Source organism: Scyliorhinus canicula, chromosome 12, assembly GCF_902713615.1.
Source record: "Scyliorhinus canicula chromosome 12, sScyCan1.1, whole genome shotgun sequence".
In the NCBI taxonomy this organism is placed as follows: Eukaryota; Metazoa; Chordata; class Chondrichthyes; order Carcharhiniformes; family Scyliorhinidae; genus Scyliorhinus; species Scyliorhinus canicula.
Genome location: NC_052157.1, coordinates 44,365,518 through 45,211,399, shown reverse-complemented (window position 1 = coordinate 45,211,399; position 845,882 = coordinate 44,365,518). Strand labels below are relative to the sequence as shown.

Below are 845,882 nucleotides of genomic sequence, written 5' to 3'. Positions count from 1 at the left end.
CCCCCCCCCCCCCCCCCCCCCCCCCCCCCCCCCCCCCCCCCCCCCCCCCCCCCCCCCCCCCCCCCCCCCCCCCCCCCCCCCCCCCCCCCCCCCCCCCCCCCCCCCCCCCCCCCCCCCCCCCACCCCCCCCCCCCCCCCCCCCCCCCCCCCCCCCCCCCCCCCCCCCCCCCCCCCCCCCCACCTCTTACGTTTTGGCGAATTGTCCTCCTTGTTTCCATTATCTGCCGAAGTTTGAATGCAAAGATCAATAACATTCCACTCAGATGTTCTGAGCTCCTCCAAATTGAGGGGTTATTGTCCGCCTCATGGTCACAGAGTCATCGAGTTTTACACAGCACAGCCTCACGTGAAAACAAGACAGGACCGACAATCCGCCACACTTCGTCAGCTTAGCTTGGACTCAAAGTCAACAGTTGCCAAGGACATTTCTCATCGATGATATTCCGTTCCTGGAAATCAAGGGACGTTTACAAAAATAAAAGGAAATAAGTCCCCTTTTTTGCATCTCAACATCCCTACAGTGCAGAAGGAAGGCATTCGGCCCATCGGTTCTGCACCTATCCTCAGAGAGAACACCCTACAGAGGCCCACTCCTCCGCCCTACCCCCAGCTTTGGACTGTGGGAGGAAACCAGAGCACCCGGAGGAAACCCACACAGACATGGGGAGAACATGCAAAGTCCACACAGTCACCCAAGGCCAGAATTGAACAGGTCTCTGGCACTGCGATGCAGCAGTGCTAACCACCGTGCAGTCATTCTTTAAGCTGGATAGGGGAGGCTTCAGTGTTAACATAGTCTGGTTTGATTTTAAAACACCGTGGGCCTTGTGTATTTTTTTTCCAAAAATATAACTTTTCTAAAAGTATATGACAAAACATTTCAAATTGAAAATCACCCAAGTGCAATAAAATCCAACTTTTCTCTATGCAGCACATTCCACTCTGAGATGACTCAGTAGAATCATAATGCACTTATGGACTTAATATTTCCAATACACAATACATGTCAAGATGCAAGAGTTACACAAGGTGCAAGAGCAAACATTTCAAATTGAATATTACACGAAGTGCAATAGAAAAATGAAAAATATGAACAGGAGTAGACCATTCAACCCTTCGAGCCATCTCCACCATTCAATATGATAATAGCTGATCCTCAATCTCAACACCACATTTCCATGCTCTCCCCATATCCCTTGAAACCTTTAGAGTCTACAAATCTATTTATTTCCATCTTAAATACATTCACTGTTGGCCTTCACAGCCTTTTATGGTAGAGATTTCCACAGGCTCCCCACCCTCTGAATGAAGGAAGTTCTCCTCAATTCAGATCTAAATGACCTACCCCGTATCCTGAAATTGTTCTAGTTTCAAGAAAGGATATTGTTGCCATCGAGGGACTGCAGCGAAGGTTCACCAGACCGATCCCTGGGGTGGCAGGATGGTCATATGAGGCTAGATTGGGTAAACTGGGCCTGTCTTCATTTAAACTTAGAAGAACAAGAGGGGATCTCATTGAAACATAAAATTATTTCAGGGCTGGGCAGACTGGATGCAGGAATGTTGTTTCCTCTGGCTGCGGTTGGTGGGGGGGGGGGTCTAGATCAGTGGTGGCGACATGGTTAGCACTGTTGCCTCACGGCTCCAGGGTCCCGGGTTCGATTCCGACCTCAGGTGACTTATTCTGGACCAGTGATTGGCAACCTGGGCTAGTAAGTGGGGCGACTGAGTGGGCCTCCTTCATCGAAGTGGGCTGCAAGATTGAAATTGGGCTTGTTCACAAACTACTGAATAAGATTAGTTTTAATACTGGCTGAATATTTCCTAACGAGTTATAGATAATGCTTAATCATTTATATATTAATAGAACTCTCATCAACTTCAAATGGTGAAAACAAAATAAATATTTACACTTTGGATACAGGAACGGCTCTCACAGTCAATGTTGTGAGCAATCAGCATGTAACTCACTTCACTTGCCATGCTTTACGTGTGAATCACTTCAGTATCGCCAGTGGGAAAAAAACATGCAGTTGAGAATCGGTAGAATGTGGCAGTTGGCAACAGCAACAAAATGTCTCGTGGGCAGCATTCAGAACCCAGATGTGGTCCCCGGGCCGCAGGTTGCCCATAGAATCATAGAATATACAGTGCAGAAGGAGTCCATTCGGCCCATTGAGTCTGCACTGGCCCTTGGAAAGAGTGCCCTACTTAAACCCATGCCTCCACCCCATCCCCTTAACCCAGTAACCCCACCTAACCTTTCAGGCACTAAGGGGCAATTTAGCATGGTCACTCCATCTAACCTGCACATTTTTGGACTGTGGGACGAAACCAGAGCACCAGGAGGAAACCCACGCACACAGGGGAAGGGAGTTCAAACTCCACACAGTCACCTGAGGTCGGAATCGAACCCGGGACCCTGGAGCCGTGAGGCAACAGTGCTAACCATGTCGCCACCACTGATCTAGACCCCCCCCCCACCAACCGCAGCCAGAGGAAACAACATTCCTGCATCCAGTCTGCCCAGCCCTGAAATAATTTTATGTTTCAATGAGATCCCCTCTTGTTCTTCTAAGTTCAAGTGAAGACAGGCCCAGTTTACCCAATCTAGCCTCATATGACCATCCTGCCACCCCAGGGATCGGTCTGGTGAACCTTCGCTGCAGTCCCTCAATGGCAACAATATCCTTTCTTGAAACACAATACTCCAGGTGTGCTCTCACCAAGGCCCTGTACAGCTGCAGTAAGACATCCTAACTCCTGTACACATGTCTTCCTGCACTGAAGGACGACATACCACTTGCCTTCCTAACTGTGTGCTGTATCTGCATTCTTGTTTTCAGTGACTAGTGTACGAGGACGCCCAGGTCCCTTTGTATGTCAACATTTCACAATCTGTCACCATTTAAATAATACTCTGTCATTCTGTCAAATTCTACTTTTCTCCATACAGCTTTTTGTTTTAGCTATCATGACCATCCACATGCCTTTAACTTATTTAAGTGGTAAATCAGCATTCAAAAGCATTGTCAATAAAAGTAAGAAAGACATACCACATCAATCGGATGAATAATGATACCAGTATTTGCACCATGCTTATGACGATGGTAAACTGCCTCATTCATGATTGCTGAATGTTTATTTTGAGTGGCCAATAAAATCTGATAAACACATATAATCATGCAAGTTATAGGGGAAATTTGGCCATTAGTCAGAGCCACATCTTGTTTAAAAAAAACTTATTGTCCTTAAACCTCTCTCATGGTGTGCACCATTTTTCAAATGTATTTAGTTCACCAGTTTTAATCTTTTTGAAAATAGACAGATTTAAGCGCCAGTTTTAACAGCTTCCTGTTGGTAACTGTGCTACCATTGAAAATCATGAATCATTTACAGCACCAAAATATTTATGCATTTATTTCAAGAATGCACACTGTAAGTACAATGTCTATACAAGCACCGTGGCTGATTCTAAATGCATGTTTTGAATGGTGGATTACTCACTTTGGATTGATTTTTGTGGTGCCCAATGTAGCCCAAGAGATGCATTTTTAGAAAAACAGTCTGTGGTAGCATGTATTGGGGAATTTCAACGAGCGCCTGTGCTGAAATTGTTGTAGGTGAATTTTAATACACACAGCTAGAGATCCTGGCTTGCATCATCCCCCACCCCATAAAATACTGATTGTACCAGGAGTTCTTTCCTCTGTGGCCCTATAAACCAAGCTGTGATCTAATATTTCTCTGTCTGCTTGTTCCAATCAAATCTGCCAGTGCAGACATTTTAAATAATTTTTTTTTGTTGAATTATGAATTGAGAACCTAAAGTAAAGACATACAGCAGGCTTGCAGCTGCACACAGAAGGTGTAAGCAGCTGGGATAATTGGTGTTCAGTGTGAGTACTGTTAGTTAGTAATCCACATGGGTGCAGAAAAAAACATTTAGTTGCAAGTTCATGAAAATAGAGGATGGAAACCATTTAAGCTTAATTAAGATTAAGAATTGTATATATCTAAGGAAGATAGAATGATTGCATATTATATATATATTTATAATAACATATATATACATTTAGATTGTCTGTTTTTATATCATGCAGGGACATATAATCTATAATTCTGCATTGGCCAAAAAACATGTGCCATATCACATGCCATTACTATGGTGCAGAAATCCCAGGAAAATATGCGATGAGTCATTCATACCATTAAATATGTTACTTAGTATTTTCCAGGGCATTTTGTGCTACTCCTGTAAGGGTCCTTCCTGTTTGTTCCCTTATTTCCCCTTCCTTTTGTTTTGCCATTATCATTTTTGATCCATGGATGGTTAATGGATATGTATCTTTAAGTCAAATAGCAGAGAGAATGAAGAAGTCAGGAAGTTACAGGAGAGAACATTCTGCTAGTTTGAACAGGAGCTTCAGACTTTTTGGCACCAGAGAGAGAGAGAGATGAGGTGGGACTCGGTTTGATTGATTGGCTGGTGGCCAATGAATTAGCCAAAAAGGTCGTACTCTGCCCTGTAACGGCTGGTGATTGGATCCTATCCCAGAGTCCCATGGAGCTCAGTTTGACTCCTGAAATCACATAGACAAGGATACTCTCTTCTGCGTTTTCTCCAGAAACTGCACTATTTCTGGAACTGCAGAGATGCTGGATGAATGAACCTACAGGAAAACCATTACAGGCTGCAAGCAAAGACCAAAACCTCTCTCTCTCTCACCTTAGGAATATGATTATGGTTAACGAGTTCAATTTGGTGCATATTTCATTATGCCTGTGGTTATAAATAAACAGTAATTGTGCTTACATTTACAAACCCAGTGACTGTAATTATTGGACAGCCAAGGGCCAAAGACGTAGAGTATTTTTCTTAGAACTGTTGGTTAATTCACTTACGTTGTGAGGCTGGGTCAAATGGGGCTGGAATTGATCGTGCACTAGCCCAGGGTGTTGTTACGCTCTACAGAGATACTCGCTAATTACTATAACTTTGCCACCCCATTACACATTAATGCTGGAGGGCTCAGAGACAGTAAAATATTCAATCACCGATCAAGTTGCCCTGATGGTAATATCTTCTCTGACGTACTCCAGAAACTTCAAAACATGAACCAGCTAATAGAGTAAATAAGTGGTTTGGCACGCAGGCATTTTCTCCAACTGACGTTGGTTTGGATCTTGCTACATATTTTTTTTAAATGCGTACGATGGTGCATGCCATGATTAATGTGAAAATTGACTCACAACTTCAGGGGAGAGTTACAAATTTCCAGAATTTACTGGTCGATTTATGCCACTCCGCCATCAGCTTTGCTCATCCTTAATCATCCCATTAGTTCGAAGAGCCAGCTGGATTTCCACATTAATCACCCATTAAACTCTCCAGAGAATGTAAAGTCTGATAATTAAGAGGGTAAGGACCATTCGGATGATAGTCGTCAACCCCTGGCCCAGGAATTTAACAATTTAGATGGTGGGGTCTTATTCTTTAAGTGATAAATTATTTCAAATTTTAAATTTAATTTTACCTTTTCTGTACCCTTTCTCACTGTCCCTTAATCCAATCCTTCTTTTCTCATTATTTCTCTCTGAGTACTTAATTTAACTCCAATACACCCTCCTGTTCCACTGTAACGTTCTTAGTCATTAAGTCTCATTGATTAAGAAGATATGGCATTGGTTCACCACCTAATGCTGATGCCCCACTGCCCTTGCCACATCTTTCTCAACTTGCGCTTCCAGCAAGATATAGTGCAAGGGGCCTGCCAGAGGGGATAGAGGGTAGAAATCCCACAACATTCGTGGCTGCGATGCTGGGCTCCTTAGTGGGGCGGGAAACTTTTCCCACCCCACCGGAAATGGACAGAGCTCATCGGTCACTGCGCCCGAAGCCCAAGGAAGGGGAAAAACCGAGAGCAGTTATAGCCAGACTGCACCGGTACCGGGATAGGGAGACAATCCTGCGCTGGGCCAAGGAGAATAGAGCCTGCAATTGGGACGGGCACGCCATCCGAATCTACGAGGATTTTGGAGCGGACATAGCTAAGAGACGGGCGGAGTTCAACAGAGCGAAAGCAGCTCTCTATAAGAACAAAGTACGTTTTGGTATGCTGTACCCAGCAAAACTCTGGGTCACATACCAACACAAGGAATATTTCTTTACAGCCCCTGCCGAGGCGAATAGATTCGTCGAGGCGCACGGGCTGGAAAAACGCCATGGGAAGTAGGGACGAGGGGCCCATGGCAAGGAGATACGTCATGCCGACGGGGGGGTGGGGAGGGGCGAGGCAAAGCCAGCCCCCTCCCCCCTGGCAGGAACACCCAGAACGGAAAACAACCCAATGCCCAAGGGCCCGCTCCAGGTGGGAGGCCAGGCCCCGGCACGAGGGAACGGGAGTACTGGAGAGGGGAGAGGGGAAGCGGGACAGCAACCTCCGAGAGGGGAGCCACCGTGCTAGCAGGAAAGCTAGCGAAGGGGGCGCGCAACAGAGCAGGGCCGCAGCGCACCCCCAACAGGGGGGAAGGCGCCAGGCAGGGGAGGGGGGGGATCACCCATCAAAGGTGGGAGAGCAAATGGGGACAGGAATGGGGGAGAGAGGGGCAATGGAGGGGTACACAGGGGTATCCCCGAAAGGGATAGAGCGGGGGGGGGGGGCACTCGGGGGGCGAGAGACCAGGGAGGGGAAACGCAGGGACGAAGGGACAAAAGAGGCCAGTAAGGGAATAGGGCCACAAAGTGCCACAGACAAGGGCTCAAAACAGGGAACTGCTGCAAGCACCCACCCAGTACGGTCTGTGGGTAAAGGGGCCCCCCGGAGTGCAGGGGACTACCCGCGTGGCGGACACAAAGTGGACGGCCATGGCGGGTGTCCCCGGGACAAGGGGGAACCCCGGAGCGCAGGGACCCGACCGCATGGGGAGAGCAGTGATAGTGGACATCCTGGACGGCCCCCTAACAAAGGGAAACCCCAGAGGGCAGGGGCGCGTCCACCGGACAAATATGGTTAACCCCACAGGAGCAAGGGGGCAGAAGCCCCCCACCAGAATAGTCACCTGGAACGTAAGGGGACTTAACGGCCCAGTGAAGAGATCTAGAGTCCTCACCCACCTTAGAAACATGAGGGCCGACATAGTCTTCCTCCAAGAGACGCACTTGAGGGAGCAGGACCAACTGCGGGTAAGAAAGGGCTGGGTGGGACAAACCTATCATTCCTGTTATGGGGCAAGGGCCAGGGGGGTGGCGATCCTGATTGGCAAGAGGACATTGTTTAGGGCGACAAAGACGGTTACGGACCCAGGGGGACGGTATGTCATGGTCAGCGGGGCCCTGGATGGGGCGCCGGTAGTTCTAGTTAACGTGTACGCGCCCAACTGGGACGACACGAGCTTCATCCAAAAGACCATGGCAGAAATCCCGGACATAGCGACGCACCGACTAATCATGGGGGGGGACTTCAACTGTGTACAGGACCCAACGACGGACAGATCAAACCCCAGAACGGGGAAAACCTCAAACATGGCAAGGGAACTCAGCCACTATATGGAGCAGATGGGAGCAGTAGACCCCTGGAGATTCGCCCACCCGGGGGAGAAAGAATTCTCTTTCTTCTCCCCAGTACACAACGTGTACACCAGAATTGACTTCTTTGTGGTGGGGAAAACGGTGCTTCCAGAGATAGACAAGGTGGAATACTCCGCAATTGTGATATCAGACCACGCTCCACACTACATGGATGTGCGGCTAGAGACGGGAAGGGCCCAGCGCCCCAAATGGAGGTTGGACGGTGCCTTACTAGCTGACAAGGCCTTCAGCGAAAGGATAGCGCAGGCCATAGCGGAGTACACTGAGATCAACCAAAACGGGGAGGTCTCACCCTCCACGTTCTGGGAAGCGCTTAAGGCCGTACTAAGAGGGGAAATCATAGCCTACAAAGCGCAAAGAGATAGGGAGGAAAGGGTGGCTAGGCAGAAGCTGGTCGACTCCATACTGGAGGTAGACCATAAATACTCCGAGGCCCCGACTGTAGAACTCCTGGCGGAGAGAAAAGAATTACAAAGGAACTTTGACCTGCTCTCCACCAGGAAAGCAGTACACCAACTCCGCCAGGCACGCGGGGCCCTATACGAACACGGAGACAAAGCCAGCCGCCTGTTGGCCCACCAGCTGAGAAAGCAGGCAGCCAGCAGAGAAATTGCGCAAATCAGAGATACCAGAGGCACGTTAGAAACAGAACCAGAGAGGATTAACAAAACCTTCAAGGCCTTCTACCAAGAGCCGTACACCTCAGAGCCCCCAACGGGGAAGGCTGGGATGAACCGGTTTCTTGACGGACTGAACATACCAGTTGTGGGAGAGGGCAGAAAACGGGATCTGGAAGCACCACTAGCACTGGGAGAGATCATGGAGAGCATTAGCTCCATGCAGGCGGGGAAGGCGCCGGGACCGGACGGATTCCCGGCGGACTTCTACAAAAAATTTGCGACAGCGCTGGCCCCGCACCTGCGGGAGATGTTCACAGACTCGCTAGCTAGGGGCACGTTGCCACCCACGTTAGCACAGGCCTCAATCTCGCTGATACCTAAGAAAGACAAAGACCCAACGGAATGTGGGTCATACAGACCCATATCTCTGCTGAATGCAGACGCCAAAATACTGGCCAAAATCCTAGCCAAAAGGCTAGAAGACTGTGTACCTGAGGTGGTCACAGAGGACCAGACGGGCTTTGTCAAAGGTAGACAGCTGACCGCGAACATCAGGCGCCTGCTGAACGTGATAATGACCCCCTCCGGGGAGAGAACACAAGAGGTGATCGTCTCCCTGGACGCAGAAAAGGCCTTCGACAGAGTCGAGTGGAAATACCTCATAGAGGTACTGGAGCGGTTCGGGCTTGGAACAGGGTTCACCGCTTGGGTAAAGCTCCTGTACAACGCTCCCATGGCGAGTGTACAGACCAACAATACCAACTCCCAATACTTCCAGCTGCACAGGGGCACCAGACAAGGATGCCCACTGTCCCCGCTGCTGTTCGCACTAGCAATTGAACCGCTAGCAATCGCGCTCAGGGCAGCAAAAAATTGGAGGGGGATCCGAAGGGGAGGTAGAGAGCACAGAGTCTCACTCTATGCGGATGATCTGCTCCTCTATATCTCGGACCCACAAAGCAGCATGGACGGAATCATCGCGCTCCTGAAAGAGTTTGGAGCCTTCTCGGGCTACAAACTCAACATGAGCAAAAGTGAGATCTTCCCATTACACCCGCAAGGGGGGGGGGGGGGGGGGGGGGGGGGGCAGCACTAAAGGGGCTGCCGTTCAAACAAGCCCGACATAAATTCCGCTACCTGGGGATCCAAATAGCCCATGACTGGAAAGGGATCCACAAATGGAACCTCACCAGCCTGACGGAGGAAGTTAAAAAGGACCTGCAAAGATGGAACACACTCCCGCTCTCCCTCGCGGGGAGAGTTCAGACGATCAAAATGAACGTACTGCCCAGGTTCCTCTTCCTGTTTAGATCCATTCCGATCTACATCCCCAAGGCCTTTTTCAAAGCGCTGGACAAACTCATCATGGCGTTCGTATGGGGGGGTAAAAATGCTAGGATCCCAAAGAAGGTCTTACAAAAAACAAAAACCAGGGGAGGGTTAGCCCTCCCGAATCTACAATTCTACCACTGGGCAGCAACAGCCGAGCGAGTAAGGGGATGGATCCAGGAGCCAGAAGCTGAGTGGGTGCGTGCGGAGGAGGCCTCCTGCATGGGAACCTCCCTCCGGGCCCTCGCCACGGCAGCACTCCCATCCCCACCCAAAAAACACTCCAGCAGCCCAGTGGTGACAGCCACCCTCCAATCCTGGAACCAACTGCGGCAGCAACTTGGCCTGACCAAAATGTCGAACAGGGCTCCCATCTGCAACAACCATAGGTTCAAACCAGCACTGACCGACGCCACCTTCAAAAGGTGGAGGCAGGACGGGGGAACATTGACAGTCAGGGACCTATACACGGACGACAGGATCGCAACACTGGACGAACTGACAGAGAAATTTCAGCTAGCTGGGGGGAACGAGCTACGGTACCTGCAGCTCAAAAACTTCCTACGAAAGGAGACAAGGACGTACCCACAACCGCCACGACAGACACTACTGGAAGACCTACTGGACGCAAGTATCCTAGAGAAAGGGAACTGTAGTGACATGTATGACCGACTGGTAGATAGGGACGACACCGTACTGGACGCAACAAGGAGGAAATGGGAGGACGACCTGGGGATGGAGATAGGGTGGGGACTCTGGAGCGAAGCACTGCATAGGGTCAACTCCACCTCCACGTGCGCAAGGCTCAGCCTGACGCAACTAAAAGTGGTACATAGAGCCCACCTAACAAGAACCCGTATGAGTAGGTTCTTCCCGGAGGTGGAAGACAGATGTGAGCGGTGCCAAAGAGGCCCGGCCAACCATGCCCACATGTTCTGGTCTTGCCCCAGACTTGTGGAGTACTGGACAGCCTTCTTCGAGGCTATGTCCAAAGTGGTGGGGGTGAGGGTGGAGCCATGCCCGATAGTGGCGGTCTTCGGGGTTTCAGACCAGCCAGATCTATTCCTGGGGAGGAGGGCGGACGCCCTTGCCTTTGCCTCCCTGATCGCCCGCCGCCGAATCCTGTTTGGCTGGCGGTCAGCAGCACCGCCCAGAGCTGCGGACTGGCTGTCCGACCTCTCGGAATCTCTCCAAATGGAGAAAATCAAATTTGCCATCCGAGGGTCGGACGACGGCTTCCACAGAACGTGGGAGCCATTCATGCAACTGTTCCGGGACCTATTTGTGGCCAATGTACAAGAGGAAGAATAGTCGGGGGAAGGTAGCGGGAGGGGGGGGGGGGCTACAGGTTCGTTACGGGGGTTCGATGGCTAGCTAAGGCCCAAAACCAAGCTAAATAAACATGTTGAGGGGGGGGGGGGGGAGAGGGGGGGGGCGCAGTTACTACTACGAAGATGCTTACCTGTAAATATGTATGTTAATTTTTGCGTGTTTGTTTTTGTTTGTTTTTTTTTTGTTTCTCTCTCCTAACAATTTGTAATTTGTTCAATATAAAATACGAAAACTGAATAAAAACATTTATAAAAAAAAAGATATAGTGCAAGGGAAAAAGGAATAAAAAACGGGAAAACAGGACAAACCATGAAAGTCTCCGGCCCAGCAATCATTACTTTTAAATTACCCAAGTGTGTAACTTAACTTGTAATGAAACATAGCTCGGGATTGTATACAGTTTGGGAGTTAACCCCTTGCATATAGGTCCTTTCTTGATGACAATTTATTTGTTTACAAGTTCATCAATCAAGTTCAACCTGGGCAGAATGTTCTTTTCCTTTGGTTTACAACCCACCCCCCCCCATTGGGAGATCAGAGCCATTCCCCTCAATTTGCCCCTTTTAAATAGGCCGTTGTTCTGTTACAGGGATGTATATGAGACATCCACTGTCCCTGCTTATCCCTTGCTGCATTAATTGTTAGCAAATCGTGATGTAAATTTGCCACTGTAGATCAGGGAGCACCATATTCTAACTTTTATTGCCATTGCAGTGAATTCCAGGCCCACTATTCTACATTTGGTATGCGATGCAAATGTTCTATCGTAAACAATGATATAAACCAGCTTTTATGGGGAATCTCATTACCAAAGTATACCGTTTTTGATCATCTCAAAGGTCTAATAGAGACTTCAGTGCCATATCTTGCCTATCACAAAAGACCAACTCTTTTATTGCACAAATAATAATAATAATAATCTTTATTAGTGTCACAAGTAGGCTTACCTTAACAACACAATGAAGTAACTGTGAAAATCCCCTAGTCTCCACACTCTGGTGCCTGTTCGCGTACACTGAGGGAGAATTCAGAATGTCCATTTCACCTAACAAGCACATCTTTCGGGAGTTGTGGGAGGAAACCGGAGCACCAAGAAACCCATGCAGACACAGGGAGAACATACAGACTTTGCACAGACAGTGACCCAACCGGGAATCGAACCCGAACCCCTGGCTGTGACGCAACAGTGCTAACTACTGTGCCTATGTCATAAATACATTTTGCAATAACAGGATTTAACTTGTCCACCAGTTTGCTCACGTGTCTTTTAATGTCTTTGTCAAAGAAAGAGTTTGGATTTATGCAGTGCCTTCCATATCCTCGGGGCTTCCCAAAATGCTCCCTGGATCATTTGTCTTTGAAGTATAGTGACAGCAGTTATGTAACCGAACACAGCAGCCAATTTGTATACATCAAGTTCTCAAGAATAGCAATAACACTAATGACTGAATGATGGTGCTGTAGTTTGAGGAAGAAACATTAGTCAGGTCATTAAAGAACTCCAACAATGCTATGAATGAGGCCATGAAATCTTTTGTATCCACCATCTTGGTTCAAAGTTTCACGCTGAAGAAAGTGCCTCGAAATGCACAGCACTTCATTAATATTGTAGTGAAATATTGGACTAGATTATATGCCTCAGGACGGCATCAGGGTTGTTCATATGACTGTAATTCTCCAGAAATTGGAGTTCTTTCTTTCCCACTGGCAGCAGACCCCCGCCCATGGGTTTCCTGCGGCGTGGAATGGCTTCAACTGAAATCCCATTGGCAAGCAGCGGGAGGGGAGGGTCCCACCACCAGCAAAAGGTGCGCTGCCGAGAAACACGATGCTGCGGGACTGTAAAAGCCATATATCTTCTTCTTCTTTGGTGATCACTTGCTAACGAGTATGATTGTCCACCCAAGAAACTCCATGTCACTGGTCATGGGCGCTGTGGGCTCTTGCATGGCTGATGAACCCGATCCTAGAGCCACATCTATTGGGGAGCGGGTGGGTGGGGTTCCTCTAGGTAAACTCCTGGTGCGGGCCATCTTTTGCGTGGATATGCTGTTGCATATCAACAGAGGATAGGTCCAGTTACAGTAGCAAGGGAACCATGATGACTGGGGATCCCTCTTCTGCTGCAGCCTTCATCTGCCATCACAGCTGGTGATACCATATAGTTGATACCATATGCGTATCTTCCGTCTGATCTGCCGTTGAGGGCTTGTTTTGGATTCAGTTTTGTCTGGTTCCTCCCCTTCGACTTTACCATCATGAGTGACCTTGCCAGGAGCTTAAGACTCCAACGGCATTGCTCTCGGGATCAATGGAACATTCAAGTCTCTCCACCATGGCAAGGTGGCAATCCAAGGACAGATGTGAACATATACCTTCTAGCAATGAGACTGATATTACTGAGTCAAGTTGAAACTTTTACTTAAAGGCACAGTCTCCCTGTGAACTTGGTATTTTTCCCCCAGAGCTGATATAGTCTGAGATTGTACGATGCACAACCTTTTGAAAGATACATCCAAATCATCCGGTAGTTGGCAATGCTGGAGCATCTTTCTTTATCTTCCAGCCGTTAACTCAGTTGTTTTCCAAAATTATTTACAGCAAAGTTGGAGGACTCATTTCAAATGCTTTACTCAGATCTAAGTTTTGTATTGGACTGGATTCAGACTCCTCTTGGTACACCCGCACTTTGCCTTTTGATGGGCTTTTGCCATGAATGTTCCTGTGGGCCAAATATCAAAACAGCCCCCTCTCCAGGACATCTGGGAGCTTTGTGAATGAACAGGGCAAGCAATTCTGTGTCTCAAAAACAAAGAGATGAAAAAATGGATTGGACTAGGAGAGAGAGAGAGAGAGATAAATAAGACAACAGAAAAGTAAAAAAAAGTTTACTTAAAAAAAAACTTCAACAATAATTGAAATTAGAAGGAATGAGATGCCACATGTGTGAAAGTTAATTTTCAATGCCAGAGAGGTCATTTGTAAGTGTACGGTGAGGGGAGATTGAGTAGAATGAGGCTGTAATCTCTGGTGTGTAGGAAATGAGAGGCGAGATGAGATTAAAACGTACAAGATTCTGAGAGAAAGGGCAGCACGGTGGCACAGTGGTTAGCATTGCTGCCTACGGCGCTGATGACCCGGGTTCAAATCCCGGCCCTGGGTCACTGTCCGTGAGGAGTTTGCACATTCTCCCCTTGTCTGCGTGGGTTTAACCCCCTCAACCCAAAGATGTGTAGGATAGGTGGATTGGCCATGCTAAATTGCCCCTTAATTGGAAAAAATAATTGGGTACTCTAAATTTATAATTAAAAAAATGTAAAAAAATATTCTGAGAGAATAAAAATCAGAAAATGCTGGAAAAACACAGCATGTCTGGTAGCACCTGTGGAGAGGAAAACAGAGTTAACATTTCAAGTTTCTATGACTCTTCTTCAGAGTTAAAGAGAGAGAAATGTGATAATTTTATACTACTTAACAGGGCATGGAGCAAGTGGAGTAAAGTAGAAGGTGACGTTCCTCCAGCTTGTGTTGGTTTCACTAGATCATTGCAGCAGACCAAGGATGTTCATGTGGGCACGAGAGCAGAGCTGAAATGGCAAGTGACCGGAAGGTCAAGGATATGTTTGCGGACTGAGCGAAGTTGTTCTGCAAATAGGTTACCCAGGCTTCCTCGAGGTGGTCACTACCTTCTCTGAGGCCGTCTGTTGCTTATGGACCCCCTTTTGATGGTTGCCCTCTGTCTGGGGTCTTCTTTGAATTTCCTGTCCCTTGTACTTTGTTGCTGCATTAATGTTGTGCAATTTTAATTGCATTCCCGGTTTAAGACTGTCAACACATTTTTTTCACTCACAGCTGCTCTTTCCCTCTCTCTCTTGTGCTTTCCCGCGCTTCTGGACTTTAGGCAGGAACCTGCAGCTCCTCCTTATGGACACCCTTCTAAACTGTTTCACCTCTCTTCTTTTATTTTAGGTGGGAAAACATTCTCAACGATTTCCACAACTCTCCTCTCAGCCTCACAGCTACCAAAAAAAATGTCAGTTTTACCCCAATGTGCCGTTGTTATTGTCCGATTCACCAACGGATCCAGCGTTCTCAAAATCCACAAGGCTGTATTTAAAACATTTTGGGCGGGATTCTCCATCCATCGTGAAATGCGATTGGGCAGAGAATTGCACATGAGGCGAAAATCGTGGCGGCACCTGGGTGCCCGGCAGAATGCCATGCTCTGGTGCCTCGACAGTGGCGTGAATGCTTTCTACTCTGCACGTACAGTAAACGCTGTTGCTATATCATTAAAGGACTGACCCAGGATTCTCAGGGGCTCCCACGATGCTCCTCCTCCACCAGGAGGAGTTACCGACGGCGAGTTTCACTTGTGGTTTTAAAAATCAAGAAACAGGTGCCGTGACTGCTGAGGGAGAGGGGGCACGCAATGTGTCTGACATTGCTGTAGTGTGCTGACATTTGTGCCGCTGGCTGGGGGATTTTGCCAGTGCCACGGGGAGTAGCGGGGGGCAGCCAGGAGGTGGGCTGTGGGGTAGGGGTGTATGGATACAGAACACCATTGGCACAGCCTGCACGGCAGCCAAGCAGCTGCACACACCGCTGACTGCCCACTGTGAACCTAGTGCCATAGTCATATGGATGTCCCCCAGGCCACCCCTCTAGGTACCCTTTGGACCCAGCCGACCCATCAGCGGGATGGGTGCACTCCAGCGTAACCAGTGCCATCCTGTTGGTCGGGATGAGTGTGTGGGGAATAGATTGCTAATATGCGGCTGCAGCTTGTCAGCCTCTCAAGTGCAAATCCCGACCCCGGAGAATCCGGCATCGTTTTTCAGTGGAATCGATCGTGTTGCACATGGCGTCAGTGTTCACCCATTAACAGATCCTGAATTGCTCCAGGACCGGCACCAGTTTAGTTGTCATAGAAGTCCACCGATTCAGTCCCGGCATCAACACTTAGTTTCTGAAACGGAGAATCCCACCCTTTGTCTTTTTTTCATGAACAGATTGAGATCTTCTCCCCCAAGAATACTTAGACCCTTGTTGACTGCGGTCGACCAGTGCAGGGATCCCTCCTCAGCTCCCATCTGCAGGCTCTGCTCAAATCAGGTGTCTAGATCCTCAGCCTCTTCATTTTCCCGCTCTTCTGGGACAGCTTCTGCAGTTCCCTGGGGGCATTTTCCCCATTTTTCTTTTGAAACTTCTTCCTGTGCCCTCCTTTCTTTGTGTTTTTTATCGTCAGTTCCCTTTTTCTTAACTCAGGACCACAACTCTTGCTTCCGAGGATTATTTTCTACATTTTTCCCAAACGTCTGACTGCATTAGCCAATTTAAGTTTGTTCTGCATCTGTCCCTCAGGGTCTGACACTATATATTCACCAAGCAGGCATTCGGGTGACTCTTTTCTTCCTTAAGAGTTCAATTTAACTGAATGCTTGCAGGGTGGATATGTCCTCATAATCGATCCCATCCTCATCGCCAAAGTGGTAGCCTAGCAACGACAAGGTGGGAGCTCTTCATGTGAACAAACAGAGTTTATTGGTAACAAAAAGCAATGGTACAGAGGCCAGTGGCCTTGATGCCCTGGAGCAGCATGGAGCTCCCATGGAGACATGTGGTAAAGATGTAAAGACTGGTGCAGTAGCTCCTTGCTGCTCCAGGACAGTGAGGCCAGTGGCCTCTGTACCATTGTTTTTATTTTAGTACAAGGTTCTGAGGGGCCTTGACAGAGCAGATGATAAAAGGTTATTTCCCCTGGCTAGAAGTCTAAAGCTGGGGAGGGGTGGGGGGGGGGGGGGGGGGGGGGGCAAAAGAGCTAGCCATTTCGGTCGGAAATGAGGAGAAATGTCTTCATTTAGAGGATTAGAAATTTTAAAAATGTTCTACCCCAAAGGGATGTGGATGGTCAATTGTTGAGAATATTCAGAACTGGGATCGATTAAAGTTTTGGATTCTAAAGGAATCAAGGGATGTGGTGATTGGGCGGGAAAGTGGAGTTGAGGTCGAAAGTCAGTCAGGATCCAATAGAATGGAGGAGCAGGCTCAATGGGCCCTGTGGCTTACTCGTGATCTGATTCCTCGTGTTCTTATATAATTGAGGCTTATCAGACTGTTAAAAGGGCACTTCCACTGGAATGGAAAAACTTTCCGTTTTAGCAGACTTAGTGTGCAAATCAGCTAAGAATGTAACTTTTCATCGTTGCACAGATTTTTAATGGTGAATCTCTTGTTCAGATTATCATGCAGAGGAGCAAGACACTTGTAACTGTGCATGTCGATAACAGTCAGCACTGTTAGCCTCAACATTTCTTCTGCGGCAGACTTTGGCGCATTGACTTTAAATAAAAGAGCAGGGAGGTCAATTTTCAACTTGAAAACAATCATGAAAAATTATCATTGGAAATAAATATTCGGCCTTTTCTATTATAGTAAGAAGTCTTACAACACCAGGTTAAATTCCAACAGGTTTGTTTCAAATCACTAGCTTTCGGAGCTTCTCACTGTGCTCACCCCAGTCCAACGCCGGCATCTCCACATCATTTTCTATTATAGGCAGTTTTACACCCAGATTGAAAAGAAGAGGCCTTGTCTCTTATTCAGAGGGCAGCACGGTAACATTGTGGATAGCACAATTGCTTCACAGCTCCAGGTTCGATTCCCGGCTTGGGTCACTATGATGAATATTTAGTAGCTGCTGTAACGGTACTTTACCTTTAATGCATTGGCCCTTTAAGACCGGGCTTGGAACCCTGGGGGACTCCGCCTCTGGCTCCGCCCCAGGAAACGGTATATAAGATGAGGCTCACTCGGCAGCATGTGATGAGCACACTTCTCGGCTGCTGTCCAGTTCTCAGATGATTAAAGCCTTTGAATCACCTATCTTCTCTCCTGTGTCGTAATTGAGGGTATCTCAGTCACTGTCTGTGCGGAGTTTGCACATCCTCCCCGTGTGTGCGTGGGTTTCCTCCGGGTGCTCCGGTTTCCTCCCACAGTCCAAAGATGTGCAGGTTAGGGTGGATTGGCCATGCTAAATTGCCCTTAGTGTCCAAAATTGCCCTTAGTGTTTGGTGGGGTTACTGGGTTATGGGGATAGGGTGGAGGTGTGGGCTTGGGTAGGGTGCTCTTTCCAAGAGCCGGTACAGACTCGATGGGCCGAATAGCCTCCTTCTGCACTGTAAATTCTATGATCTATTCTTTGATCAGAGAATTGCTTTGTCTGTGCTTAAAAATGCAGTTATGTGCTTGCTGCAGCTTTTGCATTTTATAAAATGCAAAAGTCAATAAAGTAATTTAATTTCTGTAAACTGAATACTAAGACTCAGTGTCATGCCTATATTTTTTTTAAAAATAACTTTATTGAAAAATTTTGAATTTATACAACAACATCAAACCATACTAAAATACCAACCACCCCGCATTTCAAAAAAGTGGCAAAACATAAGATTGCCATTATTTAAGGAATACTCACTTCTAGAATCCCTATAGTGCAGAAGGAAGCCATTCGGTCCATCAAGTCTGTGCCGACCCTCTGAAAGAGCACTCTGGCCAGCTCCACTCCACTGCCCTATCCCTGTCATCTAACCTGCACATCCCTGGACACGAGTGCCAATCCACCTTGCCTGCATATATTTGGACATTCGGAGGAAACTGGAGCACCCAGAGGAAACCCACGCAGACACGGGGTGTGCAAACTCCACACAGACAGTCACCCGAGGCCGGAATTGAACCCGGGTCCCTGGTAATGTGAGGTAGCAGTGCTAACCACTGTGTCATTGTGCCAGCCTTCTAAACTAACTGTCCCTAAGTTAACTTGCTCATCTCCGTACAGTACCTGAGTCTGGAGTATGTTTCCCTCTCGCAAACTGATTCACGTTACCTCGTGAATATGACTGAAAAAAAACAAAGACATATTGTCAAACCTCTCGCCTAGTCCTTAACGTTTTGTGTTAAGGTGGCCGTCTGAGCCAGCTATCAAATTTGCCACTTTAAATGATGTGGGAAATTACAACACGCTTATACTTGCATTCAGCTAAACCCATTGCCAGAGACATTGTGTAAAAGACATGGGCTGGGATTCTGCAATACGGCGGCGGCTAAGTGTTGACGCCAGAGTAAACACCAGTGTTTCCCGCCGGCATCAATGGGCCTCCTAGCCCAGTGATTCCGTGGAACACTGGGTCCAGCACTGCCGGCTGCAGGTCCGTGCATGCACCCGGCCGCGGGTCCGCGCATGCACGTGGCAGCCATGTCCGCGCAGGGCCCGTGCAACATGGTGGAACCGCACAGCGGGTTGGCGCGGTAGAAGGCAGGTCCCCTCGGATCGCACACACCTGCCAATCGGTGGCCCCCAACCACGGGCCTGGCCGTTTTGGTGCCCCCCCCCCCCCCCCGGAGTCTGATCCCTCCACTGCCCGACCAGGACAGCCACCGCAGCCGCGGGTCGGGGCTCCTGCCGGATGGAACATGTTATAACCACGCCGGTTGGAACTTGGCCGGTCGACCGTGGAGAATCGCTGCGGGCGCTCTTTCAACGGCTCTTTCAACAGCCCCCGACCGACTCCCCGTCGATCGCGTGCGCGTAGCTGGCAGCAATTCTCTGGTCGCGGGCTCGGAGAATCCCGGCCATGGGGTGGGAATTTTAGCTCAACCTGCCGCATGTTTTGGTGGCAGGAGGCGACCTGCCATTGGCCGATGGTTTGGTCTTCTGGTCCCGCTTCCCGTTGAATGCACCTCGTGTCGCCAGAAAACATGCGGGTGGTGTGCCGTCGACAGGATCAGAAGATATCACCGGCAGGAACAGATGGAGAATTACAGCCATTTTACGACGGCAGAGTCAGCTTGCCATTGGCTGCTTACAGGATCTTCCGGTCCGGCCGACATGTATGGATTCTTTTGTGGCTCTTCTGCCCTGCTGTTGGGGAACCTGCCGCGGAGGGGTGGGGTGGGAGGATTGGGGGGGGGCGCGTGTTGAAGTGCGTGAGGGTGGCCTTTCGTGACTCTGGAAGATCCCACCGGTGGAAAGGGCCTGAAAATAACAAACATCATTATGCCAAAAGAAGAAGTAAGACTTGCATTTATACAGCATCTTATATGACTACTGGATGTCCCATAGCTTTTTACAACCAATGAAGAACATTTAAAGTGCAGTCACTGTTGTCATGTAGGCAGCCAATTTGCACACAGCAAACTCCACAAACAGCAATGTGATAATGACAAGATAATCTTTTGTTTTTGTGACATTGATTGAGGGATACATTTTAACCTGGGCACCAGGGATAGCTCACCTGTTCTTATTCCAAATAGTGCCATGTGATCTTTTATGCCTATTTGAGAAGGAGGATGTGTCCTTGCTTCGACATCTCATGACATAATGAACAGTTTGACAGAGATCTCTGTGAGAAAACTCATTGACGCTACCATCACTCAGGCCTCCACCTAGAATTTCCGAAGTAATATTTCAAGTAGCTTTTGATGTCCAGTTAAAAAAAATGTTACCACTTTTGTCCTGACAATATCATAACATTAAGTAAAACCAAACCCATTCCAAACCAGAGTTAAAAGTCCAGAGTCAGCCTGTGTGGGAGTGAGAGAGCAGCTTAGGCCAGGTCAATGCTATAACTGTATCCCATGGAACAATGGTGGGCAATCTACAGCCCAGGAGCCACATGTGGGTTCTGATTGTTGACCATGGTCGACGCGCAGCTTTGTCACACTCCACTGATTTCCATCCATGTAGTATTTTTTCCGACCGGTATGACAGAAAGGTAGAACGATGGCACAATGATTAACACCAATGTCTCACAGCACCAGGAACCTGGGTTCGATTCCGACCTCGGGTGACTATCTGTTTGGAATTTGCACTTTCTCCCCATGTCTGCGTGGGTTCCCTCCTGGTGCTCCGGTTTCCTCCGTGCAAAGATGTGCAGGTTAGGTGGATTAGTCATGATATATTGCTCCTTCCTGTTCAAAGGGTAGGTTCGGTGGGGTTACGGGGTCGGAGGGTCGGTGCAGACTTAATGGGCTGAATGAAAATGAAATGAAATGAAAATCGCTTATTGTCATGAGTAGGCTTCAATGAAGTTACTGTGAAAAGCCCCTAGTCGCTACATTCTGGCGTTTGTCCAGGGAGGCTGGTACGGGAATACGAACCGTGCTGCTGGCCTGCTTGGTCTGCTTTCAAAGCCAGCGATTTAGCCGAGTGAGCTAAACCAGCCCCTTGGTTGGAATGGCCTCCTTCTGTAGGTATTTTAAGTGATACACATGTAAAACAATTGCAAGGTGTGTGCTGATTGCTCACAACATTGACTGTGAGAGCTGTGCACTCCCTTTGTATCCAAAGTGTAAATATTTATTTTGTTTTTACCGTTTCAGGATGATGAAAGTTGTATTAATATATAAATGATGAAGCATTTTCTATAACTCATTATGAAATGTTCAGCATGTATTGAATTTATTTAATCTAATTCATGGGGTCATGGTTAGTGAACAAGCCCAATTTCAATCTTGCGGCCCACTGAGATGAAGGAGGGCCACTCATGCGACCCATTCACCAGGTTACAGAATATGACAGGAAGTCAGGGTTTAAGACGGTCATGTAAACAGAAGCTCGCCTTCAGCATCTCACCATATAATAATACAGAAATTGACCACAAGAAGTTAATGCCTTCACAACAGCACAAGAAGCCATCACAGAACAGTTCAGCCTGTGTAATGTGAAGAAGTTAAAACCAGAAATAATTGCTTGTGATCCAAAGCTGCTAAGCTAATATGAAAGTGTGGCCTGAGATGAGCATTGGAAAACATTGCCCACTATCATGCCTGCGTTATCGATAGATGATTATCTACATTGGTGGCTTCTAATCTGGACTACGCCATATAAACTCCTCTGTATTATTATTAATATCTCCTGTATTATATTATATGTCCGCTCTTATCGTTCAGAACAAGGTGGGTAATCTGAGGTAGATATAATAACCAAAGGGCCATGTTTTCAAGCTGAGAGAGGAGATAGAAAACAGAATCAGCCATGAGGGCACATTTCTGTACCCCTAGAGCTAAAGATAGCTGTGCACACAGACAGAGCACCAGCAACTACAAGGAAATGTTAACTACCATTGACGGAAGTAGGATGGTGCAGAGGCGGGAGATTGAAAGCTCCAACTGCAGCCCGTCCAGATGTCAGATAATGCAGACCATATTTATTCTGGTCCTTTTTTGAAGTCAGTGGATCCTGCATTGCAATATTTCAAGACGGCGTACACTCTAACCAACCAGTAATGATGGTTGCTGAATTCTTCACAACCTGAAAGTTTGCAGTAATATAAGCCGCTAATGGTATGGTTATCAAAAAACGGAGCAAAGAGCACAGCAAAAATTATGCAGAGCTACAGGAGAAAAATGTTCAATTTTCAAAGAGGACGAAAATCTAATCACTGGCTTGTCTCCATTACGCCACATCAGCAAGACATAATAAATGTTTTTAAATCACACCTTTTTGCTTTTCTTCTCTTCATTACATGTATCTTTGACTAGACATGGTATAATAGAAAGATATAACAATGGGAATGCTTATTGTTGAACAATAGGATGGACTAAGTCCAAGACAAGCCATACAACAACAGATATCAGCTTATTGCATCTGGTAATCTGTATGTACAAGTCTCGATAATGTTTCTTAGAGCTGTCAGATTGTTACATACCTGCACCATGGATCAGCCAGATTGGGGGATGAAGCTTCTTGCTTTGTCAGTGAGGAATCCTTTGAGTGTTATGGATGTTAATCAGATTGGACTGAAACCCGTTTCAGCTGATATGGAATTTGGGATGGTCTGTGGGTGCTGCAATCTCTTTGAGTGCACAATCAACAATGTTCAAGGTTATGTGCAAGCTACCAGTGACATAGAATTGTTGCTGTCTTCGCAACTAACCCTTGCGGATGGATGAGCCGGTTGTATCTATACACGTCTCATTGTCCTTCCTGACCCTCATGCTAGCTGACATTGTAAATAGTTCCCTCCTCTCAGGTATTATTTCACTCCCATTCAAATCTGCCATAATTGACCCCATTAATGATCCATACTCTTTTTCTTCCTTTTGTTTTAAAAATTTAAAGTACCCAATTCTTTTTTTCCAATTAAGGGGCAATTTAGCGTGGCCAATTCACCTACCCTTCACTTTTTTTGGGTTGTGGGGTGAAACCCACGTGACACAGGGAGAATGTGCAAACTTCACACGGACAGTGACCCGGGGCCGGTATCGCACCTGGGTCTTCGACACCGTGCTGCCCCATTAAAGATCCGTACTAAACCCCTCTTTTCTTTCAAAGTACTGTTCACCCCCAACAATCTTTTCCTCTCTAAGTTGGTAAATTTGTTGCCACCCCTCAAATGTGTGCTCATCACTCCTGCAATCCATTGCTCAACTCTTTCCGATCTTCTGCCACAGCAGCTAAGAGGCCTTAAACAAAACCACAGATAATAGGAGCACATAACCCTATTCATAAGACCACAGATATAGGAGCAGGTGTAGGCCATTGGGCCCATCATGTCTGCTCCACCATTCAATCATGGCTGATATGTTTCTCATCCCTATTCTCCTGCCTTCTCCCCATAACCTCTGATCCCTTTATTAATCAAGGAACCAATCTATCTCTGTCTTAAAGATACTCAGTGACTTGGACCCCTCAGCCTTCTGCAGCAATGAGTTCCACAGATTCTCCACCGTCTGACTGAAGGAATTCCTCCTCATCTCTGATTTAAAGGATCGTCCCTTCAGGCTGAGGCTGTGCCCTCAGGATCTAGTCTTTCGTACTGGTGAAAAATCCTCTCCACATCCACTCTATCCAGGCTTCTGAGTATTCTGTAAGTTTCAATAAGATCCCCCCCTTATCCTTCTAAACTCCATCAAGTACAGAGACGGAGTCCTCAACCACTCATCCTTGCAGCTTTAGACATGGTCAGTCACACATGCGTCACAAGTGTCTCTACTTCATTGACCAACAAGGCAAGGATATCCTTGCTTGGTTCCATTCTTGCTGATCCAAAGCATCTCCAGCAATGGATTCATTTCCCAGCTCACATCATTACCTCTGACGATCACTTAGGATATGTCCTTGGCTCTCTTCTCTTACAAATATGCATTATGCAGACATCACTTGCAGATAAGGGAGCAACTTCTATATGTATGGTGATGACACACAGCCCTGTCTCGCCACCTTCACTACATCTGTGTTGTGAGTTTTCTTGCTTGACATCCAGTCTTGGATAGGCCCTAATTTCTAGCTAATGACTTGAAGTTTTCCCCTTCAGTCTTCAGAATCCACTCCAGTGAGAGTCTCTACACCGAACCTCAGTCCACCATTAAACCACAAGTTGAGCATTTGCACAAATATACATTTTCTATCACTCTGATCTCCATTCCTACTCTCAGTTCAAACCCTTGCCCATATCTTGTTCACGCCCCAGATTCAATTAAACCAATGGCTGGCTTCCTATCCTCACCCTTTCATAAATTCCATCTCATCAAAATTCTGCTGCCTGTATCCACAAACTCAACCAATCCTTCCTCTTTCCTTGTTAACTTACTTGGCTGTCAGACACTTATGCTTCAAATTAAAAGTTCTAAATACACACATTTAAATCTCCTTATGGCTTCCCCCTAGGGGTGGAATGGTCCTATTTTGAAACTAATTGCAGTGGTGGGCAGCTCCGCCAGCGTATTTCCCGCTGGCCAGAATGCCGGGATCCTGTGCCAGATTCTAGATTTAGAACCTCATTAATAATTTTTTTTTAAAACGCATTTTATTCAAACTTGTATCAAAGTAGGTTACAGCAAATAAACACCCTGGAAAACATTCTTCCCAACAATCAACTATATAGTTTGTTCAGACTTTCCTCCTTTTTCAACCCCCTCCCCATCACCCACCCCCCACCACCCTGTGATGAACAGCTCCTCAAACACGGTCACAAACATCCCCCACCTTTTCTCAAACTCCCCTGCTGAGGCCATTAACTCATACTTTATCTTCTCTAACCGCAGGAAGTCATACAGCTCACCCAACCATGCTGCTACCCCCGGTGGCGATGCCAACCACCACTCCAGCAAAATTTGTCGCCGGGCAATCAGAGAGGCAAAGGCCAAGACATCGGCCTTCCTCCTCTCCATGAGCTCCAGCTTCTCCGAAACCCCAAATATCGCCACCAAAGGGTCCAGGTCCACTCCCTCCTCCACTATCCTGGCTAATACTGCGAACACTGCTGCCCAGAATCTTACCAATTTTTCACAACCCCAAAACCTGTGTGCATGATTCGCTGACTCCCTCCCACACCTCTCACACTTATCTGCTACCTCCTGAAAGAACCCATTAATTCTCACCCGAGTCATATGCACCCTGTGCATCATCTTAAACTGTATCAGGCACATCATTGCACAAGAGGAGGTCCCGTTTACCCTTCGCAGTGCCTCACTCCATACTCCCCAATTGATCTGCATTCCCAACTCCGCTTCCCATTTCTCCTTGATCTTCACCACTCATGCGCCTCCCTGCACCACAGCCACTTATATATATCCCCAATTCTTCCCTCCCCTTCCACATCCGCTGTCGCTCCAGCAGGGTGTATCCCAGCAATCTAGCGAACCCCTTCCAGATCTTTCATGCAAAGTCCCTAACCTATAGATACCTGAACTCACTACCCCTCAGCAGCTCTACCCTCTCCCTCAACTCCTCCAGACTGGCAAACCCTTCCTCCAAATACAAATCTCTCACCTTGACCAGCCCCACATCCCTCCACCTCCTGTATACACTAACCAACCCCCCCCCCCCCCCCCCCCCCCGGCTCAAACCCATGATTCTCGCACAGCGGCGTCAGCACCGACATCCCTTCTACCCTAAAATGCCTCGTCAGCTGATTCTATATCTTCACAGTGGACTGCACCACTGGGCTCCCTGAATACCTACTCGGAGCCATTGGCAATGCTGCTGTCACCATAGCCCTCAAACTAGACCGCTTACAAGATTCCTCCCCCATCCTTACCCACTCTACCCCTTCTCCTTCCCACCACCGCCGCACCTTGTCCACATTTGGCGCCCAATAATAATGAAGCAAGTTTGGCAACGCCAACCCCCCCGTGTTGTCTCTGCCTCTGTAGCAGGATCCTCCCCACCCTCGGCACCTTCCCCGCCCATACAAAGTCAGAGATGATTGTGTCCACTTTCCGAAAAATGACCTTTGGTATAAAGATCGGGAGAGCCTGAAAGATAAACAAGAACCTCTGCAGAATATTCATTTTCACCACTTGGACCCTCCCCGCCAACGTTAAGTGCAGTGTATCCCACCTCGTAATATCCTCCCTGGCCTCCTCCACCAGCTTTGTTACGTTCCACTTATGGAGCCCCGTCCATTCCCTCGCTACCTGAATCCCCAAGTACCTAAACCTATCCCTCGCTACCATAAACGGCATCCCCCCTAAATTAGCCGGCTGTGCCAGCTCATTCACTGGGTATACCTCGCTTTTCCCTACATTCAGCTTGTATCCCGAGAACCCTCCAAACCTCCCCAACAGGCCCATAATCCTTCCCATACTCTCCAACGGATCCGAAACATACAGCAAGAGGTCATCGGCATAGAGTGACACCTGATGCTCCCCCTGTCCCCGCATTATCCCCTGCCACTCTGCCGACTCCCAGAGAGCCATCGCCAATGGCTCTATGGCCAGCGCAAACAGCAGCGGCCACAGCGGGCACCCCTGCCTCGTACCCCTGTTAAGTCAAAGCTTTGTGAGTTCATATCATTCGTCCTCACCCTCGCTCTTGGCGCCACATACAGTAACCACACCCATGCCACAAATCTCGGCCCAAACCCAAACCTTCCCAAAACTTCGAACAAGTACCGCCACTCCACCCGATCAAATGCTTTCTCCGCGTCCATGGACACCACCACCTCCGGTATCAGAGCTCTTGATGGATTTATCACGACATTCAACAGCCGTCTTATATTACTCGCGAGCTGCCTGCCCTTCACGAAGCCTGTTCGATCCTCTGCAACCACCCAACAGGACACAATCCTCCATCCTCTCCACCAACAACTTAGCCAATACTTTCACATCCGTGTTCAATAGTGATCCGACATTCCACCGGGTCCTTCCTATTTTTTGTGATTAGTGTGATTACTGCCTGCTTCATTGTCTCCGGTAACTCGCCCTTCTCCAGTGCTTCATTAAGCGCCCCCAACAGATGTGGTGCCAGGTCCGCCGCAAATTCCTTATAAAATTCTGTCGGGTACCCATCCGGCCCAGGGGCCTTCCTGACTTCATACCCCTGATACTATCCAGCACCTCCCTCAGTCCCAGGGGCTCCTCCAACGCCTGCCTCTTTGTTTCCTCCAACTGGGGAAATTCCAGCTCGTCCAGAAACCACCCCATGTCCCCCTCCTCTCCTCCTGGGTCTGCCTCATAAAGACCCTGGTAATACTCTCTAAATGTCTCATTTATCTTCCCTGGCTCTGACACCACATCCCCAGACCCAGTCCGGATCTTCAATATTTCCCTGGACGCAGCCTGCCTCCGCAGTTGGTGCGCCAGCATGCGACTCGCCTTCTCCCCATACTCGTATTGCACCCCTCTTGCCCTACGCAGTTGCCCTACCGCCCTCCCCATTGTCAGCCTGTCAAATTGCCCCTGCAACTTTCTCCTCCTCGCCAATCCCTCCACGGTGGGCACCCTCGAATATTCTCTGTCCACCTCTACTATTTCGCTCACTAGACGGTCATGTTCCACCCTCCCTTCCTTATTTGCACGAACCATAAATGAGATAATTTCTCCCCGGATTACTGCCTTCAGTGCTTCCCAAAAAATTCCCGCCGAAACCTCCCCATTCTGATTGAACTCCACATAATCGCCAACCGCACCTCATCACAAAAATCTCCATCCGCCAACAACCACGAGTCAAACCTCCACCCCAGACTCTGCTCTCGTCCCGTACTGAACCGAATATCCAGCCAGTGGGGTGCATGGTCCAAGATAACTATCCCCGCATACTCTGCCCCCTCCACCCCAACCAAAATCTCCCGACACTACAATGTAATCAATCCTCGAATATACCTTAGAGACATGTGAAAAGAAGGAATACTCCCTTTTCCCTGGGTTCTGAAAGCGCAATGGATCCACCATACCCATCCTCTCCATAAACCCCCTCCCCAGCCCCCTTGCCATTCGTACCCTACCCATTGACCTGGGGCTCGATCTACCACCCTCGGCTCCAGGACACAGTTACAATCTCCTTCCATGATCAACTGGTACATGGCCAAATCCGGGATTGCTGTCAGCAACCCACTCATAAAACACACATCATCCCAATTTGGGGCAAACACATTTACCAACACTACCGGTGCCCCTTCTAATACCCCGCTCACAATCACATATCTCCCACCTGGATCCCTCGCCACCTTCGCACTCACGAATCCCATTGTTTTTCTCATTAAAATCGCCACACTCCTCGATTACAAATCAAATCCCGAGTGAAAAACCTGCCCGACCCACCCCTTCTTTAACCTAACCTGGTCCTTCACACGGAGGTGTGTCTGTTGCAAAAAGACAAACCCCGCTTTCAAGCTCCTTAGGTGCCCGAACACCTGCAACCTTTTAACCGGTCCATTCAGTCCCCGGACACTCCACGTTACCAACCTTACTGGAGGCTTGCGCCTCTAATCCCCTCTACCATCCGTCATCTTCCCCACTTAACTCCTGCCCCTTTATTTCCACTCTGTACCTAGCCCATCCCGTATGGCTCCTTTCTTCGCCCTTGTCCATCCCCTGCCGTGTCGCAGAAACCCCCCCCCCCCCGCTTTTCCCCTACTTGAACCTCATTAATCATGCCCACTAATTATGCTTTCAATCACCTGGCAGCTGATTCATCTGCCTGCCATCAACGTGTTCAAAGATCCCAGCGCCATATTTAAATACTGGTCCAGCACACTAATATCACTCTCTCCAGCTAACCTCTCTTCACCAGGCAGGGCAGGATGTCAGCAACACAGAGGAAATCTCTTCCCCGATTCAGTCACCCTACCTCCCGAGCCCATCAGCTGTGAGGCGCCCATTTGGATGTCAACCCACCGCATCTGGAATCCTCTTCCATGCCCTCCCAGTAAACGATGTGTAATCCCTTTGATTGCCTTGCTTGTGAGCAGCCTTTTCAGATTCCCCTCGGTCTTCCCTCTGGCTTCCATTGTTCAACTTCTTCATCCACCTCTTTGTCCCTCTACGTGCCAATGTGAGCCCTCTCCCTCATTCCCCTGCCTCTTGCACAACCCTTCTTCCACATTGCTCCCCCCCCCCCCACCCCAGCCTCACCTCGCAGTCCACCCCTTGGTTCAACTTTGAACCTTTGCTGCAATGGCTGCTTGTGAGCAGTGCAGCACTATGGCGGGTAGGCTTTGTTGCACTCACCCTGAAGTCTCTTGTGAACTGAGAACTGCCTTGTGCATGCCATTCTTTAGCAATCGTGTTTTAGACCAACGTAATTTCTGGTGATGCCTGACAGGATGTTGGTGGGCAGCTGTTTTAATTAGTATTCATGAGATTCGAATAGTGTTCACACCACAAGCTAGAGGGGAGATCGACCTACTAATGTCCCGCCATTGGGAGAATTGCTGATTTTACGCCAGCGGGTCTCTGATTTTTTTTTGGCTCCCGCTAGATTCTCCACTCCTACGCGCTACCTTACCTGCTGCGGGCAGCAGGGGAGTACTCCGCCCTAGCTATCTCCGGAAACTCCTGCAGCATTATAACCCCCAACCCTAACTCACCATTCCTTCGGCACTGGCCTTTTCCATGTCCCCACCTTTCCACTTTATTACCATGAGATCACAAAGGGATTTAAAACCCGTGTGGTTGAGAGAGCTTTAAATTAGGAATGATGAGGGCCTAGCAACAAATGCAAATCAACACGGACTGAGGAGATAGTGGAATAGGTCAGAGACGGCAGAGATTTGGATGAGCTGAAGTTTGTTTCAAGGCATTCACCCCTTGAGCAGTTCTGGCTTGAAGCAGTGCTTTGTGCTTGGATACGAGGTGGAGTGTGGGTAAGACGTAGATACTGGAGCAGGAGATGTATGCCTGGCCATCACTCTCAGAAAGCAGCAGTGAAAAGGCCCAAAGACATTTTGTCATCATAGAATCATCACAGATAGGTCAGGTCGGAGATTGAACAGTTTAGGCCTATACTCTGAGTGATTGAACAGTTTAGGCCTGGATGCTCTGAAAAATTGAACAGTTTAGGCCTATATGCTCTAGAGTTTAGAAGAATGAGGGGAGAAACAATTAAGTTAAACAAGATGCTAAAAGATATGGATAAAGTAGACGTGGATCTGATGCTTCCTCTTGTGGAGCATTCTAAAACGAGAGGTCATAATCTTAGAATACGAGGTTGCAAATTTAAAATGCAGTTGAGGAGAAACTACTTCTCCCAAAGAGTTGTGAATCTATGGAATTCACTACCCCAGAGTGCGGTGGATGCAGGGACAGTGAGTAAATTTAAGGAGGATTTAGACAGATTTTAAATTGGTAATGGGTTGAAGGGTTATGGAGAATGGGCAGAACAGTGGAGTTGAGGCCAGGATGGGATCAGCCATGATCATATTGAGGGTGTTAGGCTTGGGAGGCTAAATTGCCGATCCCACTCCTAGGTTATGTGTTCTCGGGAGGAGATGCTCTGGCTGATTTCGCAGTGCAGCTCTTGGTCTGTAACATTGAAGGTAGCAGATGAAGAACATATCAGCCATGATAGAATGGCGGAGCAGGTCTGATGGGCCAAATGGCCTAATTCTGCTCCTAGAGGTTTAGTTGCCTTTTCATACTTTTAAATTTGCAGGGGTCTGAGATCCACTACCAGATCCTTGAGCCATGATCACAAGAAGAACAGTTGTGATGGAATGCCTCTTATTTTTACATTTCTATGGTTAGACTTGGTCTATGCCCACTATGGAGTCAGGCACAGGAAATCCTCACACAATATCAAAGGTGTTAAAACCCGACATGAGTGTTCACCTCTCACCATACTGCTTCGCAAATGAATACTCCCCAGAGTTTATGGAAGGGAATAGTGTAATCCCAGTCCCGTTAAGAGCCTCACCGTCTCCACTTCCTATTTGTTCTGTTCCCTGTCTGGCTCGATGCCAGCAGCCATGAAATATTCATGTTGCTGCCCTCTTTTGGAGTCTCACAGAGCGTCCATCCTGTCAGCACCAGCAGCGTGTTGGATGTCTGAATGACAAGTCCACAGGGCTCTGATGTTTGTGAGAGCTGCAGCATAGCCTGCATTCATAAACGTTAATTTGCATTTCACAATACCTTTGCCACCCCTTTCCCAATACCACTCATTGATGCTGAAACTCAGTAGTCTTCACACTGCCTCTCCATCCCACCGACATGGAAATAGATTTACATGAGATGTACAGCACAGATACAGGCCATGCAGCCCAACTGGTGTGGGCCAACATTTATGCTCCACCCTCATCTTCTCTCACTCCTCAACATTTAACCCTATCAACATGACCTGTTCTTTTTTACCTCTTGCTTTTTTCTCTAGTTCTCTATTTAAATGCATCATTGCTCCATGGACTGCTGCTTTTCAGACTGTTATGACCAGCCCCAGATTCTCCAATAGTTGTTGACCCTGGACGAGACCCCAATTTGTTACGACCGGCTTCAGGTGAGGTTCCTAGCAGTTGTTGATCCGAGCGAGACCCCTTGATTTGTCAACATCCTGCTGGGATACCACGCCCCCCCCCCCCCCCCCCCCCAAATTGTGGCAAACCCAGATGAGGGATGACTGACTCTGCGTCTTTATTCAATCCACCCTCTGCTGGTAGCAACAAAGTTTTAATCTAACAAGGTTCCTATTCCCTTGTATATCTATTCCAGACCCAATAATTATGCTTAAAAAAGTGCCAATTTAACCAGACATTCTTGAGTTAAGAGGCAGGAGGTTTAGTAACTACTAAAAAGGTAAAGAAAAATGGTGAAGGGCATGTATCCACAGTTATACAGATTGGGAATAAGAATCCAATAGTAAATAAATAGAAATAAAAGGTTATACTAAACAGGCTTTCAGTTGCAAGAAGGAAAGGATGAGGCATTGTGGCCGATACAGATTGATTCTTTGGTTCATGTGTTCTGTCGTTTGGCAGAGAGATTACATTTTTTTTTTCCAGCTGCAATCTTTTTGATGGTTGATCAATTTTCACAGTCAGAGAGAGAGTTTTAGATGTTCCTGCAAAATATGGCAGTGTGGCAAACTTCCAGCTGCTAGTATCAGAGCACACAGATGTAGACTGACACACAGACAGACACTGGGCAGCTCTCAGATAATTTCTAACACCCAACTCTACACTCAAACTGGAATCCACTAGTCGGTCTAGGCAATTATACCCAGGATCTTCGAATGAGATCGCCATTATGTCCCTTTGTCTTTACAAGAGATGGTAATCAGTCTTTGGATTTTGTTTTAAATTACCCTGTCTGAAATCACAGGGAGGGGCTGGTTTAGCTCACTGGGCTAAATCACTGGCTTTTAAAGCAGACCAAGCAGGTCAGCAGCACGGTTCGATTCCCGTACCAGCCTCCCCGGACAGGTGCCGGAATGTGGCGACTAGGGGCTTTTCACAGTAACTTCATTGAAGCCTACTCGTGACAATAAGCGATTTTCATTTCATTTCATTTTCATTTCATTTCATTTCATTGTTCCTTAGAGAAAACCCCTGCAGCCTTTCCTGCCAGTGACCAGCGGCACATTCTCACCACCTTCTGGGTGTGTGCCCTTTTAAAAAATATGGGGCTGGATTCTCCGACCCGCCGCACCACATTTCTGTCCTGATCCGCCGACGGTATTCTCCGTTACGCCAGCCCCACGCCGTCGGGAAACCCCCGGGCACCGGCAAAATGGAGAATCCCGCCGGCGGAGAATCCCACCCATGAAACTTGGGTCTTTTTAAAATCCAATATTTTAGTCTTTAATTCCAGGGGGTTTTCTCCATCATCATAACAGATCCAACCCCAAACTTCAAAAGATATGATGATTGGCTGAATTCTAATCTGAACTCCTCAAGAGAAATAGTCACTGCCGCGCTAACTAACAAAAATCTGTGCTCCAATCGGAGGAAAACGCATCACTGAAAGAATGTTGTGTTTTGGAAACATTTCTGGAGAATCAATGAGGTTATTGATGATTAGAATGCAGGTCAGGAAGAGAAAGGGACCATGATTGGAATCTCGAGGTGATGAAATAGGATGAGGGGGTGGTGGTGGTGGGGGAGAGGTGGTGACAATGATGGGAGCTGGGGGGGGGGGGAGAGAAATTATTGCTGGAGACGCTTTTGTTCCAATTGGATAGTTGAAAGTAGAAATAAGAGAGGGCACCCTCATAGAGATTGTCAATAAGACCAGAGACATTAAACAAGGATGATGTGGTCAATTGTGTTGAGAACTGCAGAGAGATCAAGGATGTTCGGGAGAGATGGTACACCATATTCAGAGACATAGAGGAGGTCACGGGCAACTTTGTTTTAGGGTTGCTTGAATGAGGTGGAAGATACAGGAAACTGACCAGAGAAGTTCAAATAGAGAGTAGCAGGAGAGCTGGCTATGGACCTGGCGGGGAGCGAGACAAAGTACTGAAATAGAGGAAAGGCAGGTTGGAGGAGGTGGTAGTTTGCAAGAACAAAGGATTACAATGTCAGCTGTCATGGAAGCAGGAGAAGGGCATTTGATTGTCGTAGCAGACAGTTTCTAAAACTACACTGGAAATTTCTGTTGTGTTCAACATTCATCAAACTGTTCACCTCTACTCCCTGGGTGTTGTTTAAAATCAACACTGTTAACTTCACACCATTCCGATTACATACAAAAACAGACTCAGTATTGCATCTTTACCAGTTGCGATATAAATTGTATGACCTCCAGCACCAGGCCAATATATCCTCGTGCTCTGACAGCACATCTTTAAACTAGAACTTACAGCACAGGTTAGAAGATCAATTATGTTGAGAATGTAAGTCATGGTTATTCATAGCAGGGTGGTGCACAACATTCCCTTTTTGTTGGACTATTAAAAGGTGTGAAATTTCTTAGTGTGCATGCATAATGTTAAATGGGATATAAAAATCTTGTGCTTTTTCTGAAACACTCGTACAGCTTAGCTCTGTATTTCCTGGAGTCTCTGGTGCATTAAGATGCATTAAAAGATACTTATAACTGAGGGTCTTCTGAATGAGCTGTTTAGCAACTGAATCAGTGAGATGGGTATACCATGGGTCAATCCAGTTTCAGAGTCTACGGTTTCTCCAAGAAATGAAAAGAGAGAATGGTAGAGGGCCCATGGCCAAGTGTTGTCTGCCAACAAAGGGGAAAGCAGGCAAAGAGGATGCTGGCCTTTGTGCAGCTGACTGGATCTTCCTCTATTCTGCCCATGTTTAAGCAGGAAATGGTGGAACTGGGAAAATTTGTGCATTTTGGCCAATCGCATCATCTCAGCATCCCGGAATAAGTTTTGCTCTCCCCTTGCCCTGCATTACTAAGGAAGCGAGGCCCCTGATGGAATCTCCTGGAGTGCGGCTGTGTTAACGCTGCTTTTCATAGCCGTAAGCGGAAGGTTGAAGTAGGTCGTACGTGTGATAATAGTAGCTCAGAGGCTTTCAGTGGAGGGAAACAGCTTTATAGCAGCCTTCTCTCCTTCGAGTCTGCACCTCCACACCAGTAACATGCTCATCCAAGGCCGGGAAGGCTCCTGAGTCCCTGACCCATATGTGGCTGGCCTCCTCTTCTAGAGTTGCAGTGGCACCATTTTACAGCAAGCCCTGGTGTTTTCTGTCTTGGTAGAAGGGAATTAACCAGGAGCCACACTGCCCCCCCCCCCCCCCCCCCCCCCCCCCCCTAAACATGAGACTAAGTTGACAGCAGCACAGTGATAAACATTCAGGAGAAAATGGCCCTGGGCCCCTCAATATTGAATCTGGATACCATTAAATCTCATGGCAACATGTCAAACATTGACAAGGAAACCTCCAGCTGATTATCACCTGCTGCGTTCTCTCAATGCTGTATCAATGCTTCTCCGTGTTGAACACCACATGGAGGAAACACTGAGGGAAGGAAGGGTAGAGTGTACTCTTGATGGGAGACTCCAATATCCATCATCTAAAACAGGTCGGTAGTACCACTAGTGATGGAGCTAGTTGAGTCCTGAAGGACATAGTTACCATACTGATCCTGCGCTGGGTGGTAAAAGAACCAACATGAGGGAAACACCTACTTGGAAGAACTTACTTGATATTTTCACCAGTCATAAATACATATATCTATGACAGTGTTAGTAGCCGTGACCACTGCATTGTCCTTAATGAGGTCAAATCCTGTGTTCATACTAAGTTCAACCTCTATCGTATGGTATGGCATTACCAAGGTGGGATAGATTCGGAACAGATCTAGCAGCTTAAATCTATGGGCACTGTGGGCCATCAGCAGCAGCAGAATTATATTCCACTACAATTTTTAACCTCAAGGCCCAGCATATTCCACACGCCTTCATTATTATCAAACCAGGTGATCAACCTGGTTCAATGAAGATTGAAGAAAGCATGCCGGGGCAATAGCGGGTATTAAGTAACATACTCTAGACAGAGTTAAGTGATCCCATAATCAATGGGTCAGATGAAAGCTCTGCAGTCCTGCCTCAGAACGGTGAATGGTGGTGAACAAGTAAATAACTAACAGGGGGAAGAGGTTTCACAAACACCCCCAATCCTCAATAAAGGTGAAGCCCAGCACTTGAAATCAAAGGTCAAGATTTAAGTTTCTAGGGCAGCACAGTGGCGCAGTGGGTGAGCCCTGATGCCTCATGGCACCGAGGTCCCAGGTTCGATCCCGGCTCTGGGTCACTGTCCATGTGGAGTTTGCACATTCTCCCCGTGTTTGCATGGGTTTCACCCCCACAACCCAAAGATGTGCAATGTAGGTGAATTGGCCATGCTAAATTGCCCCGTAATTGGAAATAATGAATTGGGTACACTAAAATTTAAAAAAAAGATTTAAGTTTCTGGAACCAGCTGAAGTCATATGTGCCAAGTGGATGACCCATCTCAGTCTCTTCCTAAGTCCGCAGTGTTACCGATGCCAGTCCTCAGCAAATTCAATTCACACCACATGATGTTCAGAAACACCACATTGGGCACAGCAAGGGCTTTGGACTCTGGCATGGTTGTAATGTTGAGGACTTACTGTACTCAAGAGCTAGCTGCAGTACAATCCATGCTGTTCCACCACAGCTGCAACATCGGCATCCACCCAGCAGAATGAAAAACTACCCAGGTCGCCTCTGTCCATGAATCAGGATGTATTGTCAGCAAACTGATGGAAGGGGTCATCAACAGTGCTAACCAGTGGCACATACTCAGCAATAACCTGCTCGCTGACTCTTAGTTTGGGTTCTACCAGGGTCAGTCAGCTCCTGATCTCATTGCAGTCTAAGTCCAAACATGGATTAAATAGCTAAATTCTAGAACTGAGTTGAGAATTACTTCCCCTGATATCACGGCAGCATTTGACCCAGTGTGGCATCAAAGAAATTGAAGTCAATGGAAATCAGGGGGAAACTCCACCAGTGGGAACTATACTTAGCACAAAGGAAGATGATCGTCATCAATGGAGGCCAATTATCTCAGTTCCAAAACATTGCTGCAGGAATTCCTCGGGATAGTGTCCTCGGCTCAACCATCTTCAGCTGCTTCAGTGACCTTCCATCCATCATCAGGTCAGATGTGGGAAGTTTGCTGATGATTGCATAAGGTTCAGCACCATTTGTGACTTCTCAGGTAATGAAACTGTCCATGTCCAAATGCAGCAAGGACTTTTTAAAAACATGTTTAATTCACTTACAGGATGTGGGCATTGCTGGTTAGGCCAGCATTTATTGCCCATCCCCAGTTGCCGTTCAGAGGATGGTGGTGAGTTGCCTTCTTGAACCACTGCAGTCCTTGAGGTGCAGGTACAACATTTCAGACTTGGGCTGCTAAGTGGCAAATAACATTCTCTCCACATAAGTGCAAGGCAAAGACAATCTCCAGCAAGAAGAAAATCCAACCACCTTCCCTTGTCATGCAGTGACATTACCATCATCAAATCTACCACAGTCAACATCTTTGAGATCACTATTGACTAGAAACATAACTGGACCAGCTGCAAAAATATTCTGGCTACCAGTGCAGGTCACAGAGGTTAAGAATTCTGTCATAAGTGGATCACCTCCTACCTCGCTAAAGTCTTTCACTTATCACCAAGACACAAGTCAGGAGTGTGATGGAACACACTCCATTTAATAATAATCTTTATTAGTGTCACATGTACGCTTACATTAACACTGCAATGAAGTTACTGTGAAAAGCCCCTAGTCGCCACACTCTGGCGCCTGTTCGGGTACACAGAGGGAGAATTCAGAATGTCCAATTCACCTAACAGCATGTCTTTCGGGACTTGTGGGAGGAAACTGGAGCGCCTGGAGGAAACCCATGCAGACACGGGGAGAACGTGCAGACTCCGCACAGACAGTGACCCAAGCCGGGAAACGAACCTGGGTCCCTGGTGCTGTGAAGCAACAGTGCTAACCACTGTGCTACCATGTCGCCTTAAATTTCATTCCTCACCATCTTCTTGTTAGAAATGCATCAAGAGTCACGGTGTTAAACTCAGCTCAGGGGAGAGTGGAGCTGGGCAGAGGCTGAGGCTGTGAAAGTGCTGACTACTGTAGAACATGAGCTCTGTGATCCCAATCACAAGTAGCCAGTTATGAAATGGGGAATACTTTAGGAGGTTTGCACCTTCTTGCAGGCTCAGTTTGGGTTTACTACAACTGAGGCCGCTGCTACCCAGTTGGATTGTGGCACAAAGTATCTGCTCTGTGAGCTGGCATTGACCATAGTGGGGTGTCATCAATGGAGGGCCTCAGGGACATGTGTAATGAGCACAGCTGGATGTCCCAACTGATGATATAGAACTTTCCAGCACAGGTTGAGTGTTGCAAAAAGTGGCCCATTTCAATGTATTTGGAGGCAGAAGGCAGAGAACCATGAACGAGGGACTCAACCATCTGGTGCTAAATGCAGGTGCAATGCTCAGTTCACAATGCAAAGATTGAATCTCAAACAGGTAGAGTGCACCCTGAAGATTCCTGGGATAAAGGGATTGGCTTATGAGGAGAAATTGAGCAGGTAGGGCCGATGTCCATTGGAGTTCAGTAGAATTTGAGGTAAAGTTACTGAAACCGCTGTCGAAGATTCTAAGGAGGCTTGACGGGGTAGATACTGAGAGGTATTTTCCCTCATGGAGAAAATCTAGAACTAGGGGGGTACAATTTCAAATCAGGAGCCTCCCATTTAAGATGGAGATTTGGAAGAATTTCTTCCCTCACAGTCTCATTGCCGTTTGCAATTCTCTCCCACAGAGAGCATTGGAGGCTGATCATAGACTATATTAGAGGCCAAGTTAAACAGGGCCAGAATTCTCGGGCTGTTGGGATTCTCTGCTCCCGCCGGCAGTGCACCGCCACGTGCGGCTTTCCCGGTGCCATAGGGTGTCTTCAATGGGAAATCCCATTGACAAGCGGCGGGAGTAGAGAATCCCAGCGAACGATGCGCTGCCAAGAAACATGGGGCTCGCCAGATTTTTGATTGACAAGGGAGCCAACTGTAATACGGAACAGGCGGAAAAGTAGAGTTAAGGCCACAGTAAATGAGCCATGATCTTATTGCTGGACAGAGCAGGCTTGAGGACCGGTATGGCCTACGCCTGTGCCTATTTCTTATGTTCTTATGTAAGTGGAGGATCAAGCAGATGAAGCCTGCCTGCAGCTGTTTCTGGACATGTGACAGGCTCAGACTCCAAATAAAAGCCAAGCTCCACAGCTGGAATGGGACAGACTATTCCTGGGACAGAGGAAAGACTGTCTAGATCTACCACCTGTCAAGGCAAGTGGCTGGATAAATCAGAAGCAAGTCTACAGCATACCCCCCAGGAAGCTTGCACAACTATTCCTTCCAGTCGCACATCATAGGCAAGTAATAGAATGGATGGTTCACTACTGAACACAGTTCTTATTTTCATTGCAAAGATGCAATGTATACCTTAATTGCTACAATTATGTTCAAGTAGATGCTTCCTGCAAAAGCAGCATTCCTAAGCAATACATTTGTTTAAAAGAAAGATGGTTCATGTAAATATGAAAGTTTAGCCAGAACTATGGCCACACTAATACTTTCTGGAAAGGCTGCTGGTCTTGTACTAACCCTTCATCTTCATTAACTACGTCCCCCACTTTTGGAGTTTCAATCTTTCAAATAAAACATTAAATTATCAGGGTGGCACAGTGGTTAGTACTGCTGCCTCACAGTGAGTGACTGCCTGTTTGCACTTTCTCTTCGTGTCTGCGTGGGTTTCCTCCGGGTGCTCCGGTTTCCTCCCACAGTCCAAAGATTAGCATATTAGGCGGATGGTCATGCTAAATTGCCCCTTAATGTGCAGGTTGTGAGGGTTTTGGGAGTAGGGCAGGGAATGGGTCTAGTTAGGGTGTTCTTTCAGAGAGTCAGTGCAGACTCAATGGGCCGTATGGCCTCCTTCTGCACTGTAGGAATTCTGTGATTCTATTCTCTGTCTCAAGTGAGTATAATAATTCCATACCACTATTCATGGAAGAGCATGGGAGTTCTCCCCATTGACCAAGTCAACATTTGTTGATCAACTATCTTCATAAAAACAGCTTATCTGATAATTTGTTTCATTACTGTTTGTGGCACTTTGCTATGCACAGATTGCCTGTTGTTTTCCTACAGCTCACCGATAACCAACCTTCATACGTTCTTCATTAGTTGTGAGCCAATAATTCACATGGGTAAATCTTTGGGTTGTAGTCACACTCAGTCAGCATGTGCACTGACTGGGTATCCCCTTCAATTGACAAATTCCAAGGAATGCCGCCCAAGGATTCAAATAGATATACTGTACTCAACAGGAATGGCACATCTTTTAAAAATATGCGGTCAAAATCTCCAGGCACTTTTCCTGCAGGAGGGTATGCACCTGAACAGATTTACCAGTATGTCTGTGCAGAGAGTACAATCAATTACAAAAAACGGAAGGGAGTAGGGGAGGGAAATGAGGGCCAATTCAACATTGTTGCCTCACACCTCTTCCATTATCCACACCTGAGATCAGGGTGATGGACCTTCACACTGGTTTAACCGCCAAGTCTGCTGTTTTGATAATATCGGTGCACCAGATTATTTGTACATTAATGCACAAATTGAGGAAGATTGGCAGGAGAGCCAAGTGGAGCATAAATGCTGGCAATGGTTGGTTGGGCTGAATGGGCAATTCCAGTGCTTTATGTTATATATAATTCTGTACAAATCACCTGTTCACTTTCCCTCCTGCACAGCAAATGTCAGCACCGAACATATTAAACATCCTGGAGTTGATGTTAGCTGAATTTAATGGGGAGACGGTGGTGCAGTGGATAATGTCACAGGGCATGTGATCTCAGTGCCCAGGTTAACGCTCTGAGGCTGTGAGTTCAAATTCCACTAGGGCAGCTTGTGGGATTTCAATTCAATGAATAAATAGGGACTGGTTTAGCACAGTAAGCTAAACAGCTGGCTTGTAATGCAGAACATGGCCGCAGGTTCAATTCCCGTACCAGCCTCCCCGAGCAGGTGCCGGAATGTGGCAACTAGGGGCTTTTCACAGTAACTTCATTGAAGCCTATCTGTGACAATAAGCTATTATTATTAAATCTGAACCATGAAACTGCTGGTGACCATGACAACTAACATTGATTGTCATAAAAACCCATCTGGTTCACTTTAAGGAAGGAAATCTGCCGTTCTTACCTGGTCTGGCCGACAGGTGACTCCAGACCCACAGCAATGTGGTTGGCTCTTAAATGCCCTCTGAAATCACCGAGCAAGTCAGGGAGAATTAGGGATGGGCAACAAATTCTGGTGTTGCCATTGACGCCCACATCACCTTCAGGAATAAAGGAAGCCAGTTTCTCTCTGCTGGGTCACATACTCAGGGTCACAGAGTTCACACTCTCACTCATTTCTTCAAGGGAAGGGTCAAGCTGAGGTTGTTCTCTGCACAGCAGGAGTCAAAATGGGATTTTTCTTTTCCCTTGGTGACCTTTAAACCCCTTACCATAAATTCCAGGCAAGGAGTACGGAAGTGTTAAACTCAGCTCATGTTGGGACACAATGCATTCAGTGCCTGCCTGTTTCTGGAGGTAGAACTCAACGTTCTTTAAAACATTCAAAAATTCTTGGACCTAGTCTGGGGAGGCTTTTGATTGAACAACTATGTGGCCAAATGATTTCCAGATGCGCCAAATAGACCCCAATGCAAACAGTAACAGCTTCGAAAAGCAAAGAGTTTAACCTTTAAGTCAAAAGCAAAAACTGTGGCTGCTGGAGACCATGGGCAGGACTTTTAGGATGACGCTGTTTCCTGCCCCGCCTTTCAAAGGGGGGGGGGGGGGGGGGGGAGGTGGGATAACACATCCCGCTGGCACTGCCTGCCCAGCAGTTATTTTGTGCTCCAATGAAGGTCAGTTGGCTTCAGGCCAACTGACCCTACCTCCGGAGGAAGTCCGCCTTACACAGCTGGTGGCCAATCAGATTGGCTGGCAGCTCTCTAGTGCCAGCCACGGACAGGACTAGGACTGCATGCAGTCTCCTGTGTTCCAGGAAGAAGCGAGCTGAGTCTCAGCTCACCAAAACAGGTTGTGTCTAAGATCACACAACTGCAAAACATCTGGAACAAGAGCTGACCAAACCACCCGCTCCCTGCCCTCCTCAAACCTACCCATTTCTGATTTGAATGGAGGGTAGATCTGCGGATGGCCATCCAGTTTGTTGTTAATTTAAGTAATTTATTGCGGTTCCCTGTCTCCACTTTATGATTCCTGAGGTAACTGAGTTTTCCAGGCTTCAGGAAATCAGGCCGATGAAAACGGATGAGAAAGGCTGAATCGATAAGGTGGGCCAGGAAGAGCCTAACAAGGTACCCTATAAAGCCCACCTCGGTGGTCTGTCTCCTCCCCTTCCCATCGTCTACTCTTGTTCCCTGATATTGGACACCCCTGATTGTGATCCGAATCCCCCACAACAATAAGAGCCTACTCATGATGTCTCTCTTACTCCCCCAATGCTGCGACCTACTCTTCTCGGCCTTAGCCGAGTGAAGAGGTCACTCATCTGAAAGGCCTCCTCTCTGTCCATCAGGCTACTCATGGGTGGATGGAGGAGCCAGGCAGTTCAATTCTGCAAGGGCATTTGGGAAACTGTTCTTCCAGGTTTCTCGACAGGGCCCCAACTCACCCTCACCGCCACACCCCCACCTTCACCTGCAGGACAAAACTCAGCTTCAGGCTAAAATTCAGACCACTGACTCAATTAATGTTTCATAATGAGGGCCGTCTCCAGGATGCCGCCCTTGAACTCACCAATGCAGGGAAGCAAAGTCGCATGCCGGTGTGGGAAGAGAATTGGGAAGGTGCATGCTGTTTGGATCGATGAGGAGCAATCTTGGGCTGGATTCTCCAGTCCACCAGCCATGTGTTTCCCGACGGTGTGCCGTTCCCTGGTGACGGGATTCTCTACTCCCTCCGCTTGTCAATGGGATTTCCCATTGAAGCCTCCCCACGCCACTGAGAAACCCATGGGCAAGTTTTCCAGGCTTCAGGAAATCAGGCCGATGAAAACGGATGAGAAAGGCTGAATCGATAAGGTGGGCCAGGAAGAGCCTAACAAGGTACCCTATAAAGCCCACCTCGGTGGTCTGTCTCCTCCCCTTCCCATCGTCTACTCTTGTTCCCTGATATTGGACACCCCTGATTGTGATCCGAATCCCCCACAACAATAAGAGCCTACTCATGATGTCTCTCTTACTCCCCCAATGACTTGTCTGCGAGAACAAAGAATCCCAATGGCTGGAGATTTCTTCGATCATAAGGTCCTGGCTGCAGGTCTCACCACAAACTGGAGCCTTTAATTTGACTGATAGTTTAATGCATTCTTGAAGGAGAAGTGCTACATTGTCAAACATGTTGTCTTACAGTTAAGACATTAATCAAGGACCTAAAAGATTTCATGGCACCATTCAAAGAATATAAATGAAATTCTCACAGCTCCCTGGCCAACATTCTTCCCTCAATTATCACTGATAAAAATAGATTCACTGACTTCAGAACTTAATTCTTTGGTTGTGAATTCCTCGATGGCACCTTAGGGACTTGACAAGATACTTTATGAAAGTGTTTTTCCACTTCCTTTAAAGGATTATGGAATCTTAAAGCGGAAAACAATGCCAAAAATGGAAACTTGCTGCAGCTCTGAAAACTCATGAGCAAACAATGGTGGATAGGTTGGCAGTACGGCAGGAACCAGTGACTCCTGGACTCTGAAGATTCACTCTGTAAGCTTGTCGTTCTCAGACATACTGTTGTCAGTCCAGGACTGGAATAAACTAGCTTGTTTTAGAAAACAATGTACCCGTAACTTGTTCTGTGCATCTTTAAAGCCGGTTGATCAATGTAATTGAGGTCCCCTGTGACAGTCTCGAATGACACCACAATAGAAATGTTGCTTCGTCCTTTGGAGCAATTAGTGTTGCAGTAAATGTGGTAGTGCTGATGTGGGTTGCAATGGAGACAGAAGTCATTAATGGCTTCCGTCTTAAAGCACTGAGTTGGATTCTCCGTTTGGGAGATAGGGGTCGGGATTCACATTTCCCCGACTCTGATTTCGTAATCGCCAATCGGGCAGAGAATCCCTTCTGACGCCGAAATCAGGGCCGGTGCCTGTTTCACGCAGGTTTTGTATCCTCAGCCCCTCCGAAATGGCATCACGGCGTCGCGCATCGTTGGAACGCATTAGCCCGTCACCTGAAGGTCCTCCCCCGATGCTCCTCCCCCGATGGGCCGAGTTCCTGACCACGCGGTTGACATGTGGTCTGAGCGGTCGGGAACCCGGCGTGGTGGCTGCGGACTGTGTCCAGCGCCACCACTATCAGACCGGAGCCGTGCTGCTGACCAGGGGGACTTCCGCGAGGGCAGTGGGGACTGGTGGGGGGTGGCCAGGGGGGCACTATCTGCCAGGCCGGGTCCGCGCACTGCTGCAGGTCGCTGCCATGCGCGTGTGCGGCCACAGCCTGGCTATTCTCCAGGCGTTTATATCGTGGGAGCCAGGAGTTTTAATTGGTGGGACTGCTTGCCCCTCACTGGTCGCAGGATTGGTGAGGGATCGGCGCTGATCTTTTTGTTGTAAAACACCACAGTTCCTCCGCTGGCGTCAACACTTTTGTCTCAAAAACGGTGAATCCAGCTCACTGTTCCCGCCGGGACTGAATCACATACAATACGTGTTCCCGTTGGGGGCACTATTAGAACAGTATTCAGAACATGCAAATGGACCAGCAGTCTGCCCACATGAATTGCCAACAATTCCTGTCCCCGCTGGCACCTAAATCGTGTTGAGCCTGTCAAGCTGGAGCTGTTTAAAAGCACTCCACTTACCACAAATGCTCATTCCAGCCCCCCCCCCCCCCCCAATCCTGACTTCAGGAATCCAAAGTTGACCGACTGCTGGATGCCATCAAGGAGAGACACCCTTTTCTTCAGGGTGGAGCGGAGACTGAAGCCCAGCCTTCTCAACAGCTCCTGGGAGGAGGTGGCAGAGGTAGTTGGTGCTGTAATCACCACAAGGAGGACCGACATGCAATGCAGGACTTCCTTCGGGCAGCTCGGATGAGTCATCACCTCTGTGCCCCTGGCATCACTCCCATTCCTCACATCACCCCCCCCCCATCCTCCAAGAACACTCCACCTGCCAGCATCTCCCTTACAACCCACCCTCCATCAAACCTCAGCGCATGTATTGTCCTCTTTAGCTAAGAGCTTTGCACTGACAAGCTACCAGCTGCAGACCCCCCACAGAACTCACCTCCCAGCGTTTCACTACGTCCTTTCTGTGTCCTTTAAGATAAGGCGGCCCATAGCAGGCGAGAGCGGCAGAAGACAGGAGGGGACATCCCCGACTTGTGGTCCACACCCCAGCGGAGGAGAGGGCCATGCAACCTGCGGACGAGGCCAAGGAGAGGGCAGTGGCTCACATGGAGGTTGGCATACGGCAAACAACCGAGAGCCCAATGCAACGCTTATGTCCCTGCAGCAAGTGACTCACCCTTCCCCCACTGCCCAGTCCTTCCCAAGATGTCACCCAATGGCTTTGTCTTGCAGGATCACCATCAGATCCGGCTGTCCGGGGTCGCTGGCCCGCAGCCACATCCCCAGCACACCCCGGGGCGCCACTCCAGGGAAGACACTAGTGCATTGACACTGCTATCACATGCACTCTACACCATTGCAGAGACTGTCATCTCAGAAGGATATTTTAGTGGTGTGGCTCCTGGGTCACCTTCTGGTGAGCACTGCACACATATTGCAGCAAATCAGGTCGAGGCAGGAACTCCCGATGGTGCGGGTGGATAGAGTGCTGCCCGATCTTAGGAGAGAACTGTTATCCGGACACGTGTCACGTTTCGGGCAAGATGATCCCATCACTGATAGAGATGTAGACACAGAGCCAGGACTTACAGAGGGGGGTGAAAGAAACTTTCCTGCGCCTACCGGTGCAGCTGGAGGAGCCCAACCACCTTCAGATGCTGGAGATGGTGCCAACAATGCGGAGTACCCAGACCAACACTGAAAGGGAGGTATCCACAGTGGAAGGTCTGGGACAATAATTCAGAGCCGTGGGCCAGGATGTCTAAGGCTTGGAGAACACTGTATGGTCGATGATTGAGGGGCAAGACAGGGGAGCCCAGTCACAGACAGACATGTCCCGGGCGCACATGGATATTGGTGCCGTTTTCCAGAGCTTGGCCCATTCACAAAGGATCATGGTTGAGGACATCGAGAGCATTGGCTAGGCACTGGCTGACCTTGGCCAATCACAGAGAGATGTGTCACAGACACAGAGGGTCATGACCGAGGCAGTGAGGGACTTGTCACATTCACTGAGGGGCGTGTCCCAGTCTCAGTGCTCCATGGTTGAGGGCATCATGATCATGGCTCAGACCAGGGAAGACCTCCAGGATTGGCTGCACTAGGTGACTGTTGAGCCTCCAGAGCTCTCTTCGGCTTCACCTTCATCCCATGGAGTAGTCCAGGGGCAAGCAAGCACCCATGGGAGGAGGAAGTGATGGAGGCCATGCTGGTGCCTCCTATAGGGGAGGTACTGGAACACCTTAGTCTTTCTGAGTACCCCCTATCAGACATTGGCACATCTCATGGGCAACAGGCAGAACAGGCTGACACATCGTCACCTGTGACACCCCAAACTCAGCCCATCCAGGCCCAGGCCCCCTAGAAGCCAAGGGCATCACAGGTCAGAGGGAAAGACACACAGCAGGCCGCCTCCACTTCTGATGTGCTGTCTGGGGTTACATAGAAGACACATACAGTGCAGGAGGAGGCCATTCGGCCCATCGAGTCTGCAGCACCTCCTTCGCACCTCCTCCTCGGCCTTTTGAACGGCCGGCACTTGAACCTCACTGGCTGGTCCCTGCTCTTCTGGGGCAGGCTCCCCTTGTGCAAGATCCTCCTAGAGTTGGCCATAGTTCTCCAACCTCTGTGCAGCCGCAACGGCAGCAGCGGCCATGTAGATAGCGAGCACAGCTGGTTGTGGTCCGAAGTGGGGGGGGAGGGAACGAGAATATTAGCAAGATGTGGATTCCCCTGACCATCCAAAGGCATCAGGTTACATGGTCAGCCTGAATTGTACTGCTATGCCACCCTCAATATACCCCCCACCACCACCCCTCATACAGCCTCTTTGATCTGTTGTCGTCTGCACTGTACCCATGCCCCCATCAGTGAGTGGCCCTGTCCTGTTTTCTCCAGTGGGGTCTACTGTGGGTCCCCTCACTGGGTGGGCCATGTGTTATCCCACCAGCAGTGTGGTAACCGGTTGTGTGGTGGAGAAGGTCAACTTGTACTGCCAGTCACCTCCAAGCTTCAAGGCTTGTGTGTGGGCATGTCCTACAGATGGAGGAGTGCGAGGGATGTGTGCGTTTGCTGGGACCTTAGCTACAATGTGATGTGGGTTCTGGATGTGGTACACAAGTTGTGACAGAGAGCTGGTCAGGTTTCTTGGCCGGTGCAGGATGGATGGGAGCAGGGGCGCAGTGCACAGGCAGCGCTTGGAGACAGCTCATGATCCTCATGGGTGGGCTGGCTGATAGTGCCACTGGTGAGGCTTCTACTCTGAGAAGGGCTGCATGTCAACGAGGGTGCCAAAGGCCACAGAATATATGTTCATTGTAGCTCTGCTATTCCCCTGCCTCCTGTAGTGTGGAGTTTCACTTCAGATGAGCGCACTGAGCAGTGCCAGCACCTGGTGGGCCAGTGATTGAGCTTGGCCACGTCTGCCCCCTTGATGATACTGCTGGGGTATGAGGGTTTCCAGAGGGGTGGGTTGGGTGGGTTCCCACAGGATTAGAGGCTTTCTGAACATTTACAGCACACAGTAAACCATCAGCATTGTGAACAGCCAGGGGCTGTAAGTTGCACCAAAGGGGTTCATTGCACTAACATACTGCAGCAACGGCAGTCTGAGCCAGGCCACCCCGATCTCAAACCCCCGAGTGCTCGGAATTGGCACCAGGTCATTTCCCACTTCTACCTGTGGTCCAGGCACCAACCCCCCAGCAAGCCCAGAGAGTTTTCTGACATTCTCGTTTCCCCTCAGCAGCCATGGCACCCAGGCCCCGCTTGTAAACACTTACACCAATTCATGCCCACGTGACCCCTGCCTGAGAGGGGTGGCCATGATGTGGAGATGCCGGCGTTGGACTGGGGTGAGCACAGTAAGAAGTCTTACAACACCAGGTTAAAGTCCAACAGGTTTGTTTCAAACACGAGCTTTCGGAGCACGGCTCCTTCTTCAGGTGAATTCAGGTGCATTCACCTGAAGAAGGAGCCGTGCTCCGAAAGCTCGTGTTTGAAACAAACCTGTTGGACTTTAACCTGGTGTTGTAAGACTTCTTACTGAGAGGGGTGGAGCATCGCACAGGGATGGGCCATGCAATGCCCAACGTGATGTGTTGGGTATTCTGGATCTGTGGAGACTGCGTTTACCTTAGCAGTAACATAGACAGGCTACCAACACTTGTAATAGTACAACTCTATTTTATTAAGCTAGGAACTGTTGAACATACTTGCACTGTGGGTCGACACTATGTTAGATTAACTGAAGACCTATTGCTATCCTGACCAGTCTAAACTGTTAGCACATGGTGAAGATCTGTGCTACAAGCTGCGAGCTCTGTCCTTCTCAGAGGCTGCATCCCAAATGAGAGGGAAAACTAGTGCCCTCTGGCTTTATAGTGAGCGTGCCCTAACTGGTGATTGGCTGCTGTGTTGTGTGTGTTGATTGGCCTTGCTGTGTGTCAGTCAGTGTGTGTCTGCATCATTATATACTAATGTGTATATTATGACACAGCCCACTCATGCCATTCAAATCCATGCACATGACGGATTTGCATGGGCCCACCGGATCCTGAAGGTCAGCGGGGGACCGGAGCACCGCGCTGCAATCGGCATCGGGCCAAATTCCAATAGCTTCACCCAGTACTCTCTTCCCAATCGGGAATCTCACTGCTGGTGGTGGAAGGCGGAGAATCCAGCCTGTCTCTCCAAGCACTGCTCCTGTAGACCATGACAAGGTACTTCACTGTATCCAGTACAGCTGAGTCAGAGGACATGGTCTGCATTGTAGGGCGATAAATATCAAAAATAATTTTGCCAGCACCCAGGCGATATGCTGGAAGGATGGGGGAAGCAGGGAGGTATATCGGGACTGCTCCCCAATGCAGTCCGACGCCCTCCCCGCCACGCTTCCCCAAGCACAGGGGAATGTTCCAGTAGCAGGCTGCAATACGAATAGGCTGCCGGCTCCAAGGATGTGGGCAGCCGATTTACATTTACAGACCTTACAAGGACCATTCTATGGGGCTGTCGGTATTCTGCAGTCAGTGCGTCACTTCCTGTCATGTGCGGAGGTTGCCAGCTTAATGGAGGCTCAATGGCCCAAAGAAGGGGCTGCATGCATGGAAAACAGCCTCCTTGGCCCCAACAATCTCCCCAAAGAGATTTCTCCTCTGACCCTAGCCCCCCCGAATTAGATTTCTTTGGCCTTACCTGTTGGTTCGAGATTTCTTTTTTAAATTTAGAGTACTCAATTCATTTTTCCAATTAAGGGGAAATTTAGCATGGCTAATCCACCTACCCTGCCCATCTTTGAATTGTGGGGGTGAAACCCATGCAGACATGAGGAGAATGTGCAAACTCCACACGGAAAGTGACCCGGGGTCGGATTCGAACCTGGGACCTCAGTGACGTAGGCAACAGTGCTAACCACTGTGTCACTAAGCTGCCCTGATTCGAGATTTCCTTCTTGTCTCCACCTCTACCCATGTGGCGCCTGCTGAAGCTTCAGAGCTGCTGACCACCTGACTGGGCCGACAACATCAGAAGCCTGCCCACCTACCCTAATTAGATAGCTGGCCCTCAGGTGGCCAACTAGAAAGCTCCCTGTGGTAAAATTACTGAAGTGGTCCCACTAGTGGCAAGTGCAGGCTGGGGATCTGCTTTTTGCCTTGGCATTGGGGTGCCAACCCCAGCAGTAAAATCCAGGCCAATGTTTCAGTGAGACAGTGGCCAATCTATGCACCAGGCCTCCGCTGGAAACAGTTAGTATTGATTCAAATGCAAATTAAGTAGACTTCTTTCAGAATTAACATTGTGGATTACTGTATGCGATACGATTTTGGCTACCTGTTTGTTCAGGTGGGGTTTACATTGATCGGAGACACAAAGCGCCCACATCATTACCGTCTCACTTGAATACGCCCGTCCACCGCACGGTGGGTACTTGCAATGCTGGGCATCGAAGAATCAGCCAAATGGTAAATTCTGCCTCTTGTGTTTGCACATATTAGTGAGACATAACATATAGACTCGACAGGTAAAAAGTGGGGAACCAATTTTCACCTTAGTTGCAACCAAGTTTTTTTGAATGCAGAATGTGGCACCAAGAGTTTAGAAATGCCCATTTATAAAGCACCTCATCACATCCTTCAGAAACAAATGTTTAATCACCAGTGAATTATTTTGGAAACGGAATGGTGGGGGAAGAGTTGGCAGCTGCTTCTGGGCAAAGGACAGTTGTTCAGTTTGGGGTACAGATGTTGTCCGAGAGGCTATCACCGGGACAGCTCAATCCCTTTCCTTGTACCAGAACAGTCAGCTCACCAAAACAGCAAAGCCTGAGGAGACCGCAGAAAGAGAGAGAGAGAGGGAGGAAAATGAAAGTTTATTTTTCTTTGTCAACATGACTGAAAAAATATCAACTGCCAATAATGATCCTTTAACAACCTCTCGAGCAGCTAACGAGCCACTTCGACATTGTAAATGTCAGGAAGCTCGCTAATCCAGCTGTAGGAAGATCATTTTGATGTGGGATTATAAGTATAAGCAACTCCCTATTTATCCAGGAGGCTCTGAATTTCCAGTCACACATCTGCTGTCTCGTAAAGGGAGTCAGCAGTGAGCGCTCGAAGCTTCCTTTTTGAAAACAATGCACATTTGCTATTTCCCCAGCAACTCCCTCCTGTCCCCCCCCCCCCCCACTCCCCAACCCCCTCCACTTTCACAGATTTTCTGTAACTGTGAATTGCAGAGCCTCCAGTTTACTTGTGGAGTCACTTCATTTCAACTAGCGAATCGTTCAAACTTCTCTTTCCGTCTCGGAGTTGGAAGCAGCTCAAAATGCATAAGCATCACTGCAATATATTTTGTACCAGTGGAAATTAAATGTAAAGCTGCCACAGTCCTATAGGCTGCTCTCCACCCTGGGCAGCCATCTCCCGTTCCTCTAGGGCATGCTCTGCTGCTGCATGCTCCGCTGCTGCATGCTCCGTTGCTGCAGCCTCCTCCTCTTCGAGCAGCGTCAGCTTGTGCAGCCGCAGGGCGTCCCCCAGGGCTGCAGCGACAAGCAGGAAGGCCACCGTTGCTGGTTGAATTCCAATATCCATTGTCTACAGGGGGTGAAAGGCTGACATGTTAGCATGGTGCGCATCACTGTGCCCAACCAGGTCCACCAGGCTGCATGGATGGTGACCCCGGTTGGCACTGCGGGCTCTGCCACCGCATGTCCACCCCCCCCCCCCCCCCCCCCACAATCTCCACACCCCTGGTCTCATCAGTGCCTGGCGCCGTGGGGGCCTCTGGCCCTGGCGCCCATCTCTGATGACAGGGGTACCATCAACTGATGCGGCCCTTGCCAATGGTATGCTCCACCCAGCTGTCCCGTATGGACTACAGTGGCCGTTTTCCTTGAGTGGGCTTCGTGATGCCCTGCCGGCAGTTGCGGGCCGGCTGGGTGGGGGATGGGGGGGGGATTGTTTGGTGGAGGTCAGGTGCGGAGATGGGGGACGGGATTCTCTCATGCCGTGCCGTATGGGAGAATCGCCGTTCGTGGCATTTTCTGCTGGGGCTCCGGTCCAACGCCGGCAGGCGATTCTCCGAGAAGCGGAGAATCACCGCCATTTGCACCGGCGCGTCTGGTGCGGCGGCAGTTGCAGGCTGCTGTCCGCGATTCTCCGGCCTTGATGGGCCGAGCGACCGCGCGGAAACAACAGCGTCCAGCCCGCACACCTGCTCGCAGCTGGTGGGAACTTTGCGCGTAGGATCGGCGGGGGGGGGGGGGGGGGGGGGGGGGGGGTGCGGCCTGGGGGTGGGCAAAAGCGCTCCTTGACCGGGGGGGGCCTCCTATGGGGTCTGGCCCGCGATCGGGGTCCAACACCGCTTCAGCGGCGTGCTGGCCCCCAACGGGGCCAGAATCAGTAGTGCCCACGTCAGTTTCGTGCCGTTGTGAAACGCGACAGCGTTCACGACGCATCGAACACTCTGCCTACATTTCTGAGAACCCCGCCCGGGAGCTGCGGTGCGGGGGTGGACACACCCATCAGACCGGTGTCACTGCATAACCAGGGTCCAAGATGGGTGGTCAGTGCGGTGCGCAGCAATATGGCTGCCTTTGCAGGCTACGGCAATGGCGGTGCATGCCTGGACACCGCCCCGCTCCTGTGGAGGGGGGAGTCACCCCGGCCACTCGGGCCATACCCCATTACCCTGGCCCTGGCAGGCCCCTCCCACCCCAGCAATCTCGGCCAGTGTCCACAGTCACGCCTCTCTGTGCCCAACCTCCACAATCTCCCTCATCATGATTAATAAGGGGATCAGGGGTTATGGGGAGAAGGCAGGAGAATGGGGATGAGAAAATATCAGCCATAATTGAATGGCGGACCAGATTCGATGGGCCGAGTGGTCTAATTCTGCTCCTATGTCTTATGCTCTTCTCAGCCACGACGCCGGCTTCATGATTTTTAAAAGCACAAGTGAACTACGCCGTCGGAAACTCAGCTCATCAGAGGCAGAGAATTGCGGATGCCCCAGGGAATACTGGGTCAGGTCCGCTACTAATGTGCAGACTGTGCTTATTGTACGTGCCTTCTGGAACGCATTGGCACCGTTGTTGAGGCGACGGGGACTTGCAATTTGCGGTCAAATCGGCACCAGCCGTGATTTCAGCATTGGAACCAATTCTTTGCCCAATCGCGTTTCCTGATTCCGGCGTAGACCGACGGAGAATCCACACCAGGTCTGGATTTCGGAATGCAAACCGCTAAGGGAAAGCAAAATTATGGGAGAAGATTTTAAAGCATATTTTTGGAAATGGAGTCTGGAAACTCTCACGTGACAATCATCTGGGGGATCCTGAGGAGATACCCACAAACATTCAGAGTGGAGAGTCAATCGGCTGGATTCAACATTTTTGAGGCTAAGTGCCGACGCAGGCGTGGTAAATGTGTTTTACAATGGCAAAATCGTCATCAACCCTCACCGATCCTAGGACCAGTGAGGGGCTAGCAACCGCACCGGGTAAAACTCACGGCTCCCACGACAAAAATGGCTTGAGAATGACCGGGTCCCTGCTCACGCAAGAGCACGGAAATGACCTGCAGTGGTCGTGCCGTAAAACATGGTGTCGTCCGTGCGCAGATCCGACCTGCCAAATACTGCCCCCAAAGCCACCCTCTGGCCACCCTCTGGCAGCTCCTTGGCCACCCCCCACTAATCCCCCACCCCTCACGGAAGCCTCCCCAGCCAGCAGCACGGCTCCCGACAGATTGGCGGCGCTGAACACAGTCTGCACCCAGCACAACGTGTTCCCGACCGCTGAGACCACACATCCTCTGCACTGTCGGGAACCCGGTCCATCAGGGGAGGGCCTTCAGGTGACACGCCAACGTCGTTCCAACAGCGTGTGGCGCACGACATGCTGGTGCCATTTCGGAGGCGGCGGAAAACAGAAAACCGGCATCAAACTGGCTCCGCCACCGATTTGGGCGTCGGAAGGCATTCTCTGCCCAATCACCGATTATGATATCGGTGTCGGGCGATGGTGCATCCCGCTTTAACTGTTGACGCCAATGGAGAATCCGTGGACTTTCACGACAGAAAAATCGGCGCCGCACCTGCACCGATTCTGCTACTATTAAGAGGCTAGCACTGGTGCTAGGACATAGAATAGAACAGTACAGCACAGAACAGGCCCTTTGGCCCTCGATGTTGTGCCGAGCAATGATCACCCTACTCAAACCCACGTATCCACCCTATACCCGTAACCCAACAACCCCCCCATTAACCTTACTTTTTAGGACACTACGGGCAATTTAGCATGGCCAATCCACCTAACCCGCACATCTTTGGACTGTGGGAGGAAACCGGAGCACCCGGAGGAAACCCACGCACACACGGGGAGGACGTGCAGACTCCACACAGACAGTGACCCAGCCGGTAATCGAACCTGGGACCCTGGAGCTGTGAAGCATTTATGCTAACCACCATGCTACCGTGCTGGCTGCATGGAACATAATCGATTCTAATGAAAAACGGTGCGGGATTTGCCGGGTCCTTGATTGACACTCAGGAGGCTGACAAGCTGCAGCCAGACATACACATTACAATCCCCACACACGCTCATGCCAGCCATGAAGATGGCACTGGTTGTGCTGGAGTGTGCCCCTACAGCTGATGGGGTGCCTGGGGCCAGAGGGCACCCTGGGGGGGGGGGGTGCCCTGGGGGGACACATATACCACCCGTGGCACCAGGTTCAAAAAGGGTTGTTAGCGGTGTGCGAAGCTGCATGATTTGATTTGATCTGATTTATTGTCCATGTACCGAAGTACAGTGAAAAGTATTTTTCTGCAGCCGAGGGAACGTACACAGCACGTACATAGTAGTCAAAAGAATAAACAACAGAGAACATTGACAAATCGATAAACATCAATTGGTTACAGTGCAGAACAAGGGGCCAAACAAAGCAAATACATGAGCAAGAGCAGCATAGGGCATCAAAGAACAAAGAACAAAGAAAAGTACAGCACAGGAACAGGCCCTTCGGCCCTCCAAGCCTGCACCGACCATGCTGCCCGTATAAACTAAAATCTTCTACACTCCCTGGGTACGTATCCCTCTATTCCCATCCTATTCACGTATTTGTCAAGATGCCCCTTAAATGTCACTATCGTCCCTGCTTCCACCACCTCCTCCGGCAGCGAGTTCCAGGCACCCACTACCCTCTGTGTAAAAAACTTGCCTCGTACATCTCCTCTAAACCTTGCCCCTCGTACCTTAAACCTATGCCCTCTAGTAATTGACCCCTCTGCCCTGGGGAAAAGCCTCTGACTATCCACTCTGTCTGTGCCCCTCATAATTTTTTAGACCTCTATCAGGTCGCCCATCAACCTCCGTTGTTCCAGTGAGAACAAACCGAGTTTATTCAACCTCTCCTCATAGTTAATGCCCTCCATACCAGGCAACATCCTGGTAAATCTCTTCTGCAACCTCTCTAAAGCCTCCATATCCTTCTGGTAGTGTGGCGACCAGAATTGAACACTATACTCCCAGTGTGGCCTAACTAAGGTTCTATACAGCTGCAACATGACTTGCCAATTCTTATACTCAATGCCCCGGCCAATGAAGGCAAGCATGCCGTATGCCTTCTTGACTACCTTCTCCACATGTATTGCCCCTTTCAGTGACCTGTGGACCTGTACACCTAGATCTCTCTGACTTTCAATACTCTTGAGGGTTCTACCATTCACTGTATGTTCCCTACCTGTATCAGACCTTCCAAAATGCATTACCTCACATTTGTCCGGATTAAACTCCATCGGCCATCTCTCCGCCCAAGTCTCCAAACAATCTAAATCCTGCTGTATCCTCTGACAGTCCTCATCGCTATCCGCAATTGGGGACTGTCAGAGGAATTGTGAATAGTGTTCTTACAGGGAACAGATCAGTCCGAGGGGGAGTCATTGAGGAGTCTTATAGCTGTGCGGAAGAAGCTGTTCCTATGTCTGGATGTGCGGGTCTTCAGACTTCTGTACCTTCTGCCTGATGGAAGGGTCTGGAAGAAGGCAATACCTGGGTGGGAGGGGTTTCTGATAATGCTGTCTGCCTTCCTGAGGCAACGGGAGGTGTCGACAGAATCAATGTGAGGGTGGCAAGCTTGTGTGATGCGTTGGGCTGAGTTCACCACACTCTGCAGCTTCTTGTGATCTTGGATCGAGCAGTTGCCATACCAGGCTGTGATGCAGCCGGTTAGGATGCTCTCTATCGCACATCTGTAGAAGTTTGTGAGAGTCGATGCAGACATGTCGAATTTCTTTAACGAAAGAGAAAATGCTGGAAAATCTCAACAGGTCTGGCAGCATCTGTAGGAAGAGAAAAGAGTTTTGAGTCCGGTGACTCTTTGTCAAAGCTAACAGACAGAGAAAGTGGGAAATATTAATACTGTGGAGTGAGAACGAAAGATGAGAGTATACTCCACAGTATAAATATTTCCCACTTTCTCTGTCTGTTAGCTTTGACAAAGAGTCAATGGACTCGAAACGTTAGCTCTTTTCTCTCCCGACAGATGCTGCCAGACTTGCTGAGATTTTCCAGCATTTTCTCTTTTGTTTCAGATTCCAGCATCCGCAGTAATTTGCTTTTATTTTGTCAAATTTCTTCAGCTGCCTTTCAAGCTACAGCAATGGTGTTGCACCCCGACCCCACAGCCCACCTCCTGGCCACCACCCACTACTTCACCCAGCCCTGACAGAAGCCCCCAAGCCAGCGGCAGAACTGTCAGCAAACTCTGGCGATGTTGGACACCCTCTGTACCCCCTCTCTCTCCCTCAACAGCTGCCATGCCGGTTTCACAATTTTTAAAAGCACAAGCGAACCACGCCGTCGGGAACGCGACCCATCGGAGGCAGAGAATCACTGAGGCCTCGGAGAATACCGGGTTGGGTCACTAATGATATGCAAATGGCGTCTACTGTACTTGTGGAGTGAAATGCATTGACGCCGTTTTCGAGGTGACGAAGAATCGCGATTTGGTGTCAAATTGGCACCTGTGCGATTTTGCCGTCGGAAGCTATTCTCCACCCAGTCGCATTTCGCGATTTCCCACCCTATATGCTAATTAGTGATCCTGTGACTCTGCTCATCCACGTTTTGTAAAAAAATAGAAGTTGCTGAGCCAGGGTACCATTCTGGGATCTTCCCGTCCAGTTATAAAATCAATTGGGATCATAACAATAGGGCCTGCCAGCTGGAGGTGCAACCACCAATGGTGAAGTGAAAGAAATCGAGGATGCCCAAGTGGTCAGAATTGGAGATCTGGAAGGGTTATCATGCTACGGAGGTGACAGTGATAGAGAGGGGCAAGGCTGTTTGGGGCAGCACAAAGGCACTGTGGTTAGCACTGCTGCTTCACAGCGTCAGGTACCCGGGTTCAATTCCAGGCTTGAGTGACTGTGTGGAGTTTGCATGGGTTTCGTCTGGGTGCTTCGGTTTCCTCCGACAGTCCAAAGATGTGCAGGTTAGGTGGATGCACCATGCTAATTTACCCCTTAGTGCCCAAAGGTTAAGTTGTGTTACGGGGATAGGGCAGGGGAGTGGGCCTGGGAGAGAGCTCTTTTGGAGGGTCAGTGCAGACTCTTTGGCCAAATGGCCTCCTTCTGAACTGTAGAGATTCTATGAGACTCTATGAAATGCCACTGTGCACTGTTGCCTGTTGTGTGCTATGTCTTACCATAGTCATGTGATCGCTAATGTCATTCCTTTGTGAGTAAAGGATGAAGGCAGAATTTTTCCCACCTCATGAAACTATGGCCACAGAAGAAACTGAACACAGAGATGAGAATTCCTAATTTTGTGGCATTACCGGAGCCAGTGTAGGTCAGAGAGCACAGAGGTGATGGGCAAGCTGGACTTTCGATAAGCTCCTGGAAATAATTTGTTGAACATGCAAGTCTGTATTTTCCTGCCCCCACATGGGGTCCTGCAGTAGGGAGATGGCTAAAGTCCCATTGTATTTGGCAGAACTAGAAGGTTCCGCTGGTGGAAGAAACTGGAAAATCCCACCCTCAGTCTCACTCCAAACCCAGAGTGGAACTTTTACCTCGAGCTGAATTTTTTGCAGCCTGCCGTTTTGGTCAACACAGGTTTGGGGTCTAGGAAGTCTGCCCAAACCTATGAGGGCCGGACTTTCCAGTCAGCCGACAGTTATCTTAGTGAACCTCAATATTAAAAATATTCTCCACACTTTTGGTGACGATTTTAACTTGGTGCCCTTTGTTTTCAGAGCAATTTATTTCCCCAAAGTCTCTCATAATTTTGAATATCTTCAACATATCTTCTCTTAGCCTCAAATGAAAGGGGCTTTAGGTTTTTCCATGGCTTCTCATAACCGGAACCTCTCAAATAGTTATATACATGTATTTGGCTGCTTTTAACAATGGAGGGGATAGGTTTATAGCAGCTAAAGGCACAGCTATAGGCAAACCTCACTCTTTTTTGAACATTCTACTAACTATGTACAGTACAAAACTGATGAGGCTTTACATAGAACTATCTCTCATCATATGCTATCATGGTGGCATGGTGGTACAGCGGTTAGCACTGCTGCCTCACAGCACCAGGTACCCGGGTTCGATTCTGGTCTGGGGTCACTGTCTGTGTGGAGTTTGCACATTCTCCCCGTGTCTCCGTGGATTTCCTCCTAGTTCTCCAGTTTGCCCCCACAGTCCAAACATGTGCAAGTTAGCTGGATTTGAAACGTTAAATAGCCCCTCAATGCCGAAAAGGCTAGATGGGGTGACAGGGTTAGAGGGATAGGGTGGAGGCATGGGCCGAGGTAAGGTGCTCTTTTGGAGGGTTGGTGCAGACTCAATGGGCCAAAGGGCCACCTTCTGCACTATAGGGATTCTTTGTGGTCTTACATCACTGATAATGTATGTAGACTGTCCATTTACAGATTTAACTCCAGCACTTTACACTAAAACTAATATTTGTACTTTTAAGTTAGTCTTTTACAAAGTAGCTGAAAGGGCTCCTTCATGGTGAATTGCTTCCCCCAGTTGTTGACATACTTTTTACTGCAGCCAGGTCCTCCCTGAAGATGGGAGGTCTCTGATTGGCCCTCCTGCTTCGAGAGCCCACCCTCTGCTCTTACCTGGATAGGGAACCTGTATCCATGCCAACTAAAGGGGTGGCCTGGCCTTTCATCCATAACACACCGAGGGGAGGGGAATTGTATCAAACCCCCTCGGCCTGTATGACGCACAGTGAATGTAGACAGTGAATATTACATGTATCAAAAGAGGGAGCACCTCAGAGTGCAACTTGACCAATGTGGACAACTTCATGTCCAAAGGTTAGGTCGGGTTGCAAGGATAAGGTGGGGATGAGGACCTAGGTAGGGTGCTCTTTCAGAGGGTGGGTGCAGACTCTATGAGTCGAATGGCCTCTTTCTGCACTGTAGGGATTCTATGGGATTATCCCTTAAAATGTAAGGTGAATGTGAGTGTTTGAAGGACAGAAGGTGAAATGAGGAAGCACAACACAGCGCTGGACCCATAAACAAGAAAAATCTTAATACGTTTCACATCCTTGAGCCATCCTGTGGGACTTTCCAGCCAATTAAGTTCTTTAGAGGTTCAGGAAAATGCAGCCACCAATTTGGGAACAGCAAGATCCCACAAACAACAGCGATATAAGTGACCAAATAATCTTGTTTTAGATGTTGGTTGAAAGGGTAAATGTTAGCCAGGATACTGGGGAGAAGGCCCTGCTCTCCTTTGAATCATGTCATGGGATCTTTTACATCCACCTGAGAGAGATGGGGCATTTGCTTACCTTTTTCTCCAAATGGCAACATCTCTGACAGCAAAGCACTCCCTCAGTACAGCACTGAAATGTCCAAGATTCTGCGCTCAGGTATCTGTGGAATGGGAATTGGATTAATAACCAACAAAATAATTGAAACAAAGTGACTCAGCCAGTAGAGAAGGGGAATGACACGTTATGATATATACATGAAAGTAAGGGATAACCACTAATCAATTTAAATGCCGTCCTGTAGGATATATGGCACAGAAATACACTTTTAAGCTCCACCTATAATGCCGGTGTTAATGATCCACCCAATCCTCGTCCCATCTTTCTTCATCTGACTCTATCAGCATAACCCGCGATTCTCCTCTCTCTCTCATCTCCTGATCTAGTTTTCCCTCAGATACATCTATGTTATTCGCTTGTACCAGCAACAGTCTCCAACAGTCACTTTGGTGAAACCAGCATTTCATATTGAACAAGTACACAATGTCCAAGAACAACCTTGCACTGAAGTGGTTGCATTTTGCACTGTGGCTACACTTTTAACCGGCAGTGCCTGATGTGAATGGGGAAGTAATGGTCCCAAAAAAGCCTCACCACCACATAAACACCAGCAATTTGGCCAGCACCATTTTAGAAGGGCACTAACAACCATTGGATGGCCAAAGTGCTTTCCTGCCTCATGTGATGGTCACTCCCTGTTATAACCCCCATGAGGCCCACAGGGCCGACCCAATTGATTTCCCCATGGGGCTCATGGAGTACGAGCTCTCCCAGAGGGACGGAGACGCAACAGCAGGCTCTTTAATTCCCCGAGATAAAAGCCGGCCCAGAAAGAGATCATCTCAGGAGGGTTCCGGCTGGGACTTGGACTGTTGCTTAGTTTCTGTATTTCCGAATCATCAGTCGGAATTTTTTGACTCTCCTTTTTGGGACTGCTCATTGACTATAATACTCTCCAATATACAAATTGGACTTCTGGAACCACATCGTCAGTTTAGATTGGAAATGTTCAGAGAGTGCACCATCTAGTCTCTACTAAGTTACATGATGGAATGATTAGCCTCTTTCTGTGCTGCAATGTTCCTATGGTCCTACAGAGGCTCTGCCCAGATAAATTTAATCTTACATTGCTGGGCTCGGAGGAATGGGAACACTTTGTTTGATGCTATCCACAGCTGTCCAATCTTGGCCTGCCTATGTTTAGCATGCTGCAATCGATGCATTCAATGTAAATGAATGGTTAAGCCTGATCCTCCCTACCCCCTTTATCCATCGAAAATTCAAAACTGACACCATGGGGCCTGCCTCTGGCGTCAATGATCCAGTGACACTGGAACAAAGTGGAGTGAGACCCCACAGAGCAACGATGCTCATCCCTCTTTACTTCACAATCAGCTCTGTGAGTTAGAGCTTGGATTTGTGCAATAGTGTCAATCAGTTGCCAATGGGAACTTCAATGAAAATGCGATGTCAGGTGCAAGATGTCAGACAGGTTGCTGATTAGCTTTCATCTGTTTTTCAACAAGGTCAAAATTAACCTCCTTAAGTTTCAGGTGGGTGCAAACTCAAAACCACTTTTTGTCCATGCTAACCCCAGAGATGCAATTACCCTCTGAGGGGTATCATCCGGAAAGGCAGTACGACCGAAAAGCAAACAGGGCGTAATATGAAGAATATGATAACATATTTAAATATAGTCCCTAAGCTACTCACTCAAGGCCAAATTCAATTAGGGCATGGCATCACCTTGACAACACCAAAACAGACCATTTAGCCAACTGGTGGAGATTGATGTTTATGCTCCACTGAAGCCTTCCCCCACCTTACTTCAACTCACTATATCAGTTTACCCTTTTTCTTTCTCTCTCATGAAATTATCTAACCCTGAATGCATCTATGTTATTTCTCTATTCTTCTCTGACACTATTAAACTCCTTCATAGTTTCAAAGATGGTTCCCCTTCAATACAGTAGTGCAATGGCATATTCCCTGACACCATCAAATGTGTTGGGAAGCAGTCAGGCCATCACTGGAAATGTCCTGTCTGATGTCCTGGCAAGATTTAAGATTTATTAATGATCCAAGGTTCGGAGCACTGGAGTATCAGTTTGTCCTGCCAGCCAACTGGGGGAGTTCAGTCCCATCAGATTCCTGGCTGCGTCACTGAAGGTCATCGTTTGAAAGTAATTATAAAAACTCAGAAGGAAGAAACACAAATTTCCGACAGATAGATGAATCGACAGTCAAATTCGGGGCTTCTGCAAATCCTCATCACCAATGTAAAAACTCATAAGGAAGGTGTCAATAACAAAGATGAATTTATTTACATATTTACAATTACATGCTCAGCACAGCATCTCGCTCCCAGTACAACCTTGCTGGGAGGATCGGTCCGATCAGGCCTTGATTGGGCCTGCTTTTCTCCCCTGCCTTAACGAGCCCCAGATGGCTGGTCTCCGCCCCTTACCTAGGCAGGCTGTACTCCACGGTTCCCAAGGGGAGACCAATGGTTGTTTCCCTGTGGGGGTTATAACTGTAATGAACGGCAGTTTAGGAGAAATGCCTCGGGAATGACTGCAGTACAGACCCAAGAAATGCAAAGGCACACAATGTGACACATCAATTGGAGTGGAGGGAGGTGTAATTACTCTGAGATGATGGAATATTATTGCAGGGGTCTGTGGGACAGCCATCCCCGGAAACTGTCTGAAGCGGCAACATCTATGGAGGGAGAAACAGAGAGTGGAATTTTCCTGAATATCAACAAAGGCTGATCGCAGGCGAGAAAAGAAGAGTTGAAGTTCCGAGCACCGGCAGCAGATTTCTCCATCGTATCATCCTGGGCTTAATGAAAATAAAGGCAGACGGTGGGTCTCATGTCGTTAGGCCAGCGGTGTGGCTCTGATTGAGCCTGCAGTGCTTTTCAGAGATTGGCGCATTTTCAAAGGTCGCCCCCAGTGCACAAAAGTTAACCAGGACTCCCTCTGAAGGGGTCAATGCCCTGGCAGTGCCACCATGGCAGTGATGCATTGTCGGGGTGCCAAGCTGGCAATCTCAAGGTGCCCGGTTGGCAGGTTGCCCACTACAGGCACCGAGAACCACCCTGCTATACGTGCCCAGAACAGCACCCTGGTCCTCTTCAAAATGGCGGCAGGGGGTATTTTATACCCATCTGAGAGGGTAGACCTCCGATAGCGAAGTGTTCAGTCAGCATTCCACCGGAGTGTCAGCTTAGATGATATGATCTGGTGCAGGACTTGAACCCACACCCTTTTGATTCAGAGACTTCCAATAAAGAGAATTGAGGGTGAATTTCTCTGGGGCCTCTTCCATTCAGCATTATTTTAATTGTGCTTCCACTGGATTTACACTGACGTGTTGGTGATCGTCCTTGGCAAAAGAACATTAAAAAATTATGAGTTTTTTTTCTTTTAATAATAAGGCTCATCTATTGGAATCATATCGCTAAGCCACAGCAAGGTTCATACCACAAAGAAGCTGCCCAACAGGAAAAACACTGGCTAGCTAGTGCCTGGGCATGACCCTCTCCCTGCTGAGCAATGCACTCACCTGAGCTCCTCTGGGAAGCCTGGCCGCCAAGCGCATGCCTTGGGAAACTAATAACAAGAATAATCTTTATTGGTGTCACAAGTAGGCTTAAATTAACACTGAAATGACGTTGCTGTGAAAAGCCCCTAGTCACCACATTCCGGCGCCTGTTGGGTACACGGAGAGAGAATTCAGGATGTCCAATTCACCTAACAAGCACGTCTTTCGGGACTTGTGGGAGGAGACCGGAGCACATGGAGGAAACCCTGCAGACACGGGAAGAACGTGCAGACTCTGCACAGACAGCGACCCAAGCCGGGAATTGAACGCAGGTCCGTGGTGCTGTGAGGCAACAGTGCTAACCACTGTGCTACTGTGCCGCCCTCTCATGATTCATGCCATTCTCTCCTCACGCCGATGTGATTGGACTTTTTTACGGAGGGCGGTGGTGGTGGGAGGGTGATTCGGCGGAGAGTGCTGATAATGGGATATTAATGTATGGAAATGATGATTCCAATCAACAGGAGTCACGTGACATCACTGGTGGGGGTGTGGGGGGGGGGGACAATCGTGTCATATTTTTACAGCAGCGTGAAACGCGATTTGGTTCCCCGTGAGATTTTCCAGTAGTTGTATGCGCCCGACCGAAACAGGAGCAGAGACTTCCCCCCAGAGTTAACGTTTTGAGTCCAATATGACTCTTCAGAAGAAGAACAGCTGAGATTTTCCTGCTGGAACAAAGTGGAGTAAATCCCCCCTGAAGCAACAATTCTCATTCCCCTTTGCCTCAGGTTCAAGCTTTCACACCCAGTTCACACTCTGTGAGTTAAAGTTTGACGGGATACTATAGGCCTGCTGAGCTTTTCCAGAACTTTCTGTTTTTATTTCAGATTTGTGGCATCTGCAGTATGTCATTTTTAGATGTCAAGCGTGTTTGGGAACTGAACAGCCAGCTTTGTGGATCATATTTCACCTGGAGCAAAGAAGCTTGTTGTTTAGCCTGTATGACAAAGCCCCGACTCATTGTTTGACTGACAATAGAATGCCTGACACAATCTTGGGATCCAATTCTCGTCGCAGAATCTGGGAATTAATGGCCTCATTAGGAAAATGTACAGATTGTGCATAATCTTGTGCAGGCACCCAGGAAATGCACTGATTGACGTTCAGGATTTTCTTTTGTTACATAATATTTGGTTTGATTCAGGTAAAAATGTTCATTGAAGGCAACATTTTATTTCTGATGACTTTTAGGATTTTAAAGTTTATTTCCTGAATTTTTAGTTATTCTTTCTCAACTCAGAGCATCCTGGCTACATGCACAACATTATATATAATCTGTACATTGTCCTAAAGTGACCACTGAATTCACAAATTCTGCAGCACGAAGTGGATCCCAAGGTTGTGTCAGGCGTTCTGGTGTCAGTGTAACAAGGCACTTTCAGACAGTGAGCAATACAAGGTATTTGTCAACAAGTCATATAGAGCAGCGGCATGTTTGCAGCTATTTTGAAAATACTTCTGCCGAGGAGAATTCCTCCCACTAGGGTGATTGCCCACTCTGAGCCCTGATTGGTCACCAGTCAAAATTATTTGCAAACGTGGACCAGGCATAACGGCAGCTTTTTGTTATTGGTTCACGGGTCGTGGGCGTCACAGGCTGTGCCAGCAATTATTGCCCACCCCTAATTGCCCTTTAGTGGCAGTTAAGAGTCGTAGACGTAGACATAGAGAGCTGGATTCTCCGCACCCTGATGCCTAAATCGCGGCCGGTGACGGATGGAGAATCCGCCGATTACGCCGAAATCGGGGGCGGCGCCGCTATCACTGTGCTCCGCCCCCTGAAAGGTGGATTACTCACAGAGTACACCGCGCCACATATCACTTACCTGCAGCCATTGCTGGAGGCCCGCCCCGCCGTTATTAGCCCCCGAACGGCAGAAGTCCCAACAGCGTGGATCTACTTGGTCTGCAGGTCGGGATACCAGCGTGGCGGTTGCGGACTCGGTCCGCGGCCGCCATGGTCGGGGGAGGTCTGATCGACGGACGGACGGGGCCTTATACGGGCACCGGGCTTATTTTGGACGGGCGGTCCAATTCGGGCGTGCTGCTGATCGGGGACACTATTTGGAGGGTTGAGCTCTGTGGTCTGAGACCACCATGGAGCATGGCACCGCTCCTGGAGGCCTCTGACCCGGACCCCATGGGGTCTTTTATACCCATCTGAGAGCGTAGATTTCCGATAGCGAAGTGCTCGGTCAGCATTCCACCGGAGTGTCAGCTTAGATGATATGATCTGGTGTGGGACTTGAACCCACAACCTTTTGATTCAGAGACCGCAAATAAAGGTATTGGAGGGTGAATTTCACTGGGGCCTCTTCCATTCAGCATTATTTAAATTGTGCTTCCACTGGATTTACGCTAACGTGTTGGTGATCGTCCTTGGCAAAGGAATATTGAAAAGTGGTGATTTTTTTTCTTTTAATAATAAGGCTCATCTACTATTGGAATCATATGGCTAAGCCACAGCAAGGTTCATACCACAAAGAAGCCGCCCAGCAGGAAAAACACGCAGCTGACTGCACAAAGAAATATTTTCAGAAAATGGTGTCAGGGGACCCAAATGAGGAAGGAACAATTGCAAAAGAAAAAACAATTTTAAATCTGCATTGGTGGAAATTTGATTGAACAGTACTTGCAAATTCTCAGGCAATCAATCATTCATTACTCTCCAAAAGAGGAAAGCCCCAAACTAACACAGGAATTTTACCAGGTCCTATTCCGAGCCACAGCCGACTCAATAAACCCTTTCTCTTCCCTTCTCTATTGAGGTAACCCCTGCAGTTAGCCAATGCTCTGTAACTACTTGCAAAAAAGCCTTTGATTTCCATTTACTGCTTGTCTTGCCTATGTTTTGAATTGACACCCAAATTCCCATTTGCTCATAGTACTTGCTGGCTGTTGCAGGAACCCACTGACAACTAACTGCTTTTATGACCCAAAACCTAACTGCAAATGATCAAAAGGTTTATTTTTCATCCGTGTGAATCATCTGTTCCAATCTGGAGTTCATGGAGAGCCCATAACAAGGCTTTCAATCCTTCATTGGCCAATCACAGCATTGGCCTCCACCTCGCTGTGAGCTGATGAATATTTCAACTGCGTTGGTAAGCTCAAATTAATGGACAATAACTGAAGCTTTCTCTCCAATTTCCATTAATATTTTACACTTCTATTCTTGGCCTTATTTACTCTGAGATTCATACTAAGGGATTTGTCATATTTCTATGCATTGCTGCCTGTAACATGTCTTTTAATAAAAAATGACGGATGTGTGATTATCACTATCTATTTAGTATATATAAATATATATCATGCACTTTAAATTTCAGACTCTACTAATAGATTGCTTTTATCTTGTACTTGTCTCAAATCGTACTTGCAACGATTATTTCATGGGGCTTTAACATGAAGTGGTTATAGGTTGAACTAGCAAGCTGGATGTCAGGGGGCTGTAATGTCACTTTTACCAGTTTCAAACTAAAACTCAGATACAGCAAGATGATTCTTCTGTTCCCCCCTTGCACCCCCCCCCCCCAACTACCCAACCCCCCCCCCCCCCCCCCCAGTACAGTGATTTAGGCAACCAAACCTCACTCAGGGAACACATTCTCCCATTCTGAATTCTCCCTCTGTGCACCTGAGCAGGCGCTGGAATGTGGTGATTAGAGGCTTTTCACAGTAACTTCATTGCAGTGTTAATGTAAGCCTACTTGTGACAATAAAGATTATTATTATTACATGGAGGGGATGAATCGATGTGTCCAAATTGAGGTCAAGTGGCCCACTCCCAAAGATATTTTACCCTTTTTCCAAAGTTGTTGCTACCAATTCCTCATTCTGTCCCCTATCCATTGCTAATACCAGTCAGGAGAAGTAATTTCCCCTGGGAAAGTGTGAATGCAGTTGATATTGATTCAATTTCTTCCTGTACGCAACATTTTAAATACAGTGTACGAGTAACTTCGGACAAGTGGCATTATATCTGATTTTCCCAAAGTTTTCCGTCACTGGGATTTTTCTCATGTAATTTCTGGATCTGTGACAGTCTGATTAATAGATATCGGTTGCTGATCTTACTGGATAACTGCACTATTACTGTATCCTGCAGCTACCAAGTTGGTTCAGGGCGATTTAGAGAATTTATATATTTTATTGTCAGCTCCCTTCCTTCTTTCAGAAAGCAAATGGAATTTTGGCCTATATAGCTAAAGGAATAGAGTATAAGAGTAGGGAAGTGTTGCTGCAGCTGTACAAGGCACTGGTGAGAGCACACCTGGAGTATTGTGTACAGTTTTGATTGCCTTATTTGAGGAGGGATGTTGTTGCATTAGAAGCATTTCAGAGGAGGTTCACTAAATTTGATTCCAGAGAGAGGGGTTTGTCTTATGAAGCGAGATTGAGCAGTTTAGGCCTTTGCTCTTTCAAGTTTTAGAAGCGTGAGAAGAGATCTAATTGAGGTTTATAAGGTGATAAAAGGTATTGACAAAATAGACGTGGAGCAGATGCTTCCTCTTGTGGGGCAATCTGTGATGAGAGGTCATTGTTTTAGGATATGGGGCAGCAGATTTAAAACAGAGATGAGGAGAAATTACTTCTCTCAAAGGGTTGTGAATCTGTGGAATTCATGACCCCAGAGTGCACTGGATGCTGGGATATTGAGTAAATTTAAGGAGGATATAGACAGACTTTTAATCAGTGATGGGCTGTCGGGTTATGGAGAACAGACTGGAAAGTGGAGTTGAGGCCGAGAGGAGATCAGCCACGATCGTATTGAATGGCGGACTGGGCTCAAGGTGCTGAATTTCCTACACCTATTCCAAGTTCTTATGTTCTTAGCTTGCGGGCAGCATGGTGGCGCAGTGGTTAGCACTACTGCCTCAAGGCGCCGAGGACCCAGGTTCAATCCTGACCCCAGGTCACTGTGGAGTTTGCACATTCTCCCCGTGTCTGCATGGGCCTCACCCACCAACTCAAGAAGATGTGCAGGGTAGGTGAATTGGCCACGCTAAATTGCCCCTCGATTGGAAAAAAATAATTGGGTACTCTAAATTATACAAAAAAAATGTTCTTAGCTTGCATTTATCCATGTAGTATGGATCCCCTAATTAAAATAATTTGGGTTCATTTTTCCATTTTAGAAATATATGATGGGGACATGATGATGCAGAGCAGGTATCAGAAATATTAGACTGAATTTCTCTGACATGTCAGGACCATTTCTCAATCCCGACCTCACAATGGTCTGAGATCATTGTCAAATGGAATGTTCTGGAAAGTGGCCAATTAAGAGATCACCTCAGTTACTGGCCACCCAATTAAGAACAATGGATGGGTTCACTAGGCAGGAGGCCCAGAATGAGACCAGCAGGAATGGATAAAAGGTAGCGCCACTAGTCGAGTTGCGTACCCCTCATGTAGGCAGGAAAGCATGAGGCGACCTCAAAGTGGAGGGCATTGTCGGAAACCTTATTAAAATTTTAAAATGTGGAGGGTCACAACTCACAGCGCCATCAATGGAGAAGGAAAACTCTCCACAGGAAGGATTATAGCTAAGGTTGTGGACCACACTTTTGTCACCTCGTCCTGGGTGCAATGAAATATGGCCCAATCCCTCGACTGGAAGATGAACAGTAAGGAATTAAGGGTTATGGTGAGCAGGCGGGTAAGTGGAGCTGAGTCCACAAAATGATCAGTTATGATATTATTGAATGACGAAGCAGGCTCAAGGGGCCAGATGGCCTTCTCCTGTTCCTAGTTCTTACGTTTTTATGTTCTCCCGATTCACCAGGGTTGGCCTGACGCTGGGAAAGTCCTAACAGTATCCTCAACCTTTCCCTAAAGTGTGCTATTAATTGAGCTAATTGCCCAGTCACCCCCTACCGCACTGGTGACTGCCCATCCACAGAAGCCAACTCCGCACTGAACCACAGGGACGCAGTTCGTACAATTCTAGGACTGCAGTGGTTCAAGAAGGTGGCTCACAACCACCTTCTCAAGGGCAATTAAGGATGGGCAATAAATTTCAGCTGAACCGGCGAAACCCACATTGTGTAATTGAATAAAGAAAACACATGGGATAAGAATCGTGCCGCACTGCAGTCATTGCCTTCTAACCCACCTTTGTCTCTGTGACAAAATCTCGCTCATTGTAAACCAGTCTCTGATCTAAGCCCCTTTTGGTAGGAGCTTCCTTGTGTGAGCATTGGATCCTTGAACAACCCATTTCATGTCCATCATATTATATACCTTCCTCCACACACACATTTCAAGCCCCACTGGCTAATTTGTGGTGTCTGTCCGTAATTAGCCATCACCAATCAACGGTAGTCAGTCACACTGTCACACGCCAACCACTAGATGGGGCTTCAGAATTTCAAGATGCATTGATCCCCCTAACCACACACTCTTTGCTTCACCTTTACGTTGGAGTCATAGGCCGCGATTTAGCGGCTGTGTTAGCCATGGGCGCAAATCCCGTAATGGCTGTTAAGTCTCACGAGAGGCCAAAATAGGGATTTGCGCTGGAGAGATTTATGAATGCAATTCTCCCGGGCCCTCCCCAATGATGCAATCAGGTTCATGCCCAGGAAAGGCACAAGTATGTAATCATATATTATAATATATTTTTATATCATTGAAATCACCCTTTTTATCATCATATGCACAATTCCACTGTCTGATACCTTGACAGCGGTATATAACAATAATTTATTATTCTCCATTGCAAGTCCGTCCCGCTACCATTGCCAGCGAGGACAGAGAATTTGGTGCTCAGTCGAATCTCCTATTCACTGCAGTGGGATCGCAGAATCCTGCTGGCGTGAACGGACCGAGAATCCCACCCAACTTTGTTAATGGTAAAATTCAACATCATTCATAAAAGATATAAGTGCCTCAGTGACACCTACCTCCTATGGCTATTGGGTGTCCAGGAGCCCCCTTGCTCATGAAACGTCTCCGTCACTGCTATAGTGCTCGGAACAGACTAGATAAAAACTACAGCTGCCTCTCCTCACTGCTGGAGCCATCAATCTGTCACAATTGGGTGCTTTGCAATATCCCTGTCCATTGAACATCAACATTAGCTTGAGTTGCCGACAACCAATTTGTTTTTGTATTTAAACGTGTTTCATTTTTGAATGCGATTACAAAGACAGACAGTCAAAGCAGCAGCACTCACCCTCTCCCAACTGAAATGGACAATGTCTGGGGCAAACGGAGTGAACAGCCACATTTGTCATGGAGCAAGAGGAAATGGTCATTAAGACATTCTTCATGCTGAAACATTGGAAATATATGAGCCATTAACATACACCAACAGCAGCAAGTTATATTTACAAGGTACTCTCACTGTACTAAAATATCTCCAGATGCTCGACTATCAAATAATATTTAACACTGAGCTACAAAAGGAGATATTTGGATGGATAACCAAAAACCTGGACAAGGAGATAAGTCCGAAGGAGGATCTGGAAGGAGGAACGATAAAAGGTTCAGAGAGGTTCAGGGAGGGAATTCCTGAGCTTACAGTCTGGGAGTTGAAGGAACGCTGTAAAAGATGGGCTGACTGAAATGGATGATGCACACAAAGCCAAAACTGCAGGAGCACAGGCACGACAAAGGCTTGTAGGGTGAGAGGAGTTTACAGACAGAGGGCGGAAATCTCCCATCCCACCACAGCGGGTTTGGGGGTGAACAGGAGTGGAAAATCTCACGGGAGCCGAAAAGTCAGACACCTGCCAACACAAAAGTAGTTTGAAATTCTCCCAGTGGCACCTGGTGTCCTGAATGGCATTTGTGCTCATCTGCATCGTATGAATGCTCATTAAAACAGCTCATTGCCGAAATCGCGTCAGGCCTTCCAATCTCGCTTCCCGCCAATGGGAAATCACGTCAGCGTCGAACCTGTTTGGAGAAGAGTGATGGGCACAAGGCAGACCTCAGCTCACTCGAAACGCCGAGGTGAGTGCAACACAGCCTACCTGCCACAGCGCTGCGCCACACTCCTGTAGCGCTGAACGCCACTCTGCTGGGGCAGACTGGTTCTCTGCCTTTTAGCTCCATGCTGAACTGGTCTTTATGGACATCACTGTGCTACTGGATTCACAGGCCCTCCACTCCAACCATCTAAAGCTCGACCGGGGGTTGGGGTTTGAGGCGAGGTGGGTGGAAGGCAGTGGGGTGGGGTGGGGTTGATGAAGACAAGGGGGGGGGAGCTATGTGGAAGGTGGGCTGCGCAAGGTTGGGGCTGGAAGGGTGTGAGGATAAAATAGCAGGCAGAAGGCAAGGAGATGGACGAAGAAGGTGAACAATGGAAGGCGGAGGGAAGATGAGGTGGGGGAAGCTGGATCCTGACGAGACTGCATCAAAAGCTCTCAAACAAGGGGTCAAAGTGATACTAAATGGTTTACTGGAAAGATTACAAAGACTCCAGATGCAGTGGATAGAGGTCCAAGTATGGTGTGGATACCTCGCAGATGATGTGCTCAGGGAGAGTGTGGTTGAATCGAGGAACAGGCTTCGTCTTGAGGCTGCTAGATGTTTCCCCCCAGATTGATGACATGCAGCACGCCCTGGAGAAGACAGGGGTCTGGAGAGAGTGATATGTGTGTGCTGGCCTGGCATTTATGGATGGCGCTGGAACATTCAAAACCACTAGCTGATGGTGGGCAGACGAATCGGCCGCCGACTCACCAGGTGACTCAGAGGGGAACTCACCTGTGCATCATTAATGAGGTTGCAAGTGCAGAATCTGGCAGGGGATTCTGACCAGCGGGAACGGTGCCGCCAGAACCGCCCATCATCGTACTTAGTCTCAAAAATTAAGAATTCCTCCATGAGAACATGGAGGGATTTGAAAACAAGGATGAGAATTTTAAGTTCAAGGTGTTTGTAGACTACCAAGGTAATTCAGTGAGCACAGGCAGGGCTGATGGGTGATTGAAACTTGGTATGAGTTCAAATACAGGCAGCAACTTTGTAATGATATTCAGCTTTTCTACCGATCCTTTCCATCATCAACTGCATCCTCTGCATAATTATCTGCCCCTTCAAACTGTGATGATTCTGAGGAAATGGAGCAAGAGGTAACTCCATATTCTTCGACCCCAACATCTTGAGTCATCTGCCTCCTGAATTGGCTCAGAAACGTGCACGCAGAGGAGGCAGAAGGTATCAGTGAGGATTTGGCGCTGGATATAATACAGGCCACAAGGTGGCTGGGGTGGGGGTGGGGTGGGGGGAGAGGTTGTGTGTGGAAAGAATGTGTCACCTAAGCAACAAAAGCTGCAGAGAAAACTGCCCCAGCTTCAGAGTCAGGGGACCTCACCTCATGGGGACCCGCCTGAAGAGAACGAAATTTGAAGAACATATGTGGAGGCATTGAGGTTAGTCTCTCTTGATATGCAATGGGTAACCCGGCTCCCACACCAAAAACGGCTGGAAAATGGCCGAGTCCGTGGCTGCGCAGGTGCACGGCAGCGGCCGCGCCGTGCAACATGACACCGGCTGCGCGTGGACCCGGCCTGCCAAATAGTGAGCCCCAGTAACCCCCCCTCGCCACCCCCGGACCACCCCCCCAGCCTCCCAACCCTTGCCGAAGCCCTTCCCCCCCCCCACCCCACCGTCCAGCGGCACGGCTCTCCCCTCCCCTCCGACTGTGGCGGTACTGGACACATACCACAGCCGCCATGCGGGCTCTACGAAAAAAATACCCTAAGTGTTCCGTGCCGTCGGCAGCTCGGGACATCGCTGGTGGTGTATCAGGGGAGGGCCTCAGGTGACGTCCTGAGGACACCCCGACGGCGTGCGGTGTTTTCGAGGGGGTGGAACATCGCAATAGCAGTGCCGCCCCCGATCTCGGCGCAAACGGGGATTCTCTGGCCGATCGCCGAACGGGATTTCGGCGTCGCCGTTCAGAGAATCCCGCCCAAAGTCACTCCTTGTTCTCCCACCATATAACCTGGCCCAGCTGCTTTTTCACAACAATTTCTTTTGTCTTGGGTGGTTTTAGCAAATCAAACGCTGTGTGTAGCTGACGTTTAACCATTAGCAATGATGGAGGAACTTGGGTTGTGCGTGCGCAGTATTCCTGTACCTGAGCAGTAATTGACTCAATCGTTTAGACAATGAACCTTGTTCTCTGGTTACCTTTAACAACTGTTTCATCGCCTGTACAAAATGTTCTGCCTGCCCATTTGCGGCAGGGTGATAAGGAGCAGACGGAATGTGTTGAATTCCATTCTCCTTCAAGCAGTTTATGAACTCTTGTGATATGAACTACGGTTCAGTATCACCCACCAGTTGTTCAGGGTAACCGAATTTGCTGAAGATTTCACCCAATCTCTCAACTGTTTTCTTCGACAACATTGACTTCATGATGGAAACTTCAGGCTATTTCGAGTGACAATCGACTAGAAAGAGAAACATGCGCCCTTCAAACAGTCCGGCAGAATCAACTTTGTTGCCAGGCCTCTTCTGGCCATTCCCATGGGTGCAGCAGAGCCAATGGCGACAGGTTCTGACACTTGTGCACAAAACAAGCACATTCTCCTCGATTTTGGCATCTAACCCCAGCCACCAATAATACCTCCTTCACCCTTACAATACCACAATTGCCTCTGTGTAATTGGTTTAACACATGTTTTCTTAATAATGGTGGAATGGTGACTCTCATTCTACAGAGGAGACAACTTGCCTGCACAGATAACTCAAGTCTTTGGGTGGATTATGGCTTTAACTCAGGGTTTGCTCCTGAAGTCTTGCCTCGAAGCACAATGCCCGCACACTGCCAAATTATTCCATGCGGCAGGTGATACAAAAGTCTGAGAACACGCAAAAGCAGATTCAAAAACAGCTTCTTCCCCGCTGTTACCAGACTATTAAGCGACCCTCTTTTGGACAGACCTCATTTACACTACACCCCTGTATGGTTCACCTGATGCCGGTGTTTATGTAGTTACATTGTGTACCTTGTGTTGCCCTATTATGTATTTCTTTTCTTTTCTTTTATTTTCATGTACTTATGAACTGTTGAGCTGCTCGCAGAAAAATACTTTTCACTGTACCTCGGTACACGCGACAATAAACAAAATCCAAAATCCAAATCCAGTACTTACAAACTATTTTGTAAGGCTAGACGGGAAAGTCTACCTGCATTCCCATGAAGGTTTGACTGACGATATTTGATCATGTGTGTAATGTATGTGCTGACGAGAGCAATGCCCACCTCTGCATCCTGCTCGCTGCCATTGACAGAATCCCAGAATAAGATCCAAGTATCATTGTTAGTGGGCGATGGCCCTGCAATAAAGGGAATTTCCCCACACACAGGAATTGGCAGAAGTGTTTTATTCCAAAAATGGTTCTGAGGGATTTTCTCTCTATCTGTGCATAATGGTGCTAGTGATTCGAAACAAACCTGTTGGATTTTAACCTGGTGTTGTAAGACTTCTTCCTGTGCATAATTGGTTTCTGCTTTATTCAAGGTTCTCAACGCAAAAGCTATTGTCCTCTCTTCACCTCTGGGCATTATGTGGGAAACCGCCATCCCAACCACGTAAGGTGAAGCGTCACATGACAGTTGTTAATTTGAATCAAAATATGTTAGGGCTTCTAACTTGAGTAACGCCTCTTTGGCTTGCATGAATGCTCTCTCACATTGATCCACCCATTTACACTTTTGAATTTGATGCAGTAGGTTGTGCAACGAGAATAGTTGCCATATTAGGGACAAACCTTCCATATAAATTAGTAAACCTAAGGCATTTTTTGTGTCAGAATAACCTTGTGTACCACAATTGCCAGTAAGTGTTGTGAATCCTGATCCATATTCATTTGAAGATATGCTTGACTGAGGTTGATTTTACTGAAGTGTTGGCCTCCAGTGAACCCAGCAAATAGGTCATCAACCTCGGGTAGTAAGTACTGCTCTGCACACAGTACAAGATTAATAGAGACTTTAAAACACCACAAATGTGTGCAGATCCATCTTTTTTATCATGAGTATGATTGGTGTAGCCCAATCATTCACGTTAACAGGTTCAAGATCTCCTATTCTAACCAGCCATTCTATTCTGCCTCAACCTTAGATCTGATTACGTATGGCATCTCGCCTGACTTTCTTCCTTAATATCAGCTTTACTGAGATATCCTTCATGTTTCCCAGCTCACCATCAAAGACAATATGGGCAATATGCAGACCTGCTGGGCCCCCTGTTGGTTAGGATCTTCAACGAGGCATGGGAGGGGGGTGTTCTGCCCCCGACGATGTCTCGGGCGCTAATCTCCCTGATCCTGAAGCATGATAAGGACCCCTTGCAGTGCGGATCATACAGGCCGATTTCACTGCTGAATGTAGATGCCAAGTTGATGGCAAAGTTCTTGGCCACTTGAATAGAGGACTGGGTGCCGGGGGTGGTACATGAAGATCAGACGGGTTTTGTGAAGGGGAGGCAGCTGAACACTAACGTGCGAAGGCTGCTAAATGTGATAATGATGCCGGCAGCAGAAGGAGAGGCGGAGATTGTGGTGGCATTGGATGCGGAGAAGGCCTTTGACAGGGTTGAGTGGGGGTACTTGTGGGAGGTGTTGGAGAGGTTCGGGTTTGGGGTGGGGTTTATTAATTGGGTGAGGTTGCTGTACGAGGCCCCGATGACGAGTGTAGCGACAAATGGGAGGAGGTCCGAGTACTTCAGGCTCCACCATGGGACGAGGCAGGGGTGCCCCCTGTCCCCCTTGCTTTTTGCGCTGGCAATTGAGCCTCTTGCCATGGCTCTCAGGGAGTCGAGGAGGTGGAGGGGTTTGGTGCGAGGTGGGGAGGAGCACCGAGTGTCGCTGTATGCGGACGACTTGCTGTTGTATGTAGCAGACCCGGTGGGGGGAATGCCGGAGGTGATGGAGATTCTTGCTGAGTTCGGGAGTTCTCGGGATATAAATTGAACCAGGGCAAGAGTGAGCTGTTTGTCATGCACCCGGGAGATCAGGAGGAGGGGATTGGTAGGCTCCCGCTAAAGAGGGCAGTAAGGAGTTTTAGGTACCTGAGGGTTCACGTGGCTAGGAGCTGGGGAACTCTGCACAAGCTTAATTTTACTAGGTTGGTGGAGCAGATGGAGGAGGAATTTAAAAGGTGGGACATGCTGCCGTTGTCATTGGCAGGTAGAGTACAGTCCGTTAAAATGATGGTGCTCCCGAGGTTTTTGTTTTTGTTTCAGTGCCTCCCCATTTTTATTCCGAGGGCCTTTTTTAGGAGGGGGAACAGCAGCATTCTGGAATTAGTTTGGGCGCACGGGACTCCGAGGGTAAGGAGGGTCTTTTTGGAGCAGGGCAGGGATAGAGGGGGGCTGGCGCTGCCCAACCTCTCTGGATACTATTGGGCGGCTAACGTCTCGATGGTACGTATGTGGGTAATGGATGGGGAGGGGGCAGCATGGAAACGGATGGAGATGGCGTCCTGTGGAGGCACGAGCCTGAAGGCACTGGTAACGGCGCTGCTGCCGCTCCCTCCAACGAGGTACACTACGAGCCCGGTGGTGGCGGCTACCCTCAAAATTTGGGGGCAGTGGAGGTGACACAGGGGGGAAGTGGGGGGCTCGGTGGAGGCCCCCGCTGCGGGGGAACCATCGGTTTGTCCCAGGGAACATGGATGGCGGGTTCCTGGGGTGGCACAGGGCGGGCATTAGGAAGTTGGGAGACCTGTTTATCGACGGGAGGTTCGCGAGCCTTGGTGAACTGGAAGAGAAGTTTGAGCTCCCCCCCGGGGAATATGTTCAGGTACCTTCAGGTCAAGGCGTTTGCTAGGCGACAGGTGGAGGGGTTCCCTTTGCTGCCCCTGCGGGGGGTAAGGGATAGGGTGCTATCGGGGGTGTGGGTCGGGGATGGGAAGGTGTCTGACATCTACCAGGTAATGCAGGAGGTGGGGGAGGCATCGGTAGAGGAGCTGAAGGCTAAGTGGGAGGTAGAGCTGGGGGAGCAGATTGAGGAGGGGACATGGGCGGATGCCCTGGAGTAGCCCGGCGGAGGATCTTGCTGCAGTGGAAAGATGCGAGACCTCCAAGTGTGGAGACCTGGATTAATGACATGGCGGGATTCATTCAGCTGGAGAGGGTCAGATTCGCCCTGAGGGGGTCGGTACAAGGGTTCTTTAGGAGGTGGCAGCCTTTTCTCGACTTTCTGGCTCAACGATATGGTACTACGTCAGCAGCAGCAGCAACCCGGGGGGGGGGGGGAAGGGGGGGAAGGGGGGGGGGGGTTTAGGGGGATAGTGTTTAAGTTAATTTGCTTATTGTTAATTTATTTTGTTGTCCATTGGGGTTGGGGGGGGGGGGGGTTTATATGCGTTGTTACGGGTGCCGGGGAGTGTTTATTACTATTATTGTTATTGTTATTATTGTTTTGTTGATATATATTTTTCAAAAAATTCCAATAAAAATTATTTTTAAAAAAAAGACAATATGGGCAACACAGTGGCCCACTAGTCAGCACTGCTGCCTCCCAGCGCCAGGGAAACGGGGTCAATTCCAATCTTGGGTAACTGTCAGTGTGGAGTTTGTATGTTCTCCCCGTACCTGTGTGAGTTCCCTCCGGGTGCTCTGGTTTTCTGCCACAGTCCAAAGGGCAGATTAAGTTGCCCTTCAGTGTCCAAAGGTTAGATGGGGTTGCAGGGATAGGGCGGGGGAGTAGTCCCATGAGGGTTATCTTTCGGAGGGTCGGTGCAGACTTGATGGGCCAACTAGTCTCCTCCCACACTGTCAGAATTCTATGACCATTCTATAAATAGCATGTTTCTTCAAGATTCTGGGTAATCCTGATGCAGAACCTGTCATGAGATTTACCTCGGTTCAATTTAATCTAATCTTTTCCTGCCAAGTTCTTCCCATTAGTGCCGGATAATTTCCTTTGAATTTGTGCAAGGACAAATCTGTTGCCTGCCCATTTAATTGCACTGTTACATCAATACGGCATCTCAACGGAACCACTTCTCCAGTGTAGGTTTTTAACATGATCTTCAAGTGTTGCAGAGCAATATGTCAGAACTTTACTTGATAAACATTCTCTGGCACCAGCGAGATAGCTGCCCCAGTGTCCACCTCCATAATAATAATAGTTATTATTGTCACAAGTAGGCTTACATTAACACTGCAATAAAGTTACTATGAAAATTCCCTAGTCGCCAAAATCCGGCACCTGTTCGGGTACACAGAGGGAGAATTCAGAATGTCAAATTCACCGAACAAGCATGCCTTTGAGGACTTGTGGGAGGGAACCGGAGCACCTGGAGAAAACCTACGCAGACATGGGGAGAACATGCAGACTCCGCACAGACAGTGATCCAAGTCAGAAATCAAACCCGCATCCCTGGCACTGTGAAGCAACAGTGCCACCCACTGTGCTACCGTGCTGCCCCCTTCTTCACCGGCTGACCGTCCAGTCATGGAGTGATTTAATATCAGTTTGTTGCTTCAGCAGTAGCTAGCGTATTTAATTACAGTTTGTCTTTGAATAGACTGTGAATAGAGTTCCTTCTCACGTCCTTTCTGAACCACGCAAACACCTTTTCTTTAATTCAGCTTGCCATTTGATTTACTTTGCTCTTGTTTCTTTTTCCAGCAAGTGTGTGCAATGTGGCACTTTCTGCCAAAATTTCTGCACATGACATCTTTGCTCCAACAATGTGCTGCTAAGAGCCTGGTTTTGCACACCTATAGCAAGTGCAAGTCTGTGTTTGTGTTCGAGTTTCAGCTGACATCATGTGAATTCTTTTGTTGAGCTTCTTTGGCTGCAAATTCATTGGATGATGCAACTTCCAAAGCTTTATTCAAGGTCAGGTTGCTTTTGGTTAACAACCGCTTTTGAACAGCATCACCCCTTAAAACGCAGACCAATCTATCTCTGATGGTATCATTTAACTCATCCCCGAATTTGCAGTGTTCTGCCAGTTTTTTCAGGGGAACTACAAACTGCGATGACTAAAGCTTTTGGTGAAGAGTGGCCTTCAAAATTTCCACAATTGCATTGTACGGTTTTGTGCCTGTTTTCGCTGGCTGCACCAGACCCCTAAGGAGTTTGAATGTCCCTCCTCCCATCTCCCCCCCGTGCTTAGGAATATTGTGAGTTTTATATCTGCTGCTGTAATGTTATTTTGAACAAAATAGTTGAATCATTCTACATATGAGCTCCATCACTCTGCATTCTTGTCATGCAGTTCCACGGCCCCAAAAACGACTGCCATTTTTTAAATGGAAGGACCTGTGTGTGTCCACAATGTGCCACGAACTTTTAGCACTACCTTGCTTCATTTCTCCCCAAATTAAGGCACAACCTGAGTTCAATCTGTTTCCCTTCGTGTTTTGCATCATCCCCAGCTCCAAAATAGTTGTTGCAGGCTACTTGCTACTCACGACTACCAAATTTGTACTCACGACTACCAATGCTGCCCTCAAACTAGACCCCTTACAAGATTCCTCCTTCATCCTAACCCACTCTACACCTTCTCCTTCCCATCACCACCGCATATTGTCCACATTTGCTGCCCAATAACAATGAAGCAAGTTTGGCAATGCCAACCCCCCCCCCCCCCCCCCCCCCCTGCTGTCTCTGCCTCTGTAGCAGGGTCCTCCCCACCCTTGGCACCTTCCCCGCCCATACAAAGTCAGAGATGATTGTGTACAATTTCCGAAAAAAGGACTTTGGTATAAAGATCGGGAGAGCCTGAAAGATAAACAAGAACTTCGGCAGAATATTCATTTTCACCACTTGGACCCTGCCCGCCAACATTAAGTGCAGTGTATCCCACCTCTTAAGATCCTCCCTGGCCTCCTCCACCACCTTCGCTAAGTTCCACTTATGGAGCCCCGTCCATTCCCTCGCTACCTGAATCCCCAAGTACCTAAACATTTCCCTCGCTACCGTAAATGGCATCCCCCCTAAATTAGCCCGCTGTGCCAGCTCATACACCGAGAATACCTCGCTTTTCCCTACATTCAGCTTGTATCCCGAGAACGCTCCAAACCTCTCCAACAGGCCTATAATCCTTCCCATACTCTCCAATGGAACCAAAACATACAGCAAGAGGTCATTGGCATAGAGTGACACCTGATGCTCCCTCTGTCCCCTCATTATCCCCTGCCGCTCTGCCGACCCCCTGGGAGCCATCGTCAATGGCTCTATGGCCAGCGCAAATAGCAGCGGCGACAGCGGGCACCCCTTCCTCGTACCCCTGTGAAAGACAAAGCTTTGTGTGCTTATATCATTCGTCCTCATCCTCGCTCTTGGTGCCACATGCAGCAACCGCACCCATGCCACATATCTCGGCCCAAACCCAAACTATCTCAAAACTTCGAACAATTACCGCCACTCCACCCGATCAAATGCTTTCTCCGCGTCCATGGACACCACCACCTCCGGTACCAGAGCTCTCAACGGATTCAACAGCCGTCTTAAATTACTCGCGAGCTGCCTGCTCTTCACAAAGCCTTTTTGATCTTTTGCAACCACCCCCGGGACACAATCCTCCATTCTCCCTGCCAACAACTTAGCCAATACTTTCACATCCGTGTTCAATAATGATATGGGCCTATACGACCCACATTCCACCGGATCCTTCACTTTTTTGGGATTAGTGTCATTATTGCCTGCTTCATCGTCTCCGGCAACTCTCACTTCTCCAGTGCTTCATTAAACGGCCCCAACAGATGTGGTTCCTGGTCCGCCGCAAATTCCTGATAAAATTCTGCCGGGTACCCATCCGTCCCAGGGGCCTTCCCCGACTTCATACCCCTGATACTATCCAGCACCTCCCTGAGCCCCAGGGGCTCCTCCAATGCCTGCCTCTTTGCTTCCTCCAACTGGGGAAATTCCAGCTCATCCAGAAACCACCGCATGTCCCCCTCCTCTCCTCCTGGGTCTGCTTCATAAAGTCCCTGGTAATACTCTCTAAATGCCTCATTTATCTTCCCTGGCTCTGACACCACATCCCCAGCCCCAGTCCGGTCTTCAATATTTTACTGGACGCAACCTGCCTCCGCAGCTGGTGAGCCAGCATGTGGCTCGCCTTCTCCCCATACTCGTATTGCACCCCTCTTGCACTACGCAGTTGCCCTACCGCCCTCCCCGTTGTCAGCCTGTCAAATTGCCCCTTTTTCCTCCTCGCCAATCCCTCCACGGTGGGCACCCTCGAACATTCCATCCCCTCCACTCCAACCAAAATCTCCCGACTCACGATAAAGTAATCAATCCTCGAATACAGCTTATAAACATGTGAAAAGAAGGAATACTCCCTTCCCCCTGGGTTCTGAAAGCGCCATGGATCCACCATACCCATCCTCTCCATAAACACCCCCCAGCTCCCTTGCCATTCGTACTCTACCCATTGACCTGGGGCTCGATCTATCCACCCTCGGCTCCAGGACACAGTTAAAATCTCCTCCCATGATCAACTGGTACGTGGCCAAACCCGGGATTGCTGCCAGCAACCCCCTCATAAAACCCACATCATCACAATTTGGGGCATGCATATTTACCAACACTACCGGTGCCCCTTCCAATACCCCACTCACAATCTCATATCTCCCACCTGGATCCCTCACCTCCTTCACACTCACGAATCCCATTTTTTTGCTCATTAAAATCGGCACACCCCTCGATTTTAAATCAAACCCCGAGTGAAAATCCTGCCTTCCTTAACCTAACCTGGTCCTTCACAAGGAGGTGCGTCTCCTGAAAAAAGGCAACCCCCGCTTTCAAGCTCCTGAGATGCGCGAACGCCCGCGACCTTTTAATGAGCTCATTTAGTCCACGGACACTCCACGTTACCAACCTTACCGGAGGCTTGCGCCTTTAAACCCCTCTACCGTCTGTCATCCTCCCCTCTTAACTCCTGCCCCTTTAAATCTGCTCTGTACCTAGCCCATCCCAGATGGTCCCTTTCTTCGCCCTTGACCATGTCATCTCTCACCCCCGCCGCGTTGCAGAAACGCCCCCCGCCACCACTTTTCCCCTTCCCCTTCTTCCCCCCCCCCCACTTCCCCTTTCCCCCCTCCCCCCGGTCACCCCTCTTGGCCTTCTCCCCCACCACCTCACTTCCTTTCACCAGCATAACCTGCTAGCGCGCTGCCCCTGCCCAAAGGCACATCCTAATGACCTCCCCCTCCCTCTCTCCACCCCCACTCCTCAGCTCAAAGAAGAAGGCCTCCTGCTGCCCTTACCCTCCCCACCCAAACAAGGACTTCGCCTGAACTCAAGGTAGCCTTCTCCAAAAGCTAACAAACAGATGTTAAACACAAACAGTCCCATAAAACAGGAGGGGGATGGGAACATCCATCGCCACATAAACTTTACACCCCTACAACTCCTTACAATCTCAACATTGAACAGAAACCGCCCCCCACCACCACAAAAAAAGGCGGAAATCCCCCAGTTTATGCTCCTTAATGCAGTCTTCGGCCGCTTCTGGGTTCTCTAAATAAGAGGTTCCCGGCCTCCATAATTTTGGCGGGTAGAGCACCCCAAACCTGATCTGCCGTTGGTACAGAACCGCCTTGACCTTGTTGAAACCTGCCCGCTGTTTTGCCAACTCGGCTCCGATGTCCTGATAAATCAAGACGTTATTTCCCTCCCTGTCGCAGCTATACTTCTTCCTGGCCCACTGTAGAATTTCCTCTTTCCCCACAAATTTATGGAGTCACATGATCACCGCCCACGGCGGCTCCCCAGCTCTAGGCTTTTGCCTCAGAGACCTATGCGCTCGATCCACTTATCTAGCCTTATCTAGCACCCCTTCTGCCACCAGTCCCACCAGCATCCTCGAGACGTACGTCGTGGCATTCACACCTTCCACTCCTTCAGGCAGGCCCACTATTCGCAGGTTCTGGCTTCTCGAGGTATTCTCCTGCTCCTCAACCATTCCCCTCAGCGTTTTACAAAGGTCTCCTAGGAGCCCCACCTCCGCCTACAGAGCCACCACACGATCGCTGTGGTCCGAGATCACTCCTTCAATCTCCCGAATCTGTGACCCATGCGCCTCCAAACACCTCTCCATCTGCTCCAAAGTACTCTTCAGGGGTGCCACAGCTTCTGCAATGGCCTTTGCACAATCGTCATGCATTTCTTTCCTCTGTTTATGGAATTCATCCTTGATAAAAGTCATCAGTTCCTGTATCTGGGGCCTTACAGCTTGCCCCTCCACCGCCTGCATGCTGGAAGAGACTGTCTGTGAAGCACAAGACTGTTTCAACTTTCCAGCCAAACCTCTCACTGTTTTCTGCCGGATCCAGTGATCAGAAGACATACCATTCCCGGGGTAAACTACTCCTCTAACGTTCACCTACGCCTTTTCATCAAAATTCCACCTGGATCTGGGTAAAGAGAGCCCTTTTCTGTGTCTTTGAACGGGAGCAGCCCTTTATGTGACCAATCACTCCATGGTCACAAGCAGAAGTCTTTGAAGATCTTTTCCAAGGTGCTGTCAAGCATATTACAATCTTGGCCAAGACCCCAACAGTGGCTTTGATACTAAACACCAATCCCAATATTTTATTTTAGTTTTGTAAGACTGTGAGGAAAGGATACCTCATTCCAGGAGTGATTTCACGCAAGATCGAGATATGGGGCGGGGGGTCCCGGCGGGGGACTGAGTGGCACAATCCACTCCGGCGTCGGGCCGCCCCAAAGGTGCGGAATCCTCTGCACCTTCAGGGGCTATGCCCGACCCGCCCTGAGTGGTTCGCTCCCCGCCGGCCGGCGGGATAGGGGCCTGGCACCACGCCAAACGGCGCTGAAGGGCCTCCACCAGCCGGTGCAATTCGGCGCATGGGCGGGAGCGCCAGCGCATGCTGGCATTAATCCTGCGCATTCGCACATGAAGTCACTTCCGCACCGGGAATGGCGGATGACCACGGTCTCCGGTGCGAAAGGAAGGAATAGTGCCCCCACGGCACAGGCCCGTCCGCGGATTGGTGGGCCCCGACTGTGGGCCAGGCCACCGTGGAGACACCTTCCGGGGCCAGATCCTCCCGTGACCACCCAAGAATCCCGGATCCCGCCTGCGCGCCAGGTCCCACCAGTAAGGGACCAACTCCAATTTACGCCGGTGGGACTGGCATAGAATGGGCGGGACTTTGGCGTGGGGAATCAGGATCGCCCTGGGGCCCATTGAGTCGCGCCGGGCCCCTCCATTCTCCGTGGCGGGCGGCGCAACGCACGCCACGCCAGTTTTTGGGGGTGGGAGAATTGGGAGAACGGTTGTGGCGGGATTCACGCTGACCCCCGGCGATTTTCCCACCTGGCGGGGGGTCGGAAAATCCCACCCATGGTATATTAAAACAAACTTTATTGCTAACACTGCATTAAAATGTCTTTAACATCACAGAAGAAAATAGCTTACGATTAAATGCTAATCAATTTATCAACACAATAACCCTTAACTGCCACTTTTACTTCCACTCAAACAACAGAACCATATCAGATCGCAATCCACTTTTAAAAACAGTTAGCTTTCAGGAATACTTGCTGTGAAAATATGTCTTAGACAATCCACTTTGAGAAAGAAATCTTTTGAGACTACTTTGAAAGAAAGAGACATGGCCCCCTGTCAGAATAATGCAGAATCTCTGGCTATATATCTTCAGAAACCTTCTCCCCTTCCATCAAAAACTGATTGAACTATTTGGAAAGAAACTGCTAGCCTGTCTACAGATAGATCATTAACTGAACTGTATTGAGAGCACCTCAGCATCTGATTGCTTCAGCCCTTGGCTCCGCTTATTAACCACATCATCTTAATAAACTGAACACAATTTCTCTAATTACTCCGCAGGGAACTTTCTCAATATAAAATAAACGTTAACTCACTCAAACTTTTACGATGCTTTAATTGCACCTCTGGCTGTCTTGTAAACCAGTACTTTTATAAACACTGTTGCAGCAGTCATACACACACTAACCCAGGTTTTTAATGCTTACTGCGCCAAATACTTATAATACTATCTGAGATTCCTACATTCATCACAAGGGTGGCCAGGGGGCACTGTCGGTTGATGACGTCGGCTGATGTTCCTGCAAGGCATGTGGCATGGTTTTAGTACATGGCCTGGTCAAGGGTTTGGACAACAAAAATCTCACTTGAAACTGGTCACCTGAATGAAGGTGCAGTGGCTCCTCACTTTTCTGTTGCAGGCCAACCTCAATATCTGTGCAGACCTGCTCCTGACCCTCTCCTACAAGCTCCATGGGCCTCTTCTCAAAAGGACTCAAGTTCCTTAGTTTGGGCACACCACCACCCATCTTCTCTCTCTCTGCAGCTGTGTAAAATGCCCAGGAAGTACCAGGGGTCAGTGCCTGGGCAGTGTCAGGGAGAGGTATCAGGGCAGTGCCAGAAGGGTGCTAATAGGCAGAGGCAGTGTTGGGGGACAGTGAGGGTTTTTCAGGGTAGTTCCAGTATTAACTCCTAAGTACACGGGCGGCCTTTAAAACTGTCGTCCAGATCCTCGAGGGACTAATTTGCTGGCGGTCGGGTGAATCAGATGCCACCATGTCAGGGAGACCTTTTGGGACCTGCCCCTTGCTTTGTTTTTTCAAAGTGCGGAACTATCATAAGTGATTATCACTGTGGCTTCACAGCGTCAGGGTCCCAGGTTCAATTACCTGCTTGGTCACTGTCTGTGCGGAGTCTGCACGTTCTCCCCGTTTCTGCATGGATTTCCTCCATGTGCTCCGGTTTCCTCCCACAGTCCAAAGACATGCAAGTCAGGTGGATTGGCCAGAATAAATTGCCCTTAGTGACCAAAAAGGTTAGGAGGGGTTATTGGGTTACGGGGATAGGGTGGAAGTGAGGGCTTAAGTGGGCCGGTGCAGACTCGATGGGCCGAATGGCCTCCTCCTGCTCTGTATGTGCTATGTTCTATATTTGGAGAAAGCTGTCGTTCCTGGCAGCGGTAGCATTGCTGCTTAACCCGCTGGCTAGCCGCCTTTGTCAATTTACGGAAAAATTCTGCCCCAAGAGTTTTATGTTCTCTGCGTTCTTTCACAGGATGTGGGTGCCATTGGTAAGGCCAGCATTTGTTGCCCATCCCCAATTGCCCTTGAAATGAATGACATGCCGGGCCATTTCAGAGGGTAGTTAAGGGTCAACCACATTGCTGCGTGTCTGGAGTCACGTGTAGACCAGACCGAGTAAGGACAGCAGATTTCCTTCCCCAAAGGACATGAGTGAACCCGATGAGTTTTGACAGCAAATTGATGATTGTTTCATGGTCACTGTTACTGAGACTAATTTTACCATTCAGATTTCTTAACTGAATTTGAATTCCACTGGCTGCTATGGTGGGATTTGAACCCATGCCCCCAGAACATTAGCCTGGGCCTCTGAATTACGGGTCCAGTGACATTTCGTCTCACACTGCAGGGAGAGTTTTTCTGTTTTCACTCGTTCTCAGTTCTGTGGCACAGTGTGGGTGGACTCCATTTGAACAGCTTGTCATACTGTCGGGGTCATTCCTCAAGCCAATAAGCAGGTACATTCTGCAAAGCTCGATCTGTGAGTCCAGCACTTCCCAAAATCCACTGCTCCTCGGACCGGGAGTGTCAGACCACTCCTTACAAAGCCAGTTGATCTGGTATTTTAAAGAGTGAGGTGCCATCAATTGTACGCGAGGCGAGTGCTTTACCAAAGTCAGGCTTTAATAGTCTAGAATACAGCTCTGTGATCGTCTACAATGGAAAGGACGATCGTCAGGCGTCTGACCATTTATACCACGTTAATGGAGATGTGGTTAACTCAGCCTCTCGGCCAATCGGTCGAGAGGCACATGACCGACCAGGGCCAATGGTAAGTCGACGTTCTGGCCCAATGGCAGACAGGTATGCAGATCATATCACCCCTTGCGGAGAAGGAAGGCGGGGGGTTGTGTGTGTGAACGAGACCCGGGGTGGGGGGGGGGAGAGAACTGGTGATATGAGTAGCCATCGGGAGAATACATTTTCTCTCCTTACCCTTATCGAATTTGGGGGCTTCCCACTGGCCCAGACATAACGATATTTACAAAAGTCCATGGGGCTGTAGAACTCTAGAAGGATTCGATCAGTCTTTTGGTGGTCCTTGACGTCCTGGCAGAGCGCCGCAGTGGAGGAGTTGACGTCGGATCGGCCGATGGTCCTGCTGATGTCCTGGAGTCCGGGAGCGATGGACCGCAAATAGTCTCCGTCACCTGAGCTGGCCGCGGAGACGCCATGAATGTGGGATGGGGAAGCTGAGTGGGGTGCTGGGCTGAAAAAGGGGAGGGGGGTCTGTGAGGGGGGGGGGGGGGCGCACGCTGGTGGGTGCCAGGTCCCGGAGGGAGACCGTGTCCTGCCGACCGTCGGGGTACTCCACGTACGCACACTGTGGGTTAGCGTGGAGTAACTGGACATACTCTACCAACGGGTCGGACTTGTGCACCTGCACATGCTTCCAGAGCAAGATGGGCCCGGGGGTGACCAGCCACGTCGGGAGAGGGGATCCGGAGGATGACTTCCTGGGGAAAACCAGAAGACGTTCATGAGGCGTCTGATTAGTTGCGGTACAGAGGAGTGAGCGGATAGAATGTAGGGCATCAGGGATCACCTCTTGCCATCGGGAAATAGGGAGATCTCTGGACCGGAGTCCCAGTAGTATGGTCTTCCAGATGGTACAATTCTCCCGCTCGACCTGTCCGTTACCCCGAGGGTTATAGCTGGTCGTCCTGCAAGAGGCGATGCCCCTGTCGAGCAGGAATTGACGCAGCTCGTCGCTCATAAATGAGGACCCCCGATCGCTGTGTATGTACGCGGGGTAGCCAAACAGTGAGAAGGTGGAGAGTAGGGCCTTAATGACGGTCGATGTGGTCATGTCGGGACAGGGAATGGTGAAGGGGAAGCGGGGGTATTCATCGATAACCGCCAGGAAGTAAATGTTGCGGTTGTTAGAGGGAAGGGGCCCCTTAAAGTCAATGCTAAGACATTTGAAGGGGCGGGATGCTTTGATCAGGTGTGCGCGCTCGGGGCGGTAGAAGTGCGGTTTGCACTCGGCACAGATGTGGCAGTCACGAGTTACTGACCTGACTTCCTCGATGGAGTAGGGCAGGTTGTGGGCCTTAATGAAATGGTGTAGGTGGGTCACCCCTGGATGGCAGAGGTCTGCGTGGAGGGAGCGGATGCAGTCTGTCTGCGCGCTGGCGCAGGTACCGCGGGACAGGGCATCAGGAGGCTCGTTGAGCTTCCCACGACGATACAAGATATCATAGTTGTACGTGGACAACTCGATCCGCCACCGTAAAATCTTGTCATTTTTGATCTTGCCCCTTTGTGCATTATCAAACATGAAGGCTACTGACCGTTGGGCTGTGAGGAGGGTAAACCGCCTGCCGGCCAAATAGTGCCTCCAATGTCGAACGGCTTCGACTGTGGCCTGGGCTCCCTTTTCCACAGAGGGGTGGCGGAGTTCGGAAGCCTGGAGAGTTCTGGAGCAGAAGGCCACGGGTCTGCCCGCTTGGTTCAGGGTGGCCGCCAGAGCAACTTCTGATGCGTCGCTCTCGACCTGGAAGGGGAGGGACTCGTCGATGACGCGCATCGTGGCCTTTGCGATGTCCGCTTTGATGCGGCTAAAGGCCTGGCAGGCCTCCGTCGACGGCGGGAAGGTCGTGGTTTGAATGAGGGGGCGGGCCCTGTCAGCGTAATTGGGAACCCATTGGGCGTAGTATGCGAAGAACCCCAGGCAGCGTTTCAGGGATTTGGGGGTATTGGGGAGAGGGAGTTCCATCAGGGGGCGCATGCGTTCGGGGTCGGGGCCTATCACTCCGTTGCACACTACATAGCCGAGGATGGCTAGGCGGTTGGTGCTAAACACGCATTTATCCTTATTGTACGTGAGGTTAAGGAGTTTTGCGGTTTGGAGGAATTTCTGGAGGTTGGCGTCATGGTCCTGCTGGTCGTGGCCGCAGATGGTGACATTATCAAGATACGGGAAGGTAGCCCGTAATCCGTACTTGTCGACCATTCGGTCCATCTCCCGTTGGAAGACCGAGATCCCATTTGTGACACCAAACGGAACCCTAAGGAAGTGGTAGAGGCGCCCATCAGCCTCGAACGCGGTGTACAGGCAATCACTCGTGCGGGTGGGGAGCTGGTGGTAAGCGGACTTAAGGTCCACAGACCTTGGAGAAGACCTTGTATGTCGCGATCTCGTTTACCATGGTAGAAATACTGGGGAGAGGATACGCATCCAGTTGCGTAAACCGATTGATGGTTTGGCTATAATCGATGACCATCTGGTTTTTCTCCCCCGTCCAGCCCACCAGCACTTGGGCTCGCCAGGGACTGTTGCTGGCCTCGATGACCCCTTCCGTCAGCAACCTGTGGACCTCGGACCTGATGAAGGACCGGTCCTGGGCGCTGTACCGTCTGCTCCGTGTCACGATGGGTTTGCAATCGGGGGTGAGATTAGCAAACAAGGAGGGGGAGTCCACTTTGAGGGACGCGAGGCTGCAGACAGTGAGGGGGGTATAGGGCCGCCGAATTGAAAGGTCAAGCTCTGCAGGTTGCACTGGAAGTCCAGTCCTAGGAGTGCCGGTGCACAAAGGTCAGGGAGGACAAGGAATTTATAATTTTTAAAAACCTTCCCCTGGACCATGAGTTCCGCGATGCAGCACCCGGTGATGTGGACGGAGTGCGAACCTGAGGCTAACACGATTTTGTGTGTTACGGGATGGACAGGGAGCGCGCAGCTTCTTACCATTTTAGGGTGAACAAAGCTTTCCGTGCTCCCGGAGTCCAGCAGGCAGCCCGTCTCGTGGCCGTTGAGGTGGATCAGCGTTGTCGTTTTGGCGAGCGTATGTGAACATGACTGGTCGAGTTGAACGGCCGCGAGCCGTGGAGAAAATCCGTCATCACCGTCCGAGTCGATGCTGGAGGGACCTTGCGTGGCAGTCCCGGAAGTCAGTGGCCAGGATCCATACGTGAAGTCTGCGCCCCACGATGGCGGCGCCCAGGACCCGCACGTGGGGTCGGCGCCCCAAGATGGCGGCGCCCAGGACCCGCACGTGGGGTCGGCGCCCCAAGATGGCGGTGCCCAGGAAGCCCTCGTGGCCGCTGGGGGCGGAGCTAGCGTTGCCGGCGAGTCGGGTGGAGCAGCTGCGAGCCGGGGAGGTGAGGCGCGCAGGCCGGGTGCAAGAGGCCGGGGGCGGGGAGAGAAGATTCGCGCGTCAGGTAGGTAGGGACCGGGGGGGCCCGGAGAGGCGAGCCGGTCGGGCGCTGGGACCCGGGGGCGGGGGGAGAGGTACACGCGGCGGGCAGGCAGGGATCGGGAGGGCCTGGGGAGGTGCACTTGTCGGCCGGCGGGGCGCGAGTCGGGAGGAGCTGGGTGAGGTGGAGCGGCTCTGGGGCGCGAGTCGGGAACGGCTGGGGCGGCCCTGGTGGAGAGAGAGAGGCACACAGGCCGGTCGCAGAGGCCTGGGGGCGGGGTGGGGGGGGGGGGGGGGCTGCTGTGTGGCGTCCAGAAGCGCTGCAGACAGCGATTTGGCCTGGCAGACCGTGGAGTAGTGGCCCTTCTTCCTGCAGCTCTTACAGAGGGAGGAGCGGGATGGGCAGCACGAGCGAGGGTGTTTTACGTACCCGCAAAAGTAGCAGCGGGGCCCCGCGGATTTATCGGGGCGTCCCGCGGCACTGGCCTGAGGGAGGTCGGGAGCGGCGGGTGGGAAGGGTGCCAGGAGGCCTGGCCCGGGTCATAAGAGCAAGCGTTTTGATCTGCGACCTCCATAGAGGAGGAGAGAGTCAGCGTCTCAGTTAAGCTGAGGTCGTCTCTTTCCAGCATCCGCTGGCGGATCACGGGGGACAACATCCCAGCCACGTAAGCGTCTCTGATCAGTAGCTCCATATGCTCCGTAGCCGAGACCGCTACGCAGGAGCAACTCCTCCCCAGGGCATGGAGGGCCCGGTAATATTGGTATAGAGACTCACCGTGGACATGCTTTCTGGTGGCCAGCAGATGTCGAGCGAATACCCTGTTGACCGGTTTGATGAATTGTCCTTTTAGCTTTTGTATAGCGTCATCATAATTCGTTTCCTCTTTGATTATTGCGTAGGCGTCGATACCCACGCTGGAGTGGAGGACGTGCAGCTTCTGTGCCCCGGTTGGGGGGGGGGGGGGGTGGTTGTAGATGCTAGGAACCCTTCGAGGCAAGTCAGCCAGAGTTGGACAAGTTCTGCAGAGTTCGGAGTTTGCGGGCTGATGCGGAGGCATTCGGGCTTGATCCGGAGCTCCATCTTCAAAGTCGTAGTCTATTAAATTGATGTGCAATCAATTGTACGCGAGGCGAGTGCTTTACCAAAGTCAGGCTTTAATAGACTAGAACACAGCACTGCGATCGTCTACAATGGAAAGGACAATCGTCAGGCGTCTGACCATTTATACCTCGTTAATGCAGGCGTGGTTAACTCAGCCTCTCGGCCAATCGGTCGAGAGGCACATGACCGACCAGGCCCAATGGTAAGCCGACGTTCTGGCCCAATGGCAGACAGGTATGCAGATCATATCACCACAAAGAGTCCAGGTTTTCCTGTCAAATACAGAGTGTATGCAAATACACATTAAGCACCGCCACCCCAATCTAATCTTAATGAAGGAAAAGCTCCATTAATGCGCATGAACTCAAGAATAATGCTGCAAGGCCTGTATCTATTTCAAATGAGCCTTGCAAGAAAATTAATTTGGTGATATTTATTCCAAGCTTCATAAAATGGGATTTTTAAAGTCAAAGCCATTTTATTCATTTTATTTTTCATCTTCTTATGTTGGTTTTTTGTTGCAGAACAGAACAGTTGTGTTTATTGCAGCACTTAAAATAAAAGGGGTAGCTAAAATCCATCTTGGACAGTAGCAAAATGAACAATAGTTTTTTCTTTGAAATTGTACCATGTGAACCCTGGGTTTACAATTTACTGCCGCCCATTTCACGCTGCCATCCAGATAGGTTTTACGACCAAGATTCTTGAATCTTGACAGCCATCCTTTTGAAGTTATATTGCATTGGTTTGGCTAAATGGCCTGTTTCTGTGCGACATATCCTTCTAAACCACTTGCGAAACTTGACCACCAAATTTCAGCTGACACTCAGTACAGTGCTGAAGGAGTGCTGCACAGTCAGGGCTGGTATCTTTAGCTTGAAACGTTAAACCAAGACCCTGGCTGACATCTCAGGTTGGCATAAAATGTACACATGATGTTGGGAAAAGACGTCAAGCTATTACCACATGACATCATGAAAAAGGAAGTGTGCCATGCGATCCAGTTTTGGTTTAATTTTTGCTGATGTCTCTCTTGCTGATGTCTTCAAGAGGATACCCACTCTCCTATGTGTACCTGTTCCCAGGTGCCTAGTCTGATTGAATAAGCACGTCACCTGCTTACCCAATCCCTCATGAGTCATTAGTTTGTTTATATTGGTTTCCTCCCACAAGTCCCAAAAGACGTGCTTGTTAGGCAATCTGGACATTCTGAATTCTCCCTTAGTGTATCCAAACAGGCGCCATAGTGTGGTGACTAGGGGAATTTCACAGTCACTTAATTGCAGAGTTAACGTAAACCTACTTGTGACACGAGTAAAGATTTTATTATATTATAAAAACAATGACACTTGCGACTAAAATAGAGCAGAAAGTTCTCCCTGCATTTGGACGAGATTTATCACTAGAATAGATTAGCTGGTCATTGGTTGCACTGCTGCCTTACAGCGCCAGGGACCTGGGTTCAATTTCGGCCTTGGGTCATTGTCTGTGTGGAGTTTGCACGTTCTCCCCGTGTCTACGTGGGTTTCCTCCGGGTGTTCAGGTTTCCTCCCTGTGGTGAGATAACCACTGTTGTTATGCGTACTGCAGTAGGGGGATGTATGCCTGTACCTGAAATACAGGTTCCTCCGGTAAGCCCCTGCCGGCTAGCTCCGCCCACAGGGAGCTTGTGTATAAATATGCATGAGAGCCACTCAGACCTTTAGTCTACAGTTGAGGATGGAGGGACAACATCGTACAACAATAAAGCCTCTATTGAACCAGTCTCTCGGCTTTGAGTATAATTGTTAGCGCTACAATTTATTGTTGTACGATGTGTCCGGGTGTTCCGGTTTCCTCCCATAGTCCAAAGATGTGTGGGTTAGGTGGATTGGTCATGCTAACAAAATTTCCTCTCACAATCCAAAAATGTGCAGATTAGGTGGGGTTACGGGGACAGGGTGGGGGAAGTGCACCTGGGTAGAGTGCTCCTTCAGAGGGTTGGTGCAGACTCGATGGGCCAACTGGCCTCTTTCTGCACTGTCGGGATTCTGTGGATGATCACACTGCCATTTGTGTGAACACTGATAAATGATAAATGCTTTCTACATTAAACTGTGCCTAAACTTTAAAAGCCCCCCATTAGCTGTAAAGGTCAAGAAATTTTGAAATCTACAAAGGTGCTATTTAAGTGCATTTTTAACTTTTTATTGCCCACAGCTTTACACCTGGGGCAGGATTTTCCACACAACCCGACGCAGGGTTTCCCATTGAATGTACCCCTCACCACTGGGAAACCTGTGGCAGGGGTGTGCTGTCGTCAGGACCGGAAGATCCCGCTGGCATAAATGGCCAGAAAATTCCAGCCCAAGAGTATGCCACAGATTATTTGTCCCAATCGAGCACTAGGGGGTAGGATTGGGGACATATATGGGTGTTTGGGGGAGCAGGGGGCTGCGTAAGTGGTGAGGATTCAGAGCAGGTGGGAGGAGGAGGTGGGGGCTGAAATAGACTGGAGTCTGTGGTGTGAGACAATGTGGAGGGTGAATTCAACCTCTTCTTGCACGAAGATGAGCTTGATTCAGTTCAAGGTGTTACATAGGGTACATATGACTCTGGCGAGGGTGAGTGGGTCCTTTCAAGGGATGGCCGATGAGTGCAAGAAGTGTGGGCGAGGGCCGGCGAATCATTCACACAATGTTCTGGGATTGCGTGAAGCTGGAGAGGTACTAGGAAGCGGTGTTTGGGACTACAATTGTGGGGGTGGAGGTTGGGCCGGACACAATGGTGGCGATCTTTGGAGTATCGGAACTGCCGGAGCTGATGGAAAGGAAAGGGGCCAATGTTGTGGTCTTCACCTCTCTAATTGCCCGCCAAAGTGTCTTGCTGATTTGGAGGTCGGATACGCCACAGGGGGTGGCGGCCGAGCTGGGGACTTGTATGACTTTCTCCCGTTGGAAAAGGTCACATTTGAGGGTCGAAGGAGGACTTTAAAACATGGTGGAGTGTTTCTCCGGGGGGGGGGGGGGGGGGGGGGGGGAATGGAGGAGGGAAAGGGGTTAACAAGGGGAAAAAAATGTTCAAACTGTAGATTGTGAGGCTGTGGAGTGTGTTGTTGTGTATGTCACTATTTTTACATGTTTGCAATAAAATACCTTTTTAAAACATTGCACGGTGTGGATCTGTTCAGTTTCACCCTCTCACTCTCCCTTTGTGAGAGTGTTTCTCCGGTGAGGTTTGGCAGAGCACTGGGTAATGGCCCTTTGTCAGCACATTCATGTTCAGAGTCAATGGCTTAGAACCAATAAAGCTACAGGGTGGCAAACAGAAAATAATAGGAACAGCAGGAGGCCATTCAGCCCTTCAGACCTGCTCCACCATTAATTATGATCTTTAGCTGATCATCCAACTCAGTAACCTTTTCCCGTTTTCCCCCTATAACCTTTGATCCCTTGAGCCCCAAGAGCGAAATCTAACTCCTTCTTGAAACCATACAATGTTTTGGCCTCAACTGCTTTCTGTAGTAGCGCATTCCACAGGCTGACCACTCTCTGGATGAAGAAATTTCTCCTCATCTCAGTCCTAAATGGTAAACCCGTAGCCTCAGACTGTGACCTCTGGTTCTGGACAACCCCCATCGGGAACATCCTTCCTCTATCTGCCTGTCTAATCCTGTCACATCTATTTGCATGAATAATTCATTCACTTTATTGCAAATGCTCCGTGCATTAAGGCACAAAGCCTTAAGGCATGTCTTTTTAACTTATCCTCTTCCATTATTATTCACTATGGCCCTGTTTGATCCTGGCCCTTGATTTCCCTGTCTTTCACTTTTCTTATTTCTCTTTCTGACTTTTTGTTCTTGTCCATGTTTCCCCCTTCTTCGATTCCTTGCATAGATTCCACACCCCTGCCATTTTAGTTTAAACCCTCCCCAACGACTCGAGCAAATGCTCCTCCTTAAGACATCAGTCCCAGTCCTAGCCAGGTGGTCCCACCAAACTCACAACTGATTCCAAAGTCCCAGGAATCTGAAGCCATCCCCCTCAGACCTCTTTAGCCAGGTATCCATCTGATATATCCGACTATTTTTACTCGGACTAGCCTATGGCACAGGTATTAATCCTGAGATCACTACCTTTGACGTCCTACTTTTCAATTTATGTCTTAACTCCCTATATTCTTCACTTAGGACTTCATCCCTTTTTTTAACCTGTGTCGTTTGTACCAATGTGTACCACAACCACTGGCTGTTCCCCCTTCCCCTCCAGAATGTCCTGTCGGTGCTCTGACACATCTTTGAGCCTAGTGCAAGGGAGGCAACATACCATCCTGGCATCTCCTTTGCAGCCACAGAAATGCCTATCTATTCCCCTGACAATTGACTCCCCTATAACTGTTGCATTCCCACGCTTCTTGCTCCACTATTTGCAGCAGAGACAACCGTGGTGCAACAAATTTGGCTGCTGCTGCCTTCCCCTGAGAGGACATACCATTACCAGTATCCAAAACGGTGTATCTGTTTTGCAGGAGTTTGAGCCACAAGAGATTCCTGCACTGCATGCCTAGTCCCTTTCCTCTGTTAGGGATCACCTATTTTCTTCCTGCCTGTGGAATCTGAGCCTGCTGTGTGACTACCTCTCTATACATGGTATCCACGGTTCTCTTCACCTCATGGATGCTCCACAGGGCTCCCAGCTGCCGCTCCATCTCTGAAACATGAGCTTCCAGGAGTTCCTGGATCTTCCTGCACACATGCTGACCTTGGGCACTGGAAATATTCATGGCTTCCCACATAGAGCAGGAGGAGCACAGCATGGCATTGAGCTTCCCTGCCATGATTTACCCCTTTAAAATAAACCTTTTGGACGATACTTAAAATCAAATAATATCAATTACTCCAGGGCTGTTCTTCTCTGTTCCTCATTGCTACGGAATACACCCCTTGCAAACTATAGACCACAAAATATATACCTTACATAATATAAGTGATAAATAGTAAATACTAACCCAACCATACTCACCCAAACAACTGCTTCCATTTGCTGCATGTGACTTTTGAATCCTGATGTCACCTCAGGAGCTCCAAGCTACAAACTAGCACTCCGCTCTCAGTCTTGCCCTTTCCCATAACTTTAATCCTCCCGGTTCTACTCTCAATCTCACTCTTTCTCACGGTTCTTTATCCTCCCGGCTCCGCTTCAGTCTCGCTCTTTATCATACTCCTTTATCCACCCAGCACCACTCTCATAGAATCATAGAATCTCTGATGTGTAGAAGGAAGTTATTCGGCCCATCAAGTCTGCACCAACACTCTGAAAGAGCACCCTACTTAGTCCCAATCCCTTGCTCCATCCCCACAACCCCTCCTAACCTACACATCTTTGGACACTAAGGTGCAATTTAGCATAGCCAATCCACCTAACCTGCGCATATTTGGACTATGGGAGGAAATTGGAGCACCCAGAGGAAAGCCATGCAGACACAGGGAGAACGGGCAGACTCCGCACAGACAGTCACCCAAGGCCGGAATTGAACCGGTTCTTTGGTGCTTTGAGGCAGCAGTGCTAACCACTGTGCTACTGTGCCACCTCAGTCTCACTCTTTCTCGCACTTTTATGCTCCCGGATCCACTCTCAGTTGTGCACTTTCTCGCGCTCTTTTTTATCCAGACCTCTGTTCTCTAACATTATCTCACTTTGTTTACTAAACTACTTTATTTTATTTTGACTTGATTTAACTTTACTTCCCTATTGCTAGTGTTTCTTACTGAAATTCAAAGAGCTACTTCTTTATAAATTATCCATTTTTCTAGTTAAAGTTATTTAAACAAATTTAGTAATAGCAGCTTCTCACCAACCAATGAATTTACCGTTTTCCTGAGATGTCACTCCTGGATTGTTTGTCAAACTCAGCCCACTGCCCCAGTAGAGATGTCGCTCACAAGTCCGACTTTCTCCGTCCCCAGATTGTGAGTGAAGGCCCCGAGCCTTGCTCTGTATTTATCAGCTGTCCTAGTAGAGGTGTCCCTCGCTGATCTGGCTGTCTCTGCTCCCAGACTGTAGGTAAAGCTATAAATGATTTATTAACATTAACTGTGGGTTAACTATATACGAAACAACAGATGAATAACAGTAAGATCATGCACAAGCAACCTCTCTCCAACTTCCTCCAGCCAGTCTGGGGGTCACCTGACTCGAACATTCACTTATATACTAATGAGACCCCTAATGGTCAGTCGGTGAATTACAACACAACCATGATATCACAACATCCCCCTTCCTTTGAAGGAATACACTAATACATTATCATCAGTGTATTTACAGGTGATATCATGAGTCTAACAGTATTATTTTTTCAATTTTAAAAACTGGTTTGACAAATATATATATTTTACATATATACAAGAAAAGCAAGTATAGTATGTACAAATAGTCCAAATCTAAAATTGAGTCCATTAGGTTTTCTTCTGACTCTGGTTGGTCTTCTCAAAGTTTGACCTTGCTGTTCAGAACTTGTAGATTCAAAGTTCTCCATGACTTTCTCATGCTCAGGTAGTACTGAACTATCTGACACTGCAGCTAATGTTGATTCTGTCGTAGATTTGTCATTCATCACGTAGTTGTGAAACCTTCTCTGGTTTTCAAGTCTTAAAACCACCCCATCCTCTGTCTGTACATTGTCGGAACGAGGTGCTACTTCTTCAAGTACAATGGCTCTTCTCGACCAATTGCCTGAATCTTCTATTCTCACAATGTCATCACTACTCAGGTGGTAAAGTTCTGGACACTCTATCATAGAAATGCTTTTCTTTTGCTTTAAGGTTTTACATTTCCTGCTGTACCACTGCATTCTCCTCCTTCTTTTCCAAGTATGGAAGTGTGGTACGCAACCTTCTATTCATGAGTAACTCTGCTGGCGATCTATCATGTGACAATGGTGACTCTCTACAACTCAATAATGTGACATATGGATCAGATTGGCTGTCCATTGCGTTCTTCAACAATTTCTTAACAATATGTACACCTTTTTCGGCTTTTCCATTGGCTTGAGGGTACAACGGCGTGACATGATTGAAATCATGCGTGACTGTGAAATATTGCCACTCTTTCCAGCTAAAACAAGGACCATTGTTACTTACGACGACTTGCGGAATTCCGGGTCTAGTAAAAATTGACTTGGTGTGCAGTATTACACTGCTTGCCATTATGCTTGACAGTAGAGCCATTTTGGCATAGCTTCAAAAAATAATGTATGATCATTAAATAATCTTTCCCTCGTAGGTGAAAGAGATCAATGGCTACTTTCTGCCATGGTAGAACATAGAACAGTACAGCACAGAACAGGCCCATCGGCCCCAAAATGATGTGCCGAGCAATGATCACCCTACTCAAACCCACGTATCCACCCTATACCGGTGCCATAGGTAAATCAGATATTTGCATAGGTTCTCTTGTTTGCTTGCAACAATGCGTCTGGCATGTGTCACAACAACTGATCATCTTGTCAATATCCTATGCCCAGCCAGTAAATGAGTCACAAGCTCCCCATTTACATTTTTGAATCCCTAGATGTCCTTTGTGTCTTTAGTACATCCTTGCAAAGAGATTGAGGTATGACTATAGTGTTCAAACAAAGTACCACTCCATTAATGATACTGAGTTCAGATCTTATATTGTAGAGCTCCATACATTGACTTCTGGGACAGTGTGAGTTGATGTTCCTCATCACTTTTTGAAGAGTTTGATCCTTCCTGCTCTCTTCTTGGACCTCACGTACTTTTGGAGCTGATATTGGTAGTAGTGTGGAAATAAGATTGACATGCAGATCGACATCTTCAGCAATTTCAGTACTGAAACTTTGGGCTGGATTCTCCGTTTGGGAGACTAAGTCCCCACGCCGTCATGAAAACGGTGTTTTTTTACGGCAGGAAATGGCCACCGATTCCCTGCTCGGGGGGGGGGGGGGGGGGGCTAGCAGCCAGGCAACGTAGAGCTCCCAGATCTAGATGGCCCAGAGCATTGCAGGTCCGTGGGTGCGCATGCGCACGGCAGCAACCTGCAGCGGCCACGCCATGCTTCATGGCAGACGCATCCCACGGACCCGGATCGCAAAAATTGTCCTCGCTTGCACACCCCAAACCATACCACCCCCCCCCCCCCCCACAGTGCCCCAGCCCCAAATGAAGCCCCCCTGCCCGTGGATCGGCCCTCTCCCGACTGTTGCGGCGCTGAACTGAGTCCGCAACCGCTGAACTGCTGAGTTCACGACGGGTGAGACCACACGTGTCCCACGCTGTTGGGAACACGGCTGGTCGGGTACGGAGCATTGCAGGATGGGTCTCAGGCAATGGCCTGAGGCCGTGGATACAACATGCAAAGTACTCTGAGAGTACACCGCTTTTCATATGGTGGAGCATCGCAAAAAACGGCACTCCCACGATTTTGGCACCATCGGGGATTTTCAGCCCCCTCACCGCTGTGATTTCGCCGTCGGTATCAGAGAATCCAGCCCTTTATGTTACCACTCTCAATAATGCATCTGCAAAGAACAAATATTTGTGTAGATGAGAGTGAAGTCATAGTGCTGTAACTTTATCATCAACCTCTGAATGCGCGGAGACATCTGGTTGAGATTTTTATTTATGGTGTTAACCAAAGGACGGTGATCTGTCTCTGAAAGTTGTAAGCCCCTAGACAGTGTCGTGGAACTTCTCCAAGCCTACAACTAAACCTAGGCATTCTTTTTCGATTTGAGTGTACCTCTACTCTGTTGTCATCATGGATCGTGATGCATATTTGACTGGGTTCCAATCGTCATGCTTGAGTTGCAGAAGAACTGCTCATAGACCATCTTTGGACACATCTGTTGACACTTTAATCTGTTTGGACGGGTCAAAGAGTGTGAGAACTGGCGTGGTGTTTAGTTAAAGCTTGGGCTTCTTCTACTCTCACTCATGTTGTTCAGTCCAAGTGAAATCCGTTGTCTTGTCCAGGTGATCATGTAGATGTGTCGTTTTTGCTGACAGGTTTTGAATGAATTTTCCTATAAAATTGATCATACCCATCACTCTTAAGGTGACTTTCTTGTCGTGTGGTTTTGGCATGTTGAGAATTGCTTGGATTTTGTCCTTGTCAGGTTCAATGCCATGCAATGAGAGCTTGTCACCTAGGAATGTGACCTCAGTTACTCCAGATTGGCACTTATGCTTGTTGAGCTTAGAACATAGAACATAGAACGATACAGCGCAGTACAGGCCCTTCGGCCCTCGATGTTGCACCGACATGGAAAAAAAAAACTAAAGGCCATCTAACCTACACTATGCCCTTATCATCCATATGCTTATCCAATAAATTTTTAAATGCCCTCAATGTTGGCGAGTTCACTACTGTTGCAGGTAGGGCATTCCACGGCCTCACCACTCTTTGTGTAAAAAACCCACCTCTGACCTCTGTCCTATATCTATTACCCCTCAATTTAAGGCTATGTCCCCTCGTGCTAGCCACCTCCATCCGCGGGAGAAGGCTCTCGCTGTCCACCCTATCTAACCCTCTGATCATTTTGTATGCCTCTATTAAGTCACCTCTTAACCTTCTTCTCTCTAACGAAAACAACCTCAAGTCCATCAGCCTTTCCTCATAAGATTTTCCCTCCATACCAGGCAACATCCTGGTAAATCTCCTCTGCACCCGTTCCAAAGCTTCCACGTCCTTCCTATAATGAGGCGACCAGAACTGTACGCAATACTCCAAATGCGGCCGTACCAGAGTTTGGTACAGCTGCATCATGACCTCATGGCTCCGGAACTCAATCCCTCTACCAATAAAGGCCAACACACCATAGGCCTTCTTCACAACCCTATCAACCTGGGTGGCAACTTTCAGGGATCTATGTACATGGACACCGAGATCCCTCTGCTCATCCACACTACCAAGAATTTTACCATTAGCCAAATATTCCGCATTCCTGTTATTCTTTCCAAAGTGAATCACCTCACACTTCTCCACATTAAACTCCATTTGCCACCTCTCAGCCCAGCTCTGCAGCTTATCTATGTCCCTCTGTAACCTGCAACATCCTTCCGCACTGTCTACAACTCCACCGACTTTAGTGTCGTCTGCAAATTTACTCACCCATCCTTCTGCGCCCTCCTCTAGGTCATTTATAAAAATGACAAACAGCAACGGCCCCAGAACAGATCCTTGTGGTACGCCACTCGTAACTGAACTCCATTCTGAACATTTCCCATCAACTACCACTCTCTGTCTTCTTTCAACTAGCCAATTTCTGATCCACATCTCTAAATCACCCTCAATCCCCAGCCTCCGTATTTTCTGCAATAGCCGACCGTGGGGAACCTTATCAAACGCTTTACTGAAATTGGGGAACCTTATCAAACGCTTTACTGAAATTGGGGAACCTTATCAAACGCTTTACTGAAATACATTTCAGCTTCACAACATTTCTCCAGACACCCATTACAACTTTAAGCAGCCTCATATTGTGCTATTCTATGGTTCAGCCCCAAACAATGATATCATCCACGTACACACGGACAGCTTTGATGCCTTCGATTACCTGCTCCATGGCACGGTGAAAAATTTCTGATGCAGAAATTATGCCAAACGGCATTCTCAGAAAACAGTACCGTCCAAATGCCAAATTAAAAGTGCAGTGTTTTGTACTTTGTTCCTCAAGCTTTAGTTGTCAGAAACCTTGAGACTTGTAAAGAATTATGCACTAGCCATCTCAGATGTGATTTCCTCACACTTTGGTATTTGGTAATGTTCTCTTTTGATATTCTCATTAAGCTCTTTAGGATCGATGCATATGCGAATATCACCATTCTTTTTCTTTACACAAGTCATGGAGTTTACCCAGTTGGTAGGTTCTTCTATCTTTCTGATTACTTTTAAATTTGTCATTCTGTCTAGCTCCTTTTTGAGGTGATCCCAAAGAGGTGCAGGTACTCTTCTTGGTGCCTGTATCACAGGTTTTCCATCCTCTTTGAGATGCACCTTGTAGGTGAATCGCTGAATTTGCTGATAATGTTCTCAGAATCGTTGAAGTGTTGATCCAATCCATTGTGGATGCCACATAGCACCTGCACTAGATGTAATCCTAATCCTGCACTAAATCTATACCTAAAAGTGAATTGCCCTTGGATAAAATAGCATGGTATAGAATAAACTGTGTTCTTCCCCACCACACTCCGGTTACAAGCACCATAAAATGTAATGCTTGAACCATTATAATCTCTCAGGAATATTTTGTGATCTCATCGAATCGGTTGAATTTTTAGATTTTTCAAATCACTCACGCTAATTAAATTGGCTTTGGCGCCAGTGTCTATCTCCAATTGGACCACTCTACTGTTCACTTCAAGTGGTAGTAGCCAATTGTCCTCATCAACCACATTTATTTTAAATGGAGTATCAGTTTGCATTTTTTTAAGTGCTGGAGAATTTTTTGATGTCTCCAAAAAATTCTTCTTCTCTGTTATTACTCCAACAAACAATGATGTTTCATCACTGGAGACTGTGTCTTCCACTGTGCTGACTGATCTGGGGTTGAGTTTAGAGCAACAATTCTGAGCAAAGTGATATTTTCCTTTGCATCTGGAACAAATGCTGGACACTGCCTGAATTTGTGCCTTTGACCACATTTTCTACACAGAAATACTTTGTCCTGATCTTTAACCTGTTTGTTGGGGTGCGAGGAGCTGCAGGAATTTCCCGCCTTTTTTTTTAGGTTTCCTGCCTTTTTGGAAAAAGGGCAGCAACAGGGGTGTTTTCCTCCAAGAAGTCACCTCCATTACCGAGAAACAATTTAGAATGCTGTGCTGCTAGCTTGTGAGCCTGACAAATCTTAACTGTTTGTTCCAAGGACAGCTCTGATTCCCTCAGCAACCGTTCCCTCAACTTATTTTCATTCACACCGAACACAATCTGGTCCCGAATCATGGAAGATTCCACCACAGAAAAATTACAGGTTTTAGGTTTTAACTTTAAATCAGTGATGAAATGATCTATGGACTCTCCAGTCTTCTGTAAATGTAATCTAAACACATAGCGTTCATAAATTTAATTCTTTTTGGGGCTGCAATGTGCATCAAATCTTCAAATTACTTTATTAAACTTTTTGCTATCTTCATCGTTTGCAAATTTAAATGTATTAAACAGAACAGTTGCTTTGGGCCCTAGGAATATCGCTATTTTACACGAATCTGGTTGATCTTCTAAATTTACTGCACTAAGAAACTAAATTGTTGTTTAATCACATGGCAGTTGCTGACATATTACCATGAAATCTGAAACTCATTGGTGGCTTCAAGGACTCCATGTAGTTAATTCCTGCAGTCTGCAAAATCTTCAAATCTCTGTGGACCTCGTGACATGCTCAGTGTTTAGAACCATCCAATCCTGGTACCATATAATGTTCTTGTTGGATGGCCTGATTTATATTACAAGGACACTTCTAGCTAAAGCTATAAATGATTTATTAACATTAATTGTGGGTAAACTATATACAAAACAACAGATGAAAAGCAGTAAGATCGAACACAAGAAACCTCTCTCCAGCTTCCTCCAGCCAGCCTGAGGGGTTACCTGAATCTAACATTCACTTATGTACTAATGAATCTCCTAGTGGTCAGTTGGTGAATTACAACACAGCCATGATATCACTACAATATCATTGATGATAATATTTGAAACTTGAGATCTAGTGTGCAATGGCATGGGTCCAATTAATTTGCCTGGTATTACTTTCTATTTTAGCCAGGGATGTAAAAGACATAAGCTTAATTCAGAAATCAGCAATCACTACCTTAGAATTGCTGTATATTTGTAACTACAGATAATTGAAATTCAAGAATCATGCTTCACTAACAAAAGCTTAAAACGATTACATGTTGCCTTCACTATTATTCAGCCCAAATGCATCCTTCAAACTTCAAAATGTAGCCAATAACCCACTCAGAACCGACAGATAAAAACGATGCAGTGCCAGGAGTCAGAGGATACACATCAGAGATGCCAAGTTTAGTTCGCAACAATGACTCCGACTGACTTACAGATGACTCAGTCTCATTATTTATTCAGCATGTAGGACCTATTTATTGTTACCAGAGCTCAGCAATACCGGCATGTTTTGTTCATGCAATGTTCACCCTGTAATTCTGCAGCTCCCTCCCTAACAGCACTGTGAGTGTACCGACGTGACATAACTTCACCAGTTAATGGAGGCAGCACATCACCCTCTTTTCTCAAGAGAAATTAAAGATGGGTAATAAATGTTGTCCGAGGCCACATCCTCCGAATAAAAAAAAAACACTTTGTTAAGCAGGTCCATCTGCATTTTATGTGAGTTTATTGTAGTGAGTCTGATTGGGACAACAAATTGTACAAAGGAATCTATCCGGTCTTGAGGTTTATCTCGTTGTTTGAAGATTTGGAAACTTTGCATTGAGTAAATTCAAACCACCAAAGTGGTGTAAAATAATTAAAATGTGCTGACCAATTCTTTATTAAAAATTGTAATGGAGGTGAAAAGATCTGCTTGATTCTCAGGCAAGGACATAAATCTTAGCAATGATTTTGCTTTATAACTTCATATTCTTCCCTTTTAGCACAGTGTGAAGTATGGCATGATTCAGGGCGGGGTTTACCGAGTAACCTGCCGCATGTCTTGTGGGGGCAGGAGGCAGTCCGCCATTGGCCAGCGGCTGGATTTTCAGGTCCCACCGTTGCCAATCAAGTTTCCTGTTGAATGCACCACACGCCGCAGTGAAATGGGGGTGTGCAGCCGGCATGAATGGTCAGAAAATCTCACCCTCAGAACCTGAAGAACAGTCCGACAGGCTGCAATGGGAGTGGTTCTTCTAGGCGATAACAACCTTTATGCCAGTTGATAGGATCGGTCATGTTATTCCTGTAACATGGGTATGTTTTCTGTGCTCTCACAGCCCATTGAATGATGGGAAGCTATCCAGACCCAATGGACATGTTGGGGGCTGGAACCCTGTCTGATCTGACTCAATGGTGTGGCAATTTTGAGCCAAGGGCACACTCCATTGCAAAAATATAACCAAATCATACAGAGCAAGGATTTACGCTCCACCCCAATGAAAACCCAGGAAAATACAATTGAACCAGAATGACTATATTGCTGTCACAATTTACTCATCTAGATTGACTGGTGCGTATTTAAACCTCTTATTTGAATATAAGTAGAGATTTCCAATTCTCTTGTACTAAGCAAGCTTTTTTTCCATTTCTGTAGCCAGTTATGCCTGTAACAGGCCACTAGTCTGTCGCCAGGGACTTATAGCTTGAGCAGAATCACTCCACATCACATGTGGCTGATCAGGAGTCTCTTCTGCTCTTACCACCAGCCATTGGTGTGTTTGGAAGGATTTTGCAGGTTGACACTCAACCTGTTTGGCTGCATTACAAACACACCTTCCTTGGCTTAGGGTGGGACAGAAGCCAGAGCTTCTGGCTCAGAGGTAGGGATGTTACCCACTGCACCACCATAAGCAACGATGGCTTATATGATATTGTGATGTACATGCATCTTTCAGGAGCATATCTTAAACTGCTGTCAATCACTGTCCACTGCAAGCTATGCTGTCTAATCCCAGAACTCTGCAGACAGAACACGGTGGACCGGACGGGTCAGATGGGTATGTAGCCTACCATTATCTGTATATCTTCAAAATAATGAAGCCACATTATGTTTTACCAATCATTGGTGTATGATCGGTGTGCTTGTGATCAACAGAAGAATGTAACATAAGAGAGCCGCAGCAGGAATAGGCTAGATGGGCCAAATGCTACCCTTGCTCCTATTGATTTGAAGCAATGCTGTTAGCAATGCTGTTATGTGCAAACACAGCTTACCACTGAAACATTGAGTGGTGATGTCAGATACAGTTTCTAACCATAGATTTGTCCACAATAAAGATTTGGTTTAAAATTAGTATGACTGCAGTGCATCCACATTGTATCACGTATCTTCGCCGTATCCAGCCAGGCCAATTAATCGATCATTAAAATATAGGAGCAAGATGAAGAGCCCAATCTGTTGTGTGTGAGAGGATTCTTAGGAAAGTTTCTGAGGGGAAAATAGGTTTCACAGAATCAGACCCTGGAGGGACCCAACGTAGGGGACTTTCGGCAGGACTGGAAGATCCTGGGCAATTTTACTAATCAGAAGCAAAATGGAGAATTGGCAATGGCTTACATGTAGTGGTCATATGGGAGGTCCCATTACCTACTGGTCTAGAGGCTGCAGAGTCAATCAAACCAGGATAGGTGTGCCCTGTGTTAACAGATTGGTACCTGAGGGTCAGTTTCCTGGGATGCTGGGGCTTGTTAGAAACAAGCATAAAAGTGGGCCTAAGCGGGGACTGGCATGCTGGTTGTCCCAATGGGGGCTGTGATTGTAGATATTTACTACCCTGGGCAGAATATCGTTGAAAGTAAATAAATATTTTCTTTCCTACCACTGGCTTCCTTGATCATTAAATTTAGCTTCACAGTGGTTAATCCAACAAAAATAGATCCAGGGACAAATAAGTGTTCTGTCAGGAAAGTTAGCGAAGATCCTAAAGAGTCTAAATGAATTAGGTTGTGGAGTGATGTTACAAATTTGGTTGTAATCCTCTGACAAGCATTTTTTTGGATGAGATATTAAAACAAGGCCTCATCAATCAGATGCAAAAGATTCCTTAAGTACTATTCAAAGAAGCAAAGAGGATTTTCCCCCAGAACCCTGGCCAATAGTTAACCCTCAGCCAGATTATCTGACCATTATCTCAGTAATGTTAGTGGGACGTCACCATGTGCAAATTAAATGCTGAATTTCCAATAGCAGTGCTTCTCAAATTGGGTTCCGCGGAACCCTAAAGTTCTGTGGGACTCATCCATGGTGGGTCCTTCCAGCTTGTTCAATTTTAAAAAAAAATTTAGAGAACCTAATTCATCTTTTCCAATTAATGGGCATATGTAGTGTGTTCAATCCACCTACCATGCACATCTTTGTGTTCTGGGGCGAAACTCACGCAAACACGGGGAGAATGTGCAAACTCTATACAGACAGTGACCCAGAGCCAGGATCGAACCTGGGATCTCGGCACCGTAAGACTGCAGTGCTAACCAGTGAGCCACCGTGTTGCCCCTTAGATTGTCCAATTGAAAGTGTTTTTTTCCCCATTCTATTGGCCCCTGATAGTCAGCCAATCAGCAGCCAATGCGCTGAGAAGCAAGACATAGAGTTCCTTTAATAGGTAATAGGCACGAACAGGTTGATATTAAGGAGGATGTGCTGGAAATTTTGAAAAGCGCAGGATGGATAAGTCTCCTGGGCCAGATGGGATATAACCAAGGTTTCTACGGGAGGCAAGGGAGGAGATTGCTGCGCCATTGGCGATGATTTTTGCGTCCTCACTCTCCACTGGAGTAGTATCGAATGATTGGAGGGAGGCGAATGTTGTTCCCCTGTTCAAGAAAGGAATAGGGAAATCCCTGGGAATTACAGACCAGTCAGTCTTACGTCTGTGGTGAACAAAATACTGGAAAGGATTCTGAGAGATAGGATTTATGATTATTTAGAGAAACATCGTTTGATTAAAGGTAATCAGCATGGCTTTGTGAGGGGCAGGTCGATGCCTCACAAGCCTCGTTGAATTCTTTGCGGATGTGACGAGACACATTGAAGGAAAGTATAGGGTAGATATCAGAGGTCGGTTTGTTACACAGAGAGTGGTGGGTGCGTGGAGTGCACTGCCAGCGGAGGTGGTGGAGTCAGAGTCATTAGGGACATTTAAGCGACTCTTGGACAGGCACATGGACAGCAGTAAATTGAAGGGGTGCAGGTTAGGTTGATCTTAGATTAGGATAAGTACGGGGTGGCATCTGCGCAGTGGTTAGCACTAGGACTACGCAGCTGAGGACCCGGGTTCGAATCCCGGCCCTGGGTCACTGTCCGTGTGGAGTTTGCACATTCTCCCCATGTCTGGGTGGGTTTCACCCCCACAACCCAAAGATATGCAGGTTAGGTGGATTGGCCATGCTAAATTGCCCCTTAATTGGAAAACAAAATTGGGGCCTCTAAATTTATTTTTAAAAAGATCAGGATAAATGGTCAGCGCAACATCGTGGGCTGAAGGGCCTGTACTGTGCTGTACTGTTCTATGTTCTACGTTTAATGGCTGCCCCAAATTTCACTCCACTTAACTGTAGTTCTGCACCTCATCTCCTTCCCCCCTCCAGAAAAGTCACTATTGACTGTTAATTTACAAATGTTAAGTTGCACCCAAAGGAGTGGTCCTGGTTCTCTGTATCCCTGGCCATGCAACTGCGCATGCCCCTAACAGCCCACTCTGAATTTAGGGCCACTGGTTATATAGGTGTCCCCCCCCCCCAGGCCACCCCCTAATTGCCCTCTGGCCCCAGCCAACCCATGAGCTGTATGGGCGCGCCTCAGCACACCAAGTGCCATCTTGTTGGCTGGGATGAATATGTGTGGGGATTGTACTTTGCAACTTGTCAACCTCCTCATTGTCAATCACGGACCCGGCGAATCCCACACCGTTTTTCATTGGAATCGATTGTGTTCCACGTGGCGTTGCTGAATCAATCCAGGTTCGGCACCAGTTTTGCTGTCATGGAAGTTTAAGATTTCAGTTTAGACGGGCAGCATGGTCGGCGCAGGTTTGGAGGGCCGAAGGGCCTGTTCCTTTGCTGTTCTTTTCTTTGTTCTTTGTATCCAGCCCCAGCGTCAACACTTAGTCTCAGGAATGGAGAATTGAGCCCTGTATGTTTTCAAGAAAGAGTTAGATATAGCACTTGGGGCTAAAGGGATCAAAGCATATGGGGGAAAAGCAGGAACAGGTTACTGAGTTGGCTGATCAGCCATGATCATAATGAATGGCAGAGCAGGCTCAAAGGATTAAATGGCCACCTCCTGCTCTTCTTTCCTATGTTTCTATGTCACAATAGCATTAGTTGGTGAACATTTTAATCCACTACCTTATATTGGAAAAGATAAGAAGACCTTCATTGCAAGACCACGAATACAACCTTTAAATATTTAAGAAATTATCCTTTGAGGTAATTAATGGTGAATCTGTGTCTTTTTTTGGAGTATTTTTAAACAAGAGAAGCAAAATACATTTGTCACTGAATGTCTGTAAATATGCACTTTCACAGACTTCATTAATGAATACCAAAGGTATTTGTTGATAAGATTTGTACAGCAGCCTCATGGCTGTAGCTAGCTCCCAAAATGTCTCTGTCCAAAGAGTCTTTCTCACCATGGGGTGATTCCACACTCTGAGTCCTGATTGGTCAGACAGGCCACGTGACTCTTACTCTGCTGTGTTGCCCTTAAAGGAACAATCACCATATTCCTCCCCCTTTAACTCCTTTATACAATCTTCAATACCCAATTTACTCAGTCCTAAATACTCACTAAACATTATGTACACGAGGTAGACAATTATAAATCGGGTCTTTGAGGGGGTTTTCTGTTTCTCGTAGAGTGGTGTAATTCTGTTGTCTGAGACTCTTCTGCTGGATCAACATTAACAGGAACTGCAATGATATCTTCTGGCACAGTCAGTTCATCACTATTTAGTTCCACAGAAACATCAGTTATGTTGCTCACAGGCTGATCAGGTACTTCAATAATTACGGGTTTGAAAAGCTTTCTTGATGGCAACACTGACTGCTGGAGCGTCCCACTACTCCTCAAGTGGTCCACATGTTTATGAATGATCCATCCTGCCATGTCCATTTGATATGAAAGGGGTTGGGTCTTAGAGTCATAATTCCAGGATCCAATTTGACCGAAGTGTCTCACGTATACAGCTTAATTTACTATAAATGATCGTATTGTACTGTGTGAATCATGGTTTGCTTTCTGATTACTTTGGCTGGCTTCTACCCTCCTTGGCAAATTTGGAAAAACAAGGCTCAGACTCATTCTGAGACGGCGTTTTATTCACAGTTCTGCTGGTGGAAGTCCCTGTTGTTGCATGGGGAGTGGTGCGAAAGCGAAGGAGGATTCGTGAGATTTTGGTCTCCAAGGTTCTTCCTGACCATTTCTTTAGGCCAGACTTGACAGTTTGGATGGCTCTCTCGGCTAGTCCACCATTGTGTCAAGGAATGGGCCAACATAATCGGAATGGATTTATACCCGTGTCCTGCCAGGCCATCCCGAAGGGTGCAGTGGGGCTGTAGCAGGCAACCTTTGTTGCATTTGGCAGTGTTGACAGTGCTTGACTAGCTTCTCAATATTAACATCGACATCAGGCCACCACACATAACTCAGGCAAGTATCTTTATCTTAGAGAAACCAGAATGAGTGCTGTGTAATTCAGTTAGGAGCAGCTCTCTAGTTCAGGAATGATCCCCAGAGTAAGATGGCATCCTAACAACTCAATTCATTCTTACGGGTAAAGAATGGTTTCATTTCCTCGGAAACTGACTCATTTACTCATTCTATAAGTATTTTGTCTCTTACTTGGCACAGAAGTGGACCTCGATTGGTCCATTTGCGGATCTGCTTCGCCGAGACTGGCAATGTGTCTCAAAGAATTTAAAGCTATGATGATTTCTTGTGGTACTGGAGTACATGTGATACTTTCCTGCCGAAGGTAGGTGACTAAGAGCATCCATTATGTGTGTTCCAGGTCGTTATCTGAAAGTATATATATAGATGGACAGAATTAATGCTGATCGTTGAATGCTTGCCGAGGTGATCGGTAGTATAGTCTTGTCCTCTTTAAAGGGACCCAAGAGTAGTTTGTGTAACAATATGTATATTATAAGGAATACAAAGGGTTAACAATTTGATGTTCTTACTTCTCACCACCAGATGGAGATAATGAGCAGTTATACAAATATCATGTGACTCCTGGGATTCTGGGAGAAGATATTTATACGTGAGAGAGATTAGTTGCATAGTTGAGAGATCTGTTGTTAGAACATAGAACATACAGTGCAGAAGGAGGCCATTCAGCCCATCGAGTCTGCACCGACCCACCTAAGCCCTCACTTCCACCCTATCTCCATAAGCCAATAACCACTCCCAACCTTTTTAGACACTAAGAGCAATTTAACATGGCCAATCCACTAGCCTGCGTCTTTGGACTGTGGGAGGAAACTGGAGCACCCGGAGGAAAACCCATGCAGACATGGGGAGAACGTGCAGACTCTGCTCAGAGAGTGACCAGCAGGGAATCGAACCTGCGACCCTGGTGCTGTGAAGCCACAGTGCTAGCCACGTGTGCTACCGTGCTACTCGTGTTAGAGATATTGTATAGTTTAATTTAATAACTTTTACCTTGGTAACTTATTCAAATCTTATTTAAGTAGTGTAAATAAGTCAGATTTGTTAATTTATTTACCTTGTTCTACATTACGCTCTCCAGACATCCTAATTTACTGGACAGAGAACATCACAGTTTGTGGTCAGAAAAATGGTAAAGTGTCTTCCAAGTAAGTGCTGGTGAAATTTCTTGGCATCAAGGATAGTTCTTCCTTCTTGATTTGGGAGTAGCCCTTTTCGGTCTTGAGAAGGTTCTTGACACATACCCTGTCGGCCTTTCAGAGCCATTGCCCATCTCATGGGGCAATACCGGCACCAAAACCATATGGAGAGGTATCACAGGTCAATATCAGTTTTTCAGATGGATCAAAGTGCACTAACAGGTTTGAGAAATGCAACAATTGCTTATTCTGTTGGAGGCCTTTGTCCTGGGGAACCTACCAAGACCAACAATGGGCTTCTTTAGCAGAATATGCAAAAGGGAGAATACCATCAATAAGTTGAGTAAAAAAGTCATCCAGTTAATCATCCCCAACATGATTTGAGTACAGTTGAGTTTGTGGGGATAGGTATCTCCTTTTTTGCCTTGACCTTGTCTCCCATGGGGTGTAATCCTTGTGCAATTACTTTGTGCCCCAGATAACCACCTGAAAGGTACAGTCTTTGCTCTTTGGTGTCAAGAAAGGTGCAATTCTCTTTCTTGAGGTGAACCCCAACCTTTTGAAATCTATTTAGTACCTCCTCTATGTTTTCTAGATGCTAGGCCTTTATTGATCCAGTTATAAGGACATCATCAAGTGATACTTCAACCTGCGGTAGCCCCTGTGGCGGATTCTCAATTTTCCTTTGAAATACTGCACACACTGAAGCCACGCCAAAAGGTGGGTGCGTGTGCTGAAATAGTCCTTTCTGTGTGTTTATCGTGACATGCCCCAGGAAGCATAATCTAATTCAAGTGGCTGGTGCATGTGACTCAGATCCAGCTTCGTGTAAGATTATCCTCTTGCCAGCTTTGCACACAGATCTTCAATTCTCGGGATTGAATATTTATCCAGCTTGGCAGCCTGATGAACTGTTAATTTATAATCGCCACAAATACAGATGGTCTTGTCAGGTTTCAACTCAGGGACTATAGGTGCTGCCCATTCCGAGAACTGAACTGACTGGATAATGCCTAGTTCTTCCAATCTGTTTAACTCAGTATCCACTTTCTTTCATAAGGCATATGGCAGGAGTCTTGCCCTAAAGAATTGGGTTGTCACATCTAGATCCACATAAAACATAGCTTGTTGCCCTTTAATCTTGTCTAATTCATCACAGAAGATGCTCTAATTTTTTTTATCAGTTCAGGCAGTCACCCTTCCCGCACTTGAAACATATCGGCTCAATTCAACTTGATTTCATTAAACCAATCACGGCAGATTGGCAGATTACTCCTTCACCCTTCATTATTATCACCAGGAGCTGGGTAGACTGTTGTCCATAGCTTATAGGCACCATTGTGGTGTCTTTTAGTTTTATTACTTCTCCCATTTAAGTCTTCAACTTGGCAGAAGTGCTCTTCAAGTTCAATGGTTAGAATCCCTCTCTTAGGTACTGAAATGTATGCTCACTCATCACAGTGGCTGATGGTCCTGTATCCACTTCCATCTTAAGAGGCTTCCCATTTACCCGGATCATTACAGTATTAGGGTCTATCTTGCCTGTTTTTAGATTAAACAGAGAGTGAATATCAGAATCACTGGTGCTAAGCTCTTCCACATTGTATACTTGTAACATCTTGATTTATTGATTAGCCAGTGATCGTTACTTAGCTCTGCACTGGTTTATCAAATGGCTTCTATTGTGATAATAAAAACACTCAGCCTCCTTAAACAGACATGGTTCATCAACATTAGTAACATTCCACTTTAAGCATTACTGATTGATTGCCTATTCTGTATCTTTTTGTTTGTTGGGGCTGAATTGTTTCCTGCTTCACGGAATGCTTTGACAATTTTGGTGCCACGGCTGGCTGCAGGTTCCTGCCCTAAATGATGAACAGCACCATTTTGTGAGCTCTACAGCTCTTGTGCAACTTTTCTTTCAGCACTTTCCATGGCCAGCGCTATCTTCATTGCTTGTTTAAAATTTGTGTTGAACTCCGCAAGCAATCTGCGTTCAATAACATTGTGCTTCATGCCACAGACTAACCTATTCCATAACGTGCCATTTAGGGTGGCTCCATAATCACAATATCTGATAATTGCTTCAGTTTATCAATGTAAGTTGTGATTGATTCACCTGGTGCTCTCACACTTGAGTTAAATTTGAATCACAGGAATATGACTGATGGTTGAGTTTGCATTGAGCCTTCACTAAATCCACAAACTCACTAAATGATTTGGAGTCGGTTACCCTTGAGGCTGTAAAGCTGTAAATAAAGCCAAAGGTCTGAGTTTCACAAACATTTAGGAGAACTGCTTTGCATTGCGTCTCCTCCCCTATTTTGTTTGCTTGGAAATAATACTCAAGGCACTCTATGTATTGTGTCCCAGTCCTCTGTGGAGGAGTCAAATGTGTCTATTTGTTCAAAGAGAAACATTCTGTGTGGACTTCCTTTTCAGACTCCCATTAAAACAGGATACTCACAGGTGTCGGGGCAGAGACAGTGTCAGGATAACTTATCCTCATCGCCAGATGTAAAGATGCACTTCCACAGCCTTCATTCATGAACACAAAAGGTATTCATGGATAAGAATTGTACAGCAGCCTCATGGTTGTAGCTTGCTCCCAAAATGTCTTGGCCTAGGAGTCTTTTTCACCATGGAATGATTCCACACTCGGAGTCCTGATTGGTCACACGGACCATGTGACCCTTACTCTGCTGTGTTGCCCTTAAAAGGACAATCACCACAGGGTCACAGGAGGAATAAGGTTTTTCATTAGCTTCCATTTACAGATGTTGTGAGGCAATTTGGTTTTACACCAATACCAAACTTCAAAATCAAAAATGCTTGATGAGGCCCAATTGGGGATTGGTGTCGATGGGGTTAGACTCTCTCTTCCATGGAATATCATCCTGTTTTGTGTCAGGTCTCCACCAATCCAGATTCAGGCTGCATTTTCATTGTTTACACCAGCGGTGGGCAACCTGTGGCCTGAGGGTCACATACAACTCCTCTGAGTTCTAAGTGTGGCCTGCGACACCTTTTGTTGACCATTGCCCACCTGCTGATTTCCATTGTGTAGTTTTGTTTTTCCTAGCAGTATGACTAAAGCAGGTAAAGCAAGGGCAAGTGAAGTGAGGTGTGTGCTGACTGCTCACAACACCGACTATGAGAGCCATGCGCTCCCTCAAAGTCCAAAGTGTAAATATCTATTTTGTTTTTCGCATTTGACGTTGATGAGAGTTCCATACTCAGTTGGCTGGACATGATGCAGAGCAAAGGCCGACAGCATGGGTTCAATCCCGTACCAGCTGAGGTTATTCATGAAGGCCCTCCGCCTTCTCAACCTTGCATTTCGCCTGAGGTGTGGTGATCCTCGGGTTAAATCACCACCAGTCAGCTCTCCTCCTCAAAGGGAAAAGCAGCCCTTGGTCATCTGGGACATTGGCCACTTTATTAATATATAAATGATTGCACATTTTCTACGACTCGTTATGAAATATTCGCCGTGTATTAAATGTATTTAATTTTATTCATGGGGTCACAGTTAGTGAACAAGCCCAATTTCATTCTCGCGGCCTACTGAGATGAAGGGGTCCACTCATGCGGCCCACTCACGAGCCTAGGTTGTCCGTCACTGGTTATGCTGTGTCAGTCAAATGTGAATCCTATTCATTCTGACGTTACAGTTGTGGTGCTAATGAGTTCTTGATTATGTTTGAAATTAGAAATAAAAATCTGAAATCATAGTAATTTAAATTTTCCTGTGTTGTTAACATTTTACGAACTTGAATCTGACTGAAAGCTGCTCCAGATGGATCGGAATTTAAAACATTCAGCGCAGATGCCACAATTTGTTTTGATTATACCTGAGGCAGCCATTAAATTCTGTCATGTGGAAAGTCTCTGTTGACTTATACTAGTCATAATTATGGATTTATGAGTGATCACCTCTAAACCATTAAACATCATTGCTGCTAATTTACACACTTTCAATGAAACTCTTTCCAACATAATTACGTTTTATTTGTTTACCTTAGAATGAAATCTTACAGGACTGACTATTGGGGATAGATTACGAGGACGAAATGCTGGTGCACGAGAGGGCCTCTGGATCAGAGTCTCGCATGGAGCTCTGTGCACGATTAATTGACAGAAAACTGTAAATTTGTCGACCATCACGTTATTTTAAAAGTGATCGGCTGGACAACCTGAGAGGGAGCTTCCCCCAATCATTTTCCTCCACCGGCTTCTTTCTCCAAGTAGAGACGTTACAGAAGGATACCGGCAGCTCACTGAGATTCGGCCTATTTAGCTTGTCATTGGCTTTGAGTGGTGCTGCGGTAAATTGGGAAACTGTCACCTCCAGACTGAACTATTTCCAGTGTTTTCCTGGCCGGCCCACCTTTTCCATTAATGTCAGATCATGCAACACCAGAATCCTAACATTGTTCAAATTGTGCTTGTCCATTTCCCTTGTCCTCGCTGATTTACATTGGCTTCCAGTCCCCCAGTACCTCCAACTTAAAATTCCCATCCGTGGGTTGGAATCCTTTCATGGCCTCATCACCCCCATCACCACCTCCAATGGATTTTTCTGCTCCTGCTCATGCACGATGCACAGAATCCATGCTCTGATCCAGGGCCCTCTCCTGCACCTGGAGCCGCTATGTAATTTTATAGAAGCAAATTACTGCAGATGCTGGAATCTGAAACAGAAAATGCTGCCCAATCTCAGCAGGACTGACAGCATCTGTGGCGATGAACAGAGCTAACATTTCCAGTCTGGATGACTCTTTGTCATAAAGAGTCATCCAGACTCGAAACGTTATCTCCGTTCTCTCTCCACCAATGTCATTTTGTTGCCTTGTGCACTATTCTCCTGACTCTGCCGTGTTTTAACAGACATCCAGATTCCATTAATTACCTCTCTCAATACTCCCAGTTCATCACCTCTCACAGCTCCTTCCTTTGATAAAAACCCACCTCTTTGATCAAGAAAGCCAAGGGTATTCCCTCTTGCAAACTACCGTCCTGTCGCCTTTTGAGTGCATTGGTGGACTGAAATCTGGCTAGCTTGGCAAATGTCACTAGTGGGGCCTCAATTGGATTCGGCAGGATTAAGGCTGAATGCTGCTGTGATTTTCAGTGGATGTGGTCGGCAGCATGGAGGAGAGGGAGGTTGCTGACGCAGAGGTTGGAGGCACGCGACAAAGTGAGACCCCCTGCCTGGTTGCAGGTGCTCACGGCAAATGTGTGCCCACCAAATGTGTACCAAGCCCCCACACCCCAACCCCCCCTCACCCCAACCCTCCTCATCCCACACCCTAATCCCCTCACACCAACCCCCCTCACCCCACACCTCAAACCCTTCACCCAACACCCCAACCTCCTCACCCCACACCCCAACCCCCCCCCCCCCCCCTCACCCAACACCCCAACCCCACCACATCACGACTCACCCCCTTCGCACTGTCTAACCATACATGCCGTCTTGTGGCTTATAGTGCCAGCCGGGGATGGGCCAGGTCCAACCGAGGCCCCCTACCCCCAGCCAGTTCCAGAGCCGATGTCCCCCAGACAGCTGAGCACCGACAGGGAGAACAGCCAGAATCCCAGCCATCTGCCCGAGACCCAGGATACCCTGGAATTCGGGTCAGAGGAGGACACGGACTTTCCGTCACTGCTGTCTCCAAAGCTGTCCATCATCCCAGAGACTATCACCTCGGTTGGGCAAATTAGTGAAGAGGAACCTGTTCACTCTATGGTGTGCAACACACAGTCGGTCCGGTATAGCAGGTGGAGGTAGGAGCATCCGATGGGCCGGCCGATCGGAGGGCAGTCCAGCCCCAGAAACCAGCTGCCGCCCAGACGTGTCCAGGGCTATTGGAACATCCAGTCCCACCGATAGTGAAGGTGCAGTCAGAGACCCAGGGACTAGAGGAGTGGATGATGTCCGGCTTCCAGTACCTGCAGGGGCGAGTGGAGGAGTCCACCCGCATGCATCGGAGCCAATTCTCCGGCCGATCGCGTTTCGCGATTTCGCCGTTGTCTAGCCCAGACTATTTCCTGTACTAAAGTCAGGTTAGGCTCCAATAGACAAAATTATACAGTCATGCCATACTTTGATAAGTGGAGAGTGCAAAGATTGATTTTCTCAGAAGTGTCCAAGCAGGTGTACCATGGTCTGGAAAACTGCTGCGGGATGCTCCTTTGCGCCGCGCCACGCCACATTCCTGCCTCACCACGATGGCGGGATGCTCCGTTATGCCGGCCGGTCAATGGGGTTTCCCATTGTGGGGCAGCCCCACGCAGATGGGAAACCCCCAGGCTGCCGGCAAAACGGAGCATCCCGCTGGCGGAGAATCCCGCCCTTGGTATTTTAAACATGAGACACCAAAGTAGCCCAGACAGTTGAGGTTTTTTCCTTGTGACTAAACTCCACTCCCTCCTCCAGACCAAATCCAGATCAACCATCGGCACCTAGGAATGACCATGCTGAGATGTTTAGGAGCTGTGGTCAACAACTGGGGGCAGCGACAGTTCAAAGGAGTCCAGCTTTGTAGGGAATCAGCAGCAAGTGGCAGCAAAAGAACAATGGCCCAGCATTTGTTGCCATATCCAGCCACCTCTTGAATGTATTTAATGTCTTAGCCTCAACTACTTCCTGTGGTAATGAATTCCACAGACTCACCACTCTTTGGGTGAAGAAATGTCTCCTCATCTCTGTCCTAAATGGTCTACCCCGAATCCTCAGACTGCGACCCCTGGTACTGGACACACCCACCACTGGGAACATGCTTCCGACATCCATCTTATCTAGTCCTCAGAATTAAGCGGAATTAGTCCGCTCGGCCCATTGAGTCTGCTCCGCCATTTAATCATGGCCGATATTTTCTCATCCACATTCTCCTGCCTTCTCCCATAACCCCTGATCCCCTTATTAATCAAGAACCTATCTATCTCTGTCTTAAAGACACTCAGTGATTTGGCCTCCACAGCCTTCTGTGGCAAAGAATTCCACAGATTCACCATCCTCTGGCTGAAGAAATTACTCCTCATCTCTGTTTTAAAGGATCGTCCCTTTAGTCTGAGATGGTGTCCTCTGGTTCTAGTTTTTCCTACAAGTGGAAACATCCTCTCCACGTCCACTCTATCCAGGCCTCGCAGTATCCTGTAAGTTTCAATAAGATCTTCCCTCATCCTTCTAAACTCCAACGAGTACAAAGCCAGAGTCCTCAACCGTTCTTCATACGACAAGCTGTTCATTCCAGGGGTGATTCTTGTGAACCTCCTCTGGACTCTTTCGAAGGCCAGCATATCCTTCCTTAGATACGGGACCCAAAACGCTCAAATACTCCAAATGGGGACTGACCAGAGCCTAATACAACCTCAGAAGTACATCCCTGCTCTTGTATTCTAGCCCTCTTGACATGAATGCTAATATTGCATTTGCCTTCTTAACTGCCAACTCAACCTGCACGTTAACCTTAAGAGAATCGTGAACAAGGACACCCAAGTCCCTTTGTGTTTCTGATTACCTGAGCATTTCCGCATTTAGAAAATAGCCTATGCCTAAATTCCCCTTTCCAAAGTGCATAACCACACACTTTTCTACATTGTATTTCATTTGCCACCTCATTGCCCACTCTCCTACCTTGTCCAAATCCTTCTGCAGCCCCGTTGCTTCCTCAATAGTACCTGTCCCTCTACAGATCTTTGTATCATCTGCAAACGTAGCAACAGAGCCTTCAGTTCCTTCTTACAGATCATTAATGTATATTGTGAAAAGTTGCGGTCCCAGCACAGACCCAAGAGGCACACTACTAGTCACCGTCTGCCATCCTGAAAAAGACCCCTTTATCCCCACTCTCTGCCTTCTGTCAGTCAGCCAATCCTCTATCCATGCCAGGATCTTACACTTGGGCTCTTAACTTATTTAACAGTCTCTTATGCGGCACCTTGTCAAAGGCCTCCTGGAAATCTAAATAAATCACATCCACTGGCTCTCTTTTGTCTAACTTCTATGTTACCTCCTCAAAGCACTCTACTAGATTTATCAGACATGACCTCCCTTTGACAAAGTCGTGCTGACTCAGTCCTATTTTACCATGCACTTCAAGTACTTTGAGATCTCATCTTTAATAACTGACTCTGAAATCTTACCAATGACCGATGTCAGGCTAACCGGCCTATAATTTCCCGTCTTCTGCTTCCCTCCCTTCTTAAACAGTGGTGTTACATTAGCCACTTTCCAGTCCTCTGGAACCCTTCCTGCTTCCAGTGATTCCTGAAAGATCACCACCAATGCCTCCACAATTTCCTCAGCTATCTCTTTTAGGACACTGGGGTGTAGCCCATCTGGTCCAGGTGACTTATCCACCTTCAGACCTTTCAGTTACCCCAGAACCTTCTCCTTAGTAATGGTCACTGCACTCACCTCTGCCCCTGGTTCTCCTGTAGCTCTGGCATCCCACTGGTGTCTTCCACCATGAACCTGATGCAAAGTAACTATTCAGTTTGTCTGCCATTTCATAGAATTTTATAAGCTCTGTGAGGTCCTTCCTCATTTGTCTGAACTCCGGCGAAAACAGTCCTAACCTAGTCAATCTCTCCTCATCCGTCAGTCCCACCATCCCCGGAATCAGCCTGGTAAACCTTCGTGCACACCCTCAAGAGCAAGAATATCTTTCCTCAGAAAAGGAGACCAAAATAGCACACAATATTCTAGGTATGGCCTCACCAAGGCCCTGTATAATTGCAACAACACATCCCTGCTCCTGTACCACTAGTTACTACCTGCCAATTTGAAAAGGACACATTAGTTCCTACTCTTTGTTTCCTTTCTGCCAACCAGTTTTCTATCCATCTCCATACACTTCCCTCAATCCCATGCGACTTAATTCTGCACAATAATCTCTTATGCAAGACTTTGTCAAATGCTTTCTGAAAGTCAAAATATATCACATTGACTGGCTCTCCCGTATCTACTCAACTGGTTATATCTTAAAAGAATTACAATAGATTTGTCAAGCATGATTTCATCTTCATAAATCCATGCTGTTTCTGTTTGTTCCTGCCACTGTTTTCTTAATGCTTCTCTATAAAGTCCTTGATAATGGATTTGAGAATTTTCCCCAATACGGACGTTAGGTTAACTGGTCTATAATTCCATGTTTTCTCGTTACTTCCCTTTTTGAATATTGGAGTGACATCAACTACCTTTCAATCTGCGGAGATTGTTCGAGACTCTATAGAATCCTGGAAGGTGACCAGCAATGCATCCACTATTTCTAGAGACACTTCCTTAAGTACTCTGGGATGTAGATTATCTGGCTTTTGGGATTTATTAGCCTTTAGTCCCATTAATTTCCCCAGCACCATTTCTCTTCTAATATTTATCTCCCTCAATTTTACCCTCTCACTAAATCTGGCACTCTCCAACATTTTTGATTTGTATCCTCTTTTGTGAAGACTGAACCAAAGAATGTATTCAGTTGTTCAGCCATTCCTTTGTCCACTGTTATACATTCCCCCGTTTCTGTCTGTAGGGGACCTACATTCATCTTCACCAATCTCTTTCTCTTCATGCACTTAGAAACCCTTAGTATCAGTCTTTATGCTCCCTGCAAGCTTACTTTCGTACTGGTAATCAATCGGTTGGTCCTTTTTTTGCTGAATTCTAAACTACTACAGATCCTCAGACCTATTCTTTTTCTTGGCCAATCTGTATGCTTCTTCCTTGGATCAGACACTGTTTCTAATTTCCATTGTAAGCCATGGATTGGCCCTCTTACCCATTTTGCTTTTGTGCCAGACAGGAATAGAAATTTGCTGCAGGTCCCCATGCATTCCTTGAATGTTTGCCGTTGCCTATCCGCTGTCATCCCTTTAAGTAATTCGCCCCAATCTATCAAGGTCAACTCACACCTCATATCTTCATAGTTTCCTGCATTAAAATTCAGCACCCTAGTCTCTGAATCAACTACTTCACTCTCCAGCTTGATAAAAAATTCTATCATGTTATAGTCACTCAACCCCAAAACTCGCACAGCTAGATTGATAATAATTCCGTTCTCATTAAACAGTACCCAGTCTAAGATGGCCTGCTCTTGAGTTGGTTGCTCCACATATTGGTCAAGAAAATCATCCTGTACATATTCCAGGAATTCCTCCTCTGCGTTACTGTGGCTAATTTGATTTGCCCAATTTATGTTCAGATTAAAATCACCCATGATCACCCTTATCACATGCATCTCTAATTTCTTGTTTAAGGCCATTCCTAACATCACAACTGCAGTTTGGGAGTCTATATATGACGCCCACTAGTGATTTTTGCCCTTTGGTATTTCTCAACTCTCCCATTCAGACTCCACATTGTCAGAGCTAAAATCCTTTCTCACTATTGTGTTAATTTCCTCTTTATCCAGCAATACCACTCCACAATATTTTCCTTTTTGCCTGTCCTTCCTAAATACTGAAAACCCTGGGACATTCAATTACCATCCCTGGCCACCCTGCAGCCATGTCTCCATAAACCGAATTATATCGTACCTGTTTACATCTATCTGTGCGATTAGTTCATCCATTTTATTGCAAATGTTCCATGCATTAAGGCACAGAGCCTTTAAGCTTATCTTTTTAACATTGTTTGCCTTTCTCACAATATATTTTGCTGCAGCCCTGTTTGAATTTTGTCCTTGGTTTCTCTGCCGATCACTTTTCTTATTCCCCTTTCTACCTTTCATTTATGTCCTTGCTCCTGCCTTTTCTGACTCCTTACATAGGTTCCCATTCCCCTGGCACATTAGTGTAAACCCTCTCCAACCACTCCAGCAAACACTCCTCCTGGGACATCTGTCCTTGTCCTGCCCAGATGTAACGCATCCAATTTGTCCATCCACCCCCTCAAAACTGGTCCCAATGCCCCAGGAATCTGAAACCCTCCCCCTGACACCATCTCTTCAGCCGCGTATTCATCTGATAGATCCTGTAATTTCTACTCTGACTAGCACATGGCACCGGTTGTAATCCTGTAGTAATTTGCCTTTTGCGCTCATCTTTATTAATGTGTAAATCATCCAGGTGTTTGTCGTGAATTCAAATTCACAGATATCTCTTCCTCACCACAATTTGCAGAATGACTTACTCTGTTCCAACACTTGTCTCACGGACACAGCAGCACGCCCTGAACCTCCCTGGGATTTTGTGAACTTGTCGCTTTTGCACATTAACAGCTAATTAAACCCACCACGGAAAGTTAGGGCTGCCATTTCCAAACCTGACTATTCCAAAGCTCACTTAGTCGACATACCACATTCCACCCTTCAGACACTTAAGATCATCCAAAACTCTTGTTATGGGCCAGGGTTTAGAGAACCCCAAAGTGTATCATGGAGTTCACCTGCCCTACAACATTTACTAGATTGCGGTATGGGGAACACGCGGCCCACTCTACAGGTGTGGTACAGCAGAAATCGAAAAGTATTTTTTAAAGTAAAACAATGTTTATTCTATGAACTCAAGTTAACCTTTTTAAAACATACACTGAACATCTTAGCAATCATCAATTCAAATACAACCCCCAAAGACTACAACACTATGTAATTCTTAAACTTTCCTTTTAACATCCATAAGACATTAAAAAATCTTTTAACAGAAGCACATCAGAATTCACTACTGAGAACAGTTATCACTCCGAATTCACCAAATGATCAAGAGTTAGTTTTTACATGGCAGAGAGATCAACATTACACCTTCTCTGGCTGGCTGCAACTCCAACACTAACACGAAACCCAAAAAACACAGACACACCCAAGCTCTTCTCTAAGCGAAACTAAGAAACAGAGCCAGAGTTCAGCTCCACCCACACTCTGGCATCACTGCAGCAACTTGAGCAGACAAAGATTTCTTAAAGTGACATTCTCATAGCATTCTGTTACCCATAACTCACACTAAGACTGGAAATTTCCTCTCCCCTCCCACTAGTGGGGTCTTCTGGTTCAGCTGAAGTGAAGGGCATTTGGATGGCTTGCTGCGGGCCAGAAGATTCACTCTGTTGTCACCTGGTTAAGCAATCTATTTATTTTAAAATCCTCATCCTTGTTTTCAAATCCCAAGGACTCTCTGGTCCACCATCGCATGTTTTTCAGCAGTGCGCCATTCGCTGACTGCGAGATTCTGTCTTCCTGCCAATTGTCAATGGGATTTCCCATTATAACTACTCCATTAAACCCGCTGCCGGTGAGAAAATTGAATTGTAAAGATAGGAGAATTCCATCCAATATATAAATATTGCCTCCTGGTTGGTATATCAGTGATTAGGGGCTACAATTTCAAGATGGTCAGCAAGAGAGCTCTGAGCGAGATGATGAGAAACGTCTTTTCTCAGAGAATTGTTGGGGGTTGGAATGCCCTGCCTGAGAGACTGGTGGAGGTGGATCCAGAGGAGGTTTCAAAAGAGTGCTGAATGTATATTTGAAAACGCTTAATTTAAAGGGCTACGGAGATAGGGCTGGGGAATGGGACCAGCTAGGTTGTTCTTTTGGAGCCAGTGCAGATTGATAAGTAATGGGCGAAGTCACTAAGTATTTATCACTGTAACCTGGAAGGTCTCGAGTGGTTTATCATTTGATAGGGCTATTCTCTATAGTAGCAAGGGCCACGGAAGAAGGGCCCTAGAGAACTAGGTATAAATTGATATTAAGCACCTTTCAGAAGTTTAATTTAAAAGTGTAAGTCATGGCAGCAGGGCTCCAAGTCATGGTGTGCTCCTCCTGCTCCATGTGGGAAGCCAGGAACATTTCCAGTGCCCAGGGCTAGTATATGCGCAGGAAGTGTCCCCAGCTGCAGCTTCTGGAAGGCCGGGCTTTTGGAGCTAGAGTGGCGGATGTGGACACTATGGAGCAGAAATTAGAAGAATGTTCTCTCCTGGAGGTGGCACGGTAGCTCAGTGGTTAGCACTGTTGCTTCACAGCGCCTACGACCCAGATTCTATTCTCAGCTTGGGTCATTGGCTATGCAGAGTCTGCACATACCCCCCTATGTGGGTTTCCTCCAGGTGCCCCGGTTTCCTCCCAATATACCTACTTGTTAGGTGAATTAGACATTCTGAATTCTTCCCCAGTGTACCCGAACAGGTGTGGAGTGTGGCGAATCGGGGATTTTCAAAGTAACTTTATTGCAGTGTTAATTTAAGCCTACTTGTATATAACTTCAGACTTCTTCATTCTCTCTGCTGCTTGACATAAAGATGCATGTCCATTAATCACCTTGGATCAAAAATAATAACGGCAAAATAAAAGAAGGAGGAAATAAAGGAATAAACGGGAAGGATCTGACAGTAGGAAAGGGTATAAATCAACAAATAATAGGAGCATTTATAAAGAATAGAGCAATAATTATAAAAAGAATCTTTATTAGTGTCACAAGTAGGCTTACATTAACACTGCAATGAAATTATTGTGAAAATCCTCTAGTTGCCACACTCTGGCGCCTGTTCAGGTACACTGGGTGACTTTAATTTTAATTTTGATTGAGTTAATCAAGTTGGAAAGGATAGCTACAACAACAAATTCATGGAGTGAATTACGGATAGTTTCCTAGAGAAATATGTCATGGAGCCAACCAGGGAACAGTTTATCTTGGATTTGGTAATGGGTAATGAGGCAGATTTAGTAAATGACCTCAGAGTTAAAAATCCCCTAGGAAGTAATGATCATAACATGATAGAATTTAATATTCAATTTGAGAGTGAGAAACTATGGTCATAAACAACTGGCTTAACTTCAAGGGAATTACAATGAAATGAGGATGGAGTAGATGCGAAAGTGGATTGGGCAAACAGATTAGCAGGAAAGACAGTAAACAAACAGTGGTAGACATTGAATGAGGTAATTCATGACTCTCAGCAAAAATATATCCCAGTAAGGAGGAAAGATTTGAAGGGAGGAATAAACCAACCATGGCTAACCAAGGAAGCTAAGGAGAGTATTAAGTTGAATGAAAAAACATATAAAGAGGGAAAAGTCAATGATAGCACGGAATATTTGGGCAAATTCAGAATCCAATGAAGAAGGACTAAAGGAAGAGAGAAATTCGTACTTTACTTCTGCCTTCACAAATGAAGATATGAGTAGTGTACTGGAAGTTCTGAGAAACAAAAGTTTTAGTGAGGAGCTGAAGGAAATTAGTATTACTAAATAAATGGTTTTGGGGAAATTAATGGGATTGAAGGTGGACAAACCTCCAGGGCCTGATAATCTTCATCCCAGAGTACTTAAGGAAGTGGCCCTAGAAATAGTAGATACATTGGTGGTCGTTTTTCGAAATTCTTTGGGCTCTGGAATGATTCCTACAGATTGGAGGGTAGCAAATGTAACCTGCTATTCAAAAAGGGAGGTAGAGAGAAAACAGAGAACTATAGACCAGTGAGCCGAATATCGGTAGTAGAGAATTTGTTGGATTCCATTATCAAGGATTTCATAGCAAAGTATTTGGAAAGCAGTAGTGTAATCAGACAAAGTCGGCATGGATTTAAGAAAGGAAAATCATGCTTGACAAATCTATTGGAATTCTTTGAAGATGTAACTGGTAGAGTTGACTCGGCAGAACCGGTGAAAGTGGTTATTTAGACTTTCAGAAGGCTTTCGGCAATGTTTCATATAGTAGCTTACTTTGTAAAGTTAAACTGCATGGGATTACGGGTAGTGACTTGAGATGGATAGAAAGCTGGTCAACAGACAGGAAGCAAAAAGTTGGAATAAATGAGTCGTTTCCGATTGGCAGGCCTTATGGGGCAGCACCCTACATTGAGACGGGGTGCTGTTAGAGGCATGCCCCCCTCCCTACCCCACTTGCTGCCCAAACCCCGAACCAGCTTATTTTTGGGCTCTCCCAATACTCCGGGATTTCTCTTGTCAGTCTGAATATTAAGGCTGGGTGGGGAAGCAGTCCTTAATTGGTCAATAACTGCCCACTTAATGGCCTTAATTGAGACATGGCGGGTGTGGTGGTATGACTAGGAGGTTTACGGTACCTATCTGCCATTGGTGCAGAGCACTCGCTGCCCATTGCCTCAGGTCGGTCATGTGCCTCTCTGCTGATTGGTTGAGGCTAGTCATATGACTGCTCACCCATTGGCCGAGAGGCAAGTAGTCCGGCCTACGAGGCGGGGTATAAGAACCGTAGGACCCGGCAGTTGGCCTTTCTCTGTAAGTCAACTGCCGGGCACACAACTAGTTGATTAAAGCCTGATATATGGAACTTCTTCACGACTCGAGTCCAATTGATGGTACATCAATTTAATCAACTAGAATTTTGAAATGGAGCTTCGGATCAAACCAGATTGCCTCCGCATCAGCCCACATGCTACAAATACGTCAGCAACTTTTAAACATTGGCTGGCGTGCTTCAACAGCTACCTCTCCACCACAGGCAGCCAACCCACCAAGGAGTCATCGAGGCCAGCAACAGTCCCTGGCGAGCCCAAGTGCTGGTAGTTCGGACTGTGGAGAAAAACCGAATGGTCATTGACTACAGTCAGACCATCAACAGGTTTACGCAGCTGGACGTGTACCCTCTCCCTCGTATTTCCGACCTGGTTAACAGGATCACGAAGTACAAAGTCTTCTCCACGGTGGACCTTAAGTCCACCTATCACCAGCTTCCCATCCCCGTGGGTGACTGCAAGTACACCGCGTTCGAGGCACGTGGGCACCTCTATCACTTTCTATGGGTTCCATTCGGTGTCACAAATGGGGTCTCAGTCTTCCAGCGGGAGATGGATCGAATGGTTGACCAATACGACCTTCCCGTATCTTGATAACGTCACCATCTGCGGCCACGGCCATCAGGACCATGACATCAACCTCCAAAACTTCCTCCGTACCGCAAAACTCCTTAACCTCATATATAATAAGGATAAGTGCGTGTTTAGCACCGACCGTCGAGCCATCCTCGGCTACGTAGTGCATAACGGAGTGATAGGCCCCAATCCCGAACGCATGCGCCCCCTGATGGAACTCCCTCTCCCCAACTCCCTCAAATCCCTTAAACGCTGTCTGGGCTTCTTCTCTTATTACGCCCAGTGGGTCCCGAACTACGCTGACAAAGCCCGTCCCCTCATCCAATCCAACACTTTTCCACTGTCGATGGAGGCCCGCCAGGCTTTAGCCGCATCAAAGCGGATATCGCAAAGGCCACGATGCGTGCTCTTTTGAATGTCTTAGTATGGACTTCAAGGGTCCCCTCTTCTCCAACAACCGCAACACCTACTTCTTAAGTGTGATTGACAAGTACTCCCGCTTCCCTTTCGCCATCCCCTGCCCCGACATGACCACGACAACCGTCATCAAGGCGGATATCGCAAAGGCCACGATGCGTGCTCTTTTGAACGTCTTAGTATGGACTTCAAGGGTCCCCTCCCCTCCAACAACCGCAACACCTACTTCTTAAGTGTGATTGACAAGTACTCCCGCTCCCTTTCGCCATCCCCTGCCCCGACATGACCACGACAACCGTCATCAAGGTGGATATCGCAAATGCCACGATGCGTGCTATCGACGAGTCCCTCCCATTCCAGGTCGAGAGCGACGCGTCTGACGTAGCTCTGGCGGCCACCCTCAACCAAGCGGGCAGACCCGTGGCCTTCTGCTCCTGGACACTCCACGCTTCCAAACTCCGTCATTCCTCGGTGGAAAAGGAGGCACAGGCCATAGTTGAAGCTGTGCGATACTTGAGGCACTATCTGGCCGGCAGGAGGTTCACCCTCCTCACAGACCAGCGGTCAGTGGCCTTCATGTTTGACAATGCACAGAGGGGCAAGGTCAAGAACGACAAGATCTTGCGATGGCGGATTGAGTTGTCCACGTACAACTACGATATCTTGTATCGTCCTGGGTAGCTCAACGAGCCTCCTGATGCCCTGTCCCGCGGTACCTGCACCAGCGCGCAGATTGACAGCCTCCGCACCCTTCACGTGGACCTCTGCCATCCAGGGGTAGCCCGCTTCTATCACTTTATCAAGACCCGCAACCTGCCCTACTCCATTGAGGAGGTCAGGGCCGTGACCAGGGATTGCCACATTTGCACAGAGTGCAAACCGCACTTCTACCACCCCGAGCAAGCGCATCTGGTAAAGGCATCCCGCCCTTTTGAACCTCTTAATATGGACTTCAAGGGTCCCCTCCCCTTCAACAACCGCAACACCTACTTCTTAAGTGTGATTGACGAGTACTCCTGTTTCCCTTTCGCCATCCCCTACCCCGACATGACCACGACAACCGTCATCAAGGCCCTCCTCTCCATTTTCTCCCTGTTCGGTTACCCCGCGTACATCCACAGCGACCGGGGTCCTCCTTTATGAGCGATGAACTGCGTCAATTCCTGCTCAGCAGGGGCATCGCCTCTAGCAGGACGACCAGTTATAACCCTCGGGGTAACGGTCAGGTCGAGCGGGAGAATGGCACCATTTGGAAGACCATCCTGCTGGCCCTACGGTCCAGAGATCTCCCTATCTCCCACTGGCAAGAGGTCATCCCCGACGCCCTCCATTCAATTTGGTCTCTCCTCTGCACTGCCACAAACCAAACGCCTCATGAACGTCTTCTTGTTTTCCCCAGGAAGTCTTCCTCCGGATCCCCACTCCCGACTTGGCTGACCACACCTGGGCCCATCTTGCTCCGGAAGCACATGCTTGTGCACAGGTCCGACCCGTTGGTGGAACAAGTCCAGTTACTCCACGCTAACCCACGTACGCGTACGTGGAGTATCCCGATGGTCGGCAGGACACGGTCTCCCTTCGAGACCTGGCACCCGCCGGCGTGCGGCCCCAACCCCCACATCAACACCCTCTGCCCAGTCGCAACCCCCTGGCGCCCCCGCAACCCAACGCACAGGAACCCCCTCCCCCGGCCAGAGCTTCGCTAGCACAGACCAGGGGTATGGACATAGGATCACGACCGCCGCTCCCGGAGTCAAGGACGGCCACCGGCCCAACGTCACCGGCACTGCTGCGACGGTCCAGCAGAACATCGAGGGCGCCCGACAGACTGATCGCGTCGATCTGATGTTCACTGGACTTTTATCGGACTCCTTGTGTCATTCAGAGTTCCAATGTACAAGTTGCACATTTAGAACATAGAACATAGAACAGTACAGCACAGAACAGGCCCTTCGGCCCTCGATGTTGTGCCGAGCAATGATTACCCTACTCAAACCCACGTATCCACCGTATACCCGTAACCCAATATCCCCCTCAACCTTACTTTTTTTAGGACACTACGGGCAATTTAGCATGGCCAATCCACCTAACCCGCACATCTTTGGACTGTGGGAGGAAACCGGAGCACCCGGAGGAAACCCACGCACACACGGGGAGGACGTGCAGACTCCGCACAGTTTTTTTTTTGTTTTTTTTCTATTTTGTTTTTTGTTCATTGCCGTTCATTGTATCTGCACAGTCGTCACGAGCCAGTGGGCAGCCACCATTTACCTCAGTACACCTCGTTCTCTCTAGTCATACCACCAGTCCAACAGCCCCCCCCCCTTACTCCTGCCCTCCCCGCCCCGTCTTCTTTCTCCACAAGGGGTGAATGTGGTGGTATGACTAGAAGGTTTACGGTACCTATCTGCCATTGGTGCAGAGCACTCGCTACCCATTGGCTCAGGTCGGTCATGTGCCTCTCTGCTGATTGGTTAAGGCTAGTCATGTGACTGCTCACCCATTGGCCGAGAGGCAAGTTGTCCTGGCTACGAGGCGGGGTATAAGAACCCATAGGACCCGGCAGTCGGCCTTTCTCTGTAAGTCAACTGCCGGGCACACAACTAGTTGATTAAAGCCTGATATATGGAACTTCTTCACGACTCGAGTCCAATTGATGGTACATCCGCAGGCCAGAAGGCCTAACCCTCAACTGCCCCAGTGTGAAATTGTGAAGGGGGCAGCGATGGCGGGACCCAGCGGAAAGCCCATCCAAGATATTTGGAAAATCCCACCACATGTATCATTGGTTGTATTTTGGGACAATGTGAAAAATGCTCCGTAAATTCTTTATTCAAAATTCTGTAAGTGCTGGTGAGTGTCCCCTCCAACTTCTTCCTTTAATTTCCCCTATGAGTTTCCAATTAAAATATCTGGTTCTTGCGAATCAAGCACAAGTCTGTGTGTGAAAGGGACCTAGGAAAATTTACAATTTGCTGTGTATTTGGGCGATGTGGGCGGGACATGCAATAAAACTTAGCAGAGCTTCCCATCATCACGTTTTGCAATTTATTATTGACAGTAATGGAGCTGGAGGACAACATAAAACAACAAGAATTGAAAAGGACCAGGTTATTTATGACATCAGTATTCAAGGAGCATTTTGGCGTGACAAATACAAAATGACAAGATAATTTAACACTACATAAACGTGCAGTAAAGTTTAATGCAGCTAAATGTAGGTGACAATATTTTTGAAGTATGCATCTGAGTGCTCATCAGTAATTCGATTTCATAAGTGAAAACTATCATGGCCCCTGGCAATCTGCACGATGTAGATTGGCTACAAGGCGATGAAGCAGAATTATATCCCTCTGTCAGCTCTCCTCGAAATATAACAAAATATGGACCAAGAATGGAACAACTATTACAGCAACAAATAAAAGGGAATTAAAATACTGAGTGATCATGCAGAGCGTCTATTTATTGACAACATGCTTGATGCATTTAAGGGGGAGCTTTTGATAAACACACAAGGGAGAAAGAAAGTGAAAATGATGTCGCTGGGCTTAATTGGAAAGAGTTATTTAATATACCTGTCACCGCCTTTTAGTTCATCCCAAAGCACCTCACAGCCAATAGAAAACCTTTTAGCGTGTAGTCACTGTTGTGATCATAGAGTCCCGACGGTGCAGAAGGAAACACAGCAGCCAATTTGCGCACAGCAAGATCCCACACACAGCTATGTAACAATGCCCAGATAATCTATATTTTCTGCAGGATTCTTCATCAGGGGGATTCTCCGATCCGCCGGCAGTGCACCCACGCCCACGGGTTTCCCGACGTCATGTTGCTTGAGGGATATACATATCCCAGGACACCAAGAATAACACCTCTGATCTTTTTTGAACTAGTGCCATGGGATCTTTGGCACTCACCTGAGAGGGCAGAAGTTTACATGAAGAGGGGTAGGAGGAGACTCAAGCCGAGATTAAACAGACACACAGATCACCTTGCTTGCTACATAGAGCCATAGAGTCATACAGTACAGAGGAGGCCCTTCAGCCCATCAACCCTGCAGCGACAGAACTACACTAAATCTACATTATCCCACTTTCCAGCACTTGACCATAGCCTTGAATGTTATGTCATTTCAAGGGCTCATCCATGTACTTTTTGAAGGTTGTGAGGTTTCCCGCCTCTACTACCTTCCCAGGTAGTGCATTGCAGACTCCCACCATCCTCTGGGTGAAAAAAGAATTCCTCAAAACCTTTATAAACCTCCTGCTCTTCACCTTAAAATTATGAACGGCACTCTGACAGGTTGACAGCATGCTGTGTTTAAGATAATTCTTCAACAAAGCTATTGATGCTGTATTGCAGAAGGTTTTCTTGCGATCACTCAAAATTACTTTTCACTGGAGCATTAGAAATGATAGCTCAAAGGATGGAACACCTTCAGATTCTGAATGCCACTCAGCACAGTGCTGAGATCAGCGCACTTTGGGAAGTGAGGAAATTGTTTCAATATGACCTCAGAGCTCAGGTGACATTCACAAATCCCTTGGGCGTTTATCCTGCCATTACTTCCGAACTCCTTGATTAGCTTCTAGTCCCGTAGCTCCAATCCGCTAGCTCACTCCCAGGCCCACAGCTCACTCCCGGGTATTTATTCTCCTGTTTTAACATGTGCTTAAAATTAAATTACTGTGCTTGATTGCCCTTTCAAAATGACCTCATATCATTGTAAACATTAAGCCCAAGCTAGGCTGTTTTAAAATCCCCCCGCCACTTCTTTCCTATCTCATCTACTACATGAAGTTAAAAGTCAAAGAATTAAGTGTCGTGGCATGAAATTTTCCAGCCCATCTTGCCACCAGAATCTTCCAGGGTGGGATCAACAGCGGGTCCGGAAGATCCCGCCACAGATTTCTGCTTAATGCCAGGTCTATTATTGCAACAACTTCTTTAACGTATTAATATTGTCATATCCTGTACGGGACTTACGGGGTGGGAATGATTACCTTACCCGTGATTCTCACAGAATACGAGCTCCCCATGCCGAGGGGTAGGGCATCTCCATTAAGCTATGCATAAAAGATCAGCCAGTAAGGCACCAACTGAGGAAAGACCCGATAGGGATCTATCAGAGTTGTATCTAACTTAACTGTAAATAATCCAAAGTTCTTTAATCTTAATTGGTGTGGACTCCCTGTCTGTGTCCTTATTAAAAATACATCCAAAGGAGTTGATGAACCATCAATTGAACGCGAGACGAGTTGCTGTACAAAAGTTAGGCTTTAATAAGCTAGATGTTAGCCCTGCGGTCGACTACAGTAAATGGACGACCGCTGGCGTACTGGGCATTTATACCTCGCCCCGGAGGCGGGGTTAACTCAGCCTCTTGACCAATCGGGGAGCCGTCACATGACTGGTCTCAACCAATTTGTCGAGAGTTACATGACCGACCAGGGCCAGTGGTAAGCCGGTGTTCTACACCAATGGCAGGCAGCTATGTTAATCATACCACCACATTACGGGGTGGGAATGATTACCTTACCCGTGATTCTCATGGAATACGAGCTCCCCATGCTGAGGGGTAGGGCATCTCCATTAAGCTATGCATAAAAGATCAGCCAGTTAGGCACCAACTGAGGAAAGACCCGATAGGGATCTATCAGAGTTGTATCTAACTTAACTGTAAATAAACCAAAGTTCTTTAATCTTACTTGGTGTGGACTCCCCGTCTGAGTCCTTATTAAAAATACATCTAAAGGAGTTTCAAGCAAAATTTGACATTGGGCCAGGGAAGGATACGTTGGCAAATGATACCTGCACTACAGGGGTTAAGTTACGAGGAGAGATTACACAATTTAGGCCTGATTTCGCTGGAATTTGGAAAGTTAAGGGGTGATCTGATCGAAGTATTCACGATAATAACAGGGAAAGCTAGGGTAGATAAAGCTGAACTGTTTCCACTGGTTGGAGATTCTAAAACTATGGGGTACGGTCTAAACGTTAGGGCGAGACCATTCAGGAGAAATGTTAGGAATGTTCACTCGAAGTGTGGTCGAGGTTTGGAGCTCTCTCCCACAAACAGCAGTTGAAGCTAGAACAGTTGATCATTTGAAATCTGAGACAGATAGACTTTTGTTGTGCAAAAATATGAAGCAATACGGGCCCAAGGCAGGAATGTGGAGTTAGGCCAGGGCAGTAGCCTTGCAGTGCCCAGGCCAAAGAGTCACCCAGACTGGAAATATTCACTCCCTTCCCTCTCCACAGATGCTGTCAGGCCTACTGAGATTGTCTAGTATTTTCTGTTTTTCTTTCGGTTTGTGCATCCGCAGTAATTTGCTTTTATTTAACCGCATCCTGGGGGCTCCCCCCAGTGAGAGAGTGTCACCCCTCCAGAACACCAGCCAGATTGATGCTCGTGCCCTGCAAGGAATGAATCCCTGTCTGGGTACCCTTTAGAGGTGGTGCCTGGATCTTTTGACTCCTTGAGAAAATGGTGGGGTTGCCGACTTCCTTCCCACCCCCACCTTATGATTCACTGCACTCTTTGCTAATGTATGGCTAATTGGCTGGCCCCTGGGTAATCTGACGTGACCAGCCACCCAGACACAAAGCAAAAGTGTTTCTCACTCCCAACCCCACTACTAAGCCTCTACTCCAGAACGGAAGGTACTGCCCATAGTCTCTGACCCAATGGTAGGCAGCCTGCAGTCCGTGAACAAGGTGCGACCTATCTGGGTTTTGAGTGCAACTCACAAGACATTTTGTTTACCATTGCCCATGCACAGGGTTGCCACATTCCATAAGACCATAAGACATAGGAGCAGAATTAGGCCATTCGGCCCATCGGGTCTGCTCCACTGATTTCCATTCACAAGGCTTTTTTTCCTACTGGTATCACTGAAGTGATTCGCACGTAAAGCAAGGGCAAGTGAAGTGAGGTGTGTGCTGATTGCTCACAACATTGACTGCGGGAGCCGTGCACTCCCTCTGTATCCAGCATGTAAATATTTATTTTGTTTTTACGATTTGAAGTTGATGAGAGCTCTATTATTATACCGTGGGCGGCACGGTGGCACAGCTCCAGGGTCCCGGGTTCAATCCCGGCCTCGGATGACTGTCTGTGTGGCGTTTACACTTCGTCCCCGTGTCTGCGTGGGTTTCCTCCGGATGCTGTGGTTTCCTCCCATAGTCCAAAGATGTTCAGGTTAGGTGGATTGGCCATGCTAAAAGATTGCCCCTTAGTGTTTAAAAAGGTTAGGTGAGGTTACTGGGCTATGAGGATAGGGCTTAAGTGGGTTGCTCTTTCCAAGGGCCGACGCAGGCTTGGTAGGCTGAATGGCCTCCTTTTGCACTGTAAATTCTATGATTCTATGAAACGATTAAGCATTTTCTGTAACTCGTTATGAAATATGCAATGTGCATCAAAAGTATTTAATCCTTTTCAGGGGGTCATGGACAGTAAACAAGCCTGACTTCAATCTTGCAGCCCACTGAGGTGAAAGAGGGCCACTCATGCAGCTCACTCGCTTGCCTCGGTTCTCCATCACTGACAACTGATGCTATCTCGACATGTGTGCCATTCAATAGGAAGAGAATCGTACATTGTTTTTGGACTCCATTCACTAGTTAGAGACTGAAGAAGTATTCTCTTGGAGAAGAGGAACATTGGTTCTCCTGTTAAGAGGTCATTGAGTGTTTGGTTAACAAAATTCAAGTACCAAGAAGAGCAAGGGGTGTACTGGCCGAACTGTATTCCCCTGCTAACATCACTAAAACCAATTATCCGCTCATTTAATTCACTGCTGTTTGTGGTACCTTGCTATGCATGAATTTATTGCAGTGTTTTCTGCATTACAGCATGACTACACTGCAGGAGTACATCATTGGCTGTAATATGCTTTGGAATGTCCTGAGATTAAGATGGGGGGAATGATACAAATTATGCAAGTTCTTTCCTTGGTTTACCATTGCTCTGTTTGGCATTGCTCGTCGAACATGCCTATTTAAATAAAAACATATACTCCTTAAAGCACAGAATATACTGCACATAGAGACACGTAAGAGGGGACAATATAATGAGCTCCTCATACACGCATTTACATATAGTTCCAAAACGCACCATAATTTTGAATTATTTCAACATATTTATCCACTGAACAGGGACAATCATTTGCACGCACTGTAGTCGTTTCCAACCACAAACAACAGAAGTAGGTTTGAAAATAAAACTGCTTTGGGCTCCTCCTGAATTGTTTATCTGGTGTGTAACAAACAGAAATTTTTTGCTACCAAATGCAATTGTCTAACTGAGGAGTCGCTTCAGGGTTTTTAGGAAGGATCAATAGCATTACGATGCCGAGCAGAGAGTATTAACGGAGACGTCACTACGGAATCAATTACCATGGTTACGGCCTGCCTGAAACGCTGAGTGGCAATTAATCAATATTAAATCCCCTCATCAGCTGCTGGAGGTAAATATTTCCAATATTCCGTCTGGAATTTTTAATGCCGAGTCAGTAAATATTCTAGACCTGACTGTATTTAATTTGGCTGAAGCACATACGAAATACGATCAAGAGGAACCCTTGCGGCCCATCGAGCCTGCTTCACCATTTGATCACGGCTGACCTTCTACTTCAACTCTACTTTCATGTCTGCTCTCCACATGGGATGGCATGGTAGCACAGTGGTACGCACTGTCACTTCACAGCGCCAGTGTCCTATGTTTGATTCCCGGCTTGGGTCACTGCGGGTGAGGAGTCTGCACATTCTCCCCATGTCTGCGTGGGTTTCCTCCGTGCGCTCCGGATTCCTCCCACAGTCCCGAAAGACGTGCTGTTAGGTGAATTGGGCATTCTGAATTCTCCCTCAGTGTACCCGAACAAGCGCCGGAATGTGGCGACTAGGGGATTTTCACAGTAACTTCATTGCATTGTTAATGTAAGCCTACTTATGATACTAATGAAGATTATTATTATTATTATCCCTTGATTCCCTGAGCGATTACAAAAAAAACCATAGAATAAACCAGAGAAGTCCTACAGTGCAGAAGGATGCCATTCAGCCCATTGAGTCTGTACTGATCCTCTGAAAGAATACCCTATGGAGGCCAACTCCCCTGCCCTATCCCCGTAACCCCACCTAACCTGTATATACATCCCTGGACATGAAGGGGAAATTTAGGATGGCCAACCCACGTACACTGCACATCTTTGGACCATGGGAAAAAACCAGAGCACCCAGAAGAAACCCACGCAGACACTGAGAAAGTGCAAACTCCACACAGACAGTTACTCAAGGCTGGAATTGAACCGGGTCCGAGGCGTTGTGAGGCAGCAGTGCTATCCGTGCTATCCGTGCCATCCCACTGCCACCGTGCTGCTCCACGGTGTCTGTCCAAACCTTAAATATATTAATCGATGGAGTATCTACAACCCTCTGGGGTAGAGAATTCCAAAGATTCACAACCCTTTGAGTGAAGTAATTTCTCTTTATCTCAGTCTTAAATGATCAGACTCTTAACCTGAAATTGTGCCCCTTTTTCTTGATTTCCCAGCTGGAGAAAACAATTTCTCAATGTCTACTCTGTAAAGCTCCTTCTCAGAATATAGATCCAGTTTATCAGCATAGGGCAAGGGTCTCGTCCCATGGACCAATTTCGTAAACCTTTGCTTCACCGTCCTCAATTTAAGCGCATCCATCCTTAAATATGGTGACCAAAATTGCACACATTATTCCAGATGTGTTCTCACCAATGTCTCATAGCATTGGAACAAGAATGATTTTTTTTTGTACTCCAAGCCCCTTGCTACATGCCATTTGCTTTCTTAGCTGTAAGCTGCACCTACATGCTAACTTATTGTCTTCCTGGTTTGAGTACACCCAAGTCTCTCTGAACGTTAACATTCATAAAGTTTAATGACTTTAAAAATATTTTGTTGTACTATTCTTACATCTAAATTGACTAACATCACACTTTTCTCCCATTAAACTCTACCTGCCACCCTGTTGCCTCCTTAATTAACCTGACTATATCCCCTTGCAGCTTATCTGTGTCCTCCTCACATCTTGCATTCCCACCTAGCTTTGTATTATCAGCTGTCTCTTGTCTCTTCATTTAAGTTGTCAATATAGATTGTAAATAGCTGAGGCGCTAACACTGACCCATGCCTGCCAGCTTGAAAATGCCTCATTTATTTCCTATTCTTTGCTTATCCGTTAACCAACCTCTATCCATGTTAGTCCCAGCTCCATGTGCCCTTATCTAGTGTATTAACCTTTTGTGAGGCACCTCATCAAACGACTTTTGGAAATCCAAGTGCACAACATCTACTGGGTCCCCTGTATCAACGCTGATAGTTATATCCTGAAAAAACTTTAAGGTTTTAAACAGAATTTTCCTTTCTTAAAATCCCATTAACTTGTTCTTATCATACTATGCTCTTTTAAGTGCATTGTCAAGACTTCCTTAATAATAGATTCCAGCACTTTCCTAACTAAGTGAAGTCACCCAAGTATTCAAAATATCCAAGTCCAGTAAATAAAACAACAATTAATAAGCAAAAAAAATATATATATATTGCATTTATATAGCACCTTTCACGACTATCGGGTAACCTAATGTGCTTTACCATCAATTATGTATATTTGAAGTACAGTCACTGTTGTAATGTAGGAAACAAAGCTGCTGATTTGCAGATAGTAAGATCCCATGGACAAAGATGTAAAAATGAGCAGATAATCTGCATTTATGGTGTTAGAATCATAGAATCATAGAATTTACAGTGCGGAAAAAGGCCATTCAGCCCATCAAGTCTGCACCGGCCCTTGCAAAGACCACCCCACTTAAGTCCCACACCTCCACCCTATCCCCTTTACCCCTTTAACCCATTAACCCCACCTAACCTTTTTGGGCACTAAGGGCAATTTAGCATGACCAATCCACCTAACCTGCACATCTTTGGACAGTGGGAGGAAACCGGAGCACCCGGAGGAAACCCATGCACACACGGGGAGCGCAGACTCCGCACAGACAGTGACCCAAGCTGGGAATCGAACCTGGGACCCTGGAGCTGTGAAGCAACTGTGCTAATCACTCTGTTACCATGCTGCCCACACTATGCTACCGTGCTTCCCGTTCCATTCCAGTTCTCTTTCCGTACCTAGTGGTGCACGAAGACAGGATTTTGGTTGTTCCCATAGTTAATAATTCCCAGAACAGGTCACTACTCTGCCGCCAGGGGCTTATAGCTTGAGTCTCTCCTGCTCTTACCGCCAGCCATAGATGTGTTTGGAAGGATTTTGCAGGTTGACACTCAACCTGTTTGACCACGTTATGAACGCACCTGCCTTGGCCATCAAATCCCAGGGTGGGAATCGAACGCAGAGCTTCTTGCTCAGAGGCAGAGACACTACCCACTGCACCACAAAACCACCTATGATATTAGTTGGGTGATAAATATTGGCCAGACTACCAGAGAGAACACCTGAACACTTCTTTGAAATAGTGCCGTGGGATCTTTCGCATCTTTCTGAGAGGTTAGAAAGGACGTCTGTTTAATGTCTGATCCGAAACATGGGACATCTGATAGTACCACCCTGCCATTTTCCTTGGACACCAGAGACCCCTTACCTGAAATTGTGAAACTAATAAAACTATGGCCTGAATTTTAGTGGGTAAGCCTGAACATGATCGGTCTGAGGTCTTGGGGGGGGGAAATAATGCCCCCATCGTAAACTCCCTTCTAACTTTGAGCCCCTGCTTAAAGTCCAGTGGCCACTGGGCTTCCCTCCTGCCACCCCTCCCCAACTCCCTGGCCTCCCCCCCCCCCCCCTCCCCCCGACACCCCAATCCACCGGTTTTGTATTCCCCATTCTCGGAGCCTGAAAACCCACCTTTCCATCCAGTTTAGGGACTAAAGGCTCTGTCATCTTCATGTATTTCCTCTTTGATCCGCTGCTGTGCCCGCTGCTGAGGGGACTATAGAGCTGCCAACTAGTCAGATTGGCTGGCAACTCTCTTAGGTGGGTCTTCCACAGGAGCAGGAGTCTGCCCCACAGCCATTTGACTCTCATTCTGGATGATGGGAAGGAAACCCCTGCCATCCGAGATCTCCTGACTGCCAATACGAAATATCCTGACCTATATATTTTTTAGTTCATTCCATTGATGTGGGCTCCTCTGGCTAGGCCAGCATTTATTGCCCATCGCTAATTACCCTTGCGGAGTTGGTGGTGAGCCCCCTTCTTGAACTGCTGCAGTCCATGTCGTGTAGCCTATACCCACAGTGTTCTTGGAAAGGGAATTCCAGGATTTTGATCTCATGTTGATGAAAGAATATATTTCCAACTCAGGATAGTGGGAGACTTGGTGGGGAGCTTTCATTTGGTGGTATTCACATGCTTTTGCTGCCTTTGTCCTTGTGGATTTGGGAGCTGCAGTCAAAGAATCTTTGGTGAGTTGCTGCGACGCATCTTGTAGATGGTAAAAACTGTCATCATGGTGGAGGAAGTGAAAATTAAACGTGCTGAATGGGGTGTCAATCAAGTGAATTGCTTTGTCCTGTATGGCGTTGAGCTTCTTCAGTATTATTGCAGCTGATGTTATCCAGGTAAGTAGAGAATATTTCATTATATTCCTGAATTGTCTGCAGATGCTGCACAGACTTTGGAGAATCATGAAGTGAGTTTTTCTCTGCAGAACATCCAGCATATGACCTGGTCTTGTAACCAGAATATTTACCTGGCCATCAGTTAAGCTCCTGGTTAATGGTGATCCCCAGGGTATTAATGGTGCGGTTTTCAATGATGGCAATGCCATTGAATGCCAATCAGAAGTTGGTAGAATGCCCCTTCACTGGAGATGGTTATTGCATTCGTGTGCTGTGAATTTTACTTGCCAGTTACCAGTCCAATCCCGGATGCTATCTTAATCTTAGTGCCTGCAGACATGTGCTGCTTCATTATGTGAGGAACTACAAATGGAAGTAAACACTGCAATCATCCATGAACATCTCCATTTCTGATCTGATAATGAAGAGAAGGTCATTGATGAAGCAACAACAAGAACTTATATTTACATGGTGCCTTTAATAGAATAAAAAGCAAAGTTAGGGAAAATGACCAAATGCTTAGTCAAAGAGGTAGGTTTAAGGAGTGCCATAAAGGAGATGAGAGAGACAGAGAGGCAAAGAGGCTTAGGGAGGTGCGATGAACAGTATTAATAACTGCTGTAAACGGTACCTGACCTTTAATATCTTGCCCCTTTAAGATACTTGGAACCCTGGGGGACTCTGCCTCTGGCTACGCCCCCAGGAAACGATATAGGATAAGGCTCCATGTGGTGAGCACACTTCTCTCGGATGCTGTTCAGTTCTCTATAGATTAAAGCCTTTTGATTACCGACCTCGCTCTTGCGTCGTAATTGAGGGTGCCTCAGGAGGGCATTCCAGAGTTTTGGGCCTTGCCAGCTGAAGGCACACCCATGAATGGTACAACAAGTAAAAATGGGGATGCTCAAGAGGACAGAATTCGATGAGCAAAGATATCATGGAAGGCGACAGGGCTGAAGGAGATTACAGAGATGGGGAGATGCATAGTCATGGCAGGATTTGAAAACAGCGCTGAAGATGGCTGGGCCTAGGATAATGCCCAAAGGAACTCCTAGTGCTGAGACGATTGGCTTCCAAGAACCACAACCATTTTCCCCCCCCCGACTACCTTTGACTTCAGTTTTCCTCGGGCACCTCAATGCCACACTCTGTCACACGCTGCCTTGATGTCAAGAACACTCATTCTTGTCTCATCTCTGGAATTCTGCTCTTCTGGTCATGTTTAAGCCAAGGCAGGCACAATCCAAACTGAGCATTAGTGAGCAGATTATTAATGAATAAGTTCCACTTGATAGCACCAACAAGGGCACCTTACGTCAATTCTTGATGATTGAGAGTGGACTGATAAGGGGCGGTAATTGTTAGGATTGGATTTGTCCTGCTCTTTGTGGGCAGATCATATCTGGGCAGTATATCAACACATTCAGTATTAAAATCTAATTTTAATATATAATATACTCCATCCGTTTTTATCTATTTAACACATAATAAATCCTACACTTAAGTGCACCTGTCGCCCATTTTCCCAATTTTGAATTCTTGTGCGCACATTTATAATGGAAATTCCCCATGTAAACATGTCGCACAGCAATCACAAAAATCCTGCCTGAATATAATAAAGTTACTCAAAGAATTTGATGGTTTACGAGTACCACTTTCTTCACTGATGGTGATCTGACAGAGGAAGTCATTTGAGGAGTTACACGGGGAATAATATTTGGGAGCAATTGGGTACCACGGGTGGGCAGCAGTTGGGGTGTTGAGTGAATAGAAAACAGATTGTGAGTGAGCTGTAAAAGTTGAGCGCCATGAAGAGCTGCCACGTTTGAGAAGGAACGTTAGGGGTTCGAGAGAGACTGAAATTGTGGCAAGTGAGAGAAGAGGCAGATGGGATAATTTACGAACGCACATGATGATTTTGATGAAGAGCGTAGGGAGGAAAGCTTAAATGACTAATATGAGAATGAAGGGAATCTTAGGAGGATTTGTGTTGGATAATAAAAGAATCAACGCAAGCCTTAATTTCAACCGCAGGTGAGGTTTGCGTGGAGGGCAAGGGAAGTGACTGGGTATCTTGTAGAAATTAAGTCCAGGCTGTTTTATCAGCCTGTGACCTCAGCTGAATTTTGATAGCGGACTTCCCGCCCAGGCCGGGTACTGTTAGAAAATTGACCATCAAAGCCAAGGTAGGTGGCAGTAACAGGTCATAGGGACAGGTCAAATTTGATGAATGAGGGGGCCTGGGGTTGGGGGGTTGGGGGGGGAGGGGGGGGGGGGGCTTCAGTTCTTGGCAGGTGAGGCAATTGCTCCTGGTTGGACCTGGAGGAGAAATCCTGCCCCCCCCCCCCCCCCCCCCCCCACCCTCACCCCAAGGAAATAAAAAACAACCCTTTTCTGGGTTCTTCTGCTTTCCTGACAAATGCTGAGCAGCCTTCACATAGTCCCATAGCCTAGTGGGCTAAACAGCTGGCTTGTAATGCAAAACAAGACCAGCAGCGCGGGTTCAATTCCTGTACTGGCCTCCCCGAACAGGCGCTGGAATGTGGCGACTACGGGCTTTTCACAGTAACTTCATTGAAGCCTACTTGTGACAATAAGCGATTATTATTATTACCAGGTCGGGGAGCTGCTGTGCCTTTTCCAATTAGGTCTCCTTTAAAAATGCACTCGGGCTCCAATGACATCATTGAGACCTGACATATATATCTAAAGAATGCCCTCTGGTCAGATTACTGTTGCGATATTTTGCAGTAACTGGTTACTCTGAAAATATCTAAGAGGGTATAGAGTGGCAACTGGCCTCAAAGGCTGACAGTTCTGAAAGTATAAGGAAACTAGACAATTGAGAAGAAAACAGTTGGATCCATTTGTAAAGGAAGTCACGTTTACCTTGATCTGGCTTCTGACCTGTTGAATGGAAAAAGCATAGAGAACCTGACCATGGGAAAAACAAAATAATTGTTCAAACCCCAGTGGAGAAATAGAGTGGACTCAAAATTATTACTTGAATCTCATGTTTAAAGAGAATGACAAAGGACTGCCTGGCGTGCGTTCTGACGCTGTATGTTACAATAATAAACCTCAAAATCACTGTAGTCATAACAAGACAATCTCCCATCCATGGAGAATTCCATTAAATATTAAAAGTCCACTTTTAAGAGTCAAGCACGCATTTACTGTGAACAGTTCCCTGCGCCTGTTTGGAAGCATTGATTTGCAATGACCACTTAAATCTGCTGCAGTTTGGACAAAAATGTGACGGCGATTCTCCAAGGCTTGAAGACTGTGACTAGGATTTGCTCCGAAAGGGGGAAAACTCCTGTGGTCATGGCCATATCTGGGTCCCAAGCCCGCGTGTTTGAGCAGTGGGACTGTGCTGACAACCTTCCCGATGCTGGGCTGCCTCTTAATTGGATGCCAATGGACCCCTCATCCAATTAACAATGGTAGACTCTCATCATGCTGCCAGCCCAACCAGAGGGCCAGCAGCTCTGCAGTCTCAGTAAGCCCCACCCTGAGAGGTGGCCACTTCAGACAATCCAGGGAGAACAATTTTGAGGCATTTTCGCAGAGTACTGATAAAAGATTTTTCATCTGTCAGGGCCAGGGTGGCAGACTTCAAAGGTCAGAGGGATAACCCCTGCAGTGCTGAAATATACCTTTAAGGGATGGCATCATGACATCACTGGAAGGGAAATGTGTCATGTGATTCAGTCTTAGTTTCACTTTTCCTTTGAGCAGATTGCACACATACAGCTCTGATGTCTTCAAGCTTGCTATTCATGTATAACTGCACTCGTGTGCCTGGTCTTAATAAATGAACCGACAACATGTTTACCCCCATCTCTTTGAGAGATCAGTTTATGTCTTGTACTGCGAATGAGCCCAAAGTATTATATCAATATAATAACACAACATGCAGCAGCAGTATGGGATCAGAGAGTGGCCATTGTCGGCAGTGACCCTCTCTTGGTACCAAAGAGCCTCTATCTCTTTTCAACTGGCAACCTTGCCACTTAGTGGGCAGGAAGGGAAATGTTCTTCTGACAGAAAAAATACCAAGATGGCACTCAATTAGATCTCTGATTGGTTTTCATTTCATTTTCATTTTTTCAAATTTCTCAGCTGCCTGGATGGGGGGAAAGAGTCACTGCCGTTCCCTTCAATGGTAAAATGGCCCACCAGGGGTACTGTGTTGAGGACCCTCCCCATCACAGCTCACCGGTTATTTAACCAGCCCCTCCAAGCCTGCTACCCAGGTGCTGGTAAAATTTCATCCTTTGTCTTTCTATTCTATCACAATCATTGTGTCTTTTATCAACATTGCAACTTCCCCCCCCCCCCCCCCCCCTTCCCACTTTCCCTGCTTTTTGCAATGTTTCTGGAGCTTTACTTTGTCGTGACACACAGGGCGGAATTCTCCGACGTGGGGATTCTCTGTTCCCGCCAGCAACTCACCCCCCGCCCGAGGGTTTCCCAGCTGCGTGAGGCGGCTTCAATGGGAAATCCCATCGACAAGGAGCGGGAAGAGAGAATTCCAGCGGATGGTTCCCCGCCGTGAAACACGCAGCAGAGGTATCGGAGAATCCCGCCCACAACATGATTCCCTAAACTGTTAGGTCAGTGTCTTTCTAACAGACTTAAAAGCGTCCAATTTGCTTTTCAAACCTGAACTCAACAACTTAACTAAAGGAAAAGGTTACGTCCCTCTGTGCTTCTGCTGTTTCCGCTGGCCTGACTTTGAGATGAAAACACTTGGCAAAAGTTCTCCTTGTCAGAGCACCTACTGGCCTCAGTATTTTGGTCGCTAGCCAATAATAACAGTTTAAAAATAGCGAGAAGCCATTTTTGATGATGACATAATGTAAAGCAGCCTTACTTATATCCTTCTTGAGTGTAAGGGGATAGTCCATTACATTGTTTGAGTAATGCATCCCCAGAAATTTCAAATGATGTTATCAACATTATTTATCATATATTAACCTTTTTCATTTCTAATACTGCAAAGGGGTCAAAGACTGAGTACACAATAAACCTGTTGCATGCAGTCTTTTCATAGCCTCATATCTACATTAAATGGCATAAACAGGAACAAACGTAGGTATCAATTTAAGTTGGTGCTTTAACCCACTTTGTCCTAAGGTGCAAGGGTTCAGTTTATTATTTAAGCTTTCCTACCCTGTTGCTTCCTGGCCTCAGCCATTGCAGGGGATGACGAGGGCCAATGAAGGTGGAGAGGCAATCCTAAACTGAACTCTGAACCACTTTCGTGGAGTCTGGTTACAGAGTACACCTGGCATGAGTGAGCAGGCTGCTAAATCTTGCCTGGGGGTAGCCGAGAATGGGTAATCGGAGAAGAGAAAATAATACGAATAGCGCGCCAGAAAAAAAAACAAGATTTAACTCTGGCTTCACCATTTCTTAAAACATCACGTCGGAGGAACAGCAGCAAAAGTATTTATTCAGACAAGCTGGGGTTAGGGGTCTAGTGTGTTACAGTAATGTGAGAGGCTGGACAGCTGAAGACCAAGGAATGAAGAGTGCCAGACTCCGTCTCAAAGACTGTTTACTCTAAGAAACTGTAAATCCCTAGGAAAACATTGCCTACTGTGCACAAGTCTACATAGCTGCAATATTTTTAGATATGCTAAGTTTGTGAGACAAGTTTGCAGATGGCAAATTGAAACTGAGACGAAGAGAGGAGCTATCTCATAGAAGGAGTCAAGATCCTAGAGAGGCTAAATAAATCTCAATCTATTTAATTTAAATATAATACACGTGGTCCATTCCGATTCTCTTCCCACTCCCAGTGGTGCAGTACAGCAGACTTTTGTCTGTTGCCACAGAATCCATACAGTGGAAGGAGGCCTTGGCCCATCGAGTCTGCACCGACCCTCCAAAAGAGTCCCCTGCCTAATCCCACACCCCACCCCATCCCTGTAACCCCACCTAACCAGCACATCTTTGGGCTGTGGGAGGAAACCGGAGCACCCGGAGGAAACCCACGCAGACACTGGAAGAATGTGCAAACTCCACATAGATAGTCACACAAGGCCGGAGTTGAACTCTGTCCCTGGCGCTGTGAGGCAGCAGTGCTAACCACTGTCCACCATGCCTCCCATAGCTAGTAATTGCTGGAACAGGTCACTAGTCTGTCGCTCGGGGCTTATAGCTTGAGGGGCGCCACTCCACATCAGACATGGTTGGCCAGGTGTCTTTCCGGCTCTTACCGCCAGCCATTGGCATATTTGGAAGAATTTATTTGCTGACACTCAACGCACCTTCCATTGAGGTCCAGACAAGATATCTTCTAATTGAATGGTCCTTAACCCTCGAAATGAAAATGTTTTTTAAAATTCTGTTAAATCTATTTTTCATAACATTCTTTCACAATTACTGGAGCCTGTGGTTGTAGTCATGCCTCAAGCCATCTGACTTTCACTCCCAATTAGCTTGCGTTACAGATGATGGCTCTATTGTGTCTATCATCTGGGGATCAAGTGAAGGGAATACTGACCATCTTATATACCCGAAAGGGACGATTTTGAGAAATCAGTGTGATAAAGTTCAAGCACAAGCTCAAAATCTAAAGACTGATTTCATGAATTGCATTACTGATTGGGTTCACATATTATGTCATCGCGGATGGGCGGTTTTGCAATTTGTGTCTATAAATGGTGACCATGATGTGGAGATGCAGGCGTTGGATTGGGGTGGGCACCGTAAGAAGTCTTACAATGCCAGGTTAAACTCCAACAGGTTTGTTTGGAATCACTAGCTTTCGGAGCACAGCTCCTTCATCATTCACCTGAGGAAGGAGCTGCGCTCCGAAAGCTAGTGATTCCAAACAAACCTGTTGGACTTTAACCTGGCGTTGTAAGACTTCTTACTGTATAAATGGTAAAGTGGAGAGGAGAGCCAAGTGCTTCAGTTTAAAGCAGCAAGAGGAGAGAGAAGGGAGCATGTACGAGAAGGGGTGAATTAATAATCTTGTTCTGCAGGGTCCTTTAGAGAACAGTGACCATAACATAATAAAATTCTTCATTAGGATGAAAAATGAAGTAGTCAAATCCGAAACTTGGGTCCCATGTCTGAAGAAAGGAAAGCACAAAAGTATGAAGAGTGAGTTTGTTGAAATAGATTGGACAACTTCATTCAAAAACATTACCATAGATAAGCAATGGCTAATATGTAAGGAACAAATTGATGCATTGCAACAATTATACATTCCTTAGATTATGTATTTTCTTTTCATGTACTTAATGATCTGTTGAGCTCCACGCAGAAATTTTGTTTTTAAAATTTAGAGTACCCAATTCAATTTTTCCAATTAAGGGGTAATTTAACGTGACCAATCCACCTACCCTGCACATCTTTTGGGTTGTGGGGGCGAAACCCACACAGACAGGGGGAGAATGTGCAAACTCCACATGGACAGTGACCCAGAGCCGGGATCAAACCTGGGACCATGGCGCCATGAGGCAGCAGGGCTAACCCACTGCGCCACCGTGCTGCCCGCTCCTCGCAGAAAAATAATTTTCTATACGTTGTGGTACGTGGAATGTGGTACATTGGTTTTGACTGCAAGGGAACTTGAGTCTCGCAACTGTGGTAACCTGACAGGGCCTAGTTTTGAGCCCAATTGGGGCTGGTTTAGCACGGTAGGCTAAATAGCTGGCTTGTAATGCAGAACAATGCCAGCAGCGCAGATTCATTTGCCACACCGGCCTCCCCGAACAGGCGCCGGAATGGGGCTTTTCACAGTAACTTCACTGAAGCCTACTTGTGACAATAAGCAATTATTATTATTATTATTAAATTGGATATATTAAATTAAAGAATTGGGCACTTTAAATCAAACTGCAGTCAAACCTCAGGCAGGCTGTTGGGAATTCAGACTTGACCAAAGTCAAATTCAAAAGCGATAGACAACTGCCCGGAACATGTCTGGCACACCTGTCAGTCACCCACTAAGAGATCATCGCACTCTATTTTGCATTTGGATTTTGTTTATTGTCACATGTACTGAGGTACAGTGAAAAGTATTTTTCTGCGAGCAGCTCAACAGTTCATTAAGTACATGAAAAGAAAGGAAAATACATAATATGGCAACACAGGGTACACCTAAATAAACTCCGGCATTGGGTGAAGCATACAGGGTGTAGTGTTAATGAGGTTAGTCCATAAGAGGGTCGTTTAGGAGTCTGGTAACAGCTGGGAAGAAGCTGTTTTTGAGTCTGCTGGTGCGTGTTCTCAGACTTCTGTATCTCCTGCCCGATGGAAGAAGTTGGAAAAATGAGTAAGCCGGGTGGGAGGGGTCTTTGATTATGCTGCCCGCTTTCCCCAGGCAGTGGGAGTTGTAGATGGAGTCAATGGATGGGAGGCGGGTTTGTGTGATGGGCTGTGTTCATGACTCTCTGAAGTTTCTTGCGGTCTTGGGCCGAGCAGTTGCCATACCATTGACATGCACCGGTCTTTGTCAGTAGCCCAGATCGAGTAAGACTCTCAGGCACCCAGAGTTTCTGCTGTTACTCTATATCGTAACAGGTTATGTACAGACCACATCACCAGAGACACGTGGGATGGGCTCAGGTGTCCTATCAAATTGGCATCGACCGTACCATTGGGTGCTGAGACCCTTTCTCGAGGTCTCATTGGCAGAAAGCCAGAGGAAAAGGCAAAAGGGCGTAAAGGGAGGGGGGATGAAAATAGGCACCGAGGCACATCAGGAGCAAAGACCCCAGGCAGAGGCAATCGAGACGTCTAACCAGAGGCAGAAGGAAGCAGTGTGTGAGATGCACTTTGGCGTCGACGGACCTAAGAAACTCAGAGAATCGGACCCACAACTCAACCAAAGTCATCTTGACGGGTAATATAACGAATCTTGGGAATCTTTAGCTGGAGAACCACCTCAAATACTTTAATTAAGTTAAAGGGTTAATTTAAGGGTAAATATTGTTTTTAAATCAAGTTGGTTTAATTTTATATTTGTGTTGTCCTTTGTTCTCCTCGTTATTAAATACAGCTGGGCAAAAATTTTGATTAAAATACTGGTCCAAGCATCTGAGATTTTACAGATACAACAGAACACGGATGTCTTACTACTGCAATACAGGGCCTTGGTGAGACCACACCAGGAGTATTGTGTGCAATTGTGGTCTCCTTAACTAAGAAATTATATACTTGACATTGAGGGAATGCAGTAAAAGTTCACCAGGATGATTCCTGGGATGGCGGGATTGTCGTATGAGGAGAGATTGGGTCGACGAAGTCTGCATTCACTAGAGTTTAGAAGAATAAGAGGAGCTCTCATTGACACGTATAAAATTCTAACAGGGCTGGACAGGATAGATGCAGGGGTGATGTTTTCTTTGGCTTAGGGAGTCTAGAAAAAAGTGTCACAGTCTCAGGATATGGGCATGATGTGGAGATGTCAGCGTTGGACTGGGGTGGGCACAGTAAGAAGTCTTACAGCACCAGGTTAAAGTCCAATAGGTTTGTTTGGAATCACTAGCTTTCGGAGCGCAGCTCCTTCATCACTCACCTGAGGGAGGAGCTGCACTCCGAAAGCTAGTGATTCCAAATAAACCTGTTGGACTTTAACCCGGTGTTGTAAGACTTCTTACTCAGGATGTGGGATAACCCATCTGGGATTGAGATGAGGAGACATTTCTTCACTCAATGGCTGGTGAACCTGTGGAATTCTCTCTGTGGAGGCCAAGTTACTGAATATGTTTAAGGACAAACTTGGGGTTGGTTTAGCACAGGGCTAAATTGCTGGCTTTGAAAGCAGACCAAGGCAGGCCAGCCGCAAGGTTCAATTCCCGTACCAGCCTCCCCGAACAGGCACCGGAATGTGGCGACTAGGGGCTTTTCACAGTAACTTCATTCGAAGCCCTCTTGTGACAATAAGCGATTTTCATTTCATTTCATTTCTAAAGGCTTTAAGGGATACCAGGAGAGCATGGGGCATATAGCATTGAGATTGAGGTTCAGGTCTAATCACATTGCATAGAGGAGCAGGCTCGAAGGGCTGAATGACCCCTCCTGGAAGAGGAGAGGGAGCCTTACCAAACAGACTTAGCTGGAAGTAGCAGACGAGGTGAACAGCTGGAGTGAGATGCAGAGGATATGAATTCAGGTGCAGAAAACATTTCAATGAGTTCATGAGATCCAGGAAGGCGAGTGGAATACAAACATTAGATGTTAGACATCACACTCTCACCTCCTTTTCCACCTCCAGTACACATATCATTTGAAACTCTCTCTTTACAGCCACACCGGAGAATGTCAGACAAGGTTACAGAATGACTGCCGCATATCTCCTGAGACAGCAATGACACTCTCTTTCAGTTGGTTGACCTTGCTTTCCCACATATGTTGTGCTGATGTCCTAAGCAAAGACTGATTTAATAATTGCCCTCACTCTCTGTCTTTTCTCATTGCAGGAGAAGAAAGCATACAATTCCTTGCAATCATGCTGTGTGGCACTACCACTATTATAACTGGAACAGATTTTGAACAGATGTAGCAACTCAAAACTGGGCACCCATGAGGCGCTGTAGGCCATCAGCAGCAGCAGAATTGTACTCAACCGCAATCTGTAACCTCATGGCCCGGCATATTGCCCATTCCATCATTCCCATCAAGTTGGGAGATCAATCCTGGTTCCTGAAGAATGCAGGAGGAGATGCCAGGGGCAGGCAGCACCAGGCATAAGTAAATGCGTTTCAATCTGGTGAGGTTACAGCACAGGACCACTTGAATGTCAAACAGCAGAGGCACCTTGCAATAGACAAAGCTAAGCAATCCAACGGCCAACGGATCTGACTGAAGCTCTGCAGTCCTGTGAATTGTGGTGGACAATTAAACAACTAACAGGCAGAGGAGCCACCACAAATTTCCCCTTCCTCAATGATGGGGGCACCCATCATATCAGTGCAAAAAATAAGGTTGAAGCATTCACAACAATCTTCAGCCAGAAGTGCTGAATGGATGATTCATCTCGACCTCCTCCGGACCGAATATTCATAAATACCAGTTTTCAGCCAATTTGATTTATTCCACATGATATCAAGAAATGGCTGAAGGTGGCAAAGACAGCGTTGCCAAACTTGCTTCATTATTATTGGGCGGCAAATGTGTACAAGGTGGGGCGGTAGTGGGAAGGAGAAGGGGTAGAGTGGGTTAGGATGGAGGAGGAAACTTGTAAGGAGTCTAGTTTGAGGGCTATGGTGATGGCAGCATTGACAATGGCTCCAAGTAGGTATTCAGGGAGCCCAGTGGTGCAGTCCACGGTGAAGATATGGAATCAGCTGAGGAGACATTTTAGGGTGGAAGGGATGTCGGTGCTAACGCCATTGTGCAAGAATCATGGGTTTGAGCCATGGGGGATGGATAGTGTATACAGGAGGTGGAAGGAAGTGGGGCTGGTATTTGGAGGAAGGGTTCACCAGTCTGGAGGGGCAAAGGGAGAGGGTAGAGCTGCCAAGGGGTCATGAGTTCAGGTATCTACAGGTTAGGGACTTTGCACGAAAAGTCTGGAAGGGGTTCCCCAGATTGCCGAGATAAACCCTGCTGGAGCGACTGCTGCGTCCGGATGTGGAAGGGGAGGGAAGAATTGGGATATATATAAGTGGCTGGGGGAGCAGAGAGGTGAGCGGGTGGTGAAGATCAAGGAGAAATAGGAAGCGGAGTTGGGAATGGAGATCAATTGGGGAGTATGGAGCGAGGCACTACGAAGGGTAAACAGGACCTCCTCTTGTGCAAGGATCAGCCTGATACAGTTTAAGGTGGTGCACAGGGTGCATATGACTCGGGCGAGAATGAGTGTGTTCTTTCAGTGGGTAGAAGATGGTTGTGAGAGGTGTGGGCGGGGGCCAGTGAATCATGCGCACATGTTTTGGGGTTGTGAAAAATTGGGAAGATTCTGGGTGGGAGTGTTCGCAGTCTTAGCCGGGATAATGGAGGAGGAAGTTGACCCGGACCCTTTGGTGGCAATATTTGGGTTTCAGAGAAGCCTGAGCTCATGGAGAGGAGGAAGGCCGATGTCTTGGCCTTCGCCTCGCTGATTGCACGACGACGAATTTTGCTGGAGTGGCGGTCGGCATCGCCACCGGGGGTAGCAGCATGGTTGGGTGACCTGTATGACTTCCTGCGGTTAGAGAAGATAAAGTATGTGTTAAGGGGCTCAGCAGGGGAGTTTGAGAAAAGGTGGGAGATGTTTGTGAGCGTGTTTGAGGAGCTGTTCGTCACAGGGGCGTGGGGGGTGGGTGATGGGAAGGGGGGATGTGAAAAAGAAGAAAAATCTGTACAAACTGTATAGTTGATTGTTGGGAAGAATGTTTCCCGGGGTGTTTATTTGCTGTAACCTACTTTGATAGAAGTTTGAATAAAATGCGTTTTAAAAAAAAGAAATGGCTGAAGGCACTGGATGCTGCAAGGGATATGGGACCTGATAACTGGGGGAGAATCTGGGGAATTGCGATCATAATATCGAAAACCGATGTTGATATCAGCGGCGGGCAATGGAGAATCCCGTCCCCCCTTTTCAACAGGCTGATGCTGGAGACCCTTTCCATTTATGCTCGATTGCATTTTTTTCATAACTATTCCAAACCTAATGATATTATGATCGCCATTCCCCAGATTCTCCCCCAGTGAAACATATTTCATTTGTTCCATTTCATTTCCCTGAACTAGATCCAGTGTTACTTCCTTCCTCGTTAAGATTAAAGTCCTTTCCATTCTCAGAGTGGATTCTGAAAATGTTCAATGTTGACCTGGGAGATGTCTTTCCAATAATAGGTTTGTACGAAGAAAAGTTCCAACTCTTTAAATTCCCAACCCACTTTACAAATTGGGGAAGCATTACTTCTATAATCATTAAGACCTAATTATACCAATAATTAAAAACTAGAACAGTGGAGAAACTGCCCAGCCATATTTCTCAGACAATTGTGCCAAGGTTAAAGATTGATAAACCTCCAGATCAAGATAAAAATGCACTCTGACACACCCGTTGGCCTGGTTACAATACAGCACTGGCTCTTGACGTAGCATTGGATTGGGATAAGCACTTGGAATATTAATTAATCTGAATCAACAGCTGCTTCACGCGGCACAGGAGCAGAATGGCAAGAAATGTCACAGAATTTACAGATGAACAACTAATTGCCTGCATCATTTTTGAAAGGCTGTGCCTGAGGAGAATGAGGTTCAGTAGACAATTGCCAAGTGATTGTGTAAACCGGTCTGTAATTTCTGACATTATCAATCTGCAGTGACACCTGCATTAGTTGGAGTTGTAAAAGGGCCAATGAGCTCTTGTAGGTGTCCAATGTTGACACTGTTCTCCCAATAAGAAAATATAAAAAAGCAAATATTCCAAGTCTCCAAATAGCAGGCCTTCTTGGAAGGTTATGACGTTGATGGCAACCGGTACAGAGAAAGATGGCGAAAGAAAATTACTTGCATTTATATATCACCTTTCACCACCTTAGCACATCCCAAAGCACCTTTCGATCAGTAAAGCACTCTTCAAATGTGGTCATTGTTCCTTTGCAGGATACATGCTAGCCACTTTGTGCACAGAAGTCTGTTCCTTTAGAGATGTTAGTTGAGGGGGAGGTAATGTCCAGGACAGAAGGATGAACTCCTCTATTTTTTAACCTCCACCATGGGATCTTTTGCACCTCCTGAAAAGGAAACTAGAGCCTGAGCATCTGACCTAAGAGCATTAGCTTGGATTGTGTACTGACCTGGAGGGGAGATTGAACCTGCAATCTTCAGCATCAGAGGTAAGAATGTCACTACTGAGCCAGTGGTGTTGAGTGATGATTGGGTGTGCGAGAAAGCTGTACATTTATTATTGAGACCATGGAGATTGCATGTGCCGATCTCATTATTTATGATAATGACTTTTAAAAAGTTCCCAAAATAAATTCCCTGCGGTCTCCAGAATAACAGGTATGCTGCATGGATGTTTAAAATGGGCCTTTAAAGGTTTCTACACTGTCCGTGTGAGAATGTCTGTTTTTAACGTTGGAACTGACGATCATTTGGAACGAGATTGTTTTGCTGCTTATGTTTGACTTCTCAAGCTAGCAGCCGTAATTCTGTTGGTAGCACTCTTGGTGTTTGGAAGGTTTATGGGTTCAGGTCTTATGTACTCCGTTAACAAGCGTACAAAAAGAATCGAAGCGAAGAGTGCTGTAGAGCAGCGATGGTTTGATGAGACATTTAATTGAGGACCCGTCTGCCCTCCCAATTGAAGGTAAATGAACCGAGACATAATTGGAATGAGATAAGGGGTATTCTCCCCGGTGTCTTGTGTAATGTGTGATTTAAGCACAGGGACTACACAAAGGTTATAAAACAAGGTTTATTTATTCCACTGGCATCAAAACAATGTCAAGCCTTAAGGGGGGACAAATAGCGAAATACCGCGGATGCTGGAAATCCGAAATAAAAACAGAAAATGCTGGATAAGCTCAGCATGTCTGGCAACACATGTGGAAAGGGAAAGAACGTTGACAGTTTGAGTCCCTTGACCCTTTTAGAGAACTGAAAATCGATAGAAATGTGATGCATTATATACTTGGGGAGGGGGATGGGATGGAGTGAAAAGTCGTTGATACATCGGAGCGAAGAAGAGATTGCCAAAGATGTTATGGACATGAGACACAGTGGCTATTAATGAGCAGTTAGGTACTGAAGGGTGTTTTGTTCGTTTTTTAAAATAAATTTAGACTACCCAATTTATTTTTCCCAATTAAGGGGCAATTTAGTATGGCCAATTCACCTACCCTGCACATCTTTTGGATTGTGGGGGCGAAACCCACGCAAACACGGGGAGAATGTGCAAACTGCACACGGACAGTGACCCAGAGCCGGCATCGAACCTAGGACCTCGGCGCCGTGAGGCAGCAGTGCTAACCACTATGTCTCCTTGCTGCCCTCTGAAGTGTTAACAGTGACAAAGGTGACAGCAGAGTACGTTAATAGGAGAACAGAGGTCAGTGTTCAGTGGGAAAAAAACTAAACAACAAAGGACAGTAACCATGTAGGGGAGAGGGGACAAAGTGGGGGAGCCAAGATGGAGGGAAATTTCAAAGTCCCAAGTTGTTGAACTCAATGTTGAGTCCTGAGGGCTGTAACATGCCTAATGGGAAGATGAGGTGCTGCTTCTACATTTTGCGTTGGGCTTTACTAGAGCTTTGCAGCAGGTTGAGGACAGACATGTGGGCATGAGAGCAAGATGCTGAGTTGAAATGTCAACCAACCAGAAGGTTTGGGCCATCAGATGGAACGACGATGTTTTGTCAAGCGGTGACCCAGTCTGCCTTTAGTCCCCTTTAGGGGGTAGCACAGTGGCACAGGAGGTGGCACAGTGGTTAATTCTGCTGTCTCACAGTGCCAGGGTCCCGGGTTCAATTCCAATCGTGGTTATCTGTGCGGAGTTTGCACTTCCTCCCTGTGTCTGTGTGGGTTCCCTCCGGATGCTCCGGTTTCCTCCCACAGTCCAAAGACGTGCAGGTTAGGTGGATTGGTCATGATAAAATTGACCCGTAGGTTAGGTGGGAGTACAGGGATATGGTGGGGGAGTGGGCTTAGTTAGGGTGCTCTTTCGAAGGGTTAGTGCTGACTGGATGGGCCGAGTGGCATCCTTTTGCACTGTAGGGATTCTATTCTATTCATTCTATTCTATTCTTCCCAAGTAGAGGAGGCCACATTGGGAGCAGCAAATTCAGTAGACCAGATTGAAGGAGGTGCAAGTGAAACATTGCTTCACCTGAAAAGGGATGTTTGGGGCCTTGGACAAAGAACAAAGGACAAAGAAAAGTACAGCACAGGAACAGGCCTTTCGGCCCTCCAAGCCTGTGCCGACCTAGCCGCCCATCTAAACTAAAATCTACTACACCTCCTGAGTCCGTTTCCCTCTATTCCCATCCTATTCATGTATTTGTCAAGATGCCACTTAAATGTCACTATCGTCCCTGCTTCCACCACCTCCACCAGCAGCGAGTTCCAGGCACTCACTACACTCTGTGTAAAAAACATGCCTCGTACATCTCCTCTAATCCTTGCCCCTCGCACCTTAAACTTATGCCCCCCAGTAATTGCCCTCTCTATCCTGGAAAAAAGCCTCTGACTATCCACTCGGTCTATGCCCCTCATAATTTTGTAGACCTCCATCAGGTCGCCCTTCAACCTCCGTTGTCCCAGTGAGAACAAACGGAGTTTATTCAATTGCACCTCATAGCTAATGCCCTCCATACCAGGCAACATCCTGGTAAATCTCTTCTCCAACCTCTCTAAAGCCTCCACATCCTTCTAGTAGTGTGGCGACCAGAATTGAACACTATACTCCAAGTGTGGCCGAACTAAGATTCTCTACAGCTGCAACATGACTTGCCAATTCTTATACTCAATGCCCCAGCCAATGAAGACAAGCAAGCCATATGCCTTCCTGACTACCTTCTCCACCTGTGTTGCTCCTTTCAGTGACCTGTGGACCTGTACACCTAGATCTCTCTGACTGTCAATACTCTTGAGGGTTCTACCATTCACTGTATATTCCCTACCTGCATTAGACCTTTCAAAATGCATTATCTCACATTTGTCTGGATTAAACTCCATCTGCCATCTCTCCGCCCAAGTCTCCAAAACAATAGAAATCCTGCTGTACCCTCTGACAGTCCTCATCGCTGTACTCAATTCCACCAACCTTTGTGTCGTCTGCAAACTTACTGATCAGACCAGTTACATTTTCCTTCAAATCATTGATATATACTATGAACAGCACTGATCCCTACAGAACACCATTAGTCACAGCCCTCCAATCAGAAAAGCACACTTCCATTGGTAGTCTCTGCCTTCTATGACCTAGCCAGTTCTGTATCCACCTTGCCAGCTCACCCCTGATCCCGTGTGACTTCACCTTTTGTACCAGTCTGCCATGACGGACCTTATCAAAGGCCTTACTGAAGTTCATGTAGACAACATATACTGCCCTACCTGCATCAATCATCTTTGTGACCTCTTTGAAAAACTATATCAAGTTAGTGAGACATGACCTCCCCTTCACAAAACCATGCTGCCCCTCGCTAATACGTCCATTTGCTTCCAAATGGGAGTAGATCCTGTCTCGAAGAATTCTCTCCAGTAATTTCCCTACCAGTGATGTAAGGCTCACCAGCCTGTAGTTCCCTGCATTATCCTTGCTACCCTTCTTAAACAAAGGAACAACATTGGCTATTCTCCAGTCTTCCGGGACATCACCTGAAGACAGTGAGGATCCAAAGATTTCTATCAAGGCCTCAGCAATTTCTTCTCTAGCCTCCTTCAGTATCCTGGGATAGATCCCAGGCCCTGGGGACTTATCTACCTTAATATTTTTCAAGACGCCCAACTCCTCGTCTTTTTGGATCTCAATGTGACACAGGCTATCGACACACCCTTCTCCAGACTGAACAGCCACCAATTCCTTCTTGCACTGAAGGAATACTGATGCAAAGTATTAATTTAGTACCTCACCCATTTCCTCTGGCTCCACACATAGATTCCCTTGCCTATCCTTCAATGGGCCAACCCTTTCCCTGGCTACGCTCTTGCTTTTTATGTACGTGTAAAAAGCCTGGGGATTTTCCTTAACTCTATTTGCCAATGACTTTTCGTGACCCCTTTTAGCCCTCCTGACTCCTTGCTTAAGTTCCTTCCTACTTTCCTTATATTCCACACAGGCTTCGTCTGTTCCCAGCCTTCTAGCCCTGACAAATGCCTCCTTTTCCTTTTTGACGAGGCCTACAATATCTCTTGTTATCCAAGGTTCGCGAAATTTGCCGTATTTATCCTTTTTCTGCACAGGAACATGCCGGTCCTGGATTCCTTTCAACTAACAGTTGAAAGCCTCCCACATGTCAGATGTTGATTTACCCTCAAACATCCGCCCCCAACCTAGGTTCTTCAGGTCCCGCCTAATATTGTTCTAATTAGCCTTCCCCACATTCACATTAGGACCACTCTTATCCTAGTCCACCAACACTTTAAAACTTACTGAATTGTGGTCACTGTTCCCGAAATGCTCCCCTACTAAAACTTCTGCCACTTGGCTGGGCTCATTCCCCAATACTAGGTCCAGTACAGCCCCTTCCCTAGTTGGACTATCTACATATTGTTTTGAGAAGCCCTCCTGGATGCTCCTTACAAACTCTGCCCCATCCAAGCCCCTAGCACTAAGTGAGTCCCAGTCAATATTGGGGAAGCTGAAGTCTCCCATCACAACAACCCTGTTGTCTTTACTTCTTTCCAAAATCTGTGTACCTATCTGCTCCTCTATCTCCCGCTGGCTGTTGGGAAGCCGGTAGTAAACCCCCAACATTGTGACTGCACCCTTCTGACAGTGAGAAAGTAAAGGGGTAGGAGTTGCACCTACTGTGATTGCGAGTGAAGATACCGTGGGAAGGGGATAAAGGATTGGGACGATGAAGACGAAAACCAAGGTGTCGCGGAGGGATCGCCCCCTGCAGAATGCTGACAGTGGGGGTGAGGGGAAGATGTGTTTAGTGCGGGCATCATGCTGGAGTTGGTGGAAATAGGGAGGATGATTCTTTGAATGTGGAGGCTGGTGAAGTGAAAAGTGAGAACAAGTGGGATCCTGTCCTGGCTCTGGGAGGGAGAGGAAAGGGTGAGGGCAGAGGTGCCGGTGATAGGTTGGACATGGTTGAGTGCCCAATCAACCACAGCAGGGGGATTGAGGAAAAAGGCAGGCATATCTGAAGCGCAGCTTTCAAAGCCTTAAAGGAAAGCGTAACTCCAAGAAATACACCATTTTGAGAGAATATTCACTGCCAATGCTAGAGATCCGTGTTCTGTACAGGCTTTTACACTACTGCTCAGCTTCTGGCTGCAGTCCTGTTCTCTCACTGTCTCTCTCTCATGGGACTCTCAAATTCAGGGGTGCTGCAGGTACTTTGACTTCCTGGTTCTCTAGCCACCCTCCAGGGTATCAAACGGCCCTGGGCTCCTGCCAAATTGCCACTCACAAGTCCTGGATTTGTCCTTGCTGTTTTCTGCTGGCATCGAGGCCCATGCCTCAGCTTGTTAAAGATGCTGATCCCCTCAGGGGTTGCTCACTCCTCTCTCCCAACATCGCCACCTGCTGCTGGAGGACCCGTTCGCTACACCTGCATGTTTATCCTGCAACCAGAATTGTTCAAGCAACCTGGATATTATCGCATTGCTGTTCCTGGGTGCTTGCTGTGCACAAATTGGTTGTGGTGTTCCCCACATTACCACTGTGATGTGCTTTGCGACACCATGAGGCTGTGAAAGTCATGGCATGTGTCAGTCTTTATTTCTAATTTTTGGCTCTTGTTGCATTAATTTCTGTCTGCAGTTTGCTGCTGATTTTTGCAGTTCAGGATGCTTTTCAACTGTTGCTGCCTTCAGCTCCTGAACTCAGCTCCAATGTGCTGATGGATGGCCTGAATTTGGAAGAGGAACAGCAGTTTCTGCAGGAGCATTGGTGTTGCTCACGCATATGTGGCCTGTTCAGAATCAGCCCCGAAGTCTTGATTTCAGACCCTAGGCCAGCACACAAAACTTGACCACGTTTGAGGAAACCTGCCTTTGTCACCTCTGTCGGCCGTTGGAGGATGTGACAGAGTTCTGCCATCTGCTGGATCTGGGAGTACACAAGAGATTGAACTCAGGGACAGCTTTGCCCATTGTTGTGAAAGTCATTACGGGGCACTACAACCTTTACACACAGCCATATCCTTCCAAGGAATCCCCTGGTGACATTTACCACATTAGTCAGGCTTCATTCCCCTGATGCATCCAGAAGGTTACAGGAAGTTTGTCTGTCACTTTTCCATTTTCCCCATGGAGAGGAGGCAACAGCATGAAAGTGTGAACACGTTTACCAGCTGCTGGCAGGCTTTTCCAAAGTGCAGGCCTCATTAGCAACAAATGTGCCGCCAGTAATATCTTGGCTCACAAAAACAAGGATGTTACGCTAAATGTTGGGCTTCAGCTGGAGGAGCGTGATCAAGTCTGAGCATCCACACTCTAAGATGGATGACAAATTCTTGGAGAGGGTGCAGGGCAGATTTACCTGAATGATACAAAGGATGAAGGACCTCAGTTACATAATGGGAGAAGCTGGGATTGTACTCCATAGGGCCGAGAAGATCAAGCAGAGTTTAATTAAAGTTCAGAAAGATTTTGATGTAGTCCTTGATCATCTTGATTGTCAACAAAAAACAACCCGCTGAGCACTTGGATATCAGATGATATTGCCTCAGCTTTATTCCATAGCAGTTAGTCGCCAATTATGTCAGTTGAATGGTTCTAACCACTTTTAAGGAAAATAAATATTTGCGATTGATATAGTTTGAGCACTGTGTGATCTATTTTCAGGCCAATGATTTCACTTGTTCGCTTTTAGTTGTCAAGTGATGACTGAATGATTGCTTTAGGACATAGACCATCGCAAATTGCTGCAAATGAACACTGTTGAGTGCAGAATGATATAATAATCTTTATTATTGTCACAACTAGGCTTACATTAATACTGCAATGAAATTACTGTGAAAATCCCCTGGTCACTACATTCCAGAGCCTGTTCGGGTACACAGGGGGAGAATTCCGAATGTCCAATTCATCTAACAAGCACGTCTTTCGAGACTTGTGGGAGGAAACTGGTGCACCCGGAGGAAACCCACGCAGACACGGGGAGAACGTGCAGACTCCGCACAAACAGTGACCCAAGCCGGGAATCGAACCTGGGACCCTGGTGCTGTGAAGCAAAAGTGCTAACCACTGTGCTACTGTATCAACATTTCCTGGTAGATAGGTAAAGATAAATTGGGCAGAATCTTGTGGTAATGACAGGATCTCAGTAACCAGCTGGTGAGCCACTGACCCCACTCGTGGAATTGACGCTTGAAGGTGTGTAAGCAAATTCTTACAATTCAAATATACAGAATTTGATCGATGTTTTGGAAATACACAAGGGGTAAGTGGTTCAGGGTCATTCCATCGAACTGCATTCCTTTTGGGATCAGATGGCAATAATAGCAAGAGCTGGGCCGAGAGGGAATCCTGCAACAATGCTATCTATTTGGGCATACATGGTTTCAATAAAAAAAGATTGAAGCATTTGCTTCAACAATATCCAGCCAGAAGTGGCAAGTAGATGATCCAAATTTGCCAATGGAAAATGGTTGTGTTGGTTGGAGGTCAATCATCTCAGTCTCAGGACTTCACTGCAGGATTTCTTCAGGATCGTGTCCTCGGCTCTACCATCTTCAACTTCGTCAATGGCCTTCCTTCCAACATAAGGTCAGAAGTGGGGATGATTGCACATGTTTAGCACAATTTGTGACTCCTCAGACATTGAAGCAGTCTATGTCCAAATGCAGAAAGACCTGGACAATATCCAGGCTTGGGATGACAAGTTCCAAGTAACATTCGGGCCACATCAGTTGCAGGCAATAATCATTTCCAACATGAGAGATCTAACTATCACTCTGTGCCATTCAATGGCATTACCATTGTTGAATTCCCCACTTTTAACATATTGGGTGTTACCATTGACCAGAGACTGAACTGGACTAGCCATATAAATATTGTGGTTGCAAGAGTAGGTCAGAGGCCAGAATCCTGCAGCGAATAACTCACCTCCCGACTCCTCAAAAACCTGCCCATCATTATAAGACACAAGTCAGGAGTACCTTGGAATACTCTCCACTGGTTTGGATGAGTGTAGCTCCAACAACACTCAAAGAAACCCAACACTATCCAGGATAAGTTTGCAGATGATACGACTATGGTGGGTCTTAGCTCAAACAGCAACGAATCAGACTACAGGATATAAATCACTGAGCTGCATGGTATACCGAAAACATCCTCTCTCTACCCATCATCTATATCAATGACTCCGAAATGGAAATGGTCGATAGCTTTAGTTTCCTGGGGGCCACCATAACCAACAGTCCACTCACATTGATGCAACAGTCAATGTCTCTACTTCCTACGGAAGCCAGGGCCGGCTCAAGGTACCGGCAACTCGGGCAGTCGCCCGGGGCGCCATCTGCTAGGGGGCGCCATCAAGGAGTGCGTGACAAATTATTTCATAATTTTTATGAAGTATTTATCTGACTGTTTTTAATTTATTTTACAATGCAGTGTCTATTTTTACGTGACCGTAAATCATTTTCTGTTGGCTATTTTTACTTGAATTCCGGTCAAGTCAAGTGCGGGACCCATGTAAAAATACAGCCCCTGGGCTAGGAAGCTATTTTTTACGTACCACAGACGATTTTACAAACAGATGTGATCTCGATGTGAATATAGCAATTAGGTACACTTCTACCATTAAGTCGATGTTAGTAAGAAATAATATTTCAGAAAAACCAAATGCTGGTGTAAACCATGTGATATAGATGAAACTGGGAATATTTAATTATTAGATTAAAAGAACATAAACGTGACATGCCTAACTGCAACACAAATAATGCTAACTTTGTTCATGCTTATGATAATGATTAATGACCATCAAACTTACCGGAACTCTAGTGAAATGATTGTCAAATGTAATGATTACAAAATACGAAGAATTTTAGAGTATTTATAAGGGCGCCGAAGTTCAGCTTGCCCGGGGCGCCAGCAACCCTAGGGCCGTTTCTGACGGAAGCTAAAAAAATTCGGCATGTCTGCATCGACACTCACAAACTTCTACAGATGTGTGATAGAGAGCATCATAACCAGCTGTATCACAGCCTGATATGGCAACTGCTCGGCCCAAGATTGTAAGAAACTGCAGAGTGTGGTCAACTCAGCCCAACGCATCACACAAGCTTGCCTCACATTGATTCTGTATACACCTCCCGCTGCCTCAGGAAGGCAGACAGCATTATCAGAGACCCCTCCCACCCAGGCATTGCCTTCCTCCAGACCCATCCATCAGGCAGAAGGTACAGAAGTCTGAAGACCCGCACATCCAGACATAGGAACAGCTTCTTCCCCACAGCTACTAGACTCCTCAATAACTCTCCCTCGGACAGATCTGTTCCCTGTAAGAACACTATTCACGGCGCCCTATGCTACTCCTGCACACGTATTTTCTTTATTTAGCCCATGTTCCACACTGTAACCAATCACTATTTGTCGATGTACTATTTGTCAATGTACTCACTCGATTATTCTTTTTGTCTACTATGTACATACAGTGTACGTTCGCTTGGCCGCAGAAAAATACTTTTCACTGTACATGTTACAACAAATCAATCAATCAATCGAGACAAAGCAGCCCGCTTGATTGGTACCCATCCATAAACATTCACTCCCTCCATCACTAATGGACAGTGGCAGCCCGTGTGCCATCTTCAAGATGCACTGTGGGAAATCAGCAAGCCTCTTCGTCAGCACCGTCCAAATCCATGGGGCTGGATTCCCCGCAGTCCCGCACCAAAATTGTGTTCGGCGCGGGAACGGAGAATCCACTTTCACGCCGAAATCGGGTCAGGCGATTCTCCGGGAACCGAAAATAATCGGTGTGATCACAGAGTACGCCATGTGGCTGGTGGCCCATTGACAGAGGCCCACCCAGTGATCTTCTGCTCCCGACCGGCCGAATTCCCGACGGTGTGGAACTAACCACATGTTGCCAGTCGGGATGCTGACGTGCATCTGACGTGACCTGCAATGAAAATTCAACAGCATGTCTCTTTTTCCAGAGATAATCAGATTTTAGAATTTTCAATTGAGTTAGCATCAATTATTATGTGTAGATGAAAGTTCCAAAGAGATAGAGAACTCCAGGGCAAAGGGACAGGACAGCTGAAGGCACGGTCAGCAAAGGGAGTGGAAGATGTGTAAAAGACCAGGATTGGAGGGGCACAGAGCTCTTGGAGGATTGAGGCTTGGAAGAGGTTACATTAAAAGGTAACAGTGAGGTGGTTGAACAAAGGAATGATCACTCTTCACTGGAGGCATTTGGACTTGGAGCCAACGCATCAGTTTATGTGGATGATGATAAATGTAGTATAAGAATCTGGCACACATTAGGCTAATGTGGGACTGAGTACAGTATTGCCCACGCAATGTTATAAGAGAGCACATGACCCACAATCAGGATCATTTGGACAGGGCAGTGTGTACCAGCACGCATGGAGTGAGCTGCAAGCTTTTACCATTTACTGTAATGTATTTAATGTATTTTTAAATAGCCCTAACAGTCCATAGTTAACCTACGTACATTTACGAAGACTTCTTCAGACCTACCAAACTGTAACCAACATTCTACAACATGGTGGTAGCTTATGGAAATATCCCAAGCCTCGCAGGAAATGGAGAGAAAAACAAAAATGCTAGAAGACTCAATAAATTCCAGCAAAGCAGCCTGACTTGAAAAGAAGCTCCAGAAGCAGAGATGAATAAGAAACATTGCCAGGAGAAAGCTCAAAAAAAGTCTTGGAAGCTGGAGGCAGAAATGAAAACTCCTAATGCAACAGACAAATACCTTGAATCTGCTTTGAAAGTCTAGCTTCTAATCCCAGACTGCAGAGACAGAAAACCTAGCAAGGGTGAGGTACATATTTTAAATTCAAGGCTACAGCAGACCCAGAGAAATCTTTAAGTAATTCAGTGTCAGAAATGCAGTTTGAAAAAGCCCGTTGCTGGAAGCCAATCCCTGAGTCGGTGGAAAGGAAAAGATAATTAATCAAATAATCTGGGCGAATCGTGGCTTCTAAACTCAACTGAGGGAAAGCAAAAGCCAGTATTCAACAAATTTGCTTACTAAAGTAAAATGCTGAGCAAGAAAACTCCGCAGGCAGTCTATCCAAGCAGCCATTGGTGAAAATGATTTTGCCAGCTGAGCACGATCACCATTGTAGGGGAGCCCACCAAAACCAGCAAGCGCAGGAAATCTCTCGATCACCAAGTGAACAGCAATGTCGTCTTGAAATACAAAAGGTCTGAAAACAGAATCTACACTTTTAAACATTTAAACATGGATCAGAATTCTACCTTTCCAGATCAATTTGGACTAATCCCAGATCAACCGCAAAAGTGGAGACTTTGGAGGAAAAGATGCTTTAGGTACAACATCACTTCAGGTTTAGACAAAAAAAATCCAAAATAGTTAACCCACTGCTTTTCTCAGTCGGCCCAATTGAGGACCAAATTATTGTAAGACGGGGAATCAGTGAATCATCTGCGAAATTAGAACAAGTACCAAAATCTTTCAACATTTATTTTAATTTAAGAAGCAATAAAATACTCAAAACAGCTAAATTTAAGAAGCGGTCCAGCAGCCAGCATTCATCAATGATTGGTACAGAATGGGAAAATGCAGAGAATATGGAGACTTCAAATCTGAACTCATTAAAGACAGAACAGTGGGGGGAGAAGTGGATGATGCATTCTATGACCCCCATGTCAGCAAAGGAGATCTAACCCTTTAAAGGGCAACCAGTTAGTTAGGCAGTCAGAACTCAGTGAGCTTTTTACAGGGGAGAAAACGTGGTGCACAGGCCAATCCACAGTTCAGGTAGTTAAACGACAAAGACACTGGGGCACTCCAGGCCAGGGAAAACAATGCCCAAAGTAGCCAATCAAGCAACTATACCAATGCTGTGGGGTGATGTGTGCCCAATTGTGAGATCAGTGTCCTGCAATTTCAGCCCAGCGATTCCAGTGCATCGGAATTGGACAGTACAGCAAGCTGTACAGGGCAAAAACACTAAAATGCACAGAAGGCCCAAAGATCATCCACTAGGTTGAGACTGCAAGCCGGGAAGTCACACAGCCAGGCTTAGAAAGGCAAAATACACCGGATGCTGGAAATCTGAAAGAAAAACAGAAAATGCTGGGAAAACCCCAGCAGGTCCAACAGCATCCGTTGAGAGAGAAGTAGAGTTACGTTTCGAGTGCGTGTGATCCTTCTACAGAGCTCCAACAAAGAATTACACAGGTTCAAAACGCCAACTATTTCTCTTTCCACAGATTCCGCCAGACCTGCTGGGTTCATCCAGCATCTTCTGTTATTATTACGCAGCCTTGCTTCTTGGGTGAGGTCAGAATCCTGGATTCTCGTTCCGGAATCAGAATGTACAGTGCGGAAGGAGGTCATTCGGCCCATAGAGTCTGCACCGGCCCTTGGGAAGAGCATCCTACTCAAGCCCACACCTCCTCCTTATCCACGTAATCTAGTAACCCTACCTAACCTTTTTGGATACTAAGGGGCAATTTGTCATGGCCAATCCACCTAACCTGCATATCTTTGGATTGCAGCTAGCTCCGTGAACGGCTATCTCACAGGGAAGCCACTGTTATGGTCCAATTGGACAAAGAATGGTGGCTGAAGGACTTTTGGCCTCCCACAACAGACACTGCTCTATGGACCCAGAAGAATCCAACTTCCTGTCACAGGCTTGATTCTGGAGCCACTAAGGCACGGCAGGAAACATACCTTGGAGCTGAAGTTTGTCATTCATAATCAGTTTTCTTTCTCTTTTCAGCAGGAATGCCTGTGTAGCCCTGTGTTGCGGAGGAAAGTACAGCGATTCGATTTTAGTGTGCTTCACTCTCCCACTCAGGAGAACCCAGATGAACACGCTTGGAGTTATAAACTAGGCATTTATTCCAATGCTGTAGCACGGGCTAATGGTATTCCACGTTGGGGTGCCAGAGAGCTCAGATTTAAGATTTTTACAGGCAGTTATAATTGAGATTCGGTTGCAAGAAATTAGCATATACTGATCATTTGTTACTAGTTATATATGCCCAAGCATGACTATTGATTAAAGTTACAGAACGCTTAGTATATGAGGACAACTGACCAATTATCACCGGTGCTTGCCTGTTTAATTATAATATCTAATCAGTCCAAAGACACGTACCCGCTGTCTCCTAATATTTATAACCAGCTCCCATTATCAAGAATGTGGATATCAGTCACCTATCCTAACTGAGCATAATGTTATTTCCCAGGTAAATGGCCTGCTGCAATAACAATTCTGGATACTTATGTCATCTCCTCAGACAACATGACATCACTGAAAAGATCCTATATTGTTCCTTGTTATTCTTCATAAAGACCATCTGAGACTTTTCTTCTTCCTGGACCCATCACTAGTGAGAAGTGTCCTTGGGCATGTTTCCTGCAGCTAACAACTTCAGCTAAACAGCTTGTGTGTTTAATACAGATCAATACAGAAGAGATTTAACCCTTTCAGCACTTACTGGTTAACTAAAGTTTTTTTTAAAGTAATTTCAATAAAAGGTCTAAAAACTTTACCCTTTCACCTGAATCTCCTCAAACTGATAGAAGATGTCAAGAAAACCACAGTCATTCAGTTGAGTTCCCAAGTGGCTTCCCAAGTACCCACCACGTGTCTTAGAGCAGACTGGTTAGTTAGACTGAGTTACTATAGCAAGATTAGCAGGAGAGTCAAATTCATAGAGAACTGTGCTAATGGTTCAATAAATCATATTGAACTTACTTTAAAGTCTGGAGTATCTTTTGGTCAAAGCTGCATCGCGTTGCAGCTTGTGTTATCCCAGAGTACATAACACACCACACCTGTAATAGTTTTTACATAGAATTTACAGTGCAGAAGGAGGCCATTTGGCCCATCGAGTCTGCACCGGCTCTTGGAAAGAGCACCCTACCCCCTACCCAAGGTCAACACCTCCACCCTATCCCCATAACTCAGTAACCCCACCCAACACTAAGGGCAATTTTGGACACTAAGGGCAATTTATCATGGCCAATCCACCTAACCCGCACATCTTTGGACTGTGGGAGGAAACCGGAGCACCCGGAGGAAACCCACGCACACACGGGGAGGATGTGCAGACTCCGCACAGACAGTGACCCAAGCCGGAATCGAACCTGGGACCCTGGAGCTGTGAAGCGATTGTGCTATCCACAATGCTTGGTAAGAGTTAGCATGGATATGCCGAATTTCCTTAGTTTCCTGAGGAAGTATAGGCACTGTTGTGCTTTCTTGGTCGTAGCATCGACGTAGGTGGACCAGGGCAGATTGTTGGTGATGTGCACATCTGATGTGCCTCGTTGATACTGACAGGGGCATGTACAATGCTTTGCTTCCTGAAATCAATGACCAGCTCTTTAGTTTTGCTGACATTGAAGGATAGATTGTTGTTGTCACACCACTCCACTAGCTTCTCCTATCTTCCTCCTGTATTCTGACTCTTCGTTGTTCGAGATCCAACCCACAACAGTCGTGTCATAAGCAAACTTGTGGATGGAGTTGGAACCAAATTTTGCCATGCAGTCGTGTGTGTACAGGGAGTGCAGTAGGGGGCTAAGTATGCAGCCTTGCGGGGCCCCGGTATTGAGGACTATTGTGGAAGAAATGTTGTTTATCCTTACTGATTGTCGTCTGTGGGTCAGAAAGCCAAGGATCCGGTTGCAGAGGGAGGAGCCAAGTCCTAGGTTTTGGAGCTTTGATATGAGCTTGGCTGGGGTTATGGTGTTGAAGGCGGAGCTGTAGTCAATGTAGTTTGTCCATTTTCTTTACAGATGCTGGCAAGCCTTCAATGTCAGACCAGCCTGCAACCCAGGAGTTAACCATGTTGCCTAGAGAGGGACTAGGAGTCTGATGAGCCTCAACCTCCAGCTCCGATGACAGTACAGCAGGTCAACACTGCCTGCCCACTGCAGCTCGCAGCCACCAGGTCAAAGCCACAAAACCTGACAGCAGCCATCCATCACCGACAGTGAAAGACCATGGTTAACATACCATTAAATCTCACTCTAGTCATGGGACTTGCCCACATAGCACATTTCCCACACGATGTTGGAGGAAGCACAGGGAATTAGGTTGGGGGGGGAGGGGGTGGCCACAAGGTGGGCTGTGGGGTCGGGGTGGATAGGCATGGAACACCATTGCCTATTGTGGCTATGCAGCTGCGCACACCGCCAACAGCCCACTTTGAACTTGGTGCCACGGGTCGTATAGGTGTCCCCCCCCCAAGGCACTCCCCTCGGTGGCCTCTGGCCCCAGCCGACCCATCAGCTATATGGGTGCGCTCCAGCACAATCAGTGCCATCTTGTTGCTGGGGTGAATGTGTGTGAGGATTGTAATGTGTATGTGCGGCTGCAGTATGTCAGCCTCCCGAGTCAATCACGGACCTGACGAATCCGCCACCATTTCCATCAGAATTGACTGTTAATTTACTACAATAACCCTTATGAGACCCATGGGGACACATTGATCAATCTCCCCATGGGTCATGTACAATACAAGCTCCCCCCGCGTGTGGGCAGAGTCCCTCCCAGTTGGGGCTCATAAATGTGCCCTTTAAAAGCCGACCTGGACTGGGACTGGCACTTCTGGTGATCCTGCCTGGGACTGGCACTTCTGGTGGTCCCGACTGGGACTGGCACTTCTGGTGGTCCCGACTGGGACTGGCACTTCTGGTGGTCCCGACTGGGACTGGCACTTCTGGTGGTCCCAATTGGGACTGGCATTTCTGGTGGTCCCGACTGGGACTGGCATTTCTGGTGGTCCCGACTGGGACTGGCACTTCTGGTGGTCCCGATTGGGACTGGCATTTCTGGTGATCCTGCCTGGGACTGGCACTTCTGGTGGTCCCGACTGGGACTGGCACTTCTGGTGGTCCCGATTGGGACTGGCATTTCTGGTGGTCCCGACTGGGACTGGCACTTCTATTGGCTCCGACTGGGACTGGCATTTCTGGTGATCCCAACTGGGACCAGGGCCGGCTCAAGGCACCGGCAACTCGGGCAGTCGCCCGGGGCGCCATGTGCTAGGGGGCGCCAGAGACTCGGGTCCCGCGCGTGCGCAGTTGGGCCGGTGCCAACCAGCGCATGCACGGTGGCCGCCCTCCCCCTCGGTTCCCCCTCCCCCTCGGCCCCCTCCCTGTTCGCCCCCTCGGTCCGCCTCCCCGTCCGCCCCCTCGGTCCGCCCCCCCTCGGTCCGCCCCCCCCCTCGGTCCGCCCCCCTCCCCCCCCGTCCGCCCCCTCGGTCCGCCCCCCACCCCCCCCGTCCGCCCCCCCGCTCTGTCCGCCCCCCCCGCTCGGTCCGCCCCCCCGCCTCGGTCCGCCCCCCGCCTCAGGTCCGCCCCCCCGCCCCCCCTCTTGGCCCCCCCCCTTGGCCCCCCCCCACGGCCCCGCCCCCCCTGGCCCACCCCCCCCCAGCCTCCCCCCCCGGCCCCGCCCCCCCCTCACCCCCCCCCCCCCCCCCCCCCCCAAGGGCGCCGAAGTTCAGCTAGCCCGGGGCACCAGCAACCCTAGGGCCGGCGCTGACTGGGACTGGCATTTCTGGTGATCCCGACTGGGACTGGCACTTCTATTGGCTCCGACTGGGACTGGCACTTCTATTGGCTCCGACCGGGACTGGCACTTCTGGTGGTCAGAATTGGGACTGGCACTTCTATTGGCTCCGACCGGGACTGGCACTTCTGGTGGTCAGAATTGGGACTGGCACTTCTACTGGTCCTGATTGGGGCCTGTGATTAGTAAGCTGCGTTGCGGCCTTTACTTTATGTTAACAAATTAAATGTTGTTTAATTTACTTTCTCGGTACTCCTGAGCTTTTATACAAGCACCGAGAAAAAACCCACAGCTGTGATTCTGGACATCCTGACCACACTCCGGAATACCCCAGCACGGGAGCGAGGTCTGTAGGATTTTGAAAATGACACTTTGTGGGAGAGAGGCCATTGGTGCAGACATAGAAGATTGGGTTCTTTCCTCCAAACAAATGTGGTCAAATGGTATTGTTGGAGATGACCAACAGAAGGCAATACTCCTGACCGCCTGTGGGGCCCTGACATTCAGTGTAATCAAGAGTCTGACCTACCTGGCGGCCCCAGACCCAAAATTGTTCAGTGAGCTTGCGGAACTTGTCGCAAATGATTACCACCTCAAGCTGACTGTAATAACGCACAGGTACCAGTTCCAAACAGCTGGATGAACCCCTGGGGAATCGGCGATGGATTTTCTTACGTGCCTTCGGAACATTGTAGCTTTGGTCCAACCCTCCGCAAGACGTTAAGAGATCGATTATTATGCAGAGTCAACAACCCGCTGAGCAGGACTTGGACCAGAAAAGGGCCATAGAAACTGTCCCTCTCCCGCAAGAATGCAGGAAAGGGGGTCCAGGAGCTCCAGTGTTCTGTTGATTATGGTGTACGCAGCATTGGGAGGCCCCCATTCCAAAATGCAGTGCCCCCAAGGACAGGCTCATGTGACCCAGTCACCACCAACACAGCATCGCAGTCAGACCCAATGGACAAGGGTGATACACCATCAATAACACACGACGAGTGATGAAAGTAACTGAGTCCGGAGGCGGAGACTTGCCACCTTTACACAGAAGTCTGAGGGGAGGAGCCACAGGCGGAGCCAGCCTGGACAAGCCCAGTCATGCATAATACAATACAATATATATAATGCAATAACGTGGTTTACCACATTCACCCCCTGTTTAAAAAAGAGTCCGGCGGGGGTGAAGTGGTCTTAAAGCTCAAGTCTGTCGGGGACCTTAACCTTCCACCATGATCGCCTCAGTCCCGGCTGTGGTGTGGGTGCCGGCATCAAGACCTGCGCATCCAGGAGCATGTTGTCTTCTTCTTCTTCACCCAGATGTTGAGTCGGCGAAGGGGTGTTCAGTGTCTGGGCGGGGGTGGTGGTGCTTGTCGCCGATGGGCCTGCGGGTGTCAGTTCATTAGGGAGGTGGACGGAGGTGGGGTAAGACGGTGTAGGGTGGGGGGTGGTGGTGATGGTCGCCGGGGAACCTGCAGGTGCCAAATCCCGAAGGGAGACCGTGTCCTGCCGCCTGTCCTGGTGTGCCATGTAGGCATATTGGGGGTTTGCATGGAGGGGCAGGACCTTCTCGACGAGGGGGTCAGTTTTATGGCTCCTCGCATGCTTCCGGAGAAGGACGGACCCCGGGACTGTCAACCAGGACGGGAGCGAGACCCCGGAGGTGGACTTCTTGGGGAAGGCAAACATACGTTCATGAGGAGTCTCGTTGGTGGCTGTACATAGGAGCGACTGGATGGAGTGGAGCGCGTTGGAGAGAACCTCCTGCCAGCGGGAGACTAGGAGACTTTTCGACCGTAGGGCCAGAAGGACAGCCTTCCAGACCCGTCGTGTTCTCCCTCTCCACCTGTCCATTTCCCCGGGGGTTATAGCTGGTCGTCCTGCTGGAGGCGATGCCCCTGCTGAGTAGGAACTGACACAACTTGTCACTCATAAAGGAGGAGCCCCAGTCACCGTGGATGTAGGCGGGGACCCTGAACAGGGTGAAAAGACTGTGCAGGGCCTTGATAACGGAGGCAGAGGTCATGTCAGAGCAGGGGATGGCGAAGGGGAATCTTGAGCACTCGTCAACGATATTGAGGAAGTACATGTTACGGTCAGTGGAGGGGAGGGGCCCTTTGAAGTCGATGCTGAGGCGCTTAAAGGGGCGGGAGGCCTTTACCAAATGTGCTCTGTCTGGCCGATAGAAGTGCGGTTTGCACTCAGCACAGACCTGGCAGTCCCTGGTCACGGACCTGAACTCCTCGATGGAGTGAGGCAAGTTGCAAGCCATGATGAAGTGGAAAAAACGGGTGATCCCCGGGTGACAGAGGTCGTTGTGGAGGGCCCGGAGTCGGTCTACCTGTGCACTGGCACATGTACCATGGGAGAGGGAATCTGGGGGCTCATCGAGCTTCCCGAGTCGATACAAGATATCGTAATTGTAGGCGGAGAGCTCGATCCTCCACCTCAGAATCTTGTCATTCTTGATCTTGCCCCACTGTGTGTTATTGAACATGAAGGCAACCGACCATTGGTCAGTGAGGAGAGTGAATCACCTGCCGGCCAGGTAGTGCCTCCAATGTCTCACAGCTTCTACGATGGCTTGGGCTTCCTTTTTGACGGAGGAGTGACGAATTTCGGAGGCATGGAGGGTACGGGAGAAGAAAGCCGCGGGTTTGTCCGCCTGGTTGAGTGTAGCGGCTAGAGCAAAGTCCGACGCATCGCTCTACACTTGGAATGGAATGGACTCGTCCATAGCGTGCATCGCGGCTTTGGCAATATCTGCCTTGATGCGATTGAAGGCCACTCGTGCCTCAGCCGTCAGGGAAAAAATGGTGGATTTGATCAGTGGACGTGCCTTGTCCGCATAGTTGGGGATCCACTGGGAATAGTAAGAGAAGAACCCCAGGCATCTCTTCAGGGCCTTGGGGCAGTGGGAGAGGGGGAGTTCCAGGAGGGAGTGAAAGCGGTCGGGGTCGATGTGCGGAAGACACATTTCTCTATTATAGGTTAGGTTCAGGAGTTTGGCGATGTGGAAGAAGTGCCGGATGTTCTCGTCATGGTACTGCTGGTCATGGCCGCAGATGGTGACATTGTCTAGCTATGGGAACGTGGCCCGCAGCCCGTACTGGTCAACCATTCGGTGCATTTCTCTTTGGAAGACCGAGACCCCATTGGTAACGCTGAAGGGGACCCTGAGGAAGTGGTAGAGGCGGCCATTTGCTTCGAAGGCAGTGTATTGGCGGTCCTCCGGGCGGATAGGGAGCTGGTGGTACGCGACTGTGGAGAAGTCTTGATACTGGGCAATCTGATTGACCATGTCAGATATGCGTAGGAGGGGGTACACATCGAGCTGCGTGTACCGGTTAATGGTCTGGCTATAATCGATGACCACCCGGTGCTTCTCCCCAGTCTTGACGACCACCACTTGGGCACTTCAGGGACTGTTACTAACCTCAATGATCCCCTCTCACAGGAGTTGCTGGACCTCCGACCTGATAAAGGCCCTGTCCCGGGCACTGTAGCGTCTGCTTCTGGTAGCGACGGGCTTCCAGTCCGGGGTGAGGTTTGCAAAGAGGGAGGGTGGGGCTGCCTTGAGGGTCGCGAGGCTACAGATGGTGAGGGGGCAGGGGTCAGCCGAACTTTAAGGTAAGACTCTGGAGATGGCACTGGAAGTCGAGCCCCAGTAACAGGGCAGCGCAGATATGGGGGAGGATGTAGAGCTTAAAGTTGGTGTACGCTACGCCTTGTACAGTAAAGGTCGTGACACAGTACCCCCGGATGTCTACTGCGTGGGATCCGGAAGCCAGGCAGAATTTCTGGGTCGTGGGTAGGATGGGGAGGGAGCAGCGCCTTACCGTGTCTGGGTATATGAAGCTGTCTGTGTTCCTGGAGTCGAAAAGGCAGGTCGTCTCGTGCCCGTTGATCCGGACGGTCATCGTGGACTTTGCGAGGTGGTGCGGTTGGGACTGGACGAGTGTGACAGAGGCTGGTGTCAGAAGGCGGTCGGAAGGTCGGTCAGAGGTAGCGGCGGCTAGCGTACGGTCGGGTAAGCTGGGCTCCCGGGAGGCTGCGGAGTAATCCCAAGGTGGTGGCCCCCATGAGTCGCGAGAGGCGGGTAGCATCCGTGATGGCGTCCAAGATGGCGGCCCCCATGGTTCGCGCGTGGCAGGTGGCAGCGGGGATGGCAACCAAGATGGCGACCCCCGTGGCGGCCGAAATGAAAGATGGCGCCGCCCACGGCGGGTGATGCGGCGGCTAGGGGCGGCCCCGACAGGCAGCAGGCAGCATTGCTGGGTCTAGAAGATTTGGGGGGGGGATCGGGCCTGGCAGGCTTTTGCGAAGTGGCCCTTCTTCCCACAGCCATTACAAGTTGCGTTCTGTGCCAGGCAGCATTGTCTGGGCTGAGTACCCTGGCCGCAGAAGTAGCACCTTGGGCCTCCGGCATTGGCAGGCTGCTGCGCGGCGCAGGCTTGTGTCGCACCCGGGTCAGTTGATGGATGCACCCACGAGGCCCACGAGGGTGCCACGCGGTCGGAGGTGTTGGCCCCCATGTTCTGGGAGGCCACCTCCAGCAAGTTGGAGAGTTGTACTGTCTCTGGGAGGCCAAGTGTCTCCCCTTCCAGTAACCGCTGGTGGATATAGTTAGAGTTCGTGCCGCAACATAAGCATCCCTGATCAGCAGCTCCGCGTGCTGGGTAGCCGCTATCGCCCGGCAGTCACAGTTTCGGCAGAGGATGCGGAAGACACACAGGAATTCTGCGAGTGATTCCCCAGGGTGTTGCCGTCTCGTGGCGAGGAGGTGCCTAGCATATACCTGGTTAACTGATTTCACGTATTGTCCTTCTAGCAGCATTATTGCCTCTGCGTACGAGGGGGCGTCCCTGATGAGGAGAAAGACTCTTGGCCTCACCCGTGCGTGGAGGACCTGCTTCTTCTGGAGGTCTGTGAAGTCTTCACTGAAGGATGCGAGGTACGCTTCGAAGCAGCTTAGCCAGTGTTCAAACGTTTCTGTAGCGTCGGCTGCTTGTGGGTCCAATTCCAAGCGATCAGGCTTGAGTGATGAGTTCACCTTTAGGAGTTTAGTGTATTTAATTGATACACCATCAATAACACACGACGAGTGATGAACGTAATTGAGGCTTTAATACACTAAACAGCAAACATCCTGCCTCTGGACCCGAACTGGGTCCGGGGGCGGAGACTTGCCACCTTTAACAGAAGCCTGAGGGGAGGAGCCACGGGCAGAGCCAGCCTGGACTAGCCCTGGCATGCACAATAGAATACAATACATATAATGCAATAAAGTGGTTTACCACAAAGGGGCACCACTGTCCAATGGGGCGTCTCCACAGAGGATAATAAGGAGTATAGATAACAGTGCTGTACTCGCCAGGATACCTGGAGGTCAAGACAACCAGAATTGACAGTGAACGTGTCACCCTGGTGAGGTGACACAAATACCCCGAAATAGGGCCTTGCATATTGCCCCCCACCCTCCTCCAGGAGGAAGATAGCAGCTGATTTACATCACAGCCCCCAAAATAGCCCCAATTAAGGTAAAGCTTCAAGTCAATGCTGATCTCCTGGACATGGAAATTGACACAGGGGCTGTTGTCTATTATGGATAACAGAATTCCCATCAGCTCCATATGGGCCCAGTCTTCTAGGCTGCAACTGGTTACAAAGGCTCCGCATGGACTGGCAACAAATCATCCGGATGGGTAATGGTGTCCTCAAAAACATGCGGACGTTTTCCAGGAGGGCAAATAAAGGGAAAAATAAATGGAGAAAAAATGTATGTTGTCCTAGAGGACCAGCCTAAATAATTCTGGGCCCGACCAGCCCAATACGCCCTGTTTACAAAAATAGACAACGAATTGAGACAGCTAGAGAGCTTGGGCATCATTCGCCCAGTCCAGTTTGCAGAGTGGGTAGGCCAGTGGTCCCGGAGCTGAAACCAGATAAGTCCGTCCGCCTGTGTTGCGATTATAAAATGACAGTAAACAGAGGCTCCCACATGGTCAGGTACCTATGCAACTCATGCGTACCTCCGGTTGGAGTTAGATGCGGCATCTCGTCAGTATGTCATAATCAACACACACAGATGTGCGAATACATCCGGCTTCCCTTCGAGGTATCATCGGTGCGTGCGGTTTTCCAGCGGGTGATGGAAAGCATCCTCCACAGGCTTCCCTGGGTGGCTGTCTCCCTGGACAATGTGCTCATTACAGGAGCCACCGAGAAGTATCACCTTGGGCAACTTGGAAGATATCCTCCAACGGTTCTCCGATACGGGTGTTTGCCTGAATCCAACGCTGGGCTCTGCTGTTGGCGACTTATGAGTATATCTTTGATCGTCGTCAAGCGGCACAGGTCACGCATACAGATGCCCTAATGCCTGTACTCCCCCGTTCCCACCAGTGGCAAATAAAGTCGTATTGCCATTCATAGAATCATAGAATTTACAGTAGTCATATGGGCAGCAAGGTAGCATAGTGGTTAGCACAGTCGCTTCACAGTTCCTGGGTCCCAGGTTCGATTCCCGGCTGGGTCACTGCCTCTGCAGAATCTGCACGTTCTCCCCATGTCTGCTTGGGTTTTCTCCGGGTGCTCTGGTTTCCTCCCACATTTAAGATGTGTGGGTTAGGTGGATTGGTCATGTTAAATTGCCCTGAGTGTCCAAAAAGGTTAAGTGGGGGTTACTGGGTTACGGGCAGAGGGTAAATACGTGAGCTTGAGTAGGGTGTTCTTTGTAATGGCTGGTGCACACTCGATGGGCCGAATGGCCTCCTTCTGCACTGTAAATTCTATGATCTACAGTGCAGAAGGAGGCCACCTGTCCCAGCGGGTCTGCTCTGGCCCCTGGAAAGAGTACCCCACTTAAACCCACGCTTCCAACCTATCCCCGTTACCCAGCAACCCCACCTAACTTTTTTGGACACTAAGGGAAATTTAACATGGCCAATCCACCAAATATGCACATCTTTGGACTGGGGGAGGAAACCGGAGCACCGGGAGAAAACCCACGCAAGCACGAGGAAAACGTACAGACAGTGACCCAAGCCGGGAATTGAACCTGGGACCCTGGAGCTGTGAAGTGACTGTGCTAACCACTGTGCTACCGTGCTGCCCACATTTATTTATTTATTTTTGGTTTTAAAAAATAAATTTAGATTACCCAATTCATTTTTTCCAATTAAAGGGCAATTTAGCGTTTCCAATCCACCTACCCTGCGCATCTTTGGGTCGTGGGGGCGAAACCCACGCAAACACAGGGAGAATGTGCAAACTCCACACGGACAGTGACCCAGAGCCGGGATCGAACCTGGGACCTCAGCGCCGTGAGTCAGCAGGGCTAACCCACTGCGCCACCATGCTGCCCCCGTACTGCGCACATTGAATTTCATGGATACCCCGAGTCTTGTCAGGAAGGTACAAATGAAGCAGGATCTCCAGAAGAGGTACCCTAATCATGACAGAGGTTTTAAACCAGGGGAGGCTGTTCATGTTCGGAATTTTGAAGACGGCGCCCAATGGGTCGCAGGGACTGTAGTGGAAAAACTGGGGCCAGTTTCATACAATGGTCAGGATTAGAAAGCTGACCATGCAGAAACAGGTAGAGTATCTGTAGACCCTGGTGGAAGCCACGCTGGATGAATCTATGCCTCGACCACCCTGTTTCCCGTCCTTTAGTCAGGAAGCACTTCTTACCAGGGACCTTTGCCCGAACCATCAGCACGTGGAGGACTTAGCCTGGTATACGGGCATGAAACCCTCAGTACTCTGGGAGGCCGTTGCAATCGGAGATAGGGCTGAAACATTGTCCAATCATCGTTCTGCATGAGAAAGGTGCTCCCCAACATGATATACGCCCCCTGACCCGGCCCACAGCTGATGGAAACACAGCTCTGGATGAAACGGCGACGGAGACCCCATAAACAACCTATTGCAGGGAAATCTTCAGACTTGGTGGCGGAAAGATATAGGGCATGATATCCACCGGCCTCTTTGCATTCTTGCTCAAACATGATGGGACCTGTGGATCGCGTGAAAGCTGCCGGGTGAGGCCTACCACTAGTTTCCCGGCAGCCTCCATGCCTCGCGGGATCTACCCAAGTCCCACGAGGCATCGGAGTTAGGAGCACACCCAAAAGGGGAGTGACCAAATGGCTCAAGCCAAAGTCGATTTAAAACTAACTTCGGCGAACTTACCTGGGATCCAGCAGGCTCCCGGGATCTACAGGCCTTTCCAGTGAGGCTGCAGCCAGGCGCCATTCAACACTGGACCACACAAATGTGGACCAGGTGGAACGGCACCCAGGGGAGGGTCTTGCAGGCTATCGGAGACCCGTGGGTGGTCAAGGCTCCCTGGTCCACCCCTACAACGCTGGCACCTTGGTACTGCCCAGATGACACCTTGGAACAGCCATGCTGGCACTGCCCAGGTGACAGTGACACTACCAAGGCTCAGAGGCCGAGGGGGCTAAGCCCATGACAGGAGGGTGGAGTGGGGGTAAGAAGGGTGGGGGTTCTGCATGGGAAGTAAGTAGGGGCCTCTGGGAGGTTGTGGGGGTGTGAGAAGTAGGGTTCCTGGAAGTGGGCCCTATAAGGGTGGGGACCCACAAGTTTACTTAGAGATCGGGCACCTTTTCAAAATGAAATGAAATGAAAATCGCTTATTGTCACAAGTGGGCTTCAAATGAAGTTACTGTGAAAAGCCCCTAGTTGCCACATTCCGGCGCCTGTTCGGGGAGGCTGCTACGAGAATTGAATCGTGCCGCTGGCCTGCCTTGGTGTGCTTTCAAAGCCAGCGATTTAGCCCTGTGCTAAACAGCCCCTTAATAATAATCGCTTATTGTCACAAGTAGGCTTCAATGAAGTTAGTGTGAAAAGCCCCTAGTCGCCACATTCCGGCGCCTGTTCGGGGGGGCCGGTACGGGAATTGAACCCGCTCTGCTGGCCTTGGTCTGCATTACAAGCCAGCTATTTAGTCCACTGTGCGGTCCGATCTCTGAGTTCAGCTCCCCACTGCTGAACAAAATTCTAAGGGCACGGTCCTCCGGCCATGCTGCGCTGGAAAAGCATCTCGCCGCCACGCAGCATGGCCATTGAAAGCCGGGAGACCCCACTCTCGGGCTCAACCAGGCTCGCAACACCTCGCGAGATTCAACACAATCTTGTGATGTTGCAAGGTGAATCCCATCCACAATGGGCGGGATCACTTTTAAGAAAATCTGTATATTAGAACGAGTCAGTAAGCCTTATTCTAATATTCAGGTTCCCGAGGTACCTGAGGCTTTGGGATTCCATCCCTTCGCCTCGGGGTCCTCAGACGAGTGCCTTTTAGCACTGGTTTAAATGGGGATCAGACAGAATGACACTCATGGGGGTCTCCAAGGGGATCGGAGGTCCCCAACTGCATGCACTTTGGGCCGGGTGATGCCCTGGCACTGCTGGTGAACACCTGGGCACCCTGGCAGTGCCAGCATGGCAATCTGGCAATCTCACAGTGCCACCTATGCTGGCACTGCCAAGGTACCCAGGTTGCACTGCCAAGCTGGCACTGCAAAGCTGGCATTTTTTGCACAATCGCAATCGGGCTGAGGTTGCAGCCATATTGCGTTCGGGCCATGTAGTGATATGCATCACTGTATATACACAAGGGGTTAATGTAAATACACTACAAGTAGGTAACCACTAGAGGGAGCACCAGAGATGTCATGACATGCAGAAACGCAACCAATGGGTTATTAGAACAGGACGCAACCAATGGGCAATCAGGACACCCAATGGTGGCATTACCACAAGGGGGCACTACACGACCCATATAAAAAGGACAAGGCACACAGGCTCTAGCTCTTCCATCAGCAGGAACCAAGAGAGTAGGACAGGGTTGATTATCAGCAACATCACACCCTAGCATATGGTCGAGAGCAAGCTTGTATAGTTAGTAGAATAGACTGTTACTAGAGGCAGATTAGTAGAGTGTCGAACTCATTTAAGAGCATTGTTAATCGTTCAATAAATACGTTAAACTTATCTCTGAGTCTGGAGCATCTTTCAGCAGAGCCTACATCAAGTGGCAACTTATATTACGAGCAATAACATAACACAACAGGCCAGGGGGACATTGTTTTTTTTTCAGGCCTCGGAGATTGGGATGCTATTGTAAAAAAAACAGGGCTCGGTGGCGTAGTGGATAGCGTCAAGGTCCCAGGTTCAATCCTGGCTCTGGGTCACTGTCCTGCTGCAGTTTGCACATTCTCCCCGTGTTTGCGTGGGTTTCGCCCCCACAACCCAAAAGATGTGCAAGCTAGGTGGATTGGCCAAGATAAATTGCCACTTGTGGTGGTCACCACTGATGTATTATATTGTATATATATGAGTTTTACGGTAAGGCCCCTGTACTACAGGTACGGGGGTAGATCCCTGCCTGCTGGCCCCGCCCAGTAGGTGGAGTATAAATGTGTGAGCTCTCCAAACAGCAGCCATTTCATCAGCTGCTGTAGGAGGCCACACATCTCTGTGTAATAAAGCCTCGATTATATTCTACTCTCGTCTCGTTGTAATTGATAGTGCATCAATTTATTTCACAGAGGTTTTTCAGAGATGGACCTCCGCATCAAGCCGGATCGCCTGCAGCTGCATCCTCAAGCAGACAACGCCAAAAAGGACTTCAAACATTGGCTAGCCTGTTTTGAAGCATACATCGGGTCTGCGACAGACCCAATCCCAGAAGCACAGAAGCTCCAGATTCTGTACACGCGGCTGAGCTCCAACGTTTTTCCCCTCGTCCAGGACGCGCTGACCTACGCAGAGGCCATGGCGCTACTGAAGGAGAATTACGCTCAGCGGACCAACAAAATCTACGCCAGGCATCTCCTCTCCATGCTGCGCCAACTTCCTGGTGAGTCTGTGGAAGGTTTCTGGCGTGCCCTGCTCGCCCTAGTGAGAGACTGTGACTGCCAGGCCATTTCGGCCATTGAACACTCGAACCTGCTGATGAAAGATGCGTTCATTATGGGCACAGGGTCTGACTACATTCGCCAGCGCCTCTTAGAAGGGGACACGCTTGACCTCACGGCGACCACAAAACTAGCGCTCTCACTTATGGTCGCCTCACGCAACGCTCAGGCCTATGCCCCCGACCGCGCGGCCCATCCCCACTGTGCATCGTGGACCCCACCTACGGCCACCCCATCATGGACCCCATCAGCGACTGCCCCCAGCCAACCCCACGCCTGCGCCATGCGGCAGCCAACCAACCCCAGGGACCCAATGCTACTTCTGCGGACAGTCAAAACACCCCCAGCAGCGCTGCCCGGCGCGGAGCGCGCTCTGCAAGGCCTGTGGCAAGAAGGGACATTTCGCTGCAGTGTGCCAGGTGCGCTCAATCGCCACTATTGTCCCGGCACCCTACACCTGCGGCCAGTGGGCGCCATCATCTTCTCCTCCTCGGACTATGTGTGGCCCATGGGCACCGCCATCTTGCTATACTCACAACACGTGCAGCCCGTGGGCGCCACCATCTCGCCTGCATCAGGACACGTGCGGCCCGTGGGTGCCGCTATCTTACCCGTCTAAGGACCTCTGCCCGTCGGGCACCTCATCAGGCCGCTCGTCGCCTGCAACCGCCGACGACCAGCCGCGTCTTGCCTCGGTCACGATTGACCAGTGTCGACTGCACAACCTCGCGATGGCTTCTACAAAGGTGAAGGTCGACGGGCACGAGATCCCCTGCCTTCTGAACTCCGGGAGCACTGAGAGCTTCATCCACCCCGATACGGTAAGGCGCTGCTCCCTCGCGGTACACCCCGCTAACCAGAGAATCTCCCTGGCCTCCGGATCCCACTCCGTGGCGATCCGGGGGTGCTGCATCGCCACCCTCACCGTCCAAGGCACAGAGTTTAGCGGCTTCCACCTCTACGTCCTCCTCAGCCTCTGCACTGCCTTGCTACTCGGCCTGGACTTCCAGTGCGACCTCCAGAGCCTCACCTTGACATTTGGCGGATCCTTACCACCCCTTACTGTTTGCCTCGCGACCCTTAAGGTCGACCCGCCTTCCCTTTTTGCAAACCTAACCCCGGATTGCAAACCCGTCGCCACCAGGAGCAGACGGTACAGCGCCAAGGACAGGACCTTCATCAGGTCTGAGGTCCAGCAGCTGCTGCAGGAAGGTATCATCGAGGCCAGCAACAGCCCCTGGAGAGCCCAAGTGGTAGTGGTGAAAACCGGGGAGAAAAACAGGATGGCCATTGACCAGTCAGACCATCAATCGGTACACGCAGCTCGACGCGAACCCCCTCCCACGCATATCTGATATGGTCAATCAGATTGCACAATACCGGGTCTTCTCGACAGTAGACCTGAAATCTGCCTACCACCAGCTCCCCATCCTTAAGGCGGACCGCCCATACACTGCGTTCGAAGCAGACAGCCGCCTTTATCATTTCCTGAACGGGGTCTCGGTCTTCCAACGTGAGATGGACTGAATGGTTGACCGGTACGGACTGCGGGCCATTTTTCTGTATCTGGATAACGTCACCATCTGCGGCCATGACCAGCAGGACCACGACGCTAACCTTTCCAAATTTCTCCACCAAGCCACTCTCCTCAACCTCACTTACAACAAGGAGAAGTGTGTGTTTAGCACCAACTGATTAGCCATCCTTGGCTATGTGGGCCAGAACGGAGTTCTGGGGCCCGACCCCGATCGCATGCACTCCCTCATGGAACTCCCCCTCCCCCACTGGCCCCAGGCCCTCAAACGATGCCTGGGGTTCTTTTCGTATTACGCCCAGTGGGTCCCAAACTATGCGGACAAGACCCGCCCACTCATTCAATCCACTGCTTTCCCACTGACGGCCGAGGCTCACCAGGCCTTCAACCGTATCAAGGCCGACATCGCCACGGCCGCGATGCACGCGGTCGACGAGACGCTCCCCTTCCAAGTCGAGAGCGATGCATCAGACGTCGCTCTGGCTGCCATCCTCAACCAGGCAGGCAGGCCCGTGGCATTCTTTTCCAGCACCCTCCATGCCTCCAAAATTCGGCACTCCTCCATTGAAAAGGAGGCCCAAGCCATCGTTGAAGCTGTGCGACATTGGAGGCATTACCCGGCCGGCAGGAGATTCACTCTTCTCACTGACCAATGGTCGGTTGCCTTCATGTTCAATAACACACAGCGGGGCAAAGATCAAAAATGAGAAAATCTTGAGGTGGAGGATCGAGCTCTGCACCTGTCATAATATACACACAAGTATATGATGGTGCACAGACAGACATTGATTGACACACAGGATGACCAATGAACACACAGAACACAGTAGCCAATCACCAGGCAGGACACGGCCACTATAAAGCCAGAGGGCACTAGTTTTCCCGCTCTCATGGGATGGAGCCTCTGAGACAGCCAGAGGCTGTGAGCAACCACACGAACATCCACCATGTGGCAGTAAGATAGTCGGGTCAGGTTAGCCTCAGGTCTCCAGTCAACTCAGCATAGTGTCAACCCATAGTCGAAGTATGTTTAACAGTTGGTAGTTCAATAAAATAGAGTTGCATTTCTACAAGTGTTGGTAGCCTGTCTCTCTCAGTGCTATGGTAACCGCAGTCCTCGCAGACCCAGCATGCCCAACACATCAGCACCTACAACTACAAGATTTTGTATTGCCCCGGTAAGTTCAATGAGCCCCCGATGCCCTATCCCGAGGTACATGTGCCAGCGCACAAGTGGACCGACTCCAGATCCTGCACGACAATCTCTGTCACCCAGGAGTCACCCGTCTTTACCACTTCATTAAGGCCCGCAATCTGCCCTACTCCATCGAGGAAGTCAGGGCTATCACCAGAGACTGCAAGGTCTGCGTGGAATGTAAACCGCACATCTACCGGCCAGATCGTACGTGCCTGGTGAAGGCCTCCCGCCCCTTTGAACGCCTCAGCGTGGACTTCAAAGGGCCCCTCCCCTCCACCGACCGAAACGTGGACTTCCTCAGTGTGGTCGACGAATATTCCCGATTCCCCTTCGCCATCCCATGCCCTGATATGATGTCTGCCACCGTCATCAAAGCCCTCAACACCACCTTCGCTCTGTTCGGTTTCCCCGCCTACGTCCACAGCGACCGGGGATCCTCATTTATGAGCGATGAGCTGCGCCAGTTCCTGCTCAACAGGGGCATTGCCTCGAGCAGGACGACCAGCTACAACCCCAGGGGCAGATGGAGCGGGAGAATGGGACGGTCTGGAGGGCCGTCCAGCTGGCCCTACGGTCCAGAAATCTCCCGGCCTCCCGCTGGCTGGCGGTCCTCCCCGTGCACTTCATCTATTCGGTCGCTCCTGTGCACCGCGACTAATGAAACCCCCCATGAACGTCTCTTTGCCTTCCCCAGGAGGTCCACCTCCGGGGTTTCGCTCCCAACATGGCAGGCAGCTCCAGGACCCGTTTTCCTCCGTAGATACGTGCGACTCCACAAGGCAGACCTGTTGGTTGAGAGGGTACAGCTACACGCAAACCCGCAGTACGCCTACGTAGCGTACCCCGACGGCCGCCAAGACACAGTCTCCCTCAGGGACCTGGCAGCAGCTGGTTCCCCACACCCCCCCCCCCCTCTACCCCGGCGCAACCCTCCCTTCCCCCGGTGCACCCCACTGCAGCCCCCGCTCCAGGACAATCCATCCTCCCCTTGCCCACACCCGGGATGAAGAGGATTTTGATATGGCTCCCGGAGTCACCGAAGACCAAGCCGACGTCTAAGTCGCCACCAGCACTGCGGCGCTCTCGACGACAGATCAAGGTACCAGACCGCCTAAAGTTGTATATTCTCTGTGATTTTTAAAAGCAACGTGTCTGTATATAGTTCTCCACCACCCCTGCTGGACTCATTTTTAACAGGGGGTGAATGTGGTAGACACCACTGATGTATTATACTGTATATATATATGGGTTTTACGGTAAGGCCCTATACTACAGGTTCGGGGGTAGATCCCTGCCTGCTGGCTCCGCCCAGTAGGTGGAGTATAAATATGTGTGCTCTCGGTGCAGCAGCCATTTCATCAGCTGCTGTGGGAGGCCACACATCTCTGTGTAATAAAGCCTCGATTACATCGTACTCTCGTCTTGACGTAATTGATAGTGCATCACTTTATTGCACTGAGATTTTTCAGAAATGGACCTCCGCATCAAGCCGGATCGCCTGCAGCTGCATCCTCAAGTAGACAACGGCAAAAAAGACTTCAAACATTGGCTAGCCTGTTTTAAAGCATGCATCGGGTCTGCGACAGACCCAATCTCAGAAGAACAGAAGCTCCAGATTCTGTACACGCGGCTGAGCTCCAACGTTTTTCCCCTCATCCAGGACGTGCCATTTCATCAGCTGCTGTGGGAGGCCACACATCTCTGTGCAATAAAGCCTCGATTACATTCTACTCGCGTCTCGTCGTAATTGATAGTGCATCATCACTTAATGAATTGGGTACTCTAAATTTATATTTTAAAAACTGCGGCTATGTGCTGCGTTCCCAGTTCGGGCCCCTTCCAGTGGCGGTAAATCGCCATGTGTTTCTCGGCACTGCAAGTGTCGGGTGACATGTGGCTAAATGGGCTCACTCGGGGACTTTGACCCCTTTTGGGTAGATCGTGTCGTTGTGTCGGCTAAACCAGTGAGAAACTCTCCAGGGCCCAAAAAAGTGACCAAGTGCGTGATTCATTGGCTGGGTTGCACTATCTCTTGTGCGGGCCTCACGGTTGTTCTCGCGCCTTGCAAGATTCGCCCAGGTCCCGCGAGGCATTGGAATCAGAATTCTGCCCACAAGGGGCGGGTTAAATAGTGCAAGCCAAAACCGGTTTCAAAACAGCTTCCGCGAATTTACCTGGTATCCCCCGGTATTACGGGATCCATCGGCCTCCCCAGGAAGGCTGCAGCCGAGCACCGTTCAGCACCCCAGGAAGGCCGGCTGGCCCTTGGGGGATAAGGGACTCTGCTGAGGACCTAGCTAATGACGCCATTACGGGCACCGGTGACCAATGCGGAGACCCGGAACAACAAGGCCCATGTGGCCACCTGGGCTGTGACTGAGCCGTGCATCGGACTCCTCAAGATGCGGTTCCGATACCGCGACCACTCGGGTGAAAGTGAAAACCGCTTATTGTCACGAGTAGGCTTCAATTAAGTTACTGTGAAAAGCCCCTAGTCGCCACATTCCGGCGCCTGTTCGGGGAGGCTGATACGGGAATTGAACCGTGCTGCTGGCCTACTTGGTCTGCTTTAAAAGCCAGCGATTTAGCCCAGTGTGCTAAACCAGCCCCTTAAACCAGCCCTGCCGTTCACCGCCGGAGGGTCGCCCGCTTTGTGGTAGTCTGCTGTGTCCTCCACAACCTCGCACAGCAGCGGGGCGAGGTGCTGGAGGTTGATGATGAAGAACATGTTGCCACCTCGAGGAGGAGAAGAACGAGGATGATGAGGTTCCGCCGGACCAGGCCAGGGAGGAACCTGAGGACCAGCTGGAGGCTGCAGGGCAGGCAGTAGCGACGAGATTCCGGCAGGGCTATCGAGGCCGTCATACTCGCTCTATTCACTTAGGACGTGGCCTGGCCCGTCACCGCCCCACTCCCATTTCCCACCCTCCCAAGATATGTGTCACATCACTCCAGAGTGCTGGGACTGTGCCGGCACTGTCAGCGGGTCACTGTCATGGGCAGAAGGGTGATAATAACCCACAGAGTGCTGAGCACTGGTGCTCCTCAGTCTATACCGTAGCCTGTCTGCTGAGAGCTGATTATACCCATCACCTACACACAGTTTGCCTAGGGAGAGGGGGATTGGAGAGGGGGAATGCCTGGAGAAGTGGGCCAAGGGTTCGGATGTCAGCCAGCATTGCGGCAAAAGTGACAGAGCCATCATACTGGTTGTGCAAGTGTGTTTAATTCCCCACTCTCAGGCTGGGACCCGGCTGGGTCCTGGGATCCAGCAGACCTCTGGCTGCTGTCTCGCCTGGGGATTCCAGCCTCCACCTGATGTGACCTCCAAGGTGGTCTCCTGGGATGTGCCGATGCCATTGGCTGCAGGAATGTGGGAGAATGGACATGTGGTCAGTGGGAGGGATGGGTCAGTCAGTCAGTAAGGCAATAAGAACTCATGTTTGCCTGGTCCCCCAGATGGAGCCTGGTGGTTCCTCACCTCTGTGGCTCTGCCAGCCTCCGCATGGGTGACCGCCCTGTCCTTGGCCACACTGGCCAGCTCCAGGGCATGCTCCTCGAAAGTGGTGAGGATTCTGATATCCTGCACCCCTCCGCCAATCAGGGCCCTCTCTCGGCGATTATGGGGGAGCTTTTCCTGAGGAGACACAGAGAGGGCATCGTTAGTCACACACTTGGTTCACAGTGGTGGGAGGGGAGGTATGAAGTGAGGGTTGGAGGCGAATTGAAGGGGGAGGGGATGGAGGGAGGCTTGGGGGTCGCATGGAGAGTTGGGGAGGTGGATGCTCCCGTGGAGGCAGACAGGTCTCGGGAGGTGGGGGCATGATGTTGGTGTCTACTCATTCATGCTGCCTGGTGTAGGGCATTGGCCTTCCTCCTGCACTGGAGGCCAGTCCTCATGTCCTCCCACCGTTCATAGTCACCACTACCTCATCCCAGGCAGCACTGGATGTCCTATGGCTGGCCCTCCTGGACCCTCGGGTGAACAGGACATCCCTCCTGACCTGCACAGCATCCAGTAGCCTCCCCAGGTCAGCGTCCCCGAATCATGGGGCTGGTCTCCTTGGCACCACTGTAGTGAGTTGGCTGGGGTTGGCGGAGCAGGTGCAGCATAAGTGCCGCTCAACCTTGTTAGCAGGGGCCTGGCGAGTGCAGTGCCGGCAAATCAGCTGGTGAGCCTTCATTTGCAGCGGGAAGCCTCAATAAGTGGACCAATTGCTGTTGAATAGCATTGCTGGCCTCGCTGGGCCAAGTACCAGGAAGCTCACGGCAATTCCCGCTCGCTACAACACTTTGAAATTTTTCCCAAGATTTGCGCCCCAAGTGTGGGCGAAACCAGTGAGAAACACCCCAGGGCCCCAAAAAATGACAAAGTGTCATTGAATAGCGGTGGGGAACTCGCCGGCTCAGCTGGCGGAAAACTCCCCGAAATACCCACCACAAATGAACTTAGAAATTTGTCCAGAGAATCGCGCCCTAAGTGGCCGCCACAAATGACCTTAGAAATGTTTCTGCTGAATAGCGCCCATAATAACCCTCACGGTGCCCACAGGCCACATCGATCAATCTCCCCATGTGGCTCATGGAATACAAACTCCCCTGCTAGAGGGCAGTGTCCCGCCCAGCTGGGGCTCATCAATTTTCCCTTTAACAGCTGGCCCGGGGGCAGCAGGGTGACACAGTGGTTAGCACTGCTGCCTCACGGCGTCGAAGACTCCAGTTCGATCCCTGCCCGGTTCACAGTCCGTGTAGAGTTTGCACATTCTCCCTGTGTCTGCGTGGGTCTCACCCCCCACAACCCAAAGATGTGCAGGGTAGGTGGATTGGCCAAGCTAAATTGCTCCTTAATTGGAAGAAATTAATTGGGCACTCTAAATTGTTTTTAAAAGTCAGCCTGGACGCGACTGGCACGTCCAGTGGTCCCGGTTGCAGCCTGTGAGCTGTGAGCCACATTGAGGACTTTACTGTATGTTTACAAATTAAATAGCTAATTTACCTTCTTGGGCCTCCTGACCTTTAAAACCTAGGTATAAAATGCAGGCTTCTACAGACCGACCAAACAGTAACCAAAACCCTCCAACAGTAATTGGTGTAGGATTGAGCACATAGATTGACAGAGTGAAAATGAAGAAGTGGGCAATTCAGAGAGCTTTATGTTTTGGGACTGGCCAGATGTGCTAAAGAGAATTTGATGGTCTTGTCTGCTCCTATGTGATGTCAAATTCTACGGTTGGTTGGATACAATAGTGCAGCCTTGACATAACTCTCCAGTTTGCTGGATTCCGCAGCAATCGGAATCCTTGTTCTGCTGACCTTCAACATGACTTGGAAAGCTGTCACATTTCTGGTGCCTGCTGCTGCGAGATCTCTATCCTGATCACTGCAGGGACTATGTTGTCCTGTGGAAGCTCCTGGGCCTGCTCACTCACCTGCTGTGTGAGCGTAACATCTGGTGGGAAGGATGTTGCATCTGGCAACGATTTCCCTGCATGATGGTGCTTTCTGTATTAATTACCATCGTCTGTCTGACTACAAATAGTCTGGCAACATTGTATAGAAGAGAGAGGAAAGATATTTCCTGCATCATGTACGGTGGTCTACTAGCTGTTGAACAGGACTAACATCACATGAGGTGATCAGTTCAAATCTCTTCCATGGCAAGTTATGAAATTCAGTCCAATAAATACGCTAATTTCTAGGTTGCCTGCTAATCAGTCTGGGCCTCTGGGCAGTAGGTTGGCAATTTAAATATTTTACTGAGACCCCATCCTCTATTTTACAGAGATCCCCGCCGTCAGCAAACAACCGGAAAATTCCGGTCACTGCTTCTTGGTGGTGTATTTTTGTTTGGAATAATGTGAGGAACCAGATGAGTCGCTCTGTGAACAATTAATAAAGAATATTTTTTCAAGTAAAAAAATCTCATGGCAAAAGACTAATATACACTGAAGTATATGAATAACTAAACACTGTTTTATCCGAAGTTACTTCTTGTTCCAAAAATATACCCATGTTCCCTAAACTCACTGAGACACACCTTTTCCCAAGCAACACCCAATTTTAGTAACTCTATAGGTCAAATCCAGTTAATAGTTACCACACAATAAAGCTTAGATGACCAAGCCTGGGACAACATCTCTTTCTGGTTCAGCGAAGGCACAAAACTGTTTTTTAGAGGAGAATATCTGCAGTCTGCTCTAAATATTAAATGGAACAGGCCTCCACGGTTCAGATAATAGATGGAACTGGCCTGTCTGACTGTTGGGTGGAGAACTAGCCTCCTTCCCCAGTGACGGTGCTGACAGTTATACTGTTCAGCCTCTTTGATATCCTGCCCTGTGGATCCGACTGTCCACATCTCTCAAATTCCTTGCCATTAGAAGTTATAATTTGTGTAGCCCCACTGATCTCTGGTAAATAATGTTTCTGATGTGGCCATTCACATCCCTATGTCTCCAGACACCTGCTAATCTTCTCACTTCGCAAATCACATCTCATTATTCCTCTAGATGCCTGCTAATCTTGTTATTTGTCTGTTATTTACTTTTCATCGCAAGTTCAGTTATCCTTGTTAATTTCCCAAATTCCTAACTGTAGAATAAATACACTGGGTTTCAAATGATGTACCTGAGGCTTTTCCTTGCAAGAACCCTGACATTGGACATTCTACTTGAGCCAGGAGGAGCAGGAGCAATTCCACCCCAGATTTCACAAGATCCCCCTGCCCTCCCCCCAACCAACCAGGATTGGGGCCACCCCCAAGATAGAGGAATGGCCCACCCCCAGTGGTTGTGGGTCAGACCTATCTACTTCTGCGGCCTGTGCTGGAAGCTGAGCCTGTCAATCAGGCAGCTTTCCAGGGGAATGGAACCTGTCAAGGAGAAACTCCAGACCACTTTCCCCAGTTAACTCACCCCTATCAATACCAGGGCATAAGTCTATGGGATTTGAATCCTATCCAATTTACTTTTTAAAAACAGGATGTGAAACCCCAGAACAACCTTTTATTCTGAAGGAATTATGGGGTTTGGACTGGTCCCAAATATCATTTCAGGATCTCATCTGTTTATGGGTTCAAATCCATCTCTTGGAATCTGGGCTCCTGTGTTGTTTAGCAGGCTGCCTGCTCCAGTTACCGGTCATCACTCAATCCATCCACACTGGGAAAGAGTTTTACTTCCTGCTCATTAATCTAACTCATTGTTGGTGTGATTTAATGGAAAGGTTTCTAAATGTGGTAGCGAACGGGAACTGCGGGAGATTCCCGACGCTTGACCTGGCAAAGCCGCCATCGGTATCAAATGTTAATTGGGCCGCTTAACAAGGCCCGATGGGCTTCACGCTGAAAATGATGGTCCCACCAGCTGATTCGCCGGGACCACACCCACTAGCTCCCCAACAACAAATTGGAGCGGCACTTAAACCGATCCTGCAGAGCAAACGCCACACAGCTCGCAGACATGCCACCGAGGAGACCAGCCCCACGATTAGGGGATGCCTGGCCAGATTGTTGGGCATGGTCAAGTGCAGACGGGCTGCCTTGTTCCCCCAAGGGGCTCAGAGGCTCAGCCGCAAGGCAGCCAGTGTCGCCTGGGAGGAAGTGGCAGAGGGTGTCAGCTTGGGGAACGTCACCAGGAGGACCGACATCCAGTGCCGTAAGAAGATCAGCGACCTCCAATGGCTCATGGTTGAGTTGGCACCTTTTCCCCATTGCGTCCCTTCTCCCCCCCCCCCCCCCCCCCCCCCCCCCCCCCCCCCCACCACCACCACACACCCTGCCATTCAGCACGCCCTGCCTAGGCACCCTTGGCCGTAACGGGGGTCCCTCATCACCAGACCCTCTACCCTGGACACCCACACGTTATGATATCTGCACCAGGGGCTGATCCTGTTCCGGTGCACACACCCACCATCTGGTTATGGAAATGTGCCCGGTGCTGAAGCCCTGACCCTGGGTATTCGGATGTTGGCTGCTGCGACCATGGTGTTACTTCCTGCAGTGTTCAGGCACAGTGTCCAGACATGACGGTCTGATTGGGATGCGAGGCAATAGCTCCCACATATTAGATGGCCCACCCACACACTAGAATCCACTTGGGAACATTGAAGTGCTCACTTAACTACGATTGCCAATTCCCGATGAGCAATAGCCTTCAACTGCGTGGCCAGAGGCCTCTACCATCAGTGGGAGTTATGGGTGGTCGTGGGGCACACAGGCAGGGGCTGGGGGTGCCCACGACCAAGGGGTGGCATGACGGACCTGCAGGCACTGAAACACCCGCCCCTCCCCCCAGCTGAGGAGAGACCCCCCCACCCATGGCCCCACCCTGACCGAGGTGTTCCCCACAGGGGCTCCCCCACCATCCCCTGAGTACTGGGGCAGTAATCAGGGAATTTAAAACACGAGGACACAATCTCAGTGTGAATTAATGGAAAGGTTTCTAAGTGTGGTAGCGAACGGGAACTGCGTGAGCTTCCCGACACTCGACCCGGCGAAGCCGTCACCGATCATTTTGGATGGTGAGGAGAAATTTCTTCACTCAAAGGGTTTGAATCTTTGGAATTCTCTACCCCAGCCGCTCCAGCATTGTGTACACTTAAGGCTGGGATGGACAGATTGTTTGTCTCTCAGGGAATTATGGGATATGGAGAACAGACACGAGAGCAGAGCTGAAGTCCAAGATCAGCCATGATCGTATTTAATGGCAAAGCACGCTCGACAGGCCATCTGGTCTAACCCTGCTCCTACAGTGTGTGAGTATGATTCCATCATTCCCACTCGCGAATCCTGCGCCTTCTGAGATCAGTTGACAAAGCACAAATCAACATTGAAACCTTGGACCTCTGGTCTGCACTGATGCCCACAGATTCTGCAGCAGGCCACGTTTTCCCCATTCCCTTGACCTTGTGATGGTAATTCAGCACACTGACTGCCAAACTGCTTCCGATGCCCGCTCAGAACAGTTACAAAACCAATGGTAGAATTGCCAATCTCCGTTAAGCCATGAAGATAGCAGCAATATTTTTGTGTGATGCCAATTTTAAAGTGAATCCCGTTTTAAGGAGCTGGCTGTCCGGAGAGGCCTTTGCATATTTCTTTTCCTGAGTAACCGTTTCCCCTAAAGCTATTTTAGAGACGCCTTGTGCTGTGTTCCCTATCACACATGCTGAAAGTGGCTCATTTACGCTGTGAACAATTTGACTGCAACTGGGAGTCTACAATTTTTTGATTTCCCAGTCTAGCAAGAGGGTTTATGGGGGTCAGAAGGTTAGACATAACGTCAACTTTCCATAAAATAAATCCCATTCAAAAACACATTTGGAAAATTACTTACGCCCAGGACTGTAACTTTATTCATGCTGAAATTCTCACTTGATTTAATCCTTTTAAAAAACAGAGCAGCATGATATTGGAATGGGTTTTTAAGGAAAGGATGTGCGACTGTCTTTAAACACGCCATTACTGCGCCGTGTGGGTGCTGCTCTTTAAATGCCAAAGTAGATTTCCAGTCAGAGCTGAAAAACAAAATAATTCTGGAGTTAAGCAGTGGCAACAAAACATGCGTGTGTTTGAAAGATTATCTGATTGCACAGCTGCCAAAGCCCAGGATTTGTTTTAAGAAATGTCAAAAATGTTTTGCCAGTAATTTGCGAGAATGCGGTGCCTGTATTGATCATCACGCTCATCTTTTATTGCTCATGGATTTATGTTTATGGAAGCAGCACTCAGTCACTTTCCAGTGTCAGCATAAAGGAGGATTATTGAATGGGGGGGGGGGGGGGGGGGGGGGCGGGGGTAGTGATGCTAATGGACAGGCTAATTGTTTATACAGTCCCCAATCTTGGGCATTAAGTTAAAGCTCTGTTCTGATCACAAGGAACAATCCTTTTTCTGGTCTTTTTGATTCATTAGAGCTTGCTTTCAGAAGGGAATTGGATAGATACTGGAAAGGACTGTCGGGAAAATGCAAGTAAGTGAGACTAATTGCTAGGCTTACAAAGGGCCAAATAGCCTCCTTCTGCGGTGAAAGATTTCAAGAGCAATGCTACCATCAACATTGCTTCTGAGGCACAGTGGTGCCTCACAGCGCCAGGGGACCCGGGTTCAGTTCCTGCCTTGGGTGATTGTCTGTGTGAAGTTTTCACGTTCTCCCCATGTCTGCGTGGGTGCTCCGGTTCCCTCCCAGTCCAAAGATGTGCAGGTTAGGTGGATTAGCCATGATAAATTGCCCCTTAATGTCCAAAAGGTTAGGTGGATTAGCCATGCTAAATTGCCCCTTAGTATCCAAAGCTGTGCAGGTTAGGTGGGGTTATGCTGTTACAGGGATAGGGCGGAGGGGTGGGCCTAGGTAGGGTGCTCTTTCAATGGGCCGGTGCAAACTCGATGGGCCAAATGGCCTCCGTCTGCACTGTAGGAATTCTATGAAAGTCAGAATCATGTTCAATCCTTGGACATTTGTACGGCACGGAGTCTTGAATAAGACATTAATGTTCTTGCGATCTCAGTCATTAACCAGTCACCATGTTCGAGTGACTGTGTTTGCAGCTTATGAACACGGTGTTAAGAGGGAAATCAGATTGAAACACTCGATGAAGCAATTAGCACATGGCTTCATTGCATTGAAAGCAGCAGCGAGATTGGCTCAGTAAAGTTACTCAACCAGATGACTCAAAATATTCACCCCAAGTTTCCCTCTTAACCACACAGCTGGTGGAGAGCTGTCACAGTAACCAGATGAAAGGAAATGAGGATCAGATTGTTCCTACAATATTTTATTGCTCTAAAAATATTGAATTGTTCAATAATTTGAGTTCAGCATTGTTAACACCGGAATTTAGGGATAAAGTAAAGTTGCATGATTGCATATTTTGAATAAGGCAGCTTTTCATTACAAATAGAAAGCAGGAAATGAAGCACCCAGGGATATATACCCAAAAATAAATTTTATTCAAGGATGTGTGATTTCTGCAAAATTCAGGGTCCAATTTTCCATTCCTGGACTAAGTCCCATGGTGCGGGTGGAAACTAGGGGGTGTTTCTGCCGCAGAGGCCAATGGGAATTTTCACCGAATCTCACAATGCCGGCCTAATTAAACATTTCGCGCAGCAGCGCAGGCTGGATGGCGCAAACGCCACCTTCATATCTGGACGCCATATTTAAAAGGCACCCAGACATATATTTACTCACCGTTTAAGGAAGAGATGGCCCGCCGATCGCAGTGACCTTCAGCCCCCAGATTGGGGGTTGTGGAAGCAGATACATTAACGGCGTTCAAAAGGCATCTTGACAAGCACATGGATAGGATGGGTATATGGGGATACGGCACAAGGAAGTGCTGAGGGTTTTGCCAAAGGTTGGTGTCATGACCGGTACAGGCTTGGAGGGCCGAAGGGCCTGTTCCTGTGCTGTATTGTTATTTGTTCTTTGTTCTTCCTGGTAGTACTCCTCAAAGCAGTGGGGGACGGGCAGGCTGTCCTCGATCCAGAGGATGGAAGGAGGAGGCCGGGCGGTCAGACCAACCCAGCTTGGGAGGAAGTCTCCGGGTTGGTCAGCGCCCAGGGCCTCCACCAGAGGACTGTCCTACAATGCCAGAAACGGACGAATGACCTCATCCACTCCACCAGGATAAGTAAACCCTCAACTGCTCACACACACCTCACTGAATGATACACGTGGAATGGGCATCAGTGGAAAGGGCGCCATCCATGGGGCCTAATCATAAAAGAGCTACTACCTCATGGACGCATCCAGTCTGCAGGTGGAGGGACCACTGTGGATCCCTGACTTTTCCACACACAGAGCTCAGATATATCTGGAAGGAAGGGTAGGTGGGCGGGTCAAAGGATGTAGGCATTGAGAACACCAGCAAGCACCAATAAAGACATGCCTCTGTGAGCCTTTTCCCTCTACCTGCCTGGGCTCACCGCTCTGGAGGGCGCTGCCCCAGAGCCCTTGAGGACAACCTGCAATGCACCAATCACATGGGCCGCAATGCAGTGGGTTATTTGTAAGACTGGAATAGTGAGAAAGATACAGAAAACCCGAGTACTCTAAACCCTATCTTCTCTCTTTGGGCAAGAAAAGATGAGGAACAATAGGGCGGACTGAGAGGAGATTGGGGTGGGCACGGAATGACCTCAAGAATCTCACTGGCTTTGAGCAGCAGCAGCCCAGTTAGCAGGGGAGCAGTCAGACTGAGCCTCTGGTGATGGAGACGTCGGCGAGCGGCCTTCATCCAGTAAAGATCCTGCATAATGTAGTCACATCGAAACCCATGGGTCATGAGTTCCTCGATGTTGGAGGCAGCTCATGCAGTCACTCACTCTCTCCTCTCTCAGTTACAGGTGCCAGAAGTAAGAGGGTAAGGCAACAAGAGGAGACGCTGGCCAGGAGTTCACCAGCCCACAGAGGACCGAGAACATTGGAGCAGGGAAATAAAGTGAATCTGTAGAGGCATCACAACAGTCATCAGCATCCTCCAGCAGTGCAGACACAGACACCTTGGTGGTATTGGATATAGCTCCGGTCAGGTCTCACAGTCTGATGGTCACCGCACGGACACATGTCCGCAGCAGGAGGGACCAGGGTGAGCCAGGCTCACTGGCATTCAAAGGACTGCTGGGGAAGAGGCATTTTGGACATTGAGCCACTGGGATGGGCCCTGCACAGGATGCTGGGGAAGATACAAGAGGCGGGGGAATATCAGGCAAGGAGGTGTTGGAGGCCCTCAACAGAGTAGCATCTGAGGCCACTGAGTCCATCCGCCTGCTCTCTGATGAATTGGTGCTGACATATGCGCATATCGAGGTCTCCACGGAGACGATGGTGGACCCCATGGAGATCCTGGTCCAGAGGAACACCCAGCTTGTGCGGGAGATAAGCGTGGGCCTGGGCTCAATTTTTGTAGGGGCCTACAAGAGGGCCTCGGGGTGCCTTAACCTCCTTCCACATGCCCCTTCCTCTCAAAGAGTCTAATCTCCACCCTAGAATAGACCATCACCGTCCAACAGTATATCCTGCAGCTGTCCACTTGCAGCCAGAAGATCCGCTTCCTGAAAATAGCTCCAGCTTGTAGAGGATTCACATGGTTGATGATCCACCCATTAATTCACACAGTGTTCCATGGCCCACCATTGCTGCCTCGATCTTCCAACCTCCACAGTCTATCCCAGGCCTCCTTCAGGTAAGTGCTGACATTTACACACCACGTTAGTCCAGATGCATTCTGGACCAACGTGAAAACCTGCTGGCGACGTCCTATTTTTCAGCTCTCACTGCTTTGTTTCCCCAAGCCCTGAGCCCACTATTAAACCTGGTGTGGGGAGTGGAGGGGTGTTGGGGGGGCGGGGTGGGGGGAGGTGGGGGGTATCCGTAAAATTCCACCTTCCGCGACTCTGCCACCTTCAGCAAGATTGGACTGGTTTTGAGAAATAATAAATCATCCACCTCAGGCTAAGTGGTTACCTGTTGGTTACTAGAGATGCAGGCTAATGGGCCGTGAGGACAAATTTTATGTTTGAACACCCTAGTCACCTTTTGTGCCACATTAAGGTCATTCAATCATCAACGCTGGGAATTTGGACAATGATAATGGAGCTCATGCTGGCACTCATTGTTGAGTGCCATCCATAATCTCCCAACTGGGGAATAAAGACATTTTCTCAGGACAAATAATTGCCTAAATTGGTAGCTGTAAATGGCAAATAGAAAAAAATCTAAGTGCAGGTAACACCAGCCTTTTCCTCAAAAAGCAATCGACATGTTCATAAAGTGCATTCAAGCTGGTTTAGCTCATTGGGCTAAATTGCTGGCTTTTAAAGCAGACCAAGGCAGGCCAGCAGCACGGTTCGATTCCCGTACCAGCCTCCCCAGACAGGCGCCGGAATGTGGCGACTACGGGCTTTTCACAGTAACTTCATTGAAGCCTACTCGTGACAATAAGCGATTTTCATTTCATTTCATTTCAATATCAAAGGTCAAAAATCTGCTCAAGCACCAAAGTGTAGCTGAAGCTGATAGGAAAAATCTGCAAGACAGTTGTGGTACCGGCCTTGTTACTGAGTACCGAGAACTCGGGCAGGATCAAGAAGTGAGGAATGATGGCTGGGTACTGATGAGATGCAGATGCTGAGGTGGGTGTGCAGAGTAACGAGGAAGGTTCAGATCAGGAACCAGCACGGTAGCCTTGTGGATAGCACAATCGCTTCACAGCTCCAGGGTCCCAGGTTCGATTCTGGCTTGGGTCACTGTCTGTGCGGAGTCTGCACATCCTCCCCGTGTGTGCGTGGGTTTCCTCCGGGTGCTCGGTTTCCTCCCACAGTCCAAAGATGTGCAGGTTAGGTGGATTGGCCATGATAAATTGCCCTTAGTGTCCAAAATTGCCCTTAGTGTTGGTTGAGTGGGGTTACTGGGTTATGGGGATAGGGTGGAGGTGTTAACCTTGGGTAGGGTGCTCTTTCCAGGAGCTGGTGCAGACTCGATGGGCCGAATGGCCTCCTTCTGCACTGTAAATTCTATGAAAAACTATGAAAACGTCAGAGGATCAGTGAAGATTGAGAGAGTGTTGAGAAAAAATAGCTGGCAATTATTGAAATGACGTGGTCATACGGGCGGCAAGGTGGCACAGTGGTTAGCAGTGCTGCCTCACAACACCAGGCACTCGCGTTCGATCCTAGACTTGAGTGCCTGTCTTTTTGGAGTTTGCACCTTCTCCCCGTGTCTGTGCGGGTTTCCTCCGGGTGTTCCGGTTTCCTCCCGCAGTCTAAAGATTTGCAGGTTAGGCGGATTGGCCATGATAAATTGACCCTTAGTGTCCAAAGGTTAGATGGAGTTACAGGAATGGGGCAGGGAATTGGGTGGGGTGCTCTTTTGGAGGGTCAGTGCAGACTCGATGGGCCTAATGGCCTCTTTCTGCACTATAGGGATTCTATATGTTGCAGAGAGAGAGAGAGAGAGAGAGAGACAGAAAACATGGTGTAAGTGATGGAGGTGGGAATTCCAGACAGATGGAAAAGTGGATGCCCTCAGAGCAGATGGAAAGTTGGTGGTGGTGAGAGACTTAAAGACAGCGGGATTGGAATAGGAATGGTTGGCTGACAGGAGGAGATGGAGAAGGGAGATTAATCAGCAAAGAAGTGACCTCATGTCAAATGGAAGAAGCTGAAAGGGGAAGATGTTTAAAAAGACCCTAACACATTGCCCCGCCCAGGCATCCTCGCTTTCAGTTTCAAAATGGGAAAATGCTTTCAACTTGCCTTTTTTATTATTAAGGACTGTTTCAGGACTGGGATTGGGACAGTCCTGCAAGGTTTTGGTGTCCTGAAATGCTTTTGTTGACAGTATACAGTGGTGAGCACTGCTGCCTCACAGTTCCAGGGACCCGGGTTCGATTCCGGCTTTGGGTGACTGTCGGCGTGGAGTTTGTACATTCTTCCCGTGTCTACGTGGGTTTCCTCCGGGTGCTCCGGTTTCCTCCCACAGTCCAGATACATACAGGTTAGGTGGATTGGCCATGTTAAATTGCCCCTTAGTGTCCAGAGATGTGCAGGTCAGGTGAGTTTACGGGGATAGGGCATGGGCCTGGGTAGGAAGCTCTTTCGGAGGGTTGGTGCAGACTCGATGGGCCGAATGGCCTCCAACCGCACTGTCGGGATTCTATGTATTCTATGTGTTCAACTTAGTGATCCCAACCTAAGGGCGAAAATCAAGTTCAAAAGATCATCTGAAACAGAGGTTGAAGATCAGGACTTCTGGGTTTTCTTTTGAATCTGTCCGGCGTTGATCACTGCTGGCACTTTAACTGGGACTACGGTAACCTTGACACCTAAACTCCTTGTAATAAATAGGCTTGAAATAGCACTTATTTTTTTTAAAAAGGTTTCGCATTGCCAATGTAACACAGAACCTTGCCTACTTTGTGATTTCAGGCCACCAATTTGGGGGAAACTATAACATCTTGTACTAAATCTTCAGTGCCTTCAATGTTCAGCGGTAGCTGATTGGCCTGAGAGGGATCTTGCAGTTCATGTTTGTGCATCATGGAATCAGGTCAATTGCTAAAATTAACCACTCACAATTTCTCTCAGATGGTGTTTTAGTTTAGTCAGTGCTTGCTAACGAGGATAGAAGCACCAGAATGGAATCATTTATGGGCAGCCTCATTTGTGATTATTTTTGTGTGTGTGTGTGTGTGTGTGTCTTAAAGCACGACGCTGCACAGGTCGTATCATTTGGAAGGAGAGGCGATCATCTGCCTTCGACAGTGGGGCCTGGCACTCTAACCCAGACAGAAATAAAAGGATCAGATTTTCAGTTCTTTTGACTCTGGTCTGCATTGATTGGCTGCTTGGCAGACAGCCAAAAGCCTACTCTGACTCCAGCCTCTGCCAGTAATAAGCTGCTTCAGCCCAACCTGCAAACCCTGAATGCAAGTCCTGTCCTCTTTGTACTGAGGTCAGCTCGCCTGCACATTAATATGTGATAATCTGGGCACGATGCTATTCTGGTGCCACACAACAAATCAACAGGAGAGAGGAAGAAGGTTTCTCCTCTCCTGCATTTTCAATCGAGGTGTCAAAGTAATTCTGCAAAAGGGAACAGTATAACCATTTCATTTCAGAGCAATTCAGGGCGTTACTATCAGCAATGAAAACTTAAGGCGTGTCAGGTGAAGAGTGATGCAGGGGCCTGCTCCGACTATACAACAGGATGGGTCCCTCCAACTGCAGCTGCAGGCTAACCACCTGATTCTTCACCAGCTGCTGCATATAAGGACACCGGGTACCTCTGTTGCTCAAGCTGCTGTCTCCCTTAATGCAGCTCAGCATCTCTACAAATCATCAACTTTTCGAACTGAGAATCTTCCCAGCAAACTTTAAATGAATGCGAGGACGTGCATTTACACTTCATCCTTCATCAGCGAAGCACATTAAAACTAATGAACTACTTTTCGAAGAACACCTACTGCCGTAATGATGGAGTTCCAGCAGCCAATCTGTTACACAGTAAGTTCCCAGGAACAGCAACATGAAAATGACCAGGAGAGTTTCCCTGCTTTTTCTCCAGTAAGGTTCTGGGATCTTTACCACCATCTGACAGCTAGGATCCTGTGTTTTCAATTCATTTGCTGGATGTGGACATCATTGGCAAGGTCAACATTCATTGTCCATCTCCAATTGCCCTTGAGGAGGTGGCAGTCCTTTGGGGTAACAGGTCCACCCACAATGTCCGTGGAGGGGGAGCTCCAGGATTTTGATCTATTTCTTTTTTTTTAATAAACAATTTTATTGAGGTAGTTTTTGGCTTTATAAACAGTTACAGACATCATCAGAAAGGAAGCAAAAAAGGCAAAAATGTGCAAACATCCACGTTCTTTCAATACTTCCACCGTAACATATTGCACAAGCCCGCTCCCCTCCCACCGGTACTACCCGCCATATTTTCCCTCCTACTCTACTCTAACCCCCCCCCCCCCCCCCCCTGCTGACGCTCACTCTCCCGCAAAGAAGTCAATAAATGGTTGCCACATCCGGGTGAACCCCTGCACAGAACCCCTCAAGGCGAACTTGATTTTTTCCATCCCCAGGAAACTCGACATGTCCGCAAGCCACCACTCCGTCTTCGGGGGCTTTGAGTCCCTCCACGCCAATAGTATTCGTCGCCGGGCTATCAGGGAAGCAAAGGCCAGCACATCGGCCTCTTTCTCCCCCTGGACGCCCGGGTCTTCCGAAACCCCAAAAATTGCCACCCCTGGGCTCATCACCACCCTTGTTTTTAGCACCTGGGACATGACCCCCGCAAATCCCTCCCAGTACCCCCTCAGCTCAGGGCATGCCCAAAACATGTGAACATGGTTCGCTGGTCCTCCCGCGCACCTAGCGCATTTGTCCTCTATCCCGAAAAATTTGCTCATCCGAGCCACCGTCATATGGGCCCGGTGAACGACCTTAAATTGGATCAGCCCGAGCCTAGCACATGTCGCGGTCGAGTTTACCCTACTCAGGGCCTCTGCCCACAGCCCATCCTCCATTTCCCCGCCTAGCTCCTCCTCCCATTTAAGTTTCAGTTCCTCTGTCTGGGACCCTTCCTCCCTCATGAGCACCTTATAAATACCCGAGACTCTACCCTCCCCTTCATCCCTCCCAGAGACTATTCTGTCTAGGATCTCCATTGGCGGGAGGCGCGGGAAAGATGGGACCTGTCTACGAACAAAGTCCCGCAACTGTAGGTATCTAAAATCATTTCCCCTTACCACCCCAAATTTCTCCTCCAAGCTCCTCAAACTCGCGAAGCTCCCTTCCAGGAACATATCACCCACCCTTCCCGCCCCTGCTCGCCGCCATACTCGGAACCCCCCATCCATACTGCCGGGGGCAAACCGATGGTTGTCGCAGATTGGCGCCCAGACAGACGCCCCCATCTCCCCCACATGCCTCCTCCACTGGCCCCATATCCGCAGGGTCGCCACCACTACCGGGCTGGTGGTGTACTTGGCCGGCGGCAGCGGTAGAGGAGCCGTGACCAGGGCTGCCAAGCTGGAGCCCCTGCACGAAGCCGCCTCCACCCGCTCCCAAATAGACCCCGTACCCACCATCCACTTCCTTATCATAGCGATGTTGGCCGCCCAGTAATAATTGACCAGACTCGGCAAAGCCAGCCCTCCCTCGCTGCGGTTCCTCTCCAACATCGCCTTCTTTACCCGCGGAGACTTTCCCGCCCAGACAAAGCTCATGATCAGCCCGTTAACTCTTTTGAAGAAGGACTGTGGGATAAAGATCGGGAGGCACTGAAAAATAAACAAAAATCGAGGGAGGATTGTCATCTTTACAGTCTGCACCCTCCCTGCCAGCGACAGCGGGAGTGCATCCCATCTCCGAAACTCTCCCTTCATTTGCTCCACCACCCTGGCCAAATTTAACTTATGCAGCCTGCCCCAGTCTCGTGCCACCTGGATTCCCAAATACCGGAAATTTTCCTCAACCAGCCTAAACGGTAGCCCTCTCAATCTGTTCTCCTGGCCCCTTGCCTGGACCACAAACATTTCACTCTTGACCGTATTTAATTTGTATCCTGAGAACTGGCCGAACTCCCTCAGCATTCCCAGTATAGTTCCCATCCCGGCCACTGGGTCCGACACGTACAGGAGCAGGTCGTCTGCATAAAGAGAAACCCTGTGTTCAACCCCGCCCCTCACCATCCCCTTCCAACCCTCTGCGGCTCTCAGCACCATCGCCAGCGGCTCTATGGCCAGCGCAAACAGCAGCGGGGAGAGCGGGCAGCCCTGCCTGGTCCCTCGGTACAACCTAAAGTACTCCGACACTTCTCTGTTAGTCCTGACGCTGGCCCTCGGGGCCTGATATAATAATTTGATCCAATCCACCAATCCCTCCCCGAACCCAAACCGTCCGAGCACCTCCCATAGATAGTCCCACTCTACCCGGTCAAAGGCCTTCTCGGCGTCCATTGCCACCACTACCTCCACATCTCTACCCGCCGGGGGCATCATTATCACGTTGAGCAATCTCCTCAGATTGGCCGCCAGCTGCCGACCTTTAACGAACCCAGTTTGATCCTCCCCAATCACCTCCGGTACACAGTCCTCCATTCTCCCCGCCAGTACCTTTGCCAGGAGCTTGGCGTCTACATTAATCAGGAAGATTGGCCTGTAGGACCCGCACACCTCCGGGTCTTTACCCCGCTTCAATATCAGAGATATGGTGGCTTGTGACATTGTCGGCGGCAGGGTCCCTCTGTCCCTTGCCTCATTGAAAACCCTCGCCAAGACCGGGCCCACCAGCTCAGAGAACTTCCTATAAAACTCTACTGGGTATCCATCCGGCCCCGGGGACTTCCCCGACTGCATGGCCTTTAGACCCCCCAATACCTCCTCTACTCTAATCGGGGCGCCCAGCTCTTCCACTTGCCCCCCCCCCAACTGTTGGGAATGTTAACCCGTCCAGAAACCTTTTCATCCTCTCCGGTTCTTCCGGCGGCTCCGAAGTATACAGCTTACGATAGAAGTCCCGGAATACCCTATTCAATTCTGCCGGATCCTCCACTTTGCGCCCCCCCTCGTCCCTCACTCTACCTATTTCCCTGGCCGCCTCCCTCCTCCTGAGTTGCTGCACTAACAGTCTGCTAGCCTTTTCCCCATACTCGTACACCACTCCCCTCGCCTTCCTAAGCTGTTCCACGGCCCTGCTCGTGGATAGTGCCCCCAGTTCCGCCTGTAGCCTCCGCCTTTCCCTGAGTAAAACCTCCCCCGGGGACTCCGCGTGCTCTTCATCTATCCGGCCCATTTCCCTGACCAATCTATCCATCTCTGCCCGGTCTGCCTTGGCTTTGTGGGCCCCAATTGAAATCAGCTCCCCCCGAACTACTGCCTTTAGCGCCTCCCACACGGTCGCCGCTGAGACCTCCCCAGTGTCATTCACCTGCAGGTAATTTTTTATACATTTCCGAAGCCTCTCGCAGATCCCCTCCTCCGACAGCAGTCCCACATCTAGCCTCCATTGCGGGCGTTGATAACTCGCTCCCCCGAACTGCAGGTCCACCCAATGCGGGGCATGGTCTGAAATGGTAATTGCTGAGTATTCCGTGTTCTTTACCTCCCCCATACAGTCCCTGCTTATTACAAAGAAATCTATCCTGGAATATACTTTATGGACGTGCGAGTAAAACGAGTAGCCCCTTCCTGTTGGCTGTCCCTCTCTCCAGGGGTCCACTGAACAACCCCCCCCTCCCCTAACCCCATCCCCCGATACCCCCACCCCCGCCATCTACTGGCTGTTACTTCCCCCCCCATCTGACTTCCTTGACTAGCCAATCTGCTAGCCCGGTGACTCAACACTCCGGCGCCTTCCTGTCCCATTCCCCTTGTTTCCCCGCCCTCCTCCCCACCCACTGGGGCAAGCCGGTTCCAGTGTCTTCCACGAGCTGCACAAAAAGCCCAAACATGAAAAAAAAAAAACCCATAAAAAGGGAAAAAACCACAGAAAAAAGAGAAAAAGCACATAAATGTCCATGAACAAAGGAAAGAGTCTCAAATGTTCCGCTTGGCCCCTTTGGCCCAGCAAACCGTTGAGCAGCGGTCCAGGCACATTCGGCGTTCCTTCCCACAAAAATCCTCGGGCCCTAACTCGCGTCCTTGGGGCCTCCTTTCGGGACCAGCCCCAGGTCCCTCACAAAATCCATCGCTTCTTCGGGCTCGGAGAAGTAGTGGTGTTGACCCTGGTGCGTGACCCATAGCCGGGCTGGGAACAGCAGACCAAACTTCACGTGCTTCTTGAACAGCACCTCCTTGACATTCTTAAAGGCTGCTCGCCGCCGAGCCACCTCCTGGCTTAGATCCTGATAAATGCGGAGAACACTGTTGTTCCACGTGCTGCTCCTGGCGCTCTTTGCCCACTGCAGCACCCGCTCCTTGTCCACGAACCTGTGGAACCTAATCACCATCGGGCGGGGGGGTCCGCCCGGCCGCCCCTGCCTTGCCTGCACTCTGTGTGCCCCCTCCAGCTCCAACGGTCGTGGAAAGGCTTCGGCTCCCATCAGCTGCTTCAGCAGGTCTGCTACAAACGCTGCAGCATCAGCTCCCTCCGCCCCCTCCGGGAGGCCGACCATCCTCAGATTGTTCCTGCGGATTCTATTCTCCAGCTCCTCCACTCTGTCCAGCAGTCTTCTCTGCCGCTCTTTCAGGCCGTCCACTTCTATCGCTGCAACCGTTTGCGCATCCGCCTGCTCCTCCACCGCCTCTCCCAGCTCCTTAACTTTCACATCCTGGGCGTCCATCCTCTGGTTCAGCTGATCCACCGCTTTCTGGATTGGGTCCAAGCTGTCCCGCTTCAGCGCTTCAAAACTGGACTTCATTACCTGGAGCATGTTATCCAGCGCCAACTGGATTGCTGAGTCCGGGGTCCGTGTGTCCGCCATCTTAGGTCCCAGGTAATTTTCTTCAGGTCCTTGTCTCTGTCCCTTTTTCTCCTTCTTCTTCTGCCTTCTGGAATCCCGCTGTTCCATATGCCGCAGCCCGCTCCCCAGCGCCTTCGCTGCCGCTTTCCTTTGCCCAGCACCTTAAATTTTTACCCCCTCCTGGGCATCTGAAGTGGGTCCAAGCTGTCCCTCCTCAGCAACTCCAAACTTTTTTTTCCCTTTGTCCTGGAGGAAGGAAGGTCCGTGGGTCCGCCATCTTACCCTTCAGGTCAGCTTCCTCCTTGCCTCCATCTCTCTCTCTTTCTTCCTCACCTGCTGGCCTCCCACACTTTCATTTTCTGCAGCCCGCTCTCCTCTTCTGTTCCCGGCAGCCTTTCTGCCACCTCCGTGGTCCCGCTATCGCGGGGAAACAGCTGTTCAGTCCCGCCGGAGTGAGAGCCCACCGAATGTGCGGCTCACTCGGACATCGCCGCCACCGGAAGTCCATTTTGATCTATTTCTAAGTTAAGCTGGTGTCTGACTTGAAGCATTACTTGTTAGTGATGATGCTCCGATGCACAGTCCAAGGGTAAGAAAAGACACACCCCAGGGGGGGTAGAGGTCACAGGTTTCAAAGTTGCTATTGAAGAAGACTTGACAACCTGTTGCAGTGTGCCTGCAGACAGTACACACTGAATTCACATTGTATATGTGGTGGAGGGAGTGTGTGGTTTAAAATGGTAGCTGGAGTAAAAATCAAACAGGATGCTTTGTTCTGGATAGTGTCGAGCTTCTTGAATGTTGTTGGAGTCAAGCCTCTTGAGTGTTGGAGCTACACCTTTTCCAGCCAAGTGGAGAGTATTCAATCATTCTGTCAAGGACAGAATATATTTGTTCTCTTGCTCCCCATAATCAGTATGTTTTGCATAGAAAGGGTGTGTCTTTTCTTACCCTTGGACTGTGCAATCCAATTGGATAATTCAGCAGCAAGCATTTCTGCCTTTTAAAATAAAGAATGCTTTTTTTCCCACACACTTACCTTGAATAAACACAATGTTATACATGCAGTCACATGCACACACACATCACGCATGCAAAAATTAGACACAGATAAAGATATTGCACTTTTACAGATTACAGTTAATTCAATCTCTGATTTATGATTTATGGTCTCCCATGAGGCAGACCTGAGGTTTCCTGAATGGATTTGACGGTCTCAAGTTGAAGTGAAGATTTTGTAAAACAAAGGTTGCGAGGTTCCTTCTGGTTAAATATCATGGAGGTTGGTTCTCAGGTGAACTTGGAAACTGGAACAGGTTAAGTACTTTGGCTGATTGATGACTTGCAGCTAGCTTCAGAGTCTGGTTCTCAGACTGGCTGACAATCGACAGTCCTTAAGAGACAAAGTTCGCCCAGCCTTCCTCTGCAGCTGTTGTCTTTTCCATGTTCTCCTCCAGTCTGCCGAGAACTCTTCTGCGTCTTGGAATAATAAATGATCTCAGTATCACAAGCCAGTTTTCAGTCACATGGTCAGGGGCCAAGTCCACACAAAATGGCTTCAAGCTGAATAACATTGATATACAAAAGGGGTTGGATTGTGGTATTTCACACTGGTGGATAACTGGTATCACCAGCATTTCTTTGTTAAACTGAAAATCTGGAGACATAGGCCCACATCCTCTGGTCTTCGAATGGTCAGAGACCAGGCGTGTACCCTGGAAGATGCGCTATGCCCCTCGGAAATCCCAACACAATGACTCTGGGAATTGCCTGAGACCTTTGAACTTCAAATGAATATTTTCGCTGCTTCCCGGGACCCTCCAAAACAGTCTCAAACTCTGAGTCGGAGACTGCAGACGGATCTAACTTACTCACCTGGATAGTTACCCAGGAAATGTTAGACAGAAAAAACCCAGTCCAACTCGTGGGTAACTATACAATTGATCCTCACCCTCCCTAAACTCCTCCCTCGACCCAACCTAACTATCCTGACCACCCAACCTACTCAAAAACATCACCCTTTATCATGAGGAGTTGCCTTTTCCAAATATAATTGTGTTTAATTATTTCGGTTGTGAGCAATAAGGAGCCAAACAAACAAGGTTTTATTGACTTAAACAAAGAGCAAATTTATTTACCACTAAAAAAGAAAAAAACTGCAATGTCACAAAAACACATAGGCATCAGGAATAAGGGAAGTTAGAGTCCAATAAAAAGAAGTTAATATATGTTTAAGTGTCCTTTGATTAAAATTGAGGCCCAGATTTAGAACATTGTGGTTGTTTAGCTTAGTTGGTTCTGTGGGTGCCGTCAGATGTAAAAGATGTTGCAATTATTATGAGCTCTGGGTATATTGCTAGTAATGTTGACTTCTGAAATGGGAAATACATTTGTTCCAAAAGAGAGAGAGAGGGAGCAAGGGAGCTTTCTGCCTGCCTCTTCTGCTGAAGTGTTTCTTGCCATCTCTCTCTCGTACCCGGCTGGTATACTTCACCCATTGTGTATTTTCAAGGGGTTTGGAGTGGGTCTGCCTGCGGCAAAAATTGTTTCAATATACAGATAGTGACGTGTTTCAATGGGTCTTTGAATGACAGGAAACATCTTTCTCCTCACACTCCCTTGAGGGTGATCTGTTTGTTTCTCACCTTCACCTCGGAAGGTGGCGTTGAGTACTTTGTTCTGTCTCATTTAAAATTGAAAAAATTCCAGTTGAAAGCCTTGTGACAGGAGTCAGGGGGTGAGTTATTTTCTGCAGAATTCCCAACCCCAGTGCTGCTATTGTAACCACAATATTTATCAAGGAAGAGATAGGCATATTTTTAATTAGTAATGGGTAGAAGGGTTATGAAGGCAGGAAAGTGGAGTTGAGGCCAAGGTGAGATTAGCCATGATCGTATTGAATGGCAGAGCGGGTTCTGGGGGTTGAATTGCCGACTCCTGCTCTTAGGCTGTATTCTCTGACGCCGGCGTGGGAACAGTGGAGTTTTATGACAGGAAAAACGGCGCACCAGCTGCACCGATTGAGCAACTCCGAATGGGATAGCACCATCGCCACGTGGAATGTAATCGGTTCCATGCAAAGCGGCGCCGGATTCACCGGGTCCGTGATTGGCACACATGAGGCTCACACGCCGCAGTCGCACTTAAACGATCCATCCCCCACACACACCGTCCCAGCCAACAAGATGGCTGGAAGGAGAGCAGTGACACGGTTCATGGACGCTGAGCTGGACACCCTCCTGGATGCCGTGGAGGAGAGGCAGATGACCCTGTACCCAGCCCAGGAGGAAGGCCACAAGGCACTGCCACTCGTCGATCCTGGGTGCAAGTGGAAGAGGCAGTCAGCGCCATAGGCAACGTAGCTCGGACTGGCCAGCAGCGCCGGATGAAACTGCACAACCTTCTCAGGGCGGCCAGGGTGAGTTGGCACACACCCGTCCCACACACCCAAAACCCTCCCCCCCCCCCCCCCTCCCCCCGGAGGATGGCTGAACCTCCACCCTTGCCTCACATGCCAGCAGCCATGGCTGGGTGCCCTGGCCACTGATGCCAACTGTACCCAACCCCTGGGCTGCATGAGTTGGAGCGTCTAACTGTGTCAATGTTTGTGTTTGCCCCCCCCCCCCCCCCCCTCCCCAGGGGAAGGCCACATACAACAGCTGGGAGTGGGAGAAGACCAGAGCTGGAACACCAGACCTGCGGCCCCTCACCATTCCTGAGCAGACGACATTCGACGTGGTCGGTGGCCCGGAGGAAAGGGAGGTCACCGAGGTGGAGGTCGGCGGTGGGCAAGAAGTGAGATCCTGCTTAGTTGTGGATCCCCATGATATATGTGTTGGCACCGCCCTCGACCCACCCTCCCCTCACCACCCCCCTCAGCCTTCAAGTCCATTCGCCCACACCACCCACACCCCTGCTTTACCTTCTAAACCAGTGTGTCTTTAACCCAGATACTGTGGACAAATGACCACACAAGTTGTTTAATACGATAATAGCTTATTACACACACAAAGTTAACCCACACATACAAGTTGCTCTCTGAAATGATACACAAGTACGACCCTAACTTCACGTCCAGGTGACTGGCAATTGTGGGGCACATATGGCCTCATCTGGAATCTGTCATCTAGCAGTGCTGGATGTTTATTGCTGGTCGTCTGTGTCCCCGGCTCTGGTCCCTCCGTGGATGGCGTGGATGGTCCCCGTCCTTGGCTGGTGAAGGTATAACCATTGCTGTCGTCGGTGATTGAGAGAGTGAATGGCAGAGCAGACCCGAAGGGCCAAAGAGCCGAATGGCCTCCTCGTGCATCTGAATGGTGGTAGGCTGCACATCACCTTTTATGCCTGACAGGTTTTGCGCACTTTTGGGCGGTCCCAGGTAGATGTCCAATAGCTCGATCAGGGCTCAATCACCCAGGTCGATCTGAACCAATTGGTGGCTTTCACCTTGATGGCGGGGCGGGTTCCAGTCACCATGGCAGTTAGTGTCCGAGGCACGTAGGCCTTCCTAAATAAGGAAACCGACACCACCAAGTCTGCCACAGATTGTTACTTTCTACCTGGAGCCCATTGTCCCGGGATGGCCTTTCAACAGCCTTTTCCCTGTGTCAGTTTCTGCAGGGTCTGGGCTGCAGCCCTGGTATATTTGCAAGCTGCAGCCTGTCTGCGTCTGTGTTGACCAATTTCCCATCGATGTTTGCAGGTTCATTTTGGATGCTCACCCCACTCACCCTCCTCACTCTTACCCCCCTCACCCCTGGTCTATTAGCCGCCAGTGCCCATAGGGCAACATGCATCCAGTCTATTGGCCCCTGGACCTGGGGCATCCAGGCGATGGCAGTGAACCCCGTTGCCCGGGTATCCTGGTGGGCCTGGTCCACGTGGCACTGATTGTACTGGTCCGCATGGGCAAATAGGGCATCCATGATGGCGCAGATGCACCTGTGCACCGAGGTCTGTAAGATCGCGGAAAGGTCCCAATTCGCCGACTGGAAGGTCCCCGTCGCATAAACATTCAGGGCGACCATCACCTTGACGGTCTCCAGGAGCGAGTGTCCTCCCTTATACCCCTGCGGTGCCAGGTGTGCCATCATCTGGCAGATGTGTCACACTGTCTCTCTGCTCATCCGTAGTCTCCGACAGCATGCCCGTTCCGCAGGTCCTCGACTGACATGCGCTGCCAGTACACGCAAGATCTCATGTGGCACCTCCATGGCACCTCCTCCTCCTCCTCGACCTGTTGGGCAGCCGGCCCTCCAGCCTGCGCGGCCGCTACCTGCCCCTCTTCAGCCCGTTCCTCTGTTGTAGCTTCCCCCTCCTCTCCGAGCGGACCCCGCTCATGCTGCTGCAGGGTATCACGCAGGGCTGCGGCCATCACCACAGGGGCCAGCATTGCAGGTTGATGTCCAAATGATATTGTCTGCAGGGGGTGGAATGCCAACATGTTAGCATGGCGCATACTCCCGTGCCCTGCCACCTTCCATGGGCTACATGGTGGCCCCGGTTGGCATTGCGGGCCCCACGCACCCATGTCCCCCCTGCCCCACCCTCACACCCCTGCCCCATTGGTATCCGGCCCCGGCGGTGCCCCAGGTTAATAAGAACTAGAAGCAGGAAAAGGCCATCTGGCCCTTCAAGCCTGCTCCGCCATTCAATGAGATCATGGCTGATACTTGTGGACACAGCTCCACTTTCCCGCCCGAACTTCTCCGACCCCTCGCTGGGTCGGAGAATCCCTGGGGTGGCGGCACGAATTCCGCCCTGCTGTCCCGACGCTGGCTGCCGTATTCTCCGGCGCTGGTTTTTGGGCGGATGCAGGGTTCACGCCACGCCGGTCGGGGATCTTTGGCAGCAGCCCCTCCGGCAATTCTTCGGGCCCCGATGGGCCGAGCGTCCGTCCGCTTTTGGCCAGACCCGCCGTTGGGGTTAGACATGGTCCCACAGGGCGGACCTGGCAGGTAAGTCGGCTGGGGCGGTCCTCGGGGGGGGGGGGGCGCTGAGGGATCCAACCCCGGGTGGGGCCCCCCACGGTGGCTTGGCCCGCGATCAGGGCACACCGATCTGCGGGTGGGCCTGTGCCATGGGGGCACTCCTTCCTTCCACATGGCCGGGGAGGAGAAGACAACACCCTGTGCATGCGCCAGAATATGTCGACAGTTCTGCGCAGGCGCAAGATCACGCCAGCCCTTCGGCACGTGCGCAATCTCGCGCAGTCCCATCGGCGATGGCTGGCGCGGTGCCAACCCCTCCGACGTCCTCCTCGCACACGGAAGTGCGGAGAGGTACACGCCGATTTTCCTGCTGGCGTGGGGACTTAGTCCCGCAAAAGGAGAATCCCGCCCCATAACCCTTTATTCCTTTATTCTTCAAAAAACATCTTTATCTTGAAAACATTTAATGAAGGAGCTTCAACTGCTTCACTGGGCAGGGAATTCCATAGATTCACAACCCTTTGGGTGAAGATGTTCCCCCTAAGCTCAGTCCTAAATCTACTTCGCCTTATTTTGAGGCTGTGCCCCCTGGTTCTGCTTTCACCTGCCAGTGCTGCCAGGGGTACCGTTGGCTGACACTGCTCTCACTGGGGCCTGCCTTGAGTGTGGGTGGCTGCTGGTTGGGCGGGGTGTTCGGGGACGGTTGTAGACCACTGTGTAGAACCAGGGGCCAGGGTGGGTGGTTAGTGGGTGTCCAGCAAGGTGGCGGTTGGTGCCTGGCCACTTCCCCAGACATTATCGGGGGATCCCCGGCTGCTTGGCCTACCCTCCATCTCCCCCCCAATCCCCTCCCATCCCCTGGCCCTGGCTGGGGCCCCCCTGCCGCAGCCTGCACAGCCGATGTTCAGGCCAGTAGCCCACAGTCACTCCAAGCATTTCCTATCTCCTCTCTCTCACTCAGCAGCCAGGACACCAGATTCACGATTTTTAAAACCAGAAGAGAGCGACGCCGTCAGGAAATCGGCCCATCGGAGGCGGTGAAACGTGGAGGCCCCGGAACATAGGGTGTCAGACCCACTAATGATATGCCTCCTGTACTTCCACAGGAGGCAAGCGATTCATTTACGCCACTTTTGGGGTGCCGGTGCATCCCGATTTTGCGTCAATCCGGCGCCTACCCTGATTTCGGCATCAGAAGCTATTCTTCGCCCAATTGCATTTCGCGATTTTGTCGACGGCAAGCGGAGAATCCCACCCCTCATGTTTTTCATAGAATCCCTGCAATACAGAAAGAGTCCATTCAGCCCTTCAAGCCTGCACTGACTGTCTGAAAGAGTACCCTAACTTGGCTCACTCCCCATCCTATCCCTGTAACCCCATGTAACATTTGGACCCAAAGGGGCTATTTAACATGGTCAATCCATCTCACGTACACACATTATGTTATTATGTTCTTATATCGCTCATCCAGTTAAGTTTCTGCTTAATGGTTACCCGCAGGATGCTGATAGTGAGGGATTCAGTGATGGAAATGCCTTTGATTATCAGGAGAGATCGTTAGCTGCTCTCTTTCTGGAGACGGTCATTGCCTGGCATTTATGTTACTTGCCACTTATTAGCCCAATCCTGAATGTTATTCAGGTGCTAATTGCATGCTGAAATGGATTGTTTCATTGTCTGAGGAATTGTGAATGAAACTGAATACTGTGAAATCATGAGTGAAAATCTAACTTTTTGACTTTATGTTGGTGAGAATGTTATTCATGAAGCAACTGAAGATGCTGGGCAAAGAGCACATAGGAACACCTGCAGCAATAGCCTGGTGCTAAAATGATTGTCCTCCGATAACCACAATCATGTTCCCTTGTGCAAGGTTTAAGTCCACCGAAGAGATTCCCTCCCCAAATCCCATTGATTTTAATTTTAATCGGACTCCTCGATGCCACTCTCAGTCAAGTGGGCAGCACTGTATCATAGTGGTTAACACAGTTGCCTCACAGCTCCAGGGTCCCAGGTTTGATTTCCGGCTTGGGTCACTGTCTGTGAGGAGTCTGCACGTTCTCCCCGTGTCTGCGTGGATTTCCTTTGGGTGCTCCGGTTTCCTCCCACGGTCCAAAGATGTGCAGATTAGGTTGATTGGCCATGCTAAATTGCCCTTAGTGTCCAAAAAGGTTAAGTGGGGTTACAGGGATGGGGTGGAGGTGTGGACTTGGTAGGGTGAGCTTTCCAAGGGCCGGTGCTGACTCGATTGGCCGAATGGCCTCCTTCAGCACTGTAAATTCTATGAAGTGCTGCCTTGATGTTAAGAGCAGTCACTTTCGCCTCATGTCTTGAATCCAGCTCTTTTATCCAAACTTGGACCAAAGTCGATTGATGTCTGGAGGTGCTTGGTCCTGGCAGAACCCAACTGGGTGTCGGGTAGCGGGTTGTTGGTGAGTAAGTGAACCTTGACAGCACCGTTGACAATATCTTCCATCATTTTGTTGATGACTGAGAGCAGATTGACAGGTCATGAGTTGGCTGGAGTGAACTTATCCAGCTTTTAGATCTCAGTGATTTTCCACATTGTTGGGTTGATATTGGTGTTGGAGCTGCAATACAACCGCTTTGCCAGACGCACCATTAGTTCTGGAACACAAATCTTCAGCACTACAGCCAGGATGTTGTCAAGGCCCGTAACCTTTGATGTATCCAATGTGCTCAGCCAATTCTTAACATCACAAATATAATTGGCCGAAGGATATCAGAGCATAGGAACAGGGGCATGAAATCTAGCCCCTAAAACCTGTGCTGCCACTCAATTAGATCATGGAAGGTCTGTAGCCTAACTTCATATATCACCTTTATCCAAGATTCCTTAATAAGTCTTTAGCAAACAAAAAAACTATCAATTTCAGATTTAAAATTGATCATTTATCCAGCAGGTTTGTGGAAGCGAGTTCCAAATTCTGCCACCCTTTGTGTGAATGAGAGTTTCCTAATGTCACTAATGTCACTCCAGAAAGGTCTGACAATTAGACAATGCTCCCCCTCGTCCCAGATTTTCCAACCAGTGAAACAGCTTTATCTCTATCTACTCTATCTGTTGCCTTTAGTATCCCAATGACTTTGATCGAATCACACCGTGGCGTCCTAACGTTCACACAACTCGACCCTAGTTTATGTAATCTCACCATGAAAGTTAACCCTTGAGTTCGAGGTATTAATAATAATAATCTTTATTGTCACAAGTAGGCTAACACTAACACTGCAATAAAGCTACTGTGAAAAGCCCCTAGTCGCCACACTCTGGCGCGTGTTCGGGTACACAGAGGGAGAATCCAAAATGTCCAATTCACCTAACAGCACATCTTTCGGGACTTGCAGAAGGAAACCGAAGCACCCGGAGGAAACCCGCGCAGAGACAGGGAGACTCCGCTGACAGTGACCTAAGCCAGGAATCAAACCTGGGACTCTGGCGCTGTGAAGCGACAGTGATAAACCACCGTGCTACCGTGCTACCCATTATTCTGGTTAATCTGCATTGCCTCCAGAGCCAAATATATTCCTTGACATGCGATTCCAGAAGAGCTCATTGTATTCCAGGTGTGGTCCAAACAGGGTTCCGTCTTGATGTAGCAGAATTTCTACCTCTTGCATTCCAACGCTCTTGAAATCAAAGGCAGTATTCCATTTTCCTTTCTGATGATTTTCTGTACTTGTTCATGACATTTTAGTTCTCAATGTACCTGGACCCCCAAGCTTCTTTATGTCTCCACTGTTTCTAGTTTTTCACCAGATCTGTCCTTTTCCAAAGTGGCCTCACACTTACTTGCACTGAAATCTCTTTGCCAGTTTTGCTCATTAATTGATTAATATCCATTTGTAATTTTATGCTTCCATCTACTCTGCCCACAATACCTTTGTGTCATCAGCAAACTTGGGGATGTTGATTTTGATCCCATTATCCAAGTTGTTAGGAAATATGGTGAATAGTTAAAGAACAACCAAGAGTCATCTGGACTCGAAACGTTAGCTCTTTTCTCTCCTTACGGATGCTGCCAGACCTGCTAAGATTTACAGCATTTTCTCTTTTGGTTAAAGAACACAATTCTTTGGAGGGTTCCACTAGTCCCATCTGGCTAATTCGAATACCATTATCCCTGTTCTCTGTCTCCTGCTGAGGCAACAGCTGTTCACAATCTATATAAATGATTTGGAATGTGGGGTCCAAATATAATGGGTGGGATTCTTTTTTTCCCAATAAAGGGACAATTTAGTGTGGTCAATCCACCTACCCTGCACATGTTTGAGTTGTGTGGGTGAGGCCCACACAGACACGGGGGAATGTGCAAACTTCACACAGACAGCGACCCGGGGCCGAACCATTGCTCCATATAGTGACCTATGGGATCGAACCGTTGCTCCACATAGCCACTCTGTGAATGGGATTCTCTGCTCTTGCTGCTGTCAATGGGGTTTCTCTTTGAAGTCACCCCACGCTGCTGGGAAACTAATGGGCAGGGATGCACTGCTGGCAGTACCCCAGAATCCCATCGCCAGCAAGCGGGCAGAGAATGCTGGCCAATGTTGCCACGTTTGCTGATGACACAAGATTAGGTGAGGATGGGTGTTGTGAGGATGCAAGGAGGTTTCAAAGGAATTTTTACAGGCCAAGTGAGTGGGAAGGAACATGGTGGATAGAATACAATGCAAATAAGCGTGAACTTATCCACTTTGATAAAGAAAATAGAAAAGGATGTTATGACATTTCAAATACTCATCCAAGTACTTTTGACCAATGGGCATTCACGACACACACAGAGGTGACACTACCACAGGAGGGCATTACACCAACCCATATATAAAGGACACAGCACACATGATCTTCCTCGTTCCAGTGGAGACACTCAGTGAGTACACAGGGTTAATTTGAAACACATCATACCCACCACCTGGATTGTAGCAGACTGGTTTGTCAGTCTGAGTAGCTATAGCAGGATTAATAGGAGAGTCGAATCCAAGTAGGAGAATCGTTAACAGCTTAATAAATGTGTTTAAGCTATCTCAAAGTCTGAACCTTCCTTTGTCAGAGTGCACATCAAGGAAGCAGCTTATGCTACGTCAAGAGCATAACAAAACATGGTACCCAGGAGTGACCTGTTTAAATCCATATAGCAGACAGTGACAACCAGCAACAGCAGTCAGGCAAGATGATGTTCGAGATTCCAGTTCCACAGCAGCTCAGGTACCAAGGCAATCTCAGTGAAAACTGGCGTGCGTTCAGGCAGAGATTAGAGATCTACCTGGTAGTGTCCGACCTAGATGGTGTGGTGGGTTCAGCTGATATCTTCCAGACCATCAAATACTCAAAGGAGCTAAACAAGAGCGACTTCCAGGCAGTCCTGGACAAATTCCAAGAATTCTGCGAGGAACATACAAGACAAAACGGAAAAGAGGTGCCAAAACTCACCATGAGGCAGGCTTGCAGCAACGAACGGCAGTTTTGATTTCCAGCCATCTTGGAATTGCGCGAAGAACACACAGAACGGGAAGGTCTGTTTGCGCATGCGCGAGAAGCCGCGCATGCGCAATTGCAAAAAAGGACCCAAGTAAAGGAACAGCGAGATGCGCAATCGCTTCCTACGACCTACGTCACACGTGTCATGATGTCAGAGGCCCCGGACCACTCCCACTTAAAGGGGAAATGTCCCAAATCACGGGGAAAAAAAAGCTTTAAAGCCGTAAAACCAGATTCTTTCACCTGGAACGACAGCACAATGCCTGAAATTCAAACCGTAGCTGAAAGTAACCTCCGCAGAGCCCTGCAACAAGCAGTTAGCACCGCCCAAAGAGATGCTATAGTCCTTGAAGACTATGACTCAGACCTTGAATTCTTCTTTGGACTTCGCGAGCCCAATGCCAGCTCCGACACAAAACGTGATGATATGGTCTTGGAAGACAACGACTCAGATAAAGATTTCACCTTGGGAGGTGGCTACACCAGTACCAAATCTGAACCGCAACTAGAGGTGTTGTACATTGAAGACCCCGACGACGAGTTCTTCGGATTGGGGAATCCTCAGCCCAGTATATATGACATCCCAACTCGTGAGTGCAGGATTATGCTGCGGCCTGACGCCAAGAGACAGCGGTACAAGCCCATAGAGATGGCCTGCTGCCACACAGAGAGTGGTCCATGCACCACGACGGGTCCATACGCCACGACGGGTCCCAGCCTCCACACAGAAAGCGATGAAAGACTCCACAGCGAGCTCGTGGACAGCCTCCACGATAGAAGCAACGCAAGACTCCAGAGCGCAGTCCTTGCATGAACAAGAAGTGAGGACAGTCTCTACAGCGAGACCAATGCACAATTCCACACAGGGAACGCTGCAAGACTCCACAGAGGGAGTGACACAAGCATCCACAGCGAGCTTGTGGGCAGACTCCACGATTGAAGGAATGCAAGACTCCAGAGCGCAGTCCTTGCATGAACAAGACAATGAGGTTCTAGCAACCTCCTCTGAGCAACCAGCAGCAGACAATGCAAGTCTGCCACGCTCAAGTAAACAACAGAAAGACTATGACAGTCTGCCATGCTCAAGTACACAGCAAGAAGACTATGACAGTCCACCACGCTCCAGTGGACAAGAAGAAGACTCTGACAGTCTACCCAGCTCAAGTGACGGACAAGAAGACACTGAGGCTCTACCCACTGTGTGTGCGACAAGTGATGATGGCATCCCACTTTCCATACAAGATGTGCAATGTGACAGACCTCAGCTAATGTGTACAGAGGCACTCGACAATCACAGTGAGACTAGTGGTGACTCCGGTGACACCACGTTACTTCAAACCTCATTCGCTCGAGCCTCTCCACAAGCAAATGCATTCCTGAACGTTTTGACTCCGGATGTGGAGCATCAAGGAACCTCAGAAGCTGCAAATGAACCTGAAATGACTCCGGACGGGGAACGGCAAGAAACAAAAGCTGATTCAGGTGAACCAGAAAGGGCTCCAGATGGGGAGCATCGACAAGCCTAAACTGACTCAGGTGAAACAGACCAGACTCCAGATGGGGAGAATCGACAAGCCAAAGCTGATTCAAGTAAGCCGGACATGACTCCAGACGGGGAGCGCCGCAAACTCAGTGACAGCATGCTCAAGAAAACGGCAGATGCCACAAAGCACACTGACACGAGTAACGGTGTGAAGGACTCGTGTTATCCACAGAGTGTAGTCCTTGAGCGCAGCAAACACGACAACAAAACCAACCAACACAACAACATCAAAGACAATAACGAGAAGCATACCAAAGATAACAACGTCGACAACAAGCACGACAAAAACAACACCAATGGAATTACGACTGGTACGACATGGTACAACTCTGCAAATGAAGGACACTGTTACTGCTCAGCTCAGTACAATGACACACCATGGCAGGATGACACAGATTGCATACATTGCTACCACAAGCATCGAAAGAAAGAAAGAGTCCACATCAGACAACAAAGTGATTTGACCACTTCTTGGTTCCTTACGCACAGCGACACTGACGGCGTTTACAAAGCAATGCCACCATCAACATCACCACCTCACCAACCAAACAAGAAAGACCCTCGACCATAATAATTAATGAATTTTGGACTCATGCATATGATTTGGACTCATTGTTTAATGATCACTGTTATCATAACTTGTACATAGCATCACTTATCTACCTGTTTTTGTTCAATTTTCTTTAACACTGTACAGAAAATATGTAACATGGAAAAAGGGGGGATGTGGTGATATGCATCACTGTAAATACACAAGGGGTTAATGTAAATACACATAGACTAGATAGACACTAGAGGGAGCACCAGAGACATGACACACAGGCATTCAACCAATAGGTCAGTAAGATAGGCCACGACCAATGGGCATTCACGACACACACAGAGGTGACACTAACACAGGGGGGCATTACACCAACCCATATATAAAGGACACAGCACACATGATCTTCCTCTTTCCAGTGGAGACACTCAGTGAGTACACAGGGTTGATTTGAAACACATCACACCCACCACGTGGATTGTAGCAGACTGGTTCGTCAGTCTGAGTGGCTACAGCAGGATTAACAGGAGAGTCGAATCCAAGTAGGAGAATCATTAACAGTTTAATAAATGTGTTAAAGCTATCTCCAAGTCTGAACCTTCCTTTGTCAGAGTGCACATCAAGGAAGCAGCTTATGCTACGTCAAGAGCATAACAAAACAGTTAGTTGAAAACTTTCAAGCTATTCAGCCGCTCTATCATTACTTATAAACCTTAGTAGTTCCCCAACACCAGCTGGAAGGCTAATTGTTCTATACTTCAGTGGTTTTCCTCTCCCACTTTTCTTAAATATGGTCCAATCTTTCAGAACTGAGATGAGGAGAAATTCAACTCCCTCAAACTTCCCCAAACCTTACCATGACTGTCCTGCCTTCCCTCAGAGCACCATCTAGAGAGCCAGTTGTGCTGACAAACCTTGCTCTGCACACTCACCCCCGACCACATCAGGAGCCCCTAGACCCCAGACCTCTACCGGAAATATTAGGGAGACAGTGCTGAACTGCCCTCCCCTAATCTACAAACTTATCCTTTCAGCACAAAGGAATCCTCGGTGCTAAAGCCTTGCCCTGCATTTGATTGTTGGCAGCTGCCTCTTTGATGCTGGTGTTCCTAATGTTCAGGCACACTATTCTGGCATCAAGGTTTGCTGGACATGCAGTGCACTAATCTTCCTCTGAGGCAGGGTTTTGCAAAGTGTGGGTCGCGCCCCGCAGGTGGTCGCAGGCAGGTGTCGGGAAGGTTGCGGAGCAATCGGTCACGGTGTTCCCGCAGTGGTCCCAATCATGGGAGAAGCGCCCAACAGCCGTTCCAGGTTTTTACATTGAGAATGGCAGCCAATACCACCTTTAAATTGAAATAAATGTGGCAGTGTGCAGCGTTCTGGGTGGAAGTGGCAGCAGAGAGCCATGCCCATACACATGCGTCCTCCATGTAGGTGCCTTCGACGCCAAATCACGGAGTTTTAAGATTCTAGCTGCTGGCAAGAAGACTGTGAAGATGGATCATTTTATTAAATGTATGTGATGGGCAAAGACTCAAATAGGCAGAGTACCTACTGGATTGGATGACAACAGAATCTGCCGGAGAGAGCTGCTAAGGAGAGTCCATGGCAGCTCAGAGCAGTGCTAGTGTTAGCTCTGCACAGAGCTCCAAAGGCCTCCAATTAACAGCTTACAAAGAAGAAACTTAATTGTCAATAGTGCCATTGCAAGTAAAGATGCAAAGCCCATGTGTGTTACATGCAGGGAAGTACTGGCAAATGAGAGAAGAAGTTTCAGATTTTGAAAGAGAAGTGGTGGGTGTAAAATTCCTTTTGAAGTTGAGACCCCAGAATCACTTATTAATTTACTGCTGACTCCAAATGAAAAGACTATGCTGGTGTAAGTGACCTGTGATCCCACTTTAAAAAACACGACAGTAGTCCATGAGGCTGTCGGCATTCTTGAGTAGCATTACCGAGGAGTATCCAGTGCTGAGTAAAACATGCATTTTGTTGCTATTGCCCTTCATGACAACCTTCGTGTGTGCGGTTGGATTTTCCGTTTTATACAGGTGAAGATGGCACAAAGGAACTGGCTGAGTCTGTACCTGATATGCGCATTGCCTTCTCCTCCTATGAACCTGATTCAAGTGAGGACTGAGCAGGATCCCCTTTCGCATTAAAGGTAAGCATGCGATGCGAAGGTCGGCCATTGTGGGTCGCGAAGGTCGGCCAATGTGGGTTGCAAAGCTCGGCCCGTTCACAAAAGTGGGTCCCAGGGAAAAAAAGTTTGAAAAACACTGCTCTGAGTAATGGCATGTGGGCTCTCGAGGAGGCACTGCAGAGTTGAGCAGCATGAGTTACTCTCACAACTAACAAGGCTTATTTCTCAATTGAAATAGCCTTCATCTGAGAAGCTAGAGGCTGCTCACAGTCAAATAGAGTGAAATCAAATTTCAGGATCAAAGTCATAGCAGGGCCCTGCTCTGGAAATGTTTAGTCGGACAGACAGGCTGCAGCTATAGTTGCCACCTGTTATGGGTCTCCACAATATTCAAAGATGGCTGGGCGCAAGGCCCCTGACCCAGGGGTCCCCCCTCCCCCCCTCCCCCTCCCCCCTCCCCCTCCCCCTTCCCCCCCTCTCCCCCGAGCATTGGGGCAGCAGCTCCATTGCCCTTCAGCTGCATGCCAGAAAGTTGAAATGGGTACTCACCCTCCTCACATCCCCTCAGTAAGCATTGCCACAACTTCACGTTTTTGAAAAGGAGTACTAAACAACTCCCATGTGACTTCTCGCAGAGGATTCAGGTAATTAGCAGGAGGCTGCTTCAATCTTTAATGAGATTGAAATGAATGCAAATGAGGGTTACTGATATTTGTGCCATTTTTGGGCATGATTAGAACTCGCTATCGGGAGCGGGCCGGGTGAATCGCAAAATGGTTTGTGCCTGCCGCGAATCTCGATTAATAATAATCAATATTGTCACAGTAGGCTTACATTAACACTGCAATGAAGTTACTGTGAAACGCCCCTAGTCGCCATGCTCCGGCGCCTGTTCGGGTACACTGAGGGAGAATTCAGAACGTCCAAATTACCTAACAGCACATCTTTCGGGACGTGTGGGATGAAACCGGAGCACCCGGAAATCAGACATGGGGGAGAACGTGCAGACTCCACACAGACAGTGACCCAAGTTGGGAATCGAACTTGGGACCCTGGCACTGTGAAGCAACTGTGCTAACCACTGAGCTACCATGCTGCCCCGCTGTCCTCTCCCGCTATTCACCCAGCGTATCCGTATCCAGGACAGGCGCATCACGGTCGCTGAATCGCACCGATAATGTTTTTTAAAATTGATTTGTGTTCACACAAACTCACCAAATAGGAATCCAATATCCTTCCTGTTGGGAACAGAACCATTCTGCAAGCAGATTCTCAACTAGATTAAGCCATAATAAAGTTAATGAAATACTGTTTTTTATAAAAAATAACATATGAAAACGAACGTGTATAAAACCACAATTCAACCACAGTTGGAACACTATGCAGAGTTTTGAGCTCTGGAATATAGGAAGAATGTTGAGGCTAGCATGCTGCAAATCCACAGAAAGACTAGAAAGATTTGAGCCGTTGATGTTGGAACAAAGGAGATTGTTTAATGAGTCTGTTTAAAATTATGACGGGATTGGACAGAGTAAAGAGAAACAGACAGTGTCCACTGATTGAAGGCTCTAAGCAAGGTTACACAGAGATAAAATTGAATGTAAGATGCTTTAACCCTCACTAGACCTACGGGGAGGGACTCATAAGGCTTGTGGAATATGAGCTCCCACGCCGAGGGGTGGGGGCCCATCAGCGGGGCAATTGATTCCGGACATAAAAGCCAGCCCATTTAGGAGCTTGGGCAGAGAAGTCCCAGCTGGGACCTGGATTTTGACCTGTAAATAGTTTTCTTTAACAATAAATCGTTTTCGTTATACTCTTGGACCTGACTCCTCTGTGACCAATAAATAAGACATCCAGCGCAGAGAGTCGGGGAAACATTTTAGTGCAGTGAGTTGTCAGGCTGTGAAATGCCCCACCAGAGTTAGTGATAGACACAGAGAGTATGTCAATGTTTGAGATTAGGTTAGGTATGTAGATGAAGAAAAGGGGGATATAGGGAGATAGCAACAGGGGTGGGCATGTACAAGGCTTGTTGTGGAGGAGAAACACCAACATGGAGCCAATGGGCCAGAAACATGTTGCTGGAATGTAATTTCACCATAACATACTAACCACATATGAACATGACCTGTGTCGTCATGGAGCCATAGAGGTCCGCAGCACAGAAAAGGCCCTTCAACCCATCGCATCCGGGTCAGTTGTGTGTGTCACATTAGTTTAGTGAAGATTTGATGTACTGATCTGATTTACCCAGAAAGCACTGCAGGAAGTACAGGCCCACAATGTCACTCATTTGTTTCGTCATAAAACAGAGTAATTTGAACCAATGTTGGGGGTGATGGGCAAACATGACCCATGCAGAAAAGCGAAAAGACTACCAGAGCTTTGGATGAACTCTAGTTTATATAGGTTTGAGGACGGACGTCCTGCCAAGGTAGCCAGTGGGGTAATTAAATATGGAGATGCCGTTGGCAAGCCACGAGGTCTGAATCAACAATGGACTGATGACAAAAGCAGGTGATGGCAAAGGGGTGCAATTAAGCATTATGTAGAATTATGTAATGGGTGTGAATGGGCGGGGCCGGGGGGGGGGGGGGCTGGGGGGGCGGAGGGGGGGGCCGGAGGTGGCCCGAGGGGGGGGGTGGCCGGAGTGAGCCCGAGGGGGGGGGCCAGAGTGACCACCGGCAAGCCTGGATCCATCCGCCATGTTTGTGCGGGGCGGCCTGAGGGAGGGCGGACACCGCGCATGCGCTGGTTGGCACCGGCCCAACTGCGCATGCGCGGGATCCGAGTCTTTTACGCGGCGCCCCTAGCACATGGCGCCCCGGGCGACTGCCCGAGTTGCCGGTACCTTGAGCCGGCCCTGGAACCAGGCAACGTGCTTCAATGACTACCGTCCGGTGGCCCTGACTGCAGTCGTAATGAAATGCTTTGAGAGGTTGATCATGAAGCGCCTCATCTCCTCCATACTCCCAAGACACCTTGATCCACTGCAATTCGCATACCGTCGCAAGCAGTCCACAGCAGACGCCATTTCCCTGGCCCTACACTCATCCCTAGAGCATCTCGACAACAAGCACTCCTACATCAGACTCCTTCAACACCATAATCCCAGCCAAGCTCATATCAAAGCTCCAACACCTAGAACTTGGCTCCCCATTCTGCAACTGGATCCTCGATTTTCTGACCAACAGACCACAATCAGTAAGAATGAACAACAACACCTCCTCCACAATAGTCCTCAATACTGGGGCCCCGCAAGGCTGCATACTTAGTCCCCTACTTTACTCCCTGTACACACACGACTGCATGGAAAAATTTGGTTCCAACTCCATCTACAAGTTTGCTGACGATACGACCATAGTGGGCCGGATCTCAAATAACGACAAGTCAGAATACAGGAGGGAGATAGAGAACTTAGTGGAGTGGTATAGCGACAAAAATCTCTCCCTTAATGCCAGCAAAACTAAAGAGCTGGTCATCGACTTCAGGAAGCAAAGTACTATACACACCCCTGTCAGCATCAACGGGGCCGAAGTGGAGGTGGTTAGCAGTTGCAAATTCCTAGAAGCGCACATCTCCAAAAATCTGTCCAGGTCCACCCACGTCGATGCTACCACCAAGAAAGCACAATAGAACCGATACTTCCTCAGGAAACTAAGGAAATTCAGCATGTCCATATTAACCCTTACCAACTTTTACAGATGCACCATAGAAAGCATCCTATCTGGCTGCATCACAGCCTGGTATGGCAACTGCTCGGTCCAGGACCGCAAGAAAGTTCAGAGAGTCGTTAACACCACCCAGTCCATCACACTAACCTACCTCCCATCCATTGACTCCATTTACACCTTCCGCTGCCGGGGGAAAGTGGGCAGAATAATCAAAGACCAATCCCACCCGGCTTACTCACTCTTCCAACTTCTTCCATTGGGCAGAAGATACAGAAGTCTGAGAACATGCACAAACAGACTCAAAAACAGCTTCTTCCCCGCTGTTACCAGACTCCTAAATGACCCTCTTATGGACTGACCTCATTAACACTACACCCTGTATGCTTCATCCGATGCCAGTGCTTATGTAGTTGCATTGTATACCTTGTGTTGCCCTATTATGTATTTTCTTTTATTCCCTTTTCTTCCCATGTACTTAATGATATGTTGAGCTGCTCGCAGAAAAATACTTTTCACTGTACCTCGGTACACGTGACAATAAACAAATCCAATCCAATCCTCTCTCTCCAACTGCTCATTGACCTCAATATGGTTGCAGTCAGTGTATTCCAGTTACATTGATCAGATTATGGCTGGGAATTCCTCTCTCAACCAGGATCCCATTATCTATGTGATTATGTCCAATGACTTGTCTCCACCCAGTTGTGCACCGAGGCACATATCTGGACACTTTGCTAATGGGTGAGGAGATGACCCTCATGTAGCTTCGCAGGCAGGGTGTCTCCATTTCAATAGTTTTGGAATAGAGAAAGTATTGTGATACAAATAAGAACAGAGGACTTTGGAGCAGGAGTTGGCCATTCAGCCCATTGAGCCTGCTCTGCCATTCAATAAAATCATGCCTGCTCTGGTTGTGGTCTCGACTCCATTTTGTCGTCTGCCCCCTCATAGTCCTCAACTCCATTGTTCATCGAAAATCTGTCCAACCCAGCCTTGAATAAATTCAATGACCCAGCCTGCACTGCTCTCCGGGGAAGTGAATTCCACAGACTAACGACCCTCTGAGGAAAACGATTTCTCTTCATCTCTGTCTTAAATAGTAGACCTCTTATTCTTAAACTATGCCTCGTGGTCCTAGTCTCTCCCACAAGTGCAGCCATCTTTGACTATGACCCCAAATGACTGGAATGTGACTTTAGTCTTTTTTTAAATCAATGAAGGTTTTCCAGTCAATAAATTCAAGAATCAGTTCCTGATATAAACATAGTTTCACAACAGGATGATGATGTGAAGAGACATAAAACAGGATGAGAAGTCCAACGATGGATATGTATTGACAGAACAGTGCACAGTTTTACTTGGAGCTGATGGACTTGGTCATCGCCCTTGTCCCCTCTGATATGGTGTGCTTGGCCAGTTCCGTGATCAGCAGTAGGTGCACGCGGTCTGGATCTCCTAGGAGCTGATGGCGTATCGCAAGTTGTAATGGGCCAGGTGGGAAGTCTCACCCGCGATGAGCTCGAAGAAGTCGTTGACGGACGTGCTCATGATGTCCATGGCCTTGGAGGAGATGTATTTTATTTAAAATAAATTTAGAGTACCCAATTCATTTTTCCCGATTAAGGGGCAATTTAGCTTGGTCAATCCATCTACCCTGCACATCTTTTTGGGTTGTGGGGGTGCAAACATGCAAACACGGGGAGAATGTGCAAACTCCACACAGACAATGACCCAGAGCCGGGATTGAAACTGGGACCTCAGCGCTGTGAGGAGAAGCAGTGCTAAACACTGTGTGACCGTGCTGCCCTTCATCACTTTGTAGATGTAGATGGAGTAACTCTCCTTCCTGGATCACTTCCTAGTCTTGCTGCCCCCAGCTGCTGCTCTCTTCAGAGCTTTCTTCCTGCCTTTCTTGGGAACTGTCGGCTTCTTTTTATCACCCGTCCTCAGAGATGCTCTGACTATAATTGAATAGGCAAGAGTAGAGAAGGCAGTCCCAAGGTGGAGGAGGATCATGTGATCAAGTATGTCAAGGGCTGCAGAGAGGTCAGGGAGGTCAGCAGAGATAATCCAGCAGAGTCACAGAGGAATACTTGTGACCCTGGTTAGTTCTGCTCCAGTTATGTGGAGGCTGTGGAAAACATTTTGGAGGAATTTGCTCAGGAACTGCAGGGAGAGGTGGGCACGGCTCCAAGAGACAACGTGACCTACAAGAGCTGGAAAGGAGCTGGAGGTTTAATTTGGGACAGGATGATGGGGAAGGATACCATGAGTATGTGTTTTGAGGAGGAGATAACAATAGCAGTGTTGAAATCTTATCAGCAGCTAAAAGAATGACAGCCACAAATCTTGCAACAGTCAGTAAGTTTTCAGAACAATGAGGATAAGAGCAAGTAACAAACCAGTTGGGTGTCAGAAGAGTAAAACTTTGCTGGATCTTTCATGGATATCAATGAGGTGCCGTGTATCACCTTGAGGACATTTTGTGGATGTGGGTGCATAATTGTGACATTTGTGAATTTATTATTTCACATTTTAAGTGGCAATGATGAATGCTGCAGATATCACAAACTATCCTGGATCAGGAAGAGGAATCAAATTCACATCACAAACAATGAATAAATCCATGTTCATGGATTGAATATCAATAGGGAGAGTCATTTGTTACGAGTTGTGTAAGTAAATGTGCTTAACCTGTGATTACAGTCATTCACAGCACATCTTGAATCTGTTTACAAAATTGTGCAGTTCTACTCTTCAATACTGTTTTCTCATATTCAGGAATAAAGAAACCTAACTTGACATTGTCGTTGGTGCTTTCCCATGGGCACCTCTGGGACTTACACTTGGGCCACAGCCAGGAGGTCAAGTGGCCCAATATACATCAATGGAAATGGGGTGAGTTTCCTGTAGAGACCCCGATGATATCAACTTAAACAAATGAGGCTAATTATCGGCAGCCTTAGGCCACCTGGCTGGGTGTCGACCATCATTAGTTATGGACTCAAAATCCTCAATAATCCATTTCTGCCTTTATGACTCCCCATTGGAACTAAGATACAAATGACACACAATAGGAGTGAAATTCCTCTTCAGTAGAAAGGTAAAATGGTTAAAACACTGTTGAAAAGTAAATCAGATGGACTATAAAATGGCTGCCTCTCATCATCATCGGCTTTGTGTCATGTCTCTCAAAGATATATATTTTTAAATTCAGTCATGGGGGTGGTCATCATTAGCCGGGCCAGCATTAATTGCCCATTCCCAATTGCCCGTGAACCAAGTGGCTTGCTGGGCCATTTTAGATGGTATTTCAGAGTTAACATTCCTATGGACCTGGAATCACATGTACGCCAGATTGGGTAAGGATGGCAGATTTCCTTCCTAAAGGATACTAGTGAACCAGATTTTTTTTTATGACAAAGGGGTGGTCATCATTAGCTTTTTAATTCCAGAGTTTCTACGGAATTCAAATTCCAGATTTTTTAAAGGATGTCAAATTCCACCATCTGCCATGATGCAATTCAAACCCAGGTCCCCAGAACATTATTCTGTCTCTGGATTACCAGTCCAGTGACAATATCACTACGCTACCGCCTTTATGTGCATAAAGTGTCTGCAGCCAAAATACAGAATCATTTTACCCCCCCTCCCCTCTTAATTTAAATTTGAAAAGTGTTTGTTGGATACAGTGACAGGAGGACGATGTGGTTTGAGTTAGAGGCGTGTCCATGGCTGGACAGAGTCGATAAGGAGATACTATTCCCATTGACAGAAGGATTGAGAATCAAATGACACTCATTTAAGATGATTGTCAAAAGAAAGAAAAGCAAAATGAGAATTTTTTTTATGCAGCAAAAGTATTTAGGGTCTGGAATGTGCTGCCTGAGAATATGGCAGAGGCAGGGTCAACCAAGGCATTCAAAAGAGAATGGGATAACTATCTGAAAAATGTGCAGAACTGCAGGGAAAAGGCAGGGTTGTGGGACCAGGTGAGTTGTTGGATACTATGGGCTGAATGGCCTCCTTCCGTGCTGTAACCAATCTATGACTTTCCATCTGCTGCTAGTGTTACTCCAGGATCGCTTCGCACAACTTGATTGATATTTTAGCCAATGCAAATATTTCTCCACACTCTCGGTGAACATATTCCAAATTATTTTGATGGAATTCCACTCAGTGGATTGGTGAGGAAAGCATAATGTTCACCTAACCAGCCACAAAAGCCCCTGCCGAAGGCAATCATGGAACTTAAAATCTGGTATTCAGATTGGCTGCCAGACGCTCATTCCTTGAGATTGGTTTATCTTTTAGAGCAGGAAGGAGGGGCAGCAATTTCTGATAGCTGGTAATATATTAGGGGTGGCACAGGGGTTTGCATTTCTGCCTCACGGCGCTAGGGACCCATGTTCGATTCCGACCTCGGATGACTGTGTGTAGTTTGCACATTTTGACCATATCTGCGTGGGTTTCCTCCAGGTGCTCTGGTTTCCTCCCACAGTCCAAAAACGTGCAGGTTAGGTGGATTGGCCATGCTAAATTGCCCCTCTGTGTACAAAGATTAATTGGGGCTACATGGTTGCAGAGGAGCGGGCCTGGGTAAGATGCTCTGTCAGAGGGTCAGTGCAGAATCAATGGGCTGAATGGCCTCTTTCCGCACTGTCGGGATTCTCTGATTCTATGTTTCCGACATGATGAAGGAAGATTGTTTTGGATGACATAACGTTTGTAATCATTGAGCAGAAAAATGAAAAGAAAAATAACATAAGAGAAAAGGTACGTGGAGTTTGTCTCACAGGAAAGGCAAAGGCTCCTTAGTAACTGAAACATTTGCAGTGTTGACAATTTATCTCTTCATGGATCAGTTGATGGAGGAAAGGTTAACGCTGTTAGGTTAGCTTTTGCACTAACAATAGCTGCATTGAGATTCTCAGAGAGGATGAATGTGGCTACTTGGTGCAGGTGCACTTGCGGTGTGACCACAGAAAAAAGTCAGCAACTGACATCCTCTGCTTCCCAATTGAAGTCGTAAAAGGCTTGTTGGTGATTGAGTAGCTGATTGGCTGTGTCTCAGCCCACATGGTGGTTCTATGTGCCAGCCTGGGAAAGCAATCATCGTCTTTTAAATGTCAATAAGCAAAGCCCATTGTGAGCATGAACTCTTACAGCGCTGACAAGTTAAAGATGCTAACCTCACAGAACCCCTATTATTAATGTCCCCTTTTTAAAAATTGAACATTAATGTGCAGCTGACATTCCTTCCTAATGCTGCTTTAATTAGCTTGTGCATTGCGGTGCAATTAGTTGTAAAGATTAAAAGGAGAGCTGAACCAGGATCAAATACATATCTTGAAGCAGATTGACTTTATCTGATGGTATGCATGGAATCAGTTACCAATATCGTTACATGTGTGTGTGTGTGTGTGTGTGGGCAAATGCCCACCAAAAGGACTTGTGGTCATAAATAGGTAACATAAGTTCTTCCTTTCCTTAACTGCTTGAAGATGCAATTATTTTAATATTAGTGCAGCACTTAAAATTCAGTAAATGCTGCCCTTTATGGTGAAATAAATATCTTCAGCTTTTTGGACAGTCTTTAGAAGTGGATATTGCTTCCTGTGAGTTGGTCTCAATTTTCCAGCTTTACCTTCAGTCCCACATTTGAGCAAAAGAGACTCTTAAACCTGAAAGTTAACATTAGGGGCGAAATTCTCCGACCCCACACAGGGTCGGAGAATCGGCCGGTGGCGGCGTTATTCCCGCTCCCGCCAGGTTTTTAAATCTCCGAGCGGCCAAAAACCGGCGTTGTGCAAATCCCGCCGGCAGCCTCTGAAAACAGCTGCCGCCGGCGGGATGTCATTGATTTTTTACTTTCAACAAATCTCCGGGCCGGATGGGCCGAAGTCCCGACGACGTGGCCACGGGTCACGTCGGCGAAAAATGCAGCAGCTTTAAAACGGCGTCAACCATCGATGATGGTTGACACCGTTCAGTGACCTAGGGCGAGTGCGGGGGGGAGGAGGAGGAGAAAGTCCCAGCGTTTGTGTGGGGGGCGTTTGGGGGGGTGGGGGGGAGAGAGAGAGTGTCCCGGCGTTTGGGGGGGGTTGCGGCGTTGAGGGGGGGTTGCGGCGTTGAGGGGGGTTGCGGCGTTGAGGGGGGGTTGCGGCATTGAGGGGGGGGTTGCGGCGTTGAGGGGGCGGGTTGCGGCGTTGAGGGGGGTTGCGGCGTTGAGGGGGGGTTGCGGCGTTGAGGGGGGGTTGCGGCGTTGAGGAGGGGGTTGCGGCATTGAGGGGGGGTTGCGGCGTTGAGGGGGGGTTGCGGCGTTGAGGGGGGGTTGCGGCGTTGAGGGGGGTTTGCGGCGTTGAGGGGGGGTTGCGGCGTTGAGGGGGGGTTGCGGTGTTGAGGGGGGGTTGCGGCGTTGAGGGGGGGGTTGCGGCGTTGAGGGGGGGTTGCGGCGTTGAGGGGGGGTTGCGGCATTGAGGGGGGATTGCGGTGTTGAGGGGGGGTTGCGGCGATGAGAGGGGGGGTTGCGGCGATGAGAGGGGGGTTGCGGCGTTGGAGGGGGTAGGGGTGGTGGGGCTGGGGTAGGGGTGGTGGGGAGGGGGGTAGGGTGGTGGGGAGGGGGTAGGGGTGGTGGGGAGGGGGTTTGGGGTGGTGGGGAGAGGGGTAGGGTTGTGGGGAGGGGGTAGGGGTGGTGCGGGGGGTAGGGGTGGTGAGGGGGGTAGGGGTGGTGAGGGGGGTTAGGGGCGTTGGAGGGGGTAGGGGTGGTGGGGGGGTTTGGGGTAGGGGGCAGCGGCGTGCAGAGAGGGGGGGCGACGGATGCCCGGGGCCAACGCACCATCGCCCCCCCCCCCTCTGCACGCCGCTGCCCCCTACCCCAACCCCCCCACCACCCCTACCCCCTCAAACGCTCCTACCCCCTCACCACCCCACCTCCCTCCAACGCCCCTACCCCCCTCACCACCCCTACCCCCCTCCAAACGCCCCACCCCCCCTCCAATGCCCCTACCCCCTCACCACCCCTACCCCCCCTCACCACCCCTACCCCCCTCCAACGCCGCCCCCCCATCTCTCTCAACGCCGGTACCCCCCCTCTCAACGCCGCAACCCCCCCTCAACGCCGCAACCCCCCCTCAATGCCGCAACCCCCCCTCAACGCCGCAACCCCCCCATCGCCGCAACCCCCCCTCATCGCCGCAACCCCCCCTCAATGCCGCAAACCCCCCTCAACGCCGCAACCCCCCCCTCGCAATGCCGCAACCCCCCCTTGCAACAGCGCAACCCCCCCTCAACCCCCCCCCTCAACCCCCCCATCGCCGCAACCCCCCACCCTCTCAACGCCGCAACCCCCCCTCAACACCGCAACCCCCCTCATCGCCGCAACCCCCCCTCAACGCCGCAACCTCCCTTCAACGCCGCAACCCCCCCTCGCAATGCCGCAACCCCCCCTTGCAACAGCGCAACCCCCCCCTCAACCCCCCCCATCGCCGCAACCCCCCACCCTTTCAACGCCGCAACCCCCCCTCAACACCTCAACCCCCCCTCATCGCCGCAACCCCCCTCAACGCCGCAACCCCCCCTCAACGCCGCAACCCCCCTCAACGCCGCAACCCCCCCTCAACGCCACAACCCCCCCTCGCAACGCCGCAACCCCCCCTCGCAACGCCGCAACCCCCCCCCCTGAACCCCCCCCCCATCGCCGCAACCCCCCACCCTCTCAACGCCGAGTCCCCCCCCCTCTCCTCTCAACGTCGGGTCCCCCCTCCTCTCAACGCCGGTCCCCCCCCCCCTCTCTCTCAACGCCGGGTCCCCCCACCCTCTCCTCTCAACGCCGGGTCCCCCCCACTCTTCTCACAACGCCGGGTGCCCTCCCCTCTCCTCTCAACGCCGGGTCCCCCCCCTCTCCTCTCAACGCCGGGACCCCCCCTCTCCTCTCAACGCCGGGTCCCCCCCCCCTCTCCTCTCAACGCCGGGTCCCCCCCCTCTCCTCTCAACGCCGGGTCCCCCCCCCCTCTCCTCTCAATGCCGGGTCCCCCCCCCTCTCCTCTCAATCCCGGGACCCCCCCCCCCCTCTCCTCTCAACGCCGGGTCCCCCCCCTCTTCTCTCAATGCCGGGTCCCCCCCCTCTCCTCTCAACGCCGGGTCCCCCCCTCTCCTCTCAACGCCGGGTCCCCCTTCTCCTCTCCTCTCCTCTCAATGCCGGGTCCCCCCCTCTCCTCTCAACGCCGGGTCCCCCCTCTCCTCTCCTCTCCTCTGAACGCTGGGTCCCCCCCCCCTCTCCTCTCAACGCGCCACTTCCACAGCGGGTGAAACTAACGGTATCGCGTCAGTCCGCTGCTGGCCCTTTCGGGAACGGAGATTACCGGCTTAAAAGACGGCCCCGACGCCGGAGCCAGCCGCACCGCTTTTGGCCGCCGGAAATGGGCGTCATGCAGGTCTTCGGAGAATTTCGCCCTAGGTACCAATTGACATCTGGAACACTCTTTCCCCCAAAGAACTATTGAGGCTGGGGGTCAATTAAAACTTTTGAAACATTCAAATTTTTTTTGTGGTAGATATTAAGAGGTGTGATTCTCCGTTCCCTCAGCCACGTATTTCTCGGGCGCATTCACTGGCGCCATGATTCTCTTTTCCAGCCAATGATATTTCCCATTGAAGCCACCCCATGCTGCTGGGAAATCGGGGGCGGGTATGCACTGCCAGCGGGAAAAGCAAATCCCAAAAGCCGGAGAAGGCTGGTAAATGGATATTGGATACAGGTCAGCCATGATCTAATTAAGGGAAAACTGGAGGAACAGATGGAAAGGAAAGGAATAGGCGATTACGCCGATGCGGTTAGATCGATCAAAGCACAGGTAAGGAACAATAATCCTCCAATGCTCCACGCAGCTAAAAGTGAGATTGTTATTCAACAAATGTCCCAACAATCAACCATCATGACACAAGAGCAAATGGACAGGATATCCGAGAACATCCACCTCGGGGAATGAAAAGCGAAACCTCTCCGATGTTGCACTTGCAACAGAGGATTGGGGAGGTATGAGAAGTTATATTTCTCAAATGATGTCCCTTCTGAGCCCTCAGACATTCTGAAGCAGCAAAGGAAATTAAAGCTTAGAGAGCACTAGCCAAGGAAGAGGCTAAGGCTACTATTCAGACCAGCTTGAGCCCCTGCTAAGTATGCACCAGTCTGAAGAATACAACTGGAGACATGTGTCTGAGGAATCTAGTCCATAGATTAAATCGCTAATGAAATTTCCTATCTCTTGCCCATTATGCTTCACATGACTCAGAGTTTCAAACAGTTAAGTGAGCCTCAGGGCACTAGATGGTAAGCTACACGGATGATGGTGTAACACTGAGATTACGTCTCTGTGAGGTTGTGCCTGTGATTTGCTACATGAGCCCGTTAAGTCTACAGTTATCATGCACTCGGAGGGGGTGAGCCTGTCAGCTGAGTCTCTAGAGCCTGCAGGCAAAGGGGAAATAGGTATAGAGGAATCTGCAGCTATATTCCAAGAACTCCAAAAAATTTATTTTCTGAGCTAATTTGGGTCATTGCCTGGGTTGCAGTGTGTGACCTAAGTTGCTCTCAAGTATTGTTTCTGAGTCAACTGAAGGTTGAAAGACTTGAGTCAGTGTATTCTGTTTTGGGGGCAATGTGGTAGGATGTACAATATCTCCATTACAACCTGACTAACCTGGCCAATGGCTCTCTTGGTTTTATCTCTTCCTCCGGAGAATGAAGGTATCGGGGAACACCCATGAGAAAATAAATTGTGCACTTCTACAAATTAGGAGGGGGCATGTCTGTGTTTGTGTGTGAGTGTGTAGACTGGGGGGAGGCATAGAACTTTGCAGCACAGAAAGAGGCCCTTTAGCCTGTCGTATCTGTACCGGCCATCAAACACCTGGGCGGCACGGTGGCACAGTGGTTAGCACTGCTGCCTCACAGCTCCAGGGACCCGGGTTCAATTCCGGCCTCGGGTGACTGTCTGTGGGGAGTCTGCACTTTCTCCCGTATCTGCGTGGGATTCCTCCGGGTGCTCCAGTTTCCTCCCACAGTCCAAAGATGTGCAGGTTTGGTGGATTGGCCGTGCTAAATTGCCCCTCAGTGTCCAAAAGGTTAGGTCACTTTATGAGGATAGGATGGAGATGTGGGGTTCTCTTTCCAAGGGCTAGTGCAGACACGATGGGCCAAATGGCCTCCTTCCGCACTGTAAATTCTACGATTCTATTCTAATCCCATTTTCCAGCGCCTGGTCCGTAGCCTTGTAAGCTACGGTATTTCAAGTGCTCACCTAAATGTTTCTTAAGTGTTGTGAGGATTTCCACCTCTATCACCCTTTCAAACAATGAGTTCCAGATTGCGACTACCCTCAGGGTGAAAAGGCTTTTCCTCAAAACCCCTCTAAACCTCATGCCCCTGACCTTAAATCTATGCCCCCTGGTTATTGACCTCTCTACTAAGGGGAAAAGCTTCTTCCTATTTACTTGTCTGTATCCCTCATAATTTTGTACACCTCATCGTGACAGAAGATAAAGCAGCTGTTGCCAGCATTATTCCTGCAAAGAAAATGAGCTATTTCCGAGTTCATGGAGTGTTTGTAAATTCATCCCCACCTTTTTCTGTCGTGCTGAATGTCAACGAGGCAGGAATGATGTAACACATGACATCGCCACGTCATTACCATCTCATTTGCATGCACCTGCACCTTTTAGGTCGGCTTCAACTCTCCACTGGAAAACAGAAAGACATTGGGAGGAGGCCTGAAGCAGCAAGAGACCGACATAGAGATCCCAACGCACAGTGAGAAAGAGCCACATTCAGGGGAAAGATCGGTTGCAAGACAGCAGCCAAGAGAGCAACAAAATAAAAACAAAATTGATAGATCAGAGAAACTTTGAAGAATAATTCCAAAAATAAACACGTGTGTTTATAATTATTGCACACAATTCAATGTTAACTTTCACTTTTAACAAAATGTTCTTTTTGAAATATGTTCATACCTATAAATGAATGAAGGGAACACAGGAAGAGGAAAGATCTCTCCCACACAGATGATTGTGATAATTCCTCCCTTCCATCAACTGTTAAAGCTAGAATTTGAACAAGCTGAAATACTGAAATTTCTATCTGATCCAGAATTGAATAAAGCCTCTGGGATGGGCAACTAATGTTATATCTGAAACTCTTTGGGCCTGAACCAATCACAGATCCTTACCCACTCCCTAATAATAAAAGAATTTTACATTAATAGCTTAATGATAATTCCTTTGTTTCCACAGGTTATTCACACAAGCTGCTCATGGAAACAAGAATGAAAATCGCTTATTGTCACAAGTAGGCTTCAAGTGAAAAGCCCCTAGGTCCACATTCCGGCGCCTGTTCGGGGAGGCTGGTACGGGACTGCCACCATATTGCAAACAACAACCCCACAAGGTGTTATTCTAAAGAAATATCAATAAAAGTCTGTCCTTTCTTAATTAACATTTTGTCCTGATTCAGGCTGGAACTGAGATGTCCTTCAGCCAGAGTAGGCTGAGGGGCTGGAACATTTTTAGAACTCATCGAGCACACATGACTGACGCATGGAATGCCCATTATAAATATCAAGAGTACAGATTGACTATCCTTTATTTGTAAATCCGAAAAGCAAACACACCCAAAAACCACACTCTGTTGAACCTCATCAGTTTAGCACAGTTGGCTGGATGGCTGGTTTGTGATGTGGAGTGACGCCAACATGGCAGGTTCAATTCCTGTACTGTCTGAGGGTATTCATGAAGGCCTTGTTATATTACCTTTTGTGGTAACGTCGTTATTCTTTGCCGTTTGATCCAGAATGATCCGTTGAGTTGATGATGAAGAAACCACCAATCTTTATATTAAAGCAAAACGAATTTATTGAATTACGATTAATTAGCGTTCAAACACTCTACTGAGCTATATCTATTAAGAACGTAAGGTTGTATCTGATTAACAAGAAAACATGTATAATAATGTAATATTTACTAATGATGTCCTTGTGCTAACTCTCTCTCCAATCTAAACTACACCTCGTGCTGGTTGCTACTAATCTTCCTCTACCCAGCAGTCCCTGAGTCCTGATATTTATACTGGGAATTAATGGTGCCCTCTAGTGTTTAAATTATACCGAGATGTAATAATTAACCCTTCACTGGCATACTTATACACATATCATTACAGGCCCTACCTTCTCAATCTTGCCCCTCACCTGAAATGTGGTGATCCTCAGGTTAAATCACCACCAGTCATCTCTCTCGCAAAGTGGTGAGCGGACTGTGATGACATTTTTTAAATTGACTTTAGATACCAGCTTCGGCTATTGTAATGTAAGTAGCCTGGTCCCAATGCAGTATCCCTAACCCAAAATGATCGGAAATCCAGAACACGATTGGCCCCAGGGATTTTGGATAATGGATACTCAACCTCTATTACAACTGTATAGAGGTACCTGAGGGTTGAACAGACTGTATGGAGACAAGAATTTTATTGCGTTTTCTGTAATGTTTAGTTATGTATTTTTACAAATTTTATGAGTAAAATATTCTTTTGGAAAAAAGACAATCCATATTAACCAGATCAGACAAGAGAGAGAAACCCCTTTGTCCACTGTACCTACTTGCATGGACTCTGATTTTATGTACAGGTGAATAAACTTACATTAACATAGAACACCTCGTGGCCTCAGGTCATCCCAAAGGCTTTGCAACCAATTAATTATTCAACCATTTTTAGCTGCTTCATCAATGACCTTCCTGGTGATATCTGCTGATGATTGCATAATTTTCAGCACCATTCGCGACTCCTCAGATACTGAAACAGCCCTTGTTCAAATGCAGGAAGACTGGGACAACAATCAGGCTTGGGCTGAGAAGTAATATTACGCCACACAAATGGCAGGCAATGAACATCTCCAATAAGAGATAATCTAACCGTCGCCCCTTGACATTCAATGACATTATCATCGCTGAATCCCCCTCTATCAAGGGGAGGAAGTGGCCAGAGTGGTATTGTCGCTGGACTAGTATTCCAGAGACCTAGAATAATGATCTGGGGACCTGGGTTCGAATCTCACCAATTAAAAGTCTAATGATGACCATGAAATGATTGTCATGAAAACCATCTGGTTTAGTTAAGAAAATCTCCCATCCTTACCTGGTCTGGCCTACATGTGACCCCAGACCTGCAGCAATGTGGTTGACTCGTTATTGCCCTCTGAAATGGCCTAGCAAGCCACTCAGTTGTATTCAACCCCAACGAAATCACAAATAAGGAACAAAACTGGATGAACCACTCAGCATCAAACCAGGCACCGGAAACGACAAACCTCCAAAATCCTCCTTACTGACATCTGGGGCTTGTGCCAAAGGAGGGAGAGCTGTCTCACAGACTAGTTAAGCAAAAGCCTGACATAGTCATACACACGGAATCATACTCCCCGTGTGTGCGTGGGTTTCCTCCGGGTGCTCCGGTTTCCTCCCACGGTCCAAAGATGTACAGATTAGGTTGATTGGCCATGCTAAATTGCCCTTAGTGTCCAAAAAGGTTAAGTGGGGTTACAGGGATGGGGTGGAGGTGTGGACTTGGTAGGGTGAGCTTTCCAAGGGCCGGTGCTGACTCGATTGGCCGAATGGCGTCCTTCAGCACTGTAAATTCTATGAAGTGCTGCCTTGATGTTAAGAGCAGTCACTTTCGCCTCATGTCTTGAATCCAGCTCTTTTATCCAATCCAGGGGATCAACAGTGATTCAATGAAGAGCATACCCTCTGCAACATCTGGCATACTGAAAAATGAGGTGTCAACCTCATGAAGCTGCAACACAGGACTATGTGCCAAACAGCATAAGCAGCAAGTAATAGAGCTAAGCGATTCCACAATGAATGCATCAGATCTAAGCTCTGCAGTCCTGCCATATTCAGCTGTGAATGGTGGTGGACAATTAAACAACTCACTGGAGGAGGAGGCTCCACAAATATCCCCATCCTCAATGATGGAGGAGCACTGCACATATGTGCATAAGACAAGGCTGAGGCATTCACAACAAACTTCAGCCAGATGTGCCAAGTGGATGATCCATCTCTGTTTCCTCTGGAGGTCCCCAACATCACAGATATCTGTCTTCAGCCAGTACTCCACGTGATGTCAAGAAATGGCTGAAGGTACTGGATACTGCAAAGGCTATTGATCCTGACAATATCCCGGCGATAGTACTGAAGACTTGTGCCCCAGAACTTGCAGCACCCCTAGCCAAGCTTTTCCAGTACAGCTACAACACTAGCACCTACCCGGCAATGTGGAAAATTGCCCAAGTGTGTCCTGTACACAAGAAACTGGACAAATGCAATCCCATCAATTGCCGCCCTATCAGTCTACTCTCCATCATCAGCAAAGTGATGGAAGGAGTCATCAATAGTGTTATCAAGTACTTACTCAGCAATAACAAGCTCCTGGACACTCCATTGGGTTCCGTCCAATGGTCAATGACAAAGCTCCTTCACAGGGACAGTTATATTGCTACATGTTTTCTCCTTAGGGAAATTTCCTTCTGGGAAATGGCCCTCTGATGAAATCCCAGCTTCAGATGAGCATGTGCCATCTGGAGCACTGAATAGTCAACCAAAAATCACAAGGATACCATCCTTTCATCTAATCAGTAGCCAAACCTGTCATGAGAATAGTGTTAGGTTGGTAAACAGGCTTCCTGCCCCACAGGCCACTCATCATCACTCACCATGGGCAGGATAAGATGAACCAACTGGTTCTGTCAAACAGGCCAGCTGCATCTTCTTTGGAGGAAACTGCGCACTGTGAGGTTGGACAATATTGTTGATACCTCCACCAGGAGTTGGTTTCACAGTTGGAACTACTCCCCCTATCCACAACAGGTCTGGCTGAAAGGAACGGGAACTATTTTAATGATGGCCGATTATGCAGACATGCGCAGGTTTATTTGTCTGCCCAAGAGGCAGCACAAAGATGGATTGTAAACGATCCTCTAATGTACCAAAGTATGTGACTGGAATTCCTCCTGTGATTCTCCACAACCTGCAAGGGATGCCCCAAGGAATATCAATAGCTGCTTTATAGAAAGCAGACAATGCAATGTGCCTGGGGCATTGTGAACAGAGAGCGTCTGAATTTAAAAAGCTCTTGTAATTTTAATATTTGCAAAATAGGTGAGGAACTAAACACTGGAGAAACACAGAAACAAGAAGGTATCGCCAAACAGAGTAGCTGTTGGAAGGAAGCAAATGCTTTTTGTAATAAAGAACCCAACATATGGGAAATGGCCCTCTGATGAAATCCCAGCTTCAGATGAGCATGTGCCATCTGGGGCACTGATTAGTCAACCATAAAATCACAAGGATACCATCCTTTCATCTAATCAGTAGCCAAACCTGTCATGAGAATAGTGTTAGGTTGGTAAACAGGCTTCCTGCCCCACAGGCCACTCATCATCACTCACCATGGGCAGACCTCAGGAGCCATGCTGAGCTGAATTAAAATTAAGTTCTAAGTATCTTTACAGTTTTTACCATAATAAAACAAACTCTCATTAATGAAAGCCTATTCAACACACTTAAATCCCCTCACGTATTTAATCCATTATAAAAGCAAACATTTGTGTTCAAACCCCCACATCGAAGACAGCCAGTCATTTAATAACATCTTGGAGCTGGCAATCAAAGTGTGAACTCACCCGTGCCTGCCCTCCCCCTCCCGCACCTCCCACTATGATAATGAAAGGCTGTGGAAGCAGTCAGGCAGCATGTTGCTCTCATGGTAGTCCTTAGGAAAACATCAATTAGGAAAACAACATGATGTGTTAACAAACATAAATTGAAACTTTTCAAAACAATAACTTCTTAATTTCAGTGGCACGGACAGGCAGTTTTTTCCTCCAAAAGTTAAAGGACAGGGGATTTAAATACCTTGACATCTTGACAGTTCTATATATCTTACCTGCTCCATGAACATTTTTTGTCTCCACCATTAGATCATGGGACACACCCTTACCAGGAGCAAAAATCAGTCCTGCTTTAAATGGCCCAGCCAATTCATAATTTGTGCCTGTGTGTTTTATATCCTGCTCCACCCTTTCTCCCCCCACTGAGAGTGGGATTTTCTGGAAATCGGACAGGACCTTTGGATCCAGGTGCTGTCCACCATTATCAAAGATCTGTGGAATCTCCCTGACTATGTGGAAATCCAGACCCAAGTCTGTGCATATATCAATGGGAAACTATGGAAGGCTACAGTTTGCTGCACAGGCACACTGCAGTACATCTCTGTTTTTCATTAGTCTGATTTTGACATGAACTTTTGTCATAAATACCCATTAAAAATACAGCTCACTGGAATCATGCTCTGCCTCCCAATTGCATGCCTCACCAGCGGGACATTAGACCAACCAGAATCACGATGTGATTTCGAGGTGAGTGTTACATTCACTGAGGTAGGGTTGCAATCTAAAGAAGAGACCAGGGCAACTCGGGGGTGTGGATGGTGCGTGTGTGTGTGTGTGGGGGGGGGGGGGGGGGGGGGGGGTGGAGGGAGCGGCGATTGACAAACGAGACATGAGAGTGAAGCAGGCTTGGTAAGGTTGGTGGTGGTGGGGGCGGGGGGGGCGGGGGGGGGGAGTGGGGGGAGGTGACAATAGGTGGCCCATGGGGGTGAAGGAGATTTGGGAGGATTGAAGAGAGGGATAATAGCAGGCAGAGGGATTTTTGGGTGTGGGGAAGCTAAAGCCCGACAGAGCAGTAGAATGCAGACACAAAAGGGGGTGGGTGGAATTTGATTTGTATGAAGGGGAGGTTTTCGTCACAGACTCTAGAGTCTGAAAAGGGAGGGGGTTACTGAGACACAAGCAGGACAGGTTGCACAGAGACTCATGGAGCATGAGGGGTAAAGGAAACAGTTTTGCGGTCTTCATTAAGGAACTGAGTGAAAGTCACAGCCTCGGTACTGATGCCATGAGGTCAGGATGAGGGATTAAAGGCAGTCCTGGTGAAGCTCGTGGTGATGGGGGTCACAGGGAGAGGGGGTCAGGATTGGCTTAAGAGCCATGGAGTCACCTGAATGGATGGTTCCAAGGTGTTCAGCTGTGGGTCTTCTTCCTCGATGTGGGTGCCTGAGCGCCCCTTCCTGACGTGGGGAAGAGAAGGGACACCTGTAGGGGTCGTGGTGTCAGGCAGGCCCTCTGCCTCGCCTAACCAATGACGGATCCCACCAATTCCTGCAATGCGGGTCCGAGTATGTCCAGCAGAACCAAGGCAGCCGTCACCCTTCCCATGGAGACCTCGAGGCACTCACACGTTGAAGCCACGGAATCAGACAGAACGTGGATGGACCCATCCATCTTTCAATCTAGTCTGTTGACTGCCTCTCTCAACCCTGCCTGGTGTCCCACCACCTGTCTTTGCATCTCCGGCATGTTTATGATGGCCACTTCCAAAGGCTCATTATCAGACTAGGAGTCAGCAGGTGTCTGTTCTCCAGCAGTTCTCCGAGTGACAGAGACCTGGGCTCCGACTTCTGAGGAGACATGTCAGTGAGGTGTCCACAGAAAGTGATTGATGTGACCATCAATTCACGCGGAACAAGGTGTAGAAGTAAACTGTGGCTTCAATCGACTAGAACAGTGCCTGCCTGCGACTGCTCTGCTATTGAGAGCTGCCTACAGGGCGACTGCTCTTTATACCTCCCCTCAAGGGGGGAGCCAGGGGCAGAGCCCACAAAGGCACCAAAATGATACATCACAGCTAATACCTTACAATGGTCCATAGGTGGAGACCTCATGGGCAAAAGCATGGTACAGTTACATACATGGTGAATGGTTAATGCAATACATTCAGAACATTCACCCCCTGTTAAAAAAATGAAGTCCGGCGGGGGTGAAGGGTTCACAAGTTCAGCCTGTCCGACGCCCGGATCGTGCACTGTGATCGCCAAAGCTCTGGTATCGCAGCTGGCCCCGGTGTCGAACTCATCCGTGCGGGCATGGGTAGTGAAGTTGCCGGTGCGGGTACAGACGCGGACTCCAGGAGCGTGTCTTCTGGAGCTTCGTTCCTGTGGGTCGGTGAAGGGGGAATGGGGGGGGTGGCGGGGGGGGGGTGCGGGTGCCATGTAGGGACGGGGGCACTGGTCAGCGTAGGTTGGGCGGGGTAAATTAGGGTGGCGGTGGTAGTGGAACGTGTGGGCGCTAGTTCCCGGAGGGAAACCGTATCCTGTCGGCCGTCGGGGTGTTCTATGTATGCGTACTGGGGGTTGGTGTGTAGGAGCTGGACCCTCTCGACCAGGGGGTCGGACTTATGGCTCCTAGCATGTTTGCGGAGTAGGACGGGTCCCGGTCTCTTCAGCCAGGACGAAGCGAGGCCCCGGAGGTGGATTTCCTGGGGAAAACAAACAGACGGTTGTGGTGATATGCATCACTGTAAATACACAAGGGGTTAATGTAAATACACATAGACTAGATAGACACTAGAGGGAGCACCAGAGACATGACACACAGACATTCAACCAATAGGCCAGTAAGATAGGACACGACCAATGGGCATTCAAGATACACACAGAGGTGACACTACCACAGGGGAGCATTACACCAACCCATAAATAAGGACACAGCACACATGATCTTCCTCTTTCCAGTGGAGTCACTTAGTGAGTACACAGGGTTGATTTGAAACACATCACACCCACCACGTGGATTGTATCAGACTGGTTCGCCAGGATTAACAGGAGAGTCGGTAACAGTTTAATAAATGTGTTAAAACTATCTCCAAGTCTGAACCTTCCTTTGTCAGAGTGCACATCAAGGAAGCAGGTCATGCTACGTCAAGAGCATAACAAAACAGCGGTCATGAGGGGTCTCATTTGTGGCCGTGCAAAGGAGGGACCTAATAGAGTGGAGTGCGTCGGGGAGAACCGCCTGCCAGTGGGACATTGGGAGATTCCTAGACCGCAGGGCCAGGAGGATGGCCTTCCAGACCGTCACATTCTCCCTCTCCACCTGCCCGTTTCCCCGCGGGTTATAACTGGTAGGCCTGCTCGAGGCGATGCCCTTACTGAGCAGGTACTGACGCAATTCGTCGCTCATGAACGACGAGCCCCGGTCACTGTGAACATACGTGGGGAAACCAAACAGGGTGAAGACACTATGTAGGGCTTTATTGACTATTGCGGCGGTCATGTCATGTCATTTACAGGGGATTGCAAAGGGGAAGTGGGAGAATTCGGCAATGACATTGAGGAAATATGTGTTACGGTTGGTGGAGGGGAGGGGCCCTTTGAAATCAATACTGAGGCGCTCAAAGGGCCGGGATGCCTTTACTAAGTGGGCCTTATCTGGTCGATAGAAGTGCGGCTTGCACTTCGCGCAGATCGGGCAGTCCCTGGTCGTGGCTCTGAGCTCCTCAGTGGAGTGGGGCAGGTTGCGAGCCTTGATGTAGTGGAGATGCCGGGTGACCCCCGGGTGGCAGAGGTCATCGTGGATAGCCCGGAGTCGGTCATCTTGTGCGCTGGTGCATGTGCCGCGGGACAGGGCATCTGGAGGCTCGCTGAGCTTCCCAGGCCGATATACTATATCGTAATTATAGGTGGAGAGTTCGATCCTCCATCTCAAGATCTTATCATTCTTGATTTTATCCCGCTGCGTATTATCGAACATGAAGGCTACCGATCGTTGGTCGGTGATGAGGGTAAACCTCCTACCAGCGAGGTAGTGCCTCCAGTGCCGCACGGCTTCCACAATGGCTTGGGCTTCTTTTTCAACCGAGGAGTGTCGAATTTCAGAGGCGGCGAGGGTGCGAGAAAAAAATGCTACTGGCCTGCCTGCCTGATTGAGGGTAGCGGCGAGGGCGACCTCTGACGCATCGCTCTCCACCTGGAAGGGGACGGACTTGTCCACCGCGCGCATCGTGGCTTTGGCGGTGCCCACCTTGATGCAGCTGAAGGCCTGGCGGGTCTTGGCCGCCAGTGGGAAGATGGTGGCCTTGATTAGTGGGCGGGCTTTGTCTGTGTAGTTGGGAACCCACTGGGCGTAATGTGAAAATAACCCGAGGCACCTTTTCAAGGGCCTTAGAGCAGTGGGGAAGGGGGAGTTGCAGGACGGGGCGCATACGGTCGGGGTCGGGTCCTAGGACCGCATTTTCCAAGACGTAGCCGAGGATGGCTAGTCTGATTGTGCGGAAAACGCATTTCTCCTTGTTATAAGTGAGGTTAAGGGTTTGGGCAGTTTGGAGAAATCTCTGGAGGTTGGCATCGTGGTCCTGCTGATCATGGCCGCAGATGGTGATGTTGTCCAAGTGCGGAAATGTGGCCCGCAGCCCGTACTGGTCCACCATTCGGTCCATGGTTCTTTGGAAGACCGAGACCCCGTTTGTGATGCCGAAGGAGACGCGGAAGTGGAAGAGGTGGCCGTCTGCCTCAAAGGCCGTGTAGTGGCTGTCCTCCGGGCGGATTGGGAGCTGGTGGCGTGCAGGCTTCAGATCTACCGTGGAGAACACCCGGTAGTGTGCGATCTGATTAACCATGTCTGCGATCCGGGGAAGGGGGTACGCATCGAGTTGTGTGTACCGGTTTATGGTTAGCTGTAATCTGATAAAAGTCCTGTCCTGGATGCTATACCGCCTGTTTCTGGTGGCGACTGGCTTACAGTCGGCGGTGAGATTTGCGAACGGCGGGGGAGGGTCGACCTTTAGTGTCGCAAGGCTACATACAGTGAGTGGGGGTAGGGGCCCGCCGAATTTCAGAATTAGGCTCTTAAGGTTACACTGGAAACCCAGTCCCAACAGGAGAGGAGTGCAGAGATTGGGGAGTACGTATAACTTAAAATCGGTGTACTCGGCTCCCTGTATTACTAGGGATGCGGTAGTGCACCCCCGGATCTGCACCGAGTGTGACCCTGAAGCGAGGGAGATGGTTTGGTGCGCCGGGAAGATTGGGAGCGAGCAGTGTCTTACCATGTCTGGATGAATAAAGCTCTCCGAGTTCCTGAAGTCGAACAGGCAAGATGTTTCATGTCCATTTACCCGGACGGTCATCATGGAGCTCTGGAGGTATTTGGGTCACGACTGGTCCAGGGTGACCGCGCTGAGTTGCGGGTAGCCGTGGTCGGAGGAGCTGAGGTGGTCCCAAGATGGTTGCCCCCGTCAGTCGCACGTGTCGGGCGGCGTTGCAGATGGCGGTCAAGATGGCGGCCCCCATCGGTTGCACGTGTCGGGTGGCGAATAAGGTGGTATCCAAGATGGCGGCCCCCACAAGTCATACGTGGCGGGCCGCGTGGGCGAGATGGCCAAGATGGCGGCCCCCGTGAGTCGCACACATTGTGCGGGCTTGGAGATGACTGCCCCCACGGACAGCACAAAGCCGATGACGCGTCCGGGAGTGGAGCCGGCAGGCAAGCTGCTACACTGCGAGTTCTGCGGGCCTGTGAGTCTGAGGGTTGGGCCTGCGATTTTGAGGGTTTGGACCTGGGCAGGCAAACCTTAGCAAAATGTCCTTTTTTTCCGCAGTCGCTGCAGTTCGCGTTCCAGGCTGGTTAGCGCTGCCTGGGATGCTGATGCTGGCCGCAGAAATAGCAGGGTAGCCCCCCCCGTGTTGGGCGGGCAGCCGCGCGGCACAGGCCTGGGGTACTCTTTGATCGGGGATCCACGAGGGGGCCGCGTGATCAGACGGGAATGTGTTGAGGCTTTGGAACGCCACTTCTAGGGAGGAGGCTAGCTTTACCGTCTCTTCCAGGTCTAGGGCACCCTTCTCAAGAAGGCGCTGTCTCACGTAGTTGGACCTGACTCCAGCCACGTAGGCGTCCCGGAGTGCGAGGTCCATATGTTGAGTGGCCGTAATGGCCTGGTAGTTGCAACTTCGCGCAAGGAATTTGAGGTCGCGTATGTACTCCTTCAGTGATTCCCCGGGGCGTTGGCGGCGATTAGTGAGGAGATGCCGCACGTACACCTCGTTCACTGGCTTTACATATAGACGCTTCAGCATCGCGAGGGCGTCTACGTAGATGGAAGCTTCCTCGAGTTGTAGAGAGAATCGATGGCTCACCCAGGCATGGAGGAGGCTCAGCTTCTGATCGTCGGAGACGGAAGGCGAGGAGGAGGTGGCCAGGTAGGCCTTGAAACAGCGGAGCCAGTGCGAAAAAATCCCTTTCGGCTTGCGGGTCGAGTTCCAGTCGGTCAGGTTTGAGGGCTGATTCCAATGTGGTGTTGTCGTCGATTAAATTGATGCTACCATCAATTCACGCGAAACAAGGAGTTGAAGTAAACTGTGGTTTAAATCAACTAGATCAGTGCCTGCCTGAGACTGCTCTGCTACTGAGAGCCGCCTACAGGTCTACTGCTCACAAAGGCACCGACATGATACATCACAGGTAATACCATCCCTCATGGGCAACAGCATGGTACAGTTACAAACACGGTGAATGGTTAATGCAATACGTTCACCACAGTGATGCCGAACCTAATCTAGATCTGTGATCCACCGGAGTGTGTGTCTTCATGCTGGTGGAGGGTGCAAGAGAACATTGTGGTGAAATGAGTGGGAGCACTGCCATTGGTGCAGATCATTGGTTTCCTATTGGCTCTGGCTGGTCATGTGCCTCTCGTCTGATTGGCTGGGACTAGTCATGTGACTGCTCACCAATTGGTCGAGAGGCAAGTAGATCCCGCCTCTGAGGCGGGGTATAAGTACCCAGGTTTCCCGGCGGTCGGCCTTTCTCTGTAGTCGACCACCGGGCTAACAACTAACTGATTAAAGCCACAGTTTGGATCTTAATCGTGTCTCGAGTCCAATTGATGGTACATCAATTTAATCAGCTAGAATTTTGGAATGGAGCTACGCATCAAGCCTGACTGCCTCCGCACCAGCCCGCATGCCTCAAATGCGCCTGGAATCTTTAAACACTGGCAGGCGTGTTTCAACAGTTACCTGACAACTGCAGCCAGCAAGCCCACCAAGGAGCAGAAACTCCACATCCTCCACCCGTGCGTGGGCATGACGGTATATTCAATGATTGAGGAAGAAAGTGATTATGACGGGGTGAGTCACTCGATGAATTCTACCAGGCCCTCACAACTCTAGGGAGAATGTGCGCCTGTCCCCATGTTTCTGCGACTGAGCACATGGAACTTTTAATCAGAGACGCTTATGTTGCCGGCATGAAATCCTCCTCTATCCGCCAACGATTGCTGGAGAAGAACGCCCTCAGCCTAGCTGAGGCACGGACCCTTGCAACCACCCTGGAGGTCGCCGACCTGAACGCCCACGTATACGCCCCCGGCCGCGCAGCAACCCCCTGGACCTCGTGGCACGCGCCACCCCCGTCCTCCGCTGACCCCGACTCCCCCCAGGCCTGCACTGGCGGACGCTCCGACAAGTTATCGGGGCCCCGCTGCTATTTTTGTGGCCTCTCTAAACACCCCCGCCCACGCTGCCCGGCCCGCTCCGCTCTGTGTAAGAGCTGCGGGAAGAAGGGCCACTACGCTGTGGTCTGCCAGACCAAGTCGGTCGCTGCTGTTCCACGCAGCAACCGCGGATCGCCCGCCCCCACGGGCCCCCCCAGGGCCCCGCGCTGCGCACCGACCTCTCCGGCCCGCCTCCCAGCCCCCGCAACAGGCCCCACGGTCCTCCCGACCCCCGCTCCCGGCTGCCCCGACCAGCCCGCAGACGCCACTGACACTGCCCCTAGCTGTGGCGAGGTTCCCACGGGCGCCGCCATCTTGGGTCCCGGATGCCACGTGCGAGTCATGGGCGCCGCCATCTTGGGGCCCCGGCTCCACGCGTGGGTTCTGGGTGCCGCCATCTTTGGACCCCAATTCCACGTGCGGGTCCTGGACGCCGCCATCTTGGGCCAACACGGAAGGCACTGCCAGCGATTACTCTCCCACCGAGGATAACCTGGAACTCTCGCCACGACTTGTTTCCATCACACTCGACCAGTCACGACCACACTCTCTCGCCAAGACTACGACAACGATCCAGCTCAACGGACACAAGACGAAATGCCTACTGGACTCTGGGAGCACGGAAAGTTTCGTCCACCGCGACACGGTAAGACGCTGTGCGCTCCCCATCCATCCAGTTAAGCATAAAATCGAATTGGCCTCGGGTTCGCACTCCGTCCAAATCACCGGGTGCTGCATAGCGGACCTGACGGTCCAGGGGAGGGTTTTCAAAAACTACAAACTCCTCATTCTCCCCCGTCTATGCGCTCCGGCACTCTTGGGCCTGGATTTCCAGTGCAACCTGCAGAGCTTAACTTTCCAATTCAGCGGTCCTATTCCCCCCCCCTTACTGTCTGCAGTCTTGCGTCCCTCAAAGTGGACCCCCCTTCCGTGTTTGCTAATCTCACCCCAGATTGTAAACCTGTCGCCACTCGGAGAAGACGATACAGTGCCCAGGACCGGACCTTCATCGGGTCCGAGGTCCAGAGGCTCCTTAAGGAAGGAGTTATTGAGGCCAGCAACAGTCCCTGGCGAGCCCAAGTGCTGGTAGTTCGGACTGGGGAGAAAAACCGGATGGTCATCGATTACAGCCAGACCATCAACAGGTTTACGCAGCTGGACCCTCTCCCCCGTATTTCCGACCTGGTTAACAGAATCGCGAAATACAAAGTCTTTTCCACGGTGGATCTTAAGTCCGCCTACCACCAGCTCCCCATCCGCGTGAGTGACCGCAAGTACACCGCGTTTGAGGCAGATGGGCGCCTCTTCCTCAGGGTTCCATTCGGTGTCACAAATGGGGTCTCGGTCTTCCAATGGGAGATGGACCGAATGGTCGACAAGCATGGGTTACGGGCGACCTTCCCGTATCTTGATAACGTCACCATCTGCGGCCACGACCAGCAGGACCATGACATCAACCTCCAAAACTTCCTCCGTACCGCAAAACTCCTTAACCTCACATACAATAAGGATAAGTGCGTGTTTCGCACCGACCGTCTCGCCATCCTCGGCTACGTAGTGCGTAACGGAGTGATAGGCCCCGATCCCGAACGCATGCGCCCCCTGATGGAACTCCCTCTCCCCAACTCCCTCAAATCCCTCAAACGCTGCCTGGGTTTCTTCTCTTATTACGCCCAGTGGGTCCCGAACTACGCTGACAAAGCCCGTCCCCTCATCCAATCCAACACTTTTCCACTGTCGATGGAGGCCCGCCAGGCCTTTAGCAGCATCAAAGCGGATATCGCAAAGGCCACGATGCGAGCTCTTTTGAACGTCTTAGTATGGACTTCAAGGGTCCCCTCCCCTCCAACAACCGCAACACCTACTTCATAAGTGTGATTGACAAGTACTCCCACTTCCCTTTCGCCATCCCCTGCCCCGACATGACCACGACAACCGTCATCAAGGCGGATATCGTAAATGCCACGATGCGTGCTATCGCCGAGTCCCTCCCATTCCAGGTCGAGAGCGACGTGTCTGACGGCCACGCTGAACCAAGCGGGCAGACCCGTGGCCTTCCTCTCACGAACCCTCCACACTTCCGAAATCCGCCACTCCTCGGTGGAAAAGGAGGCAGAGGCCATAGTCGAAGCTGTGCGATATTGGAGGCACTATCTGGCTGGCAGGAGGTTTACCCTCCTCACAGACCAACGGTCAGCATGGTAGCATGGTGGTTAGCATAAATGCTTCACAGCTCCAGGGTCCCAGGTTCGATTCCCGGCTGGGTCACTGTCTGTGCGGAGTCTGCACGTCCTCCCCGTGTGTGCGTGGGTTTCCTCCGGGTGCTCCGGTTTCCTCCCACAGTCCAAAGATGTGCGGGTTAGGTGGATTGGCCATGATAAATTGCCCGTAGTGCCCTAAAAAGTAAGGTTAAGGAGGGGGTTGTTGGGTTACGGGTATAGGGTGGATACGTGGGTTTGAGTAGGGTGATCATTGCTCGGCACAACATCGAGGGCCGAAGGGCCTGTTCTGTGCTGTACTGTTCTATCTATCTATCAGTGGCTTTCATATTCAATAATGCACAGAGGGGCAAGATCAAGAACGACAAGATCTTGCGGTAGCGGATCGAGTTGTCTACGTACAACTACGATATCTTGTATCGTCCTGGTAAGCTCAACGAGCCTCCCGATGTCCTATCCTGCGGTACCTGCGCCAGCGCGTAGGTTGACCACCTCCGCTCCCTCCACACGGAACTCTGCCATCCAGTGGTCACACATTTTTACCACTTTATTAAAACCCGCAACCTGCCCTACTCCGTTGATGAAGTCAGGACCGTCACTAGGGACTTCCACGTCTGCGCCGAGTGTAAACCGCACTTCTACCACCCCGAACGAGCGCATCTGATCGAGGCATCCCGCCCCTTTGAACGTCTCAGTATAGACTTCAAGGGTCCCCTCCCCTCCAACAACTGTAACACATATTTCTTGAGTGTTATTGACGAATACTCCCACTTCCCTTTCGCCATTCCCTGTCCCGACATGACCACAACAACCGTCATAAAGGCCCTCCTGTCCACCTTCTCCCTGTTTGGTTACCCCGCGTACATCCACAGCGACCGGGGGCCCTCCATTATGAGTGACGAACTACATCAATTCCTGCTCAGCAGGGGCATAGCCTCTAGCAGGACGACCAGTTATAACCCCCGGGGTAACGGTCAGGTCGAGCGGGAGAATGGCACCATTTGGACGACCATCCTGCTGGCCCCACGGTCCAGAGATCTCCCTATCCCCCAATGGCAAGAGATCATCCCTGACGCCCTTCACTCAATCCGGTCTCTCCTCTGTACTACCACTAATCAAACATCTCATGAACGTCTTCTTGTTTTCCCTAGGAAGTCGTCCTCAGGATCCCCGCTCCCGAGCTGGCTGGCCACCCCCGGGCCCATCTTGCTCCGGAAGCATGTGCGGGTGCACAAGTCCAACCCGTTAGTTGAGCGGGTCCAGTTACTCCACGCCAACCCGCAGTATGCGTATGTGGAGTATCCCGACGGTCGGCAGGATACGGTCTCGCTTCGGGACCTGGCACCCGCCGGCGTGCGGCCTTCTCCCCCTACATCAACACCTCCCCCCCAACCCTAATTCCCCCCCAGCGCCCCCCGCGCCCCCATGACCCAGCGCATATACCCCCTCTTCCCCGATTACAGCGTCTCCACCACTGGCCCGGGGTACGGAGCCACATCTACGACAGTCGCTCCCGGAGGCAAGGACGACCATTGGCCCGACATCACCGGCTCCACTGCGGCGGTCCACCAGAACACCACGGGCACCCGAAAGGCTGATCATGTCCATCTGATGCAACCATGGGACTTTATTGGACTCTATTGTAATTTTTTTTTGCATCCTAATGTAGTATTGTTTATTTTGCCACGAGCCAGTGGGCAGCCCATATCTTCTCAATTATCTCTACTCATACCGCCAGTCCTCGGATCCCCCCCCCTCTCTCTTCCTCTCTTCCCCTCACACCCCCCCGCCTTCTTTCTCCACAAGGGGGGAATGTGGTGATATGAGTGGGAGCACTGCCATTGGTGCAGAGCATTGGTTTTCCATTGGCTCTGGCTGGTCATGTGCCTCTCGTCTGATTGGCTGGGACTAGTCATGTGACTGCTCACCAATTGGTCAAGAGGCAAGTAGACCCCGCCTCCGAGGCGGGGTATAAGTACCCAGGTTTCCCGGCGGTCGGCCTTTCTCTGTGGTCGACCACCGGACTAACAACTAGCTGATTAATGCCACAGTTTGGATCTTCATCGTGTCTCGCGTCCAATTGATGGTTCATCAAATATTGTGATGGTTCTTCAGTGAATGGATCCTGAGTCTCCCCTGCTGAGATAAGCTGGGGCTCTGGTGCTCAGTCTGGACTGGCTGCTGCCTGTAAGAGCAGGCTGAATACAACATTGCATGTCCCCTACTGTGAATATCAAGATGCGATCAACTCATGGAGGGTTCATCTGTACTGGCTTGCTGAGAGAGGCGACTCTCACCTTCCCTACAGGAATGATCTCTGTGCTCTCTTGCCAACTCAGCCACATCCTCCTTGGATTCCATTAGCTCCAGGATGTCAGTGTGCCTCCTCCGGTCTGGAGTCTTTCCCTCTAGTTGTGGGCAAGTTCGGACTTCACAAAGACAAATGGCTGGAGCGTGATGAGAAGGGATGGAGCAGAGGTGAGGGTTGAAGATGGTATTTGTGCAGTATGATACATGAGATGCTGGTGAATAAGTTTTTGACGCTGATAGCTCCCCAGCTAATATTTTGTGAGGTCCCTGAGATGCGTAATGTCATTATTGAGTGTGTGCTTTTTGAGCGAGCTGAATGGGGACTCACTCTGCTGGTGTGCATGATATCATTTATCCTCCTCTTGCACTGGATGGGATTCCTCGGGTGGGTACCCCATGGACCAGACCTCCCTCGCCACCGGCTCCCAGGCTGGTGGGGTGAGGCTGATAGTCCTCCGGAACCATCCCTGGCACAAACAATGGATAAGAGCCTCAGGGGAATCATTGCCAAACCTTGGTGCTGTCTTCTCTTTGCTTGGGGCAATCTCTGGGCTGCAGAGAGCATTGTGTGTGTATGTTCGCTGGCATTTATAAATGGTGCCAGGACTTTTGACCCCCATTAGGTTATGGTGGAGCAGATGAATCATTGGCTGGCCCATCATGTGTTAGGTGAGCTACTCACATAATTAATGAGCCTCCAAGCATAAGATTGGGTGGGATTTACCAACCAGCTAATCGGCAGGGGACTCATCGCTAATCCCACATGCCACCGCACTGCCTATTTCCGATGTTTTCTATTTTTATTGGTTTCTTTGGTTTTGATTTACGTCGAATTGAGTTTTTGTGAAGTGTCTTGAACTACTTTTCTCTGTGAATGGTGCTGAACAAATGTAATTTGTTATTTGCTTTCGATAATTCTCCTTCAATGTAAATTCCAAAGAGCCTGAAAAGCCAGCCTACCATTGGTTGCTAGGGTACTGTTAAGCTAATTGGTACAACACCTATCTCATTTCTCACACCGGTAATCTTGTGATCCATGGGTCTACTACTGACTGAAATGGGACCTGTTAAAACTGTGTAACCACTCGTGGGCCGAGGCAACGCTGTACGAATGTGGATATGGAATTGGTTGAGCAACAGGAAATGGAGAGTAAAGGTTAATGGATGTTTTTTGGGCTGGAGGAAGATTTGTAGTGGGGTGCTCCAGGGGTCTGCGTTGGGACCCTTGTTTTTCTTAATATATAAATATTAGTGGCCTGTCCCTGAATGCACTGGTTTTCAGACGATATAAAACTTGGAAGTTTTGTAAACTGTGAGGAGGATAGTGGAGGACCTCAAAGGGACATAGACAAGCTGGTGGAGTGGGCAGACAGATGGCAGATGAAGTTCAATGTGGAGATATTTGAAATGATTCATTCTGGTAGAAAAAACATGGAGATACAATACAAAATAAAGGGTACAACTCCAAAGGGGGGAGGGAATGAGCAAAGGGACCTGGGGGTAAATGTGCATAAGGCATTGAAGGTGGCAGGACAGGTTAAAAAATGAAAATCGCTTATTGTTACGAGTAGGCTTCAAATGAAGTTACTGTGAAAAGCCCCTAGTCGCCACATTCCGGCGCCTGTTCGGGGAGGCTGTTACGGGAATCGAACCGTGCTGCTGGCCTGCTTGGTCTGCTTTCAAAGCCAGCGATTTAGCCCTGTGCTAAACAGTCCCTGTCGTGCTGTTCGAGAGAACACTTAATAAAGCAAAGAGTATCCTGGTTTTATTAATAGGGGCATAGAGTACAAGAGCAAGGAGGTTATGTTGACTTGTATAAGACACTAGTTTGATCTCAGCTGGGGCTGTATTATAGGAAAGGCGTGGAGGCAATTAGAGAGGGTGCAGGAAAGATTCATGAGAATGGTTCCAGGGATGAAGAACGTCTATTATGGAGAAGTTGGGACTGTTTCCCTTGGAGAAGATTGAGTAGAGACTTGATAGAGATGTTCAAATTCATGAGGGGCCTGGAGAGAGTAGATAGGGGGTACCTCGAGAAAGGATCCAGGGCACAGATCTAATGTCATTTGCAAATGAAGCAAAAGCAACACAAGGAAAAGAACGTTTTCACACAGCGAGCAGTTAATGTCTGGCGTCCACTGCCTGAGAATGTGGTGGAGCCAGGTTCAATCAAAAGAAAATTAGATTTCTAACTGAAAAGGAGGAATGTGTGGGGTTACAGGGAGACGGCGGGCGAATGGCACTCGGCGAGTTGCTCGTTTGGAGAGCTGGTGCAGACATAATGGGCCAAATGGCCTCCATCTGCACGGCACAAATCCATGTGACAAGACCATTTTTCAAGTGGAGGAAAGTCAGTTATTTGAAGCCATTGTTATACATCCCGCTGATTCACTATAGACTTTTATGCAGAGTATGAACAAGCCAGCAGCTCCCTCTCAGCTAACAACTGAGACAATAAAGAACAGCAGAGAAATATAATAAGAAATCCAAACCACATACATGTCCTTATCTGGGATTTGAACCCACAATCTTCAGACTCAGATATAAGGTCACGACCATAGAATTTACAGTGCAGAAGGAGGCCATTTGGCCCATCGAGTCTGCACCGGCTCTTGGAAAGGGCACCCTACCCAAGTTCCACACCTCCACCCTATCCCCATAACCCAGTAACCCCACCCAACACTAAGGGCAATTTTGGACACTAAGGGCAATTTATCATGGCCAATCCACCTAACCTGCACATCTTTGGACTGTGGGAGGAAACCAGAGCACCCGGAAGAAACCCACACGCACACGGGGAGAATGTGCAGACTCCTCACAGACAGTGACCCAAGCTGGGAATCGAACCTGGGACCCTGGAGCTGTGAAGCAATTGTGCCATCCACAATGCTACCGTCCTGCCCACAAAGGACAACTGAGGCATTCTCCCACTTTGTAACTTTCACTTACTTAATTAGGTAGTGTGGGAGGTGGAAGCCAGGCTTGTGGTGAAGGGTGGTATCAAATCCAATTGCATCGTGGGAAATGACTGAAGTCTCGTGATTTTAATCAACAGAATAATCAAAAGCAATTTTGAACTGGTCAAATATTCTCCTACTAAGGCTGTGTGTTAGCATCATCGGCTGTTTCTTTTGTACATCAATGATGAATCAGCACAAGTTGTAGCAAGATGTCCAGCAAAGGCTTTTCAATGCATTTATCAGGCCACACATACTTTCTCTCGGCACATTAGAAAAGAACATGAATTATATTAAGAGTACAAGAAGGAACCACAAGATCGCTGTCAGAGGATGTAATGGGGATAAGCCATGAGGGAGGATTGGAGATGTTTAATCGGTGCAGGGTAAAAAAGCGATGATTAAGGTGAGATCACATCAAAGCATGCAAATAATAATTGATACTGGTAAATTTCCTGTGGTCAGTAAATGACTTTACCGGATGCGTGAGAGCCTACATAGTTTGGAGAGAGAAACTTTGAAATTAAAAACAGAAAGTGCTGGCAAATACTCAGCAGGTCTGGCAGCACCTGTGGAGAGAGAAAGACAAGTTAACGTTTCGGGTTGAAGGCCTTTCAGAGACTCACTTAGCAGGTCCACCTGCTGGTTAGAGTCTGCAACTGCATTATGTCAGACAACTGTTCACATGCCGGATTCTCACTCACTTAGACGGTGTCAATATAAATATGGACATAAAAGCCTAAAAAACAAGGCACGAGGAAGTGTCGGACAATGTGTTTTAAAAAAATATATAAAGATAAAGTTTAACTGTAATGTAAACCAGAAAAATGAAAACATTAAATGAAAATTAGTGAACAAGTATTTTTAGGCCAGAAACCACTCAGGCTAATGAACAGCTAGAATAATCTATTGAGTAATCAAGGTTTAAATACCACAGGCACGCAAATTATAATACGAGTTAGAACTAACATTGGGTAAAATTATACCTAGCATTGGATAAAGAGAAAAAGGAAGGCTTAAGGCAGATAATGATGCTCAAAACAGCAGAATCCCTGGAGAATTCTAGAATGTGTAAGAGGGAACCTAAAAAGGAAACTAGGAGAGCAAAAAGGGGACATGCAAGGATACTGGCAGGTAAAACACAAGAAAATCCTAAGTTGTTTCACAAGGACATTAAGGATAAATGGATAACTAGGGAAATAGTAGGGCCCTTTAAGGATCACAGTGGCAATTTGTGTGTGGAAGCAATTTGTGTGTGGAACTGGAGTACATAGGTAGGATTCTAAATGAATACTTTGGGCGCGATTCTCCCGAGTTACGAAAATTCGGGAAGCTGGCGTCAAAAACGGGCGCGTTTGGCGCCAGCCTCCGCCCCCCCGACCGGGAACCGATTCAGCTCCCCGGTCGGGGCTAGTATCGCGCGGCCGTGAACTCCGGCATCGCGGGCTTAACGAATTTCGTTAAGCCCGCTAGCCAGAGTTAGCGACGGCTGACGCGTCAGATGACGTCAGCCGCGCATGCGCGGATTGGACGACTCCAACCCGCGTATGCGCGGATGACGTCATCACGCATATGCGTGAAACCCGTGCATGCGCGGGCCGGTATGCCCCTCAGCCGCCCCGCGAATGGATACAGCGGGGCGGGAGAGGGAGAAAGAGTGCGCGGGGTAAGTACCCGCTGCCCGCAATCGGTGCCCACCGATCGCGGGCCCATGGCACCCTTGGCACGGCCGTGGTACTTCCGTGCCAATCGTGCCATGGTTCCCCAGATCGGGACTTTACGGCCGTTTTTACGAACGGTCAGACCAGGTGTGTTTTACGTTCATAAAAACGGCCGTAAAGGCCTTGGAAATCGGCCCATCGGCCAGGGGTGAATAGCTGCTCGCCGTAAAAAAACGGCGAGCAGCGATTCGTGTCGGGGGGCGGCCGTGGGGGGGAGAATAGCAGGAGGGCGTCGGACCAGCGTGTCCATAAAAATTTACGCCGCCCGCTATTCTCCGAATTTTTGTGAGAGCGGAGAATTGTGCCCTTTGTGTCGGTGTTGATTCTTGAGAGGGATGGTGTGAGTATAGAAATGGTGGGAGATGGACTGTGATGAAAATTAAAGAGATTAACATCAACAGAGTGGAGGTTCTGAGTGGTGTGTCAGGCTTTAAAGTTGATAAATCTCTCGGGCCAGATGAAATGTATACCAGGCGGTTGAGTGAGGTAAGGGAGGAAATAGCAGGGGCACTGGCAATAATTTTCAATTCCTCTCTGGCCACAGGAGAAGTGCCGGAGGACTGGAGGATAGACCATGTTAAGAAGCCATTAGTCAAGAAAGGAGGAAAGGAAAAATCAGAAAACTACAGGCCAGTCAGTCTAACCTCAGTGGTGGGGAAACTGTTGGAAGCAATTCTGAGAGACAGAATTAATCTGCATTTAGAGAGGTAGGGATTCACCAAGAACAGTCAGAATGGAATTGTTAAGGGGCGATCATGTCTGACCAACTTGATTGAATTTTCTGAAGAGGTGACCAGGTGTGAAGATGAGGGAAATACATTTACGTTGTCTACTTGGACTTCAGCAAGGCTTTTGTTAAGGTCCCACATGGGAGTCTGATAGCAAAGGTAAGAGCCCATGGGATCCAACGAAATTTGGCAAATTGGTCCAGAATTGGCTGAGTGGCAGGAAGTGGGGCGGCATGTTAGCATAGTGGTTAGTACTGTTGCTTCACCGCGCCAGGGTCCCGGGTTCCATTCCCGCTTGGGTTACTTTCTGTACGGAGTCTGCACCATCTCCCCGTGTCTGTGTGGGTTTCTTCCGGGCGCTCCAGTTTCATCCGACAAGTCCCAAAAGACATGTTTGTTAGTTGATTTGGACATTCTGAATTCTCCCTCAGTGTACTCGAACAAGCGTCAGAGTGCGGCGACTGGGGGACTTTCACAGTAACTTCATTGCAGTGTTAATATAAGCCTATTTGTGATAATAATATATTTATATATTATAGGTGATAGGGGAAGACCAGACGGGATTTGTAAAGGGCAGGCAACTCGAGGCCAATGTTCAAAGGCTTTTGAAATAAATATCACTTATTGTCACAAGTAGGCTTCAGTGAAGTTACTGTGAAAATCCCCTAGTCGCCACATTCCGCCACCTTTTCAGGGAGGCTGGTAGCCTGCTTGGTCTGCTTAAAAGCCAGCGATTTAGCCCAGTGTGCTAAACCAGCCCCTGCTATTATGATGCCCTCAGAAGGGGAGGAGGTGGAGGTAGTGATAGCGATGGATGCGGAGAAGGCTTTTGATCTGGTGGAGTGGAATTACCTGGGAAGGTTTGGATTTGGCGAGGGCTTTATTGACTGGGTGCAGTTGCTCAGGCACCAGTAGCGAGTGTGTGTACGAACCGGCTGAGGTCGGGGTATTTTAAACTACACTGAGGGACGAGGCAAGGGTGCACCCTCACCCCGTTACTGTTTGCTCTAGCCATTGAGCCATTGGCCATGGCGTTAAGAGCCTCTAGGAACTGGAAAGGGCTGGTTCAGTGGGGGTGGGGGGGTTAAAACTCGGCGAGTGAAGAATGTGTTGCTGGAGCGAAGTCGGTGGGAGGGGGGGGGAGGGTGGGTCGGCGCTGCCGAACTTCTACAATTACTACTGGACAGCTAATATAGCCATGATTAGGAAGTGGATACTGGGGGAGGGGTCGGTGTGGGAGTGGATGGAGGCGGCATCATACAAAGACACAAGTTTTGGAGCACTGATAACGGCACCTTTTCCGTTCTCGCTGGCCCGATACTCCACAAGTCCGGTGGTGGTGGCGGCTCTGAGAATCTGGGGTAGTGGAGGAGATATAAGAGAGTGGAGGAAGCATCGGTTTGGACCCTGATTTATAATAACCATCGGTTTGTACCAGTAGGCTGGATGGTAGGTTCCGTAGTTGGTAGAGGGCAGGACTTAGGGGAAAGGGGATCTATTTATAGATGGGAGCTTTCCCAGCTTGAAAGCCTTAGAGGATAAATTTGAATCGCCAGCAGGGAACGGGTGTAGGTATTTGCAGATGCAAAACTTCCTGAGAAAGCAGGTTCTGGCCTTTCCGCTGCTTTCACCATGGGGGATACAGGATAGAGTAGTCTCCAGTACCTGGGTGGGAGAGGGGAAGGTTTCAGATATTTACCAGGAGCTTTTGGAGGCGGAGGAAACTCCGGTGGAGGAGCTTAAGGGCAAGTTGGAGGATGAGCAAGGAGTAGAGATAGAGGCGGCTCTATGGGCGGATGCCCTAAGCTGGGTTAATATCTCCTCATCATGTGCCAGGCTTAGCCTGATACAATTTAAGGCAGTACACCAGGCACACATGACAGTGGCTAGGATGAGCAAGTTTTTCGGGGTGAAAGATAGGTGTATGAGGTGCGCGGGAAGCCCAGAAAATCATGTCCACATGTTTTGGGCATGCCCGAAGCTTGGACGGCTTTGGCAGGGTTTTGCAAAGGCAATGTCCACGGTACTAACAACACGGGTGGGGCCGAGTCCGGAGGTAGCGATCTTTGGAGTGTCGGAAGAGCCGGGAGTTCAGGGGGCGAAAGAGGCTGACGTCTTGGCCTTTGCCTCCCTGGTAGCCCGGAGTCAGATCTTGTTAATGTGGAGGGACTCGAAGCTCCTGAGTGTAGAGACCTGGGTTAGTGACATGGCTGGGTTTCTCAGTCTCGAGAAGATAAGGTTCGCCTTAAGAGGGCAATGGTGGGGTTTACCCGGAGGTGGCAGCCGTTCGTCGACTTTTTCGGGGAAAATTAAAATGTCAGCAGATGCAGTATTCCAAGGGGGGGTGGGAAGAGGGCCGGATTGTTGTTTTATAGTTGGGGTGTGTAAAGATTGGGATAGGGGTGGCAATGTTTATTATACCATGTTAATGTCATTGTTATTGTTATTATTATAAAAATTTTCAAATACCTTAATGAAAATATTTTTTTAAAAAATAAATAAATGATTTTGACTTGAATACAGGAGAGTTGATATGTAAGTTCATGGATGATATGAAAATTGATGGGTTGGTAAACAGTGAGGAGGATAGCCTTAGAATGCAGGAGCATATAGATGAGCTGGTCAGATGGGCTGATCAGTGGTAAATCAATCTGGAGATGATGTACTTGGACAGGACAAATAAGGCAAAGGAATATGTGATGCATGACAGAACCCTGAATGGCATGGTGGCACAGTGGTTAGCCCTGCTGCCTCACAGCGCCAGGGATCCAGGTACAAATTCCGGCCTTGGGTGACTGTGCGGAGTTTGCACATTCTCCCTTGTCTGCGTGTGTTTCCTCCGGGTGCTTTGGTTTCCTCCCACAGTCCAAAGATGTTCAACTTAGGCGGATTGGCTGTGCTAAATTGCCCTTAAGTGTCCAGAGGTTAGTTGAGGTTATGTTGTTACAGGATTAGGACAAGGGAATGGGCTTAGGTGGGGTCCTCTTTCAGAGGTTTGGTACAGACTCCATGGGCCGAATGGCCTCCTCCTGCAATGTAGGAATTCCATGATTCTATGAAGCACCGAGGATCAAAGGGAAACTGGTGTACACATACACCAGTCCCTTAAAGTAGCAGGGCAAGTAGATAAAGAGGTTAAGAATGCATATGGTACATATGTCTTTATTAGCCGAGGCATAGAATTTAAGAGTAGGCAGGCTATGCTGCAACTTTATAAAACATTGATTAGGCAACAGCAGGAAGAAATCTTTCTCTTAGTGGAGGACCAATAACCAGGGGGCATAGATTTACGGTAAGGGGCAAGATGTTTCATAAGAACATAAGAACTAGAAGCAGGAGTAGGCCATCTGGCCCCTCGAGCCTGCTCCACCATTCAATGAGATCATGGCTGATCTTTTGCGGACTTAGCTCCACTTTCCAGCCTGAACATCATAACTCTTAATTCCTTTATTCTTCAAAAAACGATCTATCTTTATCTTAAAAACATTTAATGAAGGAGCCTCAACTGCTTCACTGGGCAAGGCATTCCATAGATTCATTACCCTTTGGGTGAAGAAGTTCCTCTAAACTCAGTCCTAAATCTACTTCCCCTTATTTTGAGGCTATGCCCCCTAGTTCTGCTTTCACCCATCAGTGGAAACAACCTGCCCGCATCTATCCAACTATTCCCTTCATAATTTTATGTTTCTATAAGATCCCCCTCATCCTTCTAAATTCCAAGGGGATGTGAGGGAAAACCTTTTCATTCAGAGGGTGGTGGAGGCAGAGACCCTCATAACATTTAAGAAGTATTTAGATGTACACTGGCGATATCCAAGGTATATAATGGTCTGGGCCAAGTTTAGGAAAATAGGATTACAATAGTTAGGGGGTTGTTTTTGACCAGTGCAGACACAATGGGCCGAAATGCCTTTTCTGGGCTGTAGACTTCTACGACTCTGCGGCTCTAACATTGTGAAGTTGGTTCAAGAGCCTATATCGTTCTCTGACTCTTCAGGTGTTCTTATATGTTTAATATTAACTTCCAAAAGATAATTATATGTATATACTTGAAAAGGGGAAACAAAAACTTGCAGGGCTTTGGGGACGGAGCAGAGGAGTGAGACCAATTGCAAAGTTCTTTCAAAGAGCCAGCACAGTAACTAGAGAGCTGAATTGCCCCCTGTTGCAGGAGTCCCGTGCTCTTGCCAATTTAATGGAATACTATAATAATGTTGCTCTTTAGATTTGCCAATATGATACTGAGGCTCTTTTTATGATATGATGTTATGTCCCAACAGCGTCGCCAATACTGTGGGTATTTCTATTTCTCTTACTGAACCACAAGGCTTTCCCGTATATTGGTCAAATGACCACACAACCAGTTAGTCAGTTCAAGTTCAAAGATGGTTTATTTACACACAAGGGTTACTTCGACATGCAAGCACAATATACTACAAGTTAAACTACACCTATCAACGACAATAACCTATACTTAACTTCAGGCGACCAACACTGTGCAAGTGGACAAGGCCTTTATCTTGATCACGTGGCTGGTTTGAAGAAGTGGCTCTGTGTCTGCTGGGCTCATCCATCAGGCAGCGATCGTTGATCTTGAACTTGGCTATCTGGTTGTTATGCTGCAGTTGGGCTGGCACAGGCCGGATTCAAAGGAGGCTGGTACAGGCCGGGTCGAAAAGAGACTGAACACATGGCTGTGTCTCTTTTTATCCTTCTGAGTTTCGTGCTCTTTGGGGCGGTCCTTAATCTTGGACCCAATAGTTCGACAGGGCTTCGATCACAGCCTTCAATTTCGGCCAATAAAGGGGCGGGTGCCTTGGTGGCTGGGCGGATGTTAGCGGTCATTGACCTTGGCAGTTGGGCTCTCTGAGTAAAGGGAGTGGCGCCGATCAGTCTGTGGCTGTATCGGTTTCTTGGGTGCAGTCCTATTGTTCTGGGGCAATGGGCCATTAGAATGCAAATGATCGGGGTTTCAAATACACAGAAGTTCTGTATCTGTCTGAGTCATGGTTGGCCACAATTCCCATGATCCTTTGCAGGTGGCCATCTCAGGTGGCTACAGTGCATTATTCAAAGCTATTTAATATTTAAAAAATCACTTTGCTTCTTAATCCTTTTATCAAGGTTTAATTCTCACATGATTTCAGGTGAGCAGAATGCGGGATGCTTTTCCTACAGGGGCGATCCAGAGGTTCTAACGCCAAGAGCATAGCAGTACACCAGCCACTGAACATGTTAAATTTGTTTGACACCAGCTGTTTGATTCGTTGACTCTGACACTCTCCCTAGGAAGGGTCCAATGTATTACCAAGACTGTTATCAAGAATATTCGAGGGTACCCACCATGGAAGGATTGGCGAGGAGGAAAAAGTTGCAGGGGCAATTTGACATGCTGACAATGGGGAGGGCAGTAGGGCAACTGCGTAGGGCAAGAGGGGTGCAATACGAGTATGGGGAGAAGTCGAGCCGCATGCTGGCGCAACAGCTGCGGAGGCAGGCTGCGTCCAGGGAAATATTGAAGATCCGGGCTGGGGCTGGGGAGGTGGTGTCAGAGCCAGGGAAGATAAATGAGGCATTTAGAGAGTATTACCAGGGACTTTATGAGGCAGACCCAGGAGGAGAGGAGAGGGACATGGATGTTAAGTAATGGGTTAAGAGACATTGCAATTAGTTGTCTCATTTATGTTAAGTGTTCAATGATTGTCTTATTTATGTTAAGTGTTCAATGATTGACACTGATATGTAAAGAGGCTTCAGGTGGCCTCTGGATCAGGTGATGTGCAGAGTTCTGTGCAGAGTCAGTTGGAACAAATAAAAGTGGTTTGATGAAAAAGGAGCAGAACTTTTGCCTCTTCATACCACAGCATCGAATACGTATAACAATTGGTAGCAGAGGATGGTTGTTGTGTAAATGTGAAGGGTTGAAAGATACAATTTTTCCAGAAGAAACCAAGGAGTGAAAAAAAAGGGATAAATGGCTGAACCCAGGACAAAGATGGCTGGATATGACTATCCTCCCTTATTTTCTGAAAGGGAATCATACGACCAATGGAGAAGTGCGGTAGTTATGTGGACTAATGTGACTGCTTTAGGAAAGAGAAAGCAAGGTATGGCATTGGCTCTTTCTTTACCATATGGCAGTAAAATCCGAAACAAAGTGCGTATGAAGCATGGTCGGATTTTGATAAGTTCCGGAAAATGGAGGATTTATCTATGGAAGACTATATAATGGAATTTGGCAGACTATATAAAAGGCTGCAGAAACACAGGCTGGAAGTTCCACAGTCTGTGTTGGCCTTTAAATTACTTGACTGTGTTAGAGTGAGCAGTATGGATAGGCTCCTGGTTTTGACAGGAGTTCAGTTTACGGATAACAATACCTTATTTGAACAGATGACAACAGCTTTAAAAACAATTCTGGGGAAACATTGGATTCCAATGGCTCTGATGACCCAAATATGTCAGCCTGCCATAAGGCAGAATATGGAAGATACACTAATAACAGGATGGCAAAATCGTATGGCTACGGACAGGTCTCAAGACTATAAAAGGAGACCGAGACAAGGAAATTATGAAGACAGAAACCCAGTTAGAACCTACAATAGGAGGATGAACCCCAGAAATGCACGGGGCATGATAAATCGATGTTTTCGATGTGACTTTCAATACCATTATGCTTTCAACTGTCCAACTCGTTATGATAGAGTATTTGAAGCGACATATAACACAGAAGAGTCAGAAGAGGAAAAAGATAGTGACCAGAAAGAAGGCATTGTCCTGTTAACAAGCTGTTTTACGCCGGTAATGAGGGTGTTGGTTGCAGAATCCTTCAACTGTGCTGTATTGGACAGTGGCTGCACATCTACTGTGTGTGGGATTGACTGGTTAAAATGTTATCTGGACTCCTTGGATGCTGAAAATCGTAACAAGGTTAAGGAATTTAAAAGTTCCACAAGTTTCAGGTTTGGGGATGATAATACTCTGAAATCGCTGAAAAGAGTGGTGATCCCTTGCAATATTGCTGGAGTGAATCATTTCATTAGCACGAATGTTGTATCAAGTGAGATACCTTTGCTTCTCAGCAGACCGTCGATGAAGAAAGCACACATGAAGCTGGATATGGAACAGGATAAGGCAACAGTGTTTGGAAAGACGGTGGACTTACAATTTACACAGTCGGGACACTATTGTATTCCATTATTGACAAATAATATTTCAAGTAGAGTGGTTAAGGATGTGTTAATGGCAGTTGATAATGCGACTTTAGCTGATAAAAAGCTTGTTGTAGTAAAACTGCATAGGCAATTTGCACATCCGTCTCCTCGGAGGCTGAAACATTTATTAAGGGATGACGACTATACTAAACTGATAGAACAGGTTAGTGATCGCTGTGAAGTTTGCAGGAAGTACAGAAGGGCACCAGCACAGCCGATAGTAACCCTACCTTTGGCCAGGGATTTAAATGACATTGTGGCCTTAAGATCTGGGATAAAGCAAATAATATATTTATTTTGCATTTTGTAGATTTAGCAACCAGATTTAGTCAATCAACGATTGTACGAAGTAAAGAAAAGAGAGTAATTTTGGATCAAATTGTGGAAAAATGGATCGGGACAGGAATGGGTCCACCAGCAAAATTCTTTACGGACAATGGGGGAGAATTTGCTAATGATGAGTTTAGGGATATGTGTGAAAACATGAATATCAGAGTTATGAACACGGCTGCAGAAAGCCCATTTAGTAATGGTGTCTGCGAAAGAAATCTTGCTGTTATCGATGACATGCTTCGGAAAATTTTGGGAGATCGACCAAACTGCACGCTAAATTCAGCTTTAGCATGGGCGGTACATGCAAAGAATTCATTGCAGATGGTTGGGGGCTATAGTCCTTATCAATTAGTGTTTGGTAGAAATCCTAAGATTCCCTCCATTTTGGATGGCCAGCCTCCAGCTTGGGAAGGGACTACAATTAGCTCAGGTTTTGCTGAACATTTAAACGAGTTACATAGCAGAAGAAAAGCTTTTTTGGAAGCAGAAGTCTCTGAAAGAATTCACAGAGCTTTAAGACATAATGTACGGCCATCAAATGCCGTTTTTCAGCAAGGAGACATGGTATACTATAAGAGAGACAGTTCTAATGAATGGAAAGGCCCAGGGAAGATCATAGGCATAGATGGCAAAACATGTATTTTGCAACATGGTAATAAAACTGTTAGGGTACATTCATCAAGGATAATGGGTACCGATTACAAATTTTCGAATTTAGACAGAGCAGACAGACATGATGAGGAACCAGAGTCATTTGGTACGCATGTGTTACAGAACTATGAGGACCAGTTAACTGATATAGACAGGGTTTCTGTAGAGGAACACGACACTTCTGGTAAATTAGATCAGGCCATTTTTCCGAAAGGGCAACTGCCAAAGGTTGGTACAAAAGTGACATACTTACCTGAAGGGTCTAGTCAATGGAAGGATGCAACTGTTATTAGTAGAGCAGGGAAGGCCACTGGAAAGTATAAACATTGGTTGAATGTACAGCATTCAGGGGAGGAAGTTAAGACAATGGAATGGGAAAACGAAGTTCAAAAATGGAGGGCAGACAAACGCAGTGCCAGTTCAGATAGTACATCGGATAGTGAACAGGTTCACAGGAAATGGTCGAGAACTATTGAAAGGACATCCCGCTACAGAAGAGAAAGATCAAGCAGTAGCAGTACAGAACGAGATACCAGGCAGGAGAGGGGACGTAGTTTATCAAGATCTCGGAACAGGAGTAAGACTACGAATACTAATAGAAGTCGAAGCCCACATGTACGTGAGATTTTGGTGGCTTCAAATAAATTAGATGAAAAAGTTATCAGAGATGCTAAACAGGAAGAATTGCATAGTTGGAGTGAATTTGGGGTATACACAGAAGTACCGGATAGGGGACAAAGAATTCTATCCCACAGATGGATTTGTACAGAAAAGGTTCTTCCAGATGGAACTTATAAGGCAAAGGCCAAGCTTGTGGCAAGGGGATTTGAAGAAAACGTAGAAGATCAGGACTTAAGGGTAGATTCACCTACAGCAGGAAAGGTTATTTTAAAGATCTTCTTGGCTCTATTAGCCACAAAGGCATGGGAATGCAAATCTATAGATATAAAAGCTGCCTTTTTGCAGGGACATCAGCTCCAGAGAGACAATTTTTCTCCGTCCTCCTAAAGAAGCAGCCAACACAGAAGGGGTACTCTGGAAGTTGAACAAATGTGTATATGGATTAAATGATGCATCTAGAGTGTGGTACTTTTCGGTGAGGTCAGTCTTGTTAAAGTTAGGCTGTTGCCAGTTGAAAGCAGATCCTGCAATGTTTTACTGGCACTATAAAGGAAATCTTGCTGGCATCTTTATGATGCATGTCGTTGATTTTTTGTGGGGTGGGACTAGTGATTTTGAAGCTATTGTAATCTCTGGTTTGAGAAAAGAATTCAGGGTTGGAAGTCAGGCTCCCGGTGCATTTAAATATATTGGACAGGAAATCGGACAGACTAAGTTAGGGGTAACTTTACGTCAGCAATCTTATTTGGAAAGCATCAGCCCAATAGCAATTAGTCATGGCCAGGTTTCACAAAAAGACGCAATGGTTTCGAAGATAGAAAAAGAGCAACTGCGAAAGTTTGATTGGGCAACTGAATTGGTTAGGTAGACAGACTAGACTGGATGTGAGTTTTGATGTCTTAGAGTTGAGTACAAAAATGAATGATCCCAAAGTGGAAGACATAATAAGAGCAAATAAAGTGTTGGCCAAACTAAAAATGCAGGAGTGTGTTTTGAAGTTCCCGGTTTTAAGTGATCTTAGGCATTTGAAACTCATAGTTTATAGTGATGCATCCTATGCAAATTTATGTGATGGAGTTTCAAACGCAGTAGGTTTTATAATTTTCCTTTTGGGGAACAATGGTAAATGTTGCCCTCTTGTGTGGGAAACAAAGAAAATAAGGAGAGTGGTCAAAAGCACTTTGGCTGCTGAGGCATTAAGCTTAGTGGAAGCGGTGGATATGGCCTTTTATATAAGTCAGATATTGACAGAAATTTTGGGATTAGGGGATTTGGGTAATATACCTATTGACTGTCACATTGACAATAAATCCCTGTGAGAAAATGTGCACTCTACAAAAAGTGTCAAAGAAAAGAGGTTACGGATAGACATTGCAAGTTTGAAGCAGATGTTGGACAGAGGGGAAATAACAAAAATTTAATGGGTTGACAGTAGCTATCAACTATCAGACTGTTTTACAAAAAGAGGGGCTAGTTCATAGAAACATTTTGATATTGTGAATGAAGGGCGCCTGTTTCTGTGAATGTTGTTTTTCTTCTACTCAAAGAAAAGGGGGGAATCACGTGTGTGTATTAGTTTCTTGAAATTTTAGTTTCTTGAAATTTTGTTTTCACCTAATTGGTTTTTTTTTTCTCCAAAGAAGGGGAGACTGTTAAGTAATGGGTTAAGAGACATTGCAATCAGTTGTCTCATTTATGTTAAGTGTTCAATGATTGTCTCATTTATGTTAAGTGTTCAATGATTGACACTGGTATGTAAAGGGGCTTCAGATGGCCTCTGGATCAGGTGATGTGCAGAGTTCTGTGCAGAATCAGTTGGAACAAATAAAAGTGGTTTGATGAAAAAGGAGCAGAACTTTTGCCTCTTCATACCACAGCATCGAATACGTATAACAATGGGGCAGTTTCTGGACGAGCTGGAATTTCCCCAGGTAGAGGAGGCAGACGTTGGAGGAACCCCTGGGGCTGAGGGAGGTGCTGGATAGTATCAGGGGTATGAAGTCGGGGAAGGCCCCTAGGCCGGATGGGTACCCGGCAGAATTTTAGAAGGAATTTGTGGCGGACCTGGCACCACATCTGTTGGGGGCATTTAATGAAGCACTGTAAAGGTGGAGTTGCCGGAGACGATGAAGCAGGCAGTAATCACACTAATCACAAAAAAGGGAAGGATCCGGTGGAATGTGGGTCATATAGACCCATATCACTATTGAACACATATGTGAAAGTATTAGCTAAGTTGTTGGTGGGGAGGATCGAGGATTGTGTCCCGGGGGTGGTTGCAGAAGATCAAACAGACTTCTTGAAGGGCAGGCAGTTCGCGAGTAATATAAGACAGCTGTTGAATGTGGTGATGAATCCGTCGAGAGCTCTGGTACTGGAGGTGGTGGTGTCCATGGACGCGAAGAAAGCATTTGATCGGGTGGAGTGACGGTACTTGTTTGAAGTTTTGGGAAGGTTTGGGTTTGGGCCGAGATTTGTGGCATGGGTGCGGTTGCTGCATGTGGCACCAAGAGCGAGGGTGAGGACGAACGATATGAGCTCACAAAGCTTTGACTTACACAGGGGTACGAGGCAGAGGTGCCCACTGTCACCGCTGCTGTTTGCGCTGGCCATAGAGCCATTGGAAATGGCTCTCAGGGGGTCGGCAGAGTGGCAGGGGATAATGAGGGGACAGAGGGACCATCGGGTGTTTCTCTATGCCGATTACCTCTTGCTGTATGTTTCGGATCCGTTGCAGAGCATGGGAAGGATTATGGGCGTATTGGGGAGGTTTGGAGGGTTCTCGGGATACAAGCTGAATGTAGGAAAAAGCGAGGTAGTCCCAGTGAATGAGCTGCCACAGCAGGCTAATTTAGGGGCGATGCCATTTACGGTAGCGATGGATAGGTTTAGGTACTTGGGGAATCAGGTAGCGAGGGAATGGACTGGGCTCCATAAGTGAAACTTAACGAAGCTGGTGGAGGAGGCCAGGGAGGATCTTAAGAGGTGGGACACACTGCACTTCACTTAACGTTGGCTGGGAGGGTCCAAGTTGTGAAAATGAATATTCTGCAGAGGTTCTTGTTTATCTTTCAGGCTCTCCCGATCTTTATGCCAAAGGCCTTTTTTCAGAAAGTGGACACAATCATTTCTGACTTTGTATGGGCGGGGAAGGTGCTGAGGGTGGGGAGGATCCTGCTACAGAGGCAGAGGTAGCAGGGGGGGTGGCGTTGCCAAACTTGCTTCATTATTATTGGGCGCCAAATCTGGACAAGGTGCGACTGTGGTGGGAAGGAGAAGGGGTAGAGTGGGTAAGGATGGGGGAGGAATCTTGTAAGGGGTCTAGTTCGAGGGCTATGGTGACGGCAGCATTGCCAATGGCTCCGAGTAGGTATTCAGGGAGCCCAGTGGTACAGTCCACTGTGAAGATATGGAATCAGCTGAGGAGGCATTTTAGGGTGGAAGGGAAGTCGGTGCTAACGCCTCTGTGCGAGAATCATGGGATTGAGCCGGGGGGGCGATGAATAGTATATGCAGGAGGTGGAGGGAAGTGGGGCTGGTCAAGGTGAGGGATTTGTATTTGGAGGAAGGGTTTGCCAGTCTGAAGGAGCTAAGGGAGAGGGTAGAGCTGCCGAGGGGTAGTGAGTTCAGGTATCTACAGGTTAGGGACTTTGCACGAAAGGTCTGGAAGGGGTTCCCTAGATTGCGGGGATACATCCTGCTGGAGCGACTGTTGCTTCCGGGTTTGGAAGGGGAGGGAAGAATTGGGGATATATATATAAGTGGCTGGGGGAGCAGGGAGGTGAGTGGGTGGTGAAGATCAAGGAGAAATGTGAAGCGGAGTTGGGAATGGAAATCAATTGGGGAGTATGTAGGGAGGCACTGCGAAGGGTAAGCGGGACCTCTTGTGCAAGGATGAGCCTGATACAGTTTAAGGTGGTGCACATGTTGCATATGACTCAGCGAGAATGAGTGGGGTCTTTCAGGGGATGGCAGATGAGTGTGAGAGGTGTGGGCGGGGGCCAGCAAATCATGCGCACATGTTTTGGGGTTGTGAAAAATTGGGAAGATTCTGGGTGGGAGTGTTCGCGGCCTTAGCCAGGATAGTGGAAGAGGGAGTGGGCTATATATCTGTGGTGAACCACTGTACACCTGTATTAGGGGATTTAAGGTAGGACCTGTACTACAGGTTCGCCGGTAGCCCCTTCTGGTTGGCTCCGCCCAGTAGGAGCTGTATAAATATGCGTGTCCTCCATTGATCTGCCATTTTGCCAGCTGCAGCAGGGGACCACGCATCTGACTGGAATAAAGCCACAGTTGTATCCAACCTTAGTCTTTGTGCAATTGATTGTGCATCAATTTATTGCAGTCAGATTTTTAACAAGACGGATGTCAGAATCAAACCAGATCGCCTCCAACTGGATCCGCACTCGCCCGACGCCAGAAATGACTTTAATCACTGGTTAGCTTGCTTCGAGGCTTACATCAACGCAGTGAACCCCACACCAATGGAGGCTCAGAAGATACAGGTCCTGTATTCCAGGTTGAGCTCAAGCGTGTTCCCGTTGATCCTGGATACCCTGACTTACGCGGAAGCCATGGCACTCCTAAAAGGGAACTACGCGCAGAAAGCGAACACGCTCTTCGCCAGGCACGTACTCGCCACTCGCTTTCAGCGCCCTGGTGAGTCCATCGAAGACTTCTGGCGGGTCCTAATCCCACTCGTCCGGGACTGCGACTGTCAGGCCATTACGGCCACCGAACATTCTAATCTCCTCATGCACGATGCGTTCGTAACAGGGGATTGGGTTGGACCTAATCCGACATCGACTGCTGGAAGGGACCACGCTCGACCTAGGGGAGACAAAAACATTACCGCTCCCCATGACGGTCGCCTCCTGTAATGTTCAGGCTTACCCCTCTCTATCCCTCCTGGATCCCGCAAATGGCCCCCCAGTTGGGGCCCTGCCTAGCCAATATGCCTGCACCACATGCCAGTCCGCGCACCCCGGGGGTCCCCATTGCTACTTCTGTGGCCAAGAGAAGCACCCCCACCAATGCTGCCCGGACCGCGCCACCACTTGCAAGTCTTGTAACAAAAAGGGCCACTTCGCTGCAGTGTGCCAGGCCCGCGCAGTCGTCGCTTTTGCCCCCTCCCCCCTGCCAAACGCACAATGGGCCCCGCCATCTTCTCCTCCCAGGGCCACGTGCGGCCAGCGGGCGCGGCCATCTTCTTCCCCTCAGTCCACGTGTGACCCATGGGTACCATCATCTTATCCAGCTCCGCTAACGTTCGTCCCATGGGTGCCGTCATCTTGTTCCGCCGCCGCAATGTGCGCCCCATGGGTGCCACCGTTTTCTTCCCCGCAGGACCTCCGGATGCCGCTATCTTGTCTTCTCCATGGGGCAGGAATGCCAACGACATCCCATGACCTGGGCCGCCAACGCTCTCCGTCTGAAACCTCTGACGAACACCCGCAGCTCGCCTTGATGACGCTGGACCAGGCTCGTCTACACAACCTGGCCACCGCTTCGACAACGGTGAAAATCAACGGCCACGCGACCTCCTGCCTGCTGGACTCCGGGAGCACCGAACACTTCATACACCCTGGATACGGTAAGGCGCTGCTCCCTCGCGGTCCACCCCGTGAATCAACGGATCTCCCTGGCCTCTGGATCCTATTCTGTCCCGATCCAAGGGTTCTGCACGGTCACTTTCAGAATCCAGGGTGTAGAATTCAGCGATTTGCATCTCTACATCCTTCCTAATCTCTGCACTGCACTATTGCTGGGCCTGGATTTTCAGTGCAATCTCCAGAGCCTCACTCCACTCACCTACCTCCACTCACCGTTTGCAGCCTCGCGACCCTCAAGGTTGACCCCCCTCCCTCTTTGCCAATTTAACTTCCGATTGCAAACCCGTTGCCACCAGGAGCAGACGGTTCAGCGCCCAGGACTAGGCCTTCATCAGGTCCGAGGTCCAGAGGCTGCTTCGGGAGGGTATAATCAAGGCCAGCAATAACCCCTGGAGAGCTCAAGTGGTAGTAGTTAAAACTGGGGAGAAACAGAGAATGGTCGTGGACTACAACCAGACCATCAATCGGTACACGCAGCTCGACGCGTACCCCATCCCACGCATATCTGATATGGTCAATCAAATTGAGCAGTACCGGGTCTCCTCAACAATTGACCTGAAATCCGCCTACCACCAGCTCCCCATCCATAAATCGGACCGTCCATACACTGCCTTCGAGGCGGACGGTCGGCTCTATCACTTTCTTAGGGTTCCCTTTGGCATCACTAACGGGATCTCGGTCTTCCAAAGGGAGATGGACCGAATGGTCGACCGGTACAATTTGCGGGCCACGTTTACGTACTTAGATAATGTTACCATCTGCGGCCATGATCAGCAGGACCACAACGCCAACCTCGCTACATTCCTCCGCACGACCACTATTCTCAACCTTACGTATAATAAAGAGAAGCGTGTGTTCAGCACGACCTGCTTAGCCATCCTCGGCTATGTAGTCCAGAACGGACTTCTGGGGCCCGATCCCGACCGCATGCGCCCCCTTATGGAGCTTCCCCTCCCCCACTGCCCCAAGGCCCTCAAACGCTGCCTGGGGTACTTTTCCTACTACGCTCAGTGGGTCCCAAACTATGCAGCCAAGGCCTGCCCACTCATACAGTATACCCAATTTCCCCCCACGGCCGAGGCACAACAGGCCTTCGCCCGTATCAGAGCAGACATAGCCAAGGCTGGGATGCACGCAGTAGATGAGACCCTTACAAGTAGAAAGCGACACTTCAGGTGTCGCCCTTGCCACCACTTTAAATCAGGCAGGCAGACCCGTGGCATTCATCTCCTGCACCCTTCATGCCTTAGAAATTCGGCACTCATCCATCGAAAAAGAGGTCCAGGCCATCATTGAAGCTGTGCGGCATTGGAGGCATTACCTAGCCGGTAGGAGATTCACTTTCCTCACTGACCAACGGTCAGTAGCCTTCATGTTCAATAACACACAGCGGGGAAAGATCAAAAATGATAAAATCTTGCGGTGGAGAATCGAGCTCTCCACCGATAATTACGAGATTTTGTATCGCCCCGGCAAACTCAACGAGCCCCCAGATGCCCTCTCCCGAAGTACATGTGCCAGCGCACAAGTAGGGTCACATGACTGTACCACCTCGTCAAGGCTCGCAACCTGTCTTACTCCGTCGAGGAAGTACGGACAGTTACCAGGGACTGCCAGGTCTGTGCGGAGTGCAAGGGGAGTACCGGCCGGACCGTGCGTGCCTGGTGAAGGCCTCCCGCCCCTTTGAACGCCTCAGCGTGGATTTCAAAGGGCCCCTCCCCTCCACCGACCGCAACACGTATATTCTCAGTGTGGTCGATGAGTACTCCAGATTCCCCTTCGCCATGCCATACCCCGATATGACGTCTGCCACCGTCATCAAGGCCCTCAACACAATCTTCGCTCTGTTTGGTTTCCCAGCCTACATCCACAGTGACAGGGGATCCTCATTCATGAGCGATGAGCTGTGTCAGTTCCTGCTCAGCAGGAGTATCACCTCCAGCAGGACGACCAGCTATAACCCCCGGGGAAACGGGCAGGTAGAGAGGGAGAACGGGACAGTTTGGAGGGCCGTCCAGCTGGCCCTATGGTCCAGAAACCTCCCAGCCTCCCGCTGGCAAGAGGTCCTCCCTGATGCACTACACTCCATCCGGTCACTACTGTGCACCACTACGAATATCACACCCCATGAACGTCTTTTTACCTTCCCCAGGAAGTCCACATCCGGGGTGTCGCTCCCGACCGGTCCTGCTCCGCAGGCACATCCGACCCCACAAAGCGGACCCGTTGGTGGGCAGGGTACACTTGCTCCACGCCAACCCCCAGTATGCCTATGTGGAGTTCCCCGACGGCCGCCAAGATACTGTCTCCCTCAGGGACCTGACACCGTCAGGTTCCAACCAAACACAGTTCCCCACCCAGTCGCCAACCTCCCCTCCCCCGGCGCTCCCAACATTAACCCCACCAGGCCCATCCCTCCTTCCCCTGCCCACGCAAAAGGATGAAGAAGATTTTGGCACGCTCCTGGAGTCATCTGACAGCAGGCCAGCACCAGCACCGCCAGCACCGACATCGGTGACGCCAGCACCAACATCGTCGCCACCGTTACGTCGCTCCCAGCGAACCGTCAAAGCACAGGATCGACTGAACCTCTGATGGGCACCGGACTGTCAAAATGGACATGTTTTTTTTCTCCCCCACCTCTTTCCTAAGACACTGTGCATAATTCTCAATGCTGTATATACTTTCACACCACTCCTGCCAGACTCATTTTTAACAGGGGGTGAATGTGGTGAACCACTGTACACCTGTATTAGGGGATGTAAGGTTCGCCAGTAGCCCCTGCCGGCTGGCTCCGTCCAGCAGGAGCTGTATAAATATGCGTGTCCTCCATTGATCTGCCATTTCACCAGCTGCAGCAGGAGGCCACGCATCTGACTGAAATAAAGCCACTATTGTACCCAACATTAGTCTTTGTGCAATTGACCGTGCATCAATATCTAACTGCTTCTTGAAAACATACAATATGTTGGCTTCAACTGCTTTTTGTGGTAGCAAGTTCCACAGACTCACCACTCTCCGGGTGAAGAGATTTCTCCTCATCTCTGTCCTAAGTGGTCTACCCCGTATAAACCGCAGATCTTAATTTTTATAGTTCCTTTTACAACTTCAGGATGTTCCATGGTGCTGCACAACCAATGGATTACCTAATTGAATTGCAGTCAATGTTGAAGCCAAGTGTTGCCCCTGCGGGAAGAAAGCAACCATTTTGTGCACAGAAAGGTCCCATGAACATCAGTATACATTACCAGATTATGGGCCCAATATTCCAAGGAGCGGCAATCACCATCGGAGTGTCACTCCCCTTCTATTATTATGCACTAAAATAGAGTTCAGCTCTCCTGGCCTGGACTTCTGAACCAGGCCTCTTCAGAAATGGGGAGCACAACTGTTCTCCGGAAAAGGCATGCCTCCATTTTTACAGCAATCACCGCCACATTCTTGTAAATGGAGAGTTTAAAGGTCCCAAGGCCACTTTGAAAAGCTACGGAGAGGAGGTAAGTATGTGAGGTATGTGGGTGAGAGGGAAAGGTGGCCGGTGGGTGTGTGAGGGAGTAGGATGGGTTGGGAATTTGGATTTGAAGATGGGGGGGGGGGAGGTAATCAAGGTGCCAGGAGTGTAGTCGGGGGTCAGGGGTTGAGGCGAGGGACGGGGGGACGGGGGGGGTTGGTGGTGGTGAGACAATCAGGAGGTGGTTGGGGTGGTCTAGTGGGGAGTGGGGTAGTGGGGGAGTGGTGGAGGGGGGGGTGGGGGGGGGGTACAGTTACCCAGCAATTCTCACTTTTCCTGGGCCACCATTCTGGTGACTGAATCAGACACATCCAACCTTTCTGACTAACTCTGTTTCAAAGTGCTCCAGATACTGGGGAATTACCCATTCAGAACTTCCCAATAAATTCTCACATTGTCACTGTTTTGGGATGTTCGATGATTCTCCCGGCCCATCTTGGTGGGTACCTCTGGGGTACAACCATCCGGAGATCGGAGTTTCTGGGTCACACTCTTTTAAGTGGGGGATGCAGGAAAAGTGCTGGCTCGGACTCTGGGGAGAACAGCCCTACTCTTCAGGGCCCTAATGTGTTTTATATTAACCTGATAAGGCAGATAGACCTTCACATTAACATTTCATCTGAAACATGGTACCTTCAACAGTGCAGCACTGCCTCAATTCACAATAAAACAGATGAATCATCAGCTCAAATATAAATTCGAGAGGGCATCAAATTGGATTGGATTGGATATTGTTTATTGTCACGTGTACCAAATTACAGTGAAAAGTATTTTTCTGCGAGCAGCTCAATAGATCATTAAGTACATGAAAAGAAAAGAAAAAGAAAATACATAATAGGGCAACACAAGGTACATAATGTAACTAGATGACACCGGCATCGGGTGAAGCATACAGGGATGCAGTTGTTAATCAGGTCAGTCCATACGAGGGTCGTTTAGGAGTCTGGTAAGAGTGGGGAGGAAGCTGTTTGTGAGTCTGGTCGTGCGTATTCTCAGACTTTGGACTGGGCTGTGTTCACGACTCTCTTAAGATTTTTGCGGTCTTGGCCTGAGCAGTTGCCATACCAGGCTGTGATGCAACCAGATAGCATGCTTTCAATTGTGCATCTGTAAAAGTTGATAAGAGTTAATGTGGACATGCCGAGTTTCCTTAGTTTCCTGAGGAAGTATAGGCGCTGTTGCGCTTTCTTGGTGGTAGCGTCGACGTGGGTTTAAAGGTCCCAAAGCCACTTTGATAAGCTACGGAGAGAAAGTAAATGTATGAGGCAAGTGGGTGAGAGGGAAGGGTGGTAGGTGGGTTAGGGTTGGGTGGGTTGGGAAATTGGATTTGTAGAGTGGGTGATAATCAAGGTGTAAATCACAGTACAAATTAGGAAATCAGAGGTTTATGCAACAAGGGTAACACAATAATCATAGGGGATTTAAATCTACATAAAGGCTGGGTAAACCTAATTGATGCTAATGTTGTGGAGGACAAATTCTTGGAATGTATATGAGATAGTGTTCCAGAGCAGTACATTGAGGAGCCAATTAGGGAATGGGCTTTTTTAGATTTAATATCATGCACTGAAAAAGGGAGAATTAATAAACTTGTTGTAAAGGAGCCTTTGGGAAAGAGTAACCATAAATTGAAGCAGTTCACTCAAAAACTGGGGTCTTAGGGCGGCACGGTTGCACAGTGGTTTCATTTACTAATATCTTGTGTGGGACATCATCAAAACCTTTCTGAAAGGCTCTACCTTATCTATTCTGCTGGTTATACCTTCAAAATCTCCAATATGTCTGTTAAACATGATTTCCCTTTCATATATCCATGTTTCGTTCTTGCTGCATCACAGCACCAGAGATCCGGCCTTGGGTGACTGTCAGTGTGGAGATTGCACTTTTTCCCCGTGTCTGCCTGGGTTTCCTCCGGATGCTCGGTTTTCCTCCCACAGTCCAAAGATGTGCAAGTTAGGTGGATTAATCATGCAAAATTGTCCCTTAGTGTCCAAAAATGTGCATGTTAGGGTGAGGTTATGGGATTATGGGGATAGGGTGGGTTAAATTGGCCAGGGTGGGGACTTGATGGGCTGAATGACCTCCTTCTGCACTGTTGCAATTCTATGAGGGTATGAGGGGGAAATTGGTTATGGTGGATTGGGAAACTACATTAAGAGGTATGATGGCTTAAATGGTGAGTGGTGTTGAACTTCAAAGGGAATTGGGTGGCTTTGTCCATGAGTCCTGAAAGCTAACATGAAGGTACAGCAAGAAATGAGGAAAGCAAATTGTATGTTCACCTTGATTACAAGAGGATTTGAGCAGAGGAATAAAAATAGCTTATTGCAGTTATACAGAGCCGTGGTGAGAGGGCACCCAGAGTATTGTGTACAGCTTTGGTTTCCTTATCTAAGGAAGCATATACTCATCACAGAGGGAATGCAACGAAGGTTCACTAAGTGAATTCCTGGGATGAAGGGGGAGGGGGGATTAAATACACTGGGCCTTTCTTCTCTGGAGTTTAAAGGAATAAGAGGTGATCTCATACAAACATACAAATTCCTTTCAGGGCTGAACAGGATAGCTGCAGGAAACATGTATCCCCTGGCTGGGAGCAACTGGGGAACACAGTCTCCGAATTCGAGTCAGGCCATTTAAGACTGAGATGAGGAGGAATTTCTTCACTCAGAGGGTAAACCTTTGCAATTCTCTACCCCAGAGGGCTGTGGAAGCTTAGTCTCTGAGTATGTTCAAGACTGAGATCGATAGATTTCTACATATGAAAGATAAAGGGATACAGGGATAGTGGAGGAAAAGGGTGTTGAAGTTGATCAGTCATGAACTCATTGAATGGTAGAGCGGGCTCGATGGGCTGAATGGCCTATTCTTGCGCATATTTCTTGAGTTCAATATTGCGATGCCAATCTCGATTATGTGCACAAGAGTCTGGACAGGCCTTCAACCGACAGCTACTTTTATAATAATAATCTTTATTGTCACAAGTAGGCTTACATTAACACTGAAATGAAGTTACTGAGAACAGCCCCTAGTCATCACATTCCGGCACCTGTTCGGGTACACTGTTGGAGAATTCAAAATGTCCAAATTGCCTAACAGCACATCTTTCGGGACCTGTTGGAGGAAACCGGAGCACCCGGAGGAAACCCACGCAGACACGGGGAGAACATGCAGACTCCGCACAGACACTGACCCAAGCGGGAATCGCACCTGGAGCTGTGAAGCAGCAGCACTAACCACTGTGCTACCATGCTGCCCTTGGTTCCAGAGAAAGATGGTCTACTACTAAGCCAAGCCTAACATCAATATTTGGCACGTGGGTGAGGCTAGGACTGATCCTAGTTTGTTCTTAAAAATCAAACAATTGTCGAACAAACTCAAGTCCACCTGAAACAATAAATGAAAATATCCAAAGTTCAGCTCCTTTCACCTGATCTCCAATATAAAAAGCTAACAAAGTTGAGATTTTGAAAGTAATCTTATGATGGCGAGTTAAGTAAGTAAGTCAAGTGGCCATTGTCCTAGATGACTATTGGTTGCTTTCCCCTTGAGGGAGAGAGCTGACTAGTGGTGATTTAACCTGAGGATCACCACGCCTCAGGCGAGGGACAAGGTTGAGAAGGCGGGGCCTTCATGAATAACACTCAGCTAAGGGCAGAGTGCATCCAACTACTCGCCCTTGTGCTTGGCTAGCTCAGTCAGTGGAATATGAGACTCTTAATCTCAGGACCATGGATTTGCACCCCGCATTGGGAGTCCTGTTTTTAGGATTGGACTGGACAGCTGGTTTGTGATGCAGTGCAAGGCCAGCAGCATGAGTTCAAACTCCAAACTGGCTGAGTGTTATTCGTGAAGGCCCCGCCTTCTCAACCTTGTCCCTCGCCTGAGGTGTGGTGATCCTCAGGTTAAATCACCATCAGTCAGCTCTCTCCCTCAAGGGGAAAGCAGCCAATGGTCATCTAGGACAATGGCCACTTTACTTACTTACTTAACTCGCCATCATAAGATTGCGTTCAAAATATCAAATGAAAACCCAACAAAACTCAAATGCAATCAAAAATAATGATAGAGATTGGAATGACATTCCCAGTGGGTTTGTGGCCACTCCACCTGAGGAGCAATCAAGTAACCAATTTAAAAGATAATGATGCACTTCACCGAAATGATGGATAATCTTAACAATTTAGTCCCTGGTATGCTAAATCTTCCGGGACAACGGCATTATGTATATCAGCCCAATTCTACATAGATTGATTGATTGGTTGAGTGTCACATGTACCGAAGTACAGTGAAAAGCATTTTTCTGCGGCCGAGGGAATGTACACAATACGTACATAGTAGACAAAAAGAATAGACAACAAAGTACATTGACAAATAGCACATCAACAAATAGTGATTGGTTACAGTGCAGAACAGGGGCCAAACAAAGCAAGAGCAGCATAGGGCATTGTGAATAGTGTTCTTACAGGGAACAGATCAGTCCTTGGGAGAGTCGTTAAGGAGTCTTGTAGCTGTGGGGAAGAAGCTGTTCCTATGTCTGGATGTTTGGGTCTTCAGACGTCTGTATCTTCAGCCTGATAGAAGGGTCTGGAAGAAGGCAAAACCTGGGTGGGAGGGGTCTCTGATAATGCTGTCTGCCTTCCTGAGGCAGCAGGAGATGTATACAGAATCAATGGGAGGGTGGCAAGCTTGTGTGATGCGTTGGGCTGAGTTCACCACACTCTGCAGTTTCTTGTGATCTTGGGCCAAGCAGTTGCCATACCAAACTGTGATGCAGCCGGATAGGATGCTCTCTATGGCATATCTGTAGAAGTTTGTGAGACATGCTGAATTTCTTTAGCTTCCATAGGAAGTAGTAGAGACGGGTTTTCGTGACTGTTGCATCAACGTGAGTGGACCAGGACAGACTGTTGGTGATGGTGGACCCCCAGGAACTTAAAGCTATCGACCATCTCCATTTCGGAGCCATTGATGCAGACGGGAGTGTGTGTCGTGCTGTGCTTCCTGAAGTTGGTGATCGGTTCCTTGGTCTTTCCGACATTTAGAGGGAGGTTGTTTTCGGTATGGTTCCTCAGTGTCAGAGTTGCGGACATACCCCAATAATGCACGAGGGTATCCGACTTGGAGGTTCCAGATAAGCATTTGCACTGCAATTGTCCAGAAGCACAAACTGCCCCTGAACAATTGATCTGCGCTGCGAAGCATTCGACAAAGCCATTTAAATCACTAACTTTAGATGGTTCACCAAGGTTATGCTAATAGTTACTCAGAAAAGGTTAAAAGAAATAAAACCTCTCCTGACTTCAGCATAACTATATTATGCACACAGACCAATCCCCACACTATTATAAGACCCCAAAACGTACCCCAAAGTTATTCAGAAAAGGTCTGGTCACTGCATGTCTTCACTCCATCCTGGCCTCTCGACCGACAAGCCAATCCCACTCTGTCCTGCCTCGGTTACCCTCCATGTTTTATGGCCCCACAACTTCCCTGGTCATGAATAGGAACCTAACTATTTTCAATTTGTAAAACAGTGAGTAACTGTCACTGCACCATAGGAGTGATAACACTAACAAATAGGTACTTTTATTTGAAAATAAAATTTAATTTAATCACAGAATTAACCTCATTAGCAACAAAAGGGCGTTATAGTTAATAGTTACAACAGTTTTTAAGTAAAAGAAAAAACCTTAATTTATTTCCTAAACTTGCCACTATATCCCAATTAAGCAACCAATATATATATTAAATACCACTCATGAATAAAGTTAACAACTGTGGTTTTACTTACTTTTCTCTGTACAGAATATTTGAGAGTACCTTTAGGACCAAACTGAAACACTTCTGTTCAGATTAGACTTCTAGGACTGACTGAATATTCAGGCAGACCTCGCTCCTCCCATTAACTACATCATCTGTACCCAAAGCATATGGCATCCTTTTGTCTCCATTTAGCCAGTACCAAACACAATACCTCTCAGAAATTATCTACACTCCAAGAACCTAAACAATATTCCATTAGCTACCTATCTGTAAACAAGTACATGGTTCTCAAGGTCTATTAACAGAACACTTCACCTGTAAATTAATGATGACCTCACTTTAACAGCACTTTAATCACTGCTCTAGCAGTCGTACTGTATTTATGCATCTTAACCCAGGTTTTAATAACATTACTGCAAAAAATATAAAATGTGATAATTTCTTACCTTCGTCACACTTGAGTTGTGAGGAGTTGATGATGCATTGTGGCTGGTAAAGGTTGATTCTGGTTGTTGACTTCAGCTGTTGTATTCACATCAGTCTTTGGATGGTTCTGGAAGTACCTTGTCTGGGAAGGCAGGGAGGGATTCCATTATTCCTCAGAGAAGCTCCCTGCAACCATTCCTGCCTGTGGGCTGGGGCCTGCATCCTTTTAAATAATATATAAAAACTCAGGTCTTTTTTAAAGCTCAACATTTCCGTGTATAATTCCGTTTTTTTCCTCCATCATCCTGACATTTCATTTTCATATTTGGCCAGTAGACTACTTCTCTTGCCATCTTCGGACTGGACACAGTTCCTTGATGGCTTGCATGGGTACACTTTAGAACCTCTTTTTTTTCATCTCCTTAGGGAGATGTCAATATCCCTGCTGGCTCAGTGACCTCCAGAGCATATTGTGCTGTTGCTTCACGTTGACTCTGGCCATTTTCACACTTTTTACTTGCATCAGCAACCTCCTCCAAAGGGACTGTGGCATCCCTTGCTTGTATTTAACCTCCAAGTGATATCTCTGCAGATGAAGTATCATCCTTTACAGATGCTTTGGAGCAAATAGAAGTGGTTTGAGAAAGATGCTTTGAAGTGGCTTGTGGTCAAACTCCACCATCACTTTCCCTCTCCCAAACAGGAACCGATTGAAAGGCTCACAGGACAATAGCCAGGGACTTTTTTCTCAGCCTGGGCATTAGTGTGCAGCTTGTGCAAACATTGTGGATGCAAGCACAACCTGGTTGTCCTTGCTCATTGAGGGCTGCTCCAAGTCCTGTCTCACTGGCATCAAACTGAAGGTCAGCTAAATCATTAAGCTCAGCACTAGTGTTGCTGTCACCAGTTGTTTGATGAGAGTGGAAGCAGCTTCTTGTTCTGTGCCCCAGTGTCACTGAGCATCCTTTGCAACGAGCTTGCCTAGAGGTTCACATACTGATGAAACATCGGGCAAGAACCTTGCGAGGTAATTCAGAAATCGTTGCACTACCTTCACACCTGTTGATTGCCTCATCTCTGTTAGAGCTCTCGCCTTATCAGGATCATGGCTTTCTCTGTCAAAACACGACCCACGTACTTGACTTCAGTCATCTTCAGTTGCAGTTTTTTCTTTGTTTAGCTTCAGGTTAATCTGGCGAGCTCTCTCTAGCACTCACACTAAATTCTGATCATGATCTGCAATGGCTTCTTCCATCGTATCTCCACATTCATAGACTAGCAGGTCCCCTACGATCACTTCCACTCCTGGCGGATCATTGGCCATCCCATACTGTCAATGTTGATACTCTTCTGGAGCAGTGGGGAGGCAGCGATGTAGTGGTATTGTCACAGGGCTAGTAATCCCAGGGGCTGGTTTAGTTCAGTGGGCTAGACAGCTGGTTTGTGATGCAGAACAAGGCCAGCAGCGCGGGTTCAATTCCCATACCAGCTGAGAATTCTGAATTCTCTCTCTGTGTACCCGGACAGGCGCTGGAATGTGGCGACTAGGGGCTTTTCACAGTAACTTCATGGCAGTATTAATGTAAGCCTACTTGTGACAAAAAAGATAATTTACATTTACATCCAGAGACCCAGACTCATGCTCTGGGGCCCTAGGTTCAAATCCCGCCACGACAGATGGTGAAATTTGAATTCAATAAAAAAATCTGGAATGAAAACATTGTCCATTGTCTTAGAAACCCATCTGGTTCATTAATGTCCTTCAAGGAAGGAAATCTGTCGTCCTTACATGGTCTGGCCGACATTTGACTCTCGGTCCACAGCAATGAGGTTGGCTCTTAAATGTCCTCGGGGATGGACAATAAATGCTGGTCCAGCCAGCGACGGTCACATCCCATAAACAAATTTAAAAAAAGTAGAAATGCCAAATGACATGAGCAACCAAATACACGCCCCCCCCCCCCCCCCCCCAACCATGGCATCCGGAAAGCTGCTTGCCAGTCTCCGTTCATCCCTTTAAGGATCAGGATTCACATCAGGTCAAATTCACATATTGACTCACCCAATGGTCAATGGCCAAAGTGGCAGACTGAAGTTTTAATTATTCGCTCTGTTTCTTACAGAGCCTGCCTCTCTTACAGCGATCCAGGTCCACTCAAATTCAGCTGCACACTCCTGACACTGTGTTCCATGTACTGGGTAAAATGGCTTCTGCCTCTATGTATTTTCATGTTTGGCCAGTAGACCACTTCTACTGGTCAAGTTGTATTTGTATTATTGGGTGTTAGGAATAAGCTACAGCAGGGCGGCACGGTAGCGCAGTGGTTAGCACTGGTGCCTCACGGCACCGAGGACCTGGGTTCGCTCTCAGCCCTGGGTCACTGCCCATGTGGAGTTTGCACATTCCCCCAGTGTCTGCATAGATCTCACCCCCACAGCCCAAAGGTGTGCAGGGTAAGTAAATTGGCCACAATAAATTGCTCCTTATTTGGAAACATAATTTTTTAAAAAAAGGAATTAAGTTTAAGTTGCGTTTAAAGTTCTGTGTGTGTGTGTTGAGAAAGAGGGAAATCTGAGTTCTAGTTTCACTTTAGGGTGATGTCTCCACTCGTGTGGATTTGTTGTTTATCTGAATATTTAAAGAGGTTTTACAACTCTTGAAGTAAAAAAAAAATTAAATGCTGTTGTCAAGTAACTGCAGGCCCACAGACACAGGGAGAAAAGAAAGCAGAAGAAGCTGGTCATAGGCGGAGGAATTGCAGAAAACAGGGGTGAAATTCTCCGCGGACCGTCGTGACGCCGATTTGAGGCGAGCAAAAGCGGTGCAGATGACTCCGGCGTCGGGGCCTTCTTTTAGGCCGCTAATCTCCGTTCCCGGAGGGGCCAGCATCGGACCGACGCGATACGCGTCATTTTAATGCGCTGCAGAAGTGGCGCGTTGAGAGAGGGAGGACGGGTACCGGCGTGGGGAGAGGAGAGAGAGGGGGGGGGGAGGGGGGAGGGGGGGAGGGGGAGGGGAGGGGGGGGGGGGGAGGGGGAGGGGGGAGGGGGGAGGGGGGGAGGGGGAGGGAGGGAGGGAGGGAGGGAGGGAGAGAGAGAGGGGAGGGGGGAAAGAGAGGGGAGGGGGAGAGAGAGGGGAGGGGGAGAGAGAGGGGAGAGGGGGGAGAGAGGGGAGGGGGGGAGAGAGGTGAGGGGGGAGAGAGGGGAGGGGGAGAGAGAGGTGAGGGGGGAGAGAGAGGGGGAGAGAGAGGGGGGAGAGAGGGGAGGGGGAGAGAGAGGGAGGGGGGAGAGAGAGGGGAGGGGGAGAGAGAGGGGAGGGGGGAGAGAGAGGGGAGGGGGAGAGAGAGAGAGGGAGGGGGAGAGAGAGGGGAGGGAGAGAGAGGGGAGGGGGAGAGAAGGGGAGGGGGGAGAGAAAGGGGAGGGGGAGAGAGAGGGGAGGGGGAGAGAGAGGGGAGGGGGAGAGAGAGGGGAGGGGGGAGAGAGGGGGGAGAAAGAGGGGAGGGGGAGAGAGAGGGGGGAGAGAGAGGGGAGGGGGAGAGAGAGGGGGGAGAGCGGAGGGGGGAGAGAGAGGGGAGGGGGGAGAGAGAGGGGGAGAGGAGGGGAGAGAGGAGAGGAGGGGGAGAGGGGGGAGAGAGAGGGAGAGGGGGAGAGAGAGGGAGGGGGGAGAGAGAGGGAGGGGGGAGAGAGAGAGGGAGGGGGAGAGAGAGAGGGAGGGGGCGAGAGGGGGAGGGGGGAGAGAGGGAGGGGGGAGAGAGAGGGAGGGGGTGGAGAGAGGGAGGGGGGGAGAGGGAGGGGGAGAGAGAAGGAGGGGGGAGAGAGGGGGGGAGAGAGAGAGGAGGGGGGGGAGAGAGAGGAAGGGGGGGAGAGGAGGAGGAGGGGGAGAGGAGGAGAGAGGGAGGAGAGGAGGAGAGAGGGGGGAGAGGAGGAGAGAGGGGGGGTGTGTACCGGCATTCAGAGGGAGGGGGAGGGGGGTGTGGGTACCGGCCTTCAGAGGGAGGGGGGTGTGGGTACCGGCCTTCAGAGGGAGGGGGAGGGGGGTGTGGGTACCGGCCTTCAGAGGGAGGGGGGGGTGGGTACCGGCCTTCAGAGGGAGGGGGGGGGGGGTGTGGGTATGGCCTTCAGAGGGAGGGCGGGGTGTGGGTACCGGCCTTCAGAGGGAGGGGGAGGGGGTGTGGGTACCGGCCTTCAGAGGGAGGGGGAGCGGGTGTGGGTACCGGCCTTCAGAGGGAGGGGGGGGTATGGGTACCGGCCTTCAGGAGGGAGGGGGAGGGGGTGTGTGTACGGCGTTGAGAGAGAGGGGGGGGGCGTTGGAGGGGGGGTAGGGGTGGTGGTGGGGGGTAGGGGTGGGGGTGAGGGGGGTAGAGGGGCGTTGGAGGGAGGTAGGGGTGGTGGGGAGGTGGGTAGGGGTGGTGGGGGGGGGGCAGAGGGGGGCGCCCGCTGCCCCAAACCACCACCCCTATATCCCTCCACACCCCCTACCCACCCCACCACCCCTACCCACCCCACCAACCCTACCCCACTCCCCACCACCCTACCCCCCCCCACCACCCCTACCCCCTCACCACCACCCCTACCCCCTCACCACAACCCCCACCCCCCTCACCACCAACCCTAACCCCCTCAACACCACCCCCCTACCCCCCCCTCCCCACCACCCCTACCACCCTCCAACGCCGCCCCCCATCTCTCTCAACGCCGCCCCCCATCTCTCTCAACGCCGGTGCCCCCTCTCAAGCCGCAACCCCCCTCAAACGCCGCAAACCCCCCCCCCCGCCCCCACCACCCCCCCACACGCCACAACCCCCCCTCAACACCGCAACCCCCCCTCAATGCCGCAAACCCCCCTCAACGCCGCAACCCCCCCTCAACGTCGCAACCCCCCCTCAACGTCGCAACCCCCCCTCAACGTCGCAACCCCCCCCCAACGCCTCAACCCCCCCCTCAATGCCGCAAACCCCCCTCAACGGCCGCAACCCCCCCCCTCAATGCCGCCACCCCCCCCCTCAACGCCGCAACCCCCCCCCCCCCTCAACGCCGGGACACTCTCTCTCCCCCTCCCCCCCCCAAACGCCGGGACACTCTATCTCCCCCCCCCAAACGCCGGGACACTCTCTCTCTCCCCCCACCCCCCCAAACGCCCCCCACACAAACGCCGGGACTCTCTCCTCCTCCTCCCCCCCGCACTCGCCCTAGGTCACTGAACGGCGTCAACCATCGCCAATGGTTGACGCCGTTTTAAAGCTACTCTGTTTTTCGCCGACGTGACCCGTGGCCACGTCGGCGGGACTTCGGCCCATCCGGGCCGGAGATTTGGTGAAAGTAAAAATATAATGAAATCCCGCCGGCGCCAGCTGTTCTCAGAGGCTGCCGGTGGGATTTGCACAATGCCGGTTTTTGGCCGGTCGGAGATTTAAAAACCCGGCGGGAGCGGGAATAACGCCGCCGCCGGCCGATTCTCCGACCCTGCGTGGGGTCGGAGAATTTCGCCCCAGATTTCCCAAAAGAATAGCAGAAGGTCCCAGAAATCAGGGAGTGGGACAAAGGGGAAGGCCTAGTAAGGCATTTAAGTTAAGAAAAAGGGACCTGAACAAGGCCCTGGTCAGTAAAGTTAAAGTAAGTAACAAAGGAAAAGGCTCTGAACTAAAGAGAGAAAGCAGCAGGAGGCAGAATCAGGCCAAAGTGGGTTTGTGAGAAGCCTGAAGATCCAGAGACAGAGGTTGGTGACGCCTTACTATGGACCTGTGATGCAGGTATAAGCTGTTGGTATGGCTGAATATCTGAGAGTGTGCATGGATGGCAAAGCTTGAAGGCACGTGGTGATCCAAGGGAGAGGAACATTGAAAGGAGAGATTAAAACAATGGAGGTGGATCCTTGTTGAAGACATCTGAGAGAAAGTGTTGTTCAGGAGAAGATTCCAAAGCGAGTTCTAAGAGATTGCAGATTAGGAACATAAGTTAATGGGCAGACATTCTGCGAGACTAGTTGACTCACAGTGTGACAAACATCTGGGGGGATTTGATGAGAAATCCGTAGAAGTTGTTTTAGGTGGTTTCTGCCACTTGGTTTCCAAGTGCGGTGTTCCCAACCACAGGTTGCTTTTGGGTTCATATGGACTATACTTCATCTAACATTTGAGTATAAGCTGGAGTTTTCAACTTGTGGTACCCTTATGAATCTGAATATATCTGCAAATATATAGTTATGGGTAACGGAGTAGTGTAATATATTTATTTTTTCTTCTTTAATAAATGTTCATTCTCTTGTTAAAAGTTCATCAACAAACTCTGTGCCACACTCCACATATCTAACAGAAAAGGTTAAGGTTAGGATCTATCAAGTCCCGTTTCATCCTGGAATCTGGCTTGTCCAGTAGTAACATTAGCTGGGATCATAAAAACTGATAAAGAATTGACATCAGAATTCACATAATGCTGAGGACATGTAACAGTAGCAAGCCACAGCAGACAACATGCACCATGCACATCAACAAAGGCATTTGTGGGTGAAGCTGGCTAGACCATCAATTATTGCCCATCTCTAATTGCCCTGAGAAGGTGGTGGTTAGCTGCCTTCTTGAACCACCTTAGACCATGTGGTGTAGGCACACCCACAGTGCTGTTAGGGAGGGAGTCACAGGACCTTTGCCCAGTGACGGTGAAGGAACGTGGATATTTTTCCAAGTCAGGATGGTGAGAACTTTGAAGGGGACCTTCCAGATGATGGTGCTCCCATGTGTCCGCTGCCCATTTCCTTCCAGATGGTAGAGGTTGGGGCTTTGTTAGGTGCTGTCAAAGGACTCTTGGTGAGTTGTGGCCGCTTCCTTCGCAAAAATTGTGTTTCTTACAACAGCTGCTGCACATTAAGAAAATAAATTTTCATTGGCTGCACAACACTTCAGGCAGGACTGTCCAATGCAACCCACCGCAGGAATCATCTCAGGGGGACGCAAAATGTAACAGACCCGCAAGCGGGAATTTCCATTCCTCCGGCGGGTGAACAGGAAAGCTGCAGGTTAAGCACAAGTGTTTTTTTAATAAAATAAGCCAAGACAGATTTTAAGTTTGATTTATGAAATTACACACCAAAGATGGAATATGTCAGTACAACTTGTTTTCTTTTAGCTGCTGGGTCCCTCTTTCTTTAACACACGGATTCATTGGAAGAGGAAATTCTCCACGGTTCTGCATGTGAGCGGGGAAATGCAAGACTGAGGTGCCACAGCGCTGCCACTGGCAGGGGAGTGTAAGTACAGAAGAACAGCTTTATTTGGACGATTTCCATCATAAATATGGACGCAGGAGTTTATGATGAAAAAGAATTGTCAGAGATCTATGACAAAAATGTCGCAGATGCAGTCAAGGGAAATCTCGTTTAGCCCATGAGGAAGAAAGGAATAAGCGAATATGCTGATAGGGTGAGACGAAGCAGGGTGGGAGGTGGTTTGGATACAGTATACACCCAGCATGGATCTGTTGGGCTGAATGGTCTGTTTGTGCACCACATGTTCAATGCAATTATCTATGTAACATATTAAATCAGAAAGTAAGCCTCAACAGTGCGACAATTGCATAATCACACCACATCAGGGCCTGGATTCTCCCTTCTCGGGACTAAATCCCCACGCCGGCGGGGACTTTTATCTAGCAAAAAAACACACAAACAGGCTATATAAATTCTATGGGAAACGTTTGGCTAAATGTGGATCTATTACTGGCAGAATCAGGAGAATTTATAAATGGGGAATAAAGAAATGGCAGAGAAACTAAATGATTATTTTGTGTCTGATCTCACCAAGGAAGGTACAGGAAATCTCCCAGATGTAGAGATCCAGGGGACTCAGGAAAATGCGATGTTGAAGTTAGTACAAGTAAGAAGGTTGTATTGGAGAAATTAATGGGACTGAAAATTAATAAGTCCCCAGGACCTGGCATTATGTATGCATCCCATAGTGTTGAACGTGGTTATAGTGATAGTGGATGCATTGGTGATCATCTTCCACAATTCTATAGATTCTGGAATAGTTGCTGATGATTGGAAGATGGCAAATGTCATCCCACTGTTTAAGATGGGTGGAAGGGAGAAAAGATAGAACTGCAGACCTGTTAGCCTTACATCATTGGGAAGGAAAATGCTAGAATCTATTATAAAGGATGTGTTAAATAGACACTCAACTGGATAATCATGATCTTACTGGACATAGTTAGCATGGATTTACAAATGGTAAATTATGTTTAACAAACTTGTTAGGATTTTTTGAGGATATTACTGACAAAGTTGGGGCAGCACGGTAGCACAGTGATTAGCGCAGTTGCTTCACAGCTCCAGGGTCACAGGTTCGATTCCTGGCTTGGGTCAGTGTATGTGTGCAATCTACACGTTCTCCCCGTGTCTGCGTGGGTTTCCTCCGGATGTTCCGGTTTCCTCCCATAGTCCAAAGATATTCAGGTTAGGTAGATTGCTCATGCTAAATTGCCCTGCATGTCTAAAAAGGTTAGGTGGGGTTACTAGGTTATGGGGATAGGGTGGTGGGTGCTCTTTCCAAGGGCCGGTGCAGACTTGATGGGCTGAATGGCCTCCTTCTGCATTGTAAATTCTATGGTTAAAATTGATTAATAATAATAATCACTTATTGTCACAAGAAGGCTTCAATGAAGTTACTGTGAAAAGCCCCTAGTTGCCACATTCCAAAGAAGAGTTGATGGACATAGTGTATTTGGCGGCTTTCGATAAAGTTCCCACAGGAGGTTAATTAACAAAATGAAAGCACATGGGATAGGTGTAAATATACCGGCATGGATTACAGATTGGTCAACAGGAAGAAAACAGAGAGTAGGAATAAATGGTTCATTCTCGCGTTGGCAGGCTGTAAGGATTGCAAGGCCGCAAGGATCAGTACTTGGGCCCCAGCTGTTCACAATATATATCAATGATTTGGACACGAGGACCAGGCGTAATGTTTCCAAGTTCGCGGGTGGCACAAAGCTGGGCGGGAATGTGTGTTGTGAGGAAGATGCAAAGCGGCTCATGGCGATTTGGACAGACTTGGTGAGAGGGCAAGAACATGACAGATGGAATATATTGTGGAAAAATGTGAGGTTACTCACTTTGATAGAAGGAATAGATGTGCAGAATTTTTCATAAATAGTAACAAATTAGAAAATGTAGAAGTATAAAGAGACCTGGGTAACCTTGTCCATAAGTCACTGAAGGCTAACATGCAGGTACAGCAAGGTATAAGGAAAGCTAATGGAATGTTAGCCTTTATCACAAGAGGATTTGAGTACAGGTGTAGTGAAGTCCTGCTTCAATTGTATAGAAGCTTGGTTGGACCACATCTGGAGTACCGTGTGCAGTTTTGATCCCCTTACCTCAGAAAGGATTTTATTGCCAAAGAGGGAGTGTAATAAAGATTCATTGGACTTGTTCAGGGGATGATGGGGCTGTCCTATGAAGAGAGATTGGGAAAACTGGGCCTGTATTGCACTGTGTTTTGAGGAATGAGAGGTGATCTTATTGCAACCTACTAAATAGTTAATGGAATAGTTAGGGTGGATGCAGGTAAGATGTTCGCCTTGATTGGGGAGTCTGGGACCAGAATGCACAATTTCAAAATAAGGGGGAAGCCACTTAGGGCGGAGATGAGGAGAAATTTCTTTACACAGAGGGTTGTGACTCTTCGGAATTCTCTACCCCTAGGGTTTTGGAAGCTCTGTCATTGAGTATGTTTAAAGCATAGATTGATGGATTTCTGATTAACAATAACATAAAGGGTTATGGCGATAGTGGGTGTAAAAGGCATTGAAGTGTCCAATCAGCCATGATTGTATTAAATGACAGAGCAAGCTCGATGGGCTGAATGGCCTCCTTCTGTTCCTATTCCTAGTATGAGCTAGCTTGCCCCTTGACCTTGCCACAACAATATTGCCATAGATAGGGAGAGATGGTAGCAACGTGGTTATAGCACTGAACTAGTAATCTAGAGGCACACGTTAATGCTCTGGGGACATGGGTTCAAACCCTACCATAGTAGCTGGTGGAATATCAAATGTGGGGTTTAAAGCCCTCCCAGTAACAGTGAATGTGAGAAGAAAGACTCGCATTTATAAAACCACAGTTCCATAAAAAAACATCTAATTCCTACATGTGACTCCAGACCCACAGCAATGTGGTTGACTCGTAACTGTCCTTTGAAATGGCCGAGCAGGCCTCTCATTTCAAGGGCAATTAAGGATGGGCAGTCATTTCTGGCCTTACCAGCGATGCCCACATCGCATGAAAGAACGTAGTTTTTTTTAAATGGGTAGGAAACTATTTGACGACTTCCAAAGTGTTCAGCAAACAGGTTATTTAACCTGTTTTAAATTAATATAGAAAACGCAACTAATGCACTCTACTGAAAGTTTAATAGCAAATGATCACCTTTCTCAAAGATTTAGCCTATATGAATTACAATGTGCCTGAAACCTACTGGCCTCTGTCTTATTGAATAGAATTGCAATCCAAGGTGTGTCCTCGATTGCAATCGAGCACAATGCAGTTGATACTGACACTGATACTTCTGCTCAGTAAAATGCTATAGCTGCATGAAGCACGTTAACGTGGAAACATAGAAATAGGAAGAGGTAATTTAGCCCCTCCAGCCAGATCTGTCATTTAATGAGATCATAGCTGGTCTCTGACCTGACTCCATATACCCGCTTTTGTCCCAGTAAACCTAACACCGTTGGTCCATAAAAACATTAGTCTCAGATTTAACAATAACACTTGACCTAGCCTCAACTGCCATTTGCAGAATGAAGTTTCAAACTACACTCTTTGTGTAGAAGTGTTTCCCAACTTCATTCCTCATCCGCCTCTAGTTTTCGAGTATGTTCGCTAGTCCTAAATTTCCCAACCAACAGAAAGTTTATTTCTATCTACCCTATCGGGTCCCCTTTAGATCTGAAAAAATATATATTTTTAACTCTTAACCTTCCAGGGACTACAACACCAGGTTGTGCAATCTCTCCTTGGAATTTCACGTTTGGGAGTTCTGATATTATTCGGGTAAATTGATGTTGCACTTCCTCCAAAACCATCCTTCCTAAAGTGTAGTGATCAGTGCTGAACGCTGTATCAAGGTGTAGTCTAACTAGGGTTTTGCATAGTTGTAGCATAACGTCCCCTTATAGTCGTTTGATCATACAGAATTTGGGTATGGCTAAAGAAAGCTCTTTTGTTGAAGCTTTTCATCTTGCACTCATCAGGACAATGCAAAAAATACCAATATCAGGGGAAGCAACAACTTTATATTCTATGAGAAGAGATTGTTGATTGGTTGGAAAGTGGACTCTGATTGGTAGAGGAATGGCCTTGGAGAATACACCAGTTGATGATGACTGACAGTTAACTGACAAGCATTGTTTGAAAATTTAAACCAGACAGCTTGATGCTCACTGGTCAATGCATTGCCACAAGGAATGAGCCAGTGAATGGCTGTCACATATTTTGTTTAATTGAAACAGGCGCATTGTGTGTACATGTTCTTTCTGTCTGCAAAGAGCAGGACCCTGTGTATTAATATATGTAGCTTCCAGTACATGCACGTGTTCCATTCTGCGAGCTTGACTGATGATCTTAAATTGGTTGTCAGCCTAATTCCTAGCACGCTGAAAATGATTGAGCAAATGTTATCCAATCTCGGGATCACATTTAATGTTGTACACTGTGTTTTGAATTGCAAGCATCGGCTGGTTGAGTATGGTCTGTGCCTTGCCCAATGCGAACAGTAGCTGTGAAATGCTATTTGATATCATCTGCCAGTTTTTGGCCAAATGGCCTACATACTTAGCATCACACACACTGGCACTGAAATTCATATACCACATTACTCATTTGTGTGAAAAGAACATCTTAAGGCTTATCGGCAGCACCCTGTTTATGGCTAGATTCCCCTGCCCGTGGTAACCTTACGATTGTCCTGAGGAAGCTGGAGGTCCCCAGCATCACAGATATCAATCTTCAGCCAATACGATTCACTCCACGTGATATCAAGAAACAGCTGAAGGCATGGGATACTGCAAAGGCTATGGGCCCTGACAATATTCCGGCAATTGTACTGAAGACTTGTGCTCCAGAACTTGCCGCACCCCTAGCCAAGCTGTTCCTACTGGCTACAACACTGGCATCTACCCGGCAATGTGGAAAGTTGGAACAAATCCAACCCAGTCAACTATCGCCCTACCAGTCTACTCTCAGTCATCAGCAAAATGATGGAAGGAGTCATCAACAGTGCTATCAAGCGGCACTTACTCAGCAATAAGGGGCAGCACGGTAGCACAGTGGTTAGCACTGTTGCTTCACAGTTCCAGGGTCCCAGGTTTGATTCCCGGCTTGGGACACTGTGCGGAGTCTGCACGTTCTCCCCATGTCTGCGTGAGTTTCCTCTGGGTTTCCCGGTTTCCTTCCACAGTCCAAAGATGTGCAGGTTAGGTGGATTGGCCATGATAAATTGCCCTCAGTGTCTAAAAAGGTTAGGTGGGGTTACTGGGTTACGGGGCTAGAGTGAAGGTGTGGGCTTAAGTGGGGTGCTCTTTCCAAGGGCCGGTGCAGACTCGAAGGGCCAAATGGCCTCCTTCTGCATTGTAAATTCTATGAATGACCTGCTGACGGACGCTCAGTTTGGTTCCGCCAGGGTCACTCAGCTCCTGACCTTGTTTCAAACAGAGAGCTGAATGCCAGAGGTAAGGTGAGAGTTACTGCCCTTGACATCAAGGCAGCATTTGACTGAGTATGGCATCAAGGAACCCTAGCTAAACTGGAGTCAACGGGAATCGGGGGGAAACTCTCTGCTGGTTGGAGGTCAATGATCTCAGCTCCAGGACATCACAGCAGGAGTTCTTCAGGCTATTGTCCTAGGCCCAACCATCATCAACTGCTTCATCAATGACCTCCCTTCCATAAGTCAGAAATGGGGATGTTAGCGGATGAGTGCACAATGTTCAGCACCATTCGCAATGAAAAGTTTGGACAAAATGTATTTTTTTTACAATACCCAAGTTCTATCTCCTTATTTATACTTGTAACCTATCAATTATTCACTGTATTTTAGGAGTTTATTTTAACTCCTTCCCAGACAAAATAGCTGGGATGATTTATAGTCCATTCCCTGCCCGCTTGCCAGCAATGCCTGCGTTAAAGAGCGGTATGAACACTCATACACACCAAACGTTCCCTACTTTCTATAGTGCCGTTTTGTTAAAGGGATTGAAGGAAACCAAAACAGAACTCTGAGTCAGATGGCAATTATCAGTAAGTCCCTTTGTTGAACAGTCTTGCGAGACTGCAGCATAGGCTGGTGAGTTTTCATCTCTAATGCCTCCTGTAGAAACTATGGTGAAAAAGGTCAAAGGCAGTCCCTTGCTATCGAATGCACTCTAAACAGAGTAACTGGAAAAACACAATCAAACTCATTAACGTTGACAACTTGTAGGTTAGCACAACCCAACGCAGAGCGTTAGTGAAAACAGGTTAGAACACATTGAGTGGTTTTGTGTAGGAACTGAAAGAGAAATTCTTGGTCAGTTAGCCACATGACGAATCCTGGACTAAAACTAGCAATTATTTATAATCAGGAAGTGAAAGTAATTCCGTGGCTGCACCACGGTGATCTTTCCGCCCATATCTCCCATTATTGAAAACTGCAGCGAAGGAGGAGTCTCATTTATTTTAGTGAGATAAAATTAAATGACATCTTGTTTGGGTGGGGAACATTGCAATTACCTTCTAGCGTTGACAGAAATGAAAGTAAATTAAATCCGATTTCAATATCGCATCACTGATAGCAAAACAAGATAACCGGCCAGACGTGTGCAGAGTTCTGATTTGTCAGTGTACAATAAATCCGGCAATTTAAAATAAATGTCTAAAATGTATTATATATGGGAATAGCGAGTCATGCAAGGTCATGAACTATGTCTGGAAATCAGGAGGGTGCTTTGAATTTTATGATTATTTGTCCTTACACAGAATGACAATTTCCATACTATTTAATGAGGTTTGCCTGATAGCGTTAATACAGCATTGTGTTCATTACCACACATTTAAGAGTTACAAAGGCTAGTTGTGTAGAAAGATCTGCCTCTCCACAGCACAGAGATCGGCTGAGTATGTTGACTCTGACTTCCAAGATAAATGACCCCTGTAATATAACCAATGAACTAGAACAATAAGAGTCAAGACACCATTATACCCTGTTATCTTTTAAAAGCCAAATCAAAATATTACTTATCTGTATTCAAGTGTTAAAGTTAGCTGCCTATGCAACAATAATTTATTCACTACTGTACAGCACCCAAATAACAGCAGCATACTGGATAATTATTTACACAAGATGTGAGCCAATTTGCAGCCAAGTTATTGTGCTTGCAGATAAAGTAAAATTTCCTTCATAATTGGCATTAATATTTTCAAAATGTAAGTGATGTGTGAAATCATTACATACTGTTTTGTTTTGTTCATTAAACAGGCTGGCATTTATTGTCCCTCCCTTGTCCTTGATTGGTAAGCCTTTTTGAGCCATTTGGTGTCGGTGCACCCACTGTGCAGTTAGGGTGAGAGTTCAGGGTTTTCGACCCAGTGACAGTGAAGGAACGGCCGACAAATTTCTGCATCACGGGGCGGGACATGGAGGGAAACGTACTCGGACTTTTACTCAAACTGCAAAGCGATGATAAATTATCAACAGAAAATAATAATTTTTATTGTCACAAGTAGGCTTACATGAACACTGCAATGAAGTTACTGTGAAAAGCCCCTAGTCGCCACATTCTGGCGCCTGTTCAGGTACACAGAGGGAGAATTCAGAATGTTCAATTCAGCTAACAGCACTTCTTTTGAAGCTGTGGAAGGAAACTGGAGCACCCGGAGGAAACCCGCGCAGATACGGGGAGAACGTGCAGACTCCACACAGTGACCTAAGCCGGAATCGAACCTGGGACCCTGGAGCTGTGAAGCAACAGTGCTAACCACTCTGCTACTGTGCCGCCCATGCAGATATAAACCAATATGGTCTTTGAATAAAAACCTTTTTTAAAAAAACCTATGGGGCTGGATTCTCTGTCGGCGGATCCTCCATTTTGCCGGCAGCGCACTCAAAATCGCGGATTTCCCGACGACGTGGGGCTGCCCATAATGGGAAACCCCATTGGACGGAGAATCCCGCCCACGGCTTTTGTATCTTCTGAAAGAATCTTTCCTTTCGGGTTATGTCCTTGTTAATTTACCCCACGGTTACACAATTAAACCAGGGCCGAGAGAGTAATACTGTTCTGTCATTTGCGCATCACTCACTAGGGGAAACCACATCACTGCTTTATAAACTTATATATTTACTTTCCCTTTGTGACACTAATGATTCCAAATTTACCTTCCTACGCAGTTCATATCTTCCAATTTAAAATATCCTATAGTAAAATTTCTACCTTCCTTTTTCTTGTTATCTTACTTTCATCTTTTCCTCCAGTTGCTGTGGCTTTTCCACCATTCCCTGTTAGTCAGATTTCTGACATTGTCACCTTGGATGGAATTGTTTGCTGTTCTCATGCCCACATTGTTGCTAATGCTTCTTTTCTAATTGTGGTATGTCGTTGTTCTGTTTCCGTTGGTGACCTGGAGGTAAATTAGACTGGTTTACACTTGCTGTCTCTCTCCATTTCAAATAAAACAGCTCCCAGACCCGTTGATGATGTACCTGCTGATACCGGTGGCACGGTAGCACAGTGGTTAGCACTGTCGCTTCACAGTGCCTGGGACCCGGATTCGATTCCCGGCTTGGGTCACTGTCTGTGCGGAGTCTGCACGTATGCCCTGTGTCTGTGAAAGGGTTTCCTCTGGGTGCTCCGGTTTACTCCCACGAAGTCCCAAAAGACGTGCTTGTTAGGTGACTTGGACATTCTGAATTCTCCCTCAGTGTACCTGAACAAGTGCTGGAGTTTGGCGACTGGGGGCTTTTCACAGTAACTTCATTGCAGTGTAAATGTAAGTGTACTTGTGACACTAATAAAGATTATCATTATTACTGCAGTCATTAATTTTGAGTCATAATATGTCAAGACTTTAGAAGAGATTCTAAGTTATTTAACCCATTTAAAAGCATTTTGTGGTCCACATACCAACACCACTGTTGACCCTGGGATAAAGTCTCCGCCCTTCGATGCTGGTAGCAGGGTTCCAGATGCAGTGGAGAATTGGGAGTTGTGAAGAAAACGAGATCGTGCCGGGCACCAGTCCGTTTCCAATGCTCCAGCCTTCCACTGGAGACGAGATCAAGGCTTGTGCCCGCGTGCCAGCAGGAGAATGCAAATGGGTCATTAAGACACTTAGTAGGCTGGGCTCTGTATTCTCCAAGCCCTCGTGATTTTCCGGCCCTCTGGGCAAGAACCACAAGTATTTCCCAGCATGGCCCTGTCATGGTGGACTTCCCGTGGGCCAAGGGGGTAACTCTTTCAGAGAGTTGTCCCTAAAGTCTATCCAAGGGCCAGCCTACCCCCGCAACAATGCAAGACCTGTCCACCCCACACCCACGAGACCCCCCCCCCCCCATCATCTCCCTCAGAGACCCCTTAAATGTTTAGAAACATCAACCACTTCAAAGAGAGTTAAGTGCTTTCACTTTCCAGCTGAGTATTTCAAAATCACTCAAGCGTGAAGGGGCTGATTGGAATGCATGTTAACTCTCTTTGATGTGGTTGATATTTGTAAACATTATGGTTAGAGCACTTAAGAGCTACTGAAAAATGAAGGAAGGTGAATGAAGCAAGACTGATAACTGTGTGTGTGGAATTTGCCAATCACAGCTCGGTAAAGGAAATGAATGAATGGCTTGCAGCTCGAGGACCTGAGAGTTTTAAACACAGGTCACTGCTTTCTCTTTCCAGGAATTGACAGGTGCTGCTTCCTCCGTCTGAGCCAGCAGGTGTATTGCCCAGCTGAGAGTTACAACAGTAATTTTTTTCACTGCCTCTGTCTGGACTGTGTGTAGCTTCCAGACAAGGCTCTCTTTTCTGAGGGGCTTCCCAACAGGTTTCCCTTTTCTGGGTGGGGGCGCTTCCTAACAGGGGTCTCTTTACTGGGGGATCTTTGAGGTGGGTGTTCCCCCTATTAAGGGGGTCTCTGTGGGGGCTCCCTATTTAGGGATCTTGGGGGGGTTGGAGCAGGTCTCCCGCGTAAGTGGGAGGAGGGAGGATCCAGAAATTCCAGGGGTGGGGGGCTGATTTGAGATGTGGGGGGGGGGGGGGGGTGGCCAACCGTGGGACCTCACTATCGGGCTGCCCATTAAAAATGGCAGCCCGATAGCAGGATTCCCTCGGCAATCCCTTGTCATCCTCACCACGCATAGATTTGCATGCTGAAGGATAGTGAATTGCTTCCTGATCTGTGCTCCCAGCGGGAGCATGAATCCAATGCAATTCGCCTCTGGTAGGAGAACTTAGTCCCCCTAACAGAGAATTTTGCCCCCTGTCTCAACAGCTGCCTCATTGGCTCATTAACCTCTGCTAAATTCGTAGGAGCTTGCCCTACGGTTGACCATCCCATGGAAACTTTGAACCTCAGTTATGTTCCTGCGTTGTGGAGATTGTTAGTGATTCCAGGTTCTTGCACTGTGTAACATAGAAACTTGATCATAGCTTTGGCAAACTCACATTTTTCATTCAATGTTAGGCCTGCACCCTGTAAGACAATCGAAGATGCCCTGACCCTCTGGTCATGCGCGTCTCATGGAACCGTGTATAAGTATGTCGTCCACATGGCATATTACTCTTCCCATACCTTCTGGAGTGAGAGACACCATTCTGTGAAATATTTTGACACTATTCCAAAGGACAATCTGTTGAAGCAATGAGAACTAAATGAGGCTACAAATGTGGTCAGCAAGCTGGATTCTTTGCCCAGGTGCAACTGCCAAACTCCACTGTTCACATCCAATTTGGTAAATAGAGTTCTCTTGATTAGTCTCATCCATTGAACATATATCCCACATTCCACTTACTTGTTTAGTTTTAAAAAATAAATTTAGAGTACCCTATTCATTTTTTCCGATTAAGGGGCAATTCAGCGTGGCCAATCCACCCAGCCTGCACATCTTTGGGTTGTGAGGGCGAAACCCATGCAAACACGGGGAGAATGTGCAAACTCCACACGGACAGTGACCCAGAGCCGGGATCGAACCTGAGACCTTAGTGTTGTGAGGCTGCAGTGCTACTCACTGCGCTACCGTGCTGCCCTCTTATTTGTTTAGTTGAGTTAAGGCCATGCAGATTCTTATGGAGCAATTTGGTTTTGAGGCCATAACCATTCCTGTTGGTATGGTGACCGGTGAGATAACCCTTTGCTCTCACATCTTTTCAATTTCACCCTTGACTTTGTCGAAGAATGGATGAGGGAATGGTAACCAATGGCCAGGGGGCTGATGGCATAGTGGATTAGTAATCCAGAATACTCTGGGGTCCCAGGTTCAAATCCCGCCATGGCAAATGGTAAAATTTGAATTCAATAAAAATCTTGAATTAAAAGTCTAATGATGACGATGAAACAATTGTTGATTGTCATAAAAACGCATCTGGTTCACTAATGCGTGGAAATCTGTCATCCTTACCTGGACTGGCTTACATTTGACTCCAGACCCATGGCATTGCGGTTGACTCTGTTCCCTCAAGAGCAATTAGGGATGGGCAGTAAATGCTGGCACAGATGGACCGCCCACGTCCCATGAATGAATAAAAACAAAACTCCAAGTCTTTTATCCCGGTCATATTTACATCCTCTAAAGTTTTCAGAATTCCACATTCTTTGTAAAGGCATTTTGTTCCAACTTCACATTAGTTTTTATTTTTCCATTGCTTGTAAGTGTTTGACATCTCATTGCCATTTTAAAAATCTATTATTTTAAAGGTTACGTGGGTCGCTAGGCCAGCACTTATTACCCATCCTTAACTGTCTTTGAGACCAGGGTGGTGGTGCAGGTGCACTCACAATGCACGGTAGCACAGTGGTTAGCAATATTGCTTCACAGCACCAGGATCCCAGGTTCGATTCTTGCTTGGGTCACTGTCTGTGTGGAGTTTGCACGTTCGCCCTGTGTCTGTGTGGGTTTCCTTCGGGTGCTCCGGTTTCCTCCTACAAGTCCTGTTGGGTGAACTGGACATTCTGAATTCACCCTCAGTGTACCCAAACAGTGGCGATGAAGGGATTTTCACAGTAACTTCATTGCAGTGTTAATGTAAGCCTACTTGTGACAATAATAAAGATTAAAAATGCTCTTAGGAAGGGAACTACTCATGGGTGGTTTCACACAATTGAGCAGTTTACGTGGGGATTTAAGAGTCAACCACATTTCTGCGTGTGTGTGTGACTGGCCTCACAAGTAGGCCAGGTTTGGTAAGGATGGCATATTTCCTTCTCTAAAGGACATCGGTTAACCAGATGGGTTTTTACAATTCACAATGGTTTCATGGTCGCTATTATCAAGGCTAGCTTTACATTCTAGATTTCATTAATGGGATTTCCATTTCATCATGGGCAGCATGGTAGCATAGTGGTTAGCACAATTGTTTCACAGCTCCAGGGTCCCAGGTTTGATTCCCAATTTAGGACCATGTCTGTGCGGAGTCTGCACGTTCTCCCTGTGTGTGCGTAGATTTCCTCCGGGTGCTCTGGTTTCCTCCCAAAGTCCAAAGATGTCCAGGTTAGGGTGGATTGGCCATGCCAGACTGCCCTTAGTGTCCAAAATTGCCCTTAGTGTTGGGTGGGGTTACTGGGTTATGGGGATAGGGTAGAGCTGTGGGCTTGGGTAGGGTGCTCTTTCCAAGAGCCGGTGCAGACTCGATGGGCCAAATGGCCTCCTTCTGCACTGTTAATTCAATGATTCTATAAATTCTATGATCAGCTGTTCTAGTCGGATTTGAACCCATGTCCTCAGGAGTATTAGCCTACGTCGCTGAATTACTAGTCCAGTTTGATTACCACTATACGTCTGCACCCTCTTTCACCAACTAAGGAAAACCTTCAAGGGAGAGACAGGTAGAGAGGTGCAGAGAGTTAGGCCTGGATTTTCTTCCTTGAGCTGGGTCGGCGGAGTTGGGAAAATTCCCAGCTCTGCCTCAGGCGAAAATGCCCCCAAAGGCAGGATTTTCATTGGGGTGATGGGTGTGGACTGCAGTTGGTCTAGCCAATCTGGGAAAAAGTTTGATGCAGCACGGGGGCAGGAAAGGAGACTGAGGGAGTTACCTTTTAAAGTGCTGGCGGGAAGTTTTAGATATTTAGGGATTCAAGTGGCTAAAGAGTGGGGGCAGCTCCACAAGTTAAATCTGGGCAAAGCGGTCGACCAAATGAAAAGGGATTTCCATAGATGAGACATGCTCCCGCTGACGCTAGCGGGAAGGGTCCAGACGGAGAAGATGACAGTCCTCCCAAAACTGCTTTTCTTTTTTCAATGGCTTCTGATTTTTGTCCCAAAGGCTTTTTTTTAACAAAAATAAGCTTGGCGATTACAGGTTTTGTGTAGGCGGGGAAAACCCCGAGAGTAAAAAGGGCACTCCTGGAGAAGGGCCGCGGAGAGGGGGGCCTGGCCCTCCCGAGCTTTATTAATTATTACTGGGCGGCCCGCATGTTGATGGTCAGGAAGTGGGTAGTGGGGGAGGGGTCGGCCTGGGAGCCCGTGGAATCCTGCAAGGGTACGAATTTGGAGGCTTTACTAGCAGCGCCCCTGCCGTTCTCGCCGGCTCGGTACTCTACAAGCCCTGTGGTGGTGGCAGCCATACGGGTGTGGGGGCAATGGAGGCAGCACATGGAATTGGAGTATGGTCTCCGATTTGTAACAATCACCGGTTTGTCCCAAGGAGGCTGGATGGGGGCTTCAGGAGGTTGCAGCAGGCAGTGATCGAGAGATTTGGGGATTTATTTATCCAGGAGGGCTTTTCGACCTTGAAGGCACTAGAGGAGGACTTTGAGCTACCGGCCGGGAATGGGTTTCAATACCTTCAGGTCCGGGACTTTGTACGAAGGAGGTTCCTAGCTTTCCTCGCCTCCTCCTGAGGGGACTACAAGATAAGGTGATGCCAAAAACTGGGGTTGGAGAGGGGAGGATTTCGGAGATATACAAAGAGTTGATGGTTTGGGAGGGGGCCTCGATGAGGGAGGTGAAGCGGAAGTGGGAAGAGGAGCTGGGAAGAGAGCTGGAAATGAAAGGGCCTTGAAGGGAGTCAAGGTGCCAGACTTAGCCTGATCCAGTTCAAAGTGGTCCACAGGGCCCACATGACGGTAGCCCGGATGAGCAGGTTCTTTGACGAGGTGGAGGACAGATGTGGGCGGTGTGGGGGTAGCCCGGCTAACCATGTAAATATGTTCTGGGCGTGTCTGAAGTTGAGGGGATTCTGGCAGGGATTTGCGGACGTTATGTCAGAAGTCCTGGAGGGGGGGGGTAACTCCGAGTCCAGAACTGACAATATTTGGGGTATCGGATGATCCGGGGGCCAAGGGGGGGAAGGGAGGCCGATGTCCTGGTCTTCTCCTCCCTGGTGGCCCGTGATGTGTTGGGTATGCTGGGTCTGCGAGGATTGTGTTTACAATAGCAGTGAGAGAGACAGGCTTCCAACACTTGAAATGCAACTCTATTTTATTGACCTCTTAACTGTTAAACATACTTTAACTGTGGGTTGACACTATGCTGAGTTGACTGGGGACCTGAGGCTAACCTGACCAGACTATCTTACTACCACATGGTGGATGTTCGAGTTGTTGCTCACGGGCTCTGACTGTCTCAGAGGCTGGATCCCAAGAGAGCGGGAAAACTAGTGCCCTCTGGCTTTATAGTGGCCGTGTCCTGTCTAGTGATTGGCTGCTGTGTTCTGTGTGTTCATTGGTCATCCTATGTGTCAACCAATGTCTGTCTGTGCACCATCATATACTTATGACAGCCCGGAGACGGATTTTGCTGGGATGGAGGGACTCAGAGCCCCCGAATTCAGGTGTGTGGGTCAGCGATACGGCGGGGTTTCTCAGCCTGGAAAAAAATCAAGTTCGCCTTGAGAGGATCAATTCAGGGGTTCACCCAGAGATGGCAGCCGTTCATCGACTTCTTCAAAGAAAATTGAACGTCAGCAATAAGGGGGGGGGGGGGGGGGGGGGGGGGGGGGAGAAGAAAATAGGAGGCATAGCAGTATTAGATGACAATGAACGCAGTATACAGGTAGTTAGGGACTAGGGCGTGGGCAGTAGGGGACTTCTTTTATAGGTTTTTTGCGTTTTTCGGCCCGCGCGGTTGTTTAAGAAATGTTAATGTGTTAAACTGTGAAAATTACAAATGCTTCAATAAAATATTTTCTAAAAAAAAAAGTAATCCAGAGAATCACGCCTAGGGCAGGGCTTTGCAAAGTGCAGGTCTCGGGAAGGTGTCGAGAGGGTCACGGAGTGATCAGTCGCGGTGTTCCCATTGTTGTCCCGATCGCGGGAGAAGCATCAAAAGGCTGCTATCGGAATTTAAATTGGGAATGGTGGGCGCTACCAGCTTTTAAATAAGAACAAAATGACGCTGTGTTCAGTCTTCTGCCAATAAGCGGCCACATAGTGGACAGCTCACACGCCCTTCACATACACTTAATGTCAAGTGCTCTGCACGGTGGCACAGTGGTTAGCACTGCTGCCTCTCAGCTCCAGGGATCGGGATTCAATTCCAGCTTTAGGTGCCTGTGTGGAGTTTATATGTTTCCTCTGTGTGCTCTGGTTTCCTCCCACAGTCCAAAGATGTGCAGGTTAGGTGGATTGGCCATGATAAATTGCCCCTCAGTTGTTCAAAGATGTGCAGGTTAGGTGGGGTTATGGGTTTAGGGCAGAGGAGGTGGGCCTAGGTAAGCTGCTCATTTGGAGGGGCAAGTGCAGACTCGATGGGCCTCCTTCTGCACTGTAGGGCTTCTATGTAAGTATTTGCTTTTGGGCCAAATCATGGAGGAGAGATTACTCCATTTTCTAGCTGCTACTGAGCAAGGCAAGAGGACTATTTAGATATATTGTTTTATTAAAAGGAAGAGACGGCCAGAGAATAAATAGGCAGTGTACCTACTGACAAGATTCTCACATTTGAATCTGCTGAAGAGAGATGCTCAGGCCATTCTACGGCAGGACAGAGCAGTGCTAGTGTTAGCTCTGTACAGAGCTCCAGGGCCTCTGGTGAACAGCCTCCAAAGAAGAATGTTAATTCAGGAACAAATCAGTATCAATATAATTTCTTGAGGTATGCTTTTTTTCAATTGTGCCAATGTAAATTGGATGCTGAGCCCATGTGTGTTATGTGCAGGGAAGTAATGGCAAATGAGAGAAGTTTCAGATTTTGAAAGAGATATGGTGGGTGAATTCCTTTTGAGGTTGAGACCCCAGAGTCAGTTATTAACTTACAGGTGACGCCAAATAACTGACCTGTGACAGCACACTAGAAACACACTAAAAGACCAAGAGGCTGTCAGCATTCTGGAGTAGCATCTTCCAGAAGTACCCAGTGTTGAGTAGAACAACATTTTGTTGCTATTTCCTTTCACAATGACCTACATGTGCGAGGTTGGATTTTCCATTGTCACAAAAATGAAGACGGCACAAAGGAACTGGTTGAAGTCTACACCTGATATGCGCATTGATCTCTCCTCCTGCGAACCTGATTGGAGTGAGATCACGAAGACCAAGTATACTCCCTTTTCGCATTAAAGGTAATCAAACGTGGCGTGGGTCACGATGGTCGTCCGTCATCGGTTGCAAAGGTCAGCCGGTTGGCAAAAAAGGGTCCTGGGTCAAAAAGTTTGAAAAACACTGCTCTAGGGACTAGGTTCAAATCCCACCATGGCAGACGATGAAATTTGAATTCAATAAAAGTCTGGAGTTAAAAGTCTAATGATGACCATGGGTAATCTGTAAATCTGCCACTCTTGGCAGAAGTAAATCTGCCACTCTTGGCTTGATTCTCCAGTGGCCAAGCAAGCCACTCAGTTCAAGGGCAATTAGGGATGAGAAAGAAATGCTTGCACAGCCCAGTGATGCCCACATTCCTTGAATGATAAAAAAAAAATCTCCTGCTCTTGCCATCAGGCATATTGGAAGGATTTACAGGCTGACAATCAACCACAGTATGAAAGCACCTTCTGTGGCCGTCGAGTCCTGAAGTGGGACTTGAACGAGGAACTTCTAGCCTAGCATTGGGCACTACCCCACTACCCTAAGGCATTACCTTGAAAGAGACCATCTGGTCAATATTAGGTTGCCTATTGTGGGACCTTTCTCTGTGAACATTGTCTGCTTGTTGCTCCCTGTAATACACAAAAAAATACCTTAATTGGTTGTAGAGCATTTTGGAACATCTTGACGTCGATGGCAGTTTCCTTTCTGACCATTCGAGGAGTCAATGGCAAACACAATGCTGCTTGATGGGACTTGATGGGTCGAATGGCCTCCTTCTGCACTGTAGGGATTCTATGATTGTAAGGGCCTCAATAGAACAAGACTAGAGTGTGGGTGGGGGGTGGCGTAGGCTGGTGGGAAGGCCATCCAAATAATTTTACAGTCACTCCACTCCCGGCCTATAAACCTACCAGCAGAGGAACATAAAAATTCCGCCCTATAGCAAGTTATTAGTTTGAGAAAAGGTGGGAGATGTTTGTGACCGTGTTTGAGGAGCTGTTTGTCGCAGGGGTGGGGGGGGGGGGGGGGGGGGGGGGCAGGATGAAAAAGGAGGAAAATCTGTACAAACGGTATAGTTGATTTTTGGGAAGAATGCTTCCCGGGGTGTTTATTTGCTGTAACCTACTTTGACACAAGTTTGAATAAAATGCGTTTAAAAAAAAATAAATGCAAGTTCTTTCTTGACACTTGCAGACCACAGTCAGATCAGCACCAGTCCTAATTGTGCGTTATCCCCATGATTTATTGCACAACTGACTGAAACCATATTTTTTCAGCATATTTTAGAGGTACTGCATGGTTAACAATAACAATAGCAATATAATTTTAACAGCGATTTGAATTTTTTTTTTCTCGCTTAAAAGAGACAATACATATTTAACAAACTACAGCAGGCTGAAGTTAAAGAAGAGAAAACAATTTAGAAAGAACAACTGAAGCCACAGGCACAAAGTTTAAGCAAATACTGCCCCGGTAACAACCAATCAGGTTTAACCATCCGATGCAAAGCATCAACAATTTCCGAAATTCATGAATTATCATCCTCATTTAATAATTTACAAAACTAATAACACGGTAACAGAGATTAATAGCACTCCCCAAAATTAAGCCAGAAGGCAGGCAGGCTAAGACCGGGGTCAAAGGTCTGTTCCTCAGAGGGAAGAAAGCAACAGACAAAACAGGCAGCCTTTGTCTGAAAGCAGCATCTGCTTGCAGCGGTGATCCTTCTGCCAACAGCCCAGCGCGGTGTTTCACGTTGTCCATTATTGCATTCGTCCGGCAGATACTAGACTTCAGTCACTGAAGAATCAGATATTCCTCTTTCAGTATCGAAATTGAACCCAGTAAGATCTGAAATACATATTTAACTAAAGAGTTGCAACCAAAACTCATTCATTGTTGGGGCTTTGTGCTGTTGACATCCTGTGCTTCACCTGACCAGGGTTTTAGAAGGTCCGCAATCTGATCATTTCCGATGAAACTCAGTTGAAGACTGCACTCAGCAGTTTGATAAATAATGTCAAGCTATCTGAACAAGGCTAAGGTTTCAGCTCCCTGAATCACAGCCTTTCTGTCTCAGTCTCCGAGAGCTCAACTTTAGTTACAGCAGGCCTAGGGACACAATGCAAAAACGTCAATCATCCTTACTCAGCCGGTGGATTGAAGAGAGCAACATATTCCTTCAAATTATAACAAACACCTTCTCTGGTCTTTTTCTTTTATTTAACACCTGCTGCAGGAATTAATGCCAAGTAGCATTTTGACAATCCACTGGTTAATTGGCTACCTAACCCACGAGTGTAAACCATGATCATGCAAACTCAATTTCAAATCAAAACTGGGCTACATTTTAGAAAAGTTTCATATGCACAAGGGTTATCCGTTTCATGAAAGAATTAGTGGATGAGCCTGTTCTGACCCACCATGCCAAAAGCAGATGTCTGTAACACAGCTGATGAGGAAACTCAAATGAGGCTTAGCATTATAGCTGCTGGGAGGTGTTCGATGGAGATTGGGCTTGAAACTGCTGACTCATATATCCATGGTTTAGAAGTCAAGGATTTGCCAATGCCATCTGCATCTATAATGGAGGATGGTACCATTGAAGTCACACATATTCTGGTGAGTTATGATACTGACTATACTTTCAGGAGTTGCTAGTACCTACTATCTACTTGACGTGTCACATGGCTAATAACCAGCTGTGAACAGAAAATTCTGGAAATATTCAGGTCAGGCAGCATCTGTGGAGAGAGAAACCGAGTTAATGTTTCAGTTCGGTCACCTTCCATTGCCACAGATGAAACCACAATTGAACCAAGGTGATCTGCCTGTTAATTATTGAGCGGGTCCGGAGGGGAGAACCCGCCCAACAGCTTAGCTCCTGGTAACCACTGGAGCTGATAGTAGAGGCTGACCCTTCAAAGCAGTACTGAGGGAATGTTACATTGTCAGATATGTGCTCTTTTGCATGAGATGTTAAACAGAGACACTGTCTGTCTGGTCAGGTGGTTGTAAAATGCCCCTTTGCACTATAAAAAGTACACAGGAGTTCTGCCAATGTCCCGGATAACCTTTAATCCTCAGCCATCACTAGGATCTTGCATTGGTATGCATTACAACAATGAAGGCAATTCAAAAGTGATACACTTCGGAGCATCTGAAGGCATTATATGAAGTTTCCTTTCTAATACAGTGGTAAGAGATTTTTTTAAAAATCCCTTAAAGTTAAAGTACATATTATTTTATTCATTTTTATGGGATGGTGGAGTTGCTGGCTAGGCTATCATTTATCACCCATCCTTAGTTGCACTTGAAAAGGTGGTGATGAGCTACTTTCTCGAGTCACTGAGGTGTAGGTACACTCACAGTGCTGTTAGTCCACCTTCCCTTTCATCCTCTAATTTGGCATGTAAAATTGCCCTTTGTGACATTTGAATAGAACCAAATTGGTCCCTCTGTGTGCAGAAACTGCACTACTATATTAAAAAAATACATGGCTTTTGAATACATAAACATAGATTCCAGCCTCCTAACCACCAATGGACCCCAGAACAAGTCTGCTTAAATTTGACTCAGATAATGTCTTTTCTGGGCATACTTGTACCAGAGATCTAATCTCGTCATTAAACTGATCTGTCTGGCTGCCTCTCTTCTGAGACTTATGGGCCAATATAGGACTGCTTTTGAGGCCTGAGTAACCGCCCCCATTAACTTGAAATTGAATCACTCTCAAGTACCATTTAATATCAGTGCATATTTAAATTGTCAACTAAATTCCAGGACGGAAGGTTGGCTCACCTTTGAAAACGGGTACGATCTTAATCTGGTTGCCAATTGCTGCCCCAAAGGGTACTGGGTGCAAGATCACTATTGCAACCAGCCAAGAATAATTTTCATGGTCTGTAAAATGAATATGTAATGACGTGCTGAAGAATGCGTGTTAAAATGCACTTTAGCAGTAATTTTAGATGTTCCTTATAGATACAAATGGAACAAGTACATTAATAAAAAGGAAATGCTGGTGCTGAAATTAGCATTCATCTCTGCATATTAAATCAGTATGATTACAGATAAGTACACCATCCAATCTAAGATACCCTATGATAAAATCAAGTATGGGTTAACATCTAAATTTCAACCTGTATATTTTCACAAGAGTACACCAATTACTAAGCTATACACAATGTACAAAATCCTGTTAAATGTTTCATAAGATTAAGGATTTTGTGAGAGATAAAGTTTTCAATAATATATTTACTTCCTAATTGCTTTACCTAGGGAGCAGTTTGAGTGTGGAGTGCTGCCACACGGGGTAGCTGGGGCAAATAGCATGAGCGCATTTAGGAACTGCTGGGTAGGTTTAGCTCAGTTGGCTGGAAGGCTAGGTTATGATGCGGCTTGAGGTCAACAACGCGGGGTCAATTCCCGCCCTGGCTGAGGTTATTCACAATGGCCCCGCCTTCTCAACTTTGTCCCTTGCCCGAGGTGTGGTGAAACTCAGGTTAAATCACCACCAGCCAGCTCTCCCCCTCAAAAGGGGAAAGCAGCCTTTGGTAATCTGGGACTATGGCCACTTTACCATGCAGTTCATGCATGTTCCAAGGTCACCTTCATGCTTTCTGCCTTACCACATTCGATAAACTTAACTCTTATTTTATAGCTTTTTTGTGTTTTGCACCATGTCCAAAAAGAGGCCTGAGTAACCGCCCCCACTAACTTGAAATATAATCACTCTCAAGTACCATTTAATATCAGTGCATATCAGTGTAATATCATGTCCAAAGAGCTCCTAGGAGCTCTTTATTGAGTTAAACATACCATTTTTTAGTTAATTTAAATGAAGTCATTCTTTGGCTGTGAACTTTGCTAAGGGTAGCATTTATCGCCCATCTCCAATTGCCCTCGCTGTGTTGGATGGTCTTCTACCACAGTAGTCCATATGAGAAAGGCATTTCCAGTGTTGCTAGCTACTTATTTCTCGGATTTTGACTCAGCAACAATGCAGGAACAGCGATACAAGTCCAAGTCAGGGTGGTGTGTGACTTGAAGGTGTATGTGTTTTCATGTGCCTCCCCTGCCAGCGGTTCTGAGCGGTGAAGCTTTGGCGAGTTTCTGCAGCGCATCCTGTGGAGAAGACATGCTGCAACTATAGTGCACCAATGATGCAGAAAATAGATTTTTATGTCAATGGTTGGGATGCTGATAAAGCAGGCCGCTCTGTCCTGGATAGTGTCAAGCTCTTTGAATGCTGTTGCAGCTGTTTAGATATAATCAGCATAGTCACGGAAATCTCCATCCAGAATACACTGTTATAACTGCAAACTGATGTCTGAAAAGATGAAACTAGCACTATTTTGAATGATAAGAAATACCAGAAACCCAATGAAAAATTCACAGCTGTTTTTTTACGACAAAAATCTCCAATAAAAAGTATTTTCTTCAATGTGGAGTTCACACAATTTCCATTATAATGTAGAGGTAGAAATTTTTAATGCAAAGAAGTGAGAGAAAAATGTGGTAACAGGAAGTAAAGTTTTGTAGACAGGAAATATATACGGATGTAAGATTTTTAGAAGATATTTCGATGCATTGTGATTGATGTAAAAAATAACTTTATCAATGTAGCATTTCACAAAAGATAAGCCAAGTCACTGCTTAACCCCTCATTCACAGCCAATTTTTATTTTGATTTGCAAGTATTTGGATTTTAAAAAATGCTTCAATACTATTTTTCTTCGATTTTCACCTCCTTCTCCGCCTCCTTTTTCCCCATGTTGGAGACCCATTCATTGGCAAGAGGGCAAGAAACCGGAATCAAGCTGGCTGACATTGGGTGCGTGTAACTGTTAAGCTGGTTGTCTCTTGCCCAATTATTGATTGAGGGACATGCAAAAGCCCCTTTACACAAAATGATGGCCTTAAAAATGTGACCTTAAGCAGCATTTCACTTTAGAGAATCAATGTTTAATCAGATTTCACAATACAGGGAGAACTGAAACAGCTTTCTGCATCACAAATTATTGATCAGAGCTAATGTTACATGTCTGTTAATGGATACCAGGCCTGTGATCATTACAGAAAATCCTGGAAATGTTCAGAAGACCTGGCAGCATCTGTGGAGGGAAACTGCGCCAATGTTTCAAGTAAATTCTGATTTAAAAAGTCATCAACCTGTTTCTTTTTCTATAGATGCTGCCAGCTGGACCTGCTGAGTGTTTCTAGCATTTATGTTTTAATTTGATTTCCAGAATATGCAATAATTTGCTTTGTGTTGAGGCAATCATAGTCTGCATTTAATTCAAATAATTGACAACTCAATTTTTTAGCACTGCATTCCTAGTTTGCTGTTATCGGCCTTGCTCAATTTGGATAATTCTACCAGTTTTTGTGCAAAATCGCTCATTCTCAGCAGTAGATTATACAACTGTAATGTGATGTTAAACACAGGAAGTGGGGCAGCACGGTGGCGTAGTGGGTTAGCCCTGCTGCCTCATGGCGCCGAGGTCCCAGGTTCGATCCCGGCTCTGGGTCACTGTCCGTGTGGAATTTGCAAATTCTCCCCCTGTTTGCGTGCGTTTCGCCCCCACAACCCAAAAGATGTGCAGGGTAGGTGGATTGGCCATGCTAAATTGCCCCTTAATTGGAAAAACTGAATGGGGTACTCTAAATTTATTTAAAAAAAACAAAGGAAGTGGAATCTTAAACCAATCTGGGCGCTTGTAAAAGGTTATCGTTTTCTCCTGTCATCATGTGCTTTGTGCTGAGGCAGAAAAATGTGACCAAAGAATCTTAGATTTTAACCTAATACATCCAAAGCTGGAGTAAGTATATATAATAATTCATTCCTTTCAAAGCTACTTTTCATTTTCCCCTCCACTCACTATAAGCAAAACCAGTGATGCCACTAAAGAATTAAAAATGAACACAATTAGATTACGATATCTACAGCAGGTAGAACCACCCATAAGGGGTTAAAATTTTCTTGGATGTAACTAAATCTGTTGGAGCAATCAGAGTGATGTACTGCTATGCTCAAGAGCGCATCAGCATCATCACAGTGTAACTTTTATTGACACCTCTAATATAGACCAATAGTGGTACTGTGGCTAAACCACCTGTTCTATTTCTTCCTATCATATCATTTTGAAATGTGCATTCATTAGTATTAATTTTAACTTGGTAAGACTGGACCACAGGAGGACATTAGTTAGTGAAACATTCTTAACATTTCAACCTTGATTGTCCGATTCAGAATTAGGGGTGACTTTTTCCGGTTGCAACTCTTAGGCTTGTTGGAAGTAATTCAAAACAGGCCAGATCAATCTATAAACTGCAGAGGGTGCAACACAAATGCCTGAGTTCCGTTGCCGCAGCAGTTTCAAGTAACTGTGGTGTGTTTTCATTCATTAAGAAGTCTTATCACATAAATATCATATTTTAGTCCGTCTTTAACTTTGGCTGATGGCATTTTGTACTCAACCCGTACAGGGAATTAGAATACAGAAGTTTTGATTTGAGTTTGAAGGTAATCATATTAAGGTAGCATACTAATATTTCCAGCAAACTCAATTATGCAAGTTTTCAATGTCATCTTCAATTTGACTATTCTCCACACATGAACAAACATAGTTGAATAGTTTGTATTCTGAAGCAATTATTTATTTTTGCTGAGTGTTCTCTGCTTTTCAGCATGCTCGACAATCTTCTCTTCCACATACAGCCCTTTCCGTCTGCGCACAGTATTCATGTACTTGTGTGCCTGGTTTACTGAATCAGCCTTCTCTCCAAAATGCAAGTACTCTTCTTCTGTTGTGGGTACCCAGTAGGGATCACTGGGAATTACCTGCATCACAAAAGGAACAGTAACCGTTACAATGCAGTTGAACCTAACCACGAAAAAGAATTCTGGGCTGGGGTACGGGGAAAAATACAGCTACGCACAGGAGAATAACATTTTCCCAGGTTTGTTAAATCAAAATATTTCAGATCAGCATGTCCTTCTCCAATAATTCACTGTATAATCATCAGATGACCAGAATGGCAAGTATATAAAAGTAGAGCAATTTTTGAGCCATTAAAAGCCGAATACGAGTGTTGCAGAATGAAATAATTTCCACCCATGGGACACAGGCAGGAAAAAGACGGGCAGGGAAAATTGGCGGGATGGTAGCGCAGTGATTAGTAATGCTGCTTCACAGCGCCAGGGTTCCAGGTTCGATTCCCACTTGGTCACCGTCTGAGCAGAGGCTGCATGTTTTCCCTGTGTCTGTGTGGGGTTCCTCTGGGTGCTCTGGTTTCCTCCCACAAGTCACGAAATTGGGTGAATTGGATATTCTGAATTCTCCCTCTGAGTACCCGAACAGACGCTGGAGTGCGGTGACGGGGGGATTTTCACAGTAAGTTCATTGCAGTGTTAATGTAAGCCTACTTGTGACAATAATAAAGATGCAAACCTACTCTCGTCTTCAACTACAAACTTTAATCCCAAATTCAGAGCAGTACACAGTACTGTGGATTTGCCTTGCTAAAATTGACCCTTAAGTGTCCAAAGAAGTGCAGGTTACAGTGGGATTGAGGATTATGGGGATGGGTTGGGGGAGTGGACCTAGATAAGGTGCTCTTTCAGGCAGCAGGTGCAGACCTGATGGGCCAAATGGCCTCCTTCTGCAATTCTTCATTTCGCAGACAAACCATCTTTGTGTCACCTCTGGGTAAACTGTCAATTTAATGATAAATCCTACTGGTCAAAAGGAGTGGAGCTATGATATTGTAGACATGTCCCTGTCCTGCAGCTCCCTTCAAACGGGTTTCCTTGCTGGCCAAACTCACTTAAACCAGCTGAGAGGGGGAGCCTTTTATCCCAGCAGATCGCTGGATTCAGACTCTAGGCTTATAATTGCTGTCATTTGCAGTACTTCAGCTGCTGGTGTCGTATTCTAACCAGGTTCCATTCCCCCATCAACCCTATACTAGTTGAATTACATTGCATCCTGGTCAAGTAATGTCTTCATTTTAAAATTCTCATCTTTGTTTTCAACTTCCCTCTGTGGCCTTACCCCTCCCTATCTCTGTAATCGCCTCCAGCCCAACAACCCTCCAAGATATCTGCGCTCCTCAAATTCTGACCTCTTGTGCATCCCCGATTTTAATCGCTCCACCACTGATGACCGTGCCTCCAGTTACCCATGCCCCAAGCACTGGAATGTCCTCTCCACACTCCTCAGTCTCTCTACTTTGTTTTCCTCCTTTAGGAGACTTCTTCAACTTACCTGTTTGACCAAGCTTTTGTTCACCTGAACTAATATCTGCTAATGGGGCTTGGAGTCATACTCTTGGACATTCCATTGAATTATAGGTTCCATTAGTTGTTGCTGTGTTGAGCTTCCTCTTAACTTCAGAACGTAAACTTATAAATTAGAGAAACTTACAGGTGATTAGCTCATCCGCTTATTTCATGATTTTAGGAGGGAACTTAACGACACAGATTATTTTCTTGCAAGTTTCCTATGCATACAAGTGTCAGATAATATTTTGGGATATCAATAAGATGAGATGGCAAAGTTTTCATAATTAATCTAGCAAGGTTTTTACTTGTATATCTCACATTATTAGTGCTGCAACTCTTGGTAAACTGTATTCATGTTTTACCCATCATTTGTATTGCAAATAATGAAACTGAATAATATAAATAATTCAAATGCAGGGACTGTCTCTTGATAACCTTGTTATTCAGCTATCAGCTACCTGCTAAGTGGGAAGAGGCAATTTTTGTTACACAGTTCATAAAGCTGTGTTGTGTAGAGCAGGAATTTGGGTCAAGGCCAGCCAGTCTCTCAACTGAGCTGGGTAATTGGAGAACGGCTGAATGACAAAGTGCTTCCCCTCAATACAGCAGGGAGAGAAGAGTCAGTGTGGAGATATTGCAGGCTATCCCCATGCACTTCCTCGCTCCAGACAGAATTGGGAAACGCCTGGGAGCAGGTCTGCCAGCTAATCAATAGACCGGGGGTCAAGTATTGAAGCTCTGGACCTCACAAATAATTGGAATATACCAAGCTCAAGAAATATAAAATATTCTAGGGCATATTTTCCAAGGGCCAATCCTTTTTTTTTGGCAAAACAAGCAACAAGGATTGGGAAAGCAGCAAGTGAAGACCTTTTGCAAGTTCCCCCAGTCTGTGCAGAATTCAGTCCTTTGATTGTTGCATGTAAAGTTGTGCCAAAGCGAAGCTGCAATATTCAAATTAATTTAAACAGAGCATATGTCATTTCCGATTGGTTTTGGATGGGATTGCACCATGTGCTCTGATTACCTATCTGCAGTGGTTAATTAGGAAGTGTGGAAAAAGCTCTGAAAAGGCCAGGCATATTTTTTCTGCAACTTCAGTTCGATATTCTAATTTTCTAGCACCGTTTTTATTGGTGGCTTTTGTTCTTTTTATAATCACGGTCCTTTTTTGTCATTTTGTTTCAGTAGGTTCTGTTTAAAAAGATATTCATTGAACATCCAGCAGGGATTCTGAACAGGAGGTTCACCCCCATCTTGGGCATGCAAGTCTTGAAACTATGCTGTGGAATAACCGATTAATGCATTTTGTCTGAAATTTCTCTTTTTTTAAAGCGGAGTATTAACTCATTTAAAATAAATGCAGTCCCAGCAAAATGTCCATCAAATATGATACTCTTTAGTGCTTATCATTCTCCAGTGTGATTTAAGCTGCTGGGAGGATAGAGGTTACATTTCCTAAATACCATTTCTATTCAGTCAATAGCTTGCTATTTTTAAAACAATGGGTGAGATTCTCTGGCCACCTTGTGGGAGGCGGCCCGTCGTTGGATCTTCTGGTCCCACCGCTGTCAATGGGATTTCCCATTGAATCCACTCCACGCCATTGGGAAAACCTGTGGCGGGGGTACACCGTCGACAGACCAGAAGATGTCACCCAATATTATTTAAGCACAAAAATTAATGCCAACAACAACATTTGGAGGACTAATTGATTAAATGTGAGAGACTGATTTAATAACAGATATTGACTGTGACCCTATATCCTTCAGTACAAGTTCTGCAGAAGATAATTCAGTCGATTTATGCAATCAGGGATCATCAACTCCGTCACACCATTCTCCTTATATCATCAGTGCTCATTGGTTGAAAGAAAAGACATAGAACATAGAACAGTACAGCACACAACAGGCCCTTCGGCCCTCGATGTTGTGCCGAGCAATTATCACCCTACTCAAACCCACGTATCCACCCTATACCCGTAACCCAAGAACCCCCCCTTAACCTTACTTTTTTAGGACACTACCGGCAATTTAGCATGGCCAATCCACCTAACCCGCACATCTTTGGACTGTGGGAGGAAACCGGAGCACCCGGAGGAAACCCACGCACACACGGGGAGGACGTGCAGACTCCGCACAGACAGTGGCCCAGCCGGGAAGCGAACCTGGGACCTGGGACCCTGGAGCTGTGAAGCATTTATGCTAACCACCATGCTACCGTACCGTAGCGTTTCTTATGATTAATTCTAATCCTTTTAAAACTGATAATTTTTTTTAAAAAGGGGTACCAACAGTGAAACTCTCTTCCCAGAACCCAATAATAAAGATGATTGATAGATTTAATACTTGGGTTTCAACCAGCTAGCGGTAAATACTATGATCATATTAGTATGTAGGTCGCCGGCACAGATATTAAGCAGCGCGGACTAGTTGGAAAGTAGAACCACAGCTTGCTTTAAAATTCCTTGAAATACAAGCCATTCAGGTCATCAAGTCCACAATACAGCTTTTCTCCACATAAGCCATCCTACTCGATCTCACACTTTGGCTTGCTCACGGAACACCAAGGCAAAATTTTCAGCAACTGTCCAATTGTCTTTCAAAGAAAATCATGGACTCTACTTCAATGACAGCTTATAACAGAGAATGACACATTAAAATCACCTTGGTGCAAATAGTTTTTTTCTAACTTTTTTTTCCAACATAATTTTAAAATTTGAATGTCTTGTTATTGGCTGACAGATCAATGAACCACACCACTGCTTTAAAGCCTTCATTCATAAGAAGGTAGGGAAGGAGTTCCCACTCGTGGACAAATGCAAAATGCATAATGCATAAATATGATAGTTACTAATATATAGGGATTCAGCAGAAATTATTTTACAACGTAGAGCGGTTGAGGTGAATAGCATCACAGAATCAAGATGTATTTGAGGGGAAGTTAAATGAGGAAGAAAGGAATAGCAGGATATTCCAGACGGTTAGATGAAGTAAGATGAGAAGAACACAACGAAGAGCATAAATTCCAGCTTCAAGCCGTTGGGCCAAATGGCCTGTTTTAGTGTAGTGAGCTTCTATGTAACAATCAGACCATTCTTTGACTAGCTCAGTCCCTGTGAAAATAAAACTCATAAATCATCCTTTTCTCTTCACAACTGTAGCCCATCAATGCTGGGAATATTCAGTGTTTATTACAGAACGGTCCCTAATTGCACTGCCAAAGATGAGAAATATACGCCAGAATTTACTGGGAATATCGACATTTCTCAGATTATAAAATAACTATTTTAACTGGGGGTAAAAAGCACTACATTAGCAGAGATTTACAAAGTTAGACATTAGCTGCTTTGTTCACTAAATCCTTTGATAGAAGTATCCGTTCAACAACTAAGAAACCACAGAGAGAGGAAATCTTGATGACTTCTATAGAACATAAAGGCAGGAGTCAATTATGACAAGATTACTTTTTTTTTATTAACTTTAGCCTTCAAGCCACTGGACTGGAATGCCACTTAGGATTTATGATGCTAATAGCATGACCCAACACTCATGCAACAGTCAAAAATCATAATTACTGCACCAGCACAGGCAAGCCCTTACACCTGGTTGGGAATCTAAGCTAGTGAGATGTCTAATTTAAAGAACACAGATGGCAGTGAAACCAACGGCAAGATTCACTGTAAAACAAAACCCTTTTCTGCTCTGAGAACACAGGGCAGTGCCGGAGGGGCATATGTCACCGTACATCTGCTTCTGTTTAGCAGTACAGAATTTGTGAAAGCATAGCAAGACAGAAAAAAAAATGCATTTATCCTGCCAGTCAAGGGCCCTGCTCTCCAAGATGAATTAGTTCCATGCGATGATTCAGCTGTTGTTTTTGCCTCTCTTATTTTCTCCTTTCATGAAGGTACTGGTGCCGACAATCCCCAGTATCTCGTTTGTGTGGCCCATTCTTTATGAGAGAGAGGGGGGTTTAAGGGTTGGGCAACAATTCAGCTATGGGAGTCATCAAGTCCCAACAAACCTTGCTTTTAGTCATGGTCCATAAAAGCACAATTTCCCGCAGAGACTGCAATAGGCAGTGGCCAATATTTAGAAACTAGCTGATAGCCCCATGTGCCTGCCTTGTCATTGATGGTCAATCGTATTCCTTCTGCTGCTTTGGATGAGGTTATCTGGCAGATCATAAACTAGAAATCAAACTTTAGGCCTTCTCATTCATGTGGCTCAGTCCTGCACTGCGTGGTGGATTTAACTAGGTTTATTGTTTAAATAAGATTTGGTCCTCAGTCCTCACATAGATTTATTGCCAGAATGCAAACAAAATCCATTTATGATGAAATTATCCAGCCTCATTACTTTTCCACAATTGAGTTACATTCACAATGAAGTTTATTTCATTCACTCTGTGACGAGGCATCACTCATCATGCTTTCATTTTGTGACGACCAATATTATTTTGAAAAACGTTTATCTAGTTTATTTCAGCACTTTTGGTTCCTGTGTTTTAAGCCATTCTTGTAGATGAGTCCTCCGTCATGTGTCTGGACAGTATTTTCAGTTGCCCTGATATTGAGATAAATTATCACATCATGCCTAAGATACTGAACATATTACTAAACCTACAAGCTTTTTCTTTTCTTTGATAGAATAATTCCCTGCTAGGCCTTGTTTTAGAGTTAATAAATATCTTACACCTGTACGTATTTCCTATCTACAAAGTTCCTGTCAGTATATTGTCACACTTTTGTGTCAACTTCTTTGATTATATATTTCTACTTCTACATTGCATGTCTGCAAAAACCTGTCACACCAGGTCAGACAGTGGTGCACTGGTTAGTACTGCCGCCTCACGGCGCCAAGGGCCCGGGTTCAATCCTGGCCTCGGGTCACTGTCTGTGTGGAGTTTGCACATTCTCCCCCTGTATACGTGGGTCTCACCTCCACATCCCAAAGATGTGCAAGGGTAGGTAGATTGGCCATGCTAAATTGCCTCTTAATTCGAAAAAATATAATTGGGTACTCTAAATTAAAAAAAATAAATAAACTTATTACATTGCAATTGTAGCCTCCTGCCAATGGGGGCAGAGCAGCTCCTCAGTTTTGCATCTCCAACTCCTTAATCTGCAGTGCAGAACCAGCTTTAATTCCCATACTGAGATTGATTTGTTAACCATAAATTATTACACAAAATAAGGACAAAATCTATGATTTTAAACCCAGGCCTGAAAACTCTTTATTTTCAATACCAAAAACAACTTGTCAAACTTGGCTTTGTCTTTGGATAGTATTCCTAATGCAATTAAAACAAACCTGCTTATTTCAAATCAGCTGATAATTCAATATTTTAAGGACCAAATTCCTACTTTGCTATGCGGTTATGTTGCTGAATTCAAATGATTGGATATTCCATATTTTCATTATACAATATTTTCTAAATTATCGTAGATTGTAGTAAAAAGTAACAATCTAGAGTTGCTGTGCTAAACCATATTCAGTTTTATCTTCCCTGAAAAAAACAAATTAGCCTCAACTTAATCACTTTGGACGTCCCCCATCTTCAAAAGCTTAAGATTTATTACTGTAGGCAACATGCCTTAAGGCCCAATTTTTAGGAAAGCTACAGTTGCATCTTCATAGTTTCATAGCATTTACAGTACAGAAGGAGGCCATTTGGCCCATCGAGTCTGCATCGGCTCCTGGAAAGAACACCCTACCCAAGGTTAACACCTCCACCCTGTCCCCATAACCCAGTAACCCCACACAACACTAAGGGCAATTTTGGACACTAAGGGCAATTTAACATGGCCAATCCATCTACCTGCACATCTTTGGACTGTGGGAGGAAACCGGAGCACCCGGAGGAAACCTACGCACACACGGGGAGGATGTGTAGACTCCGCACAGACAGTGACCCAAGCCGGAATCGAACCTGGGACCCTGGTGCTGTGAAGCGATTGTGCTATCCACAATGCTACCGTGCTACCGTATCAGCTAAGATTTGAGTAAGCAGTCCCTCAACAATTAAATTCTACCTCAGTTATAGCCACCCAATGCCGAGTCACATTTATCTCTACTGCAGATTAAATATTCATCATAAGGTTGTGGTTTTGCTGCCAATGTTGGCATTTATTGTCCTTCCTTAACAGTTCAATGCAACTGAATATCTTATTAGGTCACTTTAGAGAAGTTATATCGTTAGTTTGAACAAGAGCCACATATAGACCAGATTGGATAAGGATGAGAGATAAGGATGAGAGATTTATTTATTTAGATCTTTACAACAATCCGACAACTGCACCAGCACTTTTAGCAACTCTCTATTTCCATATTAATTTTTAAATCAAAATCCTAAATTACTATGGTGAGATTTGAACTTATGCACACTGAAATATTTAGTCCAAGCATCTGGATGAAATGAAAAATGAAAATTGCTTATTGTCACAAGTAGGCTTCAAATGAAGTTACTGTGAAAAGCCCCTAGTCGCCACATTCCGGCTTGTTTGGGGAGGCTTGTACGGGAAGTGAACTTTGCTGCTGGCCTGCCTTGGTCTGCTTTAAAAGTCAGCTCTTTAGCCTTGTGCTAAATCAGCCCCTGGGATGAGTAAGCTGTAACATAACGGCTTCACTACCATAAAATAATAAAGGTGTTTAATAGCATGGATAGTGAAGGAACTTCTCCTCTGTTTGAGAAGTCACCAACAGGAGGTCTATCACTAAAAGACTGGGCAGTGAGGTTAGGATTACCACTATTATTTCTGACTGCAAAAGAAGTGATCAGTCAAATTCAAATAATGAAATCCAGAATGGCAAGTCAAGCTTTGCAAGTGGGTTCATGTGCATGTGAGGCACAGCTGACTCACTGATTTACAATGTGCTGTGCCATGCGACATTCTGAAACGTGCACCATTGCTTCCAGGCAGGTTGAAGTTTGAAAGTTCTCTTCTGATGATGGTGATCAGGTGTTTGTCTGGGACATTATATCAGAACTCATTCCAGTGTTGAATGAGGATTGAATGTGACCACATGTGACAGCATTAGCGGCATCCTATTTTGTTTGGGGGGTATATAGGTGCCATAGTGGGCACTATTGAATGGGTGTTCATTTTAATGTTCCAGTTGGAATACTAATTGCAGAGTTAAGCTAACAATTGCGCCACCCCACCCACCCCAGATTAGGGATGTGCAATATTCAGCAGCTGAGTATATCAGGCCATGTGTGGAGTGGCGTAGGCTTGATGGGCCGAATGACCCGTATGCATGCAGTAAAATTCAATCTTGACTGGGTGCTTGAAGTTGAACTCATCAACACCTTGTTCCGCTCATCAGTTTTCAGATGAGGAAAATCCTTGGTTTTACCTTTGCTAGGTGACGTTTAAAATTCAAATTTCTGACCAAAATTATACATACGCACATAGGATAGGACTCCATTGTACTTCATTAACTGCTAAAGACGACATTATGTGGTGTCTTGATGGCTTTGTTCTGATAGAAAGCCAATACTGGTTTTAGAGATGTTGGGTTGGGCTTTTCAGTTTTGATTCATGCCTTCATTACCTCCAGACTTAACTACTCCCACGCAGTCCTGGCTGGTCTCCCACATTCTACCCTCTGTAAACTGGAGGTCATTCAAAATCCACTGCTCATGTCTTAGCTCACTCCAAGTCCCATTCACTTATCACATCTGTGCTCAGTGACCTACATTGGGTCCCAGACAAGTAACAATTAATTAAAAAATTTGTATCCGTGTGACAAAACTCCTCCATGACCTCACCCCTCTCTATCAATGCAATCTCCTCCAGCCCACAACCCTTGAGATATTGTTAATCCTCTTAATTCTGGTTTCTTGAGCATCCTAATTTTAAACGCGCCACCATTGGTGGCCCTACCTTCAGCTGTCCTGGCACTAAACTCTGGATTTCCCTCACTACACCTTTCTTTCTTCCTTTAAGACGCTCCTTGAAACGCACCTCTTTTACCAAACTTTTAGCCATCCTTATACCAATATATGTGGTTCAGCGCTATATTTTGTTTTATAATGCTCCTGTGAAGTACCTTGGAATAATTTATGACATTAAAGGTGCAATATAAAAAGAATTTGTTGTATAATGTGTTTGCCATTATCTTTAGATGAGTAGAAATGACAAATATTACTACACAAAGCTTTTGCAGCACATAAACCTTGTCACAGGGATTGGAAAGATTGGGGAGCATGACATCTTTAAGTGAAATTTGGATAAATATTTGAAACAGATACTGGGCTATGGCGAAGAGTGTAGGACAGTGGGATTCATTTTGGATTGCCAGCACAGAGCCGTTGGACAATATGGGCGAATAGACACCTTTGGTGCTTTCAAATCCAATGCTTCAAATACAACTGCACTCCAAACACTTATTTCTTTTAACATCGTGATATTGCTTTTCGCAAGTATGATATTTCTGCACTAAGTTTAACAAAGTTCATTAATGTTGATGTACCATTTCCACAGTGTTTCATTTATTTATCAGCTAACTTGAAGATATTTTTTATTTATTTCGAATGCAAAATATATATTATATATAAGTTTGCAAAATAGCATGGATTCCTCTATTTTCCATTTCAATGACAGTACAATGCTGCAAGATTTGAGTGAGCTACATTTATAAGAACTCTTATTCATTCCCACATTAGAAATAAAAATAAAGTCAGGAGATAACAGCAGCTCCAGCAACATCTGAAAAGAAACAGACAAGATAACATTTCAGATTTTCCCCTTGTCAGATGTGCCGTGCATTTTCAGCATTTTGCTGTTAGTTTCAGTAGTTCCAGCTCCATCTGCCTCAAGGACATATTTAGTTCACAAGAAATGAGACAGGCTATACTGCTGAGTCTGAACATGAAGCTGAGCAAGGTTAGTAATTTAGTAAAACCCGAGCTGCCCTCAAATTCATTGTTTTTAACGCTGACCTCAGTGGAAATTGCAGAACTCACTTTACACTGTAATAAGAAGCCAGCCAGTGATGTCCATATGTTCGGAAAACTATTTTGTGCGATCGAGTTTTTCAAGGAAAAGCCATTATTCAAGAGATTGAGTTACATGAAATACAATGTCACATCTTTTCTTAGCATCCATTACCGGCAAAGAATTTATGGGTTGCTTTAATTCAAGATTGTGAGAAAACACCAAATCTGACAAGAAAATAATGCAAAATACTGTGTGCCCTGTTGATTTTTTAAGAAAACAAACATTTGACTCTGAAGTTACATGGTAGGACACAGCACAGGAAAACTGAAACATCTTTCAAAATTCTGTTCTTCACTATTTTAGCAGAGTTATTTCTGAAGCAGCATGAATAAGGGATTTCTTACAAAAGTGTCAAAGTGTTTATGTGTTACTGTCCTAGGGTGCTGGCTTCCACTTCTACAAGGTGTTATTGTGTGGAACTGGGAAGCAAATGCGTCACCAGCGATGTCTGCACAAGACATGCAAGCTGCTCGAGGGGAAAATGTGGCTTCCAGGTCACGTTAACTGTCTTGAGCTAATCTGCTGATCTGTGTGTTGTCAGAATAAATCTGTTACTTCTAAAAATAATGCAGTGACTTTTCTGGGACAAATTATGTCATCTTAGTAATTTTCTTTTAAAAATATAAACTCAAACCCTGAATGGTTCAGTGGGTAAATTACCTTGTTTGACACTGAACCACACTGACCAGAAAGATCCAAGGTTTGATCCAGGCTGAGTTAGTTGGCCTTAGCTGATAGTGGAAGCAGCAATCAACTTCAATCATCCCTGACCTAGAGAAATGAAACAGCCATTACACAGGCTTCCCCTTCTGCTTGTACAGAAAGCTGCTTTAATTGCTAGTATGGTGAATGCTGAGTGTGCATTAAAGCCTCCAAAATATTAATTGATACTCTCTCTTTCAACCCAGCACTGTCTTCCTTCACTCCACCATTAATCCTGACATATTCCTTCAACTCCCCGTAGACTAAGTCCTTGTGCCCTCCTTCCTCTCCTTAAATTCTCATTTTATTTTCCCCATGCCTCAGACGATTCTGACATCCACCTCCCTCCCATCAGTCATTTTTGAACACTCCTTCCACCCACCACGTTAATTCGACCACTCTGCTGAGGTGAGAGGGGAATCTAGAGTAGCACACAGGGAAAACAGAGCAGTTGGAAGTAGTTTTTTGGAGCGAGAGGGGAGAAACCCACCCCAGCACAGTGGGGCGGGGGAAGAAAATCGTGAGCAATAACTGGGTGAGGGAGGGAGGGAGGACCTGTAGTCATTAACAAAAGAGCTGGGGAGACACCGAGTATCAGGCTTTTCTGTGGGTGGATTTAGAATGCTAGTTAGAACTGTGGAGGAGAGTGCAAGTATTGGCTGGGAAGATGGGCAGGGAATGTGCAGGGGAAGGAAAATATAGAATTCAATGTTTGCTGCTTATGGACCACCTGTCCAATCCATAGTCAACAGGGTCAGGTTCAAATGGTCCATTTTGGATGAAACAATTAAAAAGACAATAATTAAAAGCTTTTTCTACCATTTACAGGTTATTTGATGCTATTGGGAAAAAGATTAAATTGTTGAAAAAAGTAATTAATTCCCAAATAGCTTAAAAATAAAACCAAATTTAAAACTGTGATCCTCATTTTCATTATAGATTCTATAATGCAACACATTGCATCAAATAAAATACCAGCATTTTCTACGTGCCCATGCCATCAACACCTATATCCCTCTTCTTGGACTTAGAACATAGAACAGTACAGCACAGAACAGGCCCTTCGGCCCATGATGTTGTGCCGAGCAATGATCACCCTACTCAAACCCCCCCCCTTAACCTTACTTTTTAGGACACTACGGGCAATTTAGCATGGCCAATCCACCTAACCCGCACATCTTTGGACTGTGGGAGGAAACCGGAGCACCCGGAGGAAACCCACGCACACACGGGGAGGACGTGCAGACTCCGCACAGACAGTGACCCAGCCGAGAATCAAACCTGGGACCCTGGAGCTGTGAAGCATTTACGCTAACCACCATGCCGCCGTGCTGCCCATGTGCTTTTTCCAATATCAATTAAAATTTCTAAAAATAATTGTATTATTTTTCAAAATGTTTTACACAATTTACATTATACATTTAACTACCATTCAAACAATTCCTCCGGCAACCCGAAAACAATTAATCAACTAACTAACTACACCCCCTTTAGCTGCTAACTGATGATAATTACTTTTTTTTTTAAACAGACAATTTTATTGAGGTATTTTTGGCATTGTAAACAGTAACAATATACATTAGTGTGCAGATACCAATTACAAAAAACATAGTGCAAATAACAGTACCACTCTCGCAGATAGACCCGCCTATTCTTCCCCCCCTACTCTACACTATTTTACCCCCCCCCCCCACTGACGATTAGTCCCCCGCGAAGAAGTCGATGAATGGTTGCCACCTACAGGCGAACCCCGATAGTGATCCTCATAAGGCGAACTTGATTTTTCCAAGCCGAGAAAGCTTGCCATGTCCGACAGCCAGACTTCGGTCTTTGGGGGCTTTGAGTCCCTCCAGGCCAACAGTATTCGTCGCCGGGCTATCAGGGAAACAAAGGCCACAACGTCGGCCTCTATCCCCTCCTGTTCTCCCGGGTCTTCCGACACCCCAAAAATCACCACCTCTGGACTCATCACCACCCTTGTTTTCAGTACCCGGGATATGACGTCCGCAAATCCCTGCCAGTATCCGCTGAGTTTTGGACACGCCCAGAACATGTGGACATGGTTCGCTGGTCCACTCCCACATCTAGCACACTTGTCCTCCAGCCCAAAGAATTTTCTCATCCGGGCCACCGTCATGTGGGCCCGGTGAACCAACTTGAACTGAATCAGGCCGAGCCTGGCACATGTTGCGGTTGCATTTACCCTCCTCAGAGCGTCTGCCATACTCCTCCCTCCAACTCCCGACCGAGCTCCTCCTCCCACTTATGTTTCAGTTCCTCGGTCCCTGTGTCCTCTGCTCCCATAAGCTCCTTATAAATATCCGAGACTCTCCCCTCTCCTACCTCACCCCTGGAAATTACCCTGTCCTGGATCCCCCTTGGTGGAAGGCGTGGAAAGGACGGGACCTTTCTACGTACGAAATCCCGCACCTGCAAGTACCGAAAGTCATTCCCCCTCGCCAGCCCGAACTTCTCCTCCAGCGCCCTCATGTTCGCGAAGGTCCCTTCCAGGAACAAGTCGCCCATCCTTCCCACCCCCGCCCTCGGCCACGCTCGAAACCCACCATCCATCTTCCCCAGGACAAATCGGTGGTTGTCACATATTGGGGACCAGACCGACGCTCCCACTTCCCCCACATGCTTCCTCCATTGGCCCCAAATCCTCAAAGCTGCCACCACTATAGGGCTGGTGGAGTACCTGGCCGGTGGGAGCGGCAGGGGAGCCGTGACCAGGGCTGCCAAGCTGGAGCCCCTGCACTAAGCAGCCTCCACCTGCTCCCAAACCGACCCTGTACCCACCATCCATTTCCTTATCATGGCTATGTTAGCCGCCCAGTAGTAGTTGCTGAGGTTCGGCAACGCCAGTCCCCCTTGCTACGGTTCCGTTCCAGCATCCCCCTCTTTAAACTGACTGTAATTACTTAAGTGAGATATGTAGGGGTGACATCTAGTGAACCCCTCTCATTACCTCTTAAACTAAATTTAACCTTCTCTAGGCTAAGAAACTCCATCAAGTCTCCCAGTCATGCTGATGCAGAGGGTGGAGAAACTGACTTCAAACCCAATAGGATCCATTTCCTCGCCACTAGCGAGGCAAAGGCTCGAACATCTGCCCCTGTGCCTGTTTGGAGCTCCGGCATACGAATACGAGCCCTAGGGGGCTGGGTTCTAGGTCCAACTCTAACAATGTCGAGATGCTGCTAAAGAAAGTGCTACAGAGCTTCCTCAGTTTTAGGCATGACCAAAACATGTGCATATGATTGGATGGCCCCCTCACGCACCTTTCACAAATGTCCTCAACTCCTTTGAACAGGCGACTCATTCTTTACCTCGTCAAATGTGTTCTATGAATTATCTTCAATTGTATTAGTGCCAACCTTGGGCACAATGTCGATGCATTTACCCTCTGTAAAATTTCGTACCACAACCCTTCCTCCAAAGTCTGCCTCAATTCTTCCTCCCATTTGGCCTTCACCCTATCCAGGGATTCTGATCCTGCTTCCATTATTTTCCTATTATAGCCGACGTAACCCCCCCTTCTATCTTCAGCACCATCAACGCCTATTCTAGCAAAGAAAGGGGCAAATAAAAATTTTCCATCAATTAAAATTTGACATACCTAACCTAAACTGTAACTTTGTGCCCCACTGTAATTTTAATACTGGTAAGGCTTGGCTCAGTGATAAGCATTCTTATCACTAAATCAGGTTGAGGGCCCATTCCAGAGATTTAAACATATAATCTAGGATGACATGCCACTGCAGTACTGAGGGAGAGCTGCACTGTTTTTCAGATGAGGCATTACACTGGAGGGCCTGTCAAACCCCTCAGATGGACGCAATAGACTCCACACTATTTCAAGAATGACAGAGGCTCTTGGTGTTTGATCAATATCCATTCCTCAACCAGCATCGCTAAATCAGGTTATCTGGTGAATATTACGTTGCTGTTTCCAATGGGAATTGTTCTCTTTTGCTACTACAGAGGCTGCATTTGAAAAAGTAATTCATTGGCAGTGAAGCACTTTGGGATGTCCTGAGTTTATAGAAACAGCACTGTACAACTGCATGCTCATTCTTTCTCATTCCTTATTACAAATCATGGGTTTATATTTAGGTCTGTCTATTGTATTTAGTTGTCATGGCACTTCAGTATCCTTTGAGCTGTACCCCAGTATAAATCACAGGGAGGGGGGTGGGAGGATGGAGAAAATACAGGGATAGGGTATGGGGGGTGATAGAGGAGATGTGAGTAAGTGGAGAAAAAAGGGGATTAAAGGGAGGCAGCAAGTGCAGCAGATTCTCAGTTATTATTAAAGGCAAAGATAAAAAATATTTAAAAGCTGTATCTGCTTGAGTTTGAATGACCATAAATCAGGGTAAGTTCAGTGCTCCCACAGTGGGTCACACTTGAAGCTGGAATGGGTTGATGTATGGGCTGCAACATTTCAGTTCCAATTCTGCGACCATGCTCCATTTTGAGTGTGGGATCACTGAATTTGTACAAGTGAAAATAGATGGTCTTTACAACAAAACAGATGCTCAAATATGCTGATCCATCCACTTAATGAAAACCATATGTTAAAGTTTTATAGCAGATCAAAGTTGAAGTTGCCCTCTTTGTAGGCCTACAGAGTTCCACTTTTGAGAATTAAAAAAATGTATATATGAACCCCTTTCTGAACATTATCCCAAGTTTTAAACTTCCTTGCAGTTTTTACATTTTCAATACCAATGAGAAGAGCTGCATTAAAAATGCTCCATGTTTCATACAAACATCCGTGACACAAGAATAACATGTATGTTTCCATGCATGTAACAGAATCTCATGAGAATTATTCTATGACACTGTATCTAATTTTAGGGAGTAATGATTGTTTGCAGATCTGAAATTATGAATAAGTACGTAACTAGCCAGGAATTAACAGGAATATTGATTCATTACATACATTCACAAAAATGCACCCATAAAAGTATAAATACAAATGTACACATGCCTAAGCATGCACACGTGTGTAAATATACTAAAAATATGCTGGAGCTGAAATACAAACGGTGGAATCCAGGTTGGTAAACAGCATTAAAGAGAAAAGAGAGGTTATAACTTGTCAGGCATGCGTCAAGAATGTAAAATGTACACCAGAATAAGGAAATTGCACAGCTAGCTCAGGAAATAAACTTGCAGGGTTACAGGGACATTGTGGGGGAAAGGCACTGACTGGATTGTTTTGCAAAGACTCAATGGGCTGAATGGCCCACCCTCCCCACTGTGGGTTCCCCAGCAGTGGGGCGGGTGCGCCAATCAAAACGCTGTAGACTTCAGTGGAACCAAAACATCCTGCCGGCAGCCAATGTCAAACCGCCTCCACCACCGGAAAAAATGTTGCAGGGGTGAAGAGGGGGAACTTTAGCCTCAATGACTTCTCTTTACAGTCAGGTGCTGCGAGACCTGACTTTATATTTCAATTGGGACAAAGTTCCAGAAGACCAAGGCGGGCCTTTTAAACAATCCAACCCAGTCTTTGGTAGCTCATCTCCACCAAGTTTCTGGCAGCAGTGGCCTGAGCTAGCATGCACCCTTCCTCTTGGAATGAAAATCTGGCCATTCAGGTCTTTTTATTTGAGGCGCATAAGCTGAGCTCAGAATTTTCTTGATTCTGCGCACCAACCCCGGAATCGAAAATCTGGGTCATTGTCCGGAATTCTGTGCCTGAGTTTGTCGGTGAGATCTCGTGGCCCAATTGTCCCTGCCCCACCATTGACGTAACAAGGTTCCCGAGCTTATTTAAGTAGATAAAATTTAATTATAGGGCTTCCCCGCCGTATTGTTCCCTCACATTGGGATCACCTCGCCGACATGAGATTTAGAACAATTTTTAAAAACCGGAACCTGGCAAAGTAAACCCGCTGGAGGCACGCAGTTACGTTCAGCCCTGAGGGGGAGGGCGGGGGGAACAGTGCTGAACCCTGGCATGGCGAGGGGGCCCCCTCTGGGGTACTCTCCATGGAAGGGGGAGCGGGAAGAGGCCGTTCCGCATGTGCATGGGGGGGGGGGGGGGGGGGGGGGGGGGGAGAGGAGAGGGAAGTTGCCCGTGTGTGCGCGATGGGGGCAGGGCTTCCTCTTTTACAAAGGCCGTCCAGATCTCTGGTTGTTCAGCAGCCTGATGTATGAACCCAGTGGGGGCCCGTTTAGCTCACTTAGCCAGACAGCTGGTTCGTGTTGCAGTGCGAGGCCTGCAGCGCGGGTGTCATTCCCATATCAGCTGAGGTTATTCATGAAGGCCCTGCCTTCCCAACCTTGCCCCTCGCCTGAGGTGTGGTGATCCTCAGGTTAAATCACCACCAGTCAGCTCTTCCCCCTCAAAAGGGGAACTCAGCCCAAAGTCATATGGGACTATGACCACTTTACCTTATATTAACCCAAACTGATCTCAGAAGTCTTTATGATATTGGTGAATCATTTTCTTTTGTGCTGCCAGGCCCCTTCATCACAAGAGATCATATTTAGTCTCCTAGCAGATTTGTCCCGTACTGTTTCAGAAGCAGTGGAACACATGGCAATCCCCGAGGTCTGAACCAGTTTCCCCACTCTTTCTGCACAGATAAGAGGTAACCCGAGACCCTTAAGGGAATCTGATGGATCCTATGATATTCTTTCAAAGAAGAGAGGGGAGTTTTCCCTGGTGTCCAGGCCAATATTTATCCCCCAGCAACATTAATAAAACAGATCCACTGGCCATTCACTTCACTGATAAATTTTCAGAGCAGCTCTGCTGAAATTACTTCCTAATTCTTGGGTGGTGGTGAAAACAGACAGTACAAGGTAAAATACTGAACAGAATACTAAAACACTAAGGAAAAATAACTACTGAATCAAGTGCTTAGAGAAAGAATATAATGGTATCAATTGTAGAAGTACTTTGCTGGTTTGGAAATATGGATCCACAACCCAAAGGCAGCAACTGAAGCAACCGACAACTGCTCAACTTTCCAAAAAGAAAAGAAACAAACATAAATAAAAACCTGAAATAAAACAAAAACGTGCTAAAAATATATAGCAAGTTGGTCAGCATCTGGGAAGTGAAAAGACAGGCAAATAGAAAATACTGGGAATACTCAGGTCAGCCAGCAACAGTGAAATCAACATTTCATGTCCATATTATTCTGATAAAGAGTCCACAGCAACCTGTTTCTTTATATCCTCCAGATGCTACCCAACCTTTTGAGTATTTCCATTGTTTCCCTTTTTATTTCTGAATTCTAGATTTTCCTTTTTATTTTAAAACTTGATTACCCATGTAAATAACGCAAAGCAATATGCTTTCTTCTAGTTGAAGGGTGAGATCTTGCGGTCCCATTTGCTGCGTGCAAATCCGGTTATGGCTGCTAAATCACGCGAGAGGACCAAAACAGGATTTGTGCCACCCCACATGACGTGAACAGGTTCATGGCCAGAATAAATTTTAATACAATTAAATGGCTTTATGTCGTGGTGTCTTCCCACGAAGTATCACACCCCCACCCCCCCCGGCAGCATGATGTAATGCCGGCGCGATGACTACTGATTTTCAAGATAGAAACCCAGCCGTGATGGCCACGCCAAGGATGGGGAGGAGCCTGGAAGCCCTGGGGGTTGAGGGCCAAATGGATACATGAAGGGGGAAGTGCCAAAGGGGTTCTGGCAGGCTGGCGGCATTCCCCTTCTGTGTCGTGTGGGAGGAAAGGTGCAGGGGAAGATTTCCCCCTGATACCACCGAAGTGGGGGGGATCGTTCTGATGCTTGTGGGGGTGATCCCATGTGTCCATGGGGAGGGGGTGCTTTAAAAATGGCGCCTTGATCTCTGTGAATCCGGATCTATCAGGCTCCGCTCCACCATAAACTATGCTCCCAGATTCTGTGCACTAAGTGCCAGAAAATATGGTCTAAGAATTCAGCTGTGTTGCTGGCGAGAAATATGCCGTTTTCAGTCAGTGCCTGACACTGATAAATTTTGGGAAAATTCTGACAAAGAATGAATTGCTGCAGTTTATTTTTTATAAGCAACTTGTGCACAACCTTTCGCAGAAGGCAACACCTACACCAATTAGAAATAAATAGTTTATTTTATTAAAAGTTTCTTAAAGGGCCTGATTTTAACTATATTAAAATGCATTCAGTTAAGAGAAATAAAATTGGGACCGCACTTTTGTGATGAACTCATTCTTTCTCTCAAAATTCTATGTGAAGTTCATGTTCAAAATACACATTCATTCTGCATGTTTATTAATTTCTTCCTTTACTTTGTCGCCATCCTTAACCTACATCAACCACAAAACTTGAAATTGAACTTCCAGCCCCAAGTACAAATAGTTTATGTAAATGCGGAGTAGTGGTCTGAGTACTGATCCCCGTGCAACACTTCTTCTCACCTTCTGCCAATCTGAATAAGTACCCTTAAGTCCTGATCGCTGCTTTTATTTTGTTGCCTGTTTGCTATCCATTGTGCTCCTTGCTCCTCCATTCCACATGTTCTGACCTTTGTCATGAGTCTACTCTGCAGTACTTTATTGAACACCTTTTGGAAATACAAATTTATTAAGTCCGCTGCATTACCCGCAGCTATTTCTCCTGCTACTTCTTTAAAGATTACAATAAGGTCGATCAAGCATGGTCTTCTCTATTGAAATCTGCGCTGACAACTTTATAATTTAGTTTAAGCTTCTATGTGCTTTTTTATTACATCTTTAAGTAAGAATTCCATCATCTTTCCTACAGTTGATGTTAAGCTAATTGGTCCACAGTTCCCTGGACATGCTGCATATCCATCTTGAATACAGCAATCAAATTGATGTCTGCTAGACATCTGGCACTATTCATCTTTCTAATGCATATGAAATGGCGACTCTGCCACCTCTCCTCGAACTTTTTTTATGATGCATGGAAGCAATCCATTCAGGCCAGGGGTTTTATCCTTTAGAAGTCTGATTAGTTTATCAATCCCTCTTTCCATCATGTGATCTCACTAGTTTCCTGGGTAAATAACCAGACAAAATAATTATTCACTATTTCTAGCAAATTGATAAAATCTGTACATGCAGAATGTTATATCTGCCTAATATAGACTGTACACTCTCTCCCCATTGGGACACATACCCATTTTTTAAAATATAGAAAGTATAAGCACAGGTTAGCAGAGCTGATATTTAAGGATCTCCAAGTGTGCTGAGGGGATGCTCAAGTTTAATTGTACTGATAATCGTCCTGTTGTTTGACAAGCTTGGATCATCCTTCAAATTGGGAAACACTTTTGTGAATATTTTGGAGCTTATATAGGCAAAAAGCCCACAGTAAATCCACATAACTGTTTGCAATCAACCTAATCTTAAGAGGCTGCAGAAAATTTGCTTTCGTTGGGTCATACAGCCAGAACTGCCAACACGATATTTAGCTACAGACACTAGAAATAGCCAGAGGGTTATGAAAGGTGCAGTAGGGCTGGTTGGGAGTTTTAAATGTCATTGCTGCACAGTGAATATGGCTATGATTTCAGGGAGGCGCTTGCTTAGGCAGTGATGTCTGCAATAGGTAATGAGTAATCAGAAAGTTTTACAAGGCAATGCAACAAAATAGGACAAGTAGTGATATCATTCTGATTAAATATTAAAAACATTATCCCTCAAATATGCTGAGCTCAGGAATGCAGTTATCACCTCCATCTTCAAGAAAGGAGACAAAGCGGACTGTAGGAATACTGAGGAATCTCCCTACTTTCCATTACGGGAAGATCATCGCCCGAATCCTCGCGAGCCGCCTTATCCCAGTCTCTGAAGAAATCCTTCCAGAAAGCCAGTGTGGCGTCCGACCAAACCCTGGAACAGTGGTAATAATTTTCTCTGCTCGGCAACTTCAGGAGAAATGCCAGGAGCAGCATCAACCACTCTACTCTTCATGGCCTTCATCAATCTGACCAAGGCTCATGACTCAGTCAATCGGGAAGTGCTGCGGAAGACCCTGTCAAAGGCCGGCTGTCCAGAGAAATTCATCAACATCCTCCGGCTCCACCACAACAACATGTCGGTGAAGTCCTCACTGGTGGAAAATAAGACAGAAACCTTTGAGGTCAGGATTGGGAGTCAAGCAGGAATATGTCATCACCCCTACTCTTTTCTCCATCTTCATTGCCACCATACTTCACCTTGTCACTACCAGTGGAATGGACATAGTCTGCATGACGAAGAACATTTCAACCTCAACCAGTTAAAATCCAAGAAGAAAACAACACTGACATCACTCATGGAACTTAAGTATGCAGATGACATCGCCATTCTCCAATCTCCCAGAATACAATCTCCAAAGTCATGCTCGACACCTTCGTGGAAGCATTGGTCTCAGCCTCAACCTCAAGAAGACTCAATTCTTTTACCAACCCGCCCCAGGGCAAGATCCGGTCTCTCCCTCCATCAGGATCAACAGTGAAACCCATTTCCCATACCTGGGAACCAACTCTCCTCTAAGGCTGACATCCATGCGGAGATCCGCAAGCGCCTCCTTGAGATGCCCAAGGAAAAGAGTCTTTGGTGACCGTGACATTCGTGTTGACACCAAGATCCTTGTTGTTTAAGGCAGTTGTCCTCCCAACTCTTCCATACGGCTGAGAAACTTGGGGCGCGATTCTCCCAGACAGGGAGAAATCGTAAGGCTGGCGTCAAAACCGGGCGGGTTTGACGCCAGCCTCCCCCTCCCCGACCGGGAACCGATTCTGGTCCCCGGTCGGGGCTAGTATGCCGCGGCCGTGAACTCCGGCATCGCGGGCTTAACGAATTTCGTTAAGCCCGCTTGCCAGAGTTTGCGCCGGCTGATGCGTCACATGACGTCAGCCGCGCATGCGCGGATTGGAAGACTCCAACCCGCGCATGCGCGGATGACGTCATCGCGTATTTGCGCGAAACCTGCGCATGCGTGGGCCGGGCTGCCCCTCAGCCGCCCCACGAAGTGATACAGCGGGGCGGCGGAAGGACAAAGAGTGCGCGGGAATCGGACCCGCTGCCCGCGATCGGTGCCCACCGATCGCGGGCCCATGGCACCCTTGGCACGGCCGTGGTACTGCCGTGCCAATCGGTGCCATGGTTTTCAAAATCGGGACTTTACGACCGTTTTTACGAACGGCCAGACCAGGTGTGTTTGCCGTTCGTAAAAACGGCCGTAAAGGGCTTGGAATTCGGCCCATCGGCCAGCTGAGAATCGCTGCTGGCCGTAAAAAAACGGCGGTAGCGATTCGTGTCGGGGGTTGGGCGTGGGGGGAGAATAGCGGGAGGGCGTCGGACTAGCGTGGCCGTAAAAATTTACGACTCTCGCTATTCTCCGCACCGTCGTGAGTGCGGAGAATTGCGCCCTTGGACTACGTAAAGACACCACCCCAAGACACTGGAGAAGCATCATCAAAGCTGTTCGAGATGGATTTGCTGCATCAGCTAGGAGGGCAGGCATACTAACATCAATGTCCTTGAAGGAGCCAAGAGCACTAGCATCCGAGGCCATGGTCATCCGAAACCAACTCCACTGGCGGCCATGTGCTTAGGATGTCAGAGTCCCGACTGCCAAGCAAATCCTCTTTGCCCAGTTCAAGAAAGTCTCCCAAACAAGAGGTGGACAACGAACAAAGGAAAAGCTTCAAAGGCACTGTGAAGGCTTACCTCAAGAAATGCAACATCAATGTCAATGCCTAGGATACCTTCGCTCAGAAGACACCTACATGGGGGAACCTCCTGATTGAAGGGACAAAATTCTTTGAGGACACCCGACAGCACGAGGAAGCCCGAAAAAGGAGCCTGGAGAAAGGAATATCAGCAATCTAGAGTCCAAGGACTGATCCCACCTCCCGGAAATCCATGGCAAGTGTGCGGTCAAAGATGTGGCTCCAGGATCATGCAGGAACCCACAGAACCCATGATCAGTAATGCGGACTTTCTTAGGTGGACAATCATACTCATTAGTGAATGATCTTGGAAGAAGAAGAAAAAAATCGTCCTGCTGCTTGACAAGTTTGGATCATCCTTCCCATTAGGAAACTCTCATGTGAATATTTTGGTGTTCATATAGGAAAAAAGCCCACAGTAAATCAACAGAACTGGTTTCTAATAAACCTAATCTTGGTGTCGGCAGTGAATTTGCTTCTTTTAGATCACACAATCAGAAGTGCCAATACAGTATTTAGCTACAGACACTGTAGAAATAGCCAGGGGGTTATGAAAGGTGCAGTAGGGCTGGTTGGGAGTTTTAAATGTCATTGTTACACAGTGAATAGGGCTATGATTTCAGGGAGCACTTGCTTAGGTAATGAGTAATCAGAACGCTTTACAAGGCAATGCAACAAAATAGGACAAGCAGTCAAATTATTCAGATTAAATATTAAAAATGTTATCCCTCAGAAATGCTGTCTTTCTCTGCTCTTTACTAAATTGTGTGGATTTTCTTTGATTTTCAATAAGTGGTTCACCAACTTACGTATGAAAGCAATTTGGTTTCAAAGCACAGAAATGGCAGAAAAATAAATTCTCTTATAGAGTTATTAAGTCGTATGATGCCACAATTAAATAATGTAACAGAATAGGAAATGGTTTAGGCTATTGGATACCACAATCAAAGCATGTAACCGGATCTGAAATGGTTTTGAAACTGTGCCTCTTCCGAATTTTCACATCAATAAAACCGAACATCTGGAAAAAATCCCATTCTTGTATAGCATGGGTAATGTAGTCAATGCAAAGCACATTGCCATTTCAAAGTTTGAATCTAATATAGTCCTACATTACAGCCCAATGCTCATCATTGGTCTGCTGCATTTAGGATAGTTTATTACTTTAAAAAAAGAGCATATAACAGATATCAAATAGCAGAACAGCTGACAGGTTGAATGGGGTTTATATTGCACATTAAGCTAAGTCCATTAAACGGTCCCCACTAATTATGGTTCCTTCCATATGGCAAGTGGAAAGGTCAAAACCAAAGTGGTACGCTTTACAGACACAAATGGAAATACAAATTTCTATTAAACTGGGAATTACATCTTATTTTTAAATATCTCTGATTTTTGTGGCCGTAAGATAGTTTCTATAAACAACATAACTATTTAAAAGTACATACATCTATTTAAGCACCGAGACCCTGGATTCAAGTTCAGCACATGAAATAAGTTTCCTCTTTCGTCTGACAGTGAAATGAGTTTAGATGGTCTCCAAGCAATTTGAAGGAAAACAACAGAGACAGAGACGTGCCCTGGGCCTGATACTAAGTTGGTTATCAGATTCAGACAAGTAACATTTGAAGGATTCCTACAAAGCATCCTCCTGGTTTTGAAACAAAGGCATGCATTGAGTTGTGCTACCATGATCTGACAACACTTGGTGCTGACACTTAAGAGGGAAGGTTCTGCCATCCCTCAGCACAGACATCCTTCACTTGATCTGTGCCTGGCCTGCCCTGCTCTCAACACAACCTTTGTAGGTGTACATGCTGTGTAACTGTCAAGCCTCTAATGAAGAAAATAAATGGAAAGTAACTTACTACACTGTGGGGCTAATAATATGCTGAGATACCCATTTTGAGCTGATATGATCACATGCAGTGGTCTGAGACCTATCCCATACTCTGTGTGTTATGCACAAACTAATGTGAGCAAGAAGCACCTAATGTAGTAGAAACTTTTCAATCAACTGTGCACAGGACTTGTAAAGATTGCATTTACGTAAATTAGGGACTCTTCCAATCATGCAGTGGGAGTGCCAGAAAAATGCTCCAAAGATGAAGCAACCATTTCAATGAGCCCTTCAGGCAAAGCTGCTAAAAATTAAAATGTTACTCCCTTTCATTCTAATAAATCTCTTCTTCACCTCTAAAGCCTTGACATCCTCCCTAATGATGGTAGGGCTGAGGGCAGAATTGGACAACATACATCTGCTGGGGCCTAACCAGTGATTTTCAAGGGCTAAGTGCAACTACCTTGTTTTTGAACTCTAAGCCTCCATTTATAAAACCAAGAGCCATGTACTATTTTAGTCATGGGTACTGGCTTGACTCAAGCAAATACCTCACTAAAGTATGACACTTTTGAAACTCGCATCCTTTTGTTAAGGATAAACTATAAGCAAAAAGGACAATGATACACCAGACAATTCGTCTTCTTGCCTCACTATAAACAATGGTGATGTTGAAACTCAATGGGTGTTGGGATAAATGTGAAATTGTATTGTGATGGCCCCTCACCTCAAACATGAAGACCCTTGCTGCCTCAAAACACTCAAAAACGAGAAAGGCTACATCACAGGATGTATGTCGGTCAAAGCCACTCCTATATTTCAGAATGATCTTTGGGCGTGTATATGTCACATGGTTAAGGCAGCCATGCTTGTAAAAGGTACAGCAGAAGCTGTTCAGAGCAGAGAAACACCATGAGATTCCATTTGACAAACCATTGGACCAGTAGCAAGACAATGTAGCTATACCTTGAAAGTGGGAGAAGGAATCTTCCCCAAACCTATTTCAACCTCAGGTTCACCCGAGAATCGACCTCCTGGCAATTCAATTACAAGAAACCTTGCAGCTTATTGAAAATCCTCTGCTTTTACGTGACATCCACTCCAGCTAGAGAATCAATTCAGCTAAGTAAGTACAGGCCTGCTAAAAGAGACTGATATCATTTGAACATTTAATTGTATTGTTTTCTCTCTCATTTGTATCGATTCTCTGCATGTGGAAAAGGATGTACAAGATATTGTGTTAACAACTCTGGGGAAAGAGCATAATAAATAATCTGCTTTATTTTTAAATTCACAAACGCTTGCTGCTGAAAATAATGTAAATTGGGACAAACACACACTAACCCCACACAATAAAAAACTTTGATCACAGAAAATAAGAAAGTACAATTAACTCTGTCCGTGATCCTGGTTTTAAATTATAAGGTCAGCCAAATGGATTAAATGGTCCTTGTTGGCCCCGTGTATTCCTACCCAACATTATATCAAAAGCATTTGCAGAGGGCAAAGGGATAGGTGGATATGATAAGGTGATGGGTTGGTGGAATTACATCATGGGTATAAACTTAATTGAGTCTAGTCGTCTTTTTCTATATCGCTAAAATGGTGTTTCTATTGCCTTGTGGCATTGTTGAGTGAATGTATAATTGTTCCAACTGTTTCTGGAACCCAAACCACCCTCGATAGCTGCATTGACAGATTACTGATATCTGCTGTCAATAAATATGTAACTAAGAATAGATAAACACATTCTGGATTTCTATCCCATATTTTCCTAATTATTACAGGATATTACCTGGTTTAAGGTGGGCTGAGAGTCAATATATTTTGATGTACAAGATATCACAATTACATGGATAAACTAGACAGTTTTTTTCCTCTCGATGATTGTTTGTATATTTGCATCTTCACAAACTAGTTGTAATATATATAGGAAAAATAAAGTGCTATACTGTTGGATAGTCAATATGTTATTCCTTCTATAAAAGCTAATTACTGCGGATGCTGGAATCTGAAACAAAAACAGGAAATACTGGCCAATCTCAGCAGGTTTGACAGCACCTGTGGAGAGAAAAGGGAGCTGGCGGCACGGTAGCACACAGTGGTTAGCACTGTCGCTTCACAGGGCCAGGGTCCCAGGTTCGATTCCTGGCTTGGGCCACTGTCTGTGCGGAGTCTGCACATTCTCTCCGTGTCTGTGTGGGTTTCCTCCGGGTGCTCCGGTTTCCTCCCACAAGACGGGCTGTTAGGTAATTTGGACATTCTGAATTCTCCATCCGTGTATGCGAACAGGCGCCGGAATGTGGCGACTGGGGGATTTTCACAGTAACATCATTGCTGCGTTAATGTAAGCCTACTTGTGAAAATAACAATTATTATTATAATGGTTCGAGTCTAGATGACTCTTTGTCAAAGCTGTGACGAAAAGTCATCCAGACTTGAAACGTTAGCTCCCGTTTCTCTCCACAGATGCTGTCAGACGTGCTGAGATTTGCCACTATTGTCTGTTTTTGTTATTCCTTCTTCCCCTTTGTAAAATGTTTTTTTATGTTAAAGATGAGTTGCAGCTAAACAGGGTTGGAATAAATGTCCTCACAAGGAGATTAACTGGTAATCGGGGAGAGGTTTTAAATTCATTTGGTTGGTAGTGGGGAACCAGAATGCAGCACCAAAAGGGAGAAAACAAGTTGCATAGAAAACCAAGAGCAAACATCAGTAACAGAAGAAGGAATAGTATAGAAGGATCAGGAACTAGATAGAGGAAAAAAAGCAAAGCAGAATAGCATAGTGTTAATGCACATGTTAATGTGAGATGAATTATAACTAAGGAACTACAGGTACCTGATGTTATGATTATAGTGCTTGTAATGGAGACTCAGCTTAAAAATGGACAGGAATAAGAACACAACAGGCCTGATATAATGTATACATGGGGAATGTAAGGAAAAGAAAAAGACAGTGGTGGAGCAGGGACAATATTGATTAAGGGTAATTTTCCAAATCTACAGAGGGACAGATGGTTTCACTGCAGACTAAATTTATTTGGTTCGAGTTCAGGAACAGAAGACATGCTAAATAGTTTACTGCAGGGCACAAAATAATGAGGTGATAGAGGAGCAAATATGCAGGCAAATTTCAGACAAATGTAAAAATAAGACCAGTATTGGTAGACGACTTCAATTACTCCATATAGATCAGGAGAAGACAGAACAGAAAACAAGGACAGTGAAGAATTTCAAAAATGCTTGTAGTAGAACTTTCCTTCGCTCAATGAGGAATGAATCAGTGCTGCATTGCGTTTTGGGATTCAAATGGAGCAGGTGGTGTGTGTTTCACTGAAAGATCATCTGGGCAAAAATGGATTATTGCATCATTAAGCTTAAATTAACTAGGGAAAGGGACAAAGAAAGATATAAAGTGAAAATATCCAACTTCAGAGGGAGCCAATTTCAATTATGTTCAAAGTAATCTGACACAGATCAACTGGAAACAAAGATTGGCCAGGAAAATAGTAAATGAGTAGTTCAGGTACAAACCAAGTATTTTCACATAAGGAAGAAAGATAGGGCACTCAAAGCTAGTGCTCGCTGGATGATAAAGGAAATACGAGATGAAGAAAAACAGAAAAAGGTTATGACCGATGCCAGGTACAAAGGGCAATAGAAAACTAGCAGATCAGAGAGTTCAGGGGGGAATTGAAAAGGGATATAAGAAAAGTAAAGAGTGAATATGAGAAAAGATAAGCAGATAATACAAAAGAAAACAAATATTTGAGAACAAATATAGGGTGTGATTGAATGGCCATGCTGTGCCTGAAAAGCAGCGCATCAGGGTCGATAAATCTCACGAGACGGTGCGCTGTATACCCCGCCCACATTTTAGCAAATCTGCATATTAAAGTGAGACAGCTAGTCTCATTTTAATGTGTAGATTCCCGAATCCCGTGGGATCAATCTCCTTCTCTCGGAGACCTCGGGCGAGCGCATGTTCAGTATTGGTCTCCTAAAACGGGGACCAGATGAAACAGGACTCGTGGAGGTCTCCCAAGGCTTCAGAGGCCCCCAGGTGCAGGCATTCTGGGCAGGGTGGTACCCTAGCACTACTGGTACCACCCGGGCACCCTGGCTGTGCCACATTGGTGCCAGCCTGGCACTACCCAGTGTCTTGTTATGCTCTAGGTGTAGCATAAGCAGCTTCCTTGTGGTGCACTTGACAAAGGAAGGATCAGACGTGGAGATAACTTCAACACATTTATTAAACTATATACACTTCTATAACTCGGGTTCGACACTACTGCTAATCCTACTATAGCTACTCAGACTGACTAACCAGATTGCTACAATCCACGTGGTGGGAGTGATATCAAATTAACCCTGTGTCTCTACTCACTGACTGTCTCCACTGGAAAGAGGCAGATCATGTGTGTGGTGTCCTTTATATATGGGTTGGTGTAATGCCCTCCTGTGGTCGTGTACCTCTGTGTGTATCGTGAATGCCCATTGGTCGTGTCCTATCTCACTGATCTATTGGTTGAGTGTGTGTGTGTGATGTCTCTGGTGCTCCCTCTAGTGTCTAGCTAGTCTACATGTATTTATATTAACCCTTTGTGTATTTATAGTGATGCAGATTTGGGTTTGTCCAGCAAAAGCTGTCATTGGCTGCACAGCTGGTGTGGACAAAATGTGTGGATATGGCTGTGGGGAATATTGGTGAATTCCTCTCGGACTGTAGCCACTGCTTGTTATTACTGACCCAGTGTAACTGCCAAGTGATCCATCTCTTGTCGTTGTGGCATCTGCTGTCACCCTGAGCGTGCCATCACTGAGGTTGCGACACTTCCTGTCTGGAGTAAAGTCCGACTTACGTGAATCAGAGTCGCCGTTTGGTTGCTCCCCATCTGGAGTCCGGTCTGTGTTAACTGAGTCAATGTTGGTTCGTTGGTGCTCCCCGTCTGGAATCACGTTTGTGTCACCGGAGTCAGGTGCTCCTTGTCCGGAGTCTTAGCAGGTCCACTGGAGTCCGCTGAGATTTATTGAAGCTGCACGTCTGGAGTTGGAACATGTAGGAATGCATTGACTTGAAGAGAGGTTCGAGCGAATGAGGTTGGAAGTATCGTGGTGTCACTGGAGTCACCAGTGGTGTCACAGTGATCGTCGAGTGCCTCTGTGCACACTAGCTGAGATCTGTCACTTTGCACTGGCATGGGAAGTGGGATGCTGTCGTCACTCGTCTCACATACCGTGGGTAGAGCCTCAGTAGCTGCTAGCTGTTCACTTGGGTTGAGTAAATTGTTAGAGTCTTCATCTGGTGGCGCAACCAATGTGGGTGGTCTGTCATTGTCTTGCTGTTGTTCTTCACTTGGGCTTGGACTGTCACCGTCGTTTTGTTCTGCCCTGGAGCATGATAGACCGTCTTGGTCGTCCTGCTGTTTGATTGAGCATGGCAGACTTGCATCGTCTGCTGCTAGTTGGTCAGAAGAGGGTGCTAGACCCTCATGGTCTTGTTCCTGCAAGGACTGCGCGTTGGAGTCTTGCGTTGCGTCTATCGGGGAGGCTGTCCACGAGCTCGCCGCGGAGGCTGGTGACACTGGAGTCATGTCTTGTGTGTGGTGTCCTTTATATGAGTTGGTGTAATGGCCTCCTGTGGTCGTGTCACCTCTGTGTGTATCGTGAATGCCCATTGGTCGTGTCCTATCTCACTGATCTATCGGTTGAGTGTTTGTGTGTGATGTCTCTGGTGCTCCCTCTAGTGTCTAGCTAGTCTACATGTATTTACATTAACCCCTTGTGTATTTGCAGTGATGCACATCACCACACCCAGGTAGCACTGCCAGGTTGGCACTGCCAATCTGGCATTTTCTGTGTACTGGCGATTGGGCCGTGGTGCCCTGCGTGGGCGTTGGGGCGGGGGGGGGGGGGCTGCTAGAAACCCTCCTATAGCACTTTGGGATTGAGGGTTGTGTTGGGGCCTCAGATCGGGACGCCGTTTTCTTTCGCTATACTGAAGAGTTCCGGTGAGCGGAACACCTAGTGCATAAAATGGGGCTGTGTGTGGCCTTGGCCGCATGTTCCCCACTGAGGCCCCTTATCTAATATGAGTGCAGTTTTATAGCCATATTTTCCGGCACTGCGAGCGCCGAGAAACATGCAATTAAACATGCTCGTTATGGGACTTTGTTTTCTTTTAGCAAAATCACACCAAAAATCAGTAAAGGGATGATTCGAGACAAAAAAGGAAAATTTCTTTTGAAGACACAAGGCATGATTGAGAAACAGAATGAGAACTTTAAATCAGAATTTCACAAAAGAAATGGGTGAAGTTAATGTTGCAGTAGAGAGGTCGGATGGAGAGATTTAAGAATCATAGATTTTACAGTGAAGAAGTAGGCCATTCGGCCCATCGAGCCTGCACCGGCCCTTGGACAGAACACCCTTCCTAAGCCCACACCTCCACCCCATCCCCGTAACGCAGTAACCTCACCCAACGTTTTTGGACACAAAAGGGCAATTTAGCATGGCCAACCCACTCAACCTGCACATCTTTGGACGGTGGGAGGAAACTGGAGCACCCGGAGGAAACCCACGCAGACACGGTGAGAAGGTGCAGACTCAGCGCAGTGACCCAAGCCAGGAATCAAACCTGGAGCTGTGAAGCAACTGTGCTAACCACTGTGCTGCCGGGCCACCTGATTAGTCATGTTACATCAGATAAAAACACAAAGAGGTACTAATGTGCTGGTTCTATTCAAAGTTAACAAGTTACTTGCTCCAGGGGGATGCAACCTAGATTTCTGAAGGAATAAAGACTGGAGGCAGTAGAGGCTCTCAATACAATCTTTCAATTCTGCTTGGATTTGGGAATGGTGCCGGAGAATTGGAAGATTGCAAATGTTACAGCCCTGTTCAAATAAAAAGAACAAGGTTAGACATGGGGGTGGATTGTCCATTTCCAAATGCCGATCACAAGATTCCCGATTGGGCGGAGAATGGTAGGTCGCCCAAGAAACAGGTTTGGTGCCCTAGCCATATGCTCCGATCCCTCGCTTGCAGGGGCAGCTTGCTCCCACCCCACACCAGCGGAATATGTAAGTCAGCATTAAGCATACATATGCGTGCAATTAACAGGCTTGACGCCTGAGTCTCCCCCTGCCCCCAACCTCATTGGGAATACCAAGGGGTGTGGTTTCTGCTATGAAAAAGAAGTGAAACCACTTTATTGCTTTTGATGTAGTCAGAAGCTGTCAATCACAGCAAGATTGTTTATAAACATTGTGGCTAGCATAAAAGTAGGATAATGGAGATGCATTCAAGCATGAAGGGAAATATACATAAACAGTCCACCAAACACCTGTGTCTGGAACAGTACAACTGTCAATCACGGGCACGTGATATGCATTACTGTGTGAATTGAATGGGAGTTTTGCATTCCAAAAGCTGTCAAGGGTTTTGAAGCCATTAAAGTGTACCGGGCTTTCCAGGAAGTTTCTGATACTTGTAACAGCTACTTTAAAGACTTTTGTCAGGAAAGGAGAAGTGAAAATGCAGTGATTTTTCCACTCTACTGCCTGGACTGCTCTTCAGCTTTCAGGCAGGGGTGGTTGATAGGGCGGGTGAATCAACCTCATGGGTGTGTGCTGTGCGGAGGTGAACCATTAATCCCATGATGGGGGGAGGGTGTCCCTCCTTGTCAGCGGAGAGAGGGGGCAAGATTAGCATTAGCGTTGTGGGAGGGGCTGAGACCTGGCCTTGGGATTGGGCTTCCCACTCAAAATGGCGGCCTGATACCAAAATTCCGACGGAATCCAGCAATCTCTCCACCGTGCATATACTTGCATGGTTAAGGAGTGAGACTTGGAATTGGGGCCCCCCCTCCCAGAATCAGCAGACTCCGCTGGCGGGAGCACGTACGCTCCAGAACGGAGAATCCCGGTCCTGATAACCACAGGGCCATCATTCTAAGTTAGAGGTGGGAAAAGTACTAGAGGCTACTGTTAAAAATAAAATTAATTTTCACTTATTGAAGTATGGATTAATCAGGGACAGACAACATTGGTTATTAATCTGTCTGTCTAACTTGGCTGAGTTCTTTGATGAAGTAAGAGAGGCATTTGCTAAAGTGACACAAAGAAATTAGAAGCACAATGGAATTAAACACAGTGATAACTTGAGTAGGTAATTGGCTAAGGGATAAGATACAGAAAGCAATAGCAAATGGATATTTTACCTACTGGAGAGAGGTACACTGTTGGGTCCTCTTGGAAAACATTTTGACCATTTTTTTGTTATATATAAATGACCTGGACTTGGTAGTAAGGAGCAGAATTTTTAAGTTTATCAATGGTGTAAAATTTGGAAACATAGTAAACATTGTGCAGGTTAGATGTAGAGTTCTAAAGACAGGTGACGTGGGTGGATACATAGAAGTGCAATTCAATGTAAGTATGAACTATTGACAGACAGGATGTGTATTGGCTGAAATGTATTATTTTGAGGGGGGAAGCAGTTCAACCACAGACCTTTCATACACTGTCAGAATTAAAGCAGTATGTTAAAACCAAAATCTGTAATTATCTACCTTTCTTTTGAAACCTGATGCAAGTTAACCATCAATATAGTATTCTAATGGGTGGCACAGTTGTAGCACTGCTGCCTACGGCGCTGAGGACCCAGATTCGAATCCCGGCTGAGTCACTGTCCGTGTGGAGTTTGCACATTCTCCCCGTGTCTGCGTGGGTTTCACCCCCACAACCCAAAGATGTGCAGGTTAGGTGGATTGGCCACACTAAATTGTCCCTTAATTGGAAAAAATAATAATTGGGTACTCTAAATTAAAAAAAAAAATAGTATTCTAACCCTATAAATCTTTGCACGGAGTGTCGTTAGTTTTTTGACCAAATTAATGTTAGTTTCTGGTTTCTCATTGGTTACTTTTTAATTAGTCAAATTTTTTTTAAAGAAAACATTGTGGATTTTACGTAGATAGTGCCTTGTTTGGCTGCTTGGTTTAACGAATGACGGGTAATGGTATGTGTCAGTAAACCTTCAAGCTCTGAGCTCATATGTATCGTGTGGCGTAATGCTGAATCATACATACTAGGAAGACGTTTGAGTTATCAGATGCCAGCTGGGAATCCCACATCATGACAAATACTATTTATGGCAGGATCTTTGGAACAGCAAAATAAATTATGACATATCAATATTCTTCACTGAACGAGCGGATTTTCTTGTTCCTATAATCTTTTCTCTCAAGCTTTGTTAAAGACGGGCTGCAATGAGCCCCTTCCATACCTTCTAAATCTTAGTCCCTGGGGCTTTAAAACTATCCACATATAAATAGTGGAGCAGGAAGATGGCTGTGTCAATGCCTGCATTGTTTGTTTTCCTGATCGTGGCTTGAAGAGTCTCTTTGATGCTGAATAAGATTTTTTCATTGAATTAATTAGCAAATAATTCTTTGATCTCGAAATTGTTTGTTCTTTTGTAAAATACACGTTCAACTGAGGTGAGCAACTGCTCATATCTTATTTAAGCTTAACATGTATTTTGTGAAGCCTTCTCAGTCTACTTTTACTTATCGATCAATTAATTTTTTCCCTCTGCGCTTCTATGAAGTATCTTGAGATATTTTTATATGTTAATGGGTTTATATAATTTGCAGGCCGTTGTTTCGCTTTATGAATTCTAGAAAACTCCTTTATGAATCAGAAAAGTTAATGTTACTTAACTGGAGAAAAGGAAACATGTGGGATCTCCGGTTTGCCAGCGTCTGGGGGTTTCCCAACGGCGTGAGGCTGCCCCACAATGGGAAACCCCATTGACTGGCCAGCGTAACGGAGAATCCCGCCGACGGGTCGAGGTTGAAAAGTGGCGTGGCAAGGCGGAGAATTCAGCCGGTGGAATCTGACATACATTGTCTCCTACTCAAGCAATGTCTTGATTTTAAAAGTTTCACCATAGTTTTCAAGTCTCTTCATGGCCTCCTGCTCCTTTCTCTGTAATCTCCTCCACAATACTGCAGGGTATCTATGCTCATCTAATTCTGGTACCTTGACCATACCCAATTTTAATTACTCCACCATTGGTGGCCATGCCTTTAGCTGCCTGGGCCCTAAGCTCTGATACTATCTACTCTTTCAGGAAGATAATAGAATTCTGTTGAACTCAGGAAGCAGGTTACTGCAAGGAAGTAACTGCTAGCATTTTAAAAAAGAGTTCCCAAGACTGACCATATGCTATTGAATAAGTTGCTTTGCTGTCAATTCATTTTAATACTGTGTGCTACTCTTAATTAACCACTTCAAATTACTCTCACATCATTGGCAAACCATCATTACATCACCTGTGTTCTTTACATCAAGGACATGAATCCAAACAAAACCCAGATGTTGAAAGAAAAGCCATATCATCATAATGCTAGATATTTCTTGTTAGTCACAGCATTAAAAGTTGACACATCCATTATGACATGCCATTGAAATCCAAGAGGTAACACTGGGATACCCTCTTTTCTATCCGCATGTGGCTAATGCCATGAGCTACGGATTATTTGACTGAGAACATGAAGCCTGACCATTAAATTGGCTAAATGACTAAAATATCTTTGGAAAGGTAGGTAACATTAACATAATCAGAGCTGTCCCAATGAATAGAACTACCACTGCTCATTGCATTCTCATAGGAATTGAGCTGTGTAGGGATATATCCTGAGTAATTTTTTAAAGCCAACTCCAAAGCCTGGTGTCTCATCCTTATGGTATGACAGATCTCACATTTATGACTACAATACTACAGGATAAATTTTCTTTATACTCTTGCAAATTAGAAGAATGCACAAGCATCCAATGTACAGATGAGCTTAATAACTGACTTATTTTACTTTATACCTAATGCCAAGCCAGACCAGCTAAAGGATTTCATCCTCAAAATGCTTTGTTAAGTGTACTTGAAAAGCACCATCTAAGGCACGCACTGACAGCAAAGAATAATTGGTCCAACATGCTTAACTCAAAACAGGTTTTCTAGACATTTCTTGGTCAACTTCTCCATGTGGGAGACTGAATGCTGAAGGGAAGAGGAAATTGTGTATGCCAGAAGCTTAAAAACATATTCATTAGACAACATGAATGGGACAATCTTCCAAAGAGATGGTAATGAGCCATAGTCCACAAAGGACCATAGGCATCTCTTTCCATTAGAGAAAGACAATTGGTTATATACAGCCTGAGGGACACCACTCCGCAAGCCATGTGGAAAAGCAAGGTGGCAGACCTCCATGAACTACATCAATTGATACAGAGATTGAAACTGCGCCATTGGCATCATTCTGCACTACATTCTAGCCAAAGCGATGAGTGAACTTATTTATTTATTCACTTGTAATGATTAGAGAATTCATACACCATCGTCCAATAAAAGGACAGACTTCATCTGTGACTGTCAGTTTTGGAAAAGACTCCTGAAGCAACTACCTTTACTGGTTTTAAGTTGAAAATATGGTTGACTAAATATTGAGATCAATCATGAAGCTAAAAAGTGGTTAACTAACACCCACTGGGCTGAGGAATTGAGGATGTAGCAATACATCAAAGAACGTTTGTTTAAAGTACAGTACAGCAAATTGATAAGTGAGCAACTAAAATGAGTGAGAAAAAAAGATTTGAGACATATCAGGAGAAGCCATGTTGAAAAAGTACAAGTGTTTATATTAGGACACGTATCTCTGAGGTCACTTGAAAAATCATGAGGATACATAGATGAAATAAAAGAGAACCTAGGTCTTTTGTGTCATTTGTACTGAGAATCCTAACAGAATTCACGTTGAGCATCTGGATACATTAAATTCTGTTGGTGAAACTAATCTATTTGAGGTCCCAATGCCAATGAGAGGAAAATAAATCTTCAATGGACGTGTCTTGTTGAGCTTGCTTTGGCGGCCTAAAAATATTTTTCTTTCCTTTATTGACTTCTGCTCGACTATTCCGAGAAGAATTTGAACCAGCAATAGAACATAGAACATTACAGCGCAGTATGGGCCCTTCGGCCCTCGATGTTGCGCCGACCTGTGAAACCATCTGAAGCCTATCTGACTTACACTATTCCATTTTCATCCATATGTCTATCCAGTGACCACTTAAATGCCCTTAAATTTGGCGAGTCTACTACTGTTGTAGGCAGGACGTTCCACACCCCTACTACTCTCTGAGTAAAGAAATTGCCTCTGACATCTGTCCTATATCTCCCACCCCTCAATTTAAAGCTATGTCCCCTCGTGTTGTTCATCACCATTCGAGGAAAGAGGCTCTCACTGTCCACCCTATCTAACCCTCTGACTATCTTATATGTCTCTATTAAGTCACCTCTCAGCCTTCTCCTCTCTAACGAAAACAACCTCAAGTCCCTGAGCCTTTCCTCGTAAGACCTTCCCTCCATACCAGCAACATTCTAGTAAATCTCCTCTGAACCCTTTCCAAAGCTACCATATCCTTCCTATAATGTGGTGACCAGAACTGCACGCAGTACTCCAGGAGCGGCCCCACCAGAGTTATGTACAGCTGCAACATGACCTTGTGGCTCCGAAACTCAATCCCCCTACTGATAAAGGCTAGCACACCATATGCCTTCTTAACAGCCCTATTAACCTGGGTGGCAACTTTCAGGGATTTATGTACCTGGATGCCGAGATCTCTCTGTTCATCTACACTACCAAGAATCTTGCCATTAGCCCAGTACTCTGCATTCCTGTTACTCCTTCCAAAGTGAACCATCTCACACTTTTCCGCATTAAACTCCATCTGCCACCTCTCAGCCCAGCTCTGCAGCTTATCTGTGTCCCTCTGTATCCTATAACATCCTTCAGCACTATCCACAAATTTGTCATCTGCAAATTTACTAACCCATCCTTCTACACCCTTTTCCAGGTCATTTATAAAAATGACAAACAGCAGTGGCCCCAAAACAGATCCTTGCGGTACACCACTAGTAACTGAACTCCAGGATGAACATTTGCCATCAACCACCACCCTCTGTCTTCTTTCAGCTAGCCAATTACTGATCCAAACCGCTAAATCACCTTCAATCCCATACTTCCTTATTTTCTGCAATAGCCTACCGTGGGGAACCTTATCAAACGCCTTACTGAAATCCATATACACCACATCAACCGCTTTACCCTCATCCACCTGTTTGGTCACCTTCTCAAAAAACTCAATAAGGTTTGTGAGACATGATCTACCCTTCACAAAACCGTGTTGACTATCGCTAATCAACTCAAGATGATTATAAACCTCTTATAACCTTTCCCAACATTTTACCCACAACCGAAGTAAGGCTCACAGGTCTATAATTACCAGGGTTGTCTCTACTCCCCTTCTTGAACAAGAAAACAACATTTGCTATCCTCCAGTCTTCCGGCACTATTCCTGTCGACAAAGACGCCATAAAGATCAAGGACAAAGGCTCTGCAATCTCCTCCCTGGCTTCCCAGAGAATCCTACAATAAATCCCATCTGGCCCAGGGGACTTATCTATTTTTACACTTTCCAAAATTGCTAACACCTCCTCCTTGTGAACCTCAATTCCATCTAGCCTGGTCGACTGAACCTGAGTATTCTCCTCGACAACATTGTCTTTCTCCAATGTAAACACTGACGAAATATATCCATTTAACGCTTCCTCTATCTCCTCTGATTCCACACACAACTTTCCACTACTATCCTTGATTGGCCCCATTCTTACTCTAGTCATTCTTTTGTTCCTGATATACCTACAGAAAGCCTTAGGGTTTTCCTTGATCCTATCCGCCACTTACTTTTCGTGTCCTCTCCTCGCTCTTCTTAACTCTCCCTTTAGGTCCTTCCTGGCTAACTTGTAACTCTCAAGTGCCCTAACTGAGCCTTCATGTCTCATCCTAACATAAGCCTTCTACTTCCCCTTGACAAGTGCTTCAACTTCCTTAGTAAACCACAGATCCCTTGCTCGACAACTTCCTCCCTGCCTGACAGGTACATACTTATCAAGGACACGCAGTAGCTGTTCCTTGAAAAAGCTCCACATTTCGATTGTACCCATCCCCTGCAGTTTCCTTCCCCATCCTATACATCCTAAATCTTGCCGAATAGCATCATAATTGCCTTTCCCCCAGCTATAATTCTTGCCTTGCGGTATATACCTATCCCTGCCCATAGCTAAAGTAAACATAACCGAATTGTGATCACTATCACCAAAGTGCTCACCTACATCTAAATCTAACACCTGGCCGGTTTCATTACCCAGTACCAAATCCAATGTGGCCTCGCCCCTTGTTGGCCTGTCTACATACTGTGTCAGAAAACCCTCCTGCACACACTGCACAAAAACTGACCCATCTATAGTACTCGAACTGTAGTATTTCCAGTCAATATTTGGAAAGTTAAAGTCCCCCATAACAACTACCCTGTTACTCTCGCTCCTGTCGAGAATCATCTTTGCAATCCTTTCCTCTGCATCTCTGGTCTGTAGACCTCCGAATAGTTCAACTCCCAACAGGGTGACCTCTCCTCTCCTGTTCCTAACCTCGGCCCATATTACCTCAGTAGACGAATCCTCAAACGTCCTTTCTACCGCCGTAATACTTTCCTTGATTAACAATGCCATACCCCCCCCCCCTCTTTTACCATCTTCTCTGTTCTTACAGAAACATCTAAATCCTGGAACCTGCAACAACCATTCCTGTCCCTGCTCTACCCATGCCTCCGAAATCGCCACAACATCGAGATCCCAGGTACCAACCCATGCTGCAAGCTCACCCACCTTATTCCGGATGCTCCTGGCGTTGAAGTAGACACACTTCAAACCAGCGTCTTGCTTGCCGGTGCCCTCTTTCGATCTTTTAACCCTATCTTTAACCTCACTACTCTCAACATCCTGTACACTGGGACTACAATTTAGGTTCCCATCCCCCTGCTGAATTAGTTTAAACCCCCCCCCCCCCCGAAGAGCACTAGCAAATCTCCCCCCCCCAGGATATTGGTACCCCTCTGGTTCAGGTGAAGACCATCCTGTTTGTAGAGGTCCCACCTACCACAGAATGAGCCCCAATTATCCAGGAAACCAAAACCCTCCCTCCTGCACCATCACTGTAGCCACGTGTTCAATTCCTCTCTCTCCTTATTTCTCACTTTGCTAGCACGTGGCACGGGTAACAACCCAGAGTTAACAACTCTGTTTGTTCTAGCTCTCAGCTTCCACCCTAGCTCCCTGAATTTCTGTCTCAAATCCCCATCTCTCTTCCTACCTCAGAGACATCACGAACCCTGGCACCTGGGAGGCAGCACACCATAAGAACATAAGAACTAGGAGCAGGAGTAGGCCATCTGGCCCCTCGAGCCTGCTCCGCCATTCACTGAGATCATGGCTGATCTTTTGTGGACTCAGCTCCACTTTCCGGCCCGAACACCATAACCCTTAATCCCTCTATTCTTCAAAAAACTATCTATCTTTACCTTAAAAACATGTAATGAAGGAGCCTCAACTGCTTCACTGGGCAAGGAATTCCATAGATTCACAACCCTTTGGGCGAAGAAGTTCCTCCTAAACTCAGTCCTAAATCTACTTCCCCTTATTTTGAGGCTATGTCCCCTAGTTCTGCTTTCACCCGCCAGTGGAAACAACCTGCCCGCATCTATCCTATCTATTCCCTTCATAATTTTAAATGTTTCATAAGATCCCCCCTCATCCTTCTAAATTCCAACGAGTACAGTCCCAGTCTACTCAACCTCTCCTCATAATCCAACCCCTTTAGCTCTGGGATTAACCTAGTGAATCTCCTCTGCACACCCTCCAGTGCCAGTATGTCCTTTCTCAAGTAAGGAGACCAAAACTGAACACAATACTCCAGGTGTGGCCTCACTAACACCAACCGTGAGTCTCTTTCGTTCCCACAGAACCTCCTGTCTGTTCCTCTAACTATGGAGTCCCCAATGACAAGTGCTCTGTTCCTCTTCTCCCTTCCCTTCTGAGCAACAGGGACAGACTCTGTGCCAGAGACCTGTGCCCCATTGCTTACCCCTGGTAAGTCGTCCCCCGCAACAGTATCCAAAACGGTATACTTGTTATAGAGGGGAATGACCACAGGGGATCCCTGCACTGCCTGCCGGTAACAGTCACATTAATCACTACTACAGGTTTAACCATGGAGGCCATTAACATCTATGTTAATAGGAGGTCTCAAAAAGAATCACCAAAAAGAATTTATTGGGCCATAACCTCCTGGCTCCCCAGCACAGGGGTTGGGTAGGTGTGGGTACTCCAAAGAAATGCTGGGCATTCCCTCTTGGAGATTCCCACGTAATGGTTTACCCGGCAATTATGCTGAAGGGCTAATTTCCCTTGGAAATTGCGATTAAAATCCAATAAAGTGATTTAAATCGCTATCTACAGATGGTTCTGCCAGTTTTACACTCATAGTTACTCTCAAAGAGTTTGTAGGAAAAAAGCATTATTAAACTCAGAGTAACTATTTTAAACACCCAGAGCGAGCACCGCACGGGACAACCCCCCACAACCCTGAGTCCCCAGGCAACCCCTACATCCACCCCATCTCTGAGTTCCCCGAAGAGCCCTCCAACCAAGCACCCCACCCCAAATGGGATCCCATCCCCCACCCCCACCCAACCAGGCTCGACCTCAGACTGGCCAGGCCACCCCTCCCAACCCGACTCTCTCCTCCAACGCCTGGACTGGACCCGACCTGACACAAGCCCCCCCTCCCCATCCCATTCATTTACCTTAGAAATTTACCTTCTCCCTTTCAAGTCGCTATAAACTCACTTGCTTTATGGAAGCTTGTGCTGTAAAAAGGGGGCATGTCCCTCTTCGCTCTGCTCCTTTTCGTACTTCACAACTGGAGCGACTGACCTGCTTCGCTTCTTCAGTCTAACCCAGCAAGTTCGGGTGAGACAGGCGCTTTGGAATTCGAGTGCAGCTAAGTCGCTATGGAGTGGCAATCCACCATTGATTGCCACTCCGAGGAAATTACGGGCCAATGTTACAAGCAGGAGCTTTATTAACAGATTGCTTTGGTGATTCTATTTCCAATTCTCTCCATAAATAATATTTCGAAACAGTCTTGAGGCCTTATGCTTTAAAGATGGCCAATACAGTATGCTAATTGTACTGATGCTAACGTTATGAATATTTCTGAATATTAATTATAGACCAATTCGTTTTCTCTATCATGTTCCTCTTTTCCCTGTTCAAGATTTAAATAAAAGTTAAACACATGCCTATGCAACTGCCACCACCTAGCAATTTAAAATTCAATTCTGAAATTCATTTTGTGTACTACAAATTAAACCCTATGGTATTCCGTTTGTTATTCATTTTGCTCCAGGTGTTACTCATTATTTTGACAGTAGATTTTTACACGGAATCAAAGTTAACTACTTGTTTTGTTTGAGAATTTAAAAGAGTTACCAATTATCTGAAAGGATAAAAAGTATTTTAATTCAGTGTGCATGGATCATAATGACCATAGAATGTGCTTCAGCAGACTAACCAATTCTTGAATTTCCTTTTACTGAGTTATGAAATGAAAAATGAAATGAAAATTACTTATTGTCACGAGTAGGCTTCAATGAAGTTACTGTGAAAAGCCCCTAGTCGCCACATTCCGGCGCCTGTCCGGGGAGACTGGTACGAAAAAGATTGAAAAGGCTGAGGGCCCTTTTCTCTAGACAAAAGACTGAGTGGTGACTTTATAGAGATCTTTCAAGTTATGAAATGATTTGTTAAGACAGACATAGAGGTGTTTCCACTTGTGGAACTTGCTCATAGGAGGGCCCATAAACAAAGATAACCACTAATAAATCCAATGGGGAATTCACAATACTCTCTCCTCCTGCTCCAGGGACAGTGCTGACAGCAAAGAGCTCTGCTGCACACTGCCCCTTATAAAGAGGGTGATTGCTAACCTGGGTCTACCATCAGCATGCAACTGCACTTAAGGGAAAGCTGGATAGGTAAATGGGGGAGAAAGATATGAAATGATCGGTGTGATCGAATTACCTCATCGAGCCTAACTCTGACGCGACAAGGCCCTTAAATCTCGTGAGGGGCCATCAGAGGCCCTGGGTGGTTGGGCTCTGGGCAGGGGGTACCCTGGTACTCCCAGGGTGCCACGGTGTTTGGGTTCCAGGTTGCCCTTGCCAGGGATCGGGCCCAAGGATGTCCTACCCTTATGAGGTGGTGGGGGAGGGGGGGGGGGGGGGGTGTCAAGGAAACCCTAACAGGTAAATTGGGGTGTTGGAGGGATCCAAAGGCAGCGGTGGGGGAGTGGGGAGAGATCGGGGCAGCATTTAAAAATGATGAGGTTTCACCATTTACCTCAACAAGTGAGGTAAGTGCAGCCTCAGTGGAGTGTTCTTACCGAGGTAAAAAAAAAGAGTTCCATTTGAGAGCAGGGTCATTCACGGCGCTGCAGGCACCAAGAAACATCCCGCTCTTCGTGCCCAAAATGGGATTCTATTTTTTGGGTGGTAAATTGTGCCCAATATGTTGATTTGTCAGGTGAAGAGGGATGAGTGGAGGTATATTATGGTGCATAAAAGCTGACATGGGCTGTTTTTGTGTTGCTAATACATTGTAATAAAGGCTTTAAAATTATGAAATTATTGAGCAAATTCCTCTACTCTCAACATCTATGACATCCACCACTGGTGTATCACAATCAAGAACGTATGATTTATAACACGCAGGGCAGCAATTCACCAAGGTTACTTCAACACCACTTCCCTTTCCTAGAACCGGAATGCCAACAAAAACAGTAGTAATTTTGTAGGGACTGTACTTAAAGGGAAGCTGGATAGGTAAATGGGGGAGAAAGATATGAAACGATCGGTGCGATCAAATTACCTCATCGAGCCTGACTCTGTGACGCGACAAGGCCCTTAAATCTCGCGAGGGGCCATCAGAGGCCCTGGGTGGTTGGGCTCTGGGCAGGGGGTACCCTGGCACTCCCAGGGTGCCACGGTGCACCCCTTCCAAATTGTGCTCCAAATCACATATCATCATGACCGGGTCAAAAATGAGGGCTGCTTGGTCAAAATCCTGATTTAATGACTTTCACCTGACAAGAAGGGAAACTAATTTCTTTGTTTAATTCTGCTCTATTTTCAATTAATTTTGTGACCACCCAGCACCTCTAAACTGCTTGGGGAAGTCCAATCTGACTCATGCTAATATTGACAAGCACTGAAAGGGGAGCTGTTTGGTAACCTTCAGAAAAACTGGTCCAATTAATTGTAATTAATACAACTGATTTCTTTCATAGGTCCTGCAACCTTATGTGCTTCCAGACATGAAGCCGACACTTTCAGTACAGATCCATGATTTTGGGAATCTCCGAGACCCACTTTCAGTATGCAAAGACAACTGGGTCAGAGGTTGATTTTTGAGGAGTGGGGTGATAATGGCAGATTTAAATGGAAGAGGGATAATACCTGAAAAGAGAAAACGGTTAACAATATCAGCTAACAAAGAGATGAGGAAAATCTGGATGGCCAAGCAGTTCTCTGGGGATAGGGAGTGTTGAGGGATTAGGAGGTTGGACAAGTGGACAAGATGAATTGAAGAAGGCATGAGATGAGATGGGGAAGAAACTAAAGAAAGATGCAAGTTCACAGATAGAGAGTTGGGAGTGGGGCGCAGCATTAGAGGAAGTTTGGCTTATTGGATTAAGGGACTGGCTAGAGGCAACTGATCAGATCACAGTATAATAAAGTACAGAAGAGGCCCTTTGGTTCATTGAGTCTGCACCAATGCATGAAAAACACCTGACCTGCCTACCTAATCCCTTTTGCCAGCACTTGGCCCATAGCCCTGAATGTTATGACGTGCTCCCTATCCATGTCCCTCATAATCATGTACACCTCGATCAGGTCACCCCTCAATCTTCTCTGTTCCAGCGAAAGAAACCCAAGCCTATCCAACCTCTCTTCATAACTTAAATGTTCCATCCCAGGCAGCACCCTGGAGAATAGCCTCTGCACCCCCTCCAGTGCAATTACATCCTTCCTATAATGTGGTGACCAGAATTGCACACAGTACTCCAGCTGTGGCCTCAACAAAGTTTTATACAACTCCAACATGACCTTCAAGCTTTTGTAATCCATGCCTCTAATGATAAAGGCAAGTGCCCCATTTGCCTTTCACACCACCCCATTAACCTGCCCTTCTACCTTCCCAGATCATGGGCAAACACGCCAAGGTCCCTTTGTTCCTCGGATTTCCCAGTATCATGCCATTCATTGAATACTTCCTTGTCACATTTTAAAGTGTATCACCTCACACTTTTCAGGATTAAATTCCATCAGCCACCTTTCTGCCCATTTGACAATCCCGTCTGTATCTTTCTGTAACCCAATACACTCATGATCTCCATATTAATGACAAAGAGGTCCATGAGCTCCTCACATTTCTTGTTGGAATGAGTTTGAAGAAAACAGGGCAGTGATTTAACAAGGTGGTTTGCAGTAGAGAAGAAGCAGAGATATTTTTGCAGTCTAGAATGAGCTTGCAGTCTAGGGTGATCCTAAACTAGTTAGCAGTTTTAACAAACAAGAGCAGGAGCCAATAGTGATTGTATACAGTTGAATCAGATTTGATGGTAGGTGGCTAAACCAGTTGTCTGTCATATTGTTTCAAGTCTGCATCTCTTGGAGTTAAGTGAATGGATATGAGGGCCATACCAGATGAATATCTTGCGCGAGAGAGAATAGTTTTGTTGCTCAGTGCAGAGGCTGGAAGAGGAAAGGAGTGCCAATATCGTGGTGAGAAATCTTGTGAGGGCGGCAGAGAACGGTGATTTTGAATAAGACTTGAGAAGTGGAACAAGATGAGATGCTCAAAGGAGAATGTGCCAGAGGAGGAGGGGATCAGCTAAGGTGTGATCTGGTGAAAAGTGTACACCGCCTTTTAAATTTTTTTTTTAGAGTACCCAATTCTTTTTTTATTCCAATTAAGGGGCAATATAGCTTGACCAATCCACTGAGCCTGCACATCTTTGGGTTGTGGGGGTGAGACCCACGGAAACACGGGGAGAATGTGCAAACTCCACATGTAACCTGGATCGAACTCGGGACCTCAGTGCCGTGAGGCAGCAGTGCTAACCACTGCGCCACCACCGCAACAGACGTTCTGGGGAAAATGGTTGAAGATGTAATCATAATCTTTATTATAATTTTATTATTGTCATAAGTAGGCTTACATTAACACTGTAATGAAATTACTGTGAAAATCCACTAGTCGCCATACTCTGACGCCTGTTCGGGTACACAGAGGGAGAATTCAGAATGTCCAATTCACCGAACAAGCACGTATTTCGAGACTTGTGGGAGGAAACTGGAGCACTTGAGAAGAAACCCACGCAGACATGGGGAGCATGTGCAGAGTCCGCACAGACAGTGGCCCAAGCGGAAGTCGAACCAGGGACCCTGGAGCTGTGAAGCAACAGTGCCACTGAGATGTCATTGAGGAAAAGGTGTCATCATGAAGTTGATGCAGTCATCCACAATATGTTCATTGATGGCAAAGGCTTTGTTCACAAATTAACTAGAGGGAGATGTGCAAAAGGGGAATGAGACATGATCTGCTTGCAGAGTCTACAAGATTAGCAGCGGAAGGGGTAATTTGGACAGAAAGGAGATTAGCGAAATGAGCCCCAAGTGGGCGTACTGGACAAGACCATTGATTAGAGAGTAAGATGGAGCAATTGGAATTGCTGCTCGTAATGATCTAGTGCCTGGTATCTCAATTAGATTGAAAGAAAATTCTGTTTAATCAGTTTCTGTTTAACTCAGTTGTTATTCACTTGGAAAAATCTCTTTATTTGCTCCTGTTAAAAATAATGCATTACTAAACAAGCTTAATTTCTCTAAACGCTTTCTCTACTAATTCAAAAGTGGGAAACATATTTGTCTGCCTCTTGCTGGTTATATCAGAATTTGTGGGGGTGTAAACGCCTTATATTAGACATTGTCATGTGCACAGTCTGCTAACATTGAGTTTGCCCCGTGTTGCATAAGGCAATTTCAGAGCTCAAAGAATATTCATGGACTGATTCATAATCAGACAGTGAGACTCGGTGCTTGATTTCTGTTGTAAAATTTTTAAATATGGAAAATCAGGTGTTGTGGACGGGCCTGTAATCATGCAACTTTTACTTTTATTTATTTCTGTCTGTCTAGTTGTCCCCCTCAGGAGGTGAGGAGTGGATAAAAATAGAGAAGTAGCTCATTAGGCCACTTCGGAGAATACTGAGACACAAGTAAGAGCCTGGAGACACAAAGTGGTGGCAGGCTTCTTTTCCTCAGGAAAACAGTGAACCAGTTAAGTTTTTACAACAGCCCCGAACTGGCCATGGTGGAATCCAAATTGTCAATGTCTGGATTTCTAGCCCAATACAATAGGACCAGGCTTCAGTTTTCCCAACAATGTACTCTGAGTGTTCTTATTTTCAAAGCCTGGGTATTGTTGTATTAAACAACCAAGAGAAAAATTGGGACTTCCCGATTGTCTCAAATTTTCATTATTTTCCATGACTGCGACAGCTTCTGTGAGAAAAGCATATTCTGACAGATCCCCTGAAATTGAGTGTTGGTGCTCTCATGAGGAGTGGTTTTCAACAGTGTCTATACATAGCAAAACAAAATCATTAATTTCAAGGTGTTCTAACAACTTCAATCAACAATTCCAAATTTTGATTGCACATAAAAAGTCAGCTCCTTACATGGTTTGAACCTTTAACTCCTCAAAACTAGTTTCCCAAATTATGCCATTGACATTCACAGTTAAAGGAAAAGTACAAGTCGTCAAGATATCAGCCTGGGCTCAGTGGTGGTGGCACAATCATCCCAGAGTCAGAAGGTCCTGGGGTCAAGTCCCACACCCAAAAAACCAGACAGACTGAGTGAGTGCTGGACTGATGAAAGTGCTGTCTTTCAGATGAGGCTGTAAACCAACATCTGCACTCTTGGGTACCATGAAAGATGCCACAAAACCACATATGGAAGAGCAGTGGAGTTCTTCTTGGTGTTCTGGACGATACATATCCCCCATCTAAAAAACAGATTATATGGTCATAATCACACTGTTGCATGTGGGACCGTTGCTGTGTGAAAATTGTTGCTGCAGGTCCTATATTGTAACGTGACAATAAAATATATATAATTGGCTGGAGAATGCTTTGGGACATCTAGAGGACATGAAGGTGCTAATAAGTGAAAGTCTATTCCCTCCCCTGCCAACAAAGTCCTTGGGTTTAAAAGAGCATGTTAATGATGATCCATTCTTCAGTTCTAGGAATTTTGTAAGACGTTCTGTGCATCACCTTCATCGGATATACATCTCTAAAACTCTCCAATCTCTGCAGGACATTCAGAGTCCACACCACATAGAATTTTACTTTACCTCCCAATGACTGAACACCAGCTGCGGGCTAGCTAGACCACTTGTCCGTTTCCTGATTTCATCAGCAAAGCCAAAGCTCTCTGCGACTGGCAAAATGGCCTTTATGATGAACATTTCTGTCCCTTCCTTCATCTCTTCCTGTAACACTCGGCCTGCACGCTTCGAAAGGACTGCGTAGACCCGACCTATGAAAGGAAAAGAGGTTCATTAAAACACACATTTATAAAATATGAAAACAAAATACTACGGATGCGGGAAATTGGAAATAAAAATAGAAAGTGCCGGAAATACTCAGGTTAGGTAGCATCTGTAGAGAGAGGAACAGTTAACGTTTCAGGTCGACAACCTTTCATCCTTACAGAAAGGTCAATATGACTTCATTTACAGTAAATAACAGCCACTGTATAGGTTTGTGTGACATTATAAAGCAACGTCAATCAAAGTAAACATACAAGCCTTAGGTATATCTGTTGTGTTTTGCAAGCTGATCATTGCTATTTACAGTCAGGAAATGCACTCATGTGAGGCAGAGATGGTTCTGCCAATCATAGACTCCCTACAGTGCAGAAGGTCATTCACCCCATCGAGTCTGCACCGATTCTCCGAAAGTACACCCCACCTAACTTTGGAAACTTAGTGTCAATTTAGCATGGCCAATCCACCGAACCTGCACATCTTTGGACTGTGGGAGGAAACTGGAGCACCCGGAGGAAACCCATGCAAACAAAAGGAGAATGTGCAAACTCCACACAGTCACCAGTGGTGGAACCTGGCATTGTGAGGCAGCAGTGCTACCCACTGTGCCACCCTATCTTTACTCTCTGAAATGGACAATCTACCTTGGATTAGCCTGGCTGAGAACTTCAATATTTGTTCAGCAAAACTGAGAAAATTTACTTGATTGAAGTTGAGATCTGTGATTCCAACTTTAGAGCTGATTTAAATCATTGCATAGCTTTCCCCCCTCTCCAATTCTGTATCCTCCTCTTGACCACCAGCAACTCTAGACTTCTGTGCATTCTCCGTTCTCTTTGCTCCACCATTGGCGTTCACTCTTCTAGGCCCAAGCTCTGAATTTTCTTCCTAACCTTCTCCACCTCTTTACTTCTCCCTAAAACCTGCGTCTTTAGCCAACCTTAGGTTATCTGTCCTTGGTGACAAAGTGACCATTTTTATCTGATTACAACTCGGATGATTGTCTGGTGTTAAAGGCACTATATAAAACCAGGTTTCCCTACAACTCCATGTTGTTGTTAAAGCTGGTTGTTCATTTCTCCACCCTTAGATAATTTAGGGCGGCACATTGGTTAGCACTGTTGTCTCACAGCACCAGGGGCATAGGTCCTATTCCGACCTTGGGTGACTGTGTGGAGGTTGCACATTCTCCCTGTGTTTGTGTGGGTTTCCTTCGGGTGCTCCGGTTTCTTCGCACAGTCCAAAGGTGTGCAGGATAGTTGGACTGGCTATGCTAAATTACCCCTATGTGGGGTTATGGGGGTAGGGCAAGGGATAGGGATGTTCTTTCAGAGGGTTGATGCAGACTCGATGGGCTGAATGGCCTCCTTCAGCACAGTAGGGATTCTATGATTTGACCAACCTACTAAGCAGCAGTACACTCCCAAAGCTGTTGTTGCTTTGTTGCAGAAGAAGGGACATTTAACTTGCTGTTAATCAGACTCATTTGACAGTGTAAATGCAGTCTTAACTTGTAACAAAATCAAAGTCCAGAGATTAGTCTATATTTTAACCCTACCCTTTTTGTCCCACTCCCCCAAACCCTCTCCGATGTCATCCTGACACTGATGTCACCCTAACTGCTGACTGGAGAATTGAAACAAGTTATTCAAAATTATGGAAGTGTTTTTCAGAGGGTAATTGAAGATGTTTAAAAAAAAAATAATTTAGAAAGTCAAAACACAATCCATCAGAGTCAGCATGGTTTTATGAAGAGTAAGTCGTGTTTGACTAATTTGCATGAGTTCTTCGAAGATGTAAAAAGATAAGTGGATAGTGGTCATCCTGTAGATGTAATATATCTGGACTTTAAGAAGGCATTTGATAAGGTGCCGCACAAAAGGTTAATACATTAATAAAATCACATGGAATTATTGATAATTTATTAGCTTGGATAGAAGACTGCTAACCGACAGAAGGCAGATAGTCAGGATAAATGGTTTTTTTGTGGTTGGCAAGATGTAACTAGTGGGGTACCACATGGTTCGGTCCTTGGGCCCCAACTATTTACAATATCAAGTTCCGACCAGGTTTAGCAGAGGTCAATAAGTCCTTGAAACAGGGTCAACAGTAGTGCTAGAATGTGAACCAGCAAAAAGGCTTTTGAAAAGATTAAACAACTTTTAATCTTCTCTGAAATTCTTGCACATTATGACCCAGGCCCACTGCCTAATGGCAGCAAATGCATCAACAGATTTGGGGCAATTTTATTTTAAGTGCAGAGAGCAGGCAAGTGCAAGCTAGTTTACTTTATCTCTAAGTCATTAAGAGAAACAGCACAATGATACACCATGATAGAAAAAGAAGCACTGGCAGCAATGTGGGCCTGTGAAAAATTCTCAGACTATGTTACAGGATTGCAGTTCAAAATCAAAATGGATCATAAACCACTAGTCATCATTCTGAACATTAAAGAAACTGCAAAGATGCCACCCAAAATCCAGTGGTTCAGATTAAGATTGATGAGCTATGACTCCGTCACAGAGTATGCGCAAGAAAAATGTAAAATAACAGTGGGCACTGAATACCATCAGGAGCTGAACAAGAAGCTTCATACTTCATTGACGAGGTTGAAGCATATATATTGTCATGTGTGTCCCTTTAAGAAAGGTTTGCACTGAGTGCTGAATTTGGGTGCAATTGAGTGCTATAGTGAGAGTTTGGTGACTGAGGGAGTTAGGTGAGTAGGGAGCAACGCGCTCCTTTCATTTCCTCAAAGAGCGAGAAGGGAGCCGGGGGTTCACAGAGAGTTCAGCTGACTGGGAGCAGAATCGGAGGGCGGAGTTCCAGTTGGTCCACAGGGCAACTACATTCTGTAAGATCGGAGGGGATGGAGGCTAGGGCAGTTGCATGCTCCTCCTGTAGGATGTGGGTGGTGAGGGATACCACCAGTGTCCCCGCTGACCACACCTGCGGTGCACCCAACTTCAGCTCCTCAGAGACTGTGTTAGGGAACTGGAGCTGGATGAACTTCGGATCATCCGGGAGGCAGAGGGGGTGATAGAGAAGAGTTACAGGGAGGTAGCCACACCTAAGGTACAGGACAAGAGTAGCTGGGTTACAGTCAGAGGAAGGAAAACAAACAGGCAGACAGTGCAGGGATCCCTCGTGGCCGTTCCCCTTAAAAACAAGTATACCGTTTGGATGCTGTTGGGGGGGGGGGGGGGGGGGGGGGGGGGGGGCAGGGGGGTGACCAACTGGGGGAAGGCCCTAGCAGCCAGGTATCTGACTGCTCTGTGGCTCAGAAGAAAAGGAGGGAGAATAGAAAAGCAATAGTGATAGGAGACTCAATGGTTAGGGAATGGATAGGAGATTCTGTGGCCGCAAGCGAGACTCCTGGAAGGTATGTTGCCTCCCGGGTGCCAGGACCAGAGATGTCTCGGATACAGGATTCTTAAGGGGGAGGTGAGCAACCAGAAGTCGTGGTGCACATAGGTACCAACGACATAGCTAAGAAAAGAGATGAGGATACAATAAATGATTTTAGGGAGTTAGGTTGGAAGCTAAAGAGCAGGACAAGCAGAGTAATGATCTTAGGATTGCTACTGGTGCCACCTACAAGTGAAGCAAGGAACAGAGAGCGAGTGCAGCTGAACACGTGGCAGCAGGGCTGGTGCAGGAGGGAAGGCTTCAGATACGTGGATCATTGGTATATCTTCTGGGGAAGGTGGGACCTGTACATGAAGGACGGATTGCACCTAAACTGGAGGGACACCAAAATCTTGGGTGAAAGGTTTGCTCGAGCTCTTCGGGAGGGTTTAAACTTGGCAGGGAGATGGGAACCAGAACTATGGATCAGAGGATAGGGTAGCTGTTGAACAGGCAGAAATAGTATGCAGCACGTCTGTGAGGAAGGATAGACAGTTGACAGGGCAAAGTTGCACTCAGTAGAATGGGTTAAAGTGTGTCTGTTTCAATGCAAGGAGTGTCAGAAATAAGGGGGATGAACGTAGAGCATGGGTCAGTATTTGGAACTACAATATTGTGGCCATTACGGTGACATGCATTTCACAGGGGCAGGAATGGTTGTTCGATGTTCCGGGGTTTAGATGTTTTCAGAAGAATAGGGAGGGAGGTAAAAGAGGAGGGGGAGTGGCACTGTTAATTAGAGAGTGCACCACAGCTGCAGAGAAGGAGGTAGTTGAGGAGGGTTTGCCTACTGAGTCAGTATGGGCTGTAGTCAGAAATAAGAAAGGAGCAGTCACTTTATTGGGAGTTTTCTAGAGACCTCCATGGTTTGGATGGAGCAGATTTTGTCAGCTGTGTACAGGAAGGATTCCTGACTCAGTATGTAGTTAGGTCGATTGGGGGGGGGGGGATATTGGACTTAGTGCTTGGCAATGAACCAAGCCAGGTGTCAGATGTCTCGGTGGAAGAGCATTTCGGTGACAGTGACCTCAACTCCTTGACCTTTACCATAGTCATGGAGAGGGATAGGAACACACAGTATGGGAAGGTATTTAATTGGGGGACGGGAAATTATACTGCTGTTACACAGGAGCTGAGGAGCATAAAGTGGGAACAATTGTTCTTGGGGAAATGCACAACAGTAATGTGGGGATTGTTTAAGGAGCACTTGCTGCGAGTGCTGAATAGTTTTGCCCCACTGAGACGAGGAAGGAATGGTTAGGTGAAGGAGCCTTGGATGACAAGAGAAGTGGAGCTTCTAGTCAAGAGGAAGAAGGAAGCTGGACTTCCGGTGGCGGCTATGAAGGAGTAAGTTGCACATTTGGTGTCTCCTGGGGGTGGATCCATGGAAATTTGGGTGGCCAACGGTGAAAGAGTTCTCCTTCTACTCACACATGCATAAAGTGTACTCGCGGAGTGATTTCTTTATGTTGAGCAGGGCCTTACTGGCAGGGGTGGTGGACACATGGTATTCGACGATCACAATCTCAGACCATGCTCCGCACTGGGTTGACCTGCAGGTTTGTAAAGACAGTAACCAGCGCCTGCACTGGAGGTTAGATGTGGGACTTTTGGCTGACGAAGGGGTGTACGAGCAGCTGAGAAAAATGTATTCAGAACTACCTGCAGGTCAACGACACGGGGGAAATTTCAGCAGCGGTGGTCTGCGAAGCACTGAAGGCAGTGCTCAGAGGGGAGCTGATCTTGATACGGGCCCATAGGGAGAAGGTGGACAGGGCAGAGACGGACCGATTGGTAAAGGAGACGCTACAGATCGATAGGAGATATGCGGAGACCCCAGAGGCAGGGCTTTTAAGGGAATGGCGGAGGCTACAGGCGGAGTTCGGCTTGTTAACCACAGGGAGGGCGATGGAGCAGCTGAGAAAGGCGAGGGGGGGAAATCTATGAGTATGGAGAGAAGGCCAGCAGAATGCTTGCATAGCAGCTTAGAAAGAGGGAGGCAGCCAGGGAGATAGGCAAAGTAAATAACGAGATGGTAACCTGGTTGGAGATTCAGCAGGGATTTCTACAGTAGGCTGTAAAGGTCAGAACCCCCTACAGGGCTGGAGGGCTGAGACACTTCTTGGGGGGGGGCTGAATTTCCCAAAGATGGACGGGGAGCTGGGAGAAGGGCTGGGGGCCCCGATCGGGTTGGAAGAGATAGTGGAGGGTCTGAAGGCCATGTAGTCGGGTAAAGCCCCGGGGCCGGATGGGTACCCAGTGGAGTTTTACAAAAGTTTCTCTGGGATATTGGGACCGGTGTTGATGAGGATGTTCAATGAGGCAAGGGAAAGAGGGGTGCTGCCCCCGATGATGTCACAGGCCACGATGTTGCTGATTCTGAAGCGGGACAAGAAACCAGAGCTCTGTGGGTCCTGCAGGCCGATATCACTGTTGAATGTGGACACCAAACTGCTGGCCAAAATTTTGTCCTCCAGGATTGAGGATTGTGTTCCGGAGATTATTGGGGAGGACCAGGGTTTGTTAAGGGTAGGCAGTTGGTGGCCAGTGTAAGAAGGTTGTTAAACGTGATCATGATGCCCCTGAAAGGTAGGGAGGTGGGGGTAGTGATCGCAATGGATGCAGAAAAGGCTTTTGATCGGGTAGAATGTGGGAGGTATTGGGACGGTTCGGATTTGGGCGGGGCTTTATTGACTGGGTCAGGTTGCTCTATCAGGCTCCTGTGGCAAGCGTACGGACTAATAGGACAACATGGGACAACATGCACCTGAGGGAGGCTCCCTCTCCCCACTGTTGTTCGCGCTAGCTATAGAGTCGTTGGCAATTGCTCTGAGAACCTCAAGGGGCTGGTCCGGGGTGGTGTGGAGCATAGAGTCTCGCTCTATGCAGACGACCTGATTCTGTATATCGGACCCAATAGAGGGGATGGAAGAAATCATGAGGATTCTAGGGGAATTTGGCTGGTTTTCGGGGTATAAGCTAAATATGGGGAAAAGTGAGATGTTTGTGGTCCAGGCGAGGGGACAGGAGAGGCGATTGGGGGAGCTGCCGTTTAGATTAGCAGGGGGAAGCTTCAGGTACTTAGACATTCAGGTGGCGTGGGAATGGGACCGGCTGGCCCGACTAGTAGACCAAATGAAGGACGATTTTCGGAGATGGGACACGCTCCCGTTGTTATTAGCTGGGATGGTGCAGAGAGTGAAGATGACGGCCCTCCGGAGATACCTGTTCGTGTTTCAATGTCTCCCCATCTTCATTCTGCGGTCCTTTTTTAAATGGTCAACAGTGATCACTGGCTTTGTTTGGGCGGGCAAGACCCCCGTGAGTAAGGAAGGTAATGCTTGAGCGGAATCAGGGAGAGGGCGTGCTGGCGCTGCCAAATTTTAGTAACTATTACTGGGCGGCGAATATAGCCATGATCAGGAAATGGGTGGTGGGGGAGGGGCCTGCATGGAAGTGTATGGAGGTGGTTTCATGCAAGGGCACCAGTCTGGGGGCGTTGGTAACTGCGCCTCTGCCGTTCCCGCCGGCACAGTACTCCACCAGCCCCGTGGTGGTGGCGGCCCTGAGAGTCGGGGGCAATGGAGGAAACATGTGGGACCAGAGGGAGCATCGGTCTGGTCCCCAATCTGTAATAATCACCAGTTTGCCCCGGAAAGTATGGATGAGGGGTTCCAGATATGGTGGAGAGCAGGGATTGAGAGGATGGGGGATGTGTTCATGGAGGGGAGCTTTCCGAGTGTGAAAGCGCTGGAGGAGAAGTTTCGGTTGGCGAGGGGAAACAAATTCAGATATCTGCAGGTGTGGGACTTCACGCTCCTGCCGCTAAGGGATATTCAGGTCAGGGTAGTTTCCAGAGGGTGGGTAGGAGAAGGGAACATCTCTGACATTTACAAGGAACTTATGGGGCTAGAGGAGACGCGGACCGAGGGGCTAAAGCGCAAATGGGAGGAGGAGCTGGGAGGAGACGTGTTAAGTAGAGTCAGCGTGTCCGCAACATGTGCCAGGCTCAGCCTGGTACAATTCAAGATCATTCACCGGGCTCATATGACAGTGGCCCGAATGAGTATATTCTTTGGGGTGGAAGACAGGTGTGCAAAATGTGCGGGAGGACCAGTGAACCATGTCCACATGTTCTGGACATTCCGAAGCTTAGTGGATTTTGGCAGGGGTTTGCAGATGTCATGTCCACGGTGTTAAAAACAAGGGTGGCACTGAGTCCAGAGGTGGTGATTTTCAGGGTGTCGGAAGATCCGGGAAACCAGGAGGAGAAAGAGGCAGACGCTCTGGCCTTTGCTTTCCTGGTAGCCTGGAGACAGATACTATTAGCTTGGGGGGACTCAAAGCCCCCGAAATTGGAGACCTGGGGCTGGATTTTCCGACCCCCCGCCGGGTTGGAGAATCGCCGGGGGGCTGGCGTCAATCCCGCCCCCCGCCTTGTCCTGAATTCTCCGCCACCCGAGATTTGGCGGGGGTGGGAATCGCACCGTGCCGGTCGGCGGGCCCGACGATTCTCTGGCCCGCGATGGGCCGAAGTCCCGCCGCTGTCAAGCCTCTCCTGCCGGCCGGAATCAAAACATCTACCTGACCGGCGGGACTGGCGGCGCGGGCGGGCTCCGGGGCGGTGGCCTGGCCTGCAATCGGGGCCCACCGATCGGCGGACGGGCCTGCGCCATGGGGGCACTCTTTTCCTTCCGCCTTCGCCATGGTCTTCACCTTGGCGGAGGCGGAAGTGACCCCCTCCCCAGCGCATGCGCCGGGATGACGTCAACAGCCGCTGACGCTCCGGTGCATGTGCGGACTTATGCCGGCCGGCGAAGTCCTTTCAGCCCCAGCTGGCGGGGCGCCAAAGGCCGTTCACACCAGACGGCGGAGTGCCAACCACTCCGGCGCGGGCCTAGCCCCTCAATGTGAGGGCTTGGCCCCTAAAGATGCGGAGACGTCCGCATCTTTGGGGCGGCCCGACACCGGAGTGGTTCACACCACTCCATCACGCCGGGACCCTCCACCCCGCTGGGTAGGGGAGAATCCCGGCCCTGGCTATCAGACATGGCTAGCTTTCTCTGTTTGGAGAAAATCAAGTTCGCCTTGAGAGGGTCACTGTTAGGGTTCGCCCGGAGGTGGCAACCGTTCGTCGCCTTCTTCGCAGAAAATTAATCGTCAGCAGAAGCGTGGGGGGGTTTAGTTTAGCTTTGAGTAGGGGGTTAATAAAGGTGGGACCTGTAAGGGAGGGAGATGGCTTTTGCACTATGTTTTAAGTTTCACGTACATTGTTTATTTTGTTGTTGTTATAATACCAAAAATACCTCAATAAAATGTTTTAAAAAAGAGGAAGAAGGAAGCTTACATTAGGTTGAGAAGCAAGGATCTGACTCGGCTCTGGAGGGTTACAAGGTAGCCAAGAAGGAACTCAAAAATAGACTGAGGAGAGCTAGAAGGGGGCGTGAAAAAGCTCTGGCGGGAAGGATTAGGGAAAACCCCAAGGACTTCGATACTTATGTGCGAAATAAGAGGATGATCAGAGTGAGAGTAGGACCGATCAGGGATAGTGGAGGGAACTTGTGCCTAGAGTCTGAGGAGTTGATGGAGGCCCTAAATGAGTACTTTGCTTCAGTATTCACTAGAGAGACGGACCTTGTCCATGAGAACAGTTTGAACCAGGTTAATAAACTCGAACAGGTTGATATCAAGAAGGAGGATGTGCTGGAAATTTTGAAAAGCATCAGGATAGATAAGTCCCCTGGACCTGACGGGATATACCCAAGGTTCCTACGGGAAGCAAGGGAGGAGATTGCTGCGCCGTTGGCGATGATCTTTGCGTCCTCACTCTCCACTGGAGTAGTACCGGGTGATTGGATGGAGGCAAATGTTCCCCTGTTCAAGAAAGGGAATAGGGAAAACTCTGGGAATTACAGACCCATCAGTCTTACGTCTGTGGTGAGCAAAATACTGGAAAGGATTCTGATAGATAGGATTTATGATTATTTAGAAAAAGATAGTTTGATTAAAGATAGTCAGCATGCCTTTGTGAGGGGCAGGTCATGCCTCACAAGCCTCATTGAATTCTTTGAGGATGTGACGAGACACATTGATGAAGGTCGGGCAGTGGATGTGGTGTATACGGATTTCAGTAAGGCATTTGATAAGATTCCCCATGGTAGGCTCATTCAGAAAGTTAGGGGGCATGGGATATAGGAAAATTTGGCTGTCTGGATACAGAATTGGCTGGCCGAAAGAAGACAGTGAGTGGTAGTGGATGGAAAGTATTCAGCGTGGAGGTCGGTGACCAGTGGTGTCCCGCAAGGATCTGTTCTGGGACCTCTGCTCTTTGTGGTTTTATCAATGACTTGGATGAGGAAGTGGAAGGGTGGGTTAGTAAGTTTGCCAATGACACGAAGGTTGGGGGAGTTGTAGCTAGTGTTGAGGGTTGTTTCAGGTTATCACAGGACATTGACAGGATGTAGAGCTGGGTGGAGAAGTGGCAGATGGAGTTCAACCTTGATAAATGTGAAGTGAATCCTTTTGTCAGATCAAATTTGAATGTTGAAAACAGGGCTAAAGGCAGGATTCTTGGAAGTGTGGAGGAACAGTGGGATCTTGGGGTCCACGTACATAGATCCCTCAAAGTTGCCACCCAGGTTGAAAGGGTTGTTAAGAAGGCGTATGGTGTGTTGCCTTTCATTAACAGGGGGGATTAAGTTTAAGAGTCGCAAGGTTTTTAAACTCTAGTTAGACCACACTTGGAATATTTTGTCCAGTTCTGGTCGCCTCATTATTGGAAGGATGTGGATCCTTTGGAGAGGGTACAGAGGAAATTTACCAGGATGCTGCCTGGACTGGAGGCCACGTCGTATGAAGAAAGGTTGAGGGAGTTCGGGCTTTTCTCACTCGAGCGAAGAAGGCAGAAAGGTGACTTGATAGAGTGTACAAGGTGATGAGAGGCATGGATAAAGTGGATAGCCGGAGACTTTTACCCAGGGTGGAAATGGCTGTCACGAGGGGACATAATTTTAAGGTGATTGGAGGAAGGTATAGGGGAGATGTCAGAGGTAGGTTCTTTGCACAGAGAGTGGTGGGTGTGTGGAAAGCACTGCCAGCAGAGGTGGCGGAGTCAGTCATTAGGGGCATTTAAGCGTCTCTTAGATAGGCACATGGACAGCAGTAAATTGAAGGGGTATAGGTTAGGATGATCTTAGATTCGGATAAATGGTCAGCACAACATCGTGGGCTGAAGGGCCTGTACTGTGCTGGACTGTTATATGTTCTTGTCTTATTACATGGCTTCAGTTATGCCATTGTGTGGGTGGAGCTGGGCTGTGGCTCTGAGTTTTTACCAGATTTGGACTGGTTTGAACTGCACAGATTGAACCAAGTGTCTCTCGATCTTCATTTTAAAAACTGTTTCCAGAATGCTTGATAACTTAAAAGAGATAATTGCTTTCTGGAAGGAATTCAAATCTGTTGTTTGAAAAGGGGAACAAAGTATCAATAACAAGTCTTATACCAGTAAGAATGCCATGTGCTGGGCCACACCTTTGAAAGGATTTTTAAAAAACTTGGATTTTATTATTGAATTGGAATAGTTAAGGGGGAATTCATTGAGGGTTATACATAGATTACTGTAGCTTTGTGGGGTCTTTATGTTTGTATTTCATAAAAATTCTTGCTGTGTGTGTTTATACAAATGTTGACTAAATTATTTGAATAAAGCTTGTTTTCTTTCCATTAAAAGCGCCCAAGAAGTCCATTGAATAACACCTGAAAGGCAGGCTCTTGTGCTCATCTTGGCCAAATTCAACACACAGTTATAGGTCAGGTGAACTCCATAACACACTTTGGAGTTTTCTAAACCCTGGCGCATAACAATATCCTTAATCACTCAGCACTTATCAGTTCCTGTAAGGAAATTTTGTCGGAAATAAAACAAGCCCAGTAATGAGGTGAAGAAAGTCTCCAAATCTGAGAATAATGTTTGGAAGGATGGCCAGACTAATCCAATACTAAGGCAGTACTTTGAACAGCAAAAGCACCTCACTGTCGCTGATGAATTTACGTCTGTGAAGGATTTTTAAAAATAACAGTACGAGTGATTGGGCTGAATTTTATGTGGAAGGGGCAGGGCCCTCAGGCTCTGGCATGAAAATTGGAAAAGCGACCTACGCTTGACCGGTTCATCCCATAGCCAGTTAATAGCCATCATGGCTTGAATAGTCCTACCAAAAACACCTCAGAATAAAATTCTTCAAAGACTTCACCAAGGTCATATAAGGAGTATCAAAATGTTGTGAGAGAGAGCCCAGCAATTGGTTTGGTGGCCAAGCACTGATCGTTCTATAGAATATATATTTTTTATTCATTAGATGTGACTGTTGCTGGCCCTAATTGTCCTTGAATTGAGTGGTTTGCTGGGCCATTTCAGAGAACATGCAAGATTCAACCACATTGCTGTGGGTTTGGAGTCACATGTAGGCCAGACTCGGTAAGGAAGGCAGATTTCCTTCTCTTAAGGGACATTAGTGAACCAGATGGGTTTTGTAATAATCAACAAAGGTTTCAAGTTCCTCTAGACTTTTACTGAATTCTAATTTTACCATCTATCGTGGTAAGATTTGAACCCAGGATCCCAAAGCATTACCCTGGGTCTCTGGATTACTAGTCCGGCGATGATACTACTGCACTACCACCTCTCTCCCCTGTTGCTAACTGCCTTGTGTCCTCAAACAGCCAAGCTAAGAAAGAACGACTATTACTCCTACTTTTCTATCAAAACTGTGGGAGCGCCTGGGAATTAACTAACTTGAATTGAATTACAGTGGATTGAAATAAATTGATTGAAGCCATGACAGAAGTAAAGTAACTCAATCCCTCAAGAGAATTTATGAAACCTATGGCATCCTGGACATCATAGTGTCCTACAATGGGCTGCAATTTGCTAACGAGCTATTCCATAGCTTTGTGAATGAAAATGGCTTCATTCATGTAATCAGTTCACCTTGATGGGGAAGTTGAGAGTGATATGAACCATTAAAGATTTTTGACCTTAATCTAGCTCTTCTGAGTTATCAAACCTCACCATTACAAAACGGTTTCTCATCAGCAGAATTACAAATGAGTAGGAGATTGAAAATGCAGCTTTCATTTCAAACACAAAAACTCAAACCCAATATCACCATGAATGACCAGGAGAAGATAAAGAGCATAAGGAAGAACAGAGAAGCAATCAGACTTGGAAATTTAATCACAGCATGGAGAACGTGAATTATCAGTGTTGAAGCCTGGGAGAGAGTATGAATTCAAGACCAACCGAAGGAAATTGCAATCCTTGAAAAGAAAATCTCCAACTAAGATTGTAAGGGATTGGGACAGGCTAGGGGCATCAGAATGAGAAACAACAGAGCCCTAATATCCTTGAAGAGAAAGCCAATAGAAACTTGGGCTTGCTACTCAGATCCTGAAGAAGAAGAAAAAAGACTTGCAAGCTCGACAGCCACCCAGGAGAAGATCACTCAACTGACAGAAGAGAGTACGGGATATCCTTGACAAGATCAGGGAATTGGTCAAGTCACCTGAGAGACTTACTCTGGGAAATCTAAGACTTTGGAGGATGGTATAGGAAGATGTAAATATGATAGGATGAGGGGGGGGGGGGGGGGGGGGGGGGGGGGGGGGGGAGAGAGTAAAGGATTAACATCAGAAGCATACATGATGCTGATGTAATAAAGCTGTTAGATCACATGACTGAGATGAGAGCGGAGGAGAACCTCATATGGAGTCCAAATGTGTACATACTTTCTGTAAATAAAGAGAAATTATTTTAAGAAATTATAGGCTCAAGCAGCAGACATTGAGAGAATAGATAACCCCCCAAAAGCCTGTCTAGATTCCTACCTCACAACAAAACATTAAGTGGCCAATTAATGACCACCCCCTCTGTCCTTGGGATTTACCCACGGCAGAGGAGGCCGCCCGCAAGTGTCTAGGCCACCTAGTAAAGGTTGGAGAGCCTTTTGACTATGTAAGAAAGGGATGTTTCCAGTTTGTGTAACCTTCCAAGGCACTTGTCCAAGATATTACACCCTATGTCAGGCATTGTCAAAATCGGGGGCGGGTGTCGGGAGGGTCGTGGAGCTGTCCGTTGCGGTGCTCCCGATCGCGCAAATCTACGTGCAACAGTCACAGCAGCCGGTTGTTAATAACGCCGGCTGCAAGCGGCTTTCAAAATGGCTGCGAACATGTAAAATAAATGTGGCCGCACTGCGCATGCATGCTAGATCATCGTCGCGCATGCGCGCCGATTGTCTGGCACGCATGTGCAGTGCAGCCGCATTTTTTAAAAATGGTCGTAGCTTTTTGTTTTATAAGTTCGGGGGGGTTTTATTCATTTATTTTATTCATTTTATTTTTATTTACAAGTTTGGGGGGGGGGGGTTATTTGATGAAATTTTACAGGAAAACAATGCAGAACTTTGGACAGATGGAGTTCCCATACTTTCTGACACCGGAAGGCTTCACCTGCAATAAGTTCTGTTGGAGTAGCGTGTACGAGGGCCAAAGGGACCCAAAACCATTTCCTCCATTTTTGTCAGCAGCAAACAAGGTAAGAGAAAATGGTGGGTTGCGCAGGTCATCCGGCGTAGGCTGCGAAGGTCGGCTGGCGTGGGTCGCAAAGATTGGCCTCCGTGGGCCGTGAAGGCCGGCCGGGTTGGGTCCCGAAGGTTGGCCGGTTGGTAAAAATGGGTCCCCGGAAAAAGTTTGAAAATTCACTGCCCTACATTCCCCTCTTCCCTGGCCTGTCAATCCTGACCTTCACCTCCCCTTTAAAAGGGACTATCTTCATCTCCACTCCATGACTTCTCTTCTTCAGCAGACTTCCTACCTTCCCATCGATGAACATTTCCCCAATTTGATTGGCCAGCAGCTCTTACGAGATGGGATTTCCTCTTGGATGGGGCTGCAAGTCCTGCTTCAAGGTGAGCCAATCAAGCTTAGGTGGGGTTTACTGATTTTTATGCTGGAACCTGGGGACCATGCCCTGCTTCTCCCCTCCACATAAAGTTCAGCCCCACAGGCTCAATCACTCATGCTATTGTATTAACAATCCATTTACAGGATGTTGACATCATTGGCAAGGCATCCCTATTTTACTTGAAAAGATGGTGGCGGGCTTTTGCTTGAACTGCAGCATTGTTTGCTCGGACACTTTAAAGGGCAGTTAAGAGCCAGTCATATTGGGGTGAGATTAGAGTCACATGTAGGCCAGACCACGTAAGGGCGATCAGTTTCCTTAACTAAAATTCATTACTGAAATGGTTGGGGTTGTACAATAACCCAAAATCTTCATGGTCATTTTTACTTGTACCAGAATTTTATTTCCAAATTTCTGTTCTGCAAATATATTGTTTTTGTACCCCTGAGTTTGACCCACCCTGATCTAACTTTACACTGCCCATAGCCTCTGCAAACCAATTTTTAAAGTTGCAAAAAACGTATTGATTCACAAAAACAAGCACTCTCTTTTTTGCCAGAGGTTGTTCCTTGTCAAAGCTGTCTTGTTAATTCTGAGTGACTCTTATCCACCTCCTTCCTATCCTTTTGCAGCTCCTAGCTTGCCTGAAGAAACAAATTTAGTGTTCTTCACCAATGCTCAGTTTCATGATATTGGCAATGAATATTTCTTTCATTGTTCCGTCTTATTCAATCAACATGACCAACATGTTGGCGGCAGGGTAGCCCAGTGGTTAGCACTGATGCTTCACAGCGCCAGGGTCCCAGGTTCGATTCCCGGCTTGGGTCACTGTCTGTGCGGAGTCTGCACGTTCTCCCTGTGTCTGCGTGGGTTTCTTCTGGGTACTCCGGTTTCCTCCCACAGTCCAAGAATGTGTAGGTTAGGTGGATTGGTCACTCTAAATTGTCCAAAATGGACAGCAACCCGGTGGGGTAACTGGGTTACGGGAATAGAGTGGAGGTGTGGGATTAGATAGTGTGCTCTTTCCAAGGGCTGGTGCAGACTTCAAAGGCTAAATGAAATGAAATGAAAAATGAAATGTAAATCGCTTATTGTCACAAGTAGGCTTCAAATGAAGTTACTGTGAAAAGCCCCTAGTCGCCACATTCCGGCGTCTGTTCGGGGAGGCTGGTACAGGAATTGAACCGTGCTTGGACTGCTTTGGTCTGCTTTAAAAGCCAGCGATTTAGCCCTGTGCTCCTTCTACACTGTAAATTTGATGTAAACATCAGATCTGCCAGAGTTTGTTGTGGAAAGAAGGAAACCATCTGGGTTTTGAGATGTATGACTCCTGTCCTTAATCTCTCAATCTCGTGTTCATCCTATCCCCCATACTTGTAAACTACTGTCTTATTGCCCGTACATTTTTATTTTCTGAAGTTACTGTAACTGTTATCAACTCTCAAATTATCAATTACCTTGAAAGATCTGGACTAAACCAGATCTGGACTACATGTTTATGGCATGACCATTCCACTGAAGATCTTACTGCTGAATATTTACTTTACTATTTTTGAATCAATATCCAAGATCATAATCCAGACTACTATAATAGACTTCAGCACAATTATAAATTTAGATGAAGTGATCAAGTGAAGTTAAAATTTCAAATCAAAAACTCGCTTTTTAACATATTCGGACAAATATTTACATTGAGCAAATGAAAAAGACATTAAGATAGGTGACCAAACACTTGGTTAGAGGAGGGTTTTAAGCTGGTCTTAAGAAAGGTAAGGGAGGTTAAGGACCAAAGAAGTTCAGGGAGAGAATTGTAAGGGTCAGATGGCTGGAGACACAGTCGCCAATGATGGAAGTTGCAGAAGCTAGAACTGGAGAAACCCAGAGATTTGGGAGGGTTGTTAAGCATTGTTATGAGGATATAAAGATGCAAGATTTTGGAGGGTTTTGGACACAAGGATAGGAATTTGAAATGCAAGTCTTTGGTGCATGGACAATGGAAGGCCAGCTGACTAGTTAAATCTAGAAGCAGCAGAAGCACGGATTGTGGGTTTCATCAGCGGATAGGCTGAGGCAGGGATGGAAGAAAAATAATTCTTCTAAAAATAACAACAAAAAGGTAACTCAAGCTTGGTACATGACTGCCTCCAGTATAACTAGACATAACCGTAGGTGCTTTATGTCATCAATACTTCGGGTTGCTATTGATGGGTTTAAAGTAAAAAGAGATGTCAACTATGATGCAAAAACATCAAACTCTTGGCAAGGATTCACACATGCTATTTTCATCAGTGGACAAGTTTTCTTCAGAAAGAGTTACATTTAACATAGAGATTACGGTTTACCACAATTCTTACCTAATACTTCCGCAGTTGCCATAATCTCACATGTGTACATTGCTGCCATTAGCCGCTGAGGCCGTGCCTGGAACGCATAACGACAAGTTTCCTTCATCGTGGCAATGAGCTGGCCTGAGAAAGGACCATAGCAATCTGTAAGTACCAACTCAGAGTTACAGTTGCCATCTGCCATGCTCTCAGCTGGAGTCAGATTGCCCTGAACCTGGCCACGTTGTCCTGCTGGGCTTTCGAATATAGGCTCCAATTCGGAAAGGGTATTTTCATTTGAGGTTACCTGCTGCTGTAAATCCTGAGTCTTTGTTGTTTGTTCCTCAGTGGAAGACTGATTGTGTGTTTGAACAAATTGCTGTACTTTATTCATGTCCCATTTTTCTAAAATGAAGCAAACACCCATAAGAGGTTCTTCACACACAGGACCTGCAAGGGTGGCCAACTGAAATCCACTAACTATACTGTTGTCAAAGTCTTTGTATGTGCTCAAGTCCAATCCGGTTCTGTCAAGACACTGCCACATGGATGGCCGATGATAACTTTCTAATCTATTTAGTAAAATATTCGGACCACAACGGCGTGGTCCAAATGATGAAATTTGGTTCACTGCATTTCTCCATTTCCGGCCTACAAAATTCTCCTCCAACTTTTGCTTAAACTTTTGGACAGCCTCAAGAGTTGTCAGAGTGATCTCTAGAGCTTCCCGGCCCTCTTTTACAGATAGATTGAACTGTTCTATTGTACGGATCAGATCACTGTTTTCTTCAAGTAGCTGTGTCACTGCTTCAGGAAGTGGCATGGCTCTCACACTGAGAGTGGACAACTTATTGGGTGTATTCAAGGTCACAAGTCCATCTGAATCCACAAGTACACCGTCAGGATATTTATTATGGTCCTCCTTCTTTTGGTGAATGACAGCAATCTTTTGCTGTGTGCCTATATCTTCATTTACCATGTCCACCTTTGGTGGTCGAATGATTGTTTCCCTGAATGGAACAATTGGTTCTGATGAACTGATTTCAACCTTTGCAAACCTGCAACAAGAAAGAAAATGCTCATATTATGTAATGTTGAACAAACTGACCATTGCCTTTGACAAGGTACCATGCAAGAGGTTTCTTCCTGAGAAAAAAGCCTTCCGTTGTAACAATTGAGCTCGATTGAAAACTGTCTGGAAGGGTGTGGACGGAAAGCAGTTATAGAGGATTTTAGATTTGTATGGAAACGGGCCACCAGGGATTGGTGTTGACACCGTTGCTTTTTGCTACTTTTATTAATGACCTGGATGTAAGTATGGGGGCAAATTTGCAGATGATGTTAACATCCATGCACGTTTTAAGACTGTAGTTGATGAGATGGCGCTTGATTGCTTCAAATGGATTTAATGTACTGGGGGATTGAGCTTGTGATTGGCAAATTATGTTGATTTGAAAAAGTGCAGTGTTATGCATGTGGACAGGGTCAATACTCAACAAACATCACCATTGAGGGACAAGAAAATTAAGAAGGTGCAGAGAGAGAAAATGATCTGGGCATTTTAGTACATGGATCTTTAATGGTTCTTGACCATTGCTGTAAAGCGATATCCAGTGTGGATGGGGTGTTGGAATACATTTATAGTACTGTGTAAGATTAAACAATTTAGTCTTTGTACAAGATCTTGGTCAGGCTATAGTTGGAATACGTTCAGTTTGGTTTTCCCACATTGAGGGATTGGAAAGGGTGCAGAGGAGGGCTACTAGATTAATTCCCAGTTAAAGCATTTTAAAAGATAGTCCAAGAGAGCTGGAACTTCACTTTTTAGAGAAGTGTAAACTTAGCTGTATTTTTATTTGAAGTTTAAGATGATAAAGCCTCCTCCGTGCTGTCTAGCACTACCACTGTGCTAAATGTGATAGACTTTGAACATATCTAGCAACTCAAAGCTGAGCATCCATGAGATGCTGTGGCATCAGCAACAGCAGCAGAACTGTACTCAGCCGCAATCTGCAACCCCATGGCCTGGCATCTACCCCACTCTACCATTACCACCAAGCCAGGGATCAACCCTGGTTCAATGAAGAGCGTAGGAGTGCATGCCAAGAGCAACATCAGGCATACTGAAAAATGAGATGTCAAATTGGTGAAGCTACAATACAGGACTACTTGTGTGCCAAACAGCTTAAGCAGCAAGTAATAGTCAGAGCTAAGCGATTCCACAACAAATGCAATACTTCTAAGCTCTTGCCACATCCAGCTGTGAATGGTGGTGGACAATTGAACAACTCACTGGAGGAGTAGGCTCCACAAATACCCCATCCTCAATGATGGAGGAGCCCAGCACATATGTGCAAAAGACAAGGCTGAGGCATTTGCAACAATCTTCAATCAGAAGTGCCAAGTGGATGATCCATTTCGGTCTCCTCCAGAGGTTCCCAGCATCACAGATGCCAGTCGAGACTTCCAGTGGCGGCATGATGGAGGAGATCGCATGTTGGAGGGCTCCTGCTCGAGGCTTGATTTTTTAGAATTTAATGCCCGGTCCCAGGGGCAATTTTTTGTTCAATAAGTGCAACAAGACATAAGAAAGAAAGATGTTCAAAACTCAAAGGAAAGCTGCCGTGAAGAAGGGGGTGAATGAAGGTTCGCTGTCGAGTGGAAGGGTCGGCTCGGAAACTGGAAGGATGGCGGAGGCAGTGTCGCTGGGTGGGGCCACACTGTTCACGGCAGAAAAGGTGACTGAGGTGATGTTTGTGGAACTTGAAAAAGTTTTGGTCTGTATATTGAGCGGGGGGGGGGGGGGGGGGGGGGGGGGGGCGCAGGGGGGGGGGATTGTTCTTGTATTTGTTTTGGTTTGTTTTTTCTTTGGTTGTTTATTGATGACAATGTTGAAAATAAGGAGAATAAAAAGATTTTTAAAAAAATCACAGATGTCAGTCTTCAGCGAAAACGATTCACTCCACGTGATACCGAGAAATGACTGAAGGCCCTGGATATTACAAAGTCTATGGGCACTGATAATATTCTGGCAATAGTACTGAAGACTTGTGCTCCAGAGCTTGCCGGACCCCTAGCTAAGCTATTCTAGTACAGCTATAACACTGGCATCTACCCGGCAATGTGGAAAATTGCTCAGGTGTGTCCTGTACACAAGAAACAGGACAAATCCAACCCAACCAATTACCGCCCTATCAGTCTACTCTCCATCATCAGCAACGTGATGGAAGGAGTCATTCTTAGTGCTATGAAGCAGCACTTACTCAGCAATAACCTGCTCATGGACACTCAGTTTAGGTTTTGTCAGGGTCACTCAGCTCCTGCCCACATGACAGCCTTGGTTCAAACATGGACAAAACAGCTGAATGCCAGAGGTGAGTGAGAGTGACTGCCCTTGATATCAGGGCATCATTTGACCGAGTATGGCATCAAGGAGGCGTAGCTAAACTAGAGTCAAACTGGTCAATGGAAATCAGGGGAAAATTCTCCACTGGTTCGAGTCATACCTGGCACAAAGGAAGATGATTGTGGTGATTGGAAGCCAATCAACGCAGCTCCAGGACCTCACTGCAGGAGTTCCTCAGGATAGTGTCTTTGGCCCAGCCACCTTCAGCTGCTTCATCAATGACCTCCCTTCCAACATAAGGTCAGAAGTAGGGATGTTCGCAGATGACTGCACATTGTCCAACACCATTCAGGACTCCTCAGATAATGAAGCAGAACATGTGCAAATGCAGCAAGACCTGGACAATATCTAGGCTTGGGCTGACAAGTGGTAAGTTACATTTGTACCATACAAGGCAATGACCATCTCCTGCAAGAGAGGTTCTAACCATCGCTGAATCCACCATAATCAACATCCTGGGGATTACTAATGATCAGGAACTGCACTAGACTAGCCATATTAATACTGTGGCTACCAGGGCAGGTCAAAGACTAGGAATCCTATGGTGAATAACTTACCTCCTGACCCCCCAAAGCCTGTCCATCTACAAGGAACAAGTCAGGAGTGTAATGGAATACTCTCCACTTGCCTGGATGAGTGCAGCTCTAACAATCCTCAAGATGCTTGACACCATCTAGGACAAAGCAGCCTGCTTGATTGCTGCCCCTTCCACAAACATTCAAATCCTCCACCACTGACGATCAGTGGCAGCCGTGTGTACCAAGATTTACTGCAGTACTTCACCGAGGTTCCTTACACACCACCTTCCAAACCCATGACCATTACCATCTAGAAGGACAAGAGCAGCAGATACCTGGGAACCCCACTGATGTGTTAAGTGAGTTAGTTCAATGTTGACTGCAACTGGTTGCAGTGAAACTAGAAACAGACTTCCGACACAGGAGATGGTCTAACACTGTTTTATTGAACTTGCTGATTGCTGCACATAATCTGCTGTGGGTTGACAATCTATTAACCTAACTGATAACCTCCTACTGGCTTGACCAGACGAGCTCTCTACCACATGGAGATGATGCTCACTGGCTTGTGCACTCTAACTATCTCAGTAGCTGTGTCCTGTGAGAGAGGGAGAGTCTTAATGCCCCGTGGGCTTTATAGTGGTGGTGTCCTGTCTGGTGATTGGTTGTTCTGTGTCGTGTGTGTTCATTGGTTATCCTGTGTGTCAATCACTGCCTGTCTGCATCTCATTATATACATGAGTGGATATTGTGACACCCACCACCTGGAAGTTCCCGTCCGAGTCACTCACCACACTTTTAAAAATATGTTTTTATTAAGGGTTTTTCATATTATACACAGCAAAGTTGAGCGTGAACATATACCAAAAAAAATAGTTGGATCCCTGCTTCCTCTCTCCCCCATTTTTCCAGACTCCCTTCCCCTTCTCGTCATCTGATGCACCCTCTTCCCTCGTCGGGTCTTTTACCCTGTTCCTGTTGGGTTGGCGTGACGCCATGCACCTTATTATGTGTTGGGCATGGTTGGGCATGGTTGGGTCCCCCCCCCCCCCCCTTCTTTTGTTTGTGTCAGTTGTTTTATTGCGGCTTCCCCGTCCCTCCCTCTGGCTTATTGGCTATAAACAGGTCTGGAACAACTGGGTGAATGGCTCCCACGTTTTGTGGATGCTCTCTTCCAACCCTCGGATAACAAATTTAATTTTCTCCATCTGGAGAAATTCCAACATGGCGGACAGCCGGTCTGTAGCTTTGGATGGGCTGCTGATCACCAGCTGAGCAGGATTCTCTGGCTAGATTAGGGAGGCAAAGGCAAGGGTGTTGGCCCTCCTCCCCATAAAGAGATCTGGCTGTTCTTATACCCTGAAGACTGCCACTCTCGAGTATAGCTCCAACCTCATCCCCACCACCTTGGACATTGCCTCAAAGAAGGCTGTCCAGTGCCCGACTAGTCTGCGGCAAGACCAGAATATGTGGCCATGGTTGGCTAGGCCTCCATGGCACCGTTCGGATTTGTCCTCCACCTCCGGAAGAACCTGCTCATTTAAGTTCTGGTTAAGTGAGCTCTGTGTATCACTTTCAGCTACATTAGGCTAGCCTTGCACGTGTGGAGGTGGAGTTGACCCTGTGCATTGCTTTGTTCCAGAGTCCCCACCCTAATTAAAACCCTAGGTCTTCCTCCCACTTTTCCCTTGTCTCGTCCAGTGATGCTCTTCCCAGTAGTCGCCCATATAGTTTGCCGCTGTTCCCCCTCCCTAAGGTGTCTGCATCCAGTAGGTCTTCGAACAGCGATTTATAGGGTGGTCATGGGTATGTTTTTGACCGACATGTATCTTAGCTCATTTCCCCCTGTCAGCTGGAACTTCTCTGTTACTTCCTCTAGTGTTGTCAGTCTGTTGTCTGTGTAGAAGTCCCGAACTGTCAACGTTCCCCCATCCTCTCTCCACCTTTTGAAGGTGGCATCCATTTTGGCTGGTGCGAACATGTGGCTGTTGCAGATGGGGGTCTTAATGGACATTTGGTTAGTCCAAAGTGCTGTTGCAGTTGGTTCTATGACCGGAGTGTGGTTATCACCACTGGTCTCGTTGTGTGTTTGGTCGGTGGGGATGGGGGCGTTGCGTGATCAGTGCCCAGAGGGAGGACCCCGTACAGGAGCCCTCCTCCATTCTCACCCATTCAGCTTCCGACTCCTCCCTTTACCCTTTCCGCGGCTGCTGTCCAGTGATTTGGGATGGCTAGGCCCCCATGCTTCTCGTTTGCTGCAGGACTTTTTGGGAGATCCTAGGATTCTACCCCCCCCCCCCCCCCCCCCCCCCCCCACACACAAACGACATGATCGCTTTTTGCACTGAGTTGAAGAAGGCCTTGGGAATGTCGATCGGTGTGGATCTGAACGGGAAAAGGAACCTGGGCAGTACGCTCATCTTGGATCATCTGCAGTCTCTCTGGCAGGGAGTGGGAGAGTGTCCCACCTCTATAGGTGCTTTTTTACTTCCTGCACCAAGCTGGTCAGGTTCCACTTCTGGATGCTTGTCCAGTCATGGGAGATTTGGTCCCCAGGTAGTGTAAATTGTGTCGGGCCTGTTCGAATTGCAGTCCCTCCAGCTTTGCCCTTCCCTCTCGCTGGTTCACCGGGAAGATCTCACTTTTGCGCAAGTTGAGCTTGTAGCCTGAGAAGGTTTCAACCTCTTTCAAGAGCGCCATGATTCGCTCCATGTTGCTTTGCGGGTTCAAGATGTAGAGGTCACCGCATAAAGCGAGGTTCTGTGCTCTCTGTCTCTTCTCCGGATCCCCTTCCAATGCTTTGCCACCCTGAGCATGATTGCTAGTGGTTCGATCGTTAGGGCGAACAGCAGTGGGGACAGCGGGCATCCATGCCTAGTGCCTCTGGAAGAACTAAGAGCAAGGTGTTCGCCCCTACGCTCGGCCACTTGCTTCTCTTGGCTTTTCGCATTTCTGGTCTCTTTGCGGCCTCTGGAGTTGCTGGTGTTCGGTATGTTCGTTCACATTGTTGTAAGTTAGGGTGCGCCGAATCTTTTACCCTGTATTCGTGGGCTATTTTCAGTAAAAGAGCCTATTTTCGGGTTCTTAGGGGGAGAGCCACCTGATGTGCAACTACTCAGCACATCCCCATCACCGCAATTTGTCACTCACCACCCGGACTTGAAATACATCGCTGTTCCTTCACTAGGGTGCCGGGTTAGATTCCTGCTTGAGTCACTGTCTATGCGGAGTCTGTACGTTCTCCCTGTGTCTGCGTGGGTTTCCTTCAGGTGCTCTGGTTTCCTTCCACAAGTCTCGAAAGATGTGCTGTTAGGTGAATTGGACATTGTGAATTCTCCCTCAATGCACCCGAACAGGCGCCGGAGTGTGGCGACCTGGGGATTTTCACAGCAACTTTATTGCAGTGTTAATGTAAGCCTACTTGGAGGAGGGATTGATGGGGGAGCGGCGTAATCTTCAGGCCAAGTTCGATTTACTGACCACCAGAAAGGCGGAAGCTCAGTGGAGGAAGGCACAGGGAGCGGTGTACGAATATGGGGAGAAGGCGAGTAGGATGCTGGTGCATCAGCTCCGTAAGCGGGACGCGGCCAGGGAGATTGGTGGCGTGAAGGATAGGAGAGGAAATGTGGTGCGAAGGGGGGTAGACATTAATGGGGTCTTCAGGGACATTTATGGGGAATTGTACCGGTCTGAACCCCCGGTTGGGGGAGGGGGGGGGGGGGGGGGGGGGGGGGGGGGGGGGCGGGGGCGCTTTTTGGACAGGCTCAACCTGGGTAAGAGTGAGTTGTTTGTCGTGCACCCGGGGGATCAGGAGGAGGGGATTGGTAGGCTCCCACTAAAAAGGGCAGGGAGGAGCTTTAGGTACCTGGGAATCCAGGTGGCTAGGAGCTGGGGGGCCTTACACAAACTTAAGCTCACAAGGCTGGGGGAGCAAATGGAGGAGGAGTTTAAAAGTTGGGGCATGTTGCCGCTGTCGCTGGCGGGCAGGGTGCAGTCAGTCAAGATGACGGTGCTCCCGAGGTTTTTGTTCCTGTTCCAGTGCCTCCCCATCCTTATCCCGAAGGCCTTTTTTAGGAGGGTCAACAGGAGTATTACGGGATTTGTATGGGCGCATGGGACTCTGAGGGTGAGAAGGGTGTTTTTGGAGCGGGGCAGGGATGGGGGGGGGGGCTGGCGTTGCCCAACCTCTGTGGGTACTATTGGGCTGCCAACGCAGCGATGGTGCGTAAGTGTGTAATGGACGGGGAAGGGGCAGCATGGAAGAGGATGGAGATGGCATCCTGTGTGGACACGAGCCTGGAGGCGCTGGTAACGGCACCGTTGCCGCTCCCTCCAACGAGGTATACCACGAGCTCGGTGGTGGCGGCTACCCTCAAAATTTGGGGGCAATGGAGACGGCATGGGGGGAGGTGGGGAGCTCGACGGAGTCCCGGATAGGGGGGAACCACCGGTTTGTTCCAGGGAGCATTGATGGCGGGTTTCTTAGCTGGCACAGGGTAGGTATTAGGAGGTTGGGGGACCTGTTTGTAGATGGGAGGTTTGTGAGCTTGGGTAAGTTAGAAGGGAAGTTTGGACTCCCCCCGGGGAACATGGTTAGGTACATGCAGGTTAGGGCGTTTGCCAGGCAGCAAGTGGAGGGGTTCCCCTTGCTGCCCCCACGTGGGGTACGGGACAGGATGCTCTCGGGGGTATGGGTTGGAGGAGGGAGGATTTTGGACGTGTACCACGTAATGCAGGAGGTAGATGAGGCCTCGGAGGAGGAGCTGAAGGGTAAATGGGAAGAGGAGCTGGGTGAGGAGATTGAGGAGGGGACGTGGGCGGATGCCCTGGAATGGGTGAATTCCTCCTCTTCTTGTGCGAGGCTTGGCCTCATACAGTTCAAGGTGCTACATAGGGCTCATATGACCGGGACGAGGATGAGCAGGTTCTTCGGGGGCGACGACAGGTGTGCTAGGTGCTCGGGGAGCCCAGCGAACCATGCCCATATGTTCTGGGCATGCCCAGCGCTGGGGGTATTTTGGAAGGGGGTGGCAAACACGGTGTCGAGGGTGGTAGGATCCAGGGTCGAGCCAGGCTGGGGGCTCGTGATATTTGGGGTAGCAGTGGAGCCGGGAGTGTAGGAGGCGAAAGAGGCCGGTGTTCTGGCCTTTGCGTCCCTAGTAGCCTGGCGGAGGATTTTGCTTCAGTGGAAGGATGCGAGGCCCCCAAGCGTGGAGGCCTGGATCAATGATATGGCGCGGTTCATCAAATTGGAGGGGGTGAAATTTGCCCTGAGGGGATCAGTACAGGGGTTTTTTAGGCGGTGGCAGCCTTTCCTGGACTTCCTGGCAGAACGGTAGGAAAATAGGCCGGCAGCAGCAGCAACCCGGGGGGGAGGGTTGTTTCGGTGGAGGGGAGAAATCTGTACATGTGTTTGTTGAATATGCCGGGTGCTAATCTATTTCTTCGTTTTGTAGTTACGGGGGGCAGGGGGGTTGGTTTTGGGGATTTTTTTGGTGTTTTTTTCTTTTTTGTTGTTAATACTGTTTTCTTGTTGATATTTTCTGTTTTTGATATTTTGTGAAAATCTCAAAAAAAATTATTTAAAAAAAATGTAAGCCTACTTGTGACATGAATAAAGATTATATATAAAATCCTGAAACTCCCTCCCTAACAGCACAGTGGGTGTACCTATACCTCCGAGACTACAGTGGTTCAAGATGGTAACTCACCTCACCTTCTGAAGGGCAATAAATGCTGGCCTAACCAGAGACACCCACATCCCGTAAATTAATTAAAAAATAGATGTTCCCCGAATTGAGTTTGCTTCAATTAGGTTAGGGAGAATTAGGAATCACAATTTTAAGTTCTGCAAAGCCAGACGTAGGTTAGATGGCAGGTGCTTTGTTTCCCAGAGAATAGCAAATCTTTGGAATTGGCTGATGGCTTGTGCACTGGATGGTAATTCACTGAATTCTCTCAAGCAGGAGCTGGACTTCCGTTTCTAGCTCAGTAGATCACTTCATTAAAAAAAAGTTAGGCACTCCAAGGAATCCCAGGCCAAAGTGACCAGCTGGGCTAGTTTTGTTGTCTGGGGGAGCGAGGAACAACTTCCTTCATTATGTCCCCAAAATTGGGCTGGATTTTTATCTAGCATTTTTATTGTGAAATTTGAAGGAATCGTGTGGAGTCTGTATGTCGTGATGCACAAGGCATCACAATTGCATGGAATGGGCTGGTCGGACCAGGGCCTCTTACCCAGTTCATCACTGTTTGCATGTTCATAAATGTAGTAGAATTGCCAAATTACTACAAAATTACCAAGGCTGTGTTAAAAAAATGAAAAGTGTAACGACGTTGACAGTGAAAATAAGCAGAAACTGCAACACAAAATCCGTAACTGGGAGACAAAGATTTAAGGTGATTGGTAAAAGAACCAGAGACCACACAAGAAACCTTATGTTTTAAAAATACAGCCAGTTTTGGAGATTTAGAATGATGCCTGAAAGGTAAGGTAGAGTAAAGCCACCATAGTCGAGATGACCATAGGCTGCTTTCCCCCTTGATCTGATGATTACCACACCTCAGGCGAGGGGCAAGGTTGAGAATGTGGGTCCTTCACGAATAACCTCAGCTGGTACAGTAATTGAACCCACGCTGCTGGCCTCGCTCTGCATCACGAACCAACCTACCATCCAGCCAACTGAGCTAAACCCAGATGGTAGAAGCAGATTTACCAGTAACTTAAAAAAGTAGGATAGCTTAAAGGAAGAACATATTATTGGACTATGGGAAAATAATAATCTTTATTGTCACAAGTAGGCTTACATTAACACTGCAATGAAGTTACTGTGAAAAGCCCCTAGTCGCCACATTCCGCTTTTGTTCGGGTACACTGAGGGAGAACTCAGAACGTCCAATTTACCTAACAGTACAGCTTTTGAGACTTGTGGGGGGAAACTCCCGGAGCACCTGGAGGAAACCCACGCAGACACAGAGAACCTGCAGATTCCGCATAGACAGTGACCCAAGATGGGAATCAAACCTGGGACCCTCGCGCTGTGAAGCAACAGTGCTAACCACTGTGATACCATGCTGCCTACAAGTGGGTAAATGAGATTAGCTGAAACAGCTCTATCAAACAGCCTACACACATATAATGGGCTAAATGGCCTGCTTCTGTGCTGTATCATTCTATAATCCTATGAAGAGTGGTGGCCCAATGGTACCACATGTGATTGCATTGAGGAATATTACTTTGGACTCAGGTCTTTGTCTTGATTTCAAAGATGGGTTCTGGATTTCAGGACAGTCTGTGGACATGAACAGGAAAGGATCATTCCCTGCAGGAGCGAAACAAATATGCGTGTGGCAAACCCACAGATTTCTAAATTGTTCTTATACGACGGCAGTGCTGAAACACCACAATCATCAGTGAAGCAGTACTTAAACCACCACACCCCATGTGTTGCACTTGAAATGCTTTGAGCTCCAGCCAAAACTCAGTGCCACTAATCGTAGATTTCTGCAGTGATGCTCCACGTTTCAAGCTGCAAATATGTTGGGCTCTATTATTTGGCCTCAGATGCATATCACCTGATTGTTCCCTCAAATCAATGGGATCCAGTTGGTGTGGGGAGGAGTGGGAAAGCAATCTGCTCGTCAGCACTTGAGCAGCCATACAAAGCATTTTTAAAAAATCTCACCCCATAAAAAAGTGCTCGCGTATGCAACTTCCATCCGGATAGCTTTAGATTCTGGCAGCTTTGCTGCAGACAGTGCCAGCTGAGGCTCAGCTCCCAAATCCTTCAGTTCCACAGCTGAAAGAAAGTTGGGTGAGGGCTGCATCTCCAGCATTAACAGCAATCACAGCTGAGACAAACTTTACACTATCCAGCTAATCCATCTCTTTTAGTTCCGGGCACCAGACAATGACAAATGGGTTACATAGGCAAACCTGGGAATGTTTAAATCAAAAACATTGTAAAAGGCTGCATATTGGAGGAACTCTCTAGTTCATCAGCCTCTCCAGAATATATATGAATTGTGAGAGGAGAAAAAGACAGTTGCAGCTAACTTGTTCTCGAACTGCATATGATAATGGAGTTGTTGATTAATCATTGCAGTCAATCTCCATTGATTAATCTATAAAGAGGCAATAAAACTGTCGTGGAAAGCTTTGGAAACTATAGATCCAAAATCACCTGCTGCTCGTTAGTATGCCACACTTGCCATATCCCAAAATATTTTCTGAAGGAAATAAAATGTTCATTTGAATGATCAACACAATCTGCTCCCTAGAGAGCCTGTTCCATAGATTTACTGGCTCATTTAAATTAAGGTTCTGCAGATTGACTTGAAAGTATATGCCATTTCCTCTAGTTTTGTACCTCTGGACAAAATTAAACAGCTCATCATGATGTATGTTATTTAGTCTCTTTAGGATTCTGAAAATGTCAGTCATGTCACCTCTCAATCTTCCGATTTCTGGTGAGAGAGCGCAATTTCCATAATCCAATCCTTGATTTTGTACCCTTTCAATTGCCACAATATCCTTTTTATGGTAACTAGAACTGTATACAAAATTCTAAGTGTGTGTAGGAAAAGCCATGTTTAATAATTAGCCCATAGTTCAGTTGTGTGTTATGATCAAGTAATCAATTAATCTAATATGATCATTTTCTTAAATGTAGTCAATGTAAGACACTAATATTGCACCATGTGAGCCTTTGTCTGTAGCTGCATCCTTACTTGACAAGTGAAATACACCACATGGCCCTAATCCTGTGCAAAGTGCTGTGAAGTCAGTCATGGTTGAGTGTGTCCATGTATGGAATCATTATACCCCTTAGCCATTAACATATCAGTTATACTGGAGTTAGCAGGTCCTATTGTGTCAAGTAAAACAGTTTTAGGTCTCAAGGTATAGTTCTACATCTTGAATTGTTTTAGCCTTTTAACTTAAAGTGCCTTAAAGAGAACCAGTCACTTTCTTTTAAAGTATGTAGTAGACCTTAACATTACTTTGTTCATTTGGAATTGGGAGTGTGATCAGTTTTTGTCATCCTGTAGTTCTTGCGACTCTTATCCCTTATGAACATGTAATGCTATATCTTATACATGAACCTCGTTACCTCAGTTTTACCACACTGGTTGTCTCCATGGGCTAACTTTTATAAATATTTTGTATAGATTTCATGCTGAAGCAACTTTGTAATTGAGGCTGCATGCTTTTTGGTACTCTTTTGTTATTTTTTACATAACTTGTTCTAGGCATCAGCAGTCACTAGGGAGTCACATAATTAGTCCACAGTTCAGTTATAAGGTATATGAACTCTCCAGAACACCCAAAATCTATCAGTTAGGTATTTTGGGATGTGGAGGTCAAAGTATTAATCATTTGGAAGTTAAAACACAAATCCCCTTATCTTAAATAAGCAAAAACACAAATTATCTTTTGGTGCCTCAGTATCTCAGTGGAAAGCTATAAATTTAATAAAATGACAGGGAATAGCTGTATTGAGAAGGAGGATGATTCGATAAGTGACTGACATCTCAGGGAACCGGTCAGGAGTCAACAGGAACTAACATCAATAAGATGACCATCACCTTTAAGACACCAATTGGACAATAATCATTCACCACCTAACCAATCAGGGACTGACCATGCATTGCCTGGATCAATCATAACTCAGGGATACTACTGACCATGCAGAGAGGTGGCTAGCAAGGGTTAATAGGCAGCAACTAGCAGCAAGGTGCACAGCATGTGGAGGCAAGAAGAAAGATTTGAGTCAATAGAACAAGAGCGAGAACCACAGTCAACAGGATGTTGGGGACCAGTATTCACATTTTAGTACTGACAACATACTCATACCCAGACTTGTCTGTAGCTAGTTGGAACTGCAATTTCGCTTTAGCTCTCCCAACTTAGTCGTATAATTGTAATCCACTTAAGTCCTTAAAATTAGAGTGAACCCCAGGTCTTGCATGTGGTTGCCCCAATAATTTATAAAACAGTAGGATTGCATCACCATTTCATTTCAGTATGACCATTTAAATACATCCCCAAAGATTATTTTCTTGCCTATGCCCAATGAGTATTGTTGCTATAGCTTCCATCTATTGTCAATCAGGTCCCCTGGATCTCTTATTTCCCATGCGTATTATTTTTTTCTATTTAATTGATACCCGGCTTCCTAATGGGCAATTTTTTTGAAAGAGTTTAATTATTACTCGTGATCATCATCAGTGGACAGTTACGATCCTGTATACACTTAGTCCAATTTGTAGTTGCGTTCATTGCTCCGATAGTGCCAGATTAAGCAGAGTTTTCTAAATTTGATCTTCTTTGTAAACATCTGCGATAGGTAGGGTTAAATATCTGGAAATAATCGAGCAGCAATTTATTGTGCTACCTTGTAGAATTAAGATACCTTTTTGCCTTATTATGCTGCTTGGATGCCTTTTTGTTGGTTTAATTTAATGCAAATTAAGTACTTCTGCTGCTTCTTCAGCAGGGCAGGCACACCACACCCGATGCTCCTCCACAAGCAACATGTAAATAACCATAAGGAGTCATAAAGGAGCATAGGCATCTCTCTCCATTAGAGAGAGAGACAATTGATTTTCCATGGACAGAGTCGGGAGTGAACTGAAACCCCTGTACATTTTCCCTTTCCATCCATAAACAGTGTGTGTGTGTATATATTTGTGTGTCTGTTTCTTAGCCCCTGGGGTGTGTGATCAATTTTAGTTTTTTTTAGTTAGCCTTTGTGGGCTAAAATATAGTATTATTATTCCTGCATTCACTCTGAAAGTCAAAATGCTACTTCAATCACTCAGCACTCTCACACACACAAGAAAAATTACAGTTGGAAAAAATAATGTTTTTTCAAGTTGTAAACAAAAGTATAGTTCATGTGTCTGGCTCATTGTAGGAGACCAACCATTGTAGGCTGGGTAAAGAAATGAATCATTTCCACTCTTGAACTGAAATTTAGATGAGTTCAAATAGTTGAAGTTGGATATCAGGCTTATTGTAGGATTCCTTCAAAGAGAAAATGTTTAGTAAGGCAGACACTTGTTTGTGTCAGGAGGTTAAAGTTCAATAAGGAGGTGAACTTGGATTTAGGAATCAGGCTGGGAGGCTTTTCATTAAAAAGACACAGCAGCCCATAGGTTGAAGGCGGCTTTGTGTTACTGCCTTGATCTGCAGCTGATATTCTGCAGTAGTGTTGTTAGCAGACTTTGCCCATGTCTCTCTGGATCTTCAGATAATTAAACTCGTTATCTCAAGCCGGTTGAGGTCACAAGACCAAGGCTGGAATTGCCCAACCAGAATGGTTTGGAAGTCTGAAACTAATCCTACAAGAGATGGATGGAGGTCTTTCACATTTACTTGAGGGTGACTGATATTTTCAGCTCTTTTTGTTGAACATTGATCTTGGAGTTGTGAAGACTGTAGGTCGATTTGAAGTCTGTAGGCCGATTGAATTCATGTTTTGCACAAATCACAGGCAATAGCAAATGTAAATTCCACAGATAGGTTCGGTCAGGGTATGTCCAGAGGTGAGATGGTACCTGGGTTTGTCCTTTCACGGTGGGGTGGCAGGGAGAGGGGCTGGGGGCGAACAGAAGATGGCCTTGCCCAGGGTCATTCAATTAGGAACTTTCCAAAAACTTGAGGTAATTGGTGGTGGTATTTGCAAACATCACCTGATCCTTGGGAGCCATCTTAGCCACCCTGTCAATGCCATTTAAATAGAAAATGACAGTTCCAGGAGCTTCTAAAAGAATCACTTCATGTTTGAAGTTATGAATAGGACATGCCTTCACTGGGCATAACAAGTTCTAAATGGTTTGAAGCATTCTAAATGCCTTGAGTGGGGCAAGATGCGGAGGCAGACCTCCATGAATTACTGGAGGTACTGGGATTGAACTCAGTATGACATTGTTAGCCAATCGGGCTAACTGACGTGCAAAGGCAAAAAAATCCAAACCAAAGACTGTTACGAGCAGTCCTGGTTGCCGATATTCTGCTGTGAGTGAACAGACTATCCTTAAGTGTGACGGACAAAATTTTCATAGCAGTGAAAGCAAAATAGCAAAACAGAAAATACTAGAAAAACTCAGCAGGTCTGGCAGCAACTGTGGAGAACAAAAACAGTCGGCGTTTTGGTCCAATAAGACATTGGTTTTGAAAATCCTGGAACTTGCTCCCTAACAACACTGTGGGAGTACCTACACCACATGGAATACAGCGGTTCAAGACAATGGTTCACCATCACGTTCTCAAGGGTAATTAGAGATGGACAATAAATGCTGAATAAATGCTTGGAGTCAGCGGACAGGTCTATATGCAAGAACTCAGTGGCCAACCTGGACAAGTATGCCACTACTGTTGCAGACTTCATCAGTAAGTGCGTCAAAGACTGCGTGCCAAAGAAAGTATAGCACGTGTATTCCCCATCCGGAAACCATGGTTGAACAACCAGGGGATCTATTCCCTGCTGAAATCCACGTCTGAGGCGTTCAAGGCAGGTAACCCTGACCTATACAAGCAATCTAGGTATGACTTCCGCAAAGACATCAGGGACGCCAAGAGACAATACCAGACTAAGCTAGAGTCCCAGACTAACAATACGAATTCTGGTCGGTTGCGGCAAGGCTTAAACAATATAACAGGCTACAAAGCAAAGCAGAGTAGAATCTCTGGCAGACGAGCACCCCTCCCTGATAAACTCAATGCCTTCTATGCTTATTTCGAGCAGGAAGCCAACAAACCTTTGTCAACTGCCCCAACAGCCTCAGACACACCCATACCTACTGTCACAGCCTCCAAGGTTCAGATCGGCTTTCTTGAAAGTGAACCCTCGGAAAGCAACGGGTCCTGACGGAGTCCCTGGTCGTGTACTAAGATCCTTCACACGTCATCCTCTCCCTACTCCGTTCCGAGGTTCCTACCTGCTTCACGAAGACCGCTTTGGGAAGCATGGTACAGTAGTCCCCCGTTATACCGCGCTCCGCAATACCGCGGTTCGCGATGTACCGCGGGGGGGGCTTATGGACCCCAACTGTCAGTTGTGTCAATTTCAGCGGCCGGCTCACTTTGATCCGGAGAGGGAAGCTGCTCTCTCACTGAACCAATCAGCCGACCGCTGAAATTGACACTGCCGGCAGCTCTCTCCCTCCAATCCAACTTTTAAGTTTTAATGTTTCTGATTGGAGGGAGAGAGCAGCCGGCAGTGTCAATTTCAGCGGCCAGCTCACTTTGATCCAGAGAGGGAAGCTGCTCTCTCACTGAAGCAATCAGCCGGCCGCTGAAATTGACACTGCCGTCTGCTCTCTCCCTCCAATCAGTACCCCAGCAGCCACGGCCTGTACCCCAGCAGCCACAGCCTGTACCCCAGCAGCCACAGTACCCCAGCAGCCACAGTACCCCAGCAGCCACAGCCTGAAGCCCAGCAGCCACAGCCTGTACCCCAGGAACCACAGCCTGTACCCCAGCAGCCACAGTACCCCAGCAGCCACAGCCTGAAGCCCAGCAGCCACGGCCTGTACCCCAGCAGCCACAGTACCCCAGCAGCCACAGCCTGAAGCCCAGCAGCCACAGCCTGAAGCCCACCAGCCACAGCCTGTACCCCAGCAGCCACAGTACCCCAGCAGCCACAGTACCCCAGCAGCCACAGCCTGAAGCCCAGCAGCCACAGCCTGTACCCCAGGAGCCACAGCCTGTACCCCAGCAGCCACAGTACCCCAGCAGCCACAGCCTGAAGCCCAGCAGCCACGGCCTGTACCCCAGCAGCCACAGCCTGTACCCCAGCAGCCACAGCCTGAACCCCAGCAGCCACAGCCTGAACCCCAGCTACAGAGGGGAGGGGCGATGTGAGACCATGCTGGTCTTGCAGAGGCCCGTATGACCTCCTCCTGTGTTCTCTGCTCTCTCCCTCCAATCAGCCGGCAGTGTCAATTTCAGCGGCCGGCTCACTTTGATCCGGAGAGGGAAGCTGCTCTCTCACTGAAACAATCAGCCGGCCGCTGAAATTGACACTGCCGGCTGCTCTCTCCCTCCAATCAGAAACATTAAAACTTAAAAGTTGGATTGGAGGGAGAGAGCAGCCGGCAGTGTCAATTTCAGCAGCCGGCTGATTGTTTCAGTGAGAGAGCAGCTTCCCTCTCCGGATCAAAGTGAGCCGGCCGCTGAAATTGACACTGTTTTAATTAGATCCACGATGGGGGTTTTAAATTTATTTAAAAATCTATGCTAGCGCTTCCCATTGTGAGTCTACGGGAGTCTGACCTCTCCCCCCGCCCCCCGTAGACTCTCAATGGGAAGCGCTAGCATAGATTTTAAAATAAATTTAAAACCCCCATCGTGGATATCCGCGGCTCGGTTGCAACTCGGGTGGCTGTCTTGGACCCCAACACCCGCGTTATAAAGGGGGACTACTGTAGCACAGTGATTAGTACAGTTGCTTCACAGTTCCAGGGTCCTAGGTTCGATTCCTGGCTTGGTCACTGTCTGTCTGGAATCTGTGTTCCCTTCGCGTCTGCGTGGGTTTCCTCTGGGTGCTCCGGTTTCCTCCCAAAGTCCAAAGATGTGCAGGTTAGCTGGAATGGCCATGCTAAATTGCCCTTAGTGTCCAAAAAAAGGTTAGGTGGAGTTACGGGGATAGGGTAGAGGCGTGGGCTTAAGTGGGGCTCTCGTTCCAAGGGCCAGTGCAGACTGGATGGGCTGAATGGCCTCCTTTTGCACTAAGATTCTGTCATACCGGTGCCAAAGAATAGCCAGACTACATGCCTTAACAACTACCATCCGGTGGCACTGACATCTATCATTATGAAGTGCTTAGTCACCCTTCCAGATTGCCTTGGTCCACTGCAATTCGCCTCTTGCCTCAACTGGTCCACAGCAGATGCTATCTCCCTGGCCCTACACTCAGCCCTGGAGCATCTCGACAACAAGGACAACTACGTCAGACTCCTGTTCATTGACGACAGCTCTAACTACAGCTCTGCCTTCAACACCATAATCCCAGCCAAACTCAGATCCAAACTCCAAAACCTAGGACTCGGCTCCTCCCTCTGCAACTGGATCCTCGACTTCCTGATCTACAGACAACAATCAGTAAGGATAAACAATGACACCTCCTCCATGAGAGTCCTCAATACTGGGCCTTGCAAGGCTGCGTACTTAGCCCTCAACTATACTACTTATACACATGCGGTTGTGCTGCCAATTTGGGCTACAGCTCCACCTACAAGTGTGCAGATGACATGACCATAGTGGGTCGGATCTCAAAAAATGATGAGTCAGGGTACAGGAGGGAGACAGAGAATCTACTGGCATCGTGTAATGACAACAATCTCTCCCTCAATGTCAGCAAAACAAAGCATATGGTCATCGACTTCAGGAGGCAAAGTGTCGTACATGCCCCTGTCTGCATCGATGATGCCATGGTTGGGATAGTTGACAGTTTCAAATTCAGAGGTGGAAATATCACCAACAATCTGTCCTTCCACCCACATCGACGCTACAACCAAGAAAGCACAATAGCACCTATACCTCATCAGGAAATTCGGCATGTTCGTAATAATTCTTACCAATTTTTTATATATGCACCATAGAAAGCATCCTATCTGGTTGCATCACAGTTTGGTATGGCAACTGCTCAGCCCAAGATCGCAAAAAACTATAGTCGTGAACACAGCCCAGTCCATCACACAAACCGTCCTCTGATCCACTGATTCTGTCTACACTTCCCGCTGCCTTGGGAAAGCTAGCAGCATAATCAAAGACCCCTCTCCCATGTGAGTTATTCTGTCTTCCAACCTCTTCCACCAGGCAGAAGATATAAAAGTTTGAGAACACGCATGAACAGATTCAAAAAAGGCTTCTTCCCCGCTGTTACCAGATTTCCGAATAGCCCTCTTATGGACTGAACTGGTTAGTTTAGACCTATGATTCCCAAAATGTTTAACCACTCATTTCATATCTGTCGTAGACTAATTCATTGAGATGATCGTCTTGATTAGTCAGCAACTCCATTATTGTTGCATCTTACAACTATGGAAGGTAGAAGGTGAACTATTAGTGTAAGTTGCAAAGCCCCCAGTGGCTCAAACAAGAGAAAGTTGACTCATCGTTTATACATTGTTCATAATATAAAAACGATACAATGAAGTTGTGTAAATTAGCTGTTTGCGAGGTCTTCCTTGAATTAATTTGATTCGCAATACTTTTCCTTTGGTTAAAATTAGCTGCTGTCCTAATTTACATGTATCTTTTAAGAAGTCCATTAATGGTTGTGATCTGCAGCACATGGGTGGGACTAAAAGGGATAAAAAAATTAATTAAGCTGCAAACTATTTTAGCACAGAGCTACATCATGCTGTGCGATGTCTGTAATACATTCATAGTTCCAGATTAAATTCTTCTTTCTTCTATTTTAATGGCGGGGATGACCCTGAATTTTATACAGTACAATTTTCACCCCACACAAATAAAATTAAACTTGGTGCATTCTCCAACCGGCACTCCTCATTATTGGCTCACTAGAATTCCTCCGCTAGAGAGCTGTGGTGGCACATACACAATGTGGCCCAGGGAACACTGATGAATAAACGTAACATTTTCTTACTGGGAAAGGGGAGGGTGTTCCTGGAGTTAAGGATAGTTAGAGCTCTGGCTACATGTATCACGGCTGCTAATACAAGCAGGGAGAACCTTTCTGGAGCAAAGATTATGTGCTCCTGTGTCTTTTCCTGTGTACTTGAAATGTGATTATTTTTAGCCATTTATAATGGGGTGGCAGAGCGACTGTCAGGGTGACAGTTTATTTTGGTTGAATGTGAGGCAAAATCTTTTTCTCTTCAGTGGTTTGTTTTGGGAGAGAAGTGAATTGGGGAGAAATATGATTGGTGAATAACAACAATAAAGATTTACTGGTCTCAATATAGGTAGTAATTAAAAGACACAAAATTCTAAGATCTAAACAATAAAAGCAATATTGAAACTGTACATATTCATCTTCTGGTGCAATGATAATCAATACACCCCCATCCTGATCATAAGGGTGCACTGACATATTGTGAAGTGATTTTGGTTTCATATCAACACTAATCTTATGCAGGTTAAAGTGCAAATATCTGAAACTCCAGTGAATTTGGATCTTTATACTCAAACTTTTACGCATATAGTTATTTATAATCTGCTTCGATCCAGGTACCGCCTCACAGGGATATCTGAGCTGGTCTCTTTCCTACCAATGAGCTTGATGAAGGGCCTTGGTTGAGAAGTTGTTTGACCTGAACCTCTGAAAAGCAAGGTAAACCACACTTCTTCCATTGTTAGAAATGGAAAGAATTCAAAAAGAAAATTACCCAACAAATGTCTGCCACTACACATTTGTTCTACACTAAATCTGTGTTTTAGTTTACTCCGTTTTAAGTCAATCTGAAGTCAGCCATAAAAAGGACTATACATATGTTTTAGAGTCGGGGGTTTTGTTTTAACATCATTTTGGGCTGGGTTTGAGGTAGGGGCGTAATCCAATTGGCAGAATTTAGCAGTAGCCCCTCTCACTTCCTGGCCCTCATGGAAGCTGCCGATCTTTCCTCTGCCTGACTTTCCCTCTCTCCGACCATCCTGGGCACTGCCGACTTTCTCGCTCACCAACCCTCCTGCCCACCTTCCTGCTTGCCGCCCTTCTTCCTGCCCACCCTTGTGGTCACCACCAGCCTGTGACTTGCCTCTAAAACCCAAAGCTGCTCCCTCCTGCCTCCCGCCACTCATCTTGCTCACAGTGAGGTGTCAGTCAGGGAGGGGGAGAGTCAGGGAGTGGGAGAGGCAGCCGGTCCAAGGGAAGGGGAGTGGGAGAATGGACAAACTAGGGAGTGGAAGAAGCAGAGAGCCGGACAGTTGGAAAGCGAGAGAGGTGGCAAGCCAAAGAGTCAGGGAGGGGGAGAGACAGACAACCAGAGTGTTGGGGAACAAGAGAGGTGGGGAACTGGAGAAGCAGAGTGCCAGAGGGTTGGGGAGAGGGGCAAACCAGGGACTGGAAGAGGCAGAGATCCGGAGGGTTGGAAAGCGAGGAAGGCAGCAGGCCGGAGGCAAGTAGAAGGGGTCAGCATATTTATTTTATACTTCTAAATTTATTTTCAAGTAATTTAATTTATCAACATAGAAATTTTGCAAGAAAGTTTAATTTTTTTTCTGATGAGAAAGATCCTACAGAATGTAACTACAGCTTTCACATGAGTTATAATGGGAAAATGTAACTTGTTTAATGTTGCACTTTACAAATGTAACCAAAACATTAAACAAGGACTTCTGTATTCCTGCTTAAGAAATTTGTTTGCAATAATCAAAGCTTAAAATACTTCTCCCTCCATGCATTGATCTTCTAACTGGCTCCTCTCTTCCTCTTACTACCATTTATTATTGTCTATAGAAGACTTTTTAATTCCCTTTAATGTTAGATGTCATTCTCTTCTCATAATCTCTTTCTGCTTTTAATTTCCCCTTGGAATTTTCTATATTCAGCCTGGATCTCACTTGTATTATCAATCTGTCACAAATAGCCCTTTACATCTTACTCTTTCTCACTTCCTTTAGCCAGAGGGCTCTAGCTTTGCCTGACATGCTTTTTCCCCCTCATGGAAATATACCTTGATTGGACGCGAAGCATCTCTTTAAAGGCAGCCCATTGCTCCACTGCAGTTTTACCTTCTGAACTTTAAATCCAATTTACCAGGGACACACCCATTCATAACCCATTAAAATTGTCTTTCGAGTTTTGAGAAAGTATCAAATTCAAACATTATTGTCAAATATTTACATCTGGGTGTATTTTATGAATAAATACTCAGGGATAATTTATAGAGACACATCCTTAAGATCTTAGTCATTATGGTGCTCTGTGCTCATCATTAAAGGAACTGCACTAATGCTGTGATACTCTGATCATTCTCTAACCTTTCACGGAGGTCATCCAAGCAACGCTGCAGGTGGACCTCTCCAACAGTTACTAATACGTGCTCTCCTGTCTCCTGGACGAGCACTTCCACACATGGATCAGCCTGATTAAGCAGCTTCATTCCTCTCACCAGCTGTGGCATTTCACCTGTATGAGCAAATAAAACAAATCCAAAAATGAAGAAGGCAAAAAGTATAAACTATATTCGGAATCAATAGATCACTAACTTACACCATTTGTTTCTATACCAGGAATGTGACTTATGGCTCAACTAATGATCCTCACTAGTCTTTGTGGAGACTATCAGCAGGAACTGACTCCATCCAAAAGCTTACTGATTCCTCTAAGTGGAAATCCCCATTTTATGCAACTATCATTCTTTATCGGCACTAAGTCTTTAATTCAAAAGTAAAATGTAAATGTCGCCACTGTTCATGAGGACCATAGTCTACCCTTGGAGAGCAAGCTGACTGATGGTGATTTAACCTGAGGATCATCACACCTCGGGCCCTCATGACCTCAGTTGTCCGATTTTTCACTGGCTTATCAACCACAGTAGGCATCACCCACCTGCGACCCAGCTATATCATTACCCAAGATAAACTGTATTCCTGGACAAGATAGTTTCTCTCTTACTCCTACTACTACTTCACCACTCTTCACTGGACTTTCCAAACTCACCTTATATAATGGAACACTGCTCTTCTCACCCTTAATTCCACATATTACTACCTTTTCTGGCAATATTCCTCCCAAACTACATAACTCCTCATCTCTTACCATCAAAGATTGACTAGCTCCCATATCTCTTAAAATTGTGACTGCTTTATCTACTCCTCCTGAGTAAATGTTACCCACACAAGTAAATTCTTTAAAGAGATCTGGCACCTTCTTATCAATCACCTCTTGGTCCGGCTGTACAATCTTTTGCACCTCCTTCACTTCACTTGGGCTTTCCTTTACCACTGTAACAAATCCCACTGGCTTATACTGTTTTACCATATCAGCCTTCCCAGTGCTTTTCTTCAACCCCCAACACTGTGACTTTACATGGCCTAGTTAATTACAGTGAAAACATTTGAAATTTTTCCATTCTCTTCCACCCACCTGGATTTATTTTTTAATCTGAGGTACACTCTCCTTATTACCTCCTATCAGATCCCCTTTATCTTTACCACTTGAGTATTTCTCTTTTCTCCAATTTCTATCCCTCACAGGCTGAAACTGATGTTGGAAACCAAACTTTGATGTATGAACTAATTCATAATCATCTGCCATTTCTGCTGCTGATCTCGCAGTTTTAACCCTCTGCTATTCCACATGAGTTCTCACTATATCAGGAATTGAATTTTTAAACTCCTCCAAAAGTATAATTTCTCTGAGAGCTTCATACGTTTGTTCTATTTTCAAAGCCCTTATCCACCTATCAAAATTACTCTGTTTGATCCTTTCAAACTGCATGTATGTTTGCCCAGGTTCTTGCCTTAAATTTCTAAACCTTTGTAGACTTCAGGCACTAGTTCATATGCACCTAAGATGGATTTTTTCACCTCCTTATACGTCCCAGATACTTCCTCTGATAGTGATACAAACACTTCCCTACCCACCAGCTTTATTTGAATCAGTAATACCCACATGTCCTGTGGCCATTTCATTTGTTTAGCTATCTTCTCAAATGAAATGAAAAAGGCTTCTGCCGCCTTCTCATGAAACCTTGGCAATGCTTGGACATATTTAAATAAATCCCCACCAAGCCTTCGACTATGACACTCATGATCATTACCCTCATCACTTTCCTCAGACCGTACGTTTTTCTTTACATCCGCCAATTTCAACTGAATGTCCTGTTTCATGGCCATTTTCTGAAGTTCAAACTCTCTCACCTTTTCCCTTTCCTCGCTCTCTTTTTCCTCTCTATCTCTTTCTCTCTCTTTTTCTTTCTCCTCTCTATCTCTCTCTTTTTCCCTGATCTGTACCTCCCTTTCTCTTTCTTTTTGTTCTGCTCGGGCTATTCTTTCTTTTTTTCTTTCTTCCCTTTCCTTTTCTTTTCCCCTGATTTTTATTTCCCTTTCTCTCTCTTTTCACTCATTTCGTATTCAAGCTGCTTTAATTCCTTTTCATGTTCAAGTTGCTTGATTTGTAACTGAATGTTTGCTATTTCCAATGGGTCAGACTGTAGCTCAGGCAATTTTAAATGCTCAGCTACCGCCGTAAGTACCACTTCTTTTCATATTCTGTCAGGTAATATTAACTGCAATGTTTTTGCCAAATCTAAAAGCTTCTTTTAGTCTCTGTTCATAAGGTATTGCGTGTGACCTTGTCCACCCCCAAAAACTTCTGAGCCTCTGAAAGAGCCATTATCCACAACACACTCTCTACTTAAACTGGAATACCACATCTGAAAAGCAAACACAAATATGCTCACCCCTCACTGTTCACTAAGCAAACCCAATCACAAAAGATTGACTTTTATCCCATGAACCCCCCAATTTGTTATGGGCCAGGTTTTAGAGAACCCCAAAGTGTACCATGGAGTTTACCTGACCTACAACTTTTAATAGATTTCGGGCCTACTTTCCAGGTGTCATGCAACAGAGACCGTAAGTATTTTTAAACAAAACATTGTTTATTCTATGAATTCAGTTAACATTTTATAAACACAGTGAACATTTTATCAACCACCAACACAACTACCCCCCACAGATACAGTACTCTATATGTAACCCTTAATAACTTTCTTAACAACATCCATAAGCCAAACACCCTTTTTAACAAAGCAGTAGGTATACATTCTTTACACAAGACAGTTATCAAGTGATCTGAACACCTTTTAACATAGCGAGAGACCAAAATGAACCTTCCTTGTCTGAATTGAGCACTCAATTGCCTAAAATGAAAGTAAAACCACAAACAACTTCCAGCTCAAAATGAAAGTGAAATCCACAGACACAATCCAGCTCCACCCACACAAATGACATCACTGCAGATATTTGATAAACACTCATTTCTTAAAGGTACACTCCCATGACAGTGCATAACTCACTTCCTGACTCCCCAATCTGTCCACCATCTACAAGGCACAAGTCAGGAGTGTGATGGAATATTCACCACTTGCCTGGATGCGTGTAGCATCAAGACGCTTGACACCACCGTCCACGAAAAAGCAGCTGGATTGACTTTCCCTGCTAAAACTTACTCTTTGCTATTCAGTCTTCCTGTCTCGTTGGCTGGTTGGGACATGTGTACATAAGTGATTTCTTACAATTGCTAAATGGCCAATTCTGATTTTGTTGTCTTCTATTTTTTCTGTTTTTTATCCAATTTTAAAAAACTTATTTAAATGATTTGTTCTCTTTGCACTTGATTCACTTCTTTTCTTCCTAAATTTTCCTTTCCATCATCCTTCATCCCATGTTCCTTCAGGTTTCCATTGCAGAATCAATAATTAACAATGCACCTTCACCAGCCTTAAAAGAGGTCCCTAATAAGTGAAATCATATCATTTAGTAAATTACAATTGTTCCAACTTAGCTAGCCAGCTCTGAATTTGTGTCCATGCTGGACAATTCACCAATCTGTTCTCAACCGAAGTACACAATGATTCTCTCTTGCATTCTAAAACATAGGGGCTGGTTTAGCTCACAGGGGCTGGTTTAGCTCACAAGGCTAAATCGCTGGCTTATAAAGCAGACCAAGCAGGCCAGCAGCACGGTTCGATTCCCGTACCAGCCTCCCCGGACAGGCGCCGGAATGTGGCGACTAGGGGCTTTTCACAGTAACTTCATCGAAGCCTACTCGTGACAATAAGCGATTTTCATTTTTTCATTTCACATATAACAGCTTTCACCAATAAAGTTCCGCAAACAGCTTACAACATTGTTCATTCTGTAGACCACAAAAACGGATAAGGCATGTTTCCCAAGTTTTTGTATGCAATAAAAAGTGACCAAAATTCCCTGGTTTGGCCTCAGTTAGAATAATGGGTCCAGTTTTAGTCTCCTCACATGGTGGGAGATATGGCTTTAGAACGGGTGCACTGGAAGGTCACTCGGCTAATTTCTAGTTTGAAGTGTCTTAGGTTTCAAGATCGGCGAAAAGATCAGAGTTTTAACTTTAAAAAAGCACAGACTTAGCAGCGATCTCATTGAGGTTTATAAGATGATGAAGGGAATAGATTGTGCTGAAATGACAGTTTGGTCCAATTAAATAATTTGGGGAATACCAGGTTCAGAATTTTAAATTGCATCCAGCCAAATTGAATTCGGTATCAGGAGGAGGTTTTTTCCCCAGAGAATAGCTAATGTCTGGATTCGGTCGCTGGCTTTGTGCAGTGGATGCCACTTTTGCTGCATTTCTGCAAGTGAGATGTGGACTTGTTTCTGGTACAAGCAGAGATCACCTCCTCCAAAAAGAATGACATTATCCCAACCAGAACAATCTTCTATTTTTGGTTGCTGGGGTTGGAAGGGAAGGGTTGGGGGTCCAAAGACGAATTTCCCAGGTTCCCCACCCTCAAATTGGCTGGGGTTTTTAAACTTGTTTTTTTGCCTTCCCTACATTACTTGACTTTAGGATGGAGTGGTGAATATGTGACATAAAGTATCACAATTCTGAGAGACAGGCTGGGTGGAACAGTGGATCTTTTCCCGTTTGTCACTGTTCTTATGCAATAATTAGGTCAAGGATTCTGATCCCCATATTGGTATTGGATTTGGGTGGATAAAGACCACACGAAAGTTTAAACAGAAAAGGTTGAAAGATGAGGCAATGATCCAGGTGAATCAATTCCTTTTCATGGGTGCTGTATCTGGAGACGGAGTGTTGAACAGATTCTGTAATCAAGCAGGCACTGGGCACTTTTGTTGTGACTTGTCCCACTGGAATTTTATAGAGACACTCCACATACTGATCAGAGCAACATCTTGAACGCTGGGCTATTCTGAAGCTGTGCCTTGATATATAGAACTTCTAAAATAAAATGCCACATAAACTTCCACTTTGAAGGAAACCTGTTAAACAGATTAGAAGCTAAAAATAGATACTTGGGAATGACTTCCAAATGGTAATTCACTCGAGGGAGCAGTTTACATCATTAACCATACCAACAAAGCTCAAGCAGTTTGTAAAATTCACCAGGAACCTTTGATAGTTTCAGAACTCTCCCAGGTTTGATAAAAAATGTAAATGGCTAATTTTGTTACCATTTTTAAAAACCTCCCACCCTGCCAGTTGTCAGCTTGCTATGTTACGGCATAAAACTAAGGGCATTTACTGTTAGTGACACCTGACCAAAAGAATGGACACATTGAAATGCAGGCATGGCACCCATACCTGTTGCAAATTCCTGATCAAATAAGACCACGCTTGTGCAATTTTGCTCAGGTGATATAACTACAAGACTCTAATTCTTTATTTAAAAGGGACTATTTCATAACAGATTAAAATAAAAACACATGAAGTGCTAAAATATGCACTTTCACAATGGCTTATCCAGTTAGCCAGTGAATAACTGACCACAACTGTCCCAAATTTGATTTCTGACCAGCGTTTTGGGGTGAAAATAGGGTCCACTGCAATTAGCCACATTCCTTTTTGGTTAGGGAGGGAAAAACCAACCAGTCTGATGGCTAATCATAGATTTCAGATACACTCTGGAAAATGATAGTATTGAACACTGCTGCGATGGCCCTTTGGGATTGAATGTTATGTCTGTGCTCGCAACCAAATATTCCCATGCATAATACCCACTCTGGCAAGATAATCTCCTATGAATGATGCCTATTTGGCAACCAGTAACTGTGGAATTTAACCAGCAATTCCTGCAGGAGGAATGGACAGTTGAAAATAAAATAAGGAATATATTACGTTTTATAGTAAAGGACAGAATTATAAGGAAGACAGAAATACAACTCAGCTCAGCTGGGATGACTAAATTGCTCCAGCTTTCTTTTCCGTTCATAGTAAAACCTAAATTGCTTTGTGTGCTGTCACTTGAAAACCCATTTTTAGCTGTCCCTCACTTTTTGTGGCGAATAAATGCTTTATACACTGTTCAGCACATTTCATCAGCCAAATTCAGATGGTTATCTGCTGCACTTCGCCGTCGGTTAATGAAAGATGCTATCTTCTGTCTATGGGCTCTACATTACTTTACATTATCATAGAGAAAGTAGCTCTATCGTATTCCTCAATGCCCATTCCCAAGATACCCAAGCAAGCTTGTTCTGAACACACAGTTAATGCAAGGGGAACCAAGTATCCTTGAAATGTTTATGCAAATATTGTGTTATAGAGCCGCAGAGACACAACTGCACAGGAGGTCATTCAGCCCATCAAGCCTATGTTGTTTCTCTGGAGGGCAATCCAATGAGTCCCTTCAATTTGCTCTATTCCCCTAGCCCTCCAAGTATACTTCCCTCAAATGACTATCCAATTTCCTTTTAAAGTAATTGATTCTCTCCCCTCTGCTACCATGGTGGATGGCAGGTTCCATGATACTGTCACTTGCTGCTAAAAATCTTCCTTCATATCTCCCCGTATCTCTTGCCCAAAGCCTTAAACCTGTGTTCCATAGTTCTTGTACAATCAGCGAACAGGAACAGCTTTGATTCCTCTATCTTATCTAAACCTATAATTTATGGGTCGCACCATAACAACAACTTGCACTTATGTAGCATTTTTAATGTAGCAAAACTCCCAAGGTGCTTCATAGGAGTGCTAAAGCAAAATTTGACAGTCACGGGAAAGATATTGGGACAGGCTACCAAAAGCTTGGTCACAGAGTGAGGCTTTAAGGACAGTCTTGAAGGAAGAAAGAGAGGTTGTGAGGCAGGCAGGTTTTGAGAGGGAATTCAGAGCTTAGGGCCCAGGCAGCTGAAGGCATGGCTGACATAGTGAAGCGAAGAAAATTTGGGTTGCTCAAGAGACCAGAGTTGGAGGAGTGCAGAAGTCTTGGGAGGGTTGTAAGACGAGGTGGTTACAGGAATACGTGGGTGGCACAGTTGGTAACACTGTTGCTTCACTGCTCCAGGGTCCCAGGTTCAATTCCCAACTAAAGTCACTGTCTGTGTGGAGTCTCCACGTTCTCCCCGTGTCTGCATGGGTTTCTTTCGGTGCTCCGTGGAGCTTCCTCCCACAAGTCCTGAAAGACGTGCTGTTGGGTGAATTGGACATTGTGAATTTTCCCTGTGTACCCTGTGGCGACTAGGGGCTTTTCACAGTAACTTCATTGCAGTGTTAATGTATGCCTACTTGCGACAATAAATATTATTATTATTAGGAATAGCAAGAGGTGAGACCATGGAGGGATTTGGAAACAATTATCAGAATTTTTAAATTGAGCCGTTGCTGGCCCAGGAGTCAATGAAAGTCAGCGTGACTCTTGGAGAAGGATCTGGTGAGTGTTACAGTAAGACCACTAACTCCAGCAGTATTTTATTAAACAATATATTTTAACTAGTACCACTAGCAAATGTCATTGCTATCTGCATTTGTTATAATACATAATGTCACTGACATACTTGGATGTTTGGGCTCCACGGCCACCCGTACTATAGGCGTTGCCTCGAAGTTCAAAGGTGTAAAAGGTGGACATACAGGGGAAGTCGACAACGTAGCAGATTTTAGGACGTAGTCTTCTAAGCCTCCAATACCTAGTTGGAAAATAAAATAAACATGTCAAAGAGGAAAAGTTGTACAAACCAATTAAAATCAAATATTCCGATTATTGTGATACAACTTTATTTGCACTGCACTGATTGAAATCACCTCAGTATAGATTACAGAAGTATACTGGTTGGGCAGGGAACCTGAATAAGTGGTTTCACCCCAGCAGATAAGAAGAGTGAGAAATGTTACGAGTTGAAAGCAGATGATTACAATTTTATGATTTTGAAGCTGTATGATGAATGATTCCTCACACACCATCGAGTTAAAACAAAGTTGCAAATGGATCTTTTAAAAGCAGTTTAAAACCTTTAAATAGCCCTAAGTGAGAGTGCCTTCATTCTTCAAATGAAACTAAACATTACGTCTTAAGATGTAGCAGATCCAGCAGAGGACAGCAAAGCGGAGCTGCTGATTGGCTGTAGCGGGGAAAATTTGCATCAGTGCATTGCGGTCACTGTATCTAGAAGGTGGTTTGTGGAGGAGTTGTTGTCAAGTGACTTGTAGTGTCCCCCACCCTTCCACCTCCTCTAACCTAAGGGGTAGAGTGAATAACAAGTAAGCTCTTTCTTTTTCTTGTTTTATCTAGAGGGGATGGCAGGGAAGGCAGTGCAATGTTCCTCCTGCGGAATGTTTGAGGTGAGGGACGCTGTCAGTGTCCCTGCTGATTTCACCTGTGGGAAGTGCACCCATTCCAGCTCCTCAGAAACCACGTTAGGGAACTGGAGCTGGATGAACTTCGGATCATTCGGGAGGCAGAGGGGGTCATAGATAGTAGCTTCAGGGATGTAGTTACTCCGAAGAATCAAGATAGATAGGTGACGGTGTGAGGGGCTGGGAGGAAGCAGTCAGTGCAGGGATCCTCTGTGGTCGTTCCCCTCAGTAACAAGTATACCGCTTTGGATACTGTTGAGGGGGACGGCCTACCAGGGGTAAGCCATGGTGAACGGATCTCCAGCACTGAGTCTGTCCCTGTGGCTCAGAAGGAAAGGAAGGAGAGCAGGAGAGCAATAGTTATTGGGGACTCGATAGTTAGAGGGACAGATAGACGGTTCTGTGGCAACGGAAGAGCCTCACGGATGGTATGTTGCCTCCTAGGTGCCAGGGCCCGTGACGTCTTGGACCGTGTTTTCAGAATTCTTAAGGGGGAGGGCGAACAGTTACAAGTCGTGGTACACATCGGTACCAATGACATAGGTAAGAGAAGGGACAGGGATTTGAAACTGGAATTTAAGGAGCTAGGGTGGAAGCTGAGAGCCAGGACAAACCATGTTGTCATCTCTGGTTTGTTGCCGGTGTCACGTGCGAGCGAGGTGGGGAACAGGGAGAGAGTGCAGATAAACACGTGGCTGCAGGGATGATGTAGGAGGGAGGGTTTCAGTTACATGGATAATTGGAGCACATTCTGGGGAAGGTGGGACCTATACAGACAGGACGGTTTGCACCTGAACCAAAGGGGCACCAATATCCTGGGAGGGAAATTTGCTACGGCTCTTCGGGGGGGGGGGGGGGGGTTAAACGAATTTGTTAGGGGGATGTGAAAATGAGCTGTAGTCCAGAAGCCAGTGTTGAGAGTAGTGAGGTACTGAGGAGGGTATCAAGGTCGCAGGAATGTACCGGTAGACAGAAAGGTGGGTTGAAGTGTGTCTACTTCAATGTAAGGAGCATCCGGAATAAGGTGGGTGAACCTGGAGCGTGGATTCGTACTTGGGACTACGATGTTGTGGCCATTACGGAGACATGGTTAGAACAGGGACAGGAATGGTTGTTGGACGCTCCGGGGTATAGATGTTTCAGTAAGAGTAGGGAAGGTGGAAAAAGAGGCTGAGGAGTAGCATTGTTAATCAAGGATAGTTTAACGGCTGCAGAAAGGCAGTTCGAAGGGGATCTGCCTACTGAGGAAATATGGGCCGAAGTTAGAAATAGGAAAGGAGCGGTCACGTTGTTAGGAGTTTTCTATAGGCCCCCAAATAGTAATAGAGATGTGGAGGAAGAAATTGCAAAACAGATTATGGATAGGTGTGGAGGTCTCAGGGTAGTTGTCATGGGTGACTTTAACTTTTCAAATATTGATTGGAACCTCTATAGGTCGAACTGGTCGGATGGGGCAGTTTTTGTACAGTGTGTGCAGGAGGGTTTCCTAACACAATATGTGGATACGCCGACAAGAGGAGGGGCCACACTGGATTTGGTACTGGGTAATGAATCGGATCAAGTGTTAGATTTGTTTGTGGGAGAGCACTTTGGAGATAGTGACCACAATTCTGTGTCTTTCACTATTACAATGGAGAAGGATAGGGCCACATGGCAGGGCAAGATTTATAATCGGGGGAGGGGTAATTATTATGCTATTAGGCAAGAATTAGGGAGCATAAGATGGGAACAGAAACTGTCAGGGAAAGGCACAAATGAAAAGGGGAGCTTGTTCAAGGAAAAAATACTGCGTGTCCTTGATAGGTATGTCCCTGTCAGGCAGGGAGGAAATGGCCGTGTGAGGGAACCATGGTTCACAAAAAAGGTTGAATGTCTTGTCAAGAGGAAAAAGGAAGCTTATGTAAGGATGAGAAAACAAGGTTCAGTTGGGTCGCTTGAGGGTTACAAGGTAGCAAGGAATGAGCTAAAAAAAGGGCTGAGGAGAGCTAGGAGGGGGCATGAGAAGTCCTTGGCGGGTCGGATCAAGGAAAACCCCAAGGCTTTTTACTCTATGTGAGAAATAAAAGAATGACCAGGGTGAGATTAGGGCCGGTGAAGGACAGTAGTTGGAACTTGTGCATGGAGTCAGAAGAAATAGGAGGCGTGAATGAATACTTTTCTTCAGTGTTCACCAAGGAGAGGGGCCATGTTTTTAAGGATGAGAATGTGATACAGGTGGGTAGCTTGGAGGAGGTAGATGTTCTGAGGAAGGATGTATTAGCAATTTTGAAAAACCTTAGGGTTGACAAGTCCCCTGGGCCAGATGGGATATATCCTAGGATTATTTGAGAGGCAAGGGATGAGATTGCAGAGCCTTTGGCTTTGATCTTTGGGTCCTGAAGGATAGGATTTATGACCATTTGGAAAGATGCAGCTTAATCCGGGATAGTCAACACGGATTCGTGAAGGTTAAGTCGTGCCTCACAAATTTGATTGAATTCTTTGAGGAGGTAACTAAGTGTGTAGATGAAGGTCGAGCAGTTGATGTCGTATATATGGATTTTAGTAAGGCGTTTGATAAGTTTCCCCATGGTCGGCTTATGAAGAAAGTAAGGAGGTGTGGGATCGAGGGAAATTTGGCCAATTGGATAAGTAACTGGCTATCACATAGAAGACAGAGGGTGGTAGTGGATGGAAAATTTTCAGACTGGAGGCCAGTTACCAGCGGTGTACCACAGGGATCAGTGCTGGGTCCTCTGCTATTGGTGATTTTTATCAATGACTTGGAGGAGGGGGCTGAAGGGTGGGTCAGTACATTTGCTGAATACACCAAGATTGGTGGAGTAGTGGATGAGGTGGAGGGCTGTTGTAGGCTGCAAAGAGACATTGATAGGATGCAGAGCTTGTCTGAAAAATGGCAGATGGAGTTTAACCCTGATAAGTGTGAGGTGATTTATTTTGGTAGGACAAATTGAATGCGGATTACAGGGTCAACGGCAGGGTTCTGAGGAATGTGGAGGAACAGAGAGATCTTGGGGTTCATGTCCACAGATCTTTGAAGGTTGCCAATCAAGTGGATAGAACCGTGAAGAAGGCCTATAGTGTATTAGCGTTTATTAACAGGGGGCTTGAGTTTAAGAGCTGCGGGGTTCTGCTGCAACTGTAGGTGACCCTGGTGAGACCACATTTGGAGTATTGTGTGCAGTTGTGATCACCTCACTATAGGAAGGATGTGGAAGCATTGGAAAGGGTGCAAAGGAGATTTACCAGGATGCTGCCTGGTTTTCAGGATAGGTCTTATGAGGAAAGGTTGAGGGAGCTGGGGCTTTTCTCTTTGGAGCGGAGGAGGATGAGAGGTGACTTAATAGAGGTTTATAAGATGATGAGAGGGATAGATAGAGTGGACGTTCAGAGGCTATTTCCTCGGGTGGATGTAGCTGTTACAAGGGGGCATAACTATAAGGTTCGGGGTGGGAGATATAGGAGGGATGTCCGAGGTAGGTTCTTTACTCAGAGTGGTTAGGGTGTGGAATGGACTGCCTACTGTGATAGTGGAGTCGGACACTTTAGGAACGTTCAAGCGGTTATTGGAGAGGCACATGGAGCACACCAGAATGACAGGGAGTGGGATAGCTTGATCTTGATTTCGGACAATGCTTGGCACAACATCGAGGGCCGAAAGGCCAGTTCTATGCTGTACTGTTCTATGTTCTATGTGAGACTACTCTGTAATAAAAGCATCAGCCAATATTTTTACAGGCACGAAGTACATCCTTTTCTCGGCAGGATTTAAAGCAGAACTTCCACAGTCATGCAGAAAATTTACATTTTCAATCTAAAAGCAGCAACACCGTGCCAATTTCAGAACTCAACTTTGGGCTTCAACAAACTTATTTTAAAAAATGTGTAAAGATTGCACATTCCATCTCAGCAGCATATGAATCTTCACACAATGTTACTCCCTAAACTGATGGATTACATCTCTTCCCAAGTGTTTACTTCAATGTAACCTGTGCATAAAGGGGATGTCTAACTACAAAGTCAAAAAAGGTTATACATATCTGGATAAATATAATTTGAAAATAAATGTGTGCGGGTAGCAGGGGAGTAAAGTAAAATAATGACAGCCGTTTCATTATTGGATTGGTAATGGTGATTTGGAAAGCCAGAGTGGAAGTGTTGCATGCCAGGCCGAGAGTGGAGACTCCCAACTTGCAGACACATGGACCCTGCCAGGAAAGATGGTTGGAATTGTTCAGGGTGGTGTTGGTGGTGGGATGGGGAGACATTGGATGGAACACATTGATGGAAGAACCAGGCCTGCTTCAATAACTGGAAGTGACTGTACTCCATGAGTGTTCCCAGCAATTTTGTTGTTACATATTTGCCAGAAAGAAGCTTGCTGAGGGATAAAGCATGGACTGTATCTAGAGCAAAGACAAAAGCAGGCAGCCTAAGGCAGAGACTAAAGGGAGGCAGAAATCCAACACACGGAAAACGTGAAAATGAACAGAGTAAGGAAGAGAATTCAAGTTCCTGCCACAACCCGGAAAACAGGCAGAAGTGTGCAGCAGAGATTCCTGAATACCAGAAAGCTTGAAGTGCCAGTATAAGCAGCCTGACTGCACCTGAACAGGCTAAGTTCAGAGCATAGTTGAGGGTGGTAGAGAGCCCTGACTTGATACTGGGAAGGACCAAACTCCTAAGAGCAACACATAAAAGGCAAGGAGCTACAGGGGTAAGAGACTGCAACTGAGACAGCCATGACTTGTTTGTATTATGAAGTACTGGCAACAAAAGCAGTCACCATGTTGAATGGGACCAGTCTGAGTACTTGGATATAAAAAGTGAGTTAGAAAAAAGGTTGATACTGAGAGGCCAGATGGTAACTTATAAAGTGCAAAGATAGATAATATACTGTGAAATAAATTGACTGGACAAAGAGCTCAAACTCTAACTTGGAATAAAATGACTTGAATGTCTTTTTGGGTTACCTGTACACACCGTAATCAGTCAACATGATCTCACTTTGACAAGTAGTTACTTAAGGATAATAAGGTTAGACAGGTGACTGCATCACCGTGACAACCCAACCAACAGGTTATCAAGGTGGAATAAAAGTAGGTATGCAGCTTTGGAATAAAACACAAAAACCCGCAGTTTGTAAAGAACCAAATTGACTGCAAATCCTCTGGACCTTGCAGCCTCACTCGGGGATTCAAGCTATTTTTCAATTATAATCTTAATTTAATGATAAGAAAGAGGACTGTACAAAATTATTCAGAGCAGCGTGTCTCTACATTTATATTATTAACCTTTAGATCACTGAAATAGTGGGAGAAATTCCGTACCAACAAGGCCAATTAATATTTTTCTGGTTTCTAACCCGCGCTGTGATATTTAAAATACCAACATTCTAGCTACTCAAATATCACAAGTAATATATTGTGCAATACTGGCCATTCTCAAACCAAAATGTACTATTAAAGCAACATTTAAACTGTACAAGTTAAAAAACATACACACTAGAATTACATTAGTCTCTATTTCTCCAGATCCATTCTTTATAATACTCTAATATTTTAAATCTACTTTTTCAAACATTTTACCTTTAAAAAAAGACCAAAAACCGTTAACCAGATCTTAAATTGAAGGTCATTTGACAAAGAGTCATCCAGACTTGAAATATTAGCTCCCATTTCTTTCCATAGATGCTATCAGACCGGAGATTGTCCAGTATTTTCTGTTGTCTTAAATTGAAGTATTGCCCTAGTTATGTCACAGATGGCACCAGATCAACATTTTATGTTTTTTCACACATCAAAATCAGAAAGGGATCCAATGAGTACAATTAAATATGAATGGGCCAAATGTTGCATTTCTGTGCCATAAATCCCACCAACAGGGAGTTACTGGATTGTTAATCTCAATGGCACTCAGGAAGAGTTTGGGCCCAGAGCTACCCAAATCGGTAGGTGCTATTCGAGCAACATACTGCCCCCAAAGAACTGATGTAAGACGGCTCTCCAAATACTGCTCAATGGGTTTGTAATGTCACATATATTTACTCCTGAAAATAGCAACAGTCTTCTTTTAAAGGTCATTCAAATAAGAAATTATTTGTTGTAAACAACATAGGTAACAACAGTCAATTGCAAACAAAATTTGAAACACACTACTATGAATGCGTAAATAGGGGCTGGTTTAGCACACTGGGCTAAATCGCTGGCTTTTAAAGCAGACCAAGGCAGGCCAGCAGCACGGTTCAATTCCCGTACCAGACTCCCCGAACAGGCGCCGGAACGTGGCGACTAGGGGCTTTTCACAGTAACTTCAGATGAAGCCTACTTGTGACAATAAGCGATTTTCATTTTTTCATTTCATATCATAGCCTGTTGCCTCCAGGAAGAGGTCTGCTGTGATGTTCACTTTGGCAAGGTTGTAAAATTATGTACACTAACCAGTTAGATACTGAAATATACTATCAAATCAGAGAACGCAATCCGACCACAATGCGGCGCCCGCAAAGCAGTTCATTGCGGCACAGCATGGCCGATTAAAGCCGGGAGACCCCACTCCCGGGGTCTACCTGGTTTTCCACGCATTGCAATGTAAATCCCGCTCACAATGGGCAGGATCACATTTTGGCAAATATGCATAATAGTGCAAGGCACTCTAATGTGCAGATTCCCGAGGTACCTGAGGCTTTGGGATTCAACCCCTTTGTCTCAAAGACTTCAGGTGAGCGCCGGTCAGCATTGGTCCCCACAATCGTGGACCTGACGAAACGGGACATGGGGATCTCCAGGGTCTCGGAGGCCCCTTCCTGCATGTCCGTTGATGGTGCGCTGGCACTACCAAGCTGTCATTTTTTGCATGAGCATGATCGGGCTTGGGTTACCTGATGTGGGTGTGGGTGGGGCAGGGATCCTCCCATAGTGTGTACGGGGGGGGGGGGGGGGGGGGGGGGGGGGGGGGAGGAGTCAGAGATCGTTTTGGGGGCCTCGGAGATCGGGACACCCTTTAAAAAGTGTCCTGATCTCTCGCTACAATGGCGAGTGGAGCTCCCCACTGTACAAAACGGGGCTATGTGCGGCTTTGGCCGCACATTCCCATTCAGGCTCCTTATTCAATGCAAGTCGTGTTGAATAGCCATGTGTTTCCCGGCACTGCGAGCACCGGGAAACACGAGGCTAAACTCGCTCACTGGGGATTTTGATCTATTTTGGGAGAATCGCGCCTATTGTGTATGGGATGAGAAAAGGCCATCCACTCTATAAAATCGGCACAAATTCTATGGAATGAAATGCAGTAATGAGAATCTACATTTCCCCATCCTCAGTCCATTTAACCTGACAAAAAACTGGGAACAACAACTGACATTTGTCGATATAATAACAGTCACTGCAACTCCAAGTAGTCCACTGTTTCTGAAGCACTTTGCGATACTGGAGTTCCAGGAAAAAGGTACTGTATGAATGTCTTTTCGTCACAAATGCAAACAAAAAAATATCCAGTATACCTGGCAACAACCACAACTCCACTTTTCTGTTTGTCCAGTTGCTGTGCAGTGGCTGGTTTAGCTCAGTGTGCTAGACAGCTGGTTTGTAATGCAGAACAAGGCCAGCAGCGCGGGTTCAATTCGTGTACCAGCTGACCCCAACAGGCGCCAAAATCTAGCGACTAAGAGCTTTTCACAGTAACGTCATACTTGTGACAATAAAAGGTTATTATTATTATATTAGGAAGGGATGCTTAATTTGTACAAAGTTTTGTCAAGACCCTGTCTGCAATACTTTGTTTAGTTATGGACCCTGAACATCAGGAAAGATATATTGACCATGAAGGGAGTAAAGTGCAGGTTTAGCAGATTGATACCATGGCTTCAAATTGTGAGGGTGGGTTGCTCAAACTGTTTCCTCAGGTGAGCAATATAAATTAAGACTTAATCTTAAAATTAGAGGTAGGCCATTTAGGAGTGAAATCAGGAAGTTTTTTCATATAAAGGGTAGTGGGAACTTGGATTTCCCTGCCACATAGTGATTGTTGGGCTAATGAAAAATTTTCAAGACCAAGGGCGGGATTCTCCAGCCTCCCAGTGGTCCGATTCTCTGCGGTGGGATTCTCTACACATACTACTACAGTGCAGAAGAGGCCCTTCGGCCCATCGAGTTTGCACTGGCAAGGGCAGCATGGTGACGCAGTGATAGCACTGCTGCCTCATGGCGCCGAGGTACCAGGTTTGACCCCGGCTCTGGGTCACTGTCCGTGTGCAGTTGCACATTTTCCCTGTGTTTGCGTGGGTTTCACCCCCAGAACCCAAAGATGTGCAAGGTAGGTGGATTGGCCTCGCTAAATTGCCCCTTAATTGGAAAATATTAATTGGACACTCTAAATTTAAAAAAAAGAGTTTGCACCGGCATATGAAATGCCCTGACCTGCCCACCTAATCCCACTTGTCAGCACTTGGCCCATAGCCTTGAACGTTATGATGTGCCAAGTGTGCATCCAGATACTTTTTAAAGGACGTGAGGCAACTCGCCTCTACCACCCTCCCAGGCAGTGCCCTTCAACTAAGGGAACCCTGATAATCTTGCACACCTCAATCAAGGGGATTAATGGGTGTTTGTCTGGTTGGCAATCAGTAGCTAGTGGTGTCCCTCAGGGATCCGTGTTGGGCCCACAATTGTTCACAATTTACATAGATGATTTGGAGTTGGGGACCAAGGGCAATGTGTCCAAGTTTGCAGATGACACTAAGATGAGTGGTAAAGCGAAAAGTGCAGAGGATACAGGAAGTCTGCAGAGGGATTTGGATAGGTTAAGTGAATGGGCTAGGGTCTGGCAGATGGAATACAATGTTGACAAATGTGAGGTTATCCATTTTGGTAGGAATAACAGCAAACGGGATTATTATTTAAACGATAAAATATTAAAGCATGCCGCTGTGCAGAGAGACTTGGGTGTGCTAGTGCATGAGTCACAGAAGGTTGGTTTACAGGTGCAACAGGTGATTAAGAAGGCAAATGGAATTTTGTCCTTCATTGCTAGAGGGATGGAGTTTAAGACTAGGGAGGTTATGTTGCAATTGTATAAGGTGTTAGTGAGGCCACACCTGGAGTATTGTGTTCAGTTTTGGTTTCCTTACTTGAGAAAGGACGTACTGGCACTGGAGGGTGTGCAGAGGAGATTCACTAGGTTAATCCCAGAGCTGAAGGGGTTGGATTATGAGGAGAGGTTGAGTAGACTGGGACTGTACTCATTGGAATTTAGAAGGATGAGGGGGGATCTTATAGAAACATTTAAAATTATGAAGGGAATAGATAGGATAGATGCGGGCAGGTTGTTTCCACTGGCGGGTGAAAGCAGAACTAGGGGACATAGCCTCAAAATAAGGGGAAGTAGATTTAGGACTGAGTTTAGGAGGAACTTCTTCACCCAAAGGGTTGTGAATCTATGGAATTCCTTGCCCAGTGAAGCAGTTGAGGCTCCTTCATTACATGTTTTTAAGGTAAAGATAGATAGTTTTTTGAAGAATAAAGGGATTAAGGGTTATGGTGTTCGGGCCGGAAAGTGGAGCTGAGTCCACAAAAGATCAGCCATGATCTCATTGAATGGCGGAGCAGGCTCGAGGGGCCAGATGGCCTACTCCTGCTCCTAGTTCTTATGTTCTAAGTCACCCTCTCAGTCTTCTCCGCTCCAGAGAAAACAACCCAATCCTATCCAACCTCTCTTTATAACTTACATGTTCCATCCCAGGCAACATTCTGGTGAATCTTCTCTGCACCCCCTCTGGTGCAGTAACATCCTTCCTATAATGTGGCAACCAGAATTGCACATAGTACTCCAACTGTAGCCTCACCAAAGTTCTATTCAGCTCCATCATGACCTACCTACTTTTGTAATCTATGCCCTGATTGTCCCATATACCTTTTTCACCACCCTATTAACCTGTCCTTCAGACTTCAGAGATCAATGGACAAACACGCCAAGGTTCCTTTGTTCTTCTGAACTTCCCAGTGTCAGATCTTGCATAGCATACTTCCTTGTTAAATTACTCCTTCCTAAGTGCATCACCTCACACTTTTCAGGGTTAAATTCCATCTGCCATTTGACCATTCCGTCTATATCTTCCTGTAACCCAAGGCACTCAACCTCACTGTTAACCACCCAACCAAACTTTGTGTCATCCGCGGTTACTGATACCATCCCCCACATAGTCATCTATGTAAATGACAAACATGGGGAGCCCAACCCTGATGCCTGTGGTATGCCACTGGTTACTGGCTTCCAGACACAAAAGCAGCGGTCTACCATCACCCTCTGCCTCGTACCGCTAAGTCAATTATGAATCCACTTCATCAAATCATCCTACATCCCATGTGCTTTTGCCTTCTTAATAAGTCTCCCATGTTGGACCATGCCAAAGGCTTTGCTGAAATCCATGTAAACTACATCAACTGCACTACCCTCATCTGTTCACTTGGTTACAGGCTCAGCAAATTAAATCAAATTTGTCAGGCATGACCGCCCTCTGACAAAGCCATGCTGACTATTCCTGATCAAACTTTGCCTCATCAAGTGGAAATAGATTCTCTCCTTCAGAAAGTTCTCCAGTAGTTTCCGAACCACTGACGTGAGACTCATTGGTCTGTAATTCTCTGGTTTGTGTCTACAACCTTTCTTAAATAGTGGGACCACTTTAGCTGGTCTCCGGTCCCCTGGCACCTCCCCTGTGGCCAGAACAGAATTAAAAATCTCCTTCCTTGCCTCCCACAGCAGCCTGGGACATAATTGGATTGGATTTTGTTTATTGTCACATGTACCGAGGTACAGTGAAAAGTATTTTTCTGCGAGCAGCTCAACAGATCATTAAGTACATGAAAATAAAATAAAATACATAATAGGGCAACACAAGGTACACAATGTAACTACATAACACCGGCATCAGGTGAAGCATACAGGGGTATAGTGTTAATCAGGTTAGTCCATAAGAAGGTCGTTTAGGAATCTGGTAACAGCGGGTGCGTGTTCTCAGACATTTGTATCTCCTGCCCGATGGAAGAAGTTGGAAGAATGAGCAAGCCAGGTGGGAGGGGTCTTTGATTATGCTACCGCTTTCCCCAGGCAGCGGGATGTGTAGATGGAGTCAATGGATGGGAGGCAGGTTCGTGTGATGGACTGGGCAGTGTTCATGACTCTCTGAAGTTTCTTGCGGTCTTGGGTCGAGCAGTTGCCATACCAGGCTGTGATGCAGCCAGATGGGATGCTTTCTATGGTGCATCTGTAAAAGTTAATGTGGACCTGCCGAATTTCCTTAGTTTCTCGAGGGAGTATAGGCACTGTTGTGCTTTCTTAGTGGTAGCGTCAACGTGGGTGGACCAGGACAGATTTTTGGAGATGTGTACCCCGAGGAATTTGAAGCTGCTAACCATCTCCACCTCGGCCCCGTTGATGCTGACGGGTGTGCACAGTACTTTGCTTCCTGAAGTCAATGACCAGCTCTTAAGTTTTGTTCGCATTGAGGGATAGATTTTTGTCGCTGCACCACTCCACTAGGTTACCCATCTCTCTCCTGTATTCTGACTGTCTTTATTCGAAATCTGGCCCACTATGGTCGTATTGTCAGCAAACTTGCAGATGGAGTTGGAAGCTAATTTTGCCCCACAGTCATGTGTGTACGGGGAGTACAAGTACATAGCCTTGCGGAACCCCGGTATTGAAGACTATTGTGGAGGAGGTGTTGTGGTTTATTCTAACTGATTGTAGTCTGTGGGTCAGAAAGTCGAGGATCCAGTTGCAGAGTGAGGAGCCACGTCCTAGGTTTTGGAGCTTTGATACGAGCTTAGCTGGGATTCTGATGTTGAAGGCGGAGTTGTAGTCAATAAATAGGAGTCTGATGTAGGAGTCTTTGTTGTCGGGATGTTCTAGGGATGAGTGTAGGGCCAGAGAGATGGCGTCAGCTATGGACCGGTTGTGGCGGTATGCGAATTGCAGTGGGTCAAGGCATTCTGGGAGTATGGAGGTGATGCGCTTCATGACAAATCTCTCAAAGCATTTCATTACGACTGAAGTCAGGGCCACCGGACGGTAGTGATTGAGGCACGTTGCCTGGTTCTTCTTTGGCACCGGTATGATGGTGGTCTTCTTGAAGCAAGTGGGGGCCTCGGAACGGAGTGGGGACAGGTTAAAGATGTCCCCGAACACATCTGCCAGCTGGTCTGTGCGGCTCTAAATGCATGACCAGGGATCCCGTCCGGACCCGTCACCTTCCGAGGATTCACTTTCAGGAAAGCCGATCTGACTCCGGGAGCTATGATGGTGGGTATGGGTGTGTTATGGGCTGCTGGGGCACTCGACAGCGGATTGTTGGTTTCATGCTAGAACCGAGCATAGAATGCATTGAGTTCATCGGGGAGGGGTGCACTGCTACTGGAGATGCTGCTCGGCTTCGCTTTGTAGCCTGTTATGTTGTTTAGGCCTTGCCACAACCGCCAAGAGTCTGTAACGCTAGTCTGTGACTCCAGCTTGGTCTGGTATTCTCTCTTGGCATCTCGGATGGCTTTGCGGAGGTCGTACCTGGATTTCTTGTAGACGGCCAGAGTTGCCCGACTTTAACGCCTCAGACCTGTCCTTCAGTATGGAGTCAATCAAGCGATTGAGCCATGGTTTCTGGTTGGGGAATGTACATACTGCTTTCTTCAGCACGCAGTCGTCCACATATTTGCTGATGAAGTCTGTGACGGTGGTGGCATATTCATTTAAGTTGGCCACTGAAATCTTAAATATGGACACGTCCACTGTCTCTAAGCAGCCTCGTAGGAGCTCTTCTGTTTCCTCGGACCAGCACTGCACAACCTTCTTAGTTGGTTTCTCCCGCTTGAGTTTCTGCTTGTATGCCGGGAGAAGGAGCACCATCTTATGGTCTGATTTTCCAAAGTGCGGTTGGGGGATGGAACGGCAGACGCTTTGATCTTTGAGTAGCAGTGGTCAAGTGTTTTAGCCCCTGGGGGACAGGAGATGTATTGGTGGAATTTTGGCAGTGCACTCTTGAGCTTGGCCTTGTTGAAGGTCCCAATTCATCCGGATCTGCAGATTTGTCCACTTTTAAGCCCATCAATATCTCCAATCCCTTGTCACTCCCTATGACAATTTGCTCAAGAACCTCACAATCTCTCTCCCCGAGTTCCATAACTACCCCCTCATTGTCTTGGGTGAAGACAGATGTGAAATATTCATTCAACACTCTGCCAATGTCCTCTGGCTCCATCCACAGATTTCCCCGTTGGTCCTTAGTGGGCCCTACCCTTTACCTGGTTATAGTCTTTCCATTGATATACTTATAGAATATCTTGGGATTTTCCCTACATTTACCAGCCAGAGCTTTCACATATTCCCTCTTTGATTTCTTAAGCTCCATCCTGCACTATCTGTACTCTACTAATGCCTCTGCAGACTTGCTCCCCTTATACTTGTTAAAAGCCTCTCTTTTCTTTCTCATCGTATCCTGAATGTCTCTGGTCATCTGGGTTTGTTACACCTTCCTATTAGCCTAGAGTGAACATATTGGGCCTGTACTCTCCCCATTTCACCTTTGAACGCCTCCCCCACTGCTCTTCTGTAGGTTTCCCCATAAGTAATTCTTTCCAGTCTATCTTGGCCAGATCCTGCTTTATTTTCTTAAACTCTACTCTCCCCCAATCCAAAACCTTTTTTTTTGCAACTATTTCTTTGTCCATAACAAATTTAAATTGAACCATTATGTGGTCGCGACCACTAAAATGCTCCCCCACCAACACATCAACCACTTGTCTGGTTTCATTCCCTAGAATTAGGTCCAGCACTGAGCCACCCCTTATTGGATCCTCTACATATTGAGCTAAAATGTTCTCCTGTATAATAAGCCTTACTGGTGTCACACGTAGGCTCACATTAACACTCCAATGAAGTTGCTGTGAAAATCCCCTAGTCGTCACACTCCGGCGCCAGTTCGGGTAAACTGATGGAGAATTCAGAATGTCCAATTCACCTAACAAACACATCCTTCGGGACTTGCGGGAGGAAACCGGGGCATCCGGAGGAAACACACGCAGACACGAGGATAACGTGCAGACTCCGCACAGACAGTGAATCAAGCCGGGAATCGAACCCGGGTCACTGCCGCTGTGAAGCAACAGTGCTAACCATTGTGCTACCTTGCCATCCTGCATTTTAAGAACTCTTCTCCATCTAAGCCTTTAACATGATGGGTATCCCAATTAATTTTGGGAAAGTTGAAATCACCTCATATAATTACCTTCATTGTCCCTTTTGTTTCCTAAGCTCTGCCCACAAAACTTCATTTGATGCCTCCTCTAAGGTATCATCTCTCCTTACTGCAGTAATTGCCTACTTAACTAATAATGTAATGCCTCCTCCTCTTTTACCCCCTCTCTATCTTGCCTGAAGATCCCGGGATGTTAAGCTGCAATCCTGCCCTCACTCAACCATGTCCCTGTGATAGCTATTATATCATAATTACATGTGTCAAACATCGGCCTTAACTCAGCAGTGGGAGGTAAAATGGAGGATTTGTGCTCCCGCTGCTGTCAATGGGATTTCCCATTGAAGCCACCCCACGTTACCAGGCAAACCACGGGCAGGGGTGCGCTGGAGGCAAGACCAGAGAATCCCGCCGCCAGTGAACGGCTGGAGAATTCTGGCCCATGTTCAATAGATATTTAGTGATGGAAATTTAAAGATGTGTGGTATAAAAGGTAAATGGACAGACCAGCCATGATCTAAATGACTGGAGGAACACACTTAAAAGGCTGAACGGCCTATTCCTGTTCTTATATTCTCTTTCTCCAGTCGCCTTGTAGTACTGAGATCATTCTTTTGCACATGGATCATTTGATGAATAAAGTATATACTTACCTCCTACAGATTAATTCAGTTCTCGATCAAATATTCATGCAGCTCCTTAGCAAAGATCAGCTGCTTTCATCAAAAGTTTATTAGTTATTCGCTTTTAATCAGTGGGGCAAAAGAAACGCTAGACTTGCTCGAGAAACCTTGATGCCCACTTTTTTTTGCTATATGTACAGCCCAACTCAACACAATTTTTTTGATTCGATGCTTTAGTTTTCTCATTTGAAAACAATTCTGAAATTCCCTTATCATACCAAGATCTAAAGCATCATCGATTGTTCCTCCCTGTGTCAGTTTCTGTGTATCTTGATTTTTTCATGTTTGGGTGTTCTCCCCCAGGTTCTTCTTCGGTTCAGTGAGCTTAACCCATGAGTACTGAAGTGGCTGATTACTGAAGTTTCCTGATTTGACCATCGGTATCTGGGGGCTTACCTGATCTCAGCAGTGGTAAAGTTGCAACAACTAGTCTCAGCTGCCCTCGCATGAAAATAAAGGACAAAAGAAATAATGCCCAATGCTGATCATTATGTAGCAATCACTGATGGAAGTGTGTAAAAAAAAATATATGATTGGTACAGCTATCATATTCCCAGCGCAAAGTTACCTGACAATATTCAGTTAATGCCTATTCAGGCCAGGTACCCGAGTGTGCTTGGTACTTGTGGAATGATCTCAGCAAATAATCAATGCCTTCAGGAAAAATGAGAAGAGACGTTGTGATGAACGGTATTAATAACTGCTGTAAACGGTACCTGACCTTTAATACCTTGCCCCTTTAAGAGGCTTGGATCCCTGGGGGACTCCGCCTCTAGCTACGCCCCAGGAAACGGTATATAGGATAAGGCTCCATGTGGTGAGCACACTTCTCTCGGATGCTGTTCAGTTCTCTGTAGATTAAAGCTTTTTGATTACCGACCTCGCTCTCGCGTCATAATTGAGGGTGCCTCAGACGTGATGGGAAAATAATTGGTGAAGCACAAATCCACCATTTTAACTCACCACTTACGAGATCACAATAACCTCACTTAATTTAGTCAAAATGCATCATATTGTTTGATTAGCATTTTTAATGACATAGGCCAGGCCTTTGAGATTGGCCAATTGGAATACGGGTTTTCTGATTAGTGGTCCAATCAGGGAACCTTTTGGCTTTGTTGAGCGTGAGGTCAGGTGCAATGCCTGGATATGGTATGTCTCTCTTGTGGGGACCATGAATTGGATTCAATTTGAGTTGTTCTTTGGAGCAGGCAAGGAGCTGGATTAGGGGTTTTCCCCTGTCCACACTCTGAGCTCTGGCTTTGTAACTCTGATAAAGTAATATAATAGGGAGTGTCAGATCATCTGCACTCCCCAGTGTAGACAGCAAGCTGAATGCACATGGTTGTACTGCTGTTGGTTTTGTAAATAAAAGCAATTCTGGTAGAAGGGACTTCTACCTCCATGGACTTATTACAGTGGCGATGAGGAAAAGAGAACAACCTGAAGGAACCTGCTCATTATCAGCCACCTCATATTGAGGGTAAGCCACTGACAGGCAAAATGCCTTTATTTGGGAAGTTGGATTCTTTTGACCATGCAGTGGAAGACTGGGCCCAATATATATTGGATGAAGTACTGTTTCAGAGCAACGATATAGTTCCGGATGAAAAGCACCGGGTCATTCTGCTGACCGCGTGTCAGCCGGCAGCCTGTGTCATTATGCACAGTCTCACTTTTCCGGAGGCACCGGGCACAAAAATCTTCCAGGAACTGAAGGACTTAGTAAAAGAGTACTATGACCCGAAGTCACCTCTGATCCTGCGAAGGTACCGGTTTTACTCAACATTCCGAGACATAGGGGAGTCAGTCACTAATTTTTTAACAAGACTAAGGCGATTAGCAGTGGCTTGCGAATTTGGCCCGTCGCTAAATGAGATGGAATAAATAAATTAGCAATACAAAAACATCTGAGTGTCAGCAGAGGCCAAGCTGGATTGCAAACAAGGATTGCAGCTGGCTTTGTCCTTGGAAAAAGCAGCGAGCGGAGCACATAAATTACAGGGTACTCCGATGGAGGTAGGTTGCCCACATCAGTGCAACAGAGTTAAGGAACTACAACTGGGGATAGGCAACTGCATAGCCACCCTCAGGAACGACTCGGGCATTAAGGAAACTACGGCCACTCACAAAACTGCTCCCACGCAACAGAAAATTAGGACCAGACAGGCGGCAGCCCCTGCAGCCTTCCGCCCAGCAAGATATTGTAGTTGTTGCCAGAGCTCGAAGCCAGAGAGGAGAAATAGAAGTCCAAAATCAACATTTCCGAGAAGGACACGCAGGCTGGGGTACATGAAAATGCACACCCTGGAAGCCCCGCCTACCTCTGACGAGGAACAATTAAATTGTGTAACAATGGTTCAATCAAAACCCATTAAATTAACCATAAGGCTTAACGGATGTCCAGCATTAATGGAGGTTGACACGGGAGCAGCCATATCAGTGATAGGAGAAACAGTATTTCATAAAATTCGCACTGCACTCCAACCCTTATCCCTAACCAGGACCTTGGCAAAACTGACGACGTACACAGGGGAACTGGTTAGGCTGCCTTTAATGGTAGTGGAAGGTTTGGGACCAAGCTTATTGGGACAAAACTGGCTAAAAGAGATCCCCAGCTGGATTGGGTAAACATTTCCCAGCTGCAAAACGGTCACCTGAGTGAAGTCCTGTGCAGATATCCAGAGTTTTTCCGAGAAGGGCTCGGAACAATAAAGGGGAGCAACGGCGACATTACATGTAGATCCAGAGGCAGTCCAAAATTCTACAAGGCCCGGCCAGTGCCCTTTGCGTTAAGGGAAAAATCGGTACAGAAATCAAGAGATTGGAGCGTGAAGGAAGAATAAAACCGGTCCAGTTTGCAGAATGGGCAGCACCCATGGTGCTTATTCTTAAGCTTTTGTGGAGACTTCAAACAAACGCTATTCACAGCTGGACAAATAGGGACTGGTTTAGCACAGTGGGATAAACAAAGAACAAAGAAAAGTACAGCACAGGAACAGGTCCTTTGGCCCTCCAAACCTGTGCCGACCATGCTGCCGCCTAAACTAAAATCTTCTACACTTCCGGGGTCCGTATCCCTCTATTCCCATCCTATTCATGTATTTGTCAAGATGCCCCTTAAACGTCACTATTGTCCCTGCTTCCAGCACCACCTCCGGCAGCGAGTTCCAGGCACCCTCTGTGTAAAAAACTTGCCTCGTACATCTCCTCCAAACCTTGCCCCTCGCACCTTAAACCTATGCCCCCTAGTAATTGCCCCCCCTATACCCTGGGAAAAAGTCTGTGACTATCCACCCTATCTATGCCCCCCATAATTTTGTAGACCTCTATCAGGTCGCCCCTCAACCTTAACAGCTGGCTTGTAATGCAGAATAATGCCAGCAGCGCGGGTTCAATTCCCATACCAGCCTCCCCAAACAGAGGCCGGAATGTGGCGACTAGGGGCTTTTCACAGTAAGTTCATTGAAGCGGACTTGTGACAATAAGCGATTATTATTATTATTATTAAATACCCAATTCCTCGGATTGAGGATTTGTATGCAAAGCTGGCAGGAAGACTCTTATTCTCAAAGCTGGACATGAGCCACGCATATCTACAGCGCTGGACGAAGAGTCACAAAAATTCTCAACGACCAACACCCTGAAGGGCCTTTTTCAGTACACAAGATTACCCTTCGGGGTATCATCAGCCTGTGCGATATTCCAGAGGAAAATGGAGAATATATTACGAGGGTTACCACAGGTCGCCATTTACCTGGACGATGTCCTCATTACGGGAAAAACAAGGGCAGATCACCCTCAAAACCTGGAGGAAGTCCTTAGCAGGTTTTAAGCAGCAGGCGTGCGCCTTATGAGAGAGAAATGTGTTTTTCTAGCACCTCAAGTAACTTTATCTTGGGTACAAGGTTGACAAGTCAGGGCTACACCCTTTGGAGGATCAGGTGAGGGCGATAAAAGATGCCCCGGCCCCCACAACAATCCAGGAGTTAAGATCTTTTTTTAGGACTGGTGACGTACTATGGAGAGTTCATATAGAACAGGGCTTCCATCTTGGACCCCCAACACCAATTACTAAAAAAGGGACAAGCATGGGAATGGACCGCCCGCCAAGACAGGGCTTTCAAGAAGCACAAACAACAGCTCTCCTCGGGTAACATCTTGGCACACTGACTCCAGGAAAGAGTTGGTGCTCACTTGCGACGCGTCTCCACATGGTGGGGCGGCAGTTCTGGCACACAGAGGGCAAAACGGATAAGAACGGCCTACAGCATTTGCCTCCTGGACTTTAACAACAGCCGAGCGAAAGTAAGCCCAAATTGGAAAAGAAGGACTGACTTGCATCTTCACGGTGATGACATTTCACCAGTACTTGTATGGGCAGAAATTCTCGATAATCACAGACCACAAACCATTGCTGGGCTTGCTGAAAGAAGACAAAGTGGTGCCACCATTAGCTTCGGCCCGGATCCAAAGCTGGGCCCTACTACTGGCGGCGTACCAAAACTGGGGCAGTGGCCAGGAACCCGGGTGGCAAACGCCGATGCACTAAGCAGGCTGCCATTACCGGACACCTCACCATTGGTACCCAGAATAAATTATTATTATTGTTATTATAATAGAAGAAGCCTTCCGGTGGCTGCGCAAAACATTTGTTTGTGGACACAAAGGGATCCGGTTTTAGCAAAAATAAAACACATGGTGCTAACAGGGGAGATGGAAAGACCAGTCCAGGCGAAATTCCACCCCTACTGGAGCAGAAGAGAGCAGATCGCTGTGGAAGACAGGATACTGCTATGGGGAGCACAAATAATAGTTCCAAGTCAGGGCCGTCGACCAATACTGGCCGAACTACATCATGGGCACCCTGGAGTCTCAAAAATGAAGATGCTGGCCAGGAGCTATGTCTGGCGGCTGGGGCTAGACACCGGCACAGCGGCAATGGTAGGTCGGTGCCAAGAATGCCAACAAGGGCAGAAGGTGCCACCAGCTGCATCCATGGAATGGCCGGGTAGACCATGCTGGTATTCTAATGTCGATTTTGCAGGCCGTTTATGGGTTCAATGTTTTTTGTGATAGTAGACGCTCATTCCAAATGGTTGAATGTCTACAAAATGAACTCGGCAAATACAACAGCAACCACCAAAAAATTTAGCACCTCGTTTGCAACTCATGGTATCCCGTAGAAGTTAGTTTCAGACAATAGATCAGTTTTCACCAGCCAGGAGTTCACAAAATTCATGAAATCAAATGGCATTCGGCACACAAGGACAGCATCACACCACCTGGCATCAAATGGGTTGGTGGGGAGAGCCACCCAGACCCTAAAAGTCGGGTTGGAAAAATAATCAGCAGCATCAGTATACACTAAACTATCATGCTGGCTGCTCGATTATAGGACAACCCCACATGTAACAATGGGAATAGCACTGGTGGAGCTATCCATGGCAGACGATTCCGAACCAGGCGGAGCCTACTATTCCAAAATTTAGGCGGAAGAGTAGAAAAACACCAAGACGCCCAATTCAGGGACCACGACAACACTTGCCGAGAAAGGCAGTTCAATGCGGATGAAAAGGTATGGGTCAGAAATTATGCAAATGGCCCCACATGGGTAGCAGGAATGGTCAAGGCCAGGACAGGACCTGTGTCATATCAGATACGTGTGGGAGAATGTCGTAAAAAAGCACCTGGGTCAGGTGCGGGCTTCTGATTCGTTTCCTCCCCCATAGATGACTGAGATCAGCATGCCAAGGAACACGGAGAGTCCTCCCCGAAAGACTACTCATGCCCCTCCGGCACCATTGGTGAGAACATCGGACTCTGATATGGACACCTTGTTTTACATGGCAATTTCTCGATTCATTAAATAGAGTGTGAAAAATATCAATCATCATCCATCATGCCGACCAATATCAAAATAATATAGAGGTAGCTCCTGAGGGGAGGAATTTGTGGTTAAATATGCCACCGATACAGTTCTGAACCTATGACGAGAGAAGTCCTAGATTCAAGTGTTACTTAGTCTCACACCGATGGTTGAGAAGAACATTCTTTGTGTTTTTTAGCGAGAATGGGGGATAGGGGTGGGGGGACAAAACTAACCAAGATTTCCACTACTCATTTCTATTCAGTCACCCCGACTGGAAAAGTCATGAGGACAAGGAATAGGGCTAGAGCGCGATCAGATATAACTGTGATGCTTCCCCATCATCATGCCGACTTCTCTTAATTAAAAATGGCTAGTTAACCAATGTATTGGAGGCTGTCCACCTCCGTAAACTTGAGCTCACCCAAACTTCTGTTATCTTCATCCTACATCGTACCAAGTCCTGTCCTGTGCTTGCTGACTTGCAGTGGATTCCAGTTCAACACCTCAAATTTAAAATTCTCCTCCAAGATCTCTGCTTTATACTATATTAGGTTAAGTGTGCTACGTAAGATCATTGCCCACTGAAACATACACAAGTACAAGTCATTGCTACATTGAGTTAGTTTCTTATGCACAATAAGCTAATGGCGTCACTCACACTGCGCTCAGGAATATGAAATAATTTCTCTCTTCCAGCACAATTTATACTTCGTTGAAAACCACTTTTGACACTGTTCCATATTCAACAATATCCATTTTTGGTATCCACTGCTAGGGCACTGTTCTCTTCTAACTCCACGCTTAACTAATACATTACTCCCAACAATTTCTTTGCTTGCACTCCTTCAGCATCTCTTTTTGACCACCTACAACTCTGGATAATCTTATTCAGAGAATCTGGGGAAATTGAGAGGGGGCCCTGCAATCTGGAGAAAAGGGGTTCTACAGTGTGGAAGCACTTGGTAATGTTAGAGGGAGAGAATGTTGTTTTATTATCTGTGTCAGAGAGTATTAAGGGGAATGGGAGAGTGTTTTTTCTAAATACTGCCCCACATTAAATAGGTGACTGACAAACAGGTGTGACACTATAGCACAACAGGAAGCTGTTGTAAGAGTACCATTAAAGGAAGTGGCACTACACCCAGGATTTTGTAATATAATTTATATATATTATACTGATGGATCTGTTGTGGCATTGCATAGCTGAATTAAGATTTCTGCTGGGGTTTTAAGGTGAGGAATTTAAAAGAGTCAGGTGTTTGGTAGCTTGAGTAACATCTGAAAAAATTAAACCAACTCTGTTGCTCTATTTACATGAGGTAAATACAGTACTAAAATCAATGTCAGAGATGACTCAAAATCTCCCTGGGGAGTTCCACGGAAGGTAGAAATTGGGTGAGGGTGCTGATGGCGGCTTGTTCCTCAAGCTGCCCGATAATTGCGGGCAGAAAACTGGCTGCAGGTCATGGCTGCAGAAAGATCCAGATGACATGAAATTAAAGATGGGCCAGGCGGAAACAGCCTAGACGGCTCAGAGTGGGTGGCAACAAAATATCACTTTCTCTCTATTGCTCCCTTTTTTCCTCTCCTGATCGGTCTTAATGTCTGTATTTCCTTTTGGCTTACAATCTCTCACACATCAAATATTATAATTAGACACATTCTCCCATCCTCTTTCTCATGGTTTAGCTCACCAGGCTAAATCACTGGCTTTTAAAGCAGACCAAGCAGGCCAGGAGCACGGTTCGATTCCCGTACCAGCCTCCCCGGACAGGCGCCGGAATGTGGCGACTAGGGGCTTTTCACAGTAACTTCATTGAAGCCTACTCGTGACAATAAGCGATTTTCATTTCATTTCATTTGCTTTCCTGCTTTTGGTTTTCACTTTATGAGTGCGCTCTCCCTTTCGGCTTTTGTGCTTCCCATCTGTCTCTCCTCTCCAACAGGTGTGGCGAGTGGGGAGAGAGCTGCAGAAACTGGTGCACACAATACCCTGGTGAAAGTCCCACCGCCAGGTTTGTTTGGACTCTCATCCACCATGGCAGCCGACGGGAAAAACTATGAGGGGATTGTGGTTATGAAAAGAAATAATTTGCACTTGTATGGCACCTTTCACATACACAGGGTGTCCTAAAGTGTTTTACAGCCAATGAGTTACTTCTGAGGTACATTCACTGTTGTAAGGTAGAGAAAATTTGCTGCCAGTTTACGCAGCCAAGTCGCACAAAAGCACCAAGATTGACAAAATTGTTTTAGTGGTGTTGGTTGAGTCATAAAATTTATCCAGGGTAATGGGAGAACTTGCCTGCTAATCTGTGTTTAGGATATTTTCTGTTCAATCTTAGGCAATCTTAGTTAATGCAAAGGACAACATTGCCAAGAGCAGAGCACATCCCTCAGCACTCTGTTAAATGAATACAAGCCAGATAGTGAAGTTTGAAACTAGGCATAGACTTCGTCTTTTTTGTAGCGCTATTTATAGAATGCAGCCTTACATATCTCTGCCTCCTACTTAATAACAACCTGGTGTCTCAGTAATCTCTTTTTATATGTGCTTAAGATACTTCACCAACCAATACACTCCATTGGTTTACCTTTAATGTTAACAATACAATTAACATAAAGTTTACATGCTGATCTGGGTGTCAGACGAGATTGTGTATTGAAATCCAGGAGTGGATCTTGAACCCATGATCTTCTGACTCAGGGGCAAAAGCTATCACTGAGTCAAGGTTGAGGTTATGTCCTCGAGAACCATTGCCTGTCTCCTTGGGATAAGTATGCTGGACACATGCCCACTGCAGATGCAAGTCCACTCTCACACACTTCAGGAAACCTCAGAATTCATGGGACAGCAGTGTCAGGACAAAGGCCTGAAACAGTGGATCCCTCCATCCAATTTTTTCTCCTCTGCCTATCTAGAACAGAGTGCTCCCTGAGCGCAACAAAAAATAATTTGTTTTATTTAATTTATTTATCTTTTCGGTGCTGCTGCTATTCCCTAGTAGGTGGGAGGTGCTTTATGGTAAGGTTTCAGCAGAGAGAAATATTTAATTCCACTGTAATTAAGAAAATCCTTCAAGCATTTAATGGACAGAATTATTTTCAGCAAAATTTTACATTATCATACTGAGATGAAATTCCTCTGTGGAATTTCATGATGTATTCATTAACTCAGTTAAATGAATGTATTAAATAGTGCATGGAAATATTTTGTACAAATGCATGTCACAGTTATCGCGAGATTAATTTAGTTCCCTTCTTTTCTTGTCAAAGCTGAGGAACAACTACACAAGACAATTATTATTTTTCTCATCTTCTCATTCAACGCCTGATACCGGCTGAATGTCTACTTTTGTTATCACATGATTGTTACATGTTTTTAACCTGATTACTCAGTCTCGATATGAATTTTTTGTTGCAAGCTTCCCTGCATTTCAGCTTTTGGGCTATGCATGTGTTTCTTGAATAAAATACGATCATTTTTATTCTCAATGGGCAACACTAGGAAAAATCAACTCGTGCAAGAAAAAACTGAAATACAGTTGTGTCTTGAGAAAGAAAAGCTTCTCAAAAACCACCTGCAAAGAGAACAGACTCCGGTCATTATCAGAAATGAAAGACGAACGAGAACTGCAATTAAATCGGAACAAAGGGGTGGGGGAGGGAGAACAAAGGAGAAGGGAAGTTACGGTGCAGTGATCTGTATCCAGCTTAAAAGAAACACCTATTTTATTAGGTGATCAACATGTTCTTAATATGAGACAAGGGAAAGAAACATGAAAAGAAAATTCTAGAAATAAAGAATATGTAAAAAGCTATGGTAGGAGGAGATGAGAAGACTGGAGACATTGAAAATAAATAAGCTCAGCAGGTCAGGTCTGAAATTAGAAAACATTTAAAAAATACAAGTGAGACACAAAAGCTCCAAAGGTGACATAAGAAGTAGGTCAACTCAAGGATGTGATACGAAGTTGAATCAAACCAAGAAGTAGCTAGGACTAAGATGCTATATCTAAAATACTCAGTGGATTAAATCAAAATGGCCCTTCTTCCACTTGCATAGTGAATAGTGGCTACATACACTCAGTAATTCAGTAAGCTTTTCATATTATTGCTGAACAGTGCATCCTGGGGTGGACAGTTTTTAAGCTCTAAAAATCAGCTTACAGAATGGAAACAAGCAAAAGTCACAGGCCTGAAACATCGGGCCATATCTCAGTGGAGGAATAATCGGGATGTGAAATGCAAAACTTGGTTTACTTTGGCTAAAAACACAATTTTCCTCTGCCTTCACAACCCCACGTCATCTTGTGAAATCTTCTCATGGATCATGAAGGTTTTCTGTGCAAAACACACAACAGCTCTCATTCAGTTAGGGTCCCCATTGTGAAGACCACAGGAAAATTGTATTTCCTTCCACACACTATTTTTGTGTTGGTGCAGATTGGAGAGTTTGTGATATTGGGGGAAGCATTCCGAGAAGTCAGGAACATTCTGAAAGCGAAGTACAAAGGGCTGGATTTTCCGTCGGCGGGATTCTCCGTTTCTTTGGCAGCAGATTTCCCCACGGCGTGGGGGTGCCCACAATGGGAAATCCCATTGGCCAGCTGCCGGGATGGAGAATCCTGTTGCTGGCAGCGGGGGGGGGGGGGGGGGGGGGGGGGCGTCGCACCAGAAAATGGGCATGGCAGGATGGAGGATCTTGCCCAAAATATTTCCACATCTTAAAAAGTCACCATTAGATGCAGTACTGCAATATAGATAAGTTTTTAATGCAGTAATTCATTATTGGGATCTGACCTGCAAAGTTAAGTTAACCCACTACATTGACCATCATTGTGTAAGGTTGACATGTTATTATGTTTTTTTTCCAAGTACCATGATGCTTTCAAAAATGTAGACAAATGTATTAATAAACCAAACTTGTCACTTTTGGCTCTGGGATTTAAATGTACAAGGAAAGGTTGAAAGAAAATCTGATCACCTGCTGCCCTCCATTGTTTGACAGGGAATTGAATTTGAAATTTGTAAGACACCATCTGTTCTTTCAATTTCAGGCTCTGGAAGTTGCAATAGTTATGATAACTGTGGCTATTATGAATGTTTGGCGAGGGCAGCACGGTGGTGCAGTGGGTAGCACTGCGGCCTCACAGCGCCGACGTCCCAGGTTCGATCCCGGCTCTGGGTCACTGTCCGTGTGGAGTTTGCACATTCTCCTCGTGTTTGCGTGGGTTTCGCCCCCACAACCCAAAGATGTGAAGGGTAGGTGGATTTGCCATGCGAAACTGCCCTTTAATTGGAAAAAAGGAATTCGGTACTCTAAATTTATTTTAAAAAAATTTAAAAATGATTGGCTGAATTCCAAAAGTTACAGGTCTGTTGACTCGATTGTTCAAGGGAATGACAAGACAGTTTTACGGAACTTCTAATAACATACTCAGCAATTGATATGGTTTCAGAATACATGGTTGTTTGCTAACATAACTCAATGGTCACTTAGAAGATAAACCTTTTTTCAAATAAGAATTTTTTTTTGCACTTATCATTGACAAGTCCTTGAATAACTTTTATTACATTGTCATAGGTTTAATTCATTTACACCTACATTAAAATAATTTCCATTGCTATTTCATGGCTCCTGAGGACTGTAAATAATGGACATTGGATGAGTGGCTACAGATGATACAAGGGGGTGTGATGAAACACAAAATACTTAACTTAATCTGCAGTCATAGGTCAGGAACCCCAATTCCCAGCAGGCCTCTGCATTCTCCACATGTTCTGGCGGGGAAATGGCTTTGTGGTTGCGCTGAAGCTCCATTTCAGAGCAGGACATAGGGAGGGGGACAGGGAGAGGTCAGAGAAGAAAGTCCCAGGCAGAGACAAAGACAGGGATCAGCAAGAGGTCACAGAAGAAAGTCCCAGGCAGGGATAAAGAAAGGGATCAGAAAGAATAAAGTTAACGGTAAGGAGCAGAGAGAATGATTCCAAATTTAAGACAGAGCTGCAGGGCGAAGGCTTGAAACAAAGGCAGCTCGAGAGAAGCCCAGAGGGCAGCCTAAGTGTGGTGACTCTGTGCTGTGGGTGGCAGGGACAAAACTCTTTGAATCAGTGTTCCGTTCTGTTTGGCATGGCTGAAAATCTGAAAGTGTGCTTGGAAAGTGCAGCGTCAGTGTACTCAGAGAACCAGGAAAAAGGAGTTTCAGAAAATGAGATTGAAACCTTGGAGATGGATTCTTATCAAATCCATCCGAGTAGAGCGTGATTTGGAGAGAATTCCAAGGCAAGTTTTTCAAAGGTAGAGAACGGAAGCCCTTGTAAGAAAGACAAGAGTTACAGTGAAACAGATTGCCTGATGGTGTGACAAGAATCTGCATGGGTTGTTGAGAGACCCTTGGAATCTACTGTGGTTGCATCTGTCATTTACTTTAGAGTGTGGTGTGTTTGGCCATAGTTCACCTGTTAATTCACATGCACTGCATACTTACCCTGAATGTTAAAGCATAAGATAGAGGACGTAAATTGTTTTAGCTTTTCTAATTTGTATGTATCGGTATAGATATAGCTGGGGTGAAAGAATAGTGAATATTTGAATCACATTCTTGTACTTGTATTGAGATCTTTCCAACCTTTTTGACTGATGTAACATAGTTAATTTTTCATGTATAGTAAATGTTTTATTCTTTGTGTAAGAAGTTCATCGGTAGACTCCTGTGATTTTTTTTTCATTAACTTTCCGACACAGTTTCTAAAACAAAACAAAGGTTAATTAAAGAGGCTCCTTCATTAAATGTTTTCAAGATAAAGACTGATAGTGTTTTGAAGAATAAAGGAATAAAGGGTAACGTTCGGGCGGGAAAGTGGAGCTGAGTCCACAAAAGATCAGCCTTGATCTCATGGAATGGCGGAGAAAGCTTGAAGGACAAGATTACCTACTCCTGCTCCTAATTCTTATGTTATAGAACATAGAACATTACAGCGCAGTACAGGCCCTTCAAGCCAGATTTCACTCTGGGTTCTGACTCGTCCAGTATTAACATCAGGTGGGATCACCATCGGGGGAACGAAGGACACATAGGTTATCTGAGGGAGCCTGGCGGTGATAGGGGGAATGAGAGGTGGCATGGGGGTGCAGAGTGAAGTTTAGGGGATCCTTGATGTACTCTTTAGGATGATGAAAAGCTGTGCCTTCTAACCCGCCAGCCTCAAGCACTTGCAATCTTCCTGCATTCTCACGTGGCTCGAAAACTGCAATGTGAACCCAAATTCTGTGCGGAAAAACAAAACTCTCAGGCAATGTCACGCATCGGTTGGGTTTGCAGTTCAGCAGTCAAAAAAATGCACAAGTTAAGTTTTCCTGAACCTACATGAAGATCTGGGCAGTTAACTCAGTTTATCTCTCCCTAGATACTGCTCAGCATTTCCAGCCTTTTTTAAAAATTTCAGATTAAGGAATGATTTTGCTGTTTTCTATACATGGCTCCATTGAATTAAGGAATTGTTCCACTTCATCAAAGGCCAATTTTGCATTCCACCACCAGTGGAATAGTAGAAATTATTTTGGCAGCAGAGAACCTCCAAATTGTTTGTTAAACTTGAGAATTACTGATATGAGAAGTACTTGCAAACCACACAGAACAGCCCAAATCATAGAATTCAAGAAAGACAGGGACAAATCAGCTTCCTTCATCCTCATATATCATTAGTATAATGGACATAACATCCTATGATTGGAACAAAAGAGTTTTTGTTTCCTGCCATTATACATATTCCGAGATAGCAAACAAAATTGAAAATGGACCTGACAAGTTAATACTCAGCAATGAACACCACATTTTACATAAATCTTTCAGGCACGGGAATTCATAATTGATGAAAAATACAAATTGGGTGTTTGAAAAAGAAGGATTTTATGCAAAAGTTTTAACTCTGTTTTCTTCATTCTGAATACTATGCTTTGCTTTAAAGAAAAAAATATGCTATGAATGAACATGGAGTACATGAAGTTCTAACCTGAGGGCTTAATGTATTGAGCATATTTGACCAAGATGACCACTCTGTTAGTTGCAGTACCTCCTAGCTTACTGGGTATTTTAAAGATGAACTCCATGATACTCCGTTGCAAATTGGCCCCCTTCGGTATCACTACAACCAACCATTTTAATACAGACTTTATTGTGATGCAATATTAACATCTAATGCTGCAAGGATGTGAGTTCTCATTGAATACCTGCATCTAATATTTGAGACACCACATGCCAAATGGTTTTAAAAGAATATAATGTTAAGATAGACCCTGCACTGATTGTAACTTGGACTTCTTCAGGTTAACTATCCACAAAACCTCTACAGTACAGAAGGAGCCCATTTACTTTGCAGCACAATGGTTAGCACATTCACTTCACAGCTCCAGGATCCCAGGTTCGATTCTAGGCTTGGGTCACTGTCTGTGCAGATTCTGCACATTCTCTCCGTGTCTGCGTGGGTTTCCTCCGGGTACTCTGGTTTCCTCCCACAGTCCAAAGATGTTCAGGTTAGGTGGATTGGCCATGATAAATTGCCCTTAGTTCCCAAAAAGGTTAGGGTGGGTTACAGGGATAGGGTGGAGGCATGACCTTAAGTGGGGCTCTTTCCAAGGGCTTGTGGAGACTCGATGGGCCGAATGGCCTCCTTCTGCGCTGTAAATTCTATTTTGGCCCATCAAGTCTGCACTGATCTCCGAAGGAGTACTCTTCCTAGGCCCACTCCCTCGCCCTATCCCTCTAACTCCACGCATTGATCATGGCTAATCCACCTAACCTGCACATCCTAGGACACTAAGGGACAATTTAGCACAGCCAATCCACCTAAATCCTAGGATCTATTATGTTAAAGGTCTTGAAAAGTGCACCTTATGGGTGTTTATTTGCCAGTCCACTATAAGTAATATAAAGATGGTGGCTGTGATGAAATCCTGGGGTTGCAGTGGTTGAACAATCTGTGGGTATATCACTCTGTTGGGAATGGTACTACGTTACAATATGGGATCACTGCTTTACGACTCCATACGTTGTATGGAGGGGATGGAATTATTCACAAGTAATTCACTGGAGAGGTAGAAGTCACAGGTAGGGCTTTGCAGCTCAAGGTTAGCAACCTGTGTCTCATTTTTGGAAGTCCTGAAAACACCAGTGAGCCACCTACTTGCATTTATATACCCCCATGAAGTAAAACTTCAAAAGGCGCTTCACAGGAGCGTTAGAAAACTAGATCTGACAAAGAACAAAGAAACGTACATCACAGGGACAGGCCCTTCGGGCCTCCAAGCCTGCGCCGACCACGCGCCCGTCTAAACTAAAATCTTCTACACTTTTGGGGTCCGTAATCCTTTATTCCCATCCTATTCATGTATTAGTCAAGATGCCCCTTAAACGTCACTATCTTCCCCACTTCCACCACCTCCTCCGGCAGTGCGTTCCAGGCGCCCACTACCCACTGTGTAAAAAGCTTGCCTCGTACATCTCCTCTAAACCTTGCCCTTCGCACCTTAAACCTAAGTTCCCGAGTAGTTGACCCCCCACCCTGGGAAAAAGTCTCTGACCATCCACTCTGTCTATGCCCCTCATAATTTTGTAGACCTCTATCAGGTCGCCCCTCAACCTCCATCGTTCCAGTGAGAACAAACCGAGTTTATTCAACCTCTCCTCATAGCTAATGCCCTCCATACTAGGCAACATCCTGGTAAATCTCTTCTGCACCCTCTCTAAAGCATCCACATCCTTCTGGTAATGTGGCAACCAGAATTAAACACTATACTCCAAGTGTGGTCTAACTAAGGTTCTATACAGCTGCAACATAACTTGCCAATTTATATACTCAATTCCCTGGCCAATGAAGGCAAAAATGCTGTATGCCTTCTTGACTACCTTCTCCATCTGTGTTGCCCCTTTCAGTGACCTGTGGACCTTACACCTAGATCTCTCTGACTGTCAATACTCTTGAGGGTTCTACAACTCACTGTATTCCCTACCTGTATTAGACCTTCCAAAATGCATTACCTCACATTTGTCCATATTAAACTCTATCTGCCATCCCTCCGCCCAAGTCTCCAAACGATCTAAATCCTGCTGCATCCTCTGAAAGTCCTCATCACTATCCGCAATTCCACCAACCTTTGTGTCGTCCGCAAATTTACTAATCAGACCAGTTACATTTTCATCATAATCATTTATATATACTACGAACAGCAAAGATTCCAGCACTCATCCCTGCGGAACTAATCACAGCCCTCCAATCAGAAAAGCACCCTTCCATTGCTACTCTCTGTCTTCTATAACCGAGCCAGTTCATCTTGCTAGCTCACTTCTGATCCCGTGTGACTTCACCTTTTGTACCAGTGTGCCATGAGGGACCTTGTCAAAGGCCTTACTGAAGTCCATATAGACAACATCCACTACCCTACCTGCATCAATCATCTTTGTGACCTCCTTGAAAAACTTTACCACGTTAGTGAGAATCGACCTCCCCTTCACAAAATTGTGCTGCCTCTCGCGAAGGCTGGGAGGGCCGAAGGGCCTGTTCCTATGCTGTAATTTTCTTTGTCTTTGTCTTCTTCTTCACAGTAACATGCCGGTCCTGAATTCCTTTCAACTGACACTTGAAAGCCTCCCACATGTCAGATGTTGATTTACCCTCAAACATCCGCCCCCAATCTAGGTTCTTCAGTTCCCGCCTAATATTGTTATAATAATCCTTCCCCCAATTTTGCACATTCATCCTCGACCACTCTTATCCTTGTCCACTAGCACTTTAAAACTTACTGAATTGTGGTCACTGTTCCCGAACTGCTCCCCTACTGAAACTTCTACCACCTGGCCGGGTTCATTCCCCAATACCAGGTCCAGTACAGCCCCTTCCCTAGTTGGACTATCTACATATTGTTTTAATAAGCCCTCCTGAATGCTCCTTACAAACTCTGCCCCGTCCAAGTCCCTGGTACTAATTGAGTCCTAGTCAATATTGGGGAAGTTGAAGTCTCCCATCACAACAACCCTGTTGCTTTTACTCCTTTCCAAAACCTGTCTATCTATCTGCTCCTCTATCTCCCGCTGGCTGTTGGGAGCCCTGTAGTAAACCCCCAACATTGTGGCTGCACCCTTCTTATTCCTGATCTCTACCCATATAACCTCGCTGCCCTCTTAGGTGCCCTCCCGCAGTACAGCCGTGATATCCTCCCTAACCAGTAGCGCAACACCTCCACTGAGCCACGAGAAACTTTTGGGCAGGCAACTAAAAAGTTTGGTCAAAGTTGTAAGCCTTAAAGAGCTTCTTAAAGGAGGAAAAGGATTAGAGTAGTGAGAGATTGAGAAGCCTGAAGACCTGTCCATCAATGTAGGAATGAAATTGGTATTATTGTGACACCCTGGGCTTGTGCACGGTTAAATCCAGCCCCATTTGACCCGGAGTCACAACACAAATGAATCAACCTATCATTCTTAGAAAAAAATACCCAAAGGTTTTGGCACTTGGCTGCCCAATAATTACAGTCACCAGGTTTCTAAACGTAAACACACTTACTTTTTATTATTAACAAGAAGTATAATGAAATATGCAGCAAATACAACTGGTTAACCATTATTTAATTCATAACTACCCACTTTGACTTGCCCCCCCACCCTCTACATACACACAAGACAGAAACTCATGGGAGGAGAGGGGTGAAAACCATAAGAAAAAAGGAATAATAGATTTTAAGTCTCTGTACTTTCAGAAATACATCACGCACAGCCTTTCTGGGGGGTGGGGGAGAAGAGAGAGCGAGTGCGAGAGAGAGAGAGTTGCCAAAAAGTCTGAGGTCTCCTGTTCAAAGTAGCAGAGTGTTCTCTTTTGGAACGTCTGAATTCCTCATTCCTCTCTGCTACTTGACTTAAAAGATACATGTTCATTAATTATCCATGGATCAAAATGATAACGCCAAAATAAAAGAAAGGGGAGATAAGGGAATAAACAGGAAGGATCCTTACAGAATGCAAAAAAGCCAGAATTGGGCGAACTCAGGACTCTTGGAATATTGTAAGGCAGCAGAAGGTTAAGGAGGTGATGTTATTGTGGTGTTTGTTTTACTGCTTATTTCAGGATGGTTGTCGTAGTGTTCACAAAGACCACAAAATAGCTTCAACTTAAACAAAGCTACAAATTTATTTACACTACTAACTTGGATTCGACACAAACGCCTTAAGAATATACAATTGATGAATAACATCCAAACTACACTCATCTACAGCTAATCTCACTACTGGTTTTAACTATGATCTGCACTCACTTACACTCTCTGCTCTTCTGACCTTCACTAGCTAACTCCTGCCTGCACTCCTCGCTAAGGTCTAGCATCACTGCCTTATATAACTGTAACTGTAGCTCCCTCTAGTGTCTACTCTCGACACTACATTAACCCTTGCAATGCTGATAGTTATGATAATACCACAGTTATGGAGGAATCTGAAAATAGGGATGAGTGAGTGCTTTAAAACAGAGACCTTAGTGGAGTAGGAGCCAATGTAGTTCAACAAGTTGATGGGGTGAAAGGTATTTGGTGTAAGGTGAGAGGAGAGCTGTGAGCTCAAATTTACGCAGGGTGAAAGATGGGAGGTGAGCCAGAAAAGCATTGGAATGTGTTTTTTTTGGTTTTGGGTACCTTTCAAGACCAATCAGTACACAAATAGACACAGGAGGTGATTAACAGTAATTTCTCTCTATTGATGTCGCAGTTCAACTAATAAGTAAACATGGATCCTGCGATCTCACAATGCAATGGCTTGCAAAGTATAGTAAGATAGTCAAATCATACAATGCATAAGAGAATGATTAAGTTTAGAGGTAACAAAGACATGAAGGAGTGTTTCAGCAGATGACCTTAGGCAGGGCAGAGTCTGATGATGTTACAGAGGTGAAGGTAGGCAGTATTGATGATGGAAAGGATATGCTATCGAGAGCTTAGCTCAAGGCAGACAGGATGCTAAATGATGTGTAACAGTCTGATTCAGCCTTAGAGTGGTCAGGGAGAGGGTGGAGTGCGTGCTTTGTGTGTGGGAACAAATTACAATGGTTTCCGTTCTGAGAGAAAGATTCTAAGGTTTAAGGAACTCTAGTATGAAAACACGAGGCTGTGGCATAGTTTCCTCTAATATTCCTTCAGAACAAAAGGTTGGATGAAGCACCATCTCTCAGTGATGTCCTCCCAGAATGGGAGCATTGATTTCACCACAAATACATAACGACAGATATACCATGTGAGACAAATAAATGTATAAAATAAGCCTATTCGTGTCACACAAAGGACAATCATTAAAAGTAAATCTTCATCCCCTCAATTACGTTTATGTCACGGGAATCATTCTTGGTGTGATATTAAGGTCCAGCTTTTATTAATGATTTACCACATTTGCAATAATTTATATTGGTATCAGCTTGTGACAAAGGATTAAAACATGTAATCTGTTATAGAGTCAGATCCCTATGTGGCATTCATCATTTGAAATGAAAAAATGAAAATTGCTTATTGTCACAAGTCGGCTTCAAATGAAGTTACTGTGAAAAGCCACTCTTTAGTGATGTTGGTTGAGCGATAAATGCTGGTTGAGGGATAAGTGTTGGTTGAGGGATAAATGTTGACCTCCTCTGCTCTTCATATAACATTGCACTGGAATCTTTTAAATCACCCGAGAGAGTTTCAGTTCAATATTTATTTTGAAAAACAGCACCTGACAGTGTAGCCCTTTCTCAGTACTGCACTGAAGTGTCAACCCGGATTGAATACTCAAGTCTCTTTTTTTAAATAAATTTAGATTACCCAATTATTTTTGCCAATTAAGGGGCAATTTAGCGTGGCCAATCCACCTACTCTGCACATTTTTGGGTTGTGGGGGCGAAACCCATGCAGACACGGGGAGAATGTACAAACTCCACACAGACAGTGACCCAGAGCCGGGATCGAACCTGGGACCTCAGCGCCGTGATGCGGTTGTGCTAACCACTAGGCCACCGTGCTGCCCTATACTCAAGTCTCTTGACTGGAACTTGAACATACAATCTCTGACCAAAAGAGGAGAATATTATCACTGAGCCAGCACTGACACACATCATTCAAATGAATGAAATCTGAAGTTATCACCTTGATGGGTTTGGCTCATTATACCTGAGCTTGACTCTGATGACATATTTGTGGGCCCTTTCACTGATCGAAAACTATAAAGTGATCATGTTAATTTAATCCAGCTCTCATTAATGAGCTTAATTGGTGCTTTTGCAGCAGGTTTGTAATCCCATTTCCAACATAATAAAGCTATAATGACCATCCACTATGGATAACTGATTCAGTGTACAGTGCACAGCTGTTTCCAGGTAGTTTCATTAGACCATCAGGAAGATAGCCCCTGTGTTCCTTGCTGACTATTTCCTCCACCGGATGACAGTAATTCACAACCATATGTTGAGGCAGAAAAAAACGAGGAAGAATTCTTCTAATTTTATTGACCTAAATTGTCATAAATTAGATCAATCTCTTCCTTACACTTTCAATACAGTCGAAAATACTTTCTTAAACACAAAAAATGGCTTACAGGTAGCACATTACAAAGATAGCCCATTTCTAACTCATACATCAAACACATATGTTGAGGTTGTAGGAGTGATGCTTAATTAATGTATTAACCAAAGCAGCTCTGGAACAAATATACCCCTCCAGACTGCAAGACGATCATTAAGAGCACAGCAGCGTAGTTTTTAAGGTAGTGGACCATCAGTGTTGTGAATGAGTTTAAATCCGAGCAAAACAAGCTGTGAATGTGATTATTGGCTGGCAGCAGAAAAAAATGGTCAAATGTCTGATTGTTGCAAATTCCAACTAACTAACTAACCTTCCATTGAAGGGAACTGGTCATTTCTATCCCAGTGTGATCATCCTACCCAGTTTCATATTAAGCCAATTCAGAGAATATAAAATAAAATATTCAAAGCATAATTAATTTTATGCACTATAATTCAAGATTTTGTGATTTCCATCAGTTTGGGTGTATTCTAAATAAAGTAAATTGCTGAACATCAGCTTGAACTGATTCAAAAGGCAGCTAGAGATTTGAATTGTGCTAAATTAAAAAAGCAAAAATATCATTTTTTGATTTCAAGCAGAAATAAAATAAGGACATCTGGTGGAACTTAACAGTCCAAGTTGACATGCAGCTAGTTGTGGCCTAGGAGATGCTTAATTACTGTTGTAATGGGCATTTTGGAGACCATGTGTCTCAGGATCGGATACTAGAACTCTTCTAACTGCAAAGAATGAAATTTGTTTGAACCCACAAGTAATGTAAGGGCATGTAATCCATTTTTCATACTAGGCACTATTCTGTACTGGTGGTGATACAAGCTCAGAACTATTCCTTCAAACCACCAACAAAGTTGGCTTTTATACAAATTGTATCAACTGCATTTTTTCCTCTATGTGTTTGACGGCTGTTTCTCCCTCTCCACTGTGGTTTTGGGTAATTTCTCTTTTGGATCTAAAATTACTTAGGACAATCAATAAACCGTATCTACTGTTCTTCTTGCAGTTTATATTTATTTTTGTACCATTATTACCCCCAAAAATCAAAGATGTTACAATGAAGGACAAATGTTTTAATTGCTTAAATACAACTGTGTGTGTACCATATAACAGTAGCTTTTGTTGGGACATATTTCTTTGTCGATTAAAACTGTACTGTTGTTCAGTGGAAATACTCTCATCACTGAGAAGGTTTGGTGTTCTGTCCAGTAACTTGAGCATATAATCTAATATGACAAAGATTGAGGAAGTGCCACACTTTCAGAGTGCTGTCTTTCGGATGAGATGTTAGACTAGCATTTGCCCCCTTTGCCCCCTCAGAAGGAGGTAAAATATCCCATAAAAGAACAAAGGGTCTCCCCACTGATTTAGTAAATATCTATCCTTCAGTCAAAGTGGCTACAACAGATTATTTGGTCATTTGCCTCAGTCATGTTTGCCGAACATGGCTTTGCTCAATTAGCTGCTGCTTTTCCTACATGAGAAACAGTAACTACACTTCAAAAATTCTCTGTCGACTTTAAGGCGCTTTGAAACACCAGCGGATGTGAAAGCTGTATCAATGCAAGTATTTTTTTAAACCTACCGCATAAATAAATGCCCAGGGCAATGTTGCTGCAACAAATGCTACTGAAAACAAAAAACACTGAGACACAGACAGGCATACAGCATCAGACAGGAACAAATTGTTCCCTATAAGCCGCAGCATGTGCTCTTCAAGTATAGGATAGGTCCGCGAGTAAATTTTCTAATCTACAGGATCTGTTGCTATTTAAACGTAAGTTTAGCTCTGAGTTATTTAAGCCAAGATCTTTTTGAAATGTTAATTGTGTCACGGTGTTCTTGTGTTTAAGTGTACTTTTAAAAAAATTTTCATTTTAATAAATATTTCACTTCAAGAAATTATCATAATTGGACTGTGAAGTTACTGTGGTATTATCATTACTGTAAGAACTGCAAGGGTTAATGAAGTGTCTATTGTAGCCTCTAGAGAGAGCTACAGTTACAAGTATAGAAGGCAGTGATGCTAAGCCTTGTGGGAGTGTGTGTGCAGGAGTTAGCTGCAGAGAGTCAGAAGTACAAATAGTGTGAGTGAGAGCAGATCATAGTTTATATCAGTATTAAGATTAGCTGTAGATGAGTGTAGTTTGAAAGTTAATAATCAACTGTGTATTCTTTAGGAGTATGTGTCGAATCCAAATTAGCATTAATAAATTTATAGCTTTGTTCAAGTTCAAGCTTTTTTGTGATCTTTGTGAACACTACGCCAACCATCCTGAAATAAGCAACGCAAAAAACATCACATGGTACCAGACATTTTCCTATTACTAATCAACAGTTAGATTAGGAAAGATTAGCATCAGGGGATTGAAGAACAATCCAAAAGCTCCAAAACTCTATGACAAAGTCTAATCGGAAGATGAAGGACCTCAAGAAGCCTGACCACTTCAGGACAAACGATAAACTATGCCAGAACTCGGCATTCTTTAAACAGCGATGTGAAGTTTTCCTTTCTGCCTCCGCGCTTGAAAGTGCCTCCGACCAAAGGAAAATAGCACTCCCATTAAATCTGGGTGGACTGCAAGCATTAGGACTTTATAACTTGTGTGAATTCTGTGATGAGGATAAAACATAATTCAACATGGTGCTACAAAAGATTGATACACACTAAGGTGAAGCACGGTCGGGCAGCATGGTAGCAGAAGTGGATAGCACTGTGGCTTCATTGCGCCAGGGTCCCAGGTTCGATTCCCTGCTGGGTCACTGTTTGTGCGGAGTCTTCATGTACTCCCCGTGTCTGCGTGGGTTTCCTCCGGGTGCTCTGGTTTCCTCCCGCAGTCCAAAGAGGTGCAGGTTAGGTGGATTGGCCATTATAAATTGTCCTTCGTGACCAAAAGAAGGTTAGGAAGGGTTGTTGGGTTACGGGGATAGGGTGGAAGTGAGGGCTTGGGTGGGTCGGTGCAGACTCGATGGGCCGAATGGCTTTCTTCTGTATGTTCTATTTTCTATGAATGAGACCTATGAGCGCTACATGTTCAGAAAAAGGCTGCAGTTAAGAGGGGAGTCGGTAGATTCTTTCCTAACAGCTTTAAAGTTGATAGCGCAGTCCTGCAACCTTTCCTCAACATCCGATAAATTACAAACATTTGCGCGAGAAAATGCTAAGACGAACGGTTTTACCACTTGAAGACGGATGCTGAGGAAAGGTTTGTTAGAGGTGAACATATTCACACAAAGGCCTGGGTATAAGTAAAAAGGCAGTTTATTATATCAGAATTCTGGGAGAAAAGGCCTGAGGCCCCGCAGCCTATTGACAGCACCCTTTCTCACTTGAGCTGAGGCTCACACGGGTTAATATACAAATGCAAGGGGTGGAATTAGTTGTATTCTCATTTACATACAATCAATCAACTATATTTGTGTCACACTTCATTACATGCAGTCAACCAATTTTCCTAGTGTAGTAATCCACGGGAGGCAGGAGTTCCGTCACCACACCAATATTTATTTACAATAACGATATTACAGGAGCAGCTACAAACAGTGCTGCTAGCAGTCCAGTCAACGTAAGACTGCTCACAAAGCCTACACAGGTAATTATATGGGCCCCCTCAATGAGCTATCATTGAGGGAGCTCATACTCCAATTGGCCAACCAATAAAGCCAATTGGAATTCATTACACCCCTCCCCCCCCAAGGTCTGAGGAATTCCTGCCAGCTGGCATTCCTCTGAGCTTCTTCCTGCTCCTCATGTCTGGGTCTGTCAGCTCTGTGTCGTCCGCCGGGTTGTTCTCCGAAGTGGGCGGGGTGTACCTTATAGGTGTCCGTCTTTTCCTTGACGACCTCCTTGGAAGTTGTTCTTCCTCCTCCTCGGGGAGAGGTGTCGCGGCGGCCTCGTCGAGTGTGTCCATCTCCGACTCTGATGACTGGATCTGGAGAAATTGCTTGGGCTGGGGTGTGGGCATCCTTTCCGTCTGGGCTATCCCAGCTTGAGCCAGTCCTGCTTCGCCTGCCTCCAGGTGTGTTTCCGCTGCCCTTATTTGGTCTAGGTGTTTCTTCAGCACCTTACCTCCCATTGAAACCTCATGGGATATGGGCCCTGTTTGTGACTCTACCGTGCCTTTGACCCACGTTGGTCCATTCCCATAATTCTTGACCCAAACCGGTGCCCCCACCTGGAAATGTCTCTGCTGCCGACTATCATCATGCGTTGGGCCCCCTGATGTTTCTCCACTTTCCCCATTAAATTTGGGTAAAGGAGACTCAGCCTCGTTCGCAGCCGCCTTCCCATTAAAAGTTCAGCTGGCGGTATGCCCGTTGTGGAATGCGGTGTGGTCCTGTAATCAAACAGCCAGCGGGAGAGCTTTGTGTCTATTGACGCTGCTGGCTGCTTCTTGAGTCCCGCTTTAAGTGTCTGGACCGCTCTCTCTACCAGGCCGTTGGTCGCTGGATGGTAAGGGGCCGTTTTGATGTGACGGACTCCGTTTTCCTTCAGGAATTTTCCAAATTCCCCACTTGTGAATGCCGTTCCGTTGTGCGACACCAATACCTCCGGAAGTCCATGTGTTGCAAACGAGGTCCTGAGCTTTTCAATTGTCGATGCTGTGCTTGCCGTGTTTACCCGGTGGATGTCCAACCATTTGGAGTGGGTGCCCACTATCACCAAAAACATTGAGCCCATGAAAGGGCCGGCATGGTCAATATGCAGGCGGGCCCATGGTCTGCCTGGCCATTCCCACGGGTGCAATGGTGCCGCTGGTGGCACTCTTTCCCCCTGTTGGCACTCCTGGCACTGACGTACCAAGGCTGCTATGTCTGTGTCCAAACCTGGCCACCAAACGTAGCTTCGAGCTAGCATCTTCATTTTAGACACCCCTGGGTGTCCGTGATGTAACTCAGTTAATATTGCCTGACGGCCCTGAGCTGGGTCGATTACCCGGGCTCCCGGGATACCGTCTTCTACGGTTATTTGGTCCCTTCTGCTCCAGTATGGGTGCATCTGGGGCTCCACTGGTCTTTCCAGTTCCCCTGTTAGCAGTAAATGCTTCACCTTGGCTAAAACTGGGTCTTTTTGCGTCCACAACCGAATATGTTGTGAGTCTACTGGTAGGGTGTCCAAAAAATGTAGAGTCATTACTGTCTCCTCTACTTTTGGTATTTGCGACGGAGTGTCCGGGAGGGGAAGTCTGCTCAAAGTATCTGCATGTACTACTCGCGTTCCCGGTCTGTGCTCCAGAACGTATCTATATGCCGCCAATAGCAACGCCCAGCGTTGGATTCTAGCTGATGCAATCGGGGGTATTGACTTGTCTTCTTTTAATAACCCTAATAACGGCTTATGGTTCGTCACTATGGTGAATTTCCACCCGTACCGATACTGGTGACATTTTTTTACTGCGAATATCACCGCCAGTCCTTCCTTCTCGATTTGGGCGTACTTCCTCTCAGCCATCGCCAAGGTCCTCGAAGCATAGGCTATTGGCCGTTCTTCCCCATTCCTTCCTCTATGGGCTAAGACGGCTCCTACCCCGTATGGGGATGCATCACAAGTGACTACCAACTCCTTCCTTGGGTCATAATGCTCTAGGACATTTTCGGATGACAGCTGTTCCTTAATGTCCCTAAATGCTCAGTTTTGGCGGGTGGACCATTTCCATTCTTGCCCCTTTTTTAGTAGCAGGTGGACGGGTTCCAGGATGGACGCCCTATTTTCAATAAATTTTCCATAATAGGTTACCAACCCTAGAAATGATCATAACTCCTGGACCGTGGTGGGAGCTGGGGCTTCTTTTATTGCTCTTACTCTGTCTTCTAATGGATGTAAGCCTGACTCGTCTACTTTATATCCCAGGTATGTCACTTGTGGGGCCAGAAAAACACATTTTTCCCTTTTTAGCCGTACGCCTGCCTTTGCGAAACGCCTGAGCACTTCCTCCAGGTTCCTTAAGTGTTCTCTGTTTGTCCTACCTGTGATTAAGACATCGTCCAAATAAATCGCCACCTGCGGTAGTCCCTGCAGAATATTTTCCATCGTACGCTGGAATATAGCGCAGGCTGATGACACTCCAAAAGGTAAACTAGTATAACAGAAAAGGCCCTTCAGGGTGTTGATCGTAGCGAACTTCTGGGCGCCCTTGTCCAGTTTTAACTGCAGGAAGGCGTGGCTCATGTCTAGTTTCGTGAACAAAAGCCCACCTGCCAATTTGGCATATAGGTCGTCTATTTTCGGGATTGGGTATTTGTCCAGCAGTGCATATTTGTTTACTGTCTGTTTGAAATCTCCACAGAGACGTATCGAGCCGTCTGGCTTCAAAATTGGTACCACCGGCGCTGCCCATTCCGAGAATTGTACTGGTCTGATAATGCCGTCGCGCCGTAACCTTTCCATTTCGTCATCTACTTTCTTTCTTAATGCAAAAGTTACCGGCCTGGCCTTACAAAATTTCGGAAGGGCTTCTGGGTCTACGTGCAAAGTTGCTTTGGCGCCTATGATTTCCCCCAAATCTTCCTGGAAGACCTCCGGGTATTTTTGGAGTACTCCCGTCAACTGCCCGCTTCCACTCTGGAAAATTTTCATCCAATCTGACTTTAGGTCTTTCAGCCAGTTCCGTCCAATTAAGCTCGGTCCAGAGCCCTCTACTATCGTCAATGGTAATCTGAGCAATTGTTTCTCATATTCCACAGGTACATGAGTCGTGCCTAGAACTTGCAGGAGTTCCCCCGTGTAGGTTTTAAGTTTTGTCGAGATTTTTGTTAGGGTTAGTGGCTGGAGTCCATCTTTGATTTTTCTAAATGCTGCCGCTCCCATTACTGATACGACTGCACCCGTGTCTATTTCCATTATTGTCGGCTGCCCGTTCAACCGTGGGGTAATCCTAATGGGTTCTGCTTTCTTCTTTGTAATATTATATAATTGTTCCCCTTCGGAGGAGGATGGGGCATCTAGGTTGTGTACTTCCCTGCGTCCCCACCTGCTATTCCTCTTTTGCCAGCTCCTTCTAGGGTTTCTGTCGTTGTTACCCCACTCTGTCTGGTGCCAGAAACGGTCCTTCTCTGTTGGGGGAGCCTCAGCCGGTACTTCCCTCTGTCTCCAGTTAGTCCTGGCAGACTTGGGGGCAGTTCTGGGGTTTTCCTTTTTCCCTCTATTCCTCAGGTTTTTCCTGAGAGCAGCTATCTGGTAGCAGGACCCGTTGTGGTAGTCCCTCTCACAGGTATCTACCTCCATTGGCGTGCCCTGTAGTTCCTGCGCCCCCACTTGCTCCCTTTTCAAGGGACAGTGTGAGCTGTAACGCCTGCCTGCAGTCTTGCTCCGTTTCCGCCAACAGGCGTTTCTGTATTGTGAGGTTGTTTATACCACACACTAACCGGTCCCGAAGCATTTCATTTAGCGTCGGGCCGAACTCACATTTTTCCGCCAGCCTTCTCAGGCGGGTCAAGAAATTCGTGACTGACTCCCTGTCTTCCCGCTTCGCTGTGTAGAATCTGTACCTACGCAAAATGAGGGGTGGTTTCGGGTCGTAGTGCTCTTTCACCAATTCCGTTACTTTTTGAAAAGTTTTCGTGTCTGGCGCATCGGGATAAGTCAGACTACGTATAATGGCGAAAGCGGAGGGTCCGCACGCCGACAGCAGGATAAGCCGTCTCCTTTCGTCCATCAGTATACCATTTGCCCGGAAGAAGTAACACATTCTCTCCACATACTGGGACCAGTCCTCAATAGCCGGGTCGAATGCCTCTAACCTCCCAAAAAACGGCATTTTAAAAATGGCAAGGCTTACCATCCGAGTGCGGCAGCTGGTCTCCGCAAAATTCGTAGTTTACCTCGTCGCCACTGTAGTAATCCACGGGAGGCAGGAGTTTCCGTCACCACACCAATATTTATTTACAATAACGATATTACAGGAGAAGCTACAAACAGTGCTGTTAGCAGTCCAGTCAACTTAAGACTGCTCACAAAGCCTACACAGGTGATTATATGGGCCCCCTCAATGAGCTATCATTGAGGGAGCTCATACTCCAATTGGCCAACCAATAAAGCCAATTGGAGTTCATTACACCTAGCATCCCAGTTATCACATATACAGTTAAAGTGGGTGTTGTCTTACTCGCCCCTAACTTCATACAGAAGCCATTCAAAACTAACATAATGATGTCCTGTCTACAGCTGGGGTCTTTGGCTTATCAAGAACACATAGCATTTCTTGTTCTGTGAAGCTGTTATCAGTGTCTGTTAAAATACTCACTAGGTTCTCATGAGGTCGTTTACACAGTTTGTAACTTATTGTTCAGAGATGTGGTTAGTTCAGCCATTTTGTGTCTTTAGTATTGCTTTAATAGCTAACAGCCATTTTGTGTCCCTTCTGATATTAACAAACATTGTGTACACACTAACTATTTCGACAAATTGCTTCTTCTAAACAGGCATCTAAGCCAATGAACACCTTTTGTCTCATCAGAACTATTCAAAAGTAATATAGGAGCACAATTGTAGTTACAGGGCCACCTATAATTTATATCATAGTCCAGAATCAGAAAATGCCCTCCAACACTTCCCCCTTTTGGTCATGGAAGATGTTTACAGAACTCCAACTGACCACAATGAAATTATGTGAGGGCTGCAGGGTGTGTAGGAAAGATATACGGCCTTTGGGGTATGTAACCTCCCAGATGTTCCGTATGTACACTGTGCATGTGATTCAAAGATCACCCCTCAAACGAACCCATTTATGTCACATTTAATGTCTTGATATCAATCATTCCTGCCTCCCTGACTAACTCTGCTGTCCGACATTAAATGATGTTATTCATAGCAGTTTTCAAGTAAGCTCATCTAACAGGTCCACACTCTCTGCCATCAACTTTCACTCTGAAGTAGTTCCTCTGTGTCTTTTTTTTCAAAGCGTGGATTTTTTTCGTTAACTGGTGGTAAAGCTTAGCTGATTGACCGATCTTGAGTCTTCGTTCCCTCAGAGTTTCTGCAAGATGTGGGACCATCTCTGGCTCTTTATAATCCCAACTCAAATGAGCCTTGCTAGGCCTAAAGTGGTGGGCCTAAGGGGTGCAAAGGTTATAACGATAGGAGGTTACGGTGGCGGAGACGCAATATTTCCTTTTCCTACGTGAACTTTAAATGCATGAGGGCAGGTGTAATTTCAAAGACACAACCATGAGTTCTGATTAACCCACATTCGTCCAATTCTCCCTGTCCCACCGGGTGGGGGCAACATGAGGGAGATCCCATATATTATCCCTGGGTATAGCAGAGGTCTCGATGAGATAGTACCTGAGGGAGGTGCTAGCCCGTACGATTCCAATGTCCTTCAGTTGGTTGTGAGGGTATGGCCCTGAGTCCGGTGTGATGGTAGGGATCATCAGGACCACATCTACCCCCGTTATCTTGTCCATTTTGCAGTCGGGGATCGCTGAGTATACTCTGGTTACTCCCTTCAGAGTACGGTTGTCCAGCGTCCCTTGTCATTTGGCTAGCTTAGCCAGTTGCGCGCTGTCTATTCAATCAGGCACCTCCCCCTTTAGATCAGATCAAGTTTGTGGCTTAGCTGCCACTGTCATGCGCATTCCTGCTGTCTCCCTTTCTTGGTCGATGAGTTTGTTAATTAATGTTGAATGTCTTAGTGTGTTTACCTAACACTGTTGTCCTATTCAATTGTATATCCAGGCCCTCTTCCCCCAAGCTGGCTAGACCTTTCTCTGCTTTCTCTAATATTCCCTTCCTTATTCCTGTAGGATGTTCCACCTTCGCATTTAACCTTCATATGTCTAGTTACTTTACCATAGAAGTTTCTGTGTTAAGTTATGTCACTGCATCATTGATTATGCCTCTTCTAACCCTCTGTGGGTTGTCATGCCCTCAAAATCCAGTGGCACCCGTGTCATTTGCAGCCTAACAACCTTACTTAAAACACTATACATATTTATTTATATTGTAAACAATACCGGAACGTGCGAGAAGTACAGACACAATTTGTATACGCATCTGCTGTCTTTCCCCGAATGTACGGGTTAGGTGGATTGGCCATGCTAAATTGCCCGTAGTGTGCTAATAAAAGTAAGATTAATGGGGGGGTTGTTGGGTTACGGGTATAGGGTGGATACGTGGGTTTGAGTAGGGTGATCATGGCTTGGCACAACATTGAGGGCCGAAGGGCCTGTTCTGTGCTGTACTGTTCTATGTAGCTGCACCCATGCATTAAAATAAGTTATATAATTGTTCCAGTATCAGAAAATGCCCTCCAACAAGGTTACAGGACTGCACTATGAACTTTAAAGCTGTTATGAAAGAATCTACCAACTCCCCTCTTAACTGCAGCCTTTTTCTGAACATGTAGCGATTAATATGTGCAAGGCCAGTGCACAAGCATCGACTGAATATGCAGAGTTTGTGGCAAAAGAAAAGAGCACAAAATGGGGAGATGTGGCTGACGCCATTAATGCTGTGTGGCAGCAAAGAAAACTACGTTCAATGGCTGGTGGCCATTTTGAATGTGACGTCACGAGCGTGATGACATATACATGCAGTGGCCACGCCCACAGTAAAAAAAATTGTTCCAATTGTTGCAAGTTGAACCATCTTTCAGCACAGTGTCGTTGCTCAGCAACTTCTCCAGTAACCAAATTTAAAAAGTTCTACGTGATTTCAGACGGATCCAACGTGTCAAGAGTGAAGGTAAAAAATCCAATAACTTAACTGACAGAGAGGATTGCTCACCACACACACCTTGGGATACTTTCATGATTGAAGCAGTCACTCGGATTAATTTACTGGATCGCAATAATAGACCAGTACAAGAGTTCTCAAAGCATTTCTAACTGTGGATAGAGGGTTCCTACCAGGGATTGCAGACTGGAGCGCTGGCCCTGGATTCTAGGTAAATATCCAACAAGCTATTCAGCTATTCACCGGCTGGCTGTTGAAACCCAAAGCAATCCTCTCACGATACAGTAGTAGCCACTATTAACATGTAAAATAATTGGCAAAAAATCCAGAAGGGAGACGAGTAGCTATTTTCTTTCTCAGTGTTGCAAGGCTCTGGGACGTTCTACGTAGATGTAATGTTCTTTGATTATGTTGATGTTGAATCTTGATGTGGTAGTGTTAACAAAGAACATTAGATGTTGTTTTACAACAAATCTATTTATTACTAACACTACTCTAAAGGATTATTATAATGTTTAAGATTAATATAGTTGGAAATAATGGTCTAACACTAACTTACACTAAGCTACTCTAATATGCGACTGCTATCAACTCCTACCTAACACCTTGTGCCGGAACACACGGTGCCTGCATACTCGCACCATCTGCTGGTCAGATGCTAGAACTACAACAGTAAAACATATAACATAATACACAGATGATGATGATCTACTCATATTATATACAGATGATAGTCTATCTATCATCACATCCTCCTTTCTTTCGAAATTATTTTGAATCATCATATACATTCAAACTATCCATCTATACATTGATTTTAATCTTGCCAAAACTGCATGCATGGAAATGTGACTGTTCATCAGTTCAATCGATCAGGCTTCCGACTAATTCTGCTGCTGAACCACCTTTGTTGCCTGAAGTCTTTTTCCTGTATTTGTTGTACTGAAATATGTGTTGACGTCTGTTTTCTTTGCTCTTTAGAACATAGAACATTACAGCGCAGTACGGGCCCTTCGGCCCTCGATGTTGCGCCGACCTGTGAAACCATCTGAAGCCTATCTGACCTACACTATTCCATTTTCATCCATATGTCTATCCAGTGACCACTTAAATGCCCTTAAAGTTGGCGAGGCTACTACTGTTGCAGGCTGGGTGTTCCACACCCCTACTACTCTCTGAGTAAAGAAACTGCCTCTGACATCTGTCCTATATCTACTACCCCTCAATTTAAAGCTATGTCCCCTCGTGTTGGTCATCACCATCCGAGGAAAGAGACTCTCACTGTCCACCCTATCTAACCCTCTGACTATCTTATATGTCTCTATTAAGTCACCTCTCAGCCTTCTCTCTAACGAAAACAACCTCAAGTCCCTGAGCCTTTCCTCGTAAGACCTTCCCTCCATACCAGGCAACATCCTAGTAAATCTCCTCTGAACCCTTTCCAAAGCTTCCACATCCTTCCTATAATGTGGTGACCAGAACTGCACGCAGTACTCCAGGAGTGGCCGCACCAGAGTTATGTACAGCTGCAGCATGACCTTGTGGCTCCGAAACTCAATTTCCCTACTGATAAAGGCTAGCACACCATATGCCTTCTTAACAGCCCTATTAACCTGGGTGGCAACTTTCAGGGATTTATGTACCTGGATGTCGAGATCTCTCTGTTCATCTACACTACCAAGAATCTTGCCATTAGCCCAGTACTCTGCATTCCTGTTACTCCTTCCAAAGTGAACCACCTCACACTTTTCCGCATTAAACTCCATCTGCCACCTCTCAGCCCAGCTCTGCAGCTTATCTATGTCCCTCTGTATCCTATATCCTATATCCCTCTGTATCCTATAACATCCTTCAGCACTATCCACAACCATTGACTTCTTGAAAGATTTGTTGCAAAGGTATCAAGAACTCTTCTGTTTTCTCTCTCAAGACAGGCTTGGTATATATACGCACCTTGATTTATATTTTTCTTGAGCGTGAACTGGTCTAGTTGAGAGATCTGACTTGCTCAGGTTTCACGGAGTTTGGTTAGGTGTGCCTGCAACCTCTGTACATCCTCAACTAATTGTATTATCTCACCGTTGTCGTGTTATTCACGCTGGGGTAACACGGACTGCAACTGGATGCAGTTGTACTTGAAAGTAGACTCCAAACTTTGATGTTAGTTCAATACGCTTCATTGAACTTCTTGAGCAGTGCACACAGTTTGCTGTGGGTTGACACTTTACTAATCTAAGCATGCTAACTATAACTAACTAGACCAGACTAGTTCTGAGCCACGTGTAGAAGGTGCTGACTGATATATACACCTTGACTGTCACCCCAGGCAGAGTGCTGATGCCTCATGTGTTTTATAGTGGGAAACCACCGTCTAATGGTCTGCCTGGTGATTGGTTGTGTTCTGTCCTGTGTGTTGATTGGCTGTACTGGGTGTCTGTCACTGTCTGTCTGTATCTCATAATGTGCATGAGTGCATATCATGACAACCGTCTTTTGCTGCCAGTTCAACGTCCTGACTTCATCGCGTTAACACTTCGGTAGCTTGTTCCACACCAGGAGCTTTCTGTTGGCTAGCTGCAGGGATTTGTTAACTGAGGAAAGTTTCTCACGTAAGGTCTCTGTCTCTCTTTGAACCACCTCTGCCCTCAGATTGGCTCTTTCTAGATCTGTCCTGAAAACTTCAGCTTCATCTACTTTGGCAGTTGACTCTGCATCATACTTTGCTTTTAAATCACGTAGCTCATTCTCGGGCTGTCTGTAACACTTGAATCTTGTGATCAGCCTCCTAAATTTGGAGGCCAAACATGTCGAGTCTCCTGCAACTTCCTTTGCTGTTCCGTGAAGTCATTCTGTAATTTCTGCTCTTTCCCAAGAGCAAGGCGTTCTGCTTTGCTGCTCAAGATCTGCTCATCCTTATTGATTTTTTCTTTAAGTGCTTTTATTGTTACTTCCTGATTCTTGACTTCTGCAATCTCCTTGTTGTATTCCACAAGTGTGCCCCGCAGTTTCTGATTCTCGGTTTCTATATCTTGCATACACTGGACTTTGAGCTGGAGCTGTTGTCCTAGATCTAATGCTGGAAAAGGATCACTGCGGTCACTGTTGGTGATACACAAAGTTGCAATTACAGATTGCAATGAGTGCTTCTTCCCAGCAGAAGTACCTCTAGGTTTTTGGATATGTCCTGTGATCCAGATCCATCTAATGCTGCACTTCCCATCGACCAGGATACTCAGTTCTATTTAACTTCTTCATAGTCAGACTGCCCTTTCAGCTTTTTTCTAGTTGCTTGAGTGTGCTGTTCATTGCATTCAACTGCTGTTCTGTGGCATCTCTGAGATTATATGCCACCACTTGCCGCTCTGCCTTTTTCTCTTGTAGGCAGGTTTCCATATCTCCTGCCTTTCTAGTTAGCTCTTTCTTCTGGATGTTCAGTTGCTTGATTTCCTGATGCAATTCACCTATCTCAGTTTGGAGCTTCTGCAGTTTAAACACAACATTTCTGTTGTCCTGTTCACTTGCTTCAAGTGCTCCTTTTGACTGAGTAAGTTTGTTTTCCAATTCAAGGCAATTTCCTCTCTCTCTCTCTAGAGACTCAATACTGTGCTGAAGGGAATTCATCTTTGTGTTCAGCTGGTTTATGACTTGCCGATCCCCCAATTAGCTGTTTCTGGTGCACTATTTCTGCTCGTTCAAACTGAGAGGCAAGTTGCAGGGTTTCTAGTCCACTCTTCTCCTCCTGCAGCACAGCTTGTGTCCTCTCTAGTTCCTTCATTTCTATCTCATGGTGCTGTTTCAATTCCAAAAGGTCACCATTTTCTTTTGTGAGGCAATGATCTGCTACACTGTGTCAGTTGTTTTTGGTTTGTCGCTCAAGATCAGTGCTTCTTGGCTTTGATTTCTTTCTGTGCTTTTCAAACTCTTGTTCAGACCGTTCGTTCTTGTTTTCTATTGTTCTGCCACAACATTTTTGTTCGATGTTTGACGAGTAGCCACTGACATCACCTCGTGTTTGTTTTCAAGAGACATTTGCCCAGAACCCAGAGAGTCATCTTCTGAAGCAACGTTTGGCTTCGCTTTGAAGACTTTGTTTCTGTTGACTTTCGACTTGGTATTTATGCATTGTTTCACACTCTTTTTTTAAAAATAATTTTTATTGGAATTTTTTACAGAAAATATAAAAATATAACAAGTATAGCAACAAGCAGTAATATGCAACTAACAGCCCCATAACACCCACAATTCCCCCCATACCGTAACATCACATGTATCACACTCCCCCCGCCCCCCCCAACAAGAGAACTTAACCATAAATTAAAATTAAATAAATCAAACGTAAATAAAATAAGCAAACATAATCAACGTTCCCCCCCCCCCCCCCCCCCCCCCCAGGTTGCTGCTGCTACTGTCCCAGTACCCTATCGTTGAGCCAGAAAGTCGAGGAAAGGTTGCCACCGTTTAAAGAACCCTTGCACCGATCCTCTCAGGGCGAATTTAACCTTCTCAAGCTTAATGAAGCCCGCCATGTCATTGATCCAGGCCTCCACGCTTGGGGGCCTCGCGTCCTTCCACTGTAGCAAAATCCTTCGCCGGGCTACTAGGGACGCAAAGGCCAGCACACCGGCCTCTTTCGCCTCCTGCACTCCCGGCTCTACCCCAACCCCAAAGATCGCGAGTCCCCATCCTGGCTTGACCCTGGATCCCACCACCCTTGACACCGTCCTCGCCACCCCCCTTCCAGAACTCCTCCAATGCCGGGCATACCCAGAACATATGGGCATGGTTTGCTGGACTCCCCGAGCACCTGACACACCTATCTTCACCCCCAAAGAACCTACTCATCCTCGTCCCAGTCATGTGGGCCCTATGCAGCACCTTGAATTGGATGAGGCTAAGCCGCGCACACGAGGAGGAAGCATTTACCCTCTCCAAGGCATCAGCCCATGTCCCGTCTTCGATCTGTTCCCCCAGTTCCCCCTCCCACTTTGTTTTCAGCTCCTCTACTGACGCCTCTTCCACCTCCTGCATAAGCTTGTAGATATCGGATATCTTCCCCTCCCCGACCCAGATCCCCGAGAGCACCCTGTCACTCACCCCCCTCGCGGGCAGCGCAGGGAATCCCTCCACCTGCCATCTAGCAAATGCCTTTACCTGCAGATATCTAAACATGTTTCCCGGCGGGAGCCCAAATTTCTCCTCCAACTCCCCCAGGCTCGCAAACCTTCCGTCGATAAACAGGTCCCTCAGCTGTCTAATGCCCGCTCTATACCATCCCCGAAATCCCCCATCCATGTTCCCCGGGACGAACCTGTGGTTCCCCCTTAACGGAGCCTCCATCGAGCCCCCCACTTCTCCCCTATGTCGCCTCCACTGCCCCCAAATTTCGAGGGTAGCCGCCACCACCGGACTCGTGGTATACCTCGTGGGACGGAGCGGCCACGGCGCCGTTACCAGGGCCCCCAGGCTTGTATCCCCACAGGACGCTCTCTCCATCTGGTTCCTAGCTGCCCCCTCCCCCTCCATCACCCACTTACGCACCATCGACACGTTGGCCGCCCAGTAGTACCCCGAGAGGTTGGGCAACGCCAGCCCCCCCCATCTCTACTCCGCTCCAAGAAGACCCTCTTCACCCTCGGGGTGCCATGCGCCCAAACAAATCCCATGATGCTGCTCGTCACCCTTTTAAAAAAGGCCCTAGGGATAAAGATGGGCAAGCACTGGAAGAGGAACAAGAACCTCGGGAGAACCGTCATTTTGACGGATTGCAATCTGCCCACCAGCGATAGCGGCACCATGTCCCATCTTTTAAATTCCTCCTCCATCTGCTCCACTAGTCTGGTGAAGTTAAGCTTATGAAGAGCCCCCCAACTCCTGGCCACCTGCACCCACAGGTATCTGAAACTCTTCACTGCCCTCCTGAAGGGGAGCCTCCCAATTCCCTCCTCCTGATCTCCCGGGTGCACTACAAATACCTCGCTCTTTCCTAAGTTCAGCTTATAGCCCGAGAAGCCCCCAAATTCCGCTAACAGCTTCATCACCCCCGGCATTCCCCCCTCTGGGTCCGCCACATATAACCGCAGGTCGTCCGCATACAGCAATACCCGGTGCTCCTCCCCACCCCGCACCAGACCCCTCCACTTCCCTGACTCCCTCAACGCCATGGCCAGCGGTTCAATCGCCAGTGCAAAGAGCAGGGGGGACAGGGGGGACCTCTGCCTGGTCCCATGATAAAGCCTAAAATACTCCAATCTCCTTCCATTTGTGACTACACTCGCCATCGGCGCCGCGTAAAGCAGCCTCACCCATTTGATGAATCCCTCCCCAAATCCAAACCTCTCCAGCACCTCCCACAGTTACCCCCACTAAACTCTATCAAACGCTTTCTCTGCATCCAGCGCCACCACTATCTCCGCCTCCCCCTCCACTGCCGGCATCATGATAACATTGAGCAGTCTCCGCACATTCGTGTTGAGCTGCCGCCCCTTGACAAATCCTGTCTGATCTTCATGAATTACCTCTGGCACACAATCCTCTATCCTGGTAGCCAGGATCTTCGCCAGCAACTTAGCGTCTACGTTAAGGAGCGAGATAGGCCTATATGATGCGCACTGCAAGGGGTCCTTATCCCGTTTTAGGATCAAAGAGATCAGTGCCCGCGACATCGTCGGGGGCAAAGCCCCCCCCTCCCACGCCTCATTGAAAGTTCGCACCAGCAGGGGACCCACCAGGTCCGCATATTTTTTATAAAATTCTGCCGGGAACCCGTCCGGCCCCAGGGCCTTACCTGACTGCATTTGCCCGATCCCCCTGACTAGCTCCTCCAACTCTATCGGCGCCCCCAGCCCCTCTACCAGCCTCTCTTGAACCCTTGGGAAACATAGCCTGTTCATGAAGCTCTCCATCCCCTCTCTCCCCCTCGGAGGTTCCGACCGGTACAATCCCTCGTAAAAGTCCCTAAAGACCCCGTTTACTTCTGTCCCCTTATGCACTACATTTCCACCCCCATCCTTCACTCCCCAAATTTCCCTAGCCGCATCTCGCCAACGGAGCTGATGCGCCAACATCCTGCTCACCTTCTCTCCATACTCATATACCGCGCCCTGCGCCCTCCTCCACTGTCTCTCCGCCTTTCTGGTGGTCAACAAGTCAAATTTGGCCTGCAACCTGCGCCGTTCTCCCAGCAACCCTTCCTCCGGTGCCTCCGCATATCTCCTGTCCACCTCCAGAAGCTCTCCCACCAGTCTCTCCCTCTCCTTCCTCTCCCTCCTTTCCCTGTGGGCCCGGATGGAGATCAGCTCCCCCCGGATCACTGCTTTCAGAGCCTCCCAGACCATCCCCACCTGGACCTCCCCCGTATCATTGGTATCCAGATACCCCTCAATGCTTCTCCGAACCCTCTTACACACCTCCTCCTCCGCCAGCATCCCCACATCCAGGCGCCAGAGCGGGCGCTGGTCCCGTGCCTCCCCCATCTCCAGATCAACCCAGTGCGGGGCATGGTCCGAAATCGCTATGGCCGAATACTCGGCATCCTGCACCCTCGGGATCAATCCCCTGCTCAGGACAAAAAATTCTATCCGGGAATAAACCCTATGGACGTGAGAGAAAAAGGAATACTCCCGCGCTCTTGGTCTCCCAAACCTCCAGGGATCCACCCCTCCCATCTGGTCCATGTATCCCCTCAGCACTTTGGCCGCCGCCGGTCTCCTACCCGTCCTTGAACTGGACCGGTCCAGTGTGGGATCCAGCACTGTGTTAAAATCTCCCCCCATGATCAGGCCCCCTGCCTCCAGGTCCGGGATGCGGCCCAACAATCGCCTCATGAAGCCAGCATCATCCCCATTCGGGGCATATACGTTCACCAGCACCACCTTCTCTCCCTGCAGCCTACCCCTCACCATGATATATCTGCCCTCCTTGTCTGACACCACCTCAGCCGCCTCAAACGCCACCCTCTTCCCCACTAGAATCGCCACCCCCCGGTTCTTCGCGTCCAATCCTGAATGATAAACCTGCCCCACCCACCCCTTCCTCAGACGGACCTGGGCCGCCACCTTCAGGTGGGTCTCCTGGAGCATAGCCACGTCCGTCTTCAACCCCCTTAGATGGGAGAACACCCTGGTTCTCTTAACCGGCCCGTTCAGCCCCCTCACGTTCCAGGTAATCAGCCGGATCAGAGGGCAACCCGCCCCCCCTCCCCCGCCGACTAGCCATAGCTTGGCAGATGTTCGCCCCAGGCCAGCACACCCCACTCGACCCGTTCCCCATGGCGATAGCGCCTCTCCTCTTCCCCCCCGGCCCCCATCGGCTCCTTCCTAGTCGTTCCAGCAGCAACCCGGTATCCCCCCCCACCCCCCCCCCCCCCCCCAGGCTAGGACCCCTCCTAGCCGCGACGCACCCTCCATGGTACTTCCGTGAGTCAGCTGACTTCTGCTGATTGTTTCACACTCTCAAGGGCACCCGTATCTACTCGGTGCACCACCTTTTCAGTAGAACCTTTTTTGTAATTCGCTTTGTGTGGAGCTGTTGCCTGAGTCTTGGATTGTTCCTCGGGAATCTGTACTGACTTTCTATCTATGGTTGCCGTGTGTCAGTGCCTGTATCTTTGGTGTCTGTATTGTTGGTGTCTGTATCGTATAATCCCTGTACTAGATGCAGTGACCCGCATGCTGCTGCGCCTAGCAGTGATCACTTGTCTGCTTCAACCATTGCAAATCTAACTGAATAACTGTGCATTCACTTCGACTTGCAGATTACAGGTTCCCAACACCTTTATTCGTGCATCTTGGTAGTCGATGAGATTGCAATCGTTATCCTCAGTTCATGGTTGAATCCACATCTTCAGCAGGTCTGCTTCGTTGAATAAATTCGCTCTGGCACATGTGTCCAGTTTGATGGTTGTGCTCGCTTGATTAATTATGAGTGAAATCGTCCAATTATCCAAGTAGTTTGCTATTTCTTCTTCTATTTTTGTGTGTCATTGCCCAACGCATTCATTGATCATGTCCATGAAAAAAGAACCTTCCAGGCCATCGGTTGCAGCATTAAATTCAGTTTGCCTGTTCAGGACTGCACTTTGAATAATTGACGAATCACTAATTTTTTCAGCCTCGGTTATTACTGTGTTAGATGGCTGTGTTCTTGCAATCGACAGGTATTGCTGGGCAAAATGGTTTCTCTTGGGGGATCTGGTGCACATTTTGCCATATGCAGGGCATTTACTCGGACCGTGCGATTCTGCTGCACCTCCAACATAAAACGGTGTTCTCTGAACATTTCTCAAAATGCCCACCGCCTGGACCACACTTCTGATCTGGCTGCGACACAGCAAAGATGGCGTTGGTCGCGCCCTCTTTTTCCCCACTACTTTCTTGTGTCTGGACTTGCTTTTGGGAAATCTCACTGACCTTGCATATTTTTATGGCATCTGCTAGTTTTAAATTGTTTCCCCTCAGCAATCGCTCGTGTAATTTATCACATTGCAGATTGTATACAATTTGGCCTTTTATCAATGAATCATGGAGGTCTGCAAAATTGCAGAATTGCGCTTTGAGACATAGATCCGTGACGAAACAGTCAAAGATTTTGCCCGATTTTTGCAGTCTCATCCTGAATACATCGAAGTTTAGTTTCTTTGCAGATGGCAATAGTTATCGAATTGCTCGAATATTTTTGAGTAGCTCTTCTTGCCTTCCTCCGAAGAGAACTGAAAAGTATTAATGAAAAATGAAATGAAAATCGCTTATTGTCACAAGTAGGCTTCAAATGAAGTTACTGTGAAAAGCTCCAAGTCGTCACATTCCGGCGCCTGTTTGGCGCCAATACAGATCAATTGCTTGAGGACCGGCTACTGTCATGAAGAGCGCTATTTTTCTTACGTCTGAAGCTTCTTGGAGACCAAGAGCTTGCATGTAAAAAGTGAACTGTTGCTTGAAAGCACGGCAGTTCACATCTGCATTATCAGTCATGAGCAGTTGGCTGGGAATCTTCAATGCTTCCATCTTGCTTCGTTAGTTCCTGGTAGCATGTTGTTTTGCAGCCGATTTTCTCCGAGTCTCCGATTGTTTTCTTGTGTCTTCTCACCGTACCTAACTTTCCCTAACTGTTCCTTTCCGACATCCACTCCCAGGTACCATGTAATGTTATTTGATCATGCTGATTTTGAATATTGATGTGGTAGTGTTAACAAAGAACATTAGACTTTGTTTTACAACAAAACTATATTACTAACACTACTCTGCAGTATTGCTATAATGTCTAAGATTAATACCTATGATGTGGATCCCATACCATGGATTCATGTCACATTATATTCACTCCCCACCATCTGGCCTGGGTTTGTGAAATCCTACCAACTGTCCTGGCTTGAGACAATTCACATCTCTTTAACCTGGGATTACTTCTCTCTCGATCGGTAAAGACTTAATTACCTGCAAATGCTCGAATTCAAAGCATTGTCTTGCATCTTTGACTTTGTCTATATATATGTTTCTGGAATCTACCTCTTCATTCATCTGAGGAAGGAGCAGTGCTCCAAAAACTAGTGATTTGAAACACATCTGTTGGACTTTAACCTGGTGTTTCAAGACATCTTACTAAGATTAATTCAGTTGGAATTAATGGTCTGACATTAACTTACACTGAGATACTACAGAGCTACTCTAACATGCGACTTCTATCAACTCCTTACTTACACCTTCTTCTGGAATACATGGTGTGTTCGGGTCAAGTGCCGGCATATTCGCACCACCTACTAGTCGGATGCTTGAACTACAACAGTAAAACATATAACTTATAACACAAATACAAATGATGATGATCTACTCATATTACGTACAGATGACAATCTATCTATCATCACAGTAGATGATCCCATACCATAAATAATTTTAAATGGGACAAAATGCAGGGAGTGTGGACACAAAGCAGTCCACTTAACTTAACTGATATCCCATCCACCATCCTAAACATTCACTCCCTGTGCCACTTGCACACAGTGGCAACAAAGTGTACCATATACAAGATGGACTGCACCAGCTTGTCAAATCTTCCCCTCCAGCACCTTCCAAACCCGTAATATCTTCTATCTAAAAGGACAAGGGCAGCAGATGCAGGGAAACACCACCACCTGCAAGTTCCTCTCTAAGCCACACACCATCCTGACTTGGAACTTTATCTTCATCTGTCGGAGGTCAGAATTCTTGGAACCCCCTTCCTCACAGAACTGTGTGCACCCATTACAAGATGTTTTCTTGCAGTTTAAGAAGGTCACTCGCCGCCACCACCTTCTCAGGGACAAATACTGATGGATAACAAATGCTGGCCTTGCCAGTGACCCTCATATCCCATGATTTGTTTTTTTAAAAGCCTCATTCTGTGATGGAAGTTTGATTTTTTTGCATTGTCACCCATTTGCATTGTTCCCTCAACCTCCCTACTGTTGAAGTCCTCATCCATTCCATTATTACTTCTAAACACAACTATTCCAATGCTATTTTGGATGGCCTCCCACCGTCCACCCTCCATAAACTCCAACCTATTCAAAACTCTCTTCCCTGTATCCTAATCCTCAGATATCCTGTTTACCCATTAGAATCCCTGGGCTCATTGACCAAGATCGGTTTCTGATTCATGAAGGCTTCCAATGAAAATGTTCATCCTCATGTTAAAATCCTTTCATGGTCTCACATTATCCTATATCTATAACCTCTTCCAGCTCCACAACCCTTTGGTTTTGCTTGGTGTTAATCCAACTGTAGCTTCCTAACTAAGCTCCCACACCCTTTTGACAAGTCCCCCCGCCTCTTCCACTGCTAGTCATGCCTTCAGCAGCCGGGTCCCTCTGCACTGGAACTTCCTTCCGAAATAAACCTCTCTCCTCATTGTTCAAGCTTTTAGACACCCTTTAAATATCTCTGTCTTTGGTTCAGTATAAGTTTTTGTCTGGTTACGCTGCTGTGAAGTGCCTTGGAGTGTTTCCCTAAAGTTAAAGACAGTATATAAATGAAAGTTGTTCTTAAAATGCTCACACCCTAATAACTGTAAGAAAGGCATTGCACTCACTTACACTACTTTGTATAAATTGAAAGGAATGTCAGTAATTCAGCATCAGTTCATACATGGCACAGCATACACAATCTCCTCTCATATTATCTGTAATTATTTGAAACCTTAAATAAATAAAAGAGCATGAATTAAATTATATCTTCTGGCTCCGCCAACAGATTCTGAGCAAAAGCTGTTTCTGCTGTTGTCTTATCAAAATAAAAATCAGTCAGTAGAAAATGGACTAGCTGACAAAAATTGTTTTTTGATTTTTCTTCACTACTCAACCATTGCCCTTTAATCAACTGTAGCCTTTCTGGGCAGTAATTATGCAACGAAAACACAAAAACATCACAATATCAGTATCAAAATCCAGTCAATTTGAGCTTTTAAATAGCCAGCTCCTTTCCACTGCAGTGCAATATTTATCACAGCATGTCATTCTTAGTGGGCATTGGCGCTATTGGGAAGTGGATGGATAGGTTTGAAACCGACAAGAACTATCTTTTAGGTTTAGATTTCTTTTCTTTTTAATAAATTTAGAGTATCCAATTCATTTTTTCCAATTTAGGGGCAATTTAGTGTGGCCAATCCACCTACGTTGCACATCTTTGGTTTGTGAGGGGGAAACCCACGCAAACACGGGGAGAATGTGCAAACTCCACATGGACAGTGATCCAGAGCCGGGATCGAACCTGGGACCTCGGCGCTGTAAAGCAGCAATGCTAACCACTGCACCACCGTGCTGCCTTTTTAGTTTATATTGCAACAACAACTTCCATTTATATGGCATAATTAACAGAATAAAATGCTCCAAGGTTCCTCATGGGGAGTGATGAAACAAAATTTGATACTAAGTCACATATTAAGGTAGATTGCAAAAAACTTGGTCAGAGGTAGTTTTTCGAGCGACTTTGGGCGCGATTCTCCGCAAATGCGGCGAGTCACAAAGGCTGCCGTGAAACTGGCCGTGTTTCACGGCAGCCTCCGCGCCCCCTCCCGGGACCGATTCTCCCCTGCGGGCGGGGCTAGCAGCGCGGCCCCGTGAAGCACGGCATCGCGGGCTTAGCAACGGTCGCTAAGCCAAGCGTAACGGGGGCTGACGCGCACGATGACATCAGCTGCGCATGCGCGGGTTGGACGGCTCCAACCTGCGCATGCGCGGATGACGTCATCACGCATATGCGTCAAACCCGCGCATGCGCTGGCCGTCATGCCCCTCAGCCGCCCTGCGGACTGATCCTGCGGGGCGGCGGAGGAACAAAGAGTGCATGGGTATCGGACCCGCTGCCCGCGATCGGTGCCCACCGATCGCAGGCCCATGCCACGGCCGTGCCAATCGGTGCCATGGCTGTCCGGGACGGCACTTTGCGGCCGTTTTCACGAACGGTGAGAGCAGGTGTGTTTGCGTTCGTAAAAACGGCCGTAAATCGGCCTGGGGAGAATCGCTGTTCGCCGTAAAAAACGGCGAGCAGCGATTCGTGTCGTGGTGGCGGCGGGGGGGGGGGGGGAAGAGAGAGAATAGCAGGAGGTCGGGAAAAATGTCGGGAAGGCCCTCCCGCTATTCTCCGACCCGTCGTCTTTCTTTAAAGATTTTAAACATTTGCAGCTGTTTTTCTTTTGTCTATACTCTCGCCATCTCACTACAGTTTTTTTTCCCTTAAAGAACTGGCCAGCTGTTCTTACCTGTCCCCTTAGGAGTGTGCTGATCAATCCTATATAGTATCCTGTGTGTGGTGGCTCAGTTCTTTTCAAACAGTGTGCACTGAAGCATTTTGGTAACTTCAGGCAAAATCTGACTGAGTGGGAGGTAAATCCCCCGATCGTCCAAAATAATTTTTTGCCCACTCAACTGGGTTGTGCCTTTTCGTAGGCACAAAGGAACCACTTACACTGTGTGGGAAAGTTTGGGAGTCCCTTATAATGTGTAGAAAGAAAACGTAAAGCAACTAAAAAGCAAAAGCAGTAACAATAAAGTACCATGATTTAAATTGCTTGTATCATGTAACTGGATTCCGCCCCAAAATAAAAGCTGAAAAGAAAGGTTAACATTGCTGCTGATGGGCCTGCTGTGTGGATTGCCAACATTCCTTGCATTTCTTTGAAATTTCCAGCATTTATAGCTTCTTTTTTGTCCTTATAGTCAGATTTATTCCATAAAGGACTGGCTGGTCATTGTTTGGAGAGGCGGGGGGGGGGGGGGGGGGGGGGGGGAGAGAGAGAGAGAGAGGAGAGAGAGAGAGAGAGGGAGATAATTTTCTCCAAGCAAGAAATATTACCACAAAATAAATCTATGAGATCAAAAACTGTACAGAGTTTCTGCTCCCTCAGGTCGAAAGTTCCCCGAGGTCAGGAAAACACCAGATTTTATGTGCCAATTAGCTCACGGTTGCATTGACATGTCTTTGGCCCAGGACCACTAGAATGTGACACTCCTGTCCCATAAGGGAAGCATCACATTGATGCACCTCCTGCTCTTCAACTGCAGATACAGATTTGATAATGAGCTCCAATGAAAGTCGCTAAATGAAACACAAAGCTTTTGTTTTCATACTGTGCAGTTCATTGCTAGTCAATTAGCATATATTCCAGTGTCCAGTCGATAATTATATACAGAAAGTGCAAGTAATTGATGTTAACTGGAAGCAGATGTTTGCTAGTTAAAGATATGATGCATGATGCTGAAAGGACTATTCGTCAGGCAGCAGATATTTTCTAGTTTTCATCTTCGACATGAACACTCCCTTTCCATCAAGGAGAAAAAAAAATACATAAACCCGTTTTCATGGACTCAGTGGATGCAATAAACAGTATGGCATGTTAGAGTGCTTAAGCTTGCAGCTGACCCACCTTTAGAACAAAAGTGGCCATAGATGATCAAAACAGTCATAGCCATAACAATGCTGTCAATACAATTGGTTAAATTAGTCCACTAAATGTATGCACAGAGGAGAGATGGTGGTCGGGAGAGGGGGTGTTAAGCCTCAACAGGGAGGAGATAGTGTCACTATTTGGTGGTAATGTAGGGGAACTATTCTGGTCAGCTTTTAAATAGCCCAAGCACTCAGCTGCTTTTTTTGCACAGTGCATCAACTCCTGAACAAAAGTCCCAAACAATTACAAAGATATTTAGGGCAAAGAACTTCTTTCATATCTTCCAATAATTTTAGCCTTAATATTGCATATATGAAAATGGTTTGTCAGTCCAAGTACAACCCAACTTCAAGATAATACTTCTCCAAGTAGGCAACTGTAATATTCGTTCTCTGACATCTTGCCAAAATTAAATGGCCATTCAACGAAGAAGAACAAAGAACAAAAAACCTTCTGCCCTTACTGTCTCCGTATCCCTCTATTCCCTCCCTATGCATGTACCCATCCAGATGCCTCTTAAATGTTGCTAAAGAACAAAAAGTACAGCACATGAACATTCATTAAGACAAAGACGACAATCAGGTGGGAATAATGTTCTGGGTATCTTGCTTTTATATTGAGCTAATACCTATGTTAATGGTGCCAGTTGAGTCTCACATGGAATCAAATTCACTAAGGCCTGTAACTAGGGATACCTGTTTGTACGATAACCATGGAAAACTGTGATGCTTCAGTTACGTGATCGGTTCATTAGTTGGACAGGGGGCATAACTATCAAACGGTCTGTCACCCATTATTTGTTTAAACATGCTATTTAATAAAAATGTGTACAATGTTTTGATCTTTTGGGAATTGGGCTTTTCAGCATCTTCCAGTGAACACTGTTGCTCTCCACACTTTATTAATACATCAAATAGATACTTAACCTAAATCTAACTCTCACCTGACAATAAACCTTAATTTAAGGCTTGGATTAAATATTTTGTACAGTTAAAAAAGCATACAAAGTGGCAAGGGTTATTGGGAAGCCAGACGATTGGGAAGCCTTTAAAAGTGAGCAGAGGACAATCAAAAAAGCAATAGGGGGGGGGCGCTAGCTAGTAATATAAAGGGAAATAGGAAGAGTTTTTTCAGTATATTAAAGGTAAGTGAGAGGCAAAAATAGACATTGGACCACTGGGAAATGTGGCTGGAGAAGTAAAAATGGGAAACAAAGAAATGGCAGACAAACTGAATAGTTACTTTGCATCAGTCTTCACAGTGGAAGACACCAGTGGGATGCCAGAGCTCCAGGAGAACCAGGGGGCAGAGGTGAGTGCAGTGACCATTACGAAGGAGAAGGAACTGGGGAAACTGAAAGGTCTGAAGGTGGATAAGTCATCTGGACTGGATAGACTACACCCCAGGGTTCTAAAAGAGATAGCTCAGGAGATTGTGGAGGCATTGGTGATGATCATTCAGGAATTACTGGAGGCAGGAAGGGTCCCAGAGGACTGGAAAGAGGCTAATGTAACACCACTGTTTAAGAAGGGAGGGAGGCATAAGACGGGAAATTATAGACCGATCAGCCTGACATCGGTCATTGGTAAGCTTTGAGAGTCCATTATTAAGATGAAATCGCAGAGTACTTGGAAGTGCATGATAAAATAGGACTGAGTCAGCACGGCTTCGTCAAGGGGAGGTCATGCTGAAAAATCTGTTAGAGTTTGAGGAAGTAACAAGGAAATTAGACAAAGGAGAATCAGTGGACGTGATGTATTTAGATTTCCAGAAGGCCTTTGACAAGGTGCCGCATAGGAGACTGTTAAATAAGTTAAGAGGTCATGGTGTTCAGGGTAAGATCCTGGCATGGATAGAGGATTGGCTGACTGGCAGAAGGCAAAGAGTGGGGATAAAAGGGTCTTTTTCAGGATGGCAGCCGGTGGCTAGTGGTGTGCCTCAGGGGTCTGTGCTGGGACCACAACATTTTACAATATACATTAATGACCTGGAAGAAGGAACTGAAGGCACTGCTGCGAAGTTTGCAGATGTTACAGAGATCTGTAGAGGGACAGGCAGTATTGAGGAAGCAAGGCGGCTGCAGAAGGATTTGGGCAGGCTAGGAGTGTGGGCAATGAAGTCGCAAATGAAATACAATGTGGAAAAGTGTGAGGTTATGCACTTTGGAAGGAGGAATCTAGGTATAGACTATTTTCTAAATGGGGAAATGCTTCGGAAATCAGAAGCACAAAGGGACTTGAGAGTCCTTGTTCACGATTCTCTTAAGGTTAACGTGCAGTTTCAGTTGGCAGTTTGGAAGGCAAATGCCATGTTAGCATTCATGTCAAGAGGGCTAGAATACAAGACCAAGAATGTAATTCTGAGGTTGTATAAGGCTCTGGTCAGACCCCATTTGGAGTATTGTGAGCGGTTTTGGGCCCCGTATCTAAGGAAGGATGTGCTGGCCTTGGAAAGGATCCAGAGGAAATTCACAAGAATGATCCCTGGAATGAAGAGCTTGTCATATGAGGAACTCAAGAGTCTGTACTCGTTGGAGTTTAGAAAGATGAGGGGGTATCTTATTGAAACTTATAGGATACTGCAAGGCCTGGACAGAGTGGACGTGGAGAGGATTTTTCCACTTGTAGGACAAACTAGAACCAGAGGACACCATCTCAGGCTAAAGAGACGATCCTTCAAAACAGAGATGAGGAGGAATTTCTTCAGCCAGATAGTGGTGAATCTTTGGAACACTTTGCCGCAGAAGGCTGTGGAGGCCAAATCACTGAGTGTCTTTAAGGCAGTGATAGATAGGTTCTTGATTAATAAGGGGATCAGGGGTTATGGGGAGAAGGCAGGAGAATGGGGATGAGAAAATTATCAGCCATGATTAAATGGCGGAGCAGGCTCGATGGGCTGAGTGGCCTAATTTTGCTCATATGTCTCATGGTTACTGTGAAAATCCCATAGTCGCCACATTCCGGCACTTGTTCCGGTACACAGAGGGAAAAATCAGAATGTCCAATTCACCTAACAGCATGTCTTTCGGGACTTGAAGGCCAAGTCGAGGATTACAGAGAGGGCACGCAGAGGGCAGTGTGTGTGTGGGGGGGGGGGGGGGGGGGGGAGGGGTGGGGGAGATAGGGGTAAGGAGGGGAGTGTGCATGGGGGAGAAAGAGGGGATGTTGGGGGCATGAGTGGGGAGGGTGGGGATCATGAGGTGGCAGCATCGGGATAGTTGGACAATGGTATATATTTGGACAAGGAACATTAAAATACCCTCAACACAACCAGTATGATGCCTCAGGCTCTTTATTCTGGGATGCGGGCCGACCACCAACCCCATGCCCCATCCTGCTTGAAATTCCCCAGCGCTCCCCAAACGACACTCCCTGCCTACACACACCCGACCATGGACATGTGCCCGGGACTGGAGCCCCTCCCCTGTGTGATTGAAGGTTGGCCGCTGCGTATGGGGTGCTGCCTCCCGCAGTGTTCAAGCACAGTGTCCATTCATCAAGGTGTGATTGGTTTGCCCGCCTGCATACATGGATCCACTTAGGATGTGTGAAGTGCTCATTTAACCACGATTAGCAATTCCCTACTAGCAATAGCCTTCAGCCCACGGCCAGAGGCCTCCGTGGTCAGTGCGATTTATGGATGATTATTGGGCAAACAGGCAGGGACTAGGAATGGGAACACACAGTCCAGGGGTTGGCATGGAGGACCCGCGCACTGCCGAAACCCTCCCCAGCCCCAATAACCCCAGCCACACATGGCGGCTCGTCCCCAACCAGGGCGGCTCATCCCAAACCGGGGCTGCACCTCCCCGTTGCCCCCACCCCTTAAGCACAGGGGAAGCATGCCCAGTGCCCCAGGCTCACCGTCTGTGAGCGAAGGTGGCTGCTCATCTCCTTGGCTCCCCGCAGCAGCCCATCCGCCAGGTTCACGTTTTTTTAAAGGGGTAGTAATCGGCGCCAGCGTGACCACTTGCTGGGGGGTGCTGGATTGCGGGAGGCCGTTGGATATGGGGTGGCTCCTGTTAATTGTATGGAAATAGGGCTTAAATGGTGATAATTGGTTTCTCGCCACGCTAATGGCAGTATCCCGATTTTGTCTCTGAGTGGGCCAGTTGCATCGCAAACGGTTTGGTGCCCGGCGTGGTTCTGGTTTCTGGCCTCTCCCGCTATTCACCCACCTCTTTATGCTCTCAGTCGAGCGAAATGAGGCCAGAGAATTGCACCCTTAATATTGCTGACTACAGCATATTTGTAAAGATAGTGAAGGGAAAAAGGGAGGAGTAGAGGGTGGCAATATTGAACAAATATACTGCTACAGTACTAGGAAGAGATGGTGAACTTGAGAGTTCAAAGACAAAAAGAGTGCGATCTACTATCCGCTTTGCACCCGAACGTTGGTACAGCGCATCCGACAGATGCCGGGAGATACTCTGGGCACGATTCTCCCAGCCCCGGCCGCCCCGCGATTCTCCAAGGTGCGGAGAATCGCCGCCATTTGCGCCGGCGCGTTTGGCACGGCGCCGGTCGCGGGCCACTGTCCACGGCCAGGCCGCTGATTCTCCGGCCGAGATGGGCCGAGCGGAAACAGCAGAGTCCCGCTGGCGCCGTTCACCCCTGGTCGCTGCCGGTGGGAACTCTGTGCAAAGGTGTTGGGGGGCGGCCTGTGTGTGTGTGTTGTGGGGGGGGAGGGGGGCCTCTGATGGGGTATGGCCCGCGATCGGGACCCCCCGATTGGCTGGCCCCTGAACCCCCATGCCATGTTGCCTTGGGGCCGGCACGCTGAAGAAGTCCCCCGCGCAAGCACGGGTTGGCGCGGCCCAACTGTGCATGCATGCCCCCTCGTGGGGCCAGAATTGGTTGTCCCTGCGCCTGTTTCGCGCCCCTCTTCTTCGATCTACCCGGCTCGCCATGCCTGATGAGATTAACGCAATCTTGTGAGATATCGTGATCTGATTCCCACAATTGTGGGCGGGATCTCTATTTTGCAAATCTGCATATTAGAGTGAGACAGCTCCCCGGATCTACCAGAGGCTTTGGGATCTAACCCCTTCATCTCAGAGATCTCATTCAGTGCTGGTCCCCAAAAATGGGGACCAGAAAGAATGGTTTTGTAGGGTATTCCCAGAGGATCGGAGGCCCCCAGGTGCTTGCCCTCTGGGCATGATGTCATCCTGGTATTGCTGATGCCACCCAGCACCTTGGCACAACCAGCCTGGCACTGTCAGCCTGGCACTCTGGCAGTGCCACCTGAGTGCCCGTCAGGGTGCCCTATGCATGTGAGGTGGGGTTCAGGGAGCCTAAGGACGCCTTATAGGTGAGTTGGGGTGAGTGGTCGCATCAGGGGGTCGAGAGATCGGGATACCATCTCTTCCTGCACTGAGGATTTTCGGCGAGTGGAAAATCTTCGGTGCAGGAAACGGGGCTAAGTGCAGCTTTGGTGGGGTGTTCCCCACTGAGGCCCCGAATTGAAACAGAGCCCCGATAGATAATGTGGTGTTTCACCCTGCTGAGAGTGCCAGGAAACACCCGCTGTAACGCGCTCATCATGGGACTCTGTTCCAATTTGATTAGATAACAACAAAGGAATCTGATGAATCTGTAACCGTAGACCACCATAAACCAGCAATTTGGAAGAAAATTTCAGAAAGATAATTTGTGTGGTGATGGTGAGGGACGTCAGGTATCCTAATAGATGTATGAGTGGCAGATATAGTTATCGGGGTGAATTGGGCCAAGTGGACATGTTTCAGTGGGACAGCTTTTGAGAAACAATTAGAATGCAAATTGTTACGGAAAATATTAAGATTGCCGTCGGGATTGATCGAATTCTCAGACAGCAAACCAAGAGGAACACTGATTGTCCCTTCAATTTCTAACCGTACAGAGCACAAAATAATGATGGAATATAAATATAGGATTAGGGTTGAAACTGGAATATTAGCTTTATTTTTTTTAATTATATGGAATGTAATGGAGAAATCTGACATTTCACTTAGTTTTCCAGGGTCAGAGTGTTATAGAGCATTAATATGCCTGACCACCCAGTTAAACTTCATTCAACAAAGCAGAACATTTTCAAGGGTTTTACAGTAAGATGAATAGCTTAGAAAGTGGAAGTACGCATCAAATCTAGTGATTTCCCTATAGAGGAGCAGCAAGCTGTTGGCAGCAACCTCTTGATTGCTGCATTTACTTGTTGGTAGGAGTTGCTGTCAGTCTTACAGTTGTAATGACAGAGAACACTGACAGTTTTGTCGTCACTACAACCGCAAAATTTGGGGTTCAGCATACTGTCCTTAGTTCTGGTCACTTTATGTTAAAAAAAGGTATAGAGGGGGGGCCGCCCCTGATGAATGCAGGAATGGTTATACTTATGCGAGCTCTGGCTCTACTTGTCTTTTAATCCTAGCTGGGGTTACTGGGTTACGGAGATAGGGTGGAGGTGTAGGCTTAGATGGGGTGCTCTTTCCAAGGGCCGGTGCACTCGATGGGCCGAATTGTCTACTGCACTGTAAATTCTATGACTCTTCATTTTATATTAATGCACATCCCACAATGACTTATTTTTGGAGTGCAAACAGATGCATGTCTTGACTATGTTCCTGAGTGATCCTGCCTGGATTTCGGCAATGAGGAGCCGAGTTAAATCAGAGATAATCCTCATTTGAATGAGGCGGATGGAGGTGGCTAGGGTGGGGCCCAGCTTGCAGTGGCGGTTTTGCTGGTGAGTGGTGTTGTCGGTATCGAAATGATGGTTGCCATTGCAAATGGGGTTTTGGATGATGATCTTGGCTCTGTGGTGCAAGTTTTTGGTGCACCCTTTGATGAACTGAGAAAAATCCTTGAGAAAATAGTGGAAGCTCAGAGAATCTCAGAAGTGGTTAGCATAAATGCTTCACAGCTCCAGGGTCCCAGGTTCGGTTCCCGGCTGGGTCACTGTCTGTGCGGAGTCTGCACGTTCTCCCCGTGTCTGCGTGGGTTTCCTCCGGGTACTCCGGTTTCCTCCCACAGTCCAAAGATGTGCGGGTTAGGTGGATTGGCCATGCTAAATTTCCCGTAGTGTCCTTAAAAGGTTAAGGGGGGGGGGGGGGGGGGGGGGGGGGGTTGTTGGGTTACGGGTGTAGGGTGGATACGTGGGGTTGAGTAGGGTGATCATTGCTCGGCACAACATCGAGTGCCGAAGGGCCTGTTCTGTGCTGTACTGTTCTATGTAATCCTGGTATTTGATAGAGAAATTTCTCTGATGGGGGCTTGCCTTGGGTCCTTGGAGATCCAGCTGCATGGTATGTCGTTTGTCCTGACCAACCCGGGGAAAACAGGCTGGACAAGTCGTGCCCGTGAGCTGGGTCTCCTGCAAGGTGTGGTTGACGAATTCTTGACTGTTTCGGAGAATCCGCTGTTATGCTTTCGCAATATCGATTTAAAGACTGGCCATTTTGGGTTCAACGGAGAACCTAGGCCAGGTCCTCGAGGTCTGGGGGTTGGTTGGAGGCCCTGGCCAATGGCCCTGTGCTGTCCTCTCCTCAATGCTCGTCATGAGGGTTTGGAGGTGGCTGGTCATGTCTAGTCATTCCCCCCGGCTGGGACCTAGGTTCCTTGTTGCGACAGCATGATGGATGTGGAGGCACTTTGTTTGATGGAACTTTTTGAGAGATCCTGAGGGTTGTTGGACAATCCTATCATGGCTTTGGCCTTCAGAAGCGACATGGATGGTGTTATTATTGTGCAGTTTGTAAGTGATCCTGGGCTTTATTCCCATGTGATTATGCTGCTGATTTCATGTTATTGTCTTTTCTCCTGACAAGGCTGTGCGATATTTGAGCAGGAGGGTTGCTTATTATCCTGTTTTTGGCAAAAACCATACTGAGTCGGTAAAGTGATATCTGGTTGGGCATAGATTTGCCCTTTTTAAAAAAAAATGTGCTGTAATCATTGCAATTATGGGGACAGAGTGCATTTTGGACACCCTTTGCCTGGTTTATAGCGAAGACCAGTAAAGCCACGGCAGGGTGATGGGTGGCTGGTTAGTATGGCGGTGAATGGTAGAGTTAGATAAGTCTTCACTTGGGCTGAGAAAAGCCTCCATTGAGGGTTAATTGTATCGGGTTCTAATTTTACGTTTTTTATTGCTTTCATAGATTTCATAGACTTTGCAGTGCAGAAGGAGGCCATTTGCCCCATCGATTCTGCACAGGCTCTTAGAAAGAGCACACTACCCAAGCCCATACCTCCACCCTATCCCCATAACCCAGTAACCTCACCCAACACTAAGGTAAATTTTGGACACCAAGGGCAATTTAAGAACAAAGAAAAGTACAGCACAGGAACAGGCCCTTTGGCCCTCCAAGCCCGTGCCACCCAACTAAACTACAATCGTCTACACTTCCTGGGTCCGTATTCCTCTATTCCCATCCTATTCATGTATTTATCAAGATGCCCCTTAAATGTCACTATCGTCCCTGCTTCCACCACCTTCTCCGACAGCGAGTTCCAGGCACCCACTACCCTCTGTGTAAAAAACGTGCCTCGTACATCTACTCTAAACCTTGCCCCTCGCACCTTAGACCTATGCCCCCTAGTAATTAACCCCTCTACCCTGGGGAAAAGCCTCTGACGATCCACTCTGTCTATGCCCCTCATAATTTTGTAGACCTCTATCAGGTCGCCCCTCAACCTCCGTCGTTCCAGTGAGAACAAACCGAGTTTATTCAACCGCTCCTCATAGCTAATGCCCTCCATACCAGGCAACATCCTGGTAAATCTGCACCCTCTCTAAATCCTCCACATCCTTCTGGTAGTGTGGCGACCAGAATTGAACACTATACTCCAAGTGTGGCTTAACTAAGGTTCTGTACAGCTGCAACATGACTTGCCAATTCTTATACTAAATGCCCCGGCCAATAAAGGCAAGCATGCCGTATGCCTTCTTGACTACCTTCTCCACCTGTGTAGCCCCTTTCAGTGACCTGTGGACCTGTACACCTAGATCTCTCTGACTGTCAATACTCTTGAGGGTTCTACCACTCACTGTATATTCCCTATCTGCATTAGACCTTCCAAAATGCATTACCTCACATTTGTCCGGATTAAACTCCATCTGCCATCTCTCCGCCCAAGTCTCCAAATGATCTAAATCCTGCTGTATCCTCTGACAGTCCTCATCGCTATCCGCAATTCCACCAACCTTTGTGTCGTCTGCAGACTTACTGATCAGACCAGTTACATTTTCCTCCAAATCATTTATATATACTACGAACAGCAAAGGTCCCAGCACTGATCCCTATGGAACACCACTAGTCACAGCCCTCCAATTAGAAAAGCACCCTTCCATTGCTACTCTCTGCCTTCTATGACCTAGCCAGTTCTGTATCCATCTTGCCAGCTCACCTCTGATCCCGTGTGACTTCATCTTTTGTACCAGTCTGCCATGAGGGACCTTGTCAAAGGCCTTACTGAAGTCCATACAGACAACATCCACTGCCCTACCTGCATCAACCATCTTTGTGACCACCACGAAAAACTCTTATCAAGTTAGTGAGACATGACCTCCCCTTCACAAAACCATGCTGCCTCTTGCTAATACGTCCACTTGCTTCCAAATGGGACTAGATCCTGTCTCGAAGAATTCTCTCCAGTAATTTCCCTACCACTGACTTAAGGCTCACCGGCCTGCAGTTCCCTGGATTATCCTTGCTACCCTTCTTAAACAAAGGAACAATATTGGCTATTCTTCAGTCCTCCGGGACATCACCTGAAGGCAGTGAGGATCCAAAGATTTCTGTCATGGCGTCAGTCTACCATGAGGGACCTTGTCAAAGGCCTTACTGAAGTCCATATAGACAACATCCACTGCCCCACCTGCATCAATCATCTTTGTGACCTCTTCGAAAACTCTATCAAGTTAGTGAGACACGGCCTCCACTTCACAAAACCATGCTGCCTCTCACTAGCATTGGCCATGATTTGGCATGGCCAATCCACCTAACCTGCACATCTTTGGACTGTGGGAGGAAACCGGAGCACCCGGAGGAAACCCACGGTCACATGGGGAAAACGTGCAGACTCCGCACAGACAGTGAACCAAGCTGGGAGTCGAACCTGGGACCTGGACATGTGAAGCTATTGTGCTAACCACTATGCTACTGTGCTGCCCATACTTTGAATCCTGAGAATCGTGCTTATCTCCTGTGAAGGCCTGGAGAGATCACGCATCCAGGAGAGCACTGGGTTCCTTACGATTCTTCCTTGCGTTTGGCATTTTGGGAGGTGTTGGGAATCGGGGGAAATTAATGATGATGTGCACCTGGGTATGTCAGTTAATCCTTACTTGAGTTGCTGAAGTGAGAGTCTGTATGTCATGCCTCTGCTTGTTGGAAGTCCTTTTTCAGCTTCCTCCTCTAAGTGGTTTTATATAGTAGTTTCCTGAGTGCCCTCCTCTTTGTAGTTGGGTCTGGCAGTATCTTTGTCTCTGTTGAGGCAGTGTTGTTCTGTCCCCTAGTATCCTCCTTGCAATGACGATGTGCTCAACGCTCTTTGCTTAATTAGGGCATTCCTCCCTGGGGGGCTTATTTTCTTTATCTGGGTGAGCAGCATGCCATTACGGGTCATGTTTCAATCTGCTTGGCTAAGGGGGAGGGTTACCTTATTTAATTGGGGGGAGAAGGGAAAATCGGGTCCCCCGCTCCCAAGACGCCCAAATAATGGGTCCCTTGAAGGTGGTTCTTCTCATCGGTGGTCGGCCCACCTTGATTGGGGCTGGTGCATTGTCCCAGGTGTCATTAGTGAGGAGTGGGACCAGCTGAGTGGTAAGTTTTGGGGATATTGACTCTTATATACAAGAAATATGCTGGACTAGGCCTGGACCGGTACTGTGACTGATATCAGTTGCCTCCTTGCCTGCTTGGGATGTCCTTTCTCTACTTACTGGGGACATCTTGAGAGAATGAGTCTTGATGTGTTTTGAGTACAAGCTGAATCTATTGTGTGAATATTTGCTGGTCCTCTCTTTATAAATATGTGGATTGATGGTCGTTCTGTACTGTGTCGGAGATTGGGATTTTGTTGCGTCTTGTGGTATATGTAAATAGTAATATTTTTGTATTTTTCTATTTTACTCGTGGCATCGTTAAAGAATCTGTGATTGGCTCCCACAAGGATATAGATGGGTCTGATGTCCGAGGAGTGGATGTTACAGTGTGTTATTGGTGCCTTTGGTGTTGCTGGAGTTGGAGATATGTTCTGGTGTGCCCGAACACCGTATTCTGAATTCTTGTGGTCGCTGCGAGCAAACACGGCATGGGAAGGTGCACACCATTTTATCATGTTTTTATGGCCTTATCCTTCTCTCCCTGGTTCCCTGGTAGTGTGTACAAGAGCACCAAGTTGAGTCAATGATTGTGCTGGACCAGCCATACTATTGTCCTCCTGTCCCCTTCTGTATCTATGTATTTATCGATGTAATCGGATTAAGTGAAGTTAAGAGAACTACCAAGAAATGGTAATTAACCAGAATGCCACTTTTATATCACATTTACCATCATGAAATTTGATCGCCTCAGATGCAAGTGTGACACAGAAATGTGTGCTCCGTACCCTGATGGGGGCTGAAACAGGCATGAGGCACAAGATTTCTATAGGTATGAATTACATGTCACACACGATGGTCTGAGTAGCCTTCTAACCTTCGTTGTGCCCCTTCCTGGAAATTACAAAGCATACTGTTCACGCAATACCACCTGCCCTGCTCACTGAAACCTTGGCCTTGAATGTAAGAGTTGTGTAAATTAATAGAACAGCCTCAACTACCACTTGCATTAAACCAATATTGAGGCTGTGCGCACATTTATTTTTTTCTACCGTTCACATCTAGCTTCAAAAAGTCAACACTAAGAGACATCACACTCATATACAAACCAAGATGATGTCCCTTGCCTCATCTTTATGCTCTGCTTCAAGTCACAATCGCATTCAACACTTGGGTTTGGAGGAGTTACTGGGTTACGGGGATAGGGTGGAAGTGAGGGCTTAAGTGGGTTGGTGCAGACTCCATGGGCCGAATGGCCTCCTTCTGCACTGTATGTCCTATGTTCACCTTAATTTTAGGAAATAGCCGATCCTGAATTCAACCATTTGATGATGTGGTGGTTGTTTATCTTAGACAAGCAGATTTCTAGTCGCCTCCGAAGACAGCGCATTTCAATCGTCATGAAGACGTGCTTCATGCAAAATATAGATTTTTAATCCACTGGCTGGAAACCTTAACTGAACTTTTACAAACAGACCTTTTAAGAACACAGGTACTAATGTGATTTGAACTCTCAGCCCAAGGTGGCTAACCTCAATTTGCATTACAATACATTCCACATTCCAATTCATTGGAGTAGAGTCAATCTGTCTGCAAAACCCATCAAAGACGTTCACTTCAGGGAGCCGGAAGGACTCGCATCTCCTGTCTTATTAACAGGGCATCTATGGCAATCATCTCAGGTGTTCAACTATTGGAGACGGGCCATTAAGACTATCACTTGGACAATGGGACCCTTGCTCTGACCTGCCAGGCATGGACTAATCAGGTCACCTTACCTTGGCATTTGGAGAAGGAATGTCACATGGCAAGCCAACCATTTGTATGTTTTAAGCATACTGAACATAGAAAGTAGAACATACAGTGCAGAAGGAGGCCATTTGGCCCATCAAGTCTGCACTGACCCACTTAAGCCCTCACTTCCACCCTATCCCCGTAACCCAATAATCCCTCCTGTCCTTTTTTGGTTACTAAGGGCAATTTATCATAGTCAATCCACCTAACCTGCACGTCTTTGGACTGTGGGAGGAAACCGGAGCACCCGGAGGAAACCCACGCAGACACAGGGAGAACGTCCAGACTCCACACAGACAGTGACCCAGCGGGGAATCGAACCTGGGACCCTGGGGCTGTGAAGCCGCAGTGTTATCCACTTGTGCTACTGTGCTGCCCCATATGTTTTCTCAGGAGAATGGAGGGAAAGCACCTCAGAGAAAAAGTTGCCTCCTTTTTTCTCCAATCTATCTGTTACGCTTCGAGCCTTGTTTGTTGCCTGTGATCATCCAGGGACACCCTGTTGTAGGCAGAAATTTCTTAAAAGAATCCAAACCAGTATTGCCGTCTCCTGAAGAACAATCGACTCTGTCATCTACATCTTCAACTGGAAGCATCAAGACTGAATTCAGCCCGAAGCCAGCCAATTTACCAAACTACAGACTATATACTCTGATTTTTGTCCCATTCCTATCCCTCACGCGTTCTGTGATTTGTATTTGTGTGTGAACTTCGAGTGTGAGAGTCTGTGTGTGTTGTGTGTATGCTAATGGCAGTGCTTATTGTATTATTTTCTTAGATTAAGTATAATAAAGTGAAATGAAAATCGCTTATTGTCACGAGTAGGCTTCAATGAAGTTACTGTGAAAAGCCCCTAGTCGCCACATTCCGGCGCCTGTCCGGGGAGGCTGGTACGGGAATCGATCCGTGCTGCTGGCCTGCTTGGTCTGTTTTAAAAGCCAGCGATTTAGCTGAGTGAGCTAAACCAGCCCCTAATAAAGTGATGCACGGTCAATGACTACTAAAGTGAGGTTGTGGTCCAACTGAATGCTTTAATAAGCTAGATGTTTCCCCAGCAGCTCAGGTACAGAAAGGAAGCTGCTGGGGCGGCACGGGTTCTTATACCCCGCCTTGCAGGGCGGAGCTACCATACTGGCTCGACCAATGGAAATCATACATTATCTACCAATGCTGTTCCAGCATTACTAGGTACCATAATACCTCTACACAGACTACCACATAAAGCTAACCTCTTTCTCTGTTAAACACAAGTGAACCTGATCTGTTGGTTCTTCACAGCATGCAAATGGTTAAGTATTCACTGAATTGGCATGCATTTCCTTTTCAAACAAAAAAAAACCTGTGGCAATCAAACGAGGGGCAAAGTGGGCCATTCAACAACTCCTCATGTGGTCATAACACAGTCTAAGGATATTCATGCCAAGATCCATAACTTTAAGAACTTTTCATTTAATCCCCAAGAATATTTGTACACTGTACTGCTGGATGAAGTTATGATTTACATCATTTAATTGGTAATTAAAGTGCTGAAATTATAGGTAAACTCTGATTGTCAATTTGCACTGATTAATACAAATAAATTAAGATTGTATGGAAGCAAAATGATGATCTTCATTCAATATGTTCTACAGAATAAGGGTCATTAGTATTCTATAATTGTAAAAAACAAATATACTCCTATGTCCTTACATACTTTAGTTTTTATTCATAAATTTAGAGTACTCAATTCTTTTTTTTAACCAATTAAGGGGCAACTTAGCACGGCCAATCCACCTATCCTGCGCATTTTTAGGTGTGGGGGTGAGACCCACACAGATACAGACTGTATTTCTATTAGACCTGTAATCTTACGTTTATTCCCCAAGGTTTAAATATCAATTAAACCTCAGTGCAAGACTGAAGGAACGTTGCAGTGACAGAGGTGAGATGCTGAACTCACCTGCCGATCACCTGCAGTCGTCCGTCCCCCCCACCGTCCCCCCAAAAACCCCAAACACAATCCATCCTCTGGGGTAGATGCAAAAGATTCCATGGAGTTAAATTATTCAAATAGCAAAGCAGTTCTTGCCGTATTTTTGCCAACATTTATCCCTTAATCAAGAGAACACTACAGCAGACTTAGTGGTCATTATTTGTGGCACCTTGCTGCTTTACAAATTTGCTGCATATTTCTGTACATTACAACAGTGGATACACATGTAAATTACTTAACTTCCTTACGAAGCACTTTGAGACATTAAGTAAATGATGAAACACAAATTAATGTCTTTGTTCCTTTGTGATTTGACATTACTGTTTTGCCTTGGAATCATAAGTGATCCATCTACTACAAATCCTCGGTGGCTACCTCAAGTAAGATTTACTTGGAAGCAGGCAAGACACTTATAACTGCTATCCATCATCCACAAGTTTATTCAAAAATGTATTTGTTCACAACACTGTCATCACTGGCTCGACCAGCATTTATTGTCCATCCCTTAAGCCACCTATTGGACCGCTGCTGACGATACAGTGTATTAACAGTTAGGAAGTTTCAGGATTGTGACCCAGCCAACAGTAAAGGAATAGTTTCAAGTCAGGATGTAGTGTGGCTTGGAGGAGAGCTTTGCCATGGTGGTGCTCCCATGTATCTACTGCCCTGGTTCTTCTAGATGAAAGTAGTTACAGGTTTAGAAGGTTCTGTTCAGTGTTGTTGGAGCTGTACTCATCCAAGCAAGTGGAGAATATCCCATCACACTCTTGACTAATGCCTTGTATTTAATAGGCAGGCTTTGGAGAGTCAGGAGCCGAGATATTTGCTGCAGATTTCCCAGTATTTGATCTGCTCTTGTAGCCACAGTACTTAAATGGCTGGTCCGGCTCCATTTCTGATCACTGGTAACCCCAGAATACTGATAGTGGGGGATTCAGCAACGGTAATGCCACTCAATGTCATGGGGAGATGGCACTTCTGTGGTGCAAATATTACTTGGCATTTATCATTGGGCTGCTGCACTAATTGAAGGAGCCACCCATAATGGTGGGTATTCTGTAATTTGCAGCAAACATCCCAGTTCTGAATTTATGGTGGGGGGATGGTAACGGATGAAGCAGCTGAAGATGGTTGGGTCTGAGGAACTCCTGCAGCAATGTCCCAGGTTTGAGATGATTGACCTCCAACAACTACAATAATCTTCTTTTGTGCTAGGCATTATTTCAGACACTGGCGACTTTTCCCCTTTATTCCCATTGACTCCAGTGATGCTACACTTGGTCAAATGCTGCTCTGATGTCAAGGACGGTCACTCTTACCTCATCACTTTAGTTCAGCTTTTTTATCCATGTTTGGACCAAGGTCAAAATGAGGTCAGGAGCTGAATGGAACCCAAACTAAACATCGGTCAGCAGGTTATTGCTGATTAAGCGTGGCTTGATAGCATTGTTGACTTTGCTGATGATTGAGAGTAGACTGATTGGCTGACAATTGGTTGGGTAGGATTTGTCCGGCTTTTTGAGGACAGGGCACATCTGGGCAACTTTCCACACTGCTTGATAAAAGATGTCCATGTTATAGCCATACTGGAACAGCTTGGCTGGGGGCATGGATAGTTCTGGAGCACAAGTCTTTAGAATGTTGTCAGGACCGTTAGCATTTGCAGCATCCAATGACTTCAGCCGTTTCTTGATATCACTTGGGAATGAATTGAATTGGTTGGAGGTTGGCATCTGTTCTGCTCAAGAGAAGGCCAAGATAGATCATCCACTTGGCACTTCTGACTGAAGATAGCAGAAAATGCACTGAACTGTTGGGTTCCCCCATAATTGAAGATGGGATATTGGTGTAGCATCCTTCGGTTGGTTGTTTAATGTCTACCACCATTCAGGACTAGATGTGGCAGGTCTGCATTGCTTAGATGTGATCTGTTGGTTGTAGGATCACTTAGCTCTGTCTATTGCATGCTGCTTATGCTATTTGGCATACAAGTAGCTTTGTGTTGTAGTTTCATTTTTAGCTATGTCTGGTGCTGCTTCTGGCATTCCCTACTGCACTCTTCATTGAACCAGGGTTAACCCCCTGGCTTGTTGGTGATGATGGGGAATGGGGGCACATGCCAGGCCAAGAGGTTACAGATTATAGTTGAATACATTTCTGTTGCTGCTGACGGCCACGGCATTTTGAGTTGCTAAATCTGCTCAACATCAATCCCATTTAGCATGGTGGTATCACCATACAATACGATGGAGAGAATCCTCAGTGTGAAGATAGGACTTTGTCTCTACAAAGACTGTGCAGTGGTCACTGCTACCATTACTGTCGTGGACTGATGCAACAACAACAGGTAGATGTTTAAGTAGCAATCAGCAATTATTCAGTAACTAACACAATACCAAACCCTTAACTCAAGATTAATTGTAGTAACTTAAATAGGGACTAGAAGGAAGGATATTAACTTTTGAGCCCAACCCTCGCTGATCAACGAAAGATTAATGTTCATGCTTTCCTTAACAGTTGGACTTGAGCATTTGGCCTGCCATAATCTGTTAGCTGTACATTTGGTTTGACAGCTTGTATTCAGACCGTCTTGAAAGGAATTGACCAAGACTTAAATCATGGTTTACCAAATTCAGGGCCAGTGACTGGCTAATCTGTGGTTTACGCTGTCTGCGTGTACCGTAAGAAAACAAAATGAATGCAAGGAAACTCTTAAGAATTTCTTTTTTAACATGGTGACAAAACTTTCACAAAGAATCATCGTAATCACAAACATTTCCATATGAAAAGAGGTTGCAAGTCAAACTCGGGCCTCTCTTCACACAGTGAGATGAATGCACTCCAACAACAGGTCTCCCAGGTAACCTGTTTTCACTGAAAATGGTCGAGCATTTTCATGAATGGTGCCATGGACTAGGAGAATCACATTTGAGTCTGTCTTCGCTGATATATGTACTCAGATTCCTCCCTGGGTTTGAAATTATAGTTTGCTGGATTATCAGATGTTGGGACTAAAAGGAGGAAAGAAAAATGTCTATGGATGACACTATAGCACCTCCTAGTGACCAAACTTGGCGAATGTCCCACAAAACCAAAGCAAATTTGTTCAATTCTCCGAATGAAAAAGCAAAACATAATGACAAAAAAAACAGGAATATGAACATAGTATGTTATATTGTGAAAAGACAAGATGATAAATTAACTTGTTTCTTGAGACAAGATCAAACTCAGCCAATCTTCACTAGCCTATGATGTGAATGTCACAGGAAATTGAGATGAGACAAAATGGTTTAATTGAAGAGCTGGCACACGCATGATTGGCTGAGTTGCTTTCTTTTCTACTGCAATTTCCACGATTCAATTACATATTTAAGTAGAAGATCTATAAATTGTGATTTAAATATTAATATAAATGACCATTTTAAAAATTCTGTTAATTTAAAATAAATTATTCAAAAGGTAATAGATATATTTTATTCTATGAAATTTTGGTATGCAGCTTGCTTACACATGAGAAAACTGCTTGCAGGAACATTAAAAAGTCAACGCTTAAGCTGAATTTGAAAACCAAAGTCACTGAATACGGTCATTTGAAAGATTGCTTTCAATGTGAATATGTACTGAGGAATTTTATTATTTTCAATTCAGCAAAGAAAAAAGGATAGCACTTTGAATGGCCACTATCTCAAAGTGCTTTATAGCGAACAAAGTACTTTTGGGAATACAGTCAGTGTTGTAATGTAGAAAATGAGGCAGCCAATTTGTGCACAGCAAGCTCCCACAAACAACATCCTGATAATGGCCAGAGAAGTTTTCTTTGTGATGTCGACTGAGGCATAAATATTGTCCAAGACACTGGGGATAACTCCCCTCTTGGGTGGCACGGTAGCAGTGGTTAGCACTGTTGCTTCACAGCGCCAGGGTCCCAGGTTCGATTCCCAGCTTGGGTCATTGTCTGTGCGGAGTCTGCATGTTCTCCCTGTCTGCGCGTGGGTTTCCTCTGGGTGCTCCGGTTGCCTCCCACAAGTCTCAAAAGACGTGCTTGTTAGGTGAATGAGACATTCTGAATTCTCCCTCTGTGTACCCGAACAGGCACTGGAGTGTGGTGACCAGGGGATTTTCACAGTAACTTCACTGCAGTGTTAATGTAAGCCTATTTATGACAATAAAGATGTTCTTCTTCTTCAAAATAGTGCTATTTGATCTTTTATAGTCTGCTGACGTGTCAAAAAGGGTCTCATCTGAAATATAGCACCCCTCCAGTACTGAAAAGGAGCATCAGCCTTGGTTTTGGGGCTCAAGTCCTGAAGAGAGGCTTGAACCCGGAACTTGATGACTCACAAGCGAGAGTGCTACCAATTGAGTTGTTGCGACACAAAAACAGCAACTGGATGATATGAAATAGCAAAACACCACCGCTATCAAGAAAAATTGACTAAAAGAAAATGAGCTGACTTCCAGTGGTGGCCATGAAATGAGCGGTTGCACATCAGGTGGCTCCGAGCGAGGGATTTGGTTTTTGCACTTTTGCCCATTTAACAGGTGCTGTGCCAGTTGATATAGATCAAGAGTGTGGAGTCTTCCTTTGGTCTGAGATGTCTGCAGGCTACCACATGAGGAATGCGTTGAATAAAGGGCCCTCATCAGACTGCGTGGCACAGGAAGGGAAAAAATGGCGGATGGTATTCAGTCGGCATAGCCTGCTCAGTGGACAACTGGGAGGTTGGTGGAGTTTAAAAAAAAATTTAGAGTACTTAATTTTTTCCAATTAAGGGTAAATTTAGTGTGTTCAATTCACCTACCCTGCACATCTTTGTGTTGTGGTGGCGAAACCCATGCAAACACAGGGAGAATGTGCAAACTCCACACGGACAGTGACCTAGAACCAGAGCCGGTATCGAACCTGGGACCTCGGCGCCATGTGACTGCGTTGGTGGAGTTTTTGACAGAGGAGTTTAGAAGGCAGAGACAGGCGGTTACGGACCACCTTGAAAAAGTGACTGAGCCAATATGGGTAGCTCTAGACAGCGGTTGAAGGCGCAGAACTCGATGATCCAGAAGATGGAGGAGACAATCTCGATCGCGATGATCAGATCGCCTTCTTGGAGGCAGAGGTGACGCTGTTGGCGGAGGGGCAAAAAACAATGAAGGCCAACATCGATGGCCTGGAGAATTGCTCCAGATGCTAAAATTTGAGGATTGTCGTGTTGCCGCAGGGCAAAGAAGGTGCGAAAGCCACAAACTATGTGGCAAAGATGTTCGGGCAGCTGGTGGGGAGGGGTCTTTGCACGCTCTCCCGAAATGGACCGTTGTGAAAATATCCCTGATTTGGGATGGGTGATCCCATAGGTTTGATTCTATAGGTACTTTGACAAGCACTTTACAAGAGCAAAGTGAGATTTGGAGTGGTGTACATAGCTCGCCTGTGGGCCATGTTTGGGGATAAAGATCATTATTTTGACATGCCAGAGGAGGCAAATAACTTTGTTATGGAGCATAAACTGGAGGAAATTTGAGTTTCATCTGCGTGGAATTTCAGGTTTTTTTTTCTTGTTTTACCCGTTATATTTTTCATGTTTCTGCTATATCTGTAATCCTACATTTTGGTTATGGGCTTTATGGTGTCTTGAAGCATTGTTGGGAATGGTCGGAAATGTGTGTGTGTGTGTGTGTGTGTGTGTGGGTGTGTGTGGGTGTGTGTGTGTGGGGTGGGTAAGGGTATGGGCCTGTATGATGTTCAACATTAAACTTGGGTTCGGGTAGGGGGGATGTGTATGGAATTATTGAATTTATAACTTGCGTTTTTCCCCAGGTGGGGGTCGTCTTGCTAGCAGAGATGCTAGTTAATGGGAGGGAAGTGGGGGAGAGAGCCGTGGCTGGTTATATTGGGGGGAGGGGGGGGGGGTTGTTTTCTTTGTCTGTTGTGGTCATAAGCCTAAGGTGGTTGGGTTTTCTTTGTTTGGGTTGGGGCGGGTAGAGGGAGAGGTCGGGGTCGGTGGGAGAAGGGTGCACTGTTGGTTTGATGTTCGGGGCGGGGGGGGGACTAAGGGGGGAGGGACAGGGTGCTGACGATGAAGGTTTTGTTTGCTGGGCTACTGGGTGGAGGGGGTGACGGTGACCACCCTGAGTGGGCCTGGAGTCTGGGTGAGAAGGGGGCCCTGTTGGACTTCCTTGCAGATGGGATAAGGCTGATTTGGGTGGGGGTGGATCTCGGAGGCCCCCGACCAAAGTGGTCACACGGAACCTAAGGAGATTAAATGGGCTGGCTAAAAGATCTTGGGTGTTAGCCCATTTAAAAAGCTTGAAGGCAGATGTTATTTTCCTGAAGGCGACACATCTGAGAGTTCGAGGCCGGGGAAGGGGTAGTTGGGACAGGTGTTCCATTCGAGTTTTGACACAAAGACGTGGGGGACTGCGGTGTTTATTAATAAGAGGGTGGCTTTTTTGGTGGGTAATATAGTAGTGGATTCAGAAGAGAGATATGTGAAGGTGGAGGTCTTGGTGAATGTGCACGCGCCGAATTGGGAGGATACGGATTTTATTAAGAGAGTGTTGGCGCCCATTCTTGACTTGGACTTACATCAGTTGGTCACTGGGGAGAGGGGCAGGACTTTAATTGTGTGCTTGATCCCAAATTAGAGAGGTTGTGCCCCAAATCCCTTAAGATATTGGGGGTGGCGAAGGAGCTATTAGTGTTTATGGAGCAGATGGGGGAAGCGGACCTGTGGAGATTCAGATACCCAAAGGAGAAATTCTCCTTCTTTTCGCATGTGCATCGGGTCTACTCCCGTATTTATTTCTATGTAGTGGGTAAGTCGTTGTTCCCTGGGAGGTGGGGGGGCGTAGTATTCACTGGATGTTATATCTGACCATGTTCTGCACTATGTGGATTTGTGTTTGGAGAGGAACTGCGCCCAGTGACCCCCGTTGAGGTTGGATGTGGCGCTGCATGCAGGTAGGGCGGCATCTGCTGTCGGGACAAATATGGAGTTTAATAAGAACTAGGAGGCCTCACCTTCCACATTCTGGGAGGCGTTAAAGGCGGTCAATAGAGGGGAGTTGATTTCAATGAAAGTTCTCAGGGCAGTTCGGGGTGGGCGGAGAGGAAAAGATTGGTGGAGTCTATTCCGGTGGTGGACCGGTAATACTCTGATACCCTAACGGTAGAGTTGTTGGCGGAGAGGAAGAAGCTCCAGATAGAGTTTGAGTTGGCATCAACGGGGAAAGCGGTTAGCCAAATTTGTCATGCGAGAGGGACATTTTATGAGCATGGGAGAAGGCCAACCGGTTATTGGCTCACCAGGTGAGATGGCAGGCGGCCTCTCAGGAGATAGTTCAGGTTGAGGATCCAAGGGAGGCACGGGGGATGGAGAGGAGGAATGGTCTCTGATCCAGAAAGGGTTAATGGGGTATCTGAGACTTTTACCAGGGGTTGTACATGTCAGAGCCTTCGAGGAAAGCTCGACTATGGCAGATCTTTGATGGATTGGTGAAGAGGGAAGCAGTGCAGAGGCTGGAGGCTCCGCTAGGGCTGGAGGAAATTATGAAGTGCATTTGTTCTATGCAGTTGGGGAAGGCACCAGGCATGAATGGATCCCCAGTTTAATTTGACAAAATGATTACAAAATGATGGAACTGGGGTCGCGCCTGCTGGACATGTTTAACTATTCTCTGGCCTGGGAGGGTACTGCTGGCCACAGTGACACAGGCTTCCATTTCCTTAATCCTGAAGAAGGATAAAGGTCCCAAGGAGTGTGGGTCATTGCGGCCCATATGTTTGTTGAATGCCCACACAAAGCTGTTGATGAAGTTGCTGCCAACTCATTTGGAGGGGTGTCTGCTGGGAGTTATTTCTGAGGATCAAACGGGGTTTATTAGGGGCTGAAAATTGTCAGCCAATATAAGAAGACTCCTGAATGTGGTGATGTCGTCCTCATTGGGGGCCGAGCCAGATGTCATAATCTCCAAGAACACGGAGAAAGAGTTCACCAGGTGGAATGGGAGTATCTTTTTGAGGTACTGGGGCGGTTTGGCTTTGGACCCAGGTTTATCTCATGGTTTAGACTGTTGTACAGGGCCTGCACAGCGAGTGTACGCACCAGCGCACTGAGCTCGGGGTACTTTCAGCTGAATAGGAGTACAAGGCAGAGATGTCCACTTTCCCTGCTACATTTTGCTCTGGCTGGATGGAAGGGTATGGAGGGAGGTATGGAGCATCAGTGTCCCTTTATGAGGATGGCCACGAACCCTCTCTCTAATGTGGGAAAGATAATGGATATATTAAGTTAAGATTGATTTCTTTTTCAAGTTATAAACTGAATATGAGCAAGTGAGAGTTGTTTCGGTGAACCCTCTGGGGAAGGGAGTTGGTCTGGAGAAATTACCATTTCGGCTACCCAGGTCTAGTTTTTAGTACCTCATGGTAGACTGGTACATAAAGTGAAATAACATGGGATCAGAGGAGAGCTGGCAAGTTGGATACAGAACTGGCTTGGGCACAGAAGACAGAGGATAGCAGTAGAAGGGTGCTTTTCTGAATGGAAGGCTGTGACTAATGGTGTTCTGGGGCTTTGTTGTTTGTAGTGTATATAAATGATTTGGAAGAAAATGTAGCTGGTCTGATTAGTAACATCGCAGACGTCACAAAAATTTGTGGAGTTGCGGGCAGTGAAGAGGATTGTCAGAGGACAGAGCAACATATAAACTGGAGAGATGGTGGGAGCAGTTACGATAGTGGCATTTAAGGGGCATCTAGACAAATCTATGAATAGTATGGGAATAGAAGAATCCAAACTCCTAAGTGCATACAGTTTTAGTTTAGGCAGGTATCATGGTCAGCGCAGGCTTGGAGGGCTGAAGGGCCTGTTCCTGTGCTGTATTATTCTTTGTACTTGGGAATACAGATGGCCCATGATTGGGCCTTGCTGCACAAGTTGAATTTGGCCAGTCTGGTAGAAGGGGTGGAGGCGGATTTGAAAAGATGGGATGCTCTCCCGTTATCATTGGCGGGGAGGGCCCAGGTGGTGAAAATGAATGTCCTTCCAAGCTTCTTGTTTGTATTTCAGAGTCTTACAATCTTTCTGGCGAAATCTTATTTTGGTAGCATTAACAAGCTAGTCTCGACCTTTTGTTTGGGCGGGTTAGACACCTCGGGTTCAGAGGGTGATTTTACAGAAAGATCGGTGGCGGGAGGGGGAGAGGGGGCGGGCGGGGGGAAGTGGAATGCAGATTTATTCCAGCGGGAATGGACTTGTCTTACAGGGTCTGGGAATGGGTGGCGGCAGAGGGGTGTATGTAGGGATTTGTTGGTGGAGGGTAGGTTTGCGGGGCTAAATGCGCAGGTGGAAAAGTTTCCCCTTCCGGGGGGGTGAATGGATTCAGACATCTACAGGTTCAGAACTTTGTTTGGAAGGAATGTTCTACGTTTCCTTGGTTTTGCATAGGGTAAATTCTACCTCCTTGTATGCAAGACTGAGTTTAATTTTGTTTAAAGTGGTGCACAGAGCGCACATGACTAGGGCATGAGTGGATTATTTCCGGGGGTGGAGGGTAGATGCAAACGTTGTTCAAGGGGGCCAGCAAACCACTTGCATATGTTTTGGTCCTGACCTCAGTTGGAGGGGTTTTGGGCTTCCTTTTTCTAAATTATGTCAGGGATTTTGGGAGTAATGGGGGTGTCGTGCCCTTGGATGGCGGCGATCTGTGGGGTATCTGACGAGTCGGGGCTGCAGGAGGGGAAGAAATTTGATGTCTTGGCCTTCGCCTCTCTGATAGTCGGAGGAAGGTTCTGCTTGTGTGATGGATATCGGAGCCGCCTAAATTGACGACTTGGTTGGGGGAACCTTTCCGAGTTTTTGCACCTGGAAAAAAATCAAGTACGCCGTTAGGGGGTCACAGGAGGAATTCTATTAGAGGCAGAGGCTGTTTGTTTCATTCTTTAAGAATTGGTAGTCGTCAGCAAGTTGGGGGATGTGGAATGGGGTGGGGGGGTTTTGATTAAAAGAGGGAAATATGGGAATGGTTGGTGGGGATATTTTTATAAAAATTGTATAAAGTTGATTTTTTTTTAGTGTATGTTGTAAAATTTCTTGAATAAAAGTATTGAAAAAAAGAAAACTTAGTTAATAGGGATCCGCATTATGACAGATTACTAATTAATTTTATATTTTGCCGATTAACACTTTAGAAAATGCAAACATACAAAATGACTTGCAGGAAAAGACCAGTCGTTTTGCCCCATACCACGATGGCTAGCGCATCATGCCTAAACACATCATCTGACGCTGATAACTCCACTGCCCCCACCCAAGCTCCTCTCCTGGTAGGTGAGGTCTTGCATTTATTCAATCAGCTATGAGTCCCTGTTTGTCTGTTTTTAACCTTCAAAACATTCTGACAATTCTATGATCTACCTTACAACAGATTTTTAAGACCAACTGTTTTCAAAATGAACATATGAAGACAAGAGCCATCAGGTCTGGTCCGACTAGTCATCCCTAACCAATCTGACCCTTGGGCAAAGCATTCAAAACCTGCAGCCAATTCAGGAAAAAACTCTTGAGAAAATTCTATGGTTGAGTAAAAATCTAGGGTGACACCAATATCAACGCATTTTGACCTTTGAAAGATGATGTTAATTATATCATAAATTAAACAAAGATTTAGTATAGATTTTCAGAAAATGATTAATTAATGGTGGCACAGTGGTTAGCATCGCTGCGTCACAGCGCCAGGCACCCAGGTTCAGTTCTGGCCTTGGGTAGCTGTGTGGAGTTTGCACATTCTCCCCAGGTCTCTGTGGGTTTCCTCTCAGTGCTCCGGTTTCCTTCAGAATCCAAATTCGTGCGGTTTAGGTGGATTGGCCAGGCAAATTTGCCCCATGGTTTCCAAAGATGTGCAGGTTAGGTGGGGTTATGGGGATATGGCAGGAGAGTGGGCCTGAGTGGGGTGCCTTCTCGGAGGGTCAGTGCAGACCTGAGGGGGCCTAAAGGCCTCCTTCTGCACTGTAGGGAGTCTATGGAAATTAATGATGTAGTATGTAATGGTTATGTAACTGGATATATAACCCAGAAGCCTAGGCTAATAATCCAGAGAATGGGGGTCATATTGCACCACGGCAATTAAAAATTGGAACATAAAAGTTGGTATCAGCTGAAGTAATAACAAAACTGTTGGATTGTTCTAAAAACCCAATTGGTTCGTCCATTTCCATTAGGGAAGGAAACGGTCCACCTCATTCTGTCTGGCTTATACTCAACTCCATTTTAATGCCAGCCACTCAATTGTATCAAGTAGCTACAAAATGGATGACAGCAGTTCAAAAGGCCAACCTTCCCACATTCTCAGAAATTATAGCTATGAACCCACCTTGCAAGTGATGGCCATATTCCGAGGATAAATAAAAACAGATGAGTTGGTGCGAACTACAACTCAAGTCCAAATGGCAATACAATGAAGCAACAGTACAGGGAAACCAGCATCATTTATGAACATAATCCCAAAGTGAAATGGGATATGGCTTTCGAATTTCTTGCACCATTTTATAAAACACATGAATTGATTTTCCTCTTTGTTTCTCGTACAAACATACAAAACGGGCAGAAGTAGATGTCTCGAACCATTCAATAAGATCATGGCTGATCTGTTTGTATTTCAAGTTCACATTGCTATCTGCCCCGATAACCTTTGATTCCCTTGCCTACCAAATGTTTATCTACCAGTACCTTAAAAATATCAATAACTTGGATTCCACCGCCTCTGAGGTCGAGTTCCAAGGTCACATAATCCTCAGAAAAAAAAATTCTCCTTATCTCTGTCCTATAATGGTGACCCCTAATTTTAAAACAGTGGCCCCTAGTTCTGGACTCACTTGAGAGGAAATAGCCTTTCCACACCCACCTTGTCAGGACCATTCAGGATATATTCTCCAATCAAACCATTCCTCACTCTTTGAGACTCCAGTGAAAACAAGCCGTGCCTGTCCAACCTTGCGTCATAAGGCCACCTGCTCATTCCAGTATCAAGTAAACTTTCTCTGAACCGCTTTCAACTCATTTACATCCTTCCTTAAAAAAGGAGTTTAAAAACTGCACACACATTCCACATATGGTCTTAATAGCGCCATGTCTACCTGAAGCATAACATCCTTACTTTTATGTTCAATTCCTCTTGTAATAAAGGATAGCATTCCATTAACCTTCTTGATTATATGATGCATACTTACATGTTGTGACTCATGCACTAAGACACCTGGATCACTCTACACTTTGGAATTCTGCAGTCATTCTTTGTTTAAATAATACTCTGCTTTTTTATTCTTCCTGTCAAAGTGAACAACTTCACATTTTCCCACATTATAATCCATCTGCCAGATTTTTGCCCACTTACTCAACTATTTGCAAACTCCTCATGTCCTCTTCACAATATATGTTGCTACCTATCCTTGTGTCATTTGCAAGTTTAGCTATCGTGCCTTCGCTCGCCTCAACTATGTCATTGATGTAAATTATAAAAAGTTCAGGCCTCAGCACAGACCCCTGCTGGACTCCACTCGTCACACCCTGTCAATTAGACAAAGAGCAGCTATTCATGTGTACTTCCGCCAGTCGGACAATCTTCCATCCAGATTTATATGTTACCCCGTACACCATGAGCTTTTATTTTCTGCAATAATTTTTGATATGTCACCGTATCAAATGTCTTCTGTAAATCCAAGTACAGTACATCTACAGGCTTCCCTTTATCCACAGCACGTGTTACTTCTTCAAAAGAACTGTAATAAATTGATTAAACATGATTTCCCTTTCACAAAACCATTCAGACTCTTCCTTGAGGTTTTCTAACTGCCCAGCTATAATCTCTTTAATGATCGATTCTAATACCTTCCCCATGAAGGAAGTCAAGCCAACTGACCTATAGTTTCCTATTTTCTTACTCCCTCCCTTCTTGATTATTGGGGTTATATTCACTACTTCCCAGTCTGATGCGACTTTTCCAGAATCTAAAGAATTTTGGAAAATTAATACCAAATCATTTACTACCTCATTGACCCCCTCTTTTAAGACCTTAGGATGAAGACCATCTGGACACAGAGACTTTCCAGCATACAGCTCCAAATGTGCTCAGTATTGCTTTACTAGTGATTGTAATTTCACTAAGTTCCTCTGTCTTTTCCACCTCCTAATTTACAGCTATTACTGGAATGTTTTCTGTACCCTCTAAAGTGAAGACAGAAGCAAAATATTTGTTATTTCACCCGCCATTTCCTTACTATCGACTATTACTTCCTCATTCTCACTCTATGAAGGAACCAACACTCACTTCACTCACTCTTTTCCTTTTTAAATACCTGCTATCCGCTTTTACATTTCTAGCTAGCTTCCTCGCATACTCTAATATCTTTCTCCTGATTAACCTTTTAGTCATTCATTATAATTCAACCAATCATCTGACCTGCCAGTCATGTTTGCATGGTTAAATGCATTTTCCTTTAGTCTGATGCTTTCCCTAAATTCTTTGGTTAACCACAGATAATGGGTCATTCCCATAGAATTTTTATTTATTGTAGGAATATATTTTGAGTATTCTGAAATATTCCTTTCAATGTCTGCCACTGCTTCTCTACTGATCTCTCCCCATGCCAAGTATCACAAGGCACTTCAACTAGCTCAGCTTTCATGCTCACATATCTGTCCTTATAGAAATCTAAAATACTAGTCTTAGGCCCACTTCTTTTCAAACTGGAAAAAAATTCAATCATGTTGTGGTCAGTGTTACTTAGGGCTGCCTTCACTCTGAGGTCACTAATAATTAATCCTGTCACATTACACACACTAAGTCTAATCTGCTGTCTGGTTGGTTCCAGAATGTGCTGCTCTCAGGAACCATATGAAAAGCGTTCAATGAACTCCTCGTCCAGGCTACTCCTCCCCATCTAATGTTTCCAGTTTATATGTGGATTAAAGTCATGTGTGATTATTACTATCCCTTTATCACAAGCACCCAATATTTATTCTTGAATATTTTGTCCTACATTGTCGTTACTGTTAGGGGTCCCATCGACCACTCCCACGAGTGTGACTTCTTTCCCCGATGATTCTTCATCTCCACCCAGACTGATTTTACATCCTGATGTCCTGAACCAATGTCCTGGGAGTGGGATATTCATATTGGGAAAATATTTGTAAAGAATGATTAAAATCTAATGAAATGTGACATTAACTATGACAAACTATCCACATGTGAAAGATGAAGGACATGTCTATAATCTCATATATTATATGGCAAGTATCAAAAGATAGAATAGAAGAGTTACACAGGAAGACATAGAATCAGAGAATCCCTACAGCGCAGAAGTAGGCCATTCGGCCCATCAAATTTGCATCGATCCTTGAAAGAGCAGCCTACTTAACCTTTGGACATTAAGAGGCAATTTAGCATGGTCCATCCACCTAATCTGAACATAGTTGGTCTGTGGGAGGAATCTGGAGCACTCTGAGGAAACCCACGCAGATGTGGGGAGAATGCACAAACTCCACACAGACAATCACTCAAGGTCGGAATTTAACCCAGATCCCTGGTGCTGTGAGGCAGCTGTGATAACCACTGTGCCTCCGTATTCAAAATAAAAAAATCTTGTACTTTGAATGCCTCTGAACATGGCAGGGTGCCTTTTGCCAATGATAATATGTCCTTAGATTTCCACATTCTTAAAAGGATAAATGTAAATCTGTATAAAATCATTGCTTTTCCATGACATAAATTATTTTACATTAAACACCAGATTAAGTAACACAAATTCAGTAAGATACATTTTCAACAGTATTTCCACCTAAAAGTCCTGTTAATTTATCTAGTCAGCACCAAAACGCAGCTTGCAGTTAACTTTCCCAGCAACGAAAAGTCATGAGCATGACACTTTTCTATAGCACATTGATAGGCAGTATATAATGAGACAGCCAAACTTAAACTGTGCCAATTTATCTGCACATGAATTGATTCCTGGCCAACAGCAGTGTGATAACATTATTCATGTATGCTAGCTCATGCTGGTTAAGTTGAATTATCCCAAAATGTAAATATTTTAAACAATGCTGAAAAAAATTGCCATTTTAACCCATGCATCCATCTAAATTTGCAAGGTTTGAAAAGAGTTCCATGGCAGTATCTTAGCAAACGTCCACTGCAATTATTCAATATTTAATGGATGCATCAATGACATGCAGACACAACAGAACCCCTTAGCTTTGATTCTAGACAGAACAACATAGACTGCAAGTGTGAGAATTTAAAACCAAACACAAGGAGCATTAAGAGAAAGAGCATCCTTAAATTAGATCCATTTAAAATTCTAAATTAATTCTTGACATAATAAGGAAAATTAACAAATAAGTGCAAATAAGTTACGGGAGCCAATAACATCCATCTATTCAGATTGTAAAATGTAAATTGTTCCTGTGATGTTTATTTACACTATAAATTACCTCAGAATGGTAGCTATATATACACGTCTAATTGCACTTTCATAAAGTTAGTCAAGGTTAAATATTTGAAATAGTTCACTTCCCACAATGGTAATAGCTGGAGATATATTTTAGTAGATTGAATATAATTATGATTAATTCATTTATTAGACAACTGTGCAGTGCCAATCAAATCATCCAACACGTGCCAATTTTTATTTACTTTGTCAAACAATGGCTCACTCACTTATTATTGCATATTGCCATTTCAATTAACAATTGGTTATCAAATCCCTATCTCACCAACTAGGTGTTTCCTCATTCACAGATCTGAAAAAACTGTATATGATATCCGAATTGAACAGAGAGCTGGGAAATGAAAAACACATTTATCATGGCTGCATTATTCATTGCACAGAAACTGCTGGTAAATGGTTCAGCATTGAGAATTACATGCTACTAGCGCACCAATAATTTGTGTTAACTATACATATAGTTATAAGTCATCTGTCCAAATCATATAATACTTGCATCTTAACAGCAAAACATTGAGAGCAGATAGAAACAGCAGTGGCAGAAATTTCCGAGTACATGCTAATATACCATCTCCCATATCCAGAGTCCAGATGAATAACCCAATAGAATAGGCATTAATAATGTGCATAAACATTTTATTTAGGCAGCAATTCAGTGGATGACATCGTACTGATCCATACCAAAGTCAGAAAGCCCAGGTTTAACCTCTGAGGTGCCTTAGTTACTTCATCTCAAGAGGACAATATAATGTGAAGGTGGGGAGAGGAGAATGGAATCAATTAGCACTCTGTTTCCAATTTCCATCCTGTGCTCATCAACGGACACCAGTTGAAGTCAAGATCAAATCTGGCCGTGATATCTATGATCCCCGCCACACCCCGGTATGAACAATCTGACACTGATTATCCAAACTTAATAAAGAATGACCTTGTAGGTGATAAACTTGAAAGTTGTTGTATTTAAGAATCGATGTTCCATTGTGATTTCAAGAGGAGTGAAAAAAGTTTGAAGCCAATTTATCACACTTCAGTCATCTATAATAGTGAAATTAGGACAACAGATGACATGGATTTTGTACTGTGCAGACTATGCTCGATTAATTGAAGAATTTGAGGAAATCGCAAAACATAAATAAAGCTAATGCAATGTGTATCATTGATGTCAATTTTTAAACTTTGCTTCTTTTTCTGTGCTATGAAACTTGGATGTTGGCACACCTGCCTGCTCCTGCTGTAGATCTTCAATTAAGGGCATTACATTTAAACAAAACTGAGGTACTAAGGTTCAAGGAGAGAACTGGCGGAGGTAGATTGGGAAATTTGATTAAAAGAAATAACTGTGGGTAAGCAATGGCAAACAGTTAAATAAATAATTCCTAATTTTCAATGATTATATATTCTCTAGAGGATTACATGCCCGACTGGAAATATCGCATAGCCAACTACTGAAGTTAAAGGGAGTACTAAATTAAAAGAGGTTTACAGTGTCGCCAAAAAAGTAATAAAACTAAGGGTTGGGAGAGTTTTAAAAACCAGCAAAAGATGACCAAATTACTGATATACACAGGAAGAAAACAGAATGAGAGTAAATTAGCACAAAGTATAAAAACAGGTTGCAGAACTTTAGCAAGTATGTAAAAATGAAGAGGTTAGCAAAAGTAAATGTGGGTCCCTTAGAGACAGGGTCAGGAGAAACTATAATGAAGAATAAGAAAGTGTCAGAAATGCTTATCAAGTACTTGGCAAATTTGAAAAATGAGGCATTGCTTGATTGGGAGCCAACATAGAATAGCAAGCATAGGGATGATAGGGGAATGATGAAGTAGGGGCATAGACAGCAGAGCTTTGGATGAGACAAAGTTTATTCAGGGTTGAATTTGAAATATATATATTTCTTGGGATGGGAGCATAGCTGGCAGACAAGTGTTTGTTGCTCATCCCAAATTATCCACAAGAAGGTGCTGCTCAACGGCCTTCTTGAACCACTCCAGTCAAAAGGGAATTAGACTGTTATTCAAAAAGGAAGTGGAGAGTATTTCATCACACCCCTGACTCATGCCTAATAGATAGAGGACAGGGTTTGGGTAATCAGGAGGTGAGTTAATTACTGCAGAATTCCACACCTCCGGCCTGCTCTTACATAGAAACATAGGAATTAGGAGCAGAAGCAATTCTGTCCCACCAGCGTGCTCCGCCATTTAATCAGATCATGGCTGATCTCTTTCTAGTCTCAAATCCAACTCCCTAGCTGTTCCCCATGTCCCTTTAACCTGTTTCTTTAAAATCAGAAATATATCTATCGCTTTCTTGAAACCATTTAATGATTCAGATTCCACCGCGTTATGGGGCAGCAAGTTCCACAAATTCACCACCTTCTGTGAGAAGTAGTTTCTCCTCATCTCAGTTAGAAATCTACCGCCTCGCAACCTATATCTGTAACCTCTCATTGTAGACTGCCCTATAAATGTGAACATTTCGTCTATGTTTACGTTATCAATCCCTTTTAGTATTTTAATACCTCAATCAGATCCCCTTCTCATCCTTCTAAACTCCAACGAATATAAACCCAAGCGGTTTAATCCCTCCTCATAGGTCAACCCTTTCATCCCCAGAGTCAATCTGGTGAACCTCCTCTGAACTGTCTCCAAATGCCAACACATCCTTCCTCAAATAAGGAGACGAAAACTGGACACAATACTCCAGATGTGGTCCCACCAACACCCTGTACAATTGCAACAACACTGCTCCACTTTTTTTTAAATTTTAGAGTTCCAGTTATTTTTTTTCCAACTAAGGGTCAATTTAGTGTGGCCAAGCCACCTACCTTACACATCTTTGGGTTGTGGGGGTGGGACCCATGCAGATACGGGGAGAATGTGCAAACTCCACACGGACAGTGACCCAGGGCCGAGATCGAACATGGGACCTCGGCGCTGTGAGGCAGCAGTGCTAACCACTGCGCCACTGTGCCGTCCCCTCACACTGCTCTACTTTTCTACTCCAGTCGTTTTGTAATAAACGTGAATATTCCATTTGTCTTTTTAATTACATTCTGTACCTGCATACCGACTTTCTGTGATTCATGAACAAAGACACCAACATCCCTCGGCCCAGATGCATTTTGAATTTGCTTTCCATTTAGATAATAATTTGCCTTTCTATTTTTTCAGCCAAAATGGATCACCTCACACTCATCTACATTAAACTCTGTCTGCCAAATATTGGCCCATTCTCCTAGCCTACCTATATCCGTCTGTAATATCTTTATCTCCGCTCTACTGCCTTCTTTCCCTCCTATTTTAGTATCATCAACAGATCATTTATATAGATTGTAAACAGCTAAGGTCTGAGGACTGACCCCAGAGGCACCCCACTAGTCACAGTTAGTCAGCCAGAGAAGTACCCATTTATCCCAAACCTCTGCTTTCTCTGTCAGTTAGCCAATCCTCAATCCAATCTAGTTCACTACCCCCAATCCCCTGTGGTCTCACCTTCTGGATCAGTCTTTGATGCAACACCTTGTCAAATCTTGTCTGGTAGCCACAGTATTTATATGGCTTAGTTACTGGTCAATGTTTGCTCTAAGGTGGGAGATTCAGCAATTGGAATTTTGTTGAATGTCATGGGGGAATGGTTGGATACTTGCTTTTTAAGAGATGGTCATTGCCTGACATTTCTAAGACATAAATATTACTTGCCATCAGCCCAAGCCTGTGGGTTATCCAGGTCTTGTCGCACATGGACATGGACTGCTTCAGTATCTCAGTCATTGCAAATGATACTATGCAACCATCAGAGAATATCCCTATTCAGACTTTATGATGGAAAGAATTAGTTGAAGATGGTTGGGCCGAGAACACTACCCTGAGGAACTATTGCAGCTATTTCCTGGGACTGAGATGTTTAGCCTTCAACAAAAATTATTTTCCTTTGTGGTAGGTATGAATCCAGCCAGTGGCAATTTTCCACATGATTCCTATTACTTAAATTTCGCTGAAGTTCCTTGACACTACACTTGGTCAAGGGCAGCCACTTTCACTTCACTTCTTGAGTCCAGCTCTTTTGTCCATGTTTGGACCAAAGCTGTAATGAGGTTCAGACCAATGTGGCCCTGGCAGAGCCAAACTGAGCATTGCAGAGCAAGGTTATTGTTGTGCCACTTGATGGCATTGGTAATGGTAACTTCTACCACCTTGATGATGATCCAAGATAGACTGATGGTTGTTAATTGACTGGAATGGTTTTTCCTACCTTTTGTGGATAGGGAATAACTGAGCAATATTTCACAATATGGGAGGCTGCAACAGGAATGCTTTGGAATACTCAAGTCTTGAGGTAACAAAGTCATGGATATGGATGAGCTGAGACAAGGGCATAATCTGCAATGTTACAGAGGTGAAAATAGGTGGGTTTAGTGTTGGAATAGATGAGAGCAGAAATTTATCTGAAGAGGAAATACCGTACTCAGAATATTCAAAAAAAACATGCTGCACCATTGTCTTACAGTGCTTTGAGGCAAAGCCATAATAGCCCAATCATTTAGGTAAAGCACTGTGAAACGTAACAGAACTGTTGTCGAGACAAGGTGGCCATCACTGATTAATATTTTCAAGGAAACATTTTTACACAGTAACGCATAAAATGAACAGCTCAGAAATAGGCCATCGGTCCAACAGTCCATACCAGCGTTCATGCTCCACACAAACCTCCTTTATTCAACCCCATTGACATATTGTTCTATTCCTTCCTCACTCATCTGATCTAACTTCTTCTAATCTAGACACCTCAACCACTCCTTGCATAGCACGTTCCACATTTTACCCACTCTCTGGGTGAAGGTGTTTCTTCTGAATTCCCTATTGGATTTATTTTGGCTGTCTTGTATTTATGGTCCTTAGTGAAATGAAATGAAATTCGCTTATTGTCACAAGTAGGCTTCAAATTAAGTTACTGTGAAAAGCCCCTAGTCGCCACATTCCGGCGCCTATTCGGGGAGGCTGGTACGGGAATTGAACCGTGCTGCTGGCCTGTCTTGGTTTGCTTTCAAAGCCAGCAATTTAGCCCTCTACTAAACAGCCCCTTGGTTCCGGTTTCTTCCAGAAGTGGAAACATTGTCTCCCTGTCTCCTCAATCAAACCCTTTTACAATCCAAGCCTTCTTCTCCTTTCTAGAGAAAAGAGCTGCAATCTCTTTAATGTGTCCTAACAGGTATAAAAGCTCTGTTTTACTATTCTTGTAAATCTTTGTTACAGCTTCTCCAGTAACTGTATCCTTTCTATGATATAGAGATCAGAACTGTGCTCAGTTATATCCCTCTAGAAATTAACCCCGATACATTTTTGCTTTATCAATGGCTTTATTAACCTCTATCACCACTTTTAGTGACCTGTTTATCGGGAGACTGAGATCCCTTTGCTCCTATCCTATTTGGATACATTTCCAAGATGTATGAAACCTCCTTCTTCTTCCTACCAAAATGTTTCATCTTACACTTACCTATATTGAAGCTCATTTGCTAATTACATCCTCATTCTGCAAGTTTATTAATGTCTTCATTGGCACCTATTCCACTCACTTCCTCAGCCAGTGTTTCAGGTGGAACTAGACCACATGCAACCTTGGTTCTCCAGCCAATACGATCCCATGATTCTTTCATAAATAGCACTTCATTCTACTTCTGCATTGTTAGCCACTTGCATCTCTATTTCAGTCCTTCTGCTCCTGATGACTTCAAACATGTCTTTGTTACCTCTGGGCCCAACCATTCCAATATTCTTCTTGCAGTTCTGCATTCCACTGGTCTTAAAACAATAATAATTTGGCCAGCACCCAATGTTGTATGCATCTTGTGCCGGTTCCCCCATCACACAGATCTTCACTGTCATATTGGCTACCTGCTCTCCTCCTCCAGCAAGATATTATAAATTCTGGTCCTAGTCTTGAGATGTCCTGACTTCCTCTGAAATCATATTAGGTCCTACATTCCAATCACTCTGCCTATTTTGGTACATTTTTTCTCTCATTAGCTACTAATTGGCAGTTATGTCTTCTAGTGCCTAAGTCTCACTGTCAGGAATTCCCTTCCTAAACCTCATCGAAGAAGGAAAAAAATAAATACAAGAGGTGACCTGCTACTGCAATTATTAATTTGTCTTATTGTTACCAATTATTAAACTTTTTTCATGCTATATAACTGTTAGGAAGAGGTTGAAGATCCTTTTAACCAGTTCTCACCTGAGCCTCCCAAAATAATGTTATGCCAACTAACCTGCCATGTACTTAGTTGTGACTACTGAAATAACTTCACATATGATTCTCTAGAGTTCAAAGAAAGAGTAGACTTTTATAAAACAGTCCAAACTGGATTCAGATCCAGACAATGAAGATTGGTGCTATATCCACCACAAAGCCCATTTATTTTTCCTCCTCTTGTCCCATATTCTAACTTTGCCAGGATGTATAATCTGTCTGAATGTTGCTAAAAAAAAAAAGAGGCATGATGAAGCTTTTCGTCTTGCACTCATCAGGACAATTTGCAAGAATGCCAATATAAGACAAAACAACAATTTATAGTGTAATGAATGAAAATGAAATGAAAATCGCTTATTGTCACGAGTAGGCTTCAATGAAGTTACTGTGAAAAGCCCCTAGTCGCCACATTCCGGCGCCTGTCCGGGGAGGCTGGTACGGGAATCGAACCGTGCTTGGTCTGCTTTAAAAGCCAGCGATTTAGCCTTGTGAGCTAACCCAGCCCCTGTATGAGAAGAGAGTACTGATTGGTTGGCAAGTGGACTCTGATTGGTAGAGGCATCACAATGGAGAATGCACCAGTTGATGGTGAATGACAGTTAACTACCAAGCACTGTTTTAAATTTAAACAAGGCAACTTGACCCTGATTGGTCAAGGCATTGCCCTGGGGAATGAATCAGCGAACAGCTGTCACTTTTTGTGTCCAGCTGAAACAGACACCATATCTGTAAATGTTCATTTTGTCTGCAAGGAACAGGGCCCTGTATAATAATATATGTAGCTTTCAGTAAGTGTAAATACGCCACACTGCGAATCTTAAAATTGGTTGTCAGCGTAATTCTTGGTACGGTGGGGACCATTTAGAAAATGTTGTCCAATTGCAGAATCACATCTAATGTTGGACACTGTACTTTGAGTTTTGCGAGTACAGGCTGGTTGGGGTGTACAGCCTATGCACCTAGCATCACAATGCCACTTAACCTCAGATCCACATTAAGATATTTATCAAACACCATGTCCCAATTGCTGTTTGCAATGGGCAAAATACAGACTGCATCTAACCATCCCGTGCTTGCAAAACTCAAAATACGGCGTATAATATTTGACGTGATTCCATGATGGGTAACATTTGCTAAATAATCCTCAGTGTGCTAAAAATTATGTTGATAACTAATTGGAGATGGGTTCGCAGTGCGGTGTATTTGTATGTACTGGACACTACATACATGTGTACACAGGGCCCTGTTCTTTGCAGACAGAAAGAACATGTGCACACATTGTGCCTGTTTCAGCTAAAGAAAGGAAGTAACAGGCATTGGTTGATTTATTCCTTAGGACAATGCCTTGCCTAATCAGGGTCATGCTGCCTGGATTAAATTTCAAACAATGTTTGAAACTGAGAGCCACCATCAACTGCTGCATTCTACATGGCAATCAGAGTCCACTTGCCAGCCAATCAGCGTTCCCTTCTCAAACAATATAAACTGCTGTTTTTCCCTTACATTCTTGCAAAATGCCCTGATGAATGTAAGATTCTAACATGCCTCTTTTATCAGCAATATTCAAGTTATGTTCTACCAAACGACTATGGGCTCGTTTGTCCGAGCCTCCACGCCGAAATTGCGATCGGCGCGGGGGTGGAGAATAGGCGTCAACGCCGAAATCCGATCCAACGCCGCTCACGCGATTCTCTGGGGACCAGAGAATCGCGGGTGCACGGTCCACGTGGCGCGGGTAGGGGGCCATTGACAGTAACCCCCACGGCAATTCTCCCAGGAAAACTGGCCGAGTTCCCGATGGCATGGTTCTAACCACCTTTTGCCTGTCGGTCGGTGGCGGCTGCGGACTCAATCAGGATCAGTTGGGGTGAGGAAGATCCTTTATCGGGGTGGCTCACAGACAGCCAGGTAAGCGGTCCGGCGGCACCAATCTGCAGGCGGGTGCGATCTTGTGGGGACCTACTTCGTTCATCATGGTCAGCGGTGGGAGTCCGCCACGTCGCATGGGGTGGCCGCCGCAGTGCGCATGCTCCCGACTGAAAGTGCAGGGCCCCATATCCGCAGCCAGAGCTGCCAGGAGCACTCCTGGGCCCTGCTAGCCCCTAGCAGGTAGAAGAATCTCTCTCAAGGAAAGTCCAGAGTGAAACGCACACGTTATGACGCTGGCGTGGGGACATAGCCCCATTATTGGAGAATCCCGCCCCATTTGTCGGAATATGTACCACCTACTCCTTTTAATTATTTCCCTTAATTTGAATTATCCAATAATTTAAGTCTACTATGTCCTTTGTTTTTCATGTATGGAATGATCTGCCTGGTCTGTACACGAAACAATATTTTTCACTGCATACACGTGATAATAAATCTAAATCATCTCCATTATCCAAAATAACAGAATATGCAACACAGTGTTCCAAGTAAATATTCACTCAATTTCCAGTTTTGTTGCATCTACCTTGCTGCTTTCTCAGTTTGAACAGAGAGCAATGCGTAGTCAGCTCTCTGTACAATATAGTTCATGACAAAACTAAATATTGTAAATGCAACAGCCATTCACCCATCACTGGATACAGGAAATTTACTATAGCCATATATCAGACTACTGATGTGGTAAAGCTATTACATGCCTTGCTGATTCTGAAAAATGCAGAGCCTCACAGATATATTATCATCTCTCCTGCCTCACATATATATTATCATCTCTCCCGTCATCCATGTCTTAGTCACCTTCAGACTCGAATATTCTGACGATTTTCTGGTCAGACAACCTTCCTCTATCAACTTTAATTCACCCAAAATTCTACTGCTTGTATTTCACCCCAGATGAAGACCCTTCTCACTGATCTGTGGTAGCTCTCAATCTTTAACATCTCCAATTTAATATTCTTATCCGGAAGTTTTAATCTCTTTATATCCATACACCTCCCTTCCTCTATGACCTCCTTCTGGCCTACAACAGTTCCCCCAAATTCTGTGCTTCTGGTCTCTTGTGCATTAAACTTCCTGAACAACCTACCCCACCCACAGTGTTCGGCTACGATGTATGTGGGCTGTCCAATAATCTATGCTCACTAGAATATGGGAAAGGGAGGAATGAAATAATAGCTTTCATAATTTTATAGTGTACTTCCAAGTTAAATATCTATCAGGTTTTTTTTGCGAAATAGAGGTGGTGTTTTACCTGAAAAGGATGCTATCACCCATTCCACCTGTACATTTTCTAAGAAGACCTACAAAGTTATGACCAAAAACTCTTACCTAGTACATTGCCAACAGGTACCTCTTGTACACTCTCTAATTCTTTTCCCATTAGCAGGAACAAGTTCTCCACTGTGCAATGAGCCAGGTGTGGGATCGACAGGTCATCACCAGGTGAACAGCTTTCCGACAACTGAATAAATAAATATGAATTTTTAAAAAAATGTATTTTATTACAACCATGTATCAAAACAGGTTACAGCAAATAAACACCCTGGGAAACATACTCCGCAAAGCCTCCTGAAGAGCCCCTTAACTCATACTTTATCTTCTCCAGCAAAATTTGCCGCTGTGCAATCAGAGAGGCGAAGGCCAAGACATCGGCCTTCCCCCTCTCCATGAGCTCCGGCTTCTCTGAAACCCCACCTCCTCCTCCACTATCCTGGCTAAGACCGTAAACACTCCAGCCCAGACTCTTCCCAATTTTTCACAATCCCAAAACATGTGCACGTGTGTTGCCCCAGCCCACACCTCTCACACTCATCTGCTACCCCCTGAAAGAACCCAATCATTCTCGCCCGAGTCATATGCACCCTGTGCACCACCTTAAACTGTATCCAGCTCAACCTTGCACAAGAGGTCCCGTTTACCCTTCGCAGTGCCTTACTCCATACTCCCCAATTCATCTCCCCTCCCAACTCCGCTTCCCATTTCTCCTTGATCTTCACCACCTGCTCGCCTCCCTGCTCCCCCAGCCACTTATATATATCCCCAATTCTTCCCTCCCCTCCCACACCCAGAAGCAGAGTCACTCCAGCAGGGTGTATCCCGGCAACCTAGGAAACCCCTCCAGACCTTTCGCGCAAAGTCCCTAACCTGCAGATACCTGAACTCACTCCCCCTCAGCAGTTCTACCCTCTCCCTTAGCTCACTTAGCTCCTCCAGATTGATGAACCCTTCCTCCAAATACAGATCCCTCACCTTGACCTCCAACTTCTGTATACACTATCCATCACCCCCGCTCAAACCCATGATTCTTGCGCAGCGGCGTCAGCACCAACATCCCTTTCACCCTAAAAGGCCTCTTCAACCGATTCCATATCTTCACCGTGGACTGTACCACCGGGTTCCCTGAATACCTACTCGGAGCCATTGGCGATGCTGCTGTCACCTTAGCCGTTAAACTAGACCCCTTACAAGATTCCTCTTCCAACCTAACCCGCTTTACCCCTTCTCCTTCCCACCACGGCGCAAAATCTGTTTCTGGTAAGCTCACTGTATATATTCTTATCTTGATAAATTACCGAAGGATAACAGAAATCTACAAAGATGTGTCAAATCCACAGAAGTTATATTTCCCTGTATTAGTCAACAAGATGAATTCTTAAGTGATCAGAAATCATGCCATACTGTATTGCAGCTGATGAAAAAATGAATTTTAAATCAGGAGTCTGAGTATCCATTACTGTCTAGTAGAGCATCTTTACTATCCTTCTGAGCATTACCCAAACTTCTAGAAACTGGAACATGTTCAAATAAAACAGCATATTAAGAGACTGAGGTCACATTAACAGGCCATTCAAACTTGGCTGCTGAAGTTTACAGCACAATCTCAATGTTTTCAGCATGCTGTCATACATTTAGCAATCAATGATGACATCAGATAAGCGTGGGAGACATAACCTGCTACAATGTCTAACATTATGAAAAGGTTTGCATGCATTTTAGAATTGTTCCCCCAAGTACTTTTATAAATAGTAGAACTTAATGTAGATTGCCATTTCCTTCGTGGCAAAGAGGTGTGGACTGGTAAAATTACATGATATCGTCAACAAGTTTGATGCTGCACCACACTAGGTGCGCTATAAATACGTCAGATTCCTTTCAGTAATTTAAAGTCAAATGTTCAGAATTTTGCTAAAACTTAAATGAGCATGCATTTTGAAGTTATCAATTTTCGTATTTCTATCAGTAACTTGCTGTAATTGATTTTCCATTGCTTTAGGGGATATTTTTGATTTCACTGCAGCTATTTTGACATGAACTTCTAACGATTTGGATTTGTGTAGTGCCTCTCATGTAGAAAAACCTTTCCTGAGGATATGAGTTTTGAAAATAATTCTGTTTATTGAGGGCTGAGGTTTGAAAGCATTGCAATAGTTGAGTATCAAGTATCAAAGGTATTGATTTAAGCAACAGATGAGCTGAGGCAGGTGATGTTACAGAAGTGGAGGCAGCTAATCTTTGCAATGGAGAGGAAGCTTAGCTCAGATTTGAATCGATCACCAAGCTGTATGCGTTCTGAGCAGCCTGAGACAGTGACTGTGAAGGTGATCAAATTCAAGGCAAAGGTATGCGGTTCGAGATGAAAATACCAAAGGGCAGTTATGCAGATAAAGTAGAGGAAGGGACCAAGACTAGATCCTTTGTAACTCTGGAAGCATGGAGCAGCATGGTAGCACAGTGGATAGCCCTGTTGCTTCACAGCATCAGGGTCCCAGGTTCGATTCGCGGCTGAGGTCACTGTGTGTGTGGAGTCTGCACGTTCTCCCCTTGTCTTTACGGGTTTCCTCCGGGTGCTCCTATTTCCTCATACAAGTCACGAAAGACGTGCTGTTAGGTCATTTTGACATTCTGAATTCTCCCTCTGTGTACCCGAATAGGCGCCGGAATGTAACGACTAGGGGCTTTTCACAGTAACTTAATTGCAGCGTAATTGTAAGCCTACTTGTGACACTAATAAAGATTATTATTATAAGCAACAACAGAGGAGCAACATGAGATTCCAATGCTCTGGCTAAAATCAGATAGATAAGAGTGAATGAATATGAGAAGGACCACTGATTTAGACAATGCAGAAGAGGGATTGAAGCAGAATGGTGTGATCAACCATGTCAGAGATCTAGGAGGACATTGAAAGATAATTCACCACATTCACAGAGGATGGCACCTTTGGCTTTGGTTCTGATGCTAAGCTAACCTGATTGGAGAAATTCAACATATTCAAGAAGTTTGAAGATGAAGTAGTAGTTTGTAAGGACAGTGGGATTAAGGGTGGGTGTTCTGAGTTGTGGGGGTTGGATTAGTGCTTTAAAAGGTAATAAAACATAGGGAGGGCACGATTTACAATGGCAGCTTGCAAGGGGGGGGGGGGGGGCAGGAAGGAAGCGTGGTCAGCAGTTTAGTTAGCATTGGATCAAGGGAGCAGGAATGGAGACTCATCGAGATGATAAGATCAATAGAGGCAAAGAAGGGAAGCTAGAGAAAGACAGGTCCAGGACTAGTGGAGCAGAGGAGCACGGACAGTGACAGTAGGGTGATGCCTGGGGAGGGGAGGGAGAAGCAAAAAAAGGCAGCAATATCAATTCCAGAGTATATGGAAACAGTTGGCTTTGGAGAAAATAAGTCAGACATGGTTTTCTTTCTCCAAAATGATCCTGGGTAGTTTGGGCAGAGGAGACTGAGGCCCTATCGTATTTGAAGAGGCCCGGATCTGGAAAATAATGGTAAAACTATTGTGCATAAAATATATCATGGATTTGTTCCATGAGTGTAACGGAGCAAATGAAGGGCCATTACGAGGGGAAATAGCTAGGTTTTGCTGCGAACAAGGCTCGCAAAGGCGGAAGTGAGGCAGTGATAAAGCAAATCAACACCCCTGTGATGACTGGACAGCCAAAAGTTAGGCAGTTAGGAGATTGGAAGTGCAGATGTAAATAACCGAGGGAGGAAAGAGACAGTACTGAGATTGGATGTTGGTCAGGAAGGATGCGAGTGGTGAGGGACAAAAGGAAGCGATCAGTGATGGCCCTGTCAGCAATCAAAAGGACTAGAGCAGAGAGGCCACAGAAAATTGTGTTTTTTTATTTGACGTGGGAGTGTTTATATGAAGGAGGTATTGAAGTTCACAAGAAGTAGGATTAAGAGTAGGCCATTGAGCACTTCAAGCCTGTTCTGCCATTCAACAAAAATCATGGCTGATCTTATTGTGATCTCAGGTGGGATTTTCCGCTCCCATTTTTTTGGGCGGGTTTGGTGTCGAGAGTGAAAAATCACGCAAGAGAGGCACAAATCATGTTTCACACAGACGTAAAGGCGTGACACAACTGTCCCGTCCCCCCCACCGCCAACCAGTGATTTAACAGGATTCCTGACATTCAACAATGAGAACATAATTTCCATGCATTAACTTCTCTATGCCTGAAATCATTCTCCTCCTCAGAGCCTATAAGCAAGTCCATTCATGTCATGCCGAATGGTCCCCTGAGGAATGCACCCAACAAGCAGATCTCCCCAAAAAGCTCAGGTGAGTGCATCACTCAGAGGGTAGAGGGTCATGCCCAGGCGCTGCCCAGTCACTGCATTGCTTGGCAGTGGTGAGGTTTCTTGTTAACTTTTTTGCAGAGCTGATGGGCTCAGGGGGAGGGTCATTGAATCAAAGAACAGACTTCCTCTTGAGGTTGTTAGCCTTTTTCCTCTGGGTTGCTGACATCCTGCACAGCTTGGTGAAGACACGTGTGCTGGCGAGAGTGATGTGCTGGACTGGTATTTAAATGTGGCGAAGGGACTTTCAAACCCATCAGTGGAGGGTAGGCGGACGAATCAGATGCCGGCCTGCCAGGAGAGTTGGACAGGAACTTGCCCATGCATAATTAAAGAGATTTCAAGCACTAAATCTGGCGCAGTGGGGCCAGTTAAACGGTCCTGGATGTTTGTGCACTTGAAGAGTTTGAGAGCAGAAGTGATTTTCTTGCAGGAGATGCATCTCCGGGTGAAAGATCAGATGAGGTTGAGGAAGGGGTGGGTGGGGCAAGTCTTCCACTTGGGGCTTGAACTCGAGGGGGGGGATTCCAATATTGTTGAGCAAGATAACAAGATTTACGGGGGCGAGGCAAGTACGGGGCCGGGGCCTGGGGGGGGGGGGGGGGGGGGGGGTGTTGTGATAGTGAGTGGGATGCTAGTCGGAACTTGGACTCTCACCAGCTGATGATGGGGGGTGGGGGAATTTCCATTGTGTATTGGAGCCAATGGTGCGATGGTCCAGCCCTCAGTCGACGGGGAGTCAAGAATGGCACGAGAGCTGGTGAGCTTATGGAGAGAGTGGGGATGGTGAATCCATGGAGGTTTGGGCACCCGAGAGAGAGGGAGTATTCCTTCTTCTCACGTGTGTATTGGGTTTATTCCAGGATTTACTTTTTTGTGGTGAGCCGGGTGGTGTTGATGGAGGGTGGGGGGGGGGGGGGGGGGGGGGGGGGGGCTGCAGATTTTGGGGGAATATTGATTTCGGACTATGCTCTGCACTTTCTAGATGTGAGACTTCAGTCGGGTCAGGCACAAAGGCCGGGGTGGAGTTTGAATTCAGGGCTTTGGGCCGTAAAGGAGTTCTGTGCAAAGGTGTCGGTGGCAATTAAAAATTATGTTGAGCTCAATCAGAACGGGGAGGTAACGGCAGCCACATTTTGGGAGGCCCTGGTGGTTTTGGGAGGGGGAAATTATTTTGTTCAAGGCCCATAAAGATAGGATGAGGAGGGGGTAGTATCGGCGACTGTTGGACGAGATAGTGAAGATGGATATTCTGTGGCCCGCACAAAGGAGTTGTTGAAAGAAAGAAAGAAATTGCAGGAGCAGTTTGACCAGTAGACGATGGGTTGGGTGGTGCAGTAGGAGTATGGGGAGAAGGCTGTTGCATGCTGGTCCAGGAGGTGATGGAGTGTATTGGTATGATGCAGTCAGGGAAGGTGCCAGTACCGGTTAACTTTCTGGCGGAATTTTATAAGCAGTTCACAGCGGAGTTGGCCCCCCCACATTTATTATTATTATTATTTTGGGTATGTTCAGTGAAGTGGTGGAAAAGGGGCAGTTGCTGGCTACATTGGTGCAGGAGCCGATTTTGCGGATTCCAAAAAAGGGTTAGGATCCAATGGAGTGCGATGCTTTAGGCCTATCTCGCTGCTAAACACGGACATGAAGTCCTGGCAAAGGTACTAGCGAGAAGGTTGGAGGGATGTGTACCGGAAGTGGGTTCGGAGGACCAAATGGGCTTTGTGAAGGAGAGGCAGCTCTAGTAATATTCGGAGGTCGCTGAATGTAATTCTGACCCTGTCAGGGGAACGGGTGCTGAGGTGATAGTGTCCATGGGCACGGAGAAGGCCACTGATCTAGTAGAGTGGAGGTACCTGTTTGAGATTTTGGGGAGATTTGCATTTGGGCCAAGGTTTGTGGCGTGGGTCCCGTTGTTGTACGTGTCCCCCATGGCAGGTGCGTTGGCGATTGAGCACTTGGTGATGACACTTCAGGCCTCGGTTGAGTCGCAGTGTATTGTGAAGGGGGGCAGGGAGCACAGGGTGTCGTTCGCTGATGACTTGTCATTGTACGTGTAGGACCTTTTGGAAAGTATGAGCAGAATCATGGGCTTACTGGAGTGGTATGGGGTTTTTAAGGTTATAAAATGAATGTAGGGAAATGTGAGATGTTTCCGGTGAATGCTGCGCGCGGGGGGCAGGGGGGCGAATCTGGGGGCTCTGCCATTTAAGGTGGCAAGGGAGCGGTTTCTGTAGCTGGGTATCCAGGTAACGCACGAGTGGGCCACAATGCATAGGTGGAACCTGATGGGGTTGGAGGAGATCAAGGGGTACCTTAAACGGTGTAATACGCTGCACCTGACATTGACGGGAAGGGTGCAAGTGGCAAAGATGAACGTGCCACCAAGATTTCTGTTTCTGTTCGAGTCCCTCTCGATTTTCTCCAAGGCCTTTTTTCGGAGGGTGGATGTGCCAATTTTGGAATTTGTGTGGGTGGGGAAGCTGCCCAGGGTGAAGAGGGTTTTGTTGCAAAGGCAGAGGCGGGAAAGGGGTTGGCACTCCAGAATTTGCACTACTGTATGTTCTGGGAAAGGGAACTTCCAAAGGGATGTAAAAGAAATACATTTAAAAGTGAAAGGGGAAAAATATATTTATAGAGCGATTGAAGGTTGTAGAGTAGGTGTGAGGCCATGAGATCCTGAAAGCATGTGTGCTAACACAGACCTGTGAAGAAAGTGCCTTTCTGCCTCCCTCCGAGACCCTGCAGCAACAGTGGATGTTTCCGGTAATCTTAACTGGTATTTTTATGAAGAAAATCTATGAGGACTGTTGCCCAAAAGGGGAGTTTAACTGAGCAGAAATCTTTTGGGAAATGTTTGTAGAACAACTGTTAACTCTGTGAATCTAATCTTGTGTGTTTAAGTTTTCTTTTTAAAAACCAAATGCTTAAATTTAATATTAAGAATCCCCAAAAGTGGTTTGAAATTTCTGCTCCTAACTTCTCACTGTAAAATGCAAATTGTTGTGATAGCTTGTCCCAAGATTCCCTTTAAGACTTGGGCAGCCTGGTAATTACCGCCTGCCATGTCACAAAAGGCTAAAAAATTTGAGGCGAAATATAATGGTGAAACATTCCCTTGGAGCCACAACAACAGGAGAGCTGTGAGCTGGAAACATAGCCTCAAAATAAGGGGAAGTAGATTTAGGACTGAGTTTAGGAGGAACTTCTTCACCCAAAGGGTTGTGAATCTATGGAATTCCTTGCCCAGTGAAGCAGTTGAGGCTCCTTCATTACATGTTTTTAAGGTAAAGATAGATAGTTTTTTGAAGAATAAAGGGATTAAGGGTTATGGTGTTCGGGCCGGAAAGTGAAGCTGAGTCCACAAAAGATCAGCCATGATCTCATTGAATGGCGGAGCAGGCTCGAGGGGCCAGATGGCCTACTCCTGCTCCTAGTTCTTATGTTCTTATGAATGTGGAGGTGAGAAGATAGTGGGAGGGGATGGACTGCGTCAGGTTGGAGGAGCCTTGTAAGGGTATGGGCCCAAGGACTCTGGTGATGACCCCGTTGCCGCTCTCTCCAAGGATATATATGAGGAGCACGTGGGTGGAGTCCTCTATAAAATTCTGGAACCAGATGAAGAGACTGCACAGTGGCAAGCACTACTGCTTAAACAGCTCCTGGGACTCAAGTTCAATTCTAGCCTCGGGTGACTGTGTGGAGTTTGCACTTTCTCCCTGTGTCTGCATGGGTTTCCTCCCGCAGTCCAAAGATGTGAAGTTTAGGGGGATTGGCTACATTAAATTGCCCCTTAGTGTCCAAAGGTTAGGTGGGGTTACTGGGTTACAGGTTTACGGTGGAGGCGTGGGCTTAAGTAGGATGCTTTTTCAAGGACTGTTGTAGACTTGATGGGCTGAATGGCCTCCCTACTACACTGTAAATTCTATGAGGCATTTTCAACTGGGTCACATATCAGTGTTGACGCCATTGTCTGGTTCAAGGGGGTTGGGAGAGAATGGATGGATGGGTGGTGGAGGGAGAAGGGGTTGAGGGGGGGGTCAAGGAGATGTTTTCGGAGGGGAGGTTCGCTGGGTTAGAGGAGCTGCGGATGAGGTTTGAGTTACCATGGGGTAGTGAGCTTAGGTACTGGCAGGTGCGAGATTTCACACGTAAGGAGCTGCCTTTGTTTCCTCAGGTTCCGGAGTATACGCTTCTGGAGAAATTACTGCTCCTGGGGGGGATGGCAGGATTGGGGATATACATGGGTGGTTGGGAGAGCAGGGCAAGACAGTAGTGAAAAGGATCAAGCGGAGGTTGAAGGCGGAGTTGGGGAGCGAGATAGGATGGGGACTTTGATGTGACGTAATGCAGCGAGTGAACTCAAGCTCCTCCTGCACAAGAATGAGTTTGGTACAATTGAAGGTGGTGCACCAGGTCTACAGGACTTGGGCTCGGATGAGTTAGTCTTTTTCGGGGGTAGCAGACGGGCGTGAGAAGTATGGGAGGGGGCCGGCGAATCATGCTCATCGGTTCTGGAGGTGTGATTTGGAGAATTTTTGGGAGGTGGCATTTGGGACCCTATCAAGGATTGTTCGTGGTTGAGGTGAAGCCGGACCCTATGGTGGTGATCTTTGCGGGGTCAGAGGTGGCAGAGCTGCTGGAGAGGGAGGGCCGCTGTCATCGCCTTCGCCTCTCTGATTGCCCGATGACGGATACTTTTGAATTGTGGGGGATTTCGAAAAGTTGGTGCAGATCCGATGGGCCAAATGGCTTCTTTCCACACTGTCGCTATTCCATGATTCTATGTTAAGTGGGCAAAATGTTCGCAGAATAACCGTAATATGGGAAAATATGAACTTGCCCAAGATTGGCAGGAACAAAGAACAAAGAACAAAGAACAAAAAAAAAGTACAGCACAGGAACAGGCCCTTCGGCCATCCAAGCCTGCACCGACCATGCTGCCCATCTAAACTAAAATCTTCTACACTTCCGGGGTCCGTATCCCGTGTATTCGTGTATTTGCCAAGGTGCCCCTTAAACATCACTATCGTCCCTGCTTCCACCACCTCCTCCGGGAGCGAGTTCCAGGCACCCATTACCCTCTGTATAAAAACGTGCCTCGTACATCTCCTCTAAACCTTACCCCTCGCACCTTAAACCTATGCCCCCCCAGTAATTGACCCCTCCACCCAGGGAAAAAGTCTCTGACTATCAGAATTTTGTAGACCTCTATCAGGTCGTCCCTCAACCTCAGTCGTTCCAGTGAGAACAAACTGAGTTTATTCAACCTTTCCTCATAGCTTATGCCCTCCATACCAGGCAACATCCTCGTAAATCTCTTCTGCACCCTCTCCAAAGCCTCCACATCTTTCCAGCAATGTGGCGACCAGAATTGAACACTATATTCCAAGTGTGACCTAACTAAGGTTCTATACAGCTGCAATGTGACTTGCCAATTTTTATACTCAATGCCCCGGCCAATGAAGGCAAGCATGCCATATGCCTTCTTGACTACCTTCTCCACCTGTATTGCCCCTTTCAGTGACCTGTGGACCTGTACACCTAGATCTCTCTGACTGTCCATACTCTTGAGGGTTCTACCACTCACTGTATATTCCCTACCTGTATTAGACCTTCCAAAATGCATTACCTCACATTTGTCCATATTAAACTCTACCTGCCATCTCTCCGCCCAAGTCTCCAAACGATCTAAATCCTGCTGCATCCTCTGAGTCCTCATCGCTATCCGCAATTCCACCAACCTTTGTGTCGTCTGCAAACTTACTAATCAGACCAGTTACATTTTCCTCCAAATCATTTATATATACTACGAACAGCAAAGGTCCCAGCACTGATCCCTACGGAACACCACTAGTCACAGCCCTCCAATCAGAAAAGCACCCTTCCATTGCTACTCTCTGCCTTCTATGACCTAGCCAGTTCTGTATCCATCTTGCCAGCTCACCTCCGATCCCGTGTGACTTCAGCTTTTGTACCAGTCTGCCATGAGGGATCTTGTCAAAGGCATTACTGAAGTCCATATAGACAACATCCATGGCCGTACCTGCATCAACCATCTTTGTGACCTCCACGAAAAACTCTTATTAAGTTAGTGAGACATGACCTCCCCTTCACAAAACCATGCTGCCTCTCGTTAATACGTCCACTTGCTTCCAAATGGGAGTAGATTCTGTCTCGAAGAATTCTCTCCAGTAATTTCCCTACCACTGAAGTAAGGCTCACCGGCCTGTAGTCCCGCCTAATATTGTTATAATTAGCTTTCCCCCAATTTAGCACATTCACCCTAGGTCCACTCTTATCCGTGTCCACCAGCACTTTAAAACTTACTGAATTGTGGTCACTGTTCCCGAAATGCTCCTCGACTGAAATTTCTACTACCTGTCCAGGCTCATTCCCCAATATCAAGTCCCGTATAGCCCCTTCCCTAGTTGTTCCATCTACTGTTATCTGACTGTTCACTATCTCCCTATCTATGCCAGTATATTTCTACCAATTCCATATGCTCTACTTTTGTTTGGCAACCTCCTTTGTGGAACCTTATCTTTCTAAAAAGTGCACATCCATTGGTTCCCCTTTATTTCTGCTGTAAGTAGCATCCTCATAAAAACTCCCAACAGGTTTGTCAAACATGATTTTCCTTTACATTAGATATCCAGTTATCACGTCCCTTACAAAAGACTCTAATATTTCCCTGACAACTGACATCAAACTAACAGGCCTATCCAGAGTACCATAGAATTCCTACAGTGGAGAAGGAGGCCATTCAGCCCATCGCGTCTGCACTGACCCTCTGAAAGAGCACCATACCCAGGCCCACTGCCCCGCCCTATTCCCGTAACCCTATAACCCCACCTAACCTGTGCATCCCTGGATACTAAGGGGCAATTTAGTATGGCCAATCCACCTAACCTACACATCTTTGGACTGTGGAAGGAACCCGGGACACCTGGAGGAAACCCACGCACATGTGGAGAAAGTGAAAACTCCAAGGCCAGAATTGAACCTGGGTCTTTGACGCTGCGAGCCAGCAGTGCTAACCACTGTGCCATCTGCTGCCCCTCGTTCTCAAGTTTTCTTCCTCCCACCTTTCTTAAATAGTGGGATTACTGTTGTTACTTTTCCAGCCTGCAAGACTCTTTCCAGAATCTATAGAATTTTGAATGATAACCACCAATTCAACCACCAATTCATCCACTATCTCTATAACCAACTCGTTCAACATTCCAGGGGATTTATCAATCTTTAATTCCATTGACTTTTCAAGTACTAATTTAATGAATCATTTTTTTGAGTTTCTCATTTTCGTAAATCCTTGATTCCCTAGTATTTCTGGTGGATATTTTGTATCTTCCTCCATGAAGACAGACACAAACTCATTGTTTAGTTTCTCAGTCATTTCCCTATTCCCCATTATAAAATCTTCTGTCTCGCCCTGTAATGAAGCCATATTATTAACCTTTGCTAATATTTTCCCTTTTGCGTACTTACAGAAGCTTTTAAATTTCTTACTAGCTTGCAATCATATTCTCTTTAAGCTTTCTTTATCAGTTTCTTGGTCCTCCTTTGCAGGATTCTGAATTGCTCCCAATCCTTACTTTTTCTGGCAACCTTCTAACCATTGATCTCGTGTAATCTTTAACTTCTTGTTAGCCATGATTAATTCCCCTTTCGTGTTGGGTTTTTGTGTCTTCGAGAAATGCATATTTGTTGTGGACCATTAGTCCGTTTCAATACGCAGTACAAAATCTAAAAAAGCCAGATCCTTAGTTGGGTCATTCAGCATGCTGCTCCAGAAACCCATTTCACACACTGCAGACATTCATTCTCCACAGCGTAAGTGCTGTTTACCAAGTCTATAGGTAGATTGAAGTCACCCATGATTACCTCTGTTACGTGCACCTATAATTTCTTGATTTATATCCTGTCCAACATTGCCACGACTGTACAGTGGCCTATAAAAAACTCCCCCCAATGTTTGCTTCCCCTTGCTGTTTCTTAGCTCCAGCCAAATTGATTCTACAACTCGATCATTCAATCTAAAATCCCCTCTCATCAAATGTATTGATTTCATCCTTTATTAACAATGCTACCTCACCTCTTTTTCACCTATCCTCCTTAAATATTAAATATCCTTGAATATCCAGTCCCCAGCCTTGGTCACCCTGTAGCCACATCTCTGTAACGGCAATTAAACCGTACTTGTTTATTTCTATTTGTGCCTTGAAATGATCTACCTTGTTGTGAATGCAGCGTGCATTCAGATAGAGTGCACTTAACTTTGTCTTTTTAACATTATTTTGTTTTTTGATCCAACTGATGCTTATCTTTGCTTTGTCTGCCTTCCAATTTCACTCTTCTACATCCTGTTATCAGTTTTGCTTCCCTCCAAACTGTGCTCCCTCTCAGGTTCCCAACCCCTGCCAATTCAGTTCAAACTCTCTTCAACAGTCCTAGCAAGTCTCCCAGACCTTCTAAGATACAACTCTCCATCTTGTACAGGTTCACATGTCCCAAAACTGGTCCCAATGCCCTGGAAACCTTATGATCTCTCCCCTACTCCAATTCTCCAGCCACATGTTCATTCATTCAATACTCCTATTCAGATGTTCACTTACGCATGGCACTGGAAATAATCCTGTGATTACTGTCTTGTTTTTTTTAAATTTCTTTCCTTCATCCCTAAAATTTGCTTTCAGGATCCCATCCGTCTTCCTTCCTATGTTGTTGTTATTCGTGTAGCCAATGACCTCTGGCAGTTCACCCTACCCAAGAAGAATGTCCTGCAGTCTCTCTGTGACATTCTTGATCCTGAAGTCACATCTACAGCCCCAGAAATGCTGGTCAGTTCTTGTTACTAATGAATCTCTTATCACTATTGCTCTTCCACTCTTCTTACTTCCGTCTTGTGCTGTTGAGCTATCTGTGGTGCGACTAAGTTGACTCTTGGTACACTTTTCTGTCACTAGTATCCCAAAGAGAAAACCAGTTAGCAAACGAGATCAACTTGGGGGACACCTGCACTATCTGCTTGGCTCTCTATCTGCCCGCACACTCCTAACCTGCGGTCTGACTGCCTCCCTAAATATGCTGTCCACTTGGTTCTCAGCCTTGCAGATGCACAACATTGACTCCAGCCTCTACTTGAGTTCTGAAACCAGGAGTTCGAGCGACACTTACAAGAGAAAAAAGACTGCTAATTTCCATCTTAAAAGGATTCTTAACCTGTGCCCTCTAGTTTGTCTCCCCCCACGAGTAGAAACACATCCCTCCTCCCGGCATCTACCCTGTCAAGCCCCCTCAGGATCTTGAATGGTTCAACAAGATTACCTTTCATTCTTCTAAACTCCAATGGGTAAAGGCTCAATCTGGTCAAACTTTCTTAATAGGATAAGCCCTTCCTGCCTCAAATGAGTTGAGTGAGCCTTCTCTGTACTGCTAATACTTGTACGGTTAATACAAAGACACCAAAACTATACAGATGTGTTCTCTCCAATGTCCTGTATAACTACAGTAACATTTCTGCAATTTTATCTTCCATCCCCCTTGCAATAAAGACCAACATTCTATTTGCCTTCCTAATTTTTAATATTTTGTGACTCATGTATCAGAACATCCAGACTCATTTGTACCACAGTTCTGCAATCTCTGTCCATTTAAATAACATACTGCTTTTTCATTCTTCTAGTATGGCAGGGGGCTGGGCACCGGAGAAATAGGTCAGAAGGTGAACAATTGAAAAAATGAAAATGAAAATCGCTTATTGTCACGAGTAGGCTTCAATGAAGTTACTGTGAAAAGCCCCTAGTCGTCACATTCCGGCACCTGTCCGGGGAGGCTGGTACGGGAATCGAACCGTGCTGCTGGCCTGCTCCGTCTGCTTGAAAAGCCAGTGATTTAGCTCAGTGAGCTAAACCAGCCCCTGAGGGAGGCTGTAATTGAGGGAGAACAAGGGAATAGGGCCAGTATGGCTCTGAGGAAGAGCAGACAGGGAGATGTTGCTGAAAACAGCAGGACTGGTGGCCTGAAGTGCATATGTTTTAATGCAAGATGTATAACAGGTAAGGCAGATGAACTTAGAGCTTGGATTAGTACTTGGAACTATGATGTTATTGTCATTACAGAGACCTGGCTGAGGGAAGGACAGGATTGGCAGCTAAACGTTCCGGGATTCAGATGTTTCAGGCGGGGTAGAGGGGGAGTTAAAAAAGATGCAGGAGTTGCACTACTGGTTAGGGAGAACATCACAGATGTGGCAGGACACCTCAGAGGGCAGCGAGGCTATATGGGTAGAGATCAGGAATAAGAAGGGTGCAGGGGGTTTACTACAGGCCGTCCAACAGCCAGCAGATAGGTAGACAGATTTTGGAAAGGAGTAAAAGCAACAGGGTTGTTGTGATGGGAGACTTTAACTTCCCTAATATTGACTGGGATTCACTAAATGCTAGGGGCTTAGACGGGGCAGAGTTTATAAGGGGCATCCAGGAGGGCTTCTTAAAACTGGTCATTCTCAGAAGGTAGGCTGTGACGAGTTGGGCACCGCAATGATCAGTGCTTAGGCCACAGCAGTTCAAAATCGATACAGATAATTTGTGGGGTCTAAATGTAATATTTTCAAGTTTGCTCATGCCCCCAAAACTAGGTGGGAATGAAGTTGTGAAGAGGATGCAAGGAGGCTTCAAGGGGACTTGGACAGACTAAGTGAGTGGGAAAGAACATGTAGAGGAAATATAATGTGAATGAGTGTGAAGTTATCCACTTGCGTAGAAAAATCAATATTTCTTAAATGGCGAGAGGTTGGGAAGTGTTGATGTCCAAAGGGACCCGAGTGTCTTTGTTTATGAGTCACTGAAAGCTGGCATGCAGGTGCCACAAACAATTATGAAGGAAAACGTTATGTTGTCTTTCATTGTAACAGAATTTGAGTACAGGAGTAAAGATGGCTTGCTGCAATTGTATAGAGCCTTGATGAGACTGCGCCTGGAGTACTGTGTAGAGTTTTGGTCTCCTTACTAAAGGAAGGTTATACCTGTCACAGAGGCAGTGCAATGGGCGTTCAACATGCTAATCCCTGGAAAAGCAGGATTGTCTGATGGGGAGTGATTGAGGAGACTTGGCCTGTGTTCTCTGGAGTTATGCAGAATGAGTGGTGATCTCAATTAAACTTACAGGATGTGACAGAATACAAAGAACAATACAGCACAGGAACAAGCCCTTCGGCCTCCAAGCCTGCGCCGATCATGTGTCCTGTCTAGACCAAACGCCTGTATCCTTCCATACCCCGTCTATTCATGTGCCTATCCAGATAAGTCTTAAAGGTCGCTAACATATCTGCCTCAACCATCTCATTTGGCAGTGCATTCCAGGCCACCACCACACTCGGTGTAAAAAACTTCCCCCTCACATCTCCACTGAACCTTTCCCCCCTCACCTTGAACCTGTGCCCCCTTGTAATTGTCATATCCGCCCTGGACAAAAGCCTCCAACTGTTCACACTATATATACCCCTAATAATTTTCTAAACTTCTATCAGGTCACCCCTCAGCCACCGTCTCTCTAAGGAGAACAATCCTGTTTATTCAATCTCTCCACTTAGCTAATACCCTCCATACCAGGCAACATCCTAGTGAACCCTTTCTGTACTCTCTCCAAAGCCTCCTGGTAGTGCGGTGACCAGAATTGGAATTGGAGACAGTATTCCAAATGTGGCCGAACCAACATTCTGTATAATTGTAACACAATTTTATGCTCGATACCCCGTCCTATGAAAGCAAGCATGCCATATGCATTCTTTACCACCATTTCCACCTGTAGCTCCCACTTGAATGAGATCTACCAAAATGCATCACTTCGCGTTTGTCCGGGTTAAACTCCACCTGCCATTTCTCTGCCCAATTTTGCAGCCTATCTATATCCTGTTGTAGGCTCTGACAATCTTCATCACTATCCGCAACTCCTGCAATGTTAGTATCACCCGCAAACTTGATAATCAAATCCACTACGTTTTCTTCCAAGTCATTATATATATTACAAAGAGCAGAGGTCCCAGAACTGATCCCTGAGGAACACCACTAGTTACAGACCCCCATTCGGAAAAACACCCTTCCACTGCTACCCTCTGTCTTCTATGGCCAAGCAGTTCTGGCTCCATCCAGCTAGTTCACCCCTGACCCCATGTGATATAATCTTTTGCACCTGCCATGAGGGACCTCATCAAATGCTTTACTAATGTCCATGTATACAACATCCACAGCCCTTCCCTCATCAATAATTTTTGTCACCTCCTCAAAAAATTCAATCAAATTAGTGAGACATGACCTCCCTCGTACAAAACCATGCTGCCTGTCGCTAATAAGACCATTCACTTCCAAATGTGCATAGATCCTATCTCTGAGATCCTTTTCCAACAATTTCACTATCACTGAATTTGGCAAGCTCACTGGCCTATAATTACCCAGATTATCCTTGCAACCCATCTTAAATAACAACATTGGCTATCCTCCAATTCTCCGGGATCTCACCTGTGGCCAGTGAGGACACAAACATTTCTGTCAGATTTCATCTCTTGCCTCCTCATGATATCTGAAATAGATACCATCTGGTCCTGGCGATTTGTCTACCGTAATGCTTTTTAACACATCTAACATTTCCTCCCTCGTAATAACGACCTGTTCTAGAGCGTTTACACATCCCTCTAAGACACCACCAATTAATTTGCTGTAAATGTCGCCCTCGCTGATGAGTCTAGAACAGGGACAGAATTTCAGAATAAGGGGCAGAACATTTGAGATTGAGATGAGAAGGAATTTCTTTACTCAGAGGATGCCAAAACTTTGGAGTTTTCTACCCCAGAGGGCTGTGGAAACTTAATCATTGAGCATATTCAAGACAGAAACTGACATGATTTCTGGATACTAGTGACATCAAGGGATAGGATAGTGGGGAAACATGGCTTAGAGGTAGATGATCAGCCATGATCTGTTATAGCGAGGAATTTGATGGGCCAAATGGCCTACTCCTGCTCCTATTTCCTGTGTTTCTATGTTCTTCATCTGCCAAACTGATTAATTTGCTATATACTTGCACCATTTTGACATTCTTATTTACTACAAATGTATATACATGTTTAATTGAATGCCACCATGAGACAGAATCTATGTGGTCCATACACTGTGGAGTAGAGCAGAAGGAAGCGTAATGTAAATGTTTCAGATGTTTTGTAAGCTATAATTTTTGGCCATCCACTATAATCAGGCCAATCTTGCTGATTTCAATTTTTAATGAAGTTACTACATGTTGAAATGTAAATAGGGGAGGACATGTCAAAGAACAAAGAACAGTGCAGCACAGGAACAGGCCCTTCGACCCTCCAAGCCTACAACGATCATGAAGTCTGACTAAAGGAAAAACTTCTGCACTTCCGGGGTCCGTATCCCTCTATTCCCATCCAGTCATATATTTGTCAAGATGCCTTTTTGAAAAAACGTTTTTGTTTTTTAATTTTTCAGATTAAGGGGCAATTTAATAATAATAATAATCATAATAATTGCTTATTGTCACAAGTAGGCTTCAATGAAGTTACTGTGAAAAGTCCCTAGTCGCCAGATTCCGGCGCCTGTTCGGGGAGGCTGGTACGGGAATTGACCACGCGCTGATGGCCTTGTTCTGCATTACAAGCCAGTTGTTTAACTCACTGTGCTAAACCAGCCCCTTAGCGTGGCCAATCCACCCACTCTGCACATCTTTGGGTTGAGAGGGCGAAACCCACGCAGACACCGGCAGTGTGCAAACTCCACATCGACAGTGAACCAGGGCCGGGAATGAACCTATGTCCTCAGCGTTGTGATGCAGTAGTGCTAACCACTGTTCCGCCCCAAGATGCCAATTAAACACCGCTATCGTATCTGCTTCCACCACCTCCCTAGGCAGCGCGTTCCATGAACTCACACCCTCTGTGTAAATTTGCCTTCACATCACCTCTAAACTTTCCCCCTTGCACCTTAAAGCTATGTCCTCGAGTAACTGATTTATCCACCTTGGAAAAAATTATCAACTCTGTCCATGCCACTCATAATTTTGCAAACCTCTATCAGGTCGCCCCTCAACCTCCATCATTCCAGTGAAAACAATCCAAGTTTGTCCAGCCTCTTCTCATAGCTAATACTTTCCAGACCAGGCAGCATTCTCATAAACCTCTTTTGTACCCTCTCCAAAGCATCCACATCCTTCTGGTAGTGTGGTGACCAGGATTGTAAGCAATATTCCAAACGTGGCCGAACCAAGTTTCTGTACAGCTGCTGCATGACTTGCCAATTTTTATACTAAATGTCCCGACTGATGAAGGCAAGCACGCCGTCTCTGCCTTCTGGACTGCCTTATCCGTCTGCGTTGCCACTTTCAGTGATCTGTGGACCTGCCTGTCAATACTGCCATGGGTTTTACCATTTGTCAAATAAAATATCCACAGGGAAGGAAAAAAAACTATCAAAATGTCAAGAGATAAAAGTGCGCAATTATGTAAATATCGTAAACCGAAGGGTATAATTTTCAGAACCTAACTTTTTTCGTGTTGTAAAATAGGATTGTCCTTTTATGGTGGTTGATTGCTATTTTGGTTAATCTGCGCTTGGTCATTCTTAGCATCTTGCTGAACTCAAAATTTCAAAGCATCCAGGTTTATTAAGAAAAAAAAATCTAGTTTCCAATGAAACACCAAAATGTATGAGCTGGCATAACTTTGAATTGGTATAAGCCAACTTTCAAAACATGAATAATATCCGCAAAACTAAAGCAGAAAATTCCTCTTTTATGGAAAGATGGGATTTTAGGCTTTATTTGTAATTACAGCAATAAAAATGGCTTTTCAAAAACAGCACATTTAAAAGCAAATGGTAGATTGCGAATTACAATCAAGCAGATATTACGATTTTTGTTTCAAGAGAAGGCTTGGTCTGATAAGAGATTTTCTTCTTTGCATATGCATTTAAATAATTTGCCAAAGTTTTGTTTCCACCTGCCAGCCTTTGGTAAGTAACCCCTTAATGACACCTACAGACCTAAATTATTTTCAGTCTATCATTACACCACAATTTTATGGAGCTTCTGTACCAATGCTTTTGCAAATCAAAATTACTTGCTGGCATTAATTAACAAAGAACATTCTCACTTAGTAAGTTGGAAAGGAACTGAAATGTGTCGCACAATCTATAGCTCAAAGAACAAAAAGAAACAAAATGATTAATTTGGCTAGACTCTTGTTAAGACTATCCAAGCACCTCGGTACAGTAGATAATACATTAATTTACAAAATGACAGAATCCAATAAAATGCAGTGAACCCATTAAATTACAGACACCTCAAGGACTGGTATCAGCTGTTGCTTTTTGCAGAGGTTCTTATTTTCAAAATGGTAATTGTACATAGTGACAGCCTCTACAGGGAGATTCATCCCCGATAGTTAATGGAAACAGAGACAGCAAAAAGTGCAGAGGATACTGGAAGTCTGCAGAGGGATTTGGATAGTTTAAGTGAATGGGCTAGGGTCTGGCATATGGAATACAATGTTGACAGATGTGAGGTTATCCATTTTGGTACGAATAACAACAAAAGGATTATTATCTAAATGATAAAATATTAAAACATGCTGCTGTGCAGAGGGACCTGGGTGTCCTAGTGCATGAGTCGCAAAAAGTTGGTTTACAGGCGCAACAGGTGATTAAGAAGGCGAGAGGAGTTTTGTCCTTCATTGCTAGATGGATGGAATTTAAGACTAGAGAGGTTATGCTGCAATTGTATAAGGTGGCAGTGAGGCCACACCTGGAGTATTGTGTTCAGTTTTGGTCTCCTTACCCGAGAAAGGATGGCGCTGGAGGGTGTGCAGAGGAAATTCACTAGGTTAATCCCAGAGTTGAGGGGGTTGGATTACGAGGTGAGGTTGAGTAGACTGGGACTGCACTCGTTGGAATTTAGAAGGATGCAGGGGGATCTTATAGAAATATATAAAATTATGAAGGGAATAGATAGGATAGATGTGGGGAGGTTGTTTCCAATGGCGGGTGAAGCAGAACTAGGGGGCATAGCCTCAAAATAAGGGGAAGTAGATTTAGGACTGAGCTCAGGAGCTTCCTCACCCAAAGAAGTGTGAATCTATGGAATTCCCTGCCTTGTGAAACAGTTGAGGCTCCTTCATTGAATGTTTTCAAGATAAAGATAGATAAGTAGATAGGTTTTGAAGAATAAAGGAATAAAGGGTTATGGTGTTCGGGCGGGAGAGTGGAGCTGAGTCCACAAAAGATCAGCCATGATCTCATTGAATGGCAGAACAGGCTCGAAGGGCTAGGTCGTCTACTCCTGCTCCTAGTTTTATGTTATGTTCTTTTGTGACTACTGGGGAGGTGGGCAAAGAGATATTTCAAACCCTGATACAGGCAGAGACAGCACCTGCAGTGGCGAGATTCACACCCCAATTCAGGCAGAGATAGTAACTGAAAGGGAGAGGTGGTGTGTGTGGAATTACTGACAGAGATAGCGACTGCTTGGAGGATGAGATTTTCAACCCCGAGTTTGTCAGCGCCTCAGTTTGTGAGTGTCAATCCTTTCAAAGTGCCTCTTATATATTTTTTCATGCCAAGTTATTTGGGACTGTTAACAAGCGTTTGTTTTTTTGCAGCTGTCTTCTTTTTTAAAGGAGTGAACATTTATTCAGGGCTCTTGCAGTGAGAGCATCACGTATTGTGGGTTACTGGACCACTAATCTTCCTTTATCCAGTAATTTCACCAATAAGCAGCTTCCAGCCGAAGTTAGATGAAGGAGAACCAGTAGACGTGATTTATTTCGATTTCCAGAAGGTCTTTGACAAGGTGGCGCATAGGAGATGTTAAATAAATTAAGAGCCCATGGTGTTACGGGTAAGATCCTGGCATGAATAGAGGATGGGCTGACTGGCAGAGAGTGGCGATAAAGGGGTCTTTTTCAGGATGGCAGCCGGTGACTAGTGGTGTGCCTCAGGGATCTGTGCTGGGCCCACAACTTTTTACAATATACATTAATGATCTGGAACAAGGAACTGAAGGCACTGTTGCAAAATTTGCAGATGAAACAAAGATCTGCAGAGGGACAGTGATGGATCTCTGTGTCTATTCGGACAAGTTGCGTTATCCCTTCTTAGTACCCAAATAACAGAAATTTAGGCTGCGCATTTTTTTGGCAAAGTTACGTTGAACTTTGTGTCAGCTTTTAGTGTCTACTGGTAAACTCTTTGTTACAATACAAACTTGATTGACAATCAGATAGATTGTCTTTAGCGAATACAGTGGTTGAATTTAAAATACAACTCGTGGTAATGCTTTAAATCATGATACACAGTACAAAATTACGGATTGATTTAAACAAAAGAAAAATGGCGAAAGCAAGACATAGGTTTCAGAAAGTGATATATTGATTCCGGAATGAATGTTTCCATAACAACAAGTGATTTTTAAAGAAGATCATTATCTTAAAGTTTCGCCTTCTTTACAGCTGTGATTGGCTTCAACTAATTTATAATTCACTCAATTCGACCAAACTGTCTGTGAATTTAAGAGATAAATGTTTTGGTGAGATTTTGTAATTTTCCATACCCTGACTTGCCAATTATGCCTCTAACATTAATTAGATTAACACAGTTTTTGAAACGTCATTATGACCCTGACTGACTGTTACCATGGAAACGGATCTGTCCAAGCCTGGGAAGGCATCTACATATAATGGAGTCTTTTGTCACTGGCCCTGGATTCTCTAGTTTTCTCGAGCAACTTGCAAAACGTGAGAATTGAGTATCTTATCTGATTAGTTCCCAGTTAGTCAGCTTTCCTCACTCTCATGGTTAATATGATTTAGTCGATTAGTCTTAATAATTTCTCAATTAAACCTTTATCTAACCCATCTATAGCTAATCAGAAAAGCTGATTTCTAGCAGACATGTAGTATTGAGGAAGCAAGGGGGCTGCAGAAGGATTTGGACAGGCTAGGAGAGTGGGCAATGAAGTGGCAAATGAAATACAATGTGGAAAGGTGTGAGGGAATGCACTTTGGAAGGAGGAATTTAGGCAAAGACTATTTTCTAAATGGGGAAACGCTCAGAAAATCAGAAGCACAAAGGGACTTGGGAATCCTTGTTCATGCTTCTCTTAAGGTTAACGTGCTGGTTCAGTCGGCAGTTAAGGCGGCAAATGCAATGTTAGCATTCATATCAAGAGGCCTAGAATACAAGGCCAGGGATGCACTTCTGAGGCTGTATAGGGTTCTGGTCAGACCCCATTTAGAGTATTGTGAGCAGTTTTGGGCCCCGTATCTAAGGAAGGATGTGCTGGCTTTGGAAAGGGTCCAGAGGAGTTTCACAAGAATGATCCCTTGAATGAACAGCTTGCTGTATTAGGAACAGTTGTGGACTCTTGGTCTGAACTTGTTGGAGTTTAGAAGGATGAGGGGGGATCTTATTGAAACTTACAGGTACTGCGAGGCCTGGATAGTGGACATGGAGAGGATGTTTCCACTTGTAGGAAAAACTAGAACCAGAGGACACCATCTCAGATTACATGGACGATCCTTTAAAACAGAGATGAGGAGGAATTTCTTCAGGTGATGAAACTGTGGAACTCTTGACCGCAGAAGGCTGTGGAGGCCAAATCACTGAGTGTCTTTAAGACAGTGATAGATAGGTTCTTGATTAATAAGGGGATCAGGGGTTATGGGGAGAAGGCAGGAGAATGGGGATGAGAAAAAGTTCGGCCATGATTGAATGGTGGAGCAGACTCGATGGGCCAAGTGGCCTAATTCTGCTCCTATGTCTTATGGTCTAAGTGTCATCTGTGGCAGCAGCTTCTGCCTGGAAACTACTTTTTATGCTGGGGATAGAAAAAAAATTATTTTGTCTTTCACAAGCTCAAGAATTCCCAAAATGTTTTACAACCAACAAAGTACTTTTGAAGAGTAATCACCTTTGCGAGATAGGGAACCATCAAACACGACCCCACAGAAAATACTTCTTTGGCTGTAAATGTTTTAGGATATTCTGAAGTGGTGAGAATAGTTTCTTTATCACAGCTATTTTGCGCAGCAGGCAGCCACAAACAGCAATGAAATAACTGTTCGATGGAACATGAAATGAACTCTTCTTCAGACAACGCGATTGGATTTTTTTAACTTGAGAAGGTGTTTATAGCCATGATTTAATGTCTCATCTGGCACCTCTGACAATGCAGCATGCCCTGAATACTGCACTGAAATGTAATAAAAGAATTTAATCTCTGGAGCACCAATCTGACTCAGAGGTGTGAATGCTGCCTAGCACTGACTAAGTTTCTCAGCATTAGCTCTCGCACTTCAGAATTTGTTTATTTTATCTGGGAGGGATTTTTGTTTCAAGTTACAATACAAGTTTGATTCAAAATCAAATTCAAGATTTTAAGATTTATTTGCCTTCGGTATTGCAAACAAATCAAAGGGGTTTGAATAATTTGAACAACAGGTTACCTAACTCTCTCGTCTACTCTTAAATAGAAACCATTAACCAACCAAATCAGGGCAAATAAATAACATTCATGCATAATAGGCCGCATTTGACAAAACGTGTTGGAACCCCAACATCAGGATAAATGGCGCATCCCGAGACCGCACTTGCTGGCTGTGGGACCTGCTCGGCAATTTCAGGACAAGTGGCTTCATAATTGGTCACCTTTGGGGCCCAATATCCAATGAGATGGATGACAGCTCTGAAGCCACAGCAGTGTCCATCCCTGGCACTGTTGAGGTCTGCAGGTCATCTCAGCAGCTGGGAAACATCACAGAATTGTTACAGTGCAAAGGAGGCCATTCACCCCATCAAGTGTGCTCCACCTCTGAGTCAGCAATTCACTTAGTGCCATACCCCGCCTTCTCTCCATAACAATGCACATTATTCTTTTTCAGATAACAGTCTAACTCCCTTTTCAATGCTTCAATTCAACCTATCTCCACTATACTCTGACGCAGTGTTGTCTGGGCTTTAACCACTCGCTGCATGAAGGAAATGTTTTCTCTTATCTCTTTTACCTATTACTGTAAATCTGTACCCCCTCCTTCTCGATTCTTTCACTAGTGGGAACAGTTTCTATTGCTCTGCTTTGTCCAGATACCTCACAATTGTGAATACCTCCATCACATCTCCCTGTAGCTTTCTTTTATCCAAAGAAAAGTATTGTGAACTTTTAAGTACAGATGAGGATGTTTTTTTCCAAAATCTCAACCATAAAACAGTCTTTCAAATTAAACATTTCTCACATTATATTTTACTGCAATGTTGCCCCTTTATTCTCTTTAGAGCTCATGTAGATCCAACATTTGTTTTCTGACAGACTTATGCTTTTAGTTTTGGCCTTAGCTGATCATGTAATGCACAAGAAAGCATATTTACATAGTGCTTTTAATGTAATGCAACATTCCAAAGCATTTTACAGAAGTATTATAAAACAAAATATGACACCAAGTCACAGATTAAGGAGACATGAAGGCAGATGATCAAATGTTTAGTGAAAGAGGCAAGTTTTAAAAAATGTCCTAAAGGAGAAAAGTGAGGAACCTAAGAAAGGTTGAGGAAGGGAAGTCCAGAGCGTAAGGCCGAGGCAGCTGAAGGCTGCCATCAAAGGTGGAGCAATTAAAATCAGGGATGCTCAAGAAATCCAAATTAGAGTGCAGATATTTTGCCAGGCCACAGAGGGATTTGAAAACAAATTTAGAATTAAAGTGTTGTCTAATGGGGAGCCAAGGGAGGTCAGCAATACAGGAGTGATGGGTGAACAGAATTTAGTGCGCAAGTCAGAACCTGGAAGTCAGTGTTTTAGATGACCTATGGAGAGTAGAATGTGAGAGGATGGACTGGAGAACGTTAGAATAGGCAAGTCTGGAGGTAACACGGACATGGTTGAGGGCTTCAACCATGTTGAGACAGGGTGGAGTCAGACAATTTCACGGAGATGGGAATAACCTAGTCACGGCATATGTGATTGAAAGCTCATCTCAGGGTCAAATGTAACACTAAGGTTGTGAACAATCTGGTTCAGACTCAACACAATAGCCAGGGAGAGATGGAGTCAGTAGCTGGAGAACAATATTTGCGGAGTTTGAAAATAATGGTTTCACTCTTCCCAATATTTAATTGAAATGAAATTTCCAGTTTGACTATTGAGAGAGTGTTGAGGGATTTAGTGAGGTGATGATGAACTACAGATGGGCATCCATCAGCGGGCAGAATATAAATGAGAAATAGGACTGTGCCAAATATAGATCCTTGGGGGACACCAAAGGTGTGGGAGTTCACAGAGAAGCCATTGCAACTGAAACTGAGCTTATAATTAGATATATAAAATAGAATCAGGTGAGTGCTGGCCACCCCAAGTGGATGACAGTACAGAGGCACTCTGGGTGTGTCTGTGTGGGGCGGGGGGACGGGACGGGGGGGGACGGCAGGGGGAAGGGTGATCAACTGCATCAAATGCTGCAGGAAGGTTGAGTTTTTTTAAAAATTCATTCCCAGGATGTGGGCATTACTGGCTAGGCCACCATTTATTGCCCATCCCCAATTGCCCTGAGGTTTTGCCAGGGTTTCCTGATGCCACTCTCGGTCAAATGCCGACTTTATGCCAAGGGCACTCACTCTCACCCCACCTCTGGAGTTCAGCTCTACTGCCCATGTTTTAACCAGGTCCTGCCAGAACCCAAGCTGAGCATCCATGAGCAGGTTATTACTGAGTAAGTGTTGCTTCCAAAAGGCTGAAGAAAAGACACACTGGCAGAAAACAATAATGAGAGCAGTGAAATACTCCAGGTAGGTAGCTACATAGGAAAGCAGGAATGATTCTAATCACCTCAGCTTTCACAATCCCAGTGGTGTTAAATGAGCACTCAACAGCTAACTAGAAGGACGATGTGAAAGTACAAGTGGTTTCATAGTGGTAATTGCTGACTGCTTTTAACACAAAATATGACAGAGTCGACAGTAGATGGTCCATTAAATCTAGTCTTGCAGGACTGAAAATAACAACTACGTGAGCACTGGGATTCTCCTATATTTATCAAAGGCACAAATGATATCCTGTGTGATGGTGAGAAAGGCAAACAATTCCCCATCTCCATTTCCACATGTGGAGGCAGTGGTATAACGGCATTGTCACTGGACTAATAATCCAGAGATCCAGGTGAAATTTGAATTCAATAAATAAATTGTTGATTGTTATAAAAGACCTTCTGGTTCATTGATGTCCTTTGCTTAGTCCTGTACCAAATCTGGGGATTAGCCCCAAAATTGGGAGACTGTCTAATCAAGAAATAGCCTGACATAGTCATCTTCACGGAATCATACCTTATAGGTAATTTCCCAGTCACCACCATCACTGTCCCTGGATATGTCCTGTCTCACTGGCAGGACAGGCCCAGCAGAGGTGGTGGCACAGTGGTATATAGTCGAGAGGGAGTACCCGGCAGTCCACAATATCGATTCTGGACCCCATGAAGTTCAAACATGGGCAAGAAAACTTCGTGCAATGTCACTCCTCAGCTGATGAATCAGTAGACCCCCATGTTGAACATGGTGGCATGGACGCAGAATGTTCTCTGGGTGGGGGTCTTCAATGCCCATCACCAAGAATCGCTCAGTAGCACCACTACAAAACCAACTGGCAGAGTCCTAAAGGATGTGATGAGGAAGCCAAAAATCTGCCAGTTGTGGATGTGTCGTCCATGATAGCATCAGTAGGAGTGACCACCTCCTTTTGCAGACAATACTTTCCATTGTGTGGAGTGGGATAGATTTCGAACAAACCTAACAACCCAACAATGGGCAACCTATGGGCCATCAGCAGCAGAACTGTACTCAGCCACAATCTGTACCTTCATGGCCTGGTATATCTACCACACTCTCCCATTACCACCAAGCCAGGGGATCAACCCTGGTTCAAAGATAGTGCAGAAGGGCATGCCAGGAGCAACAAATGTTGGCCCAGTCAGAGATGCCCACATCCCATAAAAACAATTTAAAAATAAAATCTGTCAACAGCACCTACTAAAAATCTAAACAAGTAGACAAATGTCACCCGGAATCACAGATGTTCCTTTATCACACGTTAAAAGACTCCTCTTGCCCTATATTTTGTAGGCTTCTTGTGTAGATGCTGGGTATCAGTTATATATCCCAAACATTGACTGCAATTATTCCTTACTAATGATCTCTATGCTTCACCAAGCTTAAAATGTATATTTTTGCTAAAAGTCCTCTGCACTTCATCAAACCTATTCTTGAAAAAGTATTCAACCTTGGAATGTGAGCATTGTTGGCCAGACCAGCATTTATTTTGCATCCCTATTTGCCCCTGAGAAGATGGTGGTGAGCAGTTTTCTTGAACTGCAGTAGTCCGTATGGTGTTGGTACGTCCACAGCGCTGTGGGCTACAATGAAGAAACAATGATATTCTAGCCAAGATTCTGCAATGCCAGTCATACCAACAATATCTATAATACAGAAGTTGGAAGCAAATTCAGTTTGAATTAGTACAAATAAAAAGTTAAGCTTAGCCTCCAATACCTGTTCCATTTGAATTTCTTTTAACGTGTGATAAAGGAACATCTGTGATTCCGGGTGACATTCAAATTAGTCACAGTACAATAGAGAAGGAATTTCTGGAGTGTATACGGGATGGTTTTCTGGAACAGTACGTTGACGAACCAACACGGGAACAGGCCACCTTGCACTGGGTGTTGTGCAATGAGAAATAATTAGTTGGCAATCTAGTTGTGATAGAAACCTTGGGATGAGTGACCATAACATGGTAAAATTCTTTATCAAGGTAAATGGGCGGCACGGTAGCTCCAGGGTCCCAGGTTCGATTCCCGGCTTGGGTCACTGTCTGTGCGGAGTCTGCACATTCTCCCAGTGTCTGCGTTTGTTTCCTCCAGGTGCTCCAATTTTCTCCCACAGTCCAAAGATATGCAGGTTAGGTGGATTGGCCATGCTAAATTGCCCTTCGTGTCTAAAAGGAGGTGGGGTTACTGGGTTACGGGGATAGGGTGGAGGTGTGGCTTGGGTAGGGTGCTCTTTTCAAGGGCCAGTGAAGACTTGATGGGCTGAATGGCCACCTTCCGCACTGTAAATTCTATGATTCTATGAATAATAAGGTAGTTGATTCTGAGATCAGGGTCCTGAACCTCAATAAAGGTAACTATGATGCTATGAGACATGAGAAGGCTATGACAGACTGGAAAATATTAACATAGAGGGATCTGGGCGTGCAGGTCCACAGTTTCCTAAAAATGACAACACAGGTGGCCAAGGTGATTAAGAAGGCATATGGCATGCTTGGCTTCATCAGCTGGGGCATTGAATGTAGGAGTTTGGAAATCATGTCGCAGCTGCATGAAACCTTGGTTCGGCCGTATTTGGAATATTGTGTGCTGTTCTCGCCACCACATTATCAGAAGGACTTGGAAGCTTTGGAGAGAGTGCAAAGAAGGCTCACCAGAATATTTCCTGGTCTCGAGGGTGTTGAAAGGTCGAGTAGATTAGGATCGTTTTCACTGGAAAGACGGAGGCGGAGGGGAGAGCTGATAGAGATCTATAGAATGATGTGAGGCATAGACAGGATGGATAGTTAGAGGCTTTTTCCAAGGATGGAACTGTCAATTACAAGAGGGCACAGGTTCAAGGTGAGAAGGGGAAAGTTTAAGGGAGATGTGCGAGGTATGCTTTTCACACAGAGAGTGGTGGATGCCTGGAACACGCTGATGGAAGCAGGCACATTAGCAACATTTAAGAGGCATCTGAATGGATACATGAATAGGGAGGAAATAAAGGAATATGGTCCGAGGAAGGGCAGAAGATTTTTTTTTGTAAAGGCACATGATCGGCACAGGCTTGGAGGGCCGAAGGGCCTGTTCCAGTGCTGTACTTTTCTTTGTTCTTTATTACTGAAAGGACAGCGAACAGGCAATGGGAGGCATTAAACGAATGAATAGGTGAACTCCAAAAGTTGTTTATTCCTATTTGGTGCAAGAGTAGAAAGGTAACTGGCCAAACCATGGCTTAGGAGGGAAATTAGAGATAGTATTAGTGTCAAAGAAGAGGCATACATATTAGCTAGAAAAAGTAATAGATCTGAGGATTTGAAACAGTTCAACATTCAGCAAAGACAGACCTAGGAATTGATTAAGAGAAGGGAAAATACAATATGAAATACAATATAAAAACTGACTGTAAAAGTTTCCAAAGGTATGTAAAGAGACAAAGATGGATAAAAACTAATGTAGACCCTTTACAGAGTGAAACCGGGAAATTCATAAAAGGGAACAAAGAAATGGCTGAGGAATTAAATGCATACTTTGCTTCTGTCTTCACAAAAGGAGACATGAGTAATGTACCGTAAGTTTAGAGAAATACAAGTTTTAGTGAGGAGCTAAAGGAAATGAGTATTAATAAAGAAATCCTTTTGGGGAAATTATGGGATTGAAGGCAGACAAATTTCCAGGGCCTGATATCTTCATCCCAGAATACTTAAGGAAGTGGCCCTAGAAATAGTTGGTGGTCATTTCCCAAATTTTTTGGACTCTGGAGTGGTTCCTACAGGTTGGAGGGTAGCGAATGTAACCCCACTATTCAAAAGGGAGGTAGAGAGAAAATAAGGAACTATAGACCAGTGAGCCTAATATCGGTAGGAGGGAAGTTGCTGGAGTCAATTATCAAGGATTTCATAGCACAGCATTTGGAAAGCAGTGGTGTAATCAGACAAAGTCAACTTTGAGTTACAAAAGGAAATCATGCTCGACAAATCAAATTCTTTAAAGGTGTAACTAGTAGAGTTGACCAGGGAGAACCGGTAGATGTGGTTGATTTAGACTTTCAGAAGGCCTTCGACAAGGTCTCATATAGCAGATTAATATGTAAAGTTAAAATGCATGGGATTACGGGTAGTGTCTTGAGATGGATAGAAAGCTAGTTAGCAGTCAGGAAGCAAAAAGTTTGAATAAATGGGTCTTTTTCTGATTGGCAGGCAGTGACTAGTGGGGTATCACAGAGACCTGTGCTAGGACCTCAACTGTACAGGGCATTGGTGAGGCCACACGTGGAGTATTTGTTCAGTTTTGGTGGCCTTATCTGAGGAAGGACGTTCTTGCTATGAAGAGAGTGCAGTGAAGGTTTACCAGGCTGATTCCTGGTATGGCGGTACTGTCAAATGAGGAGAGACTAAGTCAGTTAGGATTATATTCATTGGAGTTTAGAAGAGTGAGAGGGGATGTTATAGAAATTAACAAAATTCTAACAGGATTAGATAGTGTAGATTCAAAAAGAATGTTCCCGATGGTGGTGGTGTCCAGAACTAGAGGTCATAGTTTGAGGATAAGGGATAAACCTTTTATGACTGAAGTGAGGAGAATTTCACTCGAGTGGTGAATCTGTGGAATTCTCTTTTTTTTTATCTGTGGAATTCTCGACCACAGAAAGTAGTTGAGGCCAAAATGTTACATAATTTCAAGAAGAAATTAGATATAGATCTTTGTACTAAAGGGATCAAGGGATTTGGGGGGAAGGCGGGATCAGGGTATTGAACCTGATAATCAGCCATGGTCATAATGAATGGCGGAGCAAGCCTGAAGGGCCGAATGGCCTCCTCCTGCTTCTATTTTTCTACGTTTCTATTCAATTTTTTTTACATTGTAATCCCTTACAAATATTTGTTTCTCCGTCTGTCAGACCCCCTTTCTAAATCTAGATTAAGTGATTCCCCAATTCTGTGAATGCTAAGCACAAAAAGCATTGCTATCATCTTATTAAGGCAGATCATCCTTCCTGTTTGCATGCTTTCCACCCAAAAAGCTCCCCCTGCTTCTGACAGTCAATTCTCTTCTATATGCACAATTATTTACCCACTTATTGGAATAGGTTATCAGCTCTTTCTTTCTGTCTTCCTAAATAACAACCCTAGGCACTGCTGTATCCTTTGCCAGAAGTTACAGAGATGCTACTGGTGCATAACATAAACAGTACTTGTGAATCTTTTGATCTGGATTCAGAAAGGAGGCATGAAAATGATAGCCACAGAATTGCATCATGTGTTATATTTTTGTATTCTCTCGGCAGACCCTCAGAGCTACCCATAATGTTATGTATTTTTATATCTTCTGCGACTTTCTGTTTTATATTAACTTTCTGTTTTCCTCTCCTTTCATCTCTCTCTTAGAAAACAATATGAATAGTTTTAACATCACCTGCTCTGAACATGATTTCAATGGTTTGTTGAGGTCAGTCCAGTCGGTCCATTCTCTGAGCCACATCACCTCACCCCAAAACCAATATTTTGCTTCATTTACGTATGTTACGTGTTCATGAGGGAACATTATTGAAGTTGCCATCAAAAAATATTCTATATTTCTATTAATTATTTAGCTCTGGACATGGTGAGTATTCCAAGTTCAATTCTCTGCTCAAATAGTTCACTCTCAAGAAATACCTGTTGTATCACCAAAAACCACTACTTCTAAGACACTAGTCATATAGAATATTTGGAAGAAAAGCCCCATAATATCAAAACACTGAAATGCATATGTGCGCACCTTGGCTAAAGCTTCTGAAGGATCGTACTTTGGTCCAAGCACAAACAATTTCTGCCCTTTGCGGATTGTTCCACTGTACACTCTGGCAAATGCAATGAAGCATTCTTTGTGTTGATCGTCCTGTCTGCTGAGATCCATCTGCTCCGATATCTGAATGTCTTCAGTGGAATGAAAAATAAAAACATGTAAATCTGTTTTCTGACCATACTAAATGCAAATGTTATGAAATATAAGCTGGAGTACCGGCAGGAGCTTTGCAAGAGTAACACATGTCTACACAACCTTCAGTTTTGCACCCCACAACCATTAACTTTTGAAATTGAATATTGTGCATTACTATGAATAGAAATTCTGCATTTATGCTGCAGACGGGAGTCAATACATTCAAGGTTCAGTTTGTACAACACTGTAAGAATGAGGGTTGCCATATTCCAACAGTATATTATCCCTCACTTACAAATTTAAATATCACAAGGCCAATTATGACCCTGTATTCCAAAGACTGTGCCCGGGATCCTCTTAAACAGAGAGGAGGGTTCTGGAGGTTGCCATGTCAATCTCAAGCTGGGTTCCTCCTCTCGAACACAGAGCCCTGCAGATCCAGAGTAATGGTGAGCCTGGTACACACCCTCTTGTTTTTCTTATTCAAGCCTTTTGTCTTTAGCGTTATGAAGAATGTTGAAGGGATTAGATTGGTTGTCGAGCATCTGGTCAAATTGATGGATGACAGCGCAGTCAAAAGTCTCCTGCAACAGTGGGAACAGCTAGAATAACTGCTCACTAACCTCCATTAAGAGGTCCCCTCCCTCCCCGACTTGTTGTTCCTTCAATCATAGTCGATCTCTGGAGGTGCAATAAAACATGTGATTGGAGGACTTGGAGCAGCCAGCGTGTGAGAGAGAGAATCTGTGATTGGAAACAGCTCTGTCTTTCCCATGCTCACTGCTCCTCCAATCACTGCATGACATTCAGTTCCCATTCTCAGTACCTGTCAGTTTAACAGATTTTTTTTAACAAAGCTGACAGTTGCTGAGTCCAGCGTAGACCTGACAGTCCCAACTGTTTTCAAAGTTCACCAAAAGAACTTTAAAGTGAAGCTGCCCCAAAGATCAGGGCCGCGATTCTCCGCAACCGCGATGGGTGGGAGAATAGTGGGAGGTCCGCTCCCGCACCTCCCGCTATTCTCCCACCCCCCCAAAATGGCGTGTCCGGTTTTCCGACACGCTGCTCGGAGAAACGCGGGAAACGGCGGCCCGCGATTCTCCGACCCGAATGGGCCGAGCGGCCTGCCGTTCCCAACCTGTTGACGACGGCGGCAACCACACCTGGCCGCTGCCGTCGTGAACATGGCGCGCCAGGTAAGTGTGGGGCCTAGGGGGGGGGGGGGGGGGGGGGGCGGGATCGGGGATCGAGCACCACGGCCGTGCTCAGGAGGGGACTGGCCCGCGATCGGTGCCCACCGATCGTCGGGCCGGCAACTCAAGGGGACGCACTCTTTCCCCTCAGCTTCCCCGCAAGATCAAGCCGCCACGTCTTGCAGGGCGGCTGAGGGGAAAGACGGCAATCGCGCATGCGCGGGTTTGAGCTGTCCAACCCGCGCATGCGTGGCTGACGTCATTAGGCTCCGCCGCGGCATCATTCTTGGCGCGCCGGGCCTTGAAGCCAGGGACAAGGCCCGGCCGCCAAGTTTCCCGGTACGGCCCGCCTATCCCTCCGGGTTTCACGACGACGTCAGGCCTTGCGGAGAATTCCGCCCCAGATGAGCAGTTCCGACCGAGCAACCATCAGAAAAACTGGTCTTTTCAGGTGTGAAGGTCAGAAAGGAAGATATCAATAGTGGATTTCGAAGCACCAATGTTGGAAATTCCAGATCCCTGAGATGCGTGAACAGTTCATTCAGTTTTTTGATGTCCCTCCAATCCCCTCTACCTCATCACCACCCCCCAGCCTTTTCATAGAATCTCATCAATGCAGAAGCAGGCTATTTAGCCTATCGAGTTTGCACCGACCCTACAAAAGGGCGCACTCCCCCACCCTATCCCTGTAACCTCGTGAATTGGTCGTGGCCAATCCACCTAACCTGCACACTTTTGGACTATGGGAAGAATTTGGAGCACCCGGAGGAAACCGACACAGGCACGGGGAGAACGTGCAGACTCAATGCAGATCATCACCCAATGCTGGAAACGAACCCTGGTTCTGTGAGGTCGCAGTGCTAACCACTGTGTCACCATGCCGCTAAAAGGAACGTTTCATTGGACTGACAAAAATGACTAATAATGTAAAGTGTGTTGTTCAAAAAGTTCTGCATTTTTTGATAATGAGAATGTGGCATTAGTTAATACTACAGTGGCTCTGTAAATAAGTTTTGATAATCATTTACCATTAAATTTTATGTCAACAATTATGTTGCAGTGGCCACTCCTACCATGGGTGGAGCTGTTGTGTTCTCATTGGCCAACCACCACCAGTGCCACTGTAATGCGTTCACATCAAATCCCAACCAGATAGAAGCTGGTAATCAGATAAAATACATGATAGATATATGTACTGTTATGAACATGTAGTTATATTATAGATGTTAAGGACAACTGGTTTAAAGGTACACTTTTGCTATCTAAGCTTTTAAATCGAGTTCAAAAGCCTTTTTCAAAATGGTGGTATGGACAGATATTTTAGCACCTTTCCGTGTTTGCTCACACCTCGTCAGACTCTATTTCCAGAGCTGATCACTGTACTGATATGTAAATAAGCACGTCTGTGAAGGGTTAATTATTACATTGCCGTGTAATTCAAACACTAGAGGGCACCACCAGTTTCCAGTATAAATATCATACCTCAGGGAATGCTGGGTAGTTAGTAAGAGTTTGCAAAGGAGAGAGACTGATCACAGCATGAGGAGTAGTTTAGATTAGAGAGACTTAACACGAGGATATCATTAGTGACTACTGGATTATAGATTACTGCTGGAGATTCAATATTACTAGTTATAGCTCAGTACTGTGTGCGAACTTCATTTAATTTATAATATAATATTTATAACCAATAAATTAGTTTTGATTCAATCTAATGATTGGTGGTTTCTTTGTTATCAACTCAACAGACCATTCAGGATCAAAAGGCAAAGAACAACAACATATTACAACCAAAGGTAATATAACAATCACAGAGTCATTAAAATGCAAGCGCTGTCAACTGAATCTTCTAAAGATATGAAGACCCCCTAGCTTCTCAGAGAACAGAAAACAGGAAGGGTCTTCAAAGGGCCGCAACATAATTCTTTGCCTGGCGGAACAATGGCTCATTTGAAATTAACATTAGCACTATTTTCCTTTTGCTGTGATAAAGACAGGCTGCAAAAACCAGCTGTGCAGAACCCCCAAAAGAACCAAGAGGCATCAGAGAAAGTTCTCAGCCTAGGGAGAACAAAGAGGAAGGTATCCTGAAGTCAACTGTTGCTCTGTGGAAAAGAATCTAAGCAATCAACACGTGCTGTAAGTGCAGAATTATTGAGGAACAAGCAACCTCCCTCCCTCACTCTCCACCAGAAACTGCTGCATCTACCTGAAAAGGCAAACACTTGAGTAAGCGACTACAGAGGCTTTGCAGCTGCTGAACACAAATCTTCAACTTAACCCTTCACTCCAGACAACCAACAATTCTACTGCAAGCTGCAGAGCTGCAATGTCGTCTTGAAAAACTGAACTGAATCCCACCTTTATAAGTATCTTTTAGCCTTATCTGCATTTAATCTTTTTATGTATTCAGTTAGTAACTTCACTACTTTTACTTAAGTAACGTACAGCAGTGTTTTTTGCAATAAACTAACCTTTTCTGGTTCAAGACTAAAGCGTTGCTGCTGGTTAACTTTAAGCTGAATCACTTGCAAATTAAAAGGGGGCTACATACACGTACACTCACACAAATTGTTAGCATATGGACCACTTTGAGAAAATACCTTTTACCTGGTCGTGACAGGATATAATTAAATATGTATGTTAAAAAATAGTAACTGACTCAAATTGTAGACAAGCATGTCAGATACAATCACATTTTGCAGACATGTAAACTGCCAGCTAAATTAAACATAGTCCCCAAGTCTATTTTTATATTGCTCGACAATGAGAGCTGCTAGACTATGGATGGAATTCATGGTCAACGGTCACTCATAAGTTATTATAGTGTAAAATCTGGTGAGTTCAGTTGCTCTATTCTTGAAGACAGACTGTCAATGCATAATCAGTCCAGCACCAACCTGTGAGCTTTGGAGCCAGCTCGCCACTACAAATGGAACTGAATCAATAAATCTGCTGCCAACAACTGTGCTAAATGCATAAATTGGGTTTCAGCAGCACCCAGCCAGCCAGGAACGAATAAACTCGCCCATAAAACATTTCATGGCGAACTTGGTGCTGCTCAATAAATAATCAAATAATTGAACATGGAATGCTTCCTTATAAAACACTACTTCCTCTGACAGCAACATGACAGATCTACTAAATAATTATTAAAACATTGCAGCTGGTATCATTATTGCTTCTGACATCCTGCTACATACATAGATGCATAGAACATACAGTGCAGAAGGAGGCCATTTGGCCCCTCGAGTCTGCACCGACCCACTTAAGCCCTCACTTCCAGCCGATAACTATAACCACATCTAAACCTTTTGGATGCTAAGGGCAATTTAGCATGGCCAATCTACCGAACCTGCATATCTTTGTACTGTGGGAGGAAACTGGAGCACCTGGAAGAAACCCACGTAGACACGGGGAGAACGTACAGACTCCGCAGACAGTGACCCAGCTGGGAATCAAACCTGGGACCCTGGCGCTGTGAAGCCACAGTGCTAGCCACGTGTGCTACCATGCTGATCAATAGATTATAAACCTTGAGGGATTGCTTTCATTTTACTAAATTATTTGATGCTATTATACAATATTATTAGAGAAAAGATGCTAAACGACTTCATCTAAAGACCCCCTACTCAAATAGAAGAAATATACTTTGAGAAAATATACTTTTGCTCCAGAATTAATACCAATTACAACAATAAGAATTTTCACCTCTTGTACTTGCGTTAGCCGAGGAGATCTCAAGGGTCTTCTCAGGTGGGCATTGTTCCAACTTCTGCATCTGATTTGCAAGTTTTTCTGCATGTCTTTTCCTGGCTTGCTCCCGTCGCTGAGATATCTCTTCTTGACTCAAGGGTCTCCAAGAAAAAGTAGAGAAAGCAAACACAGTGACAAATCATCGTCATCATAGACCTTTTACTAAATAATAATTACTCGACATTTGGTGTTAGTAAAATCAAGACAGAAGAACAAAGACTTTCAGCTATTGAACAGCTTCCAGATCCTTGGGATGTTCCAAAGCACTTCACAGCTAAAGAAGTGCAGTTGTTATGAAGGTAAATGTGACAGCCAAATTTTGTAAAGTAAGGTTTTTTTGGACACGTCCTCCCCGTGTCTGCGTGGGTTTCCTCCGGGTGCTCCGGTTTCCTCCCACAGTCCAAAGATGTGCGGGTTAGGTGGATTGGCCAGGCTAAATTGCCCTTAGTGTCCTAAAAAATAATGTTAATGGGGGTTGTTGGGTTACTGGTATAGGGTGGATACGTGGGCTTGAGTAGGGTGATCATTGCTCGGCACAACATTGAGGGCCGAAGGGCCTGTTCTGTGCTGTACTGTTCTAAGGTTCCACAGATGTCCATGAGATAAATGATCTGTTGATCTATTTTTGATCAAGCTGACTAAGGAATAAATACTGGCCAGGATTCAGGGAGAAACCCCATGTATATTTCAAATAGTGCCAAGGGAGAGGTTGTATCTGCCTGAAATGGACAGGGCCTTAATCTAGCAGACTGAAAGACAGCACCTGTAACAATGCAGCATTCTCTGTTATAGCACTTGAGCATCACCAAGTGTTCTGGTCTGAGTGTGGGGCTTGACCACAACCTTCTAAATCAAAGAGGCAGTATATACCTGCCTAGGGGTGACACCTTTGGTGACGTGAAAGCTGGACTGTACACTTTAAACAAACGTATGAGTATAATCAAATGCAATTTTTCTGAAATTATATTGAGACAGGAATATTAGAAATAAGGTAACTATCATTTTACGATGTTTCCTATTTTAAAAAGAACTTTATTCAAATGTTTGCCAAATGAATACATGCTCAAATATAATTCCTTCAAAAACAGTTTCATACAAGATTAAATTAGGATATATTCACGTCCACCAAGTACCTCGGCACTTTACACAAGAAATGCAGATAAAATAAATAGTCACGGAGCTCAACTGGGCAAAATAGATTCAGCACTAGGTTGAAAGCCTGACATTTTAAGCAATCTCTGAATGCTGATTCAATGTAGGCCCACAGAGGTTTCCAGTTATGACCAGTTTAAAAAGAAGCTACAGTTGGAATAAACATCTAAATTTATAAATATTCAGCACACTGAATAATACTAATCTGGAACTGGACATTTGGGAACATTCGGGACTTGAGCTCCAAGAGTGGTGTGATGTAAACCAGAGTTTTCCTAAATGGCTATTCATCCCATACAAGTTTAATAACTAGAATGTCCTAAAGGGGAGTTAAGTTTTTTATCCCCCACAGGGGAGTTGTGAATGCAAAGTAACGCTTATGGGCTTATTTTTCCTTCCAATTTTCTCAGCTTCCCTTTTGTGCATGTATTCATTTGGCAAACATTTGAATAAAGTTCTTTGTAAAATAGGAAACATTGTACAATGATAGTGTTAAACTCTTTGCTGATATGTAGTTCCACCTACAGCAAGTACAATGTGTCAGATTAGTTTTCCAACCAAAATGAAAACACTTAACGTCAATCCTATCCCCAAACTATTTCTACATGTACACATTTCCAGCAAAAGTGGCTGCATAGCAATCAGGAATGAGAACCTCTCTTCCTAATTTGTGAGCACTAAGACTAACGGTACAATTACAACCACTGTCCTGTAACAGCCATATATTTTTCTCAGCTGCATAACTTAGCAACTCACTTAACAAATTCACTGAGAGGCACGGTGGTGGAGGTGGTGGGGAGAGGGTCATAGTACACGCTGACACATTTACTCATAATTCGCCACAAGATAGGAATATCCAGTTGAAATATATATCTATAAATATGCATCCTTAGTGACTAAATCATGAATTGGTGAAACAAAACCTCAATGACTGTAAGTAAAACTGAGCAATTTTAAAGATTTCAGACTTAGCTAATTTGCTGGTGTAAATACTACCAGAAAGATGTCAAATGGCACTGAAACACAGATCACACTATCACATGATCATACAATCATAATGGTAGCCGCTTCACAAGATCTCTCTAGTAACTATTACGATCCAAGACCAGACCCCAACAGTGGCTCAGATACTAGACAGAAACCCATATTTTATTTTTATTTTGTAAGACTATGAGGGAAGGATGCCTCGTTCCAGGAGTGACTGCGCGAAGGATTAGGGATAATGGTATATTAAAACAAACTTTATTACTAACACAGTATTAAAATATCCTTAACATCACACAAGAAAATAGCTTACATTACCCCCTTAAACAATGCTACTCAATACAGTGAATACAATACCCGTGACTGCTACCTTTATTCCAACACAAATAACAAGAAAAACATCTCAGCTCTTAATGCACTGTTAAAATATCATTAGCACTCAGGAAGACTTGCTTTACAGAGGTGTTCTTTGAGAGAGATCTTGTGCCACTGCTTTAGAGAAAAGCCCCGAATCCTGTCAGAACCATGGCTATATTTCTTTAGAAGATGCTTCTCAGTTCGTTCCAGCTCCCCTTGTTCTCAGACAAGTCTGCATTGCTTGGAAAGACTGTTAAATCTTCTTCAACTGAACTGCAATGAGAGCAAATTGTTGGACTTCGGTTCACAGCTTCATCCAGAACTCCACTGACCTGCTTTTCTTGCAAAATGCCTGCTCCATGAGCTCCACCCAGTAACGCCATCATCTTATGGCCACGCGATAGCAGTGAAGCTGTTTCACTGCGCCAGGGACCAGGGTTCGATTCCCAGCTTGGGTCGCTGTCTGTGCGAAGTCTGCACGTTCTCCCCATGTCTGCATGAGTTTCCTCTGGGTGCTCCGGTCTCTTCCCACAAGTCCCGAAAGATGTGCTCGTTAGGTGAATTGGACATTCTGAATTCTCCCTCAGTGTACCAGAACAGGCGCCGGAATGTGGCGACTAGGAGATTTTCACAGTAACTTCATTTCAGTGTTAAAGTAAGCCTACTTGTGACACTAATAAAGATTATTATATTATTACCAAACTGAAATCTAATTAACTCCACTCGCTTAATCCAAATAAAACTGCATTAGTCCAAGTTTTTAACGATGGGTGAATTGCACACATGTCTCCCAAACCCTTGTCTTTCAAACTAGGATTTATTTTAAAACATGACTGCAGCAGTCAAACACTAACACAGGCTTTTAACCCTCACTACACCAAATACCTTTAATGCAATACATTTGAAATTCCTACATTCATCTCATAACCATCATTTATGCACCCACTTTCAGGCAATAATGCCAACATTTTTAACCGATATTTCAGGATGAATTTCGCCCTTTTCGGCATTGCTTCTTCAATTGCCAGCCAGTGCTGAGTTAGTTGTTTGCATCCTTTCATACAACATTAGCTCTATTCCTCAGATAGATCGTAGTTAAACTTCATAGCAGATATAAAATTACAGTTTATGACCTGTTGCTTTAAAGCAGCAAGTCAAGTAATTAAATGCTTGCCAATTACTAATTAATGGATTATAGAAAATTGCTATTTAACAGAACATAAATAACATTATTATGGGGACTTTTTAAAGTGAAGTTACTCTGATTGGTTCATTTTAGAATCACTTATGTAATCAGCTGCCATAAATGTCCAGTAAGGATTCATTCCTATGTGCTTTGGTGTACAAACAGGACTGAGTTCCTCAGTAAATGTCATCTCACAATTTACCAATATAGGTCAAACAACTTTCAGAGTGAAAAATAAATGCTGTTTTTCATTTCATATACAGCTGACAAGGTCCAAACGGTTTCTGAACAATAAATGCCTCAAATTCATTCTGGTTTCTGTCTATCATTTGTCTTATTTCCCATCAATAGCTGTAAAAAATTCCAATAAAGGACTGGCTATGATTAAATCTAATGTCTGTTCTGCTATCAGTACCTTGTAAAAACTGACTTTACAATGTGAAATTCATTGGTAGAGACTTAATTCATAATCATCCAAAGTAACTTATTTCCATAAATTATTAACTTGGATCTATTATTTGCCTAGAAAAACATAAATCAGCCTTGTATATTGCCAATTTCCGTGGCAAATCTTCATTCAAAAGGGCAGAAATCAAACAATAAGAAGCCGAGGACCATAGATGTTTATAGCATAAGAGGCCATTAAACCTATCATATCTGTGTCAGTCCTTCATCAAAGCAATCCAAAACAAATCACAATATGTAATGGCCTCTCTTTCAACTGCTTTCTGCTGTAAAAGCATTCCATGTTTCAACAGTACTCTGAATACGTTTGCCCGATCTCTTTCCTCACCCTCATTAAAATGAATGATCTCTTGATCTTGTCATTGGCTCCAGCACCACAGCATTTTAAAATCCTCTTATTAAATATTCTCTTGGTCTTCTTTGCTCTGGTGGAAATAGTCCGAGTTTTTTTTATATCTGGTTTTTCCATTTCTCACATCATCCAAATGGATCTGCACCATCCCTACAATTTCAAAATTACTTTCTATAATGGTGGTGGTGGAGGGGGGGGGGGGGGGGGGGGGGGGGGCGCACAAAGTAACAAAGTGTTGTATTCTCTATTCTGCTTTACCTCGATGGCTCGGATGCGTAGTGTTGAATAAAGAACTCAAAGCTTTGTTAATGAACAAAACTATAAATTTATTACACTACTAAGATTTGTTCACATTCTGAAAGTAGAAGGTCATTGTATAAAACTATGCCATCTCTAACTTACAGAACTCTCAAGTATACAACTGCTCTCTATGCTTGACACTCTTTCAGCTCTCTCCTACCTCTCAACTCGTAATCATCTCCTAATCCCAGAATCCCCAAGTCACATGATATTTATACAAAAGATCTGCGGTTCCCTCTCGTGGTAAGAAGCGTGATCATTAACTTGTTAACACTTTACATCCCAGTCAATATACGTATCATTACAACACTGTCCTCAACTATGGGCATGATTCTCCCAAAACATTTCTAAGTTAACTTGTGGTGCATTTTTCAGGGACTTTCGTGCTGGTCTGCCGGCGAGTTCCCCACCGCTATTCAATGATACACTTAGTCATTTTTTAGGGTCCTGGGGAGTTTCTCACCAGTTTAGTCCACACTTGGAATTTTTTTAGCACTGGGGAGCTGAACTCAGATATCAGGCTGCCATTTTGAAAGGGTGCCCCGATCTTTAAGTGAGCATGTGGGCCCTCCACATCCCCTACCCATAGGCAATGTCACCCCTCCACACACACATGGACACTGCGCCACACCCCCCAAATGAGGGACACTATGGGGTCCCTGGTCATCCTCCCAAGCACTCTTACAGCATTATCTTCCTTCTAGGACCTCCACCCATCACCCAACCAACCAACCTCCCAGAGGCCCCTACTTACCTGCTCTACACTCCCTCACCTTTTAACACCCCCACCCTCATTACTCCCTCACCTTTTAACACCCCCACCCTCATTACTCCCTAACCTTTTAACACCCCCACCCTCATTCTATGGGCATGGCCCCCCTCCTCCCCAACCTTTGGCTGTGCCACCCTGGTACTTGGGCACTTTTGGCAGGGTGGCAGTGCTCCTGCTGGCTTAGCAGTGCCATCCAGGCACCTTGGCAATGCCAGAGTGGCAGTGACAAGGTGCCAGCTGGGCAGTGCCAAGGTGCCCATGTTGAATGGGGAGGGCTAGGGAGCCACCCTGCACTTATCCTGACCACCTACGGGTCTCTGGTGGCCCTGGAGACCGCCCAGGTACCTTTCCGCCTGGTCAATGTTTGTGTGGCCCATCACTGATTGCCGCCAGGTTGCAGCCTCCCTGGGGAGGCTGGTGAATCGAAGGCGGCCGGTGGATACCGTGCAGCTAAGTCTTAATTAGGTTTACAACCTACTTCAGTGAGCATCATTCAGTCCCACCCATTTGAGGTGGGGTTCAGACTTTGAGACTTTGCAGGTCTTCGGAAAATCTCGGGAGGCTTGCTGCAAGCCTCTCCCGGCATTCACTGGCCGCGTTGCGCTCAAGCGAGAGCACAGTGGGGCCTGGGAATCGTGCACTACATCTTAATTATTACCGTACACAAAATTGATCATCTCTGATTTTCATAATGCCCCATTTTCAAAACTCAAAATATTTGTTACCCTTGTTATGCTTTATCTACCTCTCACTTTCAAGAAATTAATTATTTGTAGCCCCCAGGTTACTGCACACTGCCATTGTTTCATTAGCTTCATATTCCTCTTGTTTGTGCTTGCTCCCAAAATGCATTACTCACTCACCCTGTGCAGTCCATTCAACCTAACCTGTTTATGCCCTCTTGAAGTTATCTAGCTTCCTGTTTTTGTAGAATTACTGGTGCCATAGCTAAATAAAATTGATGAAAAGCTGTCTCTTTCCTGATATTTTTATTTACTAATTCAAAGTTTCTACTCTACCCTGCAAAAACTGGAATTTTAAATTGCAATCCCTCTCAATAGATTCATAGAATTTACAGTGCAGAAGGAGGCCATTCAGCCCATCAAGTCTGCACCGGCCCTTGGAAAGAGCACCCCATTTAAACCCACACTTCCAACCTATCCCCGTGCCCCAGTAACTCTACCGACCCTTTTTGGGCACTAATGGCAATTTAGAATGGCCAATCCACCTAACCTGCACATCTTTGGACTGTGGGAAGAAACCGGAGCACCCGGAGGAAACTCATGCAGACACGAGGGGAACGTGCAGACTCCGCATAGTGACACAGGCCGGGAATCAAATCTCGAACCCTGGAGCTGTGAACCAACTGTGCTACCATGCTGACCTTATGCGACATCAGAACATTTGTCAACCATTTCCCTCAAAATCATAATGAACAATGCCACTTCCTTCAATAACGGTTCAGTTTATGGGAAAGCAAATGCATTCAGATTTTTACGTGGTTTTTGGTGGAGTTAATTTTCCGAATCAAAGATAAGAGTTAAGGTCACAATGTAACCTTAACAAGGCTTATACAAACAAAAGTAGTATTTTAAATCCATATCATGTTAACTTGTATCAATAGCTGCCATAAGCTCAATGATTAAAAAATACTGACAGTGAGATTAGTTTATAAGATTTTCTTTGTCAAACTAAGTTAAAGAGCTAGGTTCGTATTTTTGTCCCCTATTTTAGTGAGGTTTTGTCTCTTCCGAATCAAATTTAGAGCAACTTACAACAATCTATTTGTTCACTATCTGAGCTACATATATTGCTAATAGACTTGATAGTGCTCTATTAAGAATAATTGTACAATTGTAATTAAGACAGATTTCTGCCCATTATTCAAGGTACATTTGTAACATTTCTGCCTTTCAATGAAGGCCCATGAACTATTTTTGTTCACTACACATACTAACAAATGATCAGAACATATGCTCCACTTCCTTTTCCAGTTAGTTGTATGGACATAATTTTTGCTACAATCTGGTTAGCGACTGTTAACGTTTAAAGAAGAAATTGAATACACAGCAATTAACCGACAGAACTGTGCTTCAAGATTTCACATTTATAAGCAAAAACAAACTTTGTTGCATAAAAGAAATTATTAAACAAAGTAAACTCCATTAACTAACACTATGGCTTATGCTGTAAACTCAGTTCTACTTTCCATTTCCCTGCAAGAGTTTCCTAATCTCCTACATGGAGATCTTTCTATTAGCTTTTGGCAAAGCAATTCTCCATGAAAACACTAATCCTTTACTGAAATTACTGCAGATGATATGGCTCCAGTTCTTTAGCAAAGTAAGATCACCTTTATAACTCTCAATCTTTTTCTCTGACTTTACCCAGTAAACAAAAATTACCTGTTGAATTTTTATTATTTAAATTATGTGTGGTTTGCCAGCCTCCAGATGTCTACCAGGGATTTTCCCACTGAATTTACATTTAAATATTCAATTTATAAAACTAAAAGTCCATACCCCTAAAACATATGGGGCGGAATTCTCCGCTCCCGGGAAAAATCGGGAGGGCCGTCGTGAACTCGGCCGAGTTTCACGACGGCCTCGGAGGCCGCTCCTCGTCCCCTATTCTCCCCTCCCGGCTGGGCTAGGAGCGGTGCTCCGTAACTCTCGGCCGCGGGGGTGTCGTGCCAAGAATGACGCGGCCGGCGAGCCTAATGACGTCAGCCGCGCATGCGCAGGTTGGCCGGCTCCAACCCGCGCATGCGCGGCTGACATCATGACGCTGATGGCACGAACCCGCGCATGCGCGGTGGCCGTCTTTCCACTCAGCCGCCCCGCAAGACGTGGCGGCTTGATCTTGTGGGGCGGCGGAGGGGAAATAGTGCGTCCGATTTGGACGCCGGCCCGACGATCGGTGGGCACCGATCGCGGGCCTGTCCCCTCCCGAGCACAGTCGTGGTGCTCTTTCCTTTCTAGGCCACCTACAAGCCCCAAACGGGCTTCTCACTCCCGTTTCACAACGGCAGCGACCAGGTGTGTTTGCCGCCATCGTGAAATGACCGCGAACGGCAGGCCGCTCGGCCCATCCGAGTCGGAGAATCGCCGTTCGGCGTGAAAAACGGCAAGCGCCGATTCTTCCGAGGGGGGGGGGGGGGGGCAGGGGGGCGTGAAATTTGTCGGGGGGCCCTCCCGCGATTCTCCCACCTGGCGTGGGGAGCGGAGAAGCGCGCCCATGAACTATGACATTAGGTGGATGTGGACATTAACATTTTTAAATTATGAGCCCCTAAAGTAATAGATGCATTCTTCCATTAATCAGACAGATGTCGCTATGTTCCATTGGCATCAAATCCATTTTTTAAAAATCATTAGTGGAACGTGGAAATTGCATTATTTAAATACTGGTGCCATATTCTCACAGCAAGGCAATTTCTGCTTTGCATCAATTACGTGACTATTATGCCTAGTCATAACATTCTATATTGAATCATGGATTTTCTTTTCCATTGGTGAAGAGAAATGAAGGAACAGATCACATTATGTTGGATCTAATTTATTGCTAATCTAGTACTCCAGGAAGAATCACAGAGCCATAGTTCCCTCTCTGGCTTCTCCCATTTTACTTGGGATCGTCGCAAATTTGGTTGGTTGCCCTTCGCCACCTCCTCACACAGATAGAACTATGCTATGAAAATACAAAATTTTCTGCTTTCAATGTATTCCAAGATATTATACATCAGAAAGTTCCTGAGGACTGCCAATACATTAGCCTTCTCTACTATAGAAAATCATGTTCACATATCTTTCTCCCTGGCATTAGTTAAATGTTCTAGCTGAAATTCAATCCAGTTCACAATGCATATATTCAAAAGAATGTTACTGAACTAGACAACTACAAATTGATATTAAAAAAAATCAAAATAGAGTTCACAGTCCATTAAACGCTAGGGAGTGAGTAAGTGTGTGTGAATGTATGTGTTTGTGTAGGGTTGGGAGGGGGAGGGGGCGGGGGGGGGAGGGAGCGGCTGTTGTAGATTTCTATTGTGTTATCTGAGCAGACTTAAGCTGAAAGGTAAACTCCTCACTTGTGTTGAATTCTTATGTATTTCCCAGCTAGGAATCAGATTCGGGACACCAAGAGAACACTACGCGCACAAGCTAATGTGTGGGCAGATTCCCAAATGGTATTTTTAATATTTTCACAGCAGGAGTGGGAACGCTTACTTCCTCAGAACAATTTTGCAAAGCTTGGTTAGGGCTTGCAATGTAGTTGGCTCGATCCTTTCCCAACAAAACTTGACCGCTGTGCTTGCACTCCACATGGCATTATGCTCAAGCAGTCTGGGAGTTTCCCCAAGAGTATCTCATATTGCTGCATTCCAGTCAGTTGGAATCTGTCTACAGAGCCATGCTGCCATATTCACATCAAAACAGAAAAGGTTGCACTTGTGACACGAGGCTGGCAATATAGCTGCACCTCTAAAAATGTGCATTCTAGTTAATTTAACCTGTAGCTTGGCTCCTTAAATGATTGGTGATATCTACTTTAGTCTAAATCTAAGGATAAGTGGAAGCACATTTTTAGCTCAAAATGCTAGATATTAAATTACAGCAATAATGGACAAGGAAAGAAAAACATACAAAAAATGAACTTTTGCAATTACACATCGGAACAAGGCTTTTCTTTATGCATTTAACCACGTTTTAACCAAATATTATGGTGAATTGCAGTTTCATTGAATAGACTTCAAAAAACAGACAAAATAGAAGATGTCAATAGCAACTGACATGTTTTCTACATGAGATTTGGCTGATGTCATAGAATTGCTAATTTACATTCAACAAAAAAAATCACTGTGACACAAAACGTTCATGGCAAATGTTTGTGCATAAAATGCAGCCTGTTTTGCTACGTTGTGTCAGGAATTGAATAATCAAATTTCAAGAATCCTTCAAGGGGGGAAAAAATGCCAAAGCTCATGCTAAACTTTGCTGAACAACTGTTTTAAAGTCAGTTGCTTGCTTGGCTAAAGATCTATGAACAAAAGGTACCCACATTTGGATGAAAAAAGTTAGAATAGGTTACTGCTGAATGTTTAATAAGTACAATGTGACACTTGGCACTGGATCAAGTCCTACAGACTTGCTGCTGTGCACTGCCAAGTATGCTGTTCACCACCATTTGTTTTGACTGTGGTTTCCATTGTCTAACTTTCACGATGATGGATACAATCTGAAACAACAATGTCCTATATTTAGGCAACTCACCATGTTCCAAAACAAGCTTCTCTTTATCTGGGAAAGCACAGTAACATTATGCAGAAATTAATGGGAATGTAAATGTGAGTTGGGGGAAAGGTTTAAAGTCTAATTTCTGAAAACCATTTTGTGGACTGCACATTGCTTGCAGTTGTTTCCTCCAAAACAACTCAATAAAAACACCAGATTTCTTTGTCTTCATGGGTTTCTAATTTTGTTTTCAAGGATTTCTAACTAAAAGTTGAAATGATTAAAAAAATATTTTCTTGATTGATTTTACTACCTGACAGATTTTATTCTGGAAAGTTAACACAAGGCTGTGTATGACCTAAATGACGGGTTATTTGTTGTCGTCAGGGTTGACATGGTTTTAAAATATTATTTGGGTCAAAACACAGATTGTCTGGAACCTTTTCCAAATAATGCACAGTCCAGCAATAAAGTTTAGCACTGGGTTAGGAGAGAGCTCATTTGCAGTTTCATCAAATATACTGACAAAGATCAGCGTACAAGGTCCAAATTAATGCAGCAAAAAGACTCAATGCATGATTTTAACTCCGAGCCGAATGCGGCTGGTGAATGACTAGCGTACACGGTTACATCGTCAAGACACCTAATAAGCTCCTTTTGTCACAATAACCCATGGTCGATGCCTTAATAAGACACCTCTCCCCATGAATATCGGCCTGTGGTCAAAATGATGGTCCCTTGCAGAACAACTCTCCTTTGACAGAGTATAACCCCCTTCAGAAGCATAATGAAAGTCATATCCTTGCCACAACTCCACCCCCTATCCTCCCCACATTATGAACACCTCCCCCCCTTCACAACAGCATCACACCCCTTAAAAAACTTCAACTTATCTTCACCGTGCCCCAAACCCCTCCTCGGCAATAATTTCTGGGATCACCACCAGTCCAAGGCTATTACAGCCATCCCCCCAGTATTAGAATTATCTGATTCATTCCTATGTTAGTACTGTGTCAGTTTGACTCAGTGGTAGAGGTGAGAGGCTATCATTTGCAAGTTCAAGTCCTCTTCTCTATTTCACCACATATTGTTGGCTGACATTACAGTGAAACACTGAGCACTGAAGTTGTGCTACTTTATCAAAGGTTGCACCTTTTCGTTGAAACATTATATGGCTGGCTGTATGTTCAGGTAGATACAAACAATCCCATGACAATATTTTCAGAGGGATGGGAGTATTCTCGACTTCAGTCGATATTCATCTCTCAACCCAAACCAGAAAAATGGATGAATTAATAATTTATTTCCCTTTGGGAGAAAGTAATATAGGAGTAGTGAAGCACTTTAGGGAATCCAAGGAGAAGCAAACTTCTTTGTTTAACTGGTCTTTCTCTTTAAGAGAATGCTCAGATACTCATGTGGAGGAAGTAATCAAAACAAGCAGTACTGGAGATTAACTGCAAGCTGAGGGCTGCAGATACCCAGCTCCTACTCTTGGGGAGTGGCCAGTTTACCAAGGTCAGAAAAAAACTACACAGGACAATTGGCTCTTCATTCTATTTTCCTACATTTTTCAGCTCCAGCAATGTATGACACTGGGAACTCCTAAGGTGATCTCTGAGAAGGCAGACTGGTACTGTGCGCACGATATCTATCGGTATACAAGACACAATACAGGAGAAGAATCAAGTTATTATTTTGCATCAAAAAGAAAACAATTCCATCCAATCCTTGTAGCGTCAGTGCATTTCTGCCCGCAACTACCCACCAAGACTGGTAATTACACTTTTCAGAAATAAAATATTAGGACACATCTGAATTTGGAAAGGAAAGTCTAAAAAGTCACAGCATTTTATTAATTAATTTAATTCAACCCAACTAACACAGTCAGTAAATTACAAAGTAAATTAATTTTTTTCAATCTCAACAAAATAGGATTGTATAAATCCCCAGAATTAAAACTATCACCTCCATACACAGAGGGCGCGATTTTATGACCACATCACGCTTAAGTGAGAGCACTACAAGGCTGTTAAATAGTGGGAAACGACACAAACGAGAACCGTGCTGGCGCCGATCTGTTTGCGATCTGACCAGCCCGTTCCTGTTGGCGAAATCCGAATCTCGCCCTAGCGTGGCAAGAAATCAATAATCACCACTAAAGACCAATCTCCATGCAATTAACGGGAGCCACCCTCTATCTAACGGCCCCCCTGCAAGTGGTCACTCGGGCACCGATTAGTAGCGTGGCAGTGGTGGGAGATCGATAGGGAGACTAGAGTGTCCCGGGGTGGAAGATATCACTGGTTGTCAGTCTCGATCCCTCTCCCAATTTCTTGCAGATAGTGAACGGTGTGGATGATATTGTGAACCCAATGGAATTTGCCCTGGTAGCAGGGCAGACATTGGAGAAGGCGGCGGGCAGCAGCAGGGTTGACAGGAGTTCGAGGCGGTGGCCCATGCACTGAGCTCCACCACACACCCTGCAGACCCGGCTGTCCAACAGGCCAGGGAGTGACGCAGAGGGAGAGGCCCGCGGTGTACAAGCGTCACTAGTCCTTCAAGCAGATGACAGACAGCACATACCGTAGGAGGCTCCGCCTCAACAAGGAGAGAGTGCAGCACCTGTGCCATGTCCAATGTGGAGGAGGAGGAGGATACCCACTCCCGATGGCTGTGAAGGTCACCGTAGGCCTGAACGTCTATGCCTCAGGGTCATTCCAGGACTCAAGCGGGAACTTGTGTGACATCTCACAAGCTGCAGCCCACAAGAGTATCCGTGAGGTCACAGATGCCCTTTCTGCCGAATAGCAAACTGTATAAACTTTGATATGGAACAGGCCCAACAAGATGCCTGGGCTGCAGGATTCTCTGCCATCGACGGGATGCCTCAGGTCCAGGGACTAATAGATGGCATGTCGCCATCCGCTCACCGGGCCGTCTGGGAGTGCCCTTCATTAACAGAAAGGGGTTCCACGCTTTGAACATCTAGCTCGTGTACGACCACCAGATCATGCATGTGTGTGCACACTTCCCAGGGAGTGTGCACGACAGCTACATCCTGGGGCAGTCGAACATCCCCGGCCTCTTAGAGGACCACCCCAGGATAGCCGGTTGGCTGTTGGGGGATAAGGGTTAGCCGCTGAGGACATGGCTAATGATGCCATTATGGAGGCTGGTGACCAATACGGAGACCCAAAACAATGAGGCCCATGTGGCCACATGGGCTGTCATTAAGCAGTGCATCGGACTCTTCAAAATGCAATTCCGATATCTCGACCGCTCTGGTGGTGCTCTCCAGTTCACTTCCCAGAGGGTTGCTAGCTTAGTGGTGATCTACTGTGCTCTCCACAACCTGGGACAGCATCGGGGCGACTTCCTGGAGATGGAGGAGGGGGAGGAGTATGTGGCCACCTCCGAGGAGGAGGAGGACATGGAGGCGCCGGATCAGGAGGGGCTGGAGGACGAGCCCGGGAAGGAACCATAAGACCAGTTGGAGGCTGGAGGACAGGGGATAGCGCTGAGGGTCCGGCAAGCCCGAATGGCCAGGGAGGCCCTCATCGACATCCACTTCACGTAGGACGTGGCCTCGTCCGTCATTCCCCCTCCCGGATGCGGTCCCGGGTGAATCAATCAGCGAACCATGATCTACGGCTTGAGTCCCGTGGGACCTTGTTAAATGGGCCAAATGATGTTTTATTGCGGCAAAGGCCTCACCAAGCTGAGCATCAGGAAGCTTGCGGCATTTCCCGCTCGCTACCACACTTAGAAGCATTTGCATTAAATCGCACCCAGAATATTTGTTCTTCCTTTACTGCAGATCAATATATGGAATTAATTAGCTATAGGCACAAAAGCAGTTTGTAAACAAATACTTGCTGCAAAAGATTATGCTATTTCTTTACAAAAATATAAAAAAACCTCATTCAGGAGAAACACTGTAATCTTATGTCTTGCAAGTTTCAAATTTAGTGTTTCTTAAGTTTCTCCAAACAGCTGTTTCAGCATTTGTGGGATTGTGCTCCACACAAATTGGCTGCTATGTTTGCTAGCACAATACTGTCTGAACTTCAAAAGCAATACATTAGTCGGAAAGCAACTTGGGCCATCTCACGGACAAGCAAAGTTCTTCCTTTGGCCTGGTCTATCTCTTTAAAAGAATGCTCATGTACTCCACGTGGAGGGAGTAATCAAATTAGGTAGTACTGGAGATTAATTTCAAAATTCCTGCTGAGAGCTGTAGATCTATAGCAAACTTGCAGATACCCAGTTTCATTAAATGCTATTTTTCCAAGCATACTGCATTTACACTTAACATTTTTCACTCAATGTAATTTAAAGGTAAACATTTTACTGGGAAAATAAATTTATTATTCAATAGCTTTTTTAATAATGTAAAATTTACTGTTAAAAGCACTTGTGTCTGGAATACAAATGATAGATTATAGTTCTTGGCAGGATCGTCTTCATTCTTTGTAAAAGCATGCTCCAAAATAAGAGACTATCTCTCGTCTGTTTGGTCCTTAAAGAACACTGTAGGGACATATAAATCTGTCAGGTTTTCACCTGTTGTGATGCTCCTTATACCAGACATCATACAAGTTCATTTTGACCTGGATGGCAGCAACTTAGCTTCATGATACTGCCCTAAGGCTGGATAATTTAATACTCAGGGAAGATTATGTGGTAGGAAAGGCCAGAACATGGTGTACGAAGAATATTTTCTTTCAAGAAATGAAGGCGACCGTACCAAGATAAACAATCTGTCTTTCTTTGTACAGTATGTGCACACAAAAGCAATGCATTTTCGGAAAAGGGAAGCTTCCTGAGTTTACCATCAGTGCTAGGGCACTTTTGTCAACATGTCGTACAGATGCAAGATCCAAACGTCGTGATTTATGAATGTTAGCAAAACGAGTTCACTGAGAATTTTCCAGGAACGGGTGAAATGATTATTAATTTATCCACTAGGCTGTTAGTTGCAAGATAGCGGGAATCAAAAATGTACTGATCCACCTATTCAATGTTGAGCGTTATCACTGACCTCAACTTCTCTGGAGAGGGTAGATGCAGGGAAGATGTTACCAACGATAAGTGTGTCCAGAACCAGGGGTCACAGTCTGAGGATTCACGGTATACCATTTTGGACAGAGATAAGGAGACATTTCTTCACACAAAGTGTGGAGAGCCTGTGGAATTCATTACCACAGGAAGTAGCTGATGCTAAAACATTGAATATATTCAAGAGGTGACTGGATATAGCACTTGGGGAGAATGGGATCAAAGGCTATGGGGAGAAAGCAGGATTAGGCTATTGAGTTGGATGATCAGCCATGATCGTGATGAATGGCGGAGCAGGCTCGAAGGGCCAAAAGGCCACCTCCTGCTCCTATCTTCTGTGTATCTTCCCTCCACAGCTTCCAACCTCAATCTCCCAATCCCAGACAGCCCGCTTCTGCCTCCTCCCCAAAATCCACAAACAGGACTGTACCGGTAGGCCCATCGTGTCAGCCTGTCCCTGCCCCACCAAACTAATTTTTTCCTATTTTGACTCCATACTCTCTCCTCTTCGCGATTCCTCCGATGCTATACATCATGTCAAAAACTTCCAGTCCCCCGGCCCTAACCGCCTCCTCTTTACCATGGATGTCCAATCCCTTTATACCTCCATTCCCCATCAGAATGGTCTTAGGGCTCTCCGCTTGTTCCTCGAACAGAGACTAAAACAATCCCCATCCACCACCACTTTCCTCCGTCTGGCTGAACTTGTCCTCTCACTGAACAATTTCTCCTTTAACATGTCTCACTCCCGCCAAACCAAAGGTGTGGCTATTGTTATGGACCAGGGTTTAGAAAACTCCAAAGTACATCATGGAGTTCACCTGACCTACAATTGTTCATCGATTTTGGGGCCTGCCTTTCAAGTATTATTCAACAGAGGCCTTAAGCACTTTTAATCAAAAACCAGCTTTATTCTACGAATTTAGTTAACATTTTTATAAACACACACAGTAAGAATTTTGTATCAACTACAAACAGAAATACCCCACAAAGCTACAGTAATCTATGTATCACCCTGAATAAATTCTCCCCTTTAATTGTTCCAATTTAATAACAAGATCCCATAAACCAGAAAGCCCTTTTCAAAGGTGTGGCCCAGCACACGGCACCCTTACTATCTTTAAGACTTGGTAAGGATACACATGTTTCCTTCCCAAAACAACAGGTTTGGATTCCTTCCAGAACACAGTTATCACTTTTAAGTTATCAAGTAATCTGGAAACAGCTTTTAAACTGAAGATAGAGAGGCGCTTCTTTCCAACCTGTGCAATACAAAACCAGGTCAAACTCAAAGCAAAAGTAAAACTCAGAGCCACAGCCCAGCTCCGCCCACACAATGACATCATTGCAGCCATGTGATAAGACAAAAAGGGTCACCCCCATGACACTATGGATATCCTTATGCATCTCAGTTTTGCCTATCTCTTTATGGAGTATGTGGAACATTCCTTGTTCCAGTCCTACTCCAGCCCCATTCCTCAACTCTTTTGGGTGCCTCTTCATGTTCCCGTCTGGACCTGAAAAAATGTATTAATTTTGCTTCCAATTTCCACCACTCTATCACGCTCACATGGTCCATCTTCAATACTTCCCTTCCCTTCCTTGACCTTTCTATTTCAATTTCTGAGGATAGGCCATCCACTAATCCAATACAAACCCACCGACTCCCACAGCTACCTCGATTACAGCTCTTCATACCCCACATCCTGTAAAGACTCCATCCCATTCTCGCAGTTCCTTCGCCTCCATTGCAACTGTTCCGATGATGCCACTTTCCAAAACGATGCTGCTGACATGTCGTCATTCTTCTTTAATCGTGGTTTCCCACATCTCTCCTCTCACCCTTTTCCTTCCCTCCTAGAACCAGGATAGGGTACCTTTGTCCTCACTTTTCACCTCACCACCTTCCGCATTCAAAGAATAATCAACCTTCAGTTCTGTTAACTCCAGCATGATGCCACCACCAAACACATATTGCTACCCCTGTCAGCTTATCGCAGGGACCATTCCCTTCGGGATACCCTGGTCCACTCCTCCCCTCACCCTAACACCTCTCCCTCTTCCCATGCAATGGCAGGAGATGCAACACACAACCCTTCATCTTCTGCCTGCTCACCATCTAAGGCTCTAAACACTCTTTTCAAGCGAGACAGCACTTCATGTGCACCACCTTCAATCTGGTCTACTGCATTTGCTGCTCCCAATGCGGTCTACTCTACATTGGAGAGACCTTCGGTCCATCCACAAGCAGGACCCAGACCTTCCTGTTGCTTTCCATTTCAACTCACCGTCCTGTTCTCATGTCCACATGTCCGTCCTTGGCCTGCTGCAATGTTCCAGTGAAACCTAGCGCAAAATAGCACCTCATCTTCCGATCAGGTACGTTACAGCCTTCTGGACTTAACATTGAATTCAACAACTTCAGACTGTGAACTCTCTCCTCCACCTTCAACCCATTTTTATTTCTATCAATTTATTTAAATTTCTTCCATCAATCTGTTTTTTCCTCACCATTGCCCCCCTCCCCCCACCCCACCTGACTTGGGCCATCTGTTCCTTTTTCCTCATTGTCCTTTGGTGCACTGCTTATATTTGTTCTCTGATTAACACATTCTAGTATCTTCATGTGCCACGAACTGCACCCTTCTTAGCCTTGATAATCTGTCTGACCAGCTATTGACCTATTACAGATTCCGATGGCTTCTTTGTCTGTCAATGGGAGGTTAGTTGCATATCAATAGCGTGGCTGTTTTTTTGTACAAACGGGAAATCAAACAGCCAAGATAATGCTGATGGGTTTAAGTCTGGGCACCCCAGGAGAGAGAGCCTTTGTTTTAGAGGCAGTGCGGAGTTCAGAGAGAGAGAGAAGGAATTCTGGTATGAATAAGTACTGAAAAATGATCTGGGCAGTTATAGAAGAGAAGGCTTTGGAAGTCGACCAAGAGAGGTTATGAAAATTGCCACTGAGGCAGGCTTTGGAAAAGGGTTCTGAACAAATATCCCTAACAGAACAAAATTGCTTTGTAAATGCAGGTGTTGCTTTTCTCTGCGGGTGTAAGTGGCATGAGAGTGGCATGTTCTGTAAAGTATTGTTTAATGGGAACAACTGTGTTAGGGTTAAGAAACTACATATAAACTGTTGGTATTAGAGATAAAGTTTAAATATTGTTTTATTTTCTTTCATTTTGATAAAGTCTGTTTCTAAAATAACCAAGCCCTATTTCTTCCATTATCATTCCTAGAATGAATCGGTCCTTCCGCACCGTCTAAAAACTTAAAAAAATTATGAATGTAGAATCCCCACAGTGCAGAAGGAGGTCATTCAGCCCATTGAGTCTGCACTGACCCTCTGAAAGAGGACCCTACATAGGCCCACTCCTTCACCTAATCCCTGCAAATCCACCCAACCTGCATATCCCTGGACTCAAAAGGGACAATTTAGCATGGCAATCGACTTAACCTGTACACCTTTGGGCCGTAGGAGGAAACCAAAGCACCCGGAGGACACACACACTCCACACAGACAATCACCCAAGGCCGGAATTGAACCCGGAACCCTGGCACTGTGAGGCAGCAGTGCTAACCACTGTGCCACCATGCCGCCCTGTATCTGGTCCAGTCTCGCAGCCACTGTTGAGAGCTGACTGGGTGTCCATAACATTGTACATGATAATAAAAATGAGAAATTGGAAATAATATTGGAAACAAGCTAATGAAACTTATTTTAACTTGTGAAAGGTCTTTTACAATTTTTAAAAATTCAAGTAGCATTTAATCTAAATCCGAAGTCGTTGGCCAAAACTTTCTGACTATTCCCCTTGGCGGTATTTTCCAGTCTCACCGATGGCGACCCCAGCCATGGGTTCCCCCAGCAGTGAAGACTGTACAACGGGAAACCCTGTTGACTGTAGCACGACTAGAAAAACCCACCCACTGTGTTGTTCAGGTAAACCCAAGTTTGGCAAACTATCATTACAATTAGCCATGAAATCACTGGGTATTAGGACCAGGAATAAAATATAGATTTAATATTTACCAGTTTGTTTAGTGGCTGTCACATCTGACTTCAAACTGTGAACCCTCTCCTCCACCTTCACCCCATTCTTATTTCTATCAATTCATTTTAATTTCTTCCATCGATGTTTCTCCTTCACCAATGTCACCCCTCCCTCCACCCCGTCCCACTTGGGCCATCTGTTCCCTGTTCCTAGTTGCCCTTTGACACACTGTTTGCCTTTGTTCTGCAGTTACCACATTCTAATCTCTGTGCCACGATCAGCACCCTTTTTAGCCTTAATCACCCCTATTTACATTCCCTTTGTCTTTCTGTTCGCAAGAGGATTGTCAATCTCCACCTATCGCTGACCCTCTATCCAGCCCCAGGGCTCCCCCCCCCCCCCCCCCCCCCCCCCCCCCCCCCCCGGCATCCCCCAAACAATAGTGTAAATCTGATCTATTTCCAGTTCTCTCCAGCTTTGGCAAAGAGTCACCCAGACTTAAAACGCTAGTTCCCTTCTTTCTCCACAGACGCTGTCAGACCTGCTGAGATTGTCCAGGATTTTCTGTTTTTGTTTCAGATCCCGCAGTAATTTGCTTTTTATCAATGTTGGCCAGAACCTGATAGGAAGCAAATAATGAACCTGTTCTGCAGGTTTAACACAAAACACAATAAAGCAACACACCAATTCAAACAGTGAAGAACGGGACAATAATCTTTTATTCTAATTGCCATCATACAAAAACTTTAGGTATATATTCTAGATTAATTATAAGGACCAATGAATAAGAATGCCAAAATATAACTGTTGCTCTATACTGACCTGGTTGGCTCGTAAAGTAAAAATAAGAGTTTGACTGAAGTAATTTTCAGGAAAACATTTGCTACGGTACCGTCACATCAGCTCAGAGATACCATTATTCTTGGAACACTAAAATAAAATTCTAGTTTGGGGCAATAAAGAACATAGCATCCTGGTTATTGCAGAACATCTGGAAATTAAGTTAGAGGGATTCTATGCTTCGCTCAGCATGGGTTCCTAAATGAGATGTCATATATAAGGGGCTGGTTTATCACAGCTGGCTTTTAAAGCAAACCAAGGCAGACCAGCAGCACGGGTTCAAATCCCGTACCAGCCTCCCCAAACAGGCGCCGGAATGTGGCGAGTAGGAGCTTTTCACAGTAACTTCATTTGAAGCCTACCTGTGACAATAAGCGATTTTCATTTCATTTTTTTTTTCATTTCGTACTCAACTAACCAGCCAGCCTTTCTCCAAAGAATAGCTTGAACAGGAATGAAACTGGTCTTGCATTTTGAGAGGAAGAATAAGGAGACAAAATATGAACTAAACTATACAATTTTAAAGGGGGTGTATCACAGGGAGAATTTAGGGTTTACATTCACAATTCTTTAAAGTGGCAGCACATGGAATCCTAGGTGTTCTAAATAGAGGCACAGATACAAAAGTAAGGAAGTCAATTGTGGTATGAGTCCTCAGTTGAACTATTGCGTTCAATTCTGGGCACCACAGAGTAATGGGGCAGAGCATTCAAAGTCAGCCGGGTGTGCGTTGGAAAATTCAGGTATAGAATAACAAAGGCATGGATGAAGCTTTCAGTAAGATGAACAGAGGTAGGAAAAGATTTGAGCAATGTAACAGAGGTGAAAATGGGCGTGTAGATTTGTGGTTAGAAACACATTTAGGAGTCAATTTGGCACCAAGTTTGCAAACAATTTGGTTCAGCCTGAGACAGTCCTCAGGGAGGGGGATGGAGTCTGTAACTATGGAGCAGAGTTTGTGGTAAGGAGTGGGACCCTGACTTCAGTATTCCCTGCTCACCCAGTACTGGATGGCAGCTGGGCAGAGGAGTTGAGAGAGGTGGCGATGAGGTAGAGCTGGGTGCCATCATGTGGAATCTGATGCTGTGTTTCAGATGATGTCACTGAGGAGCAGCATTTAAGGGATGTGGGTGTTGCTGGGTAGGCCAGAATTTACTGCCCATCCTATTTGCCCTTCAGGGCAGCACGGTCAGCCTTGGGTATTCTCCAGACCTTGCTGCATTTGGACATGGCTTGCTTCAGTATCTAAGGAATTGCAAATGATGAACATTGTGCAGTCATCGACGAACATCCCCACTTCTACCCTTATGATGGAAGGAAGGTAATTGATGAAGCAGCTGAAGATGGTTGGACTTTGGACACTAACAGATGGTCGAGTGAGGGAACCATGGTTGACAAGAGAGATTAAATGTTTTGTTAAGAGGAAGAAGGATACTTATGTAAGGCTGAGGAAACAAGGTTCAGACAGGGGGTTGGAGGGGTACAAGATAGCCAGGAGGGAACTGAAGAAAGGGATTAGGAGAGCTAAGAGAGGGCATGAAAAATCTTTGGCGGGTAGAATCAAGGAAAACCCCAAGGCCTTTTACACATATGTGAGAAATATGAGAATGACTAGAGCGAGGGTGGGTCCAATTAAGGACAGTAGCGGGAGATCGAGTCTGAAGAGATAGGAGAGGTCTTGAACGAGTATTTACGAATGAGAGGGGCCATATTGTTGGAGAGGACAGTGCGAAACAGACTTATAAGCTCGAGGAGGTACTTGCTCGGAAGGAAGATGTGTTGGGCATTTTGAAAAACTTGAGGATAGACAAGTCCCCTGGGCCTGACGGGATATATCCAAGGATTCTATGGGAAGCAAGAGATGAAATTGCAGAGCCGTTGGCAATGATCTTTTCGTCCTCACTGTCAACAGGGGTGGTATCAGGGGATTGGAGAGTGGCGAATGTCGTGCCCCTGTTCAAAAAAGGGAATAGGGATAACCTTGGGAATTACAGGCCAGTTAGTCTTACTTCGGTGGTAGGCAAAGTAATGGAAAGGGTACGGAGGGATAGGATTTCTGAGCATCTGGAAAGACACTGCTTGATTAGGGATAGTCAGCACGGATTTGTGAGGGGTAGGTCTTGCCTCACAAGTCTTATTGAATTATTTGAGGAGGTGACCAAGCACGTGGATGAAGGTAAAGCAGTGGATGTAGTGTACATAGATTTTAGCAAGGCATTTGATAAGGTTCCCCATGGTAGGCTTAAGCAGAATGTGAAGAGGGATAGTGGGGGATTTATAGAGAAATACAGCACAGAACAGGCCCTTCGGCCCACGATGTTGCGCCGAACTTTTGTCCTAGGTTAATCATAGAATTTTGGACAATTTGTCATGGCCAATCCACCCAACCTGCACATCTTTGGACTGTGGGAGGAAACCGGAGTACCCGGAGGAAACCCACGCAGTCACGGGGAGGATGTGCAGACTCCACACAGACAGTGACCCAAGTCGAAATCGAACTTGGGACCCTGGAGCTGTGAAGCAATTGTGCTATCCACAATGCTACCGTGCTGCCCTTAAGAAGTTAACCTACACTCCCTTATTCTACCCTAATCCAGTACCTATCCAATAGCCGCTTGAAGGTCCATAAATTTTCCGACTCAACTACTACCACAGGCAGTGCATTCCATGCCCCCACTACTCTCTGGGTAAAGAACCTACCTCTGACATCCCCTCTATATCTTCCACCATTTATCTTAAATTTATGTCCCCTTGTAATGGTGTGTTCCACCCGGGGAAAAAGTCTCTGACTGTCTACTCTATCTATTCCCCTGATCATCTTATAAACCTCTATCAAGTCGCCCCTCATCCTTCTCCGTTCTAATGAGAAAAGGCCTAGCACCCTCAATCTTTCCTCGTATGACCAACTCTCCATTCCAGGCAACATCCTGGTAAATCTCCTTTGCACCTTTTCCAAAGCTTCCACATCCTTCCTAAAATGAGGTGACCAGAACTGCACACAGTACTCCAAATGTGGCCTGACCAAGGTTTTGTACAGCTGCATCATCACCTCACGGCTCTTAAATTCAATCCCTCTGCTAATGAACGCTAGCACACCATAGGCCTTCTTCACAGCTCTATCCACTTGAGTGGCAACTTTCAAAGAACAATGAACATAGACCCCAAGATCTCTCTGCTCCTCCACATTGCCAAGAACCCTACCATTAACCCTGTATTCCGCATTCAGATTTGTCCTTCCAAAATGGACAACCTCACACTTGTCAGGGTTAAACTCCATCTGCCACTTCTCAGCCCAGCTCTGCATTCTATCTATGTCTCTTTGAAGCCGACAACAGCCCTCCTCACTATCCACAACTCCACCAATCTTCGTATCATCTGCAAATTTACTGACCCACCCTTCAACTCCCTCATCCAAGTCGTTAATGAAAATCACAAACAGCAGAGGACCCAGAACTGATCCCTGCGGTACGCCACTGATAACTGGGCTCCAGGCTGAATATTTGCCATCCACCACAACTCTCTGTCTTCTATCGGTTAGCCAGTTTGTTATCCAACTGGCCAAATTTCCCACTATCCCATGCCTCCTTACTTTCTGCATAAGCCTACCATGGGGAACCTTATCAAATGCCTTACTAAAATCCATGTACACTACATCCACTGCTTTACCTTCATCCACATGCTTGGTCACCTCCTCAAAGAATTCAATAAGACTTGTAAGGCAAGACCTACCCCTCACAAATCCGTGCTGACTATCCCTAATCAAGCAATGCCTTTCCAGATGCTCAGAAATCCTATCCCTCAGTACCCTTTCCATTACTTTGCCTACCACCGAAGTAAGACTAACTGGCCTGTAATTCCCAGGGTTATCCCTATTCCCTTTTTTGAACAGGGGCACGACATTCGCCACTCTCCAATCCTCTGGTACCACCCCTGTTGACAGCGAGGACGAAAAGATCATTGCCAACGGCTCTGCAATTTCATTTCTTGCTTCCCATAGAATCCTTGGATATATCCCGTCAGGCCCGGGGGACTTGTCTATCCTCAAGTTTTTCAAAACGCGCAACACATCTTCCTTCCTGACAAGTATCTCCTCAAGCTTATCAGTCTGCTTCACGCTGTCCTCTCCAACAATATGGCCCCTCTCATTTGTAAATACTGAAGAAAAATACTTGTTCAAGACCTCTCCTATCTCTTCAGACTCAATACACAATCTCCCGCTACTGTCCTTAATCGGACCTACTCTCACTCTAGTCATTCTCATATTTCTCACGTATGTGTAAAAGGCCTTGGGGTTTTCCTTGATCCTACCCGCCAAAGATTTTTCATGCCCTCTCTTAGCTCTCCTAATCCCTTTCTTCAGTTCCCTCCTGGCTATCTTGTATCCCTCCAGCGCACTGTCTGAACCTTGTTTCTTCAGCCTTACATAAGTCTCCTTCTTCCTCTTAACAAGACATTCAACCTCTCTTGTCAACCATGGTTCCCTCACTCGACCATCTCTTCCCTGCCTGACAGGGACATACATATCAAAGACACGCAGTACCTGATCCTTGAACAAGTTCCACATTTCACTTGTGTCCTTCCCTGACAGCCTATGTTCCCAACTTCTGCACTTCAATTCTTGTCTGACAGCATTGTATTATCCTTCCCCCAATTATAAACCTTGCCCTGTTGCTCGCACCTATCCCTCTCCATTACTAAAGTGAAAGTCACAGAATTGTGGTCACTACCTCCAAAATGCTCCCCCACTAACAAATCTATCACCTGCCCTGGTTCATTACCAAGTACTAAATCCAATATGGCCTCCCCTCTGGTCGGACAATCTACATACTGTGTTAGAAAAGCTTCCTGGACACACTGCACAAACACTACCCCATCCAAACTATTTGATCTAAAGAGTTTCCACTCAATGTTTGGGAAGTTGAAGTCGCCCATGACTACTACCCTGTGACTTCTGCACCTTTCCAGAATCTGTTTCCCAATCTGTTCCTCCACATCTCTGCTGCTATTGGGGGGCCTATAGAACACTCCCAACAAGGTGACTGCTCCTTTCCTATTTCTAACTTCAACCCATATTACCTCAGTAGGCAGATCCCCCTCGAACTGCCTTTCTGCAGCTGTTATACTATCTCTAATTAACAATGCCACCCCCCCACCTCTTTTACCACCCTCCCTAATCTTGTTGACACATCTATAACCAGGGACCTCCAACAACCATTTCTGGCCCTCTTCTATCCAAGTTTCCGTGATGGCCACCACATCGTAGTCCCAAGTACCGATCCATGCCTTAAGTTCACCCACCTTATTCCTGATGCTTCTTGCATTAAAGTATACACACTTCAACCCATCTCCTTGCCTGCAAGTACTCTCCTTTGTCATTGTTACCTTCCCCACTGCATCACTACGTGCTTTGGCGTCCTGACTATCGTCTACCTTAGTTGCTGGACTACAGATCCGGTTCCCATTCCCCTGCCAAATTAGTTTAAACCCTCCCGAAGAGTACTAGAAAACCTCCCCCCCAGGATATTGGTGCCCCTCTGGTTCAGATGCAACCCATCCTGCTTGTACAGGTCCCACCTTCCCCAGAATGCGCTCCAATTATCCAAATACCTGAAGCCCTCCCTCCTACACCATTCCTGCAGCCACGTGTTCAACTGCACTCTCTCCCTATTCCTAGCCTCGCTATCACGTGGCACCGGCAACAAACCAGAGATGACAACTCTGTCTGTCCTGGCCCTTAACTTCCAGCCTAACTCCCTAAACGTGTTTATTACCTCCACACCCTTTTTCCTACCTACATCGTTGGTACCAATGTGCACCACGACTTCTGGCTGATCACCCTCCCCCTTCAGGATCCTGAAGACACGATCAGAGACATCCCTGGCCCTGGCACCCGGGAGGCAACATACCTTTCGGGAGTCTCGCTCGCGACCACAGAATCTCCTATCTATTCCCCTAACCATTGAATCTCCTATTACTATTGCTTTTCTATGCTCCCCCCTTCCCTTCTGAGCCCCAGAGCCAGACTCAGTGCCAGAGACCTGGCCGCTGGGGCCTTCCCCCGGTAGGTCATCCCCCCCAACAGCATCCAAAACGGTATACTTGTTTTGAAGGGGAATGGCCACGAGGGATCCCTGCACTGTCTGCCTGTTAGTTTTCTTTCCCCTGACTGTAACCCAGCTACTCTTGTCCAGTACCTTTGGTGTGGCTACCTCCCTGTAACTCTTCTCTATGACCCCCTCTGCCTCCCGGATGATCCGTAGTTCATCCAGCTCCAGCTCCAGTACCTTAACACGGTCTCTGAGGAGCTGGAGTTGGGTGCACTTCCCGCAGGTATAGTCAGCGGGGACACCAGTGGTATCCCTCACCACCCACATCCTACAGGAGGAGCATGCAACTGCCCTAGCCTCCATCCCCTCTTACTTTACAGAATTAGCTGCCCTGTGGACCAACTGGACCTCCGCCCTCCTACTCTGCTCCCAGTCAGCTGTACTCTAAACTCCTGGTTCCCTTCACGCTCTTTGATAAATATAGGAAATGAAATGTAAGGAGCACCTTACTCCCTCCTCACCTAACTCCCTCAGTCACCAAACTCTCACTGTAGCACTCAAATGCCACAAGCTCAGCACTCCCTCAGTCACCAAACTCTCACTGTAGCACTCAAATGCCACAAGCTCAGCACTCCCTCAGTCACCAAACTCTCACTGTAGCACTCAAATGCCACAAGCTCAGCACTCAGTGCAAACAAAGTCTGCACTGTATCTAGCCCCTATTTATACTGTGACTCTAGCTTCTAAAAACTGGCCTAATGCAATTAACTAATTAACAAGCTCCAGCTGCAAGTAAGTCCAAGTAGAACCTTGTTTAAAGCTGATTCAAAATTCACCTTCTTATAGACCAAACAGCAACGTTTAAGTTAATTAACTAAATAAAAGAAATACTAGACTTTAAATAACCCTTATACTCCCTCAGTCACCAAACTCTCACTGTAGCACTCAAATGCCACAAGCTCAGCACTCAGTGCAAACAAAGTCTGCACTGTATCTAGCCCCTATTTATACTGTGACTCTAGCTTCTAAAAACTGGCCTAATGCAATTAACTAATTAACAAGCTCCAGCTGCAAGTAAGTCCAAGTAGAACCTTGTTTAAAGCTGATTCAAAATTCACCTTCTTATAGACCAAACAGCAACTTTTAAGTTAATTAACTAAATAAAAGAAATACTAGACTTTAAATAACCCTTATACTCCCTCAGTCACCAAACTCTCACTGTAGCACTCAAATGCCACAAGCTCAGCACTCAGTGCAAATTTGGCCAGTTGGATAATGAACTGGCTAACCGATAGAAGTTAGAGGGTGGTGGTGGATGGCAAATATTCAGCCTGGAGCCCAGAACCAGTGGCGTAACTCAGGGATCAGTTCTGGGTCCTCTGCTGTTTGCGATTTTCATTAATGACTTGGATGAGGGAGTTGAAGGGTGGGTCAGTAAATTTGCAGACGATACGAAGATTGGTGGAGTTGTGGATAGTGAGGAGGGCTGTTGTCGGCTGCAAAAAGACATAGATAGGATGCAGAGCTGCGCTGAGAACTGGCAGATGGAGTTTAACCCTGAAAGTGTGAGGTTGTCCATTTTGGAAGGACAAATATGAATGCGGAATACAGGTAGGGTTCTTGGCAATGTGGAGGGGCAGAGAGATCTTGGGGTTTATGTTCATAGATCTTTGAAAGTTGCCACTCAAGTGGATAGAGCTGTGAAGAAGGTCTATGAGGTGTTAGTGTTCATTAGCAGAGGGATTGAATTTAAGAGCCGTGAAGTGATGATGCAGCTGTAAAAAAATCTTGGTAAGGCCACATATGGAGTACTGTGTGCAGTTCTGATCGCCTCATTTTAGGAAGCTTTGGAAAAGGTGCAACGGAGATTTACCAGGATGTTGCCTGGAATGGAGAGTAGGTCTTACGAGGAAAGATTGAAGGTGCTAGGCATTTTCTCATTAGAACCGAGAAGGATGAGGGCCGACTTGATAGAAGTTTCTAAGATGATCAGGGGAATAGATAGACAGTCAGAGACTTTTTCCCCGGGTGGAACAAACCATTACAAGGGGACATAAATTTAAGGTGAATGGTGGAAGATATAGGGGGGATGTCAGAGGTAGGTTCTTTACCCAGAGAGTAGTTGGGGCACGGAATGCACTGCCTGTTGAAGTAGTTGAGTCGGAAACATTAGGGACCTTCAAGCGGCTATTGGATAGGTGCATGGATTACGGTAGAATGATGGGATGTAGATTAATTTGTTCTTAATCTAGGACAAAAGTTCGGCACAACATCGTGGGCCGAAGGGCCTGTTCTGTGCTCTATTTTTCTATGTTCTCACCTGAGGAACTCCTGCAGTGATGTCCTGGAGGTGCTATGATTGACCTCCAACCACCACAACGATCTTCCATTGTGCTAGGTATGACTCCAACCAGAGAGTCTAATTGACTCCAGTTTGCTAGGGCTCCTTGATGCCATACTTGGTCAAATGCTGCCCTGATGTCAAGGGCAGTCATTCTCACCTCACCTCTGGAGTTCATCTCTTTTGTCCATGTTTGAGCCAAGGCTGTAATGAGGTCAGAGGCTGAGTGACCCTGGAATCCAATTAAGCACGTTATTGCTGAGTAGGTGCCACTTTGTAGCATTGTTAATGACCATTACTTTACTGATGATTGAGAGGAGTCTGATGGGGCAGTAACTGGCCAGGTTGGATTTATCCTGTTTCTTGCCCAGGACATACCTGGGCAATTTTCCACATTGCCGGGTAGATGCCACTGTTGTTGATGTGCTGGAACAGCTTGGCCAGATGCATGGCAAGTTCTGGAGCACAAGTTTTAGTACTGTTGCTGGAATATTGTCAGGACCCATAGCCTTTACAGTATCCAGCGCCTTCAGCCATTTCTTGATCTCACGAGGAATGAATAAAATTGGGTGAAGACTGGCATTTGTGATGCTGGGGACCCCCAGAGAATGCCAACATGGATCATCCACTCCAGTTCAAAGTAGTGTACAGGGCTCATCTGACCAAGGCGAGGATGAGTGGTTATTTTTCAGGAGTGTATGACAGATTTGTGCGGTTTTCTCGGGAGCCGGCTAATCATACCCATATGTCCTGGTCGTGTTCCAAGTTGATAATCTTTTTGGTCTCTTTCTTAACACCATGTCAGAGATTCTGAATGTTGAGCTGGAGCTTGTCTGCTGGTGGCCATTTTTGGGGTGCAGGCTCGATGGGCTGAATGGCCTCCTTCTGCACTGTATGTTCTATGTTCAATTGTTAAGGGTTTTTTTTGTTTAATGTGATTTTGTTTAATTAAGATTAGGCGTGTTCTTGATTGCAAGAATATTCACAAAGAATATTTTTTTGAAAACAAGGAACTTTATCTGTGTCCTTGATAAGAGCCATTTTGGTACGGTGGTAAGGTGGAAATCTGATTGGAGGGATTCAGACGTGGGAGTCTTGGGAATCCAAATGGAACAAGCCTTCTGGAAACAATGATGATGTACCAGCGCATACCCCAATTATGTTTCTGCATTTATCTCCCCCACCTGCTTCGGAAATGGGAAGGGAGGAGGTGGAATGTTTTAGCCCACAAAGGTTTTGCAACGTGCTTCATTGTTACTCATTGTCAGAGTAAAAACACAATTCATTCAATCTTCATATATTTCTTTTAAACTTGAAAACTTAGCAAATCATTCACAGCTGTAGTAAACAAGCAGATAGATAAGGAAACAGAATATATCAACTGCAGAAATCATACAAGGCTATTAACATCTCTCACCTCAACTTGTTCTGGGGCAAAAGCTTGGCATCAACAGCAAACATCTTGCAAATAAACACGATGACTGGGGCAGTCTCATCACTCTTGCATTCAAGGAATGCTGAATATATGAAAGAGAAAAAAAAAGTTGTTACTGTTTCAATAAATTAATGGGGCAACAAAATCAAAGGCTGAGGAAGAATATGCAAGTAAAACAGGTCTTCATCACTATGACACAAGATTGCAATTTGAAGAATGGGATGTGATTTTCATCCCTGTAATTGTAAATCGCAGTTTCTGACAAGTTGCTATCAGAAAATTGCTTTATACAATAATTGTGTTACATTTTTCGCTGATTTTCTCTTTTAAATGGCATGTGCTGAGAAAAAATCTGCAGTTTTAAAATAGATTTTAATATCTTGCAAATCAGTTCTCACTGGAAGTAGAAGAACAATCTAATTACTGTCTTAATCCACAATCCACAAGAGCACAGTTGTCCAAATAAGTGAAATAGAGATAAAACAGAACGTCTGTGTTACATCAAGAACTGTAGCCTATTTTAAAATCAAGCATGAAGCAGCCGGTCAATTGCTGAACTCAGCAAGACTGGCTCACTCATTAAAAACAGACCAGCTCCCTGTTCAATATTTGGTCATCCTCCAGTGCACAATCAGACCAAGGGGAAAATGCACACAGGGCCTTTCTAAGAAATAATACAGTTCAGAGGTGGTTACTCAGTAATGCAAAACCTACCAATCATTTGTATGTTACTTAGATCAAAATTTAGGAGTTCACATAAACATTTTGGCTTGGCCTTTGTAGCCGCCTTGACCTCTTATACATTCCTCTTTCAAACTTTTTTAATTCTTGGGAAATAAAAACTTGGGGGGGGGGGGGGAAAACATTGTGGGATCAGATAAATCAGCCCGAAGAATAATTTTCACCTAAGTACTAAGCTTGGACAAAAAGAAGGAACAAAGACAAAAATTTCAGGAAAAAAAATTAAGTCTCAAAGATATCACGTTTTGGTTCAGCTTATCTCATCTTAAGGTTTTGAAATTTGAAATGAATTTAATCAGAGAGGACAAAGTAATAGTAAAGGTCATTCAAAACCTGTCATTTGTTTCTTTTAAAAATAGTTTTGTTGGTATTTTCAATTTATACACAGTAGCACTTTACATTTAATGTTTACAGCACGTGATTGTTATATGCATATTGATATTGCCTGTCTTGGTGCGTCTTCCTCCCCCCTCTCCCCCGCACCCCCTCCTTGGTATCCTCCTTTTTTGTTCAGGGTGTACTGTCCCCTGGCTCCTATTCCCCCCCTTTACCCTCCCCTTCCCTTTTTATTTACTGCTGCCTGCCTTGTGGGTTTGGGCACGGGGGGGGGGGGGGGGGGGGGAGGGGTTTCCGCCCCCTCCCTCTGTGCTTCTCTCTGTAGCTCCCTTGAGTTCCCTCCTCTCTTCATTTGTTTTTTTAACCTGATGTATAGTAAAATTAATGAGGTGCCTGCCTTACCTGGAGCCCTAACGAACAAGGCCACTTTCCATAAACTATGCAACACACACCTGCAGATCAAGCGATGCCTTGATGCCAATGAGAGCACAAATCACCACTGATCTCCTGTTGAACAGAAGGGGGTCCTCAGCGCAAGAACCAAACCCAAGCCAGTTAATCCCACTGCACCAATGCTACCCCACCTCCCACTGGGGACCTGGAGTGTGTTAAAAGTGCATCACTATGACAGTGATACACCCACAACACTGACAATAATCTGTATTAATATGATGCTTGGCGACGGAAACATTTATTTCTTTACTTCACAAAAAAGCTAAAAGCAGCAAAAAAATAGAGAGAAGATCCAACTGTCAATAGTGAGGTACCAGATAGGGGATTGCACAAGGGGCCAGAAGGAAAGGAATGTAGTGTTTGGAAATGAAATGAAATGAAAATCGCTTATTGTCACAAGTAGGCTTCAATGAAGTTACTGTGAAAAGCCCCTAGTCGCCACATTCTGGCGCCTGTCCGGGGAGGCTGATACGAGAAATGGGGAACTCAAAGTTTGAGATGGTTATGTCAGTGGTTCAGCGAAGCTGGCGGCCGCCAAGTGACTGGCAAATGCTAGTTCGATCGCGCACATTTTAAAAAGAATTAGAAAAATCAAATAGACCAATCAGAGCAAGGCCTATTGGAGAGCTAGATGCTGAAAGGCTGACTAAGTAAAATGTTCAAATTAACTTTCAAACCACGACTGCTTTTGTTTCAATAAATTTATTTTCCAACTGGGATTCCACTGGGCAGTGACAGTTTGGGAACCCTGACTTGATTTCCAGCCCGAGCCAAAGTGGGCAATCAGCTAACTGTACAAAGACCAATGGACTAAACTAGAGAACGTCTCCGGTTGCATACTTCACTGATCAATGAGGTTTAAGAAACAATTTTTTAAAAATTACATGAGTGGGATGTGGGCATCGCCAGCTAGGCCATGATTTATTGCCCATCTCTAATTGCCCCTCAGGTGGTGGTGAGCTTAATTTTTGTTCTTTTGCCGCCAATGTGGCATAGACACACCCACAATGCTGCTCGGGACCTCTTAAAGACTGAGACAGGTGACACTGTAACAGTAAATCAGGAAATTACAGACTTGTCAAAAAACTTGCTTCGTACCAGTCTTCACAACAAAAGGTAGGAGAAAGTACCAGATAGGAGAAAAGGTAAAAATAAATCAAGGAGAGGGATTTAAGAAGCAAAAGGATGGTAATGGAGACAGACACATCTCAGGACCTGGGCTGCCACCCAAGGGTATTTAAAAAAAACTGGGTGAGGAAATTATCGATGTTTTAGTCATGATTTTCCACAGTTCACTTAACCCATGAAATGTCCTCTTAGATTGGAAAACTGTCAACCTCATTCAACTATTTAAGAAGGGTAAGAGAGATAAACTGGGAAATTACCAGCCTATTAGTCTGTTGTGCATAAATTCTGCAATCTACTATTAGGAATAAAGTGACTGAGCTCTTCAAAAAACAAACTGATCAGAGTAAGCCAGCGTGAATTTGTAAAGGGTAAATTATAGAGCCTTATTAATTCTTTGAGGTGGTAACTAACATGGCAGTTAAGGGAATGTCTCTCGCATTATTTAGATGTAGTTCCAGAAGGCATTTGATTAGAGACCCTGAACAAAAATTAATCCTGCAAAGAATTGGAGGAAACCTTTTAACATGGGTAGAAAACTAGCTAGGAAGTAGGAGACAGAGTTGGAAGAATGGTATTCCTACTGGGTGACTGGTGGTGTCCCCCGGGGATCTGTACTGGGGCCTCAGCTTTTCACCATATTATAAATGACTTATATGAACGAATACAGAGACATAGATCCAAATTTACTAATGGCACCAATTTAGGAGGCACACAAAATAGTGAGAGCAGATAATTGCAAAGGAGTATTAACATACTATGTGTGTGGGAAAAATTATCAACTTTGGACCTACTCTTTCAAAGTGGTGAAAATATAGGAACTGTGGCACAGCAAAGATATTTACAGATCCAAATACAGAATCACTAAAACCGAGTGGACAGGTACAGAAGGATAATAATTTAAAAGATTATTGGAATGTTGGCCTTTATCTGATGGGGCCTGAATATAAAGGGATGGAAGTTATGTTATAGTTGCATAACAGTCTTGTTGAACCTAATTTAGCACACTGTGCTAAGTTCTGAACACCTTTATCATTGCTGCATCACGCCGCTGAGGTCCCAGTTTCGATCCCGGCCCTGGGTCACTGTCCCTGTGGAGTTTGCACATTCACCCCCACAACCCAAAGATGTGCAGGGTAGTTGGATTGGCCATGCTAAATTGCCCCTTAATTGGAAAAAATGAATTGTGTACTCTAAATTTATTTTAAAAAGTTCTGGACACCCGAGTCGAAATACCTTGGCCTGGGGTGGGGTGATGGGGCTTTGAGAATATTGAACATTCGGGATTGATTTAATTAACGTGATTAAGGTTATTAAACTCTTGGTACAGTAGATGGATATATACAAATATTGATATGCAATTACATTTGGTGGGGTCCAGAACAAGGTGACCACAGAACTATAGAATTCGTACAGTGCAGAAAGAACGCATTCAGCCCATTGTGGCTGCAAGACCATCTGAATGAGAACCCAATCTAAGTCCAATCCCTCCCCTATCCTCATAACCTTACCTAATCTACACATTTCTGGACACTAAGGGGCAGTTTTAGCATGTCCAATCCACCTAACCTACACACCTTTGTACTGTGGGAGGAAAGCGGAGCACCCGGAGGAAACTCACGCAGACATGGGGAGAAAGTGCAAACTTCACACAGTCACCCAAGGACGGAATTGAACCTGGGTCCCAGGCGCTGTGAGACATCAGTGCTCACCACTGTGCACCTTGCCAAAGTAACATAAAAAGACAGAAATAAGACTTTCAGGGGTGGTAACATCAAGAACCTCCTCACATAACTGGCAGTAGAAATCTGAAACTCTCTCCCACAGAAAGCTGGTGTGCTTCGAAGAACTGAAAATTTCAAAATGGAGATCAGTAGGCAATGTGGTTAAGGGTTATGGAAGCAAAAAAGGTAAATGGAGTTAAGATACAGATACAATGTCACTGTGTGACAAAACAGGCTTGACATACTGAATGGCCTACCCTTGTGACTATGTCCTCAAGAGATGGACAGGACCAGGTCTACCAGATTGCTGATTCCAACTTACAGGCATGGGTGTACAGATATACAATAATAAGGGCAAGGTACATTTGTCTCATCTGCATTTAGCATTTTGATTATTCAATAAAGTCACAACCAGAATTGCACTATTCATGGGCAGGAGCAGACGCAGGAACGAGGAATCTCAATTTCCGAGACTGTGGGCGCGATTCTCCGCACCCCACGCCGAGGGGGAGAATCGCGGGAGGGCCGGGCGAATTGCCATCCCCAAAATGGCATGTCGCTTTTTGCGACAGGCCGCTCGGAGAATCGGCGCTCGTAGTTTCTCACGGCGACCGGCGATTCTCTGGCCCAGATGGGCCGAGCGGCCTGCCGAACCCGACCGGTTCATGCCGGCGCCAACCACACCTGATCGCCGCCGGCGTGAACAGCGCGCAACCGGTGGGTGTGGGGCCTGTTGGGGGCGGAGGGAGGATTGAGCACCACGGGCGTGCTGAGCAGATGTCTGGCCCGCGATCGGTGCCCACCGATCGTCGGGCCGGCGTCTCTAAAAGACGCACTCTTTTCCCTCCACCGCCCCGCAAGATCAAGCCGCCATGTCTTGCAGGGCAGCGGAGGGGAAGACGGCAACCGCGCATGCGCGGCTGACGTCATTTCGGCGCCACCTGCCGCGACATTCCGGCACGCCGCTTTGATGCAAGCGTCAAGGCCCAGTGCGCGGAATTCATGCGCGCCGCTGGGGGGAGGGGGGGGGGGGGGGGGGGGGGGGGGGGGGAGGGGGGAGGAGGAGGAGGAGGAGAAAATAGGGGGCGAGGAGCGGTCTCCAACACCGGAGAGAAACACTCCGGGTTTCACTCCGGCGTCGCCTGTTTGTCTCCCGATGGGAGAATTCCGCCCTAAGTGTTGACGCTGGGGACTGAATCGCGCGAGTTCGACAGCTCCGAAAGCGGCACCAGTCCCGGAGCAAATCAGGGCATCCTATTGGGCTAGCACAGGCGCTACGTGGAACTAGCGCAATTCCAACAAATGCTGGCCTGTGATTCACCAGGGTCAGGATTGGCACTCGAGAGCCTGGCAAGCAGGAGCTGCAGTTAAGGCACTCCACTCACCACACATCCTCATCCCAGTCAGGAAGACAGCACTGGTTGCGCAGGAGCACACCCATCCCACTGATGGGTCGGCTGACGCCAGAGGGCACCAAGCGGAGCGGCTCCGTGACGCAAAGTTCCCAGTGGGCAGTTGCATGGCTGCATTGCTGGCTGCTGCAATTGTGGTCCGTACCGTCCACCCCAACCCCAAAGCACACTCCTGGACACCCCCCGCTACTTCCTCCAGCCATGGCCGAAGCCCCTCCGGCCAACAGTACAACTGTCAGCATACTATAGTGATGTTGGACACTTTTAGTACCCCCTCTCTCTCCCTCAGCTGCCATGGCGCCCATTTCCTGGTTTTAAATACCACAAGTGAACCTCGCTGTTGGTAATTCCTCCTACCGGAGGTGGAGCATCGCGGGGGCCCAGAAGTTTCCAGGTCGGGCCCATTAGTGATATGTCAACGCTGTTTATTGTATAATTTGCATACCCCCACCGGCGTGCGGCGTGGAAAGCACTGATCACTGAAAACGGCAACGCAAGTGGATAAGGTGGTCAGGAAGACATACGGCATGCTGGTCTTCATCGGTCAGGGCATTGAACATAAAAATTGGCTAGTCATGTTGCAGCTGTACTGGACCTTAGTTAGGCATCATTTGGAATATTGTGTACAATTCTGGTCGCCACACTATCAGAAGGATGTGGATGCTATGGGGAGGGTACAGAAGCGGTTTACTAGGATGTTGCCTGGTATGGAGGCCATTAGCCATTAGGAGAGGTTAGATAAACTCCGGTTTGTTCTCACTGGAACGACGGATGTAGAGAGGCATCCTGATAGAGGTTTACAAGATTATGAGTGGCATGGACAGAGTAGATAGTCAGATGCTCTTTCCTAGGGTCGAAGAGTCAAGCACTAGGGGACATAGGTTTAAAGTGCACGGGGAAAAGTTTAAAACAGATGTTTGAAGTAATGTTTTTACACAGAGGGTGATAAATATATGGAACGCGCTGCCTGGAGAGGTAGTGGGCGCAGGCATGATAGAGGCATTTAAGGTGCTTCTAGACAAATATATGAATAGGATGGGAATGGAAGGATACGGACTGCATAAGTGGATACGGTTTTAGTTTAGGCAGGAACAATGGTCAGCACAGGCTTGGCGGGCTGAAGGGCCTGTTCCTCTGCTGTAGTGTTCTTTCTTCATTCATGCCACTGTCGAGGCACGAGAGCATGGCTATCTATAGGGCGCCCAGCACCAGCCTCGATCTTCGGCTGACAGGCGATTCTCCGCCTGATTGCGTGTCCCAATTCCGGCATCATTGGACGGAGAATCCCGTCCAGGGTTTTCGGAGTTCCCACTGTTGAAGATAGGGCAGCACGGTAGCACAGTGGTTAGCATAATTGCCTCACAGCTCCAGAATCCCAGGTTCAATTCCCAGCTAGGGTCACTGTCTGTGCAGAGTCTGCCCGTGTCTGCAAGGGTTTACTCCTGGTGCTCCGGTTTCCTACCACAGTCCAAAGATGTCCAGGTTAAGTGGATTGGCCATGTTAAATTGCCCTTAGTGTCTAAAAAGGTTGGGTGGGGTTACTGGCATAGGGTGGAGGTGTGGGCTTGGATAGGGTGCTCTTTCCGAGGACCGGTGACCTTGGTCTCCTTCTGCACTGTAAATTCTATGATGAAGTTTGTAAGTTGTTCACTGCATGCAATTTGATATTTTACCAACAGATGGCAGCAGTTAAGCATATTTCTCAGCTCTGGTGTAAATACCCCATTAAAGGAGTGAAATCCATTGTGTTCTGCTTTATCTTCTGGACATTGTTCTTTTGGCATGAGTGTGAAACCAGCTATTGCTGGGTTACAACTGGACTTAAACGGAAGTGAAAGCATCTAATTTTCTTTGGTCAGCTCATCAGCATTAATTCCAGGTACAGGATGCAAAGAATCTAAGCAACATGTTAAGAGTGAGAAATTACAAATAAAGCACAAGAATACACAGAATTAAAAATACTGTTTTACAATGGGGGGGGGGGGGGATATCTGAAAGCATTGCTATTAGTCGCCTTTGAAGCCTAAAGGTGTCAGCCATGCCTCTGGGGAACACTTACACTTTTGAATCAGAAGACTGCGGATTCAAGAGACACAAGGTCATATCTCGGCTGATACACCAACACCAGTGCAATACTGAGGAAGTGCTGTAGAGTTTGAAGTAACGTCTTTCAGATAAGAACGAAACAAGGCTGGCATAGAAGATCCCAAGGCTCTGGGAATTTGCCCAGTGTCCTGGCTAATATTTAGCCCACAATCAACAACTCAACCAAATCAGATATCTCTTGGTAACTTGCTGCACTTAAACTGGCTGCTGCCTTATCCTACAATAATAACTGTGCTGCAAAAGGACTTCACTAGTGGAGTGCTTTGGAAAGTCCCGAGGCTTTGAAAGGCACACGACCAGATAAGATTTTCTTTCCTAAACAGAATGGATTTAAAAAGGTGAAAATGAAGGAAAAGGTGCAGGGAAATTGTGCAGACTTGAATCGATAGGCAAGTTACAGAGCAGCTCAGTAAGTGGTTTCACTTTTAGACATCTGCGAAAGTGGAGGCAGTGCCGCTCAGTTGCAAGAAGGGCTCTCTTTATGCCAGACATTTTAAACGTCAGGGTCATGACCCGTGGGTGGGTCGCAGGCGAGTGTCAGGAGGGCGGGGAGGGGGGCTATTGGCCGTGGCGTTCCCAATCATGGTAAGTGGTTCGCAACACGCTACTGGCTTTAAGAAATGCCGGGATGTTCAGAATGCTGGCCGTCTGGTGCATGTGTCCCCCCTCAGCAATGAGCAGGCCCAGAGCCCAGTGAGTCAGAACTCCTCCCCCTGGGAGACCCCCACGAATGCCATTCCGCCTGGTCCCCGGTAGTGGAGACGGCACTCACTCAAGATTTCCGAGGCGAATGGGGTAGATTCCAACTATCTGTCTGTCTCACTCTAATATGCAGATTTGCCAAAAGGTGATTGCGATGTCTTGCAAGAGCGCGATAGATCTCACAAGGCGTAATGAGCCAGGTGTCTCCCGGCATTTACTGGCTATGTTGCGCCGCGGCCATTGATGCAAGCCACAACATGGCCGAGTGATCACATCCGTAGTTTTTCCCACCATGTGGTCAGTGCTCAGTGAGGCAAGAGAGATAGAAGAGAAATTTCAATCTCACATCAGATAAGGTTAAAGCATTTGCAACAACCTTCACCCAGAAGTGCCGAGTGGGTTACCCATCCTGGCCTTCTCCGGAGGTCCTCAGTTTCACAGATGCCAGTCTTCAGCAAATTCGATTCATTCCACATGATGTCAAGAAACGGTATACGGCATTGGGATATTGCAAGGCTATGGGCCCTGACAATATTCTGGCAATCGTACTGAGGTCTTGTACAATGATCAGAAGTGAGGATGTTCGCTGGGGGCCTCACGGTAGCATGGTGGTTAGCATCAATGCTTCACAGCTCCAGGGTCCCAGGTTCGATTCCCGGCTGGGTCACTGTCTGTGTGGAGTCTGCACGTCCTCCCCGTGTGTGCGTGGGTTTCCTCCGGGTGCTCCGGTTTCCTCCCACAGTCCAAAGATGTGCGGGTTAGGTGGATTGGCCATGCTAAATTGCCCGTAGTGTAAGGTTAATGGGGGGATTGTTGGGTTACGGGTATACGGGTTACGTGGGTTTAAGTAGGGTGATCATTGCTCGGCACAACATCGAGGGCTGAAGGGCCTGTTCTGTGCTGTACTGTTCTATGTTCTATGATTATTGCACAATGTTCAGTGGCATTTGCGTCTCCTCAGATACTGAAGCAGTTGTTCAATTTAGCAAGACCTGAATATCAAGGTTTGGGATCATGTGGCAAGTAACATTCGCACCACATAAGAGCATAAGATATAAGAGCAGAATTAGGCCATACGGCCCATTTCAATCATGGATGAAATGTTCCTCAACCCCATTCTCCTATCTTCTCCCAAGAACCCCTGTTCCCTTGGTTAATCAAGAATTCCCATTATTAATAAGAATACTAGATTTGTGTTCGAAGCTGTTACCCACATGGCTACAGACCAAGAGCTGGAAGGTAGAATTAGGCAGAATAGTTATTTCTTGGAACACAAGAATGAGGAGCAGGAGTAGGCAATTTAGCCCCTCGAGCCTGCTCCACCATTCAATACAATCATGGCTGATCTCATTATGGCCTGTTCTCTGTAATCCTTCAATCCATTACTAACTAAAAATCGATCTAATTCCTCCTTAAATTTACTCACTGCCTCAGCATCCACCGCACTATGGGATAGCGAAGTCCACAGATTAATGATCCTTTGGGAGAAGTAGTTTCTCCTCATCGGTTTTAAATTTTCTACCCCTTATCCTGAAACTATGTCCTCCTGTTCTAGAATGCCCCACAAGAGGAAGCATCCACTCCACATCTACTTTATCCATATCTTTTATCATCTTGTTATCAATTTGATCTTCCCTCGTTCTTCTAAACGCTCGAGAGTATAGGCCTAAGTTGCTCAATCTCCCTTCATAAACCAAACTTCTCATCTCTGGAATCAATCTAGTGAACCTCCTCTGAACTGCCTCCAATGTCACTACATCTTTCCTCAAATAAGCCGGCTAGATCTATCTCGCTCATCAATGCCTTCTACAGTTCCAACAACACTTCCTTTATACTCTATTCCTTTAGCTATAAATGCTACCATTCCATTTGTCAATGCGCATAAGTGCGAGGTAGTGACCATCTCCAACCAGGGAAAATCTAACCATCGTCATTTGACATTCAATGTTATTATCGTTGTTGAATCTCCTACTATTAACTTCCTGAGGGCTCATCATTGGCCAGAAACTGAACTGGACTAACCATATAAATACTGTGGTTAAAGAGAAGATCAGAGGCTAGGAATCCTGTGGTGACTAACTCATCTCCTGACTCCTCAAAGCCTGCCCACCATCTACAACGTACAAGTCAGGAGAGTGATGGAATACTCTCTCCTTGCCTGGATGAGTACGGCTCCGCAGCACTACAGAGGCTTCAGACCATCCAGGATAAAGCTGCCTGCTTGATTTGCACCCCACCCACAAACATTCACTCACTCCACCACCAATGCATAGTGTAATATCTACAAGATGCACTGCAGGAACTCACCAAGGGTCCTTAGGCAGCACCTTCCAACCCCACAATCTCTACCGGCTAGAAAGACAAGGGCACCAGACACAAATGAAAACCAGCTGGAAATTCCCCTTTATGCCGTTCACTATCCTGACTTGGAAATATGGTGCCATTCCTTCACTAGTTGGGTCAAAATCCTGGAATTCCCTCCCGACACAGCACTTTGGTGCACCTACATCACATAGACTGCAGACGTTCAAGAAGGCAGCTCACCACCATCTTCTCAAGGGCAATTAGGGATGGGCAATAAATGCTGACCTCGTCAGCGGCATCCATATCCCATGAATAAAAATAAAATACATCAAATGTTTGTTTCTATATTAAAGGTTTAATGACAGTCATTGGAAGCTGTGATTCAGTGACATGTATAGCATGCCAAACTTTGAAAAAGCCAATACAGGGAATAATCACTATGAATACACAATAATTCCAACTTGCTTAATTTTCCTCCACTTGTTGCTTCCGTTTGCCTCAGCATTTGCGCCAGCCATCTCTATCCCTTACACATCAACAGCTTCCCAAAGGAAAGTGAAGTGCGTGCAGTTTCTGACACCTGACGATGATCACAGCGTATTTATTTCCACTTTGTGGTGAAACATCCTGCTTTAATTCCCTACATACTGTACATTCTTTCATACCAGTAAAACATCGACTAACCTTTCTGTGTCAGCTAGACTATATCAGCGCATAAGGATAAAAGCCTTTATTACATGTTCACATGAGAAAATCCACATATCGTCACCTCCCGTAACAGCCTCCCCGAACAGGTGCCGGAATATGGTGACTAGGGGCTTTTCACAGTAACTTCATTTGAAGCCTACTCGTGACAATAAGCAATTTTCATTTCATTCATTTCACTTTTATATATTTCTTTCGGCACAACATCATCTTCCTTACATCCTTTAGTCTTGTCACTTTGGAAAATGTTTGCTCTTTGTGTTACTATCTCCCACACTGGTAGCACCAGCGGTTCCCTGGAGGTCAGAGGATTGGCCCACTTCCCCATCACTGCCTCAAGAAGTGTTGTCTCCTCCTCACTTCTACCTTCCCAGTGCCTTGAAGCTACACTGTACAGGAAAACTGTCAATTTTGCAGTTCTGTTGCAATGCTGCAGGGGATCAAATGGGTTTCTGGCAAGTGCCAACATCACCGATTGACCCTCCCATTCCACAAGATGGTCCACTGCATGTGGGAAGCAGCAAATAATACATCACCATTCCTGGAATCCTACATGCTTAAAAATGATGGAAAGTTTAACCCAAGTTACATTAACCTTTTAAATGATGCACTAATATGAATTACTAGGCTAATGCAGCTTGAGAATGAGCGAGAGAGAGATTTGTATTTATAAGGCATGACCTGGGGTCATCCAAAAGCACTTCACAGCCAATGAATGACAGAAATTAGTGTAGGATTTGTTCGATTACTTTCACAAATGTGGAATGCTTTGTTTGTAATTGTAATGAGACTATCAGAACAGCCCGTTGTGTAATGAACGGTACCATTGGGAAAATTAGCCTGTTTGTGTTCAGTAGTATTTGCTCCATCAAACAATGATGACTGAATTTCGCATGTATAAACTGGAGGCAGCATTAACTGCAAGTTGGAGGTTGGAAAGAACATATCACCTTGGTGCTACTGGTAGGAAGCCTCACCTCCTGAATGCAGACATTACGAATCTGTGAGTATCCTCTACAGGATTCTCAGGAAACTAATTAAAAATGGATGCAAAATTGTGTACACTACTAGACAAAACCTCCATCCTGATCTTCCAGTCGACAAGTTTCTCCCACCTGGAAGATAATCTCTTATGTCTGCGTCAAAGAGCGTGGGGTAAATCAGGAGAGTACATTCTTCCAGCAAACAGCATAATATAAAAATAATTTGCATTTATGTGGCATCTTTTACAACCCCAGGATGTCTAACATATTTTATAGCCGATTATGTAGTTTTCTTTTAAAGTATTATTAAGGTTTTGCAGAATTTTTCATAATAAAACAGTAGTAACCTTAATAACAAAACAAACTAGAGTGAACATTAACATAGTGCAAAAAGAGAATATACAATAACAATTAAATAGACATTACCCCATTCGACCCAGTCTTCCCACACCATCCTAATGAAACACTCCCCCCCACCCCCCACACACACACACATTGCTGCTACAGTAGTCCCCCTTTATAAAGCGGGTGTTGGGGTCCAAGACAGCCACCCGCGTTGTATCCGAGCCGCGGATATCCATGATGGGGGTTTTAAATTTATTTAAAAATCTATGCTAGCGCTTGCCATTGTGAGTCTACGGGGGGGCGGGGGGAGAGGTCAGACCCCCGTAGACTCACAATGGGAAGCGCTAGCATAGATTTTTAAATAAATTTAAAACCCCCATCGTGGATCCAATTAAAATTTCAGCGGCCGGCTCATTTTGATCCGGAGAAGGAAGCTGCTCTCACTGAAATCAGCCGGCCGCTGAAATTGACACTGCCGGCTGCTCTCTCCCTCCAATCCAACTTTTAAGTTTTAATGTTTCTGATTGGAGGGAGAGAGCAGCCGGCAGTATCAATTTCTTTTTTTTTCCTCCGGCTTGCCCCCTCTCCCCCCGCATCCTCCAACTAGACCCCTCTCCCCCCACACCCTCCGACTCGCCCCCTCTCCCCCCCAACACCCTCCGGCTCGCCCCCTCTCCCCCCACACCCTCCGGCTCGCCCCCTCTCCCCCCCACACCCTCCGGCTCGCCCCCTCTCCCCCCACACCCTCCGGCTCGCCCCCTCTCCCTGCCAACACCCTCCGGCTCGCCCCCTCTCCCCCCACACCCTCCGGCTCGCCCCCTCTCCCCCCAACACCCTCCGGCTCGCCCCCTCTCCCCCCACACCCTCCGGCTCACCCCCTCTCCCCCCCACACCCTCCGGCTCGCCCCCTCTCCCCCACACCCTCCGGCTCACCCCCCTCTCCCTCCCAACACCCTCCGGCTCGCCCCCTCTCCCCCCACACCCTCCGGCTCGCCCCCTCTCCCCCCAACACCCTCCGGCTCGCCCCCTCTCCCCCACACCCTCCGGCTTGCCCCCTCTCCCCTCACATCCTCCAACTAGACCCCTCTCCCCCCCACACCCTCCGGCTCGCCTCCTCTCCCCCCACATCCTCCAACTAGACCCCTCTCCCCCCCACACCCTCCGGTTCGCCCCCTCTCCCCCCCACATCCTCCAACTAGACCCCTCTCCCCCCACACCCTCCGGTTCGCCCCCTCTCCCCCCACATCCTCCAACTAGACCCCTCTCCCCCCACACCCTCCGGCTCGCCCCCTCCCCCTCCCTCCCCCCCCCTCTCCTCCCCCCCCCCTCTCCTCCCCCGTCCCCCAACACCCGCAGGGCCCCCCTCTCTCCCCCAACACCCGCAGGGCCCTCCTCTCTCCCCCAACACCCGCAGGTCCACCCTCTCTCCCCCACACCCCCAGGGGGGTCTCCCCGACACACACCCACACCCGCTCCCCCCCAACACCCGCCCCCCCACCTCTTCCCCCCCCAACACCCGCAGGGCCCCCCTCTCTCCCGCAACACCCGCAGGGCCCCCCTCTCTCCCCCACACCCCCAGGGGGGTCTCCCCCACACCCGCCCCCCTCCTCTCCCCCACACCCGCCCCCCTCCTCTCCCCCCCAACACCCGCCCCCCTCTTCTCCCCCCCAACACCCCGCCCCCCCTCCTCTCCCCCCCAACACCCGCCCCCCCTCCTCTCCCCCCCAACACCCGCCCCCCTCTTCTCCCCCCCCAACACCCGCCCCCCCTCTTCTCCCCCCCAAAACCCGCCCCCCCTCTTCTCCCCCCCCCCCAACACCCGCCCCCCTCTTCTCCCCCCCCCAACACCCGCCCCCCTCTTCTCCCCCCCCCCCAACACCCGCCCCCCTTCTTCTCCCCCCCCCCAACACCCGCCCCCCTCTTCTCCCCCCCCCCCCCCCCCCCAACACCCGCCCCCCCCTCGGCAGTGTCAATTGCAGCGGCCGGGTGATTGTTTCAGTGAGAGAGCAGCTTCCCTCTCCGGATCAAAGTGAGCCGGCCGCTGAAATTGACACTGCCGGCTGCTCTCTCCCTCCAATCCAACTTTTAAGTTTTAATGTTTCTGATTGGAGGGAGAGAGCAGCCGGCAGTGTCAATTTCAGCGGCCGGCTCACTTTGATCCAGAGAGGGAAGCTGCTCTCACTGAAATAATCAGCCGGCCGCTGAAATTGACACAACTGACAGTTGGGGTCCATAAGCCCTCCCGCGGTATATCGCGAACCGCGGTATTGCGGAGCGCGGTATAACGGGGGACTACTGTACTGCTGACATTTTAATATTCCCTGAGAAAGTCGACGAACGGCTGCCACCTCTGAGAGAATCCTAGCGTAGACCCTCTTAAGGCAAACTTTATTTTCTCGAGGCTGAGAAACCCAGCCATGTCGGTAACCCAAGTCTCTACACTCGGGGGCTTTGAGTCCCTCCACATTAATAAAATCCGTCTCCGGGCTAGTAGGGAGGCAAAGGCCAAGACGTTGGCCTCTTTCGCCCCCTGAACTCTTCTGACACTCCAAGGATCGCTATCTCTGGACTCGGCACCACCCGTGTGTTAAGCACCTTGGACATTGCCCTCACGAACCCTTGCCAGAACATTCGAAGCTCCGAGCATGCCCAAAACATGTGGACATGGATTGCAGGGCTGCCCTTGCACCTCATACAACTGTCTTCTACACCAAAAAACTTGCTCATTTTCGCTGCCGTCATGTGTGCCCGGTGGACCAACTTAAATTGAATTAGACTGAGCCTGGCACATGATGAGGAGAATTAACCCTGCCCAGGACCTCTCCCCACAGACCCGCTTCCAACTCCTCACCTAGCTCCTCTGCCCACTTGCCTTTGAGCTCCTCCACTTGGGTTTCCTCCACCTCCTGTAGTTCCTGATAGATATCCGACACCCTCCCCTCCCCCACCCAGGTGCCGGAGACCACCCTGTCCTGTATCCTCAGTGGTGGCAGCGTCGGAAAGGCCACTACCTGTTTTTTCAGGAAGGCTCGTACTTGCAGATATTTAAAGGCGTTTCCTGTCAGCAGATTAAATTTGTCCTCTAGCGCCTTCAAACTGGGAAAGCTTCCGTCTATGAACAGATCTCCCACTCTTCTGATGCCTGCCCTCTGCCAGCTCTGGAACCCACCATCCATCCTACCCGGGACAAACCTGTGATTGTTGCATATCGGGGTCCAGACCGACGCTCCCTCCACCCTCTTGTACCTCCTCTACTGTCCCCAGATCCGCAGTGTCGCCACCACCACCGGACCTGTGGAGTAACGGGTCGACGAGAGCAGCAACGGAGCTGTTATCAAAGCTCCCAGACTAGTACCTTTACATGATGCCGCCTCCAGATGCTTACCCCCCCCCCCCCCCCCCCCCCCCCCAAACACATCGCCCACTTCCTAATCATAGCTATATTGGCCGCCCAGTAGTAGTTGCGAAAGTTCGGCAGCGCCAACCCACCCCCCGACTGCGCTCCAACAGCGATCTCCTTACCCGCGGGGTCTTATTTGCCCACACAAAGCCCGTAATGATCCTACTCACCCGCTTAAAAAAGGCCTTAGGGATGAAGATGGGGAGGCACTGAAAGACAAACAAAAATCTGGGGAGGACAGTCATTTTCACGGTCTGCACCCTCCCTGCCAGTGACAGCGGGAGCATGTCCCACCTTTTAAAGTCCCCTTCCATTTGCTCCACCAACCAGGTCAGGTTGAGCCTGTGCAGGGCATCCCATTTCCTGGCCACCTGTATACCCAGGTACAAAAACTTTTCTCTACCATCCTGAGCGGCAGCTCTTTCAGTCTCTCCTCCTGCCCCTTGGCCTCGATCACAAACAACTCGCTCTTTCCCATGTTCAGTTTGTACCCTGAAAAACAACCAAAATCCCTCAGGATCCGCAGAACCTCCCCCATCCCCTCCACAGGGTCCAAAATGTACAGGAGCAAATCATCCGTGCCATAGCTAGTGGTTCAATAGCTAGGGCAAATAGTAACGGGGAGAGGGGACATCCCTTCCTTTTTCCCCGGTGAAGCTCGAAGTACCCCGACCTCAGCCGGTTTGTACATACACTTGCTACAGGCGCCTGGTACAGCAATTTCACCCAGCCAATAAAGCCCTCACCAAACCCGAACCTCCCCAGCGTTTCCCAGAAGTGCTCCCACTCCACCCGGTCAAAGGATTTCTCTGCGTCCATCGCTGTTACCACCTCCGCCTCCCCTCCCTCTGAGGGCATCATAATAATATTCAATAGTCTCCGGACTTTGGTATTAAGTTGTCTGCCTTTAACAAACCCAGTCTGGTCTTCCTCTATCGCCCCTGGGACGCAATTCTCAATTGTTGTGGCCAGAATCTTAGCTGGCAATTTGGCATCCACGTTTAAAAGCGAAATCGGCCTGTATGACCCGCAATGTTCCAGTGCCTTCCCTCGTTTAAGAATGAGTGCGATCAAAGCCTGTGACATTGTTGGGGGGAGGGTTCCTTTCTCTCTGGCCTCATTAAAGGTCTTCATCAGGATTGGGCTCAATATTTCTGAAAATTTCTCATAGAATTCTACCTGGTAGCCATCCGGCCCCAGGGCTTTACCCGATTACATGCCCTCTGTACCCTTGACAATCTCCTCCAATTCAATCACGGCCCCCAGCCCCTCCACCAGGTCCTCTTCCACCTTTGGAAACCTCAACTGGTCCAAAAACTGCCTCATCCCTTCCGCTCCCGTCGGGGGCTCCGACTCGTATAGTTTACTATAGAATTCCTTAAAGACTTTGTTCATCCCCCCCGGATCCAAGACCGTGTTACCCTCCTTATTCTTTACTCCCCCGATTTCCCTGGCCGGCTCCCTCTTTCGCAGTTGGTGTGCTAGCATTCTATTCGTTTTCTCCCCATACTCATAGACTGCCCCCATTGCCTTCCTCAGCTGTGCTACCGCTTTCCCGGTGGTCAGCAGTTCAAACTCCGCCTGCAGACTCCTCCGCTCCCTCAGTAGCCCCGCCTCGGGGGCCTCTGCCTATCGCCTGTCCACTCGGAGTATCTCCTCCACCAATCTCTCCCTCTCGGCTTTCTCTTTTCCCTATGGGATCGAATTGAGATGTGATCCCCTCCGACAACTGCCTTCAGAGCCTCCCAGACCGTTGCCGCTGCTACCTCACCCGTATCATTTGTTTCCAGGTAATCCTGGATGTTCCTGCTATCCGCCCACAAACCTCTTTGTCCACCAGCAGCCCCACATCCAGCCTCCAGAGTAGGCGCTGCCCTCTCTCCTCACTAAGCCGCACGTCCACCCAGTGCATGGCATGGTCCGAGACTGTGATTGCTGAGTATTCTGTCTCCGCCACCTTTGGGATTAACGCCCTGCTCAAGACAAAGAAGTCTATGCGGGAATAAACCTTATGAATGGGGGAGAAAAAAGGGAACTCCTTCGCTCTCGGCCGCGCGAACCTCCAGGGATCCACCCCCCTCCCATAAAACCCTTCAGTTCCTTAGCCACTACTGGTCGCTTCCCTGTCCTGGACTTCGAACGGTCCAGCTCGGGGTCAATGAGTGTGTTAAAGTCTTCCCCCATGATCAGGTGGTGTGACTCTAAGTCCAGGATTTTGCCTAGCATGCGTCTCATAAATTCCACATCATCCCAATTTGAAGCATAGACGTTCCCAAACACCACCCCTCCCACTTTCCACTCACCATTATCTACCTGCCCCCCTTATCTGCCACAATTCTCCCAGCCTCGAATGCCACACCCTTACGGATCAGAATTGGTACCACCGGTCTTCGAATCCAGCCCTGAATGGAACACCTGGCCTACCCATCCGTTTCTCAATCTCGTGTGATCTGCGAGCTTTAAATGTGCCTCCTGAAGCATTGCTACGTATGCCTTTAACCCCTTTAGATGCGCGAACACGCGCGCTCTTTTGACTGGCCCATTCAAATCCCTCACATTCCACGTGATCAGCCTGGACGGGGCTAAACCCCCCCCGGGGCTAAAACCCCCCCCCCACCACCTCCTGGCGACTAGCCATCGCCCTTCCTTGGCCAACTTCGTGCCCACGCTCTTCGCTTCCTCGAGCGCCCCCACAAGGAGCCGCTGCCCCCGACCCTCAATTGGTACCCCAAAATTGATACCTCCTCTGTCAATAAAAACAGCATTCCCCCCAACAGCCCCACGTCCCAAAACCCCCCGCCAAGCACCAGCTGGGCACTTGCTCACCCCCCACTACGCTCCCGAGAGTCAGCTGACCCATGCTGACCCTGGCAGCTCCCGCCACTGGCGCCGATCAGACTGTCGCTTCATTGTCCGGACCCTTCTCCCCACGTGAATAAACCAATTAAACTACCTCTCCAGCCCCAGTGAGTAAATAGTAATACGAAACAAAAAATAAACAGAAGGCACTAACATTGCCCCATGAGGAGACACTTGTTGAACCAAGGCTCCAACTTCCTGAAAATTCACACAAAGTACAGGGCCCCCTCCTCCCTCCGTATCTCAACTTTGCCGAAAATACTGCACCCTCCAGCCACCACCACAGCCCTTACACGCACCCAACACTGCATACAACCTTATATTAGAAACGGTACCGTGTTACCCAGCCCCACTGCCACATTCCACCAAAGCTTAACTGTCCTTTAATTCGAGTCCAGCTTTTCTTGTTTGACGAATGACCACGCCTCGTCCGGCGCCTCAAAATAGTGATGCCGTTCCTTGTACGTGACCCATAGCCTCGCTGGGTGCAGCATCCCAAATTTCACACCCTTGCTGAAGAGGATCGCCTTTACCCAGTTGAATCCAGCACTCCTCTTGGCCAGCTCCGCACCCAGGTCCTGGTAGATGCGTATCACGCTGTTCTCCCACCTGCTGCTCCGTTCTTTTTTTGCCCTCCACAATACAAGTTCCTTGTCCGAGAAGCGATGAAATCTCACTACCATGGCCCTCTGCGGTTCATTCGCCATGGCTTCCTTGCAAGGGCTCTGTGCACCCCGTCCACCTCCAGGGGTCAAGGGAATACGCCCGTCCCTATCAGTGTCTCCAGCATCCTGGACACAAACGCTCCCGCATCCGACCCCTCCACACCTTCGGGGAGGCCCACAATTCTCAAGTTCTGTCTCCTGGACCTGTTTTCTAGGTCCTCCAGCCTCTCCTGCCACTTCTTGTGGAGGTCATCCTGCGCTTCCACCTTAAGGGCCAATACAACCACCTCGTCCTCATGGTCGGATAGCTTTTTCTCCATCTCCTTAATCACTTTCCCTTGTGTTGCCTGAGTTGCGATCATTTGGTCTATTGATGCCTTCATCGGGGCCAGCATGCCCTTTTTAAGATCAGCAAAACAGCCCCTAAGGAACTCCTGTTGCTCCTGTGCCCACTGCGCCCATGGACCCTGGTCTATACCGGCCGCCATGCCGTGCCTCAGCGCCCGCTCCGCAGGCTTCTGTCTGCTGGGATTTAAACGCTTCATCCGGCCACTCCTCTTCAAGCTATCCATACAACAGAGAGGGAATCCTTTTGGCAGTGTTCGCTTCACCAATCTGCTCCAAAAGGTCCGTGGAAAGTCCTGAAAAAGGTCCGAGAGTCGGTTCCAGATGAGAGCTGCTGAATGCGCGACCTACTCCTTCTTGGCCACCACCGGAAGTCTCGTCACCACTTCTTCAATGGCCTTGGCGAGATCTTTTCACAGTTGTTCCCTGTGCTGCTAGAATTCAGCTTTAATAAAGGCCCTCAAGTCAGCTTGAGGCCTTCAAGCTGGCCCTTCCCCCGCCTGCATGCTGGAAGAGGCTTTTGTCTTTGTTGCAGCTTCAGCCAAATCTTTCACTGTTTCTGCCGGGTCTGGTAACCAAGAGACATACCATTCCTGGGGGAAAGTACTCCTCCAACATTCACCTACGTCTTTTCATCAAAATTCCACCCTGTATTGATTAAGAAAGAGCTCTTTTCTGTAACCTTGGGCAGGAGCTGCCTTGTGTGTGACCACTTACTCCATAGTCCACACCGGAAGCTCCCCAATTATGTAGTTTTGAGGTGTATTCACATTTGTTCTGTAGGAAACGTGCCAACTACCTTGCACAACAAAGTCTTAGAAATAGCAATTGGATCATGGCCAGATAATCTATTTTAGTGAAGATGGTTGAGAAAATGGTCAAGACAGCAGGAAAAATTACCTTGCTTCGAATAACATTGTGGCATCTTAAACAGCTACCCGAGGGTCCAGACAGAATCTCCATTTAACATCTCACCTGAAAGACGGAACCTCAACAGCAGAGAACTTCCTTACAGTTGCACTTGAGTGACAGCCGAGAGAATATGCTCAAAATTCTGGAATGGGACTGAAAAGCACGCATTTATGGACTCGGAGACAAGAGTGCTACCACTGAGCCATAGCTGACCCTCATGGATGCATAGATCAGAAATTTAGGTAAGTGCCTCAGTACGATTTTCCATCCATTTTATTTAATGGGTAAACATATGAGGGGGACATAATTTGCATTATTTTGCTCTGTATTGAGAACACATAGTCATAAAAGCATGCCCCTGTGATCACAGGAGAAGGATCCGTGCTCGGAGGTCAAAGTAGCCATTGTTTTGATCTTGATTAAGAAGTACAGACTGAATTTCTGACTAAAATAATGTGGCCATAAGAGTAATGTTTTAAATACATCACCACCGTCATGTAATGTTCCTTTGTGTTTTTTTAAAACCTTGATATGTGCTATTCAGATAAATATACATTGAGTACTCAAACAAGACATGCAACTAAAATTCTGAGCTTATTTATCTTCAAATTAATGAAGTTGGAAGATTGAAGAAAATCACAAGTGATTCATCGGCAAGGTGAATGCTGAAAGGAGTTTTGACGAATTGCACATAGCTATTGTGTATGTTTAACTAAACTCTATTCCCAAATTCTACAGTTAACTTTAAATCTTAAAAAGAAACACACACAATTTCTAAAGCAAGGCCCTGTCTACACTTCAGGTAAATGGTAAAGATTCCATGTTTGAAGGAGAGCAGAAATTCTCAGGCATCCTGGTCAACGTTCATGACTCCATGAAATCAGTGAAAATTGCTGATTCTGGGGAAGGTGCAGGGAGAGAACTGGCTACTGGCCTTTGCCTGCTTATCAAAAGTGACTGCACTTCAAAGCTATTTTTTGTGAAGTATCTTGTGACCTTTCCCAGAGACATGATAAGGCGTGACACAAAGTGCAAATCTTCCTTTCTTTCAGTACCATGATCAAAGGTCAACCAGACAACTAATATTTGTTCCAACATTAACATAAATAGCTAATGGAAACCAAGCCGTTACTTGGGAGGAATGAATAAAAAACAGAAGAATGTTTATCCCTCGCTGTCCAATTACCAATTTGTGTCTCAAGATGGGAATGTTGACTTTTGAACAGAATAATGTTCCACATTTTATTACATCCCAGAATTTGCACCAGGCTCACTGAACGATTGCTTAGCAAAACAAAGAGCTTATTTTATCAAACATTTATTCATATTTTCATCAATTTACTCTGGTCAAATTGCGATACAATTTCTGCACCACAACAAATTTTAAATTAGGCAACTTCATTACTCAAGACTCTACTGAAATTATAGGCACGTATTTCAATTACTTGGCTGTGGAAGCAATCCATTCAACTGCATATTTTCATTTCAGCTTTATCTTTATGTTAAAGTGACTTCATACAAACAATTCTTTTCAGCTGTTTGTGGCCAACTAAACTGATCAGCATGCACACAAAATACTTAATCTCACTCTAGGCTCATTTTTAAAATAACATTTCTGTGGAAAATATATAGCCGCAATAGAGAAGTGTATTAAAAGGGGCACAAAGTGAGAAAAGGAGTGGCCATTTCTATCATTACTGATGTCAAAATCTTTCCACCCACTATAACTAATGTACCTGTCATTCAAAAGATTAGAGTACTTGCTTATTAGGGGTTAGGGTTCCATTAAAAAAGCTGCAGATTTCAGCAAATAAACAAAGTTATGTGCTTGCATGCAGCACTAATTCATGGAACAGAATGACTACTAGCTTTGAAATGTCAGGAGAATACGTCACAGGTGGATTATTTGGGCCTCCAAAGAATAGGCAATGGGTCTTAGCAGCTATTTCATAGTATGCTAGCCACCTCAGCAGATGGCGGACTGAGAATACAAGCTTGACATAAGGCTTCCCGCTGCCTGAACAGACCACTCTAGGGGACAGCTGTGCATGAACAGAAATTATTTAGACTTCATGGAACTGCAAAGCTTAAACTGAGTTAGTTGCGGTTCCCAATGCAAGATGCTCAGGGACAACAAACATCTGTGCTGAACTACCAGATGTAGGGAAGCTCATCTTACCCTTTATTACAGTATTAGGTATCCAAAGGAGTCACTGCAATGGTTAGTCATCATGTCAACCAGCAGTTTATTACTGCAAAATTAAGCCTCATGTTTTCCTACCTGTTTCAGTAACCATCAGGAACAATGGAGACAGCCATTAATTTAAACTTTATTATTGTCACAAGTAGGTTTACACTAACACTGCAATGAAGTTACTGTGAAAATCCCCTAGTCGCCACAGTCTGGCGCCTGTTCGGGTACACAGTGGGAGAATTCAGGATGTCAATTCACCCAACAAGCACGTCTTTCGGGACTTGTGGGAGGAAACCAGAGCACCCGGAGGAATCCCACGCAGACATGAGGAGAACGTGCAGACTCCATACAGTGACCAAGCAGGAATCAAACTCAGGACCCTGCCGCTGTGAAGCAACAGTGCTAACCACTGTGTTACCACGCCGCCAATTACCATATTCTTTGCTTTTTTAAGACACAGGCATCATTGATCTCGTGCGTATCCATTTATATCCCTACTATCTAACTAACTAATCCAGGAAAGGTCTCTAGTCCATCACTGCACTTTGAGGTTAAACACGGAAACAGGACGTTCAACGCAACTAGTCCATGTCAGTGTTTACCCGTCACACAAGCAAATTCCTAAGATTCAGCATTTTGCACCTTACATTAAAAAATTGACTTAATCTGAGAAAATTATTTTGCTGCTGCATTGGCATGGATAATTTATTGCTGCAAAGTTAAAAACTCAATATATCTACAAACCATTACTGAGTAAGGTAGAGCCTGAATAAAACTCTCAACACATGTAGGTTTGCTTAAGATTTGGCACGCAAGTTCTTGACATTTCTGAAATGCAGCCACTGAAATTCCGAACTGCTTTCCTATAATTTTCTTTTTCTGTTGTCAGATGAATACAGTTTGTTATAAACCACAAAACCAGTACTTTCTGGCATGCAATTGTTGTAGAACTACATGCCAATGTAAGAAGTGCATCATATTACTTTAAAATATAAATGTTACTAGCCAAACCTTCCTTGTTCACATGTATCAAAATCTTTGCTATGCGAGTGTATAATAATCGCTGAACATACGGCAATTCCTTCATTGGGACCACAATATTCTTCAAACCTCAACATCCAATGGCAGTTGTTATGATGTGGCAGCTCACAAATATCATTTGTACAGGAGTTGCTACTTCAGAAGCATCAAAGCCAGGTTTTAAAGGTACAATCCCATTAACAGTAACAAGGGAATGTTGCACTATTGAAAGTGCCAACTTTTGGATGAAGTGTTAAACTGAAGCCCCTGTCTGCCCGACCGGATAATAAAAACTCCTATGGCGCTATTTCAATGAACACGGGAGTTATCCCGTGGCCTGGCCAATATTTATCCCTCAATTGACATGCAAAAACAACACAGCCCAAAAACAGTTTATCCAGTCATTATCACACTGCTGTTTGAGGGTGCATACTGTGCACAAATTGGCTGCTATGTTTCCTACATTAAACGGTAACTATACTTCTAAAATACTGTATTGACTGTAAAACGTTCTTGGACGTCCTATGGTCATGAAGGTTGCTACATAAACGCAAGTCGGGTCTTTTCCTTAAAATTTGCCCAATAGTAATTTATGCCACTTAGATGTCATTGGAGCCATGAACAAGCAAGTCTAAAACTCCAGCTCCTGTTCAACAATTATGTTCTGAAAGTACTTATCCAGATTTTCCGGCTCCTTTAATTATCAAAACACATTAAAATATTGTGCACATGCACATTTCCTGTCCACAAACTTCACTTCCTGTGGTAACACTCTTTCTAATCAACATTTAAAATGCCTACATATTCAGTCATAATGTGGGTCATACAGACCCATCTCACAGCTGAATGCGGATGCCAAAATCCTAGCCAAAAGGCTAGAACACTGAGTACCTGAGGTGGTTGCAGAGCACCAGACGGACTTTGTCAAAGGTAGACAGCTTACCTCAAACATCAGGCGCCTGCTGAACGTGATAATGACCCCCCCTCCGGGGAGAGAACACCAGAGGTGATCGTCTCCCTAGACGCAGGAAAGGCATTCGATAAGAGTCGAATGGAAATACCTCATGGAGTTACTGGAGCGGTTCGGGCTTGGAACAGGGTTCACCTCCTGGGTAAAGCTCCTATATAACACTGCCATGGCAAGCGTATGGACCAACAATACCAACTCCCGATACTTCCAGCTACACAGGGGCATCAGACAAGGATGCCCACAGTCGCCACTGCTGTTCGCTCTAGCGATCGAACCACTAGCAATTGCGCTCAGAGCAGCAAAAAGCTGGAGGGGGATCCGAAGGGGAGGCAGAGAGCAGAGTCTCACTTATGCAGATGACCTGCTCCTCTATATTTCAGACCCACAGAGCAGCATGGACGGAATCATTGCGCTCCTGAAAGAGTTTGGCGCCTTCTCGGGCTACAAACTCAACATGAGCAAAAGCGAGATCTTCCCAGTACACCCACAAGTAGGGGGGCAGCACTAACAGGGCTGCCGTTTAAACAAGCCCGACACAAATTCCGCTACCTGGGGATCCAAATAGCCCATGACTGGAAAGGGATCCACAAATGGAACCTCACCAGTCTGACAGAGGAAGTAAAAAAGTACCTGCAAAGATGGAACACACTCCCACTCTTCCTCACGGGGAGAGTCCAGACGATCAAAATGAACGTACTGCCCAGGTACCTCTTCCTACTTAGATCCATTCCAATCTACATCCCCAAGGCCTTTTTCAAAGCGCTGGACAAACTAATCATGGCGTTCGTATGGGGGGCGGGGGGGATGCTAGGATCCCAAAGAAGGTCCTACAAAAAAACAAAATCTGGGGGGGGGGGGGGGGGGGGGGGGGGGGTCTAGCCCTCCCAAACCTACAATTCTACCACTAGGTGGCGACGGCCGAGGGAATAAGGGGATGGATCAAGGAGCCAGAAGCCGAGTGGGTGCGCACGGAAGAGGCCTCCTGCACGGGGACCTCCCTCCGGGCCCTCGCCACAGCAGCACTCCCATCCCCACCCAAAAAACACTCCAGCAGCCTGGTGGCGCTAGCCACCCTCCAATCCTGGAACCAACTACGGCAGCAATTTGGCCTGACCAAAATGTCGGACAAAGCTCCCATCTGCAACAACCATAGGTTCACACCAGCACTGACTGACGCCACCTTCAAAAGATGGGGGCAGGACGAGGGACACTGACAGTCAGGGACCTATACACGGACGGCAGGATCGCAACACTGGACAAACTGACAGAGAAATTCCAGCTAGCCAGGGGTAACGAGCTAAAGTATCTACAGCTCAAAAACTTCCTACGAAAGGAGGCTAGGACGTACCCACAACCGCCACGACAGACACTACTGGAAGAACTACTGGACACAAGCATACTAGATAAAGGAAACTGTAGTGACATGCATGACTGACTGATAGAAAGGGCCGACACTACTTGACGCAACAAGAAAGAAATGGGAGGAGGACCTGGGGATCGAGATAGGGTGGGGACTCTGGAGCGAAGCACTGCATAGGATCAACTCCACCTCCAGGTACGCAAGGCTCAGCCTGACGCAGCTGAAAGAAGTACATAGAGCCCACTTAACATGAACCTGTATGAGTAGGTTCTTCCCGGAGGTGGAGGATAGATGTGAACGGTGCCAAGGAGGCCCGGCCAACCACGCCCACATGTTTTGGTCTTGCCCAAGACTTGCAAGGTACTGGACAGCCTTCTTTGAGGCAATGTCCAAAGTGGTGGGGATGAGGGTGGAGCCATGCCTGAAAGTGGCGGTCTTCGGGGTTTCGGACCAGCCAGATCTATTCCTGGGGAGGAGGGCGGACGCCCTTGCCTTTGCCTCCCTGATCGCCCGCCGTAGAATCCTGTTTGGCTGGCGGTCAGCAGCACCACCCAAAGCTGCAGACTGGCTGTCCGATCTCTCGGAATCTCTCCAAATGGAGAAAATCAAATTCGCCATCCGAGGGTCAGACGACGGCTTCCACGTTCACGCAATTGTTCCGGAACCTGTTTGTGGCCAACGAACAAGCGGAAAAATAGCCAGGTAGCCAAGAGTCAGGAGAAATCCGCCAAAGCACGAGAGGGAGAGAAGGCACGGGATACAATAACGAACATGGCATCTCCAGGAGCAGGGAATAAGGAGAATAAAGATGAAAGACAGGAGGAACAGCAAAAGCGGAGGCGAGCGTGAGATGGCAGCGAGATCCGTCCAGGAGAAGCAAGCGATAACACCAACACCAAACCCATTCGAGTATTGCCCACTGTAATTGTTTCTCTGGCACCAAAGTGTATATTCACCTCCCCCCGCCCCCCCCCCCAACCTTCCCCCCCACCAACAGTCGCCCACTTATGCATTGTAAATAATTTTGCCAGATGTACAGAGTTGCTGCTGTTGAGCTGGTGCACAATACCCTACCAGTTATTCTATTTTATTTTTTATTGTATTTTTTTTTATTATTTACTATTTTCTTTTCTTTGGTATGTTTGGGTGTGCCCTTCTCTTCTATATATGTGTATATATATGTCTCTTATCCTGTGTACATAACGGTAAATATACTTTGTTCAAAAACCCAATAAAAAACATTTATAAAAACAAATAATGGAAATTCCCAATGTAAACATGTCCCAATGATGCTGCAGCCAGTGGCGTGGCGACTATTGTATCCAGGAACATTAAATCCTCTGACACGTACACAGGTACTAGTGTAACAGAATATTTTTTTAGATCAAGTATGTCCAACATGTGGTCCGTCTGCACTATCGGCCCGCCACACCTCTCTATTCAACCCATGGACCTGGAGGTCAAAATGCAGGTAAGTGAAGTCAAAGATTCTGCGAGGCACTGCTCATTCAATCACAGGCCATTTCCCTCCAGTGTTTAATGTTGTAAGCTCATTGTCTATCAGCAGCAAATAAGGGAAAGAAACAGTTTCTGACAGGAGCAGACTCCTTCAGCCTGAGACCTGGACACCAGTGCCACAGCAGTAGTGAGTCTGCTGGAGAGAGTGGGATGTTTACAAGAATCAGCAAAGAGAAAAAGTGGCCCTTAAGCCGGGGGAGGATGGGGAGAGAGAGAGACAGCCGAGCAGGGGGAAGAGCGACTGGCCAATGGGGAGAGTGGTTGCTGGAGGGGGAATGTGTGCGTGAGAGACCGAGTGAGTTTGCGTGGGAGAGATGAAATGAGTGTGTAAGACAGAACTGGTGTTTGTGCATGTGTGTATATGAAGGAGAAAAAGTGTGTGTCTGCAAGATTGCGCATGAGATTGAGACTGCGTGAGAGGAAGTGTCAGAGTGTACGTCTGTGAGGGAGAGAGAGATAAATGGAATGTGCGCATCTGGCTCACTCCCAGTCTCAAGGTTCACCCTCCACACATCAACACATTCACACCCACTCACATAGTGGCTGGAGGTGAAGATGAGTGGGTGAGCAACCGGAGACTGGGAGTGAGCCGGAAACATAATCTGACACACTCACACTCTAAATGCCATCTTTATTAATTACTCCTTTATAAAATTGTCAATTTATTGCTCTGGCATTGCTTTTTTGCTCAACAAGTTGTTTCTTTTCTTCATTCCTCAACATTTGATTGAAATTTTTGTTTAATGTCGTGCCAAACCTCATCTTTCCTTAAATGCTTTTCTGCCCAAGTGAGAAAATATGGCCCCTCGCACGAAAAGATTGGACAAGCCTGTTTTAGATGATTCTGAACCAAATGGATTTCAAAGAAATCAAACCTAAATTTCAACAGGTAATGCCATATAATATCCCAAAATCCAATAAAATCAGCAACATCACCATGCAGATCACTCACTCACACAAGTCGACTGGAGTAGTGTACATGGTCCTGGTCCCTTTATCTAAGAAACTGTATACAGGCCTTAGAGGGAACCCAGGATGAGGTAACTGTGCAATGAGGAGATAATGAGTAAACAAATCCTATATTTCTGAGAGTGCAGAAGACTGAGAAGTGATCTTACTGAAACATATAAAAGTCTCAAGAAGTTTGTCAGGGCAGGTGCTGGGAGGATGATTTCCCCAGCTGGGAAGTCGAGAATGAGAGGTTGCAGTCTAAGATTAAGAGGTTGGCCATTTTGGACTGAGTGAGGAGAAATTTCTTCAAAGGCTTGTAAACCTTTGGATTTCTCCACCAGAGTTTTGGGTGCTCTATCATTAAGTAAGTTCAAGTTAGAGAATGATAGATTCTTAGATGCTAAGGGAATCAAGGGACATGGGATAGTGTGAGAAGGTATAACTAAGGCAGAAGATCAACTATGATCTTCTTGAATGGTGGAACTGGCTCCTATTTCTTATACTCTTATGTTCTTTCTGACTCTCGGGTTGAGAGACAATCCTCTGGTTGCTAAATCAAACATAATATCAGTCAAATTAAACAGGCCATAAACCTCCTTCATACAGTCTTGTAAGTTCCTGCACAGGAGCAGTATGGTTTTGGATCATGTTGAATATGGGAGCACCAACTGTGACAATATACCCTGGACAAACTGAAATACATTTCACAACAGTGCCAACACTTTGCCAGGGAAGTGCATCACCAGCAGGAGAAACATTTGCACTTTATGTAAATTAATTTAAAATTAATCTGACCAGACAAGTGCACAAAAATAGAGAGTAAACCATGTAACACAGTGCAGTTGTTCCTTCACAAACTTTTACTTAAATTCTCGAAATACACAGAACCATTTACCTTGTTTGAGGGCTTGGGTTTGGGCAGGTAGTGAATCAAATCTTCTGCTTCGAACACACATGAGCCTTTCAACTCGCTCCGCAGCAATGTCCAAAGGACTGGGCAGCTTGTTACATACCATTGCTGTTGTGCTCTGTCAAGGAATTCTAAGGTGTACAAATGGATTCATTTGGGTGGTTCCCCGTCATTTTACATTCTATCATAATCCAAAGCAAATGATTTAGGTTGGCAGGAGAGATGATTATCATAAAGTTCCACTTTATTTTCAACGGATTTCATTTGTAACAAGCAATTCAGTATCTGGGGTTGCGTACAAAGATGAAAATTGTCTGCGATGGTTGTTTATGTAACCATTATAACACACTTTATTAGCATAAATATAAAACTTCCTGTGGTTTAAATTAAGTCATCACTGTCTCCTGCTGTTTCATGCCTTGCTCACGCACATTTCCCTGAATCAGAGAGGAGGCATACTTCATGATGTTGGAGCAAAATCTTGTCGGTCTTGAAGTAAAATAATGCTTTTTGTATTTATTAAGTTGCTTGTTTTAGCCCATGTTTCAAAGCATAAATTATCCAGTAAAACTACTCTCATAAAATTCAATGTGCCCATTTATTTTTGGTCGTCTCTATAGCTTCGCGTCACATCATCCCATTAATTTTATCTTTTCTCGTCTTTTGACAGCCTAACTGGCAGTTTAATCGGATAATGCTCAAGCATTTGACTTATACAATGTGAAAGATGCAACTTGTTAACAACTCCCATTCTGCTGGAAAGGTGTGACAACTTGGTGGCGTGGCGGTGAGCACTGCTGCCTCAACGCCGAGGAGACCCAAGTTCAATACCGGCCGTTGTTAACTGTGTGGTTTCATCTGATGTCCTCCCACAGTCCAAAGATGTGGTTAGGTGGATTGGCCATGGTAAAATTGTCCCTTAATAGGTAGGGATGTACCAGGTTAGGTGGGGTTAGGGGGATAGAGCAGGGGAGTGGGCCTGGGCAGGGTGCTCTTTCAGAGGATCAGTGCTTGATGGGTCAAATGGCCTCCTCCCACACTATAGGGATTCTATGGTTCTAACTGTCCAGAGTTTTCTAATGTTCACACAGTACAATCAGATATCTGATTGCAGTCAATGCACATTCCTATTTTAACAGACCTTTTATGATACCAAATTACTTTTTCCCATGTGCTTCTCCCATCCTTCAACCTGATTGTTTTGAATCCGGTTGGGCACACGGAGCTATGTTGTAACAAAATACGGAAACTCTGAGGCAATATCATGTTTTCAACTATGCTGTGCCTAGCTCAGCACTCAATACTCAAAATAATCCAATTTATTGCTTCCGCCTTTTAAAAGCAGTTATGGATTCTGCTTCTGCCACTGTGCTCCTTGTGTTGTTGGAATATGAAATGCCCCATGATAATTCTCCCAACCGTCCACCTCACCTTCATTCCTCTGGCTATTATGACCATCAGTTACAGAATCACCGGTCAATGGAAAATGTTTATTCCAGATTTATTTTATTGAAACCTTTCATTGCTTTGAGGAATTCCATGATACCAATTCAGCACTTTTTTAATGAAAACAGTCCTACCAGCCGGTCCTTGGAACTAAAAGCCCTGAACCCTGGTATCAGGTGTGAATCTCCTTGGTGAATCTCCTCTGCACTCTTCCTGGCCATTATCTTGTAAGGACTGGCTATATGCTAACTGTTGCAAAATAAACAAATTGTACAAGGTTTAACACTACCTCTTTATTTTTGTATGCTTCTAAAACCTAAGATCAATTTTTTTATCCCCTGCTTTTTCAACAAGACCCATTTCAAATTGTAATTGAATAACAAAGTCTCTTTATCCCTCTACTGCTTTCAAAGTTTTACCATTTTATATTGCTTCTTATTTAAATTAACTTGACATCAATATTCTCAATATGGTAACTTCATTGAGATGCACAATGCCCTCCTGAGGTCACTCATCACAGTTAGTTGCACCTCCACACTTTTGTCTCATCTGAAATTTTCATATGGAATCGCAATTCAGAATTTTAGCGCAAATCATTTACCTACATCATGAGCAACAATGGTCTGAACACAGGCTCCTGGGGGCACTACCCGACCTTTCATCCATGTCCAAAAATATCAATTTGTTCCTATATTGGCTTCTTTAAGGAGCTTCTTATGCGTGCTGGAACATTCCCTTTAATATCATGGGGCAGCATGCTAGCACAGTGGTTAGCACTGCTGCGTCACAACACCAGGAACCGGGTTCAATTCTGGCCTCAGGTAACTGTCTTTGTGGAGTTTACACTTTCTCCCAGTGTTTGTGTGGGTTTCCTCTGGGTGCTCTGGTTTCCTCCCTCAGTCCGAAGATGTGCAGGTTAGGTGGATTGGCCATGGTAAAGTTGTCCCTTAGTGCTCAAAGGTTAGATGGGGTTATGGGTTTAGAGGGGAGTGGGCCTGGGTAGGGTGCTCTTTCGGATGGTTTGTGTAGGCTCGATGGGCTGAATGGCCTCCTTCTGCACTGTAGGGATTCTATGACTAATTTGATCAATAAGTCTTTCATCCAGCACCCTTTGAAAATCTGTACACACATCATACACTGCATTTCCTCTTTCAATAAGGTAAATTATTTTTATGGATATCGCTGGCTAGGCCAGCATTTGTTTTCCATCCCTATTTGCCCTTGAGAAGGTGGGGGTGAGCTGCCTTCTTGAACCCCTGCAGTCCATGTGGTGTAGGTACATCCACAGTGGTGTTAGGGAAAAGTTCCAGGATTTGACCAAGTGACAGTGAAGAAACAGCCGATATATTTCCACTTCAGGATGTTGAATAGCTTGGAGGGCAACCAGGTGATGGTGTTTCCATGTGTCTGCTTACTTGCCCTTCGATATGGCAGGGTCGTCGATTTCAAAGGTGCTATTTCAGGAGGGTTGGTGAATTCCTGCAGTGCATTTTGCAGATGGTGCACACTGCTGCCATGTGCATCAGTGGAGGGAGTGAATGTTTGTGGGTGGGGTGTCAATCAAGTGGGCTGTTTTGTCCTGAATGGAGTAAAGCCTCTTGAACACTGTTGGATCTGCACTCACCCAGGCAAGTGGAGAATATTCCACTACACTCCTGACATGTGCCTTGTAGATTGTGGACAGGCTGTGATGAGTCAGGAGGGCAGGTTGCTCACCGTCGGATTCCTAGCCTCTGACCTGCTCTTGCTGCCAGTGTATTTATAAAGCTAGTCCAGTTTCTAGTCATTAGTAACCATACAACATTGATAGTGAGGAATTCAGTGATTGTAATGCCATTGAATGTCAAGGGGCGAAGGGTAGATTCTTTCTTGTTGGAGATGGTCATTGTCTGCCATTTGTGTGGTATACGAATGTTACTTGTGAACCCAATCCTGGATATTGTCCAGGTCGTGGTACATTTGGACAGCGTCAGTATCTAAATTTTGATGAAAATTGTGCAATCGTACAAACATACAAATTAGGAGCAGGAGTAGGCCACTTGGCCCCCATCGTGCCTGCTCTGCCATTCAATATGATGGCTGACCTCAATTTAACCTCAACTTCACATTCGTGCCTACCCCTGACTTCATCCCTTTGGTTATCAAGAATCTATCCACTTCTGCCTTAAAGGGATCAGTTCTGGGTCCTCTGCTGTTTGTGATTTTCATTAATGACTTGGATGAGGGAGTTGAAGGGTGAGCCAGTAAACTTGCAAACGATACGAAGATTGGTGGAGTTGCAGATAGTGAGGAGGGCTGTTGTCGGCTGCAAAGAGACATAGATAGGATGCAGAGCTGGGCTGAGATGTGGCAGATGGAGTTTAACCCTGAAAAGTGTGAGGTTGTCCATTTTGGAAGGACAAATATGAATGCGGAATACAGGTAGGGTTCTTGGCAATGTGGAGGAGCAGAGAGATCTTGGGGTCTATGTTCATAGATCTTTGAAAGTTGCTACTCAAGTGGATAGAGCTGTGAAGAAGGCCTATGGTGTGCTAGCGTTCATTAGCAGAGGGATTGAATTTAAGAGCAGTGTGGTGATGATGCAGCTGTACAAAATCTTGGTAAGGCCACATTTGGAGTACTGTGTGTACTTCTGGTCGCCTCATTTTAGGAAGGATGTGGAAGCTTTGGAAAAGGTGCAAAGGAGATTTACCAGGGTGTTGCCTGGAATGTAGAGTAGGTCTTACGAGGAAAGGTTGAGGGTGCTCGGACTTTTCTCATTAGAATGGAGAAGGATGAGGGGCAACTTGATAGAGGTTTATAAGATGATCAGGGAAATAGATAGACAGTCGGAGACTTTTTCCCTGTGTGGAACAAACCATAACAAGGGGATATAAATTTAAGATGAATGGTGGAAGATATCGGGGGGATGTCAGAGGTAGGTTCTTTACCCAGAGAGTAATGGGGGCATGGAATGCACTGCCTGTGGAAGTGGTTGAGTCGGAAACATTAGGGACCTTCAAGCGGCTATTGGATGGGTACATGGATTACGGTAGCATGATGGGGTGTAGATTAATTTGTTCTTAATCTAGGACAAAAGTTCGGCACAGCATTGTGGGCCGAAGGGCCTGTTCTGTGCTGTATTTTTCTATGTTCTAAAGATTTTTAAAAACTCTGCCAACCACTGAAGATAATTCCAAAGTCTTACAATCCTCAGAGACAAGAGTTTTCCTCATCTTTGTCTTAAATGGGTGATCCCTTAGCTTGAAGTAGTGACCCTAGTTCTGGATTCTTCCACAAGAGGAAACATCCTTTCCACATCCTGTCAATACTCCTCAGGATCTTATATTTCAATCAAGTCATCTCTTACTCTTCTAAGCTCCAGCAGATATAAGCCTAGCCCTGTCTTGCCTTTTCTCATGGGACAACCCACCCATTCCAGGTATTAATCGAGTAAACCTTCTCTGAACTGTTTCCAATGCATTTACATCTTTGCTTAAATAAGGAGACCAGTACTGCATACAGTAATCCAGATGTAGTCTCATCACTGCCATGTATAACTGAGGAAGTAATAGGGTAGAAAATGGAGAATCAGTAGATGTAGTATACTTATATTTCCAAAAGACATTCCATAAAGTATAACACAAGTCATGGAGTTGGAGATAATGTATTAGCACGGATAGAGGATTTGTTAATTGACAGAAAGTGGATAGTAGTGATAAATAGCACATTTTCAAGTTGGCTGGCTGTGACTGATAGGATTGTCTGTGAATGATAAGAGTACTGGGAGGGCCTCGGCTGTTTCTAATCTATATTACAATCTAATTTAGAATCTATATTAATTACTTAGATGAAGATACAGAAATGCATCTACGATTGCTGATGATGCAAAAGGACACAAAGAGGCTGGAAAGAAGTATAGACAGGTTAAGTGAATGGACAGACAACAAGCTGGCAGATGAAATATGTGAGCAAGTGTCAGGCTACTCACTTTGTTGATAAGAATTGAAAAAGAGAATACAGTGAAATCTCCAAGAGTCAAACCTGGATGACGCAACATTCTCCTTCTGTCGAAGTCACTATCCATTCCCACCGGTGCAATAGCAATGGAACATTGCCCACTATTACCCAAATTTACATAGCGGTTGATCCAGTTTTCCAAATTTCAGCAAGACAATCATAGAATCCCTACAGCGTAGAAGGAGACCATTTGGCTTATCAGGTCTGCACCGACCCTCTGAAAGAGTATTCCATCCAAGCTCACTTCCCCACCCTATCCCAATAACCCTTTATCCATTTAGTAATACCACAATTAGATTACACTGTGTAGTTTTGGTCTCCATATTGAAGGAAGGAAATGCTTGCATTTAAGGTGCAAAAACACTAAAGGTTCAATTGTTCGATCCTTGGGATAAAAGGCTATTTCATAATGAGAGAGTGAGTAAATTGGACCTACCTTCTCTGGAGTTCAGAAGAATGAGAGTTAGTCTATTTGAAATGTACAACATTCTGAAGGGACTTTGATCAGGTTTGCAACAAGAGAATTGTGCCAGGGTACAAGTAATACAAAGTTACCTTAGAATCCAAAATGTCCAGAAGGCAGCAACACATTTTTTAAAAAGCAAGTATGGGTTGGTATAAACCAAATCTAACAATTAACACAGATATGTTAACCCAGACATTTTGTAGCCATATTATCCAAGAAAGGCACTTTTTGAAACATCCTGGGGGCATCAGAAGGCCATTGTTTAATCATTTGCATCCTGAAACCCAAAGGACTTTGAGTCAACTGGCAGACCACAGCACACGACTGATATGAGGAAGAATAATCAACCTCAGTTTTAGTTGCCTTGGGGTTGATTTTATTTCTGATCTATGAAATATGATGGGAGTTCTCCCAATTTCTTTGGCACAGTGAAGTAATAGAAGTAGAAACCCTAAGGATCCTCTGCAGCTGGAACAAAGCCAGTAAAGTGGAAGAGCAAAAGCAATAACACATGTTAGATAGCTCAATATTCTACAAGTTTCAGACCCCAGACAGCGTGTGATTATTAATGTTCCTGATGGTTACTGTAAAATGCTAATCTCTTTCAGAATGGATGCCGTTTATAATATTTATTTTATGTAAATATAAGCATGAATGTAATAAACATGTATGAGGCTAGGTTCAAGTAGACATTAGCTATTTTTAACATGTCAAGGTTCATTCACCTTTTATTTGTCTTTTGGAAGTGATATATTTTCTTCTTCACAGCCTTTTACCAAACTGTATCCAAGAGGTGGCCAAGGAATCAGACAACTTACTGCAAAGGCTTCTTATAGTTTAATTTTATAACCGTACCTTAGAAGCCGAACTCAATAGCTCAAAGCAATAAATCAGAGGCATAAATTCAATGGAGTTTCAATTGTCTATACCAAGGATTCGCATCCTTTTTACTTCCGAGCCCCTTTCCAGTGTTATAAAACTTCCATTGCTCCCCTGTAACACAAGTATTTTTTCCATGTAAAGAGAGTGATAAGATTAAACATACTTCCTATCTTTGTTTTACTAACAAAATGTAAAAATTGTTGCTGGTACCAGAGCAAGGCTTAGTTGAGGAGCATAGCGAGTCTTCTTGACCCTTCATGAGCAGCAAAGCTCAGTTATTGGCTGGTGGTGGAATCGAATGCCCATGGTCCCTCAACTCTCCTTTCCCTACTTTTAAAACTGACGCTTAACAGTTTGTAGTTCATGTACAAAATTTATGAAAGGTCACATTTTGATTAACTTAACCATGAATTCACCAGTCGTTATAATCACAATCACTAATAATTTGGTCAATCAGGAATTAGTTAATTAATAAAATCCCAAAAAATTAAATAACATAATTAAAGGATACACAACACAGCTTGAGAGATGGGAAGCCACTGAGTACAAATGGCATTAAGGTGTACTTTAGGATCCGTGTGGCGTGAATCACGAGGTAGAATGGTTAAACCCAATGAATTTACTATCTTATCAATCTTCTCTTTGTCCCTGAAAACCAAGACAAAAGATTACTATTTCTCACGCATAAACAAGGCAACTACATGCGTTCCTTAAAAGAACATAGGTCAAAGGGAGGCTCATAAAAATTGTCATCTTGAGGAATGCAAGCCTGTTCAGAGGGCAGTGTGCACTTACAAAAAAAGATTCTGTTTGCATTTCATATTCAGCTCAGTGAAGTCACGATATTGCTAGTTTAGAAATCCAGTAGTGCCATATTAGTACACAAATGAGTACAGTGCACTGCCATGGTCACTGGAGAATTAAGTAACTTCAGGTAAGTTTAGATTCGAATGCTGCCCATCGCAAATGTCAAGCCGTAGGAAAAGGCTATGAAATATAATTCCTCCTAATTACTGTCTGGAATATATTCATTTATTGATCACATAAGCCAGCACTGCAGTGTTATTGCCAAACAAAAAAAACACCAGATTTGACTCCACACTCAAAGATTTCTCATGGCACTGTTCATGGGTCGTCTGGAACGTTGGTTTTGAAGTTTACGGCAGCCCTGCTGCAGTATAATTGACAAGACGTCTCCCCTCACTGTAACACGGAAAATTTACTGACGCAGCATTCTGCATGATTGGCTAAAGTTAAGAATATAATTTACTGTACTAACATTGAAAGTTATAAGCATCACAGAAACATCAGTAATAATATTTATCTCCCACTCTCCAAAACTTGCATGTAACTTACCTCTAACCTCCAGAAAAACCTTTAATTTCTAGTTATTTACATTACAGAGTATGCACTTTCTTCACCCTTTTCCTCTCGTGATGGATTTGCAGTATCAATTCGACATTTGACCAGTTCCTTCCCTTAAACATGTTTTCAACCACCACTGAAGGCCAGCTCAAATCTTCCCAAACATTCCCTTCTGGGAAAGTATATAAGTTTTCCTCAGCAACTCAGAAGTAATCACCCTCCATCATTGTCCCAGGAATGTAAGTATTCCATTCTGTACCTCCAAAATTAAAATTCACCAATCCAAACAACATTTTACTCAAAGAAACTGCCATGAATAGAGAGGAATGCACCTTACGAAGCTCTGAACAACCGTTATCCTTTGTCATCATTAAAGCTGAAGATACATAGCAAGCTGATGATTTAGATAAACCAATTACAGAAAGGTACATGGTATTTGATAGAGTTGTTGGGAGGGTTTGAAAGCCTGGGCCTGAGAAGTGCTGCGACAATGTATCATTGTGGAGGGAGAACAGGGAGATGAAAATGGGGTCTGGTTCACTGGTTTGCACCTGGGCAGCGTCAGTGTCAAAGGAGGTAAGTTTGTCAAGAGTCCACAATTGTCCTGGAATCTTCAGAATCCAGTCCTGGACATTGCTCTGAGCTACCCAAAAGAAAGCACCGAAATTTGTTTAATTGAACACTTTAATTTATTAGCTGATAAAATATTGCATATGAACAAAAATTGCTGTTTGCCTAGCAGCTTAAGCAATGAAACCTCTGAGGATATGTACAATCAGAGTTGGCAACCGTAGGGAGGGGAGGGCATTCGCCAAATTGTGGGGAAAGGAAAGAGGTGGTGGCGAGGAAGGGCAGGGGGGTGTGGAGGAAGAGGGGCCAGCACGACAGGGGAAGGAAGAAAATGAGGGGGAAGGTGAGGAAGGAGATAGAGTGGAAATGGGGAAAAGGAAAGGGGGCATAGAACAGATGAAAGGGGCAGCTGAAAGAGGGTAAAGTGGGACCCGATCAGAGGGGGACCCGGGCAAAGGAAAGTTAAGAGGGGAAAATGGGGAGAGGTTGGAAGAGGGGAAAGAGAGAAAGATCCAGCAAAACTGGTAACAATATATATTTTAAAATATCTACACAATAATTAAATTTAATGCTTCACTAACCCAATTCCACTTGATGCAAGACAAGTGTTCACACTGCACATCTCAGAATTGCCTTCAGTTTAGTGTCATAGGCATTGGCCAAAAAAAAACTGAAGTTCAAGCTCAGCCTCAGCTGCAGGTTCAGGCTTTCAAGAGAAAGATAAGGATAGATAAAACACATATGGCTACACTGTCTAAACATTAAAACTGTTTGGTATGGGAAGCATCATTCCAAGCACACATACTATGAGCTCTCTCTTGGACAGTTCAACCAGGTAGTGCAAGCTTGGGTCAAATCAGAACTCTAAACACACCCAAGTACATTTTTTGTTCCAGCAATTGGCAGCTTTTTTCAAACTCAACCCAAAAATAGGAATCGTTTGAATGGGTCACAAAATCCTGCAAGTAAAAGAATGCACAGACGTTCACGGTCATGGTCATTCACTTTGGATTAGTCTGGGAAATGATTCAAAGGCACTTGAACCAGAACAAAATCACCAGCCAGCAATAACTTTTTCTGATTTGCATTCTGTGTCAACCACTTGGCCCATCCAAAGTGCTAACGTCATTCAAACAAACGGAGCTGCTTGGCAATGCGTGCAGGCAAGCCACAATACCAGTTTTCAATATTGAACTTCTTTATTTAATTGGCGAATTAATAATGATCCAAATGATCAAGGATAAATATACTACTTCCTATCAACAGCAGCAATAAAACATTCATATTCTCTAGTCCAGGGCTAAATATGAGGCATCCAACTCTCTTATCTATCTACCAGGGAACCTCTAATTAATTCACTTCAACTTATTCCCATGGAAGGCATGGGTGCTTGATTAATTTAATCATTTGAATAAATCTCCAATCACACTGTGATTGTGGCCAGTGGGGTTGGGGGTCAAGGAGAGGTGGGGGGAGATACCTCTGATACTGACAAGAGAAAGTATCAAATTTTCGCTCTGCATTTTTATGGTAATATACATGTAATCCTGTAGTATGTATCTAACAACCTGCCATGACATTGTCTTCCTCACTATTTCCCAATGACCCACCAAAATCAGTGAGAACTGACAAGAACAAGTCCACGGTCAGCCACTACACAGCGCTCAAACATTCTGTGCCTCTACAACACTTTTGGACGTTATACCCATCATTAAGACTGGTTATTATACACAAATCGGCAGAAATGGCCCAAGCCATTGCATTGCAAATTTGGATTATCTACATTACAGCACTGAATTTTATCTACAGAAAACCATGGCAAAAAATAGTGTACTTTTATAGCTGTGCAAGCGTTTAACAAAAGAAGCTTTTGTTTGCATTAAGCATTTAGAAAGTGGCTGCCAGTCTTCATTACATAGTTGTTACTGAAGCAGAACAGTTCACTGTTATGAGTATGAGCCACAAACATTTCTGCTGTCAGACTAGACTATTATTCATAATGAGCATATATGATAGCACACAAATATTTCATTATTTTTAGCATCATGTGCAGCAGTACAAAAATGTCACAGCCGGAATATATAATCTTCTTTACCCTTTTATAAAACGTTACATAAAACCATTGCTAATCTCCAACATGAAATGTGAATCCTATGCAACCATTTCTTTTTAATAAATCAATAATTTAGTTTGGTCTGTGCATACTTGTATTAAGAGCATTCCTTTGAACTATAAGTCAATGTGTAATAATTAATGAATTGTGAGGATACAGATCATGTGTTGGCTACCAACTTCTCCATGCTGAAAATCTGAACATTTCCTTCCAAGAAAGTCAACACAAAACTGTAGCTAAGAAGTAGGTGCCATCATTTACGGTATGGGGGTCATTAGATAGGCCAGAGTTTATTGCCCATCTCTAATTGCCCTCGAGTAGGTGGTGTGAGCTGCCTTCTTGAGCCGCTGCAGTCCCTGCAGTAGAGGTACACCCACAGTGCTGTTGGGGAGGGAATTCCAGGGGTTTGACCCTGCAACAATCAAGGAAGGCCAAATATTTCCAAGTCAGGATAGTGTGAGGTTTGCTGCTCTTGTCCTTCTAGATTGTAGTGGTCATAGGTTTAGGAGGTATAGGTTAAGGAGCCTTGGTGAGTTCCTGCAGTGCATCTTGTAGAAAGCTGCCACTGTCCGTCAATGGTAGAGGTGGTGAATGTTTGTGGAACAGGTACAAATCAAGCGGACCATTGCTGAATCCCCCATTATCAATATCCTGAGGTTTATTGACCAGAAACTAAACTGAACTAGCTACATCAATACTGTGGGTACAAGAGCGGGTGAAAGGATCAGAACCTTGAGGGAGTAACTTACCGCCTGACTCCCTGAGTGCTGAGTCTCTTGAGTGTGTTGGAGCTGCACTCATCCAGGCAAGTGGAGAGTATTCCGTCACACTCCTGACTTGTGCCTTGTAGATGGGCTTTGGGGAGTTAGGAGCTAAGTTACTCCCTCAAGGTTCCCAGCCTCTGACCTGCTCTTGTACCCACAGTAGTTATACAGCTAGTTCAGTTTCAGGTCAATAAACCTCAGGATATTGATAATGGGGGATTCAGCAATGGCAATGCCATTGAATGTCATGGGGCGATGGTTAGATCCTTTTGTTGCAGATGGTCATTGCTTGGCATTTGTGTGGAGTGAATGTTATTTGCCTCTTGTCAGGCCAAATGTGGATATTGTCCAAGTCTTGGTGCATTTGGACATGGACTGCTTCAGTATCTGAGTTGAGAATGCTGCTGAACATTGTACAGTGTTGGTGCCTCTGCTGACATCAAGTGACAAAAGCAGACAAATTGAATACTCATTGTCAATTCAATTAATACAATTTTACTATTTCTCTAAGACTTTAGCTATATGTATATTTAAACAGTTACATAAGGTACAAGACTCACAGTTTGAATCAAAAGTCTATTACACACTGAAGAGTGAACTTGGCCTGGCCCGCTCTGGAGAGTGCCCGTTGTAAGCTTTCAAACTCAGGTCTGAATGTGCTGATGAAATCTTTGTTTTATAAGGTTTTAGTTCTTAGTTTATAGTTCATTCAATCAATGAGACAATGAGAGAGAGAGAGAGAGAGAGAGAGGAGAGAGAGGAGAGGAGAGAGGGAAGAGAGAGGAGAGAGAGGAGGCGGGAGAGAGAGAACCTTGTTCTCGATGTTCTAAAACAAAGTGTTAACAATGAAATGTCCAGTTTCAAGTCGTCTTTCTGTCTGCTTCCATGCAATTCATTTTGCAGAGAGCTAATTTTCACACAGACAAATATATTGTCCTCTTTACCACCATGCCTCATGGTACAATGCTAGCGTATTGTCCACTTTTACCATCGTACGTTACAGCACAATTGTGGCCATCTTTTCCACTCAGCAGCAGTCATCAGCGAACAACCCCACTTTTGACCTTATGATGGGAGGAAGTTCATTGATGTAACATGAAGATTGTTAGACCTAGCCCAAATCCTGAGGAACTCCTGTATTGATGTCCTGGAACTGAGATGATTGACGTCCAACCACCACAACCATCTTCGTTTGTGCTAGCTATAGCTCCAACCAGCGGAGGGATTTCCCAGATTCCCATTTATTCCAGTTTTGCTAGTGTTCCTTGATGACATAGTCAGTCAAATGTGGCCTTGATGTCAAGGGTAGTCACTCTCACCTCATCTTTGGAATTCAGGTATTTTGTCCAAGTTTGAACCAAGGCTGGAATAAGATCAGAAGCTGAGTAACCTTGGCAGAATCCAAACATAGTGTCAGTGAGCAGGTTATTGCTGAGTAGGTACCATTTGAGTGATGATCATCACTTTATTAATGATCGAGAGTAGACTGACTACTCTCAGGTGATTGCCTGGGTTAGATTTATCCTGTTCCCTGTGTACATGACATGCCTGGGCAATTTTCCACATTGCTAGGTAGATGCCAGTGTTGCATCTGTATTGGAACAGCTCAGCTAGGGGTGGGGTAAGGTCTGGAGTAATCGTCTTCTTACTACTGCTGGAGCGGAGTGACCCTGGCGGAACCCAAAATGTGTGTCAGTGAGTAGCTTATTGCTAAAAAAAGTGCCACTTGATAGCGTTGTTGATGACCTCTCCTATCACTTTACTGATGATCAAGAATAGACTGACCGGGCATTTGTCCTGCTTCTTGTGTACACGACTCGCCTGGACAATTTTCCACATTGCCGGGTAGATGCCAGTATTGTAGTTGTACTGGAAAAACTTAGGTAGGGACACGTCAAGTTCTGGAATACTAGTCTTCAGGACTATTGCCGGAATATTGTCAGGACCCATAGAATTTGCAGTGCCTTCAGCCGTTTCTTGATATCACGTGGGGTGAATTGAATTTGTTGAAGTCCAACTTCTGTGATGCTTGGGAACCTCTGAAGGAGCCTGAGATGGATCATCCACTTCTGGCTGAAGACTGTTGTGAATGCTTTAACCTTATCTTTAGCACTGATGTGCTGGGATCCTCCATCATTGAAGGATGGGGATATTTGTGGAGCCTCCTGTTCCAGTGAGTTGTTTAATTCGTTCTGTGAATTACTTGTTGTTACCACTGTTTGGCACACAAGTAGTCCTATGTTGTAGCTTTACCAGGTTCACACCTTATTTTTAGGTATGCCTGGGCCTGTTCCAGGCATGCCCTTTTGCACTCCTCATTGATCCTGGGTTGATCCCCCAATGGCAAAGTGGAGGATATTTGGGTCATGTGGGTACAGATTGAGTGCAATATGCTGCTGATGGCTCAAGGCATTTCATTAATGCCCAGTCTTGAGTTGCTTGATCTCTTTGAAATCTATCCCATTTAGCAAGGTGGTAGTGCCACACACAATAGAGTATATCCTTAATGTGAAAGTGGGGCATAGCCTCCACAAGGACAGTGAGGTGGTCACTCCTACCGATACTGTCATCGACAGATGTATCCACGGCTGATAGATAAATCTGTCCATACTTCTTGTACATATCCTCTAATAGTCATATTTCCTCCTCAGGTACTTTGCAAATTCTAACGCCTCTCCAGACTTCCTCCCTCAACACCTGAGCAAAAGCCTTCTCTCGATCAATGAACTCAATTTTCCTGTTGCATCGGTCATCACTTATCTCAAAACCAAAAAAGTGGTACTTCTTCCGGGTACGAATACATATTAACCTTGGATTTCCAGAAACGATGGCCGATATGAATCTACAGGCTGCTCATTCAAGTTAAACTGGTGCTGGCAGTAAACATATGCAACACCATTTCGCACTAACACTGCACTATGGCTTTGTTCAAGTAGCAATTGAAGGGTTTGTCTTTAAGTTCCAAATGCATAACTTTAATAGAACAGGCATGGAAAGCTACAGTCATGACAATGGATACATTGAACAGTGCACAAGGCAACCAGAACGTGATTAAAGCAAAAGTTAGTGGGCAACAAATGCATAGTAATGCATGTTAAAATTGATGGCAAGAATGTTGATTATATTGCTGTGACACAACATTACTGAACTTTTAGAAGACAAATCAACATGCAAGCTTCTGCTGACTGCAGATTATGCACAGTGGTTGATTACATATGCAGGAATAGGAATATCATACTGATGATATTCAGCCTGTTATTAGCAAGATAAGATTGAATTTGACCTCTACCTTGCAATTTAAAATTTGGGAGCTCGTGACCTCAAAAAGTGGGATTTTTAAATAACTTGTTTTTATAATGGAGCATAGGATTTGGACAGTGATACAGTAATAAGTACATACAATAAGATGTAAAGTGTGAAGAAGTCTCAATCCCTGCATCCAATACCACAAACTCACAACATGTAATATTTCCAGGCTGCATCATAGGTTCTCAAGGCTGTTATAGATAGCAATCATCCTTTTTCATGTGTATGAAAGCTGCATAATGGCATAAGAAACATTCTTACCTTCTGACAACTACAGCCTCGTACAGACTCCACATGTTTTCCAGCACCAACTGGACAAAGAGAGGTTTCTTCCCTTTTGACTGCAATGGTGGAGAAAACAAACTGTTAATCAAAATTTTTTAACTAATTGACAAAGAAATTAAAATTGCTCTGAAAGTTGCCAAACTTATATTTGTTTCAAATAGACTGAGTATGTTTTATGTCACAGACGAGGGAGAACATTCCCAGGATTTACCCATCATGGAAGACCAGAGAAAACCATGAAACAACACAAACAGCTGTATTTAGTTGATTTTGTCTATCCTCTGCCAAAAATCATGGCAGAAGAAGGGGAGAATTCCAGATGTCAATTTATATTATGAATATACAAATTAGGAGTAGGCCACTCAGCCTCTCCAGTCTGCTCTGGCATTCAATAAGATCATGGGTGTTCTGTTTGTAACCTCAAGTCCACATTCCTGCCTATTCCCAATAACCTTTCACCCCATTGTGTATCAAGAAGCTCCAGCTGTGCCTTAAAAATATTCAGACTCTGCTACCACTGCCTTTTGCGGAAGTTGCAAAGACTCACAGCCCTCCAAGATAACATTTCTTTCCTCATCTATCTTAAATGGCTGACTATTATATATTAAACAGTGACACCTAGTTCGATATTTTCCCACAAGAGGAAACATCCTATCCACATCCACTTTGTCAAGACCCCTCAGGATTTTAAAGGTTTAAATCAAGCCACCTCTTACTCTTCTCAACTCCAGCAGATACAAGCCTTCCCTGTCCAACCTTTCCTCACAAGACCCTCCCATTCCAGTTATTGGTCTGCTAAACCTTCTCTGAACTGCTTACAACAATCCTTCCTTAGATTTGGGCTTCCCCAAGGGAACATGTTCAGATACTTGCAGGTAAAGGCGTTTGTTAGGCGACAGGTAGAGGGATTCCCTTTGCTGCCCTCGCGGGGGACGATGGACAGAGTGCTTTCGGGGGTGTGGGTCGGAGAGGGGAAGGTGCCTGACATCTATAAGGTAATGCAGGAGGTGGAGGAGTCGTCAGTGGAGGAGCTGAAGGCTAAATGGGAGGGGGAACTTGGGGAGCAGATAGAGGACGGGACTTGGGCGGATGCCTTGGAGAGAGTCAACTCTTCCTCTTCATGTGCGAGGCTTAGTCTCATCCAATTTAAGGTGCTGCACCGGGCCCACATATCCGGGACTAGGATGAGTAGGTTCTTTGGGGGTGAGGACACGTGCACCAGATGTTCGGGGAGTCCAGCGAATCATGCCCATATGTTCTGGGCATGCCCAGCACTGGAAGAATTCTGGAAGGGGGTGGCGGGGACGGTGTCGAGGGTGGTTGGATCCAGGGTCAAACCAGGGTGGGGACTCGCGATTTGCGGAGTTGCGGTGGAGCCGGGAGTGCAGGAGGCGAAAGAGGCCGGTGTCCTGGCCTTTGTGTCCCTAGTAGCCCGGCGGAGGATCTTGCTTCAGTGGAAGGATGCGAGGCCCCCAAGTGTGGAGACCTGGGTCAATGACATGGCGGGGTTTATAAGGTTGGAAAGGGTCAAATTTTCCCTGAGAGGATCAGTACAAGGGTTCTATAAAGGTGGCAGCCTTTTCTGGACTTCCTGGCTCAAAGATAGGTATATTGGTCAATAGCAGCAGCAACGGGGTGGGGGGGGGGGGGGGGTGTTCCTTACTATAGTTTCTATTTTTTTTTTCGCTACGGTTATGTAACTTAACATTGTGTTAATTTAAGTTGTTAATATGTTGGGTTGTTCACTGAGGAGGGGCGAAGGTTCATGATTGTTGTTATTATTGTTATTGTTGGTATTTTAGTATGGTTTGATGTTGTTGTATAAATTCAAAATTTTTCAATAAAAATTATTTTTTAAAAAACAATCCTTCCTTAGATAAAGAGTACACAGTACTCCAGATGTGGTCTCACTAATGCTCCTTATAACTGAAGCATAACCACTGGAACTCTTGTCAGCTAATGTGGTTCCACTTTTCAAGCGATAAACCAAGGAATTAGAGTTCAGCGAGTCTCACATCAGTGTTAGGGAAACTATTGGAGAAAATTCTGAAGGGCAGAATCAATCTCATCTTGGACAGGCAAGGTTTGATCAGGGTCAGTCAGCATAGCTTTGTCAGAGTGAGGTCAGGTCAAACAAATTTGATTGAATCTTTTGAGGTGACCATGTGTGTAGATGAGGGTAATACAGTTGATGTAGTTTATATGGATTTCAGCAAAGCCTTTGACAACTTCCCACATGGGAGACTGATAAAGGCAAAAACACATAGGATCCATGATAACGCGGCAACTTGGATCCGAATTTGGCTAATGATAGGAGACAGAGAGGGTAGTGGTAGGCTGTTTGTGTGAACAGAATCATATATATTTGGTCGGGTGGTTGGCAGTGAAGTAGACGATCATTGGTTATAGGAGGATATAGACGGATTGGTCAGCTGGGCAGATCAGTGGCAGATGGAATTCAACCCTGAAAAGCGTGAGTTGATGCATTTTGGAAGGCGTAACAAGGCAAGGGAGTACTTAATGAGTAGCAGCACACTAGGAAGTTCAGAGGAATACAGGGATCTTGGGGTGATTGTCCACAGAACCCTGAAGACAGCAGGACAGGTGAATGGGGTAGTTAAGCCATTTGCCTTTATCAGGTGTGGCATAGATTATAAGTGGTTCTGTTGGATCTGTACAGGACTTTGGTTAGGCCACAGTTGAAGTACTGTGTTCAGTTCTGGTCACTTCACTCTAGGAAGGATGCAATTGCACCAGGGAAGGTACAGAGGAGATTCACTAGGATGTTACCTGGGATGAATGGGTAGCACGGTAGCACAAGTGGATAGCACTGTGGCTTCACAGTGCCAGGGTCCCAGGTTCGATTCCCTGCTTGGTCACTGTCTGTGCGGAGTCTGCACATTCTCCCTGTGTCTGCGTGGGTTTCCTCCGGGTGCTCCGGTTTCCTCCCATATCCAAAGAGGTGCAGGTTAGGTGGATCGGCCATGATAAATTGCCCTTAGTGACCAAAAAGGTGAGATGGGGTTATTGGATTATGGGGATAGGGTAGAAGTGAGGGCTTAAGTGGGTCGGTGCAGACTCGATGGGCCGAATGGCCACCTTCTGCACTGTATGTTCTATGAAGCTTTTTAGCTATGAGGAAAGGCTGGATAAACTCAGGGTTGTTTTCTTTAGAGAAGAGAAAGGTGAGGGGGGGACTTGACAGATGTATAAGTGTATGAGGGGCATGGACGGGGGATAGAAAGCAGCTGTTCCCCTTAGTTGAAGGGTTAATAACAAGGGGGCATAATTTTATGGTGAAAGGCAGGAGGTTGAGTGTGGGTTTAAGGAAAATAATTTTTCAGCCGGAGGGTGGTGGATATCTGGAATGCAAAGGGGGAGTATGAAAAGAACTGACAGCCAACATAAAAGGGAATCTCAAAGTCTTCTATTGGTATATAAATAGTAAAAGAAGAGCTGATTAGGGACCAAAAAGGAACTTTACATATGGAGACAGGGCATAGCTGAAAAATAAATACTTGCATCTGTATTCACGAAGGAAGATGATGTAATGCATGCTATCGCAAAAGATGAGGTAATTCAGACACCAGATGAGTTTCAAATTGAAAAACAGGTGGTTGTGGATAGATTATCCCTACGTAAAGTTGGTAATGCACTGAGATCGGAGGAAATGCATCTAAAGATACAGAGAGTGGAACTTGCAGAGAATTGGCCATAATTTTTCAGTCTTCTTTTACTCAGGGATGGTGCCGGAGGGCTAGAGAATTGCAAACGTCACATCCTTGTTCAAAACAAGGTGTAAAGATAAACCCTGCAACTACAAAAGCCAGTCAGTTTAACTTTGGCGGGGAAACTTCAGAAACAATCATTTGAGACAAAATTAATAATCATATGGGCAAAGGTGATTAATTAAGCAAAGCCAGCATGGAGATATGAAAGAATAAACTTTATTATTGTCACAGGTGGGCTGACATTAACATTGCAATCAAATTACTGTGAAAATTCCCGGTCGCCACACTCCGGCACCTGTTCGGGTACACTGAGGTAGAATTCAGAATGTCCAATTCACGTAATAGCACGTCGTTCTGGACTTTGTGGGAGGAAACCGGAGCGCCCGGAGGAAACCCATGCAGACACTAGGAGAACGTGCAGACTCCACACAGACAGTGACCCAAGCAGTAATTGAACCTGGGACCCTGGTGCTGTGAAGCAACAGTGCCAACCACGGTGCGAACGTGCCCAAGGAAGCAACATGGATATGGAATTGGCTGACCGACAGGCAGGTGTGTGTAGTGGTCAACTGATTTCGGTTTTGTGGTTTATAATCTGTAAGGGCTACTGATTATGAATTGCTTTCAGACGGTGGTAATTAGGAGAGATACATTAAAAAGTAATCAAAAAAATGTAAATTTAAAAACCAAATTAAATAAAATAGAGATGGAGGGTAAAGTGATGTGTTGTTCCTGCATGATGTGGGAGCTGGTGGACCCCACTGTGCTTCACAGTGACCACATCTGTAGTAAACGTTGGTTGCTTGAGGATCTCCAGCTCAGAGTTGATGAGCTGGATTCTGAGCTTTGGACGCTGCAACACATCAGGGAGTCTCCCTTTACTCAGGAATGGTGCCAGAGGGCTAGAGAATTGCAAATATCACATCTTTGTTCAAAACACGGTGTAATGATAAACCCAGTCAGTCAGTTTAACTTTGGTGGGGAGACTTCAGAAACAATCATTCGAGACAAAATTAATAATCATATGGACAAAGATGGTTAATTAAGGAAAGCCAGCAAGGATTTCTCAATAAATAATTTTTTAGAAATTATTTAAATACACTATGTTCCAGGAAGCTGTCACACCACTTTGAATAACTAACTTAAATTAATCCCGTGGTCAGGGACAGGAGGGTGTGGCTGCATGGGAGGCAGGTAGAGGGATCCAGGAAGTGGGGTTGCAGGGGTATCAGCCCTTGTCCCTGTCCAACAATTCTTGCTCTCAGTGTGGCCGGGATCGGGGACTGTAGGGAGGATGAGCAAACTGACCACAGCACCGTGGTACAGGGAGCCATTCAAGTGGTGGGAGAGAAAAAAGTGTGATTGCAATTGGAGATAGGAAAGTTAGAGGCATTGACACTGTTCTCTGTGACCAGGATCAAGAATCCCGAAGGTTGTGTAGCCTGCCTGGTGCTTGGGTTTGGAATATCTCATTTGGGCTGCAGAGGAACTTGGTTTGGAAGGGTAAAAATCCAGTTGTCGTGGTCCACGTAGGTACCAACAATATCGGTAGAACAAGGACAGAGGTTCGGTGAAGGGAGCATGAACAGTTAGGAGCTAAATTAAAAAGCGGTAATCTCTGGATTACCTGAGCCACGAGCTAATTGGCACAGGGTTAATAAGATTAAGGAGGTAAATGCATGCCTCAAAGATTGGTGTGGGAGAAATGGGTTTGAATTCATGGGACTGGCAACAGTACTGGGGAAGAGGGGACTTGTTCCGATGGGACGGTCTTCATCTGATTCATGCTGGGACCAGAGTCCTGGCGAATCACATAACTAGGACTGTAGATAGGGCTTTAAACTAAATAGTGGGGTGGGGGTGTTCAGTTGTATGGAGAATTAGAAAATCAAAGTTAATGGAGAAGGTAGAAGTGCAGGTTAATGACGAGGACTTCCAACTAGTTAAAGGGGCCAAGTGCTCAGGAGTGGTTCGTAAAGTTTCCAGAACAGATTGAACAGAATGAACAGAGCAAAAAAGGGGATAAATATGAGACGGTCGATGTAGGACTGAGGGTGTTGTATTTGTTGCGCAGTATACAAAACAAGGTAAATGAGCTTGTTGCACACACTGAAATTGATTGGTACGACGTTGTGGGCATCACATCTACCTTGTTTTGTATACTGACTGCAAGGGAATTTGGGCTGGGATCTAAATATCCAAGGATATATGTCCTATCAAAAGGACAGGCACATAGCAGAGGGGGCGGAGTTGCATTGTTAGTAAGGAATTAAATTAAATTAATAGCAAGAAGCGATATAGGATTGGAAGGTATAGAATCTGTGTGGGTAGAGTTGAGGAATTGCTAAGGAAAAAAGATCCCGATGGGAGTTATGTGCAGGCCAGCTGCAGTAGTCAGGATGTGTGACAGAAAATAAATCAGGAGATAGAAAGGGCATACAAGAAAGGCAGTATTATAATAATCATGGGGGGCTTCAATATGCAGATGGACCGGAAAAATCAGATTGGTAGTGGATCCCAAGAAAAATAATTTGTGGAATGTCTATGAGATGAAGTTTTTGAGCAGCTTATGGTAAAGCCCACCAGGGAACAGGAAGTTCTGGGTTTGGTGATGTGTAATGAGGCAGACCTGATTAGGGAACTTAAGGTGAAGGAGCCCTCAGGGGGCAGTGACCACAATATGATAGAATTTAACCTGAAGTTTGAGAGGAGAAGCTAGAATCAGATGCAACAGTATTACAATTGAATAATGATAACTACAAAGACATGAGGGAGGAGCTGGCCAGAGTTGATTGGAAGGGGAGTCTAGCAGGGAAGACAGTAGAACAGCAATGAAGCAGTTTTTGGAGGTTTGGAGGTACAACAGAAATTCATCCCAAGGAGGAGGAAACATGCAAATGAGAGGATGAAGCATCTATGGTTGACAAGGGAAGTCAGGGACAGTATAAAAGCAAAAGAAAAAGCATACAAAGTGATGAGGATTAGTGGCAAGTCCGAGGATTGGTAAACCTTTAAAAGCAAGCAGAGGACAACTAAAAAAAGCAATCGGGGGGAGAAGATGAAATAGGAGTGTAAGCTACCTAGCAATATAAAAGAAGACCGCAAGAGTATTTTTCAATATATAAAAGGTAAGAGGGATGCAAGAATAGAAATTGGACCACAGGATAATGAGGCTCGAGAAGTAGTAATAGGAAACAAAGAAATGGCAGAGAAACTGAATAGTCATTTTGCATCAGTCTTCATGCTGGAAGACACCATTGGGATACCAAACTTCAGGAGCATCAGTAGGCAGAGGTGAGTGTAGTGGCAATCACTAAGGATAAGGTTCTGGGGAAACTGAAGGGTCTGAAGGTGGATAAATCACCTGGACCGGATGGACTACACCCCAGGATTCTAAAGGAGATTGCTGAGGACATTGAGGAGGCATAGGTGGTGATCTTTCAGGAATCACTGGAGGCAGGGAGAGTCCCAGAGGAGTGGAAAATGTTTAAGAAGGGAGGAGGCAGAATTCTTCGTGGCCCTCACAAAACCATGATTGAATGGTGGAGCAGACCGAGGGCCACATGGTCTAATTCTGCTCCCATGTCTTATGGTTTTATGGATGTGTTTCGGGCTGGTGGAAGATTTGTTGTGAAGTTCTGCGGGATCGACTCTTAATCTTCCTGATTTATATTAATGACCCAGGCTTTGGTGTACAGGGCACAATTTCAAAATCTGTGAATAATATGAAACATGGAAGCATTGTCATGTGAGGAGAATAGTGTAGAACTTCAAAAATACTTTGGCAAGTTGGTGGAATGGACGGACAAGCGACAGATGAAGTTCAATGCGGAGAAATATGAAATGATTTATTTTGGCGGGAAGAACATAGAAATACAATATAAAATAATGGCTGCAACTCCAAAAGGGGTTCAGGAGCAGAGGGACCTGCATCTATGTATGTACAAGTCATTAAAGGTAACAGGACATGTTGATGGAGCAGTTAATAAATCAAAAGTATCTTAAGCATTATTAATAGAGCATATAGTACATGAGCAAGGAGGTTATGTTGATATTGAATAAGACACTAGTTCAGCCTGAGCTGGAGTATTGTGTCCAGCTCTGGATGCTGCACTTTAGGAAAGATGGATAGTGTATAGAAAGATTCATAAGAATGGTTGCAGGGATGAGGAGATTCAGTTCTGAAGATAGATTGGAGAAATTGGGACTGTTTCCCTTGGAGAAGAGAAGGCTGAGAGGAAATCTGACAGAGGTATTCAAAACCATGAGGCATCTGGACACAGTATATATGGAAAAACGGTTCCCACTCAGGATATGAGAATGGCACTGTGAATTGCTAATTTGGAGTGATGGTGCAGGCACCACTGGCTGAACGACTTGCTTCTGCGCTAAAACGATTCTGTGATAAAAAAAATTTTGCTTTAAATTTAATATTTAATTTATTGCCACTTCTCTTCCAGTGATAGAACTAAGTTTTAGTACCCGAGGGATTTGTTGAAAGCCTACAATCAAGAATCATGTTTTCATCAGGAAAGCTGCAGTAACCGTAGTAAAGGATACTGACTGCAAGAACAAAGTCTCAGTCAGTTTCTGAACTGGGAAAATGCAGTCTTCAAAACTGAGCAGTGTGTATTCAGTCTGATTTGATCTTAAAAAGGTACGCACCCAATAATAGAATGGCGTTCATAGTCATAGGAACAGCCAGAGAAGGGAAGCCCTGCTAGACAAGATTAGTCAAGTTTCAACCTCCTGAGATAAAACCATTAAAGAGATCAGGTTCCAATACCTTTAAAAGATGCACACACAAAAGGTACAAACTTGAATAAAATGAGGTCATACTGCAGCAAATTTCATTCAATCGAAACAGATAACCTCATCAGCTAATTGACGGACATCTAGCTGGGCAAACCAAAGATAGGGGCCTCCGGGCAAAGAGCCAATTAGAGACAAAGCAAGGGTTAACCCAAAGATAAGCATCTCCCTAAGAGAGGTACCCAGCAAGTTAGCCTTTGTTCGAGCCACTTCTCTCTCTCCAAGCCTGTCCTTGACCTATGCTCCTTTACTCTGCCATGTGCTTTCATCTTTAAATCACCTCTAAGTATCTTCTAAATTTATTACGTTTTGTACTAGCCAGTTGGCCGAATTGTTTTATCAAAGTATAAGAAATTGTGTATTGTCAGACGTACTGCCCAACATTAAAGTCAAAAGTGAACTTTTACCATCGCACGGAATCAGTCCTTTTATTGAAAGAAAACACAAGGATTCATCACCATCAGGATTCCATGACAATTCTGTGATGACAAACATTTTACTTCTATTTTAGTATTTAATTTACTGCCACTTCTCTTTCAGGTGTAAGTTCTTCTCTCTGATGGGATTTCTGAATGTCTCTTTACCTTTATTGCTTTCCATTTCCCTGCCGGCGTTAAATAAATCATCTACCAAAACTTGCTATCACAGCCATATCTCGTTCTTCAGTGACTTTCCGACCTATTCCGCGTGGAATCCATCATTCAGGTTTTGAATCCACACAAGATAACAGGCATCAGTGAGACAGCCAGCATTCCTTGCACTATCGCTCCTGCTGCACCCCGTGATTCACACTCAGTGCCACACGTCCCACATGAATACCCTCGACCACAGTCTCCTGCAGCACCAACTCACCCTATCTCAAAGCTGTCCTTGTGCTGGTTTATTTCATTTTCGTCTGATCCAACACTGCCACAAAACATGTTCTCTCTTCCTTTCAGATGCGAAGGAACACAGCTCCACCGACTCATGAATACCAAGGACCTTCCAGATCTTCCTTCCCCTTCACTTACCTTCTTCTAATCCCACCTCTTGCCATGTATTCATAATATTGTCTGACCGTCCCCTCTCTGACACTGAACGATCTGTGCTTAGTGGAGGACTACGCTTTATCCCCCTTATGTCTCCACCTCAATGAATTTTGAGCACCATGTGAAACTCTTTTCTGTTAATTTATTCTTTCATGGGACGTAAGCAGCAATTGTTCCCTAATCCTCGAACTGAGTGGCCTACTCGGCTTTCATCTCCATGCTCATTTCTTTGGCCAGGAGTCCTCGTCTTGACCATCAGAGCATTTCACCTACCTTCAGTATTCTCTGTCAACCTGCATCCCCTCCCTCTGGCCTCATCTGTTCCTGACTTTTATTAAGAACTGTCGGCCGTCTTAGTATCTTTGCTCCGGCTCATCAATCTCTACCTTGCAGATGCTGATTGCCAATTCTCAAATCACTTCTTCCTACCTTCTATTGACCCCACCACTGAACATCAAGCCACTGTTTCCAGGACTGCCATTGACCTAATTTCCTATGGGGATCTTTCCCCTCTAACTTCTCACCACAGTGCTCCCAACGCCATACAGCCCTCTTCTACCTCCTTCCCAAAATCCACAAACAGGACTGTCCTGGCGGACCCACTGAATCATGCCCACAGAACTTATTTCTTCCTATCTCAACTCCATTTTCCTCCCCTTGTCCATGGCTGTTCTGAAGTCCTAAGTCATTTTCAACAATTTTCAGTTTCTCAGTCTGAAACATTAATCTTCACTTCCCTCTGCACCTTCATCCCCCACAAGGGCAGTTTGAGGTCCACAAGGACCCTCTTGTAAATCCTAGTCTGGTCTGGGTTTCTTTTTAATGTCTGTCCTGCTGGCTGTTTTTAAAATTTTTGGTTTTGAACTGAAACTCTCCCGGTACAGGCTATTATTTGAACTGGCCCAGGCAGGTCCCTTGATTCAGTGTGCTCTCTGGCATAGTCCATGATGTTGTTTTGATGGACTTGGCTAGCAGCAAATCCCCTCTTCTTAAATTCTGGGACATTTTCTATTCTCAATTGCAATTAGTAGAGCCTTTCAGAAAATTCGGGAACAGAATACAGGTTCCATTTTGGATTTTGGTTTTCGTTCTGGACAGGACCTGTTAAATATCTCCCCAGAAAGGCTGGAATGTGCAGGTCTGGACAGTTCTGTGAAGGTTTAACTTCTGATTGAAAGACTACAATCAGTTGCCAGGTATGTGAAAGTTTAAATCTGTTTGGAAGGCTGGCAATATAAACACTCTATCAGCTTAGGCTGGTCAATGTTCCATTTCTGATTAAAATGCTGGGAAACTGAATCGGAGTTATTTCAACTGATGGCCTATGTTCAAAGACCTTCCTCTCTCCAGTCAGTTCAATCTGCGGGAGGGTCCAGTACAAGTCCACCTGGAGGAAGAAGGGGTTGGTTAAAAACCTAGTGAAAACCTCAAGCGCAGAATTCTAATATCATCTCAGTGGATGTGAGAGCCAATCTGGTGGAAGTCATTCAAATGAAAGTGATTCACTGGAGGGAATTCGACCACCTGCATGTTCTAATTGAAGGTAACCAACAGAAGTTCCAAACCAACCAATGATTTCAATACTTGACGTCCTTGGAAGATCGCCAACGACAAAGACAACAACCTCAGCAGCAAAGTTTCATCTCACATTCCCAGTTTAATCCCTGGTATTTTTAACCTTTCCTATCCCTCCCATGTGTCTGTCTGTCTGTGTGTCCGGGTCGAGGCTGGGACGGGGTTTAGGAAATAATTAGAATAGCAGATCGTTGTTTTATCTTTGTCATTACATTGCGTATCTTTCTCTTGTTATAGTGTTTTTCCAGATTTTACTTCCAAATCTGGTGCCTGTAACTCATCGAAACAGTGAAGGGCCCATGATCTCAGGAAAATACATCTATTATTGGTTAATTAAGGGGCTACATGGTAGCACAGTGGTTAGCACTGTTGCTTCATAGCGCCAGGGTCCCAGGTTCAATTCCGGCTTGGGTCACTGTCCGTGCAGAGTCTGCACGTTCTCCCCGTGTCTGCATGGGTTTTCTCCGGGTTCTTCAGTTTCCTCCCACAAATCCTAAAAGATGTGCTTGTTAGGTGAATTGGATATTCTGAATTCTCCCAGTGTACCCGAACAGGCGCCAGAATGTGATGACTAGGGGATTTTCACAGTAACTTTATTGCAGTGTTAATGTAAGCCTACTTGTGACAATAAAGATTATTATTATTAATTCACTTAATTTGGGACTCCGGGGTCTGGAACTGACCCAGATGTCATAATAGGATTCTCCACTTTTTCCTTTAACAGAGAACCAACCAGTTCCCTTGCAACCACCATCCTCCTTCGCCTGGCTGTACTCGTTCCCTTGTTGAACAGTTTCTCTTTCAACTTGTCTCACTTCCTCCAAATAATAGGCATTGCTATAGGTACTCGCCTGGGTCCTAATTGTTCCTGTCCTTTTGTAGGGTATGTGGAAGATTCTTTGTTTCATTGCATACCCACCCCAACTCTTTTTCCAATGCATTGATGACTGAATCAGTGTTCTTTCCTTCTCTCGTTGCATCCCTTTTCCACGGCACCTTACCATGTAACCATCGGAGGTGTAACACCTGCCTTTTTATGCCCCCTCTCCTCATCATCCAAGGTGCCAAACACACTTTCCAAATGAATCTGCAATTTAGTTGATATACTTTCAAGTTAATGTACTGTATTCACTCCTCACAATGCAGTCTCCTCCATTCTGCGGAGACCAATCATGATTGGGGTGGCCGCTTTGCGAACACCTCCGTTCATTCCTCAAGCATGACCCTGAGCTTCCCAGTGCTCGTCAGTTTAATTCACCACTTTGCTCTCATACTCACATTTCTGTCATCGACCTGCTGAAATGTCCCAAATAAGCTTAATGCAGAACAGTACCTAATCTTTTGATATGACACTGCCTTTTCAACAAATTCAGGCCATGAACTCTGTCCCCTAGTTTGGGTCTGTTTTTTGCCATACACTGGCTTGAAACTTGTTTTCATGTTTATGCTTTCGGACAGGCTGTTCATCATTCTGGCATTTACACTTACTCTCGACAAACATTGTATCTCTTTACTACAACTGTCTTTGTATCACTGTCTTTGCCCTTTCTTCCATCACCTCTTTGTCATTTAACTTCTCCTGTCCTCTAGCCGATCCCAGACTTTCCATTTTGTTCTTCCCAACTCAGTATTCAACTGCATATAACCAATCACATTTCTATCCTCAAGAGTCATATTCGGCTCGAAACATTAACTGTTTTTTTCTCCACAGATGCTGCCACCACACCTGCTGAGTATGTCCAGCACTTTCTGTTTTTACTCTGACAAATGAATCTGTGACAAGGAACAAGGATTGAGCCCACGGAGGGAAAACAGATTGAAAGCAGATGCGGTAAGCAAGGCATGGTATTGTCAGTTCCAATGCAGGGAATGGCAACTGCCAGCATTACAGCAGAGAGGCAACAACCCATGCACATCAATGCACAAAAGCAATGTCACATGAAATCAGCAAGTACCATGAAGAGTGTAGAGAAGTAAGATGGTCGAGAATGAATGTAAGGCTGTAATACCAGGCCCTCTGTCATCAACTCAGGCTTGCATGCAAAAGATGCCTGATCAGAAAATAACGAGTGCACAATTTTATCCACAATTTTGCACCCATTGGCACCTCCAAATACTGAAACTGTCACTATGGCCACAAAGAATTACAGCCTCACATTTACCCTCCATTAACTTAAATTTCGATAATCTATGGCAAAGAAACTTCCACCCAAAGTCTTGTCCAATTGATATTAAGCTGAACACATTATCAAACATGCATTAAAAAAATCTAAATAGTACATAGAACATAGAACATAGAACAGTGCAGCACAGAACAGGCCCTTCGGCCCTCAATGTTGTGCTGAGCCATGATCACCCTACTCAAACCCACCCTATACCTGTAACCCAACAACCCCCCCCCCCCCCCCTTAACCTTACTTTTATTAGGACACTACGGGCAATTTAGCATGGCCAATCCACCTAACCCGCACATCTTTGGACTATTTGGATCTATTGGCAATATTTTTTTCTTTGTCAAGTAAAGTTTTAGAGGTAAACCATTGCACCCGATTAAACATTTCTGAATGCTGCAACGACATGCATCCTGTTCATTGTGGGATTCTCCCTCCGGTTGGTCATCTCCAATCAGCCCTCTCCTGATAATGATGGGTCTTCCATGGGTGCCTTGAAATACCCAGGCAATCTCCAAGTATGAAGCCTGACCGTGAATGCTGGCAGACCAATATCACAGCTAAGCTAATAACGTCCTAATCGAAAAACACAATTTGTGGCAGGAGCCACCAGATCATATGGAAGCAAGGGAACTCTGTCCACTTGCTCGCAGCCTGGAATCACTGAGTCTAACTGCCACAATAGCAAAATTTGGCCAACAACAATAATACACATTCAAACCCGAGATCATCATCAGCACCACAAAAGGAATATTTATTCAGACCCATTAAGGAGTTGACACAGCCTTTTTACACTTCTGATCAGTAGAACTTTTAAAATAAATACTACCAGCTTAGGACTAAAAGCACCTTGTTATTTTGTCTCAAATGTCTGTTCACATTTAGTGGAAGTGTCCATGCATTAAGTCAACATACCTGTGCTCCTTTCATTATCTTCTTTGCCTTTGTGTTTAGATAGTAGTCACCCCAGAGAGTCTTCAGCAACACTTCAGCACTAATACCCATTTTCTGGCTGTACATCTGGACAAACTGTTCAATTCTGCAAATTAAAAAAAGAAATTCCTCATCTAACACCATGATTGACAATTTCTACTGAGGGTCAGGTAATGTATTCACACCAGGTTGCAGAAAACAAAATGTTGTTGATCCCAGGGTACAGCAATCAATACCGCATCATACTTTAAAATCTGTCACTGCACCACTGATTTCCACCATTCACGTCTTCATCGGTCATGGCCCTAACTTCTGTATTTCCCTTCCTAAACCTCTCCGTCTCACTCTCTACCTCTGAACCCTTCTTTTGATACGTCCTAAGGCCTAGCTCTTTGATCAAGCTTTTGATCATCTTTCCCAGAATCTCACTATGCGGCACAGTGTCAAATTTTGTTCAATATCAGTTCTATGAAATTCTTGCACAAGACACAATTTGCCCTACGAAAAAGTGGTATGACAGGATAGGCTGCACAATTTTACTTTCATATAATTGAAAACAAAACCAGGTTGATTGCACAGATATTGTCTCAGAGTTGCTGCAATAAACAATGACTAAAGAGAAATTGGGGGCTAACAAGAAGGCAAAATGATGTGGAGATGCCGGCATTGGACTGGGGTGGGCACAGTAAGAAGTCTTACAACACCATGTTAAAGTCCAACAGGTTTGTTTCAAATCACTAGCTTTCGGAGCACAGCTCCTTCCTCAGGATCACCCAAAAGGGTGCAAAATCCCCAGGGATAAAAGGTGCTGCGCAACCTCTGAATCGCTCAGCAGCAGCAAGCAACAATGGTGACTTTCACCGGCCAACGAGACCATCCACGCCACCAGCAGAACGAAGACCAGAGTCAGGAACACACCAGACCAAAGACCAACCATCGAGGACTGCATGACTGCGGGTCACAGATAAAGGCCAATATCTGTCCGGTACTTGTCAGTCACTTCGAAGTTATGATGTGGAGATGCCGGCGTTGGACTGGGGTGAGCACAGTAAGAAGTCTTTCAACACCAGGTTAAAGTCCAACAGGTTTGTTTCAAACACTAGCTTTTGGAGCACTGTTCCTTCCTCAGGTGAATGAAGAGGTATGTTCCAGAAATATATATATATATATAGACAAATTGAACGGACATCGCGCGACAATCACCAGGCAGGAATGCAAATTGAACAAAACAATTTCCTCATCTAACACCATGATTGACAATTTCTACTGATGGTCAGGTAATGTATTCACACCAGGTTGCAGAAAACAAAATGTTGTTGATCCCAGGGTACAGCAATCAGTACTGGCATCTCCACATCATAACTTCGAAGTGACTGACAAGTACTGGACAGATATTGGCCTTTTTTAAACTAATGTGGCAGGGGGATGGGAACCAGATTAGAAAATTAGAGGTCAGTAAAGAGGCAGCAACTAAAGCCAGTAAAGTACTAGATAATAAACTCAATGTGACTAAGGGGAAGAGTAGACAGGGAAGAGATGATGAACGCAAAGGAACAGATGGTCTGAGGTGCATTTGTTTTTAATGCGAGAAGTGTAGCAGGTAAAGAAGATGAATTTAGGGCTTGGATTAGAGCCTGGGAATATGATGTTATTGGTATTACTGAGACTTGGTTGAGGGAAGGGCAAGACTGGCAACTAAATATCCCAGGGTATAGATGCTTCAGGAGGGATAGAGAGGGAGGTAAAAGGGGTGGAGGAGTTGCATTACTTGTCAGAGATGATATCACAGCTGTGATTAAGGAGGGCACGATGGAGGATTCGAGCACTGAGGCAACATGGGTAGAGCTAAGAAATAGGAAGGGTGCAGCAACATTGTTGGGACTTTACTACAGGCCTCCCAAAAGCGAGCATGAAATAGAGGTACAAATATGCAGACAGATTATAGAAAAGTGTCAAAGCAATAGGGTGGTCGTGATGGGAGACTTTAACTTCCCCAACATTGAATGGGACTCATGTAGTGTTGGAGGTGTAGATGGAGCAGAATTTGTAAGGAGCATCCAGGAGAGTTTTTTTTAGAGCAGTATGGAAATAGTCCAACTCGGGAAGGGGCCATACTGGACCTGGTATTCGGGAATGATCCCGGCCAGGTGGTTGAAGTTTCAGTCGGTGATCACTTTGGGAATAGCGATCACAACTCCGTAAGTTTTAGAATATTCATGGACAAAGAACATAAGAACTAGGAGCAGGAGTAGGCCATCTGGCCCCTCGAGCCTGCGCCGCCATTCAATGAGATCATGGCTGATCTTTTGTGGACTCAGCTCCACTTTCCGGCCCGAATACCATAACCCTTGATCCCTTTATTCTTCAAAAAACTATCTATCTTTACCTTAAAAACATTTAATGAAGGAACCTCAACTGCTTCACTGGGCAAGGAATTCTTAATTCACAACCCTTTGGGTGAAGAAGTTCCTCCTAAACTTAGTCCTAAATCTACTTCCCCTTATTTTGAGGCTATGTCCCCTAGTCCTACTTTCACCCGCCAGTGGAAACAACCTGCCCTATCTATTCCCTCCATAATTTTAAATGTTTCTATAAGATCCCCCATCATCCTTTTAAATTCCAACGAGTACAGTCCCAGTCTACTCAACCTCTCCTCATAATCCAATCCCTTCAGCTCTGGGATTAACCTAGTGAATCTCCTCTGCACACCCTCCAGTGCCAGTACGTCCTTTCTCAAGTAAGGAGACCAAAACTGAACACAATACTCCAGGTGTGGCCTCACTAACACCTTACACAATTGCAACATATTCTCCCTAGTCTTAAATTCCATCCCTCCAGCAATGAAGGACAAAATTCCATTTGTCTTCTTAATCACCTGTTGCACCTGTAAACCAACTTTCTGTGACTCATGCACTAGCACACCCAGGTCTCTCTGCACAGCGGCATGCTTTAATATTTTACCGTTTAAATAATAATCCCGTTTGCTGTTATTCCTACCAAAATGGATAACCTCACATTTGTCAACATTGTATTCCATCTGCCAGACCCTAGCCCATTCACTTCACCTATCCAAATCCCTCTGCAAGCTTCCAGTATCCTCTGCACTTTTTGCTTTACCACTCATCTTAGTGTCATCTGCAAACTTAGATATATTGCCCTTGGTCCCCAACTCCAAATCATCCATGTAAATTGTGAACAATTGTGGGCCCAACACGGATCCCTGAGGGACACCACTAGCTATTGATTGCCAACCAGAGAAACACCCATTAATCCCCACTCTTTGCTTTCAATTAATTAACCAATCCTCTATCCAAGCTACTACTTTACCCTTAATGCCATGCATCTTTATCTTATGCAGCAACCTTTTGTGCGGCACCTTGTCAAAGGCTTTCTGGAAATCCAGATATACCACATCCATTGGCTCCCCGTTATCTACTGCGCTGGTAATGTCCTCAAAAAATTCCACTAAATTAGTTAGGCACGACCTGCCCTTTATGAACCCATGCTGCGTCTGCCCAATGGGACAATTTCTATCCAGATTCCTCGCTATTTTTTCCTTGATGATAGATTCCAGCATCTTCCCAACTACCGAAGTTAAGCGCACAGGCCTATAATTACCCGCTCTCTGCCTACCTCCTTTTTTAAACAGTGGTGTCACGTTTGCTAATTTCCCACCCCAGAGTCTAGTGAATTTTGGTAAATCATCACTAGTGCATCTGCAATTTCCCTAGCCATCTCTTTTAGCACTCTGGGATGCATTCCATCAGGGCCAGGAGATTGTCTACCTTTAGCCCTATTAGCTTGCCCATCACTACCTCCTTAGTGATAACAATCCTCTCAAGGTCCTCACCTGTCATAGCCTCATTTCTACCAGTCACTGGCATGTTATTTGTGTCTTCCACTGTGAAGGCCGACCCAAAAAACCTGTTCAGTTCCTCAGCCATTTCCTCATCACCCATTATTAAAACTCCCTTCTCATCCTCTAAAGGACCAATATTTACCTTAGCCACTCTTTTTTGTTTTATATATTTCTAAAAACTTTTACCGTCTGTTTTTATATTCTGAGCAAGTGAAATGAAAATGAAAATCGCTTATTGTCACGAGTAGGCTTCAATGAAGTTACTGTGAAAAGCCCCTAGTCGCCACATTCCGGCGCCTGTCCGGGGATGCTGGTACGGGAATCGAACCTTGCTGCTGGCCTGCTTGGTGTGCTTTAAAGCCAGCGATTTAGCCGAGTGAGCTAAACCAGCCTTTACTCTCATACTCTATCTTACTCTTCTTTATAGCTTTTTTAGTCACTTTCTGTTGCCCCCTAAAGATTTCCCAGTCCTCTAGTCTCCCACCAATCTTTGGCACTTCATATGCTTTTTCCTTCAATTTGATACTCTCCCTTATTTCCTTAGATATCCACGGTCGATTTTCCCTCTTTCTACCGTCGTTCCTTTTTGTTGGCATAAACCTTTGCTGAGCACTGTGAAAAATCGCTTGCAAGGTTCTCCACTGTTCCTCAACTGTTCCACCATAAAGTCTTAGCTCCCAGTCTACCTTAGCTAGTTCTTCTCTCATCCCATTGTAATCTCCTTTGTTTAAACACAAAACACTAGTATTTGATTTTACTTTCTCACCCTCCATCTGTATTTTAAATTCCACCATATTGTGATTGCTCCTTCCGAGAGGATCCCTAACTATGAAATCATGAATCAATCCTGTCTCATTACACAGGACAAGATCTAGGACCGCTTGTTCCCTCGTAGGTTCCATTACATACTGTTCTAGGAAATTATCGCAAATACATTCTATAAACTCCTCCTCAAGGTTGCCTTCACCGACCTGGTTAAACCAATCTACATGTAGATTAAAATCCCCCATTATAACTGCTATACCATTTCTACATGCATCAGTTATTTCTTTGTTTATTGCCTGCCCCACCATAACGCTACTATTTGGTGGCCGATAGACTACTCCTATCAGTGACTTTTTCGCCTTACTATTCCTGATTTCCACCCAAATGGATTCAACCTTATCCTCCATAGTACCGATGTCATCCCTTACTATTGCCCGGCTGTCATCCTTAAATAACAGAGCAACACCACCTCCCTTACCATCCACTCTAGTTTGATACCCTCGGATATTTAACTCCCAGTCGTGACCATCCTTTAACCATGTTTCAGTAATGGCCACTAAATCATAGTCATTCACGATGATTTGCGCCATCAACTCATTTACTTTATTCCGAATACTACGAGCATTCAGGTAAAGTACACTTATGTTGGTGTTTTTACCTCTGTTTTTAATCTTAACATCTCCAGTTTTATTCCTTTTAGTATTACTGCGCCTATTCACTGAGCTCCCCTCAGTCACTGTACCTTGTACTGTCACCCTTTTTGATTTTTGACTATGTCTTCTCTGCCTTGCACTTTCCCCCTTACTTCCTTTTGCTTCTGTCCCTGTTTTACTACCTTCCAACTTCCTGCATCGGTTGCCATCCCCCTGCCACATTAGTTTAAAGGCGAGAGTGGTCCTAAAGGAAGAGTGCTAAATTGGGGAAAGGCCCAAGTATAACAAATTTCGGCAGGAGTTAGGGAATGTGGATTGGGAGCAGCTGTTTAAGGGTAAATCCACATTTGAAATGCGGGAATATTTTAAGGAAAGGTTGATTAGAGTGCAGGACAGACATGTCCCTGTGAAAATGAGGGATAGAAACGGCAAGATTAGGGAACCATGGATGACGGGTGGAATTGTGAGACTAGCTAAGATGAAAAAGGAAGCATACATAAGATCGAAGCGACTTAAAACTGATGAAGCTTTGGAGGAATATCGGGAAAATAGGACAAATCTCAAACGTGCAATAAAGAGGGCTAAAAGGGGTCATGAAATATCTTTGGCTAACAGGGTTAAGGAAAATCCCAAAACTTTTTATTCGTATATAAGGAGCAAGAGGGTAACTAGAGAAAGGATTGGCCCACTCAAAGACAAGAGGGAATTGATGCGTGGAGTCAGAGGAAATGGGTGAGATTCTTAATGAGTACTTTGCATCGGTATTCACCAAGGAGAGGGACATGACGCATGTTGAAGCTAGGGATGGATGTCTAAATACTCTAGGTCAAGTCGGCATAAGGAAGGTGGAAGTTTTGGGTATTCGAAAAGGCATTAAGGTGGACTAGTCCCTAGGTGCGGATGGGATCTATCCCAGGTTACTGGGGGAAGCGAGGGACAAAATAGCTGGGGTCTTAACAGATCTTTGCAGCATCCTTAAGCACGGGTGAGGTCCTGGAGGACTGGAGAATTGCCAATGTTGTCCCTTTGTTTAAGAAGGGTAGCAGGGATAATCCATGGAATTATAGACCTGTGAGCTTGACGTCAGTGGTAGGCAAACTGTTGGAGAAGATACTGAGGGATAGGATCTATTCACATTTGGAAGAAAATATACTTATCAGTGATAGGCAGCATGGTTTTGTGCAGGGAAGGTCATGTCTTACAAACTTAATAGAATTCTTTGAGGAAGTGACAAAGTTAATTGATGAGGGAAGAGCTGTAGATGTCATATACATGGACTTCAGTAAGGCGTTTGATAAAGTTTCCCATGGCAGGTTGATGGAAAAAGTGAAGTCGTATGGGGTTCAAAGTGTACTAGCTAGATGGATAAAGAACTGGCTGGGCAACAGGAGACAGAGAGTAGTGGTGGAAGGGAGTGTCTCAAAATGGAGAAAGGTGACTAGTGGTGTTCCACAGGGATCCATGCTCGGACCACTGTTGTTTGTGATATACATAAATGATCTGGACAACGGTATAGGTGGTCTGATTAGCAAGTTTGCAGATGATACTAAGATTGGTGGAGTTGCAGATAGCGAGGAGGACTGTCAGAGAATACAGCAGAATATAGATAGATTGGAGAGTTGGGCAGAGAAATGGCAGATGGAGTTCAATCCAGGCAAATGCGAGGTGATCCATTTTGGAAGATCTAATTCAAGAGCGGACTATACGGTCAATGGAAGAGTCCTGGGGAAAATTGATGTACAGAGATCTGGGAGTTCAGGTCCATTGTACCCTGAAGGTCGATAGAGTGGTCAAGAAGGCATACAGCATGCTTGCCTTTATTGGACGGGGTATTGAGTACAAGAGTCGGCAGGTCATGTTACAGTTGTATAGGACTTTGGTTAGGCCACATTTGGAAAACTGCGTGCCGTTCTGGTTGCCACATTACCAGAAGGATGTGGATGCTTCAGAGAGGGTGCAGAGGAGGTTCACCAGGATGTTGCCTGGTATGGAGGGTGCCAGCTGTGAAGAAAGGTCGAGTAGATTAGGATTGTTTTCGTTTGAAAGACGGAGGTTGAGGGGGGACCTGATTGAGGTCTACAAAATTATGAGAGGTATGGACAGGGTGGATAGCAACAAGCTTTTTCCAAGAGTGGGCATGCCAATTACAAGGGGTCATGATTTCAAGGTGAGAGGGGAAAAGTTTAAGGGAGATGTGCGTGGAAAGTTTTTTTACGCAGAGGGTGGTGGGTGCCTGGAACGCTTTGCCAGCGGAGGTGGTAGAGGCGGGCACGATAGCATCATTTAAGATGCATCGAGACAGATATATGAACGGGCCGGGAACAGAGGGAAGTAGATCCTTGGAAAGTAGGCGACAGGTTTAGATAAAGGATCTGGATCGGCGCAGGCTGGGAGGGCCGAAGGGCCTGTTCCTGTGCTGTAAGTTTCTTTGTTCATTGTTTATCTGTGACCCGCAGTCTTGCAGAATTGAACAGTTTGTCCAGATTACAGCCAGAAAGTGGGTATTAGTGCTGAAGTGTCGGGAAACAGTTCAGCAGTCAAGGGCATTCAGTCTCTGACCTCCAGGTACGCGTTCACCAAGGTGGCCTTCAGGATGCGCGACAAAGCAGAATTGCCGAGCAGACACCTATAGCCAAGTTATACACACACACGCGCGCACACACACACACACACACACACACACACACACACACACACACACACACACACGAGTGCGGCCTCAACCGGGACCTGGGATTCATGTCGCATTACATTCATCCCCCACCATCTGGCCTGGGCTTGCGAAATCCTACCAACTGTCCTGCCTTGAGACAATTCACACCTCTTTAACCTGGGATTACCCCTATCTCTGGATCTGTAAAGACTTAATTACCTGCAAATGCTCACATTCTAAGCATTGTCTGGTATCTTTGAATTTGTCTATATATATGTTTCTGGAACATACCTCTTCATTCACCTGAGGAAGGAGCAGTGCTCCGAAAGCTCGTGTTTGAAACAAACCTGTTGGACTTTAACCTGATGTTGTAAGACTTCTTACTTCGAAGTTAAGTCAAGGTCTTGCGTGAACTTGCTTGTAGTTTAACTTATGTTTTACGTGTGTCTGATTGAATAATTCTAACAATTGTATGCAAGTAAATAAATACTGAATTGTTTCATGAAACAAACTTGTAGTCATTTGTTCACCGCATACAGGTTAAGACGCAGTGGCTTAGGCACATCAGGATAGGATGGCTGGACAAGGTTCCGGAAATAGGGAGGGACAAAGCCATGGAGGAATTTGAACACAAAGATGAGATTTTAAAGTTAGAGGTGTTTCTGGACCAAAAGACTAAATGAACCTGCAAATAACAGTAACATTAAAGCAAAACACTACTGGTGATGGAAATCTGAAATTACAAAAATGCTTAGTAAATCCCACCGTAATTGTGGAAGGAGAAAACAAGTTGCTTCAGATTGATGACCTTCAGAACTAGAAAATGTTGGAAGAAGCAAAATATTTGAAGTACAGAGGCAGGGAAAAGAGGGCTGGAGAGAAAGAACAAAAGGAAAGGTCTGTGATGGGGGTAAGGTAAGGCAGAAGAGATTCAATAACAAAAAGTATGCTAATGCAAGGAAAAAGGAGATGGTAATGGAACAGGTGAAGAAACAAAAGACAAGGTTAGAGAATGTGTAAATGGGAGTAATGGAAACATCACCAACAGCTGCTCACTGAAAGAAATGGGGCCGAGGTTCTGATGTAAAATTGTTGAGTTCAGTCTCAAATTCAGAAGGCTTTAAAGTGCTGAATCGAAAGGCGAGTTGCTGTCCCACGAGTTTACATTTAGCTTCATTAGAACAGTGTAGAAGATTGAGGATAGAGAGGTTATCAAGTGAGTGGGGCAGCAAATTTAAATGACAGGCAACCAGAAGCTTGCGGTTGCATTTGCGAAGTGAACAGAGGTGTTCTTAACACCTGATCTGCATTTGGCCATCCCAATTGTTCGAAAATTGAAGAAGCATCAATTTTACTTCCGTTCAAGGAGCAGATGGTTTCAGAATAAATTGGTCAACTTTGCGGGGTTTCATGAGAATTGAAAAACTTTGTTAAAAGGAGCACCCAGACAGGAATTAGAACCTTGGGCCCTCAGATTAGAAGCCAGCCAGATGCTCAACCGACTGAGCTACCGATGCCCCTAAATGGCACCGCATTTCCAGAGAACCATAGACTGAACTGCCCTCTGAGAACTGACTGGTCGGGATTTAACCGGAGAATCACCACACACAAGCAAGGGTCAAGGTTGAGAAGGTGGGGCCTTCATGAATAACCTCAAGTGGGCAACACAGTGGCACAGTGGTTAGCATTGCTGCCTACGGCATTGAGGATCCGGGTTCGAATCCCGGCCCTGGGTCACTGTCTGTGTGGAGTTTGCACATTCTCCCCGTGTCTGCGTGGGTTTCACCCCCACAACCCAAAGATGTGATGGTTAGGTGGATTGGCCACGCTAAATTGTCCCTTAATTGGAAAAAAAAATTAGGTAGTCTAAATTTATATAAAATATAATGGTTTATGTGAGAAGAATCATGGAATGATAGATGACATGTTGGAAAGATACTGGCCGAATAACCAGTTTGTTTCAGTTTGGTCAGTCATCACTCTTGGGGTGAAATATCCTTTCCTCTCAGTTTTACAAATTTTAAAAAATGTTTTGGGTTCTGGTATGCTAACAAATGTTGAGGTCTGGTCCAATATACTAACATATCCCCAAAGGTCCAGGGTATCTATGGGCAACGAAACATTAAAAAAGTTAAAGATGGAGAAATGTGTACACAATTTTCCATCTTTGTGACTCTAAGAACATAAAATTGATGGGGTTCAGTGGTGCCTCTCACACAAACCTTGTTGATGAATTTTCAGTTGCAACGGGTTTCATAATATTTCTTGTGGGTGAAAATGGGAAGTGATGTCCCTTGGCTTGGGATGCCAAGAAAATAAGGAGAGTAGCAAAAAGCACCCTGGCTGCAGAGACTCTTGCGTTAGTAGAGGTGGTTGACATGGCATTCTTTCTATTTCAAACATTACAAGAAGTGCTACATGGTGGAAATGATGAAGGAAATGTCCCAGTAGAGTGTTATATTGACAATTGATCCCTTCGGGATAATGTGTTCCACAAAATGTGAGTGAAAAAAGATTATGAATTAATATTACAAGTCCAAAACAAAGCGTGGAGAAAAAGGATATCTCTAAGATCCAGTGAGTTGACACAAGTTATCAGTTACCAGACTTACACCAAAAGGAATGCTTGCAGTGCAAAATTATTGGGAATATTAGAAGAATGATGACTCGGGATGGGAGGTTTTTTTTCTTGAAAATCTTGTAGTTATTTTTTTGCTTTTAAATAAAGGGGATCTATTAATGTTGGAATTGTGCTGCAATAGAATACAGGTTTCTTTAAAACGGTAGTTAGGCACAGCTGTCCCTGGATGTCCGAGAGGAGCTGGGAAAGTCTGTGACTTTGCATTGCTGCCTTGGAAATAAAGCTGCTTTGAGGTACAGACGGCTCCAAACTCACTTATTCCTCAATATACAGTTATTGGAATTTATACCCATGTAGAGGAGATTGCATCTCGAACAGGGAAAATATATATATACTAAACTGAAAGAAGGACAAGTAAAACATTGTTTCAGCAGGGAAAAGTGTTTAAGGTTCTAGATGATGGGAACGGAGGAGATGAAAGGGCAGGTGTAGCATCACATACACATCTGCCACCTCCAGATTGACACCACACAAAATGCATCCGGCCCTTTCCTTTCAGCATTCCAAAGAGACCATTCCCGTCATGACACGTTGGTCCACTTCACAATCACCCCAATCCCATCTTACCTTTCCTTTCCTGCAACATCTTCTTGCATGAGTGCAGGAGATGCAATTCCTGCCTTTTTAAACTTCTCCCTTCCCACCATCCATGCCCTAACAATGTATTACATTTCATTTATTACACTGTGTTTGCTGCTCTAGACATGAACTCCTCTATACTGGTGAAACAAAACTCAATTTGGGTGATCATTTTGGAATACTGTTGTAGCATTCAAGGCTTGCTCTGTTCTTCCAGTTGCCTTTTTCCACCCTACTACGTTGTTCCAATGAAACTCATAGTAATGGCATTTTTTAATTGGCACGTTCCAGTATTCCAGAACCAATATTTGAGTTCAACAATTCCAGACCATAAACACTACTTATATTTTTTCAGATAGTAGCAGTTGATAATGATTTGACGAGTCCCACATGCACTCTCTCTTGACTCCTCATCTTTTGTCTCTTGTTCTACTACCATTTCATGTTGCCTTGCACCATACCATCATTCATCATGTAATCTCTCTTACCTTTCACCCTGTCACACATCTTTTCTACCTATCACTGCCTCAGTGCTTGCTTAAAACTTATTACATCTCATAGAATCATAGAATCCTTACATTGCAGAAGGAGACCAATTGGCCCATCGGGTCTGCACCAACCCTCTGAAAGAGCACCCTGCCTAGGCCTAATCCCCCACCCTGTCCCAGACCCTACAATCCAGTAAACTCCACCGAGCCTTTTGACACTTAGGGGCAGTTTAGAATGGTCAATCCACCTAAAGCACATCTTTGCCCTGTGCGAGGAAATCGGAGCACCCGAAGAAAACCCATGCAGACATCGGGAGAACATGCAGACTCCACACACGCTCTCACCCGAGGCTAGAATCGAACCTGGGTCCCTGGTGCTGTGAGGAAGCAGTGCTAACCACTGTGCCACCCCAAAGCCTTTAACTTTTTCAATTCTGGCAAAACATCATCAACCTGAAACAATAACAGGTGATGTCTGGCCTGCTGAGTACTTGCAGCATTTCCTGTATTTAATTATAAATAATACAGATGTTTTTCGACACACTCAGGTTAATATATTGTCATTGAAAAGGAAATGAATCAGAGTGGGAGCAACAAGCCCGCTTGCTCACTCAGTATTGAGACTGGCAAATAAGCGGATTTTGAAAGTGCTCTCGTAAAAAGGTGGAGAGCAGAGAAACAGCAAAATAAACACGAGGGAAATCAGCTAATCGGCCAGTCGATTATTCCAATGGTCTTGCTAACAAACCTCGCTCTATAAATTCCCAAATTGTAACTTAATCTAACAATAATTTAAGTATTTATTTTAAATTAATTAACTAGTGCTTAAATGTCATTCAGCGAGGTGCAGTGCTCTAACTGTGAGATGTGGCAGATCTGTGACGCTTCCAGCATTCCAGTCGACTACATCTGCAGCAAGTGTAACCTATCGCAGCTCCTCACAGACCGCGTGGTTCGGTTGGAGCAGCAATTGGATACACTTAGGAGCATACAGGTGGCGGAAAGCGTCATAGATAGAATCATAAGAGACATGGTCACACTTAAGGTGCAGGCAGACAGATGGGGGACCGCTAGAAAAGGCAGGCAGTCAGTGCAGGAATTCCCTGTGGCTTTCCCTCTGTCTAACAAATATACCGTTTTGGATACTGTTGAGGGGGATAGCCTATCAGAGGAAAAGAACAGCAGCCAGAACAGTGGCACCGCAACTGGCTCTGTTGCTCAGCAGAGGAGAGCAAAGTGCAGGAGAGCAATAGTTATGGGGGTCTCTATAGTAAGGGACACAGATAGGTGCTTCTGTGGACCTGAAGAGACTCCAGGATGGTATGTTGCCTTCCTAGTGCCAGGCTCAAGGATGTTTCTGCACGGCGGCACAGTGGTTAGCACTGGGACTGTGGCGCTGAGGACCCAGGTTCGAATCCCGGCCTTTGACCACTGTCTATGTGGAGTTTGCATATTCTTCCCGTGTCTGCGAGGGTTTCACCCCCACAACCCAAAGATGTGAAGGTTAGGTGGATTGGCCGCGCTAAATTGTCCCTTAATTGGAAAAAAAAAAATTAGGTAGTCTAAATTTATATTAAAAAAGGATGCCTCTAAATGAACACAAGACATCCTGAAGGGGGGATGGTGAACCCAGGGATCGTAGTTCACATAGGTACCAACGACATAGGCAGGAAGAGTGATGAGATCCTGCGGAAGTTCAAGGAGTTAGGCAGTAAGCTAAAAGGCAGGACCTCTAGGGTTGTAATCTCAGGATTACTCCCTGTGCCACATGCCAGTGAGGCTAGAAATAGGAGGACAGTGCAGCCAAACACATGGCTAGATTTCTGGACCATTGGGATCTCTTCTGGGGAGGTGTGACCTGTACAAGAAGGACAGGTTGCATCTCAACTGGAGAGGCACAGATATCCTGGCTGTGAAGTTTGCTAGCGTCACTCAGGAGGATTTAAACTAGCACGGCAGGGGGGGTGGTAACCAGAGCATTACCTTAGAAGATGTAATAACTGAAGGGGAAATAGAGAACAAAAAATAAGAGTACAACATCACCCTCAGGCAGAGCAAAAAAGGTGTCAAGTGTGAGGAGGGAGGTGGTCAATGCAGGATTGAGGGTGTTGTACCTAAATGCGCACAGTATATGGAACAAGGTAAATGAGCTTGTTACGCACATTGAAATTAGCCAGAACGACGTTGTGGGCATCACAGAGACGTGGCTGCAAGGGGATCAGGGCTGGGATCGAAGTATCAAAGGATATGTGTCCGAGTGAAAGGACAGGCAGATGGGCAAAGGGGGCAGGGTTGTATTGCTAGGAAGGAATGAAGTTAAATCAAGAGAAAAGAGCGATATAGGATCAGAAGGCATAGAATCTCTGTGGGTGAAGTTGAGGAATCGCAAAGGCAAAAGACCCTGATGGGAGTTATGTAGGTCCCCTAGCAGTAGTCAGGATGTGGGGTGGGGAAAAAATCAGGAGATAAAGAAGGCATGTAAAAAAGGCAATATTACAATAATCATGGGGGACTTCAATATGCAGGCAGACTGGGAAAATCAGGTTGGTAGTGGATCCCAAGAAAAGGAATTTGTGGAAAGTCTAAGAGATGGTATTCTGCAGCAACTTGTGACTACTAGGGAACAGACAATTCTCGATTTGGTAACGTGTAATGAGGCCGACTTGATTAGGGAACTTAAGGTGAAGGAACCCTTAGGGAGCAGTGACCACAATATGATAGAATTTACTCTGCTCTGCAGTTTGAGAGGGAGAAGCTGCTATCAGATGTAACGGTATTACAATTAAAGAATGAGGGAGGAGCAAGCGAGAGTTGGTTGGAAAAGGAGCCTAACAGGGAAGACAGTGGAACCGCAATGGCAGGAGTTTTTGGGGGTTATTCGGGAGGCACAACAGAAATCATCCCAAAGAGGAGGAAACATGCTAAGGGGAGGACAAAACATCCATGGCTGACGAGGGAAGTCAAAGACAGCATAAAACCAAAAGAAAAAGTATACAAATAGGTGAGGATTAGTGGGAAGCCACAGGATTGAGAAGTCTTCAAAAGCAAGCAGAGGACAATTAAAAAAGTAATAAGGGGGGAGAAAATGAAATAAGAGTGCAAGCTAGCTAGTAATATAGAGGAACATTGGAAGAGTTTTTTTCAATATATAAAAGGGAAGAGGGGCAAAAATAGACATTGAACCATTGGAAAATGTGGCTGGATAAATAATAATAGGAAACAAAGAAATGGCAGAGGAACTGGATAGTTACTTTACATCATTCTTCACAGTGGAAGACACGAGTGGAATGCCAGAGCTCCAGGTGTATAAGGGGGCAGAGGTGAGTGCAGTGACCATTACCAAGAAGTTTCTGGGGAAACTGAAAGGTCTGAAGGTGGATAAATCACCTGGACCGGATGGACTACACCCCAGGCCTCTAAAAGAGATTGCTGAGGAGATTGCGGAGGCATTGGTGATGATCCATCAGGAATCACTGGAGGCAGCAAGTGTCCCAGAGGACTGGAAAGTGGCTAATATAATTCCGTTGTTTAAAAGGGAGGGAGGCAGAAGACAGGAAATTATTAGCCGGTTAGCCCGACTTCAGTCACTGGTAAGATTTTAGAGTCTATTATTAAAGATGAAATGCGGAGTAATTGGAAGCGCATGATGAAATAGGACTGAATCAGCACGGCTTTGACAAGGGGAGGTCATGTCTCACAAATCTGTTAGAGTTCTTTGAAGATGTAACAAGGAAGTTAGAGAAAGGAGAACCAATGGATGTGATTTATTTAGATTTCCAGAGGACTTTGACACGGTGTCGCATCAGAGACTGTTAAATAAGAGCCCATGGTTTTAAGGTAAGATCCTGGCATGGATAGAGGCTGACTGGCAGAAAGCAGAGAGTGGGGATAAATGGGTCTTTTTCAGGATGGCAGCCGGTGACTAGTGGCGTGCCTCAGGAGTCAGTTGGAGTATTGTGGGCAGTTTTGGGCCCCATATCTAAGGAAGGATATGCTGGCCTTGGAAAGGGTCCAGAGGAGGTTCACAAGAATGATCCCTGGAATGAAGAGCTTGTCGTATGAGGAACAGTTTTGGACTCTGGGTCTGTACCCGTTGGAGTTTAGAAGAATGAAGGGGGATCTTATTGAAAAGAACAAAATTACAGCACAGGAACAGGCCCTTCGGCCCTCCTAGCCTGTGCTGATCCAGATCCTTTATCTAAACCTGTCGCCTATTTTCCAAGGATCTACTTCCCTCTGTTCCCCGCCCATTCATATATCTGTCTAGATGCATCTTAAAGGATTCTATCGTGCCCGCCTCTACCACCTCCGCTGGCAAAGCGTTCCAGGAACCCACCACCCTCTGTGTAAACAACTTCCCACGCAAATCTCCCTTAAACTTTCCCCCTCTCACCTTGAAATCGTGACCCCTTGTAATTGACACCCCCACTCTTGGAAAAAACTTGTTGCTATCCACCCTATCCATACCTCTCATAATTTTGTAGGCCTCAATCAGGTCCCCCCCTCAACCTCAGTCTTTCCAATGAAAACAATCCTAATCTACTCAACCTTTCTTCATAGCTAGCACCCTCCATACCAGGCAACATCCTGGAGAACCTCCTCTGCACCCTCTCTAAAGCATCCACATCCTTCTGGTAATGTGGTGACCAGAACTGCACGCAGTATTCCAAATGTGGCCTAACCAAATTCATATACAACTGTAACATGACCTGCCGACTCTTGTACTCAATACCCCGTCCAATGAAGGCAAGCATGCTGCATGCCTTCTTGACCACTCTATCGACCTTCAGGGTACAATGGACCTGAACTCCCAGATCTCTCTGTACATCAATTTTCCCCAGGACTCTTCCATTGACCGTATAGCCCGCTCTTGAATTAGATTTTCCAAAACGCTGAAACTTACAGGATACTGAGAGGCCTGGGTAGAGTGGACGTGGAGAGGATGTTTCCACTTGTAGGAAAAAGTAGAAGCAGAGGACACAATCTCAGACTAAGGGATGATCCTTTAAAACAGACATGAAGAGGAATTTCTTCAGCCAGAGGGTGGTGAATCTGTGGAACATTTTGCCGCAGAAGTCTGTGGAGGCCAAATCGCTGAGTGTCTTTAAGGCAGAGATAGATAGGTGCTTGATTAGGGATTATCAGGAGAAGGCAGGCAAATGGGGATGAGAAAATATTAACCATGATTGAATGGCGGAGCAGATTCGATGGGCTGAGTGAGCCAATTCTGCTCCTGTGTCTTATGGTCTTATCGTGTAACCACAGATTCCCTCCAGCCATGCTGGACACAACCTTTAGAAAATGGAGACAGGATGGGGTAACGCTGACTTCTCCAAAGGAAATAGATAGTGACGCTGAACGAGCTGACAGAGGAATGGGAACTACTGTCAGGGCAGGAAATGAGGCACCTACATGTAAAACACTTCCTCCGCAAAGAGACAGTAGGATACTCCTGGGCCCCACGAGACCACAATATTAGAGGACCTGATGAACACGGACAGTAAAGAAGGGGCACGCTGCAGGAAAATATACGGACAGCTACTGTACAGAGCCCAAACACCACTGGATGAGACTAGATGGAAATGGGAGGATGAACTGGGGACAGAAGTGGGGTGTGGACTCTGGAGCGAAGTACTGAGCAGGGCCAACTCCACCTCCTCCTGTGCAAGGCTCAGATTCATGCAGTTCAAAGAGCACACGTGACCAAAACCCGAATGAGCAGGTTCTTCCCGGAGGTAGAGAACAAATCTGAACAGTGCCAGAGGGGCCTGGCCAGCCCCCACATATTCTGGGCTAGTCCCAAAGTTGTTGGGTTCTGGACAGCCTTCTCTGAGGCAATGTCCAAGGTTGTGGGGTGAGAGTGAAGCCATGCCCAATAGTGGCAACCTTCAGGGTATCAGAGCAGCCAGAGCTACACATGGGGAAGAGGGCCACGCCCTAGCTTTCGCTTCTGTAATCACATGCCGGAGAATCCTCCTCAGCTGGCGATCCGCTGCACCACCCACAGCTGCAGATTGGCTAGCAGACCTATCGGAATTTCTCCACCTGGAGAAGATCAAATATGCCATCAAGGGTCGGAGGAAGGCTTCCTCGCTGCATGGGGGCAATTTGTCGACCTGTCCCAAAACCAGTTCGAGGTCAGCAACAGCCAGTAGAGAGGGAAAGTAGAAAGTTTGAAAAGAAAAAGAGAAAGACAAGGAGGAACGTCAGGGACGCACAATCCAAGGGAGAGGGGTAGGAAAAGAGAGAGCCTGAGAGGGACAAAAGAAAACGGGGAGGAAGAGAGCAACCCCCCCCCCCCGATGGACACTGCCGAAGCCGATGGGGGGAGAAAAGAAAGGGGGGAAGGCAAGAAAAGAGAAGGGGAACCCCCCCCCCCCCAGATCAGGGAGAGCATCGGGGGGAGATTGTACGCCAAATCAGACGGCGACAGACTGCAAGTAGAATCCCAAGAAAAAGCCTTTTTGTACTGTACAATAAATTAAAATGAACGCCAATGTTTAGAATTTAGAAAATACCAATAAAAAGATTTTAAAAGCATAATCCAAACCAAACCTGCTGCAAAATGCTCCTGTTAAAGAAACAATGGAACAAATTGAGACAGTTGGCACAATGGATAACCCATTAAATTGAAACAGGGTTCAAGAATGGGCAGATGAGGTTGTGGCTAGTTGTGGGGAATGACTACTCTGTCACTGTTAATGACCAACTTCATCTCACTCAGGGATAATTTGGGCTGAGGGATGGCCAGCTGCCTACCTGCCGGCATTCATGCTTAACAGTTAAATCAGCGGATTTAAATTTTCCACAGCACAGGGTGTTACCCCATCAATCAACACAGGAAATCTGAGCTGAGCAACTTAGCAGCAACACAAATATGAATAAGGAGTCAGCTAGCAGGTTTGGCAGAATGCCCTCTCTGAAACCCAATCGGACCCTTTGCAATGGGAAAAGCAATGCAGCCACCGGTGAAGAGCCAAGGATCCTTAAATGGTTTATGCTGCAGTGTAAGTGAAATATTTTGGATTCTACCCATCCAGATAAAATATTGTGTTGTAAGCACAGAAGAGTAAAACTACAAGTCATGAAAGATAACATGCTTGTTTGTGACTCGAAAAGTGACTGCTTCATCGTTGGACTTCATCGTATGCAAAAACTCCTCTTTCAGACAAACTCAACAGTTAATTTACCCGAATAAAGTTGCTGCAATTTATCCTCTAGCTGTTCTTTACCTAGTTTGGACCAAAAAATGTATAATCGAATCCGAAAGTGAAGACTGTTCCAGTTCGGTTAACAAAGTCCGACCAATAGATCTAGGAAGTTCCACACACTGCACAGGTTCAGACCGTGGAACTTCCCTGCAAATAAAAACCCTAGCACTGTACAAAACATAAGAAAATTACAAGTTGAGCTTTGGGAGAATAGGCAAGTGACATTAACTAAAGTTCTCAAAGGGATGGGAGAAAATTGATAGTTAAGGTTCGTCATGTTACTGTAAAATATTTCATTATTTCATATTTTGATTAAGGTGCACGCTATCAGCAGGAGAAAAATAATTTACAAAATGTGGTTTGCATTTGTACAGACCACAAATAAATTAATTGGAACAATTAGAATATCAGCCAATTTTCATTACAAGAATTTGAATAAATTGCTTGTCTGGCATAATGATTTTAGAATATTAGCTGATCTGTGGTAATTCTCAGTGAGTTAAATATAATATTATCAGTTTTACTAATTTATAATAAGTGAGAAAGGGAAATTATATTTTTATTGCTTATTTTATTCAATCTGAAATGCGTTCTGGGAACCAAATGTTCTGATTCTGTCCATTTTTTCCTGTGAATACTACACCTTGATCATCAAGTGCTTAACATCTGAACTCAACTTTTATTTCTTAGCTTTTTTTCTAAATTCCATGCTAAACATCAGGATGGTAAGAAATGTGCCGGTTTAGCTCAGTTGGCTGGACAGTTAGTTTGTGAAGCAGAGCAAGGCCAGCAGCGCGGGTTCAATTCCTGTACCGGCTGAGGTTATTCATGAAGGCCCTGCTTTCTCAATCTTGCCCTTCACCTGAGGTGTGGTGACCCTCAGGTTAAATCGCCGCCAGTCAGCTCTGCCCCTCAAAAGGGAAAAGCAGCCTATGGTCATCTCGGACTATTATGACTTAACATTTTTTCAGCAATGTGCACCGGGATGGTCACAGGTAGCTGGTGTTTAGCAATACTGAAAGTGATAGTTGTGAAGCTAATCCTAGACTTCCTTTTATAGAGAAACAACTAAAATAATTCATTAATGAGGCCTTGGTGATATTAATGATAATAACTATGGCATCAGCAGTCAAATGGCCGAGAGGTTCCAAGAGAGCTAGAAGCAGAAAAGTCTATCTCCCATATACCTCAAGATTACTCGGAAGTGAATAGTGTTCTTAATCAGATTTTCTTTCATCTAGCATTCTAATCTCGAAAGGTCTCCTAAATTCATCTGTTTTCCATTTGGAAAGCCGAACAAATAGTTACATATGCAAGAAAGACACAATTTGCCAGTTTTATTGAGAGTATGAATACATTTCCAAACAGGAACAGAAAACACAGCTAGTGTGCCCACTCCCTTACTGAAAGAAATGTCTAAAATTCATTTTTCAGTTTGTTCCTGGCATACTCTGGACAGTCAGTCTTGAAGTCGATCACAAAAAAGTAATTTGTTTTTTCCTATTAAGTTAGAATACAGTCCTGGAATTAATGGGTTATTTGTCAAGTTTTACAGAAAAACCTCAAATAGTGAATGCTTTGCCACTATACTCCAAATGCTAGCAGGTCTCTCCCTTTAGTGAAAAAAAAGAGATTTAATTGTTTGAATACAAACCTTCATCAGAATAGAACCTATTTTCAAATAATTTGGAAAAGGAACACAGAAATCCTATTACAGCACGAGGGATGATTGCGTTCATGCATGCTGGAATATTCTATACCAGAGGCTTGGGTCACTTTCTGTGTCGAGTTTAGTGTTCTCCTTGTGTCTGCGTAGGTTTCCTCCGGGGGCTCTGGTTTCCTCCACAAGTCCCGAAATACATGCTTGTTAGGTGAATTGGACATTCTCCCTCAGTGTACCCGAACAGGCGCCCGAGTGTGGCAGTGTTAATGTAAGCCTACTTGTGACACTAACAAAGATTATAATTATAATAATTATAAACTGTTTCCAGGGGTCTGCGAAGGGTCACCAGGGGGCTCACAGAACTTGCAGTTGCAAACACCGGTTTGAAAAGCGCAAACAATGAAATAGCCAAATCAGAGCAAGTCCTCTTGCAGCGCTAGATGCTGATAGGCTGGCTGGTCCATGACCCGAGAGGCTTTTTCCTGAATATCCCATTAGATTTATTGCATCCTGCTGTTGCTAGGCAGAAAAGCCCAAGGCCAACAGTGAGGATTGAACCTGAGAATGCAGCCAGTGGCACAAATAGCCAGTGAGAAGTGATGAGAGGCCTCAGTGAGACTTGTGGGAGATTGCAGGAGAATTTGGGCCTCGGAAAGGCGAGTGAGAGAGCTGGAGATCGGGTGGGGTGCATGAGTGCATGTGTAAGGAAGGGGTATGAGAGTGTGCATGAGAGAGAGGGGTGCATGTGTGTGAGAGGATATGTGCATGTATGTATGTGTGAGACACTCGAGTGCATATGAGGGACAGAGAAGAGTGCATGTGTGTGGGAGAGAGATGTGTGTGTGTCTGTTATCAGAGTCAACGTTCCAACAGGTGGGTCAGGAAGGGGAGGAGGCCACACTCAGGTTGGGGAGGGCGGAGATTCTGCAAGGAGCTGGAGGTTCAGAAAACAAGCAGGAAGTACTGTATATAAAAAAATAGATTTTTCTTCAAATTTTTAAACTTATTTTAATACTTATTTCATTCACCAATGTGAGAAATTAGCAATGTAAAAAATTTCAACTTAAAGGATGTAATGTTTTAATATTTGTGATCAGAAAAGTCCTGAAGAACCTAATTACAGTTTTAACAGTGATTCCCATGGAGAAAAAAGCAACTTACTGTGAATGCTGGAATCTGAAACAAAAACAGAAAATGCTGGAAAATCTCAGCAGGTCTGACAGCATCTGCGAAGAGAGAACAGAGCTAATGTTTCCAGTCTGGATGACTCTTCATCAGAGTTGAGCTGTGTTAGGCTCTGAGGAGGAGTTATTCAGACACAAAACATTAGTTCTCTTCTCTCTCCACAAATGCCATCTGGCCTGCTGAGGTTTGGCAGCATTTTCTGCGCTTGATTCCAATGGGAACCAATGTTTCACTTAAAGTTGTGATTTTCAGGAACACAGCCACAATTTAAGTGACGACTTACTGTACACCCTATGCATAAATGCTGACATCAACTCCTGATCACTGTAAAGTAACCTCTAATAATCCATTTGGGAATGCGCTGCAGAAGCGTTGGGGCTTATCTGTAATACTCTGCCGAGCATGTTGGACTCATGGTACAGACTCAAATATTTTTTTTAAATAACTACAAGAATAAGGGTCATAAATGGCAACAATCCCAAGCCCAACAATAGTCAGTACGTCCAAGAATATTTTCCTGACTCAAGTACTAGATAAAACGTGACAAAATGTCATCACCCTGACACTTACGTTTCTCTCTCTGCAAATGTTGCCTGACCTGCTGAGTGCTGCTTCCAGCATTTTGTTTTTTATTAGGCGAGGTCACTCCCATTTTCTACCTAAAAGGTTATTTTCTTCCAAATTTAAGTTGGTTTCAAAAACAAGTTACTTCCTTCCTATTTTGATCCGCCATCCTGCCCATCGTTCCTTATCCAAAATCAGGACGTTTTCGGGCCGTTGCCAATTTAAGCCGGACAAGAGTCATCTGGGATAACAGTGTGAGAGAGAGAGTGTCTTTGTATGTGTGGAACCTCCCTGGCAGTCAGAAGACTTGATAGAGATTCAAGGCCATATCCTCCCGTTCTAAAGCATGTGCTATACCACAGAACAATCTTATCTGCCTAAACATTATCAGTTTTCCATTCATAACCTATAATGTGTGTAAGGAATTTTAAATTAAACAGGAAAAGATAAATTAAAACTAAAGCTGTCCGTAAACCCCCCCAACTCTCAACACCTCATTTTCTTCTTTTAAGACTCACTTTAAAACTTGCCTCTTTCACTAAGTCTTTGGACATCTGCCCCAATGTCACCTTATGTGACTTATGTGGTATCTAATTATGCTTTATAATGCTCCTGTCAAGCACCTTCGTATGCAAGGACAATTAAGGTACTATATAAGTTGTTGTTTTGCTCGATTGAAAATAGAGTTATGATAAACTATTCAATAAAAACGTATGTACTATATTTGTGATCAATTTCAATTGAGCTCAAATTATGAATAAATTATAGGCTGCTCCCCAAGTTATGCGGTTTCTAATATTCTATTTGAATTTGTTTTTGCCTCCGTTTTACTTTGATTTTATCAATGAAGTGTGCTGGGAAAAGTAAGGAATACACCCACAGGAAGTGCACACCATATGCAAGACTTTACACAGATGGATACAGCTCACACTAAAATGCCGGAGAGATGTGGATGGGGGTGTAAATCACACAGGGTTTCCACTTTGGTCCTATTGTAACGTTCAAAGTCAGTTGATGAATTCATGAACAAGATGGCAACAGTGTTTGATGAAATAATTCACAACTCATTCCACAGCCCCACCTATTGACTAATTCCTGTAATAACATAATTTTGATTCCTAACCCTGAAGGATTCCACCTGCCCTCAGGAGTAAAATAACAGATGCTCTTTGGCATTTATGAGTTAGGGAATAAAGCAACTTTGCCAGACTTTTGTTTTGATTGCAGTAATCAATTATCAGAGACCTACCCAAATTTCAGACATAAGCGCAGACACACACATTTAATTCCAATATATTTAAGTATAATGACAGAAGTATAATACAGACAAGAAAGCAAGATCTGACTGAGGGTTAACTCAGCAGGAATAGAAATACTCTCACTAAACATACACCTGGAGGTTCAAGCAATATAAACAAACCAGGTTTGGCTACATTTTTTAAGATAAACGGAATCATAGAATCCCGACAGTGCAGGAGGCCATTCGACCTATCAAGTCTGAACCAACCATTGAAAGAGCACTCCATCCAAGCCCGCCCCCCCCCCCCCCCCCCCCGCCTTATCCCAATAACTGTTTAATCTAACCTACACATCTTTTGGACATTAAGGGGCAATTTAGCATGGCCGATCCACCTCACCTACACATCTTTGGTCTGCGGAAGGAAACCGGAGTACCCAGAGGAAACCCACACAGACACAGGGAAACAGTGCAAACGCCACACAGACGGTGACCCACGGCCGGAATTGAACCCAGATCCCTGGCACTGTGAGGCAGCAATGCTGTCCACTGTGTAGCCCACATCCTGAAAGCAACAATAAAAAGGACCTGTGCAGCTTAAGATGTAAAAGAAAGTCTTCTAGAGTTGATTTGGTAAATGACTCAAACTGAGAAGATAATTACCGCCGAAGTAGGAGTAACTTTTGATCTGAACTGAGGAACTCTGCAGGCATCTAGCCAAACCATACCATACATGTTTTGGCAGGCAACTCTCAGAGTTATGAAGGCCAAGTTCAGTAATGGAGAATGGAGGCACTGCTCCAGAATCAGTCAGCCAAGGATAAATGAACATCCTTTGCAAACATTATGGAGGACCAATTTGAAAATTATGCATCAGTGTACAAAGAAGAAAGACAAATTAAAGATATTCTGGAGAAAGATTTATAAAGAAGGGCAGCGAAGACCTCTAAGCAAAATACAAAATTATACAGAGGCAGGTCAGAAAATACCTGTGGGACCTCTAGTCTGAACAGAAGAAGTAGCTGCTTAACATTCAGAAATTAAAATCAGCTTAACATTTAGCAATTAAAATCAGCTGCCTCATTGCAACATTCTAACTGCACTCCAACAGGGGAAAACTCTTAGGAATCCTCTTGGCTATCTAGCCCATCAACACCGTTCCCTGACACCACCTCCCCTCCCCCGCCAACCACCACTGTAGATTGAGAATAGCTCCAGTATATGAAAATCATGGCCTCCATCAGGCTGTACAGGCGTGTGTATTTGTAATATCAAATCTTATTCTAGCCATTATGACTGGCATGCCAACAGCATGATCTAATGAGTAGATTTAGTGATGTTGGTTGAAGGATAAATATTGGCCAGGATTGTGGAGAAGGGAACATTACTCGTAACACCCACACCTCACTTCTGGTGGCAGTGATGTGCTGAGCGGACGCTCTCCTCTGAACCAGGATTTTTTTTTTTTTTATAAATTTAGATTATCCAATTATTTTTTCCAATTAAGAAGGCAATTTAGTGTGGCCAATCCACCTACTCTGCACATTTTTGGATTGTGGGGGCGAAACCCACGCAGACACGGGGAGAATGTGCAAACTCCACACGGACAGTGACCCAGAGCCGGGATTGAACCTGGGACCTCAGCGCCGTGAGGCAGCTGTGCTAACTACTAGGCCACCATGCTGCCCTGAACCAGGATTTTTAAAAGTCACTTTTAATTGAACTTTGTCCAAATTTCAAAGAAAAAAATTTCTCAACAATCAAAGGAAGGTAACCAAGAAAAGATGCCAGCGAACGGGAGTTCGAGGGGCCGAGGAGACGGCAGAAATGGCAGAAAGAGTCATGACCAGCAGGCGGACAAAACAGCAGACCAACAAGGGGAAAGGACCCTGACCACCCAGGAGAGAGGGCAGCCAACGGCCCGAGCTTCCTGATGAAGGAACTGACCGCCATGAAGGAAGCGATCAGGATAGAGATCCAGATGTTGGTCAAGGTGGTGGTAGCGGAGGCTATGCCCACCATGCAGAAGGCAATCGACGGGTTGGGGGAAAAGTGGCAATTCAGGAGAGGACAGTCCTCGGCCTGGAAAAGGCCTTGAAGGACCAGAGCGACAGAATTGTCGCCCTGGAGCAGAGGTAAAGAGGTTGGTGGCAGCCAAGGGGAACCCAAGGGGAAAGGTCGAGGACCAGGAGATCAGGTCCCGATGTCAAAACATCAGAGGCTGGATTCTCTGCAGCCCGGCGCCAAAATCACGTTTCACGCGGGGGCGGTGAATCAATGTTTACCCGAAAATTGTGCCCGACGCCGCTCCCGCGATTCTCCGGTACCCGGAAAATTGCTCACACGAGGATTACGCGGCACGGCTGGGGAGCCATTGACAAGGCCCCCCAGCAATTCTCCGGGCAAAACTGGCCAAATTCCCGATGGCGTGGTTCTAACCACTTATTGCCAGTCGGGAGCCTCGGGTGGCAGCTGCGGACTCAGTACACGGCCGCCCTGGTGGATGCAGGGGGATCGAGCACCTCATGGCCGGCCAGGGCAGCGATCGGGTGGCTCGGGTTCGCGGACACGCGTCATCTGGGGGGGGGGGGGGGCCTACATCGTCGATGTCGGTCCGAGTCCGCCATGGGGGGGGGCGCTGCAGGCCGCCGCCGTGCGCATGCGTGGACCCCCGACCAGAAGTGCGGGGGCCAGTATCCGCAGCCAGAGCTGCGAGAAGCACTCCGGGGCCCCTGCAGGTAGGAGACGCGCTCTTGACTTTTTTCAAGGAAAGTCAAGAGTAAAACACCAACGTTTTTACGCTGGCGTGGGGACATTGCCCCATTTTGGAGAATCCAGCCCCAGGATCGTGGGCCTGGCCGAAGGCATTGAGGGCAAAGACCTGACGGACTATGTCGCCCAAATGCTGGGCAACCTAGTCAGGAGAGACAGCTTGTCCAAACTCCCGGAGCTCGACAGAATGCACAGGTCGCTTAAAACGAAACCCAAGACCAGGAAGCAGCCGAGGGCGATTATCTCAAAGCTCCATTGATACCAGGACTGTGAGGGGATCCTGCGGTGGGCACGGCAGACAAAAGCAAGCATCGGGGAAGGACATAGAATCAGAATCTTCCAGGACATTGGGGCTGAGCTAGCAAAACGCAGGGCCAAGTTTAATCAGACAAAATCGCCCCTGTCCAAGAACGGGGTACATTTCGGTATGCTGTTCCCGGCCAGACTCTGGGTCACGTGCAAAATAAGGGGCATTACTTCAACTCCCCAGAAGAAGTGAATGTGTTTGTCAGAACCAATGGCTGGGACAAGGAACAGGGACGGCAATGAAGTGAGATGTACAGGGAAAGACTCTGAAAGAGCAAAAGACTAATTGGACAGTGAGCATGTTTGCGTGAGACCGTGCTGCCTCGTTCTGATTATAAAGGGAAGACTGGGTCTTTGAAAGGAGCAGGGACTGGAGAAGACAGGTGAGAGGTGAAACAGGGAGAGGAGCCCAGCCCGGGGAGGAGGGCCACCACACAAGCAGAAATAGCGAGCACGGGGAGACAGCAAGCAAGGGGGAGCGCAGCCACCTCCCGGTAGGGAGGAAGTGCCTGCTCGGGGGGATGGGGAGGGAGATGGGGGGGTGGGGGGGAACACAAAAGGAACAGAGAAGAAAAAATGAGCTGAGTATCGTACAGACCTTAACAGGGAGGAACAGCCTGAGGATACAAGAAGACGCCACAAGCAGCCACTTTGGGAGGGTCCCTGAACAAAGGAAGACCCCAGAGTGCAGGGCGCACCCACGTGATTCCACACAGTTGGCAGCCATGTTGGATGCCCCCTGGGTAAAGGGAAACCCCAGAGCGCAGGGGCCCGGCCTCATGGTGAGAACGGCGACCGTGGCCATTTTGGACGGCTCCCTAACAAAGGGAAACACCGGTTGATCCCGCAGGAGCAGAGGGACAAAACCTCCCACCAGGATTATCACTTGGAATGTCAGGGGACATGACAGCCCGGTGAAAAGATCCAATGTCGTCACCCATCTGAGAAGTCTGAAAGCCGACATAGTCTTCCTGCAGGAAACACACTTGAGGGAAAAAGACCGACTGCGGGTAAGAAAGGGGGTGGGACAGACGTACCATTAATGCTACTGGACGAGGGCTAGGGGAGTAGCCACATTGATCAGTAAGAGGACGAGGTTCACAACGCAACAAGGACGTTTATGGACGAAGGGGGAAGGTACATCATGGTTAGCGGTGTCCTAGACGGGACACCGGCAGTCCTGGTAAATGTGTATGCGCCCAACTGGGAGACGTAGACTTCATAAAAAACACCATGGCAAAAATCTCCAACATTGACACGCACCGACTGATCATGGAGCGCGACTTCAACTGTGTATTGGACCCACTGACAGACTGATTTAACCCCAGATCGGGGAAAAGGATGGGCATGGCTAGGGAGCTGGCAACATTCATGAAGCAGATAGGGCGGTGGATCCATGGCGGTTCCTACAACCCGGTGAGAAGGAATTCTTGTTCTTTTCGCTGGATCACAAGGCGTACTCGAGAATCAACTTCTTTGCAGTTGGGAAAGCGGTGCTTCCAGGTATAGTAAGAGCGGAATATTCCACGATAGTTATCTCCGGCCGCGCTCCACATTACATGGATGTGAGGTTGGAGATGGGCCATGCCCAGCGCCTCACGTGGAGGTTGAACACGGACCTACTGGCCGATAAGGTCTTCTGCCAAATAGCCAATAACCGGAACGGGGAAGTCTCACTTTCCAATTTCTGGGGAGGCACTGAAGGCAGTGATTAGGGGAGAGATTATAGCCTCGAAGGCACGAAGAGATAGGGAAGAGAGGGTGGTCAGGCAATAATTAATCAACGCCATCCTGAAGGTTGACAGAAAATACTCCGAGGCCCCGACTGTAGAGCTTCTGGCTGAGAGGAAAAAGCTACAAATGGACTTTAACCTTCTATCCACCAGGAAAGCAGTGCACCACCAGACACGGAGGACCTTCTATGAGCATGGTGAAAAGACTGACTGCCTACAGGCAGTTATGTGGGAGGCAGATAAACAATAGCAGAGACAGACTGGTAACCAAACAAAAAGAGGTCAACCAAACGTTTGAGACCGTCTACCGAGGGCTGTACACCTCCGATCACCACCCCAACCCCTCTCCCCACCCCCTCAATAGAGATGCGGAGATTAAATGGTTCCTTGATGGACTGGAGATGCCAGTCATGGGGGACAATCGGCGGGGAGAGCTGGGATCACCAGTAGGACTGGGAGAGATCATATAGAATATCAGCTCCATGCAGGTGGGGAAGATACATAGTTCCATTTCACTGCTGAATGTAAACGCAAAGACACTGGCAAACGTCCTGGCCAAGAGACTGGAGAACTGCGCACCAGAGGTGGTCGCATAGGACCAGACGGGCTTTGTCAAGGGTAGGAGGCTAACTGCGAACATCAGGCGGCTGCTGAATGTAATAATGACACCTCCGGGGAGAGAACACCAGAGGTGATCGTCTCTCTGGTGCAGAAAAGGCCTTCGACCGAGTCAAATGGAAGTATCTCATCGCGGTGCTGGAGCGGGTTGAGCTGGGGACAGGATTCACCTCATGGGTGAAGCTCTTGTACAACGTCTCCAAGGCGAGCGTTCGGACCAACACCACCAGCGCTGAATACTTCCAGCTACACAGAGCACAAAACAGGGATGCCGACCGTCCCAGCTCTTGTTCGCCCTGGCAACTGAACCCCAGCTAATCGCTCTGCAATACGCAAAAAGCTGGAAGGGTATAACAAAAGGGGGCAGAGAGCACAGAGTGTCGCTCTATACAGATGACCTGCTCCTCTACATCTTGGACCCACAGAACGACCTGAAAGCAATTATGCAGCTTCTGAGAGAGTTTGGAGCCTTCCCGGGCTACAAACTCAACGAGGGCAAGAGCGAGGCATTTTCTGGGGAGGGACAGGGCTGGAGGGGCTACCATTCAAACTAGCCCAAAACAAATTCCATTACCTATGGATCCAGAAAGCCCATGACTGGACACAGATCCACAAGTGGAACCTGATTAGTCTGGCGGAGGAAGTAAAAAAGGACCTGCAGAGATGGGATGTACTCCCACCTTCCCTGGCGGGGAGAGCGCAGATGATCAAAATCAACATACTGCTGAGGTTCCTCTTCCTGTTTAGATCCATATCAATCTTCATCCAAGGTCTATTTCCACAAAGTGGACAAAATTATTATGGCGTTTGTGTGGGAGGACGGGGGGCGCTAAGAACCAGAGGATCCCCAAGCCGACACTGCAAAGGAGGAAAGACATGGGCTGTCTAGCTTTGCCAAACTTAACAGTACTACCACTGGGTGGCCACAGCCAAGAGGGTGAGATACAAGAGCCAAAAATGGAATGGGGAAGGCTGGACGATCCCTCCTGCAAGGGAAAGACCCTCCGAGCACTCGCCACAGCAGTGCTCCCATCACTCCCATTAAGGCACACATCCAGTCCAGGTTTGGGAGCCACATTGAAGAATCAAATGAGGCAGCATTTCGGTTTAACCGAGATGTCCTCCATGGCCCCCAGCTGCTGAAACCACAAATTCCCGTGAGCCATGCTCGACGCCACCTTTAGAAAATGGAGACAGGACAAGAAGTCACTAGCGTTTAGGGACCTCTACATAGGGGACAGACTCACGATCTTAGATGGAATAACGCTGGACCTCGACCTACCAACGGGACAGGAGCTCAGACACCTTCAAATTAAACACTTCCTCCGTAAGGAGCGGCAATGTATCCCAGAGCCCCGAGAGACATTCTCCTCAAGGAGCGAATCAGCACAGACAATGGGCGGACGGGCGGGCGGGGGGGGGGCTAGAACCCGAAGGAGAGCCAGTTCTTCTTGGAGGTGGAGGATAAATGTGAGGTCAGGGAGGTCCGGGCAACCACACCCACGTGGCCTGAGCCTGCCCCAGACTTGTTGGATGTTGGATTCTGGATAACCGTCTTCAAGGCGAAGACCAAGGTTGTGAGGGTGAAGGTGGTGCCATGCCTGAGAGTGGCAATCTTTGGGGTATCAGACGAGCCAGACCTTCATGTGGGGAAAAGGGCCAACGTTCTGGCTTTTGCATCCCTAACGCATGGCGGAAAATCTTGCTCGGCTGGCTATCAGCAGCACCACCCACAGCTGCAGACTGACTGGCAGACTTGGCGGAATTTCTCCACCTGGAGAAGATCAAGTAGACCATCCGAGGGCTTCCACAAAGCTTGGGGGCCATTCATCATCCTATTCCAAGACCTGTTCGAGGCAAACAGCGACTGGGAAGGGGGGGGTGAGGAAGTAAGAAAAAGACAATAGATGGCACACACAAGAGACAGGGGCAGAGGTGGGGGAGGGGAGAGAAAGGATCCCAAAGAAGGCACAAAACAAAGCATGGGGGGGGGGGGCAGCAAGGGGAAGGGCCCCACCCCCATCAAACAACAAAGAACAAAAACCCCAGTGGGGGGGGGGGGGGAAGCAGAACATGCCTCCAACAGGTGATGGGGGGGGGGGGGGGGGGGGGGGGAACCGCTTGTAAAAACCGTTGTACATAAGACACAAACTGGCTTGTAAATATCAGACACACGAGAGCTGTTACGTTGTAAATACCGTGAGCTTCATGTGTTAAACTGTTGTATTGTTAATGTTTATTGAAGATGCCAATAAAAATATTTTTGAAAAATAACACCAACACCTGGTGCTAGCCAAAACAAGTTGTCAAATTAGTGTTGGCACAACCAAAACCCATTAGCATTGCAACAACATACAAGTACAGTGATATAAATTTGCACCCACTGTCCATAACCCTCAGAAAGAAGGTGGATTTGTATTGTACAATCATGTCCTCCAATATCCCAAAGTACTTCAAGCCACTCTAGTTATTTTGACCAATGAGCATAACTAGGCTTCACAAACAGCAATGGGATCATGACCAATTCATATGTTTTGTCAGTATTGGCCAAGGTTACTCCACTTTAGAATACTAAGGGATACTTTACATTTGCCTGAATAGAGAGCAATGTTTAATGTCTTGCCTGAAAGACAGCACCTCTAGCAATGCAACGCTCTGGGTCCTCGATACTGGGTCCAAGTGTCAGCTTGTACTCAAGTCCTTCAGTGGCGTTTGCACCAATATTTCTGAATCATAAATGCGAGTGCCATCAACTGGGCCAAATTGGCATCTATACGTGTGCCAGACTATACACGATGCATACTATGAACATATCAATCCATTGCAATTAAAATACAATTGCAATTCAAGCAAGATCAGAGCTTCAGAGAAAATTACAAAGGATACCTGGGCAGATAACAGCCAAAAAATTGTACACTATAAAATGGAAGGGGGGAAGTTAAAACTCCTTCAAGGAGCTACACATATAATGTTAAAAATGAATAGACGTTGATAACAGTATATATAATATACACTTAATTTTGAATGTCTTGTAATGTGGAGGGAAAGCGGATTGAAGGCTAGCTTGGGCTGAAGTTTCATGAATTTGGTTAGTTTGATGCGGCTAACTGGGCTGTAGTGTGGAAATTGCAAGTTTCTAAGCCAGTGGACACAGTACAGAAAGGGAACTGCATGGGCAGCACGGTAGCATAGTGGTTAGCATTGTTGCTTGACAGCTCCAGTGACCCAGGTTCGATTCCCGGCTGGGTCACTAACTGTGCGGAGTCTGCACGTTCTCTCCGTGTCTGTGTGGGTTTCCTCCGGGTGCTCCGGTTTCCTCCCACAGTCCAAAGATGTGTGGGTTAGGTGGATTGGCCATGCTAAATTGCCCTTAGTGTCCAAAATATGTTAAGTAGGGGTTCCTGGGTACAGGGATAGTGTAGATATGTGGGCTTCAGTAGGGTGCTCTTTGTAAGGCCCGGTGCAGACTCGATGGGCCGAATGGCCTCCTTCTGCACTGTAAATTCTATGATTCTATGATATCTCCTTCAAGAACATTTTCCCCCCAAAAAAGCCACAAAATGTCAACGTCGTTACAAAATAAAATCCGTGCATTCTGCATTTAAATATACATTGGTGTTGTGCAAGCATTTCTCAATTCTGATCATGTTCTACTCAGCCCCATTTGTAAATGAGATGTTCCTCTATTTAGTCACACACCAGGAGAAAATAAAGAACAGCTACTTGGGGCAACAGCAACGGACAGAGCGTTTCAACAAAACGCTGTGCAACACATGGAAGTTGCCATATGGTTTATGACAGCTGCTGAAATCTGACTTCAATGATCAGACAAGCAAAACAACAGTTGCTGTATAGATGAGAATGACTTGGGTTTTAATGAGATGAGCATTTCCAGACTGCAAACCACCTTTATCAAGTCAAAGGAATTCATGCTGATATTTGCATTCGGATATGATTAGCAAAAAATGATAAACCTACAATTGCTGCAGCTGAAAGATGAACATTCAATCACTTAAACAGGAAAAAGTACAAGCTGCGCGGGCTCACACTTTGAAGGTTTGGAAAAATACCTTCAAAGTAGCACTAGAAAATTCCCCTTGCCAATTAGCCATGGCTGAGTTAGTTCCATTGCAAAAGCTGAAACATAAAATAACTCAGCAGCTTGAAACTATCAGTGTGTTCATTCTTACATCTCTTTCTGTTTTCCTACTATGTCTGAGTCTTTGTGGCCTTTTGCAGCTCTTCTCCGTCACTGGTGATGAGCTCCATCTGTAGCAACAACACACTGAGCTTTTAGTATTCTGGGTAAACCCTAACAGTGACAGTTTTTAGTAACTGAAAAGTCTGATAAAATGCTCGTTAAGACAATAAATGAGGGTTTATAGGTCTCATTCATAAGAAAAAGAATCAACTCTAATGCCAGGACGCAGCAGATGGTTTAAGAGATACTGAATTCAGAAGCAAAGTGCAAGAAGGATCGCTGACAGCTGCCTTAGTGACAGGATTAGCAATTTATTAGTCTGTTGCTCCACCTTCTGGCTTCATGCAGTACTGCACCCTAACAATATATTTTTCTCATTAACATTTTGAAAAAAAAAATCACACATATGTACAACTACATAAGCTGTGGCTCTCTTGCTGAGCCGAACACGACAGTCGTGGGGCTGGTTTAGCACAGTGCACTAAATAGCTGGCTGTAATGCAGAACAATGCTGAACTGAGGCAACAAGGGGCTTTCACAGTAACTTCATTGAAGCCTACTTGTGGCAATAAGCTATTATTATTTTTTTGCATATAACAAAAGCCAAGTGATTCAATGGATGTAAGCAGCTTTTAAACTGTAAAACATTTATTGATATCCTGAATGCAGCAAATTTAATACTTGCAGAAGAGTATGAGAAATTTGTTACTCATTAACAATCAAAATAGTTTTATTTAGGGGGCAGTATGGTGGCCACAAGGCACCGAGGACTTAATTCTGGCCCCGGGTGACTGTGCGTGTGGAGTTTGCATATTATCCCCGTGTTTGTGCGGATCTCACCCCCACAACCCAAAGATGTGCAGGGTAGGCGGATTGGCCACGTCAAATTGCCACTCAAAAAAAAAGAATTGAGTACCCTAAAAGAGGATGGTTCGTAAGTTCACTGGGTTGACACACATGTCCTCAAAAGATGGCTATTTTAGTATTATACTATTGCACTTTATTATTCATGAAATATCTATGTGCAAATATGAAGTAAAGTTACGTGCGACCAATTCAAACTATGTATAGTAAGCCTGAAATTCCTCTGGGTTTGAGCCAACCTTGTCTCAGTTGGGCAGCACTGAAGCAGAAGGTTGTTGATTCAAGCCCCATCTCAGATATTTTTGTACTTTATAGGCTGACACTCCAGTGCAGCACTGAAGGAGTTTGTATCTTTCAAATAATCCTCTCAGGGGATGTGAAAGTTTCGGTGGCACTATTTCAAGGAAGAGCAGGAGTTCTCCACGATCCTGGACAATATTATACCTGAGCATGTACTGGGCATTAGAACATGTGAGATCTTGCTGCAGCAAACTCGCTGCCATGTTTCCTACTTCTCAACAGTGACGACTCTTGGAAAATCACTTAATTGCCTGTAAAGCACTTTGGAACACCTCACGATTGCACACATGCTGTACAAGTGTTAGTTTAGCTTACACTGCCATAACCCCAAAGTTAAGTTCAATTTCCGGTACTCAACTTTGAGTTTGGCAGTTTTAGATTGTGACTTTTTTCCTCCACCTTCAAGCCATTTAAAAAAATATCCCATACATGCATTCCCTCAATGCAACTCCCCTCCCTTTCCCCACATGCGCGCACATACACACCAGGCCATCTGTATTTTATTCTTCGCTACTTTTTTTATAGAATAGAACAGTACAGCACAGAACAGGCCCTTCGGCCCTCGATGTTGTGCCGAGCAATGATCACCCTACTCAAACCCACGTATCCACCCTATACCCGTAACCCAACAACTCCTCCCCCCCCCTTACTATTAGGACACTACGGGCAATTTAGCATGGCCAATCCACCTAACCCGCACATCTTTGGACTGTGGGAGGAAACCGGAGCACCCGGAGGAAACCCACGCACACACGGGGAGGACGTGCAGACTCCACACAGACAGTGACCCAGCCGGGAATCGAACCTGGGACCCTGGAGCTGTGAAGCATTTATGCTAACCACCATGCTACCGTGCTGCCCACTATCTCTCACAGCTCCACGTTATAATCCATCACATTCTCCCTCCCTTCAGTTATGATGAAATGCCAAAGGACTCAAAATGTGAATTCTGTTTTCTCTCCTTACTGGCGCTGTCAGGCATGCTGAGTTTTTCCAGAATTCTCTGTTCCTGTTTCAGGTTCCAGGATTCATAGTATTTTGCTTATTTAAGGCTCAGTTGTTGTTTGGGGAAGCAACAATGGGGAAAGATGATATCTGAAAAAAAAAAGCCCGCTATTTTGCCAGACTGTCTCATCACCCAGCCCATCATTCCCATTGGAGGCAATTAAGAGTACATGGACTGGGGGCAGCACGGTGGCACTGTGGTTAGCATTGCTGCCTACGGCGCTGAGGACCCGGGTTCGAATCCCGGCCATGGGTTACTGTCAGTGTGGAGTTTGCACGTTCGCCCCGTGTCTGCGTGGGTTTCACCCCCACAACCCAAAGATGTGCAGGTTAGGTGGATTGGCCACGCTAAATAGCCCCTTAATTGGAAAAAATTATTGGCTACTCTAAATTTTAAAAAGGGGGAAAAAAAAGAGTACATGGACTGCCTGAAAGCTCCCCAGGTACATGAAAAGGGGTCAGCAGCATAGCAGATAAGCACTTGGAAGTGCTACAGATAAGTATGTGGAAGTGTTCCAACGTGGTAGCAGTGTGTAACACATACACGATAGCAAAATGTCAAGCCTCTTGCGGAAGCACCTCCCAAACCTGTGATCTCTACCATCTAAGAAGGACAGTAAAAAGTCTTACAACACCAGGTTAAAGTCCAACAGGTTTGTTTCAGACACTAGCTTTCGGAGCACTGCTCCTTTCTCGGGTGAAGGAGCAGTGCTCCAAAAGCTAGTGTTTGAAACATACCTGTTGGACTTTAACCTGGTGTTGTAAGACTTCTTACTGTGCTCACCCCAGTCCAACACCAGCATCTCCACATCACATCTAAGAAGGACAAGGGCAACAAATCTGCAAGTTTCCCTTCAAGGTTGGAACTATAATCATTGCTCCTTCGCTTTGCCAACAGCAGCTTTGCCAAATGCCGTCAGGTTGAGGAGGAACTTCTGACAAGACAAAGGATTTTCAGGTAACTCTTGAAAGGTTCCCTCTCCAAAATGTCTCTACACAGATAAGCAAACAAACCTGTTCTGTTAACTTTATTTATAAGTGGCATTTGATCAGTATTGGGGGTGCTTGGTTGGAAGATTCATAGTGACGGTGTAAGGTGTAAGTTTACATTTTTCCTGTGTTTAAGAACTTGCATTGATAACTATAAAGCTATTTTCTTAATGTTAACGTGGTTAATTCTGTGTTTCAATTAAAGTTTGTTTTAACACAAAAGATACCTATTGGTCAGAGTCATCATTCCTGGGGTGAAGTATCCTTTCCTCACAGTTTTACAAACTTAAAAAAAGTGTTGGGGTTCTTTAGAGTGGCACGGTAGCATAGTTGCTTCACAGTGCCAGGGACTCAGGTTTGATTTCGGCTCGGGTGCTGCCTGTGCGGAGTCTGCACATTCTCCCCATGTCTGCGTGGGTTTCCTCTGGGTGCTCCGGTTTCCTCCCACAAGTCCCGAAAGGCGTGCTTGTTAGGTGAATTGGACGTTCTGAATTCTCCCTCTGTACCCGAACAGGTGCCGGAGTGTGGCGACTAGGGGATTTTCACAGCAACTTTATTGCAGTGTTAATGTAAGCTTACCTGTGACACTAATAAAGAATATTATTATAATATTGTCTGGTATCCGAACAAATGTTGGGTTCTAATCCAGGAGGCGGAATTCCCCGCTCCCGCGATAAATCGGGAAGGCCGTCGTGAACTCGGCTGAGTTTCACGACGGCCTCGGAGACCGCTCCTCGCACCCTATTCACCCCCACCCGGGGGGCTAGGAGCGGCGCTCCGTAACTCTCGGCCGCCGGGCCTTGACGCTTGAGTCAAGGCGGCGCGCCCGAGAATGACGCGACGGCGGCGCCTAAGTGACATCAGCCGCGCATGCGCAGGTTGGCCAGCTCCAACCCGCGCATGCACGGCTGACGTCACGGCGGCTGACAGCTCCAACGTGCACATGCACGGTTGCCTTCTTCCCCTCCGCTGCCCCGCAAGATGTGGCGGCTTGATCTTGCAGGGCGGCAGAGGGGAAAGGGTGTGTCACTTTGAGACGCCGGCCCGACGAGCACGGCCGTGGTGCTCACTCCCCTCTCCGCCCCCCACAAGCTTCAAACGAGCATTTGGCGCCCATGTTCATGACGGCAGCGACCAGGTGTGGTTGCCGCCGTCGTGAACCGGTCGGGAACGGCAGGCCGCTCGGCCCATCCGGGCCGGAGAATCGCTGGTCGCCATGAAAAACGGCGAGCGCCGATTCTTCCGAGCGGGGGGGTGGGAGAATCGCAGGGGGCGCCGGGGGGGGGGGGGGGGGGGGGGGTCGTGAGTCGCCCGGCCCTCCCGCGATTCTTCCACCCGGCGAGGGGATTGGAGAATCGCGCCCAGGATCTTAACAAGATGGACTCTCCCAAGAAAACTGCTCACCACCAAAGGCAACAAATGTTGGCCTTGGCAGCAACTCTCAGACCCCAAGAACAAATTAAAGTCTGACCCCCATCAAACTTCATGAGACACAACTGTCCATCTGAATTACTCAGCCAATCCCTTTAAACTAATCTGCTCAAGCAAAGTGTGTGGAATATTAATTATTCAAGCTTGCAGTACATATTTTTAACTGATTAGCTGCATAAATACAGCCAATTGAAGGATGAACAAATAAAAGGAAAGGATGCTGCTCGCCCTGCTTCACCTCAACGTGCCACACTTGCCATTCAAGGATCCCTCAATGTGGCAATCTGACTCTGCTGCAGGCTGCCCAATGATGGTCCGTCATAGAGTTTCTTCAAATTTGCAAAAGCGTGCTAAAAATCTAGCATATCTTCTGATTATTTAGAAGAGGAGGCAACAATATAAAAACTGATAGTCGTTAGGTAGTACAAAACTTCACCATTGCTGGAAAAGAGAGACGTGTGATCAAGGCTTTTCATTTTACGCACACCTGGACAAGACTTACCTTACTTGAGAAAGGACATACTGGCGCTGGAGGGTGTGCAGAGGAGATTCACTAGGTTAATCCCAGAGCTGAAGGGGTTGGATTATGAGGAGAGGTTGAGTAGACTGGGACTGTACTCGTTGGAATTTAGAAGGATGAGGGGGGATCTTATAGAAACATTTAAAATTATGAAGGGAATAGATAGGATAGATGCGGGCAGGTTGTTTCCACTGGCGGGTGACAGCAGAACTAGGGGGCATAGCCTCAAAATAAGGGGAAGTAGATTTAGAACTGAGTTTAGGAGGAACTTCTTCACCCAAAGGGTTGTGAATCTATGGAATTCCTTGCCCAGTGAAGCAGTTGAGGCTCCTTCATTACATGTTTTTAAGGTAAAGATAGATAGTTTTTTGAAGAATAAAGGGATTAAGGGTTATGGTGTTCGGGCCGGAAAGTGGAGCAGAGTCCACAAAAGATCAGCCATGATCTAATTGAATGGCGGAGCAGGCTCGAGGGGCCAGATGGCCTACTCCTGCTCCTAGTTCTTATGTATCTTATGTAAGACAGATCGCAAGATAAACTAACAGCAAAGGGAACAATTTATACTGCATGAGAAGAGCGTGCTGACTGGTTGACAAGTGGAGTCTGGTTGGTACAGGCATTTCCATGAAGAAGGCAGTAGAGAAACAATTATCTGCGGTGTTTTTGCTCAAATTCAAACCAGGCAAGGCAGGTCAACTCTGATTGGCAACGCATTGCTTGGGCTTGAAATGAGCCAGGGAATGGGTGTTCCCCAAGTTTTTGTTTAATTGGAAAAGATGCAATGCGAGGACATGCTCCTTCTGTCTGCAATGGAGTGTGAGTATATATTGCTTCCGGCATAGTAAGTGTAACTTCTTAGCTCAATCAGGATTGCTAAGCAGGTGTTGTCCAATAGCTAATATTGGACATGTTTTGGGACCGAAAGTAGCATTTTAGGCCCCTTCATGAGTTTGCACGAGATACAGTGAGCAATGATCCAATCAGGGTAGCCATTATTCCACAGGATGGATTTCCTTTGCCTATCACTCATGCAGGTTAGAAACCACATATATATTCACACATAGGGCTCTATGCTTTGCAGACAGAAGGAGCATGTCCACACATGCCCTGAACAGGTGCCGGAATGTGGCGACTAGGGGCTTTTCACAGTAACTTCATTTGAAGCCTACTTGTGACAATAAGCGATTTTCATTTCATTTGTTCATTGTGTCATTTTCAACTGAACAGAAGTTTAGAGGACAGCCATACCCTGGTTCACACCCACCCCCAGCAATGTATTGACCAGAATTGGCCAGCCCTGCCTGGTTTAAATTTGATCAAAGGCCCCGCAGATAATTGTTTCTCTGCCACATTCTCCATGGCAATGCCTCCACCAATCAGACTCCATTTGCCAACCAATCGGCACTATTCTCATACAGTAAATATTGTTATTTCCTTACTGTTGGTTTATCATGCCAGCTGGCCTGATGAATGCAAGACGAAAAGCTTCAACAGCATGTCTTTTTTCACCAATATCAAAACTGCTTCAATTAGTTTCCTCTGCATCACCATTTTCAGCTAATTCGAGTTGCAAAGTTCCAATTTGTAAAATGTTTTGCAGCTTTACAACAAAAATTCTCACAATTACATTTCTTAAATTCAGAGCACCTCTGATGACTCGTTTCTATGACATTCCAGCTTAATAGATGACTATCAGCTTCACTATTTTGGAATAAATTCCAGTGCCTGATGATGCACCATCGATGTTGTTCCTCATTTGTGCACATATTGCTGTTGGAAACACCAGGGGAAGTTAATTTTCTCATTTCTCCACACACGTAGAGAATACAACTGGAAAACATTTGGTGCAATTTGCAGTGCAAAGTGCTTTGGGACAGCACGGACGTGCAGTGATTAGTACTGCTGCCTAACAGCGCTAGGTTCGATTCCCATCTTGGGTGACTGTGTGGAGTTTGCACTTTCTCCCTGTGTCTATGTGGGTTTCCTCCGGGTGCTCCCGTTCCCTCCCACAGTCCAAGGATGTGCAGTGAGGTGGATTGGACATACTAAATTACCCCTTAGGGTGAGATTACGGGGGGGTTGGTATTGGGCCTGGATAGGATGGTCTTTCAAAGGGTCGGTGCAGACTCGATGGGCTGAATGGCCTCTTTCTTTACTGTAAGGATTCTATGATTCTATGAATTCAAACTTGGTGCTAGTTCACCAATTTTGGGGGGGGGGGGGGGGGGGGGGGGGTTGCATGTGACAATCTCAGCTCTCTTAATTCTCACAGAAAGAAAGAAATTAATGTTAATTTATATATAGCAACTTTCACAACCTTAGGATATCCCAAAGCATTTCACAGCCAATTGAATACTTTTAAAGTAGTAACTGCTGTAATTTAGGAAACACAGCAAGCAATTTGTGTTCAGCACAAATATCAATAAGAAAATGACCCCCCCGCCCCACCAAGTGATGTTAGTCGATGAATCAATATTGGGCAGGAAAGAGAACTTTTCTGTTCCTTGTTGGAGCGTATTAGTTCATTTTTCATCTACCCAAGAGTCATCTGGAATGGGGTTTAAGAAGGCAACCATCTGACCCAAGGTGCTACCACTGAGCTCAGGCTAGAGCAAATATCACAACTCCCTGTGTTTCACAAGCTCCATCATTTCCAATACATATTACCCTCTTCCTTTTTTTCCCTCCACATCGAACATCCTATACCGAGATACTATCTTTCTCAGCACTCTTTTGGGAAATGACAGATCATTCTTGCGATTGAAAAACAATGATGTTATTGAAATTTGAATACACATGTACCAACTCATTACCAAAACACTTGTGTAATCAAAGAAACATAGCTAACTATTGACCTAACAGATTAAAATTGATTGGCAAAGTTAATTAGGCCAGCTGCAAGCACTTCATCACGCATAATTCCAGACAACTGCACAGCTGATGCTCCAGAATTATTCAAATTTGTTATATCATGCACAATTAACATTAACATTTACATATCCAATTCACCAAGTTCAAGCACAAGTTTTGAATTTTGACGTGACCTCATTATTTTTAGGTTCACTGTAAAAATACAATTTAGTAATCTTATTTAATCTTTCCCTGCCCAGCATCATTCCAGTTCTAAAGCCCCTGCACGTCATATTCAAAGCAAATTTTCTCTACAGATCAGCTGAACTCACCCGGCAATAAAAACCAGTAAGTGCAATGCCATATCACATTGGCTATTGAATAAACAAAGAGAAAAAAGAAAGTTGTTTATATAAGGTGCCTCATCACATCCTTGGGCATCACACAAGGGTTTAACATTGAAGCACAGTCATTGTTAAGTGAAACCATAAATCATTCTGGCAAAAGTGCCCAACGAATACAAAAGCATGACTAAAAATCATAAACATGCTCAGTAAAGAGGAACTTTTTTTTAGTGCACCGACAACAGGCGAGAAGGAATTGAGATGCATTTCCAAAACAAAGACTACTAACAATGCGGTTTAATTGAAAACTTCTGCAGCACCAAGGTCCCATTCTCTCATGGTACCATGGTTTCTATCTGCTCTTCTGAAGAATGTTATACGCAAATAAGGAATAAGAAGGATTTACATAGGGCGAAATTCTCCACCTTGCGATGCCGCGAATGTGAACAGCGATCGGGCGGAGAATCAGGCATCTGGCCAAAATAGAGGTCTGCCTCCAGTGCGCATTCGGGCACCATTCTCCAGTCCGTGGCTGGTGGCGATAACGAGGTTTGCATTCCATGCTGCAGAGGCATGCAAAACCAGCATTTACATGCATTTAAATGTGATTAAAGGGTTGGACACAGAATGCTCCATACTTCCGTGGTGCTCCTCTCCTCTCAGGCAGAAGTCTCATGGGTGTAAATTATAACAAGTATTTACAAACATGAACTGGGCGCCGTGACTGCAGAGGGGGAGTGGGAGGCTAAGCAAAAAATTGAAAAAGCTTTGAAAACTCTGGGGCTTACTGCAGGATGGCTGCCCGGGCCTGGGGCAGCAGCAGGTAATGACTTGGGTGCCAAGTCCGGGATCGCGATGGCATGGCTCAGACAGCCATTGCTGCAGTCTGCTTACAAACGGATACCTTTGGTGCAACTTACAGGCTGTACTGACTGTATTGTAAGTGGAGTGCTTAAAAATAGCTCCAGCTACCAGGCACTTTGGCGCTAACGCCGGCCCCAACCATCAGAACACCCGCAGGACTGTGAATTCGCGGCAGCAAAGTGCTGGCCCATTAGTATGTCCTGAATTGCTCCACAAATAGCACCCTCAACGGAAATGCAAACCCCACGCAATTCAGTCCTGGCATCAACACTTAGTCTCCAATGTCTTTATGTACTATTAAAACAGGGCACAGATAGATACAAGTCTAATTTTTCCATTTTCAGAGATAATTTAATGACACAAGAAGCATTATTTCATTAAGATGATCATTTCTAAAATTGTTTACCATGGGATTGTTGAGACTAGATCTCTTCAATATCGAAACTAGACCAGCATCTTGGCACAGCAGTTAGGACAGCACAGATGGACATTCACACAGTTTTTCTGTCTGAGTTATAGCAGGAGTCTGGTGGTTACCCCACAGATTTTGCGACCCTTTTTTTCAGTCAAGTGTTTCTACATTTCGGGCACAAATTCCAGTTAAAAGACTTCCATACCTGAAGCCCCAGCCATCAATAGCACTTCCAAAAACCACATTTCCCTGTTCGGGGGCAAAGTAAAGATGTGAATCATCTGTTTCTTCCAGGCCAGCACTCCAGTCATAGATGTGTTCACTGCTCTTGGAGCCTGAACACGGCTTTTCTGTGACTTCCATCTCTGCTCTATCTTCCAATACTTTTGATGTAAACAGGCTCCCAGTCACAGCATTTACCTAAAAGTTGGCACAGTAAAATCAATCCGTCAAATGTATTATTTCTCACTCTCAGCAATACATTTGAAAGACAAAAGGATTTTTGACAATGGTGCAAATGTCAGTTATTATTCTTGAGCTTTTGGGGCGACACGGGCGCAGTGGTTAACTCTGGGACTACGGCGCTGGGGACCTGGGTTCGAATCCCGGTCCTGGTTCACTGTCCGTGTGGAATTTGCACATTCTCCCCGTGTGCGCGTGAGTTTCACCCCCACAACCCGAAGATGTGGTTAGGTGGATTGGCCACATTAAATTGCCCCTTAATTGGAAAAACAAATAATTGGGTACTCTAAATTTTCATTTTTTTTAAATTATTCTTTGGCTTTTGATAATACTGTGGTCAACAACTAGCATAGGATCATGAATTTACATGTCCAATTGTGCTCCTCGTTCTTGTTCCCTGGCACTGTGAAAAAATCGGGGTGTGCACTTCTTGGGTAAGGGACTGAATTCTCTCTGCCATCGGGATTATCCGTTTTGCTGGGGCTGCCGCACAATGGGAAACCCCATTGACCAGCTGGCAAAATGGAAAATCCCAAAGTCATGGCGGGACGGAGAAACCCGCCCATGGTCTCTGACCCCTGCTACATCGCCATTGCATTTCCGAGATTTCTCCTTTGACCTTCAAGATCATTAGGCACACTGGGCTAAATCGCTGTCTTTTAAAGCAGACCGAGGCAGGCCAGCAGCACGGTTCAATTCCCGTACCAGCCTCCCTGAACAGGCGCTGGAATGTGGTGACTAGGGGCTTTTCACAGTAACTTCATTGAAGCCTACTTGTGACAATAAGCAATTTTCATTTCATTTCATTTGATATGCTTCCCCTGTGCCACAAAAGGTAATTTTAATCCTATGATGTGGAAGATCCTTAAATGAAAACTTGATCTACAAATTAACAGTACAACCTGACTTTCCATGGAAAAGTACAGGAAAGGCTTCCAAAAAGTCATTCTAAACTTTAACAGTATTATCAATTAGCAGAATTCTCTAATATCCTATGTCGAAAAGTATACTGATTTGTTAAATAAATAAACAAACGTGGCCTTTTCATTCTCCTAACTTTGTTCTTGCTCCATTCTGAAAGGACCCATTTTCCAAGTGAATTCATTTGTACTTTCATCAATGGGAGTAGATAGTTAGATTAACCAAGCCATTCTCCCCAAACAGCCAGTTTATCAAAATACCAATCTGAGTATCCTCATCATAAATTAATTTTAGGGGAAAAATTCTATCCTTGCTCAACTATTTCAACTTTTTTCTCTATTTCTTTACTAAAACCAGCAGCTTTTTCTTTAAGTTCTTCTCCACTCTAGACCCCCTGTTAGCCTATTTATCCTGCAAAAAAACTGTTCCAAACTGATGGCAACTCAACTGGCGTACTCCCTTAACACTACCGTTGGATGTCAGCCAGGATCTAAGTGAAGTATTGAATAGACAGGTCTTGAATGGATGCTGAATGGGACCAGAGTGGAAGCACTCAAGGTGTGGCTCAATTAGGCTGGAAACCAAAAGCAATTTGGATGTAAACAGTTGGTTCACTGAGAAAACAATATGGCCAAAGAAAATCAGATGAAACCATTTAAGAGATTTGACTGACGTTTTGAATTAAGATGGCTATTAATAACTTTGGGACAAAAAAAATCTACCATTTTGTTGATTTACATAAGTTAATATTTTCCGACTGGTAGTTATACATTTGAAGGAACAACATGATTACCTTAATAAACGATGTCTGACCCAAAATATATAAGTGCAATGATTAATTTTTCCCATGAACTATAGGCACCAATTACTTGTGAAACACTATCGGACATCCTGGGGATGTGACAGTTGTTTTTCAAATGTAAATTTATTCCGCTTTTAGATAGACAGATAGTAAACTGTCCACAGGTAACCATAAATCTAGAACAATTAGAAATTGAGCATAGTAAGCAACTTTCCATTTGTAACCACTGAATATAATTTATGACCCAGGTGCAAAATACCCTTATGTTGTCCAACTCAGAGATAAAATGAAATGAAAAAATGAAATGAAAATTGCTTATTGTCATGAGTAGGCTTCAATGAAGTTACTGTGAAAAGCCCCTAGTCGCCACATTCCAGCGCCTGTCCGGGGAGGCTGATACGGGAATCGAACCGTGCTGCTGGCCTGCTTGGTCTGCTTTAAAAGCCAGTTAATTTAGCTGAGTGAGCTAAACCAGCCCCTGGTGAAATGAATGCCATCTGTGGTCAAATTACACTAAATGCACAGCACATCATTACATTTTAGCAATTTAATTTCTCGTTTTATAAAAATATAGATTGGAAAAGACAAATTGCTGAATTAATGATTAATTAGTGTCTGAAATAACATTTCTTTCTATGCTTTTTTAAGATATTATAAATGCATTTCTAGGCCAAACCAGTTAGCTTACCATGGTTCAACATTATGATTTGGTAAAGGCGCCACATTGCTGGGTGCGGAACCAGTTCCGTAACCCCAGAGGACACCAGTACCAAATCAGCAAATTCGTACTGGGTTGTGCAAGAGTTCACCTCCTACACAGATCAAAGGTTGTCAGGCAAACTGCACAACTCAAATTCTGTTGTCATCTGTAAGCTACCTGTCGAAATATTTTTTTTTAATGCTGCTTTCATCACTTAAAGCGAGCAGAGAAATAAATATATTATACAGCAGGTGGTTTTCGTTTTCAAGACTGCGTTCAATCTAATTAATGTGTGCGCTGGAGAACCACTAGCTCCACACAACTCCACAGACAGTTGAGTCCATGAGTGAGTGCCAATTACTCAAATTTTATGAAAAGAATGTTTGATGATGAAAATAGCTGAAATAATACCAATTCACAGGCATGTTAACCTCGAGCTTGCATTTATGTCTTTTCCCTGCAGTGGCAAAAAACATTAAAGCCTTCATTCCTCGGTTTCTCAGCCTTTTATTCCATACTTTGGCTTCTTTAAAAGGTTTGTCAGCATATTCCCCTTTAATTTTGCTGTATTCTTCTTACTCTCTTAATTTAACCTTCAATCTTTAGTTTTCTTCGTATTTCTTGAACGTTCCCCGAATTCCTTTTCTTTCCCTGTTCTATCCCTTTAACCTCCAAGTTTTGATTCAGTCCAAATACTACCAAATGACAGCTGCTGTTTTCATTATTATTTATATATAATTGCAGTTGCGCCTTTGGCTCTTGTCTGTAAAATACGAAGTATGCAAATTGTTTTCATTCGCATAAATTCACAAGATAATTGGAGGTAAGGAAGATCATTCAGCCCATATTAATTCATCCCTTCACAAGCATCCAAAAGCACACGCTCCCAATACAGCATCCAACTACTTCTTAAATGGTTGCGGGATTTTTGATTCCATAACCCTTTCTGACAGACTTCACATCTTGACCATTCTTTAAGTGAAGAAATTGGTGACACGAATGGTAAACATGCCTTTCAATAGTTTGAATCAATGCCTCTTGTCTTACTATTGCAACTTGATTTAAAATTATACTGCAGATTTAACCTTTCGATTTTCTTAAAAATGTTGTATACTTTGCAATTCTGCTGGCTCAATCCATATCCCTTAGCCAATGCCACAAAAAACAAATTAAGCAGCCATTTATCTCAGAACAATTTGTGGGAGCTTGATGTACACAATTTGTTGCACCGGTTATGTGTCAGGGTTTAGAAAACCCCAAAAAGTATCATGGAGTTCACCTGACTGACCCACAATATTTACTAGATTGTGGTATGGGGAGCACACGGCCCACTCTACCGGTGTGGTACAGCAGAAATCAAAAAGTATTTTTTAAAGCAAAACAATGTTTATTCTATGAACTCAAGTTAACCTTTTTAAAACATAGTGAACATTTTAGCAGTCATCAATTGAAATACAACCCCCAAAAATACAAAGAATCCTTAATTTCCTTTTAACATCCATAAGACTTTAAAAAAAACCTTTTAACAGAAGCACATCAGGTTTAAATTCACTACTGAGAACAGTTATCCTTCTGAATTCGCCAAATGATCAAGAGATAGTCTTTACATGGCAGAGAGAACAACAGTACACCTGCCTTGGCTGGTTTTAACTCCAACACTGAAACGAAACCAAAAAAACAGACAAACCCAAGCTTAAAGCTGACAGACAGCCCAGCTCCACCCACACTCTGACAACACTGCAGTAATAAACACCCATTTCTTAAAGGTACTCTCACATGACACCTCCCCCCAAGACAAAAAACCCATCAACTTCAAGATGGTTTCATTTTTCACCTTTTCACTATCCTTTAAGAAATACACACAGTAAATATACATTTTCATTTCAAAAAACCATCACACGCAAACAGGTATAATAATATAGTCCATTTTTGCTTTGTTTTCTTCCTCCAACTGAACCTGCTTCCGTTCGTCACATTCGTGACAATGTATCGGCTATCATGTTTTCTCGTCCTGCCACATGTACTATTTTCAAATGAAATGGCTGCAACAATAAACTCCAGCAAAACAGCCTTGCATTGTTATTCCGGAATCGCTCCAAAAAAGTCAACGGATTATGATCAGTATATATAATGGTGTCAGATGGATTGCTGGTCACATAAATGTGAAAATGTTGCAATGCCAGCACCAAACTCAAAATCTCCTTCTCAATCGTTGAATACTTTTTCTGGTGATAATTCAATTTCTTTGAAAAATAACCAATAGACCGCTCTAGCCCTTCGTCATCGTCTTGTAGAAGCACCGCACCTGCACCCAACACCCACATCACTCGCATCAACCGCCACTTTAAATGGTTTCGTATAATTTGGGATGGATAACACAGGAGCAGTGGTTAACACAGCCTTCAGGCCATCAAATACCTGTTGACACTCTGCTGTCCACTGAAATTTGTTACGCTTCTTGAGCAAGTCAGTCAGTGGAGCAACCACACTGCTAAAATTTGGTACAAATTTCCGGTAAAATCCACTCAGACCAAGAAATCGCATTATTTCCCGTTGTGTCGAGGGTATCGGAAACTCCCCAATAACTTTTGTTTTCACATCCTGTGAGACCATTCGACCCTGTCCGATTGGCCAAGGAAAGTGACTTGGGCTTTTTCAAATTCACTTTTGGTTAGGTTTATCACCAAACCCGCCTCCTGAAGTCGATCGAATAACTCCATTGGATGTTTTAAATGTTCTTTCCATGTCTGTCTGAAAATTACCAGATCGGCGATGTATACCGCACAGTTGGGTAATCCTGAAACAACTTTGTTAGTTAACCGTTGAAATGGGGCTGGGGCGTTTTTCATGCCAAATGGCTTAACTTTGAATTGGTATATACCATCTGGAGTCACAAAAGCTGAAATCTCCTTCGTTCTTTCGGATATAGGTACCTGCCAGTAACCTATAAGTAAATCCAGTTTGGAAATAAAAGCTGATTGTCCCACTTTCTCAATGCAATCCTCCAAACTTGGAATAGGATAAGAGTCCGTTCTTGTAACTGCATTAACCTTTCTATAGTCCACACACAATCGTTGGGTACCATCCAGCTTTGGTACCATCACTATGGGTGAACTCCATTGGCTGCAACCCGCTTCAATTATGCCATTTTTAAGCATACTTTCAATCTCACTGTTAAACTATGCCAATTTTAAAGGGTTAATTCTATATGGATGTTGTTTGATTGGAACAGCATTTCCCACATCTACATCATGTATAGACATTTTAGTACTTCCCAATTTATCTCTACAAACTTGCCCATGTGATGTCAATATCTCTTTCAGGTCAGTTTGTTTTTCTTTGGAAGGTAATTCAATAATTTATCCCAATTTTTAAGAACATCCTCGTTTTCCCATTTAATTTGAGGTATGTCAAATTCAATTTGAGGTGTGTCAAATTCACAGTTGTCTAGATTTGGTTCGTCAGTTTGAGTTAGAATCATTAAAATCGCCTCCTTTTGCTCTCCTTCCCTTTCAAAGTACCTTTTACGCATATTCACATGACACACTCGGTGTGTCTTCCTTCTACCTGACTTTTCAACCACATAATTCGCCTCACTTAATTTCCTTTCAATCTGACACGGTTCACAAAACCTTGCTTTTAAAGATTCACCTACCGCTGGTAACAATACTAAAACTCTATCTCCACTGGCAAAACTAAAACTTAGGATGTCTTGTCCACTACCCGTTTTATCACATTTTGTGCAATTTTTAAATGCTGTCTAGCCAATTCAGCTGCTCTATTTAATCGTTCCCCAAAATTTGACACATAATCCAATAATGTAATTTCCGATTTCTCACTCACCAATTTTTCCTTAATTAATTTAAGTCGTCCTCTTACCTCATGACCAAAAATTAGTTCAAAAGGACAAAATTTGGTTGACTCATTAGGTGCATCCCTAATTGCAAACAGTACGAATGGAATTCCTTTATCCCAATCCTCTGGATAATCTTGAAAATAAGCCCACAACATTGTCTTTAATGTCTGATACCATCTTTCTAACGCTCCCTGCGATTCTGGATGGCACACAGTTGATTTAAATTGTTTTATTCCTAAGCTATCCATAACTTCTTTGAATAACCTTGAGGCAAAATTCGATCCTTGATCAGATTGTATTTCTGTGGGTATATCTGGTAAAGAATTTAAGTAACTCCTCCACAATCTTTTTAGCTGCAATATTACGTACTGGAATGGCCTCTGGAAACCCAGTAGACACATCCATTATAGTCAAAAGATATTGATTCCCACTTTTCGTTTTCGGAAGCGGTTCTGATTTCTCACAGCAATTGCGGGCTGATGCAGCTTGGAGGGTGTGCACCATTTTACCACGTTTTTCATGACCTCATCCTATTTCCCCCTCAAGTCTCTGCTGGGGCTGAATCGGAACCTAGTTATGTCTAATGATTGTATCGAGCCTGTTGAAATGCTGCTCTCCCGTCTATGTCCTCATGTACGCTGAGCCATTTTTTACTTCTTCGCTTATGGTGATGTACTACTTTGTAATTTTGTTGCGTCATTGTCTAAAATGTAAAAGTTTAATAAATGTACTTTTAAAAAAAGAAATAACAATACATGGATGAAGTTCAGCAGCAGATGTGCCTAGACAGTAGCAGCATCTGGTGATACCTCCACGGTGGAAATAGGTGGTCTTTAGGAGTTGCAACACAGCTGAAACACAGGACCCTGGCTGAACACAATAAACTACTGTCACCAGGTTTGTAACTTTAAAACACAAGTAACCCTTTATTATGTACAGCTTAATTAAATGGACAGAATATGTAACTGATGATCTACTACCCCTTTCCAAATCCCTCCTTTCTAATTCGCCCCACTATCCTCACACAGACACAGACAAACAACAAAACACAAAACCTAGGAACACAGTGCCCTGGCACTGCTTAATGGCACACTCCTATTATGGGTCCACATACCATAAATAATAAAATAAAATAAAATAAAATGGGAACAAAGGAAATAACAAGGTGGATTTTTACACTGGATAGAGAAGAATGGTCCCAAACCCAAGTCTCCATCTTCTACCTCAATACTGAAGTTTGTCAACATAATTACGACTACTGCCCGGTACCTCAAATCTCCCTCCATCCCAAGTGCTCTCGCCCTTTCTTTTACTCTGGACAACAGTCTTCTCAGAAGTTAGTAAAGAAATGGAAAGTTTTCAGTGAGACAGTTAAAAATGTTTTTACAAAAACAAAGGCAGATAAAAGCAAATTAGTGCGGATGCTGGAATCTGAAACAAAAACAGAAAATACTGGACAATCTCAGCGGGTCTGGCAGCATCTGCAGAGAGAGAAAAGGGAGCTAATGTTTCGAGTCTGGACGACTCTTTATCATCCAGACTCAAAATGTTACCTCCCTTTTCTCTCCACAGATGCTGTCAAACCAACTGTGATTGTCCAGTATTTTCTGTTTTTGTGTGGAAAAAGGCAGAGTTTTTATCTTCAGTTTCAACTACAGTAAATAGCTTATTCAAAGCATATTTTTGGAGTCAATTCTTTTGAAATTTGTATGAGGTACATTAATACAAAGCAAATTCTTCTTCTCCATAGTACCACAGTAAGAACAGAATGAAGAATAAAAAGAATTATTGCTGGGAATGGAGATACAAATTATGCAAAAATAATTTTTCAACAAAATATCAGCGACTTTTTTTACCTGCTCCAGAATCTTCTGCAAGTGAATATAGGCTTCAAGTGGAGTCAACTTTAGCTCAATTATTAGTCGATCTATTTTGTTAATGACCAAGATTGGACGAATGTTTTCCAACCAGGCTTGGCGTAACACTGCCTGTGTCTGTAAATGAAACAACAGTTTTGCTAATTGTCATCTAGGAAGTGTCAATGCAGCATTCACAGTACAGCGAATTAAATTGTTGCTATTTCTGCATTAAAATCATGGTGATGTATTCTTGTTGCTCTACTTAGCTGCAAAATCTGCTGAAATCTTAACATTAATAATGCCTTTGAAAATAAAGAATTTGGGCAAATAAAATATTTGATACTAAGAAATGTGCCCAGCCCAATGTGCACCACAATGAAGACACTGATGCCTCAATAATTATTTACTGTAAGTTTGAAGTTGCCACCAGTTAAGGTTTATTTATTCCTTTTGATTACCTGAGGACAAACTCCTTCAACAACATCGACCACTACAACAGCACCGTCACACACACGTACAGCAGTTGAAACTTCAGAGGAAAAATCCACGTGCCCAGGAGAATCTATCATATTGATGAGGTATTCTTGATTATCTGTGAAACAAATATCAGGTTATCAAAATGCGAACAAATAACATTTCTATTGATCAGTATTCATTCATCTTAATTAAAGCTTCCATGTTCTGAAGTTTAAAATCATGATTTCCCACCTTAAGTCTGGATTCCAACCATCCATGACATCAGTAAAACAATTGCCAGGACGTATGCAATTGCTCATTCTTACATAATCAAGAGTTCCTCTTCAGTCTCAGCCACCTCAGGTTATCATTGGATGTACTGATGAACATGGGTGAACTCATCAGAAGTATTTTACCCAGGATAATGACCGTAACTTCAAGGATTAGTTTAACTTCAAGGAAGGGTGCCACGTTAGCACAATGGTTAGCACTGTTGATTCATAGCGCCAGGGGCCCAGGTTCGATTCTCGGCTTGGGTCACTGTCTATGCGGAGTCTGTACATTCTCTCCGTGTCTCCGTGGGTTTCCTCTGAACACTCTGGTTTCCTCCAACAAGTCCCAAAAGAAGTGCTCATTAGGTGAACTGGACTTTGAATTCTTCTTCCATGTACCCGAACTGGTGCCGGAAAGTGGCGACTAGGGGACTTTCACAGGAACATCACTGCAGTGTTACTGTAAGCTTACTTGTGACACTAATAAAGATTATTGTTATTAAATTGGGAGAGCTGTCTCACAGACTAGTCAAGCAACAGCCTGACATTGTCATGTTCACGGAATCATACCTTAGAAATAACATCCTTGACACCACTATCACCATTCCTGGGTATGTCCTGTCCCACGGACAGGACAGATCCAGCAGAGGTGACAGTACAGTTGTATACAGTTGGAAGGGATTTGTTCTGGGTGCCCTCAACATTGTCTCCTGACCACATAAAATCTCATGAGGTGTCAACCTGGTGAAGCTACAACACAGGACTACTTGCATGGCAAACAATACAAGAAGCAATTGATAGAGTTCAGCAATCACACAGCCACCAGATCAGATCTAAGCTCTGCAGTCCTGCCACATCCAATTGTGAATGGTAATGAACAATTAAAAACTCATTGGAAGAGGAGGTTGCACAAATAACCTCAATGCTGGAGGAGCCCAACACATCAGTAAAAAGGGCTGAAGCATTCACAACAATCTTCAGCCGAAAGTGCAGAGTAGATGACCCATCTCGGACACCTCCAGAGGCCCCCAGCATCACAGATATCAGTCTTTAGCCAAGTCGTTTCACCATGCATAATATCAAGAAACAGCTAAAGGCAATTTTACGGGAATATTACTGAAGACCTGTGCACCAGACCCTGCCGTGCTCATGGCCAAGTTGTTCCAGTACAGCGACAACACTGGTATCTACCCAACAATGTGGAAAATTGCCCAGTTATGTCCTGAACACATAAACAAGATAAATACAACCCAGCAATTACCACCCTATCAGTCACCTCTCAATCATCAGCAAAGTGATCAAGGGGTCATCAACAGTGCTATCAAGCAGAATTACTTAGCAATAACCTGCTCACATATGTGCAGTTTGTATTCCACCATGGTCACTCAGCTCCTGGCCTCATTGGAGCCTTGATTCAAACATGGACAAAAGAGTAGAACGCCAGATATTGGGAGTGAGAAGCAAAGAGTGGTTGTCCTTGACATTAAGGCAGCATTTGACTGACAAGACATCAAGGGGCACTAGCAAAATTGGAGTCAACGGGAATTGGGGGGGGGAAAGCCTCCACTGGATGGAATACTATTTAGCACACAGGAAGATGGTTGTGGTTGTTGGACTTCAGTCATTTCAGTCCCAGGACATCACTGCAGGAGTTCCTCAAGCTAGTGTCCAAGACCAACCATCTTCAGCTGCTTCATCAATGACCTTCCTTCCAACCTAAGGTCAGATACAGGGATAATCGGTAATGATTGCATAATGTTCATTCAGCACCATTCGCAACTCCTCAGACACGAAGCGTTCCACGTGAAAATGCAGCAAGAGAGAATCAAACCACCGCTTCTTGACATTCAATGGCATTGCCATCACTAAATACCCCACAATCAACAGCCGGGAGTTACCATTGACCAGAAATTAAACTGGACTAGCCACATAAATACTGTGGCTACAGGAGCAGGTCAAAGGTTAGGAATCCTGTGGAGAATAACTCATCTCCTGACTCCCCAAAGCCTGTCCACCACAAGTCAGGTGTTTGACGGAATACGCCTCATTTGCCTGAATGAGTGCAACTCCAATAATACTAAAGAAGCTTGACACCATTCAGGACAAAGCAGCCCGCTTGATTAGCACCCCTTTCACAAATATTCACTCCCTACACTACCGACGCATAGCAGCAGCAATATGTACCATCTACAAGATGCACTGCAGGAACACATCAAGGCTCCTTAGGCAGCACCTTCAAAACCCATAAGAACTAAACATCAAGAAGTACAAGGGCAGCAAATATGCATGGAACACCACCATCTTGAGGCTCCCCTCCAAGTCACTCACCATCCTGACTTGGAAATATATCGTTGTTCCTTCACTGTTGCTGGATCAAATCCTGGAACTCCCTCCCTAAAGCAAAGTGGGTGGACGCCCCACATCCTGTAAAAATTATATATTTTTTAAAACGTGTAGTTCAATCCTGGCCATGCAGAGTCGGACTGGGGGGGGTGTTGACTCTACACTTGGGTGGTCCAAGTTGGTGTGGTGGGTTGCCTGCTGGTGGGGGATGGCTCTCCCTCCCAGGGCATTCTTTCGTGGGGTGCCTTGACGCCTCCCCCATTTTTTTTTAATAAGCAGAAACTGGAATGATTATCCTTTCTTAAGTTTTGGACTTTGTGAGTATCCTGACCTGCCCCCTGGGAGGGCCAGTTCTGGTAGCTCTGGTCTTTTCTCTCTGGCAGATCCTGGGTTTGAGTATAATAGAGTTGTAGAGGTTTACAGCATGAAAACTGGGCCTTCGGCCCAACTCGCTCATAAAGTTTTTACCACTAAGCTAGTCCCAATTGCCCGCATTTGGCCCATAACCCTCTGTACTCAGCTTTCCCATATAACTGTCTAAATGCTTTTTAAAAGATAAAATTATACCCGCCTCTACTACTGCCTCTGACAGCTCGTTCCTGACACTCACCATCCTGTGTGAAAAATATTGCCTCTCCGGACCCTTTTGTATCCCTCCCCTCTCACCATAAACCTATGCCCTCGAGTTTTAGATTCCCTGACTTTTGGGAAATTATGTTGACTATCTACCGTATCTGTGCCATTCATTACTTTATAGACCTCTATAAGATCACCCCTAAGCTATCCCTAATCAGTCCTTGCCTCTCTAAGTGCCAGTAGATCCTGTCCCTCAGAAGACCTTCTAACAACCTACCCACCACAGATGGTAGGCTCAATGGTCTGTAGTTCCCAGGCATTTCCCTACGGCCCTTCTTGAACAAAGGTACAACATTTGCTACCCTCCAATCTTCAGGCACCTCACCTGTGGCTGCCGACGATTCAAATATCTCTGCTCGGGGACCCGTAATTCTTTCCCTGGCCTCCCACAACATCCTGGAATACATTTCATGAGGTCCTGGGGATTGATCTACCTTGATGCTCTTTAAGACCTTCAGCACCTCTTTCTCTGTAATATGTACACTCCTCAAGACAGCACTACTTATTTCCCCAAGTTCCCCAACATCCTCAACAGTTTCTCAACAGTAAATACCAATGAGACATACTCATTTTGTATCTCATCCGTCTCTTGTGGACCCGCACATAGATGACCTTGTAGATCCTTACTCCCTCCCTTGTGATTCATTTGCCTTTTATGTATTTGTAGAACCTCTTTGGATTCTCCTTTGCCTTATCTGACAAAGTAATCTCATGTCCCCTTTTTGCCCTCCTGATTTCTTGCTTAACTCTACTTCGACAACCTCTATAATCTTTAAGGGATCCACTTGACCCCAGCTGCCGATGCATGCTTTGACAAAGAGTCATCGGACTCGAAACGTTAGCTCTTTTCTCTCCCTACAGATGCTGCCAGACGTGCTGAGATTTTCCAGCATTGTCCCTTTCGTTTCAGATTCAAGCATCCGCAGTAATTTGCTTTTACGAGGCATGTCATTCGCTTCCTTCTTCTTTTTGACCAGGGCCTCAATATCCCGAGTCATCCAGGGTTGCCTATTTTTACCAGCCTTGTCCTTCACTCTAAAAGGAATGTGCTTACCCTGTACTCTGGTTAACACACTTTTGAAAGCCTCCCATTCCTCAGCCGTTCCAGTGCCTGCCAACAGACTCCCCCAATTAACTTTTGAAATTTCCTGTCTAATACCATCAAAATTAGCCTTGCCCCAATTTAGAATTTTAACTTTTGGACCAGACCGCTCATTCTCCACAGCTATCTTAAAACTAATGGAATGATGGTTACTGGTCCCAAAGTGATCCCTCACTAACACTTCTGTCACCTGCCCTTCCTTATTTCCCAAGAGGAGGTCAAGTTTTGCACCCTCTCTAGTCAGACCATACACATACTGAATGAGAAATTCCTCCTGTATACGCTCAACAAATTTCTCTCCATCCAAGCCCCTAAGCTTTGGCTGTCCCAGTCAATGTTTGGAAAGTTAAAGTTCCCAACTATCCTATTTTCCTTGCAGCTATCTGTAATTTCCTTACATATTCGCGCCTCAATTTCCCGCTGACTATTTGGGGCCGGTGGTACAATCCTATCAAAGTGATTTCTCCCTTCCTATTTTTCAGTTCTACCCATATAGACGCAGTGGGAGAACCCTCTGATATATCCTCTCTCAGTTCTGCTGTGATATTCTCTCTAATCAAAAACGCAACTCCCTCTCCCCTCTTACCCCCTGTTCTACCTTTCCTATAGCATTTGTACCCTGGAACTTTGAGCTGCCAGTTCTGCTCCTCCCTTCGCCATGTTTCAGTAATAGCTATAATATCCCAGTCCCATTTACCCATCCACACCCTGAGTTCATCTACCTTGCCCTTCAGGCCTCTTGCATTTAAATAAATTCAATTTAATCTAGATTTTCCTTGCTCTCTGCCCTGCTTTCTCAGACCCTCTCCCTGTGTTTTATTTCTCTTAGCCTTACTGGACCCATTCACTGAGTTCTCCACAGTCTCTGTACTCTGCACTGTGGGCCTTTCTGATTTTTGACTTTGGTTTCTCAGGCTTTCACTTCTCCCCTTACTGCCTTTTGTTTCGGTCCCCACTTTAATTCCCTCAGATGTCCAGCATTGATTCCCATCCCCCTGCCACATTAGTTTAAACCCTCCCAACATCACCACAGACATTCCCCCCAGGATTGGTTCTAGTCTTGCCCAGGTACAGACCGTCCGATTTGTACTGGTCCCACCTCCCCCAGAACTGGTTCCAATGTCCCAGCAAATGAATGCTCTTGTGCCATCTCTCAAGCCACGTATTCATTTTATCAATCCTGACATTCTTACTCTGACTAGCATGTGGCACTGGTAGTAATCCAGAGATTACTACCTTTGAGGTCCTACTTTTTAGTTTAATTCCTAACTCCTTAAATGAAAAATTGAAATGAAAATCGCTTATTGTCACAAGTAGGCTTCAAATGAAGTTACTGTGAAAAGCCCCTAGTCACCACATTCCGGCTCCTGTTCGGGGAGGCTGGTATGGAAATTGAACCATGCTGCTGGCTTGCCTTGGTCTGCTTTCAAAGCCAGCGATTTAGCCCTGTGCTAAATTCAGCTTGTAGGATCTCATTTTTATTTTTAACCTATATCGTTGGTGCCTATATGCACCACGACAGCTGGCATTTCACCCTACCCCTCCAGAATGTCCTGCAGCCGCCCAGAGACATCCTTAACCCTTGCACCAGGGAGGCAACATACCACCCTGAAGTCTCGTTTGCGTCTACAAAAATACCTGTCTATTCCCCTTACCATCGAGTCCCCTATCACTGTAGCTCGCAATTCTTTCTCCTGCCCGGGAAAGCAGAGCCAGCCACGGTGCCATGAACCTGGCTGCTGCCACCTTTCCCTAGTGAGCCATCTGCCCCAAAGCACGGTAGTCTAGTGGCTAGCACTATGGCTTCACAGCTCCCAGGTCCCAGGTTCAATTCCCGGCTTGGGTCACTGTCTGTGTGGAGTCTGCATGTTCTCCCAGTGTCTGCATGGATTTCCTCCCACAAGTCCCGAAAGACGTGCTACTAGGTAATTTGGACATTTTGAATTCTCCCTCTGTATACCCGAACAGGCGCCGGAATGTGGTGACTTGGGGCTTTTCACAGTAACTTCATTGCAGTGTTAATGTAAGCCTACATGTGACAATAAAGATTATTAAAAAAAGATTAAAGTCTCCAAAATGGTATATCTGTTCTGGGGGGAGATGACTGCAGGTGACTCCTGCACTGCCTTCCTACTCTTCCTCTGTCTGGTGGTCACCCATTTCCTATCTCCCTCAGCAATTTTTTACTGTGGTGTAACCAATTGCGATATTACGTGGACTCTTGTTTGTGCCGGCCATCTCTTCATTACTTTTTGACTCTTGACACTGGTTCTGTCCCAGGCCTGGATGGGAGTTTGGTTGTATTTTAGATGCACTTGTGATTTCTACTTAGAGCTGGGTTTCCTTGGACTTTTTTTGGATTCTTTTCATGGACTAAATGGTCTGTTTGAGCCACTGGCAGAAAAATACATTTCACTGTACCTCATACACGTGACAATAAACAAACAAACATTCTTGGCTTTAGCATGGGTGCAGTTGGGTCTGATATCCGACAGAGATGGTTGGGTTGCTGATGCCTATGGTGCTTCTGGAGCCGAGAGGGTTGCGTGCTGGTGTGCGCCCGATGTGGTTGCGAGTAAGGTGATGTGGGAGGGTGCGATCAACCCTGCCATGTCATGTTTTTATGCTTTAATCCTATCCATCCCTTGATTTCTGGTGAGCTTGCAAGAATATTCAGTTTTGCCCAGTGATGTACTAAGCCAGTTTTGTTGCTGTTCTCCTGTTCCATTTTGTGCCCATGTTTTTGAGCCGTTATTGTCTGCTATCCTTATGTATGGAATTATTTTGTAACATTGTTTCAACTGTTTCAAAAGTGTAAAAATTCCAATAAATGTTTTTTTTTTACCAGGACATAACCCACAGAAAATATTCCAATTTCTTGGATTCCTTGATCTATTTTTGTGACACCATAAATTATTCCACTCTTTCACAATACTCTCTCCAAAGAAAGAGTGTTAAGGCATGAAAACAGCTACAACATATTTCAATTCACTGACCCAACCAATTCTCTAGAAATCAAAACAGCATTTTAAAAAATATTTACTACAGGGCAGATAAGTATTCAAGAAGGACAAGTGTGTAGAGAACAAGGAAACTGAGTGGGATTAAGTGGAGAATCTTTCAAAAGATCCGGCACAATGGGCCAAATTGCCTCCTTCTGTGATCTACGATTTTGTGATTCTATGTTGTCAAGTCTTTGAAATTACTTACCCACACTGAAGTGCAATGATATGGAACTGGATTTCATTGTAATTCCTCGGAGCTGCTCATCCTCCCGGCTGTCCATGTACCGCAACTACAAAGAAATATACAGGGAAAGCACACATAGAGTACTATCAATGCATTTCACACAACAAATATGCAATTTAAACTGGTAGTTTCCTCCTTCCACAAGATACCATTGCAATTGTTACAGAACAGTTGTATTACTTTACAATACATGGCCAATCCTATCTGTATGGATGTTTTGAGGGTATGCTTTAATCTCTAGATATCACATTTTGAATAGAACATTAGCAAATCACAATTTAAAAAACTTACAGAAGAGCATACGAAAATAGAAAACAATTTAATATATTCCTGTTGTTTTTATGATTTTATGATAATTTACGAGTTTGTTGCAATAATAGAGGGAGAAGCAGCCGCAAATTCTAAAAAAAGCTTCTGGGAACAATGATCAGCCTCAAACTGACTCAAGATATGGATATACACCTTCCCCACAGGGAGTAACACAACCTTATAAGGACAGATTCGATTAACGTTTTGACAATTGCCACCATTATGGGAGATTATGTCTTGTGAAGGTTTTCCTTTGTGCGGAATTAGCTAGTCGACTCCTCATCACCGTGGCCATTGTTGCCTTGAAACTGCTGCAAGACATCAGGTGACTGGCTGAACCATTTGGTGGTTCAGTAATTCTCCATTTTTAAACAGCAGAGAAAAAAATGTAATATTCCAGATGATGAATAAATGAATATATATATATATTTCCCATCATATCTTGACCGTGGCACAATGTAAAGCACGAGTACAAAATTGGAGCTAAAGACTCAGTGCAGTACTGAAGGAGTGCTTCAAAATCAAAGCTGCTTTCTTTAAGAGAAAAATTAAACCGAGGTTGTGTGTGCTCTCTCAGTAAGCATAAAAAAAATCTCATGGCACACTATTTGAAGAGATAGGAAATTCACCCCGCTGTCCTGCTCAAATTGTCCCTCAACCAATATCATTAAAACAGATTATCTGGTCATTTTAACAGTGCTCTTAGTGGGAGCTTGGAGCGTATAAATTAGCTGTTGATTTCCTACATTGTAACACCTCAAAAGGTACTTCATTGACTTCAAAGTGTTTGAGAAATGAAAGATATTTTTCAAATGTTAAGCTTTTTTTTATTGGTATAAATGGGCCCAAGTTCCTGAATTGCTGTCGCCTGTTCGGTTGGTCACACAGATTCCCGTTTTCAATAGTGGAACAGGTAAAAATTAATTGGGGGCGGGGGGGAGCAAGGCTGCATTTCCGCAAGCTTCGGCTCTGCTCATCTTTTAATCCTTTATTTTTATCCTTGTGCACTTTTTCGTAATTAATTTTTTTTGGGACATATGTTTAGAAATATATCTCCACACGATCCTGGCTTGAGTTTTGCAATGATGATCCAAGTGAAATCGTGACGAATCGTGTAATTGAAGCGGTAGGAGTTGGCTGGATAGAGCTGGGTTTTCAGTGGAGTTTTTGCTGATGAGCGGGCCTGCACCTCAGCGGTGCAATGGATATCGGGATGATGACCACCTCAGAGACTGTTGTTCTGGATTGTGGCCTCAGCTCCAGTATCCCTGGCAGAATGATGGAAGCGCATGAGAGAATCCGTGCATTTGATAGAGCACTTTCCCTGGTTAAGGCCTGCCTTCAGTTTGTTGAGATCTTGCTGCATGGTGTGTCGCATATTCTGATGGTCCATGTGTCCGGTTTCTGGCAAGAAGTGAGATGAATTCCTGACAAAATTTGAATATTGGCCCCAATAAAATCAGTAATCCTGATTGAGGCTGGGTGGATCTGGTTCAATGGGGCATGATGCATCAATTAAGGTGCTTCATTCGTTAGAAATCCTGAGAAATGTTCGATGATCGTGTTTGGTTTTAATCTTTTCAAGCAACATAAATGGTATTATTATCCTGAGGTTCTTCAATAATCCTGGGTGTCCTCCCTTATGATGATGCTGCTGATGAATTTGCTGTTGTCTTTTCTCCTGCAAGGGCCTGCGGGATGTGAGCACAAGGACTAAAGTCGTCTATTATCCTGTTCTAGCCAAACCATATTAAGTTGATTTATGTGATATGAGTTCTGTGTACAGTTTTACTCCTTTCTTTTCATGTTCTCCTTGCGGCTGTGGGAGAGAAGTGTATTTTGGACACCCCTTGTCTTGTTGATTGTGAAGATGAGTGGAGCCATGGCAGGGTGATGAGTGGATGGTTGGTGTGGAGTTCGACGGTAAGGTTATTTAAGTCATCAATTCAGAGTGTCCAAATCACCTAACAGCACATCTTTCGGGACTTGTGGAAGGAAACCGGAGCACCCGGAGGAAACCCACGCAGATACGGGGAGAACGTACAGTCTCTGCACAGACAGTGGCCCAAGCCAGGAATCGAACCTGGGACCCTGGCGCTGTGAAGCAACGATGCTAATCACGGTGCTACTGTGTCGCGCATAAATGATATTGAGTAGAGGCCTCAGTTAGAGCTAAATATATCGAGTGTTTAATTAGCTTTTTGTTATTTTGAATTAAAAAATCATTGTCTATCTCTGTCGATGGCCTGGGCGGATTATTTATCCTGGGGAGGACTGGATTCCTCCTGACTTTTCTTTGAGATTGGTGTTCTTTGGAAATGAGAAGTGACGCACGCCGAGGTGGGATCGGTTAATCCTTGATTGATTTGTTGAGTGTTCCTAGACCAACCCGGTGCTTTTCCCGCAAGGGTATTTTTTTTTATTTTCTTCTTCTCTTCATCTGGGTGAGCAGTGTGATGTTCAGTGTTGTGGTGTGCTGCCCTAGTTGTGGTTGAGGAGGTGCAGGACTAGCTGGCATAGATTTTGGGGAGTCCTGGGGGAGCTGATTTTTGTGTCAGACGGTGCCGGGCTGACATTCTGTTGGCATCCTGTTGGCATCCTGTTGGAATCCTGTTGGCATCCTTCTCGAAGGCTTATTGGGGGCATTCTGAGAGGACTCTTCATACACGGGGACCAGGGGTTGAGCCGAGTCCTGCACTTTGGATAACCTGTTGCCACCCTTGTGGTTGGGATGCTTCTTATTGATTAATTGATTGATTGATTTGATTTATTGTCACATGTACCAAAGTACAGTGAAAAGTATTTTTATGCGACCAAGGGAACATACAGAGTACGTACATAGTAGACAAAAAGAATAATCAACAGAGTACATTGACAAATGGTACATCGACAAACAGTGATTGGTTACAGTGGGGCAAACAAAGAAAATACATGAGCAAGAGAAGCAGAGGCGTCGTGAATAGTGTTCTTACAGATAACAGATCAGTCCTAGGGGGAGTCATTGAGGAGTCTTGTGTCAGGTCATCGGGTCCAGTCCTCAAGGTTCGGAGGCTTCTTATTTGACTCAACAGCTTTTTCTCTTTGTCATATGGGCATTTTCCCTTCAGGGGGATTGCCTCCTTTTCTTCATTTGGGTGAGCAGTGTGCTGTTATAAATCCTGGTTTGGTTCGGTAGTTCACGGGGGGGGGAATTCCCCTTATTGTGCTGGTAGGATAGAGTGCCCCGTCCTTCCAGGACACCCAATTATTGAGTGTCTTGCCGATTCCTCTGCTCTTTGGCGACGAGGTCTCCGCGGTTTGGATTGGCGTAATATTTACTTTTTGTAGCAGTGGGGGAGGTGTACTGCCCGGGCTGTGGTTGAGGAGGTGCAGGACCGGCTGGGATATAGGATACATTTTAAAATGTAAAATCTCAATAAATATAATTCTGTGCGCCGAAGTGTGCTGAGCTAGACCAGGTCTGGTGCTGTGGTTGGTATTCATTTGCCCCTAGAGCAAACTGAGCCCCCTGCGTCCAAACATGGTGTGAAAGATTTATCCTGAACATGGTAATTATGAGCAATCGCCATGTGAGAAGGTGTGCACTATTTTATTAAGTTTTCAATTGATAAACTTGATAACATTTTATCCTGTTTCTCCCTTCTTCTCTGGGGGGATTTTTAAAGATATCAGGTTATGTCTAATGATTATATTGACCCAGTTGAACTGCAACTCTACTGTTCTCGTGTATGTTCTCCTCTGTATTCGTGTATGTTGGGCCTTTACTTTTTCTTGCAGTGCTGGACCATTCCTGTGACTTTGTTGCGTTACTTGTTAAAATGTAAAATCTCAATATAATTTTTTTTAATTAATTAAGTGTTGGTGTATATAGCAAAATCAAATTAACTTTTCCAAAGCAGGATATAAGATATCACCAGGTGTAGAATTTCCCAATCAATCCTTTCTGCTGATACATAAAGAAAAGTCATAGGAGCATCATTAGAAATTTCTAAATCTGGTGTTTCATGTGAACCGGCATTCACCTACAGCACATGCATCAAAAATAAATTAGTCCAGACAACAGTGCAGGAATGGGGAGATGCTGGGGTAGTGATAATTACATTGAACTAGCTTTCAGGGGCCCAGGCTAATGCTCTGGGAACATACCACAGGTGGAACTTAAATTCAATTCATTAATAAATTCAAATAATTAATAAATCTGGAATTGAAAACTAACCTCAGTAACAGTGACCATGAAACGATCAAGAGACAAGAGCAGTAGATATATGGGAATACCATCATCTGCAAGTTCACCTCCAAGCCATACACCATCCTGACTTGGAATTATAATTGGCATTTCTTCACTGCCACTCAGTCAAAATCCTTCCCGACAGCACTGTGGGTGTACTTGACCACATGGACTGCAGCTGTTGAAGAAGGTTGCTCACACCACCTTCTCAAGGGTAATTAGGGATGGGCAATAAATGCTGGCCTTGCCAGCAACTCCCATATCCCAGGAAGGAACACATTTTTAAAAATGAACTACTGTCTTAAAAACCCATCTGCTTCACTAATGGACTTTAGATAAGGAAAGCTAGCCTACATGTGACACCTGACCCATTGCAATGTGGCTGAGTCTTGACTGCTCTCTGAAATAGCTTAGCAAGCCACTCAATTCTAACATAGCACGACACAAAGGCTGAGAAGGAATAAAAAGGGATGGACTACCAGGCATCAGCCTAGGCATCAGAAACCACAATGATATACCCAGCCTGCTGACTCTGCAAAATCCTCCATCCTAACATTAGGGGCTGTGCCAAAATTGGGAGCTGTACTATAGGTTAAACAACCAACAGCCAGACGTGATCATGCTCCTCGAATCATGGGCTGGATTCTCCCAAAATGATATTATGTCCCCACGCCGGAGTAAAAAGCGGTGGTTTTACTCCCGAAATTCCTATTAAAAAGTTGAACAAATTCAATGCACTGCAGGGGGCTAGCAGGGACTGAGTAAATCTCATGGCTTTAGCTGCTGATACGGGCCCCCGCACTTCCAGTTCGGAGTCCGCGCATGTGCACGATGGCGGCCTTCAGCGGCCATGCCGAGCTCCAGGGCGGACTCGAACCGTGGAGCCACACAGGGAATGGAGACACCCCCCCGCGATCGGCCAAGCGCCCGAGCTTGAAACCGTGCAGATCTAATCCCCGTCCGCCTATAAAGCCCGCCCTGGCCTCCAATCCCCTCGCCCTCAATCAGGGCGGCCACGGACTGAGTCCGCAGCCGCCATGCCAGCATCCCGACCGGCAATAGGTGGTTAGTTCCACGCCGTCGGGAAGTTGGCCGGTCTGGAGCGGAGGATTGCTGGGCGGGCCTCTGGCAATGGCCCCTGGCGGTGCGGCGTACTCCGCGGTCATGCCGATTTTCGGGGCCCAGAGAATTGCCGGACTGGCGCCAGGCCCGATTACGGCGTGAAAGTGGATTCTCCTCCCCCGCGCCGGCCGTGATTTCGGCGCCGGGTTGCAGAAAATCCAGCCCCATACCTTTCATTCAATGGGAATTTTCACAGTAACCTCATTGCAGTGTTAATGTAAACCTACTTGTGACACTAATAAAGATTATTATCTCCTGACTCCACTATACAGGATAGATTCACTAGAGGCGCTGGCACAGAGCCATACAGTCAGGAGAAAGCTGCCATGGGAGTCCTCAGCATTGACTCTGGACCCAATGAAGTCTCATGACATCAGGTTAATCATAGACAAGGAAACCTCCTGATTTCCAGCGTCTACACTCCCTCAACAGATGATCAGTACCTCTCCATGAAGAAGCATTGAGGGTGGCGAGGGCACTGAATGTGACTGGGTGGTGACTTCAATGTCCATCATCAAAAGTGGCACAGTAGCACCACAACCGATCGAGCTGGTAATCTCATACAGGACATATCTGCTAGACTGGGTCTGCGCCAGATGGTGGATGAACCATTAAACCATTAAAACCAGATCTTGTTCTCACTAACCTCTGTCACAGATGCATCTGTCGATGACAGTAAAGGTAAGAGTGAGCACTGCTCAATCCTTATAGAGACAAAGCCGTACCAGCCTCCCCGAACAGGCACCGGAATGTGGCGACTAGGGGCTTTTCACAGTAACTTCACTTGAAGCCTACTTGTGACAATAAGCGATTTTCATTTTCATTTCATTTCAAAGCCCATCTTTACACTCAGGAACTCTCCATCCAACTCTGTGAACCTTACCATATTGCTATATCAGATAGATTTGGAAGGAACTAATCTAGCAACTCAAAATTGGGCTTCCATGATGCGCTGTGGGTGATCAGCACCAGCAGAATTGTATTCAACCACACTCTGCAATCAAATGGTCCCTCACTCTACAATTACCAACAAACCTATGGTTCAGGAGAACATGCCAGGAACAGCAGCATGCACACATAAAAATAAAGTGTCAACTTCGTGGAGCTATTACACTGGATTACATGCATACTAAACAGCAGAAGCAGCATGTGATTCCACAACCAATGGATCAGATCAGAGCACTGCAGTCCTGCCACATCAAGTTGAGAGTGGTGTTGGACAATTTAACAGCTAAAATGTTCCACAAATATCCCCATCCTCAATGACAGTGGAGCCCAGCGTGTCAGTTCAAAAGAAGCCAAAGTTTGCATGGATGATCCATCCTAGGCCTAAAGAATCAGAGGTGATCTAATTGAAATCTACAAAATTCTGAAGAGGTTGATAGGATGATGCGGAGAGATTGTTTCTGCTGGTGAGAGAATCTAAAGCATGAAGGAAAAGTCTCAGGGTAAGAGAACAGTTGAGAAGAATTTATTTCATTCAAAGGATTATGAACATTTGACCACTCAGGGAATCAAGTGATATGGGAAGTAAGCAGGAAAATGGGGTTGAAGCCCAAGTTCAACCATGTTCATATTGAATGGCAGAGGGCCATGTTGTCTATTCCTGCTCTTAGGTCCTTGTGCCTCCTCTCGAGGCAGCCAGCACCAAAGATGCCAATCTTCATGGAACTTGTTTGATTCCAAGTTGCATCAAGACTTTACTTTTGCGAGCTCTGTGCTAAGGACGGCACAATGACCTAGTGGTTAGCATTGCTGCCTCATAGTGCCAGGGACCCAGTTTCAATTCCAGCCTTTGGTGACTGTGTGGAGGTTTCACATTCTCCCGAGTCTGCGTTGGTTTCCCCCCACAGTCCAAAGATGTGTGCAAGTTGACCATGCTGAATTGCCCCTTAGTGTCCAAGACGTGCAGGTTAGGTGGGGTTACGAAGATAAGGCGGGGTGAGGCCAGGTAGGGTGCTCTTTCAAGGGTCAGTGCAGACGATGAGCCGAATGGCCTTCTTCTGTGCTGCAGGGATTATTAGTTAATGTTCCTTGATACCAAACTCGGGTTAATGCTGCCTTGGTGTCAAGGGCAATCATTCTCACCTTTTGTCTATGTTTGGACCAAGGCTTTAAAGACATCAAGAGCTAAGTGGCCCTGGCGGAACACAAACTGAGCATCACTGAGCAAGTTATTGATGTGTAACTATCACTTGATAGCACTATCAGCAGGTCATAGACTTGGAATTCACAGGGAATAAACCACCTCCTGTCTCCCTGAAGCACATCAACCATTACAAGGCGCAACTCAGGCATGTGATGGAATACCCTCCATTTGCCTGGATGAGTGCATCTCCGACAATACTCAAGGAGCTTGACTCCACCCAAGACAAAGGCGGTAACTTGCTTGATTGGTATCTCATTGCATTAAACACTCACTCCCTCCATCACCAACACACTAGCTGCAATGTGTACCATCTACAGATGCACTGCAGCAACTCACCAAGTCTTCTTCAATACCTTAAAAACCCATGGCCTCTACCTAGAAGGACAGGGCAGCAGGTGCATGGGAGCTCTAGCAGATGCAAGCTCCTCTCCATGCCATACACCACCCTGACATGGAACTATATCACAATCCCTTCATTGTCAATGGTCAACATCCTGGAACTCCCTTCTTAATAACGCTGTGGGTGTACCTGTATCAGATCGGACGCAGTGTTTCGAGGCAGTGGCTCACTGTCACCTTCTAAAGGGCAATTAGGGATGGGCAACAAACGCTGGCCTTGACATCCTCAACTACATTCCATTAAAGCAATAGACTTCAGAAATGCTCCATCATAAAGCAAAAATATCAGAAAACAATTCTTTGAATTCCATTAATTGCAAAGTAATTGTTTCGAAGAATAATAAGTCTAATTTGTTCGCAGCTTACCTTTCCTGCAAGTCGATTAGAAATGATCCCATTGCTAGCAATAAGGCTGTCAGCTAAGGTGGTTTTTCCTAAGAATATATAATACAATTCATATTAGGTGAAAAATCTTCACATCAAACAATATAAAATTATTAATTTGGGAATTTAGCAGATGTGTCTGGACATTCTAATTACAATAATCACTTATTTAAATGATGATAAAGTGCATTCATACAATGCCTTTAATAAAATAAAATGTCCTAAGACAGTTAACAGAAGCATAATCAAACAGAATTGAAAAATGAGAGAGTAAAAGAGGAAACATTAGGATAGGTAATCAAAATCTGATTCAAGGAAGTCAATTTTAAAGAGAGTCTTATTAAGGAGAGGTGGAAAGGTTTAGGGAATTAATTCCAGAACTTGCATCGACATCTAAAGGTGCAGTTGCCAATGGGGGCAAATACATTTGGCGATGCACAAGAGACTAGAATTAGAAGAACCACCAAGCTCTGAAAAGGCTGGAGGAAGTTACAGAGTTAGGGAGGAGAGAGGTCTTAGAGAGTTTTGACAATGAAGCCGAGAACATTCCAATCAAGGTATTTAGGGACTGACAGTAATTTTACATCGGCAAGCACAAGGGTGACGGGTGAGCAGAAATTGGTGCAAGTTAGAATATGGAAGCAGAGTTTTGGATAAGCAGGGTGGAAGGTGGAAAATCAGCCTTCAGAGCAGTTGAATAGTTGAGTCTGGAGGTAACAAGGCAAGCTGAACATTTCAGTAGCAGAATGAGCTGATTGATGGGTAATGAAGGTAGAAATGGATTATCTTGAGAAATTACATCCAAAAGAGATTGTGGAAAACCTTAAGACACAATCGACCTTGACTTGTATTTCTAATAGGCTTACAGTAGAAATCAGACTATTCATTTATTGATTGTTTTATGTGGGGGTCGCGGGAGAGAAGGAAGACATGTTAGCACAGAATACAGAGTCAATTATATCATTTATCTACAATGCAAGCATGAAAACAATTCTATTTCCACAACCAGATAGCATTAGTAGTGACCGCTGAGGTACTATAAAATGAGAAATGTTTCACACACTATTGAACAAATGGTTTCACTACTGTATCCTATACATCTCTTATGGTTAAGATTTGCTTTAGTGGTGCATTTATCACAAAAAATTATTACATGGATGAAATTCTTCAAACATTGTGGCTTAATAATCTACAGAATCAAACCTACAATCTAGAGCAGAGATTCTCTGCTCAATGTAATTATCAACAATGACAATTTAAAGTAAATTTAATGCCATTCCCCAAAGATTAGTGTCCACAACAAAGTTTTACCTTCTAGCTCAAATCACCTACTGCCACAAGCACAGTATCACTTTAGGCCTCAAGCTACCAATTGCTGTAAGTACAGTATCACTTTAGGCCAGTGTTGTCCAATATATTAGGCACTAACTGCATGTAGTGAATTGAGAATGTAGATCTGGCCCATTTCATTTCTCATGGTAAATAAAAGAGAATAATAGACACTGGTTTTGAGACTGTGATCCCAATATTCACATTAGAACTCCAAAGACATATTAACTTTAACAATGTGTTGATAAAATAACTTATTGATAAAGTAAGTGTTTCCTAATCTCACTTGAAAGGCTTGGCTCTAATTTCTAGTCTATACTCCCAGTCCTGGCCTCCCCAAACAACGGCAATAGTTTCTCTCTACCAAATCTGTTCCCCTTAGAATCTTGAAAATGTTGGTCAACATACCCCTAACTCTTTTAAATTGAAGAAAATTGTTGTTTGTGAAATTTCTCCTCATGTTTTTACCCTGAGAGTCTGGGTATCATTCTAGTAAATCCACATCCTCTCTCTTAAACAGTCCCGAGATTGAGGACAACTTACTTCCACTCAGATTTGATGGGTTTTGAGAGAGCTGAAGTCCAATGTGTAATTTGCCACAGTTGAGTGCTTGAAGGGTTGGATAGATTGGATTGGATTTGTTTATTGTCACGTGTACCGAGGTACAGTGAAAAGTATTTTTCTGCAAGCAGCTCAACAGATCATTCAGTACATTGAAGAAAAGGGAATTAAACAAAATTCAAGAAAATACATGAGAATACATAATAGGGCAACACAAGATATACAATGTATATTGTTTGATACATTGTTTTGAGGTTTGTGCACTCTCTCCAGTGCGCCTACTTCACCTCTGCACTTCCCTAATGAAGTCTCTTGACGTGTTCGGTGCCTTCACTATGCTGTTAGTTCTAAATGGACCACAATGATTAAATCTTCCCTCCCCAACATCCTGCCATCAAGTTCTACATGTCTCTCACCCTGGTACCAGGCAGGCAAATACCATGTGGGGCTCTCGATCATGTTCACAAAGGATGCTATCTAGTGCCCCACAGCTATCACTCTAAGCTTCCCCTCATCCCTGCTTTGGATGGCATCCTGCTCCAAGGTGCCACAGTCTGCATTCTGCCTTTCCTTCTGACAAACTTTATCCTTATTCACACAGGTAGCACACTGTACCTGTTAAATAGGATCAATTTCTAAACATCCTCATTCTTTATTTTACCTGGATTCCCCTTTCTCTCCACACCCTTAGTCCAAGCCCTGCATCTCCTTACAAGATGTGACCAAAGTCTGCAGCAACCTTTCCTGATATTTTTCCCTATTCCCTTTATGTCGGAACATATTATGGGCGGCACGGTAGCATGGTGGTTAGCATAAATGCTTCACAGCTCCAGGGTCCCAGGTTCGATTCCGGGCTGGGTCACTGTCTGTGCGGAGTCTGCACATCCTCCCCGTGTGTGCGTGGGTTTCCTCCGGGTGCTCCGGTTTCCTCCCACAGTCCAAAGATGTGCGGGTTAGGTGGATTGGCCATGCTAAATTGCCCGTAGTGTCCTAATAGTAAGGTTAAGGGGGGGAGTTGTTGGGTTACGGGTATAGGGTGGATACGTGGGTTTGAGTGGGGTGGTCATTGCTCGGCACAACATCGAGGGCCGAAGGGCCTGTTCTGTGCTGTACTGTTCTGTGTTCTGTGTGTTCTATCACCAACTTGCATTACATCTCAATGGCTCGGGCCAAAGAGATTTAAGATGGAGATATCTACTGCACGTGTTTGCTCAAGACAGTCTCACTGTCCACAAACTTCCACATACATCAGTCCAGTTACACATTCTGCACTTCCAAATCTTACGTCTAGATTATTCATATCTAACTTTTAGTTGATGAATCTACTCTGCACTAACCTAAGCAGAACCACGACAGGATGAACATCAAGCATGTCATTAAAATATGCTTTCTAAAGATACCCCAATGTCTTGACAGAACATTTGTGCAGCATCAGTTTCACATTAAAAATGAAATCAAAAATAATGTATAATTGTAGAACTAATATTTACTAAGGTAAAGATATTTGTGATGTGTTACATTTGTCTGTGTAATTTTTTTATGACATAGGTGGTGGGTTTCAAAGGGAAACACATTGAGAACCCTCGATCTAAAGTATCAAACCCACAATTTATATTAAACCCACATCCTAATGTGTTAACACACAAATCAAAAACATTAAATCCACAATTTCAACCATCAAGCCTGATGTTCAAGATGCTCAGTTAGTTTAGTGACAAAGATGTTGAACCTAAAATAAAGTTTATCACAGCAATAATAATAATCTTTATTGTCACAAGTAGGCTTACATAACACTGCAATGAAATTACCGTGAAAAGCCCCTAGTCGCCACATTCCGGCATCTGTTCGGGTACCTAGAGGGAGAATTTGTAGAATGTCCAAATTATATAACAGCACATCTTTCGGGACTTGTTGAGGAAACCGGAGCACCCGGAGCAGATCCACGCAGACACAGGGAGAACGTGCAGACTCCGCACACATATTCACCCAAGCTGGGAATCGAACCTGGGACCCCGGCGCTGTGAAGCAACAGTGCTTCCCACTGTGCTACCGGGCCACCCAAATCTGTTCCTACATTAATTTATAGATATTGTGGCTATTTATCAACATGTACAAATATACCTTGAAACGTCTCCTCGAAATGTTATGTCATTTCCATCCTTTCAGTGAGTTTAACATTGACCCACTAAATTGAAGTAAGTTTCCAATGTGTCTAAGCTCATGAAACCAAACAAGGAGGAAATTAAATAAAACCTACTGTCCACATGTTACAAGTGTAGCAAGGAGTTAGACCAAAGCAACATAAAAAGTAATCATGTCAGGTAATTGGTGCCCTCTCCACTATATTTACAGCTACTCAAATTCTGGAGAATATAAATTAACAAGTCCTTGATTTAATACTAAAGACAAATCTTACCATGGTCCACGTGAGCTACGATACAGATATTCCGGATGTTGGCAGTATTCTTTTGTAGATCAACAATGTTTTCCAAACTAGTATGACCCATTATGAATTGGATTCTGTAACAAAATACAAATTAAATTATACCACTGCATATTTGGTTAATAATACAAGCTAAATGTACCAAAGTGTCAAATTTTACATTCAAAATACCGAATACCAGGGAATACTGTAAATGCATAGCACGGTTCAGGAAACCAGGCTAGGTCATAATATGGCTTTTAGTAATGCGTAAAACTTATATTTTAAAATGATGAAGAATCCAAGGCTGAAGGAAGCTAACAAGTAGCAATTAAATGTTGACATAGCCAAAATCAGTAAGGTGAGTTCACAGGGACAGATGTGCTTTACCTATCAATTTATTGTGACATAGAAACTGAAGTGATTTGATGCCACGTAACTCATTAAAGGATATTTGATGAATTATTCATGGTTTCAATAGAATGATAATGTATCTTTCACAGAAAAATTGGCAGGTCCTTGGAGCTATAGTGATCACCTCTATCAATATTTGAAAATATTTGGATTAATAGTGCATCTACCATAGCAATGCATCCAAATCCCACGGCAATGTGTCCCGAGTCTATGGAGTATTAATACATTTCCCACAGTAATGTTTGCAGGTCCTTAAAGAAATAGTCATATATTCATAGAAATTTCATAGAATCCCTACAGTGCAGTTGGAGGCCATTTAGCCCATTGAGTCTGCAGCAACCCTCTGAAAGAGCATCCTACCTAGGCCCACCTCCCTCTCCGCCCCATCCCCGTAACCCCACCCAACCCACACAAGTCCTCCCAGTAAGATGCATCACATGGAGGTCCAAGGCAAAATAAACTCAGTTTGTACTAGATCCCAAGCTCTATGTGAAGAGCAAGGAGGTCTCAATGTCATGGGCAGCATTCAGACCTCAATCAGCACTACCTGGCATCTTGGAAGCATTATTATTGCTGCGTTTCCTACATTAATCAATTTTGAAGTGTGGTCATTGTTGGAATTGGCTGTAAAGTACTTTGGGATGCTCAAGGATGCAAAAAAGTCAAAATTTAAGTGTTTCTCCTTCCTCCTCTCTTTGCCATATCTCGTTTCCTCTCGGACTGCCTGAGTCTGTTGCTGCACCTTTCCCTGCTCCATCTGCCTCTATGCATTATTATTCCTGTATATCATGTGGTCTCACACCCCATTTATTTCCTGCAGTACTCATCAGGCTACATTTTACCTGAGTTTACTGCATTTGGCACTTAATTCTATTTAATTTCAAAAATGAAATATCAATATATTTGGAGAGAATACCAAAACTAATTTGTTCTTGTGTCTTGAATGTTTCAGCAGTACAGCATAGACTAGAACCTATTGGAGCAAATCCAGTGAGAAACATTGAGAATCATAGGATTTACAGTGCAAAAGGAGGCCATTCGGCCCATCGAGTCTGCACCGGCTCTTGGAAAGAGCACCCTACCCAAGGTCAACACCTCCACCTTATCCCCATAACTTAGTAACCCCAATGTCTTGCAGTTAGCAAGGAGCTATATAATCAGTAAGTGCATCAGGTAGACGATAAGCAGGAATATCTCGCTTTGTTTCCAGTACCAGAAAAAGTGAGAGAGGAGGGAGGAGTCATGACCACAAAAATGTATTTTCATTTTAATTGTTCTCACAGTAATCTGCCTCATTAAAATAAATAGTTTAGATTGACAAGAATTGAGAAAACTGCATTCCTCCATTAAGACATATTTAAAGCCTCATTTGACCATGTACAAAGATAAATGGGTTAGTTTTGATGTTTTGGTAACATAGAAGTCAAGGTAGACAATAATTTATGATTGATGTAAAACTATTGCAAAATATCTTAAATGCAAAATATATAACCACTAAAACCAGGACAGTATATTTGGATTTTTCACTATATTTTTGATATTAAAAGCATTTTGTACATCCTGCATTGATTATATGCCTATTACAAAGTACTGTAACCTAGATGAAAGGGGTCCATGATTAAAAATCAATTTGAAATGGTATTCTGTAATAAGTCCACAGAGGCAGAAGTCCTGACACCAGAATCCCTTATTAACAAAAACAACAGCAGTACAACCAGGTGCATTCAGCTTGCTGTCTACACTGGGAGTGCAGAGGATCTGACACTCCCTGCTATATACAAAGAGGGTCCCTGATTGGCCCAATAATCAGGGAACTCGCATTCCAATTGGCCAATCTCAAAGGCCTGGTCTAAGTCATTACATATTCCTTCACCAAAACAGCTGGAGAACCGTTGGTATAGGACGACTGACCCCAGCGAGCCAAAGCCTTCACAGTCAATGATTTTCATTAACTGACACCAGCTTGTGACAGCTTTTCTTAGTCAATAAAATGTGAATGTAGGGCACCCGGTAAAATATACTTGTCTTTCACTGCTGGGATCAAAGCACTTTGGGCTGATGCTCTCCTATGTGTAGGAGTGCTTAGCAAGGTTCCCAACCCGCCAAGACTCTCCTTGAGTCTGTAACGAACTGAATAGGCTCCTGGGCACTGCTGTAAACAAAAACCAAAAATGGTCATGGGCTCATTAAAAATAATTATATACTTTTCTTTTCCTTTTCTGTGAACATTTCTGTTTAGCAGTTATAAAAATAGTTGCTGGTGGGAACAAAGGCTGCTTGACAGTCAAGAAGAAGTCAACCAGGTATTGAAGAGTTTGCTCAGCATCCAATTATGCTAGGACGCAGTGCAACACAAGAGTAGATGTGTCAGGCAACCACTGGGAGTGTGGGGCAGGGGGGTGCTGCAAGATGACAAGAGGAACCTTAAATAGAGGTCATGCGAGGAAGATGCCAAATCATAGTTAGCAACCTGAGCTGTGTGCAATAAGTCGAGCAGAAGGAGACTTGCTCACAAAAATGAAAGCTGAATTCGGGATCTACCAGCTGCGCATGAAGAGCTGTGCACAGGGCAGCTGGTGCAAAACATTAATCATAGAAGAATCATAGAATCTGTTAAACAAGTAACATCAATGCTGAAGATCTGAAATAAAAGATATAAATATGACAAATATCCAACAGCACTCATGTAAAGAAAGTCTGGCATTGATATTGCGTTTTTTACAACGTCATGATGACCCAAAGCACTTTAGAGCCAACAAGTACTTTTGACATATCATCGTTGTTGGATTTCGGAAAACAGCACTGCGATAACATGTTTCCTAATCAAGGATAAATTTTAGCCAGGACACTGGGGAGAACTTCTCTGCTTTTCCCCTGAATAGTGTCACTAAATCTTTTTAATAAATCTGCCCGGGCAAGCAGGACACAATTTAACCCTCATCCGAAAGACAGCACCTCTGATAGTGATTGATTGATTTGATTTATTGTCACATATACCAAATTACAATGAGAAGTATTTTTCTGCAGTCGAGGGAACGTACACAGTACGTACATAGTAGACAAAAAAGAATAATCAACAATTGTACATCGACAAACAGTGATAAGGGGCCAAACAAAGCAAATACATGAGCAAGAGCAGCATAGGGCGTCGTGAATAGTATTCTTACAGGGAATAGATCAGTCCGAGGGAGGAGGTTTGTAGCTGTGGGGAAGAAGCTGTTCCTATGTGGGGATGTGCAGGTCTTCAGACCTCTATACCTTCTGCCTGATGTAAGGGTCTGGAAGAAAGCAATGCTATGATGGGAGGGGTTTCTGATAATGCTGTCTGCCTTCCTGAGGCAGCGGGAGGTGTAGACAGAATCAATGTGAGGGTGGCAAGCTTGTGAGATGCGTTGGGCTGAGTTCACCATACTCTGCAGTTTCTTGCGATCTTGGACCGAGCAGTTGCCATACTACTGTGATGCAGCCGGACAGGATGCGTTCTATCGCACATCTGTAGAAGTTTGAGAGAGTCGATGCAGACATGCCGAATTTCTTTAGCTTACATAAGAAGTAGAGACGTTGTTGGGCTTTCTTGACTGTTGCATCAAGGTGAGTGGACCAGGACAGACTGTTGGTAATGGTGACCTCCAGGAACTTAAAGCTATCGACCATCTCCACTTCGGAGCCATTGACGCAGATGGGAGTGTGTGTTGTACTACGCTTCCTGAAGTCGATGATCAGTTCCTTGGTCTTTCCGATATTTAGAGAGAGGTTGTTTTTGGTACACCATGCAACCAAGTGATTTATCTCCCTTCTGTAGTCTGATTCGTTTTTGTTTGAGTTACGGCCCACCACAGTCCTATCATCCGCAAACTTTTAGATGGAATTGGAGTTGAATCTCGCCACACAGTCGTGTGTGTATAGGGAGTACAGTAGCGGACTGAGCACACATCCTTGCGAGGCCCCGGTGTTGAGGACTATTGTGGAGGAGGTGCTATTGCCTATCCTGACAGATTGCGTTCTGGTGGTGAGGAAGTCAAGGATCCAGCTGCACAGGGAAGGGTCAAGTCCAAGATTGCAGAGTTTGGTTATTAGTCTTGTCGGGATAATGGTGTTGAAGGCGGAGCTGTAGTCTACGAACAACAATCTTGCGTAGATATTCTTGCTGTCGAGGTTTTCGAGTGTTGATTGTAGAGCCAGGGACATAGCATCTGCTGTGGACCAGTTGTGGTGATAGGCAAACTGCAGTGGAACAAGACCATCTGGGAGGCTGGCATTGATTTGTCTCATGACTAGCCGCTCAAAACATTTCATGGTAACTGACATCAGGGCCACCGGTCGGTGGTCGTTGAGGCAGGCTACCTTGTTCTTCTTTGGTACTGGTATTATGGTGGTCTTTTTGAAGAAGGTGGGGACCTCAGAGCAGAAGAGTGAGGTGTTGGAAGGTATCTGCGAATACACTCGCAAGCTGATCTGCGCAGGCTCTGAGTGCTTGCCCAGTGACGCCATTGGGGCCCATCGCTTTCCGCGGATTCACTTTCAAGAAGGCAGCTCTTACCTCTGAGGCTGTAATAGTGGGTATGAGTGTGCCCAAGGCTGTTGGGGCAGGTGGCACTGATGTATTGGCTGACTGCTCAAAGCAGGCATAGAACGTGTTCAGATCATCGAGTCGGAATGCTCCAGCTCCAGATATTCCACCTGGCCTTGTAGCCTATGATCTTGTGTAGGCCCTGCCATAGTCGTAGGCTTTTTCTCCAAGGTAGAGGGGTCAATTACTAGGGGGCATAGGTTTAAGGTGCAAGGGGCAAGGTTTAGAGGCGATGTACGAGGCAAGTTTTTTTTTACACAGAGGGTAGTGGGTGCCTGGATCTCGCTGCTGGAGGAGGTGGTGGAAGCAGGGACGATAGTAACAGTTAAGGAGCATCTTGACAAATACACGAATAGGTTGGGAATAGAGGGATACGGACCCAGGAATGTAGAAGATTTTAGTTTAGATGGGCAGCATGGTCGGGCTTGAAGGACCTGTTCCTGTGCTGTACTTTTCTTTGTTCTTTGTCATCGTGGGTTAGTGTCGTTGGCCTAGGACTCTAGTTTGATGCGGTATCCCTGATGCTTTCCGTACATCGTACCTGGATTTCTTATATAGGTCAGGGTCGTCAGACTTGAACACCTCCGTCCGGAACATCAGCAGGCAGTGACCTTTTGGTTGAGCCAGGGTTTCCAATTTGGGCAACACCCGTATTGTCTTCTTTGGTACACAATCCTCAACACACTTACTGATTAAGTTTGTGACGATGGTTGTGTACTCGTCCAGGTTAGCTGCCGTGGCCTTGAAAATGGACCAGTTCACAGATACCAAGCAGTCGCAGAGAATGTCCTCAGAAGCCTCGGACCAGCACTGCACAGTTTTCTTGACTGGCTCAGCACGCGTGAGTTGCTGTTTGTAAGCCGGAAGTAGGAATAACGACTTGTGGTCGGATTTGCCAAAGTGTGGTCGGGAATGGAGCAGAAGGCACCTTTGATGCTCATGTAGCAGTGGTCCAAAGTGTTTGCACCTCTGGTGGGGCAGGAGATATATTGATGGAGTTGGGTAGAATCTTCCAGAGATTAGCCTGGTTTAAGTCTCCAGCCACGATTGTCAGGGCTTCGGGGTGATTTGTTTCTTGGTTGTTGATGGTGGAATGTAATTCGTCAAGTGCTTTCTTCACTTCCGCCTGGGGTGGATGTAGCCTGCTGTGATTTGTACAGAGGTGAATTCATGTGGGAGGTAGAAGGGGCGAAACTTCATGGTTAGGTATTCTAGGTCTAGGTGGTAGTGGCACACTAGGGACACCACATCCGTGCAACAATTTCCTCAATTCTGTACTGGGAGTGTCAGGCTGCATTACATGGATTGGGATTTTAACCCGAGTCAAAGGTACGACTATCCCCCTGCAAGACCCAAGGTTCAGTGAAGAGGTACAGCAGGTGGGTGATACCATTGCAGGTCTGAAACTGGGGCTGGAACTGACAGGCGCGCGCACACACCCACAATCGGAGATAGGTTGAGGAAAGCATCAGGCAGAGGCCAACTTTGCTGCAGGCTGGCTGGCATCGGCTCTCACAATCACCACGAGAGAGTCAGACCCCAGCACTGTCTGACTGGGCGAGCAACATGTAAGAAATAGGAGCACGGATCACAACCTATCATTTTACCCCAACACCAATTTTCCATCCACCTCTGCGCTGAATACATCTGATGACTGATCCCCCACCAGTCCTCTAGGGTAGACAGCTGCAAAAAACATTTGGTAACCTTAAGAAACCCCTTCTCATCTCAGCCCTAAATGGGCCCTAATCATGGTTGTAAACACGCCCACCCTGCATCTGTCCAGCCTGGAACTGTGTGTATGTTTCAATGGGATCACCTCTCATTTTTCTAAAACCTGGGGCGTCCAGACCCAGTCTCCTCACAGGGCGGGGGGGGGGGGGGCTTGGCCTCGCTCCTCATGTTGCGGGCACTGAGCCTCCCAGAGTTTCAATAGGTGGACTGAATGAGTGATTGGGACTCTGAAGCTGAGCCCAACCCCACACCCGGGATAAATGAAGCCCCACCACCACCGGACCTCCCATAAATGAAGCCCCACCACCACCGGACCTCCCAACCTCCGACCGCGGCGGCGTTAAAGAGCGAGCTCCCGCTTACCCACACGGTGGAAACCGTCTGAGAGGAACTGAGTGCGATCACCAACGTGAATCAGCCCGGGCCCAACGCCCTCTGACCTCTGACGGCACCTCCGGCGCTGCGCCGTTGCTAGGACGCGGCGGTCGTCCGGGCGACGGTTGCTGGCCTGGAGACCGTGAGCCTTCCCGCCCCCCAACACAATAAAGGCCGCCGAGCCGGAGACGCTGCTTGCTTGCTGACTGGCTTAAACGCAGCCAAGTTATCACTCGCACTGTTTTATACATATCATATAGATTGAGAGGGGGAAAAAAAACACAGCGGCAAAGATGACCCGAAAATGCATCTGCGAGATTTGTAACTGTGGGTAAGTTGAAAATCTTGCCGTGTTGACAGAACTTTTCGTTTAGTTGAACAGCACGCTCACATCTCCTGCAGGGGGTTGTCAGTTCGAGAGCCCCTCCAGAGACTCGATATCTAGGTTGGCCAGCACAGTACTGTGGTAGTGCTGCACTGTCAGAGGCGCCATAAGGGTTTTAAAGCGCACAAGGAGGTCATTCGGCCCATCGTGCCTGCTCCAGCCCTCAAACACCTGTCTATTCTAATGCTGTTTTCCAGCACTTGGTCCGTAGCCTTGTATGCTGTATCACTTCAATTGCTCATCTAAATGCTTCTTAAATGTTGAGGTATACCGCCTCCGCCACCCTCTCCCTCTCAATGCAGGGAGCTCCAGATTCCCACCACCCTCTGAGCGCAAAAGCTTTTCCTCAAATCCTCTCTGGATCTTTTAGATGAGATGTTATATCCTCCAAATTAAAGACCCCACTTCACTCTGAGGAAGAGCAAGGAGAAGTGAGTTCTCTGGTGTCCTGGCCAAAGCTTTAACCTTCAATCAATGTCAACAGATTGATGCTTCTCGCCAGTGCGGCTTGCTTTGCCCCAGTTGGCTGCCATGTTTCCGACCTTACAATACACAGTGCACTTCAAAAGCAGTCCATTGGCTGGAAAACATTTGAGAGATCCCAAGACCATGAAAGGTGCTATTTCAATGCAAATCTTTCTTTCAGAACTGAACTTGAAGTCATTGGCAGATGAATCTCTACTTTTGTGCCAGGACACCTCAGCATCACACCATCGTAATCCCTCCAAGTTTATGAACCTATCTCTTTTCTCCACAAAACTATTTTTGCCATTCCTGTTGCAATTTTTAGGAGGTACTCTTTTTGAGGCAACTGGCCAGGAAAAAATGGGGAATTTGGATCTGTGCTGTTTGTTGCAATTCATACTGCTGTTCTTGTAATGATTTTGATCATGGAAAAGGTTTGGCTTGCAGCCAAAATAATTTTGCACCTATTGCACATTAAATTATATATTAATAATATTACGATCAAATTAAATAACACTTGCAATTATAGAGTGCCTTATTGAAATGTCTCAAAATGCGTCACCTAACTTTGAAAAACGGTGACAGTATGCAGAGAGCAAAATTGATCGTTGGAATTGGTTGGCTACACCCTACACTACTTAAAACAGTCTTCTGTTAAGTGCTTTAGAGTTTTAACTGTTAGTTTGGCCAGAGTTGTTTTTTATGCTTTTGACTACAATGAAAAAGACTGAACGTACATGTCCATTGATGCTTGTATTGCATCATTCAGGCTGTCCTCCATTACAAGCAAGAATAATTTTATGTTTCATCCTTTGCAACAATGTTCTTTTTTCTCACTTGGTGTGAGGTATATATAGCCTCCAAAAAATGTTCTCTTTGTCTTGGAGATAGTTTAAAATTTTGTCTTGCTAATTACAAGGCTACATGTTTTTTTTTTAGATATATTCTCCCCCTCTATCACGGGAATAACGGGTCATCCACACAGCACGCGTGTATGAGGGTGATCCGAGACCCCTCTCCACCCATCAGAGACCCGCACCCCATGACCCCTGCCTGAAAGCAGAAAAGTAGTTCAGGCAGTACTGTGAAATTTCACTGCATTTTCACTTCCCTAACATCTGTGGCCTCAGACAAAAGTGTTTAAAGCAGCAACTGAGTGGCAGAGGCTTTAAATCCGCTGACAGCCTTTGAAATACAAAACTTCCATTCAATTCAATTTCACAGAGCAATATCTTGCACTAGCCAGGAATTGACAGTTTTATTAGCCCAGAGACAGCTGCTTGGTGGATTGTGTATCTGTCTTTCCCTTCACGCTTCTCCAGTATCCTCCTTAGATACTAACCACAATGATTATAAATGCTCTTGCTATGATTGACAGCTCCTCACAACGTCAAAAACAGCAAAGTGCTTTCTGCTGTGATTGAGGAAAAGTGAAGGTCGGCCGGAGTTGCATTGTGGCGGGGAGGGGAGCCCACCGCCGGACCATGGGATGGTGGTGGCCTGATACCGGGATTCCAAAGGAGTCCGGCGGGCTCACCCCAATATATTTGCATGGTCAAGGAGAGAGACCCGCACCTGGGTGCCGCTCCTAGCGCCAGCAGAGATCAGTCCCGATTCTCCGTTGTAGTGGGCATTTAGTTTCCAGAAGGGAGAATCCAGGCCAGGTTGAAGAGAAGATTTTTCAAAGGCTTTGAAAGCAATGAGATTACAGTGGAAGTTCCGGTGCCTGCAAAATCAGCCACTTGATGTCAAATGAAAGAATTGGCCATGAAGAGTAAATTGTAGGTGCAGAGGAGTGTGCATGCAGGAGTATTTAGTTGGAAGAGATTGTTAAGGTATGGAGAAGTAAGACAACAGTTTTGAAAACCAGGATGGGAATCCTAAAAATCGTTCACTGAAATATGTGCAGCCATTGGAAATTTGTACAGATGTGACTATAGGTGAGAACGAGAGCTGTGATATTCTGAATGTGGTGAGAAGTTATATTCCGTAGCACATTGCCCAATGAAACGTGGTTCATGTTCTCACAATAAATTTTCCGATGTCACAACAGCTTCTTTGTGAGGTCATAAATCTGCTTCCAATATAGTAAAATCGCCATTGTCCCAGTGACCATCGGCTGCTTTCCTCTTTTGAGGCAAAGAGCTGACAGCTGGTGATTTATTCAGAATATAAAGGGTTAATGTCATAGATATTAGATGCAGAACAATATAAAACACTGACTCTCAGACTTCTGCGAGATGGTTAGAGAGGAGAGCATAGGAGTAGTGAGAGAGATCAAATTAAAGTTATAGATAGAGTGTAGAGATGAGTGGTAGTTGAGTGTAGATTGTAGATTACTAGATTATTGATTACTATAGGAGTAAGTGGTCAAACTTTACTAAGTAGTGGAAATAAATGTTAGCTTTGTTAATGAACTTGGCTTCTGTAGTCTTTGTGAACACTACAACACCCATCCTGTTAACAAGAATCACAAAGAACACCACACAGTACCCGGCGTGTGTTTTTAAAAGGTAAGTCTACAAAGTGAGTTAGCTTCTAGAAAGAAAAGAACAATCAAGCCGCGACACAGATCTCGAGGACATCACCAAGTTACTGATCGTAAGATGAAACGTCTGAAAAAAACAGAACACTTCAGGATGACCGGTAAACTTAAGTTTTTAAATTGGAATAATTTCAAACAGCAATTTGACGTTTTATTATCTGCCTCTGCGTTAGAATCATCTCCTGATCATAGAAGAATCGCGCTCCTCCTCAATTTGTCAGGACCGCAGGCATTAGAATTGTTTAATTCATTTGAATTCACAGACAGTGAGGATAAGAGAAAATTTGAACGGGTCGTGAAGAAATTTGATGTGCATTACAAAGGGCAGGTGAATGAAACATACAAACGATACATGTTCAGAAAAAGGCTGTGCGCATGCTGGGGCAACGGCCACTATAGAAAACATCGTCCTGCGAAAGGGGAAAAAGTGCTCATGATGCAACAAGTTCAATAATTTTGCCTCACACTGCCATTTCACTTCAGTAATACCAGCAAAACAACTCGACAAAATCGTTCTATACAAATAAAAGGATCCAGAGTATACAAAATGAAGGACATGAGGAACAAATTTTAACTTCACATAATGTTTATTCTACAGGATAACTTCATGGTAGAAGCGATAACTAGAGTTAATGCATTGGACATTGATGATAAGAAAAATATTTCAAATCTCCAATTTAATTAAAGATTGGACTGTAACACAAAATATTAATGGGTCTGATGTTCCATTCAAGCTGGATACGGGTGCACATGCAAACTTAATCACAGAGGCAGATCTGAAACAAGTGCACAAAATCCAATAATTAAAAAATCAAACTGTAGGTTGACAGACTACAATGGGAACGCAATACTGACGAAAGGTTCCTGCTGCCTCACGGTACAGAATGGTAACATCTGCATGCCATTGGACTTTGAAATTGTGGATGATACAAAGTCATCATTAATTGGGGTAGATGCATGCATTAAATTAAATTTGGTCCGAAGAATACACACAGCCAGAAGATTAAATGGATTACTCAATGATCGAATTGAGGACATTTTGAGCAACTTCAAGCATGTCTTTAGTGGAATGGGCACCTTACCATTCACGTACAGCATAAAACTCAAAAATGCTAAGCCAGTAATACATGCATCCATAAGAGTGCCAGCGCCATTAAGAGACCATCTCAAGGACGAGTTAGATGGAATGCAACAATGTGATATCATATCAAAGGTGACTGAGCCGACAGACTGGGTAAGCTCTACGGTGTGTATGTGTAAACCAAATGGGGACTTAAGAGTATGTATTAATCCAAAAGATTTAAACAATAACATAAGAAGACAACATACCTAAAAAAAGAGAAGAGATAACAGCAGAAATAGCAAATGCCAAATATTTCACTAAATTGGATGCTTTCAAGGGATTCTGGCAACTATGTCTCGATAGTAGTGATGGAACCATCAATTTAGCGAACGCGTGTAGTTGGATCTGAACAGAGGCTTTAATACACTTACAACAGAGCCAGCCTATTCGTCGTTGAACTCCATGAACTGGCAGGCTGGCTCTAAGGCACTGATCTTTATACATCGGTCCCAGGGAGAGGAGTCCTGGACGGAGCCAAGGGTGGAGCCCAGTACAAACTCTCGCATACTCCCAGAGCGACTCCCCTGGTGGTCGGATCGTGCAACTGCACTTACAATGGTGGATAGTGAACATATATACACGGAGTTATATTGGCAACTATATACAGCATTGATCTTACAACGGGTAGATAACGAACATATATACATGGAGTGATATTTGCAACTATAGATAGTGTGAATCACATTCACCACAAGTAGAAGCAGAAAATTGTGTACCTTAACACTCCCTTTGGCCGATATTGTTTAATCGATTACCTTTTGGTATAATATCAGCTTCCGAGATCTTCTACCGTGCGATGGAGACTATTATTGAAGGAATACCAGGTGTTTATGTATATGTACATGATGTGATAATATGGTCCAACACTCCGGAAGAACACTGTGAAAGGCTTCTGAAAGTGTTAACAAGGGTTAATTCCTGAGGGTTAAAGTTGAACAGAGAAAAGTGCCAATTTGGCATTCTGAAACTAAACTTTCTTGGAGATGTCATGTCAAAAGAAGGTGTATAACCAGACCAAGCTAAGATTCCTGCCATTGGTCAGATGCCAATACTGACTGATAAGAAGGCAATTCTACAGATGCTGGGTGTAGTTAATTTTATGGGCAAGTTTATTCCCAATCTGTCCAGCAGAACAGCAGCTTTTAAGAAATCTGATTAAAAAGGGTTTATTTCCGTGGACACCTCCGCATGCAGCTGAGTGGCAAGACATGAAATCATCACTGGCTACAGCTCCAGTGCTCGCATTCTTTGATTCTAAGAAGGAAACAAAAACCTCAGCAGTTGCCGGCCAAAATGGCATTGGTGCATTTTTGTTCCAGAAAGCAGAAGATGATCAATGGAAGCCAGTTGAGTATGCATCACGCGCTATGACTCAGACAGAGTAGAGGTATGCACAATAGAAAAAGAATGCCTAGGTATGTTAACGGGCATAAGTAAATTTCATTATTATATATGTATGGCCTATCACACTTCGTTGTGGAAAGAGACCATCGTCCACATAAAGAAAGATCTCCGTGACATCGTCGCCAAGACTTAGCGTAGGATGATGAAACTAGGAAGATACGACTTCACCTTATTCTATATCCCGGGCAAAGAATTATTGTAGCAGATTCATTGTCAAGAGCCACAAGCTACAATGATGAGAAAGCATCAGAAGTAGTACTCAAAGTGGAAACACATGCTACATTTGTCGCAGACATATGACCTGTGTCTGACGCAAAGCTAAAGTTAATATGGGGTGAAACTGAAAAAGACACAATACTTCAACGGGTGATCAAAAACCTAAGAGAAGGATGGCCAAATGGCAGTTGTAACAGTTTTCAAAGCATCAAGGATGACCTGACTGTTAGAAACGGATTCCTGTTTAAAGGCGACAGAACTGTAATACTTTCATGCCTCGGAAGAAGTATTCTGGAAAAGGGATAGAGTGTCGAAGACGTGCCAGACAGTCAGTGTACTGGCCGGGCATCAATACAGATGTTGACAACTACGTGCAAGAGTGTAGTGTCTGTCAAACATATCAACCATCCCATTGTAAAGAAACCTTTGTAGAAAGTGAGATCGTCACAAACCCATGGTCAAAATTTGGGATGGACCTGTTCTATTTCAGAGGGAATGATTATTTAATCATCATTGATTACTATTCTAATTATCCTGATGTCTTAACATTGTCAGATACAACTGCTCACTCAGTGATGAGCGGCGAAGTCTGTATTTGCTTGACATTGAACTCCAATAAAAGTCGTGACGGATAATGGACCCTGTTTCAGTAGTTGGGAATGGTTGTCATTTGCAGAAGGATACAACTTCCAACACATTACCTCTATTCAATCATATCCTCAATCTAATGGGAAAGCCGAGAAAGAAGTGGGAATAGTAGAACAACTGTTCAAAAAGGCTCTTGATGATAAAAAGGGTTTTTCACTAGTGCTGTTAAGCTGTATCATCAGGATTGTCGCCTGTCCAGATGCTCATGAGAAGGAAAATTCATACAACATTGCCTGCTGTAACAATTCCAAACATGGATGAGCAGTTAATTCCTGACTTGTAACATTGACTTACCAGCAGCGTTGTTATCCACTGCACAAACGGAACAGACAACTTCAATGACACTGCAAGTGCATTGAGAAAATCAAAAAGAATAAGAAAACCGCCTAATAGACTGAATTTGTACAAACACTAAGAACTGTAATTCTGAAATTGCAATTATGAAATGTTACATAACTTTTAGCATAAACTGTCTGAAAACATTCTCAAATATGTATATAAAAAGCATTTCAAACATTTTCTCAAAGAAAGGTGGATGTGACATTATGGAAAATGTTCAGAATACAATGGGTTAATGTCATATCATTAACCAATAGATGGAGCTAGATGCAGAACTATACAAAGCACTGACTCTCCGACTTCTGGGAGAAAGCTAGAGAGGAGAGCATAGGAGTACAATCATAGAATTTATAATGCAGAAGGAGGCCATTCGGCCCATCGATTCTGTGCTGACTGAACATAGAACATTACAGCGCAGTACAGGCCCTTTGGCCCTCGATATTGCGCCGACCAGTGAAACCACTCTAAAGCCCATCTACACTATTTCCTTATCATCCATATGTTTATCCAATGACCATTTAAATGCCCTTAATGTTGGCGAGTCCACTACTGTTGCAGGCAGGGCATTCCACGCCCTTACTACTCTGAGTAAAGAACTGACCTCTGACATCTGTCCTATATCTATCTCCCCTCAATTTAAAGCTATGTCCCCTCGTGCTAGAGATCAGAGTACAGTTATAGATAGTGTAGAGACCAGTGTTAGTTGATTGTAGATTACTAGATTATTGTTTACTATAGGAGTAAGTGGTCGAGCTTTAAGTAGTGCAAATAAATCTTGGCTTTGTGGTCTTTGTGAACACTACAACATCCATCCTGAGAACAAGAATCACAAAGAACACCACAAGTATCACTGCACCTTAGGCGAGGAGCAAGGTTGAGAAGGCAGGCCTTCATGAATAACCTCAGCCAGTATGAGAATTGAAACCATGGTGTTGGCAACCGTGGTGTTGGCGTCGCTCTGCATCACAAACTAGCTGTCCAGCCAACTAAGCTAAATAGGCCCCCAACTGAGCTAAACTGGCTTCAGATATAACGGACGTGGTAAACGTTCCTTTATCAAACAAAATCACTAAAAACGGATTAACTGACCTTTCATCTCATTTATTGCTTTTGATCATTGATTTAACTCACACGTTCATTAATTGTTTGGGGTATCCTTGTACTCTCTTTCTCTATACACATGTATAACAAGTCTGTTCTTTATCTGTATGTTAAACATAGTTACACCTAATTAGGCCAAGCTTATTACATAATTTTTTTAAGACTCCATGGGGGGAATTTTTGCTTTCTGAGACACAGGGTCCAGTAGAATGCAGAATGCCCAGAAGCCTAAATTTTCCCCACATGCTCTTTAGTTTTAACTCCATAGTGTACAGCTTTTGACCCTGACAGCTATCTCGTACAGCAGTCAGCTTTCAGCTGGGTGGGGAGTACTCCAGAGGGGGTTTCGTGAGCAGACAGGTCTGAAACCTGACCCTGTGGGGGAAATGTGGGTCCAATCACCAATTCCAGGATTTGTGGTCAGTGGTGCTAGAATGGAGGCAGGAAGGAACCAGGCTCCTGCCCTCTCCCAAGGCTGTCTTCTCCTCACTACAGCTGCTGGGTTTTCAGGGGCCTTGGAAACTGGTCCACTATAACAAAAATGGTTGAATCAAAGGAATCTAGTCTTTTAAACTTATCTAAAATGGCAGCAGCCCCTGGCGGGTTGAAGCCATCTACCTAACATATTGACAAATTTTGCCCATATCACCCTCAGCACACCCACATTAAAATTCCAACCCTCCCTCGCCCGGATGGTTCCATGAATTCATTACAATCTAAACAACTGGCACCAGAATTTAATAAATAGTTTATGGGCTGCTACCTAATAAAAACTTTTCCATCACAATAAAGCACCCAATTTTTACATGGAGATCATATTTCAGAGACAACATAAACTGAATGGGGAAGAGTAAACTTTTCAACATTTTAAAATAGTTTAATTAAATTACTAGAGGTTGATTTTTATGTGAAGAGGTGGCTGAATACATCTTTCTGCTCCAGATGGCAATATTATTAGATTCTAAAACAGAAAATTCAGCCTTCTAAAATCTATCAAACCTGCCTTAAATAATCAGACATAAACACTGTCCTTTACAGCCCTAATATCTTTTTCCTTTTGCTTCTTATAATACTAAGTAATTTATTCAAAAGTTTAACCCTTCAGAGACACTTGGCTTCGTGTTCAGAGTATATTTTTCCAAAATTATCCCATGGGCATAACCACTCGACTTGCAGGCTGGAATGTACAGAACGCAATTGTCAGAAGCCATGCTCAACATGGAGATGAGTATGTCCTATAAAATGTTATGTCCTTACATAAATATACTTACATTAATATTTTGCATCGAATGTATTGTCAATCGCAGCTTGTATGTAATTTCAAAATGTAAAATTAGAATAAGATATATAGTTATTTCCTTCTGTCTTTTTCACTTGGAAATCTTGGGAAAAGCCACCATTTTCTAAGCAATAACCAAACTACATAATAATTAATTTTAATATGTGACTGCCTGCAGTAATGTGACCAAATAGCTTTCAAGTGGTGAGTTCTGTAGTGAGCACCTCCAAGTTAGCAGAATAACATATTGCATAATGCACGATTGTCATGATGCTGTCCTTATAAAACGATGTGATAGAGTTCAAACTTCAGGGATAATATGCTGGAACAGATCATCCATTATTTGTTGAACCTGCCAATCAATTGGCCAAGCAATGAAGACATAATTCTACCCCAATGTATGCACCGATTGGTCTTTAGTGGCACCACCATTGTTCAGTAATATTATGAGTCAATGAGTCCTGTTCGCAAACCTGAAGCCCATTTCCTCTCCTTAATAAATGTTCTAAATATCAGAAACAAGCCTGGGGAAGTACACTACTATGGTTTGTTTCTTACACTCAGTCAAGTTTTTAATCACTTTACTATTGTTTTGGATCAAATTATTCTTGTACATGGCACTTAATCAAATATTTTATTGGTCAAGTGTTTCCACGTTTGGTGCAATTGGCAATTAAAGTGCAAGATATACTCTATTATTTTGAGTTTTCTTACTCAACTTTGCACTCAAACTCATTTGCATTTTGCAAACATCATTGTAATCATTTAGAACAATGTTTTTATTAAAATTATTCCTGGATATATTGAAGTGTGGTAATCAAGTACAGGTTTATTAATACAGCTGGAAATGGATTATCACAAGAAATAAGCATTTGTAATCAGCGCCAAGCCTAAGACCTAGATGCAACCTGATTTAAATGAGCTGAAAGTGATTTGAAAATCTATGTACAGAGCTAGAGAACACATTTACTAGTTGCATATCTAAGGAGAGAGGCTCACACCGGGGGCGGGGATAGTCAGTTTCTTGGAAAATTTAAAAACATTATAGGTGGAGACTTTTATAACCTGTCTGTGACTGCGCCTGAACCTAAAAAAATAAGCAATTAGGGGATCTTGAAGGACCGCAGGCAGGCACAAGTGGCAGAAACTCAATGCGGTGATTAATTCTGTCTGAGGTGTGTGGCAGTTTTAACAGCAACTTGGGCATCCACCAATGTTTATTTAACTAACATGTAATTTGCACTTTTGTGATAATGTGACCAATTTCAAGTAAATTGCATGAAAAAGGAAACTGCACAACCTTTCAGAAACAGCTTACCTTTATACCAAAGGGAGTGATTTTAAAAGTTTTATTTTGGAAAGCGATGTCAAGTAACTAGACACTGGACACAAATGTCTCTATTGTTCCCAAAGGTTTAACCAATGAGGAAAGTATTTATATAGCAGTAATTTGAAGGTGTTGTTTATCGTGTTGTTAAGACAGTGTTGTTGGGGTGTAACAAAACAGATAAATTGCAACAGTAAATGCTAAATAATGGCAGTGACAAGACTGGGGCAATAATTGATCTATCACACAGAGTAGAATAAGTGGAAGACAGAGAGCAAGAAACAGAGGGGTACAAAGAGGAATATCTTTGCAATCAGTGCCACATGAATACCAAATATTCCACACCATGCAAGACCATTCACTGGGCAAGCATTAGATATTCTACTGATATATTCAAAGTGCATAATCCTTAGCAGTATTGTAACTTTGGGCTAAATTCTCTGATTTTTGCAGCTAGGCACTATGTTGTTTTATGATGCCAAAATCGGCGGCGAATCCTCACCGCACGGGGACCAGCCGATCCTGGGAGCGTGGTCTCCCAGCTTTCACCGGCCATGCTGAGGCATGATCAATTGGACAAAGACGATAGTTGAATCCAACTGAGGCTTTATTGCTATAAGATGTGTGGCCTCCCACAGCAGCTGGCGAAATGGCTGCTAGCTGGAGGACACGCATATTTATACAGCAGGCAGAGACTACCGGCGAACCTGTAATACAGGTCCTACCATACATCACCTAATACAGGTGCAACAGTGGTTTACCTCATTCACCCCCTGTTAAAATTGAGTCCGGTGGGGGTGGTGGTGAACTATATAGAACAATGAATTAATATTTACAATATTTGATCAAAAAAAATGTCTTTTGAAGTCTGGTAGTTAGAGATTTAACCGATCCGGTGCCTTGATGTTCCGTGAGAGCGACGTAGTGGTGTCGGCGATATCGGTGCTGGCCTGATGTTCGGTGACTCTGGGAGCGTGCCGAAATCCTCCTCATCCTCGGGCGTGGGCAGGGGAAGGATAGATGGTCCTGGTGGGGATAATGCTGGGAGGGGAGGGTGGTGCCGGGCCAGAGAGGTGGGTGTGTGTGGAACCTGCTGGTGCCAGGTCCCTGAGGTGTTGTGTTGGCTTGTATAGGCTTGAGAGAAGAACAGACACTTCCAACACAGATGAAGGTTCAACTCAATTTTATTGACTACTTATAACTAACTAACACACGATGACTGTGGGTCTAAATAATGCTAAATTGAACTAGAGACCTAAGGTTTGTCTGAACCAGTTGATTCTCTCGGCACGTGTTGTGAGTCCGGGCTGGGCTGAATAAGTTCCTGTTACACTCAGAGGCAGCACCCAGAATGAGCGGGAACCGTGGTGCCCTCTGCCTTTATAGTGTGTGTATTCTAACTAGTGATTGGCTGCAGTGTTTACACATGGCTGCAGTGTTTACACACGTCCACTGTCCCTGGCTCCTTCACGTGCAAGAAGTGTGTTCAGTTGCAGCTCTTGTTAGACCGCTTGACGGCTCTGGAGCTGCGGATGGACTCACTTTGGAGCATCCGCGATGCTGAGGAGGTCGTGGATAGCACGTTTAGCGAGTTGGTCACACCGCAGGTGAAGGTTACTGAGGGAGATAGAAAATGGGTGACCAAAAGAAAGAGCAAGAGTAGGAAGGCAGTGCAGGTGTCCCCTGCGGTCATCTCCCTGCAAAACAGATATACCGCTTTGGATACTGTTGAGGGAGATGGCTCACCAGGGGAAGGCAGCAGCAGCCAGGTTCATGGCACCGTGGCTGGCTCTGCTGCACAGCAGGGCAGGAAGAAAAATGGCAGGGCTATAGTGATAGGGGACTCGATCGTAAGGGGAATAGACAGGCGGTTCTGTGGACGCAATCGAGACTCCAGGATGGTATGTTGCCTCCCTGGTGCAAGGGTCAAGGATGTCTCGGAGCGGCTGCAGGACATTCTGGGGGGGGGAGGGTGAACAGCCAGCTGTCGTGGTGCACATAGGCACCAACGATATAGGTAAAAAACGGGATGAGGTCCTACAAGCGGAATTCAGGGAGTTAGGAGTTAAACTAAAAAGTAGGACCTCAAAGGTAGTAATCTCAGGATTGCTACCAGTGCCACGACCTAGTCAGAGTAGGAATGTCAGGATAGATAGGATGAATGCGTGGCTCGAGAGATGGTGCAAGAGGGAGGGATTCAAATTCCTGGGGCATTGGGACCGGTTCTGGGGGAGGTGGGACCAGGACAAACCGGACGGTCTGCACTTGGGCAGGACTGGAACCGATGTCCTAGGGGGGGTGTTTTCTAGAGCTGTTGGGGAGGGTTTAAACTAATGTGGCAGGGGGATGGGGACCAATGCTGGATGTTGGAAGGTAGTAAAACAGGGACAGAAACAAAAGGAAGTAAGGGGAAAAGTGCAAGGCAGAGAAGACATAGTCAGAAATCCATAAGGGCGACAGTACAAGGTACAGTGACTGAGGGGAGCACAGTGAATAGGCCCAGTAATAACAAAAGGAATAAAACTGGAGATGTTAAGATTCAAAACAGAGGTAAAAAAACCAACATAAGTGTACTTTACCTGAATGCTCGTAGTATTCGGAATAAAGTAAATGAGTTGGTGGCACAAATCATCGTAAATGACTATGATTTAGTGGCCATTACTGAAACATGGTTAAAGGATGGTCACGACTGGGAGTTAAATATCCGAGGGTATCAAACTATTCGGAAGGACAGAGTGGATGGTAAGGGAGGTGGTGTTGCTCTGTTATTTAAGGATGACATCCGGGCAATAGTAAGGGATGACATCGGTGCTATGGAGGATAAGGTTGAATCCATTTGGGTGGAAATCAGGAATAGTAAGGCGAAAAAGTCACTGATAGGAGTAGTCTATCGGCCACCAAATAGTAACGATATGGTGGGGCAGGCAATAAATAAAGAAATAACTGATGCATGTAGAAATGGTACAGCAGTTATCATGGGGGATTTTAATCTACATGTCGATTGGTTTAACCAGGTCGGTCAAGGCAACCGTGAGGAGGAGTTTATAGAATGTATCCGCGATAGTTTCCTAGAACAGTATGTAATGGAACCTACGAGGGAACAAGCGGTCCTAGATCTTGTCCTGTGTAATGAGACAGGATTGATTCATGATCTCATAGTTAGGGATCCTCTCGGAAGGAGCGATCACAATATGGTGGAATTTAAAATACAGATGGAGGGTGAGAAAGTAAAATCAAATACTAGTGTTTTGTGTTTAAACAAAGGAGATTACAAGGGGATGAGAGAAGAACTAGCTAAGGTAGACTGGGAGCTAAGACTTTATGGTGGAACAGTTGAGGAACAGTGGAGAACCTTCCAAGCGATTTTTCACAGTGCTCAGCAAAGGTTTATACCAACAAAAAGGAAGGACGGAAGAAAGAGGGAAAATCGACCGTGGATATCTAAGGAAATAAGGGAGAGTATCAAATTGAAGGAAAAAGCATATAAAGTGGCAAAGATTGCTGGGAGATTAGAGGACTGGGAAATCTTTAGGGGGCAACAGAAAGCTACTAAAAAAGCTATAAAGAAGAGTAAGATAGAGTATGAGAGTAAACTTGCTCAGAATATAAAAACAGACAGTAAAAGTTTTTACAAATATATAAGACAAAAAAGAGTGGCTAAGGTAAATATTGGTCCTTTAGAGGATGAGAAGGGAGTTTTAATAATGGGAAATGAGGAAATGGCTGAGGAACTGAACGGGTTTTTTGGGTCGGTCTTCACAGTGGAAGACACAAATAACATGCCAGCGACTGATAGAAATGAGGCTATGACAGGTGAGGACCTTGAGAGGATTGTTATCACTAAGGAGGGAGTGATGGGCAAGCTAATGGGGCTAAAGGTAGACAAGTCTCCTGGCCCTGATGGAATGCATCCCAGAGTGCTAAAAGAGATGGCTAGGGAAATTGCAGATGCACTAGTGATAATTTACCGAAATTCACTAGACTCTGGGGTGGTCCCGGTGGATTGGAAATTAGCAAACGTGATGCCACTGTTTAAAAAAGGAGGTAGGCAGAAAGCAGGAAATTATAGGCCAGTGAGTTTTAACTTCGGTAATAGGGAAGATGCTGGAATCTATCATCAAGGAAGAAATTGCGAGGCATCTGGATAGAAATTGTCCCATTGGGCAGACGCAGCATGGGTTCGTAAAAGGCAGGTCATGCCTAACTAATTTAGTGGAATTTTTTGAGGACATTACCAGTGCAGTAGATAACGGGGAGCCGATGGATGTGGTATATCTGGATTTCCAGAAAGCCTTTGACAAGGTGCCACACAAAAGGTTGCTGCATAAGATAAAGATGCATGGCATTAAGGGTAAAGTAGTAGCATGGATAGAGGATTGGTTAATTAATAGAAAGCAAAGAGTTGGGATAAATGGGTGTTTCTCTGGTTGGCAATCAGTAGCTCGTGGTGTCCCTCAGGGATCCGTGTTGGGCCCACAATTGTTCACAATTTACATTGATGATTTGGAGTTGGGGACCAAGGGCAATGTGTCCAAGTTTGCAGATGACACTAAGATGAGTGGTAAAGCGAAAAGTGCAGAGGATACTGAAAGTCTGCAGAGGGATTTGGATAGGTTAAGTGAATGGGCTCGGGTCTGGCAGATGGAATACAATGTTGACAAATGTGAGGTTATCCATTTTGGTAGGAATAACAGCAAACGGGATTATTATTTAAACGATAAAATATTAAAGCACGCCGCTGTTCAGAGAGACTTGGGTGTGCTAGTGCATGAGTCACAGAAGGTTGGTTTACAAGTGCAACAGGTGATTAAGAAGGCAAATGGAATTTTGTCCTTCATTGCTAGAGGGATGGAGTTTAAGACTAGGGAGGTTATGTTGCAATTGTATAAGGTGTTAGTGCGACCACACCTGGAGTATTGTGTTCAGTTTTGGCCTCCTTACTTGAGAAAGGACGTACTGGCACTGGAGGGTGTGCAGAGGAGATTCACTAGGTTAATCCCAGAGCTGAAGGGGTTGGATTATGAGGAGAGGTTGAGTAGACTGGGACTGTACTCGTTGGAATTTAGAAGGATGAGGGGGGATCTTATAGAAACATTTAAAATTATGAAGGGAATAGATAGGATAGATGCGGGCAGGTTGTTTCCACTGGCGGGTGACAGCAGAACTAGGGGGCATAGCCTCAAAATAAGGGGAAGTAGATTTAGGACTGAGTTTAGGAGGAACTTCTTCATCCAAAGGGTTGTGAATCTATGGAATTCCTTGCCCAGTGAAGCAGTTGAGGCTCCTTCATTACATGTTTTTCAGGTAAAGATAGATAGTTTTTTGAAGAATAAAGGGATTAAGGGTTATGGTGTTCGGGCCGGAAAGTGGAGCTGAGTCCACAAAAGATCAGCCATGATCTAATTGAATGGCGGAGCAGGCTCGAGGGGCCAGATGGCCTACTCCTGCTCCTAGTTCTTATGTTCTTATGTTCTTATGTTGATTGGGCTCTGTGTGTGTCTGCACCATGATATATTGGTATATATTATGACATGAGGGAGACGGTATCTTGGCGGCCGTCGGGGTACGCCACGTAGGCATACTGGGGGTTGTGGTGGAGCAATTGTACCCTTTCCACCAATGGGTCCGCCTTGTGGAGTCGGACGTGCCTACGGAGCAGGACTGGTCCTGGAGCTGCGAGCCAAGTCGGGAGCGACACCCCGGATGTGGACTTCCTGGGGAAGGATAAAAGACGTTCATGGGGTGTGATGTGCACAGCAGTGACCGAATGGAGTGGAGTGCATCAGGGAGGACCTCCTGCCAGCAAGAGGCTGGGAGGCTCCTGAACCGTCCCGTTCTCCCTCTCTACCTGCCTGTTTCTCCGGGGGTTATAGCTGGTCGTCCTGCTGGAGGCGATACCCCTGATGAGCAGGAACTGACGCAGCTCATCGCTCATGAATGAGGATCCCTGTCACTGTGGATATAGGCGGGGAAACCGAACAGAGCGAAGATAGTGTTTAGGGCTTTGATGACGGTGGCAGCCGTCATATCGGGGCATGGGATGGCGAAGGGGAACCTGGAGTACTCATCGACCACACTGAGAATATACGTGTTTCGGTCGGTGGAGGGGAGGGGCCCTTTGAAATCCATGCTGAGGCGTTCAAAGGGGCGGGAGGCCTTCACCAGGCACGCACGATCCGGCCGGTAGAAATGCGGCTTGCACTCCGCACAGACCTTGCAGTCCCTGGTGATTGTCCGTACTTCCTCGATGGAGTAGGGCAGATTTCGTGCCTTAATGAAGTGGTACAACCGTGTGACCCCCGGGTGACAAAGGCTGTCGTGCAGGACCCGGAGTCGGTCTACTTGTGCGCTGGCACATGTACCTCGGGATAGGGCATCTGGGGTCTCGTTGAGTTTGCCGGGACGATACAAAATCTCGTAATTATAGGTGGAGAGCTCGATCCTCCACCACAAGATTTTATCATTTTTGATCGGATGAGTGCCGAATTTCTGAGGCATGAAGGGTGCAGGAAAAGAATGTCACGGGTCTGCCTGCCTGATTGAAGGTGGTGGCTATGGCGATGTCCGATGCGTCACCGCAAAACTTTATTGTTTTTGATCTTCCCCCCCGCTGTGTGTTATTGAACATGAAGGCTACCGACCGTTGGTCAGTAAGGAGAGTGAATCTCCTGCCAGCCAGGTAATGCCTCCAATGCCGCACAGCTTCAACGATAGCTTGGGCCTCTTTTTCGACGGATGAGTGCCGAAATTCTGAGGCATGAAGGGTGCGGGAAAAGAATGCCACGGGTCTGCCTGTCTGATTGAGGGTGGCGGCTAGGGCGATGTCCGATGCGTCGCTCGCTACTTGAAAGGGCAGTGTCTCGTCTACTACGTGCATCCCGGCCTTGGCTATATCGGCTCTGATACGGGCGAAGGCCTGTTGCACCTCGACCGTCAGGGGGAGGTGGGTGGACTGAATGAGTGGGCGGGCCTTGTCCGCATAGTTTGGGACCCACTGGGCGTAGTACGAGAAGAACCCCAGGCAACGTTTGAGGGCCTTGGGGCAGTGTGGGAGGGGAAACTCCATGAGGGGCGCATGCGTTCGGGATCGGGCCCCAGAACTCCGTTCAGGACCACCTAGCCGAGTATGGCTAAGCGGGTCGTGTTAAACACTCACTTCTCCTCCTCCTTGTTGTAGGTGAGGTTGAGGAGAATGGTGGTGTGGAGAAATTTGACGAGGTTGGCATCGTGGTCCTGCTGGTCATGGCCGCAGATGGTGACGTTGTCTAGGTACGGAAAGGTGGCCCGCAAACCGTACCGGTCAACCATTCGGTCCATTTCCCTTTGGAAGACCGAGACCCCGTTAGTGACGCCGAAGGGAACCCTGAGGAAGTGATAGAGATGACCGTCCGCCTCGAAAGCGGTGTATGGACGGTCCGATTTACGAATGGGTAGCTGGTGATAGGCGGATTTGAGGTCTACCGTTGAGAAGACCCGGTACTGTGCAATCTGGTTGACCATCTCAGAAATGCGTGGGAGGGGTTACGTGTCGAGCTGCATGTACTGATTGATGGTCTGGCTATAGTCCACGACCATTCTGTTTCTCCCCAGTTTTAACGACTACCACTTGGGCTCTCCAGGGGCTGTTGCTGGCCTCTATGATGCCCTCCCGAAGCAACCACTGGACCTCTGACCCAATGAAGGTCCTGTCCAGGGTGCTGTACCGTCTGCTCCTGGTGGCGAAGGGTTTGCAATCCGGGGTTAGATTGGCGAAGAGGGAAGGCGGACCGACCTTTAAGGTCACGAGGCCGCACACAGTGAGGGGTTGTAGGGGCCCGCCGAATTTGAGGGTTAGGCTCTGAAGATTGCACTGGAAGTCCAGGCCTAGGAGCAGGGCAGCGCAGAGGTTAGGGAGGACGTAGAGGCGGAAGCCGCTGAAGTCTACGCCATGTGAGTGTGACCGTACAGTACCCCCAGATTGCGACGGAATGGGATCCGGAGGCCAGGGAAATTCTTTGATTGGCGGGGTGTACCATGAAGGAGCAGCGCCTTACTGTATCCGGGTGTATGAAGCTTTCGGTGCTCCCGGAGTCCAGCAAGCCGTTGACTTTCACACTGGCTGATGCGGTGGCCAGGTTGTGCAGACGAGACTTGTCGATCATTACTGAGGTGAGTCGTGGTCGGTCATCGCTGACATCGGATAATGGGGAGCCTGGGGTCCCAGGTCCTGGAATGCTGCCGGTGTCCATGTCCCATGGGGGAGACAAAATGGCGGCGCCTGAAGATCCTGCGGGGGACAAAATGGCTGGGCCCATGGGTCGCACATTGCGGGGGTTGGACAAAATGGCGGCACCCATGGGCCGCACGTGGACTGGGGGGGGGAGGAAGATGGCGGAGCCCTGGGAGGTGAAGATGGTGGCGCCCACTGGCCGCGCGTGGTCCGGGGAGGTGAAGATGGCGGCGCCCACTGGCCGCGCATGGTCTGAGGAGATGCAGATAGCAGCGCCCATTGGGTGTAGACTAGAGGGGTGGGGGCTATAGCGGCAACTGCGCAGACCTGGCACACCGTGACGAAGTGCCTCTTTTTGCCTCAAGCCTTGCAAAAGACAGCGTGGACCGGGCAGCGTTGGCGAGGGAGCTTCAGCTGGCCGCAGAAGTAACATCGGGGACCCCCTGGATGCGCTGGCTGGCGTGTGGTGCAGGCGTACTGGCTGGGTAAGGCCCCTGCTGGGGCGGGCAGCTGTGGGGTCTATGAGGGGTAGGAGGGGTGGGCCGCGCGGCTGGCAGGGTAGGCCTGAATGTTACGTGAGGCAATCGTCATGGAGAGTGCTAGTTTCTTTGTCTCAGCTAGGTCGAGCGTGGCCCCTTCTCACGGTCTCTGGCGAATGAGGTCCGACCCAATCCCCGTTACGAACGCATCGCGCATAAGAAGGTTGGAATGTTCGGTGGCTGTAACAGCCTGACAGTCACAGTCCCGGATGAGTGGGATTAGGGCCCGCCAGAAGTCTTCTATGGACTCGCCAGGGAGTTGAGAGCAAGTGGTGAGTATGTGCCTGGCGAAGAGCGTGTTCGTTTTCTGTGAATAATTTTCTTTGAGGAGTGCCATGGCATCGGCGTAATTCGGGCCGTCCTGGATCCACATTGGAGCTCAACCTTGAGTACAGGATCTGTATCTTCTGAGCCTCCAGAACAGGGGTGGTCGCTGAGTTGATGTAGACCTCGAAGCAATCTCGCCAGTGATTGAAGTCCTTTTTGGCGTCACTTGATTGCGGATCCAGCTGCAGGCGATGTGGTTTGATTCGGAGGTCCATCTTTTAGAAAATTTTCTAGCAAATTGAGGCATGATCAATTGGACACAGACGATAGTTGAATCCAACTGAGCCTTTATTGCTATAAGATGTGTGGCCTCCCACAGCAGCTGGCGAAATGGCTGCTAGCTGGAGGACACGCATATTTATACAGCAGGCAGAGACTACCGGCGAACCTGTAGTACAGGTCCTACCGTACATCACCTAATACAGGTGCAACAGTGGTTTACCACACACTCGAGCTGCTTTTCCAGTGCCGGATGATCATGCCCTCGTTGATCATTTTGCGGAACCCCTTCAGTCAGTCAGCAAGCATGACGCCAAACTCTCCTTTCAGTTGACATTTCAACTCCACGTCTTGCTCTCGTGCCCACATATCCGTCCTTGGCCTGTTGCAATGCTCAAATGAAGCTCACACAAACTGGAAGAGCAGTATCTCATCTTCCGATTACACATGTTACAGTCCTCGGGACTCAACATTCAGTTCAGCAACTTTATACTGTGACCTTCCTCCTCCATCTTTACCTTTTTTATTTTTGATATCCAAAACCGTATTTGACTCTCTGCAAACCTCCCTCCCATCCCCCCACCCCACCCATCACATGTTCTTTAGCTTTGCTTTCGCTGAGCAATGGCATTTGTTCTCCTATTAACACATCTTGGGTGCCATCCACAGGCTGCTTCGTGCTCTTGCTCAAGCGCGCCACTGCCAGTGGATCCCGGGAGTGGCTTCCCGTGAGTTTCCCGGCAGCCTTCATGCCTCGCGGGATCCACCCAAGTTCCACGAGGTTACTCGAGATCTACCGACTTCCCCAGTGAGGCCGGAGCCGGGCGCCGTTCAGCACTGGTCCACACAAACGTGGACCAAACGGAATGGCACCTGGGAAGGTCTCCAGGGTTATCGGAGACTCCTGGGTGGTCAGGGTCAGTGAAGGGTGTCCCCCTAGTTCTCCTCCTGGAATGAGGGCACCTTGGCAATGCCCAGTTGAACTTGGCATTGCCACCCTGGCATTTCAAGGTGCCTGGGTGGCACTGGCAGGAGCACTGCCTGGGTGCCAGGGTGGCACCAAGTGTCAGGAGCCGTGCTATTAAACAAGGGTGGAGGGGGTGTTTGAAGGATGGGGGTATGCGTGGCAGGTAAGCTGGGGCCTCTGGGAAGTGGGGGTTATGACAGGCAGGGGTCCTGGAAGGGGGCGTGAAGGGGCCTGGAGAGGGGGGACTCCCCAGGGAGCCTATAGTGGGTGACCTCACTTGGAGGAGGGGTGTAGTGCCCATGTGTGTTGGGGTGGCATTGCGCATGGGTGGGGAGTGTCGGGGACCCACAAGCTCACTTAAAGAATGGGGCATCCTTTCAAAATGGCGGCCCAATTCAGAGTTCAGCTCCGCAGGGCTGAAAAAATTCTAAGTCTGGGTTAAACTGGTGAGAAAATCCCCAGGGCCTAAAAAAGCGACTAAGTGTCATTGGATAGCTGTGGGGAACTTGCTGGTAGAGCCAACGGGAAACTCCCTGAAAAATCTGCCTCAAAAGAACTTGGAAATGTTTCTATTGAATTTCACCCCTTACCTTTTATGTAATTACTAGCACCTTCTATAGCCCTTCACACTGCCATTAACAGAAGCTGTTCTCATCACCTACACATCTTTGTTGCAATCTCCTGGCTCCCACCTATCACTGACCTTTGATTCTGCTCCATCTCCTCTGGTATAGTATATAAGGCATCACATTTCTCCCTCTCTTTAGCTCTGATGAAGAGTGATATGAATTCTAAACATTAACTTTATTTCTCTCCATAGATGCTGCAGGACATGCTGATGTTTTCCAGTACTTTCTGTTTTTGTTTCAGTTAATTGCAATACCTTGATTAAAAGAGCAGGGCAAAAGCTGGTGCCTGTTCCTGACCCTTTGAAGCCGAGCCATCGTTTGTCCACAATATGTAACATGCAACATAGAGAGCTAAGCAATCCCACAACCAATGGATTGGATCTAAGATGTGCGTTCTGCCACATTCAGTCATGGATGGCAGTGGAGAATTAAGCAACTAATAAGAGGAAGAGGCTGCACAAATACCCCATTCCTTAATAATGGGGTAGCCCAGCATATCAGTACAAAATACAAGCTGAAGCATTTGCAACCACCTTCAACTGTAAGTGGCAAGTGAATGTCCCAACTCTGGACGTCCCAAGCATCACACATGCCAATGTTTGGTCAATTTGATTCACTCCACATGATATCACGAAATGGCTGATGACACTGGATACTACAAAGGTTATAGGCCTGACAACATTCTCGCAATAGTACTAAAGACTTGTACTCCAGAGCTAGCTGGACCCAAGCTGTTCCAGTACATCTAAAACACTGGCATCTTCCCGGCAATGTGGAAAATTGTTTCGACATGTCCAGTACACACAAACCCAAAACAAATCCAACCTAGGAATTTACTACACCATCAGTCCACTCTTAGTTATCAGCTAAGTGATGGAAGGGCTCCTCAACAGTGCAATCAAGTGACACTTTCAGCAATAACTTGCTAACTGATGTTCATTTTGGGTTCCACCAGTGGCACACAGCACCTGACATCATTACAGCCTTAATCCAAACAAGAGTGGAACTCAAAAGATGAGTTCAAGAGTGACTGCCCTTGACATCAAGGCAGCATTTGACTGGGTGGCATAATGGAGCCCTAGCAAAACTGGCGTCAATGGGAATCAGGGAGAAAACTCTCCACTTATTGGAGGCATACCCGGCACAAAGGAAGATGGTTGCAGTTATTGAATCATATCAGTCCCTGCCAACGCTGCAGGAATTTGTAGTTGTTAAAATGCCCAACCTTCTTTAGCTGCTTCATCAATGATCTTCCCTCCATCATAAGGTCAGAATTATGGATGGTTACTGATGTTCAACTCCTCAGGTACTGAAGCAGTCTGTTTCCATATGCAACAAAAACTGAACGATATTCAGGATTGGGCTGATAAGTGGCAAGTAACTTTCATGCCACTCAAGTGACAGGCAATGATTACTTCCAATAAGAAGGTGTCTAACTATCTTCACATGTCAATCAATGGCATTGCAATCACTGAACTCTAGTATTGGTACTGTAAGGGTCAGTCCTGTTCATTTCTTTATTTCCCCTTTTATTTCGCTGTTGATATTTGATCTATGGATGATCAATGGACATCCTGGGAATTAACACTGATCAGTGAATTGCACTAGCCATATTAATACTGTGGCTAATCCTACAGCAAAAAACTCACCTCCTGACCCCCCCCCAAAGCTTGTCGATCTAGAAGGCACAAGTCAGGGGCATAATGGATGAGTGCAGCTCCAACAACACTCAAGAAGCTCAACACCATCCAGGGCATAGCAGCCCACTTGATTGCTCCCCCTTCCACAAACATTCAAACCCTCCACCATCGCCGAACAGAGGCAGCACTGTGTACCATCTCCAAGATACACTGCAGTAACTCACCAAGATTCCTTAGACAGCACCTTTCAAACGCACAACCATTACCATCTAGAAGGACAAGAGCAGCAGGTACCTGGGAACCCCACCACCTGGAGGTTCCCCTCCAAGTCACTCACCACCCTGACTTGAAAATATATCGCCGTTCCTTCACTGTTGCTGGGGCAACTATCTTGAACTCCCTCCCTAACAAAACAGTGGGTGTATCTACACCTCCAGGACTGCATCAGTTCAAGGAGACAACTCACCACCACCTGAAGGGCAACTAGGGATGGGCAATAAATGTGGGTGTAACCAGCGAAGCCCACATCCTGTAAATTAATTTTTAAAAATCATGCCACTTTAAGACAAGTAACCTGTACCTTTAATTCGAAAAGAAGAATCTCTCCCTCTCTCACTCCTATTCCCTCTCTCCAGCAAGTCCGGGTGTTGTTTTTTTGAGGCTGCAGAGGTCTGAAGTCAAACCACAAGCTGAAAGCAAAGTTTGATGTGAAATGAAGTGCCTCTCCAGAAAGATAGTACCCTGAATGCGAACCTCGAGCTGAAGGCCCAGTTTGATGAGAAATAAGGTGTGGCTTCAGACCTTGCTGCCTGAGTACTGCATCTTCTAAAATACACAAACCCTGAATGAATGACTCTACAAAGAAGACCATCATCAACCACAAACTAAAAGTATTAATTAGCAAGCTTCCCGTGAAGAAAGTGCACTAAAAAAATCACCGTGTGAAGCAATCGCTCTTATCCTTTGACATTCAACCTTATTATTATTTTACCCCTTTCCACCCTGCTGTGTTTATATGTCTTGTGTGTGGGTACAGGGTGGGACATTTAAAGTGATAGTAGGTATTAGCTTGTTGTTAACCAATTTGATTTACTGCATATTTCATTTTTTACGCATCCTGCATATTGTCCTTGTTATAAATAAATAGCAATCATGTTTATCTTTACAAACCTGATGCCTGTCATTATTGGGCAGCCAAGGGCCAATTTAGGGCTCGTCTGGGAACTTTGGAATGGTAGACGGCAAAGTTTGGAACACCAGGTTTGTTGTGATATAACGGGGAGCTGCTAAAGGTTTTCTTCGGGTGGTAGACTTGAGACTTGTCTGTGTTTTATTTAAAAGAGCTTTGAAAAGACAAGCTAGTCGAATTAGAAATAAAGGTATCGGCTATAGCTAAGAAGGTGGAGATAATTGAAGCGATTGCTCAACATTTACATTTGAAAGAAAAGCAAGAAACACAGCCTGGGTCTGGTAACAATCAGTAGAACTGGCTAAAATCCAGTAACAAATGAAATAATTGGAAATGCAGCAAAAATAAAAAAGAAATGGAGATGCAGCAAAAACAAAGAGGAATGGAGCTGAAGGAGAATGAAAGAGCAAAAGAAATGGAGCTGATGCAAAAACAACAAGAAAAAGAAATGGAGATGAAGCAAAATGAAAAAGAAATGGAAACGAGATTGGAATTGGAGAGAGAGGAAAAGGCAAAAGAGAGACTTCCATCTTAAGGCACTGGAAATGAGCGGGGAGCTATCAGAAAGTAGGGGGGAGTTGAATTTTAAAACTGAACCCAGTAGCGATATATTTAAATTTATGCAGACCCTTCCAAAATTTGAAGAGAAAGAAGCAGAACAATTTTTTAATAGGTGGGTATGAGCTTTGGGAATTGAAACTACCTACTATGAGGCTCAGAGAGGTCATTCTCTTAGAGGAATTTAAGAATTCCTTACCTTCTATGATAAGGACCCATGTACAAGACCAAAGGGTGGCAACTGCTAGACGGGCAGCAATTACATCCGTAGATTGTGAGCAACCTTTGTTCAATCACCCACATAACCTTGAAACTGATAGGAAGTGGGAGAGTGAAAGGAAGGCAGGTAACCAAACCTATAACTATTTTAAGGAACACAGGGGCTACTCAAACTCTCTTACTGGAGAAGGATCTGGTTTTCCCTCCAGAATGGAATGAAAGCTGAAGTATTAGCGAATGGGATAGGGGGAATTGTATCAGAGTTCCATTATATAAAGTACAATTGGAGTGTGATTTAGTGTCAGATCTTGTAGTTGTTGGGCTGGTTAAGAATTTCCCAGTGCACAGATTAGACCTTCTGGGGAGTGATTTGGCAGGAGTGAAGGTTGTAACTTGAGGGCAGCACGGTAGCATTGTGGATAGCACAATTGCTTCACAGCACCAGGGTCCCAGGTTTGATTCCGGCTTGGGTCACTGTCTATGCGGAGTCTGCACATCCTCCCCGTGTGTGCGTGGGTTTCGTCCTGGTGCTCCGTTTTCCTCCCACAGTCCAAAGATGTGCAGGTTAGGTGGATTGGCCATGATAAATTGCCCTTAGTGTCCAAAATTGCCCTTAGTGTTGGGTGTGGTTAATGGGTTATGGGGATAGGGTGGAGGTGTTGACCTTGGGTAGTGTGCTCTTTCCAAGAACCGGTGCAGACTCGATGGGCCGAATGGCCTCCTTCTGCACTGTAAATTCTATGATAAACTTCACCCATGATTACAGAAAGTCTGAGAAAAGTGCTGCAGATAGCACATGAGATGCAACAGTAGGGAATGTGAGAGTCAGGGAAACTCAATGGGTATTAAATGACTCCGCGAAAGAAATGTTGTTAGACATTGATCACACATCAAATGACAGTGGTAGTGAACTAGATTCTGAGAATTCTAAGGCCAGAGGTGATCATAAGAAAGAGGAGTTCAAATTTAATATTAATGACCGTGATGAAGAGCTAGACCTCCAGCTTAGAAGAACGAACCATGTAGTGATTCTGTCATTGCATCTGAACAAAAACCAGAAGTGCTTGGAACCAATAATGTGTTATCCCCTGATTCTGAAAGTAAAGAAGAAAAGTTGAAAGCTTGAAAGTTCGAATTATTTCAGTCCATATTACTAACTGGAGGCAAGAGCTCTGATTACGAAAACACCAATGAGGACATAAATGCTGTAAACAAAGAATGGTGCATAGACAACCGATCAACTCTACAGAGATTGAACACTCAGACTTACTTGTCACTGAAAGTAACCATGTGAAGATTAAGAGAGCATGTAAAGCAGGAGGGGTTGAGGAGTATTTATTGGTTAAAAATGAACCAAATATTTCCCTCCACATTGACAATACTAATGGTTTGGTTACAGAAATCCTCAAAATTTGGATAATTGTTCATTGGACAATCTGAAAAGACTGACTGCATTATATGAGAGACAAAGAAACAGCTGTAATAAAGATACCAAAGGAGTATAGACGGAGTTATAGGGAAACCCCGGGTAGACATCAGAAACTCTGAAGCAACAAAACCACAACCATCTCTACCAAAACCATGGACACTGGCTCAGCTAGAGACTGAAATACAGTGCATATTGGACATTATACGGAAACAAGCAAACACTGATTCGCAGAATGCCAAGTAGAGTTTGGGAGATTGAAGGCCAGGTTAGCAGGTGAACCGGTTATGGCCGCCATGGATTTTTCCAGACCAGTTGAAATGGCCACAGGTGCCAGCGACCTGAGGGTAGGAGCAGTGGTACTACAAGATGATGATGCAGGAATAGAGAGGCCAGTGGAATATTTTTTTTAAAAAATGAAGTCCATGCCAAAAAAGGTATTCCACTATGGAAAATGAAGCGTTAGCTTTGCTACTAGCCCTTGCACTTTGAAGCTTATGTCCATCATGACAATCAACAGAGCTTGGTTTACACAGATCATAATCCACTTGCGTTTATAGAGAGGTTTAAAACCAGAACGCAAGATTCTTCCGTTGGAGTTTATTATTACAACAGTTCAATGTTAAAATCCTGCACATGCCTGGAAAGTGTTTGCGGATGCTTTGTCACTCATCTGAGGGTCGACTAGTTATTAATGTAGTGACTGGGAAAGGATCTTGTTTAATACGGATGGTTTGGATGGATATGTGCAGTTATTTATGTCTTGCACATCTCATAATGAAGTGCCTGTGCCCTGAAGTTTCATTCTTGAGGGGTGGGGGGGGGGGGGGGGGGGGGTGTGGGGAGGGGGGGGGTGGGGGGGTAGTGAGAGAGAGATGTTGGTAAGGGTCCTTCCTGTGTATTGCTTTATTTCCCCTTTTATTTTGCTTTACATTTTTGATCTATAGATAATTGTTGGGCATGCCACTTTAAGACGAGCAGCCTGTAAGAGGCCTGTACATTTAATTCAAAGAGAACAATCCAGAAGGCTGTGGTGATTTAAACTAGTGATTGCAGACTGGCCAGCATCAGTGAGGACTCTGTTTGATTGACTGGTGGCTCTGCCCGGTAACAGGTGGTAATTGGATCTGATCCCACTGATATATTTTTCGATTCGAAAAAGATGCAGCTAATTCTATCCAGAAGGCCACCGAGGACTGACTCTCTCTCACTCTCTCTCTCCAAAAAGTCTGGTGCTGTTCTCTTGAGACTGCAGAGACCTTAAGTCAAATCTTGAGCTGAAGGCCCAGTTTGATGAGATATAAGGTGCCTCGAGCAAAGCCTTCTGTCTGAGTACTATATCTTCTAAACTACAGGGCTCCTGAATAAACAACTCTACAAAGAAGACCATTACCAGCTGAAAACCAAAAGCTTTAATCGGCAAGCCTGTCGTGAATAAAGTGTGCTAAAGAAACCACCATCTGAAGCAAAGACTTATCTTTAGACATTCATCATTATTATTATTTTACCCCTTTCCCCTCCTCTGTGTTTATCTGTCTTGTATGTGTGGATCGAAGGTGGGACAATTTAAAGTGGGTAGTAAATATTAGCTTGCCATTAACCAGTTGACTTTAATGCAAATTTCATGTAGCCTTTGTTATAAATAAACAGTAATCATGCTTTATATTTACACACCTGGTGACTGTAATTATTGGGAAACCAAGGGCCAAAGACTTTGGGTTTTTTAAAATAAATTTTGAGTACTCAATTCATTTTTTCAAATTAAGGAGCAATTTAGTGTGGCCAATCCACCTAGTCTGCACATCGTTTGGGTTGTGGGTACGAAACCCACGCAAACACGTGGAGAATGTGCAAACTCCACACGGACAGTGACCCAGAGCCGGGATTGAACCTGGGACCTCGGCGCCGTGAGGCAGCAGGGCTAACCCACTGTTCCACCGTGCTGCCCTTTAGGGTATTTTTATAATAATTATTGGTTAAGTCACTTGCTTTGTGACACCGGGGCATGTGGGGCTGGAATTGACTGCTCAGTAGCCCAGGATGTCATAATAGTATTGCTGATATCTGCCATTGAACCACTGGCTGGTGATATGAATTAAGCATGTGACATTTTAAAACAAGTAGGATCTAACTTATGTTGAAAAAGTGTAAGTGGGCCATGGGTATGCCTGTGTCATAGGCATTGCAGTTTTCACCTTGGCGCATGTTGAACTACCAATGAAGTACAATGTTTATAAATAACAACTATGAGATGCAAGAGATAGAGACATTATTTTAAAAACAAAATGGTTTAATTTTTGCATGTGTGTATGAGAGAGAGAGCTGCACACATAGTGAGCATTGCAGTCACTCTTCCAATGAAACAATATCCAGAATGCACCACCAGAACCAACATTACATGACTCCGGTGGACAATTGGGAACAAACAAAAAACAGAAGTTATAATTTTGTTGGGTTTCACACAGTCTAAACAATCAAAACTGAGATGAGGAACTGGACAGAAATTTTTTAGATGCTTGGGCTATTTTAATTTGTTCAATACCCATTCACTTGCACAAAGTTAAATTGGGCCCAGTTGAGTTTAGGTATTGTGACCAAAGTTAGTCAATCATGTCCAGAACATGGTAAATGGCCACCAGATCAGTGGAGATTAGAGGACGATATAATCCCACTGTCACATATAGTAGCAAAAGCAACTTTTTAGAACTACAACTTTACCATGTAGGGGATTAAAGGATATTTTAGAATCAGGTAAATATTAAAGGAGGGAAGAATAAATAAATACATTTTTGGACCATATTGCATGTGATTGGTGATAATATTTCAAAATTTCCTGGACAAGGGAAAGGTTCCAGTGTATTGGAAAAATGCTAATGTAACGCCCTTCTTCAAAAAGAGAGGGCGGCAGATTGTGGGAAAGTACAGACCAGTTAGTTTAACATCTGTTGCTGGAAAATTGTTAGAATCAATCATCAAGAATTTAAATCCGGACACGTGGAAAGTCAAAACGAGTCAGCATGGTTTTATGAAGGATAAATCATGTTTGACTAATTTGCTCGAGTTCTTCGAAGAACAAGCAAAGCGGATAATAGGGATCCTGTAGATGTAGTATATCTGGACTTCTGGTAGGCACTCAAGGTTAGATCAAATGGGATTGGGGGTAATTTATTAGCCTGGATAGAAGACTGGCTGATGGACAGAAGGCAGAGCCTGGATAAATGGATCTTTCTCTGGATGGCAAGATGTAACCAGTGGGGTGTCACAGGGTTTGGACCTTGGGCCCCAGCTATTTACAATCTATATAAACAACTTGGATTCAGGGATAGAAGGTTCAATAGCCAAATTTGCAGGCGACACAAAAGTTGCAACAAGGAAATAAGAACCTTACAAATGGATATAGATAGGTTAGGAGAGTGGAACAAAATGTGACGGATGGAGTTTAATGTGGATAAGTGTGAGGTCATACATTTTGGTCGGAAAAACGGGAAGGCAACTTAATATCTAAATGGGGAGAGACTTTGGGGTGCTCCTTTGCAGAGGGATCTGGGGGTCCTCGTTCATGAGTCACAGAAAACTAACATGCAGGTACAGCAGATAATAAAGAAAGCAAATGGAATGTTGGCATTTATAGCTAAAGGAATAGAGTACAAGATAAGGACATGTTGTTGCAACTATACAAGGCATTGGTGAGATCACACCTGTAGTATGCACAGTTTTGGTCCCCTTATTTGAAGAAAGATCTAGTGGCATTGGAGGCAGTTCAGAGGAAGTTCACTTGGTTGATTCCAGAGATGAAAGGTTTGTTGTATGAAGAGAGATTGAACAGAGTAGGTCTATGCTCTCTAGAGTTTTGAAGAATGAGGGGAGATCAAATTGAGGTATACAGGATCATAATCTTTGATAGTGGCACAACTAGGCTTACATTAACACTGCAATGAAGCACTGTGAAAATCCCCTAGTCGCCACACTCCGGCACCTGTTCAGGTACAGAGGGAGAATTCAGAATGTCCAGAATACCTATCAGCATATAAGAACATAAGAACTAGGAGCAGGAGTAGGCCATCTGGCCCCTCGAGCCTGCTCCGCCATTCAATTAGATCATGGCTGATCTTTTGTGGACTCAGCTCCACTTTCCGGGCCGAACACCATAACCCTTAATCCCTTTCTTCTTCAAAAAACTATCTATCTTTACCTTAAAAACATGTAATGAAGGAGCCTCAACTGCTTCACTGGGCAAGGAATTCCATAGGTTCACAACCCTTTGGGTGAAGAAGTTCCTCCGAAACTCAGTCCTAAATCTACTTCCCCTTATTTTGAGGCTATGTCCCCTAGTTCTGCTGTCACCCACCAGTGGAAACAACCTGCCCGCATCTATCCTATCTATTCCCTTCATAATTTTAAATGTTTCTATAAGATCCCCCCTCATCCTTCTAAATTCCAATGAGTACAGTCCCAGTCTACTCAACCTCTCATCATAATCCAACCCCTTCAGCTCTGGGATTAACCTAGTGAATCTCCTCTGCACACCCTCCAGCGCCAGTACGTCCTTTCTCAAGTAAGGAGACCAAAACTGAACACAATACTCCAGGTGTGGCCTCACTAACACCTTATACAATTGCAACATAACCTCCCTAGTCTTAAACTCCATCCCTCTAGCAGTGAAGGACAAAATTCAATTTGCCTTCTTAATCACCTGTTGCACCTGTAAACCAATCTTCTGTGACTCATGCACTAGCACACCCAAGTCTCTCTGAACAGCGGCATGCTTTAATATTTTATCGTTTAAATAATAATCCCGTTTGCTGTTATTCCTACCAAAATGGATAACCTCACATTTGTCAACATTGTATTCCATCTGCCAGACCCTAGCCCATTCACTTAACCTATCCAAATCCCTCTGCAGACTTCCAGTATCCTCTGCACTTTTCGCTTTACCACTCATCTTAGTGTCATCTGCAAACTTGGACACATTGCCCTTGGTCCCCAACTCCAAATCATCTATGTAAATTGTGAACAATTGTGGGCCCAACACGGATCCCTGAGGGACACCACTAGCTACTGATTGCCAACCAGAGAAACACCCATTAATCCCAACTCTTTGCTTTCTATTAATTAACCAATCCTCTATCCATGCTACTACTTTACCCTTAATGCCATGCATCTTTATCTTATGCAGCAACCTTTTGTGTGGCACCTTGTCAAAGGCTTTCTGGAAATCCAGATATACCACATCCATCGGCTCCCCGTTATCTACTGCACTGGTAATGTCCTCAAAAAATTCCACTAAATTAGTTAGGCATGACCTGCCTTTTACGAACCCATGCTGCGTCTGCCCAATGGGACAATTTCTATCCAGATGCCTCGCAATTTCTTCCTTGATGATAGATTCCAGCATCTTCCCTACTACCGAAGTTAAGCTCACTGGCCTATAATTTCCTGCTTTCTGCCTACCTCCTTTTTTAAACAGTGGTGTCACGTTTGCTAATTTCCAATCCACCGGGACCACCCCAGAGTCTAGTGAATTTCGGTAAATTATCACTAATGCATCTGCAATTTCCCTAGCCATCTCTTTTAGCACTCTGGGATGCATTCCATCAGGGCCAGGAGACTTGTCTACCTTTAGCCCCATTAGCTTGCCCATCACTACCTCCTTAGAGATAACAATCCTCTCAGGGTCCTCACCTGTCATAGCCTCATTTCTATCAGTCGCTGGCATGTTATTTGTGTCTTCCACTATGAAGACCGACCCAAAAAACCTGTTCAGTTCCTCAGCCATTTCCTCATTTCCCATTATTAAAACTCCCTTCTCATCCTCTAAAGGACCAATATTTACCTTAGCCACTCTTTTTTGTTTTATATATTTGTAAAAACTTTTACTGTCTGTTTTTATATTCTGAGCAAGTTTACTCTCATACTCTACCTTACTCTTCTTTATAGCTTTTTTAGTAGCTTTCTGTTGCCACCTAAAGATTTCCCAGTCCTCTAATCTCCCAGCAATCTTTGCCACTTTATATGCTTTTTCCTTCAATTTGATACTCTCCCTTATTTCCTTAGATATCCACGGTCGATTTTCCCTCTTTCTACCGTCCTTCCTTTTTGTTGGTATAAACCTTTGCTGAGCACTGTGAAAAATCGCTTGGAAGGTTCTCCACTGTTCCTCAACTGTTCCACCATAAAGTCTTAGCTCCCAGTCTACCTTAGCTAGTTCTTCTCTCATCCCCTTGTAATCTCCTTTGTTTAAACACAAAACACTAGTATTTGATTTTACTTTCTCACCCTCCATCTGTATTTTAAATTCCACCATATTGTGATCGCTCCTTCCGAGAGGATCCCTAACTATGAGATCATGAATCAATCCTGTCTCATTACACAGGACAAGATCTAGGACCGCTTGTTCCCTCGTAGGTTCCATTACATACTGTTCTAGGAAACTATCGCGGATACATTCTATAAACTCCTCCTCAAGGTTGCCTTGACCGACCTGGTTAAACCAATCGACATGTTGATTAAAATCCCCCATGATAACTGCTGTACCATTTCTACATGCATCAGATATTTCTTTGTTTATTGCCTGCCCCACCATATCGTTACTATTTGGTGGCCGATAGACTACTCCTATCAGTGACTTTTTCGCCTTACTATTCCTGATTTCCACCCAAATGGATTCAACCTTATCCTCCATAGCACCGATGTCATCCCTTACTATTGCCCGGATGTCATCCTTAAATAACAGAGCAACACCACCTCCCTTACCATCCACTCTGTCCTTCCGAATAGTTTGATACCCTCGGATATTTAACTCCCAGTCGTGACCATCCTTTAACCATGTTTCAGTAATGGCCACTAAATCATAGTCATTTACGATGATTTGTGCCACCAACTCATTTACTTTATTCCGAATACTACGAGCATTCAGGTAAAGTACACTTATGTTGGTTTTTTTACCTCTGTTTTGAATCTTAACATCTCCAGTTTTATTCCTTTTGTTATTACTGGGCCTATTCACTGTGCTCCCCTCAGTCACTGTACCTTGTACTGTCGCCCTTATGGATTTCTGACTATGTCTTCTCTGCCTTGCACTTTTCCCCTTACTTCCTTTTGCTTCTTTCCCTGTTTTACTACCTTCCAACTTCCTGCATCGGTTCCCATACCCCTGCCACATTAGTTTAAACCCTCCCCAACAGCTCTAGAAAACACCCCCCCTAGGACATCGGTTCCAGTCCTGCCCAGGTGCAGACCGTCCGGTTTGTACTGGTCCCACCTCCCCCAGAACCGGTCCCAATGCCCCAGGAATTTGAATCCCTCCCTCTTGCACCATCTCTCGAGCCACGCATTCATCCTATCTATCCTGATATTCCTACTCTGACTAGCTCGTGGCACTGGTAGCAATCCTGAGATTACTACCTTTGAGGTCCTACTTTTTAGTTTAACTCCTAACTCCCTAAATTACGCTTGTAGGACCTCATCCCGTTTTTTACCTATATTGTTGGTGCCTATGTGCACCACGACAGCTGGCTGTTCAACCTCCCCCCCCCCCCCCCCCCCCCGAATGTCCTGCAGCCATCCTTGACCCTTGCACCAGGGAGGCAACATACCATCCTGGAGTCTCGATTGCGTCCACAGAACCGCCTGTCTATTCCCCTTACGATCGAGTCCCCTATCACTATAGCCCTGCCATTTTTCTTCCTGCCCTGCTGTGCAGCAGAGCCAGCCACGGTGCCATGAACCTGGCTGCTGCTGCCTTCCCCTGGTGAGCCATCCCCCTCAACAGTATCCAAAGCGGTATATCTGTTTTGCAGGGAGATGACCGCAGGGGGCACCTGCACTGCCTTCCTACTCTTGCTCTTTCTTTTGGTCACCCATTTTCTATCTCCCTCATTAATTTTCACCTGCGGTGTGACCAACTCGCTAAACGTGCTATCCACGACCTCCTCAGCATTGCGGATGATCCAAAGTGAGTCCATCCGCAGCTCCAGAGCCGCCAAGCGGTCTAACAAGAGCTGCAACTGAACACATTTCTTGCACGTGAAGGAGCCAGGGACAGTGGACATGTCCCTGAGCTCCCACATCGCACTCGAGGAGTATGACACGGGTCTGGGATCTCCTGCCATGTCTTAAACCCTAGGTAAACTTAAACAACTAGAATTTCAAAGTAAAAATAAATAAATTAGACAATGAAAAGAAAAAGAGAAACTACTTACCAGTCACTTACCAGGGTTAAAAGCACCTCCTCACACTCTGCGCCGAATTACCTCACTGCACCAAATTACCAAGTTGCAATCCCCACTCTGGATGAGTCTCACTCTGGATGTGTAGAAGTAGAACAGTACAGCACAGAACAGGCCCTTCGGCCCTCGATGTTGTGCCGAGCAATGATCACCCTACTTAAACCCACGTAACCTGTATACCCGTAACCCAACAATCCCCCCCATTAACCTTACACTACGGGCAATTTAGCCTGGCCAATCCACCTAACCCGCACATCTTTGGACTGTGGGAGGAAACCGGAGCACCCGGAGGAAACCCACGCACACACGGGGAGGACGTGCAGACTCCACACAGACAGTGACCCAGCCGGGAATCGAACCTGGGACCCTGGAGCTGTGAAGCATTGATGCTAACCACCATGCTACCGTGAGGCCCACCGTGTCTCCGTGTCTCCTGGAAAAGCGCTAGCTTACTGTGTGCGCTGTCTGTCTGTCTTTTATACAGACCTCAGCTAACCGATGACTCAAAAAATACCTTAACTTCAAAGAGAAGAATACAATGTGCCCCTAAACAGGCCTCAGGTGATTGACAGATAACTGCCTCTCAGCAATTAGGGTGGGGGCAGCTTCAACCAATCAGACACTAAGCTACACACTGCACTTTTAACTGAAAACAGTAGAATTAGATTTTCCACTTACCTTTGCTGATTTACCTCACTGCACCAAATTACCAAGTTGCAATCCCCACTCTGGATGAGTCTCACTCCGGATGTGTCTCCTGGAAAAGTCTTTTGGGACTTGTAGGAGGAAATCGGAGCACCCGGAGGAAACACACGCAGACACTGGGAGAACATGCAGACTCCGTGCAGACAGTGACCCAAGCCAGGAATCGAACCCGGGTCCCTGGTGCTATGAAGTAACAGTGCTGACCACTGTGAAGTATGGATAAAGTCGTCATGGAGCAGATGCTTCCTCTTGTGGGGTATTCTAGAATGAGAGGTCATAGTCTTAGGATAAGAGGTAATAAATTCAAAACCGAGTAGAGGAGAAACCACTCCCAAAAGAGTGTGAATCTGTGGATTTTGCCAGCTCAGAGTGCAGTGGATGCTTGGACAGTGAGGAGTTAGACAAATTTTTAATTGGTAATGGGTTGAAGGGTTATGGAGAGCGGGTAGGATGGAGGAGTTAAGGCCAAGATGAGATCAACCATGATCATATTGAACAGTGGAGTGGGCGTGAGATGCTAAATGGCCTACTCCTGCTCCTAGTTCACTTGTTCTAAGAATGAACTACTCTGGCTGATTTCACCATCCAGTTCTTGGTCAGTAGCACTGTAGATAACAGCACCCCAAGCACAAATATGTGGCGGAATTCTCCAGTTCGCAATCCATGTTTTCCAGCACGGCATGCCCCCACCAGCAGCGGGAATCTCAGTTCCTGCAGCCGGCCAATGGGGTTCCCATTGTGGACACCTCTTGTCGTCGGGGAAACCCACAGGCATGGGTGCGCTGCCAGCGGATCCCGGTCGACTTCCGTTAATGGTGTTCATGATCAATAAGGGGATTTCTTGAATAACATGAAGATCAGGTGTCAGTCACCTTCAGCTACTTTGATCTAAAAACGGAGGGGGGGGGGGGGTGGGTGGGGTGAGGGGGGGGGGGGGGGGGGTGAGGGGAGGGGTCAACTCAGGCCAATTTAAAAAGAGCAACTTTAACTCGCTCCCAGTGAGTTCTCCCAGTGAGCCAGAAAAGACACAGCCAGAGTGAGACACATCGAAGAATGAGTTTGGGAATTTGAAGCTAGGTGGGAATTCGAAAGTGGGGAGGAGGTGCTTTTCATCCCTGGTAAGTGACTGGTAAGTGTTTTTCTTTTCATTTGTCTATTTATTTATTTATTTATTTCGTGTTTTGGAATTGTAGTTGTACGAGTTAACCTAAGGTTTAAGACACGGCAGGAGATCCCAGACTCGTGTCATGCTCCTTCACGGGCAAGAAGTGTGTGCAGCTGCAGCTCCTGTTACACCGCTTGACGGCTCTGGAGCTGCGGATGGACTCACTTTGGAGCATCCACGATGCTGAGGACGTCGTGGATAGCACGTTTAGCAAGTTGGTCACACCGCAGGTGAAAGTTACTGAGTGAGATAGAAAATGGGTGACCAAAAGACAGAGCAAGAGTAGGAAGGCAGTGCAGGTGTCCCCTGTGGTCATCTGCCTGCAAAACAGATATACCGCTTTGGATACTGTTGAGGAAGATGGCTCACCAGGGGAAGACAGCAGCAGCCAGGTTCATGGCACCGTGTCTGGCTCTGCTGCCCAGTGGGGTAGGAAGTAGAATGGCAGGGTTATAGTGATAGGGGACTCAATCGTAAGGGGAATAGACAGGTGGTTCTGCGGACGCAATCGAGACTCTAGGATGGTATGTTGCCTACCTGGTGCAAGGGTCAAGGATGTCCCGGAGCGGCTGCAGGACATTCTGGAGGGGGGGAGTGAACAGCCAGTTGTCGTGGTGCTCATAGGCACCAACGATATAGGTAAAAAGCGGAATGAGGTCCTACAAGCTGAATTCAAGGAGTTAGGAGTTAAACTAAAAAGTAGGACCTCAAAAGGTAGTAATCTCAGGATTGCTACCAGTGCCACGAGCTAGTCAGAGTGGGAATGTCAGGATAGATAGGATGAATGCGTGGCTCAGGTGATGGGGCATTGGAACCGGTTCTGGGGGGAGGTGGGACCGGTACAAACTGGACGGTCTGCACCTGGGGAGGACTGGAACCGATGTCCTGGGGGGGGGGGAGGGGTTTCCTCGAGCTGTTGGGGAGGGTTTAAACTAATGTGGCAGGGGGATGGGTTCCAATGTAGGAAGTCGGAGGGAAGCAAAACGGGGCTAGAAACAAACAGCAGTAAGGGGGAAAGTGTAAGGCAGAGAGGCCACAGTCAAAAATCAAAAAGGGCCACAGTACAGGGTACAGTGACTGGGGAGAGTGTGAAAAGGGAGGTAGCCAATACAAGATTGAGGGTGATGTACGTAAATGTGCGCAGTATACGGAACAAGGTAAATGAGCTTGTTGCGCACATTGAAATTGGCCGGTACAATGTTATAGGCATCACAGAGACGTGGCTGCAAGGGGACCAGGGCTTGGAATCTAAATATCGAAGGATATATATCCTATCGAAAGGACAGGCAGATGGGCAAAGGGAGCAGGGTTGCATTGTTAGTAAGGAATGAAGTTAAATTGATAGCAAGAAGCGATATAGGATCGGAAGGCATAGAATCTCTGTGGGTAGAGTTGAGGAATTACAAAAGTAAAAAGACTCTGATGGGAGTTATGCACAGGCCCCCTAGCAGTAGTCAGGATGTGGGGCAGAAAATAAATCAGGAGATAGTAAAGGCATGCAAAAAAGGCAATATTACAATAATCATGGGGGACTTCAATATGCACGCGGACTGGGAAAATCAGGTTGGTAGTGGATCCCAAGAAATGAAATTTGTGAAATGAAATGAACAGGCAATTCTGGATTTGGTGATGTGTAATGAGGCAGACTTGATTAGGGAACTTAAGGCGAAGGAACCCTTGGGGAGCAGTGACCACACTATGATAGAATTTGCCCTGCAGTTTGAGAGGGAGAAGCTGCAATGAAATGTAACAGTATTACAATTAAATAAGGGTAACTACAAAGACATGAGGGAGGAACTAGCCAGAGTTGACTGGAGAAGGAGCCTAGCAGGGAAGACAGTGGAACAGCAATGGCAGGAGTTTTTGGGGGTTATTAGGGAAGCACAACAGAAATTCATCCCAAGGAGGAGGAAACATGCTAAGGCGAGGACAAGGTATCCATGGCTGATGAGGGATGTCAAGGATAGCATAAAGGTTAAGGAAAAAACATACAAAGCGGTGAGGATTAGTGGGAAGCCAGAGGATTAGGAAGCCTTTAAAAGCAAGCAGAGGACAACTAAAAAAGCAATAAGGGGGAGAAGATGAGCAATATAAAGGAAGATAGGAAGAGATTTTTTTCAACATATAAAAGGTAAGAGAGAATCAAAAATAGACATTGGACCACTAGAAAATGTGGCTGGAGAAGTAATGATAGGAAACAAACAAATGGCAGACAAACTGAATAGTTACTTTGCATCAGTCTTCCCGGTGGAAGACACCAGTGGGATGCCAGAGCTCCCGGAGAACCAGAGACAGAGGTTAGTGCAGTGACTATTACTAAGGAGAAGGTTCTGGGGAAACTGAAAGGTCTGAAGGGGGATAAGTCACCTGGACCGAATGGACTACACCCCAGGGTCCTAAAAGAGACAGCTGAGGAAATTGTGGAGGCATTAGTGGTGATCTTACAGGAATCACTGGAGGCAGGAAGGGTCCCAGAGGACTGGAAAGTGGCTACTGTAACACCACTGTTTAAGAAGGGAGGAAGGCAGAAAACGGGAAATTATAGGCCAGTTAGCCTGACTTCGGTCATTGGTAAAATTTTAGAGTCTGTTATTAAAGATGAGATCGCGAAGCACTTGGAAGTGCATGTTAAAATAGGACTGAGTCAGCACGGCTTTGTCAAAGGGAGGCCGAGTCTGACAAATCTGTTCGAGTTCTTTGAGGAGGTAACAAGCAAGTTAGGCAAAAGAGAATCAGTGGACGTGATTTATTTAGATTTGACAAGGTGCCACATAGGAGACTGTTATATAAGTTAAAAGCCCATGTGTTAAGGGTAAGATCATGGCATGGATAGAGGATTGGCTGACAGGCAGAATGCAAAGGGTGGGGATAAAGGGGCCTTTTTCAGGATGGCAGCCGGTGACTAGTGGTATGCCTCAGGGGTCTATGCTGAGACCAAAACTTTTTACAATATACATTAATGATCTCGAAGAAGGTACTGAAGGCACTGTTGCTAAGTTTGCAGATGATACAAAGATCTGTAGAGGGACAGGTAGTATTAAGGAAGCAAGGGGGCTGCAGAGGACTTGGACAAACTAGGAGAGTGGGCAATGAAGTGGCAAATGAAATACAATGTGGAAAAGTGTGAGGTTATGCACGTTGGAAGGAGGAATCTAGGTATAGACTCGGAAAGCAGAAGCACAAAGGGACTTGGGAGTCCTTGTTCACAGTTCCCTTAAGATTATTGTGCAGGTTCAGTCGGCAGTTAAGACGGCAAATGCAATGTTAGCATTCATGTCGAGAGGTCTAGAATACAAGACCAGGGATGTACTTCTGAGGATGTATAAGGCTCTGGTCAGACCCCATTTGGAGTATTGTGAGCAGTTTTGGGCCCCATATCAAAGGAAGGATGTGCTGGCCTTGGAAAGGGTCCAGAGGACGTTCCCAAGAATGATCCCTGAAATGAAGAACCAGTTGTATGAGGAACGTTTGAGGACTCTGGGTCTGTAATCGTTGGAGTTTAGAAGGATGAGAGGGGATGTTATTAAAACGTACAAGGTTCTGCGAGGCCTGGATAGAGTGGACGTGGAGAGGATGTTTCCACTTGTAGGAAAAACTAGAACCAGAGGACACCATCTCAGATTAAAGGGATGATCCTTTAAAACTGAGATGAGGAGGAATTTGTTCACCCAGAGGGTGGTGAATCTGTGCAACTCTTTGCCGCAGAAGGCTGTGGAGGCCAATTCACTGAGTGTCTTTAAGACAGAGATAGATAGGTTCTTGATTAATAAGGGGATCAGGGGTTTTGGGGAGAAGGCAGGAGAATGGGGATGAGAAAATATCAGCCATGATTGAATGGCAGAGCAGACTTCATGGGCCAAGTGGCCTAATTCTGCTCCTGTGTCTTAAGAACTTAGGCATGTACAATGTACAGTTCTGGTCTCCATATTATAGAAAGGATCTGGAAGCACGAAAGAAAGTACAGTACAGGTTTTCAAGGACGCTACCAGAACCAAATCTTCAGGAAATCTGAACAGGCTCGTGCTCTATTCTAAAAAAGGAAAAAGATGAGAGGACCTCATAGAGACCTTTGGAATTATGAAGAGGTTTGATAAGGTAGATGAATGAACGATGATTCCGCTTGGTGGGAGTCCAACAACAGGGAACATAAATATAATATTGTTCACCTATAAATCCAATGAGTACTTAAGGAGAAACTTAATTCCTCAGACATGGAGTAGCTGGGGTGAATAGTATACATACTTCTAAGGGGAATCTAGATAAGAATACGAGGAGGAAACACGCAAGGTAGAATTTTTGTCTCCTGACTTGAGGCATAGCCAATACAGGAGGACCAAAGTGAAGGCATGTGGGGCTGCAAATTTGCCTTCCCCCTGATGTTTCCCTCCACCATCATTTTCGCTAGGTTGGTAATCCTGGCCAGTTGCAATTGATGTTTACTTCAAGTGATGTCATGTTCACAATTTAAACTCCTACTAGAAATTCAAATGTTCCCGCTTTTGGTATTTTTATGTGGGCGAGTGGGTTACTGAAGGCCGGGTAAGTGAGTTGGTGAACTTCTGTGAAATCCTGCCGATGAGTTGGGAACCTTTTGACAGGTACGTTTAAAAGCTGTTACCAATGTTCTTCCTATTCCCCATGTCCCTTCCATGCCCCTTCATTTCCTTTGCCCCTCCACCATCTCATGTCCTTCCATATCCTTCCCATTATACCAATGCCACTTTCATGCCCTCCACTCTCCCAGTATCCACTATGTAAATAACCAGAGAGCCGTTGGCAAATCTTTGAAATGACCTAGACCATATGTAGAGGCTTTGAAAACTTAGTGTGGAAAAAATGCTCAGCTTGCAACCTTTTTGAAAGTACCAATAAATGAGAGCCATTCATAGTATCAATGTCAAAAGCTTTCATCTACTTCACATGGGAAAAAAAAAACATATCAAAGAAAGAACAACTTATTCCAAGGTTTCAAAAAAAGCTGCCAATCAAACAATGATTGTACTCATCTGTATTCTATGTTAATATTGCATGGTGAGAGGAATAAATTAGCTATTCTTGGAGCTCAGCCAAACATTCATAATGAGACCATCTGGCAACTGTATCCACAGAAGCATTCAAAACAGATGGCTAGATATTTATTTTTACAAATTACCTCCTTATGAGGAGTGAGGGGGCCTGAAAACCATGTATACGACTGGGCTAAATTCCCAGAGTATCAAGGCAGCTTTCTAATCAGCCTGCCTCAGCACCCACCCATCCACGTCGCTATTTGGAGACAGTAGACCTGAACCTTGCTCACCCAAAATGAAAATGAAATGAAAATCGCTTATTGTCACAAGTAGGCTTCAATGAAGTTACTGTGAAAAGCCACTAGTTGCCACATTCCGGCGCCTGTTCGGGGAGGCCGGTACGGGAATTGAACCTGCGCTGCTGGCCTTGTTCTGCGTTACAAGCCAGATGTTTAGCCCACTGTGCTAAACCAGCCCCAACATCTCACAGAGATAAACATTACGTGGCAGTGGAAGATAGCAGTCCTGTTAGGATTGCACAGTTGCAGGAGGCACGGTGGCACAGTAATTGGCATTGCTGCCTCATGGCACTGAGGACCCGGGTTTGATGCCGTCCCCAGGTCACTGTCCATGTGGAGTTTGCATATTCTCCCCATGTCTGCATGGGTCTCACCCCCACAACCCAAAGATGTGCAGAGTAGGTAGATTGGCCACGCTAAATTTTCCCTAATTGGGAAAAAAAATAATTGGGTACTCTAAATTTATTTTTTTAAAAGGATTGCAAAGTTGGGAAACAGACTGACTCGCAATTCCCAAAACAGAAGTTAAGATCTAGCCCAACAACAAAAACAGAAAATACTGGACAATCTCAGCAGGTCTGACAGTATCTGTGGAGAGAGAAGGGCGCTAATGTTTCAAGTCTGGAGAACTCTTTGTCAAAATTAGAGAACTACAAGTAGGGTCAGATTTATATTGGGGGGGGGGTGTCAAAGAACAACTAGGAACAGGGAACAACAGATGGCCCAAGTGGGGTGGGGGAGGGGGTGCAATGGTGAGGGAAAAACAGGTCCATGGAGGAAATTAAAATGGGGTGACGTTGGAGGGGAGAGTTCACAGTCTGAAGTTGTTGAATTCAATGTTCAGTCCAGAAGGCTCTTACATGCCTAGTCGGTGCTATTCCTCCAGTTTGTACTGGGTTTCACTGGAATATTGCAGCGACTAAGGACAGACATGCAGACGTAAGAGCAGGACTGTGAGTTGAAATGGCAAGCGACCGGAAGGTCTGGATCCTGCTTGTGGACGGACCGAATGTGTTCTGCAAAGCGGTCTCCAATCAGTGTTTAGTCTCTTTCAATGAAGAGTAGACCATTTTGGGAGCAGAAATGCAATAGGCCCAATTGAAGGAGGTGCATGTGAAGCACTGCATCATTGAAAAGAGTGTTTAGACCCTCCGATGGGAGCAGGGACGACATAAAGGAGCAGGTGTTACACCTTTTGCGATTTGCATGGGAAGGGGCAAGCTTCCTGCCACTTGCCATTTCAGCTCACCGGCGTGTTCTCATGTCCACATGCCCATCCTTGGCCTGCTGCAATGTTCCAGTGAAGCCCAACACAAACTGGAGGAGCAGCACCTAATTTTCCAATTAGGCATATTACAGCCTTCCAGACTTAACATTGAGTTCAACAACTTCAGACTGTGAACTCTTGCCTCCACCTTCACCCCATTTTTGTTTCTATCAATTTATTTTCATTTCTTCCATTCATCAGTTTTTCCCTCGCCATTGTCCCCCTCCGCCCACCCCACTTGGGCCATCTGTTCCCTGTTCCTAGTTGCCCTTTACACACTGCTCACCTTTGTTCTGTCATTCACACATTCTAATCTCTTTATGAGCCAGCACCAGCATCCTTGTAAACATTAATCACCCCCATTTACATTCCTTTTGTCTCTCTGTCCACAACATCTTTGTAAATTTGTCTATCGCTGGCCCCCCTATCCAGCCCTACCGCTCCACCACACCGCCCCCCCCCCCCCCCCCCCCCAATAGTATAAATCCAGTTCTCTCCAGCTCTGACAAAGAGTCATCCAGACTCGAAACGTTAGGTCCCTTCTCTCTCCACCGATACTGTTGGACCTCCTGAGATTGTCCAGTATTTTCTGGTGTTGTTTTAGATTCCAGCGTCCGCAGTAATTTTCTTCCATTAAGACCTCGCCCATTAGGTTACATGAGGTTATGTGGGAGGGGCATGTCTGGAGCATAAACACCAATACAGGTACTAAATAAATTCTGTGTGATTCTAAGTTAATTTCTTGAATCTCGGTCAAATGCAGCAAATACCCACATCAAAAATATATTTTTAATGCAATGTTAATGATGTAACGTTGATGCCACAATAGTCCTGATGAATAAAATAAGTAATACCTAGCAATATAAATAAAAATGTATTAATTTGGCTGCAAAGTACTTCGTGGCATCCTGCATTTGCGAAAGGTACTGTATAAATGGAATTTGCTTGGGCAGTTATTTTCCAGTCCCATCTGCAATGGGAATCTTCATGAATGGAATGGACCAGCCAAAGGTCCGTTGAGTTTAGATTGGGAGCGAGACCGGAAAATCCCAGGCTTTCTTTCTTTAAATAGCTGGCAGTAGAAGATTTTGGGGAGGGAATAAGAACAAAATTATTAGTATCTTGAACAAATTTTGTAAGACAGTCGGTAATTGATGCTGCAATTATTATATGTATGAGTCCCTGCATCTTTGGTATCAGTGAGATCTATATGTTTACCTTGCCTGTTATGTGGTGTATTGTTTCATTATATTAGCTGCATTGCATGAGGAATAAGCTGCTCATGTTTGGGTTGCAATTAAACTGTTGAAAATATTAGAAATATGTTCCAGCCCTGAATTATCCAGCCGAGGGAGATGATACATATTTTTGTTGAAGAAAGTTTTAAAGTTGGGGTTGACCACTTTTGCTTTGTGTTCATTTATAGTTACAAATGGAACAATATTCATCAAGGATCGAATTAGGAGGTAGTAATTCTATCTGCCCGTTCAGATATCAATGTGAAGCTTGACAGAAATGCTCAGAAGGTTTATGTATGTAATATGAAGCCAAAGATAGAATTACTACCTTCAATTCACTTCCTGGTATTTGTGAGCCAATGTAATGTATGCATCGTTTATTTTCGTCAGATGTACTTTCAACAGTTAACAGATGGGATATTGCTGGGATTATTGGTGATTTATAACACTGTCAACAGATGGATTAGGCAGCTTTTCAGTACAGGCCCAAATACTCATGTCCTAATAACTGATTAATTCAGCCACAGAAGCCCGAGATGTTTTATGACCTGATGCCGTAATATTCCTGATGAATGTTAATAAGCAGGACCTAGCACAATACAAAATCTAAAAACAAACTCATTGGTACCCCGTTGATTTAATTTACAATAAAATTAGAAGTCAATAAGAAGTTCATTATTGAGCTATTTGCATTCGTTTCAGAGCAGCATTAAGAGTTCATATTGGCAGTCCCCATTAAATATTCCAATGTTTATTCAAGTAGTTTAACGCTGCCTTGAGCACTAGCATGTTGGGCAGAATCGGGTGAGAAAACCGGTGAAACGTCTCACAGTATATGGGGCATGATTCTCAGAGCCCCGCGCCGGAGAATCGCCGCAACCATGCCACGACGCCCCGACGCCGGCATGCGATTCTCCAAGGTATGTCGCCATTTGCACCAGCCACGGGCATACCATTAAAAGTATACGTTACGGTAAAAGTAGCAGTGGTTAGCACTGCTGCTTCACGGTGCAAGGTACCTGGGTTGAATTCCAACCTTGGTTCACAGGCTGTGTGGGTTTCCTCCGGGTGCTCCGGTTTCCTACCACAGTCCAAAGATGTGCAGGTTAGGTGGATTGGGGATGATAAATTGCCCCGTGTCCACAAGATTAAATGTGGGTTGCTGGGTTACAGGGCTAGTTTGGGGTTGTGGGCCTGGGTAGGAGGATTGGTGCAGACTCGATGGGCCATATGGCCTCCTGCACTGCAGCAATTCTATGATTTTAAGCGATTCTGTGATTCTAAATGGACATGATGTGGAGCTGATGGCGTTGGACTGGGGTGAGTAGAGTAAGACGTCTTACAACACCAGGTTAAAGTCCTACAAGTTTGTTTCAAATCACCAGCTTTCGGAGCACTGCTCCTTCCTCGGGTGAATGAAGAGATAGGTTCCAGAAACATATATATCGACAAAGTCAAAGATGCAAGACGATACATTGAATGCGAGCATTTGCAGGTAATTAAGTCTTTACAGATCCAGAGAAAGGCGTAACCCCAGGTTCAAGAGGTGTGAATTGTCTCAAGCCAGGACAGTTGGTAGGATTTCGCAAGCCCAGGCTAGATGGTGGGGAGTGACTGTAATGCAACATGAATCCAAGGTCCCGAATGAGGCCGAACACGTGTGCGCGGAACTTGGCTATCAGTTTCTGCTCGGCGATTCTGCGTTGTCGCACGTCCTGAAGGCTGCCTTGGAGAACGCTTACCTGAAGATCAGAGGCTGAATGCCCTTGACTGCTGAAGTGTTCCCTGACTAGAAGGGAACATTCCTCCCTGGCGATTGTCGCGCGATGTCCGTTCATTGGTTGTCGCAGCGTCTGCATGGTCTCGCCAATGTATAACGCTTCGGGACATTCTTTCCTGCAGCGTATGAGATAGACAACGTTGGCCAAGTCACATGAGTATGTACCGCGTACTTGGTGGGTGGTGTTTCCACGTGTAATAGTGGTACCCATGTCGATGATCTGGCACGTCTTGCAGAGATTGCCATGGCAGGGTTGTGTGGTGTCATGGTCGCTGTTCTGAAGGCTGGGTAGTTTGCTGGAAACAATGGTTTCTTTGAGGTTGCGCAGTTGTTTGAAGGCAAGTAGTGGGGGTCAGCTTATAATTCCCACAGCATTTTAAGAATCTGTATTAACAATCAAGTGTTTATAATTATAAACATTTATAAACTTTACATTTCCAGCCTAACATGTCCATTAATGAATTACTTATACATTAATTGTCTCACAATTAAGGGTTTTTACTTAACTAATCTGACTGGTTTCCAATAATGCTGGTTTAGTTTTTATTAAGATGGCTCTATCAATTTTAGCACAAAATGGCTAAGCACATATTAAATCAAACTACAAAATGATAGTCACACTAAAATTAGGTTTTTGAAATTGCCAACAAATGTTTCTCTCCATCCACTTTGTACAGACCGCTCATGATTTTGAACATCTCTATCAAATCTCTTCTCAGCCTTCCCAAAAGAGAATAGCCCAGTTTCTCCAATATCCACATAACTGAAGTCCTTCATCCCTGGTTTCATAAGTCTTTGCTGTTCTTTTCACAATGCCTTGTTATCCTGCCTGAAATATGGTGCCCATAATTGGACATAATACTCCAATTAAGAACCGAACCAGTATTTCAGAAGAGTTAACCATAATCTTTGTACTCCATACCCCTGTAAAGCCTTATTAACCACTTTCTCAACCTGCTTTACAATCTTCAACAATTTGTGAACAGGCACTCTCAAGTCCTTCTGCTCCTGCATCTCTCTTATTTTTATTTTATATAGCCTTCCCTCATTCTTGCTCCCATAATATATCACTTCCCTCTTTCTGTATTAAATTTCATCTGGGCGGACAAAATCATTTTATCACCTTTACAGAACAGTGAATATGGTAATCTGTACAAAACTTAGTTACGTTCAATGTAATATTTCCCTCTTTCTGACTCTTGCTTCTGTGAAGGTTCAAGGGTGCAGAGGGCCCTCCAGTACCTTGACAATTAGCAATTTATGAACGTGGTTAATGTGTCAGTAGCCTACTTTACCATTGGAATGGTAGGGGTGGTGGGGGTGGTATGGGAGGCGGAGGTTAGTTGTGGCTTTGTCTGATCCTCAAGTGGAGCCTCTGCATCAACTAGTCTCAGATCCAAGGCAAATGAGTGCTTCAAGACCCTACCCACATTCTCAACTCTTAATCATGTAATTATGGTTTCTGCACCACCTCTAAATACTTGAAATTCCGATTTTTACCTTCCATTAGTACTCAGTCCTGCAGTGTTTCCCAAGTCCCATTTAAGACACAGTCCATTAGTTTTTTCCCATTTGCTCTGCCAGCTCCAGCTTCTTGCCAATGCATTATCCACCACACTTCTCAAACACTGCAGTTCATGTTGGCTACTATCTTGTTGTATGCTTTCAACAAAAAGATAGAAATTGAGTGATATTGGTAATATATCAGTATAAAATCATGCTGACAGAATTAACAGACAAACAGGAGAGTGGGGAAAGTACCAGCTTCGCTGAATGTTAACGAAGATCATTCGGCCACGTTTGTTCACCCACACAATCACTTCTGTGTTACTGTATTTAGTTGTTTAAATTAATCTAGGGTTTTCACTTTCACCACTCTACCTAGAAGTCCATAAGTGTTGCTCACTCTGGCTGAAGAAGAACCTTATCGCATTGGTCTTAAAGTTATTTTATTTTTAAATTATAAATTACCTTGAATTACCTTGTCCTAACCTTACAACGTAATTTGAAGTAATATTCCGGATTTACTATTTCCATACCATTTACCGTTTCTCAGTGCCTCTATTGCAAACTGCGAAGCCCGAGTCTATCCTTTCTTTCATTGTATCTTACTGCAGGAATCAGACTTGAGTCTCTTCTCTTTGTTGCCTCTCAAGGGGCTGGTTTAGCACACTGGGCTAAATAGAACATAGAACAGTACAGCACAGGACAGGCCCTTCGGCCCTCGATGTTGTGCCGAGCAATGATCACCCTACTCAAATCCACGTATCCACCCGATACCCGTAACCCAACCCCCCCCCCCCCCCCAACCTTACTTTTTAGGACACTACGGGCAATTTAGCATGGCCAATCCACCTAACCCACACATCTTTGGACTGTGGGAGGAAACCGGAGCACCCGGAGGAAACCCACGCACACACGGGGAGGACGTGCAGACTCCGCACAGACAGTGACCCAGCCGGGAGTCGAACCTGGGACCCTGGAGCTGTGAAGCATTTATGCTAACCACCATGCTACCGTGCTGCCCTTTTTTTTTTTTAAAGACCCATTTATCCCAATAGCTGGCTTGTAATGCAGAACAAGGCAGCAGCGCGGGTTCAATTCCCGTACTGGCCTCCCCGAACAGGCACCGGAATGTGGCGACTAGGGGCTTTTCATAGTAACTTCACTGAAGCCTACTTGTGACAATAAGCAATTATTATTATGAAATACATGAGTGTCAAAAAGATTGCAAAGGAAACTGGCAAATGTAATGAGAAATAGTCCTTGAAGTATGTGTTAGCATCTGTCATGTCTAAGGATTTCTGACATTTTTTACAAGAGGATCTGACATAATTTATATTGAGATTAAATTAAATTTGTAAGGGATTAAATTATCTCACAGAAATGTTGCAAAATTGCATTAGGACTTGTCAACCCAGGACATTCACTTCTCGGCCGCACTTCCCTTCTGTCAACCTTCATCACAACATGGGAGCAGCTTATGCAGCTTCGCCTTCCACCTCTGCTGAGGGAGAGTAGCAGAAACCACATATCACTGCTGATAGCACCAGCTGCCTTCCCATAAGACCATAAGACATAGGAGCGGAAGTAAGGCCATTCGGCCCATCGAGTCCACTCCACCATTCAATCATGGTTGATTTCAACTCCATTTACCCGCTCTCTCCCCATAGCCCTTAATTCCTCGAGAAATCAAGAATTTATCAATTTCTGTCTTAAAGACACTCAATGTCCCGGCCTCCACCGCCCTCTGTGGCAATGAATTCCACAGACCTACCACTCTCTGGCTGAAGAAATTTCTCCTCATCTCTGTTCTAAAGTGACTCTCTTTTATTCTAAGGCTGTGCCCCCGCGTCCTAGTCTCCCCTGCTAATGGAAACAACTTCCCTACGTCCATCCTATCCAAGCCATTCCCCTCAGCTACATGCCCCTCTTTAGGGGAGATAGGAAGGAAACCAAGATCTAGCCAGAGGGAGAGGAAGCCCCCGACACAGGATATACAGGTATATATCTGCTCTCATTTCATGTTTGAGCACCAGTACCTCAGGAGATTCAGGCTCTAAGGGCAGATCACTGTTGACATCAACAGTCTCCTGAAACTAGGACCTCTTTCCCAGCGGCACGCATTGCCACTGATTATCTGCCACTGTAGGGGCACCTCAATCCTACACCTCCCCAGGTGTCTTTTCTCTTGCAAGTCGAGAAAGCAGAGAGGAACAAGTGTTCAAAATGATGGCTTGAGTGGGAGGAGGGAAGGATACCATTTGTGAAGGGTGACAGCGAGACCTGTGTGTGAGCGAGTAATAGGCTAAGGGTGAATGCTCAGAAAAGGATGTGAGTTGCTTGTCGGGAGAGGAAAGATGTATGGGTCTGAGGAGTGCTGTGCAGGAGAATGCTGGATAAATCAGAGCTTGGAGGTTAGCACCAGAAAGTGTTATATCACTCACCTGACATGCCCTCCTGAGGGAATATATTTCCTGGCTTACTTCCTTGGCTACTTGCATCCATTCCTGATTGGTTGGAGAGGTTACCCTCTCGCTTTCGCCCTTGGAAGAGCTCACTTTACACCGCTCAGGACTTCTCGGTAAGAGTCGAAGACCCAGGAGGTAACCATCCAAAATCTCTTCTCCATTCCTGTTGTGCTTTGGCCTCAAAATCTAAGTGCTGCCGAGTCCCTCTCACTCATGCCCTGATCGTTTCAATTAGATATCCTTCCTTTGACAAAATGTGTGTGTAACCTGACTAGAAACCAAGAACTTAACAGAACCAGCTGTATATATACTTTGGTCAGAGGCTGGAAATCTATTGTCAGTAGCTCACCTCCTGCTTCCACAAAATCTGCCTACCATCTGTAAGGCATAAGTCAGGAGTGTGATGGAAAATATTCTCCCCTTGCTTGAATGAGTCCTAGAAGGACAAGGGCTGAAGATGCATGGGAATAACACCTCCTGCCCTTCCAAACTGGTCTGTAAACCCAGAGATGGGATTCTAATGTTGCCCTGGGAAAGAGCCTCATGAAGATCACTCATTAGGAATTTGGGTTCCTGTCCAGAAAATGGTTCCATCGATTGAGCAGCTTTTAAGTCCATAATATTCCTCCAATGTTTCTGGATGACCTGAAATATTAATTCTGCTTTTCTCCATAAATGCTTTCTGACCTGTGGGGCTGAACTTTACACTCTCCCGACAGTGGGTCTGAAGGTGGGAGAGGAATGTAAAATCCAGCGGGTGGCCTTCCTGCTAACTATCTGTCAGCCCCAACCAGCCTAAAGGGCGCGATTTAACAAGAAAAGTTCTAAGTGTCGTATCGGGTGCGATTTCCTGGTTGCTTCCCGAAGGCTGACCCGGCGAGACAGCGGCCCGTATCTAACGGCACTTCGGGCCAGAAATGATTCCCCATGAGCTTCATGGCAGAACTGGCTGTTCCGCCAGCTGATTTGCAGCTCCCGCTGACAAGGGGGAGCTGCACATAAACACTCCCTCCAAAGGCACTTCAGTCAACGTGCAGCAATCCACTGTGCAGACCTACTCCATGATTCGGAGATACTGACCTGGCCAGGCTTTTGGACGGCGTAGATGCAAGATGGGGAATTATGTACCCTGAGGGGGTCAGAGGACCAGCCACAAGACTGCCAATGGTACCTAGGGGGCACTGCAGTGGCTGTCAGTGCGGGCTCCCGTTTCTGGGCTTGCGTGGGTTGTGCTGTGTTGCACGTTTTGGTATGTGGGCAAAACGCGTTTATTGGGGTGTATTAACTTCCAAGTGCTTAACACCACTAGGCTCTGTTCTATGTATTTATTCAGCTTAGGAGTCGCCAGGTGCCGTATAGACACCGTCACGAGTATTCCAAGGTCAAGTTCAAAGTAATAAAGACGATACACCGATTAGTAAGGTCCAAACGATCAATATTTATTATACAGTTATAATAAATACTCATGCACACACTAAGAGACTAAGCTATGACTAAACTAAAGTAATCAGAATACTTATCTAACAGGAACAGGCAAGGTCAGGGAGCGAGGCCTTCGTCCTGGTCTTGGGCTGCGACCTTCAGCAAGCGTTCTGGTCACTGGGGGTTCTAGCGGGCTTAGTTCGCGTAGCGAGCGTCGTACTGGCACTTACGGTTCGGCGGCTGGTGCTCAACGGCTGGAGTCAGGATGTAGCTTCAAGGTCTTGGTCAGGGCCGGAGCACGGAACAACAGACCTTGATCGAAGTTAAGCCGGAGCACAAAACAACAGACCGGACAACACGAGGTCCCTGTCTTTTATAGGGATCCCAATGTCCTTCCCTCTTCTTGGGCGGGCTTTACCTTTGGTTATCTATTGGGTCAATTCCTCATCGATACTGTTTTAATTCCCCAATGCGAGGGGGTCTCCGTGATGGGGGGGGGCGTTTCTTATGCCCTTTTGTTTGGAGGTTTCTGGTGCCTCGATGTCTGGGCCTTGATTCAAATGTGTCCATTCAGAGTCAAATGTTTCTATTGTGTGGGTGTTCAGGTCTGATTGCCTCATTAGTATGCAAAGCGTTTTGCCATTTGCACCTAACTAAGGTCTTCTCACCTGAGCCCAAACTGGTTTCTGCTACTTGCAGAATGCAAAATGCTGTCTTTGCAGACTGCTGTTTTGGCTAAACTGCCTGTTTCCCTGCAGTCTTAGCGCTTGGCTTACTTTGTAGCTCAGCGTCCATTTTAGGTGGCTACATTCCCTCCTTGTGATCCTCACAATCAAAATATTGTGAAGGATCACCTATGTACGTTGCCTTGAGTGCATCTGGGTTGCCTTCTTTGTGTCCCCTGACCTCTTGCCAGTTCCTGGGCTACTCTATCTTAAACTATGGGAAGAAAATATTTTTACCTTACATCTCTACTTGGCGCTATGTCAAAGGGGACATGCATTACCATAAACTGGGAACTTCTACCTATCACAATTATCCTTAACTTAACTTAAACATTTCCTCACACTCTAAAACCTTAACCATTCACACCACAACATCACACTTCCTAACTCGGCAGTCGAGTATAGGACAATATAATACAGGGTCGAACTTTATTTCATTACACAGTTCTTTATTCATCATGGGGCAAAGGGGATTGATGAAGTCGGAAAATAGGAGATCGAACTCCATAGACGGAAGGGCAGGAACGGGAGGCTCTCCTCTTCCACTTCCTCAACCTGAGGGTCTGTACAAGTATGGCGAGGATCGCAATCACTAGCAGTGATTCGATTACGTATGATATGGAGTACCATGTCATAAATTTTGTGCACCAGGTCTGAACCTCACTGATCAGAGCTGAGCACTGTGGAGTGGCTGTAAGGGAAACATTTACTGTGGGGGTTGTGGGGGAAACGTGTCTTGCTTCCACACATACAAATATCACATTTAAAAGCAATAGGTGAGCTTCCATCATCTTCAACTTGTTCTTCCTTCTTTCTTCCTCCTGTATGGACAATCCTTGCTTCGATCCCTGTCTCGTCCTTCGAAAGCTATGGGATCAAGCACAGTATCTGTCAATACACAGTTTAAGATCTTTACCTGTTAGTGCATCTGTCTTTTAAATTCCAATTGACCCTTTAAAAATGACTGGCCAAGTCACACCCTGTGACTCCCCTCATTTTTTTTTTTCAAAAGCGAATTTGAAGACCAGAATACACCTAACAATCCTTCTCCTGCGAGCCGTCTCGCAGGCTTTGCTAGTTTACCATCCGAATGTTCCTGGATGTAAATAGCATGTGGGATGGCGGCCTAAGGGCTGCCTAACGAAAAATGAAAACAAAATTTTGAAAGAAACGTCCGAATGAGTTGCGTATGTGCCGCGACGGGTACGAGTTGGGTGGGATCCCCGGGTAGGGCGTGCTGTGTCATACCCGAGCTTGGCTGACCAAGGTTGGTTCTCAGACAGGGCGGGTCCTCAGTGCCGTTTGTCCACTGCCTGAGTAACCTGGATTAAACGGGTATGAATGTGTTAACCGTGACTTGCAGCCTCTATTCACCGAATAGAGGGGCACCTAAAAACAAGGGAGCCAAGATGCTCCCACTGAGGATTGAGCTGGGCTTCAGATATTGTAGCCGATAAGGTGAGCTGCTCACCATAGAAGTTCTCAGAGGTTTCGGCAGAGAAACTAAAGTGCGTGTAAGGTGGTTACAAGCCTTACAACTTTGAAAAGATCTCCAATCAAACTGGTTTTCTGGAACCGAAGTTCTCAAAGGTATCGGCGGACAAGCTAACGTGTATGTGAGGTGGTCACAATCTTTTCAGCTGAAAAGAAGATGTCCATCCTCCAACTGAACCATTTACATTCCTGAAAGACAAACAAACATAAAACGATAGACAAACATACGTGCAGGTTCCATCAGAAAGGACATCGCTTCCCTCAAACGATTCCTATTTTACATCATCTGGACACCTCACTTTTCCTCTGTCTCTGTGAACAGGGTCACAAAGGGGTTGCCGTATCGGGATTCAGACACCATGTCGTCCTGCTCTCCCGGATCCCACACCCTTGTGTGGATCAGGCATGATATTTTTGAATTGTGTGACCGGGGGTCACTTTCATCATTGCGGACAAGTCTGTATGAATTGTCCCTGTGCCATAGTGTTGTGTCAAGTGTGTTGTCGGGGTAGTCGGGGTCGGGTGGTGGTTCTGGGTTTTTAAGGTAAGTGACTTCCATGGGGTCACTGGAGTCGGGGTCGTAGTTGGTGCAGTGTGGGCTGTATGGCTGTGTGCTGTCGCTGTCCTCAGAGTCAGTGTCTGTCCTGCTGTCCTGCTGTCTCTGCTGTGGCAGCTTGTGGGCGTTTCGGGGCGTGGTCTGTTGTGGTCTGTGGGCGGAGTCGTGGGCGAGTCCGTTGATGAACTGGTCTGTGAGGGGGATGGTGGAAAAGTGTCTCTGGTGGGTGGGGTGAAGTGTTCTGCTGCATCTAGCAGTACATGATGAGCATGGTTAGACTGTGTTCCATATGCTTTAAGCTGGTTAATATGAAACCACGCGGTCTTCCCATTAGGATATTTTATCCTGTAAACTGAGGGGCTAATTTTATCCGAAATTGAGTATGGACCGGAATATTTTGGAGCCAAAAAACTGCTGGGGTTGTAAACAGATAACATTACCTGTTGCCCAACCTGGAATTCTGTGGGGTGTACGGTCTTATTAAAACAAGCTGTGCGTTGTTGACGGCGTTTCCCTAGCTGAACTGCGGCTGCAATCTGTGCAGACCTCACAGTCTCAACCAAGTCTTTAACCGTCTTTTCGTGTGTGAGGGCCGTCACCTCGGGGCCGGTCATGTCCAGTCCTAAAAGGAATTCTGTCCCTTTCATAGGGCGTCCGGTCATGAGTGTGTGTGGTGTGTATCCTGTGGAAGTGGAAACAGTGTTCCTTATGAACATGAGTGCAAATGGGAGCACTGAATCCCATGTGGAGTTGTTCTCCTGTACCATTTTTCTAAGGGTAGTTTTTAGAGTCCGATTCATGCGCTCCACAATCCCGCTGGACTGTGGATGATACGCAATGTGGAAATTTTGTTTTATGCCGAATATTGTCAGGACGTTCTTCATGACCCGTCCTGTGAAGTGAGATCCCTGGTCCGAATCAATACTTCGGGATAAACCCCATCTCGTGAAGATGTGGTGGGTCAGGATCTTTGCAGCTGTCTTAGCTGTATTTGTTCTAGAGGGGAATGCCTCTACCCATTTGGTGAAGGTGTCGATGACCACCAGAACGTATTTATAGCCATTCCTACAAGGGGGCAATGGTCCTATAAAATCGATCTGGAGGTTTGTCCAGGGGCCGTTAACTGGGCGAGTATGCCGAAGTTGTGCTTTCTTAGAATACCTCTCCGGGTTATTCTGAGCACAAATAAGGCAATTCTCAATATAATGCGTTACATCAGTCCTGAGATTAGGCCACCAACAGAGTTGCCTGAGGTGCCTCGTTGTTGCATCAATTCCCTGATGCCCGTGGTTATCATGGAATAAAGCAATCATTGCATTCCTGTCCTGCTGCGGGACCACATAAAGTTGTTCCTTTATGATCACACCCTCATGTGTGGTCAGTGTGTGTTTAAATCTCTCGTACTCTGGCACAAAGTTGCCTTTGGAAACCTCCCTGAGATCCTCATCCTGCTTCTGTGCTGCTACAAGATCTTTAATATCTGTCTGTGAGATTTGGACTGCGCTCACAGGGGCGCTAGCTGGTGCGCTAGCTGGGGGGGTCCATAAGTGTCCTCGCCTGGAACCTGCCTTAGCCAGTGCGTCGGCTTTTACATTCCCAGGGGGGGATGACCTATGGTGGCTTCTTACTTTTATTATTCCGAAGGTCCTGTCCTTCGCTTTTTCTAAAATATGCTGGAGTAGAGGGGCTGATGGAAGGGGTTTCCCGTCTGTGGAGACAAAACCTCGTGTCCTCCACAGGGGCAGAAAATCTGTTAAGCTATTACAGACATATAAGCTGTCTGAATATATGTCTGCTGGGCTGGGGAAAAAAGCGGGGTGGTCCACTATATACGCTATGGCCGCGAGCTCTGCTGCCTGCGCGCCTAAGTGTCCTGGTAGTTTTAGAGCTATCTCTTCGAGAGCGCGCCCCTGCGCGTCCTCTACATAGATGCCGCATCCTGTGATACGCTCACCATTTAAAACTGTGGAGGAACCGTCCACGTAAATCCTCAGGGGTCCACACGTGTCTGTGGGTTGGGGACTTTGTTTTGGGTTCCCTATCTTCCTGGGGGGTGTTTTTGCGATAAAGGGTCCTGTGTTATGCAGGGGAGCTACAATTTCACAGTCATGGGGCTGTCCGGGGTATTGGAGGTTGTCTGCTAAATATGTGTGTGTGCGGGTCCGTTTTACTGTAATGTCCCCTCCTTGTAAAAGTAGTGTCCATCTAGCTGCCCTAATCTGGCTAACTGAACCGTCCTTCAGTCGTCCGTCTAGGAGTAGCTGTGTGGGTGTGTGTTCGGTCAGAATAGTAATGGGGTGGAGTCCGGTAATGTATGAGAAGTATTGTACTGCCCAGAAGACAGCAAGGAGGTGCCTCTCACAGGCAGAGAATCCTTGTTCTACCGGGTCTAACAGTCGGGAGGCATAAGCCACTGGTCTTAGCTGCTCGTGCCGTTCCTGAAGCAACACGGCCGACAGGGTCAGATCGGTGCTCGCTACCTCTATTGCGTAGGGGGAAAGTTGGTCTGGGACTAGCAGCGCGGGTGCTGCGCTAAGGGCTCGTTTTAACTCTTCCACAGCCTCTGTATGCTGCGGAAGCCATTCCCAGGGGGCTCCTTTCTTAAGGAGGTCTGAGAGTGGGGCGGCTTTTGTCGCGAATCCGTCGATGTGGTTCCAACAATAGCCAACCAGTCCTAAAAACGACCGGAGGGCCGAAACATTTTGGGGAAGGGGCAATTTGACAATCGAATCAATTCTTTTGAATTCGATCTCGCGTTTGCCGTGTGTGATGATTGTTCCCAAATACATCACTTTATTTTCCAAAATCTGGGCCTTTCTTGGGTTAACTTTACATCCAATTGAAGTCAACAGTTCCAGGAGTTCGGCCAGAAGCGTAATGTGCTCTGCCTTTATGTCTGTCTGCAGTAGTAGGTCGTCTACATACTGTACCAGACATTCGGGGCGGGAGAATTTCTCTAAACCACTTGCCAGCTGTCGGTGGAAAATGGAGGGGGAATTGTGGAATCCTTGTGGAAGGCATGTCCACGTATACTGCTGCGATTTGAAGGTGAAGGCAAATTTGTACTGGCACGCTTTTGCCAATGGTATTGACCAGAATCCGTTACTGATGTCCAATACCGTGAAGTATTTGGAGTTGAGACCCTGCTTGAGCATGGTCTCGGGACTAGTAGCTACCGTTGGGGCTACTGCGGGGGTTACTTTGTTGAGTTCCCGATAATCGATGGTCAGACGCCATGATCCATCGGGCTTCCTCACTGGCCAAATAGGGGCATTATTGGTCGAGGCTACCGTTCTGAGCACACCTTGCTCCAATAAGCTTCCTATCACCTTTTCTATTTCCACCTCTGCTTCCAGGGGAAATCTATACTGTTTTTGTGGTCGGGGGTCCTGTCCGGTAACGTGAACTGGTCCAGTCATTCTGCCACAGTCATGACGGTGACTGGCAAATGCTGTCCTGTGTTTGTTCAGTAGGGCTTTTATTTGTCTGTCGGTGTGGAGTGTAGTCAGGTCAAATGAGTACTCTCCCACTGCGCTAATCCGATTAGCGTAGTCTCCTACTGTGAGGGTGGCTGGTGCTCTGTCTGATCTAGCCATTCGCCAGACACACTGGTTCACTGGGTCGAACGACAAGCTATGAGCGTTCATGAAATCTATCCCCAGGATGTGTTCTGCTGTCCGGGGAAGATTTACTAAAACTACGGGGTGTCTTGTGGAAATGTTCCCTAGCTGGATTGCTACGGGTGCCGTAATGTGTCCCTGCTGCGAGTGTCCTGTGAACCCGCTAAGTGTAATGGTGGATGTGGTCGGCCACGTGTCTGCGTGTGCCGTGGTCGTAGAGTTAATGGTGGTGCGGGAGCCTCCTGTGTCCCAAAGTAACTCTATGGGCTTCCCTTTTACTCTCGCTGTGACTACGGGTCTCCCTGATGGATCCCATAGTGTGTCACAGACCCAAGTGGGGGAGCCCGAACACCGTCAGTTCGTCTCGTCCACATTGGTGGGTCCTGACTGTACTGCTATATTGTGGATGGGTTTTGCCTTACTGCGGTTCAGAGTGCCTGTCTGCTGGCCTCTCTGAGATCGCTGGGGTGCATTGCATTCTTTTGCCCAATGCCCTAACTGTCCACAGTTATAGCACTCCTGTCCTTTCTGCTGTGGGCTGCTCTTCCCTTCATTTACCCATGCGGGTTTCTGGTGCTCTCTCACTGCCTGAATATCTGCGGCAGCCTGAGCCTCTTCTGGGGATTGAACCTTACTCTTTCCCTGAATTGATTGCTCCCAAGCGCGGGACAACCTTTTCAGGACCCATTTCTCATTATGGGCCTCTTCTGAGGGGTCATAACTGTTGCAAGCGCTCTGTCCTGCCTCTGTCGCGTGTGAGATTATAGTGCGCGTCCATTTGACTATATTTTCCCGGTTCAAATGCGCTCTATTTAACTCGCCGAAAACTGCGTTGAAATGAATCCACAGCCTTCCTGCGAATGCTGTGGGGTGTTCGGATCTTTTCTGCCGGCACTTATTAAGTCCTTCTATGGGGTCACCTCGATTATACCCTATGGCATCTAAAATGGAGGTGTGCATCTCCTCTAGGGTGCCTCCGGCAACGTTCTGTGGGTCGGGGAGGGCTGCTACCACGGACTGGTCTAAGCTCAGCACGGTGAGCTTAACCTGCTCTCTCTCATCCAGGCCGTACATGGTCGCCTGTTGCTTTACTTTAGCAAAGAACTGGTGGGGGTCTGCGGTGGGGAGGAACGGAGTGATCTTCTCACATGCGTCCCTGAGCTGGGTTACAGTTAAGGGGGTGGTGTAGGTTATATCTGGTGCGCCTTCTGTTATAGCTTTTCTCTGCGTGGTTACGGGATTCATGGGTGCGGTTATGATCTGATCTGTGGGGGGTGGGGGTGCTTGCCTTTTCTGTTGCGCTGCTGGCGCACATGTTCCCTGAACATATCGCTGCGCTGTCTCACTTAATTCTTGCCAATCTGGGGCATTTTCTCCATCTAACTGGGTTCCAAAGGTGCTTTGGAACCCATTTTGCACCGAAAGCAGCGATTGCAGCTCTGCAATCTGTTTCCTGCATTTCGCGTGATCCACAGTACTTTGCCTTTGTTCTGTGGTTGCAGCATGGAGTGCTCTCAAAGCTGCTTTGAGATCAGAGCATTGCCTCTGCAAAGCCTCCACCTGCTTGTCTGATTCCTCTCTTATCAGAACGGCACGTTGCACGTCCTGATAAGCCTTTTCGTACTGGGTCTGGGAACTGCTGAGATGGGCTAGACAAGACTGATGTGCCCTCTTGGCATCATCCACCTCTCTACCTTTCTCTGCCAACTTCCCTCTTAGATCCAGATTTTCCTTCTCAATGTCCCTGACATCGACCTTACTCATTCGGTTCCTTTCTTCTAATTCTGCCCGGAGCGTCCTGACGACCTCCTCTGTGCCTCGCAATTGTGCCAAACAGGACACAATCGCCATCGGCTTACGTGCTTTACTAAGGTTCTTTTTGTGAATTCGAGAGAGGTTCTCCCACCAAGTATGTCCTATACTTCCGGGACCTGTCTCCTCATTCAAACAAAACTCTTTCCAAAGGGGCCTTGCAGATCCCTTTCCTTGCAGATATTTGCGGAGTTCCAGCTCCCACGTGGGACACTGACCGACCCTGCTACTGCTGCTGGTCGCTGCGACCACAAACCTTTCTGGATCCATCAGACGTTCCATTGCCTGCATGGCCATTTCCTCTGACTCTCTTTTAGTTAATTTGGAACAGGGGGTTGCTGGGGTTGTGTTTCAAGAAACGGGTACGGCTTACACTATGTTCCGTTCACAAAACTACCGAACATTTGTCGCAACAAAAATGCTTTCAGTTTTACCTTACAGCCCTGTTAGTACGCATGCACTAAACACACTTCCGAATTACGCTTATTAGTTTGAACACCTTGAATACTTGTGATTTTCTTTACTTTCTTACTTTATCTGTAATTTGGAGTTCTAATTCAAATTTCAGGGTCCTGGACGGTGTGGGGTTTCCACTTACAACCGTGTCCCGGCGGAGTCGCCACTAAATGTTGCACGTTTTAGTATGTGGGCAAAACGCGTTTATTGGGGTGTATTAACTTCCAAGTGCTTAACACCACTAGGCTCTGTTCTATGTATTTATTCAGCTTAGGAGTCGCCAGGTGCCGTATAGACACCGTCACGAGTATTCCAAGGTCAAGTTCAAAGTAATAAAGACGATACACCGATTAGTAAGGTCCAAACGATCAATATTTATTATACAGTTATAATAAATACTCATGCACACACTAAGAGACTAAGCTATGACTAAACTAAAGTAATCAGAATACTTATCTAACAGGAACAGGCAAGGTCAGGGAGCGAGGCCTTCGTCCTGGTCTTGGGCTGCAACCTTCAGCAAGCGTTCTGGTCACTGGGGGTTCTAGCGGGCTTAGTTCGCGTAGCGAGCGTCGTACTGGCACTTACGGTTCGGCGGCTGGTGCTCAACGGCTGGAGTCAGGATGTAGCTTCAAGGTCTTGGTCAGGGCCGGAGCACGGAACAACAGACCTTGATCGAAGTTAAGCCGGAGCACAAAACAACAGACCGGACAACACGAGGTCCCTGTCTTTTATAGGGATCCCAATGTCCTTCCCTCTTCTTGGGCGGGCTTTACCTTTGGTTATCTATTGGGTCAATTCCTCATCGATACTGTTTTAATTCCCCAATGCGAGGGGGTCTCCATGATGGGGGGGGCGTTTCTTATGCCCTTTTGTTTGGAGGTTTCTGGTGCCTCGATGTCTGGGCCTTGATTCAAATGTGTCCATTCAGAGTCAAATGTTTCTATTGTGTGGGTGTTCAGGTCTGATTGCCTCATTAGTATGCAACGCGTTTTGCCATTTGCACCTAACTAAGGTCTTCTCACCTGAGCCCAAACTGGTTTCTGCTACTTGCAGAATGCAAAATGCTGTCTTTGCAGACTGCTGTTTTGGCTAAACTGCCTGTTTCCCTGCAGTCTTAGCGCTTGGCTTACTTTGTAGCTCAGCGTCCATTTTAGGTGGCTACAGCTGATGAATGCCAGGGTGTGTTGGGGCACAAATACAGTAAAACTGGAGGACCCGCTGTACAATATCGGGAGACCAACAACCTCCACTGGGCCACATGGGTAAGTTGGCACCAGCCTCCTGGCAAAAGTCCCGCCTACATCCACCCTGATATCCCCCCCCCCCCAAACCTCTGAACGAGTCGGCAGCTGGCACCTTAAACCCCTCCCTCCAAGCACAATACTGTGCTAGTGCTCCACCTCCTCACCCTGACATCCAACAGCACAACCCACCCATGCCCAGGAACATGTCACCTGCCGTAGAACCAACCCCCACCCCCCCCCCCTCCCACCACCGCATCAAACCTGTGGCTCACAATGCCCTCTCTTTGACTCCGCAGAAGTTAGCCAATAATAGGTGGAAAAGGACTCAGACAGGTGGCACTAAGCTGGACTCACCTCCTGTGAGGAACAGATCCTGCATCACAGCAATCACCTTTCACTTTCCACACACCTTGGTGGGTGACACTAATGCACAGGCTTCTGGGGCACACCGTTGCTCACATCAGGTGGAGGCAGAAACATCCAAGAGAGTCAGCAGTGGGAGGTCTGCTGGATCCCAGGGCTCAGCTGGGTCCCGTTCAGAGGCCGAGCGCTGGACAAGATTATCCCGGAGCTGATCAGATGCTTGGGTAAGGCCATGAGATTCAGAAGGGGATGTTAGCGACACTCGGGCAAGTGCATAGCTCACTTGAGTCTCAAAGGCAACGGGCGCAGGAAATAGCGGCGACAATGCGTGACACCAAGGTCAACACTGTTGGGGTGGTGACCCGAGTGGAAAGCCCGGAGCACGACAACAGCGCCATGAGTGGTGGTGTCCAAGGCATGGCTCAGTCAGTGACAGCCATGGCCGAGGGCCTCAACATCATGTCCCAGTTGCTGGGGGCCATGTCCCAGATTCAGATGGACATTGCAGAGGAACTGCAGAGCATATCCCAGTCACTGAGGGATGTGTCTCAGATGCAGGTGGACATTGGCGGGGCATTGCTGAGCGTGGCCCAGTCACTGAGGAGCATCGCTCAGGGCATCAACACAATGGTGCAGAAAATGGGGAGGCACCAGGGCTAGCAAAACTGGCTGATGCAGAGGCCTCTGGAGCTCATCCAGCTGCCTCTCCATCCCATGGTGATCCCCAGGGCCCCACAGACACTGGGAAGGAGGGGAAGTGCTAGAGCCCAATCCGATGCCTTTCACCAGGGAGACGACGGCAGTTTCCAGTTCTTCTGAATTCCCCCGCCTCACTTCTGAAGATCAGCGGGCATAACTGCGTCATCAGTGGGACCGATAGGTCAGTCGGTGTCCTCAGGCTCCAGGCCCTCCAGATGATGCCCATCGGGGCATCAAAGGCCACAGGGCATGAGAGGCAACAGGGTGCCTCCACCTCCGATGTGCATCCTCGGGAAAAACCTAGATGTAGCAGCAGAGTGCGGAAGTGAAAGAAGATTGAGGATCACCGAGTCGGCACTGGGGGCGGGGGAGCAGGTGGTCAACATTGGTCGGTATGGACAATGAAAGTTTTGAATGTTCACAATTGAAACACGTTATACCTGATACATACAAATCCTCTGTCATATAATTCCTTACAGCAGACCAGCACTCACCCCCATCCCTCTTTGCCCCCTCCTACCACCTTCCCCCCCCCCCCCCCCCCCCCCAACTCACCAGGCAGAGTAGGCGTAGATCAGGAGCCACCAATGCAGGTAATGGGTGTGAGCCCCTCTTTGCTCCCTCCCACCACCTCCCCCTCCCCAACTCACCAGGCAGAGTGCGCCGAGAACAAGAGCCACCGATGCAGGTAATGGGTGTGAGCATGCTGCCAGCTGAAAGGCAGGAGTCAGACTACGGCATACACTGTCAGCTCATAGCTGGTTATCATCACCCTCCTGCCTTGTATAGAGACCTGCTAACAGTCAATAGTATCAATAGGTCCATCACCCTAGAGTGATGTTACGCAGACCCTGGAAGGGTAGAACGGGGTTGGGGTGGGGTTATGAGGGAGCATTGGGGAGGGGGGGGAAAGGATGTGGATAGGGGCGGTCAATGAGGGGTGGGAGGGGAAACTAAGAGGGGGTAAGAGGACAGGTGAAGCCCCATCCTATAAGCAGCAGGCTAGGATGAAGCCCCCCCCCCTTCCTTCGGCTGCTCCCGTGTGTCCTCCCTGGGTTCGTCCCATCTTTTCCTGGTCCAGCTCCTCTTCAAACAAGACCACAAATCGTTCCTCCTCCAGCATGTTGCCCTGTTTCTGTATCAGATTGTGGAGATGCAGCAGCCCATCACAAAGCGTGAGGCCCTCTGGAGGGGTGTACTGCAATGCACCATCAGGCAGTCCAGGCATCGGAACCGCATTTTCAGCAGTCCGAAGCACCGCTCAATGACAGCAGGGTGGCAGCATGGCTTCTTTGTACCATCATATATACCTAATTATCTCCGCATTGGTCTCTGGCCTCCACACTGCCGTCATCAGCTGGGACATTAGCAGTATCCTTTATCCCCCACGAACCTGTCATCCTGGGGTCCTCAAAGATGCCAGATCGCCTAGTGTCCCAGGATTTGCTGTGTTGCTCGTTATGCTCTCTCCTTAATTGGCTCTGTTTATGGCGGTTAATATGGTCGCCGTCCTTAATTCTAATTATGCTTGCTCAAGAGTCGCCAGGTATCTTTTCGATACCGCCACAAGGTTCAAAACCAAATACTGATCAAAGACTCGATACACCAGTTAGTAAGTTCAAAATCAATACTCATTTATTTACACACAGTCAATTATACTCATGCACAAACTCTACTAACTAAACTATCACTACTGCTAAAGCCTATACTTAGCTTTGGGTGCCCACTCAGTCAGAGGAACAATGGCCGTTGTCCGGTTCTGAGGCTGTTGGCATCGAACTTGTATGGAATAGTAGCTAGGAGCGTCTATCTCGTAGCGTGCGTTGACTTTGGACTTACTTGTCTGATGCAGCTGCTAGGCAGACCTCTCGTCGCTGAGAGCCAAGGCCAAGAAGAATGATTCTTTCTTGGGGGCTTTCTCTTATACCCAAAAGGGCCTTTGTGCGCTTTTGGGTGGTCCTTGAACTTGGTCCCAGTTAATTGGACCGTATCCTGATCATTGGTATCGATTCCCTCCAATAAAGGGGTGGCTGCCCTGATTGCTGGATGGGCCCTGGTGGCCGTTGGCCTGCTTTGTTCTAGTCTCCTCTGGCGCCGGGGTGTCTGCTTTGGTATAGTTTGCTTAAATGTTTCTCTTTGTCCCCGGAGATGGCTCATTAGTATGCTAATGGTTTTGCAGTATCGGTCTTGTCTGGGAGCTGCAAACTCCAATCAACAGACAAACCTTGCACCTGGTTGCTTTCTCAGCATTGTCCATTTTTCCCTTCATTCTCTGCAAGTGTCCATTTTGTAATCGGGACGTGGCCACCCCAGGTGGCTACAGCTGTCATGCACACTCCTTGGGAAGTGTATACACATGTTCATGATCCAGAGGCTGCAGTCATACACCATTTGAACATTCAGGGAATGAAGCCCCTTCCTGTTAATAATGGGTGCTTCCTGTTGCCCCAGTGCGCGCAAAGGACATGCTTGCCACCAATTACTCCTTGGACCTGGGGCATCCCTGCCATGGTGGAGAATCCTGCTCCTGGGCATCTTGATGGTCCAGCTTGAAGTTTATATAGTCAGCTGCCCGGGCATACAAACCATCTGTGATTTCATGGATGCACTTGTAGGCTGTAGCTTGAGAAGTACCGCACAAGTCCCTGCTCAAGCCCAGGAATGAATCAGCGGCATAAAAGTTTAGGGGCATGGTGACCTTCACAGCTACCAGGAGTGGGTGTCCTCCTCCATGGGGTGGCAGGCTGCAAGGACGTGGCACAGGTGCCTCACAATCTCCTTGCTTAGATGGAGCTGAGAGTTTGGCTCAAGTTAGAATCAGAGCTTGATGGGAAATAGAATGAGAGTTTGGTCAAGTTAAAATCAGAGCTTGATGGGAAATGGAATGTCAAGTTTGTATAATATGTGTACGTGCCTTGTGAGATGAATTGCTTCGGTGTTCGGCTTGGTATGGCCTTGTAACTGTCTGTGGGAACCTGTGAACTGTCTGTGGGAACAAAACGCAACCGTGGGATGGGATACTCCTTCCTTGATAAAGAATTGCTATGCGATGCAACTAATGAGCTAACTGTGTGGCTAATGATTGAAAGAAATAATTATATGAAGGAGTGGTTTGAGGGGTTTTACAAGTATATAGTCAACTGTAACTAAGAGACAATTGTTTTCACTTGCTGTAACTTTGAAGTTACACTCGTGCAGCCCCGCGGTAAATAAAAAGGTTCTTTGAAGTTATCTGGTGTTCAACTGATAATTACCTCCGGACTGAAAATTTAGAATTATGGCACCTGTGGCACATGCTGCCATCATTTCCTCGAACGACCAACAATATCTGTACACCTTGGGCCATCATTGGCCTCCCCCTATGGGTCTCTGACCGGCCTGGTCTTCAGGATGTGCGGTGGAGCCCCATGCACAAGGGGTGCCAACTCGAGCCTGACTCGACGCTGCTGCACCTTTTCCAGAATCTGGCCGCTTCAGCTGCCACCAGCATCACGAGGGCTGTGGCTGTCAGATCTACAACACCATCCCTATTTTTATATCTGTAAGAAATTGGAGAATGAGAGAGACCGACAAACAGTTAGGGCTTGCACCCTGGGACTCTCAAATCTCCTGACCCTCCTCCACTCTTATGTTTCCCACCTTCTCTCAGAGTGCCATTCACCAAGCCAGTTGTGTTGGAGAACAGCGCTCTGAACTCTCACACCCGGCCATGTAATAATAATCTTTATTATTGTCACAAGTAGGCTTACTTTAATACTGCAATGAAGTTACTGTGAAAATTCCCTAGTCGCCACACTCCGGCATCTGTTCGGGTACACCGAGGGAGAACTCCGAATGTCCAATTCACCTAACAAGCACGTCTTTCGGGACTTGTGGGAGGAAACCGGAGCAACCGGAGGAAACACGCAGTCACTGGGAGAACGTTCAGACTCTGCACAGAAGTGACCCCTGCTGGGAATTGAACTTAGGACCCAGGCACTGCGAAGCAACAGTGCTGTCGTGCCGCCCATGTCAGGAGCCCCTGGACCCCAGACCCCTGCCGGGAACATTAGGGGACCGCACTCTGGTTCCCTAGCCTAATTCACACACTCACCTTCTGGCTGCAGGGGAATCCCCAGTACTGAAGACCAGCTCTTGGGTGTTTGATTATTGGCTACTGCTTCTGTGGTGCTGACACCTCCAGGGTCCAGGCAAATTGTCCAGGCCTCACAGTTTGATTGAAATGCTAGGCTCACACTCATCTGAGACATGACACGTGTACCCACAAGAATGCACTTGAGAATATTTTGTTTATTAGCAGTCAAAAATATCTTCATACAAAAGGATAAATATAAACACCTGAACAGTCCAAATATCATAGTAACCCTGAATCGACAAGAAAAATGCTTCATGCCATACACATAGGCCCCTGTTTACTACAAATTATCAGTACAGCACAAAGCCACAATAGCGTACTTACACAAAGAAAACAAATACTCATTAAACAGGAAACAATTAACAGCCCAAAGAAGGTACCAGCATTCTAATCAACCCGCCACTCCCTTTCCCTCCCACAGCTCCCATAGAATTTATCATAGATTTACAGTGCAGAAGTAGGCCATTCGGCCCATCGAATCTGCACCGGCTCTTGGAAAGAGCATCCTACTTAAGCCCACACCTCCACCCTATCCCATAACCCAACAAAGTTGGCGCCCGAGCCAACTCACACTCTCTCCCCTCCCCGCACCTCCCAGCCACCTCACTGGTGGAAGAGTGAGTAAACGCCCCTTTCAGGACTCCCGCCACAGACAAATGGGGCAGTGGCTAACAATCACATGGCTTCCAGACATCAAACAGTAAACAGCCAACAATGCAAAAACTCTCGCCCACCCCTCCCCTCACAGCCGTAGATCTGTAACAGTGGAAAGCTGCCTAGAGGTGAGCATAACAATATGCAGGAAAAGTCACACCAACACAGAGCATAGCAGAAGAGAGAGAGGGAATACCCCCTCCCCCTCTCCAGCACTCCAGACAGTGGTTCAGGTATTCCAAGCCACACAGAGAGGCCACAGCAGACAGGCAGACAGCATCTAGGCATTAAATAGTAATAGTACAATAGCAAGTATATAATTTTGAAGCTTAAAATATAATCAGGCAACAGTACAAAAAAGAAAAAAAGCCATCTGCACAGCTTCCAAACTGGAAACAATAAACAGTTACCAGAACAATAAAGCCACCAACAATCTTCAAAGGCATGTCTTCACGACCTTCAAGTTGTTCAGTGGAATCGAACCACCATCCTTCCCTCCTGTAGTATCGGCATCTGGTCGCTTGACTCCACACAGTCCTTGCTACAGGCCACAGAATTAAAGAGGCAGTAGTAAGCAACCACCTCCAACTTCCAGACATTGAACATTAAACAGTCAGCAGTACAATAAAGCACAAGGAAGTTGCTCAGTTGAATCAGGCCGCCTTTGTCTGCACTGGCTGTAATTGCATCTCACTCTCCATTTCCTCACTCCAGGCAACAGAAGAAAAAGAGATGGCAGCAAGCAGACACGCAGCTTTCAAGTAGCAGTAACAGCATTCGGGTCACTCCGCCTCTCACTCCCCCTCTGGCAACTTTGAGCAGCAGACTCTGAAAGCAGGAGCAATCATTGTCTTAAAGCCAGACTAAAATTATACACAGCAGAAGAGTTGAAATAGCATCCTTCCCTTTCTTCAAACTGGTAAGAGGCCTGCTTACATCTTCCCTTGCCTCATTGCAGGCCACAGAAGCAGAAGAGGCAGCAGCAAACAAAAACTCGGCCTTCAGGCATTTTTGCAATCAGGAAGGAGCACACAGAAAACAGAACCTGAGAATATTTTGTTCATTAATGGTCAACAGTAACAAAGATTGGAAAATCAACTATGTAACATTCCACATATATCGCACTAATCATTAAACAACAAGGAAACGCACCATTCCATATTGGGTCCAATACAAAGATATATCAGTTCAATTTCAGAAAAATCGCCAAACACCCCATGCAGGTTCCTCATCAAAAACAGAGGATAAGCCTGAGAATATGTTATCATGTCCAGAAATTTGTCATGGAAATTATCTATCCATTAATGTGTTACTTGTTCCACGTATCAGTGCTATTCACGTCCAGGAGCCACATCTGTGCAGGCCCACCCGCACAGCCCAATCTCACTGGAACTAAATTCTAGCATCCACATACTCCATTGGCTCTCGAGGTGCAGTTGAACATCCTTGACATCCAGCATTTTTAACCTGCGGTGACGTGCCAGTTACTGGCAGCACTCAGCACTCACCAGCAACAAAAGCATCAGCACTCTGCAAAAGCATTTCTTCAATGGCATTATCAGATGTCCCATTTGGATCAATGTTGAGCACCAGGTCCCGCAGCACCTACTTGCTTCAAACTGGATTGTCTTCTGGACTCCTATGTCCCCCTGAGCCCAGTGTTCCAGGACCCACATATCTCAGAAAAAATTGTCCTTCTTTCCAGCTACAGAAAAGGAAGGAAACAGGAACAGCAACCTCCAGGCATTTGCAGCTACCAGCAGGAGCAAGCAGCAACCCATCCTGCAGCTGTGAAGTGCCCACATAAATAACAATGCCAATTTCGTATTAGTAATAGCCTTTAGCTGTGCAGCCAGAGTGTTCTTCAGCATATAACCGCAGACAGGGCTCAGTCCTGGAATTGTTTGGTGGGACAGACAGGCTGCAGCTGTAGTTGCCCTGTTATGGGTATACATAATTTGGGGGAAGGCCTGTAGGACCCACAGGTGCTGAGCCCCTGACACACACACCCTCAGCCCAGGGATGACCTCCTACCAATGGTACCCTATGTCCTCCCCAACTAGTTCCCACTCCAGGATTTCCTCCCCCAAGCATAGAAGCAGCTGTCCAGTGTCCCTGGGCTGCATGCCCAAAAACTAAAATGACTACTCACCTCAGCTTCCCTCAGCAGCCATTGCACTATGTTCTCGTTTTTAAAAAGCAGTGCTAACAAGCGCGCACGTGACCTCTCGCTGGCCAGCCGATTAGATGCCGGGAGGCCATTAAATAGGGTGCTCATCTCGTTAGATACGGCATGGTAGCACAGTGGATAGCACAGTTGCTTCAGAGCTCCAGGGTCCTAGGTTCGATTCCCGCTTGGGTCACTGTCTGTGCAGAGTCTGCATGTTCTCCCCGTATCTGCATGGGTTTCCTCTGGGCACTCCTATTTCCTCCCACAAGTCCCGAAAGACGTGCTATTAGGTGAATTGTACATTCTGAATTCTTTTTGTGTACCTGAACAGATGCCGAAATGTGGCGTCTAAGGACCTTTCACAGTAAACTTCATTTCAGTGTTAATGTAAACCTACTTGTGACAATAAAGATTATTAAATTGTCCTCAATTGGTGTCTCACCATGTCCAAGCGGGATCCGGAACCCACCAGCGGGAGCAAGCAGGTTAGATCGCAAACTGATCAGCATCCGGCACGGATCCTGATTTCAGACTCTTCTGCAATCTAACCGGCATGCACGGATCCGTGCCAGGCACAGTGCGACTGTTAAATCATGCCCAAATTTATATGGGGATGGTGGGAGGTGTTGGGTAGCGCACCACCCATAGGCCTATTGAGATCTTAAACGACCAATTAATGGCCATGTGAGGGCTTCATCCCACAATTACCGATATTTTATCCACGGTAGGGGGAGGACCACGCCAAGCAGGAAGATCCTTACGTTTTTAGCTGCTAAAGCAGGTATTGGGAAAGTGGGGGTCATGCTTCCCCAATGGCCATCTTCCGCTTTAACCCTCCCCCATCTGGCCTCAGGAACCTATTCCCCCCTCCCCCTTCCACAACCCTGAACCCTCACCAACTCGTTGAGGCTCCTGATCTGGAATTTACCTGGGATCCTCAGCTTGATGGGATAGCCTGTAATCCCAGCAGTGGCTACCACTCCCACTGGGGCTGGTGGAACTGCTGGCCTTTGGATCTGTTAGCTAATCGTAAAACCAAACTGTTTACTCCTAGCACTTTTGTTGTTTGAAAGCTGTTTCAACTTACAACACTATTATCAGCTATTTAGACAAATATTGCAATTAAAGTAGTGAATTAATCAAACCATTTTTACAGGAATTTAAGTGTTAGCAAAATATCAATCAATACATCAATTCCGCAATGGAGTGGGCTAATCTCACTGCTATTACAGAGCTTATGGTTTGTTATACTGTCATGTGAGAGTAAATTTACGAAATTGATGTTTTTTTTAGAGAATAACTGTAGTGGGTGTACCTTTAAGAAATGGGTGTTTATTACTGCAACGATGTCAGAGTGTCGGTGGAGCTGGGCTGTCTGTCAGCTTTTACTTTTGCTTTGGGCTCGCAGCTACAGGGCGTGTTTAGTTTTGTTTTAGTTTTGGAGACGCTGCAGTCACAGCAAGATGTGTATGAATCTCTGCAAGCTTATGAATGTCAATTTGGTGATTTCAATGTGGTAACTGTTCTCAGTAGTGAAGTTAAACCTGATGTATTTCGTTACAAAGGGTTCTTTTTGTCTTATGGATGTTGAAAGGAAAGTTTAAGGATTACTTAGTGTTGTATTCTTTGGGGGTTGTATTTGAATTGATGGTTGCTAAGATGTTAAAAGGAAAGTTTAAGGATTACTTAGTGTTGTATTCTTTGGGGGTTGTATTTGAATTGATGGTTGCTAAGATGTTCACTGTATGTTTTAAAAAGGTTAACTGAGTTCATAGAATAAACATTGTTTTGCTTAAAAAAATACTTTTAGATTTCTGCTGCACCACACCTGTAGAGTGGGCCGTGTGCTCCCCATAACCACAATCTATTAAACGTTGTGGGTCAGGTGAACTCCGTGATGCACTTTGAGGTTCTCTAAACCCTGGCTCATAACAATACTGATGCGGACATGTTCTCTTGTTGCCTGTTTATTGTGAAGAGCCTGAAGGGACAAAGAAAAATCTGTCTCGATTGAAAATAAATTTTATAACCAACCAAGAGGGCCCATAGAAGGTCATCACACAAAAGACAACACTGCCTCCAGATGCACTGTGCTTGGAACTTTGTGCAGGTGGAGGAATATCAGTTTCAATTATGTCACGCTGAAAAATATTCCGTTATTGAACGTTAGGGCCGATGGAGCATGGTGGCTTGTAGATGTTCTTACCTTAGTTTCTCTATTGGAATTCTGTAGTACTGCTTCTACTTTTAAACAGTTTTATAGTTTTGTGCTTTTGCAGAGTTTTGGTTGAGCTCTGGTTTATGGGGTGTGAAAGATGGGACACTATCTGGGGGAGAATTGGAATAGTCAGGTCTCGAGTCACAGAAAGATGGATGAGGATTTCGGCAACAGATGCATGGTATAAGGGAGGTGGTGTGAGTGATAATGGAGATGATTATGGTGTCAGAAGTTCAGCTCAGGACTTCCGGTGGCTGCAATGACGTAGGAAGCCGCACATTTGGGAGCTCCCGTTTTAAACGGACCTTTCGGCTCTTTTTAGAGCCCAAAACGGAAATTTTTCGACATCTCCTGGTGGTGGAAGGTGTGCTGAACAACTCTCCCCGCAGTCCATGACTCAAACTCGGAGTGAAAAGGGGGAAAAAGCGGCAGCAGCTCCCCAGAAAAAACGGGGGAAGGAATCCAAGATGGCAGCCGGAGGAGCTCCAGAGGAGTGGAGGCTGTGGGCCCAGGAGCAACAAGCTGCTCTCCTGCGCTGCTTCACAGACTTCAAGGCTGAGGTACTGAGCTCTCTGCAGGAAACAAACAGAAGGCTGTCGGAGATTCAGACCACCCAGGCTGCTGCCATCATGGAGTTGCAGACGCAGGCCACTGAACGAGAGGAGGAGGCCGTGGTCTTCGTGAGTAAGGTGGAGGGGCACGAGGCACTCCAGAGGAAGTGGCAGGAATGCTTCGAGGAGCTTGATCACCGCATGAGGCGGAAAAACCTGCGGATCTTGGGCCTTGCGGAGGGGCTGGAGGGGTCGGACCTGACAACCTACGTGGCTATAATGCTGAACTCGCTAGTGGGGGCCGGGTCTTTCCATCTGCCCTTGGAGCTGGAGGGAGCGCACAGGGTGCTGGCCAGGAGGCCTAAGGAAAATGAACCCCCGCGTGCGGTGCTGGTGAGGTTCCACCGGTTCAGTGATCGGGAGTGTGTGCTGCGCTAGGCCAAGAAGGTGAAGAGCAGCAAGTGGGAAAATGGGGTAGTATGGATCTACCAGGACTGGAGTGCGGAGGTGGCTAAGCGGCGGTCCGGATTTAATCGGACGAAAGAGGTGCTTTACAGGCAAAAGATAAAGTTCGGAATGTTACAGCCCGCGCGCCTGTGGGTAACTTATTCGGACCGGCATTATTATTTCGATTCCCCGGAGGAGGCGTGGGCCTTCGTGCGGACGGAGAAACTGGACTTGAACTAGGGGTTGGGGGTTGCGGGGTCGGTTGTAATATTTTAGTGCTGGATTCTGCTGTTGCTGTGTTCTCTTTTCTTTTTGTACTTTTGCAATTTTGATATGGTTATTTACGGGGGTATTGTTCTGCTATGTTTGTTTTTGCTGGGGGCATTGTTTGAGTTGTGTATCTTGCGGGGAGGGTTGGGGGGGTTTGTTGTATTCTATGTCGGGTTGGGGGTATGGCGTGCGGCTGGTATTTGGGAGCTGCGTCAGAAGGGTGTGGTGGGGCAGTGTGAAAGCGCGGGCTTTCCTCTGGTTTCCCGCGCTGCGGGGCTGGGGGCGGAGACGGTGACGGGGGGAGGCGGGGCCTTAACTGGTTCTTCCCCGCACTGGAGCGGTGCCTGGAGGAGGGATAGATTGGGGGATGATCCCACTTTGGGAGGGGTCGGGTTATTGGCAGGGGTTTCCGGGGTCAGCAGAAGTTAGCTGACCCACGGAAGTACAATGGAGGACGGTTCGCGGCTGGGAGGGTTCCTAGCCTGGGGGGGAAGGGAGGGGGGGAAAGGGGAATACCGGGTTGCTGCTGGTAGGGTCAAGAAGGAGCTGGTGGGGACTGGGGGGACGGAGGTGAGGTGTCGCTGTGGGGACTGGGTCGGGCAGGGATGCTGGCCTGGGGCGGGCAGTCGACGGGCTATGGCTAGTCGACGGGGGAGGGGGGCGGGACGCCCTCTGATCCGGTTGGTCACCTGGAATGCGAGAGGGTTGAATGGGCCGGTGAAGCGGTCGAGGGTACTGGCTCATCTGAAGGGGCTAAAGGCAGATGTGGCAATGCTTCAGGAGACCCACCTGAAGGTGGCGGACCAGGTCCGCCTGAGGAAGGGATGGGCGGGGCAGGTTTCCACTCTGGGTTGGATGTGAAGAACCGGGGAGTGGCGATTATGGTGGGGAAAAATGTGTTGTTTGAGGCATCGGAGGTGGTGGCGGATAAGGGGGGTAGGTATGTTATGGTTAGGGGCAGGCTACAAGGAGAGAAGGTGGTACTGGCAAGTGTGTATGCCCCAAATTGGGACGATGCGGGCTTTATGAGGCGTATGTTGGGACAGGTCCCGGATCTGGAGGCGGGAGGTCTGATCATGGGGGGGGACTTTAATACGGTATTAGATCCTTCACTGGATCGGTCCAGCTCTAGGACGGGTAGGAGGCCGGCGGCGGCCAAGGTACTGAGGGGGTTCATGGACCAGATGGGTGGGGTGGATCCATGGAGGTTTGTGAGGCCGAGGGCACGCGAGTACTCTTTCTTCTCCCACGTACATAGGGTCTACTCTCGGATAGATTTCTTTGTGGTGAGTCGGGGACTGATTCCGAGAATGGAGGAGGCCGAGTATTCAGCCATTGCAATCTCCGACCACGCTCCGCATTGGATAGAATTGGAGATGGGGGAGTTGCGGGACCAGCGCCCGTTGTGGCGGTTGGATGTGGGGTTGTTGGCGGAGGAGGAGGTGTGTAGGAGGATCCGGGCAATTATTGAGGGGTACCTCGAGGTGAATGATACGGGGGAGGTTCAGGTGGGGATGGTTTGGGAAGCCCTGAAGGCAGTGATTCGTGGGGAGCTGATATCCATCCGGGCACACAGGGAGAGGAGCGAGAAGAGTGAGAGGGATAGACTGGTGGGAAAGATGCTGGAGGTGGGCAGGAGGTATGCAGAGGCACCAGAGGAGGGACTGTTGGGGGAGAGGCGCAGCCTGCAGGCTAAATTTGATTTGCTGACCACTAGAAAGGCGGAGGCACAGTGGAGGAAGGCACAAGGGGCAGTGTACGAACATGGTGAAAAGGCGAGTAGGATGCTGGCTCATCAGCTCCGCAAGCGGGATGCGGCTAAGGAAATTGCTGGAGTGAGAGATAAGAGTGGGAATGTGGTGCGGAAGGGCGTAGAGGTGAATGAGGTCTTCAAGGACTTTTACGGGGAACTGTACCGGTTGGAGCCAACGGGGGAGAGGAGGGGAATGGAGAGGTTCCTTGACGGGCTTTCTTTCCCGAAGGTGCAGGAGGAGAAGGTGGAGGGGTTGGGTGCGCCGATTGAGCTGGAGGAGCTAGTTAAGGGGATCGGGCAGATGCAGTCAGGGAAGGCACCGGGGCCGGATGGGTTCCTGGTGGAATTTTATAAAAAGTTTGTGGACCTAGTGGGCCCCTTGCTGGTGCGGACACTCAACGAAGCGTGGGAAGGGGGGACTTTGCCCCCGACGATGTCGCGGGCGCTGATCTTATTAATTTTAAAGAGGGACAAGGACCCCCAGCAGTGTGGTTCATACAGGCCCATATCTCTCCTCAACGTGGATGCTAAGGTGCTGGCAAAAATCCTGGCCACCAGGATAGAGGACTGTGTGCCAGGGGTTGTGCACGAGGACCAGACAGGTTTCATGAAGGGAAAGCAGCTGAACACGAATGTGTGGAGATTGTTGAATGTCATCATGATGCCGGCGATTGAGGGGGAGGCAGAGATAGTGGTGGCGCTGGATGCGGAGAAGGCCTTCGATAGAGTGGAGTGGGGGTACCTATGGGAGGTGTTGGGGAGGTTTGGATTTGGTGAACGGTTCATTAGATGGGTAAGGCTGCTATATGATGCCCCGATGGCGTGCGTGGCCACGAATAGGAGGAGGTCGGAGTACTTCCGGCTTTACCGAGGGACCAGGCAGGGTTGCCCCCTGTCCCCCTTGTTGTTTGCACTGGCAGTCGAGCCGCTGGCGATGGCTTTGAGGGATTCAGAGAGGTGGAGAGGCTTGGTGCGAGGTGGAGAGGAACATAGGGTGTCGTTGTATGCCGATGACCTGTTACTGTATGTGGCGGACCCGGTGGGAGGGATGCCGGGGGTGATGGAGTTGCTAGCTGAGTTCGGGACCTTTTCAGGTTATAAATTAAATTTAGGCAAGAGTGAGGTGTTTGTTGTGCACCCTGGAGACCAGGAGGAAGGAATTGGTAGGCTCCCACTTAGGCGGGCAGGGGAGAGCTTTAGGGACCTGGGGGTGCAGGTGGCCAGGGACTGGGGGACTCTTCACAAGCATAATTTCACCAGACTTGTAGATCAGATGGAGGAGGAGTTCAAGAGGTGGGACATGCTGCCATTATCGTTGGCAGGGAGGGTACAGTCCGTCAAAATGACGGTGTTCCGAGGTTCTTGTTCCTCTTTCAGTGCCTGCCCATCTTTATCCCCAGGACCTTCTTTAGGAGAGTGACTAGCAGTATTTTGAGCTTTGTGTGGGCGCATGGGACTCCGAGAGTGAAGAGGGTGTTCCTGGAGCGAGGGAGGGATAGAGGCGGGCTGGCACTGCCCAACCTTCTGGGGTACTATTGGGCGGCCAATGTGTCAATGGTGCGTAAATGGGTGATGGAGGGGGGAGGGGCAGCGTGGAAAAGAATGGAGATGGTGTCATGTAGAGGTACGAGCCTGGGTGCCATGGTAACGGCGCCGTTGCCGCTCTCCCCTAAGAGGTTTACCACGAGCCCGGTGGTGGCGGCGACCCTAAGAATCTGGGGACAGTGGAGACGGCATAGGGGGGAAACAGGGGGCTCGATGGAGGCTCCACTGGGTGGCAACCATCGGTTCATCCCGGGGAACAAGGATGGGGGATTTAGGGGGTGGCAAAGGGCGGGCATCAGCAAATTGAGGGACCTGTTTATTGGCGGGAGGTTTGCGGGCCTGGGAGAAGATAAATTTGGCCTTCCCCAAGGGAACATGTTCAGATACTTGCAGGTAAAGGCGTTTGCTAGGCGACAGGTAGAGGGATTCCCTTTGCTGCCCTCGCAGGGGACGATGGACAGAGTGCTTTCGGGGGTGTGGGTCGGAGAGGGGAAGGTGTCTGACATCTATAAGGTAATGCAGGAGGTGGAGGAGTCGTCAGTGGAGGAGCTGAAGGCTAAATGGGAGGAGGAACTCGGAGAGCAGATAGAGGACGGGACTTGGGCGGATGCCTTGGAGAGAGTCAACTCTTCCTCCTCATGTGCGAGGCTTAGTCTCATCCAATTTAAGGTGCTGCACCGGGCCCACATGTCTGGGACTAGGATGAGTAGGTTCTTTGGGGGTGAGGATAGGTGCACCAGATGTTCGGGGAGTCCAGCGAACCACGGCCATATGTTCTGGGCATGCCCAGCACTTGAAGAATTCTGGAAGGGGGTAGCGGGGACGGTGTCGAGGGTGGTTGGATCCAGGGTCAAACCAGGGTGGGGACTCGCGATTTTTGGAGTTGCGGTAGAGCCGGGAGTGCAGGAGGCGAAAGAGGCCGGTGTCCTGGCCTTTGCGTCCCTAGTAGCCCGTCGAAGGATTCTGCTACAGTGGAAGGATGCAAGGCCCCCAAGTGTGGAGACCTGGATCAGTGACATGGCGGGATTTATAAAACTGGAAAGGGTCAAATTTGCCCTGAGAGGATCAATACAAGGGTTCTATAAACGATGGCAGCCTTTTCTGGACTTCCTGGCTCAAAGATAGGTATCTTGGTCAATAGCAGCAGCAACCGGGGAGGGGGGGGGGGGGGTGTGTTCCTTATTGTAGTGTCTATTCTGTAACTTTATATTGTGTTAATTTGCGTTATTGTTAAAATGCTGTGTTCATGGAGGTGGGGCGAATGTTTATGATTCTTAATATTATTGTTATTTTTGGTATTTTACTATGGTGCGTTATTGTTGTATACATTCAAAATTTTTCAATAAAAATTATTTCAAAAAAAAAGTTCAGCTCAGGGTCAAATAGACCCTGAGGTTGTCAAACATCTACTTCAGTATCACAACTGACCAGGGAAGGGGATGGAATCGATGTGTAGGCAATGGAATTTAATGGGCTGAAGGCAATGTTCTGCCCAATATTTAGTTGGAGGAAATCTGCTCAACCCGTACTGAATGTCAGGCAATTAAGCAGACTTAACCTGGAGGCATTGAAGGGGATAAGAAGAGGTGTTGGAGCTTGATACCATCAGCATCGCACAAAATCTGGCATTGAGTTTTTGGATGATGTCAGTCAAGAGAGCACCAGGATATATTTTAGGATGACAGGGATAACAGTGTTGGAACAGGAAGAGAAGCCATAGCTGGTGATCCTCTGACTATGGCTGAATTGATAAGAATGGGAACAGGTAGTCACACTCAGCTGGACAACTGATCATTCTATGTGAGCATGGGAAAATTCAGAGGGTATTGTGAATATTCTGTTTCTCTCTCAACAGATGGTTCCAGTCTTCCTGAGTATTTCCAGCACTTTCTGTTCTTATTTCAGATTTCCAGCATCCTCAGTATATTGCGATTATTTTAGAGTAAAATTTGAAATGCCCATGAGAAAGACAAACAGCCATTAAACATTCACTTGGAAAAACATTGCCCCTCTTACCTTCTCATAATACTGTCAATCAATCACAGGCATCAAGATACACATAGTGGGAACCATTTCATTTTTCTTAATCTTGTCCAAATAAACACACAGGCATTGAAAAAACTTTTCAAAGGAATATCTGGATTATAACAAGGTCAGAACAATGGCAACCATACAAAGATAAAACTCCCATTTGCAACTGAGTGAACAGATCCCTGCTGAACTGAAGCCATTTGCCATTCTTGCAGCTCAGCCAGGCATTCATAATGAGATCATCTGACAAATGTACCGATAAAAGCAGGTTGAACAGATAACCACACTTCTGCTTTTCCAAATGGTCTTATTATGACTGCTTGGTTGAGCAGCTCATACAACTGAACAGCCTGCTAGTCCATTTCAGAGCACAGTAAGTGTCAAGCACAAAACATGGACCAGCCATGGGTAGGATGTGTGTGTCAGCCTCCCTTTACTTCGTCACACAGTCAATCTCTGGCCCACTGCTTGCTTACGCAAGGCAGCTGCCGGATGGCCCCACCAATCCTTGGCCTGACCTACAGGACGTCTCGCTGTGGGAACTCCCACAGAGGCGCAGCCATTTCACAATCGGTAATTCAGGACCAGGCCTCAGAATGGTTCAGACTTCGCAGCAGTATTAACCAGCAGTCACTCAGAATGTTGTGCCTCTAGTTAAAATTGACCCAGGATGTTTGTTCAAAGAGACCATAAGACATTATTATTTAAATGTTGTAAATTATACTTTAAGCTCTCTTTAAACAGGCCAATGTGGCTATTTTTTAAAGATAAATTAATTAGAATGTTTTCCCACAATTGCTGACTAATTTATACTCATTCAGAGAACTGGTCCAGACATGTTGAACACAAGGTTTCCTTTTACACTGTAAAAATTCTGTGACTCTGTAAATGTAGTTTGATTTGCTGGCTAATTGGATCCTATGTTTCTCTCCCTTGACACCTCTTCTTCCTCCATTTAAAATCATTAATATCTTTCACAAAACGTTTTGTCTTAGAACATAGAACAGTACAGGACAGAACAGGCCCTTCGGCCCTCAATGTTGTGCCGAGCCATGATCACCCTACTCAACCCACGTATCCACCCTATACCCGTAACCCAACAACCCCCCCTTAACCTTACTTTTATTAGGACACTACGGGCAATTTAGCATGGCCAATCCACCTAACCCGCACATCTTTGGACTGTGGGAGGAAACCGGAGCACCCGGAGGAAACCCACGCACACAGGGGGAGGACGTGCAGACTCCACACAGACAGTGACCCAGCCGGGAATCGAACCTGGAGCTGTGAAGCATTTATGCTAACCACCATGCTACCCTGCTGCCCCAATTCTCCTTTCTTGACTCAGCATTTGGTTCTGATTGCTTATTATTTAAATGTTGCAGGATATTTTTGCATTTAAAGTGCTAAATATAAGGAATTTGTCATTATGGTTGTCAATAACAAAAATTCCAGTATCGACCATCCTGTAAATGAGGTAATTGTACAATGAATTTATCACAAATGCAAAGATTATTATTATTGCAATGACTAAATAAATGGAAGCTACTGCTTTATATATTTTAACCAATATTACATTTGTTCTATTATATAAAAACACCTATTATAAGCCCAAATAATTTCAGGACTCAGAAAAACATAAATAAAGCTGAAGTCATGATTGGCAAGAAACCGCAAGAGCATTTAATTTCAACTGATATGACAACACATGCAAGTGCAAACTTAATCTATTTCTGTCTTGTGTTATGATTAATTACTGTACATGGTTTTCAGTTCACTTGCTGCCAAATACTCTTTGTCAGCTCAATTATACTCAACAGTTTGGAAATATGTTTCCATGGGTACTGTGGTTATTTAATTTAACATTGAATTTGTAATGCAATTCAACTATTTTGCTAATCTGCTATAATTATTCATGGTATCCCCATCAAGTCTAAGAAATTGATTTTCAAATTTAACATGTTTTTCCAAAGGACTGGATAGCACAGTGGGTTAGACGACTGTCTAGGTTAGAATCAAGCCCAGACAGAAATTTCCCTTCCTTTGCTGGTTCTGTTGGTAATAAGGTTACTACAGTCCTCCAAATCTGGGGCAGGATTCTCCAACCCACCGCCCTCTACCGAAGTCTCCGGCACCAGAGATTTGGCGGGGGCGGGAATCGCGCCATGCCTGTCGGCGCCTCCCCCCCCCCCCCCCCCCCCGGCGATTCTCCGGCCCGCGATAGACCGAAGTCCCGCTGCTGTCATGCCGGTCCCGCTGGCGGGAATCAAACCACCTACCTTACCGGCGGGACCAGGTGGCGCGAGCGGGCTCTGGGGTCCTGGGGGGAGGGGGGGGCACGGGGCGATCTGGCCCCGGGGGGGGTGCTCCCACAGTAGCCTGGCCGTGATCGGGGCCCACCAATCGGCGGGCGGGCCTGTGCCGTGGGGGCACTCTTTTTTCCTTCCGCGTTCGCCATAGCCTTCGCGTTGGCGGACGCGGAAGTGACCCCCTCTCCTGCGCATGCGTGGGGATGACGTCAGCAGCCGCCGACACTCCGGCGCATGCGCGGACTTCCACCGGCCGGCGAAGTCCCTTTGGCCCCGGCTGGCGTGGCGCCAAAGGACTTTCCCGCCGGCCGGCGGGGCGCCAACCACTCCAGCGTGGGCCTAGCCCCTCAAGGTTAGGACTTGGCCCCTAAAGGTGCAGAGAAATCCGCACCTTTGAGGCGGTCCAACGCCGGAGTGGTTCACGCCACTCCATCCCGCCGGGACCTCCAGCCCCGCCCTGACCTCTTTTACTTTCCTTAGTTCCACCATTTGTTGTGCTTTCAGTTGCCTAAGTTCTAAGTTCTGGAATTCCCTCACTAAACGTCACTGACCAACTCTCTTATGTGGCTCGGTGTCAAACTCCTGTGAAATGTCCATGGACAGTTTATTACATCAAAAGCAAAATATAAAACCAAGTTATTGGAAAGAGTAAAATTCCAATGTGCTGTACTTTGGCACATATTACATTTCCTTTTTGCTACTTACATTTCCAGCATTCACTAAGGAAAGGTGTATTGAAATTTTTATTCCCAAGTAAAATGAGTTTGGGCCATCTAAAGTCAATAGCAAAACTGCCCAAACACAATGTGAAATATGGTTTGAAAATGGAAGATGTCAGGACATATCCACTAACAGTAGCAGCACAATTGAATATAGTCAGGAGGGAGATGCCCTGGAAGTCCTCAACATTGTCTCTGCACCCCATTAAGTCTCATGACATCAGGTCAAATATGAGATGAGCAAGGAAACCTCCTGCTGATTACACATACTGCATATACCTCTTCAACTGATGAATCAGTATTCCTCAAGTTGAACATCACTAGGAGAAGAACCAAGGGTGTCAAGGGAACAGAATGTACTCTGGGTGGGGTAAACTTCAAAATTCTTCACCAGGAGTGACTTGCCAGCAACAATACTGACCTGCTGATTACACATACTGCATATACCTCTTCAACTGATGAATCAGTATTCCTCAAGTTGAACATCACTAGGAGAAGGACCGAGGGTGTCAAGGGAACAGAATGTACTCTGGGTGGGGAAAACTTCAAAATTCTTCACCAGGAGTGACTTGCCAGCAACAATACTGACAAAACTGGCACTGTCCTGGAATGCTTATCTGACTGTGTCTACATAATAATAATCTTTATTGTCACAAGTAGGCTTACATTAATACTGCAATAAAGTTACAGTGGTAGCCACATTCCAGTGCCTGTTTGGGTACACAGAGGGAGAATTTAGAATGTCCAACAAGCACATCTTTCTGGACTTGTGGGAAGAAACCCACGCAGACACAGGGAGAACTCACAGACTCCGCACAGACAGTGACCCAAGCTGGGAATCGAACCTGGGACCCTGGTGCTGTGAAGCAATAGTGCTACCCACTGTGCTACAGTGCTGCCCTGAGAGGTAAACAAGAAAAAAAAACTACAAGCAGTCCCACAACCAATTAATTTGATTAAAACTCTGTGGTCCTGCCATATCAAAATGAATGGAACGATGTACAGGAAGGAGCTCCACACATATCCCAATCCCCAATGATGGGGGACCCCAGCACATTGGTGCAAATGATAAGGTTAAAACATGTGAAACCATCTTCAGCCAGAAGTAAAGAATGAATAATCCATCTTGGTTACCCCGTGAATTCCCATCATCACAGATGCCAGCCTTCAGCCAATTCAGTTCACTCATGTGTTATCAAGAGACAGCTGGAGACACTGGATATTGCAAATGCAGTTACAACATTGGCAATGTGGAAAATTTCCCTGGAATGACCTGTCCTGAAAAAGAAATACAAATCCAAACCGATCAATTACCACACCATCAGCAACCTCTTGATCATCAGCAAAGCGATAGAGGGTGTCAAGTGACAATTACACAGCAATAACTGATGCTCATTTTGGGTTCCACCAAGGCTGCTCAGCTCCTGAACTAATTGCATCCTTGGTCTAAACACAGACAAAGAGCTGAATGGAAGAGGGGAAGTGAGAGTGACTCCCCTTGAAATTAAAGCAGCATTTGACCAAATGTGGCATCAGGATACCCCAGCGAAATTGAAGTGAAATGGAATCAAAGGTAACTCTTCACTGCTTGGAATCATACTAGAAGAAAGGAAGATTGATATGGTTACTGAAGGCCAATCATCTCAATTCTAGGACGTCGGCAGCACAGTAGCACAGTGGTTAGCATAGTTGCTTCACAGCTCCAGGTTCCCAGGTTCGATTCCCGGCTTGGGCCATTGTCTGTGCGGAGTCTGCACGTTCTCCCCGTGTCTACATGGGTTTCCTCCGGGTGCTTCGGTTTCCTCCCAAGTCCAAAGTTGTACAGGTTAGGTGGATTGGCCCTGCTAAATTACCCCTTAGTGTCCAAAAAGCATAAGTGGGGTTACTGGGTTACGGGGATAGGGTGGTGGTGTGGGCTTGGGTAGGGTGCTCTTTCCAAGGGCCGGTGCAGACTAGATGGGCCAAATGGCTTCCTGTAAATTCTATGATTCTATAAAAAAAATTCTATGACATCCCCATAGTACCATTTTCAATTCCTCATATGCTGCCGCAGAGCATTTCATATGCAGCAAGACCTGGACAACTTAGGCTCATAAGTGGCAATTAACAATTGTGCCGCTCAAGTGCCAGGCAATGACCTTCAACAACAACAGAGAATCTAACATCTGCCCAACACATTCAATGGCATTACCATTGTTAAATACCATCATCATCGACGTCCTGGGGATTACTATTGACCAGAAACTGAACTTGACCAGCCATATAGTTACTGTGGCTATAAAAGCAGGTCAGTATATATATTATATACAAGCTGCACTGCAGCAACCCACCAGTGCTCCTTTGATTGCACCTTCCAAACCAGTGACCTCTAACACCTAGAAGAACAAAGGCAGCAGACACTTGGGAATACTGCTACCTACAATTTACCCTCCATTCTGATTGGGAACTATATTGCTGTCCCTACACTTCCTTGACCGAAATCCTGGAACTTCCTTCCTAATAGCACCTGCACCAGACTAATTGCAGCGATCCAAGAAGGCAGTTCACCACCACCTTCTCAAGGACAATTGGGGATGGGCAACAATCCTGGCCTTAGCATACCAACATCCCATAAAAGAATTAAAACAATCTTTCTGATGCATTAGCAAATGTGATTACAATATTTTATTTATCAGTTCAAAATGAGGCATAATACTATTTACAAAATGATCTGATACAGCAAAATCTGTGGGAAACCTACACTGTTAAATCCAACCCAATATTGATCCTTTACTTATTTTACCATTTCCATTCACTTCCTAATATTTACAAATTGTGAAGATTATATTGCAGCATTGCTTTGCCATTCAATTTAATGATATGAGCATAGAACACATACTTTTATGAACATTTAACACATTTCTCAATGCTCTTAAAAGAAGCCTTGCCCCATTCATTTAAATTGGGTCATTCTTCTGTTAAGTGAGGATCAACAAATTCCACAAAATAAGCAATTTCTAGGTTGCACTCTGGACCACTATGTGACGTATTGAAAATCATTTAAGCACACTGAAGGCATTTGGTTTACTTTTGCTGCTGCTTGTGATAAAAAACATCTGTTAAAAAGTTAATCTTATTTCCTTTTCATTTAACAGGCGGCATCACTGTCCACATATGTCAACAGGATTCTTTGACAAGACTCTGCAGCCTTGTCTGCTGACTGAATACCATGATAAATACCCTTCCTATGGAGATATCAAACCCCGGGAAAACTATAGACCAAAACCTGAAAGTCTGTCTCAACGTGGCAAAATGGATGGAACCTCAACATTTAGGTAAATGTCTGAAGACAAATGTGTATGAAATGGGACAAGACAATTCTTTAATCAATTGTATTAAATGCACAAATTATATTGATCCTGTTGATCTATACAACTATAATTGTAGCCCTTCATGCTTTTCACTAGCGTTGTGATATTCACTCACAATCAATATTATTGAGCCTTTTTTAATATAAGACAAAATATTTCCCTAAAGATTAGCATTTTCTGGGCACTGCTTAAGCATAACTTCAGGAAATGTTTTGGGCATTCATGTAATCCACAACACCTTTTTGTTGTTTTGTCTGTCCAAATGTATTGCTTCTCACAAATTTGAATTTAGATGGGTGCAAAATTAACTTCCACAAGATTTTTTGTAAATTTTAATCAAAACACTTATTTTTCTCAGTTTAATACTATTGGTAATATGAATTAATTTGTAACAGGTGAAAAGCATCTACAGTGGAAGCAGACATCACCCATGTTTAATGCTTCTCTGAACATTTATACCCTCTCAAAATGGATAGGTAAACATTGGCAAAATCTATAAGAGGCACATTTTGCTAAAACCTAATTAAAAATCATTAATGATAAACTTGTGTAGCATTCTGTAATTATGCAGTCAACTCAAAGGATATATTTTATGTTTAATTCGGTGATGGGTTCAGGAATTATGAAAAGGTGGAATTCTTTGCTCTAATTTTAAATTTGCAATGCCTTCAAATGTGCTCCCCTATAGTGTGGTTTTCCAGCGGGTCCAGAAGGTCTTGGGGTACAACACCAAACGCACTTCTTCTGAGGTTAGGGTTGTCATTGTGACCCTATAAGAAATCCCCCCCCCCCACCCCCCCCCCCCCCCCCCACCCCCCCCCCCCCCCCCCCCCCCCCCCCAACACACACACACCACTATTTCTGTGTGCTGTGCTAATTTTGGAAGCCCTAAATTAAATCTTGTGACCACTGCAGGATGCCTGGTGAGGAATCAGGAACATTTTGACAGGTAAGTAATTCATTGTTAGATTCTGTACTGTAACATAGATGTGTTTTAACAGCTGTGGTTCATTAGAGGGCTGTGACATTACATTGACTAGCATTGGGGTGGCATGGTAGCACAGTGGTTAGCACAGTTGTTTCACAGCTCCAGGGCCCCAGGTTCAATTCCCAGCTTGGGTCACTGTATGTGCGGAGTCTGCATGTTCGCCCTGTGTCTGCGTGGGTTTCCTCCAGCTGCTCCGGTTTCCTCCCACAGTCCAAAGATGTGCAGGTTAGGTGGATTGGCCATGCTAAATTGCCCTTAGTGGCCAAAAAAGGTTAGGTTGGCTTATGGGAATAGGGGAGGTGTGGTAGGGTGATCTTTCCAAGGGCCGGTGCAGACTCGATGGGCCGAATGGTCTCCTTCTGCACTGTAAATTCTGTTATTATTTATGTTTTGATATGCTCCCACAATTGTAGAAAACACTGGTAGGAGTCTCTGGTACAATAATCTGAAGTGACTTGTGTTGTAGATGCAGGTAAAGACTCCATAAGAGGCCAGAATGACAAGGTACAACCCACATTATTCACAATAATCACTCCTCTCCACTCCCCGCAGGGTCTCCTTCCCTGAACTGCTTCCAGGTCGAGGTTTATATTCTGTGCGGAGCACCTCAATATGGGAGGAAGCTTCAACCCAGTAGCCCAGAATCTGAAGTGTAGGAGTGGAAGTGGATGTTATACAAACTCCCCTGTGAGGGGTTGTAACAACCTAAATGCCGAGAGATAGACCATAAGATATAGGAGCAGAATTAGGCCACTCGGCCCATCAAGTCTGCTCTGCCATTCAATCATGGCTGATATTTTTCTCACCCCCATTCTCCTGCCTTCTCCCCACAACCCCTTATTAATCAAGAACCTATCTATCTCTGTCTTAAAGACACTCGGTGATTTGGCCTCCACAGCCTTCAGTGACAAAGTGTTCCACAGATTCACCACTCTCTGGCTGAAGAAATCCTCCTCATCTCTGTTTTAAAGGATCGTCCCTTTAGTCTGAGATTGTGTGCTCTGTTTTTTTCCGACAAATGGAAACATCCTCTCCAAGTCCTCTCTATCCAGGCCTCGCAGTATCCTGTATATTTCAATAAGATCCCCCCTCATCATTCGAAACTCCAACGAGTACAGACCCAGAGTCCTTGACCGTTCATCATACGACAAGTTCTTCATTCCAGGGATCATTCTTGTGAACTTCCTCTGGACCCTTTCCTAGGCCACCACATCCTTTCTTAGAAATGGGACCCAAAACTGCTCACAATACTCAAAATGGAGTCTGCCCAGAGCCTTATACTGCCTCAGATGTACACCCCTGGCATTGTATTCAAGCCCTCTCGACATGAATGCTAACATTGCAATTTGCGTTCCAAACTGCCAACTGAACCTGCACGTTAACCTTAAGAGAATCTTGAACAAGGACTTTGTGCTTCTGATTTCCTAAGCATTTACCCATTTGGATTGGATTGGATTTAGAAAATAGTCTGTGCCTCCATTTCTCCTTCCAAAGTGAATAACTTCACAGTTTTCCACATGTATTCCATCTGCCACTTCTTTGTCCACTCTCCTAGCATATCCAAGTCTTTCTGCAGCCCGCCTGCTCCCTCAATATTACCTGTCCCTCTACAGATATTTGTATCATCTGCAAACTTAGCAACAGTGCCTCAGTTCCTTCTTCCAGATCGCTAATGTATATTGATAAAAGTTGTGGTCCCAGCACAGACCCCTGAGGCACACCACTAGGCACTGGCTGCCACCATGAAAAAAATCCTCTTTATCCCTACTCGCTGCCTTCTGCCAGTCAGCCAATCCTCCATCCATGCCAAGATCTTACCCTTAACACCATGGACTTTTAGTCTCCTGTGCAGAAACTCGTGAAAGGCCTTCTGGAAATCTAAATAAATCATGTGCACTGGTTTTCCTTTATCTAACTTCCTTGTTACTTCCTCAAAGAACTCTAACAGATTTGTCAGACATGACCTCCCCTTGATGAAGCCGTGCTTACTCAGTCCTATTTTATCATGCACTTCCAAGTACTCCGCGATGTCATCTTTAATAATGGGCTCTAAAATCTTCCCAATGACAGAAGTCAGGGTATTATTTCCTATTATTTCCCGTCTTCTGCCTCCCTTCCTTCTTAAATAGCAGTGTTATATCAGCCACTTTCCAGTCATCTGGGACCCTTCCTGCCTCCAGTAATTCCTGAAAGATCACCACCATTTCCTCCACAATCTCCTCAGCTACCTCTTTTAGAACTCTGGGATGTGGTCCATCCGGTCCAGGTGATTTATCCACATTCAGACCTTTCAGATTTCCCAGAACCTTCTCCTTAATGATGGTCACTGCACTCCCCTCTGCCCCCTGATTCTCCTGGAGCTCTGGCATCCCACTGGTGGGATGGGATACTTTACATCCGTCATGAAGACTGATGTAAAGTAACCATTCAGTTCCTCTGCCATTTCTTTGTTTCCTATTAGTTGAGAGTAGTGAGGTCATGAGTAAGGTTTCAATGCTACCGGCAGCACGGTAGCATTGTGGAAAGCACAATTGCTTCACAGCTCCAGGGTCCCAAGTTCGATTTCGACTTGGGTCACTGTCTGTGTGGAGTCTGCACATCCTCCCCGTGACTGCATGGGTTTCCTCCGGGTACTCCGGTTTCCTCCCACAGTCCAAAGATGTGCAGGTTGGGTGGATTGGCCATGAAAAATTGTCCAAAATTCTATGATTAACCTAGGACAAAAGTTCGGCGCAACATCGTGGGCCGAAGGGCCTGTTCTGTGCTGTATTTCTCTATCTATCTATCTATCAAGGTTGCAGGAGTGTACCGGCAGGCAGGAAGGTGGTTTAAAGTGTGTCTACTTCAACTCCAGGAGCATCCGGATTAAGGTGGGTGAACTTGCAGCATGGGTTGGTACCTGGGACTTCGATGTTGTGGCCATTTCGGACACATGGCTAGAGCAGGGACAGGAATGGTTGTTACAGGTTCCGCGGTTTAGATATTTCAGTAAGATCAGAGAAGGTGGTAAAGAGGGGGAGGGGTGGCATTGTTAGTCAAGGACAGTATTACGGTGGCAGAAAGGACGTTTGATGAGAACTCGTCTACTGAGGTAGTATGGGCTGAGGTTAGAATCAGGAAAGGAGAGGTCACCCTGTTGGAAGTTTGCTATAGTCCTCCGAAAAGTTTCAGAGATGTAGAGGAAAGGGTTGCAAAGATGATCCTGGATAGGAGCAAAAGTAACAGGGTAGTTGTTATGGGGGACTTTAACTTTCCAAATATTGACTGAAACGCTATAGATTGAGTACTTTAGATGGGTCCGTTTTTGTCCAACGTGTGCAGGAGGGTTTCCTGACACAGTATGTAGATAGGCTAGCAAGAGGCAAGGCCACATTGGATTTGGTACTGGTTAATGAACCAGGATAGGTGCTAGATTTGGAGGTAGGTGAGCACTTTGGTGATAGTGACCACAATTCAGTTACGTTTACTTTAACGATGGAAAGGGATAGGTATATACCGCAGGGCAAGAATTGTAGCTGGGGGAAAGGCAATTATGATGCAATGAGGCAAGACTTAGGAAACATAGGATGGGGAAGGAAACTGCAGCGGATGGGCACAATTGAAATGTGCAGCTCATTCAAGGAACAGCTACTGCGTCTCCTTGATAAGTATTTACCTGTCAGGCAGGGAGGAAGTGGTCGAGTGAGGGAACCGTGGTTTACTAAAGTAGTTGAATCACTTGTCAAGAGAAAGAAGGAGGCTTATGTAAAGATGAGACGTGAAGGTTCAGTTAGGGCACTCAAGAGTTACAAGTTAGCTAGGAAGGACCTAAAAAGAGAGCTAAGAAGAGCCAGGAGGAGACATGAGAAGTCTTTGGCAGGTAGGATCAAGGATAACCCTAAAGTTTTCTATGGGTATGTCAGGAATAAAAGAATGACTAGGGTAAGAGGGCCAGTCAAGGATAGTAGTGGGACGTTGTGCGTGGAGTCCGAGGAGATAGGAGAGGTGCTAAATGAATATTTTTTGTCAGTATTCAAGCAGGAAAAAGACAATGTTGTCGAGGAGAATACTGAGATACAGGCTACTAGACTAGAAGGGCTTGAGGTTCATAAGAAGGAGGTGTTAGCAATTCAGGAAACTGTGAAAACAGATAAGTCCCCTGGGCCGGATGGGATTTATCCTAGGATTCTCTGGGAAGCTAGGGAGGAGATTGCTGAGACTTTGGCTTTGATGATTATGTCATCATTGTCTACAGGAATAGTGCCAGAAGACTGGAGGATAGCAAATATTGTCCCCTTGTTCAAGAAGGGGAGTAGAGACAACCCCGGTAACTGTAGACCAGTGAGCCTTACTTCTGTTTTTGGCAAAGTCTTGGAAAGGTTTATAAGAGATAGGGGGCGCGATTCTCCGCTCCCCACACCAGGTGGAAGAATCGCGGGAGGGCTCCCCGACTAATTTCACGACTCCCTGACGCCCCCCCGCGATTCTCGCACCCCCGCACGGAAGAATCGCCACTCGCCGTTTTTCACGGTGACCGCCGATTCTCCGGCCCGAATGGGCCGAACGGCCTGCCGTTCATGACCGTTTCACGACAGCGGCAACCACACCTGGTCGCTGCCGTCGTGAAATCGCCGTGAGATGCCCGTTTTGGGGCTTGTAGGGAGCCTGATGGGGAATGAGCACCACGACTGTGCTCGGAAGGGGACAGGCTCGCGATCGGTGCCCACCGATCGTCGGGCCGGCGTCTCAATCGGACGCACTATTTCCCCTCCGCCGCACCGCAAGATCAAGCCGCCACATCTTGCGGGTGGCTGAGGGGAAAGACGGCCACCACGCATGTGCGGATTTGAGCTGTCCGCCGTCGTGACTTCAGCTGTGCATGCGCGGGTTGGAGCCGGCCAACCTGCGCATGCGCGGCTGACATCACATAGGCGCCGCCGTCACGTCATTCTCGGCGCGCCGCCTTGACGCAAGCATCAAGACCCGGCGGCCGAGAATAACGGAGCGCCGCTCCTAGCCCCCCGGGTGGTGGTGAATTCGGTGAGAGGAGCGGCCTCCGAGGCTGCCGTGAAACTCAGCCGAGTTCACGACGGCCTTCACGATTTTTCCCAGGAGCAGAGAATCGCGCCCAGGATTTATAATCATCTAGAAAGGAATAATGTTTTTAGGGATAGTCAACACAGTTTTGTGAAGGATAGGTCGTGCCTCACAAACTTTATTAAGTTCTTTGAGAAGGTGACCAAACAGGTGGATGAGGGTAAAGTAGTTTATGTGGTGTATATGGATTTCAGTAAAGCGTTTGATAAGGTTCCCCACGGTAGGCTATTGCAGAAAATACGGAGGCATGGGATTCAGGGTGATTTAGCAGTTTGGATCAGAAATTGGCTTGCTGTAAGAAGACAAAGGGTGGTGGTTGATGGGAAATGTTTAGCCTGGAGTTCAGTTACTAGTGGTGTACCACAAGGATCTTTTTTGGGGCCATTGCTGTTTGTCATTTATATAAATGACCTGGAGGAGGGCATAGAAGGATGGGTGAGTAAATTTGCAGATGACACTAAAGTCGGTGGAGTTGTGGACAGTGCGAAAGGATGTTGCAGGTTACAGAGGGACATAGATAAGCTGCAGAGCTGGGCTGCGAGGTGGCAAATGGAGTTTAATGCAGAAAACTGTGAGGTGATTCATTTTGGAAGGAGTAACAGGAAGACAGAGTACTGGGCTAATGGTAAGATTCTTGGTAGTGTGGATGAGCAGAGAGATCTCGGTGTCCATGTATATAGATCCCTGAAAGTTGTCACCCAGGTTGATAGGGTTGTTAAGAAGGCATACGGTGTGTTAGCTTTTATTGGTAAAGGGATTGAGTTTCGGAGCCATGAGGTCATGTTGCAGCTGTACAAAACTCTGGTGCGGCCGCATTTGGAGTATTGCATGCAGTTCTGGTCGCCACATTATAGGAAGGTTGTGGAAGCATTGGAAAAGGTGCAGAGGAGATTTACCAGGATGTTGCCTGGTATGGAGGGAAGATCTTATGAGGAAAGGCTGAGGGACTTAAGGCTGTTTTTGTTAGAGAGAAGAAGGTTAAGAGGTGACTTAATTGAGCCATACAAGATGATCAGAGGATTAGATAGGGTGGACAGTGAGAGCCTTTTTCCTCAGATGGTGATGGCTAGCACGAGGGGGCATAGCTTTAAACTGAGGGGAGATTGATATAGGACAGATGTCAGAGGTAGGTTCCCTACTCAGTGAGTAGTAACGGCATGGAATAACCTGCCTGCAACAGTAGTGGACTCGCTAACATTAAAGGCATTTAAATGGTCATTGGATAAACACATGGATGATAAGGGAATAGTGTAGATGGGCTTTAGAGTGGTTTCACAGGTCGGCGCAACATCGAGGGCCGAAGGGCCTGTACTGCGCTGTAATATTCTATGTTCTATTATTACTTCTCCAGCCACATTTTCCAGTGGTCCAACGTCTATTTTTGCATCTCCCTTACCTTTTATATATTGAAAAAACTCTTCCTATCTTCCTTTATATTACTAGCTAGCTTGCATTCATATTTCATCTTCTCCCCCCTTATTGTTGTTTTAGTTTTCCTCTGCTTGCTTTTAAAGGCTTCCCAATCCTCTGGCTTCCCACTAATCCTCGCCACTTTGTATGTTTTTTCTTTTGCTTTTATGATGTCCTTGACTTCCCTCGTCAGCTATGGATGCCTTGTCCTCCCCTTGGCATGTTTCCTCCTCCTTGGGATGAATTTCTGTTGTGCCTCCCGAATAATCCCCAAAAACTCCTTCTAATCTTTAAAAACAAAATCTTCAGCTGCTTTCATTTAGAGAAAAAAAAACAACCACCTGTTCCTGGACTGCTTTGATAGGACATCCAGTGTACCTTAAAACAGGCCATCTTTTTCCTCAGATTATATGGATTCGATTGTTTACGTTCTAATTGTTTGTTAGTACGGCCAAACCTATTATCTTTTATTAAAAATAATTTTTATTCAAATTTTTCAACAACAAATTTTCTCCCAACAAGAAAATAAACAAGGTATAGAAATAAACAGAAAGAAGGACCCCCCCCCCCCCCCAATACAAAGCAATAAATTAATAATACAAAAAAAAGAAGAAAGTAGCAAACAAACAGTCGCAAAAACAAGCCCCCTTAACTGACCCCTAACCCTCCCCGGGTTGCTGCTGAGATTGACCACCCTCTAACCCTCCACCAGAAAATCGAGAAAGGGCTGCCACCGCTGGAAGAACCCTTATACCAACCCCCTCAGGGCAAACTTGACCTTCTCCAGCCTGATGAACCCAGCCATGTCGTTAATCCAGGCCTCCGGGCTCGGTTGGCATCGCGTCCCTCCACTGCAACAGAATCCTACGCCGGGCTACTAGGACGCAAAGGCCAGGGTACTGGCCTCTCTCGCCTCCTGCACTCCCGGCTCCAATGCTACCCCAAAGATCGCGAGCCCCCAGCCTGGTTCCACCCTGGAACTGACCACCTTGGACAAGGTCCCCGCCACCCCATTCCAAAACCCCTCCAACGCCGGACACGCCCAGAACATATGCGTGTGGTTTGCAGGGCCTCCCGAACACCTCCCACACCTGTCCTCTCCCCCAAAGAGCCGGCTCATCCTGGCCCCAGTCATGTGCGCCCTATGCAGCACCTTCAGCTGAATTAAGCTGAGCCGTGCGCAAGAAGAGGACGAGTTCACCTTCCCCAGGGCGTCCGCCCATGTCCCCTCATCGATCTTCTCCCCTAGTTCCTCCTCCCACTTCGCTTTCAGCTCTTCCACCGAGTCCTCCGAGTCCTCCTGCATCACCTGATAAATTGCCGAGATCCTACCGTCACCGACCCACGTCCCCGAGAGCACTCTATCCTGCATCCCCCTGGGCGGCAGTACATAGAACATAGAACAGTACAGCACAGAACAGGCCCTTCGGCCCTCAATGCTGTGCCGAGCCATGATCACCCTACTCAAACCCACGTATCCACCCTATACCCATAACCCAACAACCCCTCCCCTTAACCTTACTTTTATTAGGACACTATGGGCAATTTAGCATGGCCAATTCTCCTAACCCGCACATCTTTGGACTGTGGGAGGAAACCGGAGCACCCGGAGGAAACCCACGCACACAGAGGGAGGACGTGCAGACTCCACACAGACAGTGACCCAGCCGGGAATCGAACCTGGGACCCTGGAGCTGTGAAGCATTTATGCTAACCACCATGCTACCCTGCTGCCCCGAATAGTGGGAACTCCGCCACCTGCAGCTTAACAAACGCCCTAATCTGCATATACCTGAAAGTATCCCCGGGGGGAGATCCCAGTTCCCCTCCAACTCCTTTAAAGTCGCAAACTTCCCATCGAGGAAAAGGTCCCCCATCCGCCTGATGCCTGCCCTATGCCAACTCAAAAACCCACCATCTATTTTCCCTGGTGCAAACCGGTGATTGCCCCGTATCGAGGCCCACACTGAGGCCTTCACTTCCCCCCTATGCCGCCTCCACTGCCCCCAAATTTTGAGGGAAGCCACCACTACCGGGCTGGTAGAGTACCTTGCCGGTGGGAGTGGGGCCGTCACCAATGCCTCCGAACTCGTACCCACACAGGAGGCCACCTCCAACCTCATCCATGCGGTACCCTCCCCCTCCATCACCCACCTACGAATCATTGCCACATTCGCAGCCCAGAAATACCCACACAAGTTGGGCAACGCCAAACCGCCTACCTCCCTGCCTCACTCCAGGAATACCCTCCTCACTCTCGGGGTCTTCCGCGCCCACGCGAACCCCAGAATACTCTTATTAACCCTCCTAAAAATAGCCTTCGGAATCAATATGGGGAGGCACTGGAAGAGAAACAAAAACTTCGGGAGCACCATCATCTTAACTGACTGGACCCTACCCGCCAAAGAGAGTGGCAGCGCATCCCACCTCCTAAACTCCTCCTCCATCTGTTCCACCAGCTTCGAAAAGTTTAGCCTATGCAGGGCCCCCCAGCTCCTAGCTATCTGGACCCCAGAATATCTAAAGCTCCTCTCCACCCTCTTCAATGGGAGCTCTCCTATCTCCCTCTCCTGGTCCCCCGGATGCAGCACAAACAGCTCACTCTTCCCCACGTTGAGCTTATAGCCGGAAAAATCCCCAAACTCCCCAAGTATCCTCAACACCTCTGGCATCCCCCCCACCAGATCCGCGATGTACAACAGTAAATCATCTGCGTACAGCGAAAACCGGTGCTCCCCCCCCCCCCCCTCCCCCCACACAATCCCCCTCCAGTTTTTCGAATCCCTCAGCGCCATGGCCAAGGGCTCAATCGCTAACGCGAAGAGCAGGGGAGACAAGGGGCACCCCTGCCTCATCCCCCGGGACAGCCGAAATTCCTCCAACCTCCTCCCATTCGCCACCACACTCGCTAACGGGGAACTATACAGCAGCCTCACCCAGCTAATGAATCCCTCACCAAACCCAAACCTCCTCAGCACTTCCCACAGGTAGCTCCACTCAACCCTGTCAAAAGCTTTCTCCGCATCCATCAATGCAACTATTTCCGCCTCCCCATCCGGCGACGCCATCATCATGACATTAAGAAGCCGCCGCATTGACATTCAGCTGCCTCCCCTTCACAAACCCCGTTTGGTCCTCATGAATAACCATCGGGACCACATCTTCCACCCTCCTGGACAGTATCTTAGCCAACAACTTTGCGTCCACGTTGAGGAGCGAGATTGGCCTGTAAGACCCACACTGGAGGGGGTCCTTATCCCGCTTCAGGATCAGTGAGATTATTGCTGTAGACATCGTCGGGGGAAATGCCCCTCCCTCCCTCGCCTCATTCAGGGTCCTCACTAGTAGCGGGCCCAGCAGGTCTGAGAACTTCTTATAAAGCTCCACCAGGAACCCATCGGGTACCAGTGCTTTCCCTGTCTGCATGCTCCCCAGCGCCTCCATTAGCTCCTCCAACTCGATTGGGGCCCCCAGACCTTCCACCCGCTCTTCCTCCACTCTTGGGAACTCCAGCTTATCCAGAAAGCGGTCCATCCCGCCCACCTCCCTAGGGGGCACCGACCGGTACAGCCCCTCGTAAAAGGATCTGAACACCCCATTAATGTCCCTACCACTCCGCACCAGGTTCCCTCCTGCATCTGTGACTCCCCCTATCTCTCTCGCTGCCTCCCGCTTCCGGAGCTGGTGGGCCAGCATCCGACTTGCCTTCTCCCCATACTCATATACCGCCCCCTGCGCCCTCCTCCACTGCACCTCCGCCTTCCGGGCGGTCAGTATATCGAACTCCGCCTGGAGACTGCGACGCTTCCTCAAAAGCCCCTCTTCCGGGACATACGTATACCTCCTGTCTTCTACCAACCTCTCCCTCTCAACCCTCTCCCCCCTCTCCCTGTGCACCCGAATATATACCAGCTCCCCTCTAACCACCGCCTTCAGCTCTTCCCAGACCACCCCAACTTGCACCTCCCCGTTGTCATTAGCTTCCAAATACCCCTCTATACCGCTACGGACTCGCCCACATACTTCCTCCTCTGCCAGAAGTCCCACATCTAACCTCCACAGCGGGCGCTGATCCTTCCCCTCCCCCAGCTCCAGGTCCACCGAATGCGGAGCATGGTCAGATATGAATATCGCCGAATACTCCACCCCCACCACTCTCGGGATTAGCACCCTGCTGAGAACAAAAAAGTCAATCCGGGAATAAGCCTTGTGGACATGGGAGAAAAAGGAAAACTCCCTACCTCCCGGCCTCAAAAACCTCCAAGGGTCTACCCCTCCCATCTGATCCATGAACCCCCCTGAGCACTGAGGTCGCCGCTGGCCTCTTGCCCGTCCTTGACCTCGAACGATCCAGAGCTGGATCTAACACGGTATTAAAATCCCCTCCTAAGATCAAGCCCCCCGTCTCCAGGTCCGGGATCCGGCTTAACATTCGCCGCATGAAGCCCGCATCGTCCCAATTGGGGGCGTACACATTAACCAGAACCACCCGCTCCCCTTTAAGCCTACCACTCACCATTATGTATCTACCTCCTCTGTCCGCCACCACACTCGACGCCACAAACGCCAAGCTCTTGCCAACTGCAATCGCCACCCCTCGATTCTTTGCATATAGCCCCGAGTTAAACACCGGCCCAACCCAGCCTCTCCTCAGCCTCACCTGATCCACCACCTTAAGGTGCGTCTCCTGGAGCATAGCCACGTCCGCTCCCAGCCCCTTCAAATGCACCAAGACCCGGGACCGCTTCACCGGTCCATTCAGCCCCCTCACTTTCCATGTGACCAGCCGGATCTGGGGGGGGTCTTCCACCTCCCTCTGCGCCGGTCAGCCATAGCTCTCCCTCGGCTCACCACGTGCCCGCAGAGCCCCCCAGGCCCGTTCCCCACGGTGGCAGACCCCCTCCCAACCTCCTCCAGCACCAGCAGTTAGCAGTTCCCCTTCGGCCCCTGCAGCAGCAACCCGGTACCCCCCCCCCCCCTCCCCCCCAAAGCTAGGGCTCCCACTAGCTGCGTAACCCCTTCCATTGTACTTCCGTAAGTCAGCCGACTCCTGCTGACCCCGGCTGCTCCCACCATCCCAACGACCCCCCCCCCCCCCCCCCCCCCCCGATGCAACACAACCACCATTCCCCCCTCCCAGTGCCGGCCCCGCCCACTGCTCCTCCAGCACGGGAAGAAAACCCGTTCTTCCATCATAAACCCCGCCCCCCCGATCCAACACGCAGGAAAAAGACGGGCACATGACCCAGCGCGACCGCGAACAGCTCCCCAGCTCTCCACCAGTGAAGAAACGAAAAAGCACCCAAATAAATAAATAACAGCCCCAAAAAGCGAAAAAGCAGAAAAGCAAAAAGGCATCATCAAACACAACCAATAAAAACGAAAGGATACCAAGGAGGACAAAGCCTCCGGACTGTGTACATCATTCCCCAGCCCCCCAGTCCTCAGTTCGAGTCCAGCTTCTCTGCCTGGACAAAGGCCCAGACCTCCTCTGGAGAATCGAAGTAGAGCTGGCGATCCTTGTAAGTGACCCAGAGGCGGGGCTGGCTGTAGCAGGCCAAACGTCACCCCCTTCCTGTGAAGCACTCCCTTCACCCGATTGAAACCAGCCCTTCTCTTTGCCACCTCCGCGCTCCAGTCCTGATAGATCCTGATCTCTGCATTCTCCCACTTGCTGCTCCGTTCCTTCTTCGCCCATCTCAGCGCACACTCACGGTCAACGAAGCGGTGAAAATGGACCAGCGCCCTAGGCAGCTTGCCGAACCTATTATCAATGCTTGGTTGAGTTTCAAATCTTCAAGAATCAATTATTGCAGCTGGTGGGGTGTGTGGTGATATGATTTGCATAGCTGTCTGCCATTGGTGCAGAACACCGGCTTACCATTGGCCCTGGTCGGTTATGTGCCTCTCGACCGATTGGTTGAGACCAGTCATGTGACAGCTCTCCGATTGGTCGAGAGGCTGAGTTAACCACGCCTCCATACCGAGGTATAAATAGTCGGAACGCCAGGCGGTCGTCCATTTTATTGTAAACAACCGCAGGGCTAAGTTCTAGCTTATTAAAGCCTAACTTTTGTATAGCAACTCGTCTCTCGTGCAATTGATGGCTCATCAATTTAATAAGCTAGATTTTTGAAGATGGCGTTCCGGATCAAGCCCGAATGCCTCCGCATCAGCCCGCAAACTCCGAACTCTGCAGAACTTTTTCAACATTGGCTGGCATGTCTCGAAGGATACCTGGAGTCTGCAACCAGCACCCCCACCATGGCACAGAAGCTTCACGTCCTCCACTCCAGCGTGGGTATAGAAGCCTACGCGATAATCAAGGGGGAGAAAGATTACGATGCCGCAAAGCTGAATGGACAATTCCTTAAACCAGTCAACAAAGTATTCGCCCGACATCTGGTGGCCACCAGACAACAGCTCCCCGGTGAGTCATTAGACCAATTTTACCAGGCCCTCGCCATCCTGGGGAGGAACTGCTCCTGCCTCGCAGTTTCAGCTACGGAACACATGGAACTGCTGATCAGAGACACTTACTTGGCTGGGATGCAGTCCCCCGCTATCCGCCAGCGGATGCTGGAGAAAGACGACCTCAGCTTAACTGAGCCACGGACTCTCTCCACCTCCCTGGAGGTCGTCGATCTAAACGCTCGCGCCTATGTCCCCAGCCGCGCAGGCCTGTGCCGTGGGACGCCCCGACAAGTCCACGGGGCCCCGCTGCTACTTTTGCGGGTTCGCCAAACACCCTCGCCCGCGCTGTCCAGCCCGCTCCGCCCTCTGTAAGAGCTGCGGGAAGAAGGGCCACTTCTCCACTGTCTGCCAGGCCAAAACGGTCGCGGCGGTTTCGCCCAGCGACCAGGGATCCCCACCTCCGGGCCGTTGCTGGCCCTTCCTGGACGCCGCGCAACACTCTTTCCCCCCCCCACCCCCCCGCCCCCGGGCCTCTGCGCCCGACCTGCGTGCCTCTCTCTCTCCTCCGGGCCCTCCCGGTCCCTTCCTGGGCGCCGCTCAACTCTCTCCCCCCGGGCCCCTGCGCCCGACCTGCGCGCCTCTCTCCTCCGGGCCCTCCCAGTCCCCTCCTAGACGCCGCGCAACTCTCTCCCCCCCCCCCCGCCCCCGGGACCCCGCGCTTGGCCTGCGCGCCTCTCTCTCTCCTCACGGGCCCTCCCGGTCCCCTCCGAGACGCCGCGCAACTCTCTCCCCTGGGCCCCCGCGCCCGGCCTGCGCGCCTCTCTCTCCTCCGGGGCCCCTCCAGCGCACCACGTTACTCTCAGCTCGCCGCCCCCTGGCCCCCGCGCCCAGCCTGCGCGCCTCTATGACCCCGCTCCCAGCCGCTCCGATCGGCCCGTCGGCACCGCTAACGCCGCCCCCAGCAACCACGAGGGCCCCACGGGTGCCGTCATCTTGGGGCGCCGACTCCACGTGCGGACCCTGGGCAACGCCATCTTGGGGCGCCGACCCCACGTGCGGGTCCTGGGCGCCGCCATCTTGGGGTCCCGACTCCACGTGCGGGTCCTGGGCGCCGCCATCTTGGGGCCCCGACTCCACGTGCGGGTCTTGGGCGCCGCCATCTTGGGATCCCGACTCCACGTGCGGATCCTGGGCACCACCTTCCGGGACTGGCATGCAAGGTTCTTCCAGCATCTACTTGGACGACGACGACGAATACAGATTTTCTCCACGGCTTGCGGCCATTCAGCTCGACTAGTCATGTCCACGCACGCTCGCCAAAACGACAACGCTCATCTACCTCAACGGCCACGAGACGGGCTGCCTGCTGGACTCCGGGAGCACGGAAAGCTTCGTTCACCCTGCCACGGTAAGACGTGGCGCGCTCCCTGTCCATCCTGTAAAACACACAATCGGGTTAGCCTCAGGTTCGCACTCCGTCCACATCACCGGGTGCTGCATCGCGGACCTCACGGTCCAAGGGAAGGTTTTTAAAAATTATAAACTCCTTATCCTCCCTGACCTTTGTGCACCGGCACTCCTAGGACTGGACTTCCAGTGCAACCTGCAGAGCTTGACCTTCCATTTCGGCGGCCCTATACCCCCCCTCACTGTCTGCAGCCTCGCGTCCCTCAAAGTGGACCCCCCCTCCTTGTTTGCTAATCTCACCCCCCGATTGCAAACCCGTCGCGACACGGAGCAGACGGTACAGCGCCCAGGACCGGTCCTTCATCAGGTCCGAGGTCCAGAGGCTGCTGACGGAAGGGGTCATCGAGGGCAGCAACAGTCCCTGGCGAGCCCAAGTGCTAGTGGGCCGGACTGGGGAGAAAAAACCGGATGGTCATCGACTATAGCCAGACAATCAACCGGTTTACGTAACTGGACGCGTATCCTCTCCCCCGTATTTCTGCCATGGTATACGATATCGCGAAATACAAGGTCTTCTCCACTGTGGACCTTAAGTCCGCTTACCACCAGTTCCCCTCCGCGCGAGTGACCGCAAATACACCGCGTTTGAGGCAGATGGGCGCCTCTACCACTTCCTTAGGGTTCCATTTGGTGTCACAAATGGGGTCTCGGTCTTCCAACGGGAGATGGACCGAATGGTCGACAAGTACGGATTACGGGCTACCTTCCCATATCTTGATAATGTCACCATCTGCGGCCACGATCAGCAGGACCATGACACCAACCTCCAGAAATTCCTCGAAACCGCAAAACTCCTTAACCTCACATACAATAAGGATAAGTGCGTGTTTAGCACTGACCATCTAGACATCCTCGGCTACGTAGTGCGTAAAGGAGTGATAGGCCCCGACCCCGAACGCATGCGCCCCCTGATGGAACTCCCTCTCCCCAATACCCTCAAATCCCTCAAACGCTGCCTGGGTTTCTTCATGTACTACGCCCAATGGGTTCCCAACTACGCTGACAAGGCCCGTCCCCTCATTCAAACCACGACAGAGGCCTGCCAGGCCTTTAGCCGCATCAAAGCGGACATCGCAAAGGCCACGATGCGCGCCATCGATGAGTCCCTCCCCTTCCAGATTGAGAGCGATGCATCAGAAGTAGCTCTGGCAGCCACCCTGAACCAAGCGGGCAGACCCGTGGCCTTCTTCTCCAGAACTCTCCAGGCTTCCGAACTCCGCCACCCCTCTGTGGAAAAGGAAGCCCAGGCCATAGTCGAAGCAGTGCGACATTGGAGGCACTATTTGGCCGGCAGGAGGTTTACCCTCCTCACAGACCAACGGTCAGTAGCCTTCATGTTTGATAATGCACAAAAGGGCAAGATTAAGAACGACAAGATCTTACGGTGGCGGATCGAGTTGTCCACGTACAACTATGAATTCTTGTATCGTCCTGGGAAGCTCAATGAGCCTCCTGATGCCCTGTCCCGCGGTACCTGCGCCAGCGCGCAGATAGACCGCCTCTACTCCCTCCACGCGGACCTCTGCCATCCAGGGGTGACCCGTCTCTACCATTTCATTAAGGCCCACAACCTGCCTTTCTGCATCGCGGAAGTCAGGACAGTAACCCGTGACTGCCACATCTGCGCAGAGTGCAAACCGCACTTCTACCACCCCGAGCGCGCACACTTGATCAAAGCATCCCGCCCCTTCGAACGTCTCAGCATTGACTTCAAGGGGCCCCTTCCCTGTAACATTTACTTCCTGGCGGTAATCGACGAATACTCCAGCTTCCCCTTCGCCATTCCCTGCCCCGACATGACCACATCGACCGTCATTAAGGCCCTCCTCTCCATCTTCTCCCTGTTCGGCTACCCCACGTACATACACAGCGATCGGGGGTCCTCCTTTATGAGCAACGAGCTGCGTCAATTCCTGCTCAACAGGGGCATTGCCTCTAGCAGGACGACCAGCTATAACCCCTGGTGTAACGTACAGGTCGAGCAGGAGAATGGTACCATACTACTGGCCATACTACTGGAAGACCATACTACTGGCCCTCCGGTCCAGAGATCTCCCTATTTCCCGATGGCAAGAGGTTATCCCCGATGCCCTACGTTCTATCCGCTCACTCCTCTGTACCGCAACAAACCAGACACCTCATGAACGTCTTCTTGTCTTCCCAACGAAGTCGTCCTCCGGATCCCCTCTCCCGATGTGGCTAGTCACCCCCCGGACCCATCTTGCTCCGGAAGCATGTGCGGGTGCACAAGTCCGACCCATTGGTTGAACAAGTCCAGTTACTCCACGCTAACCCCCAGTATGCGTATGTGGAGTACCCCGACGGTCGGCAGGACACGGTCTCCCTCAGGGACCTGGCACCCGCCGGCGTGCGGCCTCACCCCCCTTCACCACAGACCCCCCCCCCCTGTTTTTTCCCCCCAGCGCCCCACCCATGTCACCCCTTCCCCAGCCATGGCGTCTCCACAGCCAGCTCGGGTGACGGAGACTATTCAAGGACCATCGCTCCCGGACTCCAGGACGTCAGCGGAACCACCACCATCGGCTGAACCGACGTCACCTACTCCACTGCGGTGGTCTGCCAGAACGTCACGGGCCACAAAAAGACTGATCGAATCGATCTAAATTTCAACAGCTCCATGGACTTTGTTGGGACTTTGTGTAATATTGCTAATTGTCGGGGCCAGTGGGAAGCCAAAAATGTTATAAAAGAAAAGGAGAGAACATTTTTGTTCTCCCAGCTGCTACTCATATCACCGGTTCTCTCCCCCCCCCCCCCCCCCGCCCCCGGCTCTCGTTGATCCCCTCCCGGCTTCTTTCTCCGCAAGGGGTGAATGTGGTGATATGATTTGCATAGCTGTCTGCCATTGGTGCAGAACACCGGCTTACCATTGGCCCTGGTCGGTCATGTGCCTCGCGGCCGATTGGTTGAGACCAGTCATGTGACAGCTCTCCGATTGGTCGAGAGGCTGAGTTAACCACGCCTCCACACCGAGGTATAAATAGTCGGAACGCCAGGCGGTCGTCCATTTTATTGTAGACAACCGCAGGGCTACGTTCTAGCTTATTAAAGCCTAACTTTTGTATAGCAACTCGTCTCTCGTGCAATTGATGGCTCATCAGGGTTGGGGGTTGGGATGCGACTATGTTCACATTTTGATTTCCAGTTTTAAGATGTCCTTAAACATTTGTATATCTTTGATGTGAAAAGTGAGGAACTTGATTTTTTACAATAAATTGACCACCTGAGGAGATTTTATTTTTGAACTGCTTTTAGGAATTAGAGTTTTCTTCTGATCTGATGTATATTTTGTTATGATCCTAGTTGGAGTTACTACTGGACGGGAAGTTCCAGGCTGGAACCCTGGCTCAAAAGACTGTACTTTAACTTTGTTTTAGAAATGTGGATGAACAGTCACAGGACTGACAACTAGCTAACTAGCTTTTAACATCAAAATAAGTGGTGAAACATGATAGGTTTGACTACAATATAATAATACTGCTTCAATCCCACTTTTCTTCACAAATGTTCACAGATTTTATCTATAACACAGGTTACAAGGCAAAAAGGTTTTCAGTAAGCACACAGTATCTGTAATCCAACAGGCTAACTGTTGTCATTCAATACCTTACTCTGAAACCAAGTGGCAGATACCACTCAATTGATCTTCTGTTGATTTCTCTTCAAATGTCCCCAAGATGACTATTACACTGTGAGCCCACTGACATCACTGGATTCCGGCTTCCACCAGACTGTTTCCAAATTCCACTCTCGAACTGATACACCCTGTTCCAATCGAAGTTCCTCTTTGTTCCTTTTTACTTCAGTCTTCCTGAAAACCTCTCTTCATTCTCTAGTTTCTAGAACTATCTGACCTTTAGCTTTGGCCTTGCTTTCTTGCCGATTACTCCCAGCAGAGCTAAGAGAGCTGTTCCATATATAGCGTTCTATCTTTGACTGCTATGGGTTCGGTTTAAAACTAAACTGAAAAAACCTTCCTATTTTGAAAAGTGGCCCCTGGTTGCTATGCAACAGCTCATTTTTGTCCAAGCTCATGTTTACTTTTCACACCGTAAACTCTCAAAGCACAATCCAGACACATTTTAAACTGAAACCAAAACCCCCACACATATAAACACTGTTGTTTAACGTGAATCTAACTAGATTTTAACCTTCTTACACAGAAACGCTAAATTAAACTCATTTAAATCTATACCTGATTTCTAATGTCCACCAATACAACCATAGATCACTTAAAACCACCTCTATATCTGAAAATTTGAATAACAGCTCTCTTGGATAGTTATAATCATAAAAAAGAATCCCTACAGTGCAGAGTGCTCATTCTAAGTATCTGTACGGACATTTCGAATGAGCACTCTGCCCATGCCCGCTCCCCCCTATCCCCGTATCCCCATAACCCAATCTGAACATCCCTGGACACTAATGGACAATTTAGCATGACCAATCCACCTAACCTGCACATCTTTGGACTGTGGGACGAAACCAGAGCACCCAGGGCAAACCCACATGGGACGGGGCGAATGTACGAACTCCATTCAAGGTCGGAAGTGAACCCGGGTCCCTGGCGCTGTGAGGCAGCTGTGCTAATCTCTGTTTTTAATGGCCATTTCCTTGTTGAATTTTGAGCTCTGCCCCTAATGGATACTGGCTGAGTGACTATGGTGGATACATGGAGGGGGCAGAGTGTGTATGAAGGGGCATGGAGGTATGAAAGGGAATGGATATGAGGGGCCAGAGATTGGCCATGAGGGGTAGGTGGGGCTGTGAGAGGTGTGGTTTCGGGGGCATAAGGTGTTGGGAGCTCAGCTGCTGGCTTCAAGAATCAACGTGGGCCATCTAACCAGCCTGCTTCCCCACCTCTGTTCCCACTGCCTTCCTCCTGTACTGCATTGCAGCTTGCAAAATTCAAGCCCTTCACACCCGCCATTTTTCTCAAAGAAAGAAATGTTGCGAGAATGGGTTTGAAGTCGGTTCAGATTTAGAAAGTCAGGCACAGGTCCAATTCATTTTCTGAGCCTGAGATGAAAATATGGGGCGGGATCCTTCGCCGGCGGGATGCTCTGTTTTGCTGGCAGTCTGTGGGTTTCCCGATGGCATGGAGCTACCCCACAATGGGAATGCCCATTGACTGGCCGACGTAATGGAGCATCCCGCCGGCAAAGTGAAGCAGAATTGTGGCGCGGCGGGATGGAGCATCCCGCCTATGGGGCGGGATGCTCCGTGAACCGGCGGGGCGGGCCACTCCGGCTCCGAGGAGTGCTGTGAACAACTCCGGCGTTGGGCTGCCCCGCAGGAGCGGAATCCTCCGCACTTTCAGGGGCTAGGCCGGTGTCGGAGTGGTTTGTGCCGCGCCGGCCGGCACGGGAGGGGCTTGGCACCACGCCAACTGCCGCCAAAGGGACTCTGCCGGCCGGCGCGAGTTGGCGCATGCGCGGGAGCGCCAGCATGTGCTGACGTCATCCTAGTGCATGTGCAGGGGGGGGGTTCGTCTCTGCGTCGGCCATCGCGGACTGTTACAGCGGCTGGCGTGGAGGAATAGAGTGCCCCCATGGCACAGGTCTGCCCGCGGATCGTGGACCGGGTCACCATGGGGGCACCCCCCCAGGGCCAGAACCCCCCGCGCTCCCCCGAGGATCCCGGTGGCCACCGTTGGAGCCAGGACCCGCCGGTAAGTACGTGTTGGTAAGTGGGACCATCGCGGGCCGGAGAATCGCCGCTGCCAACGCTCACTGACCGGTGCGATTCCTGCCCCCGCCAAATCCCCGGCAGCGGAGAATTCGGGATTCACGGTTGAAGGGAGGTTTGGAGGGGTTTTGGTGGTGAAACAGGGCGGGATTTGTGGGGGGCAGTGGTTGACGTTGGGGTTAGAAGAAGTTGGGAGAGTTAGAGGAAGGTTAGAAGAGACAGTCGGAGAAGGTTAGATACAGATTTGAATTGTTTTTGTAAATGTAGTGATTTCTTTGTAACCATTTTCCTAACATCAGTTGATTGCTCTGTGATTGATTATCATAAGGCATTGGGCCTCTAATTTCACCATCTCTACAGTCACACTGCCTACTGCATGCAGGTGTAATGAAAGAAAGACAAAACCTACATTCATCCAGCACCTTTCACAATGTCCCAAATTGGTTAAAAGCCAATGAAGTACTTTTGCATTAGTCACCGGTATAATGTGGGCAATGTTATGAAATGGCAGAGTAAGCAGGCTCGAACTGCTGAATGGCCCACTCCTGATACCTAGGTTCATATGTCATTCTGGGATAGATGAGATGATCTGGGCTGGATGGCCTTTGTCATCCAGAATTATCTTGTAAACAGAAGTTAGAATCATGCCTGGAGTTTTGTTTATTTTGTTGTTATTAAATGTTTACTGTGAGTAGGTTTGTGGCGTGTGGTTGCCAGGACAGGACTGTGTAATGCACTCATAGAGAATCAGTTACCTGTTTTACACTGCACATGGCTCCCAATAATCTTTTCCATTGACTTCAATCTTGTCCTTTTGTCTACTTACCTACAATTCAACTCTATCATGGTGCTTTTTTTTATCAGTCTTTTGAGGTATTGAAATATTGTGAGAAAGTAGATATTGAAAATATATTGTCGTGAGAATCAGCAGAGTCTTCGGACCTGCTGATCACAAAACTGATACAATTTAGTATTTGTTCTCTGGCCACTTAAAGATCCTGTTACCCAGAAACAGCTAGTTGGGACAGCACAGTAGCACAAATGGATGGCATTGTGGCTTCAAAGCGCCAGGGTCCCAGGTTCGATTCCCTGCTGGGTCACTGTCTGTGCGGAGTCTGCACGTTCTCCCCATGTCTGCGTGGGTTTCCTCCGGATGCTCCGGTTTCCTCCCACAGTCCAAAGACGTGCAGGTTAGATGGATTGGCTATGATAAATTGCCCTTAGTGACCAAAAAGGTTAGATGGGGTTATTGGGTTACAGGGATAGGGTGGAAGTGAAGGCTTAAGTGGGTCGGTGCAGACTCAATGGGCCAAATGGCCTCCTCCTACACTGTATGTTCTGAAAAAAAGTCTAGAAAAAAACAGGAGAAGCACTGGGACCCATGATTTCTTTCTCCGGACCTGCCTCCAACATGTGGCTAAACACAACAAATGCCCTTGATGGCACATCCAATAATGATTTTAGGGTTGGAACCAAAAAACAATGAGCTGGATCAGAAAGAGATTCAGTTGAGTAAGAATGTTAGAGAAACTTAAATGAGTAATATATAGCAATTCTCCGAAGGAAGATAAATTGAGGCCAAGGGGATAGTATGGAAGGGTCTGAGAAGATGGAGAAGGCTGAAGCATTGATCAGAATCATTCGGGGAAGGTTTTCAAGACACAAAACAGGTACAGTGCTGAAGGCAAGGTGCTTCGCATTATTGTTAGGATAAGTTACACAATAGAATAGTCATCTGAATTTGTGGCGCAGCCTGTTGCACCTGCATTAGTGACAGTATCTTGCTGTAGTTGCTATTAATTCAAGGCTTTCATGTGCTCTGCCTTGTGTTACTATTCTCCAAAAGTGATCAATCTGGCCACAATGTATTAAACCTCCATTGCAGCAGTGGGATTCATGATATCTTGCTCATCCTTCAAGTTGAAGATGACCACTTTCATCATCTGAGGTATTTCGTAGGGTTCCAGTGCATATGTAGATGGTGACTGCCAATAACAAAATCATAGAAAATACAATGTAGAAGATGCCCTTTGACCCATCGAGTCTGCAAAGGTAATCTACACCAAGAAAGTCCTGCTGCAAATAGAATGGACACATTGGCTGATTGAACTTTGGACGTTATCCTGACTTGGGTTTTCCTCCCCCAGGATTCTCTCTCTGACCTGATGTGCACTTGCTTTCAAAGGGCTTCATAATTATGACCTCCTGAGGATCAGCTAAGAAAAGGTGGATGTTTCAGGACTATGAACAGTGAATACATTGCAGCTTGATCATGCAAATGCTACCATCCAGTTATACCCTCGCAGAGAGAGCTGTGGCATAGACAGCTACCGCATGAGTATATATCAACAGTTCTCCCACTGGAGTTGAGGTGTAGTAAATGAAAATCTAAGGTTAACTTTCATTCAGAAACGCAATAGAGACCCTTGACACTGACCTTGAAGTAGTGCTCACAGAGTGGTCATATTCAGGACCCAAATAGCAGTCACAAAGAGAAAGGCATAATGGTGACTCTCTAGTCATTGGCAGTGCTTTGAGAGTACATGTGTCTGAACACCTGACTATATGGCGAATACAGCTGAAATATTGCAGGCTTATTGCAGCATGCGTGCAGGACCACAGCTTGCCTTTGGAATCATCTAAAAGTGCACAAGAAACCTGTAGCAGACACAAGAACTACTCTATTTTTAAAATATTATTTTATTTATTCATTCAGCTGAGAGGACAGGTGTACTAACATCAGCATCCTTGAAAGAGCCAAGAGCACCAGCATCAAGGCCATGATCATCCGAAACCAACTGTACAGGACTGGCCATGTGCAGAGGATGTCAGAGTCCTGGCAGCTAAAGCAAATCTTCACCCAGCTCAAGAAAGACTCCTGAGCAAGAGAAGGACAAAGGAAGTGCTTCAAATACACCTCAAATGCCTACCTCAAGAAATGCAACGTAGATGTCAATGCCTGGGAGACCTTACTCAGAAGTGAAACATGGAGGAAACCCCTGACTGAATGGACTCAATTCTTTGAGGATACCTGATGGCACCTGTTAAATAAGTTCAGCGCCCATGGTGTTAAGGGTAAGATCCTGGCATGGATAGAGGATTGGCTGACTGGCAGAAGGCAGAGATTGGGGAAAAAGGATTCTTTGTCAGGATGGCAGCCAGTGACTAGCGGTGTGCCTCAGAGGGTGGTGAATCTGTGGACCTCTTTGCCGCAGAAAGCTGTGGAGGCCAAATCACTGAGTGTCTTTAAGACAGAGATAGATAGATTCTTGATTAATATGGGGATCAGGGGTTATGGGGAAAGGCAGGAGAATGGGGATGAGAAAAATACCAGCCATGATTGAGTGGCGGAGCAAATTCGGTGGGCCAAGTGGCCTAATTCTGCTCCTTTGTCGGATAGTCTTATAATTTTATTAGCCTGCTGAATAAAAACGCACTCAATTTTTGTTGCTCCAATGGCCTTAACCTACATGGTGAGAACCACAATTTTATGAAAGAGATTTCAAAACTTGTGAAAGGTGCAAGAAGGGAAGATTTAAGGTCTGTTTAAGTGTCATGATTTGAAATTATTTAAATCCCAAGTCCATAAAACTGAAAAAATGTCTACAGCTTTCACTTGAAGTGAATAGATTTTTGGACTGCATTGATTGACAAATCTTCTGGTGTAGCTCAGGAAAAAAAGAACATTGGCCATTTGCTTCTGCAATTTCTCTTTTTATTGAAGTGTTTTTATTGGGTTTTCATATTTTGTATTTCATAAGTCATATGATGACTTTACATGAAGCGCCTACCAGAGGGGAAAAAAACCCAAAAGTGAGCAAGAAATAAAAGGAGGTAAAAGGACAGACAGAAGTCAGTACAGATATTTACATACAATGGCTTTTCCTCCTTCTGTAGCCGCGATCCCCTTTGACCGATGTAGTAATAATAATAGTAATAATAATTATCACTTACTGTCACAAGTAGGCTTCAATGAAGTTACTGTGAAAAGCCCCTAGGTTTCTTTGTTAGGATGGCAGCAGTGACTAGTGGTGTGCCTTAGAGGGTGGTGAATCTGTGGAACTCTTTGCCGCAGAAGGCTGTGGAGGCCAAATCACTGAGTGTCTTTAAGATGTGCCATTCTTGCAGTTCCAAGTTTGACATGGACACGTATTTACAGATGTCTATCTGTAGTTTTAGTCCCTTGTCCCTTCATTTTCCTTGCATGTCTTCTCCTCGCCCTCTCCCCGACCACGTCTTTCCTTTTCATCTTTATTCCATGACTCTCTTGTGTCTCCCCAACCCGTCCCTTACTCTATTGGTTGCTGGCTACGGACAGATCTTGGAACAAGTTGGTGAATGGCTTCCACGCCCTGTGGAAGCCCTCTTCCAACCCTGGAATGGCAAACTTATTTTCTCCAGTTTGAGAAATTCTGCCAGGTTGGACAGCCAGTCTGCAGCCTTTGGTGATTGCCACGACTTTGTTATGGTCCAGGGTTTAGAGAACCCCAAAGTGTATCATGGAGTTCAGATGACCCACAACTTTAAATAGATTTTGGTTATGGGGAACACAAGGGCCCACTTTACAGGTGTGATGCAACAGAGAATTAAGAGTATTTTTAAACAAAAACAATGTTTATTCTATGAACCCAATTAACATTTTATAAACATAGTGAACATCTTGCAACCATCAATTCAAATACACCCCCAAAGAATGCAGTACTCTATAAGACATCCATAAGACAAAACCCCTTTTTACAGAAGGACAGCAGGTTTAAATTCTCTACTGAGAGCAGTAGCACTTTGAAATCACCAAATGTACATTCTTTAGCTTGCAGAGATTCATACACATCTTGCTGTGACTGCAGCTTCTCCAAATCTAAAACGAAACTAAACAGAGCCACAAAGCAGCTTTTCAGCTCAAAATGAAAGTGAAAAACAGAAAGACAGCCCAGCTCCACCCACACTCTGACAACACAATACTGCTGCCATTTGAGAAACACACATTTCTTCAAGGGACTCTTGCATGACAGGGGTGAGAAGCCCGTGAGGCCTCGTTAAGTGGACCTATTAATGTTGAATAGTGTTGCCGGGCCGAACGGCGGGAAATCCGCGGCAATTTTCACTCGCAACAGCACTTGGAAATTTTTTCGGAGGATCGCGTCTGGTGACTAAGTGCCATTTGATAGCGATGGGGAACTCGCTGACAAAACCTGTGGGGAACTCCCTACAAAACCCACCACAAATTAACATAGAAATGTTTCCGTTAAATTCCACCCATAGTTTTTAAATCATGTAGATCTGTTAAATACGTGCACTTTGACATTGGCTGTTCATTTGGGTGATGCTCCTTATCTGGAGAGTATAATTCCTGTGTCCCTTGTTGCCTTGATGAATATTGCTGTTCCATTGTGGTTGTCGGAGACATATAGGCACTGTGAAGGGTCTGCTTCTCTGATTGTTTGCCGATGCCTACAGTTGGGTTGGTGTGTTTAATCATTCATTCCACTGCATACAATCCAGGTGACAATTTATCAACATGTATCAAGTTTCCACGTTGGCTGACTCGTGTTGAGAACTTTGAAAATTTGTACCCTTACAGGCTCACCTTGCTCAGCTCTGGTAATGATTTGGCAGTCTTGTCAAACTGAAATTTGGCTTTTTATTGTTTCACCTTGAACTTTTCACTCAAGTCTGTTTTTACTTCTGGTTTCAGTAACGTTTTTGCCATAGAAAGAGCAGTCTGTGTACAGCAAGACATTCATCTCTGAACAGGACTGCTTTCCATATCTTTAGTTGGCGTGTTTGTCCACTCAAGGGTTGCCTTGTATGTGCTGGATTTGCGCAGTTTTTCGCTGCTGCCTCAGCCTTTCTGTTCAACTGCCGATAGTGCGGAGATGATGTGTCGTGCTGAAATTCTCAATCTTTTGCGAATCGGCTGAATTCTTCATTCATGAACTGAGGGCCATTGTCGCTCATCACAATGTCTGGAATGCCATACCAACTGAAGCGTGATTTCACGTACCCCACTATTTTTTCCATCTTCATTGATGTCACCTGGTATAACTCTCTCAGAATAGTATTCTACAGTGACAAGATAATCAGTTCCTGCCAAAACAAAAATGTCTACGCCCAGCTTCATCCGTGGTCTGTCTGTGATGCAATGCATCATCAATGACTCTCTAGCTTGTTTAGCTTGGCATTTGTCACATGCATTACACTGAATGTGTTTTTAAATTTCAGTGGCCATGTTCGACCAGTAGAACACTTCTCCTCCCTTTCTCAGAATCAATGCAATTCCTTGATAACTTGCTTGGATGCATTTCAACATCTCTCCTCAGCTGATTAGAGATGGTGACTTTATTTTCTTTATACTTATGCCATCTTGGGTTGTTAATTCATCTCCATATGCCTAATAGATCTTGTGACCACAGATGTGTGTTTAATGCTCGCAGGCACTACTTCTCGGAGCGAGTTGCAAATTGTTGGGTAGTTCGCTTGATTTGAGCTAGGTGCTTGTTGATTTGAGCTAGGTGCTGCTACATCTCCCACCCTGTCAGGATCCGGCTACAGACCTTTTGCCATCAATACATGACCTAAGTACATCTTCAGTTGCAGTTTTTGTTTTGTTCAACTTCAGATTCACTGGTGAGTTCTCTCTAGCAGCTGTATTAAATTCTGATCATAGTCTATGACTCCTTCCATTGTGACTCCACATTCATAGATTAATAGATCATCCACTATGGCTTCCACTCTGGGAAGATCACTAACTATCTAATAAATGATGTGGAGATGCCGGCGTTGGACTGGGGTGAGCACAGTAAGAAGTCTTACAACACCAGGTTAAAGTCCAACATGTTTGATTCAAACATGAGCTTTCGGAGCGCAGCTCCTTCCTCAGGTGAATGGCGAGGTATGTTCCAGAAACATTTATATAGACAAAGTCAGAGATGCTGGACAATGCTTGGAATGCGAGCATTTGCAGGTAATCAAATCATTACAGATCCAGTAAGAAGTCTTACAACACCAGGTTAAAGTCCAACAGGTTTGTTTCAAACACGAGCTTTCGGAGCACGGCTCCTTCTTCAGGTGAATGGAAAGGCTTGTTCCAGAAATGTTTATATAGACACAGTCAGAGATGCCCCGGAATGCGAGCACCTGCAGGCAATCAAGTCATCAAAGATGCAGAGAGAGAGGTAACTCCAGGTTAAAGAGGTGTGAATTGTCCCAAGCCAGTTCAGTCGGTAGGCCTCTGCAAGTCCAGGCTTGTTGGTGGGGGCCGAATGTAATGCGACATGAATCCCAGATCCCGGTTGAGTCCGCATTCATGCGTGCGGAACTTAGCTATAAGTTTTTGCTCAGCAATTTTGCATTGTCGCGTCTCCTGAAGGCCTCCTTGTAGAATGCTGACCCGGAGATCAGAGGCTGAATGTCCTTGACTGCTGAAGTGTTCCCCAACTGGAAGGGAACAGTCCTGCCTGTTGATAGTCGCACGATGCCCGTTTATTCGTTGTCGCAGTGTCTGCATGGTCTCGCCAATGTACCACGCTTCGGGACATCCTTTCCTGCAGCGTATGAGGTAGACTACATTGGTCGAGTCGCACGAGTATGCGCCGCGTACCTGGTGGGTGGTGTTTCCACGTGTAATGGTGGTGTCCATGTCGATGATCTGGCATGTCTTGCAGAGATTGCAAAATTGGGACAATTTTTCCTTTGGACCCACAGCGAGACATCACTGAAACGACTACACGATGACATCAATAAGTTCCATCCCACCATCAAACTCACCATGGACTATTCTCCAAATTCAGTTCCATTCTTGGACACACTCGTCTCCATCAAGGACGGTCACCTCAGCACCTCGCTTTACCGCAAGCCCACAGATAATCTCACGATGCTCCACTTCTCCAGCTTTCACCCGAAACACATTAAAGAAGCCATCCCCTATGGACAAGCCCTCCGTATACACAGGATCTGCTCAGACAAGGAGGAGCGCAACAGACACCTACAGATGCTGAAAGATGCCCTCGTACGAACGGGATATGGCGCTCGACTCATTGATCGACAGTTCCACCGCGCCACAGCAAAAAACCGCACCGACCTCCTCAGAAGACAAACACGGGACACCACTGACAGAGTACCCTTCGTCGTCCAGTACTTTCCTGGGGCGGAGAAACTACGACATCTTCTTCGCAGCCTCCAACACATCATCAGCGAGGATGGACATCTTGCCAAGGTCATCCCCACACCCCCACTACTGGCCTTCAAACAACCGCGCAACCTCAAACAAACCATTGTTTGCAGCAAATTATCGACATGGACACCACCATTACACGTGGAAACACCACCCACCAGGTACGCGGCGCATACTCGTGCGACTCGACCAATGTAGTCTACCTCATACGCTGCAGGAAAGGATGTCCCGAAGCGTGGTACATTGGCGAGACCATGCAGACACTGCGACAACGAATAAACGGGCATCGTGCGACTATCAACAGGCAGGACTGTTCCCTTCCAGTTGGGGAACACTTCAGCAGTCAAGGACATTCAGCCTCTGATCTCCGGGTCAGCATTCTACAAGGAGGCCTTCAGGAGACGCGACAACGCAAAATTGCTGAGCAAAAACTTATAGCTAAGTTCCGCACGCATGAATGCGGACTCAACCGGGATCTGGGATTCATGTCGCATTACATTCGGCCCCCACCAACAAGCCTGGACTTGCAGAGGCCTACCGACTGAACTGGCTTGGGACAATTCACACCTCTTTAACCTGGAGTTACCTCTCTCTCTGCATCTTTGATGACTTGATTGCCTGCAGGTGCTCGCATTCCGGGGCATCTCTGACTGTGTCTATATAAACATTTCTGGAACAAGCCTTTCCATTCACCTGAAGAAGGAGCCGTGCTCCGAAAGCTCGTGTTTGAAACAAACCTGTTGGACTTTAACCTGGTGTTGTAAGACTTCTTACTGTGCTCACCCCAGTCCAACGCCGGCATCTCCACATCATGATTACAGATCCAGGGAGAGGGATAATCACAGGTTAAAGAGGTGTAAATTGTCTCAAGCCCGAACAGTTGGTGGGATTTTGCAAGTCCAGGCCTGATGGTGGGGGGTGGATGTAATGCGACATGAATCCAAGATCCCTGTTGAGGCCGCACTCATGCGTGCGGAACTTAGCTATAAGTTTTTGCTCGGCAATTCTGCGTTGTCGCGTGTCCTGAAGACCGCCTTGGAGAACGCTTACCCGGAGATCAGAGGCTGAATGCCCTTGACTGCTGAAGTGTTCCCCAACTGGAAGGGAACATTCCTGCCTGGTGATTGTTGCACGATGCCCGTCATTCGTCGTCGCAGTGTCTGCATGGTCTCGCCAATGTACCACGCTTCGGGACATCCTTTCCTGCAGCGTAAGAGGTAGACTACTTTGGTTGAGTCGCACGAGTATGTGCCGCGTACCTGGTGGGTGGTGTTACCACGTGTAATGGTGGTATTACCCTTCGTCGTCCAGTACTTTCCTGGGGCGGAGAAACTACGACATCTCCTTCGCAGCCTTCAACACCTCATCAATGAAGATGAACATCTTGCCAAGGTCATCCCCACACCCCCACTACTGGCCTTCAAACAACCGCGCAACCTCAAACAAACCATTGTTTGCAGCAAATTACCCAGCCTTCAGAACAGCGACCACGACAGCACACAACCCTGCCAGGGCAATCTCTGCAAGACATGCCAGATCATCGACTCAGATACCACCATTACACTTGGTAACACCACCCACCGGGTACGCGGCACATACTCGTGCGACTCAACCAATGTAGTCTACCTCTTACGCTGCAGGAAAGGACGTCCCGAAGCGTGGTACATTGGCGAGACCATGCAGACACTGCGACAACGAATGAACGGGCACCGTGCAACAATCACCAGGCAGGAATGTTCCCTTCCAGTCGGGGAACACTTCAGCAGTCAAGGGCATTCAGCCTCTGATCTCCGGGTAAGTGCTCTCCAAGGCGATCTTCAGGACACGCGACAACGCAGAATTGCCGAGCAAAAACTTGTAGCTAAGTTCCGCACGCATGAGTGCGGCCTCAACAGGGATCTTGGATTCATGTCGCATTACATCCACCCCCCACCATCAGGCCTGGACTTGCAAAATCCCACCAACTGTTCGGGCTTGAGACAATTTACAACTCTTTAACCTGTGATTATCCCTCTCCCTGGATCTGTAATGATTTGATTACCTGCAAATGCTCGCATTCCAAGCATTGTCGAGCATCTCTGACTTTGTCTATATAAATGTTTCTGGAACATACCTCGCCATTCACCTGAGGAAGGAGCTGCGCTCCGAAAGCTCATGTTTGAATCAAACCTGTTGGACTTTAACCTGGTGTTGTAAGACTTCTTACTGTATCTAATAAATAAAAGCAAATTACTGCGGATGCTGGAATCTGAAACCAAAAGAGAAAATGCCGGAAAATCTCAGCAGGTCTGGCAGCATCCATAAGGAGAGAAAAGAGCTAACATTACGAGTCCAGATGACCCTGTGTCAAAGCTTTGACAAAGGGTCAGCTGGGTTTGAAACGTTAGCTCTTTTCTCTACTAACTATCTCATGTTATCTATGCTAATACTCTTCTGGAGTTGTGGACATGCCAAACAGATACAGTTATCACTCAAACGGCATCCAGAATTTCATTCAAAAGCTGCTGCCTTCATCCAGCTTCACTTTCCAGTAAGCATCCTTTGCACCTGGGGTAGTGAATATCTTTGCCTTGGCAAGTTGCGGCAAAAAGTAATTCGATAGTTGGCATGGAGTAGTGAAATCTTATTAGCGCTTTATTTAGATCTTTTGGGTCCAGGCGCAGCTTTCCAGATGGTTTCTGTGCTACCATGCTGCTAATCCAGTCTGTAGGGGTCTTCACTTTCTTGATTATTCTTCTCTTCTCCAGCTCTTCTATCTTGTTTTGGCTTGACTTGAGACCTGGAATTCTTCTCGACAGATGTTGAATTTGTTTTACACTCTCATCTACTTCTCAATGATATTCTCGTGGTCCACATCCCAACCCTGTAAACACATCATTGTATTCCTCTAGAATCTGCTTTGCCATCAATGGTTTTGTGTGCTGTTATACATTGTATAATAATAATCTTTATTGTCACATTAACACTGCAATGAAGTTACTGTGAAAAACCCCTCATCCAGCGCTTGTTCGGGTACACGGAGGGAGAATTCAGAATGTTCAAATGACCTAACAGCACGTCTTTCAGGACTTGTGGGAGGAAACCGGAGTACCCAGAGGAAATCCACGCCGACACAGTGAGAATGTGCAGACTCCACACAGACAGTGTCCCAAGCGGGGAATCAAACCTGGGAGCCTGGCGCTGCGAAACAACAGTGCTAACCACTGTGCTACCATGCCAGAGATTGTGAATCTCTGTTGGCACATTCAGGGTTACCAGTCCAAGCTTTAGACTTGCTTCCATTAAAATTAGTGGCTGTTGTGTCCCATCTGTGGTCTAGAGCTCTTGATCTTCCTTCTTGCCAATGCATTGGGCTCGGGATGAGTATTGTGACATCTCTAGCGTCAACCTCACTTTTGAGGGTTTTCTTTTTCGATCGCCATGTTAAACTACATTGCAGAGGTGTGTGAATGTTATTATGTTGCATGATGCACCAGTGTCTATCGGACATTTCCTGTTTGCTTGATATTCTCCTTCTGGGATCATCATTGTAACAGTCATAAATCATTTATCTCCTGAAGACTTGACTGAACCAACCTGTTATACGGTGTATAATTCTTCATCAGATTTTGCTGCTGGTATCTCTCCAGCAGCCATCTGGATGGGCTTATGTTGCTTCATTTTAGCCAAATGCTTTTGTGCAAAATGATTTTGTATCTTGTAGTTAAAACACTGCTTTCCCCATGCTGGGCAATCCTTCCTTTTCTTTGTGTCTGCAGTATTTGCAATTGTTCTGCTCTCTTTGCCTGGAATATCTCTCAACATAATGTATCACCTGGTCTGCTCTGCCATAAATATGTTCTAACCAATGTTCCGTCTTTCACTTTTTTTTGCGTCAATTCCTCATCTTTCAGTAGACTTGCTTTCACTGATGTGTCCCGCACACTTAATACTAATCCATCTTTAATCCGATCATCTTTTTGCTGTCTAAATTCACATGATTCCGCAAGTGTTAATGGCATCACATACTGTTCAATGGTTTATTTGCTCTAGCCCTGAAGGTATAGCATTCATATATAAAATTCACTCAGGCAGTCTTTGCAAGCTCAACAATGTAAACAAAGGTACTTTTTCTCTCAGCACTCCTCCCAGTCGAGCCCTAACTGCCTAATGTCATTCTGTCACATACTCCGTATTCATCATGGCGCTGAGGATTCTACCCCATGCGACCTACCCCGAGTCATGTACCTGAATGCAACTTGTTCCCCCCAGTAACCCCTAGCCCTGCAGCCCTTTCCTTTGCCTGAGGGCAGGTGCCCCCTTGCCCAGTACAGCCCTTGAAAAACCAGACTGCTGGACTGATAGGTAAAAACAGTGGTGAAGTGGTACAGTTGATGGAATAGTAATTCAAAGACCCGGGGTACTACACTGGGGACTGGATTCAAATCCAACCATTTGGAATTTAAACCATTGTGTATTGTCGCAACAACCCATCTGGTTTATTCTTCTCCTGGCTTAGCAAGCCATTCAGATGCATCAAACCATTAAAAAGACTAAAAGAAATAAAACCAGACCGACCACTCAGCATAGACCTGCACACCAGAAACGATAATGACAAACTGTTGACCATGCAAAGTCCTCCTCACTAACATCTTGGGGCTTGTGTGAAAATTGGCAGAGCTTTTTCACAGACTAGCCTGACATAGTCATGCTCATAGAATCATACCTTACATGCCTAGACACCACTATCAGCATTACTGGGTATGTATGCCCTGTCCCACTGGCAGGATAGACCTAGCAGAGGAGGTAACACAGTGGTATACTGTCAGGAGAAGGCAGCCCTGGGGAGTCTTCAACATTGACTCTGGACCCCACAAAGTCTCTTGGCATCATGATTAAAATGTACAACAGCCACTCCCCCACTCCTCTCTTCAGCAGATGGATCAGTACTCCTCCATGTTTTTTTAAAATTTAGAGTACCCAATTCATTTTTCCAATTAAGGGGCAATTTAGCATCGTCAATCCACCTATCCTGCACATCTTTGGGTTGTGGGGGCGAAACCCACGCAAACACAAGGAGAATGTGCAAATTCCACATGGACAGTGACCCAGTGCCGGGATTGAACCTGGGACCTCAGTGACTTGAGGCAGCAGTGCTAACCACTGAGCTACCGTGCTGCCCGTACTCCTCCATGTTGAACAACACTTGGAGGAAGCACTGAGGGTGGAAGCACACAGAATATCCTCTGGCTGATGGACCAAAATGACAGCACCTGTACTGAGTCCTAAAGGACTTATCTGCTAGATTGGGTCTGTGGCAGATGTTGCGGGAGCCAACAAGAAAAAAAAACATTCTTGACCCCATCCTCATCAACCTGCCTGCCTCAGATACATCTGTCCATGATAGTATCAGTAGGAATAACCCCACACAGTTCTTGTGGAGACAAAGCCCTGACTTCACATTCAGGATGCCTGTCATTATGCTGTGTGGCACCACCATTGCAATAAATAGCCTTTGATCAGATATAGCATCTGGGCACCTAAAAGGTGCTGTGGGCCATCAGCAGCAGCAAGATTGTACTCAACCACAATTTGTAACCTCATTGCCCAACATATACCCCACTCTACCATAATGACCAAGTCAGGAGATGAGTAAGCGGGACATGCCAAGAGCAGCATTAGGCACACCTAAAATAGAGTTGTGAACCAGGTGATGATACATCACAGGACTACTTGTTTGCCAAACGGCATAAGCAGCAGGGGATAGATAGAGTTAAGCCATTCCACAACTAACGGATCAAATATAAGTTTTGCAGTACTGCCACATCCAGCTGTGAACAGTGGTGGACAATTAGATAACTCACTCGAGGTGGAGGCTCCACTAATCCTCATTGACAGGAGAGCCCTGCACACCAATGCAGAAGACAAGGCTAAAGCATTTGCTATCCTCTTCAATCAGAAGTGCCGAGTGGATGTACTATCTCTACCTCATCCGAGGTCCCCAGCATCACAAATACCAGTCTTCAGCCAATTCAATTCACTCCGCATGATATCAAGAAATGGCTGAAGGAACTGGATACTGTAAAGGCTATGAGCCATGATACTTTTTCAGCGCTAGAACTGAAGGCCTTGCTCCAGAACTTCCCGTGCCCCTATCAGTTTCTGGGTCCAACTGCGCTGAATTCTAAAATGCTTGCAATCCTCAGACTTAGTACTTTTTGTGGCGACTTAATAAGCCTCTTCCTTTGATCTAATACAATCTTCAACTTCTTTTGTTACCTATGGTTAGATCACTTTTCCTGCTGATTTTTGTGCCTCAAAGGAATTTATTATTTGTTGTAAATCATGTATTAACTATATAAATAGTTATCATGTATAAACTATATAAAAACTATTGCCATATATTTCAATGTAATTTTCCAATCTATCTGAGCCACTTTCCCTCCATAGCTTCATAGTATCCTTTGTTTAGATTTAAGACCCTAGTTTTGAATTCTTTCAAACTTGATGTAATATTCAATCATATTATGGTGACTCCTGAGTTTCCTTTACAATGAGATTATTAGTGATGGATCTCTGTGAATTAGTTAGCCCTTTGTCATTGCACAATGTTAGGTCTAAAATAGTCTGTTTTCTAGTTAGTTCCTCAACTTACTGTTCTCGAAAAGCATCTTGTATACATTCCAGGAATTAGCCTGGCACAGCATTAGTGTTAGTTAAGTTTAACTCTCTAATGTTATTTTCCGTACTCCAATTTACTCATGGCTCAGGCAATAATAATAATAATCTTTATTAGTGTCACAAGTAGGCTTACATTAACACTACAATGAAGTTACTGTGAAAATCGCCTCGTCGCCACACTCCAGTGCCTGTTCAGGTGCACTGAGGGAGAATTCAGAATGTCCAATTCACCAACAAGCATGTCTTTTGGTACTTGTGGGTCCAGAGACCATGTAATTTAGCCCCTAGCTGCTTATACTTTCCATGTCCTACCTCTGTCATTGTATCTATGTGAACCATGGCAACTAGATCATCACCCTCCCACTGCAAGTTCCTGTCCAGCTCAGGCAGATGGCCCAAACCCTGACACTGGACAGGCAACACCGCCTTCTTTCTACAGTTACATTTGAAGCTACAGAGAACTGTGTCTATCCCCTGACTACCGCCACTACATTCCTATTATAACTCTCCCTGATTGAATGAGGTCCTGTATCATTGTCAGTTTGCTCATCCACCCTGTAACCCCTACTTTCATCCATGCAGGCTGCAAGAACCAAACGCCAATTGAACAATTGCAAGGGCTGTGGCTCCTACACTTCTACCTTCTTGATCCCTATACATGCCTAACTCACAGTTACATCCTCGTGTTCCTGACCATGGACAAAATCAAACATCCTACCCTAAGGGGTGTGACTGCTTCCTGGAACAGAGTATTCAAGTAACTTGTCCCTCCCTGAGGTGTCACAGTGTCTACTTACTGCAGATGTGTTTGTTTTAGGTCACACAGCTGTCCAGGAGCACCCACATTCCACATTACCTTCCCTGCCATCTTAATAACAATTAATTAATTACAATTTAATCAGTAAAATAATTAATTCATGTCTCTAGTTCTGCCTGTGCTTATATTCATATTATTACAATAAACATTCTACGTACCCTAATTGAAATTTTCTAGTTAAGATAAACAGGAAATACTCACCGATAATCTAATAAGCTTTACTACTATTCATAAGTCTTGCTGCTATTAATAAAACCTTACAATTGCTAGAAGTACCCACATTTTGACAGATAAATTAGAAAAATATTCACCAACTAATCAAATACCGTTTACAGTGCCATTACACTTCGAATTTTGTCAGAACCCAGTCAGTCCTCTCTGGAGTCAAGGATTGGATAGCTCTTTTAGCTGTTTCAGTCTGTCTCCAGGTCTTCCTCTCCCCCACTTTTTTTAACTACTGCTCTCTCTGGTGCACCTCTCTCACCCTCTTTTAGATGCTGGTGTCCGTCTCCAAATCCTCTCTCCCGCTCTTTAGGAGAGTAGCAAGGAGAGTACTCAGCCTCTGGCTTGCTTTTGTAGCCAAAGTATTTATATTTTCATCCAGTTAAATTCCTGGTCAGGATGTTGATGATGGGGATTCGGTGATGAGAATGCCTTTGAATGTCAAAGATAGGTGGTTAGACTCACGCTCATTGGAAATGGACATTGCTTGGTACATGTGTTGCACGATTGTTACTTGCCACTTATCAGCCCCAGTCTGAATATTGTCAGCTATGTCCTTCAGGACTTGGCCAGCTTCGTCAGTTGCAGTATTACCAAGTTATTATTGGTAATGGACACCAAGAATGCATTATGTGCCCTCTAAGCTACTTCCAAATGTTGTTTAATATGGACGGTACTGATTCATCAGTTGAGAGAGGTAACTGATAATCAGGAGGACATTTCCTTGTCCATATTGACCTGATACCATGAGAATTCCCAAGGCCACGTCCTCATGATGATATACCACAGTGGTGCCTTCTCTGGTAGGTGTGTAAAGCCTTCCAACAGTTTTCAATGGCAGGAAGAGGAGGGAGATCTCTGGCCAATCAAGTGGTAGAAAGAATGTTGGAGCCTCGACCTTTGCTATACATAACTTCAGGCTGCAACAAGTATGTAAAAGTGTATGGGTCGGATTCTCCGTTGCCCAACGCCGATATCATAATCGCCGATCGGGTAGAGAATCGACCGCGACGCCCAAATCAGGGCTAGCACCGGATTGACACTGGTCAGCCATGCTCCGTCCCCTTGGAAATGGCGTCATTGCACTGCGCAACGTTGCAACGGCATTGCCGCGTCATCGGCTGGGCCTCCTGCGATGCTCTGCCCTTAATGGGCCGAGTTCACGATGACGCAGGACACGTGTGTTCTCAGGGGTCGGGAACCCAGCGTGGTGGCTGCGGACTGTGTCCAATGCCATCACTTAATAGCAGGGCGATGAAAGTCTGTTTCAAAGTTTGTGGTAGCACCTCCTTCCCTTTCACCTCCTCAAGCAACCCCACCATCAGCAGCAGCAATTTGTCTTTGAACTTCTTGTAATACTCCACTGGGAACCCATCTGGCCCTGTCCCCTTCCCCGATTGCACCTTCTCAATTGCCTCATTTACCTCTTGTTCCCCCACTGACCCCTCCAATATGGCCCTATCTTCCTCCTCCAGCCTCGGATACACCAACCGGTTCAGGAACACCCTCATCCCTCATTTCTCTCCTGGTGGCTCCGACCTACACAGCTTTTCATAAAACTCCTCAAACACCCTATTAATCTGCTCAGGAGCCAACACCAATTTCCCCGTCCTATCCCGCGCCTGGACTATCTCCCTCGCCGTCGCCTCTCTCTGAAGTTGGCCTGCCAGCACACGCCCAGCCTTCTCCCCATATCCAAAAACCGCTCCCCTTGCCCGCCGCCTCAGTTGCTGCACCACCTTCCCCATAGGCAACCGGTCAAACTAGCCAGGATCTCCTTCCTCCTGTCCAGAAGGGTCGGATCTGCATCCCCCAAGTACCTCCTGTCTGCCTCCAACATATTACTATTATGCCACTATTAACTCGTGAGTCAAAGTTCAGGATGCACCCCCCCCCCCTACTGTCGAACCCTGAATGAAATACTTGGGTCACCCAGCCCTTCCTGAGCCTCACCTGGTCCTTCAGGTGGGTCTCTTGTAACATGGCATCATCTGCCTTTAAGCTTTTAAGATGTGCAAACACCCTTGATGTCTTCACTGTCCCCCCCCCCCCCCCCCCCCCCCCCCCACCCCCCAGCCCCTCATGTTCTTTCCTCATCACCTCCATGTGTTTAGTAAACCATTTTAAAAATTCCACGGCCTTCACCTCGATCATGTTTTCTGCCGTGAAAGGCACCTTTCTTCCTGGTGGCCTTCTTCTGAACTTTAGACATCCTCCTCCTTCCTTGTGTCTCCCTGCACCGGTTTGTTTAAAAATTACCAGGCATTAAGTTCCAAAAAACCGAGCCTCGAGCAGGAACTGCCACCGGAAGTCCTAAATTATTTACATACTGGTAAACAATAATGTCCCACCATGAGAGCTGTGAGGCTTCATATCTAATTTCTACCAGGTTGTAAAAAGCTCTCTTAACAGAAAATGGTGATTAATAAGCTGGTTAACTGCTCGAGACGTGTGAAACTAATCATAAGTGAAAATATAGTTGCAGCATCTGTGTTCTACAGGAGTGAGATCATAGAATCCAAGAAGCATGAATCTGATCTGATAGCGTACTTTGATTCACACAATCTATTCGTAACGATAAATGGAAAAAGCTTTAACAGTTAGTTTTAAATGAGGAAATATACTTCATGGTGATTTCATGTGCATTTGGACAGTATATTCTCTCCCTATCATGATCACTTGTATAACCTGCTTAATTTCACTTTTAATCCACTATTAACATTGTGTAAGTACAAAACCTTGGCACATGTACCTCTTATTGGTACAACTTATTCTCATGGAAATATTTCAAATAATTATGCTAACATTTATCATAATTTATTTAGCAATTTGTGCTCTTGCCTTTGTATTTCTTATTCAAGTCCTCTTTTTCAGAGTCTTCTACCATATCCTCTGTGTAGCAGAAACGTGTTGCCATGTTAAATCATTTCTTCTGCATACCAGGGAACTGCTTTACCCACCAATTATATGTGTGCATCATTCCATTGCTGTGCCAACCAGTTTTCTACTGGTGTTCATACATTGTCTCCAACATTTGAAAATTCTATAGCTGAATTTCTCAACATTATTACACTCTTACTGGTTGATTGGCTCATTTGCCATTTGAGAAGCATGAAAGGGTCATTAATACATGTGGGTTATGTCTGGATGCAAATATTTCTTTGGTGCTAAAAAGACTGAATTCTCACAGAATGTACATTTGAAAGCCTTTGTGATTTTTTAAGCTTTTTTTTGGATATTTTCTCCTATTTTTAACAATGATAGCCCTTTCTATTCTTCTGTTAAGTAAATGATTAAGAGGTTAAAGCAATAAATTAACTACTTTTCAGAAACATTTGATTCTTATTTTCCCATCTGCAGAACAGATTATATACCTTATGAAATTACACGTCGGCCAGAGCCTTTTCATCCTGAGTACAGACCACAATCTGGTGAAATAGATCATCATACAACCTACAAGACAGACTTCAGCCCACACAAAATTAAGCCAGTCGCAAGTATGCGTCCTCCACCAACAAAGCCTGGGAAAGGAGCAAAAATAGAAACTGTACCAACGTACAAAGGTAAATTATAAAATTATTGAAAATGTTCATTTATAATCTCAGTTTTCATAAAGTCTGCACACTAGAACTGTACTAAGTGATAGGATGTCTTTACACAAATGTATATATAAATAGTCATTTGGTGGCACAGAACTTGAGTATTGTTGAAAAAAGACATGTTGAAATAACAAAAAGCTTAACAATGTGTCTTTTTTCAGCAATAAACAAATAAGTATAATAATGGGTCTTAAAATGGGTAGCAACCTTGAAATGGTGACTTCAAATACTACCATGGCCGGTTGTGAAAGTGAATTCATGGTATCTGGTATTTTGTGGCTGGCATCAAAAGAATGAACATGAAGCTGTCATGTTGACACAAAAACCCAATGGATTCAAGGAAGGGAACTTATACTACTTGTACCAGGTTTGGTCTACACATAGCTCAACCTCTCTGTGTGATTGACTTCTAATGCCCTCTGAAGACATTTAGCAAGCCAACCAGCTGTGAAAAACCGTTTTAGTACTGGGATGGGCAGGAAGTGCAGTTTTGCCAGCCACCCCAAGATAACAAATTAAGCATGTATTCCTGTAAATTCTCTTCGAAGGTAACGTGATTGAAGTCCACATTCCTCAAAAGAATGTTTAAAAATATTCACCTTGGCCCTTGAAATGTTCTCCTCCCATTGCTACTACTGCTTAGCCCTGAGTAGTAATGGCAAATGCACTTTCAAAAGCAGGGCAGCAGCAAGATTAATATCATTCTCAATGTATCTTTAAATCATGTTACATGTATTGTACAATATACAATGTCTGTTTCGCATGATTTTATGTACCTTTTCAAATTTAATATTTAGGCGTTATTTGCTTCAGACTGCTCCATGTGAGGTGTAAAGTATTCAATTATTCACCTTTGTAACTAATAAGTGTAGCCATCTCCCCTCTCCCATTTTCTACAAAGTTGGTGCAAAAATGTTGGAATGTGATATGGTAACAAACATTTTAATTTACTCAGACTTTTATGAAATAACATTAAGTCCCATATCCATTTGCTTAAAAGTATTAGCTAATATATTTATGAAGCCCTAAGCTAATATACTAGCACTTTTTTTTTTAAAAAGATGATTACCGACTATGGGACATTCCCAAAAGGAAGCCTAAAGCTCCAGATGCTTACTGCCCTCCTAAATCACGGTTTGGAAATCCATCTACATTTCAAGATGACTATGGTCCCAAGCCCTATGCACTGAGGGAGAGTTTCAAACCGCCCGATACTCAAAGGGCATCTGATGTCCCCTTTGATGGTCTGACAAATCACAAAATTGCTTATGTTCCTCATCCGCTGGGGGAGCGATATGTTAGACCACCAGATACATACAAACCAAGTGATGTACCTTTTGAAAGCATCACCACTCACCGTCGTGACTACAGAGGGCTGCATGGAGACCCTACTAAAAGCTTCAAACCTGATCCAAGCAAGCTAGGATCAGACGCACCCTTTGATGGCAACTCAGAATTTCGTGATCGTTTTCAGGCATGGCCTATGACCTTGCCATATGTCCACAAGCATCCAGAGTATGTGCAACCAGATGGTCCAATGGATTTGAATAGCACATCCCATCTTGATTATGTTGGGCATAAAGTCAAGCCACCTGCTCCATTTAAACCTGCAAGTACAAGAAAGGTCCATGCTCCATTCCAAGGGGGCACTACAATGAAAGATGACTTCAAAGCATGGGATCTGAAGAAGCCAGAGATATTCAAACGGGTTGAAGAAATCGGAATTCCAGATGCAAAATTTGATGGTTTAACAACCTTTAAAGCCAATTTTGTCCCTCATCCAATTCAGCTAACTCAGAGCTTCAAACCATCAAATGCTATCCCACATAGTGGAGTACCATTTGATGCTGGAACTTTGTATCGTACTGAGTATACACCAAAGAGGCTGGAAATCTGCCCTGCAAGCTATCCAACTCCACCAGGCTATATTTATGAAAACACTGATTCACGTGGTCATAAATTCTTCCACAAGATGACCTCATCAGAGGAAAAGCTGGCAGTGCCAAATGAAATGCATATTGCAAAAGGAGTGGCCGTAGCATCCTAAAGTCAGCAGGTGCAGCATCTAATGTTAATTATATACCAAATACAAAGCATTTCCTGATTGTGTAATACAAGTTACAATTCCTTTGTCTTACTCTGAAAAAAGCATTGACATTGAATTTCTTCTCCCCCTAATCACAATTAATTTAGACTCTTCTTATATTTAGCAACTTCTGAAGGAAATAAGTATATCCTTAAAAATATCAGAAGCAACATGTTTTTTCAATCTGAATTCAGATGTTTACTTCAAAACAATGAATTATTGGTATATTTAAAACAGGCCCAGCAAGGTGTCTTGAATCTGGCTGATTTCTTGCAACCTATGAGTATATATATATCATTCCTACCATCCATTCAATGTCAGACCATTCAAGTACTTATTTCAGAATTCTGAAAATTGTCCTGTTTGTAATTACCCAAATAATTTAGCTATTTTGTAACTTTACAACGAACAAAACAAGGC

General features: G+C 46.3%; 2 protein-coding genes and 1 long non-coding RNA gene across 4 annotated transcripts; 2 read left to right on the top strand and 1 right to left on the bottom strand.

Annotated features, from left to right (window-relative positions):
* The first annotated feature begins 194,341 nt into the window (after positions 1-194,341).
* LOC119974612 lies at positions 194,342-238,373 on the top strand. The gene is made up of 3 exons (XR_005462534.1): positions 194,342-194,451; positions 196,821-197,665; positions 237,012-238,373. It is a non-coding gene; the product is annotated as an uncharacterized LOC119974612 (long non-coding RNA).
* Positions 238,374-312,870: 74,497 nt separating this feature from the next.
* On the bottom strand, positions 312,871-717,958 carry efl1 (elongation factor like GTPase 1). The gene is made up of 20 exons (XM_038813286.1): positions 717,868-717,958; positions 710,781-710,884; positions 706,457-706,524; positions 697,845-697,929; positions 690,284-690,417; positions 689,823-689,960; positions 681,431-681,645; positions 638,500-638,623; positions 624,244-624,323; positions 616,376-616,512; positions 609,057-609,179; positions 579,014-579,113; positions 548,463-548,608; positions 543,397-543,554; positions 511,524-511,656; positions 410,178-410,309; positions 402,657-402,804; positions 379,805-380,832; positions 362,882-363,066; positions 312,871-314,771 (listed from the first exon to the last, which is right to left on the bottom strand). Exons 2-20 carry the CDS (start codon positions 710,869-710,871, stop codon positions 314,583-314,585), a joined length of 3,414 nt encoding a protein of 1,137 aa, XP_038669214.1. The 5' UTR covers positions 710,872-710,884; positions 717,868-717,958; the 3' UTR covers positions 312,871-314,582.
* Positions 717,959-718,036: 78 nt separating this feature from the next.
* saxo2 (stabilizer of axonemal microtubules 2) lies at positions 718,037-845,472 on the top strand. Of its 2 annotated transcripts, none has more exons than XM_038814264.1 (4): positions 718,037-718,210; positions 802,626-802,805; positions 843,138-843,340; positions 844,438-845,472. In XM_038814264.1, exons 1-4 carry the CDS (start codon positions 718,173-718,175, stop codon positions 845,421-845,423), a joined length of 1,407 nt encoding a protein of 468 aa, XP_038670192.1. In that variant the 5' UTR covers positions 718,037-718,172; the 3' UTR covers positions 845,424-845,472. The 2 variants fall into 2 exon arrangements, with proteins under 2 accessions (XP_038670192.1, XP_038670193.1); XM_038814265.1 differs by lacking the exon at positions 718,037-718,210 and adding an exon at positions 762,199-762,229.
* Positions 845,473-845,882: the final 410 nt, after the last annotated feature.

What these genes read in the sequence shown, in the direction of transcription:
- saxo2 (XM_038814264.1), top strand. Translation starts at nt 718,173, where the DNA reads ATGACCCGAAAATGCATCTGCGAGATTTGTAACTGTGG. An exon ending in GATGGAACCTCAACATTTAG is followed by an intron (nt 802,806 to 843,137) that starts GTAAATGTCTGA and finishes TCCCATCTGCAG; the next exon opens with AACAGATTATATACCTTATG. An exon ending in AACTGTACCAACGTACAAAG is followed by an intron (nt 843,341 to 844,437) that starts GTAAATTATAAA and finishes TTTTTTAAAAAG; the next exon opens with ATGATTACCGACTATGGGAC.
- efl1 (XM_038813286.1), bottom strand. Translation starts at nt 710,871, where the DNA reads ATGGGTCATACTAGTTTGGAAAACATTGTTGATCTACAAAAGAATACT. An exon ending in ATTGATGGCTGGGGCTTCAG is followed by an intron (nt 638,624 to 681,430) that starts GTATGGAAGTCT and finishes TTTAATTTGCAG; the next exon opens with AATTGAACAGTTTGTCCAGA. An exon ending in CTTCAGAAGCTTTAGCCAAG is followed by an intron (nt 511,657 to 543,396) that starts GTGCGCACATAT and finishes TTATTTATTCAG; the next exon opens with TTGTCGGAAAGCTGTTCACC.